Below are 1,153,433 nucleotides of genomic sequence, written 5' to 3'. Positions count from 1 at the left end.
AAACAGACAAGGGGGAAAGAGGATATAACATTTATTAAGCACTTACTATAATCAGGCCCTCATCAACTGATTTCCTCCTACTCCAGTGTCTTCTCATCTTCTATCCATCTTGCACACTGCTGCAAGATGAATTTGAGTATAAATTGAGCCTTGTCCTCCCTCTGCTCAGGAACCTAGAGTACTCTTCCTGTTATGAAGACCTAGCTTTGCCCTATCTATCCAACTGTATTTTCTACTATTGAGCAGGGGGAAAATATACCAGCATGAATTTGCCACTTCAGTCAAGCTGATTTTCCTAATATCCCCATACCTCTGCAACCTTGTTCAGTCTGATTCCACTGCTTAGAATTCCCTCTTTCTTCTCTCCTTACTTAAATCAATATTACTCATTCTTCCCAATATGACTTAAATCCCACCTTTCCCACAAAACCTTCCTTGACCATTCCTTTGAACATTTATCTTGAATCACATATAGAACAACAGAGTTAGGATATTGGTGGAAAGGACTTTTAATATCATTCTTTTTAGAAATGAAGAAGTGGGGGCCCAGAGAGGTTGTGTCTTACAAAGATCACACAGGTTTCTAAGTAGCAGCTGGGACCCAAACACAATCCCTCTGGCTCCAAACATAATGTACTTTCATGGAGTCACAGATTTAGAGTCAGAAAGAACCTTTGAGGTCATCTACTGCAACCTGTTCATCTTACAGATGAGACCTAGAAAGGCTAAATCTTCCGCCCAAGGTCACATGGACAGTAAATAGCAGAACTAGTATTTGAATCCAGGTGTTCTGACTGCTGTAATTGTTTCATGTGTCTTCATTTTCTCTCCCCTTAAAATTCAATGATCAGTTCCTTGTAGGTAGAGACTGTCCTTTCTTCTGTCTTTCCATTTCCCCAAGGAGGAAATGACAATTCTGGTCATATAGGAAGTAGATAATATATTAAGTAAAACCTTGATTGGGTTATTTATATGTCTATGGCCAATTATAGGGACTAACTCCTTAATCAGGTCCTATAGAAGGTTAATCAAGATTCTTTTCACATCTTGGAGGTGATTCTCCTAGAAGACTTAAGAATTAAGAAGGTACAGGTGAGCAGGCAGGACCAGTCAGTCTGTAGGGGGTGTGAGAAAATAATGGGGTTCTATGAGACCCATAGAGCCTGGCCAGACCTTTCTTTTTTTTTTTTTTTTTTTTTAGTGAGGCAATGGGGGTTAAGTGACTTGCCCAGGGTCACACAGCTAGTAAGTGTTAAGTGTCTGAGGTCAGATCTGAACTCAGGTCCTCCTGACTTCAGGGCCAATGCTTTAACCACTGCGCCACCTAGCTGCCCCTAGCCACCTAGCTGCCCCCAGACCTTTCTTAAGTCCAGCCCAGAGTCAGGAGAATTTCAAAGGAAATGTAGTTGGACTTTGGACTGTGAATACAGACAATAGAAGTTACCTCACTCAAAACCACACCTACCTGAAGGCTTCCTGTCCCCTCCCTGTACAGTGCTGAACCACCCTCAAATCCAGTAAACCAATAGATTTGAATGATGCTAACTGATTAGCTTTGGTCCATGTGGAAGGGCAGGCTCTCCTCCTGACCTCAGCAAGCTTACGCTGGCACAGACCTCTCTTGGCTTTTAATGCTCAAGGAGGCAGGACACAGATTATCCTCTCTCCCCTCTTTCCTTAGGTAAGCTTTCTGATCTTTCTGAGTAATGTGCTATCTCTTTACTAATATTTAGTATGCTTTAATAAATGCTTAATGCCCCAAACTGGTGTAGTAGCCTCTAATTTCTAAGTAGCTATATGTTAGAAACCCCAGCTATGTTTCTCTAAAACTTGGGATAGAAATAGGGCAACCCCATATAATTTTAAATGCCACAGGAGAAATATATTCCTATACAGTTATGATTTGAGGGGCACTTGAGAGATGGGGACTGCCCTCCAAAATATATGTCCCACAAGTCCCCAAATTCATAGAATTGCAAATGTTAGACAATAAAATTTTGGAGTTTTATTTTAAATCTCTAAAATACCCAAATGGATTTGAGATCCCATCAACTTGTGGGTTTTCTCCAATTGAAATCCATTCCATGCCTGTTCATATTGTGATTCTGGTCCATATCCTCCCAGAATTTACCTGCATGGGGTACATCCAACATGCTAGAGGCCTTTCTCATTTTATCCAGACATTGTGAAGGTACCAGTGGAGTACTTTTTCTATCTCCCTGTCATCCCTTGCTCTTGCCATGTGACCAGTCCATCTTCTCTTTCTGTCATACAATTCTTTGATAATATCCTTACTCCTTTTCCAAGTTCCACCATCATAGAAGTGGACATTTTTGGTGAGCATCTATCTTCCTCTTTCATACCTTGTCTAACATTTATTAGGGGCAGCTAGGTGGTACAGTGGATAGAGGACTAGCCTTGGAGTCAAGAGGATCGGAGTTCAAATCCAGCTTCAGACACTTGATACTTACTAGCTATATGACCCTGAGCAAGTCACTTAACCCCAATTGCCTCAAACATGTGGGGCAATCTCCTGTCATCTGTATGTATATCTTGCCACTGAACCCAGATACCTTTGGAAAAGAGAGTGAGACTTTGCACAGCCCTGCCTTACTTAAATCCAATTCACTGCAAGTCATAACATCACCTCCTGATGTCATGGTCTTTTTTTGAGAAAGAAGGACAAACAACAACAGCTCTCTTATATTATATCTATTTTTATATCTATTATATTATGTTATTTCTGTATCTATTTTAATATAAAATTTTGTTTGATGTTTGTTAGGTTCAGAATGAAAATAAAATTTTAAAAAATTCCTCATCTCAAAATTTTGTGAAAAGTTTATTGAATAGGAAGGGATAGAGACCATGGGTATCCTTGAAGCTATTGCAATAGAGGTAGGCTGGTAGGGGGTGACAAGAGTACAGGCAGGTCGATGAAGAGCTCACTTGGTCCCTGGGGAAGAGGAAAGGGAGGGTATTTGGTAGTTTTTTGTCTTCACTAATTATTTTTGCTTACTGGGTGCTAAGCTCAGTTATTGCTATGGTGCTGAAAGAGTATATGTTGTCAACCCTCTGAGTTTTGTGCCCTCTGAGTTTGGGGCCCTGGTGGCCTAACTCAAGCCATAGTTTTGTCTGTTAGTAAGTCAGCTGAACAGTCAGAAACCTGCAGAATCTGCTTCTCTTTCTTCTTCCTTATTAGGAAAAGATGGACTCATTCCTTGTGATTCAATGGCCTGTTTCCCCAAAGCCTGTTCCTATTGGCTGCTGCCAATTTGTGCTGAGCTCTGGTGGTGGGGGAGCTGTGATATCAGTCAGTGGCTGGGCTGGTTAGAACATCTTGGACACCACTCTTGCTGAGCCCTTAGCAGTTAAAAGTTATGTGAATTCACCACAGGGCCACTCCAATTATTTGGGTTTTACTAACCCACTGATACTGTGGCACTCATTAGAGTTAGACTCATTAAGATCAAGCAGCCTGACCTTCAAACAATGAAAAACTTGGGAACGATCTTCCAGAGATCCATGGGAGGCATTTTTTTTAAAATAAAGTTTGAACCAGGGATTGAGCAGAACAGAAAATGACCAGAAGAGAGGTCAGAAGGCTATGCTCTTGGTGTACATATATGTGAAACAGGTAACTAACTTTTGGGTGACAGCTCTCAGTGTTCAAGGCTTCATGTCACTTGAAGAACACCTCACACCTTGCTCTAGTTAACCCTTTAATCAGTTTAAACTTTATCTTCTACAATGATTTTAATTTAAAAGCAGCATTAAATGAAAAAAGATTTAGTGGTAAATATTTATGAACCCACTGCCAAGGGCTTGGAGGATTCAAAGGATAACCACTGGTGAACCCTCAAAGTGATCTGGAGCCAGAACTTCCATGACAAGTAGGCAACTAAGTTTCCTGAGGAATGATCTAGTTTGATGTTCTAAGTGTTAAATTTTTAGTGAGCAGGATGTCAGTGGGAAATGGCAATGAGAGTTGGGATTATAGGGAAGGGAGATGGAGGCCACACTAACCAAATAAATATTTCCTGGACATCTATCAGGAGGCATCATGGTGTAGTATCACACAAGTACCATACAAGTATCTCAACAAGTTTAGAATCAGTGGACTTGGGTTTGAATTCCAGCTCTGATATTACAAGTGTCAAATAGTGAAATAAATCAAAGCTATGAGTTGAGGAATAAAGCATCTTTAATTGAGATAACAAACCTGCCACCCTGGGGGGATGTCTAATGGATTTCCCAACTGAAGAGACCCAGGAAAATGTTTTTATAGTTTTAGGAGTGAGGAAGAGATAGTATGAGGTAGCAAGGCCTGATCATGAGACCCCAGTGGCCCTTGGCAATCTGGGCAAGGAAAACCACTTCACTCTGGTTATTTTGCCCTTCATGTCATGAATCCTAATGGAAAGAGGCAAGGACATCAAGAGCTGAGATTCATCTCAAGCTAGATTTCTTTACAAGGTAAAATCCAAGGGTGGGAAGATTTGGGGTATGGTTCAACTTAACCTAATTGAGAATAAATACCTTAAGAGGAGAAATGCAAGGACATTACTGAAATTCTGACATTAAATGGATTATTGGGGCAGCTAGATGGCACGACAGATAAAGCACTGGCCCTGGATTCAGGAGGACCTGAGTTCAAATCCAGCCTAAGACACTTGACAATTACTGGCTGTATTGTGTGACCCTGGGCAAGTCACTTAACCCTCATTTTCCTGAAAAACAACAACAACAACAACAAAGGATTATTTAAGGGAGGGGCAAATAATATTACATTTGGTGTTAACAATTTCTGTCCTTATATTAACAACTGTATTAATACTTTTCTGTCACAAGTGGGGAAGCCATTTGATTTCTCTGTGCCTCCTTATAAATAAAATGCAGGGGCAAGGGAGTAATAAATGTTTACACTATCTACCTTACTGGGTTGTTGTGAGCAAAGCATTTTGTAAATTCAAACACATTGTATAACTGTGAACTGGAAGGATTATTGTGGGTCACCCAATGGTGGTATGAGTAGACTATAACATAACAACAACCAAGAATTGTGTAAGAGAATCAGCATAAAAGATGTTGCCAGTATTTTGTAATATCTGTATTTAAGAAATATTTTTTCATTTATTCATCATCAAGGTGTGAGAAAATAATGGGATTTGGCAGACGCTGAGGGGCCCCACCTGAAGATTGATTTGGAATTGATTGAATTGGGTGAGACTGACAGAGACTGACTGAGAACCAACTTAAGGTTGATTACATTGAGACCACACGTGGCCGACCCTGGAAAAAAAAGGGGGGGGGGGGTTTCTCAGAGGCTGTGGACTACAACATCAACACAATACCACCCTCAACCAATCAGCTTGAAGGACCTCTCCTTCTGGGGAGGGAGACGGGAAGTAGGAAGGGAGGCTGGCTTCTTACCTCTAGCCTCTTTTCGTTCAGGGACTTTGGGTTGGTGGCAGAGAGAGGAAAGGAGATAGGCTTTTCTTGCTTTATTTTCTGTACACCATGTGTTCTCTTTACTCTTTAATAAATGCTTAATGCCAAAAACTGGTGCTAATATTTCTAGATTATAAGTAAACGTTATCTAGTTCTCCCCCCACATTGGGGGTAGAAACAAGGCGACCACACATTAGACTTTAAATGTCACAAAGGTATATAACTGGAAAAGGAGGTAGGTTAATCATATGGGAAAAGCAAGAGATCCCTGCTGGACTCCATTGGTATCCAAGCAATGTCAAGAGAGCTGAATTAAGGTACCCAACACAATGGGGCAGCCTCACTGTGGAAGATTTATTGCAAGACTTAGGAAAGGGCCACACACAAAAAAGAAGGCATGGCTAGGTTGTGCTCTGTATCATTTGGACATTTCAAACTGGAAGTCCTATAGACATCTTAAACTCAAAATTTCCAAATCTACTAGACATTCCCTAGGGTGGCAGGTTTTTAATCTCAATTAAAGATGCTTTATTCCTCAACTCATAGATCTGATTTATTTCACTACTTGACACTTGTAATGTCAGAGCTGAAATTCAAACCCAAGTCCACAGATTCTAAACTTCCAAATTTCCCTAGTTACCACCATCCTCCCAATCATCATGTTCAACTCTTCACTGTCTCACCCCCTCATATCCAATCTGTCACCAAGGGCTATCAATTTTACCTTTGTACTATCTCTCATATACACCTCCTTCTCTTCTCTGATGCTGCCACCTCCCTGATGCAAGCCCTCCAACATAGAGGATAGGCATCAAATTTCAATATGTGATACAATTGCAAGCAGGGACTCATTTTCTTATCCATGGCCAGTCATCATCTAATGGACCAGAGATATAATTTAAATCTGATAATTATCAATACACCATCGTAGAATAACATCAAAACCCAATTTTTATCCCATTGTATTCTGGGGTCTATCAATTGCATACATAATAATACCTAGCTTTTCTGTAGCACAGTAAGGTTTGCAAAATGTTTTATGCTATTTTGCATGTATTCAAATTGTGCTTAAAAAGGATTCCAATCAACAACATTTTAAAAAGCTAAAGATAAAATGAAGAAATGTAGAATATAGACATAGAAAGTATGTAAAATATAGAGAATATGTAAAAAATAGAAATACAGAAAGAAGTAGATGCTTTTTCCTATGGGATAAGAAATTCTTTGCATAAAAAATTTTTTTCCTGCTATATAAATTGTCCTTTTTATTATCCAAATTAATTTTGGTAGTTAATCTTATCCTATGCTGGCTGGGCATAAAAAGATGGGTCAGCTAAAATCTTAGTTTCAAATGAAATATACAATTGGAACTGAATCTGGAATTTCATGAAGGTTTTACTTCGACACTGAAATTGTCAGCTTTTACTTGCTTCCTTTACAGGCAAAGAGTAAGAAGAGGTGATGTCTCTCAGTTCTTCTGGGCTTTTGCGATTGTCAAAAAAAACCCCAAAACTCTCATTGTTATTTTGGTCCTATCCTGTCTTGCAACAGGCCTCCTGGACTTTAGACATCTCCTCCCCTCTTACCATCCCCCCCCTCCCCACTTCCCTTTTCTGGAAATTTACATGCCACAGGCCTGTACAGTTGGGGATTCACCAGCCAGTTTCTAGTGTGTCCTTGCCTGGGACATCAGAGATGAGAAACGAATCAGATGATACTGAGCAAGAATTTCTCCCCTCCTGAAGCCCATCAAGAATCACGGTCCTTGTTCATATTATTGGGATTTATTGCTTGAATCATTCCCCTGGCCCTGAGGAGGAGGCTTCATGCAAGCCCTGTTTTGGAGGTGACAGCATCTTTCCCTTGTTGTCCTCCCAATATTCCCAACCCTTAAGCCTTTTCTTGTGTGAGTTAAAATGCACTGTAAAAACAAAAACAAAAATGTATCATTTTAAGCATTTAATGGTTGATCTGATTCTTTTATGCTTTAAGTCCCCAAATAACCTAAATGGACTGAAACAGCTTTATAAGGAGTACCTTCTCCAAACTAAATTAAACTACTACACTAGCATTCACACATTAAAACAGTCAAAAGATTCATACACACTTGTCTGTATATACTCGCATGAATTTTTTCAAATGACAATCACTCATTTATTTGGGGATTAGTGTGTCCTTTAGACATAGTATTAGCCAAGGTAAAGTTCAACTCATTTTTTGACTTTCCCGTGAGGCCTAGCTTTGGTCCCTGCTACTGATATCACTACCCAGAATTGCTCTGGCTGGACATGTGCTATTTCTTTTCACCACCCTGTTCCATTCCCTTCCCCTGTGTGTGAAAACCCCTCTGCCTCAATCAAAGTTGTCATAGAAATAGAGAATTTCAGAGTCAGAAGGGCTCTCAGGGGCCATCAAGTTCCACCCCATGGCCCCAAAAGAAGCCCCACTACATGAATGTACCACCTGATTTGTGGTCATCCGACCTTTGTTTGAAGATCCCCAGTGAGAGGGAACTCAGCTGTCTCCTGAGGCAAAACAGCCTGCTTGCCTCATGTCAAGCCTGAGTTTGTCTCTTTGCTGCTTTCACCTATTACTGCTAGTTCTACCTTCTGGGTCCAAAGAGATTGCCAAATACCATATAACAGTCTTTTGGATCCTTGAAAACAGCAGTTATGTCCTCCCTGAGCCTTCTCTTCTCCACATGAAACACCAGTTTCTTTAACCACTACTCATCTGAGATGGATGGACGTGAGGCAGATCACCAATCTTGTTGCCCTCTTTTGGATGTCCTCCTAGCTTATTGCTATCCTTCCTATCATGAGGCACCCAGGAAAGAACAATATTCCCCACGTGGTCTTTTCAGGGGACAGCTCCGTAGAACTGTCACCACCTTATTCCTGGAAGTTTTACTACTTCATGCAGCCCAATACTGTATTAGCTTTTGTTTTGATCACCCACATCACATTAGGACAGGCCCAGTCCTAATCTATGGCTCTGAATTTATGAAGGCTTGACCTCAAAACCAGCCTCACACACAAGCTGTGTGACTCTGGGCAAGTTGCTTAGCCCTGCTTGTCTCAGTTTCTTCATCTGTAAAATGAGCTGGAGAAGGAAGTATCTTTGCTAAGAAAACCCCAAATGGGGTCACGGAGAGCAGGAGATCACTGAAATGACTAAACAACAACAATCACATTATTGAAGTTGAACTCCACTAAACCCCCTACTCTTTTTCAGATAAATTGATGACCATGCCTTCCTTTCTAATACTCATAAAGATTTCTTGAACCAAGGACTTTTACACTTATTTATATCAAAATTTCATCCTAATAGATTTAGCCTATTTTAAAGCCAATTTTCTAGGAATTAGTACTAAGCTCACAAGTTGGCATTTTCTATTCTCTTTTCTTTTTTTTGAAAATTGGGTCAATATTTGTTGTTCTTTATTCCTGCAGTGCCCTTTCGTTCTCCTCAGTCTTTTAAATGTCATTGACAATGGTTTAGCATTTAATCAACAAGCATTTATTAAGCATATACTATTGTGACAGCCTTGGAGAAACATGTGGAGGAAACAAAGGCTGGGAGGTTTATGGAGATTGCCCAAGGTCACCCACAGAACTAAGACTAGAGTCCAGGTCTCCTGATTCCTGATCCACTGTTCTTTCCCCTAAACAAGGGAACCAGTGAACTGATGAGGATTTGAAGCAGATGAAAGCCTTCTCACTCCTGTAAACCATTCCACACCTGTAGCCCATCTATACTCTCCATTTTCGCTTTCCTTTTTCTTTCCCTATTAAACTGTACACTCCTTGAGGGTAGGAACTGTGTGTTGGCCTTTCTTGGTATCTCAGCACTTAGCACATAATGCTTAATAAATGCTTGTTGACTTGACAAAACATTAACTTTATAAAACTCCTTAAGGTTTACAAAGCATGCAGGGGATGCAGACAAAAAAATAAAAGTCTTTACCCTCAAGGAGCTTATATTTCTTCTTGGGAGAAGGGGGAACATGTATATAAATAAATGTATATTTATATACATATGCATGCATATAAATAAGTGTATATTTATATATATGCATGTATATACATAAATACAAAACATATACAGGGTAAACACAAAATAATTTTTTGAGGGGAGACTGGTAGCTGGGGGTGTTAAGGAAGGCCTCATTTTGGGAGGTGGTATTTGAGATGAATTTCGAAGGGAAGTAAGGGTTCTATGAGATTGATGGGAGCTGAGGAAGAACATGGTAGTTATGGGTACCAGAAAATTGTATTTTTAAAATAATTACTATTGCTATCAGTTTTGGTGGTGAGCATATATTAATTTATTCATATAATACCAGTAAAGGATTGACCACATGTCTTCCTAACTTCTCATGGTCTCAGGCCATGTGGTAGAGAAAGTAGGGAGACAGCTTCGGTGTGCCAGTTAGTAGAAGCCAGGGAAAAGGCCCAAAAGACCCATGCTGTCTCCTAGAGACATAAGAGAGCTAGAAGAGCCAGACAACCTCTAAAACACACACACAAAAGGCTCTAATGGTGTCTTCTGAGGATTTTTATCCTCTTTTGATAGAGGCAGGTCATTATACACTGATCAAAGCTAATTGGTTAGTATCGTTCAATTTCATTGGTTGACGTGATTTGAAAGTGGCCTATATTAAAATGAACTCTACAGGTGACACCAGGGAAAAGTATGCAAACTCCCTCACTCAAGTTGCTTAAGGCAAAGTTCATTATCTAGGTGTGGTTTGACCCCTTTAGCCCTTCACCCATCTAAACAAAAGAATTTATCTCCATTCTTTTTGTTCCCTAAGGTTAGCCCTAGATCAAGGAAAACTGGACTTTCTGGAGTGGGTGGGAAGGGGAAGGAGGAAGGACTGAGACACTGATCTTTGGGTCCCTCAAGAAATCCATTATTAATAATTATTTTCTTGCACAATGGAAAGGCTTTGTGATGGAAGATGGAATGTCCTAAGTCTGGAACAGCAAATAGTACAATTTGACCAAACTCTAGTGTGCATGAAGAGTACTGGTCTGTAAGCCAGGAAAGATTGACTGGAGCCAGACTGTGAAGGGCTTTGAATGCCATGCAAAAATTAATATTTTATTCAGTGGCACTAGGAAGCCACTGGAACTTTTGGAGCAGCCATATGCCTTAGGCCTGACGCTCATAGCTATGTGGAATAAGGATTAAAAAGGAAAAGGACTAGAAGCAGAGAGACCAACTAGGAAGCTATTCTAATAGTGTCAGCAATAGGTGATGAGGATCTGTGAGAATAAAAGAGGATGTTATATGAAAGTGATTTTGTGGGAATAGAATCAACAAGACTTGGAAAATGATTAGCTATGTGAGATAAAAAAGAAGAATTGAGTCCTCTGAAGTTGCAAGCCTAGGAATTTTCATTCATTCATTTATTTAGTTAGTTATTTTTGAGGGGCAATGAGGGTTAAGTGACTTGCCCAGGATCACACAGCTAGTAAGTGTCAAGTGTATGAGGTCAGATTTGAACTCAGTTCTTCCTGAATCCAGAGCAGGTACTTTATCCACTGCACCACCTAGCTGCCCCAAAGTTGCAAGCCTAGGAGAATGGAATAGCACTTCTGGATTTCCCATTCTAGCTGGTTTTGATTGCTTTCCTTCTCTCTCCCTCCAAAGGAAGCAGCCTATTTTGACCAGACTTAACTCAACAGTGTTTACATAATAGGCTATGAAATAGGATAAAATGTCTAATTTGGAGGGGGGTTTTTTTACATTATGAGCAGTTTCACATATTCACATACTCAAGTAATTGGAAGGTCTCTAACAAACACCTTTAAACTAGGTTAACAAGTCTGGGAGAAGTGATGATTTAACCTGATTCACTTAATGAGGTTCATTTTCATTTGAAGACTAAAGGCAGTATTAATGAGAATTGTTCCATTTCTCTCTTTGAACTTCTTGCAGTTTTATCCCCAACTAATTATTTTGTACTCCAAGTTTGTGGTCCCCAGAGGGTGGCTGACTACGAATACTGTCAGAGTTCTGGGGATAACCATGAGGGTTTGTATTTCTAAGTAATGTTGCTCACAAGCCCCAATCAATGGGCTTTTCACCAGCTATGAACCAGGATGTGTTATTGTTGTTGTTGTAGTATTTTTTTTAAAACAAAGATATTTGCTAAGATGTTGTAGTAAGGAAAAAATGGTATCAAAAAGAGTCTGGGGCACACTCTCCCACAAATGCACACAGTTCCATGGGAAGAGTGGGCTTACACTTAGAGTACAATGATAGTGAGGAACATATGTAGAGTACACACACATGCCAAAGGGATAACACATAACCCCTGATGTCTTATGGGAGCAAGTCCTTTCCTGAGTCCATGACTGGCATTTTCTCTTCCCTGGTGTTATGTTCCTAGCATTAGCCCATCTCCTCAGATGACTGTCTTTCTGAATCCATTTGTCCTCAATATGTCACTTGGCTCCCAGAATGATACATTATTCCAAAGGATAAGAGGCCGTCAGGTGGCGCAGTGGGCCTGGGCTTGGAGTCAGAAAGACATGAATTCAACTATGACCTCACACTCTTACTAACTGGGCTAATAAAGTTACCTTTATCTGCTTCAGTTTCCTCATCTGAAAATTGGGGACGATAATAGTGCCTACCTGACAGAGTTGTTGTAAGGCTAAAATGAGATCATATTTGTTATGTTCTTTGCAAACCTTAAAAAATGCTATATAAGTACTGCTATTATTGCTTCTAATTATTATCAGCCTCTCTGATCCCAGCTGTCTGCTGCTAATCCATCTTCTTTGATGGTATGGTCAATGGTTGGGGGAAATGATCAATTGTTTCTCAGGGACCCACTCCAATTCTCGAATCCTCAAAGCACTTCACAGATGTGTTAGTCTCTGTTTGCCTGCCTGCGATTCTTATACACAGACCCAGAGGTAGGTCTGATGCTCACCATTCATAAGATGTTTCTTGTCTGTCATCACTAGCCTTAATCCAATGGTCCAGATCCTACAACTCTTTCAAACTGATAAATGACTTACTCTCACATTTTGGGGGGGATGGTAGGAAAATTCCTTAGCACCTAGTTCATATTACTGAGTGAGTGATTCAGTTGAGGTTTCTGGACCTTTTGCAATTACATTAACTAAGGTGGAAACAACCTTCCCGTTTACATTTGTTGTTGTTGTTGGAAAGGGAAAAATCTGTGAAGGTTTTTTGAAACCCAAAAGCCTTTATGTAAATGAGCAGCATGATAGTTGCATAATAGTGGAGAGTGTGCTGAACTTGGAGCCCCAGGGTCTGAGTTCTAGTCTAGACTCTACCACTTACAGTCTATGACTTTGGGCAAAAAGTCTCTTAACCCCTGGAAGCCTTAGTTTCCTCATCTGTAAAATAAGCAGGTTGGACTTAGCCTCTGAAGTCCCTTTCAGCTCTAAATCTGTGATCCTTTGATCTTCCTCTTCAAGCCCTTCAGCTACAGAGTCCCGTGTGGCTTGTAGGAACAAGAAGAGAAAGAGAGAAGATGAAGAAAAGGGAATTAACCTCTCAAAAATTGTATTTACCAACCCTCTAGAGTTCATGTGCTTCTCTAGTGTTCATGTGGTTAGGCAGCTGGGTGGGAATTGTGGTTTTCTCCCTGAGATGAACCTCCACAATGTGGTCACTCCTTGTGGGTATTTTCTTCCTGGCCTGCTGCAGTTCAAGGCTCTCATTGGTCCATACCTTTGAGGGCCAGAGGGAGGAAGAGGGAGAAAAGGGAAGAGAAAGATTTCACAGACCCTGGGCCTAGAGCAGCGAGAGGAGGCCAAAGCCTTCCGGGCTTGAAAATGCTGATGTGACCCTAACACTTTGAGCAGGAAGGATCTGAATCTTGTGACATGCTCACAGAGCTGATTGGTTTGTCAAAAGGAGGGGAAATGTTGGTTAGGGAAGTGACCCCACTCACTGACCTTGAATCATTTTCCCACCTGCCAAGGGTTGAGAACTGGGGAAGGGAAGGGTGATTTGTGGCTCCGAGTCAGGAAAGAACCATGAATTATTTCAGTTGCCAAGTGGCATTCCCCTGTGGTGAGTTTCTTGTAAAAACCAAGCACCAAAACCGTCTGTGTCCTGTCAAGCAGGGTCTCACATCTCATCCTTTCTTAGGGCTGTTAAACTGAGAAGATTTGTGGGAAAGGGGAGAGAAGTATTTCTTTCACTTCGTTGCTCTGATTTCTGAGGAGGCTTCTGGAAACCCTTTGCTCTGATTTATAAAGCCACTGGGGTTGGGTTTTTGTTTTTTTTTTTACCTGAAGCATTAAGCTATTTGATGAAAACTTTTTCTCAGGTAAGTTTGACTCATTGAAGCAAAACAGCCTGAAGTGAAGAGAGAGGCCTGTGATGTGGGAAATGAAGCCTGGAAAACACCAACCCGCACCTGTCATGGGCAGCCGACACCAGGAGGCATTTGAATGGGTGCATTCTGCCAGCTACAGCCTCGTGCAGGATCTGTGGCACATTTGCCATGATTCTCTTCCAGAAATGTTCCCAGGAAAGAGGGGGCCCTGCTTATCAGGAGCCTGATGGAGTGGAATCTACTCGATCTGACAGACAGATGTTCTCTGGGATGTTTTCCATGTGCACAGATCAGAGATATGCTAAGATGACAGTACAGCAGTTTCCATTGTGCAACTGGAGAGAATGATGATGAGGAACAAGTCACTGCATTCCCAGGGCTCCGATGACATGCCCATTCCAAGCAATAAAAAGGTCACTTGGTATCACTGGCAGGGCTATCAGCACTACAGTCTGAGTAAAGCTGATGATGTCACTTAGGCCTGAAAACCCCCCCTCTGGGGAAGTATACTTAATGCTTTAAATCTTGAATGCAAATATATCTGGGGGTTGGGGCTTGGACTTGTTGGGGTTTTGGGGGAGGAGGGGGGAAATCCAACTGACTTGTATGTCAAACTGACCATACACACATTTGTGTTTTGCTGCAAAGAGTTCTTTGACTGTAGACAGAGCCTTGCAGGAATCCAGATAATTGGTCCTTGCCAGGGAGAGGAAGGAAGAGGAAGGGGACAAACCTCATGAGTGCCCAGAATGCACGCACAAATGCTGCAGATGATGCATTGGACTTGGCAGCTATGCCAAGTCCAGGCAGTAAACATGGACAGCAAACATCTGGGACTTCTGGGCAAGTGGTTGTTTGGCAGAGAGGAGAAATAGGATTCTGCTTCTGACAGTTTTCTGTGAAAAAACCTCTAAGTTACTTGATTCAGAATTTAGAAACACACCAAAGACACATCTCCAAGACTGGGATTACAGTCATTAGTTGTGGAAAGGAGCCAACTCTAGTTGGCTAGTGAAATGTACCTTGATACCTCCCATAATGGTAAGCATCTGGAGGGCAGAGATTGGGTACAGGTAAAGTACCAAGTAAATAGGGGTGGAGAAAAGTTGGGAAATATTTTTTAGAGTTTGTGACTTCATAGGATAGTATGTGGTGCCACCAGAGGTTAAATGACTTGTCCAAGGTCACACACCCAGTAGGTGTCTAAGGCCAGATTTGAACTGAGGTCTTTCTGACTCCAGGCCCAGCGCTCCACCCACAGCACCACCTAGCTACCTATGTCAAGACACCAGGACTTTCCCCCATATATTGATGTCATCCTGCATACATAGAGTGGTGAGAGCACAAAGATAGAGCCTTAATAAAAAAAGACCCCATCTTAAAAACTTTCCACTCCCAATGTGGTCTTCTCTGCCTTCTAGGGCTACATTGTTCCCTTATATTTCTTTGCACTTACCACGTCAGTCATTTTGGTCGTGTCTGACTCTCTCTATTGGGGTTTTCTTGGCAGAGATACTGGAGTGGTTTACCATTTCCTCCTCTAGCTTATTTTACAGAAGAGGACACTGAGGCCAACAGGGTTAAATGACTTGCCCAGAGTCACACAGTTAGAAAGTGTCTGAAATCAAATTTGAACTCAAGTCTTTCTGATTCCAGGCCTGGTACTGTATCCACTGAGACATCTAGCAGCAGAAACCAGTAGAAATCTTTTAAAAGCAGGGCCTTAGATGAAGAAAAAGAAACATCTCTTCCAGATTTTTGAGGACAAAGCATGAGGTGGCTTTCTGGTAAAAGAGAGGGTAATATCCATGACCTGAATTATGGCAGACCAGGGATTTTTAGGATGAAAGCCTTAGGCAATCTTCTCCTTAGCCTAGCTCAAGTGTGGCTTACTCTGTGAGGAGTTCCCAAGGTTACTTTAGCACAAATTGATGTGGTAAAAAAGGCATTGGATTGGAATCAGAAGACCTGAATTTGAAGCATGGCTCCAGCTGCATTGTTCTATCCTAATGTGTGACCTTGGTCAAATCACTACATGGGCTTCAATTTTTTAGTATGTAAAATCATTGGATCTTATAATGTCCCTTTGAGCTCCTAAGCAACGATCCCATGTTGGCTCTCTTCTAAGAACTGTTCTCACACTTATAGTCTGTTTAGCACTCAGAACTGGCCAAAGAGAAGACCTGAGTTCAAATTCTGGTTTAGACATTGATTAGTTGCAACTTCTCTCAGCCTATTTCCTCATTTGTAAAATGGGAATAATAACAGCACCTACCTCAGAGGGTTAATGTGAGGATCAAATGAGATGATGTTTATAAGGATTTGTAAACTTAAAAGCAATATGCAAATATTAATGGTCTCAAGGTGGCACAGTGGATAGAGTGCTATGCCTAGAATAAGGAAGACATGAGTTCAAATGTGACCTCAGACACTTACTAGATATATGACACTGGGTAAGTTTCTTAACTTCTGTCTGCTCAGCTTCCTCATCTCTAATATGAGGGTAAATAGCACCTACCTCCTAGGGTTGTTGAGAGGATCAAGTGAAATAATGTTTGTAAAGGTTTAGCATAGTACCTGGCACATAATAATCACTCAATTAGTGCTTTTTCCTTCTTTTCCTAAAGACTGTTGCTTCTTTACATACTCTACAGAGACTGACACAGTGCGGGGCACAGCAGGTACTCAATAAATATTTGCTGATTGATTGTCACCCTCTTCTGAAACTGAGATAAAGATAAAAAGACGGTGTAGGGAATAACAACTTCATGGTTTCAGAATGCCTTATGTACCTTATCTTATTGTTCCTCTTTAACCTTTTCTCCCCCTTTAGTAGCATAAGTGTGATTCCCATTTTACAGATGAATAAACGAAGGCTCAGAAAAATTAAACAAATGACTTCCCTAAGGTCACAGAGCCAGCAAGGGGGATGGAATGAGGAAGCCAGAATTCAAACCAAGGCCTTCTGACTCTGGATCTTAGGTTCTTTTGGACCCTAAAGTCAGAATGAACAAGATGATCAGGTCTGGAATGGTCTGAATAAGACGAATTGAGAGCATCCAGTTTAGCACACAGAGAGATGTTTGTTTTGTCCTTTCTCTGCAATGAAAGTATAAGCTTAATGGCACCTAAATTTAAATCTTCCGAAAATTATGCACGTTTAAATAATATGCTCATTGAATTAATTAGAGTCCCTTTTAGGAAAGCCAACATGATACAGTAGGATGGGAATTGTATTAGGAGTTTGAAGAGCAGGTTATAGTCTTTCAACTAACTAATAATAACAATAATAATAGTTAACACTTAAATGGCATTTTATGGTTTTTGGAGCAATTTACAAATATTACCAACAATTGAGGAGGTGAATACTCCTATAATCCCCATTTTATAGATGAAGAAAGCAAGCAAAGATTCAGTGATTTATGAGGCTGAATTTGAACTCAAGTCTTCCTGATTTTAAATCTAGCACTATACATTGTAGCTGCTGAAGAGCTGTGCACTTTTGGTTTTGTAATTTAACTTTTGTAGGTAATAGCTTCCTTGTCTATAAAATGAGAGGGTTGAACTAGAGGATTTCAAAAGTCCCTTTGAGCTTTGACAGGCCATAATGAATCCGTCATATAATTTTAGAAATTAAGAATGTTGTTATGAAGTCATTTTTTCAGTTGTGTCCAACTCTCTGTGACCTCATTTGGGGTTTTCTTGGTAGAGATATTGGAGTGGTTTGCCATTTCCTTCTTTAGCTCATTTTACAGATGAGGAAATTGAGGCAAACAGGGGGAAGTGACTTGTCACACAGCTAGTAAGTATCTAAGGCCAGATTTGAACTCACAAAGATGAGTCTTCCTGACTCCAGGCCCAGCACTCTATGCACAGTGCTGCCTAGCTACCCTAGAAACTAAAATAGGAGTATTTTAATCCTGAATAACACTGATGATTCATTTGCTTGTTTTTGTATAGCTTAGACCAGAGTGGTCTCCTAGAGCTGCTTTCCAGCTAAGTTCTCAAGAGAAGCAATGGAGTGCACTAGATATGAAATCAGATGACCTGGGCTTGCGTCCCAGCTCCATCCCTCATTTTCCTCATTTCATCATCTATAAAATGGGAATAATAATATTTGCACTATCTCCCTTATAGTGTTGTTGTGTTTTGTTTTGCTTTTGTGGGGCAATGAGGGTTAAGTTGCCTAGGGTCACACAGCTAGTAAGTGTCAAGTGTCTGAGGTTGGATTTGAACTCAGGTCCTCCTGAATCCACTCCTTTATCCACTGAGCCACCTAGTTGCCCCCTAGAGTGTTGTTATGACTAGCAAATGAGATCATGGGATTTAGAACTTGAGGGAACTTGAGAAATCCTGTAATACAACATCCCCCCTTTCTAGATAAGGTAACTGATAATGTGTATAAAACAATTGGAAAGTCTAAAACCCCATAAAAGTAAACTACTCTTATCTATCTCTCTGGGCTGAAGAAAATCTGTCAAGCACTTTTATTTATAATCCAGATAAGAAATTTCAGGGGATTTACATATTCAGTATGTAAAACAAACAAGTATTATAATATAATATTGCAGACCAAATAGTACCCAGAGGGACCTGGTTGGATAAGACCGTCCAGGTCAAAGTGAGATAGCACATTTGAAGTTTCCAGTCAAGGTTTTTAAAGTGTGCATATATGTATGTGTGTTTAATATGCCTTTATATATAATACATGTAATATGTATTGTAATACATATAATAAAATCAATATCCTCCCCCTTAATTCTACCTCAACAAAGAGTCTTTGCTCTAATAGTATGGAAAAAGAATATTTATTTGAAATATTATTAGGTGCTAGGAGACATGTGGATTATCACCTTTCTTGCTTTTGAGCACTAGATCTTGTTGGTGTTTTTTTTGTTCTTTGGTGAGGCAATTGGGATTAAGTGATTTGCCCAGGGTCATACAGCTAGTGAGTGTTAACTGTCTGAGGCCAGATGTGAACTCAGGTATTCCTGGCTCCAGGGCCTGTGCTCTATCTACTGCGCCATCTAGCTGCCCCTGAGCATTAGATCTTAACTTGGGTTCTATAGGCCTATTATACCACCAATAGTGACTGGCATATAAGGAGTGGTTAGTAAATACTTGCTTGATTCTTTATACCTTGTTTTCTACTGACAAACACTGGTGCCCTCTGCTTCCCACCAGTCATGTACAATTACTTCTGCAAGAGATCCTCTAAAGGGGTGCCTTTGCTAAAAATCTGCTACATTTACCAAAGTCTATTTAAAAATCATCTTGCCCAGTTTTTCCCTTTCTCATTATTTGCCTTTCATTCTCCCCTCAGTCAACTCTCTTGGGCTTTGTCATCATAATTCGCTTGCTTTTGCACCCTGGATTTTCCTTCATTACTTGGAGTCTTCTTAGGCTGGAATATCCATGTCTCATGGGCTGTGTTGGCCTTTTCCTCCCAGTAGTGAGTTCCTCTGGGAGCCCTCCATTTTTGGAACAGTCCAGGTGTGTTTCTGTCTCTTCAGAATTCATCATCGTGCTCCTATGTGGATACCTTCCCTTGCTCTACCCCACACAGTTCTGGCCATTATTATGTAGTTAGTCTTTCTCCATTAAAATGTAAGTTCCTTGAGGTCAAGGACTGTTTTTTTGTTTTTGGTTTTTTGGGGGGTTTTTTGGCTTTTATTTGTATTACCTTAGGTTAGCAAAGTGCTATTGCTTAATAAATGCTTTTTTTCTTGTCTGTCTGATTAGTCATGTTTTTCCTAATGTTTGGTACCAATTTATTGCCTTCACCAATTGACTCCATTTAAAAGTAAAAAAGCCAAACTATAGAAACAAAGAATTTAGAGGTGGAAGGGACCTCGGCGGCCATTTAATCCAAATACCATTCTTACCCCCTCATTTTACAGATGAGGAAATTGAAGGCTGGGATGGCCAAGCAACTTGCCTGTAGTTACCCAGACACTGAGCAACAGAGCCAGGATATGAACTTGGGTCCTTTGAATGAAGTCATCACTCTTTCCATTGGACCACGTGACTTCCAAGGAGATCTCAGGAAAACCCAGAGGCCAGTCTCCAGGGGTCCTAACAGCCCTTGGTAATCTCTGCTTGTTCTATGGAGTTTGAAGAGCAAGAGACTATTTGTCATTGGAACTCAGAACATCTCTATCTTTTCTTGGTTGTCTCTCTTAAGCAGCTGGGGTTAGAGATTCGTCTTAAAGCCATCACTGCATTACAATGTAGGTTGTCATGTACTGTTTCCAGTTCCAGAAATCGAGGTCAACAAGATGTGTATATGTACATATGTATGTATATATGTATGTCTTGAATAGGTATAGTACAATGTATATGTACTATATATAGACAGAGGACATTGTATGGTGCCATGAGGTATGTAGTGTAACGATTGGAATAACGCCACCTGCTGGATACTAACTGTAGAAGAGTTCTGCCCATGAAGCGAAGGTCTTTGAGGGCAAGACCAGGAGTCTTGTCTTTGGTATCAGGAAGTGACGCGGACTAGTGGGAGGAGGAAGGAAGAGACTGGCGCGGAGTCTCGGGCCTCTTTCCTCTGGACTCTGGCGGAGAAGGGAGCTAGAAATGCGCTCTCCCTTTAATAGATAGGAATCTAGACCTTTCTCTCTCTCTTTACCAAATTCTTATTCTCCTTAATAAATGCTTAAAAGTCTAACTCTTGCTAAAGCTTATAATTTATTGGCGACCACTCATTAAATATTTTAGACAGATTAGCTAGAATTTTAACCCTTAACAGATGGCTGACCACGAAGAGGAAAGCTAACCCTCAGTCTTCTTCTGATCTTCTGGTTGGGTAAGAAATTTCCCCTCCCTCTCCCTTTAACTGCTAAGTACTGGTGTACTGGCTGTGTTTTCCTTTAAATTTTTTCGAATGGACCTTTTAAACTCCCTAATTATCCTATTTTTGATTTTAGTCTGTTTAACCAGACAAATGGGAGATAAGATCATGTTAATGCTTTGTTTTTGTGGATTTTCTATTTTTCTTTTTATTTTTGTTAAAAGAGCCAGCAACTTACTCACACAAGGAAATATCTCTCCCTCTCCCAACCATGCTTTTTCAGAGAAACCTGAAGAGATTCCTGCAGCTTTTCCCAATTCTAACACTAATTGTTGCTCTAATTTTGCATGCCTGGAGGCAATGACCCACCCTCTAGAAGCTTTTAATCCCCTAGCACCTGGAGGCAAAGTGGGGGAAGAGGAATCCAGGCCTGAGTTCAAAATTAAGTCTGATTCAAATTGTGCTGGTCCCTCCCCTCCTCTCCAGACCCCACCCTCTACTCCTCCCATGGCCAAGCCCATTGCTTCCCCTGCCTGGGAAGTCCAGAGATCTAATGCTCATGCTCAACTTTCTCTAACTACATTTGCAGCTTCAGGCTCACCCCTTCCCCAGCCTGGCTGTGCTTCTGAGACAACTTTAGAAAACCCTTTAAATTCCAGATGTGCTCGTTTTGTTCATAATTTTGCTAACCTGCTTTTGTCTTTAATTAGTAATCTTATAAAGCATTTGTATGGTGAAAAGACTGACAGACAATATAAAGGGGTTAAAGAAGAAAAACTTAAGCTGAATAAGAATGACAATCATCAACATAGTTCAAGACTCCGCTTCTTTTGCCATGGAAGGGTATATATTTTACAGAAATGTAGAAGTAAGCAGCAAGGTATTGATATGAGTATTGGGGATTTTAGATATCGGAATCAAAAGTGTTCTGAATTCACTCAGAGTATTAATATCAGTTCAGAGGTTACATAGGATTTCTATGCTATTACATATACATTTTGAAATTAATGGTATGGGTTTATTTTCATAGAGATTTTCATGCTTTTGAGATTGTGTTTTATATTTAGTTTTTAAAACAAGGAGAATATTTGTAAAAGCTTTTTATAGTCATGTGATCAAGTTTATATTTTATAATACTCTTATTAATATTAAGTTCACATTCATTTAGACTTCCTTAGTTTGAATTTCATTGTCTTTTATTGTTCCATGTGTATTTTCTTCTATTCATTTGTCTATCTAATTTTGAAACATTGCAAGATGGTTTTGATTTTATTATACAATGTTAATTCTAGGAGTATTGTGCTCCCATATTCTGAGTTATTTGTTTTTGTTATTTTTTCTCAACTGATTATTTGATCAAACTCTTTAAAGCATTTCCCTGGCAAATTGGTTGCCATGGCAAGTGTAAATTGATTCTAGAAGTATTATTTTTGATAAGCATATTCCAAAAAAAAAAAAAAGAGGGGAACATTTGTAAAAGTTTTCTTTTTAAAAAAAAAGTTTTCTTTGAGATTCTGTTGTGCTTTAACTTGTATTTAAGTATGTTCTGATTTTTCACAAAAGTAATTGTATACTAAGTAAAAAAAAGGTATTATTTGAAATTGTTGCATAATTATATATTATATTCTGAGTCAAGATGTATTCACATTTTTTGCAATCATTTATTATCCTCAATTTTTAAATCCATATGAGACTTGGATTATGGGAACTTATCATTTAAGACATTAATTGCCTTTATTCTGAGTTATCAGATGCCAGTTGGCCAAGATGCCATCCAATCACAAGAGGAATACATGCAAGAGCAGACACTGAACTGTCACATGAGGGGAGACATGCATGAAGTCAAGGTATGGCCAAGGGAACGGCTTTTGACAAATGTTGAGGTTGGATTCTCTTGGTTTAATATTTTATTTTATTTTTCCCCACAATATTGTACAGATGGCTGGAAGTATTGATCCCACCCATCTCACTTCTACACCTGGCTTCTATGCTCCCTCCTATATGCCTGATGCCATGGACATCTCAATCCCATGCATCTGATTAAGTCTGACTCAGTTTCTTCCAATATGTTCGGTGGCATGGACATATATTCCATCCACCTCTTTTAAGCCTGGCATACTGTATGGGCAGTACATACTGCTCATCATTTCTCTGTTCTTTTATGGTAACCCCCATAATTATCTCAGGTGTCATGATAAATACAGTGTTGAATTTGGCCTTGACATCTGTTACCAATTATATTAGATTTTTTAATTTCTCATAATGGCATGAGGATAATTAGGCAGATGATGCAAAAAGTGATGAAACAAAGATAAAAAATTATTTTTAATAATTAATATCGCAGCAATTGTCTTCTCAATTACCCTCCATAAGGGGGGGACTATAGTAATATTATAATTTTAAAGAATGTTTCAATTTTTGTTTTATTATATGTTTCATGTGTAACAACTAAGATTCTGAATTCCCTTAGACATGTTTTTGAGAACTTTCATTGTTTGATTTGATTATTGACAAAGCTATTTTAAAGTTGTGTTAAGCTCAATTTTGTAGGAAATTTCCTGGCTGATTACCAGTATCCACACATCAACCCCTGAAAAGACTTCCATTCCACGACTACACCTAGAGGACATCTAAGAAAAGACTTTCAGAGACTTTAAATGAACAGTTTTGATTTGTTGTTTTTGTTTTTGTTTTTTTTTTTTCTCTTTCTGTTATAATATACACCATCTGTAATATGTATTCTCTGCAGAGGCCCTCCCTTTGCAAGACTAATGTCAAAGCGTCAGTTCATGAGGACAAAAAAAAATCGCCCCTCTGGACAAAACTTTCCTCTCTTCCTTTTCTATATTGTTGTTCACATATTATTAGTTATCAATAGTTATTATATTCTTTTTACTGTTCCGTCAAGGAAACATTTTGCTTCTTGAGGAACAACAGGGGGGACTGTAACGATTGGAATAACGCCACCTGCTGGATACTAACTGTAGAAGAGTTCTGCCCATGAAGCGAAGGTCTTTGAGGGCAAGACCAGGAGTCTTGTCTTTGGTATCAGGAAGTGACGCGGACTAGTGGGAGGAGGAAGGAAGAGACTGGCGCGGAGTCTCGGGCCTCTTTCCTCTGGACTCTGGCGGAGAAGGGAGCTAGAAATGCGCTCTCCCTTTAATAGATAGGAATCTAGACCTTTCTCTCTCTCTTTACCAAATTCTTATTCTCCTTAATAAATGCTTAAAAGTCTAACTCTTGCTAAAGCTTATAATTTATTGGCGACCACTCATTAAATATTTTAGACAGATTAGCTAGAATTTTAACCCTTAACAGTAGCCATACAATAGAGACCAAATAGAACTTCACACCACCCTCGCATCGATGGCTAAGTTTCTTTTAGATTGTAAACAGTACAAGGGCAGCCTTATATCAACTTTGTTTCTCCTCCAGCACTTGGCACAGTGGGACAGTAGGCATGTAAAATTTATTAGATCTTATTTTTTTGTGGTTCATCTCAACAACTGTCTGAACAAATGGTACCTTTAATTATACGTCATTATGGTATGGTGATTTTAGTATAAGCTCTGTTACTAACTTGCTATGTGATCTTGGCCAAGTAAACATCATAGAGTCATAATTGAAATCTGGACAGGACCACAGCCTTCTGGCTATTCCACAAATAAGAGACTTAATGTCTTTTTTTGGGGGGGGGGCAATGAGGGTTAAGTGACTTGCCCAGGGCCACACAGCTAGTAAGTGTCAAGTGTCTGAAGTTGGATTTGAACTCAGGTCCTCCTGAAACCAGGGCTGGTGCTTTATCCACTGTGTCACCTAGCTGCCCCCGACTTAATGTCTTAACTCCAGTTATTCTGGTTATTGCCCCATGCCTAGAATGCTCTCCTTCTACAGCCCCTGCTACTGACCTCCTTGGGTTCCTTTAAGTCTCAACTAAAATTCTGCCTTCTATAGCAAGCCCTTCCCTAACCTCTCTTAATTCTAGTGTTTCCCTCTGTTTATTATTTCTTATTTATTCTGTATATAGCTTATTTGGTAGGTAATCTCTGATGCATATTGTTTCTCCCATTAGATTGTAAGATCTTGGGGGCCAGGAAACATCTTTTGCCTTTTTGAGACCCCAGTGCTTAGCGCAGTGTCTGACACATAGTAGACCCTTAGATTTAGTCCGACTCTCTTATTGGATGGATGAGAAACTGAGGCCCAGAGTAGTTAAAAGACTTACCCAAGCCCACACAAGTAGGAGAGTCAGAATGAGACCAGTCCAGGACCAGGACTGAATCCAAATGTAGGATCTTCTCTACTACAACATGCTAATTCATTCAACAAGTGTTCATTAAATGCCTGCCATGTAACAGGAACTGTGCTAAGTATTGGGTTTATAAAGGCAGAAGGAGACATTCCCTATCCTCAAAGAGCTTACATTTTGCTAAAGGAGAAATAGATGAGATAGATGAGATAGATAGATAGATAGATAGATAGATAGATAGATAGATAGATAGATAGATAGATAGATAGATAGATAGATAGATAGGTAAGCAAAAACAAACTACAAAGTACAAGGAAATCTTAGGGGGCAAGAATCTGGGGAAAAGGAGAGAGTGGGATAGGGAAAAGAAAGGTCACAATAATGTTTGATCTGAGCCTTGAATGAAGGGAGGGATTTTAAGAGAGTACAGGCACAAGAATGGCAACTGGAATGTGTGTCAGGAACAGCAAGCAGGTTAGTTTGGTTAGAAGACATTGTACAAAGAGAAGTAATGTACAATACTACTTGGAGAGGTACGCTGGTTTCAAATTTTCAGGGGTTTTAAATGCCAAGTAAAGTCACGTGTCATTTATACTGGAGGTAACAGTGAACCCCTGGAGCTTCTTGAGCAGGGGAGATACATGGTCATATTGCCTCTGTTTCCTCAACTATCAAACAAGGGCAATAATATCTGTCTTATTATCTACTTCAGAGGCTTTGTATAAAGTTCCAAGTGAGATCAGACATGAAGGTGATTTGAAGAGTTAAAAGTATTGAATTGAATTCAAAAAGTAAGTGATCAGATTAAGTTGAAAATATTAGTTTAGTTTTTCTTTTAACGACTTAGTAAGTTTGACCATACTCACACAGCCTTTTCTGTGGGTGTTCCCCGAAGACCATCTAAACCACTTTTTTTTTTTTTTTGCAGGGCAATGAGAGTTAAGTGACTTGCCCAGGATCACACAGCTAGTAATAAACCACTCAAGGACAAAATTCAGAATACTAATTTTTATTATTTTGTGGGGGCCCAATTCATATTTGCTTCTATTATTTATGGTCTCTGGAGAAGCTGAGTGATTCTCACTCTGCTACTTTCTGTGGTTTCCTGGGACATGTTGCCATTCTGTAAATGATGTTTTAGTTATTTTTTTGTTATCGTGCCATGAGGCCTGCAGGCACTGGGCACCAGGTGCTGAAAAATTAAAAATTATCATCCATCACCATCATCAAAGAAAGGTGGTGTAAGATGGTTGCAACAGGTCCCAAATTTCCTTAAGGAATTTGGATGCCTGTCAATTTAGCTCTTACTACGACTGCAGGTAAGAGCAAAAGTTTTCCCTTTCTTGATACCAGACAGTTTCTCCACCCCCATCATAGTCACACATTGTTTTGGTGCAAAAATTTAATAATTTTGTATGATGTCCTCAGTGATGAGCATACAGTAGGTGCTTAGAAAAGCTGTTAGCTGAGACCGTCAGTTATTTCTTGTGCTTGGAGTGTGGCTCCTAAGAATAGCATATTGTTTGGAAGTTGAGTTTTATCAACCTAGAGACCTTAATTAAGACTTCCTGTTGCATATTTTTAATTGAGTTAGTAGCAGAAGAATATTTTTAGCATTGAAGTGATTATTCTGTGTAGCAGATACATGTGTCTAAATATACTTGGTTTTCTATATAGGGCAAAATCTAACTTCAGAGTAGAATTCACAAGCATGAAAGTATCAAGTAAGAACAACGGGGGGGGGATAACATTTAATATAGACTTTTCCTCTCTAATGTATATTTCATTTTGTCTGTTCATATCACTTTTCCCCTTCCATATCAATTTCTTTTGTTTTACACTTTTGAAGTAGGAGTAGGCAAACTTTTCAGATGCTAAGCTATTTGGATTTTTGTGGTTTCTTTTTATAGTTGAATGAAATTACCTAAAGTAAAGTTCTTGGACAAGTTACTTAACCTTTTTGGGTCTCAGTTGCCTCATCTGTAAAATGAGATGGAATTAGATAATCTTTAAACATCTCTTGAAGCTCTAATAATCTATCATCTATAATCTTTGACCTTAACTATCATAAAAAGAGACAAGCTCAAAAAGAAAATGGTGGAGGGCAGCCAGGTGGCACAGTGGATAAAGCATGGGCCCAAGATTCAGGAGGACCTGAGTTCAAATCCAGCCTCAGATACTTGATACTTACTATCTGTGTGACCCTGGGCAAGTCACTTAACCCTCATTGCCCCACCAAAAAAAAAAAAAGAAAGAAAGAAAGAAAAGAAAAGAAAAAGAAAATGGTGGTTTTAACAAAGGCATTAGAGTATTGCAGAAATGTATGATAAATGTATAGGGATGTATCAAAAAAGCAGTTTCAGATTAGAACCCTACCTACATTATAAGAAATCAGGGAAACATTTCAAAGGAAAGAGTGTATAGCAAAGTTTTTTTGTTAATATGTAGTAAGAATTACCTTAAAGAAAAAGCAGACTGTCTAATGTGACATAGAGAAAATATAGTTTGTAGACCGTGACTGTTTATTACTGAACTAGGTTAAGATGTCCATTATAAAATATGCACAATTTATGATAATTTCTAGTAAGGTAATTTATCTTAGAAAGAATTTACAGCAGGCACTTGAATATACTTCCTAATCCAGATTTGGTACAACAGACTCCCAAATTCTTATAAAATAACAATAAGCTTGGGCTACTGTTAAAAGATTTTACACATTCTCCAAAATAGGAATTATAAAACCAAACTCATCAATATGATCCAAATAAAAGATATGGGAAAAAAAAGTTAAAAAGTTTTAAAGTAAGGTAATTTGTTGGAACATCTTACCAGATACAGACATATCAACCAAGGAGGGGATAACTGATTCTTCTTTTGCTACTTATGCTATCAAATTCTGTTTCTTTTTAATTCTAGCTTTGTATGTTTATCTTTAGTTTGAATTGACTTTTTTTTCCCAGTGTTTTTCTATTAAACACTTCAAATTCAGAGACCACTAGTAAAAAGTCATACAGCATTTCTACAGAAACTGCATATTATCTCATTCAATTAAGGCTTGCTTAATGATCCTCAATGCCCTAAGGGTTCTTTTAACCTTGAAATACTTATTTAGCATGCTACAGTGTAAACAGAGATTGGTTTCCTTTCTCTATAGGTTTTCTAAGTACTGAATCAATAGTCATCATTTCCTCAGCAGAATCACCACCACCATTATCAATCAAGATATACTGCATGCCACCCATCCTCTCTGCCTATGGAAACAAAATTCTTCTACCAGTTTTGTTGTACTGGCATCAGCAAAGTCAAATGAAGGTTTGTGTCTTCCATTTTAAGTTACAGCAAGAATATAGCTTTGCATAGATACAGAGAACTTGGAGATGTGTACTATAACCCCAAATGATCAATTTATAATGTTTCTTTTTTACACATGATTATCAAATATTAGCTACATATTGTTAAAGGGAAAATTGAAGCAAAATAGTTTACAAGATTAAAAAATAAGTGCAGTAAATGTAATCTCTACTTGGGATTTATACATTGCCTTCCCTCTAAATGAATTCTAAGTGATTTTTAAAAAAGTTATGAAACATATATTTCCTTTCTTCTACTCCCTTAACTTTTTACATAAAGAAAATTTCTTAGCCATTTGGAAATGAGTCAGAAAACTCCTCAATGGGTAGAATTTTCTCATCTGCACTTGAGAATAAGTCTTTTGGGGCAGCTAGGTGGTGCAGTGGATAGAGCACCCACCCTGGAGTCAGGAGTACCTGAGTTCAAATCTGGCCTCAGACACTTAACACTTACTAGCTCTGTGACCCTAGGCAAGTCACTTAACCCCAATTGCCTCACTTAAAAAAAAAAAGAGAATAAGTCTTTTGTTTACTGCTAATCTTAGTCTGTGATAATAATTCCTTGTCAGGTGGAATAAAACCTCAGATTTTTGCATAAATTGTTTTAGGTAAAACGGAAAGATTCCATATCTTAATTTTGCAGGGATCTCTGAAAAATACCTCTCCTATTAATTTTATGGCTATGGCCCATATTATTAATTTACTAAAGTTAAACAAAAGCTTATTTATCCAAATTACAGCTCTTTTATTGTTTTTTGGGTTTTTTTTTTTTTTTTTGCTTATTAACTTAACAAGATGCAGGTTTGTAGCAATTTACTCCATTCATTGAAGACTAGATGGGTTCCAGCACTTTATATGCAATAATGTCTTGGTCAGTACACAACTATAAATTTTCAATCTAATTATAGCACAGTACTACTTTCACAATGAAACTGACACTAAACAAAAGCATCAAGTTGTTTAAGATTGTCCCAGTTGAAAAGAACCAAATTGGTAATTTGCATTTCTAATAGTAGTAGTGATTTAATTGCTGGGAAAGAATTATTCTCTCATCTGCCTTTTCCAGATAAGCTGGCAACAGGAGAAAAGGAAATCCTTAGGATTTCCTATGAAATAAATCAATCTTGTGGAAGTGAAATGAGCAAAAAATATAAATTCAAAATTAAAAAAAAATTTTGATATATTTTTTAAAATCCAGAGATGGAATGTTTTTTACTTTTTAGCTATGTCAACAAAGTGCTTTTCAAATTATTTATTATACTCTCAACATATGGAGTCCCATGTTGTTAATATGTGTGACCTGAAAAATCTGAAATTAATAGCACATATACTAATTCCACCTGGGCTTTGGGGTTTTTTTTTAAGGCCAAACCTCTTTAACTAATTAATTATATTAGCTTAGTACAATTAATAGGGAAAAAGAAAAAAAAAGTACATCAGGATGTCATATTTAATTGCTAATTCCTGATATTAAAAGGTTTCCAAAATCAAGACAAACATTTTGGACTATGTAAAGCATTCTGTAAACCCAGGAGGTGTGTAATTAATTAGTTAACTTAATAACCTATGCACAATTATATGTTTAATAGTTTTTGGAATTAAAAACAGTGAAAGTGGTAATGGTGGTGATGTTCATGATGATTGTTAAATATAATCTTGTTTGGTTAAATATAGTCCTGTTTTTATGGAACTAGGCATCTTTTTTTCCCCCCTGACAATGAGGGTTAAAGTGACTTGTCCGGGGTCACACAGCTAGTAAGTGTCAAGTGTCTGAGGCCTGATTTGAACTCAGGTCCTCCTGAATCCAGGACCAGTGCTCTATCCACTGCACCACCTAGCTGCCCCTAGGCATCTTAACATTAAGGGAATTACACTTTTTATAACAAAGTGGTTGATTTTGGAGAAGTGGCAATGAGATTTGTATGAAAATATTTTGACCTTCCTGATAAAATAAATGAAACATTTGAAAATCAGATGTTGTCCAAAAAACATAGAATTTAAAAATTCCTTCCTACTGAGTTGTTTTTTGTAAAGATCTGGGTTTAAATCCTGTTTAGACAGTAGCTGTGTGACCATGGGCAAGTCATTTAACATCTCTGGCCTTCAGTTCTTTCATCTGCAAAAAAAATGAAGGGGCTGGACTCAATGACCTCAAAGGTCCCTCCCTTTCAGCTCTAGATCTATTATCCTATAATCCAAGGGTATTAAACCATATGTGAAAAAATCCTGTACATTTACAGGGAGGAGCTAGGTGGCAGCAGAGTGCACAGAACACCAAGCCTCTAGTCAGGAAGACTTGAGTTCAAATGTGGCCTCAGATATTTGCTAGCTGTGTGACCCTTGGCAAGTCATTTAACCCTGTTTGCCTCCGTTTCCTCATTTATAAAATGAAGGAAATGGCAAACTACTTCAATATCTTCGCCAAGAAAACCCCAAATTGGGGTTATGAAGAGTCAGACATGACCGAAAATGACCGAACAACAAAAACAGCACTTTTACAGACCTTTCCATACCCCACTAGATATTTCAAAACACACATTTACATGTTTTTACTCTAATACTTAGAAGTTTCTAGTTGAACTGCAACTGTTTGGTCAAGGAATGGAGTGATTAAATCATTGAAGCTGATTCTAACGAGGTAGTTTTGTTTTTAAAAAAATTACTGAAGTATTGGCTGGGCCTAGTATTTAACCAATAAGGGCAGCACATGATATCAGTTCATCTAAAGTACTTTAGTTTAATAGCCACAGTAACAGTAGTTTCTTTCATGGTTTCTTTTAGTAGATAGATGAACTATCCAAAAAGTTTATTAACAAACATGTACAGTAAGTTGCATCATTGGCTTTAATTTAAACATCTAATACAGCTTCTCCCCCCCCCCCCCATTTTACAAAATGTTTTTGGTTAAGACAATGAAGAGGAAATACATTTACACTTCTAAGCAATCACAGGGTTCAAGCTCAATAGTTATTCAACACAGTAGCAGCTTTGGGAGTCAACAAAAAGGGGTACAGTTAGCGTGTTTTAGAAATAAATGTATATATTCCAAATTAATGTCAGAATGACTTTCAAAAGACCAATGTACTCTTAGAAAATACTTTTGTCATACAAAAATTAAAAATCCTGGGTTATTAAAGGTTCTCAAAATTCATTGTGTAAATCAGTTAGAACCTGATACTCTGTAATGCAAATAGTGAAAGTAGTGATAATCCAGGCCTCAGTGGTAAGGTGAGTGGAAGAAAATATCTTAAATCCTTGCAAGTCTAATTCTTAATTGCATATAAAAATGTCACTAATCATCTGTAAGTACTTTAGCTTAGTAGCCTGTACTGTGGTCAAACTATACTAGTACCATTTGGTTGTATTATGTACAAAGCTTAAGGGACCATGTTATCCTGCTTTTAAAGATAGCAATAAAATAGATTTCTTTTCCTTGTCATGGAGAATTCTCACTTGACCATTTTATCATGTCACCTTCAAGTATATATCAGCTAATAAGATGGTAAACTTGTTTCTGCATTGGAATAGCGAGAATATTTTAATTCTGAAAGAAATACAAAGCTATTTTTAAAAATGTGGCTTTAAAAAATCCATCATTTCTGAGGAGAAAATAAGGTATTTTATTCTTTGAATTTCTAGCAAGTATTTAAGGAGGCCTCATCAGCAGTTAAGTAGGAATAAACTAAAAGCTCTAAGATAATGGAAAAATGAAGTGGTCAGGCTTTTGTATAGAAATATTCTCAAAATGAGATGTCTTGAAGAGAGTGTATTTACAAGTCTATCATAGTAATTTACATTTTAATGTTTAATCATATTAAGTCAGGTTAGTGTTGCCCTGGTGAAGAATTCTTATACATAAATCATCTAGAAAAAGATACTTCAATTACTACTTAAGCAATGTATTATGATTTAAGTTTTTCCTAGTACAAAGAAGAATGTCTGATTTTCAATCAAGGAAACATAAACCTGATTTTCCTGTTGATACATTAAAAACTAGCTTTGGAGGTCTCAGTAGCATTATTTCATTACTCTGTTTTAAATTCAGAACAGCAGAAGATGAATGCATTCCCTCCCTAAAGAATGACATACAGTGGCTCATAATCTGATAACGGTGCTCATCTTGAAATCAGAGAGATATGTATTCTACCAGTCAGACAAGCTGGTATGAAGTATGCCCAACTGAAGATAACTGATATGGATTGGAGATAAGATATAGGGATTTAAGATACAAGTAGTCAGAACATATCTTGACTGTATCAGTCTCCAATAAACTTTTGAAAGTTTGTTAAAAACATATTTTCTCTTTAAAGATGGATATTTAATTTGTATAGTAGCTGAGCAACTGAGCTGTAACTTTTGCCTGTAAATTTATGATCTGCAAATAAATTTCCTCAAGAATATCAAAGGAAGGCCAATTTAAAACTAGCCCCGGTCAGAAAAACAGAGCACTATAGGAGGTTTTATTTTCAACATCTTTTTTTTTTAACCACTTCTGATCACTGATGTACAGTCATTTGAATAAACATCTAAGTGCCTTGCTTTTCACTAGGTTATTGTTAGCTATCACATAATGCTTCTTTTCTTATTTTTTTTAATCACCCAATCTGCATTGTACTCTCATCCAAGAAAACAAAATCTAAAATATGTACATGAATTTGTTTTTCTTTGTGCTGTACTGAACACAATTTTAAAACATAGCTTGGAGGACACTATTCCCCAGGATATAACATTATTTCTAGCACTCAGAGGAAAAAGATAAACAGCAGTGAATCTAGCATTAAATTTTCATACCCCACAGAACCAAGGAAACCAAATTATTATCCCCATTTTTCATAAATTAAACTCTGGATCTATACCAATGATTACAAGTTCAAATTCCACAAGGGTTGGTATTGTTAGGCATCTTGCCCAGCTTTCAAAGGCCAGTATGTACTAAATTTAGTTGCAGGAAGGTTGTATGGCTATTAGGTAGTTTGTTATTACTTTCTAATTAAACCAATGTTAGTAATGGATGATTAGTTTAACTTGATCTTGAATATCAGGACAGCAGATTTCATAGACACAAATCTCCACTTCAAAGCTACTTAGCTCTTGACATATGGTTGTGGAAAAAAAATAAGATGCTGCAATATATCTATAGTCACTTAGACACATGGCACCAGCCACCAAGGCCTGAATCACATTTTTGAAGCATCACGCCATATTTTTCACCCACTAACATATGTACATGTAACAGGTTACATCCACAACCTCAATTGTTCCTGAAGAAGTGTCCAGGGCACATGCTGTGGTTTCAATACTCATTTTCAGATCTATTGTACTCTATGCTTTTGAAATGCCAGAGCTGAAAAGACCAAGTTATGATGAGGAAAAGGAAAGTCAGAATAGTGCAAATAAAGTTGGAACACACGTCAGGCTTCTTTCTGCCTTCACCATTCCAAAGTGCTTTCTGAAGAGCAGGTGGTGTTATTGTGAAAAGATCACACATTTGTCAGTAACTGTGTAGGATTTCAGCACTGTTAAAACCTAGCATTTCAAATACAGGACAATTAATAAAATTTCATAAACCAAATAAAATCTAAAGCTCCTAGATACTTTGAAAATGAACATGACCATTCAAATGTGAGTGCCCGGGGTTAGTCCTCAAAAACTGACCTTCAAGTTCTGCCTTTTGAAAACTGCAGAATAAAATACTTTGACAGCAACCAAATGCACATCTGGCAGCAAAGCCACATTTAAAATGCCACCACAATTTCAAAAGAAGAGCAGAGATGTGTGGTGTAAGAGGACTTCTCCTGTTGCCAGGATATATTCTCAGGGGTTACCAGTTAATGATCTTTCTGAAAAATCAAATTGCAGATCTTTGCACTTTCCCTGTGGTGTTTCAAAAACATAGCTATGGGTAAAAACTAAGAGAATTTAAAACATAATATATTAATAATATATTATACTCTAGGACAATATGGAAAATCATACTGCATATATTTTTTAGTTTTAAATTATTAGAGGAAGCCATGTATAGGTTGAAGCCTATTAGTCCAATGTAACAAAAACAATCCAAAACTGATCAAATTTAACCATGAACCACATAAAAAAAGGACATTGAATGCCACATATTTGTATGGTTGTCTTTCCTTTTCTTAGTTTGTTGAAAATGTTTAAATCTAGAGATTGTGGGATCTAATCTTTTTAAAATTCAAAGATTCCTAAAATCTCTCTCTCTCTCTCTCTCTCTCTCTCTCTCGAATTTCATCCTGGATTATAAGAATATTTTATATGCAAATGAACTGTTTTCTAACATTAAAACGTGCATTTATTGTCAGCATCTTCTCTACAAAGAACTTCCACCACACAAAAAGGCAAACTTAAGGCTCCTATTAATAAACTTGAACAATTAAAAACAAAGTCATGACTTTCTACAAGTTAAAAGATCGTTCCCTGGTGAGCTTCCCAAGCAGCCTAGCCTGAGAAGCAGGCTATCTGTATAGGCTTTCACCATTTCCTAATGAGGCAGAGAGGTTCTTTACAATGTGGTAAGGAAGAGCCAGGGGACACTGACGAAGTTTCATTTGAGGAACTCGTGGCAGTTTTCTTCTGGGGAAACAGAGAGAAGAGATCAACCTTATCATTGGAAGTATGTGTGTTTAAAAGTTAATTTCATTATATTATCACATTGCAGTTCTTCAGGGAACTAGAACTTGCTTTAAATTAGATTCAGGGAGACGCATCAAACTAAATAGCTTACATATGAGACACACTCACATAAAAAGAAAAACGCTGGAGACCAAAGCTCCTTAAAATTTTTTGGATTATATTCCAACGTGGGGGAGGGGTGAATGCATTCTATCTCTAAAGCTTGATCATTACATTTCCAAAGGATTTCTGCAGTTCATCCAAATTTGATAGGGCAAGATTTAAGTGCCTATTAGTGTTCCTGACTGGGCACTTCTGCTGCTTTGGCACACAAACAGTATTCCAGGATCCAATGGGATATGCAGTCTAATACAGCGTTAAGCTGGCCCCACTCCTGAGCAGTTTTAAGTGTTTATCAACTCAGTAGGTCAAAAGTCTGCAGACACTGGGTGGAGCAGCAGTAAGCTACAAAACTCACAGTTGTCCTCCTGGAAGAAAAAAAAAAAGGAAAGAGAAAAAAGTGTTAGTTGAAGATAAAGTAAATTAGTTTTCTCATATTACAAACTTTTGTTCATTGTTAAAATATAAGGTGAGGCAATTTAAAGAAAGTAAATGCATTTTTTTCTATTAAAGCAACAGCAATTAGTTATGGCATCTTTTTTTGTTGTTGTTAGTCATTTTTTGATGAAGTCCACTCTTTCTGAGTTAACAGTTCAGAGATGGTCATTCTCTATGGTATATTCTAACTTCCCTTTAAAAGAATTGAAGGATTTATCACATGACAGAAATAATGTCATTTCGTGATCCAATAGAAAACATAAACATCTAGGCTAGTATGTATAATGTAGCATTTTAACTCCTCTGTAGCCACCCCACTTTCTCCCCCCTCCCCCACTCCTTTGAATTCTTAGTTTCCTTCCAGACTCAACCTTATTTTTCTAGATCAGGGGTTCTTAACCTTTTGTTGTCCCCCTTTGGCAGTCTGGTGAAGCCTATGAACCCCTTCTCAGAATAATGTTTGTAAATGTATAAAATAAGATACCTAGGATTACAAAGGAAATCAATTTAGTTACTAATATAGTTACTAACATTTAAAAAAATTAATAGGTTGAGTGTTTAGAACATCTTTAGATGTTAGGGCTATCTCTCACTTCAAATTAGAAGGCAGGAGATGATTTTTGTTTTGTCTTTATAGGACCAAAGCCTACCAAAGTGCCTTGCACAGAGGATATGTGCTTAATAAATGCTTGTTGAATTGAATTAAGAAGACAGGTATTTTCTAAGTTATGTTCAAATAAAAGTGTTTTTTAATTAACTTTATAATGTTTGATATTTTTCATCAACTTTAGAGGTCCCACAATATTGAGAAGGAATGAATCACAGATAGCAGGGAGGGACCTAACAAATAATCTGACCCAACTTTCCATACAAGGAATGACTTTCTTTTGCAACATTTGAGACAGAGGGGAATCCAGTTTCTGCTTGAATGCTCTCAGTGATGATGAACTTGTTTCTGTAATTATTAATGTATAATTGTATTCTGTAATTAAAATTTGGATGAACTGCAGAAATCCTTTGGAAATTCCATTGTTGGACAGTTCTAAATGTTGGAAAGTTTTTTCTTATAGTGAGTCAAAAATCTGTCTCTCTTCCATCCATTGGTACTAGTTCTACTTTCTAGAGCTACCAATTAAGTCTGTTCTCTCTTCCACATGATGGTCCTTCAAACATCTGAAGACAGCTATGATGTTCCCTTGTTTTTTTTCTTCCAGTGTAAACAGTATAAACATTTCCAATTTTGTCATCTGTTTCTCATATGATATGTTTTCCAGGAAAAACTTATCCTGGTTGTCCTCAAGTTTGTCAACATCCTGTTCAACTGGAGCACAGAACCTTGTATCAGCCAACTGTCTATCAGACATCTCAAACTCAACATGTCAAAAAGAGAAATAATTATCCTCCTCCCCGACCCCAATCTTCCTAACTTCCTTATTCCTGCCTACATACCATCATCCTCTCAGTCACCCAGGCTTACCTGTAGTGTCATCCTTGAGGACTCACTCACACTTATCCCATATACCCCATCTATTGTTGTCTTTTCATTTATACCTTAACAATATCTCTTGCATATAACACACAACCAGCACCCTTATGAAGACATCATCACTACTTCACCAGCCTGTTGGTTGGTTTCCCTGCTTCAAGTCTCTTCCAATTCCAGTCCATCGTCCATTTAGTTGCCAAAATGATCTTCCTAAAATACAGGTCTGACCAGGTCACTACTTATTTAATACACTCCAGTGGCTCCCCATTACCTCCAAGATTAAGCATCAAATCCTCTGTTTGACTTGTACAGCCCTTCTCGACCTGGTCCCTTCCTGCCTTTTCAATCTTCTTACCCTTTATTCTCCTCCATGTGCTCCATTCTCCAGTGATGAAGACCTTCTTGTTGTTCCTCTCACACAGCCCTCCATCTCCCAACTCCATGACTCTTGATTGGCTGTCCCCCAAGCCTGGAACACCTCCTCTCCTCACCCCTCCCATCTGGCTTACTTTACCACAGCTTAAATCCAACCTTCTATAAGAGGCTTTTCACAATCCTTCCTCCCTACTTGCTAGTATCCACTCTCTGAGATTACTTTTCATTGTCACTCTCCAGATCTTGTATGTATAAAATTGGCACGTGGTCTCCTCTATTAGAATGTGAGCTCCCTGAAGTCCGGGGCTTTGTTTTTGCCTTTCTTTGTATTCACAGTGCAAAGCATAGTACTTGACCCACTGTAAGTGCTTCACAAACACTTGTTGACTAACTGAAAACACTTCTATCAGGTTCTGACTAGTGCAGAGAACAGCTGAGTCTATTACCTAGCTGGAACTGGATACTTTACTTCTACTAATGCAGCCTAAGATTATAAGGGCACATTTTAAAATATGAATGAGGGAGTTCTTTCCTTTGGGTTGCTTTCCCTGATCCTCTGAACTAAAAGTATCCTTTATTGCTTCACACATTCCATTCACCCTTTATCTGGATTGCTCTTGGCTCCATTATTATCTCATTAATATATTTATCTTTTTAAATTGTGTACTTATATAGCAGAATACAAGTTTCTTGAGGGCAGAGACAAGTGAATATTTTGTTTTTGCATACTGAGCACCGTACACTGTGCCTTGAACCTAGGAGGTACATAACAATAATTGTAAATACTGGGCTTCAGTTTCTGTACAATGATTTGATCGACTAAAGTAGGAGTAGGCAAACTATAGCCCACAGGCCAAATCTGGTCCATTGCCTGTCTTTATTCAGGCCAAACGCTAAATAACCATTCTTGGCTTGACAGTCATATACAAACGGGCAGTGGGCTTGATTTGGCCCACAGGCCTCAATTTGCTGGACTAGAGGTCTTTAAGATCCTTCCACTGCTAAAGCCTACTATTCTCTAATCTTCTGCTGGCTAGAAAACAAGATAATTAAGCTTATTAGACCTGTGTCTAAAATAAGAATGGGTTATAGTAGGGTCCTGAAAGAGAGTGTTCTTTTGTTAGTTAAGTATAAAAGTTATGTCCTATCCTAAAAGAAAACACACACACCTTAACCTTGATTAACATTGTTACCCTCCTTTCTTTTCATCCACTCACTCTTTAATCTTTGTAATCTGTCTTCCACCCCAATCATTCTATTGAAATTTCTCCCTCTGAGGTCAATGGTAACATTTTAATCGCCAAATGGTAAAGCAGTAGATTAGAGCGCTGGGCCCGGAGTCAGGAAGACTGGAGTTCAATTCAATTCTTGTCTCCTACTTGTCCTAGTGGGATGATGCTGGGCAAATCACCTAACCTGTCTGCCTCAGTGTCCTCAACTGCAAAATGGGGATCTAAATAGCATCTACCGCATAGTGTTTTTGTAAGGATCAAATTAGGTACTATTTGTAGCACATTTAGCACAGTGCTGGGAACACAGGGGCTTAATAAATGCTATCACCTTCTTCTCTTCCCAAATAAAATGGCCTTTTAAAAGTTCTGCTCAGCTTGGACTAATCAAGAGCATTTGACATGGCTGACCATTTCCTCTCAATATTTTTTCTTGCCTTGTCCTTGTTAACTGTTTATTCTCATGGTTCTCCTCCTTTTCTGTCATCCTTCTCTAAGACTTCATTCTTGGCCCTCTTCTCTTTTCTATCTATATTCTCTTCTCTAGTATTCTCATTTACTCCCATAACTTTAAGTTATCAATGAAAACTTGGATCCTCCACTAATAAAGATGAAATTATGTTTATTGTGGCTTATTTCATAGGGTAGAAAAATGAACTAACAGCAGCTATTATACATACATACATACATACATACATACATACATACATTAATTAATTAATTAATTAATTTTTTGTTTGTTTGTTTTTGGTTTTTGCAGGACAATGGGGGTTAAGTGACTTGCCCAGGGTCACACAGCTAGTAAGTGTCAGTGTCTGAGGCCGGATTTGAACTCAGGTCCTCCTGAATCCAGGGCCGATGCTCTATCCACTGCATCACCTAGCTGCCCCCATCCAGTAATTTAGATAGAAGAAACTGTGATTAATATGAACAGAAGCTAAGAAATACAGAAAATACTTGGGAGTTTTCTTTTTGGATAAATTCCTGATAATACCTTGATTTCTCATCTTTTTTACTTGAGTAGAAAAATTCAAATTAATTGAGGCTGAGTTTTATTGCATACTTCAAAAATGTCATTATAATAAATACAAGCAAGCTTTCTCACAAGAAAATTTAACTAAAATTATAGGCTTAGATAATACTTTAACTAAACTTTATAACAGAGGAAAGACAATTAGTAACCTCACATTTTGTGTAGGAAATATTAAAGCTTTATGATATTTTAAATTTCAACAATATGACCAATTTGAAAAAGGATTTATAATCTATACACAGTCTGCGTAAACTGAAAATCTGATAGAATCTCTAATGAAGAACAAGTTGAACACTGCTTTCTTTACAAGTCACACAGCTTTCCTAAGAAAGCCATTTCTAAAATAACATTTATGTAGATTTTCTGGCTTCTGACCAAATTTAGGCTGTGGAACTTGTTTTTATTTCATAAACTCACACTGCTTATAATCAGAAAAGTATCTACTGCAGAGACTCAGCACGAGATTCAGCAAAGTATCTTTGGAAAGATTATACATCTTCTTGAGTGAAACAAATGGAATGAATTCTATTTTTCTTCTTTTAACATTGCTATTCGCAATGTTTTTAACCAGTAATAAGTTAAACAGACTTTTGGTATTATTACATAAACTTGTATAGGCTATCACCACTTAAGAATGATTCTACATTAAGTTATTAATCATGGGTAAGAGCCCCCACATTTGCTGTTCTAGGATTAATTTATAAGTTTATATCAAATCATATGTGAATAAAATAAGTCTTAAACAAGTTGGTCTGAAATGCCAACTATATTTTTGGGATTCAGCTGGCTAAACCTCCTTTTCTTTCTTCTAAGATAATTATGCAAATTGTAAATCATTTCACAGAAGGGATACATTTCACACCTCTACCCTTGATTTTTCAAAAAAGAGAGTCTCTAAGCAAAAGAATCCAAATCCATAAAGAAATAGGATTTTCACTCACTGAAAGCTCAGTGTTCACAGGATAATCCTCCCTTTCAGTTGATTGTTTTTAGGATTCCATTTTTGTACTAATAAGCCCCCTAACCTTATAGATTTTCTTTCAAGTAGGACCTTCAGATTATTTTGTTACTCTTGATCTTATAACAATACATACTGCTACAAGGGCATCAACTGTTTAATTGGTGAAAAGAATAGTTTTGTTGGTAAAGCCCTGGATGATTCCATAAGAATGGAATAGGTGGGTGACATGTGACAGAAACCATTTTATGTTAAAAAATAAGTTTTGTGGTAAAGAATACAGGGCAGCAAAAAGTAGTATGAAGAATATATGGCAAAATTAGTTGGATTAGACTAAGTGACTATCCTAACACAGTGGCAGGGCAGAGGGGGCAAAAGCATTTCAATTCCATTAAAAAGATGAGAACAATATTTTTAGAACTATTATTAAGTGAATGGGATTGGCACAGAATAGATTTCATGAAAATAAGAAATGTGGGTATTTGCAAACCCTGAGTAATTAAAAACAAAAAAGGAGTCATTCCTGGTTCATGTACATATATACTTCCATATATTCAAACAAGCAAAGAAAGAACATTTATATGATTTAATTGGCTTAATTAGCTGCCAAACTGCCAAACAAATATGTGGCTAATATGCCAAACTCAGGTAATAATTTCCTTTTTTAAAAGCAATAATCTCTTGAAAGGTCAAATTTACATTACAGACAAAATGATATAAATGATTTAAGAGAATTTGAGACTTAATGGCAAATGATACATATATGCTTTCTCAAGTATGTATTGATGGGTAAATTCATTCGCTGGACATAAAAAGTAATGTATCTGGAAAAATAAGTATGGGTAAAATAAAACATCAAGTGTTCTGTTTAAAAACACTTTGTATATTTTTCCACCTCTATTTGGTTTGGGGAAAATATTTTGTCTTTCTATGTTATACCATTTAGATAAAATTATTAGTGACTTTTGTTTGTATTTTTAATGAGTTCTCTCACTTTTGATGTCATAACTGATCCATCTGAAGATGTATGGCTTATAAAATTCTCTATTTCTAAAATTCTTTTTGTCCCTAAAAATAAGTAAGCAGCACCACTGTGTACACATGACAACAAAGTTCTAGAGATAAGTCTTTATGAATTTACAAGAACATCATTGTACTGGACTGTTTCATGGCACATAAACCTTAATTAAACAAATCAGCCCATTTCACTATCATTTTGGGCATTTTAAGTGTTTATATTTATATTTGTAGACACATGGAAGTTGATGATATGGCTAAATCAAAACCAGATAAATGGGTACAAAATTTGGGCCATATATGCCTAGTCTTAAGGTTACCTATTTAAAGCTATTTGCCTTCCTCAGAAGTGCAAGCATACAAAAGGACTTACTTAACTTAGGTTCCTATTGTGAAATATGACTTGTACAGGGTGAGCCAAAAGTCACGATCATTTAGTAACTCCTTTATTTTTTGCTTTTAATTTACAATACAGGGGCAGCTGGGTGGTGCAGTGGATAAAGCACTGGCCCTGGATTCAGGAGGACCTGAGTCCAAATCAGACCTCAGACACTTTGACACTTACTAGCTATGTGACCCTGGGCAAGTTACTTAACCCTCATTGCCCCACAAAAAAAAAAAAAAAAAAGATGGAATTTGCAATACAATACAATAGCATCATATGCAGTATATGTAGGAAACAAATTTACATTATGTATGAAAAATAAAATCTCATAAATTGAAAAAAAAAGAAAAGAAAAACTTTTTTTTCAAAAAGTTATTAAAACATTGGACCCCTTTGTGACTTTTGGCCCATCCTGTACAATTAAAACACATAAAATACTAAATACACTTTCATTTGGTAGCATCAAAGTAGAAGTTCTTTCTTTAGAAACAAATGAACATTGGTTTTGGGAATGGAGTCTAAAATAGTTAATTGGCTAATTGTTATTCTCTGCTGTGGACGTTAAATGATATTTGGTCAGCTAAGATAGTGACAAGTATTTATGTACATTATTGTTGTTTCATTTTGCATCACAACTCTTTGTGTTAAATTTAGTTCAGAGTCAAACAATTTTCTAGAATTTGGTATTTTGGAATAATGTCCCTTTTTTTTGGAGGGGGAGCCTTACATGGCCAACTTTCTATATTTATTTAGATATAGGGTGATCCAATATATTAATCTATGACAAGGAACACAAGTGGTAGTGATTTTAAAAATGAATATTATCAAAACCTTTTATAGCATATGACATAAGAACACAATTGATTTTATTTTCAGCAGTAATACACTGGAGATTTAAAGACAAGCATTTGGTTTTTAATTACAAAAGAAAGTACTCTAAATGACCATGATAGAAACTGTAGTGAATTCTTTTATTACAATCTCCATGGCAACATGGGAAGAAACATGGCCTAGTGGACTGAGATGGAAGCCACAAACTCTCCATTTTAAACCCTATCCCAGCCATTAACTCATCATGTGGCCTTAGGCAAGTTACTTTGCACCTTGGCATCTATACCTTCTCTGCTACAAAATGGGCAATGCCGGTCGAATTCATTGAAATGTCACACCGTTTTAAGTGCTATGTAGCAAATGTTAATTTTTGCTGGATTACTACTATTAAATCTATATTTGTAGGTTACAAAAGACTACACCTGACCTTCAAGGATCCAATTGCTTACAGCTTTTTGGAGAATGTATTTTTCACCTTAGTAGACAGATGTAAATGTAAATGTGGTTGGCCTTTGCAGAATGAAAGAATGTTAGGTTCTTCCTTAATTCTTCCCTCATAGGGAACACAAATGTGATTTCATACTGGAAGTCTCTCTCTATTAAAAAAATGATTACTATGGGCAAAGTACTTTGGAAAATCTATTTTTAAAAAAATAGGTACCAAATGTTTTTTTCTATCTAGCTTCTCCTGGGCTACCTTGATTATATTTAAATGAATGTCTGTTTGCATTTCATAATTCCTATTTCACATAAGTAAATCAGGATCACCATAGCTCTAAAGGGCTAACCCCTCTGATAAAGGCAAGACCTTAAAAAGATAATCTTGAAAGTAGAAGGATAATAAATACCATTCACATATTACCTAATTGTTCTTCTTATTAACTTGGGTTGTATCTTTTAAAAAACAAAACATAGAACATTTTTTAATGAAGAGGCATATTACTAGTATCTATGGAAAATATTACAAATATTTTCTGATCAATGCTTAATTTAAAAAATGCTTACACCTGGTATCTCTCTTATTTGGAAGTTCCTTATCCAGAAACCTTACCAATCAAAAATATGGCCCCAAACCTGAAAGACATTAAATAGGACTCTGATTTGGAGAGAGAGAGATGTCTTATCATTCATACATTTTGCTTTTGGTAGACCACTTCTGGCCCTCACCAGGAGCTAGTCACAGTACTTTATACACAGTTTTATCAAACCTGGTCATGTGCCTTCCCTGGCCACGGCAGATTATGTAGCAAATTAGGAAGGAACAGGGACGAATTCCTAAAAGGAAGCACACTGACACCAAGTAAAAATGACGAGAGATACTTGGGCAGAGACAGGAAGAGTAGTCCTAAGAATTAAAAAACATAATACACTGTGACTAAATTTTGGTTGGGAAAACCAACTTTAGAATGCCCCCATAGTTCACAGGGCTTTTAATATGAGAAAGGACCCTGGAGACCATACAGTCCCTGATAAAGATATCATAGTATAGCATGATAATTAATGATTATAGTCATTATGAAAAGGGCGAATTATGCATAGTATACATTGAAATGTTATCTTATATTGGGGATTGGCACTAAAATCACAAGGAGAGGTGAAAATTCTGTATGGTTAAAATGACCTATTCCCCATAGCAGATCTCCAATATCTTCTAGCATATTAGAAGCATGTTACATTGGGTAAGGATTGGCCCTATGGGATGGACTGAAAATTGAGGCTGCCAGTGCCCACCTACTGTTATCGCCTCTCTTCTGTAATGTTTACCCCCTTCTTTCACCTCCCTCTGATGAGGTGGAGAGGTATTTATGGGGGTGGGAAAGGGGGACGACTACTTGGGAAGCTAGAAGGCAGAATGATGTTTGCCAGATCAAACTTAATCTGAGACACACATACATTCAGCAGCTTCTCAAATATGGTGACATTTCCTTCATGCTTTACTGGGAAAATATAAACTACTTGTGAAGCAGCCCTCTTCATAAGCTCTCTTCTTCCAAATCATCCCCCATTCTCTCCTCTTTTATTCCAGGTCTCCTCACCAACTTCAAAAACACACCTAGCAATGTGATGCTGGGCAAGTCATATAACCTCTGTCTGCCTCAGTTCCCTAAACTGTAAAATGAGTATTATAATAATAGGACCTCCCTCCCAGGACTATTGTGAGGATCAAATGAAATAACATCTATAAAACACTTAGCACTGTACCTGACACATAGTAGGCGCTTAATGAATGCTTGTTTCCTTCTTCCCAATTGGCCATTTTGAGCAAGATATTCTATAAGCATCTCAAACTGCCCATGTCCACAAAAGAACTCATACTTGCCCAGGCCCCTGCTCTCCATAGCTTCCCCTCCTTCAAACATCTCTATTTTTGTTCAGAGCACTACCAGCTTTCCAGTCACCCAGACACTCAACCTTAAAGTCATCTTTAACTCCTAGTTCTCCCTCACCTCACATATTCAATTTGTTGCCAAGTCTTGTCAATTTTACCTCCAGGGTAACTGGAGCTCCTCTCCCCTAACACAGAAACCAGCCTAGTTCAGGCCCTCATCACTTCTCACCACATCTATTTCAGTGGCCTCCTCCCGTCTCTTCTCTGCCCCTCCCATCCATGCAGGACACCACTGCCAAGGCATTAATCCTAAAACAAAATTTTTCTGCTCAAAACCTTCCCAAAGCTCCCAATTTCCTTTAGGATCAAATGCAAACTCCTCTATTTTGGCAATAAAACCCTTCACAACCTGCCTCCAACTTGATTACAAATTACTCTTCTTCCTATTCTCCATGGTCTAGTTAAAGTGACGTTTCTGTTCCAAATACACAACTCTCTCTTGTCTTTGTGCCTCCATCCCATGTCTGGAATGTAGCCCCTCCTCATCTTGACTCCTTACCTGATCTTCCCAGATGCTGGTGACTCCCCTCAAACGATCTTTTATATATTTTGTCTAAATATACATATTTATGGAGCTGTGGTCTCCCCAGCAGGGGCAAGGCCTGTTTGACTTCTGTCTTTGTATCCTCGGTGCCCAGAATACTACCTGACACACAGCCGATGCTTAATAAATGCTCACTGATTTATGGATTGAGTCGCCCATATGATTTATTTCTCTCTCTTTTTTCCATGTATATATAGTTATGTAAATTAATTATGAATATAATGTGATCCCCTTATATTTCATTTTAGAAAGTATATATTTGACAAATACTTGCATTGAAGATAAGGAAGGTATAAATGGATATGCACTTTTAGCTAAATATAAACACAAAAAAACCTTATGTGGTGATATCTGTAGACAGTTACATGAGACTTCCTTTTAAAAAAAAATAATAAACATTTTTATTTAAAGCTGTGAGTTCCAAATTCTTTCCCTCCTTCCCTCCCTCCCCTGTTCCATCCCTGAGGTAGTAAGCAATCAGATATAGGTTATATATGTGGAGACTTCCTTAATAAAGCAATTTTCAATTACATTTATATGTTGTGCCTAAAAACACAGCCTAAGTTAACTGCAGGAACAACCAGGAAATATATGGCTGGGCAGCAACATGTATATATGAAATGAGTATTCTTATCAATGAGAGCATTGATCCTTATGAATATCTGAATAACATTAAAATGATCATAAAAAGTTCTGAAAGGAAAAAAAGTAAACAAGTTATCTAGAAATATGGAAGTAGGTAATTAATTAAACATTATAAAGGTAATTCCCTAAATCCATAAAATATATAAGCTAAAGGTATCATATTAATGAAAGTTAAAAAAATTGTCCTATCATGACTGAATATGTATAATCTATATCTAACAGTGCTTGCCATCTCAGGGAGCAGGGAAGGGAGGGAGAGAGAGAGAGAATTTGGAACTCAAAAATTTTTAAAATGAGATTAAACATTTTTACATGTAATTAAACATTTTTCACATTTAAATTATCATGTTATTCTTAAAGTATTTTTTTAAATCTCTGTGCATTTTTAAAAAAGTAAATACACATCAAATTTCAAGGTGCCTAAGGAAGGGCTGAAGAGGTAAAATGGAAAACAAAAAACTAACACAGCTCCCCCCAAGACCAGTTCCAGGGTGTAGATAATCTGATGAGCCACATGTTCATTGGTTAGTAATATCTACTACCCCAAAGGGCTGGGTTAGCTATCTTATATAACTTATTTTTTCTTTCTTGGCATCCCTGACTGCCTAGAGGCTATTATGAACATGAAAGATGAGTAAGAAGAAACATAAAGAATAATCAAGCTTAAATATCAACATGCTGAAAAATTTCAGTACATTACAGAAAAATGAGCTAATAAACAGCACTACTTAGCTAATATTAAAAATGTCCATATTTCACTTAAGATGCACCTCAGAAAACCTGTGGACTTTTAAGGATGATAATTCAAAGAACATTTTATGCTACGTAAGTTTTTCCTTGCATTTGACTTCTGTTTAAGGCTAAAATCTCAGTGTACTTTTCAGTGTAATTACCCCTGGTGCAGCCCCGCCATTGGTGTTTCTCTCAGGGGAAAGAGCTTTGGGTAGACAATAGTAAACATTGGCTCACTACAACGGTGACAATGTCCCAGAGGGCAGTGTAGCAGCTCCAGGAGACTTTTGGGTAATGATATTGGAGACAGGAAGTTCAAATCTGGAAGATAAGAAAAAATCCATATAAATAAAAGAACAATTTTAATAAAAATCATTTTTTAAAAAATGATACTTTTCTTAATTACCAAATAAGTTCAAGTTCATTAAAGGTACCATGTTTACCCTTTTTGTTTTCTGCTACTGATATTTTGTCAAGTAAAAAATTGACATTATTTGGAAGTGAAAGTAATTTCTATATTTTTAACAGAAAGAGTAAAACACAAATCACACTTCTAAGAATAACCAGAAACAATACTTATGGACAGAATAAAGAATAATAAAGATAAAAAGTTATAAAAATAAATAGAAGGATTTCTAGACATGAATTCAGAAGGGGAAGGTTTTGAAGATTTCTAAAACAGAAAAAAAAGAAGAAAAATGACTGGTATTGAACAATGATTTATCAAGTTAACTAAGGCTACTGTATGTTTAATATTAGGGGTTTTTTTGTTTGTTTTGTTTTTGTTTTGTTTTTGTTTTTGTTTTTTTTGCAGGCAACGGGGGTTAAGTGATTTGCCCAGGGTCACACAGCTAGTAAGTGTCAAGTGTCTGAGGCCAGATTTGAACTCAGGTACTCCTGAATTCAGGGCCGGTGCTTTAACCACTGCGCCATCTAGCTGCCCCCTAATATTAGTTTTAAAATGAGCCTGTATTATATTTATTTTTAAAAGGAAAGCTGGGAATATAGAATAAAGAAAAATTTTAGTCAACTAGCCTATCCTCAAATTCTCTCAAAAGTTGTCACTAATTAAAGATGGTCATTGTAATGTTGATTTGAGTTTTATGAAATGGATTTTTTTAAGATGTAGCTTAAGACTGATCAATTTTTACAAAAATGAAAATTTTTAATGGATCACTATTATCAAATAAAACCTAAAATACATTTGAATTTGTCTTCAAAACCAACACTAATTACCTAGAAGTCTTTTTACATTTTCTCTATGGATAAATATTCAACAAGAATCATTTAACAAACTGTAATTTCATCATAATTAAATCTGTATAGGTTTTAAAAACAATTTTGACCTGTATTATATTGGATGATGAACTATGAATTGTGTGTGTCAGGCCCTTTTTTATGTAACAAAAGCAAAAGTCAGTGCTTTTAAAGGCATGGCTTTTGAACTACTTTTTCCCCATTAATGTTACCTATTGTCTTCTGAAAGAAATCTTGTATACCATTCCCACAAATACGGGAAAATCCACACAATGCCAAATATTTTCCAAAGCATAGATGCCTTCAGTTGAATTTGAACACGAGTACCTCATGTGCATGCTTTAGAACTAGAAAAGTCATGGGCCAATTTTCAACAATGATTTTCAATTGGGGCAGAACTAAAAACATCTCAGTTGTCATGCTGTTCTGAAACAGCCAACGGCTCTTAATATTTCTTTTTCTTTATGAATACTAAAATTGCCACTTATGAGCAGGCTGCAAAGCTAGGAGTAAGCACTGTTGGAAGAAGCATTCAATTTTGCCTTTAGGATATGCTCTTTTCAATTACTTTTCCAACTGAAAATTGTTCTTTCTCCACTTGTCAGTGAAAAGCCCAAATCTTTTCATATGGACTAAATACAAATGTTTCCAATTTATTTTTCATTGAAACCAGTCAAGTTTCTACTTCTTATTATTGTCTTTTGTAAATGAAGATGACATTTACAGGATTTCTATCTGTGTCTGCAATTAGGGTTGAAAAGATCATCAGAAGACTTACAGTCTTTTCCACATTATGTATTAAAATTGAAATTGAAACAAAAACTTCCCCTTCATGGAAGGAAATTTAAAAAAAAATCCAATATACCTTTTATTAGCTTGTAGTAGCTGTTATACAAACTTCTCATGGCTAATTCTTGCAGAGGCAGGACATGGTCTGTTTCTGTCCCTATAGACTTAACCTCCGCTGGGAGGAAAACAGTTAATTGCCCTGATGAGAATGAAAGCAGCTTCACCTCTGAAAACTGAATGGGAGAGCCACAGCTGCAGAGAAACAAGACATTCACAAAGCTGTTACCATTCATTTTTAAAATGTCAAGAAAATGCAATAAACAAAAATATTTTAAATTAATGAGATTTGCTTTTAGTGGATAATTTTTCAAAATGATCAGATGCTAACCTGATTTTCTTAATAAAAAAACCTGAAAACAGAAATATAAATTCAGCAGGTAATGCTTGGCTAAATAAATACCAATTCCATAAGATGTCTGGACATTTCCAACAAAAGTTGTGCAAATATTAGATTATGTTTTGGACAACTAAGCTTAAGAAGACCTGGATATATTGCTTTATTCATTCAGTTTTCTTCCTTTTAGTACACTGCTCCCCAACCGAAATAATTATTCCCTTTTGATGAAAAAGAAAAAAGGGAGGAGTAAAAATGAATGAAAGCATGACTTCAGTATCTTGGCTTACTATGAATCACCTCAGGAAAAACTGGATTTACAAAGTAAAGTGAGTCTTAATAGCACTGGATATCTCCACTGGCTTTCTATAAATCCTTTAGAAAATATAATCACTGGCACAAATAAATAAAAACAATTTCTATCCCTTAGTACTTGCCCCTAACTTAGTCAAGGGGAACAGTAGGTTAGTGTTCTTTAATTGGAAAGTTAGTGTCCAATTTGATTATTGTTGCCATTTGTCTAGGATTATTAAAGTGGACAAAATACCACATCCTTTTTTATTTTTCAAAGTTCTGTTGATATCTTTTGTTATTACTATGAGTTTTTTCCTGATATGCCTTGGGTCTTCTAGAACATTCCCTTGTAACAACAAAAAGCAGTGAATAACACAGCAGCTAAATCTGACGGCATGTGCTTGATTATATATCTGCAGTCCCCTATTTGTATATTGAGAAGTGGGAAGGGTTTCATCATTTATTCTCCAGGACCAAGATTGGTCATTGCATGCAATCTGAGTTCAGATGTCTTTTAGTGTTGTTTTCATTTACATTTTCATGTTCTTTTTCTTCAGGCAAATAATATGTGCTAATAATATCTTGGCTCTCTACAGAACACAAAATTAGATAAAATCTTCCCTTAGCTAGAAGTAGGCAATGGAAGAAAGAACATATTAGATTGCTAATCAGAAGACCTGGGCCCCAGGCCCAGTTTTGAACCTACTAGGGTGGAACCTCAGACAACTTTTTTTAAGACTCTGGATTTTAGTTCTTCATGAGGAAGTTGCACCAGACAATTTTTAAAGTACCATCCAGCTCTAAAGATCTATCATTTTCTATAGAGAAAATTTGACAGACTAGAGAAGTCGTCCTTACTATTAAGTAGTGTTTCCCTTTGCCACTCATTTCATTTGACAAATATTTGCATGCTTACTATGTGAAAGATATTATGCTTTAAACAAAGATGTATGGGGGGCAGCTAGGTGGTGCAGTGGATAAGCACTGGCCCTGGATTCAGGAGGACCTGAGTTCAAATCCAGCCTCAGACATTTGACACTAACTAGCTGTGTGACCCTGGGCAAGTCACTTAACCCTCACTCCCCAGCCCCCCCCCCCCCAAAAAAAACCCACGAAAAACCAAAGATGTATAATATTTGGTCCCTGGACTCACGTTTATAATCTGGTAGAATAGATAAGACATTGCCTATTGGAAGCAATCAATCAAATTATCAACAAGCATTATTAAATACCCACTATGTGCCAGGCACTAGGAAGACCAATTAGGCTGGAGGGAAATTCACATAGGGAAGAAGTATATTGGTATGACCTAACATGAGCAATCTATATTTAGCCAATTCTTTAGGTTTGTATTTTTGCTACAAGTGTTTTGTAGTAATATTCATATTCTATGTGTCTTGGTAGACACTCAAATATTTTATACATTCTGTTGCTATTTTGATTTCTCTATTACTGCTGGATTTTGTTGTTAATATAAATTTGGTAATATTCTAACAAACTGATAGGAAGAGTGGGCTGGTAGAAATGCTGATAATTTATGTGTTGTTGTTGTTTTTTTATCCTGCAACTTGGTTGAAACTATTGTTTCAATTGCTTTTTAGTTGAATCTTTAGAGTTTTCTAGACAGACCAAACATTCTTAACTTGAATTCCATGGAGCCCCAAAGGGGGTATGGATAGATTTCAGGGGGTCTGTAAATTTAGACAGAAAAAAATCTTTATTTTCACTAATTTCTAATGAAAAGTTAGCATTTTCTTCAATAATGGGTACAAGAAAGAAACTATAGTAGTATTAGCAGTACCTATGTTGGTGACAACAATAAAAATGACAAATACTTTTATATTATATTACAGTTGTTGAAGATATATTTTACTATTTCTTATGCTAATCTCTATTCAAAAGAAGAGTATATCTATATCTGAATATGAAAGTCAAACCTTCAACCTAAACTGGTGTCTGTATTTTTGAATAAAAGTTAACATTTATATACTGCTTTAAGGTTTACAAAACACCTTACATATATTCTCTCATTTAATCCTTACAGTATTAGGAGGAAGGTGATCTCACTGATTTTCTAATGATGCAGAATGTGACCTATCCATGGCTGCCTGTCCTGTGGGTCTCATTCATAGTCTATCAAAAACTTGCCACAGGGAATCCACCCAACACATTGCAGGTCATTATTATTTTCTCTTGATGTAACAAGGGCATCAAGTGGTACACCAGCTCTTCACCCATCATTTTTTGTTCTCACCATTTAAACAGCCAATCTTGTCTTCCAAGCAAATATCTCCTTCCTAACACCTTTTACTCCTGTTCTTTAGAGTTCCTATATAATTTCTTTGGAGGTAGCTGTATTCCAGATCTCACTACCATATAGCAATGTTGGTATTGAAAAGATGTAATTTTTATTTCAAGGGAAGCTTGGGACCAGTTAAAGGAGCTTTGCAATTTCTTAAAAGCAGTCCAGTCAGGGGCAGCTAGGTGGCGCAGTGGATAGAGCACTGGCCCTGGAGTCAGGAGTACCTGAGTTCAAATCCGGCCTCAGACAATTAACACTTACTAGCTGTGTGACCCTGGGCAAGTCACTTAACCCCAATTGCCTCACTAAAAAAAAAAAAAAAAGGAGAGAAAAAAAAAAGCAGTCCGGTCAGCCCAATCTCTTCCCATCAGTTTGTTAGAATCAGTTGAGCAGCAAGCATTTATTGAACACTTAATACATGAGAAGCAGCAGTGCGTTAACAGCCGGAGAAGCAAAAACCATCCCTCGTGTCAAGCTTTCATTCTAATGGGGGAGAAAATATGAAAAACAATAGATACATAAAATAGACATAGAAAGTAGATACAAGGTAAACTGAAAGGGGAAAGTTTTAGCAGCTGAGGGCACTGGGAATGGCTTCCTTCAGAAGGTGAGCTTTGAGCTAAATCTTGAAGAAAACCAGGGAAACTAGGTGGTTGAAATGAGGAAGAACATTCCCAGAATGTGGGACAGCCAGGAAAAAGGCATGGAAAAGGGAGAGGGAGTGTCATGTGCCAGGAAAAGCAAGTAAGCTAGTGTGCCTACATCACTGGTATGTAAACAATAAAGTATATAAGGAGACTGAAAAGGTAGGAAAAGTTCAGATTATGAAGAACTTGAAATTAACAATAGAGGATTTTATATTTGATCCTGGAGAGTTTAGGAAACCACTAGAGAGTACTGCGTCGGGGAGAGGAGGAAGATTTGTGCTTTATAAAAATTAGTTTGGCAGCTGAGTAGAGGCTAAATTGGAATGGTGAAAGACTTCAGGCAAGGAGACCAATTAGAGGTTATTGTAATAGTCCAGGTGAGAAGCAATGAGCTTTCTGAATTAGTGCTGAAGCTGTGTGATTAGACCCATTCCCTTGGCTGAAGACCTCACCTTTTTCAAACTTCTCATTCTTTCCCCCAATCCTCCCATGGCTCCTTCTCCTCCACTGCACCCCAAACTTTCAACTAAGAATTTTGCCTCGTGTTTCATTGAGAAAATTGAGGCCATTCACTGAGTCCTCCCTCTTTCCCCTTCCTTCTCATTTCACATCACTCAGATGCCTTCCCCCTCTCCTATTTCCTTCACCTCTGTCTCATGTGAAAAAAAAATGTCTTTTCTTTCCTTTCCTTTTCTTTTTTTTTTTTTTTTGTCAAGGCAAACCAGTCTACATTTACACTGATCCCATTTCTTCCTATCTTCTCCATCAGGTTACTCTTGCATTATCCCTAATCTATCTCTAATCTTCAGTCTCTCCCTATCTTCTGGCTCCTTCTTTGCTACCAACCAACATGCCCATGTCTTCTCAATCCCTGAAAAAATAAATTTATTTAATCCAACTATCACCATTGGCTGTGTTCTGAGCTGTGGCTCTTCCCCTTCTTAGCAAAATTCCTTAAGAAGGCTATTTACGGGGTCAACTAGGTGGCACAGTGGATAAAGCTCTGGCCTTGGATTCAGGAGGACCTGAGTTCAAATCCAGCCTCCTAGCTGTGTGACCCTGGGCAAGTCACTTAACCCTCATTGCCCTGAAAAAACAAAACAAAACAAAACAAACAAACAAACAAAGGCTATTTACAATATGGGTTTCCAGTTTCTCTCCTCTCTTGTTTCTCAACCCTTGCCTACACTGCTGGAAGGTTCCTGCTAGGGCCATTCATTTCATCATGGTCCCTCACCCTCTTGGGCCTTCCACAATTGCATACTTGTTGCCTTCCTCCAGGGTGGTATGCCTCTTCCCCCTCTTCCCAATTACATATCACTGCCTAATGCCCTGGGAATACTACCCTGAGGCCCAATCTCTACATAGGGAGAAGGCCCAGCATCACTGCCACTCTCCACTAACAACCTGCCTCACCTTTAAAGCTAGTGCCCCCGGGAGGATGATAAACTACCAGAACTCATTTCTCAGTGATCAATACTCTCCACCCCGAATTCCATCACTTTGTCCCCATCACAGTGATTATTATCCTACAGCTATCATTGTATAAACCCTGTTCTCTATGTCCCATTGCCTGCTCCCTAATTCCCATTCCCCTAAAATCAGCCCCACCCTACACTTTCACTTCCCACTCCCATTTGCCCAATCCTTCCACTATGCTCTCAGGAATGTCTGTGCCACAGTTAAGAATGTTTCTTTCACCTTAAGCCTTTTACTTTCTTGCTTCTTCCAACTTCTTGCACTCCCTTAGACCTGGCTCCCTCCTTCTGACACAAGTTCCCTGGCCACCCTTCTTAGCATTGATTGTACTTTAAATCATAACCCCCCAATTCATTGGTTATGGTAGAGGAGTTGGTAAACGCCTCCTCATGCATAAGTGATCCCATTCCTTTCAGTCTTCTCCAGGAGACTGCTTCCTCTAATATCTACATTTTCTCACTAGTCTCCCTATCTACTGTTTGCTTCCCTACTTCCTTCAAACATACCCATGCCTTTCCCATCCTCAAAAAACCCTCATTTGATTCATCCATCCCCAATAATTTTCATCCTATATGTATTCTTCTCCTTTTCTTGGCTAAACTCTTTAAGAAGGCCCACCTACAATTGGTGTTTCCACTTCTTTCCTTCTCACTTTCTTTAACTCCCTGAAATCTTACTTCTGACCCCATCATTCAACTGAAATGGCTCTCTCCAAAGTTACCAATGAGCTCTTAACTGCAAAATCTAATGGCCCTCTTTCAGTTCTCATCTTTCTTGAGCTGTGTAGCCTCTGACATTGTCAATCATACTTTTCTCCTTAATACTCTTATTCTCTCTAGGTTTTGTGACACTGCTCTTTCTTGGTTCTCTTCCTACTTGTCTGACTTCTAAGGCTCCTTTGCTGGAGCTGTCTCCAAGTCATGTCCCCCCAAAAGTGGGTGGCCCCAAGGATCTGTCCTGAGCCTTCTTCTCCTTGTTTACTGTTTTATTTGATGATCTCATCAGCTCCCATGTATTCAATCATCATCTCTTTGCAGATGATTCTCAGACCTGTTTGTTCAGCTCTAACCTTCAGGCTTATAGATCCAATTAATGAACACCTCAAACTCAACATGTCCTAAACTGAAGTCATTATCTTTCCTTCCAAATCCTTCTCACTTCCAAACTCCCCTATTACCCAATGAAGTTACTGCTCTCTTCTCACTCACCTAGGTTCACAACTTAGGGTGTCATCCTTGACTCCTCACTCTCTCTCAACCCCCATATCCAATCAGTTTCCATGCCTTGTGGTTCTTACCTAACATAACATCTCTCATATAAGCCCCCATTTCTCTTCTGACATTTCATGCCTGGACTATTGCAATAGCTTATGGCTGGTCTCCCTGCCCCAAGTCTTTTCCCAGTCCAGTCCATTTCCAGTCAGCTGATAAACTGCTCTTTTTTTGTTTGTTTGTTGGTGTGCGTTTTTTTGTGGGGCAATGAGAGTTAAGTGACTTGCCCAAGGTCACACAGCTAGTAAGTGTCAAGTGTCTGAGGCTGGATTGGAACTCAGGTCTTCCTGAATCCAGAGCCAGTGCTTTATCCACTGTGCCACCTGGCTGCCCCCTTATTTGTTTGTTTTGTTTTGTTTGTTTGTTTGTTTGTTTAAACTTATCTTCCTAAAGTGGAAATATGACTATCTTCCTTCCCTTCCTTTCCCCCTCCCATTCAATAAATTCCTGTGGTTCTCTTTTGCCTTTGAAATCAAATATAAAATTCTCTCTTTGACTTTTAAAGCCCTTCATAACCAAGCCCCTTCCCACCTTCCCAATCTTCTTATACCTTACACTCCACAATCTAGTGATACTGACCTCCTTGCTATTCTTCACATGTGGCCATCCTACTTTGTGCCTTCTTATTGCTTGGAACCCTCTCAGAACTCCTTATTTCTTTCTTCTTGTGTCCCCAGATTCCTTCAAGTATCCATTAAAGTCTCACCTCTACAAGAAGTATTTCCCATTTCACCTTAATCTTAATGCTTTTCCTGTGTGAATACCTCTAATTTAATCCATTTCTATCTTGTCTGTATATAGCTGTTTGCATTTTGTCTCCCTGATTAGACTATGAACTCCATGAGAGCAGGGTTTCTTCCCCTCCCCCCTTCTTTTTTTTGCATCTCTGGTACTTCTAAGTTCTGGTACAGAACTTAGCACATAGTAGGTTGCTTAATAAATGCTTCTTGCTTGCTTGCAGAAGTGTGGGACATTGCAAATATTATCCATATTTTCAATGGTGATTTGTCTTATTGATTTTTTTCTTCCTCTTTCTCTCTTTTTAAAAAAGAACATATAAGGCCTTCCTCTCTGGGAGGAGTGAAAGGGTAGCATTCAGGGGGAAATTTAGACAATGTAAAATAAAAGATACCAATAGTTATTTTAAGAAGATGATACAGAGAGGCATGCATCATGTGTTCTTCTTTAGAAGGCCTGATGTGTTCCTAGCTATATTGACAAATTGCCCAAACATTACAGTTTATGGAACCTCAATAACAAGCATTTATTAAGAGCTTACTCTTTACAAGGCACTGTAATAAGTGCCAGGGATAAAATGTCAAAAGTGAAATAGTATCTGGGGCAGCTAGGTGGCGCAGTGGATAGAGCACTGGTCCTGGATTCAGGAGGACCTGAGTTCAAATCCGACCTCAGACACTTGACACTTACTAGCTGTGTGGCTCTGGGCAAGTCACTTAACCTTCATTGCCCCCTCCCCCCAAAGTGAAATAGTATACTCAAGGAGTTTATATGCTAATGGAGACAATAACATGTACATATATGAATATATATATATATATATATATATATAAATGAATACAAAGTATTCCTCCATCCCTTTTCATGAATTTAGAAGAGGAAATAGGTGAATCTTATGCACTAGGCCTCCTGTGAGTCTGTTATCAGCATAGAGTCTGTGTTCTTTCTCATAGGTAAAGCAACATGTGCTCTTGAGATCTCTGTTATTTCTCATTGGTTTTTGTTCGCTGTTTTGGAGATGCTTCCTTATTTCGTGAGATACTTGATTTTTTCTTTTTTAAGCTTCTTGCTTTTCTGGATTTTTGAGGTTGCTAGAAATCTGGCCTTCAGAGATCTGAGGCATTAATGTATTTTATGTAAGTATGTTTTCCTGTCCTCATAAAACCTAAATGTAAAATAAATTACAAAAATTGAATCATTTTTATTGGAAAAATTCAAGGAAACAGGAGTATAGTGCTGTTCAGATTAAATAATGGCTAACAGCAATGATTTTGGCCTCAGTCAAACACAGATCTGTTTATTGCTACCATTAGGGCCGAAGGATTTGGACATGAAACGCCATCTGCTCCACATATTCTTTCCTGTTTTTGGATCTACATTAGAGCTGCCTCCTTGCCTTTTGATTGTTTTCTTTTATCATATGCCTGTTTAGTAATCTTTTATTCCTAAAAATGTAATGTTTTAAATCAAAATGGTGCCTATGTTAGCCACAATACATGCCTTTGTGAGCCAGTATTTCCTACTTTTGTTTTCCTTTTTTCAATGGCCCTTATCATATATTAGAAGCTTAAGATACATATAATACAATCCACATTTTTTTTTTCTAAAATGCTATTGGCCTTTGCCACTTCCTCAGAAAATTTGAAGGCATTTGTTCCCTTCTGACAGATCTTATTTTTTCCCTAAAGGTCTATTTTCATTAAAACAACAACAAGGTATTTGTAGTTCTTAAATGTTTAGTGCACTTTATGATCCCTATGGATTCTAGACCATGTTTGCTAGTATCCCAGTATTTTTACCATTTCATTTTTTCCCTTGGCCATGCAAGGGGATCTACTTGACTAAAAATGGACCTATGACCCAACAACTTATACATTATCAGTCAAAAATTGATTGAATATCTACTGTATACTCAAAATAAATACATAACATGATGACTACCCCATAGGGAACATAATATTTAGTTGGGAATCCAGACTAAAACACATGAAATGAGTAAACAATACAAGACTAAACTGTCTAATATAAATTATAATGCTGTAGGGAATTTAAGAGATATAAAGTAGCTACAAAAGTCTATGGAAAAGGTGGGACTTGGGATGAGCCTTGAAAGAGAACTATGGGTAGAAGAAATAGAGAGTAGAATATTTAAAGACATGACTAGGAATTTTTGTACCTTGACATAGGACATGATACAGAGCAACACAGAAGGCAACCTCGGTAAAGGAGGGGAATGGGCACGGTCTCACAAAATGAAACAGAGATTCCTGTGGGCTAAGATTCCTGGATTCAGCAAGGCCAGGCTGATTTCCCCCTTCCCCCACTCCCACCCTGAAATTAGCCACCTAGTAATTATTGCAACCAATTATTCTTGATAACTAGGTGCTAAAGTAATTTGTCTCTAGTACTTCTCCTTTGTGTTAATATAGTTAAGGAAACTTAGTTAAAATCATTCTAAGTGGCTGCAAATGTTAAAATACTGTGGGGGTTTTGTGTGTGTGTATGTGTATGTGTGTTTGTTTTGTTCTGTTTTGTTTTTACTATACTACAATATATTCATAGACCAAAAGCAGTGCTGATACTTGATACTTTTTACATTAATCCAAGCTATTTAGTTGGATACATTTCTTTGGTCTTCCCTGACAACAGTATCTTTATGGAAATAAACATAGCTTAGAGGTACAACATACTCAACATAGATAAACACTGGGTGTCCTAACTTGTCAGGATAAGGCTTTGGTAATTTGACAGGTAGCTTGTCTGTCCCTGGTTAAATTCTTAAAATTTTTTCTCTGTTTGAGAAATTTGTATTAAATTTTTGATAAATGCTTCAGTGTACCAGAGGTCCACGAGATTTAACAGCTGAAAGGCTGATCTTTTTTTGAATGTTGTAATTTTTCATTTTACCTTTTCTTTATCATCTTAAGACACAACTTACATGTTACTTCCTTGCTACTCTATAAGTTTAAGAATTTTGTGAAACTTTTTCTAACTTAATGTGCTTGTCTGAATTCCCACGGGTATTTTGGACACCATCTTCTTAGCAGTTTGATGTCTCTTTTTTACATGAGACTAACTTATAAATGCATCAAAACAGCGAACTGGAATATATAAGGTCATATGGATTCAGTTCCCTTTTCTTCTTTCCCTTAAACTTTTAACTGCTAGAGGCTAAATCTTTGCTTTAAGTAATTTATCCAGATACTTTCTGAAGACAGATACCATTGTTGCAATTATTAAATCACTAAATGAAAATAAAGTGACGTTAATTCTTCTTAAGAATTTAGTGACTTCTGTAGTATGGCCAAAAATTGGCCTTAAGTGCTAAGTAGAAAATTTATATTAAATGAAAATTATAAAAAACCCTAATCCTTCAAGCGTTTTCTAGAATTTTTTTCTCATTATAGTTAACCTGCTTTGAAAATGCATAAATTGCTCATACCGAAGCATGCTATTTTTCACTTTCTTTTTTCTTTTATTCAAGTTTTCTTATACAAAATGATGAATATGGTAATATTTTACATAATTGCACAATATAACCTATATCTGATTGCTTATCGCCTCAGGGAAGGGGGAGGGAAGGGAGGGAAGAAGGGGTAAAATTTGGAATTCAAAACTTTAAATAAAAATGCTTATTATTAAAAATGCTTAAATTTAGTTAATTACATGTAAAGTTTCCTTGGTGTTTTTGTTTTTTAACCATTCATTTCATCTGTGTAGGAAGCTTCCAAAGAACTTTCTCCACTGCTCCTTCTCTGTAACTTACTGTCTTGGAGAGAATTGTCTGGGACCCTGACAGTTTAAGTAACTTATCCAGAATCATAGAGCCAATAATGTGTCAGAAGTGGGACTTTAAGAGGAGCCTGGCTTCCTCTCTACTATGCTATACTTCCTCCACGTGTCTTATTTCCAAATATATATATCATGTGCATATTAGATGTAATATATATATATGTTATATAGAATATGTGTTATATGTGTTTTACATATACTATGTATAATCATAGTATACAATGAGAATCAGTATCAGTTGCTTTATTCCTCAGAATTTATCTGGCATATATTGTTCTCATTATCTCTTAGTCCTACAGAAAAAAAGCTAAGAACTGGTAGTAATATGTAATACTTGAAGGACTTTCTTTTCTTAAACTCAATTTTATCTTATTTTCAGTTCCAAATTCTCTCCTCCCTATCCCCTGCCCAGAGAAGGCAAGAAAAGCAAAGTCCATTGTAAATATGTATAGTCATGCAAAGCAAATTCCCACATTAGCCACATCCAGGAATAAAGAGAAGGGAAGGGAAGGGAAGGGAAGGGAAGGGGAGGGGAGGGGAGGGGAGGGGAGGGGGAAGGGAAGGGGAAGGGAAGGGGAGGGAAGGGAAAAGAATATGAAAGAAAAGAAAAGATGTTCCAATCTGTAACTCCTGAATGCATTGCTTCTTTATCTGGGAGGGAGAGCAAGTTACATCATGAGTCCTTTGCAAATATGGTTGGCCACTGTGTTGATCAGTGTTACTAAGTCTTTGAGAGTTGATTAGCTTAATGATATTGTTGTTATTGTATAAACTGTTCTCCTGGTTCTGCTCACTTTACATTGTGTCACTTCATAAAACATTTCTCAGCTTTTTTCTGAAACCATCCACTTCATCATTTTTTTACAATACGATAGTGTTCTATTGCATATACCATAACTTGTTGAGCTATTTCTCAACTGATGGACATCCCCTTAGTTTCCAATTTTTTGCTACTGCAAAAAGATGCTATATTTTTGTATGTGTGGGTTCTTTTCCACATTCTTTGATCTCTGGGGTATAGACATAGTAAGAATACTGATGGGTCACAGGGTATGTACAATTTAATAGCTTTTTGGGCAGAGTTCCAAATTGTTTTCCAGAATGGTTGGACAACTTTATAAGTTCTACCAACAGTGCACTGAAGCACCAGTATTGTTATTTTCCTTTTTTGTTTGAAGAGCTTGATACCCATAAGGTCATAGATGGAGGTAAAGAAAGAGAGGTCTTCTCTTCAGAAATGGAGACAATATTCAAAAAGGAAGAGCAAATAGAGGGAACAGGAATGAGAAGTCCAGTTTATTTATAAAAGAGAATGCATAATGAAGAGCACCATAAAATAAGATAGATGTGATCCAAATAGAAGAGGGCCTTGTGTGATAGGTTTATCTTATTCCATATGAATTTAGAAGTCATCAAAACGTTTTAAGTTTGGGAGTGATTGCTTCCTACTTGTGCATTAGGAAGATTCTTTTGACAACATTGTGAAGGATAGTTTGAAAAGGATAGAGGCTGGGAGCATGGATACCAGATATATGAGTATTATAATTGTTCTGGAAAAAGGTATATTAAAGAATGAATAAGGATAGAAATGTAAAGGAGAGAGAACAGATGCTAGAGATATTTTGGAAGTAGAATCCACAAGATTTGGCAACTAATTAGATAGTAGATGTGAAGAAAAAGGAAGTCAAGGATGACATGAAGGTTTTAAGTATGGTTGACTAGGAATGAAGATACCATCAATGGAAATTAGGAACTTAGAAGGAGGGGGATAGGTTTTAGAGAGAAGATGATGGGTTCAGTTTGTTACTGAGTTGTTACTAAGTTCAGTTGTTACTGATGTTGCATTTAAGGTGCAGCAGAACATCCCTAACTCTTAAACTCAGTCCCTCCATTAGAAACTAGGGTTCTCTTTTTAGTTATTTCTTTGCTTTTATTTACTTCTTGGTACTTCTCTGTCACCTCAGGCAAGGCTATTGGTATCTCAGACCCCTAAAACCTTCTCCAACTTTAAGTCACGAAAGGAGGGAATCCAAGGCTGGGGCAAGTACTTTACACTTTTATTCCTCTAGCATGGTCACTTTCTTGGAATAGTTCACCCCAGACCCAATAGCTACAGTCTAGGAGAGTCCCAAGAGAAAAAGACATTTCACCATTTTTCTCATGCTCTTTGCTCCTTGGGTTCCTGATCTGAGGTTTTTTTTGCCTCACCTATCATCTGGGACATCTATAGGCTTGGCTCCTGGAAATTCACATTCTTTCTGTTTTTCTCATTTTCTTCTCTTCTTCTATCGTCTCTCAAGTCATTGTTACTATTCCTGGCTTGTCTGCCTGAATCAAATATTACTAGCCAGATTTTCATCAGCTTGCTCAGCTTCTGTTAGTGAAATTGATTCTTCTGCCAATGAGCTATCTTGACACTGAGGTTTTACTGTTTCCAGCTCCTTCTCTACCTCAGGTGATGAATCACATATGGCCTGTGCTTGGATCCTATAGATTTACATGTTTTTGCCATAATTACAATATGTAATGGGTATAGCAATAGCAACAGTTTTTCTTACTATCACACATTGCCTTCCTATTCAGGTGGATTGGACCAAGTGTACATAGAAGAAATCTGGGATGAATGTTATTCAGTTGAGAGAGTGTTGAGGGACCAAAATATAAGAAATCTCAAGGAAGAGAAGATGCCAGAGGCATGGAAAACATCTCAGAACACAGTAATACTGAAAAAGGCAACTGAAAGAATATCAATGACTACCCATATATGTGCCTATATTCCTGTCTATAAAAAAATCTTTACAATACTTGTTTATATATGAATATTTGCTCATGCTAGGGTATTTCAGGTCTTGTGAACATGATGGTGATGGCAAGATCAAGGATATGATCATTTCTGTATGTAGGTGAGATGGGATGGAGGAGTAGGTCCTAGGAAATGAGTAAGTTGAGGAACAAGAAAGTTAGGGTGTTTGAGGAGGTATCAATACTTAAGTTGAAACCACCTACTATGAGAGCAGCATTCAGGAGAGAGAGAGAGACAAAGAGAAAGCCAGGCAAGGAACTCTCTGAGGAAGGAAAAGAGAAGGTCCTGGAGGTTGGCAAACAATAGCCACCACCAGAATCTTAATTGGGTGATAAATATGTACTGAAGGAACTTCAAAGAAGGAGAGGTTACTGAGTGCTTCCTGTAGATGGTGATCCCAGAAGTGGCAATGGGGAACATATTCCAATTCTCCCACCCTAACTAGTGAGTTGAGGCAGTACAAGTAAAAGTGCAACAAGTGCTGGAAAAGGTGGCCAGAAAGAGCTGTGTCATAAGGAAAGAGCCAGGAAAGTGCAAAGAGATGGAGGGAGAAAAAATGGCTTAAGATGAAAGCCAAGGGAATTCCATTTCTCCTTTGGGGTCAAGCTTGTTCTTTATAATTTTGTAAAAATTAATTTTTAATTTTTTGTAGTAATTATTTTCCTTTAGATTGTTGAAGTCTTTTTTTTGCAGGACAATGAGGGTTAAGTGACTTGTCCAAGGTCACACAGCTAGTAAATGTCAAGTGTCTGAGGCCGGATTTGAACTCAGGTACTCCTGAATCCAGGGCCGGTGCTCTATCCACTGTGCCACCTAGCTGCCCTAGATTGTTGAAGTCTTGCATAAAGTTTTCTTGGCCCTGCTTACTTCCCTTTCTATCAGCTCACCTATATCTTTCTTTTTCTCTATGGTCATCATATTGGTTGTTTCTGATAACAATATCACAATAAGTTTACGTACCACAATTTGTTTGCTATTTTCCAATAGATAAATATCTACTTTGTTTCCAGCTATTTACTAACAGAAAAATGCTGCTATAATCAAGTGTAGGAAGCCTTTCTTTTATCAATTATTTCTTTGGTATATATCCTTAGCAACAAAGTCTCTGGGTCAAAGGGCATGGTTATTAAGAAAAATTCTTTTTAGTTCCAGAGTCACTCCCTTACTCCACCACTCCCCCACCCATTGAGATGGCAAGAAAGATGAATTCTCATTATATATATGAAGTCATGGAAAACATAATTCCACATTAGCCATGTTGTGAAAAAAAAGCAAGAAAAATAAAATAAAAAAAACCATGCTTCAGTCTACACTGAGTTCATCAGTTCTCTCTCTCTCTCAAGGTGAATAGGGTTTTTCATCATGAGTACTTTGGAACTGTCATGGTCCCCCCTGAATCAGTAATTTTCCTCCCTAAAGCATACTTACTGGACCACTGAAGTTGTCACGTAAGTGGAAACACTGATGTGTTATGGCTGAATCTCTTTTTCCCTGATCCTGTGATAAGGAGGATTCTATAATGTTCCATATTGTGAGGCTATGAGATGTAGGAGAAACAACACTAGATCTAGAGTTAAGAGAAATATATGTTTGAATCCCAGTGCCAACATTTACTTACTAATTATGTGATCTTGGGCAAATAACCTCTACATGTCCCAGTTTTCTCATCCGTAGGAGAGTTGCAACATCTACTTTAGGGTTTTTACAAGGAAGGAATGAAGTTTTTATGAGTGATATAGATATGTGAGCTATTATATTATTATAATTATGGATGATCTCTAATGTTCCTTTCAAATATAATTTCTTTTTTTCAAATATAATTTCTATGACATGACTTCAAATTTCTTCTGTTTATTAAGGAGACAGAACAAAATGTGGTACATGTTTCAATGTTATTTCTTCCTTAACAAAAAGGGTGTGTGTTTTTAAAATGCAGGGCTGCTAAGACATGCTATTTCTTTTCCTTTATACTGCCCTGCCCACCATCTGGTAGAGAAACAAATGAGTAGTGAAATGTTTTAAAAAGGAGAAGCAAAGAGCTTAGATAATTAAGAAGGTATTTGAATATTTCCCAAACAATCAAGATTTAGCTACAATTATGTTTGAAATCAGAGAAAAGATATGACCTTTCATGAATGAATGACAAAACATGTATTAAACACATACAATGTGCCAACTGTGTTAAGCATTGGGGAAAAACAAGAGAAAAAGCAAGATAGTCTCTGCTTGTTCGAGACACTCTCATTCTTGTTGGGGGAGACACACATTAAATAAAAAGTTCAATTTCAAGGTGGATAGAAAGGTTTAGAAGTTCTAAGCAAGCAGTGGCAAGTAGGTCAGATGACAGTAGGGAAAGTATTCAGTTAGATATAGTATTGGGGCAGATAGTAAAGCCTGAAGAAACTTAAGACAGTGGCAGTGCAGATAGTAAAGATTAGTGGTCCTCTTTCTCAGTAGAAGGAATAGAATTGGTGACTCCTAGGTCACCCATGTTAAATCAAGAAACCCAGATGGCTTATGGGTACTTCATCTCAGGAGGGCTGAAGGAAAAAAAAGTAAAGGGACAGGATGTCCCTATGGTGATGGGTCTTCCCAGCTAGCCCAGCTAACCAGGATGGACTGAGGGACAGCACAGGCCAAGGGAAAAAAAGAAGGAAGACGTGTGTGTGTGTGTGTGTGTGTGTGTGTGTGTGTGTGTGCGCGTGCGCGCACAGGGAAGGGTGCTGCCAGTAGTGGTGGGTCGTCACACTACCTGGCTGCCTGGGATGATCTGAAAGAAGAGGCAAGAGGAAGTTAAGATAGAAATGTTACCTGTAAGGTCCCCATTTAGGGAGAGGGAGAAGGAAAGGGAGAGAGGGAAGGACCAGATCTATCATTTCATTGGCACTGGGAACTCCCTCTACAAATGTAGTTCAGCACCTTTTCTCAATTACTTGTCTTAGATAGTTGCCTAGGACACTGAAATGTTAAGTGATTTGTGTACCAGAATGTGTCAAGGCTGGTCTTGAACCCAGGTCTTCCTATCTCCCAGGGCCAGATCTCTATTCAGTATGCGAAACTGCCTTTCATTATCTCTCAAACTGATAAGAAATGAGAAAGGAAGAGGGGGAAAAGAAACATTATCTCATGGTTGACTAGTTAATTTTAATGTCTGACAATCCATAATGGAACCAAATGCACACCAAATGTAAAAATACATAAGTAAAAGGGCAGACATGCTATTTAGCCAATTTCAGTTTTTAAACAAAATGTAAACTTGCTGAAGGGACAGATGACAAAGGATGAATAGTTGAGCTGTGAGCTGCAACAGATATAAGACCAAAATATTCAGTGTCTACCTTCTTCTTAATTCTGTGCTAAGCATGAGAGTTTTTTCTTACAATATATAACGTGTTAGTTTAAGGAGCATTTTTAGTTTAAGGAGGATTTTTATCCTGAAGAATAATTTGTAAAAAGTCATTTTAACCAAAAACAGGGAGGAAGGAAACAGAAAAACATGTTAAAAGCAGAGGGAGAGGGGGCAGCTAGGTGGCGCAGTGGATAAAGCACCAGCCCTGGATTCAGGAGTACCTGAGTTCAAATCTGGCCACAGACACTTGACACTTACCAGCTGTGTGACCCTGGGCAAGTCACTTAGCCCCCATTGCCCCACAAAACAAAAACAAAAACAAAAACAAAAAAAAAGCAGAGGGAGAATATGTAGGTAGAGAAGTATAAAGAAAGGAGCAAACATTATAATATAGATAAAAAAGGGGAGAAAGTGGCCAATTTGTAAAAGAGAAAGAGGGCAGATGGTTAAAGACTTCAGAATTCTGATTGCCAAGAGTCCAAAAGAACAGAGATGAAACATATCATTCACATCCTGACAGATGCAAAGAGGAACTCAAAATGCAGAAGGCGATACTCATTTTCAGACATGCCCAAAGTGGGAATTTGTTTTGTTGCACTACTAAACTATGTATCGAGGACTTTATTCTTGTTTGTTTGTTTGTTGTTGTTTTCCCTCTGTGGGAGTTGGGGTAGTGGAAGAGACAGATACATTTAAAAATAAAAAACCCTGGGAGCAGCTAGGTGGTGCAGTGGATAAAGCACTGGCCCTGAAGTCAGGAGGACCTGAGTTCAAATGTGGCCCCAGACATTTGACACTTACTAGCTGTGTGACCCTGGGGCAAGTCACTTAACCCCCATTGCCCTTCAAAAAACCAAAAATCAAAAACAAAACACCACAAAGGATATTTATTCTCTGAAACACTTTATTTATTTCAACCTAACTTTCTGCTATGCAATGGTGCTACTCTGAATTAAAACTCAGGTATTGAAACACATTGCCAAAGAAGAATTGTGAAAATTTACTGCATCATATTGCTAATAAAAAAAAAAAAAGCATTTTGATTCACTACTTCAATGGGGTATAAGTGCTTACTAATATTACTGTTGGGAGTGAACATTTACTGAAAAAAATCTATTTAAAATGGAAACCACTTGTATTTAAATTACTGGGTTGCTAAAATGCATGGTAAATAAATACATTTTACCAAAGGTGGATAGATAGTGTCCCAGAATCATAGAATGCTAGAACTAGAAGGAAAAGCATAGATTATCTAGTCCAGGGATGTTTAATCTTTTTTTTGTTTGTCATGGATTTCTTTGGAAGTCTGATAATGTCTTTGGACCCCCCTTTCAGAATAATGGTGGGGGTTTTTTTGTTGTTTTTTTTTGCTTATTTTTATAATTGAAGGAAATAGCAACTTTTAGTTAGAGGTTAGTGACAATAAAGATATAATACTTTTCCCCATCCAGTTAATGGACCCCCTGAGACCTTGCCATAACCTTAGATAAATCAGGAAATGTCCCACTTCTATGGTCTCCCTCTTTGTGCACTCCCACCCTGGGGTCAACCAATTACTGTACTAGAAGATTTATTTAAGGATCTTCTTAATCGCTAGCTGGATAAGAAAGTGGGAATCATGAAGATAGGTTCAGGGATGTGCTAAAGTTAGTTCAAACTGGCGCATGAGAATTGACTGTTAAAATTTTTAGTGTGAACACTTACACATTGGAAAGTAGCAATAATGACAAATCAGTGCATGGTTTATTGTTTTCTTGATTGTCTAGACTTTAAAATTGATTGAGAAAATGTGAACAATGCAGAGTAAATTTAAACATGTGTCCTGCGTTCATTTGTTTCCAGAGTAAGTTGTCAAATACTTACTAACATACTGCTGCCTAGGTTCAATTCCTATAAAATAAGAGTTAAACTTGGTGACCTCAAAGGTCATTTCTATCTCTAAATCTATTTTTCTGTGCATAAATAGGATACAAGTTCTAGTATATCTATATAATTAGTAATTTTATTCTATAGATCTTTTATGTATCCTATTAGTAAGACATTTATGTTGTCATATAAACAGCTGTGGTTTAGAGGGAAGAAAAATGAATTAGGTGTCAGAAGAACTGGGCATGCATATTAGTTCTGCTAATTATTAGTGGTATGATCATGAACAAGTAGCAACGTTTTAAATTCTCACTTTTTGATTAATAAAATGAGTATAATGACATACTACCTCCCTCATGGGATGTTGTGATCATGAAATAAATTGATAGAGCATACATAATACATTTTGTAAACTGTTAAAGTGCTATGTGAGTGTGTTGTTTATGAGAATAATAAATCTTTTCTTTAATACTGCCAGAATCCACTTCTTTAGTGAGGGTACTCCTTCCCTGGGGGCAGCTAGATGGCACAGTGTATAGGACACTGGCCCTGCAGTTGGGAGGATATGAGTTCAAATCTCACCTCAGATACGTACTAGCTGTGTGACCCTAGGCAAGTCACTTATCCCCATGTGCCTTAAATATCCAGGGCCATCTCCAGTTGTCCTGATATATATCTTGCCACTGGACCCAGATGGCTCTGGAGGAGAGAGTGAGGTTGGTGACCTTACACAGTCTTCCCTCACTTAAATCTAATTCACTGCAAGTCATGACATCACTCTGATTCCTCTTTGGGAATGAAGGACAAACAACAACTCCTTCCCTGACAGATCACAGCTCTCTAGAGTTTGATATATGGTTTCAGAGAGTTGCTGTGGTTAAAAAAATAATTAATCACCATACAGACAACCTGAAGATTAATATGTCCACTTGGGCTGGCTTCTCCTTGGACAATAGACAAACTGTGTACTTTTGGGTTGGCATTTGAAAGCTTTCTAGCTCCAAAATACATGCCAGAGCTTATATTTTGCTAACATAAATGTCAAGAAGCTATGTGGTTATTACTTCATCAACACAAAGAAATGTTGGAATGATTAAAATTTAACACATAAAATTCATTTAAGGAAGACATTTCCTAAAATCATCAAGGACAACTGTTTATTTTCCATGTAAAAAAAGGAGATTTTTTTCTTTCTTTATATAAATAGGCAGCTGGAAAAATGATCCTTGGATGATCAATTTTATTACCTATTTTCTTATATTAGCCAAATGCTCTAAGATTTTACTTCCTAGTCAACATTACAAGTTGCAAAAATAATAAGAAACACTAATAGAATAAGACATTCCGAATCAACCATTTGCAGTTAACTTTTGTCTAACTATGAATTAGGCAAATTCTGTGTTTTTGAACTACATTCTGAGTTCAAGATTCTAGAAAGTCTAACTTTGCTTCAATCACTAACATTACATTAGACTTGGGTAAATTGATAAATCTGAACTATGCCACTTTTCCATGACTGAATTTCTAGCACAAAAATAAAGATAGCACTCACATAGTTGCTATAAAAATGGACAATACATCCACATACAACTGTTAAACACAAATAGCTAATCTATCTCTTCAATAAGACTTTCCCTGATGACACAGTATCTAACATCTTGGGAGATTTAGGTTATCAATTAGTCATACATACTGATCAAGTAAGAAATAAGTGCCTTGCTCAGACTTGGATAGATGGTGCCAAGACCACTTTTGCATCCATGTGAGAGGAACTAAAGCAGCCAAAGGTTTGGTAGAGCCAGCATACACATTGTTTGTTTCTCTTTTCGTGCTAAGGTTAAAGCAATTCCTTTTTTTGGCAAACATGATTAACAATGAACTATTTTTGTTGTGTTACCAAAAGGCATGAATGTTGATTCTAATTAGCTAGTTGGTCATTCTGGGGTATTAGAATGAAGTTCTGTATTACAGCAATATTTAACATGTTAATTTAAAAATGTTTCCAGTAGGTTTGGTGCTAGATAATATACTTCTGACTGTACTAAAGATGTTCTGTAGTGTTGTACAGCAGGAAAGTCTCCAAATTTATGCTGGATCTTCCAGTTTCAGTGAGTTTGCTACAAGTGAATTTGCAGTAATGTATCTGAATTAATTTATTTTTTTGACCAGGAAGTACTCTAAATAGGTGATTATCTGAACCAAAAGTTTAATGCTTTAAAATGTGTGCATATGAAATTCCTATCCTTATTTTGGTTTCTACTTATCTTTTATTATGTTAGTGAAAAAGATTTAATATTAGAACTATCAATAGTAGAAAATTTTGGAGCTATGCAATCACTGATGAATAAAGCAGGAATAAAACTTCCCATGCAAAAAAGCTTAATTATTATATAAAATATGAAATTAATCTTACCCACTGCAACCGATGACCTTATTATATAAATAGGAAGGCAGGCCTTTCAGGTGAATGTTGTTATCCACATACACATATTGTAGTTCTCGAGATCGACCTAAATCTGGGCCAAAAAAGGATATGATAAGAGACATAGCTCTGGTGTGATGGAAGGAACACTAAACTTAAACTTGCCTTAGGATGGTGTGGTGAAAAGAATGCTAGATTTGGAGTGAGAAGAACTGCACTGATATCCAGCTTTGCTCCTTATGACCTGTGTGACCTTATGAAAGTTGTACTAACCCCTTTCTGCTTTAGTTTCCTCATATGTAAAATGAAGGTATTGTACTAGATGGCCTTTAAGGCCCCTTCTCACTCCAAGTCTTTGATCCTTATGAGTTTTGGTTCTGTCATTAACATAGTGCTTGACCCTGGGCTAGTCCCCGAACCTTTGTGAGTTTTGGTGTATTTCTCCATAACCAAGGAGAGACTTGGACTAGATGGTAAGACCTCCTAGTCCTGACATTTTTTCTGTTCTAATAAGAAGAGACAGATAACAAATAAGATGAAGTCTGAGACTAAATAAACATTAAAAAATACCTTTCTTCCAGATTTTGAAAATAGTTATAGAGAAGAATATGAAACAGCATGGGTCTCCACGTTCAATTCAACAAATATTAATTAAGCACCTATATGAAAGGAACTGACTTAGACACTGAAGATACAAAGATAAAAATGAAAGTTTCTGCCTCAAGCAGCTTATATTCTACCAATAATGATGACAAACACTTGTATATTGCTTTAAGGTTTGCAAAATGTTTTTTACATACATCACCTCATTTAATTTTTATAGGTAAGGTAACTGAAACTCAATAAGGTTAAAGGAATTTCCCATAGTTACAAAGCTAGTAACTGTCAAAAGCAAAACTGTAAACTAGGTCTTTCCTGACTTCCAATCCAGTGTTCTTTCTACCACATCTTTTTTTTTTGCCATAGATAAAAACCAATAAAACTTATTATAGCACCATATAAAATATATAGAGAAATGAGTCAAATTGATAAGAATAAAATCATTTCCCAATTGATAAATAGCCAAAGTATATGAACAGTTTTCAGAAGAAAAAAAGCTATTTATATCAAAGCTATATCCAAGCTATAGTTATATGGAAAAATGCTCTAAATCGCTATTGATTAGAGAAATGCAAATTAAAACAATTCTGAGGGACCACCTCACATCTATCAGATTGGCTAATGTGACAGAAAAGGAAAATGACAAATGTTGAAGAAGATGCAGAAAAATAGGGACTGTAATAATGCATTGTTGGTAGAACTGTGAACTGATCTAACCATTATGGAGAAGAATTTGGAACTATGCCCACAATGTTAAAAAACTGTGCATGTCCATTGACCCAGCAATGCCACTGGTAGTTTTGTACCCCAAAAAGATAAAAGGGAAAGGCAAAGGGACTATATTTACAAAAAATGTTTGTAGGAACTCTTTTTGTAGTGGCAAAAAATTAGAAAGGGAGGGGATATCCACCAATTGGGGAATGGCTGAAAAAGCAATGGTATATGATTGTGATAGAATTCTATTGTTCTATAAGAAATGACGAGCAGGATGATGTCAGGAAAACGTGGAAAGATTTATATCAACTGATACAAAGTGAGATGAGCAAAACCAGGAAAACACTTTACAGAATAACAGCAATACTGTACAATCATCAGTTGAGAATGATTTAGCTTTTCTCAGCAGTACAAAGATCTGAAGGATTTATGATGAAAAATGCTATCCACCTCCAGAGAAAGAACTTTTGGAGTATGAATGCAGATTGAAGCATACATTTTTTTTACTTTATTATTCTTGGAGAGGTTTGTTTTGTTGTTTGTGGGGATTTGGGGGGGGTTGTGTTTTCTTTTCTAACATGGCTAATGTGGAAATATTTTGCATGACTGCATATATAACATATATGGAGGGAGGGACTCAAAATTTAAATGAATTTTAAAAGATGTTTGTTTAGATGTCATTGAGAAAAAATAAACAATATATGTCCTAAAAAAGGTATGATGTGAGGAAGTCCTAGAATCAGAGTAGGAAAGCATATTGAGAACATGTGGGTATAGATCAACAGAGGTAGAAACAGAAGGAATATTGTCAATGGTGCATATTATAGGCTAGCTGGAAAGAAAGAGATATAGCTAAGGAGTACAGGAAATATAGAACCTGGAGTGGGGAGTGGGGGGAGACTAAATTATCCTAATATAATATAAGCTCCTCAAGAGCAAGGACAGTCTTATTTTTGTCCTTTTATTCTTAGAGCCTAAATTAGGATACCGCCTAGCAAAAAAGAAACATTTCATAAATACTTATTGTACTGAATACAGACTATAGACAACTGTTGAAGATTTCTGTCTAAAGCAAAATAGCTAATAAATTATTCTTGACTTGCATTAATAATAATTCCATCTCACAAAAGCCAGAGAAACCAATGAAAGAAATTTCTCCACCACATCTTGATTCTTACTTACATGAAGGAATAGCTTATTGGGATAGAATTATGGGAGCCTTGGGAAGAAGTTAACATTTAATATTAGAATTTGTATCAAAGCAGAGAAGAAAGCTAAGTATAATCTACCATGATTTCAGGAGAGTAGAATTTAAAGGGTTTGCCAAAGATCCAAGCTTTTGAGCAAAAACTCATTATTTGAGAAAAATTGCTGGGAAAACTGGAAAACAGTATGGCAAAAACTAAGTATAGACCAACATCTCTCACCCGTATACTAAAATAAGTCAAAATTCATCCTTTATCCATAAAAGGTGATACCATAAGCAAATTAAGAAAACATGGAACAGTTTATTTGTCAGATTTATGGACAGAGGAAGAATTTAGGAGCAAAGACTATACAGAGAATGATACAAAATGTAAAACAGATAATTTTGATTATGTAAAATTAAAAAGCTTTTGCACAAACAAAACTAATTAACCAAGATTAGAAGGAAAGCAGAAAACGGAAAGAATTTTTGAAATAAGTATTTCTGATAAAGGCCTCATTTCTCAGATATATAGAGAACTGAGTCAAATACAAGACATTTCTCAAATGATAAATAGTCAAAGAATATGAAGGGCAGTTTTCAGACAAAGAAATCAAAGCTATCTATAGTCACATGAAAAAATGCTCTAAATCACTATTGACCATATAAATGCAAATTAAAACAACTCTGAGGTACCACCTCACACCCATCAGAGTGACAAATATAACAAAAAAGGGAAAATGGCAGCCTTGGAGGGGATGTGGGAAAACTGGAACATTAATGTATTGTTAGTAGAGTTGTGAACTGATCCCACCATTCTGAAGAACAATTTGGAAGTCCAAAGGGCTATAAACCTGTGCATACCCTTTGATCCAGCAATACCACTACTAGGTCTGTATTCCAAAGAGATCATAAAAAAGGGAAAAGGACTCACCATATACAAAAATGTTTATGGAAGCTCTTTTTGTGGTGACAAAGAATTGGAAATTGAGGGGATGCCCATCAATTGGGCAATGGCTAAACAACTTGTGGTATATGAATGTAATGGAATACTATTGTGCTATAAGAAATTATAAGCAGGTATATTTCAGAAAAACCTGGAAAAACTTACACGAACTAATGCTGAGTGAAGTAAGCAGAACCAGGAGAACACTGTATATAGTAATAGCAACCTTGTGTGATGATCAACTGTGATAGACTTAGCTCTTCTCAGCAATACAATGATCCAAGAAAATTCCAAAGGATTCATGATGGAAAATGCTCTCCACATCCAGAAAAAGAACTATGAAGTCTGAATGCAGATTGAAGCAAACTCTTTTCACTTTATTTGTTGTTTTTTTGTTTTTCCTTCTTCTTCTTCTTCTTCTTCTTCTTCTTCTTCTTCTTCTTCTTCTTCTTCTTCTTCTTCTTCTTCTGTTTTTGGTGAGGCAATTGGGGTTAAGTGACTTGCCATGGGTCATACAGCTAGTAAGTGTTAAGGGTTTGAGGCTGGATTTTAACTCAGGTCCTCCTGAATCCAAGACTGGTGCTCTATCCACTGCACCCCCTAGCTGCCCCTCTTATTCTTCTTTCACAACATAACTAATGTGGAAATATGTTTAATGTTAAAATATGTTTAACATGATTGTACATATATAACCTACATCAGATTGCCTGTCATCATGGGGAGGGGAGGGAAAAAGAGGAGGGAGAAAAAAATTGGAACTCAAAAATTTTACAAATATGAATGTTGAAAACTATCATTACATGTAATTGGAAAAAAGTAAAATACTATTAAAAAGAGCCTGGACTTCATATTTCAAGAAATTATAAAGGAAAACTTATCTGATATCCTAGAACCAATGGGTAAAATAGTAATGAAAAGAATCTACCCATTACCTCAGGAAAGAGGTACCAAAATGAAAACTCCCAGGAATATTACAGCCAAATTCCAGAACGCTCAGGTTAAGGTGAAAATGCTGCAAGTAGCCAGAAAGAAAGGAGGAGTCACTGTCAGGATTATATAGAATTCAGCAACTTCTACATTAAAGGATCAGAGGGCTTGGGATATGATATTCCAAAGGCAAAGGAGTTTAGTTTTCAACCAAAAATCAACTACCCAGCAAAACTGATCATAATCTTCCAGGGAGAAAGATGGGCATTCAATGAAATAAAGGACTTTAAAACATTCCTGATGCAATGATGAGAGCTAAACAGAAAATTCAATTCTCAAATATTAGATTACAGAGAAGCATAAAAAGGTAGACAGGAAAGAACCCACCCACCCACACACAAGTTATTCAATATGATTAAACTATTTACATCCCCATATGGGAAGTTGATACTTATAAATCTTAAGAACTCTATCTCTATTAGGGCAGTTAGTATACAGACAGAGGGTGTGAGTATAGTTGACTTTGATGAGACAAGATAAAAAATTAAGGGGTGAGAAAGAGGATTCCAGTGGGAGAAGAAGGGAGAAGCAGAATAGGGTAAATTATATCACATGAAGAGGAAGGAGTAAAAGACCAATTATGGTAAAAGGAAAGAAAGGAGTTGGGTGAGGATTGCTTGTCCCTTACTCTCATTGGGTTTGGCTTAAAGATATACTAACACAAACACTCAGTTGGATGTATAAGTCTATCTTACCCTACAGGGAAGTAGTAGAGGAAAGGGACAGGAAAAGGGGGGTGGCTGATAGAAGGGAGGGCTGATTGAGGGAGGCAGTGGACAGAAGCAAAACATTGGTGAGGAGGGAGAGGGTAAAAGGAGAGAGAGAAAAGTATAAACAGGGGGAAAATAAGATGGAAGGAAACACCCAGTAATCATAACTATGAATGTGAATGAGCTGAACTCACCCATAAAATGGAAATGGATAGTAGTGTGGATTAAAAACCAGAATCCTACAATATGTTGCTTACAAGAAACACATTTGAACCAGAGCAACATACACAAGGTAAAGGTAGAAAGCTGGAGCAGAATATATTATGCTTTAGCTGAAGTAAAAAAAAAGAAAGAAAGAAAGAAAAAACCAGGGGTAGTAATCATGATCTCAGACAAAGCAAAAACAAAAATTGATCTAATTAAAATAGACAAGGAAAGAAACTACACCTTGCTAAAATGTACCATACACAATAAAGTAATATTAGTACTAAACATATATACATGTAATGGTATATCATTCAAATTTCTAAAGAAGTTAAATGAGTTATAGGAAGAAATAGAGTAAAACTATTTTAGTAGGGAGACCTCAAGTTTCTCCTCTCAGAACTAGATAAATTTAATCACAAAATAAACAAGAAAGAAGTTAAGTAGATGAATAGAATTTTAGAAAAATATAAATGATAGACCTCTGGAGAAAAATTGAATGGGGAAAGAAAGGAATATACCTTTTGTTTGGTGGCACATGGCACCTACACAAAACCTGACCATGTATTAGGGCATAAAAACTTTAATCAAATGTAGAAAGGCAGAAATATTAACTGCATCCTTTGTAGAACACAATGCAATAAAATTACATTTAATAAAGGGCCATGGAAAGATAGATTAAAATTAATTTGAAACTAAATAATCTAATCCTAAAGAATGAGTGACAAACAACATATCATAGAAACAATAAATAATTTCATCAAAGAGAATGACAATGAGAAAACATACCAAAATTTATGGGAAGCCACCAAAGCAATACTTAGGGGAAAATTTATATTTCTAAACTCTTACATCAATAAAATAGAAAAAGAGGAGATCAATGATCAATGAATTGGGCATACAACTAAAAAAGCTATAAAAAGAACAAACTAAAACCCCCCAATTAAACACCAAATTGGAAATCCTGAAAATTGAAGGAGAGATTAATAAAATTGAAAGTAAAAAAATCATTAAACCAGTACCAAAAATGAAAAGGGTGAATTCACCACCAATGAAGAAGAAATTAAAGCAATAATTTGGAGCTTTTTTGTCTAAAGGTATACTAAGAAATGGGACAATCTAAATGAAATGCATGAATATTTACAAAAATGTAAATTGCCCAGATTAACAGAAGATATAGAATAATTAAATAATTCCATTTTAGAAAAAGAAATAGAAAATCATCAATTAACTCCTTAAGGAAAAAAAAAATCTTTAGGGCTTGATGGAATCACAAGTGAATTTAACCTAATATTTAAGGATCAATTAATCTCAGATCATATAAAGTATTTGGGAAAATGAGTGAAGGAATCCTACCAAATTCCTCTTATGATGCAAACATGGTTTTGATACCTAAACTAGGATAGCAAGAATAGAGAAAGTAAACTATAGACCAATTTCTCTAATGAATATTGATACAAAAATTTTAAATAAAATACTAGAAAGGAGATTACACCAATATATCACCAGGATTATAACAGATGGGGTCTATACCAGGAATGCAGGGCTGGTTCAATATTAGGAAAACTATCAGCATAAATGACCATATCAATAATAAAACAATAGAAATCATATGATTATCTCAATAGATACAGAAAAAGGTTTTGACAAAATACAACACCAATGACTATTAAAAAAAAACCCTCTAGAGATTATAGGAATAAATGGAGCATTCCTCAAAATAATATGTGGCATTTATCTAAAACCCTCAGTAAACATTATTTGTAATAGGGATAAACTAGGAACATTCCCAATAAGATCAGGGATTAAGTAAGGATGTCCGTCATAACCAGTATTATTCAATATCGTACTAGAAATGTTACCTATAGCAATAATATAAGAAAAAGAAATATAAGAAATTAGAATAGGCAATGAGAAAACAAAACTATCACTCTTTGGAGATGATATGATGGCATACTTAAAGAATCCTAGGGAATTGACTAAAAAACTACTTGAAATAATTAACAATTTTAGCAAAGTTGCAGATATAAAATAAACCCATATAAATCATCAACATTTCTATATATTGCCAACAAAGCCCAGCAAAAAGAGATAGAAAGAGAAAATCCACTTAAAATAACTATAGACAATATAAAATACTTGGGAGTCTACCTGCCAAGATAAACCCAGGAGTTATATGAACACAATTATAAAACAGTTTTCACACAAATAAAGTCAGATCAAAACAACTGGAAAAATATCAGTCACCCATGGATAGACCAAACCAATATAATAAAAACGACAATTCTACCTAAATTAATTTACTTATTCAGTGCCACACCAATCAAACTACCAAAAAACTATTTCATAGAGCTAGAAAAAATGACAACAAAATTCAATTGGAAGAACAAAAGGTCAAAAATATCAAAGGGATTAATGAAAAAAAAAGGTGGCCGAGCCCTACTAGATCTCAAACTAAACAATACAGTGACAATTATCAAAAACTATCTGGCACTGGCTAAGAAATAGAGTGGTGGATCAGTGCAATAGATTGGGTACAGAAGAAATAGTTGCAAATAACCATAGCAATCTAGCGTTTGACAAACTGCAAAGGTCACAGCTTCTAGAAAAAGAACTCACTATTTGACAAAAACAGTTGGGAAAACTGGAAAAGAGTATGGTAGAAACTAAGTATAGACCAACATATTGCACTGATGCCAGGATAAGGTCAACATGGGTACATTATTTATATATAAAGGGTGATACTATCAGAAAATTAGGAGAACAAGGAATAGTTTACTTGTCAGATCTATGGAGAAGGAAAGAATTTTTGACCAAACAAGAAATAGAGAGCATTAAGAGAAGTAAAATGGATAAATTTGGTTATATTAAAGTGTTTGCACAAACAAAACCAATGCAACCAAGATTAGATTACTCATTTGTAATATGGGATAGTAATTCTAATTCACAGGGTTTTTATGAGGATAAAGTAAGATAACATTTGTAAAGGACTACAAACTTTCAAGCTTTATATACTCTGTAAATGTTAGTTATTATTATCATCATCACAAAAAAGCATAATTTCCAAAGTGGAAAAGATAACAAAACTAATTAATATGGAATTCAATCCCCCCCAAAATGTGGGGAAATAGTAAGTGACTTATCTAGCTGCCTTTAATAAAGTTTGATAATGGAATGCAATGCGACACATTTTGGTAATTAACAAAAGTAAATTTACTTAACCATATCAGGGAAATGATATTCAACAAGGATATGCATCTGGGGCATCATACGTTGATTCAGCTGAGTGAAGCTCCCTTGTTTTTGAGTTAGTCATAGCAGTCTTCCAGCCAAACCTCAAAGTGAACCTGAAGCACTCATGACTGTTTTTACCCAGTGATCTGGAAGCAATATCAATTTCCCAAACCTATAGTCCTCTGAGTTTATCAAATCCCCAGGATGACATTAATATCTGTAAAGGAAACACTTGCTCAACCTGCTTGGGGGCAGGAGGTTAGAAAAAAATGTTACCCTTACTATACACTACCCCTTGGGGGTAAGGTCTTTGAAGTTTTTTAGCAGACCAACCACTTAAATTACATTGATAGTACTAAAGGAGGAGAAGAACAACTAAAACAGAGAGATGATAAAAACAAAGCTAAAACAATGTAACAAGGCCCTAGAGGACTGATTCAGGATGGGAGAGAGAAGAGCAGACAACCCAGGCTTTGGCCGTCAGTCCATAAACATTTACTAAGTGCTTCCTAAGTGCCAGGCACTGTGCTAAGTGCTAGGAATATGAAAAAATAGAAAGGACAGTCCCTGCACTTAAGGAGCTCACAGTCTAGTGGAGAAGAAAAAACCACACCAACAACTATGCACAACCAAGCTATATACAGGATAAAGTGGAGATAATGAACAGAAGGAAGGCATGAAGGTGGCTCAAAGGAGGTATCCTATACAAGGGGGGATTTCAGCTGGCACTTCAGGGAAACCGGGAGGTAGAGATGAGGAGGGAGAGCATTCCAGGCATAAGGAAGAGTCAGTGAAAATGCAGAGTCAGCAGACAGAGTGACTTGTAAGAGGAACCGCGAGGAGCAGATTAAGAAGATTAGGATGGTGTGTAGCCCGACTCAAGTCAGTTCCCTAGTAGTTTCGGTTCTATATTAGAATGAAATGAAACACTCATATGTCATTCAGCCGTTAACAAAAGAGATTTATTTAGTCATTGGACAATGATCTTCAATAGACATATGCATGAAGGACACAGTGACTTGATTCAGCTAAGTAAAGCTCACCTGTCTCTGAGCTGCCTATTTTATTCCACCAGCCAAACATCAGAGCCATGCTGAAGCCCTTGTGGTTAGGTCACCTGAAGTGATGTCTACTGCCTGGGCCATTAATCCCCTGAACCAATCAATCAAATCCTAAGGATGGCCTCAATACCTTCAAAGGAAAAATTAGCCCAGCCTATAGGAGAAGGTATGTTAGGATACTGCTCCCACCACATCAGTGTGATGTTATAGCAAAGATAGTTAATGCAAATTTAGGCTGCATTAATATAAATATTTTGTCTAGAGAGAGGAAGGTGATAGTTCCATTATATTCTTCTTTAGTTAAGCCACACCTGTAGTATCAAGTCCAGTTCTAGGCATTACATATTTAAAGGATGCTGACAAGCTTGAATATAACCAAAAGAAGCCAACTAAAGTACTGATCAAGCTATAAATACCATATAAGGATTAATAAAATGAAGGATATCTACCCTGTAGATGAAAAGGCATAAAGTGGATGTGATAGCATTCTTGAAATATTTGAAGTATCATTTAGGAGAAGGATAAGACTTCTTTTGCCTGTCTCTAGAGGAGAAAACTGAGTTGAAGTAAGAGGGAGGTAGATTTTGGTTTAATATATGGAAAAGATTCCTAACAAGTAGTTTAAAAATGGACTGCCTCAGAAGGAAAGTTAATTTCCCATAAGTAGAGATCTTCAAGTAGATACTGAATGATCACTTATTGAGGATGTTATAGACAAGATTCATTATTTGTGGACTGGACCACCTTTTTGGTTATCTCTTTTACCATATGTGTATACAATATTATAATAAAAGTATTTCTACAATTTTTTTCTTTTCTATATTTCTTCATAATTAAATATTCTATTTGAAATACTCTGTGAAAAAGGTAGTGTTGTATGGGAGGACATTATGCACAGTGACAGCAGTATTGTTCTATGAGCAATTGTGAATGACTTGACTACTCTCAGCAATGCAATGATCCAAGACAATCCCAAAGGGCTAATGATGAAGCATACTATCCACTCCCAGAGAAAGAACTGATATTGATTGAACATAGGCTAAAAAAAAAATGAGTACTTGTGGATTGTACATATATAGCCTATATCAGATTGGTTGCTGTCCTGTGGAGGGGGGAGGAAAGGGAGGGAGGGAGAAATATGTGGAACTCTAAATCTTATAAAACTGAATGTTGAAAACTACCTTTACTGGAAACTGGAAAAAATAAAATAAATGTTCGTTACCAAAAAAAGCTAGTGTTGTCAAAGTCAAATAGAAACAGTATACTATATCATATGTAAGGATCCTTATAGGTGCATATTGACTTAGAAAACTATTTATTAACATTATCTATGTTTTATTTGTTTTGTTAAATATTTTCTAATTACATATTAATCTGGTTCAGGCTATACTTGGGAATGTTTTGGGCTACATTATGGCCCCCAGATTGTACGTCTGACACCTCTGGAGGAATGGGTAGAATGCTAGACTTGGAGTTAAGAAGACCTAACTTTGAATCCTGTCTCAGACACATTCTAGCTATGTCACTTAACTCATCAAGTCACTTAACCTCTCACAGTCTCACTTTCTCCATCTGTAAAATGGATATGTTAGCACCTAACTCTCAGGAGTATAACAAGCATTAAATAAGTTAATGTATATAAAGCAGGGCAGCTTTGTGGCACAGTGGATAGAGAAGTAGGCCTGAAGTCTGGAAGACTCATCTTTGTAAATTCAAATCTGGCCTCAGACACTTACTAGCTGTGTGGGTCACTTAATCCTATTTGCATCTATGACGAGTTGGAAAAGGGAATGGCAAACCATTTCAGTGTCTCTGCCAAGAAAACCCCTAATGGGGTTATGAGGAGTTGGACATGACTGAAACAACCAAACAATAACAAAATAAAGTGCCTTGCAAACCTTAGAGAAATATATAGATTACTTATTATTCTTGTAAAGGAAGTTTTATAAATGTTTATAGTGATTTAAATATCTGATGATATCTGATTATAATAGACTATATAGAACTATATTCTTAGGTACATTAAAAAATATGCTTTAGGGGCAGCTAGATGGCACAGTGGATAGAGCACCAGCCCTGGAGTCAGGAGGACCTGAGTTCGGATCTGGCCTCAGACACTTAACACTTACTAGCTTTGTGACCCTAGGCAAGTCACTTAACCCCAATTGCCTCACCAAAAAAAAAAAAAAAAAGTATGCTTTAAGATTAGGCTTGATATGACATAAATCAGAGTTAGATTACAATTTTATCTTTCAAAGAGCAATGCTTTCCTCTTTGTACTTCCTATTAGCATATGGAAGCTACTAAGTATAGGGTTTTGGAGAAAGGGTTCTGAAATTCTATTCAAGCTGACACAGCACAACTTGCTAGATAGGCTGGAATGGAATTAATTACCTTGCAAGAGAACAGGCAGCAGTGGTTATTCTGTGACAGTCTCATTATGATGCTAGCTTAGTTATGATATGGTTTATAAATGTAGCTGTCAATCATTATCTAATTGATAGATTCAAATGTACTATTTGATGCTATTGATGAACAATAGTATTTTATATCCAGAAAATCTGTGAAATGCTCCTATAATTTTAAAACATATATATCTGGTCACCATAATTAACTTTGGAATAGGCTATTCATTCACTAATAAGGTCAAGACTTAAAAAAAGCACCATAAAACTGAGCTAACAACTTTAAGAGGTAGTTTATTTTTTCCTTCTATTAATTTGTATGTGGCGATACCATGTAATATTTTTAAAAGCTCTGTTTAAGAAAAATACTAGGCATGTGAACTTTATAAAGCAAGGAAGTTGTTCATCTGCATGGCGGCTAATGCTACAAAGAACTTTTTCATGTGGCTTCTGCAAGTCCTGGATTCTGTCTAAAACATTTCCACTTTCCTTCTTTCAGACTCCCAGATCAAAGAAGTTTCTTTTAGAAATGAGAAAAAGCTATGATTCCTGAACAAACTTAATTTTTATTTTTTTAAACCTCAAGGAACTGGCATATGTATTCCACATGGCTGAAGATGGAACAAAAAGGTCTTGTGTATCTGTGCTGATGCTCTTTTTAACCATATTGAGAAAGCAAACATGGAGCAACAGCATGTACTAGATAGACTGGAACCTTTGTTTATCACACTTGGACCATTCTAAGACTCATTTATTTATAAAAAGGTGATTTTTCAATAAAGTGAATGGAACAATACAGTCAAAGTGTCATGTCATCCAATGCAATGGGCCAAAATAATTTATATATTGTTTGGAATAATACATCATTTCTCATTCTAGCTCAGATAAAGCAAAAGCTGAATATCATATAACTATCAGTAATAGAAACAAAAGCATCTTCAAAGGTTGGAGGCATTGGGTTCATTCAATGTGAATAAATGGCACTCTCCCAAGTCTAATTTCTTCTAACAAAATTAAGAATACTTTACAACAAATTTCCAAAGTCTTAAAAATGCCTTTTAAATATCTATCAGTTAAATCTTTTGGATGGTAAAGAAGGCTCTCACCCAGACTGGAAATGCAGGGGCCAGACTTCACTAGTAATTGGCTATGACCTGCTCTATTTACAACCTGTTCTATTTATATCCTTCTAGGTAGCCTGGTATCTCACTGCCCCTAGGTATGGGGGGTGGGGATGTCATCATATTGATAATAGACTTAGTGTGGATATCAGATGACCTAGTCCATTGCAACTCAAAATATGAAAACTTAGGAGATCTCCTAGCCTCATCCTCATCCTCCCCAGCTGCAGGAATGTTCACTACAACATTTGACTTGGATATGTCTTTTGCAAGAATTTATCTTTAACCACTTTAGATAAAAATGGATTCTGAAATGTTATAGGTTCTTTTAAAAAATAAAATGTATTTTAGACTTTCATTGTTAAAAAGCAGATTATTTAAGTTTGATGTGCTTAACTTTATAGATAATTAAGATTTAAAATTGAATTTAATTAAAAATAAAAATGAATTTTAATAGTCAAGAGATCATACTATGGTCAAATTAAATGCTAACTTATAAGAGTTCTTATTTTCCTTTGTTATGGCTGACAAGTGACTAAAGTAGATATTTATTTCTAAAAGAAAAGAGAAATATTTCTAAAGACCAAATAAGTTCCAATTTATACATTTAAGACAGATGAAAACAAGCACAGATGGGAAAAGAAATCATACCTGCCTTCCTAACTTTACTCTGAAACATGTAGCAACATGCTCTCCCAGAACTATAGGACAGAGTATCTATGCTTTGCATCCCACTCCATTTCTTTACTAAAGTCGAGTTAATGTTGTTTTAGAAAGTAGTCATTACAGTGGCTAATACATGTTGGTCCTTATAATATCTATCAATTTAACAAGTTCAGGAAGGGAATGGCAGCTTAATTGATGGACACATTTTACCTTTTTCTTGGGGAATCTACAATACTTGCTTCAGGAGTCCAAATATATCACTCAGCCAAAAAACCCAATCCAAACCCAAACGATTCATGTAGTGCTTACTATGTGCTATTTGCCTGTAATACAAACAAAAGCAAAAACAATTCCTGCCCTCAAAAATTCACATTCTAATAGGGGAGAGAAAATATAAATGACTAGGTATATACAAGATATATAAACAGTAGATGGAAGATAGTCTCAAGAGGGAAAACACTAGCAGCTGGGAAAGAAAGCCCTTTTGCAGAAAGGTAGTGTTAGAAGGAAGCCAGAGATACAAAAAAGCATTAGTGAGGAGGATGAGCATACCAGGCATGAGGGACAGTCAGTGAAACAGTACGGAAGCTGGAAATGCAGCGTTGTGTATGACGAATAACAAGGACCGTGGAGCTGGATCACAGAGTATATGGAAGGGAATAAGGACTAAGAAGACTGGAAAAGCAGGAAGGGGTCAGATTATGACAAGTCTTAAATTTCAAACAGAGGACTTTATATTTGATCCTAGAAGTTTTAGGAAGCTATTGGAGTTTACTGAGTAGGGGAGGCAAAATGACCAGATTCACCTGTACATTAGAAAAATCACTTTGACACCTGAGTGCCAGATGGATTGGAGTGGCAAGACCAATTTACTGTAATGAACAGTCCAGGTGAGAGGTGTTGAGGACCTAAACTAGAGAAGTTACTGTGTGAGTAGAGAAAAGATTTGTTTTAAATATATATTTAATATATATAATATATATGCATAAAAGTTTTTAAATATACACACAGGTACATGTGATATACATACATATATATGATACTGTAAAGGTAGAAATTACAATATTTGGAGCGAGTAGGAATGAGGAATGGAGGGTGAAAAATTGGGAATAACCAAGGTGACAGAGGATGGTACTGCTTTTGACAGAGATAGTGAAATTGGGAGGAGAGGAGGATTTAGAGGGAGTAATAATAACTTGTTTTAGACATGTTGAGTTTGAGATGCCCAAAAGGCAACTAGTAAAGTAGTAGGACTAGAGGTCAGAAGGGACAAGGGCTGGATATATAGCCCTAGTGTGCCTGTGCTCATGTCTTTGCTCATTCATTCTCTCTCTGTCTTTCTCTCTCATTCATATCTACACATCTCCCTCCATTTCTATCTATATTATCTATGGATATCTATATCTATAGTTAACATGTGTATGTATAGATATTTATCAATGAATAATATTTGGAAATATGATAAATGAATTTATGAGAGCTGAGGATCACCAAGTGAGATGGTATAATGAGAAAGGCCACGACAAAGCCTTGGTGTAGATTCAAATTTAGTAGACATAGATTAAGAACCAGCAAAGGAGACAGAAGAAGTGGTCAGAGAAATAATAAGAGAACTAGGAAAGAGCAGTGTAATGAAAAACCCAGAGAAGAGAGAGTATCCAGGAGAAAAATGTGATCAGCTATATCAAAGGCTACAGAAAGGACAAGAAGGATGAGGACTGAGAAGAGTCTACTAGATTTTGAAATTAAGAGATCATTAGTAACTTTGGCAAGAGCAGTTTCAATTGAAAGATGAGATCAGAAGTTAGTTGACAGAGTGTTTACTAGATAGTGAGAGGCCAGGAAGCAGAGGTACTCAGGATAGATAACTTCCTCAAGGAATTTAGCTGAGAAGGGGTGAAAAGACATAGGATGTTAGCTATTGTATGGCTATTTCATCTGTGCTTCTGCTACTAACCACTGTCATGTCCAGCTAAATAACAATGGTAATTTCTCATATTTATAAAAAAGTGTTGGGCTTTGAAAAGCACTTTATAGATATTTCATTTGATCCTCACCAAAACCTTATTATTATTTTCCTTTAACAAAGAAAGAGTTTGAGAGGAATTAAGTGACTTGCTCAGAGTCACACAACTTATAAATGTTTAAGACAGGATCTGAACCCAGAATTCCTTCTGCCAAGTCCAACAATCTAAGTACTACACTACAGCTGCAGAGGGCCCCGAGGAATATGAGGACAATTGTTCTGTAGGATTGTATCCACTACTGAAAAGGAAGGATTCTGTCACGTTAGGAATTAGGCTACTTATATTCTGAGCCACCTTCATACAAGAGAGCCATACACTAAGACATCTGTTGTCATTAAACTACGGATGACTATAAACAACAGTCCAACCAGCTTGGACCTTCAAAATATCTTTTTAGAGCAAAACAATTCCAACAGAATGTTTCTACAGCATTCAAGCAGCATCACTTACTATTATGGCATGTCTCTAGCACTGTCTGTATGTGGATGGTGGGCAGCAGTGAAGTATTGACTAGAGATAGCAGGGCAAGAGGCTGTAATTAGGAGAACTAAAGAGAGGCTAGAGTAAAGCATAATGGACCAGTATGGAAGTGGACTGAACCTGGGGCAGAGTCTAGAAGCTAATGGATCATTTAGAACCTCTAGTCTGTAACCAGGTGAAGTGAGGATACTAAAAATTTTGAGGAAAAACTCATGTCATTGCTAGGTATAAGCAAGAGTTGGGATAAAAAGGATGAGGATCAGGGCAAAACAAAAAGTAAAGGTGGCTAGGTGGCACAGTGGATAGAGCAGTAGGCCTGGAGTCAGGAAGACTCATTCTGGGGAGTTCGAATCCAGCCTCAGACACTTACTAGCTGTGTGACCCTGGGCAAATCACTTAGCCCTATTTGCCTTGATTTCCCCATCTGTAAAATAAACTGGAGAAGGAAATGGAAAACCACTCTAGTATCTTTGCCAAGAAAATCCCAAATAGGGTCATGAAGAGTGGGATACAACTGAACAACAACAGGGCAAACTTTAAGACAGATAATAGACAGTTATTAGGAAGACACAAATAAATATCACAGGGGAGAGAAATGCCAGAGGTCAAAAGTCTAAAGTAATGATTAATCAATCAATAAGCATTTATTTACTGGCACTTTGGAAATCATCCTTTCCCTTTAGGAGTTTAGACTCTATCAGGGGAAACATATATAGATAAGTAAATACAAGAAAATGTTTTTGAGGGGCTAGTAGCTGCTGGAGGGGATTAAGGAAAAGTCTCCGTTAAGAGGTGGAATTAAAGCTGAGACTCTGAAGAAGATGGTGATTCTAAGAGGTGGGGGTGAAGCAGGAGTTAATTAAGAGCATGGGGACAATCTGACCAAATGCACAGATATGGGAGATGGAATGAAGTGTACAAGCAATTAGATATATTTGACTGGACCACAGAATGTAGGAGTGGGAGTAAAATATAATAATTCTGAAAAGGAAGGTTGGTACCAGATTGTGATGGGCTTTAAATGTTAAATAGAGGTAACAAAGAATCCCAGGAATTTTTTATCTAGGTATTGATATAGCTAGAACCTTGGCTTTTGGAATATCACTCTGGCAGGTGTGTGGAGGATGGACTGGAATGGGAATAGTCTTAGACACAGGGAATACAATTAGGAGGCTACTTCAATAGTTCAGGCAAGAGGTGACACAGGCCTGAACTAGGATAGTGTTGGTGTGAATAGAGGGAAAGAGATAAATACAAGATGTTTGTGTAGGTAGTATTGACAAGACTTGGTGACTGATTGGACATGGAGGTGGGGGATGAGGAGAGAGGGTGAGAAAATGAGGATGACTTAGGTTGTAAAGTTAGGTAGTAGGAAGAATGATGGGACCCTCAACAGAAAGAGGGAAATGAGGAATGGAGGGATATTGATAGGGAAAGATGAGGAATTTTCTTATGGACATATATTTAAGATGCTTTTAAGATATATGGTTGGAAACATTAAGTGACAAAAATTATGACGCATGATTTAAGCTAAGGAGGGAGAATAATATTAGATGTATAGAATATAGAGTTATCTTCACAGAGAAGTAAACCCATGAGATCTGGTAAGATGACAAATCCACCCATCAACAGAATTTATTAGGTGTGTTATTATTTACTATGTGCCAGGCACAAGGGATATAAGAACAAAAATGACATAGTCCCTGCCCTCAAAAAGCTTACATTCTATTGGGAAAGACAATAGGTACATAAATAGCACCTAAAAATAAATACAAGATAATATGGAAGGAGAGGCAATAATTAGGCAAATTGGAATGATTTCTATAGAAAAAAGGTGGCATGTGAACTAAGCTTTGAAGGAGACTAAGGATTCTAAAAGGCAGAGGCAAGGAAATAGTACATCCCAGGAAATGAGGACAATCTGTGCAAAGACACTTAGGAGAGAGGTGGAATGTTGTGTGTGAGGAACAACAAAGCCGGCCTGGCTGGACCATAAAATATATGAAAGGAAAATAATTTATAGTAACGATATAAAGGTAAATTGGAGTTAGTTTGCCTTAAATACAAAAACAGAGGAGTTTGTATTTGATCCTAAAGGAAAGAGGGAGTTGCTGGAATTTATTGAGCCAAGGTACTTATATGAACATGTGGCATGTAAAACTATATATGGTCACCTTATTTCTCTCCCAGGTGTAGGGAAAATAGCTGGAAGCTTTAGCACCAGTTTTGGGCATTAAGCATTTATTAAAGCATAACAAGTATTAGTAAAAAGAGAATACCTGGCTCAGGAAGTTAAGAAAAGGCCTATCCAGCATAGAGGAGAGAATAGATCTCAGCCTGGCCTTCTAGCCTAGAGGAAAAATAGAGCTGCTTTTTCCTCCAAGTCCTCTGCCACCAAGAGTGCCTGAGAGAGTCTAACTGAGAGTAACTGTGTGTGGAAGCTTTTTCTGGGTCTGGAGGAGAGGCAGTCCTTACACACTATTTCAAGCTAATTGGCTAGCATCAACCAAATCCACTGGTTCACTGGACTTGAGGGTGGTCCTCTGTTGAGGTCAGAGTTCACACCCTCTAACCTCTTGAGGGCCAGGCAGGTGTGGTTTTAATTGAATTAACTTTAAGTAAGTTAATCATTGAAGTCAGTCAATCCAATCAATCTTAATCCAATCAATTCCCTCAAACTGGGGCCTTTGGGAGTTCCTGAAACCCTATTATTTTCTCACAGTCATAACTGAGATTTGGCAAAGGAGGATGGACCAGAGAAGGGAGAGATTTGAACTAAGGAGACAAACTAGGAGGTTAACTGCAATAATCCATAGAGAGGTGATGAGGACCTGAGTTAAGATGGTAGCTGTATGAGTAAAGAAGAGATGGATGTAAGATATTGTGGAGGCATAATTTATGGGATATTTGAATGAATATATAGGAAAAGGAAGAGTAAGCTAAGGATGACAGAAAGACTGGAAGGAAGGTATATACTCAACAGAAATAGAGGATTTCAAATATATAGAGAGAAGAGAGCTCATGACAAGAGTTTTGAGTTATACTAATATTGAGGGGGCATGATGATGCAGCAAATGGGACTGAGAAGGATCAGCCAAGTAGGAAGAGAAAAAGTGAGCAGTACCATAAAAACTTTCAGTATTTAGAAGAAGCAGATGATCAATCAACAGTGTCAAATTTTATAGAGATGGAAGGTTGAGGATTAAGAAAATGTCATTAGAGTTGGATACTGAAATCCATGAAAAATAATTTATTAAACACTACATGCTAAGCACTGTGATAAGGTCTGGAGATGCAAATAGAAAAATGAAGACAATTCTTGCCATCAAGAAGCTTATCTTTTAATAGGGGAAGACAAAACATGCCAGGGAGGGGATAATTTGGTTTGGAAAGTTACAAGAATAATGACTACATAGGAAAATAATGACACCCCCTTTCTGGAAGCACCAGCAAAATAGATTTGATTATGGCCCCAGAACTGGAATGTGGAGGTGGAAGAGTACAGAGGGACTTTTCTCCTAATTCAAATTTAAAGTAAGAGGAGAGAAAGTGGAAGCAGTGATTGTATAGTTCTTTTTAGGATATAGGACAATTGCTTGAGGGTAAAGTAAGGTTAAGTGAGGGTTTGGGTTTGGTTTTGGGGGGTTTCTTTTTGTTTGTTTGTTTGTTTTTTTTACGGGGAAATGAGGGTTAGGTGACTTGCCTAGGGTCATATACCTAGTAAGTGTCAAGTGTCTGAGGCCAGATTTGAACTCAGGTCCTCCTGAATCTAGGGCCAGTGCTCTATCCACTGTGCCACCTAGCTGCCCCCTGGTTTTTTTTAAAGAATGTTAAAGGCATGGGCATGTTTGTAGGCAGTATGGGATGACCCTATAGTAAGGGAGAGATTAAAAATTAGAGAGAAGATGGCTATAAGGGCAATCTGCCAGAAGAGATGGAAAGAGACAGAACCAAGGGTACGTGTAGTGTACAAGGGCTGGTGTTGGTGAGCAGAAGGGCAATTCTCCATCAGAGAATGAGGGGAGATATCAAGGGGTTTCAGGATGTAAAGAAAAGGAAAAGAAAATGACCTCTATTTTCTCAGTAAAGTATGAAGCAAAGATCTCTTCTGAGATGAAATGGTTATGGTGTTGTACAGGAGGCTTTTAGGAGAGAAGCTCTGGAACAGCCACTTTGAGAATGTAATAGAAAGTAAATTAGGGAAATACTATAGAAGTGCAGGTCCAATTAAGAATTAGATAATATATATCTAGTGACTCCATTCTGCAGATGTGAATGATTTCCTTTATCAGTAAAGGAAAGAATTGGAAGAAGTCAAAGGCAAAGGAAATGAAGAATAGATGGAAGGTACCAGAAGCAGGAAAGAATCTGATAACACTGTTCCTTGCCTTAGGCTCATAGCTTTTATACATACATACATACACACACACACACACACACACACACACACACACACACACACACACACACCCCTACCCTATGAGATGGTGATTAGAAAATAAGGCACATTCATTCTGTAGGAAAAATGTCAAATTATGTTTCTTTTCCTTTGTCACATCATTCCCATTCTTGATCTATTTACTTAGGAAGGCTGCTTGTTTCTGAAAATTTTCTTCGTTTAATTAACCTTTTGAGTAAATAATTTAATTGTTACTTAGGGAACAATGGTTTACAAAAATTATGAAAACTGTTGGTTGATGAAGGAAATTTAATTTTTTTCCAGTTTAAAGAGTTCTTGAAGAAATTTTTGAGTTGGAAAGTAAAAATGAAATATATAATGTATTGGCAAAAATTTCTTTTCTTCCAAGTAAACAATGATAGATCTAATTGATTGCCATCAGAGATAAATTATTCACAAAGAGAAAGAAAAATGCTTTTGTGAATAAAAACTATCATGACAATTTAAGGCTCTTTGGGGCTTCATATTTCAATTTTTAAATGGTCTTTTTTTTGTTTACAAGTTAGTGAAATAAATCAATTCTTAGTGAAAATAAATGCACTGCTTATTCCTGGGGTTTATATCTTTGACATATAGTGAGTCAAAGTGAATCACTCACAGAAATCTACAGTGGATAATTAATATGCTACTATTAGCCATATGACATCTGTAATTCAGCCGGTGGTATAGCCAATTATAGAAGCCTTTAAAATGCTATGGGTTGTTTTTGGGTTTTTTTTTTTTTTTGGTCTGCCTCTATCACTGATTATAGTACTTTAGTAAAATTTCTTGTGCTCTAATAAAAGGAATTTATTTTTCTAGTTGAAAGCCAAATTCTCATTAGTGACCACTTTTTAAAAAACATGCCAAATCCTTTGTCAAATATGGACATGTATTCAAATAGATGGGTTAACACAAGTTTTGTAAACTGGGGCAAGTTACAAGGGACTTTATAGTTTTTGGTTTCTTGTATAAAAAGGGGTTTCAGATTTTTACAGTACATGTATTATTTACTTCGCAAGGTTGTTATAAGGGAAAAAAATCTTTGTAAATGGTAAAGTACTATGCAAATGTGATACGAAGAGAGCATTTTGGGTAAGACCTAACTCAGGCCAGTCCAGTGATTCAGGTTTGTGATTAAAACGCAATAAAGTACTTATAAACTATGAAATGCAATAAAAACAAATTTGCTGATAAGAGAATAAAAGAATCAATTTTAAAAGGTTATTAACTCAAATAAAATACTGCTCCCTTCTTCTACAAGTCCTGATGTTGACCAGACATTAAGTCAGGAAGGCACTCCCAAAGGCAGCAGGAGCTAGGGAATATTTTGGATACTAACCTCTCATGGTCTTGACCCTTTTTCCCTCAGAAAGCAAAGAAACTCAATAGCTTCCTCAACCACTTAAAGGACCAGCCCACATAAAACAGGTCCTATCATGTAGGGACTAGGTCGATGACTGATAACTCTGGAAGACATGGTAAGGCTGATGACTGTGCAGCTCTGCCTCACTTAAATCCAATTCACATGCAACTTAAGACATCCCCCTTGTGATGTCATTAGTCCTCTCTGAAAATGAAGGATGAACAACAAGGCCTATGACTTCATTGATGACCTCCCAGATGAGGAAATTCTAACTTTAACTCTTCCAATTTCTGTCTCTATCTCTGCATATTAGGACCTTCTCTACAAATTATAGTGAGGTTAAATGATTTGCTAAGGGTCATACAACCAGTATATGTCAGAAGTTGAACTTGAATCCAGGTCTTCCTGACTCTGAGGACAACTCTCTAAACATTATACCACTCTTATATATGTGAACTACTACTACTGAAGTTAATATTTTAATTCCACTTTCAGAATACTTATATCTTGTCACATGTTTCAAATTTTAATATATCTTTTTAAAATAAAAATGGGAATATTTATATAAGTGCCTTCTGGGTATAAAAACAATATTTCCACAGTAAAAATGGAAGACTTGGGACTTAAAATAAGTTTTCTTTGTTAGATAGTAGTGACATATTAGATACCACAAACTGATTTAAATGTGTTTAAAGAAAACAAAGAACATGCTTCTTTCCCCTAGATAGTGAAATATTTTTAAATAAAAATTTTATTGACAATGCAATCACTTACCAAGTGGCAAAAATGCAAGACGGTTTCCAGCCATGGAGAGTTCATTGAGGCTAGGAAGTTGGCAAAGATGGCGAGGTACACACCATAAATGATTTCGGTCCACAGTCAAATACTGCAGAGAAAGGCACATATGAAGCCTCTCCGGTAAAGTTAGCAAACGATTGGTAGAAATGTCTAGTGTCTGTAGTTCCTTCAAATCTCCAACCTCTATAATCAAAATTAATATAAGATAGCACTCTGATTAATTTTATTTCCAAAAGAACAATGAACAAATGAAAACTGAATTTTAGTCAATTCAATAATAAGAGGCTGTAGCTAGTTAACATAACTATTAATGATAAAGCACATTTTAAGAGAAATGCAAATACTTCTGAAACAACCTGGATAGCTTCTCTAAACTAGATTGCTAAAATTCAATGTCTTTAGGTGCTGGTATGGAATAATAGGGGAAGTTGAAAAAATGAAAGGCAATGAAGCAGAGCCAGAACCATGCTGCAGTAACTTCAGTTTCTTTCAGGTCATTTAAAAATTACTAACAGGATCAGAGCTGAAAGAAGGAAGGGTCTTAAATGGTCCAGCTAGTCTGATACCTGTTATTTGCAACTGTGAGATAATTACTGTTAAACAAGACATGTAGCTATAAATTAAATATACAGGAAGAAATTTAGGAGAATATAATTATGTATCTAAATGCTAAGGTGATAATGGAAAGATGATAGAATATGTAGTAGATGAAATTAGCTAAGGGATGCTTCATGGAGGATATGAGTTTTAAGTAACATTTTCTACAGAGGTCACATTTCTTGGCTGTTTCTTAAACTGCAACTCATAAACATGTCCTTTTAACTCCTATTTAAATTTAGGAAGATAAATAAATATGTAGCTGATAAACCATACAACAAACAGCTGGTTGATGGTACATTTATAATTATTTCTCTGTTAGTGGTGATGGGTTTTGAGCAATTCACATTCTCTTGCCCAATACCTCTTGTGATCAACAACCTATTTCAAGATGACTAATTGTCTAGTGTAAGGAATGCATTCTTAGACCGTAAAAATTTTTTCTTGTGTTAAATTAACTGACCCATATAGCAAATTTTCGATTTGGTTAAGATGAGAGAAAATAAAGAAAAATACATTTGTTCATTGGAAATACTTCAGATGATAGATATCATCAATGTGGGAACTTCCTCATGACTTGAGAGATCTATGGCCAGAAAATTAAGGATCTTGACTGATATATTAGTCATCATTGCTATTTAAGCCTGTTTTGTTTATAAGATTTTCAACAATTGTCTTTCACACTAAAATTTCTCATTCAATGCTCTTCTTTCCTACCAAAGCCAAAAGTAGATAAAAAAGACAAGTGTCTTACATTTTATTTTTTAGAGCATTAAATCTAATATTCCTTTATTTTTATGTTGAGGATGTGGTTTACTTCCCGAATTTCAGGATATTGTCTCTCTTCTCAGGAATAAGCTTTATATCAACCAGAGGACCCTGTCTGTAAAAGGTGCTCAATAAATGTTTAAGTGTGACTTTCAGGTAAAATTAGTGAAACTTGTGAAGTAACTCTAAGTCTTTAACTGACTAACAAATTTAAGGCTATAATCATGTCTAATAGTTTATCATTACATTATTTGATAATAAAGTATTAACAAATGGGCAATAATCAATCAATCAACATTTACTAAATACCTACTATGTACCAGGTACTGTGCTAAGCACTAGGGATAAAAAAGAGGCAAAAGACAGTCTCTGCCTTCAAGGAGCTTACAATCTAATGGGGGAGACATTATGCAAACAAATATGTACAAAGCAGACTAAACACAGGATAAATAGGAAATAATTAACCAAGAGAAGGCACTAGAATTTAAAACGATTGGGAAAAGCTTCATATAAAAGGTGGGATTTTGGCTGGGACTTAAAGGAAGCTGGGAAGATCAGCAGTCAGAGCAGAGGGAGAATGTTCCAGGCAGGGGCGACAGCCAGAGATAATGACCTGGCTGAATAGAGGACGGACTGCAATGGGGAATAGAGGCAGGCAGATCAACCAGCAGGCTATTGCAGAGGCCCACGGCATGAGATGAGAAGGGCCTTCACTAAAGTGGTGGCTCTGCCAAAGGAGAGAAGGGGGCGTATCAGGGAGATGTTGCAAAGATGAAATTGCCAACAGCTTGAATTTGGGGTTTAAGAGAGAGTGAGGAATCCAGGAAAACTCCACAGTTGGGAGCCTAGGGACTGGGAGCATAGTTTTGGGTTCTGCGGTAATAGGGAAGGTAGGAGGTAGGTAAGGTTTAGGGGAAAAGATAATGCATGCCGATGGCAATTAATCCAGGAGAGCTTATGAGGTTACCCAATGAAGTAGTATTGAGGGAAAAGAGAAAAGGCCCAAGACAGAACCCTGAGGGACACCTACGGTTAGATGACATGATCTTCAGCAATTACAGAGCATTTACACTATGCTTTATACTAAGGATCCAGAGTAGTATAAAGATACGACCTACCCTTTACAGAGTTTACAATGTAGGTGGAAAGATAGAACATAAGATAAATATCAATACAGGCTTATGGTAAGTGACAAATGAGTAGCAGCATAGAGGGTAGGTTTGTGTTCAGATAATTTCAATAGACATAATGAGATACTCTAGATAAACTCCTTTCATTTTTCCTAACCAACAAAATATGTCTATGAGAGAGAGGAATCTAAAAGCCAAAGACAAAATAGCTTGACTATAGGCTGAATTTTTACAGAGAGAGTTAACTGATTAATTTAGCCTTGCAAGGGTTCTTAAGCTTGGGTCTGTGAACTCTTTTTTTTTTTTTTTTACATATTAGGTATTTTATTTTTTCCGTTACATGTAAAGATAGTTCTCAACTTTTGTTTATACTAGCTATACAATTTCAGATTTTTCTCCCTCCCTCCCCTCCCTCCCCCGTCCCCTAGACAGCAGGTAATCTGATATAGGTTATATCTATATATCTATATACATATACATATAGATATATACACACATATATATATATACACATAAAAACATTAATCCTATTTCTGCATTAATCCTGTTACAAGAGAAAAAAATCAGAACAGTGATGCAAAACCTCAAAATAGAAAAAAAAACAACAGCACCCAAAACAAAAGAAATAGTATGGTTCAATCAGCATCTATACTCCACAGTTCTTTTTTTTTTTTGTGAACTCTTTTCTTAAAAATTTTTGATAATTATTTCAATACAATTTTAAGGTAATACTTGGCATTTTATGCATTTAAGTCATTTTTAAAAATGGGAGTTCAAGGGCCTTGCCAGACTGCTATAGGAGTCCATGACACAAAAAGTATGATGCGGATAGTGACAATGACAATAGCTCATATTTATATAGCACTTACTACTTGCCAGACACTATGATAAGTGCTCCATAATTATTATCTCACTGATCCTCACAACCCTGGGAGGTAGGTGCTATTATTATTCCCCTTGGAAGCAAGTTCATAAATCATATGAGATATATAACAGCATAATACAACAAAGTGAAATATGTAGATTAGATATATAGGTTGCATGTAATATACATAGGAATAACTAATGTAGCCAAAATACAAAGGCCATATGCCATACACAACATACACAGCAATGTTGTCAACTTCATTCCAAACAGACATTTTATTCACATTACATACTGAGGTTACAAATGCATATTACATGTACTCCACCAATGTTCACTCTCTGTCTATATTCTCTCATTGTTCCTGGACCCTCATAAGTCAAGGTGGCCTCATTCCAAAGGTCAGTTCTGAAACCTTAATCTTGAGTCCCTCTGGCCTACAGTACCAATCCTACTCTCATAGATAGCCTAAACTGATGACAGCTATGTCTAGTGCTGCCTCTTTCCACTACTGATCAGGTAGATTCTCTAACTGAATTTACTATCAACCCAGGGGCAGAGACATCTGTTATGCTGCACCAGTCTTGCTAACCTTCCCTGACCATCAAGGAAAGATCATGTTGAAATTTCTGCTACATCTGAATTATGATCCAGGTACTTCCCATATCGGCCATTTGTCTGGGTCCAAAAGTCTCTGTAACTGGTAGGCAAGTTATTCTCAGGGCTGCTTGGTTGGTTCTCTATTGTTCCTGTTTTCCAAATCATAAAGGAGTGAAACTAACTACTCTATAATGTGAGTGAGATTTTCCCTAGTGCTTTAACTATGGGAGTAATCAGTATATTAACTAAAATTGTTATTACTATATCTAGGTATTTTATTTTATTAGTAGATTAAGTCAATAATAATGGATTAGGTAAAATAGATACCAGTAGAGCTAATCCCAATCCTGTATGATTAGCAATTCCATATCATCATCAAGTCTTTCTAGAAACCATCTCTAGCCATCATCTGTCGCTTCTAGACATCACCCTCTCTATCACAGTATTTGGTGTTCAGTAATTCCATTTGGTAGATTGTGATAATCCAAGTGGCTAATAGCAAGCAAGCTGATTAACAAGCCTGTAAATCGAGAGGAGTTTGTTTAAGCCCTGTTGAGCCCCAAGCTCGGGGTCTTTCAGGTCCTACCCGACTGACCGGTTTTATTGTGAGACCGGTATCCTCTCTCAATAAACCTCTTGGAGACTTTACTGTTTCTTTCCTTTTTTTGGACTTAGAAATTTTCGTGGCCATGGGTAACAGGTAGTTATGATTCACTGTTTTTCCAGGACCCTCACCATTCTCCAGGGTTATTTTCTAGACTGCCAGACTTTTCAGTCTTTTACCTATGGAAGGCAGGCAGAGGGAGAATAAGGAGGATGACATTCTACTTGTCTGCTATCCTATTTTTTCCCCAAACATTCTAAGGTTTCATAAAGGGCCTCAGTTCTCTGTCTAGAGTTCTTGACATCAAATTTGGAGCACTTTTATGACATGTTCTTCTCTAAGTTTTTCTGAGCTGAGGCCACAAGCTAAAGAAAAAGACGTTTTCAATTGGTCTCTCAGTCATGGAATACAATAGTGGTAGTGAGTCTCCAAGTTTTTTCCATCTTCTAAGACTCCAAAATACAACTCACCAGGCCAATGTGGCTCTTGCCCAATATCTGCCAGTATCATTTTAAGCATGTAACAAGAAATCTCTCAGAGTGACTTTACAGATTTTCTGCTCAGGCCTTAGCTCTTTAGCATGTTCTGTAGTATGTGATTAAAATGTTCTGGCTTTAGGTCTCCTTGAGGATGGCAAGGCGCAGCTCCAGACCTCTGATTCCTGGCAATCTAACACTGACTTGAGCAGCTCACTCTCCTACTTCACTTGTCAGAAAACACTACTTAGTTGCCAAATGGAGAGATGTGGTGGCCAAGGGAAATATTGGTATAGAAGAATGACTTGTTTGTAAAATCTTACGGAGAAGGATGGAGTTAGACTACACTGCTTAACATATATTTGGTCTGTGGAAGTTTTCTTGTGTTGTCTGTGAACTAAAATGCAAATGAAATTTCCCCATTACCCACTGTCATTGAGTGATGTGAATTTTAATGCATGTTATGGAATATGAAATGGTATAAAGTATGGTTTGGTTGGGATTATTGAGGAGATACAGGGAGAAGCCTCTAGTTGGATTGTTCTTAATAACTATGTAAAGTTCCAACTTATGTTGGAACTTTACTTAGCCTGGGGCATGTTCAAGTGTATTTATTCATGCAGTGAATCAATAGGTAGTAGACTGTTTTATTAGTTTGTTGGTGGGCATTTTGTTTCTAATCTTGTTTTCACAAGCATTTTGTACTTTATAATTGTTGTACATTACTTAGATTCTTTGTATGATTCAGATGTCAACGATCCTAATTAGTTTTGTTATATACGTGCTGAACCAACTTTTAAATCTTAGAGATGAAATTTTACTCTTCTAGTAAAGAAGGCATTTTCTCTAGCTGTCTCTCATGCCTGGAACACTATCTCCATTCTGACTACTGACCTCCTTGCCTTCTTTCAAGTTCCAACTGAAACCCACCTGCCTACTGTAGGAAGCATTCCTTAACCTCACTAAATTACAGTGCCATCCCATGTTTAGTTATTCATATTTCTGTATATAGTTTACTTTGTAAATATTTCTTTACATGTTTTCTCCTCCATTAGATTGTAGGCTCCTTGAGGGCAGGGGCTATCTTTTGCCCTTTTTTTGTATCCCCAATGGTATATGTAATATAGTAGGTGCTTAACAAATATTTATTGATTGATTTATTTTAAAATAGGTGATAAGGATAAGGGGCTGGGCCTCTAACTTATGCTAAATTAGTTGTGTCAAACTATTAACTGGCTATATACATGGATTTCATCTCATGGCATATACATTTCCTATGATTTAGAAAGGACAAAAAGATCATTTAGCAACTAATCATCAGTAATCAACAAACATTTATTACATGTATCCTATGTGCAAGGTATTCTGTTAAATGTTGAGGATAGAAAAAAAAAGGAAAAATGTATTACTTGTCCTTAAGAAGCTTACATTTTAATGGGAGAGACTACATATAACAACAGTTTGCTCTTTTGCTGAACAAATATCTCCAAGTCTAAATACACATATCCAAATTTACCATCAGCTATAAGATCTGTTTTCTTTTTCTTTTTTTTTTTTTTTTTTTTTTTTTGGTGAGGCAATTGGGGTTAAGTGACTTGCCAAGGGTCACACAGCTAGTAAGTGTTAAGTGTCTGAGGCCGGATTTGAACTCAGGTACTCCTGACTTCAGGGCTGGTGTTCTATCCACTACACCACCTAGCTGCCCCAAGATCTGTTTTCTACAAAAAAACTACATGTATCAAAACTACCAAAAACCTGGAAGATGAACCTGATAATTTACACTGCAATGGCAAAGCTTAGAGACAAGGTAGCAAGGTTGTATTGCCCAATTTGAAGTAATGTTTCTGTTTTTAGATCCTAATTTCAGATCTAAATAATTTCGTTACTCTTAATCTATTCAAAAATCAAAGGATGCAATTAATTCAAAATTGAAAGGATGGACTCTGCTAGAAGGAGGCATCAAAATATCTTCAAACCATAATAAATGTTGGAGAAGCTGTGGGAAAATTGGAACACTAATGCATTGTTGGTGGAGCTGTGAACTGATCCAACCATTCTGGAGAGCAATTTGGAATTATGCCCAAAGGGCGATAAAGCTGTGCATACCCTTTGACCCAGCAATTCCACTTTTAGGTCTTTTTCCCAAAGAAATCATGGAAGGGGGAAAGGGACCCACATGTACAAAAATATTTATAGCTGCTCTTTACGTGGTGGCAAGGAATTGGAAGTTGAGGGGGTGCCCATCAATTGGGGAATGGCTGGACAAGTTGTGGTATATGAATACAATGGAATACTATTGTGCTGTAAGAAATGATGAGCAGGAGGAATTCAGAGAAACCTGGAGGGTCTTACGTGAGCTGATGATGAGTGAGATGAGCAGAACCAGAAGAACATTGTACACAGTATCATCAACATTGAGTGTTGACCTACTGTGATGGACTATATTCTTCTCACCAATGCAATGGTACAGAAGAGTTCCAGGGAACTCATGATAGAAGAGGATCTCCAAATCCAAGAAAAAAAAAAAAAGAACTGTGGAGTATAGATGCTGATTGAACCATACTATTTCTTTTGTTTTGGGTGCTGTTGTTTTTTTTTTTTTTCTATTTTGAGGTTTTGCATCACTGCTCTGATTTTTTCTCTTGTAACAGGATTAATGCAGAAATAGGATTAATGTTATTATGTGTATATATATATATATATATGTGTGTGTGTATCTATATCTATATCTATATAGATATATAGATATAACCTATATCAGATTACCTGCTGTCTAGGGGACGGGGGAGGGAGGGGAGGGAGGGAGAAAAATCTGAAATTGTAAAGCTAGTATAAACAAAAGTTGAGAACTATCTTTACATGTAACGGAAAAAATAAAATACCTTATATGTTAAAAAAATATCTTCAAACCATGAAACTTATTATCATAAGCAGTAAATAATGAAAGATATTCTTGACACAACTGTGGGGAATTGAAAGTAACAGTACTAGGATTACAACAAAGGTCTACCAAATATTGCTCCTTTTTTTTTTTTTTTTTGTAAATGGAGGGAGGGAGGTGAGGAAACCCAGGCCATTAAAAAATGTGTTTAAAGGAAATAACTGATTCCAAGTAAGAAAGACATGGTAAGCTAATCATTAGGTAAGTTAATAATTATGCCAGAACAAAATTGTCTTACTACAAGTGCCTATTAAACTTGATTTAGTGAAAAATGTTGTCAAGACAATAGAGAAGAATGACAAAAATTTTCTTAATCTGCATCTGGAAAGTAAATTTCCAAGAATCAGTAAGGATAAAATCAATGGAAGAATATCTCTGAGATTTCAAACAGAAGAAGTAATGAAATAAAAACATTTTTAAGAACAATTGAATGAAACTGAAGAACTGGGGGGAAAAACTTTAAAACATGTGCAAAACCTTTTTGAGAAATGACAAGGCAGAAAATTTTAAAATAGCTAGTGTTATCTTTTGTTTTTATATAATTTTTCTTTCTCAAATATAACTCTATTCTTACCCTACACATACAGCAATGGTGGTAGGAAAACAGTTCAGCAAAACTAAATAATACATAAATTTAGTTTGACTACATATGTACCATCCCATACTCATAGTCCCACACCTCTGCAAAGAAAGGAGGGAGATAATTTTTCTTTTCTCCAAGGCCAAATTTAATCATTATAATTAGAGAGTCGTCAATTTTAATTTTGCTACCTCTGTTTCTTCTATTTCAATTGTAATTATTTTGTATATTGTATTCCTGGTTATTATTTCATTTTTGTATCAATTCAAAAAAATCTTCCCTTGCTTCATTGTATTCTTCATATTTATTGTTTCTTATAGGGTAAAATATTCCATTACATTCATATGCTATAATTTGCTTATCTATATTCTAATCGAAGGATATCTATTTTGTTTCCAATTCTTTGCCACTATGAAAAGTGCTGCTATAAATATTTTTTAGTATATGGGAACTTTCTATTTTTGTCATTTTTGGTGTATAATTTAGCAGTGGGATCCTTGGGTGAAAGGGTGTTATGGAAATATTAGTTACTTGCTTACCATAACTCCGACTTACTTTTCAGAATGGTTAGACCAATTCATAGCTCCACCAATATTTTATTAGTATGTCTATCTTTCCACAATCCTTCATTAATTAACATGGTTGGGTATGAGATGAAATTTCAGAGATACTATGATTTGTATTTTATTATTAATGACTGAAAAATCTTTGATATAGTTGTTTGGTATTTGCAATCATTCTTTTGAAAATTTCTACTTCACTTGTATCTTGTGAAATTCACAAGATGGCTCTTGATCATATACTATGTATCTCATAAGTTTTAAGTAAAAATTTAAATCTTAGCTTAAAACTGCACTAAAACTTTTGGGATGCTCTTTATTTCTGTAACTTCTTTATGTACCTTGAATATGAGCTTCTAATCAGAGAAATTTGATAACAAAGATTCAAAGAAGAAAATTACCAAGAACAGATCAATGATCTTCTCATAAGTAAGGAGTCATAATATATCACCTGAGATTGATTTCTAATATTCACATTTGAACTTCTTCCCGTAAAAAACTTAAGTGTTACTTGGTTTTGGTTTTGGTTTTTGTTTTTGCGAGACAATGAGGGTTAAGTGACTTGCCCAGGGTCACGAAACTAGTAAGTGTCAAGTATCTGAGACCAGATTTGAACTTGGGTCCTCCTGAATCCAGGGCCAGTGTTTTATCCACTGCACCACCTAGCTGCCCCCTTAAGTGTTATTATTGATAAACATAGGGAATGCTTCTATTAAGAAATCTCCACAAAGGAAAAGTAATATCAAGGCAAGAAGAGTATAAGCATGTTGACTGATTGTGTGGATGCTAAGAAGGGTATTCTATAGATGATTCCAAAAACAGAAATAAATTTAAAATATAAAACAGTCATTTCCATGAAAGCAGCGGGTGTTAGTATAAGTCTAAAGTTGAAATGAGCACAAAGAATATTCTGTTTCACCTATTTTGATGGGTATCACAGAAAAAAAAAACCCTTTGGTTTTTTGTTGTTGTTGTTCTTTAATATTATAAACAGCATTGCCTCTTAAAAAAGAAAGAAAGAGTGGAAGGAAAAACTAGTTTAAAGAAAGCTCTGAGACTCAACTAAGCAAAGTAATCCTGAGGGCATTTAAGGATGTTTTGGACGGAGGACAACAAACAAATTAAGAAAAGATTTGCAAAGATTTTTAATAAGAAACTCTTTTTACCAACATAGCCAGTGGAGCTCCCACATTTAGAACATAACATCACAGTTCTTGTCCTGTTCATGGAGGAAGTGAGAATGACAGTCAAGAAAACAAAGAAAGGAAAAGTGATTAGAAAAGACCTAGCATACACCAAGAAGGACCATGCTGGTGGTGACATAGTTTTAAAGGTATGGATGGTTTAATTTTCAAGGTCTCTAAAGAAAGAGGGATGATACCATATATGTATGTATGTATGTATATGTGTATATAGAGAGATATATAGATATTCAGACATTATTATTAACCAACAAAGGTCATTCGGAGAACATCAGTAACTACCAATCCATAGGCCCATAACTATTTAAAATCTTCATGAAAGGGGCAGCTAGATGGCACAGTGGATAGAGCACCGGCCCTGGAGTCAGGAGTACCTGAGTTCAAATCCGGCCTCAGACACTTAACACTTACTAGCTGTGTGACCCTGGGCAAGTCACTTAACCCCAACTGCCTCACTAAAAAAAACAAAACAAAACAAAACAAAACAAAATCTTCATGAAAAATGTCTCTGTGTCCATTGTGGACTCCTCTAATGAATGTTAGAGGGAAGATGTAGATTTTTTGCAAGTGCCAATTTACTTTCATATAAGTGACTGAAAAAAGTAGAAGATGCAGTATCTCATGGTATATCTCATGGTATATAGTTCATAGTAGTTAATTTTATAAAGCAAAATATCACTATGAAGGCTCTCACAGAATCACAGAATTTTAGAATTAGAAGGCACTTTAATAGCCATCTAGTGGAACCCATATCTGAACAGAATCCCCACTAAAACATACCCAACAAGTAGCCATTCAGTCTCTACTTGGAGACTTCCCATTGAGGAGGTACTCACTGAATTCTGGGATAGCTTATTCACATTTGGATAGTTCAAATTGTTGGGAACTTTTTCTTGAAATCAAGCCTAAATTTATCTTCATCAATTTATTCTTGTCTATCCTCTGTAGGCAAGCAAATGGAATAAATCTAATTTGTTTTCCACATGATGCCTTCGAATACTTAAAGATTTTTCTCCAAACTCACCCACTCAGGTCTTCTCTTTTTCATACTAAATGACATTCCTAGTTCCTTCAACATATTTTATCAACTGATAGCCCGTCACAATCCTGGTTTCTCTCTTTTGGAAACATTCTTGCACATCAATGTCTTTCTTCAACTGTGCTATCCATGAATGAACAAGATGTTTTAACATAACCAGGGCAGGGTACAGAGGGACTATCAGAAATTTTCCCTAATGCAGATCAATTGCCTTAGTTTTTTTTGAAGTCTTACCCCAGTGCTGATTCATCTCGAGTATGAAGTACACTACAACCTTTGGATCTTTTTCAGACAAATTACCATATAATCATGCCTGGTCCATTCTTGTGAAAAACTACATGTGAAGTTGGGATTTTTTTGAACCCATGTAATATTATACTTATCCCTAATGAATTTCATTTTATCAGATTCAGTCCTGTGCTGTAGCCTTCTACTCACCAAGTGCTTAATAAATACCTTTTGATAATAAAGATAAAGAATTCAGAAATCCTTAATTTGTATGTTTTATAAAAACACACCTTAGAATGAAAGTAAAATAGTACCAGTCATCAAAATAAAAACACAAAACAAATATTTTATTTGTATTTTCTTTTGTAGCACATTCAGCATGTGTATTGTCTGTGCCTTATAAAGTACCTAAGTATTCAATATTTCTTTACTGATTTCAGTAAATAAGATTTATACTAGTTTCTGCAATCATATTATGCAAATATAAACAAAAACATAATGACGCTAACATAATAATTGCCAATGAGAAAATGTTCAGGAAACTGAAAAGTGATTTTAAAATTTTGATAGAAATATTACTCTGAATTACATAAGAGAAAACGTAATTGGAAATGTTATTTTTTAATTCTGAGAAATACTAAAATAAATGAGGTTCTTTCTTCATCTCTGTAGGAGTTAAGAAAAAGAAACCATAAGATTACAGTTCCTATTTCCTTGGAAGGAAAAGTTTGACTGAGATGAACTCGGTATAACCCCTTAAAATGTACTTTTATGTTAAATTATTGAATATTTTCAAGTTTTTGGCTACTTAAAGGCTGAAAATGATTTAATTCTTGCTATACTGTAATTTGCTATAGAACTGTCAAGACAATAGCATAAAAATATCCCAGGAATAACAAATTTAAAAGAAAACAGTAAGTACCATTCAATAAACCCAATGATGCACACTAAGTTAGCAAAAGATTTAAATGGGGAGAGGAAGGAAGCCATCTGCACCATGCCAAACCAATGACCACATATAGTCAATAACAGGTCTTGCTATTTTCAGACACTAGCTTTTTCCGGTCTCGCTAAAAACAGTTTTCACATTTTAACTCCCAAGAACTTCATAGTAAGAAAAACTGGAAGTGAACCAAGAAACTTAAATTCTAATACTTAAATGTCAAATTTTGGTCTATAAACATCATTCCCCCACCCCATTTTCCTTCTCTCACATTTAAAATACTCAACTTTGGCCCTTCAATTTATTAGATCTAAGAGAATAGGTTTTCAAGTTGAATCTACTCCTGCAGCAATACTGCCACTGTTTGTATTTGTAAATAGCTCTCCTCTTTAGCCTCTTTGCAGATAGATGACTATCAGTTCAACTCTGTCCAAATGTCAAATTTTTGATATTTAACTTTTTAAAATCAGCACACTTTAAAAGACTATTGATGACACAAATGTCAATTTGTAGTTCCTGAATTGAAAAAAAAAATCAGAATAACACAATATTCTGGAAAGTATTGTGAGACTTTTAGGCTAAGTTTGAAAGGCAGAAAAAGGTAATTGGATAGTTTCCACTTATCTAATATCAGAGTTAATATCTTTCACTTCTTGGAAGGATTGTAAGAGATTTCTCTGACTACAGGCTAAGCTGGTTAGCCCTGTCTAGAATCACCAGACAAAACCAGTTGCTGGCCCTGGTGCTGATGTTACAGATACTCTTGTTGAAGCAGGAAGATAAAACTTCCTGTGATTATGGTACAACTTTGGTTGCTAAGGACTGTTTACTGGAGTTAGCTGTTCCATCTATTTTGGCAGGGGCCTAGGTATGTGATAGTAATAAGAATCTAGTATGATGCCCTGCCCACTGTGAATAATTATTATACTGATCCCCCTTGGTCATCTGAGGATTCTTTAGAGTGTGCAAATCTGGGATAGTTGCATTACAATTACACACCTGCAAGACATGGACTCTTTTTAAAAAAATAATTATAAATTATTATTTTGCTTTTTAGTTCTAGAGCAGGTGTTAACAATAGGTTAATGGCTGGAGCTGAATTTATTATGCCTCAACTGAAGTAAAAGTGCTACGGGTAGCCACCAAGATTTCAGACAGAGCAAAAGCAGAAATGTAATTAAAAGAGATAATCAAGGAAACTACAGTTTTATAAGAGGTACCATAGACAAATGAAATAATACTGAAAGTTTTTATGGCAAGTTTCTTTGATAAAGGCCTTATTTCTCAAAAATATAGGAAACTGAATAAAATTTATAAAAATAAGCACCATTTCCCAATTGATAAATGGTCAACAGATATGAACAGGAAGTTTTAAAAAGAAGAAATCAGTTATGTATAGTCATATGAAAAATGCTCTAAATCATTATTGATTAGAGAAATTCAGATTTAAACAACTCTGAGGTCCCATTTCATACTTATTATATATGACAAATGCTGGAGAGGATGAGGGAAAATAGGTACATTAATAAACTGTTGGTGGAGTTGTAAACTGGTTCAACCATTCTGCAGAATAATTTGGAACTATACCCAAAGGGCTATAAAACTATGCATACTATTAGAATCAGCAATGCCACTAATAGGTCTGTACTCAAAGAGATCAAAGAAAATGGGAAAGGACCTATATGTACAAAAAATTTTTTAGCAGCTTTTTATGGGGACAAAAAATTGGAGCCTAAAGGAACCTCATCAATTGGGGAATGGTTGAACAAGTTATGGCAATGATTGTGATAGAGTACTACTGTGCTATAAAAATGATTGGGGGGCGGGGTTCAGAAAAAAAATACAGCAAGACCTATATGAACTGATACAAAGTGAAGGGACAAAAACCAGGAAATCATTGTGCACAGTAACAGCAATATTGTAATGATGATCAACTGTGAAAGACTTGACTATTCTGATCAGTACAGTGATTCAACACAATTCCAAAGGACTCATGATGAAAAAATGCTATCCTACTCCACAGAGAGAACTAAAGAACTAAAGGTGCAAATTGAAGTATAATTTTCTTGCTTTTTAATTTTTTTGAGATACGATTAATATGAAAATATATTTTGCATGATTTCACATATAAAAATAAGTAAGCAATATTAATAACAAGAATTAAATTGTTTATAAAAAGTCAAAGAAAATATGGAAGGAAGAAGAGGAAATAAAGGAGTATACTAGGATTGTAGGAAACTGAAAGCCCAGATCCTCTCATTTGTATCTGCTCCAGAGGGGGTTGATCTTGAATTCTGAGCCTTTGGCCAGGGCACATAATAAAGCACACAATAAGAGGAAGTCTGAGAATTTATGCTCTAGGGAGTGTAGTCTTAGAAAAACATCAAAGGGTAACCCATATCATATAACCAACCAAAACTTGGGGGTTGAAACTCTCCTGATTAGCAGCACTGCTTCTTTTTATAGGATTGAAGCACAGAAGTTTGATAAGTTCCATTTGACATTTTTTAGTTCTTATGAAACATTCTTGTGAAGTCTTTGCATTAAAGAATCCTTTCATCACTTCTCTAATTTCTTGTACTTTGCTTCTAATTCCTTCAAGTATGCATCCAACTTGTAGGCTGTCTACTCAAGAGCTGCTACTTACTCCTCAGTCAAAGTGATCTAATTCAGACAAGGGTGAAGTGATGAACATTTCTCATTTAAGTCCTAAAGTTTTCTACTTATAAAACTATGAATTATGCTATGCAGGGTTAGCCAAGATGGACAGTGCTGGCAAAAGGTGATCCATTGGAGAAGGAAATGACAAACCACTCCAGTATCTTTGCCAAGAAAATCCTATGGACAGTTCTAAAATGCTAAAAGAGATGACATCAGAAGACGAACTCCTCAGGTTGGAACATGTCCCATATACTACTGGAGAAGAGTGTAGGACAAGTTCATGTAGCTCCAGTACTAATGAAGTGGCTGGGCCAAAGCCAAAAGGAAGCTCAACTGTGGATGCATCTGGTGAAAGGAAAGTCTGATGTTGTGAAAATCAATATTGTATAGGAACCTGAAATATAAGATCTATGAACCAAGTTAAGATGGATGTGGTCAAACAGGAGCTATTTAAAATCCAAAAGATGATGCTGTTAAAGTGTTGTACTCAATATGCCAGCAAATTTGGAAAATTCAACAGTGACCACTGGATTGGAGGAGTGTAAAAGCTGGCTTGAAACTTAACATTAAAAAGCCCTAAGATCTTGGCAAATGGTCCCATCACTTCCTGGTAAAGAGAGGGAGAAGAAACAGAAGCAGTGTCAGTTTTTATATTCTTGGGCTCAAAGATCACTGCAGACAGTGACTGCAGCCATAATATTAAAAAAAAAATGCTTGCTCCTTGGAAGGAAAGCTATGGCAAATCTGAACAATGTACTAAAAAGTAGAAATGGGGCAGCTAGGTGCTATGTGGATAGAGTACCAACCCTGGAGTCAGGAAGATCTGAATTCAAATCTGGCCTTAGACACTAGCTGTGCAACCCTGGGTAAGTCACTTAAACCCAATTGCCTCAAAAAAAAAAAAAAAAAAGGAGAAACATCCCCTTGCTGATAAAGGTCCATCTAGTCAAAGCTATGGGTTTTTTCCCCATAGAAATGTAGCTCTGAGAACTGGACTGTAAGGAAAGCCAAGCACTGATTTGGAATTGTGGTGCTTTTTGAATCAGTCAATACTTAAAGAAATGAATTCAGGCTATTCACTTAAAGGTCAAATATTGAAGCCGAAGCTTAAATTCTGTCTACAAAATGAGAAGACAGGACTCATTAGAAAAGACCCTGATATTGGGAAAGCTTGAAGGCAAAAGAAAAGGAGATTGCAAAATATGAAATGGAAAGATTGTTGTCATGTGAACAATAGGCAGGGAATTGGACAGATTTGGGGAGATAGCAGAGGACTAACTGGCCTGGTGTGCTATGGGTCCATGAGGTCATGAAGAGTTGGACATGACTGAACAGTGAAATATGAAAGAGGTCTTCCACTAAATCTTTAAATATTTTGAATGTACTAATACAGAACTTGGACCATAAATCAGTTAACAAGCATCTATTGCACATTTACTATGTGAAAAGCACTGTGCTACGTGCTAGGGAAACAAAGCAAAACAAAAATATGGTCTCTGATCACAAGAAGCTTACATTCTAATAGATGAGACAACAGGCAAAATGAAAGAAAAAGAAAAGGTCCATACAGATAGATATATACAGGATAAAAAGAAGGTAATTTATCCCTAACTCTTGCTATATAATTGGCCTACTTCCTTTTCTGATCATCTACTTCTTGGATATCTTCTAAAGGAAGTAGTGTAATAAAAAAAAATGGATGAGTGCTAGACTTGAAATTAAGAAGACTAGTCTTGTTTCAAATTGTAACTCAAATATTTATTAGTTGTGTGATGGGGACAAAAATAACTGAAGTACCTGATTCACAGAGTTGTAAGACTCAAATGAGATAATGTAAAAAAAAGCACTTTACAAACTTTAGAGGACTACATAAATATTAGCAATTATTATTAAATTATTTCTTGTAGCTAATTATTATTGTTCTATGTTGTAGCCTACTTATACCCACCACAAATTTTGGCATTGTGCTTTGGATAAATCACAATTCTGACTATTCAGAGATAGAGGTGTTTTAGCATCACTGGTATTTTAAAAATGAGTTTGTTTCATATAGCAGTTTAGAATCACTGAAAGTGATGTAAAGTTCCCTAAATCCAATTCAGCTTGTTCCTTTTCTCCTATTTAATTCTGAGCCCATTGTATAATCTCATTACCCATCCAAGACTGATGGACTAGCTTAATATGCAGTTCATCCAGCTTTATATCATAATCTCAGCAGAGTTTCCACTTGGACATTTAGATCTTTGAGTACCCTAAACTCAGCATGTTAAAAACCAAATTTGTCATCTTATCCCCAAACGTTTTTTCCCTTCTATTCTATTTATAGCACTAGTAACCTCTCAGACACCCAGGCTTTGAAACTTTAAGAATCCTTTTTATTCATTTTTCTCCCCCACACCCAATATCCAATCAGCTGTTAAATTCTAATGGTATATCTATATCTAATGGTACAATCTCTCTGAAATTAATTTATTTCCTTCTATTGCCACTGATACCACTTGAAATTAGATGATTTTCTGTCTACATGACAGTATCCATCCTATATACTGCTTCCAGAATAATCTTCCTAAAGTATAATTCTGATTATCAAATCCTCTCTACCCAATCACTCCCCCAGCAACATACCGCACCAATATCGCAACAATTTTAATGATTCCTCATTACCTAGTGAATATATTCATTCAACATGCAAGATCCACCATAATATAGCCCCAACCTATCTTTAACAATAGCAACAACAAGCATTTATTTAACACCTACTGTGTCAGATACCATGTTAGCTCTTGGGGATAAAAAGACAAAAAATTAAATAGCCCCTCTTCTCAAAAAGCTTATATATTCTATCAGGTGAGAAAACATGTACATACAGGGTATAAGGAGAAAAAATGAAAAGTAAATACAAGATAGTTAGAGGCGGGGAGCACTAGTAATTTTGTGTGTCAGGAATGACTTTATGTAGAAAGTGGTTCTTGAGGGGGGCAGCTATGTGGCACAGAGAATAAAGCACCAGCCCTGGCTTCAGGAGGACCTGAATTCAAATCCTACCTCAGACCTTTGATGCTTACCACCTGTGTGACCCTGGGCAAATCACTTAACTCTCATTACCCTGCCCCCTCTCCCCCCCCCCCAAAAGGGGTGCTTGAGCTGAATCTTAAAGAAAGTGATAGATTCTCTGAGACAGAGACAAGGAGGGAATACATTCCAGGAATAGAGGACAACCAGGGCAAACACATGAAGATGGAAGTTGGAGTTTCATGGGTAGGGAAGAAAGAGGATGCCAGTTTGGCTGGTCAACAAAGTGTGTGTGAAGATATAACGAGCCTGGAAAGATAGATTTGGGCCAGATTGTAAAGGACTTTAAAAACAAAACAGGAATTTATGTCTATATTACTTTTCCAACCTCATTTTTCCACTAATCTCCTTCATGCACCCTATGTATAGCTAAATGGGAGTGCTTGCTGTTCCTGAAACATGCCCAAGCTTTCTGACCTCCGTATTTTTGCTTATATTGTTCCTTCCACCAAGGGGGCTCTCCTCCCACATTTCTACCAAGCTTCACTTGTTTATTTTCCATATTTCTTTCAAGGTACAGCTCAAATGCCAACTTTTCCACAAAGAATTCCTGTATGGTCATCTACCATAACATTTTTATACCTCTATTAATCCTTTCACATTCTACTCTATATTGTATTTGTTTTAGAACTATGCTTCATTGACTTCAAGTGGATTTTATTATCTCATTTATTAATAATTAGCCTTTTAAAAATACTATCATTTCTCACTTAACTACAATTTCTGTGCTTTTTCAACTATAGCAGGCTACTATGATGAAATTATCTATCTAGAAATATACACACATATGTATGCACACATATATATGCATATGTAATAGAATGAAAAGGAAAATGAATATTTCAAATAAAATAATGATTTCTATAAGCTTCAGAGGAATTAGAGTAGCAAAGTGGAATTGAGAAAGACACAAGTCTCACTGTATTTATTTGGCAACTTTATGTAGAATACAGTCAAGAACCAAATTAAGCAAAAAAAGAAAAGGAAAAACAAAAAGATTCAATTGTCAAAATCTGGTTTGAAGGCCAATAGCTTGAAATGGTAAACTTCAAAACTAAATTCAGTTTGATCTGTACATTACTTAAATCACAGGAGCATAGAGAGCATATGAGAATACCGTATTTAGAGCTGGAACAGACCTTAGATGTCACTTGCTCTAATTCCTTATATAAGGAAGTTGAGACTCAGAGAAAGGAAAGAACTTAGTCAATGTCATACAGATAATAAAGCAGACCCAGGATTTAAAACCGTCTTCTGAATCCAAATTTATTCAACTTTTTCACCTCATTTTATGTCCAGTTCTGGTGTTAACTTAGAAGTATTTATTCAGTGCCTATTATATAGAGAACAAAAGCTTCTTCTTTGAGACTAAAACCTATCTTTAGCAGCTGAACTGCTCACTGAGACTACTAACAGTCACAAAATAAGCAAATGTGTATCTGGCAAAGTAAAGAGGGCAGAAAAACATTTCCTTGTTAACAATTTTCACAGTGTAGCTCGCTGATGAACATTTTTCTCCTGTCAGTACAGAGGCAAATTCAAAAATTCATATGTGTCCAAATAATATAGAAGCCTATAATATTATAAGAAAGATAAATTTTTAAAAACTATGATTCCAATTTATAAGAATCTTCTAATCTAGTTCAAGAGAAAAAATAAATCTTACATGCTTGAAATAATATTTACATAGTGAGGATCATGTGAATAAATGATGATATTAACAATTAACTTCAACTTCATTTATCACAAAATCATCTCCTTATGGAAATGTTTCTTATAATTGATAATTCAATAAAACATAACTTTTTGAGAGCAGGAATGGTTTGTTTTCACATCCTCAGTATTTAGCACAACCCTCTGCATACTAGGCATTCAGTCGTTTGCTGTATTGAACACAACAAAGTAAAACAAAAAGAGAGTATCAACCAAACAAGTAACTTAACAAACGTAACACATTCTCAAATATTATAATTCATCTAAAAGTGGCAAATACCAAGCTTATGTTGCACATTTTTTAAAATCTGAAAGTTACATTCTGAAAGGTATAGATATACTGTCCATATAATGTCATTCATTAATAAACAAGCATTTAATAAGGGCTTATTACGTGCCAGGCCCTTGCTGAGTACTGGGGTTCCAAAGAAATGCAAAAACCAGATATTGTTTTCAGGGAGACAACATATAAATAGTTTTGTGCAAACAAGATAAATATAGGATAAGGTTAATCTTTTCCCTCTATAATTGGAAGAAAACTATTAAAATCTTCCAACATATTTTTATGCTTTTAATATAAATTCCCAAATTAGCTGCCCAAAATTAATCACATGTCAAGAACTAGGTGAAATCACAGCTCTGAACATAAGGAAAAGCTTTCTAGTTTTCTCAATTTTTTTGATTATTTGTCTTCAAGTACTGCAATTCATACCCAATTTTCTTTAGGAAAACCATTACAATTATTTTTTATGCAGGATACAAAGAATCTCAATTTTAAGATGATTTAAAATATTAATTTAATTTTTGATATACTACATATGAAATATCTGTCGAGTGGCACACTACTGGAGGAACTGAAGCATATCAATCCTTTTTTTGGGGGGTGGAACTTGGTCTTCCTATCTCACCCTAGCTAGAAATACTCATGGGCCCATTCATGGGCCTTATCCCATTGCTGATATACAAAGAAGTTTTAAAACCCTCCATCCTTGGCCTCTGCAGCACCAGAGATTAGAAGTCTGCTCTACCACATCCAGCCAAATCCTATTAATCTTAAAAATCTTGCTATATGCTATCCACCTCCAGAGAGAGAAGTGATAACTTCTGAATGCAGACTGAAACATGCTTTAAAAAACTTTCTTTTTCAGCTTCTTTTTTTTGCTCTGTGTTTTCTTTTGCAATATGGCATATGACTGCATATGTATAATTCATATCAAATTGCTTGCCTTCTCAAGGAGGGGGAATGGGCAGGAGGGAGGGAGAGAATTTGGAACTCAAAATTTTAAAAAATGAATGCTAAATTTTTTACATGTAATTGAGACATATTTAAGGAAATAAATAAAAATATATTGGAAAAAAACCAACCTGGCTATAAATGAAACCAGAAGACAAAAGAAAGCTACAGCTAAATAGAAGGATCGATCATGGGTTTTCCTTGGAAAATCAAATAAAGAAGTTAGTAGGTTGTTTTTATCATGTTAATCAAAAGCAACAAAAATGATAATTTCATAGGATACTTGGTTAACACATATGGCAGCTTTCATGATAAATATCTGCAAAAAGACCACCATGAAGATAATTGCAGCTTATGTGTCAAGATATATTATAATGAAAAGGTAGGGAAATTCTAGAAAGAATTTAGAAAGATCCTCTAAATTCAATCAATATATACTTTCATACTCAGTGACTTCAATCCAAAGATTGACGTAGAGGAAGATAGAGATATATATTTCTTTCAAAATATGCCACAATATCAAGAAAAAAACAACTCCTAAAAGAAGTCAGATTGGCTTTGTAGGCTACATACAAGGCTCACAGTTATACATGAAAAATACTTTCTTCAGGAAGAAAATCATAAACTACTAGGCAAAGAGAGCACTGAATAACATTACATAAAATTAGTGTGACTATATTAATGAACAGGAAATAACCAGTTACTGATAAGGGAATCATTTCACATAAGGAACTTGTTAGAAATAAGAAAGAATTTAATGCCAAATAAGAAGAATAAGAATGATACAGCAAGCAACAGATCTATTTGAACAAGTTATTTATGCTGAAAAATAGGAAATTGATAAAAGATTAGATATAAAGACAATGCAAATAGGTCACCTAAACAAATCAAAGAGCCTAAAAACTACTTCAGCCAGGGGCAGCTAGGTGGAGCAGTGGATAAAGCACCGGCCCTGGAGTCAGGAAGATCTGAGTTCAAATCCTACCTCAGACACTTGACCCTTACTAGCTATGTGACCCTGGGCAAGTCACTTAACCCTCACTGCCCCACAAAAAAAAACCAAAAACCTACTTCGGCCAACAAACCTCTCTTTGCCAAATAGAAATCTATGACAACTAAGGTCAATATCACTTTAGAATATAAAGTGCTTTATAAAATATTAGGAGGAAGGTGATAAAAGATTATAAGCAGTATTGCCCATTAAGAAAATGAAGAGTAGAGGAAGGAAAAAGAAGTTTGTAAGCTTAGTGAGAAATAATGAGGCTCAATTAAGCCAGATCATCCTGAAAGAATTCAGGAATAAAACTAAGAAGGCAATACAAATTATAGTTCAAAACATGTGTCAAAATTTTTATAACTATTTTTCTTGTCAATAGCAGTAGAAACAGTATTTGGATTCTAATATCAGCCTCTGATGTGCTACATATCAGAAGGTTAAGTAGAATCTTATTAAGCAAACATCATAAATTTTCAGAGTTCAGAGTTCAGATCTTAGTAGGTACCTGTAAAATATACTTTCTTCTATATGCCCGACAAGTACTTATTCATGCAGCCTTTTTTTTAAGACTTCTAGTGGGGGAAAATACAGTATTCTTCTGGGGCAACCAATTCCACTTTTGCATAGTTCTATTTGTTACAAGGTTTTCCCTTACATTGAGCCTATCATATGCAAAACTCATACAAGATTCCTTGTAAGAAAAAACAAAAAAGGTAACTTTGTTCAGTAACACTTTAATTTATAACACCAAACAAAGATTAAAACAGATATGTATATGCTCACTTAGGGTGTCTGTCACTGTTATGAATTTTTAAAAATAATAGCATGGTTTATTTTATTTAAGATTTTCCTAAAGTTGAGCCATTCCCAAATCCCTGGTATGAATCCAACCTAATTATAGTAAATATAACATTTAGAGACAATGCTGTTGCCACTTTGCTGATATATCTTTTAGTTTTTATATAAATATTCATCAATGAGATTAATGAGATTGGTCTATAATTTTCTTTGGGGTAGGTTCAGGACCATATTGTCTCATAGGAGGACTTTGATAAGGTACCTTCCATCTCCATTTTTGAAAACGATTTGTGCAATATAAGAGTTAATTATTCTTTAAATCTTTGATGGAATTCATTTGTAGGTCCAGTAGAGACTTGACATTTTCCCACCTTATGTGCTCATATATACTTTGTTCAATTTCTGCTTCTGATACTGGATGGTTCAAATTATCTGATAATCTCAGTATTTGATATGTTTACAAATATTCATTCAATTTACCATATTTAGATTTTTGGCAAATAATCTGGTGCAATCATTTGTTTAAATTTCCTTTATTTTCTTTTCATCAGTTGCCAATTCACCTTTTTTATTTTGGTAATTTGATTTTCTTCATTCTTGTTTTGGAATAATGGCTAATGGCTTTTCTCTTTTAATAATATAAACCCCCCCAGCCCATAGTTCCTAGTTTTCATTATCAATTCAAATTTTAATTATTTGCCTCTTTTTTGTTTTCCAATTTCTATTTTTGAGTGCATGTGGTTTAAAAAATTTTGGCTTTTTAGTTTGCTTTAAAAAAAAGTGGAATTCTCCATTCATTTATTTCAGGATTTCATTGCCCCTCACCTGGACTACTGCAATCACATACTAATTAGCTTCTGTGTCTAAAGTCTCACCATAATCCAGGATCTACAGAGTTGGCAAAGTGATATTTTTAAGCATCTATCTTCTTTCCTCCCCCCATTCAGTAAACTCCAGCAGCTCCCTATTTCCTGTAATATTCCTATAAATTCCTTTGGTGTTCAAAGTCTTTTATATTGTTGCTGAAAACTGCCCTTTTAGCTCAACTAACTGATACTCTCCCATTTGACTTTTCCCAATTTATCTCTTTCAGTGATTGGCACTATTCTATTCCTAGTCATACCTGCTAGAAACCTGGGATTTATCTTTGGTATTTTCCTTAGTCCCAACCCCTCAATCTGGTTGGTTGCTCAAAGAAGACCATAATGACATCACTATGTTGAGGTCAAGGTACAGTGTGTCCAACTGTGGCTGATCAGACCAATATGAGCTCAGAAGGCTCTACCACAAGTTGGTCACAAATAGTTTGTGTGAACATTTGAGGTGGAGATGTCTCTAAATTTGTACATCTCACATTTCTTGTGAGCTACTACAGTTCTCATAGGGTACAGCACCTTCTTTAATATGGGCACACCATGCTAGGCAATCCTGTGTCAGTGTCTCTCATTTTTCACAAATTATTGCAAAGTTCTTCAGAGAAACCTCTAGAGTATCCTCATATTACTTTTTCTGACCTTCATGTAAGTACTTGCCCTGTGTGAGTTCTCTGTAAAACAGTCTTTTAGGCAGATGTACATTTAGCACTCAAAACACATGGCCAGAATTGTCAATGTGGTGGAGTTTCACTCTCTGTAGTAGAGTTTAAATGCCTTGCAGTTCAGTTCAAGAAAGGACCTCAGTGTTTAGTACCTTATATTGCCAGGTGATCTTTGGAATCCTCCTATGACAATTCAAATGGAAGTGATTCAGTTTCCTGTGATGGCACTGGTAGACTATCCAGGTCTCACAGGCATACAACAATGAGGTCAGCACAATGGCTCTGTAGGCCTTCAGTTTACTTCAGTCTAATACCTCTTCCACACTTTCCTTTGGAGCCTCCCAAACACTGAGCTGGCTCTGTCAATGCATGCATCAACCTCAGTATCTATATGGACATCACTGGAAAGTACATTGTCAAGGTAAGTTAACTAATCCATAGCATTCAAAATTTCTCCATTTGCTGTAACTGATGGTCTCATGTGTTAATGGTCTGGTGCTGGTTGGTAGAGAACCTCTGTTTTCTTAGTGTTAATGGACAGGTCAAAATTTGTACAAGTGGCAGAGAATTGATCCATACTCTGCTGCGTCTCAGCCTCAGAGGTGACATTGATTGTACAACCATCTGCGAACAAAAAGTTGTGCACCAACTCTTCCTCCACTTTAGTCTTAGCTTGTAGCCTTTTCAAGTTAAATAATTTACTTTCAGTGCAGTAGCTGACCTTGATGCCATTTTCATCCAGAAAATGTCTAAAAACATTGCTGAAAAAAATCATGCTAAAAACCATGGGAGCAAGCACACCCCCCTGCTTCATTCCACTGGTGGCTGGGAAAGCCTGTGAGCATCATCTATTCTCCAGAATCCCTGTAAGCATGCCATCATAGAACTGGCATACAACACTAATTTCTCTGAGCATCCAAATTTTGCCATGATCTTCCACAAGCCCCTATTACTGACAGTATCAAAGTCCTTGGTCAGATCACCAAACATTGTGTATAGATCTCTGTTCTGCTCCTGACATTCCTCTTGGAGTTATTGGGCAGCAAACATCATATTAACCATTCCTCAGCCCTCGCCCAAACCACAATAGCTTTCAAGAATCTTGCCAGCAATGACAAAGAGAGTCACTCCCCACCCCATGATTGTCACATGCTAACCTATTTCCTTTTCCTTTATAGAGATGGAAAATGGAGGCATCCTTGAGCTCCTGGGGGATAACCTCCTCTTGCCATATAACCTGAAAAATTTCAGCTTTTTCATGAATACCCCACCCCCTGCCTTGTAAATATCAACTGGAATAGAATCGGCACCAGGTGTTGTGCCACATAAGGGCATTCAAAACCTCTTTAGTTTGTTCAGCTATAGAGGGACTGACTTCGACCCAAGGTATATGGTCAATGGCTTCTATATTGGTTGGTGATGGTCTGTTAAGAATGCTATGGACGTCTTTGGTCCATCTCTCCAGGATCATGTCTTTATCACTAATCAATGTGGTTCCATCAACACTGAGAGGTATCATGGGTCTTTGGCTCAAAAATAGCCTTCAGGGCATCATAAAAGTTTTTGGACTATTACTGTCAGCATAAAACTGAATTTCCTCTGCTTTCTTACTGAGCCAAGAATCCTGTATCTCTCTAAGCTTCACCTGCATTTTACTTTTGGTTCTCATTTTTCATTTAGCAGCTTATGAATTTCCCCATCATTTTAATCAAACCAGTCTTGATGTTTGCACGTGTTCTGACCCAGATGAGTAAACATGGTGTTGTATACCAAATCTCTAAAAGCAACCCACACCTTTTCTGCTCTACTGTTGCCAACAGTATGTGCTCATTCAGCTTTCCCTTCAAGTTAGCAACAATCTGTTTATGCACAGAGAAACACCCTAATCTGTTGACATTAAGTCGTCTGCTAGTCATCTTGTCTTGGGGTCACCACTTTGTTGAATGTTAATATTTAGCTTGAAGAGGATAAGTCTATGACTGGTCCAGTACTTTACACCACATATTGTCTTCATCACTTTCACATACTGTCTACCTCTTCTCTTTGCAATGAAATAGTCTATTAAATGCCAATATTTGCTGTGTGAATGAATCCATGAAGTTTTATTGTGTTTAGGTAAATGGAAGATAGGGTTGGGGAAAAGAAAGTCATGAGATGCACAAGTTTTCAATAATAAGTGACCACTGCTATTGTTGTTTCTGAATCCATTCCTCCCAAGGACTCCTTGACATGTTTGATGGTTTGTGCATACTCTGGCATTAAAGTCACCCACAATTACAAACTTGTCCTCTTTTGGCACATTAATGATGAGGGTGTCCAGGTTTTCATAAAATTTCTCTTTGACCTCACCAGTGTTTGTCATGGTGGGAGAATACACACTAATGATGGTGGTATGGCACTTTCCTGCAGGTGGCAATAGCATTATCATGAGCTTGTCATTCACACCTTTTGGAAGGCATACAAGCTTGTTGACTAGATTAGTTTTGTTTTGTTTTTTGTTTGGTTTTTGCTGGGCAATGAGGGTTAAGTGACTTGCCCAGGGTCACACAGCTAGTAAGTGTCAACTGTCCGAGGCTGGATCTGAACTCAGATCCTCCTGACTCCAGGGCTGGTGCTTTATCCACTGCATCACCTAGCTGCCCCAACTAGATTTGTTTTGATTGCAAAACCTATACCAGCTTCACAGTGCTCCCCATCACTGTATCCACTCCAGAAAAAATGGTATCCAGCTCCAACTTTGGTAAGCTTGCTTTCATTTGTCAGCCTTGTTTCACTCATGGCTGCTACTGGGATGTGATACCTGCTGAATTCTCTTGTAACAAGAGCTCTTTATCATCTAGGTCTATTGGATTGTGTGCTGACCATAAGTATGTGCACATTTCATGTACCTATGCTGAGTGGCAGGGAGCTGCCAAATCCCACTGCACTTCAGTCCAGTGAGACTAAAGTGGCCCATGGCCTGAGCCACCTGTATACAGTGTATCCACCTACTGCTTCATCACTTGCTTGTTGCCACAAGGACGCAGAAGTAGGTAAAATGGTATTTTGACTTGTGCATAAATTGGATTTAAGTGAGGTAGGGTTGGGAGAAATGTCTCTTTTCCAGTCACCAGAATCCAGTGGCAAGACAAAAGCCAAGATGAGCGGCAGTGGTTCAGGATGCAGTGGATGACTTTGGTATCTTCAGTTTCTAACCAAGCTTGACATGCTCCATAGCTGCCTTCATACTTGTCGGAACAAATGGTTCTCATCTGCCTATTTTTCTGGGGGACGTCTTCACCTGCTTGGGGTAGGTACCCTCCCCCCAACGAACCAAGAGGTTTGAAGCCTGTCAATTACTTTCAACTTGGTTTAGCCCATCTGCAGAAACAGTTTATCAGGGTGTGGCCACTGTGCATGCTACAGCTTCTTGGAGCCACGGAAGAGAGTTGGGTGACTGGCTGGACACCAAAGGTGGAAAGCAATCCTGAAAAGGACTCAGCAGCCCTCACACCAAAGGTACCAGTCTTTCCTGAACACTCAGACACCCCACCCCTATATTTAATTAAAGAATCAATGACCACCCAACCTGGAGGGATCTTAAGGATGATCTAATCCAAAACTTTCAGCTTACATATGAAGAATCTGAGGCTCGGAGGTTAAATAATTTTTCCAAAGTTATATGGCAAGTAAACGCCACAGTTGGGACTTAAACCTAGTTCTCTGGACTTTAAGTATACTGGTGTTTCTACTCTGCTATATTTAATTTTTCCATGGGATTATCTCAGCTAGTACAGGCCATGAAAGAATGAAACTTGCTTTTAATCGACTGTGCTTATTTTATAACTCTGAATTGTTTATATACCTTGCCTTTCCTCACATCCATGGAGTTGTTTTCCTATATAGGTTAATCTATGCAAATCAAGAAGCAAAAACAAGTAGTGACAGAGACATTATTGAGAAAACTGATGCTTCAATAAAGCAGGCATAGGGTGCAATAATGGTGAGAAATTAGTGGATAACCATAGTGCTCTTCTACTGGTACATATAATAAGTATAACAGGACCTAGAAGAAAGATTCTAGTATGCTAAATGACTCTTCTATAAACTATCTGTGGAAGAATATGGGAAAGTTTTACACAAGATGAGAAGGTAGGGATGGGTTATAATTGTTGAACATTTTAAGCAATTACAGATAATCATTCTTGAATTATTTAAATTGTTTAAAAATTGCAGTCTTTGGGGAAATTATCTTAATAAACTTATCAAAATGACAAATGTTGAGAAACAAAACATTATTAGCATACTGAGTAATATTTGTCCTTCTTTGCATATAGAATATTAAACACTGTTCATAATTAGTTGGAGCCAATTCACCATCTTAGTCATTGACTATGATTTGAACTTTTTTTCTACTGAAAAAGTGACTATTTCTGCAAGCTGTATTCAAAAATATAAAATAATTTTTCCAATTGCTTCATGTGCCATTCTAGAAAACTCTGTAATAGATGCTCAACTGATATCTATTGAATTGAAATCCTTTCTCATGATGACTTAAGAAATTTGTTTTTTCTAATATTGCTATGAGAAATCTTACTGTTGGTGGTTTGTTTCTAATTTATGTGTTATATTTACCAATTTTCTTCAATACTTTGATGTAGCTGTTATCACATTTCTGAATATTCCTTTATGCTATCTTAGTTTACACAATTCTTATCTATATCCTTCTATAAATAGAAGATCTACCGAAATTCTAGAGGATTTTCTTTGGTTTTTGTTTTTGTTGTTGTTGTTGTTTATCCTTTGTTCTTGAAGAGGACCATGACATCATGGAGATGATGTCATGACTTGAAGTGAATTGGATTTAAAGTGAGGCAGTGCTATGTAGTCACCAGCCTCACTCTCTCCTCTGGAACTATCTGGGTCCAGTGGCAAAATGTATATTATGACAACTGGAGATGGTCCTGGATGCAGTGAGAGACCTTGTCCTTTTAAGCTAAGGCCTTTGACAAGTCTCAGTTTACCTGAGGCAATGCCCATTCAAGGATTAAGGGTACATCTGATATATCAGTTAAAATCACCATGCATCCTTTACCAATATTGTTAGTGAGTTACAGTTTCTCAATGTATTAAGTATTATATAATAGATTATAAGTTGCTTTAGAATTATTTAGCATGAAATATGCTAAGCTAAACTCATTTTTTACTTTGATAACTTACCAATTTTTACTTTAAATCTATTTTATTTGCCCGATAGCAACTGTATGAAACTAGGGTCCTAAAAAAAATTAAGAATTTATAAGTCATGGATAAAACACAGTCTTGCTTTCCTAATTTTGTATACATTTCAGGTACACAATAAAAAACCTAATTTAACAGACACATTTTCATTTATTTGTTAGGAATCTATGTTGCTAAGGAGCTCATATATTCTTTTATGTTAAAGAAAGAACATTTTAGCACTTAGGCATTTACTACCAAACATAAGTATTATAGAAACTTGCCTGACAGTATTAGTGAAATAGTGTAGTGTATACACAAAAATAAATTTCCTTTAGGGAAAAGAAAAACGAGTCTTCAGACTAATAATTTTTTTGGCCTACAAAATAGCATTACAAAGTAGTAATACTGTTTTTTGCTGCCAATATGCTGTGGTGTTATGAATCTTTTGTTGTACTCTAAGAAATACCGTAGTGCATTAACAAAGGGGCTTTCAAAAGCCTCTCAACAGACAGGAAGTGACACAGAACTGTGGAAAGAAAATAACCATAAAACTAGTAAGCAAGCAAACAGAGAATAGTGCACAGTTCTATGTGAATAGATGACTCATTCTGATATTCACTTAAGGTCATATTTTATACAGAAACTTTAGTTTTAAGTAAAATATCCAGGAATGTATTTACATTTCTTTCAAATACTATGTTTGCATTCCTATATCCATCATTTAAACTGACAGTTTAATAAAACAATAAGTGAAACTGATTTTATAAATACTATTTTTCACTTTCTCCCAAATTTTAGAATATAATTAATACCTGATATATTTCATATAAATTATTCTAAGATTCATAAACCAGCTATGATATTCTGTTATTATTTTATGTATTTCTAGAATAATTTCAAGTTGAAGTTGGCAGGAATCCTGGCTCTCATGCAGTTAATCTTTGTGATATTTCACAGGGAAGGAGACTAAAGACCAGTCTTATAATCAAATATCAAATCCAAAGTCCTTTTTGCCATATTTCACTGCCTTTTCAAAGAGGTTACTCGTGTGCTTTGGTACAATAGAATGCTGTTTGAATCCCGATTCTGCTCCTCACTACTTGTGTGAGATTTTGGGGAAAGTCAAAACTTCTCTAGGTTTTGAGTTCCTCATCTGTAAAAATGAGGGGGCTGGACTAGATGGCCTGGAAAAGTTCTTTAGAGCTTTAAAACTATGATCTTATGGTCCTTTAAGAAGAGAACTGCATGGTACTTAGAAAAAATATTTTAAAAGGCACATCAGAAAAGTCATTCTAATATTAGCTAGCAGATTAAAGGACTTTCCGTCTCTATAGTCTATAATACAGAAGCAAAATTTGAATCTTATTCTTTCTTGGTAAAATAAATATATTTCTTTTTTGCATTTTACTGAATAGTTTGGTAATATGCAAAAATAAGTATCTACTTTCCTTTACAGAGCACCATCTGAGAATATGCCTCTGTTGTAGCACAGTGGAAAGCTCACTGGATTTTGAGTCAAGGGGACCTGAGTTCAAATCCTAGATCTTATGTTCCTGATCTGTCTACTGATCAACTTCAATTTTTAAACTACTACCAGTCAGTAAAAGGTCTATTTGTTCCTGTTTTTTAACGTTTTAACAGAAAATGTATTTTGTCAAAAGCTTTTCATGTAACTATTGATATAATTATGTAATTTTAAAATGTTTTTGTTATTAATATGCTTATTTTTAAAATATTAAACTAACTCTAAATTCCAGGTACAAATATGAACTAGTCATGTGTAGGTTCTCTTTTAATATAACAATGTAGCCTTTTGGCTAATATTTTATTAAATATTTTTCGATGAATTAGAGATATTGGTAGTTTTTTTTTTTTTTAGTTTCCTTGCTTTGTCTCTCTGATTCAAGTTATCAAGAAAAACTCAACACTCTGCTCATTTGGCAAGAATCAGTCAGAAACAAACCAAATTCTAAGCATGGAAACTTAGAAAGAGAATAATTAAAAGGGAAAAGTTTCCCTTGATAAATGAAAATTTCTCTGCCCCAAAGCTTTTCTATTTACAATTTATGGTATTCAAGAAATCAAAGGCAAGTGGTAAAATATAGTTACAAGGTTCAATTTTAGAGTTTTTACTACAGGATTCTATTTGGTACTATGGAAAAGCTGATGCTGGGGGTTTGGTTTTTCACCAAACCATACTACTAAAATGTTAATGTAAATGCACCTGTGGAAATCATATTTTCCTGGAAAATCAAGGTCAAATTCAGGGTGCAACAAAAGGGTCACCAGGATAACATACCTAATTTAATTCTGAACAAAATTAAGGAATATTCCCTCTATAACTCCTCTATCCAACAATCCTGTTTTCACTCTGATTGAAAGTATATTGAAGAGGGGAAAGGCAGTAAGCTCTTGGAACTCACAACACAATCACTCCAAAAAACCTCCAAATAATGCCATAGGACAAATCCTCGAGCAGCAAAACCCACAAAAGAACAGGCTGAGATCATTTTCCAGCCAAAGACAGCTTAGAAGGTTGGCAGGAGGGGGCTGCTGTGCCAGGGCAGGAGTGGATTCCAACCCCACAGTCATGCGAACACAGATCTAGTCTCAGTCAGGCTGAGCCAGGGAAAGAGACCCCCAGAGGCTCTGAATCAGCTGCAGTGCCTGTGTTGTCTGGAACTAAGCTCACAGTCTGGTGAGAGGGATAAGTGGTTGACAGGGGGGAGATTACAGGGGTCTCTGCTGGCACTGAGGTGGAACTTGGGTTTTTCACCCCTGCTGGGAAATAGGAAGTAGGCCTGAGTGTCAATGGCCCAGGTGGGAGAGGGGCACTCATCAGAGCTACCAACCATAGCACACAAAATTTTGCTGTCTGGTTAATTGGCAAGTTGGCCTGGGGTTATCTATGGACCAGGGAACAGGCAAGGTGAGTGAAGAACCTGTCCCTCCTTAAATCATACCACCTGGGACTTCCTGAAGCTTGGGACAGTGCAACCTAGAGACAGTGCCCCACTTTTTTTTTTTTTTTTAGTGAGGCAATTGGGGTTAAATGACTTGCCCAGGGTCACACAGCTAGTAAGTGTTAAGTGTCTGAGGTCAGATTTGAACTCAGGAACTCCTGACTCCAGGGCCAGTGCTCTATCCACTGCGCCATCTAGCTGCCCCGACAGTGACCCACTTTAAGAAGTTAAAAGTCAAGTAAAGGAAAGGCAAGATGAGCAGACAGAGAAAGGTGAGGACCATAGAAAGTTTCTTTAGTGACAAGGAAGATGGAGGTACCCCCTCAGAATAGGATAGCAACATCAGTGCTCCTACATCCAAAGTTTCCAAGAAAAATATGAATTGGTCTCAGGCCATAGAGGTGTTCAAAAAGAAGTTTGAAGATAAAGTAAGAAAGGTAGAGAAAAAAATGGAAAGAGAAATGAGAGTGATGCAGGAGGGTCATGAAAAAAAGTCAATAGCTTGAAAAGCCAAATTGGCCAAATGGAAAAGGAGGTACCAAAAGCTCTCTGAAGAAAATTATTGCTTAAAAATTAGGATTGAGCAAATAGAAGCTAATAACTTTATGAGAAATGAAGACACAATAAAATAAATCCAAATGTATAAAAAATAGAGGGCAATGCGAAAGTATATCGAAGAGATATTTAATTGAATTAAACAAAGACAATGGAATTCATGTTATAGTCATAATAAATAAGATAAAATTTTCCTGAGGTTTCAGAGATAACCCTCTTTGAAACTGGTTGTCTTGTATTATAAGAAACCAATTAAATCATTGATAAAAAATAAAAATTCCAGAGTTGTACACGGTTTTCCATTTATTAAGTACAGATTAATCTCCTTCATATGAATTTAAGAAGAAGTCAGATTGAAATAAAGTAATTTCTTAATACCTCTAAAAAAAGGAAGCAGGGAAGGCCCAAGAATTTGGCAGTATTACTTCTTTCTTAACTTTGGTTAGTGTAGTTGATTATTCTTTGAAAGTGTGATAGAATTAACTTATAAATGGATCTGGTGTACCTGAATTTGTTTTGGGAGAGTTCGCTTACAGTTTTTTCAGTTTCTCTTTCTAGGATTGGATTATTTAAATGATCTTTTTCTTGTTTTATTAATCTGAATATTTATAAATATTCATACATTTCATTTGGGCAAAATCATTTCTAATAACTTCTTTTATTTCTCCTTTGTTTTGAATTCTATTTCATTTTTTTATGTTGATAATTTGTTTTTTCCCTTTCTAAAATTAAATTAGTTAAAGGCATATCTATTTTATGAGATGATTTAAATTCTGAGTTTTATTTTACAGTTCCTTGGGATTATTTTTTTCCTTTCAATTTTGTAAATCTCTTTGATTTTTAAAATTTCTGGTTTTTGTGTGTTTAATCCATGTTTTTTAGTTGAACAAACAATTCAGAAATGTTCTCCCTCCCCCCACACCCTCTTTCTGCAGGGCAATGAGGGTTAAGTGATTTGTCCAGGGTTATACAGTTAGTACATGTCAAGTGTCTGAGGCCAGATTTTGAATTCAGGTCTTCCTGAATCCAGGGCCAGTGTTTTATCCACTGCGCCACCTAGCTGCCCCTCCTCTTTCTGCTAAAAGTATTTAGTATAATCTAAATTTTCCTTAAATGGTATCTTTAGTTACATCCCAAAATTTTTACTATATTATCCCACTGTTACAATTTTCTTTAATGAAATTTCTATTGGGAGCCAAGATGGCAGAGAAGTAGCAACTTAGCCAAATTCTCTCAGCATTCCCCCTCCCCCATTTTAAAAATGATTCCTCAAGTCAAATTCTGGACAGGCAAAAGAAACAAAAGGTCAGAGAGTGATTTCTTTTAATTACTTATTCATTCATTTTTAAGTAATGAATATTTTTATTTGTAGTTTTGGATTCCATTTTTTGTTTGTTTTTGCGGGGTAATGGGGGTTAAGTAACTTGCCCAGGGTCACACAGCTAGTAAGTGTCAAGTGTCTGAGGCCAGATTTGAACTCAGGTACTCCTGAATACAGGGCTGGTGCTTTATCCACTGCGCCACCTAGCTGTTCTCCCTGGATTCCATTTTTTTATCTCTTCCCTCCCTCCCCTCTCTCCTTCCTGAGGTGGTAAGCAATCAGATATGGGTTATACATATGCGATTATGTAAAGTATTCAGAGTGTGATATTTTTCCAGCCTAACACAACTTAGGAGGTTAACAGAGAGATCTAACACTGGGGTTGGTGCTGTCCAGAGTACCATCCACTGATGCTGGAGACAGCTGCAACAGTTTTCAGCAGCTATGGGAGCTCTCAGCCCAGACAGTAAGGGGGTCAGAAAAAGATTACTAGGGACTCTGAGTTAACATTGGGTATAGAAACTGGTGTTGTATGGCAACTCTATTGTCTGTACATGGTTCTGGATAACAGTTCCAGGGTATAGAGGAGTGCTGGCTGTTGGTCAGAAGGGGATTTGGTCACAGTCCAGGAATAAGAGAAGTGCTAGTGTTTGTAGCTACTGGGTGAAACAGGGGCCCTTCCTAGGTAAAAATGAGACCAAGAGAGCAGTAACCATACTTCTCCTTGGATCATAACACCTTGGAAGCATTAGAAATTTGCAGACCCCTAGAATTACCTCTGAAAACAGCAGCATGAAAAAGGCTAAAGCTTGGGATAGTGCCTCCCCACCCTCAGGTAAGCAGAGCCCAACTTTAAAATAAAGTTCAAAGTCAAGAAACATGCTGAAAAATGAGCAAATTTTAAAAAACGACCATAAAAATCTACTAAGGTGGCAGGGAAGATCAAGACACAAACTCAGAAGACAACAACATGAAAGCAGTTACACACAAAGACTCAAAGAAAAATGCTAACTGGACACAAGCCCAACAAGAATTCCTGGAAGAAAGTTTTTTTTTTTGTTGTTGTTGTTGTTTTTGTTTTTTTTTTCTTTAAAAGATGAGAGTGGTAGAGAAAAAATTGGGAAAAGAAATGAGGGCAATGCAAGACAGTTATTAAAAGAAATAACAGCTTGGAAAAGAGGCAAAAATTACTGAAGAAAATAACACCTTAAAAACCAAAATTGGCCAAATGGTAAAACAGGCAGAAAAATTCACTCAAGAAAAGAATTCCTTAAAAAGTAGAACTGGTCAAATGGAAAAAGAGATACAAAAGTTCAGTGAAGAAAATAATTCCTTAACAATTAGAATTGGGCAAGAAGAAGCCAATGATGTCCAAGAGACATCAAGAAACAACAAAATAATCTCGATACTATAATAGATAATAAAGGAAACTACAGTTTGCTAAAAATGTGGCATAAACACTGAAGTAATTTTTACAGAATTTCCCTGATAAAGACCTAATTTGTCAAATAAATAAGGAACTGAGGCAATTTATAAAAATGAGAGCCATTTCCCTAACTGATAAATGGTCAAAGGATATGAACAGGCAGTTTTCAGAAGAAAGCAAAGCTATATACAGTCATATGAAAAAAAAATGTTCTAAATCACCAAGGATTAGAGAAATGCAAATTAAAATAACTCTGAGGTACCACCTCATACATAGAAGAAATGACAAATGCTAGAGGCACACAAATGAATTGCTGGTGGAGCTGTAAACTGGTCCAACAATTTGGAATTGTGTTCAAAATGCTATAAAACTGTGTACATACCCTTTAACCCAGAATTACTGCTATAGGGTGTGCTTTCCAAAGAGATCAAAGAAAAAGGCAAAGGATCCATGTGTATGAAAATATTCATAGCAGCTCTTTTTGTGGTAGCAAAGAACTGAAAATTGAGGGGATGCCCAGTGACTGGGGAATAGTTGATCAAGTTATAATATATGCTTGTGATAGAAGACTATTGTGCTGTAAGAAATTCTGAGGGGCATGGTATAAAAAAACCTGGAAAGACCTACATGAACTGATACAAAGTGAAGTGGCAGAGCTAGGAGAATATTGTACACAGTAATGGTAATACTGCAACAATGATCAACCAACCGTGAAAGACTTAACTACTCTGATCAATACAATGATCCAAGGTAATTCCAAAGGACTAAAGATGAAAAATGCTATTCACCTCCAGAGAACTGATGAATTCTGAGTTCAAATTAAAGTATAATCTTCTCACTTTCTTTTTCTTGCATTTTTGTGATATGGCTAATATGGAAATATAAACATTATTTGTATGATTTTGCATGGAAAATTTTTGAAATCAATGTATTACTATTGTCTCTGTAATTTGTTCTATGAACCACCAATTCTTTCAGATTAAATTTGTCTCAAAGTTGGATTCTTCCTTCAAAGATCCTTTATTAATTCTATTTTTATCATATTGTGGTCTATAAATGTTTTAAAATATTTCTACTTTTCTAAATTAGTTCACGAGGATTTTATCCCACAGCACAATTTTTTTTCTTGAAATCTGATATCCACAGGTTTTTTGGTCATGGTTTTCAGGAAATCTAATGATACTTGAATTACCTCTCATCAACTTGTTTTATGGAACAGCTGTTTTTGTCAGTAGATATCCCATGTTTTCTTATGTATTACTTCAATTTTTGAAATTGTTCTAATATATCTTGCTGTCTCATGGAGTCAATAAATTCTATTCAGTCTATGATAATTTTTTGGGGGGCGGGGCAAAGAGAGTTAAGTGACTTGCCCAGGGTCACACAGCTAGTAAATGTCAAGTATCTGAGGCTGGATTTGAACTCAGGTCCTTCTGAATCCAGAGCTGGTGCTTTATCCACTGTGCCATGTAGCTGCCCCCAATCTATTATAATTTTCAGATAGTTCACTACCTAAGGTTTTCTAATAGCTATTTGATCTGCCTTTTTTTTTTTTTACTATAGAGCTTTTCTTCCATTCTTTTCTTTCTTCCTTCCTTCCTTCCTTCCTTCGTTCCTTTTTTTCTCTCTTCCTTAAACCCATCCATCCATCTATCTACACAAATCTTGCTTCATTTCTTCCAGGTATACTGTAGTCCATGCTGCCAAGCTATTTTTCCTCTGAGGTTCTACTTATACTCATGTGGGAATTACTTTCTTCTGAGTTGTCCTTCCTTTTGAGTGTTTCTTGATCCATAACATTTCTTTTTTTTTTTTTTTTTTAGTGAGGCAATTGGGGTTAAGTGACTTGCCCAGGGTCACACAGCTAGTAAGTGTCAAGTGTCTGAGGCCGGATTTGAACTCAGGTACTCCTGACTCCAGGGCTGGCGCTCCATCCACTGCGCCACCTAGCTGCCCCGCATAACATTTCTTAATAACAGTACTCAGTGTCTTTTTTCTCCTAATTCATATCTCTATCCTCACTAATTTGGAACTCTGTGTCAATTCCTGGTTCATTTTTCTGCCACATACTTAGATAGGCTCATCAGGCCATGTAGACTCCTGACCTTAATTTCCTGGCCTTCTAACACAGGACTTCATCTCCTTTGTGTGGCTAGGCTCAAGCTTCAGTATTCTAAGTCAGAACTCTGTGGCTATCTGTCTCCATCTGGGTAACTGTCTTCTTCTTCCAGCCTGATCACCTGATTTCATGCTAGTTTCACTGGCAAGTTCTTCTAAGGCTGAGACTTCTGAGTGTCTTTTTGTATTGTCCTGGGTTGAATGAAAGAGCTTACTGTTTCTTTGAATTTCTTGATCATTTTTGCATCTGCTCTTTTTTGTGTAAGAGAAATAAGCTCCTTTGACCCTACCAAGCAGCATCTTATCTTGAACTCTTCTTATATTGGTTCATTGTAATCAATACTTCCTTTTCTAGATGTTCATTAGTCAGAACTTAATATGTTGTGAGTGTTTCTGTGTGTGAGGGGGGTGGTACATTTGTGTCCAGGAATAGACATACAATGGCCTAACATTTGCAGAATCCATTCTCTTCCTTCTTTTTTTTTTTGAAACTGGTACATTTTACTCTTCTCCAGTCTCACAGTCATTGATCTGAATGGGAATTGTGCTCAAACCAACTGAGAAACGCTAGATAAGAGATAGTGGCAAAAAAGGTAGAAAGAGGCATGAGCAATGATAGTAGATGGAAAAGTCTATGTCCAAAGGTAAACAGAAGAAAAATTTCAACTAAATTCACTTAGTGGAGTTTATGCCTATATAAGCATGTTATTGCTGCTTATTACATATAAAAGCATCTCATGGGCACTCCTTATGCACATGGTCATTTTCTAAAGTATTATAAATACATAATCTAGCCACCTAAAGAGAATGCTTATGCTTTTCAAAAGCTGTTTACTAAAAGGGAATGTATTTTTTACATGTTTACAAATTAAGGAACTTAAAATATTAATATGAATAGTAATTTTAAAGGAAATAATGGATCAGTTTATGTTTATTTTTAATAAAAAATGACTTTCTTTGGATAGAGGTAGAAAGGCTAAGTTCTTTTAAATAGGTATGAATTTGGAAAGAGCAAAACTCATGTAACTTCATCTACATTTTCCTCAAATCTGCAGAAGTCCATTTACTTAAAAAACACTACACTCTTTGGATGGGTGCCTGGAATACCAAACCTGCCCTGTTGTGCATAGTTTTATTTCTGTTTCTAAATTAGGAAACCAGATTGAGCTATGTCTATGCCAACACTGGAATAGAAAATGTTTCAGATCCTTAGTTTGTATCTTTCCTTCAAAGTTAGATTACATGATATTTAATTTCTAATTAGAGATTGCCCAAGTTATTTAACCTAATAGGAAGTAATGTTAAGGAAAAAAATGAAATTAAAACAGAGAAAAATGAAAATATACAACAGTCCTTTTTTATAATAATCATTATTATAAGGTTGAAAACAAATTGATTAGTATCATTTAAGATTTAATATCAAAGTCTGTTTTTAGAATACCAAAATGCTAAAAAATCTTTTTTTTTAGCAGTTGAAAACTATTTCTTTTACATGGGGATAGGAAAAGGAGGCAATTATATGCCATACTTTATGAAACTTTAACTGAAGTGCTTTATGTAAAATCCTGTTTATAAAAACTAAGAAGGGCTTAAAGGAATCTTGACTGTAGAAATACTGAGTAGTTCAGAAGTATACAATCATTTATATGAAAATTAAATACAGGTTTTGTATTTTTACGACAACTTAAAATAAAAAAGAAAATTTTGAAAAGAAAAATATGTAATTTTCCAGTCTAAAAATTTTACTTGCCCTTAGCAAATCAATCTGCTTAGCAAAAAAGAAACAGTGGTAATCATTTAACATTCCCTAAGGTATTTTAGAAATATGCTACAATCTGACCTAAATCTAAAATTTGCTTTACAATTGACAAATTTATGGCTGTTATAAAATTATTTCAATGATGCTTATATCAGATGCAATCCACTTAACACTGACTTCAAAGTACGGTGATTTGTTTTAATTTTCTTTAAGAGCAAAATTCAAATGAATATCTCTTTGTTATAGCAGTTCATACTTTTTACAGAAATAATGAATCTTGGAATAAAAGGGGCTGAGTAGGAAATTCCCTCCACAATATACCCAACCAGTGATATATACCAGAGCTTCTTAAACTTTTTTCATTCATGACCCCTTTTTGTCTGAGAAATTTTTGTATGACTCTGAATATATGATAGGTATACAAATCAAATATTTACTGCCAATTTTTTTTTTACAACGCCCACATTCAGTTATACAATCCCATATGGGGTAATGACCCATAGTTTAAGAAGCTTTGATATATATACTGTCTCTGCTTGAAGAAGTATTGGGAAATTCATCATGTTGGAATGCAATCTATTCCAAGTTCAGATGGCTCTAATTGTAAGAGAATTTTTCTTATATCTAGTCCTGACTTTTTATGATTTCCACCCAGTGTTCTTAGTTCTGCCCTCCTAATTCTATATAATAAATGTAATCTAATACAAGACAGCTCTTCAAATACATGAAAGAGGCTATCATGTCCCCAGTAAATCTTTTCTTTTCTTGCTTAATTATCCCAGGTTCTTTGATTGATATTATCAATTGAAGGTATATTTTTTAATCCCATCACTAATTCTCATCACCTGTTTTTGGATGTACTGTAATTATTCAATATTCTCTCTAAAATAAGATACCTGCAACTAGACACAGTAGTCCATATGTGATCTGACAAGGATAGAATACCATGTCAACCATAGCAATAACACCTTTGCTCTGGATACTATGTGTGTTTGTTTTTAATTAATACAGTCTAAAAATCAGCATGATCACTGGCCTTGGAATCAAGATCTAAGTTTTAGATATGCCTCTTACATATATTGGATGTCACCCAGGACAAGTCACTTAACTTCTCAGTACCCCGAAAAAAGTATGAAGTGTAGAAGAGTTGCAGATCTGCACTGGTTTGAAGTATCCTTATAAATTCCTCCCATCAGGAGTTACAAGGAATAGGAAATCATAGGTCGGATTCCCCCCTTTTCCCCCAAAAATAACAAATAAAAAACAAAAAACATTTTTACATGGTTATAAAACCATGTCTCCCTAATCTATTTCTGTAGTTGAATTTTTAAAAACTACTCTTCACATTTATCCATACTAAATGTTTTATAGTTAGTTTATTCATTCTAATGCCAGGATCTAGATACCTTTTAAAAATACATGTATAGATATATATACATAAATATATGATAAGCTTTACTATATAGGTCATTAGATTTAGAAACTATATTACAAAAGTAGTGTTCTCTTTCATCCCATCTCCTTTTTCAAGAGGCATGTTTAATTTTTTAATGTAATAAACATTTTTATTTATAGTTTTGAATTCCAATTTTTATCCCTCCTTCCCTCCCTCCCCTCCCCTCTCCTTGAGGCAGCAAGATATGGGTTATACATGTATGATTATGCAAAGTATTACCATATTTGTCATTTTGTACAAGAAAACTTGATTTAAAAAAAAGAAAGAAAGTGAAAAATATTATGCTTCAGTCTGTTCCATCATTATCAGGTCTTTCTTTGGAGGTGGACAGGTTTAAATTTTTTTTTTTTTTTTTTGGTGAGGCAATTGGGGTTAAGTGACTTGCTCAGGGTCACACAGCCAGTAAGTGTCAAATGTCTGAGGCCGGATTTGAACTCAGGTCCTCCTGAATCCAGGGCTGGTGCTCTATTCACTGTGCCACCTAGCTGCCCCAGGCTTAATTTTTAAAGAAAAAAATTCTAAAGAATTCTACAATATGGGTTTTATATGTACAACTTAATTTATATTTACTCCAGCAATTCTTTATATACTTTTCAAATGTGAATCGTTCTATTGGATGGTGAGCTCCTTGAGCACAGGGCATTAAAATTAAGGAGGACCAGGAAAGCTTCTTATAGGTGAGACTTCGGTTGAAAAATGAAGGAAGCAAAGATGAGGAGGGAGTGCTATGCATGCGGGGCAGGCATAATGCCTGGAATTGGGAGATGCTGTATCTTGTGTGAGGAATAGCAAGGAGGCCACTGTCACTGGATCGCAAAGCACATGGGGTAATGTATTTTATATTTTATTCTGGAGGCAATGGGAAATTACTAGACTTGACTGACCATAGGGATGATATAGTAAAACTTGTACTTTAGGAAGAGCAATTTAATAGCTGAGAAGGATAGACCAGAATGAAGAGAAACAAGACAGGGAGACCACCCAACAGATTATTGTAATAGTCCAGATGTGAGGTGATAAGAGCCAGCATTAAGGTACTGGCAGTGTTAGATGAGAAAAGGAAGTTTATATGGGAGATATTATGAAGGAAGAAACAAAAAGACTTGGTAACTAATTGGATGAAGGATGACACCAAGGTTTTGAGGCTGCACAATAGGGAGGATGGGTTTCCCTCAATAGTAACAGGGAAGTTAGGAAGAGGGGAGGGTTTGGGAGAAAAGATAATAAATTGAATTTTGGACATGTGGAGTTTAAGATGTCTACTGGACATCCTGTTTGACAGTTAAAGATACAAGAATGAAAGTGAGGAGAGAAGTTAAGATAGGACCAATAGATTTAAGAAAAATATGTATAGAAATGCCAGTTGAATCTATGAGAGCTAATGAGATCATAAAGTGAAATAATATATAGGGAGAGGAGAAAAGGGCTCAGGAAAGAGCCCTGAAGGACACCTATGGTCAGTAGGAGTGACCTGGACAATGACCCAGCTATGGAAACTGAGAAGCAGTTTGACAGGTAAGAGAACCAGAAGAGAACAGTGTCGCAAAAAGTATAAACAGAAAGAGTTTCATGGAGAAGAGGGTGTTTGATAGTGTTAGAGCTTGCAGATAAGGATTGAGAAAGGGTCATTAGATATGGCAATTAAGAGATCACTAGTTACTTTGGAAGAATTTCAGTTGAATTATGAGGTCCCAAGCCAGACTTCAGAGAATTAAGAAGAGAACGAAAGAAAAGAAAGTGGAAATATCAATTCTTTATGGGCCTTCTCAAGTTTAGCCACAAAAGGGAGGAAAGATATGGGAAAATAGCTAGCTGGAATGGATGGTCCAAATGAAGGTTTTAGGGATGAAGAAGAAATAGACATGTTTGTAGGCATCAGGGAAGCAGCCAGTAAATAGGAAGAGATTAAAGATTTGTCAGAGTATGGGTATGACAGAGGAATCAATTTTCTGGACAAGATAGCATGGCATGGGATCACTTGTGCATGTAAAGGGATTCACCTTGACAAGAAGTGTAACCTCTTTATATAAGAGAGGTGAAGGAAGAAGTAGTAGAGGAAGGCAACTGAATAATGAGAAATGAGGATGGGAGAACAAGAGAGTATTCTACATGAATGGCTTTTTTTTTTCTTCAGAGAAATATAAAGTAAGGTTCTCAACTGAAAGGGTTGGGAGGAGAAGGAGTCATGAGAGGTTTAGGAAGGAAGAAAAGTTTTGGAAAAGCCACTACAGAGAATGGAATAGTGAACTGGTAGGGAAGTATAAAAAATACTCCCTTGCTATAGTGAGGGCCCAGTTGATATTTCTTTAATAAATTTATAGTGGATCCATCAGTATGATTTTGTGCTTTTCTCCATCTTCTTCAGCAGTACCTGGCCAGGAGCAAAGGCAAGGGATGGTGGAGGTAATCCAAGGCTGACACTTGGTAGGGCAAGATCTTCTATAGGATATGGGAGAAAGCAATTGAAAAGATGATTAAGATAGCTTATACCTGCCTGATCCTCCTTGTCATCATATCCTTAATGAAAATCGAGGAAGTATTCCATAATTGCAAAACAAATCTATGTATACAAAACATCAAATAGCAAAATAGATATTTTATTTGTACTTTACATCACAACCACAGTTCTCAAAGTCTGGCATGCAAATCACTAATAAGGGTCTTTTAAGTCATTCCTTGTAATACAAAAATTCATAATACAGCACTATTTGTGTATTTTATTATGAAACAAATTAGTATTAGCCTAGTAATATCCCCTATTTTTCTAACTGTCTGATCACTCCTACTCAGTCTCTTCAGCTGGGTCTTCATTCAGATCACACCCACCAATCTCTTTCCTAGGCTCTCTTCCCTTCTACCTTTATATTATTTTTCTTGGTGATTTCATCATTCACATGAGTTTAATTGCCATCTCCAAGCATAAGATTCCCAGATTTATCAATACAGTACTAATCTCTCTTCTAAGCTACGATCAGTCACATCACCCATTGCTTCTTGGACATCTCAAACTGGGTGTACTGTAGACATCCAAAAACAGAATTCATAAATCTTTTCTACTAAACCTTCCCCTCTTCTCAACTTCCCCATTACTTTCAAGGGCACCACCATTCTCCCAGTCACCCATGCTCAGAGCCTGTATGTCATCATTGAGTGATCACTCACATTCACCCTACACATTCAATTTGTTGCCAAGTTTTGTTGTTTCTATCTTCATAATGTCTCTTGTATGTCTTCTCTCCACTAACCTTGCCATCACCCTGGTATGTACCCCTATCATCTCATTTCCAAGCTACTACATTAGTCTTTTGGTTGTTCTTCTTGCTGTATCTCTTTCAACTGTAATCTATTTTCTACTCAGTTGCTAAAGTAATTTTTTAAAAGTATAGTTGTGACCATCACATTCTCCTACTTGATAAACTTAAGGTTCAAATACAAATTTTCTGTTTGGTATTTAAATTTCTTCAAAACCTGGTCCCTTTTAGCCTTTCCAGTTACTAACCTTTATTGACATTACAATCCTGCTACACTGGCTTTCTTGATGTTCCTTAAACATATCACTTCATTTCCTTATACTGTGTTTTTCCACTGGCTATCCCATATGTCTTGAAGGTTCTCTCTCCTGTCTACCCCATCCTGGCTTCTCTGGGCTTCCTTTAGAATTCAGCTCAAATCCCATCTTCAGCAGATTTTTATGGTACCTCCCACTACTAGTACATTCCTTGAGATTACCTATTACTTACACTGCATATGTATTGAATAAACAATTTTCTTGTACATGCTGTCTCCCCAATTAGAAACAGCTCATTCCAGCTAAAATTGAGTGTTTGCCTTTCTCTGTAACCTCAGGATTTCATACAGCATCTTAAACCTAATAAACACAATAAATCCTTACTAATTGATTTTTATTAAAAAAAAAAACAATTTCCCTCCTTTCCTCTGGTGCATTTTGTATATATTTATGTCCTTATGTGCCATGTCAAAATGGTGTTTTGGGTTTTTTTTGCTAAACACATTTGATATCATTTTAAGTGATTAATGGAGTTTTAACAAATTCTAAAAATCAAATTACTAAAATTACTAATATGGGGTCACAGAGGCATGATGACTTAGAATATTTAACAGAAATACATTTTTATCTAAGTGTTTTAAGGTTTTATAGTAAAAGGCAGAAGGAGACTCCTTCTATCTCCCAAATTTATACCCAACCTTCTGACATTTCTCTCTCCCCTGAACTATAATCCCACACAGGCCAGCTACCTGTTGGACATTTCTACCTAAATGTGTTGCTTTTATCTCAGACAAAGTATGTACAAAATGAAATGTATCTTCTTCCTCCTTCATTTGACTCCTTGACCATCTCTTCCCCATGCCACCACTTCCTTCCCCTTTTCCAGTTTTGAAACAATAATCAAATTAACTCTGTCATTACTACTGGAAAAAAGTATGTCAATCTACTTCCCTTTGGCTGACCTCAAAATCCTTGTAATTTTCCAAGTCACAATATCCCTCCTTGGTTACCCTATATCTGTGTCTTAAGACCTATTTTTAATGTAAGCTCTTAGAGGCAAAGCCAAAGTAATAGGGAGCACAAAGCAGACCACTGAACATGTACCCCCCAAAACCCCTCCTCTAAAAAGATGTAGACAATGTCCCCAGCAGAATTCTGATAGGGAAATTCAGGGAAAAAAAAAAGTTATGAGTCATTTGTCAAGCTCAGGTGAGCCTAGAAAGACAAGACACTTGTATGCATATCTTGAGGGAAATATCAGGCCAGGAAGACACTATGCTGCATGTGGAGCATTGCAGCACGCAGGGCAAGTAAAGATCAGGGCTCCACTAAAGGCATGCTGGGCACTGCAATGGGTTACAGGTACCATCTGGAGGCTTTGTCACCCACTGTATAGATCTGGGTCATAGACTCAGGGTAGACTGAGAAGGGGAGAGGAAAGTTCTGGGGATGAACCAAGAAAAGAGGAAGTTGAGAAGCCAATAGCAGCAGCAAGGTGGCTCAGACTCTAGGCACAGAGCAGGTTCTCAGCTCTAACATTTAGCAGAGTTTGTAAAAGAATGACCATGGCAAGGATCTTAAGAGTAAAAGGAAGCCTATGGTTTTGTCACTCTGATCTACCAAAACTACTTGCCAGCAGCTGTCCACTAATTTTCAGACCCAAATTCAGGCCAGGAACTTGTAGAGGTCAGAGGAACTTGTAGAGCTCAGACCAGAGGGGAAGCAATCAGACTTTGCCCTAGATCAGAATATTTGGGGAACACTGAAAGCTTAAAGGTCCCCAGCCTGCAATTGTGATCCTGAAAGAAAACAATAGCCAATATCCAAACAAAACAGTAATAGGATCAGCCCACACTTTTCCTCCAGAAGTGTGGCAAAGTCTAGTCATGATATCAAGTTTGAATTTAGGAAGTAGTCTGGAAGAATGAGTAAACAAAAACAAAACAAATTTTAAAAAGGAATCCCACCATAAAGAACTACTATTGTGGCAGAAAAGCTCAAGTTCCAAACCCAGAAGAAGAGAATAACTCCCAAACATCTACAAGCAAAGCCTCAGAGAAAAACATAGCTTAAGCAAAAACTCAATTAGAACTCCTAGAAGATATGAAACAAGAGTTTTAAAAAAGTTTTTTAAAATTGTATCAATGAAATAAGAGTGCTTGAAGGAAAAATTGGAATAGAAACAATAGCTACAGAAGAAAGAATCAGAAAGAGAATAAATGTTTGGCACATGAGGTAGTATGAAACTATTGATTTTATATTTGATTTTATTCAGTAACCACAATTTGTGTGCTGTTTCAGTTTAGCTTTTTATTAAATTTTACATGTGACAATAAACTCCTTGAAAATGAGAGTAGACCAAATAAAATCTGATCATTCCATAAAACAACCATAAATATTAAAGAGAAGAAAAAGGAGGAAGAAGAGGAGGAGGTAAGATATCTCTTAGCAAATAGAATTGACCTGGAAAATAGACTGAGGAAAAAAAAACTGAAGAAAAAATCAGACTATTTGAATGCTATCACACACACACACACACAGAGTCCAGATATCATTTTTTTGTTTGTTTGTTTTTTTGTGTGTGAGGCAATTGGGGTTAAGTGACTTGCCCAGGGTCACACAGCTAGTAAGTGTCAAGTGTTTGAGGCTGGATTTGAATTCAGGTCCTCCTGAATCCAGGGCTGGTGCTCTATCCACTGTGCCACCTAGTTGCCCCCCAGATATCATATTGCAAGAAATCGTAAAATAAAACTGCCCATATTTCTTAGAACCAAAGTAGAAACAAAATCTACTAGTCACCTCCTGAAAGACACACCCAAAGTAAAACTCTCAGGAACATCATAGCCAAAATCTAGAGTTTAGGTCAAGAAAAAATACTGGAAGTAGCCAGAAAGAAAAAAATTCAAGTACTGAGGAGCCACAATGAGGATCATATATGATTTAGCAGCCACCACTATCAAAGAGCAAAGAACTTGGAATGTTATTTCAGAAGGCAAAGGATATAGACTTAAAGACAAGAATAACTTAATTAATAAAGGTTTGCAAGTAGACATCTATACAAAGAAGGAGGAGGGATTAGAGGAAACAACTGACACTTCAGCCTCATTCATCTGAAATAGTCAAAGGAAGAAATAATACAGAGTTAGGCATACATTTCATTCAACAGGGAAATAGGAGGAAAAAGTAAGAAGGGGTAAACAGGGAATTAGAAGGAGGGTAGATTAAGGAAGGAATTAGTCTTCAGCAAAAACAAAAATATTTATAGCTTTTCTTGAGGAGGCAAAGAATGAAAATCTGAGGGGATGCTCATAAACTGAGGAATGGATAAACAAGTTATGGCATATAAATACAATAAAATACTATTGTACTGTAAGAAATGATAAAGATAGTTTCAGAGAAACCTGGGAAGACGTGAACTGATGTAGGATAAAATGAACAGAAGCAAGCAGAACAATTTATACATTGATAACAATACAACAATATGGTAAAGACAAACAGCTCTGAAAGAATTAGGAGCTCATTAGCATAATGATCAACCACAATTCTAGAAGATTAATGACATAACATGCTACCCAGCTCCTGACTGAAAGGTGAAGGAACCAAAAGTTCAGACTGAGACAAATTTTTTTGGAACTAGCTGATGTATAATTTTGTTTTGTTTTACTATATATGTGTGTAATGGGTTTTGTTTTACTTTGTTTTCGATTGAGGGGCCCAGGGAGTGGGGTAAGAAAGCAGATTTTTGATGATTGAAAGAAATAAAATATAATTTTTAAAAAGAATGTAAGCTCCATGAGGACAGGAGTTTTCTTTGATTTTTAAAAAAATTTGTATCCTTGGTACTTAGCACAATACTTGACACACAGCAAGTATTTAATAAATTTTATTCATTCTCTGAACTCAATATGCTGTCTTCATTATTGTCTCACAGGGTAAAGATGAATGCCTTCTTTCCATATCTCTACCTAATGAAATCTTTGTCTTCATTTGAGGCCCAATTCTTAGTAGAGTGTCTGGCACATAGTATTCACTTGATAAGTGTTTATTAACTGACTAGTTCAGATACCACTTTTCCCACAAAGCCTTTGCTGACTCAACCCAGCTTAAGTATTCCTTCCCTCCTCTAATTTGCCTAAAGTTCTTAAATTAAGAACGGATTTTCCCCCCATCACAGCCTATCTTGGAAGATGCTTATCTGTGTAAATGTCATGGTCCCCCAATAGTACATAAGCTCCACGAGACAAAAAGAAATGATACAACAAACATTGAAAACTATAGAAACATAAGGCATCTCATGTCAAAATGGAACTGGCTTGGAAAATAAATCAAGGAGAGAGAATTTAAAAATCATCAGACATAACCATGGGAGGCTAGAAATCATATTTTAAGAAACCATGAAAGAAAACTCTTAGATAAGGAGGAAAAGTGAAAATAAAAAGAATCAACCAGTCACCTGCTAAAAGAAAATCCAAAATTAAAACTCACGGGAACATTATAGCTAAAATCCAGAGCTTCTTGGTCAAAACAAAGTATTGCAAGCAGCCAGAAATAGTTCTAGTACCTAGGAAGCACAATTAGGAGCACGCATTAATTAGGAACCACAATCATAAAGGAGCAGAGAGCTTGGAATATATCATAAAAGGCAAAAGATTTATAGCTTATAATGAAGAATAACAACCAATAAAACTGAGTATAATCCTACAAGCATCGTGTTTTGTGATTTTTGCCTTGTTTACCATTTTTTAAATTTCTTTTTCTCATTTCTTTTTAATCAGATCAGCTAGTTACAATTTTTGCCAACCTTTTCAAATAACCAGCTTTTACTTTTATCATTTCTATATTTTTTCTTTATTTCTCAACTAATTTTTAATATATTCTTTTGAACTTATTTTAGATTTATTTGTTGGCATTTTAGTTTTAAAAAACCCACATAATTAATCTTTTCATTTTCTATTAATAGGTTTTTAGGGATATAATTTTGCCCTAAGTGGTAGCAGTGTGCTCAAATTTGGGGTATGTTGTTTCATTATAATTTTATCTAACATAATTATAATTTTATGATTTGTTCTTTGACCCACTTTTTTAGGATTTTATTGTTAAGGCTAAATTTGGACCTATCTTTTGTTTGTACTCCCTGATTACTATATTTATTGCATTATGCTCTAAATTTTTTTTATTATTTCTGCCTTTTCTACATTTATTTTAGCTATCTCTGTACCCTAATATATGGTAAATTTTTGTAAAAGTTCCACGTGATGCTAAGAAATGTTGTTTAGCAGTTCCATTTAGAAGATAACATAAATTGTTTTCTTTTAATTTTTCTAACAATCTACTTAATTTTATGTTTTATGTTTTCACTTTTTACTTATTTTTTCGGTTATGTCCAAAACTGAGAGGGATATTAAAATCTCCTGCCATTATTATATTTTTATCTATCTCATCTTGTAATTTAGTGAACTTTTTCTTTATGAATTTGGTTGCTAAGTTATTTGAAGATTATAAGATTACTACAGGTTTGTCATTCATATTTGCTTTTAGCATAATGTATTTTCTTTCTTATGGAATTGTTTAATACATTTACGTTTAAAGTTATGAATATTAGGTTTATATTTTCCTAATTTTCTCTCATTTTTTTCTTAATTAGACCCCCCCCCCACTTCTCTGTAAAGAGATCACTTAGTCTTTTCAGTAAACCTAGTTCCATGGGCTCTCTTCCCCTCAACACTCAACTGCTCCTCCCATTCAGTTTACTGCTCCTTTCTTTAATGTTTGTTGATTTAAAAAAAATGTAATTATTCCCCTATTTTTCTCAGTTAAGTAATCAAATAACATTCAGCACTATCTTCTACCTATCAACTTGTTTGTGTTGTTTTTTTCTGAATCTTTTTTCCTAAAAAGGTTTTTAAAGTTCCCTCATTCTCTTCATTATTTCTCTTCAATTTCTGTCTATTCTAGACTCATTTATTCTATTCATGTTCCTTCAACTTATTTATTTCTTCTTTGGTTTATGTACTCCTCATGGAATTAGAGCATTGGAGGTCCCTAATTTGAGTTACTTCTTCTAAATAGTTTCTATTTTATTGTCTTATAGGTATTGCTCCCATCCCCCTTTTTTCCATTGTGCCTCAATATTAGAATTATACATTCTTGCAGGAAATAGAGAAGTATTGCCCTATATTACAAAATTTCTCGTTGTCCCTGACTATAAAGTGCATTACTATATTGTGCTCTCTTGTTATTTACCCCCATTTGCCATGGAATCTCCTATGTACTTGAGTTCTCACCCTTATGTCTGCCAGTTTCCCTTTCTCCCAGGAACTCTATCTTCTGAGGCAAGATGCTGTCTATGGAAACAAAACATTTTCTCACAGATAATGGTCCCTCTAAGCACCAAATATTCATTATAAAGTTCCCTTTTCCTACTATACAATCTCTTTCTCCCTATGGGAACATTTTGAAGTTGGATTCCCTCCTACTACAGAATCAAAATGTCTCCTGTTCTTTCCCTCTATTTCAATTCCTGCCTTTGTTAACTCATCTAATATCCTCAGGCTCTTCTTCCTGAGAGATTATAGGAGTTATACTCCCTTCTTTGCTTACCATTGACTTTATATGGCTATATTATACATTACCTTTTATCTTGTACCTCTACTATCCTCTTTTAAGTGCCCTCTGATTCTGCAATTTAGTCCCACAAACAAAGACATGGATTCATCATATTTAGCTGAGGTGTTATGAAGTTTAGTCCAGGGTCTTTCAGGACTGTTCTTCCATCCTCAATTCTTCCATTTAAATTATCCTTTTACTCTTATCTCTGTGTAATTTTTGAAATAAATCTCTTAATGCTCCCACTGTAGTTTTGTTGTTGTTTTTGTTTTTAGTCTATAAGTGTCTTTTTTTTTTAATGGTTCCCCACTTCTCTCCCCACATAATTTATTCCATGATATATGCCTTCCTTGGGTGTTCTACTTTCTCTTATTTTGATCATTTAGAGAATTTGCAAAAGTAAATAATAGGGTCACATTTGGTTTTCTTTGTGTGAATGCTTCAAATGCCACTTTTGGGTGGGGGCAGGGCAGTAAGGGTTAAGTGACTTGCCCAGGGTCACACAGCTAGTAAGTGTCAAGTGTCTGAGGCCAGATTTGAACTCAGGTCCTCCTGAATCCAGGCTCAGTGCTTTATTGAAGATTGCTTTCATTGAAGATTGGGCTAAGGTTTGCAGGGTATGTCACCAGAGGCTACATCTTGAAGTGCTTTTGCTTTTCAGAATGCATTATTCTGGGGCAGTTAGGTGGTACAGTGGATAAAACACTGGCCCTGGATTCAGGAGGACCTGAGTTCAAATATGGCATCAGACACTTGACACTTAGTAGCTGTGTGACCCTGGGCAAGTCACTTTAACCCTTAGTGTCCTGCAAAACAAACAAACAAAAAACAAAACAAAACAAAAAAACCCGCAATGCATTATTCAATTATTTCCTGTAGTTTCTAGTAGGTACAGAATAGTCTTGTGTTATTTGAATTTCTTTTCCTTTATATCTGAAATTCTTTCTCCTGGTTGCTTCCTGAATTTGTCGTTTGTCACTGAAACTGTAAAATGTAACCATATTGTCTCTTGGTCTTTAAAGTATAGGGTGGTTTATGGTGGTGATCTGTAGATTATTTTGATAGGGACTTTGTTTTTTTATGTTTTCTGGGCAGTTTTCTTACATTGTTTCTTCTTTTGATTTTTTTTAATGATGTTTTGGGGAGACCTAAAGTTGTCTTAATGCATCTTATTTTTTAGATCATTATGTTTGGCATGCATAGAGATCATGATTTCTTTTAACATCACTGCTTTTTGCACTTCCATGAATCTGCATTTCTAATCCATTCTTCTCTCTTCTATCATTTGGTAAGATTTGCCACCACAGATTCAAGTCGTTGGTTGTTTTTTTTAATGCTACAAATTATTTCTGCCACATAAGCCATTAATTCTGTTTTCTCAATTCTTCTTTCTCTTTTGAACCATTAGGAAACATGTTGTGCTCTTTTGGGAAGCCATAGGGTCTTCTGCCTTATCAGATATACTGTTTTCCTTTGTCTCTTTTGTTGGAGATATTTGAAGTCCTTTAGATGATCTGGTGACCAAATCTCCTTTTCCTTAAAATCTTCCCTCTAGGTTTATTATCTTGTGCTCAAAGTTCTTTACTTAAGATTTCTTCCTCCTGACATTTTCAGTTATTTTAGTCTTTTTTTTCCTCATATTCTCTTCTTGTTCACTTTCTGACTCCTTTCCATTTGAAAGCAATTTTCTTAAGAGCTAGACTTCAAAACACTCTCAAATTCTTCCTACACTGGAGAATTCACATTTCTTAGGCTTCAGTCCCTATCCCATGTGACTTCTAGGGGGATAAAACTGGCCTCAGCTGAATGCAAGTACCATTTCCTGTAGGCCTGATAAAGCCCCACACATGCTGTCATCTCGCCCTAATTCCCACTGTTCTTTAATTCTCAGGTTGATCAAAGTCTGCCAGCATACTGTGCTCTCAGACAGAGAAACTTTTCCACTTTTTTGTATCTCCATCTCTGCAGCACAATGTTGGGATAGAATGGGTTGTGCAGTTCCACCAAAGCATAGCAGCTAATGCAGGAGGGAATGTTGAATAAGTCAGGGATAAGAGAGTAGCTTTTTATGCTGTTGGTTCATGGATTTCTTACCCCATGGAAATTCTTGGTGTCTTAGATCAAAAATGTCAAACATATGGTCCATGAGCCCACAAAACTCTCTCAAGTACAGCCTGAATCAGGTTAAAATGTAATTGGCAACCAAGATGGCAGAGAAAAGGCAGTGAACTCTTGAATTCATGACATGATCACTCCAAAAAATATCCAAATAATGCCATAGGACAATGCCTGGAGCAACAAAACACACAAAAGAATGTGCTGAAATCATTTTCTAACCAAGAACAGTTTGGAAGGTCAGAAGGAGGGAGCTGCTGAGACAGGAGTGGAGCCCAACCCCACAGTCACCCTGACATAGATCCAGTCCCAGGAAGGCCTCACCAGCGAAGGAGACCCCCAGAGCCTCTGAATTAGCTGAAGCGCCAGTGTCATCTAGAACTAAGATCACAGTCTGGTGAGAGGGCTGAGCCCTTGGCAGGGGTCTATGCTGGTGCTGAGGCAATGTACACAAGACATACTTTTAAGATTAATCTGCATTGTTAACATTTTAAAAATCATTTTCTTAAGTCTAGACAATGAACAAAAAACCCCCCCAATTTATAGCACTTGCTGATTTCCAATGTGTATTAGTTCACACTGAAAATTTAACAGTGTAAATGCTCAGAATGACAATTTAACAATCAGCTTAGCTTGTTCAAACTGGCTCCATCACACCTCTGGGTTATGTAGCAATTAAGACAGAGAGGAGAGGAGAGAAAAGAAAAAAGGCAGTTTCCACCCTCAGGGAGCTCACAGTCTTGTGAGAAAATAATGGGATTTGGCAGATGACCAAAGGCCCCACCTAGAGATTAATTTAGAACTGATTGAATTAAGTGAGACTGACTGAGAATGATTGACTTTGCTGATTAACCTACTTAAAGTGAATTCAATTAAAGCCATACCTGACTGACTCCCAAGAGGGAGTATTCTCAGAGGCTGTGGACTATGACATCAACACAAGATCACCTTCAAGTCCAGTGAACCAATGGATTTGGATGACGCTAACCAATCAGGTTGAAGCAGTGTGTAAGGACCGGCTCTCCTCCAGACCTATAAAAAGCTTCCACACTCAGTTTGTGGCTGAAACAGGTTCGTGGTGGAAGACTTGAGGAAGAACCAGACCAGGCTGGAGCTCTATGCTAGATAGGCCTTTTCTTAACTTTCTGAACTCCACATGTTCTCTTTTTACTAATACCTGGTATGCTTTAATAAATGCTTAATGCCCAAAGACTGGTGCTAAAGCTTCACATTTAGAATTTAAACATCACAGTCCATTAAACAACATGAGAACAATTATGGCCAAACAAGACATATGTAGTTTAAATTGAAGATAGAAGAAGAAAGATGCTAGCATTAAGAGGGATCAAGAAAGGCTTATTGTAAGAGATAGGATTTTAGCTAGGACTTAAAGTCAGGGAAGCCAGGAGACAGAAGTAAGAAGGGAAAGTATTCAAAACACAGGAGACAGTCAATGAAAATACTCAGTCTGGAGACTGAGTTTCTTGTGAGAGGAAAAGAAAAGAGGTCAGTTGTCACTAGATCACAGAGTATATGGAGTGTAAGAAGACTCAAAATGTAGGAGGGGAAAATTACAAGGGGTTTTGAACAGCAGCGTATTTTAAATGTGATCTTGGAGGTGATAAGGAATTAGTGGCGCTTAATGAAGTGGGGTGGGTGATGGTGACACAGTGAAACTTGTTCTTTAGGAAGCTCAATCTGACAGCTGAGTAGAGGATGGACTAGAGTGGAGAAGAGATCTAATATAGAGTTTTACTCCAAGGTGGTAGCAGTATCAGAGAGAAGGGTGTATATATAAGAGAAGTTGGCAAGGTAAAATCAGCAGGCAGTGGCAACATATTGTATATAGGGAGTTAGAAAGAGTGAGGAATTGAAGATGACACAGGTTATAAAGCTGGGTGACTGGCAGAATGGCAGTATCAATAATAGTTGGAAAGTTAGGAAGATGGAAGGGTTTAGGGGAAAACATAATGAGTACAGTTTGGGACACCTTGACTTTAAGATACCTACAAGACATAAAGTTCAAGATGTCCAATAGTCAGCTAAAGATATTATTCTGAAGGTTAAGAGAGAAGTTAGGGCTAGATAAGCAGATCTAGGAATTATCAGCATAGAGATGATATTTATGGGAGCAAAACAAGCAAAACAGTATAGAGAGAGAAGGGAAGAGAAAGCCCAGGGAAAAGCAGAAGACCCAGGGAAGAGCACTGGGAAATATCCACAATTAGTGGGAATGACTTGAAGATCCAACAAAGGAGACTGAAGGGTGGTCCAACAGGTACACGGAACTCATTACAAAAAGTTAGAGGAAAAATAAGAGAATTGGGTAGAAATTTTTTCCCCAAAACTTTACTGGAGAGAAGAAAGAAGAAAGGATAAAGTAGTTGTCATATTTTTAATATTTTTATGAAGTCATTAATTTGCTCTCCTCCTAGTATAGCTGGGCCAGAGACAGTTGGCTAGGCTCATTGCTGATGATGGCTGCTATGTCAAGAAACCTTGCATTGCATCTGCTACAGTATCCTCATGTGAAGCAAGCTAATAGGGCAAGGACACTAGAAACTGAATTAAAGAAAAACATTCCCCTGCACATAGTAAGAGCTTGCATAAAGGATTACTGAAGGCACAAAGAATTACTGAGGGCCAGATTTGCTTCAAATGATTAATTTTAATGGATCTGTTATCTTACTGGTGTGGACATTTTCTCCATGAGCATAGATAATTGCGTCAATTATTTTTCATCCTATGAAATTCTTATCCAATATTTCCACAAATCTTCCATTTTCCCAAAATATGGAAGGTTTTCTTGGTTCTTTTAAGATTGGGTGGGGGGGTGGGTACCAATTAAAATAGAGTCCTAGAGATCATTGTTAAGGGGGAGAAGATGACATTTGTAAGCAAAACTGTTTTTTTAAAATAAATTTTATTAATATACTTTTATTTTTACATCACCTACATTTCCGAGTGTAACTCCTTTCCCTTCTAAAACTCATCTCTTATATTGAAAATTTTCCCCCCAAAGAGAAAAAAACCAACAAAAATAAATGTTTCTTGTAATTCTGAATGGCAACAGTACCTGGGGAGTGAGAGGTGACACCTAGCCATGTATAATCTAAGAAATCAAGGGCCTGTATCTTTATAATACCTATGTGGGTTTTTTTTCTGTTGTTTTTTTAAACCAGGATTTTAATAAATCCATTTTCTCTACTGATTTTCAAATGCACACTCACAATTGAAACAAACTTTAAAGTCTACAAAGCAACCTATTACAAGCATAAGGATCTTTTAGTTTCAACTAGTATCGATCATTTTGCAAGAGTAAGAATAATAATTAAATGACAGGACATCAATGCCAACATTTTCTAACTGATTAAGCAATATAAATTGTATCAAAATGTATTTTGTTTAATTACTTCTTATTATGTCAACACTAGGCAAGCCAATAATCTTTCATTAACTAAAACAATGCTTAACCATAACATTATTTGCTGAGTAAGCAATCTTACTTTAAATTAAGGCCTACAAGACACTATAACTTACAGTTGTTATAATCAACATGTATATACAAATAATAAATTAAAGAACAAAAATTAATACTTTATATGTGTGGACAATGCTTATTTTTGAGAAATATACATTCATTCTAATAATAATACCTAAAAGGTAAAACATTCTGGTGTTTTTCTTTAAAAAGTTTTTGGTTTGAAACCCTGTTCTATATTAAATTATTCATATAAGTAATCAAAACATGAATATAGTCTTTTTTTTAGAAAAGATAATTTTTGGGAAACATAAAACAAGTATACTGAATAAAGGCATAAAACATAGAAAAGAGCTAGGAAATAGCTATTAATAAATACAAACTATTAAACTGTCATACAGAATCATTAAAATTTATTTTAAATATTGGAATACGCCCAAGTTGTATAAGAAATTCAATATAATTAAAATTAACACTGTGTACTCTTAAAAAAAGAATAAATATCATTTCTGAAACTCCTTTCCTTTTTACTTACAATGGCACTACTATTCTTGTTCAGACTATCATCATCTCACAAAGACTATACCAATTGTCTTCTGTTTCTAATCATTCTCCTTGCCATTTCTTTACCCAAATTCAAGAGTAATTAGATACTTGAAGATAATCATTATGTACCGGAAAACAATACCAAGTGTTTTAAGGGCATTTGCCAACCTTGGCTATCCACTGGAATCACAGTGTTAGAAAGCCACAGGATAGTAGTGTAAAAAATTCTGAACTTGGGGCAGCTAGGTGGCGCAGTGAATAGAACATCGGCCCTGGAGTCAGGAGGACCTGAGTTCAAATCTGACCTCAGACACTTAACACTTACTAGCTGTGTGACCCTGGGCAAGTCACTTAGCCCCAATTGCCTCACTAAAAAAAAAAAAAAAATTCTGAACTTAAAATCAGGAAACCTGGAATTGAACTCCAACTTTACTGCCTGGGCAACCTCACCTTTGTATTCTTAAATTAGCAGTGTCTTAGACGATAATGTTCCCTTAATATTTACTGAAAGGACAGCTAAGCAGTGCAATGGATAGAGTGCCTAGAGTCAGGAAGATTCATTTTCCTGAGTTCAGATTTGGCCTCATACACTTACTTGCTTTGGGACCCTGGGTAAGTCACTTAACCCTATTTGCCTCAGTCCCTCATTTGTAAAATGAGCTAGAAAAAGAAATGACAAATCACTCCAGGAACTTTGCAAGGAAAACCCCAAATGGGGTCATGAAGAATCAGACACAACTGAAACCACTCAACAACGTTTATTGAAATGAAGCAATAAAGTCCCATAATTGTCACATCACATTTCTATAGTACTTTCAGGCATACAAAGTTATTATTCTACTCAGTCTGTGAATTCAATAGTTAAAAGATTATTACCCCTATTTTACTAGTGAGAAAACTGAGTCTTGAGAAGTTAGGTGACTCAGTCCCATAGTAAAAGAGTAAGTAAGAAAGTAAGAGAGTAAAGACTGGAACCTAAGTTTTGCGATTCTCAGGATATTACAAAAGATAGCTATGGGGACAGTTAGGTGGCACAGTGGATAAAGCACTGGCCCTGGATTCAGGAGGACCTGAGTTCAAATCCGACCTAAAAAACTTGACAGTTACTAACTGTGTGACCCTGGGCAAGTCACTTAACCCCCCCCCTGCCCCCCCCCCCGCCATTGCCTGGCCAAAAAAAAAAAAAAAAGATAGCTAAGAGAAATCTAATAAAAGAAAAAGATGCAAAGAAGAGACATCAGAGAAAGAAAATATATTAAAGTAAATAGAATAATCAGGTGGAACAAAGAACAATGTAAAGAGGCACCTTAAACTTCCTTGGATCTCAGTTTCCTCCTTTGTAAAGTGAGATGGTTGGACTAGATGATCTCAGAAATTCTATGATTCTACTACTCATTCATTAACTAGCCATGTGGTATCTGTAGATCTTTCCACATCCTATGAATATCACCACTAGTAATCTTTGAATTTTTAAGTGATTCAAAATGCAAAGTAAAGCCAGGCAGTGATGAAAAAACGTATATTCTATAAGCTTAATTATTTGTGCCCTCACTTAATTATGCAGTTAAGACAAAACCTGAGAGGAACAAAGTTATCTACCAGCCTGCAAATATGTGGGCTGACAATGAAATTTTAAATTAATTTTAAACACTCTGTTAAGTCACATAGCACTACATTAGACATAGGAAAATTGAAATATGAAGATTGAAAGTTTATTATCAATGCAATGGTCTTCCCTCTATAAATGTATTATGTAAAAATTACTTTGACTTTAACACAGCACTTCATTTCATAAAGCTGACATATATAACAAATTGAAATTAATTTGTTTCTACACTTTTATCAAGTAAAATACCACTTGAGCAGTTTTATTTCTTTTTCTCATCCTCACTAATTGTACCTTCTTTTTAATGTCATCTTTTTGCCTGTCCCTTGTTTTTTTTTTTTGTTTGTTTTTTTTTGTTTTTTTTTTTTTGCAGGGCAATGGGGGTTAAGTGACTTGCCCAGGGTCACACAGCTAGTAAGTGTCAAGTGTCTGAGGCCGGATTTGAACTCAGGTATTCCTGAATCCAGGGCCGGTGCTTTATCCACTGCGCCACCTAGCTGCCCCCCCTGTCCCTTGTTTTTAAATTCATCATGATGATTTTGTCAAAATACAATTAAAAACTTACATCTTACATTTAAAACTTAATCTATTACAGAAAATTACTCTACCTAATTATATGAAATAAATAAAGTGATGGCATTTATACTCAAAGAACCACTAACACCATTTCCTCCATTTCCCTTCTTTCAAATTCTTAAAAATAAATAGTTGAGAGGCAGCTAGGTGGCGCAGTGGATAGAGCACCGGCCCTGGAGTCAGGAGGACCTGAGTTCAAATCTGCCCTCAGACACTTAATACTTACTAGCTGTGTGATCCTGGGCAAGTCACTTAACCCAAATTGCCTCACTAATAAATAAATAAATAGTTGAATATAGTATATTGTTTATTACATTTTTCTCTTGAGCCTAAGATTTCAGAAAACTGAAGAAAATTCTATTATCTCAATATACATTTACCTTACTACATAATTTAATTCAATTGAACAAGGATTTATTAAAAGCCTACTATGTAAAAAGCAGAGTAGTAGGTGTGGGGGATACAAAGAAAATCCCCAGTTTCTTGCCTTCAAGGTTCTTCCATTCTATTAAAGGGATACAATAATTATAGAGATAAATACAAGGTCATTTCAGCAGGAATAAAGCACTAATAACTGGAGGGATTAGGAAAGGTTTCCTTTTTTTTAATAGCATTTTCCCAATTACATGTGAAGATAGTTTTCAACATTCATTTTTGTAGGATTTTGAGTTCCAAATTTTTCTCCCTCCCCCAATTCCCCTCTCAAAGTCAGCAAGCAATCTGATATAGGTTATACATTATAATCATATTAAACATATTTCTATGTTAGTTCTCTTGTCAGAGAAGAATCAGAAGAAATGGGAAAAACCACAAGAAATAAGAAACAAACCAAAAAAAAAAAACCCAACAAAAAATGAAACTAGTATGCTTCAATCTGCATTCAGACTTCATAGTTCTTTTTCTGGATATGGAGAGCATTTTCTATCATGAGTCTTTTGGGATTGTCTTGGATCACTGTATTGCTGAGAAAAGCTAAGTTTATCACAGTTGATCATCACATAATGTTGCTATTACCACGTACAATGTTCTCTTGGTTTTTCTTAGTTCACTCAACATCAGTTCATGTAAGTCTTTCTAGGTTTTTCTGAAATCTGCCTGTTCATCATTTCTTACAGCACAATAGTATTTCATTACATTCATAGACTTGTTCAGCTACTGCCCAATTGATAGGCAGTCCCTCAATTTCCAATTTTTTGCCACCACAAAAATAGAAGCTATAAATATCTTTGTACATGTGGATCCTTTTTCCTTTTTTATGATCTCTTTGGGATACAGAACTAGTAGTGGAACTGCTGGGTCAAAGGGTATGCACAGTTTTATAGCCTTCTGGGCATAGTTCCAAATTGCTCTCCAGAATGGTTGAATCAGTTCAGAATGCCACTGACAATGCATTATTGCTCCAATTTTCCCACATTTTCACTAACATTATAATTTTCCTTTTTTGTCATATTAGCCAATCTGATAGGTGTGAGGTGGTACCTCAGAGTTGTTTTAATTAACATTTCTCTAATCAATAGTGATTGAGATTATTTGTTCATATGGCTGTAAATAGCTTTAATTTCTTCACCTGAAAATTGCCTACATATCCTTTGACAATTTCTCAATTGGAGAATGACTTGTATTCTTATATATTTGATTCAGTTCTCTATATATTTTAGAAATTCCTTTATCAGAAACACTGGCTATAAAAATTATTTCTCAGCTTCTGCTTTTATTCTCATCTTGGTTGCATTGGTTTTGTTAGTGTCAAAACTTTTTAATTTAATGTAATAAAAATTACCCATTTTGCATTTCATAATGTTTTCTATCTCATCTTTGGTCATAAATTCTTCCCCTCTCCATAGATCTGAGATAAACCATTCCTTTCTATTTTAATTTGCCTATGGTATCATCCCTTTATGTCTAAATCATGAACCCATTTTGACTATACTTTCATATATTATGTAAGATCATATATGGTTGGGATCTCTTTCAGGGGGTGATTGGTGGATTCTTTCAATTTCTATTTAACCTTCTGTTTCTAGAATATCAGGGCAAATTTCCCTGACAATCTCTTAGAAGATGATGTCTAAGCTCTTGTTCTGATCATAGTTTTCAGGTAGTCCAATAATTTTCGAATTATCTCTCCTGGATCTATTTTCCAGGTCAGCTGTTTTTCCAAGAAGATATTTCACATTGCCCTCTATTTTTTCATTCATTTGGATTTGCTTGATTGTGTCTTGGTTTCTCATAAAGTCACTAGCTTCCATTTGTTCAATCCTAATTCTTAGGCAATTATTTTCTTCAGAGAGCTTTTCCATTTGGCTTTTCAAGCTGTTTACTTTTTTCATGACTTTCCTGCATCACTCTCATTTCTCTTTCCATTTTTTCCCCTACCTCTCTTAATTTATCTTCAAAGTCCTTTTTGAGCACTTCTATGGCCTGAGACCAATTCATATTTTTCCTGGAAGCTTTGGATGTATGAGCCCTGATGTTGCTATCCTCTTCTGAGGGTGCACCTCAATCTTCCTTGTCACTTAAGAAACTTTCTTTGGTTACCATCTTTGTCTGCTCAACTTGCCCATATTTTATTTGACTTTTAACTCCTTCTTAAAAGTGGAGCACTGCTTCCAGGCTGCACTGTCCCAAGCTTCGGGGGGTCTAAGGTGATATGATTTAAGGAGTGGCAGGTTCTTCATCTGCCTGGCCTGTGTTCTTGTTTGAAAATAACCCCAAGGCCTACTTGCTCTTCAACAAGAAAATAAAATTTTTGTTTCACCGGGTTGATAGCTCCGGCAAGCCTGAGCCCCTCTCCCACGTGGGCTGCTGCCACTCAAGGCTGCTTCCTGGTTCTCAGCAGGGGTAAAACCATTGAATTCCACTTCAGCACCAGCAGAGACCCCTGTAATCTCCCCCCAGGCCAACCACTCAGCCTTCTCACCAGACCATGAGCTTATTAACAGAAGATGCCAGTGATGAAGCCAATTCAGAGGCTCCAGAGGTCTCTTTATCTAGTGCAACCTGCCTGGTGCTCAATCCATGTCAGTTCAACTTTGGGCTTGGGTTCCACTCCTGCCCCAACACAGCAGACTCCTCCTGCCAACATTCTAAGCCATCTTTGGCTGGAAAATAATCTCACCCTGTCCTTTTGTGGGTTCTGTTGCTCTAGGTATTGTCTTATGGCATTATTTGAAGGGATTTGGAGGGATTTGGGGGAGAGCTCAAAGGAGTCACCCTATCCTCCACCATCTTGGCTCTGCCCAGGAAGTCTCTCGAGATACAGTTCTTAAGAGTTATAAGTATCTGCTGCTATAAGGATATAAGCATTTTCACCTTATTGAATAAGATGGTCCCCTCCATCCCCCACCTGTTTTACTTTTTTATGCTTCTTTTGAGTGTTGTATTTTAAAATTGTATTTTTTTGTTCAGTTCTGGATTTTTCATGAAGGAAGTTTTAAAGTCCCCTATTTTACTGAATATCTATCTTTTCCTCTGAATGATTATGCTTAATTTTTATTAGTGTCAGATTCTTGGTTGCAATTCAAGCTCCTTTGCCCTCCAGAATATCATATTCCAAACTCTCTGATCTTTTAATGTTGAACCTGCCAGGTCCTATGTAATCTTGATTATGGCTCCTTGATATTTAAACTGTTTCTTTTGTTTGTTTGTTTTTTGGTGAGGCAATTGGGGTTAAGTGACTTGCTCAAGGTCACACAGCTAGTAAGTGTCAAGTGTCTGAGGCCAGATTTCAACTCAGGTCCTCCTGACTCCAGGCTCAGTGCTCTATTCACTGCACCACCTAGCTGCCCCCCCCCTTTTTTTTCAACCACAATAAAGGTTTATTATGAAAACAGGCTGGTGTGGGGGTGGGTGGAGAGGAAGCAATGTGACAAATGTGTACACACCCACACACACCCTGGCCAGCCTGGGGGAAGAGGTGAACTTAAGTGAAATAATGTGGCTTCTTGACAGCTAGGTGGTGCAGTAGATATAGCACTGGCCCTGGAGTCAGGAGGACCTGAGATCAAATCTGGCCTCAGACACTTAACACCTACTAGCTGTGTGACCCTGGGCAAGTCACTGAACCCCAATTGCCTCACCAAAAAAAAAAAGTTAAAAAAAGGGAGTTGTTTTCTTTTTCCAAGCTACTGACTCTCTCTTGCATAACTCTCATTTCTTTTCCCAATTTTTATTCTCTCTCATATTTGATTAATAAAGTCCTTTTGAGTTCTTCCAAGAGGCTTTTTGGTATTGATACAAATACATCTTCCCCTTTAAGGCTTTGCATGTAGGCATTTTGCCATGGCTTTCCTCTTCTGAGTTTGTGTTTTGGTCTTCCTTGTTGCCATAGTAGTTTTCTATCATCAGGGTTCTTTTCTGTTTCTTACTCATGTGTTAGCCAATTTTGTGCCTGTGCTGAAATCATCTTCTAACCAAGAACAGCTTGGAAGGTCAGAAGGAGGGAGCTGCTGTGCTGAGACAGGAGTGGAGCTCAACCCCACAGTCGCCCTGACACATATCCAGTCCCAGGAAGGCCTCACCAGAGAAGGAGACCCCCAGAGCCTCTGAATCAGCTGAAGCACCAGTGTCATCTGGAACTAAGCTCATAGTCTGGTGAGAGGGCTGAGCCCTTGGCAGGGGGGAGACTACAGGGGTCTATGCTGGTGCTGAGGCAGAACTTTGGTTTTTCACCCCTGCTGGGAACCAGGAGGTAGGCTTGAGTAGCAGTGGCCCAGGTGGGAGAGGGGCACAGGCTCGTCGGAGCTGAAAACCACAACACACAAAGCTGGTTGATTAGCAAGTCGGTCTGGGATCATCTACGGACCAGGGAACAGGCCAGGCAAGTGAAGAGCCTTATCCTGCTTAAATCATACCACCTGGGACTTCTGAAGCTTGGGGTACTGAAGCCTGGAAACAGTGCCCCACTTTAAGAAGCTAAAAGCCAAGTAAAGGAAAGGCAAGATGAGCAGACAGAGAAAGGTGAAGACCATAGAAAGTTTCTTTAGTGACAAGGAAGATCAAGGTGTATCCTCAGAGGAAGATGTCAACATCAGGGCCCCTGTATCTAAAGCTTCCAAGAAAAATATGAATTGGTCTTAGGCCATGGAGGCACTCAGAAAGGACTTTGAAGATAAAGTTAGAGAGGTAGAGGAAAAAATGGAAAGAGAAATAAGGGTGATGCAGGAAAAACATGAGAAAAAAGTCAACATCTTGAAAAGCCAAATGGAAAAGCTCTCTGATGAAAATAATTGCCTAAGAATTAGGATTGAACAAATGTAAGCCAGTGACTTTATGAGAAACCAAAACACAATAAAGCAAATCCAAATGAATAAAAAAATAGAGGGAAAGGTGAAATATCTTCTTGGAAAAACTGCTGACTTGGAAAAACTGCTGACCTGGAAACTAAGTCTAGGAGAGATTATTTGAAGATTATTGGTCTACCTGAAAACCATGATCAAGGAAAGAGCATAGACATCATCTTCCAAGATATTCTCAGGGAAAATTGCCCTGAAATTCTAGAAGAAGAAGCTAAAATAGAAATTGAAAGAATCCATCAATCACCTCCAGAACGAGATCCCAAAAGGAAAACTCCTAGGAATATTATAGCCAAATTCCAAAGCTCTCAGATCAAGGAGAAAATATCGCAAGCTGCCAAAAAGAAAGAATTAAAGTACTGTGGAGCCCCTGTGGAGCCTCAGTCAGGATAGCACAAGATCTAGCAGCTTCTACATTAATGGACCGGAGGGCATTGAATATGATAAGAATCACCTACTCAGCAAAACTCAGCATAATCTTTTAGTGGAAAAAATGGAACTTTAATGAAAAAGAGGACTTTCAGGTATTCGTGATGAAAAGACCTGAACTGAATGGCAAATTTGACTTTTAAATACAAGACCCTAGAGAGCCATAAAAAATTGGAGTTGGGGGACATACCTGGGGTCATGCAGTGGGTGACTGTCTTGTGTCTGAGGATGGGTTTTGGCTGGGATCCCCCTGGGTCCAGGGTGGATTCTTTGTCCACTGTGTCACCTAGCTGCCCCATGATGACATCTTTAGGGTTAAACTTAGGGGTGAGGGGAATGCACTGGGGGAGGGGGAAGGGCAAAGGTGAAATCCAACATGAAAGAAACAAGAAAAGGCTTATGGAATGGGGGAAGAGATGGGGGAGGAGCAGGGCAGCAAATGAATTTTACACTCATCAGAAAAGGCTCACAAGATCTTAAACTCATCAGAGTTGCCTCAAGGAGGAACTAACACACACACACACACACACACACCCAACTGGGTGGAGTAATCTATTTAATCTGGGAAGTAAATGAGCCTAACACTCATCAGAATTGGCTCAAAGACTTCAATCTCATTAGAATTGGCTCAAGGAGGGAATAACATACACATTCAATTGGGTGGAATAATCTCTCTAACCCTTCAGGAAAATAGGAGCGGAAGGGGATAAAGGGAGAGGGGCAAAAGAAGGAAGGGCAGATTGGGGGAGGGGACAGACAGAAGCAAATCCCTTTTGAAGAGGGATAGGATGAAAGAAGATGGATAATAGAATAAATATCATGGGGAAGGGAATAGGATGGAAGGGAAACAGTTAACAATAGTAATCATGAAAAAGAGAAAAGGGGGAAAATTGTACAAAGAATATTTATAGCAATTCTTTGTGGTGGCTAAGAATTGAGAATTAAGGGAATATCCATCAATTGAGGAACGACAAAAGAAGCTGTGGTATATGATTGTGGTGGAATGGTCTTGTGCTATAGGAAATGACAGACAGGATGATCCCAGAAAAACTCACGAACTGATGTATAGTGAAGTGAGCAGAACTGGGAGGACATTGTACATAGTGACAGCAGTATTGTTCAATAAGCAATTGTGAATGACTTAACTACTCTCAGCAATGCAGTGATCCAAGACAATCCCAAAGGACTAATGAGGAAGCTTACTATCCACCCCCATAGGAAGAACTGATAAAAAGAGCACTTGTTGGGGCAGCTAGGTGGTGTAGTGGATAGAGCACCAGCCCTGGAGTCAGGAGTACCTGAGTTCAAATCTGGCCTCAGACACTTAACACTTACTAGCTGTGTGACCCTGGGCAAGTCAGTTAACCCCACTTGCCTCACTTAAAATAAAAAAAAGAACACTTGTGGATTGTACATATATAACCTGGTTGTGGTATTGTGGAGGGAGGAGGAAAGGGAGGGAGGAAGGGAGAAAAATTTGGAACTCTAAATCTTATTAAAATGAATGTTGAAAACTACCCTTACATGTAACTGGAAAAAATTAAATAAATGTTTGTTGCTAAAAAAAATTTGAATAGAAAAAAGAAAGAAAAAAAGAAAGAGTTAGTAAGCCAGGTTGACTAGAAAGTATGTGTAAAAAGTAGTCATGACCTGGGGAGCAATCACCAGATACCAAGGGGCTTACAATTAACTAATTGAGAAAGAGGAAAGTTGGGCTACAACCAACCTTTGTTTTAGTAGTCAATCATAGGGCTCGTCACCAATATAAGCACATCTACTTTTACCCCCTTTGAGCGCTCTCTTCCTGTGCAAACTCTCAATCTCCCAAATTCTCAAGTCAGCATAACTCTGAGACAGTGACTGTGATTAAGAGTTATTTTGAGAGGCTGTTTTCATTTTGGGTGGGACTATTTGAATACTATAGGAAAAGAGGTAGGTTGTGAGAGATCACAGATCTCATTACATTATCATTCCCAGAAAATTTGCCTTTCTTCCAAGATATACTATTATTGTCAAGGGTACCAACATCCTTCTAGTCACCAAGGTTCAAAATCTCAGTATTATTCATGATTTTACCCTCTTCTTCACACCATATATACAATCAGTTGCCAATCTTGTTTCCTACTTCATATTGCTCCTCTTTATTGCTTTTTCTTTATAATGCCATCCCCTTAGTTCAAGATCTTATTACTTCTTTTCTGAACTACTGCAAGAACTTCATATTTGATTTCCCTGTTTCAAGTCTCACTGATTTTCCTAAAACACAGGTCTGACCAAGTCACTCCCCAACTCAATAAGCACGAGTGCTACCTGACTGACTTTAGTATCAAATATTTTATCTTTATCTCATCCTTTTAAAATTTCTTTTTTCTTCCTTAAGTTTTATAAGGTATGTGAGTATTACTATAATGCTATGCATATACAATTTATAAATAAACTTCTACATATGGATGCATACTCAAAAGTTGTTTACTGATGAGTGAGACTTTGGAGACAACAGGTCTATACAAGGGATGATAAAAGACTGAATAAGGGTCATGGCCATATGCATGGTGAGAAAGGAATGAATGTGAAAGATGTTGGGCAAGTAGAATTAAAAAAACTTTGTAAACAACTGGATCCAAGGATTGAAGAGAAGAGTGAAGGATGACCTTTAGATTTGTGAATCTGAATGACTGGAAGATCTTGGTACTGTCAATAGAAATAGGTTAGTTTGAAGAAGAGATGGCTTTAGGAAGCTGCTTCATTTTGGATATGTTGAGTTTGCGATACCAATCATACATGGAGGTAAAGATTTTCAGTAGGTCTTGGCAAAAAAGGATTGAAACTTATAAGAAAAATAGAAATGGTCAGATTTCTTTTGAAGTCACCTGCACAGAGATGAAAATTGAGCCCATAGCAGCTTATAAGACCATCAAGAAAGAGTGGGTAGGTTGAGAGTAGAAAAGGACCTGAGCACAATTTAAAACAGTATCATGCTATTGTCATTTCAGGGATGCTCAACAAAATAAGATAAAAAAAGCCTAGCATGCTGAGAATGGGTTTTTTTTTTTTTGTTTTTCTGGGGTTTTTTAGTGAGGCAATTGGGGTTAAGTGACTTGCCCAGGGTCACACAGCTAGTAAGTGTTAAGTGTCTGAGGCCGAATTTGAACTCGGGTCCTCCTGACTCCAGGGCTGGTGCTCTATCCATTGCACCATCTAGCTGCCCCCGCTGAGAATGTTTTTAAAAGACTTATTCACAAAACTAGTTACCTTATTATTTTTAACTTAACAGTGTCAAAATATACTTAAAATTCTAAGTAAACACAAATCCTTTATGAAGCCAAAGTTCAAATTCCAACATTGTGGCTGAATAAATCAAAAGAAACATGTCCAAAATATACAGTGTACTTTTTAAAATACAATTTTAAAAGTAGCATTTGATAGAAACAGTATAGTTGAAATAATTTAACATACAGGAATAAAAGCCTCCAAAAACATGGTTTGGCATTGAAACACCAAATAATATATTCTATTTTGCATGTTCCTTTTTGGAAACAAGCAAAAAAGGAGCAGGGACAGAGAAAATACAGACGTATATTTAGAAGGCAAGGGAAAATGTCTTAAGTAAACCAATTTATTTAAATAAGCATTTCTTATTAATAAAAAGTTAGAGATCTTGGAGGTGCTCTTCTAACCTCTAAAAAACAGTATTACATTCTTTCTAATCCTATAAATTGCCATCTTGGCTAAATTTCATATTAAATTGTTATGAATAACTCCCTTTATTAAAGGTTTAAAATATTGACTTTTTCCACAATCTTTAAAAATAAGTCCACTTTACTGGATTCCTGAATACCTGTTATGATAAAATTTAGTTATTATTAAATTCCATTCCAAATATCAAAGGACTGTCCAAATTCCTATTTTGTACTAATAATGATTTTTTTAAATGGGCAATCAAGTGGGAGTTTGAAATTAGTTTCTTTAAAGGAAATTTTTTTTAAATTAAAATGTTACTGTAGTTGTTATAACAAGATTTGTATGTTTAGGCTAAGGCTAACTATTTTCTTAAAATGTCTTGACAACTTTTATAGTTATGCATTTGAATCATCTTTTCAAGGTGTTTGAAAATTTTGAAAAAATATTTCTACAAATAATTTTGGATTTTTGTGCTTTATACAGATGTATCATGACTTAAATGCTCAATAAACATCACTATTGACTCCAGATTTCTATTTTAATTTTTACCACAAGCTCTTGATATAAATTTGATTAGGTCAACATGAGCAAACAGCTCAACTAAGCAAACATTTATTAAGTACCTACATATACACATACATATATATGCATAAATGTGTGTGGGGGGGGTTATATATACACAAATACCCAGCACTATTTTGTAACTTATCAATTTTTCAACATGTTAAATGGAAGAAAATGCCACCTTTTTATCTTATTAAAGTTATGATAAAACATTCTTGCAAAGCAACCCACATGTACAGTCAGGAAAAAATGAGGTAGTTTTTTTTTTTTACACAAAGATTTTTGAAGAATAATGCACCTAAAAGGAAGAGAAAGGAAGTATAAAACTGCACAAACATTGCTTGTAGTTCCATATCAAACCATCTCTACATGTTTTCAGAAAAGAAAGTGCTACTGGTCATGTCAACCACATTCCTTAACAATCCCCTTTAGAAGCTTTATCTTTAAATAGAAAAAAAAGTATATAAGTATGTAAGCACATAAGCAAAAATGGATTTCTAAGTCTAAAACTATAGTCTTGTCAATGACAAGTCTTAGATTGTGACTCACCTGGAGGTAAGAATTTTAGTTGGTTATTAGCTAACCGAAGGTGACGTAAGGACCTTAGACGACCAATCTCTGGGCAGACAATTTCCAAGGCATTGTCACTCAGATCCAGACACTGAAGCTTTACAAGGGAACCAATGGCTTAAATGATACAAAACCAATAAAAAATTAATTTTAACCATGTTTAGACTTCAATAATATTCTATCAAAAAATACTTTAGTATTAATATTCATGTCTGAGTTGATTGTGTGGTACTAAAACCAAAGGTTTAACAGAACAGAAGTAAAAATTCATAAACTCAAAATATAACCTGAAAAGAGGAACAAACATTAGAAATGTGGAGATTCAGACACAAAGTGTTACAAAAGGTCATTTTTTCTAAGATAGAGCTTTTATTTGAGCTTGGGGTTTAATTTGGAATATATGTAAATGACTAAAATAAAACAAAATTTGTATAAATATAAAGTAGAAAACAAATGGGGAAGCTTTAAGGTTAAAAACTACCAAATACAATCAAACAAAAGTATTAAGTAATAACTGGCACAGGGAGAAACTGGGACTCAATATCAGGATTTACTAATAAAAGTGCTATTTAGCTTTTTAATCTAGAGTAATTAGGTAGGAAAATCACAGCACTTAAGTGCATTTGAAATTTTAATAGAAAGATAATAAACTTAGTCCACATAAGAAAGGAAAGAAGTATAGTAAGAAAGCTATAGTAAACTCCTTTGGGAGTTCTTGCAGTAAGCTTCTTCTGAAAACAAACAAACAAAACTACATTACAAAGCAAAATCAATACTAGGTTATATTCACTGAAAAACTGCAAAGGAACTTACCTTCAGGTACAACAACTATATTATTTGAATGAAGGTACCTAGGTAAAAAGCAAAAACAAAATTAGAGCTGGTCCCCTTTAGTATTTTCCCAGATCATCAATAGGCAAAATGTTGACTTAGAAGCTTATTAGATAGGCAGAGATCAGGACTCTTATTATATGAATCTTATCATATCACAACCAACTCCACTAAAATATGGAATCTACTGTTGAATCTATTTTCACATTCCATTCAGATTATGGTACCATGAATCCAAATTTTCCTAGCAAATTGCAGCTACTGCTGATCATATTAAACATCACTCACAAACACAACAATTATTTGCTATAATAGCAACCATCTAATTTTTTAGTATAACAAAGATCTTTTACAAAAACAAGGAACTTACAGAACACATAAATTGGGGGAACATGGGGTGAGTCTTCATTTTATACCAGGATCTACCAAATGGTTTAGTTTTTTTAGTCACAAAAATGGTCAGTTTACAAAAAAACTGGATTTATATCCATTTTTCATGGACACAGCTTTGCATAAAATTAAGTGCGACAATTTAACATATATCTTTTAATTTGTAATAGAGTCATAATCACAGAATATATAGTGAAAAATGTCCAGTTTGTCTAAGCAGTTGTAAGATGTGGACCAAAAATGGAGAAAGTAAAATTTGTGTCTAATTTATAGTACCCTCAGAAATATTAAGCCCCTCTAGAATATGACTTTTCTCTCTGAAATAAGCTTTAATAAACAAGAAACCAAATCCTTATTTTCTAAGTTTTAAATATGTTGACAAATTCAGGCAGCTCTGATCACAGGAACATTTTACAGCTAAGTATCTTTAGCACACTCTGGTGGTGAATAAACACAACTACCATCATTTTAAGCATCCTGTAACCTTTCTTACAAGGCTATTTAATAATTGATAACTATAGAATAAATTAATATAAGATAGAATATATGCATCATTAAGTTTAAAAAACAAACCAATTTTGGCCAACTATGTGGTCAAATTTACATGGTTTTGTTTCTACTATTTAAAAAAACAAACAAAAAAACCAAATCAGTAATAATTTTTATCTTCCCAGTAGATACTAGAAAATATACCTATTTTCAGCCTAATTCCATTACTGGAATTTCTTTTTCATTTTCACAAATATTAAAAGAATCTTGATTTCCTTTGAGGATAAAGAAGAAAAGTGCCCATATGGGGACTAACAAGCACAAATGTAGACGAGACAAAGGATATGAACAGGCAGTTTTCAGACAAAGAAATCACAGCTATCTATAATCATATGAAAAATAAAATGCTCTATATCACTATTGATCATAGAAACTCTGAGGAATCACTTCACACCTATCACAGTGGAAAATATAACAAAAGAGGAAAATATTACATGTTGGAGGGGATGTGGGAAAACTGGAATGCCTATCCACTGTTAGTGGAGTTGTAAATGGATCCAACCTTTCTGGAGAGCAATTTGGAACTATGCCCAAAGGGCTATAGAACTGTACATTCCCTTTGATCCAGCAATACCACTGCTAGGTTAATATCCTAAAGATATCCCCCAAAAGAGAAAAAAGACCCATTTGTAAAAAATATTTATAGCAGCTCTTTTTGTGGTGGCTAAAAATTGGAAATCAAAGGAATGACCATCAATTGGGAAATGACTAAATGAGCTGTGGTACATGATTGTAATGGAATATTATTGTGCTATAAGAAATGACAAGCAGGATGATTTCAGAAAGGCTCAGAAAGACTTGTATGAACTGATGTATATTGAAGTAAGCACAACCAGGAGAACATTGTGCATGGTGACAGCAATATTGTTTGATGAAGAACATACAATGATCCAAGACAATCACAAAGGACTAATGATGAGGCATACTATCCACCTCCAAAGAACTGATATTGATTGAACACAGACGGATGCATGCTATTTTCACTTTCTTTTATTTTTTCTTTTATTCAAGTTTTCTTACACAAAATGACAAATATGGTAATGTTTTGTATAATTGCACATGTATAACCTATGTCTGATATTTTACCACTTCAGGGGAAAGGGAGAGGAGGGAAAGGTATAAAATTTGGAACTCAAAACTATAAATGTTTATTATTTAATTTAATTTAATAAACATTTTAATGTTTATTATTTTTAAAAAGAAATTATTTTTTTAAATTGCAGACAGGAATGTGTTAAGTTCTAGGATGCTGTTTGAAGCACAGCCTAAATTGAATTATCCAGGGACACATAGTTGAATGTTAGCAGCAACATTTAAGCCCAGTCCTTACCTGGAAACACACCACCATATTCACTATCTGATACTGCCTCTTTCCAAATGCATCTATTTTTTCCTGAAATAATGCCTGTCACACCTAACCATTTAAGTGAAAGAAAAACTGAACTTTTAGGAAACTATTGTCCAGTTAATTAATAAAATCATATTGGCCTGCCAAGTTTCTAGTTCCAAAATAGCTTAAACAAAGGTATATTTCTAGCATGTACTTTTTTTGGTGTGCGCTCAACATTTTCCACCTTTTATAACACTCCAAAAGTTAATTCTAGGCAGGATATCCTGCCTCTTATCGAGTAAAACTGGACGTTCTTTGTGCCAAAAGATTAAACACAAGTAAAATGCATATATACAGTAATGTTTCATTAGCACAAGAGCCAAGATGCCTAATTAGAAAAACGGGGAGCATAAGAGTAGTTTTGTGCAGTCAACAAAATAGTTGGCTATTTTCGTGTCTACTTTGTTTATGTGAGGCATATCTAAAAGTACATAACTCAGATTGTCCATATCTTCTCCATTCTACTTTAGTTATAGAAATGGTTACAACCTTGACCTTGCCATCACCCACAAGTGTTTAACTTCTCAATCTATGAACTCTATAACTGCTTTATTTGTTCATATTTTTTCATCATTCCAACTTTCTCTGTGCCTTACAACTCTCTAATCCTGTTCTTCATCCTAATGATGACCTCCATTCCCTCCACCTCTCAGTTCTTTCCTGGGCATTCATCCCAACACTGACTACACTCTTCTTCCTTCCCTATCTCAACACCTTGATTAACCAACTCAACTCTACACTGTCATCCATCCTTGATTCCCTTGTCTTATCACTGATCACATCTTGACTACCCCTAATCCTGGATTACTCCCACCAATATGCCAACTTTTCTCCTATCTGTATCCTGTCAAACAGAGTTGGAGGAAATTGTGAAATGTACAGATTTATGTTATATGATCTCATGTGGGCTCTCACTGAAGCTGGGTAAGCATTCTATCCTTCCCTAATAGATTTGCTATACTATCCACCACGAGACTGTTCCAAACCTTCTCTCTCCTCAAACATCCTATAGCATTGTTCCTTCCCCACAGCCTCAATGCCCAAGACCTTCCTTCACTGAAAAAAACTGAGGCCATTCATTGAGAGCTCCTTCTCATTGTACACAGTATCATCAACATTGAGTGTTGATCTACTGTGATGGACTATATTCTTCTCACCAATGTAATGGCACAGAAGAGTTCCAGGGAACTCATGATAGAAGAGAATCTCCAAATCCAAGAAAAAAAAAAAAGAACTGTGGAGTATAGAGAGCTCCTTCTCCTTCTCCCCTCTTCCTCATCACCATGTCTTCCTCTACTATTTCCCCCTTTCTTATTTCATCCTTCTCTGACTCTTAAGCAGTTTGTTCTATTATCCCCACACCATCTTCAGTTTCTCCTTGTTTAATGCTTCCTTCCCTGATGCCTACAAATAACAGCACTCCCATTCTCAAAAAGCCTTCATTTGATTATACAATTCCCACTAGGTATCTTACCATATTTCTCACCTCCATTGCTAAGAAAACCATATACAATGTACAATTGGTGCCTCCATTTCATTTCCTCTCACTCATTTCTAAACCCTCCGCAATGTGGTTTCCTACCTTATCGATTAACTGAAACTACCCACTCCCAAGTTATCTTTTCATTGGCAAACCTGACAGCCTTTTCAGTCTTCATCTTTCTTTACCTCCCTGCAATATGTGATACTGTAAATCATCTCTTTATGGATATCCTTTGCTCTTCCGGTTTCCAGGACATTCTTGGTTCTCCTGCTTCCTATCTGATCACTTCTCAGCCTCCTTTACTGGTACTTTATTTATGTTATGCTCTTTAATCATGGGCAACCACCAAGGCCATATCTATCCTGGGCCATTTTCTCTTTTCACTCTATACTATCACATTTAGGGATCTTATCAGTTTCCATGGTTTCAATTACTATTTCTATGCAGAAGACTCCTATCCATATATCCTGCCTATAATTTCTCTCCTGAGCTACAGTCATGAATCTCTAACTGCTTCTTAGATATCTTGAACTGGATGTCTCATTGGCATCTCAAACTCAACATGTTACTAACATAACTCACTATCTCCTCTCCCCCTTTTCTAAAATATCCTATTACCATCGAAAGCATCAAGATCCTACCAGTTTAATAGCTTTTTGGGGTATAGTTACAGATTGCTTCCCAGAATGACTGAACTAGTTCATAGCTCTATTGATAGCTCCAAAATTTCCTTCAGCATTTGTAATTTTTCTTTTTTGTCATTTTAACCAATCTACTGGGTATAAAGTAGTAACTCAGAGTTGTATTCATTTGCATTTTTCTAATTATTAGTGATTTAAAGCACTTTTAAATATGGCTATTGATAGCTTTGATTTCTTCTTTTGAAAATTACCTATTTCACATCCTTTGACCATTTATCAATTGGGGAATGGTTTTAATTCTTGTACATTTGACTCTTCCCTACACATTTTAGAAATGATACCTTTATCAGAGAAACTTTTTGCAATTTTTTTCTCCAGTCTCCTGCTTTTCTTTTCATTTTAGCTCCATTGGTTTTATTTTTACAAAACCTTTTAAATTTTATGTAATCAAAATTATCCATTTTACTTCCCATGAACCTATTTCTTGTTTGGTCTTCTCCTATCCATAGATATGACAAGTAATTTCTTCCATGTTCCAATAAGTAGCTTATGATATTACCCTTTATCATGTACCTATTTTGAACTAATCTTGATATACAATGTGAGATCTTGGTCTATTCCTAGTTTGTAACAGACTACTTTCTAGTTTTCCCAGAAGTTTTTGTCAAATAGTGAGTTTTTGCCCCAGAAACTGGGATCTTTAGGTTTATCAAACACTAGGTTATTATGCTTATTTGAGTCTTTATATTATGTATTAATTTGTTCCACTGATTATTTTCTTTTTCTTAGTACCAAATTGTTTTTTTAATACATTTTTTTCTGATTCCAATACAGTTTATTTTAGTTTATTTTTGGTTAGGCAATTGGGGTTAAGTGACTTGCCTAGGGTTACACAGCTATTAAGTGTAAGGTGTCTCAGGCCATATTTGAACTCAGGTCCTCCTGTGCCACCTAGCTGCTCTTACCAAATTTTGACAATTACAGTTTGGTTAGTATAGTTTGAGATTTGGTACTGCTAGGCTCCCTTCCTTCTCATTCTTTTTCCCAACATATTTTTGTTCTTTTATTTCTCAAGATGAATTTTATCATTTTTCCAGCTCTATAAAGTAATTTCTTTGGTAGTTTGATCAGTATGGCACTGAATAAGTAAATTAATTTAGTTAGTATTGTCATTTTATTATATTTGGTTAGCTTATAATGAATATTTCTCTAATTATTTAGATCTGTTTTCATCTAAGTAAAGAGTGCTTTGTAATTGTGTTCATATAGTAATGTGGCCTCATCCTACTTTTCCTGCCTTATTAAACATTATTCCCCTCCATGCATTCTAAATTCTAGTTAGACTGGCCTACTTGAAGTTCATGGCAAAAAACTATCTCACATCTCTGTATCTTCATACTAGTTATCTTCCATGCCTGAAATGGTCTGCCCCTTCTTCTCTATTTCTTAACTTCCCTAAATTCTTTTAAGACTCAATTCAAATCCTACCTTCTGTGAAAGGTCTTTTTCAACTCCCATAGTTGCTAATGCCTTCCCTTTCAGATTATCTTCATCTGTTCAACATATTTTTTTTTATGTACCTATTAATTTACATTTTTTCTCCACTATTGCAATGCATATTCCTAGAAGGTTGGTATTGTTACTTTGCCTTTTATTGTATCCACACTTTGGTTTATAATAAATGTTTAACAAATACTTATTAACTATGATTTAAGACAGATAAAGCTTACATAATAAATGAAATTAAAAGTAGATTTAAGGGGGCGGCTAGGTGGCACAGTGGATAAAGCACCAGCCCTGGATTCAGGAGTACCTGAGTTCAAATCCAGCCTCAGACACTTGACACTTACTAGCTGTGTGACCCTGGACAAGTCACTTAACCCCCATTGCCCAGTGCAAAAAAAAAAAAAGTAGATTTAAAATATATTAGATCATTAGTATGATGACTCATTGGAAAATGCATTTTCAAGACTTTTGAATTATGAAAATTGTAAGTTGAAGAAACACTTTCAATGTTTCAGAGAAACAAAGTTGTTATTTAGCTCTTCTTTTAATCAAATATCAGTATACATCATGGCCAATAAGAAATTTTTTAAATCCTATAAAAATAGAATACTGATCTAATAAGATGGCAGAGAAAGTAGCTCTCAGAATAACTCTCTCAGTCTATAACTTCAAAACAATAAAAAATGACACAAATATGTAGTAATTAAAAATTGTACCAAGAAGAAGAGAGAAGTGTCTCTATACAATGTAAAGCCTTCTCAAATATCAGCAGAGGGCTGAACTATATATGAAGATCCTGCTCACCATAACTATCTTCCATTGTTCATCCCAAGACCAGCCTGAACAACCTGATAGGCTCTGGCTGTGGTAGTTTCTATCCTGCTTCCCCACTACTCCCAATTCCCCACTATATTCCTCAACAGCAAGAGGACAATGAAGTTGTTCAACTGAAAGAGTGGTCATTTATGGAGAAGGTGAGGGAAACCCTGAAAAGCAGAGGTGACAAAGGAAAGATGCAAATCCAGTTTTGTGTTTTCTTCCTAGAGTTTCCACCCAGCAGGGAGCCACGGTGAAACTAGGTGGCACAGTGGACAAATAGCTGGGTTTGGAATTTAGAAGACCAAAGTTCAAATCTGCCCTCAGGCACTTGCTGGTTGTGTCACCATGGGAAATTTACTGTCTGCCTCAATTTCCTCAACTATAAAATGCTGATAATATAATGGCAACTATTTTCCAGGGCTGTTGTAAGGATCATATTCTTAGCACAGTGCCTAGTACATAGTAGGTGCTTAATTAATGTTTGTTTTTTTCCTTCCTCCTTCTCAACTTCCAACTCAAGAAAGTCATGAAAGCTCTATGGCCTTTACAGTATGAACAGAAGGAAGCATAAGCCAGAGTGGAAAGGAGAAGAACACAAACAGCAACAAAGCCTTATTCAACAGACTGATTAGAAGAGATAAGTGGAAGCAGCAAGAAGACTGAAAAAGGACTAACTATAAATAGAAATAGAAAAAAAAGAAGCACAAAGGGTTTTTTTTTGGGGGGGGGCAGGCAATTGAATTGCTGCAAGGAGTTCTAATAAGAAGCTTCCTTAACCAAAGCAGATCAGCAGCTCTGCTATAACTTAATTGTTTTAGAGAGTCACCTCAGGTACTGAGAGGGTGAATTGCCCAAGGTCACACAGCCAGTATGTGTGGCCCTTGAACCTAGATCTTCCAGCTCTCTATCTACTATGCTATTTTGCCTCTTTCAAAATAAGGTCAGAAAGGAAGAAAACTCCTCCACCACCCTTTTTTTTTTTCATTAAAAAGCTAGAAGTCCCTAGATAAATCGGCAGGATAAGGGGAAATGAATAATATTTTTTTTAAAAACTCATGTGAAAACACAATGAATAAAATATTAAGCAGTGATAGAAAACAACCTGAAAAACCCCAGTGAAAAAGCAGGCAAGACAATTAATTCTATGGAACCCTTAGAAACAAAGGAAAACTGCAAGAAATGCTTAAATGGTTAAAAAAAAAAGAAAATTTAAAGCAGAGATAAGGGTAGAATTTAAATAAGAGCAGAAATCAGTATTCACAAAGAAATCAATAAAACAAATAGGAGTAGGGGCAGCTAGGTGGCGCAGTGGATAAAGCACCAGCCTTGAATTCAGGACGACCTGAGTTCAAATTCAACCTCAGACAATTGACACTTACTAGCTGTGTGACCCTGGGCAAGTCACTTAACCCCCATGGCCTCGCCAAAAAAAAAATTAATAAATAAAAAGTATTTAAAAAAAAAACAAATAGGAGTAAAAACACATGAGATAATCCACACACCTCCCCCAAAATGGATCCTATGAAAATAAATGGCAGCTCTGGAACACAGAACTGGAAGAAAATTTGATAAAATATAATTAAGACATTATTTTTCAATTACCATATGTTCCTACTATAAGCCAAAGCTACTGATTGTGAAGACAAGACACAAAGAAATAATTTAAAAACCAAAGGTCCAAAAAACAAATGTTAAAAATATATATTATAATACCTAAATAAAATATTACAAGAAATAGCATAAGAAAATTCCCCAGAAGTATTTATACAGAGGGTGAAGTTATGACTAAATATAATCCACAGATAGCAAGTACAAACTAATTTCCAAATTTAAATCACCAAGGAACACAACAGTGGTTAACAGCAGAATTTGAAAGTCAAACAACAAATATTAGAGACAACCATAAGAATGTCCTTCAGTTATTGGGGAAAACAAGTACAAACAATTTCTTATCTATAAGAAATCTAAGTGACTATAATTTACTCCAAAATACAAAAAGGGATCAGGATGCATCCTAAAATAACATGCTGCAAAGTTGAGGCAAATCACCAAAGAAAAAACATGGACTTTGGACAAAATACCCTTTGAGTAATTCCTACAAAAGAAATCAGAACTAAATAGGGTAGTCAATATATAAATGTTCCAAACAAGAGAAAGATAAGAATGCTAAGTTAGCACCATTAACAAAAAAAGACTAAACAATGAAACTAATATTCTTGGGGGTGGGGGGGGTTGTCATGTGTTTAAGCCAGGTTAAGGCTATTTGTAAAAGATCTCCTACTAGTTGAAAGTCATAGAAAAAAACAAAGAGGAATTATTTAAGTGCAATACCATCTAAGAGGCTAAAGATTAAAAGGGATTTAAGAGTCAAAAGAAGGAAGGTGAAAGAACTGAATTAATATTCTGTAGACTGAAATAAATCAATATTTACTTTTTTTTTATAGAGAAGGTAACACGAAAGAATCTGCTTAGACAGAAAAAGAGAAGGCAAATGAGAGAGGATGCATTCAGATAAATTCCAACCCAACCTGGCCTTGAGAAGAAAGGAAGCAATGCTTTCATTAAAATTTTAAAATATCTGGGATTCACGGGAGTTGTGGGTGAATCCCAGAGTTTAAAGAGAAAAACCTGGAGAGAAGGAGTGGGAAACAAGTCTAGTCCTAAAAGGAATACCAATGTAGGGAAGTCAAAACACGTTTGGGTCTTATAACTAGCTTCATTGAGAAGGAGAGCATTGCAGGGGAATCACCTTCTAAATTTGAATTCTAAAAAAAGGTGTCAGGTTTACTTTGATTTAACCCCATGGAAAGCTCCTTTTTAAAAAAATTTAGTCTTATCATTTTTTTTCTTATGATAGAAATTTCCTGAATAACATTTGAAATTTGGTTTGATTGGGTTCTTTAATGTTGAGAAGATAGAAAAAGATTACCCAAATGACTCATATGGATTAGATGAGTCAAAATTAAAATAATAATAAAATTCAATGGGTCAAGTACAAACAGGAAAAAAATCTAGTCACCAAAAAAAAAAATCTAAGGTTCCTAGTAGACTTCATAAAATAGATTTTTTTTTAAGTCTTTGGAGATCCTTGAGCTTTCCACCCCCTCCCTTTCTTACATTTCTGTAAGATGACTAAATTCCACGTGACATTACCTGTTGATAGAATAAGAACTAGGACAGGTACTGAGACCCAACCCAGTATTACTTTCATTACCCTGTGTTGCCTTAACTTTACATATCCTATAATTCCAACTGTTAAAAAAAAAAAGCCTCTTTTTCCTAAAAAAAAAAAAAATCCCACTAACAAAATTGTAGGTTAATAAATGAATCACAAAATCATCAGTCACTATTAAAATCATTAAACTTCTCTTTGGGGTTGTCTCTTATTTTAGTTTGTACTTTTAAAGAAGGATATGAAGAAATTATGAACAATCCCCCCAAAAAGATTAACAATAAATAAAGCATTTGAGGAAAAAAAGACACACAAACTTCTAAAATAACACTGGCTAAGAACTGGAAATCAAAGGAATGCCCATCAATAGGGGAATGGCTAAACAAGCTGTGGTATAAGATTGTGATGGAATATTATTGTGCTATAAGAAATGACAAGCAGGACAATTTCAGAAAGGCTTGAAGGCTTAGTAAGAATTGTAAGAACTGATGTATAGCAAAGTTAATAGAACCAGGAGAACATTGTGCACAGTGACAGCAATATTATTTTAAGAACCACTTTGTGAATATAAGTCATTTTGACTATTATAAATACCCAAATAAACAACAGAAGACATATGAAAAAAGATGCCATATGCATCCAGAGAAAGAACTGATAAATAGAAGTATGTATTGAGCAATTTGACACCTATTTGTGTCTAATGGTAGCAATATCTGGGGTAGTGGGGTAGAGGGAAGAAAAAAGAGAAAGAGAAAAAAGAGATATTTACACAATAACTTTATTATATATTTAAAAGGAATACCAAGTTGTACATAATAGATTTGCAGTCTCATGTGCAATCATATTTTATTATACTATGTTATGAAAATACTTGTTTTATTCCATAAATTTAAAAAATAAGAAAAAAAAGAAATGATAAACAGCCTCAGGTCCTAGAAAGAAGGCATATAATTGGCATAATGGTAACATTTGCAGAAGTGGGTCAAAAGATCAGGAGAAAATTAATTAGGATAATGGCTTATAAAGGAAAAAATGGCTTGAAAATTCAGTGGTTTCTTATTTAATGATCCAGGAACTAAATATGTAAGGAATGTGAGAAATTCCTTAAGAAATATAAGCTGGTGGGGCAGCTAGGTGGCACAGTGGATAAAGCATGGGCCCTGGATTCAGGAGGACCTGAGTTCAAATCTGGCCTCAGACACTTGACACTTACTAGCTGTGTGACCTTGGGCAAGTCACTTAACCCTCATTGCCCTGTCAAAAAAAAAAGAAAGAAAAAAGAAATATAAGCTGGGTAGATCTAAAATAAAAGGACTCTATTATCCTAAGTGAGTATACACACATCTGCAATAGGTGTCTCCACTTTCTCTTACTTTCTTACTTCTTAACCCCTTATAATTTGGCTTTTGATCTTATCGTTCCCCCAATGCTGCTTCAAAGTTACCAGTGACCTCTCGGATACCAAATCTAATGGTCTTTTCTCAATGCTCATTCTCCTTGACCTCTCTCCTCCTTGATAGTCTCTTCTCTCTAGGTGTTCAGAACAATACTCTCTCCAGTTTCTCCATGTACCTCTCTAACCATTCCTCAGTCTCCTTTGCTGAATCCTCCTGGTCTTGTGCTCTAACCATATGTGTGTGTCCCTTAGGGTTCTATTCTAGGTCCTTTTCTCTCCTCCCTCTAAACTACTTTACTTGGTGATCTCATCAGCTCCCATGGATTTAATTGCCATCTCTATGCTAATGATCTTGCCCCAATCTCTTCTCTGACCTCCAACTGCCTTCAGATACCTCAAACTTGATTCCAGGAGACTTAAACTAAACATATCCAAAACAGAACTCCTTATCTTTTCCCCCCCAGCCCACTCCAGATTCTCTATTACTGTACAAGCTATTGCTAGTGCCTGTTGACTTTATTTCTGCAACATCTTTTGAATTCTCCTCCTTCTCTCTGATACTGCCACCATAATAATGCAGACTCTCAACACCTCACTCCTGGACTACTGAACAGGCCTGTTGGTGGGTCGGCCTGCCTCAGCTGCCCCTACTCCAATCCATCCTTCATTTAGCCATCAAAGTAAAGTGTAGGTGTGACTATGTCACTCTACTCAACAAACTCCAGTGGCTCCTTATTGCCTCCAGGATCAAATACAAAGTGCTATGGCATTCGAAGTCCTTCATCATTTAGCCCCCTCTCACCTTTCCATTCTTTTTATACCTGACTCCCCACCATATTCTCTCTGATCCAGTAACACTGGCCTCCTGATTGTTCCATAAACGAGACACTCCATCTCGTAGTTCCAGACATTGTCTCTGGCTGTCCTCCCTGCCTGGAACAGTCATCCTTTCTAAAGTCTATTTGCTGACTTCTCTGCCTTCCTTTAAGTCCCAACCAAATCCAACATCTTACAGGAAGCCTATCCCAACCTCTCTAAATTCCAGGGCCTTCACTCTTTAATGATTTCCTATTTATCTTGTATATAGCTTGCTATGTATATATTTGTTTGCATGTTGTCTCCCCCATTAGATTATAAGCCCCTGATGGGCAGGGACTACATCCTCAAGAAGGGGGAAGAAGCAGGAGGGAGGGAGAGAATTTGGAACTGAAAATTTTAGACAATGATTGTTAAAAAAATTTTACATGTAATTGGGAAATGTTTAACAAAATAAAAAGATTTAAAAAAACAATGTATAACTTGGGCACTATAGATTGTATATTTAGATATGAAAAATTAGTTCAATAAAGAGAAGGATGTGTCAATATGCAAGATACAAATAGAGGGAAAAGAGAAACAAAAACACAAACAGGACATATGAAACAAGATTTGAAAACATAAAAGTCTGAAGTTAGGAAGCTATCTACATGCACGCGTGTGTATATGGACATATACACACATGGAGACAGACACAAGTGAGCTATTAAATCAATATAGAGAGAAAAGTTTCCAGAATTTTTTTCATAACCTTGACCTGTGATTTCATTGACATAGGGATCTTCTAGTGAAGAAACTTCCTATACCCATGTAGACTGCTATCTCCTGTACAATGTATAGTTAGAGAGTTGTCAGGGGCACTGAAAGATAAATTGACTTGATCAGGTTCACAAACTTCAGTCTTCCTGACTTGAACTTAGTCTCTCAGCACTAGTCAACACTGCCTCTCCAATTAGCAGGAATGCAATGAGAGTTTGAATCAGTATAGCACAGACATGAAGTTTAATTAAAAGCTATTGAAAAGGGGGCAGCTAGGCGGCATAGTGGATAAAGCACCAGCCCTGGATTCAGGAAGACCTGAGTTCAAATTTGGCCTCAGATACTTGACACTTACTAGCTGTGTGACCCTGGGCAAGTCACTTAACCCTCATTGCCCAACCAAAAACAAAAAAAGCTACTGAAGAATTCCTGAGGTTGGGCTGGACAGTGGAAAAGAACCATGATAAAATTTCTAAGAACAACCAAACATTTGGAAGGCAAGATCAATATCTGAAACCAGTCTCCCCCTGATTCTTCAACAGCAAACACAAAAGCCAGGGGTTTTCCAATTACCTGGGGACTATACACAAGGTGCTAATTTTCATAATAGTTACTAGAGATTTTGAGTCAGGGTTCTTAATAGGAGCTGTTAAACAACAGGAAAAGCAGCCCAGGTGGTAGAAATGGCAACATATTTAAGGAAGTTTTTCAGTCTTTTCAGGGACAGAGATTAGAGGTGCCTAGGAGATTGGAACTATGAAGCCATGAACTTTGCCTGGAGAAATGCCAGATTGCTTCAATCACACATGGAAGAGCAATTCAAGGTCCCATACTGAACCCACAAAGAGTTTATTTAGAATTCAGGAGCCAAAAAGGCGATGGGAAATCTAGCACAGAATAAAAGAGAAGCTCATTTAGATCAGTGGAAAAAAATGAAAAGGAAAGCTTCTACATTAATAATAGTATCACAGCTCTGTGTTTTCTGAATACAATAAACATAGAATGCCCAAACAAGGAACTACATAAGTGGATTATTTTATCCACATAGTCAACTAAAACATTGTTATTAGACTGTTAATAAGTTTTTGTTCTATATTTTGTTGTTTTCTTCCATGTCTGTAAGTATATCTATACTTTTTTAAAAACTGTAATTATGAGAATACTTTATGGTGGTGTTACATTTATCCAATCTCAGCATTATAATTTTGGAAAATATTATAAAGTTTTGTTGTTCAATGCCGTATATTTAAATATATTCAAATCAGCAAATAACGTTCTATTTTGTATTACGGATGTTTGCTGAATTGAATTTGTTGGAATCTACCAAAAGAAAAAAAAAGTCAGTGCTATGTGATATTATAGTATTGTAGTTGGAAAAAAAGCAACCAAATCAACTTATGTAGGAAACAGAACACTGTATTTCAGGGAGACGTGCTAATTTGTTTTAGGATATCTCAAATTCATTCACTCATTCAACATCTGTTAGGTTCACACTATGTATAGAGTCCTGTGCTAGACACTAGGGAAGATACAAAATTTAGATCAGACAGTCGCTGACCTTTAACAAACATTCACAAATTCACTAAACTAGTCCCAGCACTCATAACTTCTTCACTGGACTAATATATTAGCCTCCTAATAAGTCTACATGCTTCTCTCTATAATCCTTTTGACAGAGAGCTGCCAAAGCAGATCTAATCACGTCATTCCCCTGCCCAAAAAAGTCTTCAGTAGTTCCCTATTGACTCTAAGATAAAATACAAACTCACCAGCCTAATACGTAAAAACTTCCTCAATATGACTACATGATATGGCCAATTCTGGCCCCCAATAACTGATTTCACAGATGCAAGACACCCCCAATTACAAAGTACTGAACAAAATGTCCCAAATGAATTTTAACAACTATATTATAATGTTGAGTTTCTAGAGTAGATGAGGATGATTAAGAGTTAAATCAGAAAATCAGGTCATGAAAAAACTCAATGACACCTTTGTTCTTTGTTTTGCTATGAAGCCCCTTATGAGGTAATGGCTACCTGTGTGGAGGAATGAGGCCCTAGGCTCTGGGAAAGTTTCTCAGAGTCCAGGCAAGGCCATGAAAGCCAGCACCTATTTCTAAGAGAAAAGGCTCCAAAACCTACAAAGTGAACAACAGGGTGAGCCAAACTTTCTCCCCACCTATTTCCTTTCCTTTGTTTTTTTTTTAATATTTGATCACATAGGTGGAGAGAAGGTGACAGAAATAAGAAATACTGTGGAGACAGAATCTACAAGATGTGGCAACCAACTGGATCTGGAGGTGGAGAATGAAGATTCAAGGATGACTCCAAGGTTATAAATCTGTGTTACTGAAAAGATAGTGGCATACTTAATAGAAACAGAATGTTAGGAAGAGTGGGTTTGAGGGTAAAGAATTAAGGTGTTGTTTTTTTTTAAGAAATGTTGAGTTTGAGATGTGGAGATGTTCAGCAGGCAGTTAGTAACCAAAGACCAAACCTCAGGAGAGAAGAGGCTTTGAGACAGTCAAAGGACCTATTTCTGAATCCCAGCTCTGCTATTTACAGTAACCTGTACAACTATGGGCAAGTCATTTGCCCCCTCAATTACATCATCTATAGAATGAAGAAGTCAAATTTAATCAGGGGTTCTTAACTTTTTTTGTACCTAAGATTCTTTTGGCAGTCTGGTAAAGACTAAGAACCCTTTCTCAGAATAATGCTTTTTTAAAATTTTATTATTTTTTGTGTGTGTGAGGCAATTGGGGTTAAGTGACTTGCCTAAGGTCACACAGCTAGTGTCAAGCCTCTGAGGCTGGATTTGAACTCCGGTCCTCCTGACTCCAGGCCAGTGCTCTATCTACTGCGCCACCTAGCTGCCCCTTGAATAATTATTTTTTAAATGAGGGAAATAGTAAATTTCTTTCAATAAAGTTTACTGAAAATAAAAATTTTAAATTTCCCCATCCAAGTTCAAGGACATTCCTGAAATCTATAATAGGCAGTGTCCACAGACTCCAGGTTGAGAACCCCTGGATTAATTGACACTTACAGTCTCTTCCAGCTCAAAATCTATAACCATAATCACAAAATAGTTTTAATTCAATGTAGGAACAAAAGCAAGTGTGAAAGGGGTTAAGAATTCATAGTGAGAATTTTGAACCATTGAGTATAGACATTATTTTCAAGAAATTCAGTAGTAATGGGCAAGATAAAAATGTGTTAGAAAAGCTAGTAAGATCAAAGGAAGATTTTTTTTTGTTTGTGAAGACTGAGAATCTTGAATATATTTATAGGCAGATGAGAAGGGGCCAGTGATTGAAGAAATATGAGAGATATATGCTGGAGCTAGGTTCTGGAGGAGTCACAGGAAAATGGAATCAAGGATAGAGACAGAGGTACCCTAGTGGAGTGTATCTGCTTTTGTAACCAGAAAGAAGCAGAAGAAAGGGTATGAGGACACTGAGAAATTTTGAAGAATGGAGGCAGAGCTGAGGGAATTCATACTGGATGGTGACATTCTTCTCAATGCATGGGAAACTAGGAAATCTGCTTCAACTATGCAGGTTTTAGGGAAAAGGAGGGAAGAAAAGACATTAAAATCAATAAGACTAGAGTAGGTTGGTGGGGCAAAAATAAAGTCCCAACTTAGTTTATCTAACAAAAGCGGAGAGGATACTCTTAGAAAGATACATTGCCCTAGAAATAATACCTACCTTCTCTAGCCATAGAGAACCTCAAAAGTTCTTTTAGAAGCCAAATTTTATGAGTCTATGGTTAAACAATGAAAATACATTTGAAAAGGGCATTTATTTTAAGGTCCATTAGAACTAGAAGTCAAAGAACTATGTCATTAAAAATCATTAAAGTGACATATCCTATTACTAAAAGTAATGCACAACTATTTATACTATAATTTTAAAAAGAAAGTTAACACTTACAATTCCACAAGGTTTGGAAGCTTCTGAGCAAGATCTTCTGGCTGGAAAAAAAAATTCAGGCTTTACTGTTTTTAGTTCAAGGAAAAAGCACATAAAATTTCTAGTTATCATAAATATACACTACTATACTAATATTAAAATGATAAACATAAAAAACTGAATATAACTGTTTAAGATACTAAAATTTTATTGTTTGAATATTATGTTTTGTCAAGAATAACACATAGTTATCAATATGTGACTAAAAAGATAAACACATTTTTAATAGTTCTTTCCACATCATGTTTTTGTGAAAACCACTTTCTGGTTTGTAACTATGGTCACTGTTACCATTTGCAGTCCCATTTATTGACTGAGTTCAACTAAATAAATATTAAGCTTCTAGCATGATACAACATACTGACAGAGATTAATAAACTCAAATTTAAATTTAAAGAAACATTTTATTACACATTTGGGTCTGGGGCAGAAACAAATTTTAGATAAGACATGGTCCCTGAACTCAAAGACCCTACAATTTAGTTCAGATATTTAAGAGTGATACAATTTCAGGTACACACAAACTATGAGGGTTCAGAGGCAGAAACAATCCCTTCCAGCAGGTCATGTAAAGACGTATCTGGGTTTTAAAGAACATTCAGGATGTCAACATGCAATGATGAGAGCTACACAGCATTCCAGACCAGGAAAAGAAAGGTGAGAAAGAAAGCATGAGATGACAATGTTTGGGAAAATAGCAAGTCATAACAACTTTTTTTTTTTACTGTATTTTATAGTTTGTTTCAAAGATTTTCCACAAATATTTACACATTATCAGGGCTACTCCAATCTGACTGCTACTTGTATAAGTGGTTTATGCCTCCCCATTCCACAAGGTTACACACTATTTCTCCTAACTATTGACATGTTTGCAGTCACATCACATGATAAAAACAGGACACAGACATACTCTCTAATAAACAAACAAAACAATGAAATAGATCCTTCCTTCAAGGAGCTTACATTGTACTAGGTAGATATACCATATACAAAGAAATATAGATAAAGTAATTAGAAGGTGAAAGTACTAACAAGGGCAATCAGGAAAGGTTTAGTGTAGAAAATAATACCTGAGCTTGAGCCTTGAAGGATGTTAATCCTAAAAAAAGCAGATGAAAAGGTATATTCCAAATATTGGGCACAGCATGTGCAAAGTCAAGGGATCAGATATTAATTTCAAGAAACAGCTACCAGCCCTGTTGGAGTGGAATAAAAAATTTTGAAGGGGAGAGATATGATTCTTCTGGAAAATTAGATGGTGTTTTAGATAAAGACTTGAGCCGGGCATGGACGTGGTCCCACCAGTGCCTTGGGAAGACTAATTTGGCAGTTGTGTAGTAGATGAATTACAGAAGGCAGACAGGAACCAGGGGGACCTAAACTAGGAAGTTATCACATTAGTACAAGAAAGAAGTAATAAGTATTTGAACTAGAGGAGGATATGTGTGAATAGGAAGAATGAAACTACAGAGATATTTTAATGAGGTGTGGCAATCAACTGGCTGTGCAGAGAAAGGGCAAGGAATGACCAAAGGATGACTCCAAAGTCATCCTTGAATACAGGCACCCAGAAATATGTTTGAGCCCTTAACACAAATAGAGAAGTTTGAAGGGGGAATAAGTTTAGAAAGTTTGGAGGAGGAATAAGATGATAACTTCCATTTTGAATATGGGTTTGGGCTGCTTGCAAAAATAATTACTGAAATTTATATAATGTTTTAAAGTTAGTGAAACTCTTTATATGCTATCTCATTTGAGCCACTCTTAAACAATCTTGTGAGTTAGGACTATAGGTATCATATCCATTTTATAGATAAAGAAGCTAGGGCTCAGAAAAGTTAAATGGCTTATACATGGCCATATAGCATGTCAGTAGCAGTGTTTAAACAAAAGTCTTCCCGACTTCCAAGTATACTACAGTATCCACTGCATGCCTAAATATGGGAAGATTATGATATGAATCAGACAAGGGAATATTCTTGCGAAATACTGAAGAAACTGCTAACCTCAGTCAATTAAAATACATGCCAGAAAACACCATACTTATACTAATGGAAAGACTTCATTTGAAGTGTTCCCATCCTGCTTTTTAATGTACAGCATATAGGTAACATAAATTCACTATTATAATTTCTGTCATTTAGATAGCACTTTAAGTTTGGCAAAGTGCTTTACAAATGTAACTCAGGTCACACCACTCTCCACCATGCGAGGCCAGTACTATTATCCCCATTTTATAGAATTATCATAGAATAGTCAGTCAACAAACATTCAGTTCTTACTATGTGTAAGTATCTGCTAAGTCCTAGGGATACAAAGAAAATAGTGCACATTCTAATGAGATAATATACAAAATAACTACGTATATACAAGATATTTACAGCATGTATAGCAAGCAGGTAATCTCAGAGGAAAGTACTTGTTGGGGATAGGGAGAGACACAGCTGGGGAAAGACCTCTGAAAGAAGGTAGGATCTATGCTGTCTTAAAGGAGGTCAAGGAATCCAGAGATGAGGATTGCAAAATTCCAAGATGGGAGAATAGTGAAAAAGCATGGAGTAGGGAGATGAAGGGTCATGCCAGGAACCATAAGTAGGACACCTGGGTCACAGTATATGAAAGGGAGTAAAGGTTAAGGAGACTGAAAAAGTAGGAAGGGGGCCAGGTTGTGAAGTACTTTAAATGGCAAAGGGCTTTATATTTTGTCTTGAAGGGAAGAGGGAAACATTTAAGTTTATTGAGTAGGGAAGTGATATGATAAACCTATAATTTAGAAAAATTATTTTGGCAGCTGAATGAATGCTGGATTAGAGTGGAAAGAGACCTGAGGCATGGAAACCAATGAGAAGGCTATTGCAATAGTCCATGAATGAGGCAATGAGAGGCTTGCACCAGGGTGGTAGCAATGTAGAGAGAAAAAGGTACACACACGTACATATACATATACAAGAGATATTGTGAAGGCAGAAACATTTATATTTGAGAAAAGTTTGGATATATGAGGTAAGTGTGTGAGAGAGAGGAGTGACAGATGACACCGTGGCTGTAAGCATGGGTGACTGGGGAAATGGTGATGCCTTCTTTAGTGATAAGAAAGTTGGGAAGATGGGAGGGTTACAAGGAAAGCTAGAGTTCTATTAAGGACATGCTCAGTTTGAGATGCCTAAGGGAAATATAATTCAAAATGTTCAAAAGTCAGTTGATAATGTGAGACTTTAGTTTAGCTGAGAGATTTGGGCTAGATATACAGATCTGGGAATCTTCTTTGTAGAGATGATACTTGAACCCAAAGGATCTGATGAGAACACCAAGTGATATAGCATAGAGGGACAAGAGAAGGGGACACTCAATTAAAGGACACATTCTAGGTGAATATGCAACAAAAAAGGCTGAGAAGGGTGATGAGACAAGTGGTTGGAGAATTAGGAGAAAACATTATCACAAAAACCTAGAAAGTATCTATTAAAATGTTTTACATAACTACACATGTATAACCTATATTTGATTTCTTACCATCTCAGGGAGGGGGCAAGGGGAAGAAGAGAGGGATGGACTTTAGAACTTAAAACTTTAAGTAAAAAATGTTTGTTTGTTTTTTAATGGAAGGGAAAAAAAAGTATCCACAGGAACAGTATTAAAGATTGCAGAAAGATCAAGGAGGGTGAGGACTAGGAAACATATATCTGGCAGTTAAGAGATCAGTAATAGGGGCAACTGGGTGGCGCAGTGGATAGAGCACCGGCCTTGGATTCAGGAGTACCTGAGTTCAAATTCGACCTCAGATACTTAACACTTACTAGCTGTGTGACCCTGGGCAAGTCACTTAACCTCAATTGCCTCATCAAAAAAAAAAAAAAAAAGAGATCAGTAATAACTTTGGAGAACATAGTTTCAATTAAATTATGAGGTCAGAAGTCAGATTGCAGAGAGTTCAAGAGCATGAGTAGAGAGGAAGTAGAGATAGATAGCTTTCTCAAGTTCAGCTTGAAAAGAAAGATATAACATGATAAGATAGCTGGTAGAGATGGCTAGATCAGATGGGATGTTATTGTTTTTTTAAGGATAAGGAGAAATGAATGTATTTGTAGGCACCAAGGAAAGAGTTGATAAGAAAATAAAAATGAAGAAAGTGGGGATGATTTTTTTTAAAGCAATTTGAGAAAGTAGGAGGGATGAGATATCTCGAGGAGCTTGCCTTAGAAAGAAGTGTTACCTCTTCATGTGAAAACAGAAGTGAAGGAGAATTTAAGGAAGGAAGACATCTGAGTAATGTAAGATGAGGAGGATGGGAGAAGATTGGAGTACGCTGGGAATGGCCACAATTTTTCAGTGAAGCACAAGTTGAAATTCTCAGTTGAGAGGGGTAGGCGGAAGGTTTTTCGGAGATAGAGAAACTGACTGAGGAGAGACAAGACAGTTTGAAATAGTTGCTGTGCTTAAGTGGGAAAGCAAATTGATTAGAGAGGTGCAGAATTGCCTTGCTACAGTGAGGGCTCAGTTTAGGTAATGTAACATTAACTTGAAATGACCCAGTTAGAATGGTTTTGTGATTTCCTCCAGCTCCATTCACCAGCATGTGAAGAGAAGGAAAGGATGTAGATGGTAGAATAGAAGGTTGAGATGTGGCAAAGCATGATCAGAAACAGGACAAGGGGCAAAGAATTTAAGCACAGATGATTGAACTGATTCAAGAAAGGGTTGAAATAGGAAAGGGAGGGCAACGTAGTCAGTACAGGGATGATGGTCTGAAAATAGCTGAGAGATTGAAGGATAGGAAGTCATGATGAAGATGAAGAACAAATTTAGGGGTTGTTAAGGCAGAGGTAAAGACAGAATGATGAAAGTTTATGCTCTTCTTCAACACTCATCAAATTCTACCTAGGAAAGCAAGAGGGAGGTCTTTCATGATCTTCGTCCTCCTCCCCAATCCCCAACCCATACTAGTATCTTCCCTTTGAGATTACTTTTCATCTTCTCTCTCTCTCTCTCTCTATATATATATATAGATAGATAGATAGATAGATAGATAGATATAGATCTAGATAGACAAATACATATCTATATATGAAATAAATATGTAAAACACACATATATGCATAGGGAACACATGTGTGCATAAAAGATATACATATGTATGTGCATATTATGTACATAGTAGTTTACATCTTGTCTCCCCAGCAAGGTCAAAATTTTTGCTTTTTAAAAATATCTTCAGTGTTTAGCTGTGTCTGGCAACATACTGAGTGCTTTTAAAATGCTTGTTGACTGAATGACCTGTGGGCAATTACAAGAGTATAACTGAGTAATTCCAATCAATGTAAATTGAATACTACCATTGGAGTTTGATAATACAAGCAAGCTGCTCTGTTGTGAAAATTTTCCTTAATTTGATATGATTTTTATTTATTTTTGAGCACACCACTGAATACCCAGCCACCTACTAAAATTTGTTAAAATTATCACTTCTGGCTTGCTGACTAAAAGAATAATTTTCTAAAAGAATACTTTTCCCTGTTTATAGTTCTCTTAATGCAGGTTATACCATAATCTTGTATTTTTTGAGATCATTGCTTTTTCATAGCAATGTTCTAAAGCTGCAATATTGTTCACAACCTTCTACATGTCTTCTATGGGTATAAACTTCCAAAAGATAGTCATCAAAATATAGACACTTTTGGATAATTATCTTATATCCTTTGGAATTTGAAGAAATTGCTGCAAGCAGTCTAACAGAAGTTTGGAGTTCTTTGATTGGATTCTGAAAATATGGCTACTTAAAATATAATGAATGAAATAGGCATAGTATAAAAAAAGTTTCTTCTTCCCACCATTGGCCCCTATTTACAATGGAATAAACAAGACTGTATCAACTAACTAGATATACAATCACAGGGGATTTCTATGTACTATTCATAGGTGAAGATGGAGAGGGAAGGAGGGGTTTCCAAGCCAAGGAGGAAGGGTATATGCAGTTAGTCAGTTATCTGTTCAAAAGGATTTGTCAAAAAAAAAAGTCAATTATAGAAAGCAATAAGATATGATAGTGATTGTCTTTCTTTTCTTTGAAAATAGCAAAGTGGACAGATTTTGAATCCTACGACATGTTCCTTAGTTTCACATTTTGAGGACAATCCTATTAAGCTTGAATAGATCCATAGCTCTTTCATCTTGGTCCCCCAGCACAAATTACCTATTTCAATGATACTCACAATTTTAGGGTCATTTAATAGAAAGTCGTATTAGTCAGGCTTTTAATATTCACACTGTTTGTAACTATATTTCACTCATTCAAGAAGGCTGCTCTGGTAAGTCTCTCTAGATTATCTTTTCACGATCCAGAAGCTTGAGTCTGAGCTGAGTGAACTTCTTGCTCCCACATAAAGTTAATGAAATTTTGGAATACACTGAATGATTAGTCCAACATTATACATAGATAGGGTAATCTGAATTTGTTGTTGGGAACAGTCATGGATATTTTATTCTTGGAAATCAAATGATGATAATTCAGATGATTCTTCATTCACTAAACAAACATTAAGTACCTAGTGTGTACAATGAATTATGTTAAGTTCAAGGTATAATACTAAGGTGGTAATATTATTTGAGGGGCAGACTCTGTTCCTAGTTTTCCAATTCTGAAAACTACTTCCCCACCCCGCCAATATTTTGCCATCAGTTGCCCTGAAGACCTTTAATTTCATTGGCATTGGATAATCCAAGTGTGGAAACATCCTTCACTGATGCACATCAGCAGCCAATTTATAATTAATTGTCTTAGAGGGTTTCTTGAGGCTGAGACTTACTTACTTACAAGGGTTATCCAATTAAATATGTTCCAGAGGAAGAACCAGAATCCAGCTCTTCTTCACCCTAAAACCAGTCCTTTTATCCATGAAATCCTCTTTACTGTGAAAATATGCACTAAAATCTCATGACAATCAGCTTCTTAGATATTGACACTATTATTCATCTATCCAATTCTACAGGCTATCTTCCCCTGTTATTTCTCACATTGAAATTGTGTGTGTATGTGTATTGTGTATGTATCTTTCAGGATGTATATTTAGGTTTACTAATCACTCTAGGTAAATTTGAAAGATTTGAGAAAACTGACTATAAGGCTCATAAAAAGTTAAGGTCTTATATATGTCCTTCAAAAATGAAAGACTTGTCCATGGAAGGGGGAAAAGGCACATTTGGCACGTATTGCCTACCTTGTGATAAAGGTATACTTTCAAACACTGTGGCTACATGAATCAGGTATCTGGACAACTCAGAGACCACTAACTTTTTTCAGTTGGCTTTTGGTCTGACTTTTATGACACTCGTGTTTCTCAGTCGAATGCTTACTTGCTGTGTAAACAGTTAAGCAGAGAGTGACATTCTGTTATTACTAGAATAAGTTTATTGTTCTTAATGAACTGTAATTTTACTTACTTTACTGCTTTAATTTTTTTAAACTACTAGCCTATGTGCCAAGAAGGCAACACACATAGGAAGCCAAGCAGGCCAAGCTGTGGCTGCCCCCTGCTGACACTTCACATTGTTGTTCTCAAGTTCTCTGTATAACAGAAACATGGCTAGCTAACATGGAGAAGATAGCTGTACTGCTCCTTTTACTACGTATACTATATTTTAAACCATTTGAATAAAAGTTACTAAAATCATCTACTAGAAACTACTGGGTTGACAGTATTTTTTGAAATTGTTATTATTCAAAATAAAGTGCTGGATTACAAATGTGAAAATAGCTGCTATTCATATAATATTTTATGTTTTACAAAGCACTTTACACACATGACTTCATTTGATCCTCTTGGCAACTTTGTGATTTTTTTTTAAAACAACAATAGAGATTTTTATCCTAACAGACACAAAAATTTATGAGAATTTTTAAGTAATTGTGGCAATATTAGATATTGACTATACCAAGAGTTAAAAAAAAAAAAAAAAGAGTTCCTTCTAGGATGAATACTTTCCAGATGATATGGTCACATCGTGTGCATAATTAAGTGCTTTTTTAAAAATTAAGGTTTTTTTCCCTAATAAGGAAATAAAATTTAGCAGTTATATCTTTGTGATATAAAAACTTTAAAAACTGATAAGCAATAGTTTGTTAACAGAGAAAAGGAAACAAGAGCAAGCTACACCCTCAAGTTTTGAAATGCAGAACCTTATATTTACAACAGCCTCATGCATGTGAGATTAGGAAATCCTGATATCATGATCAAATAACACTTTAGAGTTGTTTCCTTTTCAATGTCTGACTCTGACATCTCATGTCAAATAAAAAATTTTCTGTTATAGAACATTATGCTAAAGAATGTGAAGATTCTGCCATTCTCATTTGTCTGACTCAGAAGGGCAAAAAAAAAATAATTGAAACAGACAAGAAAGTGAAATCAAACTGTTTTCTAAACCCTAAAATAATGATCATCTCATTTCCCTATAAGAAACAACATACGGTGCAGTAGAAATGTCATTAGCTTTGGAGTAAAAAAAAATTTGGATTCCAATTCTCCCTCTCCCATTTACTAGTTATACGACCATGGACTAGTTATACTGTCTAACTCCTGGTCCTTTATATGTAAAAGGAAGAGCCTGGACTCTCCAGGATATACAGCAGTTCTTCATTTCATTTACTGAGCACTTACCATATCCAGGGAACTGTGATGGGTGTTGTAAAGGATAGAAATATTAAGACAAAGTCCCTTCCCTCATGGAATTCACAATCTAGCAGGTGACTATATAAACAAAGAATTATAATACAAAAAGTTAAAATATAAGAGTAGTATAAATCAAGTACTATGTTCTAAAATTCTACAATATTAGGAAATTTCAAAAAGATGAGCTAGCAAAATTTTCAAAAAATTTTCTCTGAATGTAAAAGGGGACAGGCAACTATCTTATAATTATGGTTACTACAGAGTTAATAAATGTTGCAGAATAGCATTTATTAATAGCTATTTATAATAAGGGACACCAAATGTTATAAAAATTACTGTGAATTAAGATCTTTATTAAAGTCCTCTTTTGATGACACCATGTCCTGAAAGTGAGCCTGAGTTTTCAGTTATGTCAGTGAAACATAATTTCTAGCAATGAAGGTTTCAAGTATGGACCTGGTAAAAGGCTATAGCACTGTCCTACAAAGAGACTAGCCTGGCTTAATTTGGAGAAGATCATGATCAGCTTAGTTAAATGGTTTTTAATTTTTCAAAAATAGCAACTCTATAAAACTATCAGTTAAATCGAGAGTGGTTGGAATCTACATTAATGGAAAGGGCACCACCAATACCAACAAAACCACAAATCTATGAAGTACCAAAGTAACTGACATACCTAAAAAGCGTCAAGGTGATTTCAGAACTCTAAAATAAAAATCTAAAATCACAAAGTAACATATGGGAAGTACGCATTTCAAAAACCTGGCTATTACATAGTAAGGATGCATCATTTACTATGGTTACTTTTCAGTTATCATATGAATACAAAAAATATTTTTAAGAGAAAAAATGCTTTATGTTACGGATGGAAAGCAAAGTTCAACAAGTTGTTTGCTCTTAAAATGTACCTTTCCAGAATGTTTTTAAATAATCAACTGAATATTACTCTCAAACAAAGTGAAATTACATTTTTGGATTCTTTGGCCTATGGGAAATGCAATTAATGGAAAATATGAATCATGGAAAAGTAATGAGTTAACTAGAATATTTCCCATTTTAACAACAGCAATAATAAAGACAAAAAATAGTGAGTAAAGTGATCATATTGTGAATTTTCTGCAAGCTATGCAAACAGATAATTACATTTCTTCACTGTTAGATTGGATATTACCGTTAAGTAAACTAATAACATATTGAAAGGGTCCCTGGAGATAGTATAAGGGCTATGTAATAATAAAAATAATAGCTGAAATTTACATAGCACTTTAAAATTTGTTTAACCTTTACATACATAATCTCATTTGGGTCTCACAACAGCCTTGAGCTATAGATATTATAGAAGTACATGCTACAGATATTATTAGTAATAACCACCTATTATCAGCTTGGAGAGGAACCTCTCTGTCTGCTTTTCAAATCTAGCAAAATGGAAATTATTTCACAGGACACCAGTAAATTAGAAGTACAGGAGATTTAATGAGGCAAATATAGTAGGGTAAAGCACATGGGTAAATTTTTATTATAGAAATAAATTTCATTGAAGACATACAATATTTAAAACTCTTTGGATTTTTGTTACTGTGAGAAATACTTTGAAGAATCTACCTCAAATACCTAAATTCTTGAAACTGCATCCTTTAAGATGATAAAAGTATTTTGGACCTTGGGGACATTAAAACCTAAATTAAGGACTACTGGAGATTGTGGAATCATGGACTTCAGAGCTGTAAATGCCCATAGTAGCCATCTAGTTGAACCCATAACTGAAAAAGAATATCCCCTTGCAACATACCCAACAAACAGTCATCCAATATAATAGCCTATTTATGGAAGCAAAACCAAAAATAGTCATTTTCACAAAATTTGGGACAAAAATGGCAAAATCCTGAAAACAGGCTACATCAGAAATTTTAAAAATTAAGTTATTGATGATTATGTTACAGATGTTTCTGTCAAAAAATTTCTACAATATTTAAACATAATGGCCCACAACTCCTTGTAAAATTTTATTTCTAGTATGTCCACATTCCAATACACTGAGAATTAGATGACAGATCTGTTGCTGTTATATTCCTTTCCACTGAATTTCATAGTAAGTTATCAAGTCATACACAAGAGGAAAACTAGCCACACAACATAAAGCAAACTGGCCTACGTTTGTGACAACCTAAGCAACAAACAGACAAATTATTACATCTTTCTCTTCCCTGTCAGGTTGAAGTTAACTTTCAATGTCTAAAGAAAACTCCACTGATACTATAACTATGGGTTATTATTATATTGTTCAAGGTTGAGGATCTAGACAGTAATTTTATATTCAATTAATGTAAAAACTGCTTTCAAAATAATTGCTAAAGGAGACAGAATTTTTATTAGCAAAAACAATACTATACAGATGAAAACAAAATTACAGATTCAACACTATTAATAGAGCATTGTTTTGTTATAACATACTTTTCATTGTGCCCAGACTGTACCATATAATTGTACTGGGCAATTTGCAGGACTGATAAATCAGGATTTATATCTTGGATGGGTATTAAAGATGAACAAAGACCTGAATTCAGTACTGAGTAAGAGTAGAGAAGCCTAAAGGGCCTTTGAAAATTTGCACAGTTCTTCTAGTGACCCTAAGCTTCTTCCTGAAACAAAGGCCCAACTTTTAAAATCAAAATTCTTTCTATGATGCTGCATGTCTATGAATCATGGAATATACCACAATCAGAAGAATTAAGTTGCTGACCATCCACATACAATAGAAAAGCACAAGGTGGATGGGAGAGGGCTAAAAGATATTATCAAAGAACTGAGGAAAAGAAGCTGGGTAGATAAGTATGCCCAGAAAAAAACAACGCAGATCTATCACGTACCTAGATTTACTGCACAGAATATGTACTTTACTGATATCTATGCAATGTTAAGAAGTCTGAAGAAGGTCTTCAACACAATGAATAGCACCATTGTGAAGCATTTATGGGGGGACAAGAATACAAGTTACATAGGATAAGAAGGCAAGAATGAATTGTGAATTAAACCATTAGAGGAGGTACTCATGTGGATGGGAAATCACAGATCCATCCAAATACACTTTAAGAATGAAAAAATTGTCATGTGGGTCAGGAAAATAAGAAAAACAATCAAAGAATATCTTTGCAAATCAAAGACAAATCGCGTTAGAATTATAACTAAATTTTGAAAATCACAGAGATATTTCTTAAAAAACGTTTTTTTTGGTTGAAGTGACTTGAAGGAATAAGTCCATGTCACACAAGTGGAACCAAGATAACTCTCTTAGTCTTTTGAATTAGTCTGTTTATAAAAATTTTAAAAGTAAAAAAAGAATGACAAAATGTCAGCACCATATAATACCTTATACATTATCTAATTAAATGTCTATAGTTTACAGATAATAAAATTAAAGTCTACAGTTAACAATAACAAATATCATTTATATAACACTTTAAGGTTTGCAAAGCATTGTGCGAATATTTCAGTTGATCCTCACAACAATACTTGGAGGTAGATGCTATCATCATCTTTGTTTTACAGATGAGGAAATTAAGGCACCTACAGGTTAAGTGACTTGCCTAGGATCACAAAGCTAATAAGTGTCTGAGGCTGGATTTGAACTCAGATCACTCTGATTCCAGGTCTAGAGAGCTATCTACTTACTGGACCACTTAGGTGCCTCATATGAAATAACTTGCCTAGAAAGTTAAGTGGCAAAGTGGGGACTCAGTCAGATCTTCTGAATTCAAGTCCACTAGACAAGACAACTGTCTTACTTAATATGCTTTTGATAAGACATAAATAATTGAATGGTTGATAAAAACAGAGCCCTGGTCAGATAAGTGGTACTTTTTTCAAAAACCACAAAAACTCAAAATCCTTTAGCCACATAAAATATCTGCAATACTAGACCAACTATTTGAAAGTCTAGATTGTAAGTCATATGTTCCTTTAGTTCACAACATAGTTTTGGAAGGGATGACTCGAAGATCAATTTCTGAAGCTTCTAGCACCATGTACATGATATTGTAGGTACTAAATATGTATATTCATCGATTTAACATAATGGCATTTGACATGTGATATTTAGCTACTGAAGAACAATGGGCTCATACTTTTGGGAAATATTTGTACAGTACTTGCTTATGTATCTTCTATTCAGTTATACTACAGAGATGCCCTATACTCATTGATATTACAACTACAGGGGAACACAATTTTAAGAAAGTCCTTAAGGGCATATCCCAGTTTATACAAGATCGTGTTCCAGAAGTTTATTCATACATTGATCACTTGAAATTAAAAAACAATGCTTTTCCTCTAGAAATAAAATCATCAACAGAAGTTAGTTGGCAGGTCGGTTCAGAAATACTTAATTTACACATTACAAAGAGTAAGTAGAAGTAACAATAATGACAACAACAATAACAGTAACAGTAGCTGCATTCATGTAACACTTTAAAGTTTGCAAAGTGCTTAACAAATATGATCCTATTTAATCCTCACAACAACCCTGTGAGGTAGGTGCTACTATTTATCCCCATTTTACAGAGGAGGAACAGGGAAGTTAGGTGACTTGCCCAGAGTCACACTAGTAAGGGTCTGAAATAGAATTTGAACTCTGGTCTTCCTCACCCTAGGTTCAGTGTGTATACTATCTACTGTGCCACCTAGCTGCCTCTTCCAGTGAAGTCTAACCACAATAAGTTAATACTGTTATATATGAAAATAGATTCAGAAAACTGACCATTTCAGTGACATTAAGGATTTTCCAAATCCAAAGTACTAGTGATTGCTCCTATAACCTGAAGTAAAGGTTTCACTGGAGTGGAAGCAGAAGAACTAGAATTAGGACACAGATGTATGGTCTGGGCAGGGAGGAGAAAGGGAAAGGAAGGTTGGGTTCTCTTGCCAAGATAAATCAAGGCCTCATCTCTCCCAAGTCATCTGCTTGGTTTTGGGGGGATTTTTTGTTTGTTTGTTTGGGTTTTTTTGTTTTTTGTTTTGTTTTCATAGACCCTGGGATTAGCCTGCCAGGTAGCAGAGTAGATGGAATGCTGGATCTGGGGTGGGGTCAGGAAGACCCAAGTTTGAATCCTGCCTCAAAAGGTTGTTTGTTATGAGGACCAAATAAGATGTTTTTAAAGTGCTTTGAAAACCTTAGAGCACTATATTAATGCTGATTATTAATCACCACCACCTGTTACTTCCACCCAAGGTTTCCTGTCATCCTCAAACTACTATAGAAAAGAATGCAGTATCACAGCTTTCTCCAAGCACAAGGCATTTTCAAGGTAATGTAAAGCTTTTTACTCCAATACATATCAATAACTTCATCTATGTGTGGTGGGATGCAAGATACATTGAATTTGGAGGCAAAGAATCTTCTTTTGAATTCCAACTGCTATTCAGTTTAATTCATCAATTCAACTCTTGCAATCTCAATTTCCTCCTCTGTGAAATCAGGAGATTGGACAAGGTGGTCTGGATGATTTTATTGATTTCTTGACTTCCACTGCTACTTCCATTCATGACTATTGCTCCAATCCATCTCTTTTCCAATCCATTCTCTATAAAGAATGATTTTCCTAAAGCAATGGCCTGGCCATGGCACTGTCACATGTTATAAACTCCAGTGGCTCCCTCTTCCTCTAGGATCATATGCAAACTCTTCTACCTCATATATAAAGCCTCCACAAGCTGTCTCCAACATATTTTTATTCTTTGTATCCCTAGTATTTAGCAAAGTGCTTTGCACACAGTAAATACTTTAAAATGCTTGCTGACTTGACTTCTCCAGCCTTATTAAACAATATTCTCACTCACACATTTTACAGTCCAACTAAACTGGCCTTCTAGCTGTTGCTCATGTATGATATTCAATTTCCCATCCATGTACCTTTACACAGGCTACCCACTCCTCTCCACTCATGCCCAGAATGTACTTACTACTCATTTTCAACTCAGAATCCGTTTTTGTTTTTTTTTCTTACAATTCAGCTCTGAGTTCTTAGCATTTATTACCTCCATGAGGCCATTGCTGATCCTCCCAGCTATTAGGACACCTCCCTTCCCTCAAATCACTTTTATATATACTTACATATGTACATGTTGTCTCCTCCAACAAAATGGAAGCTCCATAAGGGCAAACCTGTTTCTTTATCTTTGTAACCTTGTGCCTGGCACAACGCCTTGCACACAGTGGGTGCTTAATAAATGCTTGCTTCTTTGACCGATTCAAGTTTCACACAATCAGCTTGTATGACTATCTCTCCATACTTGTTGCTGCCATTTTCCAATCTCTAGATCATTCTTTCAACTTTTTAAACAATCTGAATACCTGACATATCTTCTACTTAATCTCATCCCCTCTTACTATATTCTAAGACTCACATACTCAGTCTGGCAAGTTCAGTACCCTTACTATCATGTATCTTTGATTTCTCTTTCATTTGCTTCCACCTTACAGTAAACATACTCAGATGAAGGAGACAGAGGAAAAAGGTTAGAAAAATAGAAGAACCAGGATCCCTGAAACCAAGGAAGGAGAGAAGAGAATCCAATAGGTGATTAACAAAGTCAGAATCTGAAAAAGTTCAAGGAGCATGAGGACTAAGAACAACAAAAAAGTTACCTTAGAGACACTAATTTCAATAGAAAAGTATGGAAACACTGAAGAAAGAACAGGTAGTGATGAAGAGTGGCATAAACAACTTTTAAAGAAGTTTAACAGTGAAGGAAAAGAAAGAAATAAGATAGTACCTATACAGCATAGGAGGATCAAGGAAAGCTTTTTTTTAGAAAAGGGGAAGGTTTAAAAAAATTTTTTTACATCAACCCTCCTAAAGGAATAATGTCACAACACCTTTCTCTGACCCCTATCATTATTGGTGATTTATCTCTCTATTATATTATAAGCCTCTTGGAGGCAAGGATTACCTTTTCTAAACTTTTTTTATCTCCTCCAATGTCAAACACAGTACTCCCTACATATTTAATACATATTGTAGTTTAATAGTAATAAAAGTTCTATAATGTAATGTTCATACTTCATTTTTCATGATAAACATTTCAACATAAGAAAGCCGGGCTAAAAATTGTTTGTCACATGGTACTTGTATGAATTCTTTTTATATCTGAGATCACTGTACTTTTCCAAACTTATCCCAAAATACCTCCCTCTAAGAACTCTAAATTAGACTACTCATCAACTCTTCACACATCCCACACTAGTAGCTCCAGGCCTTTGCCCACACTCTTCCTTATGCCTAAAATGTCCTTCACCCATTTGTCTACTGAAATTCTAGTTTTCAAGATTGAGCCCAAATGTTACCTCTTTAATGAAGACTACCTTAATCATCCTAGTAGGAAATGATCTTTTCTTCCACAGTCTCACATGCACTTATGATCTATTTTGTATTACGTTTATTTGTGTATGTGTTATATCCTCTTATTAGAAAGTTTAAACTCCATTATAATAGGGACACTATTTTTCTTTATGTCTTCTCCAAGACATACAGTAGGTATTTAATAAATGTTTGTTACATTTAACAAAAATCCTGAAAAAGCTAGAAACATAATCACAGAAAAGTTAAGTTATAAAAGTCTAAAATGACTACTTAATACTGGAACTCAAAATACCACTTACTAAAAATGTAATGCTACTAATAATATAGAAAGCCCTGCAAATAAAAGATACATAAATGTTCACTTCTTGAGAAAGTAAAGATAAGAAGAAAGTGGGGGGAGTGGGCCTGACCCTTGATTTCTTTGGTATAGAGAATTTGTAATTAGCACATTCCCTCAGCTCTTTAACTTATAGTCCTAAAGAGTTGCTCATGGCCACTGGAGGTTAACTGACTTGCCCTGGGTTACACAATCAGTGTATGTACTTTGCAGTCAGTTCTCTGTCCCTGACACCAAGTGTTTCACAACACTTTCAGAATGCTATTAATATTCAACATATATTATCTTAATTATTAACATATATTATATTAACCACAAGGCAGTCTCTCCACAAATGGGAGGGCAAAAAGATAACAGGATGTGAAGATTTAATTTCCAAATAAATAGTCTGTTTAAGTGAATACAGAATGGAATGATTCATAAGGAAACAATTAAACAACATAAACCAATCCTATGAACCAAGTAAGAGAATGTTGTGGATTTTGTATTTGAATTGCCCATGTACACCATGAGATAAATGTCTATAAAAATCCACAGAACACAACCCTGATTTTGGTCAGCATTAATTTATGAGTAAATATTTTAAAATACAATATTGTTTTATGCTTTTCATACCAAGGTTGTTAGGGAGTTTCTTTTCATATAGAGTCTTTCCAAGTACTGCAGGCCCTCATCTTTCAGTAACTCCATTGGAAAATGGTGCAGATTCCTGTAATTTAAGAACAAATTCTTGTGCTTTTCCAGCCTCGCCACAGAGATTGTCTTACAAAGTTCTGATGCCATGACTGAACCTGTCCCATCAGCCACATTACAGCACTACATCTTGTAAAATATGATCTAGAGAGAAAGCAAGAAAATTTTAAAATTACAGTTGATCTCTTATAAGCATTTGTAAAACATCATCATACAAATTAGTGTGTAAAGTGATATATCCAAGATAGAGAATAAAGCACCAAAAAATTTAAAACCAACAATTATTCTATCCAAAGCTTTTGCAAAGTCTTTTGCAAACTACAACAAAATTTACTAAGAGATGTGTTTTCACTTTTCTCAATCATCAAATTCTTATATATATATAACAACACAAATAGTTTTATAAATAAAGTAACAGCTTAACCAAAACAAAATTATTAGGACATTTAATGCAGTTAGAGAAAGTTTTTTTGTGTGTTAATAAAATATGCACAATACCTTTTTTGAAAGTTTCAAACATATTATATGTGTGTCACACACATAAGTAAAAGAAATCAAATCAGCAAATTCCACTTTTTTTCAAAATAGCTCCTCCCATGTGTCTAAAACATTTTAATAAACTATAGAATGTGATCGATTTTTACTTACTCATCCCACTTATATTTTCACTTCCTAAGTACTATCCAGTTACTCTAATTTTCTTTTGATTTTGCTTTCTCTTAGTTTTGAGGGTTCTTAGGAAGAAATGAGTAAAGCATATATACAGGAATTACAGTTTTATTTGCTTATTTTTATTTGAATGACAGAAGGATACTGCGAAGGGGTACAGGAGACTAAAGTTCTAACCTTCCCCACCATAAGCTACCCCCACTGACTAGCTATGTAATTTTAGAACATCATTTTACTTCCTTGGGCTTCAGCTACCTCCTCAGTGAAGTTAATATTTTACTGGGCTAGATGAATGAATTCTTTAGATCCCTTCTAGCTCTGACACCTAATATTCTATCACATACTTTCATTCATGTAACTCCATAAACATCCAAGGACCTTCGAAATACAGGTACAAAGAAGTTGCCTTTTCTTCAATCTAAGAATTTCAGATCTATTCCTCTGGTTACTCTTTCCAAATTCCTTTTTAAAATAAACACAAAGTTTTGAAAATCATGAATTTTAGCTCACTTGCAGCAAACTGCATATTCAGAGTACCTCCTTAGCTATTTAAAAAAAAATTACAATCCCTCAAAGAGTTTCATATCCTTAATATATAGTAACAAATTCCCACTTCTAATAATTTAACAACATAACATTGTTAAAAGGTAACATGAAAATTTACATATGCTATTAGTACAACACAAGAATTCAATGTATTCCTGTACTTCTGGTACCTGATTATTTACCTGAATTTATAAGGGGCATGTTGTATGACCTTAGACAAGTTACTTGACTACTCTGAACCACAAGTCCCTCTTTTTTGTAAAATGAGAGGAACAGATCATCTTTAAGTTCCTTACAGCTCTAATAGGCTATCATTTTATAGGCAATCTTTATATTGAAATGAGAACCAGTCAAATGGAAGGGAACTGGGAGGAGAGCTAGAATACCTATAATAAGTTTAAAACCAGAAGAGAGTGAAGCCAGACCATTCTTCCTTTGACTGACATTTGTAAATCTATCCTATTTCATTCTAGAAGCTCACTGCCCACACTGCTACTTTATATTATTATTTGAATCTCAAGCAAAAACCACTCCAAATAGAGAGTCAGAAAAGTCCTATACACTTAAGACTACTAACTGGTTTATTTGAAGCTCTCCAAAGCAAGTATGAACAAGTTACAACACATAACCAAAAAGAAATTTTATAGAAAAACAGAAGTAAAAGGCATCAAGAAATTTTAGAGTAGGAAGAGAAGATGTGGCAAAATTCATGTGGCAAGACTAAGGAATGACAAGTTAGCAGACCATATGTTCCACTGGCACCCTCACAATGTCAGAATGGCCTCCAGTATTTGGGTGGTCCACCTGTGATGAATTTTTAGGAAGACATCAACAAGAATTGCACAGGATGGGCAAGTGTAGATAGGTTATGATCTTCATCAAAGGAGGGAACCGGGGAGATCATAGATCTCTACTGAATCTCCACAGATTTACAGGTACAAATTAATCTTGAGTATGGCTTCAATTAGCACCTCTGTGCAGGTGAATTCCAAATCAAACCTAACCAATTTCATTATATTCAGTGCTGTATTCCAACTGCTTGCTGGATAGAGATGCACCTGAAAAGCTCTCCTCCTATCTGACTGATCACTCCTATACTGGATCTTCACCCAGGTCACACCTGCTAACTACGAGTATCCCACAGTGCTCTGTCCTGGGCACAAAATACTATTTCATTTTGTGCTTATCATCTCCAAAAACCTCTTTATGCTAACTCAGACCTACTACTCCAGCCCTAACTTCCTAAATTACCAATTTTACATCTTCCAACTGCCTTCTGGACACCTTGAACTGTATATTCCATAGTTTAAACACAACATGTTTGAAAATGAACTCCTAACTTTTCTCCAAATCCTCCCTTCTTCCTAACTTTCCAATTACTATCAAGGGCACCAACATTTTCTTGGTCACAACCTAGGTGTTATCCTTGACTCCTCACTCTCTCATCTCCTATATCCAATCAGTTACCAAATCCTTCACATCTGTCACATAAATCTCCTTCTCTCTACTCTGACACTGCTATCACTCTAGCTAATACAGACCCTTATCACCTCACACCTGGGCTACTTCAATAACCTACAGGTAGGGTCTCCCTGTCTCAAGATCCTTTCCATGCCAGTCCATCCTTCCCTCAACTGTCAGATTGATCTTTCTAAGGTGCAGGTTTGATCATGCATCCATTCTTGCCCCATTCAATAAATTACAGTGGCTTTCAATTACCTCCAAGATCAAAAATAAAATCCATTGTTTGGCTTTCAAAGGCCTTCATAACCTCGTTCCCTCCTACCTTTCCAGGTTTTTTTTTTTTTGTACCTTTAATCATCCCTATTTATTTTCCAATCTAATAAAATTAGCCTCCTTGTACAAGACATTCTATCTCCCCATTCCAGGCACTTTCATTGGAATTTTCATTCCATAACTGGAATGCTCTCTCTTCTCATCTCTGCCTCCCAGATTCCCAATTTTCCTTCAAGTTCTGGCTAAAGTGCCACCAAATACAGGGAGACTTTACCTACCCTCCCTAATTGTAGTTGTTGTGTTTTTGTTGTCTCCCTCATTAGACTTTTAGCTCCTTGACATCAGGGAATTTTTTTTTTTCCTTTCTTTGAATCCCCAGTGCTTAGCACTAGTTACAGTGCCTAACACATAGGTGCTTGACTGATGTGACTGCCTTGGCACCTCAAACTCAACATCCCTAAAACTGAACCCATTATTCTGTCCAATAAACGATCCCTCCTAACTTGTCTATTTCTGTTAATGGCACCATTCTTTCCAATCTAATAACCATGAAAGTAATTTTTAAATTTTTCCTCTCTCACCTGAACTCATCCAATCAACTGCAAAATTCTTTTATTTCTACCTCTGCAATCTCTCACATTGGGCCACTCTTCACCTTCACTACAGGAACCTTAGTTCACACTTTCATTTCTTCTCCCCATGACTGCTGTTAAAAGGTTTTTAAAAGGCCTTCCTGCCTCCAAATTGACCCTTTCTAATTAGTTTTTCACATCAATGACAAGTATTCTTCTTAATGCATTGCTACATTATCACTATTCTACTAAAAAACCTTCGGTTAGTCCCTGGTATCTATTAAATAAGGTAGACTTTCCCTTTTGGATAGTCTATGTGCCAGCAAAATTGGACTGCTTTCTATTTTTCATTCTAATATCTGCCTCTTCATATCTTTGCAGCTTTGTTCAGTCTTCAATGCTTGGAATCAATCCTCTCTTCACTATTTTCCTCTGTTTAAGTTCTTCCTGTTTTGCAAGGTCCATCTCACATACCAACTTGCCATTAGGCCTTTCCTAATCCTCCTCTTTCCTCCACAAGTAAACGTGATTTCACCCCTAAAATTTCTCAAAGCACTTTGCCTGAGCCTTTTCTTTGTTCTTATCCTTGTTCCATCTCCCCAAGGTTTTATATCCATGGACTCTAGTACAGAGTAAGTAGTTAAATGTTTGTTGAATTAAACTGAATTCTCTAGCTCAAGACAGATGAGAAAATTGGATCCAATTGGGTCAAATGACTTGCCCAAGGTCATACAAGTTAAAAGCAGAACAGATTCTAGAACATAGGTTTTCTGACACTAAAGTATTAATATGCCATATTAAAATACTTCCAATTAAAGGTCTCCAAGATTTTGCGATTACAAAGTAGTCATATCAGTGGTTTTAAAAGTAACCAATGCAAAAATTAAGATCATATAACACTAATAACACCTATTACTGTTCCTATAATTCCACAGTATTCAAAGGCAATGTATAGCCTTAATTTACAAGCTAAAAATACAGCATAAAATCATCTACTTTGGGGGCAGCTAGGTAGCACCATGGATAAATCACCAGCCCTGGATTCAGGAGGACCTGAGTCAAATCCAGCCTCAGACACTTGACACTTACTAGCTGTGTGACCCTGGGAAAGTCACTTAACCCTCATTGCCCAACAAACAAAAAACATTCACTTTGCTACTTTTTATTTTCATGTACAACTACACTGAAATATCCTTAAGGACACAACATAATATTCTTCTAAGAAATCTGTAAACTTATTGATGATAAATAAATACTACTACTGATTTCTTAACAGGCTAAGTCCACACTATGAAAATTCAGTAGGTTTTCCAATAGGCTGTCTTCTAAATATGTTTCATTGTGCTTTTTTCAGTGGAATGCACTTAGCATAGTGCCTGGCACATGGTAGGTACATAATATATGTTTATTGATTGATTTGAATAGTAATTTAAAATTTTCAATTCGAAAATAAGATCAAATATGACTAGAAAATTATAAAGGGTATTCATGCCATCAACATACTAAGAAATGTGGTTTTACATGAAGTCTCTGAGGACAAGATAAATTAGAGTCATTTTTTCCTGAGTCTGCTGTGTAAAGTCATTTCAGAGTCAAAAAGTAGGGCTATGTGATAAAGACAAATGAGTTTAAGTTTTTCAATAATCTGGAGGCAAATATTTTAAAAAGAAAAAAGATATAATGTTCCTGATTTCACTGTACATCTAGATTATGACCAACACTTTTTTCATGTTTAAAGTTGAGAGAAAGGGGGTGGCAGGGTTTGAACTCACTAAATAGCTCTAAAATACTTATGACATTTAAATCAATTCCTATTTTCTAGAAGCTTTTTACCAGAGAACTAAGAATGAGACATAGCTCATTCTAGGTGATAGAGAGCTGGATATGGAGCCAGAAGATGTAGTTCAAATCGTGCTTCTGACACTAACAGGGGCAAATCACTTAAAATCTCTGGAGCCTCGATTTCCTCATTGTGCCTTCCCTTCTTAGAATACCTTCCATCTATCTTCCTTCTCTCTCTTTTTCTTTCTCTCTCATCCATCCATCCATCCATCCATCTTGTTTATACCTTGTGATTTACTTGTTGTCTCTTCAATTAGAATATAAGCTCCTTCAAAACAGAATCTTTTTTTTGTTTGTTTTTTTGCAGGCAATGGGGGTTAAGTGACTTGCCCAGGGTCACACAGCTAGTAAGTGTCAAGTGTCTGAGGCCAGATTTGAACTCAGGTACTCCTGAATCCAGGGCTGGTGCTTTAACCACTGCGCCATCTAGTTGCCCCACAACAGAATCTTTTTGCCTTTGTTTCCCCAGTTCTTAGCAGTTTAGAACATAGTAGCACTTACATGATTGCTAACTCATCTGTAAAATGAGAGGCTTGAACAAGGCCTATATCTGTGATCCTATGAAGCTGTATCCTCTTTAAAAAAAAAAAAAATCAACCCCCTGACAATTTAATGGATGCTCCTGTTAACCCTTCCACCTCACCCATTCCCATTTTAAAAGGGGCAAAGGAAGGGGATGTGCATTTATTGAGCACCTACTATGCTCTAGACACAGTATTAAGTGCTTTTACAAATCTGACCTCATTTGAACTCTGTCAGGTAGGTACTATTATTTCCATTGTACAATTGATGGAAATGAGACAGTAAGTGGTTAAGGGACTTGTCCAGGATCACACAGTTAAGTGTCTGAATTTGAATTAAGAAACTGGATTTGAATTCAGGTTTTCCTGACTTCCGGCACAGTGCTCTCTATCCACTATGCAACAGAGCTGCCTCCTATAAAAGGAAAAGGTTATTTTATTTTTCCTAGATGGTCCTCAGAAAGAAGTTCCCTTCCCTATAAAGAAGCTTCACACAGAGACCTCGAAGTTATCACCCCTCCTAGCACTACTACACTAGCCAACCAACTCTAGATCTTCCATTCAAGAAAAGGTCTGTCAAAATGGGTATGACCATTTACATTCCCACACATTCAAGACACATACACCCTGTGACAATCCTTTATTTAGTATTACTATACAGCCAAATAACTCCAGGGATATCGGTATTTATGACTATTTATACATACATACATACACACAAACTCCTTCACAAGATAGCCCTCTAGCCCTATTATAACCAACTCGGGGATGTCAGCATGTGTAGGACCATTTACACACACGCCTTCAGGAACAGTCCTCAAATCAGCACTACTACACCCGGCCCAACAACTCCAGGGGTGTCAACATGTGTCTGACCATTCTCACACACACACACACACACACACACACACACACACACACACACACACACACACACACACCCCTTCACGTGACAGCCCCCACAGCGAGCAGGCTGGGTGCCTCTAGGGAGGGGAAAGCTCGGGCGGAAGGCGGGGGTGCGGGATGGGGAATGGGGGGCGCAGCGGGCATGGGGGCGCGGACAGCAGCCGGCGAGGCCCGGACGGGTGGGGTCGAGGCAGACGGGACCTGGAAACGGCTCTTTCCAGTCAGTCCCGGCGGGGTCGAAGGCTCGGTGGGAGACACCCAGGAGCCGGGGCCGGCTGGGACCGGGAGCCCCTGGTCCCTCGGAGGGCAGCCCCACCAGACGGGTGAAGAGGTCCGGATTTGGGGGCGGCGGAGCCAAGATCGGGGCGCAGAGGCGAGGACGAGGGCTGGGAGGAGGAGATACTCACATCCACTCCTGGCCGGAGCCCGCGGCCCCGGGCTCTCTCCCCGAGACGAGGCTGAGCTCCCCTCGGCTGGCCGAGGGAGGCGGGGAGGGGAAGGGGCGGAGCCGTGTGGGCTGGGGGCGGGGGCCGGGGCGGGGGAAGGGGAGTGGGGGCCCAGCTCCGATTGATTCACGCCCCCCGGATCCGCGCCCGGAGGGGGGGGAAGGAGAGGAGAGGGGAGGGGGGGTGGAGTCAGGACTGGGAGCTAGGAGGGAGGAGGCGGGGCAAGAGAAGGAAGGAAGCCTCGCGAGAGCGAGATACCCTGATTCTCGCGGTACCTGCTCACAGACAAGAGCGCGACGCTTCCGCTTCAGCCCCGCCCCGTTCTTGTCTTTGTTTTTATCTTACCAAGGGGTAACCTTTCTTTCTGGGTTACCTTCCCTCTCCTCCCTTCTCTGATGATCGGAGATCCCTGTCCCTCTGAACCTCAGAGTGCGGTCAGGGGCGGGATTTGAGAATGGGTGGCCACTAACTGCTGCCGTTCCTCACAGGCCCCCTCTCTCGGACCCTGGAATGGCGCCCCCGGCTGATGAGGAAAGAGGCACACGGCTGGGAAAGCGGCTCTGTAGGGCCTGTGGCGCTGGGGAAGCTACTTGTGCCTTCTCATTTCAGGAACAAAACATGGCCCTTCTCTCCCTGCTTAGAGTACAACGATAAATGACGGGTTTTACTAATACAAGAAAATCATAGGATACTAGAAAGGAAGCATTTTGTTTCTCATTCGTGTCCGACTCTCACCCCATTTGGGGTTTTCTTGGCAAAGACACTGGAGTGGTTTGCCATTTCTTTCTCCAGCTCATTTTACAGATGAGGAAACTGAGGCAAACAGCTTTATGTGACACAGCTAGGGTTAGAAGCCACATTTGAACTCGGGAAGATGATGCTTCTGTCTCTGGGTCTTGAAGTCTATCCACTGAGCCACCTAGCTGACCCGAAGGGAAGGCTATCTGTAAAGCACTTAACACGGCACCTGGCACCTAATAGGCCTTCTTTTATTTAAGTGTTATCTGATAGTACTCGATAGGGAATCTGCTTCCGAACCAGAAAGACCTGGATTCAAGTCTCACCTTTGACATATACCGGTTGTGTGACCCTGGGCAAGTGACTTCTCAGTGCTCTGGGAAAGTAACATACTGAGAAGTTGCAATCTGAGTTTGAATGTCCACCAGTAAATGTCAAGTGCAGTATTTTTCTGCAGAACCCTAGGGTGGAAAGAGCCCTGAATTTGAAGTCAGAATTCTGCAAAGCAAATTAATAGTTGGGTGACCTTAGGCAAGATGCTGTATTTCTTGAAGCCTCGGTTCTGACGCATGTAAAATGAAAATAATACTCAGATTGCCCAGCTGAAAGAGTGGTTATGAGGACCAAAGTATATGTAAACTATCATAGGCTTTTAAAATATAAGCTATTATGTAATTAAGTTATATAATTTTAAAATTAAAAGATAAGCTATTATATTCACAGATCTAGCAAAGGGTCACATCTGAAACAGCAAAACCCTTTCATTTGAGGTAACACCCAGGAAGGATAAGTGATTTATTCATGATCACACTAGCACAGATATGGCATTTGAACCTGTGATTCTAGAGCCAGTGCTTTTTCCACATTAAAATATGAACAAGCTTGCTTCCAATAACTTAATATTTGTAGGATGGAATATAACAACAATACTTATATTTGTAGAATATTTTAGGAGTATAAGAACTTTATATACATTGTATCACTTGTTGCCCATTTAACAGATGAGGAAAGGAAGAACCCGATAGGTTAAGAGATTTGCTCAAGAGGCACAAAACTATTAAACTGCTTTGCCAACCTTTCACTTTTCCTGGGGTGAAAAAGATTAACACTAGGTTTGGGAGAAGAAAGATTTAAAAGAATAAAGCATTAGAAGCTCATTTTTCTATTTTAAAAAATCTGATGTGAGCAAAAGCAGTTTTCTTTCAAAATGTGTATAGCAAAGCTATCTGGATACATGAAAATATTAATAAAATCGATTATTCAAAATTTATTTATTGAAACTGACAGCCACAAATAATCAATGGCGTCTTTTAATCAAAATATAGTATTATTTCTGTTTCGATTTATAATAAACAATACTCTGTGCCTCTGTGTCTCTGTGCCACTGTTTTTAATAATAATAATAAGTGGAACAGAGGACCTTTTTCAGTTCTAAATCGATGCTGTTAGAGCAAGTAACATCCCAATCTGTGAATTGCCCTTTTAGTGTCTTTACGGTTCTTTAAACCCGGTTTTTAAAGATCTTTATACAAAGCACGTAACATCTTGTTCGCTAATTTTTAACTTTTAAAAGTAGTTTGTTTTTTTTTTTTCTAAATGCCGTGATTTAGCTTTAAGGAGAGGTCTAGGAAAAGAGAACGCCAACCCCCTTTTAAAATTCCCGCCTTAGGATTGGGTTACAAACTGTGACTAGAAAGAGTACCTCAGGTCTTTTGTTCCTTATTGGCTAAAGCTGCATCAATCACTTTTCTGATTCTTAGCTTTGTAAAATAACGAGTTGCCTTTCCGGGAAATGGTTGTCCAAGTTTAATTTGAAGCTTTTTGAGTATATAAAGAAGTATAAAATAATAAAACAGTAATTAAAGTGGCTTGGAAAGCTGTAAATAGACAGCTGTGCAATTTACCTCGCAGCGAAGTGGAGCAGCTTCTCCGAATCCAGTGTAAGTTGATAATGAACTTCTAGCCAAGTTGCCTGTTTCTTGAAATTGTCCGAGATTTCTCTCTAATTTTAAAGAAGTAATTGTAACCTCTGGCAGACATAAGCCAGAATAAGTGAATTGTTGAAGTACGGAAGTCTAGGGAAATCTAGAAACAAGGTTTTTTTTTTTTTCTGAAGGTACAAATTTTTCTTTACATCCAAGTGGTGGGAGGGTGGGGGGAGGGAATATTGTATATAACTCAATATTTTAAATATTAAAAAAAGAAATGATGATTATCTTTGACTACATTAAGGTCCTATTTATGTTTCTTTTGGCTTCCTAATATTCATAGGCACATATTATCTATATGTATACATTTTTTAAATGAAAGGGATATTACCTTCTATGAAATATATCCCAAATAAATAGGAAATACATTTTTAATATGCTTTGTTAAAAATTTACAAAACAAAATTAATATCAGAATAAGACTTGGGTCTTGAAATTGTATACCCTTTTTTTATCCTTAAATCCGTGTGTTTTCTTGTTTGGGTTTTTCTCCCATGACTTTGGTTGTCTTTATGTAAATGCAAGGGCAAATCTGACATAGAACTGCAAAACAAACCAAAATGAAAGAACAGAAGCAGATTTATAGCTGGAAAGTTATAACAAACTTTCTAATATCAAAAACTATGCTATTTAAAAAAAACATTTCACATTCATTCATTCTAGAAATTTTTCCTGGACATCTCCTGCCTGCAGTGGGGGATACAAAATAACCATTAGGCACTAGCCTTTACTTCAAGAACTTCTGGTCCAATTGAGACACACACACACACACACACACACATTTAAATAATAGTACAATAGGGTATTTATGTACTAACCAGGGTCAGGGGAGGAAAAGATTAGCATGATCTGAAATGCTCAGAAAAAGCATTGATTGGTTTAGAAAATAAACTGACTTTGAAGGATGGGTAGGATTTGAAGAGATGGAGAGGAAGATGGAGAGCATTTCATATTAGAAGATAGGCAGGGAAGTGGGGAGAGCATAAGGTTGGAAGAGAGAAGAAAAAGTGTGAGCAAAAATGTGCTTTAGTGATGTGGGAAACTTGATTGGCTGGAGTGGAATCTTCTTCATGTTGTGAGTTAGTGGGCAAGAGGCTTGAATGCCAGGTTGAGTGAAGAGTTGGGACTTTATCCTATAAGACAATGAAAAGCTGTTGAAGATTTTTTTGTTTGTTTGAGGATTTGTTTTTTGGCCTTTTTTGGTCACTTTTTCCTTTTTTTAAAGGAATTACATAATGATAACAAGTTTCAAAATTTAACTGGTAGAAGTGTACAGAGTAAGTTGGAAAGGAAAGCCTAGAAACAAGGACAGACCTGTTACAAGTTATTGCAATTGTAGAAAATGGCAGGTTAACATTTGATTTTATAAACCTCTACTTTTTTAATGTTTAAAAGAGCAGATGCTTTATTAATAGACTCTTGGTTGAATAAAATAAATCCTGATGCATCACTTTTTTAAATTTTAAAAGGATCTTTTTTACTGTTTTACCATTGAAATGAAACAAGTTTCTTTTCATTTTTGAATAATAGCATGTTTGTCCAGGTGGAAAGACAGGTAAAAACACAGTTGTATGGTGAAAATCATTGTCCCTTTATATTTAATATAAAATTAATTCTTCCTTTCCCTTAGAATTACAATATAAGGGTTTTTGGTGCAGTATAATGATATTGCTGATATCTCAATAAAGAAGAAGCTCTCACACTTGGAGAAGATTGATTCCATGACCAGGTACTCTTGTTTGTAGATTAATACTCAGCTAGAGCCAGATAAAGGAAAAATGACGAAATAAGTGTCCTGTCTGAGTGACAGGCCATATTTGCGTATTGGGAGGGTTTTTGTCAGAAGAGTCCCTGAAATTCAGACATGGCATTCCAAGATATTCCCTGGGGAGGTAGAGGGCTGAGAAAGGCCTGGTAGACTCTTCATTTCCCTAATCCCATACCTCTAAGTACTTACCCAATCTTAGACATTCCTTCTTCATATGATCTTTTGCAGTTCAATTTGATTCAAAAGACTTTTATTAAGCCCCTGTTCTATGCTAGGTGCTGTGCTAGGGCTTGTGGGAGGCAGCAAAGTAGAGGAGAAAGAGCCTTGCCTCTGAGGAAAGAAGACTTGGAGTCACAGACTGCCCCTAATGCTGCCTGCTTGCCTAGCCTTGGGACTCCTATTTCCTCACCTGTGAAATGTGGCACTAGGATTAAATAGGCAGTTTCTTCCAACCCTAGAAATACCAGAGAGGGGCAGCTAGGTGGCACAGTGGATAGAGCAACGGCCCTGGAGTCAGGAGTACCTGAGTTCAAATCCGGCCTCAGACACTTAATACTTACTAGCTGTGTGACCCTGGGCAAGTCACTTAACCCCAATTGCCTCACTAAAAAACAAACAAACAAACAACAACAACAAAAAGAAATACCAGAGAAATCTCAGCTATACCTTAGCTAGCAGTTACAGGAGTTTGAGATGGCATTTATCCTTTCTCAGCCTCAGCTTCCTCATACGTATAATGGGGATAATAATGATTTCATTCTCTACTTCCCAAGACTGTTGTGGAGAGAGTATTTTGTAAAGCACCCTAAATTTGAGATAGAATTATTATTATCTTCACTACCACCCCTTAATTTTAGTACTAAGAACCTCAAACTTACACTATTGTAGTAGTTCCCTAATGGTTACCACCTCCAGTCTCTTTTCCCTGTATTATATTATTTGAATAATAACCATATCAATTTTCCTACAGTATCACTTAGTGATCCTTTCACTCTTTACCTTAAAAACCTTCAATAGCATCTTACTGATAATTAAAATTCAAAACTCTCTACAATCTAGTGTCAATTTATTAACCTTATATTCCACCTTTCTCCTAAACATACCTTTTGTTCAAGCCAAACTGGCATGTTCATATTTTCCTGCAGATGGCTTCTAAATTTTTGCTTCATTTGCTAATATTGTGTTTTGTTTTGTTTTTTATACTTGGAGTGCCCTTGTGGTACAATTGAAAGCCAGGGAACCTGGGTTCAAATTCTTACTTTGCTACCTATGTGATCTTAGATAATTTCTCTGGGCTTCAGTTTCTTCACCTGTAAAATTAGGAGGTTAGACTAGATGACCTGTAAAGTCCCTTCCACTTTAAATCACTTCTAGCACTTCTCACTGTTTTACCCCCATGTTAGCAGCCTTGCCATCCTGGAGATGCTGCCATTCTGAGACCCTGCTGATTGTTGAATCCTGAGCTCAGGCCACTATTTCATGAGATGACCAGGCCATACTTACTTCACACCCAGCTCCATTCACTCTCCAAACTTCTTTCATTACCTATGCATTCCACCACCATCTTCACCCAGCTTTTCAGCTCCCCTTTATGTGTTCTCTTCCCCCATTAAAATGTAACTTTCTTTCTTTCTTTCTTTTTTTTTTTGGTGAGGCAATTGGGGGTAAGTGATTTGCCCAGGGTCACACAGCTAGTAAGTAGAATGTAACTTTCAACATGTATTTGTATACCCAGTGCATAACACAATTCCTGGTACATCAGAAGCAGTTAATAAATATTCTGTCTTTGTTTTTCTAAAACTGTGATCTCTCCCTCCACTCCCATCTTCATATGAAATTCAGTTCATCCTTCAAAACCCAGTAAAATGCTATCTACTGCATGAAATATGCCCTTCTCACCCAGCAAGAAGTGATCTCTCCCTTCTCTGAACTCTTTCCTATAAGTCCTTATTTGTCTCAGTCTTATGGCACTTGTCACATACTGCTTTGTATTATAGTCAATTGAGACTAGATTATAGAGTATCTAGAAAACAAGGCTAGGTAGTTTGGACATTATCTGGAGGCAACAATGTACTATTGAAGGTTTTTGCCGTAAAAAGTTTCAGGATCCAAGGAGTGCTTTGTATAAGGAAAAAACCCCTAACGAATATAACTACTCAAAAAAAAAGTAGTTCTTTTGGGAAAGAATGGGTTGCTTCTCACTGGAGATTTTCAAGGAAAGTCTGAATGACCATTTATTGAATCAATATGCTCTAGCTCTTAAGATCATAGATTTAGGACTGGAAGGGACCATGAAGTTCATCTGGTACAACTCCTTTAGTTTATACATGAGGAAGCTGAGGTCCAAAGAGATTAAGTGATTTGCCCAAGGTTGCATAGATGGTAAGGAATTGAATCTGGGTCTTCTGACTACAAATTCAGTTTTCTGTCTAATCTATCATACTTGTCATTGAAATGAATTAGTCATCAGGTACATTTTGAATTACATGACCTCCAAGGTCCCTTCTAATTCTGGAATTCTGGAATTCAGTATACACATATCTCTCTTCTAGTAGTTTATTAAGCACTTTGATGATGGGGAGCATGTATTTTATTGATCTTTTCGTCTCCTTCACAGCTCCTTGAACTTAGTAGGTAATCAACAAGTATTTGTTGAATGAACAAAGAATTTTATTGACTATTCTATTCATTGTTACTAAGGTAAAAAAGAAGTTGGTAATGATCTGGCAGCCATAGAAAAAGTTTATGACTTTTATGACAGCCACAGAATTTGAAGTTTTCACTAACAATCTCTAAAAGGCAAAACCAGCTTGGAAAATATTTTAATAATTTGAAAAGGTATTTTTGGTTAAACCAATAATGTAAGGTTGGAAGTATTGTAACTAAATCAAGATGAGCAGGAAAGTAGGTAATTATAATCTGTGTGACTATTATGTATGGAATAAATAGTACCTATTTACTATATTACCTATCTTACTAAAATTTGTGCATCCTCTATTCAATATTAAAAAGTAAATGAATTTTTTTCTTTTTTTTTAAGTGAGGCAGTTGGGGTTAAGTGACTTGCCCAGGGTCACACAGCTAGTAAGTGTTAAGTGTCTAAGGCCGGATTTGAACTCCGGTACTCCTGAGTCCAGGGCCGGTGCTCTATCCACTGCGCCATCTAGCTGTCCCTGTAAATGAATATTTCTAAAAGTAACTTGGTGAGTTGCTATGATTTTTATGACTTTGAATGTTTTTTTAATGTTCAAAATTAGAAGACAGATAACAGAAAATGCAAGAGGATCAAGAAATTCAAATTTCCAGTCACCTAACTGAAACCAATGATGCTCTCCACACAAGACCTAGACAGATTCAAAATGAACTGCCTAATAATCCTATTACAACCTCCTAAACAGAAACTTCTGGAGTGTGAACAAAAAGCAAAGTTTCATTCCAGCATTCACCAAGTAAGATAACTCTTTCACGTACATTTTCTCTTTAATGAAGTACCTGCTTTCTCATTTCAAGCTGCATGAGTCTGAAAGACATAATTGGTTACTAAGAATCCAAGATAATAATAATAGCTATGATTTATTTAAGTGCTTTAAGGTTTGCAACGAACTTTACATATATAATTTGAACCTTAAAATAATCTTGTAAAGTTGATGCTATTATACCTATTTTACAAATGAAATAACAGATGCTCAGAAAGTTTAAGTGATTTGTCTAAAGTCTTGTGGCTATATAATATTACAGCTGAGATTTGAACCAAGATTTTCTGCCTCCAAATCAGTATTCTTTTCCTATACCACATTTGCCTCCATGCCCATTAAGGTCAACCTCGAACATTTAAAGATTCTATGATTACTTTTGCCCAGTTGGTACAAAAGCCCTTGGAACTAAAAGAAAAATGGGGTTATATCAGAAGACAAACCAGGGAGCACAGTTAAAGTGAAGTATTTCTATGTCTTGGTAAAGTTTCTCATAGTAAGAAGCATGAGTAGAATCTCCAAGTCTTGATGTGTAGTCTAAGAGTATTGTCACTGTTCTCATGTTTTTAGAAACCTGTATTAGGGACACTATAAAGATAAATCTAAATATCATAAGAAATATTTGAACCTTTTTATAACTCCCCCTAAATGCTTGTTCTAGTCTTCCTTTACTATACTCATTTATTAGCTGCCCTCTTTTTCAGTCTTCCATTATTCTAGAAAGCTACAGACAGGATCCAAATTTATTCCTCATTACAGGATAAAGCTTAGCAAAAATTCTACATAGATCTCTGTTCTTCAATAACTCTTCTGGCCTTAACAGTTACATGGAACATTGGATTGGTTTGATACACAGAAACAAGGTTGGATTCAAGACAAAAATTTGGACTAAGCTCTTTAGACTTGAAACTTGGGTGTTCCTAGATCATACACTAAGTTGATTTCAAGTCCTTACTTTAATATTACCTGTCTACCTAAGACAATTAATTTAACCTCTTTGGGCTTCAGTCGCCTCATCTGTATATTAGAGAATTAGGCTTTAGCCCCTTTGAGGTCTAAATCTATGATCCTTCTTTACCCTCTATAGCTAGGACTAAGGATAAGCAGATAATGTGCAACATATGCAGGAACATAAAAAGAAACACTTTTAAACATAACTTTTATTTATAAAATTCTGTTTTCCATGGCATATAGGTATTTGTTTTGTGGTGAGCTAAATTGTAGTGTTCCACACTAAAAGCACAATGCCTCTGGTGGGCAGTAAGTAACATACAGGAAACACTGATTTCAAACCTTGCGTAAAGTGCTCAATGCCTTGTTGAAGTTCTGATAGTATATATCCTACTATATTCTCTTCTACTTCTCCCACAGCACTGCCTCAGCCTCTGTTTCCCTCACACTTGACGCCTACCTTAACTTTCTTTCACTAACCAATCTAAACCTCTTTCTAACCTCTGTCAACCACTGGCTGCTGGCCTAGGAAGGTTGCTCTGATAGATTATAACCCTGAACTGACTGAGAGGTCATTTGAGCCTTAAAAGGAATTAATATGACTTTTGGGAAAGAACTTAGACTAGACTTAGTTAAAAGACAAGAAGCCTTCAAATAACTATTATCTCCATGAGGTCTAGCAAATAAAAAGCCTCTCCCCCTTCTTATATTTTAATGTTGCTGAATTGAATATTGTCTGCTGAATTGAATTAATGTCTCTGAATTGAATATTGTACTTTAACTATCCATCACTATGACTACCCACTCCCATATCTTAAAAAGATAGTTGATATATACTGATAAGAATCAATAAAAATCTCTATAGCTGTCATAAGATTGTGACATTGAAATCAGGCAAATAATGAAGAAAAACAAGAACTGAGAGGGTAGCTAAACCTCAGACTTGACCTTTTCTTATTAATTGCAATGTTTTCACATTTTTAGCCTGTTAGAAATATCTTAGTGGTCTGTTATAAAAAACATTCAGAGAAAAATTAGAAAAGAACTCACCCTTACAAAGCTTTTAGGAATTGGAGTGTTTGTAACATGACAAGAGAATTCTTACCTCAAATATAGTCTCAATGGTTTTTATTTTCCTTATTTTTACCCCTCTACACTGTGACTTCAAAAAGAGTTCTTAATTTGAAAGTAAATGTAATAGAGTAGTCTATATGATATGATATGAATAAAAAAGTCAAGTGAAACTCTCCTATATTGGAAAAAGTTCAATGACATGAGTGTCTCTTAACCCAGGGTTCATAGATACTTCTCCTTCCCACCATGGTGGCCATAGAAAGATTTCAGGAGTCTATGAATTTGGATGGAACAAAACTAAATCTTTATTTCAACTTAATAGGTTTCCTCGATCCAATGTATTTTATGCATCTAAAAATATTATTCTGATAAGTGGTCCATAGGTTCACCAAAGTGACAGAAGGGTCTGTGATAACAAAAAAGGTTAAGACCAAACTAAGCAAGCACAGCTAAACTGAACGAATAACTTGACTTTTGTGTCTCTAGAGTTTAGGTTCTTTAAATGGCTAAACATATACATATATATATGTATTTGCTCTCTAATAGTATAAACAAGCTATAAAAGAGCTGGTGCGCAGTGTGGCACTCACGAGAATTTGTTATGGAGACCATCATTGGAAACTAGCAGAAGCCCATGTTAATTTGGCTCGAGGATACTTACAGCTGAAAGGTAAGCTCATTACAGTTGGATGGTTAACTAATTTCTGTCCTTTCTACAAAATTATTGCCTTGAACATAACTAGATTATTAGGATTTGCGTTTTCTCAAATTTAAGTGTTCATTATTCTCTTGGCATACATTGAGATGACATTCCAAAGGAAATTTGAGAAAGAGTACATAGAATGAGGAAAATATGAAGATTGAGAAATAAAGAGGTAAAAAGCTCAGTTCTAGTTATTCTTTCCATTGTCTTTAAAATCGTTAGGAGAAAATAAGTTTATTGGGTATGATGTGAGTTTTTAATGTGACTACTACTCCTCTTATAATCATTACAGCTTCACTTAACACTTGATTATGTATTTTCATGTATTATATTCTAGCTTTCATATTCTTGCCTCCTATAACTAGATTATAAACGTCTTGAGGACAGGGACCATATCTTATAAAATATTTTTTCTATCCTCCACTGAACTAAGCATAAACCTAGACACATAGTTCTCATTAAATACTTTTTTGGTTGACTAATAAATATAGGACTTAATACAAAATTTACAACAGTTAAAGGTCTATACGAATCACTATAATAATGTTTCTTTAATTTTTCTTTTTTTTGGTTTCTGAAAAATATTCTTCTTGTATTCTAGACATGGGTATACAATTAACTTCATGTTTTGACAGCCCTCTGGAGATTAGAGGTATAATTCTGTGTAATTAAGAACATAAAGCTCAGAGAGCATTGAAGCCTGACTCTTTAATAGAAATCCTGGTTATTTCTCTTGGTTTTAATGTAGTTCTTTAATGTCATTTTCATAATTGTCACTCTAATATTGTAAAATGAGTCAGTAGAAAAAAACTGAAAATATATACATTCCAAGCACTTAGTGGTAGTATTTTTGCTGCTAGTCTGTGCCATCTTTACCTATTACCACATGACAAATATGTCTGTCAGATAATTCACATATTTTAATGCCTCACAAAATCTTTTGGTGGTAGGAGATCCCTTTTATAGATGGAGAAACATAGTCTGGAGGATGGGGAGGGAATAGGTGACAAAGATGAGTGATTAGCCAAAATTATCTGTGAAACCTGTACCAAGGGTGCTAAAATTTAGTCACATCTCATTTCTTGTCCAGAATGTTAGAGCCTTGAAGTGTACCATTTTTTCCTAATAACTTGTGATTCCTCATACCTCTAATCAGGGATAGAAATAAAAGAAATTCAATTCCAGCTTGTTTTTATTACCTTGCTTTTAAAAAGATATTCTTCTTTAGTAGAATTTCACTTGAATATTTAGAGAAACAGGTTTCCCTTTTATAGTCACAAAACTATTTTCAGATAAATGGTAATGAAATTGTTGCTTGAACCTACCCAGCTGTGTTTCATGCTGAGATACTCAACTTTGCTTCTCAGACTGTATTACCATGTGAAATTTAATAATATGGGGAAAAACATCATTCCACTCTCAAGTCATTCACAAATACATTTCAGTTCATTGATATGAAAGAAAAACTTAAACTTCTGTGTGTGTGTGTGTGTGTGTGTTTGTTTATGTGTATATATTCACAGGACTATCATTGCAAGCAAAACAACATGCAGAAAAAGCCAGAGAAATTCTCCTCACCAATTCATTTTTGCCTTCTTCTGAAGAAAGCATAGATGTTTTCAGGTGTTCAATTGACCTTTTTCATACTTTGGGGAGAGCTCTTACTGCACTTCAGAAGTATCCTTTTTCTCCATCTTTTTTGTAATTGGAAACACTGTTTATAGTATGTATATTTGATTTTCAAGACCAAATAGTTGAAATGATTCATACAATAGCACATAAATGACTAGGAGCCAGGCGAGACTGGGTACTAGGAATCAAGAGTAAATGACTAAATATAAAATTATCCTTAACACAACTCAGATTAAAAGAAGCTTCACAAAATTTAACAAAAGCTGAGAGACTTTCAAAGGAGCTGTTGGATCATGGAAAACTTTTAAAGGAAGAATGGATAGAAATTCAAGCCAGGATCAAATTGGCTTTTGCACAGTAAGTTTTGACTTTTGTTTATTTCATCTGTGATGGTGAAGGTCTGCCAGTAATATTTATCTTCATAAAGTAGATACCTTCTCTACAAGATTATTCTTGGATTCAGAGCCATTTTCAAGCAGTGGAAGAGGTATACTGTAAATCTAATCCCAGAGTTTCATTATTAATAGACTATCGTTAGATCTAAAGTACTCTCAAAGTTTATCCTCAAATAAAGTGCCCCTTTCTCCTCTTCCTTCTCTGTTTCATCCTCATATGATTAAATATTTAGGAATGGGTGGCATATAGTAGGCACTTAAGTACTTGTTGAATTGAAGGAACACATATCTCATAGTCAAAGGGACAGGGAATATGTTTTTGATGTCCCCACAAATAAAGAAAATGTATACATATGGCAGCACACCCACTTCATAATCTGATAATCAGGTTTGCATCTCCTGTTTTCTTTCCTCTAATGGTACTATTCTATAAACCAGGGATCAAACTGGCCCAAGGGCCAAATCTAGCCCTTCTGCCAATTTTGTACAATTCTCAAGCTAAGAATGGTTTTTACATTTTTTTTAAATAAAGGGGAGTTTTTTACATTTAAAAATGTTAAAAACCATTCTCAGTTCCTGGAAATACAAAAAGAGGCAGCAGGTTAGATTCATGGGCCATAGTTTGCTCTGACTCCTGCCTAACTTTGTACCTGAGTTTGGTGGTGTTTTATCATATTGATTCCTTGTCTCATGTTGATTCTGTCTTTATATGGAAACATATGACTACATAGGAGTCAGTCTATGTAATGTGTCCTATAGGCTAGAGCTAATCACAGATCACATGAAGCAATTGTACAAGTTAGATTTGGCACCTTACCCGACCTCATCCATATTCCCACTGTCATAGACATTGTAATGGCTGTTATATATATATATTCACTGGTAGTCATATTGTTGGGACTGATTTCACTCACACCCCAAGCTCTTGATCTGTTTATATCTCCTAGGCACTCCTTTTTCCTGTATGGAGACTACAGGCGACTCAACAATGTGTCATTCAGATGTGTTGAAACCAAATAGGCTTTCTTATTTTTGTTCCTCAAAACTATTATCATAGTGTGGGAGGAGACTAGATCTCAGAATGTATACACTGGCAGTCAGGGCCAATGCACAGGCAGGGTATGTCAGCCTCCATACTTTTTCTCTTACTCCTCCCCACACCGCCCCAGTCCAGGCCTTACTCTAGTCTAGACTATTGCACAAACCATCAGGACTTCTCAACACTCCATCATACATGCTCCTTGACTCACAGTCACCTCTGTTATGTTTTGTCATTTCATTTGTACTACTATGCCTTGCTTTGATTCTAAGAGTACAATTTTCTTCTTTGACACAAAGATTCACACAGACAGGGGCCAGTCTCTTCTGCCACACCTGCTTAATCACCAGTATCCAGAGAACATCTTGATGTGTCTAAATATTCTTAGGGAATTGACAGCCAAAAGCCTTCTTGCATGCATATATTCTCAGATGCACACCGTTCCTCTTTTACTAGCATCCCTAAGGTCATACTCTTGCCATAACTTTACCACTACTTTCATCTTCTTTTCCTTTGTATATTGTAAGATCTACTCCTGGTAGAACTTTTACATTTTGTGTTCTGTTTTCCAACATTATGTGATCATGGTGTTCCATAATTCATATCCATATATCACTAAAAGAATAATGATGTTGAAAATATGGGTCTTAGAAACAGGGAACAACTTTGGGGTCAATGAAGTTTCCCAGATCTGATCCAGTCCATTCATCTCCATACTACTACATTCTGGGTTCAACTCATTGTCCATTTGTAAATATATATATCCCAAAGATATTTGAATATAGAGAGACATTAAATGGGCTACCCATTTATTTATGCATTATAGTCTGTGCGATATCTTTTTCATACATTTGTTTTTTCTATGAGGTTTATTAAATTGATCTCCTTTCAGCTGCTTTTCCCAGAGAGCTCTTCTTTCTCCCCTATACAATATCTCATCACTGAGACACCTTCCCCCACTATCTCCTCTTACACTCTGGTCTAAGCTAACATCATAGTATGCACCTTGATCCCATTTTTTTGTCATTTCCACTGTCATAATTTCTTTCATCTATATCCCCTTATCGCTGTTCACAGAACCACAGCTCTAGTTAGGTCCTCATCACCTCCATTCTGGAGAACTACAATAGCCTTCTAGTTCAGCTCTCTGCCCCAAGTCTCCCCTCCCTCTAATCTATCCTGAAGTCATCTACCAAGTGGGTTTTTCTAAAGCATAGGTCTGACCACGTCACCTCTTTGCTCAATGGGCTCTAGTGGCTCCCTATATCTACTCCAGAATAAATATAAAGTCAGATATAAAATGTTTTAGCATTTAAAGCTCTTTGTAACCTGGTCCCTTCCTAGCTTTTAGTCTTATACTTTCCTTTCTTTCATATACACTCTATGTTTCAACAACATATACTCTTATGTTCTATCCTATTTACAATTCCTCAAACACAATATTTCATCTCCTGTCTCTATGCCTTTGCATTAGCTGTCCTCACTGCCTGGATTGCTCTAACCTCTTCTGCCTCTTATTTTCTCTACTTCCTTCAGTACTCAGCTCAAATTCCACTTTCTCCAAAAGGCCTTTCCCAGTTTTCCCAGATGTTAAACCTCCTCTTTTCAGAGTCCCTTCCATCTATTCTGTATGTATGTGTGTATCATATCTTCCTCCTTTATTAAGTACATAATACATACTTAATAAATGTTTGTTTCTTCCTTCCCCTTCTCCCCCATTAGAATGTGAGTTCTTTGAGTACAGAGATTGTGTTTTTGCCTGGCATGTGGTAAATGCTTAGTAAATGCTCATTGACTTGACTTGCCTTGGACCTCACTGAAAAGGTCTTCAAAGTATTCTAAAACTCAATACAGTCAGGCCATCTCTAGGAAAAAACCTATTCCATTTGTGTATTGTGCGAAATATTGTCCATTATGTTGATGAATAGCTTTGATGAACATATTGCTTCTTTTATGCCTCATTTGATATCAGGGGTCAGAAGATCATTGAAAAGTTATCCCTGCAAATGCGTCTGCCAAGGAATCTTGTGTGTTCTTAACATATGCGTGGGACATGCCTTTTTGGAGGAAAACCTTTAAGACTGCATTTTGTTCCTCTGAGTCAAGTGCTTATTCTGTAATTAGTATAGAATAAACATAATGAGATTCTATATTACTTAACCCTCTTAGCCAGTTGTATAGCTAAGGATGTGTGCGCTTGTCTCAGAAAATCCACCTGTTTTTTCTTCTATTTTTTCAAGTATATCTTTGATCTTTTTACAGATCATTCTCATAAATATTTTACTAAAATGAGAAAGTAGGCATATATTTCAGTAGTAAGCATGTGATATTTTGGTTCCCTTTTTTATTAATAATATGATATTTTCCATTCTTTTAGAAATTTATCCTCTTTGAGATCTTGAAAATATATCCCTGAGTATCATTAAAATTGTGTCACTACCAGTATATATCAAAAGTGAAGTTAATCCAAAGAGCATAAGGAATGTAAGTAGACCATAGCATATTGCCAATAATGACTTAAATGGAATAAATCACATAAAATACTTCATTAAGAACATGTATAATGCAAAAAGGAAGAAACCTGGTCTTATAGTGATAAATAAATAGATGGACAACCCAAGAGTTACAGTAGTATTTGTGAAGTTTGAAAATACCCTGGAGAGGGCTTTCTGAACATTAGGCATATTTTCATAGAAGATTCATAGATGGATACAAACAAGAATCATATAATGTGAGAAATCGTAAATAATTGTTACCTTCATCCATGGAGGGAGTGGCTATGATCAGATCACATACCGATCAAAGTATATTTTCAGCATATTTACTAGAGGCACATGGTATCATTTTCTCCTACTCAGATGATGTTTCATTGTGGTATCAAGGTAACTCTGAGTTCTCAAAGGCTATGCCAGAAGAACATAAGCTTTGGCAGGTTCTGTCAAGCTCTTGAGCATGAGACCCAAGATGGACTGAATGTTTGTTGTTTGAGGACCAGCCTGCTTAAGTTAGGAGAAGCTTATAACCTGGTTGGTCACAAGATAATGAATTATTTTGTCTGTAGAAGTTCTTGAAAATTATGTATTAAGTTGTGGTCTGTGTCAGGTGAGAATGTCTTCCCATTTCTAAAATCACAAATCTTTGAAATCTTGAATTATGTGGTATAGAACCCACTACAGTTTAATGCTCTTTTTATTTCTCTCCTCTGTCCATCACCTGCCTTTTTTCCTCCATTACCTCTATGACCTTTACCTTTTCCCTACTTCTTTGAACTCTTTAACTCCCCAGAAGGTCTCCCTTATCTTTTCCATTTCTTCTGAGATTAGGAGTCAAAAAAGCATTAACATATGCAATTCCATAGAAAGTACCTATCTCACTTTAGGCTCCTTTAAGACTAAAAATGGCATTTTTTAAAAAAAACAACATTTCTCCAGGGATATGCTATTTTATATGGTGCTATCTTTTAATAAATATTTTTTATTTATGGTTCCAAACATATCTTCCATAATAACTCCATATTCTATATACCTTTACTTTCCAAACTTGGAAAAAAAGTTGAAAAAGAAAGTAAAAAGGAAAGAAGAGAGGTGAGAGAAGAAGAGAGAGAAATAAAGATGAATGAGTAATGAGACTCAACTCCTAATTAATAACTAGCTAGGTGCTAGGTGCTTTCATGCTCTCTGAATCCTAGTTATATTTCTGGCTTGCTTATAAAGTACCCTTGGTAAGCCAGTTCAACTATACCCCATACTCTTCCTTTAAATCCCTTGTCCCTTTATCATATCATTGATCTTGCCCTGCCAGGCTTCAACCTTCCATCACTTCCACCATTTGCTACCTTTATTCTTACATAAATTCTGCTGAACAAAGATGGAGACAATCATGAAACAATGCTGACTGGATCCAGGAAAAATTTGTTAGATAACTTCCTCTGGGCTCTCACTGTTGCAAGGCAATCCTTTTATACTTTCCTAGTTAACTCACTATCTTACCACAGCAACTCTTTCAAACCTTTTCATCTCTCATCAAATTTCCCAGAGCTTCCATTTCCCCCAGTATTTCAATTGAGATTCCCTACCTCATATTTTATTGAAAAAATTGGGGTCATTGACCGAGTACTTCCTCTCCTCCACATCTCAAATCATCCAGATGCCTTCTGCCACTATCTCCTCCACCCACATAATGAGGTGACCTTTCTCCTTTCCAAAGCAAAATCCTCTGCTTGCCCAATTGTTCTCATTCTATTCCATAATCTGTAGCAGAGTGCCCCTTCCATTATACCCACTCTTTTTTGTGTGTGTGTGTGGTTTTTTGTTTGTTTGTTTGCGGGGCAATGGGGTTAAGTGACTTGCCCAGGGTCAGCTGGTAAGTGTCAGGTGTCTGAGGCCAGATTTGAACTCAGGTACTCCTAAATCCAGGGCCGGTGCTTTATCTACTGCACCACCTAGCCACTCCTCATTATACCCACTTTTATTTATTTCCAATTTCTTCCTGTCTATTGATGCTTCCCTACTGCCTCTACACACCCTCCCTCATCCTCAAAAAACCTTCACTTGATCACTCTCTTAACTCTCTTGTAACTCTGACCTCATCATTTACCCAAATCTTCTTTTCCAGAGTTACTGACAATCACTTAATTCTCAAATCTCATGACCTTTTCTCAATCCTCTTCTATCTTGACCTTTCCGTAATCTTTGATCCTCTCGATCACTTTCTTTTCCTCAATACTTTGTTTGCCCTGTGTTTTTATGACACTGCTCTCTCCTGGTTCTCCTACCAATCTGACCACTCCTCAGTCTCCTATACTGGATCTTTAATGAGGTTCCTCTTGCCAATCATAGGTATTCCACAGGGGTCTGCCCTGGACCCTCTTCTGTTCTCCCTGGATACTATTTCACTTGGTGAACTAATCAGCTCCTATGGATTCAGTTAGCATCTCTATGCTGATGATTCCCAAATCTGCTTATTTGGGCACTATCTCTTAGCTGACCTACAGTTTCACATACCATTTGCCTATTGAACATCTCAAACTGGATTTTGATGGATATCTTAAATTCAACATGCCTAAAAGTGAACTCATTATCTTTCCCTGTAAATTCTCACTTCTTCCTAACTTTCCTATTACTGATTAGGGTACCACCATATTCCTAGTTACCCAGCTTTGTAACCCAGGTTTCACACTCTCTCCCACTCATCCCCAAATATCCAAACTATTGCCAAGGCGTATTGATTTTACCTTTGTAAAATTTCTAGGCTTCATCTCCTTCTCTCTGACATAGCTACCTCCCTGGTGCAGACTTTTATTACCTTACACCTATACTTTAGAAATTACCTACTGGTAGTTCTCCCTGCCACAAGGCTCCCTACTCCAGTTCATCCTCCATACCACTGTCAGAGTGATCTTCCTTGAGTGCAGGTTTAACCCTGCCACTCACTCCCCTCAGTTTCCATTTCTTTGCCACTATAAATGTCTTAGAACATAGAGGTTCTTTTCCCTTTTCCCTAATCATCTTTTGAAATAGACCAACTAATCATATTGCTGAGTCAAGAGCGGGGGTGGGTGGAGAATATAAGTCTCTGCGCCTAATTCCAGATTGCTCTCCAAAACGAATGGATCAGTTCACAAGTCCACCAGTGATAAATTGGTGTCCCAGTTTTTCCACATCCCCTTCAGCATTTGTTGCTTTTCCTTTCAATTGTATTAACCACTTTGATAGGTGTTTTAATTTTCATTTCTCCAATCAATAATGATTTAGAGCATTTTTATATGACTATAATTGTTTTGATTTCTTTATCTAAAAACTGCCTGTTCATACCCTTTGACCATTTCTCAATTGGGTAATCACTCATTTTTATAGATTTGACAAACTTCTTTATATAATTAAGATGAGACTTTTATTTAAGAAATCTCTACAAATTTTTTCCCCAATTTTTTGCTTTCCTTCTGATCTTGGCTATATTTGTTTTATTTCTACAAACCCTTTTTAATTTAATGTAATCAAAAGTATCCATTTTACACCTCACTCTGTTCTCTATCTCTTGTTTGTTTGTTTATCTATCTATCTATCTATCTATCTATCTATCTATCTATCTATCTATCTATTTTGGTGAGGCAATTGGGGTTAAGTGACTTGCCCAGGGTCACACAGCTAGTAAGTGTCAAGTGTCTAAGGTCAGATTTGAACTCTGGTTCTCCTGACTCCAGGGCTGGTGCTCTATCCACTGTGCCACCTAGCCACCCCTATCTCTTGTTTATTCATAAATTGTTCGCCTGTCCATAAGTCTGATAAGTAATATGTTCCATGTTCTTCTAATTTTCCTATATCTCTTTATAGCTAGGTCATGGATCCATTTTGATCTTATCTTGGTAAATGGTATGAGATATTGGTCTATGCCCAATTTCTGTCATACTTCTTTCATTTTCCCAACAATTTTTACCAAATAATGAATTAAAATCACAAAGTCTTAAGTCTTTACAATTGTAAAATACAGGGTTACTATTTTTATTTGCTGCTATAAATTGTATGTCTACTCTATTCCATTGATCTACCTTTCTATTTATTCTTAGCCAATGCCAGATAATTTTGATAATTATTGCCTTATGATTTAGTTTAAGATATGGTACCACAAAACCTTCCTTTACATTTTTATTAGTTCCTTTGATATTCTTGACTTTCTGTTCTTCCAGGTGAATTTTGTGATTATTTTTTCTAATTCAGTAAAATAATTTTTGGTCATTTAATTGGGATGACATTGAATATATAAACTAATTTAGTTAAAATTGATATTTTTGTTATGTTGATACTCAGTTTGCCCTAGGGGATTCTTATAAGGCAAAGTGACTGGGAACAAAAGGAAAGCGTCTAAGTGGAGATATACAGAACATCTGAACTATGCAATGGGAGTGTTGAAGGTGTTGAGGGATTATACAAACAAGGCTACAGAAATATCCTTGGAACTCCCTCTGCCCTGGAGCAAAGGTGGTTAGAGACTGATGGGGTGTGGGGGGTGGGATGAGAGGAGGGGGTTTCTTGGGAGCACTTAGAAACTGCTGGTCAGAGCAGGGTAGGGGCCTATAATTTCCCAAGGGGTTGAGATTTTGTTTCCTCAGCCCCTGGGACATAGTAGGTGCATGATAAATGTCTGTTGATTGACTGTCCCACCCTTTCCCCAAAGTATAAATACCAAAATCATACAGAAGAAAAAGACAGTTTGCATCTACTCACAGGCAATTGACAAGCAATTATGTTTTTCAACATTCCAAGTTTAGTTTTTTTAGGAAATTATATTCATTTTCTTATAATTCCCTAAATCATGATGAAGTACACACAAGTTGTGTCATCAGACACAACAGAAGAAAGCCACTTATTAGTACCTGTATGAGCTTTCAAATATATTTATACTTGGTGAGGTGGAAAGCCATCTTATCATTTCCCTCATTGCCAATCCAGAGCCACTTTTTACTCTCTGTGACCATATCATCATGATACGCAGTATTTTCAGGGTAGTCCTACCTCACACCTGGAAGTACACTCATTGTCCAATTTCTTTTTTTTTTTTCCCCAGACCAAGGCTTTTATTTACTCATTTCTTGCATTTAAAATATTCTTCGATGACATCTTTGGCCTGAGATTCCTTGCCATAGTCTTTAACAACAACGCAACTGCAGCCAACCACTTTGCGGGGCTTCCCCTCTCTGTCAATTTTACAGAGGCCTACCCACTCACCCAGCTTCTTGTTGTCATCAACCTTAATCAAGCTAATTTGGTGCTCAGCACACAGGGCTTCAACCAATTTTACATACATAGGTTCATCACAGTTGGAAGCAAGAACACAAAGATGGGCTTGGTGTTTGTCCAAGGCTTTGGCAGCTTCACGAATTCCACGAGCTAGGCCGTCATGGATGAGTGGGGTCTTCAGCACTTCTTGTAGAGCGTTGTTAACGTCCATTACACCTCCAGCAGCAATGCCTTCCTTGGCCATGGCAGCGGTTCACAGGTGAAGCTAAATCTTGAAAACACCTGGGAGCCTCTGCCTCCCACTGAGCCGTGATAGAGAAAGAGCTCATTGTCCAATTTCAAGTTTTGCTAAAGCATTCTGTGGCACCTGATAGTGACATTAGTGAGAATCCATGTGGAGACTTCCTCTTGCTTACTTAGCACCAAAGGAAATACCTTAGGCATATGTGTTCAATTCCCTTCTTAAAGCCTTTTCACATACTCAAGGAAATACCTTAGGCATATGTGTTCAATTCTCTTCTTAAAGCCTTTTCATGTACTTCAAGACCTTTTTAATCACTCATGGTGTTCTCATTCTGAGTCTTTGACCTAAGACTGGAAGTCAAGGTCCAGGAACAACATGCTATCTTTGTTTTTTTCTTCTCCATTTTGTTTCATTTTCCTTGAAAATATATCTGACTCCCAGGTCAAAAGTAAATTTGTCAGGTTCAAGGGTGTATCATTTTCTCTCATATCCTGTGTCAGTTTCATAACCAACAATACCTAGAATTGACAGCAGATGGTGCTCCTGGTATTCTTATATGTGAAATAACTAAATGTTAAAGGATTTCAGGACAGAAGTTGGAGGCTTTCAGCTAAAGTTATTCTTAAAATTGAGCTTAAATTTATTAAACTTTTATTCTTCTTTAATTTTTATCTTAATTCTTGATTTTTTTTGGTTCCTGTGGGAAAATGTTAAAAATTTATATAGCATTGACTATGTACCAGGCATTGAACTAAGTGATTTATACTTATTATCATTTTATAATCACAACAACCCAGGAGGTAGGTGCTATTATTATACCCATTTTACAGACTAGGAAGTTGAAGCAAACAGAGGCCAAGTGGCTTGCCCAAGATCACACAACTTAAATTGTCTGAGGTTAGATTTGAATTCAGGTTTTCCTAAGTAAAAGTTTTTATTGGGCTTATTTTGTCTCTTTATTGATGGTAGGTTCTAATTTTGGTGTTCTTGTGACATGAATCCCTCTGGCAATCTAGTGAATCCTATGGACTCCTCAGAATAGTTTGTCTTTTTTAAATTTAATTTTCAGTTCTGAATTCTCTTCCTCTTATCTCTACCTCCTCTACCCATTGAAAAAAAATCCAGAAAAGAAAAAAATAGTGTGTATAGTAAAGCAAAACAAATTTTTAGACTCACTGGCCATGTCCCACTAAAATATATGCTTCATTCTTCATTCTGAGTCATCACCTCTCTGTCTAGAGATGGATACCATGTTTCATCAGGAGTGCTCTGGAACTACCATTGGCTCCATTGTGTTAATCTGAGTTCCTGTCTTTTAAATTTTTTTTTTGTCTTTTCAGTACTGTTATAATTGTATAAATTGTTCTCCTTGTTCATCTCACTTCAGTTTGTATTAGTTCATACAAATCTTCCCAGGTTTTTCTAAAACCATCATCTTCATCATTTCTTGCCATACAATAGCATTCTGTCATATACATATATCATAGCTTCTTCAACAATTCTTCAATTAAAGGGCATACTCTTATCTCCCAACACTTTGCCACAATAAAAAGAGCTGCATATGTACATGTGGATCTTCTTCCTCTTTCTTTGATCTCTTTAAAGTATAGACCTAGTAATGATATTGCTGAGTCAAAGGGTATACACAGTTTAATAGCTTTGGGGGCATAGTTCCCAAATTGCTTTCCAAAATGTCAGGACCAATTCACAGATACAGGAACAATACATTAATGTACCTGTTTTCCTCCAACATTTGTCATTTTTCTTTTCTGTCAGCTTTGCCAGTCTGATGGGTGTAAGATAGTTCCTTAGAATTGTTTTAATTTGAATTTCTCTAATTTTATATTAGTAATTTAGAATATTTTTAAATATGGTTATTGATAGCTTGCATTTCTTTCTCTGAAAACTTTCTCAGAGTCACCTTTTAAATGCATAAAATAAAAACATAAAACAAATCCCTTAATTCTGCTTTAGAGTATACAGTTGTTCCCTGTGCCTTTTAGATATCCTTCACTTGTTTTCCATTCTTTTGACTAGGCTTTTTTCAGTTCTATGAATCATTATAATCATTGGAGAGCAAATCTTAGAAGTCTATATTTCTTGGCAATGTACATGTATTTTGTTCCTGAGTAGAATTTGTTTTTGTTTGCTTTTAAAATTCAATGTGTTAAGCCATTGAGAAAAGTGGAAGAAAGAAAAACCTTAATATTTTGCCCCATATTAATAATTATCATATGCCCTCTAACTTTTTTTTCAACTTTTTTTGTTGTTGGCTAGTTTGTATGCCTTTTTGTGCATTTTTAAATTATGGCCCATAGAATTTTAGGGCAACAACCGCCACTGAGACAGTTCCTCTCTTTTTTTTGGGGGGGGGGGGCGAGGCAATTGGGGTTAAGTGACTTGCCCAGGATCACACAGCTAGTAAGTGTCAAGTGTCTGAAGCCGGATTTGAACTCAGGTACTCCTGAATCCAGGGGCAGTGCTCTATCCATGCGCCACCTAGCTGCCCCCCCTCTTTGTTTTTAAAATAAATTTTTTTTCAATAAACTAAAATCTGCTTTCTTTCCTTCTTGCCTTTCCCCCTTCACCCTATTCCCTATTGAAAAAGAAGCAAAACCAAAACCCCTCTTACAAACATAATCAAGAAAAACAAATTATCACATTGCCCATGTCTGAAAAAAATATGTCACAATCTGTACTTTTAGTCCATCACCTATCTTTCAGGAGGTAGATAGCATTTTTCATCATGAGTCCTTTGGAATTAAGTTTGGTCACTGTGTTGATAAAAGTTCATAAGTCTTTCATGATCATTTGTCTTTACAATTATTGTTGACACTGCGTAAACTGTTCTGATTCCGCTCACTTCATTCTGTATCAGTTCATACAAGTTTTCACAGGTTTCTCTGAAACCAACTCCTTCATCATTTCTTATGTCTTAGTAGTATTTCATCACATTTATATACTATCACTTGTTCACTTGTCCCCCAAGTGACTGGCAGCCCCTCAGATTCCATTTCTTTCCTATTGCAAAAAGCTGCTATAAATATTTATGTATATTCTTAGTTAAAATTTGTTTTTCTTAGAACTAAGACTTCCCTTAATTTATCCTTCCTCTTCTTATCTGTTCTTACTTTTATTCATTCCTTCATGTTTCTCTTTTCAGTGAAATGTATTTCTGTACTCATTTTTGTGCTTTCCTCTCTTTTGACCAATTTAGATGAAAGTGGGGTTCAAGTGTCATCCATTTACTCTTTATCTTCTTCCTCATTTGTATAGACACATGTTTGTACATCCCAATTATGTGAAATAACTTCCTTTCTCTCTTTTTTCCCCTTACTGTATTCCCCTTCTCATTTCCCAGTCTTCTTTTAAGATCAGAACCACTCCCAGGTCTAATTAGACTCCTTCCATGGCTCTTGATGATGATAGGATTGTGAGGAGACATATGTCATCTCCCTATAATAGAATATAAAGAATTTATCCTTGTTTGGTCTTTTATGTTTGCTTGCTCATATTTACCCTTTATGTTTCTCTTGACTTCTGTGATTGCACTTCAGAGTTTTGATACAGCTCTAATCTTTTCATCATGAATACTTAGAAGTCCTCTTTCAATTAAAGACCCACTTTTTTACCTCACAGGGTAAGTTATTCTTGCCAAGTATATTGCTGAGTAAATTATTCTTGAGTATGAACCAATTGTTTTTGCTTCTTTTTTGTTTTGTTTTGTTTTGTTTTTTTAGTGAGGCAATTGGGGTTAAGTGACTTGCCCAGGGTCACACAGCTAGTAAGTGTTAAGTTTCTGAGGTCGGATTTGAACTCAGGTACTCCTGAATCCAGGGCCGGTGCTCTATCCACTGCGCCACCTAGCTGCCCCTGTTTTTACTTCTAAAACATCATATTCCAAAATCTCCACTCATTTAAAGTGGTGGATGCAAAATCATGTGTGGTCTTGCCTGTGGCTCTTTGATACTTTAATTCTTTCTGACTGCTTGCAAATTTAGAATATTTGGACTTTGCCTCTTGTCTTCCTTGGAGTTTTCATTTTGGTTTTTAGTTTAGGAGATAATCAGTGGAGTCTTTCTAATAACATTCTGCCCTCTGATTCTAAAAGATATAAGCAATTTTCTTGTATGATTTCTTAAAATAGGATATCTAGGATTTTGTATTTTTGGTCATGACTTTCAGGTAATCCAATGTTTCTTTAATCATCATCCCTCTCTCCATGTTAGTTGTTTTTGTTATGAAATAACTTTACAGGTTTTAACATTACTTTAATATTTCTTGTTGTTCAAAGGAGTCATTATCTTCTATTTAGCCCATTCTAATTTTCAGGGAGTTTGTTCCTTAGCTAAGAATTTAATGTAAAACATTACCATATTAGTAATTTTGTAAAAGAAAACTTGAAGAAAAGAAAAAAATGAAAGAAAGTGAAAAATAGCATGCCTCAGTCTGTGCTCCATCAATATCAATTCTTTCTTTCAAGGTGGATAGTATGTTTCATCAATAATCCTTTGGGGGGCAGCTAGGTGGTGCAGTGGATAAAGCGCCAGCCCTGGATTCAGCCTGGATCTGTGACCTGGAATTCTTTAGTGAGTTAAAGAGCTTCCAGTTGACATTTATTCCTATACTCTATACAAGTTTAGGCCTCTCTGTGGTAGATTTTGGACCGCTTCTTGACCTGGTACACACCCTCTCCTTACACTGGAATGCTCTGTGGACCAGTCCTGGCTAGTTTTTTATCTTCAGTGTTTGCAGACCTGTATTTCCCTGTGCCAACCTGAGCTGGAAAAATGATTCAACATTATTTTTTCTTGAATTTCCTATTCAATATGCAGTCTGATATGTTTTCTACATTTGGAGGACTTCTGGGATAGAGCTAGCCTCTATTTATTCCTTCTACACTTTCATCTTGACTCAGCCTCCCAAAACAATTCCTATTTAGGAAACCAGTCTACTTTTACCTTTTACTATAACATTTTTGATGGCCCTTGAACCATTATTTTACATTAATTAGAGTTATCTAATGCTTGTTCAAAATCCCCCTTGACTGTTATTCCTTCTGTGTTTTACGTCTTAAGTACATTTTTTTTTTAAAAAGACATTTGTCCCTCAGAATTTAAAAAGATTTTTCTTTTAAGGCTTATCCAGGAAACTATTAGATATTTAAATTTGTGTTTGTTTAGTACATTGGGATTGCTGGTCACATCAAATATTCTTGTATTTATTTTTATTTATCAAATTTATTTCTCTCTGCTGCCCTCTGCTTTCAAGACCAGATCTTATTCTTTGATTCTTAGTGCCTAGGAAGACAGTATGATTAGAATCAAAACCTTAGATTTAGAAGGATTCCCTGGGGATAGTCAAACTTATATGTGAAAAATGAATCAGCTTTCTAACTGATAAATAATAATTTAGCTTTTCCTTGAAGATCTCCAGTTATAGGAAATTTGTTACCTCCCTAGAAATAGGCTAAAGCCTATTCCATTTATGGATAACCATAATTTTTATCTCCCCTATATTTCATTACTTTGATGCATATGTGATAAAATTTAAATCACTGATAATCTTAAAGTACTATATAGAAATGTCAGTTACAGGGGCAACTAGGTGGTACAGTGGAAAGAGCAACGGCCCTGGATTCAGGAGGACCTGAGTTCAAATCCAGCATCAGACACTTGACACTAGCTGTGTGACCCTGGGGAAGTCACTTAATCCCAGTTACCTCACCAAAAAAAAAGTCAGTAATATTAATGAACATGTAATTAAATGTTTGGTAAATTGAAATTGTCTATTAAATTCAAGACATTCTCCTAGGTCCTAGAGATACAAAAATGAATAAAGACACAATTCTTGCCTTCCATGAGCTGTCTCAGAGAATGGCATACATAAGGAAACTACATATTAGATTGTAATAAGTACATTGGAGAGATACAAACTCCTAAGAGAAATCGAGTATTAGGTGAGATTCAGAGAAAAGGGGAACATTTTGGGGAGGACATGGGCTAAAGCCAAAGAGGAAGTATTCAAGGAGAAGATGCAAGGTGACAGATTTGACCTCACAGCCAACTGATGTATGATGCTGACATAAACCTATTTTTGGCCAAACTGCTTTCCAGTTTTCCCACCAGTTCTTGCCAAGTGGGTTGTTATTTCTTAAGTAGTTATGTTCTTACATGTGTCAAATATTGGGATATTTAATTCATTTTTTCTGATTCTTACTCTCTGGTCTATCCTAGTGATTTGCTTTTCATATTTTTTTTACCAAAATATGAAAAACCAAATAATTTCAAAAACTTCCTTTTAATAAACATAGTTTGAGCCCTAGAAATTTGAGTTGTAGTTCCCCTCCCTACTTTTTTCATTATTTCCCTTGAAATTCTAGGCATTTTGTTTAGGTCTCTAAAGTAACCAACACTCCTTGGTAGTTTGATTTCTACTATTCACTTAGGAATGGGAGAGTAAGATGATTCTGGAACAATGTATAAGCTATGAATTTCCAAATGAAAAAGCATTTATTAAGCATCTTGCTATTATGAAGCACTCTGCTTAAGTGCTGAGATCTCAAAAACATAAGCAAAGACAATACCTGCCCTTGTGGAGCTTACACTTTAATTGGAAAAGACAATACATATAGGGGTGCAGTGTTGTAGGAGGGGCATTCTGATTTGGAAAGTTATAGAGATAAAGAGGGGATCCAAGGGGAAATGTAGATTGATACACCTTTTCAGAACTGAAAAGGGAGTAAGATATGCACAGGGTACCCTGTACAATGGTAAGGGGGGTGAGAAATGAAGTGGAAAATGACTAGAGCAGGTGTCCAAATATAATAACCCATACATGAAGCCCTCATTAGTCAGGACCTTAGGGCCTCTAGAGAAGGAGTTCAGAGCTAAAAAGGTTAAGTCTTCCCCAGCTGAGTCTACTGGTCCAGAAGGTCACAAAATGGTGAGTGTAAAGTAGGAGAATTTGGAAATAGGAAAGCCAATTAGGAAGTGACACAATAGTCTTTGTGAAATGTAATAAGGGCCTGAACTAAAATTGTAGCAGTAGGAGTGGTAAGGAGGGGACTAATTTAAGAAATGTCATTGGTAGTAAAATTGTTAGGATTTAACAACTGATTGGATATGAAGTACATTGGAGAAGGAAAAGTGAAAAATGAGCCTGGATAACAGGAGAATAGTAGTGCTTTTAATAAAAATGGAGAAGTGAGTAAGAATAGCAAGTTTGAAGAGTGTGAGGTGATTTGATTTTTGGAAATGTTGAGATGTGCACCAGGTAGCTGGCAAAGTGGGGTAATAGTTCAATAAATGATATTTTTTTTCCATGAATATAAAGGAAAGCCTCAAAGCTATTTTCCTCTAAATCAAACAAAAGTGGCCATATCCTTTATTTACATAACTATATTATGGAAAGGAGTTAGTTTTTAATTAGTTTCTCCTTTGCCCCATAGAAAAATCTCATTTGACTATCGAAGAAAATCCTATAAACATCTTTCCTTTTGTTCTTACATTCAGTTTTCTCACACATTTCTAAGGTTGGGGTTTTTTTTAATTCTACTTTAGTCATTATAGTAATGACAAGGTTTAATTGCAGAATCCATCACAGATCAATAAATATTTGTTTATTGCATAGTGAAACAAATCTGCCACCGCCATATTATCTTTTGTGGTTCATTTGAAGATAGCTTCTCATTCCATGCTCTTTAGAGCTAGTGTAGCTATATTTTCATTCAATAAAATATGTTCGCCTTTAAAATTTAGGCTCGCCAAATATAACATACTGCAGTACTGTGTTGTTCAAAAATCATTATCTTCTCATCTGTTTAAGCATGTTTATGAGAGCTACCCAAATACATTATGGACACTATAGGCTTATACCTATAACATAGGGATTTTAAGGGAAAGTACTCCTCAATTTTACATGTGAAAAAAATGAAATGTCAAAAGGTTATAAGGCATTTTCTGTTGACTTGAGTGGATCAGTGATTAGGTTAGGAATCACATTTGCCCGTTTCGATTTCCTGATATACACTGAACAACCAACTCAAATATTTAGTCTTTTGAAACCTAGGAGATTCATATTTTCCATACCTATTTTATATATTTAAAAAATTGATTATTCCATTTTGGGTGGGAATCCAGAAAAACAATAGTTGGTAACATCTGAATGTTTTCATTTCCGGAAGCTTTATTAATTCTAGAACCTTGTTACAGCATGATAGCAGTGACAGATTTCTCTATGAAGGTTCAACAGTATATTTCAAGTTATTCAAACTGACATCACATCAACAGGTGATAGTAAGATCTAATGTTACCTTATCATCCCAACTTGTTTATCTACTTACTAGAGATTTCCTAAGAACCTAAAAAGAAAATATACTACAGTTTTCCTTAGATATTATATATTCTGGAAATGAAAGGAAGCCTTTTGTGTGACAAAAAACCAATTGAATAAAACTCTTAATTTAGGGCAATCACATCTAGGTCACATTTTGTTTATACCTACTAATTATTTCATTTAACCACTTTACTCTTCAACAAAATGATAAATTCAGTTTGAAAAATTTTTGTTGCCTCTTTCCATTCATGGAACATATGCTTATAGTTTTGTATCCCCAGTGGAATAAATGTAAGCTCAATGAAGGCAGTAATGGTTTCATTTTTATTTTCCAGCACCTAGCATAGTGCCTGACCTATAATTTCTACTTAATACATTTTTGCTATATGAATGAGTGTGCTGCTAACAGTAATCTGCACGACTTTGTCCCTAGCACATTAGTCTGCCCGAGTTTGCCTTTACAGTGTACATTTATATTTCATTTATTTGTATTTATTGATATAGCAAGTTGCTTTTGTATAAAGAAATCCCTTCTGGTTTTGCCTTTTAAAAAAATTTAAACAGGTTTCTCATATCTTAAATAGAAGAGTAATGTGAATGAGGTATATGTTGTCAAACATGGCAAATATATTGATATGTTTTAATTACCTATACTTCTTTGTTACAAGAGAGTGCTCAATGAGGGTAGGGGAGAGGATGATTCATTCAGAAATGACATCAATGTAACTAAAAGAGCATCAACAAAACATGTATTTTTTAAAAAGTAAATAATGAAGAGTTTAAAAACCTCAATCGTTTAATGGGAAAAATATACAAAACATATGTAACATTAGAAATTAAAATTGTAATCAATGGACCAAGTGCCAGATACTGTGTAATTCTAGGAACTGGAATTAAAAAATTAAAAAAGTGACCCTGTGCTTATGAAGTTTACATTTTGTTGGGGACTAATTTTTAATATCTATTCCATAAATGGAGCACTGCACTCCTAGTTAAATTTAAATTGTTCAATAGTATAATAGCCAAAGGAACTATTACCAGGTATAATCAAACAAGGTAGAATGAATGTACTTTTCAAATACCAAATCCTCCAGTCTACACCCAGCTCAATATCCCCATCTCCCTTCACAGACCATATCTCTTCACCCATAGGAGCATTCATTAATGGAATCCCCTACCATCACCAAAGCAAGACCTCCTTCCTTTCCTCTCCACCCTACCTTCCTGCCCAATCCCTGTCTTTTCCATCCTTCTCCCTTCCTAATCAACTCTCCTGGCAGGCTCTTCTCCTTCTGAAACTACAAGATTCACTTTTCCCTCATTGCTAGTCTTTGATTTGACCCCAGCACATCACACATTCCTCTCTATCCCCCTGATCCCCTTCCCTCCCCATGTGCCTTCTCATATTGTAATGTAGTTCTACAGGGGAAAAAAAAAGACAAAAAAACAAAACCTGTAGGCAGGTTGTTAAGAGGTTCTGTCCATAATGCCCCAGGTCCACCTCTTCACTGTTATCTCCACCAGTCTTCTGCCTTCATCCCTGTCTCCTTGTGTGTACATTTAGAAAGAAGTTCCTTATTGGTCTCTCTGTTGTCACTCTGTTGCTGTCCTTGCCTGCTGCATTTATCCACTCCTGCAATTTCTATTATTTGGGGTGTTCAAGAAGCAAATAATGTCTTGAGTTCAGTTTTTCTTTCTAAAATTGTTTAAATACCTCTTTGTTATTTAATATCCATCTTTTTTCATCCGTGGTTAAGCTTAGACTTACAGTGTAGACTTACCCTGGACTGCATCCTGAAATTCATTGCCTTTTGAAACACATTATTCCATTTCTTTCCAGGGTTTCTGATGGATGAAGAATAGTCTTGTATTGTTTTAATTTCTTTTCTTTCGTGTTTGAAAGTCTTTCTCTTGATTGCTTGTAGAATGTATTTCTGAATTGAATGGTTGAATTCAACTACTATATGTCTTAGAGTTTGTAGCCTTGGACTTTTTCTGGAGAAGATCTATGGATTCTTTCAGTTAGTATTTCATGTTCTATGTTCAGAAGTTCTGGACATTATTTCCCAATTTTATTCCTTGCATTATGATGTTGAGGTTTTTGTCCTTTCTTGTTCTTCTGGGAGACCTACTATCCTAGGTTGTCTCTACACATCCTGTCTTCAAGATGAATATGTTTTACTTGAATTGTGAGCATATTTTCTGTTAATGTCATTGTTTTTTACTTTGTAGTTTATCCTTCACATTCCCAATCCATTGCTCTCTTTTTTGTTTCTTTGGTGAGACTTACTGTATCAGATTCCAGTTTTTCTATTCTTTGCATTATTTTTGCTGTATGGGCCATAAATTCTGCTTTCATAATTTTAATTTCTCTTTATTTTTTTATTTTTTGGTGGGGCAATTGGGATTAAGTGACTTGCCCAAGGTCACACAGCTAGTAAGTGTCAAGAGTCTGAGGCCAAATTTGAACTCAGGTCCTCCTGAATCCAGGGCCGGTGCTCTATCCACTGCGCCACCTAGCTGCCCCTTAATTTCTCTTTTGAACTACTCAAGGACAGCATATTGTAGCTCCATATTCTCCTCACACCCCACAGAGTCTTTTGTCTCATCAAGTATTAGATCATTTTCCGTTGTTTTATAGTATTAATAGATGCCTGAACTCAAACAGGCCTAAAACAAAACTCAACCTGACACCCCAGGCCTTCCTCCCTCTTTCCAGGTCTTGTGGGAACCTCATCTCTAGGCTTCAGAAGTCTACTCAGCCACAAGAGTCAGTGTGGCCAGACAAACTCCTTAGCACCAGTGGCATAGCTCTCTAAACTTCAGTGCTGGGCCAGAATACTGAGAAAAAGAAGGATTGGAGATAGAACACCAGGACAGCACCTTGTGTGTGTGTGTTTGTATCTGTGTATGTGTGTGTCTGTGTCTTTCTGTGTGTTTGTGTCTATGTGCACGAATGCATGTCCTTATAGCACTCCACTAAGTCTAAAGAAAAGAACTCAGCATCTAACTAGGGTCATTTCTGTTTCTACAAAAGTCACTTAGGGCAGAGATTGACTGATTAACCATGAATTGTACAGTGTTGCAGGAGACTGATATACTTTGGGTTCCAGCCCCAAAGGAAACCACCATCTGAGAGGACAGAATCAAAAAGTAAGCAATAAGGGAAAATAAGGGAGGGAAAATCGAAATGGCCAAAGATCTCAGGAAGAAGAAAACTCAAAAATTAACATAAATAGACAAATCAAAAGGAAAAACATTAAGAATAGAAGGAAATAAGGTCTCCAGATATAGTAAATTAGTTCAGGCATCTCTGATGTTCTTAAAACAGTATTGCTGTTATTATATACAACATTCTCGGTTCTGCTCATTTTGCTCTTCATTATTTTGCTCATCTATGTTTTTCTAAGATCATTGAAGTCATAATTTCTTATCATACAATAGTATTCCATTACAATCATAGATACCACAACTTGTTTACCCATCCCCCCAATTGACAGGCATCCCTTCAATTTTTAATTCTTTGACACCACAAAGAAAGTTGCTATAAATATTTTAGAACATAAATGTTTTTCACCTTTTCCTTAATCATCCTTGGAAACAGGCCTAGTAGTAGAATTGCTGGGTCAAAGCTGGGGGGAGGGGGATAGGCAGTTTAATAACTCTATGGGCTTAATTCCAGATTGCTCTCCAAAATGGTTGAATCAATTCACAATTTCACCAACAATGAATTAAGTGTCCCAACTTTTCCACATCTTCTACAATCTTTGTCACTTTCTCCTTCAATCATTTTAGCCAATTTGATAGTGTAAAATGATATTTCAAAATTGTTTTAATTTGCATTTCTCTAATCAATAATGATTTAGAGCATTTTTCATAGGAATATAAATTATTTTGATTTTTTATCTAAAAACTGCCTGTTCATATCCTTTGACTATTTATCAATTGGTAATTATTGTTGGCCTTTATCAATGGGTAATTATTTATCAATTGACTAGTTTCTTGAACTTTTGGATTAGACATTACTTGACTATTAGTCATAAACTTCCCTGTGACCTAGTATTCCAAATTCCAGCTACACTATTCTGTACATTCTTATCTTAAGAAAAGGAGAAATTCTGATCTGTAAATCAGCCAATATCATATTTTTATGGCTTTAAAAAAATACCAGTTTCTCTTCCCCCTTTTTTGCATTCAAGAATTTATGACCTTTTATTATTTCCTTAATAAAAAGTGGAATTACCCAAATAAGATCCCTTTGGTGTTTATATTTGTGTTATTAGTATTCTATGACTTATACAGACTGTTTATTTAGGCATTTACTCCCTTGGCAAAATCTGTATCCCTTATGGACACAAGAAAAGGGGGAAATTAATATTTTTTTCCTATCCTGAGATATTCAGGGAGTAATTCAATTCCTTTAGGTTTGGTTTTATGGGAAAATTACAATTCAAAACTCATTTTTAAAATAATATGCTTTTTATATTTATGAATTACTTAAAGTTTTATCTAGTAGGAATTTAATGAATAAAATAGAAACTCCCCAGCCAAGCATTAAAAGTCCTCCACAATTCATATTTAACCTATCTTTTCAATCATATTTCACATATTATATTCTATGCAAGTTGTACCCCAAGCTACTAAGTGAACTCAATATGCCATCTCTCACCTCTGTGCACTCTCCCCAGCCATCCTCTGTGCCTGAGATGTGCTCTGGCTTCATCTCCATCAGCTTCATCTTCGCCATCTCATCTAAACATTTTAGAGTCCTTCAAGGCTTAGTCCAGATGCTACCACATCTGTAAAGCCTGCTCTGATATTCCCCAATAGGTTAATGCTTTCTCCTTTCTTTTCTTTCTTTTGCATTTAGTATCCCCTTGTAAATGTCTCCCAGTAAACTTTTCAGAGGGCAGGGACTAATTCATTTTTCAGTCTATATCCCCAAAGCTTGGCACCCAGCCCTGCACATGGTCAATGTCTAATAATTATGTGGTGAATTTAATTGAATTGAGCCATTAATTTGTAACCATACACTACAATGCTTTTTTTTTTTAATTTGAAATAGAAGGAAAAAATCCTAAAAGATTAAAATAAGATGTGTAGAGACTCAAAGGCAGGGGTTCTTAACCTTTTTTATGTCATGGGCCTCTTTGGCAATCTGGTGAAATGTATAGACCCCTTTCTCAAAATAATGTTTTGATCCAATGACACTATGCTCCTTGCTGTTCTACTTAATCTCTTAGCTCTTGGCATCTTCTCTGGCTGTTCCCCAGGCCTGAAATGTTCTTCCTCATCTCTGCCTTGGAGCTTCCCTGGCTTCCTTCACATCCCAATTAAAATTCTACCTTTTACAGAAAACTTTTCCCAATCCCTCTTAATTCTAGTACCTTCCATCTGTTAATTATTTCCTACTTATGCTATGTATACTTTGTATGTATTTTTTTGTTTGTGCTCTCTCTCACCCATTAAATTGTGAATATCTTGGGAGTAGAAATTGTCTTTTGCCTCTTTTTTATCATTGCTGCTTAGCATAGTTCCTGGCACATAGTAAGTGCTTAAAAAATGCTTATTAACTGACTAAATGAATCAAAGTATATGGGATTACAAAGGAAATCAATTATATTGAATTATAATGATTAATTTTTAAAGAAAAACAATTTCATAGACCTCAAATTAAAAACTCCTGCTCTAAGAAATATTTACTGTGAAAAATATCCTAAGTTTAAACAGTATTCTCATATTTGCTATGGAAGATAAGGAATCCAGAGTTAGGATTTCCCTTCATTAACTTGATAATCTAAGACTAGTGGTCAATTGAACTGTAACCTTCATTTGGTCCTATTACTACCCTCTAATACATCAAATTTAAATGAAATATTTGTAAAATTATGGATGATGTTCCCATTTAGAAATTATTACCTAGAATTTTATTTCAAGTTGCTAACTGAACAACAAATTAAAAGTTTACCTTAATACTTGTTAGTAATTTGGATACCAAATTTCACTAAAATTGCCAAACTCTTTTGAAAGTTATTTTAGACTAAATAATAATACCATAAATGCTGAGTGCTTAAATTGAAATGAAGACTTTAATTCAATATATTCATTACTTTGTTACATTGTTACTTTATACATTGATGGAATTTTCTATTTTAAAGCTTTCTTTTTGTTTTAATAAAAGGTCTGTACTAAGAACAAATAAAGCAAGACAAATTCTGTGCCACTATGAATTCTTTGCAAAAAAAAAAGTTACTAATTGTCCTTGAATTTTTTTAGAAATGAATTTTTAATGCTTTATTATAGCCATGTAGGATATGGTGATACTGTATATAGAAATAGATTCTGACATGACAGCTTCTCATTATGAGTAATTCTGGGAATGTTTCCACAGTGTCACATTAACTTGTGAAAACTTAGCCCACCACTATACAGTCTTTTTTTCAAAAAAATCTTTTCAGTGTTCCGCATTTTAATAAATCATTTTACTTTTTTCTTTTTTTTTTTTTAGGCTCTACCAGATCCAAAAGAAATCAGAAGAGGCTCTGCCCTACTATGAAGAATCTCTGAAATACATTGAGAGTAGTAAAGGTGAAAAGAGTCAAGACTGTATCCCAGTGTTGAAGGAGATGGCAGATGTGGAACAGGCCCTGGGAAATTATAACTCAGCTATTGATCATCTTGTACAGGTAAAGAGCATGGACTGCCAAGTATATATCATAATTTTAGGAGTCGAAGGCAGGTACAAAATATCCAAATTATAATAGCTGACATTCATATAGCACTGTGAGATTTGCAAAACTCTTTTCATACAATATCTCATTTGCTCCTCATAATAGTTCTTTGTGAGGTAAGCACAAGATAAGAAGACTGAGGCTCAGAGACTATGGTCAACACAGCTCAAATTTCTCCAGTGGGATTCAAATTTAAGTCATTCTGACACCTGACTTAAAGTTCAACTCTATCCACTACACAAGGTTCACAAAGAACCATATAGAGTAGCAGTTCTTAGCATGTTACGTTATACATAGAAGATTCTTAATACATTTTTTTTTTTTGTAGGGCAGTGAGGGTTAAGTGACTTGCCCAGGATCACACAACTAGTAAGTGTCAAGTGTCTGAGGCCACATTTGAACTCAGGTCCTCCTGAATCCAGGGCCAGTGCTTTATCCACTGTGCCACCTAGCTGCCCCCTCAATACATTTTTATTGAATTATAATTGGGTTTAAAACATATATAACTTTATCACTACACAAAGCTAGGAATAATTAGATTCATAAAATTTTAGAACTAGAATAGATTTTTGGAATCTTCTAGTTCCAACCCTTTCATTTTAATGTTAAAGAAAGTTAGGCCTAGAATGTTTTGCCCAATTATCTGCAAAGTATATGCAATTGATAAATATTGTTTAATTAACTTGATTTGAGTTCCAACGTATTTAGTAAATGTACAGCAGGAGATGCCTCTGCCAGCTTAGAACATTTTTAGAGATTAAGATGTGTAGGCATAAAAATTCCTAATTATTATTTTATATCATATTAGGTATGAAATTTAAATAATAAATTAGATTTTCCAGATATTTATTCTTTTTCACATTAACTTGGAGCATTGATAGTCCTGCTAATCTATAGTTATTCCTTTCCATAAATTGAATTCTATTCCAATTTTAGGATTTTTAAGAGTTGGTTTTTTTCTCATAACAACATCCCTTCATGTCTTTGAATTTTTATTAGACAATGTTTTAAAATGAAAATGTATTTCTCTAATATTTCATGTTCAATTTAAAAATCGTGATCACAGTAAGAATATAAAGTCCATTTATTTCATCTGGAATACAAAATGACTGGTCACACAATAGAGTACTGTGAAACTTCCTCATACCCTACTCATCCTGCCATATCAGTACAGTTATCCCTTCCACATCATGGGGGTTAGGGGTACAGCATAGTGCCCCTGCGATCTGAAAAATCCTCATAAAAATTTTTGGCCCTCTCTTCTGAGGGCCAAAAGAAGAAGTCTGAATTTTTTCTTTTTCTTTTGTGGAGTGTTTACAGTATCTTATTGTAAAATTTGGGTTAAGTATTTGGTCATAGGTTCTGTATCATCTGCTGGCCTTCATGTGTCACTTGCAGTTTCTGCAAAACTTTCCAAAAATTCCCATTTAATGTCTTATGCTGACCTGGAATATATCAAAACCGTGCTGGGGAAAGTTGTGTTGTGGAAGAGATAACTGTATTCTTTCTATTACACCACAGACAGACTGCCTTCTTTTCCTCTTTTAAATCTTCAAGGGATGAACCCAGAATAGCTCCCAAAGTCTCATTCTCACTTTTACCCCACTTTATGATAAAGTTCAGTAATCCTTTAAATAGCAAAAGTCCCAAAATCTATGTGGCCATTTGGTGAGAGACATTTTCAATTCAGTTCACTTCAACAAATATTTATTTTGGGGGCAGCTAGGTGGCACAGTAGATAAAGCACTGGCCCTGGATTCAGGAGGACCTGAGTTCAAATCCGGCCTCAGACACTTGACACTTACTAGCTGTGTGACCCTGGGCAAGTCATTTAACCCTCATTGCCCTGCCAAAAAAAACAAAAAACAAAAAACAACAACAACAAACAACAACAATAAATATTTCTTTTTAAAGCGTCTACCATGTGAACCTCATTAGCTAGACCCAGAACAAACATAATAACAAATACCAAAGCAGTCCCTGTTCTCAAGGAACATTCTACTATAAAGATACAAGAAGTTTGTTGTAAACATAAACCTTAATCATTAAACATTTAGTGAGGCTACAATTTTTGTTAGAAATTCCTCATAAGTTATAAAAAGGTACAATGTGGTTACTTCTTTTTAAAAAAAGATTGCAATCTCATAGAGTGTAAGTACATTTTACTAAATGCTCAAAAAAGAGTATTGTTCTTTTTATGCTCCTTCCTCCTCTCTCACCCTACCTCCTACTTTTAGACTTTTCATTCCTTTGTGGTGACAGAAATGCCCAAAGAAAAATGATCATTTTTCTCCACTGCTTAAAAACATTCCAAGATGTATTAGTATCAAAAATGTGAAAGAGGACTACAATAAAATGGGACCTACTGAGCTACCATGCAGAGAACTCCTCAGAGTGGACAGCTGATAAATGAGCTGGTTCAATAGCCATCAGTTATTGCCTGGCAGGCGGTTGTGAGAAAGCTGCACAAACATGATGATTTCTGGAACTCCCCATGACAGAATTTGGCAATAGAATCTTACTTTCCTGCCCCAAAGAAAAAGCACGGTGTTTCTTTTCTATTTTTGTCTTGTAGATGTGTGTGTTCTGAATTCAGTGTGCTCACTTTCAATGCCTTCTTTTGTCTCTATAACTTAAACCACATAGCAGTCCTTTCAGTTTCAGTGAATTTTGTATGCCAAAAACTAGTTAACAATTCTATGGCAATATATTTTGAAGAAAAAAAAAAGAAAGAAACTTAGTATTTATTCATCAGTTGTTCTGAAGATAAATATTTGTGTCTGAGAAGATCCTCAGAGCATAGTGAATAGTTAGGACATTTATCTATATGTAGTAAAAGAGAATAACACCTGTCAAGTGAATAATCAAAATGTGAAAATGGTTCCATGAATTATTTTATTTATTTTTGTTTTTAATTTACTAATTTTTAAGTTGAATTAAATTAATTGAATTAATAATTTAAGTATTTTAAACCACTTCTTTACAGGTATTGGGAAAGCCCTCAGAATGACTTAACAGATTGAAAACTGCTATCTAGCTCTAGTACTTTCCCTACAGTCTCTCAGCATGGCTTTTTTCTTTCTTTCTTTTTCCTTTTTTTTCTTTTTAGCAAATGCCCAAATTTGAAAAGCACCTAAAAGCACTGTACCATATAAATGAAGGGCAGCATGGTTAGTAGAGGGCTAGAAGGGAAGTCATGAGACCTAGGTTCTAGTTCTAATGACCTTAGATGCTCCAGTTCTCTAGGTCTCAGTTTCTTTATTGTATTATGAGGAATTTATACTAAATTATCTACAAAATCCCTTCCAACTCTTAAAATTCTAAGAATCTACATGAATTTATCATCCAAATCTGACATCTTCGTCTTAATTTTTTTAATGTATATTACTTTATAATATCTTCTTTTCAGTACCTCAATAGGATATCATAGGATATAACTTCCTAATTTAATAGATGAGAAAACTAAATCCCAGAAAACTTAAGAAACTTTCCCAAGTTCACATATGCAAGAGTATAATGGAAAGACTTCAGAATCTCTTCATTTCTCATAGGAGGCTAAAGCAATAAACTCCTATTTGGTCTCCCTGTCTCAGGCCTCTCTGCACTCTAATCCCTCCTCCACACTGCTGCCAAAGTGATATTTCTAAAATCTGATGGTGTCATGCACACCTCCTTTCCCCCATTCAACAAACTCCAATGCCTCTCCATTATTTCTAGAATTAAATATCAATTCCTCAATTTATCATTTAAATCTCATCATGACCTAGCTCATCCCTACCTTTCCAGGTTTGTTCCACATTGTTCTGTTCTACATACACATGATGTGGCTATTCTGAATTGATTTCTGTTCTGTATCATGTATCATCCCTCCACACCTTTGGACAGACTGTCCTCCATGACCACAGTGTGCTCTCCCTTCTCACCTCTGCCTCTTAGAATTCCTGGTCTCTTTCAACTTTCAGTTCAAATGGCATTTTCTATTGTACCCTTTCCTAATCAGGTTCATTCCCAAACTACCCTGTCTTTATTTATATATGTTATGGATATACTTAAAAATAAATGCATATGTTGTATCCTATATTAAAATGTAAGCTCCTTAAGAACAACAACTGTTTCATTTTTGCCTCGGTATCCTAGTGCTTCATAGTACCTGACTCAAGCATTGAATAAATGCTTATTTAATAATTGATTAATTGGGGCAGCTAGGTGGCACAGTGGATAAAGCATTGGCCCTGGATTCAGGAAGATCTAAGTTCAAATCTGGCCTCATACACTTCACGTTTACTAGCTGTGTGACCCTGGGCAAGTCACTTAACCCTCATTGCTCCCCCCCCCACACACACACACACAAAGAATAACTGATTAATTGAATCTAGAGCCTCAGAACCTTGATTCAGATCCTGACTGGCATTTATTACATGTCTGACCTTTGGAAAAATCACTTAACCTCTCTAGTCCTCAGTTTCTTCATTTGTAAAATGAAGGAGTGAGGCTAGATTACTCCTGAGGTCCCTTCCAATACAAAAAATTTGATTATTTCTAACAGTCAGAATATTTTTGCTTTTAATATTTTTAATTCTTTTTAAAATGCTGAACTTAAACACCAAATAAAATGGGCATTTCCATATACAAAATAAAACAGAAAAAGAGGATTGCACATGAAACTGAATGTTACATATAGTTTGCACTTCCTTTTAAGTATATAATAAATTCAAGACATAACTTTCAAACCTATCCTGCTTGTTTGTATTTCCTTCTGGCTTTCCTTCTGTTCTCTTCTCTGCATTAAAAAATTCTATGATGATGCTTTTTTTGACAACCTTTTGATAGCCTTCTGCTCTCCCCAACTTCCTTTACAATTTGAAACAAAAAAAGAAAAACAACATGCATAGTTAAATAAAACAAATTCCCAAATTGCCTGTGTCTGAAAATGTATGTGTCGTTCTGTTCCTATCATCTCTCTATTAAGAGGTAGAGAGCATGGTTCATCATCAGTTCTCTGGAATCTCATCTTTGCATTGGTCATAATTCTTGTCTTTCAAATGTAAAATTGATTTTAATTCTGTTTTTTGAAACTTAAGCTAGCATGGGTGTCGATTATTCCCATCACCCCCTGCCTTTCTTCTTACTAGTTTACTGCTGAACAAAGATGGAAAAATTCGTGAAACTGTTTTGACTGAGACTACTACAAATTTAAATCACATATATAAAGACAAGGCAATCTTTTAAACCTTCCCAGTTGATTCACTATCCCTCTCACCACAGTAGCTCTTCTATACTTTTTCATCTCTCCTCAAACCTCTCATAGCTCCCCTCCTCTTACCCTCTCAGATGAGAATCTTGCCTCATATTTCAATGAAGAAAACTGAGGCCTTTTACTACAAGTTTCCTTTTCTGTCTTTCTGATCATCTCATGTTACTCAGAAGTCTTCTGCCATGATTTCCTCATTCATCCCTATCTCAAGAGAAGAGATATTACTTTTCCCTGCCGAAGTTAGCCCCTTTATATGCACAAGTGATCCCATTCCATCTCATCTCCTCCAGTAGATTGTCCCATCCATCATTTCACCCTCTCACTAATCTTCAGTCTTTCCCTACTAGTTGCTTCCCTGCCAACCAACATGCCCATATCTCCACCATTCCTAAAAAATTATCACTTGATTGTCTGTATCCATTAGCTATTATTCCCTTTCCTTCCTCCTGTCACTAAACTCTTTGAGAAGGCTATATATAATCAGGGCTTCTGCTTTCTATTATCTTGATCTTTTCTTAATTCTCAACAATCTGACTTTATCCTTCAATTGAAATTGTTCTCTCCAAAGTTACTAATGATCTCTTAATTGCTAAATTTAATGGCATTTCCTCAATCCTCATCATTCTTGACTTCTCTGCACACTTTGATATTGTTAATTACACTGTTCTCCTTAATATTCTTTTCTCTCTAGGCTTTTGTGACATTAGTCTCTGCTGGTTCTTCTCTTGCCTGTCTGACCACCCCTTCTTTGCTGGATCTTCATCTAGGACAGAATCAATAGTCATGGGTATTCTCCAAGGCCCTGCCCTGAGTTCTCTTCTCTTCTTTATACTTTCACTTGGTGATTATGCTGGCTTCCATGGATTTACTTATCATCTCCATGCAGATGGTTTTGAGGTTTACTTATCCAGTCCTAACCTCTCTGCTAACTTCCAGTCTCTTACCTCCAGTTGTGTATTGGACATCTCAAACTGGATGTCCTATACACTAAACTGAATTCATTATATTCTTCTTCCACTGGACCCCTGACTCCTTACCCCCTTCCTAATTTCCTATTACTGCCAAGGGCAGAACCCAGTCTCCCAGGCTCACAACCTAGGTGTCATACTGGACTCTACTCACACCCTCCATTCTATCATATCTATTCTTTGACCAAGGCTTCTCAATTTTACCTTCACAACATTTCACATGTATACCCTCTTCTGATACTTTCATCCCCTGGGGAAGTCTTTCATCACCTAATCACTGCTTAAATAGCTTTCTGGTTGGTCTCTCTGCCACGTCTTTTCTTTTTCCAGTCTGTTCTCTCCTCAGTTATCAAATTGTTCTTCCTAAAGCGCAAATATGGCCATGTCACCCCTCTATTCAGTAAACTCTAAGTAGCTCCTTATCACCTCCAAGATCCAGTATAAAATCCTATTTGGCATTCAAAGTGTTTCAACACCCAGCCTTCCTATTTGTCCATACTTTACACCTTACTTCCTCTCACAAACTATAATCCAGTGACACTGACCTTCCTACTTTTCTTCACACAAGACATTCCACCTTTCAATTCCAGGTATTTTCACCAGCTGTCTCCTGTGCCTGGACTACTCCCCTTATTCATCTCTGTCTCCTGGTGTCCCTGGCTTCCTGAAAGTCTCAGCTAAAATCCCACCTGCTACAAGAAGTTTTTGTAACCTTTCTTAATTCTAGCTCCTTGCCTTTGTTGATTATTTCCTATTTATCTTGCATATAGCTTATTTTTACATATTTGTTTGCATGTCATTTTCTTCCATTAGATTGTTAACTCCTTGAGAGCAGTGACTGGTCTTTTTTTTTTTTTAATCTTTCTTTGTATTCCCAGTACAGTACCAGCACACAATAGGTGTTTAATAAATGCCTATTAACTGACTAACTTCTTGGTTTTTCTGCAGCATTTATACTCTTGATTATGCTCTCTTCCTAGACATTCTCTCTTCCATGGATTTTTGTACCACTACTCTTTCTTGGTTCTCTTGCTTCTGAATATTCTTTCTCAGTTTCCTTTTTCAGGTTCATCATTCATATAGTGCCTATTAACTTGGGTTCCTCAAGGCTCTGTCCTATGCCCTTTTACTTGGTAACCCCTCATCAGGTCCCTTAGGTTTAATATAATTTCTCCCCGGTTTTCTGTATTCAGGCCTAATATTTATCATGAGCTCTACAGTCTGGCAACAAAAAAATGCTTTTTGGACAGTTTAAGATGAAAGAAGTTTTGTTATCTCTGGAGAAGGAATTTCAAAGAGTATAGTAGAAGAAGTGGGTAGCTTCAGAATGGAATTTGGGGAGGCTTGGGTTGAGGGAGTTAGGAGTAAGAGAACAAGAAAATAGGATGGAGAATAGCTGTATGAATAATGACAGGCTGGGATTCAGAATCAATGTGATGGGGAAAGTTTGATGGGATGGGAGTTTGTTCATCATTATGGGGGAGGGAAGAGTGGTAGAGAAGTACTCCCCCAGGAGGAAGCTCAGAAGTGACTAATGATGAGGTAGAATTGCAAGGGGGAAGCAAAATTGAATGGTATTTCCCTCCTTTGCTGGTGGACTCAAGCCAGACAACTGATGGAAGGAGAGTAATGGAAGAATGAGGATCAAGAATACATTGTCAAATTTGGCAATTAAAATAGTGGTAATTTCAAAGACAGCAACTACTATTGAGTAGTAAAATTATTCACATCACTTCAAGAAGTAAATAAGAGGAAAGGAAATAGAAGCAATGAGTGTAAGCAGATTTTTACAGGAGTTTATCTACGAAAGGGAAAAGATATAAAAGAACATTAGGGGATGGTAGAGTCTGGTGAATTTTTTTTTTTCAGATAAAGGAAGCCTTGGACATGTGTTGTAGCAACAGGGAAGAAGTTAGCAGATAGAGGGATAGAGACTGAAGGTTAGAGGAGGAGAATGATTAAAGAGGCAATCTGCTGCAGAAGATGGGAGAGAGATGATAATCAAGGCTACATGAAGAAGAACCTGTCTTGAAGAAGAGAAGGGCCACCTTGTCATCAGAAACTGGAGTAAAAAGATTCTTTTTTTTTTAAGTGGGAGATGATATGGAATTTTGAGATGTCAAAAATTAGGAAAAAATGGTGCTCATGGAAAATAGCCTGTATTTTCTAGGCAAAATACTAGATGAGGTCTTTAGCTAAGAGAATAGGGAGAATAGGAGGTTTAAGGAAAGTAAAGAAGGCTTAGAATAGCCTCTGGGAAGTGGGATTTGGAATTAATTAAGGAGGAATAAAACCATTGCCTTACTGCAGTGAGGGCCCAATTAAGGTTAAAAAAATAAATTTGTAATGGACCCAGTCAGCCTGGGTGGGTATAATCTTTGGTTAGAGTTTATCAAAGATTAATAGTGAAAGGACAGGAGGGCAAACTATTTGAGAGGAAAGGAGAGAGTGGAGCTGAATTGGTTAATTAAGGTTCTAAACAGGAAAGGGAAGAAAATTAATCCAGAAAAGGGGCTTTGGCTTGAGGAAGTCTTGGATTGCAATGAGGATGTGGAAGACAAAGATAAGCTTGAATGATCAGAGAATCATGATCATGAAAGTGGAATACTTGTGGGGGATGATGAACTCAAAGATGTATCCCTTTGTGTGTCTGAAGTGAATAGACGTGGGATATAAGTAGGTCATGGAATCTGAGGAGATTGAGGTACTGGATCTAGACTCAAATCCAAAAATATTTAGGGTTGGTTTTTTTTTTCTGAAATCCTCCTAAAATCTCAAAACTAGATACAAGGCAGAACATAATTGTGCTTTTTGTTTACTCTGAGAGAGAAAGGACAACAATCCAAAGAGTTTATTTTTGGTACTAACTTTTCTTAACGTAAGGAAGTTATCTTCCTATCCTATGAGAGAAGCTATAATTGAAATCAGGAACATTTTCCTCAAGTTCTGTCTCGGGTTTCTATAGGAAATCTGCTTGGTTTTTTATTCTTATTCTGATTTTAGAATGTCCTCTGTAAACCATTGTTTTTCTTTGGGTGACTTCATTTAATTGGACAGAAGGTTTCCAGCTTTCTTTCTTTACTCAATTAGGAAGCAGACAACTTCATGCCTCTAGGCTCAAGTTGCTTCATGGAAGGCTTCCCTACAAGGAATAGAAGGGAGAGGGAATGTAGCAGTGACTGGGCTGTAAAATGACCTTTCCTTGTATACCAGAGCTAGCTTCCAGCTGATTATTGCCAAGGCAAGGTTGAAAAACAATCAGCTTAACCAGCAGTCACAGAGTAAGGCTGCAAAGCAAGGTAACTAATCATGATGATGAGCTCCATTTCTGCCATAATTCTAAGTCACTAGACACTGTAACCTCCTTGATATCCAGTAGAAAAAGTAGTAATTTTTTCACAGCATAAGTTAATATCTTGAACTCCCAACAAAAGATTTCCCTCAAAGCCCACTTAATTGCAAAATAATAAAGTTTCCATTGGCAAACAACCATCTCTTTTTATGATTCCCCATCTAAGTCAGGTTGCTGTGGGAAGTTGTTTTATTGGCGGGAATACTCAACTAAATAGGTATATTCTTCCAAAAGCTCATCATTATATCTATATTAATATAGATTCCTCCCAAACCTCTCTTATGTTTTTCCTCCTTGATTTACCTCCAAACTCTGGTTTCCTTCCCAGTTCTGTATTACTCCCCCAAAACTTCTATTAATTAAGAGTTATTTATGATCCTCTTCAAGAGAAGAATGAGTTTGTATCTGTGTAGATGGATTTAAATGATAGTTTTCTCTCTCTTTGGCTATTTAATTTTTTTTCCTAAAGACACAAATTCACCAATGGAAAACCATCAATAAGCATCTCCTAGATTGCTGAACATAATGTTCCAGACTAACCAAAACCAATCATTGACTCCCACTGAATTGTAGGATGGTTCTCTTAAATCTTTCTAAATAATAAATAGAAAAACCTCTGGGAAATTTCAAAGATTGGGCCTGATTAACTGCTGCTATATACAGTATTTATAAAATCCTTTTTCAAAGGTTGAATTAACATCTTGTCTCAATATGTAATTTGAAGTTATAGCATGTATTTTATGGTCATGTCCTGAAGCTCTAGCACTTTTAAGGTAAATTACTTTAACATTTAAATCCAACAAATATTTATTTAGCATCTTCTTTGAGTAAGGAATTATGCAGGGTTCTGGGAACACAGAGAATTTATGTAGTGCATTTTTACAAGAAAATCATTCTAACTATAATTTTCACAAGCCAACTATAAATCTGATTTAAATTTTATTTTTGTAGTTAATTTTTAGGTATCATCCTTAACAGTGTAAGAGAATGGTACGTGAAATATATTCCAATGTAAATTCAGTCCCTTGAGATTATTACATATATAAAGGGATAAATCTTTACCAAGAGTTACATCTGAACTAGAGAAGATTTTATTCACCTTATGCTGACAATGAATTTTCTCAAGGGTTTATCATAACAGTTGTTCCACAGCCGTTTAGTAGACATCTGCTAAATGTTTATTGAATGATTTTACACCTTAAAATAAGCAGGCTGTTGAATATTCCTTAAGGAGTTTATGTGAATTTTCTTGAAATCTAATCTTCAGTATGACATCACTTTTTAGACTCAATTTTCAAACTGTTTTCACTTTTGACCAAACCGTGGATAACATTTTTACACACATATCTGATTCCAAAAAGCCAAAGTAGCAATCTTGTAAATTCCTTTAGGGCAAAGTATGAGTTGTTTGGTTTTTTTTTTTTAATTTTGTCTTTGTATCCTTATACTACCATATAAACAATAGGCATTTACATGCTTGTTGGATTAGATTGGATATACTGGGAAACTAAACAAATAACTGACCTGACTGTATCTTGATGCTTCCATGTATAAAATGGATATAATAAAATCTTACTTTTACTTACTTTGTATAAATGTGAGATATGACATAACATTGAAATACTTTTAGGTCCTTGGAGATTAATTTCATACAGGTGATCCCTGATTTGCCAAGGATCATATTCTAAAAGTTTATTTTTAAATCATCTTATAAATTGAAAATATTTACCCATGAATCACATTTTATAAACAGTGACTAAGTTCACAGATCAGGACATAGGAGGCTATTTAAACAATAATATACCCAAAGGGAAAGGTAGCATGGTGTAGTAGATAGGGAACAGATTTTGAAGCCAGTGACTTGGTTCAAGTACAACATACTATTATAAATATATGATAACAGTGTGACTTTTTGCAAGTCACTTAACATATCAGTGCCACAGACAAAAGTATTAAGACTAGAAATAGCAGAACTCTTGCTGATGTGCATTAGTAGAAGTATTTTGCTCACTGGGGAGCACCCTACACATTGAGAACATTTACAGAGTTAGAACAAACCATGCCTGAAGCAGAAATCCCCATTACATCACCACATGTGTTGATACACTTAAAGACCTCCCTAGATAGGAAAATCGTCTTCCTTGCAGGGCTGCTTTTAGAGGATTTTATAGATAGCTTAAATATGCCCCCCTCTCTCTGTAACTTTCTTTTTTTGTTTTTGTTTTGTGGGGCAATGAGGGTTAAGCAACTTGCCCAGGGTCACACAGCCAGTAAGTGTCAAGTGTCTGAGGCCAGACTTGAACTCAGGTCCTCCTGAATCCAGGGCCAGTGCTTTATCCATTGCACCACCTAGCTGCCCCTCTCTGTAACTTTCACCTACTACTCCTAGTTCTACTTTCTGGACCCCAAAGAAAAAGCCTAATAATTCTTGTTCCATATGACAGTCCTTTAAATATATGAAGAGAGAAAACATGACCTAAAGAAGTCTTGTCATCTCCAGTTCACTCAACCAATAATACCATAAATGCTGAAGTTTGAAGCTATACCAAAATCATAGGATTCTTTGGGATATTTAAAATTTCAGCTTGCGATTAAAAATAGAAACTTTGAATTTAAAGGTCCACCCAGATCTCAAGGTGATATCTGAGAAGTATACAACTTCAGGTTATAAAAAAAACAAAAATGAGAGGAAAAGGTATATAAGGAGTTAAATGGATACTATTAGTGACCAAAAAGTTAATAATCATGTATACAAATCATCACAGATACCCACACAAATTAGTCCTCAGAAATCCAACATAGAAATTCATTTCCATGAACTCAGTGTTACACTAATATTAAAAATTATTTGCATTAGTTGTAATCAGAAGCCATTCAGTCCCATCAGATGAACAGAGTACTTCTGTTCTTTTACCAAACTAAACAATACACTAAAACAGCATCCTGTATTGTATTTTTAAAAGAATACATAAATCTCACTGTGCAATTTTAAAACTTCCATCATGTTTCTACCCAATGAGTGATTAATTATACTTGTATTCTAAATATCATTAACATTTTTAAGCATCTAATTCTCCTAGATTTTATGAATACAAATAATAAGAAGAAAGGGCTTTAAGTGTTTTCCAAAATCTGGTGATAGGGAAAACTAAGGTTTAATCAATAACTGATTTGATAATGTGATGACTATATTAGCATATTTAATATAATCATTTGCTGTGGCTGAGAAGACATGAGGAATTCAGATCCCACTTAAGTTTTCAGGATTCAAGTTCAAAGTATAGTAAGGAAATCTGCGATTGGAAAACTTTGTTTCCTGGTTTTAATGCAAGAGATTTTATTGTTGTTTTTACATAAAATACTTCTTACAGAATATTAGTCTGTTTATTTAGCAATAATTTCAGTAGAAGCATATCCATTTTCTTGAAACATATTAGAGGGAAATGAAATAGAAAATATGTTTTTAGTTTGGATTTTATCAGTTCAAATGCTTGGAAAACATTCTGAGTCTTTGAAGTGTGTGAATTCAATTTATTTCAACAGTTCAACCAACAGTAGAATACTGAGTTGAGATACAGAGTGTAGGTAAAAACTCATCCCTTATATACTAGGAAATTATCAGAGTACAAATAAAAACAATAGCTTCAGCAAAGTTTCAGGCTACAAAAGAAATCCCTAAATATTAATAGCATTTCTATATAATAATTACAAAACCCAACAAGCAAAAATAGAAAGGGAAATCCCATTCCAAATAACTACAAAATGCATAAAATATCTGGGATTAACCTACCACAGCACACAAGAGACTTGTGTACATTCAAATACAAAGAGCTCCTTAATTAAGTAAAGAACAAATTAAATAGCTAGTTGAATTTTCAGTGCACGTGCCTAGGCTGTGCCAATATAATACAAAAGATAATACTTCCAAAATTAATTTACACTTTTTAATTCTATACCAGTCAAATTACCAAGGGGATATTTGTAGAACTTGATAAAATAATAATTCATTTGGAAAGACAAAAGATCTAGCATATGAAGGAAGAAAGGGAGATGGTGGGGAAAAAAAGGAGAGATAAAGGGAAAATAGCACTTTGATACCTCAAACTATATTATAAATGAAACAGTCATCAAAAGTACTGGTTATTGGTTTACAAATAGAGGGAAAGATTAATTAAATGTACTAGACAAGAGAGAATCAGAAATAATGTAACTCAGTGATCCAGTGTTTGATAAAAAGGAAAACATAAATTTACGTAGGAAAATACTCATTTGATTTTAAAAAAAAAAAGGCTAGGAAAACTAGAAAGCAATCTGGCAGAAACTAGACTGACACCTTATACCATATTGTACAGTACCTTCCGAGTGGATAAGTGTCCTTAACATTAAAGATTATAGTATAAAAAATTAAAAGAGAAACAGATCATATACAGCTATGAGTAGATATATTCTTAACCAAACAAGAGATAGAGGCAGTTATAAAATATAAAATAGATAACTTGGATTATATGAAAATGAAAAACTTCTGTACATACAAAATTAATGTACCTTGGATAAGAAGGGAAATGGTCAAGTGGGAAAAAAATCTTTGTGTCAGATTTCTCTGATTAGGGTTTGGTATCCATGATATAATAACAATTTATATTTACTTACACACACACAGAAGCATAAAGACCATCTTGTACCCATTTCCAATAGATAAGTGGTTAAGGGATGTGAATAAAAAGTTATTAAAAGAAGAATTGTAAAGTATTCAAAACCACATGAAAGAATGCAAATCACTAATAAGAGAAATACATATCAAAACAGCTCTGAGGATTCATGTCACACTCTGCAAATTGGCAAAAATGACAAAAATGTCAATAACCAATATTGGAAGAGTTGTAGAACAACAGGCAAAGTAATACATTGCTGGTGGAACTGTAAAATCATACAACCATTTTGGAAGGTGATTTGGAATTCTGTAAATAAAGTAGCTAATATGTCCATACCCCTTGAACCAGAGACTCTTATTCAGCTTATACCCTAAGGCAGCCATTGATAAGAATAAAATCCTCATATACACGAAAATATTTATAATAGCACTTTTTTGTGATAGCAAAGAATTGGAAACAAAGTAGATGCCCATCACTTTGAGAAATGGCTAAATAAATTGTGGTTCATGAATGTAGTGGAATATTACCATGCTGTAAGAAATAATGTGTGTGATGAATTCTGTGAAGCATGGAAAGATCTATATGAACTGATGCAGAATGAAATGAGCAGAGGCAAGAAAACAATATTTCCAGTGACTACAACTATGTAATTGGAAAGAACAACTACACACTGAAAAGATCAAAAGTGAATGCAACAAAATCAAGCAGGATTGGAATTAAGAGATGTAAGAGAACACCCCCAAACCTTTGTGGAGATCAGAGTACAACACATGTTACACATTGCACATGTTTGTTTTTTTTCAATGTATCAGTAAGTTATGCTAATTTTCCCCCTTTAAAAATTAGTATTTATTATTTAGGTTGGCTCTCTGGGCGAGGGAGAGGCAGAGAGACTTGGGGTAATAATGTAAGAAACAGAAGACATCAACAAAAACATATTTTTTTAAAAAACATATCTTTTTATAACCTATATCAGATTACCTGCTGTCTAGGGGAGGGGGGAGGGAGGGAGAAAAATCTGAAATTGTAAAGCATGTATAAACAAAAGTTGAGAACTATCTTTACATGTAACAGAAAAAATAAAATACCTTATACAAAAAAACCATATCTTTTATATGGTATGATGGAGCTTATAGTCTGTATGGCCCATACACAAATACATCTAGTATGCAATAATAGTGCATTATACAGGTGCAAAATAAAATGGGAAAATAGAATGGGGAAAATTGTTACCTAAGTTATAAGTAAGAAAAGACTTCTTGGAGGAGGCCAAATTTGAACACAGCTTGCAAGGATAGGGTAGGATTGGAGAAGGTAAAAAGGAGAATTTCATTCTAAGCATATGGCACTGTCTGAACAAAAGCAAGGAAGCAGGAGAGGAAGCATGTATTCGAGTGCTTCCCAAAATTTCATTTGGTTAGAGTATGGAGAGAGACAGACAGAAAGAAAGACAACTAGAAGTGATGGCACTACATTGTGGAGGTCCTTGTATACCAGGCAAAGGAGTTCATGCCTTACTTGGCAGACCAGAGGATACCTCTGCAGATTTTTGTGCACTGAAAATTTTTAAATCCCCAGATGGTACTAAATATACCAGTCTTTACCTCGTGCTATAAGAATGACAGCTGTTACTAAAACAAAAATCTCTCCTAAAGACATTCTGAAGAGAAAGGCACAACTCAAATATAACTCATTTAATTTACTCCAGTTTTTTCATTCTCTTTTAAAGCAGGTTTTTCCCCCCAAATGACAAGCAAATCATGTTTTGATACTTTGTAACTAAGCTTTATTTTGACCCTTGAAAGTGTTTTTAGTATCAATGATGAATTTCAAAAGTCTTTTCTGAAGACTTGCCTTTTAAGGTCAGGTAAAGGCATATCTAATTTGGGGATCCTTGAAGTTATCTATTTAGTCCACACTCTATTATCTAAAATAACAAAGGGATCTAGGTTGAACTGTCTTATCTATTTATCTATGTCATACCACCAGATTATGAGAGCATATTGTGTAAAATCTATTATTCACATTTCTGGGAGAGATTTTAAAAACATTTCCAGGGGGCAGCTAGGTGGCGCAGTGGATAGAGCACTGGCCCTGGAGTCAGGAGGACCTGAGTTCAAATCCAGCCTCAGACACTTAACACTTACTAGCTGTGTGACCCTGGGCAAGTCACTTAACCCCAATTGCCTCACTAAAAAACAAAACAAACAAACAAACAAAAAAAACCACTTCCAAGTGGCAGTTTGATGGTAGATTTAGAGTCAAGCACACCTATATTCACATTCCTCATTAGATATTTACTAGCCTGGTGATCTTGGAGAAGACATTTAATGCCTCTTTATATAAGTGAGAATATAAAATGCGAATAATAATAGCAACCTACTTTCCAGTGTTGTTGTGAGGATCATATATGTGTCTCTGTGTGTGTATATATATGCATATATACACATATATTTAGTACTTTGCAAACATTAAAGCATTATATAAATGTTAGTTATTACTATTAAAGACATTCTTAATTTTAGAGGTGTTTAAGCTCATTTATAAGCTATTAACTCTGGCTTTATATTCCTGACAATCTGGGACAGTTAGCTTAGCTGAGCATACATAACACAGTGGTTATGCCAGGAATGTGGTGGAGTTGATGGCTTCTTGAACCAGTCAACTAAAAGGAGAAAACACTCTGGTGTAGGAAAAACTGAATTTGGAGTTAGAAGACCTGGGTTTAAATCCCAGCTCTTTTATATTCTGCTTATGTATTCTTGGACAAATGACAAAATTTCTCTGGATTTCAAATTCCTTCCCTGTAAAATGAGAAGATTGGATTAGATGATCTCTAAAATACCTTCCAGCTCTAAATTCTAAAACCCTATGTTCCAGGGCCATAAACTACTTCCCTTTACCCTATTCTTTGTTGTTCATCCTTCGTTTTTGAAGACCAAGGAAATCACTGGTGGCATCTCGACTTGCACGGATCTCAAAAATACATGCTCTTGGTTATAATGGGGTTAGTCTTCATTCATAATTCAATAATCATTTGAGGGGGACCAGAATTGCGATATCATTGGTTATAAGCTGGGACCCCCCAGCAAGAAAACTACCTCAACTAATGTAAATTTGCCTCTGCTCTGCAACTCTTGAGTCTTAGATAGTTGCCTAGGGTACTGTGAGGCTAAGTGATCTGCCAACCTCCAAGTAGTTGGTATGTTCCAGCTACAGAACGTGAATCCTAGTCTCCCTGACCCTGAATTCTGCTCTCTGTCCATGGGACCTTTCTGGTTTTCATTTTTTACCCACTTCCTATATCGAAAAATCTTCACTTACCATACCTCTGCTCACTTTAGTTACCTAACTCTTTTTCACTACCTTTCTACCCAGACGAGTTAGTTTGTCCTTTTTCATGAAGTCTTCTAATACTACTCCAGCCATAGTGATTTTTCACTCCTCTGAATGTATTTGAATAATCTTATTACTTTTATTTATTACCTATTCAGGTGACAATTACTCATTCGCTCCTGTGACATCTCTTGTATTGTTACCTTGAATTGTTTTCAACTCTGGTCTTATCCCATAACTAATGTTATTTTGCTTTATTTTGTCAACTACATTGTAGGTTCTTTGAGGACAAAAACTAAGACACAGTGTGTCAGTAGATAGATTATTGGATTCAAAGTCAGAAAGATCTGGTTTAAATCCTTCAGACATTTATTGACTCTGTGATGATCATCAAGTCTCTTAAGGTCTCTAAGCCTTGTTTTGCTCACCCATAAAATGGGGATATTAACTTCAAATTAGGTAACGTATGTAAAATACTTGGAAAACTATAAAGTAATGCAAGTTTATTATTACCATTATTTTGTGTTTCTTTGTGTTTCACCTATAGAACCAATCACAGTGTACTACATATACTCTGTCTTCATATTAAAGAAACAGTATAGTAAGTGTAGTGCAGAGGTAAAGAATGTTGGATTTGGACTCAAGAAAGATTTGGGTTCAAATACCACCTCTGGCACTTACGAGATATGGGTCAATTCGTTTAACTTCTCTGAACCTGTTTTATCTGTAAAATAACTAGGTTGGTCTAGGAGAGTTCTACATTCCTTCCAGTTCTAAATGTATGATTTTAAGGTTCTTGGCTTTATCCTTATCTCTGCAAGGACTGTCATATCTTTTAAAAGTTATGTCATATAAACATAACTGTTCCCTCTGTTCATGGTGACAGGCACATCACATCACCCAGAATCAAAATCCTTCCGTAGAAGAAGCAGCAGACTCAGCACTCTCAGTTGCCCATGCTGCCATTGCCTCTTCAAGACCTGAGCACAATGGTGAGAGAGACCGTTAAAAATGTAAAGGGCTCATGCATGCTGCCCATACCCCCTACACATATCTTTATCTATGATGCAGTTTTCTAAGTTGATTTTTAAATGAATTGAACAAAAGACAAAACTTAGCTGCAGTGAAGCTGAACAGGGCAGATTTCTATGAGTCTTCTTATTGGTTGGTTTAGTATTTCTGGCAGTGACATTCTGTTCTTTATCTGAGTACACTGGAGGCCTTTGATTTATATCTCTATGTATTCTCCCTCTAGCTGATTCTGTTCCTTTTGAGTAGGAGTTAATCTTCCAGGAGAGTAAGAAAGACAGCTCTTAGAGCTTCCCAGAAACTGTGTGTTCAGTGTTGAACTTAAGAGGAATTTGCTTTACTTGCTAAAGGGATCTATTTTTAAAGATCATTGTGTTGTTGGCACAGCTGCAATTGACCCAGCAGATAGACTCCTTGCCTGCTGAAATCCTGGCCTCAAAATTTCCCAAAGAATTGAGCTTTCATCCATTATGCAGCATCACAGTTCCAAAACTTCAAGGGGTAAAAAGCTCCCTATGACACATTTTGTCTGGCTTTTACTCAATCTCATGGGTAGTGAGGGTTCATTACTTTTGGAATTCTTTAATTTGGCCAGGGAGGAAGATATTAACTTAGAGCGTTACCCATAATGATAGTGATGATGATTTTCAATGGCAACTTATTTGTTTGAAGCTTCATATGTAGAAATAATATGAAAATATTGGAAATTATTCCAGTACTTAGAGAAGATGGGAATTAAGGTAAGAAAAATCATGAAATACCAATCAAAATGTATGCATGTGTGTGTGTATTTTTTTTAATCTATTATATAACTAATAAATTGTTGACTGGTTGATCATATGGGTCAGAAACTTAAATAAATGCCTAGGAATTAGAGGGAAGGGTAGGGCAGTGGTTAAGATAAGGTTGCATTGGAGATTCTTCACAAGATTAGACTCCAGATCCTAGAACCAAAGATAAAGGGACACAGATGAGGAAACTAAATGATTTGTCCAGGATCACAAATCTATTAAGTGTCTGAGGCAGGATTCGAACTTAAGTTTTCTTGTCTCCAAGTATAACACTTTATCCACAACTACACTCAGCTGCCAAAACAAGACTGGATATATCACTTTTGCAGGATTTATGTGAAGCATTATGATGCAGAAAAAGACAAAAGCCCAAATCACTCTGAACAGGTTTACTTCTGGGCCAGCCATGTGAGTCTAATATGATAGCTAGGTCACCATGACATAAAGAGATTTCTTCTACTTGTTTTCTGATTCCTGAATCTCCTTTGGCAGGTAAAAATGAACAAACAAAACAAAAAGCCTTTAATTAAACAGTTAGAGATACTTTAGTAGATTCATGATTTTATTTTCCCTGCAATGGTGAAAACAGAAATGTATCCATGCCTTCTCATCCTGTGTAATTCTTGTACTTAGGATCATAGATAAAGAACTGAAAGGGGACCTTAGATCAACTGACCCAATTCATTCATGTTACAGACAAAGAAACTGAGACCCAGAAAGATGAAGCGATTTCTTAAGTGTTGCATAAATGGGAGAACCAGAATTCAGACCCTAGTCCTCCAGAACACAACCTAGGGATTTTTCTTTGGTATTATATTGCTGCACATAAATCCTTCAAAAGTGATATATCCAATCTTGTTTTGGCAGCTGGGTGGAGTTGTGGACGAAGGATTATACTTGGAATCAAAAAAACCCAAGTTTGAACCCTGCCTCAGACACTTAATAACTTTGTGATCCTGGACAAGTCATTTAACCTCCATCTACATTAGTTTCCTCATCTGTAAAATTGGGATAATAATAGTACTTACCTGCCAGGGTTGTTGTAATGATCAAAGGAGATAATATACACAAAGCATCTTATAATTCTTAAAGCACTATATTAATGTTAGCTATTAGAGGCCTATCTCTTAAGTTATTAATATTCTCAGCTCCTTCTCTTGCTATTCCCTTCCTCTTGATATTATCTCCCATTTATACTGTGTATATCTTATAAATAAATCATTGTTTACATATTGTCTCACCTATTAGAATGTGAGCTTCTTGAGGGCAAGGCCATATTGTTACTTTATATTCTCCTTGTTTAGTACAGTACATGGCACATAGTAAGAATTTAATAAATGCTTATTGATTGACTAATCAATAGATTCATTGTTATAGTGCAGCACTAGCTGTCCATCTAGTATCACTCACTCCTTACATTAATGGACATTAGGGGGCAGCTAGGTGGCGTAGTGGATAAAGCACTGGCCTTGGATTCAGGAGTACCGGAGTTCAAATCCAGCCTCAGACACGTGACACTTAACTAGCTGTGTGACCCTGGGCAAGTCACTTAACCCTCATTGCCCTGCAAAAAAAAAAACAAAACATTAATGGACATTACCTTCTTTTCCAGCCTTATATGTCCTTGGTCCATATCTTTCTTGTCTCTTCTACATATTGATCATCACTGGTAATGGACTATAACCTGTCTATTCCTATCATACATGTTTCTGTGGTATCACAATCTAGTACAGCAAGTGTCTTGGGTCTAGAATTAGAGGGTCTGGGTTTGAATCTTGTCTCTGACACTATATGCTTATGTATGATCTTGGGCAAGTCAATGAACTTTTATGACTTTTACTGTTTTCCTCTGAAAAATGAGGGATTTGAACAAGGTGACCTCTGAGATGCTTTCCAGCTCTAAATCTTTAACCCTATGACAGATGTGTAAAAGGTAGCTTTTTAAATTAGCATAAGCCTCAACCCTAAAAGAAATAAAAGCCTTTTGGACAAGTAGAAATGTAATTGAAAAAAGTGAGAAAGGATACAAAGTCTAGGAACTATGTTACCTGTAGGCCATATCATTGCACTGATGTTCCTGAAGATATGGTAAGGGCTGTTGAAAATTTAATGTAGTGTATAGAGTGCTGGGCCTGGAGTCAGAAAGGCCCGAGTTCAAATCTGGCCTTTAATATTTAGTAGCTGTATAATCCTGGGCAAGTCACTTAACCTCTGTTTGCTTCAGTTTCCTCTACTGTAGAAAGAGGACTATTGTACTGTTCTATTGGTGAGAAGAATCTAGTCTGTCACAGTTGATCAACACATAATGTTGTTGATACTATTGTACATGTCTGTCTTAAGAAATCTGTTAGTCAAAAAAGTCAATTTTATCTTTGGCTACATTAAGACACATAATTTGAAGTACTGACATGTCCAAATTGAGGGAGGTGACAATTCCACCATATCTGCCCACATCAGGAACACTGTGTTCATTTCTGTCCTTATAACTTCCTGTAGGTTGTAGCAGAGAAAATGGAATTTGTTGCGTTTGGAACTTTTTTTCATTGTCCAGAAATTAAAATGAACACTTCTTTTTGGATGGAAGTTGGTATGTGTGGTTCAAACCTGTGATTTCATTGGGATAAAAAATTTGATCTCCATCAATACAAACCAACAACTGTTCTGCAGCTTAAGAATCTTAGAGAAATGTGGTAATGTTTTATATAATTGTATATGTATAACCTTTATCTGCTTGCTACCTCAGAGTGGGGAGGGGAGGGAGGGAAAGAGGGATAGAACTTGGAACTCAGAACTTTAAAATCTTAGTGACTTGTCTGGGTCATGTAGCTAGTATGTTTCAGAGGCAGGACCCTGAGAACAGCCCTTTATGCGCTACATGAAATTGTCTCTCTAAGGTTAGCCCATAAGGAGAAAAAAATAGCCTAAGGAAATTCCCAAATCTGCAATAACATTTAAAAAGTCTTTTCTCTTTGGTTCAAGATATTTTTGTGGGTTCCTTCTAAGATCCTCTTGCCAGTCCTCCTTGGAATAAAGCAGAGTATTCTTTCTGAGTGCTGAGAAAATTTACATTGAAGCATTACATGAGTTTTCCCCTTTGCCAATAATAATTTCTTTTGATTTATCTTCTCAAAGGAAAAATGTGTGTTGCCAGGGCACTAAATTGTTAAAAAAGGATTTTTCAATGAGATAACCTCTCATTTCAAATTTTCAATGACATCATTTCTCCCCCACCCCATTAATTGTCTTTTGAAAGTATAATACTTGCCCCAAACCCAAAAATACCTGTGTTTAAGACTTTGAGCTCAGTTCAATTCATTTTTTTTTTTTACTCTTAGTCTTACCCTTCATTCCTTATGCAGGCAAAACTGTTGTAGGATTGTTATTGTATAAGGATTTAGTATAAGGCCCAATTCTGGCTTTCACCATGATACTAACCTGAGGCTGGCTGGCTTCCCAGAGCAACTCTTGTCAAACTTTGTATTAACATATCTCACCAACGCTGTTAAGGATTCAAGGCATTTGCCTTATGTTTATAACTTTACTCACAAAGGATATTAAAATAAAATAGTTTTGAGGCCAAGTACATTTCAATATAAACCTTCTTAGGGCCAAACAACACTACTCACAGTCAGCCTTGTTTGGAAGTGTTTCCTCTGATGGCAAACTGCATTCTTTCCAAGCTAGGAGGTTTAGAGCACTTTATAATGTATTGCTAGCCAGCATGACAGGCTGTTAGCCTTCTGTGCAAACCCTTCAGAAGGGTTAGGGTTTTGGATAGCCCTAGTACATTTCTAACTCATATTAAGTTCAAGATAGATTAAAAGCCCCAGGGTTTTTTATATGCACATTTGTTTTTCCATTTGCAGTTCCGTCAAGCCATGACTAACCCTCATGATGTTTCATGTTGTTCATCCCTATTAAATATTTTGTTTATTTTATTTCATTTTGGCTTTTGTATTCTCGGTACATAGCACATAATAAATACTTATTGAATTGAATTGAATCTCTGCTATCTTCCAGCCATAATAAAATGTTATGCTTAAAGAGATATAAGAGATCTTGAATATCAGCTAGTTCAACAACCTCTTTTTGTAAATGATACATACATCTAGTTACTGTGATTTCTACTACCCACACACTAGATTACCACAGGGTCGTAGATCATATGTTTAGAATTTGAATGAGCTCCAGAGGTCACCTAGACCCACTCCCTTGTTTTACAGATCAGGAAACTGAGACCCAAAGAGGTAAGGTGACTTGGTAATTAAGTACAAGAGCTGTAATTTAAATTCAGGTCCTCTGACTCCAAATCCAGTGTTATTTTCACTAAACCATGCAACCTCTCCATCATATTAATTAATCCTTTTAGCTCTGTGTCATCTGAGAATCGGATAAACCAAGCTACTATGCATTCATACAAGTCATTGATAGAAATATTGAACAGGATAGATCCAGGGTCAGAGTTAAGTATAACACCTTCTTCCTGGTTGACATTAATCAATTCTTTCTTGCTTAGATGTTACTTAGAAAGTTGATTCAAAGTCACTTCCGGGTAATAGAGACAACTAGGTGATGCAGTTGCTAGGTAGTTGGGCCTGGAGTCAGAAAGACCAGCATTTAAATATGGTCTTAGACACTTACTAGCTGTGTGATCCTGAACAAGTCACTTAACCTCTGCTTACTTGTTTCTTCATCTGTAAAATGGCATCTACCACTCAAGGTTGTTGTGAAGATCAAATGAGGTAATAACTGTAAAGCAGTTAGCACAGTACTTGGCACACAGTAAGTGCTATATAAATGTTAATATTATTGTTATTGTTCTTAGTTTAAAAACTAATTGCTACCCTGTAATATTTGAGCGCCTTGCTGCCTTCATTTTAGAGAAAAGGTTATAATTATAAGCACCACTACTACTATCCCTCCATTCCCAAGATATAAATACATTTTCGTACATGTTTCATTTCATATTAGAAAATGTGATGCTTGAACTCAAGAAGTTCACAGTGTAGCCAGGTGTTCAAAATATAGATGCAAGAAATGAGAGTAGTTACAAAGCAATGTATCAAGACATAAGAAACAACTTGGTGTAAACTGAAGAAAATGAAAAGTGGGGTGGCATTAATTTAAGAAAGTTTTCTAGAGGAACTAAATTCTGAATAAAAATATAAAGAGTTGATAAATATTAATTAGGGAAGAGGAGCACAAAGCATTTAGTTTTATTTCTTATATTGCAAATACCATAAAAATTGATCAACATTGTTAATTAGAAGACCTATTTCTTCCTTAGTAGAGTGGTGTTTTTGTTTGTTTCCTGTTCTGATCCATTGAAGCAAACTTCACTAAACATTTTTCCAAGCTTCTCTGTGGGAGAATGCTGTGATAGGCAGTGAGGAAACTACAAAAATTACATGAACTCCAGTTCCTGCTTTTTTAGAATCTGTAGTTGTTTCGTTCTCTACAATTCACTGATTTCATACTTCTAAAAAGGAAGCATTTTTGCCCATTCCCAGTTCTGGTTTTACCAGCTTTATCTGAGGCAGCTAGCTACCCAAGGCCCTCTCACAACTGGAAAGGACTAGAGAGGCCATTGTGATTCCAACCAATACCTTAGTGAAAAACCTATCACTTCCCTCACCTTGAGGCCCTCTAGGAATGAGGACCTCGCTATTTCCCAAGGCAGCCAATTACACTTTGGGACATTTTTAATTGTTAGGAAGATTTCCCTTACATTGAACTGAAATCTGCTTCTCTACAACTATTACAATAGTCAGTCCTGTGTGAGAGACTTTTACATAATGCTTAAATGAAATACAACTTGTCAGTTTTCCTGTTGCCTGATGATTGAGTACTCTTGGGTTAGTGTCATGTAGGATATGGTTTTTTGGTTTTTTTCTATCTTGAATCCCCAAGTGTTCTTAATGCTTTTTCATTTAATATAGTTTAGAGATTACAATCATGACAGTAACAAAAGATAATTGTCAAATTTTACATGGAGGGTTCTCTTTTAATTAAAACTATCCCCATTGTTCTAATTTTTTCCTGCTTTAGATTGCCTTAGGACAACCCTTAGGAAAATGAGCACTGTGTTACTGGGATTTATTTTAATTAAAAGCCACCTGACCAGAGATCTGCCAAATTGTAATCATACCTAAATATATTTTCAACATTCCTTTATTTCGTCTATATATGTTCATGGATAGTAGAGTCCTTTAAACCCCCTAAAGGAATTAAGTAAGTCTGAATTCTCAAATGAAACCATCCACAGGGATACTTTGAAAATGGAATGGCATTGCTGCCATCCTGAAAAAACTGAGCTTGCTGAAGTGGGTCTATTTTTTTAATCCTAGTCTCTCAGTATTAGAAGAAACCTTAGAGGTCCCCCAGTCCAACCTAGACCTAAGCAGTTATTTCCTGTACAACATCCCTCCTCTCCCCCTTCTACATGCTCCCCCCCCCCCAACACACACACCCTGCCCCCACCAAGTAGTCATCCAATTCACTTGAAGAATTCAAATAATGGGGAACATGCTATTCTTTTAAGAAACCTGTTCTACTTTTTTAGGAAGATATAAAATGAGTACCTCTGTACTTCCTGCTTATTTATTCTCACTTCTACTCTCAAGGGCCAAGCAAAACAAGTCTAGTCCTTCCATATGACAGCTTTTCAAATACTTGAAGACTACTATCCCCTAAGTTTTATTCTTTCCATGTTAGAATCTGGGGCATAGTTTCTACTCCCATCACCACCCTGGTTTCCCTCTTATTGATGAGCTCACTGATGTCCTTCCTTAAATGTGACACAACTGAACATTGTCATTCAGAGTTAATCCAATAAGTACAGAGTATAGCAGGATAATAAACTTAATTGCCATTAAAAAACAATACTTCTGTTAATATTGCCTGAGTTTTTGTGAGCTTTTTTAGGCTACCACATCACAGTGCTGGCTTATATTAAGTTTGTAGTTAGCTCACAAGATTTCTTTCACAGGAGCTTTTGTCTGAATACATACCCTTTTCGACCCTATACCTAGTATCTTGAACGTTTTAACCAAAATGTAGGATTTTATACTTATCTCTATTAAATTTAACCATGTAAACTTCAACAATCAATCATCTAAACTTATCAAGAGGTATTTGTATCTAGATTCTTATACTTATCAAATGAAATTGTATAAGCTATTGCCAATTTCTTCCTTTCTCTCTTTCTTTCTTCCTTTCCTTCTTCCTTTCTCTCTTTCGCAGGGCAATGAGGGTTAAGTGACTTGCCCAGGGTCACACAGCTAGTGTCAAGTGTCTGAGGCCGAATTTGAACTCAGGTCCTCCTGAATTCAGGGCCATTGCTTTATCCACTGTGCCACCTAGCTGCCCCCCAGCTATTGCCAATTGTCTAATTGGTAATATCAATTGCAGTTTCATCTAAGACATTGACAAAAGTGTTTAATAGTAATGCCAAGGACCAGCTTAGAGACCTTCCATTAGACACCTTCCTCCAGGTGAACATCCATCCATTAATCACCACTCTCCAAGTCCTGTCAGTCAACAAGTTCTTTTACTTTGCAACCACTTTGCCCACATCTCTTCATCTCAGCCTTAATGATAAATGAAATCTTGGTCATTTGCCATGCTGAAAGCCTGGTGCACCATGGCTAAGGTATTTCCTTTTTCTATTAGTCTAGTAACTGTTAAAAAATTAAATGAGATTTATCTAGCATGACTTTTTCTTGATGAATCTATGCCAGTTCAGAGTCAGTCAATAAGTGTTGATTACATACCTGCTATGTGCTAGGCACTGTGCTAAGTGCTGGGATTACAAAGGTAGACAAAAGATAATACCCTCAAAGAGCTCATAGTCTAATGAAGACAACATGCAAACATATATACAAACAAGCTATATACAACATAAGCACTAAATTAAGAGGGATTGGGAAAGGCTTCCTGTATAATATGATATTTTAGCTGGGACTTGTAGGAAGCCACGGACAAAAGGGAGGTAGAGATAAGAAGGGAAAACATTCTAGAAATGGAAGACAGCCAGGGAAAATGCTTAAAGCTGAGAAATGGAGTATCTTGTGTGAGGAACAACAAGGCCAGTGTCACTAGATCAGAGTACATGGTGGTTTAAGAAGCTTGAAAGGGGTGGGGTGGGAAAGAGATATGTTATTAAAGGCTTTGAATGCCAATTCAAAGATTTTGTATATGATCTTGGAGGTAATAAGGAGCCATTGGAATTTACTGAATAAAGAGATTACCATAGTTAAATTTACACTTTAGGAAAATCACTTTAGTGGCTGAATGGAAGATCAGTTCAAGTCAGGAGAGACTTGTAGAAGACAGATCCACCAGCAGCTATTGCAATAGTCCAGGCATGAGGTGATGAGGACCTGCACCAGAGTGGTGGCAGTGCCAGATGACAGAAGGGGGCATATTTAAGAGATGTTACAAAGGTGAAATTGGCAGGCCTTGGCAAGAGATTAGATATGACAGTGAGGAAGAGGACAGCAAATACATTGGGAGCGGGGGCAGCTAGGTGGTGCAGTGGATAGAGCATGGGCCCTAGAGTCAGGAGGACCTGAGTTCAAATATGGCCTCAGACACTTAACACTTACTAGCTGTGTGACCCTGGGCAAGTCACTTAACCCCAATTGCTTCACCAAAAAACAAAACAAAAACAAGCAAACAAACAAAAAAACTAACAACAAATACATTGGGAGTCTTGGGTTATTAAGAGGATAGTAGTATACTCCATAGTAATAAGGAAGTTTAGAAAGGGGTGGGGAATGGGGAATGAGTTCCTCTAGTTTAAGATGACCACATCCATTTCAGGATTCCACATAGATACATAGAGATAAGAAACTAGAGGTCAGCAAAGAGATTAGGCCCAGATAAATACATTTGAGAATCATCTGCATAGAAATGATAATTTCTTGGTAACTGATGAGATCACTAAGTGAAATAGTATAAAAGAAGAGGGTCCAGGGCAAAGCCCCTTAGGATACCTACTATTAGAGGGAATGACCTGGATGAGGATTCAGCAAAGGAGACTAAGAAGAAACAGTCTGAGAGGTAGGAGAAGAACTAGGAAAGAGAAGTATCCTGAAAATCTATAGAGAAAATTATCAAGGAGAAGTAAGTGAATGACAGTATCAAAGGCTATAGAGAGATTAAGAAAGATGAAGATTGAGAAAAGGACATTGGATTTGGCAATTAAGAGATCATTCATAACTTTGGAGAGAACAGTTTTATTGGAATGATTAGGTCAGAAACTGGATTGTAGAATTGCAAAGAGAGTGAGAATTAAGGAAGTGGAGGTACCTATTATAGATAGCCTTCTCAAGGAATTTTGCTGAAAAGGACATAAAAGATATGGAATGAAAATCAGCAAGGATGGAAGGACCAAGTGAATGTTTTTGTTTGTTTGTTTGTTTGTTTGTTTGTTTGTTTTTGCAGGGCAATAAGGGTTAAGTGACTTGCCCAGAGTCACACAGCTAGGAAGTGTCAAGTGTCTGAGGCCGGATTTGAATTCGGGTCCTCCTGAATCCAGGGCCGGTGCTTTAAGTGAATGTTTTTTTGAGGTTGGGGGAAACATGGGCATGGGCACTGACTTTTACCCTGGACATCTTGCCATGTACCCTGCCCCACGCCCATGTATAATCCACTCCCAATCCCTCCCCCACACTGGCCCACTTTCCACTTCTTGCTTTGAGAATAGTAATTAAATCAATGATGCCATAGCTTCTGGAAGGGGTATGACAATCCACTGCCCACTCCAGCATATTTGGTGAGTAGAGTCCATGGAAGGACTTATTAATCAGAGTAGTAACAGGGACTGTGAGTGCTTTCTTTCCTTATTAAAATGTAAGCTCTTTGATGGCAGGGAGTCTAACATTTGTACTTTTATCCCCAGTGCTTATCAGAGTGCCTGGCACCATGGTAAATGAGTGCTGTTTGATTCATTCATCCATCCATCCATCCACCTACCTCTTCCCTGTCTAAGCTCTCATAAATGATCCCTTTAATAATGCCTTTTAGGATTGCCATAAATTGAAATTGAGCTCATAGGCCCATAGTTTAAAGAACCAATTTTCTTCCATTGTTGCCTATTTCCAGGCCTTTTTTAAAAAATGACTTTTTAATAATCACAAATATAATAGTTCTGCAGTCATGGTTATAAAATATTTCAGTACTCGGGGATATAGTTCACCTAAACCTCAAAACAGCCTGGTTATTCTACTTTATCAACCACCTCCTAATAGGAGGATGGAGCTATTAACTTCAAAGCCTCCATTTAAGGAGGAAACTCAGTTCAGAACATTTCATTTTTCACCTGGCTGCACTACTTTGGGACTTCGCTGACTTTTCCACCATCCCCCTCCATTTATATACCCTTCACCCCCATCCCCTGCAACCTGCTTTTCAGCTTCTTTTTGTGTGTTATCTTCCCCCACTAGGTTATAAGCTCCTTGAGAGCAGGGACTCTCTTTTCCTTTTGTCTTTGTATCTGTAGGTCTTAGCACAGTGTGAAGATGGCTTAATGCCCTCTTACCATCTACTTATTTGCATATACTTTTATGGATTTATAATCTTACTTGTTTGGGGCACATGTTGTTGCTGTTCAGTTGTTTCAATTGTTTCTGACTCTTTATGACCCCATTTGGGGTTTTCTTAGCAAATATACTGGAGTGTTTGCCATTTCTTCTCCAGTTCATTTTACAGATGAGGAAAGCCAAGGCAATCAGGGTTAAGTGACTTGCCCAGGGATCACATACCTAGTAAGTGTCTGAGGCTGGAACTGAACTTAGGTCTTCCTGACTCCAGGCCTGGTGCTCTATCCACTACACCATCTAGCTGCCCATTTGAGGCACATATTACTCCCTAATCTGTGCTTTCTCATCCTTTGCAATTTCTCCCTGCTCTCTTTCCATAAATTATCCATAGAGAGTCTCCCCACTATGCTCTGCATTCTTTCTTCTCAGTTTAAAAAAAAAATATGTTGTAGATATGAATGAATGAAGCTTTGGGGCTCTCTGTTATCCCTCATTCCCAATTCATGGTCAATTCCATTTATATCTTTTTTGTTCTATCCTTTCCTGCATCAAGATCTTTCTTCTTTTTTTCTTTTTTCTTTTTTTTGCAGGGCAATGGGGGTTAAGTGACTTGCCTAGGGTCACACAGCTAGTAAGTGTTAAGTGTCTGAGGCTGGATTTGAACTCAGGTACTCCTGAATCCAGGGCCAGCGCTTTAACCACTGCGCCATCTAGCTGCCCCAAGATCATTCTTCTTAATAAAGAAAACAAATAAAATAGGAGTTGAATGGTTTTGTCTTATTACTTCATCACTTCATCTGTTCTTTCTTTGATATTCCTTTGACCACCCACACACATACAAAACTAGAATAAGAAAAAACCTGTTTGCTTAACTTTAACTTCCATTGCAAGCTTCAGTTCACTTCACTTGAAAATAACTACGTAGAAAAAGGGGGAAAAAAGAACTACACAGACTTTCCATGCAATTACTTTTCCTCAATACCTACTAGCTATAAATGTTGTTGGAATGAAAACATGGAAAGGCTGATGACACTGGGAGGCAAGTCAAGCACCTGTGTCCTTGTGGATGCTAATTTCAGATTTACAGACTGATTCACTATCCTATATTTTAGAAAATGATCTAACCTTCTGCAGAGGTACCATATCAAATTGCTGATGATTCAAGATCAGCTTTTTAAGGTTGGGAATATACTATCTTAGACACCATGTATAAGAAGTTCAAAGGTTTTTTTGGCCACTCGTGGCCTAGAGTGCACTTAGTTTTGTGGAACAAATTCTGTCAGTGAAAGGGGAGCCATGCTTATCTTCCCTGTGGAAAACTGTTACTACACATCCAAAATGGCATACATAAAAGTATGTGTAATAATTTTCTGTGGCTAAAGGATTACAGATGTCACTGTTGTAAACAAGTGATGATGATAACTCACAATTTAGTTTCCATTAGGCAAGCAGTAGAAGTATGATAGATTGAGGAACTGAGGATGAAATGGGTTAAGTGATTTTTTTCCATAGTCAAACAGAACCAAGACTCAGACCCAGGTCTTCTAGTTCTAATCCCAATGTTCTTTATACTCTACCACACAGTATAGAAATGATAGTTATTTAAAACTATACTCCCAAAGTCTCTAAACTGCATACTCTTTGTTATCCAATAATAACATTGCTAGTTTTATCCTCCAAAAAAGTCAGACAGAGGTCTATATATACAAAAATATTAACAACACTTTTTGTTTTAGCAAAGAACTAAAAATAAAGTAGGTATCCGTCATCAGGGGAATAAACAAAAAAATCATGGTATATTAATGTAATAGAATATTATTTTGCCATAAGAAATGATGAAAAGGAATGGAGTCAGAGAAACCTGGGAAAACTTTTTATGAACAGATGCTGAGTGAGATCAACAGAACCAGAACTAATGACCACAACATTATAAAGGAAAACAACTAGAACTCTTATCAATGATTAATCACAACTCCAGAAGACTTATGGTGAAACATTTCTCCCACCTCTTTGTAGAGAGTTAAGGGACTATGGGTATAGAATGAGGCATACATTTTCAACACACAATCAGTGCAACACAAATTTGTTTTGTTTATTATATGAACTATAGGATCATAGATTTAGATATGGAAAGGTCCTTGGGAACCATTGAGTCCAGTTCCCTCATTCAATAGATGGGAAAGCTGAGATACAGAAAGGTTAAGTGACTTGTCCAGAATCACACAGTATGTGGATAAAATATAATTTGAACCCAAGCCTTGCTGACTTCAAGTCCAATGCCCTTTCCACTACACCACAATGTGGAGGGCTTTTATTGAGGGAGCAGAATTAGGAGGATACAGAAGAACTAGTGATAGTAGTGCAAAAAAGAAAGAACATCAGTAAAACATTTTTTGTTTTTGTTTTTGTTTTTTTTGGCAGGGCAATGGGGATTAAGTGACTTGCCCAGGGTCACACAGCTAGTAAGTGTCAAGTGTTTGAGGCCGGATTTGAACTCAGGTACTCCTGAATCCAGGGCCGGTGCTTATCCACTGCGCCACCTAGCCGCCCCAGTAAAACATTTTTTAGCTAACATAAAAGAGTTGAAAAGGAAGTCTAAAGAGGACACAGACAGGGTGATGTTGGTACTATGTTTTTATATATATTTATATATATAAATTAACATAGTAGTACATAGTGTATATATATATATACTTATATATGTTTATACATGTTTTAAAACAAGTTATACATTTACAGTTTCATATATAATCTTTATTTTTGACCTTTTATATGGAAATGCTTATATTTATTGATGATTTCCTAGTTTATACTTAACTTTTTCTTTGCTCTTTTTTTTTTTTTTTTTTGGCGGGTCAATGGGAGTTAAGGGCAAGTTAGCCCAGTGTCACACAGCTAGTAAGTGTCAAGTGTCTGAGGCTGGATTTGAACTCAGGTACTCCTGAATCCAGGGCCAGTGCTTTATCCACTGCACCACCTAGCTACCCCATACTTAACTTTTGTTTGTTTGTTTGTTTTGCGGGGCAATGGGGGTTAAGTGACTTGCCCAGGGTCATACAGCTAGTAAGTGGCAAGCGTATGAGGCCGGATTTGAACTCAGGTCCTCCTGAATCCAGGGCCGGTGCTTTATCCACTGCACCACCTAGCTGCCCCCCATACTTAACTTTTTTAAAAGAATTTTTTTATAGTTTATAGACTCTGCTCTTTTCAAATTGTAAGTTTTACTCCCATAAAAGACAGAGTTGAGTAATATTTAAGAACTGCACCTGCTGGTTTCTCATATAATCTGGCTACAACATAAGCTCCTAAGGCTTTCATGGGCAGTTATAATTCCTACAATCTAGAAGTTAGATTGGAAGGAAAAATGCAGTATTAGTACTAGCGTCATGGAGTGAAGAATTATTAGTTTTAATTTATCTTCCCTTCTCCCCCAGCTAATCCTTCTTCTGTGAGCCTTAAAAAAAAATCAGGAACAAGCTCAAATGAAAGTTCTCCCTTCAAATACCAAAATTTTATTTTTATTTTAACTTTTTTGGATAGAAATATTTCAAAGATGTGTTATGTACTTCCCTGCCTTCTTAAACAGGGAAGAAAATAGAATTTAACATATTATTTTTTCTTTTTTTTTTCTGGGGCAGTGAGGGTTAAGAGACTTGCCCAAGGTCACATAGCTAGTAAGTGTCAAGTGTCTGCGGCTGGATTTGAACTCAGGACCTCCTGAATCCAGGGCCAGTGCTTTATCCACTGCGCCACCCAGCTGCCCCAAATTTAACATTCTTGAAGCCTTATTGTTATCATCATGAATATCAATTTTGAAAACTATAAAAAAACCATTTTGGTGAAAATCAATATAGTGATGTTCTTAGGGTTTATTGAGATGTTTACCCCTATACTATATAGCTCTAGGCTGTGATGCTTTTTGAGTTCTTTTATCTGTTTTATAGTTCTTTTTCTGTCTCATCCCTCTATCAGCTGTCACTTTTTGCTGCTATTAGTGTTCCTGCTGCCTCTAGCTGTCTTCCTTACCAATTCTAAATTACTATATCTAATCAAAATGGCTAGAAAGTATTCCTAAGAACAGTAGTCTGAAAACATATGAGACATTGATGGGTAAACTAATAATGGGATCTCTCTTGACTCTGGCTCAAACTATAGTTGTAGGTGATATATGGCAATTAATAGTGTGAAAAATACTAAATTATTGCATCTAATATAAGGAAAACTTTAGCACTGTATCTAAAAGAAAAATAAATAGGCAGTGAATTCTGAGTATTTCTCCTATAAGCAAATTGCTTGATCTTTAGTGTATGAACTTTATATACTCATTTTGGCTGTCCAGAGGACTTGTTGGCTTCCTTCCACATTCTAAGCTATGTTTGGATAAGTTAGGTCATCAGAAGTAATGATTAATAACATAATTATGCATTCAGACAAGTTAGGCTTCATTAAAAATAAGCAGGCTCTTGGATTGCTGACATCAGCAATGCATCAGTATTGTATGATCAGATCCTAATGACTATCCAGTATTTTATGTATGTATGTATTTATGTGTATGTATGCATGTATGTATGTGTGTGCATCCTGTCTGGATATATGTATATCTATACTGTATGTGTGTGTGTGTGTGTGTGTATGTGTGTGTGTGTGTGTGCATCTCCAGTATTATATGTGTGTGCCTTGTCTGGATATATAGATTGTGACAAGTAAAACTAAATGTGTAGTTGCCTTATTCTTATCCCAAGTGTAGTGAAAACTATCTACGGTTTACTTATAAATTAGAAGCTTTAGCACCAGTTTTTGGGCATTAAGCATTTATTAGAAGAAAGAATAAAGAGATAACACGTGGAGTTCAGAAAGTTAAGAAACCTATCTACTCTAGAGGAGAGATAAGAGTTCAGCCTGTCCTTCAGTCTGTTCTCCCAAGTCCTCCACCAAGAGGTTGTCCAAAAGACCAACTGAGAGAGGAAGCTCTTCCTGCATCCCCAGAATAGGTAGTCTTTAAACACTGCTTCAAGATAATTGGCTATCATCACCCAAATCCATTGGTTCACTGGACTTAAGGGTGATCTCATGTTGAGGTGAGCTGAGAACAATACCCTCTTCAGAGTCAGGCAAGTGTGGCTTCAATTGAATTAACTTTAAGTGAGTTAATCAGTGAAGTCAATCACTCTCAGTCAATCTAATCAGTCCAAATCAATCTGGGGCTTTTGGGCATCAGCAAAAAGCCCATTATTTTCTTACAAGATCTAGATAGGTATGTGTGTATGTATGTATTTATATGTGTATGTATGTATGTATATATATATATATACACACACACACACGTGTGTGATATATAATGTGTGTGCATATATATAAATATATATATATATTGTCTGGAGGATTTTTGTTTCTCTTGTACAAATTGTTATATATATATGTATATGTATATATGTGTGTGTGTGTGTATATATATATATATATATATGCCATCTTAAGGGGAAAATTAAGATGTATGAAGGTCTAGGAAAGCCAGTTTGACATATTAGCTTTGTAATCATGAGGCAATTCTCTTAATCTCTCAGATTCTTTGATATGCAGTTTTTTATTATGTATTAAAGTAGGAATAATAATACCTGTACTGCCAACTTCATATGGTTATTGTAAGGATCAAGTGAGATGATATATAAGAATGGTCTTTGAAAACTAGAAAAATACTATTAAAATGTGATTCTAAAATGATTTGCAAACCATCAAGTCACTATATAAATGTTAGCTATTATTATTATGTCTTTCCATATCATTCATTTAATCAGTGAGCTTGTTTACTAATTTTCAGATAGATCATCATTACCAAAAACATCTTATTCTATCATTTTTCTTTTTCTTCCAAATCTGGAGGCAGTATTCTTTTTTTTTTAATGACTTTTTTTTGTAGATGTGGCAGAGCAATATTTTCAAGAGAGTATGACTATACTTAAGAAAGCCAGAGGAATAGCCAATGACAAATTTTTTGCAATTCAAGATGAATTTTGCCATTTTCTTCGTACTACTGGTAAGCTAAAGGTAAGACATTTTGGAATAGGACTAACATTTCCATTCAAATGCTCTAAATGCTGATATTTACAATGGGGAATCAACTTAATCTTCAGAGGACTGTTTCAGAATGGTTAGCAGTATCCATAAGAACAGCAGTCTAAAAATATTTGAGACATTGTTGAGTAAACTAATAATGGAATCTCTCTTGACTCTATGGTTCAAGCTGTAATTGTAGTTGGTATGTGGCATTGTTTAGGACAGTAGAGGGAACTGCATTCATCTGAAACCACAAGAGAGTAGAAGTTCTGATTCACTGACTTACCAACCAACTACAGGATTGCGCTTTGTCATGGCATGTGAAAATGTATCAAACAGTCGGAATTTGTCTTTGTTAGTTATGAATATGTATGTGAAACTATTTGACCATCATCCCTAAAACTTAACAACTTCCAGAAATCCACATTTTTATTTTAAAATCAAAACAAGTCTAGCTTTTCTGTGACAAATTTTTATTACCAACCTGTCTTCCTTTGCCACTTTGTCTACTTTTTGAATCATCTATACCCTAAAATATCTGTGTCTGTGTGTGCATGCATGCACATTTGGAAAAGAAGAGCTCATTTTTATATAGTATTGTCCATACAGTATTGTATTACTTGAAGAACAAGTAAAGTATAGCGAGTAAAATAAAACTTCTGTCCCCAGATTCATTCCAAAGTAAAATATAAATGCTTTTGGATGGTCTGCTCTTTTGGATTATCTATGCCATTGGTCTTCATCACATGAGTGGAAAAGTGGTCCTGCTGCGGTGGTCAGGCTTAGCAGTCTATACTGATCCCTGAATCCTGAAATCTAACCAGAGTACACATGTGCCGCTTTGATCAGCCTCTAGAACAGAATCTTTGATGGCCCATGGCTATTCTATGGTGAGCTGATAGCTCATCCTTTTTAATAGTTTGTGGCCTAAAATTTTACTACATATGCTAATATTTATTTATTTATTTGTTTTTACAGGGCAATGGGGTTAAGTGACTTGCCCAGGGTCACACAGCTAGTAAGTGTCAAGTGTCTGAGGCCGGATCTGAACTCAGGAACTCCTGAATCCAGGGCCGGCGCTCTATCCACTGAGCCACCCAGCCACCCCCATATGCTAATATATATTAAAACTGTGGGGACCAATTTTTTAATTGGGGAGTGCTAGCTAAGCGGCTCGCGGCAATACTGGGGCAAGGAAGGAGACCGGCAGCCTCCCTCAAAACAGAACAAGATTTATTGTAACAAGAACGAACTTAAAAAAAAAAAAAACACAAACAGGATCAGTAGGATCAAGGGAAAGGAAATAAAATGGGGAAAGGGAAATTATAATACCTGAAAAAAATACCACTGCCCAGGAATCAGCTGAAAATATGCAGCAGAATACCTGTCGCTTTCCAGCTTCCACCTCGAATGCCCAATTCTCCTCCCCCAAACCTAGAAACTCCCCACACAGCCTCAGCCATTGGGATGGCCACTCTGACAGTCACATGACTGCCCTCACTAGGCTTCCAATCATTATAATTTTGCCAGGCCCATATAGGTGTCAGCGAGTGGCGATGACGTGAGGTGCCAGAGCCCTGGCAACGGCTACAGCCAGTGGATGGTTTGCGGAGCCCCAGGCCAGTGCGAGCTGAGGCATAAAAACCTCAAATAACAATTAATTCTTTACAAAGATAATTCCGTAGATAAACTGTTTGAAACATTTTATCCTTTACATTTCAGAATCATCCTGCAAGTAAAAGGTTTAAAATATTTCATCTATACATAATCACTATTATAAGATTTTGAATTTTGAATTTCATTGTGTCATTCTCTTGCTCAAAATCTTTGACTAACACCCTGCTGGCTATAGGATAAGACCAATTCCCTTAGCCTTACATTTAACGCTCTCTACAATCTAATCCCAACCTACTTTTCCAGATTTTCCTCCCACAACTTCCCTACATGAATTCTTTCCTTAACTCAAACTGCTTTACTTATTGGCCATGTCCATCTAGAATTCCCTGTCCACTTCTCTCTATCTATATCTTTAAAGACTCAGCACGATCTCACCTCCTTTGTGAAATACTCTGTGATCAGCCCAACATAAAGTCATTTTTCCTTCCTATAAAGCCATAACTAGGAATTTTGTCATCAGTGACAAATTCAGCTGAGTATGGAAAGGTGGGAAGGAGAAGGTAAAAATGACCCTAAAACACCTAGAAGAAGCAGGTGGGGGTGCCCTGCCCTGTAGTACAGGTTCAAGTACAGCAAGGCTGGGGATTGGCTTATAGAAATAGGGCATCTGCTAGTTTCCTATTTTAACTAATTATTCTTGACAACTGGGTATTAAACTCATGTCTGTCTGTGCTGCAGAGTAAGTGCTGTCAGATCTTTCTATACCTTCCAAGAAGCCCCACCCTAATTATGATTCTAGTTTACTCCAAACTCCTGAAGCACTTGTTGTGTGTAAAACTCATTTGGCAGGGGGGCAGCTAAGTGGCAGTAGATAAAGCACTGGCCCTGAATTCAGAAGGACCTGAGTTCAAACCCCACCTCAGACACTTGACACTTACTAGCTGTGTGACCCTGGGCAAGTCACTTAACCCTCATTGCCCCACCAAAAAAAAAACAACAACAACAACAACACAAAACCCTACCTCATTTTGGCAGCTAATCATGACTTCAGATATACTGCTCTTTTGTTGCAAATTACTTAAAATAAATTACTTTTCTTGTCTCACCCACCCAGTGAGATTGTAAGCCCTTTAAGGGCATAGGCTATTTTATGCTTCTTGGTATTCTTGACTAAGTGGAAGGTACAGGGCCATCAACAGTCATCTTGATTTTTGTCTTGTTAGTGGACTCTGATGATTCTGGAGGAGGGAGTGAGGCTAATGACTGCTCAGCTCTGCCTCAAAAGTTCAATTCACGTGCAAGTCAAGACATCAGTCTCATGATGTTATGGTCCTCTTTGAGAATAAATGATGAACAGCAAATGCAAGGCACTTGTCAAGTCATTCTTCACCAAGTGCCTTGACCTTAGTCAATTTAAAAAGTTTTTTATTAATTCTTTTTTTTTTCAATTTTGTGTGACTCAGAAGCTAAGTATGTAAGTCATTTGAAAATAGGACTCCTAAACTCTGTTCCCTTCATTGGCCATATACAACTGGTTAGTCATTTCCTTTGGAAACACTTGCAGACTCTACTCTTTCCCTGAAGTTCCATTCATTTCCAAAATGTGTGACACAGCATCAGGCAAGCAAAATAGCTGACAAATCTAAGAACAATTTAAAAAAATGAAGCCAAGCATAATTTACTTTTCTTAAGGGGTTATTTTATTCTGTTTAGCAGAAGTTTCTCATATTAGTAAGAGCATTAAATGATTTGTTTTATCATTGTACATATGTGTACATATATACATCAGCAGGCCTTTTAATCTCTTCAGTAAAGCCCCTTTTACTAATCTGTTTCATGGTGGATAGACAGCTGGCCTCTGAGTCAGAAAGACCAGGTTTCAAGTCTCACCTCTGGACAAGTTACAGTCAACTCTTAGTGCCCATAAGTACTCTTTCAGGCTTTAAAGTACAGCAAAAAGGCTGATTTCCCTTTGAAGAAGTTCTTTATCGGGGCAGCTAGGTGGTGCAGTGGATAGAGCACCAGTCCTGGGGTCAGGAGTACCTGGGTTCAAATCTGGCCTCAGACACTTAACACTTACTAGCTGTGTGACCCTGGGCAAGTCACTTAACCCCAATTGCCTCACCAAAAAAAAAAAGTTCTTTATCTAAAGCTTCTTACACAATTGAAATCACACAGCAAGTCTAAGAAAAAATTCTACCTATATTTCTGAACACATGCAACTCATCTGAAATAAATGTGTGTGTATAGGACTAGACCTGTACCAATTCAGATCTCCCATCTGCTCTACATCTGCTCTACAACTTAGTCTTCAAGAGTATCTTGAAGCATTGAGAGGTTAACAGTCTCATAGCTAGTATATGACAGAGGTGGGGCTTGAAGCTCAAGTCTTTCTGACTCTGAGACTAAGTATCTATATTGTCTCTTATATACACAAATGTATCTATACATATAGATGTATCTGTATATATACATATATGTAACATGAAAGTGTCACATATGGATATTTGAAAATATTCCATAGCCAGTTTGTGCAATTCATACTTAATCTTCAATTGAACAGACCTTTTAATAGAGTTCCAATATTTAGTATATGAGATTCAAATGTTTTGGACAGGATGTTTTTCCTAGCATTTTTGAGTGAACGACTATATAGCTAGGAAGACATTTCATTATTTTCTGACCAGTTCTAGTTTTTTTTTATTCCATTGTTGGAATCAAAGCATTCTAATAAAATAGACCAAATAAAATGTCATGTCATGTTTCTGTTTTTACTTTTAGTATCTGAAATTATTTATGGAAAAAAACTCTGGAATGTATCCTAGATTTTGTAAAAGTACCCAAATTAGAAAGATAGCTTAGGGTTGTTTTTTCATATGTGAAGGGAAGAAGATCCTTCAATTAAAAATATTAAATTATTTCACTACTCAAAACAAATGACCAAATGAGAAAGCAAAATGTGTGAGTTTCTATTCTCTTTAGAAATATGTCATCCAACAGTCCTAGATCATATACTCACATTTTTTCAGTGTAGCTGTGCATTCCTATTTCTTGTTTAGACAAAGAATATTATAAGGTACTTGACAAAACTTCATTCTTCCAAAGAGTAAAAATAAACCTCACTTACATAATATTCATAACAGTCAATGCACTTCATCAACTTCTGAACCTTTCCAATGAAGTAGCTTTTTATTTCTTTTATAGAGAGCAGCTCAAATACTAAAGGAATCCCTAGATGCCAAAGTAGCAACATTTGGGGATGTCAGTCCTGAAGTGGCAGGGACTTACTGTCTCCTTGGAGAAGCAGATCTGGCACATGGAGACCAGAACATGGCATACAGGAAATTTAAGAAGGTAAGCCTAATAATAAGTCAAGGCAAATGCCTGGTAACTCCTCCCTCAACATTTGTTGGGGGTAGGGGAAAATGAGGGGGTGGGGTGAGAAGTGGAGGGTGGAGCTTAGGGCTATGGAAAAGCTTAATTTGGTAAGCTGATATCACCTTTGATCTGAAAAAACCAATATATGATATCTACTTATTAGCTTGGAGTTCTGCAAATTTCATTTTTAACTGAATTTTATTCTTGGAGTACCTTCTAATTAGTTATGAAAATATGTAAAACATGGAGCCCAAGAAAGGATGTGCTTACTAATACCTAACAAGAGTAAAAGAGCTAACTCTAGCACCAAAAGGGATGTGTTGGAATTTATGGCATCTCAGGCTGCACCTAGAACTGAAAAATGCCAACAAAACAGACCAAAATACTAGGCCCTCAGGCTACAGGGCCTAAAGTGGGGGGAGGAGGGCAGTTTAAAATGTAGCCCTTCTCCCACCCAGCTCAGAACATGGTGCCCATGCTATGGATAAATGGGACCTTCACTCGCCCATACCTCCTATGCTGCAGGAGAGAGAGGGAGACTATCCCTGTCTGTTGGTAGCAAAGGCACAGTCTGTTCTGACTAATCTCAGAAGCAAGTCTCTGCTGTCTCCCACATGGGTGCCTCCATTTTAGGTGCCCTTAGATCTAGGCATATGCAAAAGCCAGATTATAGGTATAAGTATTAACTCTGTGTGGGAATACAGGGAAGAAAATATTGAGAATTGAAGTTAATGTAAAATTAAAATGTATCAAAATAATTCAAATAAAATGTGGCCCCTAGACCTAAGCACAGCATTATAAAGTTTGTAGTGAGGTTGCTTGGTCCTTTTGATTTCAAGGGGCTGTTGCCAGCCTCTGGGTAGTGCACTATTGTTTAAGTCGCTCCTGATAACCTAAAAATCCAAAAGGACAAGGAAAGCTAAGGATTGTAGCCATTATAAGTCCCTGCTTATAACCTACTGACCCTAAGCTACCTACCATTGCCAATTTTCTGTCTGTGAATAAATCTGTCTTCACGAATCAGGAATGAAGTTGGAGAGGGGTAATGGAGTATATGACAGCTATTCTTAGGTATCAGGAAGAATTCAAGGATAAATATATAGGATAAAAGACCTTTAAGGCAGAGGCAGCTAGGTGGTGCAGTGGATAAAGCACCGGCCCTGGATTCAGGAGGACCTGAGTTCAAATGCAACCTCAGACACTTGACACTTACTAGCTGTGTGACCCTGGGCAAGTCACTTAATCCTCATTGTCCCACCCAAAAAAAAAAACAACTTTAAGGCTTCAAAGTCTGACCATCACATCCCCTTCCCCACTCATACCCCCCCACACACACACACACATTTTTTCAGATGGGGAAATTAAGGCCCAGTGAAGTTAAATGACTTGGCACAAATCATGCTGCATCATAGGTGGCATTTGAACCTAAATCCTCTGATTCCAGGTCTCATGCCTTTTCAATTGTACCACCCTCACTGCCTCCATGTGAGATCCAGTCTTAAAGGGCAGACAGAGGCTAAGGGGAAGAGTCATATGATTCACATCCATTACTGGTTTCTAGAAACTAAAGATCAGTTCAGTTGTAAATAACTCTTGGATTTAATGAGCCTTGGCACAAATGAAAAAAGGCAACTTTTTATTTCTTTAATTTATACATTAAAATTCTATTAATTATAAACTTCAAATACATCTTCAACATTGTGAAGGTAAGAAAGACATAAGCTTATTTAGCAGTCTGACAAAATTAAAGACAAAGACACTGAAACATGTATTTATGTTTTGTGTATTGTGTGCATGTATGTGTATACACACACATATATACATATATGTGTACATTATTTTACTTAATCTAAGGCCAGTGGCTGGCTCATCAGTGAACATGCAGGACACAAGTGATTACCAAAAGCAGGCTCTGTTACATCTGCTGCTAAATGGGAACTTTTTCAAATGCCATATTTAGCATTTGGGTTGTGTGAAGCCAGCAGCTCTTAAAGTTACCAGCTAAGTGTGGATTTTCTGCTATTTGTATCACAACAGCAGCTGTAATTCCTAAGTTTCCAGCTAGTAGCCTGGAATCCACTTAATTGTGGCTTTTCCAGATGTATTCTTATGGTGAATGGTCTAAAGCATGGTTATTAAGGATATGAAAAACAGACTAAGGAAGCAAAGCAGAAGGTAGGATTAAATGACTATATAGCACACTGGATCATTTATCTGCCTGTAATGAAAATACAAGGATTCTGTTGGCCTCCAAAGGGAATTTAAATGCTCAAAATCAAAACATTTTTCCATCATAAAACCCTGTTTTTTCTCCTTAAAGCAAGTATAATTGTGGCAGCACAGGTGGCACTGGCCCTAGACTCAGGAGGACCTGAGTTCAAATACGGTCTCAGATACTTAACACTTACTAGCTGTGTGACCCTGGACAAGTCACTTAACCCCACTTGCCTCACCAAAAACAAAACAAAACAAAATTTTAAAAAACAAGTATAATTGCTAGCATTTCAAGGTAGGTAACAACATTCAAAAAGAATTCATAAGTAGTTTTATAGTGGCTACTAAAGAAAGGTGTTGAACACAACTGATATTGTGGAAACATCAACATTAGTTGTGAAATTTTTGTTGTTTAGTTGTGTCCAACTCTTTGTGTCCCCATGGTCCATAGCACACTGGGTCTTTCTATCCTCTCTCTGCTGAAATCTATTGTGAAATTAATTGTTCTTAATTCTCCAAAATTGTAAGTTTATTTGGATTTTGCCCATTGCCTCATTAAAGTAAACTCAAATACTGAAAAAATTCACCATACAATAAAATTATTATTTTATAGTTTCCTTCAATAAACTCAAAGCCTACTGCACCTAGTCTTATAAACAGAACAAGGAGAAATTATTTATATAGTAAACTCTTCTGTGTTCACATAGAGAACATGTCTAAAATCTAGAATTCATATCTCCCAACCTGTTTGATTAGCTCTGCAGCCACATTTTAGATATAATTCCCTTAGCATTTATATTCCTTCAAATCTCACTATTTCTTTGGTATATCACTAATTCTGTACTCATTTAGGTAAAACTTACCCAAAGCCTCTGATGGTCTAAACACATCTGATGTAAATTTTTTTCAAATATATAGAAACCTAGGTTGACAACTTTTCTACTCATGGCTACAGAATCTATAGCCATGAGTATATAAATGATAGTCCCATCATATTTGACTCCCACCTACCAAAGGGAAGAGAAATACCTCAGAGAGCAACTATTTAGTAACTGTGTTTAGACACACAAACAAGATGTTACTGTACAAAATAATTTGTTTATAAAGTGCTTCTATGCATAACTAGAAAAAAAATAAACAAACCTGACCAAGAACAACAGACAGGTCTGCTAGGCAAAAACACGTCATGAAATCTAACCTCTTCGTTTTATAGATGACAAAATTTAGACTCAGATATGTTAAGGACTGAAGGCCACACATCAAGGTTGAAGAGTAAAGACTTAAGCCCAGGTCTCCTCTGTTCCCATCCAGTGATCTTGCCTCTACCTCATGCTTATCCTCTGTCCTATCCTGTTTGGTGGCTCAACTACTTAGAGGGTCCAAAAGTAATCAGTGGGGGCAGCTAGGTGGCACAGTGGATAAAGCACCGCCTTAGATTCAGGAGGACCTGAGTTCAAATACGGCCTTAGACACTTGACACTTACTAGCTGTGTGACCCTGGGCAAGTCACTTAACCCTCATTGCCCCGCAAAACAAAACAAACAAACAAAAGTAATCAGTGTACACTCAGGAACAGAAATGTACTTTTGTACAGATTGTCCAGGTTATGATGGTATCTAGAATTTTTAGGGATTTAGATACTGAAATAACTTTGAACATCTATGTTCATCTGTAAGCATTAAGATCATAAATGAATCACCTTCATCAAAAGATATTTAGCAGGGTAGCTAGGTAGCAGTGGATAAAGCACCGGCCCTGGATTCAGGAGGACCTGAGTTCAAATCTCACCTCAGACACTTGACACTTACTAGCAGTGTGACCCTGGGCAAGTCACTTAACCCTCATTGCCCTGCCCCCTGCCCCCCCAAAAAAGATATTTAGCATATCCTTAAGTAAGTTATCCTAATATCGGAGAAAGAGTGATGTTCAATAAGAGAAAGGGAAGAAAATACATTTGGGAAGGGAAAACAAAAACTAAACCTAGAACAATGGGCTACATAAGGGTATGGATGTTAAGGAAAATATAATTTGCCCAACAGCATGCCAAACAGGCCACTGCATATTGTAGTGGTATTATATAATTCACAGGTTAAAAACTCGCCAGTGCTTCCCCTGCTTCTACCTCATCTCCATTCAGATGACTCATCCCTCTTGCAACAAAATTAATTTCCTTTAATAATTTGTTCTTCCTCCTTAAGTCTCCCATAGTAGAGATGCTAGCAGAGATGTCAAACTCCCAGAGGGCTGCAGGTGGATGTGTATCTGGGGATCAGATTAAGATAAAATTGGGAAATATTTAACAAAATATAAATACAGTATAGCATATATGTTAGTTTGTGGTTTTCTAATTCTATATGACCTGCAGGGATCCATTTCTATTTTTTTTTTTTGCAATCCATTTCTCTTTGAGGTTGATAGCACTACATAGTATTTCCCTTCCCCAACCTGCAAAAATCAAAGCCGTTTGTCATAAACTCCTCCTCTACCACTTGACATCATCCCCTATTATCCTCCTTTACTTCAGTCTCTTTGAAGAAGTTGGCCTTTCTCACCAAGGCTAAACTTTTGCATGTACCTTTGATTCATTCCCCTCCTTTCTTCTCCAGCATATACTTCTACTAGTCTCTCCCTATATACTAGTTCTTTCCCTTCTGTCTACAAAACTCACAAGTCTCCCTCTTTCTGCTAGCTAAGCTATCGTCCTATATCTTTCCTCCCTTTCTCAAACTGTTTGTACTCACTTGTATCTACTTCCTCTCCCCTCATTCTCTTCTAAACCCAACCACATCACCAAACTGAAAATACTCTTTCCAAAGTTATCAGTTATCTCGGGCCTCATTTTTCTTTACCTCTGCAGCATTTGACACTATTGACCACTGTCTTCCTGGATACGTTTTTTACCTTGTGTTTTCATAACATTGCTTTCTCCTAGTTCTCCTACTTATCTCTTCCTTCTTAGACTCCCTTATTGAATTATCATCCATGTTATGCCTGCAAACTGTGGGTCTACCCCAAGGCTCTGTCCTTGGCCTTCTTTTTCTTTCTTCATTCTTTCATTTGATGACCTGATAACTCCCATGGATTTAATTATCATCTCCATGCAGAAGATTACCAGATCTATATATCCAACCCTAGTCTTTCTTCTGAGATTCAAGTTTACATAAGAACTACTTAATGGACATTTGGAACTGGATAAGCATCTCAGACTCAGCATATGCAAAACAGGAATCATTATCTTTCTCCCTAATCTCTGTCCTCTTAAGGCTACCATTATCCTTTGAGATCACCCAGATTCACAGATGTAGTGTCATCTATCCTTGGCTCTTTGATCTCTTATTCCATTTATTGGGTCAATTGTTAAATCCTATACTTTTTACCTCCACAATACCTCTCACATATATTACCTTCTCTCTGCTCATATAGCCACCATCCTAGTATAGGCCCTTATCACCTCTCTCTTGGCTTATTGTAAATGCTTCCTAAAATCACCAAACTGATTTTCCTAAAAGATCTGATCATGTTATTCACCACCATCCCCTACACACACTCAATAAATTCTAGTGGCTCCCTATTACTTCCACAATCAAATATTTATTCCTATTTCTCATTTAACGTCTTCACAATCTGGGTTCATTGAGGCTTTCCAGCCTTATTACACATTATTTCCCTCCACACATTCTACAGTCTTACTATGCTGATCTACTTATCTTCACATACAACACTCCATCTTCTCCATGGCTTTGTACCAGCTACTCTGCCATGCCTGGAATTCTCTCTCTCATTGCTACTCCTTGGAATTCTTGGTTTCCTTCAGAGTCTGTACAAAAGTACCTCTTTCTACCCAAGGCCTATATTGGATCCCCCAACTTCTAGTACTTTCCTTCCTCTCCCCACATCAGTAACTTTGTTTTGAATGTGTTTTGTATATACCTATATAAACATATGTTGTCTCTCCCATTAGAATCTAAGCTCCTTAAGGGAAAGACAGTTTTGCTCTTATCTTTGTATCGCCAGCACATACTATGTATAGCAGTCACTTAATAAATACTTAGTGAATAATTTAATTTTGAAATGCTTGATTTTTATGGCATAGAAAGTAAACATAAGTGATTTGACACATTTATTTCACAGCAGATAAATATAAAAAAAACCTTAGCAATATTTTTAATCCATCTGGATTCTTTTCATTCCAATTCTATATCAACTTCAAACCAAAGTGAGAAATTCGCTTTGTGTTGCTAAATCCAAAGAAGGGTTGCCATTTGAATCCTTAGTAAGGAAGGATTTGGAGAGAAGAGAATATAAGCTATTAGAACTGTGGAACTTCCAAACATCAAGATTTTGGGTTGTCTTTGCTCATTTTGCCTTAGTCAGTCTATGTTTTTAAAGTAAAATGGAAATACATTTTACTCAAACCCAGGAGAAATGAAATTATGATAGTACAACATTTTGTAATCAATTTACTTTGCATTTCTTGCTAATATCACTATAGACATTTAAAACATTCCCTGGTCAGATCATTGATGAAAACACTGGGTGTGAAAAACAACTGCTACATTCATATTAATTCCTTCATTAAGCAGCCATTTATTAATGTGCCTACTGTGTGCCAGGTATGAGGCTAAGCTTTTGGTAAGCAAAGACAAAATAAAATTAAACACAATCCCTACCCTTAACTAACATATTCTCTTGGATTAATAGAAAGAGTATCTACCTTGTCTTCTTTATTTATTGTGACATTCTTGACCATAGTAATTATAATATGAGCTTTGGTTATATGTTATCAATCTATTTCAGTTTCTGATCTGGCATCCTTTAAAGACTGTTTGAGCTAGATTTTAGCCAAAGATACAGAATGATCATTAGCAGCAGCATCTCTCTTCCTGGGCAAGAGATCTAGAGAACATTGCATGTGTGTGGCTTTTTGATGCTCCATGTATTTTGCAGAATGGTAAATCCAATTGTCTAATTTTTGGTCTTGGAGCAATAGAGCTACTAAGAAAACTGTTACCAGCTTCAGCCACCAAAAGTGTCAAAGAATCAAGAGGTAGGCTAATGATGATTTTAATAAACTGTCAAAAACCTTATCATTTTTTTATGGAAGTATATGATGAAGACTGAAACATTTGAGACTACTTGGGTTTTCTTTCCTTAGATTTTTGTAAGTAAAGTGAAATAGAACAAATACATTGTGTATTTGCATCACTCAATCAGCAAGCATTTATTAAGCATCTATTATGTAGCCAAACACTGGGCTAGGTACTAGATACAGAGACAAAAACAAGACAATGCTTTCCCTTGAAGAGCTTATATATGTATATGTATATGTGTATGTATGTCTTTGTATACATATATGTATACACAGACATTTGGGAGGGGGAAGTCAACATGTACACACATAAATGTATATAAAACAGATAAATTAATACAGGATAACTGGGGGATGGCTTTCAGCTGGTGGGTTCAGAAAAGGCTTCAGGAAATAGCATTTGATCTGAACATTTGTCAACAAAATTTTAATGCTAAGGTGAATGAATTAACACCAAATCAGCCCTTCTCAAAATGAACTGCATCAGAGGCTCTCATAAATATGTAAATACAGAAGACTGTGTATATTTAAAATTAAACCTGACCTTTTAAAGCTGAGTGAAGGTATTTCTTGTTTTGTAAGAGAAAGGAAATAAAGTCTATTTTGGTAGGAAGTGTCAGCTGCTAAAAAAAGAAATCTCGGGTGAAATTTTTGGATAAAACAAAATGTGAGACTCTTCTCTATTATCCTAAAACAATAAATAATTTTCTAAAATTTTTCTATTTCCAAAACTGTAACATTCTGTTCCATCATGGACAATAGCAACCAGACACAAACTTTAAAAAAAAGGTCATTTCCAGATGAAAGCTATCCTTGAGCTATAGACAAAGGCTGTCTTTTTGCAAATATAGCACGAGAATCCAAAAACGTTTTAAAGTTTTTAAAAATCTCTTTTTTTATGAGATTTGTTCTGTCCCAAAACATAAACTTTAAACAAAATAGCTGCATTCTTGGAGTCTTATCGATACTGCACAAAACTTCCAGAGGCTTGAGCCCATTAAGACACAACATTTTAGTAGCTTGCTGTATAATTATCTTGAGTATATGAAAGTGGCTGACAGAGAGGATAAATAAACCAGATCTATGGTTAGTCCCCAAATATTGTTTTAGCTCTTAACTTTAACCCTATTTTTACCATTTTTTTTCTCAAGTAAAGCTGCCAAAATTTAAATTTTACCTTTTGTGTGTTCAAATTCTGGTATATTAAAGTGGCTAAGGCAGGAAACAGGAAGGAGAAAGTAGAGGCTCGGTATTCTACAAATGCATAATTCACCTTTACACTACTAAAAGTTTCAATTATCTATATAACAATGAACATCTAATTCTAAAAGTGTTTAGAAAAGTCATTTCAGGTTCTAGGCCTCAGTTTCTTCATCTGCAAAATGAGTGAGCTTGACTTTATGATATTTTATATTTCTTATTTTCCAGATAACAACAATAATAACATTTATATGGAACTTTAAGGTTTGCAAAGTGCTTTACATATGTTAATTCATTTGATCCTCACAACAATCCAATGAAATAGATGCTTTTATTATCCTCATTTTATATATTTAACATTCTTTTATTATAGTATATAAATAATGCATGTTACATATTATTCTTGGCAATTAAAAAAAGAAGGGAGTTTTATAATAAATTTAAAAGTCTAAAAAAATTAAATTTAAAAGCTAAAAGCCTGTGGGTGTTCATTTAAATTGAAATGAGATAAGTGCTAGATAGAACAATAAAACTTAAATTCAGCTACTATGGTCAGTAACAATGTTGTCTATTGCTGTTAATGTTTAAACCCTTAAAAATATCTGAAGAGTTATTCATTTCTGCATTGAAATATATATATATGTATATATGTGTATATTAAGTAATAGGTGTAAAGCACTTTGCAAACCTTAAAAGGCTATATAAGTGCTAGATATCATAAGTTAAATAATGTTAAGGGGAAAAAGAATACAAGATTGAGTCAGCAAACCAATTACAAGTAGGCACAAATGTACATTAACAAGAATAGAAAGAGAATATAGAATGATGTTCATTGATCTTAATTTTTATTAGATACTTTTTTAAAAATAAAAAGGTTTTTTTCATTAACAAATGCCTAACCTTAAGAAAAAGAATAAGCCATTCTGATCAATAAATAGGATCACAGATTTAACCAGCAGGTTCCTGAGTTTTCCAGATTTCCAGAAGGAAATTTTGTTTCTCCAGGAAAATCATATGACTACATGGAAGAGATTCTTTCATTCAAGAGAAATGATAGATGTCTACACATTTGTTTTGGTTACATTTCCATATTTCACTTGGTAAATGGTTTATTTTGCAGTGTCTTCAGATTCAGACTCTGTTATATGGATCTCAAGACAAAAGGACAACAGCCACCCAGCAGACTCTTGACTCATTATCAAAGTGAGTTTGATTTGTCCTCTATGCTGCTTCTTTTACCATTGTCTATTCTATTAACTATTTGAGAATTTCAGATAAGATAGGTTATAAAAAGTCCTGTGGAAATGAACAACTTTCTGTTTTGGAAAGTTCCTTCAGCTTATGTTACTTACCCACCCACAAGTTGTGCAGGATCAGGTCTTTTGAAATCACTGGGACAAAGTATCATTTTTGTCCATATTTTATTGGAATAATTTAGCTCTTTGCTTTAAGTGACATCATAAGGAAACTATAGTCTTTTCCTTTCTTCAGGTCAGTAACATAGATTAACATTCCCATAAAACAAAACAAGTTCAACAGAGAGCACTCTTGAATGTTCTGAGCTTCTCTTTAGATCTCAAGGCTATTCTTCTTGGGGAGCTCTGGAGATGTATTAAGGAAGCTTTAACAGCCCCAATCTACTCTCTGATTTCAGTCCAAATTTTGTCTTAAACACTGAATGAAGAAGCAGATTCTGTCTGTGAGTGGCAAACCATTAACTTAGCCCCAACTTCACCAAGAGTAATCAGACTAAAAGAATATTAACACTTGCAAAAGAAATAAATGAGACAAGAGAGCTAGAACATGGTATTACAATAAATGAAGTCTTAGGTTCTTTTTCTGCAGTAGAAATGCTAACAGTAAGGCCCCAGAGAGATCACGCTAAAACTTGAAAAAATTTTGCTCAACCACTTCATTCAAGAACCAGTCATTTAAAGTCTAATCAATAACTGGATATCATCTCAGAAAAGCTAGAGGCAATATGAAAGATAAGAAAATTATGAGAAAGATAACTGTGTTTTATACCAGTTAGCCATATTCTTGGCTTATTTACATTCCTCCTGTATCACCTTACTTAAATATAGCTTTGCCAGATGCTAGAAAAGCAAAGTCAGTAATTAAAGATTGTATTAAATAAATCTTGTAAATAGTAAAGACTGTATTTTGAGAAGAATCTTTCTTATCTAGTCTCTCTTCTATTTTGCAGGACTCCAGAGGGTACGGCAAGACAGAAACAATCTAATAAACCAAGACCACCATTTTGTGCTGTTGTTCCACAACACACTATATTGGGAGGGACTAAGACAAATATATATGACTGATATTTCTTACCTTCCCCAGTGTGATTTGATTTTGGCCATACAACCAAGTGTTTATGTTATAGGTGCCATGTGCACACTCTCCAACTAGAAGAGTGACTAGTACAATATAATACAATGCCCATTTATTAAGTGCCTACTATGTGTATAGCACTGTACAGCAAGAGTGCTTTAAGAATAGTCTCATTGTTATAACATGTACTGACAGGAACTAGTGATGTAGTGAATTGCCCAGGGGTCATGTTTTTACAATTGACTATCTTAGGATAGCTTGATGTTTTTATAAAAGATTTGGAACCACTTCAGAGTTTTTGTTTTTTGTTTTTTCTGAGATAAATTCTTTCGACCCAATCCTTTCAACATTCAAAACTGCCAAAGTAATAAAATAAAATGTTTTGAGCTTTAAGCTATAGCCATTTATGTGCTTTATCTGATTGAACACATTAGTTTCTTGTACAGGTTTGGAGTTGGGTTTGGAACAATAAAATCCACTAAAAAGCTTTTTTACAGGAAGGCAGCAGTGACTGAGAATGAAATGCTAATAAAAAAAAGAAAGAACTTGAAAACTACCACTGTAGGAATGTGCACGTGTGTGTTTTTCCTTTTAATAAATGCCTTACCTTAAACTTACACCATGTTTGATTTAGAGGACCTGGAGAGGCTTTTGTGCCAATGAAAAAGACTCAGCTTTCAAGTAATACATTAGAACTTCTACTTAAGTCTTTAATGTGGTCCCAAACCACATTGGTTCCCCTGCCTCCCCAGTCTGCTCTGCAGTGGTGTCCTTCTCACTGTGCTCTCAGACTCAGAAGCCTTTCCTAGGCAGGAAGCGTTAAAGATAATGGAATACAAAGCACTATAGTTCTTTTCCTTCCTCTCTGCACACCAGTTTAGGGACTTTAGCACTTAGTAACTTTAGGGGAGATATGCAGTAGTTAGCATTTCATATGCTTCTTAAAGCATATGATACCTAGATACCTTGAGAAATCCTTGCCTTTATTCTCAGAAATTAGACACCCAGAAGGCTTCCTGTCACTTGAAGGTGGCTGAAGAAATTCTCAATTTTAATTTGCAAATCTTCCTTTTTCCTTTCTACAGCAAATAGTTAATAGTAGAAACATTAGTTTTCCAGATTGTAGAAGTCAGATAGAAATGAAGAAGAATCATTGGTGGGTAGGTGGTTTTTCTCCCCTAATTCCTATGAGGATGAAAAGAATCAATGCTAGAATAATTTAGTTGGTTGTAAGGAGAAGATTCTATAGAATTCTTTACCCTATCACCTAGAGATAAGGAAAAAAAAAAGAGAAACTTTCCTGGAAAAAGAAAGTACAAGTAGAAGAGAGACAGTGGAAGCAGAAGGCCCACTCATTTTTCATGAACTTCTGATATGGACTTTACATTATTTCTCCCTTCACCCAGAGTAGCCAACTTTTGACATCACTTTGAGGGGTGTAGAGGAAAGGGAAAGAGAGACTAGAAGGTTGGTGAGGGAGAGAGGTAAAATAGATACAAACCTGAAAGTCTTCAAGAAAGGCTCTCGAAGCCTGCTTTGAGGGTCCAGAATGTCCATGAAAGTTCCAGCTGTCAGTCTTGGTTCAGAAGACCAGAGAGAGATTGAGTCAGCGCTGGTGGGTCTGGAGTTTTGAGATCTAGTCCTCCCTAGCCCAATCTTGGAATAGACCTGCACCACTCAAGGGCTTCCTGGTTCCATTCCATACTAGATCTGATTTCTCTAGTCTTAACTCCTTGTGGAATGAAAGTCAAGAAGGAGGCACTGGAGGTCTCACAAATTCATTCTTTTTCTTAAAATTCCTATTTGTATAATTGCATTAATAGCTTATTTTTCCCCCCTCTACATCTTTTTCTCACCTTGGTTCAATACTGAATTCTCATGGTTACAAATATGGACTTTTAAAGAAATATATACCCATACACTAATTTCTTCCTTTTCCATTTTTTTTCTATAGTATCAGAATCCTAAGTGGAGACCTGAGTTCATCCCAACAACCTTAATCTCATGAACCCCTTCTTCAGTTTACTTGTCATCCATCCATCTGCTTGAATGCTTCCCCAAATAGCTGATTTATCCTCCCACTGTTTTTTCTCCTTCTTATCCATCATTCTATATCATTTTCATGTGATCACCCTTCTACTCTTCTTTCCCAGGCTTGTTTCTATTTTTCTCATCTCTTCTTTGTCTCTGGGGGGAGGGGGGGGGCGATAAAATGGCCTACACAAAGCTTCAGATAGAGATTTTTCCAACCCAAGGAAATCCCTATAGGGCCTTTGCCCACCCTTTCCCTCTCACAAAGAATGTGTATTAACTGTATTTAGATGTAACCCAGCCCTCTCCCAGTAGGCAGATTCTACTGGTGTTATTTTTCCCTTCTTTCTTTGGACCAAAAGTCAGGGTTGTAAACCTTTTTAGATCAGACCAATTTTAGACTCAACAACTGAGATTTTCTCCCTTTTACTTTCAAGTACTGAACAATACTGAGAAAAACAAAAACATACAAATTCATTTTCATTCTTTAATAATGAGAATGAGAGAAAGGCAGTGAAAAAAATCTAAGAACATAAAATACCAGTAAGATGTATGTTGCATTGTAAAATTATAGAAATGCAACTCACATGCTTATCCTGAATTGGACAAACTATTTTCCTATTACTCTCATTTTAAAAGAAAAAAGTCGAGTAGTAAAGCTCTTTGATGCTGTAGTTGTGCTTTTAAGTATTAATCTTTATCAGATCATCATTCATAGTTGCTAATCCAGAGCTGTTTCAGAGACATCAGTGTTGCTCATGTAAACCTAAGCTCCAAAACCAAAGATTCTGTGTGAGAAAATTAGTTTATTACTTTTTAACTTTTAAATTCTGTGATTCTGTTTTAACTAAATGTACTGCAGCGCACATTTATTTTGGAGCTGTGAAAGTCTTCAGTATTTCATATTCTATATAAGTTCTGTTACTAAAATAGACATGCCTCATAACCAATTCATTCAACATACATTTGTATGCCTACTGTGTGCAAGGGATGGAATTCTTATTGTGAGAAAATGGGTAATTGTCTCCTCTCAATGAGGATATAACAGTCAATTATACCCCTCCTGACCTGCTTGTAGGACAAAGGTCTCAGATCCCCTCCTCCCCCTCAGGCTAACAATATCACATGGTTCAAGGAACCCTGTTCTCAGTAAAGTCCACCCAGAGTTATATCCATATAAGGAAGAATAAGGTCCACCCCTGAGTTATGTCCATATAAGGAAGAGGGATGGGAACACTGCTTTCCAATTAGCTAGTTTTTGCATGTAGATTGTAACCCTTGAGTAATAGGACCAAAGATGAAAAAGGGGAGGGTCCATTTGGGTTAGGGACTAGGGTATAAAACAGGGCCAGAGAGCCCCCTTTCTTTGCATCAATTAGCTGCACACTAGGGTGTCATGAGTTCCTGAGAATTATTGAGAAGAGGATAAATCCAAGCTGAGAATTAATTATTCAGACCAAAGAAAATTCTTTAGTTGTAATTCCCTGGACACTTTAGGGAAAAAATTCTTCTTTGACTAGGCAGTTAACTGGCTGCATTTTCCCATTTGTCTGTGACTGCAGAAAAGAATTACCTTGGGGCTAGAAGGAGACCTGGATATCTCCAATTAAGGACAATTTGTTAAACAAGTCTCACAGACATCCATAGCAGGTTCCAAGTATGTTTTTCTCTTTGTACACTTGCAACATCCTAACCAATCTTAAGTAACATAAAAAATGATGTAAAAACTGGATAATCAGCTAAATGTCTCTTGAGTACATGCAATAGGAACCAGGGTCCAACCTCTTAAAGGGCTTCCATTGCATTTGGAAAAGGAAACATAAAAATCCCAACAGTTGATTTAAAAATCATTTGTCTGGGTGACTAAATATATAGCATAGCTAGAGGCTATATGAAAATCTCTGTTGGGTTCAAATTAAAACTGTGAATTCTGAACTATCTCATCAGAACTCCTCCCTTTTGGGTCCTCATGGAAAAAAATACTCTGCAATTAAATTCACCCACTATAAGAATACTTATAACTATCTGTGTGAACCTGGGCAAGTCACTTAACCCTCACTGCCCCACAAAAACAAAACAAAACAAAGAATACTTATTTTTTTTATAGTTAAAATTATTTTGGGGCAGCTAGGTGGCACAGTGGATACAGCACTGGCCCCGGATTCAGGAGGACTTGAGTTCGAATCCGGCCTCAGACACTTAACACTTACTAGCTGTGTGAACCTGGGCAAGTCACTTAACCCCAATTGCCTCACCAAAAAAAAAAAAAAATTGTTTCTCTGCAAATGAAAAGAAAACAAAGTTTCTTCACTGTCAGAGCCCACTATTCCCTAAATTCTAAGCCTTCATGGAACTCCCTGTCCTAAGTGGAGACTCTCAACCCCTTTTCAGATTCTAAAGAATAAATAAATGAATAAAAAATACTGTAGTTGTACAAGGGTTACAGGTCATAAAGGTTTGGTTTGGTTTGGTTTTTTTAAAGACCAGACTGTGTTAGGAATTCCCAGTGAAGAAACCCCTTCTATACATTCAGATCAGCACCACTTCTGTTCTTAAAGATTTTCCTGGAGGCATGGAGAGGTTGAATGACTTCATCTACCACCACCACCACCAGCAGCTCACAAAGTCAGCATTTATGTGCCTGGGGCAGTTCTTGAACCCAGACTGTCCTGAGTCCAAGTTTGGCTTTCTATCTATGATGCCCTACCTTCCAAAGCCCTGTCTTTATGGAATGGCTGTAATACTTTAAAAAAAATTTTTACAGTGGTTCTGTTTGAAGCTAGCATTCTATCTGCACTGTCTTCTGAAAGATTTATAAATTATATTTTTTAACCCTTCATTTTGAAGTTTCTTCATGTTAGTGACTTTCCCAAATTCACCCCATTTGGCAGCCTCTGAAGTTCTGAGCAACTAACAAGTTCTAACTCAAAAACTCATGTTTTTTATTTATTGTTTATACACTATTTGGAATGGATTTGAGACATTGGAAATCCTTCTAAGTACCTTTCGCCCAAGCTGTGAATATTTGCTGCAATAAGAACATTTAAATGACCACATGTGCTTAGTAAATTACTTTAATTATAGTTTAAGAAGCAGTGAGAACAAAAAAATCTTTGAAAAACATTCTCTTTGATATCCACATGAATGACCTCTTATTCTATTTTGGGGCCTAGTGAGTTTTTACTCTTTGGTATGAGATTTTTATTTAAGTCTTAACACTCCTGATGTGTTTTTCCCTACCTGAATTCAGGGTTTTCTCATATTGGAAGAGATACATAGGACTCATAATAACTGCTAATCTACAAAACAGTCTCTAAACATACTCTTCAGAGGGTTTTTTATGTTTGTTTCTTTTTTACATTACACTTCAAATAATCATAGGTTATGTCTACATAGTGTCAGATAAATCTGTTGAAAAGTGAAAAGTTCAGTAGTAAGTGAGTGCTGTGTTTTGCCTGAACAATGCAAAATTGTGGCCTTGACTCATTTTTGTGCATATGTGTGTATATGTGTGTTTAATGAAATTGACTGCTCTCAAACTGCCTAGATATATTTGTGTTGGCTACACTAAACTGCCGTGCTATATAGTCATACAGTTAAAATAGGCATGAGGTATTCCTAAGTAATAAGGCAAAATAATAGTAACAGTTCATGTTTTGCCTGCAAATTGCCAAACCTACCACTGTTTAAGGATTTCTTCTTTGAAAAGTATATTTCAACTTCAAGAAGAATGTTAATTTTTAAAAATTCTTCTTTGGAAAAGAGAATAAATAACTAAATATGTCCATGTTATTTTTTTAAATAAACATACATCTTGAAGATGGTTAGCTAAAAGAGTTGTGTAAGTAAAAAAGCTTAAGGCAGAAATGATCTCTCCTAAGCAATAAAACAGACTGTCATGATGGATATTTTATGAAGAATTCTGATGACATAAACAGTACAGACTGCAACTAAAATTCTCACACAATTTTGAAATAAAACTCTGAAACAGAATTGAATCTAGAAGGGTGAGTTATATTGTCATTTAACTCCTGGCCACAGGAGAGAGAATGGGGCAAAATGGAAAGCACACCGGGTTTGAAGTCAGGAGATGGGGCTCTGATTCTAATTCCAGCTCTGCTCCTGCTTTGCCACCTGGGTGACATGTAGCTGGTCATTTGCTTTTCCTGAGTCTAATTTTTATCATCTACCAAATGATGGGGTTGAACTTGATGGTTTCAAGGGTCCTTGCTAGCTCAAAACCCTATGATTCTGTGCCAGAGAGAAAGAATGCACTAAAACACTGCAATTCAAATGAATCACCTTTTTCTCTCTACTTCCATTTACACAGAGAGGGCTATTAAAAAAACAAAAACCGACCATCTTAAAAGCTGGACTACATTTAATGTGCATCTCCCCATAATATGCAGATTAAGACGAGTCACTTTCAATAAATCTTCTCTGTCTCAGCTGCCAAAAAGAAATGGTGCTAAAAGGATACCTTAAAGAGTGTTTAAAAGTATAATTTCTATGATTATACACATATTTTAGATTAAAATATTTGAGAATGGTAAATCAAATTTGAAATCCAATTATAACCTAAAATCAAGATAATTTGTCACTGAAGTTGAAATTGCCCTTAGCACTTGATGTCTCACTTCTACTACCCTACACAGTTACATGGCACCATTGCAAAAGACACAGGAAACATGAGGGAAAAACAACCTGTCTCCTTGCCTAAAAATATTGATTGTTTTTCTTGATACATTACAACTTGTGTTGCTAGAGACATTATTTTATGAGATACCCTTGCACCTTTAAAGATAGCAGCTTTTAAATCATATTATTAGAGCATATGATAAAAGCTGATCCAATAAAAACTCAGTGATTATCCGATCTTTATCTCCACTGTATATTGTGTGTATACATATACGCCTCTTAAGTCTGTGCCATGGAGCATTTTCAATCCCACTGTATCAATCTCTAGTGAGTTTGTACTACATTGTGATCTAGGAGCTGTTGCCAATTCCTTCCCCTACCCCAACCCTTCAGAAACTCTTTTTGTATTTTTAAACATGTTATTTACTTTCCTGAACAAAATTTATAATTACTATTTATTTCTTCTCAAAGGACAAAATCACCAAGAATTTATATTCTTTTTTCATCTCTGAGTCTGGAAAGGAAAAGACCTGAGTAATGGTATTTAAAGAGGTTTGCCATTTGACTGTCATTTCTTTAAGGTACAATATTTTACTTTTTACAACTATACAGCAGGGGCAGCTAGGTGGCGCAGTGGATAAAGCACCGGCCTTGGATTCAGGAGGACCTGAGTTCAAATCCGACCTCAGACACTTGACACTTACTAGCTGTGTGACCCTGGGCAAGTCACTTAACCCCCATTGCCCAGCAAAAACAAAAACAACAACAACAACAACTATACAGCAGATCTTTCACCTAATATTTGGTTTCTACATTAATCTGATTTATATCATTTTATATGATGTCATTATAGATTCACATCATATATATTTTAGATTAATATCATTTGACTGCATCTCAAACTTCTTTCTACAAAAATAATAGTAACAACTGAAATTTATATAGCATATTCTACTTCAAAGTCTTTTCCTCACAAAAATCCTTTCAGTTGGTACATATAATCTCCATTTGATAGATGATAAAACCAAAATTTCCAGAGGTTACATCTCTTGCCAAAGGTCTCTTAGCTAATAAGTAGCAGATTGGAGAATTGAACCCCAGGCTTCCAACTCCAAATCTCGTGCACTTTCTGTGGAACTACGCTTCTTAACACTGTTTATATCTCCTCGTGTTATAGGCATTTATACTCTTTAATTACATCAGAATTCTCTTTGTACCTCTTATATCCCTAGTATATATTTGATGAGTTGAATTAACTAACAAGATTATAAAAACTCCTTGAGTGTAGGGACCATCTATCTTCCCTGACCTTGTAGAAAGTAAATGCTTAGTAAATGTTTGTTGGTGTTGAATATGAGTAGCTATGAATTTCATCAAGTTAAAGAGAAGTTTGAGTGTAATATAACTTGAACTGAGCTTTTCCTATGCTTAGGGTTATGACAGAACTCGCAGCACAAAGCTACAAAGTAATATCTTTACTATCTTTATGCCCCATACACTACAACTTGAAATAAGACTGATTCTATAACCTATACACATTTCTAGTCTTTTAATTCCTTAAAGCTTTATAATACAGAATAGGCATACTGACTAAAAATATTATAATAGAATATTTAGTTGGTCACTCTATAAATAAATATGACATTTTTAAAGTAAGGGAAATTGAAATCTGTTGGTTCAAATCCAAGAACAGAATTTTCCTTTTATGGCAAATTAAATGTTTTCCTGAAAATACTGAACTCAACAGCAATTTATAGTTATAATTCTTTTTCTGTAAAACTGTCTATGCTAAACCTAAAAGTGCAATGTTGTCTCTGGCAAAGAGATTCAAGCTAATTGTCTATTTCCCCTAGAATGTTAGCTTATATGATATTAGCACATGCAAATGAATTAACCCTTAAATGTTATTTTAATATAGTTACTCTTAAGCATCTTAATTACAGATAAGAGCTTATCATTTAAATAGATGTCTGACATTTCCAGGGCCAAGGACAAAACTGATAAACTATCTCCGGTAATGGACAGAAGACTCCAGTTAAAAACCTCTTAAAGATTAGAGGAAATAAATGGTTACTTTTCAAAATTCTCAAAATTTCAAAATATGCTACATATTAATATGACTCCTCCATGAAGGGGTCCAGGAAGTAAATTTAAAATATTTGGAGCTCTCTCTTGGAATTATACAACAAATTGGATTTGGGATCAGCAATCCCAATTGGTGAGTCCCTTTGAAAAAGGAGTCAATTTAAACTATCAGTGTGTTGGTTAGGGTACTATATAAGATACTATTAAAACTCAATCTGTTTGAATTTTCAAAACCAGTGTCCATCATTCTCTTCCTCCTCTTCCTCCTTGTCTAGATAGAGGAGAGCAATTTTCTTTTCATCAGAAATCACTGACCTTTGGTCTACCATTCTCTGCAGCTGTACTGTTTTATCAAACATAGCCTTCTCTGTGACGTGTTCACCGTAAGCCTGTTTATCTTGAGCAGCAGAAACCTGAAAACTCATACTTGCTTCTTTGTCCTTCTTGCTTTCATTGTCTTTCCAGTCACCATCGTCAGACACAATGTGAACTTTTGCTTCCTTCCTTGCAGGAAAAATTATGGTAGTTTCTCGTGTGCTTCTAGCAGTGCTGGGAGTCTCTTCTCTATTAGTCATATCCATCTGAAAAGTAAATGAAGTTTCTTTGGGCCCCCGTTTAATATGTTGTATAGACTGGCTGCTCTCTGCTAACCCTTCTGACTCAGAGATATCATCTGAGCCAGAGAGTGTAAAATATTTAGAGGGGGCAGCTAGAGGGTGGCACAGTGGATAAAGCACTGGCCCTGGATTCAGGAGTACCTGAGTTCAAATCCAGCCTCAGACACTTGACACTTACTAGCTGTGTGACCTTGGGCAATCACTTAACCCTCATTGCCCTGCCCCACCCCCCCAAAAGATTTATAAATGGGTTCCTGGAAGATAATTTCTTCGGTCGTTTGAGTTTCTGTGGGGCCTAGATGAATGTGCCTGAAAGATTTGCTAACAACTGATGTTACATCTGCCTCTGATACATCTTATGCAGTACTCTCCTTTAGAGATTTAGAGACAAACTCTTGGAAGGTATTTTTCTCAGACACAAGAACATCTTTCTGACTTAATTTGTAATTTCTTATAGATCTGTTTGTGTCTGAGGAACCAGCTGTGGAAAAATGCCTCCAGATTAATTAAACTCCATGTGATGAGAAATTGGTCCACAGTAAATTATCTGTTCGGTTATCTGAAATTCTTGGGGACTAATTCTAAAGTGCCTGATTGATGACTCATCTCTATTAGAATTGTCTCCTTTGAGGCTGAATTCCCTTTTGTCAGAGGGAGGGCCACTGCAATCTGTTCAGCATATACTTCTTTGGGGTCTAATTTAAGGAGTCCTATAGGACTCTGGGTGCCTACTGACCCTTCTGTCTGGGAAAGATCTCTGGTTCCTCCAAATTTACCTGCTTCCGAAATGGATCTGTAGGGGGCAGCTAGATGGTGCACCAGGCCTGGATTCAGGAGGACCTGAGTTCAAATCCAGCCTCAGACACTTGACACTAGCTTGACACTAGCTGTGTGACCCTGGGCAAATCAATTAACCCTCATTGCCCCACCCCCAAAATAAAATAAAATAAATGGATCTATAGAAGATAACTTCTTGATTATTATGAAATTGTTTGGAAACTAATAAAAATTTCCCTAAAAGTTGTTAGTATCTTTGGAAAACTCCTCCTAAGACTTTCTGTGCCACCCATTTCTTGAGATAGAAATAGAAATAATCTCTTCAGCCAAAGGATTTTCTTAAAGACCCAACAGAATGTCTCACAGACCTACTGATACTTTTGGAGCCCTCTATGTGATTAAATTGTTCTTTCACACTTACCTCAACCACTCCTGATGTGGGTCCTTCATAAAAGATTTGCTCTGTCCTCCGAATTTCAGTGGGGCCTATTTTAATATGCCTTACAGACTGGTTTACATCCTCTAAGACATGTGATTGAGCAAAACCTCTTGGACTGCTAACTTCCACAGTTGCAGAAACTGGACCTTGGCAAAAAACATGTTCAGCAGTATAATGTTCTCCTCCACCATCATCTTTCTCACTAGATGAACTGTAGGTTTCTCTACTGGCCCAACGCTTCGATTTAATACTGGAACCAGAAACTTCTACACCATATTTACTATCTGGGCTTTCCGGTTCCTGGGCTTGGTGTTTTTCAAAACTATCTAGAACTGCCGACTGTAATATTTTCTCTACTTTGCTAGAATCATCTTTACTTAGTTGTTCCAGATCAAATTGATCTGCATCAAGGGTTTGTGAGAGATTGACTTCTGCAACAATAGTGACTGATCCACTATCAGTGGTTTTCTCAAATTTTTTAACTGAAATATTGCCAGCGTCCCCCTGACTCTCCTTAGTGAGGACAGACAGCTCCTCTCTCACACTTTCAGGCAGGCTCCCTTCCAGCTGCCCGAGTGTCTCCACCAGCTGATGTTTGGGATCTTTGGAGAAGATTTCTTTAATAGAGGTCTGGAATTCATGGGGTATTTTAATTTCTTTTTCAATGACAATGGATTCAGCATGCAATTGATCACTTTTTGGTTGTTCCTTCAGGTGACTATAATCCACATCCTCTTCTGGAGAGAAGATCTCTGATGTACTTGAAAATTCATCTCCAGGCAAATTGTTTCTCTTTCTCCTTTTCTCTGTGCTCTGTGCAACTTCATCTTGCCAAGAATACTTGATAGTTGATTCTTCCTCAACGTGAATTTGCCCATACACAGAATCCTCATCTTTATCATAAACCCCAGAGGATTCATCTGGAGTAGACACGAAGTATCTCTGCTCTCCTTCAGAGTCACTTGCTTCAGTTACTTCTTCAAAGTGAGTTATGTTCTGATGAGGTTGTGTTGTCTTTTTAAGTTGATTACCTGAGAAGGCAATACTTGTTTCTTCATCACCTTCCTCATCACTGTAATGCCTCTCCAGGCCTAGAGAGACGTCATCTACTTCCTCTACCTCAAATGGTGTTGAAAAGTCAGTCCTCTCATCAGTTACATATCCTAGTGGCTCTTCAACAATCTCAACATTAACTACTTTCGCTCTCCCTTCTCTTCCTTTCAGGCCGAGATTTATTATATCCCCTATCATGCTTTCTGCTGATTTCCCTTTAATCTCTACTTCCTTAGCACCCTTGCTTAGGAGATGCTTCAAGCTATCTTCATCTGAAACATCTATCTCTTCAAGCAATTTAGACTCCACAATAATTTCAGTCTTTGCCTTCCCATCACCAGGAAGTTCTTTCCTTTCCATGTAAGTGACTTTTGTATCCAGAGAAGGCCCAACAGATGTTTCCGAGTCAGAAGGCTGCACAAATTGCTGAAGAATACTGGAAACAATATTTTCTGCTATCGTTTTTCTTGTAGAGTCATCTTTTGTAGAGTCAACAGCATCACTGGTATCCACCTTGAACTTCAGCCCTCTCTCATCTGTCCACTTCGTTTTACTATCACTGGCACCCTTTTTTGGAAATGTTTGTATATCTTTTACTGATAATTCTACTTTGTCATTTTGTGATGCTTTTCCATGCCCTTGCCCCTCAAAGCTAACAGGTATCTGTATTTCTCTTTTTTCTCCAAATATTGTAGTTCTCTCCTTAGTTGATTCACCTCCTTTAGCCTTTCCCTTCAAATGCATACTTTCCCTCTCTCTTGCTTCCTTATCTAGTTTAGTCATTTCTTCCCATCTTAAATTTCTTTCCTCAGAAGCCTTTTCTTTAGAATCAAACATCTTCTCCTCTTGTCTAGGTTTAGTTGGTTCTATTTTGTGTTTTCTCTCCTCTGTAGACACCCTCTCCTCTGTTTTCTTTCCCTGAAAAACACTCCTTTCATGAGATTGAGTGCTTGCAGATGTACTCATCCTTACATCTTTATGTTGTTGGCTTGGTTTTTGAGCACTTGTTGATTCTTTGGTTAAATAGGTGGTGATGCTACTTCTACTTTCTGTTTTCTGGATGTCAGGAATCACTTTCACCTGGGGTTCTATGCTTCTCAAAAGGCCACGTGTTGTAGGAAGTGTTCTGAGCTCACCGTGATCTTTTGCAGTTCTTTCATATGAAGTTTCTTGTCTAAGAGTGGAAGAGGAAGAATAGCTTGGACCCAGGAAATCTTTTCTTGGAGCACTTCCAGTTACTATAGTAGCTTGTGGTCCAAAGAATGTTGATCGTTTTGTATATGGTGTTGAGATGTTTTTATTTGATGAGGTTATTTTCTCCCTGGAGAATATATTCCGTTTGTTTTCTCTTTGTAATATTGAATTGACATACTGGCATGATGTATTCCTGACTTCTGCAGAAATTAAGCAGAAAATGCACTACAATTATTATAGTCATAACACTGTTAATCTCAAAAGTAATATAATACCAAAAACTCAATATAATACTATGTAAGTTTAGGTTTAGTGTTTCAAGGACAGAGACAAGTACTTAAACTAAGATGATCTAACTACAGGTTTTACTGAATAATACACAAACCACACAGATATATTAACTTATAACAGGAGGGTATGAGACGATGTGTACATTTTTGGTCTGCCTACCTGAAACTTTTGGGACACACAGCTTTGTCTAGCTTGGGAAGATAAGGCTATTATTTAATTGTTCCCATAAAGTTGGCACTTACTAGACAATAATAACCCAACCACAAAATGGCGCACAAATTGTAAGACTTGTTCAGTTTTATATTGAATTTGATAAATGGAACTGAAATCTCTTACAAAAGTACCAATTTTGAGAAGCTTAAATAAAGCTAAACACAGGCCTTGGTAGAATTCCCTTGGAGTCCACAGTTACACTCATGAATATTCAAAAGTCACTCTATCTTCTTTTTTCTATCTTATATACTCCACAGCACTAGGGGTTGGGGAGAGCTAAACAATCTGCATCAAATGCAAACATTTCCCAAGTCCCAACTAATACCTCAAAATAACAATAGTATTGAGCTGTTATAATTAAATTCAGGATTACAAATAATTCACTATGAAAAAAATCCCTTTCCTCTATGTTGTCCTACCATTCACTAACTGTAACAACAACAAAAAAATTAAATAATTACTTGTAGGACTTAGAATCTGTAAGAAAAGATCTAACAGCATTTATTAATTGGGATAAACCTCAAACCAAAGCCATGCTAACAAGGAAAAGAAGAGATCCAGACAGGTGTTTTTTTTTAAAATGATTAAGTGTTTTAAATGTAAATAGTTAATTCTATTAGGAAACAAGGATAAGAAACAAACCCCCCAAAAGTGACATTTCCTGTACTTTCTCCACATGATTGAAAATGACTATCTTTTCAGTCTTGATGTCAAAAGACATAGTTAATCTGAATGAATTTAAAAGGATGTTTCTTTTGAATTACTATGTATTCCTTAAGTCAACAAACAATAATTAAGAACCTACTATGTACAAATACAAAAGGAATACCAACAGATAGGCCAGCTTTTATAACTACATCAACTTTTCCTCATTGGATACATTTTGTTTACATTTACTTTTAGTGAAAAAAAAAGGTTTTCTAATGATAGGTTACCATTAGGTACCACTCATTAAGTGGCATTATAGGTTTTCATATTTCTAAAAGCAGGTAAGATAATTTTGATAAATTATGATGAATATCTTAATAAGTAAATTTCCAAATGGTACAGCTAAATATCCAGATGGAAATCTATTTGACAAGATCAGAGCCTATCTGTGGCTGAGAGTTTCAATCTTGTTCTAACAGGTAATGATAGTTCAAAAAAAAGAATATATCATTATGGTGAAGTCTAACTTCTTGAGGGGATATTTTGGGAAACAGAAGGATTTGGAAAATCCAACACAGGAAAGAAATAATCCAAAAGTTTAAGCCAAATTATTGTTTCTGATGCAACATTGATTAGCCTCATCTTGCTATCGCTTCCTATACTTGTAATAGTCCAAATACCCTCATAGTCCCAATAACCCAATAGCTAAAAGGTAACAGTGACTGAATTGAAATAATAAATCAACTCTTCAATGTCCTCAGTTTTAATTTTGTTTTTATTTCATTTCATTCTGAGTTCTGAATGAGGTAACCCACAGCAACAAAATGAAGCCTCATTTCCTGATGTATGATAATAGGATAACCCCTCTGCCTATAGCCTTTCCCCACATTCATCACATTCAAAGCATTTCACATGCTCCCTGGCATAATTTTTTGGTATCTCTGTTTCATGGAATTGGACCACTGTTAGTCCAAGTAAATATATGCTACATATATCAACATTCATAAACGCCAATAAGCATAAGCATAGAGGCACATCATCTATAATTTAGGTAAATCTCAAAACATGATTTGATAAAAAATTCATTTTATTTAATTTTGAGAACAAATGTCCTCATACCTTCTCTTACTGTTTCCAAACTCAAAAGGTGAGGTTGCTCTCCTCCTAGTCATATCTAATATGTAACTCCAGTTGTACCCTTGATCCCACTCATTTCCTTTTTCTCTAGAACCAATCAACCCCCTTCTTTCTCTGCACTTTCTCTTTTGTCTACACAGATGTCCAGATCACATCTATCCTTTAAAAATAAAATTCCCTGTACTTCTCAAGGCACATTATACCATATCTGTCCCCTAGTTCACTTCAGGAATTCTTGTAAGCATAATCTATATTCTCTGTTTCTACCACCTCACTATCCACTCTACTCCCCAACTCCCAGAAACCCAGCTTCCATCCCCACCACTCTTTCTGAAATTACTTTCTCTGATATTACATTATCTTCTTAATAGTCAGACCCTGGGGCAGAGCTAGGTGGCGCAGTAGATAGAGCACCAGCCCTAGATTCAGGAGGACCTCAGACATTTGACATGTACTAGCTGTGTGACCCTGGGCAAGTCACTTAACCCTCATTGCCCTGCAAAAAAAAAAAAATAGTCAGACCCTGTGGCCTGTTCTTAGACCTCATCCTCCTTGACAATCTGCAGCATTTAAAACTACTGATCTTAACTTGTTGAAACTTTTCTCCTTCGGCTTCCCTAACCCTGGTTCTCCTGCTACCTGACAGGTCTTTTGCTGGATCATCTTTATCTTCCTGTATACTAATTGAGGATGTCTCCAGAAAGTTTTGTCCTTAACCTTCTCTTTTCCCTCTGAACTCTCTCTATGATGATCTCATCCACTTAAATTGCTTCAGTTACCCTCTCTATGAATACATACCAAAATCTATACATCTAAGCCCACTCTCTCTGTGCAGTTTAAATCTCATATCCCCAACTATTCTACTGGTCACAGGATCATAGATTTGTAGCTGAAAAGAAACTTAGGGTTCACTGAGTCAAACCTCCTTGTTTTACAGATAGGGAAACTGATATATATATATATATATATCATATATTGGAATGATTGGAATGATGCCACCTACTGGAGACTTGCTGTGGGAAAGCTCCACCATGAGGAAAATGCCTCAGAGACATTGTGGCTTTTCCTTTGCTCATGTGGGCTGTCTATCAAGGCTACCAGCCAATCAACTTGAGAAGCCTCCTATTTTCTGGGAGGAGACAGGAAGGAGGAAAGGGAGCCTGCGTGGAGAGCTCTTGCGCTTTTTGGGTTCCCGACTTGGTGGTGGTGGCGGCAGAGGACTTCACAGGAAATTTGAGGAAAGATAGGAATGCCAGGCTGTTGGAATTCTGTTCTCAATCTTTTTCTTTCTATTTTCCAATAAACCCTTAAAAACCTAAACTCGTTTTATCAGTGATTTTAGTCAGTTTCCCCCAAAACTGGGGGAATAGATTAGAATCCACATTTAGAATCTTAAATTACACAATATAAAGATTAAATGACTTGCCCAGAGTCACACAGATAGTATAATGAGGTGAGATTTGAACCCATCTCTTCCTAGGTTCTTCCTAATCTACTGCTCTACCCACCACATCATGCTGCTTTGGTCATCTCCACCAAGATGAGACACCACTGAGACACCAAACTTAGTATATCCCTAACTAAATTTCATCTTCCCTAAACCTTTTCCTCTCAACTTCCCTATTTCTATTGATGGCAGCATTGTCTTCTCTTACCAAGGCTCAGAATCTCAGTTTTCTTTGACTCCTCTAATTCATTATCTAGTCATATCTAGTCAAGTGCCAAGTCTTATCAATTCTGACTCCACAAAAGTTCCTACATCTCCCGACTCCTTTTCAATTCTCACTATGACCACCTTAGTAGACTTGAGACTCCAATACAAATCTCCAAATGGAAGTCGAGAGCATAGACTCTACTCTCCAGGGAACTCCCAACATAATCTTCCCAATGTTTGTCTCCCTAGGTCACTCAGCTGCTTGAAAACTAGTGACTCCCTTTTACCTACTAGAAACAATGCAAACTGCTTAGCCTAGCATTTGAGGTCCAATTTACCAACTCCATCTGACTTCTCTAGTCTTATTTAATTTGATTCTCCATTCCAGCCAAATTGCACCTCTGTGCACTCACATGATGACTAGCATGTACATTATCTCCTTTTGTTATTCCTCTTTCTCTGCAGGAAAGAGCATAGTACTACTTCCTACCTAAAACTACTTTTGATTTCTCTAGATGAAAATGATTTGTCACTCATCATAATGTCCTTTAGTGCCTAGTCTAGTCTGCTTTTAACCTCACAAAATCCTGTTGTGTCACAATTATTTCTATCTTCCCTATTAGATTATATACTCTGTAGTGCTCATTTTAGCAGCATATATACTAGAATATAAACTCTTTGAAGACAAGGATTGTGTCACTTTGCATCTTTGTATATTCAATCCCTAGGACAGTGCCTTGCACACAGCAGGCATTTAATACTAATATTTGTTGACCTGAAATGAATATTTTGTCCATTCTGATAGCCATCTCATTCAAGTTGGAAAAAATCTTCATATTTAAAAAGTACATGAAGCAATTAGTAAATAAAAACCATATCTAAATTACATTATATGATCACCATTAATGTTTTCTTCTTAGTCATGGTTTTCAATAGTTCTGTTTTCTTCTAAAAATTAACTACATATGGGGGGCAGCTAGGTGGTGCAGTGGATAAATCACTAGCCCTGTATTCAGGAGGACCTGAGTTCAAATCCAGCCTCAGACACTTGACACTAGCTGTGTGACCCTGGGCAAGTCACTTAACCCTCATTGCCCCCCCCAAAAAATTAACTACATTGGGGATTTCTCAAGGCTTCTTAACAGCTCTTCCTTTGTTTATCCCTGAGAGTCCCCTTCTTTGAAAAAATGCTTGATCTAATAAGAAGCCCAAGGCCTTAACAGTGCAGCCTATTACACTTTGTCCTTGGAATATTTTCCAAGGAGTGGCTAGGGAGGCACACCCATGATAAACTCAGGAGCAATCACAAAAAGAGTATGATATATGTATGTATGTATGTATGTACTGAACTGTCCCAAATAGAATTCATTATTACTGACTGCAGTTTGTAGCTTGTAGACAGTAGGATTCTATGAAATCCTGAGTACTAACTATCCCCCATGTAAGTGTCCTGAAGGAGGAAAAGACTACTGAAGCTGTTTGCCAATAGATATACTGGCTGAGTAGGGAACAAAATGGTCAAACTACAACCATCTTTCCCTTTATTTTCTACCATGGCAACTGAAGGGAAAGGTGACTTGTATAATATATTCTAGAAAGATGTAAATCAAAACATTTTGAAATTTAAAAAAAGTTTTGGCACTTAAAATGCATAAGGTTCAGTTTCCTGGAAAATTCATTTCTTAACATTTTCTTGAAGTACTATGTCTGGATCTCTCCTTTGCTTTTATGAAACTGTAGCTTTATCATATTTATTTATGTATATGTCTTTTACACACATGCCTTATCTTTTCTATTAGAAGTTCACTGAAGGCAGGGATTGTGTCAATTTTCTTTCAGTTTTGTATTCCCACCCCTTAGAATAATACCACATGCATTTTTATGGGGGTGGTAGTGGGGTAGACCTGTAATTTCACTGATATAGGGAACTCTTGATAAGGAATCTCTTTCTACTCAGGCAAATGACTACCTTCTTCATTATACATTAAGAGCATTGCTTAGGCCTTAGGGTACTGTAGAATTAAGTGAATTGCCCAGGAGTACATAGCATAAATGTGACAAAGGTACAACCTGAACCCAAGTCTTCCTGACTCCAAAGGGCAATCTTTTATTCATTACATCATGCTACAAACACTTAATACATTTTAGTTGAATTGAATATTTTGTCCATTTCAATAGCATTCCAAATTACTAATTTAGTTATAAGTGAACAGTATGTAATAAAACAAATTATATTAAAAAGACAAAATGAAATTTTGGTTTCATACCTCGTGGAACATTCTGTATGTGCTCCATCCATACCAGTATCTCTGGATTACTTTCTCCTTCCAATAAGGCTCTGTGAGGGGAGAAATTCAATTCATTAACATGTGAATAACAAGGTGGGTACTGTTGATCAGTTCATTTTTTAAGATTTGGCCAACTGTCACATTCAGTCATGCTTTTGTGGGATTAATGCCTGAAAAGATGACTCCATGCAAAGAGCTACATTGTAGGAAGCCTTCATTTTTTGTTTCTATGATTTTTTTTATTCCTTTGTACCATGAGATATTAAATAATAACTGTCTGGCAACTTTTGGCATGAAGTGACAATGTGGTAAGAAATACACACTTTTAACAATCAAAGTCAAATAAAGTTGTTGATAACGAACAATTTCAAATTTACAATGGAAAATTATTTGAAAATTTTTCTTATTGAAAAATTGTCACTTTGAAATGCTGTCAGAGGGACAGCATTCTCTATATCTAATCACTGCAAAGGCTTGCCAATTCTACTTCCACAATATCTCTTGCACATGTTCCTTTCTCTCCACTCACAGTCAAAACTCTAGTTCAAGTACTTGTCACCTCTCACCTAGACAGTTACAATAGGCTACTAATTGTGTTCCCTGATTCTAGTTTGTTTCCTCTCCTACCTATCTTCCACAAAGCTGGCAAAATAAGCCAAATAAAACATAACTTAATCCACATCACTCTGGGATCAAGAATCTTCATTGGCTCCCTATTACCTCTAGAATAAAATATAAATGCTTCATTCATCTTTACATTTAAAGCTATTCTCAATATGGCTCTCAACTTCACCAGACTTATTTCACATTTTTCCTCTTTATGCTCTGAGTTCCAGCCATACTGGCCATTCCCCAGCCTTGGCATGTCATCTTTAGCTTTTGTGCCTTCCCAGAGGCTGTTCTTCATGTCTGTAATGTACTCCCCCCGCTTATTCCTGCTTCTTACAATCTGTACCTTCCTTCAGATTTCACCTTAGGTACCACCTCCTGGGAAAACCGTTCTTACCTTTTCCCTTGAGATGTCAAAGCTCTCTCTTTCCTTTAGCCTGCTTTTGATTTATCCCTTTACTTGTTCTATCTCTCCAAAGAATGAAAACTCCAGTAAGAGGAGGAGAAGTAAGAAGACAAGAAGGAGGAGAAGAAGAAAGAGGAAGAAGAAACAAAGGAAGGAAGGGAGAGAGTGAGGGAGGGAAGAGGGAGAGAGACAGAGAGAGGGAGGGAGGGAGGAGGAAGAAAGGAAGCAAGGAAGGAAAGGAGGGAGGGAGGGAGGGAGGATGATGACAACCTTAGATATATCTTACACCAGATTTCAGAATAGATTAGTTTGTGTGTATGTGTTTGTGTATGTATATGTGTGTATATGTATGTATACATATACACACATATGAGATCTTTGGCCAGAAAAGAGATAAGTTTAAATAAATTCATTTCTTTGAGTTACATTTATATTTCTGTTAGTGATTTATTCTAACACCATTTATTAAGTGAATGCTACATTCACCAGCATCATACTAGGCTCTGCAAGGTACAAAGGTAAAATTCTCATCCTAACACATCCTATATTTTAGTAGAAGAATATGATATAGGCAAAAATTAACTAGTATAAAACATAAGTGTATAAGACAGATGAAAACTGCGAACAATTTAAGGTGAGGAAAGGATTGTCACTGACCAGAGGGACAAAGTGTGTAGCATTCAAATGTAGCATTTGAATTGGGATTTAAAGGGTGTATTTGTTTGAACCGAGATCTCTGATATATTAAAGTTATTACTCCCTATCAATAAGAGATAATGTTGGTGAATTTCACAAATACATGTGAATTATGTATCTTTTATTTCCCACGGAGACTCAACCAGCCTCAGTCAATATTTTTAATGTCTTCATAATTGTGCAAAGGATTATACTTGACAACAAAACAAGATAATCACCTAATAAAACTACTAAAAATTGTTTCTTATTTACAGAAGGATTTTGTGTGTGTGTGTGTGTGTGTGTGTGTGTGTGTGTGTGTGTGTGTGTGTGTGTGTGTGAGAGAGAGAGAGAGAGAGAGAGCAAGCATGTGTAAGGGGTATCTGGATCTGTGATTTCTTTGGTGTTTTGCATTATGAAATCTCCCTCTGCTGATACAGATCAGAAACTCATCTGTTATTTGCAATTTCAGAGATTTGCCTGGTGGACTAAGAAATTGTTGCCCACAGTTAAAGAACTAGTATGTATCAGGGCAGGCCTTGAACCTACATTTTCCTATCTCCAGGGCCAGCCCTCTATTGGCTTTACTATACTGTCTTTTCTAACCTATCAGATTAAGTTGTATTAAGCTTTATTATATGCAAGGCTCTATAAAGTCTTTCTATTTATTCATTAATTTTTGGAAGCCCCCAGTTTCACACAGTCAGGAAGCACAGGCCTGGTCCCACTCTGAAAAGCACTGGAGTTCTGACTTGGTCCATTTTCTGACCTGCTTCAGTTTGCTTATATCTATCAAAAAGTCCTCATGCCCTTTTAGCGTTTTATCATGGCATTGAAAAGGAAGTGTTATAAAACTTAAGTCAATCACATTTCACAATTGTAAATCAATCAATCTAAAAACATTTATTCATCTACTACTATGTGTCAAGCACTGTGATAAGCCCTGGAGATACAAAAAGAGGTTATGGACAATTTATGCCCCCAAGGAATTTACAATCTAATGGAAGAAACAATATGCAAACAAATATATACAAAGTAAGTAGGTGACACAGGACATAGAGTGCAGGGTTCAGACACTAGCAGTGAGCCTCTGAGCAAGTCACTTAACCCTGGTTGTCTCAGTTTCTTCATCTATAAAATGAACTAGAGAAGGAAATAGCAAACCCTCCAGTATATTTGACAAGAAAACCTCAAATGGGGTCAAGAAGAGTCATACATGACTGAAAAACGACGACTGAAAAAATACTATAGACAGGATAAATAGGGGATAGTTAAAAGAGGGAAGACACTGGAATTAAGTTGAGAAAGACTTCCTGTGGAAGGTGGGATTTTAGTTGGAACTTAAAGGAAGGTGGAAGCTAGGTGGTTCAGTGCTGGGCCTGGAATCAGAAAAACTAATTTTCCTAAATTCAAATCTGGCCTCAGATACTTACTAGCTGTATGACCCTGGGCAAGTCACTTAATCTCTGTTTGCCTTAATCTACTGGAGAAGGAAATGGCAAACCATTCAGGATCTTTGGAGATAACCCCATGGACAGTACTGGCATGCTATAATCCATGGGGTCATGAAGAGTCAGACATAACTGAACAACTGAATGTAAAGGAAAGCAGAGGAGTCAGTTGTTGGAGCAGAGAAGAGAGAGTATTCTAGGCATGGGGAACAGCCAGAGAGAATGCCCTGAGTGGAGCAGATGGAGTTTCTTGTTTGTGGAACAGCCAGGAAACAAGTGTCACTGGATTGAAGAGTACATGTTGGGGATTGAGATATAAGAAGACAGGAAAGGTTGGAGGGAGCTAGGTTATGAAGGGCTTTGAATGCCACAAAAAAGCATTTTGTATTTGATCCTGCAGGCAGTAGGAAGGCACTGGATTTTATTGAGTGGAAAGTGGGGAGGTGTGACACCACCAGACCGGCATTTTAGGAAACTCACTTTAGTGGCTATATGGAGGATGGATTGGAGTGGAGAGAGAGACCTTAGGCAGGTAGATCCATGATGACTTCTAGGCTGCAATCATGAGGAACTAGGAGGATGGTATTGCCCTCTGTAAGAATAGAAAAGTTAGGAAGCAGAGGTAGAGGGTGGGGGAAAAGGTTTAATGGGAAATGTTTTGGACATATTGAGTTTGAGATGTCTGAAAGGCAGTTGTAGATGCAAGATTGGAGGTCAGCAGAGAGACTGGGGAAGGAAATATAGATATGAAAATTATCAGCATAGAAATGTAACTAAATCCATGGAAGCTGATGCGATCACCAAGTGAAGTGGGGAGAAGAGAAAACCCAGGACAAAATCCTGTGGGAGACCTATAATTAGAGAGCATGATCTAGAAGAGCCAGCAAAGGAGAGAGAGGAGGAGCGATCAGATAGATAGGAGGAAAACCAGAACAGAGTGATATCCCAAAAACCTAGAGAGAAGAAAATATCAAGGAGAAAGTGAGCTACACAGGTTATATAATTAATCTTATTTTTGATCCTCTAACAATAAAAAATGACTAATTTGACAAAAAACATAAACCATATTAGACCACATCTGGGTAAATGATCTGGGAATCATGCTTTAGGAATGGTATTTGTACATTCATGGTCCCAAGGAATGTAGCCCAAATAGTGAAGCATCTCAATACTATGCTATATGAAGAACAGATAAAGGAATAAGGACTGCTTAACCTGCATAAAACTGGGAAGGAACATGATAACTGACCTAAGAATTTGAAGAGATTATTGATCATAATCAGGGATCAGGCACTCTTCCTGGATAAGGGCCAGAGTACAGACCAGAAAGATAGTGACCACACCTCTTCCCAAATCAAACCACCTTGGAAGCACCAAAAACTTCCACCACCACCACCCCCCCCCCGCCCACAACTAGCTTTGAAAACAGCAGTGTGAAAAAGCCTTAAGTTTGAAACAGTGCCCCTCCACCCTCCAGGCCAGGAACAGAGCCCCCCTTTAACATAAAGTTCAAAATCAAGAAATAGCATGGAAAATGGGCAAACAATAAAAAAACAATATGATCATTAAAAAGTTACTATGAAGACAGGGATCAAGACAAAAACTTAGAAGAAGACAATGAAGGCAAAACAGTTACAAGAAAAACCTCAAAGAAAAATTTGAACTGAACACAAGCCCAACAAGAATTCTTAGAAGAGCTAAACAATTATTTTCAAAATCAAAAAGACTGCTAGAAATGAGATCAAAGGAACAAAATTATGAAAAGATAAATTAAAAGATTGGTAAAAGAGACACAAAAAATGCAAAAGAAAATAACACCAATTTGCCAAATGAAAAAAGAGGTACAAAAACTCACTGAAAAAAGTAATTCCTTTACTATTGTCCTATAAGAAATGATAAGCAGGCATATTTCAGAAAAACCTGGAAAGACTTGCATGAATCGATACTGAGTGAAGTGAGCAGAACCAAGAGAACATTGTACACTGTAACAGCAACATTGTGTGATGATCAACTGTGATAGACTTAGTTCTTCTCAGCAATACAATGATCCAAGACAATTCCAAAAGATTCATGATAGAAAATGCTCTCCACATCCAGAAAAAGAACTATAGAGTCTGAATGCAGATTAAAGCATACTATTTTCACTTTTTTGTTATTGTTTCTACTTTCTTGTGGTTTTCCCCTTTTGTTATGATTCTCCTCTCACAACATGACTAATGTGGAAATATGTTTAACATGATCGTAATGTATAACCCATATCAAGCAGCTATAAAGAAATCATTCAAATCTGTGGAGCCACAGTCAGGATCACACAAGATTTGGCAGCTACCATGTTAAAGGAGCACAGGGCTTGAAATGTGATATTCTGGAAGGCAAAGGGGTTAGGATTACAGCCAATAATAACTTACCCAGCACAACTGAGTATAATCTTTCGAGGGAAAAAAATAGATATGTAATGAAATAGAGGACTTTCAAGCATTCTTGATGAGAAGGCAAGAGCTAAATAGAAAGTTTTACTTTCTTTTTTTTAATAAAGTATTTTATTTTTTTCCCATTACATGTAAAGATAGTTCTCAACTTTTGTTTATACAAGCTTTCCAATTTTAGATTTTTCTCCCTCCCCTCCCCTCCTTCCCCCCTCCCCTAGACAGCAGGCAATCTGATATAGGTTATATATATATACACATATACATACATATATATATACACACACATATATACATACATACATGTATATATATACATAATAACATTAAACATATTTCTGCATTAGTCATGTTATAAGAGAAAAATCAGAGCAATGACGAAAAACCTCAAAATAGAAAAACAACAGCACCAAAAACAAAAGAAATAGTATGGTTCAATCAGCATCTATACTCCACAGTTCTTTTTTTCTTTTTTCCCCCTGGATTTGGAGATCCTCTTCCATCTTGAGTTCCCTGGACCTCTTCTGTACCATTGCATTGGTGAAAAGAATATAGTCCATCATAGTAGATCAACACACAATGTTGATGATACTGTGTACAATGTTCTTCTGGTTCTGATCATCTCACTCATCATCAGCCCACGCAAGACCCTCCAGGTTTCTCTGAACTCCTCCTGTTCATCGTTTCTTACAGCACAACAGTATTCCATTACATTCATATACCACAACTTGTCCAGACATTCCCCAATTGATGGGCATTCCCTCAACTTCTAATTCCTTGCCACCACATAAAGAGTAGCTATAAATATTTTTGTACATGTGAGTTGAAAGTTTTACTTTCAAACAAATGACTGGAGAGAAGCATAAAAAGGTAAACATCAAAGAGAAATCATAAGAGACCCAATAGAGTTCAGCTGTTTACCTTTCTATATAGGAAGATAATACATGTAACTTTTAAGAACTTTATCATTTTAAGGGAAAGTAGAAGAATTTTACATAGAAAAAGGGCATGGGAGTGAGTTGATTATGTTGGGATTATGTAGAAAAAAGGATAGGTGAGGGGCGGCTAGGTGGCGCAGTGGATAAAGCACCGGCCCTGGATTCAGGAGTACCTGAGTTCAAATCCGGCCTCAGACACTTGACACTTACTAGCTGTGTGACCCTGGGCAAGTCACTTAACACCCATTGCCCCCCCCCAAAAAAAAGGATAGGTGAGAAAAAGGGATTCTCTGGGAGAAGGGGGAAGAGAGAAAAAATGGGGAAAATTTTTTCTCACATAAAAGAGGCATGCAAGGAAGAGATTTTACAGTGGAGAGGAAAGGGGTAGGCAACACTTGAATCTCACTTGCTTCTAGTCATGAGCAGGATGATTTCAGAAAATCCTGGGAAGACTTATATGGACTCATACAAAGTAAAGTAAACAAAACCAGAAAAACACTGTACACAGTAACAGCAATATTGTAAAAATGATTGTGAAAGCTTAGTTACTCTGATCAAGACAACAATCCTAGACAATTCCAAAAGACCCATGATGAAAAATGCTATCCACCTCCAGAGAGAAAACTAATGAACTCTCAATGTAGATTGAAGCATACTTTTAAATTCTTTTTCTTGTTTTCTTGTCTATGTTTTCTTTTCCAACATGTTTTGCATGACTTCACATGTATAATTGATATCCAATTGCTTGTCTTTTCAAGTAAAGGGGAGGGTCAGGAGGGAGGAAGAGAATTTAGAACTCAAAAGTTTTTTAAATGAATGTTAAAATTTGTATTTAATTGGGAAATATTTAATGACATGAAATATATTTGGGGAAAATAATTAGAAGAAATATCAGGCAGGAAAGGTATTAGATACACTTGGTTTGTTTGGTCCTAGAGGCTAGAAGTAGGAGTAATGAGCAGAACTTGCAAGGAAGTAAATTTAGGCTTGAGGTAAAGAAAAACTTTCTAACAGAGTTATCCAAAAGGTGAATTGGTGGCCTCAATGGACAAGAGTAGTAAGTTCTTCTTCATTAGAAGTCTTTAAGCAAAGCCTGGATGATACTTGTAGCAGGAATTCTTCTGAGTATGGATTGGATTAGATGGCCAAAGAGTCCTTTTCAACTCTGAAATCCTATGATTCTATATCTTGTTTTATAAGTATGTCAGAATTGAATTCTAAATCAGTTCTTCCATACTTTGATAGAGCTATGATTTCATCAATGTGGGTTTTTCATTCAATGATTAAGACAATAACCCATCTTTATCCTTTGTGATTTGTTCATGTTCCACAAGATTGTCCACTTCAAGATTTCTTGATATCATATGAGCACATGGTTACCAAGGGAGAACAGAGGTTGTTTATTGGTTTTCTCTCTCATTTATGCTACTTGTCCAACCCATCTCCTTTCCAGTCTTACTGATCTTTGATAGTACCTTTTATACTACTTCTGCTCAACTCTTCAACAATAATTTGTTATAGCTTACTCATGATCATCTCTCAGCTTTCCACATTGCCCTCTGAGTGACCTTCCCTATTAATTATTAAGAGACTGTAGTGTTCCCAACTTTTCAACCATATATTGTCACAGGAAGAATACTAATGTTAAAAAGATGTGCTTTGCTTTATGGAGAAACTTGAAATCATTAAATATACTGTACAATATCCCAAATGTAATCCAGCCTGAAATCTTCCTCCTATTTAGTTCTAGGACCAATTTGTTGTTCATTTGTGGTCTTGTCCAAGATATGTGTACAGATGGAGTGCAGAACATAACATGGGAAATAAATATTCTCAACTTACCCTACCCCCAACCCCCCACAAAAAAGTCAACACCTGTGTCAAATGCTCATGAATGGAGCTTAGGAAATTTTGAAGTGTTCCAGGGATAGGTCAGAACAATGCAAAGTTATTCAACAATAGGAACATCTGGAAGACTTCACCATGAATAAAGAAAACCTCTTTATTTTGACTTATTGCTGAACTTCCTTCAAAATGATGAACATCCTTGGCAAAAGTGTATGTCTTCTTTTTAAGATCTCTTGATATTTTTATTCTGATGGCTAAATAAAGTTTCAAGCATTGTGTATCCTTCCAAAAATCTTGTATTACTCTGATATGCTTGTAAGCATATATATACGTATGTGTGTCTATACATATATATGGAAAACATTTTACTGTAGTACTTAATATTGTATTTTTGTTCTACCAAATATAATGTGTCATCATAGTCAACAAACAGTCAACATAGTGACATACTGGATTCTCTGAACCTTTCTTTTATTATGTGACTAAAGATGTGGTCCACTCTAGAATGTCATTTATGGAAATCTGCATTCTCCCTTCTTATACTATTGTAAAGAATTCTCTCAGTGTGTGTGTAGATTATTTTTTATCAAAGTTTTATAAAAACAGGGAAGTACTTATTAATTTTTGGTAGTTTTATTTCTGTAGTAATAGTAGCTGTGATTATTTAGTATTTTCTCCTCTTTAAGACATCTTAATAATGATTCATTAATCACAAAATGGAATCACCTATAGCTTGGACCTCCCCTGTACATCCTTGGCTTAGTTTAATTGTTCTTCTCATCTCTGTTTTCTTTAGAGTTATATTTATTTCTTTACAAAGTTCATTGGGGACTCCGATATATCCCATGTGTGGAGGACTACATTGATAGAGATTAATTTATTATGGTAATCTTAACAAATCTTTTCAATTTTTTATCTCTTTAGTGTCATCCTTACAGCTTTATCCTTAAATATTTTCAGAACAATCTATTTTAATTGGGTTTTGCAGTTACTGTTCTGTAAACTTTTTCTCCCTCTACCACTTCTCTCCATTCTATGAAATAACAGTGCTCAAAATCCTATCATCCTTCTCCATAGCATTTTTTTTTAGTGAGGCAGTTGGGGTTAAGTGACTTGCCCAGGGTCACACAGCTAGAAAGTGTTAAGTGTCTGAGGCTGGATTTGAACCCAGGTACTCCTGACTCCAGGGCCGGTGCTCTATCCACTGCACCACCTAGCTGCCCCCTCTCCATAGCATTTTACAAATGAGCTTATACTTGAAATAAAAAATGTCCTTGGCTGACATGGCTCTCTGCTTGGCGATGAGATCAAATGTTTGTTGGCTAAGGCAAGTGTGACCCTTGGAAAGTCATTTAACTACTCTGTGCTCTAGGGAACTTTTAAATACTTTAAGTTGCAGAAAAGGTGTCGACATGCATTGGTAGAGGGAGTTTTCTCATCTGGAAATTCCTAATATTGATGAAATCACAGGTCTAGTTCCTACCTCTACAGTCAGTAGTCAGTCAGTATGTGAGGCACTATTGCTAAGAATTAGAGATATGAAGGAAAACAAAAACACAGTCCCTGCCTTCTAAGAACTCACATTCTGGTGGAAAAGACAACATTCAAATAACTGAGTCAGAAAATATACATATATATATTTTTATGTGCATTTATGTATGTATTCGCACACATCCATAGATTATGCAAATGGAAGGTCATTCCTATACAGTACAACAAAATACTACAGCAATTATGCCATTAAATCAATTATATTTGCTTTCACCTCTTAATTTCTTTGATTAAAACATATACAAGTACACACAGAGAGAAATTTTAAAATATAAGTCTCAGTTCACCAATCTATAAAACAGGAGAAATACTTACATTCATGGGGCTGTTTTGAGGGAAATATTTTGTTGCCTTAAAGCACTATATAAATGTAAGCTGTTAGTATTATTATTTTCAAACTAGATTAGTGAGAAAAAATTATTGGAAAGTGAATACTGAGTTAATTTTAATAGTTACTTTTCCCTCCCTGTTACATAGTTTCCTTCATTGAAATATTTTTTTGTATTTTATAGCTACCTTCTGTCATTTTTAAAGAAACATTAAATTCTGACAAGGCAATACAATTCTGACTTTAATCTTTAATCACTGAAAAATAAATTATAGATTATATTTACAATAGCATTTTTATCTCTAGAAGAAATGATGATTCTCTTCACACAACTCTCCTCTGCTCCTCCCAAAAGAATAAAGTACTAACATTTTAAAAATAGGTAATATATACATATACACCATTTAACATAAGTGGTTACCTTCTGCTATTCCTGCCAATCCCTAAAAGATCAGGGATTTTAGAAACTTTCTTAGTAACCATATTTTGCTCCACTGTAGATATCAATTTAGTTTTAGAGTACAAGAACACTTCAGGGATACCCAATGGATTTATTTCTAGGTATTTACAATTATAATTTAATTGTGGCAAATGGATCCATGATCACTTTTATTATATAGAGTGTCCCAAAAGTTTTAAGCTATTAAAGCTTAAATTCCATTCAATAATTCTTGGAGCAACTAGATGACTTAGTTTCTGGTGACATTATCAGTACTAACTAGACCAAGATGGATATTTATGCTGTGATCATATTATGCCAACAAAAAAAAATCTACCAGAATTTGATCACTGGTTTTTATTGGGTTTGTTTTTTTTTTTTTGGTCTACACAATCCCAAATAAAGTTAGTGTTTTTTCAGTGAGTTGAATGAAGTATGGCTGAATTCACCATATCATCCAATACTTCTAGTGCCATGAAGAAAATACCCCTAGCTGTGTTCGCAAGCTTTTTTTGTTTTACATAATGCAAAGTAACCTGTTTGAGTGATTTCTCACTTTCCAACTTGGTTTTGGAGTTGCTTAGTTGCTTAGGGGACAGCTAGGTAGTGCAGTGGATGGAGCACTGGGTCTGGAGTCAGAAAGATCTGAATTCAAATGTAGACTCAGACACTTACTAGCTGTGTGACCCTGGGCAAGTCACTTAACCCCTATTTCCCTCACTTCCTCATCTGTAAAATGGAGAAACACTGGAGAAGGAAATGGCAAACCATTCTAGTATCTTTGCCAAGAAAACCCCATGGACAAGTCCATGGAGTCATAAAGAGTCAGACACAACTGAACAACTGAACAAAATACAACCTCTGAGTGTTTAGCTAGTTCTTGAGGCAGCTGGTGGTGCAACGGATAAGAATGTTGAATCTGGATTCAGGAAGATCTGGGTTGAAATCCAGTCTTAGACACTTACTAAGATGTGTGAACCTGGGCAAATCACTTAACCTCTGTTTTGCCCCAGTTTCCTCATCTGTAAAATGGGGATAACAACAGCACCTACCTCCCTGGGTTGTCATGAGGATCAAATGTGATAATAATTGTAAGCACTTAACACAGTACTTGGTACATAGTAAACATAATGTAAATGTTAACTATCATTCTTATTCTCTGAGCTACTCTGCTACACTACTGCATGGTCAGAAACTATAGCCACTTCCTAGAATGGCCTTCCCTTTAGAGTCTGGTATATAAATGAATACAGAGATATAATCCTAAATTATAGCCTCTCTCTCCAAGAGATATGATTTTTATCAAAACAAAGGAAGTACAGGGAATAACAAAAGGGGAAGTATCTTCTTTCATTATTCTCCCTAACCCTTCTTCCTGTCTCTCCCTTCTCATCCCAACCCCCACAATCATTATACATAGACACACACACATACACACCACTACCATTCCCATCCCACAAACACATACACACAAACACATGAGCATACACATGCACAAGCCTTCTCCTAGGCTCTCTGGTGTCTGACACAGGACCTCGAGAAAACAAAGAGAAGGGTGATTTTTCATCACTTAAAAGAAGGGTGTAAATCAGGATAATGGAGAATTTGACTGAGGATGTTTGACTGCTGTGATGACAACAATCATTCAGTTGCTAGAGAAATGTATGAAGTCATTAAAAAGAAGTTCCAAGAAATACACTGAATATGGCAAAGGGCACCAGGGACTGTAGCCAACTTAGAGCTGACAATATAACTACTGAAAATGAGCCATACTAAAAAACAGAGATCACTAAAAGTCTGGATCTGCAGAGTGACTCAATGTTGTGCGAGATGTAACACAAATTATTTCCACTCACTTAAATATGATTTCACCTTAAAAATAACAGAAATAATATTAGCAATTTAAAGTAAGATAATGAGCACTGGGAGAAAAAAAGAAGGAAAGGAAAACTTATAGGAAATACATGCTGTTTCTATTTTTCTTGAAATAAATGTCTGGAAAAAATTACATATTATAGAATATAGTTAGTTCTACAGAGATGCTAGTGGAAAAACAAGAGGATTGGATATATATGAAGTATATAATATATGTCATATATATGCATATATATGTATATAGCCTTAAATGCCTTGTCACAGGAAGATAGACTGAACATAATGGGTTTATATTTCCAGATCTTCACTTTAAGTAAAACCACTAAGTATAACTGAAACTTGATGTTCTTTTGGCCAACTTCTTATTACATACAAGTTTCCGGATGGACATAATTTTACTCCCTGGGAAAATAACTACATCAGCATTATAGGACACGCTTTTAAGTTATAGTTTTTCATCAGAAAGGATATGCTCTTTTATAACATATTATATCAGCAAAACGAGTGGTGCCCTAAATTAGTGCACAGGGGCCTGACGCAGAGACTTAGTGATAGTAGCCAAGTTCTATTTCAGACTCACTCTCTTAGTCAACTTGTCAGGAAGGGTTAGGAGTATGCCGCAGCAAGGGTAAAGAGTGCCTTTTGTCACTCAGTTTTGATCTTTCTAACTGCTGGTCTGGAAGAGCTACAGACACCACGTCTATACACTGCAAATGCTAACTTTCTGGACAATCCCTAATCTGAGAAAGAAAGAATAAGAATATGAAAGATTAATACCTTGGAAAGAGAATTCTTGTTAGAAAGTAGGCACTATATCCACAAATAAATATTTGTCTATCATTCCAGAAAATGAACATAAAATGTCTAGGAAGGTCCAAGTATGAAAAATTATTATGTAGAATAGTTCTCTAAAGGATTTTTAATTAAATATTGATCGTCAGATTTTAATTGGTATGGGACAATTACACAAAATGTTCTACTTTGGGGAGGGGAGCAATGAGGGTTAAGTGACTTGCTCAAGGTCACATACTAGTAAGTGTCAAGTGTCTGAGGTCGGATTTGAACTTAGGTCCTCCTGAATCCAGGGCTGGTGCTTTATCCACTGCGCCACCTAGCTGCCCCAAAATATTCTACTTTTAAAAGTCCTTTTTAAAACCTATGAACTAAAAAGGATACTCTTAGGAAATAAAGTGACATCCCCTAAATTAGCGCTATCAATATGTCCTCCCTAATTATCAATACATTTCTTGGGTGGAAGGTCATGAATGTCAAGGAACTCTGACTTCCATGAAGGATTTCAGCATCAGGTATGAGTTGGGTTAGATGGCCTTGCAGGTCTCTTCCAATTTTAAGATTTCCCCAGTTCTTCTGATACATGCATGCCCATGAGAATATGAAACAGATCAGACGATGCTAAGGATCAGTTGCTGTTGACCTTTTAACAAAAAGTCATCTCTCTCATATTCCTTCAGTGCTCTTTGTGACCAAAAAGACCTGGCACATAAAACTTCCCTGATGCCAACCAAGGAAGGAGAATAATTCATTATGGAGCAGGGTAAAAGCAGTACCTCACAAAGCATAAGAGAGATTCCCAGGGGATGCTACCATTTGTTACACAATGAGGCAGGGGTTAAGTAGCCTGCACTGGTAAGCCAGATGGCTTGAGCTGCATGTAGAAATCCTTTTTATTCAAGGCCCAGATCAGTTGCCACCTCCTCCAGAAAGCTTTCCCTGATTGCCACCCTCCCAGGGAAAGTGACTTTGACCTTGCTTTCCTCATAATTCCTATGACACTGTTTAGATCCCTAAATTGTCCCTTTCACATAGTAACTTCACATGATATAATAACAACAATAATAATGACATTAACAAAAATAATAGCTAACATTTATATAATGCTTACTATGTGCCAGGTACTGAGCTAAACACTTTACAAGTATAATTGCATTTGTTCCCTACAATAACCTTGGGAGATAGATGCTATTATTATCTCCATTTTACATATGAGGAAACTAAGGCAGAGGTTAAGTAACTTCCCAAGATCACACAACTAGTAAGTCTCTGAGGCTGGAATTGAATTTAAGTTTTTGTGACTCCAGGTCCAGTGCTCTATCCACTGTGCTACCTATTTCAGTTGTTGCTCTTTTTTTGACCATGTATTACCATAGAGAATTCTAAGGAAAACATCTACCCTTCCCCCACCTCTCAACCTTGGATGTCGGGGCCACATTCGTTCCTATTCACAGAAAGAACTAGGGCAAAGCAATCAGATGAGGTTTCCTAAAGTAGAGTCTGGCAGCCCTAGGAATCTGCCAGGGGTCACGTGGTCTGTGTTGAATTTACATAGCTAAAAGCACCAGCACTGTTGAATTATAAATTAAAGAGTAATAGCAGGGGCAGCTAGATGGCGCAGTGGATAGAGCACTGGCCTTGGAGTCAGGAGTACCTGAGTTCAAATCCGGCCTCAGAAACTTAACACTTACTAGCTGTGTGACCCTGGGCAAGTCACTTAACCCCAATTGCCTCACTAAAAAAAAAAAAAAAAGAGTAATAGCATCAGAGAGTCACATAAATGGAATAGACTCTTAGGTATTAGTTCTAACCAGACCCTTCCTTTCACTGATGAGGGATCCCAAAGCAATTCAATGCCTTGTCCAATATCAACCAGTTAAAAGGGCAGAGCTAAGATGAAAATTCTTGTCTCCTGACTTGCAGGCCAGGATTCCTTCCATGACTCCACAGAATTCAGTAGGGACTACAGGAATAAATAGGAGAAGGATAATCAGGAAATATCAGAATTGGGAGGACCCTAAGTAGCCATCTAGTCCAAATGTAGTCATAGTTGTACAGTGGAGAGAGAGCTAAATGTGTAGTGAGGAAGACCTGGATTCAAATCTTGCTCCTGACACTCATGTGACTATAGACATGTAACCTCTCTGATTCTCAGGTTCCTGATCTGTAAAATGAGGATAATAATTGCTATAGTACCCACCTTACAGAGTTGTTTGTGAGGCTTCAAAGCAAATAAACACAAATCACTTTGTACACTTGAAAGCACTATAAGCCTGTTAGTCAAGCCTATATCCAGTTAATAATTCCCTTTTCAGAATATTAGCCATCTTTACTAAACTGTACCTAAACAAGGTACTGCTATCCAAACTACCTGACAAGGAAGTAGTCAGTCATCCTGTCCTGACTTCCAGGAAGGAGAAATGTCCTACAGTTCCAAGGCAATGCACCCCAATTCCTTTTACTAGTGCCAATAGTTAAGAAGGTTTTCCTTACCTCAGGCCTAATTTTTCTCTTTGTAACTCCCACCCATTACTCACATTTCTACTCTCTGAGTCCATAAAGAACGCGTCTATTTTCTCTTGTGTCTGACAAACATGGCTATTGTGTTTGTCCTAAGTCTTCTGTTCTCCAGTCTAACCACACCTTGCTGCCAGTTCTGGACCCCGAACTTCTTCAGTAACCTGTGTGATTTCATCAGCATGACAACTTCGGTCCCCTGAAGGATGCTGATCACCAATTTTATGACTCAGAAGGTCTTCAAGACTTGCTGTGGCTGAAAATTTCATCACTTTGTGGCAAATATGGTAATAGGGTTTTTCAAACATAACTAGGATAGTCACTGGATGACAAACCTACGGCTGTCAGAGAACTTCTTTAATTCTTTTCCAGCTTGGTACAACCTGCCAAAGCTTATTCTTCGCTGGCAAAACCTTCAAGAATTCAGAATCACTTCCATACCATTATGAGGCATCAGAATAGGACTTCACTGAGAAAGCATTTTTAAAGCTCTAAAAATCTAATTCAAAAGGATTACAGGGGCTCAAAAAGTGTTTGATTCTTTTTTTTTGTGGGGCAATGAGGGTTAAGTGACTTGCCCAGGGTCACACAGCTAGTATTAAGTTTCTGAGGCTGGATTTGAACTCAGGTCCTCCTGAATCCAAGGCCAGTGCTTTATCCACTGCACCACCTAGCTGTACTATAAAAGTGTTTGATTCTTAGAACCCGTTGCCTCCTTTTTCACCATTGTACCCACATCAGTGCAAAAATAGAAGGCTTACATAGGACTGGAAGTCATTGTTTATTTTTATGCTGATTATACAAGATTCCTTGATAAATGCAACCCAAAAAAAGTTCTCTGTTCAATTAACTCCTGATTATTAACATGTGAAATATAAAACAGAGATTTATCTGTGCTGTTATTAACAACTGAAATAAAACACAGGCATCATACTCACCAAAGGACAAAATGGAAGATGTCCTGAGCAAAGTTCAAATGAAAGAGGGGTTCCTTAATCACAAGTGCCTCCAGACACTTTCTGGAGTAGATATTGTGCTATATATTTCACTAAGACCTAGAACATTACAGGACTTCATCAATAAGATCTATTGTCACACAAAATCATTCAGCCAAGTAATCCAAATAGGAAAACCTAAATGGATGAAATATGTTTATTTATCACACTTCAATACACAATAGGATAGCAAGTTCCATAAGTTATTAGATCAGTATGTATAGCTGGGACAGACATTGTAGATGGAGAATGAATTGGGCCAAAAACTGATTGGGAGAATAGTCTGGATTGTATATACTGCATCATGTTTTTCACTCAAGTCATTCATTGGCTCCAAGACCTATTTTTTAGAAAATCAAAACAAATATTCTCCCAGCAACCCTGCATGGTTTCAAATCTGATACTATCCAATGGAAAAAAGTTGTAGTTTACCCAGAGAGTGATGGAGAGATATATAGTTGGTGCAAGTAGACTGGTTCATATTTCCAATCCTGGCCTATCTATGAGAAGTGGTATTAGAGATATTATCAAAAAAATCTATAATCTGGAACAGTTGGGAGCTGGCCTTGTTTTTAAAGTAAAGAACAGCTAGAGTGATGAGCTGGCAGCCACAAAATTTAAAAAGACCTATGAAAAAGCTTCTAGCATCTTGAATGAGTCCTCTGTGCAGAATGTGTAGGAGAACACAGACAATAACTGCACAAGATGAGAATCATACAGAAAGCATTCATAGGCTGTGATCTGCACGTACAAAGGGAATGTCCACATTGAAGAGATCACAAATAATGTGAAGTATTGAACTAATAAAAACTCTATCCTAACTGCTAGCTCTAAGTGCATATTTATGTTTGTTACTCATGAGGTAATGGTACTCTGTTTTCTCTAAAGATCTGTAATAAATAACTTCCAAAACCTATTATGGTAATATTAAAGCAAAAAAAAGAGCAAATATTAGGAAAAAGAAACCAAAAGCTGCAAATTATCCTCTTCTTAGAAAAAGTATAAAGTCATAGATATAGACATATAAATATAGATGTGCATATGTATTTATGTAGAGACGAGAGGGGTAGAGAGGGATGGAGGAAGAGTGGGAGACAGAGAGACAGAGAGAGAGAGAGAGAGAAAGAAAGAAAATTACAGTAATACATTGATTCTTTGATACAGTTGGTGAATGGGTGGTTCTAGGTAACTGTTCTAATAACCTAGGGGTTAGGCCACTTATGCAGTAAAATTGCCAGGGCAAGACTATAGGAACCTACATCTAAGACTCTGTTCTTAAAAGATTAGAGTTGTAATTGTTGATCTTTCAATTATATATATTTAAAAATAAAACACTTTGCTCACTGCAAATTTTCTATCCAGTAGATACCACCAATTTCAGGCTTAACATATATATTTAAAAGACCTCTTTAAAATATGAAATTAAGGATGCCTTTTGTGGCTTTATCTAAACATAATAAACCCCAAAGAGAAAATATTATCTTTCCTCAGATTTTATACAGGTAAAATAAATAAAAATCAATGAAAAAGTAAAAGTTTAAATTATAATTTTAAGAAATTAGGTATAGTTCTAAAGGACAATGGGGTGACTGAAAAGAGATGATAAAAAACGTAAATAACCACCAACTTGCCTCTAGTTGATCTCTTATTTAGAAAAATGAATCTAAATTAGACATTGAATCGATTTTTCCCCTCTGATCAAAACTGTGTTCTCCCTGGGTCAAAAGCAGGAGCAGAAAGCAGAAAGCTTTAGAAGTTTTCAGGAAATTAAAAAATGGTCAATAAATGGTTTGTAACCTAATCTGCAAACCAGAGATGATATAGATTTTCCGGTATTAGCCACAATTTTAAGTACCTTACTTTATGACCCTCAGAGGCTGTAAATAGCGTATGAATGTCCTTCAGAGTGAATACTGGAAGTCTTTTGTGTACACATCCTCAAATCTTTTGGGGCTTCATCAGTCCCTTTGATTTAGGATCATAGATTCAGAGCTAGAAGGTAACTTAGAGGTCACCCAGTCTAAACTTTTCATCTTACAGATAAAGAAACCGTGGCCCAGAGATGTTAAAGTGAATTACCTAAGACTACCCAGGTAGTAAAAGACAGAGCTGGCAGTCAAACTGAGCTTGTGTGGCTCTAGGTCTTTCCATTGTACCATGTCATTGCTTTTTCAAGTTACTCAAGCTGCCAGCTGACCCAGGAGCCCATTTGACCACTGAACCAGGATGCCACTGTATTTCCTTCTCAGGAACTCGCAGCATCACCCACAATTACTAAGTTTTCTGAATTGATGGTCTACTATAGGGGTGTCAAACATATTAATATGTTATTTTGTAAATAGATATATAGCCCACAAGAATCCTTATGTAGGGCAGCTAGGTGGTGCAATGGATAGAGCACTGGCCCTAGATTCAGAAGGAACTGAGTTCAAATCCAACCTCAGACACTTAACAATTACTAGCTGTGTGACCCTGGGCTAGTCACTTGACCCCAATTGCCTCACCAAAAAAAAAAAAAAAAGAATCCTTATGTAAGGTTTAGTGGCCCCAGTTTGACACCATTGGTCTGCTAGATGCAGGGCATTTACTGTGATAGAAGTTCTAACTATTCTGTGGTACCCAGATTACAAGAGAGAGTAGTTATTTCTCCATATAATGTGAACTTGTAATGTGAACATTATAATGCATCTTTACTAGACTATTACAGAATTTCTAGGTTTTTTCTTCAGTTTGTATTTTATAGTGACATCTTTCCCCCTCATTCATTGTTATATTTACTCCTTGGTCTAGGCCTTTATATTCTTACCAACTATATCTAACTGGTCTCCTTGGGTCCAATCTCTCCTCCCCCAACCAAAAGAAAAAGTTAAACCATCATGGTTTCCCACTATTGACAGGACATGATCCATAGCCCTCAGTGTGAAATTACTATCTAGGCTCAACTGACCTTTTCAAACTTATTTCCATTTCCATAAAACCTCTGCTAAAGCCATCACAACTTTATTCCTTCTTTTCCCTAATGCTCCTAATGCTTCCAACCTCCATAATTTTGCTCATACCATTTTTCTTATGTTTCCCTCCTCCTTTCTGCTTATTTAAATCCCCCTTTTTAAAAAAGAGAACTAAGTCAAATTCCAATGCCTCTATAAAGTATTCTCTGAATTGCCTAAAAATAATGTTGCTTCTCAATTCCTGTGGCAATTGTCTGTACCGTTAATCTGGCAATTAATTATGCACTGCCTTGAGACATCTCATCTATTATTCAGTGACCCAGGGAAAATGTCTTAATTGTACTAGATTTCAGTTTAATCATCTGTAGAATGGGAGTAATAATAGTTATATTACCTGTCTCATAGGGCTGATTTATGATCAAATGAGATAATATATGTAAAGTGCTTTCAAAATGCAAAGGCCTATATGAGCTACTGTTTTTTAAAACTGTTATTTAAATCTTGAATTGTTAACATTTTCTTATCTCTTCAATTATTCCATAAGATCCTTTAAGGCAGAGACTATCTCTAACTTGTCTGTATGTACTACAGTATATACAATATACTACTGTATACAGTATGTATACAGTGCTTCAGTGTCTTGAACATAAATTGGCACTAAATGTTTGTTGATTTTACTTGACTTACTACTTAGTTGTTAATAGGTCATTAGTCTGTTCTTTATTCAGCTAAGTTTTTCTGTAAATGTGACTTATGATCCATATCTGCCAATGGATAGATAAGCAAATGGCCATACTTCTATAGCCAAGATTAAGAATACTTAAGACCATCAAAACCTTATAGACTATAAGTTCTGACTTGAACTAGGAAGAATAAACAAATCCTAATACTTTTGTTTGGCTTCCAAACAAATAAAAGATATGTTCTTAAAGTCACAAGTACATTCTGATGACTCCAATGTTCTATTTAATAAGCTACCATATATCAGCATTAACAATATTTGCATTTCTATAAGCTGCATTCAATTATTTTTTAGCATTTAATTCCCTAATGTCATGTCCTACATTTCTTCCATTCTTCAAAAGTCTCTCCGTGAATTCTTTCTTTTGTCATAGGATTCATTTTTAAATGGTTATTATTCTTGGTTACCTTATAGGGAGGCACAGTGGGAAAAATACTGACCTGGGAGCCAAAAGACCTGTAAGTAGGTAAGGTTCTAGTCTTGACTCTACCATTAATTGTGTGTGGCCTTGGATAAATCATTCAATCTCTCTGGATCTCAGTTTCCTCACCTAGAAAACAAGGAGGTTGAACCAGAATCTGAAGCTCCTTCTAGCTCTAATGTTCCATGAATTTCTGATACTTCAGCATCTCTAAGACTCACTAAAAAGCAAGGTCCCTCTGGCCATTTGAATATAGGTATAACTAGCCGGAAATGATTGAATTTTCACCCGTGGGTGCTAATCTTTCTGGCCTTTCCATTTTTTCTCATAAATCTGACCTGTCTTGATCTCTCTTTTTTTTTTGGGAGGGGGGGGTGAGGCAATTGGGATTAAGTGACTTGCCCAGGGTCATACAGCTAGTGAGTGTTAAATGTCTGAGGCCAGATTTAAACTCGGGTCCTCCTAAATCCAGGACTGGTGCTCTATCCACTGCACCAACTAGCTGTTCCCTGTCTTGGTATCTCTTAACCTCATCTCCAGAGAACCATTAGATTTATCCTAAAAGTTTACTTGGATACATTTTATTTCTGTCCTTAACTAGCTAGATAATCTTGAGTAAATCATAACACCTCCATTGAACCGTAATTTCCTAATCTGTAAAATAAGGGAAATTAGCCTAGATGTTCTCTAAGGTCCCTTCTACTTTGGTATAAAACCAGCTACCTTATGATATACTGTTTAATATTAAGTATCTTCTGCTTAATTAGCCATCTTCTATCACCTGCTAACCCATTCAACTGAATGGTGTAATAAAATGTTATACAAGTTTAAAGAAGATATCTTATGTTGTTATATTTTATATTCTTATGTTCTTTTATCTTATATTCAAAGTGGGGAAGGAAAATGTTTCTGTGTTATTATATATTCCACCAGGTAATGTTGTGCTGGCAAAAAACCAACAAAAAACTGCAGACTATGACTGCTCAAATGATTGTACCTAGAGGTAAGAGGACTAAATGCAGTTATATTTAGGGGCTAATGGAAGTTGAGGAGGTGCAGATTTAGAGCACTTATCAGGAAAGGTTTTAATGCCCACATGATAACTGGGATTTGGCAAGGTCTACTAAACCAAGAGATAAAATGCATCACTAACAAAATTCAAAGGAAATGAGAACTGATAAAAGTAAAAATACATTTCGGAAGAAAAGGACAAGATAAATAAACAAAAATCCTGAAGAAAACATACTAATATCCCCAACTACATTTTGGAGTGTTTTAAAAAGCCTTTTCTAGTTCAAATGTTTGATAGGACATACATGAAGACAGGGTCGATACCATCAACTGCAAGAGCTGGAATGGACTTTAAAGACTATTTAGCCCAATCCCTCTCATTTTACAGATATGGAAACTGAGCTTCAGAGAGAATAATGGGCCTGTCTAAGATCACCCAAGTGGTAATTAGAGGAATTGAACTCGGGCCCTCCAACTCCAAATACAATGCACTACTGTACTCCACTTGAACTTGTTGTAATGCTGGTCCCTAGATAAATGAAATTTTATTGTATATGTCTTTATAGATAAGGCCTGAATAAAAAAAGATACACCTGTTTTCTGAACCACATGGTTCTGAATCATTTTCTGAATTGTATAATACAGACAATTTGAAGTTAGAAACACAGCTATTCCTCTTAATTAACAACAACAAAACCTTCCCCAGGCTTGGTATCCAGAGAAATATGACTGTTCCTAACTCCTAAAATGCCTGGTGATCCATAAATGAACAATTTTCTATCTTTCTTCTTTTTTTTCAACCTTCCCCCCCCACACACACACACACCAAGGAGCAGTAATAATACTTCTGGCAGTGGTGCCAGGTTTTAATACAAGGTCCGGAATTTAAATTTATGCCACGGTCTGAAATGTAGCACATTAGTGACAGACTTCTTATAGCTAATGTTTGCCATCCAAATTTTCAGTAGGGTAAGTACTTTCAACTAGGCATCTTAGGTAAAGTTGCCATAATGGGGAAAATTTGAAGCAAATTACTATGAAATCATGAAAGAAAAAAAGATTGTAGTCTCATTATCAGTAACTGTCAAGAATTTTAAAGAGTTGGGCCCATGGGAATAAAGACTGTCAGAATTCACTGAGCTGTGACTTCCATGGGAAGCTTACATATATCAGCCCTGCTTTTTTGTAAAAGTGCTGTAGCAAACCAGAAATGTCACATTTTAGACACATTTTAGAGGGATTGTGAATCAAGATTTCTGAAGAACAAATGCCCCCTTGAAAAATGAAAAAAAAAACCCACAAAAGCTAGAGAGGCACAAACCTGAATATTCATCTATTTTTATGAAGTTTTAGTAGACTTATTATTGTCCGTGGCCCTGAAATATAAGATTTAGGGCTAAAAGAGACTTCTGAGAGGTCCAAATCCTCCAGAAAAAGAAAGAAGTAATTTACCCAAGGTCAAAGTGCAATTTAATGATGGAATTAGGACAAGCATCCACCTCCTAGGCTGATGTTATTTTCTATTTCACCCTTCAGTCTTCCAGAAAGCAGAAGAAAATGAAAGGGGAAAAGTATACTGAAATCAGGTAATCACAGGTGAAAACAGGGACTTAATATCAGCATATAAATCATCTTAAATGCCTTCAAGTCCTTTACTTGTGTATAATAGCAACCCATTACTATTTAATTTATGTTCATTTGTCTGCATGTCATTATGTTGTTCTATATCAGCGTTCTCTATCGTAAACTGTAAGTACTGAACACCCAGTTCAGGCCAGTATTCCAGATGAGGGTGATGGCATATAGATAAGTAGGCTTATGTTTGTACTGGGCTCTTACCTACAGAAATTAGATCTCCCTTTTGAAAACCGTGTGAAAAAATGAAGACTGTACAACCAGTTATATCAATCATTCATTTCCCTGAAAATGCTGATGGCTTCCTAATTTATTTATGAGAGAATAAAGTTAGATTGATAATTGACTTATGAAAGATCGTCAGTACTAAGAAGAAATAAACTCTGCATCCCATGTTAGCTGCCTGTTGTTTTAGCAATAGTGGTTAATGATAAATGCCTTCAAAAATAGCCAGGCCAATGGCCTCCAGACTGTAGAGCTCTTGTAGACATTACCGGAGTAGTCTCAGTCTTCTCGGTAGAAGGAAACAGAAAGCCCAAAGCCCCAGGAAACACATAGTATGTTGGTCTCCTGACTCCACCCCAGTGACCCTCCATTAGCAAATGATAACAGTAAATGCATCAGTAAAATATGTCAAATACTAAGTCCTCATCAAATATTGAAAGTAAAAATATAATCTGACCTTTTGGAGTTATACCAATTAATGTGTTAACTCCCTTTAAAATTAGCAATTTGTTTTATAACTGTTCGACTCCAAGGAGTTTTCAAAGGCAAGATGGGTACAGAGGAAAAAGAGGCAGCCTTGCACTTCTTATTCTCTCTCATACTGCACATCTCACCTCCACACCAAAGCACTACCAGTGTTGCCTGTTGCAAAAGGGGCATGGGTTACTTTAAAGCCCTTGTAGGGAGTGCTGGGACATTTTCCCCATTCTCTCCTTCTCAATTTGAATATAATAATGAAGTAGGTTTGCCCTAAGATGTACAGGGCAGTGGATGTGACTAGTAACTAGAAGAGACTGGAGAAAAGAGAGATAAAGGGATGGAAGAGACAAAAGGGAGAGCAGAAACAAGTGAAGCAGAGGAAGAGGACTCTGGAGATTTTTGTTCTCACCTTGTACAGGGAAAGGACCAGAAAGATGGAAGAATATTCAAAACTCCTGCTCTCCTGGTAAGGACCTGGAAATACTATAAGGAATTCCAGGCAAGTAGAAAGAAAAACATTCAGGGGCAGCTAGGTGGCTCAGTGGATAGAGCACCGGCCCTGGATTCAGGTGGACCTGAGTTCAAATCCGGCCTCAGACACTTAACACTTACTAGCTGTGTGACCCTGGGCAAGTCACTTAACCCAAATTGCCTCACTCCTCCCCCAAAAACAAGAAAGAAAGAAAAACATTCAAAGCCCCCACTCTAAATCAGCAGCAAGAAATGGACCAAAAGAGAACCTAAGGAAAGACAGAACCTTATGCTAGAGAAGTCCTTAGATTTGGAATTATAAATGATTTAGGAAATTTTCACATATCTTTGGGACCAAGTGTCACTCATTCAAGGATTTGGGTTTTGTTTTTCTCTTGTTAATAAAACTTTATTCTATAATGTTATAAACTGCATGTCTGAGAGTAGGAATTCAGTCTCAGTATGTTGGGTAGGGAGTGGCAGAGTGCCACAAATACACATCTTGCCAGGTTTCCTGGGTAGAAGCCACAGGCAAAGCGAATGAGAAAATCCTCTAAAGGGTAACTGACCTTAGAGTCTCTAACAAAGGAGTTATATATTAGTGACATTTCATTTTAGAAGTCAGCCACAGCAAAATTATCAAGTGCTGGACTTGATAAAGCTACAGGGTAACATCTCTACCCTGGGTCATTTTGAATAATTTCCTTTTCGAAAACTCCATGGCTTGGGACAGCTAGATGGCACAGTGGATAAAGCACTGGCTCTGGATTCAGGAGTACCTGAGTTCAAATTCGGCCTCAGACATTTAACACTAGCTATGTGACCTTGGGCAAGTCACTTAACCCCAACTGCCTCACCAAAAAAAAAAAAATTCTTAAAACTCCATGGCTTGTATGAGGATTACTGTGCCCCAGGTAACAATTCCCTATCCTGATTATTCTATATAAGGGATCATAAAGATGACCAAAATTACAATCTAGCTTTTCTATTTACTAAAAGAAAAGAATGGATTGAAGCTTAACTTAGAAACCTTTCTGAGAGAAGGAAACAGGAAGGAGACCAAAACTATATATTTTCAACTCAACTAAATAACATTTTTTAAATTAAGCTTGCTTTTTGTCAACATCATAGCAACCAAAAAGATCTCAATAATCAAAATAAATGACTAAGATCAATAAGGCAGTGAGGAAGGAAACGATGAATAGGATATGGAATCCAAAGGCCTTGATTTCATTGATGACTCTACCAGTAAATAGTTAGTTCTGTGACTGTGAACTAGCCACTTCATGCCTCTGGACCTTGGTTTTATCATCTGTGTGCAGTGGGAACAAGGATCTTTTCTCAAGAGCAGGGCTGTTGGGCCCCTGTCCTTTTTCAGGGCTTCCTCCAAGCAGCCCTAGGGTAATTTGCATGGCCCAGACCAGCTGTCCTGGGAGAAGATGAGGGTGGAAACATAAATGGAAAGGTAGCTGGCTTACCCCCTTCTGGCTCCCTAAGACTACATGGACATACTGATGCAAGGGCAGGACATACCACGTGGATACTTGGAGAGGGAAGAGATAAATAGCACAAATACACCTTAACTAAGCTAGCAGTGGGAAATAGAGACTTAATTGAGGACAGTAGAAGGCAGTTCCCATAGCATCTGAAGAATCCTTTGTTTATGGAGTGTGTTTAAGAGATTCAGTTGTTGTTTTTTTTTTTAATGATTAAGTAGGTTAGAACCATTCTGGCTCTAGAGACATGAAAGAGATCAGCAAAAACATTGACTGGGAGTTGAGAGGTGAACAGGTGAACAATGGAACCTCTCCCTTAACTGAAGCCCCTACTGAGTCACAGGGACTATACAGGTCTTTGGAATGAAGAGAAGTATCTCCTTACCCCACCCACAGAAGGGGTAAAAAACCAACCAAACAACAACAAAAAAAAAACCCATCTCCTAACTCTATGAGATTCATATACCTTTTACCATGTAAAGAAGACCTGTTCTGTATGACTCCTTTCAAGCTTGAGTTGCTTCCAAGGACAACTAGGACTACACTGAGGAGTACTAGATACTAACATTTATATGCGTCATCTGGGTGGCGTAAATGAGCCAAAGGATTCTAGGGACCACTAACATATAGCCATGCCTTTTGTGTTAGGAGGTAGTCTCTTTCACATCAGTCATATGTAAGATGGAATTTGTTAGCTAATCAGTCTCTAATGTTAAAGGAATCCAGGATTCTCTGATTTTTCCCTATGACCCCTGAAGGCTCTATCAAAAGTGCTCTCAACCCACCTGAACTCTACATTAGCTCTTCCTCTGGCCCTCATAACAGCCAGAAGACAGGTCTGTCTACATTATACAACACATTAGTGCAATACCTGTGCAGCCTATATGCCATACATATGCCTTGTTAAGGGCTAAAATTCTAGCTAAACTGTCTAAAATATCTAATGAGTGGTCGGTAATAAATTATAAGCTTTAGCAAGAGTTAGACTTTTAAGCATTAAGGAGAATAAGAATTTGGTAAAGAGAGAGAAAGGCCTAGATTCCTATCTATTAAAGGGAGAGCACATTTCTAGCTCCACTCTCCACCAGAGTCCAGAGGAAAGAGAGTGAGACCGAGCGCCAGACTCTTCCTTCCTCCTCCCACTAGCCCGCGTCACTTCCTGACGCCAAAGAAAAGACTCCTGGTCTTGCCCTCAAAGACCTTCGCTTCATGGGCGGAACTCTTCTACAGTAAGTCTCCAGCAGGTGGCGTCATTCCAATCGTTACAGCCTGTAGTCCCATCCTGACTTCTCCAATTTGTCATTATTATTGCTGTGGTCATTGTTGATAACAATTTTATTGCAAATAACTAAAATATCCATGTTTTACAGCACACAAATCCCTTTCAGATATATCTCATTTGAGCCTTATTTCAAATCTGTCATATAAGTAGGGCAAGGATTTTCATGATGAGGAAATTCAGGCTCATAGATGTAACTCGCACAAGATCACACAGCTAGTAGATGGTGGGACTGGACTGGAAGCCAAGTCTTCTGACTCCTAATTAGGGGAGAGAATAGGGACTGGACCTATAATTTCATGGAACCAGGGAACTCACTGGTAAAGAAATTCCCACCAATTCAGGCTAGTATGCTCTCTGCAACTTACAGTGTTAGAGAATTGTCCAGAGCACTAAGAGATTAAGCAACTTCCCCAGGTTCACAAAGACAGTATTTCCAGAGGTAGGATTTGAATCCAGATTTTTCAGGCTCTACAGCCAGCTCATTATCCAACATAGCATGCCCCCTCCTTTCTCTCTCTCTGTCTCTAATTTCTTTGGTTTTTTTTGGGGGGGGGCGGGGCAATGAGGGTTAAGTGACTTGCCCAGGGTCACACAGCTAGTAAGTGTCAAGTGTCTGAGGCCGGATTTGAACCAGTACTTTAGCCACTGCACCACCTAGCTGCCCCCTCTGTCTCTAATTTCTAATCCCAAAATAGGGGATAGTTTTTCCCTTCTAACCATGCTCCATGTGAAGGCACATGTCTTTAGGACAGCTCACTGACTCACATCTCAAGTAGGAAAGAAAATTAGAATTCCACAGTTTTCCATTCATTTTTGCTTACTCTAAATTTAAGGCATCTGCTTAGGACTCCAAAATAATTGCCTTATGTACCCTCTGAAGATCTGTTGTATGAAGCCAAATCTTCAGAGATAAAACAGAGCAGAGGAATGGGTTAAATCTATCTAGTGCATTTGAGCAATAAAGATACCTGTAATCTGTATTAAAGAAGGAGGAAAAAAACAAAGCAAACCAGAGTTCTAATATGAATGTTAGTGATTCCATTGGATAATTTACTTGGCATTGTTTCATTTTGACTGCAGCTCTGGCCTTGAAATTCTAAGAGATGCTTTCTACCTTTCAAAATGTGGCAGTGATAATAACAATGATGTTTTCAAAGGAAGATAAATGTCTAGGTGGATTTCATATTTCTATCTTCAAAGAAGAAAGCATAAGACTATTTTTCCTTACCGGTAAGTTGCAACTTCAAGATTTAGGCCTGTTTTCACTTGTAATAGTTCCTGGTAATCCTTTAGTCGATCTGTGAGGGTCATGGTCAAATTCTGCTTTTCATCTTCCAGGAAGTCAATTACTCTCTAAAAAGAAAGAAGGGCTTTTATATTTTGGGAAAGATGTTTTGTTGAATCAAAAACTTGTGCTGACAAATTTCAACCACTATAGGAGAAAAAACCCATTAGAGCTTCTTAAAGATGTATCCCAGCCTGATTTCGAATATGGCATCTTATACACATACAAATATTTTAATAAGGCTGAAATAAAAATCTGAAATAAAGTATATTTCAATTAGCTTAAATGTTACATATTACTGAATATACAGCAATTTTCTGTCAACATTATGCTTTTATCAATATCATTTTTCCTAGTATACTATACTAAAGAAGGAAATTAATTCAATGAGTCAATCAAAATCCAGAGAATAGATTCTAGATTCAAATTTAGAGATTATAAAACTCATTTGTAAAAGCTTTAAAATTTCTTTTAAATGTTTATAAAATTTTCAAAGTTTTAACAAGTCCCCAAATCTAAATCAAGATTTTTTATTGGTTCCTTAAAATACAAAAACATGCTATTCCTGAATTATAAACATATAAAAAATTTTGCACTACAAATCCTATCATTTTTAAGTCCCCATCCAGGTAATATATTTAGTAACTGACTAAAATTAAATTTAGAATTTAAAATATTTAATTATAAAAATTAACATTCCTGAAAAAAAAAACAGCTCTTGCATTTGCCAAAATTATTGTTCTTTAACTCAACCATAAACATTACAATTGTTTCATTTCAGGCATTTTATGATTTTTTGCTTCTTAATGAACCTTAAATTGACTTTCTACCTGGAGAAAAGAATGATGAGAGTAAGATTTCATAAATAGAAATAAATTCATTTGGCATTCGACACTTTCCTTTTAAAATTAAAAGATATCATTGTTTCTTAATTCTAAATGACAAAATTGCTCTTTTAATCACTTACACTTGTAGTACTAAATGAGACACTTGTTAAAGGTTAGAATTAGGTGTGCTTTTCTATGATGCTATAGTTGCTAATATAAGGGGCTTGATAATTTGGTTCCTCAAAACAATGACAATTTACTATCACAGATCCAAGAATCAATCCCAATCATCATAATCAGATAAGCAGTTTTTGTCTCTTTTAAACTACATAGCTGATAGTTGCATTACTTTAATCACTTTAAAAGAGACAAAAACAATTTATAAATTTAATAAGTTTCTAGTTATAGGCCTTAGATCTATCATCTAATTAATCCACTTTATTTACAGATGAAAAAACGGAGGCCCACCCAAAGAGGCTAAAAGTCACATAACTAATACACAGTAGAGCTAGGATTTGAACCCAGATCATCTGATTATATATCCTTGGTCTCTTTCTACTGCAACTTTGACGCATTATCCTCAAGTGAGGGCAGGATCATTAGTTAATTGGTCAAGGAGGCCATAACTGAATGAAAATGGGAATCTCAGTTTCCTCATCTTTAAAATGAGGATTTTGGATTAGAAATCTCTAAGATCCCTTCCTACTGAAAATATTCAAAATACCTCATCAAATTGGAATTGCAGCATTTTCTTCAATTTGTCAAATTACATCACACCAATTAACAAGAAAACATACTCTATGGGGATTTTGCATGCCTACTTATGCCCTCAATACCCCTCCCTCTTGTTTTTTAAAGAAATTTAAAGGCCAGGCCCTCCCCCCCCTACTGAAATCTTGAGTCTGTTTTATAGAGATCATATTGTGTTAATCCAAAAAGAATTAACAGTCCTTTTAACAGTACTGATTGATTCAGCACTCTGCTGTTGATGAGCATTGCAAAAATGCTAACAGCACACAAATGAGATATTTGTGTTCATATTCTCTAATGCTCATATAATGATCCATTCAAGAAAACTGATCAGAAAGATTTTCCAGGCATACCCTTAATCAAAGAATTTACTCAATACAACTAAGTGGATTAATACATTTTGGGAAGTTTTTCTATTTTATGCATACAGGATTTTCTGGTTAACAGTGACAACTAAAAAAAACTCAACTGGTCAGCATTCCTGTTAATCAAGGTTTTGTCATATCAGCTTTATGACAAAAGCTGTTTCACTAACTCAAAGGGTCTTAGGCAACAGGGGATTTGTTTTTCTTAATGGTTGTCTAACTCATTATATTGAAAGTTTGGGTGGGGTTGGGGTACCCAACTAGATTACAAACTAAGAGGAGGTACCCTGTATTAAACTTCTGTATGCCCCAGAGAACACAGTACAGCATTGGGCACATGAAAGATGCTCAATAAATATTTGCTACTTTGACACCAGACTGGAAGTGTTATATAAGGTTTGTTGTCATTTAAGCAAAGGACTACTTGGCTTATAAAACTCATAAAGCTAAAATGTTTTAAGGGAGGCTAATCTTCGTAATACAACAATAGTTATGATAAATACATATTATACCTACGTTTGAAGTATTTTTACATTTATTACTTTATTCTTAAGAATTCTGTAAGATTAGTACTGCACATATCGGTCAACATATCCTGCCTCCTCAAAATATCCAATATTCATTTTTGTTTCATCTAAAAAGGCTACAAAATCAAAACAGTACAGAGTTAGCTCTTTGCTGCAAACTCGTAAAGTATGAAATTATGTAATTTTAAAATGATCACCTCAGAGAACCACTGCCCAAACAATTAGAATTATTTCCAATAAGGTCTGGTAGAGACTGGAGGAGGACTGCGCCAACTGCCCAGCCTATGCTAAATAATATACAACTCCAGGAGTCATTATTTACTTTTTAGAAAGTATGACTTTTGCTTTTCCTACGCTATTAACTGGATTAATATAAATCCAATGCAAGAGGTAGGGGTACGATCTTGTAAAATGTCACACCTAGTCATTATTTTTCATGATTCCTTAGAACTGGGTAGAGGGAGTAAAATCTGACATATGATTAAGCACTTTATCACATATTCCTGCCATTCCTATAATTTCTAAGGACAAAGAAGGCAATTCCTCACCACTATATATAGCTAAAGTGATGAGCCAAATGTTTTTTCTTACAAATTAAGATGGGAAGATACACGTTCCTTTCTAAAGGATTCCTGCCTCCAAAAGCCGACCCTGACACAGCAGGAAGAGCCCCACCCCCACTTGCTGGATGGAAATGTTTAGGGCCATTGCCCAGTGCAGTTTCTCATACGTTCCTCCTTTCTCCACCTCCAAACACAGACATGCGTGCAAGGGAGGATGAGACAACTTCCCAGCATTTGCCCCTAATTTGGTTTTCTCTGGGATCATTCCCTGGAGTGAACACTCCCTGGTGATTAGGCATATTTGCTACTGAAAGAATACCCTTCGATAACAGACTAGGAGATCACTTCACATTTCCCTCTAAAGAATCCTCCTATACAAAGTATTCAGAGACCAAAGGGAAGTTTCACACGTCTGAACCGCTGGCGCATTGACCCCGCCCCAGGGCGTCCAAAAAAGTCGCAGACTCATGGACTGCTGCGGGGGAAGGCTTGGCTTTGAGGTTGAGATGGAGGTGCAAACCACAAAAAGCGAAGATGTTATCCCAAAACCGTCACAAGGAAACGTAATTCAAGCAGTGTGGTATAGACTGGATGAGGGTGTCAAGGGATCTGAATTTGAGTGGTGACTGATATTTCCTAGCTGTGAGATCATAGGGCAAGTCACTTAACCTTTCTGCGTCTCCATTTACTCATCTGTAAAATGGGGCTAATCCCATTTACACGCCCTCCTTACAATGTGTTGGGGGAAAGCCCTTTGTGCGCCTGGAAGCACGATATCACTGAGTTTTTATTACACACCTGGTTCTCTTCCATCTCCAGGTCGTACTTTTCCCTCATCCTCAGGAGCTCTTCCTCCAACCTCTGGCGCAGCTGGTCCAACTCTTGGGCCTCTCGGTGCAGGGACTCCACTTCGAGCTGGCAGAGCCGCTTCTCCTCCTCCGCTTCCTGCCGGCTCTCCTGCCCCCGCCTCACCTTCTCCTCAAGCTCGCGCACCTTGTCCTGGTACAGCTGGAAAGTTTCCTGCCAGGACTCTGACACCAGGAGGGCGTAGCTGTCGTGCACCTCCTGCAGATTGAGCTGGGGCTCCCGGGGAGGCTGACGCGCGCGGAATTGCAGGGAGAAGGTGGACACCTGCTGCCGCAGCTCCCGCACGTCCCGCTCGTGCCCCTCCAGCAGGCGCTGGTGTTCGTCCTGCAGGCGGCCCAGCAGGGCTTCCAGGGCGGCCCGGGCGCCCAGGGCCTCCTTCAGCTGCTGCCGCTGCGCGCCCAGCTCGGCGTCCAGCTGGCCCCGGACAGCGCGCGCTTCCCGGCTCAGCTGCTGCAGCTCTTGCAGCTCGCGCCACAGGCTGTCCCGCTCCCCCTCGGCCAGGGACTTGTCCCAGCTAAGCTCCTCCAGCTGCCGCCTCAGGCTGCTCACCTCCGCCTGGTAGCGTCCCTGCCATGCCGCCCACCAGTCCTCCTCCCCTCTCCGGTTCTGCAGCTCGTCCAGGAGCTGCTGGTTCTCCTGCTCCAGCTGCCGCACCCGGGACACATACTCGTAAAGGCGGGCGTTGAGCTCCTGAAGCTGAGCTTTCTCATCTCCCCCCAGCATCCTCCAGTGTAGCATCGTGGCTTCGTTTTTGGGGGGCGGTGGAATTTCGGGATGAGAACTGTCCCCCTCCTGTCCAAGACTTGACCCCTCCCCCCACTTTTCCCCTCGCAGCGGAGGTGACGATCCAGCAGCTCCGGAGTCCTAGCGACTCTGGGACTAAGGCTAGGAAAGCAACATGACATAACGGAGGATTGGGTGGGGTTCGGTGAGGGGCCGGCAGGGCGCTGTCTCCTTGGCCAGGGTCTCCACCCAATAGCAGCACTGGACGAACCCCGACCACTATGGCCAAACAGCGCCCTCTGCGGGAATGACCCACCACTGAGACTTCGAGCCCCGATTCAGAACTTTTTACTCTTTTCTAACATCTGTAAACTGTGGAACAGGTTTCAACCCAGAACAAAACCCCGCTAAGTAGTGGAGTAGTGGAGAGTTTGGGGGCTCATGGAAACTGGCCTCCTGTTGGCGACACATAGAAACACACCAAGAACAACCATCCGATATATCTAAATGAGTTGATCTCCAAGGCCGACGCATTACCCCAGATTTGGTTAGTCTAGTTCTGGACCTCCGAATTAGGAAGATCCAGGTAGCAAGTAGCAGAGCCAAGATTCAAACACACAGATCTTTGGATACAAATTTAGACCTATACTAGATGAAGCAGTGTAGAATACTGAATAGAGAGCCTTCCTTTCCTCTCTTCCTTAACCCTTTGCAGTCTAGATTCTGACCTCATTATTCAACCTCAAAGTACTGCTCTCTCCAAAATTACAAATGATCTCTTAATTGCCAAATCTAACGGCTTTTTCTCAGTCTTTATTCCTCCAGACCTCTCCGTGGCCTTTGACACTGTCGATCACTCCCTTCTTGATATTCTCTCTAGATTTTCATGTTACTGTTCTCCTAGTTTTCTGATGACCTGTCTCCCTCTCCTCTGCCCCCTTTCCTGGATCTTCATCTCCCCAAGACCTGCTAACAGTGGAGCTCCCCCAAGGCTCTGTCCCTGGCCATCTTCGACCTTGATACTATATTGCACTTAATAATCTTTTGGGCTCTCACAGTTTCAGGTATCATCTCTATGTTGCTGATTTTCAGCGCTAATTATACAGCCCTAACTTCCTTTCAAGTCTCCAGTCTCATCTCTCCAACTGCCTTTTAGATATTCCCCAATTGGATGACCCATAGACCTCTTAAATCCAAAACTGAACTCATCATCTTTCCCCCCAATACTCCCCCTTCCTAAATTCCCTATTACTGTCTGGTGTTCCATCATCCTCCAAGCACCAGACTTGCAACCTAAGTATGATCCTTGACTCCACTATTTTACCCAGTCCCCCCCCCAATCTAATCAGTGGCCAAATCCTGTTGTTCCTATCTTTATAATATATCTCATATATGTCCCCTACTCTCCTAAGACAATGCCACCACCCTGGTCCAGGCCCTCATTACCACATGCCTGTCTCAGGCTTCTCTCCACTCCAATCCATTCTCCACTCATCTGTCAAATCCATTCTCTCAAAACACAAATCTGATCATATCGCTCCCCTACTTAATAACTTCCAGTGGCTCCCTCCAGTAAAATCTTCTTTTTGGCTTTCAAAGTCCTTCATAACCTGGCCACTTTCTGCCTTTCTAATCTTCTTAAACCTTACATCCCTTCCATGTACTATGTGATCCAGTGATGCTTATCTCTTGGCTGTTCCTCCAACAAGACATTCTATCTCCGAACTCTGGGCATTTTCACTTGATTGTCCTCTAGTCTAAAAGGTTCTTCATTTCCATCACCTAGCTTACCTGGCTTCCTTTAAGTCTCAGCTAAACTCTTACCTTCTGCAAGAAGCATTTTCGGTCCTCCTTAATCTTAGTGCCTTCCCTCTGAGATTATCCCCCAATATATCCTGTATATATCTTGATTGTAGACAGTTATTTGCATGTTGTCCCTAACATTAGACTACAAGTTTCTTTAGAGCAAAGACTGGTTTTTGTCTTTCATTGTATCTCCAATATTTAGTACACTGTCTGACATTTACATAATAGGTGTTAGTTGATAATATAATACAATAATAGTTAATAAATGCTAGTTGATTGACTCTCAGCCAAGAAGATCTGAATTCAAATCCCCCCTGGTATATACTGGATACATAACCCTGGACTAATCACTTGACCTTTCTGTGCCTTAGGTGATTCTTTAAGACTATAAGTTACAATGAATGCAATGGAATACCACTGTGCTGTAAGAAATTATGAAGGTAATGGTTTCAGAGAAATATGAAAAAACATAGGAATTGATACAAAGTGAAGGGAGAACAATTTATACAATAACAGTGGAGACTGAAGCATAGCTTCTTTCCTTCTTTCTTTCTTTTTCTTCCTTCCTTTTTTCCTTTATTTCTTTCCTTCCATCCTTCCTTCCTTCCTTCCTTTCTTTTATTTTTTGAACATAAAGCAGGAATTTGTTTTAAATGTGTCTATATATTTGCATTGAATTTTGTTTTGTTTTGCCTTCTCAATGGATGAGGAGGTTAAGGGGATGAAGAGAATTTGGAAGTAAAACACACACACACACACACACACACACACAAATTGAATTTTTAAAAAAAGACTAAAAGTCACAGAGAATGTGTCAACCTGAATTCCTGGAGGGAGTTTCCTCATCTAGCCCTTATCAGCAACAGCCATATCCTTGATAATGCCTTAAATTCCATAACAAAGTGCACCTGAAGAAAGACTCAACAGGTGTAAGATATACTGTTAGAGATACAACTTTCACTGAACCACTAATACAGATTCATGATAGATTCTCATGATACAGATATTGAGGTATTTCTGACAACATGGTCGCGGCATGTAAAACTTTCTCTACAATTTCCCTTCCTAAATGGGAAAAGTCCCAGCAAGACAGAATAACTTGATGATATTGGAAAATACCTCCTAGTGACTGGACTGTGTAGCCCTACTAACTTCTCTCCTTTGTAAGGTCCCATTTGACTCCTTTCCCTTATTCCCCTGGCTTCTGTTCAGTTTTACCTAATTTTTTAAGGTTTTGATTGTCTCTGCTATTACAGGCAGCTTACATTGGGGTGAACATATCGGAGCAAACTCCCAGTACAAATGACCATTCCTGGTTCCTCCTTGTCTCTCTGTGGTTGCTGAGCTGCCTTCCTCATTGTTCTAGAACATTAACTTTATCCTAGTCTTAGTTTCTTGGATCTTCCAGAACTAGAAGAAGGCATCTGACATAAACTTAATCATTTCCCCCACAACTTTACTTCCCTTCTCATCTAATTACCTAAGCTTCCTTTTCTCCTTTCCTAATACTTTTCATGGCCAATCCCCAAACACAATGTGGCATAATAGAAAGAACTCTTGGCTTGGTCTCATAAGACTTGGGTCTGTAACGATTGGAACTCTCTGGGGCTCTTTCCTGAGGACTCTGGTGGAGAAGGTAGCTAGAGATGCGCTCTCCCTTTAATAGATAGATGAATCTAGGCCTTTCTCTCTTTACCAAATTCTTATTCTCCTTAATAAATGCTTAAAAGTCTAACTCTTGCCAAAGCTTATAATTCATTGGCGACCACTTATTAGATATTTTAGACAGTATAGCTAGAATTTTACCCCTTAAAGAGTCTCATATGGATTTTAAAATTGAGGATAATAAACGATCACAAAAATGTGAATGTACCTTGACTCAGAATATAATATACAATTATGCAACGATTTCAAATAATACCTTTTTTTTACTTAGTATACAATCACTTTTGTGAAAAATCAGATCATATTTAAATACAAGTTAAAGCACAACACAATCTCAAAGAAAACTTTTTTTTTTGAAAAAAGAAAACTTTTACAAATGTTCCCCTCTTTTTTTTTTGGAATATGCTTATCAAAAATAATACTTCTAGAATCAATTTATACTTGCCATGGCAACCAATTTGCCAGGGAAAAAATGATCACAAAAAATGATCATTACAGTACCCCCTTTTCTACCTCTCCCCCTCTTCCTCCCACAAGCAAACGTCACTTCCTGACGCCAAAGAGCTGCGTGTCTTGCCTTCAGACACCTTCTCCTCATGGCGGAGTTTTGCTACAGTAAGTCTCCAGCAGGTGGCGTCAAATAAGAGGGGTGGTCCCTCATGAACTGGCACTTTGACATTGGCCTGTAAAGGGAGGACCTCTGCAGAGAGTACATGTTACAGATGGTGTATATAATAACAGAAGGAAAAAAAAAAAGAAAAGCAACAAAACAAAACTGTTCATTTAAAGTCTCTGAAAGTCTTTTCTCAGATGTCCTCTGGGTGTAGTCATGGAATGGAAGTCTTTTCAGGGTTTAATGTGTGGATGCTGATAATCAGCCAGGAAAATTTCCTACAAAATTGAGCTTAACACAACTTTAAAATAGTTTTTGGATCAAAGCCAAATTTAGTATGTGTTCATGACACCTGAAAAATGTTATGGAAAGATTATCATACCATATGTCAATAATCAAATCAACAATGAGAGTTCTCAAAAACATGTCTAAGGGAATTCAGAATCTTAGTTGTTATACATGAAACATAAATTGAAACATTCTCTAAAACTTAATATTACTATAGTCCCCCCTTATGGAGAGTAAATTGAGAAGACAATTGCTGTGATATTAATTTTTTAAAAATAATTTTTATCTTTGTTTCATCACTTTTTGCATCATCTGCCTAATTATCCTCATGCCATTATGAGAAATTAAAGAATCTAATATAATTGGTAACAGGTGTCAAGGCCAAATTCAACTCTGTATTTATCATGACACCTGAGATAATTATGGGGGTTACCATAAAAGAACAGAGAAATGATGGGATATGAGCATTCCCACACTTGAGCAATATATACTGCCCGTGCAGTATGCCAGGCTTAAAATAGGTGGATGGAATATATGTCCATGCCACCGAATATTGGAGGAAACTGTGAGAGATGCATATAGGAGGGGGCATAGAAGCCAGGTGTAGAATGAGATGGGTGAGATCAAAACTTCTAGCCATCTGTGCAATATTGTGGGGGAAAAAATTAAACCAAAAGAAACCAACCTCAACATTTGTCAAAAGCCATTCTCTTGGCCATACCTTGACTTCGTGCATGTCTCCCCTCATGTGACAGTTCAATGTCTGCTCTTGAATGTATTCCTCTTTCGACTGGATGGCATCTTGGCCAACTGGCGTCTGATAACTCAGAATGAAGGCAATTAATGTCTTAAATGATAAGTTCCCATAATCCAAGTCTCATAGCAGTACTTCAGATTTAAAGGGACACGGTAGGGGAAATTTCTTACCCAACCGGAAGATCAGAAGACGGAGATTCAGCTTTCCTCTTTGTGGTCAGCCATCTGTAAGGGGTAAAATTCTAGCTATATTGTCTAAAATATCTAATAAGTGGTTGCCAATAAATTATAAGCTTTGGCAAGAGTTAGACTTTTAAGCATTTATTAAGGAGAATAAGAATTTGGTAAAGAGAGAGAGAAAGGCGTAGATTCATCTATTAAAGGAAGAGCGCATTTCTAGCTGCCTTCTCCACCAGAGTCCTCAGGAAAGAGCCCCAGAGAGTTCCAATCATTACAGGTATGAATCTTTACTTGGCCATTTACTGACTAGGTTTTCTTGGGAAATTCATTTAGTTTCTCTGAATCTTAGTGGTTTTTTTACCTGTAAAATATGAATATTAATACTTTTATTACCTTTTGTACAAGGATTTTTATAAGATCCAATGAGATTATGATTAGTACCTAGAGTTGTAGAGAATGTCCATTAATATTACTTTTTACAAGCTGACATCAAATCCCATGAACATTTGTCATCAGGGTCCTATAGTCCCTGACATGCTCAAGAGAATATAGAAAGGCCCAGAAGGTGTTATCAAGGCCATAGCTGTTGCAGACCTTGTATCAGGAATTCATTATCACCCTGTCCTTTGGTATACTCAGTTTCTAAGACCTCAGGTAGTTTTCAATGCTATCCTATAGCCACATTTTTCCAGGGACACAAACAGCACAGGCTGCCTACCTTGTAAGGAGTCCCTAGAGCATCACCACTCTGCCCTTGAAAAGTTCTCACCTACTTCTCTTTGCCTCTTTTCAGCAAAGCTGTTTATACAGCTTCTGCAGAAGAGCCATTTTATAAGATCATATGATTTAGAGTTAAATGAATCCTAAGGGTCAATATGACATACAACTAAATGGCACAGTGGATAAAGCACTGGACCTGGAGTCAGGAAGACATGAGTTCAAATTTGACCTCAGACACTTATTAGCTGTGTGACCCTAAACAAGTTACTAAATTTCTTTCTGCCCTAGTTTCCTCATCTAATAATAGCATCTACTTCTTAAGGTTTTTGTAAAGATAAAATGAGATCATTTTTGTGAAGTGCTGTGCCAACCTTAAAGTTCTATATAAATGCTATCGTCATCAAATTTTTATTGTTATTATTAAATCATAGCTTTGGATCTAGATGCAACCTTAAAAGTCATCTGGTCCACCCTTCTCATTTTGCAAATGAGGAAACTGAGGCCCAGTGAGATCAAGCAACTTGCTCAAGGTGGTTCAGGCGGTAAGAAGCAGAACACCAACCCAGAGGCTGATATAGGCAACCTGAGAGTGGGAGAAAGTCTAATGCCTTTTTTATGCCTATTAGTAACAGCTGCAGCCAGCCTGTTCCCAAAGCTCTATCTTCCTGTCTCCCCATGTTATGGTAACTGACGTCTGGTCCTTGTTGAACTCCTTTCTGATCTAGGAACCCCTGGATCTTAGAATGAAATAGTAGTGTCACCTTGTTACATCCCAGCCCATGCTGGTCCAAAGAAACTCTTGGAAACATTGTGATACCACAGTACTTAAGATGTTCACTTGCATTTCTTTCTTTTTTTAAAAATTTTATTATTTTATTGGCAGGGCAATGAGGGTTAAATGACTTGCCCAGGGTCACACAGCTAGTAAGTGTCAAGTGTCTGAGGTCGCATTTGAACTCAGGTCTTCCTGAATCCAAGGCTGGTGCTTTATCCACTGTGCCACCTAGCTGCCCTCGTTCGGTTGCATTTCTAAGACATTGGTGAAACACAAATAGCTCCAAACTAGGGAGGAGAGATTTTCCTGGTTAGTCCACCTGACAGCCTGCTTACATAGGAGGTGTCCTAGTGTTCTAGTGTCCTAGTGTCCTAGCCATCTGTATATACTAGGAAGGTATTCTGTGAAAACAAAGTTGTTCTTTTGACAAGCATCTCTCTCCTCCCACCCCACCATTCTATCCTATTCTTACCTCTGTATAGCTATTTTTAGGGGAAATTCCTCTGATTTTTATATTTTTTTTTGGTGGGGCAATGGGAGTTAAGTGACTTGCCCAGGGTCACACAGCTAGTAAATGTCAAGTGTCTGAGGCCGGATTTGAACTCAGGTACTCCTGAATCCAGGGCTGGTGCTTTATCCACGGCGCTACCTAGCTGCCCCCAATTCCTCTGATTTTTAAAGCTGACATTTGGTCTTCTTCTTCTTCTTCTTCTTCTTCTTCTTCTTCTTCTTCTTCTTCTTCTTCTTCTTCTTCTTCTTCTTCTTCTTCTTCTTCTTCTTCTTCTTCTGCAGAGCAATGAGGGACTTGCCCAGGGTCACACAGCTAGTAAATGTCAAGTGTCTGAGGCCAGATTTGAACTCAGGTCCTTCTGAATCCAAGGCTAGTGCTTTATCTACTTCACCATCTGGCTGCCCCCATTTGGTCTTATTTTCAATATTTTAACCAACTAGAGCAGTGTGCGGTCTAGTTATCATCTACAATTCCAGTGACCTTTGTCATCTCCCTTCCCTCTCTATCTGCTATTCTATCTTTTCCTTTCTTTCCCCCTTTGTCTACTTCTCTTTTGTTTTGCTTCTTTCTAAGCTAACTGAGACTCTGACTCCCCAGAGTACTTTTCTTCTTCTACCCTGACCACCTTCACAGGTTGGAGATGCTTCCATCCCTTTAGTCTCATCCTCCGATTGTTAAGGTCTTCCCTAGAATCTCCATTTAAGGAAAGACCCATGCCAACCATGCTCACTTCTAACCAGGCTCAGTCCTGACTTTCCAGCCTTTTCTACCTCACCCACACTTTTCCCTCTCCCTTTTATGTGTGTTTCCTCTGCCTTCCTCCCCCCAACAATTAAAATGTAAGCTCTTTGAAGACAGGAGTTGTCTTTCTTTTTGCTTGTATTTTGTATTCCTGTGGTGTATGGGGTGTTGAAGAGGACAAGCTCCTCTGGGATGAGGGCTTGCTGACCCTTTTTCAAAGCTGCTCATGCACCTTTGGTACCCACCTGTCACCCAACACTCCCCTGTGGCTCCAAGAACCTATAACGTGAGCAGCAGCCACTCTGGTAAAACTGTCTTGGCAGATGGACTAAGCCAGGTTGAGCATAACTAAAAGGCCTCAAACCCTAGGTGAGTTAGGGGGTTATTTACCCCAAACATATGAAGACTTCCCCCAGAAGAGTAAGTAGATTTGTTCCAACAGTCATGAAGGCGGCTGAAGCAGGCACTGTGGAGCATTTAGAGTTTGGTCAGACGTCAGACACCAAGGTCATCCATTTTATCCCATACCATCACCAGTTGTCTTAATTTTTGTCTTGCCACTGGACTTTGATGACTCTGGAAGTGAGAGTTAAGCTGATGACTTTGTGCAACTCTGTCTCACTTAAATCCAATTCATGCACAAGTCAAGATATCACCCTGTGATGTCATTGGTACTTTCTGAAAAATGAAGGACAGACAACAATTTTATATTACCAGTGCCTGACACATAGTAAAAGCTTAATAAAAACACGAACTCAAGGCAAATATTGATAAAGACTTAAAATGCAACGATAACATAATTATACAGTAACTATTATAACTACTATATAATCTCCCAAGAGGTCAGGACTTATCCTAACATGAAGAACTTTTACAGACTGTCAAATGGGCATGGGTATTTTACATTTCACCTCAGCTCTGTAATGTCCAAACAATTCCTGACAGTTCCATGTATTCTGGAAAGTCAGCCTAAGGTTTGGGCACATCGTTTAGCTAGCTGTCCCCTCCTCCAAGAAATCTTTTCATAAAGGAAGAGAAGGCATTCTTGCAACAACTGCGGATCTCTGGATCTCTCAATCTAACAAAAGGACACACAGGGTTGGAAATGTCCTTCTTAGGTGACTTCTTGGTCACCTAGCCAAAGCAACACAAAAGAGCATCTGGGGCTCCAAGATCCAGTTTCAAGTTCACCCATTGAAGATGCGTGTCTCAGCTGTTATTTTTTTTACAGCCACCATATGTCTGGAGTAGAAGGAAAAGCAGCCCTTACCCCTATGTCACAAGAGAGTTTCTAGCCATATGTCCTTGAGAGTGTGAGAAAATAATGGGATTTGCCAACGCCCAAAGGCCCCACCTGGAGACTGATTTGGATTGATTGAATTGAGTGAGAGTGATTAAGGGACACCTGCCTGACCCTCAAGAGTACTCAGACGACCACACACACACACACACACATACACACATACACACACACACACACACACACAAACACACACACACAAACACACATACGAACTCCTAACTAACTCAAGGAAGTTAACTAACTTAAGACCACCTTCAAGTCATGTCAGTCAATGGACTTGAATGCTACCAGCCAATCAATTTGAAGCAGTGTATGTGTGGGGACCTGCAGGAAGCTTCCAGTCGCACAGGCATAGGCTCTTTCTCTTTGTTGCTGGAACCTCCTGGTGGTGGCAGAAGAACCCGGCCAGGTTGAACTATGATCTCTCCTCTAAGGTAGATAGGCTTTGCTATCTTTCTGAACTTCATGTGTTCTCTCTTTTTCACTAATAAATGCTTAATGCCAAACTTGGTGCTGAGGCTTCTGATTTTTAAGTAAACCCTAGCTAGTTTTCCCTACACTTGGGACAAGAATAAAGGTGACTGATCACACATTAGATTTTACTCGTCACAAGAGTCAAAGGATGGGAGAGACCAAGGATAGAGTCACTCCCTTTTTAAGGTATACTGACTGAATGGGCCACTCCTTCTGACTCAATAGCCAGTCCTATCTAATGAAGCTTTGACAAAGCCTCCTCTGCCTTCACCCAAAGGGAGCAAGGGACTTCTCAGCATTTCCTATATCAACCCAAAGCCACAAATCCTTCAGAGGTGAGCACAGGCTTCCCCAGAAGTTTCCTAGATGCTAGGGGATAGCCACTGAAGGCCCATCCCGACACATGGTCCAAGGAATACAATCTCTTCCACCATATTATAGAGGACAAAGAAGAATGCAGTGGCCTCATCTAGTCTATCTTCATTCTGCATAATAATAACTTACATTTTTATAGCACTTTATAATTTACAAAGTGCTCTTTATGCTTTTATGTTATCTCATTTGAGTCTCACAAGTATGTGAGTGAGGAAGGTATTTTATCCATTTTCCAGGTGAGAAAACGAGGCTCCAAAAAGTTAACAATTTCCCCAAATCATCCAGGTAATGATTAACAGAGTTGGGACTAGAATTCATTCTTCTGACTCCTAGTCTAGTATCATTTCAACTCCTCTATGATACCTCTCATATTTGTATTCATAGTACATTTTTTTAAATGTTGAGAACTTCAAGGATAACTAGACAGGCACCCCTTTTCTGATAATCCCAAATTGAGAAGTAGGCAAACACTCTCATTTTTACCCAGTTCCAATTTACTGCCTATAAACACAAGTAAATGTAAGGTGACCTGGTAGGGTGAAGAAAGAGCAGGCTTCAGAGCCAGGATGAGCTGTCTTCAAGTCCTACCTTTGACACACAGTGGTTGTTTGGTCCTGGACATGTCACTTAACTTCTTAGTGCCCTCTGCAACTCAATGACTATAAGTCCAGAGAAAGTGACAACTTGCACTGGAAAAGGGAATTCCATGGGAATGCCAGTGAAATCTCAGGTTGAGATGCTATCCCTTCTTATAAATAATATCCCTCTCAATCAATCAACAAGCATTTATTGTATGCACATGACACATATAATAATACATAAAGCTATGTTGTTAATTATATCTTGGCTTATAAAGATTTTGTAAGGATAGGCTGTTATTGATGCTCACACAATGGCCTTTTATGGATAGTAATATTATCTGTGATTCCATTCCTTTGGTATCATTTTCTCCCTGAGATACAGTTATGTTGTAAAAGGATCACTTAATCCTTTCAAGATTGTGTAGCTTCTAGCACAGATTTCCTCTGCATGTACTCGGTCCAGTCTAGTCATTCTTTCTGACTCCAACTTCTAAAATGAAATTTCTATTTACTCACATAGCACACCAGGAAAAAGGGTTGTTAGAAGGTGGCCAAGAATAATTGCCACAAGAGGGAGACTGGGTTCAAGAAGACAGTATTCACATTGGAAGGAAGCCAGACGAATGGTTATACTTAGTACAGCCTTTTACTAAATCACGTAACTCAGCTCTTACTACTAGAACTTCACTCATTGCTGGAGTAAGTTTTGCAAGGGCTATAACTGAATTCTAGGTAAGGAGAGAAATTAAATTTCCAACTAGTTATAGTTTAGTAAGCCTGCTCTTCATTTTGCTTTGGGATTTTTATGCTTGTAAGGTATTGGAAAACCATTGGAAAGAAATTAAGATTCTGCTGTTCACAGGGAAGACTTTTGGGCTAGGGCAATGATCTGTAGAGATTATTACGAGAGAAGTTCCCAAGACTGAAGCTAGCCCAAGTACTCCATTGTTGAAAAATGCTTTTTGTCTAGATTATGATATGCATATAGATAGTTGAAGTCTATATACCTGTGTATATATGTATATTTATTTACACATACATATATGCATAGTGCTGATTAGACTTTCAGTTCTCTAGTGATAGTGTCATTTCATGATGTGTAAACATATAGCTTTACCAGGAATACAATGGTATTGATAAAGTAGATTTTTGTTTCAAAGACGTTTTAGAATTCTTAAGAGTACTATATAATTTCTCGGATTCAACAGATGAATAGTAATAGTGAAAATAGTTACAATTTACTGATATACATATATATACATACATTATCAACACTATAAACATTTAAAACTGCTGTAAAACGATTATATTCTAGATTTTATATATGTATATGTATATATACACATGTATATATGTGTGTATATGTACACGTATATGTATATAACTATGTGTGTATACATGCGTGTACATGCATACACACATCATGTGACAGGCACTACAGACAATGATCTGAGCTCAAAATTGACTTGAAGGATGAATGTGGATTGAATTGCATCTGGTAAATTATACAGTGCATTTAGGAATTCTAAGCTATCTCTGACACAAAACCCCATTTTTCAACACCACCGTACTCTTGGTAATGCTATTATGACTATGAGTCATGGAAAAATAAAACAATATCCAAAGAATTAAATTGTAATCTGTACCAATGGAGAGACTACCAACAATGAAGGACCTATGTGAGTTCACAGATCCATCAAAGTATCAAAGTATACATGAGTTATCTGGTAAATTAATTTCTGCTAAGTGTAACATTTGGGGTAAACTCCATACGAACTCGGTGGGAATACTGGGTGATCTTTTAAGAGGAGCAATTGCTGTCCACACCTGGCTCATTTCCTGAAAGTTTGTAGGCAGATGGGGTTTCACCATACCATTAACAAAAAAGGTGGTGTAGTTTATAAGTTTGTCCACCAGGTGGCGAGTGGCTCCATACATTAGCCTGATGTTTTTGTCAGTTTTATCCCATAGACAAAATCTTCCCCTCTGGAGACCCAGGCACAATCAACCCAACCCTGACAAGCTGTGCTGCTTCAAAGAGCTGGGCAAAAGGAAACTCTCACTGACCCAGGTCCTGAATGAATCTAGGGCACGATATAAAATATGATTCAAGATTATGAAACTATGTAAATTTCTATGGCACCATGTCCAACCCTACATCTGGGAAATTTCCCTGCTCTCTGTCAACTCTCTGTACGGATGATTCACAAGTAATCAACTTCTCTTTGGGCCCATGGTCTATTAAACATGATAAAATAAAATCTCCAAAAACCATAAAGCACGTCACAAATATAGTGCTTCAATTCCACCAGTCTTCTCCAAACCCCTTTTCCCTTAGCCTCTTGTTTTTTTGCATGGGTGCCTGGAAATAGTCCCACAGAATGTGCTCCCACAGATCACGGAAAGAATTAAGGAAAGGGATTTCCCCTTTGGGACCTCTCTTGGTAGCAGGCACTATAAACACCTGAAAGCAGGGGAAGTACAGGGAGGAGTGCTGGTCAAACCTGTCACCTGGAGTCTTCTTCAGACTTCCAGTTGCTTCAGGAAATCAGAATGGGGCCAGGGAAGGATATTCTAATTCCAAGGACAGTCAAATTGACCTCATAATCAATTCCTTATGGATCTATTACACCTAGACTCATAGGATCTCATGCAGAAGTAATGATAAAAATTGAAAATCTGAACTGGAATGCTATCATGGGCAATGGACCTCAAGTTACTCTAGTTTTCTAATCTGTTTATATCAGGTATTTGGGCAAAATACTTTTAAAGTCTACAGTAGGACTTGGACTTGGTAGTGTACGTGATAAAGAATATTCATACCTCGGATACATCCTGGTGAGCTTGAAATTTCCCAAGGAAGTTATTTGTGTCAACAGAAAAGTGACAACTGGCTCTTGTATGTCCAAATCTTCCAACACTTACTGGAGTGTCAGCACTGATTGGAACTAATTCTAATCTTTTCAAAATTCTGGTAGGATACTATTAGTGACAAGCTGGGATCCAGTACCTGCACACTTTGACCATCCATGCAGACTAGGCAGAGACTTACAAGAGAATAAAGATAAGAGAGTTCAGAGCATGCTGCAGGAGTCCCAACCATTCAACCTCTGCACTGGATCCTAAGGTATTTGACTTTGGGGATTCCCCAATCCCATAAGAGTAGAAGGATAGATGGACACTAGAACTCAGCAAGAGGACAGGTCTGTTCTCATTGCATGATGGCATATGAGATATGCTTGAGGTGCCTTCCACTGATTCCCATCCATTCAGAGAAAGATTGACAAAGATTCCTCTGTCTATGAAGGAAGATCTCAGAAACCATTTCAAGAAATGTTGGCTAATGACATGCAGTCCTTATATATCACCCATTGTGGTGGTGCCTAAGAAAAAAAAATGGAGTGAAATGGATGTATTTTGATTACCAAACTTTGAACAAAAGGACTAAATTAGACCAATACACTATGCCCTGGGTGCAAGATGCCCTGGACTGTCTTCTAGGCAGCCAATGGTTTTCAGTCTTGGATTTCATAGTGGATACTACCATCCATATTCCTATGTCTGAGGAAGACAAGAAAAAGACAGCTTTCATCTGTCCAGATGAATTTTACCAGTTTTAGCAAATATCCCAAGGCATCTGAAGGGCACCAGACACTTTCCAAAGACTAATGAAGAAAGTGATTGGGGACATGAACTATCTAGAAGTGTTAGTGAACCTTGATGACACCATTGTTTCCCAGCATTTGAACCAGCTACTGAGGTTTTCAGAAGTTCCAGCTCTTTACTAGGTCTAGACTCTGCTCTGTATATTGGCTCCTGATGGTCAGATAGAGCTCCCAGACCAATCCATTTCTCCTGCCGACACTCAGTTCCTGCAGCTAGGAATTCAGGTCCTGGCAGCTGCTCAGGAGGTGGGGTGCTCTTAGTGATTTCCTTCTCCAGCTCATATTATATATGGGGAAACTGAGGCAAACAGGATTAAGTGATTTGCCCAAGGTCACACATCTATCTGCTGCAGCTTTACTTGCCTCTACCCTCAATGACTGCTAGAAAGTCTTTCCCAGAATAACTACAAAGGCTGCCACAGTTCAATTGTCTCAGTTCCCAAAGTCTGTTGCCACTAGACTACCTGATAGTCTGTTGCCTGGTTTAACTTGACTTCCCTACATGGTAAAGAAGGAAGTCTGAAACTCAGAGACAAACAGGAGGAAGGAGGGAACAACCAATCTTGACTACTCTTGTACTACTTAATCACAGCTACATCCTATTGAGCATCCAGACCCCTGTCTCTCAGGACCATGTATTCAATGCCTCCCAGGGAAGGGAAGGGTGTAGAAGTAAGAAATCCTATACTTTTTTTTTGAGACTGGATTTCCCATCTCACCCATGCTGAAAGTAAGTTCAGTGGCCACTCACTGGACTAACACAACTGTCATCTTGTACAGCAGCTTTTGCCTGCTGGTTTACCTTTCCTTGAGCACCCTTGCTAGCTTGATCCAATCTTAGAGGCTCAGCACATTGCTGCTGAGTGTTGACATCCAAACAACTTTAGCCCCAAGTTAACTCAGAACTCTCAATCTCAAGACCCTCTACCAGTCTCTGGTTCCCCAGGGCTTATAGGCCTGTACCACCTTTCCATAGCAGCTAGGTAGCGCAGTGGATAGAGGACTGGACCTGAAATCAGGAAGACTCATGTTCATGGGTTCAAATCTGGCCTCAGACATTGACTAGCTGTGTGACCCTGGACAAGTCACTTAACCCCATTTGCCTTGTTTCCTCATCTGTAAAATGATCTGGATAAGGAAATGGCAAACTACTCCAGTATATTTGCCAAGAAAAGCCCAAATGGAGTCATGAAGAGTCAGACATAACTGAAAATGACTGAACAGCTGCCACTTCTCTTGGCACAGAAATCCAGTTTTAATGAGAGGGCTCCAAGTCATTAATTGATGCCATTAAGTCACCATCATCTTTTGGCTCTGAGGAAAAAAAAATTCAAAATTATCAGGCAGCTGAGGCACAGCATATAAAGTACAGGACTTGGAGTTAGGATGTCCTGAGTTCAAATCCTGCCTCAAACATTTACTAACTTGTGCAACCCTAAGAAATTCACTTAACCTCTTTAGCCTCAGTTTCCTCATTCATTTTGTTTTGGTTTTTTGTGGGCAATGAGGATTAAGTGACATGCCCAGGGTCACATAGCTAGTAACTGTCAAGTGTCTGAGGCCAGATTTGAACTCAGGTACTCCTGAATCCAGGGCCAGTGCTTTATCCACTGCACCACCTAGCTGCCCCTCCTCATTTGTAAAATGGGAATAACAATAGCACCTACTTTACAGGTTGTTGTAAGGTCCACATGAGATAACATATGTGAAACACTTTGTAAACCTTAAAACACTATATAAAGGCCAGTGGTTATTTATTATCATTACTGTTATATAGCTGAGAGGCTATGTGGGCATCAGCCCACCAGTTACATTCAACACAGCCTTAGGTTTTATCACCTCTTTTTCATTTGAATTTCAATGAGTATTTCTTGAAGACCAGAGAATTTTCAATATCCAAAAAAAACCCCAAAACCCAAATTGGAGTTAGTACTTTTTTTTTTTTGCACCACAGTAGAGCTGTGAGGGACCCTAGCCAAATTCACGTCATCAAGATGATCCTGTGTATGTGTATCAGTGGGCTGGCCAGGGGGAAGTAAGCAGGGAATCTTTTTATACTGTTTACTTTTTGGTCCACTGCTCCAAGAAGTCCCTTCAGTGCAGTCCTACATCATTTTCCCCTCGTGTGTAAATATCAAAAGCAAATCTTGGGCAGGGTATTTGTGTATCAATAAACAAGGTTTAAATGCTCTGCCCCAGTTCTTCCCATGTGTAACTGTCCATTGGTGTCCCCACTGTAACATGCAATTGACATCACAAAATGAATAGTTACCTGACATGGAAAGCAGATTTTTCTGACGTTAAAAGTGTAAATATTTATACACATGAACACTATAGTGAAAAGTGTCCCTCATTGCCCTCCTAATTGTTGTGTCCTAGATGGCTGCCTATCTTACCTACCTCTAGACAAAGTTCTACTTACAGAAAGAGGGAAAGAGGGGATCAGAGGAGATAAGAGAGACAAGGAAAAAAGGGCCAGAGAAGAAGAAAATGATAGAATTAAGGATCACTTCATAAGACTTGCTCCTTAGGAAAAGAACTTTGAGAAGATGAATGGAGTAGAGGATGGACCAGAATGTGGAGTGACTTAAGGCAGGAATGGACAAGAAGGTTATTGTAGTTGTCCAGGTTCAAGGTAATGAGAATTGATGAAAGGTTGCACCAGGTTAGTGGCTTTTTCAGAGGAGAGAAGGAGGCATAAGGGAGAGATGTTGCTATGGCAGAATGTACAAGACTAGGTGCCAAACTAGATATGAAGGTTGAAGAAAGTTGAATTTGAGGCTCTTTACATCATACTGATTGTACTATTAGGATTCATTGATTGAGAAAATCCATAATGATGACTAGCTACTGTGAATTCAGGCTTCTAAATAAATTTGTATTTAATTTTCTTAATCACAACAGTATTTACATGTCTTTGAAAATATTAACATTAAATTTTTTGAGACATAATTATGTATTAACTCTACAGAAAGTAAGTTTGATTATTAATAGATTCACTCCTAGCCTCAATCTTGCCAGCAGTTGGCAGCCATAGATGGGAATCACTGTACTCCACCATTAATAGTAGAGAGTGCGAATTTGGGGTGTTAAGAAGGTTTAATCTGTTAAAATGCAAATTCTCCTGGGATGGGTAGCACTTAAAACCTTATTCATTATTTACACCTTAATGTGAGTACATTTATCAGTTCCTTTCTGAAGAAGAGGATTTAATTGGGGTGGAGAGAACATGAAGATATGATGTCCTTGAATGTCTGTATATGGGGGAGATTGTTAAGGTGCACTAGGGAGGAGCTGTGGAGACAGAACATTTTAAAAAGAGAAACCAAGAGGTAAATTCTAACTGTTCCATAATTTTTCCTTCCCACAAAAGGAGCAAAGAATAGAGGAAAGTGAGACATTTTAGACTCCATATGTCAGCAAAGGTTTATGTTCAATATATCCCTGCCCAACTCCACCTTTGATAGCCTCGAATGATAGTAATCCCAAGCCCTGCACCCTCCCCAATTCTATGGAATGTTTCTGCTCATCATATTCTCAAAGAAAATCCATGGCATCTCTTCAAGCTACAGTAACATTTTTCAAGAGGGAGAGGTTTGGGATCAGGGCAAGGAGATTGCAGAAGAGTTCTAATGAGAGACCTGAACTGTCCCCTAGATAGACAGAAAACCTCAGGGATATGGTGCAGGGCGGTAGAGGGGGGCGGGGAGACAGAGAGAGAGAGAGACAGAGAGAGACAGAGAAAGAGAGAGAGACACAGAGAGAGAGACAGAGAAAGAGAGAGTTGTATAAGGTTCCATCCTGAACCCATTGTTCTCTGTTTACACTGATTCCCTTAGGGAGCTGATTTACTCACAGAGCTTCAAATAAATATGGATGGCAACCAGATCTACATATTTAGTCTATGAATCGGTCAACAACATTTGTAAAATAGAGAAAGTACATGCAGAGGCCTTTTTACCCTCTCTTTATTTCAATGATGTCTTTGCCCATTGTGATACCCCTTTGGACTTATCAGGACACATGGATATAGAAAGTTAGGTGGAGGACAGACATACCTACAGACCAGCCCTGGGAGGAATGGGAAAGAAACAAACATTTATTAAGTGCCTATCTGCTATAGGGCTGTTTGGTATATCTATACAGTGCAGGAAATGTGAAGAGTTATATTCCATCTTACTCCATGCCATGTTGACAGAGACATAGCTAGGGGAGGGCATTTCGGACTTTGTCACACAGTGCAAAATTAAGAGGGCAATGAAAAAAACTTGTGGCAGCAGCTATTGCAAGGTTTCCCCCAAGACACAGAGACACGAAATGAAGAACCACCATGTGTGTTATCCCTACAGTGCATGGGAAACACTGACAAAGTTTTGGAGTCTCAGGGCATGGGCTATTCCATGGCCATATGTTTCTAATTCCAGGAACTCAAGGATAGCAGGTGTTAGGAATAAGTCTAACACTCAACCTCACCCACCTGGTATTTCCTTTCTCCATGCCACCATCATCCATGTATATATAGGTTCCTGGACACCTGTCATAGCTGTAGAGTACATCCACAGCTTGCACAGCTCACAACTTGGAAACCAGAGGTCATCACTGTGCTGTTCAGATAGGCCGGCTCTATGCAGGGCTCTTTGCAGCTGGGGTAGCTCTGTTGGTCTAGTGATTCAGCAGGTCTTGTTCCCTCTCAAGGCAGCTAAGTGTCACAGTGAATAGAGCTCTAGGCCTGGAGTCAGGAAGACCTGAGTTCAAATCCATCCTTAGATCCTAGCTGTATAACCCTGAGGAAATCACTTAAACTCTGCTTGCCTTGGTTTTGGCTACAAAATGGAGATAATAAAATTTACCTCCTAGGGTTTTTGGAAAGATCAAATGAAGTAATATCTGTACAGTGCTTAGTACGGTGCCTAGCACCTAATAAACATTTAATAAATGTTTGTTAACTGACTGACTCCTAGGGCACAGTGTCTCAACCGTATAGGTTAATCTCCTGCTTAGTTAGGTCAAGAAAGTTACTTAAGAACTGTGCCGACATCTCTAGATTCCACTGCTGCTAGACTAGACTGGTAGGGGCTGACAGTTTGCTCAACTCCTGGGCTCTTCATTGGGCATGATGTCTCTACTGGATGGGTTTCTCTGCTGGTCTCCAGGGTTCAGTCTTTGATGGGCAGTTGTCATCTTTTTTGTCCCCCCTCTATTAACCAATGACTGAGCTGAGGGGGTACTGTGCTCTCTTCAGTTGGAGTTAGCGTGTGCTACAAAGATCTTTCAACCTTTAGTTTAGGAGTGACAGAAGCTTCTTCCCTTTCACTTTCTCAGATCCTCAGTTCTACCACCTCCACACCTCAGATCTTATCACGCCCTGGCAGGAAAAGATTGCCTAAATTTTCAACAATCTAGATCAAAAGCTCCTTCTCCATAAACCCTTCCATGTTGCCTTGGGGTGATTTATTTCAGGTCAGTAATTTTCACTTCCCATACTCCTTCCAGAATCGCATTCAGATGAGAATCTTATGTAGATGATGGCCCCCATTAGACTGTGAGCTCCTTGAGATTCAGGAAGATTTCTCCCCTTCTTTCTTTGTATCCCCAGAGTTTATTCTACTGCCAGGCATATAGTCAGTGCTTAATCAATTCTAGTTGATTGGTTGATTAACAGCACAACCTAGGTGAGTAGATAAGGCATCCGTCCTGCTACCTCAGCTTTTCTCTATTCAAGTCTTGTATGCAAAATACAGAATTTACTCAGTAGCCAGAAGGATTTTCATCATTGAGAAATTAGAAAATATTTGCTTAAACTCTGAATTAGGGAGGGGAAAAGGTCCTTCCATTACAAATTTCCTGAAACAGACTTACTAGACCTTCATGTGGTTCAGCAGCAGGCAGATATTGTACATGTTATTAGAACTTTGGGGGGCCCTTGGCTGGTTCCACCTACCCTCCCCCATTACTCTTATATAGATGTGACGGCTGTAAAAATTTGTAGATGACACAAAGTCTGAAGAAAGAGCACAGATGATGGAGTTATGAACCACAAAAATCTCCAAAAGTTGGAAAGACTGATCAAATCTAATAGAACGAAAGTTACAATGGAAAAATAAAACATTCACAAGTACAGAACAGGGGGTGGGGGGCAGTTAGAAAATATTTCCTGTGGGAAAAAATCTGGAACCTTTAGTGGAGCTGGGTAGAAAGATCAGACTTGATCTAATTTCATGGCTTTTTCTGCTTCTTCATTTACCCAGGATGTGTTGGGAAGCAGCCTCCTGTAATTTGAGTAACTCCTCCCCAGAAGCTCAGCTGAAGTCAGGAGCAGAGGTGAGTTGGAGCCAGCTCAACCTGGCTCAAGACAGTCAAGGGTTAAATTTTCCATATGAGCATTTATACCTTGGAAAAAAGAAAAGACCTTGCTTTTTAAAAAATCAGGGCTTGATTTATTATTTTGTTGATTGTCTAGAAATAAGTGATGAAGGAAATGTTAATACAGATTAAACTTTAAAATGTGTCATGTGTTCATTTTTTCAGAGCTGTTAAAGAGAAGAAATCTGTCTCTGTCTCTGTCTCTGTCTCTCTCTGTCTCTCTGTCTCTCTGTCTGTCTCTCTGTCTCTGTCTCTGTCTCTCTCTGTCTCTGTCTCTCTGTCTCTGTCTCTCTCTCTCTCTGTATGTGTTTGTTTGAGATGATTGTTAAATATTTATGAAAACACTCCTTGTCAGAACACTAATTGGTAGAGGCAGAATGTGTGTTGGGGGGAGGGGATCCGGGATGCTTTGTCAGATTTCTAGACTGGTTGGAAGTATTGATAGAGGTAGGAACAACACACTACTAAGACACTGAAGAGGAGAGGACTTTAGACTGAGATGAAGACCAGCTTGGATGAGGGGGAAAGGGGTAGGTTCCTAACACATGGACAACCTGACTTGTAAATAATCTTTTTATTATTTGAGTTTGTGAATTCTGAACTTGCAAAGGGAATTTACATTGTACTTATCTGTCTATACATGTGTGGTATTCCCCACTAGGATGCAATCCTAGAAGGAAGGGAGGAAAAAAAGATCAGCCTTGCTATATATAGCCACAAAACTTATAATTCTCTAAGGATATTATATGAGTCTGCAAAGTTAACCGGATAAACACTGGATACAGGAGAACTGAGATCTTACTGCGGTTTGGCCATTAACTAGCTGTGTGAATACAAACTACTTCTCTAAGCTTGTTTTCTCCTATAAACTGAGGGGATTGGACCATGTGACCCCCGAGTTCCCCACCAGCACCAGCATTATAGTGTTCCACGTTTTCTGAAATCAGCCAGAAATAAATCTTATATACTAATACACTAGGCAGTTGTTAGCATAGCTGGGACAAAAAGTTTGTTGCTTAAATAGCAAAGCTTTGACCCTCCACTATAGCATAAAATAACTACTATGCATTATTATCAATAGTGGAGTTTTATGACATTAACTTTTTTTTTTACCAGTCCTGTTATTTTATTGGTAAAGCAAACTCCAAATGAGGAAACTTTAAAAAAAATAATATTTTATTTTTCCCAATCATAAAGACATTTTTAGCATTCATTTTTACAAGATTTTGAATTCCAGATTTTTCTTCCTCTCTCCCTCCCCTCCCCTCTTCCTAAAAGGGTGAGCAACTTGATATAGGTTATATATGTGTAATCACATAAAACATATTTCCACATTAGTCATGGTTGTGAAAGAAGAAACAGACAGAAATGAAAGAACCACATTAAAAATAAAGCAACTGAAAAAAGGTATACTTCAATCTGCATTGAGTCCATCAGTTCTTTATCTGGATGTGGACAGTAGTTTTTATCATGAGTCCAAATTAGGAAACTTAAAAGCTTAGATTTCAAGTGTCAACAGCTAGAGTGTATCAAAGATAAGGGAGATTGTTTGGTATAGTGGATTAGATAGATTCAGGAAGACCTAGGCTCAAGTCTCATCTCTGGCATTCACATAAGTGAATTTTAAAAAAACAACAACGGGGCAGCTAGGTGGTGCAGTGGATAGAGCACCGGCCCTGGAGTCAGGAGTACCTGAGTTCAAATCCGGCCTCAGACACTTAACACTTACTAGCTGTGTGACCCAGGGCAAGTCACTTAACCCCAATTGCCTCACTAAAAACAACAACAACAACAATATATTAAAATGTCCCTCATAGCTCCCTGCTCTCTCCAGGGTGTGTCCTAAGTAGGGATGAGTTAAAGCCAGTTTATAGGGAGCCTTTGTACCTTAGAAATCAGCAAACTAAATTAAAGCTTGATTTATTGTTTTGTTGATTTCTAGACTCAAGAAAATGATGGAGAAAATGTTCATAATGCAGATTAAATTTAAAAGTGTGTCATGCATACTTTTTTTTCCTCTTGGAGAACCGGTTTTTAAACATTTCCCAGAACACTCCTGGTCCTATGAGCTGTTTATCTTGCTGTGGTCAAAGTGAGGTCTTCCCCCCTCATCCCTTAATTAAAGAATTGAAGCAATAAAGTTTTTTAATCCCATCATTCTCAATCATTTTGTAATTTGAAGTCCTCTGGTTTCATCTCTGGTTATTTATCAGAGAATCATAAAATGGGAACTTTGAAGAAGCGACCTTGTAATTCATGTGATTCAGCTCTTTAGTCTTGTTCTTTTCCTTTGCCCTAGCCCATTTTGAGGAAGCCTAGATTAGGTTCCATTAAGGATGGGAGAGGGATCAGTCCCTCCCACTTTTGGAACACACACACACACACCCTAGCCTCTACTTTTGTTCAGCAATATCTGCAGAACAGAGGTGTGCTGAAGCCGAGTCCAAGCGGGTTCAAAAGCTGTTAAATGGTCAGTTTGAGTATTTGAACTTCAGAAATCAGCAAACACTACAAATCAGGAATGGATATATTATTTTCTTGGTTGTTCAGACCAAAGCTTCCTAAACTGTGGGTTGCATAACTGAACATGGGTGTCTCAAAATTTTTGGCAGTAAATGTTTGATTTGCGGGGGGCAGTTAGGTGGTGCAGTGGATAAAGCACTGGCCCTAGATTCAGGAGGACCTGAGTTCAAATCTGTCCTCAGACACTTGACACTTACTAGCTGTGTGACCCTGGACAAATCACTTAACCCTCATTGCCCCGCCCCCAAAAAAGTTTGATTTGTATACCTATTTAATATACCTATATACCTGGGGTCGGGTAAAACTTTTTTGGGCAAAAAGAGATCTTGAGTGGAAAGTTTAAGAAGCTTTGGTCTAGGCTTAAGAAAGTGTTAATAATGCATATTAAATTTAAAATTGCATTGAATACATTTTTTTTCCAGAGAGTTGGTTGTTAAACATTTACCAGCACACTCCTGCCCCTAAGTATTGTATACAGATTTTATAGCTAATTGGTTCCATGAAGGTTGAACCAGAAGGCTTCCTTTGGCCCTTTAATATGTCCTAGTTGAATGTCCCAGGGGCAAACCTCTTCAGGTTGCATGCCCACACATAGCACCAGTTAAAGGTAGTTCAAGTCTAGCCTTCTCCTACTTTTCTTTTTATACTTCCTTCTGGGCTAATATCTTTGAACCTTGGGTTTCCATCTTTGATTTGGACATTTTAATTGGTGAGATGAGAGGCTAACCATTTTCTGGTTCTAGATCTTCTCTTTGAGGTTATTTACCTTTTAATATTGTGTACAGTAACAACAAAATTGTTTTTCTTTAGCGAAGCAATAGGGGTTAAGTGACTTGCCCAGGGTCACACAGTTAGTGTCAAGTGTCTGAAGTCAAATTGGAACTCAAGTCCTCCTGACTGCAGGGCCAGTACACTATCCACCATGCCACCTAGCTGCCCCAGCAATTATTGTTTTAAGAACAACTAAGCAACTGTCATTTTGACTTCTACAAGTCAAGTAAAGGACATATGAAGACACTACCTACATACAGAGAAAGAACTGATAAATAGAAGTACATATAGAATAATTTTACATATATAAACATCTATTGGTGTCTAATGGTAGCCATCTCTAGGGTGGGGCAGGGTGGGGTGAGGGAAGAAAAAAGAGGGGAAAAAAGAAATTCACACGATAACTTTATTATATATTTAAAAGGAATAACAAGTTGTATATAATAGATATGCAGTTTCATGTGCAAGCATCTTTTTAATTATTCTGTGTTATAGAAATGCTTGTTTTATTCCACAAATTAAAAATAAGGGGTTTTTTGGGGGTTTTTTTGGTTTTTTGCGGGGCAATGGGGGTTAAGTGACCTGCCCAGGGTCACACAGCTAGTAAGTATTAAGTGTCTGAGGCCGGATTTGAACTCAGGTACTCCTGACTCCAGGGCCGGTTCTCTATCCACTGCGCCACCTAGCTGCCCCTAAAATAAGTTTTTTTTTTAAAGAATAAAACTAATCAAAGCTTTGACTTACAGATAGTCCCTTGGTATGCAGCCTAGGCTTATGTGGTCTTAAAACATAATTTTATCATCCACAGGAACAGATATTTTAGAAATAGTAGTAAGTAAACAAAAACTATACACATATTTCCTTCCCTGGAAGAATGAAAAATGGGGATTTTACCTTTGTGATTGCATCAGGCATATCAAAGCTTTCTTAAATTGCTAGGTAAAGTAGAGTGCTTACTAACAAGTATTTAGGAATTTGAAAAGAAGTTTCTTGAACAAGAGTGGTCACCTGTAGTTACAGGTAAGTTATTCAAACCATCCATGACTCAGGACTGAACAGCTACCCTTTGGATCTAAACCATCTACCCCCGCATACCCAACCACTGTTATAAAAAGAAATCCAACTATAATTTTAAATTAAACTGCCATTTTTAATAAGAAGCTCAAACAATCATTTAATCATTTGCCGTATTCTCAGTTTCAAAAATGAAAACGTAGGATGCCAAAGAAATTAGAAGACTTGAATAGTCAAAAGCTTACTCATTTTCATCATATATTACTTTAGTGGTGAATAAAAATGAGAAGCAGACTTTTTTTCTTCTCAAGCTGAGGCATGAGGAAAATGAGTTTTGTGAAATGATACTTTGAGCATGTCTTGCCAGGAAGCCCATCAGCACTGGGAAATCCCAGCAGAGCCCAAGACTGTGCAATAAAAGAAATGGAGATGACAACCTGCTTAGTCACCTTAAGAGAGATACTGAACGTGCTAAAGAAGAGGTCAGATGATTGGATGACCTGGTGATCTTGGATTAAAGAAGCCATTTAACAGGACAAGACATGATTTTCTGTTTTAGAGGATACAAGTATATGGGTCACCACCCAGACTTATGAGATATATGAGAATAGCATGGACTAAGAAGGCTAGTATTCCAATAATTAATTGATAGGTTGGAAAAGAAGCAAAGGTCATAAGAGGCATTTGGAAAAGCTGCCCATGGAATCCTTACTGTGTTTGCCCCAGCAATAAATACCAGTTTGGAAATGTAATAATCCAAAGTGCTACTGACGGCAGCTAGGTAGCGCCATAGTGCACAGGGTGCCCGGCCTGAAGTCAGGAAGACTCTTCATCTTCCTTAGTTCAAATCTGGCCTCTGACACTTACTAGCTGGGTGACCCCTGCCAAGTCATTCAACCCTGTTTGCCTCCATTTCCTCATCTGTATAATGAGCTGGAAAAGGAAATGGCAAACCAATCCAGTACCTTTGCCAAAGAAAACCTCGAATGGGGTCATGAAGAGTCGGACACAACTAAAACAGCTGAACAAAAGTGATGCTGTAATACTTCTTGTCTTCCTCTGGACCCATATATGGGCAGAGTGGGACCAGTCCTGGGGGAACCTGACCTCTGAATAGTGGACCAGTCTCTTCCTTCTAACTGTCTAGACTTTTAAAACTCTGCCGCAGATCCCTGGGAAGAATCCCTGAAAACTTAGGTTTTCCCCAAAGGAGGCACAAAGATAGTCAATGGACATTGCAGATCAGGCAGAGAATGACCATACATTTACTACACACAAGAGAAATGCTTAAAACACAAACATGGGCATATTAACAAAGGCTTAAACATGAAGCAGTGACTTAGCAACTCCAGATAGCTAGAGAGGGATGCCTAAAATATCAAAACATGAAATGATTTTGTAGAACTGGTGAATAAGCATTTCACCTTCTCCCTTTGCTCTACACCTCCTGGATTGTTTCCTCAAGGTAATTGTCTTCTGGCAAACCAGGTCAGGGGTTGGAGGCTTCCTCCTATCCACGGTCACCTTCTCCAAAGTGTCTTGTCCTGGCTACAAAGAGACCTTTTCCAAAGTGCATGTGACACCAACGGAGGAAACCAGAAATTCCCGAATCCCTGAGGTGGCCATTCCCCAGTGGTTCATTCTCAGGATCAATACTCAGACACCTATTCTCAGGGAAAGAAACACGAAATAGAAGAGACAACCAGAGGTCCGTGATCCCAACACATTTATTCCAACTTGCTATAACTTCTAGAGATGGGAAAGGGAGCAAGTCCCTCTCATCCCTCACAGAAAGGTAATCTCCAGAAGGAGATTTACATGCCACACATTCTAGAAAGCTGAAGAGAAAGCCTTGTAGAATCAATAGGATTCCAGAGGCAATCTGTTCTTCTTGTTGTTCAGTCATTTCAGTTGTGTCCACCTGGGACTCCATTTGGGACTTTCTTGGCAAAGATAATGAAGTGGTTTTTCTTTTCCCTCTCCAGCTCATTTTATAGGTGAGGGAACTGAGGCAAACAGGGTTAAGTGACTTGCCCAGGGTCACCCAGCTAAGAAACTGTCTCAGGCCAGATTTGAACTCAGGAAGATGAGTCTTCCTGTTTCCAGTAGAGGCACCTGGATATCCAAAGAGAAATAAGACTAATATTATAATAACTGACATTCATAGAGCACTTTAAAATTTGCCAATCTCCTTTATATGATCTCTTGAGACTCACAATAACCCTACAAGATAGGTCCTCTAGGTATTATTATTCCCATTTTAAAGATGAAGACAATGAGACTCAGAGATATTAAGTGACTTGCCCATAGGTATACTGCAGCTAGTTGGTGTCGGGCAAGAATTATGGAAAAAGGAATGGGCTGGCATCACCTGACCCCATGTTTATTAGGTGGCATATAAATGACATATGAGATTTTTTCCCCTCTAAAAAGAAGAAATACCTTTCCAGGTTTATGATGCATTATTCAATTTCCCATATCCATACCTTTGCACAACTCTCTCCCACTCCTAGAATGTGCTCCCTATCTCTCCTTTGACTCATAAAACCCCAAATGTGCTTCAGCGCTCAGTGCATAGACTACCTCCTATGGAAGAAAATAATTAATAGTATGATCGATCGCTAGTTAACAGTGCCTTCCCCCTCCTCAAATTAGCTTGTATGTGCTTCTCTATTTATATGCTGTATCCCTTGAGCACAGTGGCTGACATCTTCTTGTTGTTGGTATTGTTGCTTGTCCTTCGTTCTTGTAGAGGACCATGACATCAGGGGTAATGTCATGACTTGCAGTGAATTGAATTTAAGTGAGACAGGGCTGTGCAAAGTCACCAACTTCATTCTCTCCTCCAGAGCCATCTGGGTCCAGTGGTAAGAGATAGATCAGGATGACTGGATGTTTAAGGCAAATGGGGTTAAGTGACTTGCCCAAGGTCACATGGCTAGTAAGTGTCTGAGGTCAGATTTTAACTCATATTCTCCCAACTTCTGGGCTTTATCCACTGCACCACCTAGCTACCCCTGGCATCTAGTAGGTACTTAATAAATATTTATGATTTATGTACTCTTTGATCTAATTACACTGACCTCCCGGCTGTTCCACAAACAAGAGATTCCATATCTCAGCTCTGGGCATCTTCTTTATCTGTCCCCCATGCCCAGAATGCTCTCCCTCCTCCACTGTGACTACTGACCTCCCTGGCTTCCTTTTTTCTAAATAAAAGTATTTTATTATTTTCCTGTTACATGTAAGAATAGTTTTCAACATTTGTTTTCATAGGATTTTTAGTTCCAAATTTGTTTCCCACCCTCCCTTCCTTCCCTCCTCCCCAAGACGGAAAGCAATCTGATATAGTTTATATATGTACAATCACATTAAACATATTTTTGCATCAGTCATATTGTGAAAGAAGAATCAGTGCACAAGGGAAAAACTTCAAAAAAGAAGGAAAAAACCCAGCCCCAAAGTAGCAACAGTATGGTTCAATCTGCATTGATAATCCATGGTTCCTTTTTCTGGATGTTGAGAACATTTTCTATCATGAGTTCTTTGAAGTTGTTTTGGATCATTGCACTGCTGAGAAGAGCCAAGTCTATCACCATTGTTCATCACACAATGTTGCTGTTACTGTGTACAATGTTCTCCTGGTTCTGCTCCTCTCAGTCAGCATCAGTTCATGTAAGTCCTTCCAGGTTTCTCTAAACTCCTCCTGTATTCCATTACATTCATATACCACAACTTATTTAGCCATTCCCCAATTGGTGGGAATTCCCTCAATTTCCAATTCTTTACCACCACAAAGAGAACTTCTATAAATATTTTTGTACATATGGGTCCTTTCCCCTTCTCTATGATCTCTTTGAGATACAGACCTAGCAGTGTTACCAGTGGGTCAAAGGGTATGCACAGCCCCATAGCCTTTTGGGCATAGTTCCAAATTTCTCTCCAAAATGGTTGGATCAGTTCACAGCTCCACCAACAATGCATTAGTGTTTCAATTTTTCCACAACTTCTCCAACATTTATTATTTTCCTTTTTTGTCATATTAGCCAATCTGATAGGTGTGAGGTGGTACCTCAGAGATGTTTTAATTTTCATTTCTCTGATCAATAGTGATTTAGAGGGGGCAGCTAGGTGGCGCAGTGGATAGAGCACCGGCCCTGGAGTCAGGAGGACCTGAGTTTAAATCTGGCCTCAGACACTTAATACTTACTAGCTGTGTGACCCTGGGCAAGTCACTTAACCCCAATTGCCTCACTAAAAAAAAAATTTAAAAAAATAGTGATTTAGAGCATTTTTTCATGTGACAATAGATATCTTTGATTTGTTCATCAGAAAACTGCCTGTTCATATCCTTTGACCATTTCTCAATTGGGGAATGACTTGCATTCTTATAAATTTGATTTAGTTCCCTATATATTTTAGAAATGAGGAATTTATCAGAAATGCTGACTGTAAAAATTGTTTCTGAGCTTTCTGCCTCCCTTCTAATTTTGGCTGTATTGCTTCTGTTTGTACAAAAACTGTTTAATTTAATGTAATAAAAGTCATCCATCTTGCATTTCATAATCTCTATCTCTTGTTTGGACATAAATTGTTTTCCTCTCTATAGATCTGAGAGGTAAACCAATCCTTCCTCTCCTAATTTACCTATGGTATCACCCTTTATGTTGAAATCCTGTACCCATTTTGACCTTATTTTGGTATATGGTGTAAGATGTTGGCCTATGCCTAGTTTCTGCCATACTATCTTACAGTTTTCCCAGCAATTTTTGTCAAAATACTGAGTTCCTATCCCAAAAGCTGGAGTCTTTGGGTTTATCAAACAGTAGGTATAGTAATTTACTACTGTGTCTCCTGTACCTAAACCTATTCCACTGATCCACCACTCTATTTCTTATCCAATACCAAATAGTTTTGATGACTGCCACTTCATAGTATAGCTTCAAATTTGGAACGTCTAGCCCATTTTCCTGTACATTTTTTTCATTCATTCCCTTGGTATTCTTGACTTTTTGTTCTTCCAGATGAATTTTGTTATTTTTCTAACTCTATAAAATAAATTTTAGGTAGTCTGATTGGTATGGCACTGAATAAGTATATTAATTTAGGTAGAATTGTCATTTTTATTATATTAGCTCAGCCTATTCACGAACAATTGATATTTTTCCAATTATATAGATTTGATTTTATTTGTCTGAAAAGTGTTATAATTGTGTTCATAGAGGTCCTGAGTTTGTCTTGGAAGGTAGACTCCCAAGTATTTTATATTGTCTACTGTTACTTTTTTTTTTTTTTGTGGGGCAATGAGAGTTAAGTGACTTGCCCAGGGTCACACAGCTAGCAAGTGTCAAATGTCTGAGGCCAGATTTGAACTCAGGTTTTCCTGAATCCAGGGCCAGTGCTTTATCCACTGTGCCACCTAGCTGCCCCTCAACTATTTATTTTAAATTGAATTTCTCTTTCTATGTCTTCCTGCTGAGATTTGTTCATCATGTATAGAAATGCTGATGATTTATGTGGGTTTATTTTATATCCTGCAACTTTGCTCAAGTTGTTAATTGTTTCAAGTAGTTTTTTAGTTGATTCTTTAGGATTCTCTAAGTATATCATCATATCATTTGCAAAGAGTGAAAGTTTTGTTTCCTCCTTGCCTATTCTAATTCCTTTAATTCCTTTTTCTTCTCTTATTGCTAGAGCTAACATTTCTAGTACAATATTAAATAATAGAGGTGATAATGGACGTTCCTGTTTCACCCCTGATGTTATTTGGAATGCCCCTAACTTATCCCCATTACATATAATGTTTGCTGATGGTTTTAGGTAGACACTGCTTATTATTGTAAGAAAAGCTCCACCTATTCCTATGCTCTCTAGTGTTTTTAATAGGAATGAGTGTTGTATTTTGTCAAACACTTTTTCTGCATCTACTGAGATAATCATACGATTTTGGTTAGTTTGGTTATTGATGTGGTTGATTATGTTGATAGTTTTCCTGATACTGATTGTTTCTATGATTTGTTGTTTGACCCACTCATTCTTTAGGATGAGATTATTTAGTTTCCAACTAATTTTCAGCATACCTTTCCCAGCTCTTTATTACATGTAATTTTTATTGCATCATGATCTGAGAAGGATGCATTTACTATTTCTGCCTTTCTACATTTGACTGTGAGTTTTTGTGCCCTAATACATGGTAAATTTTTGAATATGTGCCATGTACTGCAGAGAAAAAGGTATATTCCTTTTTCCCCATTCAATTTTCTCCAGACACCTATCATATCTAACTTTTCTAACATTCTATTCACCTCTTTAACTTCTTTCTTATTTATTTTGTTGTTAGATTTATCTATTTCTGGGAGATGAAGGTTTAAATCCCCCACTAGTATAGTTTTGCTGTCTATTTCCTTTTGTAACTCATTTAACTTCTCCTCTAAGAATTTGGTTGCTATACCATTTGGTGCATACATGTTTAGTATTGATATTACTTCATTATCTATCATACCTTTTATCAAGATGTAGTTTCCTTCCTTATCTCTTTTAATTAGATCTATTTTTGCTTTTGCTTTGTCTGAGATAAGGGTTGCTACCCCTGCTTTTTCTACTTCAGCTGAAGCATAATATATTCTGCTCCAACCTTTTACCTTTACTCTGTGTCTCTCTCTGTGCTTCAAATGTGCTTCTTGTAAACAACATATTGTAGGATTCTGGTTTTTAATCCACTCTGCTATTCATTTTCATTTTATGGGAGAGTTCATCCCATTCACATTCACAGTTAAGATTATTAACTCTTTATTTCCCTTTATCCTCTTATCCCCTTCGTTTGTACTCTTTTTTCCCTTCTTTCACTCTATTCCCCCTGACCAGTGTTTTGCTTCTGACCACTGCCTCCCTCAATCTGCCCTCCCTTTTATCAGCTGCCCTTCCTTTCCCCCCCTTTTCCCCCTGCTTCTGCCCTCCCTTCTATCAATACCACCCTTTCCCCTTCCCCTTTTGCTTCTTTAAAGAGTAAGCCAAGTTTCTTTATACAAATAGGAGTGAATGTTATTCCCTCCCTGAAACATATCTGATGAGAGAGGTTGAAACAATGCTCACCCTTCCCTTCTTTCCCTCTGTTGTAATGGGTTCTTTTTGTGCCTTTTTATATGATGTAATTAACCCCATTCCACCTCTCCCTTCCTCTTTTCCCCATAAATTCCTTTTTTTTCTGCCCCTTAAATTAAAAGAGTTAAAAGTATTATCCTTCCTCACAGGGATATAAACAGTTTAACCTCATTGAACAACCTCCCCCGACCACCTTGTTTACCTCTTTATACTTCTCTTGAAGTCTTGTATTTAGAGATCAAATTTTCTGTTCAGTTATGGTCTTTTTTTTCAGGAAATCTTGGAAGTCCCCTATTTCATTAAATTTCCATCTTTTCCCCTGAAAAAGAATGATCAGTTTTGCTGGGTAGTTGATTATTGGTTGTAACCTAAGCTCCTTTGCCTTCTGGAATATCATATTCCAAGCCCTGAAATCCTTTAATGTTGAAGCTGCCAGGTCCTGTGCAATCCTGACTGGCCCTGATATGGGAAAATACAGGGGATGAAACCGAGGCTTAAGCTGAGACCACCAAAATGAAAGTGAACATACTGTTTGTTCCCCTTGAAGTCTGTGGTTTAGTACCAACTTCCTGACTTATGCCTCTGTTTACTGAAATATGCCTTCCTGTCTGCCAAGTAGCTCACCACAAGGTACCTGTGAAAATCTGCATGCATTTCATGCCTAAGAGATATAAAAATGCAGCTTGGACATTTGTTTGGGGCCCAAAGTATCAGAGGCAACTCTGCTTTAGGCTGGCACAACAATAAACTGCTCTTCCTTATTCCTGAGTGCCGTTTGGGTTTCTCTGTCAGAATTTCCCACAACAGCTCCATGATATTTACATGGTTTCTTTCTGGCTACTTGGAGTATTTTCTCCTTCCCTGATAATTCTGGAGTTTGCCTACAACATTCCTTGGAGTTTTCCTTTTGGGGGTCTCTTTCAAGAGGTGATCGGTGGATTCTTTCAATGATGATTTTATCCTCTGATTCTACAGTATCAGGGAAATTCTCCTTGATAATTTCCTGGAATATGGTGTCTAGACTCTTTTTCTGATCATGGATTTCAGGTAGTCCAATAATTCTCAAATTATCTCTCCTGGATCTATTTTCCAGGTCAGTTGTCTTTCCAATGAGGTATTTCACATTTTCTTCTATTTTTTCAGTCTTTTGATTCTGCTTAACAGATTCTTGGTGTCTCATGGAGTCATTAGCTTCCATCTGCCCAAGTTTAATTTTAAGGCATTATTTTCCTCAGTAAGCTTTTGCACCTCCTTTTCCATTTGGCCATTTTTTTCTCCCATTTGGCCAATTGTATTTTTGTTTTGTTTTGTTTTGTTTTTAGTGAGGCAATGGGGGTTAAGTGACTTGCCCAGGGTCACACAGCTAGTAAGCGTTAAGTGTCTGAGGCCAGATTTGAACTCAGGTACTCCTGAATCCAGGGCCAAAGCTTTAACCACTGTGCCATCTAGCTGTCCCCGCCAATTGTATTTTTTAAGGAATTGTTTTCTTCAGTCAATTTTTGTTCTTCTTTTTCCAGAGTAACTCTCATGTTTCTCATTTCATTTTCCATTTTTTCTTCTATCTCTCTCATTTGCTTTTTAAAAGCCTTTTTGAGCTCTTCAAAGAAGGCTTTTTGATTTTGAGACAAGATCATCTTACCACTTGAGTCTTCACTTATAGGCATTTGACAAACTCATCTGAGTTTGACTTTTGGTCTTCCCTTTCACCATAGAAGCTGTTAATGTAAAAGGTCCTTTGTTGTTTCTTACTGATATTGTAGCCTATTTTTAAACTTATAAAGATGGCACCTGGGGCACAGGGGTCACTGTTGCAAGCTTCTTACCACTCTCAGCTGCACAACTTTCAGCAGTGTTGAGTTGCAGCTGTATGGAGCTGCAGCTAATTCAAGCTGCAGGTGAGTCGGCTGAGCCACCCTCCCCTTTTGCCCAGGTGAGACAGACCTTTCCTGAAGTCTTCTAAATGATCTCAAATAGGAGGATTGTGTCTCTCTGTCTTTTTGTAAGCTCTGTAGTTCCAAAATATGTTTAAAGGCTTCATTTAATGTTATTTTTGAGGGAAACACGGGAAAGCTCAGGTAGCTTCCTGGCTTCCTTTAAGTCCCAACTAAAATCCCACCTACTACAGGAAGCCTTCCTCTGCCCTTCTTAATTCCAATGTCTTCCATCTTTGAATTCTTTTCTTTTTATCCTGTTTATGGCTTGCTTTGTATATATTTGTTTGTATGTTGTCTCCCTCACTAGGCTGTAAGCTCCTTGAAGGCAGGGGCTATCTTGCTTCTTTTTATATCCCCAGCACTTAGCACAGTGCCTGGCACATTATAGGTACTTAAATGTTTATTGATTGTTTAAAATATACATTTCCTGAGGACAGAGACTATTTTTTGTTTTCTCTTTTTGTCCCCAGTATTTAATACAGTACCATGGAGACATTTAGTAAATACTTATTGGATTGTATTGGATAAAGTAATGATAATTAAAATGCCTTGAGTTCTGCAGAGGAAAAGTGATACTCAATATAAATATGTAGTGGTGGTTGTATGGCATTTTATTTATCCTTCCAACATAAATGTCGGGAAGGAAGGAAGCAAATGTCATCCACATGCTACAGGCAAGAAAACTGAACCACTTAGAGGTTGAACAACTTGCTCAATGTAACAGAGTGAGTCAGAATGAGTCAGGGTGTAATGGAAGTACAAATGAGGTCTCTTGAATCCTAAGTAATGAGCTTTTTCCACCAGGACCCACATTACTGTTCACAATAAAGATCATAGCTATAGAGAAGTACTAGGTTTATTTCTAGCTCTCTTGTTTTATGAAAAAAGACAATACAATTAGTTCTAAATTCACATGTGTTGCAGCACATTGTTAAAAATTGAGACTGCAGTAAACTAGGTGAAGAGAGCTTGTAAAAGAGAATATCAATAAAGATGGCCAACAAGCATTTATTAAGTGCCTACTATGTTCTAGGCATTGGAGATATAAAAAAAATAAAAGCCAGTCTCTGCCCTCAAGGAAATTTTAGTCATTATAATGGGGGAGACAACTTGCAAACAACTGTTTACAAACCAGCTATATATAGTTTAAAACGGAGATAGTCAATCAACAGGTAAATCCAAGTCAATATGTCATCTTATACAAATTTATATTTGCAGAATTTCAGTTCAAAAGACTTCTTCCAGACCAGAAGATCACAGGGTGCAATGCATGCCTGAAAATAGATTCCTTCCATTAGCATTTCCAACAAATGCTTATCCAACATTTGCATGAAATCCTTCAACAAAGAAACTACTAACTCCCAAAATAGTCTATTTCTCTTCTGACTAACTCTAATCACTAATAATTCTTTCCTTACATTAAAACCAAGTAATTATCATATTTAGTTTTGAAATTCCTCATTTTGTAACATTTGCAGTGATCATTGTGTTTTATTTGTTTGTATTAAAAATATTTTGTACTCCCAGAGAAGATAGCAACTGACAGGGAGGGAGAAAAGGAATCATAGAAAGGAAGACTTTAAAAGAAAGGAGAATCATAAAATCATCTCTAGAGATAGTCCAAAAAAATGAATATCCCATGTAGATAGTAGAGATTTGACTATATCAGGAAATACTTTGAATCATGAGCTGAATAACCATCTTCTCCCCTGGAAGTAGTAGAAGCTATAAGCAGTCATATAAGATAATAAGATAAAATTGATTTTCCAAATAAGATTGAGACTGTTTAATAATTTTTGGTTTTTCTTTTTATTCAAATAATCAAAAAATTTACAATGTACACCTAATATTCCAATTGGGAGGGACAAAATGTTTCTTTAAATCACGATATTAAGATTTTTCTAAAGTTTACTGCTCTAGGGGGTAGCTAGGTGGTGCAGTGGATAGAGCACTGACCCTGGATTCAGGAGGACCCGAGTTCAAATCCAGCATCAGACACTTGACATTTACTAGCTGTGTGACCCTGGGAAAGTCACTTAATCCTTATTGCCCTACCCAAAAAAACCCAAAAAGCTTACTGCTCTAGGTTCTTTAAAATGTTAAAATATTATAACTTCAGCCTTGCTGTTCAGTGCTGTTGTGACAGAACAGCAATGAAGCAGTTAAATGGGAAATTAAACAGGAAGGTAGTGCTATGCAATTAAATGTGGAGAAAGAAATTATAGGAACTATGCTATGAAAGAATAGAGTCTATAATTACAAAAACAAACTAAATTTGCAAATACTAGTGTAAATATTACATGGCCAATGGCAAATTGTGGGTTTATGAACCCACCAAGTAAACAGGAAAAAAAAAAGCATAAGATAACAATAACTATAGCTTACATTTGTATAGTGCATTGCAAGCATTATTTTAGTTCGTTCTCAAAAGGATGGAGTGAAGAAGACTACAAAAATTATTGTTTCCATTTTCTCGATGGGCAAAGTGAGGCCAAGAGAACTAACACAACTTACCTAAAAAGGCTCCCATAAATAGTAAGTGGCAGAACTGCTTTCCCCAGTGTTCTGAAATGACTGAAAGAATAATCAATGTATTATTTACCTTCTTTAGATATTAGAGAGCACCGTGTTACATTTATCTGCATTCATTCAGAATTAATCCAAAACCTTGCCATTTTGCTAATTTAAGAAGATTTACAACCAGCTTTACAAAATAAAAATGGAGAATTAAATAAATACATGGTAAGACCACGTTTCATTAATCACCCAATTATGCCCAGCACAGTGCCTTGCTTACTAAAAAAAAAAAAATCTTGCTGTCAACAAAGCTATTTAATTGAGCTCTCAAAGAAATGTATAACATTAATTTCTTAAATGATCATAACAGCAAATTCTTATATATCATTAATGAGCAAGACAAATTTTCCTGTTCGTTTTAAAGGCAATCTTACCGTGTTCCTTTAGGCTAAATGTATGAAGAAAATGATTTAATACATTTACTTTTTCATTAAAAAAGAATTAATAGGGGCAGCTAGGTGGCGCAGTGGATAGAGCACCGGCCCTGGAGTCAGGAGTACCTGAGTTCAAATCTGGCCTCAGACACTTAGCACTTACTAGCTGTGTGACCCTGGGCAAGTCACTTAACCCCAATTGCCTCACTAAAAAAAAAAAAAAAAAGAATTAATAATAACTTATACGGTTTAACTTGCACCAAACTGAAGGAAGGTTATTTTCACTTTTCAACTCTTTTTTCACCCCATATTGGAGAGTTAGCACAGAGCTAGGGGCTATAGGTGACACAGTGGATAGAGCACCAGAGCCTAGTGCTAGGAAGACCCGAGTTCAGGTCTGGGCACTTACTAGCTGTGTGACCCTGGGCAAGTCACTTAACCGTCTTTCTCTCTGTAAAAGGAGCCAGAGAAGGAAATGGCATACCACACCATTGTCTTTGCCAAGAAAACAAACCCCAAAGGGGTCATGAAGAGTCGGACAAAACTGAAAGGACTGTAGAAATAGCCCTAAACTTGAATAAAAGAGAAACTGAGGTGAATTCGAGCCTCGCTAGCTCTGTGACCATGCACAGGTTGCTTTATGCTTCTAAGCCTCAGTTTTCTCCTCTGTAAAGTGGGGAGAATAACAGCGTCTACCTTTGTGGGGCTGGTGTAAGAAAGAGATAAGGAAACGGATGTAAATCGCTTTGAAAATCTGCCGTGTCATTGCCGGCTGTTGCTCTTGTGGGCGCTATTGTATGACAGATTGCTTTGGCTATGTGAGCTCGGGCTCAGTTCTCCAGAACAGCTTTGAAACTGGGGAGGGAGGAAGGGAATAGGGGGAAGTGGGAAGGAGGGAGGGAGGATGGTTGATAGAGACGTTTCTGCAACTCCTGGGCTGGCCTCTAGATGGCGAGGTTTGCACGCACACGGTGCCTCCGTCGCTCTTTACATAACTCTTTTTGGCAGCTGGACCGCAGAGGCATGCAGAAAACCCTGCAAAATTGAACGGAACAGATCCGAGCAAAGAGCTATTGTTTGGTTCCCACTCGACACAGTCTGTAGTTTGCAGACACGATCGATTTTTAGGGATAAATTCTTGTCTTTTTTTTTTTTTTTAACTTGAGTTTGCAGAAGGCTGACCCGCAAGGAACACACACGTCTGCCCACTTTTGCTAGTTGCTTCCTGGGTCAGCTTCTTTTCTTAGATTCAAATGACATCAAGTTAAATCTGTGGAAATGCCCCACCCTCGGCGGCTGTATCACCTACAAGAGGGAAATGGAAATAGCCTCTTTGGAAATCTCTTAATTAACAGTCCAACTGTCTGGGGCTGCTGTAGTAAATAATCCTTGGGTACAATATTTATACACTTACTATTTATACACCCTGGTTGTTTTTAATAGTGGATGGTAACTAGAGAGAGATCATGAGCGAAACTGTTAGATTAAAAAAGAGGGGGGCTTTTTCTCCCCGCCCCCCCCCCCCCCCGCCAGTGTGGGATTCTTCTAGAAAAACAAGGACCTCGGTGCTATTTTTTTTTTTCTTCTCTGAACTCAAAATAAAGGACAACCCCCACTCTCTTTGGTCATGCCATGTTGATTCATTGATTCATTAAAGAACCGTATGCGGATTTCCTGTAATCACTTAAAGACCTCTTAAAGACCTATTTATATTTCATAGAACAAAGAATTCCAACCCCACTGAGAAATGGGCAGACTCCTTAAGACTCCTTCTCAAAAGATTGTCCATTTCTTAGAGCAGAGAATTGAAAATGAGGAAATTGAAGTTTCCTTTGTAACAAAGCAGCATTTTTTAGGCCTTTTTCAATTTGTGGACCACCTACCTTGCTTGATCATCTTGACATGGCAAAACACACTTCACCTGGATTAATAGGGAAAACAGGACTTTTGCTTTTGATTAGTTGAAATTCAATTTAAATCAACAAGCATTTATAAGGGACCCCCTACATACATGTCAGGCACTGTGCTAAGCCCTGGAGATAGAGTTGTTCAATAGTGTCTGACTCTTTGTGAGTCCATTTGGGGTTTTCTTAGCAAAGATACTGGATAGCCTTGCCTCCCCCCCTCCCCGGTTATTTTACAGGTGAAGAAACTGAGGGAAACAGGATTAAGTGACTTGCCCAGGGTCACACAACTAAATGTCTGAGGCAAGATTTGAACTCAGAAGAGTCTACCTGACTTCAGGCTTGAGCTTTCAATCCTCTTCACCGTCTAGCTGCTTCCAGGGTCACAGAAACAAAGGCAAAAACAGTCCCTATCCTCAAGGAACTAACCATCTATTCTTGGAGCAAACAATTGGTATATGGATAAGTAAATTCAGTGTAAATGCAAAAGAGGTAAAAGATACGCACTTAGGTCTTACAACTTTAAAGATCAGTATTGAAATACTTCAGTATTCCAAGGATTTGTAACTTTATCACTGTGAGTACTCCCTCTGCCAAAACATTGCAACAAGAAACAGTTTTATGACTTGTGGCAGAAAGAGAGACAGAGACAGAGAGACAGAGAAAGACAGAGGCAGACAGAAAGACAGACAGAGACAGACACAGAGAAAGAAAGAAAGAAAGAAAGAAAGAAAGAAAGAAAGAAAGAAAGAAAGAAAGAAAGAAAGAAAGAAAGAAAGAAAGAAAGAAAGAAAGAAAGAAAGAAAGAAAGAAAGAAAGAAAGAAAGAAAGAAAGAAAAAGAAAGAAAAGAAAGAATGAATCACTAAGTGGCAAGCCCTGTGGTGATGAGTCTCTCCGAACTTAACCAGGCTAGCCCTTGAATTCTGTTATCAGGGGTCACTTGAAGCCTTTCCAGATTGGTTGGACATACCCCGGATTGTACACTGTTGCCATATTTCTCAAGATCGTAGGCTCACCTCCATGCCATGTCACCTCCATGATATGTCAGAGCAGGCCTTTTGAGGAAACTTTTAAGATATTAATTGGAAAAGCATCCTATTGTATTTATTCACACCAGAAACAAAAAAGAAGATAGACATGGCCATATTAGAAATATTAATGACACCAGAGGTCAGTCTGATAACCACTTCAAACAGGGCTCTACAAGTTTCATTTGGTTTTAGGAGGCAACCCAGAAATTTAGGAGGCAGATAGAAATTTCAGATTTCAAAGAAATCCAAATAGCCATACTTCCCTTTGGCACCCCCCCAAAAAAAAATAAGAGGCAGGAGGAGAGGAGAGAGGAAAGAAACAAACAGCATGTTGGGATAAACCAATACTGGCTCCCAACCTCACTAATCTCTCATTAGGGGGTCATCCTAACTACAGGGTGGGCCAAAAGTCACAAAGTTTTAATAACTTTCTGAAAATTATTTTTAAAATTTTTCACCATTTATGAGATTTGATTTTTCAGATGTAATATAAATTAATTTCCTATATATATTACATATGATGCTATGGTGTTGTAAATTAAAAACCAAAAATAAAGGAGTTATTAAATATTGAAACCCTTTTGTGACTTTTGGCCCACCCTGTGTGTATGTGTGTATATATATATATATGTATATATGTATGTGTATATATATACATATACACACACATATACACATATATACATATACATATGCACCTAGGTGATGCTGTGGATGGAGCATTGATCTTGGAATCAGAAAGACTCATCTTCCTGAGTTCAAATCTGGCCTTAGACACTTACTAGCTTTGGCACCCTGGGCAAGTCACTTAACCCTGCCTCAGTTTCCTTATCTGTAAAATGAACTGGAGAAGGAAATGGCAAACCATTACAATATCTTTGCCAAGAAAATCACAAATGGGTTCATGAAGAGTTGAACATGACTAAACAAAAACAACAACTAACTATATATAAAGGTTTCAAAGCATTTCTAGAAAGATTAAAGACCAGAACTTTCCTTTGGTAATTAACTATTATTTATGTTTCTTTTTTATTTATTCTTTATATGTACATGCTTATATGTGCACACATCTCCTTCTGATAGGATGTAAGTTCTTTAAGAACAGGGGTTATTTCATTTTGGTATCTATCTCTCCAGTGCCTGTAGTACACTGCTTGGCACAAAGCAGGTACTTAATGAATGTTTGTTGACTGATTGATCTGGCTTTTCTGAACCTCACATGCAACTATGTTACACACACACACACACACACACACACACACACACACACACACACACACACAGATGAGATATCCAGGCATTTGTAATTTTCCTGACTTCCTCACCTTTGTGGGCAGAGTCTCAAAGAATATAACATTACTGGAGCAGGCCCAGTGGGGATTGCTTGGCTTCTCTCCAAGTTATAGTGATAGTAAAATCTAAGGGGTCATCTCCAAGTGCACTCTGTAGTTTGGGGCAGGGCTACCTCAAAAGGAAGGTGCCAGGATGAAATCACAACCTGTTCCCAGGGATTTGTCCTGACCTGACTCAAAGGAAGTTCCCAGAGAACCTGGCTGGACTTTGGGAGGACAGAGGTAATTCTAAGACAGAAAGTAGTACTTCAGGGTTATCACACAGCAGCTGCTGGACAACTGTTTTGCTCTTCAGCTTCCTCTTATCAATAGTTAGTCAACAACATCTATTGATCTTATATCTGTGTAGAGCTCTTATCACTTCCTCCATTGTCACTTTTTAGCTTGACCTGCCCTAGTAATACCTCTCTGCAGCTAAACTAAGGAAAGGGGCACTGAGGTGTTAGCATAGAAACCTGTTAGCCTGTGTGTGAGCATGCAGTGTCACTGTCCCTCTTTTTGCCCCCCCCCCCAAGGTGAGGGATATGGAGCATAGAAGGGGGATCCCACAGAAACCCTTGGCAAAGAGAGAGACAGATCAGTTGAAAAAGTGGAGTTTGAAAATCTGCTGCCATGGATTTAGGAGGTAACACGAGGCAAATCCCTTTTTGTGATTTAGACTCTTTCTATCTCTATCTGGTGTAATAATAGCTTCTTCACGTGTTACTTAAATCATTAGCATTTGCAAAGTTCTTTGAGCTACTCCAGATGAAAGGCAGAATATACTTGCACCATCCTATATTATTATATACTGGAATATCTCCATTTTCTGGGAGTAGCTGAATGGAGAAAATGAGTTTCAGAAAAGGTGACTCCAAATATTTCACAGTGATACACACACTACTGTCATATGTTCTTCACATAAGTTCCCAGCTGAAATTTATCTTTTCGTGTGGATTTTTCAGAAGGTTGCTGGATGAATATTACTTTACTCTGCTTGATTTCTCAATCCTAATTACTGTGAAAAGTGTAAGTTTCTTAGTATGGTGCCTAGCACAATGCAGTGCATAAATTAGCACAGGAAAAACATGCTTTTTGATAATAAGGAGGGGGCAGAAAAAAGAGGAGGAGGATAATGATAACCTAAAAATCCAAAGAACAAAAGACCTTTTAAAAGTTGTTGTTGAGTCATTTCACTCTTACCTGACTCTTCGTGACCCCATTTGGGGTTTTCTTGGCAAAAGTACTGGGGTGGTTTGCCATTTCCTTCTCCAGAGGCAAACAAAGCTGAATGACTTGCCCAGGGTCATACAGCTAATAAGTATCTGAGGCCAGATTTGAACTCAGGAGATGATGAGTTTTCCTGACTTCAGACCTGTGCCACCTAGCAGCCCAGGAATTAGCTTAGGAAAACATGCTTTTTGAAGATAAGAAAGGGGCAGAAAAACAGGGGGATGATAACTCCGAAGTCTAAAGAACAAAGAACCTTTTTTAAAGGCATTCTTCAAAATCAGATCCATAAATAACATCAGCGTGGTGTTATGGAAAATGTATTAAATTTAGAGTCAGAAGACCTGGTTTCAAATCTCAGCTCTTGTTTACTGGATGACCTTGGGCAAGTCATGTAACCTGAGCCTGAGTTCCTTCATCTGTAAAACTGGGGGAAGATATATTAGATGATCTCTAAGGTGGCACAGTGGACAGAGCTCTGGGCATGGAGTCAGGAAGACCCGAGTTCAAATCCAGCCTTAGAAACCTATTAGTTTTGTGACCCTGAGCAAGTCACTTAACCCTGGTTTCCTCATGTGCAAAATTAGCTGGAGAAGGAAACAGAAAGGCATTCTAGTATCTTTACCAAGAAAACCCCAAATGGAGTTATGAAGAGTCAGATACAACTGGAACAACTGAATGACAAAAAAGGTCTCTTGCAGCACCAAATCCTATGATCTGTCTAGAATTTGCTACAACTTTAAAACCTGTGGCTTAGTAAAATCCTTCAATCAGAACCCCAAGCAGGATTTTTTTCCCCAGAAGAATTCATATAAGTATGCTGGAAAAAAATTCTTTGACCAGGTATGACCTAAGTTCAGACTCCACTACTAATGCCTCCAACCTTTGTGGCCTTGAGCAAGTCACTTAACTGCCTTGGGCATCAGTTTTCTCATCTGTAAAATTAGTGGGTTCAACTAGATGGTCCCAGAAGTCTTTTATAGATTTAAGTCTATGATCATATGTGAATTATCTCCCCTAATTAGAGTGTGAGCTTCTCGAGAATAGGAGCTGTCCCATTTTTTTATTTGTATCTCTTTGCTTAGCTTGCCCATAGTAAGCATAGCAAATGTTCATTTGTTCATTTGTTCATTCATTCATTCATTCTGTGAACTTGGTCCTACAGCAGGAGAGCTGGGGCTTACAAATCAGAAGATGCTACAAACTGTGTGATGTTGGCTAAGTCTCAACCTCTCTGGAGGGCAGGTAGTTTCCTCATTGGTAAAATGGAGATAATAATATATCTCTGCTACCAATCTCATAGGGTTATTGTGAAGAAGAAATTAGGTAGTGAATGCCAAATATGTTGTAACCATCTAAGATATGTGGAATCGAGTTATTATCCCAGTGTTTACCAAAGAACCAGAAGAATGATCTTGTTTTTACAATCATGTAATTGCTTGAGGAAGGAAAATTTGTATGTGGAGGGAAAGTGGCAAGTGTTTTGCTGATCTCTCCTTGGCACAGAAAAGAATGTTTTTAAACCATAGTCTGAGGTCTTCAGAAATATATGTAACAAATGCACAAATACATATCTATATATAAACATATATACACAAAATATATAGGCATATGTACATGTTGTTGTTCAGTGGTTTCAGTCATGTTTGACTCTTCACGATCCTGTTTGTTTGGTTGGTTTTTGGCAAACATACTAGAATGATTTGCCATTTTTCTTCTCCAGCTCATTTTACAGTTGAGGAACTGAGGCAAACAGGATAAGTGACTTGCCCAGGGTCACACAGGTAGTAGGCATCTGAGGTCAGATTCGAACTCAAGAAGACTCCAGGCCTGGCACTCTATCTACTTCACTACCTAGCTGCCTGTGTATACATGTTTATACCTACACAATGTATATAACAGATATAGATGTAGATGTAGATATAGATGATATAGATATTTATGGACATGTGTCCTATTTGTGATACACAGTGCTGTGTGACCAGGTCACTTAATATGGCAGTGTTTCAGGTGTCTCTATAGCACTATATGTTACCATTGATTTGCTGATCTGAGTCAATGGAAGGAGATTTTATAGTGGGAGTTCCCTATTTTGATGAAATTACGTATGTACACATAGATTTTACAAAGGATATTCCATAGTGGTACTCATCTTTATCATCACACAATTGACTAAAATAGGTATGCTTGATTATATATACTTTAAAATAGCAATAACATTTAATTTAATAAAGCAAAACACCCACTTAAAGATCCTCTTCTACCAAGGAGTCTCTTATCCATACGTCAAAATTGCTAAGTGTGTAGCAACAGAGAGAATCTTGTTCAGTGATCAAAATTAGTAGGACAAGTATAAAACGGGGGAATTAGGAGACCCAGAACAATATCCAAGTTGAAGAGGGAATCCATATGTATGGTGAAGTACACCTGATGTTTGCAGATAACATCTTGCAGGTTAAATCAAGTCCCAGAATGCCATGGAATGTCTTGGAAAAAAAATCTGTAACGACTAGAAAAAATTTGGCTCATCCATCCACACAGGAAAAATCAAGTGCATGAAGAATGTTTATTGTCCATATTAAGCCAAGCAGTTAGGTAGGCAATCCATACAGGGTGTCCCAAAAGTCTCTGAGCAGTTTTAAGCTTTAATTACCATTTTTGTTGTTCAGTTGAGCTCCACTCTTCATGACCCCATTTGGAGTTTTCTTGGCAGAGATACTGAAATGCTTTGCCATTTTGTTCTCCAGTTCATTTTACAGATGAGGAACTGACACAGAGTTAAGTGACTTGTCCAGGGTCACACAGCTAGTAAGTGTATGAGGCCAGATTTGAATTCAGAAAGATGAGTATTCTTGACTTCCACTGAGTTACCTAGATGTTCCTAATTACCATTTACTATTGAATAACTAACAGTTCTACTCAATAAGCTATTAAAATTTAAAACTGCTCTAAGACTTTCAGGATATCTTATATATTTTGGACAGATAGTAGAAATTGACAAGTTGGGCCCATAATTAAGCAAAAGGAAGAAGGCAAGCTGGGTTGCCTTTGGGAAATCCCAAGGCTCATTTAATGATCCCAAACTTCTTTCAGAAACAAAAAACCTATACGTTTGTGCCAGTATTCTATTAGTGATGCTGAATGCCTGAGAGTCATAGACCATGTAATCTCCAGAGAACTAGCTTGAATATCACAAAGAAAGGCAATGGAGGACATGGTAGGCATGAGAAGGCTCTAAGATGTAACAAGGAACTTCTAAGAAGAACCACACTAAAGGATATTATTGGAGAGATACATGCTCATAAAAGAAGATGGATTGATCAAGAAGGGGAGAGTGAAGTATAACCTGTTGGACAGTAAGTGTGCTTCACTCTTATTCTCATGATCCCAAGAGAAGACAAGGAAGACTTCTTGTAGGTTGTATGAAACCATTCCATCATGTTGAACTTATAGGAGGACATGGACAAGGGTCACATAGGATGGGCAGACATGGTTAGGTTCTGATCAGCATCAGCCATTGGAGGGTACATCCACAGTGATGAGATCACAGCTACATTGGAGTATTTTAGTACACACACACATAGATTTATACACATTTATTCTGAAGTGTGTTATTTTGACTAAGCCTGTCCTTTTATTGGTATTAGGAACTCCCTTTATGAGTGCACAACTATTCTACAGCTAGAGAGTTGCCTAAACACTGAGAGGGTGAGTTGCCAAGGCCTGGCATATGCTGAGATGCAGCATAGCATGGTGGAGATAGATAGATACATATATACATAATACACATACACACATATATACAAACATAGACAGAAGGGCAGACAGATAAATGATACCTTTTATATATAAAGATTATGCAGGGTATAATCTTTCTATTCAAATCTTTTGCCTTAACCCCCTTGTGATCGAGGGCATACATTAATGTGTCCCTGGTGACATCCTTTAGTCTAGTTCTTCTTAGGAGTTTCTAATTTGGTATATGTTGCAGACTGATCATCACTCAGCTGTCAGGGGGTGAAGGATGTAACCATCGGCTGTGATAAAATAAGGCTAGATGACCCATAACTTTTGACCTCACCAGTCCTTTGCTCAGTCCATTTCAACAATCCAACAGAGCTAACCAGATCCTCAATAAAGTTCAAAATGCTATTGAGAGGAGTCTTCTCCCTTGATTTCACTAGAGCTCACTTGTTTCTGATTGGGCTGGCAGGCAAGGTAAACTTTAAGCCTAAATGATTATTGCCTTAGCTTTTCATTATGACAGCTTCCCCTTTAAGGGTCTGCTGCCAACAGCATGAGTGAAAACAGAAGTCTAGATGCACCTGCAGCTGAAGTCACACTACAAGGTTCCTGCTGGCTCAACTGCAGCTTGGATGAAAAGGAGCTGGGGTCAACTTGTACTACTTGGCTTGCTGGCAAGTTGTATTGGCCCCTTATCTCCCAGGAAGTGGAAAGATTAAATCCCGGAGCTTGCAGAAGGGGATTGTGTAAAGGATTGGGGGTGGAAGTAGCTCTGGGCAAATCCTGCTGCTGATCCTGGCAGGCGATGCTGGCGTGGGCTGGAGCCTGGATATTGTGAATGGAACTTGGACTCCAGCTCTGGACTCCTAGAGGATGGAGGGGCGGGGCAGAAGGGAGGAGCATAGTAGGGAATCAGAGAGAGGGTGAGCCTATTATTTCTCCTACAAACAAAGCCCGGCTACCTAGACTTCTATTTTCTGCCTTGCCAATGGTTTGTTCTTGGATGGTGGCCCCTTCCATTTTCCCTCTATCGATTCCGTTGGATTGTACTTTTAAATCTTCGAGCACATTGAGATGCCCAATATGGGAGATAAAATTAACTATAAAACTTTAATAATATTATGAGTTACTGCAACAATAATAACAGGGTGGAAAATGTATGGCAGTAGCTATTCTTCCTCCGGGAAAGGAAATGGCTAGAGCTCATTGTCTGAAGTCACAGAAGAGAGGGACAAGGCAGGGCTGGTGGTGGGTAAGTAAACATGGCCCTCTGTATACCTAAGCAGTGTGTCAGCTCTTCAGCAAATAAGAGCCAGCTGCTGGGGGCCCCTGAGGGATATGCTCAGCCAAACAAAGAAACCAGTAAAGTCACAAGGATACTAATGAAACTGTCCTCAGAAGTATCCTCTTCTCCCAGTGCTCCCTGATCTCCTCACCCCATTTCCCATCTCCTCATCCCCCCTCCCCACCCTTGGCCCTTGACCCTTCTGGATGGTGACTTCATCTTTATTTCTTTACTTTTCTTTCTTTTTTGCGGGGCAATGAGGGGTAAGTGACTTGCCCAGGGTCACACAGCTAGTAAGTGTCAAGTGTCTGAGGCTGGATTTGAACTCAGGTCCTCCTGAATCCAGGGCTGGTGCTTTATCCATTGCGCCACCTAGCTGCCCCAACTTCATCTTTTAAGGTTCATTCTCTAAAGAAAGTCCCTCATTCTACTCAGGCCATCCTTCACTGGAACACTGACTCCAAGAGGAGCTAGGTGGGATGAGTTGCATCAATATACAACACACTCAAATAATCTCCCTCATGATAGTCTCCATGATCACATCTCTAGGGATATCTTAAGAGAACCAGTTATGATTAAATCTGACATCACTATTTCTTGGGGGTTTGTGTGTGTGTGTGTGTGTGTGTGTGTGTGTTTTGTTTGTTTGTTTGGTTTTTTTGTGGGGCAATGAGGGTTAAGTGACTTACCCAGGGTCACACAGCTAGTGTCAAGTGTCTGAGGCCAGATTTGAACTCAGGTCCTCCTGAATCCAGGGCCTGTGCTTTATCCACTGGGCCATCTAGATGCCCCGACATCATTATTTCTTCCAACATTTGATGAAGAGACAGCATTTCTTCTCTTTCCAAAAAGTCTAGAAACATTTATGGAGTGCTTACTATGGTGGGGGGGAAGGTGCTGGGAATATAAATACAAACAAAAAGAAACAGTCCTTGCCTTTCTAAGGGAAGAAGGTAACACCTAAAAGTGAGGGCATGGTGGAGAAGGTCTGACAGTTGGGGACAGCTGGGGAGCCGGTAAATGTTTCTTCCACAGTGAAGACTTTTTGATACCTAGCTATAATGTTTAAATAAATGCATCACTTTGGAATGAGTGGATTAAATTTAGGGACATTATCTGGAAAATAAGAAAATTAATGTATGTGATAGATCACAGACTCATATGATTTAGAATCATAGATTTAAAGTCAGAAAGGACCTGAGAGAGACACCCTAGTCCAACCTCCTCCTTTTCCAGATGAAGAAACTGAGGCTCACAGGGATTAAGTGACTTTCTTAAGGTTATATAGATCACATAGAGCTTGATTTATCCCATGTCAAAAATCCCAATTTATCCCAAAGTCAACAATCTTGCTGTGTTTAAATAGCTCTCATTGTTTTCTTATGGATTTGAGTAGCACTGATGCCATTGTACGGACTGAACCAGTTAAGGAGATAATGGGTTCCCCCTCCCCAGAGATCATGGGATCATAGATTTAGATCTGGGAGGGGTCTGAGAGGCCATCAAGTCTAACTCTCTCATTTTACAGATACAGAAACTGAGGCCCAGAGAGGTTACAGGTCTTATTCAGGATCGCAGAACTAATGAGGCAGTATTTGAACTCTATTCTCACAGACTCCAGTGTCAATGGCCTATGGTTGCCTACCATGCTGCCTCTTCAAGCAGACGACAGCCAGCCAATTATTGGGTAGCATTATAGAGGAGATTCCTCTAAAGGCTGGATTTGGTGGTCTCCAGAGCTCCCTTCCAAATCTAAGATTCTGTGACATCTAAGAAGGGCTTGGCTCAAATTATCTCACTGCTGGTTTGTTGATATATATATATATATATATATGCACACACACTGATAAATTTTCTCTAGAAGGTCCCTCATGAATGCAAATAAAGTATATGGAGAGTAGCAGATTAGCCAGGAGCACATACCAATACCTTATTGTTTCTTGGATCACCTAGGAGAATGCTGAACCCTGAAGGAATGGGAGGCAGAGCAGGTATATTTTGGTGGGGGGACTGGGCAGATGTAAACTCACTAAAGGCAGTGACTATATTGCTTTCTGTTTGTATTTGTATTCCTGGTGACTAGTACAGTGCCAGGCACATAGTAGGCACTTAATACATGTTTATCGACTGACTGGCTAGAGCTCTACAATGTCAAAGCAAGAGGAGATTTAATCCAGCCCTTTCATTTTACAAATGAGTAAACTGAGGCCCAGAAAAGTGAAGTGAGTTGTTCATAATTTGAGAGCAGAACCAGAATTCCCTGGACAGGCACTGGTGGAATTAATTGCTCAATCAATCAATCAACAAATATTCAGTATAAGGTCTGTACAGAAAGAGATTCAGAGGAAGGTAATATAGGGTTCTCATCCTATAGGAAAGTGGTTTTTGAACTTTTTTGATCACAAATCGTCATCATTAAAACATTTCTAAGCACATAACCTCAATATTTACTATGTATATTTATTTTTAAATCATATACATAAACGAATATATTCCTATATCATTATAATACACAAAAATTCTGGATAATTATAACTAGCATCATTATAACAGCATTTATTTATATAATACTTAAAGGTTTGGAATGTGTTTGACATATTATCACATTTGATCTTCACAACAACTGCATATATTACTATTATTCCAATTTTGCAGATGAAGAAATTAAGGCTGAGAGAAATTGTGACTTGCCAAGTGTTAGAGCCAGTCAAAGCAACAAGCATTTATTATTAAGAGCTTATGATGTGCCAGGCACTTTGCTAAATGCTTGGAATACAAATATAAATAGAAAGGGGGCAGCTAGGTGGTACAGTGGATAAAGCACTTGGCCCTGGACTCAGGAGGACCTGAGTTCAAATCCAGCCTCAGACACTTGACACTTACCAGCTGTGTGACCCTGGGCAAGTCACTTAATCCTCATTGCCCTGCCAAAAACCCAAACAAACAAAACAAAACAAATATAAGCAGAAAGTCAGTACCTGCCTTCAAGGAGCTTATAGGCTAATGAGGGAAGACACAAGAAGAGAAGCTGAAAAGTGAGGTGTAAGGATTGGGGGAACTGGTAGGGAGGGTGGTTACTGGCACAGTTAGAGAAACTCCAAATAATCAGGGCTACAGCCTAAGGAGGAATGAAGAAGACACAGCCTCTTCTTTAAAATAGATTCTGGAAGGAACCGGCTAATTACAGGTAGGATCTGCAGGAGTGGGAAGTACTTTTAGTGTGAGGGGTCCACAGGTGGAGTAAACTTCCAGGATAAGGATGTTTCTCTTGTAGAATTTAAACTCGAGTCTTCCTGGTTCCGTATTAAGTGCTCTCTCCACTATGCCACCTAGTTAGCTTCGGATGAGCTAAAAAATAAAATAAATATTTTAAAAACAATTTTATTTTATCCATTAATTTGCAAACAAGGTTTTGCTCTTAAAATAATTTTGTAAAAATATGATTGGATATGCTGTTATTTTTTAAAAGTTTGGCTTAAACTTCGTGATAGTCATTTGAAGTTGTGGTTCTAAGTTCAGTTTATGGTTTTAATGTCTGCCCCTGTTGAAAAAGATGCTTCATAAAGACATGTGGATCCAAATGGAAAGAAATGCATCATTGGATGTGCTTACCAAATCATGATACTTCTTTTTCAATCCTTTGTATCAATTAGACTAAGATTTTTCTTCAGATTCAACTAGTAAAATTCTATCTTCCTGAGGGTCCATCGGATCATAGATTACCTCATAGGTCTTCCAGTCCAGGACTTCACCTTATCACAGGAGAAATTTTTATGTGACCCCAGCTATATATGTATATAAAATAGGTATACATAACCTTTTACTGTTGTCAAATTTTTTGGGACCCCCACATTCAGTTACATGATCCCATATGGACTCCATATGAAGCTTTGTTCTAGTCCAGCCCTTCATTTTTCAGATGAGAATACTGAAGGGTTAAGTGACTTGCACAGTGTCACACAGCTAACAAATATAGATGAATTTCAATCAGTTGTTCTTGTGTCCTAATTGGAAGGGGTTACAATTTTTTTTTAAGTGAGGCAATTGGGGTTAAGTGACTTGCCCAGGGTCACACAGCTAGTAAGTGCTAAGTGTCTGAGGTCAGATTTGAACTCAGGTACTCCTGACTCCAGGGCCAGTGCTCTATCCACTGCGCCACCTAGCTGCGAAGGGGTTACATTTTAATACTTTTAACAAATGGTCTGAAACTCTTTCTTCCCTTGGAAGATTTCTGAGTTAGTAAACATGGCCTCCTAGTTTTTTAAGTTTTTGTAATGGATATGTCATTTTTGTCAATAGCAGCTTAGTTTTGTAAATGTTTAATTATTGTGATGGCTTTATACAATCATAAGCTAATATTATCAAGGTACAGCATGCAGATAGGATGAAGTTCATCATTAATAATAGTAAAGGTAAATCTATAACTAAAATAATCTTGATGATTTTGAATTTCTTTGGTAATATCTTAATGTGATGGGGACCTTAGCAGTAAACAGACCAGTTCTGCCATGTTCTTATTGTTCATTTGTGCTCTTGTTATTAATATCACTTTCAATCAATGGTTTCTTTGCGGGAATCTTTTGAGCTATTTTCCCATTTTGTGAGGTTCAGTTTAGTTAAAGCTACATCACGCAATCCATAAATCTACTTTACTGGGCACCGGTGAATTGTAATAGATTACAAAAGGCTGAAAGTAAATGAGAAAATGAGGGCAACACTATCAAACTCTCCATATAGAATTCCCACTTAAAAAAAATACATCATACTACACATGACAATTGGTCATTCACACTAAAAAAGTGAGGGAGCCAAAGTGAATATGTATGTGTATGTCTACATAACATTAATAAAGTTCTCGGGGGCAGCTAGGTGGTGCAGTGGATAAAGTACCTGCCCTAGATTCAGGAGGACTTGAGTTCAAATCTAGATTCAGACACTTGAAACTTACTAGCTGTGTGACCCTGGGCAAGTCACTTAATCCTCATTTCCCCACCAAAAAAATAAAGTGAAATTTTTTAAAGTTCGAAATAGTTCTTATTTTTTTAGGTTTTAAAAACAAGAGTAGACATTCTAATGTTTTCTTCCTGAACTCCAATGAATGGTCTTCTGCAATCCACTTTGGAAGCTACCATTCTAGGAGATTAAATGATGGTCTCATTCAGGATAATAATACTACCTTGCATTTACATCGTGCTTTAAAGTTTGCAAAGCACTTTGTAAATATCATTTCATTTGATCCTCACAAAACCCTGGGAAGCAGGTGTTATTATTATCCCTATTTTAAAGATGAGAAAACCGAGGCAAAGAGAGGTCAGATTTTCATGAGACCCTGGTTTATATGGGCATATAAAATTGCCCAGGGTCTCACAGCTAGGAAGTATCTGATTCTGGGTTTGAATTCAGGTCTTCCTGACTCCAGGTTCAGCACTTCCTCCACTGTACTACCTAGGTGTCTAGGATAGGCTATCTACATCAATAACAACAGTATCAGACAAAATATGATAACTGCCAAATGGCAATCAGTTTCAAAGGAGTCCAGAAGAGAGCTGGATATCTCTGGCTGTATTGATCTGGAAAAGCTTCTCGTTGGGGGTGGTGGGGGGAGCAACAAAACAGTCTGGAAGAGGTGGGCCTTTAGGCTCGACCTTGGCTCTTGAGCAGGCTGGTGGAAGACTCTGCATTGTAGGTATTCTTGTGCCTCCAGAACACTGCTCAAAGAGGAGGTAGAGGATTCTGGAGAACAGCTTCTGTGCTTCATACTAGTCATCAGTTATGCAAGCCCTGAACATGTATTTATACACACATTTTCTAGCTCTTTCCACTCCTCTTGGCCTAACCCCCAGAGGCCCAGCAGAAGCGAGAGGGGAGAGCCCCCTTATTTGGTATTGGAAAGAAAGGGGAAGGAAAGGTTATGCTCAAATGCCTGCGGCATTTAGTCATCACAGCGGTCCAATTGTTTGCTCAGAACACCAAGTAAGTGATTCACTTTCAAACCAGTAGGTGGCGATGCTTATTAACATCTCTGGAAAATGGCACCTGTTCATATCTCAAGAATGGGTAAACAAACGATTCCAGTTTTCTGGAGGTTTTTTGGTCTAAGTAGAGCAGGGACAAGAAACAACCCAGTTGATTATTTTAATGATTAAAAAAAAACTTTCAAAATTATTTTAAGGAAAAATCCTCCAGTGACTTTTTAAATGTTGATTTTATATGAATGTTAAAAACTGTGAAGCAGGATGAAAGTGTGAGTTTCAAGTTAATTCTGGCTATAATTGTAATTCTTTATAGAACACGAAGGCGGGCGACTAATGTAAAGGTAAAGAATAGTTTTGGGGGGGGGTAGTAGGAGAGTCACTGAGGTGACCTGAGGTAAACCTTGTGATCTGGGGTGAAACATGTATCTTTCCATATCTATCAACTATGGATCTGTTAAGTCATTGATGTGAATATTCCTTCCACCGGTGCAGACAGCAATCTATTCCTCTCTTCATCACATGTAATATTTGTCCTTATTATCCCCCCAAATCTCTATATTACATCTACCCAATGTCCCGAAGGGCATCCTCTAGGTCTGTGGATACAGGGCTCAGGACAACCATCTGTTATACACACAATGGGAATAGCCCACCCCATTGGTCAGAGGCCCCAAAGGATTGAGGTAGGAAAGTGATTGGAAGTTCTCAGATAAATGGAAGCCAAAAGCCCTGACACTAGAGTCTCCTGGGTTAACCTGTTTTCAGGAAGCATTTTTTTTTTAAGGCATATAACTGCGCTAGAATAGAAGTCAAGAAATCTAGGATTCAGACTGAGGCTTGCTAATTACTGCCTCTATGTACTTAAGCCATTGAATTTTTCTAGTTCTCTGGTTCCTCATATGTATAATGAAGGAGTGTGACTTGATGGTTTCTATAGCCCCTTCCAGCTTTACATCTAAGATCCAATGACTATAAGAAGATCTGGGGTGAGCAATACATTACATTAGACAGGTCCCAAGTCTGGGACTAGAGGCAGCATCCCTCAAGGGCAACATTCAAGGGGAGAGAGGAAAGGATACTTGTTTTCTAAATGCACATGTGTGTTGAAAAAGAGAGTTCTACTCTCTGAGGCATATAAACATTTATTTTAAGACTTGATATTGTGACTATCTAAGTAACTATGATGGGGGCAGTGCTACTATTGTTATTTCTTTAAATTGAGTCAAGTTGCTCCCCCCAAAAGTAAAAATGTTCATTCTTTCATCAAGGGTGAGGGCGAGTGTTTAATGCCAAGTCTTGCTTAGTGCATATAAGTATTTTGCCTTCACTCTGCCCAAGAGATATTTTGGAGATACCTCCAAAGAGGTTCTTATCTCTAGCATTTTATGAACGTACCTGCTACACTGTAGAATGTTCCAAAAGAATGTCTTCCCAGGCAGAATGCTATGGTAAACTTTTCTATTTTCAGTGTGTTTAAGGCAGCCTTTTTGTTCGACTATACAACCCACACAATGATACAACATCCCCTTCCACCCCCTCTCATTGTTCCATCTGTTCTCTGAGAGTGTACCAATAATTTTCACACACAAGACATGTTTCAAGTTTCTTCATCTGGAAAGAAACTCATTTTCCATGTGACACAATTATTGCCAACTTTTAAAAAAGGAGTTAGAGATTCATGCTTACCTTAGGCTTAGTGTTGCTAATTTCACTTTCCCTAACAATAAGGTGATTATATGAAAAAATTAAACCCAAGAAGTAAATTTTTTATTCCTCCAAGAAAAAATTTGGGAACAACAAATAAAATAAAATGTATTTTTCTTCTAAAAGTTTTTAGGTATTTGTTTATTTTACAGAAGATTTATTTATCTTGTTATGTAACATATTTCTTGGGTGATATATTTAAGAATATTTTCTGGATCATGACCTTCTAGTCATTACCATATTAGCTACAATCAATTCCACAATGGGAACAACTTGATAAACCATAATAATAAGCAACCTCATGAAGGTTGCTTGATGTTTTATGGTTATCTAGTGCCTTGTTTGCTCTTAGATTTGCTCAATACAATGCAAAAGAGAGAACTTCAAATATTATTTCAAAATGCATCACATTAACCAGAGGGGAAAAAAAGTATTTTAATAAGAAGCCAAGGCTGTCAATACAACTCTAGGATTGCCACATGGCTGTTATTTGCTCTTACATTCCAGAATTCTAGGTCCCCATGCCTCATGCCAGAGAGATTCCATGAAGGTATGGAATGTGGCAGCAGGGCTAGCTGCCTTTTCTACTCTTGCCCTGTTTAACTTGAGAAAAAAATTAGGTCTTGGAATTCTACTCTCTTCTTGTCCTAAGCTGACTGAAGGCTGACCACAAGAAGATGGTTTCTTTAAGAGCTACTGCAGACACAGTTTCACCTGAGATTGAATATTTTTGTTGACAGTGTTAGGTGCAGAGTCTTATCTAGGAATTTTTGTATGGGGGCAAGAGACTAAAGCATGCCCTCAGTTGAGACAGATGAAAATGGTTAAAGAAAGGGAGGAGGAAGGAGAGAAATAACTCATCCTCACTAGTCTTTTGGTAGAGACCTGTTTTAACTAATTGTTCTTATTGACTAGGTGCTAAGTAACTTCTAATGATGACAAAGATCTATAAGTGCTGTTAGCGTTTTTAAAATTGTGTGCCCTGTGGCAAAGCTCCAGTTGTTCCACTGTAGTTATCTCTCTGTTTAACTGTACTTCCCCTCACTGATTAATGAGAATTAATTGATAGGCAGCAGGGGGTGGGGAAGAGGCACTGGGACTCATTTTCAGTTTCTGATTAAGTAGGTAGTAATCTCTCAGGGAATAAATTGGTCACCTGAGTTCAAATTACCACTCTACTATGTCAAAGTACCAGCAAGATAGCCGCCGTCCTCCTCCATCAATGCTACCCACTTTCCTCTATCACCACCCATCTTCCTGGCCTTACAAGCAACACAGGAAAGTACAGGGCCTAGGTTGAGCATTCTGGTTTTCCATACCATAAGTATAGATCATCTTATAACTCAAGGTATCTCCAGAAACTATAGGGAATGAGCATTATTGAATAAAGTTACCAAAAAGAATGACAGCCACAAGAAGCAGTCAGCTGAGTGATAGCTTATGTCATTTTGAATAGAATAGCTGATCTCATCTTCCGCTTCATCTAAGTGAATTCTAGGTGGGCTTTTTAAAATTTAATGATGTGCTAGGCACAGTACCACTTAAAGTCTGAGTCAGGAGATGTGGCTATAGTTTAGTAAGCAAGTCCAACAAAGTTGTTGGACAAGGGTTGCTAGGGGCGAAGTACACACCATTAGAGGTTTACCTGTAATCAAAGGTTTCAGCTTCCTGTCTACAGTGCAATCATTTTGGGGATCACCCCGGGAAAAGTTGTGAAGTCATTAAAACCAGTCTTTGGCTTTTCCATTCTGAACCCATTCTTTAGCCTCATGACTTTTCTTCCCATCTGCCATCAAGATCTTCTGTCATTTGTCTATCAAAATATTCTCTGTCAATGGGACCATTTTTGGTTAATATATCAATTTTTAAGATCTATTATTTCATGAGGACATTCCCTCTACCAACAGATGTCAGCACCTTCTTTGCAACTTTATAGTCTCAAGAGCTGCCTACAGTATTGAGGTTAAGGGACTTGCCCAGGATCACCTAGCTAATATATCAGATGAGACATAAACCCAAGTTTTCCTGACTCCAGGAACAGCTTTTTTCTACTATACCAGAAGAGTTTTCATTAGATGAGTAGGATTGTAATAATGAGCATGTCATGAAAGTTGACTATTTACAATTTTGGAAGTGCGCTTTCTCATGTAGTTTGGTTTTCTTATTATTACGTGAATAGATTCTTCCTCACTATACCCTATGTACCCTGCCTTCTCAAACTTGTGGTTTGTATTAGATTTCATCAGTCCATAATATAGCGTTCAGTTTTCTTCTCTTTCCCATGCTCTGATAGTCCATTCTCAGTTTCTTTTCTAAAGTACATTTTCGACACCCTTTTTGATTCCCTTCCATGGTGGGTTTCCAGGATTGCTGAGAAAGGTGTCAGCCACCATCTGTTAAGTGGCTTTTCAACTTGGGAATGCAAGAAGTTAATTTGACATAGAAACTAGAGCACAGTGGTGAATCAAGCTCAGAGAAGGATGTTCAAATAATACCAAGGATTTGATTATTGCCTTCCAGAATAGTCATACTTTCATCCATTCAACAAATGTTTACTGAACACCTATTACATTCTGTGCCCTGGACCAGGGCTATGAGAAGTAACAAAATTCCCAGGACAAGTTTGATGCCATTCCTTAATTGAATCCATTGTACTCAGATCTCTTTATATGAGAATCATACACTTTGCAGATGATACTAAACACCTAAATACCAATGGATGATGTCTACTAGACTAGAACTTTAGTTTGATCTGCTTTTGTTCTCATATTTCAAACCTTCTTCCTAAATTCCTTCATCCTTAAAATGAGAAATTCCATGATAGAATTGTTTACTTGTTTCTTTTTTAGCTTTATTTTATTTTTAATTTATGGAATAAACAAGAATTTCTATAAGTGTTATAAAAAAGATGATTGCACATGAAACTGAAAATCTCTTATATGTAACTTGCTATTCCTTTTAAATATATAACAAAGTTATCATGTAATTTAAAAAATATTGCTTCCTCCCAAGCCACAATTAGACACAAATAGGTGTGTGTATATGTATACACACACACACATATGTAAAATTTTTCTATACATGCTTTTATTTATCAGTTCTTTCTCTGGATGCAGATAGTATCTTTCTTCATATGTCCTTTATAGTTAAGCTGGGTATTTATAATACTCAAAGTAACTTATTTGCTCAAAGTTGTTCTTAAAACAATATTGCTATTACAAGTTATCGTTGTCTGTATACCAGTCCACAGAACATCTGTCATAGTGAACATATGCACCCATCCTAAGCAGTGGTGGGGAGGCTGAAGTTTCACCAAATGAACAGGAATAGGACAGAGCCAGTAAAAGTTTTACCTAAGCTTTTTGAACTGGACATCACCTCTTTCATGACTTAGAAGACCCAGACATTAGGCTATCCAGGCTAATGAGTTCTTACTCATGTAAGATAGACATGCTATTTAGTGTCTCCTCATAGCAATCCCACACCCACCTTTTGGTTTTTAAAGATTCCAGTCTCCAGTAAAATTGATGGCCAGCACCTCCTCTCCAACCTATTAGGCTATTGAACTTATCCACAGAGTCATTAAACATGTTTGTGCTTGCCTAGTCTGATGGTGCTCATTGAACAATAGGAAGCTTTGGCCTGTGGAACTAGTGAAATGATTCTATTTTCTACCTCTCAACACTATCTACTTAGATGATGGCTTTCTTACAGAATCCTGAAAAGCAAAGGAGTCCAAACTGCTCTAAATATCATCACAGGACTGGAAAAGAAAGTCACTTTCCAATATTCTAGCCAACAATGTGATCTTTTACTTTAACCTAGTTTCAGCTGTCAACATGTAATATTTATATATTGGTTATTACATGAGGGGATAAAATGATGTCTGATGTTTTGTCTTTTTATCCCCAGAACCTAGCATAGTGCTTGGCACATTCATTCAGTCATTTTAGTTGTGTCTGACTCTTCATGACTCCATCTGTAGTTTTCTGGGCAAAGACACTGAAGTAGTTTTCCATTTCCTTCTCCAGGTCATTTTACAGATGAGGAAACTGAGGCAAACAGGGTTAAGTGACTTGCCCAGGGTCACACTACTGGTAATTGTCTGAGGCTGGATTTGAACTCATGAAGTTGAGTCTTCCTGACCACTTCACCACCTAGCTATACCACAGTGATGCTTAATGACACTTGTTGATTGATAGATTGAGATAACTGATTTGACAAATATCCTCATGTGGGCCCTTTCATATCATGTACATCCTGTCCATAAAAGAATGAAATTGGGGCAGCTAGGTGGCGCAGTGGATAAAGCACCGGCCCTGGAGTCAAGAGTAACTGAGTTCAAATCCAGCCTCAGACACTTAACACATACTAGCTGTGTGACCCTGGGCAAGTCACTTAACCCCAATTGCCTCACAAAAAAAAAAAAAAAAAAAAAAAAAAGAATGAAATCTTCTCTATCCAGACAACCCAAACAGCAAAATAAAGAGTTCTGGTTTCAGAGCCAAGAGGACCTACTTCAAGTCATACTTCTGGCAAATTTTGATTGTGTGCCCCTGGTCAAGTCACTTAATTTTTCAGTATGCTAGGCAATTCACTAATACCGTAATTTTCAAAGAATTCATTAACCTAAATTGATAGAGTTTCTTCATCTGGGATTTCTATACCAATGAAATCACAAGTTCAGTCCCTATCCCTGTGTCCCTTATACCTAACTTCTTAGTGTCATTTTCTTTTTCCCTAATCTTTTCCCCCACTATCCTTGCTCATTTAAATATGGCTTCCTTTTGTCTCTTCCCCATTTCCCTAACTCCCTGAAGTTCTTACTTAAACAATATTTGAACTTTTCTCTCTACTGACATACTTCTCTTATGGTTCAGGTGACCTTGGCCATGCCAGAGGAAGGAAAACTCTGATAGATCCTACCAGATTGCCCACCAGGCAAGGAATTGATGGTGATGGTTGATGAGGCAGCAGCTTACTAAAACTGTTTTACTATTTCAGTAAAGGAACTACTTATGATGACGAGGAACTTTGGGTAGTAGTGGGAAAAGAAACAGTTTTGAAATCTGAACGTTATGATTCAAATTCTATCTCTGCTAGTTCCTGAGATGTTGGCAAAATCCCTTCAACTCATTGAACTCTTTCCTCCCAGTGCTTTAGCACCATGCTAGACACATAGTAAGCACTTAATAAATGTTCTTTCTCTGTATCTCTGTCTTTCTCTCCTCTTTGTCTCTCCCCGTTTCTGTTTCTTTCTCTCTGTTGCTCTGTCTCTGTCGCTCTGTCTCTCTTTCTCTCAACTATCTATAAAATAAACAAAATTATTTTCAACATTCAGGTCAAGAACCTACGAAATCAAGGAACTTTTGAAGTTTTAAATGCAAACCATCTCATGGTCTAGGAGAAAATTTTTAATAATTATCTTGGTCCATTTGAATACATTTTTAAAAAAAGACTTCGGGGGCAGCTAGATGGAGCAGTGGATAAAGTACCGACCCTGGATTCAGGAGATCCTGAGTTCAAATCCAGCCTCAGACACTTGACACTTACTAGCTGTGTGACCCTGAGCAAGTCACTTAATCCTCATTGACCCACTCAAAAAAAAAAAAAAAGACTTCATTTTTCTTTTTTTTTTCTTTTTTTTTTTTGCAGGGCAATGAGGGTTAAGTGACTTGTCCAGGGTCACACAGCTAGTTAAGTGTCAAGTGTCAGAGGCTGGATTTGAACTCAGTTCCTCCTGAATCCAAGGCCAGTGCTTTATCCACTGCGCCACCTAGCTGCCCCCCATTTTTCTTAATTATGTTTCCTTGATGCAATTTCAACATAGGGTCTATAATGTAATGAAATCATATGTATAGGGAAGAACTTTGAAATTTTAAAATATTCTCCTATGAATCCAAGATACCATTAGGAAAGAATTATAAAATTTTAGAGTTGAAAGGGACCCTTTAGAGCTTCTAGTTCCCATTCTGTCATTCTGCGGAAGAAAAAAAATCAGGCAGTAAGAGAAGTGATTTGCCTGAGGCCACAATATTAAACCTGAGGTTTCCTGACTCATAAGCCAGTGTACTTTCCAATATACTATGCTGTGCTTCTTTTCTTCTTTCTCTTCCTCTTTCTCTCTATTCCTCCTTCTTTAAACAACAACGAGGTACCTTTTAATTCTAAGAATTTTTTTGGGATACAACAGTTCTAACTTCAATATTATCTATCTTTGCTATAGTTCATAAATCGAAAGAATCCAGCAAGGTATAGTTTAAAAAGGACTCAATACAAATTAGAATACCTGGGTTCAAATTTTAGCTCTGCCACATATTGCTTGAGCGACCTTGAACGAGTCACTCATTTCTTTGACCCTCAGTTTCCTTATCTGTCAAAGGAAAGGAGTGGGCTAGATGCCCTGTTAAGTTCCTTCTACTCCTAAATCTATGATTCTAAGTAATAATTAAGGGGGAAGATGTTTTTCTTTTTCATTCATTCACTTTATAAGAACCAACACACACTGGTCAGTGAGGTTAAGCTCCCCGGTACATTCATCAATGCTTCCTGTTGGGGTTTTTTTCCCTTGTTGTGCACAGTATAATTTTGGTTACCACATCAGTCAGAGTAACAAGGTTCTTCTGTACCAAGGACACACAATCAAGGGAAAAAGAGAATATTGACCAGACCGACTTTGGCATGTGACATCAATGCTGGAACTTTCCAATATAAATGCATTCTCTCGGTTTTTTTCCCTTCAGTCAGTTCAACAGCGCACCAATTACTAGTCATTGTGGTAAAAACAAATAAGGCTTCATTAACATCGCCTTTCTGATGGTGGTAAACAAGTTTATTTACACTTGAGCACTGCTGAAGAATAAGTCATAGAGAAAAGTTCGTGGTAGGTGGCCTTGCCTTTTTCATTAAGGCCAGCTTTTACAAAATCACTGGGAATTCAGTTAGACAAGCGGCTATTCAAGTAAGCCCGGGGTTAATGAAAGTATGGTGTTTGTGCTTGTTACACAAGGGACAGCAACACTTGTAATCATAGATGGGCACATTTTTTATTTAATGATATATGTCTTTGCTCTTGCTAACATTCTTTCTTAACCCCTTGTGACTTTGTTCTCTTTGCAATGGATATGTGCAATAGATAACTTGGATTTATGTAAGGAGAGAACAGGTTCCTCATACTGACTGTTCATAACCAACTGAAAAATGTGTATTGGACCCATGTTTGATGGTTCTAACTACTGGCAGGACAAGGTAGGACCATCAATTTCTATTTGGAAGGGACCTTAGTAGTCTTCTAGTCCAACCCCTCCATTTTTTTTTTAAGTGAGGCAATTGGGGTTAAGTGACTTGCCCAGGATCACACAGCTAGTAAGTGTTAAGTGTCTGAGGCCGGATTTGAACTCGGGTACTCCTGACTCAAGGGCCGGTGCTCTATTCACTGCACCACCTAGCTGCCCCCCAACCCCTCCATTTTAAAGATGAGGAAATTGACCTAGAAAGGTTAAGTTTCTTCTCCAAGGTCACACAGGTAGAACTGGATTAGGATTTGACCTTAGCACTTCTGATCACAGATCAAGTGCTCTTTTTTGCTATACATGATAAAGAGTATTTCAAATGATCATCTAGTTTTGGGGAGTGAGGCAGTGGTTACTTGGGAGAGTAACAAATAAAAATCAGTTAATCAATATTTATCAAGTACCTACTATGTGCCTGTACCTATTATGAGCTAAACCCTAGGCATACAAAAAAGAGGCGAAATACAATTCTCTACCCTCAAGCAGTTTATAGTCTTGCATGAGACCTCCGAACTTGTTTCCCACTTTGGTATTAGGAAACATTGGTCCTAGAGAATAGATAATGAAACATGCTTCCCTCCTCTTGGCAGAGGCAGGGAAGGGGAGGAGGGCTGCAGGGGCAGAATGTTACATACACTGTCAGAGGCAGTCAGAGTATCCACTGCTTTTGTTTAACTATTTTTCTTTGTTAAAAGTCAGGGTTCAATTCCAGTGAGCACATGTGTATAGGGGAGAGGAAACAGGCTATAGTCAGAAATAAGTGTGATATAAAAACAGAAAGCACTAAAACTTATTTTTTTAAAAAGTATAATAGGTAGGGAAACTCAAAAAGAAAAAGGAAATATTTTGTTTGCCAATAAGCAAAGACCTTCATTTAAATACAGTACAGGGGGCAGCTAGGTGGTACAGTGGATAAAGCACTGGCCTTGAATTCAGGAGGACCTGAGTTCAAATACAACCTCAGACACTTGACACTTACTAGCTGTGTGACCCTGGCCAAGTCACATAACCCTTATTGCCACACCAAAAAAAAATACTGTACAAAACAACAGCAACAAAAGAAGGTGGCAAAGGTCAAGTCTCTATCATGAAGTTTAATATCTAAAGCCAAGAAATAAGGGAAAACAACTTATAAACAAAAGTAGAGATGAATGAAATCTTCTATTGCTACCAGTATTAAAAGTATTCTTTTACTGAACTTAAAAAAAACAGGGAAGAGTTGTGAATGAGGTTCAAAAAGACCTATCCCCAGGGGCAGCTAAGTGGTGCAGTGGATAAAGTACCAGCCCTGGATTCAGGAGAACCTACGTTTAAATCTGGCCTCAGACACTTGACACTTTCTTTCTTTTTTCTTTTTTTCTTTTTTTGTGAGGCAATTGGTGTTAAGTGACTTGCCCAGGGTCACACAGCTAGTAAGTGTGTAAAGTGTCTAAGGCCGGACTTGAACTCAGGTCCCCCTGACTCCAGGGCTGGTGCTTTATCCACTGCGCCACCTAGCTGCCCCAGACACTTGACACTTAATAGCTGTGTGACCCTGGGCAAGTCACTTAAGCCTCATTGCAGTGCCAATGGAAAAAAAAAAGACTGATCCCCAAACGTAGCTCTTCTACTACGACTGACAAAACCCTTTATCCTAATGCAGCTATAAAAATATTATATCTAAGAGATGAAATAAGGTTCTCTGAGTAGAAGTCCAGTCTTAGAATCAGGAATCATAGATTTAGAACTTAAAGATACTTTAGAAGATTTCATTCCAACTGAATCATTTTTCCATATGAGGAACCCACAGTCCAGAGAGACCAAGTTACTTGTCCATAGTCATAAAGGCTGTAAGTGATGGTGAAGGATTTGAACCCAGATATTTAGACTCTAAATCCAGTATGTTTTCCACTGTGTCATTCTGTCTCTCTCTGTTTCTGTCTCTCTGTCTCTGTCTCTGTCTCTCCCTCCCCAACTTCTAATACTCTCAACAGGAGTAAGTCAGAAATTTTAGCTCTTAGAATATGACTGAAGTAATCCATCTGGACTAATTTTTTTTTTTGTTGCCCGGGGGGGTGGGGGTGGGGCTCTGCTCACTTGCCTGGATGGTACAGGCAGCACTATTCCTGCCTGACTGGGAGATCTGGCCAATTCATCTTCCCCAGATCAGTCTCAGAAATGGGTCCAAGACCCTTCTCTATGAGTCTACAATGGCAACAAGAACTCAGTTTCAGTAACCTGAGGCTGCAAGGTACCAAAATGAGGTCAGAGAGCCAGAAAGAAGTGACTGGAGGCTCTCTTGCCAAGAGACCTTAGGGAGGTCGATTTAAACAGTTTAGTAAAAACCAATGGGCACATCTTCCATCGCTGTCATCGCATGCATTATTATATACCCGGAGTCTCTCCCCTCTGTGATGAAGGTGGGGAGGGGCATGCATTTATTATTCAAAGACCAACTTCACAGTCTTGGCTGGGGTCATGGCCATGGGCTTGTCATGGTCATATTTGTTACCTATCATGCTCCAGCAGCTAGAGGCAGTAAGGAGCATTAGTAAAATGGGGGGGGGGCGGGGTCTGATTTTAACCATTAGTTAGTCAGTCAGCAAACATTTATTAAGTGCTTACTAATGCCAGACACTGAGCTAAGAACTGCAGATACAAAGAAAGGAAAAACATATAGTCCCTGTCCTCAAGGAACATACATTCTTTTTTCTTTTTTTTTTTTTGCTGGGCAATGAGGGTTAAGTGACTTGCCCAGGGTCACACAGCTAGTAAGTGTCAAGTGTTTGAAGCTGGATTTGAACTCAGGTACTCCTGAATCCAGGGCTGGTGCTTTATCCACTGCGCCACCTAGCTGCCCCAAGGAGCATACATTCTAATAGGGAAGATGACATGTAAATAACAAGGTACATACAGGATATATAAAGAGAATATGGAAAGTAATCTGAAAGTGGAGGCTATTAACAGCTGGGGGAGGGGAAGAGTGGGAAAAGCCCAGTACAGAAAGTGGGCTTTCAACTGAGTCTTGCAGAAAGCCAAGAAAAGTAAGAGGTGCGGGTGAGGGGTCAAAGCATTCCAGGTGTTGGGGAAACACCATTCCAGGCCCTGAGATAAGAAATGGTGTCTTGATGGAGGAAATGCAAGTAGGTCATCGTTATTGAATTACAGGTTCAGTTCATGGAGGAGACTATGCTCTTTTTTTTCTTTCCCGTGTAATATAAAAGTAAACTAATGACCAAAGGTTACATCTACATGGCTAAATGATGTCTATGCTATACCTTGAGCCGAAGAATGACACAGTCAGGTCTGTATTTTAGGAATATCATTTTAGCAGTTGTGTGGAAGATAGATTATACAGGGGACAGACTGGATGTAGGAAAACTAATTAGAAGGGTTGCTCATCTTGTGTGATTCTTGTCTATGCAGAGGCAGCTAGGTGGCTCAGTGGATAATTGCCTGGAGTCAGGAAGACCTAAGTTCAAATCCAGTTTCAGATATTTACTAGTTGTATGACCCTCGGAAAGTCACTTAACCTCCACCTCAGTTTGTCTAACTGTAAAGTGAGGATAATAATAGCACCTACCTCCCAGGGTTGTTGTAAGGATCAAATGAGGTAACATTTGTAAAGCACTTAGCACAGTGACTGGCACATTGTTAAGTCCTTAATAAAATGTTTATTCCCTTCTCTTACATTCCCTCCAATATTTAATATGTAATATGTAATATTCATTGAAGATGTACCTAATTCATTAGAGGCTTTCCTCTAGGTCTTTCTTTCTTTCTATTCATTCATTCATTTTAAAGTTTCATGGAGGGGGCGGCTAGGTGACACAGTGGATAAAGCACCGGCCCTGGATTCAGGAGTACCTGAGTTCAAATTCGGCCTCAGACACTTGATACTTACTAGTTGTGTGACCCTGGGCAAGTCACTTAACCCCAATTGCCCTGCCAAAAAAAAAAAAAAAGAAGGAAAAAGAAAAGTTTTATGGATGTCCAGACAGAGAGGTAATGGACTCAAGGTACAGAATGTAACATATATCTTTTGGATGTAGTCAACATAGGAATTTGATACAAGGATTTTTCCACCCATTGAGTTAAAGGGATAGGAGAGAAAGAGGATAGATTTTTGTTAATGGTAAAAAACAGTTTAAAAATACATAAGGAAAGACGATCTAAGAGGTGTTAGTATTAATGGAAAATGGCAGCCAAAACTTGGCAAGTACTGAGGAACATAACATAAAAGCCTTAGTAGAAATGGGACAAGAGAGGAGTATAGAATAGCGGGTCGAGGAAATAGTTTGAGGAAGCAAAATCACATGCTTACATGAGGCAATCTAGTTTTTAGTCTAAGCCACAGAAACAAAAGAAAGCATGAGGAAAGACTTAAAATCACACAAGTCAGGGGGTCACTTCAGGCAGGACCTCAAAATCTAGGGTTCTTCATTTGGTTGACCTTGCCCTGCAGCTGGAATTACTGAATCACCTTCATTTGGCAGTAAAGATAGAGCAGCTGAAGGAGGCACATGAAGCCTGTGTTGGTGTGGGTTAGTACAGGCTGGTGGTCAGTCAGAGCTAGCTCTCTCTTATTCCTCTTTCTGACTTCATTTCTTCTCCTTATCCAATCCTCTATGTTCCAAGTGATAACTTTATGATCCTTCTTCCATAGAAGATAAGTTCTGTAGGAGAATAATAATGGGAACTTCAGACTCAACAAGATAAGGGAAACATCTGAGGGGCATAAAGGATTACTTGACACCCCTCAAATGATATCATATCAGAAGCTTTCTCTTCCATCTATGGGTAAAGCTCACCTGGTGGCAATGATACCATTTCTTATGTCTATTATTTCTACCAATGTCCATAAGTAAATGACCATCATTTAGTTTTGTGTGTGTGTGTGTATGTGTATGTGTGTGTGAATCCACAGGAAAGCCAGTCTATCTACAAGAACTGTATTTATTTACATTTAATCTCTTTTTGTTTATTTTTAATCTATTTATACAGGGAGTTCCAAAAGTCTTAGTACAGTTTGATGCTACCTCAGCTTTTGGTATAGTCTGTATATGATCCTAGTGTCTCCCCTTTGAGAAGGTAAGCTTCTTGTGAATAGAGATTTTTCACTTATTATACATATGTCCTGAGAGCCTGGCCCATAGTATATCCTTAATAAATGTTTGTTGATTGATTGAAGAATGTCTTAAATCCTCCCAGGTCATGGTAATAGGAACTTGGGAAAGAGGAGTTAGGACTGTGGGGGAAACAGGAAGGCAAGAGAAGACAGGACAAAGACAAGATAGACCAACAAGTAATCAGCATAATGTAAAAAATTAATAAAGTCCCTGATTATGTTTGGGGCGGGTGGAGTATGGGAGAGTGAATGAGGAATTGTACTACAAGTTTAATTAGTATCTTGAATCAAGTTGGGGAAAGCTTTTTGGGGAGGTAGAGCTTTGGGCTGTGATTTAGAAGAGGGCATGACTTTGCTAACCCTCCCAAACACTTCACATTCATGATTCTGGGAAAGAAGCTAGGGAGTATGAGGAAACCAAATTATTTCCCCCACTCCTTTCATCTTTCTTAGGTCAGAAATACTCCCACTTGTAGGGAGAGTTAGAATTCTCCAGACTTCATGTCTGCTCAGTGCAGGAAACTCAGAGGATAAAAAATTGTAGCAGTTGCCTGTATGGAATAAAACGTTCATCACATCCCCAGACGTGGCTGTTCCTGGATGCAATGCTCATTCAGTCCCAGGCTGTTAACTCCAGGGGTCCTTTCCAAGCCCTTCTGTGGCTATATCAAAGGGTCTGGGAGATTTTAAGGACTGGATCTGGATATATGAACAATACCCATGACCATAATCAAGTTTCAGGGTCATGTTGCCACAGACAAATGCTTTTGGCATTTGTCTGGATTTTTCTTTTTTAAAGCCAGGTGGAAGCTTTGGTCTGACTTTTGTGGAATCCATATGTACCCTATTTTGTGCAATAGATGTATTTGTTTCTGAAAAGCTGTGCCCTGGATTTTTATTAAAAGAATTACATACTTTCTACAGTAGGAGAGCTCACTATTTAAAGGAGCAGTAAGGCATTTGGAAAGAAGAGCCAGACTTGGAGTTAGGAAGGCCTTGAGTTGAAATCCCATTTCTGAGACTCACCAGCTCTGTGAATATAGGTTGTCAATTTGTTTCTCTTGATCCTCAGTTTTTCCTTCTGTGAAATGGGCATAATGATACATCTGGTACAAACCCCTCAGGACTGTGGGAGATAATGTTTGCAAACATTAAACATCACCATCAGCATCAGATATTGTTATTCGTAATGTAAGTAGCCACCCCTAAAGTACATGTTGTTGTTAGTTTAGATTATCGCATACCATGGTAATATCAATGCACAGACCGTAGTTTGTACCAGACTTTTGCTGCTTCTTTATCCTCAGCATCTTTTTAAAAATCTTCATTCATTCTTATCTTTATGTTCAATTTAGGGAAGTCATAAAGACCACTGGTGATTCTCTGTGGTTTCTGGCTTCTCCTTTTGTTTTAAGAGACACTTTCATCACACACTCTTCACCTCCTAATTGTGCTCCTTGAATTCCAGTCTCGCCTCTACAATCCATAATCTATATGGCTGTTAATAATCCTAAAGCACAGGTCACTCCTCATCTTGAAAAGTCTTAGTGACTCCCCATTTTCTCTAGAATAAAATATAGATTCCTCAGTTTGGCATTTAAAGCATTTTATAATCTAGCTCCAACTTAGATCTTTTCACACTTATTTCCCATTCCATCCTTCACCTCTGTTACTTGACAAGCAGCCTGCTCCCATGTTTGGGACTTTCTCCCTCCTCACCTCTCCCTCTTGGAATCCTTTGCTCCCTTCAGAGTTCAGATCACATTCCTCCTCCCACATAAGGTGTTTCCTTATTCTTCCCAATAATTAATACTACCTCCAATGTTTAACTCATGAATCAGAAAATAATCCTTTGTTAGACCATGGATCCTGATTTGGGGCTCATGAGATGTGATAACCCTGCCCGGCTCTTCCAAATATTTTTTTGTGTGTGTGTGTGTGTGTGTGTGAGGCAATGGGGATTAAGTGACTTGCCCAGAGTCACACAGCTAGTAAGTGTCAAGTGTCTGAGGCCGGATTTGAACTCAGGTACTCCTGAATCCAGGGCCGGTGCTTTATCTACTGCGCCACCTAGCTGCCCCCAAATATTATTCTTATTTACAATCAGGTCAAAAAGGCACTAATATTTAGAAGTCTTTCATTTCGTATCCTTTAATTTGAGAACATCAATAACAGACACTCTAAAAGGCATTTCAAATGATTTTTACAGTAAGAATTTTGTCAAAGTTTCATTTAAAGTGAAGAGATCCATCAAACTGCTAGTGATGAAAGGCAGATATTATTGGTGTTAGAAGGGTCATGGGAAGGTAAGCAACTAATATGATATTGGTGGAACTGTGACTTAGTACAGCCATTCTGGCAAACAATTAGGTATACTCTAAGAAAAGTTACTAAACTCTCCATGCCCTTTAATCTAACTATTCCACCCCAGGGACACATCCTGAAGAAGTGGCCAAGTATTCTACTTCCACAACATCTCTCGCATCTGTCCCTTTTTCTCTGCTCACACCTACTTTAGATCCTCTTGGTCTGGATAATAGAAGTTGCCTCCTAATTAGCCTCCCTGCCTCTGGTCCCTTTCTCCTCTGGTCCATCGCCCATGTAGCTTCCAAAATGATTTTTTTTTTTTTTAGTGAGGCAATTGGGGTTAAGTGACTTGCCCAGGATCACACAGCTACTAAGTGTTAAGGGTCTGAGGCCGGATTTGAACTCAGGTACTCCTGACTCCAGGGCTGGTGCTCTATCCACTGTGCCACCTAGCTGCCCCGTTTTGTTTGTTTGTTTGTATTTGGTTTTGTTTTGTTTTTCTCAAAGTGATATTCTTAAAACTAGATTCTTAGGGCAACTAGGTGGCGCAGTGGATAGAGCACCGGCCCTGGAGTCAGGAGTACCTGAGCTCAAATCCGGCCTCAGACCCTTGACACTTACTAGCTGTGTGACCCTGGGCAAGTCACTTAACCCCTATTGCAGAAATCTGCTTCATGTGATTGTACACATATAACCTATATCAGAATGCTTTCTATCTTGGAGAGCGGGGAGGGATGTGATGGAGGCAGAAAAATTTGGAACTAAAAATCTTATGAAAACAAATGTTGCAAACTATATTTACATTTCTGGATGTGGAGAGCATTTTCCATCATGAGTCCTTTGGAATTGTTTTGGATCATTGTATTGCTGAGAAAAGCTGTCTATCACAGTTGATCATCACATGATGTTGCTGTTACTGTGTACAATGTTCTCCTGGTTCTGCTCACTTCGCTTAGCATCAGTCTACTTAAGTCTTTCAAGGTTTTTCTGAAATCTGCCTGCTTGTCATTTCTTATAGCACAATAGTATTCCACAGCAATCATATACTACAACTTGTTCAGCCATTTCGTCTTTTTAATTTCTTTGGGAAACAGACCTAGTAGTGGTATTGCTGGGTCAAAGGGTATGCACAGTTTTATAGTCCTTTAGGTGTAGTTCCAAATTGTTCTCCAGAATGGTTAGACCAATCACAATTCCACCAACAGTGCATTAGTGTCCCAGTTTTTCTAAATCCCCTCCAATATCTGACATTTTCTTTTTCTGTCACAGTAGCCAATCTGAAGGGTATAAGGCAATATCTTAGAGTTATTAATTTGTATTTCTCTAATATATAGTGAGCATTTTTAAATGACTATAGATAATTTTGATTTCTTCTTCTGGAAACTACCTGTTCATATCCTTTGACCATTTATCAATTGGGGAATGACTAGTATTTTTATAAATTTGATTTGGTTCTCTCTATATTTGAGAAATGAGGCCTTTATCAGAAAAATTTACTATAAAATTCCCCGCCCCCCCAGTTTCCTGTTTTCCTTCTAATCTTGGCTACATTGGTTTCATTTGTGAAAACCTTTTTAATTTAATGTAAGCAAAATTATCCATTTTCCTTCCTGAGATCCTCTCTGTCTCTGGTCATAAATTCTTCCCTTATCCATAGATCCAACAGGTAATATTTTCCATGCTCCCCTAATTTGCTTATGACATCACCCTTTATGTCTAAATCATGTACCCATTTTAACCTTGTCTTACAGTGTAAGATGTCAGTCTCTACTTAGTTTGTGCCAAACTGCTTTCCAGTTTTCCTGACAATTTTTGTCAAATAGGGAATTCTTGTCCCAAAAGCTTAGATCTTTGGGTTTATCAAACACTATATTATTATGGTAACACTATGGTCATTTAGTACTATGTATCATGTATCTAATCCATTCCAGTGATCCACTGCTATATTTCTTACTCAGTACCAGATTGTTTTCATGATTACCACTTTGTAATATAGTTCGAAATCTGGTACTGCTTAGCCACCTTCCTTCACATTTTTTTCATTGGTTCTCTTGATAGCTGTATATATTTTCACACTTCATTTTTGCATTGAATTTTGATGAATCATACTTCTTTAAAAGGAAGAATTCAGTGAGTTTGCACATGGTTATCACTATGACATTTTTTTGTTTGTTTGTTTTTTGGTTTTTTGCAGGCAATGGGGGTTAAGTGACTTGCCCAGGGTCACACAGCTAGTAAGTGTCAAGTGTCTGAGGCCTGATTTGAACTCAGGTACTCCTGAATTCAGGGCCGGTGCTTTAACCACTGCGCCATCTAGCTGCCCCATCACTATGACATTTTAAAAAGGCATCAATAAAACTAAAAAAGTGAAGGGATTTACTTCTTCCAAAAACGTATGAATCATTAGGGTAGACCAGATTCCTAATCATTAGGGTAGACAGATTCCTAATACTGGGAAACCACTCAATTATATTAAACAAATTTCCAATATAATTGAGAAATATTTTTAAAATAAATAAAAATAAAATTGAACAGAGATCATTTTAATATGTGGTTTTCTGAGTCAAAATTTGTGGCCTGTAGGGATATTTATTTATGGTTTACTGGCCCCTGTCTCTATTTGAGTTTGACACCACTGGCACTGAGAAATTAAGTGCCTTAACTGGAGCCAGACAGCCAGTATGTGTCAGAGGATTGACTTGAGCATGGGTTCAGCAAGTGACAGATGAAATGAGGAAACAAAGGTTCAATTTTCCAAGCGTGTCGATTTATTAAGCAATGCAAGGCAATTGCCCAACAAATTGGGACCAGGTCAGTTCCTCAGTTTAGGACTGAATATAGAAGAGACAGATTTTTGTACCTTAAAAACAATTAATCAAATTAATTAAAAGGAAACAATATAGCATTAGGTAATATGATTCCTAATTGGAGGAAAGATTAGGGACTTTCCAAGTGAAGAGGAGGGTAGTGAACAGGTACAATTCCCTGAAATCAGAAAAGGAGATATCCCATTCCCCCTCTCCAAGTGTCTGTGAACAGTCAAAGGAATGTGGAAACAATAACTGATTGTTGAGTTTGGGGCAAGTTTTCAGGTGAGACATATGGGTTACTTGGGATGTACAACTGTGAGAAAATTCCTTGTATCAACCTTTGGATCTGACCAGGTTTCTGGTGCTAAGCATACCCTAAATCCTTAGTTAAGGGTCTCTAAATAGCAGGTAGGGGTGGTCCAGTTTCCCAGCCATGCTGGGCTAGATTCAAACAAAGCAATAAGATTTTTTCCTAATTCCCACAATTGAATAAAGTTTTCTCACAATACAGAATTTGGACTAGACCCATAATTGAATAGAAAGGGATAGGGGCTGGCTCCAGACCTGAATCACAAGGTGGAATGAATGGGGTTCACTCAATTTCCACAATTAGCCCCTTTCTGTCTTAATAACCTCAAATCTCTCACCAGATTTTCCCATCTCTGAGGCCAGTTCTCTATATTATACCATACTGCCTCAGGATATAAAGTGGGGGAGGGGGTGAGGATGACACAGACCTTGTCTTCAAAGAGTTTACATGCATACAAGTTATGTACACAAATAACTATATTACAAATGAGAAGATGATAAAGTTCATTGGGTCAAAGAGAATGGCATGAGAAATTCAAGGAGTAAAAGGTTCCTTCTCTTTGGAGAATGTGGGGATAGAGGGGTCAGGAGAAGTTTCATGTTAAAAAAGAAAGGTATTAACAAGAAGAGATGCATGTGGAATCTATTCCAGAACACTGATAGTCAATTGCATATTCATCAAGGCTAGAATGGCAATGGGACGACTGGGGAATGGTGAATAATCTAATCAGACTGGAGCATTTTGTGCATGAGGGAAGTACTGTGGGGAAAAAAAGATTACAAAGGGAAGATCATACATTTAGAGCTGGAAGGAATCTTAGAAGTTATATCGTCCAATATCCTCATCTTGAGGAAACTGAAGCTTAGAAGTGAAGTGACTTTTCCAAGATCTACAGTTAATAAGTAACAGAAGCAGGATATAAGCTTAGTCATCTAACTAAATCCAGTGCTTTCCTCCCCAGTACAATTTCTCTAGGTTGATATTAAATTGTAAAGAACATTATATTTTCTCTGGTATGCAGTGCAAAGCCCTAAAGATTTTGAGCAAAAAACTGAGAGAAACAGATTTGTATCATAGGAAGATGACTTTGGCAGTGGTGTGAAAGCTGGATTAGAGGGAGAAAAGTCTGGTTGCAGGGAGACCCGTTAATTCCATTACAATACTTGATGAGAGATAATGAAGGCCAGAAGCAGAGTGGTGACAATGGTGGAGGAAAGGGGGAGGTAGATGTGACAGAGATGGTTAGCAAATGATTGACAGATCTTAGCAAGTGATAAGGGTCAGCTGAACTGACTTTCTTGTCTGTTTTTCACACATAATATTCCACCTCCTAGCTCTGTTTTTGTACTCTGTCCCTCACACCTGAAATGCACTCACTCCTCATCTCTTCATCTGAAAAAGCCTTAGTTTTCTTCAAAGCTCAGCTCCTTCACCAATTCCTACATGGAACTTTTCCTGATCCACTCAGCTACTAGTTCTTCCCTAAACTGAAATTTACTAACATCTATCTATCTATCTATCTATCTATCTATCTATCTATCTATCTATCTATCTATCTATCTATCTATCTTCTATCTCTGTCCCTATTGTACCCTGTTCCCTAGACCCATATCACTAACTACCTATTGGGTATCTCCAACTTGATATCTTATAGGCCTCTCTAATTCAATCTGTTTCAAATAAAACTTACTACATTTCCTTTCAGACATCTCCTTCCTCCAAAAAAAGTTCCAGCTTTAATATGGCTCCGGCTTACATTTATAATCTTATTTTACATTATTCTTCTTCATACATTCTATTTTCTGGCCTAACCAACCTATTTTATTGTTGTTCTGTTGTTTCTAAGTCATGTCTGACTCTCTGTGGCTCCATTTGGGGTTTTCTTGGCCAAAACCTGGAGTGGTTTGCCATTTCCTTCTTCAGCTCATTTTACAAATGAGGAAAGTGAGGCAAACAAGGTTAAGTGACTTTCCAAGGGTCACACAGCTAGTAAGTGTCTGAGGCCAGATTTGAACTCAGGAAACCGAGTCTCTCTGACTCTAGGCTCAGTTCTGTATCCACTGTGCCACCCAGCTCCAACCGGCCTACTTGCTATTACCTAAGTTTGGCATTCCATCTCCTGTCCCTATAACTTTTCACAGACTGTCTCTCCCATGACTGGCATATATTGTCACCCACTTAATTTGGTTCCCTAAAAAGTCTCAAGACAGATGCTAGATTCCAGGGGATCAGGGGGCATCTATATGGGCAAAGTTCAGCAGATCTTAGAGTTCTCCCCAACTTTGTCAATATAGAGCCATGGTAGGTAATTGAGCCAATACATTTTCTTTGTGTATTTGAGTAAAACAGAAAATGTTCTCAATGCTCTATTTTGCTTCCAAAATGTAGATACTACTTTTGTCTCTGAATGTCCTAGTTAATTCTGTCTTTCCAATGGAGTCAACAAGTCTTAGTATTTTGTTTGTTTGCAATGGGCATGTTGTAGCTAAAAGGCTTAATGCTTTCTGGTAAAGTAATTTGAGATCATGGAATCTTGACCCTAGAGCTAGCTGAAAAGGCCATAGAATTCATCTAGCTCACTTTGCAACAGACCCAGAACAGGTAAATTATTTCCTGAGGTTCACAACAGCCAGTATGTGACAGAGCCAGAATTCAAACTCAAGTTCTCTCCTCCACTTCACCAAATGACTGAGTGAAGTGCTTCTTGACTGAGGAATGGACAGAAAAAGTAAAACAAAAAGCCACTGAACCCATCTGCATACATCAAGGGAAATGGAGAAAACAAATGCTTTGCCTACCCAACCAACAATGATGCTTAGCACTAGGCAGCTTCACAAGCAAATAGGCCATTTAGCATCAGGGGAGGCTCTAAGCATGGCCCTGAATGAATAGCAGTGAAAACTGAAGAAAGAAGGATTTCCTGGCCCCAGCAACAGATTTGACAATCTAGGCCAGCTCTAGGAGGGCTCTGGGTGTGGGGCAAATCAAGTTATACATTCATTCCCATTTCTATTTTAGATGGTGATGCTTTGTTAAAATGAGCATTAAGGGTGGAATTAAAGAACAATGTTTATAGCAGCTCTTTTTGTGGTGGCAAAGAACTGGAAGATAAGACAAGACCTATCAATTGGGGAATGGTTGAAGAAAATGTGATATATGAATGCAATGGAAACTATTGTGTCATAAGAAAATATAGTTTCAGAGAAACATGGAAAGATTTGTACAAACTGATATGGAGTGACATTAGAAGAAACGATAAGTCTTCTGGGTAAGAATTATTCACCTTGTAAATGATATAGATACCTGCCCCACCTATCCTTTGCTCTCCTACCCCATGATTCCTTTTAGCTGCTTTCTAATTGTAACTAACCAACTCTAAGGGCTATTTCCCCTCTCTCTCCAACTTATATCTGAGCCAGTTCTTATCTATTTGGTTTAACAGTCTATTCATATTATCCTTTGTTTTGGTCCATTCTATTAACATAGTTAATAGAGACTCTAACCTAACTGGCACTGATGGCAATGATAAAGAGAGACCTCAGCATCATTTTTAGGGGGAAGGGGATTACAAAGAATAGGGAGCAGAGGGAAACAGCATACACTTTGGATTTGGATTTTTTATATGAATAATTCAGTGGCTATGCCAAGGTTGAAATATTTTCCTGTTTTCAGTAAGATGTGAGAAAAGGAAATGAATTTTAATGAAATGTTTTGGTTTACTTTATCTGAGACTCTTGGTGTAGTGGGATTCCCACGCCCTAAACAGATGTCAGCTGTTTTATACTCTCTCCTGCAAAAAGACAGAACAACGTGTGGCTATCACACCAGGACTTTTTACTTCCACCCAGCTCACTGATGTTCCTGAGGTGACCCAAGAACACAAGGCCTATAGAAATGATAACCCATGTGAATGTCTCAGCCTTCCAGAAAGCTGTGGGATCAAAACCACAAGTGATAATTATGATGTCTCACCACTGCCTTCCCCGTCATCCCAATATGTCTCCATAGTGGGAGAAAAACACCTGTTGGGGGTTCCTGTAGGCTTGTATATCCCTGCCCTGAGGTGTACAGCTCACTCTTTGGCAGACAGCCCTAACTCCTTGAGTGACCACTCCCAGGAAGAAATCAAGCTTGATGCAGAGGAGGTACTTAGGTTCTTAAAACAATTTCTTTTCTTTTGGTGGTAGAGAGGGGAAAGGGAAATACTTGAAGAAGTGTGGGAAGGAATGCTCAAAGTTTCCTTTTCAGGTGAAAAAGTCCCCAGAAGAAGGTGAGGTCAAACCAATGCTGAGGTCCATGCCAAAACATGACTTAATTTATTGCTGATTACTCAGTATTTGTTTAAGAGCTGAAGTTGTTGGAGGCAGGCTTCAAAGTGAGTTATGACTGACTGACCACAGGCTCTCCTGTAAATGAGCCCCTCTAATTGAAGAAAACACCTCCTTAAAGTGAATTCTAATCATTCAACTGAAAAGTATTTCTCAAGCTCTTATTGTATGCCTCCCATAATTCTAGATGCTGACGAGAACTAGAAGGCAAACCCCTGCTCTTCAGGAACTTATAGTCTGATGGGTGAGATGAAATGTGTGTATGCTGGAAACAGTTAAGAGGGGGAAGCCCCAGCAGCACAACATCAGAAAGAACAGACTCAAATTCTAAGTTGTATGGATTCTTTCAGCTACTACCCATCAATCCATCACATATTCTATTGTCCTGTCGCAACCCTGAGTGAATATATGAAAATATTAACAGTTGTTGAAAAAAGTCATCTTCTAAAGATGTTACTTTGCCCTGAAGATCTAGTAATAATACTCTCCTCAGATACATAACATTTTAAGGTTCTCAAGTCATTTAATAAATACATATCGGGGGCAGCTAGGTGGCGCAGTGGATAGAGCACCGGCCCTGGAGTCAGGAGTACCTGAGTTCAAATCCGGCCTCAGACACTTTACACACTTACTAGCTGTGTAACCCTGGGCAAGTCACTTAACCCCAATTGCCTCACTAAAAAAAATAAATAAATAAATAAATACATGCATACATACATACATACATACCATTCCTCCAGATTTGGGAGGGAGTCATAAGCTTCAATTTGATTGGTAAGCTAGAAGAGTAATCAGATTCCACATCAAAATTCTCATACTGCTGAGCCTCTTTCCCCCACTGCCTCCACTCCAAGATTCATTCCCGGGAGAAGATCATTCCTCACATTTAGGGAGTGTTTTAAAAGTTTGCAAAAATACTTTCTATACATCATCTCATTTAAGCCACACAATAACTCTGTGGGGTAGTTAGTACAGGTATTTTTGTTCCCATTTTATAGATGAGGAAACCAAAACTCAGAGGTGAGATTTAAACACAGGCCTTCCTGACTTCATACCTAGCACTTGATCTGCTATGGCACATTGAGTATTCTTCCCATTTTGTCAGTAAGAAAGAGAAGAAATTAGAATTCCAAATCTGGGCTCTCAGAGAAGCCCCTTTCCCAATATTCCTACTATTCAGAGACTCATTTCTAGGAAGAAATAATAATAATTTAAATGTATATAGCACTTTAAGGTCGGCAAAGCAGTTTTCTCACAACAATCAGTCCTGGGAGACAAGTAGTGCAGCACATATTATTAGCCTTCTTTTACAAATAAAGAACTGGAGACTGCTAGAGGCCAGGAGACTTGCCCAAGGTCACACCACCTGTGTCTGAGGAGAGATTTGAACCCAGATCTACAGACTCTGGGTGCAGCTCTCCATCCACCATGTCACACTGTGATGACAAAATTGGATCTTTTAAAAAAGGAAATCTTCTGAGACAGCAAACACAATTGGAGAAAGGACAATGAAAAACAATGTAAAGATGTCCCTCTTACCCTTTCCTATTATTCTGGCTTGGCCCCTCAACTAATAGAATATCCTACATTTCTTCAAAATCCTTTAAAAGCTTCTCTGTGGGAAATTTTTTCAGAATGGTCCGCCCTTAGAGATAACTGGTGTTGGAAGAAATGCTGTTCATTACCCTGTTATGCCCTACATCTCCCTAGAATGAAATGCCTGTGGCTTCTCTTGGAAAGGTCTTTCTTTCACCTGCGGGGAAGTGGAATGCAATTATTCTGACCCAAGGGGTAGTGAGTTCCCAACCTATGGCAGCCCTATGTACAGTGGAGTCTAAGAAAGGAAGATATACCTGATAAAGATCTGGTTCCAGTAAAGAATCAGGTGGGAGAAAAGCAGAGCCTAATCAAACAGTCCTACCTACCCAAGTCCTTTGAAATCTTTGGTCCAACCAATAATGAATGAAAATACCTGTCAGAATTGAAGGTGATGGAAGAAGATATGGAAATACCATGGGACACTGGAAGATATACTAGATTTGTAGTCAGGAATATGAATTACCTGTGTGACCAGCAACCTTTCTGGGCCTCATTTTACAAGATGGTTTCCAATATCTCTTCCAACTCTAAACCAATAATGTTATCCTAACCCTACTGCTCAGCCTGTCTAGCAACAGCAGCCACTTTATCTCGAAACTGTGACTAAAAAAAAACTGAGCCAGGGGATGCAGTAGATAGAGTGCTGGACCTGGAGTGTGCCTGCAAACACTTACTTGCTGTGTGACCCTCAGCAAGTCACTTAACCTCTGTCTGTCTCAGTTTCCTCCTGGGTAAAAGGGGGATAATAATAGTATTGACCTTCAAGGCTTGTCTAGAGGATAAAATGAGAAAATCTCTGTAAAACAAATTTGTAATACAAAGGCTTTGCAAACCTTAAAGCACTATGTAAATGCTAGCTATGATTATGAACTCATTGGTCCCCTTAGCTGAATAATAGGCAGAACAGATCACACACATTGTATGATTTAAGGGGTCTTCAGAAATATCTTTAGCAACCCTCCATAATGCTACCCTTCCCTCTTGCTTGGCCTGAAAATCCTGCCATTAAAATCATTCCATTTTTATCCCAGTTTCTGAATAGTGAATGTTATACACATGTTACATTAATATACCTGCACATTAGGATGAGGAAGTTAATCAGGTACGCAAGTTGTCACCTTGGAAGAAGAGAGCACCTGGCTAGACAAGCAATTCCTTCATCTTTTAATTATGATGTTAATTTCTGAGAACCCAAGTATAAGACTTAGGTTCAACTTCATTAAATTTCATCATATTGGATCTTTTTTGTTTCCTGCTCCTCTTATTCACTGTGCCAGCTATACCCACAATCATTGTGTCATTTGCAAATTTGTAAACATGCCATCGATACCCCAAGGAACAAAAAAGATGGAACTCATGATTGTGGCTCTGTATTTTCCCCTTCGTTTTCCATTAGTTGCCAGTGAAAGATGGATTTGGGGTTGAGGGATATGTTCGGATAATACAAAGGGCCAAGTCAGAGGGTTACAACAGGTTATAAAGTCTGGCGGGAATGCAAAGAGCAAAGCAGACTTTTCATTTCTTTCAGTCTTTCCATAGGGACTCTCAAATCCATGTGTCAGGACTAGCATCACGCATGCTTGAGATGTGTGCAGGGAGATGTGAGACAACATCCAATGAATCCCCTGGGGCAGGCGGGTGAAGCGTTCAGCAGTGTGTTTACCACTAGGAGAATAAGCAGAGAGCTCTCACTGGACTTACCAGTCAGGAGCAGTGATTCTGGTGAGCGGAGCGATCCATGCCATTCCCACCTCTGACCCTTAATCTTGAGGATGCTTGATAGCATTTCTCTACAGAACACTTTGGGGATCCCTTTTCATGGTGAAAATGAGGGATATGGAAAATAGGGTGGGAGGATATAGTCCTTACTAGCCACTCAGTGGTATTGATACTGCACACAGCTCACTAATTTAGTCAAAAGACATTCATTAAGCTCCTACTATGTGCCAAGCACTGTGCTAATCTCTGGGGATTCAGAGAAAGTCAAAAGACAGTTTCTGTTCTGATGGAGCTCCTGGCCTAATGGGGGAGACAATATTCAAACAAATATGCACAAGGAATATATATTATGTATGACATGTATTTATACATATCCATATACACATACACATATACGCAGAGAGAGAGAGAGAGAGGATAAATTAGACATAACCAACAAAGGAAGGGCACTAGAATTAAGGGGGATCAGAATAGGCTTGTTGTAGAAGGTAGAATTTTAGCTGGAACTTCAAGGAACTTCAGAGAATCCAAGAAGCAGAAAAAAGGATGGAGAGCATTCTGGATTGGGGTGATCACCAGTTAATATGCCCAGAGCCTGGAGATGGGACATCTTGTTTAAGGAAAATGAAGGAGGCCAGTGTCATTGGTATGCAGAGTACATGGTGGAGAGTAAGGTATAAGAAGCCTAAAAAGGTGGGGGAAGGCATGTTATGAAGGGTCTTGAATGCCAAACAGAAAGTTTTATATTTGATGTTGGAGGTGATAGGGAGCCATTGCAGTTTATTAAGTGGGAGAATGACATGGTCAGACCTGTGCTATAGGAAGATCACTTTGATGGCTAAGTGGAAGATAGACTGGAGTGGAGGAAAGACTTGTGGTAGGCAGCCTAATCAGTAGGCTATTAAAATACTCCAGGCATGCAGTGATAAAGGCCTGCACCAGGGTGGTGGCAGTGTCAGAGAAGAGAAGAGGATATAGTTGAGAGGTGTTCAATTGCCTCAAACTTCCGGGGCCATCTCTAGTCATCCTGATGCATATCTTGCTACTGAACCCAGATGGCTCTGGAGGAGAGAGTAAGGCTGGTAACTTTGCACAACCCTCTCTGACTTAAATCCAATTCACTACAAGTCAAGACATCACCCAGGGTGTCATGGTCTTCTACAAGAACAAAGGACGAAGACCAACAAAACAACAATAACAACAACAACAAAAGATAACAGTAATAGGCCTTAATAACATATTGACTGTAGAGAAGGGGCTGAAAGAGAGTGAGGAGTCACACCTAGATTGTGAGCTTGGGTGACTGGGAGGATGGCAGTACCCTTAAGTTTTTCAGTTTGAGGTGTGAGACTGGAGGTTGGGAGAGAGGTAAGGGCTTGATAAATAGATCTGAGAATCAGATCTTAATCCATAGGAGCTAATGAAATCCTGAAGTGAAGTAATATAGAGGGAGGAGAGAAGAAAGCCCAGGACAGAACCCTGTGTGTAATACACCCCGGGGAAAGTGAAGTTGGGAGAGGTAAGAAACTCCACAGGTTAAGGATGACCATGAGCCAAATTAGTTGTGAACTATACCTCTCAGGCTAGACCAGAACTGAGTCTGAAGTGCTGACAAAGGAAGGACAGGTTCTATTCATGGATAGAAGAAAGACAGAAAAGGGCAAAGTCTTGTTCATGCCTCTCTGGAAGAAGGGAGCTAGAGTAGCTTGACCTTGGAGTGTTGCTTGCTGGCTTACCCAGAGCTTTCACCTTGAGTGGCTTTCCAGTCCCATCTCCACCTTTTAGTGCCAAGGTGAAACAAGAGTTTCTAAGTGGATGGCAGCACCCCACCTTTAGGAGAGAAAGTATAAAGCAGGTAGGTATATGTTGATAGGGCAGCTAGGTGACACAGTAGATAGTGTGCCATGCCTGAAGTCAGGAAGACTCATCTTCCTGAGTTCAAATCTGGACTTAGACACTTACTAGCTGTGAGACCCTGGGCAAGTCACTGAACCCTGTTTGCTTCAGTTCATCTGTCAAATGAACTGGTGAAGGAAATGGCAAACCACTCCAGTATCTCTGCCAAAAAAAACCCCAAGTGGGGTCATGAAGTCGCATACCACTGAACAACAACAAAAATATGTTGATAAGAAGGAGAAAAGTCCAGAGTGTGGACTGGTTGTGAGGCCTTGGATGTTGAACTTTGGAGGAGCAAAGTGGTAGCATAGTAAAAGAAGGCAAGATATTTTGAATAAGCGTCAGTCATTCTTTGTGTTTGATCCAGACTTCTAGACCGCATGATTCTAACAGGGGGGAAAAACCAACAAAATACCAAAAACCCCAAACATTTCAATCCATAAAGTCAATGTTTTATAAGAGAAGAGTGGCACCTAGAGAGAGCTAGAAGTCTCAAGCAGCCTGCTCACCTTCAGATTCTGGGAGGGAAGAGTTCGCATAACGGGAGGCAAGAGAACTAATGTAGCCTCAGTTGTATCTGATTCGCCCCTCCCCCTCCCCAAGTCATTAACAAAGACTGACACTGTACTCTTTATCAAAAAATCTTGTTCCCTAAGTGGTGATACAGGATAATTATCTCAGCATGCAATCAGCACACCAATCTTCTTCAAAGCAATTTGTGGCAAGGATATGCATTTTTAAAATAGATTAAATTTTCAAGAGCCTTACTTTTAAACCTGGTCAGAATGTATTTAAAACTCACCTGGAGAGATGATGCATATATCTCTAAACTGCAGTTCTGTCTCATTAGGACTTACTTAATTGAAGCAAGCAAAGTCATATTGGGATAGTCCCAGCAGAAAACCCTTTATCTCAAGGCAACTATGTCTTACAAGGCCCTATAGGTAAACAAAGCAAGGCTCCCACTCACCTTTCTCTCTCCTGTTTGCAAAGGCCAACCACCTCCTCTCTCCCCCTCTTGTTTGTTTTCCTTTTATTGAGCAAATTATTTATGGGGTGTGCTTATTACTATTGAGATACTCTGCCTTCTTGTGGGTGTGTGTGTTGTTGGTGTGCCCAAATGTGGGTTTGGGAACTTAGGAAAACAAGTTTCTTTAAATGACTTTGTGTTTTTATCATTGTCAAGAAAGATAGCAACACACAGTTAAGCACTGCCTGTTTGTCAGGCACTGTGCTTGCTAAGCTTTAGGTATATTGTTGTTGTTGTTCAATTGTGTCTGACTCTTCATGACCCCATTTGGGATTTTCTTGGCAAAGATACTGGAGTGGTTTGCCATTTCCTTCTCCAGCTCATTTTACAGATAAGGAAACTGAGGTAAACAGGGTTAACTGACTTCCCCAGGGTCACACAGATAGTGTCTGAGGCCAAATTTGAACACAGGAAGATGAGTCTTCCTGACTCCATGCCTGGCACTTTATCCACTTCCCACATAGCTGCACCATATGTACACAAAGACAAAAACAAATCAGTCCCTGCCTCTACTTAAAGCCCTTGACATTCCATTCTCTTTACTGATGAACAAGTAAGATCTTCCAGTACTCCTTTGTGTAATTTAAGATTCTAAATGTGGATTCTAATGTGTTCCCCCAGTTCTGGGGGAAACTGACTAAAAATCACTGATAAAACGAGTTTAGGTTTTTAAGGGTTTATTGGAAAATAGAAAGAAAAAGATTGAGAACAGAATTCTAACAGCCTGGCATTCCTATCTTTCCTCAAATTTCCTGTGAAGTCCTCTGCCGCCACCACCATCAAGTCAGGAAGCCAAAAAGCCCAGTGCTCTCTGCGCAGGCTCCCTTTCCTCCTTCCTGTCTCCTCCCAGACCATAGGAGGCTCCTCAAGTTGATTGGCTGGTAGCCTTGATAGACAGCACCCAAGAGCAAACGTCATTTCCTGATGCCAAGGAAAAGCCACAATGCCTCTGAGGCATTTTCCTCATGGTGGAGCTTTCCCAGAGCAAGTCTCCAGTAGGTGGCATCATTCCAATCATTACAGTCCCCCCTTTTGTTCCTCAAGAAACAAAATGTTTCCTTGACGGAACAGTAAAAAGAATATAATAACTATTGCTAACTAATAATATGTGAACAACAATATAGAAAAGGAAGAGAGGAAAGTTTTGTCCAGAGGGGCGATTTTTTTTTTTTCCTCATGAACTGACGCTTTGACATTAGTCTTGCAAAGGGAGGGCCTCTGCATAGGGTACATGTTACAGATGATGTATATTATAACAGAAAGGAGATAGTAAAAACTAACAAAACAAAACAGTTCGTATAGAGTCTCTGATTTCTCTTGTCTTCTTGAAGTGGTAAGATATCATCAGGAGGAAACTGGATTCTGGTCTGGAAAACTGGATTCTGGACTCTGGTCTGGAAAGCTAGATTCTCTTCTTTAACTGTTTGAATTGCTGTATTTTTTACTAAACCTTAGCATAGCATTGCCAATGATCAAATTAGTAAATTCCATTACATTCCCTTCTTTATATCCTTAGACTTCCAATAGAGGGTTGAGGTAGTTTTGCAATCAGTAACACTTTTTACCACCATGTGTCTGGATCAAAGCCAAATTTAGTATGTGTTCATGACACCTGAAAATGTTATGGAAAGGTTATCATACCATATCTTATGGTTCCGAGACAGCCAGTGATTGTGCTAGGCCACAGGTGAGTTCAACAGAGTGAGATAAAAAGATAAATAAGTTCAGTTAAATTAGGTTAAATTAGGAGGGAGAGAGGATGAATACTGGACTGTGCCTAGTAATTGTGCTCTACATAGTCACCATCATAAGCAAACCATGGACTTATGTATACCTGTCTCTCCTTTCGTTGCACATATATTCTCTCCAGGGCCTGCATCAGAGTTCACAGCAAGTTAGTCTCTGAAATGATAAGTTTCCATATTTCTGAAATCTCATTAATTTCACCAAAGACAGTATGATAGTAAAAATGTGTGCTATGCTGCATAACTGAGAATATATTAGTGATATATACAATAATTCCAAACCATACCCAGAGTATAATGATATATAAATAATAAATGAATGTAAATAGCTGATTATATTAGACATTATTACATAATCTTCTTTTAGCAAGTAAACCACATCATCTTATACATGAATTCTCTAGTATAACAGTAGCAGATACTTAAAGTGGTGATTAATTTATCAAAAAGAAATAAGATTTCAATATTCAATGTTTTCAGTGAGGTATCAAGCAATAGGGTTCAATAACCCTTTCTGGTCTTTTTTAGTTAGACAGAACAACATAAAAGAGAAAGGAGGAAAAAAAACTCATTAGAACTCATGGTTCTCTCAAAAAGAAAGAGTAAAAAAAAAAAAAAGAATTCTTCTGGTAGTTTCTGAGGCCTGATGGCCTCACCCACAGCATATACTTAAAATGTCTCTGAATAATCACTTAGTTTACAAAATTTAGTTTTAAAGAAAAGCAAAAGAAACAAAAGTAAAAAAAAACAAAGCAAAACCAAAAACCAAAAATAAAAAGCAAAAGATTTGCTAAGCACCCTTTTGTGCTCGTAAAGAACTTAAAGGTGTGGTGAATTCCAGGTTTTTTTAGTGCCTTTCAAAAGTCAAAACAAAACAAAAACAAAAACAAAAAGGATTAAAACAAAATAGGTATAGGGTAGGGAAAGGGTGGGAGAAATTGAGGTGGGCCAGAAAACTAGGCCATGTGCTTCAGTGCTTTTGCCTGTGGAAGGAAATGCTTGTTAAATTTTAAGGTATTTAAGCTGCTAGAGTTTGGGGTATGCCACATTGTTTTAACTGGTTCCCCAATTCTCTGCATGCCAAAGTGGCAGGGGTTTCTGAATTGTCATTGATCTTTCTAATGCTGTCATAATGTTCTTTATGGAGTTCTCTAGCATCAGTTTTGTCTGTGCCACTGATTTTCAATAAGGACTGATTTAACTGATGAACCACAACATTCAGCTAATGCTGCTTAGCAAATGCTACAATTGTATCATTTCCTCCCCACTTTCCAAATTTCTTTAATTCATCAACATATTCTTCAAAAGGGGAGTCATTTATTCTAAAAGACTCAAACTCTTGTCTATGGTTAATCATGTAAGAAGCAGCTTCTTGTCTATGTCTGAGATGATTTCTACAGTGACCTTCTAGCTGGTCTGCTAAAGCCCTAAAAAGGCAATTTCCATCTCCTGATACTTTACGAACACTGAGTCCCAAAGCATTTAACTGATCAGTGGGACATATTCTTCAAAAGGGGAGTCATTTACCCTAAAAGTTCAAGACTCCGCTTCTTTTGCCATGGAAGGATATATATTGTACAGAAATGTAGAAGTAAGAAGCAAGGTATTGATATGAGTATTGGGGATTTTAGATACCGGAATCAAAAGTGTTCTGAATTCACTCAGAGTAATAGTATCAGTTCAGAGGTTACATAGGATTTCTATGCTATTACACCTACATTTTGAAATTAATGGTATGGGTTTATTTTCATAGAGATTTTCATGCTTTTGAGATTGTGTCTTATACTTAGTTTCTAAAACAAGGAGAATATTTGTAAAAGCTTTTTATAGTCATGTGATCAAGTTTATATTTTGTAATACTCTTATTAATATTAAGTTCATATTCATTTAGATTTCCCTAGTTTGAATTTCATTGTCTTTTATTATTCCACGTGTATTTTCTTCTATTCATTCATCTATCTAATTTTGAAACATGGTTTTGATTTCATAATACAATGTTAATTCTAGGAGTATTGTGCTCCCATATTCTGAGTTGTTTGTTTTTGTTATTTTTTCTCAACTGATTATTTGATCAAACTCTTTAAAGCATTTCCTTGGCAAATTGGTTGCCATGGCAAGTGTAAATTGATTCTAGAAGTATTATTTTTGATAAGCATATTCCAAAAAAAAAAAAAGGGGGGGACTGTAATGATTGGAATGACGCCACCTACTGGAGACTTGCTGTGGGAAAGCTCCACCATGAGGAAAATGCCTCAGAGGCATTGTGGCTTTTCCTTGGCGTCAGGAAATGACGTTTGCTCATGGGTGCTGTCTATCAAGGCTACCAGCCAATCAACTTGAGGAGCCTCCTATGGTCTGGGAGGAGACAGGAAGGAGGAAAGGGAGCCTGCGCAGAGAGCACTGGGCTTTTTGGCTTCCTGACTTGATGGTGGTGGCGGCAGAGGACTTCACAGGAAATTTGAGGAAAGATAGGAATGCCAGGCTGTTAGAATTCTGTTCTCAATCTTTTTCTTTCTATTTTCCAATAAACCCTTAAAAACCTAAACTCGTTTTATCAGTGATTTTTAGTCAGTTTCCCCCAAAACTGGGGGAACAGATTAGAATCCACATTTAGAATCTTAAATTACACACCTTAGAGTAGCAGTTCTCAAAATGTCCTTGGGTCATTTTTAAGGAGTCCTTGTAGAAAATACTATTTTCATAATAACCCCCAAACAGTTCGATTTCCAATATGGTAAATATCAATAGATCTAACCCACATAAGCAAACACTCTTTGTGAGAAATAGGGATTCTTCAGTAATTTTTAAGAGTGTAAAATAGTCCCAAGACCAAAAAGTTTGAGAACTAAGACTTTAAAAGAGTAAAACTCATAAAAAGATAAGAAGTACCATAGGATCATCTTGTTCAACCTCCTCATTTTTCAGATGAGGAAGATAAGGCATAGGGCAGTCAAGTGACTTTCTCAAGGTCATGCAGTAAGTAGGTTGTGGAGTCAGAATATGAGCCCCAAAGTCCCCCAATGATTACTTATTGAGCATTCTTTCCACTGTACCACATGCCTCCTATGATATACTATTTGTTCTTGTTTCATGTGTGTCAATTTCATCTCTGCCTCTAGTTGTAAGCTCTTTGAGGGCAGGGACCATGACTTGCATCCTCTACTGAGGCCTGGAACATTATCAAATCCATTGTTCAGGCTCTGTCCATGCAGCAAACACCCCGTGAATATATTTTAAGCACTTAACAGCTACTATGTGCCAGGTACTTTGATGGAGCTTCTATCAGGGGCAATAGCATGGACATAGATCGGTAAATACAAAGGAATTTGGGGGCTCTAGAATCTGGGGGGGATCATGGGAGAGGGGGTACTTAAGCTGAGTCACAGCAGACAGGTTTCTTTCCACCACAGTAGTCCTGGGGTACTCTCTTTGTTGACCAATTTATTAACTTGGATCCCAGGGACATGCACAGACTCTTCTTGGGTATTTGTGAAGAATAATTAATATGCTAATTACATATGCTAGTTAAACCAGGAGAGGAGTCAGGGGAACACTGAACAGAAACTAGTCCACAAATAGCCATTGAGGAGCCAAACACGTGCTCAGCACCACATAAACAACTTCTGGATTCTTTGTCTCCAGGGTTCAGCCTAGTGGAGGCTCGGGGCACAAAGCTCGCAGTGTGACCTTCCCTCCCTGTCATTTCTGCCGCAGGTTTCCTTGATTCAGCAACAAACACACACACACACACACACACACACACACACACACACACAAATAAAAAGCAACACAGTTCTGACGAAAAAAATAAGAGGGTAGTTTGACACCTTTTTGCTTTTCTACATCATCATCCCCATCTCTATTTTCTAGTATTTGAGCCCTTGCTCATCTCAGATGTCATTCAGGGATGAGTAACAGACGATTTTGATTAGATGCCCTCAGTATTACTGTAAACGAGCCGGTGCAAACTTAGAACACAATCATATGACAGATCACATGCTCCCTCTCTCCCCCAGGAGACATCCCTCTCTCTCTCCCCCTCCAATATAGTCAAAGATTCAGTGTATCATATAATCCTCTTTGAAGGGCAGGAGTTATATAAACACCACCAGGTTCACACTGCACTAGCCTAGAAAAACAGGGGAAAATGTTTCCCCACCAGATACCTTCTCTTTTAGCTGCCAGGCCCCCAGGGCATGAAATAGGTAGTCCCAGGAAATAGAACTGAGAGACTTCTCTGGGTTCAGGACCAGAGGCAGTATTCAATGAGATTTTCTACAGTCCAAATACCAAGATTGCCGATGTTGATTGTAAAGGAGATGGGTTGTAAGTTGGCAGTGTTGGCAAAGGCTCTTCAGAATGAGAAGTCCTAAGTGCCAATCTGTAGGAGTTGTGAGCCCTAATGCAGTAATGAACACCCTGACTTATTCTGACTCCCAGTGATAAATCACATAACAATGGGCTATACTTCTTCATGTATACTTCTCCATTCTCTGTCAAGGGGTTTTAAAAAAATAAATAACAATACAAAAAATTAAGGAGTGGTTTTACCTGAGGACAAATTCTCAATATTTAAACATTTTACAAGCATTTATATACACACAATTTATGTTATTTGTAACTAATTCATCAGTTTATTAAAGCAATTTATCTAAGTACCTCTATTTGGCAATCTTTATTAACCTAATAGGAAAGAAAGAAGGAAACAAGCATTTTAAAGCACCTTTGTGCCTGGCACTCTATTAAGCAGCTAGCTGATGCAATGAACTGAAAGCTGGGGCTGAAGTCAGGTAGCCCTGAGGTCAAATTCAACCTCAGACACATACTAGCTATGTGACCCTGGATAAGTCATTTAACCCCTGCCTCAGTTTCCCCAACTGCAGCATGAGGATACTAATAGCACCTGCTTCTCAAGATTGTCTTGAGGACCAAATAAGATATTTGTAAAATGCTTAGCACAATGTCTGGCACACAGGTGCTATATAAATGCTTACTTCCTTTCACCCTAATTAGTGCTTTAAAAAAAACAAATGTATCATTTGACGGGTGTTATTTCATTTGGCAGGCACTATTATTATTCCCATTTTACAGTTGAGGAAAATAAGGCACATAGAGGCTAAATGACTTGCCTAGAGTTACACAGAGTAACATTCTGAGTAGATCCTCAGAATCATCAAATTCTAGAGCCAGCACCCACTTTAGAGAGATAATCTAGTCCAACCTTCTCATTTTGCCAATGAGAAAACTGATGGCCAGAGAGGTTCAATTACTTTCCTAAGGTCACATAGCTAGGTTCTGATAAAACTGGGACTGGATTTGAAGTCCAGGGCTCTTTTCACTTTACTATGATAATTGAAACAATACTCTAAATTTTTTTAAATTAATTTTTAATTTATGGAATAAAACAAGCATTTCCATAACATAGTACAATAAAAGAGATGATTGGGGGAAGCTAGGTGGCATAGTGGATAAAGCACCAGCCCTGGATTCAGGAGGACCTGAGTTCAAATTTGACCTCAGACACTTGACACTTACTAGCTGTGTGACCCTGGACAAGTCACTTAACCCTCATTGCCCCACATTAAAAAAATAATAATAATAAAAGAGATGATTGCACTTGAAACTGCAAATATACCATGCACAACATGCTATTCCTTTCAAATATACAACAAAATTTACATGTAAATATCTTTTTTTTCTTCCCTCCCCCTCCCCATCTTCCTAAAGATAGCTACCATTAGACACAAATAGGTATACACACATACATACACATACATAAATAATTATTCTATACATACTTCTATTTATCAGTTCTTTCTCTAGATGCCATAGTTTCTTCCTTCATCCTTTATAGTTAATCTGGATATTTATATTAGTCAAAATAACTTATTCGCTCAAAGTCATTCTTTTTTGTTTTGTGAGGCAATTGAGGATTAAGTGACTTGCCCGGGGTCACACAGCTAGTAAGTGTCAAGTGTCTGAGGCTGGATTTGAACTCAGGTACTCCTGAATCCAGGACCGGTGCTCTATCCACTGCACCATCTAGCTGCCCCTACTCAAAGTCATTCTTAAAACAATATTGCTGTTACTGTATACAATGTTCTCATGATTCTGCTTATTTCATTCCTCATTATTAAATGCAAGTCTTTTCACATTTTTCTAGTCATTGAACTTATCATCCCTTATAGCACAGTAGCCTTCCATCACAATCATATAACACAACTTGTTCAGCCATTCTCCAATTGATAAGCATCCCAGCAATTTCCAGTTCTTTGCCACCACAAAGAGAGCTGATAAAAACATTTTAAAACATATAGGTTCTTTTCCATTTTCCCTAATTATCTTTGGATAAGATTTTTTTTTATTTGGCAAAAATTGTTGGGAAAACTGGAAAGCAGTATAGCAGCAACTAGGCATAGAACAATATTTTACACCATTGACCAAGATAAGGTCAAAATGGATACATGACCTAGATGTAAAGAGAGATTTTACAAGAAGAACGTGGAACATATTACTTATGGATAGGTGAACAATTTATGAATAAACAGGAGATAGAAAGAAAAGTTAGATGTAAAATGGATAAGTTTGATTACATTAAAAAGTTTTTGTACAAGTAAAACAAATGTAGCCAAGATCAAAAAGAAAGCAGAAAACTGTGGGGGGTTGGGGATTTTATAGAAAGTTTATCAGACAAAGATCTAATGTCTAAAATATGTAGAGAACTTTGTCAGATCTATAGGAACACAAGTCATTCCCCAATTGATAAATTGTCAAAGGATATGAACAGGGAGTTTTCTGATAAAGAAATCAAAACAATTTATAGTCAAATCAAAATTCTCCAAATCATTATTGACTAGAGAAATGCAAATTAAAACAACCTTGAAATATCATTTTACACATACCAGTTTGACTAAAGTAATAGAAGGGGAAAGTGACAAATGTTGGAGGGGATGTAGAAAAACTGGGACACTAATTCATTGGTAGTGGAATTATGAACTCATCCAACCATTTTGGAAAGCAATCTGGAATTAAGCCCAAAGAGTTATTAAACCACCTATACCCTTGCTCCCAGCAATACCACTACTTGGTTTATTTCTGAAGATAATTAGGGAAAAAATGTTTCTTTAAGCAGTATTATTTAATGCAAGCTTTTCACTGATTCAGGTAGGCCTTCTTCCTAATTAGTCCAAATGAGTAATTGCTATATTTTCTGGTAATGAGTGAGGTCAGTTGAAATGAAATAACTCCCACAAACCAAGACACTATTTGAGAGTTCTTGTAATGAGTTTAATAGTGTAATTTTATCCACTTTTTATGGATATGCTACCACTAAAATTAGGGGAAGAACAGAAGTCAGGTAAATTGTTTTTGTCATTGTTCATGGGGTGAGTTTCCTAGAACTACGAACCACTGCACCAACCACCAACCACCAGAGGGGCCAAGGAAGAGATGTGAATTTTGCTGAACAGTTACTCTTCCTATTATTTTCAAAAACTCTTCTTACAAGGCTTTAAGAGACCTTCTACAGCTGATAGAGAGGTGAGATTATTGGGCGAAGAGAAGATACAAAATCACATGTTACATTTCCACCTCAAATTTAGGGAAAGTACTACAGTAAACACCAAATGGATATGTGACCTAAATATAAAAGATTATATCATAAAAAGTAGAAAAAACAAAAAAAAGTTCCTTGAACAATTATGGCTAAGGAAGGAATTCTTAACTAACCAAAAGATTGATTATAATATATTAAATAGATAGTTTTGATTATAATGAAAAGTGTTATGTTAATAAAAAGTAATGAATGCATCAAGAGTTAGAAGTTGTTAATTGGTAAAAATTCTTTGAAGCAAATATTTCTGATAAAGGTAATAGTAGTTACCAAATGATAGTAGTACCTACCATATGAGATAATAGTACCTATTAAATAAGAGAATATTTATAAAAAAATTAGTTTGGGGCGGGGAGAGAATAAGCAATTATATAGAGCCTAGTATATGCCAGGCCTTATGCTAAGCATTTTATCTAGGTATGATATTCAGGACATATAGGGAATTGATTCAAATATATAAGAACCAGAATCATTTAAGAGATAAAAAATTATTAATAGGCAATTTTCAAAAGAAATAATGTAAGCTATCAAAATCTATTTGAAAGAATACTCCAAATACCTAATAATAAGAGAAACTGAAATAATTCTGAAGTTTCAAGTTACACCCATCAGGTTGTCAAAGATGACAAAAAGACAAAAATAAATATTAGAGGGGATATGGGAAGATAAGCACACTAATTCACTATTAAGAGAGCTGTAAATTGGCCCAACTGTTCTAGAAAAATTATTCTTGAAATCATACTAAAAAGTCATTCTATGTTATATTGCCTTTGGCCCAACCAGGAATATATCTGAAGGAGGCAAAATAAAGGTTAAAAAGGTCTTATATATACAAAAACATTTATAGTATTCGTTTTTGTAATAGAACTAGCAAGAAAGTGGATGCCCATTGATTGGGTAATGACTGAAGAAATTAGGGTGAATGAATATAATGCAATATCATTGTACCATAAGACATGACTAATAAGGAAAATTCAGAGAAACTCAGGAAGATGAGGCAAAATGAAGTGAAAACCATGGCAATAATTTATATAGTGACCATGGTAATGTCAAGTGAAGCAATGTTGAAAGACTTCAGAAGGGTGGTAAATGCAATGACCAGTAATAACCTCAGAAGTCTTGATGATGAGCCATACCTCCTACCTGTTGACAGAGAGATAATAGACACTAGGTTAAGGATGAGTTACACGTTTTCAGATGTGGCCACTAATGTGTTTATGTGTAGGAGATGGTTGTTCTTGTTTCCTATAAATGAAGGCCTAACGGGGGGAGGAATAGAGCCATTGGGAAGTGCATATGTACATATTTATGTAACTCCCAAATTGTTTATCAGGAGTATTTTCCTAAGACTAATGATAAAATTTTGTAAAGTAGTAAAATGTTCATATGTGACTGGAGTAAAAATTGTAAATACTTACCTGACTTCTACCAAGATCTCATTAATGCAGGTTCTTTCACCATGTGAGAAGTTTGAAACACATTCATGCCTTCTTAACATGTGTAACCCTTATCCATGTCCTCCAATAAATGTTACACTTCTGTATAACATTTAGTCCATCCTCCATGCTGGGGACTTCCTTCAAGTCTCTTGATATACTTAAAACATTAATGTAACATATGAGCTGACTCTCACTATGGGACCAGCCCACCTGTTTTTCTGGTCATGCATGTCATTCTTTTCTTCAATGGGGATGCACTTTTTGGTTTTCATTTATTTTTATTTATATTAGTCTGTTGGGGTTTTTTACACTATAATTATTTTCCTATATACTCTTTCTTCCCTACATCTGCTCCAACCCTCCATTGCAACAAACAGTAAAGTAAAACCAACCAACACAGCAAATGTGGTTACCTCCATGTGCCACATTTGAGGATTCTTTTCACTCCAATCCATTCTCCAGACAGCAAAGACCCCAAAGTGATGTTCCTTAAATGTAGACCTGACCACAGCACTCCCCTACTCAAAAACTTCAGAAGCACCTTATTGGCTCTAAGATAAAATATAAATTCCTCTGTTTGGCTTTTAGGACCCAAAAAGAGCTTTTAAGTTCTTTAATTGTATGGTTCCAACCAATCTTCCCAGCCTTGTTATACATAACTGCATTTTAACACTTCTATGATCCAGCCAAACTTACCTTCTCTCAGCTCCTCACTGATGTGTAATTTAAGATTCTAAATGTGGATTCTAATCTGTTCCCCCAGTTCTGGGGGAAACTGACTAAAATCACTGATAAAACGAGTTTAGGTTTTTAAGGGTTTATTGGAAAATAGAAAGAAAAAGATTGAGAACAGAATTCCAACAGCCTGGCATTCCTATCTTTCTTCAAATTTCCTGTGAAGTCCTCTGCCGCCACCACCAAGTCAGGAACCCAAAAGCCCAAGAGCTCTCCGTGCAGGCTCCCTTTCCTCCTTCCTGTCTCCTCCCAGACCATAGGAGGCTCCTCAAGTTGATTGGCTGGTAGCCTTGATAGACAGCACCCATGAGCAAACGTCATTTCCTGACGCCAAGGAAAAGCCACAATGCCTCTGAGGCATTTTCCTCATGGTGGAGCTTTCCCACAGCAAGTCTCCAGTAGGTGGCATCATTCCAATCATTACACTGATAACACTCCAGGTAACAAAACAACAACAGCAATAAATCACATTTATATAGTACTTTTTTAGGTTTCTGAAGCACTTTACAGTACCATCTCATTTTAACCCCCCAACAACCTTGGAGGTATATGCTATTATTATCCCCAATTTATAAATAAGGATATTAAGTTAAACACAGGTTAAGTGATTTGCCCCTGATCAAGCAGCTAATAAGCATCTGAAGGCCCATTTGAACTCAGTCTTCCCAATTCCAGATCCAATGTTCTATTTCCTGGGCCACCCAGTTGTCATCATCTGTCTCCTTGCCTTTGTACTGGTCATCTTTCGTGCCTGGAATACTCTTCACCTTACCTCTGCCTCATAGAATCCATCACTTTCTTCAAGATGCAGCTTCATCTCTACCTTCTATATGAAGCATTTCCTGATCCCTCCAAATACTAGTGTCTCTCTCCCAACTACCTTGTATTTAGTTTGTATCTATTCTGTTTAACTTCTGTATATACACACTGTTTCCTCTTAATAAAATGTAAGCTCCTTAAAAGAAGGAATTCTTCTTTCCTTCCTTCCTTCCTTTCTTTTTTCCTTCCTTCCTTCTTTCCTTTTCTTTTCTTTTTCCAAATCTGTGTTTCCAGTGCTTAGCACAGTGTCTGGATCATAGTACGTTTTTATTAAATGTTTCTTAATTGACTGACTTTTTTCAACTTCAGTCGTCTTTCTGTGCTTTTAAAATTTACATTATCATAGTCATTATGTTCATTGTTCCCCTGGTTCTGTTTACTTTGCTCTGTATCAGTTCATGAGTCCTACAATATTTCTCTTAATTCCTTATACTTGTTTTTCTTACAGTACTATAATAAAAATAATATCTCATTACATTCACATACCACAATTTGTTCGACCATTTCCCAATTAACATATACTCAGTTTGTTTCCAGGTGTTTTGTTCACATAGAAAGTACTGCTCAGAATATTTTTTCCTTTTGCTTCCTTGAGAATATTATGACCAGGAATGGGGTTGCTGGGTCAAAGGGTATCAACGATTTTGTAAGTTTTCTCACATAATCCAAACTGAGCATGATTATATGTGATGGTATCTTTTACATGGTTTGGGGGTCCAATTAATTTTGGTAATAGGATATAACCTATTTATTGATGACATATGTTCCTTCCTTGCCTTTTGGATGACCTGCAATTATAATTCCTTAGAGATGATAATATTCCATGATTTATTGTCATATAGCATCACCACAAGAATACTGGTATTGCAAAGATAGATTTCTATTTCAAGTAGAAGCTTGGGGTTTTTAGAAGTGGTGAATTATCAACTTACCATTAGATAATTTAGTTTCCTCAACCATAAGATAGAGATAATAACACCACCTACCTTGTTATTGTTTGTCATTGATTCTTTTTTTTTTTTTTGGTGAGGCAATTGGGGTTAAGTGACTTGCCCAGGGTCACACAGCAAGTAAGTGTCAAGTGTCTGAGGCCAGACTTGAACTCAGGTCCTCCTGAATCCAGGGCCAGTGCTTTAACCACTGTGCCATCTAGCTGCCCCAATCCAGGAACACAAAGCTGCAGCATGGGAAAAAAAAACATAGCAGACTTTTCCCATCAGTGGGCAAGTTATGAGGATCAAGTAGGTGGATTACTTGACTCACCAATAACTCCAAACCTTTCCCATTTGATTAGGGGCTCAAGTCCAGAGTACTGCTATAAGTTGGGAGGAACTATATAAGGCTCTGGGGGAAGGTCTCTAGGGATTCATCAAGCAGGAACGTCTTCTTAATTGTCTATAGGCTTAAGTATGATTTTTTCTGAATTATTTGCAGTGTATAATAACTATTATATGTTCAAATGTCACTGGAAATCTTGGTTTGCTTGTAGAAGAGATCATTTAAATGCTCCTGGGGAAAACTGAAACAAGTCAGATGCTTACGGTTCCAGAGAAACCTCTGGATGTGAGTATGATCCAAAAAGGAAGTATGAAGTTATTGAGAAATCTCCAAGATTGAATTTAGCTCTGAGTCTCCCAGATTCTTTGGTAATAGGTGAAGGGTTACATACTCAAACTGATTTGACTAATTCAATTAAAAATTATTTGATAAAAACAATATAGTATATTTTTCAGGGGGTAGTAGGGTTTTTTTTGTTTGATTTCTACTTTTAAAAACTAAAAGACTAATTCGAAATTTCCATTTTTTCAAACACTTCTTTTGGTGTTATATAAAACATCTAAATTTCTGTTATTGTCATGAGTAATTAATTAATCAGATGGTACTTTAAAATATTCAATATGTTTAAACAATCTCTTAATACTATCATCTTCCACCCATTTTAATTTAATTTTAAAAATTTAACAAATATCTATTTTTTCTCCTTCCTAGACCCCCTCTACTATTGGAAAAAGAAAAAGAAAAAAACCTTGTAATAAATATATGTAGTCAAGGAAAATAAAATCCCACATTGGTTATGTCCAAAAAACCCCATATATGGTTCCACATTTGGAATCTATCAACTAATTTTTTGTTTGTTTGTTTGTTTGCAGGCAAAGGGAGTTAAGTGACTTGCCCAGGGTCACACAGTTAGTAAGTGTCAAGTGTCTGAGACCAAATTTGAACTCAGGTCCTCCTGAATCCAGGGCCGGTGCTTTAACCACTGTGCCATCTAGCTGCCCCCTATCAACTCATTTTTAAGGCAGATCATATGCTTCATCATCTATCTTCTGGAATTGTGTTTGGTCATTATATAGAATTTTTAATAGTTGTTTATCTTTACAATGTTGTTGATATCATATAAATTGTTCTCTTGGTTCTTCTTATTTCATTTTGTATCAGTTCCCTGTGGTTTCCTTTTTTAAAAAATGCTTTATTTATGCTTTTTAAAAAAAATCACTGATGGTGTCTCATTGTTAATCCCAAAAATCCTAGTACATTTTAGCAATTTACAAATTCAAAGAGTGGCAAAAACTCTTTTGATGCTCCTATTCCATCTGAAACCACATTTTATACTTACATGGTTTCATTATTTCGTTGGTGTTAGTAGCCTTTCCATTACTTAGTTTACTCTTTTCATGAGTTTCTGTAAAGCCCTTCCCCTACCCCCCCAAAAACCCCTCACATAACCTAATGGCCAACTTTGTAACAGTGAGCCTCTTAAAAGTCATCAACACTGGTCCTCAGATCACACACACACACACACACACACACACACACACACACACACACACACGCAGAGTCCTGTCTAAAGTTTCTATGTAAAGTTGGCATTCTGTTGACATAGCCTTAGAGAATACAGGGTCACCTCCCTTCCCACACCATGATGAGGCCTTACAGTAACCATATTTTATACTTGTAAACAATTCCATATGTAAACTTGTCTAGATGACTTTTTAAAACTATGATGCAAACCTTTTGGATGATTTAATTCTCCATCAGTTGAATCTATTCAATTTTCATAGAAATATAATTTGATCTGCAGTGTCAGGAATATATTTTCCCCAGCACTTGACTTGAAGCTTATTATAGGTATCAGATGTTCTTCTCAGATTCTGCCTATGTCAATTATGTCTATCTTGAGTAGTGTCAATTCTCCTTAATTAGCTGCTGATACTGTCAATAAAGCACTGTCTAAAGGTACTGTTTTAGAAATGAGTTATTTAAGTTCTCATCTTTCATTATTTTTTTCCTCCAGCTATTATTCATTCAAGGTGTCCTCTGAATAGGGCATTCTAAAATATTTTCATCTTTGAAAGACGTATTTTTATTTATTTTTAACCATTTCCTTCTTTTAGGCCACCTTCCTTATTGCTCACACAGTTGCCCTGCACCTCAGGAACCAAAAAGTTTTAGAAACCAGAATTTGATATATTCTTCTAATACATGTCTTTACTCTTTTCTAAGACTGTTCAATCTTAGCTAATCAAAATCGACAGAATTGATGCTCTCCTCTCAGAGAAATAACATAAAGAGGTCACCACCAACAAGGTTTTCCAGGAAAGTTGTTCCTACTGAGGTGATGGTGGTCATAGAACTCTGTCCTCTACCCTGAAAGAGAAACCCAGGAAAACACAGTCCAATCACCTCAAACTGCAAGGTTCCTTTAGCTTCCGACATGAAAGAAAAGGGAAGGGTTCAGAGGGTGTTGTCAAAAATGCAGCCGTAACTAACCTTGAGACACAGTTTCATCAATGACAAACTTCATGATTATTCATTGACTGAACAGTCATTACCATTGGGAGCAGGGAAGCTGGTGGCAATAGAAGCTTTTCAGTTGAGACCAATCTTAATAGAACTGGTGAGTAGATCTTGCTACACATAAAACCACCCATGAATCCATACAATGTTAAGTGCAGTATGTTGAGAGAGCCCCTGCAGCCTAACTCTAGACCTCACTTTGCCATAACCCCCCAGATCCTGATAATCAACAGTCACAGTCACCATTTTTCTCCTTCTGGTCTTTCAGCTCCTCAGTCAATATTCTGATTACCAAAAGTGGCTTCGTTGCACAATGATTTGGTCTGTGCATAAGCAAAGACTTCCTAGCATTTTTATCTCCATGGCCCCAAAATAAGGAGACTTGAATAAGCTCTTGGAACTTGTCCAGCTACCACAGCCCATGAGGAGGCAGGGCTGGAAAAACAAGCACCATATGGATGCACTCCAGGCAAGTCCCCCTACCCAGTTATTAAGTGTCTGGCAGCTGGGTAAGGGCATGCTCTCGAAGTAGCCATTCAAACTACCTGCCCAGAATCCTGCACTTCAGCAAGAGCCAAGTCAAACCACCCAAAATGAGGCACTTCAGTGTAAGATAGCTCCCCTACACAGAGAATGCCTGGCTGTAGGCCCACTTGGACATCCCTATGGCATCATCTAGCAGCTTATTGTGCTTCCACAAGATTTCCAGCCAAGACACTATCTTCCTGGGTTAATTACCCAGATGAAGCGTTTTTCCTCCTCCTTTTTAAAAAACTAACCTCTCTCTTTGGGAATGTTGCTTTGAATGACTTCTGGTCTCCTAATTGATAAGACAGGCTATGTACTGGGCCCCACCCTGTATGCTATGTGATTGTCCAACATTTCCCTTCAAGAACTCAGAGACTTTTGATGACCTGCTTTTTGTGGCCTAATCTTCCAACATGAATATTTGTTACCTTCCAAGGAGGAGGGACACTCTCATAGAATTTGCCAGTACCTTCTGCTACTTGCCTAGGACTTTTGGCATAACTAGCCAGGCTTGATAAACCAGTTTGTGCAGGGATTCTGTGATGCAGTCTAAGACAAGCCATCAGAAAAAAACACACAGTCAAAAACAAAACAAAAGCGACAGAACCCTATTGGTTCTCATCAAGATAGTGTTCCCAAATGGAGAGACATACCTCAACAAACACCCGGTTTGACTCCAGCCTCTCTGTGGATCAAAACAATCTCATCCCTTCCCCATAGTCAAATCCAGAAATATCATGTACTTTGGGTTCTAGGCCAAAATTACAGCAGCCAAATAGAACCAACAAACTGCAAAGATTTCATTCTTATGTGGCTTACTCCTAGGGCACCATTCAGGGGAAAGCTTGGTCAAGGGATCAAAGGGGAAGGAGAACTTAAAGGTTCTGTCATGATGGAGAATTTCTAATCTACCCACCTCTCATCTCCCCCAAATCCATCATGTGATGCTACTTGCTTCTGCCCTTCCAAGTGGAATTTCTAGGAGACTGAGTACTCTATGTCCAGACTTCTATAAATTTAGGAGGCTTAGACACTTTTTAAAGATGGAAATAGCCAAATGGGAACAAGTGACCCTAATATCCTGGACAAGCCAGGTGAGAGTAGTGACCATTTATTGGAGCTGGTGACTCAGGAAAATATACCCCTGTGTACCAAGTAGAAGAATGTGAGTACTTTACTCTAGACATAACTCAATCCTTTGTATTTCTGATTGTCTTGGGGATCAGGACCAGAATCCCAGTAATTCTTGGAAAGCATTACAAATACTGCTGGCAAAGCCACAGGCGAGGGACCACATGCCAGTCTGCTCTCCAGACACCATTCTGCCGCTAGAAGCCCTAGAACTACTAAGGACTATGAGGGACAAAGATATTGCCTCCATATAGACCCAGTGACCTAGCAACGCATTTGATTCCCCGGATCTCCATTTCCTCAAGCTACACTTTTTCATTACCTAAATTCTAGAAGAAAGAACTTCATACCTCTTAGAGAAAAAGATCTATGGGGGTGCATCTCTTCTTATCTTCCTTAGCAGGGCCTCCATATAATACCCTGTTATAATAATTAGGTTATTCTAAGTCTAGATGCAATTTATTGGTCCCTCGGGTATACACGGTTCCCTCTTCTACTTCTTTATGGAGTTTATTTTAAACAGAGTTAGGAATAAAATAACCATTGCTCCAAGCCCCCAGTTAGGAAAACTGCTCACATTTAGGCAGAGGTTTGGCTCTCTGCCTTAATTTATATTTACGTCCATTTCTAGTTAACCTTCAGACTCTTTGTGGTTGAAGCAAAATTCAGGTTACCAGAAATATTTGGGTAGTAAATCATCAGATTACATTACTATATCTTTTGATAGACGGGGACTCAAAAAGAGACTGGGGGAAAATCAAAGAGAGAGATATGCTGAGATACTGGCAGTAGACAGCAAGGATTTGGGCTAAACAGAACTGGAAAGAGATGGAAAAAACTAGCAGTTCAGGGACAACCAGCAAAAGGAGGAAGAGAAGTTAGAACTGAATTGTGGAAGATAAAGAAGATATTGAGGGGGGCAGCTAGGTGGCATAGTGGATAAAGCACTGGCCCTGGATTCAGGAGTACCTGAGTTCAAATCCGGCCTCAGAAACTTGACACTTACTAGCTGTGTGACCCCGGGCAAGTCACTTAACCTCCATTGCCCTGAAAAAAAAAAAAAGAAGAAGAAGATATTGAGGAGGGCCACTGGCCTGCTAAATATCTCTGAGAAGAAAGTTTGGACTGATGCCATCAGGTGAATTCACCCACTCAAGGACTGAAGAAAATTCCAAAGAAAAGTCTGCTTCCCCACCCCCCCAGTTTCTCCTCCCCCACAATCAGTCAAATGTAACATTGATACATAAAAATGTAAGAACAATTTTTATTTTAAATGTCACATCATGGGGCAGCTAGGTGATGCAGTGGATAAAGCACCGGCCCTGGATTCAGGAGGACCTGAGTTCAAATCTGGTCTCAGACACTTGACACTAGCTGTGTGACCCTGGGCAAGTCACTTAACCCCAATTGCCTCACCAAAAAACCAAACCAAACCAAACCAAACCAAAAAATGTCACATCACATACTCCTAATCTCCAAATTTTATAGAATGAAAACTTTAAAAAAAATGGAGAGATTTAGAAAAGAAAAGAATCACATATAAGTTTATGTACATATCCTGTTACAGTTCTTGCTAGTATACTTTCAATGGGCCTAAAGAGATTGAATTTATATTCTAATACTTTTATTCAACTAGAAAAAGCAACTGTTCCCTCCATTTCTGCTATAGCCCACAGAACATTAAATATAAAAGCATAATAGCAGGATAGCAATTTGTCCATGGACCATTTCTATCTGAACCCTATTAAAAAGATAAAAAGAATCTAATAATAATAATAATAATAACACATTTATGAAGTGATTTAAAGTTTCCAAAGTACTTTCCATGCATTCTAATTTTTAATATACATTTTGATATATTTTATTTTTACATCAATTAAATCTCTCACAATATCTCCCCTTTTTCCCCTAAAAGGAATTGTCCCATATAACAAACAATATTTTTAAAGAAAAAATGGCAGAAGAGAAAGAAAAGCAGAAAAACTGATCAATATATTAAAAAATTCTAAAAAGATGTGTAATATCCTACATCCTTGGACCTTCCATCTCTGCAAAGGAGTGGGAGAAATATCTTCTCATATCCTTTTTTGGGGGACCATGCTTATTCTTTGAAATTTTGCAACATTCACTTTTAGTTGTTTTATGGTGGTTATTTTTATCCCCCATGTATGTCACTGTAGTTATTGTATATATAATTGGCTCTGCTTACTTAACTCTCCACATTTCATGTAAATCTTTCTAGGCTTCTCAGTATTCATAAATGTTGTTGTTTCATACAGAACATTGCATTCCATTAATCCATTACATTCATGTACTACAACATATTTATCTATTCCCCAATAGATTGGTATCTATTTTTTTGTTTGTTTCCAGTTTTTTGCTACCACACAAAAATATTACTCTAAATATTTTTGTTATAAAATGATACTTTCTTCTTAATATCCTCCTTGGGGTCTCTGAGTCAAAGAGCATGGACATTTTAGTTACTTTATTTGCATAATTCCAAATTGGTTTCCAAAATGGTTGTACCTATTCACAGCTCCACCAACAATGTACTAGTGTATCAATATTCCCAGAACTCCGCCATCATTGACTATTCCTGTATCTTGTCATCTTTTCAAATTTGCTGGGAGAGAGACAGAGCCACAGGGTTTTATTTTGTTTTGTTTTTATTTATATTTCTTTTATTAGTAGTAATTTGGAACATCCTTTCACATTGTTGTTAGTAGAAATTGCAATTCTTTTAAGAAATGCATGCATTGGGGGACAGAGCCAAGATGGGGGAAGAAAGGCTGTGACTCTCTGAGCTTCCGACAGATCCATCTACATACCTCCAAAAAATGCCATAAGACAACTCCTGGGGCAGCAGAAGCCACAAAAGAACAGAGTGAGATCATTTTCCAGTCAAAGACTGCTTAGAAGTTTGGCAGGAGGGGTCTGTTATACAAGGGTGAGAGAGGAGCTCAGCACATGGACACAGATCTAGCCCCAGCCAGGCCACACCTCCAGAGCCTCAGAATCTTAAGTGTCAATGGCTTCTTCTTAATCTTGGCTCACAGACCAGTGAGAGTGTCCAGCAGTTAGCTGGGGGGAAATAGTGGGGGTCTCTGTGGGAGCAGAGGCAGAGCACGTTGCCCAGGAACCATACTTGAGTGGCAAAGGCCCAGTGGGGGAAGAGGCACAGGTACACCAAACTTGTGGACCACAGAGAATCACATTTCAATCAGATTTCTGCTTTCAGGTTAAAGAGCAAGCAAGAACATTATAGGCCAGGCAGGCTGAGAAAAGCCTCTCTTTAAATTGTATCACCTGGGACCCCCTGAAGCTGGGGACATTGCATCCTGGAAGCAGTGCTACACTATAAGAAGGAGTTAAAAACCAAGAAATAGGTGGTCAAGATGAGCAGGCAGAGAAAGCAGCAGACCATCGAAAGTTTCTTTGGTGACAAGGTAGATCAAAATACACCCTCAAAAGAAGATAATAACAAAGTCAAAGCTCCTACATTCAAAGTTTCCAAGAAAAATATGAATTGGTCTCAGGCCATGGAAGTGCTCAAAAAGGATTTTGAAGACAAAGAGAAGTAAAGGGAAAAGTAAGGGAGGTAGAGGAAAAAATGGATAGAAAAATGAGAGTGATGCAGGACAGTCATGAAAAAAAAAAGTCAACAGCTTGAAAAGTCAAATTGGTCAAATGGCAAAGGAGGTACAAAAGCTCTCTGAAGAAAATCATTGCTTAAGAATTAGGATAGAGCAAATAGAAGTTAATGACTTTATGAGAAATTAAGACACAATAAAGCAAATCCAAATGAATAAAAAAACAGAAGGCAATATTAAATATCTCCTTGGAAAAACAACTGACTTGGAAAATACATCCAGGAGAGATAATTTGAAAATCATTAGACTACTTGAAAACCATGACCAAAAAAAATATCTTAGACATCATCTTCCAGGAAATTGTCAGGGAAAATTGCCCTGATATTCTAAAAGCAGAAGGTAAAATATAAATTGAAAAAATCCATCAATCACCTCCTGAAAGAGATCCCAAAATGAAAACTTCCAGGAATATTATAGCCAAATTCCAGATATCCCAGGTCAAGGAGAAAATATTACAAGCAGCTAAAAGTAAACAATTCAAGTACTGTGAAACTACAGTCAGGATAACACAAGATCTAGCAGCTTCTACATTAAAGGGTCAGAGGGCATGGAATATGATATTCCAGAGGGCAAAGGAACTGGGATTACAACCAAGAATTGCCTACCCAGCAAAACTCATCATAATCTTTTAGGGGAAAGAATGGGACTTCAATGAAAAAGAAGACTTTCAGGTATTTGTGATGAAAAGACCTGAACTGAATAGAAAAGTTGTCTTTCAGATACAAGATCCTAGAGAAGCATAAAAAGATAAACAAGAAAAAGAAACTATGAGGAATGTTAAAAGGTTAAACTGTTTACATTCCTACATGGGGAGATGATACTTCAAATGCATAAGAACTTTCTCAGTATTAGGGCAGCTGAAAGGAATATATTTAGACAGAGGGCACAGGTGTGAATTGCATAAGAAGGGATGATATCTGTAAAGCATTTATTTTTTGTTTATTATTAATTTTTTTTGTGAGGCAGGCAGGGTGAGGTGGCTTATGTCTGGGGCCGGATTTGGGCTTGGGGCCTTCTGGGTTCAGGACCGGTGCTTTGTCCACTGTGTCACCTAGATTCCCCATGATGACATCTATAAAATAGAGTTAAGGCATAAAAGGAATGCACTTGAAGAAAGGGAAAGGGACAGGTAGAATGAGGTAAAGTAGCTCCCATAAAAGAAACAAGAAAAAGCTTATGGAGTGGAGGGTAAGATGGGGAAGGAGCCAGGGAGTGAATGAGCTTTACTCTTGTCAGAAGTGGTTCAAAGACAGAATAGCATACACACTCAAGTGGGTATAGTAATATATCTTGCCCTTTAGGAAAGTGGGAGAGTAAGAGGATAAGGGGGGAGAGGTGAAAGAAGGGAGGGCAGTTTGGAGGAGGGGGAAGTAAAAAGCAAAACACTTTTGAGGAGGGATAGGGTGAAAGAAGATAGAAAATAGAGTAAATATCAAGGGGAGGGAATAGGATGGAGGGAAACACAGTTAGCAAAAATAACTGGGAAAGAAATGATGAGCAGGTTGCCATCAGAAGGACTTATAAAAATGCAATCTATCTACAGAGAAAGAACTTATGGTATCTGAATACAGATTGAAGCATATTTTTTGTTAGTTCCTCTTTCTAAAGGTATTTTGTTTGGTTTCTTTCACAATCTGACTGATGTGGAGATATTTTGCATGACTGTACATGTATAACTTATATTGAATTGCTTGATTTCATAGGGTAGGGAGGGAGGAAAAAATTTGGAACACAAAGTTTTTAAAAATCAATGTGAAAAAATTTGGTTTTTACATGTCACTTGGAGAAAATTCTAAATAAATAAATAAATCCCAAAAAGAAAAAAGAAAGAAATAAAAAGAAATGCATGCATTCTCATTTGATACTCATAACAGTCCTGTAGGGAAGGTATTATTAGTGCTCCTATTTTACAGATGTGGAAATTGAGACTCATAGATGTTAAGTGATACAGAATCACACAACTAATAAATATCTGATATGGGATTTGAACCCAGACCTTCCTGATTCTAAATCCAAGATCCTACCTACTATTGGACTAGAAAGTGCTGTGAGTTTGATGTATAGGACCCTGCTTTTGCTAGGAATGTATGTTGGAGAACTGGGTGGGGGGGGTGAGTTGGAAGGGGAAGTTGGGAAATAGATTCCTGCTCCCAGGAGACATTTGGAGGTGATTTGCCATTTGGAATAGGGTCTGAGTATTGCTACTTAATTCTTTGTTTCTGATTTACCTTGCTTTCCTGTTTTGATTAAATTTCTCTTCCTCCCTATTACTTCCACATGTTTTATTCTGGTATGATCTAGCAGAACTATATTTGAAGGATAAAATGAGCCAAAAAGAATGATATGTGAGAAGTCCACTATGGTTAAATTTTCTCTGTATATGCGTAGCGCTCAGATTTTGGGCCATGAACTATACAAAGAAATAGGAAACAGTATCTGGTAAACAGGGCTGACTACTGAACAGAACTTGAGTGCCACAAATTGATAGAACTCTTTCCAAGCTTGAATTCCTGTTGCTTACCCTGTCCCAAACCACTGGAGGTTTATGCCATAAATCACTTCTTACTATCCCCCTCAAACTTTGTGGATCATGGTTTTGATTCTGACTCCATTCAATACATCTCTTTCTGCCTCTGGACCATCAACTCCCAGATCTGGAGCCCAGTAGTCAAACCAGTTATGGTCCCCACCTGTACAATGAGGACTACTTAGAACTTTACAGTTTTGGGAGCAGCTAGGTGGTGCAGTGGATAAAGCACCAGCCCTGGATTCAGGAGGACCTGAGTTCAAATCCATCTTCAGACACTTGACAATTACTAGCTGTGTGACCCTGGGAAAATTACTTAATCATCACTGCCCCACAAAAAAAGAATTTTACAGCTCTTCCAAAGTGGGAAGGTATCAACCAGCACCATACAATCAGTGAAGAGACCTGACTCTACTTAGGTATAAGGCTGGGGTCTTTGTAGGCAGAACACTTTTTGTAAGGAAAACAAATACAGACACACAGCTCTATTTGAGAGAGTACTAGAAATACTGGCCATTGCAATGAAACAAGAAAAAAATGAGGGAATACAAATAGGTAAAGAAGAAACAAAATTATTACTTTTGCAGATTATATGATAGTGTACTTAAAGAACTCCAGAGAACCAACTAAAATTAATTGAAACAATTAATAACTTTGGAAAAATTGTAGGGTATAAACTAAATCTACATAAATCATCAGCATTTCTATATATTTCCAATCATACCCAGCAGGAAGAAACAAAAAAAGAAATCCCATTTAAAATATAAAGAATGTATAAAATACTTTCCAAGGTATACTTAAGAACTAAATACAACAGGGCAGCTAGGTGGCACAGTGGGTAAAGCACCGGTCCTGGATTCAGGAGGACCTGAGTTCAAATCTTATCTCAGACACTTGACACTAGCTGTGTGACCATGGGCAAGTCACTTAACCCTCCTTGCCCTCCAAAAACAAAAACAAAAACAAAAAGAACTAAATACAACTACAAAACTTTGTCAGTTTACAGAAATAAAGACAGACCTGAATAACTGGAAAATATTAATTGCTCATGTGTAAGATGAGTCAAAAAAATAAAAATTACAATACTACCTAAATTAATTTACTTAATGCCACACCAATCGAACAACTAAATAATTATTATATGGAACTAAAAACAAATAATAATGAAATTTATATTGAGTCACAAGGGAGATGATGGAAAAAATCAATGAATTGAATTGAAGGGGCCCTCCAAGTACTAGATCTCCAATTACTATGAAGTAGTAGTTCTTAAAATAATTTGGTACTGGTTAAAAAATAGAGAGATCAATCAATGGAACAGATTAAGTATACAACATAAAGAAGCAAATTAATCTAGTAGCTTAGTGTTTGATAAATACAAAGACCCCATCTACTGGAATCCTTATTCCACTGAGTTCTTACTCACTATTTGATAAAACCTTCTGGGACAGCAATATAAAAGAAATTAGATTTGAACCAATACTTCATACCATACACCAACATAAGCTCCCAATGGATCTGTGGTCTAGACACAAAAGGTTATTAAAGAAATGTGAAAAGCTACCTATCAGATGTATGGATAGAAGAAAAGTTTGTGAGCAAACAAGGGATAGAAAAGATCATACAAGATAAAATGGATAATTTTGGTTTCATAAAATGTAAAAGGTTTTTGCACAATCAAATCCAATAGCTTTATTAATTAAATTTAATTAATTAATTAAAAGGGAAACAAGTGAGAAAAAACAAAGGAAAATCTTTGCAGCAAGTTTCCCTGATAAATGTCTCATTTGTAAGATATATAAGGAACTGATTCAATTGTATAAGAACAAGAGACATTCCTTAATTGATAAATGGTCAAAGGATAGGAACAGTTCTCAAGAGAACAAAACCAGGCTCTCGATAGCCATATGAAAAAATGCTCCAAATCACTAATAATACATATAAGTTAAAGCAGTTCTGATGTTTCACTTCATACCCATCAGGTTGGGGAAGATGACAAATGTTGGCGTCTCTGTGGGAAAGCAGACTTGTTGTGTACACTGTTGGTGGGCTTGATAATGAGTACTATCATTCTTGGGAAAAGTTACTAAACAATGTGTTCATTTTGACCTAACTACACCACTGCTAAGGCCTATCCCCAAAAGAGATCAAAGAATGAGGAAAAGGTCCTTTGTGTACAAAATATTTATAGTAGCTCTTCTTGTAGTAGTAAAATTGGAAATGAAGCGTATGTCTATCAATTGGGAAATGGCTGAACAAATTGTGGTATATGAATGACAGGATACTATCGTGCTATAAAAAAAAACCAGATGATTTCAAAATTACATACAAAGAGTTGTATGAACTGATGTGCAGTGAAATGACCAGAATTTTAAAAATTGATACTATGACATCAATATTATAAAAACAAATTTGACCAAAAAAAAATTTGAAGACTTTTGTTTAACTATGAAGAACGAAATGAGCAGAACAAGGAGAATGATTATACAATAACAACCACACTATAAAGAAAAATACCTTTGAAAACTGTTTTGAAAGCATAGGAACTACAGTGACTTAAATGACCCTCGATGATTCCAGAGGACTGATGCTGAAACATGCTATCTGCTTCCGAACTAAGATATGATATATTCAGGATGCAGAATAGGACACATGGTTTTTTGAACACAACCATTTAGTGGGGGTGGGGAGGAAGGGCACCTATCCTCTGCAGCACTCACTTGGTTGTCTCTCTTTCTTCAAAAATAGCCAGATCTGCCAGAATGGTATAATGAGACAGACTACAAAACACTAAAGTCCTGCTTATTTTAGCTTTTATGTGCTGGCTTCAGGAAGATCCGGAATGAGAGAAGCTAGTATAATTCTCAGGACTGTCACCCCACAGCTGCTACCTTGCTGCCCTTATAGGTCATCAGCCTTGGCTCTCTAACTGTGCTAACATAGAAACATGCTTTCATTAGAGTTAGACAGAGTTCTACCAGTTGGATCCTTCTTTGGCTGCGTCAGATCCTCTTGCTGTTATACCACTAGAGGATCTCTCTAAGGATGAGTTGAATAGACTAAGGGAATAATTAACTCTTATTTCACCAGAATGCTTCAATAACTATTGCTGATGCAACCTTCCAACATGGTGAGTAAGGTGATTTTATGGCATAAACCTTGCCTCTCAGCCCTCCTCATAAAAGTGTAGGCATCAGGGCAGCTAGGTGGCGCAGTGGATAGAGCACCGGCCCTGGATTCATGAGGACCTGAATTCAAATCTGGCCTCAGACCCTTGACACTTACTAGCTGTGTGACCCTGGGCAAGTCACTTAACCCTCATTGCCTTGCTCAAAAACAAACAAAAGTGTAGGCATCTCTTATTCTTTATATCTCAGGACTAAAATTTGTAAATCAAACATTTATAAAGCAAATCCCAAATTCTAACTAACTCCTATTTTATATTTGATTTGTAAATAGCGGTAGGGGGCCAAAATTCCTTGGAGATGTGTAATTTAAGATTCTAAATGTGGATTCTAATGTGTTCCCCCAGTTTTGGGGAAACTGACTAAAATCACTGATAAAACGAGTTTAGGTTTTTAAGGGTTTATTGGAAAATAGAAAGAAAAAGATTGAGAACAGAATTCTAACAGTCTGGCATTCCTATCTTTCCTCAAATCTCCTGTGAAGTCCTCTGCCGCCACCACCATCAAGTCCAGAAGCCAAAAAAGGCCCGCGCTCTCTGCGCAGGCTCCCTTTCCTCCTTCCTGTCTCCTCCCAGACCATAGGAGGCTCCTCCAGTTGATTGGCTGGTAGACTTGATAGACAGCACCCATGAGCAAGCGTCATTTCCTGACGCCAAGGAAAAGCCACAATGCCTCTGAGGCATTTTTCTCATGGTGGAGCTCTCCACAGCAAGTCTCCAGTAGGTGGCGTCATTCCAATCATTACAGTGATTATGTTGAAAATTTTAGGAGAGATGATAGGAGGTCTTGTAGCTACATGATATCTACTAGTAGTGTTTTCCTTCCCTGTCAGTTCCATCAGTCCATTTTTCCTTCATAGCAAACTGTAATATTTTCCATATTCTGGGTTCTCTCTTCTGTTTTTAATTATGCCGATATGCCCCTTTCACCCATTTCCAAAATCATATGAATTGCTCTCATTCCTGACTCCATGCTCAAAGATACATGCCCCTTCAGAAAATAATCGCATCACTAATCCCAAATTCTCCCAGAGGAAAAGGAAGAAAGGAAGAAAGTTTCCTTTGATCTGAGTATCTGCAGAATTCAACATGAAATGCAGGTAGGTAAGAAGGGGAGAGGGTTGACTCTGGAGTCAGAAAGACATGAGTTCAAAACTTACTTCCAACACATGCTAGCCATGTGACCCTGGGCAATTACTTAATTTTATAGTGTTTCAGGCAGCTCTGTTAAACTGTAAATTATAGAAGCTGCTGATCTTCATCAGGAATCCCTATGCTAATGAAATTACAGTTCTGGACCAAAATAATAATTAAAGTAATGATATAATGGGATGTAATAAAGCATGGTGATAAGAGTGTTAGCTTTTTAGTCTTAATCCTACCTTTGACATTTACTAAGGGCAAACCATTTACCTTTCTGAACTTTAGTTCTGTAAAATGGGGCAAATAATGCTTGTGTTAGATACATCATGGGATTATTTTAAGGATTGAATGGGATAATGTAAAGTGCTTTATAAACCTTTAAATGCTATTAAAATTCTGGCTATCATTATTAATTCAGCTGGGCTGTAATATTATACTTCTTGGTAAATGCTCCCATTTAATGTATAATGATCTCTAATTTTGAAAGCTCTCAAATTTGAAGACTCCTTTATATAAAGTGAATCAATTTCATGTTATTCCACTTCTTTCAGTTTTGAATTCTAACCTAAGGATTCTCTATACCATTTACTTACAATGAAGCATACCTATCTTAATGTTGTACAAATCACACAATGGTAGCTTAAGATCTAGGAGGGATTTTAGTAATCATCAAGACCAACACTTTTACTTTCTATGGTGAATAGGCTCTGTGGTTCCCTCTTGAACCCCCCCATTCACATTGGCAAGAGAGGTGCCTAGAGCAGAGTGACTACTTTTCTCTTCAAAATGTCTAGGGGTAGGGGACAGCTAGGTGGCACAGTGGATAGAGCACCAGCCTTGGAGTCAGGAGGACCTGAATTCAAATATGACCTCAGACACTTGACACTTACTAGCTGTGTGACCTTGGGCAAGTCACTTAACCCTCACTGCCCAACCAAAAAAAATGTCTAGGGGTAACTTTGAGGGGATGGGTACTCTTTATAATACAATGGTTCTTAAATCCCATGAGTGTGTTTCTCATGATTTATCCAGTTAACATGAATACCAGTTTATTAGCTGATCTCCCATCAATATAACATCAAATAGCTTTTATAAAGGGATATTTCTTGAGATGACATAGCAATAGTTGAAGTGCATGAATTTCTCAAAATAAATAAATCTCAAAAAATCCCACTCTCCTCTAGTGCCTCTGTTCCAGGAGATAGTGACGACTAACATCTTTCTATAACTATCACTACCAAGCTCACTTCTGGGTGTGACACAGCTAATGGACAAGTCACTACTTTGCCTGTCAGACAGGATGTCTCCCTGACTGCTGGGTCAATCTACTGCTGTGTTAGGTCAAGCAGATCACTCCTCAGGATAGCACCTTACTAGGCTTGCTTATTCATCATATTTATCTATGGATTCAAAATCATTGGACGTCCAATGGGTCTTCTCAACTTCTAAAGCTCACAGGATTGCAATCTATTCCATTCTACTTATAATATTCATTCACTTAAAATCAGAAAAGAATAAACACAACAGAAAAAAAACCAAAACAGTAGCCCTATGGGTTTATCGCTCCATGGAGGATAGATGAGAAAGAGAGAGAGGCGTGGGGAGCCTAAGGCCCTTATGCCTGGACCCCTCAGCTCACAGCAGCTTTTTCTTTTCATCCAAAAGCTGACAAGACAGAAAAGGAGCTTTCATCTGTCCAAGTCTTTTGTATGCAAACTCAGATTTGACTCAGCAGCCAATTAAAAAGCTCTCCATACCCATGAAGGAAGCCAGAATGAAACAGTTGGAGGAAATGTGGGCATGATCTGAAGCAGGAAAAGGACACCCTTCTGTCATGCCTCACTTGAAGCAGGCTTACCAAGTCTACACTCCGGTGGATTACAGCAGGCAAAGCACAGTGTAAATGCTTGTTGGCCAGTTTGTCCACGTCCCTGCTTATACTCACAAGACAGGAAACTGAAGCCCAGAGAGGGGAAGCAACCTATAGTAGCAGCAGCAGCAGCAGCAGTAGTAAGGCAGAACATGGAAGTAAAGCCTGGTTACGTGATACAAAATTCAGCACTGGTTCTACAGCACTGTGGTTTTTATTCCCTCCTCACCAATATCTGCTTCTTCTGTGTTTCCTATTTGCACTAGCTTTCAAAACACTATTTTGCACATGTATATTATCTACTTTAAAAAATTTAAGATTTTCCTAGTCTATCTTACTTTTTTTTTTTGTTCATATGCTAACATAGACATATAGATCACTAAGTAAGCATCCACAAGCAAAGTGACTACATATCCTCACTTGTCTGCTACTCAGTGGTCTTCCAAAATAGTAAGACTTCTAATGCTAGCATCTATTTCTATATAGAAATCTGTGGGTAGTGAGATGGCACAGTGGATAGAGCACTGGTTTTGGAGTCAGGAAAACCTGAGTTCAAATCCAGCTTTAGATACTTATTAGCTATGTGACCTTAGACAGGTGACTTAACCCTATTTACCTCAGTTTCCTCATCTGTAAAATTATTTGGAGAAGGAAACAGCAAACCACTCCAATATCTTTGCCAAGAAAACCCTAAATGAGGTCTTGAAGAGTTGGACACAACTGAAACAACTGAACAATTTCAATATGGGTTAGAGGTGTACTAGGAAGCCACTCATACAGGGTAATCTGAAGTTTACCACAAGGCCCTTCACAGTCCCAGAATAGCTGTCAGTCACCTATCCAACTGGCCTCATTTATCACTCCTTTGGGAGTCATTTGAATTAAATAACAAAATCAGAGGCATTGCCTATAAACTACTGTTAAAATGTATATGTGCTTGGGGCAGCTAGGTGGCGCAGTGGATAGAGCACTGGCCCTGAAGTCAGGAGTACCTGAGTTCAAATCTGGCCTCAGACACTTAACACTTACTAGCTGTGTGACCCTGGGCAAGTCACTTAACCCCAATTGCCTCACTAAAAAAAAAAATGAAAACAAAATGTATATGTGCCATCTAGGGGAGATGGAAAAGGCCTGGGTGCCTCCTTGAGTCTGCTCTCATTGGGTGTCAACAGCTGCCTTCTCTCATAAGGACAGATTTGTTCATCCAATTATCTAACTTCCACCTTGGAAGGAATGGAAAGTCTGATCCTGAGAAGATGTGAAGTGAAGGATAGAGGTGAAAGAGGTCATAGTAGATAGATCGTAGTCAAAGTGGTTTCCAGAAGACTCTGGTCACTACAGCTAACCCAAAGAAATGTCTCATTGGATCCATCTCTTGGAATGGTAGTCATGGTACACATTGGGATTAAATACCTAAATCTGATGATTCTGGAGAGAGCCTCCTTTGCAGTTGAATTAGGGTACCAACAATTTCTGTTACTGGTCTTTAGTTCTTGGCCACAAAGCCTGCCAAATCAAGTAGTATAAATGATTATTATGCTCATATTACAGATGAGGAAATTGCAGATCAGAGAATGACTTTTTTCCAAGTCATCCAGCAAATAAATGATGGGGCTTTTACTTGAATTCTGGGTTTTCTGACTCCAAGTTCAGACTGTTTCATAGTCAGTCAACAAGTATTTATCAAATACTTATCATAGTGAACTTTAACCAAAACGACACAAAAGATTTATGAAGAACATACCTCTTCATCCATGTTAAAGCACTAAAATTGTACAGTTATTAAGGAGAGCCAGAAGTGGGAATATTTAGTAATAACTTGGGTATAAACATTGGTCAGTGAAGGCCCACTTAGAATTTTCTGTCCTTGCTTTGTGTTGTAGGGCAGAGGTGGAGAAAGAAAAAAAGAGGAGGGGAGGGGAGGTTTTTGTCTTTGTTTTTTACATTACATAAAATATAAATTTCATTCTTATGAACAGTCAGGCTAAGACCTGGGGACAAAAGTCCTTAACTCAGCCACAGAGGTGCAGGTGTCTACATCTAGAATGTACAGCAACACTATTAGCTCTCCCAGACTGGCCCCTCCATCCCTGACCTGCTCACTGTAGGAGAAATCACTTGTTTGGAACACAAGCAGAATTCTTTGAACAGGCTTGGGAGCTCATTTGCCATTTAACTCTGTGCTCAGAGTGTTATTGAGGATGGGCCACAGGTGGTCAGAAATGGCAGGAGCTCAAGGATGGCAGACAGGAGCTCTGAGGTTCAGTCTCCTTGGGTCTTAGCAAAGACATTGGTTGATCTAACAGCTAATGAAATCTCTAGGTTCTTCCAGGCTAGTATGCACATTGTTGTTTGTTTGTTTGTTGTTGTTGTTTGTCCTTCATTCTCAAAAAGGACCATGACACTGGGAGGTGATATCATGACCTGTGGTGAATTGGATTTAAGTGAGGGAGGGCTGTGTAAAGTCACCAGCCTCACTCTCTCCTCCAGAGCCATCTGTGTCCAATGGCAAGATATAGATCAGGAACACTGGAGATGACTCTAGATGTTTGAGGCAAACAGGGTGAAGTGACTCGTCCAGGGTCATATAACAAGTAAGTATCTAAGTTCACATTTGAACTCAGATCCTCTTAACTCCAGAGCCAGTGCTCTATCCACTGCACCACCTAGCTGCCACAATAGTGCATAGAGTATGCACAAACATAATCAGATAAGTTAAACTCTAGTTGTAGGCCTCACTTAAATTCTTAAGGCCTTACTTTAAAATGATTGTAGGTTGAACAGTGGGTGGTGGTGCTTTTTCCTTAGACTTGTGCTCACTCAGTTTTTTTTTTACTTGCCAGTCTAGGTTATTTACCAACTTATTATATTGAGGCTCCCCTACACGCTTGTTTTGATTTTTCTCAAGCACAGATAGCTGTGTGAGAAAATTATTTCCCTGATGAGTTCATGAAATTTGAAGACTTAACCTAGAAAATACCTTTGAAAATGTTGAAAAAGATTTGGTTTAAGCCTAAGTTGATGGTTTCAATAATACCCCACCAGGTTTCTTTCTTTCATGTATGAGTACTTGGACTTTCATTTGACTTAATGATTTTTTATCTTCCAGCTGCTGATTTCAGTTAAAATAAAATATCCCGGGGGCAGCTTGGTGGTGCAGTGGATAGAGCACCGGCCCTGGATTCAGGAGGACCTGAGTTCAAATCCAGCCTCAGACACTTAACACTTACCAGCTGTGTGACCCTGGGCAAGTCACTTAACCCCAACTGCCTCACTAAAAAAAAATAAATAAAAAAATAAAATAAAATAAAATATCCCAATACTTTTGTGTAAGCTAATTTCCCTGTATGACTATACACATAGACCTCTTTGACATTTCAGATTCAGGACATTTATTTCTTTGAAAAAATATATTGGTCCTTGAAAAGGTAACTATTCAATTCAATAAACATTTCTTAGGTGCCTACTTATACAGGGTGTTATATTTGTTGTCATACTGAAAGAAAGCAGTGCATTGGTTTCTTCATAACTGGAGAGGCAATGTGATGTGATGGGGTTAACCCATCAGGAAGATGGGTTCAAGTCCAGCCTTTGACATATAGAAGCTGTGTGATTGTGGACCACTAACGGCCTTTATGAGTCTTAGTTTCTTTTTCTATAAAATGATGGCGTTGGAATGGATAAAGATCATTCCAACTCTAAATCCATAATTCTAATCATATAATACATCTTAAAAGTTCCCCACACTGATGAATTTGCAAGTCTAGATTTTTCTCTTGGAAAAATAAAATGATGGTTGACTTGAGAATTGTTATAGTTCACCATAGGGCACATGTATTTAACTTCATCTGGCTACATGTTTTATGATGATGGTATCATAGACTTAGAGCTGGGGGGAACCATGGAGAATATCCTCATTTTATAGATGAGGAAACTGAGGCTAAGGTTAAAATGCTTTACCAAAGGTCACACACGCAGGAAGCAGCAGAATTCAGATCTCAAATCCTCAGTTTCCTTGATTATAAAATTAGGATCATTATAGGATCTATTTCACAGGGTTATTGTGAGTATCAAATTGAGACAATATTTGTAAAGCACTTAGCATAGCATCTGACACATTATTGTTGTTGTTCAGTTGTTTCAGTTGTGTCTGATTCTTTGTGACCCCATTTGGGGTTTTCTAGGCAAAGATACCAGAGTGGTTTGACATTTTCTTCTTCCAGCTAATTTTAAGGATGAGAAAATAGGGTTAAGTGACTTGCCAAGGGTCACACAGCTGGTAAATATCTGAGACTGGATTTGAACTCAGAAAGGGGAGTCTTCCTAAATCCAAGCCTGGCACTCTATCTACTGTGCCATTTAGCTGCCCTGTCTGGCACATAGTAGGCACTTAATAAATGTCCCTCCCTTTCCTTTTCCCTTCCTTTATGGGGCCAAATGAATTTTGATCATACCAAAATAAATCATCTTAAGCTCATATTAAAAGAAACAAACATGCATGTTGTATTTTTGTACATATTTTAAAAGGGGGTTAAATACTACACTCAGTGTCGGAGCTACATGAGAGAACCCTGCCTGCAACAGCTATCTGTGGCTCTCAAAAGGCATAAAGCATTGCTAAATGCGGCCACATTTTTAAACTATCTTAGTTGAAAGGACTAGAAAGCATAGTCTAAACATAGCCCTGAAAAAGAATGAAAAGCAAAGTCAACAGGGATTTAGGAAGATGTTGCTAACCATGTAGGATCCCTGTAACTGTGGTTCTCTTCACACAGAAAATAACCCAGCTACAGACTCTGCACTCAGACTTGATAGACCAACAGACAACACGGGTGAATGAGGCTTACATTTATATGGTGCTGTGTGTCAATGAGCCTCAGTGGGTGGAACCACCGACGTGCACCACCTCCTAGGGAAAACAAGCCCAGATTTCAGCTAGAGCATCCCACGGTGAGCATGTGTGGTTTCCACAAGGCAGCTTGAAGCATTCTGTATTTGCTCTCTCCCCTTTCCTGACAGTCCAGGGCACTTCCTCTCTGAATCATAAGTTTTGGCACTTGACCATATTGAATTGAACCTTTTGTTAAATACTGTCTTACACTTTTTTCTGTTTCACAGGTTGAATTTTTTGTCTTTCTAGCAATAAAGTAAAATAATAAGTTGGATCTTGTTTCATATAATTTTTAGTGTGCTCTTCATGCCGCCTAATGCAGACTAGATGTATAGGAGACACATCAATTTAGCAAGCACTTGTTAAATACCTATTGCATGCAAGTCAGTCAGCATTGGAGTTTCAAAGAGGAAAATAAAATCATCCTAGCAGTTAAGGAGCTCAGGTTTTGCTTAAGTTTATTGCTCCCTGATTTTTGGAATTGCATCTCTTGCACTTTTGACTTTCTGCAGACTGGTCATAGTGCCTACAGTACACTACTTTCTTTTTTTTTCACTGACGTTTTACTTTTTACCCCTGACTCCCCCAATCTGCCCTCCCTTTTTATCACCCCCTCTCTTTTCTTAACCCTTTTCTCCCTTGCTTTTGTCCTCCCTTCTATCAGTCCCCCCCCTTTCCCTTCCCCTTTTGCTTCCCTAAAGAATGAGCTAAGTTTCTTTATCCCAATGAATGTATATGTTATTCCCTCTTTGAATCAAATCTAATGAGAGTAGGGTTGAAACAACAGTACACTACTTTCTAATCTTTACTTCTTAGAATCTTTAACTTTCTTCAAAGCTCAGGTAACATGCCACCTCCTAGGGGAAAATTTTTCCTCATTCCTCCTAGTTGTTAGTCATCTCTCCTTCCTCAAATTGCCTTGTAATTTACCTATATAACAGGGAACTGCCAATGAGCAGTCTTCATAATCATATGCAGTATGCTCTGCTGCTGATTCAATTGCTACGTGAACTTTGAAGCAGCCATGGACATTCTGTAACGGAATTCAACCCACTAACCATAGAGTAAAGACACTTTTGATTGGCTGCTGAACCAGAGTATGGATGCATTCATAAGGCAATAAAGTCTTTTTAATTTTTCTTGCCTGGCTGTACTTGAGTGAGTAAGCAAGGAGTATTGTAAGTCCTTGGTAGGAAGGAAGACCTCAAGCATTCATCTCTCCATCAGGGCCACTACCATGTGGCTCATGAGAGCACTGTCCTACTGTGACTTCTGTCTCTTTTATCTATTCTTTCCTGCTTTTAAGTGAAGGAGTATTGCAGATGACTGTGACCTTGTGAACTTCAAAGAGTCAGAAAAGTAAAACACCAGAGGTCTGGAAGCTGGAATTTGCACCCAGTGGATAGAAGTCCATCACCATAACTTAGAAGTGGATTGACCCACTTGAAACCAAGATGCTCTGTCTGTCCGCTATGCTAAATTCAGAGGTGAACTTGACAAAGAAAATGCTTTGCTGAAACTTTTAAGTTTGAGCCCATTCTTCCTGAAGGAACTGAAGTGACAAAATGGGACAGTATTACACCTCAGTTTGAAGAAAATGCTTTGTAAATTCTATTCTTGCTACATCTTTGCAGTAAATATCTTTTTGTAAAAGCTAATTGATTAAATGAAACTGGAATACTAATCACTGGTGTTTAACATTGAGGAGAACATACTAGAATAGGGGTTCATTACTGAAGAATCACCTAATCCCTCAGAGGTATCCCTAGATTCCTGAAGGAGATAAAATGAGCTTTTCTCTGGAGAACCTGATTCATCAATGTGAGTATAAGTTGAGATGAGGATCCCCAGAGTTTTATATGAGCTACTCTTGGGCTTTCATTCAATAGAATAAAAGCCCCTTAAGAGCAGGGGCTATTTTTCTTTTTGTCTTTGTCTCTAACTCCTAGCACAGTGCCTTGCACATAAAAAACGAGTATTTGTTTTGGTAGATGGAGTACCCACACACGAAAGAATGGATTTTTTTGAGTATTAAAGAATTTGGATTTTGGAAAATATAAAATTATTACTTATATAAGCAATAAAACACTGCTATTAATTTTAATATTAGGTTTATATTATGATTTATAAAACAATGAGATTAATTTTTAAACAACCATATTAAGATTCTATATTTAAGATTATAATGTCCCCTTAAAGTAGCAATTTTACTAAGTTCTATACTTATTCCAACAATGCAGTCATTTCTCAAGATACTGAAATTCTTTGGAGTTATTTTTTTTTCATCAATGGTCACAGATTTGGGTTTTGCTTTTGTACCCACTTTTGCCAGTACTAAAAGAAGGCTATGACTATATAAGTATGTTATATATGGGAACATTCACTAACTATTGGTACATTCAGGATGAGACATGTTACTTGAAAGAAATAATACATTGGGCAGGTAGGTGGTGAAGTGAATAGAGCATTGGGCTCACCTGAGACACTTACTAGCTATGTGACCCTGTCACTTAACCTCCAGTTGCCTTAAACATCTAGGGCCATCTTCAGTCATCCAGATATATAGATATAGATAGATAGATAGATAGATAGATAGATAGATAGATAGATAGATAGATAGATAGATAGATATAGATATAGATATAGATATAGATATAGATATAGATATAGATATTGCCACTGGACCCAGATGACTCTGGAGGAGAAAGTGAGGTTGGTGACCTTGCACAGTCCTCCCTCATTTAAATCCAATCCAGTGGAAGTCATGGAATCACCTGATATCATGGTCCTCTTTGGGAACAAAGGACTAACAACAATTAGTGGAAGAGAAACATACCTAGATTTTTTTCTTCTATATTTTTTTCAATTTGTTGGGGGTTTTTATTTTAAATTTACGGAATAAAACAAGCATTTTCATAACATAGTCTAATAAAGATGATTACACATGAAAAAAGAGAATACATTACACACTTAATAAAAATGCCCAATAACCTTTACATAGGGAATAGTTTTAAATACTTTAAAATATTTCCTAAATTTTGTAGGCAAATATGGAATTTATTATTCAGAGGAAATTAGTGCATGTCTCTGGGCATGTAGGATCTACTTATTTCACTTAGAAAATATCATCCTTGTTTATTATTTAAGTCCCCAGTATATGATATTCAAGAAATCTATTTAAAAGGAATAGCAAGTTGTACATAACAGATTTGCTGTTCCATGTGCAATCATCTTTTTTAACTATAGTATGTTATAGAAATGCTTGTTTTACTCTATAAATTAAAAATAAAATAAATTTTTAAAAGAGGTCACAGAATTTCTTAGCTGGAAAGGAGTTAGTCTAATTCCTTCAATGTATACATGGGGAAATTAGGGTCATAGATATGAATAGACTTGCATGAGATTTGTACCACTAATAAGATGTAAAGTTGGGTTTGGAATCTGGATCTCCAGATTTCCAGTTGACTTCTTATACCATAATACTCCACTAGTTCTCTGTGAAGTTGAATTCTAGGAATTCCTAAAACCAAGACAGTACCCTAATCAGTGGCCTCCAAAATCCTGGTTAGAATGGGGATATTTTAAAACCACAGTTGTCAATATCTGGTCTTGCTAAGCCATGCTTCCTTTAAAACAATATTTGGACATGGCTGCTATCTCTGCATCTCCTACTTCAAGGCTGCAAAAATCCCAGACTAAGTGACTACTTGCAACTATGAGGTATGTCATTTGAATGAATGAAAAAAATAATTGATTAAGCACTTAGTATATTCCAAGAACTATTATTTAGATTATACCACTTTCATGTTCCCATAACCCATGATATCATAGGCTGCCCTTTCATTTCCCAGGACCTTGAACTGGTCCAACATCACAGCATGTCTTGCCCATGAATGACTTGACTTTGTTATTTGACAGTACATCTTATCAGCGACCTACTTTCAAAGGTTCAAGTGTCTGTGCTGCCCTGACTGCCCAAGGCAAAGGCAAATGATTCAATAAAAGTCCTTCAGATATACAGCAAGCTGTTACATTTGGAGGGCAGCATTTCTGGTCACTGGTTTGTTGTTGTTGTTGCTGTTGAGTTTTGTTCTGGGTTTTTTTGGTGGGGCAACAAGGGTTAAGTGACTTGCCCAAGGTCACAAAGTCAATAAATGTCAAGTGTCTGAGGCCAGATTTGAACTCAGGCCCTCCTGAATCCAGGGCCAGTGCTTTATCCACTGCACCACCTAGCTGCCCCCTGGTCACTGGTTTTTAACCCAGTGACAATACCACCTTCATATTTGCTCTGCAAAGCCTTCATTGGCTTCCAAAGTCCTTGGACTCTGTGGGGTAACACTTAGGCTCTGCCTGATATGCATTCCTCATGTCTCCTTGCTTTGCTGCTAATATTTACTATTACATTTCCCAGTCAGTTTCATCTTTATTTCACCCTGGACATGCTATGTCTCTGGTTTTCCTTACAACCTGTTCTGATGACTAAATCAAGTCATTCCCTCGTGGGAATACATTAACCTCAGGCTCTTGTATTGGGCTACATTCTTCTTGTTACGTGTCCAATGCTGGTCACTGAGTACCCTTCTCTAAGGATAGGAAGTTGGGTGTTAGCTCAGTAGGTACAATTCAGCTTTGGGCTCAATCTGGTTCCAGCTTTGATCATCACTTACTCCTCCAATTCTGGTACATACTATGTGTAGAGCAGCGTGAAATCATCATCCTGGACCACTAGAGATACTTAGGATAACCTCCAAGCACCACAATGCTAACACAAGAGCAGAAGATATAGGCTTCAACATAATAGTTATCATTGTTTCAATGCTCCCTCTAGCTTTGTCAGTTTCTAATCTTATCTCCTTAAGGCAAGCTCTACTTACCCTGTATCATTTCGTAGAAAGTTTTACCAGGTTTCTCTGAATTCATCATATTCATTGTTTCTTTCGGTATGATGATGCTCCATAATATTCATATATCACAGATTCTTCAGTCATTCCCCAATTGATGGATGATCACTTTACTTCTAATTATTAGCTATAGCAAAAGTTATATACTGGCTGGGAAGTATGCCCTTCCAGACTCCTATACAAATAAAACTGATCATTTTGACTTAAGGATCATCATTTTTAAAAATTGGAAAGGTCCAAGTATCCAATTTTTTAATAATAACCTTTAAGTTGATATGAATTTTAAAAGAAAACTATGCTTTCAATAGATCTATTTCAGAAAATAAAGGGGCTTAAAAAAAACTTGCTACTAGCATCACTAGAACTTTGACAAAGTGAAAGCTGAGAAGGTAAAAGCTAAAGACAAAAACAATTGTGAATAAACAATGTGGGAACATTTTAATATGTCAATGGAGAGAAAAAACAATTACCATGGCATCATTGTGAGGTAAGAATTCCACTAAAATTGGACCTGTTGCTATATAGCTCTAAATACCTTTTCTTCTAAAATAGTTTTTAACAGGTAGATATTGTCTCACCTTTCCCCCTTACAACGGACAGGTATGCAACACACCGTTTGATAATGAGGAAACTGAGGAAAGCTTAAATGATTTGCCCAACTCAGACAGTCTAGTTAGGGGAAAAGCCGGGGTTAGCTCACTATGCTAATATATCTCTCTCCTTTCTTACCATCTTCTACACTCATAAGCAATCACAGAAGTCTATCCAATCTTTTAAAAAATATTTATTTATTTACTTTGTTTTTAATTTGTAGAAGAAAACAAGCATTTCCATAACATAGTATCATTTAAAAAGATGATTACAAATGAAACTGCCAATCCATTATGTACAACTTGCTATTTCTTTTAAATATATAATAAAGTTATCATATAGATTTCTTAGATAGAAATCAGACCTATGATGTCATTGCTATAAGGAACTCCCCAATAAGGAAATTTTCTCTACCAATATAGGTTGGCATGTTCTCTACAACTAATAGTTTTCTAGAGTTTCCTAGAGCACTGAAGAATTGAGGCTTGCCTAGGGTCACACAGGTATTATGCATCTGAAACATGACTTCAGCCTGGGGCTTCTGGTTCCAAGGTCCAATCTCCAACCACTACACCATATTGTCTCTCCTATTCTGTATTACTTGCTATAAAACAGAGAGTGTTTAAAAGTCCTTCTTATTCAACAACTTTCTAAAGCAACAGAACCTGACCTCAAGGGAGGATAAAAAACTAGACCTAGGACAGCTTTCCATTTCTTGGATAGAAAAAGCAACTGGGTTTTGTTTTTTAAAATATTTTTAATTTTACAAATCAAAATTATCTATTTACAATTTTATGATCACTTCTATGCTTTGTTTGATTAAGAATTCTCTCCTTATCCATAGTTTTTTTGTTTGTTTGTTTTTTAGTGAGGCAATTGGGGTTAAGTGACTTGCCCAGGGTCACACAGCTAGTAAGTGTTAAGTGTCTGAGGTCGGATTTGAACTCAGGTACTCCTGACTCCAGGGCCAATGCTCTATCCACTGCGCCACCTAGCTGCCCCTTATCCATAGTTATTAAAGGTATTTCTTTCCATTCTCCTCTAATTCTTTAAATGATGCCACCTTTTATATTTGGGTTGCATATTTATTTGAAGGCTTACTGTGGTGAATGGTGTAATACGCAGGTCCACACCTAATTTCTGTCAAGCTGTTTTCCAGTTTCCCCAGACTTTCCTGACATTGGATGAAGTTAAGCACTGGGCAACTGTTTTTAGTTGCTTTTGGTTTCTGCTTTTCTGATTGGCTCTACTGTTCTACTGTTAAAATGGTATCAAGTAGGCTTATTTTTTTTTTATCATATCTGAGATTTCATTGGCATAAAGTGCTGGTCTTAAAGCCAGGCCCTAGGCAAGTCATTTAACCTGGGAGTACTATGGGCAACTTTCCCCATAAATTTCAGTAAAAGTGATAAGATCCATTAGATAGGGATTAGACCTGATTTTCTTTGGTATGGGAACTCCCATATAGAAGACATTCCTTCTACCAATACACATACCAATACAATACTTCCTCTGAAGCATATTTAGTCAGCTAGCTGTCTGGGGCATTGAGAAGTTGTGATTTTTCCAGGGTCACTTCTATAGCATGTGTCAGAAGTGGGTCTTGTTGTTCAGTCACGTCTGACTCTTCATGTCCCCATTTGGGACTTTCTTGGGAAAGATACTAGAATGATTTGCCATTTCTTTCTCCAGTTTATTTTATAGATAAGGAGACTGAGGCAAATAGGTTTAAGTGACTTATCCAGGGTCACACAGTTAGTAACTGTCTAAGGCCAGATTTGAACTCAAGAAGAGGAATCTTCCTGACTCCAGTCCACCTAGGGTCCAGGCCTTGACACCTGATTCCAAAGCCAGCCCTTTATTCACTATTCTGTGTTGCCTCTTTGGGATATAATGGCTTTATATTATAGTTTAAAGTCTGATAATGCTATGTCCCCTTGCTTTCTCCCCCCCACCCCATTATTTCCCTTGAAATTCTAAGCCTTTTGTTATGCCAAGCAATTTGTTTTTCAAAAGGAAAACAAAAATGAATTTCTCACACAGCAGAGTTGGTTGTTTGCTGATTATTGGTTAAAAGGCATTTAGTACTATATTCTCAGGGAACCCTCTCTGAATACGGAATATAAATATATTGGGGAATCTGCTGTTAAAAACATGAATCTAATAATAACACTGTGAATTTATATGGAGTCTAACACAATGATAGATACAACAGGATACATAAACCCCTCCTTTCTATCCAGACATACCTTCTCATGCAAGACATATTTTAGCAAGGCCCACAGCACTTCCAAAAGTCAAAAGTCTTGTTGGTGGTCATGGTCAGTTAGGTACATACAGCAGGGAACATTTTCTCTGGAGCTTATTCTGGTGTAGGTAAAAGTAGGAGATTCTTTCAAGTTAACGGGTTTTTTTTGGTTTGTTTGTTTTTTTAACCACAGAATGGGAGAGGCACGGCTCATAGGGCTAGATTTGGATGATCTCCACAGACAGACAGGGCAGACAAATTCCGGTCACATGAAACCACCAGATAGAATTCTTACAAGTGGCAGGGTGGTGAAGCTCTGGATTCAGAGAACCTGAGTTTAAATCCTATCTTTGATACTAACTCCCTAGGTGACCTTGTACAAGTCGAAACCTCCCCATCCCTCAGTTTCCTCTTTAATAAAACGAGAGTCTTGGGGTTTTCTCTCTGTGGCCTTCAGCCATCCGCACTCAATCGGAGCCTTCTGAGCGCCATCCACTCTCTGCAGTTCAAGATAGGCTGGGTGATCCCTGGTCAGAGTAAGGGCACGGGCTCCATCTTCCGCGCTCACGTGAAAGACAGGAGAGGAGCCGCCAAGCTCCGGGCTGTTTACTTCGCCGAGAGCCGTGGCTATATTAAGCGTATCGTAAAGGACATAATCCATGATCCAGGCCGAAGGACTCCTCTTGCAAAAGTAGCTTTTCGAGATCCTTACCGATTTAAAAAAAGAATAGACATGTTCATTGCTGCTGAAGGCATCCATACCGGCCAGTTTGTGTACTGTGATAAGAAACTTAGCTCAATCTCAGCAATGTCCTCCCAGTTGGCACTATGCCTGAAGGGACCATCGTGTGCTGTCTTGAAGAAAAGCCTGGGGATCGCGGTAAGCCTGCCCGAGCATCTGGAAACTATGCCACAGTGATTTCCCACAATCCAGAAACCAAGAAAACACGGGTGAAGCTACCTTCAGGCTCTAAAAAAAGTCATCTCCTCTGCGAACAGAGCTGTTGTTGGTGTTGTTGCTGGAGGAGGTCGTATTGATAAACCTATCTTTAAGGCAGGTCGTGCTTACCACAAATACAAGGCCAGGAGAAAGTGCTGGCCTCGCGTCCGGGGTGTGGCCATGAATCCTGTGGAACATCCCTTCGGAGGAGGTCATCGCCAGCATACTGGAAAACCATCCACCATTCGAAGAAATGCTCCAGCTGGACGAAAGGTCGATCTCATCGCTGCCTGTCGTACTGGTGGCCTCGGGGGCACAAAGACTGTACAGGAGAAGGAAAACTAAAGTACAAAATCCTGACAAAAATTATTTTGGAAATTGTCAAAAAAAAAAATGAGAGTCTTGGATCAAAGGACCTCTAAGGTCCCTTCCCACTACAAAAACAATGAGCAACTCCTTATTTGGAAAAGTGCAAAAAAAAGCCCAAACCCCAAACACACAAGTCATTTCATTGTCCATCCAGAAAATGATCCATTATCATTTGGGTATAGGATCATTGGATTTAGAGTGGCAAACAACTTAATTCTTCAGTTTTCAAATTAGGAAACAGGCTAAAGGAATTACAGAACCCAAGAATTTGAGAGATGGAAGACATCGCTGTGGCAATCTAGATGAAAGGAATCCTGAATGTCACATCCCCAACAAGTGGTTGTCCAGCATATTCTTGAAAAACTCCAAGGAGAGGATAAAGGGACTTGAAGACTAAATTATTTAACCATTGACACACAGTTGTCAGACCCAGACTTTGGAGTCCTCTTTCCTCCCAAAAGCCAGCTCTATTTATTACCATTATAAATCATAACATTGAACATAAATATGATATCCCCCACATTACATAAAGAAATGCAAAATGCAGGGTACAAATGGACAAGATGGTTTTAAACATCACTTCAAATTCAAAGGAATTTTGACTTTTGTGAGGATCATTAGAATAGACAGCTCCTCCCTCTCCCATCCGGCTTGTTGACTTCCATTTGTTCCCTGAATAAGAGCTTCTTTCCCTAACAAGAAATGGTGGTATCCCTTCTGTGGCACAATTGACAACATAAATAAAAATAGATAATGTATTTTTATAACCTACAGCAGATTGTCATGGCAATAAATAATTGTATCCTGTTGTCATAGCAACAAAGACTGTGACAACTGAAGCCTATATGAAATTCATCTAAATTCAGTTGTTTGAAAAGTGTTAAAAATTGTTTGTAGGTTTTTGTGAACTTTATTTAATGTTGCTAGGGAAAAATGTTAAAACCTTTCATCTTCATTCATAGTCCTATAGATACACACATATGTATGTATGCATATATTTATATATGTATATATATGTGATCAGTTTTAAAACTTTTGAAATTATCTGAGTTTCACTTCTCTAAGTTATGAGAACCTAGTTTCCATTTTTCCAACAATGGTCTATATCCTTTCATGTACAGTATTTTGTAAAAATGAGAAGACCAAATGAAGATTCTCTTTTAAAAAATAATTCATACTAATTTACAGAGCAGCATAGCCTAATTCCTTTTCTTTTTCCCTGCAGCTAATAACATAATGTTAATGGAATAACAAGTTACATTAGCTAAACCACATGGTAGCAAATTAATAGCTATTTTCTATACACTTGGCTCCATTTTTAAAAAGGCTTTTTTTTAACTGCATGTGATCCAATGTGTCATTAAAGAAAAAATACAAACCACAGAAGCAAACTATTATTATTCGCTGACATAGTCAACTCTCCCCATTGACTTCAACCAGCAGCTTCCACAAATGACAAAATAAATGACATTGTAGAAAATGGGAATTATTTTTAAAAGATCTATAATGATAGTGCCATTAACAGAATTCTCCAAATCCAGAAATAATTACGAGTAGGTAAAGAAAACTATGTCTTATTACTGCAGTTGTGATATGGGAAACTGTCTGACAAAGTGAGACCTCTTTCGTTTGCTTCTAAGTAAATATTAAAAAGTGAGAGGGTCAGATAAGGTGATTTGGAAGGGCCCTTCCTGATCTATGATTTCTCCATTGTTTTTTCTATAAAGACATCCTTTCTCCAAACTCTTACTAAGAATAAAACCTAGTCCTGATGTGGGCAGTAGAATAACAAATTAATTCTTCTGGTATTTAAGCCATATAATTATTTCTGTAATGTAAAAAATTCAATTATATATGCACACACACACATATATATGACTGAATGGGAATATGTACAATATATTATAAATATGAATATATCTATAATGCCTAAAATAATTCTTCATTGAGTTTTTAGGGAATAATTTGCTTAGAGTTCTCAGATACTATTCATTAAAAAAGAAAAGCAAAAGAAAATTTAGGACATTTTTACCTATATAAGTTGGTCATGATATACAGGAAAAGAGGAAGAAGGATAGAAAACAAGAAAAGTAAAAAGAAAGGAACAAAGGAATGAAGAAATGAGTAAAAGAACGGGGGAAGGAAAGTCCCAACTTACACTTTAAACAGATTTTCCTGTGGTAGACAGTTTCTTCTCATATACATTCAGCTACAATTTAATTTGAATTGTTTGTGGGGTGTAGTAGCTGCTCTGTATTTTCTATTAATTATGAATTCCCTAACAGGAATATGTGTCAAGTATCTGAGGCTGGATTTGAACTCAGGTCCTCCTGATTCCAGGGCTGTATGCCTCTAATTCAATAATACTTTTAAATGAATTACTATTCCTTTAATCACAAGCATACACATATACATATATGTAGACTTTTAAAAAACTAACAAAAATGTGAAATATTGTAGAGATTACAGAAAGTACGTTAGCTCATTTGTTAGACTGAGACTTTTAATGAGGTGGCTGGTGTTCTTAGAGATTGAGAAATAACCTGAAATGATGATCCCTAAGGGGATTTGATGTCCACAGGTTTGGAGCCATTTTATTTAACCCTGTTTCTCCAGATAACACAAAAGCCATTTTTGCCATTGAAAACTTTGTGGGAAAGGGCGGTGGCACCAAATTTAGTTTCAGAATTGTTTTATTTACTCTAACAAAAATTAGTTTGCATTCCCTGTTTATGGATTATTACAGAGAAGCAACTGAGAGAGTGTTGTGTGGTATGAGGAAACTACCTCAAAGATAAGAATTTGGCCATTGGATAATCCACACACAGATACCTGAGATTTGACTCTATGTGGAACACTGACATAAAAGAGATAATATGTTCATTTACATGGAGGATTGCATCAAATGTTGTACCAAAACAGATGCTTTCAAAGTCTGTGATAATTTATTATTAAGTGCTTTTAAAAAATTTAGGTTTTGTCATTATTCCTGAATTATCACAGCCTCTGGCAAAAATGTCTTCAATAATTGGAGATTTATTATTATGATTTCCAACTTTATAGAGTGTCTTTACGAGAATCATTTGTTTAAACAGAATTTCTGTCTTTTGAAAAATTATCGTTGAAAAGACTATACACAATGTTGCTCAATTTCCTGTACACAAAGATCCACATGTTAAATTCCTGGTTGTTTAATTTTAGGAAAATATTTGTCTTTGTTGATGAATATGTATTATTTTCTCTCTACATAAAAGAACTTTGTAATCCAGTATATATCCAGACTTTGCTTTTCCCACCCCCCCTTTTTTTGCCCTGACAGAAAACTTAGAATCATTGTCCAAATTCCTTTAATCTATATTCAACTTGGATGCCTAAAAACATCTACTCTTTCTGCTTCCTTGAAATTATTTTTTTTTACTTTTATTTAGCTCAGTTCACATGACTTATACTACCTTTGTCATCTCATGCCATCTTATATCTTTCTTGAAGTAGATGGAGTAGAAATCATAATTAAGTATGTAAAATGTGTTTTGTTGTACCTGGAATCTTTAAAAATGAAGGGTTTTTTAATACATTTTTTCTACAACACAGAAGCCATCTTGCAAAGACATTGAATTTCTCAGTAGGAATCTAAGTTTTATTATTTCTTTTGTTTTTATATTACCTACATTTTCCCAAAAGTCTGACATTATCAGCATTTTTCTCTGCTCATGTCCCCACCACCTTTAAAGAAGAGAAAAAGGTGCCTTTTTATGTGTCTTCTTTGAGACCAAGATTGGTCATTCAAATTCCTCAGCATTCAGTTTCAATTGTTTTGTTTCTGTTCTTTCCTTTTACATTATTGTAGCCACAGTATATATTTGTTTTCCTGACTCTGCTTACTAGACTTCACAACAATTTAGAGAAGTCTTTCCATGCATCTCTATATTCACCACATTCCTTATTTGTTATAGCACAGTAATATTCCATTACATTCTTGCCTTCCGGCCTCATTGCTATCTTTATGAAAATCATAGGTTAATATTCTCCTTATCAGACTCATAACACAACTTGTTTAGCTGTTCCCCCGTTGATAGCCCTCTACTTTGTTTCTAATACCTTGCTACTACCAAAAATGCTAATATAAATATTTTGGTGATTATAGGAACTTTCTTTTTTCATTAATCTCTGGAATCTAAGCTTTTTAACTGTGCAACCACAAGTATTATTTTACTGGTCCTTTTCCTGGTAGCATGAAACAAGGAAGATGCCCATTGATTGGAGAATTGTTTAACAAAATGTGGTACATGAAAGCAATGGAATATTACTGTGCTCTAAGAAGTAACAAATATGATGAATATAGAGAAGCATGAAAAGACTTATCTGAACTGATGTAGAATGAATTGATCAGAGAAAACAATAGCTACAATGACAACAAAGTAAATGGAAAGAACAACCACCACAAGAGAATCTAAACTTGGTGAACCTGTGAACTGATTTAACCATTTTGGAGAGCAATCTGGAATTATGCCTAAAGAGTTATGAAACTGTGTATACCCTTTGATTCAGAAAAACCATTAGTATGTTTATTTTCCCAAGCTGATTAGGGAAAAAGAAAGATAATTTAGATGTTCTAAAATATTTATAGCAGCTCTCTTTGTGGTGGCAAAGAATTGGAAGTTGAGGGGATACTTATCAATTGAGGAATGGCTAAACAAGTTGTGGTATATGATTGTGACAGAATACTACTGTGTTATAAGAAATGATGAGCTGGTGGATTTTAGAAAAACCTGGAAATACTTGCATGAAAAGATGAAGAGTGAAATGAGCAGAACCAAGAGAATGTTGTGCATAGTAACAGCAATATTGTTCTAAGAACAACTATGAACAACTAAGTCATTTTGAGTATTATAGTGAAATCAACTACAAAGAACCTATGAAGGAAAATGCTATCCACCTCTAGAGAAAGAACTGATAAATAGAAATATGTATAGTATGGTTTTATATATACATACATGTGTATATACACACACACACATATACATATTTATGTCTAATGGTAGACTTCTCTAGGGTGGGGTCAGGATGGAGGGAGAAAAAAGTGCACAGCAGAGAACAAATAAAAACAGAAGGAAGCACAGAAAAGCAAGGTAGCTTTGAAAACAATGTGTAGTATTTATTACATAACTTTTCAAAAAGAATTAAACAGTGGGAAATGGAAATCCATGGTTTTATATTGAATCCTTTTTTATGTTGTGCTTTATACATGGATATGTCCTTTTTTGTCTTTTTGTATTTAAGTTCAAAATGAATAAAAAATTGAAAAATAAACTGAAAGTTGCAAAATTATAAAGACCAAGCAAGTTTGACCTCAAAAAAAGAAACATGAAAAGGTACCTCTTTTTGTTCCTTTCAGAGGTCAGGGTCATGGGTATGTATATTTCAAATAGCATCAATTTCTTTTCCAGTGTGTTGATTAGGTTTGCTGATTTTTTTATCTTCCTTTTTTTTTTAATTCTCTTTTCATAAGAGTTGCTTCTCTAGTAGCAGGGAGTAAGAAGGATACAAAAGAAAGCCTAGGTGGAATGAAAACAAAAGATATCTATTTTTAAAAACTATTTTTAAAAAAACTATGTGTAAAAATGAAGCATTTGTTTAAAGGAAAAAGAAAAAAAACATGATAAGGAAGATACTTGAAATGAATTGAACTTTCATATGAAGATTTAGGGAAGCTTCCTGAAATTTAAGTGTTTAACCAGATCTTCTCCAAACCTCTCAAATGTGCAAAATTAGGCAGGAAATCTCGTGAAAAAGAAACCCTCCTGAGAATTCTGGTACTTTCTACCTCTCATAAAGGAAATAACTGAGAAATAAATTTTATTTTAGAATATTGACTTAAGAAGAAAGGCAGTGCTTTTGAAAAACTAGCATGAATTTCACTCAGTACCTGTTTTTATAGGAAAATATTATGTAAAATAATGCCTCAGTAAAGGAGAAAATATACCTCTCCCTTCTTTACAGAGGAGGGAACTATGGGTATGGAATATTGCATGTACAATCAGACCATTGATGTGTTAGTTTTACTGAACTGCTCCCTGTTCCACCTTGAAAATTCTCTGTTTTTAGGGGAGGGAAAAAAGAGCTATGTTTCAAAATTCTAGTCATGTAAAAACAACAGACTGATAAGAAAAAAATTAGTAAAAATATGCCTCGGTAAAGCTAAAGAAAAAAGTGGACATGGATTATAAAAAAACCAATTCTTTATTTTTTAGATTAATAGAGAGATTTGAGTGAAATAATTCTTAGTGATTTTAGTTTATGTAGAAAATGGAAAAAAACAGCTGGAAGATATATCACTCCTCTGATTATGGAAACGAGCAAAATTGGAAAGTATAATAGAATTGGAAAATTAAGGGAAAACTGGAATTAAGTTCCTAAGAATAATAAAGGAAACCAACACAGTTATAGAAAACCCAAGACAGAAAATGACTTGGATTTGCTAATGTTCTTTCCAGAAATATTGAGGGGTTATTTTTCATCAGCATGTTTTTGGGTTTTTTTTGGAACTCTATTTCTTAGGTGCTCTTTTCAATTCCAAAGCCAATGTTTGTCTTGCAAGAACAAAAGGTAATTGTTTACAGTTTGTTAAGAGCAGGCAATCATGTTATATGTTAGTAAGAATACAAACATACCTGCTGTATTTTGTAACTAAAACGTTTATGTATATTTACAAAATTATTTTTCTCAAAGACAGAAAAGCTACCAATGCCCGTGTTTGAAATTAACTATATAATAGCATATACCAGAGCTTCTTAAATTTTTTCCACTCGTTGCCCCTTTTTGCCTGAGAAATTTTTATGTGACCCTGGATATATAGGTACACAAATTAAATATTTAAATATTTACTGCCAAATTTTTCACAACCCCCACATTCACGACCCCCACATAGGGTCACAACTCACAATTTAAGAAGCTTTGGCATATACCATATCTGCAGACACTTAGAGGGAAAATGTTCTTAGAATTTCAAAGGAGGCATTCAATTGATTTAAAAATTTTATCTTTTCAAAAATCATGATTATCACAAAAATATTGTAACTTTTTGGGGGGGGCAATGAGGGTTAAGTGACTTGTCCAGGGTCACACAGTGTCAAGTGTCTGAGGCTGGATTTGAACTCAGGTTCTCTTGAATACAGGGCCAGTGCTTTATCCACTGTACCACCTAGCTGCTCCCAAAATAGCATAACTTTTAAATCCATTCAAATTCCAGGGTCAGTTGGATTTATTTTTTAATGGTGGCTAAAATGTGGAGGAAAGGAGGAGAATGTTTTGTTTGTGAAAATGAACAATCATCTGAATTCTGGAATGTTGGAGAAAAAAGAGAAAGGAAAATTTATTAATGGTTGATACTTTAAATATTGAATACCATCCACAATTCAACCACATGGCACATGGCAATAAGGCTCTTCTCTACAAGCCATGCGGAATTGAACATAAATAGCAAGGGAAGGGGAACAATTTTTTTTCAAACCCCTTAAGTCTGAGAAAAAGAATATTATATTGTAGGTTCAAGTAGTATTTCTCTTTCAACTTTCAAAGTTTTGTAGAAAAGAAATTTAATTGCGCTAAATGGAACTTTGTAACATTCATTTGCATTACAAAATACATTGATCTACAACCAAGTAGAGATTTTAATCTACAAAGGATGCATAATGGCTTGGATAAAATGTGTCATTTAGGAATATGGAACAATGAACAGATGCATACAATTCAACAAATATTATACTTTTTTATTTACTGATTCAAATGACACTTTAGAGTAGTGGTTCTTAATATTTTGTATTATGGAACCCTTTCAAAGTGTGGTGGTCTAGTACAATTTAAAAAAAAAATCAGAAGCAAAGCTTCAGAACCCTCAGGGATCTCCAAATAGTAGTAAATTTCTTGCATCACAAACTCATGTCCAGAGACACATTTCCAAGAGTGCTGTCATAACGTTCTAAATATTTCTACATATGATATAAAATCCAAGAAACCTCGTCATCTTATCTGAAATAATTTCTCCCCTACTCCTATTGTATCAGGGCTAGAAGTGCTTCTTTCCACAGCAAGTATAAGTCTATCCATTTGTATATATTTATTCTATAATTAGGGTACAGATGAGCAAGGAATCGTTATCAGCAACATACTATTCCTAAGAAGAATAGAGATGGTTGTGGTACAGTAGAAAGAATTATAGACTAAGTCAAAAGACTTGTTTGAAACCTTGCCCTATGTTATTCATTATCCCTGGATCTCAGTTTCCCCATCTGCCAAGTGAGGATAATTTTATCTCTTGCCTATGCCCTTTTGCATAGACTGTCTCCCTGAAAGGCATTTCCTCTTTGCCTCTGCCTCATTGAATCCCTAGCTTCTCTCAAAGACCAGTCAGCATATTCAAAGCCTTTCCTGATCACTGTCCCCCTCAGTTGTTAAGTGCTCTATATCCCTTTAGGTCAGGTTCAGGGTCTGTTTTCCATATTGTGCTTGTATCCCTATTACCTAGCAGAATGTCTTGTATATTATGTTGTTGTTATGTCTTTGTTTTCAAAGACCAATGACATCACAAACAGTGGATAGTATCTTGATTTGTGTGTGAATTGGTTTTAAGTAAGGGAGAGTTGCACAAAGTCATCAGCTTCACTCTCTCCTCAAAAATCCAGAAGCAAAAGCAAAGATGGTTGGTGATAGCCCAAGATGCAGTGGATGACCTTGGTGTCTCCTATGTCTGACCAAGCTCTAAGCTCCTCACAGAGACTGCTTCAGCCATTTCATTGCCTTTGGAACAAATTGCTCTCATCTGCTCATTCCAGCAGAGTTAAGTCTTCACATGCTTGGGGTAGGCATCCCTTTAAATCACCGATGGGTTTGAAGCCTGTTTACCCTCAACCTGGTTTAGCCCATCTGCCCAGATGGCTTACCAGGGTGTGACCACTGTGAAATGCTACAGCTTCTTGGAGCCAAAGGTGAGAGTTGGGTGCCGCAAACATCAAAGTTGAATGACTTCATCCTTGTATATAATAGGCACTTAATAAATGTTTCTTAAACTAAATAAAAATTTTTATCATAATATAATGCGTTACATAACTCATAAGGTTGTTATGAGGAGCAAATGAGGAAAGGGTTGTAAAAGTGCTTTGTAAACCCTCAATCTTTTATAGATGGCAAATGTTGTAATTTATTATTTTTGGGGATCTCTTGGGCTCTATAGGTACAGGAAAGCTTGTAATGGAATCTATCAGTTTTCCTTTTTAGGGAAAGGATAGGGATTGATCCTGTGGTTTCATTTTTATATAGTCTCAAGTGAAGAAACTTCCTCAACCAATGAATGTCAGGACTTCTCTGCAAATTATAGTTTTAGTTGGCCAAAGCACTGAGAGTTTCAGTGACTTAAACAGGATCGCACAGCCAGTATATGCTAGAGTTCTTTAAATTATATGATGCAAAAAGAGTTTTCCTCTGTATGTCATTTTTAGCTTCTAGAACCTATGTGAATTAGTGAGGCTCCAGAGCTCTTCTTACCATAAATTTGTTTTATGTTATATAAATTTTATGTTATGTCTCATATAAATTGTCTTCTATTTTGTGGTAGACAGCCAGGAAACTGTCTTTTGTAAATGCCTTTTAGGACTTCCTATCCTAAGAATGCTCTTGCTCATTTTTTATTCCTTAATCATAATTCTAGAATAACAGAACTTAGAGTTAGAAGGACTGGTAAGGATTATGTATGTCACTTTACAGATGAGGAAACTGAGGACTCGTGAGTTAGCCAAGACTACAAAGGTAACAGTAGCAGAACTGGGGCTGTAGCCCAAGTCTTCTTACTTTCTACAAAGTATTTGTCTCCAAACCAACTAGTCCATTAGGGAATCTGTTAGCAACTTGCTTTAGAAGAAAACCCCTTTTGCTTTCCAAAGTCAAATACTTTGGCCAGCTCCGTGTTTAAAAGTCCTATTAATTCATCTCTCTTTGTGCCAGGATCTGTCCAATTCTTGGCCCAGGACTAATTTTCTGTCATCTCCTTGTGTTCTTTGATACTTCCATGTACCTTTATCTCACAGAAGAAATGTCTGCTTCCCTTCATCTTTTTTTCCTACAAATCTGTTTAGCCCACTCATCTCTATGGTCACTGATTCAACTCATTTCTCCAGGGAGGATTCAATCTCATCTACCTTGTCATAAATGGAGCCCAGAAAACTTTAATGACTATTTTTGTTGTAAGCAATGAGCCACAGATGCTACAGAAGGGAAGAGGGTTGCCAAGCTCTTTGTAGACAAGTTGACTCAAGAAATTTTAATGTTTTCATCTTTTTGAAACTACAGTCTATTCTCTGATGGATATTCCTACTCTATTATCTACCAGTTCAGTCAGCATTTTATCAGGAACACCAGAGCCAACTTTTGCTGACAGACTGTAAAATAATTCTGTAGTTTATTCTTTATTGTGACAGTTGGTTTGGCTACTGTGATAATTTTGTAACTTTTTTTTGAAAGTTCCTTCCTTGGTGATATTTAAAATACAGATGAATATAGGAAAAGAAGTTCATTATCTATCTGCCTTGGATGACTCAGATTCAGTCTGTTCATATAGAAAGCTGCTCAATGTTTTGAGCAACTTTTAACATCCCCTGACCCATTAGTAAGTTTACTACTGCCCAACTAGATATTTGCCATAAAACATGCTTTTTAAAAAACAACATTTTAGTTTTTCCAATAAATGTAAAGATAATTTTAACATTCATTTTTAAAATAAAATTTTGAGTTCCAAATTTTCTCCCTCCTTTCCTCCCCTCCCTCTTCTCTAAGATTGTAAACAATTTTATATAGGTTAAATATGTGCAATCATGTAAAACATATTTCCATATAGGTCATGTTGTGAAAGAAGAAACAAAACAAAAGGAAAAACACACAAAAAAATAAAGTGAAAAGAGCTTTGATCTGCATTCAGAGTCCATTAGTTCTTTTTCTGGATATAGACAGCATTTTCCAACATGAGTTTTTTGGAGTTGTCTTGGATCATTGTATTGCTGAGAAGAGCTGTCTGTCATAGTTGAACACTGCATAATGTTACCGTTACTATATATAATATTCTCTTGGTTCTGCTCACTTCATTCAGCATCAGTCTCGTAAGTCTTTCCAGATATTTCTGAAATCTGCCTGCTCATCATTTCTTATACCACAATAGCATTCCATTACATTCATATACCACAACTTATTCAGCTATTCTCCAATTGATGGGCATCCCTTCATTTTCCAATTCTTTGCCACTACAAAAAGAGTTGCTATAAATATTTTTGTGCATGTAGGTAATGTTCTGTTTTTATGATCTCTTTTGGATACAGACCTAGTTGTAGTATTGCTGGATCAAAGGGTTTACACAGTTTGATAGCCCTTTGGGCATAGTTCCAAATTATTCTCCAGAACACTTGAATCAGTTCACAACTCCACCACAGTGTATATATCCCAATTTTTCCACATCCTCTCTAACATTTATCATTTTCCTTTTCTGTCATATTAGACAATCTGATAGATATGAAGTGGCACCTCAGAGTTGTTTTAATTTTCACGTGACTATAGATAGCTCATAAAGCATGTTCTAGGATAAATGTTCCTGTTGCATAACTTTAACCTTTGCATAGACAGGACAGGGCAGAGGAGGCTTTTTCTCCCTATGGAAGTAGACATAGATCCCAATTATAATGAGTTAAAGAGTGCCATCCAAACTGGGTAACTTCACAGAATGTTGATTGGAGGCTCACTGCTATTAAATAATTCTCATTCCTTAACCTCTACTTAATATATTTGTGTACAGAGAGATACAGTCATTGCCAGATGGACTCAAAATCTAAATGATATAAACAGGGAAAAACAGAGCCAAATGGAAAGAACACACAAAATCTCTCTTAAGATTAGAATGTGAGTAATCCTACTATATTTATATAATACGAAAAAGCAGAACATTCAACAAACATTTATTAAGCTCCTACTATGAGCAAGAAAATGCACTAGGAGTTAGGAATGCAAATATAAAACCAAAAGTCTTGCTTAGATGAGTCCATATGGGTGGGGGTAGGGGGATAGAAGAGGGGAACAGTGGTACAACCACTACATGAAGAAGTAAATACTAGTTTAAAGGATAGAGATAACAACTGGGGGAGGGGATACTCAGTAGAGGTCACATGTAGAATGTGGCACCTCAGCTGTGCTTTGAAAGAAGCTAGGAATTCTGTGAGGCAGAAGAGAGAAGGGGGGTGTATTCCATACTTGCAGGACTCAGCTGTACAAGGGCATGGATGGAAGTGGGCAATAAATTAAGAATAGCTAGTAATGGAACAGAGAGTATATAAAAGTCTGTATGTGAGTGCTTTAAGATACAATGAATATGGGACCTACATGAACTGATACTGAGTGAGATGAGCAGAACCAGGAGAACATTGTACACAGTATCAACAACATTGTGTGTTGATTAACTGTCATAGACTTGACTCTTCTCAGCAATACAATGGTCCAAGATAATTCCAAAGGACTCGTGATGGAAAATGCTCTCCAAATCCAGATAAAAGAGCTGTGGAATCTAGATACAGATTGAACCATACTGTTTCTACTTTTTTTGGTTTTGTTTTTTGGGGGTTTTCCCTTTTGTTCTAATTCTTCTTTCACAGCATATGCAGAAATATGTTTAATGTGATTGTACATATATAACCTATATCAGATTCCTTGCTTTCTTGGGGAGGGGGGAGAGGGGATGGAGGGAGAAAAATTTGGAACTGGAGATCTTATAGAAACAAATGTTGAAAACTATCTCTACATGTAATTAGAAAATAATAAAATAGTTTTATGATTTAAAAGAGATATAATCAATATAGTGAATATGGAGAAGCATGAAAAGACTTATATGAACTGATTAAAAAGTAAAGTAAATAGAACCAAGAAAACATATGCTTATTGACTTCAATGATGTAAATAGAAAGGACAACCACCACAAATACCTGAAAATGAATGCTGCAAAATTAAAAAGAACAAACTTTGCCTCAAAGGAGAGCAATGAGAATATACTTCTTCCACTTTTTTTGCAAAGGCTATGGAATACCACATATATTGCCAGATTTTTTTTTTTGCTGGATTGATTGGTTTTGCTGATTCTTTTCTCTTCTTCCTCTTTTTTCTTTTGATAAAAATTTCTTTTCCATATGGCATTGCTTTCTGAGAAAGGCTTAGGGAGGGATGCAAGGAAAAATTTAGGCAATGTAAAAACAAAAGATATCATTAAAATGTATTTCTTCAAAATATTTATTATATATTTATTTTTAACAATCTTTTCTTTTAAAATTTTGAGTTCTAGATTCTTTCCCTCCTCCTTTCCCTCCCCTATTCATTGTGAAGGCAAACATTATGATATCAATTATACATGTGAAATCATGCAAAACATAGTTCCATATTAGCCATATTGCAAAAGAAAATAGAGAGAAAAATTAAACTTCATTTTGCACTCAGAGTTCATCAGTTCTCTCTATCTGGAGGTGGATAGCATTTTTTTCATCATGAATCCTTTGGAATTGTCTTGGATCACTCTATTGATCAGGAGGCAGCTAGGTAGTGCACTGGATAGAGTGCCAGCCCTGGAGTCAGGAGGACCTGAGTTCAAATCCAGAATCAGACACTTGACACTTACTAGCTGTGTGATCTTGGGCAAGTCACTTAACCCTCATTGCCAAAACCCCCCCAAAAATATATTTTTTTAAATTGCTGTTATTGTGCATAGTGATCTTCTGGTTCTTCTCACTTCATTTTGCATCAGTTCATATAGGTCTTGCCATGTACTTTTCTGAAAACATCCCCCCTAACTCATCATTTCTTTTTTTTGTTTGTTTTTTGGGGTTTGGGGTTTTTGGGTTTTTTTGACCAGGCAATGAGGGTTAAGTGACTTACTCAAGGTCACACAGCTTGTAAGTGCCAAGTGTCAGAGACTAGATTTGAACTCAGGGCCCCCTGAATCCAAGCCTGGTGTTTTATCCACTGCGCCACCTAGTTGCCCCCATCATTTCTTAAAGTACAATAATATTCCATCACAATCATATGCTATGACTTGTTCAGCCATTCCCCAATTGATAGGCATTCCCTTAATTTCCAATTCTTTGCCACAACAAAAAGAGCTGCTATAAATATTTTTGCACAAATAGATCTTTTTCTTTTTTTTTTCTTTGATATCTTTGGAGCATATACCTAATAGCTCTATTGCTAGATCAAACGGTATGCACAGTTTTATAGTCTTTGGGGCATAATTCCAGATTGTTTTCCTGAATGTTTGTACCAGTTTACTACTCCTCTAACAGTTCATTAATATGCCTATTTTCCCTCATCCCCTCTAGTATTTGTCATTTCTGTTGGGTGTGAGGTGGTACCTCAGATCTGTTTTAATTTGCCTTTCTCTAATAGATAGAGATTTAGAGAATTTCTTCATATGACTATAGATAGCATTTATTTCTTCTTCTAAAAACTGCCTGTCCATGTCCTTTGACCATATAAAATTGGGGAATGGCTCTTCTTTTTTTCTTTTTGCAGAGCATTGAGGATTAAGTGACTTGCCCAGGGCCACACAGCTAGTAAGTGTCAAGTGTCTGAGGCCAGATTTGCACTCAGTTCATCCTGAATCCAGGGCCAGTGCTTTATCCACTGTGCCACTGAGCTGCCCCCTGAGAAATTTTTTTTATATATTACTTCATTGTCTATGGTACGTTTTAGCAAAATGTCATTTCCCTGATTATTTATTTCAATTAGGTCTATTTTTGCTTTCGTATAGTCTGAGATGATGAGTGCCACCCCTGCTCTCTTCACTTCAGCTGAAGCATAATAGACTCTGCTCAGGCTTTTCATGTCAACTCTCTATGTGTTTTTATGTCCCAAATTCTGGCTTCTAATTCATTCCTCTATCTTCTTCCATTTTATTGATGAGATAATCCCATAAATATTTAAAAGAAAGTACACATATAAATTTACTAAAAAGAGGGGAAAGAGTATATAGATCCCTGAATACCAGTCTGAGAAGTTTGGCCATAGGGAGCCAGTGAATATTTTTAGTATGAGGTGATTCAGTACAACCTGTGTTTTAAGAATATCAATCTTGCCAAATTTTTTTGCGATGGAGAGGATAGAGACTAGAAGCTATTTTGGAGACCATTGTAAAAAGTAGTTATTAAAACCATACAGAATATTGCTGGTATATAACTATTCCTATAAAGTAGGACAGTATAAAATTAATTAACTTATCTGTAGTAAGGGACTATATAGGAATTTGAGGAAGAACCTTCCCTTCTCTTCTCAAGATTCCTATACCATCCCCTACATTTTCCTCTCAGCAGAAGCTTGCCTTATACTTTGCTGAAAATGTAGTGACTTTTTTCAGTGAGTTCCCTCCTCTTCTCCCCTCTACATCTCAAAATCCCCTGACGCCATCCCCTAATCTCTTTCCTTTTCTACAGTTTCTGATGAAGGTAGCCCTTCTCCCAATAGCCAATACTTCTATATTACTCTGGATCTCATTACCTCCTATCTCCACTCACCAGATAGCCTGCACAATAATTTTTTTCCCTCCCTAGCTCTGTGATTTCTGATCAAGTCTTTTGACTTCTGTAGACATCAGTTTCTTTATCTGGAAAATTGAGGGGGCTGGTCTCAATGACCTCTAAGTTTCCTTCCAGATATAAATGTACTGTTCTTGATCCTATCTACTGCTTTATTCTCTGTTGCCTCCAAACACGCACAAGTCTCTTCCTTAAAAAAACCCTAGCTTCATACTACTATCTCCTCTAGGTATTGTCATACACCTCTCTTTCCTTTCACAGTCAAATACCTACAAAAAGCTATTCACACCTATTATTTTCTCTTCTCACTCACTTCTCTCCCTCTTCCAATATGGCTTCTAACCTCATCCCTCATCTGAAACTGCTCTCCCTAAAATTTCTCATGAGTTCTTAATTGCTAATCCAATGGCAATTCTCTTTGATGTTCCTTAAGCATTAGATACCACTGGACAGTGTCCTCTTAGTTATTCTCTCCTCTCTGAGTTTTCACAAGATTGTTCTTCCTTAGTTCCTCTCTTACATATATCACCACTGCTTCAAGGTCTCTGTTGCCAGAGCATCATCATCTCCTGCCTCCAGGTGTGGGTGGAACCCAAAGTTCTTATCTGCACTCTCTGGTTTACTCTACCTGTACTTTCTCAGTGATCACATCAACTCCCATAGGTTCAATGCAATGTATCAATGCAAACAACTCCCACATCTATTTATCTATCCCTAATCTCTCTCCTGAGCTCCAGGCCCAAATCACAAAAAGTCTATTGGACATTTCCAGCTGAATATTGTGTAGGCATCTCAAATTCAACATCCAAAACAAGATGCATTATCCTTCTCAAAAAAAAAAAATCCCCATTCCTCTTCCTAATGTCCCTTATGTCTAGAGAACCCCCATCCTTGCAGTCATCCAGGACCTTGAAGTCATGCTTTATTCCTCACCCTCCTTATTCAATCAATTACTAAGTCTTCTCGGCCTACAACAGTTCTTATATCTATCCCCTTCTCTCTATTCATATGACTAACACCATAGTCTAGGTCTTAATCACCTCTCAAGTGGACTATTAGAATAGCCTCCTAACTGGGTCTTCCTACCTCAAGTCTCTCCACTTTCAATACATCTTCCTCATAGCTCCCAAAGTGATATTCCTAAAGCTGACCATGTCATTTTCCTACTTGAAAAGCTTCAGTGTCTCCTATTATCTATAGGATCAAATAAAAATTCCCTGTTTAGTAATGAAAACCCTTCATAATCTGCCTCTAGTCTGTCACTTATTCCCTTTCACACACTCTAAGATCCCAAAAAACTGGCCATTGGTTGTCCTTCACACACAACATTCCATCTCCTGTATCTGGGACTTTTCATAAAGACTGGCTCCATCCATGCCTTGCTGATGTCCTTCCTCATTTCTATCTTTTAGAATCTTTAGTTTCCTAGAAAATTCAACTCAAGCAGCATTTTGTCCATGAGGTTTCTCCTAACCTCCCTACCTGCTAGTCCCTCCACTATCCACCAACGATCTTATATTTACTTCTATATATTTTGCATTTACAGTTAGTTATAATACATGTTCAAAAATACAAATTTGTTTTATACATATTGAGTATAATTTAAAGCTTGTTTCTTTTGGGGGGGTGGGAAAGACAATGAGGGTTAAGTAACTTTCCCAGGGTTACACAGCTAGTAAGTGTCAAGTGTCTAAGGCCAGATTTGAACTCAGATCCTCCTGAATCCAGGGCCAGTGCTTTATCTACTGTGCCACCTAGCTTCCCCTCCAAACCTTGTTTCTTTAATATTTCTTTCTCAAGGAACGATGAGAGTACAGGAAGCTTCACCACTTTACAACAACTTACAAGCAGTCCTTCTGAAGCCCACTTCCAAAAGCAAAGTTCATGTCTTTGTCAAGGTAAAGTGCCTTTGTCTATTTTCTTTTGCAGAAGGATTTTGGAGTGAAAAATGGCTAGTCTGTGCTCTATTCTCACACCTACCCCCTTCCACTTTGGCCTCCTGCTCAAAGGATGGAAGTTCAGGTCTGCCCAACTTTCAAATACAGCCTGGGTGAGGCTGGGGATGTGGCCACTATTTATTGCAGTATTCATATATTTCTTTATCATTTAATATATAAAGCCATTCTACCAATTTATAGTAGGTTCCTATCTTTTGTGAGTATGGTCACTGATGAAGTTTTGGGGAGTTGTACCCCAACCCATTTCCCCCAGAAACTCTGTAGTTTTTATTGCCTGTGGAACAGAACTGCTTATATTTATATTTGTATCTGTTGTTTCCCCCAGTAGAACATAAGCACCTTGGGAGCAGGGATTGTTTCATTTTTGTTTTTATATCCCCAGCACCAAATCTTCATTGGCTCTTCACTGGCACTTAAAATTATTTTTATTGATTTATTAGTCGATACATTAACAAATCACCAGATGCCAGGAAGTTAAAGCTTCCTTGCCTATACCATTTGCAGCAACCAATTAGATAAACTTGACTTGTGTTCTTGGAGTCTGGAAAAGCTCTGTGGTAGCCCTGCTTCTGACATATTCTGGATATGAGTTCCTGAACATCACCTTTAGGCTCCCCAGGCTATTCTCTCAAACTGTAAATCACAGAACAGTTGCTCCAAACACCAAAGAAATCAGAGGTTTGGACCAAAAAAAAAAAAAAAAAGGAAAAAGAAAAGAAAGGTTCTTAGCAACTTGGGTTTGTGTAAAGCTCTTCTACAAAAAGCCCAATTCTTACTCCTCACTCCCTCCCATCCCTCATATCTAATCTGTTGCCAAATCTCACTTATTCCCCCTTCTCTCATCAGACACTGCCACCCTTCTGGGGTAAGCTCCAATCACCTCATACCAGCGCTATTGCAATAAGCCTGCTACTTGGTCTCACTGCCCTAAATTTGTCCCTACTTCAACTCAGTTGTCTACCCTCTGCTCAGCTTTCAAAGTGATCTTCCTAAAGCACAGTTTTGACCATATGTCCCCACTTCCTACTTGGTTAAGTCTAGTGGCTCCTTATCACCTCCAGTATCAAATATAACATCCCCTTTCAGAGTCCTTTATAACCTGGCCTCTCGCTACATTTACAGTCTTCTTACACCTTATTACCCGCCACTTACTCTGATTCAGTGACATTGAATTCCTTGTTCTTTGAATAAGATACCCTATCCCCCAAATCTGGGCCTTTTCACTTGTTATGCCCCCATGCCTGGAATTCTCTCCCTCCTCATCTCTCTGCCTTCTGATTTCCCTGGCTTCTAAAGTCCTTCAGGGAGATCTTGAGAGTGTCCTTGTACCTCCTTCTTCTGACCTGCATGTGAGAGTTCTTTGTAAAATAGTCTTTTAGGTAAACCTATACAGGCACTTAATAAAGACTTATTAACTTTACTTGTCTTAACCTAGAGTAATCATGTGGCATCTAGCCCAACCTTGAGCAGATTTTGGGTTGGTGTACCAGTTCTGGAGCATTTCTATACTTGATCAATCCAGGGGTCTAAACACTTTCTTCCAGGCCTCCCAAGTTCATATTGGGTCCAAAATGGAAAACAATCTAGTCCTCAAGTGAAGTATGGAACTTGCTTCTTAGAATTGTTCTAGTCAGTGATGACCTGGTCAGGGCCACTCAACACATCCCAAATTGGATGCACCCTCTGGTGGATAAGCCAGAGCAAGGCTGGCCTCTGGCATGCAAGTGTCCAAGCAGAATTCTCCAAGGCATTCATCATGGCATGTGTCACTGTGATGTGAGGCTTTGATGTGAGAGAGAGGCATCACAAGGGAATACATTATTAGAATGATTAAGTCACACTGTGGAATCCTACATACTTTCTCTAAACCAAACCCAGTTTATTTTTATCCAACATCTATCATATAGTATTAAATCTTAAATTATCATTAAAATGACACTTTGCTCCAAAAAGATTGCATTTAGCATTTGTAGTAATTTTTTAATGACTAAAATATCAGTTTGGTGTGTGAAAAACATTGCATTAAATTTACAGTTTTTAACTAGAACTTATATAAACAGTATTTGTCAACAAGTTCTATGTATCAGTACATTTAAATACTTATCTAATATACCCATATAGTATGAACAGATTTATAGAAGTAGACAATATGAAATTTCATATCAGCAATAGCTCAGCTAAAATAAAACATATTTTAAGGAAAATCTTAGTAAATGTAAAAAGCAGCAGACAACCTTTATTATAACCACAAGGACAGGGACTTGACCTATGATTTTATTGGTTTGGGGAACTAGAAACACGGGTTGACATCTTCCGGGGAAACTTAATCTTAGAGAGTTGCCTAGACTTGAACACTGAATTACTTGCCCAGGGTCACACACCCAGTATGTGTCAGAAGGACTTAAACTAACCCAGATATTTCTGGCTGGCTGGCTATTAACTATACCATATCGCCCCTTCTATTTCATTAACATCATTCTTTAGAAAAGTTTACAAAGCTAAGAACAGGCAGTCGTCTCTGTAGTGAAAAGTCAGAGACCACAGGGATGCCACTCTCCCCATCTCTCCAGAGCTCACTGATAGCTGAAATTCTTCCATTAGACATTCCATAGTTTAAAATTTCGTTCTTGACTGAAGTCGAAATTGTCATTGGGGGAGAAACTCGGAAAAACCTTATCAGATGTTTGGTGAGTAAGGTGGGGGTGGGAGTAGGGCTGGAGCCTGTCAGCTTATGCCCCTCCCCAACTCAGGGCCTTAGCAGTCAGGTGGGAAATGCCATTCACACTTCTTTGTGTGAATAAGTGAACAGGATGCTTTCCTAGGTGCAGGTTTTAAAAGGGAAGGAAGGGGTGAGGAGGGGCTAGGATGCCCAAACCAATTCTTGGGGGTTGGGGGGAGGGAAAGAGAAAGGGAAAGAAAAAGAGAGGAAGAAATGGAGGATGTGGCCCAGAAGGCAGTTTAGTTTTAAATATTTTCCGATTCTATGCAGGGTCAGCTATGGAGGTATAGGTAATAAATTGCGAAGATGTTGACCCTGCCTTTTTAATTTTAACTTTTAGAATCAAAGACTCTGATGTCAAATTTTATAACACTTCAGAGAACATGGATTTTTTATTTCCTTGTCATTGAGATAAACATTCCTATTAGATAATAATTGCACTTGCCCAAAGAAAACAAAGACCCCGGCTTACACTACATCAGCATGAATGTCACAGTAAGACTATTAACAGCCTGCGAGTTGGAAAATACTTTGTGCCTAAACTGCTATAGCACCGTAAAAACAAACCAAGCCTATTTATAGCCTAGAATAGACAGTCTGCAGGCATTGTGACTGTCTTTTTCTCATGTTGCTCTGGATGAATAGGGTTCTCAATCACAACAGCAAGTTTTTAATGAAAATCCATACCAAGTTTTAGATTTAACATTTGGATGGTCCATATGTCATGAGCAAAATATGTGGAGCTCAAAAAACTGGGATGGAATTTAATTTCGAAAAGGATCAGGACCTTGAGTTAGTAACTCAGTACCTAGATTACATACAATAAGCAAACATGTACTGTGGAAGCCTTTAAGAATGAAGCCCATCGGAGGCCTCTTTTAAAACAGTAAATAAAATACCTAAAAACAAGTTGGCCTCTGTATTCCTAGAGTCAGAAAGAACTGGGCACACAGGTACATTTATAAAAACTGAATGACTGAAGATTTTTTTATGACTTAAAAAAAAAATAGTGAGGGCAGAAATTGTCCTTGTAAAAGAAACACAAATACAGGATTCTGTGGGGAAAAAAATCCATTCTTAAATCTGGTTTCTGATATGGGTGGTCATTCCAGAAAGGAATGTGCATATTTAAGTTCCCCTACCCAATTGGGATCTGCCACCCCCCTCCCCCACACATACACACATTCACTTTTTCTCTCTCCTCTTTCCCTTCTCTCTTCCCTTCTCAGCCTAAAAAACTATTAGAGATTTTCACAGTGAGTCTGAAATTATCTGAATTTTAAACTCTTTTCCTGTGTCCATGGTAAAGGATTTAAGGAATATTTTGATGTCTTGTCAAATAATATCAACATTTATTTTGAAATTAATATGAGGAATTTGGCCATAATTTCCAAGCATCCAGGAAAACGGTTTGATTAAAAAATTAAACCGATTACATTTATAAATTGTGCCCATTGTGAATATTTTTGTCTCTTTACAAAACTCTCATCTTCAAAACAGCTAGATTGTGATTACTAAAATATCAAAGACCAATAAGAAGAAATCTTCATGATACTATAAATAAACTAAACTGAAATTTACACCAAAACAGCAAGATAATTAGTATTGTTTTCAGTCTTGTCCAATATTTCTATTTTCTTAACATTTCTGCCTCTACACACTAAAATCATAATTGGCTACTGTGTTTATAACCATGCTTGCACACCTGTTAAGGCTGTTTGTGTGTCTCTTGAGTGAAGGAAAATGTTCCAATATTAATATGCTGATAGAAATCACAACATCTAACCCAAACTTTTCCTCTTTTCTCACTAATATTCTAAGTACTAGGGAAGGAAAAAAAAATCTCACACAAACAACAGAATTCACTTTCTTTTGAGAGGAACAAAGACTGTATTTATCAAGTTCTATTCAGCTTGTGAATGCTGGAGTTTAGGAAAGATGAATTCTTTTGAAAATCAGAAAAAGCCAACCCTTTAAGTATATTTTTAAAAGCTTTCTAATAACATCTTCTAGCAATTACTGTATTTCTGCTAGTACCAGCTGTAAATTTTAAACAGGGACATTACTGCACACTAATCAGTAGAACTTTATACATCCAGTACACAGCCTTGCACATAGTAGGCCTTCAGTAAGTATGTTAAATGAATGGGGGAGTCCACATAATATCATGATATTTTGATTAGAGAATACTAAATATTATGTTACATTGCCCATTCATTCATTCATTCATTCAACAAATATTCAAGGAGTAAAAAGTACTATGTCATAGGTAATAGGGAGGGGTTACAAAGAATGAGATTACATCTGCCATTAGACTTTGTAGATGTAGTAGAGATAACAAAGAATACCATGCAACTGAATTATAGTGCCAATTATAATATTTTTTAAAATTGTAATCTAATTAGATTAATAAAGAGAACACTGAAATCACAGGTCCAGCCCTACTTCATCACTAGGGAGATAGTGTGATAGAGTGGAGAGAAAGCTCACTTTGAAGTCAGGAAGACCTAAATTAAGTCCTGCCTTTGAGCAAATACTGGCCACTTATCCTTGGGCAAATCACTTAACTGCTCAGTGACCTCTCTAAAACTATAAGATGGCAGTAAGTTTAACTCTGCATTTGTAAGAAATTTCCTCTCTAGAAGGTCCCCAAACCATTGAAATCACAAGTCTGATTCCCCATTCTCCAATTATATGTATATGTGTATGTATATAAATATGTAGCATAAGTACACACATATGCATACATACATGTATTATATGCACATGTGTTATGTGCACTTGGTTTTGTACATACTTGTTTAGGCCCATACACATGCATTATGTATACATATATATGCACATGTACATATATATACAGTATACATATACTGCACCAAGATTTTAGGAACATCCTTAGTGTATATATATCTATATGCTGTGGGGGCCAAATTTGATATATGAAGAGTTACTTGGGTGACTCGCCAAACATTGGGGTCCCGGAAATAATGATGGGCCTCTAAGTTCAAAGCTCCCTCCCCTTTGAACTGCCCTTTTAGATATTTCTCCCAGGCCAATAATAAAGGAGCCTTACAGCTTCTTTTCTACAAAAGAATCAGATTTTATTACTTGGGAATTAATTAAACGACAAAGGTGAAATTAATAAAAATCAAAGATAAGGAAGTAGGGAAAAAGAAATACAGATAAATTCTCCTAGCTCTAACCTAAGTCTATACAATCCCCAGCTCGTTTCCAGTTAAGCTAATTCAAAGGGATGCAGGGCTATTGTGTTCACTCACCACACCTGGGAAGTCTGTTAGTTGCTCGCACAACTGGAAAGGCAGAAGAGAGAGAAGAGAAGCCTACTTTCTGGTATCGACTCAGCCTCCCCTCAACGAGCATTCCCTTCAAAAACTGCCTATGGAGAGGTTTCTCCTTCTGACCTCAGTAGCATGTGTAACTTCAGGGTGGGCCAGGTGTGGCCCCTCCCAAATGAGTTAGCTAAACTCCAATAATTTTTACCACAATGCACATGTGTGTACACAAATGTGTGTACAATGTATGGATATATGTATACATGTGTTTATGGATTGATAGATACATGCACATCACATCTATCTATCATCTGTCTATCTATCCATTTATCATCTATGTATCTAAAAGCAGCATGGTGTAATGAATTGAATGCTGGACTGACATTTTTAAAAAATCACCTGATTTCAAAATCCCATCACTGAAACTTGCCAGTTGTGTGATCCTGGGGCAAATTACTTGCTTCAGGGTGCTCTTTATGATTTATCTACAAAGTTGCATCTACTTCAACCAGTAGTTCCCTACACTGATAAAATAAGTCAGAAAAACAGTGAGTAAAATGTTGAATTATTTACCACACCTTTGTTTAATATGTTAGACTGAAAATGCACTTTTTGGGGGGCGTTCTTGTTTCTGCTGATTGTTTACTTGAGGACTAAAGTATGGTACTCCTACCATAATAATAAAGGCAATCACAGGATACTGTGGCTAGAGCACCAGCCCTGGAGTCAGGAAGACCTGAGTTCTGTCCTGGCCTCAGACACTTACCCTGGGGAAGTCACTTAACCGCTGTTTGCCTCAGTTTCCCTTTCTGTGAAATGACCTCTCAGAGTTCTTGTGAGGACCAAAGGATATAATGATTATAAAGAACTTAGCACAGTTCCTGGCTCATGGTAAGTGCTATATAAATGTGAGCTATTATTATTCATAATAATTCATAATAATAGCTCACATTCATAGAAGGGTTTTAAGATTCACAAAGCACGGGGCAGCTAGATGGCGCAGCGGATAGAGCACCAGCCCTGGAGTCAGGAGTACCTGAGTTCAAATCCGGCTTCAGACACTTAACACCTACTAGCTGTGTGACCCTGGGCAAGTCACTTAACCCCAATTGCCTCACTAAAAAAAAAAAAAAAGATTCACAAAGCACTTCACAGATTCTCTCATGTCCTGACAACAACTATGTAAAGCAAGTGTCATTACTATCCCCATTTTACAGATAAGTAAATTAATTTGCCTAGGTTCACACAGCTGGTATGTCTAAGGGAGGACTTGAACCAAGGAAGGCATCACATTATCCACTAATCCAGGCTGCCTGCCTCCTTGTACACTTATTGCCACAGCTTTCCAGATCCCCAGAAAGACCAGGCAAGACAAGACATTCCTATGGTAATTTGTCATTGTTCTTGTATGAGAACTCAACAAAATCAGATGTCCCAAATGTTTTTTAATCCATCTCTCTGGAAGGAAGAGAAGGGAAGACAATCTCTTATAGTAGTAGGAAAAAATAATCTTGAGCTAAAAAAAAAGAGAAAGAAACCCTAACAAAATCAGCTTTGAATGATCAGAGTCTCTCTTCTTTTGGATATATGTTAAAAATAGGTGAATGTGAAATTAGATGTGCTAGTAAAGTTAGCTTGGAAATGATGATTACATTTTAATAAACGGCTTGTCTTCCATCTCCAGCTGGGATTAAATGTGAAGCTGTTCATACGTACTTTAAGAATAGTCATCACTTGACAGACAACAGAAATTATTACGGCACTCAGAAGAGAGAGCAAGTAATAGTAGGGGATAGACTGAGAGATTTTGAGCATGATGTTTCAAGCTTTTAAGGTTAGTCCTTTGGGTGAGCTTTCTGCACTCTCGGAGAGCCTATGTGCACTTTTGATCTCTTTTCCCATTATTGTTTTTTACTTGTCTTGTATTGTTGAATGTCATGTGAATTTTGTGTTCACCTTTCATCTAGTATGCCAAAGCATTCAGAGTCTTTGAAAGCTAATTGACATTTACTAACTGATCATCACTAATTATATTTGACTAACAAGAATGTAAGGTCACAGCCCTTAAATGGCATGCTAAAAATATTACTTCCTAGTTCATCGAAGAGAGTAGAGAATTATGTAGTATTTATTTTGAAAGTCAGAAGAGATTTGGGGGAAAATTGAATGTAATTGTGAATTAATCATTTAGTCTTGCAATGTTTAAGAACAAATTTAAACTACCTACACCTGGCACAGGACTCTCTCAGATCCTGTTCTATTCATCTTACAATGAAAAGCCCCAACAGATATTATCAAATCAAAAAACTTTAAAATGAGGTGAGTAGAGGTCCCATCTCTCATTCTGTGTCATCCAAATTCCTCTTTTTTCTTATCATATTTTATAGTCCTCATGATAGGGGATCCTTATGCCTTTCCAATTCACCCATTTCCATAGTCATCTGACTCCCTGTCAGAATTCACTAAATGACCTAGCATTTCTTGTAAAACTCTGGTAGTGGAAATTTTTCCATACTTCAAAGGGAGAGTTTGAACAAAAAGAATATAGTTACAGTAGAAAAATGAAAAGAGTAATGTTTCCCACAGAGAGTTACCTGTTCTCCTCATATCCCAAGGGAACTTTAGACATTTCTAAATTGGAGGAATCTCCAGTAAACTCCTGATTGCTGTTTTCTCAAAGAGGACATTCACTTTTCTTCCATCAAGGAAGACAATTTTCTTATATAGGTTGTGTGTAACAAATGGATCCATAAAAAAATAAGCTCTTTGTGAGTAGGGATTGTTTCATTCTTTGCACTTGTATACTCCATGCCTAAGATAGTGCCTAGCATATAATATGTGCTTAATAAAAGCTTGTTGATGAATTGATAAGGATTCAACATCAATTGACCATGACCAGAGCCATCACTACATTTTTTTTACCCAGGGCGATTGCTATTCATCCTTTGACAAATGACACCAAGAGGGTGATTCCTTGATTTGTAAATGAATTAGATTTAAGTGAAGGAGGGCTTTGTAAAGTCACCAGCCTCACTCTCTTCTCCAGAACCATCTGGGTCCAGTGGCAAAATAAAAATCAGGATGACTGGAGATGATCCTGGATACAGAGGGAAACCTTGGCCCTTTTTAGCTAAGTTCTTTCCCAGGTCTCAGTTTGTCTAAGGCAACACCCATTCAGTGATTAAGGCTAGGTAAGAATTGAGGTAAAAGATGATCTACTTCATTTTCACAAAAGAAACAATCAGTGCTAGACAACCATATGATTCTCTCCAGCTCATATTTAATCTATTTAAAATCAATTAATCAAACAGAAAAAAATGTATTAAAAAACAACTACATGCCAGAAACTGTGCAAAGTGCTGGATACAAAAAAGAGGCAAAAGGGGGCAGCTAGGTGGCACAGTGGATAAAGAACAGGCCCTGGATTTAGGAGGACCTGAGTTCAAATCTGGCCTCAGACACTTGACACTTACTAGCTGTGTGACCTTGGGAAAGTCACTTAACCCTCATTGCCCCACCAAAAAAAAAAAACACCAAAAAAGAGGCAAAAGATAGTCCCTGTCCTCAAGAAGTTTGCAGTCTAATGGGGGAGACAACAAGCAAATACGTTGTTGAGTTGATTTAGTCATCTCCAATACTCCTAGAAGAAGTAGAATCTAAACCCTCAAATAGGGAAATAGGAATAGATCACTCACTTCATCTGATGATCTGGTAGGGTTTTTGGCTTAACTAATCATTCTTGCTAAATGAAAAGCTCTGTAACTTACATGCTTCTGAAAGGCTACAAATAAGAAAGTCATTTGTATTTGGCAGCCTTGGATAATATCATGGATGTCTTTTCTTAGTTATGGTTCTGACAACACTTATGGAATTAAATCATACTCCTTATAAAAATATGCTGAAAATTATAGAATTACAGGGTTAGAAATTACTTTAGCAACCATATAGTACAACCTCTTCATTTTACTGATAAGGAAACAATTAGGCATAAGAAATTGTGACTAATACCCCCCATACCTGGGAAGAGTACCATGTGCTTTCCAGCACCCATTCTTGGCCAAGACTCAGCTTTATATTTCATCTGAAAAATGTACTGATTTCAGTGAGTTCATTGCTATTATGCCTGGATATGACTCAGCTCAGTTTGCAAAAGTAGAAACTATGGGAAATCATCTCACTAGCATTTTTAGCTAAGGTTTCCTAGGATGAATAAGAAATCTGAATTGCACACAGGAATGGAATTGAGTGTTAAGCAAGTTCACTTTGTCTCAAAGGAAAGTTATTGGTTGTGCAAATAATGATATATTCCTGGTGTCTTGGGCTCTAGTTCTCATATCCTATAAGGATTAATCTTAGACATGTTCCAGCAGTTCTAACCATGTACATGATACTGTTGCATAAAGATCATTAACTAGTGAAGATATCAGTATTTCTAGGACCCATGTTGGTTCCTTTATAATCTATGTCTCAAATACGCTCTTCTTGGTAGGTTTCTCCTCTGCTTCTTAAACCAGGTATAAAGACCATTAGGCAAAAATGTCCTGTCATACTCGTTGTGGACACCTCTATGAATGAAAGCTAGGAACTCAAAACACAAAGTTCTCCCCTCCATAGTTCTCTCATTTGGAGATTATTCTGATTTACATTATTTGCTCAAATAACTCTATACCTATTTTATTTTTTCTAGTGAAAAAGCTGAAAATCACTTTTCATTATACCTCAGTATAAATGAACAGATTCAATAAGTAACATTTTCAGGTTTATCACCTACCATAAATATTTCCACATAATCCTGGTCATTTTTTATTTTACTTGAGCTAAAAAAAAGTTACATTAAATCCAACAGTTCATTTAATTCTTTATTCCTTTTTCTGACTTCTCCTTAAAAGCACAAAAGTAGTTGACTTGTCTTTAAATACTTGCAATAGTGGCTTCTCTGACTTCCTTCTGCTTCCTTCTATTTCATTTTCAACTCATCATCTTGCCTCCTTAGCTGATCCTTCCTTCAAACTTTTCTTTTTCTGCCTATGAGACAACGATGCTCCTACTTATTATGCAGCCAGTTTTGTAACATCAAATCCATCCTTAACTTCTCCTCACTCTCCCATAGCCAATCAGTTGCCAGCTTTTATTGATTGATTCTCTTTCTGGGACATCTCAAACATCCATTCTCTTTTTCTCATTCTCCCATGAACCTAGTTTAAACTCCCATCATCTCTTGCCTGGACTATTATAACTCCAACCTAATTGCCTTTCCTGCTTCTAAACATGTTACACCTTTGCTCAAAAATCTTTGGTGGCTCCCCAGGAGAACATAAGATCCTTGAGGAAAGGGACTCTTTTGCCTTTGCCTTTGTGTCTTTCTGCCTACCATAATGCCTTACTCATGACAGGTATTTAATAAATGTTTGGCAGAATGGGTGAAATGAATCTAAGAGCTGAATTTTTAATCTTAAATTGTATGGTGTTCATGCTGATTTAGGTATGGTGCTTTAGGGGCACAAGAGGAGATCAGCAATTATACTTAGGCCTCTGTGAGCAACTCAAGGGATCATCACCACTTGCATGTCATGTATCCAAGGGGATCTTTAGGCAGTACTCAACAGCAAGAGCTGCTCAAAGTGAGGAAAGTCACAATAAAAGGCAATGATAACATCACCATGAGAGCTGTAACTTTACAAATAGATCAGATTAATCTAGAACACAATGGACTACAAAGCTCTTTCTTTGCCAAAAGCAATTCTGTGAGTTAGGTGGTACAAGTATGTTCCACAGTCACACAAGTGAAAGAACCTGGTCTTACACTTCCATTCCAATGTCAATGCTCTTTCATTGAACCACACTGCCTCTACATTGAAGAAAACATAGGTACACTAGTGACTAAACTCCTACAGTAATCTTGAAAGGGAGCATTGCTGTTGGCCCCAAGGGTCTTGACCCCAAGAGAATTGTGTGCCTGTCAATAGGCAAGGTTTTCTGGAAGACAAGTATCTTTATAGAGAGATAACTGCTATCACCCAGGCTCCCACTTATTCTGAGGCTCTTCCTTGCAAAAGTCATGTGTCTCTTAAGAGACAGGGTCTTCACTGGGGAATGCCAGTTCTACTTATTTATCCCTTCATCCCAACAGGAAATATGAATAACAGTATTTTAGGAGCTTGGTGAATTAATCTTGAGTCAATTTTATTGCCCTTCTGACCTTGGTATACCAATGACTTGGTTCCTTTCTTTCTCTGATACTTCCAAATGATTTGATTCTTGTTTTATATCCCAGTTCACCAGGAACAAGATTTCCAGCCTTTAAACATCAGTGACCCAGAGGGTAGGTGCTTAATATTTATCTCTAGAATTCTCTGACACTTACCACAGGCCACATGGGAACACTTTAGTAAATGTAATGAATTTGTATCTATTTTACACTAAGAGGGGGCAGCTAGATGGCGCAGTGGATAGAGCACTGGCCCTGGATTCAGGAGTACCTGAGTTCAAATCCAACCTCAGACACTTAACACTTACTAGCTGTGTGACCCTGGGCAAGTCACTTAACACCAATTGCCCCGCAAAAAATAAAAAATAAAAATAAATATTTTACACTAAGAGTTTTATTCATTAATATGCACATCAACAAGAATATTAGTTTGTAAATGCCTAGGCATTCTGAAAGGAGGTTTTCTTGTTTTAAGATAAACTGGTTTTTCATTAAAAAATTTTTTTTTGCAGGGCAATGAGGGTTGTGACTTGCCCAGGGTCACACAGCTGGTATCAAGTGTCTGAGACCAGATTTGAACTCAGGTCCTCCTGAATCCAGGTCTGGTGCTTTATCCACTGAGCCACCTAGCTGTCCCTTTAAGATAAATTAGTAAGAAGGTTAATTTCAGTTGTAGTCAGAAATAGAATGTTGCCATCAACTGTGTGTTATAGAAACTATACCAACTGTATGCTTGAACTTCCTGAAATTGATATAGTTTAACACATGAGTCTAAAATGAATTTCTTCTCCTTTCTGTGTCCCCCTCTAAATTTCCCTGTTAAGGGAGAACAACAGATGTTTCCACACTATTGATGTAATTTGAGTGTATTAAAGACTTGAAAGAGAAAAATATTGCAGTGATCATCTTGGTTAGAAAGAAAATGCAGGGGAATCCTTTAATTTGAATGTATTATTGGAAACTGGATTGGAGAAAAAGAACAAAGAAGAAGAAGAAGAAAACACAATATATATCAATATTTCTTGGGAACTCATATAACAAGCATGTTATTGCCATGCAAACAGTGACCAGATCCCTATTACAGGGAGAACTTTGCACAGCTGTGTCAACAATAGTTTCAAATGCCATGCTTACCAGTATAATTGTGCATAATATCCTAGGAAATGTGTGAGAAATTCCCTTATCCTGTTATATGATGACTGCATGTGGTGTTTGCCTATTTCATATGCATAACTCAAATTGGGGGCTAGGATTAGGAAACAAACCTCAAGTCCCCTTCTCATCCAGCCCCCTTTTTTTTAAAAATCATAGAAGGGAGCAACCCTTGGTGCAAAAAAAAAATTGGCACAGTCCCAGTAACTGAATTAATGATTCAAAGTAGATTAAAAATAATATTATGGTATCAATAGTAGAGTTTGCCTAAAACTGGATATCTACTATGCTAGCAGCCTCTATACAAAACTGATAGAGATCAAGGGAAAGTTTAAAGTGTGTACAAAAGCTTTCTAATATATTAACTTCCTTTCTCTTATTTTAAAGACTGAATGGGCACTCTTATGGATCTGAAGGTATTCAATACTTAAAAAAAAATCATGCAAAGGTTCTTATTGTAGAGGGATAATGTTCTACAAACGATGGTTTGTAGAAATAGCATTGGTTGGGGCAGCTAGGTGGCGCAGAGCACCAGCCCTGGATTCAGGAGGACCTGAGTTCAAATCTGGCCTCAGAAACTTAACACTTACTAGCTGTGTGACCCTGGGCAAGTCACTTAACCCCAATTGCCTCACTTAAAAAAAAAAAAAAGAAAAGAAATAGCATTGGTTTTGGAGTTAGACGATTTGGATTCAGTTAGACCTGCCGTGACCATTCCCTCCTTCCTATGCATGATCATTTCCTCTTAGAACCACACTCATCTGCACTTGCCTAGGTTAAACCTTCTCTCACAACACAGCCCAAATTCTTCCATCTCTGAGTTTTCTCCAAACACTTTATTTAACAGAATTTCAGAGGGGTGGGCAGGGATTTCTTTTTTTCATTTTCACTTTTGTATCCCCAGCACCTAGCACAGTACCCTGCACATAGTAGGTGCTTTATTCTTATTGACCTAAACTAAACCACAGCGGCTATCTAGTCATGAAGAGGAATCTTCTTTACAATATAGCCAACAAGTTGTCACTTAAAACTTTGTTAACAGTGACAAAAGCCAGACCATTCCACTTTTGGAGATCTCTAATTGTTTAGCAAGGCTTTCCTTACCAAAAAACTTATATGTGTCCTTCTGCAATTAGTTCTGACCTGTGAGGCCAAACAGGAAAAAAAAATGCAATTCCTCTTGATTCTTTTTTTTTTATTGAGGCAACTGGGGCTAAGTGACTTGCCCAGGGTCACACAGCTAGTAAGTGTTAAGTTTCTGAGGCCAGATTTGAACTCAGGTACTCCTGACTCCAGGGCCGGTGCTCTATCCACTGTGCCACCTAGCTGCCCCCCTCTTGATTCTTAAACTAGTCCTTCGAATACTTTAAGGTCCCCCTAAGTCTTCTCCCCTCCAGGCCAAACATATCATTTCTTGAAATGACATTTGTACGGTGTGATCTTCACCATTCTGGGCATTTTCATCTTAACCCCACCATCTTAACAATGTCCTCCCTAAAAAACATGGTGCTTGGAATTGAACATATGACATAACCAGGATCGGGCAAATAGTACTATCATCCTCATGGTTCTGGTTACTGTGCTTCTCTTAATAGAGTCAAAGATCCCATTAACTTTGTGTGTGTGTGTGTGTGTGTGTGCGCGCGCGCGCCTGCACACACGCGCGCACATTGTTGACTTACACTGTATGATTACTTACTTCTCTTGGACTCCTTTCGTATTCATCTCTGCGATGTTTCTCAAGCAAGTGGTTGATTCTGCCCTGCCTTATCAATTTGTATATACATCCTGTCTCCTCAGCTGGATTATAAAACCCACAAAGGAGGTAATGGGCCTGTCTTGGACCTGTCTGTAATGGCAGCAACTACCTCAATAGACACACTCAAATGTTTGTTGTCGACAACAATACTTGTAGAGGATGTTACAATAGACAAAGTGCTTTTCTCTCAACAAAACTTGGAAGGAGGTAGTACAGATATTTTTACCCCCATTTTACACAAGAAGAAACAGCTTCAGATAAGCAAAATGCCTTCCCTGACACTAAGATAATTAGGGCCAAAGCTGAAACGTTAACCCAGGTCTTTTGACCCCAAGGCCAATGCTCATTGTACCACATCATGTTTCTTACAAGTATGAAGATGAAGAAGAAGAAAAAAATTAAAGAAGAAACATTTACTGAAGTCAACAGCTCTGATCACACATTTGTGATAGCAACAATGTGATGCTTTGAAATGCTCAAATGCTTCCCAGACACTTATTTATAGCTTCTTGGTTGTAAAGGGAGAGACAGTCAGAAATGCCACGCCTGCTCAGGTTTACAGGAATAGCACATTTTCTCATACAGATCCAAGTAGTCTTATTAACAGTATTTTGTAGTACTGTTCAATTCCCAATTTTCAGGTGCATACTACTATATTATTGTTTGTAATACCCATTATAAATCATCAATTTAATGCCTCCTGAAAGGGACCATTTTTTTTAACGTTTTAGAATACCATGGTATGTCTCTATTTTCCAGATTTCCCTGGTATATATTTGCCAAGTATTTGATTACCAAAGACAGTTTTACATTTATAGGAACAAGAAAAAAAAACTTTCACATTTTTCTAAGGGAGAATTGATATTTTAAACAGACTACTGAAATAGGAGAGAAAAATTACTTCCAGGGTTTCTGGGATTCGAAAGTTTTAATGTCATTCTAACCATAGAGCACCAGTAAGCAGATTTCAGGATATTGCAGGAAACAAGAATTTTCCTTCTGAAGAGACTTTTTTATACTGTAGTTTTTGCTGTATTTAGCCTTTCTAAGGTGAATAGCAGAAATTTTGACAAGTAAGAGTTCGGGTTGACTCCCTACTCCTCGTAATTTAGAAATCTGAAATAATGAGATCACCTTAGTGTAGGTCCTCATTACCTCTGGCCTGGAATAGAGAAATTTTCTCCTAACTGGTCTTCCATCTCTTATCCTATCTCTCCTCCAAGCAATCCCACCCAATAATACCCAAGTATTATTACTAATGTATGACTCCAAAGCTGTGACCCCTCTTTTCAAAATCTTCCACCAACTCTCTTTTGTTTTCAGAATAAAATATATACTGATTTTGTCTTTCAAGGTCTTCTGCAATCTGTTTCAAATCAGTCTTTCCAGAATTATCTCATATTACTCCCTTTTATATATTTTACATTCAGAGCAAACAGGGTTACTCAGAGAACCATGGAATGAATGACAGGATTTTAGAGATGATCTCAGTGGCCATTTGTTCCAACCCCTGCATGAAAAGGGGTTCCCTCTACAAAAGCCCCTCCCCCCAAATTATCATTGAGCCTCTACTTGAAAATCGACACTTAAGGGACACACTAGCACCTGAGGCAGTCCATACCTCTTCTGAAAAACTCTGCTAGCTGAGTCTCTCTGATGTCAAGCCTAAATGTTCCTCTTTGCAACTTTCAACCTTTACTCCTGGTTCTGAACTCTGAGGTCAAACAACATGAATGTAATCAAATGCTCTGACCCTATTTTATTTGTCTTCTTCAGGATAAGCATCCTCATTTCTTTAAAGTGATCTTGTGGCCTAGAGTAAGACTCTTTACTGTTCTAGTTATCCTTCACTAGATACTAAGAACTCCAGTATATCAATGCCCTTAAACTACAGCACCTAGAACATCTGACCTGACCAGAGTAGAATATAGTAGGACTATTATCTCCTTTTTCCTGGAAGCTATGCTTCTCTTACCGTGGTCCAAGATCACATTTTCTTAGTTTGTTTTTTCATTGTTTTATCATACTGCTAACTCATTGAGCTGGCAGTCCATAAGAACCTCCATTTTTTTCAAACTTTTGTGTAACCATGCCCCCTTTGTCTTGTTTGTATAAAGGAGGGGGGAAGTGTAAGATTTTACCAGAACTATCAAATTATGTATTATTTAATTCTTCATGCTTTCTAGACAGTATTATCTGCATTTTTGTGGTTGTCATCCAACATATTAGCTATCCCTCCCAGCTTTGGGTCCTCTGCAACTTTGATAAGCATGAGGTCTCTGCCTGCATCTGTCATTGTGAAAGATGTTGAATAGCCCAGGGCCAAGCGCAGACCCCTGAGGTGCGCCATTATAAACCCTCTGCCAAGGTGACATCAGACTGTTGACAAATTTTTGAGTCTAATCATTCAAGCAGCTCATTTTTGTCTTCTGTTCTTGTCCATAGCTTTCCTATGACTTTGTTCACAGTGTTCTCCATACTTAGAATGCCACTCCCTCCAGCTGTGTCTCATCTTCATCTGATGAAGTTTTTCCCTTTCCTCAAGCCCTAGCTCTGATCCTAATTTCTCCTCCAATCCTTCCCTGACCTTCCCTTGCATCTTCACTCCTACTTGAACGTGCTCTCTGCCTGCTCAGATTTCTCTTAGGACTTTGCCTGTACCTTTCCTTTGTACTTACCACACTCTACTTAATATCATACTTACCTTTTTACACATCCTTCCCCCTAATTATACTGTAAATTACTCAAGAGAATTTGGTGGCATAGTGTTCTTTGTATCTTTAATGTTTAACACAAGAGCCATAATTAGGAAGTCTTGCATGGGGGTATATTCATTTGAGTAATGGCAGGAGCATGGATAGGTTGGAAAAGATTTGTAAACCAAACACCAGTCAAGTCTACTCTCTTCTAGAGGTTATCATGATATGAATCCAAGCAATATAGTATTTCTTTCTCCAATGATGTGAGAAAAATGACTATTGGTGCTAACTATATCAAATCTCTGGTCTATAGTAAGTCTATGTACCAACTTCTTGGTTAAGAAAGGTACATCTATTTTACATGACTGGGTTTCTCTCTGTGCTCCTCTCACCTTCAATTTAATGTATTTTACCTCAGATACAAGAATAGAGGATATATACATACCTGAGAGAGGGATTCTAGAGATACAAGTGGCAGGGAAAATGGTGTGGGGCAGTCATGCTACATAGCAGGGCCAGGATGAACTCTGAGATCCTGAGAGATGCTATGGGAAATAAGTTCCCCAAGCCCTATATGTTAGTGAGTGTCCCAGGGCACAGTACTATTCACTTTGTCCTGGTATTAGTGTTAAGCAATGCCTTATACATAGTAGGTGTTTCATAAATACTTAGTAACTTGAATTGCAGATGTAAAAATGCTTCAGTAATGGCAGGAGAGATAATGAACTTTGGACGTTTTTCCAATTCATTTCCTCTCCCTATTTTTCCATGTCACATGGAAGTCTGGAAATAGGAAAATAGCCTTCCATTTCTTGTAGCAAATCCATATGTCAGCACCAGTATTAAATCCATTCTCAGTGAATTAATTTAATTCCTAAAATAACCAAAGGATGCTGTAATAAGTTGGTCTCACTTACCCAGGGGTCCTGTGGATCAAGGGGCTCCAGTGTCATCATGTATTGACATGTTATAATGGAAGTGTAAGGAATTAATTGTGATTTGGGGTTTTCATGGCCCTATATTTGCTTTATTGTGATCAGACTGAAAAAAAAAATGTAGGCTCGAGTAGCCTGAGAGAGGATGGGTGTGTACTTTGGGAGATAACTGAACAAACAGGAGGAGCTCTGACCACAGGGAACATTTATTGAAACTAAGTAATTAGGCCTCCCCTAATGGCTCCCCCCACTCCCACGTGGACCTGGCCAGATTATGATGGGGGCAGCCCATGTGGGTGTGCTGAGCCAATTGGAGACCCAGCATGGCTGGGAACTTCCTCTTCCAGTGGGGGAGACAGTTAGAGGCAGTTAGAGGAAAAGGGAGAGGGGAGTTTTTCAGAGGAGAGGATTCTGACAGAAATGGGGAAGGAAAGTAGACAGTTAGAGGAGCTGTTGGTGTTTGACCTTTGGACCAAAAGAGAAGAGACTGCAAGCTAATTCTCCTTAGAGCTACAGATTTTGGGTGGTGGTGAGTTTGGGGATTTTTTGAGGCAAAGCTAACTCTTTGGACCTGGCTGGGCTAGAGGCAGATTTGGGGTGCCTGGGGCCTTTTTACCCCAGAGATTTAGATTCCCTAACTCTATTAACCCCACTTGTGTTTTGAACTTGTTCCCATTAATAAACCTATTTTGTTCTTTGAAAGAGGCTGTTTCCTTTCTTACCCCAATACTATGGTGAGCTGCCCACTTAACTCTTCCCATACTAAGTTTGGCCCTTACAGATGGAACCCTGGACTTCAGAAATTTGGCTTTGCCCTAAGCAGTTGTTTGGCCTTGAACAAGTCATTTTGTCTTTGTAGGCCTCAGTTTCTATCTGTAAGATGATAGAGTTGGAAGAGATAATCTTTAAAGGTTCCTTTCAGCTCCGAGATTATATGATATAAACTGTTCTCCCACCTGTTATTCTCCTTTACATTTATCTTTTATGGTTCTTTCTTTAGTGTTGTTTGGTCTGGTAGAGATAAAAAGAGGCCATGTGGCTTCTTTATTACTTTCTCTGACCAAAAAGAACTCCTATTCAAGGCAAAATCATATTGTTCCATTCATTTAAATAGTCTGGCTCACAAAAGTCTAAACTTTCCATAAGGAATGATAATTATGATGATAACATATAGATGACTTCTGTTTTTTCCAAATGCTTTTAACCAACCCAACCAAGCCACATATTTGGAGCCTTGAAAGAGCTACCAGAGCAGGGAGAAGTCCATTTCGGATTCCCCTTCCCTGCTCCCACCTCATCCTTGTAACGATTGGAATAATGCCACCTGCTGGATACTTACTGTAGAAGAGTTCTGCCCATGAAGGGAAGGTCTTTGAGGGCAAGACCAGGAGTCTTTTCTTCAGGATTCAGGAAGTGACGCGGACTAGTGGGAGGAGGAAGGAAGAGACTGGCGCTCAGTCTGGCGCTCTTTCCTGGGGACGCTGGTGGAGAAGGGAGCTAAAAATGTGCTCTCCCTTTAATAGATAGAAATCTAGGCCTTTCTCTCTCTCTTTACCAAATTCTTATTCTCCTTAATAAATGCTTAAAAGTCTAACTCTTGCTAAAGCTTATAATTTATTGGCGACCACTCATTAGATATTTTAGACAGTTTAGCTAGAATTTTAGCCCTTAACAGATGGCTGACCACGAAGAGGAAAGCTAAACCTCAGTCTTCTGATCTTCTGGTTGGGTAAGAAATTTCCCCTCCCTCTCCCTTTAACTGCTCAGTACTGGTGTACTGGCTGTGTTTTCCTTTAAATTTTTTCGAATGGACCTTTTAAACTCCCTAATTATCCTATTTTTGATTTTAGTCTGTTTAACCAGACAAATGGGAGATAAGATCATGTTAATGCTTTGTTTTTGTGGATTTTCTATTTTTCTTTTTATTTTTGTTAAAAGAGCCAGCAACTTACTCACACAAGGAAATATCTCTCCCTCTCCCAACCATGCTTTTTCAGAGAAACCTGAAGAGATTCCCGCAGCTTTTCCCAGTTCCAACACTAATTGTTGCTCTAATTTTGCATGCCTGGAGGCAATGACCCACCCTCTAGAAGCTTTTAATCCCCTAGCACCTGGAGGCAAAGTGGGGGAAGAGGAATCCAGGCCTGAGTTCAAAATCAAGTCGGATTCAAATTGCTCTGGTCCCTCCCCTCCTCTCCAGACCCCACCCTCTACTCCTCCCATGGCCAAGCCCATTGCTTCCCCTGCCCGGGAAGTCCAGAGATCTGATGCTCATGCTCAACTTTCTCTAACTACATTTGCAGCTTCAGGCTCACCCCTTCCCCAGCCTGGCTGTGCTTCTGAGACAACCTTAGAAAGCCCTTTAAATTCCAGATATGCTTGTTTTGTTCATAATTTTGCTAACCTGCTTTTGTCTTTAATTAGTAATCTTATAAAGCATTTGTATGGTGAAAAGCCCGACAGACAATATAGAGGGGTCAAAGAAGAAAAACTTAAGCTGAATAAGAATGACAATCAACATAGTTCAAGACTCTGCTTCTTTTGCCATGGAAGGATATATATTTTACAGAAATGTAGAAGTAAGCAGCAAGGTATTGATATGAGTATTGGGGATTTTAGATACCGGAATCAAAAGTGTTCTGAATTCACTCAGAGTATTAATGTCAGTTCAGAGGTTACATAGGATTTCTATGCTATTACATATACATTTTGAAATTAATGGTATGGGTTTATTTTCATAGAGATTTTCATGCTTTTGAGATTGTGTCTTATACTTAGTTTCTAAAACAAGGAGAATATTTGTAAAAGCTTTTTATAGTCATGTGATCAAGTTTATATTTTATAATACTCTTATTAATATTAAGTTCACATTCATTTAGATTTCCCTAGTTTGAATTTCATTGTCTTTTATTGTTCCATGTGTATTTTTTTTTCTATTTATTCATCTCTCTAATTTTGAAACATTGCAAGATGGTTTTGATTTCATAATACAATGTTAATTCTAGGAGTATTGTGCTCCCATATTCTGAGTTGTTTGTTTTTGTTATTTTTTCTCAACTGATTATTTGATCAAACTCTTTAAAGCATTTCCCTAGCAAATTGTTTGCCATGGCAAGTGTAAATTGATTCTAGAAGTATTATTTTTGATAAGCATATTCCAAAAAAAAAGAGGGGAACATTTGTAAAAGTTGTCTTTGAGATTGTGTTGTGCTTTAACTTGTATTTAAATATGTTCAGATTTTTCAAAAAAGTAATTGTATGCTAAGTAAAAAAAAGGTATTATTTGAAATTGTTGCATAATTATATATTATATTCTGAGTCAAGATGTATTCACATTTTTTGCAATCATTTATTATCCTCAATTTTTAAATCCATATGAGACTTGGATTATGGGAACTTATCATTTAAGACATTAATTGCCTTTATTCTGAGTTATCAGATGCCAGTTGGCCAAGATGCCATCCAATCACAAGAGGAATACATGCAAGAGCAGACACTGAACTGTCACATGAGGGGAGACATGCATGAAGTCAAGGTATGGCCGAGGGAACGGCTTTTGACAAATGTTGAGGTTGGATTCTCTTGGTTTAATATTTTATTCTCTTTTTCCCCACAATATTGTACAGATGGCTGGAAGTATTCATCCCACCCATCTCACTTCTACACCTGGCTTCTATGCTCCCTCCTATATGCCTGATGCCATGGACATCTCAATCCCATGCATCTGATTAAGTCTGACTCAGTTTCTTCCAATATGTTCGGTGGCATGGACATATATTCCATCCACCTATTTTAAGCCTGGCATACTGTATGGGCAGTACATATTGCTCAAGTGTGGGAATGCTCATATCCCATCATTTCTCTGTTCTTTTATGGTAACCCCCATAATTATCTCAGGTGTCATGATAAATACAGTGTTGAATTTGGCCTTGACACCTGTTACCAATTATATTAGATTTTTTAATTTCTCATAATGGCATGAGGATAATTAGGCAGATGATGCAAAAAGTGATGAAACAAAGATAAAAATTATTTTTAATAATTAATATCGCAGCAATTGTCTTCTCAATTACCCTCCATAAGGGGGGGACTATAGTAATATTATAATTTTAAAGAATGGTTCAATTTTTGTTTTATTATATGTTTCATGTGTAACAACTAAGATTCTGAATTCCCTTAGACATGTTTTTGAGAACTTTCATTGTTTGATTTGATTATTGACAAAGCTATTTTAAAGTTGTGTTAAGCTCAATTTTGTAGGAAATTTTCCTGGCTGATTACCAGCATCCACACATCAACCCCTGAAAAGACTTCCATTCCACGACTACACCTAGAGGACATCTGAGAAAAGACTTTCAGAGACTTTAAATGAACAGTTTTGATTTGTTGTTTTTGTTGTTTTTTTTCTCTTTCTGTTATAATATACACCATCTGTAACATGTATTCTCTGCAGAGGCCCTCCCTTTGCAAGACTAATGTCAAAGCGTCGGTTCATGAGGACAAAAAAAAAAAATCGCCCCTCTGAACAAAACTTTCCTCTCTTCCTTTTCTATATTGTTGTTCACATATTATTAGTTAGCAATAGTTATTATATTCTTTTTACTGTTCCGTCAAGGAAACATTTTGTTTCTTGAGGAACAACAGGGGGGACTGTAACGATTGGAATAATGCCACCTGCTGGATACTTACTGTAGAAGAGTTCTGCCCATGAAGGGAAGGTCTTTGAGGGCAAGACCAGGAGTCTTTTCTTCAGGATTCAGGAAGTGACGCGGACTAGTGGGAGGAGGAAGGAAGAGACTGGCGCTCAGTCTGGCGCTCTTTCCTGGGGACGCTGGTGGAGAAGGGAGCTAAAAATGTGCTCTCCCTTTAATAGATAGAAATCTAGGCCTTTCTCTCTCTCTTTACCAAATTCTTATTCTCCTTAATAAATGCTTAAAAGTCTAACTCTTGCTAAAGCTTATAATTTATTGGCGACCACTCATTAGATATTTTAGACAGTTTAGCTAGAATTTTAGCCCTTAACATCCTGAACCACTGAATTAATTTCAACTCTGTCAGCTCTTAAATTTTCCCAAGGTCCACCTATCTGAAAAGATTCTCCCATTGAGTTTAGCTGTACCAGTTTCTCCTTTATCTAAAACTCTATGGCTTCCCTCTCTCCCTACACTTCCCCAGTAGATCAGATTGGATAAAAAAAAATCCCTCTATCCCTAGGGGAGCTAATATGCTCAGCCTTTGAACTACTGCTTTATACCAAGCTGATTAGGGAATGAGCACAAACTCAGTTAGTCCTCTATATCTAGCCAGCCCCATGATCATCAGCTAAAACCATGTTTCACATCCAATCCTGTTATCCACCCTAGTCATCTTGCCATCTTCTCTGCTCCTGATCTGCAGCCATCCCCTTTCAATCCTTTGCATCTCTTGCATTGGGAAATAAATACTACCATACTACTATTGTTTCTGGAAAGGCTGGCCAAACTGTTGCCCTGTGGATCAATCCACCATCCCTTCAATTCTCTAGACATTTCTTTCCCTATCAGTCCCACATAAATATTGTATCCCCCCATTAGAATAAAAGCTCCTAAAAAATAGGGACTGTCTTACTCGTGCATTTGTATCCCCAGCTGACCAGGTACAGTGCTTGGCACATAGAAAGTACCTAATAAGTGTGCTTTCTTTTGTTCATTTATTTTTTTCCTTTTCACACAACTTAGCACTTGTTCTTGGATTCTTTTCCATTATTAGTTATTTCCCTCAAGACAGACTGTAACAAGGTAAGTGCTCACATGGTAATCAAAAGAAGCACTATAAGGACACTCTAAGGGTATCTCTGAAAAACTTTAATATTGACTATGAGACTTGGGAAATACTGCCACAGCATGGTGTGCCTGCATCAGAGAATGTGCTATACTCCATGAGCAAAACAAAACCACAGAAGCACAAAGGAAATGTGAACTGTACAAATCCAGAGCCACTTCCGCTCTAAATGTTTTAATGGATCACTTGTGCCTGAACTATGGTGGTGCCTTCCGAACTCATATTGGATTGATCAACCACAGCCAAATACCCCATACCATGAGTCCAATATTGTGGTGTCATTGGTCTTCTTTGAAAACAAAAGACAAACAACAAGCTCCTTAAGGGTAATCTTACATTTTTTTTTACATTCCCCATACTGTACTTAACACAGTACTGTACACTTGATAAGAGTTGATGATGGATGGTAACTCATAACATTTAATGTAATACAGTACAGTGAATGCCTTTGGTAGGTGCTTAGTACGTTTTTATTAAATGAATATTGAATTCTGCAAAAGTCTTTTCTAAGTGTCCCAACATCACTCCTTTGCAGAGGCAGGGAGTTGGTAGAAGGGAGGGAGACTATGGATGTGGACCATTGTATTATTATTATTTTTTTTTTTGGTAAGGCAATTGGGGTCAAATGACTTGCCCAGGGTCACACAACTATTAAGGGTCAAGGGTCTGAGGCTGGATTTGAACTCAGGTCCTCCTGAATCCAGGGCTGGTGCTTTATCCACTGCGCCACCTAGCTGCCCCAGACCATTGTATTATTACCAGACATGGCAGATGTGTTGGTTAGTTTTACCAACTAATTTTACCCTCCTTCTCTTTATTCTGTTGCATGGATAGTTCTTGGGGAAGAGGAAGTACAGGTATATTTGGAAATTAAGGCAATGTAAAGACAAAAGATAGCAATTTTTTAAAAAGAGACTATACTGTTGTGCAGAGTTAGCTCTGACAATAAAAATTTCTAAATAAAAAAGTCTGTTCTAGCTCTAAATGCCTAAGATTATATGTTACAATTAAATGAAATGTAGCCAACTTAAATACTTTAGCAATAGCAGATCTCTGAAGCTAAACATATGTAATGAAGGGTTCATTATTTCATACATATACAATTTCTTTGGGCTAGGTAGCATTATAAGGCTATATGGCTATATGACAGATAAATAGGTAGATAGAAATGGAGAGATAGATAAATAGATGATTGATAGATAGATAAAAGATAGATGAATGGATGGATGGATGGATGGATGGGGAGGGAGGGAGAAGGAGAGAGACAGAGAGAAAGAGAGAGGAGAGAGACAGAGAGAGAGAGAGAGACAGAGAGAGGGAGAGAAGGAGAGATGTTTGTTGATCCTTTGTTTTTGAAGAACAATGACATCAGGGTGTGATGTCTTGACTTGTGTGTGAATTGGATGTGAGGCAGAATCACACAAAGTTGTTAGCCTCACTGTCTCTTCCAGAGTCAATGAAGTCCAGTGGCAAGACAAAGGTTAGGATGACTGGTAATGGCGGGGGAGGCAGTGGATGATCTTGGTGTCTTCAATGTCTGACCAAGTTCTAAGAGCTCCATAGTACCTGTTTTAGCTGTCTTCATGGCCATTAGAATAAATTGTTCTCATTTGCACATTTCACCAAGGGGAGTCTTTACATGTTTGGGTAGACATCCCCCTACCTTACCAATGGGCTTGAAACTAGTTTGTTACTTTCAACCTGGTTTAGCCCGTCTGTGGAGAGATTTTACCAGGGTGCACATGCTACAGCTTCTTGGAGCTACAGGTAAGAGTTATGTAATAGGCGGACACCAAAGGTAAATAAGCAGCCCTGAAAAGGGTTAAGCAAGCCCTCATACCAGAGGTCTGAGTCTTCTCTGAATAGCCCATAGGAAGATAGATAATGACATATAGAGAGATAAATGTAGCATTTACTAATCATTATGTGCAAGGCACTTTGATAAGAACTGGGATACATATATTGGCAAGATAGTCCTTGCCCTCAAGAAGCTCACATTCTAATGCAGTGGCTTTCAAATTTTTTGGTCTTAGGACCCCTTTGCACCCTTAGATATTATTAAGCACTCCAAAAGAGCTTTTATTTATGTGGGTTATATCCATCACTATTTGCCAGATTAGAAATTAAAACATCTTAGTTTTGACCTCACAGACTTCCTAAAAAGGGCTCAGGGATCCCCAGTGGGTCCACAAACCATACTTTGAGAACCATTGCTCTAATGGATCATTCATATTTCAAAGGGTTTCACTTTTAGATTTCTTCCATATCTCTGTCATGGTCAGAATGGTATGGTGGAATAAATATTGACTCAGATATTTTATCCAAAATGTGGGATATCCCACATTTAAGAGATGTGAGTTACTTTCCCCCTTCTTTTTATCACTAGCTCTGTGACCTTGGGAAATTCACTTCAATTCACCTGTCTGGGTCTTAGCAGCATCATTGGGAATTCTAGTTTATCAGGAAGAGTTCCTCCCTTTTAACAAAGTTTCATTGCAGAGAGAGAAGTCTGTTCTCTCAGTACCAGAACTAGATATGGTTCGTCTATTTAGTTGTACCCAGTACAAAGAATATGAAACAATGTACAAGATGCAGAAGGCAAACCTTGTAGGAGTTCAGACTTTGGACAGAAAGCTTCTTCAGTGATCATATCTATGCTCTGCAATGGCCACCACAAGCCTCTTGCACAGGTGCTTAAAGGAAACATTTTGTTGGATTTAGGGTGTGGGGTGTGATGAAACCATTTAAAATCTTTAAGGATCTTAAGAAAATGAAAGCCCTTTAAAAATGTACAATACAATGAATTGTTTTATAGGAGATTAATAGGAAGTTGCTAAGGGAACAGTAGTATTATTTATAAATTATCAATAATAACCCTAAATCTCTGAATGCAAAAATTTAAGGGAAGAAGAAAATATTTTCACAGGGGGGAACAATAAAATGACCTTTGCCTATGCCCAACTGGCTGTGTTTTTCTTTGGTTAGTTACGTAATTTCTTTACTTCTACTAAAGTCTGACTTCCAGCTGTCCTGGTGACTTGTGTTTACTGCAGGCTGATCAGAGCCTGACCAGAGCCTCACTGGTACCAGTTGGAAAGGCTTCCAACAAGGCTCTGTACAAGGATTAGACTAGCAAAGGGTAGAGAGAGGGCCATCACTGGTATGGCCACCATCTGATCATGTTTCATTTAGCACAGAAAATTTGCAGCTGGATGAAACCTACAAGTTTATTTAGTCTGAACCCATCACTTTACAAATGAGGAAACTGAGACCAAGAGAGGTTAAGTGATCTGCCCAAGGTCACACAAGTAAGAAGTAGCTAAATTTTTCAGAGTAACTCTTGAGGACTATACTAATTTGGAAAGGAGTTGTGATTTGAAATGGGTGGAGACAGTGTCTATAACTATTGAAATTACAGTCTTTAGATATAGATACTTAAAGTATATCAAGGCTCTGTGATTTTGTGATCCACAGTAGATTGATTTGGGGTTTTTGTTCGGATGAATTGTTCTCTAGACTAAAAAAATGTTTGAGAACCTTGCCTAGAATAATGCAATGACCCCCTTTCCCTTTATAACTTTTAATAATTGAGGCTGTATAATGATTATTTCAATAAAGGTCATCTTTGATCATACAAGTCTTCTTTAAGACTAAGTCTTTTTTTCTTTTTTTTTTGTTTTAGTCAATAAATATTTACAAGGCACCTACTATGTGCTAAGCTCTTAGCAGATCTGGGGATACAAAAAAGAAAAAGGAAGACAATTCTTGCCCACAAGGAGCTTACAATCTGTTTGTTTTTGCAGGGCAGTGAGGGTTAAGTGACTTGCCCAGGGTCACATAGCTAATAATTGTCAAGCATCTGAGGTTGGATTTGAACTCAGGTCCTCCTGAATCCAGGGCCAGTGCTTTATCCACTTCACCACCTAGCTGCCCCAAGGAGTTTACAATCTAATGGGGCAAAACAATAGACAAAAGGAAGTTGAAAAACAAAGGGCGGGGATGACAGAAGTTATCTGGGGTTGGTGTGTAATGAGTAAGGTCAGGAGTGCAGTTTGGTGGGATATGAAGAAATGGCTAGTCTGGGCACCCTCTTTAAATGAAAGCATTGGGAAGAGCTCTCCATTACACCTGTTCATAAAGGTCTCAGGGGGAGAGGGTACTGATGAGGTATGTGCCCATCTGCTATGGGTACTTTGCTTAAGGTAAAGGGAAAAAAGTTGGAACATAGAGGAAAGTTTTCTTCAAGAAAAGGACCTGACTTAAAGACCCTAACAGTTGGTATCTAATTAAGTCTTAAACCTATTTTTGTATCATGGACCCCTCTGGCAGTCTAACGAAGCACATGGACTCTTCAGGATAATATTTTTTAATGTATAGAATAACATATGTAGGAATACAAAGGAAACCAAAGGTTAAATTAAAATTAAAATGTGATTCTTTCCCAAGCTCATTGATCCCCTGATTTCTTTTCTTTTTGAGCTTCTGAATGAACATAACAATTTATTGGCAGGGTACACAATTGCATGACAAATCGGGACCAGGCCCCCTCAGCTAGACACTGGACCCTAAATACAGAAGCAAAAAGATTTTTATGCATTTTTTCTTGTTTTCCAAAATATATGTAAAAACAAATTTTGACATCAATTTAAAAAACTTTGTCTTCCAACTTCTGTTGATCCCCTGATTTCTATCCACAGATTAGGGGATCTGTGGCCCTTAAGGAATCCCTGATGTAATGGTTCCTCCTCACCTGGCATATTAAACTATAAACTATAACGTTGTGGTCTTTCTTACATGGCCCAAGTTCACAGAAATCATAACACTGGAACTACCAAATATGATAAAAATCACTGATCATCTGCAATAGTGGGCTCTGTGCTGTAAAACACTGCTTTTTCTTTTTAAAAAGATGCTAATTGTAAAAAGTAATATAATCAATTACTTTACTCTTTTAGAAATGCCTGAAATATCAAAGGTATATTATTTTTTATCTTTAAAAGAAGTTCCATCTTAAATCAGTATTTGTATTAGAGGGTATAGTTATCACTTTATTGCCGGAACATCTGAAAAACAAAGTTATAATCACAGTACTCATATATTATTTTTCAAAAATGGAAAATAAGATTTTTTTCTGAAACTTTTTGAAGGAACAGTATTTGAATATAGGTCTTTGCTCTTTGCATATATTTCCACAAGCTGGTATAAAAATAAAAGACTAAATATGTATTCTGCTAACAGTCTGGTGGGGCTTTTCCACACACAAGCATCCAATAAATATGTGTTTGGATTCCTTGCTGGAAGGTGCTCATTTTTTCCAGGAAAGTATGTTATATGCTACTAAAGTATCATGAGAAGGAAGAAAATCTGAAAGGTGAATATTTCTTATTTAATGAAAATGTGACTATTGTTGCCATCCTTAAAATAATTTTTTACTCTTAAAGTGCTTCACATTGGATTTGACTCCATTTAAATGCCTAATAAAAGAGAATATCTAAAATTTCCATTTTTGCAGAATCTATGTCATCTCTTCTAAATTACTTTTGATTTTATATTTCCTTCTCTCAGATACTAATGCTAATATCAATATATTGCCATGTAATTTTAATGATAGTCAGTTATTCTGGATTGTAGGGAGAGCAGGGGAAAATGAAATTAGTATCAATGTGAATATCTATCAGTTTTTAAATAACATTTAAAACATGCTTCAAAATGTCCTACCATGGGCACATTCTGTACTTATTGGGGAAATATTTGTTTTTTCCAGTTGTTTTCAGATATTATGAATATTTTGTTTATCCAGTTTTCCCTGTATATTTCCTATATATTAAATATTTCAGGGTAAAAAGCCCAAGAATTTGCTCATCAGTTGCTGTTTTTAGAATTCATTGTTCCTTTTAAAAATCACTTCTGGGATAGTAACACTATTGGCTTGAATATGCTGACATTTAGACAAACTAGGATTTCAGTTGCATGTAATTTCAAATGTTTTCATTTATTATTTATACATAGCCTAGGTTTAAAATTTAAAAAAAAGAATAGAACATTTAAAACTTGAAGTTCAATCCTGGTTTGAAATTCAATTGTGTTTAGTTTAAGAACTTTTATGTAATTTGTTAGACAAACAGGGTTCATTGCTGTTGCCTTACATACAAAAATGTCCCAAGTTTTAAATTTTATTCTTGTTTTCTCACAGGTACAAGGTATCTACAAAGGATCCAATCTAAATAAGAAATTTAACCTCTGTTTTGTTCCATAGGAATCTTTTCCACATTAGACTAGCAAAAGAAGAAAATTTGGATTAAGTTTTTCAGGGCAGGGCACTTCCCTTTGTGTCTGTTGGAAAACTCCTATGTACATAAAGAATGTTCTATAAATAGTATAATGTAAGAAGGGAAGGGTAGGGAAACAACTTTCTTTACACCTTTTCTGATTCTAACTTTTCTAGTTCTACAACCTAATTGCACAATCTAAAATCACATGCAATTTATGATGTGATCCAAAAGGAAAGGGAAATAAATCTAATGTAGTTTCTGTTTGTATAAAATTAGATTTTACACTAGGATTGAATATGCTGATTGAATAAAAATAATGGTAAAAAAATTTCTTACATAATGATATTCTTAATTAATGGCCCAGATAGATTATGCTATATATCTAATGAACTTAATGTGTTTCAAGTAACTTACAGTGCTGTGAGAATAGCATGAGATTGTATGTGTGCATGTATGTATGTATATATTTTATATTGTGTATATTTACTTTAAAAGTTATGAAGTACTATACAAAGCCATATTATCATTATTAAAAAGTAGTTTGTATTATCATTTTATAAGTGGGGAAATTGAGATCCTGACCCCCCCAAAAAAGCACATTATGAAGTCTTAAATGATAGTAAAACTTTGTTAACATATATTGTACTAATCTCGAATCTCTAGTAATTAAAAATGGGCATGGTGAAGTTTTCTCTGATAAATGTTAAACCATTTTTCTAAGCAAATTCTTTTAATATGGAAATAAATGACACGGGAAATATTTACTGGATTTAAGACAAACTATTTTCAAGCACTGCAAGGTAAGTTTTGTATATCAGGATAAGGTCATTTAACTACTAGACCTCAGTTTTCTCATTACTAAAATTAGAGGTTAGACTCTTAAGTTTTCTTGTAGTTCAAAATGTCTATAATTGGAAACTCTAGGAGCATCCATTTATATACAAACGGATGTGCTTATTATAAATTATTCTTAACCCAGCCATTAAAAAGCAGTACCTCCACTTTATAACACTTTGTTAACCTAATTGGAATTACTTATATACTTTAACAAAAACTGTTTCCTTTTTAAAATTTAGAATCGTTTTACTAAAATCTTAGCATTGAATACCAATACAATCAATCAAGTTGGTTTAGCAAGTTTTTACAGTTATATTAATTTTAATGCATAAAATATATCAATAACTGCTCAGTCATTCCCTCTAAGTTTACATCAGTATCCTTTCACTAGACACGGCTCTTCCCTTTTTCCCCCTTTCACTTATGTGGCCAGAGTTAGATTGTACTTCATTTTTCTAGTTCACCTATCTTTCTATTGTATTATTTCATAAAGAGCTTTCTAAATTTGAAAAACACCTAACACTTGTCGTTCTTAAGTACATTATAATAATATTTCATTACACTTACAGACCACAATTTATTTCTTTACTTGGGGACATTTAGTTTTTTATTTTCATGAAAATTCTTTCTTTTAAATAAATTTATAACTTAAGCTCACCTCTGCCCATTAATCTGAATTTGGGAGTTTTCTTTTTAATGTATTAAATTATCCTGACCCAGGCAAGACTAAGGATAGAAATATAATTGTTTCTTTTACAGTTACCTAACCCTGCAAATATATACCAACATTTAAACAGTCTGAAAACAAGTCTTACCAGTCTACCCCTCTGAGCTATTAAAATAAACCAAATCCTCAACTTCAACTCACCCTGGGTAGGTGGGTGAATGGTTACAATATATGTAAGTGTTTTCAAGACATCCTATTTTGCTGCAGCCATTCTTTGATAGGGTAACAAGTATTCAATGCCTAATATGTGTTCTGTCCTGTGCTGGATATTTTAAAAATTAATTTTAAAAGGGGGGAGCCTTGACAAGGGGAAGCTTATTATGTAGCTGGGAAGACAAGACATAGGTACTGGAAACAATCAGATAACAATACAAACAGTATATAATTAAGTAATAAATTACATCCTAAAGACGATGCTTTATTTGATATTTCCTTCTACAACAACAGAAGTTATTACCACAGCAATAGAAAAAAAAAGCAACAAATACAATAAACTTTTAAAAAACCCTCCCACTTAGACTATTCTTTTAATTTTGCTCTCCTATTTTGATTGCCCCTTTTAAATGCTAGGGAAAGAAATTTAGTTGAAGGCTATAATACACCTAATGCAAATGCCAACACTTTGACAGCTGGAGAAACTTTCTATCTTTATTCTTGAAGTAATACATCTTTCCTGGAATTATTTCCAGTCACAAGGATTTCCCACTCTCTATGTTCCCTCCTCCCCATAGACTGGTGCTTCAATGAGAAAAAAGAATGTGTTGTACTGTCAACTATTCCACAATGGCCTGGCTATAATTTTTTTTTCTTTGTCTTTCCTTTAGCTATGTCATCCCTGGAAACTTTTCCATTGAACCTCTTTTGCATCTGTAGTACTGAGCACTTGGAGAGACTTATTCTTTTAACTTGTTCTTGTAGGAAAAGAAAAATCCTTGGTCCCTCCTCTTTCCCATCAGGATCAGGAAGGAAAACTCATCTGTGGCCACAATCACTGGTAATATGGAGCATCTAGTCACTGTGGTGGTCACACACTTGGCTACCATTTTTATATATCTTTTTCCCCCTCCCAAAATTCTGACCTGTCTTTGCCACCAATTTAGAGAAGCAAAGGACACTGTACAAGGAACAAAATCTTCATAACTTTTACCCAAATTCTGGTGATGACATTTCAACATTCTGTACTTTTTGCTTCTAAAATTAGTTACTTCTCTCCTCTGGCTACAGCTGTATTAGTTACAACACACCTCTCTTACAGAGCTATCTGTAAAAAAAATGCATCCCCTACTTCTCCTACCTTTTCCTGCTTTCCAACTTGCTTCCAATGAACTTTCATATGCCTAGTTTCCTTTATCATTCAAGAAAGTGATCCAACAAACTCATTCTTACTAAAGTGTTATTGACTGAAAGTGTTACTTCTTGAAATTATTATTTACATTTTAAAGTAGGACTTCTGGAGAAAAGGGGAGGGAGAGAGAGGGAGAGGGAAAGGGACAGGGAAAGACACAGGGACAGGGACAGGGAGGGGAGGGGAGGGACAGGAAGAGGGAGAGAGAGAGATGGATCATTAAATGCCAGGAATCATTCCTAATATGTTTTTGGGTAGGGAGCTTTCCCTGAAAGAACAGACTTGCAGCTGGGACTTACCTTAGAGGTTTTAAACTAACACCTTCTATGGATGTGAAGGCCCTGAGAAACTGAGACTTGCCAAGGTCATATAGCTAGAACATGGCAAAGCCAGTATTTAAACTTGGAACTTCTGACTCCAAAACCATTTTTCTTTCTACCTGATTCCCCAACTAACCACTTCTTTCCTTCCTTCTCTATTTGTCCAGCTGACCCTACTCACAGGCTTTTATAGAAGACATTACTCTTCACCCACAGTTCAGTCTTAGCTTTTCTCTACTGAGGCCTGTGGAAATGTGATAATTCATAGACCTTTCATTAATTGGTAAAGAGAGGGAAAAGAAACTGAAAATTAGGGTGTTACAAATGGAAGATCAACCAGAAATGAAGATCGTAAAGTTTTAGGGATAGTTCAATGCCTTAATTTTACAGAAAAGGGAACTGAGGCAAAAAGAAGTAAAGGGATTTGACAAAATTTACCTACCTATTGATTGGAAGACTTGTGATTTGAACCCAGTTGTCCTAATTCCTGCTTTGTTCTACTTTTAAGGCATTTCTAAAATTATAAGGTGAGCCAAAGAGAATTTAGAATTTTGACTTGTTACTTGATAAACATTTATTAGTGTTCCGGGCACTGTGCTAAGTGTTAGGAATATAAAAAGAGGCAAAAGACTGTCCCTGCCCTCAAGGACCTCACAATTGAATGGAATCTAATGGTAAACTTTTATGAGGAGCATACCTATCATATACCATGATGTACCACTGAAATACATTTCTGGAGTAAAAATAAAATGTGTTTTGGTTTCTTTGTTGCTTTCAGATTGTCCAAGTAATTGTTCCATTCTAGAACCAACTGCATTACTTCATGAATGAGAAATACCTATTTAAAAGCCTATTCTTCCCAATTAAAAATTTGTGATCTTATATAAAAATAAAGGTTTTTTAATAAATTAAAGAATATAACTCTCATACCCAAGCTAGTTGCCCACCAGGGTCTAATTCATCAGTTGGAGCAGAGGTTCATGTAAAACGAGAGAAAAGTCTCTAGGTAGGAGTCTATGCATGCAGACTAAAGAACGCCCCCTTCCAAACTCTCAAAGCATGATTGGGGGTGTGACACTCCTGTGATTCCTCAGGGTACCACTTCCATACCCTGTATAGGATAATTGTTGGAAATGGAATTGGTCAAACTCTTCATGTTTTGTTTTGGTGTTGGCACAGAAAGTGTCAGAATATATGGCCAAAGGTTGACTGTGATAGATTTTTCTCTTCGTTGTGGATGCTGCCCAGTGAGAGAATCTGAGGGTAGAAGAAGAGAAGGGTCTTGTTATCTTCTTTTACTGAGGAAAAATGAGAAGGATCTGAACCTAAGAATATTGTCCTCTGTGTTGAGGGATTATGTTAGGTCTGAGACTATCTCATACATTCTTCTCTGATTTCAACAATTAACTCCTTTGGAAAGGGATCATAGACAACATTACCTTGTATCACTAAATTCTACTTTCTAGCAAATTAAGCTATACTTAGGTTCCAGGATTATTGCCAGTCTCATTAATAGCCTACATTGTTATAAGGTGTTTCAATTAAAATGCTGCCATATTTCAAAATTATTTAGTTCACAGTTATACTGTCTAATTAATTTAAGACCTACAGAATGGAAAATCATATAACACTCCTTGATGTTTTTAGTTTCATGATTTTTTTTTTGTTTTTGTCTTAAATTGAATGTGGTATGTGCACTCCCTGTTCCTCTGGAATGTCTATTTAGGGGATATGGTTCTGATTTGAGTTTTTAAGTATTTGGTTCTGATTAAGCATATATTGTTGTTTCAGCGTTTGAACAGTTGGTAGATGTTTGATATATGCATAGCTAAGAGTCTGGAGTATTGATGTTTGAAGAGGGGGAGGTTTAGTTTAAAGGAGCTTGTCTTGATTTGACTTTTCATCCTCTCCATGGATCTTACTCCATTTTCACTTTGTATGGATTACCTATTTGTGGTCTGGGAGATTTATTAAACATTAAGGTAACCAGATTTATAAAAAGCAAACAGGGACATACAGCCCTTCCAAAATAAATTTTAGAGGCACTGGACAATATACAAAAAACAAACAAGATATTATGTGTTACTACTTTAATTGTGAGGGAGTTGCTGCAAAAGGTGCATGAAAAACAAACAACACAGAATGATTTCTTCTGAAATGAATTGCTTTCCTAGTTCTTAAACAGTGATGTCACTTGAGCATTTCATGTGTGATCAGTGAAGAAAGCTGAATATTATTTTTTTATCCACATGACCAAGTTTCATTCTAATGACAATTTATATTTTTAATTTCTCCCCTAAAAATATCAGAATAAACATATACCCTTGATGAGTAAAATAACTTTACATATTGCTGATTTTTAAATTTTAGAGAACACACAGGAACTTAAAAAACTTTAAAATGATAAGTTTTTTATTGAAAAACCTTAATTTTTACACACATACACTTTATATCACATTCTGCTGGTCACTAGAGATGACCACAAAAAGCTAATTTGCATGGCAAATTTTTATTCCACAGCACTAAAAAAATTACATTTTCATTAGCAACTTTAATTTGCAAGCTCTAAACTTTAGGCTTTATTTCCTAACTTATTTCTGAAAGAAAGAAATCTCTGAAAACTATAATTAAGACATAATATAATTATTTATTATTCTTTAATGAATTTCTTGAATATGTAAAAAAAATAGGCAAACTCACTAAATAACTAAACATTTCTACAATTTATTTTAATTACTCATGCTCAATTCATCATTTCGAAATAAACATGAATTTTAGACATCTTTTAAAGATTTCCATGTATTTTATTCCTTGTTGAAGGCTAGGAACCTACAAAAATAATCATGTCTTTCAGTAGATTTAAAAATTTTCAAACTAGTACTAATTAAAGAAAAAAACTAAAGTGGAAAAGGCTTATTTCTCTTTTGTAAAATTTACTAATTAATTTAACTTGTTTTTCAAGATGGAAAGAGTGCAGAAAATAAATATCTGAAGAGAAAGTTTTATTTTTAAGAGTTTTTTGTTTTGCACTTAGGTATTACATTTTATCAATTTTAAGTAATAAGAAGCACCACTGTAATAATGACATTTTCTCTAACTCCTAGAATGATAAAGTAAACCTATAGTATCTTTTAAATGAGTCTTCTTTGGTAGACTGATCTTTCCTTTTTATCAGAGAACACTACTGTTTATGAGATAAACCATAAATTTTAGATCTATAGGTCCCTCTGTGTGTTTTTTTAAGTTTTATGTAATCTACTTTTGAAATTTTATTATTGACATCAGTTTGAATCATGAAAACCAGACAACTTCCAAAGCAGATTCCATATTAATCAATCCATTAATTTATAGCTCCGCTCTCTTGCCTGAATTGTTACCAGTTTTAGGTATTTGTCATGATTTCATTCCTTTGGTGGCAGCCCTTTTGCTCTGACCAGCCTCAGTACAATACCCTCTGGTTAGCAGTCAACAAGGCTGTTTAAAATGGTAAAGACAATGGTGTAGGTTGGATTTGGTTTCCATGTCATTTAGGTGGCATGTACAAATTAGAAAATTGTTGATTATCTTGAAGGCATGGAAGGAAAGGGGGATTGGTAGGTTTTGAAAAGGCAGGAGACTTGCCAAGAAGGAGCCAGAATAGGTGAAAATCAGCTTATATAGTGGATTCCAAACTCAGCTTCAGTGTTCTAAGAACCAAAATGGGGACAAAGCAAAGCAACCTCTTATCAGAGTGTGCAATCAGATCAAAGAAAACTGGTCAATAAACCTCATTTACTACCCCATGCTAATATCACCGATTAACAAGACCTGGTAAAAAGAGCCTGGTAAAAAGGTAAATCTCCCCGTAAAGAGTTACAGAATTCCAAATCAATTCAAGGTAGCCTCCTCAAATATCTCCAGTGAAGATCACAAGCAATGGAAACAGTTGCATCTCCCAACTCATCCCCGCCCCCCAGCATCCCCGCGTGGTGGTACCAGAACGTAGGAACAAAGCTGCTGATAAAAAAAACACGCCCGAGCTTTAGATTCGTTGCCTCGGGTTCGGAGAGGCATTTGGGGAAGGACACGGTCAGCGGCTATTTTGAAAATCTTGCTTTCATCACGGCCACCGCGTATCCTCTCCCTCAAGGCAATGTTATTGGGGCTGCAAACAATTTCCTGGCGCCTTCCAATGCCCTCTAGCGGCCGACGTGGAAACGACTCCCTTGGGCGTATGTGGATGGCTCTCTCCTGCCTTTCTTGGCTCTCTCCACCCCCTTCTTAGTCTCTTGGGCAGGCAGCAAGGAATCAAACTCAGTTCTTCACATCCTCAGCTCCGAGCTCCCCCCTTCGGCGGCCCCCCGCCCCCGCCCCCGCCCCCGCCCCCCTCCGCACACTCCTTCAACGTTAGGACTTGAAACTCTGGCTTCGTAAAACCATAACATTTCCATCCCTCCCTCAAAAATGTCTTAAAGGAGAGCCAGGGTAAGACTGCGGGGCTTTCCTTTTTTTCAAGGTGTAGTCCACCACCCACCCCCTCCCTTCACGTTGAGTTCTTTAAGCACGCTGCGAAAAAATGCGGCATGCATTTTTTTTTTTGCAACAGCTGCAAGAAACAATGAAGCTTTTCAAGAAACGGGGGAAATGCGCTTTCCAGTTGCACTGTTTTTTTTTTTTAATTTAGGGAACCTCTGTTTTCTGCCCTACCTCACCTCCCCACGGGGCAAAAATATATACATATATATACATATGCACACACACACACACACACACACACACACACACACACACACACATATATATATATATATATATATATATATATATACACACACACACATTTACTTCCATCTCGGTGAGAAATAAAGCCAGGGGCATTGTTTTTGGAAAACAAGTCGGAGGGGAGGGTGTGTGCGTGTGTCTGTGTTAGGGTGGGGGCGAAGGGGGAGGGGACGGAAGAGAAGGGGTGCGTGTGTAGTCAGCTTTTTGCAGACTACAGGCTCACGCTGTGGCTCCGTTCCGAACGTTCCCGGGAATCCCAGGCTCCTGCTTTTGGCGCGCGCCTGTCTGGGCTGGGGCCCGCCGCGCGCTGCTGCTGCTGCTGCTGTTGCTGCTGCTAGTGTGTGTGTGCGTGTGTGTGCGTGCGTGCCTCCGGGAGCGCGTGCGCGAGCCCCCAGTGTGTGGCAGCAGCAGCAGCGGCAAAGCGAAGCTGAGGCTCTTGTTTACCAGCATTAACTCCGCTGAGCAAAAAAAAAAAAAAAAAAAAAAAAAAAAAAAGCAAGCAGAGGAGCGCACCAGGCGAACTAGAGAGAGAGGGAGAGCAAAGCTGCAAGCGAAACTGCCCCCTTTGCAACAGCAATTTAGTAAAATCCTTGCCAGACCCTCTTATCCCGCTCGTTTCTTCCCCCCCCCCCCTCCTTCCACACCCCTTTCCAGAGGAATTACAAACCCTTGCAACACCTCTTCGGCTTTGACCTTCAGCAAACCGGATCCCCCCACGTTCCGGAGAGAGGAAGGTGGGGGGCGGTGTGTGTGTGTGTGTGTGTGTGTGTGTGTGTGTGTGCAAAAAGGGAATTACAAACGTTTGCTATGGGAAAGCAGCCGCCGCGAAAGGGGATGCAACGCGGAGCCCCAACCCCGGAGCAGCAGGAGAGCTGAACAGCTTCAGTGTTGCTGCTGGGGCTTTGTGTGTGTCCTGGATTTTTTGGAAGGCGCCTGTAGCAGCAGCAGTGAGAGAGGAGGAGGGAAAGGAGAGGAGGAGGAGGAGGGGGAAGCCTCTTCATTCATTTTTATTCCGCATTTTTACCCATTTTCAGCCTCTTCAGCAACCTGGACTTTGGGGGATATTTAAAACTGCGTCGCATCATTCCGACGTGGATACTTTGCGGCGTTTGGAAGCCTTTCCCTCTATTTTTGGTTGGGCTTGTTTTTCCTTGCAAGGATTGATTTGGATTTTTTTCCCTTTCTTTGCAGTTTTTTTCCCTTACTGCCTTTCTGTGTGTTTGAAAATGGAGGTTGAAGATGCAGACTGCCAGCCTCAATGTGCTTCATGTTTGCTACTTCTGTGTCCATTGTATCACTGCAGCCAGCGCTGAGGGGGGTTTGTTACCTTTTCTGTAGCAAACACCACAAATACCTACATATCTGAAGCATCAAAATAGCGTTGTTTGGGGAGTGTGTGTCAGTTTCGACAGCCACAGCATCGACAACACATCGGCTCACCACGAGGAAAGAAATTTTTTAAAATTACAATTTTCGAAGGATCTGTTTTCTCATCTGGATTATTGTTTTTTTTTCCCCTTGTTTCTGGAGGGGGTGTGGGGGCGGCAGTGTGAGTTTCGGACTCCCCCCCCTTCCCCCCTTTTTTTTTGGAGAAAGGGGAATTTCGTCCTAAATAAAAGGAATGAAGTCTGGCGCCGGAAGAGGGTCCCCGACCTCACTTTGGGGGCTTCTGTTTCTCTTTTCTACACTTTGCCTTTGGCCAACAAATGGAGAAAGTGAGTATCCCTCTCATCAATGTTTCTACTGTGAAGTATGTCTTTTGCACTGCGGTAACTTTTAGTTTAAGGGGCCGCTGTCCTATTTTTCTGTTCAAGAATTTGCATCTTCCAAGTCTGTTTAGAATCTAGAGTTTAGGGCTGGTCTCTTTTTTAGCTTAATTTGGTGCTGGGGGTGGGTGGGGAGTGGGGGGGGAGGGAGGAGCAAGTTGGAAGGTGGGGGGGGAGGTGGTGGCTACCCCCCCCCTCCCGTGACCAAGGTTAAGCGCTTTCATCCTAGTGAAATAGCTTTACTTTTTGTTTCTTTCTCCCAAACAAAACAAAACCCAAACACTCGCTAGACTCAATTTGGTAATTAACATTTGTATCAAGTTTGTCTACTTAGCTTTGCTAAAAGTTCCCATTCTTGGAAGGTTCGAACTTGTACCCAGGGGATTGTAAACAACAGTCAAAGGCCACTTTTCTTTTCCAGAAGTACCTGCTCCCCGGCAAAAACCAAAGCTACTCCGCCCCCCCCCCCCAGTTGTTCGGGGAGGGGGGGGAGACACTTGAGGCAGACTGTGAGCTTCATGTTTTCCAAGCCATTTGATTAAAAAGCAATACCCGCTTCCCCGGAACCACACTGAAGCTGTGTGCCAGCCTGTTTGTTGTGGTTGATCACATTTCATTTGGGACCACTTTGCTGGGGGGAGCTTCCTTTCCTAGGGGAATATTATGCATTGACAGTTATCCCGGAACCGAAGGTTCTCCCCCCCCCCCCCATGGGATAAATCCCCTTACTGGGTTGGCAGTGCAAATGGGAAAGGGCCACAGTCTTCCACTATGTATTAAGTGGCGGCAGGCGGGATGTCTGGAGGGCCTCGAGGGTGGTGGAGTGGGGGCTGGCTGGGGGAAAGAGTCCTTAAATGTAACCAAACCTCTAGAATAGTATTAGAAATGAGAAGTTAGAACACTTGGACTATCCTAGAAATGAGGTGCTGCAGCTACAGGACACGTTTCAAAACATCCTTTTTTTTTTTCCGAGGGGGAAGGGAGGAGGGAGTTTGGGAGGTGGGTGGGTTTTCCCCAGATGCGTTGTGAAAACGTGGTCTCCCTCTGTGTTTAATACCACAAATAGGTGCCCCCCCCATCACCAGACGATATATAGAATTCTTTTATTTAAAATATTATATAATCCTCCTCCTGCCCCCCCCCCCCCATCCAGGATTTGCTTTCCCGGAATCTGCCTTTGTTGCCCACTGTTGCAAAAAGCTTTGCTCTTGTTTTCGGCGTCTCTAAGATGGAATTGTTTTTCTGCGTCGTTCCCTGCTCCCCTTCCCCCGCCTCCTCCTCCTCCTCCTCCTCCGCCCCCCTCCCCCTCCGCCCCTGTCGGTGCCCAAGGAAGTGGCGGGGCCCAGAGCAACGCTGCAGGAAAGACCAATTCAAGCCGTGACCTGGGGCCCACGAGCTAGCGCCTTCTGGCGTGGGGTTCCCCCCTAGCCCCGCCGGTGGAGCCGAAGCCTTCTCCATTCGTGCCTCCTGTCCTCTCTGCCCCTCACCTTTTTTTTTTTTTTTTTAAAGGCGGAGGGGTTAGAAAGGTGGAGAGGATACCAATACCCCATGTGTATATTTGTGGGTGTGTAGATGCACGTTACACACGTGCATGCGAAATCTGTGAGTCTCGACATTAAGAGAGGTGCACACGGACACTCAGCTTATGTGCTATTTAAAAAGTAGGACAACGTGTGTGTGTGTGTGTGTGTGTGTGTGTGTGTGTGTGTGTTTAAAGCCCGGAGCGCGCCCTCTCTGTGTTTGTTTTGAACCAGTTCTCTCGCCCCCTCCCCCTTTGGATTGGTTATTATTGTAGCACTTCCTTTGTACATCGTTAATAAGCAATATATCTCTACAAATGCTATCACTTGTAATCTGATATACTTTGTTTTGGTCTTGTCTGGGTGGAGGGGAGGCGGGGGAGAGAAGGGAATAAGAGTTTCGTTGCACTTCAGGGGAAATTGGGGGCGGGGATCCCTTTAAAAAGACAAAAAGCAAAAAGCACCCGGTTGGCATTATAGTAAATCTGCGATGGCGGATGTTTTTTTGGACACGTTGAAAAGTTTAAGCTAAGTAGTAGAAATAGGGATAAGACAGGTCCAGCTGATTTAATGTGCAATGTTGTGTAATAGCTGAGTGTATACAGCTGGTGCCAATTAACTCTCTTAGGAAGAGAGAAGGAATACTGTTGAATCGAGTAAAGCGGTAATTAAAAATAAGATAAAGTGTCAGCATTTTTACTTTCTTGTAAAAATGAGCACACCTTAATAACATTAGAAAATCTTTACAGAATTAAAATATTTATCAGCCAATTTTGGAGGTTGTATGATCAAATTGGAACCTGCTCCAACTTTAAGTAAAACAAAACAAATTGTTTTCCAAAGTTTCAGATCACCAGATTAGAGGGAGGTTTTCAGTCCCTCAGTTGCCCAGAATTTTAATTTTATTTTGAATATAGAGAATGTTCTCCTCGTTTAAAGGGTAAATCTGCAACAGAACACACAAGTATTTTAAACTTTAACATGGCATGTAATTGAGCTGTATAGTTTCTCCACCTTTTAATGGCCAGTCTTGGACTTAAAGGTTACTAATTTATTTCCTGAAAAGTCAAATGCTATTTTTTACTTGAGATTTTTTTAATGACCTTTTTTTAAAAGAAATGCTTACTTATAAAATGTTTTGTGAATGTTTTGTCCTGGGAGATAATAGACAAAAAAAAGTAGTATGTAATGTATGTTTATGTTTCAGTGACAAGAAAGTATTATAGGGAAATATTAAGCAATTTCCTAAGGACCCACTAAAAATGGTTGATAATTTAAAGGTTAATGAATAGCCAAAAGTTACCTCAAATCCTGATTATAGCGCATGAAGCTGAATTTAAATACTTTCCACTCCCTACTGCCCAGTTGAGCCTTAAAGAATAGATATGAACATACTTTAAATTCTTTGGAAGAGAGGTGTAACTGAATTTAAATCCAAGTTATCAATCCTCACGGTAATAGTAAGTTTAAAAGTTGTATCAGAGACTAATATTTTAGCTGTTATCTCTGATCTATGGGGTAAAGATTTGGGTATTTGTACTGGGTTGTAAGTATTGTGTTGATACTCAGAAAGGAAAGAATGCTCAAGGATTAAGTATGTGACCATAGTAATGTAAACATTTCTTAATTTAGGAGGATAAAGAAGTTCTCAAAACAGACAAAGCCTAATGGAAGTAATGTTTGGGTATTTTATGTTCTCTCATAAGTAGGGCTTGTAACTAGTTGAGGTTTAAGTATTATAGTAACAGCCTCCTGTGAATTGTGATTTGGGGGTGTGGGGGTGGTCATTGTCTTTTTTTTTAAAACAACAGGCCTAATGCCATGTATGAAATATCCCCCATTTGCACTAAGCTTCCTACATTCTATTGCTGAAGAAACCTGGGTATAAGAAATTAAGATGTTTAAATGGATTGCTGTTTTAGGTATACTATTCAAAGAAAAAAAATTTCAAAAAGGAGATTTTTAGGCTTCCAAGGAGGAAATAGTAAGCAAACAATATTTTGAGGGGGAGTTGAGCATAGGTCATTATTTGAAGTTTAAAGTATCATATGTTTGAGTTCTCACAAGAGCCTTGAGAAATATGTTAAAGCTGAAAAGAATACCTCTTGAACGTGGGACTTATAAAAAACCAACAGGGTAAATTTGCTTGACAATTTTAACTAATTTCTCTCATTACAGTGATTCTAGAATCTGAAAACTTCCATTTAAAAAACAACAAAAAAACTCAAACTGATGATTGAACTTAAGGTATTCAGGGGAAAAGGCACCTGCAGAGAAATAGAGATTGATTCTTGTATGCATTATTAGGGTTCATATAGGGAACAAAGAGAAATAGAGATTGATTCTTGTATGCATTATTAGGGTTCATATAGGGAACAAAGACAGTGGTCAGTTTAGGATTAGAACTTTTTCTTTTTTTTTTGAGTCCAACAACTTAATTAAAGTCAAATTGGTTACATAAAATGCCTTTTTAAAAAATCATATCCATCTTGCAAGGTAAATTTAATTTGGGATAAAATATGAGTGATTTTTATTACTACTTTTTAAAAAAGTTTTGAGACAGTAACATAAGGAATTTCTATTTACTTTTTTGAACTGTAACCCTTGTTACTGGTGGTACAGATTAAACAGTAAGAACATTAAATAAGAACCATCTTGTCTTTAGTATTGTCTGCTTATTCCAGTCCTTACATATTTGATTGTTTAAAATTGTGCCTTTTGTGAAGTATACTCAAAGAGCAAAACTGAGGTTAGATTTAGTGCAAAGATCGGTTCTCAAATGAGTGATCTGGAAACTTTAGCTATTAAAATCATAATGTGGTGCTTTGGCATCAATTGCTATTGCAAGGGTTTTAAACCAGATTTAAGCTGGACATTTGTTTTGAAAGATACACAGGGATAATTATTTCTATTGTATATATTTGCTTTTGATCTTTGACTTTCTGCTTGATCAGTGATAAAAATGTTTCCAGGTTTTCCTACTGTTGCAAGATGAATATAGTAAGTGAAAATCAACTGTATCATTTTCACTTGTTGCAGTATAATTTGCGATTGCCAAGACAGGTGCTTCAGGGACAACAATTTTTCTTTTATCGTGCTTCATTGGTTTTGTAAGAATATAATATGTGTGGCAAAGTACTTTATGAACTCCTGCATGTAATGAAGCTGCTTGAATAAAAATATCAAGTATTTTGGAAAATACTTGGTAGATTTTAAATTAGAACAGGATACATTTATATATTTCTCACAAGCCACTTATGAACAGTGTGTTTTAAATATTTTTAAAGGTTTTCTCTACTATCTTCTAGTCTAGAAGCAAAGAGAAAGCTATAATGTACTTGATGCATGTGCTTATGCCCTTTATATCTTATTATTATTTCCCCTCATTTTGGAGCCTCATTGCAGGTCATGGTAGATAAGAAAACATTTACTGATCTGGGTCCAAGGCACTTTGTTACTTGGCTTTGACAATGTGATGAAAAATGAAAAAAAATTGTAGTGGTTTATCTTTTGCCAGAACCTTGGTAGTCACAGGTGCATGCATGGATATTTCATAGTGTGTTTGGCTGTAAGAAAGATGGGGTGATTTTTAGATGTTTTCTGGACTTCTGTGTTGCTTGGTTTTCTGGTATTACTTAGGAGATACTCCTAGTAAATCGTATGGCTGTGTATAGCACATTTGGAATAACTTAGCATTTAAAATAATTTGAAGGATGAGAATGACATCATGAAAAGCAAAGTTACACTAATGAAATCTCCAATGTAAAATCTTAAAATGAATGGGCAGCTCTTCTTTAAGTGCTGTGATCTTTCCCCCCCTTGTTTTCCTTTCAAAACATTAGAAAAAAAAAAAACCACCCATAGTTCATAGAAGAGGCATGTGTACTGTTGAGCCAGCTTGCTTTGATACTGTTTTTCTTAGCCAAGTCATGACAGGTGCTTTCTGAGTTCAAGAGATGAACTCATTTCAATTGTACTAAATATATAATACACACTCACACTTGCACACACTCTCAGTATGTAGTTTCTTGAATTCTGTCTTAAACATTCTGAAGGAAAATTCCAAAACAAACTTTTGAATACCAGAAAATGAATAATGCCTTAATTTAGATATCTCTGAACACTTTTCTAAACTGGGCATATAACGTACAAATATTATGGGCGCTCCCATAATAAGATGAGGAATTAGAATGTAGAGTCACATCGTAATTACAAATGAGAAATCACAATTATTTGTGGAAATGTAAGCCAGCTAAAAACATCAAAAAGAGTTCGGGAAAACCCACTTTGGCAATTAAACCTTGTGGCATTTAGACATGTTGACTGTTACACAGATATTTTTAACAAGTAACATTTGGGGAGGTTAAACCTTAATAAATATGAGATCCCTCAGGATCTGTTAGAGAACTGATTTGTTCCTAATTTTTCCTTATAGGCATCTTTTAAGGAAGGCATAAGTATTTTACATAAAATGTTCAGTAAACTAAAGGCATATAGGGTCATAGAACAATATGTTTTTATTGCTGTTTCATCAAGTGGATTTGTCTTAATTTAAAATAATATAGTTTGGCTCAAAGAAATATGCTTATATTTATTTCTTTCTTGCCTTGATCAGATCATTAAAGAGTCAGATTTTTAAGGTGGTCTTTTTCATTTTCAAAGGAAACTGTGGGCGATGCATACACGTGAACACTAAGTTGAGCAATTTCATACTTTCTGGTGACAAATTTGAATTTCTCTTTGAGAAAATTTTCTCTTTATTTTCATTCCCAAAGAAACATTCTCTGTTATGTTTTTTAAATGTTTTATGATGTTGTAATGAACTTTTGTGGGAATTTTTAGAGAACTGAATCAAGAACTGTAGCAAATAATTTAATTTGTTAAAAGCAAGAAAGGCATAAACTTGTAAGCAAATTAGCAAATTATATATTTTTTCTGGTCTGACCAACTAGGACCTTCTAATATTTGTCAGTTAGTATTCATATTTGCCAAGATTCAGGAGAAAACACTTTTTGTTTACATTATGGGATGAATACATACTATTGAAATATCTTGTATAGTTTGTATATCATAGTCACTGTTATTTGTGGTTCAAAATGTAAATAATGAGAGAAGAAAGTTTTAAAATCTTTCCCTTTTGTTTTCCTTTGCAATTGTTAATGCAAGTGATAGCCCTTTCGTTCCTTAAGACACTTGTTTCTGCACAAGTCCAGTTGAACACAGTGACTTCATCTCCCATGTGATGGCAGTGAAGCACATACTTTTTTATTGAAATATTTCTGTGCCTAGCCAAGGAATATGTTATCATGTGTAAACCTGTTATTGGTGTCATTACATACTGTAAAGATAATTCTGTTTACTTGAAATAGTATACTTTATTATATGTTGGTATTTCCATTTGCCCTTTGTGGATTCAAAAATTTTAGGAAAAATTACCACTCCAAAAACTTTTTTTTTTTTTTTAGTGAGACATTTGGGGTTAAGTGACTTGCCCAGCGTCACACAGCTAGTTAAGTGTCAAGTGTCAGGCTGGATTTGAACTCAGGTACTCCTGACTCCAGGACCGGTGCTCTATCCACTGAGCCACCTAGCTGCCCCAAAACTTATTTTTTAAGGTGTGAAAAGTTGAAGATTTCTTTGGGGCTTACACTTCAGAAGTAAAAGTCAAGCACTGTATTTTCTTGAACAGTGGTCAAACTGTGTGCCTCATTTCTTTCCATTCTGCCACCCCCAAAATAATTCAAATAGATAAGAAATTAATTAGTAAGTTCTGCATTTAATGCATTTGTTTAACTCAAATTATGTCCATCAAAGGCCAGGTCTAGTAGTTCTTAAAATGGAAGTGTTCGTATTCCAATGTTGCTATTCCTCTGTTTGCAACATGACTTCAATACTTCAAGGATTTTTTTTTTTTATATCAGTGTAGGAACTTCCTTCACTGATGAGCATAGTCTTTGGTCCAACTTGCGGTTGGAAAGCTTCTCCCTGAATTTTGCTAATCAGGTCCTTAGGCGAAAAGCTTGACTGTCACTGAGCCCATCCTTATAGCTTTTCCATTTTGTTAAGACCAGGCAGAGCATTTACTTTGTTGGCACAAATGTGAAGAACCCAAGGTCTCTGTCATAGCACCATGGTGATGATGATGACTGTCATGACACCTTGATGAAGGTGGTGGTGATGATGATAACAATAACAATAATAACTGGAGTTTATGTACTACTTTAAGATATATAAAATGATTTACATATATTACCTCATTTGGTCTTTGCTCAATAGCTTTGAATATAGTGAGTTTGCGTTGGGAGTAGAGAGAGGGGTGCAGATTAGAAAACAGGTCTCTCCTGCCTCCAAGTTCATTTCACCTTTCCCACTACACTATGTTGAGACTTGATGTAGGACTTCAGTATATGTTGACCATTTAAATTTTACTGGACACTTTTTTTGGATGATGACTTAAAACCTATATGAACTAAAGCCAAACAACTCAGCCTTTTAATTTTTTAGGACTTAGTAAACAACTTCTTCACTCTAGTCCTGCTTGGATGCCCAAACATCATGGAGGTAACTCTGGGTTCTTGAAGTCTCATGTCTGTGGATTGCCATCTCTGGAGGGTTTTAACCACCAAACTGGAAAGGCTTTTGAGTATGGGCCTAGCTTACAGACTATAACTTTGCCTTCTGAGAAGCTTAACAAAATGCAGAGAGAATCACTGGAGTCCTATGACTATATCCTTCATGTAGTCCATGAAGAACTTCTGCTGAGGTAGCAATGCCACATGCATCTGTGTTGAGATAAACCCACACTAATGAAATAGTGGATCCTTTGAAGTACTGAAGTTTAGGCGTGCAAGTGTGTGTTGTTCAGCCTTAAAACACAATTTTATAATAAAGCACAAACATTTCACTGGGTTATTTTGAACGTTTCACTATCATGTTGTTTAGAATGCTCTCAGTATTTTATCTGTGAGTTATTGGAAGGAGATAAGTTAAACGGGGAACTTCTGATTTTTTAGCCATGTAAGTTTCAATAAAGAGCTTCAAGTAATAGAAGTTATGGTGCTGAGTAACAGATGAATTCATGTGCAAAGTTTTGCTCCAGATGGTCTTATGAGCAAGATAGAAGAGAAATAGGTAGAAAGCACATGGATGAAATTCAGACAGGAAAAATGGCAGGAACTTTCAGGACCCTAGCACCATGATCCAACTGGTTATACAAGCTTTGCAAATGTTTTTCAACATCATTAGAGGCAAAGCTCTATTGAAATGGCACAATTTTCATTGGATGGGTCTACAGTTAGGAGTAACTGGGCCTAAAATCTTTCTCTGCTCCTTACTCCTTGCAACATGGGCAAAGTGCTTTTCTTTTCTTGGGTCTCAGTTTCCTCATTTGCAAAACTGGGTGTTTTGAATAGTTTATCCTAAGTGGCTTTTCTGGGATATTACTATGTCCCAATTTATTCGTCCAATTAATTGGTATCCACTTTCAAGATTTTTGCTATTACAAAAAAAAATGCTACTATGTTTTTGCATGTATTGGACTTTTTTTTATCTCCTTAGGGATATTATATGCCTAGTAATTGTATCATTACCTAGTAATGCTATCAAAGGGTTGATATTTCCTTTGTGTAAATTCTATGATGATTGGACCAATTCACAATTCTCCCAACAGTGTATTATTGTGCTATCTTTTTTCTTTTCCCTTTCCTCCCTTCTTCCTTCCTTCTTTGTTTTCTCTCCTCTTCCTTTTCTTTTTTCATGACCACACCAACATTCATCTCTCTCTCTCATACACACACACACACACACACACACACACACACACACCTCTACTAATCTGATGGGTGCTACGTTTTAGAACTGAAGAATGATAAACTGGAATTCATCTAGAAGAGGGGGCCAGGACTCTGAAGGGACTGGAAATCATGGTATATAATGATGGTTTGATGGAATTGGGGATGTCAAGTTTGGAGAAGATACAATTTGACAAGGGTTGGGGGGATACATGAAAACTGCCTTTAAAAGTTATGAATGGGGGGCAGCTAGGTGGCACAGTGGATAGAGCCCCGGCCCTGCAGTCAGGAGTACCTGAGTTCAAATCCGGCCTCAGACACTTGACACTTACTAGCTGTGTGACCCTGGGCAAGTCACTTAACCCCATTTGCCTCACTCAAAAAAAAATCATTTTTTTCATTCATAACTTTTTTTTTTTGAGTGAGGCAAATGGGGTTAAGTGACTTGCCCAGGGTCACACAGCTAGTAAGTGTCAAGTGTCTGAGGCCGGATTTGAACTCAGGTACTCCTGACTGCAGGGCCGGGGCTCTATCCACTGTGCCACCTAGCTGCCCCATGATTTTTTTCTTTAATCAAAATATCTCTTTTCCTGAGATACCCTGTTATTGAATTTGTAACATGTATGTTGTGAAGTCCTATCATTTCTTCATTTTGGATTTGCTATTTCCTCTCTGTTTTTATTGCCCTCATCAATGCCTAATTACCTCTTGCTTGGGTTGCTGCATTAGCTTCCTTGTTGATCTTTCTGACTTCATTGTCTCTTGCCTCCTATCCTTCATGCACACCACTGACAATCTCATCTTCCCATAGCATTATTTTCATCATGACCCTTCCCTGTCTCAGAACCTGTGTGGTTCCTGATTCAAACAAGTTCAGATGCCTCTACCTGGCCTCATTCTACCTTTTCAACTTCATTTCCCACTAATCACCAGTACTTAGCTAGGCTTTCCTGTCACTAGTCCCCATTTGCCTCATCTATAAACTGGTAATGACAATACCCTTACCTGCTTAAAAGTAGGAGCCTGGGCCATGTAATATCTTAAATATCAATGTGTAAGTTTATCTAATTCCTTTCTTTTTTGGGGGGCAATGAGGATTACGTGACTTGCCCACCGTGCCACCTAGCTGCCCCCTAATTCCTTTCTTTTTTTTTTTTTTTTTTTTTTTTGCGGGGCAGTGGGGGTTAAGTGACTTGCCCACGGTCACACAGCTAGTAAGTGTCAAGTGTCTGAGGCCGGATTTGAACTCAGGAACTCCTGAATCCAGGGCCGGTGCTTTATCCACTGCGCCACCTAGCCGCCCCCAATTCCTTTCTTTTTAATAACGGTTGGTTTATTTGTCTCCCAGATGAGGCCTAGCTTCCTTCGCTTAGGGTATTTCTTTCCCCTGGCTAAAATGCTTTTTCTCTGAGTATCCAAATTCTAAAACCTTAATTTAAGTCTCATATCCTTGAGGAAGCCTCCTCCCTTCTTAGAACTCTTGTTATACACTTGTTATGAAGTCAGTATCACATACTTTAACATTTAGTAAGTTACTTCATGCTGCTTTCTAAATTTAAGAGTCTCATTTTCCCAAACATTTAGTATTATTGTATAGACTAAGAATCAAGAAATTAAGGTTTTAGTCTTGGTTATTCTATTGATTAGCTGTGGGACCTTGGACAAATCACTTAATCTCTCTAAAGATTTGCTTTGAAAACCTCAGTTTTCCCATTTTAAAATGAAAAATGTGGTTGGACTAGAGATGGTCTCTGATGTCCCTTTCCAGCTCTGGTCTATATCTCTGCCACATCCGTGCTTAACTGATGAGGATGTACCAAGTACAAATAAGATAACATATAGGAATCTTCATAGTGTAAGAAATGGTCCCTTGGATTTTTTCTATTTCCTGTTGCATGCTAAATAGAACTGTAGCTAGAGGGAACAAATATTTGATGGCTGTGTTGTGGGATATGCCACATGATCTGCTTACATAGATTTGTGGCTGTCTGGCACTTTCTCATCTATGTGTCTTGTTCACACTAGAAAATGCCATTTCCACCCCCTGGTCTTTGCCTTTTGAAATCCTACCAAACCTTCAAATGTCTCAAATGTTGCATGATTCCCTGCCCCCCACCCCCCAGAGGAAAATTCTTAGCTTACTCTGGACTTATATAATGCTTTGTACCTCTTTTATGCCCTTAGTGTATTCAATCCTACATTATGGTTATATGCTTATGTATATGCTATATTTAAATTTGTTGATGAATAATAATAATAGCTAATTGTTAGATAATGCTTTAAGGTTTGCAAAGTGCTTTTACTACAAATATTTGATCCTCAGGGGCAGCTAAGTGGCGCAGTAGATAAAGCACCAGCCCTGGATTCAGGAGGACCTGAGTTCAAATCCAGCCTCAGACACTTGACACTTACTAGCTGTGTGACCCTGGGCAAGTCACTTAATCTTCATTGCCCTGCCCCCCCTCCCCCCGAAATGATCCTCACAACAACCCCCTGAGTAGTAGGTGCTATTATTATTCCCATTTTATCTATGAAGAAACTTAGGCAAAAAGAAGCCAAGTGACTTGCCCAGGGGATCACAAGTGAGGCTGGATTTGAATTCAGGTTTTCCTCACTTCATGTACTGCACTATATCCATTGTGCCATCTAGCTACTTTTATTAACAAATATTTTTTTCTCTTCCTCCTATTTCCCCCTTCCCTTGGAAAACAAAACCAAACCCTCATACTAAATATGTATAGTTAAGCAAAACAGATTCCCACATTGGCCATGCCCAAAAATGTATGTTTCATTCCACATACTGAGTCTGTCATCTCTCTATCAGGAGATATCTCATTATCAGTACTCTAGAATTGTTGTTGATCATTCAGTGAGTGCATTAGTGCATTGATTAGAGACCTGAAATATTTTAATTTTTTAATTTTTTGCGGGGCATTGGAAGTTGGGTGACTTGCCCAGGGTCACATGGGTAGTGTCCAGTGTCTGAGGCCGGATTTGAACTCAGATACTTCTGAATCCAGGGCCGGTGCTTTATCCACTGCGCCACCTAGCTGCCCCAAAGACCTGAAATCTTAAAAAGTTGTTCCTTTTTACAGTGTTTTTGTATAATTTTTTTCTCCTGGTTTTGCTTACTTCACTCTGTATCAGTTGATACAGTTCTTCCAAGGCTTCTCTGAAATTCCTGACATCTCTTATGTTACAACAGTATTCCATAATTTCCTCAGCCATTCTCTAATTGATAGGCAACCTCCCATTCCTCCGTAGTTTCCAGTTATTTGCCACCACAAAAAGAATAGCCCTAAATATTTTTGTACCCACAAGTCCATTTCCTCTTCCTTTGATCTCCTTAGCTATAGGCTTAATAGTGGTATCACTTAATGAAGATAAGAAATGAGCTTTTTATATATTGTATCTTCTTTTTAGATTTGAAGCTCTGTGTGGCAAGGAACCTTGGCTTTATCATCTTTATTTATCCTCTGTCATGTAGCATAGTGCTTTGTCCTTCACCCTGTGCCATCCCTCAGATCTGGGATTTTATGTATATAAAGAACTCTCTAGTGTGGAGACTCATTTCTCAGGCATATACAGGTGACATATGTGTCACAAGCAGGACTTGAACCCGGGTGCTCCTCCTAATCTCACAGTCCACTCTCTGTCCACTATGCCATGCTAAATCTTGACTTGACTTTGCTTGTAGTAGGTACTTAATGATGATGGTTCCAAGAATGATGAATAAGCTGTTTTGCTTAAATACAATGCAATATTTTGCTTTTTTGCAATAAACCACAGATAGTTCTTGTGTCTTGTATCACATTTTGTCTACTTGCTTATCTGAAAGTACCTAAGAAAATCTAGATTTTGCTTCTCAGGCCCTATTCCACTTATTCACAAGTTTTCATTAATGACTGGAATATATATTTAGCATTTCAATTTAACAATGCGCCACCTAGTGTTTAAAATAAAAGAGTAAGCTCTTTAAGAGATCAAGCTCTTATGGGCCTTCTTTGGGGAGAGGGGGTGGGGTAAGGAAAGCACAAGATTCCCTTTTCCCTTTTCACTTTGTCACTGGGTTTTCAGGAAGAGATTTCCCCAAAATTATTGCAAAAAGCTAGATACTGATTGCATGAAGATATGAACAGCCTAACTTTCTTTAGAAAAATGACTTATTGTTATTTTTTGTTTTATATCACCTGCATTTCTCACTTTGTTCTTCTCCCTTATTGCCCCTCCCAGAGAGCTGGCTCTTATATTAAAGAATTTTAAAAGGAAGAAAACAAAATTTTGAACAAAGTTAGCTGTTAGATTGAAAAACATTTTTCGACATTATATGCCGTATTCAATGTCTGTGTGTGCTACCTATGAAAAGTAGGTGAGGGGGAAGAGGTAGCTTTTTAAATTTAGTTTATTTTTTGTTTGACATCCCAACTTTAAACTATCGCCCCCCCACTCAGAGGATGGAAAGTAGGAGCAAATTTAATTGGTGCAATTCATCTGAGCCGTGCTAGGCTGCATCTGATTTAATCCTGCATCATAGTTTGTCTGACATGGACTGTATGGGTAGTGGATAATCTGAGAAACAGAAATGACACCTAGGAACATCATCTATATGCCACAAGCAAAGGGAAGAAAACCTGTGCTGATCATGCAGCCCTCACAGCTCTTCACCTCTCCTGATCTCTCTCCCTATCCTCTCCAAATAACACACTCTGCTCACCCACCCTAGGTGAGCCATCTTTGCCTCCTCCCAACTACTTCTGTACCAGGAGCCTTATTGCTCACTGGCATCCATAAATGCCCTGGCAAAATTGCAAGTGCAATTAACTTCTTCTGCTTTTATTTGCCGTACTTGCATTTGTGAGAATGCTAGAAGAAACTTGCCCTCTTCGCATTGAACAGTAGCAGTTGTACCCCTCTGTCCCTTCCATACTCAGAGCCTTGAAGTCTGACGAGATACTTCCAAGATTTCATTTCACCCCTTTTTTTTTTTTCTCCTGGAGGGAGAGGTGACCAACACTCTTCCACCCTTCCCATCTGTGGAAGAGGGGCAGGGGGGCGGGGCGGGGGTTAAGACTTACCTAGCACTTTAAAATTCTCCTTTTCAGAGGAGTCGGGTGAAAAGGCTTTTGGTGGACTGTGGGATCTTTGTACGACAGACAGATGGGATGAATCTATATTTTTATCTCTTGCTGTAGAACTGAATGCAATCTCTCTCTCTCTCTCTCAAGCGTTCCTTTTCCTCCTGAAGTTTCTCCACCTGAGAAAGAGATAGGGCCCTGAATTCTAAAGGTTATGTCTTTTAGGATTTCTTTCTCCCTCTCATAAGCATGTCCTTTTATAATATTCTGTCTCAGGCCTCTAGGAAGGATAGATATCTTTTAACTCCTTGCAGCCCTCTGTCTTCATTTTAGTACCTTTGTTGCCTTTTCCTCAGATGACTTTGAAATCGAGATTCCTGCTACTGTGTGGTAAAAATAATGGGAAAGGTCTTGGACCCAGTTCTTTTTTTTAAATTACTTTTTGTTTTGTTTTTTGTTTGTTTGTTTTGCGTGGCAATGGGGGTTAAGTGACTTACTTGCCCAGGGTCACACAGCTAATGTCAAATCTTTGGGGCCGGATTTGAACTCAGGGACTACTGAATCCAGGGCCAGTGCTTTATCCACTGCACCATCTTGCTGCCCCCTTTTAAAAATTACCTTTTTTTTTTTTGGTGGGGCAGTGGGAGTTTAGTGACTTGCCCAGGGTCACACAGCTAGTGTCAAGTTTCTGAGGTTGGATTTGAACTCAGGTCCTCCTGAATCCAGGGCCGGTGCTTATGCAGTGGGCCACTTAGCTGCCCCCACTTTTAAATTACTTTTTAAGAATTTTTAAATCTGAATTCTCTCCCTTCTCTCTCCCTTCCCTTCCATACCACTTGAGAAACCAAGGAGAATAAAACCTCTATAACAAACATATACATGTCAAAAAAACCGAGTTTCAACCTACCTCTGATCCTAAGTGGGGACAATGCGTTTTCTAAGCAGCCCACTGAGATAGTGCTCATTCCATTAGGCTAGGTGACTAGAGTTTCCTTCCCCCCCATAACCAAAACTTGAGGCTAGATGGGTCTAGGACTGCTACGCCTTGGTTGAACTGAGGTTTCTGGGTAAGCCCAGGACCCTCTTCCCAACTCTCCTACTTTCCCACAGGATTGCTTTTCCCATACTAATCAGAGAACCTGCTCTTGTGACTTGGGTTGCCAGCTGCCTGTTTGGCAGTATCACCTAACTGAATGAATTTGAAGTCAGAGGACCAGGGTTGAAATCCCATCTCTTTCATAAACTCAATGTTTATGGGCAAGTCATTTTCCTTTCCTGAGCCTTAGTTTTCCTCATTTGTAAAATGAGAGGGTGGACTGAGATGACGTCTATTCTCCCTTCCAGCACTTAAGTCCATAATCCTGTGATTGGCAACTGGCTTTCAGCTTTACTAGGATTTTGTGGCACAGCCAGCTTCTTCCCCAAGTCCTGTTGGACTTTTGATCATCCTGTCTTCTGAGGCTTACAGTCATTAAGTTGGACAAATGTATTTGTCACTAGTAAGTTTTTTTGGAGTGGGAGTGCTCTGTCAAGGGCTCCTGCCTTGCTTGAGTCTTTCTTTAAAATCGTTACCAGAGTGGCCTTTTCTCAGTCCAAAAAGGTTTGTACCTCTTGACACCCATGCCTATCCTCTACCAATGGATCTCTCAGTTCAGTTCACAAGCCTTCTAAAAATACTTACTGTGTATTAGGCTTTGTGTGTAGGAACACAAAAATGAAAATTGTCTCTTTCCTCGAAGAATATTTATTTTGATGTAGTTGTAATACTCCTTGCTCTGTGTAGGTACTTGGGCATAGTCTAGAATTCTTCCTCATGTCCCCTGACAATTGACTTTATTTCCTTTTCCATTATGGATACCATCCAGTCTAGGGTTGTCCCTCTGCAATTTCCAGTAAAATAAGGTCACTCGTGCCTAGTCAAGAATTTATGAAGTACTTATATACTAGGCACTGTGCTAGGTGCTGGTGATCCAAGTATAATGAATGAAATAACCCTTACTCACTAATTAATAATAGATAGTGCTAAGTCTTTAGCTAAAGTAACACTACCAAAGAATGGCTAATTGCTCTTCTGCTATTCCTTGGAAGTGGCTGGGGATCCCATCCCTAGATCTTGAGGAGTAGAAATTGACCTCACTATTTCCCTAGCCTCTGGGCTATTCTTACTAAACCATGTAATGTGATAGGGAAATGGGAAGCCAACACCATGGTTTGCTGGTCTAACTCTTTATGTTAACCTGTGTTCATGGGATCATAGATTTAGTTCTAGAAGGGACCTTAGAGATTATCTCATCCATTCTCTTTATTTTGCAGAAAAGGAAACAGATGCAGAAGAGTTAAGTGATTTGCCCACACTCACACAAATAATAGAGAAAGGATTTGAATTTGGACCCTCTGACTCCAAAGCCAGTTGTTCTTTTTCCTTTCCCATTCTGGTTATGTGAATGCCTGATGCCCACCCTGCTGTTTATACACTATTTGAAGGACAGGAGGCAGAAGCTGTGATCAGTTAATACAAAAGGCAGTACTTGATCAGCTTCATTGTCATTTGTCCCCACGTGTGTTGTGTAAGGATAATAGAACAGTCTAAACCAAGAAACCTACTCAGCACTGAAACCCACAGGGACCCCCGATGCTGTTCCATGGGCTTTGTGTCCACTGTTCCATTCTCTCCAGCATCCTTACTATGCCGTCACATCTCTACATACCCTGGGAACAGTCACCTGTTTTCATCAATAGGCTTTTTTCCCAGCACAGTGGTACCAAGGCCCTTCCAAGTCTCTGCCACCTCCTGACTAAGTTCTTAGGATGTGATTTTAACTCAGAATTCCTATGCCTTTTCATGTGTGTCAGGTCTGGCAGCAATGAGTTATAATGTGGGGGGCAGGAATGAGTAAAACTACATTTAAAAGTTACTCTCAATTTATTGTACTCCCTCATCTGAGTGGCTTTATCTAGTATGCCCTTAAACTATACAAGCTTAGTTAAACTTTTAAAATATTTTTTACTGGACTTTAAGACTTTGTGAGGCCCTTTAAGATAAGATTGGAGATAAAACTACTGATTCCATTTTGGAAAATATAGCAAGGCTCATCTTCCATTTACATATTTTAATAATTGCTAGTGTTTTAGAATTGTTTTTATCTGTGCTCCTGGAGGTTGGGTTGACCAGGGTTTTGGAATCCTAAATAAACATACTCTTAACACACAAAGGTGAAACTTTGTAGCTGGTATTGGGGAATCTATGGTAGCCTAATGGACATAATTATGCTTTCTTAGACTTTTTTTCATAAGTAATTCTGTTTCTGGAGATATTTGATCTATTTTTATATCAAAATCCTTGTAGGAAAGATCTGTGTTTTAGCTGGCTTCTTCAGGGATAAACATTGGCATATAATGAAATAGTAGTTCACATTTATTTAGCGTCTTAAGGTTTATAAAGTTCAATGACCTACAACAACCCAGTGAGGTAGGCTGTTCAAATATTATCCCCATTTTATAGGTGAAGAAAATGGGGCTCAGAGGCATATAACTAACGATACTAATAGCTAACATTTATATATCACTTACTATGTGCCTGGCACTGTGCTAAGTGCTTTACAGTTATCTTATTTGATCTTCACAGCAACCCTAGGAGGTTTTTGTTGTTGAGTCAGTTTTCAGTCATGTCTGACTCTTCATGACCCCATTTGGGGTTTTCTTGGCAGAGATACTGGAGTGGTTTGCCATTTCCTTCTCCGGCTAATTTTACAGATAAAGCAACTGAGGCAAAGGTGTTAAGGGACTTACCTGGGGTCACATAGCTAGTAAGTATCTGAGACGGCAGTTGAACTCACGAAGAGGAGTTTTCCTGACCCCAGGTCCAGTACTCTTATCTCCTGGGTCACTGCCAAAGCCTGGACCTGAATTGAATTCTCTAGAAGCTTAAGTTCTACACTCATTTAACTATAACATAGTTCTTCTCAGCATATTTGTCGAGTCAGGAGTCTGATGACTTTTAGTGATCAGTAGTACCTGTGCTCTTCATCTGAAATTTGGGTGCGTATGGAAGGAAAGGGAACTAAGGACTTATTGACAGCCTTTGAATGAAAGAGAGGTACTTGCTACCAGCTCACCACCTGCACTTTAAGTGAAAGCATGTGGTAGGCTCCCAGCTGTATTGATCAGTCAGTCGGGAAGTATTTATTAATGCCTGCTATGGACCAGGCACTGCTGGGGATCAAAGTACAAATAATGAAACACTCTCTACCCACTGTGAGCTTGCATTCCAATGGAGGGGACTACAAGTACCCATGTGACATATACATCATAAAAGTAAAGCTAATAAATATATATCTACATGTATACCCCAAATAGCTTAATAGAAGATAATATGAGAGGGCAGCCACTAATAGTTGGTAAGATCAGGAGAGGCTTCATTGGACTTAGGGACATGGGAAGAAGGAGTTGGAATACTGGACTCCTTTGCTCTCTCCATTGACCATTGGGCTTTCTTTATTGTATGGATGCAGATAATTTAAGTGCACAAAATGAAACTGTTCCTACCTTCAAGGAACTTGGAGTTTATTTACTCTAGATCTTTTTTTCCCTTTAAAAATATTGTTTCAGATTTTAAAAAATATTAATATTTGGGTAGGTTTTCTTCATTTGATTGTCCATAGACATGACTGCTTTGGTGGTCTGGTTTGCTGGAACGCCAGGAGGCCTGGGTTACAGTCTAACTCTAGATCTGTAATAAGCCATTTTAACCTCTTTGGGTCCCAGATTTAAGATGATCTGAAATTCTAAGAATGAAAACAGAATTCCCGTTTCATCCATTCCCTTCTCTCCACTCATACTACAACCATCTTAATTTGGGTTCTCATCACAGAGATTGCTTCATTTTAGTCTTTGCCTGGCACATAGTAGCTGATCAATAAATACTTACTGAATTAATTGAATTCGAGTGTTCTCTGGTTTCTTTGGTTTCCTTACATTTTTTGCGCTGTTTTCTACAAAATGTCATCGAAATTTTATCTCTTTTACCAACAGGATCATGCTGGAAGCTTAGATATATTAAGGTCCAAGAATAAAGTCCAAAAGCTCACAGGATAACAGGATTCAGGATGTAGGTCTTAAAGGGGCCCCACTAACCCAACCTTCTCATTTTACAGTTAGAGAAGCTGAAAGTGAAGTGACAAAGTAATGTAGTAAATGACGTAACATATATTTAAGTTCAGAACTCTGACTCCAAATTTAGCATGATTTCCCCTGTACCCTTATGTCTCACTTCATTGCCATCACATACTCAGGTTGTATTATACGTGTTGTGAACATGTCCCACACCTCTCCCCTTTTCAGAGTATATGTATCCATCAAGTTTTTATTAAGTGTTTCCTAGGGGCAGTTAGGTGGCAAAGTGGATAGAGTACTGGCCCTGTAGTCAAGAGGACCTGAGTTAAAGTCTCACCTCAGACACTAGCTGTGTGACCCTGGGCAAGTAACTTAACCCCACTTAACCCTTAAACATCTGCGGCCATCTTCATGTGCTGATACATATCTTGCCACTGGACCCAGATGGCTCTGATGGAGGGAGTGAGGTTGGCAACCTTGTACAGCCCTCCTTGACATCCAGTTCAGTACAAGTCATGACATCACCCCAGTGTCATGGTCCTTTTCGAGAACAAACAATAACAACAACAAGAAGTATTTCTTATGTGCCAAGCATAGTGTTGGGTTTTTGGGACACAGAGGCAAAAAATGAAACAAATCTCTCCTATCAAGGAGATTCTTTTCTTCTGGGTGAGGCACATTACATAGGTTGTGAAGGGCTTTAAAGCCAAACAGAAGAATTGACATTTTATTCTAAAGGCAATAGGGAGATGCAGGAGTGTCCCGAGTAGGACAGTGCTAAGGCCAAATCTGCTCTTAAGGAAAATCACTTTGGCAGCTATGCGGGGATGAACTGAAGAGAGGAAAGACCCATTAGGAGGTCATTACAGTAGTTTATTACTCTCTCTCAGAGCTGATGGCCTGAACAAGGCTGTGTAAGTAGGGAGAAATAGCATTTCTACCCTGTTGAGATAGAAATGGCAAGATTTGGCAACTGATGTGGGATGAGGGAGATTGAAGAGATACCAACTGGTGAGACTAGAAGAAAGGTGGTGACTTCAGCAGAAATAGGGAAGTTTTATAGAGAAGTGAACTTTAGGGAAAAGAGAAGAGTTCTATATTGGACCTGGTGAGTTTGAGACAGTTCTAGGATATGAAGTTTGAAATGTTCAAGAGGCAGTTGGTGATGCAAGACTAGAGGAGCTCAGGAGAGAAACTGGAACTGGATGTATAGATCTGAGTCATCTGCATCAAGAAGATACTTAAACCTGGCATGTTTCTGAAGTCTGATACCACCGTTTTAAAGTCTTGCTTTTTATATGGTAGTCACCTAATAAATGTTTCTTTAAAATGGACTGATATTGTCAGAGCATTAAGGGGATTCCTTAAGGATGATGGTATTATCTATTGGCCCTGTAAGGTCAAATTTAGAATATTTAGTTCATTGGACCTTGCTTCTGACAGATGTCAAGAATGAGGAAAATGAGGTAATGAGGATTGGGATAGCTTAAGTGTTTTTGTAATAACAGGGCCCCTGAAATCTTTGAATAATTTGGCCCTAATATTAATTGCTACTCTTCCTATGTTCAGTGTGGCTGTTTTAAGTAGGCATGTGTGCAAGTTATGACCCAAGCCTCCATCAATATAGATTAGCACTGAGAGAATCAACAAAACTATTAATAAAGGCAAGAGTAATTTAAATAAAAAGTGGGAGTCAAATAATAGCTTCATTCTCTGGCCCTATAAACAGATGGGTTCAATCCCCACATGGTTTTTAAAGGAATTACCTACTCCCTGAAACATATCAGGAAAGGGATACAGTCAGATCAGAATTCATAGCCTAAGGCTTCGTACTCTACCTCTTAAAGAGTTTTTCAGGCTGGCTCAGGAATTGCTCAGGGCTGGCTGGCGACTGGCAAAACCTCTTGATTCTGGTGTTACTAGGCTACTGCCAGGAATCCTGGGGGATGGCATGGAAATATCTAGCTATGTGGCCCCTATTCCATCATATCCCCATTCTGACTGTAGGCTTGTGTCACTTTTTGTGTTTTGTGGTTTTTTTGGTTTGTTTGTTTTTTGGTGAGGCAATTGGGGTTAAGTGACTTGCCCAGGGTCACACAGCCAGTAAGTGTTAAGTGTCTGAGGCCGGATTTGAACTCAGGCACTCCTGAATCCAGGGCCAGTGCTCTATCCAGTATGCCACCTAGCTGCCCCTTTCATCACTTTTTAAACCTCCCAATCTTAAGAACTCTTTCTACCAATGAAAATTCTTGCCCAGTGATACCACTACCCTGAAGCCAGATATATAGTCTTCTGGGAAATTCCTCCCCATGAGCAATGCTCTCTAGGCCCTAAGCATCATGAGAAACAAAAGCCTGGACTTCTTCACTGAAATCTATTATGCCTGTGACCACTCTCCATTTTTTGGGACATTGTTGAAGTCATATTATATACTCAGTATGGGGTAATTGTAAAAGCATAATCTCTTATACTAAAAAGGAAAACTGTCTAGGATAGAAGTTCTTAAAATGTAGTTCCCAGATCCCTTAGGGTCCTTATGATCCTTTCAAGGTCTGTGAAATGAAAACTATTTTCCATCATAATGATGAGACGTTATTTGCCCATTAAAATACTCCTCCCTTTTCCAACTATGTATCTGTGTGAGACTGGATTTTCTTCATATATTTCAACCAACACAACATATTGCAGCAGATTGAATGCAGAAGCAGATCTGAGAATCCAGCTGTCTCTTATTAAGCCAGACATAAAGAGATTTGCAAAAAGATGTAAAAGAATTCTCTTGTCATTGATTTTTTGTTTGGAAAATATAGTTATTTTTCATAAAAATGTTATTTATGTTAAAGTGTAATAGATTTATTATTGTAAATGAATTAATGAACAAACAAAATTATCAGTTTTAATTTCTAATATTAATAAGATATTAATAGATATAACCTACACAAAAAAGCTTTTTGGGATCCTCAGTGCTTTTAAGAGTGTAAAGGAGTCCTAAGACCAAAAAGTTTGAGAAGCTTTGGTCTAAGATAGTCTGAAGAGGATTTAGAAACTCATTTAACTTCTAAGAAAGAATCCTTCCAAGTAGGATGCTCTTGAGGGGATTTGGATGATGCAATCTTTTGTGCAGAAATTTAAAATATGAATATTTGAACCCAGATTTTATTTATATGCTTGTTGTACTTTTACCTTGATCCTGTTTATACTTTTGATTTAAACACTGAATTCTTTTTGTGATGTTTCTTTGGTGCATTTTATGGATGAAGAAACAGGCCATAATTCTGGGTTTTAATGGGCTTTGGGGGGAGGGAGAGGAGAGGGAGAAGATGAGAGGGGGAGGGAGAATAGGATGGATGGAGAAAGGGAGAAATAAGAGAGGAGGAGAGAAGGATAGAGAGAGGCAATGAGAGAGATAGACACAGGCGGGGGGGGGGAGGGGGAGAAAGAGAGAGAGAATGTGAATATATTTTAGAAGTGATGTTGAACCTAAAGCCAATGCTGGTTGTTAACCTTACACAGATAATGTATTTATTTTTTCCTTAACACAGATAATTTCCATGTAAACACATACATCCACACATCTTTTTAAAGATCTTTTTAAAAAGGGAAGCCAGTGGGGCAGCTAGGTGGTGCAATGGATAGAGCACCGGCCCTGGAGTCAGGAGTACCCGAGTTCAAATCTGGCCTTAGACACTTAACACTTACTAGCTGTGTGACCCTGGGCAAGTCAACCCCAATTGTCTCACTAAAAAAAAAAGAAAAGGGAAGACAGCTTTGTATGTGAACACTTTTATTAGTGAATATAACTTTATTGAATTATATATTTTTTACTTGACTGGGGCACATTGACATAGTTAATGAGAAACAATTGAAGATGCTTGAATCAAAGTTGTATTTTGCTTCTTACTCTGCTTTATACAGTTATGTTGTTTTAATTGTTCTTTATTAATTATTTTTTTGCCTTATTCAAGTTTAGGATTTTTCTCTTTGTTTCATGTGCTTGATTTTTTTCAATAATAATTGTATGTGTGTATGTGAGTGTGTGAGTATGTATACTTGCTCCCATTAATTTAGGGGGTTTGCATATACAAAAAATTGAAAATAATTTGCCTTTACTTCTAAGGAATGGATTTTCAAGTCATTAACTCCATTTCCTTTTTTGTTTTTTCCTCAAGTGTCTGTCCTCCAAACCCCTAGAAGCTTGAAATGGGAACTTGTCTAAAAGAATGCATTGGCATTTCTTTTGTGTCATTTTAGTTTCGTATTTCTATATGTTTGTGTAAGAAGATATATGATCTCTGGAAGGGGGAAAGGGACCCACATGTACAAAAATATTTATAGCTGCTCTTTACGTGGTGGCAAGGAATTGGAAGTTGAGGGGGTGCCCATCAATTGGGGAATGGCTGGACAAGTTGTGGTATATGAATACAATGGAATACTATTGTGCTATAAGAAACGATGAGCAGGAGGAGTTCAGAGAAACCTGGAGGGTCTTGTGTGGGCTGATGATGAGTGAAATGAGCAGAACTAGAAGAACATTGTACACAGTAACAGCAACATTGAGTGTTGATCTACTGTGATGGACTATATTCTTCTCACCAATGCAATGGCACAGAAGAGTTCCAGGGAACTCGTGATGGAAGAGGATCTCCAAATCCAGGAAAAAAAAAAAAAAAGAACTGCGGAGTATAGATGCTGAATGAACCATACTATTTCTTTTGTTTTTGATGCTGTTGTTTTTTTTTCTATTTTGAGGTTTTTCATCATTGCTCTGATTTTTTTCTCTTATAACATGACTAATGCAGAAATAGGATTAATGTTATTATGTGTGTGTGTATATATATACATATATATACACATATATATACATATATACACACATACATATACATATATATATGTGTATATATGTGTATATATATATATATATATATATATATATATATATATATATAACCTATATCGGATTACCTGTTGTCTAGGGAAGGGGGGAGGGAGGGAAGGGAGGGAGAAAAATCTGAAATTGTAAAGCTTGTATAAACAAAAGTTGAGAACTATCTTTACATGTAACGGAAAAAAATAAAATACCTTATTAATTAAAAAAAGAAGAAGATATATGATCTCTAAGCTAATCAGGACTTTCCCAGTCAATGAAGGAGAATTCTGCTCATAAATAAGTAACTGGGAGGAATAACTGAAATAGTGGAGATGAGGAAGGCCTAAAGCTAATTTTCCAAAAAGTGTTTGAGTGTCTACTATGTGCATAGGTAAGGTATTGATTCTAAACAGCTTGCAGACAAATTCTGTTTTCAAGCACCTGAGGTCTGGTTGGGGAGGAATGTTAATGGTAGATGTAATTTAGTGCTAAGTTAAGTGCTGCAGACCAAAATTTCTGTAGGAGTTTGGGAAAATGGACTAATTTATGTGGACTAGTCGTCTCATGTGAGAGATGAGACTTGGTCTGGGCCTTGAAGAATACGTATCATTTGGATAGGAAGGTGGGAGCGAATTCCAATAGCATTCATGCAACTATAGAGGTTGGATTGAGCATTTGTATGGGAGACAAAGAACTGAGTGGATGGAGTACATCTTTTTCCTAAAATTTTCCCCCTTTCTCTTCTTCTCTCTTGTCAACCTTAAACTGTGACCCTCAAGGAAAACTGATTTCCCCTCCTTGTCTCCCTGGACTGGGTATTGATAAACTCCTTTAAATTCAGGTGTAAGGTAGGGGCTTTATGAAGTATTCAAGGGAAGAAGTAAGTTGAAACAAAAGCAATGCAAAATGAGATAGCTGGACTAATTAATCCACCATCTATGAGAGTCCCAGTGTTTTAATAGAAAGGAAGGATTGATTTTTAGTCAAAGCCCAGGTTTAAATCACGGCTCTGCTACTTTTACCTGTTTACCTTTTCTGGGCCTCAGTTTTTTTATCTTTCAAATGAGAAGGTTAGACTAGTTGATGTGATGGAAGTAGCTTCTGTCTAGGAGCCAGTCTGTAGATGTCAAGTTGAGTAAGCATAGTGATAACCCAGTGATGTTACCTGACCATCCAATCCAAAATTTCTTCTCTTACTTTAACTTCTCACTGGTTTCCTCTTCCCCTGCCTGGTGGGTTGTTTTGAGTAGAATGGAATGAGTCCTTAGGGTAGTGATAAAACAGTGTTACACTTAGGACATTTCTTTACACAGTAAACATTCTGGCTTCACATCTCTCTCTTTGGGAAAGGAAATGGTGGGAGAGGAGGAGGAGGGAAATCTATTTTTCTTTCAGTAGAGGCATGTTGAGGAGTTGTGGGAAATGAAACCAGTCACTTTGCTTCTCACTGCCTCAGGTAAATCTACAAGACTATGAGTTACAGATGAATGACTAGTCTAAATCTGTAGTAGGAGTTTACTTAGTGGAAGTTCCCAGACTGGTAAAATCACCATTTTGGACCAAAAAGGATGATGCCCAATTATAGAGGTTGTAAAAGCCTGTTGGAAGAGTCTGGCCTTGATCCAGTAAGGAGCAATTAAAGATTTTTGAGTAGGGACATGCCATGAAGCAAGTATAATGTTTTGAAGATTTTTTTAAAGTAATAAACATTTTTATTTATAGTTTTGGATTCCAATTTTTATCCCTCCTTCCCACCCTCCCCTTGCACCTCCCTGAGGTGGTAAACAATCAGATATGGGTTATACATGTACAATTATTTAAAACATTACCATATTAGTCATTTTGTATAAGAAAACTTGAATAAAAGAAAAAAATGAAAGTTATAAATAGCATGCTTCAGTCTGTGTTCCATCAATATCAGTTCTTTCCTTGGAGGTGGAGAGTATGTTTCATCAGTAGTCCTGTGGGATTGTCTTGGATCATTGTATTGTTGAGAATAGTTAAGTCATTCACAGTTCTTCAAACAATATTGCTGTCTCTGTGCACAATGTTCTCTTGGTTCTGCTCACTTCACTATACATCAGTTCATACAAGTCTTTACAGGCCTTTCTGAAATCATCCTGCTTGTCATTTCTTATAGCACAATAATATTCTCTCACCATTATATACCACAGCTTGTTTAGCCATTGCCCAATTGATGGGCATTCCTTTGATTTCCAATTCTTAGCCACCACAAAAAGAGCTGCAAGCATAATTTTTAAAAAGATTAATCTATACACTTGTATAACCTATATTGGATTGCTTACCATTTCAGAGAGGGAAAAGGGGAAGGAAGAAGGGAGGGATAGAATTTGGAACTCAGAACTTTTAAAAAAATCCCTACAAATATTTAAAAAAATTGTTTTTACATATAAATGGGGAAAATAAAATATTATTAAAAATTAATCTAGCAGAAGTAAATAGAAAGGATTAGAGGTATGTGAGATTGGCATCATCATCATGGCCAAAATGAAGACTGTATCACTGATCCAAGCAAGGAAGGGGTGATGAGGGCTAAGAATAGTAGGATGTTAATTCCTGGAGGATGAGAATTTGACATTTTGTCTTGGTCTGTCAGGTGCTTAGAACAGTGTTTTGCATGCAGTAGTTGCTTAGTAAATGTTTGCTCCTTTTTTCTAATTGTATTGGGGTGAGTGTAGTGGGAATGATGAGGTAGGGATGGATATGAGGCATTTTAATATTTAACTTTTATTGATACCTTTAGGAAAAAACAGTGGTCATTTCAAGTCAAGTCAGCATGTATTTATTAAGTATTTATTTTGTGCCTGGCATCATGATGAGCAAAGGGAATATAAATAATACAAGTAGAAAGATAATCCCTGCCCCCAACACCTTAAATTCTTTTTTGGTTGGGCAATGTATGTGTCAAGTGTCTAAGGCCAGATTTGAACTCAGGTCCTCCTGACTCCAGGGCTGGTGCTCTATCCACCGCACCACCTAGCTGCCCCCTAACACCTTAAATTCTAATGGAGAAGACACTAATAAATAGAGAGCTGGGAAAGGGGGGGGGAGATGAAAGTAGCATGAAGGGGGAAAGAAGGAAGGAATCAAGCATTTATTAAGCACCTACAATGTGCCAGGCACTATGCTAAATACTTTACAAGTATCTCATTTGATCCTCACAACCATTCTGGGGGGGAAGGTGCTAATATTATCATTTTATAGTTGAGGAAACTGAGGCAAATAGAGGTTAAGTGACATGCCCAGGGTCATGCAGCTATTAAGTGTCTGAGGTCAAATTTGAACTAATGTCTACCTGTCTCCAGCTCCTGTGTTCTAGCCACTGTACCACTTGGTTGCCTGCTAGGGGATGTGGTAGAAGAAGTTTGGAGAGTCAAGAGTCTGACCTGGAGAGCAATGAAGTCTTGGGGTGGGCTGGGTGGCCTTAAAATGGTGGTAATGGGACTACCGGGCAGCCATTAGGAGAGACTGCAAGGTCAAAAGGTACTTGAAATTTGTGAAGTTCACAGGTAGACAGAATTTTCAGGGTGAAGATGCTTTGGTAAGCTAGAGAAGGGTTAGAGAGAGGGAGGGATTTAGCCCATATAGAAATTTTCCTCAGTATTCTCTTTTCTACCCTGTAAGAATCCTTAGTGGCAGAGGGGATAAAAAGTTTAAGTAAAACTATTTGATAGAGTGTGTTTGTCTGAGTATGCTTCATTTGGCATTTGAAACTCCTCATTTGTCTCTGGAATAAATTGGTTTTCATCTGAGATCAATTGCCTTTCAATTGAGTAAGTAGTTTTCATTTGCATTCTTGTCGTAGGTTATATTGTTACCTTTGTTCTGCATTAGTTCATAGCAGTCTTCCCATGTTTCTCTGAATTTTTCACATTTCATCTTAGTAATGCATTAATATTTTATTATGTGAATATACTACCTTTTATTTGGATGATCTCCAGTCGACAAACTCCCATTTTTCTAGTTTATGTGGGTACTATATAAAAGAGAAATTTAGAAGACTTGAGAGAACTTTTTGCTCTACTGGATATAGGGAATGTAGGAAAGAGCTGTTAGAGATGACTCCTAGGTTTGAGTGACTGAAAAACTGGTAGTACTATTAATAGAAACAGTATGTGGACTAATAGAGAGAATGAGGTTGGTTTGGCATGTATCGTATTTGAGTTGAAAGACATTCAAGTGGAAACATTAATAGGCAAATGGAGATAGTCCTGGAGCTCAGGTGTGAGGACAAGGATGCAGATATAGATTTGGCAGTGAAATTAAGAATAGATAAAATGTTTGAAAGAGAGAATATGGATTGAGAGACTCAAAGTCTTCAGCGAATATATGTGTAGAGAACTAGAGAATGATATGAACACAGCATGATATGATTGGCAGAAATCTTGGATAGCATACTGTCATGAAAGCTATAGGATGAAAGTTTTAATTGGTAAAGGTAGGGCCACAGAGAGCAACACATAGTTGAAGTGAAAGAGAATCAGAATGGCAAAAGACTTATGACTGGCAAGAAGGAAGTTATTGGTTTTAATAGGGGGAACTGGAGAAGGAAGCTGGATGGTAGGGGGTTAAAGAAGGAGTTCTTGGAAAGAAGTGAAGGTGGCTACATTATAGACCCCTCCTTCTAATAGTTTAGCAGTGAAAAGATGGGCAGAAATAGTCTGCTATAGCTCAGCAGGTTCCAAAACTGATTTTATTTGTGGTAGTGGTGCTCTACCATGTTTGATAGCACTGGGGAAGAGCCAGTATAAAGGATGAAAGATGATGGAAAGTTGGGGGAGGAAGAAACATAAAGATATAGGATAATTCTTTAGGAATAAGGAAAAGATAGGATCAAGGGTACAAGTGGAAAGAGATCAGGAAGAAAGGATGAGATCATGGGTGAAGAAGGGGGGGTCTATTGAGTTTGGATCTACATTTTGTCATATAAAGCTGCTGTATAACATTAAGAGAATTGATTTCATACTTTTAGGGACTTTCCTTGCTTTCCCTTTATCTTCCTAGGTAATTGGAGTGTATTCAATAAAGACGATGACAATGGGTGTGTTCTTCCTCATTCTAGAGTTTTAGGGAAGAAAGTAATCAGGATAATAAACAGTTTCTCCAAAAAGTCCAGAAAGTTGCTAGCAGTAAACTTAAAGTAAACAAAAGGGGGAAATGTTAGGAGAAAACCTGGCATATGGAAAAGAGAATTAAAATTTAAAAAAAAAAACAACAACTTGGGTTTAAGTTCTGGTTTTTCCATCTTTTGACCTTGGGCAATTTGGCTTCATCTCTTGTCTCATTTTCTTTCCCTGTAAACTAAGGTATTTGGACTAGATCATCCCTTTTATCTCTCTTCTGTGGATGCTCTCTTATTCATCATTTTTTGGAGAGCAATTTAATGTGCAATTTTTAAGTGGTTGTGTCAATTTCAACTCTATAGGGTATTTGAGGAATATTTGAAAGAGAGTTCACAATGAGCTCTTCAAAAACATTCCTTTTTCTTGTTACTGTCCTACAGAAAAGCTGATACGGGAAAACACTGTCTTAAATAGTTGTAATGTTATTTTGAAGGTACATTCGGATAAATACGTTGGCTGATATTAACAACTCACTAATAAAATCTTTGTTCTCTCTTTGCTTACATCCTTTACATATGAAAAATAGTCTCCAACTGGAAAACATATCATTAACTTGATAGGTATTACTGTTTTTTTTTAAATCTTCCTTTTCAGTTTGAAGGGTATCTTAGACACAATTAGATTATATAATATTCTTTGTCTATTTTTGGCAGAAGGTCTGTTGATTTTGCATGGGCTCATGTTGATATTGATACTGGGTTTTTAGAGAATTTGGGGGCATGGGGGCATGGGGCATATGTAAAGAGACTATTGTAGAAATAACAGCAAGCCTGAAGTCAGTAAACATAATTTCTACCATAAATACATGCACACATACAACTTGTTTCAAAAGGGAAACCAACATTATCTTTGATAACAGATTTCATCTGTTTATGTAAGCAAAGGGAATGGAAATTTTATGCTTTACTATTTATTAATTGATGATATCTCTGGTAACAGAATTATATAGTTTAAGAAGGCCCATGGAAAGTTGGGAAAGCACAAACCCAGAAGGTAGTAGATGTCCTTTTTTTGGGGGGGGTGAGGAAATTGGGGTTAAGTGACTTGCCCAGGGTCACACAGCTAGTAAGTGTTAAGTGTCTGAGGCTGGATTTGAACTTAGGTCCTCCTGAATCCAGGGCCGGTGCTCTATCCAATGTACCACCTAGCTGCCCCAGTAGATGTCCTTTTTAGCAATGTATCAGTGACTATCTCCACTAAAGTTTTATACCTACCCTTTAGGTGACCTGCTTTTTTTTTTAGTCTAGTATGTGACTAAATATTCCAGACTTGGGCATTAAGTACTGAAATATGTTTCTATCTAAATGTAACCCCTTTCCAGGGGAAACTTCACTAAGATTAGGATTTACTTAGTTTTTCTGCATTTTCTTTTTTGTTATCAATACCAGGGTGTTCCAAAAGTCTTAGTGAAATTCTAAATTTTAATTGTTTAAAACTCCACTAAGACTTTTGGAATACTCTGTATTGGTAGTCCCTGCAGGTAAAGAACCCTATAAGGTATTTCTGCCACTACTTCAGAAGGGGAGAAGATGAACAGAGGAGGACCAGGTTAGAGACACTGACCTTGTTACTTATTCTTGAGATTGACAGAAATTTTTGCTAACTGGAAATGCATTTTGATGAACAAGAATGCCCTATCTTTGAAGAAACAAAAAGCCACATACTTCTAAAAAGGCTAGGAGGCTATCAGTGACTCCCATATTATGATGAATGAACTAAGTAAAATAGATTAATGACTGGTATATACATTGAGGAATATATCAGTTACTTTGAGGGGATAGATGTTTTGGTTAGGAGGAGGGACAGTTGCTAATTTTGTGGCATAGGCTACTTACTTAGGAGTGACAGTCAAGCAGACTTAGATGTGGTAGTGTCAAGAAGGGGTACACTGGAGACCTGGAGATAGGGTCACTAGAAAGTGAGAAGGGCGTCAGAAAAGGAGGTGAGCGTATTCCAGTGACAACTTTTTTTTTTTTAAGTGTGTTGAAAACCTGGAGAGACCTACATGAGCTGAAGCAGAGTGAAATGTACTGTATACAAAATAACAGCAATAGTGGGGGATGATCTGCTGGGAAGCTTGTGGTTGTTTTCAGCAAGGAAGTGATCCAATGTAACCCTGAGGGACTTATGAAGATTGCAGCCCATCTGCAGAGAAAGAACTGATAGTATCTGAAAACAGATGGAAACACATTTTAAAAAATTTTTTTCACTTCTTTGACAATTCCTTAATCTGAAGTTTTGTTTTTTTTGACTGTTTTCTCTCACAACTAGCTAATATGGGAATTTTTCCATGACTCCTCATGTCTGACTTATTTTGAATTGATTGAGTTCTTGTGGGTGGGGGTGGGAATGGAGGGAGGAAGAGAAGTTGGAACACAAAGTTTTTTTAAAAATTGCTGTTAAAATTTTGTTTTTACATATATTTTGGAAAATAAAATTCTATTAAAAAGAAAAGCGTGTTGAGGGGCACATAGGTGGCACAGTGGATAGAGTGCTGCCCTGGAGTCAGGAGGACCTGAGTTCAAATCTGGCCTCAGACACTTAACACTTACTAGCTAGCTGTGTGACCCTGGGCAAGTCACTTAGCCCCAATTGCCTCATCCCCCACCCCCCCAAAAAAAAAGCAAGAAAGAAAGAAAAAAAAAGAAAAAAAAGCATGTTGATAGAAGCCTTTATTGTCTTAAAGCAAAACAAAACCAGACATACAAAGTAGAAGATAAAGGATACAGGTGCAGGGAGGGAGGTGGAAGGACACTTTTGAGACCAGTGACAACTTAAAAAAAAATTGTTGAGAACCTGCTCCTAGGACTTAGATGTCAATGTATAGAAGCATAATGTTTTCTAAATTAACATAGGCTTTTGTGGGCTAGCCTGGAAACCTGACCACTATGTATAAAATTTCTAAGGGAAAATAAATTCAGAGTTCAGATGGCTTAAAACATACCTTAGGAACACAACCCATTCTGCAAGTTGCACACTGCTTATAAATACTTGGGGTATGTATGGTCTTTGGTGGCGAAAATTATTTAGTGAGAGAACTATCTGGAAAAGCTGAAGAACTCTAATAAATACATTATGGACCTGCTGTTTATATGCCACATTGAGGGTGTCCCTTATGAGATATATTAATGAATTCCTTTGAGCTTATAATTTCAAAACTGCGTATGTTTATGCTTTGGTTGCCCACAATACAATACATTGGGCCATAAATACATAAATAAATACGGCACAAAAAGTTATCTAGAGCAGGGCTTCTTAATCTTTTTCTATTCACGACCCCTTTTCACCCAAGAAATTTTTATGCAACCTCAGGTATACAGGTATATAAAATAGGTATACAAATCAAGCATTTACTGCCAAATTTCTTGCGACCCCCATATTCAGTTATAATCACTTAATTCAGTTATGATTCAGTTTGATCCAGTGTTAGTCACAAATGAGATTTACTTTGAATCAGCCATGCGTTGTACAGTTTTTTCATTTGGCTGTCAGCAGGTAGCATGTTTGCATATTGGGTTTTCTCACTCATTGCTAGTTTCTTTGGGCTATTTTCAGTTTAATTTTTCCTTCCCCCCCCCCCCCCCGCATAATTATATTGAAGACTTAGGATCATTCCTATACGGTGTCTCCATAAACCCTCTAGCATCTAGCTCTTCACAAAGTGAACCCTCAGTCATTCAATTCGTTTTCAATCCTGGACCTGTACGATGACAAAGAAGAGAGAGAAGTGTCTGCTTTGTACTCAAGTAGTGGGGACAGAATTCTTCTCTGATTGGAGAAGATGGCATTTTGGTTAATTGGGTTACTCTAAGGCAGTAGGGTATACTGAAAAAGTGCTAGATGGTCTGCATTTGAATCTGTGTTGTGCTGTTTATCACATCTGTGGTTTGGGGAGAGTCTTGTAGATTCTCTAGGTCTGTAATAAGTGGGGGGGCTTGGGCTAGGTTGTCTTTAGGGTTCCCTCCAACTTGAAATTCTTTACAATTTAACTCTGCCTTTGTTGAAGTTGGAAAAATCCATTTCAGAGGAAATTTCCCCAACTAGCCTGCTTTCTCTTATAGTCGGTAGAGAGGATCTTTCCTTCAGCTACTCGTGTGAAATGGATTCACGGTAATAAGCCACCACCTGCTTACAGCTGCCCTGCTGCTCTTTATTGCCCTTTGGCACATCTGAGATTTGGGTGCATCAGAGATTGTGGTGTTTCATGATTCCAAGGAGCATCTTTGGGAAAGCACTGGAGTTAAAAGGATTGAGTTTTTGTATCACGCAGCAGCTTGGGACCACTGCTTAGGTCAGACCACATCAGAAGTGTTGGGCTCAGTTCTAGGCACTATAATTAGCCTGAGTCATTGATTAACTGGGAGGTAGCCAGAAGAGGGCAACTAAGATGGTGATGGACCTTGATTATGACAAGACTGGAAGAAGTTGGGTTATTTAACCTGGAAAAGAGAAGACTTGAGAGAAATGTGATTAATAAAAATCTTCAAATATTGGAAGAGCTTTCATGGAAGAGATATGAGTCTTATTTTCCTTTGTCACAGAGGCTAGAACCAGCAGCATTTAGAAGATGCAAAGAAGTATACTTCTGCTCAGTGTAAGGAAGCTCTTACTAAAAAATGAGAGCTAGACAAAGTGGCTTGGATTACCTCAGGAGGGAGTGGGTTTCCCCTTGCTAGTGATGTTCAAGCAGACTGGATGACCACTCGTCTGGTGTGTTGTAAGGGGATTTTCGTTCAGGAATGAACCGAATGAGGGCCCATGTGACACTGAAAACATTGTCTGGACTGATAGAGCTTTATGGGATGATATATTTTAGAGAAATAATGCTACAGAATATTGCTGGGATCTTGGTTCATTGGCATGCACATCCTTGGCCTTTTCTGTTCCTTTTTTTAAAGGTAAATCTCATAAACTTTTGAAAGATGATGATAGGGGTGATTTTTAGGGATTAATGTGAATCTGATACCCTAAAATATTTTTAAAACAGAAGGTTAAATTTGCATTAATACACATTAGTCAAATGCTTTAAATTTTTAAAAATATATTTTCTATACTCAAGACACATATCCTAGGGTCCTTGGTCCTTCCTAAAATGAACTTGGTGTGTGAGCAGCACAATATTATGGGAAATTTGGGTGTGATTCCGTTTTCTCCTGTGTATGATATGTCACACGCTACTTTTAGACTGTGGCAGTAGCTACACAAAATTCTTCTTCCAAGGACAGAGTAAAAAAAACTTACTTTTTTAGTAAGATGAGAATTTCTTTAATTGTTACCCTTACTTTCACTTTTGCAGACCTGCCTGTAAGTAGCCTGACTCTGATACTGAGGATTTATTTACATGTCATTTATCTTCATCCCTTTACCCAGGCTCTCTTTTACAAAGCTTACAAAATCAACAGAAATGATGGTGGGGTGATGAGGAGGGGGAGAGTGCTGAAGGTTCAAGTAGATTGGGAAGCTGTGGGGTAGGAGGCTGGAAAGTAGAGTTTGCCAGTCTGTTCACTCTGTACTGAACTGAGCATTAGTTTCTCAGGTAACTCTAGTCTTTCAGAAAACCCAGAAGAGAAGATAGATGATTGTCAATTGTTTAAGCTTCAATTGTTTACAAGTTACACTTGGTATTTAAAGTATGACCAGACTATTTTTGCTGTTTTTGTTTGTGTTCATGGTGAATCACTATGGTGATTGTCAAATCAATATCATTCCTGACTTCCTGTTGATCCTAAAACAGTTGTGAAAACAGAAGACCCAGGCTTAGGGTTTCAGGCAGTGTCAAGAACTTAAGTATGAGTTAGCACGACTGCTTTAATACTTTTGGTACTTTTGGTCTGCATATCTTGACTCCTTATGGCTAGGCTCTTTATAGGATTCTTGAAAACCCTTTACTGCTGTCTGAAAACTCTGTTTACAGGAAAAGATTTTAGAGCTGGAGTGGACCCTAGAAATTATCTACCTAGTACAAAACCTCTCTCATTTTACAGATAAGGAAACTGAAATTCAGAGAGGTTACGTCTTTTCATTCCAAATCCACTGCCTCTTATAACCACGTATAGAGAAATCAGATAGTGGGGTTGAAGAAAAGTGGTAAATCTAAAATTTGTACTTTACTTTTATTTTCTTTTCAGTTTTCAAATAGAAAACCTATTATACTTACAGAGAAAGTCCCAAGCAATAGTAGCTTCTCAGCTAATGACTATTTCTGATAGAAAACGTATCATACCTATAGAGAAAGTCTCAAACATGTTAGCTTATTGGCACCATAGAATGGAATTTAAAGATTCAAGAGGAGTGTCAGTGTTAAACGTGGGTATGACCAATGAAAAATTTGCAATTCAAATAGACTCTTTTTGCCTCTAATAATTCTGACAATCATTTGCAAGGCTGAATTATAGGATGGGCACCCTGGCATGCTTTCTGTCTCTTTCTCTCTCCCAGCCCCCCCACCTCAATTACACAGTCTGTATTTTCACTGGAAGAGTGTAAGCTACATTTGTGAAGAAGTAAGCAAGCAGGATCCTTTCCTTGCCACGCCTAACTCTGAATTGAAGACCAGTTCACCACTTTCCCCTTCTCTTTGTTAGATGGTTGCCCCTGTGGTACCATGCATGTGGCCTCATGTGAATTCTTTGTGATGGTGCCAGCAGTAGGCACAAGGGGAGCTATACACTTGAGGTCCACCAGCCTAGGATGCATGAGTGACTTGCCAAGCCACCATGCTGCCTTTAAACATTTCTTCCCTCCCTGTTTCTTCCCTTTCCCCTCCCTTCCTAATTCGTTCTTTGACTCAGCCAAATCTTTTACTTATCTGCTTTCTCTTTAGTTTCTTATTATGATTGACCCAGTTGTCCCACTTTCTGCCATTCTTTTTACTTTATTTTTGTTTTCAGTTGTATATTTCAGTCTTACTGGTCATTGATTGAATATGTGTTTGATTGTGTTCTTCATTGTTGTTTTGTTTTGTTTTAGAAATTATGGGATGAATCTAGTGGATGCTTATAAATGTAGGTACCTACCAATAACCTTTCAGGGAAAGCCCCATTAAGTGTGTCTGGAAAGCAAAATTTTCCACATACAAGATTATGTTTTCTCTTTGATTTCCATTGTGAAAAATGCTGTGGTCCAGTGTTAAAAGCAGTAAGTAGATAAATGAAACAACTTTTATGAAGTTTAAAAATGTAGTTCAAAAGGGGATCATGATTAGGAGCCAGTGGGTAGTTGTGAGTAAATCTACAGAGAGGGCCTACTTGGGACAGCATACCTGGGAAGAGAAGTAGGGCAAAGAATTCCCTTGGCTCCAAAGTCTAGAAACAGGCAGGTCACCTGATGACTGGGAGAGAGAGATGTCACTGTCTGGGGCACTGAGGACCGCTTTGCCTGTGGAAATAGTATTGTCCCACCCAGTAGACACTGGCATAGGCAAAAAAAGCCACTTAACCTGAGTTATAGAGACCCCTGTGTGTTTTGGTTTTTCTTTTGTTCTTCTAAATAGAAAAAACCAAAAGACGTCTAAAGGAAGCAGAACTGGACAAAATAACTCTGACATTATAGGTTCTTAGTAGACATGTTGTTTGTAAGAGATGGGTTTGATGTCATGGATGATATTCATCCAAGCAAAATTTGAGCGTCTATAACATAAAAGGTCCTGTAATTAGATACAGAGGGATAAAACAAATACCAGAAGTAATGGTTTACTGAAGGAATTTGCAGTCTTGTTGAAGAGATAAGGTAAGTACACAATTAAGAAGAGAATTGATGAATACTCAGTGTAGGGAAAGAGATCAGTTTTGCCTGGGGCCATTAGGGACTGATCATTGGAGGGGGTGAGATTTGACCTTGACCCAGCTGAAGAATGTCTTCATCTGGAGCACATTACAAAGGGGAAAGAACCGAATGAGAGATGACATGGAATGGTTATGGTTGAGACTAGTTTGAGGAGAGGGTTAATGTAGAGGAATAAGGATAGAAAAGTCTGGAAATGTAGGTTGGGACCAGATCCTGCGGTTACTTGCATGTCAGGCAAAGGAATTTTGATTTAATCTTATAAGCCAGTGGTCTCCAAAGGTGTGTATAATTACCCAGTTGGAGGGAAGATGAGTTGGATTCCACTGTCCCTACAATGACCAGCTAATCATGGGGTTTATTTCCAGCACAACCATGTCTACTTTTATTTTCTCTTTATTCCCCCGACTCCACTGTTCCCTCCACAGTGAAAGCCTTCAACCACCTCCCTTTGGATCTCAAGTCTGTAAGAACTTAACTACTACCTGGCACCCACGGCAGCAGCTGCACAGATGTCCCAGATCACTTCCTGGCTATAGCATATGCCCTTGGGGGAGGGAGGTCCCGTGCTCCTGTGCGGTGTGACCAGTGAATAAGAGCATTACTGACCTCCTTTTCATTTTGGGTGGGACAGAATGAGTTGGGTTGTAATCTTTGTTTCAGATCTCATCATGTTATCTTTCTCCCCAAACTGGCCATTTCCCAAAGTTTCCTGTTACTGTCCCGGGCATCATCATCTTTCCAGTCATCCTGGTTCAGAAACCTCTATGCCTCCTAATTCTCATCCCACACATCCAGTCAGTTGCCAAATCTTGGTTTCTACTTCAACATTTCTCTCATATATGACTCCTCTTGACTCACATATAGCCTCTGCCCTAGTTCAGGCTCTCATCATTTCTTGTCTAGCTATTGCAGAAGCCTCCTAATTATCCTCTTTGCTTCAAGCCTCTTATCTCTTTCCTAAATTTCATGTCTGACCATGTCATTCCCCTACTCAATAAACTCTAGTGACTCCCTGTGGTCTAGGATCAAATATTTCATTTTTATCCCATCCTTTTAAAATGCTTATATTTATGAGAATTTTATAATGGACACAATTGGTACTGTTCAGTCACTTTTCAGTTGTGTCTTTTGTGACTCCATTTGGAGTTTTCTTGGCGAAGATACTGGATTGGTTTGCCATTTCCTTCTTTAGCTCATTTTATAGATGAGGCAATTGAGTCAAACAAGCTTAAGTGACTTGCCCAGGGTCACACAGCTAGCTAAGTATCTGAGGTCAGATTTGAACTCAGAATGATGAGTTTTCCTGATTCTAGGCCCAATACACTATTCATTTTGACACTTAACTATCCATGTTTACACAGCTCGGGATTTGAACCCAAGCTTTTCTTTACTCAAAATCCCGAATTCTATCCATTGTATTAAGCTTACCTTTGATTGTCAGTTTTTCTGAAGCCATTTTTTCAAAGTATTAGAGGTAGTGGTGAATACTGATAGCAGACTTTTAGATTGTGTTTTATGACTTACAGAGTGTTTTATGTCACAGAGGTGTCAAACTCTTTGCCATAAAACTCCTAAGTGCTGCTGAACCAGATTAAAATGTAATTGAAAAACATTTAACATACATAATATTAATACGTGGTTTTCCAGGTCAAAATGCAGCCTGCAGAGATTGTTATGTAGGGTTCAGTGGCCCCCATTTCTATGTGAGTTTAATATCACTGTGTTATGGGACTCATTGAAGGATGCTGTTTGGAGATGATACATGGGAGGGATGGGCAGTCCTTAATCCAGGACCAGACTGTCCTGGACTCCCAGTATATCCCAGGATATCTCCACTCTTCTGTACACAATTATAAAGTGACAACAACAATAACAAAATGTGCATAATTTACTAGGTGTGGATTCAATTTTGTTAGCTATTTAGATAGCTTCTGCATATAGATAGAGTTTAGAATCTTTCCATAGAAAGCAATCTAAATGATTGCCACAGGTTTTCTAATAACTGGAAAGTAGTTGTAATTAAAACAAAGTGCATAGACAAAGTCTTTCTTCATTTCACTCCTCTCTGTTTCTTTCCCCAGGTTGAGATGTCTAAACCTGTATTATGACTTGCTCTTTCTGTAAAGGAAGATATGTTTGGGTTATATATTTAGAGATATGTATCCATCCATGTGAACTTCATGGAAAACATTTTACAAAAGCCAATACTTTTTTTGCTGTTGCATTTGTTAAGGTTTTTGGGATGGGAAGCAGTGTTTCCTATTGTGCTGAAATTGTTTTTTTGGACAGAAGACAGTGCGTGGGCACATTTTTTCCCTGACCTGCTAAATTAAATCTTACTCTGTTTCTGTGACAGACATTTGTTTGATTTCCTTAGAACATGAACATTTCATCCTTTTCAGTGTTTTCAATGTGGTAAAAGACGCTAAAGAAGGGCTTTTTCTTTTTTTACTATTGACAAGATAAATGTGGCAGTAGTCATTAATAAAATGTCTTTTAAAATGTTTATACTTTTAAAAAACTTTAGTACCCAGAAGTAGACCTTTCATTTTCTTCCAACTCAGCAAAGTTATATTCAGTGGTAAAAGCTAAAATGACTTGCTGTTTTTTTCTTAAATAGCAGGATGTTCTGAGCAACAGAATGATTTTTTTTCCTGCTCAGTGTAGAGAAAGAAATGTTACTGGAACAGAACATTTTAAAATGTTCTGTATGTAGATAGTCATGACAAGTTTTTCAAGCTATATTCTTTTATCTTTTACTCTTTGTCTCTTCAGGGACACACATAGGGTCCCCCCACCCTTTTCCTAAGTCTCTAATTGAATAGTGTAATTAAGTTGAAGAGGACCTCAAAGGTCACTTAGTCCAACCTGCACCTGAGTAGGCATTCCCTCTGTGATAATCCCAGCAAATGGTCATCTAGCTTCTACTGAAGGTCTTTCAGTGATGGGGAACTTGCTACTTTTAGAGGTAGCTCATTCCACTTATCTTTAATTTTTAGGAATACTTTCCTTGTATTAAGCTGACATCTGATGTGTGCAATTGAAGGGGGAAGGTGCTTGCTGTTGGGGGGGGGGTAGGGAGAGAGGTAAGGGAGAAGCTGTATTTGTATTGGTCTTATGAGAAAATCCCTAGGATTTTCAGGGTTTAGGAGTTAATTCTCTCTCCTGTACTCTTCTCTTAGCTGTAGCTTTTTTAAGATTGAGAAAATAATGCAAAATACTTAAGATTTCTGAAATTCCTGGTCTTTTATTGAATAAAAGATACTAAGTTCTAAGACTGTCTCAGCATCAGCTGCTTCCCATTTTCTCATTCATTACTTCCCAAATTTTAATGGATCTAATAGGCTTCCTTTCCTCTTCTCCACCCACCCCCTCCCCTCATAAGAAAGGCAGCCATTGAAACCTGTCTGTCTATAGAGATCTGTTTCATAAGATTCCAGAAACTGTACTTCCTGCCCTTGTGCTCTTCATGTATAGAGGGCAAGTTTGCAAGTTCAGGCACTTGTGTGGGATATTTCAAAGGAATTCTGAAGGAAATGTTTTGCTTTTGACATCCTGAAGAAAGAATCTTATTATGAGTTCAGGAGGTCATGGATTACTCTGTGGGTTAAACTTCTTTCATCTATTTCAGATTATTCTTAGCTTTTTAATGTATGTAGGTACATTTATTCATGTAGGTACACACATGCACACACTGTATTTGTAGTGTTCATCTCTTTGTATAGTGTATATTTCTAGATCAGTGCCAATGCCCCCATTAGTCAGTATGTGAAGACATTTTGAGTCATTTGTTGGTTCCTTTACCCCACAATGCCCAGTATTCTCTTTTTCTTTCTTTCTTTCTTTTTTTTTTAGTCAGGCAATTGGGGTTAAGTGACTTGCCCAGGGTCACACAGCTAGTAAGTGTTAAGTGTCTGAGGCCGGATTTGAACTCAGGTACTCCTGACTCCAGGGCCGGTGCTCTGTCCACTGTGCCACCTTGCTGCCCGCCAGTATTCTCTTAAAAAGTTCTTTACCTGGAAATTACAGTTTATGGGTTAAATTTTTTTTTGAAAATGGAATGAAAATATATTAATTCTTATTCCAGCACAATTAGGAATATAGCAGAGAGAGCTTTTCCGAAGTCATAAAGAAAATAAGAGAAAACAACGCTTTATAAACTGGGATTATGGGTTGTAGTATTAGTCTGTGTAAAATTATATACCCACTTGGAAGTGTCTGTAAATTCTGGTGCTGGAAATAAATGATAGCCTTCACATTTGAGAAAACTCAGGTTTAGTTTAGTACAAAAGTTAGACTCTTTGAAAGTTTTTGGAGTCTTTTCTCTTTGGTAATAAGCCTTTTGTGGCTGAAGTAATTGTGGTATACTAGTTTTGATCCCAGAGCCTTTTGGTCTGTGGTTATCTGATCACCCCACCCCCACCTCCCTTTTCTTCCCCATCTCTTCAATTCAGTTGCCAGAAGTTGAAGTTCAATCATTTTGCGATGCTGACTCCTAAGGAAGTTTGGTTAGGAAGGCAAGGGGGAAGAACCCCCCCCCAAAAAAAAATTCCTTATATGTTCTATTGTCGTCATTCTTCAATGACTTAATTGGAGCAAATGGATTTGTAGTATGAACTGCTGGAGCTAGTAATGCTTTCATATGGCGTTTCTCTGCTTTCTTGTTTTCTCTTTGCATTTAATTTGTAAGGGACCCTTAGAGGGCTTATAGCTTCTTATCACAGTTCTTGTGTTGGTTTTTGTTTTTTATGGTACAGGAACTGTGCTTACTGGTTGATTAATACTGATGGCTTGGGTTATCTTTTGTAGAGCAGGGGAAATGGGAATGGCATCATTTCTGATGTGCCAACTTCTAATATTCTCTGTAAATGCCATAGAAAAAAGAGTTTTACTAAATCGTCTGACACAATCCCACTGTTGTTAGCATGTTCCATTCAGTGGTTGGATGGGTATTATAGTATGAAGAGCAGAAATTACTTTCTAATTTTATTCTGGTATTTAGTTTAATCTGAAGTTCCTGATTTTTTGGATTTCATTTGAAAAGCTGGAAGAGTTTACAGAAGATCCTGACAATAGGTTTCTATGTTGTATACATGTACATGCAGAGCCATCTTTCCCCCTTAGCTGTATACTGGCTTTTAGCTAATGAATGTGATTTGTAGGACCAAGCTCCTAGGTCACAGGATGGCTGTTGATTAAACTCAAAGCCACAGATTCCCTAGTCGTTTTTCTTCTTTTATTTATAAGGAACACTTCTGAGAGCCTTGTAGTAGTTCAGAAATCAGAGAAGTCAGAGACTTTCGATTAGAGCACAAGATTACATACCCCTATCCATTCTTCTAATTTACTTTGTGTGTATAGGTTTGTGCATGTCTTTTCTAAAATATGAACTTAATAGGTATAGATGATACTGACATTTTTAACTATGAAGTGGGACACGTTGTCTTGGCTTTCTTAGCTTGTTGTTTGTCCTTCCTTCCCGAAAAGGACTCTGACATTAGGTGATGTCGTAACTTGCACTGAATTGGATTTAAATGAGGGAGGCTGTGCATGGTCACCAACCTCATTCTCTCCTCCAGAGCCATCTGGGTCCAGCAGCAAGATATATATCAGGACAACTGGAGATGGCCTTGGATGTTTAAGGCAATTGGGGTTAAGTGACTTGCCCAGGATCACACAGCTAGTAAGTGTTCAAGGTGAGATTTGAACTCAGGTCCTCCCAACTTCAGGGCCAGTGCTCTGTCTACTGTGCCATCTAGCTGCCCTAGCTCTCTTAGCTCAGTGCCTTGTACACAGTAGGTACTTAATAAGTACTTGTGGAACTGAGCTGAATTGCTCAGAAATTACTTACTACAGCATATTTTACTTGAAGAGAAAACAGAGACTAATTGTTCTGAGTTTTTTGTAGACTGTGTATTCTGAACATATGAGTAAGTTAATGTTTTAATCTCCCTAGGAAAGACTAGGCTATAAGAGATGGTATAAGAGCCAAGCCTCAGCCATGAATCACTTCCACCAGCCCCTGCCTTTGCCCCTACGAACATACTGCTGAACAAAGATGTGTTGCTGACTGGGTCCACTGTTGATTTATGTTACATAATCTCAACTAGCCCCTCACTGCTGCAAGGCAATCTTTTGGCACTTCCCTAGTTAGCTCTATCCTGCTCACCACTGGAATTCTTTCATCCAGACCGTTTTGTCTGTCCTCAAACCTCCCGTGCCTACCTACCCCTCCCTCCACCCTCTTAGCTGAGAACCTTGCCTCATGTTTCACTGAAAAAAAAATACCTTCTGTCACTAGTTCCTTCTTCATCCTTGTCTCATATAGTGAGGTTACTTCTCTCCTTGTCAAGGCAAAATGCCTCTATATACACAAGTGATCTCATTTCATCCTGTTTTCTCCAAGAGACAGTGCTCTTTATTATCCTACTTGTTCTTGTTCAGTCATTTTGGTTGTGTCCCACTCTTTGTGACCCCATTTGGGTTTTCTTGGTGAAGATACTGGAGTGGTTTGCCATTTTTTTCTCTAGTTCATTTTACAGATGAAGAAACTGAGGCAAACAGGGTTAAATTACTTGGCCAGGGTCATATAGCTAGTAAATGTCTGAGGCTTCATTTGAACTCAGGTCTTTGTGATTCCAGGCTTGCCACTCTAATCCAGTGCATAACCTAGCTGCTTCTCTCACTTACAGTTTTATCTTTCCCCATCTACTGGCTGCTTCCCTACATCTACAAAAATTCCCATGCCTTCCTTATCCTAAAAAATATCCTTACTTGATCCAGCCATCCCTACCAGTTATCACACCATATCTTTGCTTCCTTATATGACTGAATTCCTTGAGAAGGCCTTCAACAATAGGTGCTTCTACTTCTTTCCTCTCGCTTTCTTCTTAACTTTCTCCAGTCTGACTTCTGACCTCATTATTCAAACAAATCTACTGTCTCCAAAGTTATTAATGATCTTTTAGTTGCCAAGTCAAATGACCTTTTCTCGATTCTTATCCTTCTTGACTTCTCTGCAGCCTACACCCCTGTTAATCACTCACTTCTCCCTGATACTCTCTTCTCTCTAGGTGCCATTTCTACATTTTTTTTTTTGGCAAGGCAATTGGGATTGAGTGACTTGCCTAGGGTCACACAGCTAGCAAGTGTTAAGTGTCTGAGGTCAGATTTGAACTCAGGTCCTCCTGACTCCAGGGCCAGTGCTCTATCCACTGCGCCACCTAGCTGCCCCCATTTCTACATTTTTGATAAACTCATTTGGGACTGTGATATGTGATGTGAGAATCTAATTGTGATTATTCTGTTGTCTTTGATGGTGAAAAAGATTTGTTACAAAAATCCATACATTTTCTCCATTGTTCTTCCTTCTGTAATTCTAACTTCCATTGTCATCCTTCAGTGCTATCAGTCTTGCTGTACTTGGTTGGATTTCCCACCAAGTTGTCTTTCAATGAGTCTTACTTTCCACTGCTACTCTAAGCTTTATGAGGTGATGCCTCTCATAATTATCCATCATTCTTCATTGCAAGATTTTACAAATGAGTTTATATCCTAAACCCCTATTGCCCCTGGCTGCCATCTCTCTCCATTTGGCAAGTCAAGTGTTTGTTGACTAAAGTGCATTTTAGGCCCTTTTATTCTTCCTGTTGTGGCAATTGATTTACATCAGTTAAACTCCTGTAAAAAATTTTAATCAGTGTTGATGTTATCTTCATCGTTATCCATTTTTCATCATCAATAACTTGTTAAAGTAGATGGGGATCAAGTAATTCAGTTTTCTACCATCTCTTTCTCATTTTTCTTTCTACTGTCTTTTTGTTAAATCTGATCTTTGTTGTAACAAGTCAGTGGTTTGACTATACACAAATGGTTGATTTAAGGGTGACTCCTACATCAATAATGAATTTCCACCTGTCAAAATATTTTCAATTTCATTTTTAATGATGTTGTTTGGTGTTCATGTCAAGCATCTGCTGATTCTTGTCTCATGATACAAAGGCAAGAGGTTTCTATGTGGTCTACAAATCTTCAGCCTCTTACATTCCATGTCCCTGACCAATACTCCCTGATATATTTCTCACCATCCTCCCCTAATCCCACCTATGCAGAGAAGTCACCAAGTATCAGTGTGTATCTTGATTTAATTTGGAGGGTCTTGTCAAGTTTTTCATAGAATTTCTCTCTCTGTTTGCAGCTGATAGTGTTGCTTGAGTTACAGATTTTTTTTCATAATGGTCTTTTGTACATACTTATCATAAGCTCAGTAATATGAAATAACCAAATGTCCCATGAAATAATGTTCCTCGTTATCTTTGGGCATATGATAAAAAGCCAGTTCGGCTAGTTGCTTTCTTTGAAATGTTCACACGGACTGTTTGTGCTCAACCTGTGGTAAAGCCTTCTGAGCTTGTATTGGCATGAGTAGCCAGAGTTGGACATACTGTGAACTAACCCTGACACTGTGATGTCATTTTGGTCTTCTATGAGCACAAAGAACAAACAACAGCAAACGAGTACTTCTGATTCATTAAGCTGAAAATTCCTTCTTCTGGTTTTGTTTAAAGTAAGAATGTCAAAATTGACATGATTCAGCTCCTCCATTGCTATGTCTACCCATTGATCATTAGACAAGGATCTTACATTCAAAGTATTAATAGCCAGGGTAATTTATAGACAGACCAAAAATTGTGCTATTCTTACTACCTTCTGTTCCACTTTTGACCACTCTAGGACCATCACTGCAAAAGCAGAAAGTTACCACAAAGGACTATGGGCTATTTTGCATTTTTTGGTTGTTTTATGTCTTGGTGTGGCCAGCTTACTGGTGATGAACCTACCCATATATAGCTAGGCTGATCCTCAGAGAATGCTCTTGGTTTATTGCCAGGAACATACTTGAAGTCTTTCCAGCATGGTAGCACCTGCCAGACAGCTTATGCTATGCCAACATAACCTTCAAGAACCCAGGATCTTCTCCACTCCTTGATAAGGTACAGAGTAGGATTTTATGGAGATCTACTCATGTATATGTGTCTGTCCGTCTCACTATTTATCTGTCTCTCTCTATATTCATTGAGTTTAACAAGGGGCAGCTAGGTGGCATAGTGGATAGAGCACCGGCCCTGGAGTCAGGAGGACCTGAGTTCAAATCTGGCCTCAGACACTTAACACTTACTAGCTGTGTGACCCTGGGCAAGTCACTTAACCCCAATTGCCTCACTAAAAAAAAAAAAAAAAAGAGTTTAACAGGCATCCTTCATTTTTGATGCTTTGTGTCTTTGGAACCATCAAGTTGACCATGTTAAAGTTAATCAGACTTTCTTATAGGAACAGTGTTACAATTGATTCTTGAATAGTTTATTGGAATATTCATTGGGTTTGCAATCAGATGATCAGGTTTGGAATCTTGCCTTGAAGCTTACCTGTCAATAACCTTGGGCAAGTCAGTCACTTCAGTTTGGATCTCAGTGTACTCATGTGCAGATTGAAGAGATTGAACCAGATATCTAAGGTCCCTTCCTGTTCTAAATTCTGTGATTCATCAGGTTTTCATAGATATGAATCACAATATGCCACAAAATATACAATAATTGTAAACTTTAATAGTTGAAAATAGAAAAAGCTGTTATAGTTTGTAGAATTTTAAAGCTGGAATGGACTGCAGAAATCATTTGGTTCAGTACCTTCATTTTATGGATAGGGAAACAGGGTTAGGGAAGGTTGTGATTAGTTTAGTCACTACACCTATCTCTTGGCATAGTCTGATGCTCTCTGAACTTAGATTATACTGTCTCTCTTTCAAAAGTTCATACATATATATATATATATATATATACACACACACACACACACACACATATACACACGCATCCATATGTATATATATACACATACATATATACATATACTATACATATAAATTATACCCAAGCTAGAAAAGTTTACCTTAAATCTAGGAACACCATCTTTCTCCCCCCCATCCCCCATTTTAACCGGAGCCTTAACATCAAACAAAGACAGCATTTTTCTTTTGATAGGGTATTTCTTTGTTCTCGGTGCCTTCTTTCCCACCCCCAATTCCTTTTCAAACCAGCATGAAGAGAAGATGGGGTAGGGTGGAGAAAGACTTAATGACAAAAGAGGGTAGGCCTTGAGGAATTTGCCTACCTATTAGCCTGAGTAAGAGCAGAATGAGGTGGTGTATTTGGGAAGAAATGGGAAGGATTAGGTCAAATGAGATAAAGTATATAAGATTCTTTGTCTATCTTAAAATACTATATACATGTTGACTATTATTACTCAGAATTTATCATTAGAGTCGATGTGGCACAATGGATAGACAGGTGACATTAGAATCCAAAAAACTTAGGTTCAAGTCCTTATTCTAACATGTTTGGCTCCGTAACCCTGGGCAAGTTGCTTAACCCATCTGTGCCCGTCGTCACCTTTCTAAAACTATAGGTTGCAGATTAGATGCTAACCGGCTTTGATAAGTGAGAGTTTCCTCATCTGGACATTCCCCGTTCCAGTGAAATCACAGGGCCAGCCCCCAACCTTGCCCCTCTAACTGATTATATTAGCAATATGTCATTTCCATAGTGTAGTTCCAAGGCCTCATGGTGACCTGGCACCTGGGATTTGTTGAGCTTTGCTCTGTTATACAGTATACAGAGAACTCACCAATTTGACATACCTAATGCCAATATGCTAACTGTAATGAACATTTAGTTAACAATAAATTTGCATGTTGTCTTGGAATTTAGAAGGGCGTTTGAGAAGGATGATTTGCATAGCTCAAGTTTCTTAATAACTCAATCCAGGGACTTTGGAACTAATGTTTGTTTGTTTTTTCCCCTCTTGTGACAAATCTTTCTTTAGCAACTAGAGACATTTACGGTCATTCCATTGATCATTCTTTTCGATAAATAGCCTTTGTACTAGCAAAATATTTATAGGCATCACTAAGGATTTCAGTTGTGATGATTTCTTGAACAGAAATGTCTTGAAATACGGTTTTCTTTGTTCACTTGGCTCCCCCCCCACACAAACACTTAGAATGGGGAAAGAAGTTGGAATTGTTAAAGTATCCCAATGATAACTATGTGGAAAAAAATTTATGGTATGACTATCATCATTTAAAAAAGACATACTCACCATTTGAGAGGAATCACATCCTCACCCAATCCCAAATGAATCTAAAAGGGGAAGTGAAGAATAAATATTGATTAGCAGCAGAGCACAGTCATGGCCATAACAGAATGTATTTAAAATTGGAAGTGTCATGTAGTGCAGCCACTTCATTTTATAGATGAGAAAACTGAAGCCCATGGAGGGTAAGTGACTCACCAGATGTTACAGAGTAAGTGGCAATGATTTGAATCTATGTTCTCTGGCTTCAAATCTACTGTTGTTTCTAGGGGAACACACTATGCCAACTTCTTTCTCCTCGTGTGTTTAAAGGAATTTTTTGACAATTATGACTGAAAGCTATTTCCACCTTATTTTTGAAGTATTTTCAGCTCTCAGTTGAGTTGCTGACCTGTATTTGTCCTGAGGATTATACCCATGTTAGAGATGATATGCTTCTGCTTTTACAACAAGCAGATGTTATTGCAGAGGCATGAAGTGGTTTTAGTGAGTTCTTTTGTGATTGATAGTATGGGAAGATAGGTGTGCTGGCTGTTACCAAAGGAGGACAATATAAGCTTGAGAGGGCCTTGGTTTCAGGAATAAAAGAAATCCTGACAAATAGGTGGGCATGTGTCTTAAATTGCAGATAGGATGCAATAGATGGCAAAATTGAGGCAGCCTGTTAGCAACTTTTCAGGGACCCAGATGTTTTCTGGATGCAGCTGTTGACATGTACTCCTGGTACCACTATCATGGGACTGACAGATAAATTTGCTTATTTGTGTCTAATGACTCAAAGTCCCCTCAACTGCTGCTGGTACTTGAGCTCACAGCTGTTCTCAGTAAACTGTTTGGGACATAATACTATCTTTGACTAAGAGACTTGTATCAATATTAAAGATCAGTCTGGTTCAATGAATAGATTTAACTTGCAAGCTGCTCAAGTTTCACGTTCAGGCAAAGTCTATACTAGGCCAGTGCTTCGTTTCAGACTCTTTACGATGTCATTGGCTGTCCTTTTTGCATATAAAACTACAGTGAGGGGGCAGCTAGGTAGAGCAGTGGATAGAGCACCGGCCCTGGATTTAGGAGGACCTGAATTCAAATCTGGCTTCAGACAATTGACCCTTACTAGCTGTGTGACCTTGGGCAAGTCACTTAACCCCAATTGCCTCACCCCCCCCAAAAAAAAAACCCAAAACACTACAGTGAGATTTTCATGAGTAGGTTTAAGGGAAGAAAAGTCATGGATGATTTTGTTGGACTCTGTTAAACAAACTTGCAACTTGGGTAGATTCTTTATTTTGAACTATGTAATTTTCATGGTGGTCCATCTAAAGAAAGAAGTAGTCTTAATAACTTACTCTTTGAATTACAGAAAGACCCAAGTCCTAGAAACTTAGAATTAGAAAAGATCTCCAGAAATCATCAAGTGAAGTTTCTTGCCAGGATTATATAGAAAACATCTATGATAAGTGGCTGCTTAGCCTATTTTTATATATTAAAGCAATAATTTCCAGTCTTTTAAAATTGATTTTGTGATACATGTCCCCCTCTTGCTACAATTTAAGCTTAGTTCCCCTTGGACATGAAAAAAAAAACATTTAATCAGCACCTTCCTTATACTCCAACTTCAATATAGTATAATGCTCTAGTGGAGCCTGTGATCTCAATGATGTGGGTTTTTCTTCTGCTGTTGCAGCTCCCAACCCAGGATGTTTGCCCATCCTGTTCAACTCTTGTTCGTGTTCTCCCATCATTTCATCACAGAGGGCTTTCTTCAACTTTTCTGGACATTGTCTAGGGCTTCTTAAACTTTTTCCACTTAGAACTCCTTTTTGCCCAAGAAATTTTTTACTTGACACTGGGTATATAGGCATATAAAATAGGTACATATAACCTTTTACTGTTGCTGCCCGCTCCACATTCACTTATGCAATCACATATGGGATCAAGACCCACAGTTTAAGAAGCTTTGGTCTAGACACTGATGGAACGTGTGTTCTCTCTGTTATCCTTCAATTCCAGTATGTGACCATCTTTTTTGTGTAGTCATCAGTTTCTCTGATGACATCCTTGACGTGACATTTGTGTAAATTCCTTGTCCATAATTAGTTGCAGCCTGTTCACACTTGCCATATGTGCCTCTCTATTGCTCTTTGGGTGATTCTTCAACTTAATTCTTCAAGAACAATAATGTTCCATGATTTCCTCTTACATATCATAAGAAGAATATTGATATTAGAAAGATGGGCCTCTCCTTTATTGAGAAGTTTGGGTTTCTCAAAGCCACATTTCAGCCATTTTTCCCTCTCAATTACAGGCCCAGCTCATTGGCCATTGGCCTTATCTCTCCAAGATAGATGTATTGAAAGAAGATGCACTGATGGAAGAGGTTCTTAGGTTTATGATAAGAAATTGGATAGATACATATTTTGTTAACCCATAATTATTTGAAGACAACAAAATTGACCTCAAAGTCTTCTCAACTATCCACTCCCCAAGTATATAACATTATTCTTGATAGGATCTTAATGGACTATACTGATTAGATGATTTTAAATATCTATCAATCAATAAATATTTATTGAGCACCTATTATGTGCCAGGTGCTATGCTAAATGCTGGGGATGTAAAAAGAAGCAAAAGCTAGTTTCTGCCCTAAGAGTGTATTTTTCTTTTAGAGTATTATTATTTTTTTTTTTGCAGGGCAATGAGGGTTAAGTGACTTGCCCAGGGTCACACAGCTAGTAAGTATCAAGTGTCTGAGGTCACATTTGAACTCAGGTCCTCCTGAATCCAGGGCCAGTGCTTTATCCACTGTACCACCTAGCTGCCCCCCCTATTAATTTTTTTTAAATAGTGCAACATGAGATCTCTAAACCAGTGTTTCTCAAATTGTGTTCTCTGGTATCTTGGTTTTCCACAAGGCATCTCAAAGAGTTCCTTGAAGAAACAAATTTTAATGGTGGATAAGAACACATAGAAAACCAACTGTTTTTCTGCCTGTGTCGGTATTACATAACATGTACGTTTTCTGGTGACGTGTGAAGAACTATTGGGATTTGGTCATTAGATCACATAAGTAGATGCAATGTGTTTTTAAATTTACTCTCCCCCACCCCTATTTGGTTGTTCAGACAAATCTTTCATCTTCTTGTAGACTTCACAGACAATTGTTAGACAAAAACAGTTAAGTAACCTTTGACATTGGGGAAGAGCTTCTGCAGTGTTCTTAGGACCATGGCAATTAATATAGTCACTTTTAAATAGGAGAATTTGAAGACTGTCACTAATAATTGTGAATCCATAAACATAAAACTTGACTATTAGTGATAGTCTTCAACTTTCCATGAGAAATCTTCCATGACAATGGATGACAATGGTGGATATGTTAGCTAAGCACATATCTTCATGTTTTACCCTCTGCTTGATGTCAATACTCTGGGGATTGTTGAATAAAGTTATCTTTGTAGTTATATTTGTCAGAGAGCTTGTTTGATTTAATGAATGTGCTGAGGACACCTTGTTTGAGGAAAACCTTCAAGGGTTCTTATGTTTTAAAAAAGGCATTATGACCTATTACCAAATTTAAAAAATAGTTTTGAGAATATGATAAAGTCAATTACAAAAAACATTAATGTATTAACATTTTTTAAAATTTCTCAAAACTTTTAAACGAAAATATCATGAACTGAAGCAATAGCCATGAAATACTGGCTTTGTAGATAAAGGGGAAATACAAAACTGTTTTGAAGCACCTTGTACAATATACACCTATCTCAGCCAGTTTTTTCCCCTAAACATAAAACTTGACAGCTAGCAGTTACATTCTCCTCTCTTAGTTTATAATATTGCTAGATATCAAGATAAATTTGACCTAAAATATTCTTTTATAATTAATCTTATATTGTTTGGTACCCTTAACAGTATTTACATTTTTTTTCTTAAGTTTAATTCAAGTATTCCTACAAAGTTCCTACACTGCTCTAAATAGCTGACTAAGAAGTGCCCTTGGTATGAGGTAAAGAACTTCAGCAAACTTATTTTTTTTAAAGCTATTATTCTGTTACTTTTTAAAATTCAGTGTTTGGTTTCTTTGGTATTTAGTGCATCCAAGCGTTCATTTCTAAAGCAATTCTATATTTATAGGATTTTGTGGGGAGGGTCTGGGGGTAGCTAGTTGATCAGTTTTCTTGTTTTTAATCTGAAGGAAATACACATTTTCATGACTATTAATCAGTGAATTAATTCCTCCTAAGAGCTGTTGCATGCTTCTTTTACAATGCAGGAAGTATTATGTGTGTAGTTGAGTAGAGTGAGTCTTATGCAATCCAGTATTGCCCATCTCTGTTGAATTTCCGGCATAGTTACTTCATTGGAAGTCTGTACACTGTTGGCTCCGTGAAGAGATGAAATTGATGGGAAATCCCCAAGTTTTGAAAAGGGAAATATACTTGTGTGGGTGCTGCTGCTTGGTTACAACATGTTTATTGTAGCTGTTTTAAATAATAAAGTAATCCTACCTTAGCTTCATTGAATATTCATACAGCAGTGGTGTTTGCTGATGAAGGGAGAGTTTATTGCTTACTGGCATATTGCTGAAGATATTTACAAAACTCAAAGTTTGATATACAGAATGTATCTTTTTATGTAAGAGCATCAGGAAGATTAATGCTACATGGGCATTTTATTAGTTACTATTGGGTGGCAAGTTTTAAATTGAAAATTTTTTCTTCCTAAAATTTAATTTAGGCCAAAGTTTGCCTTGAAAAGATAGGACAAATGAGCCTGAGTGTGCTTATGGTGTCAAGGGTTTAAGACAGATTTGCTAACTGTTAAAAAGTGACATTGAGGGCATGGATGGCAGGAAATCTAAATATAATTTCTCTTTCCTTTTCATTTATCATTTGTGATCATCAGAAGACTCTGGCAATTGAAGATTGCACTACTGCTCAGATGGTTTCTGTAACAAAATAAGAATGTTGTGACTTTGTTGGCAGGTCCAGCGCTGGGGGACTGTTGGAATAGCTGGGTTCTCTGATGAGTATAGTAGGCTGGTAGGGCTGCTGAAAAGCAGTGTCTCTCTAAATGCCGGCTGCTGAGCTGAACCACATGATTGTTTTCGTTCTCAGACTGAGCTGCCCATCCCTCAAGCCAGTTGCTAAATCACTTTGGATGTGTTGACAGCTACAAAAAGTCACAACTTAAAAAAAAAAAAAGGTGAAGTGATCCCCTGGTGAGGCAACTTCTGCCTAAAAAATAAAAGCTTTCTGAGAGGTAAATTCTATGTTATAAACAACTTGTAATTTTCATAGTTTTCAGTTTTTGCTCCAGCAGGCATTGTAGACAGCAGCTACTATGATAGATCTTAAATACGATTATCACAGCTGGAAAAATGTTTTACTGTCATGCTTGTTTATCATAATATGCCACCTACTTTAAATTTTGCTTTCACAGGTCTCTCTCCTCCCCACTTTTGTAGGGGCACATGGATGTAAATGATACCTTGGAAGTGGAAACAGCACCAAAATGTATTCAGATGATACTATTTTCTCCTCATGGCAAATAGAGGCTACTGGAATGATTTTCCAGGGTACTACTAGACTTTAGTTGGCAACTCCCACAGTAGGGATGTGTATGGGTTTAGAAATTTTTTTTTATAAGCATAAAGGTTACCCAGATGAGTAAAGGCAAACAGGTCTTCAAAGGGGAGAAAATTTGGTCTTGGACACATGAGAGGCAGAAGGGAGACATTTAACTTTTGATTATTAATGACAATAGTGCATGGTAAGATTTTAGACCCTGACTGCTTTCTTGCAGCCCAGTAGAGGCCCATAGCACTTCTCCCCTGGATGACTGCCTTAATCTCTTGTTTGATTTCTCTGAATCCCTGTCTTTTCCCCATTCCATTCCATCTTCACTCAGCTGCCAAAGAAGAGGTATTCCCAAAGCACCAGCCTGACCATGTCAATCCTCTCATCAAAGAACTCCATTGGTTTCCTCTTCCCTCTAGGATAAACTACAAACTCTCCTGTTTGGCATTTACCTTCACAGTCTGTCTTCAGGCTTCTTTACTTTTATTTTTTCTCCTTCACACACTCTGGTCCACTAAACTGGTGTCCAAGCTTCCCCATACGTGACATCCCAGCTGGCTTCTCTGAGCTTTTGAGCAGGCTGTCCCTATCTTGGAATCCATTTCTTCCTCACCTCTGCTTCATTGAAATCCTTGGTGTCCTTGAAGACAAGGCTTAGGTTTCATTTCCTACACAGGCCCTATCCACATTCCCTTAGTTCCTGGTGCCCTCCATTCTGGAAATGATATTGTATTCATTTTACATTCTTTTATATATTCAGTTATATACAGTTGTGTATATAGCTATGTGTATATATATAGATGCACATATAAAATGATAGAATATAAGTTCTTTATATAAAATGATAGGATATAATTATATATATGTGTATATATATATATATATATATATATGTATGTATCTGTGTTTCTCATGTGTGTGTATGTGTATGTGTATAAAATGATAGAAGCTCCTTGAGGGCAAAGACTTTTGTATTTTGTGTTTGTATCCTCAGTGTCTACATAGCATGATATCAGAGCAGGTGCTTTATAAATGCTTATTGATTGATTAAATGGTTCTCTTTTTGCTCATTGCACATTGTTTACTTAGGGTTCAGAATTGCAAATTAATTTCCTGATGTAGCTAGGAAAGTAAAAATGCTCCCTTCCCCTACCTCCTTCCTCCCCCCTTGAGAAATTTAAATCACATAAAGTCATTCAGGGTTAGAATCGAATTTTGGTAATCCAAGTATTTGTTTCTTTTTCTTTTTTTCCCCAAGTATTTGTTTCTGTTGCTATAGATAAGTCTGTGTTGACAATCATAGGTATATTCCAATGAGCATCCTTCATTGATCCTACAAAAACACAGACCAAACATGATGCTTCCATAAGAATGTGTCACACACATGTATAGGTGTACATATTGTATACATATATACACATACACATGTTTGTGTGTATAAATATATATAAGTGGGCTTTGATTATAATTTATTAATAACTGTCTAGCATGCTCATCCATTACAATGGACTGTATACTTTTTTTTTTTTTGACGGGGCAATGGGGGTTAAGTGACTTGCCCAGGGTCACACAGCCAGTAAGTGTCAAATGTCTGAGGCCGGATTTGAACTCAGGTACTCCTGAATCCAGGGCCGGTGCTCTATCCACTGCGCCACCTAGCCGCCCCCGGACTGTATACTTATTGAGGGCAGGGACCCTTGATTTATTTTTATATCCCTAGAACCTACCACAGTGCCTTGCATATAGTAGGTGCTTACTAAGTATTTTAAAAATCGAATTGCTTAATTATTATTTAAAAGCCATTATTGGACTTAATTCAACTTGGATCATTGTCATTTCCTTTACTTTTTAAACTTATTTTTAACTTATGAAATAAAACAAGCATTTCCATAACAGTACAATAAAAAAGATGATTGAACAAGAAACTGAATATCTACTATGCTTAACTCACTATTCCTTTTAAATATATAACAAATTTATCATGCAAATTTCTTTTTTTTCTCCCCTCTACCTTAGAAGTGATTACCATTAGACACAAATAGGTATATATGTGTAAATTATTCTGTATATACTTCTATTTATCAGTTCTTTCTTTGGATGCAGATATAATTTTTCTTCCTAAGTCCTTTATAGTTAATTTGGGTATTTATAATAGTCAAAATAATTTATTCATTTAAAGTCATTCTTCAAACAATATTGCTGTTACTGTGTACAATGTTCTTGGTTCTTCTCATTTTGCTCTTCATTATTTCGTGCAAGCCTTCCCATGTTTTTTCTAAAATCATTGAGCTCATCATTAATTACAGTGTAGTAGTGTTCCATCACAACTTGTTCAGCCTTTCCACAGTTGATGGGCATCTTTGCAATTTCCAATAAACATATAGGTTCTTTTCTTTTTCCCCTAATTATCTTCAAAATACACCTAGTAGTGGTCCTTTACTTTTTAAAAGAGTACCAAATTGTAAAATTTGGGAATTTCCATTGCTAAGTGCCAGAGACAGCAAACTGAATTCTAGCATTTTCTAATTCTCAATGGTGGACATGTTGATGTTTTCTTTTTTAGACCCATGACTTTGAAGATGATAGATAACACCCAATTCCCCCTCTCCCCCGCCTTTAACACATTTTCCTTTTCAAGATGTTCTCTGAAAGGGTTGACATTCACGTCAACAAGCATTGATTAAGTTCCTACTGTATGTGCTTAGCATTATGCCAAGCACCTGATGAAATACCCTGCACTTATCAGTAGACTAGTTGTAATGGTGGTCAGAGGTGTTCCTTGAGTTGTTCAGTACTGGTCCCAGAGGGCAGAACTAGGGAAAGGCATAAGGAGACAGGTTTTTGTTTAATATTAGAAAAAATTTCTTAGTGATGAAAACTGTCTTAAAATAGAATGGCTGCTTTGGGGACTGGTGAGTTCCCCATCAGAAGATATGTGAATGTAGATCTGCTTGCCAGGAAATTATAATTAGGGGTTGGATTCTAAGATTCTGTGATTCGAGGCTTAGAAACCTCATAGTTCTGTGACCTTCAACAAATCATTCAGAGTCTATCTTTTAAATAGGGATACTAAAAAAACTGCATTACATAGTGAAGAGGTTTGTTGTGAGGAAAATACTTTGTAAGTTGTAGAGAATTATGTAACATGAATAACCACATAAGGAACACTTATTTGTATAATAACGCAAAATGTGCTAATATGGGGACTGAGCAGGTCATATTCAGCTGGACTTCAGAAAATGTGTAGGAATTTAGTTGATAGGGTTATAAACATTCTGGGTTTAGGGAAAAATCTGGGCAAAGAGATGGAGGTGGCAAAGTATAGCGATCATGTGAGGGACCTACAGTCATCCAGTTTGGCCAGAAGGAAATTAATACAGGAGTCCAGTACCAATGCTCCTTAGATGTAAGCCATACATTTACTGGACTATTCTTGGCCATAATGGTGAAGCAGGCACCTTGTGATATTGTTGGCATCAGTTTTCTTCCAATGAAGCTATAAGGGTCCCAGCAGCATTTCCCTACATCCCACTGATAGGTATCTTCTACTGATTTTCATTAAGGATTTCATTTTCTTCTCCACCTCTTGGACCTCCCTCTTTCTTTCCTTGCTTGTGCTTCTCTGTCTTGTGTGACAGCCTCTGGGTTTCTCTGTGTTAGCCTTTATCTCTTTATCTTTACTGTGTTTTTGCCTTCTCTCTGTTTCAGTGCCATCTGATTGGTTTTGATGGTGACCCTTATTAAAAGACATCTGGAAATATAGGTGGATGGGATGCTGTTAATAGGAGTAACTACAGAATGAAGTATGTAATTTATGACCATTGTAATGTGATTAGGGAACTAGAACTCTTCCTTAAAAAAAACAACAATTCATAAAGATCGGTGAAAGTATGCATTTTCTAACCCAAGAAGGACTTTTCTGGGAATGGGTTCTGCAAGAAAGGGAATCACTGATTCTAGTAGACCCTGAGGATTTTCTGCCATCTAGCTCTGGGGTATGCCCATTCTTTTGAATGGCAATGCATGACTCATTTTATTCTAAAAATTTCTTTGTAGAATTTTGACTTGGAGCAATGTAGAAGAAGGATCTGTGTGCTTTTTTATTTGAACAGTTATTGAAAATTTATGTCTAACTGGATTTTTATTGGCATATATTGATGTAAACCTAAGGCTTTGGAGGAAGGCAGGGATTATAGCATAGTATTAACGGCTGATTTTTTTCCTTTGCAAATAATTGTTTTATTCTCATAAAGGATTATATGCTATGATTATAAAGTTTTTTCAAAGTAATTTCAATTTTGGTCTTCTTATATTCTTTGCATTCTGTTCCCCTTGCTTCTCATTTCTGATCTCTGTTATTGGGATGGTGATGCTGGGGAGTGAGAGGAGAGAGGTGAGAAATAGCATCTGATAAGAGGTGGAGGGGTTAGAAATCCCTTTGTGATAATTGATTATTACATTACTCATCAGTTTCTTCATCTGTAAAACTGAGAGAAAAAATAGCACCTAAATCACAGTAATGATGTGAGGATCAGATGAGGTCACAAGTGTAAAATACTTTGCAAATCTTAAAAGTGTTATGTATAGATGCTGACTATCATTGAGTGGCATTGGGAAGACCTGTGTTCATGTTCTGTCTCTGACATATACTAGCTGTGTGACCCTGGGAAAATCACTTAATCCTCTTGGTATGGCAGGAAGCTAAGGCTATAAATTAGAAAAGGTTCTGACCTAGATTCTAGGAGGTGTTTCTTCACCCTAGAATCCCCTATACCAGTGAAATCACAGGTTTATTCAGTCTTCCTATTAAGAAGTGTAATAGCCAATTATATACTACATGTTTACAGTGAGGATTTTTGCAAGCCACCTGTGCTTCCCCATCCTATGGGATTCTTAAACTTATCCTCCCTTAAGTTTGTAACAGGGGGTCTACCAAATATATTAGGTGTTTTCTTTCTTCTGAAATATCAGTAGAATATTCAAGTGTTCACTTGTTAGCCTATGTTTATTCTATGAACTCTCCCCCAATATTTTTCAATCATACAGTTCCCTAATGGCATACTTTACTCTGGTTCTTATTTATTATTCCTTATTTGTTGTATAAGATAGCCTGATCACATCTCTCATAGGCTTCTCCATTGCCCACCAAGTGAAACTCATTTTTAATTCTTCAGAAACTTGTACCATGACTCATAGCCATACAGCAACACTGCTAGAACATCAGTATGAAAATAGCAGGTGGGCTACAGGATGGAAATGACTTTTCTGGACTGTGAGCTGAGGAAGCAAATATTTGGGCCAAGGTCAATGAGGGAATAATAACCCAGCCCTTAGGGGAAAAAGAAAAGAAACAAAGAAAAAAGATGGGAACTGAGCCCAAGGAGTCAGGGGAAACACTCAAACTTGTGTTTTGGAAAATATTTCTAGAGTCAGGTGAGGAGTCACTCTGGAGTCAGGGCTGTGGAAAGATGACCTTAGAGGTCTTTGAAGACCAGTCGATTCACAATTCAGTAGAGTTGTTCTTGGGCCTCTTTTTGCCAACAAAGTGTGTGTCTAAGGTGTGGGAGGATGGGGAAGTAGTGGTAAAGCCATATTATCCTCCAATCCCCCAGTATTCTAGACCTTAAATTCTATTGATCCTGGAGTCATTTGGCTTAATAAGTGCAAATGATTTATTTTTGAAAATTCCAAACACCCCTAGAAGTATTAAGGGGTTTTTAATCATTCATTCACACCTTGTTATAAATTATTAAGACTGCCTTCACTTCACACCTAGATGAAATCTGTTGCAGTGAAATTAGAAGTTTAGTGAGGTAATAGGTAGAGGGAGGAGATGTTAATGGTTCTAAACTTGGAGCCAGGAGGGTTCTAAGTTGGAAACCTGCTAACTCTATGATTGTGGACAGGTCACTTCACCTTTGAGTTTCTTAATTTGGTTTTAGTCTTTTAGTGGATAAATGTTTTAACAAGATTGCCATGCAGATCAAATGAGATAATGTGCAGAATTCTTTAGCCACCCTAAAATGCTATATAAATGCTAGCTTTTTATCCTCCATTACAAGGCCAACCTCCCTCTTTCTTTCTCATTGTCTCATTGCACCCCTTTGAACACTTCTAGGAAGACTGGATTACTAGTTATCCTCCATCTCTTGCCTTGTACAACCCATGCCTTGTCACTGTGCTGCACTCTTTCTTTATTTCTGTCTTTCAGTTTTCATTTTCTAAAAGGGTCTACACAGATGCTATCTTCACGCTGAAACTTTCTTTGATTCCCTCTTATTAATGCTATCTCCCTTCTCAAATTACTTTTCACTTAGTTGTCCAATGTAAGATCCTTGACATCAGGTACTTTGTCATCTTTATCTTTGTATCACTTAGTACTTAGCACAGAGCCTTGCATTCAGTAGTTGCTTAATAAATCCTTGAATGGCATTTTGGAGAATGAGCATATAATAGAGCTGGGGTGTTCAGGCAGGCCTGGCTAGGATACCATAATAGGAAGTTTAAATAGCATGGAATACTGACCACAGGGGGAAACAGTGTGGAGGCATGGAGGAGAAGAGAATAATTTTGGTTTATGGGATTTTGTCAAACTTAGGCCCTGCTCCCCTCCACTCTTCTATTTCTTAACCTCAAATGATTCTGCTCAGGTAGGGGGTTCTCCCATTCTAAGGTGTGAGCTTCGATTTATCCCAAGGAGCTTCCTAGGCCTGAAGAGTAGACAAGAGACCACCTCCTCCCCCCCATTCACTCTCAGCCCTGCTACCTGTCCATCCTTGGGAAATTTCCCTTCAAAGCCTCTCTCTTCTCCTTGCTAGCTGCTGGTCTGTAGAGAAGCACACAGGAAAATATGGTGGCTTCATTACCACTGGCCTAAGAAACTGTCCACATGAGCTTTAAGGTGTCTGTTGTGGTACTTGTGGTCATATGTGTGGGATGAGAAGACGTGCCACCCTCTTTTGTAGGGTTTTTAGGTTTTGGTTGAGATATTTATCTCCTGCAGAGTCACTTCATTTTAATCATGTGTTTTCAGCTTTGTTCTATGGCAGGTCCTTAGGAAGAATTTGGTCCAAATAGCTACTGAATCTGGCTGCTGTCCAGCACTGTCTGCCTTGGATCTGCAGTATGCAGCGTACTTGATAAACAACAGTCGGTTGTTCTCCGGAGTTCTGTTCCTTTTCCCAATACAGTGACAACAAAGGCATGCTTACCTTGTAAGACCGTCAAAGAACTGCACATTCCCCACCGGGTGAAGATTTGTTTGTTCGCTGGTAGAACGATAATCCTTTCTGTGTGTCCTGTCCTGTCAAGGGTAGAATTCTTCACAGCTGAATTCATTTTAGCCTAGGTTTCAGAGATGGAAAAGACTTATTAACTCATCCCTTCTGTCCTTCAAGGCTAATTTAGTATGGTTCTCTCTGGTCAGTTCTTGTTTGTCTTTTTCATAGTGATGAATCTAATTTCTGACTTCTCACTATTTAGAAACTCCCCATGCCATTAAATGTAAAGATTTCTTTAATGTTAACTCGTTGCACTTATTGTCATACTTTTGTGTATTCAGTGTTTATCATCTTAATGGTTCAAAGCCTTTTGGTATTGTGTATCAGTCAGTTTTTGAAGCACTTTTCAACAGTGCTTACTTGTGGGTAATAAAAAAGTTTAGGAACTAAAATTGAGGATGGTATGGGTGGGGGGTGGACATCCAAGTGTGGCTACGTTTACTTGGTGTGGTCTAGATTTTTGACCTGTTCCTTGAATTCCCTATAGTGCCCATCTGTTTACTGTTTGTCCTTGTGTGTGTGTCCAGGTTTTGTGAAGTGCCTAAAGAAGTACATGTTTAGCACAGTGTAGATTTTCATGAGGGAGCTCCACCCTCTCAGTCTAATCATCCAACTACTGCTTGAGAAGCAAACTATGAAACTAAGAAAACTATGCATGTTCCTGAGCTTAGAAATGGGGGCAGCCAGGTGGGATGGTGGATAGAGCATTTGGCCTGGAGTCGGAAAGACCAGAGTTCAGACCTGACCTCAGACTCTAGCAATGTGACCCTGGGCAAGTCACTTCACCCCTCCCCCGCATAAAATTGGAGAAGGAAATGGCAAGCCACTCCAGTATCTTTGCCAAGAAAACCCCATAGACAGTTGGTCCATGGGGTTGTGAAGAGTTGGACATGCCTGAATGACTAAGCAGCAACAAACAAAGCTTAAAAATATCTGTCCAAACTTTGATGTGCTTACCACATCCTCTGGGGCACACTAATTTCCTGTCTTCATCCTCAGAATGAATGGGTAGTTAAAATATTCTTTTCCTATCACTCAATAATCAAGCATTTATTAAATGCTTGCTCTAGCATAATGCCTGGCATATATTAGGCACTTAATAAATGCTTGTGAATCAGGCAGAAAATTCTACAGTTTTGTAGCTAAGAGGTACAGGTAGAGTAGTCCTCTGTCTTTCAATTGTGACTTCCTTGCCTTTCTGTCCTACCAGCTAAGGGAAGCTAGGTGGTACAGTGAGGGGCTGAGAATCAAGAAGGCCCGAGTTCAAATTCGAGCTCAGACATTTAGTAGCTGTGTGACCCTGGGCAAGTCATTTGATCTCTCTTTGCCCCAGTTTCCTTATCTGAAAAATGGGAATAATAATAGCACCTATGTTTCAGGGTTGTTGTGAGGATCAGATGAGTTTATATTTATTAAGTACTTAGCAGAGTGCCTGGATCATAGTTAAGTGCAATATAAAAGTTATTATTAATTGTCATCATCATCATCATTACCACCAGTTTTCTTTTTCCCTCCCATTAAAAGAAACATAATCCAAACCAACCAATTAACAAGCATTTCTATGTGCCAGGCATCATGCTAGGTGTTGGGGATAAAAGACAAAAATGAAACAATAGCACCTTCCCTAGAGAAACCTATTGTTTAGCTGGAGGAGACTTATACACACGTGTGTGTGTGTGTGTGTGTGTGAGACATACACAAAATGATACAAGATAGTTTTGAGCAAAAGGCATGAGCTGCTGGGGAGATTGGAAAAGGCTTCATGTGATGCTTGAATTGAGCCTTGAATGGAGCTAGGTAGAGGTGATGAGGGAGGGTATTCCAAACAATAGAAAGCTAGGGAAAAATGACACAGTAAAAAGTAAAGACACAGTGAAAATGACACAGTAAAGAAGGTGGTTTGGCTGGAAAAAGGTGAATTCAGACAGAGGAGTTTATACTTCTTCCTAGAGATGAATAGGGAGTCACTGGACTTTGACTAGGGAAGTGACCTGCACTTGGGGAAAAAGGCTTTGGCAGCTGTGAGGAGAATGGATGGGAGTGGGGAGAGACTTAAGGCACAGTGGAGACCTGGCAAGGAGTGATGAGGGATTGAATTAGGGTGGTGGCTGTGTGAGCCAATGAGGGAATGGACATGAGATGTGGAGGCTGAAATAAAAGAGATCACGAACATAAAAAAGAGAAATTGCTGACAAACCAGGAGTTCTTTAAAGGCTCACATGAGAATTTCAAATTGGCTTGATATAAACCTCAAAGAAAAAACTAAATGCTCTTAATTGGTGAAAAAACAAGTGTCCTTTCACCATAGTGAAGTAATTTTGGTTTGGTGATGCAGTCATTACTAATTTGGTGAGTTTTATTTTACGCAAAGGCTTCTGCATTAAGCTATAAAACAATGGGTGAGATAAGGACATGACAAGTTTTAACCATGCCCGGTGGAAACATTCTAATAGTATTGGAGTTGATCTCCCCATGTGGCCTTACCTGGAAGGAAAACTATGTAACTGTTCCTGGAGATAAAGAAAGACTGATGTATGATTTAATATAAACTCAGTAGAGAATGTCGTTTTATCTTTTTTATTTATGTTGAAGATTTGTTATACTGAGTTTGTGTTTGTGTACATGTGATCCAAAGAAAACACAGCATCTCCAGAAACAGTATTTGTAGTTAGATTAATCTTTGTTTCATTTCTTCTCTTTCTGGGCAGTGAACAAAAACTAGAAGTTGAATTATTCCTTGGCCTTTTTCTTTTGGTTCTGCCCAGGGTGGGACAAACAATGGCTGGGTCTTCTGTGGTGTTGGAGGAAATCTCATGGACAAAGATGCTGTGGGGGCTGGGACAGAGCAGGAAAGGGGAAAACCTTTTTATAAACCGTCATTAAACCTATTTAAATTCACCGAGAGCCAGAGAATTGTTGTTCAGTTGTTGTCTGACTCTTCATGACCCCATTTGGGGTTTTCTTGGCAAAGATACTGGAGTAGTTTGCCATTTCCTTCTGCAGCTCATTTTATAGATGGGGAAACCAAGGCAAACAGGGTTAAGTGACTTGCCCAGGGTCACACAGCTAGTAAGTGTCTGAGGACAAATTTGAACTCATCAAGATGAGTCTTCCTGATTCCAAGTCCAGTGCTCTATTCACTTCACCACCTAGCTGCCCCTGCAGACACTTAATAAATGCTTATTGACTGTCCTTTTGCATGCATTGCCTTATTTTTTATAGTTAGAATGCTTTTGTTATGGGGGAAATGGGTGGGGGTTTGGGGTAGGGGTCCTTAGGAATTCCTCTTTAACGAATTACACAAATCCAATTAGAGTAAAGTAATAGTCTATTTAGGGGCTAGGGAAAGGAAACCAAGAAGTCCTTGGACTTCTTCTCATGGGGAGAAGGCATGGCACAGAGGTGTGGCTCTCTGAGATACCTTTCTCCTGGAGGAGACAGGTAGATACTTTTATAGGGGACTGATGGTGGTCCCATGGGGTGATCATCTGACTGTGGAGAGTTCTCTTATAGGGGAGGACCATCCCCCCACTTGTGGTGGCTGGGGGAATTGGGTTGAGAGGCAACTCCGGATCTCTCAAGCCCTCTCTCTCCCCCTCATGCCACAAAAGCAGCAGCCACACCTAATCTTATATCCTGGAGGGGTAGAGGAGACTGGAATGAAGGGTGGTGGTCCTGGAGCTAACTCAGTGCCGATCCAGTGCCACTTATCTCTTTAGGTGTGTCTGTCCTTTGGTTTAGTTTCTTAAGGAGAAGGTACTTTGATTTACTCCCAGAAAACTTCTGAGGTACCCAGGGGCCCATAACACTTTTGTGTTATATAAATTATTGGGGGATTGTTTCTAGTTAAATTATTGGGGGGGATAGGCTGGGTTTTCTAAAGTGTTGCTTATATATTAATTGCTATTTATATAGTAATGACCTCTGCCAGTTTAGGCAGTAAGTGTTTATTATTAAAGTATATTTAATATTAGTAAAGAATTGACCACATGGCATTTAACATAAGCCGAACACCCCCCCCCCCTTGCAGATTTTATCTTTACATTACCTATACTGGGGGACAGCTAGGTGGTGAAGTAGATAAAGCACCAGCCCTGGATTCAGGAGGACCTGAGTTCAAATGTGGCCTCAGACACTTGACATTTACTAGCTGTGTGACCCTGGGCAAGTCACTTAACCCCCATTGCCCCACCAAAAAGAAAACAACAAAAAACCCCCAACACTACCTATACTGGCCTAAGAGAAGAGCTCTCAACACCGGATAGCATTCGGAGCCCAGAGTACAAGCCCCAAACGGCCCAGGCCTCATGTTCGAAGGCTTTTTCCTCTTTTTGATAGAGGATCAAACACACTGATCAAAGCTAATTGGCTAGCGTCATTCCATTCCATTGGTTGATGTGACTTGAGGGCGGTCCATATTAAAATGAGCTCTACCACGACCTCAAGACCTAATGAGAGAGACAACCACCCCCCCCTCCCACCACCAGGGCAAAGTCAGAGTCCAGATAGGTGGGGCTTAATCCCATCAATTCACCTCTATTCTAAACCCTGCACAGGATTAGAATTCCCTCCTACAAATTTACCTCTCTCAATTGGGAGGGGGAGGGAGAAGGAAGGACCCCTCCCAAAACTCGTTATTAATAATTATTTTCTCACATTTTGCTTATAGAAGCTAGTTTGATTCATAATGCCCCCTTCTCCCCCGTTGTCTGGTTTCTCCAAATACTCTATACAGGACTTCCTAACTTTTATATTGATGTCATAGACCCTTTTGGCTGGGAGAAGGTAGACTATGGACCCCCTTCTCTGAATAATGTTTTTAAATAATTGAAGGAAATGTCATTTCAGTTAGAAGTCAGTAGAAATGTGGGTGTAACCTTTTTTCCCCATCCAAGTTCATAGACTCTCCCCCAATCCCATCTGTCTGTGTACTCCTTGGAGGGGGACTTCAGGTTACAACCACAATAGTAGCAGCTTAATCAGTGTATTCAGCCTTATAAGGAATCTATTTCCTGAGGGAAGCCCCAAAATGCTGGCTGTTCCTGAAGAACCCTCTTCATAATGTGCGAGGCATCAGCTGTACTTCCTAAATCCTGTGTGCACCACAGTAACCCCCTCCCCCCTCCCACAATCCCCATTCTCCTTAGCTTGCAATGAATTTTCACCACCAGTAATTGCTTTTGAGTGGAATAAGGAAATAAATGAAATGGGTTTGCCTTTTCTCACTTCCTATTTTTTATATATAAAACCAGCAGAAAACTCATCACACTTTATCTAGTCTTTGTTTTCTATCACACTTCAGTGAGAGTAATCTCAGATCTGTGGTCATTGAGTTGTTGATACTTGGATCCCTGAGTTGTAGGGACTGCCCTCAGTCATTTGGTTTGGGGGTTTATCTTCATGGGCCATCAATTCAGTTTGGCAGTGATATATTTGCTCTACCCTAGGATGTAGGGCAATTCTGGACCACTGGTGAGAATTGAATCCTTGTATGCTCCTGGATATGGAATTGAATTGAATTGACTGAGTAAAAAGGTATAATGATTAGATGATTTTTCTGTAGGGGATAAGAAAGCCATATTGGATCTCCTGTTGGATGGGTGTCATATCAATTCTTAGATTTTTCTAGTCTCAGAACCTTTTTGCACTCTTAATTATCAGGGACCCTGTTGAGGTATTCTACATTAGAAATTTAAAAGTCTTAGTATTATCATGAAAAGTTTTGACTTCAGGATACCCCACCACCACCTTGAAAGAGTCTTGAGGAAGCCCTGGGATTTCCCACATAGAAGCAGCAAATAGTTCCAGCAGACTTTCTCTCTCTGATATTTTGCACTGTGATTTTTATTTTGCTGCTGAAGAAAACCCAGTGTATAAAGAGGGTAAGTGACTTATGTAAAAAACTTAGAATTACTCAGTGAAGAATGAGGAATAGACTTGGGACTCCAGCCTCTTAGATGTTTATGTTAAGTAGGTATGGACTAGGGAAAATGTTTCTTTGGGAAGAGGAATGGATTTGTAAGTGTGGGAGCAGCATGTCTCAGGAGAATATTCAGTCAAGATTGGTTATCGAAGGGAATTACATGAAGGAATAGATGTGAAAGCTTTTTTGAAAATATAACATATGCTACAAAGGTGTTTTTAAAACAGCAGAAAAAAAGGGAAATCTGAAGGAAAAGGAGAGACAAGGCCTTGGCTCATTTTCCCACTTATATTTAAAGTAGGAAGCTAGATGACACAGTAGATAGAGCTCGGGACTTGAAATGAGGAAGAACTGAGTTTGAATTCTGCCAAGACACTTATTAGCAAGTCACTTAATCTCTGTTCCTGTTTTCTCATCTATGAAGTGGAAATAATAATCGTACCTAGCTCATAGAGATTCTTATGATATTCAGATGAATTACCATATTTTAAAATTTTGCAAACTTTAAAGTGCTATATAAATTCTAGGTATTATTAAAAAGTTGTTTGTAAGATAAGAAGAAAAAATGGAATGGAAGGGATAGTTTCAGAGAAACCAGGGAAGACTAATATTAAATGATGTAGTGAAGTGAACAGAACCAGAAGGACGATTTACACTTAAAGAACAATACTGCAAAAATAATTTTGAAGAACATAATTAAAACTGACAAATTCAGTGATCAACTATGATTCCAGTGGATTGCTGATGAAGAATGATACCTACTTCCTGACAGAGAGGTGATAGACTAAATATTTTCCTCTACCCTTTTTGTGTGTATATGTATATATGTGTGTTACATATATTTACATATGTATATGTAAATTACATAACTGCATATATCTTGGAGAGATACTGCAAGTGGACAATATGTTGGGCCCAGATTTAATTTTTAACCTAATTATGAGAAAGAGCTGAGTGTTGAAAGTCTTTCAAGTCAAGCTGTAATTTATATAGATATCCTAGCCTGTTCGACTTTATACCGTCTCCCATTCTCTGTCACAATAATTCATAACATCTCTCTGTCACACAAATGATGACATTTGAAGCTTTTCAATTTTACAAAGCCCTGTCCTATGCTATGGTTAGTGGTTTAAGTTGTGTTTTTGTTGGGTGGAAAAAAATTGCTGCAAGATGGCATGATGCTTTGGAGTCTTTTACACTCAGAGTCAATGCCCTGAGACTGATTTATTGGTGAAACTGTATTATCTTGAGATCATTTTGGTACATTTGGTAACTAAACCTGCCTTGAAAAAATTTCAAGAGGAGTCCATCTTCGGCTGAGTTTTGTTTAATGGGTTGCGTTCGATCCAAAGCAAAAATTCTCATGTATTTTTAATGCTCATTAGAAATATCATCAGCTATTTTAAATAAATGTGATTAAATTAGAAAAGACAAAATGCTTTTAGGAGAAGTATTTACAAATAGAAAATTGTAGAGAATATTGGACAAAGATATTTCAAGATCGGAAAAGTATTTTGAATACTGAGAGTTGGTGAAATTGTTGGTTCTTACGCAGATCCAGGAAAATGGCTTTGCTACCACAGGCTTAAGAATTTAAAAACTTTTATTCTAAAACATGTTGTTTAGTCAGCAGATGTTTTAAGTGGAAAGGCAAGAGGGACTTGTATTAGTCTCCCCAGGTCCTTGGATTCCCTTTCAAATATTCTTATCTTAATTGGCATGACAGAATGTAGACATTTCACCATTGTTATGTGAGCTCTGTGCTAGAGTCTGATACTCATTGGAACTATTTCATATTAATATACTATCATCCTCAAGCTAATTTCATTTTACAGTCTTTCTAAGACTGAATGGCTATTATCTGTTAGTGGGAAAGAAAAATTGAGAACTTGATGAATTGTGCCCAAGTTCATATTTCTCTTTTCAAAAGGAATTGTCAGTAGGAGGAAAACCTTATTTTTTGGTCCTTGCCCTTGGTAAGTAAACATGTTGACTGATAACAGTTTCCTTGTGTTATTTATATTCAAAGACATTGGTGAGAAATGGGAATATATTGTCATTCAGTAAGCAAAGCAAAAAGGCTTCATATCTATGTTGAATTAATGTGCACTTGTGCATGTCAGAATCTGCTTTGGTCATTTTCATGGGACTTCGAAGTTTTTTATTGTATTTGTAATTTTTGTTATCAAAAATGTTTTTGTTAGGCATTGTTAGTCAGTAGGACCTGGTGCCAGAATGTAGCCCGACATTTTGTCTGAATAATAATTGGGCAAACAAAAACCACAGAATACAGTAGGAAAAAATTGATTGTATATTCCTGAGGGCCGTGCCCCTTTTTGTATACCGTTTTTCTTGCCCTTAACATCCTACTGGGCACATAGTAGGTGCTTAATAAATAAATATTGACTGGAAAAAGGGAGACCTGTTAGGTCTCCCTTTCCATTTCTTCATTTGTGATCTTGGCCTTGTTGTGTGTTTTGGTTGGTTTCCTGGCCTCATTTTTGTAGAGGGCAGACAGGTTCTTGTAGGATGTTTGAAGTAGTCAGGGATGAAAGGAGATAAAATAAAGAGGAAAATGCCTACCAGAATGAAGAATTCACTATCAGACTACAATTTAACTTGCACAGTGAATTCATAAGTGAGGAGTAATAGGAAATGAATTTTAATCATATCAAGAAAGTTTTGTTATTTTATGTGTAAAAGACATGAAAATTGGTTATATAAAAACCTTTGTCTTTTTTTCATTATTGGACTTTTATCTTTTTAGCATTGGATTTTGGGTTTAGGTCATGTCTTAATTATAGGCCCTTAGTACATAAATGCTGTTTGTATTTCACTAGTTATGTTTAGATTTCACAAGACATTACATATGCATCAGAGACTAGATATTTTTATGTGTAACATCTGATTCTCCCTTAATACTTCATGTCATTGCTTTGTTGATTATTTGCATTTTATCCTAAATATGGTTTGTTTGTACATAACTGTTTGCATGTTAGACTGTGAGCTCCTTGAGAGTAGGAACTGTCCCCTCCTCCACTCCCTCTTTCCCCTCCCCACCCCCCCTTAGCTGGCACTTAATACAAGCTTGTACTCTTCCCCTCCTTATTCCCCATTAGAATTAAAATGTTAGCTCCTTGAGGGTGGAGACCATGTTGTTGCCTTTCTTTGTACCCTTAACACTTAGTATAGTTTCCGGTATACCATGGGTGCTTAATAAATGCTCTATTACTCTATCAATCTATTCTTGTTTACTTTGTTAACTGTCACTGTCCTGATGTATTGTTGTTTAACCACTTACCTATTTATAATATATCTAACATTGTTTCTACGGATCTAACTGCCCCTTGTAATGCTGTTTCAGTTGGATGTTATGTTTTTGAAGAATAAATTAATAAACGAGTTGGGTGGGGGCAATTCTGACCGTTAAAAAAAAATAGGATATAGGTTCCTTGAGATTAAGGATTTCTTTTTGCCCCTGTAACTCCAGCACTCAGCTCAGTGCTTTGCATACAGTAGTTACTTATTAAAGTGTTGTGTTTTTTAAAAATTGAATTTATATGGCAGTTTAACTTGAGATTGATTAATTAACTTTAGGATTTCCTTTTCTGATAAAGACCATTCTAATATTCAGGACTATTTTTTCAGAACCTGCATGGATGTACAGCAGAGCTACTTTCAGAACCATGCCTTTTGTAATTGGGCTGTTTCCATAAACTCAGTAGTAAAGCTAAAATACCTACTAGGATTTTCTAGCACTCTAGCTTATCTACTTGCCTGTTCTTGCTCTGTAATTATATGTTTGTGAGGCTATGGGGTGTACTGTAAAGAACGTTGGACCTAAGAGTCAGGAGAGACTCGGGTTATAGTTCTGTGACCATGGTCCAGTTACCTAACTTCTGTCAGTAAAAGCATATTATTAGGAGCAAAGAAGTTTTAATGGAAATTATGGGAGCTGATGAGATTACTAAGTGCAGTAGTCTAGAGGAAGAAAAGAAGAGGGTCCCCAAAAGAGCATTGGGGCACACCCATGGTTACTGGGCCAGACCTCAGTGGAAATCTAGCAGAGGAGACAGAAGAGAGAGAGGTAAGACAAGTAGAAAGAGAATCAGGAGAGAGGTGGGTTTGGAAAACCTACAGAGAAGAGAGAGCGATGGAGTGTCAAAGGCTGCAGGCAGGTGAAGAAGGATGAGAATTGAGAAAAAGCCATTAGATTTGGCAATTAAGAACTCATGAACAACTTAATATCTTGTTTTTGGTTTTTTTTTTTGGTGGGGCAATTGGGGTTAAGTGACTTGCCCAGGGTCACACAGCTAGTAAGTGTTAAGTGTCTGAGGCCAGATTTGAACTCAGGTATCCTGACTCCAGGGCAGGTGCTCTATCCACTGCGCCACCTAGCTGCCCCCAACAACTTAATATCTTCCTGTGGTTTCTCATCTGTGAAATGGGTATAATTAATGCTTTTCAAATAATTAATACCTATTCCATATAGTTCTTGTGAGAATCAAATGATGTTACATACATACAACACACACACACACACACACACACCCTCTAAAGTGTTTTGTTACAGTGGATATGATGCATTTTGAAAACCTTAAATTGTTTTGCAAATGTCAGCCATTATTTTCATTATCCTTCATTCCTACCCTTGCTCTCTCCATCTCTACTAATAGCATCCCTTCCCTCTTTTTTCCAACTGTTTGGCTTCCCAGATCCCCAGATGGACCTGACAATTGGAATCTGACCCTGGTCACTTTCTTTTTAAACTCAGCCGTCATTTTTCCTTTTTTCAAGTAGAGGAATTTCCCCAGAAGATATCAGTTACCTTGCCTCTTCTAGTTTACTTTCTGACTTAAGCCCCCTCCAAGGTCTTTCTGTCTATTACCCTTGACTGGACCCTTGGCCTTTCTCTTAAACTATCTTGGGTCTCAGAGCCTCTTCAGGATAAGCTGTATCTCCTTGCTATCAACCAAGTGTTTTCCATCAGTACCCCTTAAATTAGTAATTTCACATGAATTTATTAGCCAAATAAATATAGTTTATGTGTATATTATTTAGCCTTCCTCAAATATGACAAGAGCAGCCTAACCCGTTGATCTTCTTATAATCCTTTAGAATTTTCCAGTGACAGTTTCCTTTCAACTTAATTGTTTTGTTTTGTTTTTTATAAACATTTTATCAGTAGTAAAGAAACTGTCTAAATCTGTAGTCTGGGTTCTGCCTTTGAGGTGATCTTAGGCTATCATTTGCCCATTTTACCCCTTCCTCATTGTCAAACTTAGCTGGAGTTTCTCCATCTGTTTTTGTTTTTGTTGTCTGTTATTTATTGACCTCCCAGAGCAGATAGAGTATGTGCACTGTACAGTGTGAGTACTGTATGAGGTTAAGGATCTCCGTTACAGATTTCTTTTAGTGGGAGTTTTTCTTTCCTCTGTTTTCTAATTTTCATATTTCCCTGGGCATCTGCCCTCCTTTAAAGGGCAGTCATATGTTGACTTATTTGTATGATTTTTGCTTGAAAAGTATGGGAAAAGTATAGTATTCCATTTCCCCTGAATGACAAATGCATTCTTTAGGAGGGCTTTCTTAATTCTTTCATTAGATTGCTTAAGCAAAATGCTGTATCACTTGCTTTCTTTCCTGTTTGCCAATTATTCCTCACGGTCAAGGTTTCCTTTTTCTGTCAATGTCACAAAACATCCTAAAGGCCAACAGTGTCACAGAATCCAAAAACAACTGGATGTTAGGTTCAGCTCCTTGTACCTTGTCATTTGGGTTTTTTTTGCCACCCCCCCCCCCCCCCCCCGCCTGTTAGGGAATGAGTTGATAGTTGTTTTTCCTTTCTTTAAACGGAAAAAAGTGTTAGTTTTGGAGTTTACTCTTGTCATTCTATGTAGACAACAGTGATCTCTTAACAGAGATCTACTCTGTGTTGCTTTAATATAGATTTATGTAAGTACTGAGGGGTTAGAGAGGAGGGAGAGCAAGAAGTGAAATGGAAATTCTTCTCCTCAAGTGAGCATTTTGTTCCAGATGTAAAATATCAGGAAAATAAGTTATTAGGCTTGAGGCTCTCTGCCTAGATAGTGGATTTTCATGGTCTGTAGGTAATGATTTCAAATGCATTGACTGGCTTAGATACTTAATACTTTATAACATGATTCAACATGATCTATGACACAAAAATAAATAAGTATCCTGGCATAAGTAACATACTGTGTGTGGCTTTTTTTCTTTTCTTTTTTGACTGATGAATATTCCTGATCTTTATGCTAAAAGAAATGTATTAACATTTTTTTTTTGTCTGGGTAAGGTTTAAGAAATTAACCTCACTCAACAGCTAATATAATATGGTAGAAAATTGTAGTACAAGGGTTTAATTCCAGCTTTGTCAACTAAGTAATGAGCTATGTGATTGTGAGCAAATCATTAAACCTTTCTGATTTCTTCATTAAACCTCTCAGTTCCTTCATCTGTAGGATAGGAAGGGTGGATCAGAGAGGAAGGGTGGATCAGATGATCTCAAAGTTTTCATCAGCCCTGAAATTCTGTGATTCTATCCCAAAAGTCTCCAGTCCTTTAGCAAGTATGACAGTCCCATGTAGGACTTGTCATATCGATAGTATGGTACTCATTACGACCATCCTAATTCAGGTCTCTGTCTCTTTCTTATAATAGTCTCCTAGTTGATCTCCTTGCCTATATACTCTCTTTCCCTCACTTAATATCTGTTGCACCACTGCAAAAATATCCTTCCTAATATGTAAGTCTTATCTCAATGCTCTCTTCCTAATAAACCCTCATCTAGTTCATTGGGCAACTAGTTGGAACAATGGATAGAGCACTAGGCCTCAAGTCAGAAGGACTCATCTTTATGAATCTGCATCTGGCCTCAGACATTCACTTGCTGCTTGACCTTGGGCAAGTCACTTAACTCTGTTTGCCTCAGTTCCTTATCTGTAAAATGAACTGGAGAAGGAAATGGCAAACCAGTCCAGTATCTTTGCCAAGAAAACCATACATGAAACAATTCAACAAGAAGTTAATCTAGCTCTAGACCTTCCTTTTCAACCTTATTCCAAATAGAAAATACAAGAAATGTTTAAGTACATACTGTGTGCAATGCATCGTGCTAGGTGTTGGGGAAGATACAGAGTTTGGATGAGATATAGCCACTACCTTCAAATAATTTATAATCTAACATAAAGATTAAATACTAACATAAATAGCCACAATACCCAGCATTACACAAGAATCAGAGTATTTATTAATATCCTATTATATATGTGTATATGTGTGAGGGTATATGCATCTATACATACACATATATTCTAGATGCAAGAGATGCAAAGACAAAAATCAAAAAGTCCCTGCCCTGAAGGAACTTCCATTCAATGAGAGGAAATAACATGTACACGTATCTATTTATACAAAATATATGAGATAAATACAAGCTAATTTCATGGCGGAAGCAATAGCAGTTAGATGAAGGGAATCAAGAAAATACTTATAAAATAAAATACTGGGGCAGCTAGGTGGTGCAGTGAATAGAGCACTGGCCCTGAATTCAGGAGGACCTGAGTTCAAATCCGACCAGATACTTGACACTTACTAGCTGTGTGACCCTTGGCAAGTCACAACCTTAATCGCCTCACCAAAATAAATAAATAAATAAAGTACCAGTGTGGTCTATAGCAGGGGTGTCAATAAGAAATAAAGCCACTAATCTGTATATATAAGGATCCCCGCAGGGCACATATTGGCTTAGTTTTTAAATGTAATATTATCTGGGTTTTATTGGATTTTTATTTATTTTAAAAAATATTTCCCATTTACTTTTTTTTTTTTAGTGAGGCAATTGGGGTTAAGTGACTTGCCCAGGGTCACACAGCTAGTAAGTGTTAAGTGTCTGAGGTCGGATTTGAACTCAGGTATTCCTGACTCCAGGGCCAGTGCTTTATCCACTGCGCCACCTAGCTGCCCCTTCCCATTTACTTTTTAATCTGATTCATCAGCATGTGGGTGGTATGTTTGATACCTCTGGTCTAATGGAAAGGCACCTTGACTGGCAGCCCAAAGTGTTTGCTGGTGGGGCCAGTAGTTGATTCCTCCCTTGAATTCTGCTCCTGTAACTTTTTACCTAGACCTGGATCTATCTTCCATGGATTCCTTGCTTTGCCTACCTGTGTTGCTTGTAAAGTCATTAGTTTGTCTCTGCTGGCTTTTGACTTTTGGTTCCTTATAGTTAAGTTTCTTGCCACCATCCCTTTGCTTTTGCCTATAGAATCCTGAAGGTGTGTGCTAGGCAGACAGGCAGATTCCATCTCTTCCGTGATGGTCAGCCTCTCCAGGGTAGATGCATCCTTCTCCTTTGATCTCACTCTTCAAGAAGCAATTCTTCCATCCTCAAAATTCTCAGACCATTCATTCTCTTTGACCTCACCTATGTGTATAATCATTTTCTATCTTTTAGTGTAGATATTTATGTATGCCACCACTTCCACCTTTGTCCCCACTCCGATGTCCCCAGTGTAAGCTCCTTGAGAGCAGAGACTAGAGACTGCATTGCTTTTTTAATCTTTGCATCCCCAATGCCTAACATAATTAATTGCCCACAGTAGTATATGCTTATCCAACAAACACACCAAGGCAGGCTCGAAATCTTGGTAGAATGATAAAGCACTGGACTGACAGGCAAAAGACTGGTTCTATGTCTGGTTCTACTCCCAACATTTTTTATGTTTAAGCTTTCTCATTTGTAAAATGTGAGGGTGGTATTAAATGATCTTTAAGTGTTTAAAAGCTCTATGATTATAGTTTATCTGATTCCCTCCCTCTTCCTTGTCTAGAACTGTTGATTCTTTTTTTTTTTTTTTTTGGTGGGGCAATGGGGGTTAAGTGACTTGCCCAGGGTCACACAGCTAGTAAGTGTCAAGTGTCTGAGGCTGGATTTGAACTCAGATCCTCCTGAATCCAGGGCCAGTGCTTTATCCACTGCGCCATCTAGCTGCCCCCTAGAACTGTTGATTCTTCCCAATTTCATTCATATCTGCCCTTCCCTTTTCATCCTGGTGCTACCATCTTAAAACTCATTTCCTTATTAGGTTCTTCTTCTTCACCCACTCCACTCCTTCTATACCTAGACCATTGCTGTAACATCTGAAACAGCCTTCAGTTTTTAAACTTATTCTAATTTGTCTTCTACCTTACCTCATATATATTTTCTCCCAAAAGCTGCTTTATTTGAACTGAAGAATTATGAAAAACTATAGAAAAGAAGACACTGAAGATATTGCGACTGTCCATGTCAGGTCAGGAAGTTCCTCTACCAGTGAAACCACAAATCCTTCAAAGTATCAATTATGTTTCTCCCTCACTCAAAAACACCCATTGACTTTTTGTTATTAAAAAGTCCAAACTCCTCACCTGGGATTTGGGTCCTCTGCACTCTGATCTATAGCTATCTTTCAGTCTCATTTCTTAGTACTTCTATCATTCACACTCCCCCACCTTTGTGTTTTTTGATCATGTTCTTCCTCTTGCCTCTCTTTCTCTTCTTTCCAGTTATCTTTACTTATTTTTCAAGGTCCAGTTCAAAAGCTCTTGCCTTCGTGGAGCCTTTCTTGTGTGAGCCAGGCCTTCCTTGGCCACTCCAGCTGATCTCCCTCCATCTTTGAACTCTCATAACCTTTTCTCTTCTGCCACTCATATGAATCTCCACCTAATAGCTGTCTAGTTATTTCATCTCTCTGACCTAACTTTTTAACATGAAGGGGTTGAACTAGACTTCCAGCATCCCCCTTATTTCTAAATCTACTATCATTAGATTGTAGTAATTGACCAACTGCATATTGAGAAGCAACATGAGTTAGTGGAAAGAGGTTAGGAAATCTGGAATGAGGAAACATATCTGGGTATATATCCCACTTTGAAACTTGACGGCTGTGTGACATGGGGTTAAAACCACAAAACCTTGAAGCCAAGCTTCAGTTTCCATATTAGTAAATGGGTATAATATTTGTAGAGCCTACCTTACAGCATTGCTGGGTGTCAAATGAGACAATGTACATAAAATGAATTGCAGACCTTAAGGGGAATTAATTAAGCATTTACATGGTACCTACTATGTACCAGGCATTGTGCCAAGCATTTCAGAATTGTTAGCTCATTTGAACCTTACAAACAACCCTGTGAGGTAGGTGCTGTTACTATTCCCCATTTACAATTGAGGAAATTGAGGCCAACAGAAATCAAGTGACTTGCCCAGGGTTATAGAGCAAGTGTCTGAGGCTGGATTTGAACTCAAATCTTCCTCTCTCCAGGTCCAGCACTCTATCCACTATCCAGCCCTATCCAACTGCTCCTTAAGTATTGCATAAATGATAGCTAATATTTCCATGACTAGACTGTAAGCTCCTAGGGGGAGTTGGCTGCCTCTCCATATGTTCAACAGCACCCAGCATAGTACCTTGCTTAGACTAAATGGTCAGAAAATATTGTTTGAATTCTTGGATCAGAAAAGCAGCTACAGTCCTGAAAAGATGATTTGGTTCTAGTTTCTGATAGCATCACATCTCAAAATACTGAGAAGGGATGATAGGAAGGTTGAGGGGGAAGGTATTGATTTTTTACTTAAAAAGTGCTACAGACATGCTTAAAACATCACAGTCTTCCTCAAAAAGTTCTTTTTGAGCCTGGGTTTCAGTTAGCATACCTTGTATAATGCCTTTAATTGAATCTAAGCAAATGTGATGTCAGGTGAAGCAACATTGAAGGGGAAAGTTTCATAGGAGCAACATTATAGAAATGAGCAATCAAGCAAAAGGCATAGTGGCATAATGACTCTTTACGATGGGATTTGGATGTACTGTATTCCTTGGTGTTGTGAAAATACATTCTGGGTTACTTTGTGCAGGGCATGGCTGTATAGGTACACAGGACCAGGGAGGAGAAAGGGGCTACAGGATTTGAATTTAAAAAAGAAGACCATATAACAGACTTTCAGCCCCCTCTTAGAAAGATTACCCCATTTCTAGGACATTTTGATTGTTCCTTGGCCTGGATCATTACTTGGTATTGTGTAACAGTCGATAACATTTGTAGTAGTGTTGGGTTTTTCCCCTTCAAGAACCAATGTATTATATTATCAGTGGGAAGCATTATAACCATGTATTCGAGTACCAGCTAATGTTGTAGGACTCAGAAAAAAAAGCAAGAGTAAGTTTTCAGTTCCATGCCTAAAGTTGGTCAACAATCATATTTTTATTTCTTTAGTAAAAACATAGATTTCTTGGAAAAGAGTGACCACGTTCTAGGGTTGGTAATGTTTTTAGAGAAAATATTTCCTTTAACTAAAATGTGTCTTGCCTTTCCCCCCCTCTTCTTTTTTACTTCTAGTTTGTGGGCCAAACATTGACATTCGCAATGAAATCCAGGAGTTGAAGCGACTAGAAAACTGCACCGTGATTGAGGGCTACCTCCGAATTCTACTGATCTCTAAGGCAGAGGACTACCGGAACTTCCGATTCCCAAAGCTCACGGTCATCACCGACTACTTGCTGCTTTTTCGTGTGGCGGGCTTGGAGAGCCTTAGTGACCTCTTCCCTAATCTCACGGTCATCCGAGGGAGAAACCTTTTTTATAACTACGCCCTGGTGATCTTTGAGATGACAAATCTCAAAGAGATTGGACTGTATAACCTTAGGAATATCACTCGGGGGGGCCATCAGGATTGAGAAGAATTCAGACCTCTGTTACCTCTCCACTGTGGACTGGTCTTTGATTCTGGATGCTGTATCTAACAACTATATTGTGGGAAATAAATCTCCAAAGGAGTGTGGGGACCTTTGTCCAGGGGCAATGGAAGAGAAGCCTTTGTGTGAAAAGACAACCATTAATAATGAATACAACTACCGCTGCTGGACCACAAACCACTGTCAGAAAAGTAAGAGTTAAAGAAACTGCACTTCCCTGTTCCTCTTCCCTCTTTTTCTTCCCTGCCTTCTTTCTTTATGTCAAAATAAATAGTTCTGGTAACCCAGGGGGCTGTTTTGTTTAATGAATGAGTATGCCTACCATTTCAAGCTTAGTTTCCTAATGGGTAGATCTCAATTATAATTCTTTTCACATATTATACCTGGTGGTGTAAGGAAACATTAATGTGTGACAATTACAACTGCTGTTCAGCTCTGGTAGACTCTATATGTTCATAGATACATAGATAGATAATCTATACATACTTGACATTATTCTCTGTATGCCACATGAGAAAGATGGCACTGGTTTTACATTTAGGAGTTGAATAAGGCTTGTTGGTTAGGGTTATATGGCTTTACTGGGATGGATAATTGTGGCAAAAAGTTGTGTTGTCAGTGCTATAGTTCTCAATGAAAGTATTCCTTGACTGTGATTATTTAAAAAATGGAAAAAATTGGGGGTTAAGTCTAAATCCATTTGGAAGGGTTAACTTTTGCTACATATCAGGTGATGATCACACAACTTTTAAGGTTTTTAGTGAATAATTTACTTTGGAGTATGTCTGAACAGTATGGTTAAGATGAGAGATGACTAAGCTGGAAGTCAGGAGATTTGGATTGTTGTTTAAACTTTGCCTCTTCATTAGCTATATAACTTACTTTTTTCTGGCGCCTCAGTTTCCTTATCTGTCCTTATTGTTGGTCAGAACTCTTCTGTGTGAAAGATTTGTAGAATAGTATTTTTATGTGTCTAGTTGATCTGCTCCAGAAAGAATCTCCTTATTTTCTCCTCATTTTGACTTAGTCACAGCTAATCCTCCTGTTAATATGATCAGAACCTTGGGAATCAGATCAGAGTTGTTAAAATATCACGTTGATTACTTTCAGCAGACATTTAAGTGGTAATGACCAGAAGGATATTGCCTACTAGTAATCATATTAGGGAAGTAATCAGGTATGTCTGATGATTGGTCCTGTTAAAGACTGATGGTTTCCCACTTGTGTTGTTGCCATTTTCAACCCACAAAGAAATGCCCAATTAGGATGTTTGAGTAAACTGTGGAGGAGCAGGGGAAATGATGTGAACCACAAGGTGCCTGTTGGTTTGATCACATTTTGACCTCATTTGTAATATGGAAATAATACCTTTTGAATCAAAAGTTGGTTCTGCACCCCCGGATAATTTATTTGATCCTTGATCCTGGATATGTGCATGCACATTCTTCATTTGATAAGTACAGAAAGGCCACTCGCCTCTGAGGAAGAACAATGCAAGATCCTCATAAGACAGTTATAGTTACAGTGTTCAAACACTGTGATTGACATTTAAAGTATCATTGTGTGTTCTGCAAGCATTCTGATGATCCTACTGCAAGATCCATCACTTTACCAACCATGCTTGATTGAAATGGGAGGAAGGCATTGCACCCAAGTTACTGAAGAGATTACTTAAAATTGTTACTTATCATTAGCCACATTTTCTGCATGTAAAGTACTGGGAAAAGTGAACTATTAAATGATGGAGGCCTGAAATATTTTCTATTAAAATATGTATTCAAAGGTTCTTGATTTTAATCATCAAACGTGCTTCCTCCTCTGGGGAAAAGCAGCAACCACCACCACCACCACCACAACAACCACCACCACAACCACAACCAAAAAACCCAGATCAAAACCTGACAGCCAGCTTTCTGTTCATGAGCCTTTGCAAAGGTAGCTAGATTGGTCTTCGGACAGTAGACCCACAGTTCATCTGTGGAGCTCCCCCAGGTTAGCTGGTTCTGCCAGAGCTCATGCTGGGCTGGTTCAGCCTACTTGGATTTTTCCCAGAATTTAGAGTACAATGAAATGTCACAGTAGGTCTTTTCAAATGAAGAAATATTGTTAAAAGTTTAATTCATTGTCTTTGCATGTTTTATCTAATTCTTTTATGTTTTTAAAATTTTTTATCATTGATTTTTTAAAATGGTATCTAGTTTTTGTTGCATGTCCTTCATTCTCGAAGAGGACCATGACATCAAGGTGATGACTTGCAGTGAATTGGATTTAAGTGAGGCAGGGCTGTGCAAAGTCACCAGCCTTACACTCTCCTCCAGAACCATCTGGGTGCAGTGGCAAGATATAGATCAGTGTACATATATACCTTATATCAGATTGCTTTCTGTCTTGGGGAAGAGGGGGAAAGGAGAGGAGGAGGGGAGAAAAATTTGGAATTCAAAATCTTATAAAAACAAATGTTGAAAGCTATCTTTACATGTAACTGGAAAATAATAAAATATTTTTATGATTAAAAAAAGAAAAACTCATAAAAATGGGGGAAAAAGATATAGATTAGCACAACTAGAGATGGCCTGAGAGGTTTGAGGCACTCCAGTTAAGTGACTTGCCTAGGGTCACACAGCTAGTAAGTATCAAGTGTCTGAGGTCAAATTTGAACTCAGGCCCTCCTGACTCCAGGACCAGTGCTCTGTCCACTGTGGCACCTAGGTGCCCCTAAATGGTATCTAGTAAACTTAGAGTGTAATGCTCATAAGACCAAAATGGTGATCATATCCATTTGCTTAGTTTTTATACTGTACTTCTAATCTTGAGTGAATGCTTTCATAGATATGCACCATAAAGAAACTAGATAAAAAGGGGGTGAGAGAGTAGAACAGGACAAAATCCATGAACTCCACTAGGAAAAAAAATACCAAAAACACATATGTGAAAGATCTGTGGATTTCATGAATGTGGGTAATTTATGTGGGAACTCCATCTGCCAATGCAGATTGAAGCCCAATTATTACTTAGATAAATCCTAGGGAGATGTTTTAAGTTAGGTATTGTGAGGAAAACTCACTCCTCAATAATTTCTGGATTTCAGCAGTGGTGATGTGTTAAAGGCTCATTTATTGTCATTCTCCTGAGAATGGGCCACTCCATGTCCGGCTGGTGGGTGACCAAAAAAAATGGAGGCTTGCAGACTTTTTATCTCCTAATCCCTAACACTAAATGGCTCCTCCCCTTTTTCATCATTGGTCTGATTATTCGAGGGTTACAATCTACACGCAAAAACTAGCTAATTGGAAGCAGTATTTCTTAGCCAATGGGGAAGGTGATACAGGGCCAGTTCTTCAGTTCCTCCCTTATATGGTCACAGCTCAGGAGCGGACCTAATCTGGACCAGCTCAGGGTTTCTCTGAACCATGTGATTTTTGTTTGGGGGTGGGGAGAGAAGGAGACCTTTTTCCTCAAACAGGTATTGAGAGGAGACCAATCCCCCTTTCCTCACTGGTATCTTACTTGTTCGTGGTCAGAGACAGAATTTGAAACCTCGTCTACTTGACTACAAGCTCAGTACTCTATTCAGTGTGCCATGCTGCTTCGTATAAATATGTATTCCTTACCAATAATATTTCAGTTATATATTCTTATAAGATGGACATAATTTGTATTCTTAACAGAAAATAAGGAAATGCGACTTCTTCCCTCTCTGCCTTCTAAATCCAAGAATTCCATTTTTACCTCTTCTGGTAGTTTCCTACTTAGAATATTTATTTTTGTAACACCCCCTCACTGATTTTTAGTTTTCCCCTACAGTGCTTTGACACTACAGTGCTTTGACATAGATGTTTGACAAATATTTGTTGATGTCTCTACCCTGCTTCTACTTACGTGTTTGTCATTGTGATCACATCTCCAGTAAGGTTCTTGAAATCATGTGAGGCTTACAGAGTCCTATTTGAGGATGGCAGAATTAGAAAAATAAAATGACCACTTTGACAGTAGGATAAGAATTAAGAAAATAAACTAAATTGGAGTCAGGTAATGTTTTGTGTTTTTTTTTTTTTCAGGGCAATGAGGGCTAAGTGACTTGCCCAGGGTCACACAGCTAGTAAGTGTAAAGTGTGTGAGGTCAGATTTGAACTCAGGTCTTCCTGAATCCAGGGCCAGTGCTTTATCCACTGTGCCACCTAGCTGCCCCCCATAGGTAACTTTTCAAAGCCCAAGAACCAAAAATCATGATGACTCCTTAATAGAGAAATTTAAACGCATGGTAGGGATGGAGGGTAGATGATTTAAAACAGACAAAAAAAAAAAACAACACAAAAAACAACCCACACAACATCTTGGGAAGACAAACAAACCTTAAAAAGTCTAAACAACTCACCTGGCATTTGTAACCCTTTTTAAAGTGCCTGTTTTTACATAGCATGACTAATCTATAACAGATAATGTCAGCAGTATTTAATTCAAGAGAGGGAAATACTTTATGGGGTTATTCTAATACTTTTCATATTTATAAAGATCACAGCATTAGGATAGAAGAGTGATAATTGCTTAAGTCTTGGGGCATTATTAGTAAAGAGCCAATAGCCCTTTGAAAGTTTTACACAGTCTATCTAAAACTTTCCAATAAGAGCAATATTACTTCATGACATGTGCTGCTTTTTTTTTTTTGTCATTTTGTTTGTTTTTACTGAAAGCAGACAGCAGTGTGCAGAAATGAGTGAGACCAAGGACTCTCAGGTCTTGAAATACTGATATTCTGTGGCTAATGAGAAGGATTAGCTTTATCCTCCCCCACCAAAGTCTCTGGCTCTTAGTTTTCAAAGATTGAGAACCCACCAGAAGACATAATGATGGAAATAAGGCTTTTGTTCTTTCTCCTTAAAATTTTTCAGATTTGGCTACTTTGCTATTTTCTTTGATCAGCTACCTAGGGCTAACCACTATCAAAGCATAGCATGGCCAAAAACTGCTGAAAGGTTTGAAATTTTACTTATAGGTTGAACCTTGTGCTGTGGTAATTATATTGTACTTGTGTGTCTTTTATCCTGACTGCTATTTCTTTAGCTGATGTTTTCTCAGTGGAATTTCTATTACTTGATTTCAGGTAAAGACAGAAATATAACTGCTAAACTTCTATCTCTAAGCACTTTTTAACATATCAGGATAAACAGCTTGTGGTCTGCTCAAATCACTGTGATTGCAGCCAGGAAATCTATGAAGGCGGTGAGCCCAGCCATGTTGGAAGCTGACTTAGCTGGTGGCGCAGCTTAATTTCAATTAAAAGGGCATTGACTGGCACCAGCAGTCTTAGAGTTTGTTGCCTTTCATCCCAACTCCAAATGAGAAATGAGAAAAATAGCAAATCTGAGCCTTCCGGTGAGAAGAGAATAAATTGCTCACTTTATTGACAAACAGTGAGAAGTTGGGTATTCGTAACAACTCTCCATTTCCTCTACTGTAGTCTTTGTAGTTTACCGAATGTATCATTTCAAGGTTCATTGCCCAGGTAATTCTGGTATATGAAATGAAAGTCTGCCTTTTGGTTTCTTGTAGATTGCTAACCAGTTGAGCCCTCCAGGTAGGGGCCCATGACTCATTAATAGTTCAGTGAGTCAGCAGTTGGTTTTGGGGCATTGCCTGATCTAATATGAGACCCCACGCATGTGTTGTGTTAAGAGGGAGTAGCATGCATTTAGGTATGAGCAATCTATTAAGCATCTGGAAATTTGTATAAGTTAAACCCTTGTGTTCTGAAGCCAGCTTGGGCTTCTTGGCCTCTCCTCAGAGCCCAGGTGTGTGCTACCTCTACCTAGGGAAGAATAACACTTGCCAAGATGGAACCCTCAAGTAGTTTAAGGAGTCTGGGAATCCAGCCTGATATGTCTTTAAGTCTTTGTGGAAAAGATAATAGGATTTTGTTCTCAACTGATTGCTAGGTTTGGAAGCCATACCCAGTTCTGTGGCAACTTTTCCTTCTATTTCTAATGTGAATGAAGCAGTAGCAAAGAATTCAGTATAAAACAATGACAGTAGCTCACATTTAGATGCTGCTTTGTAGTTTGCGAGGTGCTTTCTTTACAATGCCTCTAGTAAGTAAAGGTAGTATTATTTATTCCCATTTTACAGATAGAGAAACTGAGGATCAGAGATGTCTTCGAGAGAGAGGTTGATGGAACCGTTGTTGGGAATATTGTAGTGGTTATTTGTTTGTTTTTTTTTGTTTTTTGGTCGGGCATGGGGTTGGACCAGATGGTTCCTGAGGTCCTAGCTAACTAGTGTCAGAGTCTTTGAACCTGGGTCTGATTCTAAGTTCAGTGTGCTTTCCTCCATACCCAGATGCCTCAAATTTTGTCCTATGTACATGTGCTGAATGTCTGGCTATGATGCATCTGAACCCTTTCTTTTGTGTGTGTGTGTGTGTGTGTGTGTGTGTGTCTGTGTCTGTGTCTGTGTCTGTCTGTCTGTCCGTCCGTGTCTGCATCCCTTTTCCTCTCTTCATATCCTAGGTGCTAGGGAAATATCCTAGCAGTTGCAATGGTCCATTTTTGTCAAGGGGTCTACTGGTCTTATCTCTGGTCTTTTGGATATTTATGGGAAGAGAATGTTAGGACCTGTCTCAGTCCATCTCTGTACTTTTGTTCTTTAGGTCATCTCTGCCTTTCTCAGAGATCTCAGTATCTCCTTAAAAGGGGGAGACCCTGAATTTTAATGGTCCTCTCCACTAAGATTTATTTCTTAGTTCCATATATGTGGACTGCCCACTCCTTCCCTGTTCCCTGGTTTTGGGATAAGACAGATGCTGCACAGCTTCTTCCAGCCATCTGACCATAACTTGGCATCTTTTAATCTTATTCCCTCAGATGTCTTTTGAATTCCTTTTCCTGTGTTAAAATCATAGGAAGAGTCTTGGAGCCACAGGTGATCTAAGGAATCCAAAAAATCATTCAATATTCCCATAGATACAGGTATGGTGCTGCCTAGACCATAAGTTTAGAGGGGTGCACTCCACACTCTGGGTAATCCCTCTCTTATATCCATTCTCTCCTGCCTTTCTAAGAACTCCCTTTTCCAACAATTTTAAGGCCCATTATACTGCCAGGCCAAACAACCTGCAACTCTGTTTTTGTATTTTTCGTATAGCCAATTAACGAAGTAATTTGCCATTAAGAGGTAGCATGGTGCAGTGGAAAGGATTTGAAGTCAAAGGACATAGGTTCAAATCCTCAGTTTGCCACTTATAGCCTCTATGATTCCAGGCAAGTCACTTAACCTCTCCAGACCTCAGTTTCTTTATGTGTAAAATGAGGGAGTTGGTCTGCAAGATCCCTTCCAGCTCTAAATCTATGATCTATGATGAAATGAATTCCAATAACTTTCCATAATCTCTACCCTAACTCATCAAAATAGTAAAATCTTTTTTTAAAAAAAATCTTCCTCACCCTCTCCCACTGAGTCTTATTTCTTTATGATTTTGTATCAAGTAATATTACTGAAAGGAGTTACTGTAATCAAAACTGATTGGTTTGTAAAGTAGAAATCACTTGTGAAAGTTAACTTTTTTATTTTTATCTTTTTAAAATTATTTTAAACATTTTTTCTTTTTAAATTTTGAGTTCCAGAATGTCTCCTTCCCTCCTACCTCTCTCTCATCTACTGAGAAGGAAAAAACAATATGATATCAATTATACATGTAAAATCATTCAAAACATTTCCATATTAGCCATATTACAAAATAATGCCAAAAAATAAAGAAAGCAAGAAAATCATACTTCAGTTTGCGCTCAGAGTTCATCAGTTCTCTCTCTGGGGGGTAAATAGCATTTTTTCATCATGAGTCCTTTGGGATTGTCTGGGATGATTGTATTGATTAGAGTCACCTAATCTCACAGTTGATCATTACAACATTGCCAATGTTCTCCTGGTTCTGCTCACTTTACTTTGCATCAGTTCATATAGATCTTGCCATATTTTTCTGAAACTCACACCCATGTCATTTCTTATAGCACAATATTCCTTCATTACAATCATATGCCACATCTTATTTAGCCTTTCCCAAATTGATAGGCATCCCCCCCATTTCCCATTTCTCAGCCACCACAAAAAGAGCTGCTATAAATAATGTGTACAAATAGGTCCTCTTCCTTTTTCCTTTGATCTATTTGGGGTGCAGACCTCATAGAGTTATTGATGGATAAAAGGCTATATGCACAGTTTTATAGCATTTTAGGCACAGTTCCAGATTGCTCTCCAGAATGGTTGGACCAGTTCATTATTCCACCAAAAGTTCATTAACTATCAATAATACCCATTATGCAGATGAGGGAAATAGGTTCAGGAAGGGTAAACTGACTTACTTGCTCTGGTCACACAGCTTTCAGTCTCGCAGCAGGAATTGGAATCCAACTCCATGTCCAGTACCCCCTCCACCATGTTGTGCTTCGTTCACTGCCTGCAGGAGGCAGATTGGAGGCAGGGAAATTTGATGGTGAGAGAGAGCTTTTCCATCTGTGACACAAGTAACATTAAACAGCGGCCATTTGTTGGCAGGACACTTAAATATCATTTGGAGTTAAAACACTGAAGTGTTCAAACAGATCTGTTGGGAACGGAGCTGTCCAAAATGAGCAGGTTTCCATCTGTAGTGCCCTGAAATGTACTGGAGTGAAGGTAGCATTGGTGGGTCAGGGCTTTGGAAGAACCTTCCATTCCTTATGCAGCTCTAAGAGGGATTGTATTGCAAAGCAGCTACTCTATCTCTCCAGGATAAGGTAAGGAAAGGCAGGGAACCTAGAACAATAGGGAAATTGGGTAGATTGTGACAGTTAATTGAAAAACTGCTGTAAGTAAGATTGAGAGCCAGGATGTCCTAGTAGAGAAGATTATTACGATTCTGGAGTCAAGAGATCTGGATCCAAAACGTGACACTGATACTTACTCAGTAGGCAGCAGGTAGGTGGTGTAGTGGATGGAGTGCTGGACCTGAAACCAGGAAGGTCTGAGCTCAAATTCAGCCTTACTAGACACTTACTAGAGGTGTGAGCCCAGGCAAGGCACTTAATATCCCTATGGCTCAGTTTCTTCAGAAGCACAATGGGGATGATAATAGCACCTACCTCATAGGATTGTTGTGAAAATCAAATGATATAATATTTGTTAAGCACTTATCATGGTGCCTAGCACCTAGTAGGTGCTTAATACATACTGTTCTCCTCGCCTCCTCCCCTTAACAGATTTACAAGTTTAGATAGGTTGTTAAACCTTTTTAGGCCTTATTTTCATCACCTGAAAAATCATAGCTGTAACTGCCATCTTCATTGAATTGCTTTGGAGAAAGTACTTTGTAAAAATTTAACTACTTTACAGACCTGAGCTCTTATCATTCTAGTCCCAGCTTTGCTTTTATTTTGCTGTATGACTGTGAATAAGTCACTTCATCCCTCTTGGCCTGAGCTTCTTTGTATGTGCAGTGAAGGGTTGGAAAAAATGATCTCTAAAGAGTCACTTTCTGCACTAAAATTTTGTTATTGTATATAAGGTCCCCCCCCCCCAATCATTGCTGCAGGCAGTGATTTTTGTTGGGCTGATAATAGTGCTGCCTGTTGGCATGTTGCATAGCTCTCCGTAGCTCTTTATTTAGGTTTGTGGGGGCATACTGTTATATGTTTGGTGTGTATGTGTGTGTGTGTGTGTATATATATACTGTTGGTATAAACAAAATTCATTTGGCTAAGAAACTCTATAAATTGATGATACCTTCAAGTTTGTTGACTTGAACAAAGAATGGGTAAACCTGATGCTCAACTCCCAATTCCTTCCATTTTCTTTCTTAAAATGAAAAAAAAAAAGTATATTTATGGTTACGGAATAGAGTGGGATGGAGTTTCTTTGCTTAAGAATTAAAAAGCACATTTTTACATAAAACTGCAGATCTCAAATGGTATTCTAAGGATATGTGCTTTATCCGTTTCTCTTTTTTTGGGGGGGGGGTGATGCTTGTTTTTTTATTCTCTTCCTCCTGCATTAGTAAGCCCCCCCCCAACCCCCCACCCTACAGTTGATAGTAGGAAATGTACACTGGATCCCTCTGTCCTTGCTTAGACCTTCCGCTCAAGGATATCAGGTGGGTGGGAAAATGCTGTGTGGGAACATTAGGCATGTTAGGCAGCCAGGCTTCTATTTAATTTTGTTACTGAGCAGAAGTCGGTTTTTGTTTTTGCATCTCCTTCATAAACAAAGGAAAAGATCTCTGCTTCCTTCCGTGCAACTTTTACGGAAATCATGTTGTCAGGGAAGAGGGTGCTCATGAGTCTACATAGTGCATTAAGTGGATGCGTTTGGCCTCTCAGGGAAAAAAATGTGCAAGCTGAACCAAGGAATAATTTCCTGTATATTCATCTTCTTAAAAGTTCTAATGGGAAGAAACTTTGGTAACTGAAAACAGAAGGTTATAAGATGTGAGTTATTAAAAGTCCAGTGGCTCTTTTAGGTCTTTAATCAGAGGTTTAAAAAATACATATATGTGTATGTATGTATATATGTGTATGTGTGTATGTGTATATGTATATATGTGTGTGTGAAAAAAAAATATATATAAAGACCATACTAATACAAGGAAGTCTTGCTTGTTGACAGCCATTTCTTATTACGGTGGTGAGTTCTACAGTCAGATCTAATATTTGTACCAGTATTTCTCTGGGGAGGAGGATCCCAGCTGCATTTTCTCTGACATCTGCTCTTGGCAGCAGATCTATGAAGTTGGGGTTGCCATACTGGGATTTCCGGCGAGAATCAAAGTGCTTGATGGCTTCTAGCAGCTGCTAGGGCTGGGGAATTGGGCTAAAAAGTGAAAATGGGGGAAAGATTGGGAATAAACAGCCCATAATACAAAAAAGAGAAAGAGAAGCTGAAGTTGGTATTAATAGCACCACTTTCCTGGGCAGCAGGCATTTTTGAATTAGGATTTTTCAAAAGACATTAGTGGTGATATATGGAATAATGGAAACAACTCAAGTGCTTACAGCCAGTGAAGAGATGCTTTGTTACTGGTTTAGTAATTCAATATAAGGGTTTTCATTCTGGCTTCTGACCTTTTGATAATTAATAGTATTACCAGGATATGAGCCTATCACTCAGATATGGGCCAGGTCTCTTTTTATTTTGATTCTAGTAAGGGATCATCTTCTGCCTCAATGAACCTAAATAAATTAGTACATTAAAAAGATTTCTGCTGAGCAATTATGCAGAAGTTTCACTGTAGGTTTTAAGCAAAGATGCATTGGCATGCTAATTCCATTCATTTTTCATTCCAAGGAGAATCAAGAGGACCTCAATTATACAGGAGATTGTCTTCACGAGTGGATGCTGACACTCTGCATAACTTTATTTTTCTTGTCACCACCCCCCAAAATAATTGCATTTCCTTCCCACTACCACCATTCCTTCCATTACCACCCTCCACCCAACAAATTCATACACTCATGACCCTCCTTTTGAATTTTTGTTGCAAACCATTGCGGGGCTGAGGCTTAAAAAACACCTTCAACATAATCACAAATGGAATCTGAGGAATGTACAGTTCTTTCAGAAGAATGTTTCTTTAACTCAACAAATCTATCTTTTAAAGATCCCTGTGGGAAGATCATTAGAAGCCATACAGTGGGTGTTCAAGAGGAAAGGTGTGCCAGTGGGTGTGCTTATATAGAGCATTTCCATTGGTGGAGGATTGTTGATATGGCACAGTTTTTTTTTAAACCCAGTATATCATTTAAAAAAGAAATTCCAGTTTAGGGGTAAAAATGAAAGCATTTTGTTAATTGCAAAATGAATGGTCATTACAGTTGGCTATCCATAGTTTCAGCTATGTTAGATGCCTCAGCAATATCAAGAACTCTTAGTGTCTCAGCTACTTTATGCCCAATTAAATTGTACCTTAAACATAACTTTTCTGACAGGGAACCTCCAGCCCTCCCCTTCTCACCCATTGATGGATTGTCTTTACTAGTCTATTCATGGTGGCTTTGAAATGTAAGGATAAAGAGAGGATGAAGAAGTTTGAACAGTGGCTAAATCAGAGTTCTAAAGTTGAATGATCAGGTAATACAACTGAAACCCTTAGGCTAATTGAAGAGGGATGGTTTTGGATATAAACGGTTTGATAACATTAGTTTTCATTCCTTACTTTCTCTGCCCCATTTTTATCTGTCTTTGTTATTCTTCTTTTCTTCTGTTTCCTTCTGTGATGCTTCCTATATTCAATAGACATTTAGACAGAAGATACATGATTAAGATAAAACTTATCTTTCCTCTCATGCAGCTTGCAGTTTATTTTTACCAATAATATTGGTATAAAGTTATACTAAATTTATAAGAAGATTGTGAGTGTGTGAGGTCAAAGAGGAAGCAGTTATTACTGAGTGGTGGTAGAAGGAATAGATAGTGTTGGTCAAGCTTCTGTGTATAAAAAAGCTTGATCACAGACCCATTCACTTGACATTTATCATTACTCAATCTCACTGTTAGTTGCCCTTTCTTGTGAAACTATTGGCTAATCTTCCCCTTGTGATTACATAGATTGTAAGGTCTTTGAAGGCAAGGGCTGTGCTCTGTATTTTCTCTGTATCTAATAGAGGTACAAGGTAATAATAACAATCTTTCACATTTATATAACACTTTCAGTTTCCCAGGCACTTTCTTTTAACAAGTATAATTATTTTTTTTTTCAATTCACAAAATTTTATTCTCTTCTTACTTCCTTTCTTCCTCTTTACTTGAAAAAAAAGGTCATACTTCCTGTATTGGATATGTGGGAAAAACAAAACATTCTCACCTTGTCCGTATCCTCAAATATACCTCCTTTCTGCACCTGAAGTCCATCACTCTCTCTCAGGAACTGACTAGTATGCCTCATTACTGGTCCCTTTGGCATTGTGCTTGGTCATTAGATAGATTGGAGTTCTTAAGTCTTTGAAAGTCTTGTTAATGTATAAATGATTCCCTTGGTTCTGACAGAGCACTTTTCCTCCCACTCCCATGAGACGGAGACAGGGCAACTTTTTATTACCAGCATTTTACAAAAGAGGAAGACGAGGTCCATGTAAGCATTAAGTTGACATTTGTTAGTTGATTCCATTTACTGCCTTAGTTATTTTCTAGGGGTTAATGGACTATTCCACAGCCCTTACCCTTGTTGAGCAGTTATTCTTGTCATGCCATCTAATTGGTAGAGGGAGGTGGATTTCATTGGTACAGGGAATCCTCTGTACCTCCTTTGGCAACATGTAGTCCCAGTTGCCTCAAGCACTAAGAAATTAAGTTGCCTGGTCAGGGTCTTATGACCAGTATTGTGTCAGAGAAAGCATTTGAACCTAGGTCTCCCTGGTTTCAAGGCCATCTCTCTCCCATCTACTCATCCTTAGCTGTCAAACACCCAGGCAACACTCCATAGTGCTGCCAAACCAGGTGAACATATAACTGGGGACACATTTAGCAAAATAAGTAAAAATACAATACACAAACAATACATAATGTTAATATGTGGTTTTTAAGATGCTACCTTTATAAAGTCCTGTTAAATTTCAGTTGTTGCTTTTAGGTTAAACACACACCACAAAACTAAACTAGAACTGATAGGAACATAACATTATAGATTTAGGGCTGGAAAGGGACCTCAGAGGTCAATAGGATTATAATACATAGACTTGGAACCAGAACAGCTGCTTCATAGTCATTGAGTTAGGGGGCAGCTAGGTGGCACAGGTGGTAAAGCACCAGCCCTGGATTCAAGGAGGACCTGAGTTCAAATCCAGCCACAGCCACTTGACACTTACTAGCTGTGTGGACCCTGGGGCAAGTCACTTAATCCTCATTGCCCCACCCAAGAATTTTTTTAAAATAGTCATTGAGTTCAATTCTCATTTACAGAAGAGAACCAAGGCCCACGTAGACCCCGTGTTACACTGGACACTCATAAGCTAAGTTGGAAGAGTTGGGATTCTGACTTCCTGACTTAAAAAGCTTAGCACTTGTCTACAGCATACATGTCGTTCTCTCTCTTAATAGCAGGTCCTATGAATAGACATGAGAATTTTAGTCGACTACAATAAGTTTAAGGACAGGACATACCCTCAAGAGCTCACATTCTTTCTTTTCTTTTCTTTAGTGGGCAATGGGGGTTAAGTGACCTTGTACAGGGTCACACAGCTATTAAGTGTCAAGTCAAATTTGAACTCAGGTCCTTCTGAATCTCCAGGGCCCTGTGCTTTTTCCACTGTGCCACCTAGCTGCCCCCAAGAGCTCACATTCGAATGGGGGAAGAAGTACATGTAAAGAGAACTAAAAGGAGGACGAAGGACTGGGAAGAAAAGGATGTCTGCATATTGAATAATCCCAAGAGGGAGAAGCAGGACCTGTGATGGGAAAGCCTCTCATTGGAAGCACTTGAAAGATGCTGGAATGTCCATCCATGGAATTACTGAATTGGGTGAAGCTTGTTTTAAGTAACTACTAAGGCCCTTTTCAAGTCTAAGGAAATGCTCTCTAGTCTTGATTTTTGTTTCAGTGCCTGATTAATATTAACATTTAAGTGGAGGAATAACACTGAAAATCCCTGCATGATCTTTGAGACGCAAACTGTTGCTCATCTCTCATCTCGAAGAAGATACAAAGGTTTCATGGGAGTAAATATTGCCTTTTGCAGAGCACCCTGAAGAGAATTTGTCTTGCTTTTAAGGCAAAGGGACCTTAATGCAAAAGCAATTAAGGAGTATTAAGATTGAAAGTTTTCCTGACAGGCTAGAATACTGGTTCAGAACCAGTGAGATGATATCATTATCTCTGTTAAATACCAAGTCTTGCTTTTAAGTTAAACACACACATACACTATACAGAGTGTAAGTATAGGATGTGGTGAAACTGACTTGATATCATAGATTAAGAACGGAAAATGATCTCAGAGGTCGCAGGATCATTGAATCATAGATTTATACAATTAAGGGACTTTAGAAGTCCCTTTTGTTTTTGAGTGCATAATTTACTTTGCTTTTGTAGGATATTTTACCTCTTCAAGTAGATGGTATATTAGGATGAATTAAGGGGGAAAATACTCTTAAACTGGACATAGATTTTGTGATGGTTCAAAGTCTGACTTTAAAAAAAAATTTATTTATTTAAGTTTTCAACATTTGTTTAGAGAAGATTTCCAATTTCAAATTTTTCTCCCTCCTTCTCCTCCCCCCCATCCCCTAGATAGCAGGTAATCTGATATAGGTTTTATATATATATATATATGTATATATGTATATATAACATAAAACATATTCCTGCATTAGTCATGTTATATGAGAAGAATCAGAGCAAAAAGGAAAAATGTCAAAAAAGAAAAACAACAGCACCAAAAACAAAAGAAATAGTATGGTCCAATCAGCGTCCATATTCCACCGTTCCCTTTTTTTTCTGGATTTGGAGAGCCTTTTCCATCATGAGTCCTTTGGAACTTTCTTGTACCGTTGGATTGGTGAGAAGAATCTAGTCTTTCATAGTTGATCAACACATAATGTTGATGATACTGTGCACAATGTTCTCCTGGTTCTGCTCATCTCACTCATCATCAGTCCATGCAAGTCCCTCCAGGTTTCTCTGAACTCCTTCTGTTTATCCTTTCTTACAGAACAATAGTAGTCCATTACATTTCATATACCACAACTTATCCAGCATTCCCCAATTGATGGGCATCCCTTAACTTCCAATTCCTTGCCACCACAAAAAGAGCTGCTATAAATATTTTTTGTACACATGAGTCCTTTTTCCCTTTTCCATGATCTCTTTGGGAAAAAGACCCAAAGTGGTATTGCTGGGTCAAAGGGTATGCACAGCTTTATAGCCTTTTGGGCATAATTCAAATTGCTCTCCAGAATGGTTGGATCAGTTCACAGCTCACCAACAATGCATTAGTGTTCAATTTTCCACAGCTTCGCCAACATTCATTATTTTCCTTTTTGTCATATTAGCCAATCTGATAGTTGTCAGGTTGGTACCTCAGAGTTGTTTTAATTTGCATCTCTCTAATCAATAGTGATTTAGAGCATTTTTTCATATGGGAATAGATAGCTTGATTTCTTCATCAGAAAACTGCCTGTTCTTATCCTTTGACCATTTCTCAATTGGGGGATGAAAGTCTGACATTTTTTATTGTTGTCCAGTCATCTTTCAGTTGTATCCACCTCTCCATGACCCCCTGGTCTTGACTAAGCTAATTGATAGTTGGGCCATTTCCTTCTCCACCTCATTTTACAGATGAGGAAACCAGGCAAAACAGGGTTAAGTGACTCGAACAAGGTCACACAGCTAGTAAGTATATGAGGCCAGATTTGAAACTCATGAAGAAGAGTCCTTCCTGACTCCAGGTCTGGTTCTCTACCCATTGTGACATCTAGTGCCTGCTAAAAATGCCCTGAAATTTTTATTATGCTGCTTTTTAATATCCAGGAATTATGAGTGCCCTCAAGTAAGATCTACTGAGGATCTGTGCTAACACTGGAGAGACAAATAACAATAAGCTTTGGATCCCTTCTATTAAGGGGCTTAAAATTTTCTAGGTAGATGACTCTCAGAAGCCATCCAGTATGACTTGAGTAGCCCATTTTAATGAAAATGGATCTAATCTCTTACCAATCTTCTTTCTAAATTACACATCTTTTCAAGTGCTGCAGGGTAGGATAAAAGTTGAGCTTACTTTCTTATAAATTCTTTGTTACTGTCTGGCTTAGAGTGAAAGGCTGATAATTTGATTAAGTTGCCCCCTCTGCTCCTCTCTCATTTCTTTAGCTTGTTTTTATTAAGGAATCTACCTTTCCACCCTGGTCACCCTGTTGAAACGGGGAGTGGACTGAGTTAATGGCATTCTGATGACTGCTGGCTTCCATGGCTTTGAGTCCAAGTAAAATAAAAGTACTTAGTTTGAGTCAGCAGACATTTAAGACTGGCATTATGGTGAGGCCTCTAGACTTTCTCAGAATGGTTATTTCTGTATGTTAATGTTCAGTTTAGAAACGAGTGATGGCCCAAATAGAGGAGTGTTTCGGAAATGTGGTCTGTGGACTCCCAGAAGTTGGCTATAATTCACATAAATGTTTTTCAAAGAAGGAGATATTGCTGAAAGGGAAACACAAAACAGCCACTGTCAGGTATTAAATAAGAAGATAAGAGTCTTAATGATAGAAATAAGGTCATTCCAGGAGGAGTGACTTTTGAAAGGGGAGTTTTTAGGGATCTTAGGGAGGGTTTGTAGTAGGTCAATAATAGACTTTTAAAAGTCACTTATTGGTCTTGTCTTTTGTTACCAACTAATAATGAATCTGTATACATTTCGATAGTTAATAAGCTATATATATATAATTCATGAACACTTAGGGGAAATATTTATGTAATGACATTGTTCAATGAATTTGGAACCATGTAGCCCATTTACCCAACCACTTTGAGCTCCCATTGAACAGAATCTAAACAACCAAAACACTCAATCCCAATTTTTTCGTGGTGCCGTGCCCAGTGGACATGCACAATTATGATTTCTAGATCTTTCAAGGTCCTAACGTATGCATTGAATTGTCAAAAATGATTAAATTGTATTTGCTATAACTTCAGTAATGTTTTAATCTGCCTCTCTGCACTGGATGACGTATCTTATGGTGCAAAGAGCATTAGACTATGAGGCTGAGGCAATGGATTTTGATTTCAGGCATGCCATGCTAGGGAAGCCAGTTAATTTTTCTATGCCTCAGTTTACTCATATGTAAAATGAAAGTGTTGACTTAAATTATCTTAGGATTTAGTCCAGTGTATAATTGGTTGGACATCTTTCAAGATTCATAACTATGTTTAATTTATTTAACTTTTAAAGACACATACTAACTAGAATATTATTTTCTCAGTCCATTATCCTTTTCTGTCTATCAGCATGGTGATGGAATATTATTGTGCAATAAGCAATGACAAGGAGGATGACTTTAGAAAAGTTTGGAAAGACATATGAAATGATGTATTGGGGAAGTGAGCAGAACTCAAAGAACACTGTACACCTGAGCCAGCAATATTATTTGATGAAGAACTATGAATGACCTTGACTATTCTCAGCTATACAATGATCTAAGACAATCCCAAAGGACTACTGATGAAACATACTATCCACCTCCAAAGAAGAACTGATATTGATGGAACCTTCTCTTCTGATCCCAGATCAAGTTATAATTATTCACGAAGTATTCTGCACCCCCTCCCTTTTCTTGTCCTTTTATGTTTCTTGGTGCTACAATCAGTACCTGGTGACTTAATCTTATGTAATTCACAATTCAACATTGTATTATAACAATTTATTTGTGATTTTTTCTTCACTTAAGTCATTTCTCCCCCCAGTGAGTGGAGCTTGTTATGGGTTAGATCAGTATCTATTATTTGCTTGTTTTGTACCTTAAAGCATCAAGCACTTAGTAGTTGCTCATTTAATGTTTTTCAATTGATTTTGATGCTTTATAAATTTGGGTTGACCCTATCAAGCTAAATGTACAATATTTATACTATTTTGATATTCTCCTTAAAATGAGATTAATAACATCCCTCCACAAATTTATGAGTATCAAATGAGAAAAATTTATGGGAAGCACTGGGGCCAACTTTAATATTTCTGTGTTGATGACAGCTTTGCTGCTGCTATTGGTGTTGGTGTCATATAGACTGAGCCAAATATGTACCAAAAAAGTGATTGGTGGGTTATTTCATATGACTAAAGAGGTCTTGCTCTTTGCTGAAAACTCCAAAACAAATAAACAAAATGAGATCTTATAGCCACCAGACTAAAGTGACAGTGTTTCATACTCTTGACCTTCAGGAAAATATAAAACATTTTGTATCTAAATAGTGAATAGGTTCCTTGCCCATCTCTTGAAAATCTACTTAACACATATTTTCCTAATATAGTTTTCAAGAGTACTGTTACAATTTAACTGAACTTATCTCTTACACCATTATTTCTTTGGGATTATAGCCTCCAAGATCTCACTTAGGACACCAAGAATATGTTTTCCTCTGGGCTGATGGCACTTTCCTGGGGTATCTTGCCAGGAGGTAAAGTCTGGGTATTTAATGGAACTCCATTCTCCATAGTATTACTATTAGATAATTTTTTAATGTCTGTGTAAGAGAAATTGCTTTCTAGATGCTACCCAGGTAGCTGACTGGGGAGCAAAGGTTGAGTTTTGAATTTTTGAGTGCTCTGTTGCCTATTTGTCTCCATGTAGTAAGTGTTCTTGTTCCTGTCCTAGGGCTATGGGAGATGAAAAAAAAAAGAGTATTGGATACCGTCCTTGTACATAGGAAGCTTGCAGTTTACTTTTTTTTGTAGCTTTATTTTTCTTCATAGTTTTCTTATAGATAATTATTTGTCATACATTTGTAACTGATACTAACTTATCAACATAAACCTTAGAGAGATTGTTTTAATAAGGAAGATGCTACAGGGATTCACCTAGGAGGATGGAAAGATTAACGTGCCTCACTGTCTCCCTGGCTTTTCTCTGTCAAAGAAAAAAAAATCTGTGTGTGTTCTTTGTCCATAGAAATATAAATCTATGTTAAGTATGCAGACATGAATGGGCGAGGGAAGTATTTGTGGGGAGCAGGATCTGCTGAAACAAATAAGTAATGCTAACCAGCAGGAAGAAATCCTAATAGATTGCAATCTGTAGTCCCCAGTATTTAAAAACAATGACCAAGCTCTGCAGAAAAGATAATGAAAACATTAGGCAGTTATGAAATTAACGCATGTTTTTCTGCTTGTTACATAATGTGAATTGCATTACCAAATTTAAGGTAAGGGCATTTGATTAGGGATAGTTCAGCTTGGCATTTATCATGAGATCTACTCTCTGACAATCATTCTTTTTGAAAGTGTGAGCCAGGCTTCTGAAATCCCCAGTTTGGGTAGATATTGAATAACATCTCATTAAGCCTTGCTACGGTGGGAGCCATTCATTCAGCAATGTGGGAAGACTCAGAAAATCTACATTAGGAGCTACTTAGTATGGTTTTATACATTTGGTTAGCATTTGCTGTGATTAAATGGTGGAGCAGATTAAGGCTGAATGAATTTTTTCCTCCTTGCTCTTTCTTATCTGAACGGCATGCTCTGCAGCCAAAGGTTTCCCAGAATTTTTATTATGGTTGTGGAGAACAGATTTAATTAGCAGGTTGGAATGGCTTTGGAGCCGTTCAGCCCAATCTGCAGTTAATTATTGTAGCAGTGATTTATATTCTGAGAAATTGACAATATTAAAACAAATTTACATTTTTTCTGTTTTTCTTTAAGCAGTGTAGTCAGTAATGTTTGAAGTAAGCAGATGCCATTAACCTGAGAAAAGAAAGAAAAAACAACAGATAGCTATCCATCTCACGAATTGTGTTTGCTTTCAAATTGCAGACACATAGGAAGCCATGCCTGTGTGAGTAGTGTGACATGTTTCTGAGCTTACAAGTTTGTTTTGGCAAAGGGGGAGTTGCTCTGGAGGAAGCATCTTTTTGGAGTTGCATGTTGTGAAGATTTCAAACTTTGGGAAAAAGATGTAGTATTTTTCATTGTCTTTGCTTATGGGGATAAGGGCATGAATGTTTGTTTTTGTTGGTGAGGGAAGCTCATTTTAGTGTTAATCATTCCCTTGATGTGACAGGTAAAGCCCTTGGCTGCAACTATGGGTTTAAAAAAAACAACGCAGCTGATTTTAGGAAATGTTTGTGTTTTGAAATTTTCTTGATCGTGTTAGGGTTTTGTACATGTAGATAGTTACATTACCTTCCATTTATATGACCATTTGCTTTCTTAAAGTAAAAGCTCACATTTTATTTGTATGTGCTTTATTGACTGGGAATTTTGTGCTTTCAAATGAAGATTAACTTTATTAAAACCTCTCTCTGTCTCTGTCTGTCTCTGTCTCTGTCTCTGTCTCTCTCTCATCCAGAAGTATGCTTAACTTTGGGGCTAGGCCTTTTTGCCAATGGGGTTGGGGGTGGGGGGGGTTGGGTGGGGACTGATAGGAAAAAACAGGGCCTTGACTGCTCTAGAATGAATTTACCTTCTAGAAAACATGCTCTGACTAGAACGTGTGAATAGGTTTGTTTTTTGTTTTTTTCTTAAAGACTAAAGGCATCATGTAGATGCAGAGAAGATGTCATCATAGGATGTATGGAAACCTAGTCCTTGTAGGCAAGGTCACTCAAGACAGGTAACTCCAGATCATTACTGTGTGCTTCATTATTTCAGGATTCCACCTAGAATGTTGTTTAAAAGTTAATTAGACGGGGCAGCTGGGGTGTGAAGTGGACCAGAGCACCGGCCCTGGAGTCAGGAGGACCTGAGTTCAAATCTGGCCTCGGACACTTGATATTTACTAGCTGTGTAACCCTGGGCAAGTCACTTAACCCCAATTGCCTCACACACACAAAAAAAAAGTTAATTAGAATTGGTACATACAAGTTTATTCAGAACTTTGCCTCACCATGCACTTTCCACAAAACAAGCTTTGCCACACCCCTCTCAAAAGTGTGTCAACTACATTTACTCTTTGACCTCATATCCCCCCCCCTCAAAATCCTTATCTTGGTCAAAGTAGTTCTCAGTCCCAGCCCTCCCCGTCTTATATATTTTGTTGTTCTCTGATAGGAAAAGCAATACTTAAACCCATAGGTGTTACTTAAATTAGTTATCTCTTTCCAAGTATGGTTTCTGCAAGTCTTCATGAAGTCCTTTATATTTTGGGCTCTGCAGTCTAATAATAATTCATAGTGCTGTTGGTGGGCTCCACCCTATGCTGCAGGCATATATGAAGTTTAAAACTAGCCCATGTCCTTGTGATGTTCCCCATCAGTTCCTGGTCTGAATTCTGAAAGTCCTCTGTGACTGACTACATATTGAAGTGGCTGCAAGGAGGCAGTATGAAAGAGTAGATACAGCACTGGATTTGGGTTTAAGACCCAGTTCAACAATTTATCAGTCAATTTTATTAATTGCCTACTGTGTGGCAGGCACTGTGGTAAGCCCTGGGATACAAAAAGAGTCCCTTCAAGGAGTTTATAGTCTAATGGGGAGACAATATGCAAACAAATTCATACACTGAACTGTTTGAGTTTGGGGCAAGTTAATTAATTATCTATGTCTCAATTTCTCACTTATCAAGTGGATAAGAAGATACTACTCTCATCATAGTATTGTGAGGTGTGTGCTTTGTTAACTTTCAAGGCATTATGTTACTATGAGTTGTTGAGTTTGGAAGGGACAACATGTTGTTGATGTTCAGTCATTTTCAGTTTTATCTACTCTCGGTCTCCCCCATTTTTGTTTTCCTTGGCAAAGATATTGGATTGGTTTGTCATTTCCTTCTCCAGTTCATTCTAACAGAAGAGGAAACGAGACAGATAAGGGTTAAATGACTTGCCCAAGATCACACTGCTAATAACAAGAGTCTGAGGCCAGATTTGAATTCAGGAAGGTTAGTTCTCCCTGACTCTAGGGCCCAACACTCTATCCATTGTGCCACCTAGTTGCCCAGGATATATTTTCAGGTTGTACATACCTCTTGTCTTCCTATATTTTCCCACCTTTCCTCTCATCTCAAGGTGTTTGGGAAGGGGTGTTCCCATTTTTCAGGTACTTGTTGGGGCATGATCATATTAACAATTCATTTGTTTTACAATATTGTTCTTGGACTGAGCAAGGTACAAACATTAAAAAAGACCTGGTCTCTACCCTCCAGGAGCACATCCTGAACAACATATTCATTTATTAGCAGGAAGGGAGACTGGTGGTCAGTTTTATCAAATATTCCATTGTGTTTCTTCTGTCTTTATACAAAAACACTTTATATAGTGTGAAATTTTAATCCATTGGGATTTTAATATTATGGCTGCTTTAGTATTAGTGCTATCAACCAAGTGCTTAATAAAAGAAATGTGTTCAGTTAGTAATGACAGAGCTTTTATTTTATGGTAAATTTTCAAAGGAATGATGAAAAGGGAATGGGGGGGGGGTGGGGGGTAGTATAGGGAAAATGCCAGAAAATGTCAAGTGTAAAACGAGAGGAGAGGCGGGGTTTCAGATGCTTCAAGAATGCCACATATGGATATCTCTCAATTTAAGAATGTGATTATAATTGTCTCTGACTCTTCATTTAAAGGAAAGTTTAAAATGAAATGGAAAGACAGGGAGCCCAGTGAAACTAAGGACACTTGATTACATTTAGAACTTGTTTCTGAATTTTAATTAATACTGTGTTCTTTTATGTTGAGGTTTTTTAAAAATGTTTTTAAAGACAGGATCTCTGCATTTATGAATTATTTCCATGTGGTGAGCAAGAACTTTGATTGTTGATCAGTGATCAAAAAACCTTTGGTTAGCTGGCTTTCAATTAGAAGATTTTTCTTTTTAAAGCTTTGTTTGGGGCTTTAGGAATTATCTGACAATGAGTAGATGCTTCAGTACTAATTAATGGCAGTTGTAGTCCTGGAAAAATGTATCCTAATCTATAGTAAACTTTTAAAACTTTCATTAAAAGTGTACCTTTCACAGAGTCAGGAATACACAAATTTTTTGGAAAGAATTTAGGATGAGGAATTTTTGGACCGCTAGTTTTCTTTGAATTAAGACATAAGGGACTACAGAAAATACTCTAGCTTAGTTTATTTATTTGTTTTTGGTGTGGGTAAACCAAACTTGTAGCTGCCTGCCTAAAGCTATTCTCTTGCCATCGGCAAACAGCCAATATAATCCGTGACAAAAGAGATAAAGATGCATTCTGTAACTTTTCTAGGTAGTTCACTGTGGAGCTTTTTTGAATTTTTTTCAGGCTTCCATCAGGGGTCTTGGTGCTTACAAAGAAATGAGATGTAAGGAATTTGGCATTGTAGGACTGGATAACTTCTCTTCTTCAAGATGCTACTTAAGGTCAGGGTTCAGCAGGTTGTGCCCTTGTCATAGCGTCCCTTTTAAGGGGGTGTGAACTTAATCTTTATCTCGTGTCATAAACCCTTGAAGAGGAACAGGATGGGTGTCCAAGGGCAGAAGTGTGAACTTCCTTTTCCTTCCTTTTTTTTTATCTTTAATCAATGAAAGGGATTAGGCACCAAGGGCAAATTCCTCCTTGATCTCTCTTCCCTTTGCCACATCCCTCCTGGCCCTTCTTCTCTTTCTTCTGCTGGCCGAGATCAGACATGGTGCAAGATTAAAGGTTATGGTCACAGGAAATGATGCAGCCTAATAAGCATACTGAAGTGTAAAAGAGGGCAGAAGCCTTGTTACAAGTCCAGTTCGTGAAGGGTGGGGGTTCTTTTGTGTATCAAAACATTGTCCCCTCCAGGACTGACCAGAAGGGGCTTAGAGGAGGGGCACGGAAGTAATAGCTGTCTCTTTGAGTGGGTTTATAATTGGCTAGGAATTTTTGTCAGCTTAGTCCCCCCGAGTACAGCAGTATGGAGCGGATGAGGCGAAAAAACCACAGGCCCCAACCGTTAGGGCCCCGTGATAGACTCTGTCATCCCAAAGGAATGCATGTGAACAAAACACTTTGTGCGGTGCAACCGTTTGCCTAAACAGTATTGCATTCTTAAAACAGGGGCTGAGTCGACATGGAGCAGATGGATTGTTTCTATAAAATGGAAGTTTTGTATCACTGAATAGTCAGATTGAGCTTTTAAGTTTGGTTCAAGTGGGTCAAGAATATGGGTGTGGTATGATGGTGATGTTTGAGATTAAAGAAATGCTATTTGAGGTCCTATTGTCAAATCTTGCTTGGTCTAAAGGGAACTTCCTTCTTTCTTCTTTTCTTTCACTTGGTATCTTCCTCTTTCCTTCCCTTCCTTCCTTCCATTCATCCATCCATGCTTCTCTTTTTCTTTCTTCTTCTTTATCACTTGCCTCTTCTTTCTCCTCCTTTCTCTCTTCTTTCTCACTTTCTTTCCCATCTTCTCTTTTCTTTCTCTCCTTTCCTTCCTTTCCTCAAAAATTAGTTTTCATTTTTTAACTAAAATTTTGTAAGGCATTTAAAATTTTTTTCCCCCATATCATTTGATATATAGAATAGATGACTGAAATGCCATTCAGTATATTGTGCTGTCTTTTTAAAAACACAAATCTATGGGCAGCTAGGGGTGCAGTGGATAGAGTATCCGCCCTGGAGTAAGGAGGAACCTGAGTTCAAATGTGACCTCAGACACTTGACACTTATTAGCTGTGTGACCCTGGGCAAGTCACTTAACCCCAAGACCATTCAAAACCATTAGGTTTATCAATTTTGATTTAAACTGCAGGATTATGTTTATCTAGTCTCATATTGGCAGCTTTGCCATTTGCGAAGCTTTTTCTAGTTAATAGTTTTCCTAATGTTTCAGTTTGGGGGACTTAGATTATTTTCACTAGTCTATATTTTTGGGAGTAATTACATTTGGCATTAGTAAGTACCCTGTTTTAAAACTGTTCGCACGTTCAGTTGTATTTGCTCCAGAAGGGTTAAATGTTACAAACTAATGTATGATTATCCTACTTTAGAAAATAACCTTATGGTGGAGATACATTATTCCTTCAGTGAAATAAAGTCAAACTGGAGTGGGGGTGCTTTGTGTTAGTTTCTTTCCTGTTTTAATCTTCTCTGACTTTGATGAGAATAGGTCAGTTGGAGACCTTGTATTCCCAGTAGTGAGGATCCAGGTGTGTTCAGAGGATAGGATAGAATACCCTTTATCCTTATACTTACCTTTACCCTTTTAAGGAGCCCCTTCAAACAGTTGGAATTGTGGAGAACCTGACCTCCAATGATGACTGTGGTTATTTACATATTTAGTCAGAAACTTGCTGGGCCCTAGGGCCAGTGCTACTACTACCAGTGTAAATTGGTATATATGTGTCTTTAGCAAATGTAGTAAAAGACAGAGTTTATTTGGCAGGTTTAGATAAGGTTTTCTCTGAGCAACTTTTGCAAGTAGAATAGCCTTTTCTTTTAGGGAAAAAAACCATGAATAACACCCTGGGTCCATGTATAGGGAAGGAGAAGCAGGTTTATTTAATGTTTTATATCTTGTATATTTGTATACTGCTTCATTAGGGTGCTTGCTAATAAGTTTCTGAGAAGAACAAAGTATACTTTGTATTTGAAGCAGGCATGTATATACTGGGAAAGTTTTGTTTTTCTCACTGGGTGCCACAGAAATGTGGAAAGAGTTTAGGAGAAATAATTCTGGTGTTCCAGGTGTTGGAATGAGCTTTTGTTGCCTATCATTATTCATTTTTTGAAAATCATTTAATCCTACAATTGAGTTATGAAGTTTTTAAAGGATCTTTTAAATAATAAAAGAATATTTTTGTAAATATTTTTTCTTTTTGCTTTTCCTCTTTAAAGCTTTAAGGGTGCTAGTATAATTTGAGGAATTTCATTTTCACTTCCTTTACACGTTCTTTAAGGTACACAATTCTCACAGGTAGACTTGATTTTAATTCTTTATTTAATTTTAAAGAAATTGGCATATGGTAAAGACAGTTTTGCTGTTGATATAGAACTATTCAGGAGACTTATAAAATGCTCAGGACTCATCCTAAACTATTCTTTTGTGTGAAGACTCCATTGTAAGCTAGCCATATTGGGGCTAGACAGTGACTGCAATTTTGAAATAAGACCATTTTTCTGGGGTCTAGAAGGCATTAAAAAGTTATAGCTAATTCGATGCCATGTTGGTTTAAAGATAGATGTTTTAAAGATGTGTGAATTTACAAGAACTAGAAAAATATTTCATTATAGTACCAGGTGCTAGTCATGTTCCTACTTTTTTCTCTAAATAAATCAACTGTCAGTATAATTATTAACCCTCCAGAATGCTTGGCATTTAAAAAAAAACCTCATTTTTTTTGCTTCATTTTTGTTGAATTTCTTTGCCTTTGCTCTGTTCTCAGACAGTTTTTCAGAAGTTCTCTTCATTTGTGGCATAGTTTAATCATCAAGCATAGGTTTGTATGGTTTTTTAAATTGCAATCATAATACCCAGTTAACTTGTTGATCTGGATTTTACCCATGGTAGATCTCTGTGTAGTTGCCCCTCTTGTGGGTGGACAGGGAGAAGATAATGAATCATGTAAGTTACTGTAAATTCGGTGTAAACAAAATGGATAATTTACATTCTTAGCTGTGTTCTGCAAGTATAACTCTAACTCTGGACCCTAAGGGTAATAATGAAAGAAGACTATTTTGCTTTAGTATGTTATCATTATGGTCCCCTTACCCATCAGTGAAAGAGTAAAAGGAGACATTCAAAGAACAGGTTAGTAACCAGTTGTGTGGGGTGTAAAGTTAGCTAAGGATTATGAATTTTTCCGCTGACTGGAAGCCTGTGGTTGGCTCAGGGATTTAGACTGTAGGAAAAAATTCACCTTTAAACTATACTAAAGACAAATTCAAAGAAAATGATAAATTGCTTCTTTTGCTTTCCCCTTCCTTCCCCCTTGGGTTTCATAGGATTATATAGAATTTTAATCTTAGAGTTGGGAGGAACTGTCTTTAGTCCAACACCCCTTATTTCACAAATGAAGGAAACTGAGGTCTGGAGAGGGTTAACTGCTTTACCCAAGAGCCAAGATTTTAACCCTGATCACTGGAGCATAGATATAGGATTGGAAATGACCTTCAAAACGACCTAGTACACTCCTCTCATTGAGTAAATTGTGGCCTGGAAAGGTTAAGTTCAGTAACTTGCCCTAAATTATATAGATGGTGTCAGAAGTGGGAGCTGAATTCAGGGTTATTTCTACTGTACTATGCTCCCTGTCCACATTAGTAGTAATCCTTCCAAGAATATGTTTGTTGGTTGTTGTGTTTTTTTATAAATGGTTTTTATATGAGAGAGAATAGCTAACATATAGGAAAAATGTGATTCATTGAGCAGATGTCCTCTTTTATAAAATGTTCCATTAAAAAAAGTGTATCAGTAATTTCCTTGATATATTCAAAACCACTACTTTGATTCAGGGATTGGGTTTTAAGGGAACTCTGAGTCACTGGGTGTGTGTGTGTGTGTGTGTGTGTGTGTGTGTGTGTGTGGTGTGTGTGTGGTTGAGGGTTGGAGAGGTAGAGGGAGGACATTGTTTTGAAATTTTCAGTCTCTTACTGCTTTTAGTTGGTTTTGAAAGACAAGCAGCGGAGGATTTGAGATTTTACAGATGGAAGGGATCTTAGAAATCATTGATCTCAATTTTCAATCATGAAGAGGCTGCTGAAGCCTGAATTTGTAAGTGACTTGACCAAGGTGTCAAAGATAATTTAGTGGCAGAGCCAGGGATCAGAACCCAGATCTATATACTCTGCCAGGCCAGGTGTTTTTGTTGTTGGTGATGGTGGTTTTGTTTTTTGTTTTACTGCACAAGAGTTATTACCTCTAGAAATATGTTGGGAGTCTGTTTCTTAATTCCACAGTTGTACAAGCTTCAACGTAAACTCCTCAACAGTGCATTCTTATCATTTCTCTTCCTTTCCCCTTCCTCTCAGGTTTGTGTCTAATAATTTGTACATCTGATCCTTTGCAGGTGGTGTCTAACAGTGGGTGATATTACATACCCTGGAAGGTCTTTACAAATAGATTGTAATACTGTTTCTAGCCACATACTTGGCCAATACTGGTGGAATCGTTTCTCCAGTGGTATGTAACACTAGCCAGTACTGTGGGGACCCCCCCCCCCCGCGCCCCATAGTGCTAGTCATATCTCTTGCAATTCTTAGACCTGAAAGAACTTGAGGTAAATTAATATAAATTACAATACTATTTCCATTGAAGTTTTTATGATATGATTTTTAAGCACTGCATTCTCTCCATAATAGCATTACTTAATGGAGAAATCATTTTGGTTTTGTAACCAGATGCCATCAGGTATCTTCATTTAGTTGTATTATCTAATAGTAGGAGCCTAAAGTCATGGAATACAGCATACAGCATTTTCACTTTAATTTTTTTTTAAATTGCCTGTAAATCCCCTTGTGTCCCTTCTTAAACAAGTTCAACACCACTCTGAAGACTTGCCACCATTTAGTAAAAATATGTTTCTCCAGAAAAAAAGCATTCCTTGGGAAAGGAGGCCATTTCAGTACTGAGATCTCACCTTACACTGTTTGAAAAGACTCGTAGATTCTTTTTTACAAAGTGTGGGCTTTCTAGTGGTTTCCTTAGCTCAGTAGTGAAGCAATTGGTTTCTACTTGTGTCACCTCAAGTGTATTCAAGCGCTAACAGGGCAACTTAAAACTTAAACAGAGGCATGAACTCACAATAAATACATGTTTTGAACTAATTGGTGACCACTAACCTGTACATTAACCACCATTTATATTTAAATGTTGATGCCAGGAGGGCAATTGTGTAACTCTTAAATGCCACTCAGGGTTTGAAAAGCTTTCTCAAAAGACAAAGACATCTAAAATTTTCTTCATATACCCACACACAACTATATACCACCCACACCCATCTATACACACCCACATCCACGCATAATATTTGTTGTTTTTCAGTCCTGTCCAAATCTTTGTGAACCCCTTCCCCATTTGGAGTTTTCTTGCAAAGGTACCAGAATGGTTTGCCATTTCCTTCTCCAGCTCATTTATGGATGAGGAAACTGAGGCAGAGTTGAGTGATTTGCCTAGGGTCACTTAGCTAGTAAGTGTCTGAGGCCAGATTTGAACTCATGAAGAAGAGTTTTCCTGATTCCAAGGCCCAGTGCTCTATCTACTGTACCATCTAGCTGCCCAGTCGGCCTCTAGCACTCTTTCTTTCTCCATGTATATGTTTATTCATGTAGGTGTGTATGTATGTACACTCATATAGATACACATGCATAGGCACACGTATAGTTATCTCACTTCTTTTGGTGGAGGCTTTCTTAATTTAGATTAACATTTAAGATTGTATTATCTCAGGGAAAGTTTGGAAGAGATCTCAGATGCCTTTTATGGTGGAGCCTGACCAAGAATTCTCTCTATATCATTGACAAATGGTAATTTCAGTCCTTTCTAGAAAACTGTCTAAGGACACCTACTGCTCTTATGGATAGCTTTAACTTTCTGAAGTTAGTTGTCCTTAATAGCTAAATTGATCATTTCCACCCATTGTTTCTAGGTGTGCTATCTTGGATCAGATAAAACAAGTCTAATCCCTTTTTCCTGGGGTAGCTATTTAGAAACTTAAAGACACTTATATGTCTTCTCTAGGTTAAACCTCCTCACTTCCTTCAACCAGTCTTACTATGCCATAATCTCACACCCCCTCGCCATCCTGTTATTATTCTGCTCTACTTTGTACATGTATCAGCTTGCCAATGTCCTTCCTGATATTTGGTTCTCAGATCTGAATACAGTGCTCCAGATAGTGTCTAATCGTTGCAGAGCTCAGTAGGAGTGTTATTCTGGGAATTGTGCTTCTATTAATGATAGAAGCCTGTGATTGCATCAGTTTTTTTGATTGCCATTTCACATTGGTGACTTCTTGAGTTTATCCCTTAAAATCCCCATGTTGTTGTTTTAAATGTGAGCTATTATCAATCCACTCCTCCCTCATCCTTTACTGGTATACCAAACTTCTTAACCCAACCAGGACTTCAAATGCTACTTTTAGATTCTGTCATCTTATATTTGGCCTATTTCTCTAGCTGGTAAAGATTTTTTCAGATTTCTGTTTTTGTGACCCAATTTGATGATCATCACTTTAAGTTTCATTTCAGTAATAATTTGGTAAAGATAATTTGACCATCTATTCCTTCAAGTTCTTTTGGGGGAGGGGGCAGGACAATGATAGTTAAATGATTTGCCCTGGGTCACACAGCTAGTAAGTGTTAAGTGGTTGAGGTCAGATTTGAACTCAGGCCCTCCTGAATCCAGGGCCGGTACTTTATCCACTGCAACACCTAGCTGCCCCCTTCTTCAAGTTCATAATAAAAAAATGCTGAAGAGAATAGGAACAAGACAAAGCCCTATGGCTCATTCCTCTAGTAACCACCTTCCAGGTTGATATTAATTTACTTTTTGTATCTCCACATTCAATCAGTTCTCTGTCCCCAATAGCTACTGTCATCCAGCTCATAACCTCTCCATTTTATCCATCCTTTGTTGAAGTCTATGTACCTTATTATGCTTAGAGAATTTTCTTGTTGTACTAGTCTACTAGCCTTATAAAAAAAGAAAGAAAGAAATTTTGTTTAACATGGCTTGTTCTGAAAACCATGCTGTTGTATAGTGAGTGTTTAGAGACTGCTTAATAAATGTATCCTACAATTTTTCCAAGAATGAAAATGAAGCTCATTTGACCTATTATAAGTACAAAATCCACCATCTTTCTTTTTTTTTTTTTTTGTAAATTCTAACAACTCTTACTTAGGACCTGTAATAGCTCTCCCATTCTTCCATTTTTCGAAGATGCCCATCATATCAGAAGACTATTTCAGAAAGCTAAGAATTGAATAATTCTGTCCATTGTCTGTTATCATTCCATCCATGTAGGATAGTAGAACTATCTATTGCTGGACATTTGCCTTACTCTAGACATAGCCCCCCCCCAAAAAAAAAGTACCTTCTGTTGTTCTTAGCATTTATTGTAAATCACAACTCATCCTGGGCATTAGTGATTCTGACATTCTTCCCATAAAATTGTAAGATTCTTTAGGGAAGTTTCTGCCTTTCATTTTTGTAGTTTTTGCACAATACTTCTCCATCCAATCTTACATATTCATTCTCAGTTATCTATCTGCCTTTGCTGTAATCTTCTGCACATATTTTCTTAAATCTTACTTGGTTGAGAAACTTGCTGTGTAGTCATATGCCTTGTCAAACCACTTCTCATTGGAATAATTTAGACAGCTAGATGATAAAATGATAGAGTATTGAATTTAGAGTGAGGAAGTCCTGAGTTCAAATCCTGGTTTAGACACTAGCTAGGTGACCCTTATCAAATTCACTTATTTTTCTGAGCCTTCGTTTCCCCATCGATAAAATGTACACCTACTTCACAGGATTATTGTGAAGATCAAATTGAGTTAATATATGGATGGTTTCTGTAAATCTTAAAAGACTATATTAATACTAACTCTTATAATTTATGTCTTATAATTACAATTCTTGAGAGTATTCAGTATCCCAGTTGAATGCACTTTAGAATTTGGAATCATGGGGTCCTACTTAACCTTTTATTTGAACTATTTGAAATCTGTTTGCCCAGATCTATGCTGTATGCCAAGCTGTGCCTAGCTTTCCCCATTTCTGTCTCATTCAGATTTTTAAGATGCGGTTGTCAACTTCTTCTGAAGTTCCTGCTTTTGTTACCAGTTCTTCCTTAATGGGCAGAATCAAGTTCAGGATATCATATGACTTCATTGCTCTCTGCACCTTCTAAGAATGTAGCTGCCTTGGGGCAGCTAGGTATCGCAGTGGATAAAGCACTGGCCTTGGATTCAGGAGGACCTGAGTTCAAATCCAGCCTCAGACACTTGACACTAGCTGTGTGACCCTGGGCAAGTTACTTAACCCTCATTGCCCCACCAAAAAAAAAAAAAAAAAAAGAATGTAGCTGCCTTATTTTTAGCAGAAAGAAGGCTCGAGGAGATGTCCAGATAATTGAAGTCTTTGTATCACTACTGAATCTCAGTGTTGTTCTAGATCTGGACATTTTTTTTCATAAACTCATCCATTTCTTTTTTCTCACAGGATAGTCTGTAGTTCATATATGTTTTTTTCTGATAAAAGTATTTTATTATTTTCCAGTTACATGTAGATAGAGTTTTCAACATTTGTTTATATAAGATTTCCAATTCAAATTTTTCTCCCTCCCCTCCCCCCCTTATCCTAGACAGCAGGCAATCTGATATAGGTTATATATATAATAACATTAAGCGTATTTCTGCATTAGTCATGTTATATGAGAAGAATCAGAGCAAAAAGGAAAAATGTCAAAAAAGAAAAACAACAGCACTAAAAACAAAAGAAATAGTATAGTTCAATCAACATCCATATTCCACAGTTCTTTTTTTTTTTCCTGATGTGGAGAGCCTTTTCCATCCTGAGTCCTTTGGAACTTTCTTGTACCGTTGGGTTGGTGAAAAGAATCTAGTCTATCACAGTTGATCAACACACAATGTTGATGATACTGTGCACAATGTTCTCCTGGTTCGCTAATCTCACTCATCATCAGCCCATGCAAGTCCCTCCAGGTTCTCTGAAACTCCTCCGGCTTATCGTTTCTTACAGAACAATAGTATTCCATTACGTTCATATACCACAACTTGTCCAGCCATTCCCCAATTGATGGGCATCCCCTTAATTTCTAATTCCTTGCCACCACAAAAAGAGCTGCTATAAATATTTTTGTACACATGGTCCTTTTCCCTTTTCCATGATCTCTTGGGAAAAAGACCCCAAAGTGGTATTAGCTGGGTCAAAGGGTATTGCACAGCTTTATAGCCCTTTGGGCATAGTGCCAAACTGCTCTCCAGAATGGCTGGATCAGTTCACAACTCCACCAACAATGCATTGGTGTTCAAGTTTTCCACAGCTCTCCAACATTCATTATTTTCCTTTTTTGTCATATTAGCCAATCTGATAGGTGTCAGGTGGTACCTCAGAGTTGTTTTAATTTGCATCTTTCTAATCAATAGTGATTTAGAGCATTTTTTCGTATGGGAATAGATAGCTTTAATTTCTTCATCAGAAAACTGCCTGTTATATCCTTTGACCATTCTCAATTGGGAATGACTTGGATTCTTATAAATTTGATTTAGGTCCATGTATATTTTAGAAATGAGGCCTTTATCAGAATACTGGCCATAAAAATTGTTTCCCAGCTTTCTGCCTCCCTTCCGGTTTTGGATGCATTGCTTCTGTTCATACAAAACCTTTTTAATTTAATGTAATAAAAATCATCCATTTTGCATTTCATAATATTCTCTATCTCTTGTTTGGTCATAACTGTTCTCCTTTCCAAAGATCTGAAAGGTAGACCATTCCTTCCTCTCCTAATTTACCTATGGTATCTCCTCTTATGTCTAAATCAAGGACATATACTCTTTGCCCAGTATTGCTTCTATATCTCTTCCATTGATTCCCTCCCAAATGATCACTATTCTTCCTCTTTGCCTTTGACCTACAGTTATATCCTCTTAGCTCTTTTATCATAATCCCTTTCTTTTGAATAAGGCACACCATTCTATTGTAATATTCTAGCTGCTATTGATAATCCCACTAAACCTTAGTGAGATTAGAAGGCCTAATTTGCACCCTTGCATTAAGATCTTAAATTCATTTTTTAACCCATTCTGTCAACACACACAGACATTTGAGGTTGTATTTTTTACTACCCTCTCTTCTTAGATATTGTCTCCAGTGTCAATTATCGGGTTTCTAATATTCATCCTATGGAATGCTCTCCCTCCTCGTCTCCACCTTCTGTCCTCCCTTGTTTCCTCCAATTCCCAGCTAAAGTCCTACCTTCTACAGGAAGCCTTTTCTTCTTAATTCTAGTACCTTATCTCTGTTGATTTATTTCCTATTTATCTTGAATATAGCTTGTTGGGTTTTTTCCTAGTTGTTTTCATGTTCTCTCCCCCACATTAGATTGTGATCTCCTCGAAGGCAAAGACTGTCTTTTGCCATTCTTTGTATTCCCAACATTTAGCACAGTTCCTGGCACATAGTAGGCACTTTAATAAATGTTTATTGAACGACTGGTATATGGCTTTAGGGAGGAATGTAGACAGTCTTATTTTTCTCCCTTCCATTTTAGTGCAAGCCCCTCTTGATCCAGTCTTCCTCCTTATTTAAAAAAAAAAAAATTGAGCTGTCTCCCTTCAGAGCTCAAATACAATTTGGCTTGGACTCTTTTTTGGCAGTCATACAGCCTATATGTAAAGACTTGGCGCCAGAGCTGTATCACTCTGCTTTACATTCCCTACATATTCCTGTTTGTTGGCAGCAACCATTGTTTACTTGCCACACCCTCCCTTATGTCTCTATTCTTGGTGGTCTAGGAGAATCAGAAATATCTTAATGGTATTTGTTGTTGGGTGGGTATGGGAATAGTGACCATAGGTTTGTGGATTTTTGCTGTCTTTAAAAATTAGATGGCACGAAGAAGCAAGGTCTGGCTTCTCTTCTGTTTAACACTAGTGCAGCAGCAGGAAAAGAATTTTCGTTCATACTAAGTGAGAAACTCTTAAATGTTTTGCTTCCGGAAGGAAATTTTTTTTCAAGGCTAGAAACAATTAAGAAATGTAATTCTTTCCCTCAACTCCCCCCTACCCCTACCCCCTTTTTTCTTGTGCATCACTGACGTGGAATGTTTTAAGGGCTGCCATTCAGAAGATGCTTGAGGAGGGAGTTGGGAGTAGGATAAAGAAAGCTTCAGCCATGATTGTGGAGTATCATGGAGTTTTGGAAATAGCTAGACTTGCTTGTCCTAGACTAAGGCACGGGAGATGGGGGGGGGTGATTTGCCATGGGTTTAGTATGAATTTAAATATGATTGCACCAACCTTGTACATTGAAAGCATCAACTCAGACCTCTCTTGTGTTTTGTTTTGTTTTTGCTGTGCCATGAGAGATCAACTGAATTAGTGTTAATTAAATATTAACCTTTAACAAAAGTACAGATAGTTTTCTGGCCTATTAAGTAATTGCCAGAGAGAGAAAGAAAACAAAACTAATGATTTCCTCCTCTCTCATTTTTGCTGAGAGGCAAAGCTTGTGAATTAGCAAAGCTGTTAATCTTCCTTAAAAATACCCATTATGGTTTGTCTTTCAAGTAAATATGAAAAACAACAAAACATATATATTTCATGAACCACTGCCATTTTTTGGAACCCACTTTTTAAACACCCTATAATGTTGGGTTTTAGAGGTTCATGGTTCATAATGTCATAAATTTAGATGGAGCTGGAAGGGACATTAGTCCCTTCATATAGTCATATAGTCCAATTCTCCAACCCTCATGGTTGGTTACCTTTTACTCAGATCTACTTTCCTACTCCTCTATTAGTCCTGTCATTTTCATAAGGGGAGGATTTGTATGTCTTATTTAGAGCTGTAGTATGTGAAAGTCTCTCTTGCCTGGTTCTCTCCTCAGAAATTTTGGATGCAGGTTATTCTATCACCTTTCATCTTTCCTGCTTTTCCTACAAAGTTACTTGTTCTCTCCAACCCATGTTTTAGGGAACCTAGCATCATCCAGGAATACCAGACATTCCTTTACTACTATTCATGTAGGGAGGTTTGCAGGGAGAAATGAATATTAGTTTCTCCAGTGCTAGATAATCTGTTAATCAGATGGCAAACCTGAGTTTTGGGTTTGGTTTTTTGGTGAGGCAATTGGGGTTAAGTGACTTCCCCAGGGTCACACAGCTAGTAAGTGTTAAAGTGTCTGAGGCCGGATTTGAACTCAGGTCCTCCTGAATCCAGGGCCAGTGCTCTATCCACTGTGCCACCTAGCTGCCCCCGAAAACCTGAGTTTTTAAGGCTTTGGTTTGCCTACCCCTTGTTTAGACCAGTGGGCTATGACTCCTTAGAAACTGGTTTAGAGGAATACATGCATACACACATATAATATACTATATGTGTGCTGTGCATACACAGATACACATAATATATGTACATATGCATATACACTTATGCATACACATATATAAACAGTACACTTAGGTACCACCTCCTGAAAACCCACAGAGGTTGGATAGTTATAAGTATTAATATTCCCTTTTTATAAATGAAAAAAGAGACTTAGGAGCAGAAGTGTGCTGGAGCCAGCTCAAATCAGCCCAAGCACATCATTGAGCATTTATGCCTTGGAAATTGTTAAATGCTATTAATCAGGGGCTTGATTTGTTTAATTGATTGTCTAGACTTCAGAAAGTAATGGAGAAAATATTAATAATGTCAACTAAACCTAAAAGTGTCTTGTGTATACCCATTGGACAGCCAAGTGCTACACCACAGTGATGTTCCAGTATATCTTTTATGTATTCCATACTTCATACTACTGCCAGAATAATCTTCCCGATGCACTATTTTGCTCATCTCTCCTTTATTCAGAATCATTTATTGGGCCCTCCTCCATATACCAAATATAGTGTGAATTTATTTTCCTAGCATTCAAGGCCCCCTCCCCCCAGTCTTATTTCATTCTGTCTTTCATACCATCCCCTCCTTTCCTATATTCTTGACCTTTCCAAGTCTTTCATGTTGATATTTTTCATGCCTTGGATTATCACCCCTATCTCCATCTATTTGAGTCCCTCCCTTCCTTCTTACTCCAGCTAAAATATCACCTCCTCAAAGAAGTCTTCCCTCATTCCCTCTCCCTTTTTTCCTCCCCCAAATAATCGATCTTTCCTTACTCAAATTTCTCATAGCACTTTGTTTAGATGTCTCCTTTATATGTGTAATCATAGGATAATCAGACTTTCAGATTTGGACCTGAGGGGTCATTTAGTTCAACCTGTGCCTGAAGCAGGAATCTTCTTCTAAGATCACTAACAAGCAGCTGACTGAACATCTCTAGTTAAGGGGCATTGTACCAAAGCAGATGGTTCCCCTTTTGAAAAATTGACTGGTAAGATTTTTCCTTGTGTCTTCCTCTCTGAAACTTAAATGTGTTGCCCCTAGTTTTGTCTTCTTCGGCAAAATAGTACGATACAATATATAATAGTACAAAATAGCAAGCAGAGCCAATGACATTATAGGTAGGCTCAAACTGTGGAAGAATTGAACAGGATGATCACCTTCATCATTCTATGTAATAGACCTTAAATGCATCTTACGGTTGATTTATATGTTTTGGCAGCCCTGACATATTGAACTCTAGAATTTACAGAGGTTCTCCCTCTTCACCGAAGTATTGTCTATCTATGTCTCTGTCTCTGTCTGTCTGTCTGTCTCTCTCTCTCTCTCTCTCTCTCTCACACACACACACACACACACACACACACACACACACACACACACACACACACACCTGTGTTTTAAAAATTCTCTTCGTGTACTATTTTTTGGAACCGTATTTATTTTTATCCTATTTACAGTCACCCCATTGGATCTTGATTTTTTAGTCCATCTTTCAAGCTATTCCTCCTAGTCTGAAACAGTTTTCCATTTCATAGCAGTTCACTCAGCACATATCAAGCACCAACTGTGTATAATACATTGTACCTTTAGCCCTGGAGATACAAAGATGAAATAAGAGATAATGATTCTCTTCCAGGAGCTTTTAGTTGGGCAGGAATAGAATAAGACAAATGTACAAAGAAATTCAGTAAAGTCGAAAGAGCTCTGGCTCTGGAGTCAGAAGCCCAGGGTTCACATCCCACTTCTGCTGCTTACCTACCTGTGTGACCTTGGGCAATTTCTTTAACCTCTCTGGGCCTGAGAGGAAATTCATATTAGTCAAGCATTTTTTAAGTATTAATTATGTGCCAGATCTCTGTGCTCTCTACCAACTCTAAATTTATGATCTTATCATTTTCAGCTGCCGCTATGATATAAATACTATGAAAAAATAGTTATAATACAAGTTAAAATATAAGCACATTGAGGACAAGACCAAACAGTGGTTTGGAAATTTGAAAAGGGGAGAGTAAATAGTTGAAGAAAATGAGGGAAAGTTTCCTGAAGGACACAGGCCCTTAAGCCTTAAGCCTAAGTCTTCTCACCCATATTATAAATTCCTGGAAATCAAACTCTGTCTTGCCCATTGAACTTGTGTCTTGCATTTAAATGTTAATTGAATTTTTGAACTGAGTACTTTTATCTTTCTTTTGGTATAACTGATACTACTTAGTACTATTATGTATCTTTCAAAATGTTCTTTCTACCCAAGTGGATTTCAAGCTTCATGACGGTAAGAGCATCCCCAGTACCCATAGCAGGGATTCAATAAAGAGATTTCTGGGTATGGAAGATGTGGTGGTGGTAGTGAATGAATGATTACATCTGGGGTGCTTTAAAGGAAGAAACCACATGGAAAAAGTGAAAGTCTTATATTCCTTTTGATTGTATATTTAGAGAGGAATATTGTCAATAACAGCTGAATCTCATTCCCCACAGCTGTTCCAAACTTGCTCTCAAGTCCCCAGCCCTGTCTCCACCCTCCTCATACTCAGCAGATGACCTTAAGCTCCCTCAATTACACTCCTCAAAATTTCTCTGAATTGTCACCCATCCTTATATTCTTCTCTGCCTTTCCTTCCTTTTTTTATTTCAGAGTCTAACATCACAGTTCTCTCCATTACCCATATTGAAAACCTCAATCACACAGGACCTTTCTTTCTTCTTTGCCCCATGCTTAATCATTTGCTTAATCATGTTGATTCTACTTCAGAAATCTCTCATAACCATCCTAACATTTCCTTTTCCACTGGACTATCCAAGTTGCCACTTCCCTGAATGATCAATAGATGCTTAATGGAACTATCTGACTTCTCCCTTTAGTCTCCCTTCTATATAGTTAACACATTATCCATCTTAGTGTCCATCTGAAATATTTCAATTCAATTAATCAAGCACCTACTATGTGCGAAGCACCATACTGGACAGTAGGAGTACAGAAATGAAATACAAGAGTCCTGGATCAAAGGCATAGAAGGGAGTAAGACATGTATGCAGATAACCATAGTGTAATTTAGAATAATTAAAGCAATCTGTGACTTTATTGTTGCAGATAGGCTTTTGAATTGTATATGTCATAATCCATTTATACCTCATCTTTCAAGACTTATCTTTGCCCTCCCATAAATCTTCCATGGGATTGGAGTGTATTCAGTGCTCTGAGGCCCTTTCTTTTTTGATATTTTGATATTGTATAGTATACCATTGGGGGGAGTTTACCATAAATTATCACTTCCTCTTTTTTTTTTTTTTTTTTGCAGGGCAATGAGGGTTAAGTGACTTGCACAGGGTCACACAGCTAGTAAGTGTCAAGTGGCTGAGGCTGGATTTGAATTCAGGTCCTCCTGAATCCAGGGCAAGTGCCTTATCCACTGTGCCGCCTAGCTGCCTTTATCACTGCCTTTTAAACTACATAACCAGACTAGCCCCTTTTCCAGTTATTCATCTCCCTAGAGACAACCTTTGTCATTTCTTCTCTATGACTTTATTATTTTTAATATATTATTATTGCCTACTTACAACCACTGTGCATTACTTTTTGGCTGGTTGTATTTCTTTACTCATGGCCCTATAGAAGAAGAAATGAATAATGATGCTTAAAAGCATTTTTTTTCAAGAAACTTGGGATCATTAAGAGTACTTCACATATTCCTAAAGACAATCTCATTCATTCCCTTCCTCCTCTTCAAATATGAATCTAATTCATTGTCTGTACAGTCTCTATAATGGTACACATGTACAAACAAGCACGACACATGTTCTCCATAATTGTTTGCTACCATCTTGGAATATGTCTAGTGTAGAATCCAGGTGGGAAAAAATGATTCCCATACATGGTGCAAGTTCAAATAGCTCCTCCTCCATGAAGCCTCCCTTCGTATCTGCCTACTGAAAGTGATTTCACTTTCTTATAAACTCTAATGACATTTTTGTACTTCTCTTGTGCATTTGTGTTTAATTTTGTATTAAAATATTGTGCACCTCCCTTATTTCCCTTATTAGAGTCAAGGCTCCTTGTCTTATTCACATTGAGTTTTCCTTTTGCCCCCACTATAGTGTATTCCTAAATATTTTAGAGTTGAAAGGAAGTTTAGTGATTGTATGACTCTAGAAATCTTTCAGTACATATTTGCTGAATGAATGAATATATTAACAATTTGTTATCAGCATATGTGTGTATTGTGATGTAGAGGTGGGAGAAAGTTGAAACTCCGACACACTTTTAAAGAGGCAGGAAGGTATAGTGAAAAAGACATTAGTTTGGGAGCGAAGACAGTGTCATGTTGTAGATCTGATCCTCACTAGCTGGGCAAGTCATTTAAGTTCATTAAGCCTCAGTTTCTTGATCTTTAAAATAGGGATAATAGGGGCAGCTAGGTGGCGAAGTGGATAGAGCACCAGCCCTGGAGTCAGGAGGACCTGAGTTCAAATGTGACCTCAGACACTTAACACTTACTAGCTGTGTGACCCTGGGCAAGTCACTTAACCCCAATTGCCTCACTAAAACAAACAAACAAACAAAAAAACAAAAACAAAATAGGGATAATAATAGAATTTGTACCTCATGGGGTTCTTGTAAGAAAAGTTTCCTGTAATCTTTAACATATTACATAATTGTGACACTATTATTAATAGAATATTCAAACCACCTGACACAATAACCCACAAGGGGTTTCCAAGTTTGTAACTAACACTTAATGTCACCTCCCAACGTGACCTAAAGTCTTTTACACGAGATGCATCCCAACATATCCGATGATGTGTCACCGTTTTATGGGATGAATAGGCATATCAAATTAAATGCATTGGGGATCCTTCTCTGAAATTCTTCACCATATGGTATTTCCCTGAAAGGGTTACAGATAATTATTTTATCAGTTTCATTGATCTATCATTTTTAAATCAGTCAGAGAGCAAGCAAGGAGCTGAAGCTATCAGCCTGAGGAGTGGTAGATGATTGCAATGATATGGTGTTCCATTTAGATGATATTTTTGATTATATTAATCCGTATCCTGTTAGTTCACATTGCTTCTGTCACTGGTCCTGGTGAAGTAAACTAATGTAGACTAATTACATTTGCTCTCAAAAGCCCAGACTTTTTAATACATCTCAGCACGAAAGGTTAATATTATCAATTTAACAGCATGAATGAAACATTGTACGCATTGTACTATAACTGTCCTAAAGGGCTGATAATAAAAACCCAGTTTCTTCTTGTAGAATTAACTGAATGAAGTTATTGGTTTTAAGTAGATAATGCTTCCTTCTCTTGGATGGCATCAAATGATGTGTGCTCAAAATCATACTGGTTCAAATACAGTAAATTTGTATTTCAAAACTGCTCCTGAATTTCTAAAAGCTTTCAAAGTATGTTGTCTATATTCTGCTAAAGAGTAGTTGTATTTTTTCAAAAAGCAAAACAGTCCCACTCCCCTAAAGATTATAGAAGTGATCTTGTTTACAAAGCTTCTGTGAATTCCCAAAAGATGGTGTAAGATGACCCAAAAGTCAAAGTTGTTTCTTACATAACTGGCCATTACCTAGTTGTTGTTGTTGTTTAAGTTACAAAAGGAGTTAGGGTGGGAGGCTCTGTATAGTGTTTGGGAGAATGTGGTCATCTAAGAATACCTTTTCTTTTTTTTTTCTTTTTTTTTTTTTAGTGAGGCAATTAGGGTTAAGTGACTTGCCCAGGGTCACACAGCTAGTAAGTGTTAATTAAGTGTCTGAGGCCAGATTTGAACTCAGGTTCTCCTGACTCCAAGGGCCAGTGCTCTATCCACTATGCCACCTAGCTGCCCCTAAGAATACCTTTTCTAAAGTGGTGGTCCAGGACCTCATCCATATTCTTATGATAAAAGCTTTTCATCACTTAATTCCTGCATGCTTGTATATCTTGGCTGATGGAATGAATCATTGATGAAAAACTGAATTGTAGGAAATGCAAGGAAACCATCCCTGTTTCCTATTGGTTCATCCATTCCGTGCTTGGCATGTACTTTGGGACAGGGTGTTGAAGGCTTAGGCTGTTGACATTTTGGTGAACAGCTGGTTACTTAATATCTTTCAGTTTAGAGATTAAGAACCAAGAGAGGATTTGGAACTTTTTGTGGGGTGTACTGATGAGAACATGGTTTGGTCCCTTGCCTATAAGAAACAGAATAAGTGGGTAGCAGAGCTAGAAATGACCTCCTGGAAGACCTAATCTTGAATTGTGAATCATTCGAAAGGGTATATAAATAATTATTCTATAGAATTCTCAGGACTTTAGGCTTTGGGTTGGTGGCAAAGTAAATCTCAGCTTACTGTCAGGTGACTTTACTTAGTGGAGTTTGGGGGGAAAAGATTTTGGCTTCTTAAAACAATAACAGCAACAGCCCTCTCCCCCAATCCTTTCACTTCCCAATCCCACTGAAAAACATGAAAGTAGACAGAAGTGGCCTAGGGTGATGGAAAACAGCAGGTTTTATAAAAAATATTTTTATATTTTGTAAAAATATTTGACTGTTGCTATTGAGACCTGAGAGATAGCAGGGAGTTGATTTGGGGTAGAAAAAAGGTAGAAGAAGCAAAGAGGGAAGAAGTAGAAAGTATGGTAACATTTTTAACTCTCAAAAAAAAAAAAAAGAAGAAAAAGGAAAGACTTTCAGATAAATCCTGCTGTTTGTGCTACATTGACAGGGAAAGCCTGACTTGGTCAGTTTACATTTGTAGGAACAAAAGTGTTTCCAGTGACCCTAGTCTTAATTCCTAAAGAGTTGTTTATGAAGGTCCCCTTCTCTGATTTCTGAAGATCACTGTAAGCAATCTGTTTCCTCTGTTTGCCTTCCTTCTATTTTTCCATAGTTGTAGGTCATGTTGGTTTGCCTTGATTAAAATCCTCTGAAATCCAAGTACATTCATATCTAAATATGTCCACAGAAGCCTTACTTCAGCTGAACAAACAGATTTGTCAGGCCATCACAAACAGGATAACACTGATGAAGAGTATAAGAGTTGTGTAAGGAGTGACTTGTAATCTTATCAGATGGAAATTTGTAGAAATATTTTCTCTTTTTGCCCTGTGAAGGTAGTGGTAAGTGTTTTTCTCAGGCTGGGCACATGGCCTTCCTTGGTCATTATATTTCTAAAACAAAATTAAACAATAAAGCTGAGATGTTAATGCAATGGAGAAAATATAGAGGGTAAATAAAATTTAGCTTTCATTGGGACAAGATCTATTTTATTTCATAATCTATCCCTTAATAAAAGACCAAGGGAGAACCTCAATTGTCTTAGTTTTCCCCAAATCATTTGTACATAATAAAATTTAGAGGAACTGATAAATATAGCTTTAAAAATATGTTCATTTAGCAAACAATATCTGAGTACCTACTGTGTGCAATCCACTATGCTAAGAGCAAAGGGAGATGGAAAAATGAAAAGGGCTAAGGAGCCTTCAGGAATTTTAAGTTAGCTCCTGAATGGCAGGGACCCTGCTATATAACTCTACATATCCCAAAGTGTCTTCCTTTCACAGAGTAATAATCATTTGAATTGCATAGCACTTGGATATTACAAAGAACTTTCATTAACATTCTTATTTGGTAATAAGAACAATAGGAGGTAAGCATACAAGTATTATTATCTTCACTTTACAGATAAGAAAACTGAGGTTTGGAGAAGTTAAATGACTTCCCAAAGATTCCCCAGCTATGCTGAATAAAATGCTTGCTCAATTAATTAAACTCATATTTATGGTACTTATTTTAAATGAGGAGTTGCTAGAAGTATAAGCTTTTGTTCTGAATGATAAGACATATTCTCAATAACATTGCTTCACCCCACTTAAAATATTCTGGTATGAAACAAACTTCTACTCATGACAGTTTCACTGGATGTCACAGTTTCATGGTATCAGTTAACAACATTACCTGGGGAAATATGCCAGTATTTGGTTAATAAAGTTACAAAATTTGTGTTCAATTTCTTCCAAATTATACTAACAACAGAAAAAAATTGATTTAAGTTTTCACACCTGGAAAAACTCAGTGTTATTCTATTTCTATTCTGCAACCTCAACAACTGTCAGTATATTCCCAGAAGTTACATCAACTTGAATCTGGTTAATGCCAAACTTAGAAACATATTTGGAAAACTTAGGAAATGGTATTGGTCATTTGACCATCCTTCTTAGCCATTTGAAAATTCCCCTGCCTGTACCAAGCAGTGTTGCTAGAATCATTCCTCTTAAATTCTGATTTGAGCAAGATTTAGTCCATATTCTACTTACTACTATCAATACCAACTACCACCACCATCACCTATATATATGAAGTACTCTAACTATGAGTAAATGCAAGTTGTACATTAGATAAGAGTGCAGGACCTGAAAGATTCATCTTTCCTGAGTTCAAATCTTGCCTCAGACAATTACTAGCTATGTTACCCTGAGCAAGTCACTTAACCCCCTTTACCTCAGTTTCCTTATCTGTAAAATGAACTGGAGAGTGAGATGGCAAACCACTCCAGTATCTTTGCCAAGAAAACCCTAAATGGGGTTACAGACAGTCAGTCCAAAACAACTGAACAACAAAGTGCTTATCTCAGTTTTGGCTTAGAGAATTCAGTTATTCCACCCTGCCTGTCAACTCTTTCCCTCCACCCCATCACATACAAAACAATTTTGTGGGTCCTTTTCAAAATTAGAGGAATGGCAACTTTTAATTTTATCTTATTCAGGATTCCTAGGCTGACAAAAACACAAAAATCTCCTGGAATTTTTTTTAAAAGCACTATCAGTGTCATTAGTAATTATTGTTAGTTTTGAATCATATAATGTTAGAATTAGAAGGAATCACAGAGATCGTGCCATTTATTCTATGTGGACTGTCTGTCTTTCTAGTAAGTATTTATCTGAGCTTATGCCCCAGTTGTTTGGAAGGTAGAAATCAGTCTGAGAAAAGAGATACCATTTGGTAGTAGAAAACATTGGCTGCATGATAGAAAAGTCATAATTTTGAAAGGTAGTTTTCTTTGTGTATTATGAAAAAGCTGTATAATCTTTTTGGCCCATCCACATGCCTTCTCCCCAATGAGCTTATGAAATGGGAGCTCTCCAAGGGGGAAAAAAGGCTGCTGAGGCTTTGGAGAGAATCTGCATTTGAGCATGCCCAGACAGGATCAATAACCTGTAAAATGCTTTGGTGTGGTATTTCCAAAACTTAATTAGTTTTTTAAATAGAAAAATCAATCAGTTGCTTCAGAAAATAAAAAAGGCTAAATTTGTTTCTTGCTGAATGTTATGTATCTTGAAACTATATGAAAATTAAACATAAATTTGTTTTTACTGATAAAGATGTTTTCCTATATTATCAGCATACAAATATGATATGGTATTAACATGACTTTAATTCTTCTTTCTAGGATTTTTTCCCTTTAGAATGTGTTGTATCTCTCAATAAGATGATAAATGTGACAGTTATACTAAAAAAATTAATACTTCAGAATTTGAACCTATTAAAAATGAGTCAAAATAGACCACAAAATGTTTCAAATAATTATTTTGGAAAATTGAGAATTTTTGGAATGTACCCTTCAATTTGTATTTTGTGTGTTCTGATTTTTCATAGTTTGTTGTTTCTAAAAAGCTATTTTATTTTATGTATTCTAAATCAACTAATTTTGTTTTGATAGTTTCATGTGCATTTCAGTCTAATTACAGCATCTTAGAATACACTCAAAGACAAATTGGGTTTCTTAGATTGACCAAAAATAGGCAAAAATTCATCTGTCATGGATAATTTTGGACAAAAATTTGGGCAGGTAGTTCTTTTTAGATTGATGTGAGAAATCTCCATTTTGCTGATGTGACATATTTTTTACCCAGTTAAATAAATAAAAAAAAACACAACCCCCATGGTTTGGATTGTAAAAGAATGCTGGATGTCTTAAGTTATAAAATTCCTTGATTATAAATTGGAGATCATTCTTTAATTTTAAAGCTTTTTTATTGTATTTAGGGAAATTATATCACAACAGATTTCTAAAAACCCTAAAGCTGAAATTCTTTTGTCTCAGAGGCCGTAAAAAGCATATTTAAGTCTTTTGGGCACTGTTACTGTTCTACTAGATCATTGTACCAGGTAGTCTATTGGATACTCAGCCCTTAACCCTTAACTTTCCAAATCTTTTCTCCCCAAGGTTAAAGAAAAAAATTATTACAATGGACTTTATAAATATTGGTTTACAAATTAGGCATTTGGATCTGGGATGCTTCAGATAAGTGATAATGCATCTGTTCATTATGTTCTATATCAGGAAGTTGATGTGAGAGAAGCTATGCATTTCATTGCCTTGGATGTTGTATGATAGATAGCAAGTCTCAGAGTATTTGTCCTGCTCTTTAATAATAATGATGATAACAACAATACTAAAAATAATACATAATATAATATAAAGCTTTAAAGTTTGAAAAGTGCTTTACATATATTATTTCATTTGAACTTCCAACTATTCCTTTGAGGTAGGTGTCATTAAGGCCCCCCCCCACCATGAGGAAGCAAGCCAAAAGAAGTTGTTAAAAGGATCACATAACTAAGAAGTTTTCTGGCACAGGATTGAAACTCAGGATTTTGTGATTCCAAGTCCAGCACTCCACCTACTACACCACCTAGCTGCCTAATTGGAAATACTTTAGCCCCTTAATAGCAAGTATTCCACAGACAAGTTATAATTTTTTTTTCCTTTTCAGATTTTATTCCTTTCTTTATGGGGGTGGGGGAGAGGAACAGAGTCCTGATATTTGCAAAGAAGGTATTCGTTTTCAAATGCAATCGGTTTTCTGTTTCAAGACACCATCAGATATTTTGGAGAGCATGTTAATATTGCACAACAAAGTGACTCATTTAAAAGTTTTATGTGAATTAAAAGAATATCACCAGCCATTCATTACTATTTCCCCCTCGTAAAATTTATTAGAAAGTATTTGCATATATATGAGATTAAAGAATATCTGATAGGCCCATACACTATTCATCATGGTTTATATAGCCATCTTTTAAATATAAAAAATATTATCCTGAAAATTAGGGTCAACTTTTATACCATTTCTGCCTAATAGCCCCTATAAATGTAATTCATTCCCCATTTCTGATGACAGTTGATAAGAATGGTGACCAGAAAGGCATCTTTAAAGTGTGTGAGTAAATATGAAGAGAGGTGTGTTTGATCATCCTTTAGCCTATTAGCTACTTCTAAGGCTATGATCTGTATTTTCATTCAGAAAAATGAAAATATACTTATATGTTAGGGTGAATTATACTTTCTTGTATAGAGTACTTTCAGTCATCTGTTTTTCAGTTTTTACCTTTGTTCTAAAACATTTAAAGTTTTCTACTGTAGACTTATATTCTGCCTGACTTTAAATCTTAAAATAAGACATATTGTTCCAGTTGGGGAGGGGTGGGGTTCTTAAATTCTTTTTAATTATTTTCATTCAGTAACCTATGGGGAAAACCCACTTTCAAAAGATGTTCCACTGCAGATAGGTCTTCGTTCAACACACCTATCTAAGACTGAAGGATTTGAATGCAGATAGTCTTCTCTTCTGTTTTGAATCCAGACTTTTTTTTTTCAGGATAAATATGTCCTTTACAATTTTAGGGTCTGTTTTGTAAGGAAAGGGAATCTTGATGCTGAGCAACTAGGGTAAAGCTGTGGTCATATGTACTACATATGTTTCCGTTACATTCACTTTATAAATGGTATTGGAGTTTTGTGACTAGAGAGGAAGATTCTGTAGATGGAAAGGTTAGCAGACAGATGTGAAAACATACCAGACTTTGCAGGGTTTCTGACAAAGAAGTTGATTTAGGAAATACTTCTTTTCACTCTTTGACCCCCCCCCCCATACTCTTGCTTATGGATCTGAATAGGCTTTTTAAAGGGAACAGAGAATGACTTAACTTTCCAGGGAAACTCCTGTTAGTCATTAGTGTAAACGTTGCAGGAGAAAAGTCTTTCTAGCCAGTAAAATTCAGCTGTGTGGATATTTCAATCGAAAAACTCTTCCAGAGTGGTACTCTTGGGAGTACCTGAGTTCAAATCTGGCCTCAGACACTTGACACTTACTAGCTGTGTGACCCTGGGCAAGTCACTTAACCCCCATTGCCCAGCAAAACAAAACAAAAACAAAAACAGAGTGGTACTCTTAAAAAGACTATTTAATAGTGTTTAAAGTTTCTCATCTCCTAATTTTGTGATTCTTTGTAAACTTTAATTTTAGATGATTAAATCTTCTACCTTATGGATTTCATTGTGTTATGAGCAGAAGTCCTTCGACTGTCATCTTTCTTCCTTTTAACTGACTCCTTTTTAGGCATTTTACATGGTTTAAAAGTGTTTATTAATCTGCTGTGTGGTTTTCTGAGACAATAGAAATATCCTAGTTAGGCCTCTAGTTCATGAGGTTACTTAAAATATTTAGATGTTGAAGGTATAGACCTGTTTTTTAGGCTATAGTAAAAAATTACTTGTATGTTGGGTTACATGTTGCTGTAGCTTTCTTGAGTGGAAACATAAGGACTTTGTAAAGTGTTGGGGAGATGTTGGTAGTTGTGGTTTTTATTTCATTTACCTTTCATTTATCTGCTTATACATAGACTTCCTAAAAAAATGACAGAAAGACATCTCCTCAGTCTGGGGTAAAATACCAAGCCCTTTAGAACCCACAGATGGCTGCTACTGATTTTACTCCTTCCCATACTGGAGAGGGAATGCACACACATGTCTACCCACTGTTCAGGTAATCACATTGCTTACCATTTTACTTTAGTGCTTCATTTGCAAGAAAGGTCTTTGGAAAGTTGTTGGGTTTTCCCCACACATTTCTGGGAAAAATATTTTTTTTAAAGAAAATTTGAATAACATGTCACAGATTTTCTCAGTAAGTAGAGACTTAAGAAATACTCTATTTCTCTCTCCCTTGCCAATATCCATTATACTTATGGAATATTAGAGAGCTTTAGTTTGTGATCAGCTTTCATGAATTTAAGTGAGATGTTGGGATATACCAAGAGGATGTCTTGGTTCATGCTTATAACCTGTATTTTATGAAGTGAAGAATTTGTTGTAAAACTCTAAGGACTGGTCTTTTCTGAGGAAGTATTTTATTGTTAGTAAAATCATTTAAGTCTTATAACGGCTTCATAGCAACAGCCTTGTCAGTAGAAGTGTTTCTCAACATTTTAGGTATTGTAGTCACTTTTTTTTTCTTTCTTTCCCCTGACACATTTCTCACTCTTTTTTTTTTAAAGTAATAAACTTTTTTTTTTAGTTTTGGGTTCCAATTTTTATCCCTCCTTTCCTCCCTCTCCTCCTCCCCTCCCTCCCCTCCTCCCTCCCTGGCTCACTCTTAAAAATGCTAATTCACAAGTAGTATATTTCTGGAAAATACAAATTTTGTTTATATTGTGGGGGGCAAAAATTTCATAATGCCCCTTGAGATAGTTAGAAATGTTCTAGGATCCAACAAAACTTCCCTCTTCATGAAGATTAATATAGTCTTGAATGGTGTTATTGATATGAATAACTTTTAACGGAAATGTCTGGACCTTTGTTTCAGGTGTTTGGGGTCTCCTCATCCTATAGGGGTTATCTAATTTTGTTATCCTTAACTCTATTCTTTTCTGTTACCGCCGTTATGATCACTATGGTAGTTTGTACTTTAACAAAAGGTGGGGAACAAGGCCTATTTTGTTCACTTGGCTTGGTGTGTTAAAAGACAAAACAAGTAAAATTTCAGTTACTGGTGTTCTCCTGCTTCCTCGTATACCTGTATTAATTCAGAGTTTTTGATTAATTTAGGCCTTTGAGCTATATTTTGGACTATATTCTTTTGACCATAGCTTTTGAATATATTCTTTTGAATGTAGCTATTGAGCTAGGTTCTTTAGACCAAGGCTTCTTAGACTTTTTCTACTTATAACCCTTTTTCACCCAAGAAATTTTTACATGACCCTGAGTATATAGGTATATGAAACAGGTGTACAAATCAAACATCTGCTACCAAATTTTTCACAGCCCTTACATTCAGTGACCCATAGTTTAAAAAACTGGGCTTTAGACCCTTAAGGGGTTCCATTTTGGAGCCCCTAAAACTACTTTGGTCCCTACAGCTTATGGAGTGTGTATACACACACACACACACACACACACACACACACACTCACTCACTCACTTACTCACTCACTCACTCACTCATTTACATTCTTACTCTCTGTCTTGGATTCACCACCCAACCAATCCTGGGCATTTAATGCATCTACTAGTATAGATCTGGAATGTTTGCAGATTTTGAACAATTAAAGACTTTTGGAGTCAATCCTTGCACATAATTTATTCTTCCTCCAGGTGCATCCTTTAGGCAGAGCATCTAGTCTGTGGTCTTCACCACTGTGCCATGCATGAGCTTCTGTTAACTTAGTGTAAGTCCTGTCTTAGTGTTTTCTCAGAAAGTCCCTAACAAGGACTTTATAGTGAGTATTTTAATACCTGCTAAGATCTGCAACCATCTCTAAGAAGGACTTTGAGGGAAACTGGAACTGATAGTTGAAGTTGGTACAAATTTTCTCTCAAAATAACTCATTTAAGTGGATCTGCCAAGATTTCATACTAATCTATCTCTGTCTCTCTGTCTCTCTGTCTCTCTCTCTGTGTATGTATATGTATGTATATATGTGTAAAATGTGTGTGCCAAGATTTCATACTAATCTTTGTCTCTATCTGTCCATGTATGTATATATACACACATATATTTGATTTTATATCAAATATATATATTTGATTATATGTGTTTGTGTCTGTAAAATCAGATACCAGTTAGCCATTCTGAGACAGTAAAAGTTGGTCTAGGGGCAGCTAGGTGGCGCAGTGGATAGAGCACTGGCCCTGGAGTCAGGAGTACCTGAGTTCAAATATGGCCTCAGACACTTAACACTTACTAGCTGTGTGACCCTGGGCAAGTCACTTAACCCCAACTGCCTCACTTAAAAAAAAAAAAGTTGGTCTAAACAAAGTTAGCTTGTGGTGAAATTAATAATTTTCATAGAAATGGGAAATATGATTTCCCCACAGTGCTAGTACCTTGCTCCCTATATTAGCTACATACTATGTGGCTTGAAGAACTGGTAAATTGTTGAAGGACTAAAGGTGGATGTTTTTGTGAGGGATTAAAAACTTACGTCTTTTAAGTCCAAACTAATATCACTTAACTTGGCACATTAAAGATCTGGAATGGGTTATCAACTTTGAAATTCAGGCACAGACCTTGTAGTTTTAATTTTGGAAAACACCCTCTTTTTCATTTGCTTTTAAATTTGTTTTCACTTCTGTAACAAAAGTTGGCTCACCTGTCTATAAAAGTTCCTCTCAAAGTGAGTTGTTGTTGGCAGAAGGTAAATAGTTAGAGCATGTGTTATGGTAATCATGTTTTACAAGGGAGAATTTATCCATTTTTCTGATCAGCTGAAATGGTTGTTGAAAATTAACTTTTTTTCCTCTCAATGTGTTCCCTCAATTCTGAATGAACTCAGCCAATGTCTCTATGTTATACCTTTTAAAAGTTAAGTCCAAATTAGAGTGGTTAAAGGTAAGGAAAATAAAGGCTATAAATACTTTAACATTTTTCTTGTATATTATTGATAAGACTTAGAAAAATAAACATACCAAACTTGAGGGAAGTTGCCGTTTCCATTTCCTGGGCACTGCATAATGTGATGCTAGAACACAAAGTACTTTAGAGATAGCATGTCGCCAATTCTCACAATGCACCTTTGAGGTAAAGGGCATTTCCATTGGGGGAGGAATGGAGGAATTGACTCACATGATAAGTGACTTTATTGCTTAGAGCCAAGGTAGTCAGTCAGCTGCTGTCCTTGAATTTCTGCTCAGAACTGTGGCGAAGAGTGGTTTGCCTAACTCATATAAATTTCATGCCTTTTAAAATTTTTAATTTTTAAAATTTGTTTTGTTTTAATGATAGGTTCATTCCCACAGTTAAGCTTGACCAAGGCTTTGGTAAATTAATGGGGTACGTATGTTGTCATATTAGTTTAGCCAGAAATATAGGAGCTAATTTCTATTGTATTGATACACTAGTGTCATAGGCAAATTCTTCACAGTCTTTTGTCTTTCCTTATGTCACTATAGAATAATAGAATTTAAGAGCTGCAAGTTTCCTTCAAGATATAGTCACAGCTCATCTTTTTTATAAATGAGGCTATAGAGACACAGAGAGGTTCACCATTTGACTAAAATTACACAGTAATGAAACTGGAATTCCATTTTCTTGACTCTTAATTGGGGGCTCTTTCTTTATATCAGAGTCTAATCAGGCTTCTTTAAAAAGCTTCAATAATATTTACACATGTCTCTACTTAAGATTATATAGCTAATATAAAAAAGGAGGAACAATCAGTAAATTTTCAAATTTATCACAAATTATCCTCTCTTTTACATTTCAATTTGGAAAAAAGCCATTTATTTTTTAGTTAAAAGATTTTCCTTTGATTACAGGCCATTAGTAGCTATTAAGAAATGAAACTGTGTTTTCACAATTTCAAACCAGGCAGCCAAGTTCAGTCAAAGCCTTTATATTTTACTTAAACCACAAACAACTTGCTTTCAGAATTGAAGTGTACAGTAGGATTATTAATGAATCTGTGAGTTATTCTTCCTCACTATGTTAGCCTTAGGAATGAATGAAATAAAAAAGTTATTAAATTTAAAATTATTAAATTATTACTATTTGGTAAATGTGCTAAGCACTGGACATATAAAGATTAAGAAGGGGATATTTCTTTCCCTGTAAGGAGACATAATTCTAATGTGGAGAAGAAAACATAAAAAGAGGTAACCAGAGAGAAGGGTGTTTTGTTCTGAGGAGGTAGAAAAGGGGTCTGCAATTGGCCCACCTGGGAAGGAGCAGATCAGCAGAATCAAGCAGATGAGGAGATGGCCTGAGTGAATGGCTGGCTGGATGAGAGGTGAAGAGGAGTATGGGCTGGTATCTTGCACCAGCCTAGAATTATGATGAGCTAATTTGTGAAATGAGCTGGAGAGGGAAATGGCAAACCACTCCAGTATCTTTTCCAAGAACCCCCCTCTCTCCCAAAAAAGGGGTTCATGAAGAGTTGGACTTGACAAAAACAACAAAGGGGCAGCCAGGTGTCACACTGGCCCTGGATACAGGAGGACCTGAGTTTGAATCTGGCCTTAACCCTCATTGCCCGCCCCCTCCCCCCCAAAAAAATTTGTAGTCAGCAGTCAGCTGGGTGAACCCTTAGGATGAGAATGCTAAAGATGAGTGAGTTAACCTCCCTAGGGACTGGGGTCCTGCATTCAGAAAGACCAATGTATGGAGGTCCAGGTTCTAAATTTAATATGGAAGGTACTGGTCCAGAGATGGCCTGCATATGGATGTCTGGATAGGGTGTGAAGGTGAGACATGGACAAGGGAATATTTTATCTCATAGAAATGAAGTATTCCTAGGACTTAAATATTCTCACAGCTTTGCTGTTAGGGAGTAACTGGATTCATATTTTCCTCCACTCTTAACTTGGATGTTAAAAGCTTACTTGGTGTTAGTTCAGGCAAACCAGTTCCAAACCTCTGTTAAGCCTCTTCTCTGAATAGATTTCTTTTTTTCCATTTTGGCAAGAGAGTTGAATGAGATTGCTTTTTAACTTCAAGTGTCATTGAAAAGACCTTGAAGTCTTTTCTGAGAGATATATCATTTCTGGTTTTCCTGCAAGTTTAATGCAAAAAATGCATGATACTTCTAGAAAGAGAAACCTCGGCTACTCACCAGTAAGCTTCTCTTAAGATCTATCATTCTTGACAGCAGATACAATGCTGCTCTTCTCTTTTACCACCTGGAGTTCTAGAAAGACTTTTTGGTTTCTGTGAGACATGACCTAATCAGGGAGGGGCATGCCCTGCACCCTCTAGTGACTATTAGAGACCTGTGTGGGCCAGTTTCTAGTTTTGTATCCCACTTGTATCAAAGAAGCAAAGTTGTTAAAAGAAAGACTTGCTGGGGGCTGTCAGAGGAGGAGGGAGGGAATCCGGACTAGCTGTTAGGGATGCTTCATTTTCAGGGAAGCAAACCTTAGTAAAGTTATTGAGTTGCTTTAAAGTTGGAGTAGTACTTGAAGGACAGTAGCAAACAAAGCCAGTGTAGAAAGAGTCGTGCAACTTTTTCTTAAGAGATACTGCTAGCCTAATGAAAAAGGTTCTCTGGGTTCATATTGGCCAATTGAATATGTGACAACAGCAAGCATTTATTAAATACTAGGGATGCAAAGAGGAAACCAAACAATCTTTGCCCCTAAGGAGTTTACCTTGGGGCTGGGGAGAGGCAGGATTTTGTGCACATATAATAAATACAAAGAAAACACACAAAAAAGCTGTGTACCCTGTCATCTATCCAGTATCTTCAGTCTCTCAGCATAGAAATTACCAAGACTTTCTCATATTTATTATATGGAGGATTTTTTTTTTAACCTTGGAGAAGGTGTTGGGCAAGATTTTTGAATTTGTTAAGGTATGGATTGGCTCCCACCTTAGAAAGGAACTAAATGTGAATTCTGAGTGTGGCTTTGATTTTGTTCAGCAAACATGTATTAAATGTCTATGAGGTGGAGATGAGAAAAGACTGCTTTCCAAGCATTGGGGATAGCCAGGGTAAAGCATTAGAAAGAAGAGATGGAGTTCCTTGTGTGAGGAACTGACAGAATGCCAGTTTGTCTGGATCATAGAGTGTGGAAAGAGGGGAAAATGCAAAATGAGGCTGGAGAGTTATGTTGGGGCCAGTTTATAAAAGATGGTTTTCAAAGTCAGATGGAGGCATTTCTGTTTTATCGTGTAAGTACTTTGGAGCCATCATTATAGTTTGTTGATTAAAGAAGTGATGTAATCAGATCTGCTCTTGATGAAAATCAGTTCTTTAGTGTATGAATTGAAGAAGGGAGAGACTGGAGACAGGGAGACCTATTGTTGAGGGTCTGACTCAGATTGTTATTGGGTGAATGATTGAGAGGGAGAGATATTGTGATGGTAGAATCAGCAAAATTTGGCAACTGATTGGGTATGTTGATTGAGAAAGGAAGCACCTACCATGTGTCAGGCACTGCGCTAAGGACTTCATAAATATTATGTCATTTGATCCTTACAACAACCCTGGGAAGAAGGTGATATTACTAGCACGCCCATTTTATAGTTGAAGAAATTGAAGAATATCCAGGTTAAGTGACTTGTCTAAGGTCACACAGGTAGAAAATGTTTGAAGCTGAATTTGAACCCAGGTTTTCCTAGCTTCAGGCACAGTGTTCAATAGAACTGTGTCACCTGAGTGTGGGCTCATGAAAGAGTCAAGGATAAACTAAGATTATGAACCTGGGAGACTGGAAGAACAGGGAAGTTTAATAGAGGGATATTTGGGAGTAAAGATGATGAGTTCTGTTTTAGACATGTAAAGTTTAAAATATCTGCATTCCCTGAGGCAAGGGGGTATTATCATCGTCATATTTGGCTAATAGAGTTAAGTCCTGACCTTTGGGATTTGGGGAAGAAGTTCTCAATATACTTAAAGTTGGAGATTATCCCTAGTTACTGTAATGTGGAAAGCATAATGTCAGTAACTTGAAAAGTCCAGTTTGTAGCCCCGAAAATTATAAGTGAGCATTTATTAAGCACCCATTGTTGTAAGAAAATAATGGGCTTTGCCAACACCCAAAGGCCCCAGCTTGAGGGGATTGACTGAGATTGACTGACTTTGCTGATTAACTCACTTAAAGTTAATTCAATTAATGCCACACCTGCATGGCCCTCAGGAGGGTGTGTTTTCAGAGACTGTGGACTCTGACGTCAACAGGGGACCACCCTCAAGTCCAGGGAACCAATGGATGTGGGTGATGCTAGCTAATTAGCTTGAAGCAGTGTGGAAGGACTGCCTTTCCTTGGGAAGCTTCCACCCTCAGTTCCTCTCTCGAACAGGCTGGTGGAGGAAGACTTGAGGACTCTAGGCTAGATAGGCCTTTTCTTAACTTTCTGACCCAGGTTGTTCTCTTTTTTCTAATAAATACTTAATGCCCCAAACTGGTGCTAAAACTTCTAATTTATAAGTAAACCCTAGCTAGCTTTCCCTACTCTTGGGACAGGAATAAGGTGACCACACATGAAATTCTAAATGTCACACTGTGTACCAGCCATTGTGCTGTAACAGCCCTTGCTCTCAAGGAGTTTATAGCCCAATGGGGAGACAGTATGCAAACAAGTATATAAACCAAATATATGTATTTATATATCACATAATAAATTAGAAATAATCAGAGGGGAAGCTCTAATATTAAGGGGGATTGGGAAGGCTATTGTGGAAATTAGAATTAACTGAGACTTGAAGGGGACTAGGCAGAGATGAGGGGGAAGAGAATTTTAGACATGAGGGAGAAGCAATAAATGTCCTTGGAGTCTGGAAATAGAGTATCGTGTGCAAGGAAGTCAGAGGCGCTGGGTCTTAGAGAACATTAGGGTGAGAAGGTTTTAAGAGGATTAGAAATGTAGGAGAGAACCAGGTAGTGAAGGACTTGGAGCGCCAGAGGATTCCATATTTGATCTGGTAGCTATAGGGAGCTATTGGGGTTTATTGAATGGGGAAGAGATGACATTGTCTGACTTGAATTTAAGGAATATTTGTTTGAAAGGCTAGAAGATAGAGACGTAAGACAGGACCAGATGAGCTAGTTTTCAGGATAGGAAAAGAGGTGTAGCTCCTCATGAAGTATCTAAGCCATTGAACCCAAGAACTTAGTGAAGACCCTTGGGGAAATCAAAAAGGACCAAAAAGAACATTTCCAAAATTGGAAGTGATAACCTACTTGAAGTAAATGATTAGAGATCAAAACTAGGAAGGGAGATAAAGTCTGCCACTTGGGGGTTTCCCCTTATCAAACCATACCTGGTAGCTTCCAAGAAGCCTAGGAGGGAAGACTGTCAGGTTTTACTTACAGGCATGGATGAATCTACCCTATACTTGGAGAAACTTGCATTTCTCACCCCTTTCCTACTTTGGGGTGCAGCCAAGTACAAAATCTTTTTGTCTTCCTGCTCAAGTAGCAGTTTGCACTGCTGTACGTCTGTTCAGCAAGAATGAGCACGTCTGTCTTAAATGATAGTGCAGTAAGATCCATAAGGACCATTCTATCTAAAATGTAACGTATGCTCTGCCCCTCTACCACTAGGAAAACAAAGTTGGAAATGGACTGGTCGTATAACTTGAATTGTTTTTCCTTTTTTTAAAGTTGCTAACTTTACACACCTTTTAAGTTGTTGCTCTAGGATTTGGCTCTTACCAGTATATAGCAGCTTAGAGAAATAACCATAGCAACCCTTGTTTCACAGGACATAGATTCCTCTTGCAATCCCTTACATCTCCCTGAAACACCCACACATGAAGAGGTGAAACTGAAGCTTCTTTTCTTAGTTATAGTTAGAGGGTGTTTCCAACAAACATGCTTGTCTTTTAAAAAATTTTCCTGCTCAGCATTTCATTTACAAAGCCAGTTGATTATATTTGCTTTACATTTTGTTTTACTTTTAATTTAAGAACTTATTTCTTCAAGTAGATTAGGCAATGGGAAGAATGACTCAGATTTATAGGACTGGAAGGTGTGCCTTATTAGGCATTTCTCTGATCCCTCTCTTGGATGAGGGCTGGTGGTGGTGGCGGCGGCGGTGGTGCTGCTGTGGCACTGGAATTGGGTCAGAGTTATTTGTACAAATTAGTTTATGTAAACATAGTATTTAATAGTCTATTTTCATCTATGAGATTCTTATCCATATCTTTATTTGGACTCTACACTCCTTGAGATAATATAATCTATACTTCACAAGGTTCATGGATAAATGCTAGTTTTTGAGTGATCAAGGTAAAAAGAATTTTCATATATGAGCTTGTGGATAAAGATGCTTTTAACAATTTATCTTTCTAGATTCCAGTATTCCTCTCTGCCTCCTCTTACCGTCCAATTTTATCCATCCATGCAGTGGGAATAATTTCCTCATTTAATGACAATTAAAATTCTCATCCAACATATATACTGTATTTGTCTAAGCCAGAGTTATTTACAATGTAATAGTCCCTTATTGGTCTTGTGGGATATTTGTAGGATATGCTGTATCCTATTGTTGTTCATCCTTCCTACTTGAAGAGGACCGATGACATCATGAGTTTGGGATCAAGGTATGGTGTGTTTGACTATAGCTAATCAGTCCAATACAAGCTTGAAAGGCTATAACATGGGTCAGACACAAATAGTCCATTATCACATTTGGGATGGAGATGTCTCTAGATTTGTGCATCTCACATTTCCTTGGTGCTACTGTGATTCTGCTTTGTTTCTAGAACACAGCACTTTTTTTGATGTGGGCATACTATGCTGGATGGTCCTGGCCGTCTCATGTATCTCAATGTCTCTTAATCCATACTAAAAATCTTCAAAGAGGGTCCTTGAATCATTTCTTCTGACCTGCATGTGAGCCTTTGCCTTGTTTGCATTCTCTGCATTTGGGCTACGTGTCCAGGCCATCAGAGCTGGGCTCTCTGCAGCAGAGTTTGAACGCCTGGCAGTTAGTTCAGCTTGAGCTAACTAGGGGCAGGAAGAAGAGGTCTTAAAGTGATTTCTCCAGGGCATAGGCATGACCATGCTACTCGTTGCTAAATAATTAGCTCTTCTAGCTCCCTATTTCCTACAGGCTCAGAAGTAAAGCATTGAGCTTGGAGTCCAGGAGACCTGAGTTCAAATCCATCCTCAGACTCATACTAGTTGTATGTGACCCTGAGCAAGTCACTTAACCTTTGTTTCCATTTTCTCACCTGTGAGATGGAGATAATTATAATCTCCCTTCCAGGGTTATTTTGAGCATAAAATAAGAGAATATTTATATAGCACTTTGCAGAGTTTAAAATGCTATATAAAAACCAGCTATTATGATTAATAATAAACAATCAGTTTATCATTTAAAATTCTCCCTATGTTTTCTTCTTTCTTATATTTTATTCCTTTCCAAGGACTAATGTCCTTGCTATCTGGTATGCCATATTTACTTATGCTTTGAAATATACAGTTTAACTTGTATATTAGATTATTTATAGAGGAGGGCATCTAAAGTGAATATATTTACATTGAATCACATTTTCCCAGCCACTTCTGCTATACTTTTAAAGATATACTGCCCACAGGAAACCTTTTTTTTGTGTGTGGAACAATGAGGGTTAAGTGACTTGCCCAGGGTCAAGTTTCTGATGTCAGATTTGAACTCAGGTCCTCCTGAATCCAGGGCCGGTGCTTTATCCACTGCACCACCTAGCTGCCCCAAGGCAGCTACATTCTTAGAAGGTGCAGAGAGGGGACCTTAGAGGCTAACATTCAACCTTCTCATTTTACAGATGTAGACCTGAGGCACAGAAAAGTAAAATGACTTGCCAGAAATATACATCTACCAAGAGTCAGAGGCAGGATTTGAGTAACGATCTTCCTAACTTTAATTCCATATCCAGTAAACCATTGAGCTTGTCCATCCTCCAACACACATCTACCAAGGGATATATTCCTTCAGTCTGGATCCATCTGACTATTCCTTTGCTCAAAAAAACTCCAATGACTTCTTATTGCTTCTATGATCAAATACAAACTCCACTCTAGTTGGCATTTCAAGCTCTTCACAATTTGATGGCAGCCACCCTTTCTAGTTTTATTACATGTTACCCTCCCAGCATCTAATCAAATTGTGACATGGGTAATCTGTACTACACAGTGTTCTAACTCCTGACTCCATGACTTTGAATAACTTCAAAGTTCAGCCCAACTACCTGCTCATACATGAGGCCTTTCTGGACCCCACTGCCAGTCATCAGTGCCACCCTCTTTTTTCCAAAATTGGCACATGCTTTATGTTTACTTCTACTTCTTGATGAGTTATTTAAGTCATATCTGACTCTTCATGACCCCATTCTGGGTTTTCTTGGCAAAGATACTGGAATGGTTAGCCATTTCCTGGTTAAGTGACATACCTAGGGTGACATAGCTAGTAACTGTCTGAGGCTGGATTTGAACTCAAGATGAGTCTTCCTGACTCCAGGACCAGTGCTATATCTACTGCGCCACCTAGCTGCCCTACTTCTACTTTGAGAATCTGTAATTTTATCAGGTTGGGGTTGGGGGTATTATTCTTCTTTCTTTGCTGATCACAATGCCTGAAGAATATATTTGAGGATCTTCAGTCAGGTTCAACTTGTGATGAGCCTTTCCTGACCTTGGGCAACAGTCCATTATCGAAGTAGTTCTTCTCTATGGGCTTTGGCCCTTTCCAACTCTCTAGTTTTTTGGTCTTTGGTTTTTAGTCTTTTTTATTTATATAGAAACCCACAAAAATTAGTGCATCCATTATTTATCGAAGGTAAATGTTTTCTACAAAGCAGTTTGGATTTGTGTGGATTTTTTAAAAAGTACAATACTTTGAAAGGGACAGTTCAAAACTATATGCCTCCTTGTGTCTGATGTCTACCAATTAATTGATAGTAGCAATAGTTGCATTAAGAAGAAAGGTCAGTAAAACACAAGTTGCTTTGTGGAAGTGAAAAAAGCTGTATGCTACATAATTAGTCCCTGAAGTTAATTTTGAAGTCTATTTTTTAAAAAGAGAAATGACTAATTTTTTTTTATAGCAAAGACCTTTCCTAAAATCTTATGGTTTCAAGCTGGAAAAGAACAGCTGAAGAAACTGAGGCCCAGATAGGTCACCCAGGTAGTAAATTGTGCCAGTCTTTGATTCAAGCCTTTTGACCACAATGTTGTTCTCTTCCTACATCTGCCTCCCTTCTCTGAAGGATGAGCTAGAAGAGTGATGGAATCCTTTTGCAAAATCTTATTTAATTGCCAGAATTTAAACTTAAGCTTCTCAAAAAGTTTCCATATTTTTTTGATATTTTTCTAAAAGTAGAAGGGAATGTGTTACAAAGTTAATTTACAAAACTCAGCATGTGCTTTTTAAAGTAAAGTACAAGTCTATGTGTGCATTTATCACTGATGAACCAACTAGCAGTGGTGTTGCCTTAAACTTATTTTTAAGTAATGAAGAGACCTATAAAGACAATAAACTATTTTTTTTTGGCCAAACTAGCTAACATTCTTCTTCTGCTTGCACTCATTGCTTTTTAGATACAATATTACTTATATGAAGTAATAATTATTAATCTCTCACACCTACCAAACTTCACAGAACACATAGGGTGAGATGGCTTTTCTTCTCTTCACAGCTAGAAATTTTGAGGCAGAGGAGAAGAACTGATTTGGCCTGGATTCCAGGGTGTCAGTGTGGCCATCTAAGCTGTCACTGATTTTTATTCAAGAACTATTTATAGATTTGTACTGTATGTTCTAAAAAGTGCATCAGAATTTCAGCTAAATGTATATATTCGTACACAGTGAATTTTAAGGAGTTTTGGATCATTCTGCATCATCTTGTAAAGTGTATCAGTGCAAGCTGTAAAACATCTCCAACATTTGATTCAATGCGGAAAAATACTGACACGGGTTTTTATCTTGGGGGAAGTGCTCTGGTGGTCCTTTTGACTCAGACCATATGTATTATAGCACTTCAACTATGTAGAAGTAGTTATGTGTCCCTACAAAATTACCAACCCCAGTAAACACCAGGAAATTGTGGCTGTGTGTGTGTGTGTGTGTGTGTGTGTGTGTGTGTGTGTGTGTGTGTGTGTGTGTGTGGAGAGAGAGAGAGAACCACTTTTACACTGTATCTAGGCACTTCACTTTTTTTTTAAGGTAGATCTATTTTCAGCAACACAGTGTAGTGTGAAGGGGTGCTGAAGAATATAAAAATTATTCCAGACTCTTTTTTACATGTATTCTATCTGAAACAGCTATGTCTGCAAATTCCCTTGGCAAACTTGCCTGTAACCTGCTAATAAAATGGATTCCCTTCAAACCCCCAATCTTTGATGGTTAAGTTCTCTATAAATGCTGTCATAATCTGTCTCTTGAAGAGCTGCTTCTTACTGACCTTTTCATCCCCAAACAATTTTGCCTTTGAGCCAGGAGCAGTTTGTGGAAATTGTTTTTTTCACCTAAGCTGCCCAGTGCCTGGCAAACCAGCTGCACATGGGGGCAGCTGCGTGTTGATGTTGAGTGCTGCTGGTTATTGTGAGGTTGGCACTATCATTTTTCTCTTTCCTAATGAAGCATTAAGGTTCGTTTACATAGTTATAAATATAATAATTATTGCAGCTGTGGCACTGTGCCTAAGTCATCTTGAAAACTGAACACAAAATCTTTTAACAGCCTCATAAGATCTCTTTTGAAATGATAGAGGTTTTGTGTGTGTGTGTTTTTAAGTAACAATATCTGTGTTACAAGTGTCATTATTTACCCTGAGACTTGAACATTTTGACCATTTCTGAATGTGTTTCTGCACCTTCATCAAGTAGTGTGCATGCTTCCTTGAGATAGTAGGCTTGGTGGAGAGGTCCCAGGATTCCAGCTCACATGGCAAGGTGTCTTCCTTTGCCCCCTCACATTCTAGAAAAGAATCCTTAGACACTCTTCTAGTATAACCAGGTCTTGTGATAATTCAGTGAAGTCTTGTCTACATGTGTAAAAGTTGTACGATATCTGTTTCTTTCTGGAGAATGTAGATTCTGTCATGAGAACTTTTTTTTCCCCAAATCACTGCTCAAGTTTGAGGCATTGTGTAAGTGGTTACATTTCCTGTGTATTATGATTACCTGTGATCTGATGGAGACAAAACAAAGAACATCACAGTAACAGCAGGGGGAAGAGAACTATTGCTCAATCCTTTTCTTGGCTGGTATTATTAGTTCTTTTATTTCTAATTTATTTTAAAATTGTGTTCAAGTGACAAATATTCTGAACTGTTCTCTCTGGCCTTCTGGAGAGAAAAAGAAAATAATGTGGCTAGAGAGCTCTCAAGAGAATTATAACCTGCATATCGATTTCTGTGCAAAAACAATCTAGCTTGCCTTTTTACACATAGTAATAACAATAGCCAGTGAATAGTGCTTTAGATAGTGCTTTAAAGTCAATAAACTACTGTGCAGATGTAGCTCCTTTGATCCTCAGCAATCCTTCATTAGGTAGGTAAAATTATTATTCTCATTTTATGAATGAGGAAACTGAGGCTGAGTAGGAGCAATGTGACTCATTTGGGTTCACACATTTAGTGTCTGAGATAGGATTTGAACTCAGGTCTTCTCGATTCTAAGTCTCTTATCCACTCTACCACCTAGCTGTTTCTGTGTCAAGGTTCCTTTCCAGAATACAGAAAATATATAAAATCTAGGTAGACTTTAAACCAGTTCATGATTATTCATTTGGTTTAGTTTTATTACCTTAAATTACTTTAACATTTCATTGTTTACTTATAAGTAAATTAAAATATAAGTAAATTATATTATTGCATATCATGTACATAATACGATGTTACATCAATATTCAAATCCAGCAAAGCCAATGCAAATGAACAGTGAGTTGGGTAAAGAATTTAAGAGGAGGGAAGGAGCAGTTTGGATGGTATTTGGGAAACTGTGTGATGTTTCCAATGATCCCAAGCTGCTCCCTGGCACAAAACCCCATATTTTTCAGTACAAATGTTCTCCTGGTGATATTTTATGGTTGCAATTCTTGGGACATCACAATCTTAGAAAAATCAAAGTTGTGGGGACCGAGAGGGGAAGGGAGAAGACTCCTAGTTTATATATAAATAGGATGTGACCTGTTTCTAGCTATGACTTGCACTAATACTACTACTACTATTACTAATAGTATTTATATAGTGCCTACTATATGCCAGGCACTGTACCAGGGACTTAATCAATATCATGGCATTTGATTTTCACCATAGCCCAGGGAGGTAGGTGCTATTATTAGCAACTCTATTATATAGTTGAGTAAACTGAGGCAAACAGAGGTTAAGTGATTTGCCCATGGTCAGCCACCTAGTAAGCGTCTGAGGCTGGGTTTAAACTCAGATCCTCCTGACTCCTGGCTCAGCAGTATATCTGCTGCTATCTCTGTAACATATGCATAGTTGCTTTCTAAATATAAAGGCAATTGGGCTCACATAGGGCATGAATCTGGGATTTGCCAAAGCCCTTTCGAGGAAGACTGACTTCTGCCTCAGGAGGAAGGTTGTGACTAGGTGCTTGCTTGTTCTTTCCCTGCTCTCTAAGATTGCTTGAGGTTAGAATTATATCTAACATATCTTAAATATTGATAGTCCAGGGGTTCAATATGTTGACAATAAAAGGCATCTTTCCTCATCATTTTCAGGAGGAAGGTAATAGCTTATTATTCACCAGTTTCTTCCCACTACATGCTGGTTATACAAAAGACCATATGATCAGAGAAAAGCGAGTAAACCCATTTATCCAAGCGAAACAGTAAAAAGAAGTCAGGGAAGCTGTACAAATTAGAATAGACCAGATAATACACAATAATAAAGGGATTCATCAGCTGTGTGTGAGATAATTAGTCAAGGAGAGAGAGAACATCAAGGGGTATCCACTCTCAGCAATCTCGAGGACTGTAAGCTCTGGGAGTTAAGGGGCATACTGGGGAGGCTGACTTCCTCCATGATCAGCAGCATCAAGAACCCCACTAGCCATTCAAAACCTCTTTCCTGCCTCTCTTGAAATTGTTCTCCTGAGTCTTTGTCTTTCACAGAATCTCAGCTCAGTAGCATCTCTTATCCAATCAGGAGTAAATCTCTCTCCACAGCATCAGTACAGCCAACAATGGGCTGTTTTTCAGAGGAAGTCAGGTTAAATCAACAATCACGAGCCAGGCACTATGCTAAGGGTTGCAGATATAGAGAAAGGGAAAAATAGTCCCTGTCCTCAAGGGGCTTATAATTTAATGGGGGAAGGAAGCATCATGCAAACAACTATATGCAAAAAAGATATACAGATAAATTGAAGATAATCTCAGTGGGTAGGCACTGCCATTAAGGTGGAGGTACTGCTTGTATCAATTATATAAAATATCATTGAAATTACATCAAAGATATCACTGAGATTTTTATTACATTAAATTTGAAAAGTTTTCACGCAAACAAAACCAGTGTAGACAAGAATTAAAGGAAAGCAGAAAACTGGGGGGGGGGAAACTTTTTAAAGCAAATTTCTCTGATAAAGACCTCATTTCTCAAATATGTAAAGAATTAAGTCAAATTTATAAGAAAAAAGGATATGAACAGGTAGTTTTCAGAAGAAGAAATTAAAGCTATAGTCATATGGAAAAATGGTCTAGATCACTATTGAAGAGAAAAATGCAAATTAAAATAACTCTGAGGAACTACCATATAACAATCAATTGGCTAATATGATGGAAAAGGAAAATGACAAATATTGGATGGGATGTGGGAAAATTGGGACGGTAATGTACTGCTAGTGTAGCTATGAACTGATCCAACCATTCTGGAGAACAATTGGGAACTATGCCTAAAAGCCTATAAAACTGCGCATACCCTTTGACCCAGCATTACCACTACTAGGTCTGTATCCCAGAGAGACCAAAAGATATCCTCGAGATATGTACAAAAATATTTTATAGCAGCTTTTTGAGGTGGCAAAAAAATTGGAAATTGAGGGAATGTCCATCAGTTGGGGAATGGCTGAACAAATTGCAGCATATGATTATTTTTTGTTTTGTTTTTGTTTTTGGGGGGCAATGAGGGTTAAGTGACTTGCCCAGGGTCACACAGCTAGTAAGTGCCAAGTGTCTGAGGCCTGATTTGAACTCAGGTCTTCCTGAATCCAGGGCCAGTGCTTTATCCACTGTACCACCTATCTGCCCCCGAAGCATAGGATTATAAAAGAATACTGTCGTGCTATAGGAAATGATGAGCAGATGATGAGCAGGGTGATTTCAGAAAAACCTGTTAAGACTTACATGAACTGATGCAGAACCACTAGAACACTGTCCACAGTAACAACAATATTGTAAGGATGATCAATTGTGAATGACTTAGCTATACTCAGATTTGTGATGAAAAATGCTGTCCACTTCCAGAGAAAGAAATGATGGAGTCTAAATGAAAATTGAAGCATTTTTTAACTATATTTTTTTCTTGTTTTTTTTAAGCTTTTCTTTCACAATGTACTTGAGTAATAGGGAAATGTTTTGCATGACAGCACATATATAACATACAAATTGCCTGCCTTTTCAATGTGGGGCGAGGGGATAGAGGAAGAGAAAGTTTGGATCTCAAAATGTAAAGCCATGAATATTAAAATTTTTTACATGTAGTTGGGATTAAAAAAACCCCAAAGATATCATTGAGGAGATGTATGATAGGGAAAGGCCTTAAGCCAGCTGTATAGTGTACATGGGAGGTGGGTGTGGTAGTTGGGGAGAATGCAAAGAGGCAGGCTTTTAGAAAGTTGGATCATAGGGGGCAGCTAGGTGGCCCAGTGAATAAAGCACCAACCCTGGATTCAGGAGGACCTGAGTTCAAATCTGGCCTCAGACACTTGACACTTACTAGCTGCATGACCCTGGGCAAGTCACTTAACCCTCATTGCCCCACTCCCCCACCCAAAAAAAAAAGAAAGAAATTATGGAGGATCTGTAGGAGAGCATGGACTATCACTGAATCACAGAATTTTTCATTTGGAAGGGAACTCAGTGGCCAACCAGTGCTGCTCATACTGGTTAGGAATTCCTGCCATAACGTAACAGATAAATAAATGAGTCTTCAGGCTCTGCATTCAGACCTGCAGTGAGAAGTAACTTAGTACTTCTTGACAGCTCATTCCACTTCTGGAAAGCGCCAATTCTTAAAATTTTCCTGACATCAGACCTGAATCTCTCTTTACAACCTATATGTGTTGCTTCTGACTGCCCTTGAGAACCAAACAGGACAAAATAAATCCCTCTTTTAAAGAATCCCTTCATTGAATCTTCTCTTCTCCAAACTAATGTCACCAGGCCCTCAAGCCCCTTCATTATCCTGATCCTTCTCCTTTGTTCTCCTCCATTCTGGGTGCCATGCTCTGAATGCTCTCCGGCTTCTTCATGTAATTTTTCTTCCTTCCTTCCTTCCTTCCTTCCTTCCTTCCTTCCTTCCTTCCTTCCTTCCTTCCTTCCTTCCTTCCTTCCTTCCTTCCTTCCATTCTTTTTTTTTTCAGGACAGTGAGGGTTAAGTGACTTGCAGAGGGTCACACAGTTAGTAAGTCTGAGGCGAAATTTGAACTCAGGTCCTCTTGACTTCAAGGCCAATGCTCTATCCACTGCACCACTTAGCTGTACGGATTTGCATAACTATAGACAATAAATATTTGTTATCATTTAATCTTCATTTTCTTTGTATGATCCAACCAATAGCCATCCTGATGCAGGAAGGTTTACAACAAACAAAAGGAATAATAGCCTTTTCTCAAAAACCTAAAAATGCGTATATTTTATTAAACTAAAAGAAGGCCTAATGGTGAAAATAAGTGGACTGGACAAAAAGATACCATTGTACCGTGGATGAATAAATGAAATAAATTAAGTTCTATTTGATATAATGCACAAATATTTTATGATTGGTCTTGTTCATCGACAAGCATAGTAAAGTTGTTCTGCTTTAGTGGAAAAAATGAATGTTAGGTTTTTTTGGACTGTTTTAGGTGAGCTGTCTGGTTAAAGAGGAGTTGGTTAGGATTTAGAGGATTTGCAATGTGTATTTTTAATATTTAAAATCTTAGTATTTTAAAGTGTACATTTTAAGGTTAAGTACTTTTAAAAAGGAGATAAAATGCCAATATTCAATTTGTGATACAGTAAAAAGAACATTGAAACATTGATATACAGTGAAAAGAGCTACAATAATATTCATGGTGCTAGCAATTAACTTTCAAGATGACTGTAGACATTTCCCTTCACAGTACTGCTCCATTCTCTAAAAAGCATGGAATCAGTTTTGTTTAGCTCAAATGCTGTAGTCAGAAATAGCACCTACTCTCATAGGAGAGTTTCAGAGGAACTGATTCCAAGACCAGCAGAGAATTAGTGTGAAGAGAATTTCACTTGAGCAAGTGGTCATGGTGTTACCCCAGAATTGGTGTTAGGGAGAAATGGGCTCTTAAATTAGCTGGTTTCTATAATAATGTTAAGATGAGCAAATCCTCCCTGGAATTTAACACTGATTCAGAGGAACCATATAAAATCAAAATAGTAAGAAAAATGTCCTACTAGTGGGAAGTCAGTTCCACGACTTTGCCAGTGTATTTGAAATGAGAAAAATAGTTGGTATTGATTGATAAGATGACAAATCCTGGAGGGCTAACAAAGTGAGGATAAAAAACAAAACAAACAAAAAGCCCCTTGCTTGACATATGTAAAATTAATATTGATAATTTGTGAACTTTTGTCATCCATATGAGAACTAACACTATAGACAAATTGTTTTTTAAAAATTGGTTTAATTGCATGAAAACAATTATGATTACAGTGATTTATTGGAATTGCATGGCATGTATGCCTAATTGTTGTGTAGCATAATAATGATTATGTATATCATTAAATGTGCATCAAATTAACTTTGTCATAAGTTATGGTTACAACAGTAGACTGTCAGCAAAGAACGCTTACAAAGTAATCAGACTGATTCCACAAGCCATACATCCATCTAAGTCATACGTTACATGCTTATGCTTAGTCTTCATAGTCTGTTATTCATTCTGCATGACATTCTGCTCACTGCTTAAAAAAATAGAGGGAACTTTGTTCTAGTGCACTCAGTTGATACTTATTGAATGACTAACAGGATGAACAAGTTGACTTGGATGGATTATGGGAGAGGCAAGGTAAGAGTGTGCAGTTCATCCAGGGCTTTTAATGTTAGATATTATCCACTGAATTCTTTAAAGGACAAAGAGTGTTAAAGAAAGTGTGAGGGGCAGCTAGGTGGCACAGTGGATAGAGCACCAGCCCTGGATTCAGGAGGACCTGAGTTCAAATCCGACCTCAGACACTTAACACATACTAGCTGTGTGACCCTGGGCAAGTCACTTAACCACTGTTGCCTCACACCCCCCCCCCCCAAATGTGTAATATGACATCTTGAGGGGAGAGTTTATTATGGAAGAATTGGGAGGGTAAGAGAAAAGAAAACTTACTTAAATAAGCTCATTGAAGTGATGGTTGGTGTGAATGTGCTTATAATAAAGAATTAGATCCTAGAGTCCCCTCAACTTTTTATCCCTGGACATTAATCATATCATTTGGAAAGGAGCACTATAATTATCTTTTCTCTTGCAAATTTTGCAAACAGATTTTTTCTCTCTTCCTGTACTCACATTCATTCTCTTGTAAATGAAGGGTTAAAGGAAAAAGTAAACTCGTGGAAAAATTAATAGCAACATACTATACATAAATATGGACGTTAATAGCCTATTCATTCATATTACTAACACTTTCTGTTATGTGTTAATCTGATTACTCTAGGGAAAATTTTTCATTGTACTTTTCAATTAAGAGGTTCATTTTCCCCTTCGTGTGTTGTTTTCTTTTCTTCAAGCTTTGCTAATTCTTGGATTTTAGTGATTCAAGATGTCGAATAGGCACCAATTTGATTGAAATGTTCTTATTTAAAAAGAAAAAGAAAAATGTGTTGTTATGTCCTAAATTAATTTAAGAGCTCCTCTGTTCATCTTAAGGATCCTAGCATTTCTTTAAAAGCAACTGTTGACATTTCACAATTTATATTATTTACTGAGTAGAGATTGTTTTCTCTTAAGAACAAAGGATAACGCTCATTTTCAAACTTGTGCTGAGCCCATCCCTTCCCCACCCCCTTTGTTCATGAATATTTGTAACCAAAGTAATGAAAAACACCTTTTTAAACTGTGGTATGACTGCTGATTCAGTCTGGAAGTCTGTCTCTTTCTAACTTCATTTTAGTTCTGTTGCTGATTTATACATTAATACAATTGACTTATTAGACCACTCTGGGCCTCAGTTGTTTCAGTTTCAAATTCAGCTATTACTTTGTGCAAAACCACAGACTTATGTCTGAAAAAGAATCATAGTGATCATGAAGAATACACATACCTCAAATTACAGAGGAAAAAGCTAAAGATCACCTCATGTATTTGTTAACCATCAAATTATCCTTGTGAATCATGTATTAGCACAGTATAAACAGGTGACCTCACCAGTGGGTATTGAATCTGATACCGGTTTCTTAGAGCACACTTTCAGATTTGAGTGTGCTTTTGAGATATTTCGATTTCCCCACCTGTAAAATGGAAGTTTAAATAACTGTATCCCCTTTCACAGGGTGGCAGTTGTTAGGACCAACTGAAACAATGTTTGTAAAGCACCTTGCAAACTTTTAAATGTGATACAAATGTTTTAAAATTTCATAGTTGCCATCACCATCCAAATTTGCTTTAGATGGAACTAGAAAATGTCTTTTCTTTTGCGTTCCTGGGGGCCTTTTTAGTTTCTTCTGAGGGAAAGAAAAGTATGTTTGATAAGAACGCTTGACACCACATCTGATTTGTTCCTCTGGTCGTTGTTAGTAATAAATAGATATTCAGTTTGCATATTTTAAAACTCCTTTTGGCCTCAGCCCATACCTTTCCACTATGAAGTCACCTTTTTATTATTTAGTGGAGCTTTTAATTACATAGGCTTTTATGTCTTTATTCATGACCCATAACTGTGCTCCCCCCTCAACCCTCCTTAAAGGGTCTTGTACAGGTGCTTTTTGAATGTTCGTGGAGTCAAATCAAAAACAGTTGTCCCAGAGAGGAAAAGTTGGAGTTTTTTTATAGAATGCAAACCTTGTTAACAAATAAGCATGTTTATTTCCATTGAAACACCTTGGAAACAGCAGGACAAGAAAAAGAGGACCCTTTTGAAAGTGGGAATAAGTCAGTTGTTTGAAATGATTGAACTTCATGAAAACTTAAAACAGAACACTGCCATGCTAGTCATCACCAGAAACTCTACTAAAAAAAAAAATAAAGGGAGCTCAAATTTAGGAATGAGAATTTGGTTACTAATATGAGCTTTTGAAAAGAAAAAATACTTTATTTATATTGCAAATAATTTTATAAAGAAAGAGGGCACATAAAATTGTTTCATCAGCTTATAGTACATAGGGATTAATGAATTATATGAAATACCATTAATATAAACATGTAACTGAAGAGGATTGATTTAGTATCATATGGAAAGAAATTCAAGCTTATTAACTCAATACAACTGTCATGTCAATGGTATTTCCCTGCATTTTTAGTTTCATTAAATATTGACCATTGGTTTCATCATAATGGCCCTGCCTCAGTACATTTTCTAGTGGTTGTTTTCTAAAATGAGAAGGGTGAACCTCATGTGGTACTGGAGGACATGTATAAAAGTCTTACAAGACAGAATGGGAAGGCATGGACTGGTTTTGTTCTGTTTCATGTGAATACTCACATTGATGGATTGACCTATCCATCTATGTAGTTCTCAAAAATACTGCTAGGAACCCACTTAATAGTGTGTGGGAGGGAGAGTGGAGGGAGTTGCCACATTCTGAAATGACCATGACAAAAAAGTCCAAGATTGATCCTTTTAGTTGTAGTTTTGCCATTATTTACAATATTTTGTCATTAACAGTCTTGTATATGGTGCCTTTTTGTAAAAACAAAACAAAACCTAAATAAATATTAAAATGAGTACCATTTGCTATACATTGAGCTATGCTTTTACGTTCTTTCTAAACATGAAGTTTCAATTCCGCAAATATAAATTAATTATTCACATTTTAAAAATAAATGATGGACCAATAGCACTCCGTAAGAGTGAGGAATTGTCACAAATGTATAGCTTGTGCTTTTCATGGATATCTTTAACAGTGTCTCACCTCCCCCCTCCAAAAAGAATAAAGCTGAGGAAGGCCCTTCAGCATACTAGTTGGACTCCTTTGTGGAATTTATGGGATGATATGGACAAGATTCAGCCAGGAGGGGCTGGCGTGGATTTTTTTGATCTGCATCTTTGTAGATTTCCCATAAGAAATACGTGTGTGTGTGTGTGTGTGTGTGTGAGTGTGCACATATGTGTGCATCACACTCACTTGAGGATTAAGGGATTCTTTGAGGATGTGGCATCTGAATGGAGTTTTAGTGAAAGGGAAGAAGGGAGTTGAGTAAACAGAGAAAAGAGTGTGGTTAGACTTCATCCTAGGAATGGGGAACAATTATGCTCCATTTAATGATGTAATTTCTTCATTGAAAGGGTCTTCTGTGAAATAAGTATATTTATATACATATTATATTATACAACATTTGATAGTGGAAAGGATAGTCTTACAAATGTGGAAATATTGAATAGGTGAGTTATTCAGGTCAGTTGAATTGGGTTAGTTTTTTAAATGCAGGTTATGTTTTATCATTTCCTGAATCACCTTCAGTGATCTTATACTTTTGTATAGTTGTTGATATTTTTTCTATGTAGTCATACTATTGTTATTTTAATAATGTGAGACTTTGCCATTAATACCATTTACATAACACTTTTTGCAAAGCTATATATGTGCGTATGAATGAATGATCTTCAACCCCATGTATGTATGCATGTATGTATGTATGTGTGTAGCTATGCATGTATGTATGAATTGTTCAACCCTATAACATAGCTACTAATTAGTATCTAAGTGGAAATGGAGGCTGAGAGAGGTTATTTGCTTACGTTCACCTACCCAATAAGTGCCAGAGGCAAGATTTGAATTCACCTTGCTAATTCTAAGTTCAGGACTCTAATCCACCATTCTACCCAGATGCCAAAACTAATACTAGTGGTGTGGATTATAATAACTGGGCTAATGTGATGACTTCCTTATTGTTTGAGGACCATTTGTTTATATTTTTCCATACTAAAGCTGTAATTTATCATACATTCTCCAACCATTTTGAATATGCAGATCATTTGAGTTTGCATGTATCAACAATGTGAAATATTTATTTAGGTTATTCAGTGCACAGGGATTGTTGCCACTATTAAATTTGTGATATAGACTTTTTTTCTTAGCCTTATTAAATTCTTTGAGGGGGGAGTAGAGCTTACAATTTATATGTCTTATTTGTTTCTTTCATGGTCATAATTTTTTTGTTCCTTTTTTGTTGTTTGTAATATTTCATATAATTTTTTAAATAATGTATTCACAGATAAATGAGGATGTTGTTACATGTAATGCTCTTTCAATTGTTAACAATTTTGGGGGGCAGCTAGGTGGCACAATGAATAAAGCACTGGCCCTGGATTCAGGAGGACCTGAGTTCAAATCCAGCCTCAGACACTTGACACTTACTAGCTGTGTGACACTGGGCAAGTCACTTAACCCTTATTGCCCCACAAAAACCAAAAACAAACACAAAAAAATTGTTAAGAAATTTTCCACTTGAACTCTATTACTTTGTAAATCTTTGAGAGCACCATATTTAAAAAAGATAGGCCAGAAGGTTAAAGTTGTATTTAATTATTACCTTTTAAATACTCAAGATTTTAGTTTAAATTTAAAGTTCTGAAGTTGAAGAAGCTATAAGGAATTTGAAAATAGGAGGAGGAAACTCTCAGGGCACTTTCCCCCTGAAATAATGGACTTCACATAGTTTTAGAAGTTTGCTTCCTACTGTGGTTGACAATGATAGGGGAAAGAATAAGAACTGCCTACTTTAACTCTGAAGTAAGATTTTTAAATTGATAAATCTGTTTACCTGTTTGTGGATGACAATGCTCTCTGAAGAATGTTACCACTGAGCAGAAATTCTTGGAATCCCTCAAACTAAGTCATTAAGTTCCCAAGTATTTCAACTATAGCTAACTGAGAGCTGATAGCCAATATAGTAATGGGCTTGGGCTGTTACAAGGAAAATTTAAAAGATGAAGAAGAAAACTTCACCTTTAAAGTTAGTGGAATAGACTGTTAGGAGAAATGATAGACTACTCTTGACCAGTTTCTGTAAGGGATAAGCAGCCTTCTAGAAGTCCTACCACAAATGTCAAACCTAAGAATCTTATTCAGCTTTGAAATGCAGCTGGGATTCTCCTGTGAGTGGTCAAGTCACATGAAGTTAAAAAAAAAAAAGAAAAACACTTCTGACTTCAATTAGAATTTTGTTACTAAAAACTTGTCTGCTAGGTGATTACTGAATCTGTGTGTGTGTGTGTGTGTGTGTGTGTGTGTGTGAGAGAGAGAGAGAGAGAGAGAGAGACAGAGACAGAGACAGAGACAGAGAGATAGGCATGAAGGATAGAGAGCTGATATCTATGTCAGAAGGATCTAGCTTCAAGTCTCTGGCCCATCTTAGCTGTGTGACTCTGGGGCAAATATGAGACTATAAGTTGCAAAGAAGGTGTTATACATATATACATAATGATGCAATGCTAAATTTTTTTAAAGGTCCAGAACCCTCTCTGTACAAGTGTACAACTTACAAATTAATAGTAGATGGATAAAAAGCAAATAAACCCACAACTTTTCTGTTTGAAAAATGTTTCCCATACCTTTTAAACTTTTAAAATTAAAAAAAATAGTTATCTTGTTTTAAACTATATGATCATATATTTGCTACATAGGAGTGTTTGTAATATGTTTTTCAAAGATTTTTTTAAAACTCCCATTTTTTTATTAAGTTAAATCCCAACCTAAAACCTCACCTTCTACAAGAAGCCTTTCCCCAACCCCTTTTTAATTCCAGTGCCTTTCTTCTGTTCATTATCCTGCTATTTATCCTGTCTATAGCTTGCTTTGATATATTTGTTTGATTGATCTCCCCCATTAGATTGTAAACTCCTTAAGGGCTTAGCAAAGTGCTTGGTACATAGTAGACACTTAACAAATGTTTGTTTGTTTATTGATTGATTGTTTCAGAGCAACATTGTTTCCTATTAACCTACCAGTAGCATGACTTGTTTAAATTATGTGTGTAGAATGTAGCCTCCTTATCTTTTCAGGTTTTTTTTGTTGTTGCCTGACTCCTGCTTATGGTCTGGAAGTTGTAGGAACCTGAGAAAATGAATGTAATTAACAACTAGTTTTTTCTCCTACTTCTTCTCTGAGGAAATGTGCATCAAAAATGTGCACCTCAGGGCAGCTAGGTGGTGCAGTGGATAGAGCACCAGCCCTGGATTCAGAAGGATCTGAGTTCAAATTTGGCCTCAGACACTTGACACTTACTAGCTGTGTGACCCTGGGCAAGTCACAACCCCAATTACCTCACAAAAAAATGTGCACCTCCTGGCCAGAGGTTGTAGTAACTGGTGGTCAGCTAGCTTCAGAGACTAGTGAATAGCTACACTGTTGTAGTGCTTGACTAGAAGGACCCAAAGGATAAGGGTCATGCCTTGTTCTATTTATTCCTCATAGTGTGATGCCCTAAAAAGGTGTGCATTTTGCAAATGTAGGGGAGCTCAGTATGTGGTGCATTGGAAAGAGCTGGATTTGGAGTCAACCAATCTACACTTATTAAGCACCTACTCTGTGTCAGGCACTACCTTGTGCTAGAAGAAATAGTTTTAAATCCTGGGTTTGTTATTCGCCCATGGTGTCTTTTGGCTAAATTAATTAGCTTCTTCAGCCTCACTTTCTTAATCTTTTAAATGAGGTGGTTGGATAAAGTGACCTCTAAGGTGCTACTTTCCAACTCCAAATCTATTATCCCGATATATATTATATGGTTTATGAAAACTGTTTGCAGTGTTCGCTTTTACCCTAAAAGGAGAGTAACCAGGATAGTAATAACAATGATACCGAAAGAAATCCTCGTGATGGAACTAAGAATGATTAGATTGGAGAAGTGACATTGATTTGGGGGTAGTAAGGGCACAAGAGTTTTCTAAAAAGGACTTGAAGGGCTGTCATAGGAAGGGGATTACTCTCATTATGCTTGACCCCAGAGCATAAAGCTAGGAGCAGAGTATAAGTTTTAAAGAGGCAAATATTAAAAAAGGTCCTGACTGTTCAAGCTTTCTGAAATAGAATGGGGCTGCATCCAGAGCTCCCTCACTGGATGTCTTTAGATAACAGCCAGATAACTGCTTGTTAGATAGGTTGTAGAAGATGAAGTCTGCATTATTTTACTGTCTGGGAACTACATTGCAAGATCACAAATTCAAGAGCTGGGAATGGGGACTGGAGAGGTCATTTAGTCCACACCTCCTCATTTTACAAAGAGGAAGCTGAGGCAAAAAACAAAAACAAAAAGATAATAAAGTGACTTGTACATGAGTGAACAGGTAGCCAATAAGCAGCGGAGTTGGGATCTAAATCCAGGTCTTCTGACTCAGAATCCAGTGTCCTTTTCCACTGACCAAGTTCTCTTCAGTTCTCTGATAATTCTGCATTTGTTTGGGTCTGGTTTATCAATAGCTACTGTGTAACAGTTGTTGTTAAATGAATAGAATGGTGGAAATCTTTGGCCTTATCAGTGTTTATGCTTATCAGCTGTGATTAGGGTTGTCTTTTGGCTCACAAATGCAGTGTTTTTCATTCAAAAGGCAACAAAATTTCCTCTGCTGGGGAAACAGGATTTCTTTATAGCTCTATCCTGGATTCTTTCTTGAGATGTTGGAGTCATGCATTCTTCCCCTTACTTTTCCTGTGTGTTCTGTCCCATTGGTTATTTGTTTCTCTGATGGAGTGATTAGATGTCAACCATATTAGGGTCAGAAGTCAGACCACCAAACCTATTTGAGTGTTGGCTGCTCACATAGTTAGTGTCTGAGACTAGATTTGAACTCAGGAAGATGAGTCTTCCTGACTCCAGGCCTGGCACTCCATCCACTGTGCCACTTAGCTGTCTAATCGACTTCCCTAAGCACACGTAAAGAAATGGCAGCATTTGGATTAAAAGCCCAGTCCTGGAGGGCAGCTAGGTGGTACAGTGAATAAAGCACTGGCCCTGGATTCAGAAGGATCTGAGTTCAAATGTGGCATCAGACACTTGACACTTACTAGCTGTGTGACCCCGGGCAAGTCACTTAACCCTCATTGCCCTGCAAACAAACAAACAAAACAACAATACAAAACACAGCCCTATGACCTGAAATGAAACCATATCTATTGTACCTCACTTGGTCTTCAATATGTTCAAGGTCAAATTCTGGACCTACAAGCTACAGCACAGACTGGGAGATTAGGAACCTGGGTGACTGCATGGCATCCTCAGTGTGCATGGCCTTGGCTCCAAACTATGATTTTGGGGAGGGTAAAGTTAGTGCTCTATGGGCACCAAAATTTCTAAAATTTCCACAGTCTCCCTCTACTGGAACATAATAAGAGAGAACATGGATCAATAACAAGCAATTCTTAAACTCCATCGCAAGTTTAGGCACTGAGGTAAGAGCTAAAGATGTGAAAGCCAAAAAAAAAAAATTCTCTGCTCTCAAGGGACTAATGTTCTACTAGGCCAGCTCTTGGGGCTGAAAGGCAACTTCAGAGGCCAAGTAGTCACATTGGCAAAACATGGCAAACAAAAGGCGAGAAGGCTGACAAATTATATAGTTCCTGCTTTCCCTGTGGCAACTGTATACAGGACCATATTTTCAAGCCATATAGGACATTAAAGCTGGAATCAATAAATCAGTAAGCTTTTATTAATACCACATTATACTAAGTACTGACAATTGGTTTTGTGCTCTTTGTTTCTGGGTACAATAAGAGTTTCTGTGTGTCTGTCACTCATGAGCTGTGTGTCCCCATCACTGTTGTCTTACTCCTTAGCAAGACTTTCTTTTCACTACTCTGCTAGAACTCCCTTAACTGATTTTATTCTGCTGTTTTCATGCCTCTGCTCTCTTTCTAGTTGAAAGTAGCTGTCCTTGATAAGAATATCTTTTTAAAATTTTTAATAATGCAGATTAATTTGGGGTGGGGGGCAGGGCAATGAGGGTCAAGTGACTTGCCGAGGGTCACACAGCCAGTGTCAAGTGTTGGAGGTAGGATTTGCTTTATCCATGGCACCACCTAGCTGCCCCGGATGAGAATATCTTGAGAAAGATTGTGATTTAATCTCAGAGAGAATGTCTCCTTGTAAGAGAATGTCTCTTTGTAACTACTGTCAGCAATTCACTCTGTAGTTTGTCTGTTGGGAGGTGACACTTTTTAGAAATGACCCCTTGGGGCAGCTAGGTGGCAAAGTGCATAAAGCACCTGCCCTGGATTGAGGAGGACCTTAGTTCAAATTCCACCTCAGACACTTGACACTTACTAGCTGTGCAATCCTGGGCAAGTCACTTAACCCTCATTGCCCTGCGCCTCCCAAGAAAGAAATGACCCCTTTTTTCATGAAGGAAATTAAATAAAATCATAATGTGATTCTTTCAAATTTGAGAAGGGTTTAATTTAAGCTATTAGGTCGTATATTGTGTGTCTGTCTCTTGTGGAGTGGAGATGGTTCAAGTCGGGGCAATTGTTAGATTGTGATGATTTTTACCCAAGAACATCAATGTAGCTATGGGCTATAGTTCAGCCCCCAGAAACCACCCCCTATTTCACCCACACACAAAAGGGATAATTGTATGTCTTTGTTTTTTTCTGATTTTCCAGTATGGAAATATTTTTTTGTCTACCCTCTAGTGGTGTGTTCGTAGGAGCTTTGGAAAAACTTCTAAAGAATCCATTCCACATATTGATTCCAAGAAAACTGTTTACATTCTCTATATCCACTGATGACTTTTCTAGTGTACTTCTAAAGTTTATTAATTTAGCACATAGAATTTTAATGAAGACAAAAGCACAAATAATTATCTTTAAAATATGGCCCCTTGGCATATGCTTAGAAAGACTTAGAAAATTTCTGAAAACAGGAAACAGGTGCTCTGTTTATAGTAAATTTTAAGCCTAGAAAATTCATGCAAGATATTTCTGGTACCATCCCAGTTACAGATAATGGCATTTTACAGTGAATTATAATTTAATTGTTTTTGGCGATTTCTTCTTAATTCCTAGCATCCTTTTTTTTTTTTCTTTTTTGGCGGGTAATGGGGGTTTAAGTGACTTGCCCAGGGTCACACAGCTAGTGTCAAGTGTCTGAGGCCGGATTTGAACTCGGATTCTCCTGAATCCAAGGCTGATGCTTTATCCACTGTGCCACCTAGCTGCCCCAGTTCCTAGCATCCTTGACTGGAAAAAAAAAAAGTTTAATGATTCCTATTTTTGCTACAGTGTTATAAGAATGAATAATGTCTCCTGGAGCCCCCATAGTATAGGACCTCTTTTCAACAAAGAAGTAGCCCAACTGTGCAAGTTTCTGAGAACATGTTGAAAAGACTCAAAACTGGGGTCACTTTAAAAAATTGATACAAGAAATAGTCATGTTTAAATTCATAGTTTTTCACCCGGGAAAGAAAGAAAATGACAGTGAGTTGGTTCTAAGCACAGAGTAGTGCTTTCATATCACACTGTCTTCCATGACAACTGATGATAAGGATCTCATACTGTAATGTAATATCTTCATTGGAGGATGCATGGAAAGGGGAATAGAGTGCTGAGCAGCAATAAACCCTTTCCCTCACTGCCCCCCCCCCCAGTTCTCGTAAGACAGCATAAGAAGGTGAGCCTAGGCTGCTCTTCCTATAATGGACACTTCTTCTTGTCTAACAAAATGAATTAAGCTGCAAATTAATTGATTCGCATTTTGCCTCAGAATTGTACTGTCAGTCCTCATATTTTACACACCTATCTGTTTAAAAGTTTCCCTCTGAAATTAAATCACTTGTTTTGTGGAGTGTTTTGTTTTTGTTTGCCATCTGTAGGCTGGTACAGTTGTTTGTTTCTAGTTACTACCTACTCTCTAGATATAATAGAGAACTATCACATTTCAAAAAGTACAGAAAAAAGCTCTTCCTACCTCTACCTTGAAAGAGAACCATTAAAAATGCCTAGGTCCACTAGATTTAGGTGAGAATATGGAGGCCTTAGTTCTTCAAAAAGAGAAAAATAGTAACCTTTAAATTTCTTCAAAGACAAAATAGGGATTGTTTCTATATAACATTTTTAATAGCAGTTAGATGCTATAAAATTTTAGTGGATGTTCTTTTGTGATAGAAAAACCCCACAAACTGAACATACTACTGAATATGAATGTAATGGATTAATATTGTGTAGTAATGAATATGAAGAATTAGAGAATTCTTGGAAGTTTTGTATGAACTGTTACAAAATGAAATAATCAGAGATCAATATTGAAAATAACTATGGCCAAGGTAAATAAAAACACCCCTTAAAAGGAATCTGAAGCCTGAATAATTGCAAAACCAAGGATGGTCTCAGAAAACCTGATAATGAAAAAATACCTGTGTGCTCTTGGCATATATTGTTAGATGAGGTTCACTATGTTTGTTGTTTTCATGGGGGGGGCATTGCAACTTGGTAGAGTAGGAGGGGGGTATATAGATACAAGTATGTTTCCATAATAAAAAAAATTCCAAAAATTTATTTTTTAAAAATACACAAAAAACTTCCACAGGACTCACCCCAGAAATTCCCACTGCTGTTGAATATAACATTCTAGTTTGTTGTCTCTTCCCGTACCTCTCTATACTTTGAAAAGAAGATTTGTAAATTCATAAGACAGAAAAAAGTTCCAAGGTTCAAGTTTCTTTATAGAGGTCATACTTCCTGTGGACTATTTGCCCCCAATTATTAACATTGTGTTTGCTAGAGAGTGGTCAGAAGATACTGGCTATTAAAGAGAGACCCTGTGAGGATCAAAGGAGATAATATTGTAAAGCACTTAGTACAGTGCCTGGCACATAGAGTTAGACTCTTAACAAATACTTTTTCCTTTCCTTCCCTTAAGCCTCATTATTGATAGTAACCTAATGGATTGCCTACTATGTCTTGATCAGCTAATCTCATCTGTTTATTCTGTTGTGACCTCCATAATAGAATTTCATTCTGCCTTTCTGTTTTTCTTTCTTGAGCCCCAAATATGGGATCATACACACACACACACACACACATATATATAGATATATATATATATATATATATATTGGGGGGAGGGCAATGGGGATAAGCGACTTGCCCAGAGTCCTACCATTCGTAAGTGTCAAGTGTCTGAGACTGGATTGGAACTCAGGTCCTCCTGAATCCAGGGCTGGTGCTTTATCTACTGTGCCATCTAGCTGCCTCTGAGATCCTATAATTTTGAAGATTTTTATTTGGGAGGATCCTTTAAGGTTAAAAAAGTGAATGGTGACCTCCCAAAACTTCTATCAGGAATTTTTAAGATTTGGATTGTCATATGAAACCTTGGTGCCTATTTCTCTCTCAAGCATGAGTTTTTGAAGAATGAGTATTTGGGTTTTTCCCTCCTAAAGAATATAAGCTCTTGAGAACAGGGATCGTTTCCTTCTGGATATCTATGCAGTGCCTAGGACAGTGTTGGTGCAAATTAGTTTGAATTAAATGAAAGCTTTTGGTCCCAAATCTATTAGAAATAGCTCACTCTTCAGGATGGTATGAATGAGCAAGTGATGACTTTATTTCTGAAAAAATCTGGGCATACGGAAGGGAATGGAGAGTGGTAGAACCCCAAACTCTAGCTTTAAGATTGATTATATAATTGCCTAGTCTGAAACTGGAGAAATTACCCAATAATTGAGCAAATCTCATCAAATTAGTAAAACCTGGGTGGGGTGAGAGGGTGGAAATGTTGTGGTGTCTCAAGGTAAAAAAGAAATAGTATATTTCTTATTCGTTCAATGTGCTTCTTAAAAAAATGATGTTTGCTTAAAAATATGTAATCCCTCCTTTTGCCCTTAATCAGATACAAACTTTGCTTAATTATACCTAATTGCACATCTTTTTAAGCAGGCTTTTGACTCACTCTGGCTTTGCTATTGTGATGATTTCCTTTAAACTCTAGAAGTGAGTTTAGGGGCAGGGCAGATAGGAAGATGAGAGTGAACTCTCCCCCCCTCAAAAAAAATCCTCATTTTTTATAATTATATATTTGTGTATATTAAATGCTATACTACATGTGGTTTATATATATAATTTTATATGTGTATGTATGTGAGTGTGTATGTGTGTGTATGTGTATATATACACACACACACACACACACATACATACACACATATATATGGTCTAGGTAAATATTTTAAGAGCTTCTTCAACTGTCGAGATGAGTTTTGAATCAAAGGATCACCAAAGAATGCATAGCAGGTATGATCAGCCCCAATAATTATGTCTCTTTTCCCCTAAATATTCTCTACTCACCAACTCCTCTATACCCCCAACCAAGCAACTTCAATCGTAAAAAGGAACTTATCTCTCTTGTCTAAGCACATTTCCCAAACAGCTCCTTTGTGTTTAAGAATCAGTGGGGACTGGGGGGAGAGGAGTGTATTCTGTAGATTAGTCGTGAAAGGAACAACTTATTAAAAAAACAAATCACCTGATAGTTAAGCTGTTATAGTGATAATTAATTTTTTAAAAATAGTGAGGCAGCTAGGTTTAAACGGTAGATAGAGCAATGGGACCTGGAAGTCAGGAAGATAAGTTCAAATCTATCTTCAGACACTAGATGGATGATCTTGAAAAAGTCACTTAACTTCAGTTTTTCTCAGTTTCTTTAACTGTAAAAGGTGGATGATAATAATAGTACTTATCCTTAGGATTGTTGTGAGGATCAAATGGAATATTATTGTAAAGTGCTTAACAACAGTGCCTGGCATATAGTAGGTCCTCAATAAATGTTTATTTCCTGTTTCCTTCTCTTCCCTTCCCCTTTCTCCTCTGAATGACTTTTTACTGATATGATGGTGTAATGACTCTGTCCCTCTGGTTTCATGGACATGTTGACAGTGGATATAGCTACTTTAAAAAATTCTTTGAGAGCTTCTGGTATTGACAAGTTCTTACGATTTTCTTTCTTTCCTTCTTTTCTTTCCTTTTTTCTCTCCTTCCTTCCTTCCTTCCTTTCTTCTTTCTGTCTTTTGTGACCATCCATGTGGGTGTTACAGAAAGCTTTGTTTCTGTGTTCTTTCAACTCCATTCAGCCTTTCCTCTTTGGGGGGTGGGGTGGGGACAGGGAGAACTTGTGGGAAACCACAGCTTGGTTTTCCTGAAGTGGTGCACAGATGCACACGTGGTCCAAGCAGTGACTGGAGGCAAGGATGTCTGGTCTGCTAAACCTATACTAGGTTGCTAATCACAGGCCTCATTTGAATTTTTCACTTGCCTCTAGTGTAGAAATTCTCTAGAACAGTAAGTATATCAGGGCCTGCTTTAACATTTTTAACTCCTGTATTCTTCTGACTCTGGAAGCTTATAGATAAGACAGCAGTTGTGTGTCTTTGCATGTCACAGAAAGCCATACAAACACATTGAAAGCTGAATACTTTGATATGAAGGAAAAAACCAGAAAATTTACCTTGAGGAAGTGGTAACTTAATATTCAATTAAATCTATTTTTTGAACGTTCTGCCTACATAAAAGTTTTGCTACACTGCTATCACCTCTGATGTGTGTCAAATACATTTTTGGTTGTGTGCTGTGTGGAGGACCATGAAATAAAAATTCTTAGGTGTGATGACTAGTCATTTCAAGATCTTCAGGTGTCCCCCAGTGGTTGTTTTTTCCTTTCTACAGTGTTACATGATAATTCAGAGCCTGACAGACTAGCAGTTGTTCATTGTAATTTTTCAAAGATGAATGAAGTTTCTTTTTATTTCTAAATTCCTAAGGGGGGTAGGATAGTAACAGAAAAGGGCTGATTGACGTGGTTACTTAATGAATTTAATGATGATGCTTTATTATCCCACATAAGCAAAGAATACTGTACTGAGATCCCTTCCCATAGACTCCATCTCTCAGAGTTGTTCCCTATATTACTATAGAGAATGTCAGCTGCTGTTTTATTCACAACTGATAAATTCAGGGATGCTAGGTGGTTTGTGATTGCAAACTACTTTTGAAAGGGTATAGTTCAAGATCACAGTTGAAAAGGCATGCGTGACTCCAAGTGTTGAGAAGGGAGGACTGAATTCAAATCAAGTTGTACTGACAGCACGGTTGTCTGAGCAGATGGATGAGAAATCATTAGAAGAGGATTGGAACAGTGGGAAATTCCCCTGGAAAGTAGAGCTATGTGAAATTGAAGGGTCAGGGCTCTCACCAGTCAGTGATAATGAAAAAGTCAAGAAAACAGAATCCTATAATAGCTATCATTTCTATAATGCTTTAGGATAGCAGTTCTTAATGTTTTGGCCTCAGGAACTATTTACACTCTTAAAAATTACTGAAACCCCCATCCCCCCAAGCTTTTTTTGTTTATGTGGGCTATATCTATTGATATTGACTGTATTAGAAAATTTTTTTAAAGTCTTACTATTATTATGAAAATAGTTTTGACCTTAACGGGCCCCTGAAAAGAGTGTTCCTGAGCCACAATTTTGAGAACCACTCACTGTTTGGATTACAAAGCACTTAAAATTTATTGGCTCATTAGAACCTTCTGATCCCCACATGGGGAATGTAAGAAGAGTTAGGTCTCTCTCATCCTCAGAGTAGCACCGCTAATAATTATTAAAACGGTAATTCAAGCCTAGATCTTCTGACTATTAAATCCAGTTATTTTTTTCCCCTACACTACTGTTGCCTCTAATATGTGTCAAAGTTTTGGGTCCTGTGCTGAGGAGGACCATGAAATAAAATTCTCATGTGTGATGTCCAGTCACTTCAAGCACAGAGGTAGAAAAATGGAATTGCATCCTTTGCTCAGACTGTGTTTTGATTCTGGTTGGTGTTAAGTATGCCTAGAACTTAAGGGAGTTTCCCTACCCCTCTTTGAGGTGTACTTCTTGACATGAGGTGGCAAGTGCTCTGTTTGATTTCTTACTTTTATTTTTATTGTTGGTTCACAAACTCAAGTTTTCTTGCTGTGGATTGTTACATATTTTTTACATCACTGTTAGCTTTAGGCCTTAGCCTCTTAAGAGCAAAGATCTTTCAATGTTCATAAGGGAGCTGACAGTTGTTCAGACCTCCTTTGCAGAGGTAAAAGCTGTTCTGATGAAACCAAGTTGGTTATATCATTTATATGGCTAGTTGACTAATCAGCTAACATCCTTGTTGTTGCAGGGGATTTCCACATCAGACAAGAGGTTATATGACCTCCAAAGTCTCTTCCAACTCTGAGATTCTAGGACTAGAACAAGTCTTGAACAATACTTGTATGTACTAAAAATCATGTGATTTAGTCTCGGCATTGATGGAGTTTGCTGTTATTACATGATATTCCTGTAGGTTCTGATTGGGTATCTTTACTATGGAGCTGAACTTGACTATGTAATCTCTGGCATTTCTGTACATGGAGATTTTTCCATCTTATGGAGAAAATTTTTTTAAGTACATAAAATTTCAGCTGTGCTTGCACACTGGTCAGTGAGCAGCTGCCCATTACAGAACAGAACTGTCTATGGGAAGCTTTGAGTACATAATGTGTTTGAAATGAAAAGATGAAAATTGTGCACTTTCCCTGTATCACTGTCAAATGAGTTGCATACAGTACTATACTGAGAATTATTGAGCAATGCCAAGCCAAGGTGCCCTCTGCATTATTCAAGAACATCACAGTCAAGGTCAGTGTATTTTGGCTTTGTTACACAGCTCTGGAAATTCCCAAGAGAATAAATTTTTCATCAGTTGCATAATCCAGTCTGTCCCAGAATGTGGAGAAGACAGACACACATTTAATAATGGCTTCTGGTAATTTGCTGATTTTTTTAAACTTTAGTTTTATTTTACCTTTGTTTTCAGTGGTAGGATGACTTTTTTGGATAGTTGGTCATTCGTCATAAACATTTTCATCAAGTTTTGCTGCTGAAACATTGCAGAAGGTTACATGATCGGATGAGTTCTTTAATAGTGAGTTGAGTATGAAAATAACTTCTTTAGAGAATCAGTTCCTCTGGTCACACAAAATTTGGAATCTTTGGTTGCCATTTACAGACCTACTAGCTGATTTTTAGGCAGTTTTTTCCATAGGTGGGCAGCTATGTGGCACAGTGGATAGAATGCTAGGCCTAGAATCAGGAAGACTCATCTTCTTGAGTTCAAATTTGGCCTCAGACATTTTTACTAGCTGTTTCCCATGGCAAATCATTTAAACTGTTGATCTCAGTTTCCTCATCTGTAGAATAAGCTAGAAAATGAAATGGCAAACCACTCCAGGTATCTTTGCCAAGAAAAAGCCAAATGGGGTCATGAAGAGTTGGACACAACGAAACAACTCAACAACAACAACAACAACAACAACAACAACAACAACAACAAAAACCATAGATGACAAAGTGAAGAGATCATAAAGTCTGCAGTCCACATCTTATCCATGAGGAAGCTGAGCCTCAGAGTGATGAAGCAGATTACTTACCTAGAGTCACTAAGTCAGTAGTAAACAGGTCTTCCACTCCTACCACAATCCTTCAGAAAGCAAAATGGAGTCCTACCCCCAAACTATGGGGCAGGACATTTGTTTGACTTTGCACGTTTTTGATTACTTAGTGAAAGAAGTTTGATTTACATAGTATCTCCTGTGAAATACAGTTTGTCTCAGTCATATTAACTGGTGCTTGCTAAGTTTTGATTAAGCTACCACAGAAAGTTTAAGGACAGAAACTTGGGGAACTAGAGGAGCTGAATGGTGGTAATAGAACGGGACAAAAGATGAACAGTTTGGAGCATTGGAAAGGAGGCTATCCACTGCTCTCAGTTACATCCTGTCCTTTTTCATTGGGCTTTATGAGTCCATAGCTTTTTGTATCACAGCATTATACAGTGGTTTCAAAGCTCTAGTATAATTTCTTGTATTAACTACTATTCAGTGAACCATACCTTGATCTGTGGTAATTCCTGGAACTAAGGGGTTTTTAATGTTATTAATTAAGGTAAACAACATTAATTTGGACTCCACTGAGTTGCTGATATCAGATGTCAGGCTGAAATTTACCTTTGCAGGATCAAAAAAAAAAGATTTGTTTAAACTGTACTCAAGAGATTATATAGGGAAGAATGTTTTTAAACTACTTAGAACTTTTCAAGTACCTTCTGGTACATTTAGAGGGTGCTTGTTTACATACAAAATTGACATGCTAATTACAGATTTTTCTTAACTATGCATTAAAACAGATCAGTTCTCTAATGTTTTCTCTTTCTTTTCTTTCACTTTGGAAGGAAATGCTAAGTTTGAGTTATAGGTTAGTGAAAATAAAGATGTAATCCCCCCCCACACCACCACACACACAAGTTAAAAATGCTTGATTTAAACAAAGAGTAGACTTTTTTGTTAGGAACATTACTGGTTTTATATTCTTTCTAAGTTGAAGAACCTTGAATTTTGAAAAACATTCTCTTACTTTTCTATTTCCTTTGGGTCTTTAGTGAAGTTGCTCAATGATTTTTTTTAAAATTAAAGGTGAATTTTTTTGTCAAAATCTGTGTACGTTCTTGTTACTTTGTTAGTTTTGAAGAAAGTCCACTGAGTGCCATTTCCTTCCCCCCCCCACCAAAGGAGAGAGAATTTAGCTTAAAGACATGATTTCTAAATATAGACTCATAAAAATATTAATCTTTTAGTTGGGAGTTACTGATTAGGTGCTAATGCACATGTAGAATGTGTTGTACATCTGTCTGGTCTACAACAGGAAGTTGATTTGACTTGCAATGAGCTATATGTTTATTTGAGAGAAGCTACATGTCTATCTATCTGGGTTGCTCGAGTGACAGCAAGTTTTTCTGTATGTTTGATTTTGGAATGTTAATACTTTCTTCTTGTTCTTTGAGTTGGAATTTTGAATAAAATAGCTCTTTGGTGAATGGGAAGTACACCCAGAGACAAATTAGAATATTTTCTTTTCTTCGGAAATATGTTTCCCCAATAGGATTTGTTGGAGTAATAATAGATAGCACTTATAGAATGCCTTAAGGTTTCTATAGCATTTGACAAAATTATCTCAATTTTACCCTCATAACAACTTGGGAAGTGGGTGTTATTGTAACCCCCATTTTACAGAGGTAGAAAACAGAGATTAAGTGACTTGTTCAGGGTCACTCATCTTATAAGTACCGAGGCTAGATGGGAAGTCAAGTTATACTGACTCCAGGTCCAGGGCCTTAGTGTTGCTATTTAGGGTAGGATAGGGAATGTGGCAATAATTACTGAAGTGGGGATATTTTTGTTTGAATGCCACTTTTATAAGTTTTATGCTTTAAAATACCCCCCTTGGTAACTTTGGAGTATGCTGACACCTCAATTTAAGAAAGTACTTCATTTCAAAATTGAATTTTTATGGAATAAAAGTTTTGTTTGGGTTTTTTTAAAAGACGTTCAGCATCATTGCTTCTGATGTGCGTCCAAAATTTTCTAATAGGATCTATACAGTATGTCACCATAACATGTGATCTTTGAAGTTTAAAAACATATTCCTCCAGATTGAGGTCAGCTTGGACAGTTCTGTCTGATGATACTGCAATAAGCAGCAGTCACTTCAGATTCATTTTTTGCCCTTGTTCCTGGTTGTTGTTGGTCCTTTGTTCTTAAGGGCCATGTCTGACTTGTGCTGAATTGGATTTAAGGGAGGCAGAGCTATGCAAAGTCAGTCTCACTCTCTCCTCCAGAGTAATGAAGTCCAGCGAAAAGACTAAGGCCAAGAGGACTGTTGATGACCCAGTATACAGTAGATGAGCGTGGCCTTTCTAAATTAAAGTCTGCTGTACTGGCCAGAAACCTTGAGGGTCTTCCCCTTGCCAGATTGATTTTTTTAAATGGACAATTAGCTGACTTTTGTCTCAATTCTTACCTAGCTCTTGTTCTCTGGTGGATAATAGTTGAGCTTATTTGACTAAGTATGCTGACACAGAGAAGTCAAGTCAGGAAGACTTGGGTGAGAATCCTACCTTTGATCTTACCTTGTGATGGAACCTGACCAAACTGCTTAACTGGCTCAGTTTTTTTATCTATAAAATGATGATATTAATAGCACCTCCTCCATACCACCAGGGTTGTTGAGGATACATGGAGATAGTATTTGTAGGAGAAGGAAATTGGCAAACCACTCCAGAATCTTTGCCAAGAAAACCCCAAAAGGGATCATGAAGAGTCAAACACGACTGAAAAATGACTGAAGAACAAATATAAACACCAACCTCTTGCGTGCTCTTATATTTTTATCGTTATGATGTTTTTGACTATAATGGTTTTCTTTCTAGTATAGTTAAAATTATCTTCTGCTACTAAGGGGAGCTAGTCATGTCACTTCTCTGGGTCTCAGTTTCTTTCTCCAGTAAAATGATAGGGTGGGACTAGAATTAATGAGGCTCAAACTCTTTGCAATGCTAATAACCCTTCAGTCTAAACAAAATTTTGGCACAACTCTTATAGTAAGAGAGTCTAAAATTATTTTAATGCCTGATATTAATCAGTGTTATGCACATTTAAAAAACAAAAATACTGCCCCTCACCCTGATGTTTCATGGTTCTTTGGAGCAAAATTTGAGAAAGCAAACCAGATGATTGCTGAAATCCTTTCCTCTTTAGAGAGTGCAGTTCTGTGAAATGCTTGATTTTGCACCAGTGTCCCTGAGAACAGAAAGTTAGTGTTCATAGCCAGTGTCTTAGGATAATAAGTAGAACAGAATCAGGTTGGTTGTGATATTGTCAGTTTTGCTTGTGGGGCCTGGATAGTCTTCTCTCTTCCTCAAAGGATTTTATTTTCCTTTTTAGTTCAATTCAGAGGACTTCTGAGCAGGGAAAATAATTTTAATGGAACCTAAAAATCCTTGGGGGGTGAGATGTGGTTCGAGGAAGGGGTCCTTCCTTTGAAGACTAGGATAAACAGTCTGCATCAGGAACCTGATGGTGGAAAGGATTCCAGGATCATCCATTTAGAGCTAGGAGGTGCTGACCCAGCATGGTGGAGAAGCACGGCCAGCCTTCCTTGAAGAGGTTTTGCCTAGTCCTTCTGACTTTGGTACATATTGTTCTTAATTCACAGTTTATCTGATTCTGACCCAGCTCACTGACTCTGCTTCTGTCTGTTCCCTGTAAACAGCCCAATTTCAATTATGGTGAAATATTTAACTCTGCTTCATTCCAGATCTAACCAGTCTCTTTTCTCATCCTGATAATTCAGTTCAAATTCAGCAAATGGTTATAAAATGCCTACTATGTGTGGAGTTCATGGACTGTCTTTTTACTTTTCTTAGTCTTTCCAGTGCTTGTTCAGTGCCTGGTATGTGTTGTTCAGTCATTCCAATTGGGCCCAGATCTTTCTGACCCTCTTTGGGGTTTTCTTGGCAAAGATATTGGAGTGGTTTGCCATGTCCTTCTCCAGCTCATTTAACAGATGAGGAAACTGAGGCAAATAAGGTTAAATGTCTTTCCTGAGGTTACATAGCTACTAATTGTCTGAGGCTGCATTTGAACTCACGTCTTCCTGACTGTAGACCTGGCATTCTATCCACTGCACCACCTAGCTGCCCTGGGCTAGGGTTACGGTTAGGCACTTAATAAAGGTTTATTGGTTGATTTACTGGAAGATAGTATGTCAGGTATTTGGGATGCTAAAGATGAATTATGGCATGATATCTCTTCTCAAGAAGCTTACATTTTAGCCTACATTTAGTTGTTGGGGTACAACACTTCTACAATTAAGTATAATACATTTAGGAGTGTCATGGAGCTAAGGAGAGAACCAGATAGAGTGTTCAATGAAAATTTAAGGTGAGGGAAAAAGTATTTTCAGCAAAGAGGATCAGAGGAGGAGGTTCTCGGACAGGGGCCAGCTTTTAAGAAAGAGAATAATAAAGAAGGAAAAGGCAGAAGAAGAAACAGGGAAATAATGCATTACAACCTGAAGGTGGTGGTTTGTGGAGACAGTACCTCTTTGAGTTTAGACAAGTCACTTCATTTGGGGACTCTGTTTCTTCAATTGCAATATGAAAGGCTTTCAACTAGATGCCTTCCAGATCCTTTGGAAGATCAAATTCATATTTCTATAATTCGGTGTTCTTTTTCCTCACCATAGTTTTATTCCTTCCTATTATTTCCTAGGAGATGTTACAATTCCTTTTACACCCAGTTAGCATATAACATGGAGAATTAAGAACTTCGTATCCTTTCTTAACATAATTGCATCATTAAAAATTATTTAATGATTGCTAGGCTGACCTAGAGCAATTCAAAGTATTTGTGACAAGTCTGATCTCGAAGTGTTAGAAAGTAAGTGAAAAAATCATCAGATAGCTTTCTTACAGGGCAGGTAGGTGGCACAGTGGCTAGAACACTGGGCCTGGAGTTCAGGATGACCTAAGTTCAAATCCAGCCTCAGACACTTACTAGCAGTGTGACCCTGGGCAAGTCACTTAACACTGTTAGCCTAAGTTTCCTCATCCATCAAATGATCTAGAGAAGGAAATAGCAAACCACTACAGTATCTTTGCCAAGAAAACCCCAAACAAGATAATTAAAAGTGGGGACAGGACTGAAAGGACTGAACTACTACAACAATAACGGTTTTCCCTACAAAGTACGTTGCATCCTCTATTGAATAGTCTTTATTATTATCATGTAGCCAAGGGTCGATACTCTTCTTCTTCTTCTTCTTCTTCTTCTTCTTCTTCTTCTTGAGGCAATCAGGGTCAAGTGACTTGCCCAGGGTCACACAGCTAGTAAGTGTCCAAGTGTCCGAGGTCAGATTTGAACCAGGTCCTCCTGAATCCAGGGCCAGTGCTTTATCCACTGCACCACCTAGCTGCCCTGATACACTTCTTCTAGATATTGCTGCATTTATTAGTACTCAGGTACCTAATAGCCCCACAGGCATAGAAGAGGAATAGAACATCAAAGTCCCCTTGAAGGGTGGCAGTCTTCATCATTTATGATCAGGTAATTTGGAATTTGTGTTTGTGTTTCCTTTAAATGAGATAGATGCGCCTCTTATCTAGAATAGAAAACACTCTCCTGAATCTTTTGGAAAATGCTAGCTGGAAGACAATGTTGCCATAGTGTTTTTAACCTGGTTAAGGATAATTTCCCTCTCATCATTTTTCCAATACTTTGCTTCACTTCAGTGCCTGCCTTTGTCACCTTTTGTCTTTTGCAAACTGATTTGTGCTTGTCATAGAAATCACCGGCAGTTGTAAGCTTCAGAAAATACCATCTTGTACATTTTCAGTTGCTTGATGCCACCTCAAGTTGCTGAGGTCTTATAAATGTGGGTTATATTTTACAATACGGTTGATTTGGGCAACTGTTTTCTCTTTTAAAGGTCTTGTGGACTTATTTGAAGCTGAGAATGGACAGGGCTAGGGGAGGAAGGATGACGATGAGTATAAACACATGAGCATGATGTAGTGGAAAAAGAGGGATGGCTTTGGAGTCAGAAATAAGATGATCTGGGCTAAATACCAGTTTTGAGGTTTACTAGCTGTATGGCCCTATCAAGTAAGTAACAAACAATTGTTAAGTGCCTACTATTTATCAGGTAACGGGGATACAGATACAAAAAAGAAACAATCCCCACGCTTAATGAGTTGATCCCTATTAGGTATGGACTTGAGGTAAATATTTTAATTCTCTTCTATGAAATAGGGATAATAATCCATGTACAGTTTACCTCATGGGGTTGCTGTAAGGGAACACTTTGTGAACCTCAGACTATTAGATAAATGTTATGATTGGGCTTATCCAACATTAAATTCAGGAAGAATCTCAGTCTTTTGTAGATTGTTCTACACTGGGCTTAATTGCTAAAGGTAGCTAAAAACTTTTCTGACCTTTTTCCATAGTTCATCCACTTGAAAGAAAATAGATACCTCTGCAGTGGCGGCCAGCCGGCAGGTGCGTGGAGGCAGTCTCTATCTGTTTCCATTATATGTGTCTGTACTTTAATAGCAGCAGCACATTTCCCTTTATATACTGGTTGTGTTTTTCTTTTTTTAATTGTAGGTAAATAAAATGTTCATCTGATTATTTTAGAATTACCCAGGACACCTTAGTACTTGATGTGAATCCTTCATAAAATAAGTATTTTTGTGTAAAGTGAATAAGCACCCATTAATTATCTGTTTTTCTACGTTCTTATTTTCATAGGTTGTGTGCTTAAAGCCAAATAACCTCTCCAGTCCTGCTGCTGATTATACTTGTTCTTGTCAGTAGGATCTTTCTTCATCCCAAGACATAAAGCAATAAGAATAGCAAATGACTTGGAGTAGGGGAATGATTCTCCATTTGGTTGTGTAGAGCTTGTCTGCTGTGGTTGTCATCACTAGTGATCTGCTCTAGCTTTGGGGGGGGGGGGGAGGTATTATTATTGAGAAATGTCTCTCGGCTTAAAGATAGTATTTACAAGTCCATTAATTTCAGTCAGATTTTAGAATTAAAACATCAACTTTTATTGTTGATAACCTTCCAAGAGGAACGGATAGAGATTTGGTGCCTGTAGTAAATGCCCTTAGATCTATCAATTGCCTTTAATAATTGATATTGAGAGTTGAGGTGAGAGTTTCTTTCTTATTTTTGAGAGTGTTTTGAGTTTTATAACTCCACTGACCTCTGTCTTGCAAAAGGATCCAGAAAAACAGCTGTGAGTAATTTTCTTATCACTCAGAGAGCCAGGTCCTGAGTACAACCACATCCTTTTTTATCTTACCTTTCTTATTCCTATGTGAGTGGGGCGGGCAGGGAGTGGGGGGGGAGAGAGAAAAAAGAGGGAAGGAGGGAGATGGGGGAAGAAAGGGAAAAAGGGAGGAAGAGAAAGGGGGAAATGGGGGAGAGAAACAGACATAGAGAGGGATAGGGAGACAGTGAGAAACAGAGAATAAGGGAGAAAGAGAGGGGTGAGGAGAGAAAAATGAGGCAGAGAAGGGTGGGGTGGGGAGAGAGAAACCAGAGACAGAAAGAGAGAAAAGAGATGGGGGAGAGGAAGCAGAGACAGGGAGAGAAGAAGAATGAGGAGAGAAGGAAAGTGACGGGGGAGAGAGAGAAGGAAGGAGAAAGAGGGAGGGGGAAAGAGACAGGGAGGGGGGGGGATTAAGCAGCCTATGAAGAGAAAAAACAAACAGGGGCATCAAAAATGATGATTCTGGGTTCTATAGTTGAGAGATTTCCTTTGTAATAAATGTTTGGAAATCCTAGGATAATTCTCTTTCATGTGTGCTTATTTGCATTCTTTTTAGATGATGGAATGGGTCTTCTGATTCTTATTGAACCTAGAGGTTAAGCCACCTTTTCTGACGGTGCCTAATACTCCAGGCTTTTCAACTATATAAGAGATGTGAGCAGAGAACTTCCAAGGTGCCCTTGTCACATCTTTCCCCTTCTATTTTCAAACAGAAAATAATTAAAGAATGCTCTTATGTTTGTGATAGGTTTAGGTTTTCCCGTTAGAATGGGCTGTACTTGATTTTATGTAATTCCTCAGAGGCCATTTATGATTAGAGAATCATTTTAAGTTAAAAAAAAATAAAGAAACATGAAGGGATGGAATTGGAAAAGAAAAAGGAAGAGTCAGTGATTAACTTTGGTTCACAGGCAGCATTTTTGAAAAGTGTGTCTGTGTGGTACAAAAGGAGGATTTTATTTTGCACATTAAGCTTAGTGATTCACATTTACCTCTTCTGTTAGTACACATTCTTGCTGTGTTCTCTCTTTGATAATTGGAGTTAATAGTGCCCGCAGCACTTTAAAAAAAACCACACACAACAAAAACAACTAAAAAGATTGGTATGGTATCTTGTGCATGCAAGTGTATATGTAAATGTGCTTCATCCTTAGGCTCATATATCACCAGATGTCTTAGACATACTCACCAGTGAACAGATTTTAATATAAAAGCATCGCATTATATATGCCACCCTCAGAATTTACATTCGAATGGTAGGTCAGTTTGCTTCCAAAAGTAACCATAATCTGAAAGCCTTTGGGTTGGTAGAATAAAAGAGCAGGGAGTGTGGGTATCTTCTCTGAGGCTGCCTCTCAGAAGGGCGTTTTTTTTGGTTTTTGTTTTTTCCTTTCTTGTTTGGGTGAGAGTGCTGTAGTCTAGTCCAGGCTTTCTTAAACATTTTTCCCTCTTGACCCCTTTTCACCTGAGAAATTTTTACACAACCCTGGGTATGTAGGTATATAAAATAGGTGTATATAACTTTTTACTGTTGCCAAATTTTTTGCAACCCCCACATTCAGTTACCACAATATAAGAAGCTAGGGCCTGCTGGATCTAGATGTCAGAAGACTTGTGTTTTTGACTATATATACTAACTGGCTTTGAGACCTTGGGCCAGTCTCTTAATTTCCCTCATTTGTAAATTTGGGATAATAACACCAGCACTAGCTTGAGGGGAGGCTGCAGAAGTTAGCATGGCAATAGTAGAGAGAGCCAGCCTCAAAACTGGGAAGGTGGGGGGGGGGGGGCTAAAATCCTTCCTCTACCTGGTACTGGTCATATACTCCTGGGCAAATCACTTAATCTCTCAGTGCTCTATCTAGGCAACTCTTAAGAATATAAATTTTAGAGAAAATGCCAACCTGCATTGGGAGAGGGAATTTCATCACCTGGAAGTTGTTTATACCAATGGAATCACTGTTCTAGTCACTATCCCATATATATTATAAAGACAGGTTTACATGAGCATTTGGTATGACAACACCCATTAAAAATGTTGTACTTAGGTTTTTATGGCTCAATGTTATTTATGTCTGGGTTATTGTGGATAACAACTCAGTTTATGATAATGCTCTAATTCCAGTACAGTTTATTGTTTTAGTTCCATGGAATAGTTTGAGGTCTCTGTGTATAGTCTAGTGAAGTGATATCTGTAAGTTATGATGAAAACAAGCTTTTGATGTACAGTTAGAGTCAGCAGGTCACGTCTTGCTATTCAGTTAGGTGAGATAATTTTTTTTACAACCTGTAGTCATGTATTACACAATTTCTACAGTTTCCTTGCATAATCTGAAATGATCACCAAGTCTGGGCTCCTTAAGGATAACCTTTTTATAATTTCTGGTGCCATCATAAGCTCCTCTGTTTTTAACAAACACATCCTCATGACTCAGAGTGTTGTTCATGTTTCTTTGTCATCATCATCATATTGTCTGAGCTAATGTGAATGTTACCATTAAAAGATATTTTAACTCCATTCTTGGATCATAGCCATTTCAAAGATGTCATCTGGAAATAAACTACTTTTGGTTACATTCAGGCAATCCAAAGGCATGTTATTTGCCTTTACTGTTGGCTGGTGAAGTGATGTTTGCTTGACCCAAAAGTACTTCTGTAGGTTGTTTATTATTTTTTTTTACCTGATTGTCATTTACTACTATAAGGGGTGACTCTCAACTTTTTCTTCCTTTTTTGGAAAATGTTAATCTTTCTCTATCCTCATTAAGTCCTTTGTTTTGTTAATATTGTTTATTTTTAAAGCATACTTTCTAAGTCAGTTATGGTCTATTTCACAATTCCAAATGAATAGATGTTAATGGCTTTACACATATTCTTCCATCAAGCTGTGATTTCAGGATGCTGGCAGGGTCTTTTAACATTACTGGGCCACAACTTTTTCCTTTTTAGGTTTATACTGGATGGTCTTGCCTGGAGGCAACCGAGGCATTTGTATCACTTTCATCCATTGGTTCCCTTTAATCTTTGAATTTAAGCCTTCATTCTCCTATCTTTTCTTGGTTTATATTAAGGATTTTACTCTTACTGAGTATAAATAATATTTTGATATCATTGAAAAAATTCTATAAGAAGGAACTATTTAATGTATTTTTCATTGGAGCCAATGAATTGACGTCAATCACAAACATAAAGTTATTATTGTTGTTTGTTAACCATAAGCAGTTAGCAGTGAAAAGGCCAAAGGAAATAGTGTGCCAATTTGTTCTTTTTTAAAAAGAATTATTGTAGAAATAATTAAAGGAAAAAAGAGGGACATTTTTCCTTCATAGATCTATTCCTGGAACATAGCAATTGTCCTGACTTTTTTCGTTATTAGGTGTAAATTTTTGCTTATAGAGGATTTTATAATACATAAAATCACACCTGGCTATAATAGTGAAAGAGAAATGTGTATGTGGTTTTTTTCTATTTATTTCCTCACTGAAAGGGAAACAGTCTCCTTTGCAATTTAGATAATTCTCTCAATCTGTCAGTTCTCCTAGATTTTTCCAGCCATTGATATTCATCAGATATTTGATCTGTTTTTATTAAGCTGTGCTAATTGGTGTTTTAGAAGGGTGGAGAGGTACTGTTTTGATTGTTACTACTTTTGAACATAGGACAAATAATTCAATTCAGATTGTTTACATTGTAGTAGTGAACAAACTTATTTTTTCAAGCTTTTTTCAAGTACTGACAGAAATTACATTAAACATGTTGCAAGACACCTCCCTGTGTGTGTTTGCATTCCCCACCCACCCCCACGCACATAATCTTTAACTATTTGTAGTAAGGCAGGATATTTGGTAAATATCCCTTATGGTTTCTCAGGCTTAATCCTAACACCCCTTCAAGATAATTAAAATAGTCTTTTTAAAGTAAATTTTTATGACCACAATTTGACTGTTTTAGTTTCTGGATGTTTGATGCTTCTCAGGACAAAAGAGGACAAATGTACTTATTTTATAAGTGATTTGTGTTCCTGACTTGCTTTCACACATCTGTAAGTTGGGGAGGGACAAAACCTTTAGTCTAACTGAGTTTGCCATTGCCAACTTAATCTCTTTGTGTTTAAGTAGTTAAGTCTTAGGTTGCACCCTCTATTTATCCTTGAACTGGAAGAAACAAACACATGGTGCCCACAAGAACAGATCGTTCCAGCATTGTACAGTGGTATTGTGTGAACCTTTTTCCCCCATTGGAAACTTCAAGATGATACGGTTTAGTACTGTGTACGTTAATTTTTTTTAATTATATGATATACAGTGTAATAAACAAAAAAAGAAACCAAAAACCCCAAACTCACCAATCCATGTTGTCTTCCCTCCTCCCCACAAAAAACATAGCTAACCACCCCAAAATGATATAGATTATTAATACTCATGGTACTTTAAGCCTCTTATATACTTGCATTTCTGAGAAATGTCATTTTTGTGTTGATGACTTCAGACTTCTCTGCAAGCCTGCTGCAGAGAGTGACCTTATATTTGAGCTAAGAATACTTAGACATACCTTATCTTAAGAGGAAGGGCATCTGGTGTTTCTTCACAATTATTAACAATGGAACAGTGATTTCTATAGTGACCTTTTGTAATCAGGCAGTGAGGTTATTGTGGAAGGGGAAAAATTTTCAAACTAGTTTACACTCTTAGAGTTAAATTAATAAGAAAAACACCAGGTATGAATGGACAGATGTTATGCTGAGATCATGGAAGGAGACTTGGTACCCCTTTCTTTTAAATGAAGGAGGTTGTACTAGATGAGCGCTAAGGTCTTTTCCAATTATAAAATTGTATGATTCTATGAGAAAGGCCCTTCCTCTGTTCACATTGCTTGAAATGATGAAGCCTAGCCTGAGAAACATTATCCAATTCACAGAGGTTGGAGGACAAAGGTAAGGGTGAGCAAGTGAATTTCCACACATTATGGATGTTTGGAAAGGGAAAGATGAGACTAAAATAAGGAAAAGACATGCTTAAATATCATACTTTAATTTGTGGGTTTTTTTTTTAAGCAAAGCATACATCTACTTACATCAATGCACAGGTACAAACTAGGAAATGAACATAAGGAAGCACATAATTAAATAAATGATAATGTAAAACACAATGCTAGGGATGATACAGGGGGAACACAATCAGAAGGAAGAGCAGCACATCACTGAGTTAGAAAACCTGAGTTTGAGTTCCAGATCTGCTCTGGGACAGGCAGTGAGACTTTGGGAAAGTCATTTATATAATTGAGGTTTAATATTCTGCATTTTTTGTTGTTGGTTTGGTTTCCCCATATGTAAACTGAAGTTAACGAGGCTAAATGCTCTTACACCTATAACCTTTGAAAACAAAAATTCTAAGTTCTGAGGAAATGCAGAAACACAGGAATGACAGAAGTGAGATGGCGGTAAAGACTAGGTTATGCTTTTTTCCTTCTAGTAACGATAGAATAAAACTTAAACAAAAATCCAACAAAATTTACCTTGTTATCAGCACTGCCATCACTGTGGGCGTACTTTTCCCCTTTATCTTCTTCTTTACCTAGGTGCTTAACTAGTGCTTGGATAAGATGGGAGTCAACAACTCATTTCCATCCAGTGAGATGTAAGGTCGCCAGGCCTAACCACCTGCCTTGCCCCTACCTCCTAAGGTCCTCTGGGCCTTACCATCTACTCTAACTCTATGTCCCGCAGTCCTCAAATACTGTCATCTGATCTACTTATAGAAATTAAGGACTCTGGGGTCTTGCCAGCCTCACTACTACTGCAACTTTAGGACTTAGAGACCTTTCCATCTTCCCTGCAGTTTAACTTTCTTTTATTTGTTGCCTTCCCTAATTAGTGAGCTCCTTGAGAATGAGAACTGGCTGGCTTTTCCTATTTGTATTCTCAGTGCTTAGCACAGTGCTTGGCACACTCAATGAATGGTGGGGTGTTTTTTTTTTTTCATTCATTCAAACCTTTTTTACTCTTCCTTTACATTTTGAATTCCATAGGAATTTGTAAATGATAACAGATATTTATAAAGTTTAAAGAGCACTTTCATGCTTAATATCTTGTTTGAGTCTACCAATATTTTTGGGACAGAAGTAGTACAAGTATTATTATTACTGTTTTCCAGGTAAAGAAAAGAAGACTGAAGGAGAATATTTGGCTCCCCCACGGTTAACTGTCTATTGAGTGATAGAGTAGGTACTGGACCTTACCCTCTGATATTAAGTTCAGTATTCAAGTTCTGCACTTATAAATAAAATATTCCATTTCATTTATTCTTTACTAACTAAAAATAGAAGAAAAATGCACTTACTGGGAGACATACTTGAGGAAGTACATATGTTTTTATATTTCTCTACTTCATTTTAGGACTTCTTTCTTCCTCTTCCTCTTCCTTCTCCTCATTCTCCTTTTCTTCCTCCTCTCCTCCTCCTCCTCCAGAATCTAGACTGGAAGAATTAATTGTATGCAGGAGTAAGATGTCTCCTTACACACTTGTGTTGTTCCTAAGAGTTAATTAGAATTACGTTCATGTCAGACTTTCTTTGAATGAAAAACAGGAAGCAGGACCTATTTATTTCTCTATGGAAAAGGGCTAGAGTACAGGGGCTAGACCTGTGAATTAACTTAATCAACCAATGCAGGGTAGCACCTTCCTTGTAACATAGAGTATGACACAGTTGCCTAGAACTCTGAAATGTTAAGTAACTTGCCATGGATCACCCCACATGGGTCAGCAGTGGGACAGATTATTGTATTGGATAATTACTTTTTATGATGATGGTAGATTAATTCAGTGATTTGGGAAGGACTAGCAATGTCTGGTAAATCAAAGCCACAAAATATTTGGAGAAATAAAAACATTTCAACACGTTGCTCTGGTGTTTTTAGTTTTCATCCTAACCCTTTTAGTCCGTTGGTGAAGTAAAGATTTGTGGTCTAGTATTCATCAAACCATAGTCCCTATAGCTGCAAATCTCTGTGTAAGAGGACACAAACAAAAATAAGGCACAACTCCTACCATCGAGGACCTTACAGTCTATCCAGGGTAGTTAAGTGATGCAGTGGATCTGGAGTTCAAATCCAATCTCAGATCCAGCTCACTTAGTTGTATGACCCTGAGCAAGAGACTTCACTTTTGCCTAATTCAGTTTCCTCAAAATGGGTATCATCGTAACACCTCTTTCTCAAGGGGGTTGTGAGGATAAAATGAGATACTTGTAAAGCACTTTATAAATTTTAAAGCGATATATAAAGGATAGCTATTTTTACAGGTCCAGTTTGCCATGAGAGCTGATGATAACCTTTAGAGTGAAAAGAATTTTACTGAAAATTGTTTTCCCCCTTAAGTTCATGTTTTGACCTCTAAGACACTTATTGTGTATGCATTCAGTGCATATTAGGCATGCATTTAAACTCTTAGAAGATAAAGAAGATCAAGGACGTTGGAGGCATTACCAGATATGCCTTATCCACACCCTTTGGCTTGCCTATTTTAGCCCCTGGTTATGACCACTGACCTTGTCACATGTGAAGTGGACTATGAGGGTGGGGAATACTGGTAGCCAAAAATACCCATTGGTATATTAAATTAAGACATTGCTTTACCACTTGAGAAAAGACCATGTGTAAACTTAGCTCTTTCTTCAGGCAAATGCCAGTGCGTGGTTATTAAACATTAGGCATTGTAAGCTGGGAAGATACTGTGTGTACACCACTGATTTCAGCCAAGACAGTTTTGAGGCTTGTTTATTTGAGGAATTTCTGCCTTTATTTTGCTTTGAGAAACTTCAGTATTTCAAGTAGAGTGGTATATTTTTAAAAAAATGTTTAGACATCAGTGAGAGGCTGTCAGCGAAACACTATAAAATGTAACCAAAATGACCATTTTCATGCAAATTTAAATGGACGTCAGCAAGAATTAGTGCCATAGTGTATCTTTCAAAGAGGAATGTTTAGTTTGTGTTTATGTGTGTGTATTTGCTAAAAGTAGCTAAGATTTACTGATAGAAAATAGTATATTCTTCCTTTTAGTTAGATCTGTAATATGCCTGTTATCAAAAATATTTTTGCTTACTCTGCAAATTAATAATTCACATTTCTATTATGTTTTAAGGTCTACAAAGTGCTTCCCTCACAATAGCCCTGTGTGGTAGGTGATACTAGTCTAATAAGTTCTCTTTTTATAGATGAGGGAACTTTGGTTGTTAGGTTATGTTATTTAATAATTATAATAGCTTCTATTTATATAGTACTTACTATGTGCCAGGCACTGTGCTAAGTGCTTTATGGTTTTTATTTTATTTGAACCTCACAACAACCTTGAAAGGTAGGTGCTATTATTGTCACCCCCATTTTACATTTGAGAACACTGTGGCAAAAAGAGAGGAGAAATGACTTGCCAAGGGTCACACAGCTAGTGTCTGAGGTCAGATTTGCACTCAGCTCTTCCTAACTGTAGGCAAAGCACCATATCCTCTCTTCCACATAGCTGCCTTATTTTTTTTTTTGTCCACAAGCCAGTTAGTGTCTGAGGTAGGATTTGAACCCAGATCTCCTGATTTGAAGTTCAAGTCCATACCTTCTAGAAGAGATGACAGTACATAAATGAATAGTTCACCTGGTGTTTTTATTTACAATGTGTATTTTCAGATAATAAAGCTTAAGTACTTATGAATATAAAACAGTACGATATCTTAATACTATTAATAGTTATAGTAACAAATTAATTCATCATAAAACTTAAACTTAGAGTAAATCAAGGATCAATCAGAACTGGGTTCCCCAATTAGATCATTGAACAGGAGAGGGACCAAGCAAACAGCCCTAATGAGCAGCAACATTTCCAGGAACCCAGATCTTTAAATAGTGATAACCAGCAAAAATGGATTGACCCCTTTTGGAGGAACTGTATGATTACTTGTGATGAGGTGACATTTTGCTTATGTGAGAAAGTAAGACTTAAGATGTGAATCCCAAGGTTACATCATGGTAAATTCCTTGAAAGATTATGAAGGACTATGTTTTATTATCTTTTTCACCTCTCTCACTGCCTGGGATAATTCACTATAGGATGGTAAATATGTGTTGAGTGGTTAGGGAGTCAGTTAGAGAAAAGATTTCTTATCTGATAGAAAATAGTATAGAAATAGCAGACTGAGCCAAAGCCTGCCAATCAATAAACATTAATTAAGCACCTTATAGTTACATGTCACAGTAGATTGTAGACAGTAGAAATACAAAGACAGGCAATAATAGTCCTTGCGCTAATGGAGCTCACATTTTATTAGTGGAAACAGTATGTGAAAATACGAGTAAATCTCTGAAATTTTACAAAATTACTTCATATCTGATCGATGAACCCCATATTTTCTTGTTAACTTTTCAGTTTTATATCCTGAGTCTCTGTGCTTGAACAGACTTAAAGGAAGTTTGATTTTTGAGGATGGCTGGTTGTTGCCATTGGTAAACAGACTCAAGATTTTTCAAAGTGTATTTTCTTTTTTCCCCTCCTTCTTCTTTTCCTTCTTCTTCTTGCTCTTCTTTTTGCGGGGCAATGAGGGTTAAGTGACTTGCCCAGGGTCACACAGCTAGTAAGTGTCAAGTGTCTGAAGCCGGATTTGAACTCAGGCTCTCCTGAATCCAGGGCCGGTGCTTTATCCACTGCGCCACCTAGCTGTCCCCTCAAAGTGTATTTTCATGTTTAAGGAGTCCCCCTCCTTGAGTGATTAAGAAATAAGTTCATTCAACTTGTAGAAACACAGTCTACAAATGGACTTCAAAAATGAATTTAAAAGAAATTTAAAAGTAAGTTTTGATCATAGCAGTATCTCATTGTATAAAAATAAATTTATCATTATGTTTATAACTATTATCTTAGGGATGAGCTCTGCCGGTGAAGAATGGACGCAGTCGACCAGCAAACATTTATTAAGAATGGACTGCTAGTAAGCGTTAGGTGTCTGAGGCCAGATTTGAGCTCAGGTACTCCTGACTCCAGGGCTGGTGCTTTATCCACTGCGCCATGTAGCCGCCCCATGTTACTTTCTTTTTAAAAATTTTATTCTTATTGTGAATTTAACAAACATCAGCAAACATAAAATATACAAAAAGCAAGAGGATTGTATAAGAAAATGTAAATCTACTATGAATAATTTGGGTTTTTAAAGTACATATTAAGCTTAACAAGGTAAAAAAAAAAAAAAAAAGAATGGACTGTGGTCCAGGCACTGTGCTAAGTACTGGGGATGTGAAGAAAAAGTAAAAACATTCTCTGCCCTCAAGGAGCTTTACAGCCTAATGGGAGAGTGTACATAGAATATATAGAGAGAGTGGATGGAAGGTAGCCATAGAGGGGAATTCCAGGTTTAGTAGTAGCTGGGGAGATTCAAATTTCTCCATCTCCTTATTTAAGTTTCAGTCAATTTTATTGAAAAGAAAAGAAAAACCCAGCCAGGTGCCCTTACATACTAAAATGAGAAGCTAGCCTGTTGAAGTGTCACTTAATTTGTTGATATTTTGACAGACAATATTAGTAAATATGCTACTACTATCCCTTGATAAATATTTATAACCTAAAATGCATTATCTGATGCATAATATTTTCTCAAAGAACTATCTTTTGCTTCAAGTCTGTTTCACTGCACAGACATCAACCTGTAATTTATGCTTGGAGATCTATAAGGAAAAGAATGTGTTAACACCCCTTTATCTCAACAGAGAAGAAACCTCTTCCTACCAGGAGGATCCTTTTAAATGTCTTGAATCTTGAGGATTATTGTAATGTGCATTCCTCTAAAATACAAGCATTTTATGCTAGAATTTTAATAACTTTACTTTTTCCAGATTTCACATGAAATAACATATTGATGAGTGTGAAATTTTACTTTGGAATATGAAGTTAAGTTCATACACATAGCTAATCATATCTTTGTGTTATTACATGATAGGCTTTATAAACATTCCTTAACATCAAGAAAGGGCAATTTTATGAAAATAATGGGCTCTATGGAGATCAAATTTGGAATTAAAAGATATTGTTGAATACTCCTGGGCTTGTGATATTAAACACAGAACATTTCTCTCTGGTTTATATAGAAAATGTAAAGAGACTTCAAAAGTTTGGAATTCATATGGCTTATTAAAATGTAACTGATTTCTTAGTTTAACAGATCTCAGGGTTTTTTTTAGATAAGATTTGATTTAATACCAAATGATATATGTTTAAACATACGCATGTACATATAGGAATGAAGAAGCATTGCATTAACAAATGTGTATATGCAGACTTTGGGCCCCACAGAGTTGCCTTTGTTGATTGCAAGACATATTGACAAGGACAGAGACATGGCATATGCCACTATCTCAGTGGAAGCAAATTCATAGAAAACTATTAAGTATTCTAGGGGAGTAGAGTTTGTAGTGGTTGTCATAATCATTTCTGTGTCTCTGTCCTCATCACTGTGTCCTATAGTTCAGAGCTTAAACTTTTTTCACTCATGATCTCTTTTAGCCAAATAAATTTCTATACAACCCTGAGTGTAGGGGTATATAAAATAGACACACAACCTTTTACAGTTGTCATTTTTTTTCACAACCCCCACATTCAGTATGTGATCTTTTTTTTTTTAAGTATGAGAGCGGTATGGTCTTTTTCATATGAATTAATATTAGACTATGTTTCCCTAATCCTTGCATGGTTTACTTTTTATATATGTTTGCTGCAGACTCATGTTGTTTCACCTCCTGAAGGCTTCAGTTTTCTGTGATTTTCATTCTACCTTTTCCTATTTTAAGATAACTTTTCTTGATTTAAAAAAATTAATTTATGAAAAAAAGAAAAAAGAAATTACAAGGTTAAAAAAGAGGAAATTGTTAAAATAGGGGACATAATACTTCCAATACCTATTTAACAAAGCAGTTGTAAGCAAAATGCTTCAAAATCCTTTAATCACAGTATAAATATCAAATTCTTCTCTGAATAGCTTTTTTCTTAAAAAGATAAATATATTTTTACAAATTTAGTGGGAACAAGGAATTTCTTTTAAAAAGAGATTAAGTTAGCTGCATGGGACATTATTTTAGATTTAACACATTGACTTGGCTGAAATAGTCAATTTTTTTCATCAAAAATACTTTACATTTATCACCAAGACTTAAAAATACTTCTTTAAAATAGACAACAGCTTTCACAGCTCACATTTACATGGCACTTGAAGATTTACAAAGTTATTTAGATTAATTCTCTCATTTGATCTTCAAATAAACCCCTGGTAGGTACCATTATTATTCCCATTTTACTGGACGAAAATGAAGCACAGAAAAGTTACAGGACTTGACCAGCTTCAATAGCAAGTAAGTGTCTGAGGCAGAATTTCAGGTCATGCCATCTTGACCCCAAGTCCATTGCTCTATCTACTGTTTCATGTTGTTTTCATCATTTTCTCTAAATGATAATTATAATAATAATAGTGAAATTCTATGATTAAGGACTTGTCAAATAAGAATTATTTTTTAGAGAAAATGTAGCAAACTAAATCTTCCAAACAAGTGATTAAAATTTTTTTTAAATAAACACTAATTTGTGATTTAAATGTCAATTTTTGTTTGTTTGTTTGTTTGTTTTTTAGTGAAGCAATTGGGGTTAAGTGACTTGCCCAGGGTCACACAGCTAGTAAGTGTTAAGTGTCTGAGGCCAGATTTGAACTCAGGTACTCCTGACTCCAGGGCCGGTGCTCTATCCACTGTGCCATCTAGCTGCCCTTAAATGTCAATTTTTAATTGATTGCGTTTCCTTCTGTCTTATTTATGTTTGTCATTCCCAGTCCTGTGCACTTTAATATATTGTGCTGCTTAACATGATTCTGGATAGTGTTTATTCTACACTTTCATAATAGCTATCAGTGCTGTTCTCATGCATGATTGGAAAACTTGCTGTGTATACACTGAGGCACTTTGTGTAGCTCTTGTCTTTGTTACATTCATAATAACTTCATCCTTAAGCAGTACACTAGAAGTCACAGTGGTGATTTTTCCCTTTGCCATCTGGGTTGTGCAGGAGATAGATATATGGAAGACCTGGGTGAATTCTGAAGTTAGAATATTTGTTGCAGTCCAAGCATTTTCTACGCGACTGCGTTTTTCAGTCATTTGCCATTACTGCACTCAGACCTAATCAGGGAAAAGGGAAAGCTCACTCCGAATGTTTGGACAGTTAGACTATTTGGCAATTAATAGTTCTGGATAGAGGTTATTCATTTATAGTGACAGATGTGTGACTGTTATTAAGTAACTTGAGTTTGCTTTATAATGATCACGGAGTGACCACCATTTCTAGATTTTTCTTTGTTATTTGTAACAAGGGTGAGCACCCTCTTATCTTGGTCAAGATGCCAGAACTTTTACACAGATGAATGTTTAATTCTCTCAAGTTTTTTTTTCCCTTTCAAGGAATAGCCTTGGAATACTTATACATCAGGGGTTCTTAGCTTTTTTGTGTGTCATGGATCCCTTTGGCAGTGTGGTGAAACCTTTTACCTTTTTCTCAAAATAATATTTTTAGTGTATAAAATAAAATACATAAAATTACAAAGGACACCAGCTAGTTTGGAACATAGTTATTAAAATACTTTTTTGTGAGGCAATGAGGGTTAAGTGACTTGCCCAGGGTCACACAGCTAGTAAGTGTCAAGCGTCTAAGGCCGGATTTGAACTCAGGTCCTCCTTAATCCAGGGTCGGTGCTTTATCCACTGCACCAGCTAGCTTCCCCTATTAAAATACTTTTTAAAAAAGATAGGCTGGGACTAGATAAGAGACTTTAAATGCTAAATAATGTAATTTATATTTTATCCTAGAGACAACAGGAAGCCATTGAAGCTTCTTAAGCGTGTGTGGCATGATCTCTTTCATATGAACTGCTATGAAAAATAAAACAAAGCTGTAAAAAAAAAAAAAAAGGATGACCTGCACATACAAATCTGACGTTCCATCGTTTAGATGAACACTAATGTCAAGTAATTAGAATTTTTAAGACTGACACAATTTTTGGCCATGTTGCAGTGTGGGGAACACGGGTTCATATCCTCAGACACCAACTGACTGTGTAATCCTGTGCAGGTTGCTTATCCTCTCTAAATTCGTTTCTTCATCTGTAAAATAGGGCTAACAACCATGTTCCTTGCAGGATTGTTGTGAGAATCAACAAATTATAATGTGTATAAAATGTGTTCTGTACATAAAAACACTAAATAAGTCTGAGGTGCTATTAGTAGTAGTACAGTCAACCAACTGTCATTTATAAAGTGCCTAATATGTGCCAGGAATTTTGCTAGGTCCTGGGGATACACATTTTAAAAAATGAAATAATCTCTACCTAGACCAGGTACCAATCTCAATGCTACTTGATGAGTCTTTATAGACACTTGTGCTTTCAGATGATGATGATTAAAGCGATGATCATTTTATTCCAGAGTCTAACAAGACCTCAACAATAACTGATAAAACTGTATCTGTATTTGATTTCTAACTGGGTACAGCTCTGGGAGAGGCTTAACAGAAGTTCTTTTTTTTTTCCAGTTGCAGTGAAAACGATCACCATAGTTAAGACACAGAAGCTGAGGGCTCCTGGATGGTTCTAGAAACTATCACTGTTTGTGGCTAAGGGACCTCCTGCTGCTAGGACATAAGGACATTACTAGAACAAAAGTGACAGTTCTCTTCTTGGTACATCATTTTGCTTGACTTTCAGTTTGGACATGGACTCGGTCCTGATCCCAAAATAACTTTCTAGAGAAGTTCTTTTTTTTCTTTAATGTACTAAGTAGATGGTGATGAAAAGAACCCCTAATTAAATTTTGGCTTTGGGTTGCATTATCTACTGTTGCCAAATGAAGTACCTGAAACTTTTGCTTTTCCCCAACAGAATCTTATTGAGAAGTTCACATTTACCTTCACCTTTGTGAAAAACAAAGGCAGTTTTCAGAATAGACATAAAGAGAATTCTCCTTTTAAAAAACTTTTTTTTTCATTTTGAACTTAACAATCATAAAAATTATTCAATATACAAAAAAGGGGGGCAGCTAGGTGGCACAGTGGATAAAGAGGATCTGAGTTCAAATCTGATCTCAGACACTTGACACATTAGCTGTGTGACCCTGTGCAAGTCACTTAACCCTCATTGCCCCACCCCCCAAAAAAAGTTTTATCTAAGAACAGTCAAATGTGGGGGGTGTGTGTGTGTGTGTGTTAGGGTTAACCGTTTTTGCCTTGTTTAGGTCTGTTTTGCTGCTGCTCTTTCCTCAAAGAGCTGCCAGAGCTGTCCATATGGGTCTGGTGTTTTGTAGGCCATTTCTTTAGACTAGAGTTAGATAAATGAGGGCCTCAGATCAGATGATTCCCTGTGATGTTAAAGAAATAAAGGGGGGAGGGGCAAAAAGGATAGAAGTAGATTACTGCATAAACGCTTCACTGCTGATCAGTCACTCTAGGCTTTGTACCAATATCTGTATAATAATCATAGCTCACATGATATAATACTTTATGTTTATAAAGTGCTTCATACATTTTCTCCTATTATAATATAACAGAATTCCTTTCCTGTCTGAAGTCTCCTCTGTTCCCTAGCTCTTTATGAGTTACATTTTACCTAGCCCAAAGCCCCCTTGTAACATATGGCCTCTGGCTCACCAAAAAGCTATGAGGATGTGACTAAGGGAAATGAACTTCACAATTAATAAAAAGAAAACCAAACAACCAAGAATAAAAGGGCAGGGGAAGGAAAGGTACCCTGCTCTAGATTAAACTCCTTACTGTAGTCCCACTGTGTATTTTCTTTTTCCTTAAGGGAAATTACATTGTCATCTTTGTGTAATTCTGCACACACCCAAATACTTAAGAAACATTTTGATGATTAACTTGATGATGGAGGGGAGTGGGGCCCAGAGGGAATCGAGAAGTAAGATCTGCTTTAATCCGCATGCCTATCTTTTCTACAGACAGCCCCCAAAACTAGGCTTTCCTTTATCTATAATATATTCCCAGGCACCGACAGGTGTAGATATGTAAGCCTATAAATAGATTAGTATCCAATCTACCATGACATTTTAGAATAAAAGTGAGGGCATTTTTGCCTCAGTTTCCCATTGTATCCATTTGAAGAATAATGTGTGAGTTGTGATCTTTATAGTATTTTGTCTTTTAAGAGGGTGGGAGAGGAGACTGGTAATAAGAAGGGAATGATAAAATTATGAATGAATCAGAGATCTAGTTTCAACAAGATCACCTTTGTACCACAGAAATTCTTATCTGTCTCCTGGAATATAAATACTCAGAACTCCACTCCCCCAACTACCCTTTTAAGAGAAATTAATGTTTACCAAGGAGGAGCTATGTGATATTTTCTATTACAGTTAGATGGAGGCTTGTGTGAAAATGAACAACCTCTGGTCCCTAGCAGTGATTACTGGGATTAGATTGTAGAGGAAACAGTGTTGTTAAAGTTAATATTTTGTGAAACTGTAACAGATATTTTTTTCCAGATGAGATTTTGAAGTCATGTTTTCCATTTACTGGTCTTTAGATTGAAAAGGTAAATAGTTCTGATAACCTTGTCTGAAGAGATAATTTATATCTCCATTCAGTATAATACAGTTCGATGTTATGACAACAAGAGAGTGTGTTTTTCTATTATCAGTCCTAGGTTCCTGTTTAATCCTTACATTAAAACTCTCCCTGTCAATTAGAACATGCCCATACATACAAGAGCTAGTTTTAAAACCAAAAATCATAATAGGACAGAAGGCTCACAAGGAACTTCCTAAGTGTTTATTCTAAGATTCTCAAAGAAAATTGGAGCCATCCCTGGTGTATTTAGCAGTAGACACCTGTATGATTATATTCTTAGCCCTGCTATGAATATGGAGGTCAGTAAAAAGGAGATTTTTATGCATTGGAAAATGGGGGATAGATAGGCTGATGAGGATTTTTGCCAAGAAGAAACTTTAAAATAAAAAATATGTCAAGAAGTGTTAAAATGAATACTTGTTCATTGAGTGACAGGATTTAATGGTTTACTTTAAAGTATGTTTGTTTAGGTATGATAAAATGTTATGGTGACTATTTTAAAACCAAGTAAAAATTTCACCTCTCCTGTAGGCTTGACTCATTTTGAGTTTTGCTCCCCCCCTCATAATTCTTTAAAAAAAAAAAAAAAACCTAGCCGCTCGATCATATTAATGAGTAACAATTTAATTTTCTTTTAATCTTTAGAGAGTTGAAAGATATAGCCCATGACTCAGCATGTCAGAATTACTCTAATGACCCCGGGGCTTTTAGTGTTAAATCTACTCTGGATAAAGAACACCACTGGTTTCTCTTTTCTTGAACTCTCTGGTTGAATAATAGGTTAAAAAATAGGGGAGGGGGAAATGTCAAGGAAGAAGAACAAAATTTTGTGTAGCAATGAAATTTGGTCTCCTGTATGGTCACTTGACTTTTATTCCTCCCTCCCACCGTTCCTGTGAGAACAACAAAAATAAACAACCACTAAAAAGTCTAAACAAACACAAACTGAGTCCCCTGTTTGTGCTGCCACAGTTCAGAGCAGGCCTTTTTTTATGAATGAGGCACCACAAAGGGGGAGGAGGAGGAGAGGGTTTGTGTTACAGGAACAGTCTGGTAATAGGTTCCATTCACTGCTAAATCATCTAATTGATGTTTTATTTTAAACATGATTAACTTTTTTTTTGACAACACAAGCTACATTCTTTTCTCCATGGCTTTTTACAGTTGTCACACTAAGCACTTGTGTGCATTTTTTTTTTTAATTTTTAAGTGTTTGGTGATTTACTAGCTTACAAAAGTTTGGAAGGGAAGAGGAGAGTGGGATGGATGCAGAGAGAAGGAAAAAGGAACCTAAACTTTACTAAACCTGCTTGCTTTCCCTATTGCTTAGCTGTTTAATTGATGCTCAGACTTCCCATGGAAGTGTTAGGTTTATGAGCTTTTTGCCCCCCCCCCCCCCCCCCCCCCGCAATTCTTGTGAGTAGTTGTACCAGTGTTGCTTTAACCTTGTTGTGTCATACCAGCTTTCACACTTAAATTAGTGGGTGGTTGTTGCTTTTTAACTGAACGAGTCTGTGGCTTCTTGGAGCTTCTACCCACACCCAAAACTCACTCACTCTCTCTCACACACACTCTTCTCTCTCTCTCTCTCTCTCTCTCTCTCTCTCTCTCTCTCTCTCTCTCTCTCTCTCCCTCTTCCCTCCCTCCCTCTCTCCTTCTCCCCCTCCCCTTTTTTCAGCTACTTTAGGTAGCCCATTATTTATGGCACTTCAGACCCCTTTGTCCTGGCAACTGAATTGGAAGCTATGTGACAATGGCACCCTCACTTCCTATTCAGAGCAAAATGAAGAGACAAGGCATTGTCTTGAGCATAATTGAACCTCTATCAAAACAAAAACACAAAGAGATAGACGACCCAGTTAAAGCTGCTTGTTTGAGCTCTAACAGTAGTGACTGCATAGGACTAGAAACCTAATTACTGACAATAAGCTCTTTAAAGCTGGTGAAGAATCCCTTCCTTGATAGCTGCCCATGTGGCTGAGGAAAAAGGCTACAACCCACATTTTACACACACACACACACACACACACACACATTTTTACACTGTTCATAAACATTTGGAGTTTTTGGAGAGGAGATTTACATTTCTTTTTCCCAGTTCTCTATCTAGCAGAGTTCTAGCAAAAGATTGATCTGCTTTGAAATCCAAGTGTGTTTAATTAAAGAAGCACCATCAAGAATTAGTTGTTACTAGGCCTTCTCACCTCAAAGATGAGAGTAGCCATGACATGAACACTGAGGCTGAGTGATAGTGAAGTCCTAATCTATGTTTCAGGCTTATGCTGTTTCACCAAATGCCTCTGCCTTGAAAGAAGAAAAACTAGAGCCAAATGGTGGAGGGCTTCAAATGGCTAACATAGGAGTTTGCATTTTAAGTTAAAGGTGTGAAGAAACTTCTTGTACAGAGGAATGACTTAGTGAGATGTGTTATTTAATAACCGACTTGGCAGATGCGTGAAGGAAGGTTGGGAGAGGGGAGCAACTAAACGCAGGGAGAAATCAACGTGTATTTATTAAATTAGCTGCTTGCCATGTAGACACAGTGTTATGCTCTGAGAAAACCAATACCAGCAGAAACACAGTCCTTGCCTTCAAGGAGTTTAAATTCTAAGGAGAAAAGACAACACATAAAAGAAAACCAAAAAGGGGGATGAGGAGAGATGAAGCATAGAAAAGAAAGTCCAGGGGCAGCTAGTTGGTGCAGTGGATAAAGCACCAGCCCTGGATTCAGGAGGACCTGAGTTCAAATCTGACCTCAGACACTTGACACTTACTAGCTGTGTGACCCTGGGCAAGTCACTTAACCCCAATTGCCTCACCAAAAAAACCAACAAAGACACACATGTAAGAAAAGAAAGTCCAGAGAGTTAGGAATACAAAAAAACTATTGAAATAGTGCCTTAACTCAGATTAAAAGGACTTGGATTAGGGGGGCTATAGTGCAAGTAGAGAGAAGAGTATGGATGCTGAAAATATTGAAGAAACGTATATCAAAGCTTGGCGGGTCATCAAACAAAATTCTATTGGTAGTAAACAGGAAAGTATCTCTTTACTGAGGGTCATGAAAAAATGCTCTTTAATTTTTAAATGGAAAAATCTGCTTTAAAATTAACCTCATACCTTAAGTTTGAACTTGCGCACATATATTCATGCTTGTACAGAAGGAAAGAAGGAATCCCTTCTAAACTTTATTTAAAACATGATGTGCTAAGCACTTAATAAATATTATCTCATTTGGGATTAGTAACAACCCTGAAGTACTATTGGAATGGAGTTTTCCACTCTTGATTGATAGTTAAGTATTGCTCATTAGTTGGATCTGGTCATCTTTGCCTTGAATGTGGGAGAATTAGGGATTTAGATTTTAAAATGAATCACATTGGAGGCATCTGACTCATAACTTTGGAACCAGGTTAAAATATAATTGGATATGGTTTTGCAAGTTTCTATTTGCATTTTGACACCACTGGTTTACGATATGCCAGTAAGTCCTTTAATCGATCAAGTTAATTCTGCCATCGTTTGAACTTTTCATCTGTGAGTGTTAAAGTTAATGTTGACAAAGCTAGAGTAATTAAAGTTTTAGAGATACTGGAAGGTGATTAGAGTTTGTTGAATTTTTTGTAAGATAATTTACTCCCTTACTTTTCCAAATGGCTAAATAAAACAGATCCTTGGCAGTGGACAAAGATGCTCTACATAGTAGTTTTGTTGTGTTTTGTTTTGAAACTTACAGAATGAGCCTAGAGGAAGTCATTAAGTCATTAAAAATTTATACAGGCCTCCATGTTGCCATCTGAAATAAGAAAAAATCCTTTAACTGTTCAAATATAAGGGAGTGTGTGGGATACTATGAATGATGGATAGAAGGGAAAGATTGGGGGCAGGCATACCAGAGAGACATTCGGGTGAAAACGCCTGACAGAAATGAGGATTTAGAGTTCAAGAGAAAAGTTATGTCTGGTATTATTCCTTTGAGACTCTTCTATATAGTGGTGATAGTTATATGGAAGTGGCTGAGAGTCTTCAGAGATAAGAGGAGGGCATGTACTCACCCACACATACATAGTCACTCTAGCTTTACTCTGTTTTAATCTGGCATCAAAAAGGAATTAATGATTCTTGAATGAGTGAATTTTAAAGTGACTGAAGTGTAACTCTTTGGATGTGGAAACTTGAAAAATGAATAGGAAATGATGGAAGTCTTTGCAAAGTGTTTTATAAACAGAATTTACCAAGCACAATTTAGCCCTCTCTTGATGTCTCAGGTTATTATTATTAATTTTACCACTGTGACGTTGTTCATCCTTCATACAGCAAGAGGACCAATGACATCACAATGCTGGGGTCAGGGTGGTGTATTCAACCAATACAAACTCAGAAGGCTCTGCCACAGGTCAGGCACAAATAGTCCATGTGAACATTTGGGGTGGAGATGTCTCTAGATTTGCATATCTCACATTTCCTTTGTGCTATTACAATTCTGCTTTTTGCTTATAGTGCACAGCACCCTTTTTTCTTTTTTCTTTTTCTTTTCTTTCTTTCTTTCTTTCTTTCTTCTTTTTTTTTTTTGGTGGGGCAATGAGAGTTAAGTGACTTTCCCAGGGTCACATAGCTAGTAAGTGTCAAGTGTCTTGAGGTCAGATTTGAACTCAGGTCCTCCTGAATCCAAGGCTGGTGCTTTATCCACTGTGCCACCTAGCTGCCCCATACACAGTGCCTTTTTTCTGTGGGCACATCCTTCTGGGCAATCCTGCACCAGCATCACCCATATCTCACAATCAATACTAAAGTTGTTCAGAGAGACCTTGAGCTGTTCCTTGTATTGCTTCTTCTTGCCTTGTGTGAGTTCTCCATAAAATAGTTTTTTAGGCAAACCTACATTTGGCATTCAAACTACATGGCCGGTCCATCAGAGTTGCATTCATTGCAGCAGAGTTCGAATGTTTGGCAGTTCAGTTTGAGAGACGATCTCAGCGTCTGGTACCTCATCTTTCCAGGTTGTCTTCAGAGTCTTCCTAAGTCAAAGGAAATCAGTTTGAGTTTCCTGGAATGGCCTGGTTATACTGTCCAGATTTCACAGGCATGCAACAATGAATGAGGTCAGCACAGTGGCTTTGTAGAGCTTCAGTTTAGTAGGTAGCCTAATAGCTCTTCTCTGCCACACTTTCTTTTGGAGCCTCCCAAATGCTGAGTTAGCTCTGGCAATGCATGTGTCAACCTCATCATCTATGCAGACATCCCTGAAAAGCATACTGCCGCAGCAAGTCAACTTATCAATAGCATCCAAAATTCCTCAATTTGCTCTAATGGTTCCATCTATGGATGCTGTGATGCTGGCTGGTGAAGAACTTGTTTTCTTGCTGTTACTTGTTAGGCCCAAAGTAGCAAAGACCTCTGGCGCATTTCAACTCTTCAACACTGATGGAGCCACACTGATCAGCAAGAAGGACATGAGCCTCGAGGAGTGGCCTGAACAGACCATCATCAACCAATGATGAAGCCATTGACTGTATATCTTTAGGTTGAAGTCAGTCCTTCTATAGCCAAACTTCCAATGGAAGATGAAAGATTGAGTGCCATTACACTCCTTCTGTGTGGCAATGTATCTATCATTGATTTCATCCCAGAAGAGAGGTACAAAGCAGGGCATCCACTACTCATACAGAAGCTGATTGAAGTCTTCTGGGTTATATAGCAAGAGGAAATTATCCCCATGGACATCAAGGATGCCGCCATTGTTTATTTCTATAAAGAAAAAGCAGGTGGGGGATTTGGTCTCTCCTATAGTAATTGCTGGCAAGATTCTTGCCAGAGTCCTCCTTAATTAGTTGATCTTTCACTTGGAATATGGTCATCTTCCCAAGAGCCAGTGTAGCTTCAGAAAGAGCTGAGGAGCAGTCAGCATGGTGTTTGCTGCCTTCCAACTCCAGGAGAAACGCCAGGAACGGAAGAGCAGTCTGTACACAACCTTCATCAACCTAACCAAAGCCTTTTATCCTGTAAGTCACGGAAGATCATGGTGAAATCTGGTTGCCCAGGGAAGTTCATCAGTATTGTGCGCCAGTTTCAGGATGACATGTTTGCATGGGTTCTGCATAAAGGATGGTGCTCTTGCTCTTTCCCAGTCACCAGTGGAGTGAAGCAGGGCTTTGTGCTTGCTCCCAAACTTTTTAGAATGATGATTTCTGTGATGTTACCCAATGCCTTCAATGAGGATGAAAATGTTATCAAGGTCAGCTACTGCACTGATGGTAAATTGTCCAAGACTAAAGTGGAGGAAGAGTTGGTGGGTGACAGTTTTTGGCAGATGATTGTGCATTCCATACAGCCTCTGAGGCTGAGATGTCCTATAATTCAGTGATGTCCTCAGGGGTTATTGGGATGTGTATGATTGTTTGCTCACTACCTCCACACCCTTCCCAATTCCACATGTTAGCCTTTAACCTGAAGGAATCTATACTCTTCTTAAGTTGCAAAATATATGATGTTAGGGGTCTTTTTTCTTGATGTTCAGAAGTTTTTTCTGAACTTATACTTGGTTCCAATGTGTTAATGTGTTGGAATTATTAGCTAAGTAAGGTGATACCTAAGATATATATATATATATATATATATATGTGTGTGTGTGTGTGTGTGTGTGTGTGTGTCTGTGTGCGCACACATGTATATATGTACTATATGCACACACATATATGTGTGTATCTATTTTGACATGTGAAACATGAATCCACATTTTTCCACTTTAAAAAAATTCTGGAACTGCTCTTACATTGTATATTTTTGCTTTCTTTCATAGTGCCCTGATCTTTACTTAGAATTAAATCATTACCACAGAGTTCTAGATTCCTATTTACTCAATTTTATTCTAAATATACTTTCTGCCACAAAGCTCTTAGCATATTTTGCTCAGATAGGAATCCTGCCACAAAGACTGAACAGTAAATGCTGTAGTGTGTAATATTTTATTGATAATTGTTTGTTTCAGTTTAGTTGACACTGAACTAGGAAGTTTTTAATTGGAGCTGACTTGAACACAATGGAAAAAAGTGGTCTCCTGCTGCTTTTTTCTGTGCAAGCTGGAATCAGTAAGTTGGAGGTAATTAAAAATGTACTGCTCTCAATGATGGTCTTCTGTTCCACAGCCATGGTTTAAGCTAATAGTGCTTATGTATTACAGCTGGTAGGAATGCAATAATACTGAGAAAATTAGCTGTGTATTCCATCCGTTTGTTTGGTTGGCTATTTAATGAGATTTGAAATTATCTTGATACCTGCAGAAGCTTATAAAATTTGTAGTCGACTATAGGAAAAGCATAGTTTGGCTTTAATAGAATAATCTTTCATTTCCAAATGAGCGTGGATGCAGCTAATACAAAGTGTCCTGATGTAGGACTAAGGGAGAGTGGAGAAATAGATTTTTTTAAATGGGATGTCAGCAGTTTGATTGCAGAGAACAATAGCCTTTACTCCATAGACTAAACACAACAACAACAAAAAGAAGGATGAGAATATACTTAAAAGAAACATTGGTGAATAACAAGGAAGAGGAGATGAAGTCCCAGTTCATTAGTTGGTCTCAGGAGTTATGGTTGAAGTTCTGAAAGCCTTCAGGTGCTCAACCATGCTAGGTACATGTTACTCAAGTGCAGGAGGGATCTGATCTTCATCAGGAAGGGGAATTACCTTTGTGAGAGCCTCTTTCACCAGCTACATCACAAATCTTTCTGTGATTTATCTACCAAGTCCCCGGAGATGCTGCTTGGAAACAGGTTAAGGAAGTCAGGATATGGATTTGAATCCAAGTCTTATTTATTCTAAAACCTGCCCTCTAACCATTATAGCAGAGCTGTTGATCCATTGACTGAACAAGCTGGAAAGGTACAAATAATTGAGTATGGAGTCTCAGAGGTTTGCAATAGATGTAGAGATTGCTAATGGCTTAGCAGCTCTTAAAGTTATTCATATCATTAGAATTTTCTTCTTTGGAATCTCTATTTGTATTTCGCATTGGTGTTATTGACAGTTCAGTTTTTTGAGGTGCCATCTTAGCTTATCCTTATAGATGGGCTCATAAATTCGATATAAAATATCGGACACCCCTTTTATAGAAATGCTAGATGGTGACAACACTGATAGGTTTCTTTCACTAAATTCATTAAAATCTGGTTTTCACTTTTGAGATCAAATGTTTTCATTTCTCACTGAGTTAATATTAATATTTCTCTAGGTTTGTTTTCCTTGAAGTGTGGCTCTATCCAACCCCTCTACTGAAATATAGCAATAAGACTAGACTTCCAAATGGCATGCTGCATTTTAATTCACTCTTATAATTATCGGTTCCAGAGGGTGCTGGGATGTTTAGGTTGTATTTTTATTTCTATTTTTTTTCTACTGGGTCTTATCCTAGGGGACCCAAAGTACTTTAAGTGCTAGTAACTTCAGTACCACTGAAATTCAGCCATTCTGAATATTTTCTAGTGTCTACATAGATATCCAAGGTTCCTAGTTTAGGGAGGGATGTCAGGAAGTCTTTGTTTTACTTATAAATTCTGATGCCCCCTTTTCACTTAAAAAGAAACATAGTTATGTCTGATGGCTGATTATCCAAAATTTCCATGATAGATTGTTAACTCTTTTTGTAAACAGACATCCAAATTCCCTTTGCTTTCTGATTTGTAGAGGTTCCCACACTGCCTCAGCATTTCCAATATTTCAATGAAGACCACCTTATTTTTGGTCCTGTCCAGTTTTGGTTCTGTGGGGAAGAGTGTGGTAGTACCAGACCATTGAGCAAAGGCCATGGACCAGTATTAAATCCTCTCCTCCCACAAAGTGTTGTGCTTCTCTGGGGTTAAAATGAATCCTGTCATAACTGAACAGAGGAAATAATGCAAAAGCAAGCCTTGGTCTCTAGTTTGAGGAATGGTCAAAAAAGCAATTTAAAGGGTTTTGAGAGGAGAGGAGGAAGGAGGAACAGGGTTGGGATTACAGGAAAGTGAATATGATTGTTACTAATGAAGTGGCACACAGGTTTTGAATTCATACACAACTATACCACTCCTGCCTTTGTGTAATATCTATTTTTTTTGTTTCTATTTAAGGTTTATTTTGGTAAAGGAAAAGAAATGCTGCTTAATCGTTTGACTGTTTTAGAGAGGGTAGAGTGTTAAATTATTTAGTCACTTTAGTGACTTTTAGATGTCAGGTCCAGATTTGTCTTTGTGTTTATTTTGAAATTGTACATGGAGTAAGAAAAAAAATTGCCTTTTCTTAGGGGCATCTTTCTTGGTGAGAGGGTATGGATGAGCAAATCAAATTCATTTAGTAGCATCTGAGAAGATAGAACCACAAAGCCTTAGGCTATGTGGTAGCTTATAAGTCTGGGTAGGAGGAAAACTGTTTTTCAGAATATACTCTTCCTCCTTCAGGAGCTGTCACTTAGACCCAGGCTACGGAGAAACGCATGTGGGTGGCAGTTAGGGAAGAACTGCTAACTGGCCATTCTTCACATGCCCCTGCCTGTCAGGGAGGCCTGGTTCAGGGGGAGAGCTTCTACAAGAAGGCCTGCCTCACAGCTGTTTCCATTTCCAATTGGATGAGCATTCCAGGAAATAACAAAAGCCAACCACCCCTCCCTCAACTCCCTCCACTCCCTCCATCCCTCACCCCCAGCTGAATGGAGGATTGTGGTAAGGCCTGGAAGGAAGGTGGGTGTGGAGAAGAAGTAGGAAGAACCCAGAACAGAGAGAGAGAGAGAGAGAAAATTTTGACCAAGATAGCACAGAACTTCCTAGGACAAAGGGATTGACCTGCAGTGTACATTTGATAACCTAAACTCATACAGTGTCTACTCAAGTGGTTTATAAAGAATAAACTGACTCAGATCAACTGGGATTTGGGCAGCTGTTTTACCTCAATCACTCATTATGTGGCCCCCTGAGCCAGTATTGAAGGTGAAATATCTGTTGAATTTACCACCTGTGCCTGCCCTCCATTTTGTTTTGTGACAAGGAGAATGGGGGTGGAAGAGATTGTGTATGCCTTATACAGACCTTAGTAATGGCTCTGTGTTGAGGGCAATTTAAAATGATCTGTTTACTGACTTTTGCCAGTGTCTCCAATGCAAATTCTCTTAAAACTAATATTTTCAATATAGTGAAGAAGGAAACCAACTTTGAGTCACAGGGATACTTGTTTTCTAGGCAGTCTTTCTGGTGTACATTCATTACTTACAAGTCCAGTGCTAATAGTATCACTTAAACAGATCAATTCCATGCCTTCGTTTAATGGTACAGTGAAGCCCAAAGAGGAAATAATACGAGGAGAGGTTCACTATTATTAGGCTCCCACAACAGAAAAACACCTAGAATTCTCTGTTTTTCTCTAGGCTACCACTAATCATAAACTTCATGTGACATTTAATGGTATTCACATTGACCAGAGTTGTATTATCTATAGTTCGTTTTCTTAGTATTTTAGTATATCTCCTCTTATCATCCTCATCCTTAACAAAATATAGGACTTTATTGTTTCATGGTCCAAGAATTGCAGATATTGACTCTTTTTTTCTTGAGAAGTCTGGAAAGTTGAAACCTCCTATCAACCTCTCTCCCCCTTTTTATTCAGTCATTCAAGATTTACTAAGTATCTTTTCATATATGCAAATGTTACCAATAAAAATAATATAATAATGCTAGCCAACATTTATACAGTAGAGTATTTTAGTTTTGCAAAGTACTTTACCAATATTAACTCACGTAATCTTCACAACTACAACTGGGACATGGGTGTTGTTATTATCATCTTTATTTTACAGATGACGACATTGAGGTAGACAGAGGCCAAATGACTTGCCCAAAGTCATATAGCTAGTTAAGCGTATGAGGCTAGATTTGAACTGTGGTCTTCTTGATTCCAGGTCCAGCTCTTTCTTCAGGTCAGAGTGCTCTACCTACTGGGCCTAGTTAGCTTCCTTCGACGTTTAAATGTTGGATTGTTCTCTTTCGATTGTGTATTTCTGGAGAAATGCTACTATGATCTATTTCCTGAAGGTTTTGAATGTATTTAGAAGACTAATTCATTCACTAGGGGGCAGTTAGGGCAGTGGAAGGAGTCCTGGGCCTGGACTTAAAGAAGACCTGAATTAAAATCCAGCCTCAGATACTACATGACCTTGGGCAAGTCACTTAACTCTATTTGCCTTGGTTTCCTTACTGTAGAATGGGGATGATAAAAGCACCTACCTTACAGGATTGTTGTGGGGACTCAATTGAGATCATATTTGTTGGGGCAGCTAGGTGGTGCAGTGAAAAAAGCACCAGCCCTGCATTCAGGAAGACCTGAGTTCAAATCCAGCCTCAGACACTTGACACTTACTAGCTGTGTGACCCTGGGCAAGTCACTTAACCCCAATTGTAAGAAAAGAAAAGAAGGAATAGAAAGAAAAGTATCTGTACATGTAACTAAAAAATAACACTTTAAAATACTTTTAAAAGTAATTAAAAATAGAGATCATATTTGTAAAGTGCTTAGTATGATGCCTTACACATAGTAAATGCTATATAAATGTTAGCTATTATTATTATTACTACTACTAATCATCCCCTCCTTGCCCCTCTGTCATTGTTCATATTTCCTCAAGATTTTGAGATGTTTACGTCCAGTTATAGGGCTTATAATCCTATGATGCTAATTTCTTTGATTTTGTTATTTCTTTATTCTGTGAATCAAATATATGTGTGTATATACATCACACACACACACACACACCCCTACACACTCCTTTTCTGGAGAGAATGATTTTTAACAGTGTTAAGTAGATACCAGGATGCTCATTAAAGACTGAAGTTCTATATAATAGGAATTTTTTAAGCGGCTATATAAAGGAAGTAACCTTAGTAATTAAGAATTTTCTCCTATCCAATCAGTGATACATTGTGCAATATAATTTAATGAAAATTTCACTTCATACAAGTGCCTTGCAGGTATTTGGCATCTTTTTTTCAAAATGGAAAGATATTATTCACAGAGCTTAAAAGTTAATATTACTTAAAATGGAGAGGTTTATCTACTATGTGGGCAAATAGGAGGAAAAAAAAACCCACAGCACACGCCTGGAGTGAACCTTTATCTTTGTCATCTTGGGGGGATGGAATAGGATCATAGAACCCCTGAGTTGGAAAGGACCTCAGAGACCATGTTATCCAGCTCATACCCATGCAGAATTCTTTCTCCAGTATCCCCCGACAAATGCTTTTTTGGCCACTGCTTGAAAACTTCTATGGATGGGAAACCCACTCCCTCAAAGGGCAGCTTATTTCACTTTGGACAATTCCAACTGTTAGGAAATTTTTCCTTTGTGGAGCCCAAACCTGCCTTTTTGTAACTTCTACTTGTTGCTTCTAGTTCTTCCCTTTAGGGCCAAGCAGAATAAAATGATTCACTTTTTAACAAACATGTCACGTCATAGATTTGAAGACAGTGATTATGTCCCACCTAAGTTTTGCCTTTGAAAATTTCCAGCTTCTTGAACTGATTCCTCTATGGCTTCTTTTCTAATCCAGTTACCCTCCTGGTTACCCTTCTCTGGATGTGATACAGCATATCTGTCTTTTTGAAAATGTGGCCTTTCAGAACTGAACCTAAGACTTTAGTTGGGCTCCATCTAGGACAGAATGCAAAATGGATTAGAAGCTTCCTGTACTTCCATAAAGTTAGTTTGGGCAGCTAGATGGCACAGTGGATAAAGTGGCCTGGAGTCAGGAAGACTGGCCTCAGACATTTACTAGTTGTGTGACCCCAGGCAAGTCACTTAACCTTGTTTACCTCAGTTTCCTCATCTGTAAAATCAGCTAGAGAAGGAAATGTCAAACCTTTCCAGTATCTTTGCCAAGAAAACCCCAGATGTAGCCTTTAAGAATCAGACATGACTGAAAAATGACTGACTAAATTAAAAGGTAGGTTAACACAACAGAACTTTTTAGAGGTATATTTGGAATAAAACTTATTAAAGAAATAGTGATTTCTATCAGTTTTCAACTAGAAGAAGTTTACATACTTTAGAATTTGCATTGAAGATTGATTTGGATTTCCTAGGTAGTTTTTTTTTTGGGGGGGGGGGTTGGGCGTGGGGCAGTAGGGGTTAAGTGACTTGCCCAGGGTCACACAGCTAGTATCAAGTGTCTGAGGTCGGATTTGAACTCAGGTCCTCCTGAATCCAGGGCCGGTGCTTTATCCACTGCGCCACCTAGCCACCCCTTTCGTAGGTAGTTTTAAAGTTGGCTCCTTCCTTTTAGTAGTAAACAAGGTTTTTCTCTTGCTTATATTGTGTGTGTATGTGTGTGTGTGTGTATATGAGTGTATGAAATCTAACAATAGGACTTAATAGAAACTGAAGGAAGTTTCACTATCTTACCCAGTATAAGATAGCTCAGATTATTGGAAAAGAAAGCATTTGTACAGAAAAAAACCCTTGCATCACAAAAATAGGATTTCTGAATTTGATGCCATGTGTTCTCTCATTTCAATATTATATTTTAGGATTGCAAGTTTTGGGGTAAAGGCTAATAGCACCTGTGAAAGAACAGTGTTGGGTGTGCCAGTAGGATGAAGCAATAAGATATTTAGCCAATGAGTGAAATTTGGGGGGAAATGAAATCACATGAAAATACTAGAATGGTTATGCATTTTATATATGAAAGCCTTGATTAGCATAATGAAAATAATTTAGATAAAATTTGGACTCATGATTGTGGTTGTGAGTACTTTTCCCCTTTTCCCCTCACCCGAAAGTAAGAACTCAGTTATCACACAAGCTCAGTAGAATGGAGTTGGTTTTTTTTTTTTTTACTTAAATTCATCTTGTGACCAGGATATGAACGTTCCCACTTGTTCATGGAAATGACCTTTTATAATTCATGAGCTTCTCTCTGGCTCCCACAAAGAAACTTTCCAGTTTTAAAGGTAAATTTTGAATTGTTTTACCCTAACTTGAGAAACTGACTGTATTTGTGTGATTTTTGGAAAAGAGACAAGGACTATGAATGATTCATGTGATTACTGTTGTGATAACTTGACTGCCTGAATAGCAGGTTGAAATAATAGAATTCCAGGGTTGAAAGTGACCTTAGAACTCTGCTTGTGCAACCTCCCACCCAAAGCACGAGGTGTTTCTAAATAGTCCTGAAATCATTAGTTTTCTTGTTAAGGGGGAAAAAAACCAAACTTTTTTTTTTTTGGTTTTTATTATTTTGAAGAATAAACACAGAGGACCAAAGTTTACAAAAACTGAAATTAAAATGCATCTTTGTTTCCCTGCTATAAAGTTCTCTTTGAGGAATAACATATAGGTCAACTACTTGCCACAAATTTTTATTAAGTTCTTATTATGTACAGATAATTTTTATACAAGATTGATTGAAAGATATAACAACAATGACAACTTTATTTGGCAAATCTCTAATCATTACTATTGAACAGATTGTAACATAGGAAGTTATTCACTCTTGTATTGTAGGAGATTACAAGTCAAGAAGGAATTCCTTACTTATTATGAGGTCTCCCAGATGTTCCCGTTTGTGGATAGTGTTGTGCTGATTGCATCAACTCCCATAGCCCTAAAGAATCTCCTAAATGAGAGCCATAATCTCTTTAAAGAATTGAACTTGGCCATCCATGCAGGAAAGCCAAACAGGATGAAAAATGCCTGCATCCAGCCTATCAGATGCAAAAAATGGACAATGTGTCAAACTTACCCATTTGTATATATGTCTTTGATAAATTCTGGATGGATTTTGTTTGGAATACTGCATGGTTCTTTTAATAGCTCTAAGCTTCTCCCTTAACTAAAGACAAAGTCATTTTTATTGCCAGTATTTTTCTAATAATAATATTATTAAAAATTACATGTAAAATGGTTTAGACTTTAGCATCCATCCTTGTGGAATCTTCATGCTAAGACAATGGCTCTAAACTTGGAAGTAGCTCTTCTTCCCATCTCTCCCATAATGGTTCTGATGGCAAAGCAGCAGCCCCCTTTAAGCATCTCAGAAATGGGGGGGAAAAAAGATTGAGGAAAACTGAAGACCTGACATATTTTTGGGGAGTAAAGAAACCCTATGATTCACTGGCCTTGATTATAAAACACCTACCCTCTCATAGGAAAGCTGAGAATTATGGTGAAATAACAGGAGACAGACTAGAGGTCAGGAGAATATGGAAGAGTGGCAGGCAACAAAATCAATAGATATTAGAGGTCTTGGGATCAGTGAGTAGGCAAAGTTAACAATGCTAAGAGCAGCTGATGGAGGTAGGAAGTAAAACCAGCTATAGGTACTCAGCAGAAAAGAGAGGCAAAGATATAGAGGACAGCTTTGTGCTGTGACAGTTGGGGATTGAAGGGTGCATAGTCACTTGTTCCTCATTATTGTAGGTTCCACAGGTTTATCATAACATACCATGATCAAGACATTGTTCAACAAGTTTAATTCATCAGTTTCAGGAGAGAGAGGCAGGATTTGTGGCTCACTGTGTATAGTGATAATATACTGACCACACAGGTTATGATCCTTCCTTTCTCAAGAAATGGAGCAACAGGTTCCATCATCGTCTACTTCCCTACACCCCCCCCAACTCCTACCTTTATACTAGAGAACTTTAGTATACATGTGGATGCTCCCTCAAATTCCCAAATTCTCAACTTCCTTAACTTCCTTCTCTTTCACTCCCTTTCATCGTGCACGTAGGTATGGTCACATCTTAGGTCCTATCAGTACCAACAAATGATATACTTCCCTAAATAAAAACTGCAACATTCCCTATTTGATGATAACTATCTGTCATGCTACCTCTCCCTGTGCTTCACCCAGCCTATAGCTCTTCTTCACTTTTATCAAGCCCCCACCCCTCAATATTTTGTCAGGCCATTAACCCTACTCTGACTTTCCTTTCCTTTTTCTCCAGACTTTGAAGTAGTTATGCATTCCTACTGTACCCCATCCTCTCTTTTTTAATCACTTGCTCTCTTGTCCTGTCATTGCTCATTTCTTGCCAAAACTTAGCTTTGGATTATTCCCACCATCTGCCACCTCTGCTGACTGGATATGTTACAAATTCATGTGATTTGGCCTTCTCTTCAGCAAGGCAGTCCTTTTATTCTTCCCTAATTGATTCCCTATTTCACTCTCCCCAAACCTTTTCTTCCTTTCTCATGTGTCTACACCTCATGCCTTCCCCCAACTGGAGCTAGAACTTTGCCTCTTACCAACATGAGCTCCCTCTTCTTCAATTTCTTCATCTTCAAACACCTTGGCATTATTTTCCACTCTCTCCTTTGCCCGAATATCTGACAAAGAAGTAGCCCTTCTTGTCAAGGTCAGCCCTTTACAGTGCCCTTGATCATATCATGTCTTCTGTAGATTGTATCCTTAGTCATCTACCTTGGATTTCAAACTTTCCCTATCAACTTGTTTTTCCCCTGTCTTCAACATGCCCAAGTCTGCCCCATCCTTAAAAAACCTTCATTAGACTCTCCCATCCCCTCAAGCTATCATCCTTTATCTCTCTTCCCTTTCTTAGCCAAATTCCTTGGAAAAGTTGACTAAAGTCAGTGCCTACATTTCCTCTCCTTTTACTCCTCAGCCTATCTGCTTTTGATATTTCTTTACAACCTTCTCCTCCTACCACTTACCAGTCTTTTCCTCTCCAGGTTTCTGTAACACTGCTCTCTCCTGGTTTGCCTCCTACCTGTCTGACTGCTTCTTCTCAGTCTACTTTGCTGGCTTCTAATATACTTTCCATGCCCTAATTATTCATGTTTCCTTCAGTTGTCCCAAGTCTTTTTTTCTTTTTCCTCTACATTCTCTCTCTTGCTAAAGTCATCAGCTCCATGGGTTTAATTATCATTACAGTGCAGATGACTCTCAGTTTGATATATCCAGCCTTGATCTCTCCCTCTGGGCTTCAGTCACCTATTGTCTATCTGACATTTCCCACTAGATGGCCCAGAGACATCTTAAATTAAGCACATCCAAAGAAAACAAAACCAAAAAAAAAACCTCATTATGTTTTCCCCTTAAACCCACCACTCTTCCAAACTTTATTATTTCTGCCTTTCAGAAACACCATCCTTCCATTCTCCTAGGTTTGTCACTTCAGCTTTGTCCCTCAACTCTTCCTTAACCACAAAGATGCATCTGATCGTTATTCTCTCTTCTCACAAAGCTGCCATTTTAGTTAAATCTCTGATCACCTCTCTTGTGGATTATTACAGTAACCTTCTAATTAGTCTCCCTGTCCCACGCCTCTCATCAATCCAATCCATCCTATAGACTGCTGCCAAAATAAGTTTTCTGAAGCACAAATCCGATCGTACAGCTCCCATACTTAACCAGCTTAATTTCCTGTTGCTTATAGGATAAGATAAAAACTCCTCTATTTAGTTTTGTAAAGTCCTATACAACATGCCCCCAACCTACCTTTCTGTCCTTGTTACTCTTCCTCCCAGGCTCTTCAGTGCAGCCAAACTGGTCTTCTCTCTATTGCTCATACACAAAACTTTATCTTTCATCTGCACATAGATTAACTCCTGTACTTGGAATGCCCTTCTTAATTTCTCCCTCATAAGGCCCTTCTCTTCCTTTTAAGATACAGCTCAAGCAATATCTTCTGCATGAAGCCTTCCCTATCTTCCCAACTACAAGTGCCCTTCCTTCCAAACTACCACCTTGTATTAACTACATTGTATATATTTTTATGTATATGTCTCTGTATGTATGTATATATGTTTTTGTGTGTTCTTATTATCTCCAGCATTACAGCATTGTGAATAGGAATCCTGTAATTCTGACATAGTATGTGCTCAATAGATGCTTGTTGATTGATTGGTAAATTAGCTGTGGTTGTATTGACTGGAGAAATATTTTGAAGGATCTTTTTTAAAAAATTACTTCTTTTTCTTTTGAGGATCTGGCCAAGATACTCTCTGTGCTGTACACAGGTTTGGGAGAAGCCCTGGTGGCACTTACTTTCCAACCTCATCCATCTGTAATCATCTAACCCCATCCATCATCTTATTATCCTAAAAGGTAGAACAGGTGAAGTGAAATCTGAGAAAACCAAGGAGTATCCAGATAGGTCACTGCTTCTGTGGGTACTAAGTGATGCTGTTCAGTGGTACAGAGTTGTTTTTTTCAAGTTACTGTAATACTGAAATGTGGGTGGGGAAAAATGAAATGCACTTCTGTAATTAAGAATAAGATTGCTTTGGATATACTAGGTACCATAATGAAATTGTCCAGTGCAATGGCAACATGTTGTCTGAAAATTCTTGAGCCCTGTAGTTGTATAGTAACAGGGGGGATGTATATGAGAAAGGTTCCCATACCTAAATATTTAAAATTAAAAGGTCAGAGTATATACCATCAACTCTTCAGAACATTCACAAATATATTACATTTGCTTATTTTCAAAGGATACCAAAAAGCCAAGGTCATACTTACTGTAATGTGAATAAAATTGGAGAAAAGGATACACAGAGTTTCATATGCTTAAAAATATGTAATATTATGTAGGAGGCTACAGAATGTCCTCCTGAGTTGGTATTACCCGTTAGCAAAGGATTAGGGAAGCAGTAGGCGAGATTGGGCCATAGTGGAAAGATGGGAATAAATAAGCCTTAGCAGCATCTTGAATTCCCAGGGAAACATCTGTGGCAAGCTTTGTCTGGTACTTAAAGAATGCCAATTGTGTAAGTCAATGTCAGGAGTTACTGAAACTTATATCTACACACTGGCTTAGGACCTGGGGGGGCTTTTGAATTTATCAAAGGTAATAAATAGTTCCACATCAGTGGTCCCATCACTTCTTATAAAGATCTAATAGCCAAGGTATATGAGAAATTAACACAAATATGTATGATCAGGAAGCGTTCCCCAGTAGATAAGTAGTAAAGGAATATGAACAAACTGCTCTCAAAAGCAGAATAACAAACTCTTATCTGCTATGTGAAAAATTACTCCAAACATTAATAATAATAAAAGAAATGCATATTAAGACAAGTATGAAGTTTCACCTCATATGCCCATAATTGTCAAGATAGGCAAAGGGAAATAGTTAATGATAAAAGAGCTGCATAAGACAGGCACACCAATATATTATTGGAGCTATCGGGTAGTCCAACCATCCTGCAAAACACTTTGGAATTATGTGAAAAGTGTCTCTCAAATGTTCAGATCTTTTGACCTAGAGATCATACTGCTAGTTATATACTCCAAGGAGATTAAAAACAGAAAGCTCCCCTGTCTGCCACAACATTCATAGCAATACTTTCTATGGTAGCAAGGAACTAGAGAGTGTCCCTCATTTGGTGAATGACAAAATATCTTACATGAATGCATTGGAATATTTTTGTACTGTTAATGAATGAGAAAATGAAAGAAATATGGGAATTGTTTGAAGTGATGTAACCAAGAAAATAATATGCACAATATTTACAACATAAACAGAACAAAAACTCAAAGCTTAATCTGAGAAATTATAATCACCAAGTTTGGTCCTGTAGTAGAGATAAGGAAATATACCTTTCCTTTTATTGGAGAAATAGGCAAGGGGGCAGCTAGGTGGCGCAGTGGATAAAGCACCAGCCCTGCATTCAGGAGTACCTTAATTCAAATCTAGCCTCAGACACTTGACACTTACTAGCTGTGTGACCCTGGGCAAGTCACTTAACCCCCATTCCCCCCCCCCAAAGTGGAGAAATAGGCAAGCTATGGGTGTGGAATAATGCATATGCTATCTAATGTGGACTGTGAGAATCAGAGTGCTACCAACCTGGTGAGAAAGATATTTGAGGGAAGCTCTGCCATGAAAAGAAAGCTTGTGACTTAGCATCTAGAAGTGACCTTTCTGGGGTTTCAAAGGTCAGATCGGCATCAGGAAGTCATGTCTGCCACCTGTGGGTTGTGTCAATCAGTGCTACCAGCCAATTAGCTTGGAGCTGTGTGTGTGTGGACGGCCCTGCCTCTGGTTTGACAGGGGGCTTCCGAGAGAAGTGGTGGAGAAGTGAGGTCCTTTCAGTTCTGGACTTGGGGCTTGGTGGCAGGATGGAGGCTGGCTCTTAGATAGCTAGACAAAGGCTGTTTTACTTCTCTCTCTCTCTTCACTAACTTCTAATACACTTTAATAAACACTTAAAAGGCTAAACTCTTGCTAAAGCTTCTAATTTAAGGCAACCACTCATTAGATTTTAGACATCACAGCTAGAATTTTAGACCTCACAGGACAAGTATTGGTTGGTTTTGCTCAGTTACAAAAAAGTTAGGGGGCAGCTAGTTGGCACAGTGGATAGAGCACCAGCCCTGGAGTCAGGAGTACCTGAGTTCAAATCTGGCCTCAGACACTTGACACTTACTGGCTGTGTGACCTTGGGTAAGTTACTTAACCCCAATTACCTAAAAAAAGCAAAACCAACAACAAAAAATTTGGTACAAAGGAAGACTTTCTGGGAGAGGAGGGAGGAATATATTCAGAATTGGATGCAATGTAAAAACAAAAGGCATAAGTAAAATAATAAAATGTTCCTATCCTTTGCTGAGAATGCAGACTTCATTATTGGTCTGTCTGTCTTCTTAAAAATAGGCTAATTTGGAACTAATCTGAATGCTTAGATTACATCTATAAAGTATGCTAGTATGTGATCTTCTTTTACAAGGAAGAGGCTCATCTCATATCTGTAGAATTTCACTTGTGTTTCAGTCTTGAGTCATGAGTCTGTGATTTTCCATAAAACCGCTCTCATCCATTTTCCTTTGGGACCACTAGACACATTTGCAAGGAGTTTGGCTGGATTTAAGGTTGCAGTTTTTCATAGGGGAACAGAAGGATCTAGGTGTCTATTTGGAGATTGAAACAGGGATCTTCCCTCATTGGCACCATTATTTAGAAACAACTGAATGGATCTTACAAACTCAACAGATTTTAATCTTCACAAGGGTTAGTGATAGTGACCTATTTAAGGTCACTTTTTAATGGCTACGTAGTTGCCATTACATCTATTAAGTATCTTACATCTATTAAGTATCTCATCTGCTATGGGATTTCAGAAATGAATTAGCTAAGAGTACTCAAATAGCATTTTCATCTGGTGGAGAGAAGGTCTCTAGCTTTTAAAAAAATTCATACATATGTAGCTATCATTAGAATTTTGTTTCTGCAACATTGCAACATCTCTTAAAGGGGACAAATGTTATCAATGTAGTAAAAGGTCCAAAACTGATTGTCAAAGTGACTTCAGTGGTAAAGTCCCAGAAAAAATATTGAATTGCTTCTCAAAGGCTTTGCCCATACTCTGAAGTAAATGAAATACAGAAGGTGATACATAAAGTGTCTCCTATTCATGGCTCAAATCACTAGAGGAATCCCATTATGAAGTATTTGTTTTCCTCTATCGTGTTATGAAACCAAAGTTTAATGAACAGTTTACTTTAAGCTATTAGTGTAATAATAAATCCAATGATAAAACTGAAGATTACTACTTTACATGGGTTGAAGTTTATTTGATACAAATTGTATAATTTTTTAAAAGGCTGCTTGGAATATATTTGTTCTCAGAATAGAAAAGCTTTAAACAAAATATTTCAATCATAAAGCTGTGTTTAAAGGTGGCTTAACCATTTGACATAGCAGTATCAGTTCTTCTTTTGGGACTTCAGTTTTCCCATCTATGAAAGGGACTTATTAGACTGCACTAGATTGACATTTTGGAAGACCCTTTTCAGCTCTGCAATTTTGCCATTTTATGCTTCTATGTAGGAGTCTATGTTTTCTGTTTTTTAAGAATATCGGGAAGGAGGAAGGTCCTTTGAGGAGCAGAAAAAAGCTTTTGTTCCCTACCATGGTTGGAAAGTAGTGGCCAAAGATAAGGTTTGTTAAAAGCTATTAAGAACATTAAAGAGACCTAAAATTTCCTTAATGATTGTGTAAAACAGGTATATATGAATCCATCTTTGCTGTTCCTGTGGACTTATCAGCTTGTACTTGTGACTTCCAAGTTTTCAATAGAAAGAGGAAGACAAATTTCTGAGAAGTATAATTTAAGTTTTTGTATTTTTTCATGCAAAGTTAGCAGTTTTATCCTTTAGTTCCAATTTTTGTATCAGAAAAAAATAGTTATACAAAGTGTGGTACACTAATTATAACACTAATTATTAATTCAAAAACTAGTTTGTTAAGTCTATTAAAGCAAGAACATTTTGAAAGGATAATTATTACAATTTAAAATCACCAGCATAAAATAGACTAACATAGCTCTTTTGAGCAAAAGGCCCTCTTCTGGTGAAAGAAGAAATTTCTAACTGTGTGAGGTCTGAAAACAGAGAAATTGGGGAACAAAGGCTGGTCTTTTAAAGTGAGTTTCTCTTTTTTCCTTCCAGTAGCAAGAGAGAATGTGCTAAAAACTGTTGAAGGGAGAGAGAAAGAGACAGCGAGAGACAGACACAGACACACACACAGAGACAGAGAGAGACACGGAGAGAAAATGTCCACAACTCTAGTGAGAGGCCTTGGAGCTCTGAAAGCAGGTCTTTGTGTCCTCTGGGCTGTGCCGATGGCAAATATTACACAATCGGGCTATTGTTTGTTTGGGAAAAGCTACGGCATCCTATTGCAATTATTTATGGAAGAAAATATTTGATGTTTTTGGAGGAGGCTGGGTGTGGGGAGTTGGAGGGGGGTGAAGCTAGACTTACCTCTTGTTCTGTCTTTCCTAAATCTCTTGGTCAGTATGAGAGAGGCCAATTCATCCTAGAATCTAGAATTATAACAAACCAAGTATAGAAAGAATTTATGCGACTTAATCAAAAGTTTCAGTTTAGTTTGAGGAGGGCCTAAATTGGTGAGAACTCAACCAGGAACCAGGATCATTTTATTCCTTTATTCTATTCTCTGACTATAACTTGAAGATTTTCATTTAAGATGATTAGTATTTGGTGACTTTTCTATGGCTGTTTTCTAGTCTCTTCTGATCTGGGGTATGTACTATTGTGCTCCCTTGCCTTTCCTCCACCAACTGCTCTGTCCCCCCAAAATAATCGCAATCACATTCAACGTCTTTTCCAGACGTTTCTTGAATGTTACAGAGTAGCATCTGAGAAAATTACTTTCCCTTTCCCACTCTCCAACTCTTGTGATTTCAATTCAGACATTTATTAAAACTTCTGTGTGCAAGGTCTCACGTTAGAAATCAAGGATGCAGAGACAGAAACCGACCTTTCCTTCAAGTGACTTACATTTTTATGGTTCTGTGACCAGTGAGCAATTCCCAGAGGGAATTATTTAAAGAATTCAAAAAAAGTTCCCTCTCCCCCAATATATTGAATACTGAATGTATTATAATCCTAGTACTTGTATTTCAAAGAGTTAGAAGATTTTTATAAGTATCAATCCTTTAATGCCCATTATTCCTCTATAAGGTCAATGGAGAAGATTCCTTTCCCCCTTCCCCATTTTATAGATGAAATTAAAATAGAGATCTCCGAGTATATAACAGGACAGCATTTGTCATAGTGTGGTCTCAGAACCTAACCTCTCTGCAACATTTTCAGGGGGTCCGCAAGGTCAAAACTATTTTTATAATATTACTAAGATGTTATTTGTCTTTTAAAATATACTACCCTTTTCCAACTACACATCTATTTGATTCTGGTTTTTCTTCATCTACTTCAACCAGTACATCACAGCTGACTGAATGCAGAAGCTTTTTGAGAATCTAGTGCTCTTCTGATAAGTCATATGTTAGAGCTGCAGAAAGATGTGAAACAATGCCATTCTTTTCAACCACAGTTTTTGAGGAAAATATAGTTATTTTTCATAAAAAACATGTTATTTATGATAACATAATACATTGATTTAGTATTTTCAAATGAATTGATAAATTAATTTTAAATTAATTCATGCAAATCAAGCCATTTATCAACTTTGATTTTAAATACAAATAAATATCAATGGATATATTCCAGATAAACAAAATTTCTTTGAGGTCCTTAGTAATTTTTTTTTTAATTTTTTTTTAGCGAGGCAATTGGGGTTAAGTGACTTGCCCAGGGTCACACAGCTAGTAAGTGTTAAGTGTCTGAGGCCAGATTTGAACTCAGGTACTCCTGACTCCAGGGCCGGTGCTCTATCCACTGCGCCACCTAGCCGCCCCGGTCCTTAGTAATTTTTAAGAATCTGAAGGGGTTCTGAAACCAAAAAATTTGAGAAGAGTTGATAACACTTCAGAGAATATAGATGTAAGCCAGGGCTCAATCCTCTTATTTCTCCTTGCTGTAAGCTTACATAAATATTTAAATATTTTGATGGTCTTTGTGTACCGGGTGTTTTGTGGAAAGAGAGTCAAGCCTTCAGATCCAGCTTGGGGTACTCCCTTCCCCTTAGGGAAACCGGAAAGATGGCTTAAACCTAAACATTATTTCCCTTTAACCAACAATACTTAGGGGGGGGCAGATATAATTCTATTCCCGTACCCCTTCTCTGAGGAGAAAGATAATTGGCAATCTCTGGCCCCATTTGCCTGCTCCCCTTTAGGCAGGAATCATTCCTTGAATAGAGTTGCATGTTTGCAGAGAGATCTGTTTATGGCTTCTTAGAAGCTCCTTTTTAGACAAATTTTCATAGGCATACACACAACCAACATGGACAACACACATATCCTGCACAGATAAAACTGGTTTCCTGTTTCTTCTTCATTTGGTGCTCAGCAGATCATGGAAGAGCTGGGCAAGGGGTCACCTAAACAGAATTTGAAAACTGGTACCCTCTGGTGCCCATCTCCCCCAGAAGCTTTGAGCCTTTATTGTAAACACATCATTGCCTGACTTATCATAGAATAAATACTTGTGCAGAGGAGAATTTTCTGGTATTGTAAATAGAAGCATTTATCACTAGTGCTGCTCCTTAAAAGGTTGCCTACCTTGAGGAGCCCTGGTGCTAGCTCTGAATCATGGTGCCTCATAGTGACTCAGATCGCATACAATGTGTTCTCCTATCTTATTATTCAAAGAATGACTCTGCTGCTCTGAGAGTTTTTTTCTGAAGGCATAGATTTAACCCGGTCGCTTTCTTGCTTAAAAAGCTTCAGTAGCTCCCTGTTGGCTTGAGAATAACATACAAGCTTCTCTGATGTTTATGGTCCTCCACATCTCTCTCTTACCTTTCTTTCTTTTTTTTGTTTTTGTTTTTGTTTTTTGTGGGGCAGTGAGGATTAAGTGACTTGTCCAGGGTCACACAGCGAGTAAGTGTCAAGTGTCTGAGGCCATATTTGAACTCAGGTCCTCCGGAATTCAGGGCCGGGGCTTTATACACTGTGCCACCTAGCTGCCCCCTCTTACCTTCCTTTCTACTACATCCTTTCTCTGACATCCAAGCATTAACACAAGTCATTTTCAGTGCCTAGAATTCAAGGCATTATCATTTCTGACTCTTAGAATACTTTTTCTTCTAGGTTCCCTTGAGTCTTTTCCTAATTCCCCTTAGTTGTTAGCGCTCCTCTGCCCTCCTCTTCTCTCCCCTCCTCTCCTCTCTTCCCTCTCTAATTACCTTATATTTGCTAACATGTGAATGCATGGCATTACCCCTAGATAAAAGCTTCTCATGCCCTACGATGACTTACTCTTTGAAACCCATAGTGCCACATGCTCTGCCCGGAATATACTGATACGTTTGTTTGACTGAATAAATAGAAAACATTTTGAATGTCTTAAGTGCTACAGAAATGCACAGTACAAAGGTAGCTAGGTGGCATAGTGCATAGACTGCTGGGTCTGAAGTCAGGAAGACCTAATGGTCTCAGACACTTACAAGTTTTTTAACCCTAAGCAAATATCTTAACTTCTGCTTCAGTTTCCTCAATTGTAAAATGGGAATAATCAATCATAGCACCCTCCTCCCAAGGTTGTTTTTGAGGATCAAATGAAATTATATTTGTAAAACTCTTTGCACACTGTTTCGCACGTATTAGGTGCTTAATAAATGCTAGCTATTATTTATACATTTTTTGGACTCATTCTTTTTTTTCTTTTCTTTTCTTCCCAATTCAGTTGTCATTGAACACCTATTTATTAGGCACCCAACTTGCATGCAAAGCATTTCATGGATGCTGAGAGAGGAATAAAGACTGCTTTAAGTGCAGTGTAGATTCCTTCTTTGGCATCCTTGAATGCTTTTGTAGTTGCAGATTTAAAAAAAAAATTGGGGACCTTTCCCTAGCCTTTTTCTTTATTCTTGGTTGATTTGTTTCACATGCTGTTCGAGTGGCATGCCTGTATTTTAACTTAACCTTGAGATACCATTCTCCCCGGGGGTCAAGGAATTTGAATGAGAATTCACCGTGGACATTACACTTAATTATTTGCTCCTGTCCCAGTTTGTCTCTAGAGGAATCTGGGAATAGGTTTGTTTTTGTTTTTGTTTTCGTTTTTTTTTTAATGGCCCCTTCTCTGAATAGTTTGACTGAGAAGTAGAGGCAGAAAGGTTCATGGACCAAGGTTCATTATGGTTTCTCAGAGCCAATGGACAGCCTCTGGGAGAAATGGAGATTTACCTTTGCTGCTTTTATTTTGAAATTCATAAAAACCTTATCTCATGATTGTACTGCTTTCGAGACTGCTAACCCCCCCCCCCAACTTTGGTCAAGGACCTTGTAATTTTTTAAAACCTGGGATAATTGGGTTAATCAGTTGACATATACGAAATTACTTGTAGGTAAAAGGTATGTCATGAGTAGTTGAACATTATAAAAATATAAGGGAAATCAAGTCATTTAGAAATACAATCCCTTTAACTTGTCTTCTCTGCTTAATGCCATTTAATGGAGTAGGGGGAGTATACACAAATTCAGAAGAGCTTGCCCTCCTGGGGGATTAGTACTTGATTTCTGGAGTTGTGATGACTAACAATGCCTTGTGCAGTAAAACTGTGCAAATCAGAACCCTTGGGGAATTAGTCATTTTGGGTAGCCAAGAGATAATTTGACCCTTTGAGGACCAAAACTTTAAAATTTTAATTATTTGGGAGTAAAAATCCATCTAATGTGTAAAGTTCTGCCTTCCTAGCAGAGAATACTGAACATAATTTAAACCTTTTTCAATAACTAAGGGTCATTGCATTACAAATGTACATTTATTCAGAAAACATTAAACATCTATTATGTATAAAACACTGTGAGTCAAGGAGACTCTATTATGCAGCACTTAACACAGTGCCTAGCACATAGTAGGTGCTTAATAAGTATTTATTATTTGATTAATAATTTGATTTATTCTTTTATTAATACATGTAAAATACTATGTCAAGTGCTAGGGATATAAAGAAAAGCAAAAACAACCTTTGCCCACAAGGGACCTATGGAACATTCTAATGGGGGATGCAACATGGAAATGAGAAGGCACATGAAAGATTAAATGGTAACCTGAAAGGAGAAGGCATTAAAATCTAGGAGACTTGGAAAGGCCCCCTATAGAAGATGAGCTTTGAGTCCTCATTAAAACCAGGAAAACTAAGAAAGAAGATTCCGAACAGGAATATAACAGACCCTGGCCCCATGGAGTTTATAGTCTTCTATAAGAGATGAGATGGTAGTATATTTTCAGTGAAAAGAAGACCAAATTTGTAGTCAGAGGACTTTGGATCTAAGCCCAGCTCTCCCATTTATTACCTGTGGGTAAAGCACTTAACCTCTCAATTTCCTCATTTGAAAAACAAGGGGATTGAACTGGAGGAGTTTTGCAGTCTCTTCCAGTTCTTAATCTTGATCCTATACGTTTGCCACAGTAATGATAACGTGAAATTCCAGTAGGAGAAGCCCAAACAAAACTCTCCAGAAGTTCAAGGTAAGAAAGTTTACTTCCTCCCAGCTGGGAGAATTAAGGAAGGCTTAATAGAGGATGGAGAGAGATGGAGAGAGAATCGTATTTGAGTCGTCTTAAAGAATGGGTAAAACTGGACAGGCTGAACAAGACAAAGATAACATTTCTGATAGAAGAAATCTGGTGAGTATAGAGACAAGAACACATGAGATGGGTGTTAGGTGTTTGTAGTAGTATAGTTTGTTTGCAGTGGAGGTTTTAATGAAGGGCAATAGTGATAGATACGCCTGTAAAAGTACTTTAAGGTCAAATTAGAGGGCCCCAAACGCCGGATGGAGGAGTTAGGACGTCTTATTCCGTTAGGAGGCAGTGGTGGATAGCTGGAGATTGAGCAGAGGTGGGATATGATCAGATGGGTTCTTTTAGGAGGATTAATCTAGCAAAAGTATGTGGGAAGGATCGCTTGGTGAGAGTGATTGGTTATAGGGATATCGGGAGACTGAGCTTGGGTGCTTTCAGTAAGAATGAGGAGGTGTCAGATATAAGAAATATTTCAGATGTATAATTGATAAGACTTGGTGACTGATTAAATGTGGGAGGTGAGGAGATGAAAGAGTCAAAGGTGATAAAGATTTCAAACCTGGGTAAGATAGTACCATTAATAGAAATAGGAAATTCAGGAAGAAGAATAGGGTGGGGGGTTTTTAGGGGAAATTTAATAAGTTTGGTTAATTTTGAGGTATGTTATCAGGAGATCCAGGTAATGGTTTTTGGTAAACACTTGGAAAATTGGGAATTGAAAATTTGAGTGTCATCCAAATCGAATTTGATATTTGAAACTGTGAGAGTGGATAGTCTTGCAAAAAAAAGAAAAAAAACTCTAAGGGAGAAGATCCTGTATAGAATACTTGAAAGTACCAATATAGAAAACCTGGGATGAGAAGAGGAATGGGGAAGAGAGATTAGTGAGGATCATAGCACATAAACCTGGAAAAGACCTTTAAAACCTTCTAGTTCAATGCCTTTATTTTACAAATGTGGAAACTGAGTTGCAGGGAGGTTAAATGATTTGTCCAAGGTCATTCAAGCAAGAACATTATGTCGCTGAACCCATGGGTAGAATCTCAAGGACCATTGCCTTTGTCAAAAGCATCAGAGAGGTTAAGAGCAAGAAAGACTTAGAAAAGGCCGTTGAATTTGGTGGTTAAGGTCAGATGGCAGAACCGTTTTAGTCTTGTAGTTAGGGTAGAATGCATATTTCAAAGGATTGAGGATTGTGAGGAATGGACAATAAAAAGTCTAGATTCCTTTTATAAGGGAGACAGCATTTATAAAGTGCCTCCTATGTTCCAGACACTGTGCTAGGTGCTTTATGGACATGATCTCCTTTGATCATCACAACCCTGTGTTATTATAATAAAACATTAAGCAGTGAAGGGAATGATGAACATTTATGTGTGAGGTAGGTGTGTGTGTGTGTAAATACACAGCTTAAGAGTAAGAGAAATATGAGCATGTTTTTGGAGTGGGTAGGGATGAAGATTAAATGAATAGGGATGGATTGAAGAAAGAGGGGATCATTGATAATGCAGTGACCTGACCCAGAGGTCATAACCATAGAGCATCCAAATAGCCTTAAAGAGAGAAGCAAAAGAAGATACAATGGGTGGAGATAAGAGAAATTTAACAGAAAGAAGTGGGAAGTTAAGACAGCTCCTTTCAGATTACAGCAATTTTTTCAGTAAATTAATAGGGGAATTTATCTATAGAAAATGAATCAGTTAATGTGCCTTATTGGGGAAAATCATAAAATTAAAATTTTGTAGTGGGAAGAAACTGAGGTCAGGTGAGAATGAACGATTTGCTCAAGGTCATCTAATTATTATGACTTTAACCTCAGATATTTTATCTTAGTGTAATACAGAAATGCCCCCAGGACTTGTTTGTATTTACTTTCTATAGTTAAATACCTCTTTGTCACTTACCATTTTTTTCTGCTATCTGTGTGCCTACTTGGACTTATAACCAGATAATCTATATTTTTAGAATTGTTTGTAAAATCAAAGTAAATAGGCTCATGGGATGAGAATTGAAGGCCTATTCCTGTTTCTAAATTCCATGTACTTTAATGAGCTTCAGGAACTATTTTGAGTTTCTGATGTATCCCTAGCACTTAGCACAGAGCTTGGCACATAGTAAATGCTTAATAAATGCTTTTTCATTCATTAATTCATTTGTGGACTTTATGGCTTTCCTTTTGGCTGTTGAGGGCTCTTTTATTGCTTCCTGTTTTTTTGCTCTGTTCTAGAGGGGTGAAGCGGGATAGAGGAGGCATTGCCATATTTTGTATGGAGGTTTTTACATGATCAAAATATTTTCAAATGCTGTGAAATAGGCAGAAGAGGCATTATAGTCCCAATTTTACTGACAATGAAACTGAGAAATAGGTTGCACAGAGTAGGTTAGGAGAAAATCTTGGACTACAAAACCCTATCGTTTGACTCCTATCCTCCATGCATTTTACATTCTGTCCAAACTGGCCTTTTTCCTGTTCTTCACACATGACACTCAATTTCTTGTCTCTGTGCTTTTGCAAAGGCTGTCCTGTTTGTGTCCTGGCCTTCCCTTCCCTTCTCTCCCCCCCCCCATACTGGGAACGTACTTATCCATTTTTACCTCTTCAGATCCTTAGCTTCCTTCAAGGCTAAAATCAGGTGTCACCTCCTACATGGGGATTTTGCCCATGTCCTTCCCAGCTGCTGAAGTGTACCTCCTTCCCATCACTTTGTCTTTATTTCCTTGAATTATTTTGGATCTATTTACATATGTACCTTAAATTTGTTTTGCAAATCTGACCAAAATGGCTTTAAACTAAAAAGTGTAGGATAGGGAGAAGACTGTATATACCCCTAAGTTAAATACTATAGTTTGTAGCCACAAAGAAGGAAGAAGAAAAGCAGCTGAGACTCTGAGAAATTTATAGGAGACAAAAATCCAAGAAAGGAGCCAGTAGCAAAATCCATGGCCTCAAGTGTCTGTACATAACTGCCTAAAATTCACATAACAGATGAGGAATTGGAGGTCCTGATGCAAGAGAATAAATTTGTGATACCTCTTAGGTATCACTAAGACTTGGGGTATGAAACTCATGACTGGGCTATGGTGCCAGATGGATACACCTCATTCTAAAGAAACAGGACAGGTTAAAGGGTGTGGAGGCTGCCTTGTAAGAAGGTATACTCATGTGAGGAAATTCAAGAATCTGATGTATAGCCATTTGGGTAATTGCCAAAGGAAGGAGAAATAGAAGTGATTTTGTCTTTAGAGCATACTGCAGACTATCTAGACAGAAAGAAGAAATTGATGAATATTTTTGTTAAACAGAGCACAAGCACACATGCATAATGTAGTAAGGAGGGGGTGCTTCAGCTATCCCGACATTTGGCTGAAAAAACTCTCTCTCTTTCTTTTCCTTCTTTCCCTCTTCCTCCCCCCCCCCTCTATTTCTCACCTCCTTGTCCCTTTCCCTCTATCCCTACTCCCTTTCCTCTCCCACCCCAAAAGCAAAGCATTTAATAACTTCTTGATTGCCTTCCTGATGTCAGCTTTCAAAAGGTGGATAAACCAACAAATGGAAATTATATTCTAGATCTGATTGTCACTAACAGGGAGGAACTGGTTATAAGCATGGAAATGATGAGAGCCTTGGAGGGGGGAAAGTGACCACTATATCCTGGAATTTGTGATTGAGAAATAAAGGAAATATGTGCAAAATCTGACAATACTCTGAATTTTGGTCTGAGGAAGTATAGATAGGATCCCATAGACTAAAATGCTTCAGGAGAAGTCAGCCCAGGAGTGGTTCTGAATCAGATTCTGAAGACAAAAAGAAAAACATTTTGAATGATGAGGAAAAATGGAATTTGTCTGAAAAGACCAAAGAGGATATATAGGGAATTTACCAACTGTCTTAGACATATAGCAAGCATTTAATAAATGTTTATTGATTAATAAATAATAAGTGAATATATGTGTATATGTATATATACACAGATATAGGTATGATATAGATATAAAATTTTCCAAGTTCATCAAGGCCCAGGATTATGTAGTTTTTTTGCTTGATATATTCCCTAATATTTAATAAATTCCTGGAACAAAGAAGGTGCTTAATAAATGCTCATTGCATCCACGAATAAAGTGTGTGCTTCCCCTTAGATCATATTTAGTTAAATTTTTTTATTTAAAAAAAAGGGAAAATTTTGTTTGATGTGACAAAGACGGATAGCAGCTTTGATTATTTGAAGAATCATGGAACATAAGGAGCCAAGTATTAGAAAAGAGAACAAAGGGAGCAATGAGGGAGTTTGAAGCTCAAATGACTAAGTTATATTTAAGTTTTTTCATGAATTCTGACTTTAGGCAAGTACCTCCTTTGCTTCCCTCCCTCCCCCAAAGTAGTTTCATCCCTGAGGTTTTGTGAAGGATTATAAATGTTTGCTGAGTGCTTTGCAAATATGAACTACTATATAAATTCTAAATAATAATTGAATGGCAAGTCTGGGCAGAATAAAGCAGTGAGATTAGGAAAGAAAAGATGTTGTTAGCCCTTCATGGTGGTGGAAAATTTCCATCATTGCTTAAATCAGATCATCCTTAAAATATCTAAACCATCCTCCAAATAATGCTTGACATTAATGATAACAGTCAGAATGCTTTCTCTGATGTTTTATGCCAGCCTGGAAGAAAAGCAGGTGTCCTTGACTCAATTCACCACACTGTGCCCACACTTTGTGCTGTCCTTAGTAGAGGAAGGTTTTGAAAAAGCTTGTGAGTTTGTTGATAACTATGTATGCATCCCATGTTACAATTTATGCTAGACTGAGATGGGATGGGTACTTTTAAAATAATATCACTTCATAAATTTCAGCGTAGTATTTAAAGGGGATAGAAAGGACTTTACTGATTCTTTGAACAAGTCCCCCATTTTAGAGATGAAGAAACTAAAGCCAACAGAAGGGAATCAGCCTACCCAAGACAAGATCAAATAAATAGCCAAACCCGGATGCAAACCTAGGGCTTTTGACTCCAATTCCAATGTTCTTTCCACTAAAACGTGTTTTAAAAACTCAAAGTGACATGTGTGTGTGTGTGTGTGTGTGTGTGTGTGTGTGTGTGTGTGTGGAGGGAGAGAGGGAGAGGGAGAGGGAGAGGGAGAGGGAGAGGGAGAGGGAGAGGGAGAGAGAGAGAGAGAGAGAGAGAGAGAGAGAGAGAGAGAGAGAGAGAGAGAGAATATTCAGTAAATTTACCATCTTGGAGTATATGAGAGAGAAATAATGATCCAAACGTATAATTCACTGTACTCAGGATTATTGTTGCTTTGTATTTCATTTGATCACTTGGTTCTTATTGCTTTGAATTTCTGAAGTGTGTGTGTGTGTGTGTGCTTTGTGTGAAGAAAAAGAAGCATAGATTAAATAAATCACGATCTCTGCCCTCATGGAATTCACTTGTCAAGGATGGGGAGGGTATATCCCATGTACCAATAACTATAGTAATTTTCATAGATGATGGGATTTAGAGCTAGATAGAACCTTAGAATTAAATTAGAAGAGATCTTCCAATCCATTCTTCTCCTGAGGAACCCAAGGTTCAGAGAGTTTAATTGTCCACGGTCACACAAGTATAATAGGAAAAGAATTGTAGTTGCAGTCATAAAGACCACATTCAAATTCAAGTGTTGATGTTTACTAGCTTTACAACCCTTTGACAGCTAGTCCATGTCTCTGAACCTTAGTTTTCTCACTAGTAAATGGGGACTAAGATTTCCTACCTACCTCACTGATCTGTTGCAAAAGAAAGTGAATTGAAAACTCTGCAGTCTTCTTTAAATGTGAGATTGTTGTTATTAAGAAGCAGAGGTGATAGTGTAACCTGGGTGTTCTAACACCAAATCCAGGTTCTTTCCACTGACATCTTTTAATGTAAAATAAAGAGTTTGGTGAAGGAATATAAGCATAATTGGAATGGGGGGGATAAAGATGTCCTACCCGAGTCTGTATTTTATCGAAAGCATGAACCAGGTTTGTCAAATGAGCAGCCTCCATCATTGTACTGCATATGGTTTCCATTTTGTAGTCTTCAGGCTTTTTCAAAAACAAACTCTCTGGATTTTTATGTAAATCTTTACTAGCATTGACTAATGCCTTAGCAGCAACCCATCCCACCCCCAATAATATCATTTGAAAAGGAATCCAGCATTGTTATGTTATTTGAAACTTCATTTCACTAGTTCTCAGGATGTACAGTGGGTTATGAAAAACAAAAGAAGTTTGGTACTTCATAGATGTTGGAGACACACTGCTCTTCATCCTCTAAACTGACTTGGCTGCGTGAGGTCTTGAGGTCCCTAAAAGGGGGAAGCTCAAGTACAAACAAAAAGTTGAATAATAAAATGATGTCACTACCAGCCAATTGGAACAGTTGATGTCACATGTCTGGCAGCTACTTCAAATGCCCACAAAACAAGAGTAATGGCTTAAGCTGTCCTCCTCTCACCACCAATAGGCTGCCAGCTGCTAGAGATCAGACTTAATTTTTTTTTAAGGAGACTTAGCCATAGAAAAATGTACCATCCCCTTTCCCCTTAAGTTAGCATTTTAAAAACAAATAGACATATAGACATACATATGCTTACAAGTTCATATACAAAAATTCAGATATTCCCCCCTCACGTCTCAAAAAGTGAAACTTGTTTGTTTTGCAGACCTAGCCCTCTACTTTAGGCATAACATTTCCTATAATGTATGAGAACTGTGGGAATTACTAACTTAGATTGCAAACTATAAAGAGCAGAGCTATGTATAGTGTACTACCAAAGTTGTTGACTCTAAGCTAAGTATTTTGAAATTATTCACAACATTTTAATTTTATTATCCTAGAAATTTGTTTTGTTTCCTAAACTATCTATTTATGATCCCTAGTTGTAAACTCTTCCAGTAACTGCCTCTAACTCTGCATCACTTCGATTGGAAAACAAAACCCTCTTGTTTTAATCATTTTTTTCCTCTGAAATCTATTCAGAGCAGAAAGCTGAAGCATCTTGCAGATGACCATTTTATCTTGGCAATAGTATTGATTTTATATCATCTATTCAATTGATCCTGACTGCTAATTAGAATAGCCTGCTTGTTATAAAACTGAGACAAGATTGTATTCTGTTGGTTTGCGTGTATTTATTTCCCTGTGTCCCCTCCCTCATTTTACCAGTAAGGGGATATAGTTATTCTACCATTAGAAACAGAATAACGATATCCTTTTAGCACAATATATAAAAACAATACTGCCTAGGAAAGTATTGTCTTCTCAAAAGTTGTTAAAAGATATTCTTTCTTCCCAACTGAAAAGTTCAAATTTCATTTTAGTTCATATATAAATGATGTTTTGAAATTTGCATAGTTTTAATTTGAAATTTTATTGATCAATTTTTATTCAACAAATCACACAAAATCCCAACATATATCTGAACTTCACTCCACATATAATCCCTAAAAACTGCAGTATAAAAATGATTTTGACTGATAATACATATAAACTTATATTTTAGAAATTTTTAATTTGTATAAGGAAATGCTTTAAATTAGTACTAACATTGGGAGATAACATTAACAATGTTGTTGATCTGAGTTGTGTTGCTGGTTAAAGTTGTTTTTACACGGTTGTATTAGTTGTGTGTGTGTATATATATATATATATATCCTTTTGACAGTCTTATTCATTCCATATCACTTCACCTGTCTATAATCTTGAATTCTTGATATTTGTTATTTCTTACTGTGCAGTAATACTGTTATATTCATATGCCACAATTTGTTCATCCATTCACTAATCATTGGGCACATGATCTCCAAGTTTTTGTTTTTACAAAGGTACTACTGTGATTATTTTTGTGCAGGTCCTTAGACCTTAACTCCAATAGTGAGATCACTGGGTCAATTTGTATAGAGAGTTTTGTAGCTTTATTTACACAATTCCAAATTGTTTTTCAAAATAGAACAATTCACAGCTCTAACAATAGTGAATCAGTGTGTGCGTTTTTCTACATGCATACCAATAATAAATTTTACTTTTGCCATTTTGGATGGAAAACATGCCTCAGTGTTGTTTTAATGTGCATTTCTTTTATTATTTTTAGGATGGCTGTCAATAGTTTTGTTTTCTTCTTTTGAGAATTTTATTCATATTCTTTTCCTGTCTATTGAGGAATGAGTTTAGAACATAAATTGTCTCAATTCCATATATAGTTTTAGATATCAGAATTTTATTAGAGATGGTCAGTGCAAATATTTCCCCTAGTCTATATCTTTTTTCATTTTAATTACATTCTTATTTGTGTAACAGCTTTTTGTTTTTTTTAAATAATTGAAATGGTCTATTTCATTTTTATAATCTCCATGGTACGACTGGTTATGAATTCATCCCCTATTCACAGTTATATGAGAAAGAACCTTTATTAAGCAGTATGAAATGGAGATTCACATTTTTATATACAATCCTCTTTTTATGTCCTTTTGTGTATGTGGAAATACTTCTATTTATTTTAAGTTCAGAACAAAAAAATTAAAAATTAGGAAAGAGAAAATTTCCTTTCTCTGCTGACTCCTCTGTGTATATGTGTGTGTGTGTGTGTGTGTGTTTTAAATAGCTTTTGTGGCACATGATGTAAGATACTGATGTAAGCTCATATCCTATCATATAGCTACCCAATTTTCCCAGCAATTATGGTTGAGTAAAGAGTTATTAACTTAGTACTATTTAATCTTAGTTTCTTCAAAGATGATGGATATGCATATTTTCTTCTAGATGTTTTTGTCTAATCTATTTCATTGACCTACTTTTAGTATCTGATAGTTTTAAAAAAATAATTATTGCTTTTCAATATAATTAAAAATTTGGTAATGCCAAACTCCCTTTATTCATACTCATTTTCATTCCTTAGGTATGCTTGATCTATGGATTTTATTATTATTTTGCTTCATTCTACAAAATTATGACCCTGGTAATTTGGTGTAGAGTAAAACTGGTAGAGTAATTTAAGGAGTATTGTCATTTTTACCAACCTAACCACAAATAGGTCTTATTCATTTAGATCTTTTTTTATATTAACCAACAAGCATTTATTTTGTATCTACTACATGCCAGGCACTTCTTGGTGGTGGTGGTGGTGGTGGTAGTGGTGATGGTGGTGGTGGTGGTAGTGTGTGTATGTATGTGTGTATAGTTTGTATACATCTTGATAGGTTGGCTCCCAGATTGTTGTTATGTTTTAAATGATATGTCTTTAGCTCTGCTTCCTAGTTTTTATTTTTGTTAGTAAAATATAAACATCCTGAGGAATTTTGTATTATTTATTTAAATTATGCTAATTTTCCAAAGGAATTTACTCAATTTTTGTTGGATCACTAAAAATTTAATTTATATTTCCTTAATTATTAGTGATTTTTAGTACTTTTTAAATGGTTGTTGATAGTTTGCAGTGGTATCTTTTTTTGCTTTCTATTAGATTTTTTAAAAAATTCACAGTTGTAGTTCCTACTTTTTTGGATCCAGATAAGCATAACAGGTTTTATTACATTGTCCTTCACTTTATATAAGTCCATATGATTTAGATTTGTTGCCTTAAGCAGAAAATATTTTAGTTTTCTAGTTAATTTTGAAATTGGATTCTTTTTTATTGGTGAATTTAGCCCATTGCCATCCAAGGCCATGATTATTAAAGTTTTTTTCCCCCTTCAATACATACTGTTTTTTCTCCTTTTAATCAATATAAAGTACAGCCTATTTTAATTTTTTAACAGCTCCATCTTAGTCCTTTTATGCACACTGACACATCCTCTACTTCACCACCACCACCACACACATATAAAGTTCATCTTACTTGCTAACAATCCAGCCTTTACCATACTCCCCACAAATCAAAGAGATCCTGTGTGTATACTTCTACTTATTTCAACAACAACCACCTTCCCTTGTATTGAACGTAATAATGGTTTAGGAATCACCCTCCTCCTGCCCCCTACTTATTTTGTTGATTAGTCTTCATTTGTGTGTCCTAACTTAAAGAAATATAATTTCACTTCTCTCTACCCTCTATATCCCTGTTTTCCTTTCAACCCTTCACATATTCTAGTTCTGTTTGTTTATCCATTTTAAAGAATCCTTCCCTCAAATTCCTGTCCTTCATTTTTAACTAGGTGATTATCTTCCAGTTATATATCTCTGACTCAGTGTTTTATATAATATTTTCAGCTGATCCCTCTGCCCTTAATTTACTTTTTTTCTAATCCATATTTGCTATTGTTCTTATTTTCCTAAAAATTATTATTTGGTTACATTGAATGCTAGTTTAGAAACCCTTAATTGTTTCCTTAATGCTTGTCACATAACTCTAAAGCAGGGGATATTAACCTGAGTCCCATGTAATTTTAAAAAATGGATATTTTTGTTTAACATGATCGTATTGTATAACCTATAGGAAGAAGTGAGTGAAGGGAGAAAGGGAGAAAAATTTGGAACTCAGAGTCTTATGAAAATGAATATTGGAAACTACATTTACATGTGATTATAAAAAATATTATTAAGAGAAAAAAGAGAAAAATTTTGATAACTGTATTTGAATATAATTAGATTCCTTTGTAATCCTATTTATTTTACTTTTTGCATCTAAAATATCCTTCCAAGAAGGGATCCATCAGTTCTATAAGACTGCCAAAGGGGCCCAAGACACAAAAAGGTCAATAACCCCTGCTCTAAAATAATCTGTCTAGCTTTTAAAGTCCTCGGTAATCACACTGTACTTTTTGTTGTTATTGTTCAGTCACTTTTAGTCATGTCTGACTCTTTGTGACCCCATTCGGGGTTTTCTTGGCAAAGATATGAGAATAGTTTACCGTTTCCTTGTCTAGCTCAGAGGAAGATACTGAGGCAAAACAGGGTTAAGTGACTTGGCCAGGGTCGTATAGGAGTATATTCAGATTCCACCATATCCATCACTATTCCTATCAGGGAACCACCATTGAATTTAGGCTTAGAAATCCTCTTCCACTCCCCTAATATGTTTTTGTTTTGTTTTGTTTTTTTGGGTTATTTTGTGGGGCAATGGGGGTTAAGTGACTTGCCCAGGGTCACACAGCTAGTGAGTGTCAAGTGTCCGAGGCTGGATTTGAACTGAGGTCCTCCTGAATCCAGGGCTGGTGCTTATCCACTGTGCTATCTAGTCGCCCCCTCCCCATATATGTTAATTACAGCTTCCATGAGTTTACTTATAATGTTTCTTCCCATCTTGATTGCCCTTTTCCCCCTTCCCTGCATAACTCTAACCCGGACTTGTCTCCTCTTTTCCACAAAAGCTTCCTAAGTACTCTGCCACTATGGAATTTCTCCCTTCTGTTAGTTCCTATTGATACTATATTCTGTGCCTTGACACTTAACACTTGACTGTTGATTATGTTTTGCTGTTGCTGCCCATGGTAATTTTGTCAATTGGCTTTTCTTTATGGTCCAGTGAAAAGACTCCCCACTTTAGAGTAAGAGGACTTGGGTTTGAATCCTACCCCCATTACTTAATTACGTATATGAGCAAATCATTGGATCTCTCTGAGCCTCAGTTTCTTCCATCTCTAATTGCTATGACAGCTCTGTAGAAGAGGAGTGATTTCTTACGTTTTTTTTTGTATATCCTTCCTAGCACAGTATGGTTAGGTGTTCAGTGAACAATTTGTTTCATTGTTTCATATTCGTCTGAGTAACCTAAATAATTAAGAACTAACAAAGTCACAAGTGATGATGCCACAACTTGCTGGTCATTTGGTCAAGGATTTATCATGTCCCAAATGAAGGCAGCATGACAGAATGCCTAAGCTATAGTCTCCCTCTGACTATACAGGTTATCCATGCTGCAATTCAAATTAAAGATTTTTTGAAAGCAATGTAAAATGATTTAATATTCTGTAATTGGGTTTCTTGAAAGCAAAATGATATTTATGAGTGCTGCAATGGAAGTTGCAACTACTGTAATTTATCGTTGAATAGTATTTTCAAAGTGTATTGAATGACTAAAGCTAACTATTAAACATTCTAGAGGAAGACCTATTTAAGCTATAAATCAGTCGTCTTCCTTTAGATCCTGTTTCCCTGTTCCTCCCTGCCAAAGGTATGAAGATTTGAAGTTCTTAGCTCTCAGTGGGGTAGAAATTTAAGGTTGTAATAGTGTAGGTGCTATCTCTCTTTTAAATTTGCTATTGTTCATCAATGGTATATAAATGTTTTAGGGAAGTGTTTACTGTAACATTACCCACTTCAGCTTTTTTCTGTTGTCTGGCAACCAGTCTGATAAAGGCAGAAGGAAGTACTGTATTTTGTAGTTGACAAGTATATCTCAAAAGTGCTTAGAACACTCGAATAGGCAATAAAACATTTAGAGCTGCTGACTATATGTGACGTGTGAAAGTCTGTAGTGTGTCTAATCATCAGAACCCTAATCCTGCGTGTGTTTTTCAATCAAGTAACCAAGCACCATAATGTGTTTTTTCTTGTCATAGTGATTTATTGAAAAATGTAACTTATCAAAATGTGACTTGAGTTGCCACTCACCTCCTGTCAGGAAGGTGATGAATTTTAAAATGCAAAGCGAGGGACACATTTTGAGGCTTGGCCAGTGTTTGTTTTGCTGGACTCTGCAGGTTTACAATGAGAATTTTGTTATTGTTTGTTTAATAGGAATAGTTGGAGGGACAGATTAAAAATGCATGTAAAATAAATGAATTTATTTTGGAAAAACAAAAAATATCCATAAAAGTTTGTTTCACAAAACAAAAGAAATTTTAAAAGTGTGGTAAACACCAGAAACATGAAACCTGTCCAAAGGAAATATCAATTAGATCATGCTGCAGGATCATGCTAAGCCCATTCTCCTAATAATAGTCTCTCCCATAGAAGTAACTTTGCATCACTTGATAGAGAGAACACTGGTTTTTAAAAATATGTGAAGGCTGGGGCAGCTAGGTGGAACCCTAGTGCACAGAGCGCCAGGCCTGAAAGTCAGGAATACTCATCTTCCTCAGTTCAAATCTGGCCTCAGATACTTATTTAGCTGTGTGTCCCTGGCTAAGTTACTTAACCCTGTTTGCTTCAGTTTTCTCATCTGTTAAATGAGTTGGAGAAGGAAATGGCAAACCATTTGCCAAGAAAACCCCAAATGAGGTCACAAAGAGTCGGACATGACTGAAAAACGACCAAACAAAGGAGAGGCTGCATGGCTTGGGAGTTCAAGAGCTAGTCTTGGAGTCAATAAGACCTGTGTTCAAATGCTGCTTGCTGCCCTACTCTGGTAGAAGGGAATTTCCTCATAGGAGTTTTTTACAGGGATAAAATCACAGGTCAAAACAAAAACAATGTACTGGAAAATTTTATTTTTTTATTTTAAACACCCACAATAATGTATTTATACCTATCACAAACACTGGATTTCTGGAGATTTTTTTTAAACAAAAAAATTAAGTAAGAATTTCTTTTTTTTTAAACAATAATAAAAATTTTTATTTAAGTTTTGAGTTCCAAATTCTATCTTTCCTTCCCTCCCTTCCCTACTGCCTCCCTGAGGCAGTAAGCAGATATAGGTTATACATGTGTAATTATGTAAAACATTACCATATTAGTCATCTCGTTTAAGAAAACTTGAATAAAAAAATGAAAGAGTAAAAAATAGCATGCTTCAGTCTGTGTTCGTTCAATCAGTATTGGTTCTTTCTTTGGAGGTATCTAGCATGCTTCATCATTAGTCCTTTGGGATTGTCTTGGATCATTGTATTGCTTAGAATAGTTGTCATTCACGGGTCTTCATCAAACAATATTGCTGTCACTGTGCACAACATTCTTTTGGTTCTACTCACTTCACTATACATCAGTTCATATTAGTCTTTCCAGGCCTTTCCGAAATTGTCTTGTTTGTTATTTGTTATAGCCCAATAATATTCCATCACTATCACATACCACAGCTTGTTTAGCTGTTCCCCAACTGATGAGCATTCCTTTGATTTTCAATTCTTCAAGTTAGTATTTCAAAAAACAAAGAGCAAATATGTATGACATGAAACCAAATCTGTTTCAGTGACATTGGACAGGAATCTACGTTTGTTTTTTTAGGAATTTCTGATGTGGGAAACTCCTTTAAACAATACATATCATTAACTCAGAAGAAACAATATCTAGAATTGCCTGGCACATTGAAAACTTAATGACTTGCCTACACATAAAACAGCAACAAAACACTTAGTAAGTAATGTGTCCAAAGCTTGACTTGAATCCAGATTTTCTTGTTTCCAAGGTCTTTCCCTCTATTCACATGTATATTGCTTCTCTTAGAAAGATTAAACTTAGGGAAACTTGATTTTTTTAGAATCTAGATTTTTCCAAATGCCATTTGACCATATAAGTTAACAAATCAGAAGTTCACAGTACTACATAATATTTACAGTGCTTATAATAATAATTGTAAAGTGCTTAGCACATAGTGCTATATAAATGTTACCTCTTATTTTTATTTATTAATTGATTGCAGATCTGAATTGTCTGCCCCTATACATTTTATCAAGTCCTCCTCAAACCAGAATTAGTTTTGCATTCAAGTGATGTCTACCTTTAAAAGAATAAATAAGCAGGTCTTAAAATAGAGGCTTCCTATACTGAGATTTCAGACAGTTCCTTACATTCAGAGTTGTGGTTAATATTAAGACATATACATTAGGATAAAAAAAAGTCTTCTCTGCCTGGGGAGGTAGGGAAGGAATAGACAGGATGAGTTGAAAGTGTTTTCTCCTTCACATTCCTTGTAAAAGATACTACTTGGACTTCTCTTTTTGTCCCTATCATATAGTGAGCATCCTTACTTAATTTCCTTTAAATTAATATAGGTCTTTCAGTTTTGAAATTAAATGTCTGTCTCTAAATTGTGATGATGATCTCCAGGTGGGAAAAGCCAAGATTGAGACAGAAATGTTTTAGTCACCTATTATGTAGTTTACTGTTAGTTGAAGGTCACTAAAATTGTAGATTAAAGCTGTTAGGGAAGAAAGGAGGAGAAAATTAGCTGAAAATTTCCCTTAACATTTATTTTATTTGTTCTTAAATTGAGTACTATGCTATTTAGTTCATTTTCATTCCTGTTAGTGTTTGAAAGAGAGATTTCTTTGTGTTCTCATTTTCCTTTGGATGCCCTATTTACGTGGGTTAAACTTTTCTTTTGGCCATAGAGATTATTGGATGTTTTTTTGCTTATATCACAAGATTGTGATATAATTTTGAGATTGCCCTCTTACCTTGCTAAGAGAGCAAGCTTATTCCTTTGATTTGATTTGCTTACAATACCTTTTAGTCTTGCATGGTTGCTATCTTGCTGGAATGCAGGATGGATAAGGAGCTCACGAGTTTCTTCTGGTCCCATGAATCTTTTATTCATATGTAATGCTGTACCATACTACTGAAAGCTTGACTCTGAATGGAAGACAAGGGGAGAGGGGTAAGAGAAAGTGAGATTTTCATTAATCTTTAATAGGAATACTTTCGCATTCAATTTCTTTCTACCTAAGGAACCTACTAGTGCTTTATGTTAAAGGCAAGAATCATGGGGGTTTTTTTGTTTGTTATACAAATAAATACCTTGAATGTATTTGCTTTGCAAATTTAAATTTTGTATATCGAAGTTTCTGAATTTAGAGAATAAATTTAATGCATATTAAGATAATGTTCATTTTTTGTGTGTTCTGATGGAACATGGAATTGTCCAATTTAGATTTAACTTGGTAAAAATCCCATTTGAGTTATGTGGGAGAAAGCAAAACACCTGAGAGCAATCTTTGCTACTTAGGAAGTAATCTTTTCATTACTGTAGATAAGCTGATTGCAAATTATTCTTATCTAGTAATACAAATACCCTGAGGACTTCTACACAATCTTTTGTTAGCCTAGTTTTAGTTTAGTTCTTCCTTCTCTCCCTTCACCCTTTCCCATTGGTCTGAAAAGCTCCAGGTAACCAAGCCAGTATGTCAAATGCATGATTTGAACCTAGGTCTTCCTGTCCCATAGGCCAGCTCTTACTATGCCAGGGTATCTCTCGTTTTGTTCACAAAAATAATAAAACCGAATTTCTTTCAAAATATTTATGATTCTGAGTATATATTCAAACAGACTTTCTGCACCATTAGTTTGAATTAGTGAGGCATATTGACATAATGCATAGAGTGCTAGACCTTGGAAAACCTGGGTTCACGTTCCGTCTTCTGATACTTAACTAGCTCCAAAACCATGATTTAAACTGAGAGCTTTGGTTTCCTCAACTGTAAAATGGAACCATAATATCTACAGCAGTGACATCAAAGTCAGACAGAAAAGGGGGCCTCTAAACAGTACATGAGGATCCCTGCGGGCACATAGCATTATCTATATTCTATTTTATTTCCATTTATTTTGTTCACTATTTCCTGATTATATTTTCCTTTTTTCTTTCTTTCTCTTTTTTTGGGGGGTGGGGGTGGGGCAGTGAGGGTTAAGTGACTTGCCAAAGGTCACACAGCTAGTAAGTGTCAAGTGTCTGAGATCAAATTTGAACTCAGGTCCTCCTGAATCCAGGGCCAGTGCTCTATTCACTGTGCTACCTAGCTGCCTGATTCAGCATCTGCAGGTGGGTTTGATACTTCTGATCCATAATGCCTCCCTTACAGTGCTGGATTTAGACTCAGATGAGATAATGTCTATAAAATGCTTTACAAACTTTCAAGTGCTATATAAATGACAGTTATTACTTAATTTTATAATGGATTTTTTAGGGGAAGGTATTAGTCTTCTGTTAGATCAGATTTGTTTTCCATTGTGTCTAGTTCCAACTTAATCTTTTCCTACCTTTAAGATCTTCTCTTCTACTACTAACAAATTCTTAAGTGACATAAGTTTTGATTTGGTGAAATTGTTCTTTGCAGTAGCCAAATTCACCTAAAAATGGTGCCTTAATTTTCCTTTTCCATGATCCAGGTGTAATGCAAATATCTAATTAAAGCTTATGTGGGTTTTTTTGTTTTGTTTTGTTTTTGGTCACAGATGGCAAACAAGGAGTTCTCTTTTAAAAATGCATTTGCAAGCTGAAATTTGAGTGGTGACTCACTTCAGGGTGTTGGTCTACAGAGGGATAATGTCGACTTTACTTCATTTTCTGTAATAATTTTTAACATTTCTATTTAGTATTCATGTTGTAAATAGGAGCTAAAGAATGCTGTAGTTCTTAGATCCCAAGGGTGTAGAGTTATGATAGCTTTCTGCTGTTTTGGAACATTCTGTGGTTCTAAATCTTTTTATATGTACCAATTATGACCTTGAAAAATGGGTGGCTCTCATGTTGGCATTAGCCCACTTGAAAAAAAATTTTTTTGAATGTACATGTGCCAGAGACCAAAATCATTTCAGATGGACCAAGGCTGACCACTGCTGTTTTCTGAGCTCAGACGGTTTTACTAAAACCCAATGCCCATATTTTATTCCATACACCTCTTTTTTAATGATATATGATTTACTTTTAAAAAAAATAACTGAAGCCCAAAAGAAAAGTAAAACTTATTTGTAGAGGGATGCTCCTTTTAATTCTTAATTTACTATAAATCACAGTGTCTGGCATAAATATGTTAAATATTATTTCTTGATATAGAAAAGTAGTACTAGCTTTGTAAAGTAAAGTTTGAGAGTCTAAAAGTTTATTTATTTTACTTATTCTTTTTCCTCAGCCTGGAAGGCCTTCTTCATTGTGTTCTGCTTATCAGAATCATTGTCATTCTTTAAAACCCTAGCTTAATGTCCTTTATACCTCATAAAGGCTTCCTTTCCCTGACCATCTCAGCTCATGATGACCTTAAGGACTCTCAAGAGTTTTAGAACTCGAAGAAATTTAGGTCTTTTAGTCTAACCACTTGATTTTTCAGAGGTGGAAACTCCCATCATCTAAACCCTTAGAGCTCATGTCCTAAGTTTGTATCCTATCCTTTTTCAGGTCAATATTTCTTCTGTCTGCAGTCTCATTCATGCAGAGATCTCATTCATTCTCATGGTCTCAGCTATCACTTTCAAAGGACTAACTCCCAAATCTGTAACTTTAGCCCTAATCCACTCAACTGTCAAGGTGATGTTATAATGCATATCAAAACACATTTCTCTGTTTAGTAAACTCCAGTGACTCCCTATTGCCTCTATGATAAAATATAAAGTTATTTCTGTTTTTTAAAACCCTTCATAATCTGGCCCCTTTCTATATGTCTTACTTATGAGAGAAATAACATTCTAATTTCCAAAGATGAGGCAATCAAGTAGTTATAATAGTACATATTTTTATGTTGAAAATTAATTTTAAAATATGTTACTAACAAGACATATAAATATTTGATTATAAATTCTCGTGAAAATAAACCACCATGGACGATGTGGACCATTAATTCAACCTTACTTATTTCACAAGTGAGGGAATTTTTGATAGAATTTCCATACATTTTTGTAGGTGATTATCTTAGACAATATCATCAGTGGGTTACATCAAAACAAAAAAAAATCGGCATCTAAATAATCCAAGCTTTTTAGGTAATTTCTTCGAAAAGTAGACTCATTGCCAATGTTGAACAACAACAATAACAACAAATCCCCATCCTCAGTAAAGTTTGATCTGTACTAGTTCAGGACTTGATGAATACAGTTGAATGCCAGTGTTAGAAACGTACAAACCTGAAAACCAGATCACTAGGAATATAGTGGTGTATTGATTATAGACACTTCTGTATTTCTCTGCCATTAAAAAAAAAAAGTTTGACTCTTTAGAAGATGTAAGAGAACAGATATTGGTATCCTGTTGATAGTAATAGTCACCTCTACTTCATTTTCACTCAATGTACTTCACTTTCCTTATCTGGAAAATGAAGAGGTTGAACTATGTCCAGACTTCCAAAAAATGGGAAGTCTTCAAAGTGCCCCTAACTGATTATGCTGGATGCTCTTTTGACCCTTTCATATAAGGATGGCTGTGTTGAAGGAAAGTAGCAAAGTAGGGACTCCTGATGGATAAAATAGCCTTAGTGGTCCAGCCTTAAAGTCTGGGATGCTAAGAAGTTGGGCTAAATATAGTGGTTAATCCACTGAAGGTGGTTGAATCAGTTATCCTCTCTTGGCAAAGCTTCAGATTACTTTATTACTTTTAAAGGTAAAGACATAGCTAGTCTTTGTTAAAAATGAACCATTATTGGGGGCAGCTAGGTGGCGCAGTGGATAGAGCACCTTCCCTGGAGTCAGGAGTACCTGAGTTCAAATCCGGCCTCAGACACTTAACATTTACTAGCTGTGTGACCCTGGGCAAGCCACTTAACCACAATTGCCTCACTAAAAAAAAAAAATTTTTTTTAAATGAACCATTATTATTGGACATTTGAATTTAGGTTAATGATTTAATGGAAATGATTGGTTTTATACTGAAATTCTTAAGAATTCTTTATGGATTATGAGTAGGATAATATGAGTTCAATTTTTAACTTTCAGATTCATAATATTAAAATAAAAGTCTAAGACACTAATTTTTCTTTTGAATAGAAACTTTATGTCAGACTCCAGAGAATCTTTGGGGCAGAGAGAAAATGGGTTATAATAGAAATGTAAAACCCCAAACTCTAGTGGCACAGGCACTAATAATTAAGGTAATTAATAATAATAATTAATAAAAATTCTTTGCCAAGAATGGCCACAGCCTAATTGTTTTTAAAGGACATTAGTTCAAAGACTGAGTATTTTTCTTAAGCCAAAAGTAAATTGGTGCCAGAAAACTTTTTTATAAATATGGTAGCAAGGAGTAACCGCTCCTTCCTGAAACCCCACATACACAGTTGGGGGGGGGGGGTCCTCAGATGAATTTGTATGTTGATTTGTGTTTATCATAGTAGACTCCTTAAAGTGTCCTTACTAAGAGACTGTAGAAGCTGGACTACTATGTTGATTAATACCAGTTAATCAGTATATATTTATTAGATGGTTTTATAAATAAAATTTTAAATGAGACAGAGTACTTGCCTTCAAGAAACTTGAATTTTAGTAAGGGAGACAAGATACTAACATGGAAAGGTACAATACATATGACATGTTTAGAACATCAGAAAAATTACAAAACAAAGTAATATATGAAGCTCTGAGGACAGACAGGTGAACCTTTCAGAGCTCTGACAATAGCAGGGCCCCACTCAGATCACTGGCCTTGCCTCTAGTCCAACCCCCGCAGCAATTGTCCAGAGTAGTAACCCCTGTGAGAGGCAACTTGGTGAAATAATGGCAAGAGCACCCAGCCTTGAGTCTGGAAGATGTGAGTTCAGTCTCTCCTCAGACCCTTACTAGCTGTGTGATCCTGGGCAAGTCATTTAACTCTGTTGCCTCAGTTTCCCCAACTGTAAAAATGAAGAGAATAGTAGCATCTCCCTCCCAGGGTAGTTGTGAGGATTAAATGAGGTATTGATTGTTAAGGCTAAAATTCTAGCTATACTGTCTAAAATATCTAATGACTGGTCACCAATAAATTATAAGCTTTAGCAAGAGTTAGACTTTTAAGCATTTATTAAGGAGAATAAGAAATTTGTAAAGAGAGAGAGAAAGGCCTAGATTCCTCTATCTATTAAAGGGAGAGTGCATTTGTAGCTCCCTTCTCCATCAGAGTCCTCAGGAAAGAGAGAGAATCAGAGCGCCAGGCTCCCCCTTCTTCCTCCCACAAGCAAATGTCACTTCCTGACGCCAAAGAAAAGACGCATGGTCTTGCCCTCAGAGACCTTCACCTCATGGCGGAACTTTTCTATAGTAAATCTCTAGCAGGTGGTGCCATTCCAATCCTTACATGATAAAGTGCTTAGCATGGTGCCAGGCATATATGGTAGACACTTAATAAATGTTTGTTTCCTCCCTGTGGAAAAGAGGCAAGCTATCCCTACCAACTGCAGACCTACAGGGTAGGCTGTCCCAGACTAGCAAAAACATCAAAGGACCTTAAGGGAGAAGCAGAAAGTAACATGTGCCAGACAAGTCAAACCACCACTACTACCATTTCTGTTATCTCCACTCAAACCCAGGTAGAGATACCCCAGAACCAAACATACCCCAGATACCTCACCTAATTCCAGCCTATCTTAGTTATCCAAGGAATCACCCCTTGTCAGCAGCCATACCAGCTGATGAACAGGAAAAGAAAGTTCTTACCACCGAAATCCTTGGCACTGTTAAATTGGTTCAGAAATCACTATGGTTTTATCAGTAGAAATAAAATTAAAGATACATTATCTACTTTTCCAAGTGGGGGCATTAAGCATAGATAAAGTTTTTTTCAAGATACTTAGAAGTAAAAAGAATGGAAGAAATGAAATGGTCAGATAAACATCACCCTAGTCGAGTCAAGGAATAACTTTTTTATTAATATTGGGGAGGCCTAAGTATTCTTAATGGCAGAGAGATAAACTGGAGTATTAGGGAGGTAAGGGACTGAAGATGCCTGATAATGGCTGGAGCTGTCCCAAAGCAGGTGGGAGGGATAGGGATCCTGGATGCCTCAGGGAAGAAAAGCTGGAAAGAAAGGATAACAAGGCAGAGAAATTTTGTAGATATACAAGGTATACACAGATAAGTAAACTGCACGTGATTTGAGAAAGAAGAACTGGAATCTTTTGGACTCAATTGTAATAATAATAGAATGACTGACATTTAAAGTGAACATTATGATTGGCAGATTCTTGGCATCCATTCTCATTTGACCTTCACTCTAACCCTGATGTATATAGGTTGTACAAATACACCTGTTTTACAAATGAGAAAAAGGGAGGATCAGAGAGGTTCAATAATTACCCAACATCTGATTGCCTGGGAAGTGGAATAGGTAATAACTGTTCTAGGAGTCATGTTCTCCATCTCTCATTTATCTGTAATATTATGCCTCACAACTGGTGTTCAGAATTAAGTCTTTGACCCAAAGTTCACTGCTCTTCCTACCATATCTTACTACTTTACTCCATTGAATAGATTACTTATGTTTCTTTCTGGAATCTTGAGCAAAGATAACTATGGTAGCCCATCAAAGCTAACTCAGACCATTCCGAGAAGAAATTCCCAGAAAGGGGAATATACCAGGAAAGCCATAGACAAAAATCTGAGAGGCCTCATGTGATAAAAATGTGCCTCATATGATAAAATGAAAATCAACCAGAAAGAACATTAATTGATGAGCAGCTTTTTTCAAACAAGCTAACAAAACGAAAACCTCCCTCTTCCTATCTATCCCTTCAAAAAAGGCTAAACAACGTTTCAAGTTTTCAGGTTGAGAATTTACAACCAGGACTATGGCTTGTTAATTGTTATTCTTATCAATGATCTTTCATGTAAATCACTTAGAAGTTAAAACAATGGTGTTAGTTTTTCTAACAAAGTTTCCTTTGTTCACCAAGTTGCCTGTTTGACCTGGGTGAGCTCTTGCAAGTTCCTGGAAACAGATAACCAGCAAAAACTAGGATATAACAATAAAGTGGCAGGTGCCAGAGTAATTAGAATTCCTAGAACCAAGTTGAATTAGGTTGGAAAGGCTTCATGGAGTAATAAAGGTTAGATCGAGAATCATCTGAAAATGAGTAAGATCTCTTGTTTTGTGATTCTGGATCCTGCTCAATTCTTCTCTCAATAAGTAAACATTTATTTTGTTCCTACTATATGCCTGACACCATGCTAAGAATTGGGGATACAAAATAAGACAAAAGACAGTTCCTGCCCTCAAGGAGTTTATAATCTAGTGGGAGAGACAAGATGCAAACATATACAAAGCAAATTATATTATACAATGTAAATGGAAAATAATTAACCAAGGGAATCCCTCAGTAGTTTGCCAGACCATCACCCTAGCTCTGGCTATCCTCTCTTCTGTTATCACACTTGCTCCCTAGTGAACAAGTTCAACTCTACACTGTCTTCTACTTGTAAATCTCATATTCTCTTGTTCTATCACCAAACAAATCCCAGCGTTTGATTACTCCCATAGTCTTGCCTCATTTATTGGTTTTCATGTAATAGTAATAGAACTAAAAAGTCATGAAACTGAACTGTGTCCACTATAATTTTATGTAAACTAATCTCAACTAGGCCCTCACTGCTGCAAGGCAACCTGATTCATCCTCCCTAATTCATATCTTATTTCACTTATGCCACAGTAGCTGTTCAGTACCTTTTCTTCTCTTTTCTCCATTCCATTCCCTCTTCCCACCCTCTTGGACGATGATCTTGCCTTATATGTCAACTAAAAAAAAATCTGACTATTTGGTGAGAGCTCCTTCACGTTTTCTTCTCTTAGGCTCACACCTTTCTGGCATCATCCTCTTATTATTTCTTCCTTCATTCCCATCACTGATGATGAAGTGGCTTCTGTTGTTTGCCAAGGCCAGCCTTTCTAAATATACCCATGATCCCATCTAATTCCATCTTCTCCAGCAGATTTTCATACCTACCTTCTTTGTAATTTTCAGCCTCTCCCCGTCTCCTGGGTTTTTTTTCCCCTTTTGCCTACAATGTCCAAGTCTGCCCTTTGCTTTAAAAATAGCCCTCACTAGATCTCACTATCTCCACTGGCTATTATACTTTTTTTTTCCTCCCATTTTGAGCCAAGTCTCCTTTAAAAGGCCATCTAAGGGGCAGCTAGATGGCACAGTGGATAGAGCACCAGCCCTGGATTCAGGAGGACCTGAGTTCAAATCTGGCCTCAGACACGCAACACTTACTAGCTGTGTGACCCTGGGCAAGTCACTTAACCCCAATTTCCTCACCAAAAAAGAAAAGAAAAGCCAGCTACAATGCAACACCACCTTTCTAGCCCTAAGCTATACCAACTGTTATCTGACTTGGAATCGGTTTTAATCAAAATTTATTTAGTAATTTATCTGAACCAATATTTCAAAATAATAGTATCTTTTTTAGGGTAGAGTTTGCAAAGAAGAATTTATCATAAACCATAGAGATTACTTAAGTATAGTTGTTGTTCAGTTGTGTCCACCTCTTCATGAACCCATGGACAATAGTATGACAATACTGTCCATGGGGTTTTCTTGGTAAAGATACTGGAGTGGTTTGCCATTTCTTTCTCCAGTAGATTAAGATAAACAGAGGTTAAATAACTTGCCCAAGGTCACACAGCTAGTAAGTGGCTGAAATTGGATTTTCACTCAGGCCTTCCTGACTTCAGGCCCAGTGCTATATCCTTTGAGCCACCTAGCTGCCTCCAGTATCATAGAGTGGTTTCAAATATCTGTATGCGTGTGTGTGTGTGTGTGTGTGTGTGTATGTATGTGTGTATACACAAGCATGTGTATGTCTGCCTATGTGACTTCAAGCATGAAGGCCTTCTATGTAGAAATGTAAAGGTTTTCAACAACCACCCTTTTCTCAGCATTCATTAATGAAGTTCCCTTCACTCACTTCCTTCTTTCCATCAAGTCTTCTCTTATTAAAACCCAGTTAACATGTAATGATAGTTAACCCAGAGCAAAGAAACATCAAACCTTCCTAAAAACACCAGTGTTTCTAGAATAAAAATGGTATCGCTTTTAGTTAGGATGACTCCGACTCCAGTTAAACTCAGCATTCTAAGTATTTCAAATCATTATAAATAAATATGAGAGATTTCTTTTTTTGGTGGGGTTGTAGAGTATTCCATGAACTTTTATGGTTTGCTGGAAGCTTAATGGTGTAAAGGACAGAGATTTCTTTTAAATGTGAAAAGGAGAGTGAACTACTTAATCCAAGAATAACCGCGTCACCTGGCATGTTGTCACCTGGAAACAAACTTAACCGCAGCCCTGATTTGAGTTCCATTGGGTTGCCAGCTAAGTTGTAGGTTTCTCAAAATAGTTACTGTGGGGGTAAGAATCTTTTTGATACCTACCTTTGATTGTTACTTTCCAAATATATTTTATTTGGAAGGATATTATGGGGAGATGTTTGGGGTCCAGTTCATTCTAGATGGAATGAATTTAAGTGTTTTCAGTTATAGTTGATTCCCTGATTTAAAAGGCCTACTGAATAGTTTTGGGTATTTTCCAGACCCTTTACTTGTCTTTGTGCCACTAACTGCCTTTTGACCAATTTCTTTGCTCATTAGCACCTCCACCAGAGGGGTGGACAGGAAGAAAGAAGTAGAACATTATGTGTTGCTACTCATAACAAGCTCTAACAAAAGTTTAGAAGAGAAGTGTCAAGCACTGTTGGCAAAAATGAGGTTTCAGTGTTATCTGTGTTGAGACATCATTTGCTATAACTTGAACAGAATAAAATGGGAATCATTTCTATTGACCTATAACTACCACTGCATTACTTTGGAGGAGAGGTCCCAAGACAGATCTTATGTTGTTGGGGCTGATGGCCAAGCTGAAATTTTTTTTAAAGGAAGATGAAAAGAAAAACTCCCTACAAACATTGGAGAAATTGAACATAAAGCAGCAAAAATGTCATGACCAAATTTCGCATAAGCGTTTCCTCTTTTCCCTCTCAAAGGGGAAAAGCTGACAAATAAAAGAGAGACAACATGGTACAGGAAAATTGACAACTATTTGGATTGGGGTTCAAATCTTGGTTCTGTCACTTAATGCTTATATTATCTTGGCCAAATCACTTCTCATCCTCTGACCTTAGTTTCCCGATCTGTAAAGGCAAGGGGTTCCTTTGGTCCTATGAAATGGTAATGGAACATTTCTGTGAGTTGTAATGGGAGTTTTGTTAGGTCTGATCTTCTGAACTCTGAATTATTTGTGAGAAATTGAAGGGAAGCTGTTTGCTTGAAGTGGGGTAACAAAACACACTGAATTGGGATTGCCAGGTTAAAAATTGTCTTTGTTCTCTGGCATAGCCACACTAGAAAGAAGCATTCTAACCATAACCCTTCCAAGGACCCTGGATTTTTAAAAGGTGTTGGATTAGGTTGATGAAATTAGTTTTGTTTCTTTCTTACTTATCTCCATTTATTCTGTCATTCCAGTGTCCTGAGGATACCATCAGAGCCTTCCAAATGGAAGAGTACCATAGTCTAAATAAATTTCTAGATTAAAGCTTATTGTCTATACTGTAGTTCCCATGGGATCGCTTGGGTCTCTGCCCCCTTGCTCTCTCTGCTCCATTCTTGTGACCACTTACTTAGTGGGCAGTGGAAAAATACAAGAATCTTTTCTCCAAAGAGTGTGGAAGAAACAACGTCTCACAGTGAAACCTTTGTTGAATGATTCGCAGTTGTCTGAGCTCTGTGTTAACTCAAACTTCCAGCCAGGGCCCATATTGCTGCCCACGTCCTGGATGACTGGATGAGCTAGCTGACAGTGGGAGGCACTTCCCAGTAGAGTGCTCTGTTAACACCTTGGCCCTGACTACCCTGCTTCACCATCTCTACTTCAAGGCCAATGGTAAGAGAATGGACTTCTGTACTAGCCAAATAAATCCCTCAGCTCTTCAAGGGACTATGGGTACTATTTCTTAGATCATTACAAGATGCTTGCTTACAAGAATGGAATGAGCATAGCAAGCAAAAACTTACGCCTTTCCAGTCTTAAGAAAATCCTAGTCACATGAGTGGGTAGTTCAGAATATTGACCACTCATCCCCCCCCCCCAAAAAAAAGACAAGCCTTGGCTTCTCACATGCAAATATCAGACTATTGGGGACATTTGCTTTCTTTGCCCAGTGAGTATAAGAAAAGAAAAATCATTCAGGAACTCATCCACTTTCTTACCAGGGGAAGTTATTTTGCTACAGAGTTAACTATTAATAATACCTAATCAGGCTCTCATCACCTCTTGAATAAACTGTTGCAATAACCTCCTAATTCTTACTTTATCCTCTTCTTTCTCTAATCCATCCTCCATAGAACTGACAAATTGATATTCCTTCAGCGTATATCTGACCATGTTACTCTGGAGCTCAAGAAGTTTTCCTGACTACTCATTATTAGGATAAAATACAAACTCTTATGTGTAATATTTAACGCCTTTCACATTCTTTCTCCAGCACATCTTTCAGACCTGAATGCCCATTGCTCCCCCCTCACACAACCCACATTCCAGCCAAACCAGTCCCTTTGCAGTTGTTCCCTGTATATGGTGTACTTTCTCCTGACTGTGCCATTTTACAAGCTGATCCTTCTTTACCTACATGTTTTAGAATGCCTAACTCCCTTCTAGGCTTAACTGAAATGCTTCCTTAGAAAAAACCTTTCTTAATTTTCCAGATTGCCTTTTGTGGCGGCAAAATGAGATGAGAGAAACCTTCTTTCTTTTCAAATGGTCTTTTTCTGGCCATATCATCTCAATCAATGAAAAATATAAATTAGTACATAGTGGCCTTTTGAAAGAGAGGTTTGGGGAAGAATGTGTTGTAGAGTCAGTGCCTACCAGTGTGTGCCTTCCTCCTTTCCCTTTCCCTCTTTTCTTTCCTTCCTTCCTTCCTCCCTCCCTCCCTCCCTCCCTCCCTCCCTCCCTCCCTTCCTCTCTCCCTTCCTTCCTCCCTCCCTCCCTCCTTCCCTCCCTCCCTCCCTTCCTCTCTCCCTTCCTTCCTTCCTTCCTTCCTTCCTTCCTTCCTTCCTTCCTTCCTTCCTTCCTTCCTTCCTCCCTCCCTCCCTCCCTTCCTCCTTCCCCCTCCTTTCCATAATGGTGTTTCCTGGTCAACTTCTACAACTTTCCAAGTATGCTATTTCCTTATCAATAAAGAGATATGCTTCCTAATGTGGAAGGCAAGGCTCTGTTGAAACGACTCTAGCCTTATTTTAAATAGAGCCACAATATTATTATTTGCACTGCCACCAGTACCATAACTAAAGAGTTGCCAACATGCTTTTTAATGTTGTCTCAAACAGGAGGATATGATCTTGGGAGAGGTGGGCCTTCGCAACTCTTAACACTGTGTTGGCTTTATTGTTTTTGCTAAATTAATAAGAGGTAAATTCCCTTCTTACCCTTTTTGCCCTGTTCCAGGTCATGAAATAGTAGAACTTTGGTTAATATGCCTTAGTGTGTTATGTTGCCTTTATTTAGCAAATATGCTGAGTACTGAGCGCTGAATGCCTTTGAAGCATAGAAACACACAACTATGGGAAACGTTAAAAGAGTGAATTTGAGCTACAAGCTGCTTAGCTGTGAAGCCACGTTCTTCCTTGGCTCTCTGGTTGTTATGGTAATGAATTTCTTTGGGCCAGAGGGATTGGTTGTTTCTCCTCTTCAGCCTGTGAAGGCCTCCCATGCTCTGTGCGTTTGTGTTTAAGAACCAGTTCAGTCTTCCTGAAAGTCTTTGGACAAGGAATTTCTCCCAAAACACACAAACACTTTTTTTTGCTTCCATACTTGTTGGCCTCATTCATAAGCTAAACTGTGTTAAAGTTCGGTACTATGTCAACCTTCCTGGAAATGTGTAGCTCTTCACGTGACATGTAGGTAGACTTGGCTGCTGCTCCATCACACTGCCCAATTCCTTTCTCTGCTTTTTTCCCCTTGGATAGGGATAGCAGAGAATTTCAGTAGGAAGTATCTCTGGACATTGACTAAAATGGCTGCCTTGGGAAATTCCAGGACAAATCTCTTAATCTCTTTCCCTAGAGAGAAGCAGTAGCAGGTGAAGCAGTTTTCTGGCAAGGAAAGCAGTGACCATTTTTGCACAAAGAAAGCTTAGAAATCTATGGTATATAAATAAGTTAGTCTCTAACCCCCCCCCCCCTTTTTTTTGCCCTGTAATCAGAGGAGACTTCCTTATTAACACTAATTTTACTCTGAGAGAGGAGTAAGAGGAGAAGAATCTATTGTTTAATGGAGGTCGGGGCTGCAGTCCACAATTGGACCTTTGTTAGTGTTGTAATTCCGGTTTGAGGGGAAATGTTTATAAAAACAAACTTTAAAAGTAGAACAATATATGGCTTTGTTTACCTGGAGTCCTGGGATTTAAGGTACTTGTTTTGCCTGAAGAATAATGAAATGCAGTGTTGTAATTACAAAAGGTTGATGTAATTTGTGTGTTAACAGTATTTGTTTCTATCATTTTAAGCTTAGGACAGTCATACTGTTATTTTTCTGAAGCCAGAACCAGAACTCTCAGTAGAAGGCAAACACTCAGGCCTCAGGAAACACTGTCTTTTGGCACTGCCCAACAAAGATGTTTATTCTTTAGGCCACTTGTGTGTGTGTGTGTGTGTGTGTGTGTGTGTGTGTGTGTGTGTGAGAGAGAGAGAGAGAGAGAGAGAGAGAGAGAGAGAGACATTTTTTAAGCTTTTGAAATGTATTCTTAGAATATGAGCCACTGTTAAGAGTATAATTTTAATAGAAGTACAGAAGGACTTTCTCAACAATTCCTTTATATGCCTGATATTTTCAGAGTTGAAATTTCTGACGACATCAGATTTCTTCATACATTCACACCAAAAGAAAGTTCCTGGTCTGGGAGTGAAGATTTGTGGAAAATTTAAGGAAACTTGGTGTTTTGGTTTGCATTGCATTGACTTAACGTTTTTTTTTTAATTCCTTGTTAAATATCATTCTTTTGGGATAAATGGCTTTTTTCCCCCCATAGCACATTACAGTTTCTGTTACTGAAAATGCCTTAAGCATTATTCTACCTTTTAACCTGAGAGGCTGGGTAGTTAAGTGGCTAGAGAGCTGGATTTGAAATTAAGACTTCACTCTGACATTTAACCTTGAACAAGTGGTCTAACCCCTCCAAGCCTCACCTCAGCTTCCTTCTTGGTAAAATGAGGGGTTGGACACAATGGTGCTTCAGATCCCCTCCAGCTCAAAAATCTATGATTTTATCCTGAGAACCTAAAAAGCACTGGATTTAAGCCTCAAGGGTCCATTACATCTTACAGATTGAGGGAATAGCTATCCAGAGAGGTTAGATGAATTGTATTAGGTCACACAGCTAATGAGAGGCAGGCAGATTGAGGATTGGAACCTAGGGCTATCATTGGAACCCAGGGCTATCCTGAATTCTGGTCTCCATGCAGCTTCTCAAAAACAAAACAAAACACAACTTCCTAACTTGCTCTGTTCCAATTCTAAAATTAAATCTATTGTTTGCCAGTGTCTTCCAGGAACATTTTTTTTTCCTTCACTTTATTTTCTATGAATTAAGGTTGACTTGGAATATTGACTTAAGTAAAATGCTCGTGTAAGATGGTGTTCCCATAATTTCATGTCTATCATTCCTATTCAAACAAAAGTTGGTGCACATTCACACTTAATGCATAAAAATTCCCCCTTTTAATTTTGATTTTTCTCTTATATGTTTAATCATCTTATCCACTTTGAGTTAACATTGAAATGGATACTTTGATCAACATTTTGTGAAAAGAAAGTGAAAACATAGTTTAAATTTCAGACTAGGCCTCACTCAGTGTTTTGGGGTTGGGTTGGGGTTTTTTTTGGCGGGGGGGAGTTGTTATTGTTGTTGTTGTTGTTGTTTTGGTTTGGTGTTATGATTCTTAAGAGTGGCCATAAAAAGCAACTCTTGTAAAAAGGATGTACTTAGACACTTAAGATTTCCTCAGCTTCCAGTCATGCTCTTATAAGGAAACCCCATTAAATAAAAAAGAAGAAATTCATTGTTAGTTATAGGTCTTGTGGGTTGGAAAGACATATAATGTTTACTCCCTTTCCTTCACAATGGGATCCTTTATTATTTCACAATAAGTAATCTTAATTTTAAATTAATGGTTGCTGCAGGAAGCTAAGTCTGAGAAAAAGTGTACTTGTCAACAGGGCATTGTCATATAATAACAAGGAAAGAAATCCATTATCATCTACAGCTTTAAAAAAACCCTAATATTGAAGAATTCCCATGAACTATATGCATTGCTTCCCTTTTTTGTTTGTTTTTAGAACAGATGGGTTTGTTTGCTTTTCTGCTTAAACATTAATCAAAAATCAATTTATGACTATGTAAGTGGCATTAGATAATTCTCGTTCTGACTACAGTAAATAATATCTATTTGTTCATGTTAGATAAGTCTGGGTGGCGGTGAAATGTAAAATAGAATTACTGGAGATATGACATATGGCTATGTATTTTATAAATTAATGCTTTTATGTATGTAGGAGGGAAAGTAATTTAGCTTACTGACAATAGGACATGCAAAGGAAATCCCACTGAAAGAGGAGAATAAAAATGAAATAAATTTGGAAGATCAAGAGAAAATAATTCAGTTAAATCTTTATAATAAATCATTCAAATTTATGTGTCAGAATAAGAACTATAGGGAGATAATTTTCAACCTTAAATATGATGGAAAATGTAAACAAGACACTTCATTTTGGGTGTTTAACACTTTGATATAGTACATGGATCCTATAACCAGCTATATCCTGATAACTTTAATAACTTAGAGGTTCATATTAAGTTTGGGCTTATTTCTTTAGAAGGGTAGAGCTGATTTCTTATATTCTTGTAAATATGTATATTTTAAATTCCAATTTACTTAAATTAGTTAATTTTGTACAGTGGACTTGTACAAAATTTGAATGCAATTATATAATTTTCTTGAGGTTAGAAAACAGAAGAATAAATGGACAAATGTAAAACAGATGATTCTTGGCATATACTGGAAGATTATTATAATTTTACAAGTCTGTATGTGTGAGTGTACATGCATGCATTTGTATAGTTTTTTATTTGGGATCTGTGATTTCATTGGTAGGGAACTACTCCCTAGTATAGAAACTTCCTCTGATGTTGATCAATAATTTTGCTATAACTTAGAGCAACAGGATTCAGACTTTTTGGTATTAGGACACCTTTATATTCTCAAAACTTACTGAAGATCCAAGGGAGTTTTTTTTTTAATTGTGGGTTACATCTATTGATATTTGTCATATTAGAAATTAAAACATCTTAGTATTATTATGAAAATAGTTTTGTCCTTGTGGATACCTTGAAAGGGTCTCAAGGACTGAGAGTTCCTGAACAGCACTTGAGAAGCACTCAGAGTGCTGTGCCTGACCTCATTTCAAATCAGGCCTCAGAAACTTGCTAGCTGCATGCAAGTTGCTTAACCTTTAGTTGCCTCAGCATCCCCAGATACAAAATGGGAATATTAATAGCACCTACCTCCAAAGGTTTTTGTGCAGATCAAATAAGATAATATTTGTGAAGTACTTATAAACACAGTGCCTGGCACAAAGTAGGTGCTATATAAAGCTAGTTACCTAGTCATAGCAGTACTAAGACTAGCAGTGGTGATAGCAATAGTAGTAGATTTCAGAGGCAACACTTAAACTGAGGCCTTGTCATCCTCTACCTGCCCCATTACCTTCCTTTGTATAATTTATCTATCAAGAATATATGAATCGGGGCAGCTAGGTGGCACAGTGGATAGAGCACCGGCCCTGGAATCAGAAGGGCCTGAGTTCAAATCTGGCCTTAACACTTAACACTTACTAGCTGTGTGACTCTTGGCAAGTCACTTAACCCCAATTACCTCAACCCCCCCCCCAAAAAAAAAGGACATATGAATCAACTTAGAACTTAAAGCCAAAATTTGTACGTTACCCTAATAAATAGTCTGGAATACCCTTACCTTATCTTAATTCTAGCTTCTGTTCCCTTGTACTTCTGAAGTACTCTGGGAGACTCTTTTCTCTCCCCCTCCCTTTTCTTTTTGGTTTGCCTTAAAAGTGAATGCATGAGTGTTACATGCTACTGTCAGAGCTCATTCTATAAAGAAAGAGACCTTCAGAGGGGCTGGCATGGTGGATAGAGGGCTTACTGTGAATGAAGAAAGAAGTGGGTGCCACTCCTGCTTCTGACACACACTAGCTGTGTGACAAAGACCAAGTCATTTAATCTCTCTGTCCTCCTGGCAATTCTAAAGACTCTAAGTTACAGATGTACTCATCTTTTTATCCTGTGTCTGATTCTTTTCCATGCTTCCTCTGTAAATGTTCATTTTATGATCTCAAGGTTGCCAGTGTCTCTCTCAGGCTATTTACCTATTGTTGCTCATCCTTTTTAGAGACATCACTAAGTTGCTGATCTGTGTTGATGGAGGAAGTTTCTATATTGAGGTAATGACGGATGAAATCAAAGATTGAAAATCTACAGTATAGTTGAGGAGGACAAATGCTAAAACTGTGTTTAGGATATAGGTGCTATTGTGGTAGAGCTGCAACTGTAGTACAAAATTCCTTCTTATTGATCAAGTCTGAATAAGCTTGTTCTCTTTGGTCCCAGACAATGAAACTAGGAACCATGGATGGAAATTGCAGAGAGGTAGTTTTTGGCTTGATGAAAGGGAAAACTCCCTACTTATTAGAGATATTCATAAGTGGATTGGGCTATCCCAAGGGGTGCTGGGTTCTCCCTCGATGGAAGTCTTCAAGTCAGCACTGTATGACTTCTTGTTGAGTATCTTATAGTGAAGTTTATTGTCCCATTTCTGACACATGCTGGCTATAGGACTTCAGTATTATACGCAGTTACCTGAACTATAAGGCTGTCTTACAGTTTCTAATCAACTTATATTGTTGTTCTTTAGTCGTGTCTAACTCTTTGTAACCCCATTTGGGGTTTTCATGCCAGTGATACTAGAGTGGTTTGCCATTTCGTTCTTCAGTTCATTTTACAGGTGAGGAAACTGAGGCAAACAGGGTTAAATAACTTCCCTGTGGTCACACAGCTAATAAATGTCTGAGGCCACATTTGAACTCAGGAAGATGAGTCTTCCTGACTCCAGGTCTGGCGCTCAATCCACTGCGCTACCTAGATTCCCCAAAGACTTACTCTAAAACTATAAGTTCCTATGAAGCTGTTGAACTGAATTGACAGAGGGAATTTCCTCACTAAAGAGTTCCCCCTATATCAGTGAAATCACAGATCCAATGATTAAGGAGAAACGCCAGAGCTATTGTGATGCCATGGAAAGAGCACTGAACTTGAAGTCACAGGACCTGAGTTCAAAGTCTAGCTCTGCCACTTGTGTGACCTTGGTCAAGTCACATAATCTTCTTTGGCCTCAATTTCCTCATCTCTAAAATGAGAAGGATGGACTTGATGGCTTTGAGAGCTGTGATCCTTTGGAATATATCCCTGGAAAGTCATTCCTTCCTATCCCCACCCCCCCAAGAGATAGTTCAACTATGGCAGTCTTTTGACTTACGTGTCTGAAGTAGTGCTGACAGATAGAACCATGTCTAGCTGGGAATATTAGCTTTGATTTTCTTTTCTGAATGAATTTTTGGATACAAAAAAAAGCATCTTTCCAAAAATGCAACTGAATCATTACTTGTCCTTATCAGTTTTTGTGAAGCCTTATATGCTGATAGTAATTGGGAAATTGTAGCTTTTGTTGCATCAACCATTGCTGGCCAGGGAGTATTTGAAAGTAGTTTTCAAGTAATTTTAACCAACTCTTTCAAGATATTCCACCTTTTTACAGTACAGAGAATAGTAAATATAACTTGTTCATCATTACTAGCATTATTTTGCATCATAAAACCAAATTGGCAGCTTTGCACAATAAAAGATTAAAATGATGAGCCATGCAAGGAAAGAATAGAACTTGATTGTTCAGGCTCAGAATTCAAGACTGAACACCTTTGGTATGCCTTTCATATTTGCTCTGCTGTCACATGCCTTTTCTGAACAGTCATTTATATTTAATCTCATAGATATTAGTAAATCGGCCAAAACCTCTCCAGAACTATCTCCCACAAAGACCATTTCCCCCCAGAACTATAAACATTGGCTTTTCATGAATAATTGACATTTTGGAGTTAATTTCTTCATGAGATATGGCCTTTGCCTACAAAGTAATGAACCCGACCAGGGTGATGAAGGATACAACTGTATTGTCTGAGAACATAAGTGCTACATAATTTAAGGTAGATGCTCTTTTATCATTTTGTGATTCAACTACAGAAGCTTCAACAACAGCAGGAAAGGTTTTAATGCTAGATGTGAGAGACAGCAGGTTCCAGCAAAGGGAAGTTTATAAAACATCTCTTAAAGATTTTTCAGGAAAAGTGTGAAAGCTTTTTTCTTGCATGGCTTACATAAAATGAAGTACTTCCTGAAGGAAGAGGAATGTATTGGCTACCTCACTCATTATAATACCTGTAGATCAGAATTCTTGCATTTCATTGTTCACCACAGATCTGAGTTTTTGTGACTGTAGAATGGAGCTGAAACTAGCTCAGACTTTACAATGAAAAGTAGATATTTATTTTTTAGCCACGTTTGATTTGATGTCCTCATGAGTTTTTGACTCAGAATTACTTAGGTATTCTTGGATTTTGTCTTGTTTTAAATGTTATTCCCTCCTCATCCTCCCCCTTCCCCATCCCAAATACAGATTTTCGTAAAACTAAGTTCACTTTTCCGAGACTTGATCTTTATAACTGTGGCCTCTGGGTTTGACTCAAAGCCTGATGATTTTATGGAGACAAGGTATTTATCTTAACAGTAATGAGTGGACAAAGATAAATGTAGGAAAGGAATATGCATGGCTTGAAAGAAAAGATGTGAGTAGACACCTCTCACCCTAACTTCCCCTCCACCCTACCTTGCAGAGGTAGGAAAGGACACAAGTGAAGCACATTTCACATATATTTATATTTTGGGGTATATCTATTATGATGATTTTCTTTTTTATTTAGAAAAGATTTATTCATTTTCTTGTCTTGTCTAAAATATTGTTTGTTATATATTTATATGGATAGCTAGATGGTGCAAGTGGATAGAGTACAGGGCTTGAAGTCATGAGACATGAGTGTCAAATGTGGCCCCAGCCACTTACTTGATCAGTGACCTTGGGTAAGTCACCTAACTTCTGCTTGCCTCAGTGTCCTAATCAGTAAAATGGGGGTAGTAAAAGCACCTACCTCCCAGGGTTGTTGTGAGGATCAAATAAGATGAAAATTGTAACCAGCTTAGCACAGTACCTGGTGCATAGTAAATGCTATGTAAATGTTAAACTGTTTTATGTGAAGACTCTGTGGGAGGAGGAAGGGAATAATGGGGAAACTATGGTGCTGTAAAAACCAAACAATATCAGTTAAAACTTAATTTTTAGGGGCAGCTAGGTGGCGCAGTGGATAGAGCACCGGCCCTGGATTCAGGAGTACCTGAGTTCAAATCCGGCCTCAGACACTTGACACTTACTAGCTGTGTGACCCTGGGCAAGTCACTTAACCCCCATTGCCTCACTAAAAAAAAAACAAAGAAAAACCAAAAAAACTTAATTTTTAAAAACACTATTTTTAAGCTATCAACTGGTTTTTGCAATGACCAGAGTTTTAGTAATGTGGGTACTTCAGTGTCTCAAGCCTAACAATGTCAAGGAGAGCATGTTTTATTTTCTCCACATTCCAGTCACCACAAAAATAAAGGTTAATTCAAAAAATAACATTAATAGCTTGGGTTGGCCTCTGGTTAACCTTCTCCTTGATGCCTTATTTGCCACCTTACCCTGACTCCTTAGATGGCGCATGGTATAAGAAGAAATGGGGACAGTATCCCATGTGCTGGGGTTAATTGCTTAAGGTAGGGCTTCACTGGCACAGTTATCATTACCATCTTACTGTGCAAAGAGTCTTACTTACCCTGGCTTCTCCTGGAATATGCCCATGGTCAGGTGACTCTTCTTTGTGACTGCTAAATTGAAATTTATTGTTTGGTTGTTTGATTAGAATCTTCACTTTGATTGGCATTAGCAGTGCTTGGCCTTTGGGGTTTGTTTCCATCCCATTGTACTTCTCTAGGGGCACAGGACAGAGTGTTCTCTACCAAGGCATATGATCAACAGTTGTCATAATAGAGGCCTACACATCAGATTGGTTTAAAACTGGACTAGTACTTTATATTGAAAGTACTAGTTCTATCAACAGCATATAGAAGAAAGGACTTTTCTCTTTACTTTGCATGCCACTTTTATTTTGGACTACATGAGATATACTATGTTGATAAAGATGCTGCTAGCTTTATGTTACGGTATATAAATTATTCATCTCAGAGATAATTACATTGGATCTTTAAAGTAACAATCCTTTGGCCCCTGCTATGGGACCCTCTAATAGGTGAAATCACTTAATAATAAAAGTCATGGGATCATAAATTTAGAGCTGAAAGAGGGATAATAGCACCTACTTCCCAGAGTTATGAAGATTAAATGAAATAACATGTAAGCAATATGTAAATGATAGCTATTTATTATTATATATTATATCATATAGTCTATAAATGTTATTGCTGTTATTATTATTATTAATTATTATTATACTTAAGATGTTATCAGGTCCAGCTCTTATCATTTCATAGATGAGAAAACAGATCCATTACAGTCAAGTGATTTGCCCAGAGTCCCAAAGCTAATGTGCAAACTTTTTGTCCTGACTTCTGCAATTTAGTTCCTATCTAACTTACCCTTCTTATTTCACATTATTAGCTTTTATCATGGACTCTGTATTCTGGGCAGTTGGGTGTCTTATTTCAGCCTTCAGTTTTCCACCTCCGTGCATTCGTGCAGGCATCCTCTGTTCCAGTAATGCATTTCCTCCTCATCTCTGCTAGTTGAAATACTTCTCATTCTTCAGGGTACCGCTCAGGTGCCAACATCTCCATAAAGCTTTCTCTGATTCTCTTCTAAAAGTAACATCTCCCTCTTCCTGTTTTTTAATTGAATTTTAAGTAGAATTATCATACTCCCTTATCAGATCCTGCTTTGTGTTATACTTGTCTTAATATTATATCTCCCTTCTACCAGTGAGATTATAAGCCACTTGAAGGCAGAGGTTTTGTGATTTTTTTTCAACTTTACATCCCTTTTAATGAGCACAGTTCCCAACTGCTTAATAAGCCCTCTATTACAAAGTAGGGGTTCTGAGGCTTGACTTTATTTACTGGGAAGGATAAGAAAATCCACAGTTTTATGACTAATATTTGCTATTCCCTTTTCTCTCAGTTTCTGTGATTAAATCATAAGCTGCCTAAGTGACTGGTCACTTCCTCTGCTACCCTTCCTCACTACCTTTACTCATCCATCTCATTCCCATGTCTCCATGATTCCCATCTTTCTTTGCCCTACCCTTTCATTGGGCACACATCACTGTGTTCTATTATCTTCTCAAGGTCTCATTCTCCTTCCTTTTCTAAGGGGTTCAGCACCTGGCTTCTTCTTTTCCCTGACTCCTTACCATCATACTATAGAGACAGAATTGAAATGGACTTCTGAGATCATATTGTCCAACCCCCTCATTTTACTGGTGAGGACACTGAGTCCCAGAGAGCTTAAGTGGCTTGGCTCTAATCACTGTAGTTGATATTCTTTCAGACACTCTGGTCACCCAGTTCATTAGCCTCTTGACTCTTATGATTCCTAACTTTACTTCTCAGCCTCATATAAGGATGTGAATATGCTTGATCATATCAATACCTGTAAATGACTGACTCCCACGATCCTACATACTGATATTCTCTCTAAACAAGGTTGTACCCTAAATAACTCTCCTTATGTTTGCACTTCTTAAACCCATCCTCTGTACTCTTCACAGCCTCCACTCCCTTCCCTTCTACTCTCCCAACCTGATCTTCACTCTCTTACCTTCAAAATCTCAACCTTATAGTTAACCAGTTTAACTCTATGTACATCTCAAGCTCAAATTCCTTGACCTCTTGTCCTTGCATTGCAAAATGTGCACTTTGGGTTAACTGTACCACCTGTTTCTTCAACTCTTATTCCCATGCTGTTGAATTCTGTTGGAGAAAATTGCACAATCACCCAACTGTGCCATCTAGGTTCATTTTTAATTTACTTCCTCTAATTGCTACTGAACCCTCACTTATGCCTGAAAATCATTTTATCCTTGTCTTGATTGACTATCCTCATAGTAGCCCATTCCAAACCTCTTCTCTATCCATTCCACTCCATCCCACCTTCTCTTTGGCAAAGGAGCTACCTCTTATATTAGCCAGACAGTAAAGGCCATTCATGATAAGCTCCTCTTCTCTCCCAGTTCTGTACTTCAAAACCCCTTTGTGTCATCCCATTTTCTCTTTTGGTCTCAGATATAGAGGGAGCCCTTCTAGTTGTCAGAGTCACTCCCTTTCTTATGTCTTTGATCTCATCATGCCCTCTAGTCTTTTCCTGGAGCTTGACTTGACTACCTATGAACATACTCAGATCTCCCCTGTCCTTAAGCCTTCATCTGATTGGACCATTTCCTGAAGCCATCATCTTATGTTTTTCTTCTCTTTCACAGCTAAGCCCCTTGAAAAATCTGTCTACATTTATTAGTTTTGTTTCCTCACTTTTCACTCTTTCTTGTCCCATTATAATCTGATTTCCTACTCAACTGCTCAACTGCCAGGGCTCTCTCCCAGGTTACCAACAAGTTCTAATTTGCTAAATCTTTTGGCCTTTTCTCAGCTCTCTCCTTGACCTCTTGGACATTGTTCATCACTACTTTTTCCTGGATACTCTATTTTCACCGAGCCCTTGTGACACTTCTCCCCTGGTTATCTTCCCCCCCCCTCCCTTTACCCCTCCCCCCATTTATCTTATTACCTGTCTGACTATTCCTTGGTCTCAGTCTCTTTGTGGGATCATCATCCATTTCCCACCCCTTAAGCATTATTGTACCCTATAGGCTCTGTGTTGGTCTTTCTCATCTCTCTCTGGGCCTGCTCCTTCTTGGTATTCTTTTCCCCTTCCTAGTGGATTTTATCATGTCTATTCAAATGACTCATATCTATATATCAAGTCCTTCTCTCATTCCTGAGCACCAAGCATTACCAACTGCCTACTGGATATCTCTACCTTGATATATCAGGAATTGCAGACTTAGTATGTCCAAAACATAACTCATTATTATTATTAGCTACCAAAATAATCTTTCTTCAGTGTAGATCTGACTATGTCATTGTGCTACTGAAGAAGGGAAAGTGTCTTTCTGTTGTCTTTAGGATAAAACATATTCCCCTCTATTTGACACTTGGCTCTTTCATGATGGGGGTCTGAGACCATTACTTTCTTAAATTTTTTCCACTCCTAACCCCTTTCTGTCTGAGACATTTTTACATGATCCTGGGGGAGTATAGATATATAAAACAGGTATATATAACCTTTTACTGTGGCCAAATTTTTTGCCACCCTCACATTCAGTTATGTGACCTCATATGGGGTCTTGACCCACAGTTTATGAAATTTTTGTCTAAACACTAACTCTCAGCTAAACTTGGCTTACTTGTTCCTCCCTGGTCATGATACCTACTTCTTTGCATTTTCACATGCTTCCCTCCATGCCAGGAAAGGTCTCGGCCCTCTCTTCTGCCTCTGTGAATCTAGATTTCTTCAAGGCCCAGCCCAAGTGCTACCTCCTATATGAAGTCTTTCATAATTCTCCTTGCCCCAATTTGTTCCCACAATTCATATTCTTTGCAGTTATTTGATTTATTTCTTTTTGCATGCTTCATTGGGTAAAAAGAATGTAAGCTCCTTGAAGACAGTTTTTGCTTTTATCTTTGTCTTTGTTACTCAAAAAACCTAAAATAATAAATAATTCTTTAATAAATACTTATTGAAAGTTAGAAGTTTGTTTTCTGGACAGATCACTTTTTTCAAACTATTCCATTCTTAACAGTCTCATATCTCACAGATTTTTAGAATAAGAAGTGGTTTCAAGATAATAAGATTCAACTTCCATGATTAACAGACAAGGAAACTTGAGACCCAAAGAGATGAACTGAGTTTAAATTAATATCACTACTTAGTGTTAAAACCCATGTTAAATGGTACATTAAAATATATCTGGATTGTTGAGTGGGGTGATGTCTGAGTCAAAGTATGAGTAGAGTCACATAAATGAAATTTCTCTCATACATCAATGGTTAGCAACATGACCAAGAATAGGAGTTGTAGATATAGATTATTTGGGGGTACCTTTTATAATCCTTGGATAACTTCCAGCAAATTCAATTTTTAAATGATTTAATGGATTACAAAGGCACACTCAAACCAATTAGTTTTTCCCAGCTAATGAATTTGTTGGCATAAAACACACACACACACACACACACACACACACACACACAAAATCTTGTGTCCGTTACAGTTTTGGAAAGAGTTGCTTTCCTTTAACTATTGGAATTTTCTGTGATGTTTACTTCAAACAAAATCATAAATTCATTCTTTATAATCCCATATAAGCTTTGTGGAAACACTGTTTAAGGTTTCAAATGCCATATTTTCTCATTTTTAACCAGTTTTCTATTTTAACCTGCTTTTCTTTATTATCCTTTATAAGTCTGCTTTAGAAATTCCATCTTTTTTAAGAATGGAAAAAAAATTTACCTTGCAACAGCTATTATATTTGGGAAATGAGGTTGCTACTACATAAAGCAATATTCTGCTTTTAGTCAAATACACTTATACTCTATTTGCATACTGATAGAACAAAAATTCTAAGGGGGGAGGAGTATCTTACTTTCATTAAAAGAACAAAAGAATCTTTAATATTATTGAGCTAAGTGTCCATAAAAACTTTAATATTTTAACATCTCCTAGGAGTTTTCCCATGGAACCACCAAATAAAGAGTTGGCCAATTTTTCCCCCCCAGACATTCTTTCAAGGAAGACCCCTACCCTACTTACTTCTTTGGTATTGGAACTCTTCTAAAACCATCTTCTCCAACAAGAAACTAAAGTCAGAAGTTAGACCTAATTCTGATTTACCCACCTGATAGTTCCCCAATGAGGAATTTTCCAGGACAGTTAATTCCCTAGTGTATCCCCAAAGGTAACAGGAGCAGATAAATGCTGAATGTTTTTTGTTTGGGGATGTTGTGATGTTGTTGTTGTTTGTTGTTGTTGTTAGAAAAGCTAGAAAGACAAGGGTCTTTCATTCATTCAACAAATATGTCTGTAAGAAGCAGCATGGCATGGTGGACAGGGGCTGTCCTTGGAGTCAGGAAGACCTAGGTTTGAGTTCATCCTTTGACACCTGCTAGCTGTGTGATCATAGGCAAGCTGTTTAACTACTCAATGACCAAGGCAGGTTTTCAAAACCAGCAGTTGCAGAAGAGTTGCTAATATTCCTCAGAAGAAGAGTTCCCATACATGGAATCATGGAGTTTCCAACAGTGAACAAATTCTGACTCCAACTATGAGATCGCTATTGGGAGATATATTCATATTCTGTGTGTGTGTGTGTGTGTGTATACACACACATATATATGTGAGCATATATTTATACATATACATATTTCACATACATAACTATATATGCATACATACTGTATACACACACTTATATATGCATACATGTATTTTATAGAAATATACTACTATGTGTAAGATGAAAGAAGCTCCTTCCAAGATTAGAATTATTGCTTAATAATGGTTATTTTGGTAAGATTAATTCTTTTCATAGGTCAAAATTTAACTTGAATCTAATTTTTTACATATGTAGCTACTGTACATGATTAATAAGTAACATTTCATTGCTTAATAAATCCTTAATTGGTTAATTGTTTCTTTCTCAATGGTAGATGTTTGGCTATATTTCATATTCTGAAGGGAGTGGCAGCATAGTAAAAAATTTCTCTTGTACCTCTTGACTTCTCAGAATTGAAAAAAATATTCCTACTGTTTGTCTTCTAAGATCTCCCCTTTATCTAGCCTAACCTGAAGTACACATCATAACTAAAATGTTTTCAAATTTAGAAGGCTATATGTTCAAAATTCTTTAATAGTATACCTTCTTTAACACACTAACTCATAGGCACTTAATAATGTTGATCCATTGTTGGATAAATAGAGATGGAAAAGGCCGAACTCAGTGTAAAAAAAAAAAAAACAACCACAAAAACTAAACTAAATTGGGATTTTGGCCCTGCCATTTAGCTTTGTGACCCTGGGCAATTTCTATTTACTACTCTGATCCTCTTTCACCTGAAAAATGGGCTTTTTTTAAAAAACAAGTAAACCAACTCCCTCGTTGGACTGCTGTAAAAATCTAATGAAACAATATCTATAAAGTGCTTTTTAGTCATTAAGCACTAAATACAAATATCAGCTATTATGCAGTAAACATACTGCTGAAAAGTTGCCCAAAATAGCCACCTGAGTTAAAGTGGTAATGATGAAGTTTTAGATGTTTGAATAAACTGTGCCTGGTCTCTTGGAGTACAGTCTTTGCTTGCCTACCCCTTTAGTCAGGGACAGGGCCTCTTTTGAAAGCAGGCTTTCAGGCTCATGAAGCTACATTGTGTAAACATCTTAAGCAATAATTTATCCACCAGAAGGCAGCCAAATGAACAGTTCCAACCTGGTTAGGGTTCCCTTAAAGCTCAAAGCAGCATGTTCTCTCCTTAAATAGATAAACATAGTGATAAGGTCCTCTAACAGTAGTGAGGTCAAAAGCAATAATGGATAGTGATCAGAAACAAAATTGATGAGGAATTACTATTTAATTCCTTCTCCTGAATAAACTGCACACTGCAAGTAAATTGCAAGTTGGATGTATTTCTTGCCTACTGAGATTAGAAAAATTGCTTCACCCCAGGCTGATGAAGCATTTAATTTGTTTTTATATATGCTTTTGAGCTAAATGACCTTGCAATGAGATCACAGTTCCAGAAATCTGAGGTGAAAAGGTCTATCAGAGCGTCTGATTCATCCTGGTGCTGGTTGATAATATGTGAGAGCAGGATTTAAAAAAAAAAAAATTAACAGAAATGTAGTTTTAAAAAAGAAGCTAAGAAAAATGGAGTATACTCTTCCCCCCCCCAAGCTTCCCTTCCAAAAAAAACCCTGTTCTTTCCCTTTTTTTTCTTAAACAGAAGTAAAAATAAAATTAGGCAAACATCAAAGAAACAAAAACAAAACCTCAGCACCATTTTAAAGAGCATAGGTGGTTTTAGTTACAATGCTGACAGTTATTGTTCAAAGTTCTTTCGAGTGGTACTAAATCACACCCACTGAGATCTGCAGCACTACGAAGGATCCTCTTTTCTTCTGCACTCTGTGTGTGTGTGTGTGTGTGTGTGTGTGTGAGAGAGAGAGAGAGAGAGAGAGAGAGAGAGAGAGAGAGAGAGAGAGAGAGAGAGAGAGAGAGAGAGAGAGATGGGGGGGGGGGACCGGGAAAGAGAGAGACGGGAATGGGGAGAGGGAACAGAGAGACAGAGCTTGAGTGAGTGTTGTTATTCCCCCTCTTCCCCCCTCCTCACTATAAGAATGGAAAAGGGATGTCGCATCCTTTTACCTCTGCGTTTAGTGGACTGAGGTTGTTTACTACTTTCTACTCCGAATAACATGCCAATCATGTGGGACCTCCCTTTTCTCTGTCCAATTGGCTTGTTGGGAAATTCCACCTTTATGTTGGTACTCGATTAGTGACTGGCTAAAGGAGCTTGTCAGTCAAATGGGCATCCCACAAAGATGCAGTAGTAGTATGAGGGACGAAATCGACGCAGCTGAAGGGAAGTCATCCTCTTCTTTCAACTAGAATTGGGTACATCTTAATGAAACTGGAAAGCAGTAACCTAATCTAATAATGTTTCCTGACGGCATGAGCCCTGAGCCGAAAAGAAACAGGGAAACCCTCCTATTTATTTGTTTTGAAGCCTAATTTTGATGCAGCTGCAGATCCACCCTCCAGCCCCCTCCTCCCGTGATTTTCCCCTCACCCACCGAGAGGCCATTACAGCCTGCTGTTTACAAAATGAAATTCCTCTCCAATCTCCTTACTCCATGTCCTGAGCCTGATTTTTTTTTCTAGCAGGTGGTGTAAGGGAAGCAGGAAGGAGGTTTTCTGTATACTTCTTCATGAGGAGAATCCTAGCTTTGTGAATATGCACCATTATATGCCACTATTCGATCTACTTCATTTTTCTTCTTCAGATTATATAAGATACTTGAATGTGAAGGAATTATTTCAGGTAGGAATAAAGCATCAGAAACAGGTATGGTTTCTGTGGGATTGCAAAAAGACTGATTTTTACAATGAGAAATACTAGTTTAATTTTTTCCTCCTCCTTCTTTCCTTCCTCTAAAGGAATTGGAGGTTTGAGTTTTGTTTTTAGGGCAGCATTGTGAGTTAGTTTGTTTTTTTCATGTTTTTTTCTACCTTTTGCTGTGATCTGAATCAGGTTTCCTATTTCCAGCAGTACAATGTGGTTGTATTCAATGTGATAGAGGAGTAGTGGACATGAATTGTTTGCGACAGGGTTGCCTAGAAGATGTGGAGTGGATTTTACGTAGAATGGAGCAGCTCTAGTGTCAGAATCTTCTCTGTTACACAGCAGACTCCTAGCAAGAAGCAAAGCCAAAATGGCACAGTAAAGCATGTGGCATTCAATTTAAAATTACCTTTTTCCCCAACACCAAACCTCAGCCTATTTGTCTGTCTCTTGAACACACACACACACACACACACACAATTATTTAGAAATAGTTTTATTTTGCAGGTGATTAAACAAATAGATTTTTTTTTTTTGCAATAAGAAGCTAATAATGTAAATGTTTTCTGTATGGTTGCTTTAGTTTAAAGCTCCTTAAGTTTTCCAGATCTTACTAGATGACAATCAGGGAGAGCCATCATTTATTTTATGACCGATAGAAAGGATTCTAAGTGATAAACTGATCATTAGCAAAATTGTATGTGCAGACCAATGACTTATAAGAGATCCATTCCAACCTTTCTTAAGAAGCAGTAGATTTGGACACAAAACGTTTATCTTGGCAGATCTCTTCAGCTACTATAAAATAGCTTGAAATAAAATAGAAATTAGGCCCTTCTACCTCATAAGATTCTGAAAAGTTAATAATGATGTGATATAAATGTAACCTGTAATGTATTAAAATGTAAGAAACAATTTATTGAAGGAAACAGACTTAATTCTATCCAGATTAAATATGGCTAAAATTAAGTGTTGTTGCATTGTATTTTTCTCTTCCCCCCTTTATAAAACTTGTCATAAAGCAAGGGGAAAAAAAAAACAAGAAAAAACCCCAAATGGGGTCAAGAAGAGTCAGGCACAACTGAAACAACTGAACAACAGCAACAACAACAACAAAAATTGTTAAACTTTCACTTCTTTTATAGGTCAGAAGACTGTTATTGTCTATAGCCTAATTTATTTAAAAACAAAAAACAACCCAGGGACTATGTTTTCTAAATGGAAGAAAATTTACAAATCATTTAAGTCAACTTCCTTATTTTGCCGATGAGGAAACCTAGGTATAGGATGATATGATTTGCCCAGGGTCATAAACGTATCGATACTGGCCAATCATTAAACCATTATAATTAGATAAAGCTAATATAATCACTATAGTAAACACATGAACCTTGCTGTCCTATCGAATGAGAGATACATGAAATGTTTTTATAAACCATAAAATAGCATCTAAACTGTAAGCTTCTATAAGTAGTTCAGTTTAGACAGCAACTGTGTTAAGTGGAGAAAACAGATTAGTAACATTAACTTCTGTTAAGAACAATGCAAGTGAAAGTGAAGATGAAAAGTGGATGTGGATATAAATGTACTTTTTTGAGTAGAACTTTAAGGTTAAAAGATTCAATATTAGGATCACAGAACTTTAGGGCTGCAAGGTACCATAGAGTTGATATAATTCAACCCTCTCATTTTACAAACAAGAAAACAAGGCCAAGATAGAGTAAGCTATTGGTTCAAGGTCACCTACCTAGTCACATGACTGACAGGGACTGAAATGTAATTCTGACTTCCTGTTGATTTACTTTTTTCTACTATGTCATGCTGTTTCATGAATTGTTTATTTTTATATTGACTTAGAAAACCACAAATGAACATTATCTGTGTTATATTGTATTTATTTTGATAAATATTTCCCAATTAAAAAAATTTTTTTTTACAGGGCAATGGGGTTAAGTGACTTGTCCAGGGTCACACAGCTAGTAAGTGTCAAGTGTCTGAGGCCGGATTTGAACTCAGGAACTCCTGAATCCAGGGCTGGTGCTTTATCCACTGCGCCACCTAGCCACCCCTCCCAATTACATTTTAATCTGGTTTGGTCTGCACTGGGGAGTTTGCTGGCTTCAAGTTTGATACCTCTGCCTTAAATAATACTTAAAGACCCCTTAAGTCCATGGTTCAAGTAAATATTCTACCCTTTCACATAACTTTACATGCTGTCCATTACTCATATCTCTTACTTTCTATTTATTTACTGCAACATTTTGAGCCTTTGACTTTGTCTTTTTCCTGCATCTCCTGTTCTTGTTTTCGCAGGTCAACTTGTCTGTTTGTAGAGAAGCCCAAGCTTTGCAGTGCTAGGGCACAGAGTCTGACTGACCAAAATTTATAATAGTGTCACAGTACATTGGGGAGAAAAATGGGCAGAAACTAAATTAATTGTTCAAGCTAGTCTTCTGTTAAAGGAAATGGTTTCTTTTTTTCTTTTCTTTTAGATCTTGAACTTACTGTGACAAATGAAAATAAACCAATGCTATTTTGCTTTCAGTGTTAATTTCTTATTGCAAAATCAGTTGTTAAGGGCAGTTAGGTGGTGCAGTGGATAGAGCACTGGCCCTGGAATCAGGAGGACCTGAGTTCAAATGCTGCCTCAGACACTTGACACATAGTAGCTGTGTGACCCTAGGCAAATCACTTAACCCCAATTTGCCTCACCAAAAAAAAAAAATCAATCGTTGCAGAGTATGATGGCTACAATCCCTGCTATTAGGAGAGGCTGAGGCTGGTAGATCTTTTGCACTTGGGAGTTGCAAGTAGAGCTGAAGCATTAAGTATGTTACAAATATAGCAGTCCCTTGAAGATGAGGTCCTCAGGCCACCTGAGGAAAAGTGAACCAGCTCAGATGAAAAAACAGAGCAGGTTAAAGCTTCCCCCTCACCAGTCAGCAGTTGGATCCTTATGAGTGGCCTCTGTACTTCTAGCCTGGGTGAAATAGGACTATTCCCTCCCCAGACACCCCCCCCATCCCCTCCCCAAAACTCACTACTTTTCCTAGTGTTCCACCACTAGTTTATAAACCTCTAACTGCTCACCATTGCTAACATGATCAAGTCTAATTTTTTTAGTTTGACTTTTCCAAAGTGGTCTCCAATATGCTTTAGTTTGACTTTGTATAATTGGGCCCCGTTTTGTATTTCAGACCTTATTGGTGGTGTAGTGTGTTACGTGACTAAATTTGAAATATCAAATTCTATCTCTAGTACTTACAACATATTTGATTTAAATTCTCTAGGCCTTGGCTTTCTCGTCTCTAAAATGAGCCATTTGAATTAGATGAGTTCTGTCTCTTCCAGCTCTATCATCCTGTAATTCCACAATCCACTTCCCTTTTAATTATCTCCATCAATTGTCATGTAACCATAAAGGACAAGGAAAGCCTAACACTTTCTTTGATGGAATGAACTAAGGCTTTTTACTTGTTTAGTAACTCCTCACCCATGCAAAACTCGGCTATCTAAATACTTCACTGATTTGGAAGACAGACAAAAATTAAAAATAATAATTTAAAAATAGCTAAACTAACTCATTTAAAAGCTAGCGCTTTAAGCTTTGTAAAACATCTTACATGTATTATTTCATTTGGTCCTCATAACAATCCTGTGAAGTGGAAGTTGTTATTATCTTCATTTTACACACGAGGAAACTGAAGCTAAGTGAGGTTAAGTGACTTATTCAGGGTATGGAGGAAGATTTGAACTTAAGTCTTCCTCCATCCAAATCTAACATTCTGTCTACCTGGCCACTTAACTGAAATGAGCAAAAAAAGGCTTCTAAATCATCAGAATAAATGGTACCATACTGATGTACTGTACTCAATGGAGAAAGACTCAAATCTTAATTCATTTTTAATTCTCATTTCATGTACACAATACAGGGCAGCTAGGTGGCACCATGGCACATACAGCACTAAGCCTGGAGTCAGGGAAGAGCTGAGTTCAAATTCAGCATCAAAGGCATATTAGCTGTATAACCTAGTAAACTAACTAAATATAAGTATAAAATATAAATATATAAAGAAATATGATATATTAATATAATATATTAATATATTAAACTGAGTCACAAAGCAGTTTAGTTATAGTATCCTTATATTTATATATAAATATATATTTATATGTATACTTATATTTATATATATATAAATATAAGTATACTATAACTAAACTGCTTTGTGACTCAGTTTCCCTACTTGTAAAATTGGGATAGTAATAGCACCTACCTCCCAAGATAGGTGAGGATCAAGTGAAATAATAATTGTAAAGCACTCAGCACAGTAGAAACACTTTATGAATGGTAGCTATTAAATACAAATTATCTGATTTTCAATACTGAAATATTAGAAACTACTTATTGGAAGTGAGAGAAGGGTGTGACTATAGTTGCTAGAAGTTATGGCTGATATAAAGGAAAGAGGGGAAAAAAACAGGCATACATTCTCAAAAGTTATGTGTCTATGGAACCATTTTATTGTAGGAACAAATATGCCTCAGTAGGCCCTAAGAAGTGTTACTTTATTACTAAACAACTAATACTCATAATGATGATCCCAAGTCATAAAAGGTGAAATTAAGTTCAGTATATCTTTTCAAAAGGCAAGAAACTATGAAATAACTTTTATAAAGCTATCCATTAAAAATCATTAACATGCTCTCTATGAAGACTTGTTCTTCTGTATTTTGGAGAATTTCTTAACTTGAAGGAATTACCCATCTTAGTCTATCCTCCTTTATGTACAGAAAAAGGAAATTAAAGTCCAAAGGAATTAAGTGACTTACCCAAGATCTAACCAACCAAGTGACTTATACAAGCTTGTTAAGTGGCAGAGCTAGGCCTGAATTCTAGGTTTCATCTCCCCAGTTCAGTGCTTTCATCTTTGTTGTTCCAAAGACCTGAGGACTAATTTTGAAGAAAGACCATTTAGCAAACAATTAAATGCATTTGTATTTATACTTTTATTCTGAAAGTTCCTTGCTGTGTTACATGAGGTTCTGCACCAATTCTGGACACTAATAAATGGCGACATCCTTGGAGTTCATAAATACGGCTGGACTTTTTCTCCTAGTCCCAAAGTAGCCTATTTCATTTTGGGACAGTTGTAATCAATAAGTTTTTCCTGTGATTGAGCTGAAATTTGCCTCTATCCCACTTTAACCATATAGACAAAGGGGACAAATCTAACATGTCTTCTACAAATAAACCCTTCAATCCTGTGCTTCTCATATCTTCATGTTAATTTGCACATTTCCTTCAAGCAATCCTCATGTGAGGTGGATTCAAGTCCTCACCAAATTTTCAGCAACCACTTCTAGGTACCTTCTGGTTGTTTGTAATTCCTTTAAACTTGGCAAATTTCTTCCTTGGGGACTGCTGTGCTGTGAAGCTGTATGTCCCCCCCCACTTAGTCCTGGTGCACCTGATATTTTGAACCTGATACAGGAAAATTTAATGGGGAAATAGGGATAAATTTATGAGTCAATAAAATTTATTGAATGCCTACTATGTGCCAGGGCACTTTGCAAAGTGCAGGATAAATGTGATTATTCGGTCACCTACAAAGTTTGATTCTTCTGAGATCATGGTATAACATAATTTGCAACTATTTAGAATCATATGAAGAATATTATAATTTAAATGATGGACTTCTGTGGTAGGTAGCAATGCATGTTCAATTGAAACCATTACACAATTTCTGAAATAGAATGTGACCTGATTTTTTTCTCCCATTCACTTCTGGGTAATGTGCATTCTTTGTCCACTTTTTTTGTTTTATCCTGTGTGGATTTTTAGGCCAGTGTTATTCACCAGATTCAGAGGCTTGGTAAAATTAGCTTTATGTCACAAGGAAATAAAAAGCATCTGTAAGAACCTTATCAAAGATAAAGGAATTCCTTTTGAATTTGGAGTTTACAGCTGGCAAGATTGAATAATTTTGTCTTCTTGATTTCTATTCTGAATAATAAAGGATCACTGAATGAAGTTATCTGTATTATATCTATAAGGAGATCTTAAATAGTCTAAATATAGGCAAGGAAAACATTTTGTTGGACAGAGCCTTCAAGACTGACTTTCTCCTCTCTCTCTCTCTCTTTCTCTCTCTCTGCGTGTGTGGTGTGTGTGTGTGTGTGTATTCAGACAAGTGGATGATGTTCTTTACATCTCAGTTCTGTGATTGTAAAGCCATGATCTAAAACAGGGATTCTTAACCTGGTATTTGATCCATGCATAGCTTTTAGGGTAGTAGAATATCCATCAACTTGGATGGGGAAAACAAATAAATCTTTAGTTTCACTAACTTTGAATTGAAATCCAGCATTTCCTTCAGTTATGTACGTGAGCAACAGTTTTGTTTTTTTTTTTTTTTCTGAGATGTGTCCATTTAGGCTTTGGCCAGATGGTCAGAACAGTCAGTAACACAAATGGTAATAACCTCAGGTCTGGAGGGCTATGGAAGTATTCATGGTGGATAAAAGGCTGAAGTCTTTCCTTATCTTTTCCTCAGAATCTCTTAAGAAACAGTTTAAGCATCTTTCCTCCTTCCCAATGCCTTCTATTTTATTCTGTGTATATTATATAGGTACCTGCTAATCTCCCCTTCCATTGAAGGCCTTATTTCAACTTTTGGACCATGTCCCTCCAATGCCATAAGCATAGTAAGTGCTTATTAAATGTTTTATTGATTGTGTGATAAGATACAGGATGTTCGCAACAAGTCAGTGCCGTTTTAAGCATTAATCTTACTGTTTACTAATTACTTTTGATAGCTTAAGCCAAAAGAACTAGCTTAAAAGACAGCAGTTAGGGCCTATGTGATTATACTATGTTATGGAAATGCTTGCTTTATTTCCATAAATTAAAGATAAAATATTTTTAAATGAACATGTATGTCTAGAAAAGGAAGTGAACTAGTCATATAGCAAGATTGAGGATTAAAAATTTGATCAACCTAGGGCAGCTAGGTGGCACAGGGGATAGAGCAGTGGTCCTGGAGTCAGGAGTACCGTGGACTTCAAACTCTGGCCCAGACACTGAACACTTACTAGCTGTGTGACCCTGGGGCAAGTTCGACTTAGACCCCAATTGCCTCACAAAAGAAAAAAAAAATTCTAAAAATTGATCACTCCGAAGTATTGCACGGATAGCCACAAACTAATTTAAAAACCCAGAGGAAGTCCTCCAGTGTGATTCAGATTTACTCTAGAGAAGTTTGTTGAATTATATGGACAAGAATTACATAGAATTAATCATATAATGGATAGTTTAAGGTTTGCACCAGTATAGAAATACACTAATGAATTCTATCAAAGAGACATCAAAGCAGGCATCATTTTCAAGTGTAAATGATAAGATTTTGTCTGCTTATACAAAGTAGAAAAATATTTGTGAATTTTGATTGTTAGTCAACATATAACCTCTTAACTTCTTATCTCTTATGAATTTGATGAGCCTTCCCATACCTCTTCTTCAGAGTTACTCATAAAAGTGTTTAATAGTACAGGGCCAAGGACAGGTCCTACTTGGGCTGGATATTGGGTAGAACTAAGGTAAGACTCTACTCATACCACTTCTTCCTCTGCATGCAAATATAACTATTTACACTCCCATTCCAAAAGCAAATGTTCACATGCCTTCCATCTTATCCAAAATAGGAGGACAATTCTGGCAGGGAAAGAAGAAACTTCAATTACCATTTCCCTTGACAGATATGTTAAAGTTTGTAAAGAGGCTCTGATGCTGAAAACCGTATTTACTTTTATTTCCAGGTATTACAGGCTGCATATTACTTGATGGAGAATGGAAATCCCAGGCAATAGCATTGCCAAACATTTATTAAAGAGTCAAAAAAGGCTAAATATGTGCCTCTAGAGTACAGTGTTTTCCCTGCATTTATAACTACATTAAATGGCTGAGGTCATCCTTTGTATTCTTTGTGAATTAATGGTATTTCTGAAGTATGCAATTCATTTTTAAAAGGGGGATTAAGTTGATAATATTTTCTATTGAGAAGAAAAATTACATATAAATGGAAATGTTTTCATGAAAATGTTTTTTTTTTTTTTATTGAAATGTTTCCCAAGAGAACTCTGGTCCCAATACATCACAGACTGATGTTAGATTAGAAAGAATGAAGAAAGGCAGAATGTAAATAAAATTGAAACTGACCAGTCTAGTTTTACTCTCCAAGACTGTTCCAACAGCCACACACAACATGTAACTAGAACTGCACGTGTTTTAAAAAAATAATCAAATGGTTTTTCAAGTTAAATAAGTGCGTTCATATTTTTACTTGCATTTTGAAACATTTTTCTCAAACAGACCCCCCCAATCCCCTTTGAATACAAAATTATTTTCTTTAAATTGAATATCTATCTCTCTACTTGACTTCTGAGATGACCAAAAATTAACTTGGTGAAGAATAGTATGGTGAACATGGAAAAGTTTGAAATATTTCAACTCAGAGACAAAATTTCTTCTGAGGATATGAACTGTGTGCTATAGAGATCAACAAAGTAATACTTGACAACGTATAGTGAGGCTCAGGAGGTGATAGCAAGTAGTAAATGAAACTTTTGTATTTTTATACAAGGAGACATAATCGAAGATCTCTAACATGAAAGTGTGTGGGATGTTGGTTTTCTGTGAGGTACAGAAAAAACTACAGGTTTGGAGCCATTGGTACTGGATAGATTAGAAATACAGCTCTACCACTTACTACCTGTGTGAGTCCCAGTTTCCTTCTCTGTAAAGTGAGCGAGTTGGACCAGATGATCTCTAAAGGTTTCTTCCAACTTGAAATCTATGATCCTGTGATCTCCAGGGTTACTTCCTAGAGATTCATCAAATAACAATATTAGTATATCTGAAATAGGAATGAACTTTCTTTTTTTTCCCTAAAGAAACAGAAACTTTACTTTGCTTGCTTTGAGATACAGTCTCCCTTACCTATGTCATGGTTCCTGGGTCACCATGAATATTTAATAATTTGTTAATAGCAAATATAGGGCAGTTAGGTGGGCATGGTGGATAGAGCACCAAGGCCTTGAGTCAGGAAAAGTCATCTTCCTGCATTCATATCTAGCCTGAGGCAAGAGTTGTGTGACCCTGAGCATGTCACTTAACCCTGTGTGCCCCAGTTTCCTCCTCTGTAAAATGAGCTGGAGAAAAGAAATGGCAAACCACTTCAGTATCTTTGACAGGAAAACCCCAAATGGGGTCACAAAGAGTCAGACACAGTTGAAATGACTCAACAACAACAAATAATATAGAAACTCAAGAAACATGTACTTTCTTATATGAACTGTAACTAAATATATATTTGATAGCTCCCCATTTAAACATGAGCTCATTTCCTTCCTTTGCATTTTTCTCCTTGTAGAATGTAAGATTAACCCCCACACACAACACACACAAATACCAACATGAAACTTAAACTTAAAATACTCATTTTATGTGGCGAGAACCCTAATCATTTCCAGATGAAAGTACAGCATTTCATGTTTTTAGGTATTTCTTTTGTCAAGCTCATCTTAAACTAATTCATCTGTATCATAGAGTCACCTTGTAGTGAGCTTTTAAAAATTTCTCTCACATATGAATGAAATATGACTTCTTTTACTGAGAAATTGAATAATTATAATAATAGCTAACATTTATAGAGAATTTATTATGTATCAGTCACTATGTTAAGTGCTTTACAATTATTATTTAATTTACTTCTCACCCCAAACCTGGTTATCCCCATTTTACAGTTGAGGAACCAAAGCAAGAGGTGTGGTGACTTCCCCGGGATCACATAGCTAATAAGTGTTGGAGGCTGAATTTGAATTCAGGTCTTCCTGACTCCTAGCATGATGCACTCTCCACGGAGCAACCTAGCTGAGTTTAGTGTAAAAAAATTACAGGGAAAGCACAATTTGCACCCATTGATCTCTTCTGCATATAGTCTTTCTGAGTTTCATTCTAGTTATGAACTATATTCATAAATCTCTTACTCATTGACAGACACCCAAAAGTGTTAGAAGGATTCCCTTCTGAAATACAGTTTCATAACTGTAAGTAGACTGCTGATTCATGGAATTTGTGGAGCCCATGGAAGACTTGATTTGAGGGAGACTAAACAGTGTGAACATACATTTGTTTATACCTGTAGAGGGTCAAGTACTTAAAATGTCTTATAAATCGTATGCAGCCTTAGGAGTGCAAATAGTATGTGTGTGTGATATTTTTAGGGAAAGGGCTTGTTTATTTACAGAAGGGGAAAAATTATTACTTTGTAGCAGCAAAGATCTTCCCATGCTAATGCAACAACAGTATCAATATCCTGAGAAGAAATAAGCTTATCCAAAGAACACCCAGTCTCCTGAGAGAGAGATTGCAGTGATTAAATTATTTAGATTTCATAGCGTTGGAAAAGGCAAGCTAACTTAAATGAAATGACTAGGATAGGTCAGAATGAATGTGTTACGTTCCTATAATTGCTTGAATTCAACAGGACTCTATCCTGAAGGCAGAACATCAATGTAACAACTCTGGTTTCTCCATATGGGTGTTTTTCTTAGGTAAGAAAGATGGAGATAAAAATCAGTCATAACATCATTGCCTGGAAGAGACCTTAAGAGATTATCTAGGCCATCTCACTGCTTTCACAGGCAAGCATACCAAAGTATATGGGCAGTTGAAAATATTTCTATTTAAAGAACTTCACAAGGTCTCTAAATAACATAAATCTAGCAATGTTCACAGGGAGGGAAAGGAAGCAACGAGGGGAGGCAGGATAGAATATATTTGTTCCCCCCCCCAAAAGTTTCCTTTAAAGTGAATCTGGAAATACTAAATTGAACCAAGCCAGTTAATTTCATGATAAAATTAAATCTGTGTTTTTAGAAAAAAAAATCAGCTCTGATGTGTACCTTCACCCCATTGCTCATTATATTAGCTTTCTGATAATTAAGAGAATAGAGTGTTCCACAGCCTGCCTAATATAAACGTAAGTGGATTTCCCAGAAAACTGAAGTGTTACCCTTGTTTGCTGGTGCCTCACTGGTGTTAGTTTCCTCATCTTTAAAATGAAGAGGATGGATTAAATGGCCTTTAAGGTCCTTTCCAGTACTTTGATCCTAAGATCTGTGGCACTGATAAAGGCTTTCTTTAATAATTGTAATTAATGGTAATAGCTAGCATTTATCTAGTTCCTACTGTGTGCCTGCCACAGTACTGAGGGCTATTTACAAATATTATCTTATTTGATGCTCACAACAACCCTGGGAGGGTGATATTAGTGTTATGTTGCAGTGGATAGAACTTGGCCTGGAGTCAGGAAGACCTGCTTTCATATCTAGCCTCAGACATTTAATAGTTATTTGACCCTGGGGGAAGTCACTTAACCTCTGTTTCCCTCAGCTTCCTTATCTGTAAAATGGGGCTAATAAAAACACCTACCTTGCAGGGTTGTTGTGAGGATCAAGTGAGATAATTGTAAAGTACTTAGCATGGTACTTGCCACACAGTAAGCACTATATAAATGATAGCTAATACTAGCTGCTACCCTGGGCAAGTCATTTTACCTCTGCCTCAGTTTTCTCAACTGTAAATTGGGGGTAATAGCAGCACCTACCTTGCAGAATTGTTGTGAGGATCAAATAAGACCATGTTTATAAAGGGTTTAGCCGGGTACCTAGCAAATAGTAGTAGGTGCTATCTAAATGCTTACTCACTTTCTCTCCTTCCCTGGGGGCACAGAGAACATAATTTAACCTCTTGGAGATTCAGGGTCATCTGAAAGTCATACTAGCCTGTCTGTCACACATTGATGTCTTCCAGAATTATTAAAGCGTGTAGAATTTAGCTAGTCTCTTTGTTCCCCTTCCTTCACAGATTTGTCCTGCAGTTGACATGCTTGTGATTTGAAATAGTGATTCTTTCAGGAACTGCCGAATGGGTAGGATGGTAGGATGGTAGGTTGGGAGTCTAGAGCAAGAACTATATTTACTGTCACCTTTTATGAACTGTTTTCTCTGTTCTCACTTGTCATTGCCCTGTGCGTGTCTAAAATGTAACATTACACTTCCCCCTAAACCCAACCTTCTAAAATGTCCTGTTTCCATTGGAAGGCACCAATGTCCTTTGAGACACCCTGCTCCAAAACCTTGTCGTCAAGATCAGCTTTTGACTCCCACTTACCCCCCATATCCAGTAAGTTACCAGGTTTTGTCATTTCTCCCTTACAACTGTCCCCTCCTTTCAATACACAGTCACCATGCTCCTTCAGACCCCTCCTAGTCTCTTGCCTGTTCTATTACAGTAGCTTGTGAATCAGTCTCTTCCCTCTTCAGCCTATTCTTCACAACTGCCCTTAAGTGATTTTTCTGAAGAACCCTTCAATCCCAACCTCCTACCTCTAGGATCAAATACAAGCTCCCTTGGCATTTTAAACCCTCTAGAACTTGTCTCCCTCTTATTTCCCCAGATTTTTTGCACGTTATCTCTCTGCACTCACTCTGTGGTCAAGCCACACCAGCTGTTGCTCACATGCATCCCTCTATCTCCCATCACCATGCCTTTTCAGTGGCTGTCCTGCAGGACCAGAACGCTCTTCCTCTCTGTCTTCAATCTTTAAAATCCCTGGCCTCCTTCAGGGCTCAGATTCAACTCAGGTATCCCCTAAAAGAGTCTTTTCCTATTCAGTGCCCCCTCTACCTATCTACCCTGGCCATCACCTACTTAGCCACACTCTCCACGCCTAGCCCACTATCCCCAGCTGCTGGTACCTTTCCTCTAAGGCAGGGCTTTAGCTTAAACTTTTTCCACTTTTGACCCCTTTTTGCCAGAGAAATTTTTATGGGACCTCAGGTATATAATATAGGTATACATAACCTTTTACTTAAGTTGCCAAATTTTTCATGACCCCCAAATTCAGTTGCAATTGAGTATGGGGTTGCCATCCACAGTTTAAGAAGCTTTGCTGTAAGGTTACTTTGTACTAAGTGCCTTGTGTGTCCCTAAGTGTCTTGTGGGTCTCTTCATTAGAATGTAAGATGCTTGAGGACTTTTTGCTTTTTATTTGTTTCTGGTGCTTAGCACAGTGTTTGGCACATAGTGAGTACTTAATGAATGTTTGTTAATTGATCTATTTGCTGCTCATCATCTCAGTGTCTGCTTCTAATTGTCACTTTCTATAATAATAATAATAATACAGCTAGATAGGGCAGTGGATAAAGCACTGGCCCTGAATTCAGGAGAACCTGAGTTCAAATACAGCTGAGACACTTGATACTTACTAGCTGTGTGACACTGGGCAAGTCACTTAAACCTCATTGCCCCCAATAATAATAAACTAGCATTTCTATCATACTTTAAAGTTTGCAAAGCACTTTATAGATATTTTCTTATGCTTTCAACAGCCCTAATGAGATAGTTGCTGTAGTTATCCCCATTTTACAGATGAGTAAACTAAGGTAAACAGGATGTCATTCTGCTAGTAAGCACCTGAGACTGGATTTGAACTCAGGTCTTCCTGACTTCAGGTCTTGTATTCTATCCACAGCCCTCCTCCTCTTTTCCCCCCTGATAGTCCTGTGCTGCTCAACTTTCAAGGCGAGTAAGGCTTTTCTCTTATATTCAAAAGATAAGCTTTCCTTCTCCTTGGCAAACTGCTCTTGTGCAATCTGTAACCTGTGTGGTCTTTTAACCACTTTAGTTGAGTTATTCATGGCACAGAATCTTTTTAAGAAATCCTGGTTGGATTGGGTGATATTTTGGATAATTGAGCCTACCAAAAACCTTACCTTTAGCTAGAATTACAATTCAAAAAGCATGAGACCTTTCAAAATCACATTTCATGGAAAACTATTTTTTTTCATTCATTCAAAAATATTTACTGAATGTCAGTTCCTGCCTTGGGGCATTACAAAGAAATATAATGCATAATATCCTCAAGGGCTGGGACTAAAATACACTTGGAGAAGCAGAGTTGAAAATAGTGTAACAGTTAAAGAACAATAGAACAAAACATCGTACATGATTAAGTGCCAAATGAGCAGTACAGACATTATGTGTTCAGAAGAGCGAGAGATCACTGTGCTTTGGAGCAGTCCAGGAAGACTGCATGGGAGATAGAACTTGAAGAATGTCTAGGATTTAGAAAGCAGCATGGAGTGCTGAGGCATGAGGGGGACAGAGGTGCAAATGCAATGATGGACCTCTGGTACCTGAATGAATTCATCTACATCACACAGATGACTCATGAGGAGAAAGTTGGTTAGGATCATTGAATGATCTTAAAAATCATGTAGCCCAGAGGTTCCCAAAGTATGGTACCTTGGCCCCATGAGGATCTGTGAGGTCAAGGCTATTTTCATACTAAGAAGACAATTATTGTGCCTATTAAAAATGCTCCTCCCTTTTTCCAAATGTTATCTGTGTGAACCTGAATTTTCTTCATATACTCCAAACAAAACAACATCACAGCAGAATGGATGCAAAAGCAGATAACAAAATCAAGTTGCCTTAAATCGAATTAAATCAGACATTAAGGAGATTTGTGTAAAAAAAACAATGCCCCTCATCTCACTAATTTTTTTGTTTTGGAAAAAAAGTAATTTTTCATTGAAATATGTTATTTATGTTCTGGGAGAGGTTTATTGTGGTTAATTTTAAATGAGTTAATAAATATTTTTAAAACTAGCAGTTTTAATTTCTAATACTGTAACTATCCATAGATGTAAATCACAAAATCGAAAACTCTTTTGAGGGGGTCCTCAATTTTTAAGATCATGTTCCTGAGACCAAAAAGGTTGAGAAGTGATGCTCTAGCCCAGTAATTTATTTTACATGTGAGGAAACAAAGGTCTACAGAGGGCAAAGGATTAAAATTTCACCATGGTGTCAAATCACAATCCTGATTTTGAACACAGGCCCTTGGACTCCAAATGCTGAGGTCACATATGTCTTTTTTGACTTCCTACACCTTATAGTGGTAGATCAAAAAACTATAGTGTTTGGAGTTCCAGCAACTGTTACAGAATTAAAAAAAAAAAACCATAAGATTTTTGTGCCTGACATGAAGGGGGAAATTATATATCTATGTATATCTTTTTCAAATATTTATGTGTGTGTGTGTATTAGCAGATGGAAAAGCAGAATATACTTCCAAACCTGAAAATAATACTTATCAATATATCTAAGAAGACACATTAAAGCAGAGATGATCTATAGCAGTTGATATAAATACATCCTATTCTCCACAGTATCAAATACAACTTTTAGAGGGAGGCTTAATCATGGATTTTCCTTTGTCTATGTACTTTTCTTATTTCTAATTAACTAGTCAGTCATAAGAACCATGTTACTGATTTTTCATATCACATTGGAGGCAGGTAAATTCTTGCAATTCAATAAGTTCTTATTAAGGACTTACTATGCACCAGAAACTGTGATGGGTTCTAGAGATTTGAAACAAAACAAAACCAAGTCTGCCCTCAGGGAGCTTTGCATTATATATTAACTACACATACATACACACGCACAACACAGTATTGTTGTTGTGTAGTTGTTTTCAATTGTGTCTGATGTCTTCATGACTTCATTTGCAATTTTCTTGGCAAAGATTACTGGAGTGGTTTGCCATTGCCTTGTCCAGCTTATTTAATAGTTAAAGAAACTGAGGCAAACGGGGTTAAGTGATTTGCCCAGAGTCACACACCTATTAAGTGTCTGAGACTGGATTTGAACTCAGGTCTTCCTGTCTCGTGCTCTGTCCACAGTGCCACCTAGTGGCACTAGATAGATAGATAGATAGATAGATAGATAGATAGATAGATAGATAGATAGATAGATAGATAGATAGATAGATAGATAGAAACTCTGACTTGATATCCAGGTTGGAGGAAGGTTAAAAACTAAGTTAGATTCTTTAAATTATCTTGGATTTCATGTATCCTTGCTGACAGAGCCGGGATAGCTTGGTGAGTAATCCATCCAGGGTGCACATTCCATAGGTTGTCCTCTGGTACATAGATTTAGAAGCTGAAAGGACCTTTAGCAAAGTCAACAAGTCTAACTCCCTAGTTTTACAATTTGTTTCAGGGTCACCAGGGGTTAAATATCTGAGGCAAGATCTGAACCCAGGTTTTCCTGCTTCACTTACAGTAACCTGACAGTTATTCCCATTGCTTCTTTTTGTAAGATTAACTTTTTAAAAAATAAATGCACAGCCTTTTATGTGTCAGAAAATTTCTGCTCACTTGGGCAGTTTGGTATTTATTTTGTAATAACTCAAGTTTCATGTGTTGACTGAAAGCTCAAAGACCTCTGTGGGCAGTAAAAGACAGGGTAAGAAATTGGCAAACAATTTTTTCTAGCAAAAAAACACCTTGTCCCAACTCTACTTTTCACCATCTCTTTACTGTTAAGTATGAAGTTTTCTGTATCATGTTGGTCCAGCTGATAGAAATATGAAATTTTTGTGGTCTTTCCCCCATGTGTTTTTTAGAAAGTGTTCATATCATGTTTTTATCAGAATATTAAAGTTTTCAGATGATCCATTTAGCCCAATCCCTTATTTTACCTATGAGGACCCTGAAGGCCAGAGAAGTTGTGGGATGTATCTTAAACTGGCAAATATCTTAAGTAAATATTTTGAATTTTGAACTCAAATTCCTGGTGTCCATATCCAATTGCTGAGATTAAATGTCTTTTATTGTTTTTTATTGCCACTGGGAATTAATTTTTCCAGACTGTTTAAAAACAGAACAGTAGAAATATCCGGCAGTTTTAGAAAGGTTTACACTTGTTATAATAGAGCACATAAAATTTGGAAAAACCCTGACTATTTGCCGAGGAGTAAGTGGGTTGGGACAGGGGGGAGATGGGATGAAAAAAAAAAGTGAGTAGAGTTTGGACTTCTTTAGTACCAGTGGTTCCAGTTAGTTTTGATTCTTACTGCAAGTAAGGTTCTACTTGCATTTTATTGCTATCAGGGGTTCATAATCATATATGTTGGAGAAGAATGGAATGCCCAAATCATCGTATTGTAAATTTGGAAGGGATTAGAAAAGGCTTAAGTCCCAGAGTAATTGTATTCATAGGATGTTGGTTTTTATCTTTGAACTTTTGTAACTATAATTGAAAAGGGAAAGCTTAAGGAGATTGTCTCCTATAGTATAGATTAATACAGATATTGAAAAACAATGCAGTTTTTTTTGTGTCTAAGTAGACTGGAATCAGAACTACGGGAAGAAAATATGTAACTGTGAATTTCATTGAGCTGGACATTTATAGTAGCTACCAAAATGCAGGAGTTGAAATGAAGAAATGTAAAGACTACATCAATGTATTAGCGTGATTCTTCTAACATATACTTAATATACTTGTTGGGCTTCTTATTCCTATAATAAATAAAGCTTTTTATGCTCCTGAGCTATAAAATCCAGCCAAATCTATTGTGTTTGTGTAAAGTAACTACCAGTGACTATTTTATTTAACGTCTTGCATGTGGTTTTTATAGCACAAAAATGAGATGACAAAACAGCTACTTTGGCACACTACTATCTTCCTTTAGTACCCTCTTTTTTGTCTTCATTGAATTCAGCTACTCCTCACACATTAGAATTTAGGAGTGTAAATATAATTGCTTATATTCCAAGTAGGTGCATTTCCTACACTATTAACTTTGGATATTTATATGTAAAGAGACTGTATGATCAATCATTTTCTGAACCAGCCAGTCCTCCTGTATAAAATAATTAAGAACAAAGGACTGTTTTTGTTGTTGTTGTTATTGTTTTGTCTTTGTAATCTATCATTAACATAGTGCTTTGAAATAAGAAATGATTTTAAAAATGAATGTTAAACTCATTAAATATTGAGTGTAGAGTTTAAAGTAAATTCTGACTAAGCTAGTCTTAAGTGATGCATGTAGCTTTTAAAAGACAAATGCCAACTTTATCTTTATGTTAGAGTCCCTTTCATTTTACACTTCACTTGACATTTTTTTTTTTTTCAGAAAAGGCTGGGAAACCAAGATGAATTAGTGGATTTTATTCTAACTTTGTTATTAAACTGACACTAAACCTGATATTGTCCCAAGGGCAATATGGTTTAATTGTTTCTAAAATTACAATGTGGATGTACAATTAGAACTCAGTTTATGAAATTCTTTCAGAAATTTCCTACCTTAACAACAATAACAACAGCAAAAACACATCCCTATTTGCCTAAGCAACTCGGTCATATCCATCTCAGTTGTTAGCCTGTGTAAGCATGTGGAGGAGGAGATATGACATGTGACTTCACTCTAGACTCATAAACAAACTGTATCATGTGCTCAGGAATAGGAATGCAGGAATATTATCCCTTTAGAGCTGCAGGTTTCCCACTATCTCATGATTTTTATTTTTTATCAGCACTTGGAGGAGAGAGAGCCAGGAATGGAATAATGCATCATACGTAATTTTTCTATTTTCAAGGTATTAGCAGTATAGACTCAACTAATTTTCCTTCTTCATTTTTCCCCTTTTAATTCTATAAATCTACAGTTGCTATGTAAGGGTAAAGTTATTTCCCATTTATCTACCAAAATATCTCTGAAAGCCTTCCATTGGTCAGTACAGTTATAACTGATGAGAGAGTGTCAATACCAAGAGACAAAATCATTCTATCAGAATAAAATCTTTGATCTCTTAAGTTGTCTTTGACCAGTTAAAAAAATTATTAAACATAAAGCATTCTTGAGCCTCCAGAGAGATTATGGTAAATACAAACGGTACATTTTAAAGAAAAACAGCTTACATTTTTATATAAAATCATGCACTTAAAACTAAAACAGAGCCAAAAGATCTTCTGGTCTAGGTGCTTCTACTGTAGGCAGGCAAGGAAGGTATTGTTATTTCTGTTCTAATATCAATAAAGCACCTAAAAAGAGGACAATGTGTCAAAAGGTACGTCAGTGATGGAATTATGATAGACACATGATCATCAAAAAAAGGAACCTGTGAAAAATAAATGTCAAATAATTTTCCACAATAGAAAAATTAGTATATGATTGAAATATTTATATGTATGTAAAATGATTTGTTAAATAAATTGAGTGCTCATTTTTACTACAATTTCAACATAGATAAGCCAGCAAACTCATTTTAGTCCAAAGGCCACGAAAGGATAAAGAGAAGGACCCCCTGATTTCTTTGGTGTAAACAACTTGAAAAGGAGCAAAACTCCCCTCTATGAATGTACTACAGCATCTTCTCTTCAGCGTTGCCTAGACCACTGAGGTTAAATAATTTGGGGTGGGGCAGACAATGGGGGTTTCGACTTGCCCAGGGTCACACAGCTAATAAGTGTCAAGTGACTGAGGTCGGATTTGAACTCAGGTCCTCCTGAATCCAGGACCAGTGCTTTATCCACTGTGCTACCTAGTTCCCCCTGAGGTTAAGTAATTTGCCCAGGATTATCTAGCCAAAATATGTCAGAGAGGAGACTTGAACCCAAGTCTTCCTGACTTTGATCTCTTTATCCACTTTGCAAAGAGTTAACAGCCACCAAACCACTGTAAATACTACTTAAATGTGTGTGTGTGTGTGTGTGTGTGTGCATGTCTGTCTATCTATCTATCCTAAAAGAAGGAGGTATCCCCTTTTCCCTGAATTTAATTCCCATGTAGCAAATAAGTGTATACATTTTGTCCCCCCAAAATATCTTCATTGGCTATTTTTTAAAAACACTATAAAGTTTATACTACTGGACTCCTCCCTCCCCATGCCTCAATGTCTCAGGCTGAGTCATGAAAGTGAGGACCCAGGGCAAACTGGAACTTATTAGGGCTAGTGCCGTCCCTGGTTTCAGGTTTCTGTTGCTCTCATTGACCTCCTGCTCCCTTTCAGTGAACCCCGGAGCAGGGTGGGTAGACTCAAGAGCCTGCTGATCCTGGCAAGGAGAAGCCTCCATTTCCAGCCTAGGGTCCTTCTCTGACCTTGAGGGCAGTACCTTTTTGGTACACCTGTGTCTTTCCTCACTTCCTATTGCTACCTCCCTGCCAAAATCCTCCGTGGTTACTACAGCAGGGTGATGAAGGAGTGTATAGTGAGAGGAATGCTAGCTACTATTTCATCTACTGCTTCTATGGATTTGTCCAAGTCTTCCTCCATGTTGGAAATGGGCTTCTTGTTCCCTTCCACCTTGTAGAGTCCTTAACTTTCTTCACAGCATAGCTCAAGTGCACCTACTTCATAATAGCTAGCATTTATATAGCCTTTGAAGACTTGCAAAGCATTTTATAAATATATCATTTTATCCTCACAACAACCCTGTCTGTGAATTAGGTGCTATTATTATTTCCATTTGAAAAATGAAAAAAACGGAGACATTCAAAGGTTAAGTGACTTGCCCAGAGTTACTCAGCATAGTAAGTGTTTGAGGTTGAATTTGACCTTGATTATTTCCTGACTGTAGGTTCAGCATTCTCTCCAATGGCTAATCATTCTCTTCTCCACTCTCAGCTATAATTAACGTTCTCTCCCTTTTGATGAAATTACCTTAATTTACTTTGTATTCACTTCCATGCATGTTGTATTTAAAAATAGTATGGAAACTCTTGAAGATAAGGTCCGTTTCTTTTTTGTCCATATATTCCTAATTCCTGCTATAGTGCTGTCAGTGTAGTTGGTGCTTAGGAAGTGTTTGTGATAAATCGAAAGAGGCAGGTAATAGATACAGGTTAGCTAACACTATGACAAATCATAGATTATAATGATTTTTCTTTATTATTTCAGGAAATTTGAATATCTTTGAGATTTTTGGAGTGATTCTAGAAGTCTTCCTTTAGGGATAGGAAGAAATCCTGGCGAAACAATTTACAATTTGATGGAAGACAAAAATAGTACAGTTAAATGCCCTCTCATAAGAATGAACTATAGTCACATCCTTTTTGTGGGGGAAAGGGGGGCTGTAACCTATACTGATAGAAGAAATACCCATATCAATTGAGAGGCAACCTGATTTAGTTGAAAGAACATTCACTGAACTTGGAGTAAGAAGATCCCGGGTTCAAATGTTGACTCTTACACTTGACTAGCTGACCTTGGGCAAGTCATGTAGCCTATCTGAGCCTCAGTTTCTTCATCTGTAAATGGAGTTAATAATAGCACATACCTTTCAGAGTTGTAATGACATTCAAATGAAATAATGTATGTAAAGCACTTTGCAAACCTTAAGGCAGTATATAAATGTTAGCTATTATTAGCCAGCCATTCAGGTATTTATTATAATTCTGGTGGTGTTAAGTTTGGGGGGTTGTGGGTAATGCTAATACTCAGTTTGGTTTTTAAGAAAGTTTTTTTTAAAAATTGTGTTCTGCATGTTAAGAAATAGCAGTACTATACTTTGTTAATTCATGAATTGCCAAACAGTGAAAGCTGTTCTTAGAGTTGTTTTTTAACCTTCTGTTCCCTACACCATTTGTGAAGAGAATAGGAGACAAACACTAGTAGCCCTTATCACAAAGGAATTTTGTTTTATTATCATCACTGATGGTTTTTTTAAAATATGAGAAAAACCTACATATGAATTTAGGTTTCTTTGTCTGCAAAAAAGATGGTTGTGGGGGCAGCTAGGTGGCGCAGTGGACAGAGCATTAGCCCTGGAGTCAGAAGGACCTGAGTTCAAATCTGGCCTCATACACTTGACACTTACAAGCTGTGTGACCCTGGACAAATCACTTAACCCCAATTGCCTCACCAGAAAAAAAAAAAGAAAGAAAAGAAAAAAAAAAAAGATGGTTGTGCTGTTATAACTGCTGGTGTGATAGAGAAACTGGAGGTAATGACATTAAACAACAATAGACACATCTCAAAGGAACATTTAGTGAAACAGTCCTTTCAAAGTTCTAGGTTTTTGTTTTATTTTTAAAATGAATTGCCATGTAGATAAAATGTATCAGGCTAAATTTATGAGAAAATGGCAACTTATTAATTCTTTGTGAAGTGATATATCCATTTTGTGAAAAAAAAATAATTCTTATAAAGAAAGCCCATAAACATTTCTATAAGCTAACCCTTGTTGCATTGTTTGCCATTGTTTTATATGTTTTCCTGTGTTGGAAATATTCCTGATTTTGTTCTAACCGAAGTTGTGTGACTAAGAGTAGTATAGCAAAAAAGGAGGAAGAAATATTTTGAATAGTTAAATATTTTAAATGATTATTCTGTTTAAGAAGTAGGATATGAAATTATAAATGACTTATTTGTTGCTGTTTCATCATACAGCTGGGCCAAAGATGGCTTCCAAAAGCCATAAATTATGTTTGTACCTTTAATTTTTTTTCATATTTAGCCTCCAGAGGAAAGACTTGTTTTCATTTTGCAAAAGTCATTATGCACTAAAGAGCTATTGCAAGCTTGTGTTGGCCTATTATTGGTGGGAGCTTGGTTTTTGGCTAAAGGATTTATATTGCTCATCCTTATGGAAGGAGGTGGTGTGTTTTTATATCTTTATAGAGACAGAATAATTTAGTAGATACAGTGCTTGGCTTAGAGCCAAAAAGAACTGGGTTCAGATTGTTCCATTGAGTCTTACCTCTGTGATTCAACTTCTAAGGATTTATCTACTAAATCACAGATAGGTTGCTCCCCTCCTAGATGGAGGGAATTCCCTTTATAGAAAATGGTGGTGGCTCATTGATTCCTTTCCTATTATAAATGGGATGGGATCTTTCTTTTTTTAGTAGAAAGCAGTATTTTGATAAACTATTTGCTTAGTGCTTATGGGGATGTTCCTCATGGGTCTCTTCAAAATCAGAAAATTATTCCCAATGACTAGAAGGAGTTTGCTCCCTGATTAATTCTAATATTTCCTTTTCCAATCAAAGCTTTTATGGAAAGTAGTGTAAGAGGGCAAGTATCATGGGGACTGGTAGCATTTTTCTTATTCCATATCCCTGCCTCATCATACCTAATATTTCTAGGTATACTGTAGGTATTCAAAATAATTAGTTGAATTAAATTAAACCTTTGCTCTGAAATGATGCCCTGGGTTCATTAGTGTGTACTAAATGGACATAGGCAGAAGAACACTTGAAATCAAAAATATCATGGGGCAGCTAGGTGGCGCAGTGGATAGAGCACCGGCCCTGGATTCAGGAGTACCTGAGTTCAAATTCGGCCTCAGACACTTAACACTTACTAGCTGTGTGACCCTGGGCAAGTCACTTAACCCCAATTGCCTCACTAAAAAAAAAAAAATATATCACTAAGTGGATCACAAATGTGTAAGCTTTGAGTGGTTTGAGATGTCTTGATATTCTTAGGAGAGTCATATATTAAAGCCGGACAAGACTTTAGGGATCAGCTAGTCTAAAACTCTTTAATTTTCATAGGATCCTAGATCTGGAACTGGAAGTATCCTCCGAAGCTATCTAGACTAGTCCCCTCATATGACGATGAGGAAATTAACATTTGAAGAAATAAACTTGGATATTCGCCAAACTTCTGCCCCAGGCTCTCTTTTCTCCCTTCACTTGTTTCCCTGGTAGTTTCAACTATCTGTGGTTTTAGTTGCCACCACTCTTCAGGTCACTCCAAAATCTGCCTCCACCAACAATCTCTCCTCAGTCCCAGCCCTCTTTTTCCAGCTCTGTCTACTCTCTCCAACTGGATGGCCCAACATATTAAAAACTTTGAACTGATCGTCCTATACCTAGACCTTCTCTGCAGCATAACTTCTCCAACTGTGGCAAAATTAGAAGTCACCATCATCTCCAAGTCACTCAAACTCATAACTTTAAAATCATCTTCAGCTCTGCTTTCTTTTATCCTACATATACATTAATTTGATAAGTCTTATTAATTTCTATTTCTATAATATTTATAAAGGGTCTCTCCTCTTCCCCCCCCCCACAATTGTAGCCACCCTGATTGAAGTTTTTACTCTTTTATAATAGCCTCTTAACTAGCTTTTCTTTATCTTGTATCTCCCCTTTAAAATCTATTACACATTGTTGCCCAAGTAACCTTCCATATGCACCTCCCTGATTCTATTCTACTTATGGACTTTCAGTGGCTCCCCATTGCCTAAAAAATAAAACTTAAAACTCTGAATCTTGGCATCCAATGCCTACCACAATCTGGTCCAGTCTTTTTTGTTTTGTTGTTTTTGTTTCGTTTTGGTTTTTTGCGGAGCAATGAGGGTTGACTTGCCCAGGGTCACACAGCTAGTAAGTGTCAAGTGTCTGCTGCTGGATTTGAACTTGGGTCCTCCTGAATCCAGGGCTGGTGCTTTATCCACTGCGCCACCTAGCTGCCCCCCCAATCTGGTCCAGTCTTGACTCTTATTTTCCCCTTTATGAATTGTGTCTCAGCAAAAGTTGACCCCTCTCTTTCCCCAGTGTTTTTTTTATCATCTCCTCTCACAACTTCCCAATTACCCTCAATTTATTTGCTTGGAATAGACCATGCTTTAACTCTTCTTCTCTCTTTGTTGAAGCCCCTCCTTTCAAGATCCAACTCAGATGCCACTTTGTCCAAAAACAACTTCCCTAATTCTTCCCTTCCCCTTTTCAAATTTCTGGCTTTCATAGGATCATCGGTTCATAAATAGAGAGCAATTAAGTGTTGATTTGTCCAAATATTTCATATGAAAGGAAATTGAGACTTGGAGGGTCTATGACTTGCCCAAGATAACATAAATAACTAACTAGTAGAGCTAAGATTTAAACCTAGGTGCTTTGTCTCCAAATTCAGTACTCTTACTGTCCCACAGCTGCTTCTGTTTCCTATCTTATTTTTGCATGTATTCCATTGTATTGCATTGTATTCCACATTAGGTTGTGAGCTCAGAAAGGGCAGGGATCATGTGTTAGGTAGTCAATGAATATTTGTTGAATAGAATTTAAATTATGACTTGGCCAAGGTCATAGAGAATTTAGCAGAGCTAGGACTAAAAATTCAGATGTCCTAACTCTAAGCTCATTCTTCTTTCTACTTCCATAGTCTGCCTCTCCAAACTAGGGGTAGAGACCCACAGCATTTGGCAATCTTTAAACAGTGACAAGCTCCCTGTGAGCTAATTCATTCAGCCTTATAAAAGAACAAGCTTCTATATACTTATGGCCCCTAAAAATGTTGCAAGACTGGCAAATATTTAGAGTGTGGCCTGATTTAAAATGGTTGCTTTAAAATTTTCCCTCTAGGTACCTGGAGGTGGGGGGGGGGGGGGGTTGTATTTGCTCTTAATATTATTTTGCTGATATTTATATAAAAAGGAATGTTACAGTGTATCCTTATGTTCATCTTCATTGAGTATATGCCAGGACCACGGTGGGCCCACACTAAGTGGTGTATGTGCTAAACACAAAATTGGCACCAATAGGAATGGGTGGGACTGATGAAAATTTTAGGTATCTTGGTGATTTGATTTTTTTAAAAATCCAATGAATATGTTTCCTGGTTACAGATTCTATAAAGTATGCTAGGTTCATGATTTGTTTATATAATTTTCCATCCTCTACCCCATCAAAGAAGTATTATTTTGATACTTTTAGCAACCTGTTCCTTCAGAAATGCCTACAGAAGTTTTTAAAAACAAAGTTAAAACTTTATAAAGTATTATTTTTTGAGGGAGAGAAGGTTCAATAGATTTACATTCTTCATCTTTCTTGATATTCTCTGAAGAACTAAAGGGCAGATAAACCCCATATGTAAATATGATTTCATGTTACTTTTCTGCTGCCTGTAATTTGCATTAATTTCAGATCGCTTTGACTCACTAAAGAGTCAAAACTTTTTTTTATACATAAGGCAGAGGGTAAAGATATTTACCTTGATCGTTCCCCCCAAATATGAAAGAGTGTGTGATTTTGAGACAATTGAGGTGGGATCCTGTTATAAACAGCTTAGTTAATACAATTTAAAATTAAAATGTTCACAGCTCGTTTTTCCTGGCAGTAGTTCACCTATGTAGGTGGTTAAAGATTTCCTGTAAATTTTGCAATTTCCAGGGCAAGGAAAGTTTGTATAGGAACCTGCTATGGTAAGAATGATATAAGAGGTGATTACCTAATCCCGTGTTTTGTTACAACATATACCTATGGTGATGTTGGATCTTGCAAGGCTATCTTTTTCAGTGCCTCTCTGTTGAAAGTTCACTGGTAACACTAAGGAAAAGGAAGAAATATGTAGGATCATTCATTTAGGAATCCAAAGTATTATGCCTGGCCATATGGATAATCATTTTTGTAAATATGCTATAGAGTCAAGGTTTGAGTATCTAAAATACCTTGTGTGAGAGAGGGATGTTTTGACCATGACTGAGCTCCTTTGTTTAAGGAGCCCTGAGGTTAAGAGGCTATTCCCTGCCCAGCCCGTTTTATGGAGTTTCAAAGTTTTGGAATGGGATGGGGGAGGCTGTAGAAAGAAGCCAAGAGACAGGTTCAAAACCTCTTTTCCTTGCTTCTCCATAGTTTTAAACTTTTGAGATTATTTTTCCCATTGGGTTAGAACAATTAAGTGAGGAAAATTTTCCTTTAAGTAATGGCCTCTGTTTAATGTGATGTGTGAAACAAGGGACGGCAGGATTTCTCTCTGTTAACAAAAAAAGAATGAGATCACTCTCATTCTTTCCTTTGAGCATTTGTCTCATAGAAGGAGATAACCAAGCAGTGAAACAGACTGGATAAATTGGATGGGACATCATGGACTGACCTTCCCTGGTCCCTGGAGTAGTGACATTCCTCATCCTGGATTGGAAAGGAAAGAAGGGATAGGAATTAAATTTGTGAGTTTTTATGTAGGAAGCTGAATTTAGCAAGCCTTTAGAAAGTCTGTGAATTGCTGCAATCAACAAAATGCTAACTTCAGCCTTTTCCCTTTGTTTTAGGTCACTCTAATTGCCTTCCTTCCTTCCTCTCTCCCTCCCTCCTTCCTTCTTCCTTCCTTTCTTCCTTCCTTCTACTTCCCAGTACTTGTTCTCTGGGAGAGTAAAGCATTAAAAAAATATTCACAGGGGCAGCTAGGTGGTGCAGTGGATAGAGCACCAGCCCTGGAGTCAGGAGGACCTGAGTTCAAGTCCGGCCTCAGACACTTAACACTTACTAGCTGTGTGACCCTGGGCAAGTCACTTAACCCCAACTGCCTCACTAAAAAAAATATATATATATATTTTTTTTTTCACAAGAGGTGCTTTATGTCAATTTGTAATGTTGTGCCTGCCTTTTACACTGTTTCAAAGGCATCTCTAGAAGATGAGGATGTTCCCTTGGACTTGCAGTACATCAATTGTTTTGGCCTTATATCAATATTTCAACCAAGCTTCTGCAGATCTCCTTTAAGGGGGAAAGGGGACTGTTTATAATTTCCAAGTCTTTTTTTTTTCAATATATTTTAAGTTTAGGGCTTCGGGTTGAGATTTCTGTGGGAAAAACTTAAACTTACTTGGAAAATTTTCTTTGCATCACATGGACCAGTATCATGTTTTAGGATATTCATTGTCAATGGTCAAAAAAGACTGTTTTGAAAGCCCAAGGCTATGAACTGAGTTCTCTGTTCTCTAGACCTCTCCTTAAAACACATTCTCATGGTATGTCAAACATGTTGACTCACAGATAAAACGTTTGGAACTTAAGTATAATTGGACTCCATCCCATTTGTGGGCTTCCTGTTGCTCTACTCCTTAATTTTACAGATGCAGTGCAAGGCCATTTTGGAGAAAAGTGAAGTATTTTCCAAGGTGCAACCTCAGTTATATCTGATATTGTGGAGGCCTTGTTTTCATTCCATTACTTCATCAAAGCATTGGGGGATGTCCCATGGACTTGTGATATTGTTTTTGGTTAACAGGGGAGGAGAAAGGGAGAAAAGGAGGGTATGGAGAAACAGAGGAAAAAGATCCCAAACCTATTTCCCTTGCTCCAGCAATATATGAGCTTTTGAAAATTTTTTGTAATTTTTCACACACCAGGCATTGAATTTTCAGTGTAAGTTCATTTTTATTTTAGCAACTTCGATCTAAGGTAAATGACAGTAAGTTTGGAGATGGAATAGTTTAAAAATCTGGAAGAACTTTAAACATGAAGGACTATAATGGAAAAGCACCAGATTTGGAGGCAGAATATCTGGGTTAAAAACCAGTGTTAATAAGCCTTGTCAATCCATCAATAAACATTTATTAAGCACCTACTATGTGCCTGGCATTGTGCTAGTAAGCACTGAGGATATTAAGAAAGGCAAAAGGTAAACTCCCTGCTCACAAGGAATGCACAGTCTAATGGGGGAGACAACATGTAAACAACTATGTACAACAAGATACATACAGGATGTAATTGAAAGAGAGAGAGCACTAGAATTAAGAGGGATTGGGAGAGGCTTCTCATAGAAGATGGGATTTTAGGAGAGATTTGAAGGAAGCCAGGAGTTGGAAACAAGGAGTAAGAGGAGTCCAGACATGGGGAGCAGCCACTGAAAACACCCTGAATTTGGAGATGGAGTATCTTGTGTGGGGAATAGCAAGGTGGCCAATGTCCCTGTATCATAGAGCACGTGGAAGGGTATGAGGTGTAAGAATGGAAACATAGAAAAAAGAAAGAAAGACAGAAAAAGATGGACACATGGGGGGGGGGCAGGTTGTGAAGGGCTTCGAATGACAGGATTATATATATATATTATATATATTATATATATATATATTATATATATCCTGGAGGTGATAGGGGGACATGAGAATTTATTAAACTGGGGGGGGGGACTCAGCAAGATCAGATCTGTGCTTCAGGAAGATCAGTTTGACAACTGAGTGGAAGATGAAACAGTGGGGAAAGACTCAAAGAGGAGAGATCAACCAGCAGGCTCTTGCAATAGTCCAGGTGTGAGGTGATAAGGCACAGCCCCAGAGTGATAGCAGTGAGAGAGAAAAGGACATAGACAAGAGATTTTATGAAGGTAAAATTGAGAAGACTTAGCCACAAACAAATTAGACATGAGGGGTGAGAGAGAGAGTGAGGAATCCACTGATAACACCGAGGTTGTGAGCCTCAGTGACTGGGAGGATGGTGGGGCCCTCAAGAATTAAGAGATTTTAAAATTGGGGAGGGGTTGAGGGCAAAGAAATGAGTTCAGATTGGTCTTGTTGAGTTTAAGATACCTTTGGGCTATCAAGTTTGAGGAGTTGTCTGATACAAAGCTTCTTAAACTGTGGGGTCACGTAGCTGAATGTGGGGGTTACAAAAGATTTGGAGTGTTTGATTTGTATACCCATTTTATATACCTATATACTAGGTATATACTATATACATAAAAAATTCTTGGATGAAAAGGAGTAGTGAGTGGCAAAAGTTTAAGGAGCCCTGGTCTAATATGAGTCTAGAGGTTAAGAGAGAAATTAGGACTGGATCATTAGATCGGAGAATCATCAGCATAGAGATGATTATTGAATCCATGGGAGCTGATGAGATCCCCAGGTGAAATAATTTAGAGAGAGAAGGGAAGAGCCCCCCAGGATTAGGGCCCTGAAACATGCACAGTTAATAAGCTTGACCTAGATGAAGATTCAGCAAAGGACACTGAGGAGCAGTAGATAGTTTGTGCTTTCCTATCATGTGTCTTGAGAAACCAAGGTCACCTCCATGCAATGGTAAAGCATAATTAACAACAATAATAATCATCATTATCATAACTTGTTCAGTTGTTTTTAGTCATGTCCAATTTGTTGTGACTCCACTTGGGATTTTCTTGGCTAAGATACTAAAGTCGTTTGCCATTTCCTTCCTTCTCCAGCTCATTTGACAGATGAGGAAACTGAGGCAAACAGGGTTAAGTGACTTTCCCAGGGTCACACAGCTAATAAGTGTTTGAGGCCAGATCTGAACTCAGGAAGATGAATCTTCCTGACTCCAAGCCCAGCACTCTTGCACTGTACCACCTAGCTGCCATAATAATAATATCTAACATTTATATAGTACCTACTATATGCCACGCACTATGTTGAATGCTTTATATTTATTTTCAAAACAACCCTAATGGGTTAAATGCTATTATTAGCTCTATTTTAAGGATGAGGAAACCGAATTCAGTCAGAATTTAAGTGACTTGCTCAAGGTCACACAGCTAGTAAGTATCTGAGGTAGCATTTGAATTCAGGTCTTCCTGACTCCGAGCCTTGTTGCTATAACCATTGTACTACCTAGCTGCCTCAGCATCTGACTAAGCCTTTTGTGGAAAGGTATATAGAAGAAAAGAGAAAAGGAGACTAAAAGTGTGAGAAGAGATTGGGTACAGAGAATAGTTTGTATCAAATACCCCTAGAAGATCTTTTTGGACCCAATCCCTGATTTCATTACTTTAGGGAATTCCCCATTGGGGAAACTGTGTGGATCAGCACCTGTTTACAACTGAGTTTGAGAGGGTCGCCTAGGGCATTAGGAGGTTAAGTGGGTTTCCCCAGGGTCCTAGGAATATGTCCAAGTCCTATGGCTGTATGTTAAAAATATATGTCAAGGCAGCTACGTGGCACAGTGGATAAAGCACGGTCCCTAGATTAAGGAGGACCTGAGTTCAAATTTGGCCTCAGACACTTAACACTTAACGAGCTGTGTGACCCTGGGCAAGTCACTTAACCCTCATTGCTCCGTTCCCCCCCCCCCAAAGTATATGTCAAAGGCCAGGATTGAACCCATGTTTTCCTGACTTAGAATCTGATTCCATTTCCACCATAATCTTGCTGCCTCTCATTCTAGTAGTACATTAAAATGCTTGTTTTTAAAGATAATTCACAAGTGCCTTTTTATTGAAATGAATGTTTGTTGTTTAGATTGGCTGATTGGCTTAGGAAGGCAGGCAGGGGAGACCAACTTTGTATCAGGCTGATCTTATAATAAACTTCCATCACAAGATTGTAGAATTGCTTACTTCTGGTTATTTCTTCACCCCAGGAGTCTAAAACAAATGCTTTTAAAGTCCCAATAGTGATTTTCTAATAGTACCTCTTTCTTAGAGAACAAGAACCATATTTACAAATTATCAGCTAGTTGTCCAAAAAAAGTAGTTCTGATGTTTTGAGTAATAATAGCCAATGTTGGAATAACCAAATGACACCCTAAATTAATGAGCTCAAAGAAGGCAGACTTGCAAATTCTATTATTGTTAATTAAAAGCCTTCTGAATATAGTAATATGAGTATATTAACACTTGCACATATCAATCAATTAGAAAACATTTGTTAAACACTTACCTTGTGCCACCCCTTAGTAAGGAGAAGTAAAAACAATCCCTGCCCTGAAGGACTTTACATTCTAAAGAGGAAGTTAATTTGTAAACAAACTAGGTGTGTTAGGTATATATACAGAATAGATGGAAGATAATCTTAGGAAGAAGGCACTAGCAGTTGAGGGTAGAAGAAAGGAGGAAGGAACCAAGGAGAAGCCTCCTATAGAACATAGTTATTTATAAGAAAACAGAAACAATCTTCAACTATCAGATCTCTTGTTCTGTCTACGGTTTAGAAGACTGTTGTTGTTGTTGTTGTTTGTATTGAAAAAATTGTAACCAAAACTCTTTTTTTTTTCCTGCTTCCTAAATAGTAGTAATTTCATTATTTTTTATGTAAATGACAATTATTGAGAGTGGTATGTTTGTACGTATATTGTTGTTGTTGTTGTTTTTTAATTCATTCACCAGAAAAGGTAGTTAATTGAAGCATTGCACCTCTTGGACTAGCAACTTCTACTAAAATAAATATGAAAACGTGAAATGTGTAGCAACAGCTGTATAACATTGGGCTTTTAATGAGTATGTACAGTAGACGATGTATCAGTAGCATTGATACTCAGTCCAACACCACCAGTTAGGCATGTAATTGCCCAGAAATGGTCCCTAACACCAGTTTTAAGAGGTGCTGCCAAAACCACAAAGCTTGGGGCCTCTCCCTCTGAATTTGGCCTCCACTTGGACTAAACAGCCCCCAGTTTGTTCCTCCGGGACACAGGCCGGCCTTGTTAGGAAATCAGTGAAGTTTGGGAACCCACAATACCTCACATAGCTCTGTGTACAGTAACAGAGAGTGGAAATCGGGCCATAAGCATGAGCAACCAGACAAGTTATAAATATAGAATACTCTCTCAATTCCACTTATGTTAGTCATGGAGGGACAGTGTGACTTTTATAAACTTATAAGGAATATACAAACAGTTCTGAATTTAAAATAACTCTGTATAATTTTTTTAGTGCGCGAAAAAGATTTTTTCCACCCTGTCCATTTAAGCATTTGCAATAGGCAGGCTTAATTATTTGTATTTTTATATATTCATATCAATGCAGGTAGATGCTTTAGAACCAAACTCATTTGTGTCATTGAGGAAGATAACTGCAAGATAAATAAAATCACTGCTTCTTCATCTGCCCTTTCTTCTCATCCTTTCTCCCTCTCTGCTTGGGTGGTAAACAACATTTTACGCCTCTGATGACCTCTCAGCAGACATCTAACTTTGCCAAACTTTGCTGTGAAGCAGGAGAGATTCTAGAATGCTATAGCTGGAAGAGACCTCAGTAGCCCTTTAGTCTGATCTGCATTTTTGCAGGTGAGGCTCAGAGACATTAAGGGAGGAGATAACAAATGGATCATAGATTTAGTGACTTGGACAAGGTCACTAAATTAGCTAGTTAGCAAAAGCCACCTGCCTGCTTCACTAATTAAAACCCTGCTTTCTAGCCTTATTTATTATACTTTATTCCCTATTATGAACTCTTCTGTCCAGCCAAACTGACCTTCCTTTTCCTCACATAGAACATTCTAGCTGTTCTGTCTCTCTTCTCCATGTTGTTACCGAGGCTTTCTGTCCCCCAAGCCTGGAATGCATGCCCCACCCCCATCTCCATCTCTTTCCTAGATTCTGTAAAGGCTCAGTTCTAGTGTCACTACTCCTGATATATATATTTTGTTTACAAATGTGTATATATGTATATACTGTCCACCCTCTAGGGATGAGGTAAAAAAACTTTCTTTTTCACTTTTGCCATTCCTGTGTAGAGCAGAATGCCTGACATATAGCAGGTACCTAATAAATGCTTGTTCATTGATTCAACTCAACCATCCTTACTTTTCCATTAAAAATATGGTTTAGATAAAGTCATTATATAAGATCTGTTAAGATCATAGTAGGTTTATTTTTTCCCATGTTATTTCTTTTAAAAAAAAATAAAAGTATAATATTATTTTCCGGTTACATGTGAGGATAGTTTTCAACATTTTTTTCCATAGGATTTTTTAGCTGCAAATTTTTCTCCCACCTTCCCTTCCCTCTCCCCTCCCCAAGACAGAAAGCAGTCTTATATAGGTTATATATGTACAATCACATTAAACATATTTCTGCATTAGTCATGTTATGAAAGAAGAATCAGAACACAAGGGAATAACCTCAGAAAAGAAGGGAAAAAACTAGCCCAATAGTGGAAACAGTATATTTCAATCTGCATTCAGAATCCACAGTTCTTTTTTTCTGGATTTGGAGAGCATTTTCCATCATGAGTCCTTTGGAACTATCTTGGACCATTGTAATGATGAGAAGAGTCAAGTCTGTTACAGCTGATCAACACACAGTGTTGTTGATACAGTGTACAATGTTCTTCTGGTTCTGCTCCTCTCACTCAGCATCAGTTCACGTTAGTCCTTCCAGGTTTCTCTGACATCCTCCTGCTCATCGTTTCTTACCACAATAGTATTCCATTACATTCATATACCATAACGTATTTAGCCATTCCTCAATTAATGGGCATTCCCTAGATTTCCAATTCTTTGCCACCACAAAGAGAGCTGCTATAAATATTTTTGTACATGTGGGTCCTTTTCCCTTTTCTATGATCTTTTTTGGGATACAGACCTAGTAGTGGTATTATTGGGTCAAAGAGTCTGAACAGTCCCATAGCCCTTTGGACATAGTTGTAGGTTTATTTTTTGACATGAAAAATGTTATTTTCCATTAAAAAAAATGTCTTGACTTGAAGATTGGGGGCTTCTCCTTTAAATTCCTTAATATTTACTTTGTTCCTTAATTCCATCCAAAGAAGTCCCATGCTACAGTTTAGAATAAGGTAATTCTATGGGCCAGACTTTTATATGAAGTTTGTTGGTATATTTTGTTCTCCTTTAGCAGGACAGCTAGGCACACTAGAACTAAAAATGGGTCCATGTAACAAAGCTGATGCCCTTTTCTTAACAGATTAAAATTTTGTTATGTTTTCTTCAAATCAAAAGACTTGTCTGATTTAGGTTATTTGGACAAAAGTATTGTGTTCTTTTTTTCATTTATGATAAATCTGGAAAGTGATTTATGATGGTCTATCTGACTCATTTTGTTAGCATCTGATTTATGGGCAGCTAGGTAGCACAATGGGCTTAGAATCAGGAAGATTCCTCTTCATGAGTTTAAATCTAGCCTCAGACATTTACTGGCTATGTGACTCAGGGCTAGTCACTTAACCCTGTTTGCCTCAGTTTCCTCTTCTGTAAAATAAAGTGGGGAAGGAAATGGCAAACCAGTTATCTTTGTCCAGAAAACCCCAAGTGGGCTCATGAAGAGTTGGGCATGATTGAACAATGATAAGACTGATTTGTATGATGTACGTGCTAGTATCTATTTAGATAATTCAAGGATCTGTGATTTAATTGGTAAAGGTCCATAGTGAACCACTGCTTATCATAACCCTTCTACATCTTGGGATATTTATGGCCTTGCCAAACGTCTGACTGTGTCTCCCTAGACCCAGTCTGGTCCTTGGATGAAGGGGCACAGGATCTAGCCAAAGGCCTGCACTCAAAACCTTTCCAGGTTCTTCAGATAGATCAAAGCTTGTACTTTGCCAGCTTAAACTTCAAGATTACCTCCATGCTATACTGGAATAGAAAGAATTTCCTGTTTTTTGTTTGTTTTTTAAATCACATGCAACATTTGAAAGACAGAATTTTTAAAAGGAAGGGGGAAGATGTGTAAGAAAAGATCACCTATTCCTAGCATGTGCATGAGGATACAATGGGCACCCCTTTAATTTGTTAGGTTGTGCCTTTCTAGTGATGGTTCTGTGTTGTTTAATTTTTGTTAACAGTTCCAGAAATCAATAGAACCTTATAAATGGGTTTGTATTTACTTTTCCCCATGGGTTTTCCCCCCATTTCTTTTGAGTTTTGTGCCAAATTTCTGCTTTCTTCCTTCTTCTTTTCTTCCTTTAGAAAGAAATATTGCTGTGCCTGTGAATGCAATATTTCTAGAATCATGTAACAGCAAATAGGAAATGTTGTTTTGAACCTATTTATTTATCTTGTGTAGTAGACCTAGAAGCTACTTGAAATTTGTGGGACCCTTGCATATGTGTGTGTTCCTCAATTATATTTGTTTATATGCTTAGCTCATAACATAGGAAGGGCACAGAATGGACTAGATTTTTTTTTCTCCTTTCATTCAGATGCCAGCTTTAGCAAAGCCCATTTTGGGTCTTATTGAGCCATATAAACTATTTTCAAAGAGAATAAAACTCATGTTGCTTCCTTTCATTAATAAGGCTTGTTTGTACCTAGGTGGTCATTGGGTGTAACGTGTTTTTCAGGAAAGTGAGCAGCACTACCCCATATTGGTGTGGTTTACTGACAGCTTAACAGTTTTTGTATAGTTATATTTGACCCTTAGAAATGGGCTGTAACTAAGTGCCACATATGGGATGAGTTTCTTTTTCATAGCTGGAATTTAGCAGTGACCCTTTGTCACTTGCTGATAATCCTAGTGATGAATCAACCCTGTAGACTTGTGCTGTAGAAGTGTTCTTGAGTACTTTAGCTTGTGTAATGAAATAAAAGAGGCTTACTAGGCACACGTCATCTCCTTAATGCAGCCTGGAAGCCTGACACCCATCCTAGCTGTGAGGCTTATTGTGGTCTTGTGGTATATAGTACACTCCCCAGGATGAGCAACATGCCAACATCTATCAAATTTATTTTGCTCATGGCAGCAGACTTTTGTTTGTTAAATCTTCCTAAACACATAGAACACACTCTTTTTTTTTTAACCTTTACATTACAAAGGCAGGTTGGAAACATAGATCAAATGTAAACAGTGCCAGTCACTGTGATGGGTGCAAGGAATACAAAACCAAACTGCTTAACTGGTTAACATGGAAACATGATCAAATTTAACCAGAATAAATTAATCTAAAGCATTTCATTTAGATTTTTAAAAATTGCACAAGTACATAATGGTAGTAAACTGATTTTAACAGTAGGTCTTCAGAAAAAGATCTTAGGGTTCTTAGATTTTCACCAGCTCAAAGTCAGTCAAATACATAGTCTTCATCAATATAACTAGAGTGTTGGGGGTGGGGCAGGCAGCTAGGAGACACAGTGGATAAAGCACTGGCCCTGGACTCAGGAGGACCTGAGTTCAAATTCAACCCCAGATACTTGACCCGTACTAACTGTGTGACCCTGGGTAAGTCACTTAACCCTCATTGCCCTGCAAAGAAAAAAACAAAAAACCCAGTTCTTTTGAATTGCCCTCACATGGATCCAGAATTCAACTTTAGTGGGAAGAGACAGAACGAACCTATTAGAGGATTTTATAGAGTAGCACATTTTTATTTAATATAAGAAAGAACTTAACTACAAGAATTATCCTTCAATGAAAGGCACTCCCTTTTGAAGTGGTGTTCCTTCTGATTACTTCAAGTGCTCCAAGAGAGGTTAGATGACTTTTTGTAAACTATATTATATAGGTCTTCCTGTATTAGGTAGTAATTTGGGCTAGATGACTTCCAAGCTTCCTTCCAATTTTCTTAACCTCTGAAAGGGATAAAGTGATTACAAAAATAGATTTCCTGTAGCCTAATTGACATCTACCTAGTAACCATAGCCTTTTTCTGTAGTCTCTATGTGGATTACATAACTTTTGAAGTGATTTGTAACTAAAAGTTGCTCTAAAATAGGGTAAAAGGAAAATATTTATGTACAAAGAACTAAAAAATTAGGAAGCAGTTACGTTTTTTGACCCTGGCTGAGTAGATGAGTGATAAAGGTGTTCCCTTATCCTGTAAGTCTGGGCCAGAAACCTCTCTCTGGCCTGCAGTTGATTCCGATCTTCTGGGATTCCCTTTTAATAGCTTTGCAGTTACAAATTGCTAAATACAAAGAGGAAGTTTGGAGAGGGAAATGTAAGAGCAAACTTTAAGGCCAACTTTGTCTTGAGTAGTCTCATACTATTCAAGTGTCTCAAGGCCCTTCCACATCTCCACCCTACTCTCCACAAATTGCCTTAGATTTATTTTGTTTCTCTTTATATATCTGTATGTCTTGTGTGCCCCAGAAGAATTCAAGCTTCTCCAGGTCAGAGAGTATTTCATTTTTGGTTTTGTATTCCCTGCACCCTCCACAGTGACTGGCACGTCATAGGCATTTATTAAACACTTGTTGATTGGTTTAATGTTATTTCTTACCAACCCGTCCTGTATGTACAATGAAAGTCTAATACTACTTCTTTCTAATTGCTACACATGTTGAGGGGTTAAAATTCATTTGTACTTAAAAAAACAAACGAATAAACAAGACCTTAATTGAATTACCTATCTAAAAGAGGGAAGCCATGATTTTTGTAACTCAGTCTCTCGGTGCTTCACTTCCCCTTGGATTTCTTCTAAGACTTATCTTCTTTTTGGCTACTAGGGTGAATATTGGCTTTTTTGTTTGTTTGTTTGTTTTGATGGGGTTGAGGGATGAGTTGGTGAGGGATGTGGGTAATGTTTGTTGTTGCCTTAGATTTTGGTAAGGCACACAGAGCAATGGTGGTTTTGGAATGAATAACTGTTTCAATATAATGAACACATCTATCTATTTACAAGCTTAATTGGAAGTTGTTTTCAGCTCTGACTGAATTACTGGAAGTGGGATTTCTGGGTAAGGGTTTTGTGGGATTTCCCTTTAGCTTTTCCTCTGGCAAATAAGAGAAATAACATTTCTCTTTAGAGAGGATTCTTGCTCTAGTTAAAAATTGTTTTTCAAGTAATTTTAGCAGTTTTATTTCATTTATATTGTGAATAGTAAGTTAGCCAGATCAGCCTGCTTTTCCTTCTTCACTGATTTATTTAGACAATACCACAGTAATTGGATAGATTGAAATACTTTCTCTCTCCATGAGTGTAGTGATTGTTTTTCTTCACTTCTCTCTTTCATTTGATGGATGTCCTTTAAAAAAAGTGATTCAGGGTGGTAGTGGTAAAAGTGTGTATGAGAAAGGAAAGAAAGGAAGGATTGAATAACATTTTACAAGGAGGAGAACATCCTTAAAAAATAGTTATCCCACGCTTTGTAACCTCTAGCTTGCCCAAATTTGACTGGCACCATGCCATTGCTGGCAGAGGTTGACTCACAGGTTTGCCAGAAATGTTCCTCTTCTACTAGCTGTGTTTTTGCTCCATGTGGCTGGATGTTTATTCACCTGATTGTTACAATCTAGTGCTCTCTGAAGGCATTGTGTCCTGAAGATAAAGGTGCTTACTTTAAAAATTTTAGCTGTAGGGAGTAGTGGTGGTATGTATATACATACACACATATGTGTATATATGTGTAGATATAATAAACTCTCTGCTCCTGAATGGCCATGTGCTAAGGAACGTGGCCAGGAATACTGTGAGGCAACTTTCCAGGACTGAAAGTGGTCCCCTTCCTTTTTTTCCCCCCTCTCCAGTCAGATCATAGAGAAGAGAGCTGTTATAATTATTTCAGTATTTTTAGTTGTTTGATGCCGCTTATGTTATTAGACTTGAAAAAAGATTTCTTAAAAGTAATTTACAAAATATGTTCATTTTGGAAGGTCAAATATAAAACTCTGCAGATCTTTTCCATTTTCCTTCTGTTTGTCATCATCCTTTTCATTTTCATCCTTAAATGCCTTATCTTAGTTGGGTCTTTCACCAAGTTTTCTTTAAACTGATTTTACCCTCCATTGCTTCTTTGTTTTATGAGGAAATAACTGACAGGCCTCATCATCCATCATCCTTCTCAATAGGACGGCTGTTTATTTCTTCCACAACAAAAGATGTGTTTAAAACTTTTACAAAAGGGCTGCAGCTAGGTGGTGCAGTGAATAGAGCACCTGCCCTGGATTCAGTAGGACCCGAGGTCAAATCCAGCCTCAGACACTTAACAATTATTAGGTGTGTGACCCTGGGCAAGTCACTTAACTCCAATTGACTCACCAAAAAAGACCCACCAAAAAAAAACCAAACCACTTTTATAAAAGACTCACAGTCACATATTGATAAGTATTTAAATGTGAATCAGATAGTATATTGTCCTTAGAAGTTGATACTTAGCATCTGAAATATTCCATGGGGTGGCTGAACAGATATTTCACTTCTACCTAAGAGCTGTACTGTCTGAAGAACTCAAAGTTCACATTATCTTACCAAAGAAGTATTCAAGACTCATTTTTCTGGAGGTTCTTCTCCATTAGCTACAGGAAGCACCTTCCACTGGGCAACAAGCATCCAGATCACTCAGTGACTCTCTGTTCTCACAGCGTTAGGAACATCCATCCCAGGATAACCGTTTGGTAAACTCTATTGAAAAGAAAGCAGAAAAAGTAGTTAAGGAATTGATACAGTGACAATTTTCCCTTAAGCAAATGTTCTTGCTGCCCTTGTTCTCCTTAGCCACCATATATTTCTACTTGGCAAATGAATCAGATATTTGCTGACTCAGTAACTTTTTAGGCTCTTTTAAATCTCCTCATTTAAGAACTTGATTTGCTCGGGTCAAACTTGTGTATGAAAAAATCTTTTAGTCTATGTCCTTTCTTCCATTGCATGCCATTTTTAAAAAATCATCCATAAATAACTTGTTTAGGTCAGGATGAGATAGCCTTATTTGCATGTGGCATCATTTTCTCATTTTTACTCGTCTAGTTTTATAGTAATTAAGTTTTTTTTTTACTTTAAGAAGACATCTTGCTGGTTGAATCAAGCCCTGAAACATTCCAGATTCTCTTAGAAAAGATCCATAAAAACTCGAGTTTATTCTGCCATCCACAGAGGGAAAACCAAATGGATAAAAAACAAAACACACACACACACACACACACACACAACTGCCTGTTGTTTAAATCTTGGCATTCAATAGGATGATTTCTATGTGTTGCTTCTTCCCACTCTCCTCCCCCATCAGGATACATATTTGGACATACAATATAAATAAATAAGTTGGGCCCAGACTTAAACAGGAGACAGAGAAGGGGACTGGATTCCTTTCAGGAAGCTAAGAGCCTTTTTTAATGATTCCAGGTTTTTCTTAGATGCAAAGGCCCATACTTGTAATGCCAGTAATTTCTCAGTATTGTTGTATGACTGTAACACATGAAACACTATAAATGGTTTTTATTTTTTAAAAAACAGCATTTTATTGATATTTGTTTTTAAATGACCTAGATTTCCCCTTCTACCTGTCCATCTCTACCATCCCAGAAAACCATCCCTAATAACAATTTTTTTAAAAAGAGGGAAAAAATAAGTAAAACAAAGCAACACATTCCACCCCATCCCACTCCCTGCAAAAATCTGGTATTATATGCAGTTCTTCACACCTGTGGACACTGATCTTTCTTCAGAAGGGGAATTGTTTTCTTCTCTTGGGACCAATTTTAAAAGTCCATTGTTGTCACAAAATTTAAAAGGCATATTAACTCAGGTGGCAACAAAGAGGTTCATGGAGGACGTGAGAAATCTTTGACAGCTAGCAAAGGAGGGCCTATTAATAACTAGCATAAAGGGCCTATGAAGAAGAACTAGCTAGCATAAGTGATATAATCAAGGAAATGCATGACAGAAAAAGAAGATGGTGTGCTGAGGTGGAGAGCAAAGGATAACTCCTGGATAACTTGTGTGCCTTGCTTTTATCAAAGCCTCAGTAACAGGTTCCTCCTACCTTTTCAAGTCTTCTTTCACCTTATTCCAGGAAATACTCTTTGATCTTTCCTCCTAGCTGTTCCAGGAATAAGACATTCCATCTCTTGACTCTGGGAATTCTCTCTGGCTGTCCACTGTGCCTGGAACCCTCTCCCTCCTTTCCTGTGACTTCTGACCTCCCTTGTCTTCCTTTAAAGTCTCGTCTAAAATCTTATTTAATATTGGAAGCCTTCCCTCATTCCTCTTACTCCACTGCCTTCCCTCTATTAATTATTTCCTATTGATTGTATATATGACTTGCTTAATATATACATATTTATTTACATGTTATCCATTAAATTGTAAATTCCTTGAGGGCAAGGACTATCTTTTTGCCTGCTTTTGTATCCCCAGCTCTTTACATGGTGCTTGGTGTATAGTAGGTGCTTAACAAATGTTTGTTGATTAATGATGGATTGATATCAGAGAAAGTGAGAAAGGACACTAGACCCTTAGATTCACATCCAGAGGCAAACTTCTGGGAAGACAATGATCAAGAGTTCTAAGTCAATAAACCAAATCAGTAAATATTTATTAAGTGCTTTCAAGCTCTGTACTAAACTCTGGGAATACAAATACAAGCAAAAGGAAAGGCAGACAATTGCCTTCAAGGAACTTACATACTAATGGAAGAAGACTTATATCAGAAAGCGGAAAAGCTGCAGTGAGGGAGAAAGTAGCTGGGGGAGGGCCTGGTAGAGAAAGTCCAGTCGGGAGTGGAGCCTGAAGAGTTACATAAGATGGGCCAACTTGGATGGGTCATGATCCACATTGTTGGATGTAATATCCATATCAGTGAAATCACAGATCACTTTGAGTATTTTGAATAATAACAATATATAAATTCCAAGGGGGAACATGAACAAACACTTAACTTTTGATTTTAAAGCTGTTAACAATATTTGTTGAGTGAGGCATCAGAAATTGTTTTCATCCTGTTGGTCCTACTGTAGTGTGTGAGAGAATGTTTTCCACAGTTCCTACCTTTAAAAACATAGTATGTGTTCTACAGAAGCTCTCTTCAACCTCTCCAGCCAGGTTATGTGATCCTTCAAAGTTGAAGCTTTTCATCTTAAAACTAAAGTTCCAGTTTGTCAATAAAACAGCTGGGTTTTCCTTCAATGAATCTCTTGTCCCTATATCTTTCCCCCTATAGGGCAGGTGTCCTGTAATATGGTCTAGATTCTTATATATTCTGATTCTACCTGTATGATACAGATATGGGAGGTAGAACTGTACTTTTCATTAGTTATAAATACCCAAAGGAATTAGACAATGCATGATGCCAGAAAAAGATTTACTTCTTATGTAGAATATTTTAGTTGGGGGTGAAAACATCCCTACTTAGCCTAAAATTATGTGTATTTTGAGGGCGATTTATTTAAATAATTAAAAGGGAAATAAAGAAGTAATGTCTTCACTAAATGATGTATGGTATTTATTTTTATAATTAAATATTCTCTCATCTTTTTTTCACACTTGTTAAAATTTCTATAATCTTCTCTCCCCTCCTCCAAGCATAGCATTTGTAGCATGTTGTATACAGTTGTTTTTCAAAGTTAAAAAGATTATGAATATGAGTTTAAAAATACTACCAAAAAACTACCACAGAATGAATGCAGCAAATAAATTGTGAGGCATAGTTGAAAGAGAGCTAGAAGTAGGATGAGGAGACACTTGGGTTTATTTCCAGGTCTGACACATCACTCTTTGACTATGGGCAAGTCATTTAACCCCTCCAAAGCTGGTCTCCACCCTTCATAAAAATGGACTAGGAGAGTGAGTTGGTCAAACATACATTTGGAAGATTGTTTTGGCAGCTGGGTGGACAATGGATGACAGAGGAGAAAAACTGTTAAGTAGAAAAATCTGTTAGGATCCAATCATGGGGACATGATTTAGGCTGATGTCACTCTGAGTAGTAAAGGAGAGGCAAAGGAGAATTATTATAGCAACTGGATTGACAGAACTTGGAGGTTGATTGGATGGTGGGGGATAAGGTGAAAGTTTAATCTTAAGATTTCAGATCTAGATGACTGGGGAGGTGGTGGTACCCTCTAAAGAAATAGGAAGGTTTGGAGGAGGGACAAGTTTGGGATGAGGTGGGGAGGAAGATGAGAATCTTTCTTTTGGATTTGTTGAACTTGGTACATCTTTTAGGATTAGATTATTAGCAAACAGTTGCAGATCTAATAGAGAAAGGATTAAGTCTATTAATTTGGTAGTTTGTAATAAAGACTGTGGTTGTAGATCATGTCAACAAAGGAGAGGATAGAGAAAGAAGAGGAGCAGCAAAGAGCCTTTTGGAATGACCAAATTTTTAGGGGCAGGAGGACAGTGAATCATTAAAGTTGTTTTTTTGTTTTGTTGTTATTGTCATTGTTGTCATTGTCGTTGTTACTTGTCCTTCTTTGTCAAAGAAGACCATGACATTGGGGTAATGTCATGACTCCCAGTGAATTGGATTTAAGTGAGGGAGGGCCTTGCAACCTCACTCTCTCCTCCAGAGACATCTGGGTCCAGTGGCAAGATGTACATCAGGACTATTGGAGATGGCCCTGGATGTTTTGGAGTTTGAGCAATTGAAATTAAGTGACTTGCCCAGGGTCACACAGCTAGTAAATGCCTGAGGTGAGATTTGAACTCAGGCCCTCCTGACTCCAGAGCTAGTGCTTTATCCATTGCACCACCTACCTGCCCCTACCATTAAAGTAGGCTGGGAAGGAACTGTCAGACAAGAAGAAGGAAAACCACAGGGGAATTTTGTCATAGAAGACAGGGAAGGAGAGACTCTCAAGAATAATAAGTAATCAACAGTTTCAAATGCCACAGAAAAGTCGAGGGTCAGGACTGAGAAAAACAAACTGTATTTGGTTATATAAGTAATGATCTTATAGACAAAATTAATGTTTCCATACATACTTATATAATTCATATTTTTGCTATGTTGTTTTTATTTATATTTTATAGATGGCTTTTTATGCCATATTTATTTCTGAATATATCCCTTCTACTGGTGAACCTTTGTAACAAACAGATATTGATTAAAAAATAAAGATCAGTTTAACAAAACCAACCATCTGATAGTATGTAAAATATTCCATACTCACAGTTCTCCATCCCTGCAATTAAGAGAGGGAGGTAACATTTCTGAACTCTTCTTAGGACTAAGATTGTTCACTTTAATTACAGTTTAATTTTATTGTTCTTCCCATTATATAATGACAACAAATAAGTCATCTCATTTAATTCTCACAACACTGCAAAGTAGGTGCTTACTATTGTTATTCCCATTTTACATATGAGGAAACTAAGGTAAACATAGCCCAAGATTACACAGCTAATAGATGTCTGAGGCCAGATTTGTCATTACAGATATTGTTTTCCTGATTCTGCTTACAGTACTGTCGGTTTCTGTTCATATAAAACTTCCCATGTTTCTCTGAGTTCTTTATAGTACTACTGTGAAGCTACCCTTTCCCCCATTTCTTTCCTACCACAAAAAGTCTTTCTATGAATATTTTGATGTATACAGGACCCCTTTGTCTATTTTTTAGCTCCTTTGAGGTATATACCTGATATTGAGATATCCAAGTCAAAGGGAATGGTCTAATCACTTCACAGATGCACCAACATTGTATTTAATGTGTCTGTCTTCTTGTAGTCCCTCTGACAGAGACTTTTTCCCACCTTTTATCTTCTTTGCCAATTATAGGTATAAGACAAAATTTTATAATTAAAAAATGTGTATTACTGTCCTTTGTTTTTCCATCAGCTACATTTCCTAATATATCCCTCCCCCTTCTTTGAGATAACTATCTCTTATAACAAAAGATTCAGCAAAACTAACCAACAAATGTTAAAAGTCTGATATACCATGTTCTACCCCTATATTTCCCCACCTTTGCAAAGAAAAATGGGGAGGTATCTCTTCTTTGTGGCTGTTTGGTTATTATAATTGCACAGCATTCATTTTCAGGGTTTTAAAAAAAATTGTTACTGCCCTTTATATTTACATTGTTGTGATTTTGGTTTGGGTTACATTGAATTCTTTGAAATTGCAAATCAACTTTTATTTTCCCTAGATGTCATTTCCATATTGATTCATATAGCAAATCTAGTTGTTTTTCTCCTAGATTCCTCCCCTCTACCTCCCCATACACCTGCTTGGCACATACACACTCCTTATTTCTGAAGGTAAGGAAGTGAGTGCTCCCTTCCCTCCCTTCCATAGAATGCTAAAACTAGAAATGAACTTTTTAAATTTTAAATCCCCTGTGATCCACTTGCCCTGAAAGCACACTTTTGACATCCCTAAAAAGGGACAACCTGGGACAGCTAGGTGGCGTAGTGGATAGAGTACTGGAGTCAGGAGTATCTGAGTTCAAATGCAGCCTTAACACTTACTAGCTATGTAACCCTGGGCAAGTCACTTAACCCCAATTGCCTCACTAAAAAAAAAAGAAAAAGAAAAAAAAAACAAAAACAAAAAAGGGGGCAACCTGTTGGTGAGATATGCTGACCTTAGGCCCCCCTCCAAAAAAAATTTCTTTTTTGTTGTTGTTGTTGGGTTTTGTTTTTGTTTTTGTTTTGCGGGGCAGTAAAGTTTAAGTGACTTGCCCAGGGTCACACAGCTAGTAAGTGTCATGTGTCTGAGGCTGGATTTGGACTCAGGTCCTCCTGGATCCAGGGCCTATTCTTTATCCACTGTGCCACCTAGCTGCCTCCCCCCAAATTTCTTAATAGATCCTGAGCACTAATAACATTTTATATATTAAAGATGAGAGACATAGTTTACCCTTGTCTATTGGAGTTTCCCCAGGACTTTGTCTCAACATAGGTTTCCTTATTTCAGGCTCCCCTATGCTCCCATTTTGGATTCTTCTTCAAACTATAGCCTTAGAAACAGACAATGATCATCTCCTACTTCTGCAGCAACCTACTATTTAATAATTGTGCCTCCTAATAAAGATCATTTTCTCCCCTTCAATTCTGCTCTTCAGCCCTTTTTAATAGTACACTACATACAGATATCATCTAGTTTAATAAGTATCCTCCTCCTGAGGTTCTTTTTCAGAAGAATTATTGTATCTAAAAATGAAACCATTTTGTCTATCTCTAGAAAGCACCATTCTCCTTAATGACCAGATTTAGGACTTACTAAAATTCCTCTACAAGAAGCAGCCACTGAACTATCTCATGCTAATTGTATTGACACTCACTACCACTTCTTTGGTCTAGAATCTATCAGTGGTTCCATTATTTCCAGCTTTTTTGGGGGGGGGGAAGCAATAAAGCTACTCTTCAAAATAGTCTCTGAGGCAAAGGACACAATGGACACAGACTTTTCCCCCTCACTTAGGTTTTATAAGCTGAGTCATCTTTGGTTCTAGATATTCAAGGTCGCCTAACTTACCTTTCCAGTTCTATTTCACACATTGAACTGTTCATATTCCCAGCTATACTGGTCTACTAGATGGCCCCAAATTTCAGCCTGCTCTCCCCTGCCTCCATGCATTTATAGGACCCATCCTCCATGCTTGAAACAAACTCCTCTTAGATCTCTGCCTTTTGAAACAGTTTTCTTGCTTCACAAGACTTAACTTAGTTGTCTCTTTTTCCAGTCCTTGACCTCTTTGCTTTCCCTCTCTCCTTCTCCAAAAGTGATTATTTTCCTTGTTAGGTTTCTTGCTGTTTATTTGAACATTCTGAATGTCTTCTTTTCCCTTCTTATATTTTTCGTTGTATCATGTATATTTGTAACCTCCCTGTTAGATAGCGAGAGTAAAAAAACATAACAGGCCCAACCCTCAAGAAATATAGCCTTGCTTGTTTATAGTCACATCCTGTTTTTGACCTTAAAGAGAATCACTCGGCCTGATCCCCACTTTTTCACTAGACTTTGTTCTGAAGGGTTGGGGGGGGGTGGAATCTCTCCTCAGAAGACCACAATTTGTAGTTTAAAAGGAAGCTCTGGTAAGAGTTCTATGAAATATTTGAACAAGAATAGCATCTTTTCTGTATGCCTGGCCTCCAAAAGGTAACTGCTTTGGAGGGGAAAACTTTCATTTAGTATGTGTAAGTCCTGGCATGTTTGTAAATAAGTGTTTGTTTTTCTACTAGACCTATAATTTCATTTGGTAAGTAAACTCCTGATACTTCAGAACACTTAGCACCTGTTTTTTTTTTTCTTTTTCTTTTTTTTTTAGTGAGGCAATTGGGGTTAAGTGACTTGCCCAGGGTTACATAGCTAGTAAGTGTTAAGGCTGCATTTGAACTCAGATACTCCTGACTCCAGTTCTTCAACAAGAACATTAGCACCTGTTTGATAGTTTCTTGGGACACAGAGAAATTAAGTGATTTACCTAGAATCATGGCAGAACCTGGAACTGAATGCTGGTCTTTTTGAATCCAAGGCTTTTTCTCTATCCACTGTGCTGCCTTTTGAATCCACTACACCATGCTACCTTTTTGTAAAGATACTTGAATGGTTGTATATCTGTCTAACTTTGTAGCTATCTGCATCCTGCTAGCAGGCAAACAAGCTGCAAAGCCTTACATATAACCTTGCTTTTAAACTAAACACCAAGTCATGTTTTGTGGGAGGTCATTTGTGAATTTTTCTTTATTAAAGGTTTTGTTTTTATTTAACATGCCCACCTTTCTCAACACTAACAGAATGACTAAGTAAATCCTCAGTGATTAGGTAAATGTATAGTAGTTGATGGGACATAGGAATTACCCATTTTTCATTGAGGGTAAATTTTTTTTAATGTATAACATCACTGTATGAAAATTACTAGACTCTTAAAAGAGTTAATTCAAGAGATTTTATTGACATATAGAGTAGTAAAAGCTCATTATTTGGGAAGAAAATCTTTAAATTTTAATACATATAAATATAACACATCAGTATCTTGATAGGATGTTTTTCCTTGTCCTTGTTTGTGGTTTTTGTATTTTTAGTGAAGGAATCATTGCTTCTTTCCATTTATTTCTTTTTTTAATAGAAATTCCCACATTTAATATTACTCTGAAATTTAGGGGAAATAATATCCCTGTGATCCACTTGCCCTGAAGGCACACTTCTTGCCTGAAAAGTTCATTGCCTCACCTACAAATCCGTTGGAGTTATCAGTCTTTTTTTAATTAATAATAAACATTTATTTATTTGTTTGTGTATTTTGGCCATGCAATAAGGGTTAAGTGACTTGCCCAGGGTCACACAGCTAGTAAGTGTCAAGTGTCTTGAGGCCATATTTGAACTCAGGTCCTCCTGAATCCAGGGCCAGTGCTTTATCCATTGTGCCACCTAGCTGCCCCCTGAGTTATCAGTCTTTATATGTTCCTCTGCATACTATTAAAAAAAAAATGTTAAAAGTACTTAATCCTCCTCCTCTTCTCTCTTCAGTGTGTCCTAGCTCATGTGGAAAGCGGGCCTGCACAGACCAGAATCAGTGCTGCCACCCAGAGTGTTTAGGAAGCTGCAGTGCACCAGACAACGACACAGCCTGTGTGGCTTGCCGACATTATTACTATGGGGGCACTTGTGTGCCTACCTGTCCTCCTAACACCTACAAGTTTGAGGGTTGGCGTTGCGTGGACAGAGACTTCTGTGCCAGCGTCCACAGTGCCGAAGCCAACGAGTATGAAAAGTTTGTGATCCACAACGATGAGTGCATGCAGGAGTGTCCCTCCGGCTTCATACGGAATGGGAGCCAAAGGTAAGTTATAACCTGTAAAAACAAGGTGTGCCAGCTGGCGATCCTTCTTCCCTACTCTCCCTATTTCTATAGTATTTTCTTTGGAGAGAGGGTGGGAAAATTTCTTCAGATCAAGTCAACAAGCATTTATTAACTACTTACAATGTGCCAAGCACTGTGCTAAAGCACTGGAGACACAACTTTAGGTAAAAAAACTCAAAGAGTGCCTACCCTCAGGGAGCTTATGGTCTTTTGAAGGAAGGCAAAACACCTGAGAGAGCTGAGAGGGATGAGGAAGGAAAGCCAGAAGGAGAATGAAGGTTGATTGGCCTGAATCCTTCCCTAAAATGTAGGCACTGGAAGGAACGTATCAGTGAGAGAAGGTGGCCAACATGATCGAGGGATGCCCAAGAGTTAAAACACTGCAGTTGATGGGCAGGTAGGTGGCGCAGTGGATAGAGCACCGGCCCTGGAGTCAGGAGTACCTGAGTTCAGATCCTGCCTCAGACACTTAACACTTACTAGCTGTGTGACCCTGGGCAAGTCACTTAACCCCAATTGCCTCACTTAAAAAAAACAAAAACACTGCAGTTGAGAATGGACAATGAAAAGCTCTAGAATGAGATGGGAGGGGAAGTGTGCTGTTGAAGTCCCTGAACGTCAGAATTGGAGTCATGAGAAGAATTGATTAAGCACTTGTTATTTTCTAGGCATTGTGCCAAATATTAACTTTTCAGTTTTGAAATTTGGGGGGCCTTGTTTGTTCAATTTCCCATTGCTTACCAACAGGACTTGCCTGTCAGTACTGTCACCGAAGATTTGCATATAAAGACCAGAAGAGCTCTTTACTTCATTTTTAAAAAAATTCCTGCAGTATTGTTTAGCTGGATAACTTTTAACAGAAAACTATTTTAACACAAAAACTTCCAGTTTCTATGATTTGGACTTGTATCTCATGTTTTCAATGAGGTTCTGTGTTCTGAGCATTGTGTTGTCTTAAGCAAATGAATGATTAGTTAAACTAGACAGAATAGTTACATTTAATTTTATAAGTAGCTGTAGAAGAATGATTCCTTTAGAATTATGACCCAGGTAAGCTGATGTGTTCATTGGAATAATGGAATGTAAAATAATGCCAATAAAGGATGTTAAGGTTTATTTTCAATGTAATTAAATAAAGGCATTTCAGTTTTCCAGCAACAACAGTTTCCTGAAAACTAAAGTGGGTCGTTGTCAAGCAAATCGCATTTTCTATAGAAACAGTGTTTTAATTGGGAATTATATTCTTGACCAGGAATGTGGCTTCAAATAAATCAGAGATATGTCCAACAATATTTCTTAAAAAACAAAGGTACAGCAGCTATAAACTAGTAAAAACCAAAGACATGACAAATATTTTAAAACAAAAGTAAGTTATAACTATAAAGAGAAAATTTTGTTTCGTGTGCTATGAAATGAGCCTAAATGCAAAGTATGTGATAATTATGTAAGAAACTTAAAAGGAATACTTTCTTCCTCTTTGGTTTTTTGTAACACTGCTCTCTTCCCCCCCCCCCCACCTGTCTTATTGTTCCTTTTCAATCTCCTTTACTGGACTGTCTTTTATATCATGCCTTCTAATTGTAGGTATATGACAAGGCTATATCATGGGCACTGTTTTCTCTCTACATACTTATTGACTCCATTAGCTCTGAGGGTAGGGGGATTGGGGAAGGGTGTTAATCATCATCTCCATACAGATGACTCTCAGCTCTAATCTCCACAGCTCTAATTCCATCCACATTGACCAATGCCTACTGGACATTTCAGATTGAATGTTCTGTAGCCATCTCAAACTTATCATGTCCAAAACATAATACTTTGCCTTTCTTCGCCCTACCGCCATCTTCATTGTCAACTTCAATTCTTTTCACTCAAGATTTCTTGCAAATCTTGCCCTTTCTATACCTGTCACATATCTTGAATCTGTTCCTTTCTCTGAATTCAGACAGCCACCACCCTAGTTCAAGTCCTCATCACTTCTTGCCAGGTCTGTTGCAGTAAGGTCTCCCTGCTTGAAGTCTTTTCCCATTCATTCCATTCTGTCCACACAGCTTCCATAGTGATTTTCCTAAAGTACAGATCTGACCATGTCACTCCTTTATTCAGAAGGCTCCTCTGGCTCCTCTTGGATCAAAATACTCAGCTCTGTTTGGTGTTTAAAGCCCTTTGCAACCTGTACTCAAACTACATTTCCTTCTTTATTACCCATCACTCCCCTTCATTTACACTGCAGGCCAACCATTGTAGCCTATGCTCTATTTTTGACATAGTGTGCCCTATCACCTCTGTGTCTTTGCATCAGCTCCCTACCCTGTCACCCCTCCCCATCCCCATATATGGAATACTTTCCTCTCTTACCTCTGCCTCTTAAAATCTCTGGCTTCCTTTAAACCAGCTCAAGGACCATTTCTGGGCATCCTTATGGCTGGTGTCTTTGCCTCTAAGGTTACTATATACCTACTTTTTATATATCTTATGTAACCTACATATGTGCATGTTATCTTCCCCATTAGAATATCAGCTCCTTGAAGGTAGGAAGTGTTTTAGCTTCAGTATTTGTGTCCAAAGTGCCTAGAATCATACAATAAGGACTTAATAAATATTTCCTGATTTATTAAAAGATTATACTTACTGTCACCTCTACCTAGAATAAACCATCTTTTCATCTATGACTTTTAGAATTCCTATTTTCCTTCAAGGCTCATTTCCCAACCCCCCATTTATCTTACATCTGATTTTATCTGGGGTGTGAGTGTGAGTGTGTGTGTGTGTGTGTGTGTGTGTGTGTGTGTGTGTGTGTGTGGTCTCCAACTTTTACTTTTGTCTTTATATTCCCAACATCTAACACAATGCCTATCTCTAAGAGACACTTAATGCTTGTTGATTGATAGATTAATTGATTGGGAAAAAGGAAGGAGGAAGAAGGTACTTACAGGAAGAACCTCATTTTCTCTTTCCCTGATGTCTCCTTGTGGTTTTACACTTATTATTAACCATTTTGCAAGAATATTTGTGATCTCTTTCTGGTGCAGAAACCCTACAACGTCTTATTGCGGTCTGGATATCCCAGTCTTGCATTAGCCTAGCTCATTTAGTCAGCCATCAGGTTTTTATCATAAGCAATGAATGTATCTTAATAAACACTTACTATGTGTTGGTCACTGAAAAGAGCAAAAACACGATCTCTGATCTCATGAAGTTCACTTTCTAATGGGTGAGGCGACATATAAAGAATTGTACACACAAAGCTATGTGGAAAAATGTGATATTAAAAATTATTAAATAGATGTGCTATTTATAACCCATACCTGTGCCTTTGCTTTATTATAATTAATAATAATAGTGCTGATGATAATACTTAGCAGTTTTATATCCTTTTTAAGATTTGCAAAGCACTTTATATATGTCGACATATTTGATCCTCACAAAAACCCTGAGAGGTAGGTGCTATTATTATACCCATTTTTACTGATGGGGAAACTGAGGGACAACGAGCTTAAGAGACTTAACTAGGAAACACAGTTTGCAAGTATCTAAGGCAGGACTCCAAATTCAGTATTCCATCCACAGTGATACCTAATTGTATATATATTATATAATAATGTCCTAGGAAAAATTTAGTTAATGAAAAGAGCTATAGATCATAATGTTGCTTACCTATATCATTTAATGAAATTAGTTTGGAAATAATTTCAATTAGCTGATGTAAAATACTCTCCTATTTATTATTACTTTTTTCTTTTGTGGGGCAGTGAGGGTTAAGTGACTTGCCCAGGGTCACACAGCTAGTAAGTGTCAAGTGTCTGAGGCCAAATTTAAACTCAGGTCCTCCTGAATCCAGGGCTACAGCTTTATCCACTGTACCACCTAGCTGCCCCCTCTCCTATTTATTATTCTATAATATATACATGCCTTAAGAGTATAAACTTTATCTGGAAACAGGCATTGTTCTTTTATATATCTCAGTATCAACTATGGGAGGTCAAAGATGTACAAAGATGTATCTAGCTGGGTGTAGAAACATCTAGCTAGGTCTACATTAGTCTAATTTTGCCCCCTCATCTCTTAGAAGTAATGTTCCTATTCAATCCAACATTTTAGTGCCTTCAGTTTACAAGCCCATTTTCCTGGATGGTAGGAATAAAAAAATAAATGTAAATTTGAAAGTAATTATTTCACATAGCTATTACTTGAATATTGTGAGTCTAATGGGGCAAAACAGTGTGTGTGTGTGTGTGTGTGTGTGTGTGTGTGTGTGTGTGTGTGTGTGTGTGTGTGTGTATAACGGAGTTCAGGGAAAATGCAATCAGTGCAAATGTGAAGTGCAAGCAAAGTGCTCTGAGAAACTGAAGGAGGGAGCAGTCAATTTCTGCTGATAAAGAGTAAAATTTAGAGGCTTCATGGAGTCAGTGGAAGCCCAGGTAGGTCTTAAAGAAATAAAGTGCAATAGCTGGAGTTAGGAAAAGGTCTCCTTTAGGTAGGGGAGACAGTGTGAATGAAGGAATGGACAATAGAAAGTCAGCAGTAAATTGTACTGAGTGAATTCCTTATTTGCTAGAATATATTATACACAAAAGAAGGTGGGTAGTACTAATGATAAAAGCACCCCAAATCTATATTGCACCTTATGGTTTTAATGTTGCTAACTTTACCCCAGTCTTAGATATTCAGAGATATTGTCACTTAACTGTTATGATACAGTAAAATTGTCACTTAACTGTTATGATACTAGTAAAATGGCAGAGCTGAGATTAAAGGACTATACTCCAGGTTTGGTGCCCTTTCTAGAAAAGTTGAAGTTAGATTGTGGAGGACCTTAAAGCCCAAGATCAGGAATTTGTGATTTATTTAGTAAGTAATGGGGAGCCACTGAAGGTTTTTTTAGTATAGGAATAATCAAGTGGAGAAATTCTAGAAAGGAAGCAGTCAGAAAATTACTTGAGCAATGAAATGAAAAAATGGATTTATATAATACTTACTATCTACCAGGTCCTTGCTAAGCATTTTACAATTATCTTCTCATCTAATCCTCAGAACAACCTTGGGAGGTGGTTGCTATTGAGTTAAGTGTCAAGTGGCTGAGGTCAGATTTGAACTCAGGTCCTCCTGAATCCAGGGCTGATGTTTTATCCACTGTGCCACCTGCCTGCCCCAATTTGCCTGCATTCTAGTAACCTTTGCTAATTTACTTAACCTCTCTGCTCTACTTTTAAAAATTTGAATAGTTTATCCAGCACAAGCCCAGGAATAGAATTCATCATTATTGCTGTATTTATTTTTGTTACATGTAAATAAAAACAGTCTATTTACTTAACTTTTTTTTTAATTAGAGAGAATTGCAGGCTTTTTCATGTTTTGATTGATTCTTTCCCATAACAGTATGTACTGCAGCCCCTGTGAAGGTCCTTGCCCTAAAGTCTGTGAGGGGGAGAAGAAGACGAAAACAATTGATTCTGTAACTTCAGCACAAATGCTGCAAGGATGCACTGTCTTCAAAGGCAATTTGCTCATTAATATCCGGCGAGGCAGTAAGTAATACATTTCACCTAAAAAAAAATTTCTTCGGAGTAACTGCTTGTTTTATTTGGTTTTGTTTTCATTACCTTTTCCGTACATTTCAGTGAAAATATAGCTCTGGAAAACCAAATACGGTAAAGAATCCTTGTCAATTAAGTCTCTCTCCCTTGCTTTTCTCTCTCCTGAGTGTTGAGAGATTCAGCAAAACTTCACAATCCCCCTAATTGAGGTGTTCTCAAGTACGTAAGTAGATCAGGTATTTAGCCTCTGGCACAGTTTTTTTTTTTTTTCCTGCAAGGGAACACTGAAAATCTCACAGTGCTCATCATTAATGTGAGAGTCACGTCCTGTGCAGCGAGTGCATGTCCTAACATACAAAATAAAACCTAAATGGGATGTGTCAGAGCTGTGACTCATCAGATGGGAAAATTCCAGCCAATGCTAAACTCCCAAACCTTTGTTTTGTTTTAAGTGCAAAGGATTTTTTTTTAATGCCCAGTTATCTAGAAGGGTGGAGGGAGGTTGAACTATTATTACCTGCCTTAAGGGTTGAAGATCACAAAACAAATTTGAGAACCAAAGCATAGCTAAATGTCTCTCTACATTTTAAAGAGATGGTTTCTTAGAAATCTACAGGTTTTAGAGCTGGAAAGAAACATTTGAGATTATCCAGGCTAGCCCCCCTCACTTTCTCTCTACAAGGGTATTGCAACTCATTTAAGAGATAAATCCCTGAACATTTCATGTAAGTCAAATTTTTTGGCAAATCAAATCATTTTCTCATTGACTTTGATAACTCAGAGGTATTTTACTTTCATTTTTGATGGTCTCTGACAGAAAATCCAAACACATTAGATTTAACTTCTTTGTCCCTGAGACACGTGGTGAAATAGTCAATATTCCAAAAATAAAGATGAACACACTGAGCTTGTTGTTTAAAGAAATTCTCTGGTGAGTCCTTTTGTGGGACAGAGAACATTTTTGTTGAATAAAAATCACTTCCTAATGTATCTCTTTTGTGAAATTGTATTTTCCTTTTGAATAATTTTTTAAGGTAACCCTTTGGTGTTTGTGGATGAATGGAGAATTTTTATAAACTTCTTGGTATCCATTGCCTTCCCCCTCCCACCCTATGGATATAGGGGAAATGACTGACTGTCCTTGCTTGTTTCCATATATCATCTTCATTTTCCTTCTTTCTAGATTTCCTTTAGCCTCTACTCCTGTGATTTTTTTTTTTTGCCTTTCTCCTAAACATCCTCAAAGCACATTCTAATCCTACGTATTCAAACCACATTTGAGAAGCATTTAGATCAAACCTGTGATTTCATTGGTATAATGAGGAAATGCCTTCTACCAATGTGGATGTGTGCGTGCTCTGCAATTTGTAGTCTTGGAGACCCCCAAGAGAATAAATGACTTACCCGTGGTCATGCAGCCAACACACCAGAAATAGGACCTGAACCCAGGTCTTCCTGGCACAGAGACAGGGTTCATTCTTCACTGAGAGGCTGTGCTGCCTCTTAGTTTAACTACAGGATGTATAATTGTTCAAAACATCCATGATTTCACTGCTGTGGGTACTCCCTTCACAAAACAGCTCGCAACTCCTCCGCACCTCAGTAGACAGTATTCATGAGGTGCTGTGGCTAAAAAAATTCATCATTCTGGTGCTGAGCCAAATATAAGATATAAGAAATTAATTAGATCATTTTAAGAGGGTGTGAAAATTTCCCAAAAAGGAGTTTCCCAGACAGTTGCTGACTATGTTGAAACTGGTGGTTGTAAGAGGTTATCTCATGCTTAAAATTCAGTCTTGGTTATTAGCACAATGGCAGGTAAAACCTTCTGACTTCATATCCCACATGGTTTTTCTGCCAGGCAGTCCCTGGATAGCCACCAAAAATCTATCAAATTTGGGATAAATTAAAGTCTGAGCCATCATAACTCTTGGAAATGAGTACTACCTTTTTATTTTTAGCATTTTCAAATAAAATCAAATATTCACTGCTTGACTCCTATGTCTTAGGGCCCACAAAAAGAATCCAGATCCATCCATTGTTATCTGGCCATTGTTGACATATGCTGACCTTTGATTTGGGAGGAGAATGTTATATGTTAGCACAGCAGGCTGAAACCCATTCACCAGGTTTGTGGCTTTAGGTAACTGATAACGTGTATAGGGTTGTCTGTTTCAGCATTATCAAAGTAAGAGCTTCACCTCACTCAGAACAGGAAAGTCATGCCTATTGATCCAGCTACACATTTTGTCATTCTTAGGCCCTGTCACAAGAGTAGCAGTGGAAATAGAAGCATATCGGTAAAGAATTTGTTCCTCAAAGCAGCCCACATTCTCTCCTCCCTAAGAACACTTCTGTCACTCTTTTAATGGTGTTTTGGGGGGCGGGTTGTTTTTGTTTTGTTTTGGTTTGTTTTTTGTAGTGGGAAGTTTATCAGCCTTTTACTAAGTGACTTGGTAAATGAGATTTTCTTCCTCTCCCAATTTAGATAACATAGCCTCTGAGCTGGAGAACTTCATGGGCCTTATTGAGACTGTTACAGGATATGTGAAGATTCGCCATTCTCATGCCTTAGTTTCTCTGTCTTTCTTGAAAAACCTGCGAAATATTTTAGGAGAAGAACAGCTAGAAGGGTAAGTGGGCTAAATTTCTTGGGTTGCTCTTCTGGCTAAAGTGAATTTTCTGGGTTTGGGTTTGGGTTTTTTGGTTTGTTTTTTTTTTTTTTTTTTGCATTTTGATAAACTTGTTTTGACATTAGGTTTACATGCTACAGGGCACCTTTTTTCCCTTTTAAGAGGAAAAGACACTCAAACCATTTTATAAAAATGTCAGACCTAACATACATTTGATAATATTCCACTGTGACCAGTTCACATGTGGCTGATGTTCCACCCTTATGATTGGTTTCTACTCTTCTGAGAAATGGACATATTTTCATTCTTTAACGTTCTATGTTCTACAAGATTAAACAATAGTCTTTGGATTTTCCTTAACTTGTCATTTTACGTCTATCAGACATTAGTGATTTAACAATCTGAGATGAAGTTTGAGTGCCTTCTCCAAGGAGAGAGTTGAATTGATCAGTAGTTGAGTAAAAGAAATGTTCAGTGGAAATCATCCTTTCCATTGTCTTTATGCTTTCCAGGACCTTTTTTCCCCTTCTATTATAGTTAAATTGTGCTGTCTTTAAAAAAAAACAATCAGAAGAAGAGTTTGGAGTTGTTGTGGCTCATTTCTTTCATACTGTTGGAAAGAAATCCAAATTCACCAAACATACCTGTTGATGAGTAAAAAGAATTTGTTGTATTGCTGGACTATTGTGTTTTGGATAGTTGCATTGCATAGTAAGTCTTGCATAAAATAGTTTATAAACTAGAGTCTGGTTCTTGCTTTATTAGAAACAATATTGCTTTTCAGGAATGAGAGTGTGTATATGCACAATATTCCTCCTTTTAAATAGAGCACTTGCCAGAGCTAACACTTTGAAAGAAAAGGACACTTATCTAAGTAATGAGAGAATTCTTTTTAATGAGAATTTGGGAAAATAATTTAGGGAAAAAAAGGTGGGAAGGTCATGGGAAAGGTTGTCTCTCACTGTTTTAACTGCTGTAACTGGATAAAGTTACAGCATCAGGGTTTATTCACAACCTCCCTTTTTTTTTCTCAGGCTAATCCTTGGTCAGTCTTAAATTCTTAAAATTCCATCATCTGACATAGCTGAAGTTAAAGGGCAGCTCTTCATTCTCCCTTTGAAAAGCACACTGTCTTCTTCACTGGGAACATTGATTCTTCGGAAAAACTTGTTTCTAATTGCAAATCCAAGAAGGTTGTCATTTTGCCTAGCACCAGGCTGCCTCAGGTCACTTGGGATGTGGCAACCTGGAAATTCACCAATTAGGATCTTTAAAAAATCACATGAAGGTCTGCTTTCTTTGCAAGTAGTAATTGTGCTTCTGGAATCCCATGTATCTATCAGTAAGCACTTTGGGTTTGAAAGACCAGTATTTGTGAAGATTTCCTCCTGGTTCTGAGAGGAAATTTTTGAGACTAGGAAATGGTAGAATAAAAGAAATGAGGTAGAGAGAAGAATTTACTCCATTTAATTGGGAAGTTATTATAGCTAAGCTGCTGATTCTTCATGACCACCTGTAATACCTGGTGTTGAAAAGAACTATTTTAAAGTTCATGAGAATTTTAAACCTTATTTTTTTCCATTAAAGGGATTTATATGAATTCCATTTTTGCCAATGTATCATATAAACAGGTGTTAGAAGAGAGATTATAGTACCAAAGAATATGGGAAGAATTCAGGCTCCGTGTTTTATAGTGAAGTCTGTTCATCTTTGGTCCATTTCATTAAAAGACCAGTCAGATTTTTATACTCTGCTACAAAAATGGTAGCAGTGAATGCTCTGGGTTGCTCTTTCTGGGATTAACCAGAAATTCTACCTCTTTTTCCTCTCCATCCCCACTCCCTGATCAAGACCACTGATTAGCTACAGTTCATTTGAGTATCTTTGGATATGCTTAAGATATTTTCCTTTTCATTCTTCATTGCAGTGAAACAAAGTCTAATCACTCCTAAATTGTGACTCCAAAGCTACAAATTTGCTTCAGGCACCTCTTCACAGCTGGTATTGCCTGTGTCTTCTCTCAACAAAATGACTCAGCATTGTACCAATTTGAACACATGGAAATAACTAAAACTCACAATAATATCAGACATTTCTATAGGGCTTTCAGAATTCCAGTGCACTTTCCATGTGTTATTTCATTTTATCCTTGCAACAACCCTGTGGTTTAGATATCATTATTATCCTCATTTTGCAGTTGTTCTTCAGTCATTTTTTCAGACATGTCTGATTCTTCGTGGCTCTGTTTTGGAGTTTTCTTGCCAAACATACTGGATAGGTTTGTCATTTCCTTCTCCAGTTCGTTTTACAGATAAGGATACTGAGGCAAACAGGGATAAGTGACTTGACCAAGGTCACACAGCCAGTAAATGTCTGAGGCTGCGAATTCAGGAAGATGAGTCTTCCTGACTCCAGGGCTGGCATTCTATCCAATACAATACCTAGCTGCCCATCCTCATTTTACAAATGAAGAAAATTAGACTGAGAGGTTAAGTAATTTGTCCAGAATAACACAGATACTGTGTCTAAAGCATAATTCAAACTCAGATCTTCCTGACCCCAGGTTCAATAATGCTCTTTTTATTGTACCACATTAATTTGGCCTGGGAAACTAAAAAGTAAAAGTTAAAAGCAAGAGAAACAGAGATAACATCACGTTTTCAACATTGTATTAAATGACTTATTTAAATAATAATAATTCACATTTATGTAACACTTTAAGGTTTTCAAAATATTTTCCTCACAACAAATATGTGAAGTAGGCACTGTAAGTATTATTGTCCTCATTTTTCAAATGAGGAAACTGAGCCTTTAGGGAGGGTAAGTGACTTATCCCTATTTATACAATTATGAAGTTTCAGAGCTGTTCTTCCCCTATACCAAAACTTCTTAAACTGTGGGTCGTGAACCCATATGGGAGTGTGTAACTGAATGTGGGGGTCATGAAAAATTTAGCAATAGCAAAAGGTTATGAGGGCAGCTAGGTGGCGCAGTGAATAAAGTACCAGCCCTGGATTCAGGAGGACCCGAGTTCAAATCCAGCCTCAGACACTTGACACTTTCTAGCTCTATGACCCTGGGCAAGTCACTTAACCCTCATTGCCCTGGGGGAAAAAAAAGAAAGGTTATGTGTACTTATTTTATATAGCTGGGGTCACGTAAACATTTCTTGGGTAAAAAGGGGTCATGAGTGGAGAAAATTTAAGAAGCTCTGCTCTATACTACTTGGTGATTTCATCAGTTCTCATGGATTTAATTGCCATTACTATACTAATGGTACATGTCCAAAATAGGACTCATCTTCTTTCCTTCTAAAATCTCCCCCTTTCAAACTTCTGTATTATGGTTGAAGTCAACATCATCCTCCCAATCCCTTAAGCTTGCAACCCTTTTGCTCTCCTCACTCTCCCCCCCCCCCATATCTAATCTGTTGCCAAAACCTATTGATTTCACCTTTGAAACATCATTTGAAAATGCCCCCTTCTCTCCTTTGACACTGCTACCACTGTGGTGTCAGCATCAACTATTACAAGAACCTACTCTTCGGTCTGCCTGCCTCAAGTCTCTCCTTCACGCTATCTTCCATTCAGCCATGAAAGTGATTTTCCTAAAGCTTCCTAACTTCAGACCATGTCAGCCCCGATAACTCAATAATTTCCAGTGGCTCCTGATCATCTCCAGGAGAAAATTCAGAATCCTCTTTGGAGTTCATGATCCTTCATAACATAGCCCCCTCCTACCTTTCCTGTCTTCTTACACCTGGCTGCCCACCACATATTCTTTGATCCAATGACATTGGCCTTGTTGTTCCATGTACAAGACCCTCTTGTCTCAATTCTCTTAATTATTTCTTATCTATTTTACATATAGCTTGTTTGTACAAATTTGTTTCCTTGTCTCCTCCATTAGATTTTGTTTTGTTTTGCGGGGCAATGGGGGTTAAGTGACTTGCCTAGGGTCACACAGCTAGTAAGTGTCAAGTATCTGAGGCCAGATTTTGAACTCGGGTACTCCTGAATCCAGGGCCAGTGCTTTATCCACTGTACCACCTAGCTGCCCCCTCCTCCATTAGATTGTAAATTCCTTAAGGTCAAGACTGGTTTTTGCCTCTTTTATATAGCCCCAGCACTTATTACAGTGTCCAACATCTCAGATATTTAATATGTGCTGATTGACTATATTCCAGTTTCTTAGTGGGATATAAGTTCTAAAGACTGTATTGTGATCAAGTGCATAAGGAATTAAATTAAAATGCCATCTTGTTTACTTAGAAGTCACACATCTGAATTCTATATAAATATATTTTTAGATTTAAAAGCAAGGGGAGAGGGGCAGCTAGGTGGCACAGTGAATAAAGCACCAGCCCTGGATTCAAAGAGGACCTGAGTTCAAATTCGGTCTCAGACACTTGACACTTACTAGCTGTGTGACCCTGGGCAAGTCACTTAACTTTCACTGCCTCGCCAAAAAATAAAATAAAATAAAAGCAAGAGGGATAAAAATTGGAACCCCCAAACTATAAATAAAAAATGTTTATTATTAAGAAAAAAATTAAAAGCAAGGCAGTGAGACCTAGTGGATAGTGGCCTTAGAGTCAGTTCACATCTGACTTTAGCTATGTGCTGACTGTGTGACCCTGGTAAAGTCACTTACTTTTTCTGTGCCTATAAGTTGCAAAGAAGGTATGAATCTATATTAATAGAGCAAGTTTTTTTCCTGGGAGCTCTCTACAGAGATGAAATAGCGAGTCTGGTTTAAAAAAAAATCGTTTTTTAAGGACTCTGAGTAGGTCAAATAGATAACACAAAGTCCATGCACAAGAGAACAGCACTGACTTTTCTTTAGCAGTGCAGTTACTCTAACTGAATGAGTAGTTATAACTGCCCTGGTTTTCTTGTTTCCTGGTCTCAGCTGATTAGAAGTAACAAATTAGAATCAAAGTGGGTAGAACAGTGCCTGGAGAAAGGCACACTGACAGCAGTACGAAGTGATAGCCTTTCGTCAAGGGAAGAAGACAACAACTATAAAAAGATTTAATTAGCCTGCAGAAGGAGAAGGAACAAAATTCCCATACCAGAATTGCCCATAGTGGTCCTCAAAGCATCAGAGTGTGCCTGGAGCTTATCATAGGTCTTTTGTATTCAGGTGAACAAGTCACCGATTTTACCTTTTCTCTAGTAAGAGGACCTGATTTCTTGAAATTGAGTAGATTTCATCTACCAAGTTTAGATGATCCAGTCTTCTCCCAGGAATTATATAAAGCAGATGAGAGTTCAGAAAGCATAATAGTCTAGGTCTATTTAGTATCTGTATAGAAATAGAACTTAGTACAATGGTTTATATTGATAATCAATAACCATATTGATTGATCTACTATACCATAATCAAAATAATAAAATTTTAAAAGTCATGTCCTGTTTCAAAACAAAAATTAAAATATGTTCAATATAATTTAAGAAGGCAGGAAAATGATAACTTTTAGAAAGATTTTCATTAAAACAACTCAAAAGTTTTATCACTTAGAAGGAGTTAACCCTAGCTGTCTGGCCATTTGTATTGAACAGTAAAGTAAAAGGATTACTGGGTTTGGAGTCAGAAGACCTGAGTTCACATTCACTCCATGTATTACCTGTGTAACCTTTCTGGGCTTCAGTACCATCATCTCTAGTCTGAAGGGGACTAAGAGGTAGTCTTATGACATAAGGATCTTTCAATCTTTATGTCCTGTTAAAGATCAACTCATTCTTTAAGGATGCCAAGCAAATTAGGCTTTATAGCAGTGAAATCTTATTTAGTACCCTTCTCTTCCATATCCAGGAGGTTAAGGAAGGCTATGAAGACTCAACAAGTTTGGTTTGGATTGGTCTTAAAACTTAAGCTAGTTAGTATGCTCTGGTACCTACCAATGTGTAGTAATTAAGTGCCTACCAATTGGCCACAGGTTAGCACACCTAATACTGTAACTCAGAGCCTTGAACAATCTACCTTCTTGCTCCCTGGGAATGTTAATGGTATGGTGGAATACAGGTGGATTTTTTTTTAATTGGTTAAAAATTCCACTGGTAGAAGACCTTTAGAAAGGAACTGTGCAAGTCCTGCCCATTTTTGCCATCTGCTTCTAATTTTTATCCCTGCAAGCAGTGGAGGCAAGGCAGTAAGTAGTTAGGCTTTTGATCAGTAGTTAAGCAGATAAAGAAAGAGAGTTTCATTTGATGCTTTATTAAGATTCATAAAGGTAGAGAGATACCTTTGCTTAGGATATCTAAGACTTGTTTAGTGTAACTTTAAGCACTGCCTTATTTGCACAATGGCCTTTTGTGACATCAAAGGGTAATGGGGAATATACTTAAGGTTTCACAGAATCACAAAATTAGTAGAGTTGAAAAGAATCTCAAAGATCATCTAGTCCAACACCTCATTTTGTAGATGAGGAAATCGAGACCCAAAGAGATTATATAACTTGCCTAATATCACCCGGGTAGTGAATGATAGAGCCTGAATTTTAGCTTGGGACCATCATGCCAATTCAAAACTCCCAAGTACTTTGCTCTTCTTACTGTACCATATCACCTCTCTAATTTAGCCCCTGTTTAAACAAGAATTTACATCATACTTAGGACATGGTTGTTATAGCCCTTACTTTGGAACCCAATTTACACTTTCTAGTAGCTCTAATTATCAGGGAGTGGTATTCTTGTGGTTGTTGTCAATGCTGTTTTACCTTGTCTTTTTACAACTTGAACCCAGTCAGTGTTCCTTACTTCTCCAGATTTAGCAAACCTAGTTCTTTTATTTGGCAGGCGTGGTAAGAGCAACATCCTAACCCCTTCCCCAATGCAAGTTGAAATAGTTTATCTTAAAATGTATTGAAAACCTCCTTGAGACTTTATTGGCTCAGGCTGTCAACATCACTTTCTGGTCACTTAAGTACAAAACAACCAGAATGAGTGAGGTCCAGGCATGTGCTATTGCTTCATGAAACACTGTAGGCAGCTCAGGCAAGGGAATTTCCTTTATTCTCCTTCTTTGTCTAATTAAATCTCCCTTTGTTTACTACTGAATGGCCCGCTAGCATTTTGTTTTGATCCAATATTGAATATAAACTACCAGAGGACTGACCCAAGTCAAGCCCAGCCAAGAACATCTGATTCTGAACAGTAGTGTCAAACATACAGTGGCTACAAAACTCCCAAGTGCTGCCTGAGCCAGATTAAAATGTGATTAGGAAATGGTTAACAAAATAAATAAAAATACAATACAACATAAGGTTAATTTGTGGTTTCCCAGGTCGATATGAGGCCTGCAGGAATCATTTCTATTTGAGTTTGATACCAGTAGTTTAGAGAATTGTTCATCATCCTGCTTGCTCAACTCCAGCTATTAATGTCCTTCCTAAAATATGGTGCTCAGAAGTGAACACCAGAGGTGTCTAATCAAGGCAGAGTACATGATCATTTGTTTAGTCCTGGATACTCTGCTTATAACGGAGCCCAAGAAAACATTTGTTATTGACGTCTTTATCATACCATTGATGCTGAACTTAGAGTTCACTAAAACTCTTAGGCCTTCAGAAAAATGATGGCTTCACCATTTCTCTCCTCATCTCTCTCAGCTTATAATGAAGAGGTCGATTTCTTGAAAATCAAATAAGTTTCTACATTGTGGGGAGAGAGGGTAGGAAGGTGCAGACCTGCGATTATATCAGTGTAACAACTCTTTCTGTCAATGCAGATCTTCTGCTGAGAGTCTTACATAGGAATCTTGATAAATTAAATGACTTACCCAGTATAACACATCTGTGTGTATCTGAGGCAGGACTTAAATGTCAGCCTTCTCGATTGAGGCCTCATGTTTTACAAAGCACTTTATAGGAGTTATTTCATTTGATCCTCTTGACAACTCCAGAAAGTATTTATTGCAGGTATCATTATTTCCATTTTAGGAATGAGCAAACAGAGATTCACATTATGTGACTAGCAAAAGTTCTACACATTAGGTCATAGAGCCCATTAGTATGCAAGTTCCTTGAGATTAAGACTTGTTTTATACTATCTACTGGTATCCCCAGTGTGTTGCACAGTGCCTGGCATGTGGGAGGTTTTTAATAAAAACATTGATTCAATGATCGATTTAAAACCCAAGTCTCTTGACGCCAAATCCAGTCCTCTTTCTACCATATATACAAAATACTCTACCAACCTTAAAGTGATAAATGAAAGGGGTTTTTTTATGGATCCATTAAAATATCATCATTATAATTAGGCAAATCTGTATCATCATAAATTAGCAAATGGAAACCTACCCAAATACCAAGTATCCAAGTATTTGGTTTCCCTATTGGGCAAGGCTTTGACCACTGGAGAACTGAAGATTCCTCTCAGTTTCAGGTCACTTCTGGTATGCTGTGTTTTGATGCCCCCTAGGGCCAGTTCTGAAGAGGCAACTTCAGGTGTTTTGTTTTTTTTCCTGCACTTGTAAGGTGACCTGTTTTGTTGTATTTGCATACATCCCATCAATCAAGTTTAGATAACCCAGAGTTTTCCCAGAAAAAATATAAGCAAGAGCTGTCATTGTTGCTAACCCTACCAAGCCTAACTTGAGCTGGAGATGTAGGAATTGAAGGAAGAATTTTCCTATTCTTTTCCCATAACTTTATGACTCTCAGATTTATGCCTCTCCTCTTTATCTTAAGCAACAGTCATACTTGTCCTTTTCTCCTTCTCTAGACATTCAATTAATACTTACTGTTGGGAGTGTCAACTCTGAAATCAGCTAGGAAGGCCAGCTTTTTTGAGGAGGTCTGTGGTACAAATTAAAAAGCTAACCCTGGATACAGAAACAGGTTCATTTGCTTGAGCAGCTAAAATGGATTTCTGGAATCCAGGAGAAAAATCTAGTTTACATACAAGGAAAAGATTATTTTTAAGTATTTGATTTACTCAACTTAAAAGATTTAGAAAAAAAAAAGTTAGTCAAAAGGAAAACCAACTTCTTATTAAGTTAAGCAATGATGAAAATTGAGCTCAGAATATGTAATTGTTCTTAAATTAATGGACTACTAACTCTAAAAAATTCAACATAAGTTAATGGGGGAATGGTTTGGAAGGCAATCTAGTTTTGTACACGAGTTATACCTTAATTCCAAGTTAATCATTAAAGACACTTTAAAAGAGATGTTTCCAAAGCTTGAATTTTAAATGATAGCAATATAGCCAGATGGATAAGAGAGAGGGAGAGGGGCTGTCTCAAGGTGTGTATGGTTGTTGTTTTGATGCCTTTTGGGGGACTTGAGAATTTTATATTGTATCCCAAATACCTATTCTTGACTAGCATTGGCTTTTTTCCTGACTCCCCTTCCAAAACTTTTAAATGTTGCTTGCATTTATTGCAAAACATAATCATGTTTTAAAGTAGTTAATCAGAGGTACAAATTTCAGGGCGTCTGACACTCATTTGTCAAAATCATGGATCATAATTCCTGTTTCCCTTCTTGGGAAAAAGAATGTTTTGTTCATTAAGGTGTTTTAGTGCAATTCTTTCTCGTTGTGAAATGGGCATAAGGAAAGCTATATCAAGCTTTGCCTAGTATTAAGATAAAGGTTAACGGTGATTTGTTGATTCTTTCTTCTGACTTTGAAACATCATCATTGACAGGATACTTCGTCCCCCACCCCCATAAATCTCATCATCGACAGGTACTTTTCCCCCTATAAATCTTATTCAGCTAGTCATGGGAACAGTTATTTTCAAGTTGATTCATATCGACAGTAGAGAGTCATCTGAAAGTGTTGCACAGGGTGTGTTAGCTGGTGCAGTTACCAGCCTGTCTCCATCACAGCATCCTATCCAATATTCCATTTTCTCCTAATGGGAAACTTATATTAAATCCCAAGGATAATGGCATTTGAAAAAAATGTTCTGCTTGGTTAACAGTATTGCTGTTCTGTGTTATACTTATTTCATGTGTATGTGGGTGCATATATACATAAACATATATAGAGTACTGTACTAAGAAAAATTATGAAGGCATTTGCTATGGAATGATACTAGTAACATCCTCTTGTATAAGAAACATTATTTGTTGGTAATAGAGGTCATAAAAATTAATTAGTGTCTTATTGATTTCAGAATGTTGTCTTTGAATCATTTTGTTACCATTGTTAATAGTAACTATCTATTCTTACATGCTGTTAATAACCAAATCCATAATTGTCAAGGGAAATACAGTATAAAGCAGAATGCTAAAAAAGAAATATGTTGAATAGCTGCACTCTAAAGACTGGCACCAGAAAACTATATGTACATTAATACTCATTTATCATTTCACAGGAATTATTCTTTCTACGTCCTTGATAACCAAAATCTACAGCAGCTCTGGGACTGGAACCTTCATAATCTGACAATCAAGGAAGGGAAAATGCACTTTGCTTTTAATCCCAAATTGTGTGTTTCTGAAATTTATCGAATGGAGGAAGTGTCTGGAACTAAAGGTCGCCAGAGCAAAGGGGACATAAACACTAGGAACAATGGAGAAAGAGCTTCTTGTAAGTTAATGTTCAAAAGTATTGTTAAAAAATAGTGATAAATAATAACCTTATTTTCCTATTTAATTTGTCCATTTTCCTATATCCCAATCCCTGTTTATTAACTTATTGTAGAATTAGACCATAGGCTGTAAAATGGATTTTAGAAAAAGTCATGAAATCCTTCAGTTCGTTTTAATGGCAGATCATCCTATTTTTATGTTTGTATATTTCCTTTAGTAAGCATGTGTATTAGCAAGATGAATAACAGTGTGTGTCTATGCTCAGATTTCAATATGGTATTTCTGGAATACACATAGTAGTAGACTGTCTCTTTAGATATGAATATATAACCAGAATCTAGCATAGATTCTTGTTTAAAGAAGAGACAATGGCTCACCAGGGCCACTGATTTTAGCTAACTGAGCCCTTACTATTTTAAAGGAATTACAGATGTGGAGTTAGCCAGTGATACAACCACAGCCAGTGTCAGCCACCAACAGTTCCTTAAAACTGTTTTAGTTAGGTTTCATAACCCTTCTCCCCCTCCCCCCATCTCTCAACCAGGATGGGAAATAAAAGTGTAGAGAGAGCCAGAAAATCAGAGTCTAAATTAATTTTGTTGGAAGACATTTACTTTCAAGCCATTGTAACTCATTTGTAAAAATGTACTCAGAAGTTATCATATAAGCCTCCATTGCAGAGAGGTGATTTTTTTTTAGGGAAGTATTTCCAGAGGGGATGGAGAAGGAGAGAATAATGCAAGTGAACCAGAAGCCAAATCAAATTGAGGAGTTTACTCTCCTCTCCATCATTAATAAGCTGAAATGTGAAGATAGTAAAAACCTTTATCCCTTTTCTTTTGATGAGGAAAATGATGGGAGAGGGTTTTGCGGGGTAGACATTTTTAAATACCAAGGTGGTTTGCTAAAGAGCTCCACAAGTAGTTTTTACATTCAGCTTTAGTTTGTTTAGTTGGTAGCTGTATTAACATGATAGACTCTTACACTGTTGAATCAGAAGTCCTCGAGCCAAGAGAGATTTACCTGGAAAGCTGCTGTGTCTTCATAAACTAGGAGCCCAATTTCCCTTGCTTCTTTCTTTCACTCATAGCTTTTCACCCTCTTTAGCCATACCACTTCCATAAGAAAACAAACAACCCAACTACCACAGAATCCACATAACAATATTTTGAAAGCATATTTCTCTTCAATCTTTAACTAACCTGATCTATCAAATCATAATTATTGGAAACACTTCCTTTCAAGGGAAATAATTCCCACATTTCTAACCACCAGATAAGTTTCTATGGCATCTTCCTAGGCTCAAATTAATGTGTATTATCTTCGAGTTGAATTTATCTGTGCACGGTTAGAGCACCATACTGAAGACACCAATGTGTCAGTGGTTTCATTCTGTTAGCTTTACTCTGTTTCATTGTCATAAACTGTGCTTCTCACTTCAGCCTTCTCTTTTCTAAATTCATGCTATTAGTCACACAGGTGACCAGGCAAGAGAGTATGGATGGGTCATTCAAGACAATTCCATTGTCCTTACTAGAAAAAAACAATTCAAAATGCATTTCTTACTCTGGGTCAGTCTTGACAATTCCACTGCCATTGCCAGGAAAACAACTCAACGTGTTCTGCTGATGACAGGTCAGCGTCATTGTGAACAAAGGGATAGCATGTTAGTAGCATTTGAGTTATTTTCTCAAAAATCAATCATTTAGCTTTTTCAGTTTCCAAGATTGTTTAACTAACTATTTTGTAAACTGAGGGCAAATGTGAGCCGGAAAAAATTGTCTACTATCCCCTTTCATATGAACAGATTGGCTTCCCAAGCAGCCACCATATTCCTTTTCATGTAGTACTTTTGCCTCAGGTCCTCATCTGTAAAATGAGCTGGAGAAGGAAATGGCAAATCACTCTAGTATTCTACCAAGAAAACCCCAAAATGGAACCACTAAGAGTTGGACATGTCTGACATGATTGACCAAAACTTTTAATATGTACTGTTTAGAGATATACAAGTGTGAGGCTATGATGTAGGCATTGAGTTTTCAGATTGAGGATTCTTTCCTGATGGTTAATATACACTTGACTGTGAGATAGAAAACCAAAAGAAACATAGAGAAATCTCTTTTCTCTTCCTTACTCATCCCATTTTTGTTTCTCTATTGTTCTGGGAAGGACCTGGCAGAAAGAACCAGTTTTTCTCAAGGCTTGTTGCTCCCTAGCAACTTATGCTCCCTATTCCAGACTGAACTGGGACAAAACATTTGTGTGCCCAAGGGACAGGGTGTGTACTAAGAAGTGTGCTGGGTTTAGAGTCAAGAGAGATTTGGGTTTAGATCCTCCCCCTAGTACTTACTAGCTTTGTGACCAGGAGCAGCTGGATGTCACAGTGGATAGGACACTAGGCCTGGAATCAAGAAGACCTGAGTTCAAATTTGACCTGGGACACTTATTAGCTGTGTAACCCTGGTCAAGTCATTTAACCCTGTTTGCCTTAGTTTCCTCATCTGTAAAATGAGCTGAAGAAAGAAGTGGAAAACCACTCTAGTATTTTTTCCAAGAAAACTCCAAACAGGTTCACAAAGTCACACATGACTGAAAAATGACTGAACAACAACAGAGGTGATCCTGTAGTTTCTACCTACAATCATAAGGTTGTTTTAAAAATAACATGAGGCAATATTTGTAAAGTGCTTTGTAAACCTTAAAGCTCTTATAAATATTAGCTATTCATCATCATCATCTTCAATCCTAATCATTAGGGTTTAGATAATTGTTGCCCTCGAACGTTATTATATTCAATTTGATATCATGAAATATCTTTTTGTACCATAGGAGCTACCAGTCTTGCCCATTTTTAGTCCCAAACCAGCCTAGAGCCTTAATCTCAAGGTTTCTTCTCAATCTGTTCGTTAACAAGTGCTGAATCAGACTAGATTATTTCTTGGAGTTTTATCAGGACTGGGCTTTAGAATTATAGTTTTGTCATTTTCACTATGGAAGATGTAAATCTAAAAGACAGAAGCCAGAATAAATAAAAGAGTACTCAGTCTTGCACAGACTTTGGGGGGGGGGCAATTGGGGTTAAATGACTCAGCCAGGATCATACAGCTAGCAAATGTCAAGTGTCTGAAGCTGGATTTGAACTCAGGTCCTCCTGACTCCAGGGCTGGTGCTCTATCCACTGAGCCACCTAGCTGCCCCACAGACATATTTTTTTGACCATAATTGAGTCTCACTGATAGCTCAGGTCTTAGTGGAGATTGCTTAGATAGATAATATCACCTTCTCATACATTAAAGTGGCCCCACTGTTTCCCACTGTTAAGACAAACTGAGCAGATTCCTCACTAACTACATTGTGTTGTATGACAAATGGCAGCCCTTCCATTTCTCTAGATATGTGTCTAGGTCATGTGGTCATCATTTAATACATTTTTAGAAGACCCTAGAAATTATCAACTTATTAAAAATTAAGAGTTGCTAGTATCAGTAAAGCCATCTAGAAACTTCGATTAAAAATGATGATACAGCTAATTTCAGTGACTAGTATGGGAAAATCAGTCATCATGTGACTATGGAAAACAAAACACATTTTGTCACTAATTGACCTTTCTTTGTGCTTCAGGTGAAAGTGACGTTTTGCATTTCATTTCCAACACTACAATGAAGAACCGGATTAAGCTAACTTGGCAACGTTATCGGCCTCCTGATTACAGGGATCTTATTAGCTTTACTGTTTACTTCAAAGAGGCGTGAGTATCCTTGGTCTGAGCCTAATGATGTCATTCCGTAGATAGCATGAAGAGTGGATGAGGTTACTCTTTTGACGGTTGTGTTTATTAGCTGAATGAAGAATCAAGTGAGTCAGCAAAGGCCCTAGGGAAATCACTACTATTTGTAGTGCCCTCTTTTCATCCTCAAGTGCCCTTCTGTTCAAGCTTTCTTTGGCCATCACACAGTGCTCAATCTAGTGGGAAACAGAAGTAGGAAAATGTTAGTTTGAAGTCTTTCATTATTTAGTGGGTATTTAGAGATATTTAACCTAATCCAAAGAGAGAGAGCTTTTCAAAAGCATTTGTGCCCCAAATTATGTCTCATACTTCTGGAAACTCTTTTTACCCCTGTGCTGTGTCTGCCATATTGCATCTTTCATTTAAATTGGTAAGTCTACTCCCAAATTTAAAAACAGACCACTGGTGAATGTAATGCTTCCTTTAACTCAGTCTCTTTCAGTTATTGCACCACCAGTATTGTCTTCCTCCATCACTTGATCTGATGATCTGATTGATCCTCCATCACTTCTCCTCTTCCGTGTCTATACCTCCTCCCCTCAGGGAGCTTATCTGTTCTTGTGCTATTATTACCATCTGTATGCAATGGACTCCCAAGTCTACATTTGAAACTGTAATTTTCTCACCTCAAGCTCAGATTTCTAAATCTCAAAAAGTTCCATTTCCTTTAAACTCAGTAAACTTAAAATTAAATTCATTCTTTGGACTCCAGAACTGGCTTTTCTTTCCAGCTTTCCCATTCCTATGAATGGTGCTATCAATCTTTTGGTCCTTCAGCTTTGCAACTACAGAATCACCTCGTTGCTTCCTTTTTCTTTGTTCCTAATCAGTCACCATATCTACTCAGTCTTACTACCCCCCTTCATTAGCTCACTCTTTACTCTGAGGCTCCTGGTCTCTAGTCATCCTAAAGGAATTATAGCAACACCAAATACTCCCTTTCTCCTATTTCTTACTTGTTAGCTTACATGGAGAACAGTGGCTGTTCAACAATTTGCCACTTAGAAAGGATGTAGCTAATTGGAAGGGATCAGTCTCTGATTATTGGGAAGAAAACCCCCACCTCTTAAAGAGATGGCAGACTCTATGTCTGTAATGAAGCCTGTGTACATGTCAGAAATGGTCAATATAATGATTTATTTTGCTTGATTATTCTTACTTGTTACAAGAGAGGATTTAGGGCAGAGAGGGGATATAATTGGAAAGGGATAGTGATGCTGAAACATTTTTAAAATAAAAAATATTAGAGTAACAGCTATTGTTATATCATGTCCCCATCACCAATTTGTAGCAGTATTTTTATATTCAAAACCCAAATAGCAAAATGCCTACCTGTTCTTGTGGTCTATCATAATGTGACAGGAGAGAACCACAATAGTCTTATTACATTTACTAATTTAATATGATTAATATTTAATAACACAACAGTTATTGGGCAGCTAGGTGGTGCAGTGGATAGAGCACCAGCTCTGGAGTCAGGAGTACCTGAGTTCAAATCCGGCCTCAGACACTTAACACTTACTAGCTGTGTGACCCCGGGCAAGTCACTTAACCCCCATTGCCTCACTAAAAACAAAAACAACAACAACAAAAACAACAAAAAATAACATAACAGTTATTAAGTTTACTAATTTAAAGGACTTAATTTTTTTTTCTTTTGGAATAGTCTTAAGGATTTGACACCATCTTCTCAACAAAGATTTACATATTATGTTCTAGGCACTATGCTGAGAGAGGTAGGGTAACATAGGAAAGAACAGCTAAGATAGTAGATAAAAGCTAGTCTTGGATTTAAGAAGACCTGGGTTTAAGTCGTCCTCTGAAACATACTTACTAAGTGATTTATGGGTAAGCTATTTAACCTTTAATGGTCCTAGGCAACTCCCTAAGACTATAAGGTAGAGATGATTTTGTGGTCTGTGTCTGTGTAGGTAGTTTCTGCACTGGGAGTTCCCCACACTGATGAAATTACAGTTCTAGACCAAATAGTTCCATATATAAATGTGTGTGTGTGTGTGTGTCTGTGTATGGAGAAAGTATGTATGTGTGTATACAGACATATATATATATATATATATGTAACATGTGTAGATATGTATGTATATGTGTATGCATATGCATCTGTCAGGTATGGAAATAGGTACTAGGATTATAAAATTTTAAAATGACACAGTCCTGACCTCAAGGAAAACATTCTCTAATTAGGAGTAGAAGTGGAGCACACAGAGAAATATAACAACAAACCCCTGAGATATAATGGAGGGAAATGGGTCCATAGCGGACTAGTGGAAGATTGCTTGAATAAGAATCAGAACATCTGGATTCAAATCACAAACTTATTACTGCCTTTGTCAACTTGAGCAATAATTCCGCTGGGTCTTAGCTTCCTCAACTGTACGATGAGGGGATTGCCCTATATGGTCCCTTCTCTTGGGTTGTTGTTGTTCATTCATGTCTGTCTCTCTGTGACTCCATTTGGGGTTTTCTTGACAGAGATACTGGAGTGGTTTGTCATTTCTTTCTCCAGTTCATTTTACAGATGAGGAAACTGAGGCAAACAAGTTTAAGGGTCACACAGCTAGTAAGTGTCTCAGATCAGCTTTGAATTCTTCCTGACTTTGAAGTCTTCCTAACTTCAGGCATGGCACTCTATCTATCCGCTGTGCCACCTAGCTGCCCATGGTCTCTTGGGTCTCTCAATCCATGATCCAGAGTGCTCTACAAAAATTCAAGGAGGAGAGAACACTTTCTGTGAGGGAACAATCACGGTTTTATTGAAGAGACAGAACCCAAGCTGAACCTCTGAGGAAGAGGTGAGGAGGGAATCTCTTCCAGGTATGGGACGTGGCCTCTGTGAGCACACTGAGGTGGGAGACAGCATGTTGAGTTAGAGGAATCTGTAGTAGTATAATAGTTGGGAAGAAATTTGAAAGTTCAGATAATAATAATGACTAACACATTTATATAGGACCTACTATGTGCAGGGCACTGTGCTAAGCACTTTCCAGTTATTATCTCACTGATCCTCAAAGTAACCCTGGGGATTGGTTTGTTTGTTTAGTCACTTTTCAGTTGTGTCTGACTCTTCGTGACCCCTTTTTCTGGGTTCTCTTGGCAAAGAAACTGAAGTGGTTTACCATTTCTTTTCCAGATCATTTTACAGATGATAAAACTGTGGCAAACATAGTTAAGTGACTTGCCCAGGGTCACATAACTGATAAGTACCTGAGGTCAGATTTGAACTCAGGTCTTCCTGACTTCAGGCCCAGAGCTCTATCTACTTACTGTGCTACTTACTGTGGCTGTCAGATCACTGTATTATCCTAGAGGCAGGAGGGAACCACTGGAGGTTTTTGATGAGGGAGGAGTGACACAGTTAGACTTGTTTGTTTCTTGAATTATTTTGACAACTGTGGAGAATTACTTGGCAAGGGGGAAGACTAGAGATTGGGAGTCTAGTTGAGAAGCTTTTATTACAGTAGTCTAGGTGAAAGGTAATGGAAGCCAGAATTAAAGGAGTGGCCACAAAAGGCAAAGGCAGATGGTAAAGATGAGAGAAGTCACTGATGACTGAGCTTTCCAGCCTGGAGGTGCATGAAGAGCAATATTAAGAAGAGCTAAGTTCCCCCACCCCCCATTGCTGACCTGGGAGGGGCAGCATAATGAATTAAATGAATTGAGAAATGTTCTTTCCTTTTGTGATAACCTATTACTTAATTCATGAGTCTTCTAAATGGATAGCCTCATAATTGTTTGGGGCTGCTAAGCTGCAGATGCTACTTTGTAGCAGTTTCTTCTTTCCTTGAGGGAGAAAAAATCATTTTACATTTAATGTTGCCCTTAGTCCATACTAATAGCCGATATTTTCCTCTGGTAATTAATTTGTTGGTGCCTCTTAATGGCAAAACGTCGGCTTAAAATGCTACTGATCTGCTGTCCTGTGGAAAGGAAGTAAATAGCAATTTCCTGTCTTCTTAAAGGATACCTTGACTACCTCAGTGGTTATGGGAACTCAATTTTCCACCTGACTCAGAGTATTCAGTTCTCTAGTAGGTGGGAAAAGAAGGTAAAACCAAGAGATATTGATCTAGTTTATTCTGCTGTAAAACCCAGTCTGATGTGATACTCTCCCAGGCAAGTTTTGGTTTTTTAAGTGTTCCAAAATACCCTATGTATTTCACTGATTGTTTTTCAGACCATTCAAGAATGTCACTGAGTATGACGGGCAAGATGCATGTGGCTCTAACAGCTGGAACATGGTTGATGTGGACCTCCCTCCAAATAAGGATGTCAAACCTGGAATTTTACTGCAGGGACTGAAACCTTGGACTCAGTACGCTATCTACGTCAAAGCAGTTACTCTCACGATGGTGGAGAATGACCACATCCGGGGAGCAAAGAGTGAAATTGTATATATCCGTACCAAAGCTGCAGGTATTTACCATATGATATAGTATCAAATAGCACTATCCAGCTAGACTTTTCCCCCCTTTAGCTCAATAGCAGGACACATAGACATTATAGAAATGGATTTAGAGATGAAATAAGTCTATTTGGTGGGGGGGGGGGTATCTTTGATCATCTCAATCTGTTGCTTTTGTATACCACACGCTTTTTGTTTTTCCTATTTCTAATTCCCCTGTGTTCTCTCCTCTAACACAGTTCCCCCCATACTTAGAACAGTTTCCCACTTTGTACATACCAATCCCCTTATTTCCCAACATGATCCAGGCTTTTCCATAGGATTTACCTAGTTTAATTAGGAAATATAGCTACCTCTTAGGGAGGGAGGGAGGGAGGGAAGGAAGGAAGGAAGGAAGGAAGGAAGGAAGGAAGGAAGGAAGGAAGGAAGGAAGGAAGGAAGGAAGGAAGGAAGGAAGGAAGGAAGGAAGGAAGGAAGGAAGGAAGGAAGGAAGGAAGGAAGGAAGGAAGGAAGGAAGGAAGGAAGGAAGGAAGGAAGGAAGGAAGGAAGGAAGGAAGGAAGGAAGGAAGGAAGGAAGGAAGGAAGGAAGGAAGGAAGGAAGGAAGGAAGGAAGGAAGGAAGGAAGGAAGGAAGGAAGGAAGGAAGGAAGGAAGGAAGGAAGGAAGGAAGGAAGGAAGGAAGGAAGGAAGGAAGGAAGGAAGGAAGGAAGGAAGGAAGGAAGGAAGGAAGGAAGGAAGGAAGGAAGGAAGGAAGGAAGGAAGGAAGGAAGGAAGGAAGGAAGGAAGGAAGGAAGGAAGGAAGGAAGGAAGGAAGGAAGGAAGGAAGGAAGGAAGGAAGGAAGGAAGGAAGGAAGGAAGGAAGGAAGGAAGGAAGGAAGGAAGGAAGGAAGGAAGGAAGGAAGGAAGGAAGGAAGGAAGGAAGGAAGGAAGGAAGGAAGGAAGGACTCAAAATATATAACATCTATTGTTTGCCTGCCCTTTTTTTCTTCTCAGAATACAAACTTGCAGTTGGCCAAACCCCATCTTTTGTTATATCCATTACATGATTTGGTATTCAAATTTTGTATCTTTTTAAGTTCCAAAGATCATAGATTTAGAGCTGTCCCAAATGGCTTGTTGATGATAGTGATGACGCTCTTACTGGGTTTATCATATTTTCCCAAAGTATCCTTTTACTGCTTAACTCCTAACTTTAGAAAGTACTTAATAGAGTAAGAAATTTTGTTCTCCTTCCACTTGAAAATATCTAGAAGCCAGCTTAGTAAATGAAAGGTAGGAAAACACAGGTTTGTTTTTTTTTTTAGAACTCTTAATATCCCATTCACATGGTCATTTTTGGTTACCTAGTAATTGTTGCAAGCTTCCACAAAGTTCCACAAAACAATATTAAATAGCAGTGAAGGGGGCAGCTAGATGGCGCAGTGGATAGAGCACCGGCCCTGGATTCAGGAGGACCTGAGTTCAAATCCAGCCTCAGACACTTAACACTTACTAGCTGTGTGACCCTGGGCAAGTCGCATAACCCCAATTGCCTCACTAAAAAAAAAAAAAAAAAATAGCAGTGAAGGTCAGACAGAAGCTGGCTTAAGTGGGTAGGCCTTTTACAAATCTGCAAAGCTTTCTCTCTCCTCTTCCATGTGCCTGTAAGCTGCCTCACTTAGGTCAACTGACAGAGATGAAATGATACCCATGAAAGTTTTACATCCAGTTTTCCAAAAGTAGTGAAAGGATAATGGGCTATAGTGACATGGCATTCAAGAGTGGCATTTTTTGCCCAAGAAGGTGGTGGGTGAGCCATATGGATCCTTATGGGGTAAATTGCTCATCTTGGAATGTGGGAGAGCCAGGGGAAAGAACATTTACACACCTACAGTGAAAGGGCTTTCCTTCCTTCCTATAAAAATGAAAAACTGGCACTTGAAGAAACAGCCTGTCCATTGGTGTACTTTGTCTTTCCATCTTTCTAAAATGGTATGGATGATGACAGGGATAAGGAAATGCATGGCTCTTTGCCTCAGGTATCTGCTGTTTTGCATCATCTATCATATGAAATATGTGTGGATAAGTTGTTTGTTTTTGAAATACTTATTTTTGGAAACCCTCATGTGGCTGAGTATCAAGTGGTCTTATTTACTTTGAAAAAAAAAAAAAGCTAGTGTTAGTCATATCCTTTCCCAAAAGAATCATGCCTTGAAGGTGTACAGAACCTTGTGTGTGCATGATAATATTTTTAAAGTATCCTGGAGCTGGTTATCCTCTTCTAATTTTAAAAATGTGCTGGATGAAAATGTTGCTAATGTGTCTTAGAGTGAGAGAGACTTGCATTCTGGAAGAAACTTCAAAATTTAGGTTGTTTTTCTTTTTCTTTTTAAAAATAAACACAAACTAGAACAAATTTTCACAGGGGGCTAAAGGGGCTTCATGGTAACCTTCCTTTTCTGCCCAAGTTAGTTTTGGATTTGGGTTGTGAAGAAAAGGAGGGGGGAGGAGGAAATAGAAAGTTAAACCAAATTACTGTGATTTGCCTAGAGTTAAGTGTTTTCCTGGTTAGTAGTGTTGCTTTTTCAAAATCAGCAGAGAAAATATGTGAAATTTTAGCTCCTGCTCAGGGATCCTTCTCCATTTGATAGATTTCCGCCCGCCCTGATCTTTATATCTTCTTTTTCTTGTGTTTTCAAGGAAATATTTATTGTCATCAAGTATGACAAGGTAAATGTTTTAAAAAACAGAGTTAAAAAAAAAGCAGAGAGTCTCAAATCAATTATATATCTGTACTGCTAGCTGCTCAAATGAAAGTTTTTAGGGGAAAAGGTTTGTGATTATGACTATAATTGAATTTTTGGATTAGCTTTATATTTCATACATCTATTTAAATGTTGTACCCCTATTGCTTTGTGAAATACCTGAAAATAACAGTTATTTGTAATGTCCACATTAATTTTGCTTTTAAAAAAAGGCAGCACGGAGTAGTGGATGGACAGCCAGCCTCCCAGCTAGGAAGATCTCAGCTCAGGTTTTGCCTCTGACATATAGACCCTGTGATTCTTAGCAAGGAACCTCACCTCTCCATAATCTAGGAATCTCTGTAAGACAGACTACACTGCAGAGAAAGTGACTGACGGCCTACATTAGAAGAGAGAATTTCATTATCTTGAAGTTCTCTATTGCAATGAAGCACATGTCTAGTCCCCAGCCCTAAAAACTCCTAAGTTGTTTTTAGTATTTATAAATATTCTCCCTTATGGCTTAAATCTGCACTAATATTTAATTCTAATTTATTTGCATTATGCATCTCTGAAACCCTGCTAAGAATGCTGTGTTTAGATTCTCATCCCCAGCCCCCATAAAATTTTGGAATTAAATAGCATAAACTTCCTAGTAATTTCTCCCCTGCTCACAAGATAACACCTCACATGATCTTATTACATATAACTACTAAATAATCACATTGCGTACATTTTGCTTTAATCAGATTTGTTCTAACTGTAGTCAAACTTAGAATGTTCATATGGACTTGGATTTTTACAATCATTAATGTTGGGTTTTTATAATTTCTTTTGAGAATAATCATGAGAGTTGCAGTATTTTTATTTAGAAAAGTCAGATATGTAGATATATTTCTTTTGTGGGGGGGGGCAGTGGGGGGTTAATGACTTGCCCAAGGTCACACAGCTAGTGTGACTAGTAAGTATCAAGTGTCTGAGGCTGGATTTGAACTCAAGTGCTCCTGAATCCAGGGCTGATGCTTTATCCACTGCACCACCTAGTTGCCCCGATATATTTCTTTTGAACATCCTTTAATACTTCAAGAAACGAATTTTGATGGTATGTGTACTCCTTCCCACCAATATTTTGCAATCCCTTAATAATTCACATAGCATTTAAGGGTTTGCAAAGCTCTGTACATATATTATCTCCTTTGATCCTCACAACAACCTTGTGAAGTAAGTGCTATTATTGTCCTCACTTTCAAGATGAGTAAGCTGATGCTTACAGAGGTCAGGTGACTTGCCCAGGGTCTCACAGCTAAGTGCCTGAGACAAGATTTGGACTCTGGTCTTCCTGCCCCCCCCATCCATCTATTGCATCACTTAGATGCCAGTGTAAGGTGGTCTTTGTAACTTAATGTAACTGCAAAATGTCATCACCTGGTAGCCAGCTTTCCTATAATTTATCTGTCTCATATGAAATAGTATTTGTGTTTATTTGTCCTAGTTTGGTAACTTATCTGAGATACATCCCATGCTATAACATGTGTTTAATTTTCCTCCCTAGTTCCTTCTATTCCTTTGGATGTTATTTCAGCATCTAACTCATCCTCCCAACTAATTGTGAAGTGGAATCCTCCTTCTCTCCCAAATGGTAACTTGTCCTACTACATAGTAAGATGGCAGCGGCAGCCTCAAGATAGTTACCTCTACCGGCACAATTATTGCTCCAAAGGTAAGGACGCTGAATGTGTTACATACAAAAGATGTTGAGACCAGTATATGTCAGTTTCTATTGTTTGAAAACATCAATCTGTTTATGCCATACATTTCAGGTAAATTCTTAAGCCTCTAGTTGAAAGATAAAAGCTAAGTTATTTAGTAAAGTTGTCAGCAGTCATTTTTCCCCTTACAGTTATATATGTATGTTTTAAACTCTTCCATCCATTCTATTTTTATTTTCCTTTTTCAAAAAGACAAAGTTCCCATTAGAAAGTATGCTGATGGCACCATTGATGTCGAAGAGGTTACAGAAAATCCTAAAACCGAGGTCTGTAGTGGGGAAAAAGGACCTTGCTGTGCCTGTCCTAAGACTGAGGCTGAGAAGCAAGCAGAGAAAGAAGAGGCGGAGTACAGAAAAGTCTTCGAGAATTTTCTGCACAATTCCATCTTCGTACCAAGGTCTGACTCATACTTTCATGATCTCTCTAAAGTAGGGACTCACAGAGTGATTCTAGGGACTCCTGAGGTCCACGTGGTTCTCATGTCAATTGGGAGGTGAAGGAATTGGTCATGCAACACAGTTATAGTAGAGACTGAAGAGCAAAAAAAAAATTTTTTTTTAAATGATGGTGATATATCTCAAGAAGGAAGGTTGTGGGGGGAATGAGCAGCAAAGCATTTGGTCAAATGGATACATTGTGAAATCAAATAAGCCCTGGCTGTGGGAGCATGAAAAGAAGGAGGAAATGTTAAGTGTGAGGATTAGAGGGAGAGTTTCAGAAGTTAAGTAAATGCCAAAGGGAACCCCTTCCTTTAGTGTTTGGGAGCCAGTACTGAAGACCAGCCTTACAAATTAAAGCATGCACAAACAAAACCATTTCCTTATCACATCCTGTTGCTGGTAAATAGGAATGCTCTCGGGGCCATTGCCAAGAGCAGTAGAGTGACCTAAGGATAAAGGAATATGAAGTGGAGCCATATGCCCATTTTTTCCTACAAGGTTCAGGATATTCCTATTCTGCCTGAGGAATTAAGTATGATCATTCTACAAAAATTGTCATTTCATAAAAAGTAATCTGGGTGGGTGGGGGGGGTGCCTACTGAATTGCATAAAAATATAAATCCCATGGTACCTTCTAGTAACACCCAGTTACCAATTCCTGTGCACATCTGAGTCATTGAGCAGTTGTAGGCACTGTTAATTATCTCCGATTTATACTGTCTATATTTTGTCTGTGTATAGTTTGTGTCCTATCTCTCTTGTTAGACCATAAACACTGTGAAAGGGATAAGTATCTTTTTTGCCCGTCTTTGTATCTTTAGGGCTTAGTGAGGTACCTGGTAAATAAGAAACACTTAATAAATGTTGGTAGATCGTTGACTGACTAACTGACTCTAAGAATGTAGGCATTTTCTTTTGCTCATTTTAGTTCTTTTTTCTTATGTGGTGGCCACTCCTCACAGGATTTAAAAAATTTGAGACCATTAGTCACTTTGCCTTTGAGCTATCCCAAGCATGTGAAGACTTCCCCTGGTGGAAGGGGCAGGTGAGAACAATTTATTCCAACTGTCATGAAGGTGACTGAAGCGGGCAATGTGGAGTGCTTAGAGCTTAGTCAGACATCAAAGATGCCAAGGTCCTCTACTACCACGCTATCGTTGGTTGTCTCAACTTTTGTCTTGCTGCTGGACTTTGATGACTCTGGAAGAGAGGCTGACAATTTTGTATATCTCTGCCTCACTCAAATCCAATTCATGCACAAGTGAAGACATCACCCCAAGATGTCATTGGTCCTCTTCAAAAATGATGGATGAATAACAACAACAGCAAAGAGTTTGAAATACACTTTGGGGGGTGGGGTAGTGAGGGTTAAGTGACTTGCCCAGGGTCACACAGCTAGTAAGTGTCAAGTGTCTGAGGCCGGATTTGAACTCAGGTCCTCCTAATCCAAGGCTGGTGCTTTACCCACTGCACCACCTAGCTGCCCTTGAAATACATTTTAAGTAACTTTTCTGATATTTGTCTAAGTTGTTGAAGATAAGTTTCCTTGTCTATAAGATGTGGGAAATGGTCTAAGTGATTTCTAAAGCCCCTTTGAACTCTTAAGTTCTGTGATTCTAAGATACCAATCTTACTTTTAAAACATAAGGAGAATCAGGAAATAAAGACTTTTTGTAATTGGGGGGAAATTGCTATTTTCAGATCAGTCTTTTCTGTACTTATATCTGTCCCATGTACTCAGGGTATTATATGATGCAGTTAAAGCTGCTGGATAGGTATCAAAGGACATTTTGCAAGTCATTGTAAAGCAGGAGTTATTTAACTCATCAGTGTTTTGGATACTTGCATTTCCATTTTACTCACTGGTAAGCTATTTTAATGGAAGATAATTGGCCTGTGTGGCCCATGTTTAGGGTCTTGCAGTGATGTTCCATGGTAAGCAGTCACATTTATTTCCTGAATGTAGCCCTTTCAGTCTAGATCGACAGAGACCATCCTCATGAATACACAGTGCTTCAGAATGAGATGAATTTGGTGGTTTCATGATGAATGAAGATTAGGGAGACATTTGTTCCACTCATAATTGGAAGGATGCTGTCCAGTATGGATGGCAGAGGGCTCAATATTTTGTGTCCTTACTATCCAGAGAGGTTGTTTTTGATGAATGCAGTAGCTCCCTATATTCTAGATCCATAGCAATGCCTTCTTCACAAATTGCAAATGAGGGTAGAGTACAAGAGACAAAGAAAAACTATGGGAAAGCATCTTTTATACAGTGCCTGTGGGGGTATTGTATTATAATTACTTTGTATGGGTAAAGTTAGGTAGACAAAAAGAGATATTCCTGTATGATTTCATTGGTTGCTTCTACCTATCTTTGAAGTCTCTAAGAGGCATAGAAAAAAGTAAGGAGACTTTCTACTCATTTGTTACTTATGAAGTAATCAGATTTCATTTTGTGTACTATGATGATACTCAGTTAACATTGTACAATACATAGACATGTAATTTTAACCACTGTAGTTCAGATATTCATTCCTCCAACTAAATAGAAATATAGAATTGCTTGGTGTTTTGTGTTTTTTTTTTCTGTAAAAAATAATGAAGACAGAAATGGGAGGGGAGAAGAGAACAAAATCTGTCTACTTATTTTTTCCCTTGTAATCTTAAGTATGTGCAAGTTGTAACAAAGTTATGGGTGTCAGGTGTGGTCCTAATGACAGAATAAGACTGAATCATAAAGAAGAGCTTTCTGTTTTGCAACTTAAATCATTAAAAATTATTTTAAAACCTGTCATTCATTCTAAGTACTATTTATTTTACTCTTTGGACTAAAACCAGTCAAGTTTGATTTATCATATGAAACATTGTCCAAAGTATTTTAAAACAGAATGGTAGTTGTACATTTTCTGAAGTAGGATGCTGGCTTTTTGGCAGTAAATATTTTAAGTTTGCTAGTATCCTTTAAAAAAAAAAAAGAGGGGCAGCTAGGTGGTGCAGTGGATAGAGCACCAGCCCTGGAATCAGGAGTACCTGAGTTCAAATCCAGCCTCAGACACTTGATACTTACTAGCTGTGTGACCCTGGGCAAGTAACTTAACCCCAATTGCCTCACTAAAAAAAAAACAAAGAGCCCATCTTAGATTTTGAAAAGCAAAACCTTTTTCCTGTGGGGGTTTGTCAAGGAGGGTGGAAAGCAGATGACTTAGGTAATATTTACTGTATAATTTGGATAGGTTTGTAAAGACTTTATTTCATGTCATCCTGTTTCTTCCATCTCTGCTGAATTTCCTAAAAGCTGTTGTTTTCCTTCTTTCTATCATTTCAACAACCTCTGCTCTATTATAAACAAAAGATACCAGCCTTGTAAAATCACTAAACTACTTCATGACTGTAAGAACTCTGAGTAGCAAATAAGTTTGAGAATGTAACATGGTGAGATTTCTCCATGGGATAAACCTAGGCATCTTGTTACATGTAGATGCAACTATTCCGCGTGTGGTTTGTTTTTTGCAGAGAAGGCAAAAGGCAATTTTTTTATGTATGAACCCAGGCCTCCTTTGCAGTAACTTGGATTTCTAGTCTTCTACCTATTGTTCTGTTTCTGTTTTGTGGGTATGGGTTTTGTTTTGCATCTTGTGGGTGCCTCCCCCCCATAATATTTTGAAAGAGAATAGAATACATAAACATAAAGCTTTAACCTTGTGGTTTTATGTCTGTTAGAAATGAAGACATCTGTACTGTGACATCATCCTGCCCTGGCCTGTTTCTGATTTTGATGGGGGGCCCAGTGTTTTATAGCAAAAAGGCAGGGAACGAAAACAATATCTACTGTAGAATCAGTCTGAACAGTAGACTAGGAAATCATTAATGTCCCACCTTCCAGACCCTCTCTCATCTCCATAAATTTCAGTTGTTTGTTTTTCCCCATATAGTCAAATATGTATAAACAAGATGCTAGCCAATTATTAGTGGGATAAACAAATTAATTATTTCCTGGGAAATCCTCTTCATTTGAAAGTTTTCCTGCTTTTGCTTAGTTGTTTTTTATTTCATATATAAAACTGCCCTGGACCAGAAAATAAGTAGATTTCTTGTTTCTCTCCCCATACACCCTACCACCATTTCTTGAGATCTCTAAAATTATTTCTCAAGTACAATTCATTCTCTTTCTTCCACCCTCACTTGTTATTCTTCATATGATCCTGGAAACTGATTGATAGTCACTAGTGCTGCAGTATTTTGCCTCATTGTGCCTTGAGGTTTTGATGTAGGTTACCATTTTTCTGCCTCTTTTTTTTTTTTACCCACATATTTTATGTTTGTTTTTATTTGTTGGTATTAAAGTTAGTTTTCTGGTTTTAGGGGTCAGATGTGTAAGCCAAAGAACTCACTTTTATATATCCCATAAAATCAATAATAGGATCAGTTATACCCTTTAGCTTCTTGTTTCTCATCAACTTGTTTGGTTGTTATTTTCGTATTTATTTCTTTTCTATTTAATTTAAATTGGGGGGGGGGCAGGGCAATAAGGGTTAAGTGACTTGCCCAAGGTCACACAGCTAGTAAGTGTCGCGTATCTGAGGTCATATTTGAACTCAGGTCCTCCTGAATCCAGGGTGGGTGCTTTATCCACTGCGCCACCTAGCTGCCCCCCGTATTTATTTCTTTAGAAAAAATTTCCTCTTTCACAGTTGCATTTTTTTCTTATTATTATTGTTAGAAGCATAGGCACATGTTTTAATTTGAGATTGGCATTGGGTCCCCCCCCCATAATTCATTTTTGGAACCAAATAAAAGGTAAAATAAAAGTCCTTGAAACACTTGAGTGCTCTTTTGCCTCCTGATGTTAAACATCTCTAACCCATCCAGGACCAAGCCCTTGTTTTAAGGCTCTAGCCTGCCTCTCTCCTGGTCCTTTAATGAATTTTAATGAGATATAGCTAGTGGGTTTTTAACCTTTAATGCTTAATTGTGTGGTCTGTGAACCAGATGGCAGTATCATTCTAATCAAACATGAAAAGGATTCTGCATACTCAGGTGATGACTTAAGGGCAGCTTTGCCTTTGGGTGTGCTTGGGTAACTCCTGTGGGTGTAGTGGAAAGATCCTGAGATTTCCAGGTCTAATATTTTACTTAAAATATTATACTTAAAAGAAGAGGGGTTTCCAGATTGTTTTATTGTTTCTTTTCCTATCTGGTGACATAAAATACTATCTTTATATTTACCCTTTATCTCCCAACTCTGCATTTTCAATGGCTGTTCTCCATGCCCCAAATGCTTTTCCTCCTTAGTTTCCCTAACTTGCTTCAGGTCCTAGCTAAAATCCTCCCTTCTGCAGGAAGCTTTTCCAAGTACCCCTTAATGCTAGTGCCTTCCAGCTGAGATTATGTCCAATTTATCCTGTCTGTATCTTGTTTGTACGTAGTTATTTGCATGTTGTTTCTTCCTTTGGACCTGAAGCTCTTTGAGGACAGGGACTGTTTTTACCATTTTGTCTTGTTTTGTTTTTTTACATCCCTAGCATTTAGCATAGTTCCTGGAACATAGCAGGAGTTTAATAAAGGCTTGATGACTTTTTGACTCTGTTCTAACCCAGACATAGATTTTTTTTTATTCTTGTGTGTTAGCTGTTTTCCCCACTATGGTTCTTCTTGATACTTTATTTACAGGTGTTCCTACAAACAAAGTGGAAGCTTTTTAAAGCCAGGTTTTTGTTTCCCTTGCAGACCTGAAAGAAGGCGTAGGGATGTCTTTCAAATGGCCAATTCCACATTGCCCAGTCGGAACAGGAACACTACAATGGCAGATCACTTCACCAATATGTCAGACACAGAAGAGATTGAATCAGAATACCCATTCTTTGAGAGTAGAGTGGATAATAAAGAGAGGACTTTAATTTCTCATCTCCGGCCTTTTACTTTGTATCGCATTGATATTCATAGCTGCAACCATGAAGCTGATACTCTTGGCTGTAGTGCTTCTAACTTTGTCTTTGCGAGGACCATGCCAGCAGGTATGAACCTATAGAGCAAAGGCTCTTTTTAAAAACAGTTAAATCTTGCTAATTATCAAGCTTGTCTGAATTAATAACTCTGATTTATATATACACTATATTTAAGGAATTGCAGGAGGTTTTTTGGTTTGTTTTTACCATCACATACCTAAGGCATCTGAAGGAAGCTAGTGAAGTTTATAACTTAGCTGGGGCCCTGCTTTAATGGATAGATAAATAAGAAAAGAATAATGATTTGTCATTAGTATATCAAGCTACCAATCTGAGCAGTACTGACCTGCTTATTCTGTAGTTGATTTAAATCACTTCCACACATTTTTATAGCCTACTTCCTCCTCCCCTCTTCCAGCAGAATTTAAACTGAGAGCAAGGATTTTCTTGTCCTTGTATCCCTACATCTTCCAGAATACCTTTGAAAATAGTAGGGGTTTAATAAGTGTTTGGTTAATTGAGTATCTCCAATACACTGTGCCTTGTGTGTCTATTTACTACTAAAGTGATTGAAAATAGTCCCTTCTTTTCAGCTGGTAAAAATACCCCCATGTAATTTTGTTTGCATTATTCGTTTGCTTAGAAAGCCTCTTCTCCCTGCCCCCCCATAGTTGATACCAGGGTAAACTTCAGCTAGATCCCACTAAATTAGTGGAGTCCAAAGTCATGAGGCCAAAGCCTATGCAGTTTGTAGTTGTCTTCCTTATCCCAGTTCTTTGCCTTCCAATAAAAAGCAACTAAAAGATAAAACAGAGCTTATTTAGCTACTAGTTCTCCTTCCTCCCAAGAGTATAAGATGATACTTTAATTGATAAGATTCTTGTGACTAAAGATGAAATTTTTTGGTGTGTGATGGCATCTTTCAGTCTATCAGTACATGTTTGGTTCTGAAAGCTGTTCGCCTCTTAACAATTCCTGCCATAAGCAATTTAGCTCTCTGGAGAATTCTACATTTCTTCACTAAACTTTGTAAGCATAGATAATTTCTTATTATAACTGCTTCATATAAGTTGGTGTGATTTTTGTCTCTCATCTTTGATTGGCTTACTTTATCACTTGTTGGAAATGTTTTACAGAAGGAGCAGATAATATTCCTGGACCAGTACTGTGGGAACCAAGACCAGATAATACTGTCTACTTGAAGTGGTCAGAACCTGAAAATCCCAATGGACTGATATTAATGTATGAAATAAAATATGGTCAGCAAGTAGAGGTAAGAATTGGACCGTGTTCTGTGTCCTTTTCCTGTGCTTGGATCAGTTGGATTTCATTTAGGCTGGAACTCTTTTAAAATTATTATTATTATTTTCGGGGGGGCGGGGCTAATAGGGTTAAGTGACTTGCCCAGGGTCACACAGCTAGAATGTATGAAGTGTCTGAGGCTGGATTTGAACTCAGGTCCTCCTGAATCCAGGGCCAGTGCTTTATCCACTCTGCCACCTAGTTGCCCCTTTTTCAATTATTATAAACCTAAAAAAATTAAAATCAAGAAAAATGTTAATTCTATCATATGCCCTCCCCTGAACTAGGCAGGGGAAAGGAAGGAATGGGTGGTAAAATATGTTCAGACAAGATTCTTGAATTTTTTTTTAAATGTTTAGTTTCATGGCAGAAAATGACTTTAGGATACAGGTAAGCAGTCTGAAAGATTTTTTATTACCCACTTATCTTTTAGAGATTTTCTAGTTAGACATGAAATCCACTTGCTTAAAACAAACTTGTATTTGTCTTCTAAAATACTGCATAATGTTACAGTCACCCCTACTGAAGGAGAGACATTACTAGAATCCCACTTTCCATGACTTTCTCTGTCCCCTCCCCTTTTATTGGATATTGGTTCAATGAGAGATGAGAATTAGGATATACTCACAGCGCTGAAGTCACTGGTGAGATGAGAATCTGAGACAGCAGCACGTGCCAAAAGAATCACAGAGCCAGCCTGATTTCACAGAAGTTCGGGAGAAGCTAATACTACTGTTGTGTTTCTTTTAGGATCAGCGGGAATGTGTTTCCAGACAGGAATACAGGAAATTCGGAGGGGCCAGACTTACACGCCTGAATCCTGGAAACTATTCAGCCCGTGTTCAAGCGACTTCTCTTTCTGGGAATGGATCATGGACTGATCCTGTATTCTTCTACGTTCCAGCCAAACGTAAGGATTATGATAGTGTTTTTGTTCAATTCTGTCCAACTCTTCATGTCTACTGTGGACCACACGGTCCATGGGGTTTTCTTGATAAAGATACTGGAGTACTTTGCCATTTCCTTCTTGAATGGATCAAAGCAATTAGAGGTTAAGTAACTTGCCCAGGAGCACACAGCTAGTAAGTGTCTTGCAACTACATTGGAACTCAGGTCTTCCTGACTCAAGAGCCAAGTGTTCTATCTATTAAGCCATCTAGCTGCCTCAGTTATCACAGTAATCATAGATTTATGTCAACAACCTGTCTAAAGTTGTGTGTCAAGGGTTCATCTCTTGTTCTTCTGATGTGCTTGGGGGGAAAGAAGTGGTGCTGAACACTGACCCTTGAAGACAAGGGACAGATGTTTTTTCAGTCAATTTTTTTGAAGTTTAGATCATACTGAACTGAGAGGAGAAGCAAAGCAGGTTAGCAACTTGCCTACCAGCTATATGACATGTCTAGGTTAATGATCCCTTCATTAGAACTTAATTCATATATGAAGTCATTTCACAGAAGAATTGAATTAGCTTTGCAGTAAGTAGCCTGCCCAGAATCATTATTGGAACTTCTATAAGAGCTACTATAAATAACATGACAAGCACTTAGTACTATTACCTATAACTATCTAAGTTAGGATACATAATAATGATTGTGATAATGAAATTATATAAAAGACAGGTTGCAAATGAAAGAAATATTTTTAAATGGTCTATATGATTGCTGATGATTATATGATGACAATATGGCCAGAAAGGTTAAAAAAAATTAAACAGTACCCGGGGGGTGGGGGTGGGGGTGGGGGGGGCAGCTAGGTGACACAGTGGATAAAGCACCAGCCCTGATTTCAGGAGGACCTGAGTTCAAATTTGGCCTCAGACACTTGACACTTACTAGCTGTGTGACCCTGGGCAAGTCACTTAACCCTCATTGCACACCTACCCCCAGAAAAAAGAACAACTACCCAGCATGAGGGCATCCACATAGTAGGCACTCAGTATTCATTGGTTGACCTAGATAAATTGATGTTTTATTTTATAAAAATTTAGACTCCTCCATTATATTTAATTTGAATGTATTAGTTGTTCTGGTTTTTAATATTATTCTGTGTTGTATTCAGTGGTTATTTAATTTGGGATCTCAGTGTTAAACATTACTTCTCACAGAAAGTAGCATTTAGACAGTGTAGAATTATGGTCCTCTAGTTGATTATGATTCAATTTTGTCAGTGCAGTAGATAAAGTCTGATCTTTAGAGCCCTAAGAGTTAAGGAAAGAACTCCAAAGATACCTGTTATTTTAAGTGGTATTCTTCAAGAGTTTCCAAATAACATTATCAAAAGAAGTAATTGGTCATTGGTCATCTGTCATAAAAAGAAAAATAAGGCATATTAGAATTACCTGGAAGTAACTTAAAATCTTTATTCAATCATTATGCTTTAACTCCTGAACTTTTTCTCTGAACTCTGACACCTAAGTTGTGTAACCTAGGTTAGCCAATGTAAAAGATTCCACTATTAACCTGTCATCCATTCTAGTATCCAAAACCCCATACAGTGATCGTATAAATTTCCCTAAATTGTTTCTCTCTGTGCTATTTATTATCCACAGAGAAATCAAGTGCCCAGAGCTTTCTTGAAGGATGGGAAGGTCAGATTAGAAGAGGTTTTTACCTGTGTATTTGGGTAAAACATTTGCTGTAATGTAGAACACTCATTTTGACCTAACCTTATTTCTTCCTATTAAGATGAAATTGTTACAGTGCTTTCATGACAGAGTCATGTAACCTCATGAGTGTCAGACTGGGATGGGATAGGAGTGACTTTGCTAGTACAAATGGGTGTAAACTCCAAGAGGAAATCTTACATATCTATTTTACTATTGGGAAAGTTTTTCCTTATGTCAAGTGAAAATCTTTGTTATTAAGGTTTGGTGTCATTTCTTCCCATTTAATCCTCACTGGAGATGGAGACTTACTAACAAGGCCCCTCTTTATAGAAATCCTTTTTATGAATACTATTAAATTGCCCTTCAGCCTTCTTTTCTCCAGACTCAATCGTCTCAGATTTTTTAGCTTTTTCTCATAGCTGAAAGTCTTGGGCCAATTTTGTAGACCTTTAATCATTTTGTTGTTTTCCTATGGACAAATCCCATTTTCTTCATGTCCTGCTTGAAACGTAGCTCCCCAAAAGAACACAGTGCACCTTGACCACTAATACAAGTGATGCTGCTAACTCTGATGACTATCAATGACATGAAGATATTTTCAGTAAGGTGTAAATGGTAGCCTTTTCTTCCTTAGAACTGAACCATATTTTGGTAATAATGGGTTTTTATTCTGCCTATATAACCTGTCTTAAAACAAAGAATAGAATGACTATGAAATAGTTGGTTAATATTATTATCCTGGCATGATTTAAATTCAACAAGAAATTGTTAAGCCCCTGCTTCATATCCAAATATGAAGAAGAAATGAAACAGTGATCCCTAAAGTCACTCAGTTTATTATCTACATGGAAGAGAAGAACATTACAAAGTGCTAAGTAAGACTTAAGGAGATAATGAAAGAATAGGCCCATTCAAGATAGGTCTATACACTCAACAAACATGTATAACTAGCAATATGCTGTTTAGGTATATTCCAGGCATAACTGTGGACCAAAGTAACAGCAAAGAAAAGACTGGAAACTATTGGCTGTATATAAGACAGGGACCATAAGATAGTTTGCTTGCAGCATAGGATTTGGACTAAAGAGTAACAAAGGATTGCAAAATGAAAGATTTTGAGCACAGAAGTGACTATGAGAATAGTGCATAAGGAAGGGAAATCTTTTCGATCTGTGAAGGATAGATTAGAACAGAGGTTCTTACATTGGTGTCAGTAGAACCCCTAAGTCAGTCAATAAACATTTATTAAATGTCTACTGTATGCCAGATACTTTGCTAAGGGCAAGAAGATGCAAAAAAAGGTAAAAGGCAGTCCCTGTCCTCAGGGAGCTCATTGTCTAATGAGAGAGACGATACACAAACAACTATGTATAAACATGAAAGGTTATTAACAGAGGGAAGGCACTAGAATCAGAGGGAATAGGGAAAGACAGCTTAATGTGAACTAAACTAAGGAAGTTGAGATAAAAATGAGTAGGAAGAGCATTACAGGAATTGGGGACAGCCTTTAAAAATGAGGATCTGTGGTTAGATTTCAAGGGATCTTGATGAGATACATGGGAAAAAATATTACAGCTCTTTTTCAGTATAATTGGGTTCCTTTGTTATCCAGTATATTTTATTTTATTCATTTAAAATATTATTCTGATAGGGGTCCATAGGTTTTACCAGACTGTCAAAGTCTAGGACAAAAAACGTTTAAGAATCCCCAGATTAGAGGGAAGGAAAATATGGAGGTAGGAAAACTAATTAGATTATTGCAGTAATTTAGGTCAGTGTAAATTAGTAACAGCAGGAATGGAAAGGAAGGAACAATATTGATTAGAGAATGGCTGAACAAATTGTAGTACACAAATGTAATACATAATAACTGTTCCATAAGGAACAATTCATGTGAAGCATTCTATAAAGCATGAGAAGACTTATACAAATTGATGCAGGGTGAAATAAGCAAAACCAGAAAAATAGTGTACATGATGACTACAAGCAATCACGTAAAATGGAAACAACCACCAACTCCCCCACACAACACCCCCCCCCCAACAAAGGACACTGATTAAAATGACCAAGCCTGGCCCTATAGAAGAGATGAGAAAATGTTCTTCCAGTTTTCTTTCTAAAGTTAGGAAAATTTGGGAGTGGAACATCATTTATGTTGTCAGACTTATTTAACTCTTGGTTAGCTTTGCAGAATTTACTTTTTTCCTAATTTCTAAAGCTTTTTTTTTCTTTTCTTTTCTTTTTTTTTTTTAGTGAGGCAATTGGGGTTAAGTGACTTGCCCAGGGTCACACAGCTAGTAAGTGTTAAGTGTCTGAGGCCGGATTTGAACTCAGGTACTCCTGACTCCAGGGCTGGTGCTCTATCCACTGCGCCACCTAGCTGCCCCTCTAAAGCTTTTCTAAGTACAAAGGCTAGCCAACTATGGAGGAGGCAGCAGTTTTATAAAAGGTGATGAGAAAAAAAGAAAGCAATAAAAATGTAATATGTTAAAAAAAACACAAGGGCAGATATAGAGATATTATTAGATCATAAATACATGTTAATTGATTGGAAGAAAAATGGACAAGACCCTACAATTTGTTGGATGTAGAAGTTGAAGTAGATGGTAGAGTCAAGGGTGATAGCATGACTTAAAAGTATGAGTGACAAGTTGAGTGATGGTGTGACTGACAAAAATAGAGAAATGAAAAGAGGGAATCAATTTTGAAAGAAATATGAGGAGTTTGATTTTAGAAATGTTCATTTAAAAGAAAGGAATGTAGGAAACAAGCAATTATGGGAGTCCTTGCAATGTACTAGTGTTTCGCAAATGTTATCCCATTTGGGGGCAGCTAGATGGCACAGTGGATAGAGCACGGGCCCTGGATTCAGGAGGACCTGAATTCAAATCCGGCCTCAGACACTTGACACTTACTAGCTGTGTGACCCTGGGCAAGTCACTTAACCCTCATTGCCCTACAAAAAAAAACAAAAAACAAATGTTATCCCATTTGATCCTCACAGCAATGTTGGTAGGTAGGTGCCATTATTATCCCCATTTTACAAATGAGGAAGGTGAAATAGGGTCACACAGGTAGTGTCTGAGGCAGGATTTGAACTCACATATTCATGGTTCCAGGCTGAATGCTCCATCTACTATTTTACCATGTAGCTGCCTAAGTGTTAATAAAATACAAATACAATGCTTTCTCCTATTCAGATCTTTCACTATTTCAGAATGCCTTTTGGGTGGGTGGGGGGCAGCCAGGTGGCTCAGTGGATAGAGCACTGTTCCTGGATTCAAGAGGATATGAGTTCAAATCCGACCTCAGTCACTTGACATACTTACTAGCTGTGTGACCCTGGGCAAGTCACTTAACCTCAATTGCCTCACCCCCCCCCCAAAAAAAAAGCCTTTTTAAAAAAATTTACTTAGAAAAAAAGATGGGTCCAGCCCTTTAGACACTCACTGATAAGAAACCTATGGTTTTTTGCTTCTATTTTTTGTTGGAAGATCTAAATGTTAGTTTGCCTTCTAGAATATCTAATTAATTTTCTTAGAGGGTTTTTTGCGGGGTGAGGGGAGGGGATGGTATTAAAGAAATTGGGTAGATTTAAAAATCCCATTAATTGGTTGAAATAAAAATGTTCCATGTTACTTAATGCGTTTTATTTCCTCATATCTGCAGCACCAGACTATGAAAACTTCATTCACTTAATGATCGCTCTGCCCATCGCAGGATTATTTATACTTGGTGGAATTCTGATAATGTGGTATGTCTACAATAAAAAAAGGTAAGAACTTCATACTTCTCAAGTTGTCATTGATATTCAAACATTAAAATTGGGAATGATGGAAGTTTGGTTCTATTTACTGAAAGGTCCAGAGACATTGTAAATCAGTCTCATTGAGGACTTTAACTATGGCCCTTAAAAAGAAAGAAATGCCATAACTTCACACGATCTTTAGTTTATGTATTCTTTAAAGGAAAGTAAGATAGGAACTTGTTGAAATGTTTCATAAGTGTTTTCTATCTGCTTTTAGTCTTTTTCTCTAAATAAAGCTGCTTCACTTATTGAATTAACTAACTTTTCCAAGTGTGGTATGTGGCCCCCTTTTCCAAATGGCCTCTTTTATTTTAATTGAAGGAAAAAAATTAAGTTTGTTTTTTTTTTCCTTGAAGAAGAACTTAGGAACTTAGGAGTTTTTCCAAAGATGGTATTTTCCATCTTTATGAATACATAGCCTGTTTTGCTATAATTGGGACAAAATGGTCTTAAACTACTAAAGAAACTAATGGGATTTCATGCAAAGATATACACTGGGCCACATTTAGAAGAAGTTATGAATATATTGGAGTTATTATAAGAATCAAAGCTACCCCTCTTCATCTCCTCTGTTAATACTTAAAAGAACATATAAAGTAAGAGGTGTGAATGGAGTTGGAAGGATAGGTAGAGATGTCACATATGTAGGGTTTTGAAAAATTATATTTTAAATCTTTTGACAGAAATAGTGACAGATTGGGGAATGGAGTTCTATATGCATCTGTCAATCCAGAGTACTTCAGTGCTGCAGATGGTAAGTGTTTAAACACGTTTGCACACATGTGATTTCTAGATTTGGGCTATTACTAATGGAAATGATATACTTCATAATGTTGAAAAAAATAATTATGAAAACTTGCATTTATATAGCATTTTGTCATCATAATGCATTAAGAGGCCACTAGGGGCACAATAGATAGAACCTGGAGTCAGGAAGACCTGAGTTCAAATCCACTCTATGTACTTACTCGTTATATGACCCTAAGCAAGTTATTACACTGCTGCCTGCCCCAGTTTCCTTATCTGTAAAATGAAGATAATACCCCCTACTTCTCCATGGTTGTTATGAAGATTAAATAAGATAATAAAACTTTGACAGTTTTAAAGTGATATACAAATACTAGTTGCTTTGTGGTTGAATGACATTTTGAAAAGAGTCAGAACAGAGACCCTCAGTTATCAGAATCATCACAGAGTCTATTTTGCTACATTAATGTCATTTTACAAACAGCCCTGTTGAGAGAGAGTTCACAACTATCACTGTCACTTTCTTACTTAAGAAGAACCTAAGACTCATATAAGGAGAGTGCTTTGCACAAAGTCCTATTAAGTGATTGAAGAAAGCATTGATTTTAATTCTGTATTTGCTAATATATTTTTTTAAACCTAAAGTTAAAGAAGGATGGTGTTATCCAAATGATTCATTTGGTATTCTTCAATTCTAGAAATCTCAGTCATAGAATATCTTTGCTATAAAAGAAAGAAATGCCCCTCCCCCAAATCACAGAAGTGTAGGTCTTTAACACTACATATGATAGAAACACACTTCTGATTGTAACCCATACAGTGATCATTTTAATAACATGAAATGTAATGCTGCAATTACAAGGATTCTTAAGTGATTCTAGATACCAGAATGTTCACATTTAGAAAAGAAATAATTATGACATTGACAAAAGTATTTTAAATTCAAATGGGCTTTTTATGTTTAAAATAATATTGTCTACTCAAAGGCTTTCTCTGTAGTTTTCATATTTATTTACTATCCTTATTTTAAAATCTTACTGGAATTTATTTTCTTCCCTTATCTCTTGTTCCCCTGTTTCAACCAGTATCACAGTATTTACCTTCTCTATATCTCCTCACATTTTCTTTTGGCTTTTACTGATTTTAATTTAGCAGGTCGGTTTGGTTTGGTTTGGGGTTTCTTGGGGATTTTATGAAAGACCCATTCTTATGCTTCTTCTTAGCATACAGGTCACCCTGGATTCTCAAAGGCTGTGCTAACATAGTACAGTCTCTTATAGATCCTACCAAGCTAAAAATCTTTGTGTGTGGTTCCACATAGAGTGTTCCTATTATTTGAGAACTATCCAATAAATTTATGAAAGGCCCTTCCCATTTAGTTGTTGGTTTCCAGGTTATCTATCCATTTTGTTTTGGGCTACAACTTGGGCAGCTAGGTGGTGCAGTGGATAGAGCACTGGCTCTGGAGGCAAGAGAATGTAAGTAAATCTGACCTCAGACCCTTACTAGTTGTGTGACCTTGGGCAAGTCACTTAACCCCAATTGCCTTAAACATCCAAGGCCATCTCCATTCATCCTAATATATATCTTGCCAGGGGACTCAGATGACTCTGGAAGAAAGAGTGAGGCTGGTGACTTTGCACATCCCTGCCTCACTTAAATCCAATTCACTGAAAGTCATGACATCACCTTGATGTCATGGTCTTCTTCAAGAACAAAGGACAAACAAAAACAAGTCATAAATATTTCCTACTAATAATACAAAGAGGAATTGTAGGTAGTCTGCATCAGTCAAGGATCTGTCTCTATCAATAAAATCATGGCTTCTTGGAGTATTACATTAAATTAACCAAATCAAGACCTGGAAACAAAGAGGGGTTGGTCATGTCTAGTGTTATCAGAGAAAATAAACAAGCATTCATGACTGTTGAAGGAAGGGTATGAAGAGAAAAGTAGCTTTCTTTATCCTCTAAAAGTTTAAACAAAGAATAGGAAATATGGGAGAAGACCTATTTTGGGGGGGGGGGCTGGGCAATGAGGGTTAAGTGACTTGCCCAAGGTCACACAGCTAGTGTCAAGTGTCTGAGGCTGGATTTGAACTCAGGTACTCCTGAATCCAGGGCCGGTGCTTTATCTACTGCGCCACCTAGCTGCCCCAAGACCTATTTTTAATACTGTGAAAAGAAACTGGTAATTATTGTTAATATGCTAGATGATATATGTGGAAGCATTCTTTAAAAATTTAAAGTACCATACAAATGTAAGAAATTCTCATAATTATATTAGCAAATAATCTCGAGTTAATATGAATTAAGGAAATGAAAGTTCATAGACTAAATGAGAAAAGGAGAAATAATTTACTATATATTCTCTTTTGTATAGAAAAGACCATACTGAAAATATCCCAGACAGATGAGGATGTGTACTATTTCAGAATGAAACCCAACACAGAAGGGGCATGCTTATTTGTAGCTTTGACAGTAAAATGTCAAGTAAGATTTAGGAATGCATTAATGTAGCAAAATAGACTCTGTGATGATTTAGATTTTACACAGAGGGAATAATGAATAATTCTGATAACTGAGGGTCTCTGTTCTGACTCTTTTCAAAATGTCATTCAACCTACTTTAAAAACCTTAGTGTCAGCTAGACCAATTGGTTAGAACACTGTCACCTCATTTGAACTTAATTTCTCCAGCCTTTTGACAAGCACAGTATAGGTGGTTTCCTCAAAAGGTGGCAAAGTGACATTGTGTTTCAGAAGTAGTTAAGAAACCCACTTTTCCCCCCAAATGAACTAGCCTATAACCATTTTCCAGAACACATTGAAAATATACAACAGGAAAGGGCTTATAGCATTGTTCATGCAGCCCTCCAGGTGATTGGTGAAGCTTATGGCTTTGGGTTGAAGTATATACTTTTTGGCTTAGTGTAGTAGTTTTCCCATGGATAGATAAGTGTATAAAGGGAAGAATTTATTGCCTTCAGAGGCCCTTCCCTCTATGAAGTAAGTTTAACTGTTTTAAACTCCATGTTTTACTGCATACTGCACAGTTAATTCTGATTAAAAAGCAAACCACTTTCCTGAGATAAATGGTTATGAACCCTGACTTTTATAGCCCCTAAGGGAGTATTGTAAATAGTCTTATCTATTGGGCAGTCTTGCATAGTTCTAATTTTAAGTGAGCTACCTCCTTATTTGTTTAGTAAGCATAAGGAGTGCAAACTTGCTTTTGTGAAATTTCTAAAGATTTGTATACTATGAATGTTAAAGTCTTATAAAGGAAAGTTAGGAATTAGTGCATAGTCCAAGTTTGTAAATATCCCTGTAGGTGACTCTTCATTGGTATTTATTCAATCTAATATTGACTTGAAGACCTCAATCAAATGTAATACTTGGGACCTGATTCTCTTATGGAGAAGCTATTAGCAATAGCTGCAGTAAACAGACTGTTAAAGAATGATTTTCTCTCCCATTAAGTTAGCTATCCTGAAGTACTCTGGTTTCTGAATGAGTGGGACCACATAAGTGCAGTTGCAAGCTCATCCTGCCCTAATAAAGCCTTTTTGTCCTAACCACCTCCCTCCCACCCAAGATATTGCATAATAATAGTGAGTACTAGTTAGAGCCAGTTCTTCATTGGTGCTATTAGTAGCATTTCTTTTACCTTAGACTTTTTACATCCAGATCTTGAGTAGATTGATACAGCCCCTGGTGTCTTGAAGTTAAAATGACCTGGGACTTTATGTGTAGTGTCTTACATGTGGTAAGCACTCAATAAATATTTGTTAGAATAAAAATAAAATAAACCTGAAATAGCTGTCCTGCCCATTTTAGAGTTGTCCTCAATCCTCTTCTTTTCTGGTTTGGCTACTCTCCACATGGATGAAGTCTGGCAGGATACAAGCTTTGTGAAATTCTTCTTATCCCTCTCCTTTTGTGAATCTCTTTTCTACCTTCGATTTATTTTGCCATTGGATACAGTGAACTAAAGAGCTGAACTAGATAGAGAGCTACTGCCTCCTAAGCCATATCTTGAGTCTGGCATTTTATGGGACTTCAAAGGACCTCCCTTTTGGTTTTTCATCCGTTCTTAAGAGGATAATGTGTAGTAATTATTTGTGGAATTTAGAACATTTGACTATGACCAATGTTCACTATTATTGCAATCTCTTCCATTAGAGTTCTAGTAGTGGTTTATCTTTACTGGTGGTAAAGATCTGGTGGTTTATCTTAGCATGAAGACCCTAGGATCTTGAAGCCTTAACCAACAGAATACAGAACTGTTTTATTTATTTTGGGTGGGTGGAGCCGTCATTTTAAAAAAATTTTGAGTTCCAAATTCTCTTCCACCCGTGGAGAAGGCAAAGCAATATAATACCCATTATATATGTGAAGCCATGCAAAGCATATGTCCATATTAGCCATGTTTTAAAAAAAAAAAACAAAACAAGAAAAAAAAGTTCTTAAAAATAAGGCAGGGGCAGCTAGGTGGTGCAGTGGATAAAGCACCAGCCCTAGATTCAGGAGGATCTGAGTTCAAATCCAGCCTCAGACACTTGACACTTACTAGCTGTGTAACCCTGGGCAAGTCACTTAACCCTCATTGCCCCTCAAAAAAAAAAAAAGGCAAAAAAATGCTTCATTCTGCACTCAGAGTTCATCAGTTCTCTCTGTAGAGGTAGATAGTATTTTTTATTATAAGTTCTTTGGAATTGTTGAGGATCATTGTATTGATCAGAGTAGCTAAGTCTTTCATGATTGTTGTTATAATACTGCTGTTATTACATACATTATTCTGTTTCTGCTCACTTTATTTTACATCAGTTCATATAAATTTTCCTAAGTTTTTTGGAAATATCCACTTCATCATTTCTTACAGAACAATTGTATTCTATCACAGTCATATACCACAACTTGTTCAACCATTACCCAATTGAAGGATAACCCCTTAATTTCTAGTTCTTTGCCACCACAAAAGAGTTGTTATAAATATCTTTGTACAAATTGGTCCTCTTCCCTTTTCTTTCATCTTTTGGTATGCAGACATAGTAGCAGTATTACTGGATCAAAGAGTATGAATAGTTTTGTAGTCTTTTGGGTACAGTTTTAAATTTTTCTCCTGAATGGTTGAACCAGTTCACAACTCTATCCACAGTTTATTAGTGTACCTATTTTTTCACATCCCCTCTACCATTCATTATTTTGCTTTTCTGTCATGCTAGTGTGAGGTAGCACCTCAGAGTTTTATTAAATTTGCATTACTCTAATTATTAGTGCTTTAAAGCATTCTTTCATATGAGTATTCATAGCTTTGATTTCTTTTCCTGAAAACTACCTAGAACAAAGAACTTGACAAGGCCTATCAGGCTGGAAAATCCCAGGCATAGTGACAAGATTTGTCATCTGAAAACCAGCCTAAGTTCAAAGAGGTCCATTTCTAACTAGGTGATGGTTTGTTGTTGTTGTTATTGTTTTTCAATTCAGGATTTCATGTTAATTAAAGTATTGAGAAGTTAGATTCTACTTTGGTAGAAGAAAAACTCATATTCCTGAAATTACAACTACATGAAATACTGAGATTTGCTAAGTTTACCGGCTATTTTCATGGGAAGCTCTTAGAACACTAAAATGAACTAATGCCATTATTTCCTGACATGTTAGTTATTGATTTTAGTTATTGATGTGCTGAGCAAATTTACCAGTGGTTTATTTGTTCCATATGTTGGAAGAGTTTTGTTTGGTTTTGATTTTCCCTTTAAATATATTTAAACAAAATTCCTTCTGTTTCTTCTTTTCCAGTGTATGTTCCAGATGAGTGGGAGGTACCTCGAGAGAAGATTACCATGAGTCGAGAACTTGGGCAGGGTTCATTTGGGATGGTATATGAGGGAGTTGCAAAGGGCGTGGTAAAAGATGAGCCTGAAACCAGAGTAGCCATCAAAACAGTCAATGAAGCAGCAAGCATGCGGGAGAGAATTGAATTTCTCAATGAAGCTTCAGTAATGAAAGAGTTCAATTGTCATCATGTGGTAAGAAGAAAGTCTTTATAGATACTGCAGTGTCAGGGCTAGGGGGAGGAATCTGAAATGGAAAGACTGGAAAGAAACTCCTTTTCCTTCTCATGTGCACATATTTAGAGTTGAACTCTTAACTACCTGTTTTTGGAGACAATATCCAGAAATCACTGATAATCATCACTTTATATCTGCCTATGCATGCTACCTCACTAGTTGTGATATAGAGGATGTTAGACATAGCCTTCCTGTATTTTATGTTCTAAAACCTCTTCCTCATCACTTAGATTGAGCAGCACTGTAAGATAGTATTCATAAGAGAGGAGGAGATGGGAACAAAGCCGTATGAACTTCGTATCTGAATCATCTGGTTTTCCCTTCCAGGTACGGTTACTTGGAGTAGTATCCCAGGGCCAGCCAACATTAGTCATCATGGAATTGATGACACGGGGGGATCTCAAAAGTTACCTCAGATCTCTGAGGCCAGAGACAGAGGTCAGTTTTTATTTGCATACCTTTAAAAATGCTATTAATGTATATTGTTAGTTATTACTTCTACTACTACTAAAACCACTACCATCACTGCCAGTGATAATATTACTACTACCAGTACTACCACTACTACTTCCACTATGCCACCACTCTTATTACTAGTACTACTACTATTACTACTACCACCATCACCACTATGACCGTTATCACAATCCTCACCATTACTCCTCCTCCTAATACTACTATCACTACTAGACATACTACTACCACCACCAACACAAGTACTAGTACTACCATTACTACTTCTATTACCACTGCCACTACTACTATTACGACCACCACCACCACCACCACTACTATCCCTACTACTCCAACTACCATATCATTTCTTTTCACTTACCTAGGAGTTAGGAGACTTAACTGTTGCATTCCATGCTGCACTGTTCTTTAGGTGTTTGGACTTTGGATAATCACTTTCCCTCTGTGCCTCAATTCTTTTATCTGTACAATGATGTCTGGACAAGGCAATCAGGTCCATTTAGCCGTTAAAGAGCCTATGATTTTATAATGTTATCCTCTGTTTACAATCTATCCTGAGAGATAGATAGCAGCTGTAAAACATCAGCTTACTTTCTTTTCTTTTCTTTTTTTTTTTTAGTGAGGCAGTTGGGGTTAAGTGACTTGCCCAGGGTCACACAGCTAGTAAGTGTTAAGTGTCTGAGGCCAGATTTGAACTCAGGTACTCCTGACTCCAGGGCCGGTGCTCTATCCATTGAGCCACCTAGCTGCCCCACATCAGCTTACTTTCTAAAGTTTGTAGTTATTTGTCACATAAGTGACAAAGTGATTATAATTAATTGATGTAGACAGTTTCTCAGTTGCAAGAGGACCTTTCTATAAAACCAGAAGTTATACATAGTTTCTTGACATAGCATCTGGAAAGTTGCTAGGAAGGTATTTAAAAGTGAATTCACCTACTTCTTCCCCATCCATGTGCACATGCCATCACCTTATTCATGATGCCTTCATGGTTGAGGCATGTGAACTTGTGTCTATGCAACTAGATTACCAGAGTCCCCTCTTCATGAGACTGAAGAGTTATCTTGCTTAGAGCTTAAAATAGAAAACAAAGCTTCAGTCTTGCATTAGTAAATGTTTTCAGTAAAGTAAGTATAAACCAATAGTTTGGGCCATGAGTTCAAATTTTCATTCCATCAGCAACTTGCAAAGTCATTTTTGGATGTCCCTCAATGCCCCAGTTTCCTAAGTCTATGTCAGGTATGAGTAAAAATTAATGTCTTCTACAGCAAGTCACTAGTTGAGTGTTAAATAATGATACCAGCCACATTAACAGACTTTCGGTATGAAATTTCAAATTTTTAAATGCAATAGATTGGTTGCTTCAGTTGAGCCTAAGAGGAGTTTAAAATTCTTTATAGCATTGACCCAGTTTTGCCATTTGCTGTGTAGGTCAACCTTTCTATGCCCTAAACTTTGGGATTTTCTCTGCAGAAACCTTTTTATCCCTATCTCTTCTGAAGTCTACCAGCTTTTCTCCATTTGAGCACATTTTTGTTTTACGTTTTATTAAATATGAACCTTTACCACCTCCCAAGTGGAACTTCATGTCAGTTTCAAAGGATGATTCACTTGTGGTTTTATTATATCTTTAACAGTTTGTGTGTATAACTCCTTCAAGGACTTTGAATGTGATGTGTATGAAGGCACAAATAACTAAAAGTCTTTGTTTTAAAAATGTGTCTGTACCACACTTTGAAAACCACTGATCTATAGTTCCACTTCAGCTTTTAAGACTACTTTTTGCCAAAAGTAATTTTTATTGTTGAATGATGGCTTGTTGGAAAATTAAACTTGTGGGATAAATTCAGTTCTGCTCTTGCTTACATTAAGAGGAAAAACTTTATTAACAGTGACTTAGTAGTAAGAAGAATTTGATCAGTGAGCTCCAATAATGTGCTTTTAAAAAACAAACAAACATTTCCTTAAAGTTATAAATGGATTTGTTTTCTTCTTACTACTTAAGTTACAGATTGTATGTTGAAATTCAATTTTTGTTACTTTGGCTTTTATTTATTTTTTAAAGTAGGGGCTCACAAGAAGTTCACAGGGTTGTGAAGTTCAAATAATGTAAAGGGAAGTGATTTATGAACTATAAACTATTATAGAAGTGTAAGGTATCAGGAGGAGAAGGAAGGAAGGCATCCGAGAGTTTTCACACAGTAATAAAGTGAATGCTTTTTGAACAAAGGCAGGGAAAAAAAGGGAGATCTTAACCTCCAGACTCACATCTCCAACTGCCTTCAGACATCTTGAACTAAATGTCCCATAGATATCTTAAACTCACCATGTACAGAACTGAACTTAATGTTTTTCCCCAAAACTCTCCTCACCCCCTTTTGACCTCTTGTATAACTGTCAAGGGACCACCATCCTCCCAGTCATTCAGATTCCATTCCAGCTGTCATCTTCAACTTCTCACTCTTTCTCACCCTCCATATTAAAGCTATTGCAAAGGATTGTCAATTTTACATTCTTAAAATCTTTCATATACACTCCCTCCTCTCCTCTAACACCACTCTGCTGCTTCAGGCCCTCATCACCTCAAACATTAACTATTGCAATGGCCTGCTGGTAAGTCTTCCTGCCTTAGATCTCTCCCCACACCAGTCTGTCTTCCACTCATTTGTAAAATTAATATTCCTAAAGTGTATACCTGATCTTGTCACCCTCCTCCCCCCATTCAGAAATTCCCATGGCTTCCTGTCACCTCCTCAGACACTGTTGCCTCAGATACTTGCTAGCTGTATGACCCTGGACAAATCACTTAACCCTGTTTGCCTCAATTCCTCATCTGCAAATGAGTTGGAGAAGGAAATGGCAGACTATTCCATTATCTTTGCCAAGAGAACCACATCATAGGAAAAAACAAAAAACAGTAATAAATAACAACGTAAATGCTAATTGACTGAGTGGTTGATTGTGTTAATGGAGAATTTAAATGCAAAAAGGAAGATTAAGACAGGAGATTTATATATTTGAATATTTGTCCAGTTTTTCAAAAGTGTACACTTTCAAAGGAGTTTTAAAATGACCTTCTCAGCTATATTTTGTCCTTGGTAAACCATTGAGTTAAAAGGAATATAAATTTCTAGGTGCTCGAGTAAAATAGAATTCTTAATACCAAAAATTGCTTGTTTCACTTTAAACATTTTATGTACTTCCCAAAATAGAAATCCCTGGTCTAAAGGAGTGCTAATTGGCGTTTCTCATTGTAGCTGAGCTTGATGTGGTTAGGGAGTGAGCACATGATTTTACCACTAAGCAGATGCTATGGTCTACATAATAACATGCCGATTCCTTAGCAGACTGACTTGTGGTGATAGGATTGAGAAAAGGCATTACAGCTTTTGAAAGGGACAAATTCCCAATTTTTCTCACATTTGAATCCTTTATTGCTATCCATCAGAATAATCCATGCCAGATGCTTCCAACCTTAAAGAAGATGATTCAGATGGCTGGAGAGATTGCTGATGGCATGGCATATCTCAATGCCAACAAGTTTGTCCACAGGGATCTTGCTGCAAGGAATTGCATGGTTGCCGAAGATTTCACTGTCAAAATCGGAGGTGTGTTCTTCTTTACCTTTCCAGCTTTGCTGCTGTGTCCAGAAAATAGCTTTTTACATTTCTGATGTAATTTTGTGTTAATATGGATTTAGTTGGTTTTTGGAAGCACTTTTGTTTTTTGGTGTTTTTTTTTTTTTTTAAGGAAAAATGTTGCTCTTGGAAACGGCATATTTGTCTCTCCATATTCAGGGTTTGCATGATGATCGCTTCCAGGGAGAGTAGCAGCTCAGCAATAAACTATACAGGTCTAGGTATTTTGAATATTTGATAGTCCTGCAAAAGTTCAGAGAAGTTATATTATCTACAATTGTTCTCATTTTCCTCTTCCAAGGTATTATATGTTTTGGTCCTAGATCGGCTACTTAAATTATCCTTTCAGACACTCTTCAATTCTGTCTTGTGTAGCCTTTGTTTGTGGTAGCATTCCTATGCTGTTAAACATAGATTTCCCTAAGTCAGAGTCAGCCCCCCAACTTTTTGGAGGTTCTGGCTATATAAAGTCCTAATAATAACAACATTTCTGATCAAAATAAGGAAAGGCGTGCCACTGTCAGGAGACAAAGGAGATGGGGTGAGGCAGAACCTCACTTAGAGACCTATTTGATAAGCAACAACAACAAAAACAACAGCAGAGGTCCTAAGTGAATTTTAGGTCGCTGGCTAGTAATGTTGTTTCTAGCGATCAGTGTTTCCATCTTAAGTAGACTTATTTTTAGTATGCACCAAGAAAAACATACACCAAATAAAACTACGGTGTTGCTGTGGAAACAGCCGAGCTTCTTCACTTTCATCTGATGGTTCTGATAAGCACAAATGAAAAGTCATAAGAAAAATACTATAGTCCAAGAAAACTATTTTAGAAGTTAAGTTTTTCATGTATTTGCTCTGTAGTTTTTGTGGTATGTTTTCCTACCCCCCACTACTCCCAATGTCATTTAACGATAACTTTTAAATGCGACATTTTATGATTTCCCCCCTCCCCTCCCCTCAGGGAACTATGAATAGCTCCTAAAGAATTATTTCCAAAGCAGGTGTTTCTGCATTTGCTCTTACAAATAAAACGATGTACTACAGAGTAAAGGAATAGGTTAAACAAAACTATGGTTGTCATGAAATATTCATTCAACACCTGCTAGTATGTGAGCCTAGACTAGGTATCATAGAAAGCATGACTGCTATCAAAGACTTTACTGCAAAAGTTATAGTGCACATCGCCCATATAGATTAGCCAGCAGTGGCTGAGAACCATTTCTCCAGGGTTTTCACCAAGAGTCAAAGGGGTGAGGAAGGAAATGTGAATACAAAACAGAAGGGAATGGGTAAGCATGAGACCCTTGGTGGATGGTTGTAAAGTTTTGCTTTTCTCCTTATATACCCTACCCTTATTTTAAAAACCCCTAAAATATTTTATTAATATGTAACAAGGCATAATGTTAGACACGTGCCTGTTTTTTTTTCTTACTCTCTTTTAAGTTTCTTTTGATCAGTCAACATTTATTAAGTGCCTACTAAGTTCCAGACATTGTGCTAAGTGCCAGTGACCTTCAGCCTCAGCTAGGAATGTGGGATAATTCCAGAGAAACTTGCACAGATCAAATATGGGTTTCACAGTCCATCCCTACATATTACTTGCTTTTTATCCTTCCCGAGACTGGTATGAAAGGACAGATGTTTCATGCCAGTTTTATTACCAAATCATGTAAGCTGTTAGTAGCTAAATAGTACAGTGGATAAAGTATCAGGCCTGCAGTCAGGAGGATCTGGATTCAAATTTGTCCTCAGACACTTACTGTCTGTGTGACTCTAGGCAAGTCATTTAACCTTTGCTTAAATTTCCTCAAATTTAAAATGGGGATAATATTAATAAAGAGCTCTTGTATTTTAACTGTGATGTTTAAAATCGAATGTATGTGTCCTTACCTGCCCCCACCCCAGTTTGGGGGGAGGGGGAACTAGCTAAGATTTACTGATAAATTAAGCAACAGTTTAGGCTTTTAAACATTTATTAAAGTATATTAGGAATTAGCAGAGAGAGAGAGAGAGAGAGTCATCTTCATCTAGCTATCCAAGGGAGAACACTTGAAGTTCAGAAAGTTAGGATACCTGGCTACCTTTCTGCTTTTGCCACCATGAGCTTCTTCCTGAACCAAAGAGAGTGAGTCCCAGCTGCTTCTCTCAGAAGCCTTCTGTGGAAGAGGAAGCAGGGCAGTCCCCACACACAACTCCAAGCTAATTGGCTGGTCCATTGATTGACATGACTTACAGGTGGCTCTATGAATAGAGGTAACTTCTGGACACCAGGCAGCTTCCAGACGCCAGGAAAGGTCATCTTGGCAGGGAGAGGGGAGTGGGTGGCACCCTGGTTCTCACACTCCCCCCTGTGCTTCATGAAGAAACATCGTTTCCTTACATGAAGCAATAACATTACAGGTGCTTATGAGTAACAAAGTAAAGGGAATAAAAAGAGAGAAAAGAAATTGAGCGACACATTGACAGAAGCTAAAGGAGGCACTCCCCTTTAGCAGGTGGACATTACAAACAAAGAAAAACTAAAGGGGACACTCCCCTTTAGTAGGTGAATATTACAAATAGTGTATTCAGTGGGGAAAAGGAAAACAGGAAAATGTCCATTTGAGTCTTTGAAAGTCTTATCTCAGATGGTTCTTGGGATGTCCTCTGGGTGTGGTTGTGGAGTGAAAGTCTTTCAGGTGTGGATGCTGATGATCAACTAACAAGCCTCAGCTGTAGAGTTTCAGGTGTGATTGTAAAGTCTCTCAGGTGTTTCAGATACTGGTAATCAGCTGGAAAGTTTCCTACAAAATTGATCTTAACACAACCTTAAATAGCTTTGCCAATAACCAAATCAAACAATGAAACGTCTCAAAAACATGTCTAAGGAAATTCAGAATCTTTTAGAGATTTTACAATTATTGTCCAGTTGTTACACATGAAACATATAATAAAAACAAAAATTGAAACATTCTCTAAAACTTAATATTACTACATTGCCCTTGCATACTTTCAAAAGTGAACTTAACCTGTTGAGGAAATAGCAAATAGTTATAAAGAAAGATTTAAAGAAACAGAGTTTGCAATGAGAAAGGAAGAGTCGACATATAGTAATATTTTAGATAAAATAACCTGTAATGGAATTAATTTAGGCCTAAAGGAGAACCAGATGGTATTTGCATGCCATCTGCTAAGGACATGGAAATGGAGGAAACTTGAAAAACTGAATGAGATTAAACCATTGAAAACCAGTATTGAATAATGGTCTTAGGTAGCTTGTAAATAACAACTTTGTTAAGAGTCTCACCATGAGCAGGCATAATCCTTCCAGTTTATGGTTGTGGTGAGGAAGAAGGCTGTAAGGTGTCTTGAGCTCAGCAGTTCTGAACTACAGTGGGCTATGCCAATTCAGTGTTGGCATTAAGTCCAGCCATCAGTGTGGTAAGCTCCGAGAACAGGGAAGCCTCCAGGTTACCTAAAGATGGGCAAACCAGCCCAGGTTGGAATGTAGTAGGCCAAAGCTCCTATGTAGATCATCGTTGGGATTAGGATCATGAGTAGCCCCTGCATTTCCAGCCTAGGTGAGATAGGAAGACCAAGTCTTTTTTTTTTCTCCTTTAGGGGTAGGCCAGGGTGGGAAGAAACTCACCATGTCACTTGGTTTAATTGGAATCTTCAGGCTCAGTGCCTCTTCTTCACCTGCTACTGTGATAATCATTTCTTCCTTTTAGTGGAGTGGTAATAATATGAAGTGAATTTTTCTTTGGGTAAATTGTGAAAGAGATTAGTTTGCTTTATGGATTAAGAATCAATTTTTTTATAATATCAAGCTGTTATAAATCACATCTCTAAATGCTGTATTTCACTATTTAAAGGAACTTTATGGTAAACACATTTAAAAGCAAAGAACCATCGAGATCTTCCTTTTCTTGACAATAATCATCCTTTAATTTGTCGACATTTAGAATTTTTAATATCTGGTTTTATTAAAATGAACTATACCTATATTTAACTATGACTAGCATGCATTCATGTCACATCCCTGCTATTTGGTGCTGTTAACAAAGTAGTGGATGACATGAATGATCATATGTTTATTATGTATCTTCATTTATCCTCTAAAGAATTGCTTGAATCATTTAAGTCCATTATTCCTTCTTTCAATTTTTATAGATTTTGGTATGACAAGAGATATCTATGAGACAGATTACTACAGAAAAGGAGGTAAAGGATTATTACCTGTTCGCTGGATGTCTCCAGAGTCACTTAAGGATGGAGTCTTCACAACACATTCTGATGTTTGGTAATGAAATTTTGTCTAACAAACAAAAACTCATTCTGTCTCTACAAATTATAACAAACCAAGCTTAAATGTTTACTTTTTTTTTTCCTATTGCTTTTATATCATCCCATTCCCAATTCTCCTTGTTATTATTGAGGCTGGTTTCCTTAATCCAGCACACCCTTTGGAATTCCTGTTATCAGTATGTCAACTAAAAGAAGCAATTAATCTTAACCTAAAAAGCCTGAGGTGGGGAGGGATGATGACATTATCATTCTTATAACTTTCATTTGGAAGGGAGCTAACTTAGGTCATTCTTCCAAGAACTGAGATGTTTCAAAACCACACACACACAAACATTAATATATTCCTATTCTTCATTCTTTTATCTTTCAACCTTTTCTCACTTTCTCATTCTACATGCATTTGTATCAATCAGTCAGCAAATATTTACTAAGTACCTGCTATGAGCCAGGTACTGGGGATACAAAAAGAGGCCAAAGACAGTTCCTACTTTCAAGAAGTTCACAGTCTAATGGGGGAGACAACATGCAAACAAAAATATACAGACAATCTATATACTCATAAATAGGACATCAAGTTTGAGATATTTGAAAGGCAGTGGGTGATACGAGATTGCAAGTCAGCAGAGATGTTGTGTAAGGATAGGTAGATATGAGAATCATCTGTATAGAAGTGGTAATTAAACCTGTTGATGAGATCACCAAGTGAGGTAGTATAGAGGGAGAAGAAAAGAGGGCTCAGAGGACATCTACAGTTAAAAAAAGCTTAATCCAGAAGAGAATCCAGCAAAGGAAACAGAAAAGGAGTGGGAAGATAATATAGGAGGAGAACTAGGAGAGAATTATATCCTGAAAACCTAGAGAGAAGAGAGGAGCAAGGAAGAAAGGGTGATCAGTATTGTCAGAAGCTACAGAAAGGACAAAGAGAATGAGGATTGAGAAAAGGCCATTGGATTTGGTAACTAAGATCATTGGTATTTTTTGGAGTCTTCCTGTCAGTCAGACTGTAAGGGGTTAAGAAGGGAGTGAGAGGAGAGAAACTAGGGGCACCAATTATGGGTGGACTTTTCATGGAATCTAACCACACAGGGCAGAAAAGATATAGGGTGATTGTTAGTGGAATTGAAAAATTCAAGTAATTTTTTTTTTTCAGAATGAAGGAATGCATTGGCATGTTTGTAGGTAGTAGGGAAGGAGATAGTGAAGAATGATTGAACATAAGTGATAGAATGGGAATGATGGAACAGTCTTACAGGAGATGGAATGGGATTGCTTGAGCAAATAAAGGGGGATAGACTTGGTAAAGTTCATCATATGGAATAAGTGAAGACAGAGAAAGTAGCAAAAGGCACCTGATGGGAAATAGGGAAGAAATGGGAAGAGGGAGCCCATGGCGTACGACCTTATTTTTTCTATAAAATATGAGACAAGGTTCCCATATGAGAGGGTGAAGGGACGGGCAGTCATGGGAGGTTTGAGGAGGAATGAACAGAATTAAAAGAGCCACTATGGAGAATGGGATAGCGAAGAAGGGTGGGGAGTGACCCTAGAGGTCATTTGTACATATATTTATATATCTTATACATATATGTGTGTGTACATACTCATATATGTATATATACATATGTATATGTATATATATCTAAAATGTATATAGTGCCACCTTGTAGGTAAATTTATGAATTTCTTTCATATGCACTTTCACATTTGTTTTCTTCCTCCTTTCCTCCCTCCCTTTCTTCTTTCCCTTCCTAAAATCCTTTAGTTTATGTTGATACCATGTTCATTCATATAGTTCTTTGCTATTTATGAAATACTTTATATGCAGTATCCCATTTGATATCCTCAACAACATATAGCTGGGGCAAGTTATTATTTATCCCCTTTCTACAAATGAGGAACTTAATCTTCACAAAGATCAGTAAGAGTTGGTTAAGTGGTATAGTTGGGATGCAGGCCTAGGGTCTTTTGAGCCCTATTTAGCACCTTTACAACTGTGAATCTTGAGTTGCCTTTTTCTTTTTTAATACATAAAGTTTATGCCTTTATTATGTTTCCCGTTAGTTCCATCTTTTTTTTTTTTCTTCAGTAGGCATACTTGGTTGCTGACTCATAGGTAGAATGGGATATAAAATATATTCCTTCTTAATAAAAGTCTGTTAGTATAGTAGTTCTGGACAAGTTCAGAGATTTCAAGCTGTGGCCTCTTCTTTGTCCTCCTTTATCAGCAAGTTTGTATTATAGGTAGTCAGTTTCTAAAACATAATTGAAGGTCTTGGAAGATAGTTGGACATTCTGGCATGTCAGCTTCCCAAAGTATCACATGATGTCTTGGCTTTCTTAACAAGGGATCTTATTACTTATGTGTTGTTTACTTCCAACTGTCTGGATGACAACACAGAAGAACCATTTAAATAGTAACCTACATCAGTTTTTAACCTCATGAACCTCCAAGGGCTCAGGCCTGCTTTTTTTTTTTTTTTGAGTCAGGTCCCTATTAGAAATAGCATTTAATTATGACACAGCAAAACACTGTGAAGTCAGATATTGGAACTGTAGTGAAATAAGGATGTCCATGAAAAGGAGCCTTTCCACTTACCAAATCAATCCCATTTTTAAAGATTAAGGCAAAAAAAAAACCCAAAACAAGTTGTTTTTATCCCAGTGTTACTTAGTTATTTTTGCTGAAAGCCTTCATGAAGGAACAGATGTTTGCTACCGATTTCCTATTTCACTACTTAGGCATATAGTATCAATAAGAAAAACACACCATAAAATCAAAATAAATATCAAGTACTCATTTTATTCAGTATCAGGGCATTAAAGTTCCTCTTTCTGCATACTCTGAGGATTAGATTATCAAAGTAGGAATTAATATATCTCATATATGCTACTACCCCAATTGTGAAGCAAGGTTGCCTCCTCTTGAAGGCATCTAACCTGTCATAGCCCTGAATCATTTTAACTAAAGAGAATTCCACACGACCTAATGGAAGAGAATATAGAATCACTGAATCAAAGCAGATTCTATATTCAAAGTGCTTTGTAAACTTGCAATTCTATAGACGTCACCTATTGTTATTAATCAGTTTTAGCATCAAAAAGAATTGAGTCCAATAATGCACCTAGCATAAATCTGTTCTGTAATATTCCTTATAAGGGCAGCTAAGTGGCACAGTTGATAGAGTGCTAGGCCTAGGCTCAGGAAGACTCATTTTCCTGAGTTCAAATTCCGCCTCAGACATTTACTAGCTGTGTGACCCTCAGTAAGTCACTTCACCCTGTTTACCTTAGTTCTTCATCTGTAAAATGAGCTGGAGAAGGAAGTGGCAAACCACTCCAGTATATTTGCCAAGAAAACTCCAAATGGGGTCGCAAAGAGTCAGACACAACTGAAATGACTGAACAAGAACAAAATATCCCACATAGGTGAAACCATTTTAATCTTTGGTTGAATATTTCCAGCTAGGGGAAGCCGATTCATTTGAGTCAATACATTTCACTCTTAGATGACTCTAGTTGTCATAAAGTTCATTCTTATGCTGAGGTAAAACTTCTTTCTCATAGTTTTTAGCTGCTGTACCCAGTTGTTCTATCCTCTAGAACAGAGATGTCAAGCCCACTTCCCTCATGGGCAGAACCAGATTAAAATGTAATTGGGAAATGTTTAACAAAATAAATAAAAATAGAATACAACATACGTAATGTTAATTTGTGGTTTTCTAAGTCACTGTGAGCCTGACAGGGATACCTTCTGTTTGAGTTTGACACCATTGCTCTAGAACAACACAGAACAAATCTACTCTTTATAAGACATCCTTTTCCTATGTTACATCCCTTCAAAGATTTGAATATAGTTATGTTCCCTCCTTATAGTCTTTTCTTTGGACTAAAATCCCAATTCCCTTCAGTTTTTCCTCATATAGCTTGGATTCTAAATTCCAAATCTCCATCATGATTAGCCTCTTTTGAATGCTAAACAACTTTTCAGTGTGTCTATCAAAAGGGCATACTGAAATTTGAAGAGAATATTCCATATTTCAATCAATTCAATAAACATTTATTGAAAATATCTTTGTGCAAGGCCCTAAAACATAGAGGACATTCATTAAGACTGGTCTATAAGATTGTCTATTAATGAAGCTTTGTATTATTTAATATTAGCTTAAGTAACTGATATTTCATGTTGTTGGCTTATGTTCATTTCTAAACTTCTGTCCAAAAACTTTTCACATTTCTCTGAACAAGAATGATGCATCAGGGGCAGCTAGGTGGCGTAGTGGATAGAGCACCAGCCCTGGATTCAGGAGTACCCGAGTTCAAATCCAGACATTTAAGACTTACTGGCTGTGTGACCCTGGGCAAGTCACTTAACCCCAATTGCCTCACCCCCCCCTAAAAAAAAAGAATGATGCATCAATGCAGCCTTTTAAAATTTGTCATGTTTTCTAGTAGTCATTTTAATGCCCATGTAAAATTTGAACTGCCTGTTGGTTTGTATATTTCTGTATGTCAACAGATAAGACATTGATAATCCTCCCCTTCCTTTTCAAAGTGACTCGATATCCAGAAAACCAACATTGCATTTGATTGTGGGACATTTTTCTTCTTACACAATCCTTATACCTACACAGCATGGACACTGAAAATGCTAAGCCTGATTTTGTGTTTATGTGTGTGAGGGGAGAGTTAGTGGGGATGTTCGGCAAGAGGTGGGAATAGAAAAGATCCGAATACCACATTTGTAAGTTAGCCAAATAGATGGATATATTTAATCTATAAGACTAAAATCAATTCAGATTATCTATTAAGTTAGCATATGTTCAAAATTTGTATATTACCTTGACAAATATTAAACTATTCTCAAAAATACCTAATCTGAAAACCTAACATACTAGTCACATGTTAATCACTGCCTCACATTGGTCAACATCTGTAAAATCATCTAGTGCAACCTAGATTGTCTGTCAGCTCTAGCTTAGAGGACTTCTACCTCTAGCACTCCATGGTGCTTTGGTTAATTATTGAAGCAAAATTATTCTACTCTTCCATCTACACACTATTGCTACCAGGTAAGTGCACAATTATTTCCTAAGGTATTATTGTATGGGGATTGGAGCAAGATAATTATAGCCTGTTAAGCACTTTGAGCAATGAAGGAAGATAACTGAACCTACAGAGAAACAGCCATTATAGGGTGTTTTTTTTTTTGATTGTTGCATTTTTATGGCCTACTGGGTTGATAAATAAAAGAAAAGAAGCAAGTAGAGAAAATGTTAGACAATAGGACCACTTTAAAGAAAAGTTCTGGAGTCCCCTTTCTATGACCAAGATGGGAGACAATAAAAATAGAAGGCCTATCATTCACTGTACTGTTTGACAGTTCAAACATTACAAACTTACAAGCTTTAGAGGCATGTCACTAATGTGAACTTACATATTTAAACAATGTAGAGATTCCCATTCCAGAAGTGATGGAAGAGATATCTGCATGTTATTTTTAAAGCAATTGTTTTGGGGTCTGGGTGCATAAGCTTTTCTAGAACTCTTGTGTAACATAAATACTATTTCATGGTCAAGTAGAAATTATAAAGGACCATTGGGTGGAGTGGGTAAATCCCCCCATGCCTACTAAAATTCTATTTAGGTAATACCAACACATGTTCTGAGTATCCATTTATACTGAATCTGATTGTAAATACAAAGTTATTTAAGCAGTATCTAAGGTTTTATAGTTCAAGGGGTCACACATTTGTATACATATTTTGTAGATTTTTGTGCTGTGCTTGGGGACCAATTTCTGGTATGGAAATGATGTGGTGGGACAAATCCCACTGCTACCATTTTCATTGTATCCAGTCAGTCCAAAGAAGTCCCTTAGCATCTTAGTGATGCCTGTCATGCTATGCTAAGTTGACATGAACTGATTGTAAAGAAAAATAGAATAAAAAAATTAGTGTAGAATAAGGATTTAATATGAAAAAACTTAATTCTATACATAGAATATTCTCATATTTAATTATATATAGCTGATATGCAGAAAGCTATATATTTTATTATTTATTTCGATTCTTTATTTGTTGGGTTGTGGTTTTTTTTTAATGAAACTAAGAAAGTAGGTTTTGTGTGGCAGAGTTATGCATTTCTCTTCCTGGCTGTTACTCTCCAAATATGCCTTTGTTCTTTGACATGTTTAATACTCTTTTTGCTTCTCAAATCTTATTTGTCACCAACCCTTGTCCTGTTTTCCTCTAGAGTATCCTGAATTTGTCCCCTTTTCTGTTCCCACTGTCACCAATGTATTTCTGACTGTCCTCACCTCTCCCTTGAACTATTGCAACAGCCTCTGCTCGTTCTTGCCTCTACTACATGCTTCTCTCAAATCTGTCTGTGGTTTCTACATAGTCTAGGAAGACTATGACAGTTCTAATAATTTTACTGCCCTGCCTTGTTTAGAACTTTGAATGGTGCTATTACGTCTTGAATCAAGTCCAAACTTTTTAGATTAGCATTGAAGAGTTTCCACAATTTGATTCATTCTGTACACCTCCCACTTCTTTTCTTCAGGTATCCTACATTCTAGCCTAACAAGAATGCTTGATGTCCTTTCCACCTGCCTTTTTGTTATCTATTTCTGGGATACTACTTTTCTCTAGCTATACCTAATTCCTACCCATCCTTCAAAGGTCATCTCTTCTAGGGAAAAGCTTCTCTGTATAACCTTTCTCCAACTTGCAACTGTGTGTGAATTCTTTCTCCTTTGGATTCCCATAGCACTTTTTGATATTTCTCTTATGGAACTTATCACATCCTGTCTTATATGGTAGCTCTTTTTTGTAATTGGCCTTATCCCTTCTACTAGATAGTAAATATATTGAAGTCAGGTACTTGGTCATTTTTCAATTCATTCTTTATATCCCTTGTAGTCCTTAGCACAATATTTTGCATTCAATAGGAACTCGATAAATGTTTTAAAACTGAATTCCCTTAGGTCAAATTATAATAAAACAGGGGGCAGCTAGGTGGCGCAGTGGATAGAGCACTGGCCCTAGAGTCAGGAGGACCTGAGTTCAAATCCAGCCTCAGACACTTGACATTTACTAGCTGTGTGACCCTGGGCACGTCACTTAACCCCAATTGCCTCACAAATAAAACAAACAAACAACAAAAAATTATAATAAAACAATAACTTCTTTAACTAGTACACTCTGACAAGATTTGGCCAGATCATCATTATAGCTATCATGAACTATTGGGGACTCAATCTTTTTTTTCTTTACTATGGCCTATACAGCCTAAACTTTGTTCTACTCAAAAATAGATGAAATGATGGGAGGGGAACTTTTACTAAGAGCTTAGTTCCTATTTAAAAGAACAACAACAAACTTGCTCATTTGACTTTTAAATGTTTTTTCTTTGTTATTTTAGGTCCTTTGGTGTTGTCCTCTGGGAGATTGCAACATTAGCAGAGCAGCCCTATCAGGGCATGTCTAATGAACAAGTTCTCCGGTTTGTTATGGAGGGTGGCCTTCTAGAGAAGCCAGACAACTGCCCCGATATGCTGTATGTATTTCCTGGGCCTCTTAGTTCCCTTCTTTCTATTCTCTAATATTGCCTCCTTCCTTTAGTAATGAGGGATCAAAACTTAGAGAAGCAAGTCTGACTGTAGACAGTGTTATAACAGGCTTTGACAAACCCTAAAAAACCATGTTTGATGAAACCTGTGCCTTTAGGATTATCATTGCTTTTTTTTTTCTTATGTCTTATTCTATTTAGCTTTATACTTGGTATATATACAAGTTTGGCAGCATTTGCTATTTTGTTCAGGTGAAGCCCACCTAGGAAATTTATGACCAACTTTTCCTACTCCTTCCCATCCCCCACAATCCAGCTTACACACAGACATGCACACACATGCATGCATGCATAAGGATTGTGAATATCTACATTTCATCAGTGTAAAGTAACTTGAAGCAACTTTTTGTAGTCACTGACTTTTATTAAAGAGCACAACTGTGGAAGGCAAGCAAAGATGTGACCTTTGGTGTTAGGAATTTTTAGTGTCTCATGCAGATGAAAAACACATCAATTCTTTACCTTGGGCAGTTCCAACATACTGCTGCAACCAAGGCTTTTTTCAGTGAGGTAAATATTTTCCCCTTTCTGTTAAGTGTTTAAAAAGAGCGTGAACCATCTGACTAATATTATCACTCAAACTTCATTTTAGTGAACAATGTGGAACTGAAACCTGCTTTAACTTAGCTTTAAATCCCTCTGTACACAACCCTTGGAATGCATATCCTCATTTAATTTTAGGCACTCAATACTATGATATTCTCAAACTGTCCTTTTGGAAAGAAAAACCTACAACTTGTCATTTTGAAATTTGTTCAAGGCTGATAATGGGCATATGATTCCTTATGGTCCTCAGCTGCTGAGCATTCTTGTGAAAGAGCTTTTCTGGCTGGAGGTCTCACTCTGGTGTCAGATGACAATGTTGTTTTGTGACTTGAGGGAGGTAGGAGCTGGGAAAAATGGGAGGTGGTGGGTACTGAGGGGTGGGGCAGTACTGTAGCCTTGTGACTTTCTATCTCACACTCTTTTCTTTGCCCAAGACATCCTCTTTCTAAAAAGGATGACCAGAAGTCCCTCGGTTGCATTAGATACATTAGGACAAGTGTAGAAATAGAAAATGGAATGACTTTGTGACTCATATTTTAGTTAAAGCAAAAATCTTCTTCATAGAGTTTCTAGATTGTGATCTGAAAGGCATGAATAAATGTAGTCTGCTCATAAGTAGTAGAGATTTTAAAACAAACCATGAGTATTCATTCTGGGAAGTCTTGTCAGGAAGAATTTTTAGATTACCTTTTAAAATTGTTATGGAAAAACTGCCCCACCATTTTGGTTTCCACCCTGGATGGTGTCCTTTTTGGAGAAGCCTCTGAGTACAGATGTTTTATTGACAGGCTTTCATTTTTGTTCTCAAAAGCTACTTCCAGCTAGGTGGCGCAGTGGATAGAGAGCTGGCCCTGGAGTCAGAGGGACCTGAGTTCAAATTCCACTTCAGATACTTAACACTTACTAGCTGTGTGACCCTGGGCAAGTCACTTAACCCAAATTGCCTCACCCAAAAGAAAAAAAAAGCTACTTCCACCAGGAAAAAAACCCATAAATCCATTGCCCTTTCTGTAGATTGAGATTGTATTGGGACCTAAAAGATAAGTTTGAAGCAGATGCTTTCTCTGTAAAAGTTATCCACAAAGAACGATGTTGAAAGAGTGAAGCTGATTCTTGTAGCATTGTGGCTATTAATGTAAAAGGGTTTACATAACATTTCTGTGCTTTTTAGTACATTGGGTACTGCCTTGAAATTTGGTTCATTTATTATATCCTTTAAACAGTTATCCTGAATGCAGAAGGCAAAGGGTGAAAAAAAAAAGTTGCCAAGCATCAGCTAGACCCTTCACAAGACACATTTCTTTAAAAAAGTAAAGCTTAGACCTGTATTATAAACATAGTCTGTTTAGTGGGTGGGGACAAGGGCCAACATTGTGAGATATATATGTCATGCTTTGCTTTCATCGTGTTTCCCAAAACCCAGATCTGCAGTGTCCTTCCCGTTTCTCCTAAATATATCCTACTCATGCCGATAAAAATTACTTGGGGGATAAATTTCAATTAATTTGTGTGAAATGTCATCAGAATATATAGGGCAGAGATTTTAACCTTTTCTGTGTAATGGACCCCTTTGGCAGTTTGGGGAAACCTATGCACCCTTTCTCACAATAATGTTTTTAAATGCATAAGTAAAAGCATAGGATTATCAAGTTCTATTGAAATGTATTTCTATCCAAATATTTGTGTGTCCTTTTTTTTAATCCATAGGCCCAAGGTTAAGACCCCTAATTTAATCTATGATGTTCCTTGTTAGAGTTGGTAGAGTCTTGGAGAAGCATCACAAATGAGCCCTTGAACAGGTGTTAGTTTTGTCTTAGGGAGGCAGAGTGTCGTTAGGGACGGTATGAGCATTTCTATTTTGTGTCTTCTCTTGTGATTCATGTAAAATTTTGTCTATAAGATATTTGTGGGACTCGTAAAGTTGATCCACCCACAGATGAATGGTATTTTAATATTCATTTAAGATGCCTGGGAATCTGAGCCCACCTGCTATGGGAAAATCAATACACTTCCTGTTCCCAGCATAATGTAACAGGAAAATTGGGGAGAGGTAGCATTTAGATGTTTAATTCAGTTAGATGTCTTTATTTTGCGGTCCAAAAGTTCTCTGGAAAATTCCTCTCCCTTCTGGATACATAACAAAATAAAAAGGTAGGCTGTTTCGTTTTATAGGTGGTATACCTATTTGTCCCCTCTTTTCCTCATTTATGAATAAATTTAGCAAAGGAAGATATCCTAAAAGTCTTAGCATAATGTATCAAACTCTATTACCTTAACACAGAACTAAGACTTTCAGGACAGCCTGTATAAATACAGTTTCTTGTGAATGGCAGTTTTCTGTATGCAAGAATTAAAGGAAAGTATACTAAGCTCTAGATAGACCTGAAACAAAATAACCCAAAGGAGTCTGGACAGCTTTTTTTTTTCCCTTCAGTTTGCAACACATAATGGACACAACTCCCCAACCCTTGTTGATTAAAATCCATACATTGTTGAAGATTCTTGGCTGGTTCTGCTAGGATTCAAAGTACTTGAATAGAGACCAGACTTAAATAAATTGATGCTTCCAGCCTTTTTTAACACTTGGATAAAATTTCTCTGTGATAAACAGTACATCCTAACACCATTAACTTGCTTACTCTAACATAGGAGTGTTTAAGTTAGAGCAAGCAATTAGGATACCAAGGCTAAGGAAGAATGCAGCACAGCAATTTCATGGCCTAGAACTTGTTTTTGAAACATGAACTCCCTATGAAAATGTGCAGCAGTGACTCTAATGAGGTTGCTTTTTGGAGACATAAAAGCAGACACACAAGCATCTTCCCTCCCAGTTCTGCATTGTAGGGAACCTTGTTGTCCTGAGTGTTGTGACCACCGTTCTCATCAGGGCTGATTGAAGATTCTTGCTTAGGTTTAGAGCAAGCATGCTTTGATCCTTAGGCTCTCTGTATGCGTCTTAGCTTGCTAACTCTCCTACACAGATTTTGACTTGTCCATTTTATGATTCCTGCTGAAATGCTAAGAGCAGAAACAGGTCTGTCAAAGAAGAAATGCCTTTCCCTCCCCCCCCCCTTTTTTATAAAGACTAGAGAGAGCAATGAACAGTAGTAGTAAGTTCTTACTGATTTTCTATTAGCCTGGTTGTTGTAATGTCCCAAGATCATCCAGATGTCCCTAATGTCTCTAGTTAAATTATGGTCTCAGTTATATGCTGAATACATTTAAATAATGAAACAAGAAGCCAGGATTTTTTTTTAAGCTTTAGTCATTTTAACACCACAGCTTTTTTAACCACGTAGTTTTCTTTGCTCTAGTTTGCTTATGTCTTAGACCAAATATTATTTAAGGGATATGGTATTTCTCCAACATTAGTTTTAACACTTCCTCTCTAATTCCCCCACCATCCCCCTAAAAACAAACCAAAAAACCAACAAAAAACAAAAAATAAAGCCACCTCTTAACCAACATTTTAAAAGGAAGAGATAAGTTTGTTGGTTTGTTTGGTTTTTAATCAGCTCATATATTCCTCTAGATGCTGAAGTCTATTGGAAAGTTTTCTTGTTGAGATAGTGTAAACAAGGTCTCGAATCCTGCAGAGTTTTAAAAAAAAAAAAACAACAAACACTTCCTTTTATGGGAAGCACTGGAAGGTTTTTGAATCTGGAATGGTTTAAAAGAAGCATCACATGGCCTTGTTTGTGCTGATGTCACATGCATTACTCTACTGCTTTGTGGTATCTCCCAAGCATTGCCCCCAGGCCACAGGGCTCTGAGCCAGGGAATATCGAGTGAGTGTTCTTGGCCCCAGCTGATGCTTCTATTCAGGGACATACCAGTCAGCTACAGAGGCATAGCCATGAAGTCACAGAGATGGATTTTATATGTTTATGTCAGAGTTTTATTTCCATATACATTGTTTCTCTCCCCCCCGCCCTTGGGAAATGATAGAGCAAGAGAAGAAAGAAGGAAACAGGAGAAGGCAAATTAGAGGTTGACTGAACCATAAATGCTGAATGTGTATCAGACAATGCAAACTTTTTACTCTACTTTATGATTTTTGAGGAAGCTGAGGCCTCTAGGGGATTTTTTACAGTTTCTGGGTTTGCTTTGTAACAAATAAACCATGCCTATTAGGAACACAAGATTTAAAAAGTAGAAAGCACCTTAGAGATAATCTGGCCTTGTACCCTTGTTTTCAAGGTGAAACAATATGATTTGCCCATGGTCAGGCAGATTATAAACATCGAATCTTGGATTTGAACTCGAGTCTTTGACTCTGAATTCAGCTCTCTTGTTCTACCATCCCACCAGTGCCTGAAAAATATACCTGCTCTAAATTGTATATTTAAACTTTTTTTTTCACTCTTGAAATATTAGGGAATGCCACTTTTCCCTTGTGTATTTGTAGACAAGTAATCACAGATTTTTTGACTGAGCTTAATATGAACAGGCATTGTGTTTATACTCCTTTTGAGCCTCATGTCCTCACTCATCCACCCCGGCCACATTGTCCCTCAACTCCCAGTATTCTCTAATAGATACCTTTATATTCTTTCTGGTCACATGGCAGGATTTCCTTTTTCCAAAGCAAGTATTTACATGGAAAGTAATTTACAGTATCTGTCACCTCACTCTTTTGTGAATTTCTTGGGGGGCGGTGGGGAGGTGGGAGGTACGGGCCACCAGTGGTTCAGGATTTCTCCTTTCTAGCTTTAAAGTTCAGAAGCTATACCAGAAAGAGAGCTAAGAATACCTGCTAATTGTAGCTTTCATATCTCTAGCCCTATTTTCATGAAAATTGATTAATCAAGTTATTTGGTTTTTATACAATCAATGTTCTACTAATATTTGGGCATTGGGGAGAATAGAGTGAAAATGTACGAGGAAAAATTCTTAAAGCCTTCTGTTGTTCTAGGCTCTTGTTAGAGGAGGAAATTGTTCTTGGCCATCTAGCAACCTCATTTTTTAAAAAATCTCTAAGGAATGTACTTTTTCCTTTTCCCCTTTTTTCTTTTTGCAGCATAATCAACAACAATATGCTTTTCATCTTGCCTGTGCTGCCTCATTTTTGTGTAGTTCCTGTTTGATAAGCATAAAACACCCTCCTTTCCCATGTAACCTTGTGTTTCTGTAATGGGGGAAATGGGGTATGGGGTTGGGGTTCTTAGGAATTCCTCTTTAAAGAATTATACTCTCTTGTACACAAAAGTAATTAGAATAAGGTGGTAGTTTATTTAGGGGCAAGGGAAGGGAAGGGAAGGGAAGGGGAAGGGAAACCATGGGGAGATAGGCACAAAGTGGCTCAGAAGTACCAATCTCCTTGAGCAGGAGATTGGAAGGTACTTTTATAGAGGACTGATGGGGGTGGACCATCTGCCTGTGGAAAGTTCCTTTAGTGAGGGAGGACCATCCCCCACTGGCAGTGACTGGGGGAATTGGGTGAGGGGTGGCTACAGATCACATTTCAGGACACAAAGGCCGTAGCCACACCCAAATTTATCTCCCTGGGGTAAGGAAGACCAGAATGGAGGGTGGGAATCCAAAGCTAGCTCAGTCCGATTTGGTTCCACTTATCTCTCTAGGCTTTATCTGTCCTCTGGTTTAGTTTCTCAAGGAGAAGATTCCTTGATGTGCCCAAACATTTTCATGGGGGATTTTGTATCCATTTTGCCAACTATCACTCATTTCCTGATCTACTGAAATAATGAGCAAAAGCATAAGCTCTCTCTTTGGCTTCTAGGTGGTTATTAGCGCTATACTTATAGCAGAATTCATATTCTGCTTCATCATACTGAAAATACAATCTTCTTCCTGATTGAGATACCAGTCTATGGGGGGCAGCTCGGTGGCACAGTGGATAAAACACCAGCCCTGGATTCAGGAGTACCTGAGTTCAAATCCAGCCTCAGACACTTGACACTTACTAGCTGTGTGACCCTGGGCAAGTCACTTAACTCCCATTGCCCCACCAAAAAAAAAGAAAAAAGAAAAAAAAGAGATACCAGTCTATGCCAGCTATTGGCAAACAGCAGGCAACTCTATCATTGAGTTACTGGGTTAAAAAGTACTTTTAGTGTTTCCTGACTTAGAAAGTCAACTTTTTCTTGACTTGTGATCCATAAAGATTATCTGTTTACTTGTAATCTACTTGGACCATCAAAGTTAAGGTCTTAAGTAGAAACTACATGAAATAGAAGCATTTCAGTGACTTCTCTGGGTAGGTCTGAGTACATACATAGATGTACTTGGACACTCAGAAGTGGAATGGTGTCAGTTTTTTCCACTTTCATGTGTTGTTCCATTATATCTTTGTTTCCCTCGTAGGTTTGAATTGATGCGTATGTGCTGGCAGTACAATCCCAAAATGAGACCTTCTTTTCTGGAGATCATCGGCAGCATCAAAGATGAGCTGGACCCAGGATTCAAGGAGGTCTCCTTCTTCTACAGTGAAGAGAATAAACCACCAGACACAGAAGAGCTGGACTTAGAGACTGAGAACATGGAGAGCATTCCCTTAGACCCTTCCTCCACCCTCCAGCCCGCTGACAAACTCTCAGGACATAAAGCCGAGAATGGGCCTGGTGTGGTGGTCCTCAGGGCCAGCTTTGATGAAAGGCAGCCTTATGCGCACATGAATGGAGGACGCAAGAATGAAAGGGCCTTACCTTTGCCCCAGTCTTCGGCCTGCTGATCCTTGGATCCAGAATCCCATGCAAACAGTAACACACGTACACTGGGGTTGGGGTGGGGGGGGTGGAGGGAAAAAGAAATTTAACAATATATTCAAAAGCCTACTGTACCTCAGTGGATCTTCAGAACTGCCATCGCTGCACACAGGAGACCCCTATCTTCAGTAAACAACACATTGACGATTTTTTTCTTTTTTTTTTCAATATGCAAGCAGATGTTTGTTTCAGTAAAGGATTCCTCAAATGAGGCGGGCCTTTAAAAACTTTACTGGTAACATTTAATAGCAACAGAAAACTTGAGGTCTGATTTTCCTCTCTCTCTTCCCCTGTCGTCTCTTTTTCATACATCTCTGCCCTCACACACACAGAGTACCCTCTCTCTTGGCTTCTTAAGGAGAAACCTATCTGCGCGCAAATCCAACCATAAAGCACTTTTTATCAGATCAAAGAAATGGCTGGCTGAGTGGCCCCTACTACCCCTTGCAAGCACCTGCCTAACACTACATAGGTCTTTATAAAATCAAGTTAAGAGACTGGATTTTTAACCCTGCTCTTTAAACCTTTTTAATAACTCATGAAATTTTAAAAGGGCCATCATTCATTTGAGGTTGTGACCATTTTCAATGCTGCCAAATTTTGCCAAAAAACCAAACTTTTCTTTTTCCTTAAATTTTGTTGTTGTTGTTGTTGTCATCATAGGCATGGAAAGAGCACAGTAATCAATTGCTCCATCAAAAACAAAAACACAACACTAGTAATCTTCACCCAATTAGATGCTGGTATTCTTTTTACATTTCATTTTAAAAAGCAATCAAATTATTTTTGTCTAGATTATTGTTATTTTTGGGAACTGGACAAAATATTCCTTTCTCGTGATGGAAATGGGAAGGAATTGAAGTGATTTCCCTCCCTCTCCCCCCCCCCCCCCCCCCCCCACTCTCTGGCCCCTGGGAATTCTGGAGAAAACTGGCAGTGGTGAGAGCCAGAAGTACATGCTTCACACACAAAGTCAGCCATAAGCCAAACTCCCCATGCCCTGCCCCTCTTCCCCATTCATCTCTCCCCCACCTCCCCCTGCCCCAAAGGACACCAACCGAAGGGATCTCCAGTGATGCAGCCTGCCCCTCTTTACAGGTTTGCAAGGAAAGAAATTTAAAACAAAACAACACAAATGAGAAGAAAAACAGTAAATGGATTCGAGCATATTAAGCTTTGTTGACATTTTCTCTGTTATTAAGACTTCTTCAAAGGTCTTACAGTTCTCTGTTAGACCATGGATCATTTGCATACACATCGTCTTTAATGTCACTTTTATAACTTTTTTACGGTTCAGATACTCATCTATATGTCTGTACAGAAAAAAAAGCTGCTATTTTTTTTGTTCTTTATCTTTGTGGATTTAATCTATGAAAACCTTCAGGTCTACCCTACTTCCCTTTCTCCCTTCCAACAAAGTTCTTATGCTTTGAACTATATAGTGTGTAACTTTCTTCTTCCTCTCCCAGTAATTGATACTTGTATAACATGATTTGCCATGAACTGTTTGATGCCTTTTTATAAATACATTTCCCTCCCTTCCCCTTCCCCCCTTAGTTGTTTTTTTAACACATTAGCTGTGTGGGCACAGGGCTCAAGAAGAAATTGGGAATTGGGGGTAAAGGAAGATGTTTGCCCCCCCCCCCATCCTCATCAGTGTGGCCTAGGGGGCATTTTTACTATACTCTCCCTCCCCTCACCCACCTCCTTAACCCACACCCACATAGCACTCGAGTCTGTTACAGTGCAAGGCATGATACAAACTCAGGTCAGAAAAAAAAAAGGTTAAATATTTAGTACATTCTTGTTCAGTGTTCATATTCATCATTGTTGAAAAGTCTCACCGTCTCTCCCTGCCTTTCTTTTGATTGTGACACACATCTCTCACTCTCTCTTTTTCTCCCTCTGTCCTTCTCTCTTTCTCCCTCTCTCCTCTCTCTATATATACATATATATATATAAATAATATCTATTTTTTTAATTGTTGGGTACAACAGCGGTTAAACTGCAGACACTAGGCGTTTGGGTCACTATTTTTTAAAAAATATATATATTTTAACCCTTCCATCCTATGAACAACCACAGCTGCTTTATCCAAATCTTTCTCAGCAGATATATCACCATGTCACAAGTGGCCCTAAGAACACTGATCTGATCAGACTTAACCATATTTCTAATTGGAAAAATAACAAGGAACACTTTTTTTGAATTGTACCTTTAAAAAAAAAGATTGAATTGTACCTTGTCCTACCTCTCCTCCCCCTTCCTTCCCCCCCCCCCCCAGCACTTACTTAGATAATTGCATCTGAGTGAGGACTAGGCAAAAGGTGAGCTAGGTGGTTGACATCCCCAGGTGGGTGAAGAAGCTGAGCCATGGGAAACTCTTTTGGCCTGCTGGTCTGGACATAGACCTGATATCAGGATCAGATCCCAGGTAGCTTGTTTCATCTACAGAAGCCTTGGTAACTGGGGCAAGGCATGAAAACTCAAGGCGCTATTTAAGTTCAGTACCTAAGTTCTCTTTTGACACTGTTCCCCTGAGGGATGGCAGCACAAGAGTTGTTCTGGGATGGAAATGTTTAAATTTTGGAATAAGAACAAAGAATTAAAATAGAATGATTGCTAGTTGTGACTGGAGATTAAAAACAAACAAAAAAAACCACAAAAAATGTTTGTAGTGCTTTTTGCTTGTATAGTTTGAGTCCCATTTTCTTCTCTAGCCTCTGTCCCATAGTTATTTTTTCCCTTAAAAAAAAAAAAGAAAAGAAAAAAGGAAAAAAAAAAGAAGAAAAAAGTTAATTAAGAAGGTATTCTATGTAGGATTTTTTAATTTATTTTTTGTGATATCAGTTTAAATCACTGTAGAGATGCCCCATAATGAATTTAAATACTGAGATAAGGGTTTTTGTGTATGACGGGGACAGTTTTTGATTTTTTTTCAAACATTTATCTACCTCACTCTTATTTTTTATATGTGTATATATATAAAAAAGAATACATCTCACATTTCTCAGCACCTGACAATATGCCGTTGATACTGGTAACCTCATTCACACTACAGACCACATACACTAGGTTATGGAGAGGAGTGGCCAGTACTTTATTCCAAGGGGTCAAAGCATCATTCGAACTCATCTATCTCCTAACATTTCCAAACAGCTTGCCTTTTTCTGTTGTTTTTCTTCTTGTTGTTGTGTTTCTTTCCTTTTTTGTGTTTTTTTTTTTTTGTTTTAAAACTATGGGATAGAAAGAAGACAGAGAGCCAGGAGAGACCTCTGTGACTTAGCATAGTTATGTTAGAGAACCTAGGGGTGTGTGTTCTCTTGCTGCTGTCATAAACCAGGCAACCGTTGCAGCCTAGGAGAGTGGCTACTTGTCCATCCACGTCTGATGATAACTGTCTCTGACTGCTCTATACGAATTGAATGATGAATAACTTATTCATAGCCAGAGCTAGTTGTTTACAAGATTTCCAGGATTGGGGGGTGGTACTGAGTGAAGCAAATAGCCTTTCTGTTAAAATTCCATAGACTGGTATAAGTTGTTTTTTGTTACCTCCTCTCAGATGCCACTTGCACCACTGGACCGTACCACGAATCACAAGTCCAGAAAAGCTTTGGTAGGAAGTGCAACTTGGTTGAGTTGTATAGTGCTCTAAAGTTACCAGTTAGGAAACTATAATTCTTAAAGTTTGCCATTGCTTCTGTGCAAGAATTGCAGAGCTCTCAAAGGATGGATGATCCAGAATAGAATGTCCTGGATAGAAAATTTTCTCTTCTCCCTACTTCTCTCTTGATCTCCCTTTTTTTTTCCCTAGAAAGAAAGAAAAAGGCAACACTATACCAAACTCTATGAATTCTAAGGGACCATCAATCAATTAGTTTCCCTTTCAGAGTTTTATTATTGTCTACTTGTCCTAATCTAATCCTGCCATTCATATGACCTGAGTCACCTGATTCTGGCAGCCACCCTCATAGAGGGCTCTGATGGCAGTATCTGAGAAACATGCGGTTGACTCTTCTAAGGTAGGGATGACTTCTTGAAAAATTCAGCTTTATTGTTAAGCTCAGGAGCATTCTTTGTCCTTAAGAAGAGCATTACTTTTCTCAGAGCTCCTCTGAGCTCCCAAGATCATGAATATTTTGTCAGGGTTATTTTTTCTTTCTTTCATAGATGACCCCTTGGTATAGCAACCCCTCCTCTTTTTTGCACATACTGGTTTCCACAACTGGAGATCTGCAGATCATTCAGCTGGCTATGAGGGTTTTGTTAAAACTGTCCAAGTTGTGTGTGTGTTGTTGTTGTTGTTGTTGTTGTTGTTTTAATGTAGGTGGTTTTAAAAAAAAGTAGGAAAAAAACACTAACAATGTAGCGCCCATCATGAAAAACATTTCAGAAGCACTTAAATGAAGAGAATATAAGCATATATGATGGTGCAGTCATATTTCCTGGACCAAGCCACCTTCACTATACCAAGGCATTTTCTAGTCACAGGTCTAGTCTGATTTCATGTTGATTTCCGCCTCTCTTTGATTTTTCTTCTTTGTATACTCCAAATAGCTTTACAAATCTGAGTTGTGGCATTTTCCATGCACTCTCCTCTTGACAGTAAATCACACTGCTTTAGTAATGTGAACCACTGAGAATTGACATGGGCTTTTCTATCGGCATTATATAATTGTGATGTGCAGCCTATTGCTAAAATACCACCAGCTTGTCTGCTCTGGAGAATTTGTCTAATGTCACCTGTTAGAACCAAATTATAGCACTTCTCATTTGTATTTTATGAGAAGATGATACTGAACTCTGTATGACACAAGATTGCCACCACAGAGGGAACAAGGCAACTTTCACGTTTAGCACTGGGCCATTCTTCCAGCCTGTCTCTCACCATATTTGTAATCGTTTCAGTGGTCAAGGAGGTGGTTTAGTTTTAGATAAAAAACAAAAACAAAACACATAAAAAGAAGGTGGCTATTGTGGAACTACCAAAGCATGCCATACTTGGTGTCAAATTTTGAGGTATTTTTGTTTGGGAAGATAGAAATATCAACCAAGTGTGATGCTAAATTTGAGGCCAGTTCATGTTCCACCAAAGCCCCTTTCTCACTGTGACAGCTCCATTCTGTAAGCAGGTTCTAAGTGATTCATGCCTCTTGTCATGGTTTGTTCTCACTGAAACTCAAATTGATGGGAAAGTACAGGGTGATGTGGTCAACTGGTCCCCAGATGTTGCTGTAAGATTCTCTGAGAGCAGTTCTGAGTTGTTGAGGATAAGTCTAGTTCAAACTAATGACACTCCTCCATGAAATGCCCTACCCATTCCAGTAGCAAGTGTACTAGTAATGTATTTAGGGTTTGGGTTTTGTTTTGTTTTGTTTTGTTTTGAATTAATGTTATTCTTTTGTTTGTCAACTGTCTATTATTTCCTGGGCTAAGCAACGATGGGAAGGTACCAGAGATCCACTCCTTAAGAACCAGTGATAAAGGTCAAACTTTATAACTCTACTCTGAAGTAATTGATGGTACAAATAAGATTTCAAAGAGAAGATATTGTTTAGATTAAACATTTATTGCCAGAGATGCTGAAGATACAGACCTGAGACAGGCTAGAAGGTTTCATTCTGGCACTCAACTAAGAGGACTGGTTATTCTTTGTAAAAACATATGAATGACCCTTGTTCGTTTAATAATGAGTCAGTCAGTAGGGAGCCAAATCTACTAGATTAATATAATCATATGAAAAGACTATGGAATTGAGGACATAAGGGTACAGAGCTTAGAAGTTTGGGGGATTTTCTGAGCTTGATGGTTTCTGAAGGTCTCAGACCATATCAAAGCTTAGAAATCTTACTTGATCACTTGGTTCCTATGAATAAACCATCTAATGTCCTGCTTTGGAAACTGTTACCAAGGAATTTGCTTCAAATTGGTCAATGATATGAGTTTCTGATACAGGTGTCATTTCTGGGGTATGTCTTTAGTTTTTACCTAATGGCATTACTCATTTGTGTGTGTGTGTTTCAGCATCTTTTTGGTAAACATTATGTTAATTAGTGATTCATTAGCATTTTCAATAGGGCTCTTAAGTCCAGTAGATTACGGGTAGTCAGTTGACGAAGATCTGGTTTACAAGAAATAATTAAATGTTTCATTGCATTTTTGTAAGTACATAGAATAATTTTATAAAATGTTTGTAGTTTATAAATGCCTAAAATAATTTAAAGGCACTTTTTTCTCTGTGTGTGCAAATGTGTGCATGTGATCAATTTTTTTGAGGGTACCAGTTTACTAGGTAGCTTTACAGTATGCCAAAAAGGATCTTTACCTTCCCCAAACCGTGGTCACCCCTTCCCCCATCCCCACCCCTCAAGCTTTGTGCCCTGGTTTATAACAAAGGAATGGTGATATTGATGGAATTAGTAGTTCTGTATCTTCAGTATCTTGGTCTTCCAGAACCCTCCAGTTGGGGGTGGGGATCATCTCTAGCTGGTCATTGCGCTTTATAGTGTAGCTAACTCAACAAATTGAAAGAACCTCATTGGTTATGGAAACAGAATAAGTGTTGTGGCAAACTAAGCAGCCCAAGTCACATTATTTAATACCTGGTTTTGTTTTTTTGTGGTAATTATTGTTAAATGCCAGAAAAAAAATCGAAGGATTTGACAACACAGCAGACAGCTTAACAGTTTTTATCGTGATCATGGCATACAGATTTGTTCCCTTAAAATATGACAATTCTGTATGCAAAATATGCCATTTGGTTAGCTGCCTTGTATCATGACTAAAGCTTTGTTTAAAATTAACAAGAGTCCCTATTTATTTTTATTTAAGTCAGAACACCGAAGATACATTTTTCTGCTCCAAAAAAAATTTCCTGCCTCTTCTTCCCACAGCTTCTGACACATGATAGGCTGTGTCTACACAACTCCACAACAATTCACATCTTTGAAAATAGCTGGATGTTTTGCACTATGGCAACAAAAGGTCTGATTGGTTGGTTTTTTGTTCTTTTTTACTTTTCATCCAGATGTTTGGTGTTGTATAGACACAGCCATGGAGAAAATAGATGCCTTGAGAAAACACCTTTCTGTTTTCTAAGCCAGTGAGGTTTGAGGTGAAAGGATTGGCCAGAGTTTGTCTACCTCTGGGATGAAAACAAAACCAGAAAGCTCTATGGAACTGATGCATTGCAAATACTACATTTTCCAAGTTTTCTTGTTTAAAAAAACTTTTTAAAAAAATAAAAAAAAGTAATAACATGGCCAATTTGTTACATAAAATGACTTTCTGTGTATAAATTATTCCTAAAGAAATTCCTGTGTTTATATAAAATGAATCAGTAGATGATGAAAAAATTTCAAAATGTTTTTGTATATTCTGTTGTAAGAATTTATTCCTGTTATTGCGATATACTCTGGATTCTTTACATTATGAAAAAAAAAAGAAACTTTGTCTATTTTGAATGGCTGAAGCTAAGGCAACTTTAGTTTCTCTTACTCAGCTTTTTTCTAGTAGTTACAGTACTACATGATTTTAAGTTAAATAAAAGAATTCTGTATGCATTTGCTGTTTCTGATTTTGTGGGAGGCTAGTTCATTGCATTTGGATAAAATGGAAGGAAAGCATTATGACATGTATATTCACACATGTCACTTGGAAATATTCTGCACTAAGCTTTTCGATGATTTCTGATGGCTAAGTATTCACTGCGTATAAATTACTGGAGAAGAAAGAAAGCTATCTTACTTTCTACCATTAAATAACCTTGGGGGCAGGAGGGGGGAGGGGGGATGCAGCTAAGTGGCACAGTGGATAAAGAAAGCACCAACCCTGGATTCAGGAGGACCTGAGTTCAAGTCTGGCCTCAGACACTTGACACTTACTAGCTGTGTGACCCTTGGCAAGTCACTTAACCCTCATTGCCCTGCAAAAAAACCAAAAAACAAAAACCTTGAAGAAAACTGATTTACATAGAGTACAGTATCTCCACCAATCTGACAAAGCTATGATTTGTTGAAAACAGAGACACCTATTGCTGGCGTGGCCTGTAAGGTAAGTCATCCTGCCTACTGTGGATTGTGCTCAGGATTTCTACAGTTGTACTCTGGGCTCAGCCATTCTGACCAGATTTGGGGAGCGGGGGCAGACTTATGGTAGCTCAGTCAAAAAGGACAACGATAATCTTATGCCAGTGTATATCACAACCAGGTACTTTCTTTGCTGATAGAAATGTCTCTGCCAGTAAACATCATTAATTCACTTTTCTGGGTAATGAGTCAAAGTTGACAGACAAAAAAACATAGGCACCTGAAAGATGTCAAGTGAATATCTTCTTATTCTTCAATTTTAAGCCTTCAGTGGAAGGGATAAATAGTAAATATAGATAGATAAATAATATAAATCAATAGTAGTATGAGTTTAAAGATTTGAAGGCACACAAAAATTCTGGCATAAAGATAAATGATGGTCAAAAAATATGACAGGATCAAGTCTGGTCTTGGGTATAATAAGACTAGTTTTTGTGATTTGGCATGTGTGGGTACTGTATGTATGGGCATGTAAATCCTGTCGGCCATGCTATTTTCTTGGATGGTTACATACTTTAAGATTAGTCTTCCAAAAAAAAAGTATTAGTCTTCCATAAAGTTCCTTCCAGCCTGCAGTGGCCCCCGAATTCTTCTGGCTTCTTAGGCATTAAAAAAAATACCTGTTAATTAAAAACACTGAAAACTGAGGGACTGGGTCCTGTGAAATGTCAGAACATGGAATCAGTCTCAAAAAACTAATGGCATTTTTAAGGTATCAAGTTTATTATGACTATTTCTATATGTGACTAGCAAAAGAAAAACAATTTAGTAGTTTCATTAATGGAGGAGCTCATCTTCCAAAATTTGAATTGAGAGGGACCTCGGAAGCCGTGTGGTCCAAAACATACCTGAATGGGAATCCGGTAGACAATGAACCTGATTAGTGTTTATCCCAACATTGTTTGAAGATTTAATAAACACCAAATAAAACGACCACTTTCATATACACAGAAAACAGAAAAAGGATTGTCCATGAAGTCTCTTAGAATGTACAACTTGTTTTTCTTTTAACTAATAAATTCAACATGTAACTTACAAAGCTGTCCCACTTGTTTGCAATTTCTTTTTTGTTCTGTGCATTTTTTTTAAAAATGCCCTTTTTTGGATAACCTTATCTCCTTTCCTCCTAGATAGAAGACAGAAAGACAGATAAACAGGTAGACAGAGAGACCATTGGAATAAATATGCATGGTCAATGAAAACAAATTAACTCCACTTATGGATAGCTCTTATTCTGGGAAGGTGTGTTATTGTTGTTGTTTTTCCCTCCAATAACGTCAAGCCTAAATTTACCTCTTTGCAACATCCACTTCTGTCTTCTGGAGCCAAGCAATATAAATTTAATCCCTTTTTCCACATAGTGGCCCTTAAAATACTTAGAAGATTGCTATCAAGCTCCTTCCCCTTCCCTTCAATTTTTTTTTTCTTTAAGCTAAACATCCCTAGTCTATTCACCCTTTGTTAGAACAAAATAGATTAAAAGAGATAGGCTTTTTTAAAAAAGGGATCAGTGGGGCAGCTAGGTGGCGCAGTGGATAGAGCATCAGCCCTGGAATCAGGAGTACCTGAGTTCAAATCCGGCCTCAGACACTTAACACTTTTAACACTTACTAGCTGTGTGACCCTGGGCAAATCACTTAACCCCAATTGCCTCACTAAAAAAACCCAAACCAAACCAAAAAAAAAAGGGGGGATCAGCTGCATTTCTCCCAAAGGATTTATAGAATTCAAAGCAGCAATCATTCCTTCTCTATCATGCAACTTCTATCTCTCCCTTTTCATTGGTCTTTCCCTCCTTGTTCATAATCATTTTTGGCTCTCCCTAAATAGTATTTTTTTTAAAAGCCTTCCCTCCAACATTTCTGCCTCATCTTCTTGATTTTATTATCACTCCAATCCCTGTTAACTACCAGATTTCTTGAGTTATCTACAGTCAGTGCCTCTACTCTACTTCTTGACTCCCCATTTACTCCTTATAAGATAACTTGGCCACTATCATTCTTAGGTCACCAATAACCCAATCCAATCACCAAATTCAGTAGATTCTTTCCAGTCTTCCAGCCCCTTGACCACTGCAGTAATTGACACTAAAGGACACCTCATCAATCCTTAATACTTTCTCTTCTCAGTTTTCAAGACAGGATGTTCTCTCCTGGTTCGCTTGATATCCTCTGACAGTTCGTCTCTTTGTTTTGCTGGTTTCTCCTCCTGGCCCTTTAAAGGTGAGTATTCAAGGGATCATAGATGTGAGTTAGAGGGGACTGGGTCATACCTGTGCATCAGCAGAATTATGTGAGGGATATATTGTCGAGAGGAGAAATGAGAGGGAAGGAGATTGATTTTGGAGGCCATCACAATAAAATGATGGTGGAATGAGTAGAGAAAAGGTTGGGAGAGGTTATAGATGTCAAATCAACAGAATCTGGTGACTGATTTAGGCCTCCATTTCCTCACCTGTAAAATGTTGGAGTTGGGCCAAATGCTCTAGAAGCAGCCCACCACCTAGAACCTTCTGTGTTTGAACACTGTGGGTACAGAATATGGGGAAGAGTCAAAGATGACTCAAGTTTTGATCCTGGAAAATAGGGAAGTTGAGAGTTTACAATGCTCTTGGAAAGGACAAAAAGGATGAAGACTGAGAATAGGTCTTTGTGTTTAACAATTGAAAGGTCACTGGGGACTTTTGAGAGAAGAGTTTCTGTAGAGTACTCATGGATTGACAGGCAAAGTGGGTGGTGAGTAGGTACAGGCTATTCTTTCTAGAAATTTTGTGGTGAAGGAGACCAGAGAAATCCTGTTTCCAAGATGGCTACTGGACATTTCTAGCTTGATGTCCTAGCAATATTTCACAGTTAACATGTCTTAAAACAATACTCATCATCTGAAAAAAAAATCCTTTGGATTTCCCCATTTTTGTCAATAACATCACCTAGTCCTAGGCTCAAAACCTCATTTTTATATTTGGCTCTTTCATATCCATCACCTCCTTCATTCCAATTGGTCGCTAAGCCCTGTCAACTCTAAGGCAGAAATATTGCTCTAATCTATTGTTTTCTTTTGATTTCCACTCCCCCCGTTCTAGTTCAGGTCATCACCACTAACCTGGATTGCCATGTTAATCTGTTACCTGGTCTCCAACTACCATCTCTTCCTCCTTATCTAGGCTGCTGCCAATGTCCTGAAGTACTGAACTGGTTGCGCCACTACTCTGCTCAAAGCCCTGGAACTATTCCTTATTGCCAACTGAATACAATCCAAACTTCCTGGCTTATCATTCAGGCTCATAGCCTTAAGTAGGGCTAGGTTTTGTCCCTTGGTGAGCACTGACAGCACCTGTATTTTCCCAGCAGGGAGAAACAACTGAGTTTGGTAATTTGTTTCCAAGCGTAATTAAAGTGACAATAGGAGGCTAGCAATAGGAATAGCAAGATGGCTCCCTTGCCCAGGTGAGCTCTTCCTATTAAGAGCAGCCTCACTGTTACTGGCCATTGGATGATTCTTTGAGCCACTGTCCCTAAGGTATCCCCTACAACAAGGCATATCATAGTGCTTGCCCTAAGCTCCAGAATCCTAGTTATGGTTTTATTTGATATCTTTCATAATCTGTAGACTCCTTGTCTTTCTAGCCTTGTCCTTCATCACTTCTCTCCATCAACTAAATTGGACTACTTAATATTCCTTGTTATCTAGCCACTGTTTTCCCTTTCAAATATCTTTGATCATGCCCCCATCTCTACCTCTTGAAATACTAACCATCTTCCAAGTCCTATTTCTTTTCTTTTTTTTTTTTTTTAGTGAGGCAATTGGGGTTAAGTGACTTGCCCAGGGTCACACAGCTAGTGTTAAGTGTCTGAGGCCGGATTTGAACTCAGGTATTCCTGACTCCAGGGCCGGTGCTCTATCCGCTGCGCCACCTAGCTGCCCCATTCCAAGTCCTATTTCAATAGCATTCTCTTCAAAAAAACCTTCACTGATACTCAGTCAGAAAACTTTCTCTTTTGCACTTATACTCTATTCTCTAGTAGTGATAATCTTTGTTGAAACATAGAGTATTATATATCTAAATATGTATCATATTTCCACAGGTTCTGCCCCACAGCAACTACACACACAGACACACTGGACCTTAGGCTCTCTGAGATCAGAGACCTTATCTTATTTTAACTTTGTTGTTGTTATTCTGTTGTGTCTGACTTTTCCTGACCCACCATTTGGAGTTTTCTTGACAAAGATACTGGAATAGTTTATTTTCTTCTCTAGCTTTTTGTAGAAGATGAAACTGAGACAAATAAGGTTAACTGACTTGCTCAGAATCACACAGCTAGTAAGTATCTAAGGCCAGATTTGAACTCAGGTCTTCCTGACTCCAAGTCTGGCAATCTATTCATTGTGCCACTTACTTGCCCCATTTTATCTTTATCCTAATAACTAATAAGGCAGTAGCTATGTTCATTCCCTCAATTGTAAAATGGGAATAATGATAGCACCTGCCTTCCAGGGTTGTTGTAAGGGTGAAATGAGATATTAGCAAGGTGCTTGGTACAGTGTCTCTCACATAATAAGTACTTAATAAATGCATGCTTTCTTCCTTTTCTTCCTTCCTGTTGAATGAATGGTAGAGATTGAGGAGACCACCTAGTGCAAAGATGAGAAAAAAACTGAGCCCCTAAGAGAAGTGATATACTCAAGTCCTATAGCTAAGTAATGGCAGACATGAGACAAGAACCTCAGTCCTGGGACTAGGGGGCCTGAATCCTGTATTCTTTTCAAGAGATTTCTGATGAGCCAGAAGTCAAGTAAATTCTCTCCTGGGGTTAGAGTAGGAAATGCAACAAATCAGAAGAAAATGGAAATGACAAACATGTCTTTCCTTAATGAAATATACAGCCATAGTCATCAGACCCATCACAAAGAGTGCTACCATACAGGCAAGTCAAAAGCACATTCTTTAATCACTGTTTGGCTTTGCCCCCATACAGGTGGACTGTACATTGCGGTCATGTGTGGTCAGGATTGTGTACTTTGTAATCTCTCAGAAAAGAAATTACTTGGATCTTATTTTATTATAAGAAATTACACTTGAACCTAGTTAATCCCTTGTAAAATTTCTGTCTTCTACTGTGTTCATCTTTTTTTTATGGGAATATAACCCCTTGTGTTTTAGTTGGGTTGATCCATAATTTGTTCTTCTCTGTAAACACCATTTTACAAGCAATTTTTTAAAAAATCTCTCAAAAGTATAGTCAAACTCTTAGCAGGATTCCAGCATTGAATTTTTCTTTTCCTGAAGACGTCTTTCTTCCTTTGGTTTCCCTTGGCATATAACACAGTGATTATCTGAGTTTTCTACAAGTCATGCTTTATTCTTTGGCCTTTCCAAACTGTTTTAACATCTCTTGGATAATGATTTGCAATGCTCTTCCTAGAAGGTCGGCTGTTAGCAAATTGGATAATGGAGGGACATGAATGAAAGCAGCACAGCCATTTCCATAATGCAGAGACAAATAGTAGGTATAATCGCAGACATATCTGTAACCACACAGAAATGCCATGGTAAGAATTGAACTAATCTCAATTGTCATAAAAGTCAGTTAGAGAAGAGGTTGTTTATCTGTAAATTGGACTACAAATGAAGGGAGTTTGTGGGAAGCTCCTTTAAAAATTGTTTTCAGGAAACACAAATTTTGGTCCAAGGTGGAGGTGGAAGGAGAGGGGAACCCACCCACAATGGAATGAACTATAGAATCTTGTGTGACAGTCTAAAATAGGTTTCTAGTAGCAGAAGTGGAGGGAACAGGGAGGAGTTGAACACTAGGGGTACCAAGAGGAGGAATCTTTATTTGATACAGGAAAATAGAGCCTTACTGACCTCACAGTGTTCTGCCATTTTCTAGGTTCAATAGATTCATAGAACAACTTGAATGACAATATTAGAGCAGAAGGAACCTGAGAGATCATTTAATGGAAGAGGAACCTAAGACCTGAGAGGTGAAGTGACTTGTCCAATTAAAATGGTGAATGAGCCCATACCCATGGTTTAATAGTAGTTTATATTAGTGTGTGTTTTGTATGTTTGTTTAGTTTGTCAATCAGCTTCCACTTATTTCATTTAATTCTTATAACAATCCTGTAAGGTAGCCAGGACAGGGAATGCTTTCTCCATATTATACATGAAAGATCTGAAGTTCACAGATGATGCTCTAGATGGAAAAGTCTCAGAAAACAATGGAGCTTAGACATTTCATCTTGATACCTAGTATTTTCTTTTCTTTTTTTTTTTTTGTGGGGCAATTGGGGTTAAGTGACTTGCCCAGGGTCACACACCTAATAAGTGTTAAGTGTCTGAGGCTGGATTTGAACTCAGGTACTCCTGAATCCAGCGCCGGTGCTCTATCCACTGCGCCACCTAACTGCCCCCATACCTAGTATTTTCAAGAACTGTCTTTGTTAAATAGTAAAAATGAGAATATAACAATATGAGAATTGATATTAAGTCATAGGTGTTTGGGTGCTTACTAGGTTCCTCCAAGTAAGAGAAATGCTGGGTTAAGCTTCAACTCTTCTGGTCTCTTTTTTCTTTCTTTCTTTCTTTTTTTTTTTTGGTGGGGTAATAGGGGTTAAGTGACTTGCTCAAGGTCACCCAGCTAGTTAAGTGGCAGGTGTCAGAGGCTGGATTTGAACTCAGGTCCTCCTGAATCCAGGGCCGGTGCTTTATCCACTGTGCCGCCTAGCTGCCCCAACTCTTCTACTTCTTTCTGCCACTAGTTGACATAATTGTTTTTCCCTAGCTCCTCTGGGCTCTGATGGCCACTGGGACTAGAGGAGAGATAGGGAGAGAAAGGAAGTGTGTGGGGGGCGGGGAGGAAGAGGGACAGGGATAGGGAGTATATGCTGGGGGGGAGGGGAGGGACAGGGATAGGGAAAGGAAGAGTATGTATGAGGAAAAGGGAGAGGGAGCGTGTAGAGAGGGAGGGGAGAGATTGGAAGCTAGTTTTTCTTCCAAAGCCTAGTACAAACATACAAAGGTGCTAACTGTCCTTAGCTCTAGTTCCTTCCCTTCCCTGTACTCCCAAGTCCATAATAGCTCCATAGGAGCTTGGGGGGGGGGGGGGGGAGGAGTGGAAGCGATATTCTAAGTAACCCATGGAGGGGAGGGCAGTTTTTCCTTAAAAGGTATTGCCATAGTGTCACACAGAAGATGGTAGTGGTGACAATAGGTCCCAAGTTTTCTGACGGTTCTGTGAGCATTCCACTGTACCACAATGACACTTTCTAAAGATTTGAAGCATTTTTCTCAGTTTGGGTTTCCTTATCAGCCTGCGGGAGGAGCTGTTGATTCCTTGTTCCTTTACTACCGGGAAGCTAAGTCAACAGCTCAAGTCATTAGTTCCCTGAGGTAATTAAGTCTTGATGAGGGTTTCAGTACCTTTTAAGGAAAAACTTATCTAACTTAGATGGCCTTAGAATAATGTTCGTCATAATAAGGGAGGGGCACAAATTGGTCTTTATGGTTCTTTTCTACTCTAACAGGTTAGTATTTATTAATTTAATGTTTTACACACCATCTTGAAGACAAGTTAAAAATAATAAACAAAATAAAAGTCTTTAGGGCTTATAACATGCCAATAAAATATTCACGGATCTTTCCCTTGCTTAGTCATGTCAGAAGTACACTGAAAAATTTGATAATGCATTAGTATAGTGGAGCAAGCACTGGCTTTGGAATCAGGAAGACCTAGTTTCAAATCCTTTTTTTAACACTCACTAGCAGTGTGACCCTGGACAAGTCATTCCTAAAGTGCCTCTTCTAAAATTATAGAATTCTACAATTCTAAAATTGTTGTAAGGCTTAAATAACTTCAGCTGTCCATGTGCCCCCTGGCTTCAAGTTGGGATCTTTTCTAAAGCACAGTAAACAGAGGTTTATTCCCCACCTTCTTCTTTAGTAAGACCTGTAACAGAACTATTCCATTTCCTGCCCCCTAGGGTCTTCTCCAAGGAAAATAAAACACTTTAACCTCTTGACCAAACTCCTATATCTCTTCCTATTCCTTCCTTCCTGCTCTGAGACAAGTTTCTTGAAGTCTCTCAAGGCAAAGCAACACCATCTACAACTAGGTCAAACTTCTGAGGAGGATTTGTACAATCCAAATCTCCTGCCTCCCTCAATAGACCTCTCTTCAATCACTAATACTCTTCCTGGACTTACTCCTTACTGTTAACATACTCTCATCCCCTGATTCTCACCCCATCTCTGTGATCCTGAACCTAGAGCTATAGATGTATTCATCCCTCCCTCTGGTCCATCTACATCAAACTTGTCCTCCCTCCCTCTCCAAAGCCCCACTCCAGATCTTTGTATTTTTCCACTTTGCTTTTTGGAATTCTTGGTCCATAATGAACAAACTTCCTTTTATCTTAAATCTCTTCCTTTATCACTTTTTCCATTTTCTGGTCCACATGGAAATCTGGTGTCTTCTTGTTGATAATGCTTCCCTCACTACCCCTTCTAGCATGGGCTATACTTTTATAACACTGGGACTTAGTGGGGGAGTTGGGATATTCCTTGCTTCCCAATGCCTCCTAACGTGTTCACTAAGAAGCCTGCCCCTCTTTTGAGTCATAGACTAACCCAGTTTATCCCCTATCCACAGCATGGTGATTTTTATTTATCAACCCTCAGGACATTCTCCCTCCTTCCTCAATGATTTCAGTCCCTGGCCCTCAGTATTTCCTTCCTTCCTTCATCTCCTGCTTTCATTCTAGGAAACTTCAGCATACACATTGATTCTCTCTCGAACACCCTAATTTCCCAGTTCTTCAATCTACTCAATTCCTATGCCCAATTTCTCCTTGTACTTCTGCTACCCAGTGATGATTGTTTCCTTGATTTTTCCATTACCCATAAGAATTCTACTTCCTTGTTCACAAATATTGAAATTCCTTTATCTGATCATAGTATTTTAGCATTCCATCTTTCCTTATGTCTTATGCTTCTAATCCTGTTCTTACATCCTCACTGATGGACCTCTATTCTCTCCCCTCAGTTCTTTCCCATGGCCATCACCCCTAGATTAGCTACATTCCTCTTCTTTCCCTAAATCAGTCTCTTGGTGAACCAACTCAACTATATATTATCCTTCACTCTTAAAACCTTTGTCATCCAAAGAATTGGAAATTGAGGGAATGTTCATCAATTGAGGAATGGGTAAACAAGTTGTGGTAAATGAATGTAATGGAATACTATTGTGCTGTAAGAAACGACAAGCAGGAGGAGTTCAGAGAAACCTGGAAGGACTTACATGAACTGATGCTGACTGAAAGGAGTAGAACCAGGAGAACATTGTACAGAGCAACAGCAACATTGTGTGATGAACAATGGTGATAGACTTGGCTTTTCTCAGCAGTGCAAAGATCGAAGACAGTTTTAAAGAACTCATGATAGAAAATGTTCTCAACATCCAGAAAAAATCATTGTGGACTATGAATGCAGATTGAACCATACTGTTTCTACTTTGGGGCCATTGGTTTTTTTTCCTTCTTTTTTGAGATTTTTCCCTTGTGTGCTGATTCTTCTCTCATAATATGACTAATGCAGAAATATGTTTAATGTGAAAAAAAACACCTTTGCCCTCTTGTCTCATTGTTGATCCTATGTTACCAAGCCTCAATCCTAGATTACCCCTTTCATCTGTCTCCTTTACTCCTTACTCATATGCTGCTGCACAGAGCTGGAGAAAACCATGAATCTGAATGACAAATTTTTATTTTCTTATCCTACCTCGGCCCTCACTGCAACAAGGCAAGTGTTCTATTCTTCTCTAATAAATTCTTTATCTCACTCCTTATTCCTGTCACTTTCTCTCCTCTCACTCTCTTCTAAACCCTCTGGCATCTAACTTTGTCATTCAATTGAAACTGATCCAATGATCTCTTAATTGCCAAATCTAATGGCCTTTTCTCAATCCTCATTCTTCCTGACCCCTCCCTCTAGCATTTCACAGTGGTGATTTTTGCCCTCTCCTTTTGAATCCTCAATCCTTACTAAATTGCCTCCAGGTTCTCCTGTCAGATGGCTCCTTCATCCCTTCTGCCAGTTCCTCATCCATGCCATGTCCACTAACTCAGCTGCCAAAGTGCTTTTCTCTAAAGCATGGGTCTGACCCTCTCACCCCCTCCCCTACCCAGCTCAGTGAGTTCAAGGGGCTCCTATTCACTTCCATGACCAAATAGAAACTCTTTTGTTTGGTATTTAAAGCTCTTCATTACCTGGCCTTTTCCTACCTTTCCAGTATCCTTATCTTTACTCTCCTACACTTTATATTACAGGAACATGGATCTCCTTGAAGTTCCTCAGACACTGTTTTATCCCATGCCTGGGATACTTTGTCCCTTCATCTTTGCCTTTTGGTTTCCCTTGCTTTCTTTGAGATGCAGCTGAAATCCCACTGTCTGCAGGAAGCTGTTCCTAGTCTCCCTAGCTGCTAGTGCCTTCCACTCTCATATTCCCCTCCATCTACTAAGTATGTATCTTATACCTACCTAGTGGTTTACATGTTTGTCACTCCCAATGGAATATAAACTCTTTGCAGGCAATGACTGTGGCTTTTGCCATTTTCTATATCCCCAGTGATTTTCCATAGTGATTGGCACATAGTGAGGGTTTATTAAATAAATGCTTGTTGACTATTTTTTTAAAAAAAGAGAATGTTTGTAATATATTTTACAAAGGTTGTATGTATGTAAAGGGGGGAGGGGGGGTTAGGACCAGATTTGTGAACAGAGGCCTTTTTTTCCCAGAAAAAAAAATTTAGTCTTAGATCATTGCCTGAAGCACTTTGAGATTAAATGAATTATCCAGGGTCACACAGCCAGTATGTGCCAAACTGATTTGAACTGAGATCTTTGATTCCAAGTCTGATCTCTATTCCCAATGCCTGACATGTAAATGTTAATTATGATTTTATTATTACTGCCCTCAGTACTGTAGATTCTCTTTTCCATTCTTATGATCACTTTACTGATTTGAAATATGATTGCATTAACCATTACTAACCAGCAACATTGAGCATAGAGCTCTGAAAGTGAACAAATGTGGTTGTTCAGCTCCTTTTCCAATTCTTAGATGGGATAGAGTTCTCTAAGACTATAAATTGCAGAGAAGGTGGTGGATCTAGATTGAAAGAAGGAGTTTTTTCAACAGGGATTTTCCCATGTCAAAAAAATAATAGGTGTCTAGTTCTTATCCCATTCTTCTCTGTGGAAGAAATAAATCCTTAACAGATGAGTAAAGGAGAAATTCAGAATTTTCTTCACTGATCCCCTACCTGATCATTGAATGACCTATAAAGGACAAAGGACTTACCTTCCTGCATCTCTGGAAAACAGAACCTGTATTCCATTGACAGAGATGTTTTTGCAAACTGCTTTCATATTGATAGTAGATTCAATCACATCTGGGCCATCTGACAGGCAGATCCCACCTTCTGGTAAAAACCCACAAATATCTGCATCTCTGTAACCTCGGTTCTTTCCACACTGTTCTAGGATGATTGCTTTGGAAGATGAAGCAAGTCCAACATGGACAGTGAACTGCTTAGGCAGGAGGGAAGGAAAAAAAGAGTCAATGACAGGAAATTAAAGGTTGGATATGTTCACAAAATATTGCATTAGTTCAAAGTTACAAGTGTGAGATCCAAGCTCAAAGATACAGAACACCTCAACCATATACACTGATGGGAAGCTTTAGTTTTGTTTCAAAATCCACAGGATATATGATGATTTATTGTACTTCCTCCACCCCCATGCCCACTATAAACATAAAACATAGTGACCTCATTCTGTTTTTTTTAACTAAATAAGTAATTGCTCGAATTCTGGGATTCAATTTTAAAAGCCCTCCATATTTCAACATTTTCTTAAATGGTAGCATTAACTGCCTGTTGGCTTAAGAATAAGTCCCTTGATCTGTATCCCAAAGAGATCATAAAAAAGGGAAAAGTACCTACATTACAAAAATATTTCTAGCAGCTCTCTTTGTGGTGGCGAAGATTGGAAATTGAGAGGATACTCATCAATTGGAGAATGGCTGAATAAATTGTGGTATGTGAATGTAATAGAATACTATCCTGCTATAAGAAATGATGAGCAGGCAAATTTCAGAAAAAGCTGGAAAGACTTAAGTGGACTGATGCTGAGTGAAGTGAGCAGAACCAGGAGAACATTATACACAGTAACAGCAACATTATGTGATAATCAGTTTTGATAGACTTAGTTCTTCACAATGATTCAAGACAATTCCAAAGAACTCATGATGGAAAATGCTCTCCACATCCAGAAAAAGAACTGTGGAGTATGAATGCAGATTGAACCATACTATTTTTACTTTTTTTGAGGTTTTTCTCTTTTGTTCTGATTCTTCTTTCACAACACGACTAATGTGGAAATATGTTTAATGTGATTGTACATATATAACATATCAGATTGCTTGCTGTCTTGGGGAGGGGGGAGGAAGGGAGGGAGGGAGAAAAAATTGGAACTCAAAATCTTATAAAAATGAATATTGAAAATTATCTTTACATGTAACTGGAAAAAATTAAATACTATTAAGATTTTTAAAAAGAATAAGTCCCTTGGTAGACTACCACAGGAAAAGCTTAGCAATTCTGCAGAATCTTGTCTCGTTTTAGTGAAGTTTTATTGATAGAAGTTAGTGAAAACCCAATAAAATCTTGTTGATAATTTATCTGAGTTGATTATTTCTCCTCTTTGAAAAATAGTTGTTACATCTTTAAAAGTATTTGTATATATGTGTTTTTTCCTTAGTATGTTTTTTTTGGTAGGGCAATGGGGGTTAAGTGACTTGCCCAAGGTCATACAGCTAGTAAGTGTCAAGTGTCTGAGGCCGGATTTGAACTCAGGAACTCCTGAATCCAGGGCCAGTGCTTTATTCACTGCGCCACCTAGCTGCTCTCTCCTTAATATGTTTTAAAACAATAATTGCCTCTTTTTTTAAGTCACCTTTTTTTTCCTTTTTGAGGGAAAAGTGATGATTTATACCTGTGATTTCTTCTATGAGGGGAACCATCTCCACTGATTCAGATCAGTAAATCATCTGTAACTTATACACCATTGCTAAGGGCATTAAGGGGGTTTTAAAAAGTTACCTAGGATCACACAACTAGTAAGTGTCAGAGGCTAGCACTCAGCTAGTCCAGACTCCAAAGCCATTTCTGTAGCTTTTCCTATCTGAGCATTTCTTTTAACATATTAGATGGTCATCTGCCCTCAAACAGGCTACCACTTTTCATGCATGCTAGATGGGATATGCTTCGATTATCCCTTCCTTTTTCTTCTTTTTCCCCTTCTTGCTCTTATATAAAACCCCTTAATTAATTTTTTTTTTTTTAGTGAGGCAATTGGGGTTAAGTGACTTGCCCAGGGTCACACAGCTAGTTAAGTATTAAGTGTCTGAGGCCGGATTTGAACTCAGGTACTCCTGACTCCAGGGCCGGTGCTCTATCCTTAATTAATTTTTTCATACCAGTATTTCAGCTTAATATAGTGTCACACTATATTATAGTAGATTGGACTTAGTGATCAGCCTGTAATGTGTCCCCTACCCCCGCCCCACACATACCAAATCCCACAGTGTAGCTAACGGTGTTCCAAAAATTGAATCCAATAAGCATTTATTGAGCACATACTATGTGCCAAGTATTATGCTAGATGCTAGAAATAGAAAACCAGCAACACAACAGTCCCATCCTCAAGGAGCTCCCATTCTCCTCAAACACGTCCTTTCCACACCCAGATTTCAGCATACTGCTACCTCGTTTTACATTAAGGTGGAGAATTAGCTGTCGCATAGAAAACAATCATTTACTTGGGGTTGAAGGGTTTGCCAAATTTTGGAGACTTGTTGCTTTGTTTTCTTGTAAACCACTGGCAGTTGCAGAATCTGAACCGCCACATTTTGCCCAGACCCAAATTGGAGAGTTCCTGTAAGAAAGAAACAAATTAGGCAGCTGCTGGGATTTTACAAATGACCATTTAAAGGGTTAACCCTTGTTTAAAAAATGCAGAAATATAGAACTGTTTCTCTTTCCTCATCCTTTTTGAGGATGTTTACACAGTTGACTACCTCTCTCCTTTAGGATATCATGCTCCCTTCTTCTCTGTTACACTGCTTTTTCCTGGCTGTCTTCTTACCTGGCTTACCCTCCTTCTCAGTTTCCTTTGCTAAACTGCCACCATCTCTAGCACCTAAATGCAGGTATTCATCCTCCAGTTTTGTCCTGGGTTCCCTTCTCTTTCTCTTCTCTCTTGGTGACCTCATTAGTTCCCTTGGGTTCACTTATCCCCATGCAGATGAGTCCCAAATTTGTACATCTCATTCTAATTTCTCTCCTGAGTTTCGGGCTCACGTTGCCGTTTGTATGTCCCAGAGGTATTTCAACATCACTGTATTCAAAACAAAACTTTCCTCAAGCTCCACCCTTTCCCTAAACTTCCCCTTTTCCTGTTGAGGACTCCACTATACTTCCAATCGTTCAAGTTCCCAACCTCAGTAAATCCTTGATTTTTTCCAATCTTCTACTGCCTCCCCCTCCATCTACTCAGCTGGCCAAGTCTTGTTGATTCAACCTTCATACCATCTCTCACATCCATCCTCCTCTCTCCACTCACAAGGATACTATCTTTGTTCAACAATATCCTAAAAACTGTTGTTGTTCGGTCATATATTTGATTCTTTGTGATCCCATTTGGGGATTTCTTGGCAAAGATACTGCAGTGATTTGCCATTTCCTTCTCCAGCTCATTTTACAAATGAGGAAACTGAGGTAAACAGGGTTAAATGACTTGCTCAAAGTCACACAGCTATTAAGAGTCTGGGGCCAGATTTGAACTCAGAAGATGAGTCTTCCTGACTCTAGGCCTAGCATTTTAGCAGCAACAGCAGCAGCAACACCACCATCAACAACTTGGACTGGCATTTAAAGTCCCTAACAACCATGCCCCAGCCTACCTTTGTTGTCTAATTTTGCATTCTTTTCCTCCACATACTTTATGTTCCTTCATAACTGACAAATTCAATTTTCAATTCAATTGAATTTAATCCTTCATCTCTTGCCCCTGTGAATTCACCTCATTCTTCCATGTCTAGAATGTACTCCTTCCTCATCTTGGGGGAGAGAACATCTTTATATATAAACAAATACATAAAGTAATTTGGGAGGAAGGGCACTAACAATTAGAGGTATCAAGAAAGGCCCTCTTTAGTAGATAGGCAATAACCTTCTAGTGAAGCTTTGAAGGAAGACAGGGATTCTAAATGCTTAACAAATGACAACTGAACAACTACATTATTGTTGATCATTGAACTGACAAGATATGATCCCTCAGAAGGACAGGTTCTCTCTCTATACCTAAGGACATTACTGCCTTAAGCTGTTGCCATAGTGTTTTTCAGGTAACTGTAGGGATTTGTTCATCTTTGTGCCTGGAAGGCCTTAGTTCATCTTCCTAGTGAGTTCACTGAGAACTTGTATCATGGAAATTGTCACAGGAATGGAAATTCAAGGGCTAAGATCCTTCTTATAGGTGAAAAAAGAAGAGATTGTATCTAGGGTCTCTGATGGCTCATTTTTATCATTATCTCGATCTAGAGCTGGAAGTGCTTTTAGGAATTATCTAGTCCAATCTTCTTATTTTCCACATGAGGAAACCGAGTCCAGGGAACACTTTCCTGAGGTTACAAGGGGCAGCAGGACTAGTTAGTGCCCTCACCCTAGATCCCTCAAAGGACTGTGCTTGTAAGAGGGGGCAACTATTACTCCTGTCCAAATTTGAGTTTCATATTTCTCTGGGGAAAAAAATGCTGGATCTTCAATAAGGGCTCTTGTATCACCTTTGGAGTTCTACTGAGCAATTTGGGAGGGAGATGATAAGGTCAAACTTTGTTTTCTAGTGACTCTGTTTCAGACTAAGGATGAGTCTTTTTTCCTTCCCTTTCTCATTTTGAACCATAAATTTTTTATTCATTCAATGATTCTTTCCCCAGCCTCCTGAGGGTTTATGGTACTGTTACTGCATGACATGGAAGAAGAAGTTCCGGGTTTCCATTATGTGGTAACAACTCTATTTGGGTTGGAATGATAAAGTTGTTCTTCCACTCCTGTGTGGACTTAACTTTTTAAATGACCAGGTTCAGTTGGAAAGAAGCCCCAAAATGACCTGGACCCAGTACATGGAAGGTCTAGCCCAGCCTGGGAACCAGGTCATCCTGACATTCTATTATTGTATTGTTTGGATGGCCAGACTGGCAAGTACTTGAAAAAAATATGGAGAGACAGGAGGAGAGGAAGACAGACAAGAAAAGAAAGGCAGTGAGTATGGGGGATTTCTGAGTGCTATCCTTTAAAATGTCTCCAATGATGTGGCAGAATACACATAAGGTCTTTCTCAACACCAGTGCTTTGGGGTACAATGTTTATCATCCTTTCAGCAATATTATCAAGAGCAGGTTGATCCATTCCTTGTGAATATTTCTCATCATGTAAGGACAATTATAATTCTCTCCTGGCATGATGGGGTTGGTACTCATGCTGAGTTTCCCCAGTAATTTTTCTGATCTATTATGGTGTGTGCCTTCCACGTCGCCAATTTAATTGTCTTAGAGAGGTCACATAGAAGTGGCTAGAAAACTTGCCTTGAAGCCAGGTCTTCCTGGCTTCAAATCCAATCTCTGACACATACTGGTTGTGTGAAACCTGGTAAGTCATTTGATTTCTCCATCTAGGAAGTTGTCCCATCCTTTAAAACTGAAGATAAGGGGCTGACCTGGATTGGCAAAGCTTTCTTTGCCTTGGAGCTGCCTATGCCAATAAAAACACGGGTCTAGTTCCTAACACTATTTGTCCTATATATTTAAGAATTCATGAGGGCCCAAACTTGATAGACAATATTCTTCAAAGTTTTAACATTCCTGGGATAAATTTTGCCATAGTGCCTCAGAAGATATCTCTAAAAGCCAGAGTTCTGCCTCTTTTTCTTTCCCCAGCAGCTCCAGAATATGAGGGAAAAGAGCCTGGAATTATGTGGGAAGATCTGTTCTGAGTACCTGCCATATTAAGATGGGGCATAGTTTCTACGACCTGTTGCATCACAGGTAATTTCAGGCCACTTTCACAGGTCTGCTCTAATGGGATGGGTCCCAGCACCAAATAGTACTTAACGGGGAAATCTGCCTTTGAATGCTACTTCCTGAATAACCGTTCCAATTTTCTTGTCAGCGGAAACATTGATTAGCTGTGCTCAATAAGCTATCTGACACAAGCAAGAAAACAATGCCCATGGGAAGTCAACAAACCCAGAGAATAGGGCCAGTCTTTCTCCCCCGGAGCATGGTCCGGCTGTGATTGATCATTGCATCATCTTCACTTAAGAATGCAATTCTGTTTCTTGCTTTGACAAATAAATAAAGAACAGTCCGGGCTGGCTCACAATTAGCATTTTATTTTCCACTACAGCTCTTGCACGTGCGTGAGCACGCGCGCACATACGCGCGCGCGCACACACACACACACACACACACACACACACACACACACACACACACCCCTCCCCCACACCCACCACTACCCACCACACATTGCTGCTGCTGCTGCTACTGTTGCCACCATCACGCACACTGTATAAGAGTATTCTACTTGAAACTCAAGTTTGTAGAAATGCTGTTGGGGACAGCTAGGTGGCACAGTGGATAAAACATGGCCCTGGATTCAGGAGGACTTGAGTTCAAATGTGACCTCAGACACTTGACACTTACTAGTTGTGTGACCCTGGGCAAGTCACTTAACCCTCATTGTCCCACAAGAAAGAAAGAAAGAAGAAAGAAAGAAAGAAAGAAAGAAAGAAAGAAAGAAAGAAAGAAAGAAAGAAAGAAAGAAAGAAAGAAAGAAAGAAAGAAAGAAAGAAAGAAAGAAAGAAAGAAAGAAAGAGAGAAAGAAAGAGAGAAAAGAAAAGAAAAGAAATGCTACTGATTGTCATTTTAGAGTATGTGTTTGGTGACTCTTATCACCTATGCCTCTAGAAAAGTGCAGAAAGATCTGGGGTTCAGAGCAGACCATAAATTGAAGAAAAGACAAGGTAGGTTTTATTTTCCCATGCACTGAGACTCCACATTCCCTTGGCATTTATTTTATGTATTTCTGTGTCTTATTTCTTTCTTTCTCCTTATGCATCATTTCTCATCCCCCACCACTGAAAATTGTACCATAAAATGACAGTGGAAGCACTATGGATGTTTTCTTTGAACCAACAAAGCAACAGCATATCAATAATTATGATCCTACCACAATGGCAGTAGAAACCTTAGGATGACCTAGAAGGGGTTTTCTGTTGCTTTGAATCCATTTTCTTATTTGTCCATATATCTGTTGCTTTCTATGAGACCTCACCTCCCCACTCCAATACATTGCCAGTTTTTCCTTCTTATAGATTATAGGTAAGGTCCTGTCAAGTTCTGAGGTCAGTCAATACCTGTCAGCAAACATTTATTAAGTCCTTGCTGTGTGCCAGACTAAGCACTGAGGATACAAAGAAAGGCAAGATCAGCCCTGATCCTCAAGGGACCTCCATTCTAATGGAGAGGACAACCTATAAATACATACATATATGGAAGCACATACATACAAAAGAGATACAGGTAATCTTAGAGGTGAAGGGGCAGCTAGAGGGTCTGGAAAAGGCCACCTACAGAAGGTGGGATTGGAGAGGGTAGGAAGCCAGGGCAAGTAAGAGATGGAGGTGAGGAAGGAGAGCATTCCAGCCAATGCAAAAGCAGAGTCAGGAGTTGGAGTTCTGTGTGTGAGAAAAACAAAAACAAAAACAAGTAGTCCAGTGTATTTAGATTGTTGAGTATGTAGAAAGGAATGAAGGTGATAAGGGGGCAGGATATGAAATCTTAAAACATTTAAAAAAAATTTAAGTGAAAACACACACATATACACACATCACCCATCAGCTATGGTAATTTAAAATTCTGAGTTGCAAATTCTTTTCCTCCCTCCCTCTCTCCCTTCCCCCCCTTAAGAAGGCAAACAATTTGATATAGATTATACATGTACAATCATGCAAAACATATTTCCATTTTAGCCATGTTGCTAAAGAAAACACAGACCCAAAAAACCCAAGAAACTACCCAAACAAATAAGAGCATTAAAGAAAGTTTGTTTTTTAAAAAATATGCTTCAATCTGCATTCAGGATCCATCACTTCTTTCTTTGGAGGTGGGTAGCATTTTTTATCATAAGTCCTTCAAAATAGTTTTCGATCATTGTATTGCTGAGAATAGTTAAGTTATTCACAGTTGATCATTGCAATATTGCTGTTACTATGAACAACTTTCTCCTGGTTCTGCTCACTTCAATTTGCATCAGTTCATATAAATCTTATGAAAAGTTTTAAATGCCAAACAGGGAAATTATATCCTGGAGGTTATAGGGAGTCATCAAAGTTTACACAGGTGGAGAGTGACATGATCAGACTTATTCTTTAGGGAAATAACTTTGACATTTGACACTTTGGATTGGAGTGGGAAGAGACAAAGCAAGATCAATAGAAGACTAATCCAGTAGCCCAGGTGGGAAGTGAGAGAGACCTGTAAAAGGGGATGGGAAAAGGGTAGAGAGAGAAAATCCATATGAGAGATGTTGTGAAGATAGAAGTGATGGTGGCATATTGGGTGCCAGCTGAGTGAGAATGAGGAGTCAAGGATGACAGTGAAGATGCTGTCTTGGGACACTGGAAAACTGGTATTCTCAACAGTGATAGGGACTTTGGGAAGAAAAAGGGCTTGTAAGGAACAGATAAATGAGTTCTATATTGGACATGTTAAATTTGAGATGCCTCTAGGACAGCTAATTCAGGATATCCAATAGGCAGCTGATGATGCAGGACAGGAGTTCTGGAAAGAGATTAGGGCTAGATATATCGATCTCAGAATCACCTGCATAGAGATGGTAATTAAACCCATGGGAGCCAAGGAGAGATACTACAGCATAAAAAGAGAAGGGATCTCAGAACAGAATGCTGGGAGATATCCACAGCTATTGGACTAGAGCCAGAGGCAAAGACAGAGCTTTTTCTTAGGGTGGGAAATTTAATGGTTATTCAATAGCACCCAATAACAGCATCACTATGGCCGCAAATACCTTGCCTTAATGGTAACTGTTGTGGTTTGTCTCATTTTGAGGGTGTTGGTTTCTTTCTTTGCTTCTCCGCTTCCCATAATTATCATGCTCTAGGAGGTAAGCTTAATCCCTTCTCAATTTGCCTCAGTTTCAGAATATGCTTAGTATGACTATGAGTTTAGAGTTTAGATTTTTGTGGAGAGGGAAGAACAATGAGCAGGATAGTAGTGCAGGATTTTCTCAATGGAGTGGGGGGGGAAGAATAAATAACTACTTTCTGGGGAAAAATATATGACAAAGAAAGATTTATGTGAGTATCTCAGTGGCCAATCTGTCAGTTTCAATTTATTCTGAAATCTTTATTCATCTTCAAGATGCTCATCCTATTTCATAAACATGGCAATAGAGTACATCAATGAAATTAATTGAAATCAGATTCTTCTAAAATTCTTCTAGTCTTTAAGAATTCTTCACATGCCTGAGAAGTTCTAATTAGAGGGAGTATTTGTCTGTATCTAGAAGTATTTCTGAGGAAAAGCCAGGAAGAGAGAGGTGCTTTCTTGGTGATTGCAAGTTGCTTACACTGAAAATTTCCTTTCCTTTCAAGCTGTAAATTTGGAGCCTTGGATTCCAGTTAGAGAGAAAGGACTGGACCACTTCTAGAGGCTCAGATTGCTGCTTTGCATCCCTCAACCCCCACCAGTTTGGAGATACATTGGAGAATTAGACATGTCTGAGCCCAGCCCATGGAAAAGAGAAAAAACAAAATAAGAAGGAAGGTCGTGAGGGACCTGGATACAATGGAGTATCAGATACTGACTAGTTCTATTCTCCTCCACCCCAGCCAGCAGCAAATAGTCAAGGATTTGTTTTAATAGCTTATTTCCAAAGGCAAGGGCTTTTCATTTTGAATAGCTTATGCCATCAGTATTATTGCTGTTTTAAGGGAGAAAAGTGTGTATGTGTGTGTGCGTATACACATGCTTGTGTAAGATTGTGTGTTGGAAGGGGATACAAAAAAAGGAAAAATTCTTTTCTAGATGTTCTCTCCTAACAATGGAAAAGGGAAATTTGCAAGAAGAGAAATATACGGGTCAATACAGTATACCACAGTACTGTATTCCATTTGAGAGAAGAAGGTTGTGGAAAGAATATTGGGCCTAGAATCAGAAGGTCTGGGTTCAAGGTTTGATGCTTCTTAGCTTTGTGCCTGTGGACAAGTTACCGAAATCTAATGAGCCTCAGTTTTCTCTCAATGGGAATAATAATCATCATACTCATCCTATCTATTTCACAGGGTAGAGATGAGGAAAATGTTTTATAAATGTTTAAACCACTACAAAAATATAAACTCTTGTTAATATGTATGTCTTTAACTAGTCTGCAATTGTTTCATATACATGTTTTGTCTTCTAATTAGATTGTATGATGGTACATTACTGTGTCTATAAATGCAAACCAATACAGTGTTGGATACATAATTCAACAAATGCTGGCCAGTCAGACAGTGATGACATTAGTTCTTTGTCTGTGGTCATTCCTTGACAATTTTCTGAACATCTTCTACCCCTGAGGATGAAATCCTGCCAATCTCAGAGGAACTCCAGCTATTGTGCCAACCTCAAATTTTATAGCATCCCCTGATGGTATTAGACCCATGGAAAATGTTTATGCTACAGGTTCTGAAGACATTGCTACTCGATTCTTTTTTTTTTCTAGCAACAAACATTTATTTTATTTTTTTCCAGTTACATGTAAGGGTAATTTTCAACATTCATTTTCATAAAGTTTATAGTTCCAAATTTTTCTCCCCCCTCCACAAGATTGCAACCAGGTTATATATGTACAATCTACAAGTGTTCTTTTTTTATCAGTTCTTTCTATGGGGGTGGATAGTAAGCTTCCTCATTAGTTCCTTGGGATTGTCTTGAATCATTGGCTACTCGATTCTTAAAGGAGGGAGGCAAATAAATAAGGGGGATGGCTAGGTGGCACCGTGTATAGAGTGCCAGGCCTGGAGTCACAATGAAGACTCATCTTCTTGAGTTTAAATCTAGTCTTGGACACTTACTAGCTGTGTGACCCTGGGCACGTCACTTAACCATGTTTGCCTCATCTGGAGAAGGAAATGGCAAATGACTCCAGGGGTTTTTATTGTTGGGCATTTGGTGTTGCCATCATTGCTGCCCACTGAAAGCAAAGGATGCAGAAGAAAAAATAGAGATAGGATATGAGCAGCTGGCTAGGAGATGGTGTTTGGAAATATTATAAAATATAGGAATGACTGGCTTCTATTCAGAAATGAAGTTTTGCAAGGGATAGCAAAATATATTTATTTGGTATCTTTCACATCTAAGGCTTTAAATTGAAAAGGAAAGGAAAGAGATAGAAGGCAGCTATAACAGCTAAGCTAAATATCAGAGTAACTACAATGTAGTTTAAATCCTGGCCACTAAGTGGTCCTGGAGTCAGGAAGACCTGGGTTCAAATACTGCCTCAGACCTTACCAGCTTTGTGACCCTGGACAAATTACTTAACCCTGTTTACCTCAGTTACCTTGTCTGTAAAATGAGTTGGAGAAGGAAATGGCAAAACCGCTCCAGTATCTTTGCCAAGAAAACCCCAAAGGCAGTCACGAAGGGTCAGACATGATTTAAATGACGGAACGACAAATGTAAAATGCTTTGGAAATCTTAAAGTACTATGTAAATGTTAACTACTGTTATTAGCAAAAATAGCAGAAATTCATAGGAGCCAACATCCATGAAAACAACCAGAAATATAAGCTATAAGTTTGAATGGCTAGACACAAATGCATAAAGTATAAAAACTGAGCAAGATGAGCTAAAAAGGCCCTTAATACAAGGAAGCAAATTTGAATTCATATAGATATCAATTAAATATGTTGGAATGAAACCTTTGACTAGAATATAGTTTGGCAATCAATTTTATTCAAAAGAAAAAATATAGGTAGGGGGTAATGTAACTAGTAACACATATGTGGATATATATTTATTTAGTCTACTATGTATATCTCTCCATCTATCATCTATCTATCTATAGATCTCTCCCTTTCCCTCTCCCCCTTCCCCCTCCCCATCCTTTCTGTGTGTGTGTGTGTGTGTATGTGTGTGTAAAATACTCATATGAGGAAATCCAGAAGTCAGAAAGAGGAAGCATGGTGGATATATTTGGTAGAAGAGCAATGAAGGCTGAAATGGAAGTGATAATATTGTCAGAGATTACATGCCAGAAAAAGGAAATAGATAAGGAGTTTGGGAAAGAGATCACAAGTCTGGTACAAAGCTATGCTAGAGTAGCCATGGTTATTTAAAATAATTAAACAGCTATTAAATTCTCTGTGTGTGTGTGTGTGTTTCTCTCTTCTCTCTTTCTCTCTCTCTTGCCTCCTTTATCTGTCTTCTCTTCCTCCACCATTTTCTCTACCTTTCTGTCTCCCCCTCCAAATCTGCCTCAGTTATAATTTCCTCCTTCAAAAGATCAAAGAACCAACAGGGGAAATGCCGTATCTAACTTTCACTATCATGGAGAAGCTGGTTGTTGGGATCAAAAGGATTGGAATCTCAGGGAAAAGTGTAGTCTCTAGACTAGACTTTCTGATAGAAAAGAAAATTCAGGGAGAACAGATTTTAAAGAGTATAGATAAATAATAAGTGGGAGTTCATGGACTAAATTTCTGGAGACATCTGCTATAGACTGAAACAAGGGCAGATAACAGGGTAATTACAAAAATATAAAACAGTACTCTCAGTATAGGCAGGCCTGACAAATGTTAAAGTGAGCTAGGATTGGTAAGGATAGCTAAGAACAGCAAAGGGTACTTTGTTTTAAGCTACACTGGGAAAAAGAAGAGGGTTAGATAAGGGATAGAACTGCTGCTCAGGGAAGATAGACAATAATAACTGATGACAAAGAGGAAGCAGAGATATTCTGTTCTTTATTTGTTTGGGTTTTTTTATCAAGAAGAATGATTTTCTTCAGACTAGAAAGGAAGTAGCAAAATGGCTAATAGGGAATTCATATAAAAGATAAATAAAGAGATTGTAATAAAGCTTATAGCTGCCTTTAATAAGCAAAACCAATCTGGCCCAGATAAATTACATCCTCAACTTCTGAAGGAACTGGTGGATGTAACTGCTAAGCAATTCTCAATGAGATGAGAAAGTTTTTTGAGAATGGTAGAGGTACCACAGAATTGTAAACTGGCACATGTCCTAATAAGACAATGGAATCAAGTGTACTTGACTGATTCCTGACAAAATTCTGGAATGCATTATTATCAAAGAGATGACTAGTAAACATCTAGAAAAGGGAATGATGGCCCCCAAAAGCCCAAAACATAAAAATCAGGTCATGCCATGTCTACCATTTTTTTTTTCTGGAGCTACTAAAATGGTAAATTATAAAAATGCTGGATCTAATTTACCTAGATTTCAACAAAGATTTGTGGAAATGTTTCATACTATTCTTGTGAGAAAACCAGAGAAATGTAGGTGAGGTGGTAGTATAATTTGAGTGGCCAGGCCCCAAAATTAGTCACTAATATTTTGATGTCAACTTAGCAAGAGGTCTCCAGGAATCTTTACTCTGTACTGTTTAGCATTATCAATGACTTTGAAATGTCTCTGGAAGATGGATTTGTATGAGGTAAAACTGGAGGCAAAGACACCAATTATGAGGTTATTGCTATAGTATAGATGAGAGGTGATAAGGACCTGAACTAAGGAGAATAGGTTAAAATTTTAAGAGGTGCTAGAGTGTGGGGGCAGCTAGGTGGCACAGTGGATGAAGCACTAGTCCTGGATTCAGGAGGACCTGAGTTCAAATCCGGCCTCAGACACTTGACATTTACTAGCTGTGTGAACCTGGGCAAGTCACTTAACCTCCATTGCCCTGCCAAAAAAAAAAAAAGAGGTGCTAGAGTGGTAGGATTTACCATATTTGGTAATTGCTTGCATAAAGGCATTGAGAGGGAAGGAAAAATCAGAAATAATTCCGAGTTTGTGAGATTGAGTCACAGTAAGGCTAGTGGCTCCATTCAAAGAAATACACACTATAGAGTATGGATAGTTTGGGAGAAATATGAGTTCTGTTTTGGATGTGTTGAGTTTGAGGTACAGTGTGAGATTATTTCCAGGGAGAGATATTTAAGGGAGGAATTAGAGGGGAATATTTAGACTTTGGAGTCCTATGCCTATATTAGGGCAAGCTAGGTGGCAAACTGGATAGAGTGCCAGACCTGGAGTCAGGAAAACTCATCTTCCTGAGTTCAAATCTGGCCTCAGACACTGACTAGCTGTGTGGCCCTGGGCAAGTCACTTGACTCTGTCTGCCTCAGTTTTCTCATCTGTAAAAATGAGCTGGAGAAGGAAATGGTAAACCACTCCAGTCTTTTTTCCAAGAAAAGCCCAAATGGGCTTGTGAAGAATCAGAGATGACAGAAAAATGACTAAACAACAACAGAAATTTAAATTGAACTCACATGCATTGACTAGATCACTTGGGAGTGTAGAGTGGATGAGAAATCTTAGGAAAGAGCCTTGAAAAACACCCTCACTTCTTGAGTAGAAAAAGGCTTTAAAGCAGAAAAAGACACTGAAAATAAATGGGCCCACAAGGAATAGGCAAACCAAAAGACAACAGTGTCACAAAATCCAGAAAAAAGAGTGTCCAGGATCAATAGCTTCAAGGGAAGTCAAGTAGGATGAGGACTAAGAAAAGTCCATTAGATTTAGAATCTAAAAGACAGATAAGAAAAGATGAGTTATTTTGGTTTCAGTTAAGTGGAAGAACTGGAAATTAAATTGAAAAGGAAGAAAAAGTAGGAGGAATATGAGGACATGGAAACAATGAGTCTAGATAGTACTTTCTGGGAATTTGATTGTGAAAGAGAGAAAAGGGACATGGTTGTCTTTCATACCTGGTCAAATAAGGCACCTTTTCCACTTTTGCAGTGTTGGGATGCAACGAGGGGCCTAGAGTTCTGTCTAAGGTATGTTTGGGGATATTTTGGATATTTTGAATACTTCCAACTCAATAAGGAAAAAAATCTCCAAGGTCATGGAGTTATCAATCTAGGAATTGCTTTATATAACAGTGTCTTACAGATGACCACACTTTTGCATACATGAGAATTTTCTGACATTTAAATAACACATTAAGGGATTAAAAGTGTTTTACATAAGTTAATCTGAATAATTATTACAGTGACTTTATTCTGGTTATTTTATGAAGAAACTGAGGCTCAGAAAGAGCTAGTCATGGCTTGTTCATGGTTGCAGAAGTAATAAATGTCAGAACTGGGATACAAACCCAGCCTAGCTGATTCCAAGCCTAGCATTCTTTCTATGGTTTGACGCAATAGATACTTCCTACCAAACCTCATATACCAACCCCTCCGAAGTTACATTCATAAATCCATTTTGTTTTGACCCAACAGGTGTTTCCCAATAAATAAACAGCCCTTTCCCTTTCTCTAAAATCTATCACCTGAAAATAGTAAAGTAAAATAGCTAACAATTGTATGGCACTTTAAGATTTGCAAAGGACTTTACCTATGTAATATCATTTGATACAAAACCACCTAGATTAATGATTGTTACTAACAGTACTAGTCAATTTTCACTTTGTAATTTTCTCTTTGTTAACGAGAAGGAAGAGTGAATATTGTATTTTCTATTTAGAATTTTCCCAAGTTACATGTATAAAGAAATTTTCACATCAATTTTTAAAACTTTGTGTTCCAAATTCTCTTCCTCCCTCCCTCTGCACCCCCCTTAAGAACTCAAGCAATTCAATATAAATTATACATGTGCAGTCATGCAAATCATTTCCGTATTAGTCAGGTTGTGAAAGAAAACAGACAAAAAACTTTAGAAAGAGGAACTAACAAAAAAATTATACTTCAATCTGCATTCAGATACCATCAGTTCTGTAGATGGATTGCATTTTCATAAGTCCTTCTGATAGTATCCTGCTCATCATTTCTTACAGAACAATAGTGTTCCACCTTAATCTCATCCCACAATTTGTTCAGCCTTTTCCCAGTTGATGGGCTCATCCGAATTTCGAATTCAACTTTTTTTTTAAATGAAGAATGAGTATTGTAAGTCAGCATAATGACCATTGTTTTTCATTATACTTGATGAGAGTTTTGTTGTGTTTTAGTGTTGTCGTTATTTACATTTTTGCATTTAAATATTTTATTCTCTTGACTGCTTTTTTCAGTTTTCACTTTGTACAAATCTTCTGATCTTTCTCTAAATTCTTCATATTTGTATTTTCTTATATTCTATCCATTACATTCAAATACCATGTTTAAACTAGGGGATACTAGTTTAGTTATACCCCAGTCATCGAGCACATTCTTTTTCTAGCTTTTTTGTTGTCACAAATAGTGATGTTATAAATACTTTTGTACATATGAGTCTTGTTTTCACTAATCTCCTTGGGGCATAATCCCAGTAATGGGATTTCTGGGTCATTGAAGATGAACAGTTTAGTAATTATTCTTACATAATCTTCTTCCAAATTACGTTCAACAACAATTCAACCATCAACTCTACAAGCAGTGAATGCCTTTTTCTTCCCACAGCCTCTCCAACACTGAAATTTCCCATATTTTATATTTTTTTTTGCTAAGTTCATGGGTGTGACTCATAAATAACCTTAGGGTTGTTTTCATTATATTTTGTATCTCTATTTCTTAGTGATCTTGAACAATTTTTCAAATGAATATTGAAAGTTATAATCAAAAGCACATTCTTATAGTACCTTAAGATTTGCAAAATTCTAAAACCAGCTAGGTGGTATAACAGATAAAGCACTTGACTTGGAGTTAGGAAGACTCAAGTCCCAAACCTACTTCCAACACTTAATATCTATGGGACCCTGGATATGACACGACCCCTCAGCCTCAGTTTTCTCATCTGTAAAATTGGGATAACCATAGTATTTACTTCACAGGGTTGTTATAAAGCCCAAATAAAATAACATGTGTAATATACTTTGCAAACTTTAAAGTGCTGTATAAACGTTAGTTGTTATTATTTTACATACATTATCTTATTTCATCCTCAGAAGAGCCTGATGAGGTAGATGCTGTAATCATCCCCACCACTGGACAGTCTTCTTTTTCATAATGTCCTCTCCTCCTTAGATTATAAACTCCTTCAGGTCAGGAACTGTCTTTCTTTTTCTTATTTGTATCTCCAGAACTCAGCACAGTGCCAAATAGTAGACGCTTGATAAATGTTTATTAGATTGAATTAATGAGGACTAGGAAAGGCTTTTTGCAGAGCTAAAACTTTAGCTGAAACCGGAAGGAAGCCATGGAAGCTAGGGAGCTGAGGTGAGGGAGGAGAGTGGGCCAAAATTCTAGGAGTTGGAATCAGCCAATGAAAATTCAGGGAATAGGGACGAGTGTCAAGTAGGCAAGGAGATCATTGTCACTGAGCAGGTGGAGGGGAATATGAAGGAAGTTTAAGTATAAGAAGAGAGAAGGAGACATATACAAGAGCTGTTAGGAAGGTAGAAATGACAGGATTTGACAGCTGATTGGATTTGGGGTGTGTGTGTGTGTGTGTGTGTGTGTGTGTGTGTGTGTGTGTGTGTGTGTATGAGAGAGAGAGAGAGAGAGAGAGAGAGAGAGAGAGAGAGAGAGAGAGAGTAAGAGTAAGAGAGTATAAGTTGATGATGACACTTATGCTGCTAACCTGGGTGTCTCTCTGTCCACGCATTCTCTTTTTCTTTTGGTGATTCATCTTCCACATCACAACTCTTAACTGTGAAGTACCCCAAGGCTTTGTCCTGAATCCTTTCATCTTCTTTCTCTACCCACTCTCATGGGTTCAATTATTATCTCTATGCAGATGAACCTGAAATCTATAAATTTAGCTTCAATATCTCTCCTCAACTCCAGTCACGAAGTTAAAACTGCCTATTGGATATTTCAAATTGGGTGCCCATTAGGCATCTTAAATTCAATATGTCCAAAACTGTACTCATTATCTTTTTTCCCAAATATATCTCCTTTCAGAACACGCCTACGTCTATCAAAGGAACCAATATCCTTCCAGTTACCAAGGTTCACAACTTTGGCATTATTCTTTTTTTTTAATTAAAAAAAATTTTTTATGGGGCAATGAGGGTTAAGTGACTTGCCCAAGGATACACAGCTAGTAAGTGTCAAGTGTCTGAGGCTGGATTTGAACTCAGGTCCTCCTGAATCCACTTCGTCACCTAGCTGCCCACTTTGGCATTATTCTTGACTTCTCAGGGACTGTTTGTTTTTGTATCCCCTGGCACAGAGTAAGTAATTATCTATGTGGCCCTGGACATAACATTTAACTTCTCTCAGCCTTGATTGATTTGTTGATTGACTTATTGAAAATCAAGATTATTTTTGCTTTCTGATACCTCACATATCCAGTTGTTTGCCAAATCTTGCCATTTTTACTTTCACAATACTTCTTGCAATTATCCCTCTCTCTGAAAGGGCTTTTTCTTTGAACTGCTGCAGTGGTCTTCTAATCAGTCTTCCTTCATTTAGCTGCTAAAGTGATTTTCCTAAAGTACAGATCTGATCATGTCTCTCCCCCACCTACTCAATAAATTCCAGTGGCTCTCTTTTGCCTGAAGATCAAATATAAACTCTACTATTTTGCTTTCAAAGCCCTTTCTAACCTGCCCCCAACTTTCCTATACTCTATAGTCCAACCAAATTGGCTTTATTGACATTCCTCACATATAACACTTTACCTTCCTTTGTATTGGCCCCTTGCTGAGAATGTATTCCTACATTACCCCTATATGTTGGAATGCCTTGCTTCTTTCAAAAGCCTAAGATCCACATTCAAAATGAAGCCTTTCCTGATACTCTCTATTTATTTATGTAAACATTGTCTCCTCCATTATAATATAAGCTCCTTGAGAGAAGGAAATATTTTTGTTTTTTGTATCCCTCCCCCCACCCCCTACCCCAAACTAGAAAGGAATCAAGCATATGGTGGTATTGTTTGGCTGTTTCATTTGTGTCTGATCCTTCATGAACTTGTTTGGAGTTTTCTTGGCAAAGATATTGTAATTTAAAAACAAAATTTTCTTCTCCAGCTCATTTTAGATGAAGAAACTGAGGCAAACAGGGGTAAGTGACTTGAACAGGGTCACCTAGCTAGTAAGTGTCTGAGACTAGATTTCAACTCAGGTCTTCCTGACTCTAGGCCTGGGGTTCTATCCACTGAGCCACTTAGTTAATATATTGTTGTTGACAGACTGAAAATTGATCATTTTGCTTCCTCTTTTACTATATTTATTAATTTAATTTCTTCTTCTTGTCTTTTTCTCTAGAAATGCTAGCTCTAGCTAGCATTTTTAACACCACATCAAAAGAAGAAGATGATGATGAAGAACCACCACTAAGGCATCCTTATTTTATCCTTAATTTTATTTGGAAAGTTTCTAGTATTTTTCTTTTACAAATAATACTTGCTACTGAATACTTTTTTTTTTAAAAAAGTGAAATTAAGGAACATTCTCCTATTTCCTTTTTATATTTTTTTTGCTTAAGATTTGTTCTGTGCCCATTGATATAAACATGTGAATTTTCTCATCTTTTAATTTATTTGATGAATTATAATAGTTTTCCTAATGTTGAACCATCCTTGCACTCCTGGTATAACTCCAACCTGGTCATAAAGAGTAATTTTTTAATATGTTTTTTAATATTATTTGAGCACCAATATTTATTAGTGAAGTTGGCTTACAGATTTCTTTCTTTGTCTTCTCTCTCCCTGGTTTTGGTATCAGGATCATGTATGGCTCACACAAAACATTTAGTATGGAAGGCACTTCCTTTCCTTCATTTTTTCTTTTTCTTTTTAAATGGCTTATGTAACATAGGGATATTTTTCCTTTAAATTACTTTTTGGTAAATATTTATTTCACTTAAATTTTCACTTTTTCTTGATATATAAATAAATATAATATTTAGGGATGAATTTTTAAAAATGTCTCTTTATTTGTTGTGAATTCTCCTTTTCATTTTTTGATATGGAAATTTTGTTCTTTCTTTATCCCAGTCATTTTAGTCAAAATAGCTAATGGTTTATAAATTTTGTTGGTCTTTCTAAAATAATATTTTTGCTAGTTAAATAGTTGCTTAGAACCTAATTTAATTTCATGTTTTGTGATTTTTTTAATGCTTATTTTCTAGTTTTTATTTCATTTCATGCTATATTCCTTAGTTTTCATTTTCTTTTATTTCTGGGTATTAGGTCACTGAAATTTTGCTCTCTATCCCAGAAATTCTACTTTGTTTTCTGGTTATTTTAATATAATTATTATGTCTTCTATAATTTATACTTTGACTGATATATTTTATATTCCACTTTGATCTATTTCTTTCATTCATATTTTCATTATTTATTCTTTTTTTTTTTTTTACTGAATCATGATCTATAGAGATAGCATTTCATAGAGAGGATAGGGTGCTGGTCTTATAGTTAAGAAAACTTGAGTTAAAATCCTGCCTCTGACATTAATTGTATGACCCTGTTCAATTCACATAATTCCCCCCTTCCTTAGGTATTTTGCTAAAACTGGTCACTGATAGAATATAATATGTAGTGATAAGGGAAGTTTACTGGGAGCTTCCCATGCTAATGAAACAAAGATATTATAAATACGTGTGGCATTCAGAGTGTTCATTAAATTTTTCTGGATTTATTTATAAGTTCTTTGTGATCTGGCATGTGATTCTTCCAATTGATGTTGAAATATCAGGATATACTTTGAGATTACTATTTAATAATCACTATAGGTAATTTTATGTAATTTTTCCAAAACTCTGTTCAGAGGCACAATTTCCTTCTTTATCTGTTAGAATTATTTAAGCAAGAAAGAAATTTACAAAAGTATCCTACAATTTTTTTTTCTTGATATCTATATCTTTTTTGCAAATCACTAAGCTTTTCTTTTCAGCATTTGGATATTATGCCATTCCACGCATGCATGCACACACACACACACACACACACACACACTCTCTCACACAGCATCACTAGGGTAAGTATGTATATATTTAGAATGTTGATAGTTTTAATGCCTAACATGCCTTTAAGCACAAAGCATAATTCAATTTAAAAAAATCTTCTCAACTCTGATTTTCTCAAAAGGAATGCTTGGAAGTCGTCGATTTCTTAAACATTGGTGCTTTTTCTTATATGAATGTGTTCATCTTTTTACAATTATTGTAAGCTGATTTCCTTTTCTTTTCAAAATAAATGGTATTCTAGACTCTTTTCCATTTCTCCTTGTCAATGATTAATCTCTTGATAAAATTGTCATCTCTTGGCAAATAAAGTGTCTCTTGGTTGCTTGAAAGACTTTTCCTTTAAACATTAAGCTCCACGGGGCAGCTGGGTGGTGCAGTGGATAGAGCACCGGCCCTGGAGTCAGGAGTACCTGGGTTCAAATCCGGCCTCAGACACTTAACACATACTAGCTGTGTGACCCTGGGCAAGTCACTTAACCCCAACTGCCTCACTAAAAAAAAAAAAATAAAAACCAAAAACATTAAGCTCCAGAACTTCCAGGAGTTGGGGATAGCCAATGGAAATTAGAGGAATAGTGGGGAGCATCAAACATGAGGAACAGCAAGGAAGTCAATGTCACTGGATCACAAAGTATGTGGAGAGGAATGTGTAAGCCTATGTGCAAGATGTCTGGAAAGGTAGGAGAATTGTAGAAGTCAAATAGAAGATTTTAAATTTGAGGATTGGAGTTGAATGGAGGCAGGGGATGTGGTCAGACCTGAATCTCTACATTTCTAGCAACTATGTTTTGGGGTGAGTTAAACCAAGAGTTTCTTTCTGCCAGCATTTCACTTCTGATCCTACTGCTTCCAGGCAATTTTCTCATACAACTTCCTGAAATAGGATAGTCAGGGATTTTGTTTGATCATGTTTATCTGTTAGGCCAATGATTCCTTTTGTAAGGGGCTAAAATTCTAGTTAGTCTGTCTAAAATATTTAATGAGTGGTCGCTAATAAATTATAAGCTTTAGCAAGAGTTAGACTTTTAAGCATTTCATAAAGATAATAAGAATTTGGTGAAGAGAAAGGCCTAAATTCATCTATCTATTAAAGGGAGAGCGCATTTCTAGCTCCCTTCTCCATCCTAGTCCTGAGGAAAGAGAGCGAGAGCACCAGCCTCGCCCCCTTTTCCTCCCACAAGCAAACGTCACTTCCTGATGCCAAAGAGCCAGATGTCTTACCCTCAGACACCTTCTCCTCATGGTGAAGCTTTCCTACAGTAAGTCTCCAGCAGGTGGTGTCATTCCAATCATTACACTTTTTTGTTTTGTTTTGTTTTTGTTTTTGTAGGGAAATGAGGGTTAAGTGACTTGCCCAGGGTCACACAGCTAATAAGTGTCAAGTGTCTGAGGCTGGATCTGAACTCAGATTCTCCTGAATCCAGGGCCGGTGCTTTATCTACTGGGCCACCTAGCTGCCCCCACGTCAATGATTCTTACATTGCTTTACGAAGCTCCATTTTCAAAGTCTTCATTTTGTAGAAATCTCACATCTTCTGACAATTCTACTGACTCTGGGTTTTGCTCTAATATCTCATAATACATTTATACAGTTTTGAGTTCCTTCTCTTCCATTCATTTCTAAGAGTGTCCACTTTGTTAAAATTTGTAAACTTCTGTTATAAAATATCAACTCTCTTGTCTTCTATTAAAATTATTTCACTTTTTAATGATCAAATTCCTCCTTTTGTCAATTTTTTACATGAAAAATTCCTCCTTTTTTTATCCCACCTCCCCATACCTACTAAAAAGAAAAAGAAAAAAGAAAGGAAGGAAGGAAGAAGCCTTATGTCACATGAGCACAGTCAAGGTATAGCAAAACATATTCCTATATTGTTTACATCTCTTCTTCTTTAAGGGCTTGACTTTCCCTTCTTTTTCCTTCTCCCATTCTTTTCAACAACTCTGAGGGTTTTGTGATTCTAATTTATGATGTTCTATTTATAGTTGTTACTATGTTATTTTCTTCTTTTTCTTGAGTTTTTTTTCTCCTCACATTCATTTACCCCACCAAATTTCTTCATTATATTAAGAACTCTTTTAGTTTATTCAATTTCTTTGATCCCTTTGTTGGTTTTTTCCCTCTGGGGCTTTCCTTGTGAAATTTTCTTTCCTTTTCCTTTTTATGTTTTTCTTTTGTTATTTTGCATCGAAAGGGAGCTAGGCTGAGACACATTCAGATATCTTTCAGGAGCCCATTTCCATCACCTTTTTAGAGCATTTTGCAATAGGTTTAGCACTGTGGATTGAAGTCATAAGCCAGAGCAACATATACACACAGTCTGTGTGTTGTAAAAATTCCCAGACTTGAAGCACGTTATGAGATCCCAAGCACTGGCAAGTGGGGAGAGGGGACAAAGAATTAGAATAGGGGCAAAACACATGCCTGACATAAGAATACAACATTACTGTGCTAAGAACCAAGGCTAAATTATAGGTCATGCTCCAGGATATTTATGGAGTTTGTGGTGATACCTTTACTGGACCAACAATAGTGTATTAGTGTGCTTGTCTTCTTATAACACTAACAATATCGACTTTGTCCATCTTATATAATTCCTGCCAATTTGATGCATTTAAAGTGAAACTCCAAAGTTCTTTTAATTTGCATTTCTTTTTCTCTCTCAAGTGTAGATTTACAATTTGTTTGTAATTTTAAGCCTTAGAAATTTGCCTGAGATACTGAGAGTTTACTGAGGATTTAAGTGACTTTCATTAGAGCTAATATGTCAGACCTGAATTATGGTCTTCTTGACTCCAAGGCTTTCTCTCCCTCTACTATACCATACTACTTATGTCTCTTATTAATAGTATTGTTTTATATTGTTTTTGATAGTTTGCATTTATTCTTTCAATAGCTGTTCATCAGTTTTGACCACTTAATAATTGGCAACTACCTCTTGGTCTTATACATTTATGTCAAGACCCTATATATTTGACTATCAAAACTGATTAGAGAGATTTGATGCAAAAACATTTCTCTTCTGCATTGTTTTTGTTCATGCAAAACCTTATACATGTTATCTAATTCTAGCACAATGGCAAGGTTAGGCCACAGGGCCTGGGAACCTACATCCATCCCTGTTTTTTACTTACTCTAGTGATTTGCCTAGATTCAGCTCCATTAGGCACTCCATTCTCAAGTTATGGGCACTTTTCCTTACCCAATATGTTATGGGCAATTATACTTTTGGCTCTGGTATAAAGATCCCTCCCAGAAAGGGAAGAAAGTAAAAAGGCACCCAGAATACAGATATGAATAATGTATGGCTTTGTATGGAATCATGTATGTTTTATTCCCACACAGAAAAAGGCATGCTAAGCAATAAATCATCATACAATTATTATAACAGAATCTAGTAACATCACTGCTCATATAGTCCAGGAGAGGCTAATATTCACACTTCATTTGAGATATTTGCAAATGGTTTCTTTGCAAGGATTGCTGATTAGCCATTTTATATGTTCACCTCCATTACACAATGTACACAAATGTCCTAGAAATACCACACGGGCTCTTTCTTTCCAGTGTCCTTTCTCTCTGTGGGCAACTCTTTCCCTATCAGTCTATCTGTTTCTGCTGTTGTTGCTGCCACAATTGCTCTGGTTAACCTTATCCTGGTGCTTGGATGTCCAGGAGAAAGAAAGTATCAGTTGTTTTTTGAGTTTTCATAGAGATTTGTACCACAGCAAAGAAGACAGAAACAGGAACTGGTTTGTAATGGGGGAGAGGGACTCCCCATGAAACCTAACATTGTAGGGAGCTCAGAGAGGTATTCTTACACTTTGAAACCAACAGGAAGAAGGCTGATAGAGCAAAGAACTGTAGCTCTGGTTTATCCATGAACCTCTTGCCTGGCTGACTTTTAATCACTACTCAGTATGAACCTTGGAGCCATTGTGGCTGATACGCTTTGAAGTGGGAGGGTAAGAAGGTTCCCTCTATCACACATGCCCATTTTAAGCTTCCATGTTGTTGCCTTAATGGCACTCTACATAATCCAAATTATCAGAATTCTCTATTACACTATGTATATGCATGCATATACACACATATGAATACACTAATATGTGTATATATTCACATATTTATACATACATAGAAGAAATACTGAAGGAATATTGATGACATTAATCTTTTCTGCCATTCATCACATCTCTTACACTGAACAAATATCACAAGGTGGGGAGGCGGGGAGGCATTACGGTAAAAGGATCAAATAGCTTAGAACAATGAGGTTCAACCTTCCACGTTCTTACCCATTAACTAATTTTTACTTCCTCTATTTCTTGATTTTAAAAACCTTGGCATTACCTTTTAAATAGTTTTTTCCCCATAGATGATAAGGAAGACAAGAATTTTAAGTTTTATTTTTCATTCAGGATTCCATCCCCCACATCTCCTTTAAACTGTTTCTCTAAATTGATAGCACGTAACTTTCTGTAGTCTACAACATCCCAGTGCTCAGGCTTGAATACCATTAGTCTAGAAATCTGACTGAATCCAACTAAAAAGGTTTATTAAGTGCCTTCCCCCACCCTTTTCTTATTGGATAGTATTCTTAACTGTCACTTGTGATGTCTCTCCATTTTCTCTCCCCCACATCATCAACAGTAGTATTTATAAATCACTTTGTGGTTTGCAAAGAACTTTACACAAGTTCTCTCATTTGATAACTCACAGTGTTCTATGAGGTAGGTGCTATCGTTATTACCCCTTTCACAGAAGAGGAAATTGGAGCCAGAAGAGATCTGAGGTAGAATTCAAGCTCAGGTCTTCTTGACTCTGTCTATTTATTCATTGTAACTACCTACTTTCTGATCTCTTTGTCAGCAAGACTGGAAGCTACTCCATAGTAGGATTCCTTAGTGGATTTTAATCTCTTTAATATCTCATTGGTGTTTGGTTAAAGGGCAGCTTTTGTCGCACTGTGGAAGGAGCTGTGGTATTTCTCAATTATTAATAGTAAGCTAAAGATTAAAACAAACTATGAAGGAAGGAACATTCCAAAATCAATAATAAAGGGAAATTAAATCTTTGGGATGATATCATGAAATCAAAGCAAATGTGAAAGACAGATTAAACTATTGGTTCCTTCAGTGCTTTCCCCAGACCAGGTTAGGTGAAATAGCTGGGAAGACTGAAGGGTGACTCCCAGAAGACTCTCAGTGACACATCATTAAATGTGCTTTTACATGGTGCAGTATGGAAAAGGGAACATTTTGTCCTCTTCTGAACATGCCTTTGCTCACTACAATCATAAGTCATCTACCACAACCTCACTTGGTACTAATAGTCTCCTCTAGCCTCCAACTCTCAATGCATGGAGCGGACAAGAAGAGGAAACTGTGATTCCCAAAGATGTTGATGAGAAAGCAGAGTAGTATGACAGGGCTGGCATTTCTTGGAAATGCACTATTTCTTTATACTGCCTTGTGAAATACTGTAGTACAAAGGAAAGCTAGCATTTATTTTAGTATTATATTATGCTTTAAGGTTAACAAAACATATTACAAACATTATTTTATTTTATCCCTACAATAACACTCTGAAATTTGTACTATTAATATCCCTATAAGTAAGGAAACTAACGTAGACAGAGGTTAAGTGACCTGCCCAAGGACACAGAACTCATAAAATATCTGAGGCTGGATTTGAACTCCGGTTTCCCTGAATCCAAGGCCAGCATTTTATCCACTATGCCACCTTGCTGCCTCTGGCTCCAGAGTCCGAGAGAACCTGGGTTCAGATTCAAATCCTGTCTCTGGTACGTATTGTCTTGTGACTTTAAGCACAAGTCACTTAACTTTCCTGGAACTCAGTTTCTTCATCTCTAAAATAATGGTATTGGATTGGATGCCCTGTGAGGTCCCTTCAGTTTTCAATCTGTAATCCTCTGATCTGTTCACTATATTTTTCTCACTTGCCCTAAGAGCATAAATGACCAGTATTTTAACATTCTCACTTTTTCTAAGGCTGTCATTTATCCTCACCTTCTTGGATCCACAGGGAAATTCTAATGATGAGGAAAGAAATGAGGTTTTCTTTTGTTTGTTCTGCATGTATTAGATATGGTTAATTCACGCTAATCACATAGTAAATTCTCTCAGGTTAGATGAACAGGACAAGACCATAGAGCAAATTGTAACATTTATATTGAAAATGTTAAGCAGAATTATATTTAACTGATGTGTCATTTTGGTGAGTTAATTTACTTCAGTTCATGTTCTGGCTGAAATGGTAGTTTTTTTTAATGAACAATCAGTGCATGACGTGTGGCAGTTTGGAAGTGTAAGAAGAAAAGCATCAAGTGCATATTAAATAGAGGGTCGAGGAGGTGTAGAAATCACAAGGAAGGATTCTAACTATCTCCCCAACCCTTCTCATATTTTAAAAATTATCCCTGAGATTTCATTTTTCTTCCTAATGAGGAAAAATCCTCCACCATTGCAGACTGGCAACTTATCTGCAATTTCTGGTCTTACTGAGTGGCCTGGGGGCACTGAGAGAATAAGTAACTTGGCCAGAGTAGTATGATCAGATATGTGAGTTTTGAACCCATCTTCTAGATTCTAAGGCTGTCTCTTTAGACACTAGGACATGCTGCTTCTCTTGTGATCATAGTATTTCTAGCTTTAAAGAGTAACTTTTCCAACCCTCACTTTCTCCCAAGAGGCAGAATGATTTGATGACCCCATAGTTCCTGTAACATGTAGTCATTCGTTTCTGGAAAACATGTAGTTGTGATTTAATTTTGATTAGATAAAATGTAAAGGCTTTTACACAAACAAAAATATACAGTCTTTTGGTCCTTAAACTCTTTTAGCTATGGCCAGAGTCAGAGATAATAAGCATTTATTAAGCACCTACTATATGCCAGGTACCTTGCTAAGCTCTGTCAAGGAAGCAAAGTTTGGAAAGGATGCTTTGGGAACTGCACATAAAAAGGATTCATGGTTCTTCTTTTTCAACTACCTTATTCTTCTCCCGGGTTTTTGTTTTACCCTCTGAATCCCTCTATATCTTTACAATCCTGAGCAAATATCTTTTCTTACCATCCTACCCCAGCCTCAAGCCTGTGAGCTAGTGCAGATCTTTATTTGTAAGCCAAGGGGACTAAGATGTAGAGAAGTGGATAACTTCTGCCCTGTTTCTGGATCAGGACTGGGGCTGAGTGCTAAATACAGCCCTGTTGAATTCCTGGATTGTTACTCTAGTATAAGAAGAAAAAGCTTCCTATGAATGATGATCCATAATAAACAAATACATGCATTTGGGCAGACATTTTATGACCTAAAATCATCAGTCATAACCCTAGTGGTGGTGGTGGTAGTGGTGGAGGTGACGATGCCTAGCTTGTTTAGCTTCAGAATTTCTTCTTGCAAAGGTGAAGCTTTAGAAAATAAATGACTTTCTGTGTATTAATTGCCCGCAGACTTTCTGAGAAACTGAGAATGTCTATGGCTGCTCTGTCTATTCAATCAAGGGCCTATACTGTGCAAAGCAACTGAAATTAACCTTCATTCCATCACACACATCTGACTTTTCTCCAATTAATTAACAAGCAGAATAGGGAAACTGAAGCAAATTCAGTCCAGAAGAATGACTCCTCCCTCCTACAAGCCTGGCTTTTAATAACATAGAGACATAGAGTCAAGAAAGTTGGGGTTTAGTTACATTTTGCATGGGGGGAATAAGCATTTATTAAATGCCCACTATGTGCCAGGCATTGTGCTAACTGCCTTATGAATATTATGTAATACATAATTAATGGTTTAAAAAATACCTCCCATAGTCTATTCCTAGTTACTATATTAGCATTGCTTTATTCCAAGATGTCTAATAAATCCCTCTTTCCTCTATCTTTATCAATGCTTTGTGAAAATGATCTATATGTGTATGAAGGGTATTCTTGACAAAAAAAATATAAGAATGGAACAGAAAGACTCATAAATATTTTTGTTTACTCATTAATGCAAATGAAAACCATCAAGATTTTTTAAAAAAAAGATTAGTTGTTCATACTCAAAGACTAAAATTTGTTCGTTTGTGCATGTGATACTTTAATTCGTCTTATTGTAGCTTATGTTTTGTTGACCCCAACCATCTAAATTTCAGTCCTTTGAATTTTAAAACAGTAGACAGAATGGATTCTAGTTCTGCACTTAGCTCTGCAATTTGGGCAACCTGTTTTCTTGTCTGTAAAATGAGAGAACTGGACCAGATGACACTTCAGAATTGTTCTCTCATTACGGATTTGAGAGGTCAGGAAGGGGAACAGCAGAGAGTAGAGAGAACGATAATTGCATATAACAGTTTCTCTCCAATTTTATTTTCCATTTTCACTTGTTCTTTTTGTTTGTTTGTTTGTTTTGTTTTTTGCAGGGCAATGAGGGTTAAGTGACTTGCCCAGGGTCACACAGCTAGTAAGTGTTAAGTGTCTGAGGCCAGATTTGAACTCAGGTTCTCCTGAATCCAGGGCTGGTGCTTTATCCACTGTGCCACCTAGCTGTCCCTCCATTTTCACTTGTTAACAAAGATATTAACCATCATTTACTAGATTATATATTTTGTGTCTTTGATTACCATTGATTAAAGATTCATAGAGCACTGGGTTTATAGTCAAAGGCTGTGGGTTCAGATCCTGCCTCCAATACTGCCTAAAAATCCTTGAACAAATGACAACTTCCTAAGCCTCAGTTTCCTCATCTGTAAAATGATTGTTAGACAAGATGATCTCTGAACTTCCTTCCAGTACAAGATCTATAATCCTGATATGTGCCTTAGTCTCTTCATTTGTAAAATGAGTTGGATTAGATGACCTCTGAAAGTTCTTCCAGTTCTAAATATGTAATTCTGTGATCTTCTCTCCTAAAACTAACTTGGTTTCATTTTGTATATATTCTGTATAAATGTTTGTATATCTATGTTTTCTCCCCTGTTAGAATATAAGCTCTCTGAGGGAAGAGACAATTTTACTTTTTTTCTTTGTATTCCTAGTGCTTATCCCAAAGACAGGAAGATAGTAGGTAATTAATAAATACTTGTTGATTAATTGATTATTTGAAGTGTGGTCTTTATTGTTTGGATTTTTGTGTGTCTGGGAACTGAAAGTGAAAGAAATTTTAACCCCGAAATCCCATGAGAGATAATGAGGTGGTGCAGTGGCTAGCCTACTAGCTGGCTTGTGACTATGTTACCTTGGACAAGTTGCTTAACCTATCCTAATAACACCTACCTCAAAAGGTTGTTGTAAGGATCAAATGACATAAGATGTATATAGATCCTTGCAAACCTTAAAGCACTGTATGAATTCTAGTTGTGATGATGGTGATGATGATGATTCAGGTTTTGTCTCACACATGAGATTAATGTGTGTGAAAAATACTTTAAAAGGGAAAAATGTCAATCGTTCAGTAGTAAGGTGGTATTGTCGTTAATACATTACTAGTACTCAAAAACAGATCAGACAAAAGGATTTTAATGACACATTTCTTTCTAAATGTTCCTTACCTTGTTTTATTTTATATATTTTTCCCATTCAACCACTTTCCTTCTTATCCTATGTATATTAATTGTGTTTGTACAGAAACGTTTCATTTAATCAACATTACCATTATATCATCTGTAATTGCCTCATTTGGTTAAGACTACATCTCCTGCCAAAAGCTGGGAGGATTGTATGGTTTGCTTCTCTTCTAATTTTTCAAAATAATATGATCTTTAGTAGTAAGATCACACATCCATTTGGAATATATTGAGGAATATAATATAAGGTGCTTGACTAAGCCTAATTTCCTTCTAGACTGCTTCCTAGCAGTTTTTATCAAACAGGGAGTTATTTATAAAGTAACTTATGTTTTCTAGTTTAATGAACACTGTATTATTGGCTTTTATTGTCTCTGATTCTCCCTTTTCTAGTTTGTTCCATTAATCTGTATCTATTTTTTAATTAATACCAGATGGCTTTGATGACTTCTGCTTTATCATATAGTTTCATATTTCTCTTGATATTCTAAATCTTTTGTTTTAAAAATTAATTATATCATTTTATCAAATTCTATAAAGCATCCTCTGATAGTGTTATTACATTAAAAATGTAGATTAACTGTGGTAGTATTGTAATTTTTGTTATATTGATCCAGTCAAGCCATGAACACTGAATATTCCTCTAGCTATTTAAGTTGTTCTGTATTTCTTTAAGGAGCATTTTGTAATAGAACCTATACAACTTTTTTGTGTTCTTTAGGAGATGGATCCCAAGACACTTTGTGCATTATTCCTATTATTATTGCCTTTTGGCTTTTGATATAATTATATGGAAATACAATTGATTTTTGAGTTTTTTTATAGCCTACAACTTTGAAGCTGTCAGTTTCCTTAATTAATCTTTGCTGATTCCTAGGATTTTCCAAGTAAACCATCCTATCATCACCAAATACAGATGATTTTTATTTCCATTTTATCTATTTTTGTCCTTTAAGTTTTCTTTTGTTTTATTGTTATTGCTAGCATTTCCAGAACTGTATCAAAGAGGAATGAGTAAAGTGGGCATCTGTGCTTTTTACTCTCTTATTTATTGAAAAAAGTTCAAGTGTATCCCCATTGGATATTATGCTTATTTTTTGTTTTAGGGAGTTTTTTTAAATATAAAAAGTCCCATCTATACTTTGTAGTTTTTTAAAAGCATACATTAATGTTGTATTTTATCCAAGGCCTTTTTCACATATATTAAAATAATCATGTGGTTTGGGATGTTTCTAATATTATTGATTATGTTGATTGTTTCCTAATGTTGAGTCATCCTTGCATCCCTGGTATAAATCCAACTTGGTCATAATGAATCCTAGATAAATCTCTGTACTCCATTTGATGGAGTTTAATTTAAAATTTCTGAATCATTATTCATTAATTATATTGGTCTATTGGTCTCCAGTGCTTTATCTTGCCTTCTTTTAGGTAATAAGATGATATTGTCTAGCAAAAGGAATCTGGTAGGGTGTTTTCTTGCTCGATTTTTGAGAATACTTTGTGTAGTTTGGATAATAATTGGCTTTTAAAAGTTTGATATAATACTTTTAATTCATCAGGACCCAGGGATATTTTCATTTGTGGTTTCTTTAGAGCAAGTTGTATTTCTTTTTCTGAGAATTAGTTATTTAAGATCTTATTTGGTCTTCTATTTGGGCACTTTATATTTTTGAAGGCATTACTTCTTTCCTTTAGTTTTTTTTTCAGTTTTGTTATCATATAACTATGTATAATAGGTTCTAATTAGTTCTTTCATTCCTTCTGGTTTTTTGCATGTGATTTCAGCTTGTTCATTTGCTATTTTGTTTTTGTCTTCTTCATTTCGATCAGTTTTATAAATTTTACTAGTTTTTTCAAAGAACCAGCTTTTAGTTTTATTTTTTGATTCTATAATTTATTTTGGTTTTTAGTTTCTCTATTGTTGCTTTTAGTTTTTAATATCTCCTCTTTCGTGTTTATTTTGTTTGTTTTCTAATTTTTAAAGTATTTTTTCAGTTCATCAAGTCTCTTTTTACTATTTTTTTTTTTTTGCAGGGCAATGGGGGTTAAGTGACTTGCCCAGGGTCATACAGCTAGTAAGTGTCAAGTGTCTGAGGCCAGATTTGAACTCAGGTACTCCTGAACCCAGGGCTGGTGCTTTATCCACTGCGCCACCTAGCTGCCCCCTCCCTTTACTATTTTTTAATGTACATTTATTAGGATATGATTATTCTCCTGAAAACTATTTTAGCTGAATCTCAGAAATTTAGTTTGCTGTTTCATCATCATTTTTTCTACATATTGTTTCTGTGATTTGTTCTTTGACCCACTCATTATTTAGGGCTCCATTTAGGCATTTATCTTTTGTTTGTACTCGAACTGATTACTGTTTTTATTGTGTTATGGTCTATAAAAGATGTTTATCTATCTTTTTACATTTTTTCCAATGACTGTGTGCTCTAGTACATGGTCAATTTTTGTAAAAGTTCCCTGTGGTGATGATAAATGCACATATTCTTTAGCAATCCCATTTAGAATACATTGTAAGTTTGTTTTTTTTTTTAAGGTCTAATTTAGGGGCAGCTAGGTGGTGCAGTGGATAGAGCACCTGCCCTGGATTCAGGAGGACCTGAGTTCAAATCTGGTCTCAGACACTTAACACTGGCTGTGTAACCCTGGGCAAGTCACTTAACCCCAATTGCCTCACCAAAAAACAAAACACACACACACACACACACACACACACACACAAATATAAAATAAAAGGTCTAATTTCTCCATTTGTTCAATTCTACATTTATCCTTTTGTTTCTCTTTCTGTTAGATTTATCCCAAACTAAGGAAAGGACATTTATATCTCCTGCTATTATTGTGTTGTTATCTATGTCTTCTTAAATTTCAGTTAATGTTTTCTTTATGAATTTAGATGCTAAAGCATTTTGCTCATGGTCCCTTTCAGTAAAATGTAGTTTTAAAAAAAACCTCTTTTGTCTTGATTTTTTTTTTTGCATTGTCTAATAGCATGATTGCAACTCCAGCTTTTTAAAATTCATTAGATGTTTGTAGAGATACATATACTGGTCCAACTATTCTGGAGAACAATTTGTAATTGTGCCCAAAGGGCTATAAAACTGTATACCTTTTGATCCAGAAATACAACTACAAGGTTTATATCCCAAAGAGATACAAGAAAAAGGAAAGGAACACATATGCACAAAAATATTTAAAACAGCACTTTTTGCAGTGGCAATGAATTGGAAATTGAGGAGGAATCAATTGAGGAATCACTGAAAAAGTTGTGATATTTGATTGTGATAGAATACTCATGCTGTAAGGAAGGAAGACTTCATAAAAACTGAGGAAGACTTATATGAATTGATACAAAGTCATGTGAGTATAACTAGGAGAACACTGTATATAACAATATTGTATATAATAACAACATTGTAATGATGCCCACCATGAAACACTTAACACAGTTAATCAATATAATAATACATGACAACTCCATAGGACTCAGGGTGAAAAAATTCTATCTACCTCCAGAAAGAGAACTGATAAACTCTTGGTGTATACTGAAGCATTTTTTTCTATATTTTTCTTGCTCATCCTACCCCACCACATCACTAATGTGGAAATGCTTTGCAAGACTTCATGTATATAATGGGTATTATATTCCTTTCCTTTTCAATGAGTGGGGGAGGGATGAAGAGATGGAGAAATATGGAACTAAAAATAAAAATTATTATTATTTTTTAAAGAACACATTCCATTCTCTCATGTTGTTTCTGGTGGGTGCAGTATAGTCTTGCATTGTTTGTATTTTCTTTATATTAGAAACTCACCTGGTTGCTTGCAAAATTTGTTTGTCATCATCGGGATTGTTAAATTTAGTTACTATGTTTCTTGGAGTTTGCAGCATAGGTTCTCTTCCCCCCAAATCTATGGATTCTTTCAATTGGCATTGTTTCCTGTGTTCAGAATTTTGGGAAAATTATCTTGCATTATTTCTTTCATTCAGATTTTTTGACTTGCCATGTCTTCTGGGTGCCATGTAATCCTTAAATTATCTCTATGCATCCTGTCTTGAACATCATTATGTTTTGCTTATGTAGAGATGATGCTTACTTTTAATGTTATTGTTTTTTGCTCTCTTCTTTCAGATTATCCCTTGTTTATGTGTATTTGCATTCTTAATCAGTTATCCTCTCTCTGTTTCTTTGGTGAAATTTGCCACTGTGAATTCAAGTTTTTCTATCCTGCCAGTTATTTCTGCTGTTCAGACCATAAATTCTGCTTTTGTAATTTTTAATTCCCTTTTTTTTTTTTTTTTTAGTGAGGCAATTGGGGTTAAGTGACTTGCCCAGGGTCACACAGCTAGTAAGTGTTAAGTGTCTGAGGCTGGATTTGAACTCAGGTACTCCTGACTCTAGGGCCAGTGCTCTATCCACTGCGCCATCTAGCTGCCCCTTTAATTCCCTTTTAAGCCATGTAGGAATGATGTGGTTCCATGCTCTCTTGGGAGTTCACGGGGCCCTTTGTCTCACTGATTAAGGAAACTTTGTTTTTCTATATATTCATAAATGCCTAAACTTTTACCTGATTGGGAGGCCATATTCCCTTCCGCTATTAATGTCATTGCTATTGTTTTGTATATTTATACTCAAGGTCTTTAACTGAATTTTTTTTCTTTCTGATTTCCTTGGGAATGTCAGTCTTCTTTCCATATTTTCCTCTATTGCTAACTTTCTGACTCCCTTCCCTTTTATGGCAATTTCCCTAGGGGCTGGACCTTAAAGTATCTCAGTCTCTTCCCACACTGGACAATTTATGGTTCACTAACCTTTATCTCTGCTCCAAGTAGCTTCTGAATGGATAGAACTGCTTCCAGTTGGATTCTGGGCTCTTTCCCTCAGGCTTAGTGGGATGTCACACAGCCACACATGTGTCCTGCCCTCTTTCATTCTCTGGCTTCACTTTTTTTTTTTTTAAAGCACAGAGTGCTGCCATGCTGTTATGGCATTTGGAGCAACTTTTCTCTGTTTTGATCTCTGTGGGAGTTGGATAGGATGGTCAGGGTGTAGAATTGAGTTCTGCTGTAGGCGGTATGGTGGGCTGAAGGGAGGGGTGCTAAGTGAGAACATTTGGGATCAGGGATTCTTCTCATGTTCATTTTCTTAACCTATTTTTTTTTTTTACCTCATTTGGGATCCTGGTGTCCCAGATCACAGAGACGGTTGAAATTGTTTTATCTCGTGTGTAATTCCTGTTTTGGAGAGGTTTAAGAGGTACTAACCATAAGAGACAATGTTTAGTCCTCCATCTTGTTGATAACATGACCTAGAAGTTTCTTTTCCTTGCCTTAGTAGGATTTATGTGTCTGTATTTGCTCAACGACTCTATGCACATTTGCTGATTTTATACCTTATTGACTTCAAATAAGTCACTTTACTCCTCTGGGACTCTACCGGACTCTATAAACTCCTTGGAGGTTTAATGAAAGCAAGAATGGCATGGGTCAGGGTGGAAAAGAGTAAGTCTGCTGCCTCATAAATCTTAATGGGTTAATGAAGGCAATGTCAGCAAGAGGAATTTATAGCTGACCAAAATTTGGGTAAGTGAGAGAATAGACCCAGTTGGAAGAATAATAAAAATGACATTAGTTAATATTTCTATGTGGGTAGCTAGGTGGTACCAGGCCTGGAGTCAGGAAGACTCATCTTTCTAAGTTCAACTCTGGCCTCAGACACTTACTAGCTATGGGACCCTGGGTAAGTCACTTGTCCCTGTTAGCCTCAATTTCTCATCTGTAAAATGAGCTGGAGAAGCAAATGGCAAACCAGTTCAGTACCTTTGCCAAGAAAACCCCAAATGGGGTCACGAAGAGTCCAACACAACTGAAAAACAACTGAATAACAACACTGGGGCAGCTAGGTGGTGCCCTGGATAAAGTGCTAGGCCTGGAATCAATAAGTCTCATTTTTCCAAGTTCAAATCTGGCCTCAGACTGTGAGATTGGCATAGTAATATAATCAATTTGTAAGTGCTCAAAAGGTGTATATGCTAGAGGACGCCCTCCATAAGCTTTGGCCTTAAAAGCATACTGATTATAAGACTGACATGTGGAGCAGCCCGAGCAGATTCGAGATGCCGTATTAGTCACACCTGGTGCTATCCAGGTGTACCAAAATGGCCTTTGTGGATGGTAGGGCGTGTGGAATTTTGGAGTCACTCCCAAGAAAGAGTAGATTTGGGATAAAATCGAATCAGTGAAATGTGTGCCTTTGTCAGAATCGATGCGGGCTGGTGGGCCAAAACGAGGTACTATCTCTTTAAGAAGAATTTTGGCAACAAAGGCAGCTGTGGCTCGGGGGCTGGGAAAGGCCTCCACCCACCGAGTGAGCTGATCAACTATAACAAGGCAAAATTTATAATGTCCTGCTTTTGGCATAGTAGCTGTGTGACCCTGGGTAAGTCACTTCACCCATTTCCCTCAGTTTCCTCATCTGTAAAATGAGTTGGGGAAGGAAATGGCATGACAAAAAGTCAGACACAACAAAACATTTCTATAGCACTTTAAGGTTTGCAAAGCACTTTATGTGTTATTTCACTAACATGTGCTTGTATAGCTTTTGAGTATAAGAAAATGGCTCCCCTTGGTTTGTTTAGTTAATCTGTCTCTAATCTCCTGCCACTAACTGTTAAAACTAGGACTTTGCCTTTCACCAGTCACCCCCCAAACCTTATTTAGTCTTTGCCAATGTCTCCTACCTCTCGATCTTTTGATTCTGTTGACCTCGTGTATGTGGCTCCTCATATTGTCTTGTGGTCACAGTGCTTCTCTGACATTTGCATTCTTCAGTTACCCATGCTACCTTGTTAGGCTCTTCCCAGAAGCAAGTACATAGATAGCCTCAGTGTCCTCATCTGTAAAAAGAGGGGGGTGGTACAAACAGTAGAGTGGCAAGAGATAATATGCAAGGAGACAACTATCTGATATCTGATAAGCAATGAAAAGATAAAAGGGAAAGGAAGATGGATTTCTGTAGAAGACCTTCTAACAACTGAAGCAGCTACTGTTTGCATCAAGACTTTGACAGAAACCTGCTAATTTCAGAACAAACACACATGAAAGTAGCCTCAGTTAATGGTGATACTTCCTAGAAATGAAGAAACTGAGTTCTAGGAAAGTTAAGTGACTTGTGCTCAAGGTCATGCTGACAATATGTACCAGCAACAGGATTTGAACCTGAACCCAGACTCTCTACAGAGAATTAAATAAAAGATTTAAATTTCAGCAAGTATCCAGGTAAAGGAAATCTTCCAGGGGCCTATGTGATTTAAAGAGAATGTCTCTTTTAACTTTTACAACCTTCCCCCCTCCTCCACACTCCCCTGTCTGTTTTTCTACCCAGTGAAATTCTTACCATGCCGTCCACCTCAGAATACATATTTTAGTGAGGGTTGTAGAGCGGTCTGACCAGTGCTTGTCAGGGGTACCAGAACGGGTATACATTGACTTGACATGAGCAACTTGAAGGTATGTTGTCTTTCCTGGGCATGTTTCAGGCATGTAATGAAGAGCCTTCCAAGACTTCTCAAACTTGAAGACCATTACTCACTCCAGCTAATTCATGTGGAGCAAATGATACTGTCAGAAAGGACTTATTCAGGATCACTAGGGATTATGACTCCTGGTTCTCCTACTTACTACCTAAGGCAAGTCTCTTCACCTCTCTGTGTCTTATTTTCTTCATCTATAAAAAGGAAGGGGTAGGATCAACTTTCTAAAGTCCCTTACCAGTCTAAATTGATCAAAAGTGATGGAAGTACAATTGTAAGGATGTTTAGTGGCGATTAAACAAAGTCTTCCAGGACTTCCTTCACTAAAAATAGGTCTTGCAAATCTAACATCATTTTAAATGATAAGTTCAAAGCATGAAAAGATGATCACATTTTCACAATAAAGTCAGAAATGTGGCTAGGCAGGAACAAGATAACTTTTCTCGGAGGGATAGTCTTTTCCCACACCCTTTACACCCAATTGTATATATGGGAGGGCAGGTTGGGGCAGGAAATTGGAACTGACAAACTGGGACTCAGGCTTTTAGGAGGGCCACCTTTACAATGAAGGAAGATTAGGTGTAGTATAGTCATTAGAAACAAATAAAATGGCATAAACATTCCTATCTCAAGCGAGAGAAAGGTATCCGATTGCAGATGGCCAAGGCACAGAGACTAGGAAGTTTGGTTCAAAAAACAGATTAAGCCTGAGGTCACTGGAAGGGTTAGATGGGAAGGATCCTGCTTGGTATTCTGAAGACTTTGGTAACTATGTCAAAAATATGTGTGTAGGGGCAGCTAGGTGGCGCAGTGCATAGAGCACCAGCCCTGGATTCAGGAGGACCTGAATTCAAATCCAGCCTCAGACACTTAACACTTACAAGCTGTGTAACCCTGGGCAAGTCACCTAACCCCAATTGCCCAGCAAAAAAAAAAAAGTGTGTGTATACATACATATATGTATGTGTGTATATCTCCTATTTAAGAAGAAAAGCCTGATCTATCCAAGACTCTGAAAGGATAAACAACCCAATCCTTCAAGGGAAAAAAATCCAGGAAGATTTTTCTTTCTAGAAAGCACTTTCGCAAGGATAATGGCTATATGTTAAGGGCTGCTGCTTTTCTGAATGAGCTATAAAAAGCCTAAGCTTTAAAAATAAATGAGCATAGCAGAGCCCACTCTCCTCAAAAGGAGATATCACTATAATTAAATATGCTTACTACAGCAGACAGAAGTGTCTTGACTACATACTCTATGGATTCATACCTGGAAGCAGCCAGCAGTTGGCAGCATCTGGCAAGCATTTACATGTCTAATAGATCAGTGTTCTGAAAAATTACATATCCCACAGAGCTCTGTCTCACAGAAATAGATGATATAGTGTGTGGAGATTTTATGACCGGTGGAGACCAGTGGGAAGTAGGCCTACAGAGAGCAACATCATAACATCAGTCATTCAATCAAGTATTTATGAAGTGCTTACTATGTGCAAGGCACTGGGCTAGATGCTGGGGATAAAGGGAGAAAGAATGAAACAATCCATACCCTCAGCAGCCCTATTGCTTTAAAAGTATGTTTTCCCCTGGACTTTATATGCATTCATATTTTCCCACATCATCTCCATTCTCCATCTGTGTGCAATAGTTACACATTCACTATTACACATGTGCATCTCTACACATGTTCTCTATGTGTATCCAGTCTTCCCACCGACAATACATGTTTTTACAGGAGAGGGTGCCACAATTTTATATAGAAAATTATCTATTGATACTTTTCTTACTATCCTATTTCATTAAATGTTTTTGCTTTGAACTAATTCTCTCCTCTAGATCACTGATAAAGGTGAAAACATTGTCTGGCCTTTGGGAGTGTATTGGAATGCACTGAGATTCTTGAATGTGGGTAATCTTGTCTGGCGGACCCATTCTGTATGTTTAGAGGTACCTCAGGTGCTATGCTATTTTGAAACTGTAATTAGTTTATTTGTTACTGTAAATTTTACATCTACTTTTTTCCATTGCTCTTTCTATTCCTTAGCCAGTACCAGATAGTTTTGATAATTACTGCTTTACAATACAGTTTAAGATCTGGTACTGCTAAACCTCCTTTCTCACACTTTGTTTTCATTATTTCCTTTGATACTCTCGACTTTTTGTTTTTCCAGATGAATTTTGTTACTATGTTTTCTAATTCAGTAAAATAATTTTAGGCTAATTTAACTGGATGGCATTGAATATATAAATTAGTTTGGGTGAAATTGTCATTTTTAATATATTAACTAATTAATCAAATCATCAAACATTGATTAAGCACCTTCTAAAAGCTAGGTGGTATAGTGAATAGAATGCTGGATTTGAAGTCTGGAAGCCTCATTTTCCTAAGTTCAAATCTGGCCTCAGACACTTACTAGCTATGTGACCCTGGCCAAGTCACTTTATCCTGATTGCAGTTTCCTCATCTGTAAAACAAGAGCTAGACACTCTGCTAGGCTCTGGGCATACAAAGATAAAAATGAGACAGTATGTCCACAAGTAGCTTATATTCTCCTGGGAGAATACAACATAATCGCTGATAAGTAAAAATAAAATAAATCTAGAATAAATACAAAGTAATTTCAAGAGGGAGGCATGAACACTTGGGGAAATGAGAAAAGTCTTCTTTGAGGAGGTAGCGCCTGAGCTGAGCATTTGAAGGGAGCTTGATTTTAGCAAAGCATGTGATAAAGTCTTAAACAATTCCTGTGTGAAGGATAGAAAGATGGGCTATATCAGTGATTCTTGGACTTTGGTCTCAGGACTATTTTATATTCTTTTTTTTTTTTTTGTGCTGGGCAATAAGGGTTAAGTGACTTACCCAGGGTCATACAGCTAGTAAGTGTCAGGTGTCTGAGGCCAGATTTGAACTCAGGCCTTCCTGAATCCAAGGCCAGTGTTTTATCCACTGCACCATCTAGCTGCCCCTTGCCCTATACTCTTTGTTTGTTTGTTTGTTTGTTTTTTGTGGGGCAATGGGGGTTAAGTGACTTGCCTGAGGTCACACAGCTAGTGAGTGCCAAATATCTAAGGCTGGATTTGAACTCAGGTCTTCCTGACTCCAGGGCCAGTGCTTTATCCACTGTGCTACCTAGCTGCCCCCTGCCCTATACTCTTAAATATTGAGGCACCTAGGTGGCTCAGTGGATAGAGCTCTAGGCCTGGAGTCAGGAAGACCTGAGCTTAAATCCTGACTCAAATACTTACTAGTTATATGGCCCTGGGCAAGGTACTTAACATCCATCTGCCTCAGTTTCCTCAAATATCAAATGGGGACAATAATAGCACCTATCTCCCATGGTTGTTGTGAGAATCAAGTGAGGTAACATTTGTAAAATGCTTAGCACAGTGCCTATCACATAGTAGGTGCTTAACAAGTGCTTATTTCCTTTCCTTCTTCCTTAAAAATTATTGAGGACACCTGAAAGACCTTTTTTTAATGAATTATATCTGTTGATATTCACTTATTAGAAATTAAAACATCTTAGAATTATTAGGAAAATAGTTTTGACTTCTTGGTCCGCTACAAAGGACTAAGAAATTTCTAGGGACTCCTAGACCACACTTGAGAACTGCTGGGTTACATTACACACTGCTGGGTTAGGTGGGTTCAGGATTAGATGATTCCTTTAGTTTGAACTCTCTACATAGGCCCTTTTATAAAATTCGATTTTATTTTCAGTTCCCAAATTCTTTTATTCTTACTTTTGCCTCACCCACCCAATGAGGAAGAAGAAATTCTTTTCCATTACAAAAAATAAAGTCAAGCAAAAAAAAAAATTCCCACATTAGTCATACTAAAAAAAAATACATAAAAAGGCTTCAATCTGCACTCTGAGTCCATCACCTCTCTATCTGAATGTGAATAGCATGTTTCATCATGAGTCCTTTGGCTCTGTGGTTGGTCATGGTGTTGATCAGAGTTCCAAAGTCTTTCAAAGTTGTTGATCTTCACAATGTTGTTGGTTTTGTATAAATTGTTCTCCTAGCTCTGCTTACTTCTTGCATCAGTTCATACAAGTCTTTCTGGGTTTAACCAAATAGCACCAGCATGAGTAACACATTAAATCACTGAGACCACAGGGTGTTGTCTTAGTTAGAAGGACATTTTTCTTTATGATCAGAGAGACCTAGGGCAGCATGAAGGCATTTTGTGTGACCCTCTTAGGGAAAGGGAATGACTGAAAAAGGGGAAAGGTATGCATAGGGAAAAGAGGGGAATTGTTCGAATTGCTTCATTATTTTGTTGAGATTAGGTGTTGGTTCAGATTTTTAATCTTCTAGGATGGTTTTCACCTGGAGGAAAGGGAGCAGGTGAAGTAGCCTCTGTTCTTTTAAAGCAGGATATACATGGTGTTTAATGAACCTACTTTAATCTTTTGAGGCATGTGTGATTTCATTTGTTTAGGAGTAGCCCATTTAATGATGCAAAAATCAGTCTCTCCGCTCCTGGTTCTAGTTTACCTTACTGCTACCATATTGGAAAGCGGATAGGTGGCACAGTGTCTAAAATGCCAGGCCTGGAGTCAGGAAGACTCATCATCCTGAGTTCAAATGTGACCTCAGACACTTATTAGCTGAATGATCCTAAGCAAGCCACTTAGCCCTATTTGCCTCAGTTTACTCATCTATAAAATGAGCTGGAGAAGGAAATAGCAAACAATCACAGTGTCTCTGCCAAGAAAACCCCAAATGAGGTCACAAAGAAATGAAAAATGACCTAACAACACCACCACCATATTGGATCTGCCTAATGCTCTATAGGCCATCCTGTTCTTTCTGTATCTCAGAGTACCATTATACCATTTAACTTTTTAATCTGTTATCTCTCATTGTTAGTATGATTAGTCTATCTCCTTTTCTGCATATATATATCTGAATATATACATATATATTGTATAGCGTTGATGCTATCTTTCATTCTCCTTGGGTCATACAAATCCCACATCTTTCATTTCCCTTTGAGCTGCTTGTTATTTTAATTATGACCTCCTGGTCTTGCCTGACTTGTAGGTATAAGGGGATCTCAAATAACCTAATTTACCATCAGAAGGATACTGGTGTTAAAGAAATGTGCATTTGCAGCTTGGAATCTTTTAAGGCCCTGCACAATTTTTCCATTTGATCCCATTTTACTTCGCAATTCCACAACCAGCTCTTTATCTATTTGTCTCATTTATCAAAGATACTCATACCAATGAATTAATTTGATTGGCTGCCCATCCATGGCATGCCATAATTGGATCTTTGTGTATTTTTTCAACTAATTTGCTTTTCCAGTATGAATGATTTGCCCCATTTATTTCTTTTGTATTACTCAGAATTTTTCTGAGGAGGTTTTATGAAGTGCCCCGTCTAGATGTCATTAATATAATGACATTTATGAATAAGAATATTTCAGTAACCTTACCATCAATAGAAAATCCCTTATTTGTTAAGACCAATATGCTTCTTTGATAGTGCTGGCAAACACCTTTAACATATATGATCTCTGAAGTCATCATGAATTATACTAGAATTTTATCATATGCCTAAACCATTTTATTGGAGAAGCATCTTTAGGATTTCATTTTGCTCTAAGTCTCAGTCTTCTGAGCAATTTGAAAGATGCAGTCTATTGTTGAAAAGTCAACTGTGAAAGCCATGCTGTCCTCTTTCATTGATGATGACCTCAGTGTGTGGATAGACTGCCCTTCATTTTCTAGAGATGAAAGAGCAGACATCTAGCTCAAGAGTTGCCATTGTCCTCTTGATCAATATTATTTTCCATAAAAACTCATGATTTCCTAGTTGGGATACCTTAAAACTGATCCCAGGGGCAGCTAGATGGCGCAGTGGATAGAGCACCAGCCCTGGAGTCAGGAGTACCTGAGTTCAAATCCGGCCTCAGACACTTAACACTTACTAGCTGTGTGACCCTGGGCAAGTCACTTAACCCCAATTGCCTCACTAAAAACAAACAAACAAACAAACAAAAAAACTGATCCCAGAGTATTTTGGAGTCATATGGTATTGAGTACAGATTTTGGTGTACTAGGTCAGGTGCGGACACTCTTCCTAAATTCTCTTTTGGAATGCTGTCTACTTCTAGAACATTGAGTCTAGAGGCAGCAAAGCCCAAATATGGTAATTCTACTATTGTTGCTGATGAAAGTAGAGAACTAAAAATGCTGGGAGCAGCTAGGTGGTGCAGTGGATAAAGCACGGGCCCTGGATTCAGGAGGACCTGAATTCTAATCTGACCTCAGGCACTTGACACTAACTAGCTGTGTAACCCTGGGCAAGTCACTTAACCCTCATTGCCCTCTCCCTCCACCTGTAAAAAATGTAATCGAGAACTAAAAATGCTAACAGAGCTCTTCCCTCTAGTGGTTGCCTTGCCTAGCAATAAGATGTCAGTTTGAAGGGCAACAGCAATGTCAGGAAAAACATTATATTTAAGTAACAATAATCAATAGTAAAGTTCCTAATAAGTGGTGAGTTATGTAATAGATTTGGTAGAAACATCAGTTATAGAGGCAATTCTTATTTCTCAATTAAGAATTTCAATAGAGGGCGAGGCAGCTAGGTGGCACAGTGGATAGAGCACCAGCCCTGGAGTCAGGAGGACCTGAGTTCAAATCCAGCCTCAGACACTTAACACTTACTAGCTGTGTGACCCTGGGCAAGCCACTTAACCCCAATTGCCTCACTAAAAAAAAAAAAAAAAGATTTCAATAGAGGGCAGCTAGGTGGCACAGTGGATAAAGCACTAGCCCTGGATTCAGGAAGACCTGAGTTCTAATATGATTCAGACACCTGATACTTACTAGCTGTGTGGCCCTGGGCAAGTCACTTAACCCTCATTGCCCCACCAAAAAAAAAAAATAATTTTTTACAACAATCAGATACATGTAAAAGAATTCTGAAGCATATTTAAGTCTTATGAAATGTGGTAAGATCTCAGATCCTTGTAAACATACTGACTCTGGAAAAGCCTTCAGTTATTTATCAGCGTCCTAGTTCCTTATTGTTGGGAAAATCAGAACCTACAATGATAATGGAAGTGAGTAGGATAATACTCACCTACATTACTTAGAATCAGAGAATTTCTATTGGACAGAATTTCCATAAATGTTATGAACTTGTTAAGGTCTTCCTTTGGTCACAACTCATTCTTTACTAAAATAACTGAGAGTCCATATTGAAAGGAAAAAGATAATCAATGGATGTTGAAAAATCTTCTGATATTTATTCCTTATTAATCATTAGTGAATAAGAGGAACCCTATAAATATAAAACATTTGGAAAATCCTTCAAAGACAGGTCATTCCTTACTTGATATCAGAGAATTCACACTGGAGATGAATCTCATACATGTAATGAATATGGAAGAATCTTTGGGACAGAACACTTATTTGACACCAGAGAATTCACACTGGAGAGGAAATTCCATAAATATAACAAATGTGGAAGAATCTTTGTCTGGGACACACAATTTATTTGGCACTGGAGAATTCACCCTGGAGAGAAACCCTATCAATATAATTAATATGGGAAAGCTTTCAGCCTAAGCACATGCATTATTCAACATCAAAGACATCCCACTGGAGAACATCCCCATAAGTATAATGAATGTGGGAAAGCCTTCAGCTGAAAGTTATTTTTTACTAGACAGTAATCCTCAGTAGAGTGAAACTTTGTATGAGTAATGAATGTAAGAAAACTTATCAGAAATTACAAAATACTAAACATCAAAGAATCTATAAAAAAAATGGAGAGCAAGAGGGAGAAACTCTATAGACTATCAGAGTTGGAAAGCATTTTAGAGATCATCTAGTTCAAAGTGGAACTGTTGAGAAATACCTTATCAGTATTCTCCCTATAAAACCTTCAGTGAGTGGTCTCAAGTAATTAACCCATTTTTGTTCAGCTCTAATTATTAGGAGGGTTTCTTTCCCTTACATTAAGCCAGAATTTTCCTCACTGACTTTCATCAATTGCTTCCAGGTTCTGCCATTTGGGTCCAAGCAAAACAAGTTGAATCCCTCTTAAAAAACAACAAGATTTAAAAGAGTTAGACAGCTATTGTGCCCCTCCTAAATCTTCTCTTCTAGAGGATAAATATCCACAGTTCTTTTGTTTGAATCTTATATGGTGAGGTTTCAAGTTCCCTTATCTCCTGATCACTCTTTTTCCTATGGACATGTTCCAGGTTGTTGATAGCCTTCATGTAAGCTGGCACCCAGAACTAAATATGACATTACCTATATCTGGTCAGGGCAAAACATAGATGGAGTGTAACCTCTCTTGTTCATAACAACTGGGCTTCTGTGAATGCGGCTAAGAGCAATTTGACTTTTAACTCACATGACGTTTGCCATCTACTAAAACTCCAGGGTACCTTTTACGCTGAATATTTCTTGTCTAGTCACATCTCTCTCATACTGGGCATATGTGTGTGCAGTTGATTTCTGTACTTATGTGTAGAAGTTTACTTTGATTCTTTATTAGCTTGAGATGACTGGTTCTAGACAGCACAGATGCACAGTAATCGGTGTAAACCTGATGTGCTAGCCTCCCGACTGGTCTCTCTCCTTTCCCGTTCGTTCTTCACAAAGCAGCCAAATTTTTTTCCTAAGGAATAGTTCTGTCCAAGTGACATTCTTGCTTGAGAACCTTCAGTGGTTCCCTAATGACTCTAGGATTAAATGCAGACCCCTAAAGTTGGCATTTAAGATCTTCTAAGTCAAGAAGTCAAGTCAACAACTAACATTTATTAAGTACCTTATGATGGACCAGGCTTCAAGTGAGCTAAGTTCTGGATATATGAAGAAAAGGCAAAATCAGTCGCTGCCCTCAAGGAGCCCCCAATATAAAGAGGAGGGAAGAGAGAACATTCCAACAATCATATACAAACAAGATCTATTCAGGACAAATAGAAGATAATCTCACTAATATTAAGGAAGACCAGGAAAGGCTTCTTGCAAAAGATGAAATATGGAATTTTAGCTGGGAGTTGAAGGAAGACTGAGAAACCAGGAGGTAGAGAGGTGATAATAGCCAATTCCAGGCACGTAAGACAGGCAGTAAAAATGCACCAAGTCAGGAGATGGAGTGTCTTGTGTGAGGAGCAGAAAGGAGGCCAGTGTCACTGGATTCTGGTGTATTTGGGTTTTAAAAGCAAAATAATCCTCTCATTTTTCACCATGCTGTACTACTTTGGGACTTCTCTGATTTCTCCAACATGCCCTTTAGACTGTTCCTTGAGGGAACAAGTTCCTTGAGGGAAAAAGAATATATCTTTTGTCTTTGTATGCCTAGTGCTTAGCACAGTGCCTGACACATATTAGGAACTTAATAAATGTTTACTGACTATTATTGGCCAGTCCTGGCTCCCACTTGCCTTCCTAGCTGTATTTCACATTATTTTTCTTCATGTACTTTAGGTTCCAGTCAGATTAGAATTTAGTTTTATGCCAAACTTGAAAATGCCTTCTCCCAATATTTACATAAGCCATCTCTCACTTTTGCAATCCACTTCCTCTTATCTGTCTATTCAGACCTTCAAGACTCAGCTCAGTTGCCTCATTCTTTAGGAAGCCTTCCCTGATCTGAACTGAAAGCATTCTCTTTGTGTTCAAATTTCCTAGAACATTTTGTCATTTGATCCTATTTCATTCTATCTTGTCTTGTATCTTATATATGTTGTATCATGCCTCCCAACCCTCTCCCTAAGTATAATATAAACTCCTTGAGGGTAAGAACTGTCATTAAAAACAACAACATAACCAATGACTCCTTAGCACCCAGCATAGTATATAATCGGCACTTAATATCTGTTGAATTGAGCTGAAAAATTTGAGGGGCAGCTGCAGTAGATAGAGTTGGGTTTATATACTTTCTCTGATACACACAGGCTGTGTGATCCTGAGAAAAGCACTTCAACCTTAGAGTGCTTCAAGAAGTCCTCTAAGACTGTAGGTTGCAAAGAAGGTCCTAATGTTCATGGGTAGAAATTCCTCACCCGAATCTCCTTATATTGATGAAACAAATAGAGCCAGCAATGATATAGCCAAGAGAGTGCTAGAAATGGAATAAAAAAACCCAGCCAGGTTCAAATTCTGCCTCTGACACTAGCTGTCTATGATCCTATGAAATCTCAAGTCTGTTTTTTTAAAAGAATCTGATTTAGCTGCCTCTCCTGCTGATGCCCCTTGATACAACATCATAATTCATGATCTCCCATCATCTTCTCTCTTGTTTCACAAACAAGCTTGTATCTAAATTGTCATCACAGTTGATCAACATGTCCCTATTTAACTAGGATATCACATTTGCAGGTTTCTGAACTCTGTTGGCCTCTTCATTGTGACAACCCTTTTGTATGATTTAAACATCCAATTTCTTAAGAAAATTCTTATGGAACAAATGCCTTCATTTTTATCCATTTACTTTTTTTTTAAAGGTCCCTGAGAATAAGCTCCTGCTTCCATTCATTGAGGCCACAGGATCATCAACTTAGAACTGTAAGGGATCTAGTCTGACCTTCCCAGATGAAGAAACTGAGCCTCAGAAAGATGTAGTAAGTGGTAAAGGTGAGATTTGAACTAAGATGGTCTTACTCCAAATCAAGTACTCTTTCCACTGTACCAGGTTCCTTAGATGTACCCAGCACCCAGGACTACTAGTCCTATTCTTTGCTTGGATGCTCTGCTTGCTTACCTCAGCTATTTTTAGTCTTGATTCATCTATACGTTATTTTATTTTTCTCCATTAATATTTAAGAAAGATGCAAAGATATGCCATCTTTCATATAAATTACATGACAAAACAGCAAGAAAAAAAAAGACTTGATTTTTCAGGTGATTGAAACAATGATTGAAACAATCAAAACCCATTTTTGGGATTGCGCCAGGAAGCCTTGGCACAATGAGCACATGACAGAGCTTTACAAAAGCCCTGTTTCATAAGTGCCTTCTAGCCTGAGGTGTTTCTCCAAGAGCTAAAGACCCTTTCATTTTGAACTAATATGAGAAGATACTGGATCTAAAATTAGAACCTGTGGGGCAGCTAGGTGGCACAGTGGATAAAGCACCAGCCCTGGATTCAGGAGGACCTAAGTTCAAATCCAGCCTCAGACACTTAACACTTACTAGCTGTGTGACCCTGGGCAAGTCACTTAACCCCAATTGCCTCACTAAAAAAAAAAAAAATAGAAGAGACCTGTGATTTGGGAGGTGCCTGACATGAGGTGGCAGTATTTTAAAGTCTTTGGGATAGTCTGTGGGTTAAAAAGTATTATATCATCAAGGTGAAACATTTGTAGGACTTGGGACTTTCTTAGTGAGTTTAGTAGCTAGCAAGTAGTCTTCCTCTTCTCACCATTCTCTGGCATTATCTTCAGGGTTCTTCAGTATTCATACTAATGATTAGAGAATCACTTGACCTATCAATTCCTGAAGTTCCTTCCTCCATTTTATTTCACTCATAAACAGTAATGATCAAAAAATCCTAGACTTAGATCTGGAAAAGAAGGGGGAAGAGAGGAGGGAAGGAATAAGCATTTATTAAGCACCTACAATGTACTATGTTAAGTGCTTTACAAATATCTCATTTCAAAGACCACCTAGTTCAATGCCCTCATTTTATAGAAGAGAAAACTGAAAACCAGAATTATTAAGTGATTAGTCCAAGGCTTTATAGGTAACAATAAGTAGACTCCATAATCTCTTAGAAATTGATCACTTTTGGGGCAGCTAGGTGGCACAGTGGATAGAGCACCAGCCCTGGATTCAGGACGACCTGAGTTCAAATCTGGCCTCAGACACTTAACACTTACTAGCTGTGTGAACCTGGGCAAGTCACTTAACCCCAACTGCCTCACCAAAAAAAAAAGGAAGGAAGGAAGGAAGGAAGGAAGGAAGGAAGGAAGGAAGGAAGAAAGAAAGAAAGAAAGAAAGAAAGAAAGAAAGAAAGAAAGAAAGAAAGAAAGAAAGAAAGAAAGAAAGAAAGAAAGAAAGAAAGAAAGAAAGGAGAAAGAAAGAAATTGATCACTTGCAATAATCAGAACTTTGAAATTCCACTCACTTACCAAAACCTTCTATCTTAATTTTACCAGCTAGGTGGGGCAGTAGATGCAGCACCAGGAAGAGTCAGGAAGATCTGAGTTCAAATCTGACCTTAGACACTTACTAGCTATGTGACCCTGGGAAAGTCAGTTAACCCTTATTTGCCTTAGTTCTTTATCTGTAAAATGAAGCCACATTGGAGAAGGAAATGGCAAACCACTCCAGTCATCTTTTATAAGAAAACCCCATGAACTTTGTCTATGGGGCCACTTAGAGCCATATATGACTGAACGACACTTCTACCACATTACTTCATCCATTCTCTTGTTTTTGTTTTTTTTTTTGTTTGTTTTTGTTTGTATTTTTGTTTTTTGGTGAGGCAACTGGGGTTAAGTGGCTTGTTCAGGGTCACACAGCTAGTAAGTGTCAAGGGTCTGAGGTCGGATTTGAACTCAGGTCCTCCTGAATCCAGGGTCAGTGCTCTATCCACTGCACCACCTAGCTGCCCCCACTTCATCCATTCTCTAACTCGTATTAAAATTACTCTTTGGCCTTACCGTGACTTCTGTGACTCCTTGCCCTTCCTAATCTCTCAGTCCATCTCATCCTTTCGGACTTTGCTAGCTTATATGTGTCACCTGGTGTTTCACTGTTTTGGTAGTGATTAATCTAGAATCCCTTGCTCTACTCTTACCAGCTAATGAACATCATCCTCTGGTAATGAGAGAAATGGTTATTAATAACCAGTGATATGGAAAGATCTAGAGTTCCCCCTTTTTTTTTTTCTAGAATCCTGATTTCAAAAAATACTCTTGAAGGACTTTACTGATATGAGATTGGCCTAACTTTCTTACCAATCTTGTTACCCCACCCAGGTGGAGAAGCCATTGTGTTCTGCTCAGGTTTGGGTGCAGATAAGGTCTTTGAATAGATTGCCCAAGGCTGGGGGAAACTTAAAAGCAAATGACATAATCATAGTTCATTTGAATAGGTTCACCTCTCCCATTGTAATATTCATTCTCTCATTAATTGTTAACCAATCAGGATTGATTACCACCTTTGGGAACACCCCTCTTCCAATGGCATGTAAGTCATGAGCCCACTCCATGATAATCTTTGGTCTAAGAGAGAGATAACCAAATGATCATCCTTTTATTAATAAACATGCTGGCATCATTAATAAAAATGATTAAATTACCCAGAAATTGTCTCTCAAACTTTTTAAACATCACAGTGACTCCCACCACCTTATTTCTTTAATCCTGTTCCATGGCTCCTGAGTACCAATGGAGAAAACCCACAAAACTAAGAAGCTGCCCCATTGCATTTTTTTAACCCAATCTTAGTTGGAGCCTTGCTGTTTCTTGGTAATCCTTCCAAATGCCCTTATTCCAATCTAATGTGCATTTTAAAAGTGTACTTATGATGTGTAAGTCATTGTGCTAAATCCTGGGGATAAAAAAAAACAAAAACAAAGAAAAATGATCTTCAAGGAGCTTGCATTCTAATTGGGGAATACAATATGCACAATATGTACATATACAAAATATGCATATGTACAATAATTTGAGGAGAGAACATAACAAGGGATTTGGGAAAGACTTCCCATAGGATATAACACCTGAGTTAAGTTGTAAAGGAAATGTATGATATGATTATGGATTTGAGTCAGATTAAACTCTGAGGATGGGGTTTGGAAGATACCCAGCCCTGCCCCAGAATAGTTCGTTTAGAAGTTTATTGCTTGTCAAATTCTCACTGTCTCCTTTAAGTTTTATTGCCAATTAACAGTATTTTTACTTCTACTCAGTCTCCCCACTTGTCAGCTACATATTAGTTTTGTCTGCAATCCATCATGTGTCAGAACCCCAGTCAGTGGGTCAGGGAGTTTGCCCACCAATTCAATACTCAGGACTCAAGAAGAAAGGACGGGGCTCGGCACAGGATGCAGCAATTGAGTTGAGACCAGATGTTAAGTGACATGTCTCTTTGTCTCAGAGCAGAATCCCCTTGACCCTAGGGTCCCAACAATGTGTTATTCTTTTATTCTTTATTCTATTTCTTTGACTTCCCAACATAGCCGAAGATAAATTTTAACCCTGTCATCCTTCTAGAATTAACACAACTACAGAACAATACTGAAGCACCTGAGTGACTCTTCCTGTTATTCAGGTTGAATATCTTTAGAGACAGGGGCCGGGAGAGGGGAGTCAGTGGGAACTGTGAGATCTGAAACATCTGACTCCCCTGTTTCCTCTTCCTTTGGTTTGACCTTGTTCCCCCTCCCCTTTTCCCTTGTTCCTGGAACACGTATGCATGATCACGAGCTGAACACGCACCCTGGGTGAGACAGGATTGGATGTTAGATTGTGAGCTCGACCTAGTGTGCATGGGGACTTCCCCTCTGACCAACATTCCTATATAAGGTAAAGGCATGTATTAGCTGGCGTGGTTCAGGTATTGAGCTTGCCCATTCCTATGGGAATGTAATAAATCTGTCTCTGCTTGATTTGGTGGTCTGCTTGAGTTATTTGGGTAAACTGAGGCAGTTTGCTCCATACAGAAGCAAGGGATTCAGAGAGGTAAATGAGGAGAATATGCATTTCTAGCATGGGGGAATCATAAAAGGAGAACATATGTGGGTGAGGATGATTGATATCGTTTCTCCTATACAGTTTTTCATTGTTTATCAGTTATAGCCACCCATATCCAAAATGTGCCACTGCACTGCCCTTCAAATGACCCTCAACTTTAATTCTTTGGAATCTGTGGCATTTTATAATTTGCAGTCATATATTATCATTAGAAAAATATTGGTGTTAAGAAAATGAAACCTTAAAGAAAATAAACTGTGATGGACTTGGTAATTTTGATCAATACAATGACCTATTTCAATTCCAAAGAAATAGATAGAGAATTGATGTACCTAGAATACAGACTTCTTTCCTTCCTCCTTCCTTCCTTTCTTCCTCCTTCCTTCCTTCCTTCCTTCTTAGAAAAAAGGTAATGCAGAAATTTGTCTTGCCTGACTTCATATGTGTAATGGGTTTTGCATTTCTTACCTTCTCAATGGCTGGGGGAGGGAGAGATTTTTAAACTGAAAACAAAAGAAAAATAAATTATTTTTTAAAAAATCCAACATAAGCCTTTATTTGATGGAGAATTGTGGGGTTATTGAAAGAACTGAATGATTTCTTCTTTTTTTTTTTTTGTGAGGCAATTGGGGTTAAGTGACTTGCCCAGGGTCACACAGCTAATAAGTGTCAAGTGTCTGAGGCCGGATTTGAACTCAGGTACTCCTGACTCCAGGGCTGGTGATCTATCCACTGTGCCACCTAGCCGCCCCTGAATGATTTCTTAAAGGTGATTCAACCTGCTTTTCTCCTGCTGCTCAATTCTGTCTATTCTCAGCATCTGCTCAAAATATTTGTATGGTTGGATCAGCTCTATGAACTTTCTAGTCAAGTTTCTATCACAGTCTAAATAATAGCCTTTCTCCATTGTATATTATAGTATGGATGACAGGAACTTTGATTTTTTCTGTGGGGATAGTTAGGGTCAAATTCTCTTGTGACTATTGATATTGGTAGGTGCTTAATAAATGCTTGCTGACTGAGTGATTCATTTAGGAGTCTCTGCTCTGTTCCTGGATCCAGCCCCACCACTGATTATCAAGGGATTTTTGACTGCCTTAAATTCTGAGATGGGCTGATTTGTTCCTCCTTTAGGCAGTCTCTTGCCCTATTGCCTGTCCCTTCCCACCCTATGTTCCCCCTCCTCCCAAGGTCTCACCATATTGTACCATACTTAATATGGTTATTCCATTGGTTTTCACCCTACAGCAGCTCAGAATACCCAAATTTAAATGATCAGCTAACCCCAGCTTCCCCAACAGCAGGGATGACAGGCACCTACTGCCATGCCCATATGTTGTTACATATTTTAAGTTATCTTGTGTGATTTTTACTGTATGCATGGAAAACACCTTGTTGGAAGTAAGCCTTTAAAGTAATATTAACACTTTTAGAAATTCAAACAATAAGCATTGTGGGATTTTGTGTTTTCTATAGCTTGCAGTCCATCGTATGGCTGTAATGATGTAGTCAGCTGCAGAATTGTGTCTGCCAAATTCTACCTGTTCCCTTTTCATGTTTTCATCAACTATGTCCTTAATGCACATGTCAATCATTGTCATAAAGATTACATAGTGATGAAAAACAGAATTTCTCTATGACTTCACCTTCTGTGACAGATTTTGGCACATCAGGTTTAATTATCTTCAGGGTAGTCATTTTATAGATGTCTGCCATGATTAACGCAATAAGAAATGACTGAGCTTCCCATAAAATGATGTTTCTTGGTGCCTTTGGATACATGATAAAATCAATTGTATCAGCTCCATTATTGCCTCTACAGGAGAACCTATGAATGATCCTTCCATTTAGCTATAACCTCCTTTTGTCTTCTAGTTTCAGTGATAGTGAAGGTATCAGGAATTGATATGATTCATTTCCTTCAGTGGTATGTCAATTTTTTGGTAAAACCCCTCTTTAACTTGCCAAAGAGTTGATTTTATGTGAGGTTTTTCCTCTTTACAATCCAGGACAATTGGTCTCACAGGTTTAATTTTGCATTTCTCCCTTCTATTCTAGGAAATTAATTAGTTACAAATATTTAGGAAGATCAGTAAACACAAAGCCACCAGAAAGGGAAGAAATGTCCCTTCCCTAACCACTGAGCAGAGACTGATCTCTCTGCTCTCTAGTATACTGTTCAAAACAGAACAAAACTCAGGCAACCGCTGAATTTTCCCTTCTGACCCTTTACCTTGGGTGGCTAGTGGATGGAGTGCTGGGTCTGGAGTTGGGAAGACTCATATTCCTAAATTTAAATCTGGCCTCAGACACTTACTACCTATCTGTGTGACCCTGGGAAAGTCACTTAACCTTGTTTGTCTCATTTTCCTCATCTGTGAAATGAGCTGGAGAAGGAAATGGCAAACTATTCTAGTGTCTTTACCAAGAAAACTGCAAATGGGGTCATAAAGAGTCGAATACAACTGAAAAATGACTAAACAAATGAAAACTCTTTACCTTATAGCAAATTCATGCTTAGAACTGTAATAAAAGCCATCTTATCTTTATTTGAAGACAAACCCAATTAGAAAGGTACAGACAGCAAATAAACAAGATTTTAAAAGAACAGGAAACTCCAAAAAGGTAAGTGGTTCTGCCTTACGAAGGAACAATGTGGAGGGTGGGGAGGGGGGAGTGGAGGGGGAGGGTAAGGATAAAGACACTATGGTCCCAACAATACCATGAGGCAGGCAGAAACAAGAGCAAGTTCTGTTCAGGTAGTTTACTACTTACTCAGGTGAGCAAGAAAGATGAGGCTCCCATTGCTCATGAATATATCTGATCCTGGGTGGCAGTGCCCATCACTTTTAATGGGTTCCCACAGCTAGAATGAATCTGTATCCCTCTATGTAGCTCCAAAGTTCTTTGTCTATTGTTATCCTTCAGGCTCTCTTTTCTCAATGGGAAAACTATACTTCCCAGCAGCCCCCACTACTGATACTAGTATATATTGCTCATTGGACAAGGATTTTTATTCCCAACATTTAAGTCAATGTTTATGGATGGTCTCAAACTGTATAATTCTTAGCACCATCTGTTCTTCTTTATATCCTTCTCCCATTATCAATGAAGAAACAGAAGCAGGCCACACAGAATTAGGGACTGTTTTGTATTTTCCTTTGTTTTATGTTTTTTGCATGTGTCATCTAGTGTCCAGATTACTAGTGATGAGGCTATCTATATTTATCTAGGCTGGTCTTTTGGAAAGTGGGCTCAATCTGTTGCCAAGACCATTACTCACAGTCTTTCCCATATGCCAGAATTTATGTTCTGTTGACCTAGTCTTTCAATAACCCAGGATCACCTCCATGATGAAACATGTAAATGAGGTCTTTGATAAGCTAAAAAAACAAACAAACAAAACTCCAAAAACCCTTCCATAAACCCTTCATTCACCACTCTATTGAAACTACTCTCTTAAGAGTCTGACGGGGTAGGTAGAGGGTGGAAGGTCAGAACCAAGATAGTGAAGAAAAGGCATGGACTATCCTGTTCTCCCAAATTCTCCTTGAAACAACTTTAAATAATTCCTCAAAACAAATTCTGGAGTACCAGAAGTCATACAAGGACAGGGTGAAACAATTTTCCAGCCCAAGACATTTTAGAAGATTGGCAGGAAAGTTGCACCAGGATGAGAATAGAGTGCAATCCAGTGTAGTTTGGGCCAGTATAGGATATGTATAGCACAGGATACCAGCAGCAGGCCTGGTGGGTCACTGAATCTGCTGCAGTAATGGTTGCTTCTGGAGCTCCCACCCCACAGATGCTAAGGGGGTCAAACAACTGGGTAGAAGGAGATTACAGGGGGCCCTTTGCAGGCACTGAGTGTAGGACTCTTTTGCATTGCCCATACTCAGATCATGGTCACAGTTATAGATAAAAGAGGAGCACTAACATGCAAGAGCTTGTGGCCACAGGGGATCGAGGACCCTGGTTACAGTTTTGGGGCAGAAAAGCATTCATTTGGTTACTTATACTTATTATCACAAACAGGCCAGAGCAAAGGCCAGGAGAGTAGTAAACACACCTCTCTTTAGATCATACCATGTTGAAAGAACTGAAAATTTAGGACTCCCCTAGAACTAACTCTGAAAACAACTGCACAAAAATCCTGAAGCTTAGGACAATGCCCCCTCAACCCTGGGAACAGAGCCCAAGTTTAATATACAGTTAATAGTTAAGAAATGGGTTGGAAAAATGAGCAAACAACAACAAAAAGAAAATTACCCCAGAAAGTTTCTATTGTGACAGGGAAGATCAAAACACAAACTTCAGAAGAAGTCAAAACTGCAACATCCAAAGAATCAAAAAAAAAAAATGCGAATTGGTCACAGGCTTAAAAAGAATTCCTGAAATAGCTCGAAAAAAATCTTAAAATCAAATAAGAGAAGTAGAGGAAAAACTGGAAAAAGAAATAACATTGATGCAAGAAAATCATTTTAAAAAAGGCATAAAAATCCAGTAAAACATTAAAACCAAAATTTTGGGGCAGATAGATGGCACAGTGGAAAAAGCACTGGCCCTGGATTCAGGAGGACCTGAGTTCAAATCAAGCCTCAGACACTTGACACTTATTAGTTGTGTGACCCTGGACAAGTGACTTAATTCTCATTGCCTTGAGGAAAAAATAAAAAAGCAAAATTAGCCAAATGGGAAAAGATATCTAAAAATTCATCGAAGAAAAGAATTCCTTAAAATGTAGAAATGATCAAATGGGGGAATGGAGGTACAAAATATCACTGGAAAAAATAATTCTTTAAAAACTGGAACTGCTCAAGTGGAAGCTAATGATTTCATAAGACATCAATAAGAGACAATAATACTGTAATGTAAAGCCTATATCAGATTGCTTGCTGCCTCAGGAGAGGAGAGGGAATGGAGGGTGGGAGAAAAAATTGGAACTCAAAAAAGTATCTTTACAGGTAATTGAAAAAAATTAAATTAAATTAAATTAAATTTTTAAAGAGGCAATAAAACAAAATCAAAAGAACGAATAAACAGAAGAGAATGTGAAATATATCATTGGAAAATAGATTCAGGAGAGATAATTTAAGAATTATTATACTACCTGAAAGCCATGATCAAAAAAGGAGCCTAGACATCATCTTTCAAGAAATTATAAAAGAAAACTGCTCTGATATTCTAGATTCAGAGAATAAAATAGAAATCAAAAGAATCCACAGATTATCTCCTGAAAGAGTTCTCAAAATGAAAACCCCCAGGAATATTAAAGCCAAATTCCAGAACTCCCAGGTCAAGGAAAAAATATTGTAAGCAGCCAAAATGAAATAATTTAAGTACTGTGGAGCCACAGTCAGGATAGAACAAGATCTAGCAGCTTCTACATTAAAGGATCAGAGGGCATGGAATATGATATTCCAGAGGGCAAAGGAATTGGGATTACACCAAGAATCACCTATGTAGTAAAACTGATCATAATCCTTCAGAGAGAAAAATGGGACTTCAATGAAAAAGAGGACTTTTCAGGCATTTGTGATGAAAAGACCTGAACTGAATAGAAAATTTGACTTTCAAATACAAGCATAAAAAGGTAAACAGGAAAAAAGAAATTAAGAGGGATGTTAAAAGGTTAAACTGTCTACATTCCTATATGGGAAGATGATACGTCCAACTCATAAGAACTTTCTCAGTATTAGGGAAGATAATAGAAATAAATTTAGACAGAGGGCACAGGTGGGAATTGATTATGAAGGGATGATATCTGTAAAGTATTAATTTTTTGTTTACCTTTTTTTGTAGGGTGGTTGGAGTTGTGTGATATGTCTGGGGTCAAGCAGTGGGTGGTGTCTTTTGATTGGGGCCGGATTTGGGCTCAGATATGATGGGTCCAGGGTGGGTTCTTTGTCCATTGTGTCACTTAGCTGCCCCGTGATGAGATCTTTAGGGTAAAATTGAGGGGTTAGAGGATTGCATTGGGGGAGGGGGAAGGGAAGAGGTAGAATGGGGTGAAATTCCTCATGAAAGAAACAGGAAATGGCATATGGAGTAGGCAGAGACATGGAGGAGGAGTAGGGCAGTGAATGAACCTTACATTCATCAGAATAGGATCAAAGACCTTAATCTCATCAGAACTGGCTCAAGGATGGAATAACATACAAACTCAATTGGGTGGAGTAATCTATTTAACCCTGCAGGAAAATAGGAGGGAAAGGGATTAAGGAGGGAAGGGTAAAAGAAGGGAGGGCAGATTGGGGAAGGAAGCAGTCAGAAGAAAATCCCTTTTGAGGAGGGATATGGTAAAAGAAGATAGATAATAGAGTAAATATCATGGGAAAGGGAATAGGATGGAGGGAAACAGTTAATAGTAACTGTGAAAAAGAGAAAAGAAAAAAATGTACAAAAATATTTATGACAACTTTTTGTGGTGGCTAAGAATTGGAAATTAAGGAATGTCCATCAATTGGGGAATGACTGAACAGGCTGTGGTATATGATTGTAATGGAATATTATTATGCTTTAAGAAATGACAAGCAGGATGATTTCAGAAAAACCTGGAAATATTCATATGAACTGATGTATGGTGAAGTGAGCAGAACCAGATTAGCACCGTGCACAGTGACAGCATTATTGCTCTATGAGCAATTGTGAATGACTTAACTACTCTCAGCAATACAATGTTCTAAGACAATCCCAAAGTACTAATGATGAAGCATACTATCCACCTCCAGAGAAAGAACTGATGTTGATTGAAAACAGACTAAAGCATACTATTTTGAGCTTTCTCTTTTTTTTTACTTGTCTTTTTATGTAAAATAACTAATATGGTAATGTTTTACATAATCGCACATGCATAACCTATACTGATTGCTTGCAACCTTGGGGAGGGGGGGAATGAGAGACGGATGGAATTTGGAACTCAAAACTTTAAATAAATAAATAAGCAAGTAAATAAATAAGTAAGCAAATAAACAAACAAACAAATAAATAAAAAAGAAACAATTCAAATATCATGGAACCACAGTCAGGAAAACAAAAGATTTGGTAGCTTCTACATTAAAGGATTGAAGAGTTTTGAATAGACTATTCCAGAGGGCAGAGCAGTAAGGGTTACAACCAAGAATCAACTATCCATCAAAACTGAGTATAATTCTTTGGGGGCAGAGGGTAGAGGGAAGAAATGCACATTCATTCCCGATGAAAAGACCATTGTTGAATAGAAAATTTGACTTCCAAATACAAAACTCAAGAGAAGCATAAAAAGGTAAACAGGAAAGAGAAATCATAAAGGAATTCAATAAGATTAAACTGTTTACATTCCACCATGGGAAGATGATATTCCTAAGAACTTTCTCATTATTAGGGCAGTTAGAGAAGTACAGATAGACAGAGGGCATGTGGGTGTGAGTTGAATATGATTGGGTGATATCTAAAAAAATAAAATTAAGGCGTGAAATTGAGAAATACACTGGGAGAAGAGGGAAGGGAGTGGTAGAATTGGATAAATTATCTCACGTAAAGAAGGAATGAAAGAGTTTTTACAGTGGAGGAGAAAATGGGAGAAGTAGTTGGGAACACAAACCTTATTCTCATTGGAACTGGCTAAAAGAAGGAATAAGATAGACACTCAGTTGGGTATAGAAATCTATCTAGCCCTACAGGAAAGTAGGAGAGGGAAAGGATGGAGGTGAGGGTAGGTAGTGAGGCTGATAGAAGGGAAGCAGATTGGAAGAGGTGGTAGTAAGAAGCAAAATACTTTTGAGGATGGATGGGGTGAAAGAAGAAAAAATGTAGGATCAACAAGAGGAAAAATAGGGTGAATAGAAACAGTTAGTAATCATAACTGTGAAAAATAAATTTAGAGCAAGTATCTCTGATAAAGGCCTCATTTTTAAAATAGAGAATAAAAACAAAAGTCATTCTCTAATTGAAAAATGGTCAAAGGATTTAAACAGGCAGTATTCAGACAAAGTAATCAAAGCTATCTATAGCCATGAAAAAATGCTCAAAATCACTTTTGATTAGAGAAATAAAAATTAAAACAATTCTGAGATACCATCCCTAACCAATCAAATTGGCTAATATGAGGGACACGCCCACACAAACAGAAGCAAATATTATAAAATTATAAAGGCTAGAAAAGAGAGATATGAGACACTCCCACCCAACTCCTTTGTAGGGGTTAAAAGTCTAAGTGAGTTAATAAACATTTATAAAGCACCTACTATGTGTCTGGCACAGTGCTAAGTTTTAGGAACACAAAAGAGACAAAAGACCCTCCCTACCCTTACAAGAGATCATAATTAATTGGAGAGGGTAACAATGAGCAAATAAATATGTGCAAACAAGCTATATGGAAAACAATCAAAAGAGGGAAGGCACTTAGAATTAAGAGGGATTGGGGAAATTTTTCTGTAGAAGATGGAATTTTAGTTGGGACTTCTTGTTGTTTGTCCTTCATTCTGAAGAGGACCATGACATCAGGGTGTGTAATTTAAAATTCTAAATGTGGGTTCTAATCTGTCCCCCCAGTTTGATGGGGGGTGGGGGGGGCGGAACTGACTAAAATCACTGATAAACAAGTTTAGGTTTTTTAAGGGTTTATTGAAAGATAGTAAAAGAAAGAGAAAGATTGAAAACAGATTTCCTATAACCTGGCAATCCTAAACTTCCTAAACTCCCACTTCTGAAGTCAACTGCCACCACGCCAATCTCTCACAGCCAAAAAGAGAGCGAACAGCTTGGCCAGCATCTCCTTACTGCTTCATGTTCCCCTCCCAGAAATGGGAGGCTCTTCAAGCTGACTGGCTAGTGTCCTTCAAATTCAAAGTTCAAAGTTTTTTCAGCTTCTGAGAACCATGCTTTCTTAAGTACCCTTAAGTATCAGCCAGATGTGCTTAACTAGAAGTCAGCCAGTAATCCATTCAGGAGTCAGTTGCCTTATGCAATCCAATCAGTTTAAATTAATCTCCAGGTGGGCCCCGGAGTATCTGCTAAATCTCATCTATCACATTCCATTATCTTGACACAAGGGTGATGTCATGATTTGCACTGAATTGCATTTAAGTGAGGGAGGGCTGTGCAAAGTCACCAGTCTTACTTTCTCCTCTAAAGCCATCTGGGTCCAGTGGCAAAATATACATCGGAATGACTGGAGATGGCCCTGCATGTTTAAGGCAATTGGGGTTAAGTGACTTGCCCAGGGTCACACTGCTAGTAAGTGTCTGAGGTGAGATTTGAACTCAGCTCCTCTTGACTCCAGGGCTAGTGCTCTAATCCACTGTACCACCTAGCTGCTTAAACAAAGCCATGGAAGTCAGTAGTGAGAGATGAGGAGATTTCCCTGTAGGGGGAAGAGTCAGAGAAAATGTTTGGAGCCCAGAAATAGAGTGTCTTTTTAGAGGAACAGCAAGGAGGTTGCTGTCATTGGATCAAAGAGTACCAGTTGAAGTATAAAGTGCAAGAAGATTGGAAAAGTAAGAAGGGCTAGATTATAAAGGATTTTAAATGCCAAAGGGAGAATTTTGTATTTGCTCCTGGAGGTTATAGGGAGCCACTGGACCCAGATGGCTCTGGAGGAGAAAGTGAGGTTGGTGACCTTGCACAGTTTTTTGTAACTCATGACATGTCATGGTCCTCTTAGAAAATGAAGGTCAATCAACAATAGGGAACCACTGGAATTGTATGGGGTGAGGGGGTAACATGTCCCTTTTTTATGAGGATGATGAGGCTTAGGTTGTCAGATGGTCATTTCTGGTTGTAGCTTGAACTCCTTGTGGTTTCTCTTGGGAGAGGAATAATCCTGTATAATTCAAATGATCTTATCTTAATATTTGAATGCCTTTCCCTGGGATCCTTGTGGAATTTGTTATCTGTTATTAGAATTGTTAAATTTAACCATTTGTCTTAGTGTTTGAAGTGTAGGGATTTTTTCTTCTTCTTAGAGGTGATCTACATATTATTTCAACTGGTATTTTGATTTCTGTATTCAGAAACTCTAGTTTTCTTATTTATTTCCTGCCCTGTGTTGTTTAGATTTAAAAAAAATTTTTTATGTTCTTCTGGAAGACCTATGAATTTTAAACTGTCTTGCACACCTCTTCTTCAAGGTCAGTACCTATGACTCAAATAGAGATTATGTGTCCTTTTTAATGTTATCTTTTGCTTCTCTTATGCGAGATTTTTCTCTACTTCTGTATTTTTGTATCCCAAATAATTTTCTCTTTTTTTTTTCTTTGAAGGAACTCTCAACTATGGCTTCTTCCCTCCCTCCACCCCAATTTGTTAATTGAGGCTTTTTATTTCTGCATTGAGAGTAATATTCTCATTTTCTTTTATGATGGATTTCATTTCTATTTTGAACCCTTATGGCATTTCATGTTGTAGTTTTATGTTCTCTTAAGAGTTCACAGGATTCTGTGTCTTATCAGGCTCAGTTAGTTTTCCTTTGTTGGTGTAATATTTATTTGTTTTTGTTCTTGTTTTTTTTTTTATTGAGGGGCAATGAGGGTTGTGACTTCCCCAGGGTCACACAGCTAGTACGTATCAAGTGTCTGAGGCCAGATTTGAACTCAGGTCCTCCTAAATCCAGGGCTGGTGCTTTATCCACTGCGCCACCTAGCTGCCCCCTGGTGTAATATTTATTAATGTAACCACAGGAGTAGGTTGACCTCAAAGCCCTCTGGGATTTGTAGTCCTTGCCAGTTTGGGAAGAGAAGAAACTAATAAGATCAGACTTTCAAGATGGGTATAATTTTTGATGGCAGAACATAGGGACAGGAGGAGGGTGGAGGAGAGAAAGGCAATTGATTTCAGCAGCACAATTATGGAATCCAGTGACTAAGACACCCCACACCTTTTTCCCTCAGAACTGTGAGTGTGCCAAGAATTATGTGACTTGTGGGATGGGGTGAGGCTGTTGTCCACACTCATTCCAGTAGCCCACACTGATTTCAGTAGCAAGAATGCTGAGGGGAAACCTCACAGGAAGGAAGTGTGGTCCCTATCCTGTCCTTACCTTCTACTTAAAAAAAAAAACCAAACTGATAGAGGGCTACATTTGCCAGATTATTAATACTAGTTTTATAAACAGCTGTGACTGATCTTTTCTTTAAGTTTCCTGGTGTCCTTTGCCTCATGAGGGTGTAGGAGAGCATGGTGAACCACTCAAGAAAGGTGGGTTGTGGGATGTGGGGCTTTCTTAGTATAGAATTGGAAACTAAAATTCCATCCCATTGTCATAGAGTTTTGCTGTCTAACTGGGACCATATGCATAATCATTTCATAAGCATAGAATGGACACAAAACCCAGGCTCTTTATAGATGTCAGGCAAGGTTACATTAAGAAAGCTTTGTAATCTCTTTGAGGGTTTAGTACTCATCTTTCTAGTTTTTAGACTCCTATGTTGATTTATCTTTGTCCTCTAGATTTTTGTTGTGTTTTCTTTCCTCCTGAAATATTTATTTTTCAGCTTTCTTTCCCTTAGATTCTCCTATCACTTGCTTTTTAATTCTCCTTTGTTTCCCAACAGGTATAATTCTAGGGCTGAACTGTGAAGTTGCCTCAGCCTTCTTGTATGTTAGGAGATTTATGTTTCATTAACTTTGGTCCCTGCTGTGAGTATCATCTGGGGCAGATTGGATTGGCCCCAGATGGATTTCAGTCCCCTTTCATTCAGTTCTGGTGTAGCCATTCATGCTGGTGAACTGCCTAACCTCTTCCCTTGGCTCTCATTCTTTTCCTTTTTTGGCTGGGCTGAATGTCAAGTCAAGTTGACAAGCATTTATTAAGTACTTATTAAGTGCCAGGAACTGTACTCTGCCACTTTTGTCAGGGTTGGAATAGGACAGGGAGGGCTTTCCAGATAGATTCTCTGCAGCCCAGCAAGTTCCTAATCTAGGGCCATCTTAAACAGAAGGCAGCACACTTTTCTCTCCTGCCACATATGACAGGGTAGAATCAATCCCTATTATAAGGGGCAAGGTGTGCTCCTTTGCAGCAGTAAGAGACTCTAATATTTGCCCCAGGCACAAACCCTTACTTGGCCTTATGTGGAGGATTATGGGGGAAGGGTGCTGAGAGAGTGGCTTAAAAATAACTCCAGTATTAGTTAATTCATAAAGATTTTACTTCATAAGGGTTCCCCCTTTTTTTGTAATCCTGTAAATTCAGCTTTAATTACATCTGCCACACAATTCCTCTTCTGGGTTTTTGTGTTTTGTTTTTGTTTTGTCAGAGTTAGTGGGGTTTCGAGAAAATATTTAATTCACCATCTTGGCCATGTCACCTAGAAAATCCTTTTCATGTAAAAAAAAAATGTTTTCTTTTTCTTGATTTCAATCATATTCCATTCCCTGTGTATCTTATTAATCTTGTTTGTTTATGACAAAAGAAAAAGCTATTATGTGAAACAGATTCAGAGAAGCAGTATGAATTAGAAGAGCAATGGATGTGGAGTCAGGGGACCTTAGATAATGTCCAAGCTCTGTTATTTAAGAGCTATGTAACTTTGGGCAAGTCATTTACCTTCCCTATGCCTCAGTTTCCCATTTTGTAAAATGAGGAAGCTAATACCACTACTGTTGTAGGAATCCAATAAGATACTGCATATAACTCATCTATAAACTGTCAAGTGCTGAATCAACATGAGTTAATGCTATTAACTCATAAGAAGTGTGGGAGAATCACTTTGAAAGGAATAAAGAGTAAAGGAGTTCTCATTTTTCACTCCGTCAGAACGGCACAAGCTTGTGTTTTCCTTCCTTCCCTCTTTGGATTATGTTACAAAAGCAAGCTCACTGGGCTAAGGGCCACAGAGAGCCGTTTCTCAGGAGAACCGGAAGGCATCGGCTTTGCCCCAAGCATGTGACTCTGGTTGTTTTGTGTTCAGATTGTTCTTACCTTCACTGCTTCTCAGCTAGAATTAACAGGGTGACGTCCAAAGGGCCCAAAACCTGAAACCCAAGAAAACCCCAGCATGATTACACTCTGTTTGCACTTGAGTTGTGAGGGATTGGATTCTATGCCTGACCTATATGCTTTCATTCATTTGGTTTTCATTCTTGTAAACCTTTTCTCAGGAGTTATCCACTCTCCTGTTCTGGCTGTGCTTCTCTCAGATACTCCTCTGTGTCATAATCATTCTAATGGGAAGTCTACATTTCCCCCTTTCCCATTGCAGGTTCTTTCATTACTGATCAGAAATGTTGTCCGAGTACTGGCTGTTATGTGCTTGGTGCTGTGGGGGAAACCAAAGCAAGCGCACAGCATGTGAAACAAGTAAACAATGATACAAGATACCCTTTATAGTAATCAAGTCCCAAATTAGAGCATGAGGACTCTTAAATGACCAAGCATTCTGGAGATTTTGTTGTTGTTGTTCAGTCATGTCTGACTCTTCATGACCCCATGGACCATACTGTCCATGGGGTTTTCTTGGCAAACATACTGGAGTGGTTTGCTATTTCCTACTCCTTTGAATTAAGGCAAACAAAGATTAAGTGACTTGCCCAGAATCACAAAACTAGTAAGTATCTGAGACCAGATTTGAATTCGGGTCTTCCCGACACCAGGCCAAGTGCTCTATCCACTGAGCCACACATCGTCTGCATTCTGGAGAAGACATAGATTAGTGTGGGCTGGAGTAGTAAGGAAATTTCTTCCCGGAGGAGATGGGGGGATGAACTAAGCCCTAACGGAACCAGTCAATCAATCGACAAGTATTTAAGAAGCTACTATGAGGGGCAGCTAGGTGGTGAAGTGGATAGAGCACCAGCCCGGGAGTCAGGAGTACCTGAATTCAAATCCGGCCTCAGACACTTAACACTTACTAGCTGTGTGACCCTGGGCAAGTCACTTAACCCCAATTGCCTCACTTAAAAAAAAAAAAAAGAAGAAGAAGCTACTATGTACCAGGTCCAAGTACAAAGAATAAAATAATTCTTCCTTGCAAAGGTTTTAAGTTCTAATGGGAGAACAAGTATATATAAAAATATGTTCAACATACATATAAAGTTAATAAATACAAATAAATACAAAGTAGTTAAACACCAAGTAGTTTGGGAGGAAGAGCTCTAGAAGTAGGAAAGATTAGGAAATGCTTTATAAAAAAAAATTAGTGTTTGAGGTACATCTTAAAGGAAGATTAAAAACTCATATTAGGATCAGAGAGGTAAGGAGGAAGTGCCCACCAGACATCTGAGATGGCCAAAAAGGATTTGGACAGGGGAGAGGGGTGGGGAGGGAGGAGAGAAGGAATGAGCTCAGTCTGATCAGGTGACAGTGAAGACACCAGGCTGACAGGAGCAGATATATAACAGTGAGTAAAGAGAGACGGGGTTGGCTAGGTAAAAGGTGCCAACAGATATATGATCTTGTTCTTTGTGTTTGTGGGAGGATAATGTGATTATACATTTAGGAATAGAAGAGACTTTTAAGGTCATCTAGTCCAACCCTGTCAGTTTAACCCTTGAGGAAACAAAATCCTCAAATATGAAGTCTTACCTAAGATAGTACGTGGCAGAGTCAATATTTGAACCCCGAGTGCTATGATTTCAAATGCAATGTTCCTCGGTCCAGTGGAAATTGGATTGCAAGTGAACTTATATGCATAGTGCTCATCTTCTGTTGGCCTAAAAACACCCTCTCTAGGTCTAAGTTGCATCATCTAGAAAATAAAACTTCAAAGTTCTCCTTAGTACTTTTATTCTAAACAAAATTTGTATTACAGCAGCTCATAGAACTTTGCTTTTGGAAAAGATGGCAAAATACTGTCAGCACTAAATTAGTCCATGTCCCCTAGTGCCCTGAAACTCATCTCTGGGCCTTTGGAGATTTCTTTGAAAATGACTCCTGGCCAAAGAATGGCTCACTAATATTTGCTATATCTCATTTTAGAGCTTCCAATCAATCAATCAATCAATCAATCAATCAATCAATCAACATTTAAGAAGTACTTTCTGTGTGCCAGGTACTCTGCTAGGCACAAAGATATGTGCGAGCAGTTTTATATGGCTGTGGATATACCAGAACTGTACTTAGGGTCTCATTTATTTCATCACTCAAACCAATTATAGTACAAAACAGCCATTGACTTCATCTCAGAACACTGTGCACTGTAATTTATTATCATAGGGAGGCAGGGGGTATAGCTTGAGAGTAGCCATCCACATGTTTTAGTGCCTTCAATGGTTTCCCCTTTCTAGTAAATAAGGGCCCAAGTCCTTAGCATGACATGTAAGGCCCTTCACAATCTGGTTCCCATCTGCCTTTGTGCCTCAAACTATTATTTCCTTTAAGTATGCTACACTTGAGTTAAACTGGACTGTTTCTTTTCCATAAAGACATCCCTTACTTTTCTGCCACTGAACCTTTGTTTATCCTTTTTCTAAGGCAAGCAGTGTTAAGTGATTTGCCCAGGCTCACACAACTAGTAAGTGTCTGTTTTGTTTTGTTTTGTTTTTGTTTTTGTGGGGCAATGGGGGTTAAGTGACTTACTTGCCCAGGGTCACACAGCTAGTAAGTGTGAAATGTCTGAGGCCAGATTTGAACTCAGGTACTCCTGAATCCAGGGCCGGTGCTTTATCCACTCTGTCACCTGGCTACCCTTGACTTTTTTTATCCCACTTACTATGATGATGCCTTCCTTTACACTTTCTCTCCAGCCTATCCCTAATCCCACCCATTCTTCCAAGCATGGTAGAAGGAGAGTTGAAAGAAACTTTAGAGCATGTGAAAAAATAGTAGGGTTTTGGGAACAGCCCAAAGCCGCCCCCCCCTTCCCCCAGGGGATTGATTAGATTAAGATTGATTGGATTGACTGACTTCTCTGTATAACTCACTTAAAGTTAATTCAATTAAAAGCACACCTACCTGGCCCTCAAGAGGGTGAATTATCAGAGGATGTTAACTCTGACCTCATCATGGGACCACCCTCAAGTCCAGTGAAGTAATGGATTTGGTTGATGCTAGGCAATTATCTTGAAGCAGTGTGGAAGGACCGCCTCTCCTCCAGACAAATAAAAAGCTTCCACACTCAGTTGCTCTCAGTTAGACTCTTGGAGGCACTCTTGGTGGGAGAGGACTTGGAGGAAGAAAAAGGCCAGGTAGAGATCTATTTTCTCCTCTAGGCTAGTTAGGCCTTTTCTTAACTTTCTGACCCAGGTATCCTCTTTTTACTAATATCCAATATACTTTAATAAATGCTTAATGCCCCAAACTGGTGCTAAAGCTTCTAATTTATAAGTAACAAACATATTTAGAAACCCCAGCTAATTTTCCCTAAACTTGGGACAGAAATAAAGTGACGGCATATAATTTTATACGCCACAAGCACATGTAGTACAATCTTCTCATTTTACAGATGAGGGAACTGAAGCCCTAAGAGGTTTAAGTGACTTATAAGTTTCTACAACTGATAAGTAGAAAAGCTGGGCTGTGAATCTAGGTTCTCTAACTCTAAATGTAATACTTTTTCCAATATATCATGTAGCATCTTCAAGATCTGCCTCAAATAGTTTTCTAATTGACCATCATCTCCCCTTACCCCTTAATGGAGACAGCCTAGGAATCTCTACTCCCAAGAGCCTTTGGAATAACAATGCTTCCAGCCCAGTGCCCTTACCCATAATTCTAGGGAGATTTATCCCAGAAATGATTCATCCTCCTGGAGATGCAGCCTAGCAACTGCTCCTGCAGGTGCTACAAACATATCTATTAAAGACCCAGAAAAGAAAGTTCTTGTCATTGTCAAATGGTTGACATCAGAAACTGATATGATTTAATTAGTGAAAATGACATTATAAAAGAAGCATTACCATCTGCTTTGCCACTGTATTCTAAGCCCCACAGAACCTTTCCATCTGAATTTGCAACTAAAACCTTCCATATGTATTGTCTCTCCTATCAAAATGTGAGCTCCTTGAGAGCCAGCACTATCTTACTTTCCTGTTTGAATTTCCACTGCTTAGCACAGTGCTTTGCACATTGTAAGCACTTATTTATTAAGCCTTAATAAATGCTTTCTTCAGTCATTCACTTGTTCCATCAATGCAGATCATTAAATCATCTCTATCTTATGAGATCATAAGATGATAGATTTAGAACCGGAAATAGAGTCCAAACCCCTCATTTTACAGAGGAAAAAACTGAGTCCAGAGAGGTTTAAATGATTTGGCCAAGGTAACATAGACATTAAATATCCTAACTAGGATAGGATTCCAGTTCAAGGCCTGTGACTCCAATTTCAGTGCTCTTGGCAGTGCATCACGCTGGCTAGAGAGATGTATAAAAACTATAATTTTTGTATTATATTCTAATATAAATACTATAGAGGAATAATGTAATATAGTGCAAAGTCTGGTAATCAGATTCCTGGATTCAGATCCTGGCTTTGACATTAACTGTGTGAACTTAGCTACATTGTTTCAACTTTCTGAACCTCAGTTTTCTTACCTGTAAAGGGGAGTTAAAAATATGTTCATTACCAACTGCACTTTGTTAGCAGGTTCTGAAGAAAGTAATTTAAAGTAAATAAGAGTTGCTATTATATCAACTCCCCTACAAGACTGTACACTCCTTGAGGATAGGGACAATCTTTAAAAAATAAATCTTTGTGCCTCATTAACTTTTTGGTTGCGTGCATTGTATACATATCACAGGGGCTTGATAAATCCTTGCTGAATGAATGAGGCTGCTTCCAGATGACTATATCCAAGATGACATGATTATAACTTGCTTCTACTAGTTTCCCAAGGGAATAAAAGTATCTGTCCACAAGCTTTTCAGATTACCTAATTATGTCCTCAGGCAACGCCTCCATAATATAGGTTGAACTAGACTCAGGCCCACAAAGATGATCCTCTAAGCCAGGGAAGAACTGTGATCTTTGGAGAAGGAGTGCCAGCAGCAATGATGTCATTAACCCATCAAGTATTGAAATAAGTCAAGCTGTTAGACAATTCCCGATTTAATTTATAGGGTCAGGAAATGGGTGAAGGCACCATTTGGGCTAAAAGAAACATCTGCAAGTTGTACAGTAGATGTAGGCAGATTTCAGCACATTCCCAATGATACAGACAGTGTTATAAAAGATATTATCAAGGATATATGATGAAATAATGGGATTTAGCAGATACTCAAATACCCACTGGAGATTAATCTAAACTGATTGAATCAAGTGAGAGTGATTGACTACTGATTAGCCTACTTCAAGTTAACTGGATTGTAATCACACCTGGCTAGCCCTTAAAGAAGGTATTGTTCTCAGAAGCTAGACTGTGAACTCAACTTGAGAACACCTTCAAAGCCAATGGATTTGGATGACGACAACCAATCAGCTTGAAGCAGTGTGTAAGGACCGCCTCTGTTCCAGACCTATAAAAAGCTTCCACAATCAGCTTGCTGGAGAGTTCCTGATTAAAGCAGGCTCGTGGAGGAGGACTTGAGGAAAAACCCAACCAGGCTGGAACTCTAGGCTAGATAGGCTTTTTCTTAACTTTCTCAACTCCTTGTGAATACCTCTTCACTTTAATAAATGTTTAATGCCTAAAGACTGGTGCTAAAGCTTCCAATTTAAGGCAACCACAATTTAGATTTTAAACATCACAGATACTAATGATAGGTGGTGTGATAAGATAATGGGATTTAGCAGATACTCAAAGACCCACCTGGAGATTAATTTAAACTGATTGTATCAAGTGAGAGTGATTGACTGCTGATTAGTCTACTTCAAAGTTAAGTAGATTGTAATCACACCTGGTTAGCCCTTAAGAAGGTATGGTTCTCAGAAGCTAGACTTTGAACTTAACTTGAGAACACCTTCAAGTTCAGTGAACCAATGGATTTGGAAGACACCAACCAATCAGCTTGAAGCAGTGTGTAAGGACCGCCTCTGTTCCGGACCTATAAAAAGCTTCCACAATCAGTTTGCTAGAGAGTTCGTGATTGAAGCAGGCTCATGGACTTGAAGAAGAACCCGACCAGGCTGGAACTCTAGGCTAGATAGGCCTTTTCTTAACTTTCTGAACTCCATGTTAATACCTGTATGCTTTAATAAATGTTTAATGCCCAAAGACTGGTGCTAAAGCAGAAGCTTTAATTTAATTAACGTGATCACACAATATAGATTTTAAACATCACAGTGGTAAGCTGGCCAGGTAGCATAATAACAGCTCATGTTTGTGACATTGTGATTTAAGGTGTGCAAGACTCTCAGAAGTGACACAGACTGAGTCCCCGCCCCCCCCCCCCCCCCCCCCCCGATTTCCCGTGTACTTTAAGGGGAGGCTAGTGGAAGCGCCATGGCCGCCACATCTAAACCCAAACTATCAAAAAATCTGATGCGGATGAAGTTCATGCAAAGGGGATTGGATGCAGAAACTAAAAAAGAGCTAGAAGAAGAAGAAAAGAAAATAATCAGTGAAGAACACTGGTACTTGGATTTACCTGAACTTAAGGAGAAAGAGAGTTTCATAATAGAGGAGCAGAGCTTTATGCTTTGTGAAGATCTTTTGTATGGAAGAATGTCATTCAGAGGGTTTAATCCAGAAATTGAGAAATTAATGGTCCAAATGAATGCCAAAGACAAAGAGGAAGAAGCTGAGGATGTAACAATGGAGGCTGATGTGTCTGATGAAGAAATGGCCAGAAGATATGAAAGTTTAGTGGGCACAATTGGAAAGAAGTTTGCTAAAAAGAGAAATCAAGCACAGTATGATGAAGATGAAAATGGAAACATAAAACCAGTTAAAGCTAAGAAGACATTTTTAAAGCCTCAGGAGTAGACTCAGCAAAATATGCAAGAAATTCTCTGGCATATTTTGAGACTATTTCTAATTAGAATTGGTTTATAATTAGTAATGTTATTATATTTATTTGTAAAGAAATTTGTAACTTTTGAAACATATGCTGTTCCAGAAACAGATGTGTGATGGATGTTATGCATCCTTGGCTGAGGGGTTGTCATTGACCATGGGGTCCTTAGACCTGATCTGTTAAACATAACAAAAATAGGAAATTGTTCCCTAAAGCATTTGAGTTGAGAGAATGGTTGTTTCTTCTGCCTGATCATTTATTTCAAAATCTTGGAAATAAAATGACAATACTGTTTAAATTGCCCTTGGTATGTTTACATTTTATTTTAAAATATTAACAAAACAAGCTTATAACTCCATTTGGAAATAAGGAAATTTTAATGCACAGGTCTTTTATAGGGAATTCATTTATCTGTATTGTGGTTGACTAATTGGGATGGGCCATACCTGGCCTGCCCTGAGTGACCTATGCTGCTGATGTCAGCAGGAGAAACCATTCTCCACAGGCAGTTTGAAGGACCTCCCCTTTTGGGAGAGGGTAGTAAATGCTCGCTGAGGGGAGCTCAGTCTCTTTCTGGAGTCACTTTCTCTCTGGTGGTGTGAGCTGCAGGAGCAGGCAGAAAGGTTTTTTCTTAGCAGTTTTGTCCTGAGGGCCCTAACTGCAAAGCTGTTTCCCATTGAAGCTACGGACCCCAGGTGGTGAGTTATCATAGGAGCCCTGCTCTTTTGAATTAGCTGAACTGGAAGGGAGTTTGGGGATTATATAGACTTAGGTTAGAGTTAGGGGGGTTATCCATATTTCTTTTGCCCTATTCCCTTGTCTTTGATTTTATTAATTTCACCTTTGCTGTTTATTTTATTCCCATTAATAAAACCTGATTCTTTTGTGGAAAAGAGGCTGTTAGGCTCCTTTGGGGAAATATCCAAAAATATCATTATTTCCGGGACCCCAATATTACAGTAAGCCACTCAATTAACTCTCCCTATATTAAATTTGGCCCCCACAGTATATATGGACAGGATGGAAATGTTATCATGAATTGTGTTAACTCCCATTCTGCAAAACATTTACTTGCTGTCATATTTGTCCTGATGAATGTTTGCAATCCCTAAAGTTGGAAGAATATGTCCTGAAATAAATGGTTTTTTTCTTTAAAAAATAAAAACAAAGACACCCAAAAACCTGGTGAGGTAGCAAGCATAAGTATCATTACCTTTATTTTACAGGTGAGGATAACAGGCCCAGAGATCTTAAGTGACTTGCCTATTGCTACAGAGATACTAAGGGTCAGATCTGGGATTCCAACTTTGATCTTCAGACCTTACATACAGCATTCTCTCCACTCAACTATGCTTCCTTTCTGATAGATGGGCAGCTGGAATGCTACACTAGTACCCTCAAAATATTAAAATCCAATTCAGTACAACAAACCTTTATTAAATACCTACAAGGCACTGTGCTAAGTCCTGAGGATAAAAGATAAAATGAAAAACTGTCCTTGTTCTTAAGGAGATTACATCCAGGGAAAGAGGGGGGGTGATGGTGGTGGTGAGGAAGAAATACAATATATAAACTGATTATTTTGGCAGCTTGAAAAGGGTCAAATGGAAAAGGAAATGACAAAGCCAGAAGTCCACTTAGGATGTTATTGCAATAGTTCAGGTAATGGGTAATTAGGTATGAACTAGGGAAGAATGAGGAGAATGGAATAGATGCAAGAGATATTTTAGAGGTAGAATTAATAAAAGGTGACAGATGGTTGGCTTTGTCAAATAAGGGACAGGGAAGAGTTGAGCATGATAATAAGGCAGAAAATCTGAGTGTCTGATAGGACAGTGATGTCCTCAACAGAAATACAACAATTTGCAAAGGGGCAGTTTTAGAAGGGAAGATAAAGAGTTTTCATTCTGTACATGTTGAGTACAAGATGCCTACAGGTGCATCCAATTGGAGCTGTCTACCAAAATACTTGGTGTAGAGGGCTGGAAGTGAGGAGACAGATTAGCACTCATTTAAAAGAACTAGAAGAAGGTCTCAAATGCTTTGACTGGATCCTTTATGAAGGGCTTACAGAGAAACATGGAGAATAATCACATACAGTGTGAGGAAGAGTTGGCAGGGTTGATATCTGTGCCTGTAAAGGGATAATCTACATGGATAAGATCATAGATTTGACCCAGAAATATATGAAGATGGAGAAAATGAATGCTTACAAAAAACCTTGTACCTTACAGGGTGAGGTACATTACAAGGGTTCTACTATTTAAGTTACAACACTAGCATTCAATGTTTCACATTGAGAATGTTATTTTGCAGCCTTAGGCTCAAACTGACCTTTTAGAACAAGAAAGAATATTAGAGGACCTCTAGTTCATTCCTCTTGTTTTTTAGACAAGGAAACTGAGGCTCAGTGGGATGGAATGGCTTATCTAAAATCATACAGTGAGTAAGTTGGATGCTTGTGATTTGAAATCCATTCTCCTGATTCCCTAGTCCAGTGGTTTTCCTATTTGTTAGTGCCTCCCTAGCAAAATCCTTGCTTGTTTTTTTTTTTTAATATAGCCTATCTTTATCCATGAATATGATGTGTCCTTCTGATGTGGAAAATCACACGTAGTCTCTGACCTTGTCTGTCTCAAACAAGCCCTGGTCTTGCTGTATCCCAACTACAAAGGTAATCTCTGCCTTCTGACCTTGTCTGTTTCAGACAAACTCTGGCCTTGAGGTACCCCAGCTGCAGTGACAGGCCTCCTGTGTATGATAACTACTGACCCCATCCTTATGTATCTTGCTTTTCTGTAATGATGAGTAAACCACTAGGTGCCACTATGCATCCTTTGTTTGATGACTACTGACCTCATCCTTATTTGATGCCACTATATCATGCCTACTCTTTCTATATATAACCAGGTGGGCTATAAGACTCGGGGCCCATTGTTGGAGGTTTGACCTGCCCCACCTTGGGCCCACATGTAATAAACTCTCTTTCTCCACCTCGAGTCCCTGGCTGAATATTTTCTGTGTCATTCATGCCATAACACTTCTAGTCAAATGTAAGCTCCTTGAGGGTAGGAACTGTCTCACTTGAGTATTTGTATCCCTAGCACCTAGCACAGTGTTTGGCATATAGCAGGCACTTGATAAATGCTCAGTGGATTGGGTGATTGTGCCTTTGCTCTTGTCATTCCTTCCATCTGAAATATCTTTCCTTCCCATTTCTGCCTATTTCTTATCTTTCTTTCAATGCTACCTCCTCCACACTTTCCCTGGTCACAAGTAATTTCCCCATTATCTGAATTACCATAGTATTTTATACCTTCACCACTTTCACATTTTACCTTGGATTGTAAACATTTTTATCCACGTCTCATTTACTCTACTTGATTTTAAGTTCCAGGAAGGCTAGGACTTTCTTATTTTTCTTTATATTTCTCAAAACCCTCACACATGGCAGGATCTTGATAAATGCTTATTCAATTCAACATTCACTGAAAATGTAGTAAGCTGCCTATGTGTAAGTGTCTACACTGGATGCTGGGGCTACAAAGGTACGAATGAAAGAGGTGTTGGTTCCCCCCCCCCATTAAGGAGCTTATATTCTATTGGGAGAAATGCAACATGTACTCAAATATAGTAGAAAGAAAATTGAGGAGCAGGAAAGCAGTAACAACTAGAACAGGGGACTTATCATGGAGGAGACAGCATCTGAGCTAAGGCCTTGAAGACTAAAAGATGGAAATGAGGATGCGGTGCATTTCATGGGGTGTGGCTTAAGCAATCGCATAAAATCCAAATCTAAGTACCATTCAAACTCTTCTTAGTGAATAGAATGGAATAAGACTGGAAATGTAGGTGAAAGTTAAATTGTGGATGGAGGGCCTTCTGTGACAGGCTGATGAGTTGATATTTCATTCAATAGGCAATGGGGAGCCATTGACATTTTTTGAGCAGAGAAATAACATGGTTCAACCACTGCCTTGGAAGATTATTTTGGCAAGCTGGGTGAAGGGTGTATTGGAGAGGGGGAAAATGGAACCAGTGAGACCAATTAGGAGCCTATTAGAGTAGTGTAGTAGGGCCAAAAATCCTCTATTTTCTTTAATGTTCTCCATGTCTGGTCTTTATAATTACATGACTTCTTTATTACTTGTGTATGGGTGTGGTTTTACTTCTTAGAATTTTGTAACTGCAAGGACTATTCTTCCTGACACTAAGAAATGAAAATGAATATTGCTATAGAATATATATATGCATAATCTATTTTCTACATAGCTATATATAGATCTGATAATAAGTAAGGCCTTGTTAGGATCTTTGCGTGTTGAAAGTATTTTTTCTCTTACCTCTGGAATCTTATTTAGCATTTCACATGCAAAATCCAAAGGGAGTAGAAGGAGTGGTGGGCCATAAGTACTTCTAATGAGGCTCTTAATTCTTCATATGAAAGAGTAATCCAAGGCTATTCTCCTTGTTCTTACCAGATAATTGGCATATATCCTCTAAGTTTTAGCTGTCTTATTGATTATTCTGATTTTATCCTAAAACCATTCAATTTGCTCAATAATAGCTTTTTTGATCAAGAATCCACTTGGGGGGCATCTAGGTGACTCAGTAGATAGAGCACTGGCCTTGGATTCAGGGACCTTTGTTCAAATCTGGCCTCAGACACTTAACACTTACTAGCTATGTGACCCTGGTCAAGTCACTTAACCCCAATCACCTCACCAAAAAAAAAAAAAAAAAAGAAAGAAAAAAAAAAAGAATCCGCTTGGGCCCAAATGGCCCCATAGAAATTGGCATTACAAATAAGGTATTCGATGACCCTCTTGGTCTTAACTAAGTCAGGGAACATTTCCTTCCCATGCTCTACTCCCTTTCAAAGGATGACTAAACTCAAAGATCTCAAAACATAGATCTGGATGTGGAAGTTGCAGAAAACACCTTGCTTCCCACAAGTCACAATTTTGGATTACCTCAAAAGAAAGAAACATTGCAGATATGTATCAGAGATGGGAATTTTTCCTACATAAAAAGGGGAAGCTGGGAGACCATCTTGAGAACTGTCATACCTATAGTTTGAAAAATACTGAAATAGGTGACTCCCATTGAGTCCTTTAAAATCTGGACCTACTTCCCCTCTTCAGGAATGGGCATCAAAGTAAGTAATTAATAAACAATTCAGCGTTAAAATGAAATTTGAGCATGACATGAATGCTCCGACTGAACAAGCTGTCATTAACTGCTTGTTAAGAGCAAGAATTTTTGTGCTAAGTGCTGGGGATAGAAAGACCAAAAAAAAAAAAAAAAAGAGAGAAGAAGAAAGAAAATATCCCTACCTTCAAGGAGTTTGTATTCTATTCCAGGGATGTAATATATAAATTAGTAGATAAATATAATCTAATTTGAGGAGGGGGAGAACCTTACCAATTAGGGAGGGTCAAAGAAGGCTTTCCCATATGAGGTGGTACCTGAGTTAGGTCTTCAAAGAAGCAAAGTATTTTAAGAGGGAAAAGTGAGGAGTGAGTGAATTCCAGATATTCAGGATGTGTCATACATCTAACCTGAAGCTTATTAATAGGAACTCCAAAGACTTACAATTAGAATAAAGAGGCCCCATTGATAGGATCTGGAGAAGGAAATTGCAAAATTTTTGCCAAAAAAACCTCAAATGGGGCCACAAGTCAGACAGGACCAAAACAACTGAATAACAATGAATAGGATTGGAAGGTTTTTTTCAGTCTTTTTTTTTCCTTCTAAGTGCTATTCAACATTGAGCTACCTTGTTCCTAGATATTTTTTTCAGTTCTATTGTTTTGTCTTCATTTATCTGTGTGCCTCTTATTTTGTTAAAATGTAAAGGAATCCCAAAGACAATCTAATGCTTGGCTCCTGGCAGCTGCCCCCAGACATTTTAAATAAAAGAATTCGAGGATAGCAAAGCCAATGTCCACACCTAAGTGACTAAATCTTATTAGGTGCTTTATCATACAGACATAAGTACTTGACGATAAGTCACAGGTTAACATTGCCAGGGCAGGTGTAAATGTGATGATGGTTTAATATTAATAAATCATTCATGCCAAGAATAACATACATCTGGTAGTTAGATGCCTGTAGTCCTTACAAGTTCTAAAAGTATGTGAATTATGGAGTCTGTGTAGCTAAGGGTTCATAACTAGAAAAAAGTTAAGATACAGAGTATATTTAGGACCTTCATATGATTGTTTTTTAAGAGGAAATAAACAAAAAATTACTTACATTTTGAAAATGACTAAACATGGCAATTTTCCATCTAATTTTCCAACTTTTTTCCTTTTAATTAATTGACATTACAGCACAAAAGAGGATACTTCATTCAACCACCCCAACCACAACTTCCAACTGGCCCCCTCATCTGGTCACTATGCAGAAACCTTAAAGTCAACAAATTTGTATTCAATTCAACATAACTCTTTAAGATAGGTTAGATCTAATTGGTATATCCAACTCACAAGTCCTTAGTAATGACTTCAGATGTGTTGGTGGCAGAGCACTTAGTACCTCACATTCCTTAAGAGTTAACTTTTAGAGGACTGGATCTCCAACTGGTAGGTCTCACTTGGCTTGTGATTCATCACTCCCTGAATAGCTCAAAAGTTTCCCGATGTTTACACAGAGGCTGCTTGTTCAGGCACGCTCCTTTGGAGTATGTATCATTTTAATGGTCTGGTGTAGCAATGTGGCCACTGAACATCCTGCTCTCTCTGTGATTTTCTTTTATCTTGCTGTGAAATTGAGACCCCAAGGTTGGGCATGTGTGGCTCTAATTATGGAGCCTGACTATATATTATGATGCAATCTTATCTTCCTGATTGAGAGATCCACTGGGTAACCTTTATTTAACCCTAATCTTATTGGTCTAATAGTTACATAGGGTCTAGGTAGAAATAAAACTATTGATTTTTGAGAGAGAGAGAGATTGAATTGTATAACATTCTAGAGTCAGAAGACCTTTTTTAACCCCTGATTTTTTATAGGGAATAGTGTGGCAAATTATTTTCCATTGGGAATTATGAGTATGACCAGTTGCCACTCTTCCTTCTCCCTTAGGGAACTGTGTATGATAAAGATCAGACAAGTGTGCATTCCTTGCCCTTCTAAAATCAGCAGCAAATTGGAAACAAACAAAAATTCTTACCAGTCACAACCACGGTATTGGAATTGGAATCCATGAAATTTAGTTGCAGAATGCAAAATCTGTGCTTTTTTCCATTCCAAACAAGAACACTGGAATTCCTGCATCTGTGTCACCAAGACCGTGCTGGAACTTTTTTTTTTTTAACTTCATTCCAAAAGGTCATGCTTCCTATTGGACAGAGTGAAGTACCTCATCAAAGAGAGACCATTTTGGGTTCTGTTCAATTTCAACTTAAATCACGGGGCTGGGAAGGGCACACCGTGTTTGCTGTTAAGAGATAAAACTTTAATTTAATTCTCCATTTCTGTAATTTTCAGCAAAGTTCCAAAATGGTGCCAAAAATAGAAATGTTTATAAAGCAAAATGATCACTTGCTATTAGAAATATTAATACTGAAATGCAAAATCGAATCTTTACTTAACAGAATGTGATTGCAATGAAATACTTTTGTCGCTTTTTGCCGTTGTTAATCCACTGTTTGAACATTTCTGCCATATTTACCATTTAAAAAATTTGGAGCTCTTTTAATATGTTTTTAAAGGTAGATGTTAGCTGTACTATTATTATTTAATTGTTTTTGTTTGTCTTAATGTTGCAGGAAAAAAAATGTGTCAGTAATGATACAGTTGAAGTTGTGCCCTATGAGATAAGGTAGTTTATTTTAGCTATGTAAGCAATTATTTTCTGCCTTTGTTTTTTAGTGAGGATTATATTAAATACCTGACCATATGGGTTCATTTCTTCTTCTGAATAAAGAATAATATGTACTGTACCATCCTTTCAGATAATACACATTTTAAAAGAAATCTACTTACTAATGCAAATAATTGTGTTAATTTTTACATCTGGTTGTAATGAAAAAGAATGTAGTTCACTGAAAGACACATAAAAGAAGTACATTGGCTCTAATGCACTATATGCTTTATATTACAGTATGATCATCCAGTGCAATCTACTAAATTGGCCCCCTGATAAAAAGTACACCCACTTAATTGCCAAGGAACAGAGTTGCAGTGCTTCTCAGTGACTAAAACAATGGGCAAATGACATGGCTAGTTCATTTAATTGGTCCCCTGGTATGGTCTGCAAGCTTATTTACAGAAGTGAACAGGTGTGAATTGGCATTTGCCAGCACAGACTTCCCACTGCCTGGCCTTGTCAGAATAGGGCTTTCCTGTTCTTCAGATGGAAGCAAAAGGTTTTAAATTTCATGCACCAATACTGCATCTGAGATGAAAAATATAAGAGAAAGAAATCTATGTGTGAATGGAATTGGTTGTCTAGTTTTACTATTTTCTCTAGGCATTTGTTAAGATGATTTGGATCCTATCAAAACTAAGAAGTTCTCAAGCTATATCTAGGATCATGTCAAGCCACACAAAACTATGGTCTGAACTGCATTCTTTACCATCAGAGTTAAAGACTCAAGCCTAGTAGGATATATGCTTTGAGAAAAAAAAAATTAAATCATTGTCTAAGACCCCAACTTTATTTACTGTTAACATTATCTAGAACTATCTAGCTGATGTTGTTATTTTGTGTAGAACAATCTGAGAATGTTTGCTGCTCAAATAAGCTTAAAAGATCAGTCATACATTTGAAGTGCTAAAATTCCCCTCCAGTTATGCCAAGTTTCTGATCATGTTGCAATTTTTTTTAGTTCTTTGAGCGAATTAAACATCACATTTATTTGGATTTAAGCTTTAGTTTGTACTGCTTTACAATATTTTCTCTTTTCCATGATTCAGTTTTCCCTTCTTTCCTACAGTTATTATCTGATAGAATGGTTGATTATTAACCACTAAACATTTCCATTTACCTACAAAGTCTACCATTTCTTTTAGCCTTCTACTTTATCACCCTCCTCACCATGCTTGTTCTCTGAAAATCAACAATGACCTGGTACTCAGTGAAATATAGACTTTAAGATCTGAAATCTTCACCTTTGTTTTCTTTCCCATTGTAAAAACAAATGATCCTTAGCAAACCTTAACATTGAAGACAATCTTTATGCAGACGAAATATAATAAGCCTGAGAATAAAGAAGGCAGCTGAGAGATGTTGTATTTAACTGAAATTATAGTGATTATTATTACAGTTTAGACGCCAAAGAAGAAAATGTTTGTAATCATATTTGACTTCAGGATTAAGTGGGCAAGGTGAGACCTTCTAATTGAACCAGAAAGTAAGCAGACTTAACAAGCTTTCATGCCAGGGATGGGAAAATGTGCATGGCCAAGATTACAACAGCACCCTGAAACCTCAAATATTTCAGGTTTTGAATCAAACACAAAACTTTGAGGGATTTGATTTGAATTTCTTATTGGCAAGCTGATGTTTCCTGCTTTAAAGGAAGAGAAAAAAGACTTCACAAAGGTTGTATCATTTCTTTGACATGAAACAACTTTTTCAAAACAAAACTGTGTGGATCATACATGTGGCACATGAAACTAAAATGTATTCATTAAATTATTTTCTGGGAGATATGAGTGTGGGTGATTGATGAAGAAATGGTGTTGAGGGAAAATAATTCTAGGGAAACTCAGAATGTTTACTGTTCTTTTCATAGAATCACTGAGTTGCCAGTTTCAATTACTTAATTCCACTGTGTCATGATGTAGGCTAATGCTTCTTCAACCATTTCCATTTCTCACCCTAATTACCACTTGTCTGAATGTCAACCAATTCTTAGAAAAGAGCACCATGATTATGGCAATATCAGTCATTCACACATTTTCTTTTTGTTGGTCCTCACCTATGAAAATCTGATTCCTCAGACTGTGATTTTTCTCCTATACTAAAAGTGCCAAGGCTAATGTAAAAATGACAGCATGGTATACATCAGCAATTTCTTCAAGAAAATTAAGCAATTGGTTGATAAAAGTATAACATAAGGCTTAGAAATGCAGAAAGGAAGCACTGTGTAGTGGAGTACCTATTGAGTATCAGATTAGGCAAGTCATCCTACCTCTCTGGACCCCAGTTTTCTTATCTATAAAATGACAAAGTTGAATGAGATGTATTCAAAGGTCCTTCCCAACTTTCAATCTATGGTTCACAACTCTCAAATCCTATGGGTTTGTCCCTGATGGCGGTAACTTACACCATGTCTTATAAGGCATTATAATTGAAATATCATAGATGAATGCCCAAGTTCAGTGAACTGTAGTATTTCTGATTTTTTACTACTTACTTAACTATTTTTTTTATCCTATAAATGGTCTTCCTAAAAGCTAACAAAGCATTCCATCTTGGAAATGCTGCCTCCATTTTTCAGCACCAACAGATATAGGTTGATTTGGAAAACAGACCAAATAAGCATGATTTGTAATTTCTGTTGAGTGTGACAGCCTAACATCTTTTGATTTGTTTTAACATAATCTTCCATTGTGTATGAAATAACTAGAGGGCACAAAACTACTTTTCAATTTAAAGCGATTTCCAAATAATTCTATTGCAAGAATCAAATGATTCTCTGAAATAAATGGAAAAACTTAAAACCTATTTTTAAAAAACCAAACCAGCAGGGTGGGGTATTTGTATCTTAGGGCATGTAGCTGGTATAGTAGATAAGGCACTGGGCTTAGAATCAGGAAGACATCTTCCCAAGTTCAAATCCAGCTTCTGATACCTACTAGCTGTGTGACCCTAGGCACATCACTTAACCCTGCTTGCCTCAGTTCCTCATCTGTAAAATGAGCTGGAGACAGAAATGGCAAACCACTCAAGTATCTTTGCCAAGAAAACCCCCAAATGCAGTCCAGAAGAGTCAGACACAACTGCACCCAACACCACAAGAAAAACTTGTATCTTCGTGGCCACAGTACAATTTTGGGATGATCCTCAAGTCTTCACATGAAATTTGGCTAGTAAATCTTAGTTACAGATATAGATTTTTTAGAGCAACAAGGGACCTTAGATATAATACAATCCACCCTCTTGGACTCAATTATCAATCTGTGGAAGACAACATAGTGTAGTGAATAATGTTGGAGTTGGAAAGACAAAGATATGGCCTAAAAGTTTATCTGAGACAATTAAATAGTAGTGTAATACTGCACGAGTTAACTTCTCAGCCTCAGTTTTCTCCTCTGTAAAATGATGATAAATAAGCATTGCACTTATCTTACAGGGTGGTTGTAAGAATAAAGGGAGAGAATATAGATACACTTTAGAAATCTTAAAGTGATATATAAATGCCAATTATTATTAACATATTGTTAATGAAGATAAATATTTGAAAATGTTCAAATATGTTTATAATTTCACATCTCTCATTTTTTAGAAAGGAACTCAGCCATGTTATATTTTATTGAGACTTTTTTTTCTCTGGTTTCTGATAAAAACCTGCCAATTCTATTGCCAGAACTACACCCAAACCACTAAAAGAACATTATTCATTTTTATTTTCTATATTGTAACAATTTTAGCAAAAGAACTCAATTTACTTATCAAGATTTGGTAGCAGACATGATGACTGACTACTACTTTTTGCATAGGAAATTCACAAATACTTGGGACATTCCTGGAACAGCTGTGTTCTTCTTAACACTGAAGAAATTCCCAGAAAAGTAGATGAAGCCAGCTGAAGGATTTTTTTTTTCCTGAAGCAAAACAGAACTTTTGTCACTCCCTTTGTATAATGGTCTATTGAAACAGAGTAGAGGATTTTGTGGTTGTTAAAATGCTTCAGTTCTTGATATTGCAGTTAAAAATTTCTTGAGGGCATGGGAGATTTGGGGGGTGGTGGTGGAAGAGATGGGATGGTGAAGCTACGACAATATTGGATATGACATGAGTAGTTAAATGGAAGAGTTTGTATTAGGAGATTTTATAAAGACACAACAATGATGCCTGAAGCTTAGTTTTGAATCAGGGAACCACAACTTCCTTTGATGTAAATCTATAGATAAATGAAAACCATTGAGGAGGAAAAGGAGTTATCACAAGACCCCGATGTGGATGCACAGGGCACTCATTCACCTGATTGGATTTTAAGAAGGCAGATTCAGAAGCAAGAAGCAAGAATAGGTCATGGAAAATGAAAACAAAAGCATCTTGGGACCTATAAGAATAGTCTTGAGTACCAATGGTCAAAATGACTGGAGGCTGATTATGAGAGTAAAGGACAAGAAAAAAGTTGGGGTTTGGGGGTTTACTTTTGAATTATTATTATTATTATTTTTTGCTATAACTCAGAGGAAAAAATAGATGGGTTAAAGACAGGCTAAGGGTAATGTGACTATAATAGCTGTTATCAAAGAAAAGGTGAAGATGCTTGGCTTTAAGTTTTCTTTGCATTTCATGCATGGAATGCTTTTTCCAGGTTCTTTCAAGTCTCTTCTTGCAGCCCAGCACTACCCCTTATAAGCTGTCTTTGGCTGGAAAATAATCTCAGCCCATCTTTTTGTGGGTTTTGCTGCTCTAGGGGTTGTTTTATTGCTGTTTTGGGGGTAATTGTGTCAGGAGCTCTGTGTATTTAATGTCTTTCCTCTACCATCTTGGCTCCGCCCCCAGAAGAATGTTTTTTTTTCAAGTCTCAGCTAAAATTCCACCTTTCACATGAAACCTTTCTTAATTCTAGTACCTTCCCTACATTGTTTATTTTCTATTTTTATTGTATGTAACGTTTTTGTACATAATTATTTCCATGTTGTCTCCCTTATTAGACTGTGAGCTCCTTGAGGGTAGGGACTGTCCTTTTCTTTTCTTTGTATCCCCAGTGCTTAGCACAGTGTCTGGCATATTGTTGGAGCTTAACAAATGTTTATTGATTGATTGTTTTCTCTGCCAAGGAAAGTGACTTTTGCATAAGAGAGGACCAGAAAATATGTCTAATGAGGGGTTAATAACCAAGATAAGTAGAGAAATATTAAATGAACAAGCCCTTGGCTATCTTTGATGAGTTTGAATTATCAGGTTCAGATGAACTATTTTCAATGCCACAGAAAGAACTGATAGATGTGATTGCTGAGCTTCCTTCAGTAATTTCTGAACTGTAGTAAAGGACAGGAGAGGTGCGACTGAACTAGTGAAGAGCAAATTTTGCTTTTTGAAAAAGTGAAAGGAGAGGATAACTATGGGCCAGTGAATCTGACTTTGATTCTTGGCACAATTCTGATATATATTATTTAAAGAATGGTTATCGAACATCTAGAAAAGAAAGGAATAGTTGATAAACATTTGACAGTGATGCTAACTGGTCAATTAGGGAATACCTGGATTTTGGATCCAGGTCTCCAACCTAGAGATTGGATTTTGGCAAATCACTGGAAAGATCTAATAAAACTATGGAAAAGATGAAGGCATGTGCACTAAACAATAGTACTACTAGATGGACTCAGAACAAGATGAATGATCAGATGCAAAGAGTAACTATTCATATATTTATTTTTTTCTCAATTACATGCAATTTTTTTTAAACATTTAAAAAAACAATTTTGAGTTCCAAATTCTCTTCTTCCTCCCCTCTCCTTCTCCCTCCCTGAGAAGGCAAGCAATTCAAAGAGTTGGGCTGGGTAGAAGTCTTTCCTTTAGTTCCCCAGGAATATGTGTTGGACCCTATGCTGATTAAAATTTTATCAGATTTTTTAGATGAAGGCATAAATGGCATGTTTATCAAATTTTCAGGTTATATAAATCTGAAATGGTAGAATAGTTAATACATTGGGTGGAGAGAATCATTATTTTAAAAACTCTTTACAAGTTATATTGTGGTAAATAAATATAAAGTCTTACCCTTAGGTTAAAAAGATAATCAGTCACAAGCACAAAATAGGAGAACTATGGCTATACATAAGCTTTTTTTATTTCTGAAAAAGATTTAAGAACTATAGTGAATTGTAAGAGTAATATGAATCAATAATATGATAGGGCAGCCAGAGATGGTGATGTGGATTTACTTTGCTTAAAGAGAGGCACAGTAAATAGGCGCAGTGTCCCTCTGGGAGATAGGTCTTTCATACTCTCTTCTACTAAAACAAAATTTGGAGTCTTTAATTCTGGGGACCACATTAAAAAAATTTGGGGGGGGGGCACAGCAATGAGGGTTAAGTGACTTGCCCAGGGTCACACAGCTAGTAAGTGTCAAGTGTCTGCGCTGGATTTGAACTCAGGTCCTCTTGAATCCAAGGCCAGTGCTTTATCCGCTGCGCCACCTAGCTGCCCCCAAGGGTACCACATTTTAATAAGGGCACACTAATAATCTGGAAAAAATCTAACAAGGGCAACCAGGTTTGTGAAACACTTCAAAATCATGCCATTGGAGGATGGGTTGAAAGTATTGGGAAATTTAGCCTGGTTTAGCATGGAGAAGAGAAGACTTAGCAGGGCGAGAGACAGAATAACCATCTTTAGTATTTGAAGGACTGTCATGTGGAAGAGAGATTTGCCTTGTTTTGCTTGTCCCCACATGGCAGAACTAGGAATACTGCGTAGAAATTGTGAAGAGCTGAATTTAGGTTTGTAGAAAGAGGGAAAAAATACCCCATAATGAAACTTATAGAAAATCGGAATGGGCTAAGAGGAGTAGATTTCTCTTTATTCATGTCTTTAAAAAGAGTCTTGATGACCATTTTTGGGTATGTTGTACAGGAAAGTCTTGATGAAGTTCAGGTTGCAGTAGAAAACCTTGGAGTTCCCTCTGAGATTCTGTGAAGGACCAGGCAAGGTAATATATGTTAATGGAGGTAGTTACTGCCAGCCCTCAGGCATAAGTGAAGAAAAAAGGAACATAGGGAGAGGGAAAGTGAAGATGAAAAGGGAGTGGGAGAGTGGCAGGAGAGGAAGTTAGACAGTTGAGCATTTATTAGGTGCCTACTAAGTGCCAAGTACTATGCTAATCACTTGGGGATACAAAGAAAGGTAAAAGATAGGCCCTGTTCTCAATCTAGGTCCAGTGCTTGGTACCGTGTGTGGCACATAGTAGGTATTTAATAAATGTTTACTGAAGGATGGAATTTAGTCTTGTTTTCTACTTTATTGATTGAATTTCTACTTTGTCCTATGCATATATATTTTAGAAACTTTCAATTCAACAGGCTATGAACTTTCTCCACCCTCATTATAAAAAGTGCCCTGGAGCTGCTTTATGATAATGAAGTCCTTCTTATTAGAGTATATAAAACACACACACACACAATTGTAGACTAGTTTTCAGGCTGAACTGATAATATGTTAGAAAAAGGCCAGGGGCAGCTAGGTGGCGCAGTGGATAGAGCACCGGCCCTGGAATCAGGAGTGCCCGAGTTCAAATCCAGCCCCAGACACTTAACACTTACTAGCTGTGTGACCCTGGGCAAGTCACTTAACACCAATTGCCTCACTAAAAAAAAAAAAAAGGCCAGCCAGGAAAATGCTGAAAGCATCTGAAGACTTCAATCAGGAATGCAAAAATCCCTCAATGAATTCTGCCATAGCGCCTAGGAATATTTTGATAGACAATGTCAAAAAGGTGAATCTCCAAATTCTAGGTACCTGTGAGGAGATTAAACAATAATAGTATCAAGCTATAATGCTACAGGGCTGTGATTGTGCATAACCTTCTACAGCATGAGAGAAAAAGTGGGGGGAGAGGAGAGAAAGATTGAGGAGGGAAGAGGGGAAAAGAAAGGAAAGGAGAGAGGGAGGGAGAGAGAGAGAGGGAAACAGAAAGAGAGTGGGGGAGAGAGGGAGGCAGACAGGGAGAGAAAGGGAGAGAAGAAAAACAGAGGAGAGGGAGTAAAAAGGGAAGTGGAAAAGAGATCAAAGAGATAGAAAGAAGAGATACAGAGGCAGAAGCAGAGAGAACAGGAGTGAGAAAGGGAAGGAGAGAGATGGAGAAAAAGAGAGAGTTCATATATCAGCTTTTTTTTTTTTTTTTGGCAGGGCAATGGGGGGTTAAGTGACTTGCCCAGGGTCACATAGCTAGTAAGTGTCAAGTGTCTGAGGCCAGATTTGAACTCAGGTACTCCTGAATCCAGGTCCGGTGCTTTATCCACTTCGCCATCTAGCCGCCCCTATATATCAGCTTTTAACAATGTTTTTCCAAGTAATACTTTACTCAAATAACAAGTTAGCTAACAAGAAACTTTGGAACATAGCCACTACATGCTTGTTGCTGCCCATCTCCACTAGACTGTAGGTGTGAAGAATGGATAATAGCAAGAGATGTAAGCAACTATGTATGGAGCTGTGGGTGCAGCTGAAGTAGGGCATCTGAAAGAAGGGAAGTTAGAGTAATGCCACAAAGACAGAAATATTGTGTCAGAAGATGTGGTATGGCCTTGGAATAACAGTCTATCCATGAGGCTATGAATGGAAAGTTGGTGGCCAAGCCACCAACTCCTAGAGGAGTAGCTGAGGGGAATCTGTGTCTGGACAAGACATCTTGGGGCTTTTTATTGGCTTCCAGCCACATGCACTCAGAAGAAACAGCTTCAAAAAAGTGGAGAAAGGTTGACTGTTGACCATACTATACTTTTCAGTATATTTTAGTATAAAAATAGTACCATTTGGAGCTCTTAGAAAAAAGAGCTCTTCAACCTTTAAAAATAGCAATCTTGGGGCAGCTAGGTGGCACAGTGGATAGAGCACTGGCCCTGGAGTCAGGAGTACCTGAGTTCAAATCCGACCTCAAACACTTAACACTCACTAGCTGTGTGACCCTGGGCAAGTCACTTAACCCCAATTGCCTCACAAAACAAAACAAAAAAATAGCAATCTTTTCGCATTCATTGTTAACCTATAGAAGGGCTGGCTTTCACTCTGACATCCTTTCAATATGCTAATGACACATAATAAGACATTGTTTAGTAATAAATTAAAATGTACATTATGAGGGAACCCCCTGTGAAGGATTCACAGAATGACTTCTATCAAAGCTGCCCAGGATGAGAAGGCATGGGTGGGTTTCCATTTGCACCACTAAAGAGAGTTGCTGCTGTAACTACAACTAAAGAAAGTATTCACAATGATGAATTCAAAGTGGGCAACATTTCAGTTCTGTGAAAACTGATTTCTGTTTCTGATGGATCTTTACCTATACTCTTGTGCTTGGAAAGGCCATAGGTTTGGGTACATCAGGCAAGCTTTTGTGACAAGCACCCTTAAATGAAAAGACTCCTCCTCGATCATTATCTTTTCATGGTACAGAGGCTTGCAATGAAAATATGAGCTATGCCATCCAGGGTTACCAAAGACAGAGGGACAGGTCATAATGGAGAATTATGATAAAAGGTGATCCACAAAATGGCAAACCACATCAGTATCTTTTCTTTCTTGGCGCCACAGACAGTATTAAAATGCTAAAAGACGGGGCATCAGAAGATGAGCCCTGAAGAGCCTGGTGTGCTTCAGTCATGAAGAGTTGGACAGGGCTGAACAACTAAACAATAACAATCTTCAAATGATGGTTGGTTCTTGAACAATTTGTCCTTTTGTGGTGTTGGTCACAGGTATTTCTGAGAAAATGGGGAAAACAAAGGTGATATCTACCAACAGCCCTGAGGCCCTGAGACATTGGAAAAGGGTAAAAAAAAAAAGGTATGGAATCAAAAATATAGAAGGGGGGGTGCGGAGGAGAAGAGACAGACAAGAGAGAGACAGAGAGAGAAGGTAACCTTACCCAAATAACAAGTTAGGATGAACAAGAAATCTTGGAACATAGAAAACTGGATTAAGAAGCAGATGGCCTGGGTTCAAGTCTTACTAAATGGGAAAGAGCTTTGAAAAGTACAGGGAAACAATTTGATATGGTGGCCTGGGCACTGGATTTAGAATCACAGATTTAAAAAGTACAAAGTATTTTAGTGGTCATTTCACAGATGAGGTAACAAATTTAGGGAGGTTAAGTAACTTGCCCAAGATCAGCAAAGCGGCAGTGTGAGGATTCTAACCTAGGTCTCCTGTATCCAAATCCAATGCTACTTCCAAGGCACCACACCATCTGGGGTTCAAATCCTGGCTTTCAGGAACTGCTGCTGCTGCTGCTGCTGCTGCTGCTGCTGCTGTGGGAGTCAGGAAGACTCATTTTCCTAAATTCAAATCTGGTCTCAGACACTAGCCGTGTGACCCTGGACAAGTGACTTAACCCTGTTGGTCTCGGTTTCCTCACCTGTATAATGAGGTGGAGAAGGAAATGACAAACCACTCCAGTATTTTTGTCAAGAAAACCCCCAAGTGGGGACGTGAAGAGTCCTATACCACTGTAAACGACTGAACAACAAAAACTGAAGGTCCTTTTCAGCTCTAAATCTATCATATTAAGTGATTAACCAGAATAGTATATAGAAAAGGAATGGTACACTGAAAGTGTGGCGATTGTTGATATTATAATAGAAAAGTCCTGGACAGTCTGGAGAACTGTGTCCCAAAGCTAGATTTCCTGAGTTACGTAAAGCCCTCGAGGGTAGGGACTTTATCTCATCTTTTTATTCCAGAATGCTCAGTGCTGCCCTTTGTAATCTGCGAGGTACTCGTTCCTTTGAATTACATTTAAAGCTGTATTAACCCAGTGAAATGGGAGTGTTCATTCTGAGTACTCTTATCTTGCAGATTACGAACTGAAAAGAACGAACCACCTTTAGTTTGTAAAGAGGAGCACTTAGAAGAGATTTGATGGAGAAAGCGCTAAATGGGGAATTACAGGTCTTGGGTTCAGATCTCAGCTCTGCCACCTAAAAGCGGTGTCTCCCTTTACAGTCATGTGCCTCAGTTTCCTCAACTGCCACATAAGAGGTTTGGGTGACATAGTCCCTTTCAGCGCTGTTATCTATGCTTCTGTAAACACCATTACCCCCACAGTCTGGTGTGCCTCCCCTTGTTGCTCATATCGTAATCTTTCCTGCGAGCATTTCCCCCCCCCCCTCCCCCCGGTCTCAGGGGCCGCACTGAAGGTCAAGTGTAGCCTATTTGTTTTCTGCTTCGCTTGGAGGTGAGACCTTGGGGCGCACAATTCGGGGACCCTGGCTGTGGTCCAGCGTGGGACAGGTTCACTCCTCCCTGCTCTTGGGCTGGGGGAGGGGGGCAGCACTTGACCTTCCCGTGGGAAGGCAGCCCTCGCCGTCTGTCCTCCCTGGCGCCCCTCACCCTTTTCCTGCGCACCCCGGCTGGAGGCGCTCTCCGCGTCCCTGGGGCCCCCGCCGGAGGACAGGACGGGAGGCGGGGCCGGGGCGGGCGGGCTACACGACCGCGGCCATCCACCCCAGGGTGGCGGGAAGAGACGAGCATGGAGCCCGAGGACGTGCCCAGAGCAGCAGGTAAGGGGGGGGACTTGGTCCCCGGGCAGGGCTGGGGCCGGGCTCGGGGAGCCGGCAATCTCTCCGATCCGAAGTGCGCCTAGGGCGCGGCGCAGCAGCCGAGCTGGCCCCACCCCCGGCGGCGTCTCGGGTTTCAATGGCACGGCCCTGCTCGCGAAAGCTCCGGGGGCCCCAGCGCTGCAAAACAAGCCCGTAAACACGTCGCGGCGTCCAGGAAAACTTTCCCCAGAATAAACAATCGAAAGCCCAAACCAAACACCCGCACCTGTCGACACACTCGAGCAAAACTTGGAGCCCGCCATCCTCAGCCGGGAGATGAGGGTTGGTCCGGAGGTCACGGTCCACTTTATCCCCTCACAGCCCTCTCCGTAAACGGACAACCCCGGCCAGCGAGGGCAAAGTCAAGCCCCGAACACCCCCTCCCCCAAAGCACCGTGCTGCGGAACCCGTGAAGCGCCCCGGTTAGGTCCAACACAAAACAAAACAACCCTACGCAGATGAAATGCCAATTTAAATAAATGGGGCTTACACGGGGTACGGGAGGTTAGTTAGCAGACGGGAGCCCTGCCAAAGGGAGAGGAGGGGACTGGGCTGAGGACCGGGCAGGGAATTCCAGAGACTGCTCGACGGAAAAGCCCCGGGTTTGGTATTTGGAAAGTTCGGCAGAAACGTGTAGGCTGCTCTTTAAAGTTCCATCTCGAATTTTGCAGCGGGCAGAGGGAGGTATTTTCACAAGTAGGCAGTGCGGGGTTGCCTAATTGCTAATTGAAGTTGATCTCAGGACTTCTGGAGGCCCTGTTTGCTTTCCAGCCCATTCCCCCTCCCCTTCCCGCCCTGAAAGTTCAAAGTCAGGACATCACAGAGGATCTGGAAGTTTTGCACAAGGGGGCACAGTATTTTCCATCTATTTTGGTGGCTAAGGCCAAAGGCTAGCTCAAAGGTTAGTATCCGGTTTAGCCCTGAGTGATGCAAGCAGGTAAAGGAGAAGGAAATGAAGAGGGGGAAAAAAATGAACCTGGAGTGGATGACCGAAGGGGCTAGTTCTGCTGCCAGCAGTCACCTTGGAGGCCGCTCGGGTATTCCCTTCAGGCACCTCCAAAAAAAGAGCAAAGGTTGGGTCTCTGAACTGCCGCCGATTCTGCAACTTTAGCTCCAATAAATAGACCCTATGGAGTGCCCCTCTGTCCTGGACAGCCTTTTCTAGCTCCCAGTGTTTCGGATGGCACCTTCAAATATCTGCTGGTTTTTATCCTAACTTCTGGGCAGTGAGGGGGACAAAGAACACACTATTCCAGAGAAGTGAGACTATTTCCTGTCTGTGGACAGTTGGCACAGTAGGTTAGAAGCTGATGATATTAGAGTGGGGGTCATAGGTTGGATTCCCATTAGAGTCAGTTAGCTTTGTTCTGTTCCGCGGTCACACACTGTCCCCCTGACCCCAGCCATACTTGTCTTACAAGTGCATGCTGTCCTTAACAATCAGGCATCAGGCAGCAGACCATAGAAGAGTCAGTACAAAGCCATCAGCACCCCTGGGAAAGTAAGTCAAAGAGCAGGCACTACTGAGGGTGGGTTGGGGGGGGGTGTCCTCGGTTTGTATGAAGGACAGCACATGGGACAAAGAAACAGAGTTGCTTTTGCCAACTGGTGGGTGCCAGAACCCCTCCCCCTCCCTCTAACTTTAGTGTTTTGGGCAACTGCCCAGCAATCCCGAGTGCAGTGCCAATCTCTGCATGGATATTTGGGTGGGTGAATGCTAGTGTTTCCACTGTTCTTGTCATTAGTGCACCTGGTAGGGACAACTCTTTTGCTGAAACAAAAGCCCTGGGGGTTTGCTGACATACTTACTCCAGGCAGCACTGGGAATTGTTTTCAAACCCCCTGTCACCTCCTCACCTCTTTACTACCCCCTCTATTCTCTAGAGTTTGGTCTCCAGATAGGTCAATGCAGCCTCTTTCAGAGGAGTGAATAAAGAGGAAACAAACATTTATTTGAAGGAAACTCCGTATTGGACAAGTTTTGTTTCACGTCAGTGGATCTGGCTCTGTTAGCCATTGAGTGTCAATCAGGGGTAGCAGAAATTTAAGTCTATCAAAAGGGGCAAACTGTTGGGTATTTTTTTTTCTTTTTTGATCTACCTCTTCTATTCCTATGCTTTAATCTAGTCTCTTGAAATTCCTGTTGTGGTCATTGGAAATCGTTTACATTTAGTCAGTTTACATTGCTTAAAGGTTTAAAAGTGGCTTTCCTCCTCTGCTATCTGTAAGGTAGGTGATATAGCTATTGTCATCCTGTTTTGCTCTTGTTGTTCCCTTTGGGTCTAGACCCTCCATCAGTGGAGAGAACTCAAAAGATAAGCCAGTCAGTGCAGAGCAGAACTGTCCTGCTGCCCCTTACATTCCAAGAAAATTGTCTTGAGGCACTGAGAAAGTTTTATGACTTGCTGTTGTTAGATAAGACCCAGTGGTCTTGAGACCACCATGACAGTCTTTCCTTAAGGGGAAGCTGTAGTTCATAGAATCTCTGTGTGGAAACCATTGTTATAAGATTAGGCCATGGAAGAGTACTGACAGTGATATTTTAAAGATCAATACATCTGTGTGTCCAAAAATAATATCTTGCCTACTACCAGTTTGTAGTCTTTCCCCGCTCAAAAATCCTGTATGTGCCCCGAACCTTTACATGCAAATCAGCCAGTTCTAGGTGGCCAACAAAATCAGGGTTTAAGTGTCCCACTCTCAGAAGGGCACTCTGGGAGTATATCTCCTGTCCCCGGGAGCACATCTCCCCTTTCCAGGAATAAGCTGCTCCCATGGGACCAAGCCTTTCCACCTGAATGGGTCACTAGAATGACTGTGTGTGTGTTTGTGTTTGAGCTGTATTTTGGGTCTCTCTCTCTTCCCCTTTTCTCTCTTCCCCCCTCTCCCACTCTTCCATATCATTTGACAATAAAACTTGAGTATTGAACTGGCCTTCACTGTTATGACATATCATTCAGAGCAACTCAACTCATTAAGGGGTATATTCTCCCTGTTGTCTCTGGCTGGTTCACAGACCTTTCTTTAGGCAAAAACTGGGTCCCTGAACAGGGACTTTGCCTTTGGACAGCCCTACAGATGGTGGGGACTTGGGCACTTTGAGCCCAGTCTTAAGAAAAAAGAAAGGGTCGATGGGGAAATCTGAGGGATTCCCTTTTGCCAGAGGACTTCCACAAGACACTTGCCCAGGGTCAAACAGTTGGTATGTGCTAGGACTTGAACCAAGGTTTTTCTGACAGATGTAGAGGCTGACTCTTTATCCTCTTACTACCCAAGCTGTTACTCATCTCCATCGTAAAGATGGGAAAATTAGGGCTCTGAAAGGTTAAATAATTTCTTGTAATTACGAAAACATAGTATTAGGACCCAGTTCTTCTGATATGCAGGACTGTTCTATCATAATATCAACAACTACACTCTCCAGGTACATCTCTTTTCTATACTATTCTGGGTAGGAAACAACCCTTAGACACTCAGGACTTCCTCTGCCTTGTCCCAGCTCTTTATTGTGAAGCTTCATTTCATCTATGGCATTCACACATTGGAAGTCCACCCCTGAAATACTTCCTCTGATTGGATGAAAGTTCTGGCTAGCCATACTTCATTCTTCTACAAGATGTATTTACAATTTCCCCTACTATGGATACCATGGATACAATTCTCTTCCCCCACCTCCTTTCAGTTTCTTTTTATGTATAGTCAGTCCTCAGCTGGGCCATGTCTAGTCTAGTCATCTTGATCTATAGCTTGCTACTGGACTCTGATGACTCTGGAAGAAAGAGTGAGACTGGTGACTTTGCACAGCCCTCCCTCAACTTAAATCCAGTTCACTTGTAAGTCAAGATGTCACCTTCCTGATGTCATTGGTCTTCTTTTAAAATGGACACACGACAACAATCCTCAACATTCCTGTCTTTAATTTTCTCAACTTCAAGTATTCCTGTGATTTTATTAGTAGCCTCATTTTCACTTTCCTATTGACAAGCATGCACACGAGAAACTCAGTGTGCAGCTGCAAGTGTTCTACCTCTTCAGTGGTCCATGCTGCCCTGCTTCAGAGCTATTGTGGAGCAGGGAGGCCTACCCCTTCATCCAGTTGTTAGAGGGCCACACTAAGTAGGGGTCCTGAGCCTGGACAGGGGAGGGGATTCACCCTGTCTGCTTTTCATCCAGAAACAGTTCAACTACAGAGCCAAAAGAAAAACTAGAGATGGCAAGTTGCTCCTTTCCCTTTTTTTAACCTAGAGGTTCTTCTGACATTGCTGCCCCTGCCCCTCCCTGACCTGTCCAGCCCTGCCTTTCCTCTCCCCTGCATTTTATAGGTTATTTCATGATTACTCTGTTTGGAAAAGTGCATATTATCAGAATTAATGTTTTGTTATTAAGAATTGTATGCACCAAAGTATATTTTCAGCAATCTCTGGCAAATGCTTACAGTTTTTGGTAGTTGTAACTTAACTTGTAGTTTCTCATAGGTTTAGTGTATTAATATTTGCATCTTTTACTTTCCTGCAGTTTTCTAGGAACCCAACCCTGGCAAAAGTTGAGGACTGACTCCATTGGCTTTCTCCCTTAGAATATAATCCCCCTGGTGGTGGGGACTGTCTTTCTATATGTATTTTTATTCCTAGCATTTAGCACAGTACTTGGCACATTGTAAGCACTTAATCAATGCTAGTTGACTGGTCACAAACTAAACAAATCTATATTGCTGAAGAGGAAGGTTTCTTTTTTCTTTTCTTTCTTTTTTTTCCTTCTTAAAGGAAGCACAGAAGTGGAATTTTCATTATTGCTTTTCATCAAAACCAAAGGCTTCAGAAGAGGACAGATTTGGGAATAATAATAATAATAATAATAACTGAGAATAATAGCTAACATATACAAACATATATATACACACAATACACATATACATACACAAACATACTGATATACACATATATCACTTTACTATGTGTGAGGCACTGTGCTAAGTGCTTTACAATTTGATTCTCACAACTCTGTAAGGTAGGTTCTATTGTTCTCCATTTTATTAATGTGGAAACTGAGTCTAATGGATGTTAAATGACTTGCTCAGGGTCACACAACTAGTGTCTGAGGGTATCAAACAATTGATTGAGATGATGCCTAAGCTGGGGCAGAGCCAAGATGGTGGAGGAAAGGCTGTGATTCCCCCAGCTCCTGACTAACCTGTCCACACACTCCAAAAATAATGCCATTAGACAACTCCTGGAGCAGCCCAATCCACACAAGAACAGAGTTAGACTATTTTCCAGCTAAAGAGGCTTAATTAGGCAACTGGGATCACCTGCTGTTTGGGCTGAGAGTGGAGCTCAGCATGTGGGCAGACCCAGCCTGGGACAGACAGTACTTCCAGGGCCTTTGAGTCTTCTGCACCAGCGGCCAGCTTGGGACCAGTGAGGGGATTTGTCGGTTGGCCGGGGTGAAATGGCTGTGGTCTCTGCTGGAGTTGGGGCAGAGTGCCCAGGTTCTGATCCAATGGGCTGACTTGAGTGGTAGTGGCCCAGTGGGGGAGGGGCACAGGCCTTCGAAGCTTCTGACCATAGAGAATAAGATTTCAATTAGACATCTGCTTTTGCGTCGAGATGAGTAGGCAAAGAAAGCAGTGGACAATAGAAAGCTTTTGGAGGGGCAAAGTAGACCAGAATACACCCTCAGAAGAATAGGATAACAGAGTCAAAGCTCCAACATCCAAAACTTCCAAGAAAAATGTGAATTGGTCTCAGGCCATGGAAGCACTCAAAAGGGACTTTGAAGAGAAAGGAGGAGAGAAGGAAGATTTCAAGAGACGGGGGAAAGAATGGAAATAGAGAGAGTCATGAGAAAAGAATCAAAAGCTTGAAAAGCCAAATGAAAAAGGAGATACAAAATCAATACATTGTAGTTATAGAGGGAGACATGAGGGAAGGCGTTAAGAAAGGCTTGTTGAAGGAGATGCTTAAGTCAGGTCTTGAAGGAAGCGATGGGTTCTCTGAGGTGGATGGAAGGAGAGAATGCATTCTAGGCATGTGGGATGGAAAAAACAACGTAAGGAACGTGATAGATTGGGTGTTGTTATATGTGAGGAGCAGAGAGAAGGGCAGTTTGTCTGGATTGTAGACCTTGAAGGAGAGTAGTGTATGACAAGCCTGGAAAGAGATATTGGGGGCAGGTTGTGGAGACCTTTAAAAACAAAACAGAAGAGTTTACTTGGAGATTATTATTTAAAGTAAGGGAATGACAAAAAGTCCAACTTGTGCTTGAGGACAATAATCCTCTCAGTCTACTGAGTATGTGTATACTCTACTATGCTACACAAATAGTATAGTATAGTATAGTATAGTATAGTATAGTATAGTATAGTATAGTATAGTATAGTATAGTATAGTATAGTATCCATTTAGATTTTTTGTCTAAAACAAATAATCTACAGATTCTAATTCAAGGAGGTACATTTGACCTCAGAGGTATCGCTGAGGCTTAGTGGCATGGGACTCATGACTGGGTATGACTTTGGAGGAATAGATTGAGTTCAAAAGAACAAGGTAGATAAAAGCTAGGCTCATGTGAGGAACCCTTGGAACTGGGAAGGGGTTTGGAGCAAAGTGTAGAGAGCATTTGAGTGAAGACCAACAGAGAAAGAAACACAATCAGTTTTGCTTTTGGAGGATTTTATAGACTGCCTGTATGCAAGGAGAAAATTGGTAAGAAATTCAGTAAATAGGGGCAGCTAGGTGGTGTAATGGATAAAGCATCAGCCTTGGATTCAGGAGAACCTGAGTTGAAATTCAGCCTCAGACACTTGACACTTACTAGCTGTGTGACCCTGGGCAAGTCACTTAACCCTTACTGCCCTGCCCAAAATAATAATAATAATAATAATAATAATAATAATAATAATAATAATAAAAATTTTTAAAAAGGGAATTAAAAAAAAAGAAATTCGGTAAATAGAGGAGCCTGGCTTGGGGGAAGCATATAGTACTGATGGAGGACTTTTTTTTTTTTAAACATCTGCCAGAGCTTTTTTCTCCAGAGAACTGTTAGCAGAGAAGCTAATATTTTCTTGATTTTCCTTAATGATAATTTGAATAGAATACTGGATTTTGAATCAGGAAGATAAGGGTTTGAATCCCACATCATCAAACATTATCTGTGTGACCTTGGATGAGTCAAATCAAATCAACAGGCAATTAATCAGCACCAGCTGTGTATCAGTTGAGGCTGCCAGGTGTCACAGTGGGGTAGAATGCTAGGCCTGGAGTCAGGAGAACTCATCTTCCTGATTTAAATCTGGCCTCAGACACATAAGCTGTGTGATCCAGGGCAAGTTACTTAATCCTGTTTGCCTCAGTTTCCTCATCTGTAAAATAAGCTAGAGAAGGAAATGGCAAAACCACTCCGGTATCTTTGCCAAGAAAACCCCCAATGCGGTCATGAAAAGTCAGCCACAACTCAAATGACTAAATAAATGCATTGGACACGGTGGTAAACTCTAGTGATACAAATAAAAAACTGTCCCTGCCCTTATGGAGTTTATAATCTAATGTGAGAGACAACATAAAGCAATTATGCACAATATTTGTGTGTGTATATCTATTCATAGCCATAGATATATGCACACACACAAATATATTGTGTGTATATATAGTATATGTATATGTGTATGTGTGTGTATGATAGATTAGAGATAATCTCAGAAGGAGGGCACTAGCATTAACCTTAATTGGCAAATTATTTAACCTCTCTAGGACCAAGTTTCTTCATCTATGTTTAAGGTCTTTTCCAGCTTTAAATATATGATTCTATAATACTATGAATTTCACTCCAAAAGATGGAGGAACCAAGGAGGGTAATTGCTATTCCAACTTGATTCTCAAGAAGGTAAAAAGAACACAGGCTTTGGTGTCAAGGGACCTGCATTCAAATTCCATCTTTGACACTCTGCCACCTCTGAGACATTGGACAAATCAGTGTATTGAAAGCTGTCAGTTTTTTTCAGTTCTGAAATGAGTAGATTGGTCTAGATGACTTCTCAGTGTTCTTCTGGTTCTTGCCCTATGATGCTGTGAATTGTATGCCATCAGAAATGATGAGGATGTTTGAGCAAAGTGACCACTCTAAGAATTTGTGATAAAGAATGAAAGAAGAGCTGGGCATAGTCTAACTAGCACTTTTTTTAAACAAACATTTTTAATTGTTCAGAGAAATGACAGGGTAGGATTCCATAGGCCAAAATTCTACAGAGAATCCCAAGGAGGGATTGGAAGCCTTCAAGGATGAAATCCTAAAGATACAAAGAAAGATGAGGAGAAAAAAAGGAAATCATTTAATGTATCTTATCCATGTGCACATATCTATTAACTCAAATTTTGAAGTGGAAGGAGACAGAACAAGACCAGATAACAGGGGGAATACAAAAGTGTGGTGTGGCCCTGTGAAAAGTGACAGGGTACTAAAGCAAGAATGAACTGAGGGGCAGCTAGGTTGTGTAGTGGATAAAGTACCAGCCCTGGATTCAGGAGGACCTGAGTTCAAATCCAGCCTCAGACACTTGACACTAGCTGTGTGACCTTGGACAAGTCACTTAATTCTCATTGCCCGGGGCGGGGGGGCCAAAAAAAGAATGAACTGCAGCCATTGAGGAAATCTAAGGACAACAAAAAGCTCTTGGGGGATAAAGGAGTGTAGTAAGAGGGGTTAGCTCTTTGGGGGAGGTAGGGAGAGGAGTACCAATGAAGAGATTGTACTGTTTGGAATAGATGGGATGGTAGCATTTTCTTTGGTGGCTCTTCATCCCTGAAATGCTCTACTTCCTCATCTCTGCCTTTTGGTTTCCCTGGCTTCTTTCAAGCCCCATTTAAAATCCCAACTCCTACAGGAAGTTTTTCCCAACCTCCCCTCTCTTAATTTTTTTCCCCATTTATTGAGTACAAATCTTGTTTGTACATATTTGTTTTGTTTGTAACCCATCTCCCCCAGTTAGATTGTAAACTCCTTGAGGGCCCCTTTGGTACCTGCCACGTAGTAGATGTTTAATGAATATTGATGGTCACAGACTATGGAGAGAAGATGGAATTGTTCAACAGTTATTTTACATTTGTGGTTTTTTTTGCCAAGAACAATGACCTCTATATGGTAAAGGACAGAAAAACTACTAATAGGGACTTGAGACCCACTTTAAGTAGGGGAATAGCCCCTTGCTTCCCTTGATGAGTTCAAGTCATCAAATCTCAATGAATTGTATCTGAGGAGATTGAAAAAAAAACTGGTAGATCTGATTGCACTGAATGGTGTGGTGGAAGGAGTGTTGCATTAAGAGTCAGAGGACCTGGTTTAAATCCCAGCTCTATAGCTCCCTCTGGGCCTGAGCTACCCATCTTAAATATGAAGGGGTGGGAGTAAATGACCTGGAAGGCGCCCTTCCAGGTTTAAATTCTATGGTCCTATGTTCTTTGAAAGATTTTGGCTAAAGGGGGAGGTGCTACAAGATGGGATATGGGTCAGTTTCTTTATTTTCACAAAAGGAAAGAGAGTCTCCAAAGAATTAGTTAATGAACTTGACTGATTCTGGGTACAATTCTATGTAATAAGTTCAATTTAAGCATAAAATAGGGTTAGGTAAGTTTCAAGATAAGATATAAAAATTTTAACAGGAATCTTTGGTTGTCTTAACCAAAATCTGGCTAGTAGAGGGGTTTTAGGCACTTTTCATAGAGAAAGCAGAGGAGTGTTCTATCCCAAAGGCAAATTTTGGGTGACTGTGCAGAATTGAAACTACTGACCTTTGTGCTCAGTCTAACAATCATCCCTAAGAAGTAAATGTTCTAACAATAGCATTAACTCATCACTGTAGTGGAAAACTGGAGAATACAGATATCTGTTTGTATATGTGCATGTATCACATATATATTCTTTCCTAACACTATTGCCATACATAATATTATAATACTCTATCACATCTCTTCTTGAACTGTCTTCTCCTTTGTATTTATATTATAGCCAAATAGGCCTTCTTGCTGTCCCCTGAACTTGAAATTCCATCTTCTGCCTCTGTATCTTTGCACAGGCTGTGTCCCATAACCGAGATGTACTTCCTGCTGCCTCATGCTGCCTCTTACCTTCAAGGTTCAGTTCATGTAGCTACCTTTTATAGTAAGGCTGTCCTGATCCCCCTAGTTGGTAGTGCCCTCCTGCCTTCTCAGATAATCTTTTATTTACTTATCTTTGTGGATGTTGTATTCTTGCCAGTTTATGGGCAAGGGCTATTTTGTTGTCGTCGTTTTTTTGTTTTGTTTTGTTTTGTTTTGTTTTTTTTGGTGAGGCAGTTGGGGTTAAGTGACTTGCCTAGGGTCACACAGCTAGTAATTGTTAAGTGTCTGAGACCGGATTTCAACTCAGGTCCTCCTGAATCTGGGGCCAGTACTCTATCCACTGTGCCACCTAGCTGCCCCCTGTCGTCATTTTTTATATCCCTAGCACATAGCTGTGGAATATTGTAGATACTTTAAAAAAGCTTGTTGAATAGAATTGAATTAAATGGATTGTTAGCAGACATACAGAAAAGAAAGAGGTGAACACAAGGAGTATGTATGGCATCATCAATCTCTGGTCATGCCAGACCAAACTTCCCCCCTCTTTTTTTTTTTTTTAACGGGGGTGGGGGTGGGGGAGGATACTAGACTTGGTAGATAAAAAAATGTGTAATTGTTTCACTAGATTTTAGCAAAGCCATCGACAAAGTACATTCTGTTCTCCCAGGAGGAAAAATGAATAGATAGAAGCTAAACAATAGTTGATTTAGGTGGAGTTAGAACGAATTTAATGATAGCCTCAAAGAATAGTAATTCAATTTAAATATTGAAGGAGGTCATTAGCAAAGTAGCTACAGGAATCTCTTTTGGATTCTGGGCTTTGTAACATTATCAGTGACTTAGATAAGAAATATAGATGAAATATCCATTTTGCAGATAATGCAAAAGGCAAATAAAAGAGCCAGTACCTCAGAAGGTCTTGACAGCCTAGAATGCTGGGTAAAATGTAGTAAGATGAAGTTCAATGGGGATCAATGGAAAGTCTTTCTTACCTTTGGGTAACATTTTTTTAAAAATCAACTAAACATATACTGGATAGGTTGGGGAGATTTTTCTATAAAATACTTGATAATTTGAGTGGACTTTAAGCCCAATAAAAGTCAAAAGTGTAATATGGAAACCAGTAAAGTGAACAGAAGCTTTCATCAAGAGACTTATGATGTCCCAGACTAGGGAGGTGATGTACCCTGCCATGATCACATGTAGATTATTATATTCTGATCTGGATACATCATTTTAGGAAGAGCATAAATAAGCTGAAAATACTTCGAAGAAAAGTTATGGGGATGGTGAAGGGCCTCTAGATCAATAGTTTATAAAGTGGGTGGCCAAGGCCCCTTGAGGGCATGCCCTATTGTAGGATGGGAAGACAGGTCTCATCCTACCCCCTCCCCTGATAGCTAATTGTGGGGCTTTTTCCCAACACAGCCACAGTAACTCCTTTACCTATTCAACATTTCAACATTTCTATCCCTCTTGCTAGTGGCCTCCCATGACTGGTACAAGCTCTCAACTCTTCCGTTTCTCAGGGATTTTGTAATATCAAAATGACAGACACCTACCTGCACACCTACCCATAGCCCTTAGTCTGCCCATACCTGCTGCCCAGATCCCCTTGTGTCTGTGGCAAGCACTCAGTGGGTTCAGTGCTTTGGTGCAGTGGCCGGTGAATGAGAGCCAACTCCCATCCCCTTTTAATTTTCTACAGGACAGTGTGAGTTTTAGAGGATAGGCAGGCATGAATAGATTGTGATCTGCTTTGTAGATCTCATTACATTATCATTACCCCCAAACCCTTATTTCTTCTGGATTTCCCTGTTTTTATCAGTGGTACTACCATCCTTCTAGTCATTCTTCTAGTCATCCTTGGTATTTATACGGGGGATAAAACTGGGGCCCCTAGAAGTGAAACTGGGGCAAGTTGTTCCCTGCCCTTAGCCCGTGGTTTAGCACCTATACCCTAGCTAGCACTCGACTCTTCCCGTTATCCACTGCCTCCATCAACTGCATGCCCCGCCCAGCCCACCAAACCGTGCCCTCCTATATTCGGGCAACTTGCCACAATGTAACCCATGAAACCCATCTGTCTCTGCACTAAAAGGTATACAACTGAAGTTTGAACATGCATTCAGGGTCCAGAGTGTCTCTTCTAAGCCCACGCATTAATAATCCACACTTCCTCATTCCTGAGTGCTGTTTGGGTTTCTCCACTGAGGTTTTGCCATAACAGTGTCATCCACCCTTGGTGTGAATTCTTCACTCTTATTCATCCTACATATCCCAACAGTTTGTAAATTTTACTGTTTCTACCTCTTAACATCTGTTGTCCCTTTCTCTTTACTCAAAGCCTCCACCTTAATTTAGGCCCTCATTAGCTCTCATAAAGACTATTGCAATAGCCCTGTGATTAGCCCCCCCAGTCTCAAGTGTCTCCCTTGTCTAATACATCTTCTACTCAAATGTGGCAAAGTGTTTTTCTTAAAGAGCAAGGACTATGTCACTCCTTTATTTCATTTTAATTTTATCCTTTTAAAAATGTCTGGGTTTTTTGCCTAAGTGGATATTGTATGTCATTAAGTAAGACTTTTTGAAATGTCTGAGCAAAGGACACTCCCCATCCCTTCTCCTCCCCTGCCCCAACCCTTAACTTCAAACCTCTTGGAGGTTTCCTTAATGTGTATCACAACTTTAATGTAATTTTAAAAATCCCTGTTGGTGCAGACATTGTGTAGAGGCTGACCACAACTCTATGAACTTCACAGGCCTCAAAGCTTCCATGGGTCTTCCCCCCCCCACCCTCTTTTCAAAGCACTTTACTCATTAGTTGTTACTCACAGACACTGTCATTTGCCTCCTTTTGCAGATTGAGAAACTGAAACCAAGTTTGTTAATTGTACCAAGTTGTTTAGGATTTGCCGAGACAGTGGGAGCCTTCCTTTCTGTTTCTTTATTCAGGGGTCCATGTAGTATTTCCCCACTTTTCTTCTGGACTTAGGTCATTAGGATTTCCTTGTCTGGAAAACTTTCTGACCCAGCGAATTTTCCATCCTTCCAGCCCTAGCTATGAGCTTGTGGCAAGAAAATGTCATCAGGGACTTTTCCATACTCATTGATTGCTGTTGATCCCCTCATAGTAGTGCTTGAGGTCTGTCCACAGTGGGAGCCAAGGGGAGTGGCAATTGGTTTCTTTGGGTGGCTTTAATTTCACCTCCTTACATCTCAGTAGATGCCAGAGAGAACTCCTCTGACTCTTTCCTCTTTCCTTTTTCTCATCTTCCATCTGCTTCCCTACTCCTTCCCCCACGGAAGGGAGGAGGTATGAGAGGGAGGAAGAAAGAGACATTTCAGTTTTTCCCCCTACAAGTCTGAACCACAGCTAGAAGGACGTCCTCTTCAACCCAGAAGAATAAAGTGAAGGGTATCCTGCCTCTTTTCTTCCCAGTTCTGGCTGAACCCAGAATTGGCTTCTTTGTCATACCTTGAATCTCTTTAAAGGAAAAATAAGGCTCATAAAGGCTTTCCCTCTTTTTATTGGAACCAGGGATAATGATATCGCTTCCTTTTATGATCTGCATGACTTAAAGCTGTAATTGGAAGAGTTTTTGTTTTTTCATTTAAAAAATTTTAAATTATATGGATAAGAGAATTATGAAGAAACATAGACAAGTAGCAATCACTTATGCTCATTGTTTTTATTAAGAAAGCCTTTGTGACAATTAAGGACATATAAATTATCATTCCTTTTCTTTGTGTGTAGGGAGAGCTTTTGTAGCAAGTTGTCCATAAGAATTCAGTGAAGTCAAGCTGATATAAACAATTATTTTTGATGCTTACACAAAACTGAGAAACTGAGGCAAGAAGAAATGGGACTTGCCTGGAAGGTGACAGAATGAGTCAGAGCCCACTTCTCTGAACTATGGCCTTAGACTTTTGCACAGCTCTATTTCATTTAATGGAAAAATAATGGCAATTTTGTCTTCTGGAAAAGTGTAGTTGGCTGGATATTGTTTAAGGATTTTCCTGTATTTATTTCAACATTTTCTTTAGCTTTGATGGTCACTGATGGCCAGAATGACACACAGCAGTTGAGCATTAATCATTCCCACATGTGGTATACTGTAATGGATTGGGTTTTAAAATAACTGAGCTATTACCCCTGCTTTGATAGCACATTTTCAGAAAAGGCTAGAGGGAATTGTTTATATGTGATGGGAATAAAGCTTTGATGAATGTAAGTTTACCCATTCTTTCAGATGAGAGCTGATAGCAACCCCTCACTTATTTTTTTTTCCCCTTTGACAAACTTTTTTTTTTTTTTTAGCACAACCATCACTGTTAGTTCCTTCCATGGTATTTCTGTGAATGATCAGAGAAATCTAAAGGGGGAAGGAACTTGGTCCAAGTTTTTCCTTAAGCCAGGTGAGTAGCTAAAGCACTAGAATACTTAATCTGTTCTCTTCCTGAAGATATCCTAGAAGGGATGCTTAAAATTCTGTCCCATGAAACTTTCTGTTTCCTTTAATCACCCCAATGGTAGCTGCTTGTGTGTTTCATTAAAATCTCTTGTGTTTTGGCTTAAGCTCATTTCCTCCACAGCCTTCTGTGGACATGGGCAACTAAGCCCAGTGTTTTCTGTATTTTTCTTTGTCCTTTGTTGACTTATGAAACTCAGACATTTGAGATAAAAGATATGGGCTTTACTGGAAGAGAGTCAGTTTTAAGCCAGGTGGTGTTCTGTTCTAGATAATTTACACTGTGAAGAATCTTGGATTATGTGACAGTCATGAAAATAAATACTGATCCAAGTCCTAAAAGAAATCAGGATGGATCTCAGGAGAATTGCTGTTTCTTTTTTGTGGGAATCTTTTTTTAGGGGGGTGGCAGAAGAATAATATCAAGCCTATCCAAATCAGACATAAACTGTCGTTGTTTCTCCAAATCTGTGTATGAAAAGCGGGGGTTAAAGTGGAGGATGTTGTATCCAGTTGTTGGAGACCATGTGTCTTATAGCCTAATGATTTTTAGCCTTTCTGAGGCTGTTTTAAAACGTTTTAATTCACATTTGAATTATTTCTTAAAGTATTACTTTTTCCCCCTGTGAAATTGATATTATTGTTTGTTGTTGTATTTTGGTTTGCCTGGTTTAGGAGTGTGTGTGTGTGTCTTTTTAAAGTTTAAAATGCTTTAGGTTAAAAAGTTAAATTATATTGATAGTAGGAGATCTATCTATCTAATCTCTCTCTTTCTATAAATCTCAATTAAATTAAATTGATAGGTGAGATGTGTGTGTGTGTGTGTGTTTTCTAAGAAAAAGGGAAGTCCTTAATGTATGGCAAGTTCTTTATTTTTATTTACGTAAATTCTTTTCTCTGTTCTTTATGTTCATTGTATTATAGGTTAAAAATCATTAATTGTTCGAAGCCCAAGGCTTGAATTGGGCAGTGGGGGTGAAGGTACTGCTATTCAAAACTTTGCGTTTTCTATAGTTTCCTTAAGACACCTCCCCATCTGTGAAATTGTAACCCAGGGATTAAGAAAAGTTTGATGTTGAACTTTGAGCGTTGGTCTGAGCATGTGCAAAGCAGAAGTTTCACTCTGCCCTCTTGTGGTAAAGTGGCTTCATTGCAACCACTAGGAAATGAAAATTCATATTAGGGAGAGAACCAATTTCCATCTCCACTTTGTGTTTAGTCTTTTGTGTTTAATTCTGATAATGAGTTAATAATTATAAAGTGCTTAGCACAGTGCCTGGGATATAGTAAGCACTATATAAATGTTAGCTTCTGTTATTATTATCAATCTTAGAAAAGACAATCCTAGAGAACAGTTAATTTACTTTTCCATCTCATATATTTAAAAAATCTTCACCATCAACTCTAGGGTAGATAGGTATTATCTATTATAGGTATATGGAGAAGATGCTATTATGCCTATTCAAGGGTGATGAATTGAAACACAGAGAGGTGGTGATTTTATAGTAATTTAATACTAATAGTAAACAGAGGCAGATATAGAACTAGATTGTCTTCTAACCTGCCACTGCAGGATCCTTCTCTGTTATCTTAATGTTACCTACTTTTTGTCCTTACCTTGCTTGTAGGGTTCAGATGGGTGCATGCTGGTTAGTGTAACTGTGTGAGGATTATTAGCTGGTGGAGAATTCTTAGGGGATTCTGACCATTTTTACCAAAGTCTTACCATTAGAGAAGTAGCTAGTCAACATTAAGAAAGCTATTAAGTGTTTTTTTTTGGGGGGGGGGGTTAGTGCTGAGATTATGTGCACAAAAGGTAATTTGGAAGATCTCTTTCTACAGTGGACGGTAAAACCTGTCCCTTTAAATCTATTTGACATAGGTCATAGCCTTTAAGAGAAGAGGTTGTGTGATCTTGTGATCAAGGAAGAACTGTAGCTTGCTTAATTCACGATATCATATGTAGTGATTATTTTGTTTACTTAGTTCGGCATTCATCATTAAGAGCAAATTAATAACATTTATTGTTATTGACATATTTATATACAATACATTTCAATACATGAAATAAAAGTTAAAGAAGAAATACCTTTACAATCAATCCTCCATTCCTAGTAGTAATTGTGACTTTCAAATTTTTTTTTGTAATTGTTATGTCCTTAAATTATTGTTAATCAATTACCAAGAGAAGGGCCTTTAAGCCAAAGCATTTACTTCCCTTTACAGGGAAGAAAATATTAACAAAGTAGTGACTTTACCTTTCCTGAGATGGCAGGGAGGAAGGTGTGAACTAGCAAGTCTGAAGAGGAAGGGTCAGTTTTAAGTTGGTCCTTTGTGTTAGCTTGAGAGGTGATATATTCTACTTCTAGCCCATAGTGAGTAGGGAAACTAGACATAGTTATAGAGTTATAATCTCATTATTACTTATATACTATATAGTAGCTAGGTGATACTAGTAGATAGAGTGCCAGGTCTAGAGTCGTCAGGAAGACCTGAGTTCAAATTTAGCCTCAGATGCTAGCTATATGACCCAGGGCAAGTAATTTTGCTGCTATTTGCCTCAGTTTCCTCATCTATAAAATAGGAATAACAATTATAGCCTCTTGCTTTCATTGTTGTTGTGAGGATCAAACGAGATAATATTTGTGAAGTGCTTAGTCTATACATAATAAGCATTTTATGAATGTTAGCTATTATCTTCATTATCATTAGTTATAATGTCATTATATTATTTGTATACTGCATCATGAATTTCTAGAATATTAGTCCCATATCTTTTCTAGCTTTTATTTTTTATTGATACCTTTTATAATTTTTATTTCCGAGAATAGCTCTTCCTTTCTCCCAGCAAATGATCTCTTATAACAACAAAATTTAAAAGGAAGAGAAAAAATCATTTCAATAAAACTAACACATGAGAGTATTTACAAAGTTTTACTTCCAGAGTCCTCTCACCTTTCCAATGAATGGGAGTTCTTTTTTTCTTTTCTTTGAGAACAAGCCAATTCACTGTAATTATGGAGCATATAAGGTTTGGGTGTTTTGTTTTTGGTAATGTTTCTACATATAAATAGACATAACATCATCATTGTGTATAAATATTGTTTTTCCTTGATGCTACATATTTTACCTACTATCAGTTCATCTAAGTCTCTCCATTCATATTCATAATTTTTTGTGATAGAATAATGTTCCATGCTATTCATGTATTACATTAAAAATTTTGTCCATGTGTTTTTTACATTATAATCACTTATAGTTACTTCCACATTGAGAGAAGTTTCCTTATAATAAAGTAAAACAATTAAGTAAAACTAGTAATACAGAGACTTTATCTGCAATTTCATGCAATATTTCACATCTATAGAAACCCCTTCCGTTATTAAAAAAAATGAATAGAAATTCATTGTCTTTCCCTCCCACCCCTCGTCCTATTGGAAAAAAAAGAAATTTCTTATAACAAATATGCATAGATAAGTAAAACAAATTCCCTCAATGGCTGTATACAAAAATATGTCTCCACATGTACTGTAAATCTATCACTTCTATGTAATGGATAACATGTTTCATTATCATAAGTCCTTTGAAATCATGAATGGTCATTGTATTGATCATAGTTCTTAGTTTTGAAAGTTATCTGTTTTTACAGTTTTGTTGTATAAATTGTTTTCTTGTTCTGCTCATTTCATTCTTCATAAGTTTATGGAACCCTAAGAATTGTTCATTTTTGTAATATTGATGTTATAATGTAAATTGTTCTTCTGGTTCTGTTTCGTTAAGGATGTATAAATCTGTCACATTCATTTACCACAACTTATCAATCTGTTTCTTTAATCAATGGACATCCCCTTAGTTTTCAGTTTTGTTGCCACCATAAAAGGAGATTCTATAAATATTTTTGTAAATAAAAGACCTTTTCCTTTCTTTGATTTCTTTTGGGTATAGGCTTAGCAGAGGTATAGCTGGGTCAAAGGGGATCCACAAGGTTTAGTAACTTTTTGTGTATAATTCCAAAATGCTTTCCAAAATGGCTGTTCCCATTCACAGATCCCCCAGCAGTGCACCAGTGTATCTGTGTTCTCAGTCCCTCCAACATTTTTCGTTTTCTCTTTTTGGTCATCTTTGCCACTCTTATGGAGATGAGTTGAATTAAAGCAATTCATTGGCATTTCTTATTCGTAGTAATTTGGAGCATTTTTTATTTCATAGTTAGCCTGGGATTCCTTTCCTTGAGAATTATCTTTCTATATGATTAAACTATTTACCAATTGGGGAATGGCTCTTCTTATAAATTTGAATAAATTTCTTATATAGATTAGAAATAAGACCTTTACCACAGAAACTTGCTGCAGAAATTTTTCCCCCAGTTAATTGTTTCCCTTTAAATCTTAGGTTTATTAAATGTATGTGCAAAAACCCTTTACATTTTATCTAATGAAAATTTTATATTTTTTCTTCTGTGATCTTCTCTATCTCTTGTTTGGTCATGAACTGTTCTTTTATCCATACATCATAGATAATTTTTCCATGTTTCTCTTGTTTGTTTTTGTTTTTTAATGATATGATGTTTTGTGACTAGATCACATATCCATTTGGAGCTTATCTTTGTATAAGATATGAAGTGTTGGTCAAAATCTAATTTCTTCCATACTACTGTCCAATCTTCCCTGCGGTTTTTGTGAATTTGTGAGTTCCTATTTTAGTAACTGAGGTCTTTGTGTTTATTAAATACTAGGACAGTAGATATATTTGTTTCAGTATGTTGTACACCTAATTATTCACATTGATATATTCCTCTATTTCTAACCAATATCAATTGTTTTCAGTAATTACTGTTTTATAGTATAGTATGAGATCTGGCATCGCAAGGACCCTGTCATTTTAATTTCTCTTCATTATCTTTTTTGAAATTCTTGACCTTTCTTCTTTATGAATTTTCTTCTTTTTTTTCCTAGTTCTACAAAGTAATATTTTGGTAGCTTAATTAGCATAACACTGAATAAGCAAATTAATTAGGTAGTTTTGTCATTTTATTATATTATGAGCAATGAATAGTTTTCCAATTGTTTAGGTCAGTCTTTGTTTATGTAAAAATTATTTATGGTATTTATAAAGTTCTTGTGTATATCTTGGAATGTAGATTCCCAATTATTTTATACATTCTGTATAAAATGGAAGTTTTATTTCTTTCTTATTATTTGTGTGAATTTGTTTTATATCTTACAAATTTGCTGAAGTTGCTAATTGTTTCAGTTAATTTTTAGTTGATTCTTTAGAATCTTTAAGTACATTATTGCATCTGCAAAAAGAGATACTTTTGTTTCTTTACCTATGCCTATTCCCTTTATCCTCATGTCATCCCTAAATTTATTGAAAAGGGTATTTCTTGGTTTTATATACATATACATATGGTTACATATGTGTTGTATACATAAACATACTATTTATCTTTTTAAAGAAAGGTCCATTTATTCCTATATTTTCTACTAGTTCATATTTATGTCATGGACAAAATTGGGTAGAATCTTTTCTTTTGCATTTTTTCAAAATAATTTATCTAATATTGGAATTCATTTTCCTTTGAATTTTGATAAAATTCACTTGTGAGTTCATTTGGTTCTGGACTTTTTTCTTTGGAAGCTTATTTATGCCTTGTTTAATTTTTTTCCTCTGAAATTAGGTTGTTTAAATGATCTATTTCTTGTTCTGTTATTGAATATTTTTTATTTTTGCTATTTCGTTTAATTAAGGATTCACAATTTCATTTAAGATGTTAGTGTTGTTGGAATTTAATTGAGCAAAATAATTTCCAACAATATCCTTTATTTCTTCATCATTCATTGTAAACTCATTTTTTCTTCATTTTTGATACCAGTAATTTGGTTTTCCTCCCTAATCTTTTTAATTAAATTGTCCAATGGTTTGTTTATTGTGTTTTTTCCCAAAGCTCCTAGTTTGATTTGTAAATTTTATTTTTTTTGGCTTTTAATTTTGCTAATTTATTCTTTCTTTAGGATTTATATTGTTATTATTATTATTTAGTATTTTTTAGTTGCATTCCCAATGTAATTCATTGACCTGTTCTTTCTCTTTTTTTGTTGGTAAAAGTACTTAGAGATATAAATTTCCCCCCTATGGACTGCCTTCTATCAAAATTCAGGAATTTTGTCTCGTTTTTATCTTTAATGAAATTATCTATCATTTCTATTGTTTGTTCTTTGACCCGATAATTCTTTAAAATTAAGTATTATATAGTCTTTGGTTTATTTTTAACATTTCTTTCAGTGGCCCTTTTATAAAATAAATTTTTTTATTTCATTGTGATCAGTAAAGGATATGTATACGATTTCTGCTTTTTTGCATTTGTTTGTGAAATTTTTATGTTCTGACACATCATCAGTTTTTATAAAGGTGCTATGCACAGTTGAGAAATATGTATACTTCTTTCTATTTCCATTCAGTAATTTTAGAGGTCTATCCTATCTGAGTTTTCTAAAATTCTATTCAGGTCCTTAACTTCTTTCTTGTTAATGTTTTGGTAAGCTTTTATCTAGGACTGATAGAGGTAAATTGAGTCCCTCAATTATTAGAGTTTTGTCATTTGTTTCTCTTTCGTTTGTTTTTTCCTTTAATTTTTAAAGAAGCTATACCATTCTGTGCACATATGTTTAGTATTGAAGTTAATTCATTGTCTATATTGCCTCTCAACTAAATGCCTGTCCGCTTTTATCTCTTTAGTCCATTTTTGCTGTTGTCTTCTCCAACATCATAATTGCTACCCCCTACTTTGTGTGTGTGTTCATTTGAAGCATAATAGATTTTGTTTCAAACCCTGAATTTTTTCTTGCCTATACTATTCTCTCCCTATATACTTCAAGTTATTACCATTTTTCTTTTTTCTTTTTAATCTTCTCCTCACTATTACCTCTTCAAGGTTAAGATTTGTTTTGTGGATGACTCTGAATCTGCCCTCCCTTTTATATTCTCCTTTCCCCTCTTCCTGTTCCTGTCTGCTCCCCTGTTGAGTTAAATATGTTTTCTACACTAAGCTCATGTGTGTGTGTGTGTGTGTGTGTGTGTGTGTGTGTGTTTGTATACTAGTTTGTTTTACCATCCTCCAATGAATATGTATAAAAAAGTATAAAAACATTTTCTAAAGTTGATTTTTAAAAATTATCTGTTATTTTGAACTGTCTGCCTCACTACTCTCCTTCCTTAGTGTGGATAATTGAATTTATTTTTCTTTTGTTTGTCTAAGTATGAGGACGACTACAGGACTCCTGGTCACACAATAATGAATAGAATTTAAGACTGGTAGTCAAACCAACCCGTAGTTTCTCCCTGGTTGAGTTTCTGATTCAGAGAAATAGGCAGATGAACTTCTTCCCCTATCAGATATCTTCATCAGTGTTTGCTAATTTACTTAGAGGCGATGAAGGTTACTCTGAGAAATCCTTTGAGCTATATTATAACTTAATTGTCCAAACTCTGCCTTACTAGATTTTGGTTTATCTTCTTCCTCCATGCTTATAGCACTTTTATATACCCTTGTGCATACTTTGCTTTGTGCTACGTTTTAGATGCATTTTTCCAGAGTCTGACTAACTGGATTTTGGTTTATCTCCCTCCTCCATATTTATGGCATTCTGTATCCCTCCTATATACTTAGCCCATTCTGATTTCTATTAAAGTTATTTCTGTACACGCCATCTCTGCTAAGTTGTTTGTGGGTAGGGATGACTGTCTGATTTATCTTTGTGTTTTCCCTAGTATTGTAGATGACCAATCACAATTGATTCCAGCCAAACTGGCCTGCTTATTCTCCAGAACTCAGCATCCCCACTTCTTTCCTCGATATCTAAGGATAGGCTGTCCCCTTGCTTAGAATGTACTACTTTCTTACCTCCAGCCTCTTCGCAAATCCTAGCTCATGTTCCATATTCTCTGGGAATCCTTTCTTGATCCTCACACTATCCCAGGGGCAGATAGGTGGTACAGTGGATAAGAGTACTGGCCCTGGAGTCAGGAGGCCCTGGAGTCAGGAGGACCTGAGTTCAAATATGGCCTCAGACACTTGATACTAGCTGTGTGACCTTGGGCAAGTCACTTAACCTTTATTGCCTCAAAAAAATATATAAAAAAGAACACCATCCTTCTCAAATAATCTTATATACCTTATCTGTTTATACTGTGTACCTGCCCTCCTCCTGTAGAGGAATATAGGTATATAGTAAGCTGGTTTTCATTTTGTCTTTGTATCTCAAGTTCCTAGCATATAGGGAGGTGCTTATAAATATTTGTTATTTTGGATCAGATTATTGAAGACTGGACTGGACAGAACCTGGACTGTTTTGCTGAAAATAGTTGATTTACCCAAGGACTGAGATGTATCCTGCCCTTCTAGTCAGGTGCAGTGCTTATTCCTTTCCATCCTCATTCTAGTTTTTCAAGGCCCCCTCCTTGGAAGAATAAATTTTCTATGTTTTCTCATGAGACTGTCTAGGTTATATACATCCCAAATGCATATAAACTTTTCAGGCCTAGTATTTGCCCCAATAGCTCTAGAAATGGAAAGCCTTATTATTCCAAGATTCATTGATTTGGGAATCCCCAATGCCTAAAGTTTACGTCCTTAGGATGAAAAAGATTTGTCATCAAAATTGCCCCAGATGAAGTTTTGGTTTTCTCTAATTCTGGGCTCACAGATATACTAACAACTCATAGTCCTTGAGTGATCAAATGACTGGCAGAAACTCGGGGCCTGTTCAGCCAAAGTATGAAATCTCTTGCTGAGTTATGGAGAGGGAAACAGTTACTTCCATGTAGTCTTTCTAACCTTTTAAACTACAGTCTAGTGACCGGTATTAGCTGTTTTCCTGACAGCAGATGGCAAACAGCAACACTGATGTAATTCTTACTTGTAATTCATTCCTGTGAAGTTCAAAAACAGCTTCATGAAATCAGAGGGGACATCTCTTTGTTTTGCTGTATGACCAATTTAGGGCAAATTAAAGCATTAGTTAAGTTTCATTTGTAGTCATGTGGCTTGTGACAAAATAGAAATTACTCAAGAGCAGTTTCACCTAAGGGTGTTATTGGTAGCAGTTTCAGATCTGGTTTCTTGAAGTAAGGCTTGCTAGTTGGATGCAGTAGATGGTCTTTACAAACCAGATGCCATTAAAATAAACTCTGCTTCTGGCTTAAATATTCTTTTTTTCAAAGGCAGATGTAATCACAAGGTATAGAAGTTTATTGCTCTACAGGTTGTGCAAAGCTCAAGTGTTGAATTTTTGCCATGTGTTTTTTCATTGTCTCTCTTTATCCCCTCTTGATTTTGGTTAGGCTGTTTCACTTTCAATTTGTATTTGATGCCCAGTACATAGACAAAAGTTCCTCTTCCAAAAAACAACAGTAGCAACACCCAAAGTGCCCCAAAGAACTATAGAGTCTTAGAATTGGAAAAGTTATCAAATTAATTTCCCCAATGTAATGCATGAGGCCTTTCTATAATAATATCCCAACAGATTGTTGTGTTAGCCTCTGTTGGAACATTCCTAGTCACAGGGAACTCAATTGAATCCATGAGGAAACCCATTCCATCTTCAGATAGATTAAATAGTTAGAAAGGCTTTCCAAAAAGAAAAAAAAACCAACTTCCTAAATACTTGAGATAGCAGTTGACTTAATAGGAAAAGCTAACAAGTTGATAGACAGTGTGCCATATAAACAGTATCGTGAAAGAGAAATGCTCAGTTATTGGGAATTCATGGATAGGAGCTGGGTCATAACATTATCCCTTGTATAAAGTCACATAAAATTGATAAAGGTGCATTTGTAATGTCTCTATTTATGTCCAACAAATATTCAGAATAAAGCTCATCTTTTATTTTCAAACTTGTGTTTTTTATTTAACTTAACTAACAATGATCCCAATTCTAGTTAGCAAAGCACAGCCTTCTCTACCATCTCTGTACTGCATTTTCAAAATGAGCCACTAATCAATGCACCTGGACACTTCACTGAATAATAAGTGCATTAGAAACAGCTAGTGAATGGGTGAGAGGCTCTGCCACCTGTTCTGGAACCTAGTACATGTTTTGACAATTTACCCATTTGCACAAACCTTCCTTTCATGACACCATCATCTGTTTCTTTTTCCACTTTATGCTAAATTATATCATGTCAATACTTTGCTAAATGTTATTTTTGGCACACGCATTATCTATATCATAATACACGATGCATTGTATACATGGGTGTCAAATGATACAACATATATGGTATCTCTCTATATCTATACACATATACACATGTTAATACTTCAGCAAAATCATTATCCTATTAGTGTTGTTTCTTCTATTGGCACAGACTGTAGCACATCCATGCCTTATCTTGCTCTGTGATTCTTGTCCACTTTTCTCCCATAATACTCTTTAGAACATCTCTCCAGTGTGCTGAAGGTCTTCCATCAGATCTTTTTACATTCTCTGCTTACCAGTGCAGTGTTCAGACTGTTTCTCCATTATCTCTTACTTTCATTACATGGCTGACCCACCTCTGTTTGCAATCATACTTTTCTTGAATGGTATAAAAAGTATCTTCTGTTTGGCTTTTAAAGCTCTTTATTGCACAGCCCCTTCTTACCTTTTTTGTCTTTTTACACCTTGCTGCCTTTCACATACTCTGTGATCCAGGGGCACTGGCCTCTTTACTGTTCCTTGCATAAAACACTCCATTTACCTGATGGAATTTCGACTTGCTGTCCCCTTTGTCTGGAAGAATTTTCTTCTTTTTTCTCTGTCTCCTTGTCTCTCCTCCTAAGCTAAAAATCTCACTTTTTGCAAAGAAGCCTTTTCTAATTCCCCTACATGCTAATACCTTCCACTGAAGATTATCTCCAATTTATAATCTTTGTACAGTCATTTCATGTTGTCTGCATTGTTGGACTATGAGGACTTTGAGAATGGAAACTGGTTCACTCCCCACCCCCACTCCCCGTATTTCTATTTCAGCACTTTGCACAGTGTCTGGCACATAAATAGATGCTTAGTGTATGCTTGTTTTTTTGTTTTGGGGGATTTTTTTTTTTTTTACAGGGCAATGAGGGTTAAGTGACTTGCCCAGGGTCGTACAACTAGTAAGTGTCAAGTGTCTGAGGAAATTTTTGAACTCAGGTCCTCCTGAATCCAGGACTGGTGCTTTATCCACTGCGCCACCTAGCTGCCCCCTAGTGTATGCTTGGTCACTTGATTTGACTTCATATCCCTTGTACCACTTCTGGTACCGTAGTTCCCCTTTGGAAGCTTGCTGTAACCTGCAGTGCCCAGCATATGTTTTTCTGTTGTCCTTTAGATCACCCATGGTTTTCAGTCTTCTGAGATTATATTTTTCTATGATTTGTAATCATATAACATTACTTGCAAAATATTGGTATTAAAAAAGATACACTTTTGTGTCAAGGAGAAGATTGGAATCATTGAAAGCATTTTATAATTCCCAAAATGTAATCCAGCTTACTCTCCTCTTTCTATTTAATTTTCAGACCAGCTCATTGCTCATTTACAGTGCCTGTCCAAGATTGTGTACCAGTGGGCTAACTTAATGGACTGGCCATAAAACTGTATGTTATAGTCTGAAAAACAGGTATTTTAAATTCATTTAGTTTTTCCTTTGTGGATTGAGAGGCAGTGAGGTCTAGAGAGTTAGCCTCAGCCAGAACAAGCAGGGTTCCAATCCTGAACATGTATTGGTTGTATGACCCTGGTCAAGTCCCTTAACCTTTCTGGTTTAAGCATCTCTCTAAGACTATAGGTTGCAAAAGAAATGTCCACAGACATTGGTAGAAGGAATTTCTTCTCCAGGGAGTTCCTCCTAGAGGGGGAATCACAGGTCCAGTTCCAATGCCAGTCCTTGTAAGACTTAAATCGTTTAAGTGATCACAGATCTCACTGTCATATAGTAATACAGGGAAGCTCTGTAATATTCAGGTGCTTGAAGTAATTGGAATGTTACCATCTGTACAGAAGAGCACCATCAGGACCTAACCACCTAGATGGAACTCCTCTGCTTCTGCGGTGGAAGTCAGACCTTCTGTTTGTACTGGGCATGTTTGTCTATTACCCACTTTTCTTTTTTTATGCCTTGACTGATATTGAAAACCGAAGAAGTATTGAAAAAGTTGATCTCTGTGGTTGCATGGTTATCAAGACACTTGAAAAATGAATGAGAAACTCATTAGAGAACAGCCTTTAAAGACAAAATTTTACTCTGTAAAATCAAATTCATTTGGATAACTAAACAATAAACAGAAGAGGGCCTTGTGTTTCTTCATTTTTCCTACTTGCTTTGCTTCTGGCTCCCTAGACTATGCCACTATGACTCCTTGCATTTGTTAACTTTTTGATTTGTGTTCACTCCCCCTTGGAGATCAGTTTTTTGATGGATGTCCACTGGAGCACATATCTGTGTGTGTGAATGTATAGATGTCTGCATATAATAGCTAAAGCTCATGAGGGATTAGTAAAGTGTACCATTTCTGTGTTGATGTGATTGTTTTCTAGCTAATGGTTAATGCGAGCACACCAAAACAAAGTCTGTTGCATCTTGACAAAGATAAATTTTGCTCACATTACCTTCTTTGTTCTCAAGGCAATTTAAAAAAAAACCCAAACAAACCCAACAACAACCAAAAAACCCTCCACCCTTTCACTGTATCATTGGGGAAAATAGCCTTTTAGTTAAGTGAACAAACCATTAGGTAGAGAACAGAGGAATACTCACTGACACAATCAATTAATCTATTGATCAATGATGGCTATTAGCCGAATTTATTTATCATAAAACTAATAATGAAGAAACTGACAGATGCAAATGTCTGTCTTTGCTTTGCTTTCCTTGCTCCCTGTCATATCCTTCTAGTGGTTTCCCTCTGTCAAGTTTTTAGTGACTAGTTTGATGAGACTTCATGGTTTCCCTTGGGAGTCTCTGCCATCATCTGATAGTGAAGTCTCACTCCCAGAAGGGGAAAATCTTTCTGTTGTTTGATATATTCTTTTGCTTTCTCATCTTATATTTTTTTAGGTCTATCTTAACTGGTCAAATACCTTTTCTCCTTTCCCTATGTACTTGTCAAAACTTTTTTTAAAATGTCATATATAGATCCTTTAATAGTCCTATTTTTTTCTGTCCTTTCCCCCTTCACTTCTCTCTCTCTCTCTCTCTCTCTCTCTCTCTCTCTCTCTCTCTCTCTCTCTCTCTCTCTCTCTCTCTCCTTTCCCTCTCCCTCTCCCTCTCTCCCTCTCCCTCTTTCCCTCTCCCTCTGTCTCTTCCTCTCCTTCTCTCTCTCTCCCTCTCCCTCTCTTCCTCTCTCTCCCTCTTCCCCTTTTTCTCTTTCTCTCTCTCTCTCCCCCCCCTTCAGGAGAAATACAGTTTTCTGTGTCTTGTCTCTCTATACTCAAACCTTCTACAGTTGTGGATTTTAATACTTCCTCCTTGTCTGCCATTATGTCTAGACTTTTTAATTCCCTCAAACTTTTCTTTCCTTAAGTATTCAATCCTCCAACTGCTGAAGTCAGAGTAGCCTTTAGTAGCTAAAGAATTCAAGTAGCTACTCATCATGAGTCTTACACTTACCACTCTTACACTTCCAAGTTCTTATGAGTAACTAATTTACTCCACCCCCTCCAAATAGTAAATCTAGTAAACTTAAATAAAGGTGTAGACTTAGTAACCTGGGCACCTGGTGAGTTACAGCCCTCTTGGAACAATGCGGTGGGGGGGGGGGGGCAAAAGAAATCATTTATTCTGGGAACTCGGACAGCACAGTAGCTAGTATAGCTTTAAATAATTGAAATATAGTTGAGGATGATGAATGCATCTTTCTGATGTGACACTTAATAAATGCCTGTTGACTGACTTATTTTCCTACTTTCACTTTCTCTGCTTTTCTGCTTCTGCTGGCTCACACATGTATTTAGCTTTTCAGGTGTTTTTCTTGCTAAAATGTTTTCATTGTAAAGTTGATAAGATTCACCTCTCTCCCCTCTTATATCTGTTAAGTAGGACATACTCATGCCGGTACATATTTAAGTAGTGGAAGTGTTTCCCTTCCGGATACGTACAGTGGAAACATGCCTGGATTTGGAATTAGAAGACCTGAGTCCAAATTCTAAGCCTGCTGCTTGCTACCTATGTGACCATGGGCAAGTCACTGCATTTCTCTGGTCTTGGTTTCCTTATCAGTAAAAGGAGAGTATTAGATTAACTTGCCTTCAAAGTATCTTTCAGTTTTAAATCTATCATCCTGTGATCTTTCAAGATTTCAAATACGGAGTCATCTTTAGTGTTTTCCATCTAAGTCTTGAATTTCTGGTGTATTAATTGGTATGTCTGCCTTATTACTATATATTTTCTTAGAGCAGCTAGGTGGCTAGAGAGCTGGACCTGAAGTCAGAAAGACCTTAGTGGGTTGTTTAATAAAGCCTCCTTCAGTGCTTGACACATAGCAGGGTACTTAATAAACCTTCCCTTCCTCCCTGCCTGTGTTTTCCACCTCCTTTTTTTTGTCTCTCTCATTCTCCTTCCCTATCCCCTCTCCTTCTCTACCCCCTCTCCTTCCCTCCCTTTCTCCTTCCCTCCCTTTCTCCTTCCCTCCCTCTTTCCCTTCCTTCCTCTCTGCCCCCTCCCCTCCCTCCCTCTCTCCCTTCCTTCTTCCTTTCTTTCCTTCCTTCCTCCCTCTCTCCTTCCCTCCTTCCTTCCTTCCTTCCTTCCTTCCTTCCTTCCTTCCTTCCTTCCTTCCTTCCTTCCTTCCTTCCTTCCTTCCTTCCTTCCTTCCTTCCTTCCTTCCTTCCTTCCTTCCTTCCTCTCTCCCTCCCTCTCTCCATTCTTCTTTCCTTTTCAAACAACATATTTTCAAGTAACATTTCAAGGAAAATGCCTCTTTACCTATGCTATTGTAATAGAATAGTTTCCCCATTTGTGGGAATAGTAACTGCCTATTATCAAAAAACATCATCCCAATTCCAAACTGGTGATTGCCTTCTTTGAAGAGAAGTTAGTCTATTAAGGGATAGTTGTGCAATTCATTGGTGGGCCTGTTTGAAGAGCTTTTTCATCTGCCAAACCATATTTTATTGTAGTGATTGCATGCATATCATTCTCTTCGTCCTACTTTGTTCACGTTGCATCACTTTCTGTACGCTGCCCTTTGTTTCTTTGAATTTCTTATGTATGCCATCTCTTAAGACATACAGTATCCCCTTACCTCCACATACTTCAGTTTTCCCACTCATTCCCCAGTCATTGGGGAACCACCTTGTGTACAGTTATTGCCAACCCAAAGCGTGCTGCTGTGATTATTCTGTTATATATGGGGTTTTTCTCTCTGTTACTAACCTCCTTAGGAGTTTCCACCTACTAGTGAGATTTTGGGGAATAAACAATTTCAGAACTGTTATCACATAAGTCCAATTTATTTTCCAGAATGACCTCCCCAATAGTGAAGTATTTTGGTGTGTATCTTCCTAATATTTTCCAGAGCTGTTTACATCTTTTATCATCTTTTCCACTTGAATTGGTATGAAGTAAAGACTCAGTAATTTTAGTTTGTGTTCCTATTACTCGTGCTTTGAACCATTTTTTCCTGTTTGTTGATCGTTTGCATTTATTTTTTGAAAACAATTTGTTTGTATTCTTTAACCAAGACTTCTTTATTCGAAAAATGACTCTTGTTCTTATTTATTTCCTGTTTCTTGAATGTCAGACTTTGTATAGAAATTAAAAAATTAATTTTTTTTGACGGGCAATGAGGATCACACAGCTAAGTAAGTGTCAAGTGTCTGAGCTCAGATTTGAACTCAGGTCCTCCTGAATCCAGGGCCAGTGCTTTATCTACTGCGCCACCTAGCTGTCCCTTTGCATAGAAATTTAATGCAAACATTTATGTTTCTTCTTATTCTAATTGCGTTAGTTTTGTTTGTGTAAGAGCTCTGTAATTTTATGTAATCAAACTTTTCTATTTTATTTTTATGATAACCTATATATCTGGTTTAGTTAAGAATTTCCCCCATGTCTCTAGTTGCAATGTTCCTCCTTTTGTTCTTTCAAATTTTTAAAAAAAATATTGCGACCTTTAAAGTTATGTTGCATATCCATCTGGAGTTTATGGTGGTACATGGTCTAAGCTGTTGGTCTCAATTTAATTTCTGCCAAACTAATCTTTAGTTTTCCCAGAAGGCCTTTTAAAATTGGCACTCATTCCCCAAGTTGTGTGTGTGTGTGTATGTATGTATATAAAAATATATATTATAATATAATATCTTATATTTATTGCATACTGTGTTATTTTGTTTACTTATTTCTGGATTTACTTTCCTGTTTTTAAACCAGTTCTAAATAGTTTGAAATATGATATTGCTATGCCCCTTTTATTTCTACTTATTTAGGCATTCTTTTCTTTCAAATGCTAGATGTTCTTGTTTTTCTAAATACATTTTATTTTTCTGTCTTGTTCTGTAAAGTTACTTATCTGTAGTTTGTTAGAGCACTAAATCTGTAAATAATTTAGTTAGCATCATCACATTGATTTGAGGCATTGAGGTAGTACAATAGATAGAGGACTAGACCTGGACTCATGGGGACCTGAATTCAAATCCAGCCTCAGACATTTACTAGCTGTGTGACCTTAGGCAAATCACTTAACCTTTGTCTACCAGAGTTTCCTCAATTGTAATATGGCATCTATCTGTGCTGTTCTTGAATCTGTAATAATAGCACCTTCCTCCCAGATTTGTGAGAATAAAATGAGATCATATTTATAAAGTGCTTTTTAAACCTTAAAGTACTACATAGATACTAGTTACTATGCTTATTATTGTTACTCTATAAAACCCTTTAAACATTTTTTTCTGCCCAAACTAACTTAGTTTCTCTCAACAGAAGGAAAATGATTACCATCATCTGAGTGATGCCTAAAGATTATTCTTAGACTTCCATTAATATGCTCATCAATTTCTTTTCTATGGAAATACCTATGTCACTAATATTCCATTTGGATATTGATTGTATTATTTTTAACTTATTATTACTTATATGCACCAGTTTTTAAAAGCTTGATACATAAAAAGCCAGATTTATAAGACATGTACATTTTTAAAAGATTATTTCCTTTAAAAAAGTTGAATTGAATTATTTATAATGCCTCCCATTTTAAATGAAATTTATAATGGTATAAACTTTAATAATAACAATAATAATGATGATGGACAGTTATATAGTGCTTTAAGGTTTGCCAGGAAGCCCTAAGTCTAAATCCTGTTTCTGACATATACTGGCAATATAACCTTAGGCAAGTAACTTGGCATTTGAGCCAACTAAGACTGAAGCAGTGGTAGAGCTTCCTCTTTGAGATTTCCTTATACTAGTTTAATCACAGATCCATTACCTATTTTTTATCTTGTTTAAAGTTTGCATGTTATTCTATTTGGTCCTAGTCTTGTAGTGAGAATATATTCCTGGACTGCATTTTCAGTTCTTTACAGAGGATTCCCAAATCCACTTAAGACTAGGTTAGTGTCATCAGTTGCATTCCATTAAATTTTTGGAACCTGCTAGGAAATGTCTAGGAAATCCTGCTAGGAAATGTGTTTTTCTAACATTAGTGGGGTGCTTCACAGTCTTCTGGGCTTGAGCTGAAGAGTCCCCATGCAATTAACTCAACCGATAAGTCCTGGAACATACATTTATGATGTATAATACTTAAGTGGAATTTTCCCAAAATGCACAATAATTTTATTAGAAAACAGATCGATTCTTTAATTCTACAGTATCTTTTCTTCCACTTAACTGTTTTTCTCCAGAAACCTTTTTATTGTTTTAATGATGCTTTAAAAGAGTTTTGACTTCATCGGGAAGGATACTTCCTCCTTCTGCTGATACATATGACCATCCCTCCACACTGTAGTGTGAGTTCTTGCTGCCCTGTTCACCAACTATCTGTTGTTAAGCCTCTCTAAATTCAGCTAGCTTGGGCTCTGGTTGATAGGCACTCAGAATCAGGCATTGGCCTATACTTGAAGCCCTTTCAGATCGGTCATGTTAAACTAAAATAGGCTTTGAGAGCTCCATATCATTCCCACATCATGGTAAGTTTTGATTGGTAAGAGATTAGAAGGTAGAGATGTGATTTTGGGAATAAGCCTTTTGTCCGTTAAAAGCAATGATGTGGGGAGAGGCTTGCAGAAATTCAATGCACTTATCTTGCAAGTGAGCGAATGGCAATGAGTAGAGAGGGAATATTTTTCTTATTTGTGCTGTAGGGATGTGTGTGCCTCAGGACCCCATATCCATGTTGAACAAATACTAGCCATGGTATTGCTCCAGCAGTTTCAGCACCATCACACACCCTCATGTTGGGAGTAAAATTGGAACTTGGTATTTTTACATGAACTCGCTCGGTTAAATTCAGGATGTGAGGTGTCAAGTTCTGTATGTGCTCCAGAACCATGTGCCAAAGCCCTCTTCCTTCCTTTTAAAGGTTAAACAAATAGAGCATCCTAATGATAACCACATGGTCATAATGGTTCAAGCTCAGGGAAGAGGGAAGATCAAGCTTCATACTCTTTCAAAGACAAATGTCCCTCTTCAGAGAGGGAGCAGTGTGATGTGCATCCTGAGATGGATTTAGAATCAAGAAGACCAGGGTTGGGGCAGTTAGATGGCGGGGGCAGCTAGATGGCGCAGTGGATAGAGTACCGGCCCTGGAGTCAGGAGTACCTGAGTTCAAATCCGGCCTCAGACACTTAATACTTACTAGCTGTGTGACCCTGGGCAAGTCACTTAACCCCAATTGCCTCACTAAAAAAAAAAAAAAAGAAAAAAAAAGAAGACCAGGGTTCTGATGATGCCTCAGATACTATCTGGGTGACCTGGAGTACAGCTTGGAATAAAAACTAGCAGCAGCTAGGTTTTGCAGGAGATAGAGCATTGGACCTGAAGTCAGGAAGGCCTGAATTCCTTTCCAGCTTTCATACTAGCTGTATGACTGTGGGAAAGTCATTTAACCTTTGTCTGCCTTAGCTTCCTCATGTGTAAAGTGGGGATAATAATAGCACCTACCTCCCAAGACTGTCCTGGGAATAGAGGGAGATACTATTTGTAAAGTACTTTGCAAACTTTAAAGTGCTATATAAATGCTAGTTGTTGTTGTTATTCTTGGAGCCCCAGTTTGCCTATCTGTAAAATGGAGATAAATATAGTACCCACCTCACAGGGTTATTATGAGGATAAGAGTGTTAATGTATGTAAATCACTTTGTAAACTGAGACTGAAAGCCCTCAATAAAATGTGAGCTATTTTTATTGTTATTATCATTCTGGCCTCTTTCAGAAAAGAGGGCAGGTGTTTTAGACACCACTTTCTCACCTGTGTCCCAAATATGATTCCAAAGCATTCCCAAATATGATTTTCCTTGTGAACCTAGAAGATATAATATATTTCAGTTCTGGGCCTATTGATCAAATGTCTAAGAGGCATTCATGTTTAAACTATCAGAATTTCCCATCGAAAGCAGTTGGGATTACATAAATCTTTGAGTGGGCTGTGTATAAAAATCATCTGCACATTTTGCCATCCTAGATTTGGGACAAAATGATTTATGCTCAGCCAAGGCAATGACATGTTGCAAGTTGGCCAATATTAAATATGTGATAACAGAGCACCAGGCTCCCTGTCAATTACTTGGTAATAAAAACTCCACTAACACCACCTGGAAACCTTCCGTAAAGCTTTCTTCTGTTCAGTGATAATTTTGCTCATCTGCTAGAGAATTATAATATGTTCTGCATTCTGTCTTCCAATTTTTAAAAATTCTTTGCTAAGAATATTTTGGCAAAAAAGAGATGATCTTCAACAAATCGAAGTGTTAATTTGCTTCTGCTTGTTGCCTACCTCTGATCTGGGGGGGAAGCTGAACAATTTGTCAGTCAAGTACTGGGAATAGAGTGCCTTTGTTCCCTAATTCTGTTCTTCCTTATGTCCTGTTGGGTCTTCATCTCTCTAGCCTTCCTTTTATCCATTCTACTATTTAAAAAATATGAACATACCAGTTCCTACACATTTTAGAAAGATGTTAGGAGGAGTTATAAAAATATTTTAATTTTCTGATGCTAAGTTGAAATGTTGTATCATGCATAGTAATAAAAATAGCTAGCATTTATAGACCACTTTAAAGTTTACAAAGAATTTTACAAATATTATCTCATTTTATCCTCACAGCAACCTTGGAAGGTAGGTACAATTATCATCTCCATTTTACAAATGAGGAAAGTGAGGCAGATAGAGGTTAAATGACTTATCCAAGGTCTTATAGCTAATAAGTGTCTGAAGTCACATTTGAACCCATATCTTCCCGCCTCCAAGTGCAGCTATTTACTGCTCCACTTAGCTGCCCATAGTGATAGTAATTCATACCACAAATATAAGTATCAACTATTACTGTTATTTAGGTAGTGCTCTTAAGGTCTGCAAAGCCCTTTACACATATCATCTCACTTGATCCTTATGACAACTCTAGCAGGTGAGGAAACTGAAGCTCAGATAGGTTCAGTTGCAGTTTGGGAGATTTTTATGAGTGGTGGACTTGGAGTCAGGAAGATTTGGGTTTGAATTCTGCCACAGAAACTTACTCAATGTGTGATCCTGGAAAAGTCACTTTACCCTGTACAAACCTCAGTTCCTTCATCTATAAAATGAGACAATCAGTCAGGATATCAGTAAGCATTTATTAAGCACCTGTTAAATGGCAAAAAATATGCTTAGGAGCTGGAAATTAAAAGATAAAAATGAAAACAACCTCTGTCCCCACCTCAAGGTGGGAAGAGGGAGAAGGATCTTGTAGTTGTGACTCTGTACCAATCTGTATTGATAGAGAGGCAAGAATGTCTCTTATTTCCGCTCCTACCCGTCGCCCCCTCCCCCCATCCAGCCCACTCCCAGGCCAAGGAGATTCAATTAGGTGCAAGAGGATTGCTAGGCCTTGGCAACTGAGTGGATAGTGGAGTGAAGGAGAAGAGAGAGTACAGGATGGTTCAGAGAGCTCTTTGTGCTTGGGGTTGAGTAGGAGCACGCTTTATAGAGAGGCAGCCTGGAAGTAGAGATGCAGTTGGTAACCTCCCACTGCCCCCCCCCCCCCCCCCCCCCCCCCCCCCGCCAACTCTCTCTCCAGAATATGGGCATCAAGCATAGATCTGTGGTAAACTGGTATAACTACAGCATCGTGGCAGAGACCTATAACTGCTGTGTTTAGGATGAGCCTTACTGGGTATCTTCTCCAATGCCCAGAAGAGGGGGTAGGAAAAAAAGACTTCTCTTTTTCATGCTTGGTAGGATGCTCTTGGTATGTCCTCCTGTGAGAAGCTGAACAAACCTCCCAGAAGTAACTGGGAAAGCCCTTTATGTGTGTTATTTTGAGTACTTTATGTAATTCTCCCAGGATTCCTTCTGTGAAATTATTATGTGCTTCAAATTATTTTAGGTGGAAATTAATTTCTAAATATAAAATCACTTATTTTTTTGGGGGGGATCCTGAAAAGAGGGGAGAAGGACCATTTTATTAAGTATCTTAGCATGACATGATAATATCAGGTTTAAGGAGACCTTCTAGATCCTCTGAAACTGCAAAATACTGTAGTTGCTTATTTTCCTTTTCTGTAATCTTTCTGTAGAATAAGTATTAGCAATCACAAATGTTATAACTGTTCAAAATGGTCTACTCAGGCGATTTCTCTAGTGTATTGCTAGCATTTTGAGCGCTCTAGTACCCTTGTGTTAACCCTTGCAGACCCAATCTAAATTTCAGGTAGCAATTACCCAAAATTTTAGTGTGGCTTCCTCCCACCTTCCCCCCCCCCCCCAAAGGTTTCAGAACTGGCTTGCATGTACTACAACTGGTTAACTTGCATTGGAGAAATACGAAACCCATATCTTCAAGGGAAAAAGCAAGTCAATGAAAAGTTTAGTCCAGAAAACCTACTTTTTAAGGTTGAAAATTAATTCTCTATCCAGGTTGCTCAGTTTCAGTGGGTTAGGGCAAACTTTTCTCTTGACTACTTGCCATTTGGAATTGGTTATGTGGAAGGGCCCAAATATATTCTCTTAGCAAATTCAGAGTGCTTGCGAACATGACTACTAACTATTTAAGGTGTCTTGATTATCTCACTGGGTAGGACTGGAAGATGAAAAATTCTAATTCGTTAAAATTAAACTGTACTGATGTATCTTTATCATGCTTGGGAGCATGACTACTATTCAAGGTATCTACTATCTCACTGTTAGGATTAGAAGAGAAAAAATTGTACTTTATCTTTTTTTTTTTGGTGAGGCAATTGGGATTAAGTGACTTGCCCAGGGTCAGGCAGCTAGTAAGTGTCAAGTGTTTGAGGTCAGATTTGAACTCAGGTCCTCCTGATTCCAGGGCTGGTGCTCTGTCCACTGTGCCACTTAGCTGTACTGACACCCCCCCCCCCTACTGATATATCTTTATGAGGTGGTGATATTCGTGGTTTACATTGACTAAAGCAAAAGAAGGTCTATAATATGAGTAACCATGGCACATTATCTTAATGCCTACATGGGGAGAATTTATCCTATTTACAATTAGATATGCCATCTTTTGCATATATTGGTTATCTTGATCTGCTTGGAGATGTAATTGATTATTAGGACTTGCGCTTAATTGTCTTGTGAATTAAATAGTGGCAGAACAACAATATAAGAATAGGATGCAGACATTTCTCAATCATAGCACATAAATTAAAGAAGCTATTGGTAAAGCAAGGTAGCTTGGTAAAGCATTTTAAAGACACTGGAAGGAACATCGACAACATCTGAAAAAATATAAGTGATTTAAGGTTGTTAAATTGAATTTATTTCTGGAAGAACGCTTTAAATTTGTTGCCTTCTTTGTTTTTGGAGTGACTTCGTAAACATAGGTTTAAAGTGAATTCTTAAATGGGGGTTTTGTTTGGGAATTTCAGTTTTCTTACAGTCTGCAGTGCATTATAAAAGGAACCTTTAATTTCAACTGTATGCTTTTACATAAAAGCATTTTACATTGTACTGAAGAGATTACATTCTTTTGGCTTTGGAAAAATATTTCCTGTGCAGTTCAACCCATTAAAGCATGTTAGCGTTTCACATCTGGAAACCCGCAGTTGAATCTGTCTTCGATCACAAGTGAAATGAGTTTGGCAGTCTCAGTTTTGCCTCCAGTGAATGTGTAAAAATGTCAGATATTTGTTTACTCCACAAAGCCACCTCGTAACTCAGCACAGTGAATAGGGGAATGAAATCATAAAGGCGGCTGATTAGGTCACTGGCAAAAGTATGTGTGGACTGTTCACTGAAAAGAGCAGGTGTGTTGTAGGTCAGCCTTTCAATGTGTTGGCTACTTTGGGTGCCAGCAGCAGGGAAGGGAGGTGTTCTGTCCAGCTCCCTTACTACTCATTTTTTCACAAGCGCCGAATTTTCCAGAAACTCAACCAAACTATTTTATATGTATGAGTAGAACTGCAGAACTTTTCAGACGGTGGGAGGTGGGGGGAGGGAATATCTCTCCCAAAAGGGAGGGGAAAAAAGCTATACATAAATTTAAAAGTTCAAAAAATGTTGACTGTTGTGTTGATTTACGCAAAAGGTTTGGTCCTATCCTATCTATCCCTTCTCCTCCCAGCAAGGAACTTGTCTGTCCCCTGGAAGGCAAGGGATCCTTACCTACCTACCTCTTGCTTTTTTTTTTCCCATTGTTGCTGTTGAATCAGGTCCTCTGTGATGTAATGACCTTGTTTACCAGCTTTGGCTCTTTAAGATGGTAGCTCCTTTGAGCTCTGAAGCAATGTGTGAATGTTGGAATGTCTGGAATCCCTACAACGCAGTAGGCCTCTCGTTTCTAAATTTACACTCCTTATGGTTATATGGTACCTCCTTTGCGGCTTCAGAAAGAGGCCCTTTTTTATTACTTAAAAAAAAAAAGACAACAAAAAACCTTGGTAACCCTTTCTACACATTGCCCCTTTCAGATCACACCCTTTTAGGCCTGGAGGACACAATGCGCTCTTGTGCCACTGCTGCATATGATAAAACTATTTAAAGGGATCCTGCCTTCTAATTGGTTAAAAACCTGTTCTTGCCTTCTTCAGGCCTATGGAATCTTTAAGTCTCCGCATTCCAAAGCTGCTGAAATGGCTCCAGCCTCAGGAATTCATTTGAAAGCGATTCTTTAAAAGGAAAACTAGCAAATGTGCCACATTATTTTGCGACTGTTAAAAATATTCTACAGCGCACACCTCTTTCCCGACATTCGCTGTTGTTTATGAGGATTAATTTATGCTGGCAACCTGGTAACGCTCACGAGCACAGCTGAGCCAGGAAAAGGACAAGAAGTATGGTTCACAATTAAATCTTCAAAATATGTAAGGAGGTTATAAGATTTTTGTTTTTAATGGCCATTTGTTTTAGAGGACTTTATGGATCAATTATAGCTCATTGATTTCCTAGGCTTTAATAATGGCAATTTAATGCCTGATAAACATCACACCTAACATATACTCAAGTGTTTGTGTTATATATATATGTATGTGTGTGTATGTATGTGTATATATATGTATGTATGTATATATGTGTATATATGTGTGTGTATGTATGTGTGTGTATGTATGTATGTATGTATGTATGTATGTATATATATATATATCACAAATAAAACCAAACCTTACAAACTTAATTTGGAGGGGTTTGGAAGATAGTATGTGGAAATACAGTGGGTAAGAAAATGTCTAGATTAGACTTGTTCTATTCATGGAACATATAAATCTGTCTCTAATTCTTTTAAGGGATTTGACAATGCCAGGAGTTTAACCCTAAAGAGAAAGTGATCAAATGGTTCAGAAGCTGCAAAATACATATGAATTTCTTTCATCTATATCAACCAACATTTCTCTGAAGATGTTTTTCAGCCTGCAGTGTTTCCCAGGAAACACTTGGAGGACTGGCTACCTACTCAAGGGAGCAGGGTATGGTATGGTTAGGGTTTATGGTGTGGGTCTTTCCTTACACAGCTGTTCTGCCCAATCCACAGTGGCCTGAGGATTTTATTCCTTCCCTCGGCATGAAGGGAATGTGTAAGGGGGCAGTGCTCATGGCTGGATTCAGCCCAGCCACACTACAGGAGTCCATTAATAATGTTCTTATGTCAAACACTATTTGTATTTTCCTACACGTGCCTGCCTGATTTAGAGTGGAAGTCGGGAGATCTTCTGTCTTCCCTACCCTGGCAATAAATTATTCTGAAACAACAAATGGATCTATTGTCAAGCTGGAGCTTGATTTCCAGGTTGTCTCTTTTAAAGCAAACTTGCAGATAGTCACTGGCCTAACAGAGGTTGCAACTGAAAATAGTTGCTCATTTGGCTTATACTTAGGGAATCTAAAAATGAATTTTTGAGTTCCAAAAGATTGCTATCTAGAACTAGCCAGTGGGAATAAACAAAATAGCATCGAAGTGGCTCAGTTCCTTTCCTCCTCAACCTCTACTGATTTTGTTTACTAACTATAAATATATATAGTAAACATTTTTATATTGACATTCCAATGAGAAATCAATTGAAAACCTTTGAAAGGAGTTAGTGATTCTAGTAAACAAGTGTTTGTTGAAACTTTAGATATATGTGAAACACTGCATTCTGTTTTTTAAAAAATGTTGGGGGCAGCTAAGTGGCACAGTGGATAGAGCATTGGCCCTGGATTCAGGAGGACCTGAGTTCAAATACAGCCTCAGACACTTAACACTTACTAGCTATGTGACCATGGGCAAGTCACTTAATCCTCATTGCCTCGTTAAAAAAAAATGTTATACAAGAGACACAATAGCATAATGTCCGCTGTATAATAGCATTCCTATAACCTACCTACAGTGAGATATTTGCCCCTTATCCTACAATAAATAATGACTGGGAAGGAGACAGTGAGGACCCAAGGGAATTGGAGATTTAGTAGTGCTAACTATGGGTCAGTTTTGTAGGTATCATGCAATGCATCCCATAACATTTACTAGTGCCCACAGACTCAGGGTGGAATTGAAATTAAACTACCTTAGGCCTAAAAGCAAGACTCTGAGCATTTAAAATTTAAATCAAATTTGAAAATGGAACCCTAAACTTTTACTCATCCTTTACTAATTCCTTAATCTGCTGGAAAGAAAGGAAGGAAATAAAGGAAGGAAGGAAGGAAGGAAGGAAGGAAGGAAGGAAGGAAGGAAGGAAGGAAGGAAGGAAGGAAGGAAGGAAGGAAAGAAAGAAAAGAAAGAAAGAAAGAAAGAAAGAAAGAAAGAAAGAAAGAAAGAAAGAAAGAAAGAAAGAAAACAGTATGTCTGAGAAGAGAAAAAAATACAGGGGACAATGATTTTCAGGTGACTAGAAGGATGTTTATGGAACCAAGGACTCAAAGATCATTTGTATAAGATAGTCCTCCTTGATGGAGATTGATTACTCAATATTCCCCACCTGCATGAGGGGCAGATTTGGTCAGATCTTGAGAGGGGAGAGATCTTGGCCTTTTTTGGCTTTCCCAAATTCTCTTCAGGAAGAGGTCCCTGAAGGAACAGACTCTAGGAAAAAGCTAACATGTGGAGGAGCTGGTACCTTAGTCATATAGGCTTACTGTACAAAAACTTCAGAGAATTTCCCCTTGAATGAGATCTGGGACTCTCTTTCTTGGTTGAATTGAGATCTCTTGCTTGCAGTGAGAGACCTCATCTACTCTGTATTGTCTAGCATATGCTCATTCATATAACTTATCTGATTTTCTTTGAAATTGGTTTAGATAAATGGGTTTATTTGCCATTCATTATGTATGGTTTCGTGTAACTGACATTTGGTAGAAAGGGATATATAGTTTAGAATACTTCTCCATTAAGGGATAATGATCAGGAACTCAGTTTGAACCTAAAAAATATTCCCCAAGACTAACTATTTTGGGGGGGTATGATAGATAAAACTCTAGTATGGTGGCCTTTTACTGAGGAGAACAGAATGACTAGCTTCTAATGCCAATCTCTGCTTTGATCTTCTCCCCCTCCGCTGGCAGGAATCAGTAGTCTCCCTTGGAGAAGGGTAGATGGAAAAGATTCTAGAGGTATCTGTTCATTTTTCTATTTCAGCCATAGTTTGACAAACTGACATGGACACACATAACCCTGCATGGGCTACACATACATACATACTTACACACACAGACATACATACACACAAGATCTTTCCTTTTTAGTTTCATGTTTTATTTATACATTAAAATTGTTTTTTAAATTTTTTTGTGGGGCAATGAGGGTTAAGTGACTTGCCCAGGGTCACACAGCTAGTGTCAAGTGTCTGAGGACAGATTTGAACTCAGGTCCTCCTGAATCCAGGGCTGGTGCTTTATCCATTGTGCCAACCAGCTGCCCCCGATTTATACATTTTGTTCTAAAAGAACCAGAGAGCAGTTGGAGCCCTAACTCCGTGTTGGTGCTTCCCTCTTAGAATGTTGGAAGTTCCTTTAATCACCTTACATTTTAGAAACATGGTCCAGGAGAGAGAGAGAGACAGAATTCACTCTAGTGAGTTTCCACCCTTTCCTTTAAATTAAACCTTTGTCAACTCAGGTCAGACTGCTTGGAGAAACTTCTACTGACAAGGAATTTGTTGTTCCAAAGAACGTAGTTGGTGTGTGTGTGTGTGTGTGTGTGTGTGTGTGTGAGTGATGAGTGGGTGGGTGTAATTATACAGTGGAACAATTTTCTTGATTTTCTTCTCAAAATGTAATGGTAGAGAAAGTATGTGAAAGGTATAAATCCTTGAAAAAATATGGTATATGTGGTATATTAGTCCATCTGCCCATTCGCCTACACACTTATATGTTGCTTGTTTGAGAATTGGGACTAACCATTGAGGTAAAGTATATTACTGTGATGATTTGCAGACCTTAATGAAACAGTACAACTAGGGATGATGGGGAGTAACAAATCCTCTTGAACCCATAAGGTGAATATAAGAGGTAGGATACAATAATCCACATTGGAATTTGGATCACTAAATTAACCCCAGCTATTTTTTGTGCAAAGAAACATAAGCCTTCAAGTGATTTGTTCATTAATATGGCCACTGCTGATAGCTGTCAAGGCTACATAGAGAATGTTGAAAGTATAGATGTAGAGAAGGAAGCCCACATTCTAATATAAATTCAGTTCAATCCAATTCAACAAACATTTATAAATGAGAAATTGTGATGGAAATGGAAATCTCTGTAATTTATTCCTGGATGTCTTTAGCAACCTGGTCTCTTGAACAGAATGCTCAGTCTTTTGCAGGCATTCATGAGTGTGCATATTTAACTCAAAACCATCAATGTTGGTGCAATCCCGACCAACATGACTATCTTCTATTTTCCCTGAGTGCCTGCTGCTACTGCTCCTATTCATTACAAATGAGCATCATTGCAGAAGCAAGAGTGTGAAATTTAAATCCTTTTTAATATTTGAGTTTTCCCCCTTTAACTCAAATCAGACTAAGCTTCTTGTAATTTTCCCTTAGCATGCTTTTACCCCGTGGATATTTTGGAAGATAACCCCGAGGTTGCTCAGGAATCAGCTGTGGCCTACTATTCTACATTTGGGGAACAGGCTGGTACTTCTCCGGAATATTATACTCTTCCTACTGGTGAAAAGGTAATGTGACAAGTTTCTTAGCATTGAAAGACAGGTAACGAATAATTTCTTCTTCTCCAGCTTGGGATGTATAATGAACTTTGTACTGGTCATTTTGTTTAATTCTTCTAGTAGCACCACAAGATTGTCAACATTTTTTAGATAGGAAGTTCGTTTGTTTTGAAATCAAATTTTCTATTGTATAAAACTAGTGTATTGGAAGAAGAAAAAAAAGAAACTTCCCTAGTTAGAAACATTAGCATAATTAAGCATTATGTTGGGCAAAGAGCAGTGGGCAGAGATTTCAGTGGCCTGAGTTCAGATCAATGCATGGGGTGCAGAGTTTTGTACAAAGTGAGGCGGGCAGGAGATAGGAAATTTAGCTAACACGTAGTCCTTTGCCTTAAGAGTGTCCGGGATAGTGAAGAGAAGTCTAATTCTGGGCTATTGATCAGCTGTGTGACCTTAACAAAGTTATTTCACCCCCTCTGAGTCCTGGTTTCCTTATCTGTAAAATGAGGGGATCACAATAAATTGTCCCTGAGGGGCTTCTAGAACTAAAATTGTCATTCTGTTGTATTGCTTTTGCATCAACTAATCATAGAGAAACATGGACGATTTTACCCTCTTACCCAGTACCCCCAAGTATACCAACATCATTTCAGCTTCGAGGCTGATTTATTTGTTTATTTGTTTTTAAAGCACATTTTGTAACGTATGAGAATTCAGATTTACAACTTCTGAACTCAAAGACTGGCTATTTTCACAGCTGAGGCCCCCTCCAACAGGCTGAAAGGCTTGGCTGCGGAAGATATGGTTTATTACACTGTACTGAAGCTGTTCCAGAGTTAATTAAAACAATGGTTTGTGCAGTTTACAGTGCGGCTTCCTTGAAATTTTGGAGACAAATATTTTGTAGTCATTCCCAGAAGAAGCCAGTTCATATGGGGTAACTTTCATAAGGTTTGCCTGTGGAGGGAGGTCCCAGACTTCACACTCATTTAGTGCCCTCTAGTGGAAAAACAGGAAATATGACAGTCAGGAAGGCATTTTCTTGAGTTCTTGACTCGTTAGGGTTTCTTCACCTTTTCAGTTAGGGTAAGGGGCTTGTGGATTGTTCGTGAGATGGAAGAGGACTCTTGGCAGCCCAATAGAGTAGAATGACATAAAAGTTAGATCTTAGGACAACTTGAAAGTGAAGTTTCAGCCTTCATTTAGGATTTTATTCCTATCTGTGTCTAAAAAGCATAACCATACCCTTCTTGGACTTGCCACCCCCCTCCCCCATTCTGATGTTATTTATTGTTATGTCTTCAGCCCCAATCCTACAAAACAATACAGTTCTCCCAGCCAGTTGCTTTCCTAAGACATAAACAAAGAAAATGCCTTCAGGGTTTTGTAATTACCCTGCCCCTTCCCAAAAGGGAAGTTTTGATTAAAAAAAAAAAGATAGTTGATTTTATACCATCTATGGCCTGAAGCTTAGAGTATCCTAATTGGTAAAAGGATTTGGCCTTTACTTTGACCTTGGAGATGTGGGGTAAACTCCTTGGCTTTTGTCCCTCCTATGTGGAAAACCTGTATTGTCTTTGACATGCAAGAAGTGCTATATTCTGGGGAATGCAAAGATGAGAACTGATGGGTTTCCTGGCATCAGGAATTTTCAAGGATATGTTGTAAGTCTTTGTCCTAGTCAATCCAATCTCTCTAATCCAGCCAGGCATTGTGCTAAACACTGGGGATACAATAAAAGAAAGACAGTTTTTGCCCTCAAGGAGTTTATAATCTAATGGGGGAGGGGGAGAACACTTAAAGGAAGGCTGGAAAGTGTGTGGTGGGGAGGGGATCTAAGGGAGTTCTTGGCCCAGGGGCATCTTGTTCCTTGGAGTTAAAACTAGGCAGAGTAGCGGATTGAGACCCTGTAGGGTCACAAAAAGAGAAGAGTTTGGAGGCCTGTTTTTCTTCTAACCTTCTTCATTTTGGCTCCCAGGATTGCCTTGCTTTCATAAGAAAGCATTTTCTCAACTTTGACATTGTCCACTCAAAACTGATCTTTAAGTAACAAGGTAACTTAATATAGGGTCCCAGTGAAGGTGATTTGAAGATCTGAATGTTTCCTTTAATCATCTTTATGTCATGAAACAACCAAGAATTTCATGGATCTTGTTGGTCTTAAAAAAAAAAAAACACCAAAAAAATCCAAAGCAGAAAAACAACAGAAGGGCCCTGAATTTTCTGTTGCTATGATGGGGTGGAGGAAACTCTTGTAAACCATTTGCTGTTCAGTGTAGTTGGCATGGTTTCCCCCCTATCTTTTTTTAAACTCTTTAATTCTCAAAACAGAATTTATAAATGAAGGGCTGTGACCCTTAACTTCACAATGGGTAGCAGTGAACCCCATTAGAACCCAGTGATGTTTTTGATGTGGAGGCTTGAGAGGTGTTCTCTCCTCCCTAAGGGGAATCATGCACCCTGCAATACTACCCTGTCCTTGTCTAGTACTAATAGTCAAAACAAGGAAAAATACGGGAATATTGTTCTTGGTAGTGCCAGCCTATGAGGCAAATCTAAACACCGCAGGGTACCCGGAGGGATGTGACTTTCCCAGGATTATGTGCCTGGAACAAAGCCAGAGGTACAGTTTTAAGGCATTTTTCTTATTCTGGGACTAGTGGGAGTGAGAGAAGCCCTGGGTTATTTTCCATTTAGTGTACACTGGAACTTCCATAGCTGCAGAAATAATTGTCCTGAAGTACAGATCTGGGTCCCCGTTACCTTCCTGCTCAATAAACTCCAATAGCTACTTACTACCTCTATGATAAAATATAAGCTTTGTTTGACATTTAAAGGTCTTAACAACCTTCAAATCTCTATCTTTCCAGCTTTTTCAATCAGTCAATCAGTAAGCAGTCATTAAGCATCTATTATGTGTTGTATTAAACACTGGGAATACAGAGGAGGAGAAAAAAAAAGACAGTCCCCATCCTCCAGGATTCTATTAAAATGTAATGGGGGCAGTTAGATGGTGTAGTGTATAGAGCACTGGCCCTGAAGTTGGGAGTTCAAATCTGACCTCAGATACTTACTAGCTGTGTGACCCTGGGCAAGTCACTTAACCCCCATTGCCTTAAAACATCTGGGGCCATCTCCAGTTGTCCTCATATATATCTTGCCACTGGACCCAAATGGCTCTGGAAGAGAAAGTGGGGTTGACGACCTTGTACAGGCCTCTTTCACTTAAATCCAATTGACTGCAAGTCATGACATCACCTCAAAGTCATGGTCCTCTTCAAGAAGGAAGGACCAACAAAAGCAATCATGGCCTTCTCCTGTAAGGGTACCCTTCTTCTTCTTCTTCTTCTTCTTCTTCTTCTTCTTCTTCTTCTTCTTCTTCTTCTTCTTCTTCTTCTTCTTCTTCTTCTTCTTCTTCTCCTTCTCCTTCTCCTTCTCCTTCTCCTTCTCCTTCTCCTTCTCCTTCTCCTCCTTCTCCTCCTTCTCCTCCTTCTCCTCCTTCTCCTCCTTCTCCTCCTTCTCCTCCTTCTCCTCCTTCTCCTTCTCCTTCTTCTTCTCCTCCTTCTCCTTCTCCTTCTCCTCCTCCTCCTCTTCCTCCCTCTTCTTTTTCATTCTCCCTCCCTCACTATCTTTCCTTCACTCTCTTTCTACTTATAAATGATAGCCTATGTTTCCTTTTACACAAATATAGCCTTTTCTCTCTTTCTCTGTACATATGTTTGTGTATATATATATGCACACATGTGCATAATAGTCTACATCTATGTATATATGCATGTCATATTTGTATAGTAATCTGACATGTATCTGTTCTATAATATATGTATCCATCTTCTCTCTATATATCTGTATGTGTGTGTATGTATATATGGAAGGGGGAGAGAGAAACAGAGACAGAAAGAGACAGAGAGGTACATTTATGCAAAAGGAGAGATAGGTTATCATAAAATAAGTAATGTTTACTTGTCTTTTTAATAAAGTTGGATGTTGTCCTATCAAATTAACCCATCAGTAACTGTATACTTCTAATGAATACACTTCCATTAGCAAAGCATTTTCTTATAATCTTTTACAGGATGAAAGAACATTTTTTTTTAATTTTTTAGGTTAAACTTGAAGATGACTCTGTTTGCTTCCTTCCTATGTACCGTGACGAACCTAAACATAAAATATTGGTTTTGGTTAATCCCCAGGACAGAAAGACAGGTTAGTACTTGTTAATAGAGCATCGAAGCAAGAATCCTGCGTTAATGGTGTAGCAATTAATATAACTGGAAAATGAAGGTGGTGTTTTTGTGGTCTTGAGAACAGCGAGGCAAAGCTGATGTTTTGCAGACTTTTTAGGGACCAAGTGGCATACTTTCATGCCTGTCCATTGATGTTTGTGTCAATATTTGTATTAGATTCACATCAGGAATCTCCTCCCAAATGACAATATTCAAAGGGCAGTAAATCACGAGAATGACTTCTGTAGTCATGGAAGTCAAGAACTCAATTCTGCTTTTAGTTTGGAGAATGACTGGCTCTCTTTAACCCAGGGTATTATTTAAGCCCCCCTGCCCCTGTGCCGCCCCCCCCCCCCCCCCGCCCAACTTTATAAAAAGTCCATTTGTAGGGGGCAGCTAGATGGCGCAGTGGTTAAAGCACCGGCCCTGGATTCAGGAGTACCTGAGTTCAAATCCGGCCTCAGACACTTAACACTTACTAGCTGTGTGACCCTGGGCAAGGTACTTAACCCCCATTGCCCCACAAAATAAAAATAAATAAATAAATAAATAAAAGTCCATTTGTAGAAACCTTTTAGTTTTTTAGATGGAATCCTTTGGAGGAAGGCATTTCATTTACTCTCTTTTGTATAATGTATTATTATGTCTGTATGTGCTCATTTCTCAAGATTATAGCACCTTCATATTTGGCCATATTACATAATCAGTGTATATTCCTGGAGTTAGAGGATCTGCAAAGTATAAGAGCATCCCTCAAAACTGGTGAATAGTTATGTCGTCCTTCAATAAAGAAAAAATTGTTCTTGACTTCATGATATTTTCCATCAAAATTCAATATTGTCTAGTGAAACAGTGTATAAGTTTAAATTTGTTTGCACTCAGCAAAATTTTGCAAATTGTTAAGGGCTAAAATTCTAGCTAAACTGTCTAAAATATCTAATGAGTGGTCGCCAATAAATTATAAGCTTTAGCAAGAGTTAGACTTTTAAGCATTTATTAAGGAGAATAAGAATTTGGTAAAGAGAGAGAGAAAGGCCTAGATTCCTATCTATTAAAGGGAGAGCGCATTTCTAGCTCTCCTCTCCACCAGAGTCTAGAGGAAAGAGCCAGACAGAGAGCTAGTCTCCTCCTTCTTCCTCCCACTACCCAACGTCACTTCCTGATGCCAAAGAAAAGACTCCTGGTCTTGCCCTCAAAGACCTTTGCTTCATGGGCGGAACTCTTCTACAGTAAGTCTCCAGCAGGTGGCATCATTCCAATCGTTACAAAATGAACAAATTCATTATTTCTTAGAAGTATCTTTACTATGTGTCCTCCTTGTATGTATTGTTGGTGATGGTAGTCACTTTTCATGGTGACCTTTCAAGCACTTCTGAGGGCATTAGGGTACTAGTCAGACCAGGAGCTAAATGTAGTATATATATCTATCTCAACAGAATGAGCTGAAATACACACACACACACACACACACACACACACACACACACACACACATGTATATATCTCCACAGAATGGCCACTGGTGCTGGGAGACCTTTTACAAAGTTCAGAAATATAACAAGCAAGCAGAAGCATCATGAAATATTCAATAAATCAGACAATCCTAAGTATTTGTTAAGTACTTGTACTGTGTGCTGGGTGTGGGGATATATAGATAAAAGAGGGGTGGGAACAATTTCATTCACCCTGACTTCTATGCAAATTAGACTAGTTTTTTCCTTGAAAGATATTGAGATCATCCTTAAGGCTGTCGACATTGCTTCCTGATAACCCAAGTACAGAACAGTCATAGGAGCTCAGGTCTGATGCTTGAGTGGCGGCTTAAGATAGGCAACTTAGGGGGCAGCTAGGTGGTGCAGTGGGTAAAGCACCGGCCCTGGATTCAGGAGTACCTGAGTTCAAATCTGGCCTCAGACATTTGACACTTACTAGCTGTGTGACCCTGGGCAAGTCATTTAACCCCCAATTGCCTTACCAAAAAAAGAAAGAAAGACAGAAAGAAAGAAAGAAAAAGAAAAAGATAGGCAACTTAGGTAAGTGAGCTTGCTCAGCTGAATCAACTTGAGGTGTTCTGATACCTAGTCTTGTTGAATATCCTTCTCCTGCAATGGTTTAGAAAATCTCCTTTTGTTAACTTTTGAATGACTGACGAATGTCTCATTTGTTCCAGTATTGAAACCAAACTATTGGGGCTGTCCTGAACCTAAAGAACTCTGTGTTCAAAGATCTTACATTGTGTGTATGTGTGTAATAGATGCCACAATCAGATTTAAAATGAGGTCATTTATGGTGGGCAGGCACTAGCTTCTAAGGGAACCTGTAAGATCTTCATGTAGATAGAAGGTGGCACTTCAGTTGAATATTGAAGGAATTAGGGACTATAAGTGCTGGAAGTTAGGAGGGAGTAGATTTCAGGCAGGGTAGATATAATTGGAAAGGTACAAAGATGGCAGATAAAATGACATCTGTGAGAAACAGTGCAAAGGACACTTTGGATGTATTGTGGAATTCAGCAAGAGGAGTAAGGGGTTTGAAAGGTAGATTAGAACTAGGTTATGAAAGGCTTTAAATGGCAAATATAGGAGTTTATGTTTGATCTTTGAGGTAACTGGGAGTCAGTGGAGTTTTTCAGTAGGAAAATGACATGGTGAGACCTGTATTTTATGAATATCTCCATGTGGAGAATGGATCAGAGAGGGGAAAGACTTGGGGAAAGGAGATTAAATTAGGAGGCTATTTCAGTAGTCTAGGCAAGAACCTGAACTAGAGCAGAGGCTGTATGAGTGAAGAGAAAGCTTAGAATAAGAGAGATGTTGTAGAACTAAAAACTATAGAAAATTGCGGCTGATTGAATGAATGTGTGAGATGAGTTAAAATAAGGTGTTGAGTGTGACACTGAGGCTGTGAACCTTGTGACTGGAAGGCTGGTAGGGCCTCAGATAGTAACTGGGAAGAAGGATGGGTTTTGGATAAAGGTAATGAGTTGTGTTTTCTACATATTGAGTGTGAGATATCTATAATATATCTAATATACAATAGGTAGGTATTCTACTTAAAACTATACAAATATTTCTCTCCTTACTTGAAGTTTCCTATAAGTGCTTACTCAGTGAATGTTTGTTGGATATATGGAGTATACAATGGATTCTCATTAGCCAAAGAGTAATGGTGACCATGGCGAAACTTGAGACCTTAATAGAGCAATTTGGTTTTGGATTTCAAGTTGGGAAAACTTAAGTTCAAATCTCTCCTTGGATACCTAATATCTGCAAGTTACTTAATGCCTCCAAGCCTCCATTCCCTCACCTGTAAAAAGGTAATGATAGGGCAGCTAGGTGGCACAGTGGATAAACACCAGCCCTGGATTCAGGAGGACCTGAGTTCAAATCCAGCTCCAGACACTTGGTACTTACTAGCTATGTGACACTGGGCAAGTCACTTAACCTTCATTGCCCTGCCAAAAAAAAAAAGAAAAGAAAAGAAAAAAAAAGGTAATGACAATGCCCTCGGTACCTACCTCATGTTGTTGTTGTGTTGTTGTAAGGCTTAAATGAAATTTATACACACATATATGTACACACTTATACATATATATACACACATATACATATATAAAAATACTTTGTAATCTTTAAAACTAAACTGGTTTTTATTATTATTACTTTTCCCTTGTCCTAGATTTATAAAACCAAGAATAAATTTGTTCTCTTTGAAGTTAGAATTTATAAAAGTATTAAACATTGGGTGTGTATAGTTTAAAAAAAATATTTACAATTATGAAATGATGTGATCATTTAACTAAAATTTCCAACACTCAGAATTGCAGTTCCTTAAAGCATTTACCAAAACCCTAGTGATGGATCTTTTTAGAATTTACATAATGTAAACAATCCACCCATGCTTATAAATGTGTTTCCTATTTATATTGAAGCCTTTTTTTGTTTTTAAGAATGTATAATAAATATTCATAAGCTCCAAGAAATCTCATTTTGGACTTTTCCACAGTGGACTAGAATGTGGGACTCTATACAATAAGAACTTAATGTTCCCATATGTTTTTCCACTGTTGTGGGCTATACTGAGGCATTGTTGGTGGTTTGAGTTCTCATGATTTAGAAAAAGCAAACATATTTTAACATTCTCTGTGTTTTTTAATTTAGTCCTTAACAAAAGCATGGATTAGAACTTTCACAAATGCATTTCATTGTCAAGTACCATGTCTTGTGGTCTGAAAGCTCTGAGACATATTTATTTTGAATGCTTAATAGGGGCAGGTAGGTGTGGCAGTGGGTAGAGTGCCTAGCCTGAAACTAGGAACACTTGAGTTCAGATTCAACCTTGGACACTAACTAGCTGTATGACCTTGGGCAAATCACTTAATTTCTATTCAGTTGTTTCCTTAACTGTAAAATGGGGATAATAATAGCACCAACCTCCCAGGATTGTTGTGAAGATCAACTGAGATAGTATTATAAAGCTTAGCAAAATGCCTGTCACATGGTAGGTGCTATATAAATGTTATTTGTTAGTATTATTATTATCATTATTATTATTTACTATTACTACTACTATTACTACTGAACAAACCTTCACATTGATGTCCTATGTGCTTTTCAGAAAGCTTAACTTTGACATTGCTAAAATGTACTATTAGTCCTTTTGTAATTTTATTACACGATACATATCTCTATCTATCTATCTATCTATCTATCTATCTATCTATCTATCTATCTATCTATCTATCTACACAAGAACTGGGGTGGTGGGAAGGTGGAAAGAATATGAAAAAAAACAAGCTATTTGATAAGTAAGAGGAATGTGCACAAAAGTTAATTATTGATAAGTTGGTTGTATCCATCATGGCAATTTCCAATAGTCTTATGAGCAAATGAAAAACATCCTTGAATTACAAATTCCCCTGTGCAAACGGTAAACATTAGCCTGAATTTGCAGTCAGTATGTAAGTAATGAAGCACTTAAAACTTGACCTTATAAGAATTTTGAGTACTGATTCCATAAAATTGATCTATAGCATATATATTTTTTAAAGTTTGTTTCTCACTTAATCATATTCTGCCTCCTCACTTTGTACCCCCCATCATCTTTCTTTAAAATTAATGTCTATTTAAAGGGTCTTGAGCTTGTTGATCAAGATTTAATTTAAAAAAATTATTAAAAGTGCCTACTATGTACAAGGCACTGTGCTAGCCATGGAGAATACAAAACAAAAAAGTAACACCTGCCCTTCAGGGTACTGAGAAGGTACAACATGTACACAGATAAATAAATTAAAGTATGTGCAAAGTAATTTTAGAGAGAGAGCATACAGAAACTCAGGGCATTGACAAAGGTCTTAGATAAAAGTCCTTGTGTTGTGCTTTGAAGGACGTTAGGGATTCAGTGAGGTATAGGTGAGGGGGAAGAGAGTGCATTACACACTTAGGGGGGCACTTGTGCAAAAGCAGAGAGGTAGGAAGTGAAATATAATACACAGGGAATAACTAGCAGATCATTTTGAATAAAATGGAGAAGTCAGAAAGGAGAATACTATGAAATGATTAGGGAAAGGGATAGAAAAAGAAATAGATTATGGAAGGTCTTAAATGCAAGACTGAGGAATTGGTATTTTATACTAAAGTCAAATGTTAGCTCTTGAAGATTTTAAGTAGTAGGATGATATAATCAGTATCTTATATCAGCTGCCCTTTGGGAATATTAATTTATTGGCTGTGAGGAGGATGGCTTAGAGACTGGGATACCTATTAGAAGGATATTGCAAGAGAGGATGAACCAAGATGGTAGAGGAGAAGGATGTAGTACAAGCCAGCTCCTCCTACAACTACTCCAACAACAATCTAATAAGAATTCCAGATTGAGTACTCATAAAGAAATTGAAAGAGATACTACAGAGGGTAATTCTAATAGGGAGGGGGGAGGATGATATTAGTATCCCCTAAGAACGAATGCTAATGTCATCAGGAGTCATAGAGGGAGTCCAAAAAATGGAGCATTTGGGAGAAGTATTTGTTATGTTTTGATGATTTTAATAGAAAAGGATACCAAAAGGGAGAAACCGTAAGATTTTTTTTGGGGGGGACTTATTTCATAATTGTGGGCATAAATGAAGTCTATAAAATGAGGGAGAAGTTGGGATAAAGTGACCACTTGAATCGCATTTTCATTTGAACAGACACAGAGATTAGAGTAGATTTTGCTCAACAAGAAAATAGTAGGAAACAAGGAAAAAGGAAGGAGGAGGTGGGAGGGGTTGGATAGCAGAGGAGGTAGATCTAAGGAAGGATTAGTTATTAGCAAAACTCTTTAAGTTCAAGGTAGGGATCAGGAAGAAGCATTTAAAGGAAAAGAAAATAAGGCTAAGAATATGTGATTGGGGTATGGATGAGGAGAAGAGGAGAGGAGCAAGAAAATGAAAGTTGTTTGCTTCAAGTATAGAACAGTGATGTTGAGCCATACTCCTTTTCTACACACCTCTTCCTTTATGTAGAGAGGGTATAGGGATCGAAGATAGGAAAAAGTATAAAAGTAGGAAATGCACAATTAATGATAATAAATTCAGATATGAATGAGATGAACTCACCTACAAAATGAAAGAGGATAGCAGAATAGATTATAAAGCAGAATCCAAAAATATGTTGTTTACAAGAAACCCTTCAAACATAAAAATCCACACAGTTAAAATAAGGGTCTGGAGCAAAAGTTATTATATTTCAGCTGAACTCATAAAAGCCAGAAGTAGCAACCATGATCTCAGACAAAGAAATAGCCAAAATAGACTTGATTACAAGAGTTAAAAAACAAAATGATATTTTGCTGAAAGGTATCATATATGATGAATTAATTTCAGTATTTAACATATGCAATAAATGGCTCATCACCTGAATACATAAAGAAAAACTAAACAAGTTACAAGTAGAAATTGATGGTAAAACTGTAATAGATGGGGACTTCACTGTACCCTTTCAGAGTTAGACACATATAACAAAAAACTAAATAAGAAGAAAGTTAAGGACCTGAATAGAATTTTAGAAAACTTATATGTGATAACTCTCTGGCAATTGAATGGGAATAGAAAGGAGTTTAAATATTTCTTACCTGTGCATGGAACCTTTACAAAAATAGACCATACATTAGGACATAAAATCTCAGAAATGTATGCCAAAAAGCAGAAATATTAAGCACATGTTTTATTGGCTACAATGCAATAAAAATTATGTTTAATAAAGAGCCATTGAAGAAAGGATTTAAAATTAGCTGGAGACTAAATAACTTAATCCTAAAGAATTATTGGTTCAAAACCATCATAGAAATGGTAAATAATTTCATTAAATATAATGTCAACACTGAGACAACATATCAGAATTTTTAGGATGCAGCTAAAGTGGTCTGTGGGGAAAAGTTTATATCTCTAACTATGTCAGTGAAATAAAGGGTGAAAAGCAATTCAGTGGATCATGTAATTTAAAACATAAGAAAAATATGTATAAAAAAACCAAACTCCAATTAAATACCAAAATGGAAATTCTGAAAAATAAGGAAGAGATTAATGTTAGGGTTAGGAAGGATATAAGGATTAGGTACAATAAGATAGACAAACCATTAGTTAATTTGATTAAAAAAAAAAAGAAATAGGCAGTATAAAAATGAAAATGGAGAATTCACAACAAATAAAGAAGAAAAAAGGATATTATATGAAGCTGTTTTATTCAACTGAAGGCTTAAATGAAATGCACGATAAACATATGGTCTTGACATCTAAATTGCAGAGTCCAAAACAGGACAAAAAAAAAGCTATAGACCATATCCTTAATGAACATTGATGTAAAAATTATAAATATTAGTGTCTACAACAATGTATCACAACAATTATACACTGTGACCAGATGGGATTTATACCAGAAATACAAGGTTGGTTTAATATTAGGAAAACTGTAAATATTATTGACAACATTCATAACAAGAATGACAAATCACACAGTTTTATCAATAGTTGTAGACAACATCCATTTCTATAAAAAACACTAGAAAACAGGAATAAGTGGACCCTTTTTTAATATGATAAATATCTAAAACCAAGAACCACTTATATACGATGAAGATAAACAAGAATCCTTTCCAATAAAAACGGGTAAAGCAAGAGTGTTCATCAGCACAAGTACTACTTGAAATAATGCTAGAAATGCTGACTATAGCAATAAGACAAGAAAAAGAAATAAAAAAAAACAAGCAAAGGTAAAAAATGAAATGATAACTTTTTACAGATGATGTGTGGATATAGTTTGAACCCCCCCACCCCCAAGGGTACTAAAAACTAATTGAAACAATTTCAGCAAAGTTGCAGAATATAAAATAAATCAACAAAAAATCATTAGTATTTTGTGTAGGACATATAAAATCCAGCAGGACAGAAATTATTTTAGATTAAAATACTTGTGTATGTATCTGTCAAGATATAGACAGAAAGTATATGAATCTAACCATAAAACACTATTTAAGAAAATAAAGACAGACCTAATTAATTGGAGAATATTAATTGCTCCTAAGTAGGCTTAGGAAATCGAATAACATGATAATACTATCTAAATTAATTTGCTTATTTAGTCCCATAACAATCAAACTACTAAAGGATTACTTTGTTGAACTGGAAAAAAAAAATAATGAACTCATCTAGAGCAACAAAAGGTCAAGTATCTCAAGGGACATAATGGAAAAAAAATAGGCAGGAGGGACCTAGCAGTATCAGATCTCAATATATACTACAACCTGTAATTGTCAAAAACAATTTGGTACTGGTGTAAAAAACAGAAAGATTGATCGGTGGAACAGATCAACATACTAAAGAAAATGAAGTTAATGTCCATAGTTTCCAAGAAACTCAAAAACCACAGCTACTGGGCTAAGGGACTCACTATTTGAGAAAAAGCTTCTGGGAAAACAGGATGGCAATCTGGCAGAAATTAGGTTTAGACCAATACCTCACACTATATATTAAGATAAACTCCAAATGGATAATGACCTAAACATAAAAGTTCTTATCATAAACAGATTCAAGGAACAAGGATCTATGGATTAGGGAAGAGTTCATGACCAAAAAAAGGGATAGATAGGATCGTAGAAAATAAGTAAACAATTTTGATCACATAAAATTAAAGAATTTATGTACAAACAAATCCAGTGCAACTAAGATTAAAAGAGAAAGTTAACTAAGAAAAAGATTATAGCAAGTTTCTCTGATGATTGTCTTATTTCCAAGTTATATGAGGAATGGATTCAAATTTATAGAAATAAGAGTTATTATCCAATTGATAGTCAAAGGATATGAAGAACCAGTTCTCTAGAGAAGAAATCCAAGCCCTCTAGCAAGCAATATGAATAAAATGTTCCAAATCACTAATAATTAGAGAAATGAAAATTAAAACAATTCTGAGTTTCTACTTAACACCCAAAAGCTTGGCAACATTGACAAAAAAGGATAATAAAAATATTGGAGGGGCTGTGAGAAACCATATCCATTGATTGATTGTCAGCTGAGCTGTGACTTGATCCAGCCATCCTGGAAAGTAATTTGCAACTATGCCCAAAATATTACTAAACAGGATTTGTCATTTAACCCAGAAATACCCCACAGTGTGACCACATTTAGAATATAGAATCTTATAGTAAGGAAATAATCTTAGAAATATAACTCCTAGGCCTGAATCTCATTGAGATCAAAGTAGGGTAACAAGTCCTATATGTACAAAAACACTTTATAGCAGCTTTTTTTTTTTTTTGTGGTGGCAAAGAACTGGAAACTAAGGTAGTCCCTATCAATTAAGGAATGGCTGAACAAATTATAGCATATGTATGCAATGGAATACTTTTGTGGTATAAGAAATAATAGAAATGATTTCAGAGAAACCTGAAAAAACCTGTATAGATCAACGCAAAATTAAGTGAGGGGTGGGGCAGCTAGATGGTGCAGTGGATAAAGCACTGCTCCTGGATTCAGGAGGACCTGAGTTCAAATCTGGCCTCACACACTTGACACTTACTAGCTGTGTGACCCTGGTCAAGTCACTTAACCCTCATCACCCCACCCCACCCCCCGCCAAATGAAGCGAGTAGAACCAGGAAAGTAATTTATTCCATAACATCAACATTGTAAATATTAAAATTTGTTAAAGATGAAAATTCTGATCAATACAAGAATCAATTATGATTTCAGAGGACTGATGGTGAAGAATGCCTCTCACATTCTGACAGATTGCTACTGGACTGATGAATGAGACACTCAATTTTGGATATATGAATTTGTTTCACCAGACTATGCTTATTGGCTTTTCTTTTTTTCTTTTTCTCATTGGGTGTGAAGATGGGAAGGAGAAAAAAATTCTTGATAATTGCAAAACAAAATTAGCAATATAATTTAAATCAGTGAAGGCTTATGTTGAGGCCCAGAGCTACTTTTTCCACTCAGAGTAGTAGAGAGGAGAAGATGGTAGGTCTAGAGCTTAGAGGAGAGATTGACCTGAAATATACGTTGGTGTTTTATCTATAGAGAGGTGATAGTTGGAATTTTAGGAATGAATGATGGACAAGGTATAGAGAGAGAAAAGAAGGGGGCAAAGAGTTCTCAACACCCACATAAAGTGAATTGAGGAGGATGAGGAATGAAGAGAAGAAGTAGTGGTTGAAGGATTGATGGTCCATCAGAATTTCATGAAGGTGAAAGCGGTCAAGGTATAAAACTTTCATAGGGCTTCAGCAGGGTCAGGCTTGAGAAAAAAGGCATTGCAGTTGACAATTAGGAGGCCATGGAAATTTTGAGGGAGCAGCTTGTGTAGTGGTAGGGGTAGGGTGTGTTAGAGCCAGCTCATACTGGCATGATTATTAAATTTTCAGGTGAGCATTTATACCTTGGAAATTAGTAGATGCCACAAACCAGTGCTTGACCTATTGTTTTGCTGATTGTCTAGACTTAAGAAAATGAGGGAGAAAATGTTAATAATGAAGTTTAAACTTAAAAGTGTGTGGGGTGGAGTGTACTCTTCCCCCACCCTCCCACCCCCAACCCCATGCCCCGTTAAACATTTACTAGAATACCACTGGAAAAGAAGAAGCCTGTTGCCAGGGCCTGGAAAATGATATGTAGTGAGGAAGGGAAAGTATAAACAGTTATAAAGGTATAAACAGTTTGGCAGTGAAAGTGAGGGAAGAGATGGGATGGTCATTTAAAGGGATAGAAAGGTAAAGGGAAAGCTTTTTTGTTTGTTTAGTTTTTCAGGACTGAACATGTTTATAGGGAGAGGAAGGGAGAGGGAGAAGAGAAAATTAACTTTGAGAGCAAAGGCCTGAAGTAATGTAGGAGGGCCCAGGACAAGGGTGGGGCATCGGGAGTGGGGTACAGAAATTTGCCTCAGTTAGGCCATCTCTTTTTGTGTGACCAGAGGGAAGGAGTAGAGGGAAAGGGAGTGAGGGAATTCACATCAGACGACCTCAAGTCTTCTCAGTGAAATAAAAAAGCAGTTATCTGCCATAAGCAAGAGAAGGAAAGGGTTGAAGAGAGATGTAGGAAGAGAAAACTAACCCTGAGGAGGAAATGAGCCTTGATTTGATCAGTGTGGACTAGTCGACAGCACCAAGGGGCTGTTGAGGTTATGTGACCTAAGTTTGGCATTTTCCGCATTTCAAAAAACCATCCTGAGGGGCAGCTAGGTGGCGCAGTGGATAAAGCACCGGCCCTGGATTCAGGAGTACCTGAGTTCAAATCCGGCCTCAGACACTATGACACTTACTGGCTGTGTGACCCTGGGCAAGTCACTTAACCCCCATTGCCCCGCAAAAAAACCAACCAAACAAACAAACACCCATCCTGGTTGCCCTTCTTTGCCTCAACTCTAGTTTGGTCAATGGTCCTTTTAAATGTACTTCCAAGAACTGGGTACAATATTCCAGATGTGTAGCCTTGTGGCTTCTAATAAAAACGAGACCTAACTGTTCTTTCCTCAAGTTCCCTGAAATTCCACAGGGACCTTGTTCAAGTTTTTCCTGAAAGATTCCCGATTGTGGTTCCTTGATCACATCTGCAAATTCTTTCAGCATCCTGAAATGTAATTTATCTGGGCTTAGATACTGGAACTCATTTAATGCAGCTCACATATTTCCTTGCCCATACTGGGCTTTTTCAATACCTTCTTACCCCAGTTTTATTCCACCCTTCCTAGTACAATGACTTTTCTCCTACATAAAGAAAGAATAATCAAAATAGGAATTGAGTTGTTCTGTTTCCTCGCTGTCTCTGTTAATATAATGCCGATTTGCCCCAAGCAATGGTTCTTGTTCTAAACATACCCCCAAACGCCCTTTCTGTTATTCTTTTTTAAAAAAATTATTATTATTATTATTATTTTTGGCGGGGCAGTGAGGGTTAAGTGACTTGCCCAGGGTCACACAGCTAGTAAGTGTCAAATATCTGAGGTCAGATTTCAACTCAGGTCCTCCTGAATCCAGGGCCGGCGCTTTATCCACTGCGCCACCTAGCTGCCCCTCTTTCTGTTATTCTTAGCATTCTCTTTGCAAGCCTGAGCTTGTTCTGGACCTTAGCCTTCCTCCTGACACTTTTCTAATAGATCCATGCTACTCCTTTGTGTATTCATCAGTGGTTTATGCCCCTCCTTTTATCTTTTGTACATGTGCTTTAAAATCTGAGCTCATGGAGCTCAGGGTGTTGTGTGTAGCCCATTGTTTTATTTTATTCAGATGAATCTTGAATTTCCTACTCATCAGGGTGTCTGTGATCTTTTTGTCAGAATTGCATTTTTACACCTTCATCTCTCTGAAGCTTTAGTCATCTTTGAGTCTCTGATGATCGCCTCATGAGCATTGTCTCTCTGAACATTTTGAAATCTCTTTCCCCAGAGTCTAGATTATATGCTTTTCTGGGGCTAACATTCACTTACTAGGTTATTATGAATCTTAAGTTGACATGATCACGTTCTCCCTCAGCTCCTGCCACTCAAAAATCTGACACCACCTTACATTTCCAATTCCATCTTATGCTCTTCCCCTTTATGTCTTTTGTGTTCCAGTCACACTGTGTTGCTTTCCCATACACGTTCTCATCCTATCTCCTTGCCTTTGCCCACACTCTCTTCCATGCCTGGAATTGTCTCACTCTCCTATTTTGACTCATTATAGTGTACTTTTCTTACTTAAAGACCCAAGCTCAGGTGCCCTTTTTTGAGAACACTTCCCAGATCCCTGCTAGTCGAAGGTGATTGCCCCTTCCTCAGGTTTCATACAGTACTTTGCTGGGCTTTTCCTTTGTGTAAATCATACGCTTTCTTCTAGCAGTTATTTGTGCACATTTGTTTCCATTAGATTATAAGTTCTTTGTATCCTCAGTGCCTGTTCAATTCAATCCAACAAATATTTATTCAAATCTTATAACACACTGTGCTAGATACTAGGCATGTAAACATTTTTTAAAAAATGGTCTCTGCCCTCATGAGGTTTATAGTTTAATGGCACATACAGTGGTGATTGTTTCGTTTTTTTTGTACTTGTATTCCCAGTGCCTTGGACACAATAAGCATTTAATAATTGTTGCTTGCAAGCTTGGGGACAAAGGAGAAATCCAGACAAAAAGCTCAAGAAAAATCTGAGGATGGAGAAATAACTTTCAGCTAGGGGAGTCAGAGAAGGCTTCCTGGAGTAGTTGGCATCTGAACTGAACTGGAAGGAAGAAAAAGATTTTGAAAGGCAGAGATAAAAAGGGAGTCTATTATAGGGATAAAGGATGGTTTATGTGAATGCCTGGATAAGCAGTGAGAAGGGCAACCAAGAGACCTGGTCCAACAGTACATATATCTTGGTTAGAAAATGACAGAACTGAAAAGGAAGAAAAGAGTGGATTGGGTTAAGTTTAGGAAATTGTACTGTTTTTAATGACTCCCAATATTTTCCTTGAAACAAAGGCATACCTTTTAAGTATTGGTATTGTCACAGTACTACTGTATGGCTGTGTGAATCAGTCAGTAAATCTATAAGCATTTATAAAGTATTTATTATATGCCCAGGTGGTGCAGCTGGGTGGCACAGTGGATAGAGTGCTGGCCCTGGAGTCAGGAAAACTCATCTTCCTGAGTTCAAATCTGGCCTTAGATACTTACTAGCTGTGTGATCTTTGCAAGTCACTTAACCCTGTTTGCCTCAGTTTCCTCATCTATAAAATGAGCTAGAGAAGGAAATGGCAAATCATTCCAGTATCATTCCCAAATGAGGTCATGAAGAGTCAGACATGAATGAAAAAGGATCAAGCAACAAGTGTACCCAGGCTCTGTCCTTATGGAATACTATAGTCTTAAAAAATTTAAAGTTGTGAGTCATCTAAAGGACAATGTAAAAGTACATGGTGGGGGGGGGGGCGGCTAGGTGGCACAGTGGATAAAGCACTGGCCCTGGATTCAGGAGTACCTGAGTTCAAATCTGGCCTCAGACACTTGACACTTACCAGCTGTGTGACCCTGGGTAAGTCACTTAACCCCCATTGCCCTGCAAAAAAAAAAAAAGTATATGGTAGGAATGAATAGAATGCAAGATATGAATGGTACAGGAAAAGTGGTATAAAGAATACTATCAGAGTTGTATGATGGGCAAACGAGGCAGGTCAGTCTTATAACAAGATTGAGGCATTACATTGAAAAGCCTATGTACATTACTGATATATACACAATATCAAAAGATCTCAAAGGAAAACTTATAGTAAGTTGGGTGGATTCCTCCTCCCCGACCCCATACAATAAAAATTTATGAGAGAACTTGACAAGATTTATGTTTCCATGGTTGGAAGAAGTATTCACATTAAAATATTTTTTAAAAATTCTCATTCATTCATTCATTTTGGCAGGGGAAATGAGGGTTAAGTGACTTGCCCAGAGTCACACAGCTAGTAAGTGTCAAGTATATGAGGTCAGATTTGAACTCAGGTCCTCCTGAATCCAGGACTGGTGCTTTTTCCACTGGGCCACTTACTGCCCCAAGGAGTATTCCTCTGATGAGATCACAGATAAATTTGGAGTATCTAAGTGTTTGGTTAGATCCAGGTGCTTTCCTGATCAGTGCCACAGCTATTTATTCAGGTACCAAGGAGGGTAGAATCAGATGTCATAGTAGCCATTGTGTTGAGAAAAAATCATTATATACATAATGTTCATATTGTTCTGATTATGCATTCTTTATGTGACATTAATTTATAGACATCTTTGTGTATTTCTTTGTATTTTTTAATGGCACAATGGTATTCCAACATAATAATATGGCATAGTTTATTCACCACCCTACTGTTAAGCATTTAAGTTGTTTCCAATTTTTCCCTATTATAAATATAGCTCTCATGAAGATACATATGCGCATATATGAATACATATACATATACACATACACACAGCTTGGGTGCTTTATTGGTGCCCTCAAGATATCCATATTTAAAGAATTAGAGAAAAACCTCTAATCCATTAGATAGATTCTTTTGTGTCTAGCTTAGAGAATGACATTGCTAAGAACTGTATTAAATCAGATGATGTATTAGGCTTCTGAGCTATACTAGTGGAAGTGATACCAGTGCTGTCAAAATTACAATTCTATCTAATTTGTCCCTTTCTTTCCACTAACAGTACCACCACCTTCCTTAGGCCCCATTACATGTCACCTGGATCATTATGCTAGTCTTCAAGTTGGTTTGCTGCTTCTAGTCTCTTCCTCTCTAGTCCATCCTTTGCTTCTTTCATACTTTATTAGTTCAGATCTCAACCTATGTCATACTTTCTCATTCATGTGGCTTCTTGACTAGGTCCACCCCTAAGTCTTCATATAAGTTCCACCTAGAGTACCGGGAGGCCTTTCTCTTTATCTCTTGACATTGTTTGGGTAGGTACTAGTGAAGCACTTGGGATATCTATTGGTTATCCCTTTGGCAACATGTCACATTGGTAGTAATGGTGGTGGTGGTAGTTAGTGAGAAGAAAGAGCCAAGGAAAGAAGGAAATATGCATTTCTTAAGAGCTTACTCAATGCTAGGTGCAGTGCTAAGCACTTTACAGATATCTCATTGATCCATGTAAATAATTTGGTTATCTTTCCCATTTTACAGTTTACAGAGAAAACTGAAATAGGACAGCAGTTAAGTGTCTTCCCTAGGGTCACAGAGCTAGTGAATGTCTGAGGCTGAATTTAATCTCAGGTCTTCCTTACTCTAGGCCCGGCTCTCTATCCACTGTACCACCTAACTGCTTCTACAAAATATGGAATGTTTCATGAATTTCCATGTCATCCTCACATAGGGACCATGCTAATTTTTTCTATTATTCCAATTATTTACACGTATCACATGTGTGTGCATACATACATAAATACACACATATTTACATTAAGCAGTCAAACTAAGTCAAAGATATTTCCAAGGTTTTGAGCTTTAGTTACTGGATATGAACAATGACACCTTTTTCATAAGTAGGCACTTTGGGAAGTAGTTTGGGAGAAGGCATATTAAGTTCAGATTTAGACATACTGACTTTGAGATACTAGAGGTCTATTCAAGTAGCAATATCTAGTAGAAAGCTGGTAATGTGAGACTGGAGTTAATGAGAGAGATTTGGGGGTAGATATATATGGATTTGGGAGTCATTGGTATAGAAATTATAAACTCACAGGACTGGGTAAAATCACCCAGATAGAGATTATATAGAAAGAAATGAAAAGAAATGGCCCCAGGTTCCTCTGTGTTGAGGGTTGGGGTAGGGGGAGAAGAGTAGAAGTGCTAGTGGGGAGCTGACTCCTATTGGTTCTGTGAATTGGGAGAGTGAGAGGAGTGTCAGCACTAATAAATGCTTATTGATTGATTGATTGATTGAGGAAGGTGGCAAGAGAAGAGGTATATTTAGGAGAAAGCCACATGTCAGTGAGTAACAAGATGGAAAGAGCTTAAGAGGAAGAAACCTAGGATGCAAAAGACTGTTAATAATTTATATATACATGAATGTCAGTGTATTGTGTGCTTGGAACATAATAGGTGCTTAATAAATGCTTGATGCTTGGTTGGGGCATTTTCAGTGGGCTCAGTAAAAGAAGATAACATAGGCAGCCAGGGATTTGGGAGTTATAAGACTGAGGTGGACTGTAATGAAAGTGGGAAGGGTAGCAAGGGAAGAGCAGTTTTATCTATGCAGGAAGTAATTTTGAACCAGAGGGATTAGGACAGGAAAATCAATCAATAAACATTAATCAAGTTCTTACTATAGGCCAGGCACTGTGCTGCTGAGTGCTGGGAATGAAAAAAAAAAGCAAAAACAGCCTCCTGCCCCTAAGGAACTTAGAGTCTAATGAAGATGACATGTATATGAGTAGGTCAATATGAAATAGATACAGAGTAGATGAAAAGTCATGTTAGAGAAGTCATTAGCTTCCTGTAGAGTTGTAAGAAGTTCCACTGGGCTGAGTACAGAACCCTATTAATATACCGTCATGGATCCATGATCTCATTGCAATGAATACTCCTATTGCTACAGATTATTCTCGATCCACACCTTCTCATCCTGTGTAATTTTTGTCCAACCCATTTTTGTAAATTCTCTAGAGGTGCTCTATCCAACACACTGTGGGTTCTATGTAGCAGGGACTTAAGTATTTATTAAATTAAATTAAATTAAAATATCATACCCGATAATTTTTTCCTTGTTGATGAGTTGTGTACTTTTCTTCTTCAAAAGTTCCGTCCCTCTGCTTTACCAAACCCATGTCCAACCTGCATGACCTCTGTTAAAATTATATCCTTTCGGAAGCATTCCTAGATTAGTACACCCCATGCTCCTCAGTCCCTTCCTCCACATTTCTTCTCATTTGTATGTGTTCAATTTGTAAGGTACTGTTTCTCCCTTGTTCCCTCATTGCTTACAATGTTCATGTGCACATTTGATCTCAACTAGATTATAAACTCCCAGAGGGCAGGGATCATACCTCCTAAATCCTTTATATTTCACTATAATGGCTACTGAAAGGCTATTTATTTACATAGTACTGTTGCTAAATAAATGCTTATTAGCTAACTGCACTGGAGAAAAGCAGAACAATGGAGACAGTGGGATTGTAAATGCAAAGCTAAGAGGCAGGAAAAATAAAAATCAAAAAGCAAGGTCAAACAAATATGATTCCCTGTTTATGCCTTTATACCAACAACCAGCTTCCGGAACTCTTTTTTTTTTTTTGTGACCAAACATAACACTCACACTTCAAATGGCTGTTAATTTATTTACAGTTTTTGGTAATTACATGTCATGTACCCTGTTGGAAAACAAGCAGGGAATCACGAAATATTTTTCCCCTGGAAAAACATACAAGTTGTAAGCCTGAAATGACAACTAGAGCCAAGCCAAACTTTAAATAGGAATTAAAACTCCTGTGCTATTGCTTTGCTTTCTTACTGACTGGCATTGGGATGTTGGGGGTTACAGGGGTATAACCGCAACTTTGTAAGGGGGTTAGCTAGACTCTCTTGAAATATTGGTTTTAAGGGCAAGTATCAGGAACCAGATTGGTGAAGCTGGACAGTGAAGGGTGGTGTGATTGATGGGTCGGCTGCATCAGTTGATCCCACCAGAAAACTGGAAGGGGAAGGGGAGGGGAGGGGCATTTATTAAGTGTCTACTATGTGCCAGGCTCTGTACAAAGTGCTTTACAAATATTATCTCATTTGATCCTTTGATTTGAAATGGGGAAAACCTTTCAGAATCACAGCAAGTTAGAGCTAGAAGGGACCTGAGAGACAATTAATTTCTACTCCCTCATTTTATAGATGAGGATACTGATGCCTCATGAGACTAATGCTTCAAGCCTAGTACTCTGTCTTTTGCATTGGGCCTTTGGCTGTTTTTTCCTATTCTAGCACAGGGGGCCAGCAAGGCACGCGATGGTAGAGATGTCAGGGGCTGGGAACCTATGCTCATCTCTGCCTTTTAGTTGTTCTTTTTTTTTTTTTAATTTAAAATTTTAAAAAATTTCATTTTTTTGCAGGGCAATGAGGATTAAGTGACTTGCCCAGGGTCACACAGCTAGTAAGTCTCAAGTGTCTGAGGTCAGATTTGAACTCAGGTCCTCCTGAATCCAGGGCTGGTGCTTTATCCACTGAACCACTTAGCTGACCCCTTAGTTGTTCTTTCAATTTGCCCTGGGACCATTGCTCTGGGGATTCTTGTCTTAGCATAGTACCTGAAACATAGTAGGCACTTAATAAATGTTTATTGATCGATATTCTTAATTGGGGAATTAAGCTTACCAGAGCTTCCTTTCATCCCTTTTCCAATCACAAACCCACCTTTGGCTCCATTCTGGGGTTTCTCATTTTCTTCCCACCCCTCACTCTTCTCCCTATCCTCAATGGGAAATAAATACATAATAAAAGTCAAATATGGAACAGATAAGTTTTATTCCCACACAGAAAAGGGGATATGAATCAATAAAGAATGAAAGAACCATTAGAATAGAATCCCATAACTTAAGGCTAGTTCTATAGTCAGCTGAGAGGCTAATACTGAGAGGCTTTGTTGGGACATCCACCAAGCCTAGGCTGATCCACAGCAATTGGACCCCTTTATTTCTGGTGGTCTTTCTCATTGGGAGACTCATTAATTTCTGCTTTATGGTTGCTTCTCTGATGTTTTTTGGTGCCCACGAAGAAGATGCCATCCACCTTTTGAAATTTCACAAGATTTCTGTATCCAAGTGAGTCAGTCAGTCAATAAACATTTTATTTTATTGTTTAACAATTTTATTTTATTATTTTCCAGTTACATATTACATATAAGGATAGTTTTCAACATTTGTTTACACTGGATTTTTAGTTCCAAATTTTTCTTTTCTTCCCCTCTCCCTTTCCTCCTTCCTCCCTAATACAGAAGGTAGTCTGGTATAGGTTGTATATGTACAGTCACATCAAACATATTTCTACATTAGTCATCTTGTGAAAGAAAGATCAGAGCACAAAGGAGAAGCCTCGAACTAGAAGGAAAAAAAAACAAAACAGTCCAAAAGTAGAAACAGTATGATTCAATCTGCATTCATAATTCACAGTTCTTTTTTCTGGATGTTGAGAATATTTTTTATCATGAGTTCTTTGAAACTGTTTTAGATTGTTGCACTGCTGAGAAGAGCCAAGTCTATCCCCATTGTTCATCACACAACATTGCTGTTACTGTGTACAATGTTCTCCTGGTTCTGCTCCTCTCAGTCAGCATCAGTTCATATAAGTCCTTCCAGGTTTCTCTGAACTCCTGCTCATCGTTTCTTATAGCACAATAGTATTCCATTACATTCATATACCACAATTTGTTTAGCCATTCCCCTATTGACGGGCATTCCCTCGATTTCCAATTCTTTGCCACCACAAAGAGAGCTGCTATAAATATTTTTTGTACATGTGGGTCCTTTTCCCTTTACTATGGTCTCTTTGGGATACAGACCTAGCAGTGGTACCACTGGGTCAAAGGGTATGAACAGTCCCATAGCCCTTTCGACATAGTTCCAAATTGCTCTCCAGAATGGTTGGATCAGTTCACAGATCCACCAACAATGCATTAGTGTTCCAATTTTTCCACAGCTTCTCCAACATTTATTATTTTCCTTTTTTGTCATATTAGCCAATCTGATAGGTTGGAGGTGATACCTCAGAGTTGTTTTAATTTGCATTTCTATGATCAATAGTGATTTAGAGCATTTTTTCATATGGCAATAGATAGCTTTGACTTCTTCATCAGAAAACTGCCTGTTCATATCCTTTGACCATTTCTCAATTAGGGAATGACTTGGATTCTTATAAATTTTATTTAGTTCCCACTATATTTTAGAAATGAGGCCTTTATCAGAAATGCTGGATGTAAAAATTGTTTCCCAGTTTTCTGCCTCCCTTCTAATTTTGGCTGCATTGCTTCTGTTTGTACAAAAGTTTTTTAATTTAATGTAATCAAAGTCTTCCACCTTGCTTTTCATAATATTCTCTATCTCTTCTTTAGACATAAATTGTTTTCCTCTCCATACATCTGAGAGGTGCTTCCTCTCCTAATTTATCTATGGTATCACCCTTTATGTCTAAATCTTGAACCCATTTTGACCTTATTTTTGTATAAGGTGTAAGATGTTGGTCTATTCCTGGTTTCTGCCATAGTATCTTCCAGTTTTCCCAGCAGTTTTTGTCAAATACTGAGTTCCTATCCCAGAAGCTGGAGTCTTTGGCTTTATCAAACAGTAGATTACTATAGTCATTTACAACTGTGTTTCCTGTGAGTCAATAAACATTTATTAAGTGCCTGCTGTGTGCTTAGAACTGTGAAAAGTGTTGGGGATACAAAGAATGGCAAAAGACAGTCCTTGCCCTTGAGAAGTTCACTATTTCATGGTAAAGGAGACACAAATTGAGGGTGTCCTAATCTCAGACACAGGCTAACATAGGTTAGTGACCTCATGACTTACAGTTGGATGGGGGTAAGTGTCTATCCCCACCCAGCTGAGGGCTCCTTGTCCTTCTAAGCTAGCAGGAAGAGGATCCTGAGGGGTAGGACTTACTGTAGCTAATCAACCAGTCAAAACAATTCATCATCACACAGTATGGACCCTGAGTCATCATGGCTAACAAAAGGCATTCAGAGGATATCTGTGCATACTCTGAATTAGGGTGTTGAGGGAATGGGGGGAAGGTCCCTTCATTATGCATTCCTAGAAGCAGGCCTGTGTCAACCTTCCATGTGCTTGATTGGCATATTGACTGAGCATACCCTAAGAGGGTCTGGCATGGGAAGGGGTAGCATACTGTCATAACTAGTATATACCATTCATTTTCCAGAGAGGAATGAAAGTTATGATTGGTATTTGGGGAAATTGGAAGAAATGGCTGAATTTCTGTTTGAAAGCTAGGACACAGCCCTAGACACCACTGTTTCCATAATGAGGCGGTAGACATCATTTAGATCCCTAAACCAAAAGCAATTAATTACATTTCTATAGAAGGGGTTAGTCATACTTCATTTTGTCAGGATGAGGATGTTAAACAGGATGACAAAATTCTAATTCATACTCACTAATTCGACCTCATTTGGGGTGAGAAAGGCTAGTTTAGATGAGTAAAATCTCCAATTAAATAATATTTTATAAAGAATTTCAGTTACCATAATTTTTAGGCACCTACAGTAGCCCAAACTACCAACAAAGTATCTCCAAGCAACGATCTTAGCTGAACCCCTAGCATAGAGCCTCCTCTGTAATTAGTAATGTCTCTTGCCATGTGAGCAAGTCATGTACTGACCTCCTTAAATTGAGTTTATTGTCTTAATAGGTTAAATATGCCTCTTACAGTTTTGTTGATTTTATTAAAATGCTTTGCGGACCTTCTTTTTTCTTTTCTTCTGAATAATGTAATAATAAATGATGGTTTAATCTAGAATGAATGATAATTTATTATAAAAACTAAATTGGCAGATTCCCAACTAAGGAGGTTTTACTATATTGAAAAAAGTTATGATTATAATTGCTTCCCCTATCACATTATAAAAATAAAACTAGATAATATTCATATAGCATGTTTAAGTTTGCAAAACACTATATTTATATTATCTAATCTTATCCTCACCACAAACCTGTGAAGTAGGTGCCTCATTTTTCAAAGTCCTGTGGCTTTGACCTAATAAGAGACTTGACCAAGGACACTTAGCCAATATATGGCAGAACTGAGGTCTTGCTGGCTCAGAGGACATTTCTTTATCCTGTACACCATGCTGTCACTGCTCCTTTTTTTATTATCTACTTTTGATGGATACAGGATGAATACCTTGTAATTTCTAGTGATATAATAGACATTCAGCTTGAATAAGATCATAGAAACAGAATTCAGGGCTGGACAGAATCATTGGGGTCCAGTTTCCTCAGTTTAGAAACTGACAACCCCCCAAGTTAAGTAACTTGTCCAAGGGCATATAGATAAAGGTGGAATTTGAGACTTGATTTTTCTAACTCCAAAAAGCCAGTGTTCTTCCCATTATATTTTCTGTTACTTGCTTAGTTCCATAGAATGGTAGAACCAGAAGGGACCTTAGAGATCATTTATTCCAGCAGTTCTCACTTTGTCTCTCAGGGGATCCCCAAGACCTTTTCAGAAGAAAGTCTCGGAGGTCAAAACTATTTTCATAATAATACCAAGACAATATTTGTGTATTAAAATACTCCTCTATTTTTCAACTACATATCTGGTGAAGCCAGATTTTTCTCATACATTTCAATCAAAACGATATACTGCATCAATTTCAGTGCACAAGCATATATAAGCTGTCTTCTCTTAAGCCATACATTAAAGAGATTTACAAAAATATGTTTAAACAGTGCTATGCTTTTCACCACTTTTGTAGTTATTTTTTGTAAAAAAAAATAATGTTGCTAATGTTGACATGTAAAAGGTATATTATTTTTAAATTAATTAGCAAATATATGTATATATTTTGAAATCTTACCAATTTTAATTTCTAATATGGCAAATATATACACACACACACACACACACACACACACACACACACACACACACACACACATATATATAAAGAAAAGCCCTTTGGAGTTCTCTATCATTTTTAATAGTGTAAAGGGGACCTGAGACTAAAGAGCTTATAAACCACTTGCTCATCTAGTTTAAATACTTCAGCAAGGATAGAGTGCTGGGTACAGAGTCAGGAAGCCTTGAGTTCAAATGTGGCCTCAGACATTTACTGGCTGTGTGACCTTGGGTAAGTCATTTAACCAATAATCTTTGCCTCAGTTTCCCCCGCTATAAAATAAAGACAATGGATTTTAGTGAACTGCAAGCCTTACACGACTCAATAGAGTGCTAGAAAGCTTAGGTGAACTTAGGTCACACAAAGAGGGAAGGGAGAGTTCAATTTCACCCTGGAGTATTCTGTTCAGTCCTGAGGATTTTTTCTTTTTTCTTTTTGGTGAGGCAATTGGGGTTAAGTGACTTGCTTAGGGTCACACAGCAGCTAGTAAGTGTCAAGTGTCTGAGGCCGGATTTGAACTCAGGTCTTCCTGACTCCAGGGCTGGTGCTCTCTCCACTGCGCCATTTAGTTGCCCCTAGTCCTGAGGATTTTTAAGGATTATATTGTGGAAATATTTTACATAATTGTATATTTATAACCTATATGTGATTGTTTACTGTCTCAGGGAGGGGGAAGGGGAGGGGAGGAGAGAGGAATGGAGGGATAGAATTTGGAACTCAAAACTTTAAATAAAAATGTTAAAAAAAAAAGAATAAAATTAATAACTTGAAGGGTTATCCTGAGGAACAACCAGGATGAGAAAGTGTTTGACGATGATGAGGACGAATTGAAGGAATCTGGTATATTTAGTCTAGAGAAGAGAAGCCTGTGGAGGGGGTTATTTGAATTGTCTTTAACTATAAGACACCGGCATATGGAAAAAGGATTACACCTGTCTGCTCAATTCTCAGAGATATTTGTTTAGAGGTTGGCAAACCTTAAAGTACTATATCCATGCCACTTGTGATTATCAACATTGTTATTATCAGTATCATTATTAGGCAGAACTATGACAAATAGGTAGAGTTGGAAAGAGGTAGCTTCAGACTGGATGGAGGTGGGGGACCAGTGTGGAATAGGCTACTTTTGTGAAGTAATGGTTTCTCTCTCACTAGTGATGTTCAAGCAAAGACACAAGTTGAGCAGTGTTGTAGAGGAGATTCATGTCTGCATAGAGGGTCCAAGATGACCCCTGAAGGTCCTTCCAACTGTGTGATTCAGAATTTAAATCTGAAAAGTCATCCTTGTAGCTTGCTTAGAGGCAGCCGCTCTTTTTGTTTGTTTGTTTTGGGTTTTTTTTGCAGGCAATGGGGGTTAAGTGATTTGCCCAGGGTCACACAGCTGGTAAGTGTCAAGTGTCTGAGGCTGGATTTGAACTCAGGTCCTCCTGAATCTAGGGTGGGTGTTTTATCCACTGCACCACCTAGCAGCCCCCAAGGCAGTATTCTTGAAGCTCTTTAGCCTTTGAATCTTTTTGTGGTATCACCATGATACTCTGTGAATGAATAACGATTTAGAGCACCTCATGTTGCAGCTTTTTTTCAAGAACTATACTATTTCCAGTACCTCTGGAGCCAGGAATTCTCTTTTTCTTCCCTTCCTCACAACAAATTGTATCAGTTGATATAAAGATAAGGGGAGAGTGAGTAGGCAGATACAAATTTGTTTGGTTGAAACCTAGGCTTGCAGAAACTTGTGAAAACTTTGGCTTTGCAAGAAGGAAAAAGGGCCTCAATAACACAATGAAACGGATATAAGTACTGTAAAACAGATGTTTCTTGGCATCATGGCAGAGAGGTACAGAAGTTCATTTGGTATCTGGGAAAGTGTTTTCCTTTAAGGAAGACATCTGTATAGAAAGGGTAGCCCGAGTAATTTGATGTGACAGTTGCTATGTCAACTGGCATATTTTTCCCCTCCCCTTAAATTATTGAATAGCTTAGTAAATGTTGCATAAAAGTCATGCAATTCCTTGGAATGTGTTTATGTGCTGTCCTCTGCCAGAAGTTTTCAGTTTTCTTCCCTACGTGTATTTTGCTTTTGGGAAGATGTCATGTCACTTTTGTTTTAGCTCTGTTTTTTTTTTTTAGCTACATAGTTCTTGAATTTGTCATGGAGCTGCAGCAGCTTTTGTTTTGGGCGAGTCTTATAGTTGAGTCAAGGGGAGGATTAATCAGTAAGGGAGGGGAGAAAGAACGTTGGATTTGGAGTCAAAGAATGTAGGTATGGATCTGCACTGTGCTGCTGACTTCTGTGTGACACCGAGGAAACCACAGAATCTCCCTTGGCCTCAATTTCCTCATCTATAAAATGAGGGTTGGACTGAAATGATTTTGGGGGTTCTCAATTAGCTCTAAATCCTGTGGTGGGGAGCAGCTAGGTGTGCAGTGGATAGAGCACTGGCCTTGAATTCAGGAGGACCTGAGTTCAAATCCAGCCTGAGACACTTGACACTTACTAGCTGTGTGACCCTGGACAAGTCACTTAACCCTCATTGCCCGGCCCCCCTCCCCCAAATCATATGGTCTTATTTCTTGAGAATTTACTACATTCCTAAACACTGTGTTTTATATTTAAGAATGTTAAGAGGCATAAACATGGTGTCTGTTCACAGGGAGCTTTGATTTTAGTTAGGGAGAAAAGTCCAACTCCAAGGTGAGAAGAAGATAATATGGAGGAGCAGTTGGCATCCTTCCAACTGTGGCCTGCTACATTGGTGAATCTAATTCTCTTTGGTGCTGAGGGACTGGGAAATAGAGTCATCATAGGGGTGACTATGTTAACTTTTCTGAGATGGAGACCAGTGGCGGATGCTGAGTCTTACAAATTTTGGGGGAGGGGAATTATTACCATGGTGACTGACTCAGGCACTAGTGTCATAGGGATGCAAATAATTTGACAATATCATCTGATTTAGCATGTCACAAGGTCTAGTCACTATTTCTATACAAAGAGGCAGTGACTGGCTTTTTAGTTTTTCTCTTTGTGGGCAGCTAGTCCCTGAAACCAGCTCTGAAGAGGCCACTTGGTAACTGTTTAAAAACTCTTCTGTTTTGTCTTTGTATGTTTTGTCTGGTATGTTTAAATATCCAGAGAAAAAAAGAGTTTTTGCTCTTTTAAGGAGTTTCACATTAAAGGTGAGTTTAAAAACAAAAGAAGTTTGCTTAGCTGGTTAGACTAGTTAGATTAAAAGGTTTATTGATTCTTAGGGAAAAAAAGAAAAAAACCTCATAATAAAAGGTCGATAGCAGTTTGGACCAAGAACTGAGTGACATGGTTGCCTGAATAACCTTTTCCTGTTTGAGGGGGAAAATATAGCTAATAAGAGGTATGGAAACACTGTGCCTGATTGTTTTGTTGTAGTCAAAAGCAAGTACAATGGAACAGTGGTTCAGTGTAGTATGTAGGTGGCACCATAGTGCACAGAGCACTGGACCCTAGAGTCTAGTTTAGCTTTGGCCTCAGATATTTATTAACTGTGTAAGCCTGGGCAAGTCATTTAACTTCTGTTTATTTTAGTTTCTTCAACTGTAAAGAGGGAATGATAATATCTCCTACCTTACAGGGTAATTATGAGGATCAGATGAGATACTTATAGCCCAGTGGCAGGTACATAGTTGGCCTTATATATACTTCTCTTCATACCTTCCTCTGATGCTGTCAGAGTGACCTTAGGCATGTCTTTTAACCCCCCATGTTTCAGTTCCTTCATTTTATTTTATTTTCACAAATCTTTTCCTTTATTATTAACTTAGCAATCACCAACATTCCAATATACAAAGGACAAAAAAGATTATGTATGAGATTGTGAGCTTCTGTTGCAATTTATGGTAAATTTAACAAGATAGTTTAAAAAACCCCTCTAAATGTCAATAGGTTGCAAAGATGGTACCAATGTATATTGGTCGATGGAGTTTCCTCATGTAGGGGTGGGGGGTTACCTCTGCCCTATGGCCCTCGCTTCTGATTTGTAAGCCCGGACCACCATTTCATGAGGTACCCAGGCCATGTTCACTGCAATACTGACTCCATCCCTCACTCTATGAAATTTTTCATTTTCTTGGAAATAGTCTTTACACCCCAACGACACCTTCACTCTTCAATCCTCTCTTCTGATTCATGAATCCTTATCCCATACCACCATTTCATGTAGTACCTAGGCCATACTCACTTCACTCCTAGCTATGTTACTCACTCCATACTTCACCTTCTCCATGGAAGCCTTGAACCTATGCAATCACTCTTCTTCCTCTTTTCTAGCTCCCTCTTATGTCAGTCAATCAGTGTTTATTGACTGACTGATTGCTTACTTTTCTTTTTCCATTAGAATGTAAACTCTTTGAGGTTATGGGCTGTCATTTCTATTTGACTCTTTATCTCTTGGTGATTAGCACAATGTTTAGCGCATAGTGTTTATCTATTTATTTATATCAGTGAGGTCACAGATTTAGACCAATGCTATCAAATTCAAATAGAAATGGCGGGGCATTAAACTGCATATTAGTATCTCTGAGGGCCTCATATTGACTTAGAAAGCTACATATTCCTTGAAAAATCCCTTTTAATTAGGTATATTTGTTGAGTTTGCTCTGTCTAAGATCCTGATTACTACCTCTGCCTTTTTTACTTCAGTTGAAGCATAATAGATTCTGTTCCAGCCCCTTATTTTAATTCTATGTGTGTCTTTCTGTTCAAAGATTATCTCTTTTAAACAACACATTGTTGGATTCTGGTTTCTACTCTATTCTGCTATCTGCTTCCATTTTATGGGTGAGTTCATCCTGTTTACATTCACAATTATGATAGCTGTGCATTTCCCTTCATCCTATTTCCCTCTATTTATCCTTCTCTTTTCCCCCACATTTTCCCCTCCATTAATCTACTGTCCCTCTTGATCCCCCTCCCTAACTCTGCCTCACCCTTTCTATTTGCTCCTTCCTCTTCTACTTCCCTCTTGGGTAATATGAATGTCTATACCCAACTGTGAACCTCTTTGAACCCATTCCAATGAGAGTGAGGTTTAAGCATTGCCTTCTCCCTCCTCTTCCCCCCTGTTGTAACAATTCTACCTGTGTCTTCTTTTATGTGAGATAATTTCCCCCATTTTTCCTCTCCCCTCTGAGTGCATCACTCTTTCTCAACTTTACATTCCGTTTCTGAGATCATTCCAACCTAATAGACTCACACCCATGCTTTCTCTCTATATAGACTACTTCTGAAAGCCCTAATAATGATAAAGTTCTAAGCAGTTACATGTATCATTTCCCCATGTAGGAATATAAGCAATTTAACTTTTAAGTTCTTTTAATTTCTCTTTTGTGTTTATCTTTTTATGCTTCTCTTGAGTCTTGTGTTTGAATGTCAGATTTTCTATTCAGCTCTTTTATTTTCATCAGGAATACTTGAAAGTCCTCTAATTCATTAAATATCCATTTTCCCCCTAAGGATTATAATTAGTGTTGTTGGGTAGATCATTCTTGATTGTAGTCCTAGCTCCATTGCCTTCTGGAATGTCATATTCCAAGCCTTCTATTTCTCTAAGTTGGTAGCTGTTAAATCTTATGCAAACCTGATTACCCCCTATGGGTATTTTAATTGTTTCTTTGTGGCTGTTTTTTATATTTTCTCCTTGACCTGGGAGCTCTGGAATTTGGCCATAATATTCCTGTGAGTTTTCTTTTGGGGATCTCTTTCAGGAGATGATCAGTGAATTCTTTTAGTTTTCATTTTTGTCTTCTGGTTCTGATATATGGGGAGTTTTCCTTTATAATTTCTTGAAATATGATGTCTAGGCTCTTTTTTTAAAATTGTGGTTTGCAGGTAGTCCAATAATTCTTTTTTTTTTTTAAGTGAGGTAATTGGGGTTAAGTGATTTGCCCAGGGTCACACAGCTAGTAAATGTTAAGTGTCTGAGGCCGGATTTGAACTCAAGTACTCCTGACTCCAGGGCTGGTGCTCTATCCACTGCACCACCTAGCTGCCCCTTAGTCCAATAATTCTTAAGTAATCTCTCCTTGATCTATTTTCCAAGTCACTTGTTTTTCCTTTTTTTTTTTTTTCTGGAGATAAAGAGCAAATGGTTAGTACTTAATTAATCACAACATCTATTTCATAGTAATAGCCCCAAATCCTTTAACTTTATTCACTGGATCATTCAGTGGACCTAATTTCCACTCCACAATCAACATTGTTCCAGTTCTAAGTTTTATCATTTTTTCCCACGTGATTATTTATATTTCAAAATGCCATAATTTTGTTGGTTTTGGTCCCCCTTGCCCTAGGGCAGAATAAGATGGGCAATAAGATATGATGCAGTGGTACTACAAGGTATATTGTAGAAGTGTAATATGAAAAGCTAATGTTGAGTTAGAGGAAGAAAGAACTTCCAGGTCTGTGCTTCACCATCTCTTGTAATCATAGATCATCAGATCTCAAAAGATTTTAGAGATCAGCTGGAACAATCTCCTCATTTTTCTGATGAGGAGACACCCAGGCCTTGAGATATACAGTGACTTGTCTGAGGTGCCACAGTTAATTAGTGTCAAAAGCAGGTTTTTACATCCAATTCTTTTGTGTCTAATATTATGATAGCTGCTAAAGTGTATGCCTCGGGGGTGGCTAGGTAGTGCAGTGGATAGAGCACCGGCCCTGGATTCAGGAGTACCTGAGTTCAAATCTGGCCTTAGACACTTGACACTTACTAGCTGTGTGACCCTGGGCAAGTCACTTAACCCCCATCGCCCCGCCAAAAAAAAAAAAATTAAAAAAAAAATAAAGTGTATGCCTCAAAATATTAGTTGTCATAGTCTCTGACTTCAAGTATTTTAGAATCTGGTTGAATAAGAATAGTTCATATATTTACATATATGAAAAAGGAGAAAGATGGTAGAAAACTGTATATAATAAAATTCTGATTAAAATGTAATTGTGAACGAGGGTATGTGAATAGTAAGTGCTGTAAAAAGTCAAGGAATGAAGAGATGGAGTCAGCTAGAATTATTAGGGAAGCCTTTTAAGATGATGGAGAATTTGACTTGGATTTTGAAGGATTGACAGAATTTGGCCAGGCAGATAGGAGAGAAGAAAGTCATTCTTTGCATTTGAATCATCATAAGCCAGGACATGGTGGTGAGAATGAGCAGAGGGTGATACTGACCTACTTCTTGTTCTTCAAATAAGACATTCTATCTCCCAGCTCCAGGCATTTTCATTGGCTGTCACACATGCTTGGAATTCTCTTCCTTCTCAACACCACTTCCTAGCTTCCCTGGCATCCTTCCACAGGAAGCTTTTCCAACCCCCCATAATTCTAATGTCTTCCCTCCATTGATTATTTCCAACTTATCCTATACATATCTTGTTTGGACATAATTGTTTTCATGTTGTTACAATCATTAGACTGTGAAATCCTTGAGAACGGGGATTGCCTTATGCCTTTGTATCAGAAGCACTTAGAACAGTGAGTCCCTTTACCAAGTCATCAATAGAGAAATTAAATAACAAAAGTGGACACTGTCATACATCAATTCATAATTTCAACATGTACTGGCTACCATGGGCAAATGTTAGTACTAACACACTGCTGGTAATATGTGTTGGTTCATGGCATTTTTCTGTTTGTTTGTTGGTTTTTTTGGTAGGGCAATGAGGGTTAAGTGACTTGCCCAAGGTCACACAGCTAGTAAGTGTCAGGTGTCTGAGGCCAGATTTGAACTCAGGTCCTCCTGAATCCAGGGCCGGTGCTTTATCCACTGCGCCACCTAGCTGCCCCTCATGGCATTTTTCTAATCAAAATAATAGACTTCCTCTGAGCCATCCACACCAACGGTGCCCATTTTGAAATAGTGAATCCAATTTAGATGTTGTATGTGTCTGTTGAAGACAGTTTTCTTATATGTGAACATAACCAGCTTATATAGAGTTTTAAACTAGGACTTCAGCTTTCCTCATTGCCACAAGTCAAGGCTCCCTATTCTTTTTTTCAGAGAGTATTGCTTCTCCTTCTAAAAAATAATCATTAGTGACACCTCAATAATAACATCCCATTCATTCCATACTCAGAGACTCATGTTGTCAGGCCTCTCTAATTTGAATGTGTTCATTTTTCCAAAATATACAATGCAACCACTTTTATTGCTGTTTTATCTTAATTAGGTACTATCCTTTATTAACCAAGTTCTAGTGCTGTTCAAGACATTTTCCGTATTCAAGAGCTGGTCTGCAGTGTGATTTATTTTGCATTTGTTCAATAAGATTGGATTTTTTTTTCATCATTATGTGTATACTTAACAAAGTAAGATTTGGCTTTTTAAGCAAGATAAATCTATTTTGTAACATTAATGTGTGTGACTAATGCTAGCTCATGCATTTTCTATCCAAAGAAATGATTGTATTAGTAAATTGACCTTTTATTGATTCACATTAAAAAGAAACATCATCATTATCATTGTTTTATAGACCTTCTATAAGCCAAAGTAGGTGAAATTAAAAATTAATAAATGAAGCATTTTGTAGCACCTTTTTTTTTTCTCCAGAGGATTTCACTCATTGTGTAACTATTTTCAGAGATTACCTAATGTTCCACAGATAGATTCTTTATTCCCTCTTTCCACCTTTTTTTCCACTCTCCCACTGTCATTGCAGAACCTACCGGAGGCTACAGAGAACTGAGGTCCATTTTATATGTCCTGAATTTCTTTTTTCTTTTCTTTTTTTTTTTAGTGAGGCAATTGGGGTTAAGTGACTTGCCCAGGGTCACACAGCTAGTAAGTGTTAAGTGTCTGAGGCCAGTTTTGAACTCAGGTACTCTTGACTCCAGGGCCGGTGCTCTATCCACTGCACCATCTAGCTGCCCCTGAATTTCTTTTTAATCACAAATTCTAAGGTAGTCATTTCCTCCTAAGGTTCCTTTTATTTCTACTCCAATAGCTAAGTTCTCCTTGCTTGTCAAGCCCCAAATCACAATTTCTCTGGCTGATTTTTTTTCACCTTTTGAAGAATGAGGCTTTTATTAAGAGAATTCAAGAATGTATTAGCCACTATTTTTTTTTTATAGTTTATTTGTTTTTGTTTGTTTTGCAGGGCAATGAGGGTTAAGTGACTTGCCCAGGGTCACACAGCTAGTAAGTGTCAGGTGTCTGAGGCTAGATTTGAACTCAGGTCCTCCTGAATCCAGGGACAGTGCTTTATCCACTGTGGCACCAAGCTGCCCCCCTTAGCCACTTTTTTTTTTAAACAAGAAGAGACTCCTTCAGCAGATATTTAGGTGAAGTTACCTGATATTATGATATCATGCCACCATTCTGGATTTTATGACTTCATCTATTTCCTCTTTCTAGTCTGGTAGCATATATTATACTCCTACTATGATGTTGCTTCTTTTTGTCCTCCCATTCAGTCTCACCAGAATGCTTTTCACCATGCTTCTCTTCCAGTTTGGGGTTTCCTCTACATGATTATATCTTCTGTGCATATTTCTTCACTGGTCTTTTATCTATTTTGTTCCTTTAGGATAAGATATCTCCTATTGCCAGATATCATGGATCACATGCCAGGCCTCAATGATAGCTTAGCACAAGTGCCTGGCACTATAAAAGTGCTTAAAAATGTTTGTTGATTGATTGATAAAATGGTAGGCCTCATAGATAATTTCCTTGCATCAAGATCTCAAATTCACTTTGTTTAAAACTTGCTCTTCATGTTTTCATGAGTAGACATCTCAGGCAATGCACATGGTTAGTATTGCCCCATTTATTGGATATTTTCTTCTCTCAATGTATCTGGCTGCTGATAGTCTTCTTCTTTTGTTACAATTATTTCTGTGGTATATATCTTAGCATTTTTGTGGGCAATATAAGTAGGCAGTTTTCTTTCTTTCATTATGTTTTCAATTTAAATATTCCTGATTACATCTGAAAGTCCCTAGGCACTCCCCATATATATAAAAATGTATAATATATGTATACACACCCATATGTAGCTGCACATATATGCAATCCATATGTAACATATGCATATACATAATAAATGCATATACATTTGTGTGTACATATCTACACACACCAACAACTATGTATATATATAATTGTATATAGTTATATGTATATATAGATAATTACATATATGTATGTGTATATATAGTTTTATATATGACATATACATGTACACATATAAATAAATATAAATATACATGTATATGTGTATATAAAACTAAGCCTCATTATTTGTACTTTTTCCTTATCCACAAACTTGTCATTTATATAGCTTAAGCCCTGGACTTGAAATCGAAGTCCTATTCTCAGACACCATCTTTTTAACTAGTTAATCACATCCCAAATCTGCCTTTCTCTTCTTTAGCTGACAGGAGTGATGAAAATTTTGCCTTTGCCCTTAAGGTTTTTGCTCAGGACTTCATAATGTACAGCAGTGCTCTTCGGATTCCTTCTTTTGTCCCCACATAAATCACCAGAAGTGAGAAGTGGATGTCAGGTTTGACAACTCTTAGGATACTTTCTGAAACATCCTGAATGTTCTTGTCAGGTGGCCATGAGTAATGAATGAATGTCTGCCTTGGTACTCCTCTGTATACAGGGATTCACTAGACCATTACTTGTTGCTTCATCCTTGGACCTGACTAGTACTAGATAACCTTTCTCTTCATTTCACTCAGTCAGTAAATCAATCCACAAGCATTTATTAAGCTGCTACTATGGTCCATGAATTATGCTACACACTTGGTATACAAAGACAGAAATGAAACACTACGTGCTTCATACTCAAAGGAGATTAATGTGCTTAACGACACTTTCTATAGAAGCAAAAATTGAAAACAAAGAGATGTCCATCTTTTGAGGAATGGCTAAACAAAGGGTGGTAAATATATATATATAATGGAATACTGTTGTGCTGGTAAGAAATGATAAGGGTGAATTCAGAGAAGTATAGGGAAATCTATATTAATGGATGCTGAGTGAAATACAGAGAACTACAAAATCAATATATACACTATCTATAGTGCAGATGCAAAAAAACCAACAGAAACAAGAAATTGAATGTTATGTAATTAAATGACCAAACAGCCCCAATGAAGATATGGAAAAAAACCATATCTCTTTCCTATCTTTGCAAAGGTAAAGGACTATGAGTGTGAAATATTTTATATGGTATCAAGTACAAAATTGATATATTGATTGTTTTTTTGCTGAATGGCTTTCCCCCCCTTTCTTAAAAGAGATAATTTTCTGGCTTGGGGAAGGGAATGATCCGAAATGTACAAAAAGTATTAATACAAATACATTTAAAAAAGAAATAGCCCTTTCCCACAAGGAGTTTGCATACTATTGAGGAGAAATGTACATGTACAAGAAAATACAATTGTAATCAAAGTAAAAAGAAGGGGGTAGGGGAGGAAATAGCAGCTGGGGAGGATGAGGAAACATCTGATGGAGGATATTGAATCTGAACTGAATTTTTTTTTTGTGGGTCAATGAGGGTTAAGTGACTTGCCCAGGGTCACACAGCTAGTAAGTGTCAAGTGTCTGAGACCAGATTTGAACTCAGGTCATCCTGAATCCAGTGCTGGTGCTTTATCCATTGTACCACCTAGCTGCCCCCTAAACTGAATTTTGAAGGAAGTTAGGGACTCTAAGAAATAGAGGTAAAGAGAGAGTACATTGTGTGCATGGTGGATAACTTATGCAAAAGGAAAGAGACGGGAGCTGAAATGTCATGCATATGTTCTGACAACTAGGCCAGTTTTGCTAGAACTTACTGGGTATGAAGGGAAATAATGTGTTCTAAGCTTGGAAAAGTAGCTTAAAGAAAGAATGAGAAAAACTTTAATTCCCAAACAGGGTTTTATTGTTTATCAGAGAGGCAAGAGAAAGTCACTGGATGTTCTTGAGCATGAGAGTGACGTGATCAGACTTACACAAGCATCTAGGTGGCACAGTGAATTGGGCCTGGAGTCAGGAAGACCTGAGTTCAAATCCAGCCTTAGACTTTGGGCAAGTCACTTAACCTCTGTCTGCCTCAGTTTCTTCAAATGTAAAATGGTGATAAAAATAGAGCCTACCTCCCAGAGTGATGAAGATCAAAAGAGATTTGTAAAGCACTTTGTAAACCTTAAAGCACAGTGTAAAGGCAAGCTACTATTATTAGGCATTAGAATGATCACTTCTCCAACTTGGTTGGAGATGAATTGGAAAAGAGAGAGGTTTAGGAGCAAGGAGAATAATTAGAAGAGTATTGCAATAGTTTTAGAGGTGATAAAAGGCTTAAACTAGGAAGAGGGCCATGTGAGCAGACAGAAATGGGGCAGATTTTAGACATGTTAGGCAATATGATTTGCCTAATTGCTGAATTAGACCTTTGAGAAAATAGTTTAGGACAGTTTTAGAGAACGTTTAGTTGGAGTCTGAAGCAACATGGAAGAGTGACTTCTTGTATTATGAATTTTCCCTTTGGTTTGTTATTTTAATCTGCTTTGTATTTTCTCTGTCCTTATTAGCAGTCCACTCCCTTAGAGAACCTGGAAGTGTGTGTGTGAGGGATAAGGGTGAGGGTGGGGAGAGATTCTGTGTGTTTATTCTAGTGGCACCAGGGTGGAGAAGTTGGAAACCCATATCTCTTTGGACACACCTGAGAAAAACTCAAGATCAAAGGGGCTGGGTGGGGCTGGCAAAAGGAGGACAGGACTATAGAAAATACCAATTGGTGGTGATGACCCAGTCTTAAAAAAATTTAGATTTCAGTCCAAGCACTGGAAACTAACTTAAAAGACCCCACCCTATAAAATTAAAAAAAAAAACACAAAAAAACCCCCTAACAACCCTGCTCTCTTGATGGTGTAATGATGAAAGTGAAGAATTCAGGCTCTCTCAGGGTGTCAGTTAAGTTTCTTTTGTGGGTTGTGTTGTGATTTAGATGTTTTCTTGGAAGCAGATTATTAAGGCCTCGGGTGCTTAAAGTTCAGTGTTTTTGTTTTTTTTGGACAGAACTATAATTTCAATGGTCTGGGGAAGTCCTTGTAAGAAAATTTCATCTATCAACGAAGATCTCATTAACTCCTTTGCAATTTGTAATGCCACTTAGTCTGAGTGATTTGTCCACAGTCCTTGTTGTAGGGAGGAGAGGAAGGGATGGAATGAACATTTATTAAGCACCTGCTATATGCCAAGTAACATGTTAAGTGCTTCACAAATATTATCTCATTTGATCATTGAGGTCTTCAGGACCCGAGACCTGCTTGCTATACAGTATACCACATCTCCTCTTCATGTTTAGGTGGCAGGAATTGTCTTCCTTTGTGGGATAGGGGTAAAGAGGAGCACTGGATCAGGAATTGAAGGATCTGTGTTCAGATTCCATCCATTGCTCCTTGATCTTGGCAAGTTATTTCACCCCTCTGGGTCCCACTTTCCTTCTCTGTAAATCAGGAGTTTGGACTAGATGAGGTCTAGAAATGCTTCTAGTTCTAGATCGTAGGAATTCATGGTTTAATAAGAAGGTGTTATGTACTCTTACAGATGAATGGCTACAATCCATTGGGTCATTGTTTCCTCATAGAGGTATAGTTGGAAGGGACCTTAGAGATCCAGTCTCCTTATTTTACTGATGTGGAAATTGAGGCACAAAAAGGTTACATGACTTGCCCAGAGTCACAGAGCTAGGCAATGTCTGGGCAGGATCTGAACTGAGACCTATCTATCCCGATTCTATGCTGCCAAGCCATTTATTTGTTCATTATCTTTCCAATGATTCTGGCTCCTTCAGATGTCTCTGTCATAGCTCTGTTTGCCTGTATGTAATTTGTCTTTGCTTTCTTTTCAGTCTTGGCCGTTTACTTGAACAAATCTTGGTGGTCCATAGAAGAGATCTTGAAAACATCTGATTCTTCCAGAGAAGGTCTAATACAGGTGAGAGAGCATAATGTCAAGTGAACTTGGTATATAAGAATTTAACCAAAACCCCCTCTTTAAATCAAGCTACTCTGACTTTTCCTTGAAGGCACTTGGTGACAAAATGAATGAAATGGATTGTTTTCTACTCCCCTGGCTTCTTCTGTTTCACTCTTTAGACATCTGGCTATTTGTATAGGGCTGTTTTTTTTTTTTTATATTTGTGATTTGCATATTGGGGATTTTCTGCTTAATTTCCTTCCTGGTTATTCCTCCCATAGGTCAGAAATAAGCAGATTTCCTGAACTATCATTGTGTAAACTCTTGCTTGCTGCCTTTGGTTTTTTGTGAGAGGAGAAATATATTCCATCCTACTGGAAGGAATCAGAGAGGAGGCTGCCAGGGCTGGACAGAGGGTCATGTTCTTCAACAAAGGGAGACTGAGGAGGAAGTTACACAATAAGAATGGTGGGCTGTATCACCTATAGGGGGCAGAGTTAGATGTTGTTCCTCTTGGGTACAAAACAGGATTTCCCCCTTTCTTTCCCATCCACTTCAGTTTGGTATGATTTTGTTGGGCTTCCTTCTGCAGAGGCAAAGGGTAGATGATTTTTTTCAAAGCCCATTCCAAAGTTGGTACCAGAATAAAATAACCATTTTATTCAGGTTGGCTTCTGAGATTATTTTTATGGGCCAGTCTTGTTCTGGTACAATAATTTTAGAAAAAAACAACAACACACACACACAACACATCCAGCTCCTGTTTAAATTGGTTTTGTTAAAGACAAACAACAACTTTTGTGGGCAGTTACCCTCATTTTAGTAACAAATTAACTGTGGTGTTTGGGATTCAACAAACTGTTGGTCCATTTCTTATCCAGATTCTTGGATCCTTTCACTTTATATATCCCTTCCTTTATGGGATAGATACACAACTATTTATTCTGAATAGTTGTGTATGTAAGTTGATTCATATTCCAAGTGCCTTTGGGGAACTTACTATTGAAAGGAACTCTGTGATGAATCATTTAGTAAAATGAATAATCAAGCCCTGGAAAGTCTGTTTTCTAAACTTGATGCTTTTGAATATTGACTTTTTAAAAAGTAGGATGCACCTATACTTTGATTCTGTAATTATATATATAAAACCTAGTACATAATTTCCTTTTCAATAACTACATTAAATTTGTCTTATTACCTCATAGTATGTCTCTATCAACATCTTTAGAATTTTGAGCCTTGGAGGGCAGCTAGGTGGCACAGTAGATAAAACACTGGCTCTGGATTCAAATCCAGTCCTGGATTCAAGAGGACCTGAGTTCAAATCAGGCCTCAGAAACTTGACATTTACTAGCTATGTGACCCCGGGCAAGTCACTTAACCCTCATTGCCCTGTTCTCCCCCCCCCCCAAAAAAAATTCAGCCTTGTGTTTTATTTTCTCTCATTACATTTTGTCTCTTATATAGCAATTTGCATATTTAAAAATTATCAATTATTTGATAAAGTCCCCATTACACAAAAAACCAGGAAACTACTGTAAACCTAGAGAGTTATTAGGAGTCAAGGCTCAAACAGCTCCAATTCTTTTTAAAAATTCTTTAGAATGGATTTGTCAACTAACTTTACCAAAGTTCCCATGGCAAAGGGGTCTATAAAGCAGGTGGACTTGGGCCTCATACAAAAGTAAATGCTTTATCCCAGATATTACTGATCCTAAATATAAGATCAAAATTGTTCTTCATCATTGCATAAAGACTTCTGGACCCTTTAAGGGGAAAAAAAAAAAAGACAAAGTTTTGGTTTCTTGCAAAGGACAAAGAGTATGCTGTTTATAGTATCTTAGATTAGTTTGTCCTCATCTTCAATGAGCTAGCTTTCAGTTTAGTGTTAGTGTGATTTCTTTTCTCTTCTTTTTAAATTTATATATGATACAGTACATTTCTAACAACCCATAAAGGCTGAGGAAGCTGTTATCTGGTATTAACTTCCCTCCTTAAAGCCATACTATTAAGAAAAGGACAAGGTAATAAATAGCTCTTTAGAAACCACAATTTACCTTTGGTTCTTTGGCACAAAAGGAATTGTATAATGATGGAAAATAGACACGGCCGGAGTGCATACTCTGATTCCAGATGCAGGATTTTTCATGTCTGATTTTTATTTCTAGTCTCACTTGGTCTTTCCTATTTTTTTTTTCTTTGAAGGTCCAGTCTTTTGGGGAAAGGATTGTGCTTTTTGTTCTTAACTACATTATTTTTGGAAGATTGGAGAGAAATTTGGATGACGACATGTTTTTTTTACCTCATTCTGCTAAGGAGCACGCAAAAATTCTGTGGAGGAATGGAGCTGCCGTTGCTTTTTATACCATCAAGATGAAAGGTCAAATAATTAGTCACATGCTTAAGGTAGCACTGCTAGCTAGGATTGGTACTGGCTAAGAAAGCAAATCATTCTGGGGGTTTACCTGGATGATGGTCATATGGAAATCGTACTAAGCGTCTCTTTGTTCAAAAATTGATTTGGAGGAACCTTGAATATTCAACTGAATTATTAGAAAGCCTGTATTCCCATTGGGATGATAATTATGTAATCATCATGGGTGTGTGATCTTGACTCTATTTCTCTTTAGCTCCCTTATCACTTGTGGGTAGGATGAAAAACTCCATCCCTTTGATTCTCTGCATCTGACACTTATCTTTTAGCATTCAAGAGTGCACTGAGTATATGAACCTTATCTTTCATTATATTTCTTTTCTTTAACATTACCAATTAACTGTCAGGAGAAAGGCTGTTACTAATACCCGACATATGATGCAAAAAAAACTAGGGCATGCCAAAATTCATAGACATTACCTCAGAAGAGAGTTAGGCTGTGGCAAGAAGGTTAGGATGTGAGGTTCTGACTTATTTTTAGGGACTGTGACCAGCAAGAGTGCAGAACATGAGTACTTTTCCAAATAAATTTAATAGATTAATCTTCATTTGAAAATGCTTGATCTCTCAGTAAAATTGTTTAGATGCTTTGTCAACAAATCTTAGGCCCAGCCTTTCCCAAAGAGCACCCTTTTGGATTCTATAAAGGTTTAAATTTCAATAAAAATAAATTCCCTCTGTATACAACTATGGATATAATGTTACCTGAATTAAATCTTTCTCTAGGGTAATCTAAAGTCTGATTTTAGTTTTAAACCATGTTCACACTGTGTACACATTCCACTTGCCCAGAATTGTATAAATCTGGCTTTCTCACTGTGCCCCCCCCCTCCCCTTCACCATGCTATCGGTGTTTTTCTACCCAGGAAGTCATTTTAGTTAATTGTTTGCCAGGATCAACTGGAGAAGCTTGAAATTTTTATCTGTGTTTATCTTTGTTTGATCACTCATGTTTGTGTGTGTGTGTCTTAGTTACATTGATTTTACATATCCTTATTACTGACAGAAGAGAACAAAGGAGTACAGTGGAATGGTTAGAATGGAAGAGAACATTAATGTGTTTCTTCTTTCCTGGGACCCTTATCGGCTGTCATCTCCCATCAACTCTCTTGTTGTAATTCAACGGCGGGATCAGTTGTGCCATGTGGCTCACTTTGATATTTTTAGTAGCAGATTATCATAGACAAGCCACTACAGAAGCTCAGCTTCTGTCTATAAGAAAAGCCATACCCTAATGATGTGGGACTGTGAATGTTTTCATTTTATCCCACATATACAAATTCTGTTTCCAATGGCAGTTACTGGAGTTTCCACGTTCTACTGAAGATGACTTTCTCTGAGAAAATGGGGGCTCCTAGGGAGTAGGGATGGTTTCCTTCTTTGCATTTGTATCTTTAGCATCCGGCATAATGCCTGGCACATAGTAGGTAATTAATAAAGGCTTGTGATTGATTGATGACTTTGGTGGTCTCCCCTCAGGGTTTGCTGATGGGGAAAAGGAATAAGCTTTTGTTTGTTTTGTTTTGTTTTGTTTTTGCAGGGCAGTGAGGGTTAAGTAACTTGCCCAAGGTCACATAGCTAGTAAATGTCAAGTGTCTGAGGCCTGATTTGAACTCAGGTCCTCTTGAATCCAGGACTGGTGCTTTGTCCTCTGCAATACCTAGCTACCCCCTCAGAATAAGCTTTTATATAGCATTCTCTATGTGTCAGGCACTTGTGCTATGCACTTTTTACAAATATGATCTCCTTTGATCCTCACAACAACCCTGCTAGTAGGTGCTATTATTATTATTACAGTTGAGGAAGCCGAGGCAAACGGAGGTTAAGTGACTTGCCCAGGGTCATAATAAGTATTGGAGGCTAGATTTGAACTCATGTCTTCCTGACTCCAGGTCCAGTGTTCCATTCATTGTGCCATCAATGACCTCTGCCACTGAAGGGGCAGTTTTTAGTATTTAGGATACATATTCTGTGCATTATTGGCAGTGTTTCCCAGTAGAGTGAAGTCATAGAATTCTAGGATAGAATCACAGAATATTAAATAGCTCTTAGAAAGACCTTAAAGGTCATCTTGTCCAGCCCCATTATTTCACGGATCAGGAAATTGAAGAGAAGACCAAAGAGAACATTTCCATTTCTGCTGCTTCTATAAGGTAAGTTCTGTAGATTTTTTTAGAAACTTTCTCTTTGGCTGTTTGACATCTTTCTGGCTGAATAAATTCATTTTATAAAGGGAAAACAATCTATTAGTAACATTCTCAGAACAAATTAAATGGGTTAATATATATTAACTTCCTTCAGAATTAGAGAAAGAAAACAAAAATTCCCTTCATGGTTTGCCTACCCAATTTTTTCTTTTATTTTGTCTATATATCCTGTTTCTCATTTGAAATATTTTTCGAGAATCAAAACAAAGTTGTTTTTATTGAGCTACACTGTGATGAAAACATTTTTTCATGTTATATTGTTGCAGTAATTTTTTTTTCCAGAAGCCTTCAGAGAAAATGCTTTACTCTTTGTTTTGTTTAGCTTCAAAGATTGGCTCTATTTTTAAGATTACATGGCTCAAGGAATAATTTCTTTCAAGAACTCCTAAGAATTAATAATATTTTAAAATAGGTCTTTTAGCATTGTTTGTAGTGTGCTACTGTGATATGTACATCTGTGTGTACATATACAAATGTGTAACATACACATGTACATATATATGCAGGTGTATATCCATATACACATATATGCATTGCTTTCTCTTTCTCTCTCTCTCCCTCTGTGTCTCTGTCTTTTTCTCTCTGTCTCATCTCTCTGTCTCTATCTCCCCCTCCCCTTCCCTTGCTGTGACATTTGGTATTTGAAACTCCTAGATGAGATAACTCACTCTACCAATAGAGTTTGATACTTTCTCTGTAATATATAATGTTGAAAATGAAGTGGATATGGTAACTTCTTCATAACAAGAGACCCACATGAAATATCCTTTATGAATATGAAGTGATGGCAGAAAATGTGACTCTCTAATCTGATAGAGATCCCTTATTTTACTACTCTGATACTATTAATGGGAAAATAATGGGAAATACATTCCCTGTGTTTCTCTCTCCTCACATAAAGTTGAAAGAGAGCATATGTTTACAGTGAATAATGATAGAAATTAGTAGCATTAAGATGAATTAAACCAGATATAATTTTCACCACCACCTCCCCAACTCAGAGAAACATTTAGTTTGACTTCAGGAGGAATTTATAGTTAAAAAAAATCTGGTATAGTTACTGGTCTTTTCAAAGCCATGGTCTCAGGCCTTGATTTTTTGTTATGGTATTAGGTCAAGTTGAGAATTGCCACTTGATAGAAGGGAGGTATAACACTAACTTCTTATGGAAATATTCAGTGATATAGTTAGGCCTCATTAGATTGGGGCTGCATTGATTCAGAATAATTTATCCTAGGTAAGTTAGATGGTTTTACCTTTTCACTTGGCTTTTGTGTAGATTGATGAGATTAGTAAAGAGCAAAAATTTCCATTTAAGGGCCATGTTTAACCTGCTTAAAAGAACAGTCTGTTTGTAAAACTACTTCTTCATGAAATGGTTTTAAGAAGTAGATACCATTCATTGTAATAAGATCTATCTATTCATGATTACTAGCATGGCATAGTAGATAAGAGCACTGGGCTTAGAGTCAATGAGACCTGTATTCTAATCTTGCCTCTAATTACTAATATTTTCAGACTGCTTGATCATGGACAAGTAATGTAATCCTTCTGAGTTTAAGACAGCTTTATCTCTGTAGTCTATTTCTGTTAAGGGTTAAAATTCTAGCTAAACTGTCTAAAATATCTAATGAGTGGTCGCCAATAAATTATAAGCTTTAGCAAGAGTTAAACTTTTAAGCATTTATTAAGGAGAATAAGAATTTGGTAAAGAGAGAGAGAAAGGCCTAGATTCCTATCTATTAAAGGGAGAGCACATTTCTAGCTCCCTTCTCCGCCAGCGTCCTCAGGAAAGAGCGCGAGACTGAGCGCCAGTCTCTTCCTTCCTCCTCCCACTAGCCCACGTCACTTCCTGACTCCTGGTCTTGCCCTCAAAGACCTTCCCTTCATGGGCAGAACTCTTCTACAGTAAGTATCCAGCAGGTGGCGTCATTCCAATCGTTACATTTCTATGGAGAGACAGATAGACTAATGGATGTAGATGGTTGGATAAGGAGGGAGAAGGAGGAGCAGTGTGGTTATTGAGTCAGCCTCTGAGTTATAAAGACCTGGGTTACTTTGGGCAAATCCATAACTCTATGTCCCTAAGTAACTAAGATCCTATGTCATAGAAAAGGTACTAGGGGGGACAGATAGGTGGCACAATGGATAAAACACTGGCCCTGGATTCAGGAGGACCTGAGTTCAAATCTGGCCTCAGACACTTGACACTAGCTGTGTGACTCTAGGCAAGTCACTTAACCCTCATTATCCCAAAGAAAAAAAAAAAGAAAAGAAAAGAAAAGATACTGGCCTGCTTTGATAGAGGGAGTTACCTCATGTAGGAATTCTCTATATCAAAGAACAGGCCTAATCCCAGTTTGTGAGTATATATACAAGTACATGTATGTATAATGTCAAAGAAATCAGGTGTAATCCATGTGTATATATATATATACATATATATATGTATGTGTATGTGTGTGTGTATGTATGTGTAATGTATATGTATTTTATATATATATATACACACACACATATATATGCATACATATATTTATTTTTAAGTGTCCTGAATGACAAAGAATTTGACTGTTGAGATATTGGTACATTGACTTTTCTCATAGACATGTGAAAAGGACTTGTCGCTTTCCTCCTCCAAGTGATCCCCTGTCTCAAATAGGTGATTAATCTTTAGGTCTCTTCAATTCACATTATAGAGTTCTTCCTTTTTGTCTTCCTTGGCCCCCAGACATCCAGTGCCCTCTACCAGGTGCCAAGGGAGTACCTTGTAACTTTTCTTGACTGTTTTCCCATCAAAAAGTTACTTGTCTTGTGTTTCTTTTCCTTAGAAATTAGATAAATTAGAGTTGAGGCTTTTGCTGAATTTGCAGTTCCTCACAGATAGTGTTTGCATTTTAATATCTCTATTGTTCATAATTCAAAGTCGCAAGTAAGGTGGGAACTGTAGGTGCCTTGGCAGAACTATTGGAAAAGGAATTTTGGGGAAGAACCAGAGGATCTTCCACCTCCTAATCCATGTATGTGACCCTGAACTTAGCTGTTTCTTGCTATTGACACATCTGTGCCACACAAAGAGGGTTTCCATGGTTATCTTTGGAATGTCTAAAATCCTTGAAGACTGGAGGTTGGTACAGTGGATAGAGTGCTGGACTTGGAGTCAGGAAGCCCTGATTTCAGATCCTGCCTCAGACACTTACTAGCTGTGTGACCCGTAACAAGTCACTAAACCTTTCTTCCATAAAATGAAGATATTAATAGAAACTCTCTTAGGGTTGTCATGAGTATCAAATGAGATAACACATGTAAGGTGCTTTGCAAACCTTTAAGTAGCATTAGGCTAGCTATTGTTGTTGTTATTATTACCAGATCTGTAGTGTATCTACATTCTTTATGTTTCCTGATCACTCCTAGCTGTTTTACTGTGCTTTAGCCCTGTCACTTAGAGAAGTGACATATCCATCATTAATTAGTAACAAGGAAATTATTCTTGTACCAACATTTCTGTTTTCAACTAGTGGTTCATGTATTTACCTCAACCCTTTTCTCCTTCTTAGGGAGTGTTAGCACAACAAGAGGATATCCAGTGAGCCTGCCAAAGTAATAATTTGTGCTCTCTTTACTTTTTTTGCTCCTCAGGCTACTTGTACATTTTTGATGTACTAATGCAAACACAAGATTATCATTTCTTTTGATGTATCTCTTCTCTCATCTTTTGGAGGGGATATAATGAATGAATGAATGAATGAATGAAGCAGGCAAGCTAGCAAGCAAGCACTAAGGCCATCAGTTACAGTTGAGGTTTAGAAGGGAAATGACATTATCTCTATTAATTTGCTGATCATTGATGACCACCAGTCATCTCACAGACCAGAAATTCACATCTACCATTGTTGAGTACTTTGTGTCACTTCCTTCTTAGCACGTTCTTTTCCAGTCCCATTTCTCCAGGTTTCTTTCTGTTCAACTTTCCTGACCCCACATATACATTTTTCCCTTTAAAAAAATCTGTAGTTTATGATGGAACACACTGAGAGGGAGTGGGGTATATTAAAAAAGTCATTAGATTAAGAATCTAGAAGTTCAGATTTTAATCTTGTTCTTCAACTACCTTTATGACTATAGTTAAATCACCTGACTTCTCTGGGCTTATTACCTCATCTGTCAAATGAAGGACTTAGATGAAATGATCCTTAGGGTTCTTTTGAATCAATCAAAAAATCAATTAATCAATAATTATTTATTAAGTGCCTGTTGCTGCCAGATACTATGCTAATTAATAATGCTAATTAATATTCCCAGAATCTATGCTGTGAATCATTGGGAAATCTGCTTACTATGTCTCCTCTCAATTTTTACCCCAGAATATATAGTTTTGGAGTTTAAAATCAGATTCTTCATACTATTCTACACTATATGCCTATGTTCTACTGGAGATCCATCACCAATCTTAATCAATCACTATTTAACCCCTTTGAATCTCAGTTTATCCTTTTGTAAAAGAAGCAGTAGATGAGCAAGATGACTCTGGATAGATCACCGGGACTGGAGGCAAGGAGACCTAAGTTCAAATCCAGTTGTCACTCACTAGCTGTGGGATCTCGGGCAAGTTATTAAACCTCTGTATTCCTTAATTTACTGTGGAAGGAAAAGATGAACCACTCCAGTATTCTTCCAAGAAAACTCCATGGACAGTATGGTTCATGGGGTCACAAAGAGTCAGACAACTGTAACAACAAAAAAAGAGGCAATGTGGCATAGTGGATGATTTCATTACTGTTTTTGTATTGCTACTGCTATGTAGAAGGTGCTAAAAAAAAAGGCTTGACTGAGTGCTGGGCTTGGAGTCAGTAAAGCCTTAGTTCAAATCTTGCCTGTGATACTTAGTAGTAAGTGGGAAAGCCCCTTTAACCCATTGTGATTCAGGCAACTTCCTAAGGACCCATTTCTAAGTCATTAATTATTATCTAAGTCTTAGAGGGGGTGAGCATTGGTGGAGGGGGTTCTCACGTTGGAAATTCCCTACAGGAATGAAATCATTGACTCCTTTGTGTATTCTTTTGTATAAACCCATACTGTAGTGACAGATGTGTATTTCAGTAATTCCGCAGCAACTTATGGTTCTGCAAAGAAATTGCTGGAGAACTTATTTCACATGTTGATTGGAAAAGATCTCTTGTTTTCATCTTGAGCAGTTTAGTTTGTGAATCTAATGCAAATTGCTGGTGGATTTCCAGTGAACAGGATATTCACTTGGAGCCTTGAATGGCTGAAGCAGGGCATTGCTAGGCCAGTATTATGTGTGACCCAGCCCAGCCCAGCCTGACCGTGGTGCCAGACTGGTTCTTGTGAGAGCCTGAGTACTGTTTATTCTCTCCCTACAGGTAGCCTGTGCGGCAGGAGCACCAGTGAGTGCTACATGCTGCCTGTGTTGGACACCGCATTTGTCAGGAGAAAACACCGTAGAGAAGGTCTTGGGATGAAAATGCTGCATGACTTTTGTCAGACTTTTGAGACTGAAGATGCCTTAGGGATCAGCTGCCCTATTTCTACCCCTATGTTTCAAGGTAAAGCCCAGGATGCAGAAACATTTGGGTAAGGGGTAATGAATAATTGACATGCACTTCATCTGTCAGGGCAATCCCAGTGGCTCCTACGCTACTCAGTGGTTCAGTAAACAGATTCTGAAGCCCATCACTGATGGTCCCTGTGTTCCATCATCAGGTTTGCCACCAGCTTTTCCATGATAGCAAGTCCATCTACTCTGGGTGGGTGGACACTTAGTTTTTCTTTCATCCTTGATTATCTCTCTTGTTCCTTTCAAATATTGTTTGATCAAAAGGGGCAACTCCTTCTTAACCTGAAAAATTATGAGGAATAATTTTCTCCCCACACACAATTCAACAAAAATAAAATGTTGCAAGAAGAAAAAAAAAACACCAGGGGGGAGAAACCATTGTTCTCCCTACAGCATGTTGGCACTGCTGCTTTTTAGGGAATGTCAGAACTTCTTTGATCTCCCATTTGTGCTTACAGTTCATTAACTTTCAACCCTTCAACTAGAAACCACTGGAGAATTGCCTCTTCAGTTTAAGAAAAGGTAATCAGCAACCACAGAGAAGGGAGAGTACTTAGTGTATTGGGCATTTGAACATATGGTAGCCCCAGTACCTGGTGTGGACCTTTCCCTCTTAGCTTGGTAGCCCTTAACCCTGAAAGGGGCAAGTTTCAGTGGATAGCTATATTTGGGAAAGGGGCTGGAAGGCCTTTATTTATTTATTTTTTTCATCTCCCCAGCCTGAAAAATTGAGACACAACTTGAAATTGATCCACCTATTGTTTCCAGAATTCTGTTCTTCTCAAAGCAGCTTTTATCACAACGTGCATTAAAAAAAAAATTATAAGTACTAGTACAACACTAGACATGGAGCCAGCAAGACCTGGATTCATATCTTACCTTAGATACCTACTCTGTGATTGCTAGCAAATAGATGAACCTCTCTAGGTCTCATTTTTCTCAGCTGTAAAATGAAGGGGTTGGACTCCAAGATCTCTAAAGCTATGATTCTAGGGTCCTGTGCCTTCAAGACAATGGGATAATGGCAATGAGAAGGGGGGGGGGCGGGACAATGAAACAATAAAGTCCTGTCATTAATTTGAAGTCCTAAGAGGAAGATTCTGGAGGTGGGACAAGCATTCATGTTTTTCGCCCACGTGATTTTATTTATTTCTTTGTATTTTCTAACTCTCAGGCTATTATTAAACTCCATGGATTCATTGAATTGCTTCAAATATAGCTCTAGGCTCTCTACAGCACAGAACTCACTTTATGGCATCAGTGTGTGCCAGAAACCAGGAGGCCATTGCTAACTTTCTCCCAGGAGGACTCACTCTCTTCATTCTCATTCCATTCTGACATCATTATTTGAGTAGGCCTGGCCACTCACTTCTCTCACACTTCCTAAAGTTCATTCTTTCAATAAAGCAAAACAACTACTAAGAACATTTTTCATCTTCCTCTGAGGGAATGAAAGGTTGAAGAGAGCTTGAGGGCTTGGCGGGAGTTCCCAGTTAGAAAGCCCTGTAGGCACTGTAGGGTCCCACCCATCCCTGAGGTTACTTCTCTACTTCTATCTGACCTGTAAAGAGCCTGAATGACAATTTATTCTGAGTTGTTTGGTGCTAATTTATTTTTTCTTCCTGATTGGAGACTTGACTTGTACCCATTCTGAGGAATGTCTCTGGGGATTAGAAATGTTTTCCTCATGCATTTCTCTTTTTTTTTTTTTTTAGTGAGGCAATTGGGGTTAAGCGACTTGCCCAGGATCACACAGCTAGTAAGTGTTAAGTGTCTGAGGCCGGATTTGAACTCAGGTACTCCTGACTCCAGGGCTGGTGCTCTATCCACTGCGCCACCTAGCTGCCCCTCCTCAAGCATTTAATATTCTGGTGTGTGGTGAACAGGAAGAGTATGGAAGAATGGACTACACTGTTAGGAGAAAGACTGTGAGAAGTCACTTTGTTAATCTAACCAACCCATCAGTCAGTGCAGTTTGAGAACCAACTGTGTCCTTAGTACTGACCTGGGAGCTTCAAGGGAATACCTTTTAACTAGATGTCACAGCCTTTTCTCTTTTACCAAGAAACCTACAGTCTACTTAGAGGTTTGTAAGGAACACACACACACACACACACACACACACACACACACACACACACACACGAGACTTGAGTGTGCATCAGGCAACATGCACATGTTAGGATTGTGTAGTAGAGAACTCTAAAGAAAAAGTTAAAAAGCAGACTAGTGAGCTATGTGGGTTCTTGAGCAAGGGAACAACATGATGAAAATGGGATTTGGTAGAGATAATTGTGGCAGATGAATGTGGTATGGTTTGGAGGAGGAAAGAGATTTCAGGCTGGTGGTCAGCTAGAAGGCTACTGCAGTAATGCATGGACCTAATTACGTTGATCAGGCTAGGGATTGGACTTGTGATTTCGCTGATAGAAGGAACTCTCATGTGAGGAGATTTTCTCTGCCAATGCAGGTAACCACAACCTTCTGTGCAAGTTGCCTAGTTAAGCTAGGAGGTTAAGTAACTTTCCCAGGGCCACACACCTGTATTGTGTCAAAGGGTTTAACTAACTCCTATTGGTATGCATCTGAAATTAAGCTAACCTATATAATGAGGTAAACTATGAAGTTAAGGTAGCTTATGGAAATAATGTTGGAATAAAAATGACCCAATTTTGTTGCAATGCAGTGCTCTTAGTTGACACTTAATTCTCTAATTTCTTTTCCCCTTTGGATTTCCTTCTCAGTTTGTCGAAAATTCTTACTGACCTATCCAGAGGAGCAGGAGAGGCTGTGGGAGGTGGAGGCTCCAGGAGACTGGGGTCAGAGGGTGAACATTTGGCTAAAGATTCAACTTGAACCAAGCCTTTCCTATAGTAAGTAAAAATGAAAAGATTGCATTTGGTTTTATAGTGTTTATAGTTCTGGACATGAAGATAAAAATTTAATTGATATCAATTGCTGAGATTCAAATCCTCCCTTTGGCACTTACTATCTGTGTGACCACGGGCAAGTCAGCAAACCTTTCTAGGCCTCAGTTTACTCATATGTAAAATGAAAGCTTGTACCAGATGACCTCTGAGGTTTGTTCTGGTTCTAGATCTATGATCCCTGACCCTATTAAACCTGGCGTCCAAATGTCTCCTTTTATTATGTTCTGTGCATAAAAAAGTTAAGAGCATATGGATCACTTGCTCTAAGGGATAAGCAACTCTCTGAGATGTAGAGTAGTACATCTTCTCTTCTGTCCTGCCAAATTGAGAAATGGAATAAATTTGGACTAGGCAGACATTAGGAAGAACCTCCTATTTAAAACTGTCATCCCCCTTCCCTTCCAAATGCAATTGAATCAACTAGCTATCCTTTTAAAATACAAATTCTCCTTTGAAGTGTTAAACCTACACTTTAGTTTACATTTCATTTATAAGAGTAGGATCTAATTGCCCAGAGGGGAAGGAGAGGCCTTGGTTTGGGCTGGTCTCTTTACCTTTATCCCTGAACTTCCTTTGATTGGAGAAGGGCCTTCTAACTTCAAAGGTTCTGAGGAGTGTTGTCTTCCCTTTTTTCCCACTGATGTCCTAAATGATGTCTTCAGATCAATTGGCATTAGGGTCTTCATTAGGATCCAAGGACAAAGATGGACACAGATTTACCCTGTTTAAGGGGACTACTGTATACTATGAATGGGGGGTGGGGTGGGGTGGGGGAAAGGACTTCCAGCAACTGGTAGCTGTGAGTTACCCCTTTGCAGCATGTGCTCTGTAAGCCTAAACCCACTTCCCTGTACACTTATGAGTTGGGAGAGTGTGTTAGTAATGTTTTGTACTAACTGTTTTCATTGTACTTCTTTTATAAATACCCCTTTCTAAAAACTAGTTAAGGCTGGTTGACTAAATTGATTCCCTCTGTTTTATTATTATTATTGTTATTATTTTTTTAAGGCTGTCAGGGTTAAGTGACTTACCCAGAGTCATACTACTAGTAAGTGTCTGAGGCTAGATTGGAACTAAGGTCCTCCTGACTCTAGGGTTTATGTGCTATTCACTGCACCACCTAGATGCCTCTATCAAATTGATTCTCAACTGATATTCTTGAGGGTGAAGCACAACAGTGGGTGCTTGAGCTGTGGTATTGCAGAATCCCTCCTGACTTTTCCGGATTACCCTAGAACCTTGAAAAGGAGATTTGGCCAGCCTAGCTCTGGAAACCCAACTTGTAAGAAGGAGGTAGGATAAGCATACCACCGAGCACATGTGGGCTATGTGACAGAGCTTGTAAAGGTTAAAACTGAGTGCTTGACAATTGTAGGGACCCCCGTCCCCCAATCTTCTCCACTTAAGATACCCTAGATTCTAGGATACCATAGATTCACTAAAAAAGTTATAAATTTTGTTTTCTCTTTTTTGTTTCAAATTGTAATCTTACAAAGATTTCCACATGATTTCCTTAAAAGTCAGACTAGTTCTTTTTGAAGTGATTTGTGCCAGACTGCATTTGTTGATTCATTGAAATTTAAGGACTGACTAAATCTGGCACAAGTATTGATATTGAGGCTAACTTGAGAAGTATGGGGATTGCATCCCTAAAATGTTTCCTAGCACCTGGAGCATACTATGATAGCTCATAAATGGCCCTTCCCTTCCCTTTCCTTTTCCTTTTCCCTTTCCCTTTCCCTTTCCCCTTCCCCCTTTCCCCTTCCCCCTTCCCCTCCCCCCTACCTCTTTCCCCCTTCCCCCTTCCTTTCCTTTTCCCCTCCTTCCTTTTCTCTCTCTTTTGCTTTTAAGGAGATATAGAATGCTTGCCTTCTTTGTGAAATGAGGCCAGCCCATTTGTAATCATAATCATTACCCCTAAGTGATTAATCCCTTTTTCTCTTGTCTCATGCTTGTTCAGAGCTTATTTGAATTTGTTTTCTATTGTGTTTAACTAAGCATACTTTTCCTGTTATTGGGTAAGTTTGGAATTCCATTAGGAGTATCCTCTGAAGTAGCAAGAATACATTGCAGGAGAAAATTTTGGATGAAATTTTACTATACTTCAAAGAGAATGTAGCACAAGGACCCCCAGAAAGAAGAAAGAAGAAAAGAGAAGGAAGGAAATAAGTATTTATTAAAGGCCTTGCTCGCCCCTCCCCCTTAAAAACAAATACAATTTACAATTGAGGATACTGAGGCAGTGAATTGCCCAGGGTCACACAGCTATTAAGTATCTGATGCTAGATTTGAACTCAGGTCTCCTTGCCTTCATGCCTTGTGCCCAATCCACTACTCCATCTAACTGCCTCAGAAAAAATATTACTATAGCATTTGTAGTAAAAAACACCTAGAAAATTCTGTCAAGAACCCAGTTGGATGGCCTTATGCACTGAGGGAATTGTACAAGAATTTTTCACTCAAGACAGTTTATTTTCTTACCTAAGAGAGTGACTGCCAGTTAACTCCTGGTTCTAAATCATTTCAAGGAGAGTTTCACCTTATTTGGAAAGTTCTGTTGGGGGAGAGAGAATAAACTTTCCTTCTGAGATAGGAAGTTTGATGTTCTTTCCTTCATAAGGTTAGTTGATAGTCTTAAACCTGTGTGTGGTAGTGGTGGTTTTGTCCGTTGTAGAGGGGTCCTATTATTGGGAAAAGGCAAAGTACCCCAGTCTGCCCTGGACCCAGGTCCAGTTGGTTGTAGCAGTTGGTACTAGACAGATCTCAGAGTTGAGAGATCCCTTCATGGGATAGGGAATGGGCAAGGATCTCAGCTCCCTGGAACCAATGTAGGGATGTTGTTGCACATTCTTACCTGAAGAGTCAGGGGGTAAATTCAGGGATTACCCAGGGGGGTGGGGGACTAGGCCTTCTTCAAGAAAGACCTCATATCTACTGTTGTTTCACTTCTACAAAAGGCTTTCAGAAACTTCAAATGTAACACGAGGGTTCTTGATCAAGATGTGCTTAAGGCATCTAGTCAAAATGGGGTGAAGTAGCTTGACCCCACCCTCATATTTTAATGAGATTTCTTTCATCCTTAAGGGAATCAAAAATGGGAATTTAGAAGAGGGTTTTTTTTTTTTTTTAAACCCAGTGCCTGGTTTCCCCAGACTTGGGTGGAATTGTGAAGTAAGTTATTTGAGGACAGGCAGGGACTGTTTCACTGGTTGTGGCTACATCTCAAAACCAGGAAGACTAGAATTCAGGTCCCACCTTGGACCCATTGTTGGCTGTGTGACCCTGGGTAAGTCACTTAACCTAGTGCCCTGAAAATGTAGGTTATAGAGAGGATATAGACTTCGATTGCTAAAAGGAGTTTCTTTATCCAGGGAGTTTTATTTTTGTAGCAATGAAATCATAGTTCCAGTCCCTGGCCTTCTTCCTAGTGCATGGCACAATAATTTAAACTTGTTAGGACCTTAATAAATGCATGTTGATTTCTTGATAAAAAGCCACATTACAGCATATAGAATAAATAAAAGCAATGGATATAGGAAGGTGGTGCAGAAATGGTGTCACACACAAATATCACCTACTTTGACATTTCTTGCCTGAGCCTCTGATTTCTTCATTGGTAATGTGGGAGAACTGGTTGAGATGATCTCTAATATCCCTTCCAGCTCTAAAATTCCAAGATTCTCTTGTTTTGTCTCTGGTATTCTAGATGACTGATCCTAACCATTGGCGGTGAAGGTGCTTAAGACAGGAATTCAAGTCTAAAGGGGTCATTTCATTATTAATAGAACAAGGTAGAACTTCCTGAAAGTTGAGGTAGAAGCTTTGTTTGCTGCCTGCCCCCCCCAACCCCCAACCCCCCAACTTAATGACTGCAGGAATCAAACTGAGCTTGCTTGGGCAGAGTTTAAACAAAACAAAAACACCAAGTATTTGACTGTTTTGCTCTTATGCATTACCTGGCTTAATTCCAGTGCATTCATTATTGGTTGCTATCCCAACATCTAGATAACTGGGACAGATATAAATTTAGGTGCCATTACAGTATAGATTCTAAATGGTAGTTGTAGAGAAGATGTTTTTATCAGATTCTTTTTGGCTTGTTTTTTTTTTTTCCTTTTTAGGGGGTACAACATTAAAGTTTTAGTGTTTTCCTTCACTTTTACTTGACTAAGAGACTATCACCATTACATGACAGTTTGGCATTTTTGGAGAAATCTTTATGGTTCTTGCTAAGCAAACAGAGGTATTGGTTTCCATTCCATGTGTATAAATCGTTTGGCCTCTAGAGAGTGACAGACAGCAGGTACATTTTAGTTTATTGGGGAAAATGGAAATATTTCATGCTTTATTACACCTTTCATCTAGGAGGCTTTTGTGTATCTTTACAAACATTAATGGGGCATTCTGGCACCTGTGCAGTAGCTAGTGGCATTACTGTGACTGTGATAGTAATGAGGCAGTTAAGTGGCTTGTCTAGAAGAAGTGGGAATGAGAAAAAGAGAGAAAGGGGGAGGAGGCAAGGGGGGGAAAGGAATAGAGAAAGAGGGAGGGAGAGGGAAGGAGAAGTGAGAGAGACAGAAAAAGCCAGAGAGAGACAGAGACAGAGACAGACAGACAGAAACAGAGACAGAAACAGAGACAGAAACAGAGAGAGAAGAGAGAGCTTGGAATCCCTTTCCAAGGGCAGCCCAAACTGATGTGAGTGACCACTACAGAGTTATTGATGAAGTTCAGAAATGAGCCTTAAACCCCTACAGTTGCTCTTATACATTGACAGTTCTTATTCCTTTGCAAGGGCAGAGTTGGAAGGAGGGAGAAGGATTGGGAAGCAGCTTTTGGAAATTTAATAGGATGTGGGGAGGAAGAAATTTTTGCATAATTAGGAAGATGGTTGTCAATTCAAATAATTCCACTTGGTATCATTTCAAGGGCTGCCGCCTCAGTGGGAGGTTGTGTGGACCAGTAGGAGGAAGATGAACTGGAAATTAGATGCCAGATCTGATGCTTTGACTTTTAGTGAGAGTATTCCTCTCTCATTCTTAAGTGTCAATAAAAATATTTGAGATAATATTGGATAAAGAGAAGTTTGAGCCCCTTACAGGAAGATGAGGGATCTTTAGAGCACTGGGGCTGGGAAAGCAGAAATTAATTATGATAAATAAAGCTCTAAGTTCTCCTGTATTCTAAGCCTGAAATTTAAATTCCTGTCTTTTCACTAACTTTGTAAATTATGGCACTGTTTGCAGCTTGACTGATAAGTTCTGTTTATCCCAAAGCACGGCAGCAAGAATTGTAAGTATACTCAACCCACCCTCACCATCTTGTAGTCATTATGCTGCTTAGTGCTGAAATTTCAGGTTGTTTTCCAAGTTGGTGATGTGTGGGCTTTCAGGTCAGTCAAAGTTATCTCCAATAAGTTACTCAACCCTGAATCTGCTTCTCCTCCTCAGAAACAGTTGAATTTTGGACTCTTTGAAGTTCTTATAGTTCACTGAACGATACTCAGTTCCTGGAACTTTTTCCTACTTGTAAATAGTAAATCCCATAGGCACATTTGTTTAGTTTAGCTTTTAATTAGCCAGCTATTCTTAGAGTTGCTTTCTTGGATTGTTTTAGATTTTACAAGCCATACGGCTATCCCTTCATTGCAGGCTGTTATTTTTGGAAGTTTTCTGCACACTTAAGTGTTGTAAAAATAAAATTGTGTATAAGACTTCCAATGAAACAGACCATTTTCTTAGATACTGAGTGTACGTGCTAATATGGCATGGACGTAGACATTTTATAGCTTTTCCAATAAAGGGAAAAAATCCCTCTTATGCTTTCAGATGTTTTAAATGTATATTTTATGGGTCTCTTAGCAGCTTTGTTTGAAGATTAGATTTTAAACAAATTAACCTGATTCTGATCATTGATAACATATGTAGCTAAGAATCTTACTGATAGCATAAGAGGGTGATTCATTGGGATGGCCTCTGTGATCATTCCGTTTAGACCCCACACACGGTTGTGCACAGATTATAGAGCAAAGCAGATAGGGTGAGATGTTAAAATCCTTGCTCTGGCAACTTCCCAATCAAGCTTGCAGATATTTTTCGGTATTGTTAAAAAAAGCATCATCAAGAAGGGGTGAAATATAATGTGCCCAAAATAAAATATGGTAAAATCATGATGTTGAAGTCAATATGCAGAAAAATTCATCTTTGAAATGATGCTTTCAGTTTGTCAGTCATATCTCATAAGTTCCCCTCTAAAAAAAATTAGATTAATACTGAGTAGATTTATCTATCATCTCATGTGAAAATAATAATTTCCATTAAAAAGGTGTGCATCCTCTCCTCCCTAAATGAATATGATTTATATAACTTAAAAGTCTACTTTAATTCATTTTAGTGATGGTGGGTGTGTTTATCACTAAATCTCCTGTAGCAGTCTGCTGGAAAATATTAGAAAATTCTCACAAGCTGAACAACTCACTTGCAGGATTTGGAGAAAATGCTATATTTTGGAAGGTTGTATGGCTGCATCTAGTGGTAACGAAGTAAACTGCAGTGCGCATATAATTATATCATAGATGATGTCTATTTTAATTCACATTTACATTTAAGTTGATCCAAGATATTAATAAATTTTGTGAATTTTTCCAACATTATTTAATCTTCATCAGTTCATAAATAAAATTCAAGCAAATATTTCATAGATATCATATGTCTTATTACATGAAAATAAACAGTTTCATATAGCTCATAAAAATGAGGGTAGGAACATGGAAAAATAATACAGACTAGGTTTAAGTACAAGCCATGAAGAAATGTATAAATCAGATAAATTTGAATGATTTCAAAGTTTATTTTCAAAAAGATCAAAGTTATATTATTTCTGAATGCTGTGATTGAATTTTACCAAGCCAAATTATTCACAGTGAAAGATACACATTCAAGTAGTGACTGCTAAAGAATATGTTCATCTTACCTAAAATTTTTTTTGGGAAAAATGGAAACCCGCACACATTTTGTTCAGGTTAATAATATGCTTCATTAATTAATTAATTAATTTATTTGATAGTAATTTCTTAGTTCCTAGAGTATTCAGTGTGAAAAGAAGCATAAAGATGGATTTAAATTCAGTTCATGGCCCCCAGGATCTTAAAATCTAATAATAGAGATGACGTGTGGCACAAATAAATATAGAATTCAAATATGTAAGTGTATAAGAAAGGTATGAACATATTGTTTTAAAAGTTCACAGGAGTGGCATTTGAATTGATCCACCAAAAAAAAAAATCCAGAAAATAAACAAAAGAGATCTCCAAACTCCTTTTCTAAATGAGTCACTTAAATCCAGGATAACAACACAAAAGTTGGTGATCTCTCTTACTACCATGGATGGAGCACAGAAGTAACAAGAACCCTCTTTAATGTTAATCAATGTTAATGAACAATTTAATGTTAACCAACCAACTAGCATTTATTAAATACCTACTGTGTGCCCAGTCACAAATCAAGACCATTAGTGTTCGGGTGCAAATATTCAGGGATATGCCACCGCTTTGGTACTAAGAAACTCCAAGTCAAGTCAACAAGCACTTATTAAGAGCATACTTGTGACAAGCAATGCTAAGCACTGGAATACAACCTCCTGCCCCACCCCCCAACCCCCCAAAACCCCCCCAAAAAAACGAACCAAAAAGCAGGCCCTGCCCTTAATGACTCACATTCTAATTCAGGAAATGATACAGAAATAGCTATGTATTTAAAAAGTAGATACAGAATAAATCGGAGGTAATCACTAATTGAGAAGAGGACTGGGAAGGGGCCTTTTGCAAAAGATAGATTTAAGCTAAGTGGAGGTCAGGCAGATTTTTGGCTTCCTTTATTTCTATTCCTTAGCATTTTTTTTTCTAGTGAGGCAAGTTGGGGTTAAGTGACTTGCCCAGGGTCACACAGCTAGTAAGTGTTATACTGTCTGAGGCCAGATTTGAACTCAGGTACTCCTGACTCCAGGGCTGGTGCTCTATCCACTGCGCAACCTAGCTGCCCCCGACTCCTTAGCATTTTTCCCCTACATCACCTGCATGCATTTTTAAATTGCCCAATTTAAAAAAAGTAGATGAAATTGTGTTGTGGGACCAAATATTTCCAAACAGTCACCAGTGTGTCTTGGCCCTTTTGTAGGCTCCTGCCTACAGAGAGCTACCTACATTCTTTCCTTAGTTGTTCTTTCTTTTAGGGAAAGTGACTCGGGCAACTTCCAAAGAGGCAGAGCACTGCTACAGAGAGAGTTTCCAGATGATGAACCCAGACCATCAGATAATGGAGAAATGAATAAGGTATCCTGATTAATTTTTCATTTTGTGGGCTCCTATGAAGAAGTGGGGGGTGTTATCTTGTCCTTGTTTAGCAAAGCAATAGCCAAATTCTGAAAGGGCTGATCCATAAAACAACTGTGGGCTTTTCCATGGCAGCAGCCATTGAGTAAGACCCCTAAACTCCATTGCGTTGGAGGCTGTGTGAAAAGGACCACTATAATTAGGTTTCTCATGGTAATCTTTTCTAAGCTAGACAAGCTATAACTAAGCAGAAACAAAACAAAGCCCACATGGAATGCCCAAGCCTTGCATTATAAAGAAAATATTGAAAATATGAATTAAAAATTCTACAGTGAAACAGTCTTTTAAGTAGAACAAAAGCAAGACAAATTTGGCTTTCTCTTATTCCTTTTTATTCCCTTCTCTTTAAGTAGCACATTGATTGAAAACCAAGGGTTTATCCCTCTTTTCCTTCCCTTCTTATGGCTGTTACTGAAGTCTTTAAACTGTTTGTTGCCTTTCAGAATCTTTCTTTGTTTTCCAATAACATATTTCCATGTGTGTTCTGACGGCAAAGTTAATTACTTGCCCATGAATGATGCCCATGGTAAAATCAGGACACTTGGCATGGCATCCACTTTAAAAATTGTTGTTTTAGCCACCCCCACATTATTTACAAATTTGAAATTGTACATGCGTGGAGAACATTTTGCTCACTTTCCTAAAGTAACCTTTTTTTTTAATAGAAGACCCAACATGGAAGGCATACCATGTGAACCAGTATAGACCTGAATTATTTTAGAAAAAAGTTGCGAAATTTTTGACATTAACTCAACCAATCTACTAAAATGATAACTTCCATTTTACTTTTTTTTTTCCAAGTAAAATAAGCCTGTTTAAAATAAAGTCCCATTTAAAACCACATTGGACAAGCTTGTTGTAGTTTAATTCCTTTGGATAATCATAAAGCTTTTACCATTACCTTCAGTAGTTTCCTATAGCCTGCCATTAAAAGGAATTGGGGGCTTCCAAGGTGGTATGAGATACGTGGTATCTAGGAAAATGGGTCTTCAAGATTTTGGGCTCAGTGTTGTAGTAATCAACACTGTAGTAAGATCAGAAACTTGAGTTGCAAAGAACCATCTAGTTTAGTCCCTATCTGAAACATGAAACTGCTCTACACCATTCCTGCCAAGTGGTTCAGGTACCCAATTTTTGAATACTTCCAGTGAGAGGAAATTTGCTTATCTCCTCAGATAGGACTTTCTATTTTAGGACAGTTTTAATTTTTATGAGTTTCTTTCTCATGCTGAACCCATTGTACTTTCACTCATTGGTTCTATGTCTACCCTCTGATACCAAGTCAGAAACAAGCCCCCCCCCCCCCAAAAAAAAAGAATCTTCTAAACCTTCTTCTACATGATCACACTTGAAATTCTCAAAAACAGGTATCATATAGGTCATAAGAAAGAGTATCATCCAGTTATCCCTTGATCCTGAATTTTTTGAGTCAGAAACTGTGATTCCTTCTAAGTTTTCTAATTACTTCACCCAAGAAGGGGATGGCTATAGATACCTTAGCAGTATCTCAGAGCAGAATTCTGTGTTGGCTTCTAGTAGAGCTATGTTGCACTAATTAATTAGAATTCTTTGTTGCCTCCTTTCTGATTTCAGGATAGTCATAGTACAGAAGCAACCGCAAAAATAAAGGATGATAAAGATTATAAAATGATAGAAGATGAATTCACTCCACAGTCTCCTGGTAAAGAAAGCTTGAATCAAGAGACCCATGACATTCAGTGGAATGCCAAGAGAAGATCAGACAGAACAGATATAGTTGAGAATAAGCCTGCTAAACAGGTCAGGCCCAGTTTTTGACTTCCTTATTCTTGATGGGAAGTACCCTACCCTGGACTGGAAGTTGGAGACCTGGATTCCAGTCCCAGCATCGTCACTAGGTTATAGTGTGACTATAAACGAGTCACTTAATTTTTCTGTGTCAGTTTTCTTATTTATAAAATTTGTCCTACCTACCTCACAAAACTGTTTTGGGGATCAAATGAATAACATGTGAAAGTGCTTTAAAAATTATAAAGCAATTTGTACCAATGCAGGGAATAATACAGAAAGTTTATTATTCCATTTATCAAGATGCTGTTACTATTTTCTTCAGATCTTTAAGTTTCTTCATCTTAGGATGTTTTGTGGTGAGAAAGCACCACGCTGAAATATGGACTTTGTTTTTACTTTTTCCTATGGGGGGGATAGTTTGAAGAACTGTATAGAATGTTTAGAAGGAAGTAATTGGGGGTTTATAGATATGCTGTAAGATATTTCTGTGGAAACAACATTCCTTATCCTGTGGAGCAAGATGCTACAACATGGATCCAGGATCAAATGACAGTGTAACCTCTTCTGCAAGATGGATAATTGATATAAGTTTTTCTACATCTGGCCTTTGTGGAAAGGAAAAAAAAAACAAGCAAAATATCTACCCTCTCCAACCTATATTTTAAGTTTCATCCTTCTTTCTAGTGTAGATTGTAGATAGAATGGAGTTCCATGCTCTTGGTGCCTTTTTGTAATATTGCCAGTTTTAAAGAATTTTTTTTTTCAGGCTGGTGGTATTTATAATAAATGTTATAAGACTAGTCAAAACTTCAGGAGACAGGAGTTCTTCCTGAGAGTCAAGGTTGTGCAAGGTGGTATATGGTGAGCTAGAGATACTCGGTTTCCTCCCATGTATCAAATTTACCACTAAAAGCTATAGCATATCTCTGAATGTCACTTTACTTATTTGTAGAATGAAGGGCTTTGCCTAGATCAATGCTACCCAAACTTATCTGCCCCAAGATGGTTTTGAGGGACTGAAACATACTGCTAAGCCTGTAAATGTTTGTCTTCAGGGTTCTAAGGACATGGAAATTCTGGAATAAAATTAAACCTATGTTCTTTCCCCCCAAAATACCATGTGAATACATATTTTTGACATATGATTTAATATGTAATATTTTAGAGGGAAAATACCACAATTAGTGACCAAAACCCTTAGGAAGACTTTGTAGAATGCCAGAATTCCATGAAACATAGTTTTGGGGGAGGTGTTAAAATTAGGTGGTCTTTGAGTTTTCCACTATAGTGCAGCGGAAGAAGTGCTAGATTTGGTATCAGAAAACCTGAATTCAGATCCTGCCACTTCATAATGTTGGGTAACTCATTTCAACTCTCTAGGACTTAATTTCCTCCTAGATATAGATACTGTTTTGTTTGAACCTCACAACAATCCTGTGAGGCTGGAAAAAGACATGTTTTCATTTTGCAGACGAAGAACCTGAAATGGTAGATTTAATGATTTTTCCAAGCTCACAAAGGCAGTATCAGACAGAAACAGGATCGGCATGGAAATCTCACCTGACTCCAAACACACTGTTCTCTCTACCATAGTCTCTATAGGATTGCTAGATCGTTAGGATTACCCCTACCTAGGCTTGGAACTTACCATCTCTAGAACACTCAATGACCAGAGCATCAATATGCCAAGAGAACATTCTGCTACCTAAGGGAACCTGTAGACAGATGTTGTTTATATTCCTTTATCTTTGCACTCCCTTGAATGGAAGGAAGAATGCATTTGAATAATAATATTATAGAATCCAGGAAGAACACATCTTAGAGTCCTTCAAAGGAAATTGTAAACCATCAAGTGCACTTAAATTTGTGGGTGTAGATGTCCTGTGAATGTCATTTAAGACATGGATGCTAATGTGAAAAGAAAATTGTTTATTGTATGTACTGTACTGCTTGAAAAACTAATGTGTAGTGCTTTGTATTTACAAGAAAATGCACCAATGGTTTGTCTCAGGGGATTGATGATGTTATGTTGCAATAAAAGGTGCCTTCCAAAAGGAAAAAAAAAATTGATGTGTTAGCAGCATTTATTTGGGACTAGGGAAAGCAATGTCATTCAGATTTACATGATAATATTCCAGAGTTAAGCAAAACTTCTCCTTGAGCACCAATGTATTCAATTACATGCCACACTAACACAGTGACTGTTGCTAGTAACTGCAATTCACTATTAAGAGTCAGTTGGTGGATCAGTAAACATTTAAGTGCCTACTATATGCCATGTACTAAGTGCTAAGGTTACAAAAAATGGTAAAAGACAGTCTATGCCCTCAAAGAATTCACAATCTAATGGGGGAGACGATATACAAACAAAAATGTGTCAACACACTATATACGTGATGAAAAGGAAATAATCCATAGAGGGAAGATACTAGGATTAAGAGAGATTGAGAAAAGCTATTGCTTAAAATCATCGATAATACTTTATAGTTTTTGAAGATGGAAACAATAACTCCACTCCATATATCTTATAGGGTCTGCTTAGTGCAGTGCCGTGCACACACACTAATTCCATATGAGGACATTCATGTGGAATTCAATAGTTCAATAAAAAGTAAGCTTTTATTTATGAAGTAAAAAGAAGGGGATCTTAGGGAGAATTTGGCTGTGGCTAATGAAATCTGCCATTTTGGTTCCTTGGCTGATAGGAGTGTAGTCTTAGATCTGGAAGGGAACCTGAGATATCTAGTCCACCCTCTTTGGCTTATACATAAGGGAACTGAGGCCCAAAGAAATGATTCATCTAAAGTTTTCCAGACCCAGGTTGAGGCATTAGTTACCCTGAGTGTAAAGTCAGAGTCCATGACTCTGCAAGTGCTTAGGAGTGTCAAGACAGAAGCAATCCTGACAGTGGAAAAGGACTTTAAAAAGTGAGAGGTTAGGGGCGGCTAGATGGCGCAGTGGATAGAGCACCGGCCCTGGAGTCAGGAGTACCTGAGTTCAAATCCGGCCTCAGACACTTAACACTTACTAGCTGTGTGACCGTGGGCAAGTCACTTAACCCCAATTGCCTCACTTAAAAAAAAAAAAGTGAGAGGCTGTAATTCTCTGTCAAGGCAGCACAGAAGTCCTACTCCTAGGGTCTCTCCATCTTTATGTCTCCTTTGCAAAGGCCAGTCAGTGGACTGGCAACAAAAGGGCTGAGCTGCAGGGGGAGGAAATACCTGGTTTGGAAACTCAGTCCTTGAGCTGTGAATTCTACATCACAGAACTGCCAACACCAGTGAGATATGTGTTAGAAGATGTGGATGGGAGTCAACATAAAGCAATAAAAAAGTACACTGGACTTAGAAGAAGGATATGGATCCCTGCTCTGCCAGACACGACCCGTGTGATCAATTTCTAGTATTAATCTCTGGGTACCTTTTCAGTCTACTAGTCTGGCTTGGAGGGAGATGTATTTTGTGAATGATTTTGATTCTCTTCCCTTAAGCTGCTCAAGATAAGCAAAATAATGGTTCTAAAGTATTGATTGTTGAAGACAGCTTCAAAGAATCTCTATTAAGTTAAATATTGTAAAAGGCTCCATCTTCTGAGGTACCAATATGAAGCTGGTGCATTAGCATCTGGTTCCTTCTTCTGGTGGGAAGAAAATGGACTTTATCATCAAAGTCATAATCTCTCTTATGTATCTGAATAGCTGGGTAGCCTGACCTTAGAACACTTCTGTCTCAATCTTTAGTGCTAACTTCTTGCCATATGATTAGGAAGAAAATTGTTTAGGTCCCAATTAGTACGAATAATGAATTCCTTGGAGTGGTCACATGTATTCAATTTGTACTATTCAAAGTTATAATTATATAGAATATGGTATCAGGTTCTATTCCAATGGAAAAATGCAGTGGGAATTCAAATAATGTGACCACTTCCAAGGATTCATTATTACACTGATTATATTCATTTAATCATCTGCCTGTCCAGTTACATTTTATAATTTGGACAATAGGTATTATTTGTTCACCAGGTGTATTGTAAAGCTGGTCTCTTTGGAAAAATTGTGGATTTCACTGAAGAAGCATTACAGTATTCTGAGACTGGATGCAATTGACACAGCATCAGCTATTAAAAGGAACATTTGGAAAATCAACAGGGAGCCCTTCTGTTTGGGCTCTGCGTAGAATATCCTCTATGATAGTGATGAACACCTTGGGTGAGCATATGTCTCTCTGTTTTATACCTTACTTGATATTGTGACTTAGTAGGTAATTGAACAAAACTTTTTCCATAGTCACACCTGTCATGGTGTCTAATAATATTTAGACATTTTAATGGGAGACACATTGAAAAAAGATTTAAAAAGTATATATATTTTTTTCATTGAGTCAAATGCTTTTGTAAAAAAAAATCAACCAAAATAGGTGATGCAGGATCTTATATTCACTATACCTCTCAGTCACATATGAGACTGTGAAGATGTGGTCTATTATAGAAGATCATTGGTAAAATCTGCCTGTTTTATCCTCTTGTTTTCATTGGGGTTAACCCCAATGAACAAATGCACCTTTAATTCTTGTCAGGATTTTAGAGATGAGAGAGAGGGCATATATTACTAATGGCTTTATGTCTTCCTGATCACTTTGGAGGGGGGAGTTTTGGTGATGGTACAATCATTCTGTGCCCTTTTCTATATCTGAGAAATCAGTCCCCGATATATATTGTATGTAATATAATATATGAAACATTTAAAATTATATGTAACATATATAACTATAACTACTACAAACATGCATATGTGTGCATGTATGTGTAATGACACTTCTGACCACAAAATCCTCTTTCCAGTTTGGGGAAATAGAAAACTAATTCAAGATTGGCTCTTGGAGAGAAGAATAGAAGTTGTTTTTTTTCCCCCATGGAGCAGCTGGGAGTTTGGGGAACTTTCTAGGAGAGAAGAAGAGAGAAGAAGGTGGTGACTGTCAGTGAGACCTACACAGCAACTGGTGTCTGCCACATCTGCAGTTCCCTTCTTCAAGACTATGAGAGATGGGGGCAGCTAGGTGGCGCAGTGGATAGAACACCAGCCCTGGAGTCAGGAGTACCTGAGTTCAAATCTGGCCTCAGACACTTAACGCTAGCTGTGTGACCCTGGGCAAGTCACTTAATCCCAATTGCCTCACTTAAAAAAAAAAAGACTATGAGAGATGACTTCTATCTGAATGGACAAGTGGAATGGACAAGTGTGTATGTGACTCTATGTTTTATCAGGGCACTCAACTCAGTAGTGTGAGTGTGGAAAGAAGTCAACTGAGAGAAGTATGAAGGGATGGGCCCTTGCCTGCCCCAGCCTTATTTATGTTTATATTTTTCTCAAATTTATTCTGATAAAATACATTTATAAGATTTAATATTATTTTTCATATATACCCGGGGTTGATATACTACAGTACATACACAGAATATATATATCTGTGTCCCAGCGTTGATGGCTATTACTTTATTTGTGGCATGAAGGCGCAATGGGAGCCACCAAAGAGAAGGATCTTTCCTAGTCCAGGCTGGGAGCTCAACCCCCAGACAATGTTGTGCTCTCTAACTTGGGACATAAAACTACAAGCTGTTTTATAACTATCCTTCTAAACGCAGAATTACTATGAATGCAGGCCATATTTTATAAATTTACCTAATAGATGTGAGCCAAGTTATACACACACACACACACACACACACACACATTTTACTATCTATTTACATATATACAAACATACCATATGTAGGTGCATATGTGTACGTGTGCATATGTGTATGGACATACATATGGTATGTCTATACATATATAAATACACAGTAAAATTTATATATATATGTATGTGTATGTGTATATAGAAATGTAAATATAAAATTGACCTCTTCCCCAGAACCTTTAAAATTATGTCTCATACATCTTTAGACATGGCCAATGTGGAAATTTGCTTTGCTTGACTGTGAATATTTGTTTTAAAAGCTTGCTCTTTCTTTCTTTCTTTCTTTCTTTCTTTCTTTCTTTCTTTCTTTCTTTCTTTCTTTCTTTCTTTCTTTCTTTCTTTCTTTCTTTCTTTCTTTCTTTCTTTCTTTCTTTCTTTCTTTCTTTCTCTTCTTTCTTTTCCTTCCTTCCTTCCTTCCTTTTCTTTTTCACTGGTTCAGTGTAGGAGGGTGGAGATGGGAAGGAGAAAAAAGAAATGCTTGTTAATAAAATGACATTTTAAAAACTATCTTCCAGCAAGAATCTCCTCCAGATGGTCTTCTAATCTAGATCTCCTATTCTTTATTACCATTATCACTTCCTCACATAGAAATAATGTGATAATGTATGTGTTGTTCACTAAAGCAATGTATATACTCTGATCCTGCTTTCCTTCTCTACACCAATTCTTATTCATCTTTCTATATTTTTTCATATTCTTCATACCTGTCATTTTTATGGCACAATAAAAATCCATTACATCAATGAACCTCACAGGAGACAGTATGGTGTAGTGATAAGAACTCTGGAATCAGCAGGACTGGATTCCAATACAAAGTTATTTACTTTTCCTGTGTCTCATTTTCCTCAACTGTAAAGTGAGAGGGTTGGAGCATATGGTCTCTGGAGTTCCTTCCAGCACTAGATCTATGATCTGTTAACCATTTCCCAGTTTGTGGGACGTACATAGATTGTTCCAGGCTTTTCATTCTTACAAATAAGTGCTATCATAAATAATTTCTGTATCATCAATATCTCTGTAGTTCTTTGAGGGCAGGGAATGTCTTCACTTTTGTATTTGTACGAAAGTGTCAGGTAGTAAGTGTGTACTAAATGATTTTTATTCATTCATTTATTCAGCCTGATTGCTATTTTGATATCTCTAAGATGTTAAAAGTGCTAGAGAGTATTTTGTGTAGGTTTTTTTATGTGCATTTTTTGGAAAGACATTTATAAAAATTACACAGAATAGTACAGTGCTGATATGTATTATAGATTTATCTAAGGATACATACACACACACACACACACACATATATTTGCACAGATGGGCCTCCCCATACCCTCTTTTTAAAAATTTAATTTAATTTGATTAGTGAGGCAATTGGGGTTAAGTGACTTGCCCAGGGTCACACAGCTCGTAAGTGTTAAGTGTCTGAGGTCAGATTTGAACTCAGGTACTCCTGACTTCAGGGCCAGTGCTCTATCCACTGCACCACCTAGCTGCCCCTAATTTGATTATATTTTTGCAGGTCAATGGGGGTTAAGTGACTTCCTTAGGGTCACACAGCTAGTGTCAAGTGTCTGAGGTCAGACTTGAACTCAGGTCCTCTTGAACCCGGGGCTGGTGTTTCATCCACTGCGCCACCTAGCTGCCCCCATCCCACACCCTCTTTTAACAATATTCTTAGGATCTAGTCTCAATAGTGGATTCAGTTTGCAAGATAAAAATAGTTTTCTGACACATTGTACTTTGCCAGGTTACATTTCAAAAAAAGATTTTTGAAAGACCCTTGAGGGGAAAAAACTTGTTTTTGTCTTTGTATTAACAGTGCCTAGATAAGTGTCCTGTACTGTACACAGTCTGCTCTTGATACAGAGCCGTTGAATTGAATTTGATGGACACGAAGTGGTACTTCACGGTTGGCTTAATTTGTGTGCCTTGTATAGTTTTTCAAGCAGCTATTAATTAACAGTTATCTGTTTCCTCCTTTAAGATGTCTGTTCATAACTGCTGAATGGACATTACTATTATAAATTTGTATTAGTTCTCAAAAATTCTGCATGTCTCATTTTATCTGAAATATTTATTGAAAAAAATTCCCCTAGTCTGTTTCTTTAAAGATTATTTTGGGGGTCAGCTAGGTGGCACAGTGGATAAAAGCACCAGCCCTGGATTCAGGAGGACCTGAGTTCAAATCTGGCCTCAGACACTTGACACTAGCGGTGTGACCCTGGGCAAGTAAGTCACTTAACCCTCATTGCCCCCCCCCAAAAAAAGATTATTTTTGGGGTCATATCTTGTTTTTTTGTTGTGTTATCTTTGTTTTTATATAATTAAATCCATCTATTTTGTCTAATGATTAATTGCATCAGTTCTGTAGTTAAATTTTTTTCTCTTCCCATTTCATCTATAATGTTAATTTTCTTCCAGTATTTATTTTAATAATTTGTATGTTAATAATTGATCTAAGTGGAATTGGGGAATGTCTAATTTTTTTTGGGGGGGTCATACTGCGATCCAGTTTTCTTAATTTTTGTAGCGGGGAGGGGTCCCGAACTGTGATTTTATCAGTTTAGAGATTTCCTGATCTGGGAACTCTGCTGATGTAAAATGACAACTCATCTGTAATAATCTTAATTGAATAGTAATATTTTTTGTAATCTTGAGTTTCTTAAACATACATCTATTTGTTCCTTCTAGCTTTAAGTCTATGATTATATTATTTATGTTCTGATTATCTCATTGGGTACTTTGGGTTATAAAGCTGTATTCTCTATTGAGTTACAATGACCTAATTATTTTTTTCTCTTTTTATCTATTCCTGAATAGTTTTTGATAATTACTATTTTAGATTATATTTTGAGATTTCCTAAAACTCCCCTTGATAGTCCTGCCATTCTGTTTTCCAAATAAGGTTTTATCATATAATATCTAATTCCATAAAGTAGCTTGTTGGTATTTTTATGACATTGCATTAAATCTGTAAATTAATTTGAGAAGCTTTGATGTTTTTATTATATTAACTGGGTCTAAACAAATGACCCACACATCTTTTAGTTATTTAGGTTTTCATTTAACCCTATTAAAGTGATTTTGTAACTGTCTTTTAAGAGTCTCATGTGTCTTAGGAAGTTATTACCCAAACATTTGGTATATTTTGTCATTATTGTGAATGATATTTCTCATTAGTTTCTGTTGGTTTTTTATTAGTGATGTATAAAAATACAAATGATTTTTATGGCTTTGTTTATCTTAAGCCCTGCTATTGCCCTTTATAATTGGACGTATTTTAAGCTCTTTTAAATAATATTTATTCCCTTAATTTCTTTTTTCACCTTATTGCTATAGTTAACATTTCTAAATCCATGTCAAATAATAGTTGTTGTGTTTTATACCTATCAATGGGAATGCCTCTAAAAGTTCATCATTGCATGTAGTGTTAATTCAGTTTCCTGCTGACTCCCCCCTTTTTTTTTTTATCATATTAAGGGTAAACCTCTGTATCTCTGTTATTTAGTGTTTGGTTTTAATATGAAGGAATGTTCTGTTTTAGTCCATGATTTAAAAAATACTGATATAATAATGATTTTTGTTTGTGTAATTCGTTACAATGTTTATTTCATTCATACTGAACCATTATTGAATTTTTGGATATAAATCATATTTTATAGTAATAATTTTTGATCTATTACTACATTGGGCTTGCCAAAATTTTATTGAACTTTTATGCACAAATGACACATTAACATTGTTTCATTGTTTTCTTTTTCTGCCTTATCTTTGTCAGGCTTGGAAATCAAAATTATATTTGCTTCCTAGAAAAAATGTGCATAATACGACATTTCTCTATATTTAGAAATAACAGGAATTGCTTATGCTTTGAAGGTTTGGAACAGTTCATTGTGAATCCATCTGGTACCATTGCATTTTTATGTGGTAACCAATTAACACTTGTCTGATTTTTTTTTCTGAGACTGGTCTTTTTTGGTTATCTAGTTCCTATTTGGGCATTTTACATTTTTGTAGTTCTTCAAGTTTTCTAAATTCTCTAATTCTTTTTAGCTTAAAGCCACAGATTAATCTCTGAAAGCTTTCTTATTTAAGTTTTCATTTGTTTATCCCTTTCTCATTTCTAATTTTGATCTTTTGAATTTTCTTCTACCTTTTTGTATTGATTTTGCTATTTTTCCATTTTGATGGGCTTTTAAAAACCAAAACCAGCTTTTTAAAAAAAATGAATTTGATTATATTTGGCATTATAGATATAGAGCCAGAAAGGACCTCAGAGGCAATCTGCTTCAACCCCTTCACTTTACAGATGAGGAAACCAAGGCACAGGGAGGTTAGTGAGGCAATTAGGTGAAAAAATAGATTAGAGCACTGAACTTGGGGTAAGGAATACCTGGTTTCAAGTACTGCCTCGTACGTTTATTGACTATGTGATCCTAGATAAGTTACTTAACCTCTTTAAAACTCAGTTTCCTCATCTGTAAAATGGAGCACCTAACTCATAAGGTTATATAAGGATCAAATGAAATAACATGTGTATAGCACTTTGCAAACCCCAAAGTGTTACATGAATTCTAGATAATGTCATTAAGGAACTTGCCCAAGGTCACACATAGTTTGTATGCATCAATGAGATATGAACCAAGATTCTCTAATTCCAGAACCAGGGCTCTTTTCATTTTAGAAAAAAAGCTCTTCTTTTTATTATTTTGCTCTTATTCTGATTTCATTAAACACCACTTAACACATTGAGTTTCCCTTTTTATGTCTTTTTAATATAGACACTAGGAAGTATAAATATGCCATTGAGCATTGCTCTGGTTGCATCCCATAGATTTGGTTGGTACTATTAATATTGTAAGTACGGAGAAGGTCTTCCATTATTGTGTTTGCCATTTTATTATTCAACTAGATGTTTTTCAATAAATTGTTTTTTTAGCTTTATGTCCACCTGCATTTTTTATCTTTCCTTCAATACTTTTTAAAAATATCTCAGTGGGTTTGTGATCTTATTAATATAGGTACTCCCTCTAATAGAGCCAATTACTACTCAACCATTCTTTTTTCAGCTTGTCTAAGTCCTTCCAGCATAGTTGCAATTATGGTGTTTCATAGTTAACATCACATAGAATATCATGCTGGTAGAGGAAGGGCTTTGGTTGTAGGAGGAAGTGTGGGATTTTTTGATAGTTGTGTGCAGTTTTTCACATGTAATGCAGTCTATTCCCTTCCTTTTGTACAATTCTGGATCCAGGTCATCACCATCTAAAATAACTCTTCGAGATAAATGCCCATATTACTAACTCAGTGAGCTCATCAAATAGAACTGATATACTGACTCATTGGGTTGTAAGCTATCATCAAGACAGTAGCAGGTCTTTATTAATTTGGCTTTTACCGTATGAATTTTTATACTGATGTGTTCTGAATGGTCATAGAAGTCATTGAGGAATTCCTGTATTTTTCTGGGGCTGCATTCGATGAACACAAAATAAGCCACAAACTGGATGACGACCCAGTTTATAGGGAATCCATTTTCTATTTAGACTGTGTTCAGGATATCCTTCTTGGCAGTGTAAAGCACCTTGGGTGAGTATATATCTCCCTGGTTTTATGCCTCAGTTGATATTCATAATTAGACTATTGTTGAACAAAGTAATCTCTATGATTTCATCTGTCAAGGAATCTTGCAAGATCTTAATATGTGTGTAATGGGGCAAAGCTTTGAGTAACATCCATTATATAAACATAGGAGATACCTTGTTGGAAGAAAGCCTTGTTTAAGGCATTTTTGAAAATCTGAATCAAATTATAATCAAGAAGCAATAAAAAGTAGGATCTTGAATTCTTTATCTTTCAATACATTGTGAGACGGAAGATATGGTATGCCATAGAAAAATCATTTGTCAAAATATGCCTGTTACACACTTTCTCATAATGGCTGTCTGAAGAGGAGGTGTGGGCTGTCCAAGTCCCTCCTACCTACTCCAGCAAAACCCTGAAGTTCACACCAGAACAATCAATGATCATGAAATCCAATGAGAATGTACAGTAAGTGACCTCTTTGACCCCTTTTTAGTCATTTTCCAGTCAAGTTCAACTCTTTATGATTGTATTTGGGGTTTTCTTGGCAAAGATAATGGAATGGTTTGCCATTTCCTTCTCCAGCTCATTTTATAGATGAAGAAACTGAAGCAAACAGGGTTAAGTGATTTGCCCAGGGTCACATAGCTAGTGTCTGAGGCTGGATTTGAACCCAGAAGATGAGTATTTCTGACTCTAGGCTGGGTGCTCTTATCCACTGTGCTACCTAGCTGCCCATCTTCAACCTTAGACTTGCATAAGGAGCTCAAGGACAATAAGAAAGTGTGTAGTTAGTCATTTGTAGGGTTAGCCTCTGTGATAAAATAATGGGATTTAGCAAATACTCAAAGGCCCACCTGGAGATTAATGTAAACTGATTGAATTAAGTGATAGTGATTGACTGCTGATTAGCCTACTTCAAGTTAACTAGTAATTGTAATCACACTTGGCTAGCCCCCTTAAGAAGGTATTGTTCTCAGAAGCTAAAGACTGAACTTAACTCGAGACCACCTTCAAGTCCAGTGAACCAATGGATTTGGATGACACCTACCAATCAGCTTGAAGCAGTGTGTAAGGACCCCCTTATGCTCTGGACCTATAATAAGCTTCCACACTCAGTTTGAAGGGAATTCATGATTGAAGCAGGCTTGTGGTGGGGGTCTTGAGGAAGAACCCAACCAGGCTGGAACTCTAGGCTAGATAGGCCTTTTCTTAACTTTCTGAACTCCACATGAATACCTGGTATACTTTAATAAATGCTTAATGCCCAAAGACTGGTGCTAAAGCTTCTAATTTAAGGGGACCACACATTTAGATTTTAAACATCACATCTCCCACTGGGACCAGAAATGACCAGGCACATATGTATTTTACCAAGTTCTATATCCAGAAGTGAGAGTAGAGGGCTCCCCTGGGAAAGCCCCTAAAGAGTCAGAAATTTCCAGAGGAACAGGAATAGTCAAAGATCAAAAAATACCATGGTACTTAGCAGCACAGTGCACTTGCCATAGTACTATGTAACGATTGGAATAATGCCACCTGCTGGATACTTACTGTAGAAGAGTTCTGCCCATGAAGCGAAGGTCTTTGAGGGCAAGACCAGGAGTCTTTTCTTTGGTATCAGGAAGTGACGCGGACTAGTGGGAGGAGGAAGGAGGAGACTGGGGCTCTTTCCTCTGGACTCTGGCGGAGAAGGGAGCTAGAAATGTGCTCTCCCTTTAATAGATAGGAATCTAGGCCTTTCTCTCTCTCTTTACTAAATTCTTATTCTCCTTAATAAATGCTTAAAAGTCTAACTCTTGCTAAAGCTTATAATTTATTGGCAACCACTCATTAGATATTTTAGACAGACTAGCTAGAATTTTAGCCCTTAACAACTAAGACTGGGTTAGCCTCAGATTGAAGGTCTCCAAGCTCCCTAATACTCTCTTCTTTTATATATGTATGTATGTATGTATGTATTTATCTATTCATTCATTCATTCATTCATTTACTCCTGACTCTAGGGCAGGTGCTCTATCCACTGTGCCACCTAGCTGCCCCATACTCTCTTCTGACATACTGGAGAGGGCCTTGAAGATCTAGCTCTTTCAACCTCAAAGTCTGGTGGGGCTTATGCCTGGGAGGTG

The 1,153,433-nt window shown here is 37.5% G+C and overlaps 9 protein-coding genes and 1 pseudogene across 11 annotated transcripts; 5 read left to right on the top strand and 5 right to left on the bottom strand.

The window, feature by feature from the left end:
- Positions 1-34,978: 34,978 nt before the first annotated feature.
- Positions 34,979-205,763, bottom strand: LRRC28 (leucine rich repeat containing 28). Of its 2 annotated transcripts, XM_043984884.1 has the most exons (10): positions 205,655-205,763; positions 198,377-198,598; positions 181,362-181,402; positions 164,483-164,520; positions 163,649-163,786; positions 93,325-93,531; positions 70,397-70,499; positions 49,125-49,300; positions 47,164-47,323; positions 34,979-35,308 (listed from the first exon to the last, which is right to left on the bottom strand). In XM_043984884.1, the coding sequence occupies exons 2-10, from the start codon at positions 198,542-198,544 to the stop codon at positions 35,236-35,238; spliced, it is 1,104 nt and encodes a 367-aa protein (XP_043840819.1). In that variant the 5' UTR covers positions 198,545-198,598; positions 205,655-205,763; the 3' UTR covers positions 34,979-35,235. The 2 variants fall into 2 exon arrangements, with proteins under 2 accessions (XP_043840819.1, XP_043840820.1); XM_043984885.1 differs by lacking the exon at positions 93,325-93,531.
- A 2,241-nt stretch (positions 205,764-208,004) lies between these two features.
- TTC23 (tetratricopeptide repeat domain 23) lies at positions 208,005-294,875 on the top strand. Its single transcript, XM_043980645.1, is given in 13 exon segments — positions 208,005-208,371; positions 210,050-210,148; positions 213,445-213,562; positions 213,564-213,636; positions 216,232-216,355; positions 217,912-218,065; positions 218,252-218,377; positions 242,280-242,457; positions 260,951-261,056; positions 278,346-278,473; positions 283,304-283,453; positions 293,101-293,183; positions 294,187-294,875. Coding segments are annotated over 11 exon segments (1,338 nt in total). The 5' UTR covers positions 208,005-208,371; positions 210,050-210,148; positions 213,445-213,461; the 3' UTR covers positions 294,302-294,875.
- Positions 227,015-227,434, bottom strand: LOC122738692 (40S ribosomal protein S12-like). Its single transcript, XM_043980646.1, has one exon. The coding sequence runs from the start codon at positions 227,432-227,434 to the stop codon at positions 227,036-227,038; it is 399 nt and encodes a 132-aa protein (XP_043836581.1). The 3' UTR covers positions 227,015-227,035.
- Positions 294,876-299,400: 4,525 nt separating the features above from the next.
- On the bottom strand, positions 299,401-347,053 carry SYNM (synemin). The gene is made up of 5 exons (XM_043985371.1): positions 346,056-347,053; positions 342,169-342,293; positions 313,356-313,426; positions 304,881-307,345; positions 299,401-303,646 (listed from the first exon to the last, which is right to left on the bottom strand). The coding sequence occupies exons 1-5, from the start codon at positions 346,860-346,862 to the stop codon at positions 303,293-303,295; spliced, it is 3,822 nt and encodes a 1,273-aa protein (XP_043841306.1). The 5' UTR covers positions 346,863-347,053; the 3' UTR covers positions 299,401-303,292.
- A 47,407-nt stretch (positions 347,054-394,460) lies between these two features.
- Positions 394,461-474,660, top strand: LOC122738403 (60S ribosomal protein L8-like). The gene is given in 6 exon segments (XM_043980448.1): positions 394,461-394,560; positions 400,327-400,456; positions 423,755-424,133; positions 473,833-474,166; positions 474,169-474,347; positions 474,349-474,660. Coding segments are annotated over 6 exon segments (1,434 nt in total).
- A 57,178-nt stretch (positions 474,661-531,838) lies between these two features.
- On the top strand, positions 531,839-921,087 carry IGF1R (insulin like growth factor 1 receptor). The gene is given in 22 exon segments (XM_043982683.1): positions 531,839-532,803; positions 611,484-611,803; positions 611,805-612,030; positions 844,235-844,547; positions 849,948-850,096; positions 852,594-852,738; positions 863,068-863,282; positions 866,906-867,032; positions 871,267-871,505; positions 875,769-875,936; positions 876,178-876,382; positions 882,156-882,442; positions 883,510-883,646; positions 884,426-884,585; positions 889,950-890,055; positions 890,772-890,842; positions 896,639-896,868; positions 897,238-897,348; positions 900,833-900,992; positions 905,175-905,304; positions 912,735-912,869; positions 919,812-921,087. Coding segments are annotated over 22 exon segments (4,095 nt in total). The 5' UTR covers positions 531,839-532,709; the 3' UTR covers positions 920,179-921,087.
- Positions 921,088-929,027: 7,940 nt separating this feature from the next.
- Positions 929,028-1,018,856, bottom strand: PGPEP1L (pyroglutamyl-peptidase I like). Of its 2 annotated transcripts, none has more exons than XM_043982686.1 (7): positions 1,018,668-1,018,856; positions 1,005,265-1,005,317; positions 992,832-992,866; positions 976,892-977,047; positions 942,188-942,303; positions 939,668-939,894; positions 929,028-929,428 (listed from the first exon to the last, which is right to left on the bottom strand). In XM_043982686.1, the coding sequence occupies exons 4-7, from the start codon at positions 976,935-976,937 to the stop codon at positions 929,335-929,337; spliced, it is 483 nt and encodes a 160-aa protein (XP_043838621.1). In that variant the 5' UTR covers positions 976,938-977,047; positions 992,832-992,866; positions 1,005,265-1,005,317; positions 1,018,668-1,018,856; the 3' UTR covers positions 929,028-929,334. The 2 variants fall into 2 exon arrangements, with proteins under 2 accessions (XP_043838621.1, XP_043838620.1); XM_043982685.1 differs by lacking the exon at positions 929,028-929,428 and adding an exon at positions 933,305-933,831.
- Positions 1,011,663-1,012,145, top strand: LOC122740464 (M-phase phosphoprotein 6-like). Its single transcript, XM_043982687.1, has one exon. The coding sequence runs from the start codon at positions 1,011,663-1,011,665 to the stop codon at positions 1,012,143-1,012,145; it is 483 nt and encodes a 160-aa protein (XP_043838622.1).
- A 12,559-nt stretch (positions 1,018,857-1,031,415) lies between the features above and the next one.
- LOC122740462 (protein FAM169B-like) lies at positions 1,031,416-1,140,345 on the top strand. Its single transcript, XM_043982684.1, is given in 10 exon segments — positions 1,031,416-1,031,589; positions 1,074,811-1,074,944; positions 1,079,042-1,079,141; positions 1,116,617-1,116,702; positions 1,118,890-1,119,064; positions 1,126,710-1,126,892; positions 1,129,648-1,129,776; positions 1,138,063-1,138,116; positions 1,138,119-1,138,162; positions 1,139,816-1,140,345. Coding segments are annotated over 10 exon segments (1,140 nt in total). The 5' UTR covers positions 1,031,416-1,031,558; the 3' UTR covers positions 1,140,020-1,140,345.
- On the bottom strand, positions 1,095,457-1,095,552 carry LOC122745022 (annotated as a pseudogene).
- Positions 1,140,346-1,153,433: the final 13,088 nt, after the last annotated feature.

Source organism: Dromiciops gliroides, chromosome 2 (genome assembly GCF_019393635.1).
Source record: "Dromiciops gliroides isolate mDroGli1 chromosome 2, mDroGli1.pri, whole genome shotgun sequence".
NCBI classification, from domain to species: domain Eukaryota; kingdom Metazoa; phylum Chordata; class Mammalia; order Microbiotheria; family Microbiotheriidae; genus Dromiciops; species Dromiciops gliroides.
The sequence above is the reverse complement of the archived record's forward strand: the minus strand, read 5'-3'. Positions and strand labels throughout refer to the sequence as shown.

Coding starts and splice junctions, on each gene's coding strand:
- LRRC28 (XM_043984884.1), bottom strand. CDS start 198,544: ATGGCATCAGAACTTTGTAAGACAATCTCTGTGGCGAGGCTGGAAAAG. Junction 164,521..181,361: donor CTTCCAAACCTTGTGGAATT/GTAAGTGTTAAC, acceptor CTTTTTACCTAG/GTACCTTCATTCAAATAATA. Junction 93,532..163,648: donor ACTAAAATTCTTACCTCCAG/GTGAGTCACAAT, acceptor TTTTGATTATAG/AGGTTGGAGATTTGAAGGAA.
- LOC122738692 (XM_043980646.1), bottom strand. CDS start 227,434: ATGGCCAAGGAAGGCATTGCTGCTGGAGGTGTAATGGACGTTAACAAC.
- SYNM (XM_043985371.1), bottom strand. CDS start 346,862: ATGCTACACTGGAGGATGCTGGGGGGAGATGAGAAAGCTCAGCTTCAG. Junction 313,427..342,168: donor CTTGAAGTTGCAACTTACCG/GTAAGGAAAAAT, acceptor CTCCCCTCACAG/AGCCTTATTGGAAGGAGAAA. Junction 307,346..313,355: donor CATACAGAATGTTCCACGAG/GTATGAAACCAA, acceptor TAATTTCTGCAG/AAGTCAGGAATACATCATGC.
- PGPEP1L (XM_043982685.1), bottom strand. CDS start 976,937: ATGAGGAGCCACATACACGAGGTCAACAGAATCAAAAGATCGAGAG. Junction 942,304..976,891: donor CAGAATCAAAAGATCGAGAG/GTAGGAGACATT, acceptor TCTTTCTTACAG/GAACTCTCCAATTTGGGTCT. Junction 939,895..942,187: donor GGCAAACCCTTCAACCCCAA/GTAAATGATTGT, acceptor CTGCCTAAGCAG/TTCACTGTCCATGTTGGACT.
- LOC122740464 (XM_043982687.1), top strand. CDS start 1,011,663: ATGGCCGCCACATCTAAACCCAAACTATCAAAAAATCTGATGCGGATG.